This window comes from Bos taurus, chromosome 3 (assembly GCF_002263795.3).
Source record: "Bos taurus isolate L1 Dominette 01449 registration number 42190680 breed Hereford chromosome 3, ARS-UCD2.0, whole genome shotgun sequence".
In the NCBI taxonomy this organism is placed as follows: domain Eukaryota; kingdom Metazoa; phylum Chordata; class Mammalia; order Artiodactyla; family Bovidae; genus Bos; species Bos taurus.
The window spans coordinates 95224946-96262857 of NC_037330.1; the positions used below are offsets into that span (position 1 = coordinate 95224946).

Below are 1037912 nucleotides of genomic sequence, written 5' to 3' on the forward strand. Positions count from 1 at the left end.
AGATAGTAAGATGAGGTTGGAGTGATAAAGGGAAAGAGTTTAGATCATGAAAGACTTTGTGAGTCATAATGAAGACTTTGACTTTTACTCTGAGATGAGAACTGTTGAAGGATATTGAACTGATGAATAAGCTAATTTGCCTCAGTTTGTTGTTGTTGTTGTAAAATACAGCCACATAAAATTTACCATCTTACCTGTTCAGTAGTATTAAATACATTAACATTGATATGCAGTGATCACCATCATCTATCCCCATAACTCTTTTTATCTTGTAAAAGTGGAACTTTATACCTATTAAACAATAACTTCCCATTCTCCTCTCCCTTTAGGCCCTGCCAACCACTATAGTATTACACTTTGTTTCTTCATGAGTTTGACTAAGTATCTCATGTAAATAGAATCATACAGTATTTCTTTTTTTGTGACTGGCTTATTTAACTTGGTGTAATGTCTCCAAGGTTTATCCATGTTGCAATATATGGTAGAATTTCCTTCCTTTTTAAGGCTGAATAATACTCCATTGTATGTATATACCACATTTCTTCATCCAATTATATGTTGATAAACTTTTAAGTTATTTCTGTATCTTGGCTATTGAGAATAATGATGCCATGAACATTGATGTACAAATATCTCTTTGAGACACTTCTTAAAATTCTTTTGGGTAACTACCCAGAAGGGGAATTGCTAAATCATGTGATAATTCTGTTTTTAACTTTTTGAGGCCCCTTTATACCATTTTCCTCAGTGGCTGGGCCATTTTGTATTCCCATCAACATTGCACAAGGGTTCACATCCTCACCAACATTTATTTTCTGGTTTATGTTAATTTTTTTTGAATATTAGCCATTCTGTTGATGTGAGGCAGTATCTCATTGTAGTTTTTATTTGCATTTCCCTAATGATCAGTGATGTTGAGATCTTTTCATATACTTATTGGTCATTCATGTATCTTCTTTGGAGAAATGTCAGTATTCAAGTGCTTTGCCCATTTTTGAACTGGATTGTTTGCTTTTTGTTGTTGAGTTTGAGTTGTCTATTCTAGATGTAAATCCTTTATCAGATATATGGTTTGCAAATTTTCTCTCCCATTTTGTGCATTGCTTTTTTACTCTCTGGGTAGTGTCTTTTGATGTACAAAAAGGATCTGATATGCAAAAGAATTGGTAATAGTTCTTTAAAAGTTTGGTGGAATTCACCAGTGTAGCCATCAAGTCCAGAGCTTTTCTTTGTTGGGAGATTTTTTATTATGGTTTCCGTCTCCTTACTGGTCTGTTCAGGGTCTCCTTATAGGTCTGTTCAGGTTTTCTATTTCTTTGTGATTTAGTCTTGGTAGGTTTTGTGTTTCTAGGAATTTGTCCATTTCATCTAGGTTATCCAAATTTTTTCCATATGATCTTTTATAGTACTCTTATAATATTTTTATTTCTATAGGGTCAATAATAATGCTTCCCTTTCTGATTTTAGAAATTTGAATCTTCTTTCTCTTTTTTTCTTTTTAGTCATCTGCCTAATAATTCGTCAATTTTGTTGATCTTTTTGAATAATTAACCTTTGGTTTCACTGATTTCTCTATTATGTTTATCTTTCTCTATTTTGTTTATCTTTGCTCTCATCTTTATTATTTCCTACCTTAAGCTAGCTTTGGGGTTCTTTGTTCTTTATCCATTTCCTTAAGTTTTGAAGTTAGGTTCTTGATTTCATACCTTTCTTGCTTTTTAATTTAAGTATTTATAGCTGTAAACTTCCTGCTGAGCACTGCTGTCTCTGCATTCCATGTTTTGGTACGTTGTGATTTTGTTTTCATTTTTCTCTAAATATTAGGTTGGTGCAAACATAATTGCAAGTTCAGACAATTAATTTTAAATCATTATAACTAGGCTCAAACACATCTTTATTAATCAAAATAGGAATCATTACAATCAACACATTTTTTTGTCAACAAGAATTAAGTTTGTTTATTCCTCTAGCATAAAATTCCAAGCATTGCAATTTCATGAACTCTTAGAAAGCATTTTCTGCTTTCTGTGGTTGTGGAAGCATTTTCCATGCAAAAAGTTGTCAAGATGCTTGAAAAAGCTGTAGTCAGCTGGTGAGAGGTCAAGTGAATATAGCAGATGAGGTAAAACTTTGCAGCCCAATTCATTCAACTTTTGAAGTGTTGGTTAAGCAACGTGTGGTCGGGTGTTGTTGTGGAGAAGAATTGGGTCCTTTTGGTTGACCAATGCCAGCTGCAGGTGTTGAAGTTTTCAGTGCATCTCTTCCATTTGCTGAGCATACTTCTCAGATATAATGGTTTTACTGGGATTCAGAAAGCTGTAGTGGATCATACCACCAGCAGACTACCAAACAGTGACTATGATCTTTTTTTGGTGCATGTTTGGCTTTGGGAAGTGCTTTGGAACTTCTCCTCAGTCCAACCACTGAGCTGGTCGTCACCTGTTATTGTATAAAACCCACTTTTTGTCCCAAGTCACAATCTGACCAAGAAATGATTCATTGATATTGTGGAGAATAAAAGAAGACAACACTTTAAAATGATGATTATTTTTTGATTTATGGTCAGCTCATGAGGCACCCACTTATGAAGCTTTTTCAGCTTTCCAACTTGCTTCAAATGCCAAACAATCTTAGAACGGTTGGCATTGAGTTCTTCAGCAACTCCTCATGTAGTTGTAAGAGGATCAGCTTTGACGATCCTTTCAAATGGTCACTGTCAACTTCTAATGGCCAGCCACTGCACTCTTAATCTTCAAGGCTCTTGTCTCCTTTGCAAAACTTCTTGAACTACCACTGCACTGTATGTTTGTTACCAGTTCCTGGGTAAAATGCCTTGTTGATGTTGAAAGTTGTTTCCACTGCTTTACAACCCATTTTGAACTCAAATAAAGAAAATTGCTTGAATTTGTTTTTTGTCTAACATCATTTCTCTATTCTAGAATAAATAAAAAATAAACAGCAAGTAATAAGTCATTAGCTAAAAAACATAAAATGAGAAATGTGCATTAAAATGATGTATAACATAACTACATTTATTTAAGAATGTACTCCAATATCAAATGGCAAACTTCAACAATGCAAAACCACAATTACTTTTGCATCAACCTAATAGCTGGATATCCAGAGTGAGTATATGTCACCTAGGCATGCCCATCTCAGATTTAAGGTCCTTGGGGAACCAGGGAAGTCAGAGTCAGAGGGCTTGGGGAGCAGGGGTTTAACTCCATTGTTTATTTTTAAGCACCTGTAAATTCAGGTGATTCAACACTCAAAAGGTACGTGAGTGAATAATGAAATATCTACCTTCTCTTATGGTTCCCTTCTACTCAAGCAACTGGTGTTAGCAGTTTCATATGTATGGCTGCTTAGTTTTCCATCCCATGAATATGTGGACATAACAAGCTCTTAATTGATGAATGTCAAGTTGCTTCTAATCTTTTGCTAATACAACTGTGGTGTAATGAATAACCTTTTATATATGTCATTTCTTATCAGTTCAGTTCAGTTGCTCAGTCGTGTCCGACTCTTTTTGACCCCATGAACCACAGCACACCAGGCCTCCCTGTCCATCACCAACTCCCAAACCCAAACCCATGTCCATCAAGTCGGTAATGCCATCCAACCATCTCATCCTCTGTCATCCCATTCTCCTCCTGCCCTCAGTCTTTGCAAGTATCAGGGTCTTTTCAAATGAGTCAGCTCTTTGCATCAGGTGGCCAAAGTATTGGAATTTCAGCTTCAGCATCAGTCCTTCCAATGAACACCCAGGACTGATCTCCTTTAGGGTGGACTGGTTGGATCTCCGTGCAGTCCAAGGGACTCTCAAGAGTCTTCTCCAACACTACAGTTCAAAAGCATCAATGCTTTGGTGCTCAGCTTTCTTTATAGTTCAACTCTCACATCCATATATGACCACTGGAAAAACCATAGCCTTGACTAGATGGACCTTTGTTGGCAAAGTAAAGTCTCTGCTTTTGAATATGCTGTCTAGGATGGTCATAACTTTGCTTCCAAGGACTAAGCGTCTTTTAATTTCATGGCTGCAATCACCATCTGCAGTGATTTTGGATCCCAGAAAAATAAAGTCAGCCACTGTTTCTACTGTTTCCCCATTGATTTTCCATGAAGTGATGGGACCAGATGCCACGATCTTAGTTTTCTGAATGTTGAGCTTTAAGCCAACTTTTTCACTCTCCTCTTTCACTTTCATCAAGAGGCTCTTTAGTTCTTCTTCACTTTCTGCCATAAGGGTGGTGTCATCTGCATATCTGAGGTTATTGATATTTCTCCCAGCAATCTTGATCCCAGCTTGTGCTTCTTCCAGCCCAGCGTTTCTCATGATGTACTCTGCATAGAAGTTAAATAAGCAGGGTGACAATATACAGCCTTGACGTACTCCTTTTCCTATTTGGAACCAGTCTGTTGTTCCATGTCCAATTCTAACTGTTGCTTCCTGACCTGCATACAGGTTTCTCAAGAGGCAGGTCAGGTGGTCTGGTATTCCCATCTCTTGAAGAATTTTTCGCAGTTTATTGTGATCCACACAGTCAAAGGCTTTGGCATAGTCAATAAAGCAGAAATAGATGTTTTTCTGGAACTCTCTTGCTTTTTTGATGATCCAGCAGATGTTGGCAATTTATTCTCTGGTTCCTCTGCCTTTTCTAAAACCAGCTTGAACATCTCGAAGTTCACGGTTCACATATAGCTGAAGCCTGGCTTGGAGAATTTTGAGCATTACTTTACTAGTGTATGAGATGAGTGCAATTGTGCAGTAGTTTGAGCATTCTTTGGCATTGCCTTTCTTTGGGATTGGAATGAAAACTGACTTTTTCCAGTCCTGTGGCCACTGCTGAGTTTTCCAAATTTGCTGGCATATTGAGTGCAGCACTTTCACAGCATCGTCTTTCAGGATTTGAAATAGCTCAACTGGAATTCCATCACTTCCACTCGCTTTGTTCATAGTGATGCTTCCTAAGGCCCACTTGACTTCACATTCCAGATGTCTGGCTCTAGGTGAATGATCACACCATCGTGATTATATATCAATAAATCTATGAGATAAGTTCATAAGTGAAATTGTTGGGTTAAAGAATACATTCATTTGTAATTTTAATAGATTTTGCCAGCTGTCTTCCATAGAAATACCACTATATACTTCCCTTAATAATATATGAGGACTTCCATTTTCACATATAAGGAACTTGGAAGTCGCCACTCCATCCTAACAATAAGTAAAAAGCTGACAGTTTGAAAAATAGAAAACTGAAGACACAGGGTCAGAAAGACAATTAAATACAAGGAGTCACAGTTTATCAGAGCAGAGACTCCTGCCTAAGCAGAAAATGAACCAGAAACCAGTGTCAGGGTAGGAGACCCTGAACTGTAATTGTGAATTGCTGGAGCCTCAACATGGGCCTGTCTGAGAGTCAAAAACTCCAAGGAATATAATCATAGGGGAGCACTCACAGTGTTGTTCAACCAAGAGTTCAACCAAGTTCCCACAGCAAATATCTGAGAAGAATCCCTTCATGTTTCCAGCATGAGGATGGAAAAAGGAACCGGTTTGAAATATGCCATATCATTCTGTTCTTTTTGTCAAGACCTGCCATCAGGGAGAACTGTTTAAACAGAGCCTAATCTGCTGAGATATTATCAGAGCCTACTGGGGTGGGGGGGAGGGGGAAGGGAAATGCTCAACTCCAGCTTCCTCTAGCCATTCTGCCTCACCCAAGAGGGGAGAAAAAAACCCGAGATACTCGTGAAATTCACAGTCCAGTGGCATAGGCTCCCTGAAAGACTGAGACCTAATCATAGGACTGTTTCCCCTCCCCTGACACCTTACTAGCATAGTTCTAAAAGTATCCTTAAAACAGTTCCTTTTACCTAGCATATCATGTCTCATTATCAAGAAAAAACTACAAGGTATACTAAATGGCACAAAACACACTTTGAACACATAGAGCTAGAATCAGAATGAAATGTGACAGGGAATTTGGAATTATCAGAATGGTAATTTAAAAAAAAGATCGAACCTGGGTCTCCTGCATTGTAGACAGATGCTTTACTGTCTGAGCCACCAGGGAAGTCCTAATATACTAAGGACTCTAATGGATAAAGTAAAGCTTGCAAGCAGAGATGTGCAGTGTAAACAGAGAGATGAAAATCCTAAGAAAGAGCCAAAAATAAATACTAAAGATCAAAAACACTATAACAGAAATGAAGAATGCCTTTAATGGACTTAACAGTGGATTAGACATGACCAAAGAGATCATCTTTGAGCTTGAGGATATAGCAATGGAAGCTTCTAAAACTGAAAAGAGAGAAAAGCCTGCAAAAACAGAACAGAATATCCAAGGACTGTAGTACAACTACAGAAGCTATAATGTACGTGTGATGGGAATACTAGGAGAACAAAGAGAAAGGACCAGAGGACATATTTAAAATAATAAAGACTAAGAACTTGCTCAAATTAATGTCAGACACCAAATCACAGATCCAGGAACTCAGATAGCATCAAGCAGGATGAATGCCAAGAAACTTTTTTTTTAATGAATTATAGAAGATCAAAGATAAATAAAAAATTCTGTAAGAAACCAGAGTAGGGGAAAACCTTACCTATAAAAGGACAAAGATTAGTTATATCCAACTTCTCCTCAGAAACCATACAAGCAAAAAGAGAGTGGAAATAAATATTTGAAGCACTAAGAGTAAAAAATAACAACTTAGAATTCTGTACCCTACAAAAATGAAGGATAAATACTTTCTGAGACAAACAAAAATTGAGAAATTTGTTGATAGTAGATCTGCACTATAAAAAAATTCTAAAGAAGTTCTTTAGAGAGAAGAAAAATCATGTAGGGCAGAAACTCTGATCTACATTAAGAAAGGGAGGTCATCAGAGAAGGAATATGAAATAATTAAAATTTTTTCTTTTTCTTCATTGATCTAATAGGAAAAAATTTTGTTCAAAACAATGTGTTTAGTTATGTGTGTGTGTATGCCTACGTATAAGTACAATGAATAACAAAATTATACAAAAGATGGGAGGGGGGAATTAGGATTATTTTCTTATGGTACTCCCACTACCTATGAAGTGTTACAGTATTGTTTGAAAGTGGACTTAGATGTAAATATGCATTCCAAACTCTAAAGCAATCATGAAAACCAAATTTTTAAGTATAACTGATGTGCTTAGAAAGAGAAAATGGAGGGAATTCCCTTGTGGTCTAGTGGTTAGGACTCCACACTCTCACTACCAAGGGCCTGGGTTCAATCCCTGGTTGGGGAACTAAGATCCCACAAGCCATGCAGTGAGTGCAGCCAGAGAGAGTGAGAATGGAATCATACAAAATACTGAATTAAAACAATGTATGAGAATGCCTCTATTTTTCAAGGTCTTCACGAAGTGGTATAATATTCAATTTTTTGTCACTATAAGGAAACAATATCACGGTGTAGTTTTAAGTTATTTTTTCTTATTATCAGAAAGTTTTTTTTAATGTCTCTGTTTTTATTTATTTATTTTTTTATTGTAGTGGTTTTTGCCATACATTCACATGAATCAGCCATGGGTGTACATGTGTCCCCCATCCTGAACCCCCTCCCACCTCCACCCCTAATCCCATCCCTCAGGGTTGTCCCAGTGCACTGGCCCTGAGCATCCTGTCTTAATGCATTTAAAATACGTGTATTTTATTTCTGCGAACTGTCTGTTACTTGGAGATATTTTAAAGGAAAAAAAGAAGTGAATTCCAGAAAATTTTTTTGATGATATCGTAGACCAGAAAATACTTATGTCTAAAATTAAAAGTTTAGATTATTTTGAAAAAAATTCCAAAAAAGAACTGGGGAGATTTGTAAAGAACAGTAATCTATCTATGTATGATGGCAGCAGTGACCTAGCTGTTCACATAACAGAGCAAAATTGAACAATTTCTATCAAATCTCTAGTACATTTATCTTCATAATAAATGAGTCAGAGAATTTGTGTCTAAAAGACAGGATGGAGTGACATCAGCTAGATGGCAAGTCCTTGTTTCCTCACAGATACATGGATTTAACAATAACATAAGTAACAAAATATCCTTATGAGCAGTATATAATTCAGTTAAGAAGTTACAGTACTCCAGACAAGCACAGGCTGAGATCAGCTTCATCTAGAGAGGTTACACAGAGCAAATTTTCTTTACTTGTATCACAACTAAGCACTAAGAGAGACTGTGATTCCTCTTTTTTTGGAGGGAGGGAGAAAAAGTGGGGCAAACTTCTACATTTCTGGTCTTTCAGTGGACTGCCAGAGGGACCAGCTTCAGTCCCATTTCACATGGATCACGGAAGGAATTGGCATAATACAGTTGTCTGTTGTGGCTAAAGGAATGGACAGCATTTCTGCAGCTGGCATGGCTCTGCAAGGTTGAAAAAGGCACATGACTGATGCTTCTCAAAGGGAGGGGAAAGACTATAGCATGTCCCCAAAGTTAGCAGTCTTTCAGTATACCACCCAAGGGGCTGGTTTCTATCTCACTTCATACAGAGGACTGACGTGATTGACATCCTGCAAGCAACATGGTGTGGCCAAAATAAATAAATAATAATTAAAAGAGTTGGCTTTTAAAAAAGATTACAAAAATTGACAAAACCTTGGCTAGGCTAAGAAAAAAAGAGAAGATTGAACTAAATAAAATCAGAAATGGAAGAGCAGAATTACAACTGATGCCACAGAAATTTAAAAGATTGTAAGTAACTATTATGGGCTTCCCCAGTGGCTCAGCAGTAAAGAATCCACCTGTAATGCAAGAGACCCGGATCTGATGCCTGGGTTGGGAAGATACCCTGGAGGAGGGCATGGTAACCCACTTCAGTATTCTTGCCTGGAGAATCCCAAGGACAGAGGGGCCTGGTGGTTTACAGTCCATAGGGTTGAAAAGAGTTGGACATGACTGAAGTGACTGAGCACACAAGTAACTATTATGGACAGTTATATGCAATCAAACTGGATAACCCAGAAGAATTAGCTAAATTTTTAAAAACACATAATTCACCAAGACAGAATCATTAAGATTTAGTAAACATGAGCAAACCAATATCAAATAAGATTTCATCACTAAAAAAAAAAAAAAAAAAAAACTCCCAATGAAGAAAAGCCCAGGATCAGATGGCTTCATTGGTGACTTCTATCAAATATTTAATACTTAGCACTAGTCCTTCTTAAACTTTCCAAAAACTGAGGAAGAGGGAACATTTTAAATCTCATTTTATGAAGCCAGAATTACTCTGATACCAAAGTTAGACAAAGACTACAAGAAAACTATGGACCTATATCCCTAATGAATATAGATGTAAAATTTCTGAAAACAAAGAAGCAATGCTAACAAACGGAATCTAACAGCTCATTAAAAGAATCATACATCATGACCAAGAAGATTTTTCCCTGAGATGTAAGGATGGTTCACCACATGCAAATCAGTTAATGTGATTCACCGTATTAGGTGATTGAATAAAAATCAGATGATCATCTCAATAAAGCCAGAAAAAACACTTAACAAAATTTAACACCTTTTCATGATAAAAACTCTCAACAAAGTAGGTACAGAAGGCATTTACTTCAACATAGTAAAGGACAAATGTGAAAAGCCCAGAGCTAACATCATACTCAACAGTGAAAAATCAAAAGCTTTTCCTTTAAGGTCAGGAATGATGCAAGGATGTCCACTTGCTTCACTTTTTTTCATCATAATCCTGGAAGTTATAGCCAGAATAATTAGACAAGAGAAAGAAATAAAAGATACCCAAATCAGAAAGGAAAAAGTAAAATTACCTCTATTTGCAAATCACATGATCTAATGTATAGAGAATCCTCAGGACTACACAAACACACATACACACACAAAAAAACTATTAGAGCTAATAAATGCATACAATAAAATTATAGGGTACAAGATCAATATATAGATATAAGTTGTATTTCTATACACTAGGAATGAGTCATCTGAGAAGGAAAAAGAAAACAATCCCATTTACAATAGTGTCAGAAAGAATAAAATACCTAGGAATAAACTTAACCAAAGTTTAAAGATTCATACTATAGAAACTATAAATCATTGGTGAAAGAAATTAAGACATAAATGAATGGAAACACTTCCTGTATTTACGGATTGGAAGACTTGATATTGTTCAAATGTCATATTGCCCAAAACAATCTACAGATTTGATCCAGTCTATATCAAAATCCCAATGGCAGTTTTTTAAGAAATAGAAAAAAGCAATCCTGAAATTCATATGGAAACACAAATGACCTTAGTTGCCAAAGCAATCTTAAGGATGAAGAACAAAGCTGGAGCATCACTCTTTCAGATGTTAAAATATATTATAAAACAATAGTGATTAAAATAGTATGACTGGGGCTTCCCAAGTGGCTCAATGTTAAAGAATCCACCTTCAAATGCAGGAGACATGGGTTTGATCCCTGATCCAGGGAGATCCTACATGCTGTGGAGCAAATAAGCCTGAGCGCCACAACTATTGAGCCTGTGCTCTAGGGCCCACATGCCACAACTGCTGAAGCCCACACACCCTAGAGCCTGTGCTCTGCAACAAGAGGCCACTGCAATGAGAAACCCGCACGCTGCAGCTAGAGAGTAGACCCCACTTGCTGCAACTAGGAAAAAAAAAAAACCCAACCCAGCCAAAGATAAATAGGTAAATAAAATTATTTTTTAAAAGTATGACTGACATAAAAACAAATATATCTAGAACAATGGAACATAATAGAAAGCCTGGAAATAAACCCACAGATAATGATGAATTGATCTTCAACAAGAGAGCCAAGAGTATACAATGGGAAAAGAACAGTCTCCTTAACAAATGATGTTTGGAAAACTGGATATCCACATGCAAAAGAATAAAATTAAACTCTTACATTACACCATAGTGAAAAATCAACTCAAAGTGGATTAATGACTTAACATTGCGACGTGGAACTGTAAAACTCCTAGAAGAAAGCATAGGGACACTGCTTGGTAACACTGAGCTTGGTAATGATTGATATACGCTACTGATATGGATAGGACACCAAAAGCACGAGCAACAGAAGCAAAAAAGCCAAGTGGGACTATATAAAGCTAAGAAGCTTCTGCACAGCAAAAACAAAAACTCAAAAAACAATCAACAGTGTGACAAGGCAACCTATAGAACAGGAAATATTTGCAAACCATGTATCTGGTAGGAGATTGATATCTTAAGTATACAAGGAACTTTCACAACTTAACAGCAAAAAAATAAAATGACATATATTTTAAATAAGAAAGAACTTGAATAGACATTTCTCCAAAGACATACAAATGGCCAGCAGGTAAATGGAAAGATGCTTAATACTACTAATCATCAGGGAAGGGCAAATCAGTACTGCAATGAGATACCATCTCACATTTATTAGTATGGCTGTTATCAAGAAATTGGAATGCTTATACACTGTTGGTGCTAATGTAAAATGGTGTATGGAGATTCCTTAAAAAAGTAAAAATAGAATTACTACATGATCTAGCAGTCCTACTCTGGGTATATACCAAGAAGAGAAATCTGGATCTCAGATGAACACTCCAGTGTTCATTACAGTACTGTTCACAATAGTTAAGATGTGGGAAAAACCTAAATGTCTATGAACAGATGAATGGATAAAGAAAACATGTTATATACATACAGTGGAATATCATTCAGCCTTAAAAAAGAAGAGAATCCTGCAACAACATGGATGAACCTAGAGGACATTATGCTAAGTTAAATGAGCCAGGCACAAAAGGACAAATACAACATAATTCCACTTTTATGAGATATCTGAAATAGTAAAACTCATAGAAACAGAGAATACAAAGATAGGTACCAGGGGCTAAATGGAGAGGAAGTGGGGAATTGTTCAATGGGTATCAGGTTTCAGTTACACAAGATGAGTATATTCTAGAGGTCTATTGTACAACATTGTGCCTGTAGTTAACAACACTATATTAAGCACTTAAAATTTTGTTGAGGGTAGATCTCATATTAAGTGTTCCTATCACAATTTTTTTATTATAAAAGTCTCGTAAAGAGTTTTATGCTATAGTATTTAATAAAAGAAGATAATGATGAAGTGGAATCTATAGCTAGTGGTAAAGAAACTGCCTGCCAATGCAGGAGATTTTAGAGACACAAGTTTGATCCCTGGGTTGGGAAAATCCCATGGAGAGGGGCATGGCCACACACTCCAGTATTCTTGCCTGGAGAATCCCCATGGACAGAGGAGCCTGGTGGGCTACAGTCCATAAGGTCACAAAGAGTTGGACATGACTGAAGTGACTTAGCACACACGGAGAATTAATAATATACCTTACATTCCTGTATTTCATGGTATTATATTATTGGGAGAATTATGTTTCAAAATGTAATAATATTAAATTTGATGCATTAAAAAAAATTTGGTGCATTAAAAACTGCATGTGTAAAATAAAGCAGTTTTAATTTGGCATAGCTTGGGACTTTCAGTAAACAGATTTTTAAATTCTTTATTGATGTCTGGATTAAAATATCTGATTTTATCTGAATTTCTTTTCTTTTTTTCCCCCTATGCTGGGTCTTGGTTGTGGAGCACAGGCTCTTCACTGTTGTGAATGGGCTTAGTTGCCTATGGCATGTGGGATCTTAGTTCCTGAGCAGAGATCGAACCTATTTCCCCTGCATTGGAAGGCGGATTCTTAACCCGTGACCATCAGGGAAGTCCCTACCTGATATTTATCTGAATTTCTGAGAAGCAAGTTTGTGTTGTGACAAGAATTTGGGCTTTGAAGACCTGGGTTAAAATCATGACTTCTTATTAGCTGTGTGACCTTGGTGAGTTATATAATTCAGTTCAGTGGCTCAGTCATGGCTGACTCTTTGTGACCCCATGGACTACAGCACACCAGGCATCCCTGTCCATCACCAACTCCTAGAGCTTGCTCAAACTCATGTCCGTTGGTCAGTGATGCCATCCAACCATCTCATCCTTTGTTTCCCACTTCTCTTCCTGCCTTCAGTCTTTCCCAGCAACAGGATTTTTTCTAATGAGTCAGCTCTTCACATCAGATGGCCAAAGTATTTGGAGCTTCAGCTTCAGCATCTGTCCTACCAAAGAGTATTCAGGGTTGATTTCCTTTGAGCTTGCAGTCCAAGGGGCTCTCAAGAGTCCTCTTCAACACCACAGTTCAAAAGCATCAATTCTTCAGTGCTCAGCCTTCTTGATGGTCCAACTCTCACATCTATACATGACTACTAGAAAAACCATAGCTTTGACTACATAGACCTATGTTGGCAAAGTAATGTCTCTACTTTTTAATATGCTGTCTCAGTTTTTCATAGCTTTTCTTCCAAAGAGTAAGCATCTTTTTATCTCATGGCTGCAGTCAACATCTGTAGAGATTTTGGAGCCCAAGAAAATACAGTCCCTCACTGTTTCCATTGTTTCTCCATTGATTTGCCTTCAAATGATGGGACTAGATGCCATGATCTTTGTTTTTTGAATGTTGAGTTTTAAGCAAGCTTTTTCACTCTCCTCTTTCACTTTCATCAAGAGGCTCTTTAGTTCCTCTTCACTTTCTGCCATAAGGATGGTGTCATTTGCATATCTGAGGTTATTGATATTTCTCTCGGCAAACTTGATTCCAGCTTGTGCTTCATCCAGCCTTCATTCATTCATTTTGCATGATGTACTCTGCATAGAAGTTAAATAAGCAGGGTGACAATATACAGCCTTGACATACTCCTTTCCCAATCTGGACCATTCCATTGTTCCAGGTCCAGTTCTAACTGTTGCTTCTTGACCTGCATACAGATTTCTCAGGAGGCAGGTAAGGTGGTCTGGTATTCCCATCTCTTTCAGAATTTTCCACATTTTTTTGTGATCTATGCAGTCAAATGCTTTGGTGTAGTCAGTAAAACAAATGTTTTTCTGGAATTCTCTTGCTTTTTCTATAATCCAACAGATGTTGATAATTTGATCTCTGGTTCCTCTGCCTTTTCTAAATCCAGCTTGAACATCTGCAAGTTCTTGATTCATGTACTGTTGAAGCCGAGGTTGGAGAATTTTGAGCATTACTTTACTAGCATGTGAGATGAGTACAATCATGCAGTAGTTTGAATGTTCTTTGTCCTTGCCTTCCTTTGAGGTTGGAATGAAAACTGACCTTTTCTTCTTCTTTTTTTTAAATTTTATTTTATTTTTAAACTTTACAATATTGTATTGCTTTTGCCATATATCATGATGAATCCACCACAGGTATACATGTGTTCCCCATTCTGAACCCTCCTCCCTCCTCCCTCCCCATACCATCCCTCTGGGTCGTCCCAGTGCACCAGCCCCAAGCATCCAGTATCGTGCATCGAACCTGGACTGGCAACTCATTTCATATATGATATTATACATGTTTCAATGTCATTCTCCCAAACCATCCCACCCTCTTCCTCTCCCACAGAATCCAAAAGACTGTTCTATACATCGGTGTCTCTTTTGCTGTCTTGTATACAGGGTTATTGTTACCATCTTTCTAAATTCCATATATATGCATTAGTATACTGTACTGGTGTTTTTCTTTCTGGCTTACTTCATTCTGTATAACAGGCTTCAGTTTCATCCACCTCATTAGAATTGATTCAAATGTATTCTTTTTAATGGCTGAGTAATACTCCATTGTGTATATGTACCACTGCTTTCTTATCCATTCATCTGCTGATGGACATCTAGGTTGCTTCCATGTCCTGGCTATTATAAACAGTGCTGCGATGAACATTGGGGTACACGTGTCTCTTTCCCTTCTGGTTTCCTCAGTGTGTATGCCCAGCAGTGGGATTGCTGGATCATAAGGCAGTTCTATTTCCAGTTTTTAAAGGAATCTCCACACTGTTCTCCATAGTGGCTGTACTAGTTTGCATTCCCACCAACAGTGTAAGAGGGTTCCCTTTTCTCCACACCCTCTCTAGCATTTATTGCTTGTAGACTTTTGGATCACAGCCATTCTGACTGGCATGAAATGGTACCTCATAGTGGTTTTGATTTGCATTTCTCTGATAATGAGTGATGTTGAGCATCTTTTCATGTGTTTGTTAGCCATCTGTATGTCTTCTTTGGAGAAATGTCTATTTAGTTCTTTGGCCCATTTTTTGATTGGGTCATTTATTTTTCTGGAGTTGAGCTGTAGGAGTTGCTTGTATATTTTTGAGATTAGTTGTTTGTCAGTTGCTTCATTTGCTATTATTTTCTCCCATTCTGAAGGCTGTCTTTTCACCTTGCTTATAGTTTCCTTTGTTGTGCAGAAGCTTTTAAGTTTAATTAGGTCGCATTTGTTTATTTTTGCCTTTATTTCCAATATTCTGGGAAGTGGGTCATAGAGGATCCCGCTGTGATGTATGTCGGAGAGTGTTTTGCCTATGTTCTCGTCTAGGAGTTTTATAGTTCCTGGTCTTATGTTTAGATCTTTAATCCATTTTGAGTTTATTTTTGTGTATCGTGTTAGAAAGTGTTCTAGTTTCATTCTTTTACAAGTGGTTGACCAGTTTTCCCAGCACCACTTGTTAAAGAGATTGTCTTTAATCCATTGTATATTCTTGCCTCCTTTGTCAAAGATAAGGTGTCCGTATGTGCGTGGATTTATATCTGGGCTTTCTGTTTTGTTCCATTGATCTATATTTCTGTCTTTGTGCCAATACCATACTGTCTTGATGACTGTGGCTTTGTAATAGAGCTGGAAGTCAGGCAGGTTAATTCCTCCAGTTCCATTCTTCTTTCTCAAGATTGCTTTGGCTATTCGAGGTTTTTTGTATTTCCATACAAATTGTGAAATTATTTGTTCTAGCTCTGTGAAGAATACCATTGGTAGCTTGATAGGGATTGCATTGAATCTATAGATTGCTTTGGGTAGTATACTCATTTTCACTATATTGATTCTTCCGATCCATGATCACGATATATTTCTCCATCTATTTGTGTCCTCTTTGATTTCTTTCACCAGTGTTTTATAGTTTTCTATATATAGGTCTTTTGTTTCTTTAGGTAGATATATTCCTAAGTATTTTATTCTTTTCGTTGCAATGGTGAATGGAATTGTTTCCTTAATTTCTCTTTCTTTTTTCTCATTGTTAGTGTATAGGAATGCAAGGGATTTCTGTGTATTGATTTTATATCCTGCAACTTTACTATATGCATTGATTAGCTCTAGTAATTTTCTGGTGGAGTCTTTATGGTTTTCTATGTAGAGGATCATGTCATCTGCAAACAGTGAGAGTTTTACTTCTTCTTTTCCAATTTGGATTCCTTTATTTCTCTTGCTGCTCTGACTGCTGTGGCCAAAACTTCCAAAACTATGTTGAATAGTAGTGGTGAGAGTGGGCACCCTTGTCTTGTTCCTGACTTTAGGGGAAATGCTTTCAATTTTTCACCATTGAGGATAATGTTTGCTGTGGGTTTGTCAGATATAGCTTTTATTATGTTGAGGTATGTTCATTCTATTCCTGCTTTCTGGAGGATTTTTATCATAAATGGATGTTGAATTTTGTCAAAGGCTTTCTCTGCATCTATTGAGATAATCATATGGCTTTTATTTTTCAATTTGTTAATGTGGTGTATTACATTGATTGATTTGCGGATATTGAAGAATCCTTGCATCCCTGGGATAAAGCCCATTTGGTCATGGTGTATGATCTTTTTAATGTGTTGTTGGATTCTTATTGCTAGAATTTTGTTAAGGATTTTTGCATCTATGTTCATCAGTGATATTGGCCTGTAGTTTTCTTTTTTTGTGGCATCTTTCTTGGCTTTTGGTATTAGGGTGATGGTGGCCTCATAGAATGAGTTTGGAAGTTTACCTTCCTCTGCAATTTTCTGGAAGAGTTTGAGTAGGGTAGGTGTTAGCTCTTCTCTAAATTTTTGGTAGAATTCAGCTGTGAAGCCATCTGGACCTGGGCTTTTGTTTGCTGGAAGATTTCTGATTACAGTTTCAATTTCCGTGCTTGTGATGGGTCTGTTAAGGTTTTCTATTTCTTCCTGGTCCAGTTCTGGAAAGTTGTACTTTTCTAAGAATTTGTCCATTTCTTCCACGTTGTCCATTTTATTGACATATAATTGCTGATAGTAGTCTCTTATGATCCTTTGTATTTCTGTGTTGTCAGTTGTGATCTCTCCATTTTCATTTCTAATTTTATTGATTTGATTTTTCTCCCTTTGTTGCTTGATGAGTCTGGCTAATGGTTTGTCAATTTTATTTATCCTTTCAAAGAACCTGCTTTTGGCTTTGTTGATTTTTGCTATGGTCTCTTTTGTTTCTTTTACATTTATTTCTGCTCTAATTTTTAAGATTTTTTTCCTTCTACTAACCCTGGGGTTCTTCATTTCTTCCTTTTCAAGTTGCTTTAGGTGTAGAGTTAGGTTATTTATTTGACTTTTTTCTTGTTTCTTGAGGTATGCCTGTATTGCTATGAACTTTCCCCTTAGGACTGCTTTTACAGTGTCCCACAGGTTTTGGGTTGTTGTGAAAACTGACCTTTTCCAGTCCTGTGGCCACTGCTGAGTTTTCCAAATTTGCTGGCATATTGAGTGCAGCACTTTCACAGCATCATCTTCCAAGATTTGAAATAGCTCAACTGGAATTCCATCATCTCCACTAGCTTTGTTTGTAGTAATCCTTTCTAAGGCCCACTTGACTTCACATTCCAGATGTCTGGCTCTAGGTGAGTGATCATACCATAGTGGTTATCTGGGTCATGAAGATCTTTTTTGTATAGTTCTTTTGTGTATTCTTGCCACCTCTTATTAATATCTTCTGCCTCTGTTATGTCCATACCATTTCTGTTCTTTATTGTGCCCATCTTTTCATGAAATGTTATATAATTACTCCGTCTCAATTTTCCTTACATGCAAAATAGAAATAATAGTATGAACTCAAAAGATTGTTGGAAGGATGTATTAGATAATGTACACAGATGTGTAGACTATAGTGGAATCTATAATAAATGCTACAATTAAATGTAATTGTGAACTCTAAATTCTGAAACTTTACAATGAAGATATTACAGAAACACATTCAGTAATCTTTTTGAAAAATCACATTAATTACAGCAATGATTTTCCTTTATACTCTCTAAAGAAGTCATTAAAACATTGTGTGATTAAGAGTTTTCTAATTAAAATACCACATTTAGTATAGTTTCCTATTATAGTCAATAAATATTTAAATCTTATATATGAAATAACATATACTTTTTGATTTGACATTGTTAGAGCTTAATGTGTTTTAGTACATTTCCTCTAAAATTTGACAATTATCAGTATTTTTCATTCTAGCTCAGAAAAATAAGATTTAAAAGAGGTGATTCATAGCCAGTGAGTAACAAAACTTAAATTTATTAAATATTGTTTTGCTTTTAAAAAAAGCTACTCTGTATCAGTTCCTATTTTTTAACAAACCATGATCTTAAATCAATATAAAATTATAGTAGCATATACATTTATATTTAATTTTATAAACATACATGTGCACATACTACAGACACTAAAATATAATCTATTTGGTGTATTTAGAACCAAGTGGCCAGTTAGAAATTTTACATAAGCATTTAATGAAGAAGATGCTTTAAAAAGGAAAAGTAATGCTGGAGTTGGTTCAAGAGTTTATTTATCTAATTAAAGGTCTTTGAAAGATTGCAGAAGATCACTTGCCAACATTTTATTTCATTAACCTAAACTTTATTTTAAAACTTTCATATTTTTCATAAATACTTTCATTTTTAGTACCTTCAGATAAATGTTTGCACAGCTCAGCTATTTGATAAATATCCACAAGATGGTGCCATGGTTAACATGTTAACATGGAAATTTGAAAATAAGGGAGAAAGTGTTTGACACACCATTGTATATGACAAAATTACCACCAAATTTTCATTTGTTTTTTATAATAATATTCATTAATGCATTTTGCATGTTCAAATTATTACATTTTAATATTAAAATGTTTTGTTCTTTGTAAATGTATGTTTCTTCAAAAGGAATATTAAACAATGAAATTATATTCAAAGTTGCTAAAAGAGACATCAATTGGACCTTTTATATTTTACAAATTAATGGATGTGCTTTTAATGATCTCATGTTCCATCTTTACTGCCATAATCAAGAAGAACATCCAAATACTGTTCCATTAATTAGCATCAGTTAATCTTATACATAGGCTAGGTCTTCGCTATGAGCTGAATTGTGTCCTTCCAGAATTCATATGTTGATAGTTTAACCTTCAGTGTGATGGTATTTGGAGATGGGACTTTAGGAAGGTAATTATGTTTAGATGAGCTCAGGATGGGGGCCCTCATGATGAGATAAGTACCCTTATAAGAAAAGACACCAGAAAGCCTACTCTCTCTCTTCACCATTGAGGATGCAGCCAGAAGGTGGCATTCTGCAAGCCAGGAAGAATTCTCATGGGAAACTGATTATACTAACATTCTGATTTGGGGCTTCCAACTTCTAGAACTGTTCAGTTCAGTTCAGTTCAGTCGCTCAGTCGTTTCCAACTCTTTGCAACACCACGAACTGCAGCACGCCAGGCCTCCCTGTCTATCACCAACTCCCAGAGTCCACCCAAACTCACGTCCATCGAGTCAGTGATGCCATCCAGCCATCTCATCCTCTGTCGTCCCCTTCTCCTCCTGCCCCCAATCCCTCCCAGCATCAGAGTCTTTTCCAATGAGTCAACTCTTCACATGAGGTGGCCAAAGTACTGGAGTTTCAGCGTTAGCATCATTCCTTCCAAAGAAATCCCAGGGCTGATCTCCTTCAGAATGGACTGGTTGGATCTCCTTGCAGTCCAAGGGACTCTCAAGAGTCTTCTCCAACACCACAGTTCAAAAGCATCCATTCTTCAGCACTCAGCTTTCTTTATAGTCCAACTCTCATATCCATACATGACCACTGGAAAGCTACTCAGTCTATGGTATTTTGTTATGGCAGTTTGAGCAGATTAAAACAACCTTTAACAATAAAAATTACCAAAACTGCAGAAAAATTATTAAAAAATAAAGCATGTTTTGCGCAGTAGATGGAAATTCATACAGTTTATAACAATCAACTATTATTTATAGTTGCTGCTGCTGCTGCTAAGTCGCTTCAGTTGTGTCAGACTCTGTACGACCCCATAGACGGCAGCCCACTAGGCTCCTTTGTCCCTGGGATTCTCCAGGCAAGAGTACTGGACTGGGTTGCCATTTCCTTCTCCAGTGCATGATAGTGAAAAGTGAAAGTGAAGTCGCTTAGTCGTGCCCGACTCTTAGCAACCCCATGGACTGGAGCCTACCAGGCTCCTCCATCCATGGGATTTTCCAGGTAAGAGTACTGGAGTGGGGTGCCATTGCCTTCTCCGATTATTTATAGTTAACCATATATAATTGTTAACAATATTTAAGGCTGTTCCAATTTAGGTTCACCATAGCTGTCAGTGGTTTCCAGGTGGTGCTAATGGTAAAGAACCAGCCTGCTAATACAAGAGACATAAGAGATGTAGGTTCGATCCCTGGTTCAGGAAGATCCCCTAGAGCAGGAAATGGTAAACTACTCCAGTATTGTTGCCTGGGAAATCCCATGGAAAGAGGAGCCTGGTGGGCTATAGTCCATAGGGTCGCAAAGAGTTGACCACAACTGAAGTGACTTAGCACACATACAGCACATAGCTGTAGTAATAATGATTTTGTCGATGAAATATCTAATATAATCATTTTAAGGGTGTATTTTGAAGGAAAATCTAAAGGAGAATTTGATGAGTGGATGGGGAGAATTTGTTAAAATAGTCAGAGGTATACAGCAAGAATACTCTGAAATTTAAGAAAGCAGCTCAAGAGGGAAGCTAGGAAATGGGCAAAAGTGAAGTGAAAAATATGTGGAAAAGTGGAAGTATGAAAATACTCTGACTGGATTTCCTACGAACACCTAAAATTATTTTAAAATTTTACCATTAAACTCTTATCTCTTTGCATTTTTCTATTATGGTGTGCAATTATTATTAGTTAGCTGTACTTGAAGTCTTCTTTGATTAGTCTGGTATTTTTCATGACTTATTCATTACAAGATTTTGCCATTTCTTTCTCTGTTTAATAGGTCTAATATGTTTTCTACCTCATTTCTGAATTACTTATCCAGAAACCTTTAAAAAAGAACCTTAATTACTTCTTTTTACAAATTTATACACTATCTCGGATTTTAGTCTGGTATTCTACTTCCAATATAATCTATTGCTTAAGAATTGCCTTTTATGAATTCTGTTTTGGTGATACAACTATTTAGAAATCTTATTTTCTTTTGGACTTATTCTGAATTTTTCAGTCTTTCAATTACTGCCTCTTTCCTCCTGTCTTCCAACAGACATTTTTCATTGTTGTTGTTCCGTTGCCCAGTGGGGTCTGACTTTTGGCGGCTCCATGGACTGCAGCACGCCAGGCCTCCCTGTCCCTCAGGTTCATGTTCATTTGCACAGGTGATGCCATCTTGCCACCTCATCCTCTGACACAGGAGGACAAGAAGAAGGATCCTCTTCTTCTGCCATCAATCTTTCCCAGCTGACTTTTCCAATGAGTCAACTGTTTGCATCAGATGACCAAAAGACTGGAGTTTCAGCTTCAGTATCAGCTTCAGTATCGGTCCTTCCGGTGGGTATTCAGGGTTGATTTCCCTTAAGATTGACTGATTTAATCTTCTTGCCATTCAAGAGACTCTCAGGAGTCTTCTCCAGCACCACAATTTGAAGGCATCAATTCTTTGGTGCTCTGCCTTCTTTACGGTCCACCTCTCACGATCATACGTGATCACTGGGAAGACCATAGCCTTGACTATATGGACCTTTGTCAGCAGAGTAAGATTTTCAACATAGTACCTAGATTTGTCATAGTTTTCCTGCCAAGAAGCAATCATTTTCTGATTTTGTAGCTGTAGTCACCATTTGCAGTGATCTTAGAGTCTAAGAAGAGGAAATCTGTCACTACTTCCACCTTTTCCTCTTCTATTTGCCATGAAGTAATGGGGCCAGATGCCATGATCTGAAATTTTTCATATTGAGTTTTAGGCCAGCTCTTTCACTCTTTGCCTTCACCTTCATCAAGAGGCTCTTTAATTTCTCATTATTCATCGTAAAATCATATTTTCATCTAATGCAGGCACTGGTTTAAAAAATTGATGACTTTGGTTAATCAACATCTTTTTAAATACTTGTTTTCAAATACTTTCAAGCCCAAAAAAGAATAATAAGAATAGTACAAAGTTTTCTATATTCTTCAGTCAAATTCACTAATTTTTACTGTTTTCCTACTTTTTTATTATCATTCTTTCACTCTCTACATACGTACATACATATATGTATTGTTCAATTTTCTGTTGTGGTAAAATACAATTGACATAAAACTTACCTATCTTAATGATTTTTAGGGCTTCCCTGAGTCGCCAGAAAAGCCCTAGCAATTATGATAAAGAATCTGCCTGCCATTGCAAAAGACTCAGGTTCAATCCCTGGGTCAGGAAGACCCCCTAAAGAAGGAAGTGGCACAACCCACTTCCATATTCTTGCCTGGGAAATCCCATGGATGGAGGAGCCTGGTGGGCTATAGTCCATTGGATCGCTAAAGAGTTGGACATGACTTAGCAACTAAACAAAGAAGAGCAATTTTTTAAGTGTGTGGTTCAGTGGTATTAAATAATTCATAATGCTATGCAACCGGCACATTCTATGGAGATGGAGCTATGGAGACAGGGAGATATCTATCTCCATAGCTCTTCTCATCCCATAGGATTGAAACACTATACCTGCTGAATAACTTCCCATTCTACCCTCCTCCCAGCACCTGGAAGCCACCATTCTTTCCATTCCTATAATTTTCACTATTCTAAGTATCTCAAATAAGTATAATCATACAATATTTATCTTTTTGTGCTTAACATTTCAGTTAACATGATGTAACTTGCAACAAGTTTCATCTGTGTTTTAGCAAATTTCTGAATTATTTAACTTTTAAAAGATGCTTATTATTCCATTTTATATATATACATTTTGGTTATCCATTTATGCATTGATGGACACTTGAGTTGCTTCCATGTTTTAGCTATTGTGAATAACACTGTTATAAACATGGGCATAGAAATAACTCTTTGAGACTCCGGTTTCAATTCTTTTGGTTACAGATGCAAAGTGGAATTGCTAGATCATGAGTACATATGTATATATATATATATATATATATATTTGTATATATACATAATTTCTTGAGTCATTTGAGAGTGGGAGTTAATAGACATAATGCCCTAAAAACTTTCATGTGTTTTTCTAAGAACAAGAAAACAAATGATGATATAGTCAAAATACAATTACAAAATTTGGGAAATTTTCCACTGGTATATCAGTATTATTGAATGTAGAGTCAATATGCAATTTTTGGCAGTTATTTCAGCAATATTCTCATGGAATTTTCCCCATGATTCAGGATCCAGACCAGGATGATACATTGCATTTTGTTGCTGTCTTCATTTAGTCTCCTTTAATACATAGAATGGTTTTTCAAATTTTCTTTGTATTTCATATATTGATGTTTTTAAGAGTATAGAATAGTTGTTATGCAGAATATCCTTTATATTCTGATGTCTCCTCACAATTAGATTCAGATTATTCATTTGATCACATACTATTTAATGATGATATCGGTTTGTCCCGTTACATTTATTGCATTGTCAGTTACATTGGATGGTGGTTTGTTTTTCCTGTGCTACTGTTTTTTGATAAAAATCAGAAAGACATATGTATTATATAGTCTCTTATTTCTCTTTTGGCTTTCATAAAAGATAGCATATAATATTTGCTCTTCTTACAGTTTTTTTTTCACTTTATGTGCATCCTGAAAAATCCCTGCATTTCAGTTTATACAGATCTTCCTCATTTGGTTTCACAGCTGCATACCCTATTGTGTAAATATACTATAATTTATTCAACCAGTCTCCTATGTATGAGCATTTAGGTTTTTTCAGTATTCTGTAATTACAAATAATGGAACAGTAAATAGCCCTGTGCATATGTATTTTCTTATTTTTGGATATGTATTTTGAGGGTAAATTTTTAGACATGGAGTTGCTGGTCAAAGTATAAATATGTATGTAATTGTTAGATATTGCCATATTCACCTCTATAGGGAATGCACTATTTTTCAATCCCATCAGCAGCATCTGAAACTGCTTCTTTCCTCAAAGCCTCACCAATATAGTGTGTTGAAAAACTTGTGAGGTTTGTCCAATCTGATATGTGAGAAATGATATCACAGTACAGTTTTTAGCCTGAAGGACTCCTTTTAGTATTTCTGCTGGGATGTATCCTTCCAGTTTTTGTTTGTCTTGGAGTGTCTTAAGTTCCCCTTCAATTCTGAAGAATGGTTTCACCAATACAGAATTTTTGTTTGACAGTCTTCTTTTTCTTTTCTTTCTTTTTTTTTTTTTTTTTTGAGTGTTTGGAATATGTCACCTCATCACTTCTGGCCTCCATGATTTCTTATCAAAAATTAGCTATTTATCTTGTTTAGGATATTTTTACTTAATGAGTTGCATCTCCCTTGCTGCTTTAAAGATTCTCTTTTTCAGCAGTTTGACTTTGAAGTGTCTGGGTGTAGATCTCTTTGAGTTTATTCTACTTGGAATTTATTTTGCTGTGTGGACGTATAGAGTAATGTTTTTCATCAAAATTTTGGATGACTTGGGGCATTGTTTCTTAAAATATTTCTTATGCTCCTTCTCTCTTGCCTTTTCTTTTGGGACTTCAATTATGCACGTGTTAATATAGCCTGATAGTATTTCACAGGTCTCTGAGACTCTGTTAATTTTTGTTCATTCTTTTTTTTTTCCTGTTCCTCAGACTGGATAATCTCAATTATGCATTCTTATATGCATAATAGTATGTATGTATAATGAATAGTGCATAAGGTTGGTCCAAGAAGGCAAGGAGAGAAAGAAAGGAACAGAAAAAAATACTTAAAATTTTGGCCAAGAATTTTGTACATTTGGTGAAGCACATTAATCAACACCTCAGAAAAGCTAAAGAAGTTCCAGTTAAGGATAAACTCAAGGATATCTACACCTAGATATACTCATTGTTTTCTATAAACTTGAATTATGGTTTCTTTGGCATCTCAATTCCCTAAAATATTTAGCAAGTTTCTGACATACTTCCAGACAATTCTTTGTGCTAATAATCACAGTGCAAATTGTTTTCTTGAGACTAACTTATTTATATTTATTTTTGCTGCTGAGTCCAATTAAGTTAATAACAGGCTTGGGAAGGAAAATATCATTCTTAATCTATTTTTGCTCTATCTTCCATTTTATAGAAGAGAAGTATTAATGGAAGAAGCTTGAGAAAAATCTGGAGCCAAATAAAGTAGTTTGGAGGAGTATAACTGATTGGAGTTTTCCAACCCACCGGGTATGAGTCAACCCACTGGGTATGAGTCAACCCACAGGCAGGAAGAATCTCTCTTAAGAGAACTGAATTCTTTATCACTTATGCTTGAAAATTAACCAATTCTTGTTTGAAGAGATTTCATTGTTGTAATATCTTACTGTTAGCATCAAGGAATAGCCAATACATACCATATGCTAGCATTTTGTAATTTCTTAATCTAGAGCTCCAGGTTCTCTTAATGCATAATTTTACTTCCAAGATATCAGAGACAACAATTTTACCAAATGTCTTTCCACAGTATATGAAGGTAATTAAATTTTCAGCATACAATTGTTTTTTTTTTTTCCATCTACTAAGCAAATGTAGATGTTGCACTTTTGAGTAATTTTGTTTATAGCATCATCCATTTCTGATACCAAACACTCTTAACAGATAGAAGACTTGATATTTCATGCAGGAAGGGATTTGATACAGGGACTTAAGTGATTACAGAATCTTTAGAGAATTAAAGGAGTGGTTTCTTGAATAAGCATCCTAGGATTACTACCAGAATGTCTGAAGTGACAACTACCACTGAGGCCACAGCATCTATGCTTTAAGAAGCTGCTGCCACAATAGTTTTTTATACTCAAGAAGACAAGGAATGAGTCTCTAAGACAGCAAACTAGAGATTACAAAGTATAAATTCCAATGCAAAAGCATTGCCGTGACTGTTGTTTCTTTAATCATAGGTAATGGACACTGGAATCCTTTTTCAGAGAGCTGCACATTTATAAAACTTGCTTTCTAGCAGCAGCAGACCAGAGCTACAGCTAACTGATATATATCTCACTTTCACCTTGTAAATCACATTTCAGTTTTTGTTTTACATATGGTAATGTATATGTTTCAATGCTACTCTCTCAATTTGTCCCACCCTCTCCTTCCTCTGCTGTGTCCACAAGTCTGTTCTCTATCTCTATTCCTGCCCTGCAAATAGGCTCATCAGTACCATTTTTCTAGATTCCTTATTATGTGTTGTGTACGTGTGCTCAGTAGTATATGACTCTTTGCAACCCCAGGGCCCATCAGGCTCCTCTGTCCATGGAATTTTCCAGGCAAGAATACTGGGGTGGTTGCCATTTCCTACTTCAGGTGATCGTTCTGATCCAGGGATCAAACCTGAGTCTCCTGCATTGGCAGGTGGATTCTTTACCACTGAGCCACCTGGGAAGCCCATGTATGCATTAATATACAATATTTGTTTTTCTTTTTCTGATTTACTTCACTCTGTATAACAGGCTGTATGCTCATTCACCTTACAAGAACTGACTCAAATTCATTCCTTTTATGGCTGCATAATATTCCATTGTATATATGTGCCAAAACTTTTTGACCCACTCATCTATCAGTGGACATCTAGGTTGTTTCATGTCCTGGCTATTGTAAATAGTGCTTCTATGAACACTGGGGATTATGTGTCTTTTTCAGTTATGGTTTTCTCAGTGTATATGCCCAGTAGTAGGGTTGCTGGGTCATATGGTAGTTTTATTCCTAGTTTTCTAAGGAATCTCTATACTCATCTCTACAGTGGCTGTATCAGTTTACATTCCCATCAACAGTGCAAGAGGGTTCCCTTTCTTGCACCTAGCATTTACTGCTTGTAGATTGTTTGATGATGGTCATTTTGACCACTGTGAGGTGATAACGTCATTGTAGTTTTGATGTGTATTTCTCTAATAATAAGCAATGTTGAGCATTAGTGAGGTTAATTTCGATAATTTTTTAACACTGCTAAGCTAAGTTTCATTAGATCATATTGCATTTTTAATATACACTGTTGGATTCATCCAGCTAATATTTAAGATTTTTATAGGTATTTTCATAAATGAAATTTGCTGGCATGTTTCTTGTGCTATCCTTGTTGGGATGCTCTATCAAGTTTTCCTTGCCTCATAAAAATAATTGATGTTCCCTCTTTTCTGTGTTCTATTTTCTGATATTTTTATAAAATTCTACTCTTTGACACAGGCATTTGGAGATGGCAAATAGAGAAGGGAAGTCACACGAAAGATTGGGAAGGGAAGTGTACAACTGATACCACAGAAGTTCAGAAAGTCATACAGAACAGTTACATGCTAACAAATTAGATGACCTATAAAAAAAGGAACATCCAGAAACATACAGCCAACCAAAGTTGAATCTAGAAGAAGCATAATTTGGACATATAAATCACTAGAAGTGAAATAGAATTTGTGATAATAATAATAATAAGCTCTTTGTAAACAAAAGTCCAGGACTTGACAACTTCACTGGGGAATTCTACCACACATACAAAGAAGAACTTATACCTGTCTTTCTCAAACTATTCCAAAAAGTTGAAGAGGAGGAAAGACTTCCAAATTCATTTTTTGAAGCCACCATCACCACTGATACCAAAACTAGAAAAAGACTACAAAAAAAAAGGGGGGGGGAATTCCAGGCCAGTATCTTTAATGAATATTCATGCAAAAATTCTCAACAAAATATTAGCAAATCAAACCCAATGATACACAAAAAGGATCATACACCATGATCTAATTAGATTCATTCAGGAGTTTCAAGGATGGCTCAACATAAACAAATCAATCAGTATGATATACCACATTAACAAAAGGAAAGACAAAAACCCATGATCATCTCAGTAAATGTAGAAAAAGTGTTTGACAAAATTCAACATCATTTGCAATAAAAACTCTCACCAAAGTGGCTATAGAGTAAACATATCTCAACATAATAAAAGGCAGTTACAACAAACCTACAGCCAACAGGGAAAAGCTGAAAGCTTTTCCACTAAATTCAGGAAAAAGACAAGGATGCCCACTCTTAACACTTCATTCAACACAATATTGTAAGTCCTCACCACAACAATCATACAAGAAAAAGAAATAAAAGGTATCCAAATTTGAAAGTAAGAGGTGAAACTGTCACTGTTTGCAGATGACATGATACTCTATAAAGAGAACCCTAAAGTCTCCCCACAAAAACTATTACAACTAACAAATTAATTCAGTAAGGCAGTAGGATACAAGAATAATACATAGAAACCTGTGGCATTCCTTTACACTAGCAATTAAATATAGACAGAAAGCAAAAAACTAATTCCATTTAAAAAAAAAAATAGGAAGAAACTTAGTCAAGGTGGTGAAAGACCTACATACTAAAAACTATCAAACAATGATAAGGGAAACTGAAGGTTATTCAAAGAAATGGAAAGATAGCCATGCTCATTGAATTGGATTGTTAAAATGGCCATACTTCCCAAAGCTATCTACAGATTTAATGTGATCTCTATCAAAATATCTATGACATTTTTTTTCACAGAACTAGAATATTCCTAAAATTTATATGGAACCACAAAAGACCCAGAATTGCCAAGGCAATCCTGAGGGAAAAGAACTAAGCTGGAGGCATAACCCTTCCATACTTAATACTACAAATCTGCAGAGTGGAAACAGTGTGGTATTGTCCCCCAAACAGGCATATAGATCAATGGAACAGGGTAGAGAGCCCCAAAATAAAGCCACACACCTACAGTCAATCTACAACAAAGGAGGCAAGAATATACAATGGTGAAAAGAATGTCTCTTCAGTGTTGGGAAAGCTGGACAGCCACATGTAAATCTATGAAGTTAGATCACTCCCTCACACTATACACAAATATAAACTCAAAGTGGCTTAAGGACTTAAATATAAGACATGATACCACTAAAACTAGTATAAGAGAACATAGGCAATACATTCTCTGACATAAACCATAGCCATATTTTCTTACATCAATGTTCCAAGGCAAAATAAATAAAAACAAAACTAAGCAAATGGAACCTAATCAAACTTAAAAGGAAATAATCTTTGGAAAAGGAATTTGGTAATGCCTTGGCAAAGGAAACAATCAACAAAACAAAGGCAGCCTATGGAATGGGAAAAGATATTTGCAAATGATGTGACAAACAGGAGGTTACTATCCAAAATATGCAAACAATTCATCCAACTCAATAAACAAACAACCCAAGTGAAATCCCATCTCCCACCTCCTCTCTGTCCTCCAATCAGTAACTTTTATTGCCTATTCACTTGATGCCAGCCCCTATTTGCCATCTGTCATACTATACTACACATCTTTTAAGGTACTGTACTGAAAGATCAAAAATGTTTTCTTTTTTAAGAAAAGATACAAAAATTGCTACTCTAGTGAACACATGAGTGATAAGAAAGCAGGACAGCCTTATTGGTGATCTGGGGAGTTTTAGAGTTCTACATAGGTCAAACTAATCACAGCATTCTCTTATGCCAATCCAGAGCAAGACCCTGACTTTTTTCAAGAGAGAGGTGAAAAATCTGCAAAAGAAAAGGTTGAAGCTTGTAGAGGTTGGTTGTTCATGTTTAAGGAGAGAAGCCATCTCAATAACATATAAGTGCGAGGTGAAGCAGCAAGTGCTGATGTAGAAATAGCAAGTCAGCCTGAAGATCTCACTAAGAAAATTAATGATGGTGGTTACACTAAACAACAGATTTTTCTATGTAAATGAAACAGCCTTATATGGAAAGAAAATGCCATAGCATCTTCATAGCTAGAGAGGAGAAGTCAATACCTGACCTCAAAGCTTCAAAGAACAGTCTGATTCACTTGCTAGGGGCTAATGCTGTCGGTGACTTTAAGTTGATGCAAAAGCTCATTGATCATTTTGAAAATCCTCAGCCCCTCAAGAATTATGCTAAATCTACTCTGTCTGTGCTCTATAAATGGAACAGAAAAGCCTGGATAACAGTACATATGTTAACAATACAGTTTACTAAATATTTTAAGCCCAATCTTGAGAGCTACTACTCAGAAAAAAGATTCCTTCCAAATTTACTGCTCATTGGCAGTGCACCTGGTCATCCAAGAGCTCTAAACAGAGTTGTACAGTGACACTCATATTATTTTTATGCCTACTAACCTAATGTCCTGCAATTCATTGATCAAGGCATCATTTTGACCTCAAATCTCATTATCTTAAAAATACACTTCATAGGGCTATAGCTGCCATAGATAGTGATTCCTCTGATGGATCTTGGCAAAATAAGTTGAAAAACTTCTGGAAAGGATTCACCGTTGAAGATGCCATTAAGAACAGTCATGACTCATGGGAAGAAATCAAAATAGCAACATTAACAGGAATTTGGAAGAAGTTGATTCCAACTCTCATGGTTGACTAAGGCTTCCTTGAAGGAGCAACTGCAGATGTGGTGTAAATAACAAGAGGATTAGAATCTCAAGTAGAGCCTGATGATGTGACTGAATTGCTGCAAACTCATGATAAAATTTAATGGATGAGGAGTTGCTTTTTATGGCTGAGTAAAGAAGGTGGTTTCTTGAGATGGAAAATATTCCTGGTACAGATGCTGTGAAGATTGTTGAAATGACAACAAATAATTTAGAATATTGCATAAATTTAGTAGATAAAGCAGCAGCAAGTTTTGAGAGGACTTACTCCAACTTTGAAAGAAGTTCTACAGTGGGCAAAATATTTTCAAACAGCATTGTATTCTACAGAGAAATGGTTTGTGAAAAAAGTCAATATATGCAGCAAACTTTGTAGTCTTATTTTAAGGTATTGCCACAGGCATTCCAATTTTTAGCAACCACTTCTTTGATCAATCAGCAGCCATCAACATCAAGGCAAGACCCACTGCTGGCAAAAAGATTACAGCTCAATGAAGGCTCAGATGATTGTAGGCATTTTTTAGTGATAACATATTTTTTAATTAAGGTAGGTATGAAAAGACAACATACAGAATTGGAGAAAATATCTGCAAATGATACAACAGACAAGGGCTTAATCTCCAAAATATACAAACAGCTCATACACTTCAACAACAAAGAAACACAACCCAATTAAAAAATGGACAGAAGACCTTAATAGACATTTCTCCAAAGAAATACAGATGACCAGTAGGCACATGGAAAGATGCCCAACATCACTAATTATTAGAGAAATGCAAATCAAAACTGCAATGAGATATCAACTCACATCAGTCAGAATGGCCATCATTAAAAAGTTGACAAATAACATATGCTGAACAGAGTGTAGAGAAAAGGGAACCATCCTACACTGTTGGTGGGAATGTGAATTGGTGCAGTCACTATGGGAAACCATGTGGCGGTTCCTTAGAAAACTAAAAATAGAATTACCATATGTTCCACCAATCCCACTCCTGGAAAAATACCTGGACAAAACTATAATTCAAAAAGATACATTCATCCCTATGTTCATAGCAGCACTACTCACAATAGTCAAATCATGGAAACAATCTAAATGTCCATAGATAGATGACCAGATAAGAAAAACTGGTATACATATACAGTGGAATACTACTCACTGATAAAAAGGAATGGAATAATGCCATTTACAGCAACTTGGATGCAACTAGAGATTATCTCATTAAGTGAAGTAACTCAGAAAGAGAAAGAAGGGGACAGTCCTAAGATGGTGGTGGAATAGAACGGAGAGACCACTTTCTCCCCCACAAATTCATCAAAAGAACATTTGAACGCTGAACGAATTCCACAAAACAACTTCTGAATGCTGGCAGAAGACATCAGGCACCCAGAAAGGCAGCCTATTGTCTTTGAAAGGAGGCAGGAAAAAATATAAAAGATAAAAAAGAGAGACAAAAGAGGTAGGGACGGAGATCCATCCCAGGAAGGGAGTCTTGGAAAAGAGAGAAGTTTCCAAACACCAAGAAACACTCTCACTGGCGAGTCTGTGACGAGCCTTGGAACCTCAGAGGGCAACATAACTGGGAGGAAAAATAAATAAATAATTAAAACCCACAGATTATGTCCCTAAGGCACCTTCCAGCAGAGAAGCAGCCCAGACACTCGCATCCACCAGTAGCAAGCGGGGACTGGACGGGGAGGTGTGGGCTGCATTGCTTAGGGTGAGGACCGGGCATGAATGCCCTGAGGGCAATCTGAGGGAACTAACTAGAGATAGCAACCCAGACTGTGGGATAGCTATCCGGCGAAAAGCCCTAACCTAAGAAACCTCCAGCCCGCTGACAGAACAAAGGACTGAGCAGAGCTAGCCGGCTGCCAGCCAGCCCATCCCCCACAGGAGACAGGCAGGTGAGGGCAACCAGAGCCAGAAGGGGGCAATCGCGGCCCCAGAGGCATCATCTACCAAACTGCAAGCAGGCTTTGTTGCTAACCAAGACTTCTTGGGATTCTGGATGGTCGACATCTGCCAGGAGGGTCACAGCCAGAGATCAGCTCCCCAGAAGAGACACATGGCACACCTGAGAAGGTGCGCCGTTGTACACCCAGAAAACTGAGCGGAAGGGATGGAGGAGGCGATAAGTTGCAGCTCCAACTGGGGGCGACTGCACTCACCAAGCACCCGGTCACCTGAGCTGCTCGGACCTGGTAAGGGCACAAAACACAGGCCCAACCAAGTCTGTGCCTTTGTGGAGTGCCCGAGAACCTGAACTTAAGCGGCTTAGACTTGGGAAGTGCATGAAACCCAGGGCCCACCTCAGACAGTTCCCGGCAGAGCAACCTAGAGCCTGAACAGTGTAGAATGGGAAAGCACACACGCCGTGAGAGGGGGCAAACCCAGTGTGGCCGAGAAACTGCGAGCACTCCCCAGACACACCAGTGATATTTGTTTGCAGTGTTCCTCCCTCCCCACAGCACGACTGAACAAGTAAGCCTAAAAAAGTGACTACCACTGCCTCCTTGTGTCAGGGCGGAAGTTAGACACTGAAGAGACCAGCAAACAGAAGAAGCTAAAATAAACAGAGGGAACCGCTTTGGAAGTGACAGGTGCAACACATTAAAACCCTGCAGTTAGCACTGACTACATAGGAAGGGGCCTATAGATCTTGAGAAGTGTAAACCAGATCAAGGAACTATCTGAAAATGAACTGACCTCACACTGTCCACAACAACACCAGAGAAAGTCCTATATATATTTTTACTATTATCATTTTTTAAATTAAAAAAAATTTAAGTCCTCTATTACTCCTTAATTTTCCTTTTTGTAACCTACTATTACTTTGCACAAAAAACAAAGACCCTATTTTTAAAGCAAACTTCATATATATATATTTTATAATTTTTGTGACTTTGATTTTTTCTTTAATATTGTATTTTTGAGAATATAACCTCTACTCTAGATTTTTAATCTTTGCTTTTTGGTATTTGTTATCAATTTTGTACCTTTAAGAACCCAATCTTCAGTACCCATTTTTACTTGGGAGCAAGATTACTGGCTGGATTGCTCTCTCCCCCTTTGGACTCTCCTTTTTCTCCACCAGGTCGCCTCTATCTCCTCCCTCCCCCTTCTCTTCTCTACCCAACTCTGTGAATCTCTTTGTGTGTTCCGGGCTGTGAAGAACACTTAGGGAACTGATTACTGGCTACATCAGTCTCTCTCCTTTTGATTCCCCCTTTTATCCTCCTGGTCACCTCTGTCTCCTTCCTCCCTCTTCTTTTCTCTGTGTAACTCCGTGAACATCTCTGAGGGATCCAGACTATGGAGAGCACATAGGGAAGTGATTACTGGCTAGCTTGCTCTCTCCCCTTTTGATTCCCCCTCTTCTCCTCCTAGTCACATCTATCTTCCTCCCTGCCTCTTCTCTTCTCCATGTAACTCTGTGTACCTCTCCGGGTGTCCCTCACTGTGGAGAAACTTCTATCATTAACCTAGATGTTTTATCATCGGTGCTGTGGAGATGAAGAAGTCTTGAGGCTACTATAAGAATAAGACTGAAAACCAGAGGCAGGATGCTTAAGTCCAAATCCTGAGAACACCGGAGAACTCCTGACTCCAGGGAACATTAATCGATTAATCATCAAACACCTCCATACCTACACTGAAACCAAGCACCACCCAAGGGCCAACAAGTACCAGAGAAAGACATACCATACAAATTCTCAAGTAACACAGGAACATATCCCTGAGCTTCAATATACAGGCTGCCCAAAATCACACCAAATCCACTGACATCTCAAAACTCATTACTGGACACTTCATTGCATTCCAGAGAGAAGAAATCCAGCTCCACCCACCAAACACCGACACAAGCTTCCCTAACCAGGAAACCTTGACAAGCCACCCGTCCAACCTGACCCAGAGCTAGGAACCTCCACAGTAAAGAGGAACCACAAACTGCCAGAATACGGAAAGGTCACCCCAAACACAGCAATATAAATAAGATGAAAAGGCAGAAAAATATCGAACAGGTAAAGGAACAGGATAAATGCCCACCAAACCAAACAAAAGAGGAAGAGATAGGGAATCTACCTGATAAAGAATTCCGAATAATGATAGTGAAAAGGATCCAAAATCTTGAAAACAAAATGGAGTTACAGATAAATAGCCTGGAGATAAGGATCGAGAAGATGCAAGAAATGTTTAACAAGGACCTAGAAGAAATAAAAAAGAGTCAATATATAATGAATAATGCAATAAATGAGATCAAAAACACTCTGCAGGGAACCAACAGTAGAATAACTGAGGCAGAAGATAGGATAAGTGAGGTGGAAGATAGAATGGTAGAAATAAATGAAACAAAGAGGAAAAAATAAAAAAGAATTAAAAGAAACAAGGACAACCTCAGAGACCTCTGGGACAATGTTAAACACCCCAACATTCGAATCATAAGAGTCTCAGAAGAAGAAGACAAAAAGAAAGACTATGAGAAAATACTTGAGGAGATAATAGTTGAAAACTTCCCTAAAATGGGGAAGGAAATAGCCACCCAAGTCCAAGAAACCCAGAGAGTCCCAAACAGGATAAACCCACGGCAAAACACCCCAAGACACATATTAATCAAATTAACAAAGATCAAATACAAAGAACAAATATTAAAAGCAGCAAGGAAAAAACAACAAATAACACACAAGGGGATTCCCATAAGGATAACAGCTGATCTTTCAATAGAAACTCTTCAGGCCAGAGGGGAATGGCAAGACATACTTAAAATGATGAAAGAAAATAAACTACAGCCCAGATTACTGTACCCAGCAAGGATCCCCTTCAAATATGAAGGAGAAATCAAAAGCTTCACAGACAAGCAAAAGCTGAGAGAATTCAGCACCACCAAACAAGCTCTCCAACAAATGCTAAAGGATCTTCTCTAGAGAGGAAACACAGAAAAGGTTTATAAACTCAAACTCAAAACAGCAAAGTAAATGGCAATGGGATCATAGTTATCAATAAGTACCTTAAATGTAAATGGGTTGAATGCCCCAACCAAAAGACAAAGACTGGCTGAATGGATACAAAAACAAGACACTTATATATGTTGTCTACAAGAGACCCACATCGAAACAAGGGACACATACAGACTGAAAGTGAAGGGCTGGAAAAAAGATATTTCATGCAAACGGAGACCAAAAGAAAGCAGGAGTAGCAATACTCATAACAGATAAAATAGACTTTAAAACAAAGGCTGTGAAAAGAGACAAAGAAGGACACTACATAATGATCAAAGGATCAATCCAAGAAGAAGAATAACAGTTATAAATATATATGCACCCAACACAGGAGCACCACAATATGTAAGGCAAATGCTAACAAGTGTGAAAGGGGAAATTAACAGTAACACAATAATAGTGGGAGACTGTAATACCCCATTCACACCTCTGGATAGATCAATTAAACATAAAATTAGCAAGGAAACACAAACTTTAAATGATACAATGGATCAGTTAGACCTAATTGATATCTATAGGACATTTCACATCAAAACAATGAATTTCACCTTTTTCTCAAGCGCACATGGAAACTTCTCCAGGATAGATCACATCCTGGGCCATAAATCTAGCCTTGGTAAATTCAAAAAAAATTGAAATCATTCCAAGCATCTTTTCTGACCACAATGCAATAAGATTAGATGTCAATTACAGGAGAAAAACTATTAAAAATTCCAACATATGGAGGCTGACCAACACACTGCCGAATAACCAACAAATAACAGAAGAAATAAAAAAAGAAATCCAAATATGCATAGAAACGAATGAAAATGAAAACACAACAACCCAAAAACTATGGGACACTGTAAAAGCAGTGATAGGGGAAGGTTCATAGCAATACAGGCATACCTCAAGAAACAAGAAAAAAGTCAAATAAATAATCTAACTCTACACCTAAAACAACTTGAAAAGGAAGAAATTAAGAACCCCAGGTTTAGTAGAGGAAAGAAATCTTAAAAATTAGGGCAGAAACAAATGCAAAAGAAACAAAAGAGACCATAGCAAAAATCAACAAAGCCAAAAGCTGGTTCTTTGATAAGATAAACAAAATCGACAAACCATTAGCCAGACTCATCAAGAAACAAAGGGAGAAAAATCAAATCAACAAAATTAGAATCAGCAATTATATGTCAATAAAATGGACAATGTGGAAGAAATGGACAAATTCTTAGAAAAGTACACTTTCCAAACTGAACCAGAAAGAAATGGAAGACCTTAACAGAACCATCACAAGCACAGAAATTGAAACTGTAATCAGAAATCTTCCAGCAAACAAAAGCCCAGGTCCAGATGGCTTCACAGCTGAATTCTACCAAAAATTTAGAGAAGAGCTAACACCTATCCTACTCAAACTCTTCCAGAAAATTGCAGAGGAAGGTAAACTTCCAAACTCATTCTATGAGGCCACCATCACCCTAATACCAAAAGCCAAGAAAGATGCCACAAAAAAAGAAAACCACAGGCCAATATCACTGATGAACATAGATGCAAAAATCCTCAACAAAATTCTAGCAAACGGAATCCAACAACATATTAAAAAAATCATACATCATGACCAAGTGGGTTTTATCCCAGGGATGCAAGGATTCTTCAATATCCACAAATCAATCAACATAATATACCACATTAACAAATTGAAAAATAAAAGCCATATGATTATCTCAATAGATGCAGAGAAAGCCTTTGACAAAATTCAACATCCATTTATGATAAAAATCCTCCAGAAAGCAGGAATAGAATGAACATACCTCAACATAATAAAAGCTATATCTGACAAACCCACAGCAAACATTATCCTCAATGGTGAAAAATTGAAAGCATTTCCCCTAAAGTCAGGAACAAGACAAGGGTGCCCACTCTCACCACTACTATTCAACATAGTTTTGGAAGTTTTGGCCACAGCAGTCAGAGCAGCAAGAGAAATAAAAGGAATCCAGATTGGAAAAGAAGAAATAAAACTCTCACTATTTGCAGATGACATGATCCTATACAGAGAAAACCATAAAGACTCCACCAGAAAATTACTAGAGCTAATCAATGCATATACTAAAGTTGCAGGATATAAAATCAACACACAGAAATCCCTTGAATTCCTAAACACTAACAATGAGAAAACAGAAAGAGAAATTAAGGAAACAATTGCATTCACCATTGCAATGAAAAGAATAAAATACTTAGGAATACATCTACCTAAATAAACAAAAGATCTATATATAGAAAACTATAAAACACTGGTGAAAGAAATCAAAGAGGACACAAATAGATGGAGAAATATACCATGTTCATGGACCGGAAGAATCAATATAGTGAAAATGAGTGTACTACCCAAAGCAATCTATAGATTCAATGCAATCCCTATCAAGCTACCAATGGTATTTTTCACAGAAGTAAAGCAAATAATTCCACAATTTGTATGGAAATACAAAAAAACCTTGAACAGCCAAAGCAATCTTGAGAAAGAAGAATGGAACTGGAGAAATCAACCTGCCTGACTTCAAGCTCTACTACAAAGCCACAGTCATCAAGACAGTATGGTACTGGCACAAAGACAGAAATATAGATGAATGGAACAAACCAGAAAGCCCAGAGATAAATCCATGCACTTATGGACACCTTATCTTCGACAAAGGAGGCAAGAATATACAATGGATTAAAGACAATCTCTTTAACAAGTGGTGTTGAGAAAACTGGTCAACCATTTGTAAAATAATGAAACTAGAACACTTTCTAACACCATACACAAAAATAAACTCAAAATGGATTAAAGATCTAAATGTAAGACTAGAAACTATAAAACTCCTAGAGGAAAACATAGGCAAAACACTCTGCGACATCAATCACAGCAGGATCCTCTATGACCCACCTCTCAGAATATTGGAAATAAAAGCAAAATAAACAAATCAGATCAGATCAGTCGCTCAGTCGTGTCCAACTCTTTGCGACCCATGAATCACAGCACGCCAGGCCTCCCTGTCCATCACCACTCCCGGAGTTCACTCAGACTCATGTCCATCGAGTCAGTGATGTCATCCAGCCATCTCATCCTCTGTCGTCCCCTTCTCCTCTTGCCCCCAATCCCTCTCAGCATCAGAGTCTTTTCCAATGAGTCAACTCTTCTCATGAGGTGGCCAAAGTACTGGAGTTTCAGCTTTAGCATCATTCCTTCCAAAGAAATCCCAGGGCTGATCTCCTTCAGAATGGACTGGTTGGATCTCCTTGCAGTCCAAGGGACTCTCAAGAGTCTTTTCCAACACCACAGTTCAAAAGCATCAATTCTTCGGCGCTCATCCTTCTTCACAGTCCAACTCTCACATCCATACATGACCACTGGAAAAACCATAGCCTTGACTAGACGAACCTTTTTTGGCAAAGTAATGTCTCTGCTTTTGAATATGCTATTTAGGTTGGTCATAACTTTCCTTCCAAGGAGTAAGCGTCTTTTAATTTCATGGCTGCAGTCACCATCTGCAGTGATTTGGGAGCCCAGAAAAAGAAAGTCTGACACTGTTTCCACTGTTTCCCCATCTATTTCCCATGAAGTGATAGGACCGGATGCCATGATCTTCGTTTTCTGAATGTTGAGTTTAAGCCAACTTTTTCACTCTCCACTTTCACCTTCATCAAGAGGCTTTTTAGTTCCTCTTCACTTTCTGCCATAAGGGTGGTGTCATCTGCATATCTGAGGTTATTGATATTTCTCCCGGCAATCTTGATTCCAGCTTGTGTTTCTTCCAGTCCAGCATTTCTCATGATGTACTCTGCATATAAGTTAAATAAGCAGGGTGACAATATACAGCCTTGACGTACTCCTTTTCCTATTTGGAACCAGTCTGTTGTTTCATGTCCAGTTCTAACTGTTGCTTCCTGACCTGCATACAAATTTCTCAAGAGGCAGATCAGGTGGTCTGGTATTCCCATCTCTTTCAGAATTTTCCACAGTTTATTATGATCCACACAGTCAAAGGCTTTGGCATAGTCAACAAAGCAGAAATAGATGTTTTTCTGGAACTCTCTTGCTTTTTCCATGATCCAGCGGATGTTGGCAATTTGATCTCTGGTCCCTCTGCCTTTTCTAAAGCCAGCTTGAACATCAGGAAGTTCACGGTTCACATATTGCTGAAGCCTGGCTTGGAGAAACTTGAGCATTACTTTACTAGCGTGTGAGATGAGTGCAATTGTGTGGTAGTTTGAGCATTGTTTGGCAGTGCCTTTCTTTGGGATTGGAATGAAAACTGACCTTTTCCAGTCCTGTGGCCACTGCTGAGTTTTCCAAATTTGCTCGCATATTGAGTGCAGCACGTTCACAGCATCATCTTGCAGGATTTGGAATAGCTCAATTGGAATTCCATCACCTCCACTAGCTTTGTTCATAGTGATGCTTTCTAAGGCCCACTTGACTTCACATTCCAGGATGTCTGGCTCTAGGTCAGTGATCACACCATTGTGATTATCTGGGTTGTGAAGATCTTTTTTGTACAGTTCTTCTGTGTATTTTTGCCATCTCTTCTTAATATCTTCTGCTTCTGTTAGGTCCATACCATTTCTGTCCTTTATCGAGCCTATCTTTGCATGAAATGTTCCTTTGGTATCTCTGATTTTCTTGAAGAGATCTCTAGTCTTTCCTATTCTGTTGTTTTCCTCTATTTCTTTGCATTGATCACTAAAGAAGGCTTTCTTATGTCTTCTTGCTATTGTTTGGAACTCTGCATTCAGATGTTTATATCTTTCCTTTTCTCCTTTGCTTTTCGCTTCTCTTCTTTTCACAGCTATTTGTAAGGCCTCCCCAGAAAGCTTTTGCACAACAAAGGAAACTATAAGCAAGGTGAAAAGACAGCCTTCACAATTGGAGACAGTAATAGCAAATGAAGCAACTGACAAACAACTAATCTCAAAAATATACAAGCAACTCCTGCAGATCAATTCCAGAAAAATAAACGACCCAATAAAAAAAAAATGGGCCAAAGAACTAAACAGACATTTCTCCAAAGAAGACATACTGATGGCTAACAAACACATGAAAAGGTGCTCAACATCACTCATTATTATAGAAATGCAAATCAAAACCACAATGAGGTACCATTTCACACTAGTCAGAATGGCTGTTATCCAGAAGTCTACAAGCAATAAATGCTGGAGAGGGTGTGGAGAAAAGGAAGCCCTCTTACACTATTGGTGGGAATCTCCACTAAGGAGAAGAGTGTGGAGATTTCTTAAGAAACTGGAAATAGAACTGCCATAGGACCCAGCAATCCCATTGCTGGGCATACATACCAAGGAAACCAGAATTGAAAGAGACACGTGTACCCCAATGTTCATCGCAGCACTGTTTATAATAGCCAGGACATGGAAGCAACCTAGATGTTCATGAGCAGATGAATGGATAAGAAAGCTGTGGTACATATACACAATGGAGTATTACTCAGCCATTAAAAAGAACACATTTGAATCAGTTCTAATGAGGTGGACTTAACTGGAGCCTATTATACAGAGTGAAGTAAGCCAGAAAGAAAAACACCAATACAGTATACTAATGCATATATACGGAATTTAGAAAGATGGTAACAATAACCCTGTATGCGAGACAGCAAAAGAGACACAAGTGTATAGAACAGTCTTTTGGACTCTGTGGGACAGGGCGAGGGAGGGATGGTTTGGGAGAATGGCATTGAAAATGTATATTATCATATGTGAAACGAGTCACCAGTCCAGGTTTGATGTGTGATACAGGATGCTCGGGGCTGGTGCACTGGGATGACCCAGAGGGATGGGATGGGGAGGAGGTGGGAGAGGGGTTCAGGATGGGGAACGCATGTACACCTGTGGCTGATTCATGTCAAAGTATGGCAAAACCAATACAATATTGTAAAGTGATTAGCCTCCAATTAAAATAAATTTATATTAAAAAAAGACAAAAATATCATATGATATCACTTATATGTTGAATCTAAACTATGACACAAATGAATCTTATCTACAAAATGGAAACAAACTCACAGACGCAGAGAACAGATGTATGGTTGCCAAGGGGATAGGGGGAGGGGAAGAGAGGGACTGGAAACTTGGGATTGGTAGATGCAAACTATTACATTTAGAATGGATGAAAAACAAGGTCCTAATGTGCAGTATAGGGAACTATATTCAATATCATATAATAAACCATTAAAAAGAATGTGTATATATATATATATATATATAAAATATATATTTATGTATGTATACCTGAGTCACTTTGCTATACAGCAGAGACTGGCACAACATTGTAAATCAACTATACTTCAGCAAAAAATATTTTTAAAATACATACAAAAGTTCCAAATGATAATAAAATTAATTAAGGTAGGTGCATTGTTGTTTTTGACATAACGCTATTACACACTTAAGCTACAGTATAGTATAGACATACAACTTTTATACGTAATGGGAAACAAAAAAAATTTGTGTGACTTGCTTTACTGCAATATTTGCCTTATTGTGGTGGTCTGGAACTGAAACCACAATATCGCTTAAGTGTGACTACTTGATGAATCTTTTTTCTCTTGCTTTTTTAAAGTTTTTCTCTCTAGCTTTTCAAACTTCTTGAAAGTCTAAGTCAACATTTTTTCCTGTTAATCAAATTTGGGAAGCCAACCACTGTTTTTCAAATAATTGTTCTCCCCTTTCTTCCTCTGCTTTTCTCTGAAATATCCACTCAGTGTATGCTGGTACATTTGATACTGTTCCACAGGTTTCTGAGGTGCTGTTAATCTTTATTCAATGTTTTACTCTATGTTCTTAAATTTTTAGTATTTCTATGGATCTAGCCCAAGTTCACTAATTTTTTTAGCACTTAAATATTTTGTTGAGCAAATTGAATTTTTCATTTTGACTATATTGCTTTTCAACTCTCAAATCACCATTAGCTTCTTTTAAATAATTTCTGCTTATATTGATATTTATTTATTGTCATTTTCCTTTAATCTTTAAATGTGGGTCCCTTTAAAATAATTTCTACTTATATGAATATTCCCTATTCACTTATTTTGATTATATTTTCCTTTAATCTTTAAATATGGGTCCCTTTAATTCTCTGAACTCATAACAGCTTTGAAATAATTTCATACTAAGTGCAACATTATAACACACCTAAAACCACCCTAAGAATGAGTCATATTTTCCTGTCTGTATGAGAAAGCAAGAATTCTACATTCTCCCTACTATTTAGCAGGTTTCCACAAATATTTTTTACTTGTTAATTCTCTCTGATTTGTGAATATTTTATTTTTCCATTTCATCCAGTTTTAAGTTGTTTTATGGTAAAAGAATTTATCAAGCTTTTCATTCTGTTACAGCTGTAACTCTTTCCCTCTTAATACTTTATTTTTAACTCCACTAAGCAATTTTTTTGTTGTTGTTGATATCAGGCAGTTTTCATATAAACGTCTCTACACGTTTATATATATATTCACTATTTCTTTACATATTGTTGACTCCCCTGCTGGGGTCATTTTTCCTATTTCTGAAATGAATCCTCTAGAAGACTTAGTTTAGGTTTTTGGTAGATAACTCTCATAAGTTTTGCTAATCTAAAAGTATGTTTTTAAAAAAGAATTATTCTTTTTAAAATTTTAATTTATTTTTCACAATGGTGGATCTCCATTGCTGATCTCAGACTTTCTCTAGTTGTGGTGAGCCGGGGTTACTCTCTAGTTGAAGTGTACAAGCTTCTCATTGCGGTGACTTCTCTTGTTTCTAAGCACAGGCTCTAGGTGCATATACATCAATTATTGCAGTGTGTGGGCTCAGTAGTTGTGGTATCTGGGCCTAGCTGCTCTGTGGCATATGGAATCTTCTTGGACCAGGAGTAGAATCTGTGTCCCCTGCATTGCAAGGTGGATTGTTAACAACTGGGTCACCAGGGAAGACCAAAAACCATTATTCTTGAAATAAAATTTTGCTATACAACTTTAGAAAGTTATTTTTTCTAAGCACTTTGAACTTATTATTCCATTTCTTCTCTTCCAGGATTGCTTCTGAGAAGTCTTTGCTCTGGCCCTTTATATTATTCCTTTATAAGTTATCTGTCCTTTCTTTCTGGCTACATTTAAGACCTATCTTTTTTAAACCTATGGTGTTTTTTCAAGTTTCTCAGGAATATATCTAGAAATGGATTTGGGGGGTTTTGTTTTTGCTTATCCTGTGTGGTACATGTTGTGTTTCTTATAGCTAGATATTCATGTATTTTATTAATTCTAGAAATTCCAAGCTATAATCTCTTTGCATATTATATTGCCTCCATTCTTTCTTGAAATCTTCTTAGATATATGTTAGTTCTTAAATTCTTCTTTCTACTTTCTTTCTTACTCTTTTTGTGCCTCATTCTTGGGAATTGCTTCATACCAATCTTCCTTTCTACCTCATGCCTATTGTCCACATTTTTCTGTACTAGTCTGCTGTTTAATTAAACAACTAATGTTTAAAATTTTCTTTTATTTTTCATTTCTAGAAGTTTTACTTACTTTCAAATTTACCTGATCATTTTGATTGTATCTTGTTTATTTTGACATTTAAAAATATCATATCAGTAATTTACATATTTTATAATCTTTATCTGATCTTCTTGTAAGTATAAATTTGTTACCATTTTACTGACTGTTACTCATTGGATTTTTCTTTCTTTGTTTGATATTTTGAATTCACATAATTTATTGAATTCAATGTATATGGAATCATGAAGGTCTAAATTAAAATTTCCAAGAGGAAAACATGTTATTTTGCTTGTTTCTAATAATAACTTGGAGAAGTCAATGGCAACCCACTCCAGTACTCTTGCCTGGAAAATCCCATGGACGGAGGAGCCTGGTAAGCTGCAGTCCATGGGGTCACTAAGAGTCGGGCATGACTGAGCGACTTCACTTTCACTTTTCACTCTCATGCATTGGAGAAGGAAATGGCAACCCACTCCAGTATTCTTGCCTGGAGAATCCCAGGGACAGAGGAGCCTAGTGGGCTGCCGTCTATGGGGTTGCACAGAGTCGGACACGACTGAAGCAACTTAGCAGCAGCAGCAATAATAACTGGGGATGCTATGAGACCACTTTAATCTGTTCATGAACTCTGATTAATTATTGGAGTCTCAAGTTCAGCTCCTTCACTTTGGAGCAGGATCTATATTTTGCCTCCCTATATCAGTGTTGGCATTGGCATTTAAATCCAATGGAACCTTCTCTTAAGAATTTACTAACCTCTCACAATTCAGGTTTCATATTGTTGTGTCTTTATTTTGGCTCTTGGAAATTTCTTTCACTATACTGAAAGCTCAGCAAAACTTAAAAAAAAAGTCTTATAGTTTATCCAGAATGCCTATATTTTACCCAGGATGCCATTATAATGTAATAGGAAAACCTTTCAAGTGTATAGTCCAACATGTTGCTGGAAGAAGATCTTTTATATATTAATTTTTTCAGAAGAATTGAATGATGTTCAGTTCAGCACAGTCACTCAGTCGTGTCCAACACTTTGTGACCCCATGGACTGCAGCACACTAGGCTTCCATGTCCATCACCAATTCCCAGAGCTTGCCCAAACTCATGTCCATTGAGTCGGTGATGCCATCCAATCATCTCATCCTCTGTTTTCCCCTTCTCCTCCTGCCTTCAATCTTTCCCAGCATCAAGGTCTTTTCCAATGAGTCAGTTCTTCGCATCAGGTGGCCAAAGTATTGGAGTTTCAACTTCAACATCAGTCCTTACAATGAATATTCAGGACTGATTTCCTTGACTATATCAAATCAACTATACTCCAGCATAAAATTTAAAAATTTTAAATGCACCGTATCAAATGATTTTAATGTTTTCAATAATCTCTAAATTGCTTCTGGGCATTGAAAAGGAGTGTCTTAGAGGACTTGCCAGCAAGATGGCAGAGTAGAAGGACATGAGCTCACTGCTTCTTACAAAAACACCAAAATCACAGCTGCTGAACAAGTATTGACAAAACAACAACAGAAACATCCTGGAACCTACCAAAAAAGATACCCTACACCCAAAGACAAAGAAGGTGCAATGAGATGATAAAAGGGGGTATAGTCATGATAAAATCAAGTCCCTTACCTGCCAGGTAGGCAACCCACAAACTGGAAAATAGTTATACCACAGAAGTTCTCCTACAGGAGTGAAAGTCCTGAGCCCCACAGCAGGCTTCCAAGCCTTAGAGTCTGACAATGGATGAGAAGCCCCCAGAGAATCTGACTTTGATGACCAGTGGAGTTTGATTGCAGAATTCCACAGGAATTCTGAGGGAAACAGAAACTCCACTCTTAGATGGTACACACAAGGTCTAGTGTGCATCAGGACCAAAGGGAAAAAAGAAGTGAGCTCATGAGACTTTGGGCCAGAACTACTAGTATTAGAGGGTCTCCTACAAAGGTGGGGGATGGTTGTGGTTCACTACAAGGGAAAAAGACACTGGCAGTGGTAGCTCTGGTAAACACTCATTGGTGCAAGCCCTTCTGTAGGCTACCATCCCCCAGACTTAGCCCCATCCAACAGCCTGTAGGCCAGTGTTGGGATGCTTCAGGCCAAACAACCAACAGAATAGTAACACAGCCCCATCCATTAGCAAATAAGCAGCTTCCTGAACATGGGCCTACCCACCAGAGGGACAAGACCCAACAGTGAGCAGAATCCAGGCCCTCCCATCAGGAAATCTGCCAAAGACTCTTAGACAGCCTCTTCTACCAGAAAGAAGACAAAAGAAGAAAGAACTATAACCCTGAATCCTGAGGAAGAGAAGCAGTAATCACAGAAAGGTAGACAAGACGTGACAACAGAGGAATACGTCCCAGATGAAGGAACAAGATAAAACCCCAAAAGAATAACTAAGTGAAGTGGAGATAGGCATTTACCAGGAAAAGAATTCAGAGTAGTGATAATGAAGATGATCCAATATCTTGGGAAAAGAATAGAGGTACAGACTGAGAAGACACAAGAATGTTTAACAAAGACTTAAAACTAAAGAACAGACAAACAGAAATTAACAATATTACAGCTGACATGAAAAATATACTAGAAGGAATCAAGAGCAGAATAAATGAGGCATAAGAACAAATAAGTGACCTGGAAGATAGAATGGTTGAAATCACTGCCTCAAGATAGAATTAAGAAAAAAGGAGTGAAAGAAATGAAGATAGTCTAAGAGACCTCTGGGACAATATTAAATGCGCCAACATTTGTGTTATAGGGGTCCCAGAAGGAAAAAAAGAGAAAAAAGGACAAAGAGCACAACTGAAGACAGAATAGCTGAAAACTTCCCTAACATGGGAAATGAAACAGTCATCCAAGTCCAGGAAGCACAGAGAGTCCCAGGCATGATAAACCCAAGAAGTAACACATTGAGACACATAGTAATCAAATTGACAAACATTAAAGTAAAAAAAATACTAAAAGCAACAAATAGCATACAAAGTAACTTCAATAAGGGTATCAGAAGATTTCTCAGCAGAAACTGTGTGCCAGAAGGAAGTGGCACATTATACTTAAAGCAATGAAAGGGAAGAACCTACAGCCAAGAATATTCTACCTATACCTATGGCTGATTCATGTTGCTGTTTGACAGAAAACAAAAATATTTTGTAAAGCAATTATCCTTCAATTATAAAATAAGTAAATTAAAAAAAATAAGAATATTCTTCCCATCAAGGCTTTCATTGATATTTGATGGAGAAATCAAAAGCTTCACAGACAAGCAAAAGCTAAGAGAATTCAGCACCACCAGACTAGCTTTGCAACAAATGCTAAAGGAAACTCTCTAAGCAGAAAAAAAAAAAAAAAAGCCACTTTAAGAAACAAGAAAATTACAAATGGAAAAGCTTAGCAGTAAAGGCAAACATAAAGTAAAAGTAGGAAATCATCTGCACACAAATACCATAACAAAACCAGTCACTGTGGGAAGAGGAGAGCACAAGTGCAGGATATTGGAGATGCATTTGAAATTAGGAGCCCAGCAACTTAAAACAATCTTGTTTATATATAGACTTCTATATCAAAGTGAAAGTGTTAGTTATCCAGTTTTGTCCCGCTCTATGTGACCACATGGAGAAGGCAATGGCACCCCACTCCAATACTCTTGCCTGGAAAATCCCATGGACGGAGGGCCTGGTGGGCTGTAGTCCATGGGGTCGCTAAGAGTCAGACACGACTGAGTGACTTCACTTTCACTTTTCACTTTCATGCATTGGAGAAGGAAATGGCAACCCACTCCAGTGTTCTTGCCTGGAGAATCCCAGGGACAGGGGAGCCTGGTGGGCTGATGTCTATGGGGTCGCACAGAGTCAGACATGACTGAAGCGACTTAGCAGCAGCAGCAGCATGTGACCACATGGACTGTAGTATGCAGGCTCCTCTGTCCATGGATTTCTTCAGGAGTGGATTGCTATTTCCTTCCCCACGGGAACTTTCTGACCCAGGAGATGAACCCAAAACTCTCTCACTGCAAGCAGTTTCTTTACCATTTGAGCCACCAGGGAAGCCCTTTATCAAATCCTCAGGATAACTGCAAACTGAAAATCTACAACAGATACACATGCAGAAAAGAAAGAGAAATCCAAACACAACACTAAAATTGGTCATCAAATCACAATAGCAGAGAACAAAAGAGGAAGGGAAGATAAAAAGACCTACAAAAACAAATCCAAAGCAATTAAGAAAATGGCAGTAAGAACATGCATATTGATAATCACCTTATATGTATGGATTAAATTTTCCATCCAAAAGACATAGACTCACTGAAAGAATGCAAAAATAAGACCCATATATATACTACCTACAAGAGACCCACTTCAGACTTAGGGACACAACAGACAAAGAAAGGGGATGGAAAAAGATATTCCATGCAAATGAAAATCAAAAGAAAGGTGGAGTGGAAATATTCATATTAGACAAAATAGACTTTAAAGATGGTGTAAAAGACAAAGAAAGACACGACATAATGATCAAGGGATCAATCCAAGAAGAAGGTAAACAATTATAAATATATATGCACCTAAAATAGGCACACTCTAATATATAAGGCAAATACTAATAGCCATATAAGGAGAGATCAACAGTAATACAATAATAGTAGGATACTTTAACACCTTATTTTCATAAATTGACAGATTATCCACAGAGAATATCAATAAGGAAACACAGGCCTTAAATTTAATTGATATTTAAAAGCAAAAGAGTTCCAGAAAAACATCTATTTCTGCTTTATTGACTATGCCAAAGCCTTTGACTGTGTGGATCACAATAAACTATGGAAAATTCTGAAAGAGATGGGAATACCAGATCACCTGATCTGCCTCTTGAGAAATCTGTATGCAGGTCAGGAAGCAACAGTTAGAACTGGACATGAAACAACAGACTGGTTCCAAATAGGAAAAGGAGTACGTCAAGGCTGTATATTGTCACCCTGTTTATTTAACTTCTATGCAGAGTACATCATGAGAAACGCTGGACTGGAAGAAGCACAAGCTGGAATCGAGATTGCCGGGAGAAATATCAATAACCTCAGATGTGCAGATGACACCACCCTTATGGCAGAAAGTGAAGAGGAACTCAAAAGCCTCTTGATGAAGGTGAAAGTGGAGAGTGAAAAAGTTGGCTTAAAGCTCAACATTCAGAAAACGAAAATCATGGCATCCAGTTCCATCACGTCATGGGAAATAGATGGGGAAACAGTGGAAACAGTGTCAGACTTTATTTTTCTGGGCTCCAAAATCACTGCAGATGGTGACTGCAGCCATGAAATTAAAAGACGCTTACTCCTTGGAAGGAAAGTTATGACCAACCTAAATAGCATATTCAAAAGCAGAGACATTACTTTGCCAACAAAGGTTCGTGAAATGGATGCTTTTGAACTGTGGTGTTGGAGAAGACTCTTGAGAGTCCCTTGGACTGCAAGGAGATCCAACCAGTCCATTCTGAAGGAGATCAGCCCTGGGATTTCTTTGGAAGGAATGATGCTAAAGCTGAAACTCCAGTACTTTGGCCACCTCATGCAAAGAGTTGACTCATTGGAAAAGACTCTGATGCTGGGAGGGATTGGGGGCAGGAGGAGAAGGGGACGACAGAGGATGAGATGGCTGGATGGCATCACTGACTCAATGGACGTGAGTCTGGGTGAACTCTGGGAGTTGGTGATGGACAGGGAGGCCTGGCGTGCTGCGATTCATGGGGTTGCAAAGAGTCAGACACGACTGAGTGACTGATCTGATCTGATAGAGCATTCCATCCAAAAATAGCAGAAAACTTTCTTCTCAAATGCACATGGAACATTTCCTGGAATAGATCACATCTTGGGTCACAAATCAAGCCTTGATAAATATAAGAAAACTGAAATCATATCAAGTATGTTTTCTGATCATAATGCTATGAGATTAGAAATAAACTAAAGAAAATGTAAATAACACAAACATGTGGAGGCTAAACAATATGGTACTGAACAACCAATGGATTACTAAAGAAATTAAAGAGGAAATAAAAAGTTACTTAGAGAAAAATGAAAGCTTGACAATCCAAAACCAACGAGACACAGCAAAAGCAGCTCTAAGAGGGAAGTTTATAGCAACACAATCAGCTCTGGAAACAAGAAAAATCACAAATAAACAAAGTAACCTTATACCTAAAGCAACTAGAGAAAGATAAGTGCCTTAATCTTTAAGAGCACTGTTAAATAACTCTGTATATGTCTTTTCTCTAGAGTAATATAGTTGTTTAACCTGTATTATTATTTTTTACCTTTTTATTTTGTATTGGGGTATAGTCAATTAAAAATGTTGTGATAGTTTCAGGTGGACTTTAACCTTTATTGTTACTTTCTACTTCTCAACATTTTCATCATTTACATTACTGTCTCTAAAAGTCCTGTTTTTTTGAGATTATAGAACTTATTGCTAGCTTGAAAGTGAAAGTGAAGTCGCTCATCGTGTCCGACTCTTTGCAATCCCATGGACTGTAGCCTATCAGGCTTCTCAGTCCATGGAATTTTCCAGGCAAGAGTACTGGAGTGGGTTGCCATTTCCATTGCTAGCTTACAACAGTATAATAGCTACCCCATGTAAAGAGGAATAATTACAGATTGTTTGCCATATATTGTCCTATATGTCTGGATGCTAAGATTTTATTTGCATATTTAACAACTTTAATTAATTGATTTATTTTCAGGTTCTGATACTTTGTTTTTTAATCTTTTTCAGTCATAATTGCACATAGCCCATGTTCAGTAAGAAGAACCTCTTATTTTCTTTAGATAATGTCATTTGAAGGTATTAATAGACCTTTATTAGAAGAAGGAAACCATTATATGTTATGTTTGGAATTCAGCTAATACTCTGCACCTAATCCCTTTTGACAACAGATAGTGGATAATGTAGGCATATTGACTTGATAATTATGCAATACAGTTAATTTTTATTTAAAAAAATATCTATTAAAGACAATAATGGGCTTCTCTGGTAGCTCAGCTGGTAAAGAATCAGCCTGCAATGAGGGAGACCTGGGTTCGATCCCTGAATTGGGAAGATACCCTGGAGAAGGGAATGGCTACCCACTCCAGTATTCTGGCCTAGAGAATTCCATGTACTTCACAGAGAAGTCTATGGGGTTGCAAAGAGTCGTATACAACTGAGCAACTTTCACTTTTCACTTTCATTTTCAAAGACAATAATAAGAATCATAGATGTTTTAAACTGGAGGCAGTCTTTGGTATTAAAAGTTAGTGATAGGGTGGAGTATATCTCTCTGTACTATCATTGTAATAAGTCCATATATCTAAAACTGTTACAAAATGAGCAGATTATTTAATAAACAAATTTCTAAATGACTAATAGTAAAGCTCTGTTTCTTTCATGTTTGGTATATAAATTACTATGCTGAATAAGCACTGATAGTGTCCAAACCAGGTTTGATTGAGAAAAATGAGAAGAGAGAGCTCATTTGTTTAAAGGGATAACCAAGATTTTAAAAGATCTCAACAGACTGATAGGCTAATCTCCAATTTCATGAAATTAAATTATTTTGAATTTATGTCCAAAAGTCAACTGTACAAGTAAATTATGTTTGTTAACTGAAGCATATGTGAAAGAAAATCCTAGAGGTTTTATTTTATAATAAACCTGGTGTAAAGTCTATAAATGCTGTCTAAAAAAGTCAATATTGATCTATATAAACAATATTTACAATGAAAGGTAATGTTGTTACTCTATTATGGCCAAAATGCTTCTTGAATATGGAAATTGTTTTGGGACTGCTACTAGTTAAATGATACAAGACAAATTGGAGCATGTCCAGAGGACAAAAGTAGAAATGTAAGGAAATTTCACCTTGTACAAAAAGAAATTTTGAAGGAAATTGAATGTTTAGCTTGGGTCAGGGGAAATTAGAATATAATTAGTTCTTTCACAAATATTTGAAGAGCAGCTATACAAAAGATTAATTTTGTATGACTTCAGAAGATAAGTTAGATATAGGATAAAAAACTAAAGTAGACACAGTTCAGTAAAAATTTAATTTTTGAAAATAAAATTGTCTTTCTGAATATGAGTTCCCTGTCACTGGAAGTATTCAAGTAAAATATCTATGAAAATTTGTTGACAAAATTCATTAGGAATTAAATTATTTAATAGAATGTATTAGGTTGGCTCAAAAGTAATCTTGGTTTTCCATTGTTGAAATTTGCCATTTGATATCAGAATGCATTCTTAAATTAATGTTATTATGTTATACATCATTTTAATGTACATTTCTTATATTTTGCTAATGAATTATTATTTACTGTTTATTTTATATGTATTTTAGACTATGGAAATGATGTTAGACACAAATTTGAGCAAATTTGAGCAATTTTCTTATTCGATTTCAAAATGGTAAAGCAGCAGAGATGACTTGCAACACCAACAATGCATTTGGTCCAGGAACTGCTAACTAATATACAGTGTCATGGTGGTTCAAGTAGTTTCTCAAAGGAGATGAGAGCCTTAAAGATGAGTACAGTGACTGGCCATTGGAAGTTGACAACAACCAACTGAGAGGATCATCGAAAGTGATCTTCTTACAAAAACAGGAGAAGTTGCCCAGGAACTCAACATAGACCATTCTATGGTCGATTGGCATTTGAAGCAAATTGGAAAGGTGAAAAAGCTGGTTAAGAGGGTGACTCATGAGCTGACCACAAATCAAAACAGTCGTCATTTTCAAGTGTCCTCTTCTCTTTCTCTACTCAACAACAATAAACCATTTCTCAATCGGATAGTGACCTGCAACAAAAAGTGGAATTTATTTAAATAACCAGCAATTACCTTCTCAGTGGTTGGACTAAGAAGAAGCTCCAAAACTTTTGTAGGGAAAATGCTTCCACAACCATCAGGATGCAGAAAATGCTTTCCAAGAGTTCATCAAATCCTGAAGCATGGATTTTTATGATACCAGAATAAACAAACTTATTTCTTACTGGCAAAAGTATGTTGATTGCAATGGTTCCTATTTTAATTAATAAAGATGTGTTTGAGACTAGTTATAATAATTTAAAAATTCAGAGTATGAAAGCATAATTACTTTTGTTGTTGTTGTTCAGTTGCTGAGTTATATCTGACTCTTTGTGACCCCTATGAACTTCGATATGCCAGGCTTTCCTGTCCTTCACTATCTCCCGGAGTTTGTTCAAACTCATGTCCATTGAGTCGATGATGCCTACCAACCTTCTCATCCTCTGTTGTCCCCTTCTCCTACTGCCCTCAGTCTTTACTAGCATCAGGGCCTTTTCCAACAAGTTGACACTTTTCATCAAGTGGCCAAGTTACTGGAGCTTCAGCTTCAGCATCAGTGCTTCTGATGAATATTCAGGGTTGATTCCTTCAGGATTGACTGGTTTGATCTCCTTGCTGTGCAAGGGACTCTCAAGAATCTTCTCCAACAACACAGTTCAAAGCATCAATTCTTCAGCACTCAGCTTTCTTTATTATCCAACTCTCACACCCATACATGACTACTATAAAAATTATAGCTTGGACTATATGGACTTTTATTGACAAAGTGATGTCTCTGCTTTTTAATATGCTGTCTAGGTTTATCATAGCTTTCATTTCAAGGAGCAAATGTCTTTTAATTTCATGACTACAGTCACCATCTGCACTGATTTCAGAGACCCCAGAAATAAAATCTTCCCCTGTTTCCACTATTTCCCCCATATATTTACCATGAACTGAAGGGACCAGATACCATGATCTTAGTTTTTTGAATGTTGAGTTTTAGGCCAGCTTTTTCTCTCTCCTCTTTCACCTTCAAGAAGCTATTTAGCTCCTCTTCACTTTCTGCCATAAGGGTGGTGTCATCTGCATACCTGGGATTATTGATATTTCTCCCAGCAATCCTGATTCCAACTTAAGATTCATGCAGCCTGGCATTTCACATGATGCACTCTGCATATAAGTTAAATAAATAGGGTGACAATATACAGCCTTGATGTACTCCTTTCCCAATTTGGAACCAGTCCATTGTTTCATGTCCAGATATAACTGTTGCTTCTTGACCCGCATACAGGTTTCGCAGGAGGCAAGTAAGGTGGTCTGGTATTCCCATCTCTTTATTAATTTTCCACAGTTTGCTGTGATCCACATAGTCAAAGGCTTTAGCATAGTCAATGAAGCAGAAGTAGATGCTTTTCTGGAATTCCCTTGCTTTTTCTATGCTCCAGTAGATGTTGACAGTTTGATCTCTGATTCCTCCACCTTTTCTAAATCCAGCTGGAACATCTGGAAGTTCCCAGCTCACATACTACTGAAGCCTAGCTTGAAGGATTTTGAGCATTATCTTGCTAGTATGTGAAACAAGTGCAATTGTGCAGTAGATTGAACATTCTTTGGCATTGCCCTTCTTTGGAATTGGAATGAAAACTGATTTTCCAGTCCTTTGGCCACTGCTGAGTTTTCCAAATTTGCTGGCATATTGAGTGCAGCACTTTCACAGCATCATCTTTTAGGATTTGAAATAGCGCAACTGGAATTCCATCGATTCCACTAGCTTTGTTCATAATGATGCTTCCTAAGGCCCACTTGACTTCACACTACAGGATATCTGGTTCTAGGTGAGTAATCACACCATTGTGGTTATCCAGGTTATTAAGACTTTTTCAGTATAGTTCTGTGTATTCTTGCCACCTCTTCTTAATCTCTTCCGCTTCTGTGACGTCCATACCATTTCTGTCCTTTATTGTGCCCGTGTTTGCATGAAACGTTCCTTTCAGTTCAGTTCAGTTGCTCAGTAGTGTCCAACTCTTTGTGACACCATAGACTGCAGCACACCAGGCTTCCCTGTCCATTACCAACTCCCAGAGCTTGTTCAAACTCGTGTCCATCAAGTCAGTTATGCCATCCAACCATCACATCCTCTGTCATTCTCTTCTCCTCCCACCTTCAATCTTTCCAAGCATCAGGGTCTTTTCAAATGAGTCAGTTTTTCACATCAGGTGACCAAAGTATTGGAGTTTCAGCTTCAGCATCAGTCCTTCCAAATTAGAGATACCAAAGGAACATTTGGTATCTCTAATTTTCTTAAAGAGATCTCTAGTCTTTTCAATTCTATTGTTTTCCTCTGTTTCTTTGCACTGTTCACTTAAAGAAGGCTTTCTTACTTCTCCTTGCTATTTTTTGGAACTCTGCATTCAGATGGATACATCTTTCTTTTTCTCCTTTGCCTTTAGCTTCTCTTCTTTCCTCAGCTATTTGTAAGGCCCTCCTTAGACAACCATTTTGCCTTTCTTCTTCTTGGGGATGGTTTTGATCACCGCCTCCTGTACAATGTTACAAACCTCCATCCATAGTTCTTCAGGCACTCTGTCTTCAGATCTAATCCCTTGAATCTATTTGTCACTTCCACTGTATTATCATAAGGGATTTGACTTAGGTCATACCTGAATGGCCTAGTGGTTTTCCCTACTTTCTTCAATTTCAGTCTGAATTTGGCAATAAGGAGTTCATGATCTGAGCCACAGTCAGCTCCCAGTCTTGTTTTGGCTGACTGTATAGGGCTTCTCCATCTTTAGCTGCAAAGAATATAATCAATCTGATTTTGGTGTTGACCATCTGGTGATGTCCACATGTAGAATAAGTTTTCGTATTGTTGGAAGAGAGTGTTTGTTATGACCAATGCATTCTCTTGACAAAACTTTGTTAGCCTTTGCCCTGCTTCATTTGTACTCCATGACCAAACTTGCCTGTTACTCCAGGTATCTCTTGACTTCCTACTTTTGCATTTAAGTCACCTATGATGAAAAAGACATCTTTTTTTGGTGTTAGTTCTAGAAGGTCTTGTATGTGTTTATAGAACCATTAATCTTAAGCATTAGTGGTTGGGGCATAGACTTGGATTATTGTGATACTGAATGGTTTGCTTTGGAAATGACCTGAGATCATTCTATAGTTTTTGAAATTGCACCCATATACTACATTTCAGACTCTTTTGTTAATTAGGAGAGCACCAACCTAATAGTTCATACCCTTAGCCTTTATATTCATTGACATTTCATTCAATTAAAAAAATTCAAAATGATTTACTATTTTCTGATACCAGTTAATCTTCTGAAGACTTCATATTAAGCATAATATAGCATATTGTAGATAAGATCAAACATAGTCTTTGGAGTGATTGTCTGGGTTTAGTCTGGTTCTGCTACTTACTAACTTTGTGACCTTGGACAAGTAGCTGAGGTCAATCTGTTGCAGGTTTCACCCAGCTAAAAGTAACATGTTTCCTTGTTTGTAAAATGAAAATATACTTAACTCATTAGGTTATTATAAGTATTTAATGATTTCATATTTATGAAGTATTTAAAATAGTAACTGGTACTTTGTAAGTATTATAAAAGTATTGTTGGAAAATAATGAGGAATTTTAGCAAAAGTTTTAGGAGGTTCTAGGATTAAGACTGAACTCTATTTTTTATATGGATACTTACATGTTAAAATACAGTTTTTTGTATAATTTAGACTTTTTGGTGCTATTTTGTTATATTTTTTAATAAGAGGGAATCTTTCCAAGCCATGATTTAAAAACAATAAATCTAATAAGGCCAGTAAACAAATGTTCCTCTGCTATATAGATGTTTATAAATTTAAAGTTCACTTACTTTATGCTATATTATTTTTCACCACACTTACTCTATATCAAGCTTAAATTCCAAAGTGTTTCTCCCTTAACTTATTTTAAGGCCTGCCTTTCATCACTTTCTTTTTGCTCACTCCAATTACAATACCCTTGCTTAATCAACCTAACTTATGCATCTGGAATTGCAACATAAAGGTCCCAAAACAGCACTTGAGAAACTATGATTTATACTTAATGTGTTACAGGTGGCTTCTTAGGAGAAATGCTTATTTCTTGAGTCATTAAAATGATAAATTTCTAAATCCTTGAATTGCATTTCTGTTAAAAGTTTACTGTGGTACATTTTCTTCCAAACTTGGTTTTGGGTACACATTCCCAAATAATACTTTTGACCTTATGTTTACAAGAGCAAATTACCATTAAAATCCTAGTAGTAGATGAATATTAACAAATTTAGCAACAGGATTTCCTGCTATTAAAACATCATAAGTTATTCAGACTAAACTGTACCAGAAACTGTTCTAGAAATTGGTGAAAAGTTTACATCAGATCACTATCAAAACCAATGCGAATGTAATGGATGAGACAATCTCAAATATAAATTAAACTAAAATATGCAATATTAGATTTTAATTTGTGATGTTACATTAATGTTTGAGAGGTTGGCTGCCAATTTACATCTTTTGAGAATTTTAACTTCAATTTCTAATTTAAAAAGAAAATGGTTTACAATGAAATAAATGCAATATCAAGTCTTGTAAAAGCGTTTGACTATATTTTTGCTGTATTAATGTTTTACAATTTAGAAGTTACTTTAAACATGAGTATAAGAACTAAAAAGTGGTTTCCAGTAAGTGTCGATGTGATATTAAGACATCTTTTGTTGATTTAAAGATGAAGAGTGTTGTGACTGTAATAGTACTATGAAACTGAATTTTAGGTGTACCTGTGTAAACTTCATGGGAAATAGATGGGGAAACAGTGGAAACAGTGTCAGACTTTATTTTTCTGGGCTCCAAAATCACTGCAGATGGTGACTGCAGTCATGAAATTAAAAGACGCTTACTCCTTGGAAGGAAAGTTATGACCAACCTAGATAGCATATTCAAAAGCAGAGACATTACTTTGCCAACAAAGGTCCGTCTAGTCAAGGCTATGGTTTTTCCTGTGGTCATGTATGGATGTGAGAGTTGGACTGTGAAGAAGGCTGAGAGCCGAAGAATGGATGCTTTTGAACTGTGGTGTTGGAGAAGACTCTTGAGAGTCCCTTGGACTGCAAGGAGATCCAACCAGTCCATTCTGAAGGAGATCAGCCCTGGGATTTCTTTGGAAGGAATGATGCTAAAGCTGAAACTCCAGTACTTTGGCCACCTCATGCGAAGAGTTGACTCATTGGAAAAGACTCTGATGCTGGGAGGGATTGGGGGCAAGAGGAGAAGGGGACGACAGAGGATGAGATGGCTGGATGACATCACTGACTCGATGGACATGAGTCTCAGTGAACTCCGGGAGTTGGTGATGGACAGGGAGGCCTGGTGTGCTGCGATTCATGGGGTTGCAAAGAGTCGGACACGACTGAGCGACTGATCTGATCTGATCTGTATAAACTATCAACTGAATGCACGTCAGATTGGTGTAATGTAATTAATCCTATATAATTTTGTGATATTTTAGGAATATACTGTTCTGTTTATGGTTATTTTCAAAATTTTAAATATGATAAATTAACTTTAAAGCTCTATTTTAAAAAAAAGTACTATGAAGACAGTCATTTCTACATTTTCTAATGTTTTGTTGTTCAGTCACTAAGTCACGTCCAACTCTTTGCGATCCCATGGACTGCAGCACTTCTAGCTTCCCTGTCCTTCACTATCTCCCGGACTTTGCTCAAACTCATGTCCACAGAGTTGGTGATGCTATCTAACCATCTCATCCTCTGCCACCCCCTTCTCCTTTTGCCTTCAATCTTTCCCAGCATCCAAGTTTTACCAATGAGTTGTCTCTTTGTATTAGGTGGAGAAAGTATTGGAGCTTCAGCTTCAGCATCAGTCCTTCAAATGAATATTCAGGACTGATTCCCTTTAGGATTGACTGGTTTGATCTCCTTCCTGTCCAAGGGATTCTCAAGAGTCTTCTCCAGCACCACAGTTTGAAAGCATCAATTACTGGGCTCTCAGCTTTCTTTATAGTCCAACTCTCACATCCATACGTGACTACTGGAAAACCATAGCTTTGACTATTTGGACCTTTGTTGGCAAAGTGATATCTCTGCTTTTTAATACGCTGCCTAGGTTTCTCATAGCTTTCCTTCCAAGGAGCAAGTGTCTTTTAATTTGATGGCTGCAGTCACCATCCACAGTGATTTTGGAGCCCAGGAAAATAAAATCTGCCCCTGTTTCCACTTTTTCCGCATCTATTTGCCATTAAGTGATATGACTGGATGCCATGATCTTAGTTTTTTGAATGTTGACTTTTAAGCCAGCTTCTTCACTCTCCTCTTTCACCCTCAAGAGGCCCTTTAGTTCCTCTTCATTTTCTGCCATTAGAGTGGTGTCATCTGCATATCTGAGGTTATTGATATTTCTCCCAGCAATCTTGATTCCAGGTTGATCTTCATGCAGCCCAGCATTTCTCATGATGCACTCTGCATGTAAGTTAAATAAAAGTAGGGTGACAATATACAGCCTTAATGTACTCCTTTCCCAATTTTGAACCAGTCCATTGTTCCATGTAATGTTTAATGCCATTATATTTCATTCTTTAAAATTTTGTTTATTTATTGATTTTATTTTTGACTGTGCTGGGTCTTTGCTGCTGTGAAGGTTTTTCTCTAGTTGCAGCAAGCAGGGGCTACTTTATCCTTGCAGTGTGTTGGCTTCTCATTTCAGTGGCTTCTCTTGCTGCAGAGCACAGACTCTAGGGTACACAGGCTTCGTTAGTCATGGCTCCTGGGCTCTAGAGCACAATAGTTGCTCTGCAGCCTATGGGATCTTTCTGCATCAGAAATCGAAGCCATGTCTCCTGCAATGGCAGGTGGATCCTTTAACACTGAGCCACCAGGAAAGCCCTTGATGAATGAACATAAGAATGAGCTATGCTGGCCTGATTTGCCCATTTTTATTGCTCTCATGGTTACTCTTAAGGAAAGATTATAGATCTACTGATTGCTGGACCTGCCTTGGGGAAAATCATCTGTCCCCTACTTAAATCACCTAACTACTAAAATTGTTTCTGGGAATATGAACAGCTTTCTATGTTTTTTAAATCTTAATTTGATATGTCACTAACACCTCACATTTGTTAATCTTTTTAAAAATTTTTATCTATTTATTTGTTTATTAGCTGCACTGGGTCTTTGTTGCTGCACCCGGGCTTTCTCTAGTTGCAGAGAGAGGGGGCTTCTCTCTAATTGTGGTTCACAGGCTTCTCATTGCAATTTCTTCTCTTGTTGTGGAGCCTGGGCTCTAAGGCGCACAGACTTCAGTGGTCACAGCACACAGGCTTAGTTGCCCCGAGGCATGTGGAATCTTCCCAGACCAAAGATCAAACCCATGTTTCCCGAACTGGCAGGCCAATTCCCAAACACTGGACCACCAAGGGAGTCTAACTTTCTACGTTTTAATGTCTTCTTGAAGGAAATAAATTTAGTGTCATCTTTGTAGTGTTCAAGTCAGAAATTACGGAGCCTGGAACATTTTGAGCCTGCAGACCGTAAAGAAATCCCAGACTTTTGTGGTTTCCCAGTACACATAAAACAAAATGTTTTGTGTTCCAGTACAGGTAAAAGTTATGTTTACAGTATGTGTGAAGTGAAAGTGTTAGTCATTCAGTTGTGTCCTATTGTTTGCAACCCCATGGACTGTAGCCCATTAGGCTCCTCTGTCCTTGAGATTTTCCAGGCAAGAATACTGGAATGGGTAGCCCATTCCTTTCTGCAGGGGATCTTCCCAACACAGGGCTTGGGCCCAGGTCCCCTGCATTGCAGGCAGATTCTTTACCATCTGAGCCACCAGTTTGCACTATATTATAATCTATTAAGTTTGAAAGAGCATTATGTCTATAAAAATGTATATATTGTTAAAAAATGCTAACAACCATCTGATAACACAGGGTAACCTTCAGTTTACTAAAAAAAAAAAACACAGTATCTGTGAAGTGTAATAAAGTGAAGAGCAATAAAATGAGTTAGGCCTGCCTGTGCTGAATAGAGTAGTGAACATTGATGTCATCTTCCCAAGTTTAGGGGAAGGTTTAGATGAAATATAAATAACATTTAAAAGACTTTTAAAGTTCTCCTTTTTTTCTTAGTTTGCTGAAAGTTTTTTTTTTTTTTTTTATCATGAATGCATGTCAAACTTTAGCAAATGGTTTTGCTGCAGCAATTGAGATGATCAAATTGTTTTCCTTCTTATTCTGTTAATGTAGTAAATTAATTAATTTTCCTAATTTTAAACCATGCTTGCTTCCTGGAATAAATCTAACTTGGTCATAATGTGGTATTCTTCTTACATACCACAGGGTTTGATTTGTTAATACTTTGTTTAGGATTTTGGCATCTAGCTTCATGGGAAATACTGGCCTGTAATTTTCTGTTCTTGTAATATTACTGTCAGGTTTTATAATTAGGGTTGTGCTGGCTATGTAAAACAAGTTGGAAACTGTTTACTCTTTCACTATAGTCTGAGAGAGTGTGTTAATACTGGTATTATTTCTTTCATTAAATGTGAGGAATAATTTACCAATGAAATCATATATGCCTGGAATTTTGTTTGTGGAAAGAGTTTTAATTTTGAACACAGTTTCTTTAACAGATTTTTTCCTTTTCCTTCTTTACCTTTTGCTTTCTTTAACATATTTTGAAGCATCATTCCAAAGCTAGTGGAGGCGATGGGATTCCAGTTGAGCTACTTCAAATCCTAAAGGATGATGCTGTGAAAGTGCTGCACTCAATATGCCAACAAATTTGGAAAACTCAGCAGTGGCCACAGGACTGGAAAAGGTCAGTTTTCATTTCAATTCCAAAGAAGGGCAATGCCAAAGAATGTTCAAATCACTTTTCACAATTGCACTCATCTCAAATGCTAGCAAAATAATGCTCAAAGTTCTCCAAGCCAGGCTTCAATAGTACGTGAACTGTGAACTTCCAGATGTTCCAACTGGATTTAGACAAGGCAGAGAGGAACCAGAGAACAAATTGCCAAAATCCGATGGATCCTCGAAAAAGCAAAATAGTTCCAGAAAAACATCTACTTCTGCTTTATTGACTATGCCAAAGCCTTTGACTGTGTGAAAGTGAAAGTCGCTCAGTCATATCCGACTCTTTGTGACCCCGTAGACTATACTGTCTATGGAACTCTCCAGGTCAGAATACTGGAGTGGGTAGTCTTTCCCTTCTCCATGGGATCTTCCCAAACCAGGGATCGAATCCAGGTCTCTGGCATTGCACACGGATTCTTTACCAGCTGAACCACCAGGGAAGCCCAAGAATACTGGAGTGGGTAGCCTATCCCTTCTCCAGCAAATCTTCCTGACCCAGGAATTGAAACGGGGTCTCCTGCATTGCAGGTGGATTCTTTACCAACTGAGCTATCAGGGAAGCCTCCTTACCAGATTACCTGCCTCCTGAGAAATCTGTCTGCAGGTCAGGAAGCAACAGTTAGAACTGGACATGGAACAACAGACTGGCTCCAAATCAGGAAAGGAGTACGTCAAGGTTGTATATTGTCACCCTGCTTATTTAACTTCTATGCAGAGTACATTATGCGAAATGCCAGGCTGGATGAAGCACACACTGGAATCAAGATTGCTGGGAGAAATATCAATAACCTCAGATACGCAGATGACACCACCTTTATGGCAGAAAGTGAAGAGGAACTAAAGAGCCTCTTGATGAAAATGAGAGAGTGAAAAAGCTGGCTTAAAACTCAGCATTCAAAAAACGAAGATCATGGCATCCGGTCCCATCACTTCATGACAAGTAGATGGGGAAACAATGGAAACAGTGACAGACTATTTTCTTGGGCTCCAAAATCACTGCAAATGGTGACTGCAGCCATGAAATTAAAAGACGCTTGCTCTTTGGAAGAAAAGCTATGACAAACCTAGTGAGTGAAGTCTCTCAGTCGTGTCTCACTCTTTGAGACCCCATGGACAGTAGCCTACCAGGTTCCTCTGTCCATGGGATTTTCCAGGCAAGAATACTGGAGTGGGTTGCCATTTCCTTCTCCAGGAGATCTTCCCAACTCAGGGATTGAACCCAGATCTCCCTCATTGTAGGCAGACTTTTTACCATCTGAGTCACCAAACCTAGAGAGCATATTAAAAAGCAGATACATTACTTTGCCAACAAAGCTCCATCTTGTCAAAGCTATGGTTTTTCCAGTAGTCATGTAGGAATATGAGAGTTGGACTACAAAGAAAGTTGAGCGCCAAAGAATTAATACTTTTGAACTGTGGTGTTGGAGAAGACTCTTGGGAGTTCCTTGGACTGCAAGGAGATCAAACCAGTCAATCCTAAAGGAAATCAGTCCTGAATATTCATTTGAAGGACTGAGGCTGAAGCTGAAACTCCAATATTTTGGCCACCTGATGGGAAGAACTGACTCATTTGAAAAGACCCTGTTGCTGAGAAAGATTGAAGGTGGGAGAAGAAGGGGATGACAGAGGATGAGATAGTTGGATGGCATCACTGACTTGATGTACATGAGTTTGAGTAAGCTCCAGGAATTAATGATGGACACAGAAACCTGGCATGCTGCAGTTCATGGCATGGCAAGGAGTCGGACATGACTGAGCGACTGAACTGAACTGAGCTGATATATTTTGAAGCTATGATATTAGGTGCTTATATTTAGGATTGTTACATGTTCCTTTTGAAGCAATACTTTAAACAGTATCAAATGTCTGTTTATACTTAGAAACACATCTTGCCTTAAAGTTTACTTTTTCTCACATTAATATAGCTATGATAGTTTTCTTTTGACTAGAGTTAATTCTCAACCTTTATCTAGTCTTATTTTAACAGCATGCCTCCTATAAACAGTGTGTATTTGAATGTTGTTTTCAGTCATTCTGTCAGTGTCTTTTAATCAGTGTCGATATACATGTAAGTGCCGATATAAGTAGATTTAAATCCAACATATTTCTTTTTGTTTCCTATTTGTTTCATCCAATCTTTGTTTTCTTATTTCTCCTTTCCTATGGTAGTGATTATAATCTTCTTCTTTTGTACTGGTGAATTTTTGTTTACATATTTTATTTTATTATTATATTAAGGATCACTTTGGAATGTGGTTTCCCCAAGCTCAGCACTACTGACATTTTTTAAAGATTTTTTTTTCTATGGGCCAATTTTAAAGTCTTTATTGAATTTGTTACAGTATTATTTCTGTTTTTTATATTTTGATTTTTTGGCCATGAGACACGTGGGATGTTAGCTTCTCAACCAGAGATCAAACCCACATCCCTTACATTGGAAGGCAAAGTCTTTAACCACTGGACTGCCAGGGAAGTCTCCACTATTGACATTTTGGACCAGATAATTCTTGTGTCCTGTGAATTATAAGATATTCAGCAACATATCTGACCTATATGTAGTGGCAGCACCTTCCCAAACCCCCTGACAAGATTGTGACATCCAAAAAAATTCAAGACATTACCAAATGTTCCCTGGGGTGGCCAAGCAACCCTGGTTGAGACCCACTGCTCTAGATTAGTTCGATAGAAATATAATACAAGTTATAGATGTAATTTAAAATTTTCTAGTAGCCACATTAAGAAAGCAAACAAAGAGAGGCAAAATTACTTTAAAGAATGTTTTTATTTAACAAAATATACCCAAGGTATTACCATTTCAAAATGTAATCAATTTAAAAATTGTTAATAAAATTTTCTACATTCTTTTTTATACTATGTCTTCCAAACCTGTGTTTTACTTTTACAGTACATCTCAACTTGAACTGGCCATATCAAGTACTTAATAGCCACATATAACTGGATACCAAATAGGCAATATTTTAGAAATCTCTGTTTTAATCCTTGGCTTATAATCATTAGTAGATAAGTCAGTAAATACAGTCAAAGTAAATTAAAATTTCTACCACAATAGCAAAATATACAGTAGTTTAGCCCAATCTATCTCCCTTGTTCCCCATGTGGCACTGTTACCATATATATCTATATATGTAACAAACCCAAAAGACAATATTATTGTTAGTGTTGCCTTCTGAAAAACCTGTATTCTTTTGCAGTAAACCATGTATTTACACTTCATTACCTTCTGCAGCTCTGTACTTATTCTATATAATTTTCCTTCAGCCTGAAGACCTTTTAGAATTTATTGTTCTGTGAGTCTTCTGGCAACAAATTCATTTAGCTTGCTTTCTGTCTTTATCTTACCTCATTTTGAAGAATATTTTTGTTGGGTACAGAATTCTACGTTTGAAGATATTTTCACTTAACAATTTAATGATGTCATTCCATGATCTTTTCAACTTCTAGTGGAAGTCAGTTAGAAATCTTATTGTTGCTCTTTTAAAGGAAATGCTACCTTTCTTCTCTGATGCTTTTAAAATTTTAGGTTTCCTTCCTTTGATTTTCAGCAATTTTACTAAGTTTTATCTGGGAATGTTATCTTTGCATTTATCCTGAAATTCTTGAATCTGTTATTTTGCGATCTTTTTTTATCAGTTTTGGGAAATCCAAAGACATGAGTCTGAGCAAGCTCTGGGAGTTGGTGATGGAGAGGGAAGTCTGGCATGATGTAGTCCATGGCATCGCAAAGAGTCGGACATGACTGAGTGACTGAACTGAACTGTTTCACTCTAATGAGATTTGTTGTCTCCTCAGAGAAGGCAGTGGCACCCCACTCCAGTACTCTTGCCTGGAAAATCGCATGGACAGAGGAGCCTGGTAGGCTGCAGTCCATGGGGCCGCTAAGAGTCGGACACGACTGAGCGACTTCACTTTCACTTTTCACTTTCATGCACTGGAGAAGGAAATGGCAACCCACTCCAGTGTTCTTGCCTGGAGAATCTCAGGGACGGGGGAGCCTGGTGGGCTGCCGTCTATGGGGTCACACAGAGTCGGACACGACTGAGGTGACTTAGCAGCAAACACCTTGAACATTTTCCCTGGTCCAGGCCCACCAGCTTTCTGATTCACTGTCAAAAAATCCCAAGTGATAAACTGGCTGCGCATTTGAGGTACCTCTAAATTCTGACCCATTATGCCAGCTATCAAATGATTTTCTGTTTCTATTTCTTCCAAAGGAGTCTCTCTGGCTAGGCCAAGCCCAGTTCTTCAGTCTGTGCCTAGAATTAAAAAGTATAATGAAGAAAAAAAGAAAAATAGTTGGCTATTGTCAGCTTACCTGGAGCAGTCTCTTCTTTCTGAAATTTTAATTCATTGAAATGAATGCTGATATCTTTTAAAATATGACTTTTTGTAATTTATCCACTTTTAAAAAATTATTGCAGCAGAACATTAATCTATCCTCCCCTATATCCTATCTACAAGTGGAATTATCATTATGATTTAAAATGAATTTTCCTGATTACTACTTAAATTGAGCTGTTTTCATTTATTTATGGGCACTGGATTTCCCTTTTGTGAAATATATGTCTTTTACTTTTTTTCTTTTCCCTATTAGGTTGTTTACATTTTGAAGACTTGAAGGAGATTTTTATACATATTTTTTCTATAATGAGTTCTTGATAAGTTTTATGTGTTGCAAATATATTCCCTTTCTCTGTGGCTTTTTTCCCTCTTCTGTGGATATGTAACATATCATAATAAAAAAGCTTAGAAAATATTTTAGAAATGTTGAAATTGAGATGCCTGTGGACCATTATAGTGGGAAAAATGACAAAAAGTCATATTTTAAAATACACGAACATTCATTTAGATGAATTAAAATTTTGGGAGAAAGAGCCCTCTCCAGGTAAGCTCAGTCAGTCAGTCAGTTCAGTCTCTCAGTCCTGTCCCACTCTTTGTGACCCCATGAACCACAGAACGCCAGGCCTCCCTTTCCATCACCAACTCCCAGACTCCCAACTCATGTACATTGAGTCAGTGATGCCATCCAGCCATCTCATCCTGTGTTGTCCCCTTCTCCTCCTGCCCTCAATCTTTCCCAGCATCAGGGTCTTTTCCAGTGAGTCAACCCTTTGCATGAGGTGGCCAAAGTATTGGAGTTTCAGCTTCAGCATCAGTCCTTCCGATGAACACCCAGGACTGATCTCCTTTAGGATGGACTGGTTGGATCTCCTTGCAGTCCAAGCGACTCTCAAGAGTCTTCTCCAACACCACAGTTCAAAAGCATCAATTCTGCGCTCAGCTTTCTTTATAGTCCAACTCTCATATCCATACATGACTACTGGAAAAACCATAGCCTTGACTAGACGGGCCTTTGTTGGCAAACTAATGTCTCTGCTTTTTAATATGCTGTCTAGGTTTGTCATAGCTTCCCTTTCAAGGAAGCGAATGTCTTTCAGTTTTGTGGCTGCAGTCACTGTCCACAGTGATTTTGGAGCCCAAGGAAATATAATCTGCTACTGTGTCTACTTTTTCCCAATCGATTTGCCACAAAGTGATGGGACTGGATGCCACTATCTAGTTTTCTGAACGTTGAGTTTTAAGCCAGCTTTTTTCTCTCTCCTTTTTCACCTTCATCAGGAAGCTATTTAGTTCCTCTTCACTTTTTGGCATTAGGGTGGTGTCATCTGCATATCTGAGGTTATTGATATTTCTCCCAGCAACATGATTCTAACTTGATCTTCATGCAGCCCAGCATTTCATATGATGCACTCTGCATGTAAATTAAATAAATAGGGTGATAATATACAGCCTTGACATACTCCTTTCCCAATTTGGAATCAGTCCATTGTTCCATGTCTGGATCTAACTGTTGTTGCTTGACCTGTATACAGGTTTTTCAGGAGGCAGGTAAGGTAGTCTGGTATTTCCATCTCTGGAATTTTCCACAGTTTGTTTTGATCCGCACAGTCAAAGGCTTTAGTGTAGTCCATGAAGCAGAAGTAGATGCTTTTCTGGAATTCCCTTGCTTTTTCTATGAGCCAACGGATGTTGGTAATTTGATCTCTGATTCCTCTGCCTTTTCTAAATCCAGTTTGTACATCTGGAATTTCTCAGCTCACATACTGCTGAAGCCGAGCTTGAAGGATTTTGAGCATAATCTTGCTAGCATGTGAAATGTGTGCAATTGTACAGTAATATGAACATTCTTTGGTATTGCCTTTTTTTGTGATTGTAATGAAAACTGATTTTCCAGCCCTTTGGCCACTGCTGAGTTTTCCGATTTTGCTGGTATATTGATGGTATATTTAACAGCATCATCTTTCAGGATTTGAAAAAGCTCAGCTGGAACTCCATCACTTCCACTAGCTTTGTTTGTAGTAATGCTTCCTAAGGCCTACTTGCTTTCAAACGTGGTGCTGGAGAAGACTCTAGAGAGTCCCTTGGACAACAAGGAGATCAAACCAGTCAATCCTAAAGGAAATCAACTCTGAATATTCAGTGAAAGAACTGATGCTGAAACTGAAGCTCCAATACTATGGCCACCTGATGAAAAGAGCTGATTGGAAAAGACCCTGGTGCTGGGAAAGATTGAGAGCAGGAGGAGAAGGGGGCCACAGGATGACATGGTTGGATGGCATCACGGACTCAGTGGACATGAATTTGAGCTAACTCCAGGAGATAGTGAAGTACAGGGAAGCCTGGCATGCTTCGGCATCCATGGGGTCACAAGGAGTCGGACACGACTTAGCAACTAAACCGCCACCATCACCACCAAGGAATGCAGCTGTTGGATCAAAGAATAAAAGTATATTTAGTTATGTAAGAAACTGCCAAATTTCTAAGGTGGTTGTATGATTTTGCTTCCCCACCAGCAACGAGTCACAGTCCCCATTGATCCACATCTTTGCCTGAATTTGGTGTTCTCAGAGTTCTAGATTTTGGCCATTCTAATAGGTGTGTGGCCATTCTAAAAGATGATGCTGTGAAAGTGCTGCACTCAATATGCCAGCAAATTTGGAAAATTCAGCAATGGCCACAGGACTGGAAAAGGTCAGTTTTCATTCCAATCCCAAAGGCAATGCCAAAGAATGCTCAAACTACCACACAACTGCACTCATCTCACACGCTAGTAAAGTAATGCTCAAAATTCTCCAAGCCAGGCTTCAGCAATACATGAACCATGAACTTCCAGATGTTCAAGCTGGTTTTAGAAAAGCAGAGGAACCAGAGATCAAATTGCCAACATCTGCTGGATCATGGAAAAAGCAAGAGTTCCAGAAAAACATCTATTTGTGTTTTATTGACTATGCCAAAGCCTTTAACTATGTGGATCACCACAAACTGTGGAAAATCCTGAAAGAGATGGGAATACCAGACCACCTGACCTACCTCTTGAGAAACGTGTATGCAGGTCAGGAAGCAACAGTTAGGACTGGACATGGAACAACAGACTGGTTCCAAATAGGAAAAGGAGTACAGCAAGGCTGTATATTGTCACCCTGCTTATTTAACTTCTATGCAGAGTACATCATGAGAAATGCTGGACTGGAAGAAGCACAAGCTGGAATCAAGATTGCTGGGAGAAATATAAATAACCTCAGATATGCAGATGACACCACCCTTATGACAGAAAGTGAAGAGGAACTAAAAAGCCTCTTGATGAAAATGAAAGAGGAGAGTGAAAAAGTTGGCTTAATGCTCAACATTCAGAAACCTAAGATCATGGCATCTGGTCCCATGACTTCATGGGAAATATATGGGGAAACAGTGGAAACAGTATCAGACTTTATTTTTGGGGGCTCCAAAATCACTGCAGATGGTGATTGCAGCCATGAAATTAAAAGACGCTTACTCCTTGGAAGGAAAGTTATGACCAACCTAGATAGCATATTCAAAAGCAGAGACATTACTTTGCCAAAAAAGGTTCGTCTAGTCAAGGCTATGGTTTTTCCAGTGGTCATGTATGGATGCGAGAGCTGGATTGCGAAGAAAGCTGAGCGCCGAAGAATGGATGCTTTTGAACTGTGGTGTTGGAGAAGACTCTTGAGAGTCCCTTGGACTGCAAGGAGATCCAACCAGTGCATCCTAAAGGAGATCAGTCCTGGGTGTTCATCGGAAGGACTGATGCTGAAGCTGAAACTCCAATACTTTGACCACCTCATGCAAAGAGTTGACTCATTGGAAAAGACTCTGATGCTGGGAGGGAATGGGGGCAGGAGGAGAAGGGGACGACAGAGGATGAAATGGCTGGATGGCATTACCAACTCAATGGACATGAGTTTGGGTGAACTCCGGGAGTTGGTGATGGACAGGGAGGCCTGGAGTGCTGCAATCATGGGGATGCAAAGAGTTGGACATGACTGAGCTACTGAACTGAACTGAACTGAATAGGTGCATAATGGTATGAATTAGGGAGTTTTTGGAGGAATACTACAAATATGAAGTTCCATTTTATAATATCATATCAAAGTTACATACCACCACAATTACTTAAGACTGTTGATGTTGACTTTGACCACCTGACTGAAGTAATGTTCATCAGGCTTCTCCATTGTAAGGATATTCTTTCTTACCTCCTTTCCTTGTTGTCCTCTTTGGAAGAAATTCTCTATGTGCAGCCCACACTCAAAGAGTGGGAACATATTCTCCCCTTCCTTTAAGTTTTAGCATCTACATAATTTATTTGAAATTCTTCTGCATGGGAGATTTATCTGTTCTCGTTCATTTACTAATGTGTTCAGTCATTTATTTATATCAATATGGGTTTGTGAATATTTATTTTATACTTTTGGTTATAATCCAGTCCTACTTATATGTGAACAGTGCTTAGATTGTTCCAACTCTGACCACTGGGAATTCTTTCAGTTGGCTCCTATGCCCCATTGACATGTCCCACTAATACGTGTATATGAGTTGAACAGTTCCTTACATTCTGATGACAGAAGATGATCCATGCTATATTTGCTCATCTGTATCTATATTAATCAAACATGCTTTCTTACTGCTGTGGCCAACTTGAATCCATTACCACATTTATCACTCTAGTCTCTTTCTCAGACTTTTCTATAACCTCCCAGTCATTAGAGGAAATGTATGTATGTGTATATAAATATATACATAAATATATTTGTTGTTGTTTTGTCACTAAGTTATGTCTGACTCTTTTGCAACCCATGGTCTGTAGCTTGCCAGGTGCCTCTGTCCATGGGATTTCTCATGCAAGAATACTGGAGTCGGTTGCCATTTTCTTCTCCAGGGGATCTTCCCAAGACAGGGATTGAACCCACATCTCCTGGGTTGGCAGGTGGGTTCTTTACCACTGAGCCACCAGGGAAGCCCACATACATATATACATGTATGTACAATCTTATTTATTCCTATGAGATAGCAATTATTATCTCATTTCATAGTTGAGAACTGAGGTTCAAAGATGAGATCTTTTTTCCAAAGACACAGTGATTAAGAGATGGAACTATGACTTCTTCTGGGAAAAAAGCATTTAAGAGGTAGAAATGAGAAGGTACATGGTTTTCCCAGTAGGCCATCTTGTAAATTGGTAAAACTGATGAAGGCTGTTTTGGCCTGACCCTGAAGAAAACATGGATAAATTTGAAATTATACCTCTTTGAGGAGCTAACTTTTCTATGGAAAATTTGTTATTAATCATGTTCAAGTGGGAGGGAATATGAGTAAACCTATGGCTGATTTATGCTGATGTTCGGTAGAGACCAATACAATACTGTAAAGCAATTATCCTCCAATTAAAAATAAATAAATTAAAAAAGATAAAAAGTTATACATCACTCCATGAATCACCAGAAAAAATGTTAAATTTTATATCTTCTAAAAGAGAAATATCATCTTACATAAAAAAAAATCATTTTATGTTATACATTTTGAATCAGTTGGTTAAAGGACAATGGGGCTTCTCTGGTTGGGGAAATAAATAGGAGTGGATTAGATAATAAATAGGAATGGATTAGACAGGGAAATTAAATCTCTAACTTTTTAGACCCACTTAAAAATCTAAAACAACAACCATGTCCCAACCCCGCAGCCAGATTATGGCCCACTTTAAAATCTTTGACTGCTCATTGAAAAGGGAGCTCTGTGATAGAAGAGCTGAAGACACAGTGAATATATATCAAGATCCTCTTGCAAAAATCATGATTGCTTATTAAAGTAACTGATAAAGCCTGAAACAAAAAATTTAATAAAAATTCTCAGTAACTGTTTCCTAAATTTATTTGCCCGTAAAATGCTTCTGTCATGTAAAAGCTATTAATACCCATAGATTGATACTTGGAATGCAAATTATTTATTCATTTTATAAAAGAAGGAATTTGCTTTATTTTTTCTGTTTCCAGAAATTGAAATAGGGCCTGTCACACAAAGGGTCTTCAATTAATGTTTATTTGTTAAATAAGTAGAAAAGAAAATATTTATTAATAACCTGCTATATGCTAGAAACAAAAATACAGTGTGGCAAAAATGAACATGGTTTCTGCTTTGGCTTACAGTCTACTGGAGAAGATTGCAAGTAAGTAAGTAAAGCATTTAAACATTAGGGAACGCCCTAGTGGTGCTAAAGATGCAGACGATATTAAGAAGAGGTGGCAAACACAGAAGAACTATACAAAAAAAGATCCTAATGACCCAGATAACCACGATGGTGTGATCATGCACCTAGAGCCTGACATCCTGGAGTGAGAAGTCAGGTGGGCCTTAGGAAGCATCACTACGAACAGAGCTAGTGGAGGTGATGGAATTCCAGTTGAGCTACTTCAAATCCTAAAAGATGATGCTGTGAAAGTGCTGTACTCAATATGCCAGCAAATTTGGAAAACTCAGCAGTGGCCACAGGACTGGAAAAGGTCAGTTTTCACTCCAATCCCAAAGAAAGGCAAGGACAAAGAATGTTCAAACTACCACACAATTGCAATTCTCTCACATGCTAGCAAAGTTATGCTCAAAATTCTCCAAGCTAGACTTCAACAGTACGTGAACCGACAACTTCCAGATGTTCCAGCTGGATTTAGAAAAGGAAAAGGAACCAGAGATCAAATTGCCAACATCTGCTGAATCATAAAAAAGCAAGAGAGTTCCAGAAAAACATTTACTTCTACTTTATTGACTATGCCAAAGCCTTTGATTGTGTGGATCAAAACAACTGTGGAAAATTCTTAAAGAGATAGGAATACCAGACCACCTTACCTGATCCCTGAGAAATCTGTTTGCAGGTCAAGACGCAACAGTTAGATATGGACCTGGAACAACAGACTGGTTCCAAATCGGGAAAGGAGGATATCAAGGCAGTACATTGTCACCCTGCTTATTTAACTTATATGCAGAGTACATCATGAGAAATGCTGGGTTGAATAAAGCACAAGCTGGAATCAAGATTGCTGGGAGAAATATCAGTAACTTCAGATATGCAAATGACACCATGCTTATGGCAGAAAGTGAAGAGGAACTAAAGACCCTCTTGAGGAAAATCAAAGAGGAGAGTGAAAAAGCTGTCTTAAAACTCAACATTCAAAAGACGAAGATCATGGCATCTGGTCCCATCACTTCATGGCAAATAGATGGGGAAACAGTGGCTGACTTTATTTTGTGGGGCTCCAAAATCACTGCAGATGGTGACTGGAGCCATGAAATTAAAAGAAGCTTGCTCCTTGGAAGAAAAGCTATGACCAACCTAGACAGCATATTAAAAATATGACCAACCTAGACAGCATATTAAAAAGCAATGACATCACTTTGCCGACAAAGGCCCATATAATCCAAGCTAGGGTTTTCTCAATAGTTATGAACAGACGTGAGAGTTGGACTATAAAGAAAGCTTCAGATCAGATCAGATCAGATTAGTTGCTCAGTAGTGTCCGACTCTTTGCGACCCCATGAATCGCAGCACGCCAGGCCTCCTTGTCCATCACCAACTCCCGGAGTTCACTCAGACTCATGTCCATCGAGTCAGTGATGCCATCCAGCCATCTCATCCTCTGTCGTGCCCTTCTCCTCTTGCCCCCAATCCCTCCCAGCATCAGAGTCTTCTCCAGTGAGTCAACTCTTTGCATGAGGTGGCCAAAGTACTGCAGTTTCAGCTTTAGCATCATTCCTTCCAAAGAAATCCCAGGGCTGATCTCCTTCAGAATGGACTGGTTGGATATTGCAGTCCAAGGGACTGTCAAGAGTCTTTTCCAACACCACAGTTCAAAAGCATCAATTCTTCGGTGCTTCTTCACAGTCCAACTCTCATATCCATACAAAACCACAGGAAAACCATAGCCTTGACTAGACGGACCTTTGTTGGCAAACTAATGTCTCTGCTTTGGAATATGCTATCTAGGTTGGTCATAACTTTCCTTCCAAGGAGTAAGCATCTTTTAATTTCATGGCTGCAGTCACCATCTGCAGTGATTTTAGAGCCCAGAAAAATAAAGTCTGACACTGTTTCCACTGTTTCCCCATCTATTTCCCATGAAGTGATGGGACCGGATGCCATGATCTTTGTTTATGAATGTTGAGCTTTAAGCCAACTTTTTCACTCTCCACTTCCACCTTCATCAAGAGGCTTTTGAGTTCCTCTTCACTTTCTGCCATAAGGGTGGTGTCATCTGCATATCTGAGGTTATTGATATATCTCCCGGCAATCTTGATTCCAGCTTGTGCTTCTTCCAGTCCAGCGTTTCTCATGATGTACTCTGCATAGTAGTTAAATAGGGTGACAATATACAGCCTTGACGTACTCCTTTTCCTATTTGGAACCAGTCTGTTGTTCCATGTCCAGTTCTAACTGTTGCTTCCTGACCTGCATACAAATTTCTCAAGATGCAGATCAGGTGGTCTGGTATTCCCATCTCTTTCAGAATTTTCCAGTTTATTGTGATCCACACAGTCAAAGGCTTTGGCATAGTCAATAAAGCAGAAATAGATGTTTTTCTGGAACTCTCTTGCTTTTTCCATGGTCCAGCAGATGTTGGCAATTTGATCTCTGGTTCCTCTGCCTTTTCTAAAACCAGCTTGAACATCAGGAAGTTCACGGTTCACATACTGCTGAAGCCTGGCTTGGAGAATTTTGAGCATTACTTTACTAGCATGTGAGATGAGTGCAATTGTGCGGTAGTTTGAGCATTCTTTGGCATTGCCTTTCTTTGGGATTGGAATGAAAACTGATCTTTTCCAGTCCTGTGGCCACTACTGAGTTTTCCAAATTTGCTGGCATATTGAGTGCAGCACTTTCACATATCATCTTTCAGGATTTGGAATAGCTCAACTGGAATTCTATCACCTCCACTAGCTTTGTTCGTAGTGATGCTTTCTAAGGCCCACTTCACTTCACATTCCAGGATGTCTGGCTCTAGGTCAGTGATCACACCATCATGATTATCTGGGTCATGAAGATCTTTTTTGTACAGTTTTTCTGTGTATTCTTGCCGTCTCTTCTTAATAGCTTCTGCTTCTGTTAGGTACATACCATTTCTGTCCTTTATCGAGCCCATCTTTGCATGAAATGTTCCTTTGGTATCTCTGATTTTCTTGAAGAGACCCCTAGTCTTTCCCATTCTGTTGTTTTGTTCTGTTTCCTTGCATTGATCGCTGAGGAAGGCTTTCTTATCTCTTCTTGCTATTCTTTGGAACTCTGCATTCAGATGCTTATATCTTTCCTTTTCTCCTTTGCTTTTCGCTTCTCTTCTTTTCACAGCTATTTGTAAGGCCTCCCCAGACAGCCATTTTGCTTTTATGCATTTCTTTTCCATGGGGATGGTCTTGATCCCTGTCTCCTGTACAATGTCATGAACCTCATTCCCTAGCTCATCAGGCACTCTATCTATCAGATCTAGGCCCTTAAATCTATTTCTCACTTCCACTGTGTAATCATAAGGGATTTGATTTAGGTCATACCTGAATGGTCTAGTGGTTTTCCCTACTTTCTTCAATTTAAGTCTGAATTTGACAATAAGGAGTTCATGGTCTTAGCGCCGAAGAAATAATGATTTTGAACTATGGAGAAGATTCTTGAGAGTACCTTGGACTGCAAGGAGATCCAACCAGTCCATCCTAAAGGAAATCAGTCCTGAGTATTCATTTGAAGGACTGATGCTGAAACTGAAACTCCAATATTTTGGCCACCTGAGGCGAACTGACTCATTTGAAAAGACCCTGATGCTGGGAAAGATTGAAAACAGGAGGAGAAGGGAATGACAGAGGATGAGATGGTTGGGTGGCATCACCAACTTGATGGACATGACTTTGAGCAAGCTCTGTGAGTTGGTGAGGGACAAGGAAGCCTGGCGTGCTGCAGTCCATAGGGTCGCAAAGAGTCGGACACAACTGAGTGACTTTCACTTTCATTTTCTAATCAGAATCTGAATATTTCTAACATCAACCTTCATTCAGAGTGCATGTTGAAATCATTTATAGCCCTTGCACTAAATGGATGGCATGCTCAGAAGCATGTAAATTAAGACAGCATTATAAAGGATGTTTACAGGTATGGGACAAAGTTAAGTGAAGAATAGGATCTGAAGAACTAAAGAGAGTCAGATGTCATTTCAGTTCAGTTCAGTCACTCAGTCATGTCCAACTCTTTGCAACCCCATGGACTGCAGCAGGCCAGGCCTCCCTGTCCATCACCAACTCCCAGAGTTTACTCAAACTCATGTCCATTGAGTCACTGATGCCATCTAACCATGTCATCCTCTGTCATTCCCTTCTCTTCCTACCTTCAATCTTTCCCAGCATCAGGGTCTTTTCCAGTGAGTCAGTTCTTCACATCAGGTGGCCAAAGTGTTGGAGCTTCAGCTTCAGTCCTTCCAACAAATAGTCAGGACTGATTTCCTTTAGGATGGACTGGTTGGATCTCCTTGCAGTCCAAGGGACTCTCAAGAGTCTTCTCCAGCACCACAGTTCAAAAGCATCAATTCTTCAGCACTCAGTTTTCTTTATAGTCCAACTCTCACATCCATACATGACAAATGGAAAAACCATAGCTTTGAATAGATGGGCCTTTGTTGGCAAGGTAGTGTCTCTGCTTTTTAGTATGCTGTCTAGGTTGGTTATAACTTTTCTTCTAAGGAGTAAGCATCTTTTAATTTCATGGCTGCAGTCACCATCTGCAGTGATTTTGGAGCCAAAAAATATAGTCTGTCACTATTTCCATTGTTACCCCATCTATTTGCCATGAAGTGATGAGACCAGATGCCATGATATTAGTTTTTTGAGTGTTGAATTTTAAGCCAATTCTTTCACTCTCTTTCACTTTCGTCAAGAGGCTCTTTTGTTTTTCTTCCCTTTCATCTGCATATCTGAGGTTATTGATATTTCTCCCAGCAATCTTGATTCCAGCTTGTGCTTCATCCAGCCCAGCATTTCTCATGATGTACTCTGCATAGAAGTTAAATAAGCAGGGTGACAATATACACCTTGACTTAATCCTTTCCTGATTTGGAACCAGTCTGTTGTTTCATGTCCAGTTCTAACTGTCGCTTCCTTACCTGCATACAGATTTCTCAGGAGGCAGTTAAAATGGTCTGGTATTCCCATCTCTTTAAGAATTTTTCATAGTTTGTTTTGACTCACACAGTCAAAGGCTTTAGCATAGTCAATAAAGCAGATGTTTTTCTGGAACTCTCTTGCTTTTTCGATGATCCATCGGATGTTGACAATTTGATCTCTGGTTCCTCTGCCTTTTCTAAATGCAGCTAGAACATCTGAAAGTTCACGGTTCACGTACTGCTGAAGTCTAGCTTGGAGAATTTCGAGCATTACCTTGCTAGCTTATGAGAGGATTGCAATTGTGTGGTAGTTTGAACATTCTTTGTCCTTGCCTTTCTTTGGGATTGGAGTGAAAACTGACCTTTCCCAGTCCTGTGGCCACTGCTGAGTTTTCCAAATTTACTGGCATATGGAGTATGGTACTCTCAAGCATCATCTTTTAGGATCTGAAATAGCTCAACTGGAATTTCATCACCTCCACTAGCTCTGTTCATAGTGATGCTTCCTAAAGCCCATTTGACTTTGCTTCCCAGGATATCTGGCTCTAGGTGAGTGATCACACCATTGTGGCTATCTGGGTCATGAAGATCTTTTTTGTATGGTTCTTCTGTGTATTCTTGCCACCTCTTCTTAATATCTTCTGCTTCTCTTAGGTCCATACCATTTCTGTTCTTTATTGTGCGTATCTTTGCATGAAATGTTCCTCTGGTATCTTTAATTTTCTTGAAGAGATCTCTAGTCTTTCCCATTCTATCCTTTTCCTCTATTTCTTTGCATTGTTCTCTTAGGAAGGTTTTCTTATCTCTCCTTGCTATTTTTTGGAACTCTGCATTCAGATGGATATATCTTTCCTTTTCTCCTTTGTGTTTTGCAGCTCTCTTTTCTCAGCTATTTCTAAGTCCTCCTCAGACAACCATTTTGCCTTTTGTAGTTCTTCTTCTTGGGGATGGTTTTGATCACTGCCTCCTGTATAATGTCACGAACCTCTGTCCACAGTTCTTCAGGGACTCTATCAGATCTAATCCCTTGAATCTATTTTTCACTTCCACTGTATAATCATAAGGATTTGATTTAGGTCATACCTGAATGGTCTAGTGGTTTTCCCTACTTTCTTCAACTTAAGTCTGAATTTTCCGATAAGGAGTTCATGCCACAGTTAGCTCCTGGTCTTGTTTTGCTGAATGTATAATGCATTATATAGTGATCAATCCACCAAGAAGACACAGCAATACTAAATATATATGCACGAAACAGCGGATCTGCAAAACATTAGAAGTAAAAACTGAAAGAACAATTGACAAATCCATAATTATAGCTGAAGACTTAATAGCCATGTGTCAACCACTGATAGACTGGATGGCAGATTTAAATATGAAAGCTAAATCTATTGGAAGAAGAAAAAAAAATATCTTCATGATCATGAATTAAGCAAAGTTTTTGCAGAGAGGATCCTGAAAATCATGACAGAAGAAAAATTATAAAAGGGCTTCATCAAAACAAAAATTTTACTTATTGTATGGATATATCATATTTTGTTTATTCATTCATCAGTTAGTGGACATTTGAGTTGTATCCACTATTTTGGCTACTTTCAGTAATGCTACTATGGCCATTTGTGTACATAATTTTTTGAACATATGTTTTATTTCTTTCTGATATTCTATACACTGAAAATAGAATTTCTGCATCATATGGTACCTGCATGTTTAACAATATGAGAAAGTGTCAAACTGTTTTCTAAAGTGGTTCTACTAACATCCTTACCAGCAGTGAATGAGGATTTTAATTTCTCCACATCTTTGTCAACACTTATAGTCTTTTTAGATGGTAGCCATTCTACTGTATGTGAAGTGGTATCTCCCTGTGTGTGTTTTTTTCCTTGTTTATCTGCTAATGATTTTGAGCATATTTTCATGGGTTTATTAACCATTAGCATATCTTCTTTAGAGATATACTTATGCCCATTTTAAAATTAAAATACTTATGCCCATTTTAAAATTAGGTCATTTGTCTATTATTGAGTTGTAAAAATGCTTTATATATTCTGATACAAGTCCATTATTACATATATGATTTGCATATATTTTCTTAAAATCTATATTTATAATAAGTTAACTTGTGTATGGTGTAAGAGTCAAGATTCATTTATTCCAAACAAGTATCATTTGCTAAAAATACTAAGCTTACTCCCTTGAATTATCTTGGTATGTTGAAAACCTCCTGGACTTCCCATGGTGGTCCAGAGGTAAAGACTCCGCCTTGCAATGCAGGGGTCACAGGTTTGATCCCTTGTTGGGGAACTAAGATTCCACATGCCATGCAGCAACCAAGTCTGTGCATGTTCTACAACTAGACAACCAGAGCATCAACTATGGATCCCGAGTGCCACAGTGGAAGATCCCACTTGCCACAACTAAGACCTGATGCAACCAAATAAAAAAATACATAACATATTAAAAGTAAAAATCAATTGAGCATAATTGCATGGGAGTATTTCTGCAGATTGTATTATTTCATTGTTTTTTGTATCTGCCCTTACACCAAGACCACAATTTTTTTATTAATAAATGTTTACCTTGTTCTTTTTATTGTAAAATATATACAACAAAAATTGCCATTTAAACTGTTTGTATACATACAATTTAGTGGAATTAAGTTACACTCACAATGTTGTACAACTATCACCACTATCCATTTCCAGAGTTCTTACATCATTCCAAACAGAAACTCTGTACCTATTAAACAATCATTCCTCATCCCCTGCTTCCTCAGCCCCTAGTAACCACTATTCCACATTCTGTCTCTATGAATTTGCCTGTTCTAAGGACCTCGTATAATTGGAATCACACAATATTTATCTTTTGGTGTCTGGCTGACTTCACTTAGTACATTGTTTTTGAGGTTCATTCATGTTGTAGCACGTATTAGAATTTCTTTCCTTTTTAAGGCTGAGTAATGTTTCATTGTATGTATATGCCACATTTTGTTTATTCATTTATACGGTGGATTTATATGTCCCATTTATAGATGGGAGTTGTTTGTACCTTCAGGCTATTGTGAAGAATGCTACTGTGAGGACTTCCCTGGTGGTCCAGTGATTAAGATTCTGTGTTCCCAATTCAGGGGCCCAGGTTCAATCTCTGGTCATGGAACTAGATCCCACGTGCCACAGCTAAAGATCCCAAGTGCTGCAACTAAGACCTGGCACAGCCAAAAAAAAAAAGCATACTACTCTGATCATGGTACAAATATCTGATTCTTTGCTTTTAATTCCTTTGGGTATATATTTGGCAATAGATTACTAGGTCATCTGGTAATTCTATGTTTTGAGGAACATTGAAAACTGTTTGCCACAGCAACTGTGTCATTTTATATTCCCAACAAAAATGCATGAAAGCTCCATTTTATCGGTCATCTTGTTATTTTCATTTAAAAGTAGTAATAACCATCCTGATAAGTGTGAAGTGACATTTTGTCATGGTTTTGATTTTCATTTCCCTAACAGTCAATGATGTTGAGCACCATTTCATTTCCTTATTGAACAATTGTATTTCTTCTTTGGGAAAATGACTACTTAAATCTTGTGCCCATTTTAAAGCTGGATTTTTTGTTATGGTTGTTGAGTTGTAGGAGTTCTTTTTATATTCTGGATATTAATCCCTTATCAATTATATGGTTTGGAAATATTTTTCTCCTCTATGAGTTGTGTTTTCATTCTCCTTACACTGTCCCTTGGTGCACAGAAGTTTTTAATTTTGGTGAAGCTCAATTTATTTTTTCTTTTGTTGCATGTGTTTTTTATGTTGTATCAAATAAACACTGCCAAAATTAATGTCGTGAAGCTTTCCCTCTATGTTTTATTTTAGGGGTTTTATGGTTTTATCTCTTACATTTGGGGCTTTGAGTCATTTTGAGTTAATTTTTATGTGGTGTAAAGTAATATTCTAATTTAATTCTTTTGAATGTGGATGTACAATTTTCCTAGTAAATTGTGTTAAAAAACAAAAAACAAAAACCTCTTCTTTCCTTCATTGAATGATCTTGGCAGCAGTATTGAAATCATCTTGACCATTACGTGAGACTATAGTTCTAGGTTCTTTTGCTGGGGGAGAGGGCTTTATTCTAGTCCATTGTGTGGTGTCTGTTGTTGTTGTTCCGTTTGTTTTGTTTTTGGCTGAGCTGGGTCTTCACTGTTGTGGAGCATGGGGTCAAGGGAAAATGGGCTAAGTGGGTGCAGTTTGCAGGCTCTAGAGTGCAGGCTCAGTAACTGTGGGACACAGTAGTATTCCATGGCATGTGGGATCTTCCCAAACCAGGGAAAGAACCTGTGTCCCCTGCAATGGCAGGCATATTGGACCGTTAGGGAAGTCCATCCATTGATTTGTACGTCTATCCTTATGCCAGTACCACACTGCTTTGATTACTGTAACTTTGTAGTAAGTTTTAAAGTCAAGAAGTGTGAGTCTTCCAATTTTATTCTTATTTATTTTAGACTATTTGGAGTCCCCTGAAATTCCATATGGATTTTATAATGAGTTTTCTATTTATGAAAAAAAATGTTTGGATTTTGATAGGAACTGCATCAAATTGGTAAAGTACTCTGGGTAGTATTGCCATCTTAATAATATTGTCATCTTAATAGTGTTAAGTCTTACAATTCATAAATATGGGGTGTCTTTTCATTTATTTATGTCTTCATTAATTCCTTTTAAAAATTCCTTTCAGTGATGTTCAGTGTACAAGATTGGTTAAACTTATTTCTAAACATCTTATTCTTTTTTAATACTATTGTAAATGGAATTATATTTTGATTTCCTTTTTAAACTGTTCATTGATAGTGTATAAAAATGCAGCTGGCTTATCGGTGTTAGTTTTGTAACCTGCAACTTTGCTACTTTGCTAAATTGATTTATGAACTCTAAAGTGTGTGTGATTGTAGAATTTTTCGTGTTTTGTACATATAAGAGCATATCATCTATAGGCAGAGATAATTTTCTTCTTCCTTTCCAATTTGTATATCTTTTATTTCTGAAGTATTTTAAAAATTCTTTTCCATTATGGCTTTTTAAAATTGAAGTATAGTTGATTTACAATGCTGTGTTAGTTTCTGGTATACAGAATATTCTTTTTCATATTCTTTTCCATTATGCTTTACTACAACATATTGAATATAGTTTGCTATACAATAGGATCTCATTGCTTATCTATTCTAAATATAGCATTTTGCATCTGCTAGTTCCATACTCTCAATCCAACTCCTCCTTCTCCTTGCCAATCACAAGTCTGTTCTCTATGTCTGTGAGTTTGTTTCTCTTTCATAGATATGCTCATTTGTGTCATATTTTAGATTCCAAATATATGTGATATCTTATGATATTTGCCTTTCTCTTTTTGACTTACTTCTCTTAGTATGATAAGCTCTAGGTACACCCATGGAACTGCAAGTGATTTCATTATTTTTATGGCTAAATAATATTCTTGTGGGTATGTGTCTGTGTGTATGGTATATCTATTTATTGATTCATCTGTCGATGAACATTTAGGTTGTTTCCATGTCTAAGGCTATTGTAAATAGTGCTGCTATGAACATAGGGATGCATATATCTTTTCAGATTATAGTTTTGTCTGGACATATGCCCAGTAGTGGGGATTGCTAAATCATATGGAACTATATTTTTCAGTTTTTGGAGTAACTCCTATACTATTCTCCATAGTGACTACACTAATTTATATTCTCACCATCAGTATACAAAGGTTCCCTTTTCTTCATACCCTCTCCAGAATTTGTCTTTTGTGGATTTTTAAATTATGGTCATTCTCCCTAAAGTGAGGTAATATCTCATTGTAGTTTTGATTTGTATTTCTCCAAAAATTAGTGCTGTTGAGCATCTTTTCATCTACCTCTTGGCCACCTATATGCCTTTTTCAAATAAATGTCTATTTACATCTTCTGCCCATTTTAAAATAGAATTGGTTTTTCTTATTGAGTTGTATGTTGTTGTTGTTCAGTTGCTAAGTTGTGTCCAACTCTTTACAAGTCCATGAACTGCAGCACTCAGGCTTCCCTGTCCTTCATTATCTCCCTGAGTTGGCTTGTTGCTTACATTATTTGCAAATATTTTCTCCTAGTCCATATGTTGTCTTTCTGTTTTGTTTATGGTTTCCTTTGCTGTGTAAAATATTTGTGAAGTTTTATAGTACACCTAGGAATCAGGTAGAGTTAGTCCTCCAACATTATTGTTCTCTTCAAAATTATTTTTACTCTTAAATCCTGAAAGATGATGCTGTGAAAGTGCTGCACTCAATATGCCAGCAAATTTGGAAAACTCAGTAGTGGCCACAGGACTGGAAAAGGTCAGTTTTCATTCCAATCTCAAAGAAAGGCAATGCCAAAGAATGCTCAAACTACCGCACAATTGCACTCATCTCACACGCTAGTAAAGTAATGCTCAAAATTCTCCAAGCCAGGCTTCAGCAATAGATGAACCATGAACTTCCAGATGTTCAAGCTGGTTTTAGAAAAGGCAGAGGAACCAGAGATCAAATTGCCAACATCCGCTGGATCATGGAAAAAGCAAGAGAGTTTCAGGAAAAACATCTATTTCTGCTTTATTGACTATGCCAAAGCCTTTGACTGTGTGGATCACCACAAACTGTGGAAAATTCTGAAAGAGATGGGAATACCAGACCACCTGACCTGCCTCTTGATAAATCTGTATGCAGGTCAGGAAGCAACAGTTAGGACTGGACATGGAACAACAGACTGGTTCCAAATAAGAAAAGGAGTATGTCAAGGCTGTATATTGTCACCCTGCTTATTTAACTTCTATGCATAGTACATCATGAGAAATGCTGGACTGGAAGAAGCACAAGCTGGAATTAAGAATGCCAGGAGAAATATCAATAACCTCAGATATGCAGATGACACCACCCTTATGACAGAAAGTGAAGAGGAAAGAAAAAGCCTCTTGATGGAAGTGAAAGAGGAGAGTGAAAAAGTTGGCTTAAAGCTAAACATGCAGAAAACGAAGATCATGGCATCTGGTCCCATGACTTCATGGGAAATAGATGAGGAAACAGTGGAAACAGTGTCAGACTTTATTTTTCTGGGCTCCAAAATCACTGCAGATGGTGATTGCAGCCATGAAATTAAAAGATGCTTACTCCTTGGAAGAAAAGTTATGACCAACCTAGATAGCATATTGAAAAGCAGAGACATTGGTTTTCCAACAAAGTTCTGTCTAGTCAAGGCTATGGTTTTTCCAGTGATCATGTATGGATGTGAGAGTTGGACTGTGAAGAAGGCTGAGCGCCGAAGAATGGATGTTTTTGAATTGTGGTGTTGGAGAAGACTCTTGAGAGTCCCTTGGACTGCAAGGAGATCCAACCAGTCCATTCTAAAGGATATCAGCCCTGGGTGTTCTTTGGAAGGAATGATGCTAAAGCTGAAACTCCAGTACTTCGGCCACCTCATGCAAAGAGTTGACTCATTGGAAAAGACTCTGATGCTGGGAGGGATTGGGGGCAGGAGGAGAAGGGGACGACAGAGGATGAGATGGCTGGATGGCATCACTGACTCGGTGGACGTGAGTCTCAGTGAACTCCGGGAGTTGGTGATAGACAGGGAGGCCTGGCGTGCTGCGATTCATGGGGTTGGAAAGAGTCAGACGCGACTGAGTGACTGAACTGAACTCAATTGAACTGAGGAGCTTTGCACTTTCATTCAAATTACAGAATCAAGTTGTTAGTTTCTAACAAAGGGTACGCCCTAGGCATTTGAATGTGATTCTGTTGACTCCATTAATCAATTTGAGAAGATTAAGATCTTAGTGCTACTGACTTTTCTTCCATGAGTCTATTACTATATCTCTCCATTTATTTTTAAAACTTATTGCCGATGTTTGTGGTTTGAAATGTATAACTTGTGAACATATTTTGTTAAGTTCATCAGTAAGTAATTTATGACATTAAAAAGTAACTTCCTTCCTAGTGTCTGTGCCTTTTTTTTCTTTTTATTGCTTATTTCACTTGTTAGGATAACCAATACAACATTGAATAGAACTGGTGAGAATGTACATTCTTGCCATGCTCCTGATCTGATGGAGGAAAACACTGAGTCTAATCATTACAAATGAGGTCATAATTTTTGCATAGATGCCCTGCTGAGGTTAAGGATGTCCATTTTATTTTTACTTTTATAATATTTTTATATAATATTATATTATATAATTAATATATATAATTATATAAAATATAATATATATAATATAATATATATTATATAATATAACTTTTATAATATTATTAATGCTTTTTCTACATCTGTTGAGATGATTATATGAGTTTTCTCCTGAATATTTCTAACATAGTGAATTAAAGTGATTGACCTTTGAATGTTAAACCAACCTTGCCTTTCTGTGCTAAACTTTACTTCCTCAGGCTATATTATATATTAATGAATTCTAACTGTGAATATTTTGAAAGGAAGTGTTTTATCCATGTTTATGAGAGATATTCAATAGCTTTATTTTCTTCTGATATCCAGTTTTGGTATCAGGGTAATGCTTATGTCATAAAATCAATTGGAAAGTATTTCTACTGTTTTCTGAAAGAGTTTGTGCAGGGTTAGCATTATGAAGATTTATGAAGTCCTTAAACTTTATGAAGTCAAATCATTGAGGTCATTTGGAACCAGAGTTACCTTAGCATTAAAGTTTTAAATTAAGAATTTAATTTCTTTAATAGGTAAAACACTATGCAACTCATCAAAGTTATATTTCTTCTTGATTCCATTTGTTAATTTGTTTATCTGTTATTGCCAAGAAGAAATGTGTACTTTTCATTCAGGTTCTTGGATTTATTAAGATAAATTTTTTCATAATTTTTCTTTTATCCTTTAAAAATCTATAGTGGTTAATTTTTGTATTATCTATTTCTTGATCAACCTAGCTAAAAGGTTTATGAATATTTTTTAACCTGTTCAAAGGCCAGCTTTTGGTATCTTCTAGCAAGGATATTCTTGAAAATAATCACATTGCTATTACCTCACACAGGAAATTTAATATTGATATATTCATATTGTCCAACATACAGTCCACATTAAAATTTCCCTAGTTGTCCAAAAATGTTCTTTAAAGTTGTCTTTAATTCAATCAAGGATCCAAGACAAGACCATGCATGTTGCTGCATATATCATCTCTTTAGTCACTGTAAATCTCTTTTTTCTTTGATAACACTGATATTTTTAAAGGGTTGAGCCATAGAATATCTCACAATCTGTTTATTGTCTGATTGATTTTCAAAATTAAACTCTGGTTAAACATTTTGGGCAAGAAATTTCATAAGTAATATTATGTGTACAATATGTAAGTAGCACTGTGCACAAATAACAGAAAAGAAGAGATGTGAAAGGCAAAGGAGAAAAGGAAAGATATACCCATCTGAATACAGAGTTTCAGAGAATAGCAAGGAGAGATAAGAAAGCCTTTCTAAGTGAACAATGCAAAAAAATAGAGGAAAACAATAGAATGGGAAAAACTAGAGATCTCTTCAAGAAAATTAGAGATACCAAGGGAACATTTCATACAAAGATGGGCACAATAAAGGACAAAATGTTATGGACCTAAAAGAAGCAGCAGATATTAAGAACAGGTGGCAAGAATACACAGAAGAGCTATACAAAAATGATCCTATCGACCCAGACAAACATGATGGTGTGATCACTCTCCTAAAGCCACCCATCCTGGAGGGTGAAGTCTAGTAGGCCTTAGGAAGCATCACTACAAACAAAGCTAGTGGAGGTGATGGAATTCCAGCTGAGCTATTTCACACCCTAAAAGATGATGCTGTTCAAGTGTTGCACTCAGTATGCCCCCAAATTTGGAACACGCATCAGTGACAACAGGACTGGAAAAGGTCAGTTTTCACTCCAGTCCCAAAGAAAGGCAAGGACAAAGAATGTTTAAACTATCACAAAATTGCACTCATCTCACATACTAGCAAGGTAATGCTCAAAATTCTCCAAGTGAGGCTTCAACAGTACGTGAACCAAGAACTTCCAGATGTTCAAGCTGGATTTAGAAAAAGCAGAGGAACCAGAGAACAAATTGCCAACATCTGTTGGGTCATAGAAAAAGCAAGGGAATTCCAGAAAAATATCTACTTCCACTTCACTGACTATGCTAAAGCCTTTGACTGTGGGAAATTCTTCAAGAAACAGGAATACTAGATCACCTTACCTCTCTCCAGAGAAATCTGTATGCAGGTAAAGAAGCAACAGTTAGAACAGGAAATGGAACAATGGACTGGTTCAAAATTGGGAAAAGAGTATGTCAAGGCTGTATATTGTCACTGTGCTTATTTAATTTACATGCAGAGTACATCATGAGAAATGCCAGGCTGGATGAAGCACAAGCTGGAATCAAGATTGCAGGGAGAAATATCAACAATCTCATATACACAGATAATACCACTCAAATGGCAGAAAGTGAAGAGGAACTAAACAGCCTCGTGATGAAAGTGAAAGAGGAAAGTGAAAAGCTGGCTTAAAACTTGGCATTCAAAACACCAAGATCATGGCATCCAGTCTTAGCATTTCATGTCAAATAGATGGAGAAAAAGTGTAAACAGTGACAGATTTTTCTTGACTCCAAAATCACTGTGGACAGTGACTTCAGCCATGAAATTAAAAGATGCTTGCTCCTTGGGAGAAAAGCTATGGCAAACCTAGACAGCATATGAAAAAGCAGAGATATCACTTTGCCGACAAAAGTCCATGTAGTCCAAACTAGGGTTTTCTCAGTAGTCATGTACAGACTGAGAGTTGGATCATAAAGAAGGCTGAGTGCCGAAGAATTGATGCTTTCAAATTGTGGTGCTGGAGAAGACTCTTGGGAGTTCCTTGGACAGCAAGGAGATCAAACCAGTCGATCCTAAAGGAAATCAACCCTGAATATTTATTAGAAAGACTGATGATGAAGCTGATGCTCCAATACTTTGGCCATCTGATGCGAACAACTGACTCATTGGAAAAGACCCTGATGCTGGGAAAGATTGAAGGCAGGAGGGGAAGGGGATGGCAGAGGATGAGATGGTTGGATGGCATCATCAACTCAATGGACATGAGTTTGAGCAAGCTCTGGGAGATAGTGAAGGACAGGGAAGCCTGGCGTGCTGCAGTCCATTGGGTCTCCAAGAGTCGGACACAACTGAGTGAACAACAATTGTGTTTGTCCCCTGTATCTTATCAGGAGATGCTTTAATATCAGTTCATTCCATTACAGTCATGCTAAGTTTGATCATTGATTAAAGTGATGTTCAAGAGATCTCCATTATAATTTTACGATTCCCTTTTGTGATTAATAAGCAATCTTAAGGGTGATACTTGGAGATGATATAAATGATGCCAGAAACTCAGCCTCTGTGCACTTGTGCTGAATCAAATCTTGGAGACAGAGTTGTAGGGTAGCTCAGATGGTAAAGAATCCCCCTGCAATGTGGGAGACCCAGGATCAGTCCCTGGGTTGTAAAGATTCCCCTGGAGAAGGGAATGGCAACTCACACCATTATTCTTACTTGGATAATTCCATGGACAGAGGAGCCTGGCTGGCTACAGTGCCTGGGGTCGCAAAGAGTTGGACACAATTGAGTGAGTAACATTTACTTTATAAAACAATAGCTTTAGTTCATTGTCAAGCAGAAGAGAATACCGACTCATGCCCTGAAAAACTATGAGTCCCACCTGGGAGGATTTTGAAGAAATTTTATAGCAATGGTTCAAGGGCAGGATTACTGATAAGGATTAGTGTATGTACAGGGTCTGCACTCCTTTGATCTGATTTCAGGTAGTCTCTTGATGAGTTTCTCTACTTCCTTTAATCTTAGGTGTTCTTAGGTGTTCTTCTCAGGATTGAAGAATTTTTCCTTTGTTGAGAGTTTTTTCTAGAATCTAGATTGCTGAGAAGGTATCAACAATCTCAGAGATATAGATGATACCATTCTTAGGGCAGAAAGTGAAGAGGAACTAAAGAGCCTCTTGATGAGGGTAAAAGAGGAGAGTGAAAAAGCTGGCTTAAAACTCAACATTCATAAAACTAAAATCATGGCATCCAATACCATCACTTCATGGCAAATAGAAGTGGAAAAGTGGAAACAGTGGCAGATTTTATATTCTTGGGTTCCAAAATTATTGCTGACAGTGATTGCAGCCATGAAATTAAAAGACACTTGCTCCTTGGAAGGAAAGCTATGACAAACCTTTGTTATTCAGTTGCTCAGTGGTGTCTGATTCTTTACGATCCCATGGACTGTAGCACACCAGGCTTTCCTGTCCTTCACTGTGTCCCAGACTTTGCTCAAACTCACGTCCATTGAATCAATGATGCCGTCCAACCATCTCATCCTCTGTCACCTCCTTCTCCTCCTGCCCTTAGTCTTTCCCAACATCAGGGCCTTTTCCAATGAGTTGGCTCTTTGCATCAAAGTACTGATGATGGTACAAGTATTTGACCATCAAGGTGGTCAAAGTATTGGAGCTTCAGCTTCAGCATCAGGTCTTCCAATGAATATTCAGGGTTGATTTCCTTTAGGATTCACTGGTTTGATCTCCTTGCTGTTCAAGGGACTCTCTAGAGTCTTCTCCAGCACCACAGTTTGAAAGCATCAATTCTTTGGCGCTCAGCCTTCTTTATGGTCCAACTCTTTCATCCATGCATGACTGTTGGGAACATCATAGCTTGGAGTTTATGGACTTTTGTCAGAAAAGTGATGTCTCTGCTTTTAACATGCTTTCTAGGTTTGTCATAGCTTTTCTCCCAAGAAGCAAGCATCTTTTAATTTTAACTTCATGGCTGCATTCACCATCTTCAGTGATTTTGGAGCCCAAGAAAATAAAATCTGTAACTGTTACCATTTTCCCCCCATCTATTTGCCATGAAGTAATGGGATCATACCTAGGGTCTCCTGCATTGCATGCAGATTCTTTACAGGTGCAAGTGGTTAAGAACCCACTTGTCAATGTAGGAGATATGAGATGTGGGTTTGATCCTTGGATTGGGAAGATTCCCTGGAGAAGGGCATGGAAACCCACTTCAGTATTCATGCCCAGAAAATCCCATGGACCGAGGAGCCTGGCGAGCTACAATCCTTAGGGTTGCAAAGACAAGTGACTTAGCATGCATGCACGCATGAGCCATCAGGAAGCCTATGACAAACCTAGACAGCATATTAAAAAGCAGAGATATCAATTTTCTGACAAAGGTCCATATAGTCAAAGCTATGGTTTTTCCAGTAGTCATGTATGGATGTGAGAGTTGGACCATGAAGAAGGCTGAGTGCCCAAGAATTGATGCTTTCGAATTGTGCTGGAGAAGACTCTTGAGAGTCCCTTGCACTGAAAGGAGATTAAACCAGTCAATCCTAAAGGAAATCAACCCTGAATATTCATTGGAAGGCCTGATGCTACAGCTGAAGCTCCAATACTTTGGTCACCTGATGGGAAGTGCCCACTTATTGGAAAAGATCTTAATGCTGGGAAAGATTGAGGGCAGGAGAAGAAGAGGTAACAGAGGATGAGATGGTTGGATGACCTCACCAACTCAATCATCACGTGTTTGATCAAACTCCTAGAAACTGTGAATGACAGGGAAACCTGGCATTCTGCAGTCCATTGGGTTTCAAAGAGCCAGACAGGACTTAGCAACTGAACAACATCAACAAAGAGGTCAAAGATATTGTATTGTGTATCCCTTGAGGAGGCATCAGGACAATGCCCCCAAGGCTGCACTATTGTTTCTACTTCTCCCTTATTTCTGTATCCCCCTCCCTTGTCTAATTAGCAACTGTTCAGTCTGCCCTTTGGAACTCAGCAAGGAATATGAAGGCTGGAGTCATTTCTCTAAAAGAAACAGGGAATGCGCCCAGCAGTGGGATTGCTGAGTTGTACAGCAATTCTATTCCCGGTTTTAAAGGATTCTCTACACTGTTCTTGATAATGTCTGTACCAGTTTGCATTCCCAGCAACAGTGTGAGAGTGTTCCCTTTTCTCCATACCCTCTCCAGCATTTGTTTGTAGACTTTTTGTTGATGGCCATTCTGACTGGTACGAGATGATGCCTCATTGTCGTTTTGATTTGCATTTGATTTTCATTTCTCATTGCAGCACTATTTACAATAGCTAGGACATGAAAGCAACCTAAATGTCCATCAGCAGATTAATAGATAAGGAAGTTGTGGTATATATACACAATGAAATATTGCGTGTGCTTTTTGACCACAGATAAGAAACTACGTATTCAAGAAGTTCAATATGTTCCAAGAAGGATAAATGAATGTCATCCATAGCAAAACACATTATGATTAAGCTGTGTATGTCTAATTATTCAGTCATGTCCGACTCTTTGCAAATCCATGGACTATAGCCTGCCAGGCTCCTCTGCCCATGGGATATTCCCAGCAAGAATACTGGAGTGGATTGTCATTTCCTCCTCCAAGGGATCTTCCTGACCCAGGAGTCAAACCCATGTCTACTGGCATCTCCTGCATTGCAGACAGATTCTTTACCAGCTGAGCTACTGGGGAAGCCATGGAATATTACTCAGCTATAAAAAGGAATACATTTGAGTCAGTTCTAATGAAGTGAATGAACCTGGAGCCTATTACACAGAGTGAAGTAAGTCAGAAAGAGAAAGACAATACTGCATATTAATGCATATGTATGGGATTTAGAAAGATGGTACCCATAATCCTACATTCAGGGCAGCAAAGGAGGCACAGTCAAAAAGAACAGACTTTTGGAATCAGTGCAAGAAGACGAGGGTGGGATGATTTGAGAGAATAACACTGAAACATGTACGTTACCATAGGTGAAATAGATGACCAGTGGCAGTTTGATGCATGAAGCATAGCACCCAAAGCCAGTGCTCTGGGACAACCCAGAGGGATAGGGAGGGGAGGGAGGTGTGAGCAGGGTTCAGGACTGGCGGGACACATGTATACCTGTGACTGATTCATGCTGATGTATAGCAAAAATCATCACAATATTGTAATTATCCTCCAATTAAAATAAATAAATTAATTAAAAAAAAAAGAAACAGTGACACAGGAAAGTTTCCGTGCCCAGGAGTCTCACAGGGTTCTGCTTGGTTTCGTAAGTATCTTGTTACCCAGCAAACTTTCACATAGTGATTTCTAGCTAAGTACTATTACACTGGTGATTACAAAATAACATTTCTTAACTCTCTTCTTCATTCTTCAACACATATTTACAGGGTGTCTACCGTGTTCTAGGCACTATGGAAGGAATTAGGGATAGTGAGGTAACCAAAAGAAATACATTTCCCCATTCACATTGAGAGAAATAAAGAAACAGCCTCTTCTAGCACTTCAAAACTAAAGAACATATCCTATTTAGACTCGTCATCATTTTTGTATCAAGTAAAGGCACAGACACATTCTGGGTTTTGATTTTTTTTTTGTCTCTTTCTTTTTGAAAATGATTTTATATATAATACACCCACCATAATATTCACCCTTTTAATAAAATGAATGGTTCAGTGATTTTGGCATTTTTACAAAATTGTGTTGCTATCACCACTATCTAGTTCAAGAACTTTTTTATCACTCAGACGGTAAAGCATCTGCCTACAATGCGGGAGACCTGGGTTCGATCCCTGGGTCGGGAAGATGCCCTGGAGAAGGAAATGGCATCCCACTCCATGGACAGAGGATCCTGGTAGGCTACAGTTCATGGGGTTGCAAAGAGTCGGACATGACTGAGAAACTTCACTTCACTTCAAATGGAACTCTATATCCTTTAACAGTCATTCCCTATTTCCACCTCCAATAGCCCCTGACAACTTTCTGTGTATATAGCCTATTCTGGACATTTTATATGAATAGAATCATACAATATGTAGTCTTTTATGTCTGGCTTATTTCACTTAGCATAATGTTTTCAAGGTTCCTCTATGTTGTACCATATATCAATACTTCATTCCCTTTTGTCTGAAAATATTATATTTTATGAATATATCATATTTTGTTTATCCATTTATTCAAATGCATTTGTTATGTGTTGTCAAATTTACTTTAGAGAGGTTGTACCACTATTTTATTCCCACCAATAATGATTTGAGTGCCTGTTTTCCCCTAGCCTCACCAACAGAATGCACTGTTCATTTTTTTTTTACCAAATTAAAAATTTCCTACCAAAGTTATCAGTGAGAATTATATTTTCACTTTGCATTTATATAATTTTGAATGAAATTGAATATTTTTTCAAATGTTTAAAAACCATTCTAGACTATCCAACTTTCTGTAAACTGATCAAATTGAGAAGAAGCCTCTAGTCAATCCACAGTCAGTTCAGTTCAGTTGCTCAGTTGTGTCTGACTCTTTGTGACCCAACACGAAGATCATGGCATTTGGTCCCATCACTTCAAGGGAAATAGATGGGGAAACAGTGGAAACAGTGTCAGAGTTTGTTTTTTGGGCTCCAAAATCACTGCAGATGGTGATTGCAGCCATGAAATTAAAAGACACTTACTCCTTGGAAGAAAAGTTATGACCAACCTGGATAGTCAATCCACAGAACCATATTAAATAATAAATCTTATTGTTTTAAGCATTAAGTTTTGGGGTGGTCAGTTAACCAACAAAAGCTAACAATCCTATTAGCCAACACGAATCTTATGACTGAGCTTAAATACAAGGGGCTGGAAAATATAGTCTGCTTCTTGTGAGAGGAATAGCAAATTCACCTGGCAAAGCATATAGATATGGGGAACAATGAGTAATTGGTCATATAACTCAATCTACCACTGTATTTTTCTTTGTTCCTATCTTTATCAAGTATAGCATTTAAATTTTTTCCTTTTTTTATGATGTTGTGGAATAATTTAAGTAAGCTTGTCATTATTTGTGTTTGAGAAGTTGGTAAAATTTGCCTGTCAAACATATAATATTGCTTTTTTGAGAGCTACTTCTTTGATAATTTTTTCTTTTTTTTTTTCCTGTGGAAATCAGCCTATTTAAGCTTTTTATCTATATTGAGGTCAATCTTAGTAAATTTTATATACTAGAAATTATGTATTTTTAACTATACTCAGATGTGTTTGCATAGAGTTGTGAAAAGTAGTTCTTCATTATTTGTTTTCATATTTTCTGTATCAGTGTTTATTTCCTATTTGTCATTTCTTATTTTGCATATGTATACCTTCTGCCACTTGATAGGAAAGCTAGAGATTTTTCTATTTTATTGACATTCCCCAAAGAAAAAGAAGCTTTAATTTATTTGTTGTACAGTTTCTCTGTGTTCTACCTCAATATTTGCTTTTACATATTATGTCCTCCCTCTGATTTCATTTGATTTTTCTTTTCTAGCTTGTTAAATTGAAAAACGAATTCATGTGTTTTCATTTTTATTGATGTAAGTGTTTAAAGATATTTTCCTCTGACCACTACTTTAATTATGTCACTGAGATTCTGACATCTACACATTATTATCATTTTTTGAGAAATTTTGGGATTTTTCAATTTTATTTTCCTTTATAGCCAAGAACTGTTCGTGAGAAATTTATAAAATATGTAGTTGGAAGAAGCTTTTTTTTAGATGTGGTACATATATACAATGAAATATTTACTCAGCCAAGGTGGGAGGGAGGTTCAAAAGGGAGCGGATATAGGTATACCGATGGCTGATTCATGTTGAGGTTTGACAGAAAACAACAAAATTCTGTAAAACAATTATCCTTCAGTTAAAAAATAAATAAATTTTTAAAAACTGAGGAAAAATAAGGAACTAAGTAAAAGAAAAAGGAAATAATTCTATTTGCAGCAACATGGATGGACCTGGAGATTATCATACTAAGTGAAGTTAAGTCAGACAGAGAAAGACAAATATCACATGATATCACTTATATACGGAACCTAAAAAAAAAATTATACAAATGAACTTATCTACAGAACAGAAACAGACTCACAGACTTAGAGAACAAACTTTTAGTTACCAGGTGGGAAGGATATGGGGAGCAACAGACTGGGATTTTGGGGTTGACATGTACACACTGCTTTATTTAAAATAAATAACTGGACTTCCCTGGCAGTCCAGTGGTTAAGGCCCCAAGCCTCCATTGCAGGGGTCATGGGTTTGATCCCTGGTCAGGGAATTGAGATCCCACATGCTATGTGGCATGGCCAAAATAAAATAAAATATTTAAATAAATGAATAAATAAAAAAATAAAATAGATAACCAATAACCCCTACTGTATAGCAGAGGGAATTCTGCTCAATATTCTATAATAACCTAAATGGGAAAAAAATTTGAAAAAGATTAGATACATGTATATGTATAACTGAATCACTTTGCTATACAGTTGAAACTGACACCACATTGTTAAACAACTGTACCCCAGTGTAAAAAAATTTTTTTTAAAAAGACAGTATCTGGCACATAGTTTACAATACATGTTAACTGCCATTATTATTAATGCCACAAGACAGAGGGTCTGAAAAACAAGGAATTGTTGATCATTACTCTATATTTTCTAATGACAAAACAAACAAAATATTTAAGCTACACAGCTACATAAAAGGAGAAGGAAATGGCAACCCACTCCATATTCTTGCCTGGAGAGTCCCATGGATGGAGGAGCCTGGAGGACTGCAGTCCATGGGGTCACACAGAGTCGGACATGATTGAAGCGATTTAGTAGTAGCAGCAGCAGCAGCTACATAAAACATTTTCTGGAGACCAAAAAAAAAAAAAAAAAAAAATTACTATTTATTTTTAGTTTTCTTAAGTGAAATAAGAGAATCTTGTTTGTAATATATTTACTTTATCTTTTGTTGAGGTTTTTGTTTTTTTTTTTTTTTTTGCTCACTATGTGACTAATTTTTATAAATGCTTCATGAGCACTTGAGAAGCAGGTGTATTTTCTATTATCAGAGTGTAAAGTTTGATATATGCATTAGGACTACCATATTTATTGTGTTGTTTAAGACTTTTTGAGTCTTACATCTTTGGTTAAAATTGACATGTGTTGGATTAAGAATCATATGTTAGTATGTTTTTGTTAGTACTATTTTTCCTTGCACCTCGTATAACTACTAACTAATTTATAATGATAAGTTATTTATGAAGTTGCTGTTATTTGGTTCATATAATTCATAACTTTTATAACTTCACTGTGTACTGTTGTCTTCAGTAATTATTAAAGTTTCCTCATTTTTCTCATTTAATGTTTTTTGGCCATTCACATTTGTTGATATGGCTGATGTAGTTGATATCAATGGAAATAATACAAAGTATATTTTCTGGCCATAGTACAAATAGCCCATGGATCAAAGAGTAAGTCACAAGGAAAATGAGAAATATTTTTGATTGATTGAAAATAGAGCATATCAGAATTTGTTGGATGTTGGGAAATTTGAGGAGCAACTGAGCAAATAATGCAAATGATGCAACCAACAGGAGGTTAATATTTAAAATATACAAACAGCTCATATAACTCAATATTAAAAACAAACAACCAATCAAAAAATGAGCAGAAGACCTAAATACACATTTTGCCAAAGAAGACATACAGAGGGCTAGCAAGTACATGAAAATATGCTCAAACTGCTAATTATTAGAAAACTGCAAATCAAAACTACAGTGAGGGGACTTCCCTGGTGGTCCAGTGGTTAAGAATCCGTTTGCCAATGCAGGGGATATGGGTTCAATCCTGGTCCAGGAAGATCCCACATGCCACATAAGCCTATGTGTTAGAACTACTGAGCCTGCTCTCTAGAGCCTGCAAGCTGTAACTATTGAGCCCATGTGCCACAACTACTGAAGCCTGCATGCCTAGAGCCTATGCTCTGCAATAAGAGAAGCCACCACAATGAGAGATCCTTGAACCACAACTAGATAGTCCCTGCTAGCCACAAATAGAGAAAGCCCATGCGCAGCAACAAAAACCCAGCACAGCCAAAAACAAATAAATATTTTAAAGTCTTTTAAAAATAAAAACAAAAACTGCAGTGAGGTATCATAACAGAGAGGTCAAATGTCTATCATCAAAAAGTCTAGACATAACAAACGTTGGAGAGGATATGGAGAAAAGAGAACCCTCCTTATATACTGTTGGTGGGAATGTAGATTGGTGCAACCACTATGGAGGTTCCTTAAAAAACTAAAAATAGAACTACCATATGACCCAGCAATTCCACTCCTGGGTATATATCAGGAAAAAACAAAGATGCCAGTTTGAAATGATACATGCACCTCTGTGTTCATAGCAGCATGATCTACAATAGCCAAGACATGCAAACAACTCAAGTACTCATCAACAGATGATTCAGTTAAGATGTAGTACATATACGCAATGGAATATTACTCAGCCATAAAAAGGAATTCAACATTGCTGCAATTCCACTTGCAGCAATGTTGAAGGACCTAGAGAATATTGTGTTTAGCAAAATAAGTTATACAAAGAAAGACAAATACTGTATGATATAATTTACATGTGGAATCTAAAAAAATAACACAGGGACTTCTCTGGCAGTCCAGTGGTTAAAACTCTATGCTTCTAATGCAAGGCACATGGATTTGATACCTGGCCAGGGAACTAAATATCCTGCATGCTGCATGGTGCTTCAGCTAAAAATAAATAAATAAAATTTTAAAATAAATGAAAAAAAATTTTTTTTAATAACACAAATTAATCTATATGAAGAACAGAAACAGACTTACAGATAAAGAAAACAAATTCGTGATTACCAAAGGGGAGAGGGAAGTGGGAGGGACAGATTAGGAGTGTGGGACTAACAGATGAAGCTACTATATATAAAATAGATAAGCAACAGGCTATACTATACAGACAGGGAATTACACCCATTATCTTAAAATAACCTATAATGGAATATAATCTGAAAAAATAATAAATCACTATGCTGTCACTTGAAACTAACACAATATTGTAAATCAGCTAAACTTCTATTTAAAAAGGAAAATAAGAGCAAATTAAACTGAAAGCAAACAGAAAGAAAACAATAAAGGTAAGAGCAGAAATCAGTGAAACTGAAGCCAAAAAAAAAAAGCAATAAAGAAAATCAGTGAAGCCAAAAACTGACTCTTTGAAAAACTCAGTACAATGATATCATCAATTGATCAAAATAAATGAATTAAAGAGAGAAAAGATATTAATTGTCAACATCAGGAATGTAAGACAGGATATAACTACGTATAGTACAGACATTAAAAAAAAGCAATATTATGACCAATGATTTTTCAATAAATTTAACAACAAAAATAAAATAGACAAATTCCTTTAAAAACACAAACTAACAAATCTTATTAAATAATAAACAGATTACCTAAATAACCTATTTAAAATTTTGAATCTAGATAAAAATTTTGCCATGAAGAGGACTCCAGGCCACGGGGGCTTCACTAGTGAATTCTACCAAACATTCAAGAAAGTTATAATGCCAATTCTATATAAATTGTTTCATAAAACAGAAGAGGGAGCGTTTCCCAACTCATTTTATGAGGTCAGCATTATCATACTACCAAAATCAGAGAGGAAGAGAGATGCATCTTATCTTTTCAGGCTGCAAAATACCATAGACTAGTGGTTTATTAACAACAGATTTTTTTTTTTTGGCTGTGCCACACTACTTGTGGAATTTTAGCTCCCTGACCAGGGTTGGAACCCAGACCTCGTGAGTGAAAGCTTCAGAGTCCTACTCACTGGACTACCAGGGAATTCTCAACAACAGAAATTTATTTCTCAGAGTTCTAGAGGCTGGGAAGTCCAAGATCAAGACTCTGGTAGGTTCAATGTCTGGTGAAGGTCTGCTTTCTAGTTCATAGGTGATAGTGACTATGGAGCTCTGGGGGGTGTGTTCTTTCATAAGAACATTAATCCCATTCATGAAGGGTCTGCCCCCCTGATCTAAGCACTTCCCACAGGTCCTCATCTCCTAATACCATCACATCGAGCATTAGGTTTCAACATGAATTTGGGCAGGGACACAAATATTCCATCTATATCATGATGTCAAGAGGAAGCAAAACTATAAGCCATAGCATTCATGAAAATAAACATTAAAATATTTAACAAAATATTAGCATATCAAAACCAGCAATATGTAAGAAGTAAAATAATAAAAACCAAGTGAGAGTTCTTCTAGGAATGCAAGGTTGATTTAATATCTGGAAACCAATGTAATTCACCTCTATGAGAAGCTAAAAAAAAAATCACCTCAAGAAAAGCAGGAAAAATTTTTACAAATTACATTCATTTATGATTTTTTTAAACTGTCAGCAAACTAGGAATAAGAGAAAACTTTCTTAAACTGATAAAAAGGCATCTATGAAAAATCTAGAACTAGTATCATGGTTGCCAACATCTGTTGGATCATCGAAAAAACAACAGAGTTCCAGAAAAACGTCTACTTCTGCTTTATTGACTACTCCAAAGCCTTTGACTGTGTGGATCACAACAAACTGTGGAAAATTCTTAAAGAAATGGGAATACCAAACCACCTGACCTGCCTCTTGAGAAATCTGTATGCAGGTCAAGAAGCAACAGTTAGAATTGGACATGTAAGAAAAGACTGGTTCCAAATCAGGAAAGGAGTACATCAAGGCTGTATATTGTCACCCTGCTTATTTAACTTTTATGCAGAGTACATCATGAGAAATGCTGGGCTGGAGGAAGCACAAGCTGGAATCAAGATTGCCAGGAGAAATGTCAATAACCTCAGATATGCAGGTGACACCCTTATGGCAGAAAGTGAACAAGAACTAAACAGCCTCTTAATGAAAGTGAAAGAGGATAGTGAAAAAGCTGACTTAAAACTCAACATTCAAAAAACTAAGATCATGGCATCTGGTTCCATCACTTCATGGCAAATAGATGGGGAAACAATGGAAACAGTGAGAGGCTTTATTTTCTTGGCCTCCAAAATCACTGCAGATGGTGACTGCAGCCATGAAATTAAGACACTTGCTCCTTGGAAGAAAAGCTATGACCAACCTAGACAGCATATTAAAAAGCAGAGACATTACTTTGCCAACAAAGGTCCATCCAGTCAAAGCTATGGTTTTTCCACCAGTCACGTATGGATTGAGTGTTGGACTGTGAAGAAAGCTGAGCACCGAAGAATTGATGCTTTTGAACTGTGGTGTTGGAGAAGACTCTTGAGAGTCTCGCGGACTGAAAGGAGATCCAACCAATCAATCCTAAAGGAAATCAGTCCTGAATATTCATTGAAAGGACTGATGCTGAAGCTGAAACTCCAATACTTTGGCCACCTGATGTGAAGAGCTGACTTACTGGAAAAGACCCCGACTCTGGGAAAGATTGAAGGCAAGAGGAGCAGGGGATGACAGAGGATGAGATGGTTGGATGATATTACTGACTCGATGGACTTGAGTTTGAGTAAGCTCCAGGAGTTGGTGATGGACAGAGAAGCCTGGCGTGCTGCAGTCCATGGGGTCGCAAAGAGCCAGACATGACTGAGTGACTGAACTGAACTGAGTATCATGGTGGAAGACTGAAAGCTTTCTCCTTAAGTTCAGAAGTGAAATAAGGGAAGAAGGTGCTCTCTTGCCACTCCTATTTAACACTGTATTGGAGGTCATAGCCAGTGCAGTAAGACAAGAAAAAGAAATATAGGGCATACAGATTGGATAGGGGAAAAAAATGAAACCTGTCTTTATTTATAGACACATGGTTATCTGTGTTGACAGTCAAAAAGTATCTACCAAAAAAAGCTAGAATAATTAGTGAGTTTAGCAAGATTATAGGAAATAAGGTTAAAATACAAAAGTCATTGATTTCCTATACACTAGCAATGAACAACTGCAAATTGAAATGTATACTGCATAAAAATATAAAATAGGAGCAAGTCTGGCAAAATGTATGCAAAATCTGTATACTATTAATGGCACAATATTAATGAAAGAAATATTAAACCTAAATAATTAGAGAGATATTCATGGTCAAAATCCTCAAAATTGCTGAGATGTCAATTTCCCCCAAATTAATTTATAGATTCAACATAATCCTAATCATTTTTGAGGATTTGACATGCTAAACCTAAAATTTGAAAATGTATATAGAAATCAAAGGACATGGAATATCAAAATTAAATTTGGAAAAGAACAGTTGGAGGACTCACACTACTTGATTTCAAAACTTACTGTAAAGCTATAGTAAGACTATGATACTTGTACGGGGATGTCCTCGGTGGTCCAGTGGTTAGGGCTTAGTGCTTTTGATGCACTGGCACAAGTTCAATCCCTGTTCAGGGAACTAAGACCCCACAATCTGTACAGCCTAGCCAAAAAAAGAAAAAAGATTTTTTTTTTTTTTGTATAATGATAGACATATAGATTAGTGGTACAGAATAAAAAGTCAGAATTAGACCTACACATATAGATGGTCAATTGATTTTTCCACAAAGATGTCAAGATAATTCAGTGGTTATGGATAGTATTTCCAACAAATGATCCGAGAGTAACTGGATATACCTATGCAAAAAAAAAAAAAAAAACAAAAAAAAAAAACAAACACCCCAAAACTTTTAACCCTTTCTTCATACCATGTATAAAAATTTACTTCAAATAGATCACAGATCTAAATGTAAATTCTAAAACCATGACACTTCTAGGAGAAAAACTTTATTTCCCTGGTTTAGGTAAAGATTTCTTGGATCATGCAAAGCATGAACCAGAAAAGAAAAAAATTGATAAATTGTACTTCATTAAATTAGATATCTTTTCAAAAGATATGATTAAACAAAAAGACAGGCCACAGTCTAGGAGACAATATTTTCAAAACACGTATCTGATAAAAAAAAACTTTTATCCAGAATATACAAAGGACTCTCAAAATTCAATAATAAGAAAATAAACAATAAAGTAGGCAAAATATTTTGACATTTAGTTTAACTTTGCCTTGAGTGTATTATCCTTTGGCAGTTCTGGCTTTGTCAAGGGGCCTTCTGTCAGTCTTCCCAGGTCACAGTTGCTCTAAGCATTACCTTTTTTCCTCTCCTTGAGTCTCTTTAAAACTAAAACTTGAGGTTATCAAATGTTATTGGTTGAATTTTGTCCCTCTAACAGATGTCAAACTTCTAACCTCCAGTACCTGCAAATGTGTTCTGGTTTGGAAATTGAGTCTTAACAGATGATCAAGTTAAGATGAGATTATTAGGGTAGGCCCTAATTCATTATGACTGGTATTCTTATAATAAAGGGAAATTTGAATGCAGAAGTAGATACATATAAAGGGAAGGCTGAGAAAACACGATGAACAGCATCTACTAGCCAAGTTATACTTGAAGCTACAAGAAGCTAGGAAAAAGGAATGGAATAGATTTTCCCTCAGCCCTCAGAAGAAACTAACTTGATTTCAGACTTCTCAGCTTTAAACAGTGAGACAATAAATTTCTGTTGTTTAAGCAACTCAGTTTGTAATACTTCATTACAGCAGCCCCAGGAAAATACCATACTAGAGATCAGTGGATGCCCCCCACAACAGCTGGCATCAAGACTCACTCTCCCTCATTTTTGGTCTCTGCAGATTTCCCTTACCTTCTTATCAGTGCAACTCTGAATTCTAAAGTATATTTTAAAAAATATTTTAGCCAGCAATTTATTTGTTATGTTTTGGGAAGATTTTAAGGAAATCTAGTCTTCATTTTGTTGGAAATGAAAATCTACTTGACTCTTCCAGAGTAACTTTCTGAAAATGGAGTTTGGTGTCTTAAAGGTACTTATTACTTTCCAAATGTAACTTATTATTTCATTATATCTAATATCCTACTATACACCATATAAGATATTTTATTTCTCTCATTAAATTTCTAGTTCCTTGAGGGCTGAGATGGATATCTTACCTTCATATCCTCATATCTTCATATAGAAAAAGCACCTTACCTATAATGGCTTTTTAATAAATGTGGTTATTAAATTGAACATACTTATATATGGGTCATATGCATAGATACTTGGAGTAATGACTTTAAATTAAAAGTTTTTATTCTTAATCCACAAATGTCTGTGTTACTCAAGGTTGTATTCACGGAAGAGGGATTTTCTTTTCTTTCTGATTAATATAACTAACTCTAAATCTCAGAAAACCTGTTAGTGTATAGCCTTTCAAGCTTCCTATGTTAGAGTATTAAATGACTTATTAATAAATATTATTCCTAATTATTACAACCTGGTAAAGTAATTGTTATTATTATGCCCATTTTACAAATGAGAAAATGAGGATTAGAAAGGTTAAGTGCCTGTTCCAAAGTAAGATATATATAATCTACCAGAGTTAGAAATAAAGGTTATTTATTTTGAATAGTGAGTGGTCCTAAAGCCATTCACTCACTATCCTCTACTGCTTATTAGGGATCCCATTATCTAATGATTATGAAACTCCTAGGTATTTCTATTCCCATTTGAATCAGAATATCACAGTCACTTATTCTAAAATAATGTCTTTCATTTATACCTTTCAAAATACCTACTTACACATGTTTTTTATATTTTCTGTCCACGCAGTTGCTTTCCATTGTTCACCCAATATATTGCTAGATGTGGACACCTCCAGAGCGTACATGCTAGAGAAGTCAATTATTTTGAAGTGGCCTTTCCCTTTTCTTCTCAATAAAGGAAATTTTCCACTATAGGATATTTAAATCAGTATCATAAATCTAATAAGATGGTGTAAGCTATACCACATACTTCCATGTACTTGCTTGTATCTTGCTTGTTTTCTAGTTGTTATATGTGTGCCACATGTTAACTTTATTTACCCAAATAGTTTAAGTTCTTGGGGTCAAGAATGGGTTTTCTCTTACTTTGTATTCCCTATAATAATAGTTCCCGTTAGTAAAGTCTTGCTGAGTCCCAGGAAATTTACACAAATTTCATTTACAGTAACAACAAATTAGGTAGTATTACCCCCATTTTGCAGATGTAGAAAGCTTTGGATATAATTGGTCTCAAAGCTATAAACCTATTAAGTGACTATAACTTAATCCTTAATATGTGATTGTTGAGTTGACTGATTTGTTATTTCCCTGAAAGATCTTTTCATCTGGCTATAATGAAGTGACAAAAGACATGGGTTCATATCCTTATGCTATAAATTACAAGCCTGTAACATAGGCAAGTTATTCAACATCATTAAATCTGAGTTTCTGGATTTATAAAAATGAGAGAATAAAGCTCAATCCATGAAGGGGCTATGAATATTAAATTAGGTTATACAGAGACTAAATAATGGATATTGACTTATTAACTTGCTTGATTTTGTGTTTTCTTCTCTCTCCTTTTACTGAAATGTAAATTGAATTAATATATTTATAAATTAAGAAGTACCAAAAAGAAGAGACAATTATTAGAGCATCTCCTACTTTCTTTGTGTACACAATTTAACAGGATGATGACAAATTTCAGTATATTTAGTACTTTTTATATGCTAGCATGTTCATAACTATATTAAAATAGTTTTAGAAAATCCTCTCAGGTCAATTACCATCACACATCCTATACAGAGACTCACTTGCTTTTTAGCATGGTCATATCTCTTTTTCTAAATATTTAGGATTTTATTTCCAACAATATTGGATAAGAAATGAGTAATATTTTAATCTAATGGAAAAGGATTTAAATATTTTTTTCCTATCACACCTTTTCCCCAAATTAATGGAAGATTTTCAGGTGAGACAATTTTTCTGTTGATTTCATATCATTGTTCTTTAACTTGAATCTTTTATCTGAATTTTATGTTTTGATCTGATTTCTCTTTAATCTGTTCTGTTGCTAAATAAGGAGAAACCTTGCAATGTCTCTACAGAGTTTCATTGTTTAAATTCTACATATTTAAACTCAAAATGATGATATTAAAATATTACCTTACTATAGAAATATTAAATAAACCTTATATTGATCCTAAATATAATCTTTTTGTTCATAGAAGATGAAATCTGCTACTGAAAATTCCCAGACCTTTATCTTGATAATTTGAGACAGAACATTTTCCTTAGAAAGCACTTATCCTTACAATTCTTTTATATGGCTAAGCCTCAAACTTTATGTGCTGATTTTAGGGTATGGTACATTATCTTTTAATAGGATCTGATGAACTAAAAGGTACTTTGAATAACTTTTTTGAGAAAAATTTAAAAATTAGAATATCAGAAATTAGTATGTGCAGTATATTTTATAGATATTATCCATATGTTTGAAGAACTGTACATTAAAATTTTTTAAACATAATAAATAAGCCTTTTTAAAGAAATGAAAGCAACCATTTACCTTCAGCTGATGCTATTATGTACAGTTTTCTTTTATATTAATATTACATTAATACTTCCCCGTGACATTTGTGATGTCCCTATGGATTCAAAAAACATATATATATTCCTTCTTTTAACTGTCTTTGTATAAAGCTATTTGCTTTTTCATCAGGTACATGGTATATTAAAAAACTGTAGGAAATTTATAGTACCTCAGAGCCATTTTGATTACTCTTAAGCAAATTAGCCAGCATTCAGTCAGTTTTGTACTCTCTCCCATGCGGCCCTACTCGGGCTGCACATTAAACAGCTCCTCAGTCTAGTCCAGATGTCCAACTGTATCCATTCACCCTTTCAGATTGGTGTTAAACTTGCTATTTTTGGACAGAATATGTATACGTTGTATTTAAATAAAACATATATGTAATTTTAAAATATGACCAAATATAATAAGTGGTTACTGTCCAGCTGTGTTTTAAAAAACATTATCTAAGTGAAATAGTAGAAAACTTCACTGGAAACTATAAAATTATCCATACAAGTACATTAATTTGTTTATTTCCCATGGTGGTGTAATGGGAAAAAATTGTTTTTTGGTCTTTGCCGCACTTTTGAATTATTGGGCAGATGTCTTTACTGGTCTTGCTTTGTCCTTGCTTTTGGATTATTTAGCAAATTGCCCATCATGTAATTGATATTAAGCTAATTCAGAGGCATGGCTATCCAAAACACTTGAAAAGTCCATTATTCCTCTTATCTTTACCACAATTCTGTTTCTAATATTTCATATTTGATTACATTAATTGTGGATGTTAAGTGGCTTTCATATATATTTGCTTCATGATAAGAATTTGAAACAATAACCTAGATGGAACTAGGTTCTTGTTCTGCTACCTGTGTCAGTGTATTCAGTTCTAAGATTTTAATTTTAATTTATACCTTTCCCTGGATCATTAGTGAAAAGGATCTCATGTATATCTAAAAAATTATCAGCTTATATTCCTGAAGCAAATCATAATTTATCATCTTAAAAAACAGCAATAAGAAGTGCATTTGTAGTATTTGTCCAAAATATCTATTTACTCAGTATTGAACATTAGTAAGAAATATCTAAATATACACACACATACATAAAAATGCTCATATATAACAAGACTACAAAGTATTATTTGGATTACCTGCCTAACCAAATATATGCTTATAGATAAACACAGAGAACTTTGGTCCATCTGCCAAGTGTAAAATTTAATTATAAAATAATAATCACTACAATTAAAGTATATAATTTACCAGTAGGAGTAATTTACTTAAAAAAAGAAAACGCTGCCTTGGATTTGATATCATAGTCCTCTCTTCATATTTTCCAAGTATCAACATTCTAACTTTTTGCAAGTTAAAACAATTAGCCTTACCTTACTGTGACAAATTAAAATATATTAAATTATTTTGCAAAGACCAGAAACTAAATTTAATATTTTCAAGATCTTGATTCTAAAATTATAACCTTAGCATATGTCAAAATTTGAATGTATTTTAAGATTCCAACTAATTTATATTCAAAACATAAATATACACTTGCTACAACCTAATGACCATTTTTTTCACTTAACTTTATTTTAAATAAAATACAGACAATGCTTTTTCACTCATAGACCTATGATAAATTTTAATTAATGGGAATGACTACTTTTTAGCATCACAAAACAGGGTTTTTAAAATTGAAGTCATATTTATGAATAGAGAAGTAGGTGACTGAGGCAGCAGGAATAAAGGAGAACTGGAAACCTTTTTCTACATGCTATTTTTGTTCATCACCTATAATGTAGAGACAAAAAAGTAAGAGAAGTTGGAAAAAAGAGAAAGAAAGAAATATGGGGACAGCCAAAAACATAGGTGATAGTGTAGTTAAGTTTTTTTTAAACTAATGCATTTTAATTATATCTTATGTAACATTCAAAAAGATATTCTAGACTTCAACCCCTTTTATATATCAGAGGAGTATTACATAACTGTCTTTCACAGTTAAAAATCATACCACAATACACACTATCACTTATTTGAATTTGAGATAGGTAACACTGTACTATTAATCAACATCAAATGCTACTTAATAATGTGATCCCATTTATTCTTTTGATATATGAGATTTTTAAAATTTCATCTTTCATCATGACAGTGTAATAACTGATTTGCAAATTAATTATTCTAGGCCTTTCAAATGTTAACGTTCATCCACATCTGTTCTGAACTTGGACAAAAGAAGAAATGCACATTTCTTTTTAAATGTGTATATAAGTCTAATGTGAAGTTCTTGAATTAACAGAATGGGCATCAGAATGCTGCTATATCATTAAGGACAGCCACTTCTTAGTAAAAATATCTGAAGAAGAAAACTTTGGAACAAGAACAATTTGGGCCCAAATGGCTTTTACAATAGTTCCAAAATATAAAAGAAGATACTGTTACATTAGCAATAGTACAGAATAGCCAAATTATAGAATAATCATTCTTAAAGCACAGTGAGTTATTTTTTACTTTAGGAAATTATGTTTCTAAGGCATACATTTTAAACCCACGACAGACTTCTTTACCAGCAAGTTGTACAAACTGTACACTTAGAAGAAACAAGGGAGTGAACTGTACTTTAGTATAGTTGTGATAATTTAGTTGCATTTCTAAATTAAACTTTTAACATTAAAGACGTCAGTTTTGCTTTATATGTGAACTTTCACTCTGCTTATAACTAATCTGAAAAACTAAGGCGTATAACTAAAATAAAATTAGTTAGAATGATACTGCTTTATATGGTCAAGATAAAGTATCAGGTTTTTTTTCTAAGTAACTACTGTACTTATGAAATATAAAGGAGATCAGAAGCTCCCATTTCCAAACATTTCAATGCAGTTTTTTTAAGCTTTTCACCTATCAATTCCACAAATTGTCCCATTATTTTAATGTTAAAAAGCAATTAATATCACTTTAATTATATCAATTGAATGCATCTGAGGTCCTGGTAAATTATTTTTTTCTTTCACAGTATAGATTATATGTAGGATTTCTTCTTAATGCTCAAAGAAATGACGGGTAGTTTGGATAAGGATTGGTGGTTTTTTTACTTCCTCCCCCAAAGAGCTGATGTTTTTGGCTGACTTTTTTTTTTTTTTTTTTTTGCGGGGGGGCGGGGAGGGGGAAGGAAGAGAAAAAGTCTGTAAGTTGAATTATTGAATAGGCCTACACTGAAAATCTTCCTTGACCAGTGGTGACTGGAGAGAGGAGAGATGAGGTCAAACACTCTTAGTATAACAGTATCTGTGTAGTTTTAGAAAATGTGCAAACTCCTTCAGCCCCCTGTCCCTCTCCTCTTATGTGCTGGTACCTCTGGACCGTCCTGAAGCCATTTTAGAACTTAGGAAGGAGACCCACTTGTGCTTTTGCAGGTGCTGTGGTGGCAAGGATAACCTCTGCTCCTTTGCCGGGTGTGTTACCATGCTGTTATTGAATGTCTTTGAGGATTAAAGACAGCACAGAAAATTCCAAACCCACATCCTAACACCTGAAGCTCGCACAATGTTTCTATAGCAGATGGCAAAACATTTCACTGGAAACTTGATTTACCAAGTGAATATCCAGATCTGCAGAGTTTTTAATCTTTTCAGGCACCGCTGAAGATCCTTACTGGATTTTCGGCTCTATTCCGGGTTGAAAAACAAGACCACTTCTAGGTGTTTTGCGCACCCCAGCCCCACCCAAAGTCCCGACGGGCCTACAATTCTCAGTGTTTCAAGCTGAGGGTCTTTCCGAATGAATGTGCATTTTCAGTCTCGGACGTCTAATAATTTGTGGGTAAGGGCAACACCATAGGACTTTTCGGACAGTCGAAGAGGGTGAGAAGCCGGAGAGGCAATTGCCTCCTCGCAGTTGGACGTGAGGCTCGGAGCCCGGCTGTCCTCAGCTGTCACGGGGGGAGGGGGAGGGAGTGCTGGCATTGGCATTGGGCATGGAGTTGCTCCAGCCGCCGCGCCCGGTCCCGCCGCCAGCTCACCTCTGCGGAGAGCTAGGCACTCACCGGCCCGCTCGCCCCTGCTCCCAAGTCGCCCTCCGGCCCCAGTCCTCAGGCATAGGTCGCCGGAACCATCCAGAGGGATGGCCGCCGCCTCCTCAGGGACCGCTGCCTGAGGGCCAGGGCCGGGGAACCCTGGCCGCCCTGGCAGCCCGTAGCACCCGGGGCGCTCTGGCGGTTGCAGTGAGGCACCGGGGCCCGCTCCCCCTCCCCGCCCCCGCTCCCGCCTCCTGCCTGCCGCGCCGTGCGCCCGCTTGCCCCAGCCGGCTGGCGCAGCAGCGCACACACTCACTCCGAGGGCGCCTCCAAGGTTACCCGCGGGGTGGGGGCTGGGGCAGTCTCCGGCCACTGGCCTCCTCCGCTGCCTTCCTATCGCCGCGGCTCTTCAGCCGCTCCAGGGCGATCGGGTTCCAAACCCCAAAGCAGAAGAGACTCCAAAGTCCGGGGAGGGAAGTCTCGAGCTGGGAGCAGACGAGCGTCCGGGCGGGGGGCGGCCTTAGTTGGCTCTGGGTGCTGGGAGAGTCGGGTCAGGCGAGGTCGCGGCAAGAGGGGGCTGTGGCTCCGGCGGCCGCGCTCCGGGCCGCGCTGGCTGGGCCGGGGGGCAGCGCACAGGGGCTGCAGGCAGCACCGAGGCATCCAAGGCGCCCCGGGCCCGCTGGGGGGCAGAGACAAGCGGGCGGCCAAACCTGCCGAGGAAACTAACTAAATAAAAGGAGACTGTTATTTAAGGCGCGGAAATTTGAAATATTTGGACAGGAAGAGAAAAGAAAAGAAACCTTAGCGAGGGAGGGGAAAAAAAAAACACAACGCGAGCTAACGGTTTTGAAACTCCCCCACCCCCACCCCGGGCTTTTCTGCGCGCCCTGAGGGAGCTCTGGGCTCCAGCTTCCTCGCTAGGGAGCCGGGAGCTGCGGTTGGAGTCTGGAGAATTTCGAAGGAACAGAAAGGATGACTCTGCAGCCCCTCCATAGAGGACTTGGGTTGACGACGGGCAGAGCCTTTTTACCCCGAGTCTTAGGCTGGAAGCTTGTTTCCAGCCTCTCATTAGGTCCCTAACGTGAATCTGATTATTTTGAAATTGTGGTGTAAAAATCAAAGCAGTCTCCATAGACCAAGACCCGGACTTTCCCCCTCCACCCCTCACCCTACCCCCCTCCTTTTTGATGAAGGTCGCTTAGGGCAGTCAGGAAGGCTGGGAGTACGACCCTTTCTCGCTCCAGCACTGTGCTCTTTCAGCACTTCTGGACGATTACTTCTTCCCCCGGCAAAAGCCGAAAGCACCTTTTTGGGAACTGAGATTTCGAAACCAGTCCGGGGCTACGGATTCCACAACGTTTGTTTGACCCACATTATCAGGGACATTTACAATATTACTAATTGAAATGCTTTCCTGGGACAGAAATATTTTATCCATTTATTGGTCTCCCAGCGTGGTGTGTGTTTGTAGGAGCTCATCACACTATTAGGAGATGTGTATTGTTTATCAGAGAACTATTGATTTACTACCAAAAAATGATAAAGTGCAGTTTGCTTGGTGGCTTGGAGACCAGAACATGGACTGAGGTCCTTTTGGTGTTCTCCCCCACCCTCCCCGCAACCCCTCACCGGCCCTGCTTTGCCCCAGGTATATGCCGGGGGTTCATTTTACTGAGCAAAGGCTAAGCCTGAGTTTCCCGACGTGGATGCGGGCTCAGAGAATAATTGAGAAACGCATCTCTGCCTACTGCCGCGCCACTCTTTCTCTGTCTTCGTCCCCTGAGGCCCTGGTCACTTCATTGATTAGCACTTGCCTCTCTACTCTGCATCTGAAAAAGCTCAGATCCTTTCCGGTCTCAGCTGGCTGTAAATTAAACCCCGTTAAACTCTGCAGTATAGTTTCTTCCATCCTATACATTTCGGTGTATTTGTCTTACTGAATATTGTCGAGGTTTTTAAGAGATTGAATAATGGCTTTTCATATTTCCTAGAGGGGACCACACAACTCATTTCTAAAATACTTAGATTAGCAAAGCTATTTCCTGCGAAGAACCAAAGAAAAGTGGCGATGTTTTAATGTCTAGGCAAGTTTTAGGCTGATGAAGAGAGAGAGAGCTCTTTCTCCTCACCGTGCTCCGACCATCTGAGACTAAGGCAAGCGCAGAAGTACCGCTCTTTAACTTCAATGAACATCCTATATTCGAAATAGCTAAAGAGCGATTTTAATGCTTATCCTTGGTGGATACTGAAAAGTCCATTAAATCGACTTTAAGAAACATTTATCTTTTACAGTTGCAACTTGTAAGAAGTATTACTTTTATTTTTAGTAATAGTCTTGTGTTTAGAAAGTATTCAGCTTACTCAAGCAGTGTATTTTGTATATTGATTCTAGTTTTTAAATACAAAATACACCCTTTTCTTTCAAAATCATCTCAATTTCTACTTTTTTCCTAAACTTTAAAATAAGTGTTTTACATTTAATTTCATGTTGCTGTCAAAAATAAATTTTTTCAGTAACTTGTGGTTTGAGATGGCAGAAGTTGAAGTCTTGTTGCACTTGACATAGGGAAGGTGAACTTAAAATGCCAAATGAAAAGGATTTTTTCTTGCATATTCTTTTATACTACTATGAAAAATAAATTATCGAAAACCACTTGTCTGCAACCTTCCAATCCTTGTTAGGGCAAGCATCAGAACCATGTCCTTCAATAAACCTTCAAGTATTTTGTTCTTTTTGGAGCGAGGGCAGGGAGCTTATGAAACAGAAGGAGGGACCTTTTACATAAAACATTTTTGTTCATGTGGGAGATGAAGAATAAAGTATTTATAAATTTATAAGAGGTAACTGCATTGAAATCCTTTGGTGAAATCTTTAAAATAACATTAAGTAGTAGATACAGGAAAATTCTCTTGGAAATTTGATATTTCTATTTCATTCAAAAAAATTTTTAGCTAGATGTATTATTAAGAGTTTTATATGCCTTTACTAAAAAGTTTTGAGGGAATCAAGTACTATGTGTAGGAGTGGCCTATTTATTTACTGTAAAAGTTTCTATATTTATTATACTGTAGCCCCTAAATAAATAATGACACATGTAATTAATATATATATGTTCTTGCTAAGCTTTTTATCACCTCAATATTGGTATTTGCAGTGCACTTTAATACTTAAACATTTTATAATTTTACACTTCTGGTATTTCAGGGAGAAAAAGCCATTGTTACATTTAGCATACTTATGGTATACTTTTGGGAAATATACTATTTAACCAATTGTTTCATTTTGTGATTTTAAAAAAATCAACAAATGGGAAGCACTTTTTAATGGCAATTTCTTTTTGAAGTGGCTTTTAGGGCTAACATATATTTGATTCCAGATCGTTACTTCTGAAACCTGTTTTTCAACGATTTAACTTAACTTTGAGAAAAAAGGAAGATCAAATATTAGGATAAATCTACACTGAGGTAATTTCAGGTTTGATTTCCAAAAAAATGTTGTTCTTACTCTATTTTAAAGCATACATATTAGGCATCAAGTAAAATCTTTGCTGGGAGGCATGAGGAGAGAAAGAAAAGCATTTAACTGGATCATCAATAGAATATGTCTAGTTCTGATGTCAAGACTTAAAACACCATGATCTTTCAGTTTAGTTCTCCTTAGCAAGAAGCATATCACATGTGGATTATAAGAGGCGTGGAAATCACAGAAAACATTGTCCTGTTTTGAAAATGTGTTTTAATCAGGCAAAAGAAACATCAGGACAAACCATTTTAAAAACAAAGTCTCCAAGTTGGGTACTGAGACTGGCAAAGGGAGAGGCAAGGAGAAAAGTCAGGGAAAGATAAAATATTCAGAAGAAAGCCAAAGCTTTTGCAATTACATGTTAGAACTCAGGGTTTTGCAGGTGAAAGAGATGTTGCTTAAATATATTCATAAAGCTGTAGTAAGATTTCCACTTAGCAGTTTCAGAGGCTTTAACTAGCTGCTTAAAATATGACAAAACTGAATTTTAACAAATGATATTAAAATAGGACAGCCAATCAATTAACTGACAAAACAGAAGACAGTGTGGGAGAGCCCTCCCCACATTCATTGCAGATTCGCAGCTCCCTCCGCCCGGTTTCCCTCCATCAGGCTAACGACCTCGTTTCTCCGGTAGAGCCTGGCCAAGTCGCAGGCGGTGTCCCCCTGATGGTTCCGATGCCCCACTTTGCAGGCCGTGTGCTTCACAAGGAACTCCACCACGGGGAGGTGGCCTTCTTTGGCAGCCAAGTGCAAAGGCAGGTTCCCTTCATTATCCTCGATGTTAACATCAGCTTGAAACTCCAGCAAAGTCTGTAAAGTGTCCAGGAAACCTGCTCTGGCCGCATCATGAATGACAGCGAAACCAGTTCGGTCTTTCAAATCGGGATTAGCACCTCTAAGTAGTAGTCTCCTGGCAATCTCCGGATTTCCAAGTTTCATAACCTAGAAGAGGAGAAAAAACGGTAGAATCCTTCAAGCGCTCCTACTACAAGACTCTTTTAGAATATCCATCTTTCTATTTATGTAACTTTTTTTGGTGAAGGAGTGCTTTGGGAAGACCCATGTGATGGAGTTTGAAGGGCTCAGTTGCAGCAGATGAGTAAACGTAGAAGAAAACTTCTAAAAATTGAGCTTCTATGATGGAATATCTTAAACGAGCCCCAAAGTAGGATATATCGATTAATAAAAATAGAATGAGTGCGATTGTACAAAATTCACTGACAACTCAGCTCTCTGTCTCCCATAAAGAGTTAGTGTAATTTCATGAATTTATTAAAATAAAAGAAATGGAATTTGAGATTTAAGTAAATCTTCTGTTTGGTTCATCATGTTCATAAAATGTGCCTGTTCTGTAAAATTAAATGTGGGTAAAAATTTTATAAATAGCTAAAAAGAAGGAGAATGAGCTTCTTTAAATCCTCAAAGAAATATTTCCACACACCAGACTCCATCTAGGCTGATTTTACTAGTGTAAAAATGATCTCTTAAAAATCCAAACCTGGTATTTTCTTAAATTATTAATTTTCACAAGTTCTCTCCAAACAGATAAGCCCGAAGTTTCCAAGTAATTTTTAAATGTTTTTTTTTCTTTGCAATTATTTCATGTGGGTTACTAGGTGTATTTAGTTTTTAGAATCCTCCACTTGAAAAATTAAAACGTTATTGAATATTAAAGTGTTTTTTTTTTAAAGCAAGTGTTTTTTACATTGCCAATGATACTGATTTATCTAAAACATAACATATTAATGATATGCCTTATATTAGACAGGAAAAGACTGTATGGCAACTGTTCTTAAAAGGAATGGAACAGTCATTCTACTATTTTACTTACTGTCTCCTAAAAAGTTCTAGCTAGTTTCCAAATTTTCAATTGAGCAAAAGAAGAGAAAGTAAGATATTTAACGTATATTTTGGGACATAGAAAGCTTTGTCTGTGGTTTCAGCCTGTTTGTTAATCAACTGGTGACCTCATCTTATTTCCTTTTGCAGTTATTATCAGGCATTTAGGAATAGTTATTTGTAAACTGCCAATATTTTAAAAGCCAGAATTTGATATTAAAATTTGCTATCAACATACAACTAATTTACATGATAAAGACTTATGTACTGGTGTTTGAATATATTTCACTCTAATAAGAGGTCTCTATTAGGCTCTCATAATTATAAAGTATTTTGTACAGCAGCATGAAATTATACAATACATATAATCTAGTTGTGAAAAAATATAGTCTCATTAACATGCAAGGAAATTTCAGCATTTTAATTGTTTTATTCCTAGGTATATTCATAATAACCTAAAGTTATAGTAAATAGATTGCATAGTAGACACTCGAAATTAAATACATCCTGGAAAAACATACAAAGCTGATCTATCTCTTTAGAATGTTTGTTTTAAAAATCACAAATTAAGTAATATAAAATATATTTAGAATGAATAATATTTTATTAATTCAAACTATATAGATGACCAAGATGTTAAGCTTCCCTGTTGATAAAACTCTGCTGACTTTTGGCCTTTACTTTGGGGCAGTGGTTAAAAATGATACATAATTTATTTTTTAAGAACTTAGGTGAAATACACTTTTTGGTTATTAAAAATTAACACAATCTAATTTTTACCACAACTGCCTCTAAATATTTAGTTACATTTAAGGACCTGAACTGAGAAAAATAGGAGACAGACACCTTGGATCTTTGTAAAGCAAATGTACGATCAGGGCCTTTGATATTATCCTGATTGAGAGGCTAACACTAGGAAGAGGGAAAAACCTTTTGTAATTCAGTTAAATAAACATTACTGTAGGAGAAATTTTGCCATATTCCACAGAAAATAATAGCAATGCTGGAAACTGTTTTGAAAGAAAGTTCTTTCTTGAGTTATGATACAACTTCAGTCAGGATTATACATACTGAAAACAAGCTTTGAGACTCCTGTTTGTGTGTGTTTCATTATATGTACTACGACTAAGCCACAATAAGTGGGTGCTAATATCTTGATAAGTATGTTTAATATAAACAAGACTGCAGAGTTGTATTAAAAATGTTTGTCAAAACTTTTGTTTTGCAGTATTAATCTCCTAGTTTTCCTGCTCGTCACAAGTCCTGCAAGATCCTATTCTTACAGGGTTAAGTGGCTCATTCTTTGTGAGATTTATATAATATTTGAATGTTCAATAGGAAAAATTTCAATATATTAAATTTATGACATTACTATCATCACAATACCTGTTAAAAACTACGAGGTGGAAAAATAAAAAAATCCTTTCCCCACTTAATATATCTGAAATAACAAGATAAATAATTTAGTATCTATCTATAAGCTTCTTTAATACTGAAATTTTTGCAAAGTCAGTGTATTCTGATTTAAAATATACAGGGTGTATGATTTTCGTCTGTTAGTAGTACATCTCCTGTCACTTAAATTTTTCATTCTTGCAAATAAAAACAAAGCACTCTAAAAACCCTCTCCCCAGTGGATTTTCAAAAACAGCTTTAAGTGTTGCATTTCAAATACGAACTGCTTATAAGAATATCATCAGAACTCAGATAAAGCAACTGTTTGAGACTACTTTGCCATTTTTCTGTTTCTAAGCCTTGCAACCAAGTTACATGATAACGTTCAGAGGAGGAAAAAAGTTATCAGGTACAATACTTGGCAGCTGAACATGTTTCATTTGTTGCTTGTAAATCTAATTACTAAAAATTAGAACATACCACGGTAAGACCGCAGAGACAAAAACACTATAAACTGAGCTCTGATTAGAAAATTCAACTTTTTATTCCTACTCAATCCTGAATGGGTGGATGGTATTATATTAACTGTGAAATGTACATCCTGTGCCCGTGCCCAGGCCACCCATTCCAAACGAGGAAAGGTCGTTTGTCAAAACTTGAAGCATTTGAAGGAAAAATACCCTCCCCAGTAGTCAGGAAAATTAACGTTAAAGTCAATTATTGGAGCAAAGTACGGAAACCACTAATAGCAGTGTATTTACTTCAAATAATAATCATAATAACGTGTTTACAGAACTGTCTAAAAAAAAAAAAACCAAAAAAACTCGGCGCTGCTACGACTGGTATACAATCCCCACAGTCACAAAAACATTCCAAAAATTAAGACCAAACCTGGAACCCACTTGATATAGAGGATGTTATTGGATTTGACGAGTTTGTTCAAAGTACGTCATTTTGGGGAGTTGGATCCACTTAAAGATATAAAATATGGCAACCAACTAGTTTTAAGAACAGTGAAATTTAGTACCCCTGAAAGCTTGAAAGCTATTATTCTAGAAACCCGGGTCACGTAGGCAACATTGTTGACCTGTTTTCCCCACCTCTCTGGATACCAACCTGCAGCGCAGTCCTTCCAAATCCATTTTGTGCATTGACGTTTACATTATTTTGCAACAAACTAGTAAGTTGCTCTAGGTCCCCCCTGGCAGCTGCGGACGCCAACTCGTTCCCCCAAGGCTCGGCCATTCTTTAGGGTCCTGACGATCGGGAAAAGATGAATTAGTTGTTTTTCTTTTTCCCCTTTCCTTCGCTCCTAACCAGGCTGCATGATGGCATCGGAGACTGACAGAAGGACTGGGATGGTTAATCTGGAGTAGAGCTTGGTAGTAAATACTAGTAAGATCTGCCTGCCAAAAGCCCGCCCCTCGATTCACACGTGATTATTCAGCAAAACTGAGCCATTGGAGAGGGGCTCCGCTCCTCGCTTTTTAGCTTAACCCCTATGAAGAATTCTGGTGATTAAACTGAGAGATATACAGACACACATATATTCCTGGTAAATTACTCTGGACGTAAAATGTAGGCAGAGCTGGCACGTACCTACACTACAGATCCCCAGGAGGAATGTATGCGGAGATTTAAGGGACTAGGTTAGGGCAGAAAATACCGTGGAAAAAGAGACATGGGGGAAGAAAAGGTATTAACCCACCCTTGTTCTCAGCAGTGACTTGAGCCGCGCGAGCCAGTACCGCAGGGGCAGGTCCTCCGAGGGGCTCGGTCTCCATCCGTCTCGGCGAAGGGGTAGTTCTGAGTCCTCCGCTGCAGGGAGAGCGCCTCGGTGGCTGGATGCTGATGTGCTCCGGGGGTTAAAGATGATCACCAAAATCAAACGAGAGTAGCAGTTCCGTGGCCCTCAAGTTACAGGTCGTAAGGACTCCTCCGTGGCCTTCGATTCTCCGGATGAGTCTTAATCCGCGTCCAGGCCGAGCTGCGGGCTAATGCCTTGCGGGAGGGCTCCGGAGCCCGCCCGCCGGGCTACCGCAGCCCTGCCGAGCCTGAGAGGCCGTGGGAGCCAGGCTCGGCGCGCGTCTCCGGAGACGGCCGGGCGCGCGGCGGGCCCCCGGCAAGCCGGTCATGCCGGCCCCACCGGGTCCTGGGACGCCCAGCAGCGTGAGGAAGGGGTAGAGAGATGCGGGAAGTGTCTATGGAGCCCCGGCTGCTGAGGCAGCGCGCTGCAGCATCGCGGCTGCACGGGGCAGCCCACTGGTAACTTCCCGCCTACAACCGAGCCAGTTCAGACTTCCTAATGTAGAAGCTCATTGAGCGACCGCCGCTTCTTTTCCTTACTTTCCCGGTTTTCTGAGGGCTCCAGAGATCGGAAGGGTCCTAGGAAGTCTCAGGCCAAGCTCTGAGTATTGCGAGTCGCCGCAATTCCAGGGCGCAGCCAGTTCCGCCCTCGGCGAGAGCTCAACGGCTTCGGCGCCCTGTGCCACTTCGCCAACCTCTCGCAGTCCCCTGGCCTGTGCCCCCAGCCTGTGCCGCCGATAGGGCAGCGGCCGCCAGCCAGCTGTGCCCGGGAGCCTAGCCGGGTAGCACCGCTTCCTCCCGAGCCGCAGCGCTCCCAGTGACAGTTTCTTTTGTAGCCGGTCCCCCCCAAATCACTGGTCCCTGCTCCCTTCACCCCTACAGACACTTGTGCGTCTTGCCCCTTTCTGGTCTTTTCCTTCCCTCCCTCGCTTCTTTTTTCGCTCAAACAATTGCTGCTTCTGTTGCCGCTGCAGAGACGGTGCCGGTTTCTTCTCCCTTTTTTCCGACCTCATCAGCTTTTTTTGAAAAGAAAAAAATTGAGCGCTTTTTGAGTTGAAAAACCCGCCCCCATTTTAACGGCAGAGTTTTAAGGAGGCTCGGCGGAGTTACAGCACCGCGGGAGCGGGAAGGCCGGGCGCCGCCCACGCCCCGCCCTCCGCCCTGGTGGCGCTCGAGCTCTCAGCCCGGTTCGCCCCGCCCCCAGCCCCGCGCCCTTTCTCCCGCCTCCCGGCTCTCCGCTTCCCTCGCTGTCTCCTGCGCTGGCTCCCACCCGCCAGCCCAGCGGCCAGGCCCGGGCTGGAGCGGCTTTCGGCCCGGCAAAGCCGGGTTTGGCCTCCTTTGGCTGGCGGGCGGAATGGAGGGTGCGACGTGAAACCCCGAGCTGTCCTGAGGCCGGCGGGGCCGGAGGTGGGGAAACGAGGCTTGTTAATTAAGGGTGCGGAGAGCCGCAGGGCCTCGGAGGCTCGGCGGCGCTGACTGTTGGAAGGCAGAGAGGAGGCTGGCGCGGAGCTAGTCTTTCCCCGGCCTTGGCGGGGCAGGCCGCCCGCCTCAGCGCTCCCCGGCCAGGCTCTCGAAATTCGGGAGGCCAGGCCTGCCGCTGCCGCCGCCACCTCCGTGGCGCGCTCTGTGCAAACTCGGCCTCTTTCTCAGTCCAGCGCTTCGGCCCCGCACCTGCCAGATCAACGCCCAGGGCCGCGGTGGGCCGAGGTGGCCGCGGGGATGGAGGGAGAGACCTGACTGACAGCAAAAAACTGTGCTCAGAAAAAGCAAAAGTCTTTTCTAGACTGATTGTTACGAAAACTAAAGGCATGGTGTAGGTAAGAAATCACGACGAACTCTGAAGCCTTAATGTTCCAGGGACTTGAAACGGAAATATTCCATTTCTTTGGGGAAAGGGAGAAAAGCAATTAACTTTAAAGCCAAAAAATTTTTTTAAAGTAGGTCTTGGGAAGGGTTTTCTAAGAAGGCCATTTGTTTTTGTCAAAGTTCTCTCTGACTACTTTAGATGGGACTTGTTTGGGGTGGGGGAGGGGTGTCTAAATGTAAAGGAATAATATCTTCCCTAATGTTTATTTCAGTCGTCCGAGGTACCAGTTCTCTGTACTTTTACTTCCTTTTTTAGCTATGTAAGATTAATTAATTACTGCTTTCTATATTTTTTGGTCTTAAAAATATCCAACACTGTTGCATGATGCACCCAGTGGGCAAAATGAAACCAAACAAAAAGTGACAGGTGGTCTAATTATTACCGGCCTCTAGCAAGCATATTTTCAAGCAACATCTATACCGAGCTCTTTGAGGTACACTGTAGGTATTAGCAACGAAACACACCAACAACATCTGGATAGTCATTAGCAACAGATTGCCTGGTAGGTAGAGGGAGAGTTCAAACTTTGAACAATCTGGTGGTGTTTCCTTTAACGGAATTGTTAACAGAAAAATAACCAGAGCTATTTTCTTAGGTGACTAAACTTGAAATGTGAATCAAACATGAACTACAACACAAGAAATTAACTCCTCTTGCTTCTTACGTGTATTTAGACATTTCAAATAGAACTTTTAGGATTCCATATATACCAGTAAATACCATAAATAATATAATTTACTTCTGATTATTCTGGGAAATTAATATGTAATCCTTCAGTACAGCTGGAGGGTGTGTGATGATATAGTAGTATTGTTGGCTGATAAGGTAACTGGCATTAATCCAACTTATGAGAGTTGCTGTCTAGCATTTATTATGGTTTCTAAGAGAAGACAGTGTAATAAGGAAGATTCTTAAATTGTACTCATGTGAAGTATAGGTATACATGGATTATAATTTTCATGAAATAAAATTCTTTTTGCTGAATAACAAGAAATAAAATTTAGGGTAATTTAAGATGCCTACAGAGCTGGATTAAGATTTTTGGAGATCCTAAGCACTGAAAAGATTTTGATGTCCCACCAATTCACCTAATGTGTAAATAAAAATAATACAAGACCAAAAAATAAATGTGAAGAAGTCCAACAAGGTTCTGACTTTTCCCATCTTACTACTTGAGTGATTTTGCTGAAATATTAAACAATTTAAGGAAGTTGTGTGTGTATGTGTGTGTTTGTTTTTCACTTTGGCTTTGCTGGTGTCCTAAAGCATATACTTTGTTTGCTTATTGTATAACCCAGAACTGGCAGTCCAGAGGCACAGAAGTTACAATTTTAGTTCAGAAAGCATAAGTAAGACTACAGAGGACCCTCAATGAAAATCTCATATTGATTGCTAGTTCACTGAAATAGATTCAAAGGTGAGTATCTCTGCGGTCAACAAGCTTACATTCTAACGTGGTATACAAGAAAGATTTACAGTTAAGAATCTACTATATTGAAAATAGTAGTTTGTCTTTTAACACAGTAATGGCACATCTCAAACACTGAAACAGAGCCTTTTAGTTGGGTATAAAATACAAACAGTCATGGAAACTTTTTCTTTTCAGCAATTCATACTTATTTTAAAGGACTTATAGAAAGACTATAATCAAATTCCTTTGTGCTTTCCCCCTCTTTGACTTAAGTATGCATAGTTTCTGAATGACTTATGGGTATGTATATATGGTATTTACAATTTATTTACACAGTTTCAAAATCTTCCTTTTATTATATTTATAGATCCAAGAGAGGTAGGAAACAGGTTGGTACACTCAGGGGAACTTTTCATCATTTCATTATTGTGGCATAATGAAATGGCATTTGGCATTTTATTTCTGAGATTCAGTAGGCTTTTTCATATGGGTTCTCATACCACTTATGGAAGTCTTTTTGTAAAGTGAGAAAAAAATGCACAGTAAGCAACTCAAAAGTTTATAATGGCAACGATTAATATTTGTGTAGTGTTTCCTGGATATAACATACGATGTATACATTATTTAATCTTTACAACATCTCTGGGATGTAAATAAAACTATCTCCTCATTCTTTTCAGGTGAAGGAATTGAGATTTATAGAAATTGTGACTAAGGCCAGTAGGTAGTGGATATAAGATTTGAACTCAGATCTTGGATTCCCAAATGTTAGGCCTTTTCCACTACTTCAGAGTCCAGGACTCTGGAAGCTTTGTGTTTGGAACCCTTCCAGATTTTTCTCTAAATGCTTCTTCCATGGGCTGGTTTTGGCCTGTATCCTTTTCCCTTTCTCTGTAATAAGTTGTAAAAGAAAGGAAAAAAAAAAAAAACGAGACAGGATCAGGCACTAGTGCCTTAAGGAACATTAAATCATTATATATAATATGTTTTTGATTACTTGAGTGTGGATCTAACTGTAGTAGCATTAATCTCATGATTTATAATTGAGTAACAGTTTAAAAACTTGGTTAACTTAATTGAAAGATCAAGCTTAACACCCCCGATAATAAGTCATGTTGATATCATGTGTCCCTGATATGATGTGATCAGGACATATTATGTTTGTGGTCTCCCCTAAATCCATAAACTCAGCATTATTCTGAGAAGACATTATAAGACAAACCCAAACTGAGGGGCATTCTGTAAAGTTCTGACCACTATTCTTCAAAAGTCAAGACTGAGTAATTGTTAACAATTGGAAGAGGCTAAGGAAACAGAACCATTAATCCTGGCTTGGACCCTGGAACAGAAAAAGTACATTAATGTAAAAATCCAAATAGAGTCTCTGAAACATTACAGTATTATGCCAATGTTAATTTCTTAGTTTTGATAGCAGTACCATGGTTGTGTAAGATGGTAACATTAGAGGAAGCTGGATTAAAGGAACATTCTGTACTATGTTTGCAAGTATTAGATAAATTGAAAATTATTACAACTAAAAATTTATCAAAATATTTACAAATAGATTATATTATATATATATTTGAAAAAATATGAAATAAAACTTCCTTTCGAAAGAAGAATGGTAAGATCATGTATGGATGTGAGAGTTGGACTGTGAAGAAAGCTGAGCGCTGAAGAATTGATGCTTTTGAACTGTGGTGTTGGAGAAGACTCTTGAGAGTCCCTTGGACTGCAAGGAGATCAGCCCTGGGATTTCTTTGGAAGGAATGATGCTAAAGCTGAAACTGCAGTACTTTGGCTACCTCATGCGAAGAGTTGACTCATTGGAAAAGACTCTGATGCTGGGAGGGATTGGGGGCAGGAGGAGAAGGGGACAACAGAGGATGAGATGGCTGGATGGATCACTGACTGGATGGACATGAGTCTCAGTGAACTCCAGGAGTTGGTGATGGACAGGGAGGCCTGGTGTGCTGCGATTCATGGGGTCGCAAAGAGTCGGACACGACTGAGCGACTGAACTGAACTGAACTGAAGATCAAAGAACATGGAGATTCTAGAGAAAGATCTATATTTGAATTAGACTGAGCTCCATGAGTTCATGCAGTAGAACAACTAAGGATGGATATATTAAAACCATTTTTCTTTGCTCGTGTTTATGGACAGAGAATCTCTATACATTTTTATTCTCTTAGTTTGTGACACTGCAATGAAATTGTTTAAGGAAGGAATTCTGGTGAAATGAATTTTCTCAATTCAGTATTTATTTTTCTGGTAGAAAATTACTCTGGATATCCAACCATGAATAGTTAGGTCATAGAGAAGAATCAATCGCCTCACTATACACTATGGAGGGTAAAATGTGGGGAAACAACAGGTAAGTGGAAAGAGCACTAGTTTTGACCTAGCCTCACTGTATAGCATGACTTTGGGCACATTATTAACTTCTCAGAGCAGTTTTTTATTCTGTTTATTCCGTTGTAAACATTAAATGAGATAAGATGTGTAAAATACCTGTACATACTAGACATCCAATAAAAATAAATTCAAAAGCTTTGGTTGTTATATACCCAAGACTTTGCCATGAATGAACTATGGTGAATATAAAAATACATGGAATGAAATGGCTTATAATCTCAAGGGACGTTCAGACTTTGAGGAGAGATTAAAACATGCATAGGGGCTTCCCTGGTGGTGTGGTGGTTAAGATTCTGAGCTCCCAATGCAGGCGTCCAGTTTGATCCCTGGTCGAGAACTACATCCCACATGCTGCAACTAAGACCTGGAGGAGCCAAATAAACAAAAATAAATATTAAAATGTGTAGATGAAACAATTAGACAAAAAAATTACAGAGTTTAATTACAGAGTATTAAATTGTGTTGTAAAGATCGTTAAAGCAGTGATTAGAAAGGAAGAGAGTCCTTGTTGGCTTAAGTTTTATGAAAGAGGTTATCCTGAGAAAAGCATTTAGGAACTGGTGTACAAGTAATACTGGAGGAGGGCATGGCAACCATTCCAGTATTCTTGCCTGCAAGAGCCTGGTGGGCTGCAATCCGTGGGGTTGCAAAGAGTCAGACATGACTGAAGTGACTTAGCACACATGCATACATACAAGTAATAGCAACTAATATGTTTAGACAGCTTTAAGGTTTCTGAAAAGTTTTCACAAGCATTATACACTCAATATTAACAATCACCTTATGAAGTAAGTTTTATGAGCCCCATTTTAGAAATAAATTGAGACTCAGAGCTAAGTTTTTTGTTTTTGTCAAGGGGCAGAACTAGAACTCAAGCCTAGTAATGCTATGCAGTTTATGCTTGTTTTGTAAAAATATCTTATGCTTCCATGCATTTTCATAATTGTTTTCTCATCACCTGAAATAGTCATGTCAGAAGCTGGAGTCAGAGAGTCTAAGTGACCCATCCAGTTTTCCCTAACTAATTAGTTGGGAAAGCAGTACTAGAAACCATATTCCTGAATGTTCAGTGTACTCTTCCCTGGTTTCTACATTACCACATCCTTTTAATTTCCAGATGGAGAGAAGGGAGGGAAAAGGGGAGCAGTACTAGATTTGAATTGGCTCGGATACACACACATTTCCTCACAGAAAAATCTCAACGTTGCAGGATTTGCTCACTTGCTTTGTGCTGAGAATGACATATATGAATGGGACAAGTGAATTGCCACACTTAAATTGCTGGTAGTATGTTTCACCTCGTGATTCACATTCATGCTTTATTTTGGAATTCCTTGGGGGGCAGCAATTAACCAGGAAACCCTTCAATTCATATGACTATGGAGGGTTCTATTCCTTATCTAGCTGATTCTGGGCTAAATACAGACTGTTTTCATTTAAAGAAAAAAAAAAAAAACCCACATAATAAACCTAGACCTTTGGAACACCACAGTGCTCTTCGAGTTCAGGGAATACAAAGATCTAGGCCTTGATTCTATATGGTGATTTCACTATTATCTATTTCAACTCTACAGCACAAAATTATCCATCTTACTTTACACTTTCAGGATTTTATATACTTTCCAAGACAAATACAAGCTCTAGTTCAATCCAGAAGATGATATCTTCCCAAGTCAAAGTTGAACCAATTCTATTGTCACTCTTCCTCCAGCGACAATTACAAACTATCACACTTCACTGTACATGCTGCTGCTGCTAAGTCACTTCAGTCGTGTCCGACTCTGTGTGACCCCACAGACGGCAGCCCACCAGGCTCCCCCATCCCTGGGATTCTCCAGGCAAGAACACTGGAGCGGGTTGCCATTTCCTTCTCACTGTACATAGTCTTTGTCTATTTTTGGCTCAAAGCCTGATCATCTTTGTCTTGGGATGGATATTCTCACCTTTCTCAGCTTCCATGTCTGCCCCATAACTACCGTGGGAATCTGGTTATTTCTTACTCCTTGTTAATTATGTCTGAGGATGCAAGGCGTCATCCTTTATACATTATGTCTGAAGATGCAAGCGTCAGGGCTTGGGATCGAGTATGACAGTGTGTAAGTGGGTTTTGACAGGTTGACGTAAAAGACTGTATATGAAGTTGTATTTTGGTGAAACTTTGTTAGAGAAAATGTACATTTATGAAATGCTGTTAGACGGGTTGTGACTGTGCTGAGTTGGTTTGTGAGGGCTGACGTGTATGTGTGCTACTATATAACAACGTAAGGAGCAGAAACTGACCGCCAACCCAGCCAGAGAGAGGCGGTACCTCAGGCCTTTGCTTGATTCAAACCGGAAAAACCTGTTGCGGGACTCCAAGCTCCCGCAGTTTCAGGTTGGCGTCCCCGCCAGCCGCGCGCAGATCCCCGCCGGGTAGTCGCGAGTCCAGCGCTTGACAGGAGAGCAGTCACGTGGCAGCCGCAAAGCGGCGCTTTGCGACCTCGATGACAGGCAAAATGTGCGACAGCCTTGGCTCTGGCCAACCAGGGGCGGAGGCGGCGGCCTGGGAGGAAGCGGAGGAGGCGGAGGCGGCCGTGGCGTTTGCCCGCCTGCTTTTTCGCTGTCTTTCTCCGCCCCCGCCGGTCTCGCCGCCGCTGAAGAGAGCCGGGTGCGCGGTGTCGCAACCTGCCTTCATCCTGGCCGGCGACAGTAAGACCGGACCCACATCCTTACCAACCTCTCTGTCTGGGAGGCTGCGGAGCGGGCTCTACAGGGTACAGGCGGGCGGCCCAGGCGCCTGAAGGTTACCGAGTGCATGAGCGCCTAGCCTCCCGCACTGCCCCGCCCGCCGGCCCGCCGGCCCGCCCGCCGGCTCGCCCGCCAGCCCTTCGGCGCCCGGCGGCGGCGGCGGCGGCGGCGACGGCCGCAGGAGGCGCAGTCTCCCTCCCAGGTGCGCGCTTCGCTCCCGGAGCCGCGGAACTCGGCGGCCGCCATGACGTCCAACATGGACCGGGAGATGATCCTGGCGGATTTTCAGGTGAAGTATTGGGCCCGATTATCCTCCCATCTCCAACCTCGTGGCTTCCCAGTGCCCAAAGGGTGGCCTCTTCACAGCGTTTGTTTGAGCACAGCAGTGCTGTGTGGTTTAGGTTTTTTTTTTATACAGTACCTGGCTTGGGATGTGTGTGTGTTGTGAGCTGTGGGGGATTATGGTATGTTGGGGCGTGTGTAGAATGTGTTATGTACGGTTTGAATGTGGTTTATAGGGTGAGGTGGTATTGTGTTGGGTTGTTTTGTGTGTGGACTGTGTATTGTTTCCTGTATTATATGAAGAGTGTGTAGAGTTTGAAGGTATTAAATATGGGGCTTCTAAGTATGAGGTGCTTTGGGTGAGGAGTTTGGGTTGTTTATGAGGACAGTGTGCTGTGTGGAGTGTGGGTGTGGTGTTGTGGGTGTGGTGTATTAAGGGGAGAGTTAAAAAGAATGATGAGGTGGTAAGGGTAGCAGGGCATTGTGCTGGTTTTGAAGGAGAATAAACATTTGAGACTTTGATGCCTAATTAGATTCTTTGGGTATAGGAAGATGAGGAGTGTATATATCAAAGTGAATTTACAAACTGAATTCACAAGTTGAATAAATTACCAATCCATGCTTTTGGACTCCCTTCCTCTACAGATTTGAATTACTTGGTTGGTGTTCTTTCTCCAGGAATAATTTAAAGGATGAGCTAAGATTATTTCTTAGTGAACCCAACTGTAGTGCCACTGGCATATGATTGTTTTAGGGAGACCCTTTGAAAGTAGAGCTGTATGCTTCACGAAGCACTTGGAGTTAGAATACCCTGTAAACACCACTTTTGCCTTTTGATGTTTGAAGAAAATGTTGTAGTGAGATGTTTTTAATCATTTATTTTGGCATTAACTTAGAAGCTTCAGTAACATATAGGCAGACATTTCCTTCCTTTAACGCTGTCATCATTGCACATGGTCTAACATTAGCTTAGTAGGCAGTATTTTTTCTTAATGATATTTTGTAGGGCTTTTCTTCTTTCTTTGATTTTTAAAGTTACTTATTCTTACAACTTTATATTCTGATGTCCATTTCCAGAGTTTGCTTTTAATTATCTAAGATACCTGCTACATTAGGGAAATGCATGTGTCTGCATTTCATTATACTGTAACTTTCAAACTCAGAAAGAGGTTCTGAAAAGTTGACCACAAGCTTTTGGTGCTTTGTAGGATTAGGATTGGCCTGAGATTTTCTGCCTAATTTCACTTTCTTTTTTCATTCTCCAATTCAGTCTTCTACCTAATGTGGAATATGATTGTGTGACAAAGGACTCTATATATCTAGAAATGGTTTTATCCTTTTGTAAAATTGTTCTGCTCTGGTAGGAACAGCTTTAGACTACAACAAAAAGGATAGTTTACTCATTAAAACTTACTCTAGTAACTTGTTGCTGTTTTCTCTCATTTGTGACAATTATTATGCTCAGATGTATTGGTTTTGGTCTGGAAATTTAGAATTCTTGTATTCAGAGGTAAAGTAAGATTTTCTGACAAGCTTTTCAGATTTTATTTTGAGCACATGAAAACATTCTAGTAAGTTTTTTTCTTCAAACAATTGGCAATGCTGTGAACAGTTGTTTACAAATGGAAAAAAGAAGCTTATGGCATCTGCATCAAACAATTATTTGCCAAATGGTGAGAGTTAATTTCATATTGTCAAATAGGAAGGAGAATATTATTGTAAAATAAAGTTATTTAGAAAACCGTACACAAGCATGTTAGCTTTTTGTGTATTTTAGGAACCTTGTATTCCTCTTGCAAATGATGATTCCAGATCAGTTTACTCCAGTGGACTTGGTTTTAAAATGGATTATTCTTCACTATGCTGTACACCTGAAACTAACACAGCATTGTAAATCAGCTGTGTGTGTGTGTGTGTGTGTGTGTGTGTGTTAGTTCCTCGGTCTTGTCCAACTCTTTGTGACCCCATGGACTGTAGCCCTCCAGGCTCCTCTGTCCATGGGATTCTCCAGGCAAGAATACTGGAGTGGGTTGCCATTCCCTTCTCCAGGGAAATCAGCTGTCTCCAATACAAAACAAAAATAAAAATTATTCTTTTAAATAATATTATGTAAAAGTTTTATAGAATTAACCTAAAAAAAAACATTTATCCAGTTACCAGAAACCAATCAATTTACTTTAAAAATTATAGCTTGAGATTTGAGATATAGATGTATGGATGATACTGGCTTCTTCTGTAACTGGACAAATTGATTTCCCCAGCAAGAGTGAACATAGTGTAATTATGTTCTGCTTATTTCATATGATTGTGAAAATTAATAATAGTTTTGAGCTCATTGCTGCCATTGTAGAAAAGGACATGATTTTAAAATGTGACTAAAATTTAAAATAATTAGGTTTATGACGTTGATTATTGCTAGATAATAGGTTCTTACAAATACAGTGTCCAAATGTGGGAAAGTTCTTGAGAAGGATTTTGTATTCTCTCTAAATATTTCATCTTAATAAAGAAAGGACTTCTGGTGAAGTCAGTGGAGGAGTGGCTAACAATCATATGAGGTAAATAGAACATAATTTTACTATGTTGAGTTTTGGGTAGGGAAATTGATTTGACCAGTTATAGAAGAAGCATGTATCATTCAAGCATCTACATTCCAAGTCTTAGGCTATAATTTTTAAAAATTGCCTGGTTTCTTTTAATGGGATAAGTAGTGGATGAAAGATTATGGCTCACACTTAATGGAATACATTTGGTTTTGTAGGTGAGTGAACTAATTACAAAGCAAATATATTTCCAATTGTCTTCTAAAAGATTTCTCCCCCTCAACCCCAAGTAAAAGCAGCTACCAATTGGAAAAAATGTTAAATTGTGGTGAAATACGCATAAGATAAAATTTGCCATCTTAACTATTTTCAAGTTAAGAGATTTGAGATAGAGATGCGTGGATGACAGTTCAGTGGCTTTAAGTATGATCACAGTTGTGGAACCAACCATCTTCAAAACTCTTTTTATCTTGCAAAACTGTAACTCTGTTTCTATTAAATAACTTCCCATTCTTCCTTCTCTCCAGTCCCTGGCAACCACCATTCTTTCTGTCTCTGTGAATATGAATGCTCTAGGTACTTTAGATAAGTGGAATCATACAGTATATGTTCTTTTGTGACTTACTTATTTCACTTAGAATAATGGCCCCAATATTCATCCATGTTGTAGCATGTGTCAGGATTTCCTTCCTTTCTAATATTATTGAATACATGGAATAATATAATGGAATATGGAATATAATGGACTATTAATAATACTCCATTTTGTGTAGGTACCACATTTTGTTGATCCATTCATCTGCCAGTGGACACTTTTCGCCCATGTTTTGGCTATTGTGAATCATTGATGTTCTACATGGGTGTTCAAATATCTCTTTAAGTCCCTGTTCTCAATTCTTTTGGATATATGCCCAGAAGTAGAATTGCTAGATCATATTGTATTTCTATTTTTAATTTTTTTAGGAATTGCCTATTGTTTTCCATAGTGGTTGCATCCCCAAAATTGAGTGGAGAGAATGACAACATAGTGTTTAATCAATTATTTGTAAATTCCACTCTGAACAAGTAAGTTTGGAACTTAGAATAGTCTAACAAAAATCAGCTTTAAATGTAAATAGTGTTAGCATAGTATATTACTGGTAAAGGAATGAGTAGACTAGTACACCTACAGTTCTGGCTAACCAGAATGAGGAGGGGGTGTAAAGGAATTTCCTGGGTTTAAAAAACAGGCAGGCACTGATGAATTGTGAGTTTTTCCCCTTCCTTAAGGTCTTTTTTTATAACAAAGAGATGCATTCAGGTGAAAATTCCAAATCTTTTTGTAATTGTATAATTCTTTGAATTTTTTTAAAGGTTGAGGTATAGAACAAAAATCATTTGATCAAACAAACTCTTGATACTGTATTTGATTTGCTTACAGATGAGAAAACACTTTTGCAAACAAAATTGTAGTTGCTATTTAATAAGTAGTTACCTTTTACTTTAATTCTAGATGAACAGAAGAATGAGTCTTCTCTCTTCCCCATCCCTTTAACTTTTCAATTAATACTATGCCAAATTGTTTTTCATTTAAGATACTTTTTTTACTTATACTTTTTTTTTTTTTGAGAGCAAAATGAGTGGTGTAGCAATTTAGTGTCACATGTGCGTCACGTATTTTTCTGTTTCTTGGTAACCGATAATACAGACACATAGATTAGAGTTCTACTCAAGTGAAGCAAAAGCAACTCTAACTAGTAGTAATATTTTCTTTCAGACTTTTTCTTAAACAAAACTCATCTGCTTTGCTAAAAAAGTATTTTTTTCTTGAATCTAGTTCTGTTGGTCACAATAAGAAGACCTTTATTTCTTCTCTAATTTGGCACTGATTTTGATGTTACTTCAGTTGTGTATCCTGGATGACACAATTGTGCGTTTGTTTTCCACTCCTGGTCTTTCCCGCTAGTAATACCTTTGTTACCTAAATTGCTTTGTACATTTACATTTATTGGATTATCAATATAATAAATTTTCATTTGCCTATCAATTCCTCTCTGAAGCATGAACTCTTCATGACACTACTGGTCTACCCTTTCATTACATTTTTTCCTTCTAAGTAAAGCTGTGAATCCTCCTGTCTTTCTCAGTTTGACACAAAGAGTTATCTTCTACAAAAGAGGATATCAGACTGTGAATAGAATTGGTACTAATCAGACAGACAGGTTTCCTTGGTGATATTGTGAATCAGGGACCAAACTAAGTATTCATGGAACATCATCTTTACTTCCTGGGAAGTTATCTTGGGTGAGATTGAGTGCTATGGTAGGAAGTAGTCTTGTTACTCTTTTTTCTTTTCTTTTCTTCACTGTCCCTTTATTTTTAGAGGGACAAATCATATTGTTTTGTGTTTGGATGGTTGGTCATTGTGGAAATAAGGTTTTGGCATGTAGGTTAAAGTTTAGTAAATAGTGGTTAAGAGAATGGACTTTGATGTCCGATTATTTAGATTAAAATCACAGCTCTGCCTCTTACTCATCTTGTCATTTTTGACCAGTTACTTCATACCACTTCGCTTCAGTTTTCCCATAGGAAAAATGAGTTAAAGTGATTAGAACAGATGTCTGATATAGAAAGTGTTTAATAAATTTTAGCTGTTATTTTCATTGTTGACAGTTTTAAGGTACACACTTGTTTCCTGCAGGGGACTTCAGAGATCATCTGTTTCTAGCTTCTCATTTTTCCTTTTGTGGAAGTTGAGACACAGAAAAGGGAAGTGACTTGTCCAAGGTCATGAACTGGTTTGAAACAAAGGTTTTATTCAGGTGTATATAAGATTGTTCATTTTCTAGCTTAATTTGTCAGATAGCTTGAATTTCCAAGGGAAAACAAGATCCACCACTTAGAAATTTCTCTAAATTGATAAAACTTATGTATAAATAAAGAGTTCCTGGCATATAGCAGACATGCCAGAAGGAAGGAAGGGAGGGAAGAAAAGGAGGAGGAAGGGAGGGACTGATCTCCCTAGACTGCCATTCAGTCCAGTCCAGTGCCATGCTTCTAACCTCACAGGTGGTCAGAAACTGTGGAATGGAAGACTTCAGATTTGTTGAGTGTGGTTGGGTGGATGCCTATTGTTTGCCAGACAGGTTTTATGGACTCTGTAGTTCAAGGGTCAGGAAACTGTAATCTATAAGCTGGTTGTCTGTTTTTATAAATAAAGATTTATTGACACACAGCCACACCCATTCATTTACCTGTTTTCTATGACTGCTCTGTGAGTAGTTGAGACAGAGACTTCATGGCCCACAAACTTAAAATATTTACTATCTGGGCTTTTAAGATAAACTTATCTACCTTTTCCCATAACATACCCCTCAGCCCACCCCATGATATCAGTACTTTTCTTTCTAGGTTTTAGTAACTCTAAAGTGAGAACATTTGAATGTATCACAGGCCACGTTATATGTTTACTCTTCTATAGGAGGCACTTAGGCTAACTAGAGCTGTTTTTTTTTTTTTTTTTTTTTGCTTTGGCTTGTGGTTTTCTGAGAGAGTCATTTATCCTTTCTGGATATCAGTTACTCAGAATACAAGATGGAGATCTGTTTAGAGCCCTATCTACTTGAACATAAAAGATTGGACTAGATCAGGTGTTCAGATAGAGTCTGAATAATCACTTGATGTTGGGGACATTCAGATATAATTTAGGTAGTTTATCTAGCTTTGTTGTGTTGTTCTTTAGTCGCTAAGTCATGTCTGACTCTTTGCGACCAACCCTATGGACTGTATTCCTCCAGACTCTTCTGTCCATGGGATTTCCCAGGCAAGAATACTGGAGTGGGTTGTCACTTCCTTCTCCAGGGGATCTTACTGATCCGGGGATTGAACCTGTGTTTCCTGCAATGGCAGGAGGATTCGTTACCACTGAGCCACCAGAGAAGCCAGTTTATCTAGCTTGTTGAGTTCATGTGCATGCTAAGTCTCTTCAGTTGTGTCCAACTCTTTGCGTCCTATGGACTGTAGCCTGTCAGTCTCCTGTCCATGGAATTCTCTAGGCAAGAATACTGGAGTGGGTTGCCATGCCCTCCTCCAGGGGATCTTCCTGACCCAGGGATCAAATTCGCTTCTCTTATATCTCCTGCACTGGCAGGCTGATTCTTTACCTGGGAAGCCCTTATCTAGCTTAAGGTATTAGCAAGCTACATCCTGAGTGCCAAATCACCATCTTTTTTTTTTTTTAGTGAAGCCTTATTGGAAGACAGTTATGCATAATCATTTATGTATTGTCTCTGGCCACTTTTGCCCTTGTTATCAGAGTTGAGTAGTTCATTGCATGGTCTGCAGAGCCCTGGCTCTTACAGGAAAGTTTACTGATCCCTGGTCTAGATAAGTGGTTTTCAGCTTTGGATGATTTCTGTGCCCCAGAGAACATTGGGCAGTTTCTAGAAACATTTTTGGCTGTCACAACTGGGGGGTGCTGCTGGCATTTAGTGGATAGAGGCCAGGGTTCTGCTAAATATTGTACAATGCAGTAGACATCCCATGATGATGATGAATTATCTGCCTTAGAATTTCAATAGTGCTAAAAACCACTGGTCTAAATTAGTGGTTCTCAATCTTTAGCTTGCATAAAAATAACTGGGGAAGAAAATGAAAGTGTTAGTCACCCAGTCGTGTCCCACTCTTTGTGACCCCATGGACTGTAGCCTACCAGACTCCTTTGTTCACGGAATTCTCCAGGCAAGAATACTGGAGTGGGATGCTATTTCCTTCTCCAGGGAATCTTCTCAACCCAGGGATTGAACCGAGGTCTCCCTCATTGTGGGCAGACTCTTTACCGACTGAGCCACTAGGGAACACCAAAAAAAAAACAACCTGGGAGGACTTGTTAAATCACGAGACCAGAGTTTTTGATTGAGTAGATCGTGGGTGGTGCTTGCAGATTTGCATTTCTACCAGGTTCTCAGGTTATTCTGATGTTGCTGAATCTGTGGATTAGAGAACAACTGAACTAAATTATTTTTGATGTTACATTCATTCCTGTGATTCTTTGATTTTGTGATCTTAAGTATTCTTCCATTTTTTATGACTTAGAAAAATTTGAGTATTTCAGTGTATACTTGATGCTGATAATAAAATGTGGTGTTTCATGAGTCTATATGTTTGAAGGCTTAGTTTTCATATCCCTTTGAGTGTGTGCGTGCTCAGTTGTGTCTGACTCTTTGTGACCCTATGGACTATCGCCCGCCAGGCTCCTCTGTCCATGGGATTCTCCAGGCAAGAATACTGGAGTGGGTTGCTGTTTATCCCTCCAGGAGATCTTCTCAAACCAGGTCTTGAATCCGTGTCTCCTGCATCTCCTGCATTGGGAGGTGGATTCTTTACCACTGAGCCACCTGGGAAACCCTCATATCCTTTTGGAGTACTTCTGTTTGTCTTTCAAAATCCTTGCCTACCTTTTTCTTATTTAATTACATTAATATTCTGTGCCCAGTTAGTGTTAATCATTTCTTCTTATATATCTTGTACATATTCTCTTCTTTTGAGTCTTATATCAGATTGTTGCTAATCACTTACCATGTTTCTTTCCTCTACTGTGAGCTGTTTGAACAACTACCTGGATCTTAACCACTGTTCCTGTAGTATCTATTAAGAGGTGCTCAGTGAATATTTTTGAAGGAATATTATGAATATTGGCTGTTATGGTACAAATAAATGGAGTAGAATTGTAAAATTTTATGTATTTTTAAGTGCCTACTGTTTTGTGACATATAGTTTTGAATAAGTAAATCTGTCATTGGGAGAGTAAAAATTAGACTCATTTATTGAATTGAGGGTTATAACTTCAAGGTGAGCCATTTATAGGGAAGTTCAAAACACCTACCCTCTGTGTTAGCTTTTATAGAGGACTCAGTAAGATAATGTGGCAAAATATAGGGCTTGAGGCCATGACCTTTGTAAAATTTGAATGCTATCACTGAATTGCCTTATGTTACCACTCTACCTGATTACATTTTCACTCAAACTGTTTTTAAGGCAGAAATTCTAATCTCAAATCAAAATTTCTTACCATGTTAAATCATTAATCATTTTAAGGTAAATTTGAGAAGCAAAATTAACGGAATAATTGTACCAGTCTTTATACTTATTTGTGGTTATAGAGGAAAAATTGAGATAGAATGAGATATCAAGTTATGGTAAAGAAAAGTAGAAAAGTTTGGAGGTTATATGCACCTTAATGGCGTTAGAGTTAGGTTCCGTCACATTCCCCTCCCTTCCTCCCCTCCCCTCCATCCCAGAATTCATGTGCTTTAAGGACTGAACTATAATAGAAAAATGTTAGAGGAAAGTTTTGTCTCTTGTGCTCTCCTGGCATCCCACTCTCTTTCTCTCAAGGGAAGAATAGTGGTTAAACTGTTTTTTTTTTTTTTAAAAAAAACTGTTTAAACTGTTTTTAAAGTCAATTTTAGTCATATTCTTTGGCATCTTTAAAGCGAGATGGAGACATGATTGATCGTTTTTATTTTAGGTTTAATGAGGAAGGAATAATAATATTAGCATATAGCTTTTGACTAGTTTGTATGTGCCAGATATTGTGCTAGGTTCTTAACGTCTAAATTCTACAGCAACCCTGTCTTGGATTTCAGAGATAACCACGGTTTCTGTATAACTTGTCAGAGTCCTGACTGCTGCTGCTTTTGTTTCTGATTATATTTTCAAGGATATTTGTGCAGTGAGAAGCCTTGGAAGATAGAGGTAGTATCTCTCTCTGGAGCAAAGGGTAAGCACGCACAGTGTCCATTTAAAAAGAATTCGGTGCTCCAGGCTCTGGGCTCCTTCTCTGTAATACAGTCCACTGTACGTGCAGGTATCGTGTGGACTGCTTTGTTTGTGTCATGCAGTGGGAAATGGAACTAGGAAACTGTGCAAGAAAATTCTGATATTTTGACTACAAATATTGCCATGAATCATAAAGTTCATTGTCTCCAACTCAGGAGTCTAGGTCTTCTGCCAGCATCCATGAAACTGGCAGGCTCCAACCTCGTTTGCAAGCAGGGTGAAAATCACATATCCTTCAGTTCTCTTAGCAGTTCTAGCAATAAGGATGGGATGTTGACAGACACTTAACTTTCTGGAAGAGGAAGACTGAGGGCCTTATGGGCTGGTTAATAATTTGAGGGAAGTCCTTGGGAATTGGTAGTGAATGTGTTGACAGAACTGAGTGGTTCTCTACTTTCTTGCCTATTAATGAGGAGGAAGTAAGTAGGTGGTTGCAGACTGAGTACCAGGAAGTAGGTTCAAAGACAGCTGCCTAAACAGTCCTCTGGTTGTGGCTTGTTGTTGTCATAGCCTGCTGGGCTCCTCTGTCTAGGGATTTCCTAGGTAAAAATTCTGGAGTGGTTGTCATTTCCTTCTTCACTGGTTGTGGCTAACTTTCAACAACTCTCAAATGTCCTCTTAGATGGAGGGAATGTTTTCCACCAATTTGTCAGTCAGACTCAGATTCTGACGCTCCACAATGTAGCAAATAGCAATAAGATTTGTCCTGGCTGGGCAGAAGGTTCTGCCTCCTTTCAGACATTTACAGATGTATATACACCTACATTTCAATGTGAAAGGAGTCAAATTTACAGTCCCGTGGACAGAAAGCAAAATTATTAGAACTTTCACTGGTTTGTCTGAGAGATCAGAGGATGAGGGTGCATAATGTCTTGTAGCTCAGCCCCTCCTTTGAAGGAAGCTTTATTCCCAACTTCATTATCTAAAGCAAAGCCAGTGACTCAGTGAGGTCCTCAATTTATTAAGGTTTCCCTAAACCTGGACCTGGTTCACCCGTGGTTCAGCCAAGCTGAAATGGGTTGTGTCTGCTTGTCGTTTGTGACTGTTCAGCCTCTGCACCAGCTATGCAGACTAGTAATGACTGTAATTGCTGTGTTCAGTGTATAGAACTCAAGAGTGTTCTTATAGGTCTGGCCTATCCTTTCCTTCATGAGACTTGTTGTATTTCTATTGACCCTTGGCCTGTAGCCAGTGGCCCAGCTATTTGGTCTGCCACTTGGAAACTATAGACTGACAGATTAAAGACAGCTTTCTTTGAAGCTGTGAACTATGGAAACAAATTATAGCTGCTGATCAAACTGTCTGAATCACTCATGTAGATGCCCACAGTAAGGGCTTTTTCTCTGATGAAGCCCCCTGGAATCAAGCTTCTGATTGAGCCTGTACTGCACAGAGCCATTACTGTTGGCCAGGATCCATCATCATATCAGATGTGACAACATATTAACTATCATAAAGTGTGTGTAAAGTAAAAGACTGTATTTCTGATGCAGAGGGAACCATTGCATGCCAGACTTGTGACTCCTCCCAAAAGTTGACCTGTTTGTCACATGAGAGAAGCCACATTGCCTGGGATGTGGCCTCTGCTTGCTTTTGGCAGGGTAAATAAATTGGACCTTGACCTCCCTCTCTGAAATATCAGCAGTGCCTCACTGTTCTTGGTCCAGTAAGCTGACTGGCTACGCCATTTTGGCTCTTGAAACTAATTGTGCTCTACTTTCCATCTTTCTGGACCTTTTGCAGTCTGACAATGGTGTTGTTTTTATTGCAAAAGTCAGTAGTGAGCTGACAGTCAAGGTATTTGAGGGACCTTTGATGCACTCTACCATTCACAGCTTTTTGATTGTCATTCCTATGATTTCTCTTAACCTTATGGACAGGTCTATTGGAAATATCAGGAGTTGGCCTCCAGATTCTTCACTTTCATGCAAAACACCTTGCAGCACTTCCTGATGCCTACCCCAGCCCCACACCATAGCCTTCAGTTAAAGATTCTGTGGGGCAGATTACTGGTGGGCCTGGTCAGCTGGGACGGTTTGGATTAACTGCCTTCATTAATTCCTGTCAACAACAAGGATTAAGCTCAATTGTAGGAATTGAATTGGGAACCCTAAGGCCACCACTTAAATGGGACATCATGTTGAGACACAAGTTAATAGTGCCTCCAGACTGATGTAGGGACCACTTGGAAGGAACCAACAATTGTGAACAACCCACTCTTTCTAGGTGCACTGTGTCTGCCTTCAGGACTGTATTTCTTGTGTGGAAACCAGGCATTAATTCCCCTTCCTCCAAAAAATATGGACTCCTTCACCTTTTGAATATTTAAGTAAACATCACCAGTAGATCTTGTAGCCTTCATATGACTGCCAAGATCTCTCCCAAATGAGGCTATCTTTGGGAAAGCCTCGCAGAGTGATTTTTGATTTGTTATTTGCGTGCACCCTGTGGACAGTTATCTCTCAGAGGGAAGTCATTCAATTAGAATAGGTGGTTCAAAATTTGTTCCTGACTTTTTAGCTGAAGTGATCAGTGGATCATCTTAGCTCTGGAAAGCATTCAGGTCAGCCTCAAGTCACAAGTTGATGAAATTGCCCTATACTTCTTTCCTGTGGGTCAGGGCAGAGTCTGTATAATTGTTAATTCATTCCCTTGTTCTAGATTAATGCCTTGGGCCAAGTGAAAAGGTTAATACAGAAACTGAGAGAAAGCTATCAGACTTTTTTTTTTTAAAGATTTTAGTTTTTGACTGGTTTGGATCCTTGTTGCTGTGCACAGGCTTTTTCCAGTTGCGGTGAGCTGGGGTGGTCTTTGTACTGGTGCTCGGGCTTCTCTTTGCGATGGCTTCTCTTGTTGCAGAGCGTGGGCTCTAGGTGAGCAGGCCTCAGTAGTCGCAGCATGTAGATTGAGTAGTTTCCGTACGTAGGCCCTGGAGCACTGGCTCAGTAGTTGTGGCTCACAGGCCTTACAGCAGGTAGGATTGAGCTAGTGTCCCCTGCATAGACAGGTGGGTTCTTAACCACTAGACCACCAGGGAAGCCCTACACACTTTTCTGAGGTAAACCCTGATGACTTATCTGATTTTTTTCATATTACTTGGGTGTGGAACCCTGAGGAACATGGATGAAATAAATTTTGAAGGTTGTCATCATCCTGCTGACTGTTGATAGTTGCCTTAATTAAATGTTGTATGAGACAAATTAGATAGATTTAGCCCTAGCTTCTGCCAATCAGATTAATCACAGTGGCTGCTGGAGTGGTATACCCATGAGAAACTTTTCAGTGGCAGAAATGGTTAGGATTGAGGGGTAGATATTGTTGGGAGATGGTTTTCTGTGTCTCTTCTATTTCTGCATGTCTTATGAATAGAGACACTGGTTGTTCCAAACTGCTGTTTTCAAGGGTGTTGGATTGTGACCAGCCATGGTCACATGTCTCCTTCCAGACCAAAGGGCAAGTTTGCTTATGGCCTGGAAAATAAAGATAAACAAAGTAAAGAGTGGGCATGCTTACTGTCCACGATAAAAGATTCATGTTCGGACTTGTCTGATGGTCCAGTGGATAAGAATCCATCTGCCAATACAGGAGACACGGGTTCACTCCCTGGTCTGGGAAGATTCCATATGTTGTGAAGCAAAGCCAGTATACCACAACTACTGAGCCTTCCTCCAGCATTCATGAAATTATAACAGGCTGCATTGTTAGCATGCAAGTAAGTTGAGAGTAATATTTGATGCTTCACAGTTCTTACCACCATGAAAGGTTGGTAATCCCTCATGGTACAGATTGATTTTGGAGATACTTGTAATTACTACTAACGTTTACTGAGCATTACTTTTTACTGGTGTCTGTGATGTGTTTTATCTGCATTATCCAAACTAATTGGTATATGACATCTAATCTGTGGTAGCTCTTGTTATTATTCCCATTTAAAAGATGAAAAAATGGAGGTGTAAAGAGGTTAAGTAGTTATCTAATGACAGCTAGTCATAACAAGACTGGTTTTGGAACTCAGTTCTAGTCTGTGAAATTATATATATACACATTTCTTAAATGGGGGTGCTGCTGCTGCTGCTGCTGCTAAGTCGCTTCAGTCGTGTCCGACCCCATAGACGGCAGCCTACCAGGCTCCCCCGTCCCTGGGATTCTCCAGGCAAGAACACTGGAGTGGGTTGCCATTTCCTTCTCCAATGCATGAAAGTAAAAAGTGAAAGTGAAGTCGCTCAGTCGTGTCCGACCCTCAGCGACCCCATGGACTGCAGCCTTCCAGGCTCCTCCGTCCATGGGATTTTCCAGGCAAGAGTACTGGAGTGGGGTGCCATTGGCATGCTAGGGAGTACCCAAAGCTACAGAATAAATATGCACATTTTGTAGGACCAATTTACGAGAATAAACAAAATATATGTTTTTAAAGAATTAAAGACAGTTATCATGAAAGTGGAGCCTATTACACAGAGTGAAGTAAGCCAGAAAGAAAAACACCAATACAGTATACTAACTCATATATATGGAATTTAGAAAGATGGTAACGATAACCCTGTATGCGAGACAGCAAAAGAGACACAGATGTGTAGAACAGTCTTTTGGACTCTGTGGGAGAGGGAGGGGGGGGATGATTTGGGAGAATGGCATTGAAACATGTATCAGTTTAGTTCAGTTCAGTCGCTCAGTCATGTCCGACTCTTTGTGACCCCATGAATCGCAGCAAGCCAGGCCTCCCTGTCCGTTACCATCTCCCGCAGTTCACTCAAACTCATGTCCATCGAGTCAGTGATGGCATCCAGCCATCTCGTCCTCTGTCATCCCCTTTTCTTCCTGCCCCCAACCCCTCCCAGCATCAGAGTCTTTTCCAATGAGTCAACTCTTCGCATGAGGTGGCCAAAGTACTGGAGTTTCAGCTTTAGCATCATTCCTTCCAAAGAACACCCAGGGCCGATCTCCTTTAGAATGGACTGGTTGGATCTCCTTGCAGTCCAAGGGACTCTCAAGAGTCTTCTCCAACACCACAGTTCAAAAGCATCAATTCTTCGGTGCTCAGCTTTCTTCACAGTCCAACTCTCGCATCCATACATGACCACTGGAAAAACCATAGCCTTGACTAGATGAACCTTTGTTGGCAAAGTAATGTCTCTGCTTTTCAATATGCTATCTAGGTTGGTCATAACTTTTCTTCCAAGGAGTAAGCGTCTTTTAATTTCTTATCATATAAGAAACTAACCGCTGGTCCAGGTTCGATGCAGGATATAGGATGCTTGGGGCTGGTGCACTGAGACGACCCAGAGGGATGGTATGGGGAGGGAGGAGGGAGGGGGGTTCAGGATGGGGAACATGTGTACACCCATGGCAGATTCATGTTGATGTATGGCAAAACCAATGCAATATTGTAAAGAAATTAGCCTCCAATTAAAATAAATTTAAATAAAAAAATTAAAGATAGTTATCATGAAGTAAATATAAAATTTGCATGAATTTTAAATAGAAAAGGAAATTTCAAAGAAATTGTAAAAATGTGGCCTGCTTTTCTTTGGGTCATCTCCTCCCCTCCCGTGAGAGAACATGTTTTCCTCTATTATTCTGACTACAGTAGAGGAAAATATTAATAAGAACTGCATTTTACATGGTAGCCTTAAGAGAAAAACACCAAGATGCCTCCAGTTAGTTTTGATTTTCATCTTATTGTATATAGCTTTGTGAAACACAAAAAGGAAGAATAACGAGGTTTTTCTGGTGTCTCAGGATTTACTGAGGTTAATAGAGGAATCAAAGAAGAACAAAACTGGTATTCATTGACTTCTTATCTTGAAATTGTGTGTGGCAGTGGTTTCTATTGGGATTACTTAGTACTTTAGCAAGAGATTATCCTGTCACTGGTATTTTTTTTTTTTTACTTTACTTTTGCATTTATCAGGATTTGCATCATTTTGGGGCGTGCTGTCTGTTTGGGTATACTTGTGAGGTCCTGGTAGTGGGATGTGTAGCTAAAGTCCTTCTGTATCTATGGGGGATTGGCTCCACAAGTCCCTGAAGATACCCAAATCCCAGGATGTTTAAGTCCCTTACGTAGAATGGCCCAGTACAGTCTGCAGGTTTCACATCCATGGATACTGTAATGACATAGTGGCAAGAGTAATAGAGTTGATTCCACTGAATCAATCAAGTTGACCCCAAGTTGATATACATGAACTTTGTTTTACACTGTGTGTTTTTTTTTTTTTTTTGCATTGTATTTTTAAAAAAGAAAAACATTACTTAGTGATTATTTTGGGATAATGTAGTAAGATATTTTGCCATGGTTGACTGAATATTTGAGGAAATTAAATACTTAGGGTTTTGAAATATGATAAAATATATTAGGTTATGTTAAAAAATGTTCTTATCCTTTAGAACTATATACAGAAATACTTACAGATGAAATGATATGATGTCCGGAATTTACTTCAGAACTCTCTGGGAGGTCTTTGCGGCTAGATTGATGGGGAATAAAACAAAAGTGGTTGTGCCTTGGTACTTGTTGACGAGGCTATTATGTTCATGGTTGTTCATTTTACTGTTAACCTCTACTCTTGTATGTGCTATATCTTTTTCATAAAAAAGTAAAAAAGATGTTTTGCCAAAATAAAAGTTACTTCGGGGAGATTGTAAGCTTTAGGATAGTATCTTCATGTTCCAATGTACTGTAAGATTAGAGGAATAGGGATATGACTATTACAAGGAAGTTACAACAATCATAATAATGTTATATAATTCTAGCATTTTACCAATAAAGTTGGTAAATTTTTGTCTTCAATGTAAAATTTAAAGTAGCTTACTAGTTAAATTTTCTTTCTTAAAAGCTTTAGCTGAAGTCTTGGAATAAAGGTTTCCTGAAAATAATCAATTTTCTAACTAAAATAAAAGAAACTTGTAAGGAATTAACTTTGTGTGCTAAATTTTAATAACTGAAGAGAAGAGTTATTTTGGCAAAGAGGTGTTAATGGCTTTTTTCTTTTTTAAAAGGAATATTTAAATAAAATCAGAAACCTAAGTACAAAAGACATATTAAGCAAAATAAAATCAGAAACCTAAGTACAAAAGATATATCAAGCAAAAGATAAAGGCCAGTTAGTGATATGTCATTTTCTGTGTATTGATACAGCCTGCTTTTTGCAGTGTCCTTTTAGTTTTCATTCTGCCTTTGTTGTCCCAGTAGAATAGCAAGTGATGATAATGTTTAAATATGTTTTTTTTCTTTCTGTCCTTTTCTTTCATTTTTATTATATATGCTTCAGGTGCATTATAATTCAACATCTTTATATACTACAAAGTGATCACCCCTAGAAGTCTAGTTACCCTTCATCACCATGTACTTAACCTCCTTTACCCTTTCATCCACCTCCAGCTCCTGTACTCTGATAACCCCTGATCTGTTCTCTGTATCTGTGAGACTGGTTTTGTTTTGTTTGTTCATTTGTTTTGTTTTAGATTCCACATACAGGTGAAATCATAGGTATTTGTGTTTTCCCTTCTGGGTTTATTTAACATAATATCCTCAAGGTCTATCCATGTTGTCAAAAACGGCAAAATTTATTTTATGGCTGAAGAGTGTTCCATTGTGTATAATTTATACATACACACACACTCTCTCTCTCTCTCTCTCTCTCTCTCTCACACACACACACACACACACACATACACACACACACGTCTTCTTGGTCCTTTCATCACTGATAGAAACTTAGGTTGTTTCCGTGTCTTGAATATTGTAGATAATGCTGCAGTGAACATAAAGATTCATATATCTTTTCAAATTAATATTTTTGTGTTCTTTGGATAAATACCCAGAAGTGGGGTAGCTGGATCATATGGTAGTTTTAGTCTTAATTTTTTGAGGCGTCTCTATACTGTTTTACATAGTGACTGTACCAGTTTACAAAACTCGCGACAGCAAATGTGGGTTTCCTTTTCTACATATTCGGTCCAACACTTTTTATTTCTTGTGTTTTTAATAGCCGTTTTAACAGTTGTGAGGTAATAGTTCATTGTGGTTTTGATTTGTGTTTCTCTGATAGAGATATTGAGCACCTTTTCATGTATGGGTTAACTATCTGTATGTCTTGTTTGGAAAAATAACTATTCAGATCCTCTGCCCAGTTCTTAATTGTTGTTTGACAACAACTGTTTATTTTTTGTTATTGAGTTATAAGAGTTTTTAAAGTATGTTTTGGATATTAACCTCTTATCAGATATGATTCACAAATATCTTCTCCCATTCAGTAGGCTACCTTTTCATTTTGATGGTTTCCTTTGCTGTGCAGAAGCTTTTTAGCTTGCTGTAGTCCCATTTGTTATTTTTGCTTTTGTTTCCCTTGCCTTTGAACTCATCCATAAAGACATTGCTAGACTGCTATCAGTAATGTTAAAACCTATGTTTTCTTCTAGGAATTTTATGGTTTCAGGTCTTACATTCATGTCTTTACTCCATTTTGAGTTGATTTTTATGTATGGTGTGGATAGTGGTCTGAAAGTGAAAGTGAAAATCGCTAGTCCTGTCGGACTCTTTGTGACCCCATGGACTATACAGTCTGTGGAATTCTCCAGGCCAGAATACTGGAGTGGGTAGCCTTTCCCTTTTCCAGGGGTTCTTCCCAACCCAGGGATTGAACTCAGGTCTCCCACATTGCAGGCGGATTCTTTACCAGCTGAGCCACCAGGGAAGCCCAAGAATATTGGAGTGGGTAGCCTATCCCTTCTCCAGCGGATCTTCCCAACCCAGGAATCGAACTGGGGTCTCCTGCATTGCAGACGGATTCTTTACCAACTAAGCCATCAGAAAAACCCACATAGTGGTCTAGTTTGATTCTTTTGCATGTGACTGTCCAGTTTTCCCAGCACAATTTATTAAAGATACTATCCATTCTCCATTGTATGTTCTTTCCTTCTTTGTCATAAATTAATTGACCATTTATCTGTAGGTTTATTTACAGGTTCTCAATTTTGTTCCATTGAGTTCTGAATCTGTTTTGTGTGAGTACCATACTATATAGCTTGTAATGTAGTTTGAAATCAAGGAGCATGATACCTCTAATTTCATTCTTTCTTAAGATTATGGCTAAATAGGATCTTTTGTGTTCTATACAAATTTTATAATTATTTGTTCTAGTTCTATAAAATATTCCATTGTAATTTTGATAGATATTACATTGAATCTGTAGATTGCTTTAGGTAGTATGGACATTTTAACAATATTCTTCCAATCCATGAGCATGGAATTTCATTTATTTGTGTTCTCTTCAATTTCTTTCATCATTGTCTTATAGGTTTCAGTGTACAGGTCTTTCACCTCTCTTGGTAATATTTTTTCCTAGGCATTTTATTCTTTTTGATGCAGTTGTAAATGGAATTATTGTCTTAATTTATCCTTATAGTAATTCATTGTTAATGTATATAAATGCAACAAATTTCTATATATTAATTTTGTATCCTATGGCTACTGGATTTATTTATTAGTTCTAGTAATATTTTGGCAGGGTCCTTAGGATTTCCTATATATAATATCATGTCATCTGCAAATAATGACAGTTTTACTTCTTCCTTTCCAATTTGAATTCCTTTTATGTCTTTTTATTGTCAAATTGCTGTGGCGTGGCTAGGATTTCCAACACTGTGTTAAATAAAATTGCAGTAATAGGCATCTTTGTCTTGTTCCTTATAGCTTTAGCTTTTCACTGTTAAGTGTGATATTAACTGCAGGTTTGTTATATGTAGCCTCTATTATGTTGGGGTACATTCATCCTATACCCACTTTATTGAGAGTTTTTATTATAAATGGATGTTGAATTTTATCAGATGCCTTTTCTATATCTATTGAGGTGATCATTTGATTCGCCCCCCCCCCTTTGTTATATTAATGTGGTGTATACATTGACTAATTGGCAGATATTGAACCATCCTTGCAACTCTGGAATAAATTCCTCTCTGTCCTGGTATATAATCCTATCTATATATTGTTGAATTTGGTTTGCTTATATTTTATTAAGAATTTTTGCATCTGTGTTCATCAGTGATGTTGGCCTGCAATTTTTTTGTGAGTGATGTCCTTGCCTGGTTTTGCTATCAGGGTAATGCTGGCCTCATGAAATATGTTTAATGTGGATTTGTTTTAAGATCAGAGAAATACTGCTTAAGCTATTAGTCTTCCCACTTAAGCAGGCATGAAGAGTATGTAAAGTTAAAATGTAGATTGTGACATAATAAAGTATGTTTTATTGCTAAGATTAAAGATTTTGTTGGATCATAAATCCTGTCCATAATCCAGGAGTAATTTAATTTGCCAAGATAAAAATATTAATATGCCAAGAAACAACCACATACTTTCCTGGCATGTCTAACAGAGGATTTTTATGTCTTTACTTTTTTTTTTAATCTGTGCTTTATGTTCATGTGTGTGCATGTATGTGTGTTTGAGAGAGACAGAGAGAGAGACGAGAGATTAAAGAAGAGCCTTGGCATTTCCAGGGGATGGATCCTGAAGGTAAACTGATTTAACATGGATGTAGAGTCATCCTTTGATTAAAGGGCAGTGGTAACATACATAGCTGGCCCTAGGACTCAGTTCCATGTGCAGTCCTGAGTTTTTAGGATACCTTCATGAAGATACTCTCAAGGAATTCCCTGCTGGCCAGGCCACATCTCACAGTTGCAGCGGCTGTTTGTCACCCATGGAAAAGTATAAAACTATAGAGTCATGTATTTAGGCTGTTTTTTTCACTTATCCCAGATAGGATGCTCTGATCCTGCCCAACAAGACCTTTCCTCAGAAATATTGATATGTCTCTTCTGGTTGTTATTGTGGTCAGATGAGTGAATTAAAAGAGATCGGAGTATCATGGAGTTCTGGTGATATTAGTGATAGTCCTGGATTAATGAATAGAATCTTCAGTTCTTATTACATTTCATATATTGTGATGTGAGGATATGAAGAATACCAAAAAAATATATTACCTGAAACTGTCTTCATGAATATTTTCACTCACTTGACAAAACTGAATACCTGCTCTGTGCCAGGCATTGTACTAGTAATTGGGAGATCACTACTTCATAATGCAACTAAGATAGCTAATAAAAGTTTCAGTTCAGTTCAGTTCAGTTGCTCAGTCGTGTCTGACTCTTTGCAACCTCACGAACTGCAGCATGCCAACTCCCGGAGTTTATTCAAACTCATGTCCATTGAATCGGTGATGCCATCCAACCATCTCATCCTCTGTCCTCACCTTCTGCTCCTGCCTTCAATATTACCCAGCATCAGGGTCTTTTCAAATGGGTCAGCTCTTCGCATCAGGTGGCCAAAGTATTGGAGTTTCAGCTTCAACATCAGTCCTTCCAATGAACACTTAGGACTGATCACCTTTAGGATGGACTGGTTTGATCTCCTTGCAGTCCAAGGGACTCTTTTAAGAGGCTTCTCCAACACCACAGTTCAAAAGCATCAATTCTTTAGTACTCAGCTTTCTATATAGTCCAACTCTTACATCCATACATGACGTCTGGAAAAACCATAGCTTTGACTGGATGGATCTTTGTTGGTAAAGTAATGTTTCTGCTTTTTAATATGCTGTCTAGGTTGGTCATAACTTTTCTTAAGGAGCAAGCTTATTCCTTCCAAAGAATAAGCATCTTTTAATTTCATGGCTGCAGTCACCATCTGCAGTGATTTTGGAGCCCCCCAAAAATAAAGTCAGCCACTGTTTCCACTGTTACCCCATCTGTTTATCATGAATGATGGGACTGGATGCCATGGTCTTCGTTTTCTGAATGTTGAGCTTTAAGCCAACTTTTTCACTCTCCTCTTTCACTTTCATCAAGAGGCTCTTTAGTTCTTCACTTTCTGTCATAAGGGTGGTGTCATCTACATATCTGAGGTTATTGATATTTCTCCTGGCAATCTTGATTCCAGCTTGTGCTTCTTCCAGCCAAGTTTCTCATGATGTACTCTGCATATAAGTTAAATAAGCAGGGTGACAATATACAGCCTTGACAGATGACTTTTCCTATTTGGAACCAGTCTGTTGTTCCATGTCCAGTTCTAACTGTTGCTTCCTGATCTGCATATAGGTTTCTCAAGAGGCAGGTCAGGTGGTCTGGTATTCCCATCTCTTTCAGAATTTTCCACAGTGTATTGTGATCCACACAGTCAGAGGCTTTGGCATAGTCAATAAAGCAGAAATAGATGTTTTTCTGGAACTCTCTTGCTTTTTCCATGATCCAGCGGATGTTGGCAATTTGATCTCTGGTTCCTCTGCCTTTTCTAAAACCACCTTGAACATCAGGAAGTTCACGGTTCACATATTGCTGAAGCCTGGCTTGGAGAATTTTAAGCATCACTTTACTAGCGTGTGAGATGAGTGCAGTTGTGCGGTAGTTTGAGCATTCTTTGGCATTGCCTTTCTTTGGGATTAGAATGAAAACTGACCTTTTCCAGTCCTGTGGCCACTACTGAGTTTTCCAAATTTGCTGGCATATGGAGTGCAGCACTTTCACAGCATCATCTTTTAGGATTTGAAATAGCTCAACTGGAATTCCATCACTTCCACTAGCTTTGTTCGTAGTGATGCTTCCTAAAGCCCACTTGACTTCGCATTCCAGGATGTACTGATTTACTTTAGACCCTTACAGGATGTATTTTCCCACCACCTGAAGGCAGCTATGTCACTGTTAACTCTTATTATCTGAGCCCTAATTTTCCAGGTCTTTCCACCAGTCTTATCACTTGGTTGCTTTTTCTGGATATGTTGTTTACTTGTTAATGGCACACTTCAAAGGAGGAGCTTGGGAGTTTATCATTAAACTTCAACTGCCATCCCTCTACGTGCTCTTAATCATCTCTAGGAATCTGCACCACATCAGTTTTTCTTTACATTTCCTTTGGATTTGTGGCTCCCTTTCTACTGGCTCCTGTTTCTGAGCCCACTTCCAATTTAAAGATTTACCAAGTTTTTCTCAGTTTAAAAATAGGCTTTATTGATTTTATGTCCTACTCTGAGTGCTTCTATCGCTCCCTCCCACTCCCATCTTTCTCTTAATTATTAACATCAGTATACCTTAAGGGTCTCTCCTTGTTCCCTTTTCCATTCCATACTTCCAGGTCACGTATGGTCTCTTTGGATAATCATCTTTTCTTTGGTTTTAACTACCCATTATGTATGTGCTGGGCTTCCCTGGTGGCTCAGTTGGTAAAGAATTCGCCCTCAATGCAGGAGACCCCGGTTTGATTCTTGGTTGGGAAGATCTGCTGGAGAAGGGATAGAACACCCACTCCAGTATTCTTGGTTTTCCTTGGTGGCTCAGCTGGTAAAGAATCTGCCTGCAATGTGGAAGAACTGGGTTTGATCCCTGGGTTGAAAGATCTCCTGGAAAAGGGAAAGGCTACCCACTCCAGTATTCTGGCCTGGAGAATGTATAGTCCATGGGGTTGCAAAGAGTCAGACATGACTGAACGATTTTCACTCACTTATGTATGTGCTGCCGCTGCTGCTGCTAAGTTACTTCAGTTGTGTCCGACTCTGTGCGACCGCATAGACGGCAGCCCACCAGGCTCCCCCGTCCCTGGGATTCTCCAGGCAAGAACACTGGAGTGGGTTGCCATTTCCTTCTCCATGTGTATGTGCTATTGACTCCCAAAGCAGCAGCCTCATTCCTAACATCTCTTGAACTCTCTATTTGATTGCTTATATAGGATGAGTCAACTTAATTGACATGGTTAACAGAGCTCCTTGTGATTTGGCCCAAGGTAGCCTATACTTTTCCCAATGACTTGTTCTATAGTGATACTTTGATACTTGTAATTTTTGTGAACTTTTATCATGTGATGTCACTTTGAATTTGCCAGTTCTCTCAATTGCTTGCGTCTCAGTCTTCAGTTTATCTCTTAGACTTGTGCATAGGCATTATCTCTGTGAAGTCTTCCCTGACATTTACTTATTCCTTCCTCCTCTATATGTATTATTCCTATACATAATAGCTGTCATTGCAGCTTTCACATACTTTTTAAATATCTGTTTGTCTTTCTTACTAATTTGTGAGTTCTTTATAGCCAGAAACTAGATCTTAGTCATTTTGGTATTTTTAATGATTAGCATCCTTTCTGGCACAAAGTGTATTCTCACTGAGTATTAAATTGAACTTAACTAGTTTTGATATTGTTGAAATAAGATAGAGTATGATGAGAAGCATATGCATGAGATTTTGGATCCTGATTTTGTCATCAGAATATTAGCTACTTTAGCTTTGTGTCTTTTGTATATGTAAATGAATGTCAGTGTGTTAGTTAAGACTCTTGAGTGTCGTGAGATTTGGAATTGTATCATATTCACCTTTGTATTTCTGGTACCTACCACAGTGCCTGCTGAATATCAGGGTACCAGTGTTTATTGAACAGAAGTAAGTCAAGTTGAAATTAGATGAAGGCATTCATGCTCTAAAGCTTCAGCATGACTAGTAGGATTCATCTTTATTTCTGTACTTTTTTTTAAAAGATATTTTTAAAAACATGGACCATTTTTAAAGACTGTTGAGTTTGTTGCAAATATTACTTCTGTTTTATGTATTGATTTTTTGGTTGTGAGACACATGGGATCCCAGCCCCTTAAGCAGGGATCGAACCTACACCCTCCAGCATTGGAAGGTGAAGTCTTTAACTACTGGATCACCAGGGAAGTCTTTATTTCTATACTTAATCTTTCAGAATAAGGCAGAGAAATTTTGTCAGTTGCCTTATTGAAATCCATATTTATGAAATATAATTATATTCCTGACATACAAGTCAAATCATCTGTTAAAAAATGTTTGGATATCATTTATTCATAATGATAATAGTTACCCAAAATCAGATTGATTATATTCTTTGCAGCCAAAGATGGAGAAGCTCTATACAGTCAGCAAAAACAAGACCAGGAGCTGACTATGGCTCAGATCATGAACTCCTTATTGCCAAATTCAGACTTAAATTGAAGAAAGTAGGGAAAACCACTAGACCTTTCAGGTATGACATAAATCAAATTCCTTATGATTTTACAGTGGAATTGAGAAATAGATTTAAGGGACTAGATCTGATAGAGTGCCTGATGAACTATGGACGGAGGTTCGTGACATTGTACAGGAGACAGGGATCAAGACCATCCCCATGGAAAAGAAATGCAAAAAAGCAAAATGGCTGTCTGGGGAGGCCTTACAAATAGCTGTGTAAAGAAGAGAAGTGAAAAGCAAAGGAGAAAAGGAAAGATATAAGCATCTGAATGCAGAGTTCCAAAGAAAAGCAAGAAGAGATAAGAAAGCCTTCCTCAGCGATCAATGCAAAGAAATAGAGGAAAACAACAGAATGGGAAAGACTAGAGATCTCTTCAAGAAAATTAGAGATACCAAGGGAACATTTCATGCAAAGATGGGCTCGATAAAGGACAGAAATGGTATGGACCTAACAGAAGCAGAAGATATTAAGAGGTGGCAAGAATACACAGAGGAACTGTATAAAAAAGATCTTCACAACCAAGATGATCACGATGGTAAGATCACTCACCTAGAGCCAGACATCCTGGAATGTGAAGTCAAGTGGGCCTTAGAAAGAATCACTATGAACAAAGCCAGTGGAGGTGATGGAATTCCAGTTGAGTGATTCCAAATCCTGCAAGATGATGCTGTGAAACTGCTGCACTCAATATGCCAGCAAATTTGGAAAACTCAGCAGTGGCCACAGGACTGGAAAAGGTCAGTTTTCATTCCAATCCCAAAGAAAGGCACTGCCAAACAATGCTCAAACTACCGCACAATTGCACTCATCTCACATGCTAGTAAAGTAATGCTCAATATTCTCCAAGCCAGGCTTCAGCAGTATGTGAACCATAAACTTCCAGATGTTCAAGCTGGTTTTATAAAGGCAGAGGAATCAAAGATCAAATTGCCAACATCTGCTGGATCATCGAAAAAGCAAGAGAGTTCCAGAGAAACATCTATTTCTGCTGTATTGACTATGCCAAAGCCTTTGACTGTGTGGATCACAATAAACTGTGGAAAATTCTGAAAGAGATGGGAATACCAGACCACCTGACCTACCTCTTGAGAAATTTGTATGCAGGTCAGGAAGCAACAGTTAGAACTGGACATGGAACAACAGACTGGTTCCAAATAGGAAAAGTCATCTGTCAAGGCTGTATATTGTCACCCTGCTTATTTAACTTATATGCAGAGTACATCATGAGAAACGCTGGACTGGAAGAAACACAAGCTGGAATCAAGATTGCCGGGAGAAATATCAATAACCTCAGATATGCAGATGACACCACCCTTATGGCAGAAAGTGAAGAGGAAATAAAAAGCCTCTTGATGAAAGTGAAAGAGGAGAGTGAAAAAATTGGCTTAAAGCTCAACATTCAGAAAACGAAGATCATGGCATCTGGTCCCATGACTTCATGGGAAATAGATGGGGAAACAGTGGAAACAGTGTCAGACTTTCTTTTTCTGGGCTCCAAAATCACTGCAGATGGTGACTGCAGTCATGAAATTAAAAGATGCTTACTCCTTGGAAGAAAAGTTATAATTAACCTAGATAGCATATTGAAAAGCAGAGACATTACTTTGCCAACAAAGGTCCATCAAGTCAAGGCTGTGGTTTTTCCTGTGGTCATGTATGGATGTGAGAGTTGGACTGTGAAGAAAGCTGAGTGCCAAAGAATTGATGCTTTTGAACTGTGGTGTTGGAGAAGACTCTTGAGAATCCCTTGGACTGCAAGGACATCCAACCAGTGCATCCTAAAGGAGATCAACCCTTGTTGTTCTTTGGAAGGAATGATGCTAAAGCTGAAACTGCGGTACTTTGGCCACCTCATGCGAAGAGTTGACTCATTGGAAAAGACCCTGATGCTTGGAGGGATTGGGGGCAGGAGCAGAAGGGGACGACAGAAGATGAGATGGCTGGATGGCATCACCAACTCGATGGACATGAGTCTGAGTGAACTGCGGGAGATTGTGCTGGACAGGGAGGCCTGGCGTGCTGCGATTCATGGGTCGCAAAGAGTTGGACACGACTGAGCGACTGAACTGAACTGAACTGAACTGAGGATCCATTGGCCAGCATCTCTTCAAGAATTTATTTTATAACTTGTTATGAATTGATAGCGAAATAATAGTTATCTTAATTTTTCTATTTCTCCCCTTTTTTGAAGTGATTCTAGCCTTATGCTGAAAAAAGAAAAATCGCTTAGTATCTTTGTTGGATCTTGGTGCAAGACATATATTTAAGTTGAGAACACCAAGTAGGATTATTACAAAGAAACTGACAGATAGGCACATTACAGCGTAATTCTTGGAAATGAAAGATAGAGAGAAAAGTCTTAAAAACGGTCAGAGGGAAAAAAAATGACATTCTATGAAGAGAACAGTGACAAGAGTGTTAGTTAACATCTCATCACAAATGATGGAATATAGGAGACAATGAAATGATACCTTTAAATACTGAAAAAAAAGTCAAAATAGAGTTTTATTTAGTGAAATTATTTTTCGCAAGGGAAAGTGAAGACATTGTCAGAAGATATTGCCTGAGAGAGTTTATTGCCAGCAGACCTGGCCTTCATAAGAAATGCTGATGCAAGTTCTTCAACCTAAAGATGGATGTGGATCTATGGAAGAGTGAAAGCATGAAGTCCTAACCATTAGGCCGCCTGCTGGTTCTGTGTTGATTCAGATTTGTTTTGCTTCTATATAGGCATACCTAATTGGAAGATCTCCTGGATTATTACTACCTAATTAATCATGCCCTTTTGAAACCTGTTCTTTAAGTCATATAAAAATAATTGTATTCAAATGTTATTAATAGGTTGTGATTGAGACTTTTTAGTGTTGGCATTATGATTTTACTACTAATCAGTATATTTCAAAGATGCCTCTCCTGAAGTACCTTAACTACGGCCCAGCATTCCCTTAAGTCAGTGTTAATTTGCTTTCATTTTGATTAAGCTTAATGGAAAGACAAAGTAGTTTAGATCATCAAAGTCTGCTTGGTAAAAAGATACTGGCATTTTGTAGCCTGTTGTGCATTCTTTATATGATAAATTGCATAATGCATGTTATTTGCCTCTTAGAGTTGTAGACTATGTATTACTGATACTTATTTAATCTTTTCATCACATTTGTAGTTTCTGGTCAGACTGAATACTTATAAACTTTAGTTTACAGTGATGCTATAAAAAGCTAAGTATTATTTGTGTTACCTTACAAGTCTCTAGATGTACTTTGTTGCCTGATATGCTGTGAAATCTGAGATCATGACTATATCTTTTAACCTGCTGTATTTTGCAGACTCTGCTGGTATGTGGTAGACACTCAAATATTTTTGGTAGTTTTATTATTTTTTCTGATTATTGTTCCTAAAAGTCTCATGTAAAAATTAGTATGTAATGCAGTTCTTATAATGATTTATTAAATGTTTGCTCCCTCTTGTGGATATAAAGGAGAATGTAAGTTCTTATAATCTAGTTTTGTTTTTAAGAGGTGAACCATAAATAGTATACAAAATATCAATTTTTTTCTCTTTTTGGAAGGATATTAATTCATAGAAGTTTATCAACTCTAAATTTTTTAGTTCATGTATACTCCTAAAACACAGAATTCATGTTCAAGTATCACTGTGTAATGTCCAAGATAAAGTTTGTAAATTAATACTCAATCCAGAACTTAGTAGCACTTTTTAAGCATATTCTTTCTAATTTTCTGCATATAAATTACAATTATGAAAATAACTTTTTTGTTTTAATTCTCAAACCACATTAGATATTTTTGTATGAGAGTATTACTGAGTATTATTTCCTGTGTTAAAAATCACTACTTGTTTTGATCAAAGTAAAAAAAACTTAATCAGTTTGCTTGCCCTCTATAGCTTTTAATATTAGAAGACCTGACCAAACAGTTTTTTTTTAAATGCATAATATTTTTGTTCTAAAGACTTAATCCAACTGAGACAGTAAGCATCTGGGCCTTGGAAATACTTTGACATGTAGAAAAATCTTTTTAACACAGATATATGTCCTTGACATTCTTTTCTTTATATACTTAGAGATTTTCATATTACACTGTTAGATTTCATTTTCTGTTTACTTCTGTTGTTAATAGTAGAAGTTGACTTTGATTTTAGACTATTTTTGAAACAGAAGCAATATTTTCACCTCTTGAGAAAAATTATACTCGATGTGCCAAAGACAGGTAGCATGCAATAAATGTTTACTGTAGTATAGATGCTGGACTTTTTTTCTTATAAACGTTGTATGTGGTATTGGAGTACAGACGATTAACAGTGTGGTGATAGTTCCAGGTGAACGGTGAAGGGACTCAGCTGTACATATCCATGAATCCTCTCCCAAACCCCCACCCATTCAGGTAGATATTGGGCTCATTTGCTAGACTGGTATGTGTTCTTGAAACCTATCTAGATATGAAGCATGATCCAGTCCTCAGTCAGCAAAATCACAATTTGTCTGTCATTAACTAAGACAAAAAATAAAACTTCATTGTGGTGTAATATTCATATAGTAAAGAACACAAATCATAAAAGTATAGTTTCATGAACTTGCACAAAATGAATATGTCTGTGAAAACGACATTCAGGTTAAGAAAACAATATAAGTAGAAGTCTCCTTCTAGTCAACACTTCCCCCTGCTCTGTCCCCCATGCTCTAGGAAAACCCAGTACTTTGAATCTAATATTATATATATTAGTTTTACCTGAAAAAACACTGTATGTGTGAAACTATGTGTACGCTTTCTTTTTGTATATTAAAATATGTGTAACAAAATTTACCTTTTTAACTATTTTTAAGTGTACAGTTTAGTGGCATTAAGTACATGCCCTTTATTGCGCATATCAATCACTACCATTTTTCCAGAGTTTTTTCATCTTTCCCAACTAAATGCCATACTGATTAAACGTTAACTCTCCATTCTCCTTTCACTCTAGCCCCTGGCAATCACCATTCTTTCTCTGTCTATGGATTTGACCATTCTAGGTATCTCATAGAGGTGGAATCATATAGTATTTGTCCTTTTGTGTCTGGCTTATTTTGATATAATGACCTCATGGTTCATCCCTATTGTAGCATATGTCAGAATTTCCTTCCTTTTTAAGACTGAGTATTATTCTGTTGTTATGTATATACCACATCTTGTTTATCCATTCATTGGTCAGTGGACATTTGAGTTGATGCCATCTTTTGACTTATTGTGCTATTGTTATTCCATCTTTTGACTTATTGTGCTATGAACACAAATCTATAAAAATCTATTCAAATCCCTGCTTTCAGTTCTTTTGGGTATATACCCAGAAGTAGAATTGCTGGATCAAATAGTAGCTCTGTATTTAGTTTTTTGAGAAAATAATAGACTTTTGTCATATATTTTGTATCCTGTGACCTTAAACATTTATCTATCACTCTGGAAGCTTTTTCTTTTTAAAGAATGCAGAGGATTTTCAATGTACAGTCATTTATGTTAAAAGATACCTTCGCTTCTTTCATGTTAAACTACTTTTGCATTGCTGGAAGAAACCCCACTTAGTGATGATGTGTTATTCTTTCTGTATGTCCCTGGATTTGGTTTTGTTAAGGGTTTTTGCATCTGTTTTCATGAGGAAAATTAATCCAGACCTGGAGAAATTGTGGACCTTCTCTCTGTTGAATCTTCATGAGGTGAGCCAGTGGATCAGTAACAGTGTATATGGGTTGCAATAACACTTTGGGCCATAACTAGACTTTTGGAGGGTAGTTTTCTTGATGCTTCTCTTCTGCTTTCTAAATCTTGCACGTATTTTTCTTATGGCCATTCCTGACCTGAAACCACTCAGAAGAAATTTTCATTAATGTGGTTGCAACTTAGATAGAGTCTGAGATCAGTTGATACCATTTTGCCAGATCACCTACATCTTTTTTCACCTTGTTGTTCTGGGGTTTACAACATACATAGCTTAATTAGCACAGTCTAACTTTAATTATACCACTGTATATATAATGAGAGGACTTTATAATTAAAGAATATACTTTGATTTATCTCCTCTCAGCCTTTGTTTTATTTTTATATATTGTTGCTTCTACGTATGTTAAAGACATCACAATTCATTGCTATTATTTTTGTTTTAAAGAGTTAATTATCTTTTTTCTTAAAGTTAATTGATTAATTATTTTGGCTGTACCAGGTCTTTGTTGCTGTGCACAGGCTTTCTTTAGTTTCGGCGAGCGGAGTCTACTCTTGATTGCATCGCGCAGGCTTCTCATTGCGGTGGCTTCTCTTGCTGCGGAACACAGGCTCTGGCATGTGGGGTTCAGTGGTGGCGGCATGCAGACTCATTAGTTGTAGCGGGCCCCAGGGTGCTCGGGCTTCAGTAGTTGTGGCACATGGGCTCAGTAGCTGTGGCGCATGGGCTTAGTTGCTCTGTGGCATGTGGAATCTTCCCAGACCAGGGATCCAACCAGTGCCCCCTGCATAGGCAGGCTGATTCTTATCCACTGTACCACCAAGGAAGTGAAAAAGTTAATTGTCTTTTAAAGAATACAAGAAATGAGAAAAAATATTATATATTTACCATCTTTGGCACTCTTGGTGTAAAAGTTTCTTCTGGTATCATTTCCCATCAGCATGAAAAATTTAACTATTTCTTGTACCAAGAAAGATCTGATGGTGGGAAGCTCTCAGCTCTTGTTTATCTGAAAATTTATTTTGTCTTTTAATTATTTATATATTAATTTTTTACTAAGGAGTTAGAAGTAGTGGTAAACTTAACTGTGCTGGGTACTTAAAACATTTTGGCAGAGTATTGAAGAAATTCATTAGGGAAATTAAGTCTTGGCTGTTTGACAATTTGATTACTCTGCTGTTTTTCTTTTGATAAGTTAAATTTTATTTTACTGTTTATAACTAAAAAATTTTTAATTTATGTGAAATGCATATTCATTGAAATGCATTTTACTTGGACAATACCCCTTTAACCACCACCATAAGAAAATACGTAGTATTTTCATTGTTCCAGAAAGTTTTCCTTATATTCTATTCCAGTCAATCCCCATTCCTCATAGGAAACCACTGTTCTTTTTTTTTTTTTTTTAATATTTTATTTATTATTGTTTTGGTTGCTCTGGGTCTTCTTTGCTGCACATGGATTTTCTTCTAGTTGCAGTGCTGGGGCTTCTCATTGTGGTGGCTTCTCCTTTTGCAAAGCACAGACTGTGGGCCTGCGGCCTTTGGTAGTCGCAGCACATGGGGTCACTAGCTGTGGCTCGCAGGCTCTTGAGCTCTGGCTCAGTAGTTGTGGTGAGCCCAGGTCTCCTTCATTGACAGTTGAATTCTTAACCACTTTACCACCAGGGATGTCTGGAACCACTGTTCTGATTTTTATCATGGTTAATTAGTTTTGCCATTTTTTAATCTTTGTATAAATGAAGTCATACAGCATGCAGTCTTTTGCATTTCATCCGTATGTGAGAATATATGTAGTTTTTATTGCCATGTAGTATCCCATTATCGTAATAAAGATGTAGAATATTTTCTTTGTTCTAGAAAAGTTCCCCCAAGGCCTCATCCAATCAATCCCTATGCCCTCATAGGAAATCACAGGTCTGACATCTATCACTGTAGATTAGTTTTGCGTGTTATTAAACTTCATGTAAACAATATCATATAGCATGCAATCTTTTAAGTCTGACTTTTTTTTTGCCCCTCAACCTAATGCTTTGAGGATCATCAGACGTGTATTATGAATATTTTATCCTAGTCTGTGTCTTGCCTTTTTATTTTACCTTAGAGCCTGCCTGGTGTGTTGTCTGAGGCCTTGCCCCCTGGTTATTTTTGAGTGTAAGTTCTGTCTTGTAAGACTACCAAAAAGGATGCTCTTTTCTTTAGAGGGTTTTTTTGTTTTTTTTTTTTTTTTTAAACTTTCTAACCAAAGCCTTTGACTGTGTGGATCACAATAAACTGTGGAAAATTCTGAAAGAGATGGGAATACCAGACCACCTGATCTGCCCCTTGAGAAACCTGTATGCAGGTCAGGAAACAACAGTTAGAACTGGACATGGAACTGCAGACTGGTTCCAAATAGGAAAAGTCATCTGTCAAGGCTGTATATTGTCACCCTGCTTATTTAACTTCTATGCAGAGCACATCATGAGAAACGCTGGACTGGAAGAAACACAAGGTGGAATCAAGATTGCTGGGAGAAATATCAATAACCTCAGATATGCAGATGACACCACCCTTATGACAGAAAGTGAAGAGGAATGAAAAAGCCTCTTGATGAAAGTGAAAGTGGAGAGTGAAAAAGTTGGCTTAAAGCTCAACATTCAGAAAACTAAGATCATGGCATCTGGTCCTATCACTTCATGGGAAATAGATGGGGAAACAGTGGAAACAGTGGCAGACTTTATTTTTTTGGGCTCCAAAATCACTGCAGATGGTGACTGCAGCCATGAAGTTAAAAGACGCTTACTCTTTGGAAGGAAAGTTATGACCAACCTAGAGAGCATATTAAAAAGCAGAGACATTAGTTTGCCAACAAAGGTTCGTCTAGTCAAGGCTGTGGTTTTTCCTGTGGTCATGTACGGATGTGAGAGTTGGACTGTGAAGAAGGCTGACCACCGAAAAATTGATGCCTTTGAACTGTGGTGTTGGAGAAGACTCTTGAGAGTCCCTTGAACTGTAAGGAGATCCAACCTGTGCATTCTGAAGGAGATCAGCTCTGGGATTTCTTTGGAAGGAATGATGCTAAAGCTGAAACTCCAGTACTTTGGCCACCTCCTGCGAAGAGTTGACTCATTGGAAAAGACTCTGATGCTGGGAGGGATTGGGGGCAGGAGGAGAAGGGGGCGACAGAGGATGAGATGGCTGGATGGCATCACTGACTTGATGGACGTGAGTCTGGGTGAACTCCGGGAGTTGGTGATGGACAGGGAGGCCTGGCGTGCTGTGATTCATGGGGTCGCAAAGAGTCGGACACGACTGAGCGACTGAACTGAACTGAACTGAACCTTTTTTTAATTTTCTAACCTGAGGATGCCTAAAATTTAGTAAATATTACTTACCAGAAAAGTGGCAATATGTTTGAGGTTCCCTAAGTTTCATTAATAACATTATGAGGCAAATGGTAGTATAAGGCAGAGTAGAATTAAATGCAAAGTGATTGTTGCAGAGAATCATAAGAGAACAGAAAGAATTGTGTTTTTCTAGGACTTCATGTATAAGGGACGTTAAGCCTTTACGGCTTAAAATCCAAGTCATCTTTTGACTTTATCTCTCCCACATTTCAAAATGGAATGTGATTAAATGCTAAGTAAGTCAGTCAGATTTTTTGTTTTGTTTTGATACTCTGCTTCCCTGATGGCTCAGAGGGTAAAGCGTCTGCTTGCAATGCGGGAGACCTGGGTTTGATCCCTGGGTCGGGAAGATCCCCTGGAGAAGGAGATGGCAACCCACTGCACTACTCTTGGCTGGAAAATCCCATGGACAGAGAAGCCTGGTAGGCTACAGTCCATGGGGTCACAAAGAGTCGGACACGACTGAGTGACTTCACTTCACTTTGATGCTCTAATTACAGTAGTTTTGGAAAAGCAGTTTTCCAGTGAGCTAAGTCTGAAGAATAACTGATGCTGGATGCTAGAAAGGAGCATTAGTTCACTCTCTTTATTATCATATACTTATTTAGGGGGAAATTTAGCTTAGAGTAAAAAATGATTTTTATTGGCCTAATTTTGTATACTTATTTATATGCCTGTGGCATCAAAAGCAACATTCCGTTTGGTGTAGTTGAAAGTAAATGGAGAAGATCTAACTTTTAAAAAAATTAATTAATTTTAATTTATTTTTGTCTGTGCTGGGTCTCCATTGCTGTGTGTCGTCTTTCTCTAATTTTGATGACTGGGGGTTACTCTCCAGTTATGGTTTGTGGGCTTCTCATTGTGGTAGCTTCTCTTGTTGCGGAGCATGGGCTCTACGGCTGGTGGGTTTCAGTAGTTGCAGCGTGTGGGCTCAGTAGTTGTGGCACACTGGAATCTTCCCAGAGCAGGGATTGAACCTGAGTCCCCTGCATTGGCAGGTAGACCCCTAACCACTGGACCACCAGGGAAGTCTGAAAAAAAGTTTCATTTTTTAAATTTCACTTTCTGACTCTGTACTTGTGCTTTTAATATTTCACACACTGGTTTTCTGCTCCTTGATAAGGAGAATGAACTTGATCCTGTCATGGACACATTTAGCACACATGGAACTACCATAGGCCTGGCTGATGTGTTTTTTTGTTTTTACACAACCTCCAAGAACTGTAGGTCTCACAGTGCAAACTCCTTGGAGTCTGCCTGGGCAGATTTTTGTTCTTTCCCAGAATTCTTAGTATAGAGGTAAACAATTACCAGGGAACCTCTGGACGTCCTGGTTTTGTTAGAGGCTGTATTGTAGGACAGCCTATGATGGTAAGTCAAACACTGGACTATCCTGAATGCATCTAGATACAGTCTCTGGAAGAGGAAAAAGAAGTGACAGTTTGCTCTTCTTGAGGAAATTGGGGAACAACCCAAGCCTTCCTGAGACTGTGCTACAGATACCCTTCCTTTTTTAATGTTAATACCTTGATGAAATTTGCAGGATTGTAGTGGAAGGTTCGGAGAAGGCAATGGCACCCCACTCCAGTACCCTTGCCTGGAAAATCCCATGGGCGGAGGAGCCTGGTAGGGTGCATGGGGTCATGAAGAGTCCGATACGACTGAGCGACTTCACTTTCATTTTTCACTTTCATGCATTGGAGAAGGAAAGGCAGCCCACTCCAGTGTTCTTGCCTGGAGAATCCCAGGGACGTGGGAGCCTGGTGGGCTGCCGTCTATGGGGTTGCGCAGAGTCGGACACGACTGAAGTGACTTAGCAGCAGCAGCAGCAGCAGCAGTGGAAAGGTTGAATGCTTTAGTTTTCTGGTTGTAGATTTAGATTTTAGTTCTGCCACCAAGTATTAACAGGTGAGCAACTGGATATGTGACTTGATCTCTTTAAGTTTTAAGTTTTCTCATCAGTGATACTTTATCTTGTAAGGATGATGACACAGTTATGAATTAATGTGTCTAAAATGCTTGAGCAGTGCATGAGAAATGTGTTTGTATAAAAATCATCCATTTATCCTTTTAACAAATATTAATAGAGTGGTCTACTTATGTGCCAGGCAGTTTGCTATGCATGAGGTTACAACACTGGGTAGCCTGTCCCTTCTGCAGTGGATCATCCCGACCGAAGAATCGAACCAGGGTCTCCTGCATTTCAGGCAGATTCTTTACCAATTGAGCCCTCCTATTTGTGTTAATCTTAAATAGTTGATAGCATATTGCATAAACTTTCTACAACTTTTTTTTCTTCACTCAAGGATATATTCTGAAGTCTCTTTTTTGTGATTTATACAATTTTTGTAATTATATAGTACTGCTAGAGTATTTTTTAAAATGTAAATCTCAGACAGTATTTTCTTCCAAACTAATACTATTGCTAAGCAACAAACCACCCTATAGCTTAGTATTTTAAAGCAACAATTACTTATTCTCATTCAGCCACTTGCTGTGAGTTGACTTCAAGGTATAGATCTAGTTGAACTTGGCTCCTTGCTGGGCTCAGATAGGTCCTGTACGTATTCATTTTAAGATCCTCTTGAGGGGACTGCAGATAACCCAGTGATTGTCTGGGTTAACATTTGTGATGTTGACATAGATGTAAGGGGACAGGCAGAAGCTTACGATAACTAAAGCCTTAGGCTCAGAATTATAATGCCATATCCAGTTACACTCCATTTATACAACCAAGTCATAGATATAAGCCCCAAAGTTATCTTCCTACTGTTGGTCTTCACTGGTCAACCTATCAGAAATTTCAGTCTATTATTAATGTTGCCTATTCCCCTTGCTTTAATACTCAGTTTATTAACTATCTTAAATATATGTATGTATTTAAACTATATTTCTTATTTATTGTCTATATCCTCCCTTTACAATGCATGTGTAATGAAAGCAGGGTTTTCTATATTTATTCACTGTATCCCCAGCCCTAAACCGGTGCCAAGAATGTAGCTGATCCTCAATAAATATTTTTTGAGTGAGTTAATGAAGGCATGGAGTGAGATAGGGTTCTATCTATAGATCGCTCAGTCGTGTCCAACTCTTTGCGACCCTGTGGACTGTAGCCCACCAGGCTCCTCTGTCCATGAGATTCTCCAGGCAAGAATACTGGAGTGGGTTGCCATTTCCTTCTCCAGGGGATCTTCCTGACCCAGGGATCGAACCCAGATCTCCTGCATTGCAGGCAGACGCTTTCCAATCATTCATTAAATTTTTCCCTAGTAGGTTTTCTTGTTGTTGTTGAGGTATACCTTTAGTAATACAGTTTGACAAATTTCAACAAAAGTATGCTCAAGAAACCATAGCTCCGATTAAGATAAAGAACATATCTGTCACCCTCAGAAGTTCTTTGATGTCTCTGACCCATCGGTTCACCTCCAGAAGCAATTATTGTCCTTATTTCTATCACCAGATAAGTGTTTTCTAGTTTTGAATATGTATATGGAATCATGTAGCATATACATTTTGTATTTGCTACTTGAACTCAGTATTTTCGAGATTTATCTGCATTGATGCATGTATCAAATTCATTCTTTTTTTTTTTTTTTTACTACTGAGTAGTATCGTCAGACATGACTTGAACAACAAGTATTATATTATATGATTTCCTCTTCTTTGGCTCTAAAATCACTGTGGATTGTGACTGCAGCCATGAAATTAAAAGACGATTGCTTCTTGGCAGGAAAGCTATGACAAACCTAGACAATGTGATAAAAAGCAAGGACATCACTTTTCCAACAAAGGTCCGTATAGTCAAGGCTATGGTCTTTCCAGTAGTCACATATAGTTGTGAGAGCTGGACCATAAAGAAGGCAGACACCGAATAATTGATGCTTTCTAATTGTGGTACTGGAGAAGACTCTTGAGAGTCCCTTGGACAGCAAGGAGATCAAACCAGTCAATCTTAAAAGAAATCAATCCTGAATACTCATTGGAAATACTGATGCTAAAGCGGAAGCTCCAGTACTTTGGCCATGTGATGCAAATAGCCAACTCATTGGAACAGACCCTGATGCTGGGAAAAATTGAAGGTAGAAGGAGAAGAGGGCGACAGAGGATGGATGATATGGCTGGGTGGCATCACTGATGCAATGGGCGTGAACTTGGGCAAACTCCAGGAGATGGTGAGGGACACAGAAGCCTAGTGTGCAGTCCATGGGGTCACAAAGAGTCGGACACAACTTGGTGACTGAACAACAACGAGTATTATATTATATAAATATTTCACATTTCATGTATCTGTTCACTTGTTAATGGATATTTGAGTTGTTAGTTACTTTTTGATTATCATGGATAAAACCGACCTAACATTCTTATGCAAATCTTTATATAAAGAGATACTGAAGAGCCTCTTGATGAAAGTGAAAGAGGAAGGTGAAAATACTGGCTTAAAACTCAACATTTAAAAAACTAAGATCATGACATTTGGTCCCATCACTTCATGGCAAACAGATGGGGAAACAATGGAAACAGTGAGAGACTTTATTTTCTTGGCCTCCAAAATCACTGCAGATAGTAACTGCAGCCATGAAATTAAAAGATGCTTGCTCCTTGGAAGAGAAGCTATGACCAACTTAGATAGCATACTAAAAAGCAGAGACATTACTTTGCTGACAAAGGTCCGTCTAGTCAAAGCTATGGTTTTCCCAGTAGTCATGTATGGATGTGAGAGTTGGACTATAAAGAAAGCTGAGCACCGAAGAATTGATGTTTTTGAACTGTGGTGTTGGAGAAGACTCTTGAGAGTCCCTTGGACTGCAAGGAGATCAAACCAGTCAATCCTAAAGGAAATCAGTCCTGAATAGTCATTGGAAGGACTGATGCTGAAGCTGAAGCTCCCAATACTGATGCAAAGAACTGACTCATTGGAAAAGACCCTCTTGGTGGGAAAGATTGAAGGCAGGAGGAGAAGGGGACAACAGAGGATGACATGGTTGGATGGCATCACCGACTCGATGAGCATGAGTTTAAGCAAGCTCCAGGAGTTGGTGATGGACAGGGAAGCCTGGTGTGCTGCAGGCAGAATAAGGACTCTGGAATTACTCCAGGGTTGGGAAAAATGTTTTAAATATTAAAGCAGTCTTCACAGACATAGAAAACAAATTTATGGTTACTAAAGGGGAAATGGGGTTGGAAGGAGGGATAAATTAGCAGATTGTCATTAACATATGTACACTACTCTATATAAAGTAGATAACCAACAAGAACCTAGTGTATAGCATAGGGAACTATACTGAATATTTTGTAATAACATCTAAAGGAGAAGAATCCAAAAAGGAATCTTATCTGGCTATCTGGATCCTTGTGCTGTACACCTGAAACTAACATGATACTATAAGTCAACTATTTGTTCTTGTTTAGTCACTAGGTCATTTCCCACTCTTTGCGACCCCATGGACTGCAGCATGCCAGGCTTTGCTGTCCATTACCATCTCCTGGAGTTTGCTCAAACTCATGTCCATTGAGTTGGTGATGCCATCAAACCATCTCATCCTCTGTCGCCCTCTTCTCCTGCCTTCACTGTTTCCCAGCATCAGGGTCTTTTCCAGTAAGTTGGCACTTTGCATCACATGGCCAAAGTATTGAAGCTTCTGCTTCAACACCAGTCCTTGCGATGAATATTCAGGACTGATTTCCTTTAGCCTTAACTGGTTTGATCTCCTTGAAGTCCAAGGGACTCTCAAAAATCTTCTCTGGCACCACAGAAGGCATCAGTTCTTCAGGGCTCAGCCTTCTTTATGGTCCAACTCACATCTGTCCATAACTACTGAAAAAACCATAGCTTTGACAGTATGGACTTTTGTCAGCAAAGTAATGTCTCTGCTTTTTAATACACTGTCTAGGTTTGTCATTGCTTTTCTTCCAGGGAGCAAGTGTCTTTTAATTTCATGGCTGCAGTCACTGTCCACAGTGATTTGGAGGCCAAGAAAATAAATTCTCTCACTGTTTCCATTGTTTCCCCATCTGTTTGCTATGAAGTGATGGGACTAGATGTCATGATCTTAGTTTTTTAAATGTTGAGTTTTGAGCCAGCTTTTTCACTCTCCTCTTAAACCTTCATCAGGAGGTTCTTTAGTTCCTCTTTGCTTTCTGCTGTAAGGGTGTTGTCATTTGCATATCTGAGGGTTATTGATATTTCTCCCAGCAGTCTTGATTCAGCTTGTGCTTCATCCAGCCTGGCATTTCCATGATGTACTCTGCATAAAAGTTAAATAAGCAGGGTGACAACATACAGCCTTGACTTAACTTCCTTTACAAATTTGAACCAGTCCATTCTTCCATGTCCTATTCTAACTGTTGCTTCTTGACCTGCACACATGTTTCTCAAGAGGCAGGTAAAGTGGTTTGGGATTCCCATCTCTTTTAAGAATTTTCCACGGTTTGTTGTGATCCACACAGTCAAAGGTTTTAGCATGGTCAGTGAAGCAGAAGTAGATGTTTTCTGGAATTACCTTGCTTTCTCTGTGATCCAGCAGATTTTCGCAGTTTGATCTCTGGTTCCTCTGCCTTTTCTAAATCCATTTTGTACATTGGAAGCTCATGGTTCACGTACTGTTGAAGCCTAGCTTGAAGGATTTTGAGCATTATCTTGCTAGCATGTGAAATGAGTGCAATTGTACGGTAGTTTGACCATTCTTTGTTGCTCATTGTTTAAATGTCATGTCTAAGAACTCATTACCAAATCTGAGGTCTTAAAGATATACCCTTTTATTTTTTTCAAAGAGTTTAATGTTTTGAGGTCTTATATATATGTTGTTAATCCATTTTGAGTCAATTGTTGTATATGGTGTAAAGTAGGGGTCCAGGTTCATTATTTTGCATGTGATATGAATATCTAGTTTTCTTAGCACTGTTGGTGGAATAGACTGTTCTTTCCCTATTGAACTGTTTTTGCACATTTTTGAAAAAGCAGTTGTTGATAGATGTATATGTTCAGTTTTGGACTCTCAGTTCTTTTTAATAGTAAGTTTTGAAATAACCAAGTGTGAGTCTTTCAAGTTTTTCTTTTCCCAAGATTATTATAACTCTTGTGGATTCCTTGCTGTTCTATATGAATCTGAGGATTGGGTTTTCCATTTCTACAAAAAAAGCTATTGGAATTTTGATAAGGATTGTATGGAATTTGTAGATTACTTTGGGTACTCTTAATGAAAGTAAATCTTGGAATCTGTGAACATTTGATGTTTTTTCACTTATTTAGGTCTTTTAAAATTTCTTTTAATCATATTTTGTAGTTTTCACTGTACCAATCTTTCACTTCCTTGGTTAAATTTATTCCTAGATATTTTATTCTTTTAGACCACATCATAAAGAGAATTATTTTTCTAAGAGCCTTTTCAGATTGTTCTTTGCTAGTGTATGTAGCAAATATAACCTAGTTTGGTGCATTGATCTTTTATCCTTTAACTTTGCTGAATTTATTAGCTCTAATGGTTGTTGGAGGTATGTATGTGTGTGTGTGTGTGAATTCCTTAGGATTTTGTATATGATCTTGTGATCTGGGAATATGGATAGTTTGCTTCTATTCCAGTTTTGATGTTTTTCATTTCTTTTTCTTGCCTAATTGATCTGCTAGAATTTTCTATATAATGTTGCATAGAAGTGGCAAAAGTGGGCATCCTATCTTGTTCTTGATCTTAGGGTAAATAAAAGCTTTTAGTCTTTCATAATTGAGTATGATTTAGTTCTGGGTTTTTCATAAGTGTCTTTTATCATGTTAAAGAAGTTCCTTTTTATTCATAGTCTATTTTTACCATGAAAGGTTGTTGGCTTTTCAGATTCTTTTTCTGCGTCATTTAAATGGATCATGTTATTTTGTTTTGTTTTTCCTTCAGCTTAAGAATGTGGTATAATGATTCCTCTTTGTTGAACCCCCTTGCAATCCTGTAATATTCCACTTGATCATGCCTTATACTCCTAATATGTAGTTTATTCCATATTGCTAGTATTATGCTGAGGGTTTTTTTCACCTTTATCTGTAATGTATATAGGTCTCTAGTTTTCTTTCCTTGTGCTCTGTTTGTCTGACTTTGTTATTAGGGTCATAGTGACCTCATAGACTGACTTATGAAGTGTTTCCTCTTCAGTTTTTTGGAAATGTTACAGAAGGATTTGTATTAATTCTCTTAATGATTGGTAGAATTTAATGGTGAGGCCATCTCATTCTTGTCTTTTCTTTGTTGGAAGCCTTTTGATTACCCTTTTGATTGCTGATACAATCTTTTTGCTTGTAAGTCAATTTGGATTTTCTATTTTTTTCTTGAGTCAGTTTTGGTAGTTTGTTTTTTAGGGATTTTTCCATTTCATCTGGGATACCTAATACATTTTCATATAATTGTTCATAACATTATTTTTATATTTTTATTTGCATAAGGTCAGTAGTGATATCCCTACTTTCACTTCTGACTTTAGTAATTTGAGTCTTCTTTCTCTTATTCTTCGTCTAGCTAGAAGTTTGTCAATTTTGTTAGTCTTTGTGAAGAAACAACTTTTGGTGTTGTTAATTTTATCTATTTTTTATTAATTTTATTCTGATTTTATTGTTTTCTTCCTTTTGCTGCCTTTGGGTTTAGTTAGTTCTTTTTCTGTTCCTTAAGGTATAAAATTAGATTATTGGCTTGAGATCTTTTGTTTTTTAAAATGAAGATGTTTATAGCTGTACATTCATTTTTAGTAGTGAAACAATCTTTTATATGACTTTAGTGTTTGAAAATTTATTGAAACTTGTTTTGTGGCTATGTATAATGTGTTATCCTAGAGAATATTCTGTATGCTCTAAAGAAAAATACATATTTCTGTTGTTTGGGAGTGGAGTATTCTGCAAATGTCTGTTATATCTAGTTGGCTTATAATATTTTTCAAGGTTTTTATTTCATTATTGGTCTTCTTTCTAGTTGTTCTGTACCACAGTGATGGTAGGGTATTAACATCTCCGACTATTATTGTATAACTGTTTCTCCCTTCAATTCTGTCAATTTTTTCTTAGTACACTTTGGAGGCTCTGTTATTATTATCTATATGTTTATTGTTTTTATATCTTCTGAGGGTTGTCCCTTTTATCAATATATAATACCTTTTTAACTATCCTATAATTTTTTAAAAATTTAAAGTCCATTTTATCTCATATTGGTACAGCCACCCAAGCTGTCTTTTGCATACCTTTCCGTCCTTTTACTTTCCACTTAGTTTTGTCTTTGAATCTTAGTCTCTTGTAGATCACCTTTAGTTGAGTCATGTCTTTTTATTCCTTCTGCTAATCTTTGCTTTTTAATTGGTGTGTTTAATCCTTTTATACTTAAAATAATAACTGATAAAGAAACATTTAATTGTGCCATTTTGCTGTTTTTTTAATGTGTTATCTGTCCCCACTCCCTGCCCTGTTCCTTCATTACTGCCTTTCGTGTTTGACTTTTTTATATTGTACTGATTTGATTCTTTTCTAATTTCCTTTTTGGTATATTTTGAAGTTTTTCTGTTTTGAATTAACACCAGCTTCAGCAGTATACAGCTATACTTCTATCTCTCTTCCTTTATGCTGTAATCACATGTTGTGCCTTTATATATTACGTGCCCATTAACATCAATTTATAGTTATTGTTTTGTGCATTTTTTGTTAAATCATACAGAAAAAAGAGGAGTTACAAATCAAAAGCACAATAATACTGGCTTTAATATTTACCTGTTTACCTGTGTTTTTATTTCTTTGTATAGCTTCCAGTGACTGTCTAGTGTCTTTTCATTTCCCACTTAGCGTTTCTTGAAGCATAGATCTAGTAGTGACAGTCTCCTTCAGCTTTTGTTTAGCTAGGAAAATATTACTGCCTCAGTTTTGAAGGACAGTTTTTTCCCTTTGGTTCACAGTTTTTGTTTTTCACTTTAAATATGTATCACACTGCCTCCTAATCTTTATATTTTCTGATGAGAAATTAGCTTCTAATCTTATTGAGGATTCCTTATACATGAAATACTTTTCTCTTGTTATTTTCAAGGTTCTTTTGGCTTTTGATAGCTTAATCATGGGCTTTCCTGGTGGCTCAATGGTAAAGAATCCACCAGCAGTGCAGAAGATGTGGGAGGGCATGGGTTTGATCCCTGGGTCAGGAGGATCCCCTGGAGGAGGAAGTGGCAACCCACTCCAGTGTTCTTGCTGGGAAAAGCCCATGGACAGAGGAGCCTGGCAGGCTACAGTCCATAGAGTCACAAAGAGTTGGATATGACTGAGTGACTAAGCATGCACAGCTTAATCATAATGTGTTTTGCTGTGGGTGTCTTTCATTTATCCTTCTTGGAGCATGTTGAACTTCATAAATATGTGGTTTCCTATATTTGGTCAAATTTAGGAAGTTTTCTAGGATGTTTTCAGCTATTATTTCATCAAATATTTTTCTCTTCTTTCTTTTCCTTCTGAGACTCCCTGTTCTGCATGTACTGGTACACTTATTGGGGTCCCATAATATCTCTTAGGCTCTGTTCATTTTTCTTTGTGTTTCTGAGACTGAATAAGTTTAGCTGGCTAGTCCTCAAGTTCTCTGATCTTTCTTGTGCCTGCCTAAAGTTGCTGTTAAAATCCTATAGCGTACTGTTGAGTTCTAGATTTCTTTGTTGTTGTTTTGTGAAATAATCTTTATCTCTTTATTGATAGTCTCCATTTGTTCACATGTCATCCTTCTGATTTTCATTAGTTCTTTTTTAATGTTTTTTATTGAGTTTTTTGAGCATATTTAAGACAGTGATTAAAAGTCTTTCTCTAGTAAGTCGGATTTCTGTTCTTTCCTCATAGATAGTTTCTATTTATTTCTCCTTTGAATTCTTGCCTGGAAAATCCCATGGATGGAGGAGCCCGGTAGGCTACAGCCCATGGGGTCACAAAGAGTCGGACACGACTGAGTGACTTCACTTCACTTCACTTCTGCTTTGAATGGACCATCCTTTTTGTTTACCTGCATGTGTCATAATTTTTTTTGATAAGTGGTATTTAAAATATCGTAGCTTGATAACTTGGGAAATAAGATTCTTCCCCATTACTCATGGCTTGTTTTTGTTGCTTTCTGTGGGTTGTAGTTTTCTGTTTGTTTAGTGACTTTTTGTAAACTATTTTTGTAATTTATTTGGTTATGAGTGGTTTCTGTCTTAATCTGCTAAGGCTACTGTAACAAAATACCGAATAACAGAAATTTATTTTTGCACAGTTGTGAAGGCTAGAACTCTGAGATCATGGTCCCGGCACAATTGAATTCTGATAACTCTCTTCATGGCACCCCACTCCAGTACTCTTGCCTGGAAAATCCCATTGACGGAGGAGGCTGGTAGGCTACAATCCATTGGGTCATGAAGAGTTGGACACGACTGAGCGACTTCACTTTCACTTTTCACTTTCATGCATTGGAGAAGGAAATGGCAACCCACTCCAGTGTTCTTGCCTGGAGAATCCCAGGGATGGCGGAGCCTGGTGGGCTGCTGTCTATGGGGTCTCACAAAGTTGGACACGACTGAAGCAACTTAGCAGCAGCAGCAGCAACTCTCTTCTGCCTTGCAGATGACCACCTTCTCACTTTCTTCTTGCATGGCCTTGAGAGACAGATGAGGGAACTAGAGCAAGCCCTCTTTGTCTAAGGGGCACTAATCCTATCATGAGGGCTCCACCTTTATGACCTAACATGATGGTGTGATCACTCACCTGGAGCCAGACATCCTGGTGTGCGAAGTCACATGGGCCTTAGGAAGCATCACTATGAACAGAGCTAGTGGAGGTGATGGAATTCCAGCTGAGCTATTTCAAATCCTAAAAGATGATGCTGTTCAAATGTTGCAATCAATATGCCAGCAAATTTGGAAAACTGAACAGTGGCCACAGGACTGGAAAAGGTCAGTTTTCATTCCATTCCCAAAGAAAGGCAATGAAAAAGAATGTTCAAACTATTGCACAATTACATTCATCTCACATAATAGCAAAGTAATGCTCAAAATTCTGCAAACTAGGCTTCAACAGTACATGAATGGAGAACTTCCAGATGTTCAAGCTGGATTTAGAAAAGGTGGAGGAACCAGAGATCAAATTGCCAACATCCAATGGATCATAGAAAAAGCAAGAGAATTCCGTAAAAAATCTGCTTCATTGAGTATGCTAAAGCCTTAGACTATGTGGATTACAACAAACTGAAATATTCTTGAAGAGATGGGAATACCAGACCACCTTACCTGCCTCCTGAGAAACCTGTATGCAGGTCAAGAAGCAACAGTTAGAACTAGACATGGAACAATGGACTGGTTCAGAATTGTCAAAGGAGTACGTCGAGGCTGTATATTGTTACCCTGCTTATTTAACTTGGTTGCAGAGTACATCATGCAAAATGCTGGGTTGGAAGAAGCACAAACTGAAATCAAGATTGCCGGGAGACACAGCAATAACCTCAGATATGCAGATGACACCACCCTTATGGCAGAAAGTGAAGAGGAACTAAAGAACCTCTTGATGAGTGTGAAAGAGGAGAGTGAGAAAGCTGGCTTGAAACTCAGCATTCAAAAAACTAGTATCATGGCATCTGATCTCATCACTTCATGGAAAATAGATGGGGAAACAATGGTAACATTGAGAGACTTATTTCTTGGGCTCCAAAATCACTGCAGATGGTGATTGTGGCCATGAAATTAAAAGGCGCTTGCTCCCTGGAAGAAAAACTATAACCAACCTAGGTTGCATATTAAAAAGCAGAGACATTACTTTACCAATGAAGGTCCTTTTTATCAAAGCTATGGATGTGAGAGTTGGGACCATAAAGTAGGCTGAGTGCTAAAGAATTGATGCCTTCTTACTGTGCTTTTGGGAAAGACTCTTGAGAGAAACTTGCAGAGAGATCAAACCAGTTAATTCTAAAGGAAATCAGTCCTGAGTATTCTTTGGAAGGCCTGATGCTCAAGCTGAAGTTCTAATACTTCGGCCACCTGGATGGGAAGAGCCGATTGTATAGAAAAGACCCTGATGCTGGGAAAGATTGAAGGCAGGAGGAGAAGGGGACGACAGAAGACGAGATGGTTGGCATCACCTACTCAATGGACATGAGTTTGAGCAAGCTTCAGAAGATGGTGAAGGACAGGGAAGTCTGGCGTGCGGCGGTCCGTGTGGTCTCAAAGAGTTGGACACGACTGAGCGACTGAAGAACAACAAAACCTAATTACCTTCCAAAGGCTCATCCCCATGCATCATCACACTAGCCCTTAGGACTTTAGCATATAAGTTTGAAAGGGGTTGGGAGGACATAAACATTATATGTGTAACAGTATCTGAAATCTCTTTTTCTTTAGCTGTGATCTGCTAGTGTTATGAGAGAGATTTCCTGAACACCTTGAATAACAAAGAAAATAAGAGGAAAGAGAAAAGGAAGAAAGGAAATTCTTTCCTAGTCTTTGCAGGCTGACTCTGTGTTGAGACATTCTAACACTCAGCTGGGCTGTATGAAACTCCATGTTAGCCTTTATTTCCTGTTCATGCTATGCCTAGAGATGAGCCAGTTGTTTTCTGTGAGTAGGTGTCTTACCTTGGACATGTGCATGTCCTTCTAAATTCCCCACATGTTTTTCAGTGCCCTAATTTCCCAAAGAAATTCACTTTGCAGCTTTTTCTCCAGATTTTAGACATGTCTTATTTCACTTAACTGTAATATTTTGTCCCAGAAGGCAGCGGATTTTAATTTTTTTTCTTTTTAAATATTTATTTTTATTTACTTATTTGACTCTGCTGGGTCTTAGTTGTGGCACGTGGGATCTTTAGTTGCACCATATAAAACTCTTAGTTGTGGCATAAGGGATCTGGTTCCCTGCCCAGAGATTGAACCATGGATCCTTATATTGGGAGCACAGAGTCTTAGCCCCTGGACCACCAGGGAAGTTCTGGTAGTGGATTTTTCATTTTCCTTAAATTCTTTTTCAAAGAATTGCCCCTTGATAGCTACTTTTCTGTCTAAAGAGATCCAGATTGATCAAAGGAGAGTGTCCTCAATCAGTCCTTGAGGTAGCCCCATACAGGTCACAATAGACAAACAAATTCTTTGAAAACAAAGTATACTCTGCTCCCTGTAGAACTAGGGTCAAGGGTCCAACCATTGGAATGTGGGCTAGGGCATTCAAGATTGTTATTGACCCAAGAATGAAGAAGGGGAAAATAAAAATGCCTTAAGGTTTTTATACTGTTTTTAAGTCACCTTTATTTTGTTTCAGTATTTGTTTGGTTGACATAAAGCTTTCACCACTTTCCAGAGTTTTGGCAAATTTGTCTCTGACAGTTTTTGCTCAATTGATGTAAGTTTCTGTGGATGGATGGGTTCTTAGAACTACCTCCTCAAAATTTTTTCTTTTTCTTTTTGAAGAAAAATAGTGTTGTCATTGAAGAGGTGTATTTTTGCTTGTGCTTTCTGGTAATTTCTGTGGTTAGACTTGCTCTCTACTCCTGTAGTTTTTCTTTCTACTTCCTGCTATGTAACTTCTGCCCTGTCTTAACTGTTTTTCAGTTTGGTTCAGTCGCTCAGTTGTGTCCAACTCTTTGCGACCTCATGGACTGCAGTATGCCAGGCCTCCCTGTCCATCATCAACTCCCGGAGTTTACTCAAACTCTTGTTCATTGAGTTGGTGATGCCCTCCAGCCATCTCATCCTCTGTGGTCCCCTTCTCTTCCCACCTTCAATCTTTCTCAGCATCAGGGTCTTTTCAAATGAGTCAGTTCTTTGCATCAGGTGGCCAAAGTATTGAAGTTTCAGCTTCAGCATCAGTCCTTCCAATGAACACCCAGGACTGATCTTTAGGATGGACTCGTTGGATCTCCTTGCAGTCCAAGGGACTCTCAAGAGTCTTCTCCAACACCACAGTTCAAAAGCATCCATTCTTTGGCACTCACCTTTCTTTAAAGTCTAATTCTCACATCCATACATGACCACAGGAAAAACCAAGCCTTGACTAGACGGACCCTTGTTGACAAAATAATGTCTCTGCTTTTTAATATGCTGTCTAGGTTGGTCATAACTTTTCTTCCAGGGAGTATGCGTCTTTTAATTTCATGACTGCAGTCACCGTCTGCAGTGATTTTGGAGCCCAGAAAAATAAAGTCTGCCACTGTTTTCACTGTTTCCCCATCTATTTCCCATGACGTGATGAGACTGGATGCCATGATGTTTTCTGAATGTTGAGCTTTAAGCCAACTTTTTTGTTCTCTTCTTTCACTTTCATCAAGAGGCTTTTTAGTTCCTCTTCACTTTCTGCCATAAGGGTGGTGTCATCTGCATATCTGAGGTTATTGATATTTCTCCTGGCAACCTTGATTCCAGCTTGTGCTTCATCCTGTCCAGCGTTTCTCATGATGTACTTTGCATATAAGTTAAATAAGCATGGTGACAATATACAGTCTTGACTTACTCCTTTTCCTATTTGGAACCGGTCTGTTGTTCCATGTCCAGTTCTAACTGTTACTTCCTGACCTGCATACAGATTTCTCAAGAGGTAGGTCAGGTGGTCTGGTATTCCCATCTCTTTCAGAATTTTCCACAGTTTGTGGTGATCCACACAGTCAGAGGCTTTGGCATAGTCAATAAAGCAGTAATAGATGTTTTTCTGGAACTCTCTTGCTTTTTCCATGATCCAGCAGATGTTGGCAATTTGATCTCTGGTTCCTCTGCCTTTTCTAAAACCAGCTTGAACATCTGGAAGTTTATGGTTCACATACTGCTGAAGCCTGGCTTGGAGAATTTAGAGCATTACTTTACTAGCGTGTGAGATGAGTGCAATTGTGCTGTAGTTTGAGCATTCTTTGGCATTGCCTTTCTTTGGGATTGGAATGAAAACTGACCTTTTCCAGTCCTGTGGCCACTGCTGAGTTTTCCAAATTTGCTGGCATATTGAGTGCAGCGCTTTCACAGCATCATCTTTTAGGAATTGAATTAGCTCAACTGGAATTCCATCACGTCCACTAGCTTTGTTCGTAGTGGTGCTTCCTAAGACCCACCTAACTTCACATTCCAGGATGTCGGGCTCTAGGTGAGTGATCACACCATTGTGATTATCTGGGTCTTTTTTGTACAGTTCTTCTGTGTATTCTTGCCACCTCTTCTTAATATCTTCTACTTCTGTTAGGTCCATACCATTTCTGTCCTTTATCGAGCCCATCTTTTCATGAAATGTTCTCTTGGTATCTCTAATTTTCTTGAAGAGATCTGTAGTCTTTCCCATTTTGTTGTTTTCCTCTATTTCGTTGCATTGATCGCTGAGGAAGGCTTTCTTATCTCTCCTTGCTATTCTTTGGAACTCTGCAGTCAAATGGGTATATCTTTCCTTTTCTCCTTTGCCTCTCACTTCTCTTCTTTTCATAGCTATTTGTAAGGCCTCCTCAGACAGCCATTTTGCTTTTTTGCATTTCTTTTCCCTGGGGATGGTCTTGATTTCTGTCTTCTGTACAATGTCATGAACCTCCCCATGGTTCATCAGGCACTCTGTCTATCAGATCTAGTCCCTTAAATCTATTTCTCACTTCCACTGTATGATCATAAGGGATTTGATTTAGGTCATACCTGAGTGATCTAGTGATTTTCCCTACTTTCTTCAATTTAAGTATGAATTTGACAATAAAAAGTTCATGATCTGAGCCAAAGTCCACTCCCAGTCTTGTTTTTAGTAGCTTTTATTAGTATTTGGATCCTTTGGATTATTCCTATCTCTTCATGTAGCTTAAAATGAAGATTCCATTTTTAAATGTCTTACTTGTTTTGCTTTTTTATGTTATTTAGGATTTAAGCTGTTCCTTTACCCTCCAGAATTCCCTCTTGATGTTTGTAGTCAGCATTCTCTTCCAAATTCCCCTCCCATCCAGGTTGCCACATAACTTTGAGCAAAGTTCCCTGTATTATACAGTAGGTTTTTGTTGGTTATTCATTTTAAATATAGCAGTGTGTATCTATTGATCCCACACTCTGTAACTATTCCTTCCCTCATCCTTCCCCCTGACAACTATAAGTTTGTTCTCATTAAGTCTGTGAGTCTCTTTCTGTTTTGTAAGTTTATTTGTATCATTTCTTTTTAGGTTCCACATGTAAAGGATGTCAGATGATATTTGTCCTCTGTCTGACTTATTTCATTCAGTATGACAATCTCTAGGTCCATCCATGTTGCTGCAAATGACATTGTTTCATTCTTTTTAATGGCTGAGTAAGAATTATATATATGTACCACATCTTTTTTAGCCATTCCCCTATTAGTGGACATTTAGGTTCCTTCTACGTCTTGGCTATTGTAATCAGTGCTGCAATGAACATTGGGGTGTATGTATCTTTTTGGATCATGTTTTTCTCTGGATATATGCCCAGGAATGGATTGCGGGGTCATATGATAGCTCTGTTTTTAGTTTTTAAGCAACCTCCATACTGTTCTCCATAGTGGCTGTACCAGTTTACATTCCCACCAACAGTATAAGAGGGTTCCCTTCTCTCCACACCCTCTCCAGCCTTTATTGTTTGTGAATTTTTTGATGATAGCCTTTCTGGCTGGTGTGACGTGATATCTCATCGTCACTTTGATTTGCATTTCTCTGATAATTAGTGATATTTGACATCTCATGTTCCTCTTGGCCGTCTCTGTTTCTTCTTTGGAGACATGTCTGTTTTGGTCTTCGTGAGTGGTAGTTCTTAATAAAGTCCATTTTATCAGTTTTTTTGATTGTACTTTTGCATTTGTATCTAAATGTCACAAAGATTTCCTTCTATGTTTTCTTCTAGAATAGCATTAGAAATAGAATGAATCATATATGTAATAAATTTCTTTAGTGTCCACATTAAGAAACAGAAAAAATAAAAGAAACAGGTAAAATAAATTTAAATGTGTTTTATTCAAGCCAATTATTTTTTATAATTTTTTATAATTTCGTTTATTTATTTAGGCTGTGCTGGGTCTTTTTTGTTGTGTGGGCTTTTCTCTAGTTATGGGGAGCAGAAGCTACTCTCTCATTGAGGTGCGTGAGCATCTCATTGCAGTGGCTTCTGTTGTGGGGCACAGGCTCTAGGGTGCATGGGCTTCAGTAGTTGCAGTTCCTAGGCTCTAGAGCACAGATTCAATAGTTGTGTTGTGTGGGCTTAGCTACTCTGCAGCATGTGGAATATTCTCCAACCAGGGATCTAACCCTGTCTTCTGTATTGGCAGGTGGACTCTTTACCACAGAGCCACCAGGGAAGCCTTTAAGCCAATATACTTTAAATGATTATTTCAACATTTGTTCATTTAGAAAAATTATTAATGAGATACTTCCCATTTTAATCTTTGTATTAAGTCCTTCACTGGTATGTATTTAACACATCTTAACTCAGTTGAACTACATTTCAAGGGCTCACCAGCCATATGTGTGTAGTATCCAACAGCACAAATTTAGAGGCTTTGTAGTTTGGGGTTTTACTTTATGTCTGTTATTTATTTATTTATTTAGATATGTATGTATTTGTTTATTTTCCACTGTATTTGTTACTAATATAAAAAAAGTTAAAATAATTCATTCTCAGTTCTCCAGTGGCTCTTATTCTTCCCTTTTGCCCATACAACTCCGACCTCTTTCCTTAGGGCCAGTTCAAAACTAAATCTGTTCACTGCCATTTGCATGGACATCAGCGAATGCCATGGATGTAGGGAAAGAAGGTTGGGAGTGGGCAACAGTACTGTCTGCGGCTAAGTCACTTCCGTTGTGTCCGACTCTGTGTGACCCCACAGATGGCAGCCCACCAGGCTCCCCTGTCCCTGGGATTCTCCAGGCAAGAACATTGGAGTGGGTTGCCATTTCCTTCTCCAATGCGTGAAAGTGAAGTTGCCCAGTCGTATCCGACCCTCAGCGACCCCATGGGTCGCAGCCTTCCAGGCAGCCTTCCAGGCTCCTCCGCCCATGGGGATTTTCCAGGCAAGAATGCTGGAGTGGGGTGCCAACAGTACTGTCTAGGTTCTACCCAAAGATGGGCCAGGGGGAGATTCACAGAATTCAAGCAAAAGGGCGGGTCACCTCACAGATATGTAATCTTAAGTAAAATGGGCTGAAGAGGACATAAAAGAAAGAGTGATTGAAAGTGAAGTCACTTAGTCGTGTCCGACTCTTCGCAACCTCATAGACTGTAGCCTACCAGGTTTTTCCGTCCATGGGATTTTCCAGGCAAGAATACTGGAGTAGGTTGCCATTTCCTTCTCCAGGAGATCTTCCCGACCCAGGGATTCTAACCTGGGTATCAAATGGGCCTACCCTGTGTCCTCTTCGACTTCCCTGATGGCTCAGATGGTAAAGCGTCTCCCGCATTGTAGGCAGGCACTTTACTGTCTGAGCCACCAGGGAAGTCAAAGAGGACACAGGGTTGGCCCATCTGATACTTAGAGGACATCTCTTGGGCCTATGTCAGACCCAAAGAAATTGGCACTGGAAAAATGGGGAGGACCAGAAAGGCAGTCTTGGGTAAAGTTTCATAATTTTTCCATGTTGGGAGGTGGGGAAAGTCTAGACAGTACAGTGGCCTCACTCAGTTGGGGAGAAAAGAGTACTATACTGTTGAAAGTGACAAAGATTATGTGAACACCAAGAAAGGCTATGAGGGGACGCACAGTTTCACAAAGTACACTGACCAGAGACCTTAGTAGTGGGGATCATGCTATTCGTGCAGAAGCAGTGAAACTTAAAAACAGGAGGTATAGCCTTTCAGGGAGTATGACTACCAGTCATTCAAGCTTGACCTGGGATTGGACCACCTGGTCGGTTTCACAGAGCAGCTGATACTATTGGGTGTAGGGGTTGTGACATATAAAGAACTTAAAAAACAAGCAGCTAGAAGAAGAGAACTGCTCTACGCCTCTCAGGAATTAAGGGCAACCCTGGAGGCTGGGTGGACAGATGAATAAGAAACAGCACCAAAGAAGTTTCCTGTTCAGCAGTCATTGGCTAGGGGGAGGAGGATCCAGGAGGCAGTTGAACAGAGCAAAGATGGGGTCCTGAAAACGAGTCTCTGGAGGCTCGATCAGAAGTATGTACACTGCACACCAGTGATGAAACACAACTTTGGACCCCAAATGGGGGAGGTGGCCATTGGGAGTGGGTGTCACTGATTGGTTGTTGGAACAGCCCCACACTAGCTATCACAGGACCACAGGGAAGTATATGGCTGGTAGGTTACAGAGGGCTGTGGGAAGGCACAGTCTCACAGAGGAAGTCCATTGATGCCTGGGTGGTAGAAGACAAAGAGTTCAGTCCCCATATGAACAGTGGACCTTTTTGGCAAAGCGTCAGCAGACAGGGCAGTTGAGTCATGTCTTTCATAACCTGGGGTCCATCCTTGGATAGGCAGGTATTCTAAGTAAGAGACCAGCTCGTGAGACTTGGAGGATTTCTCCGCTTTTTGTAAAAGCTTGCCTGGAGGGATCCCTGTGGCCTGGTCCAGGAAAAGGCAGTTCATCATTGGCCCCCTACCAGCTGTGACCACATGAGCCAGATCTGAGGCTTAACCCTTTTCCCTGCCCCAGGGAGGAGATGGGAGACTGAGCAATGGTGGAATCATCGTGAAGAGCTGACTTGGAGTCACCAGGGTTTTCATTGCCATGACAGGAGGGCCTCGAAGGTGAGGTAGTCTGATGGGACTTTCAGCCCTCTCCAGGCTCCTCCTGCTCTGGCAGTGAGGGCTGCTGCTGCTGCTGCTTTCCTTTCAGCATTGTGGTTCTGCAGTGGCAGTGGCTGCTAATATTTTGTCTGTTATTATTTTGAGTTAATTTTTGAATAAAGTGCAAAGTATGGATCAAAGTTCATTTTTTTAACACATGATTGTTCATCAGAAGCTGTTTAATAGAAGTTGTCCTGGGGCTGTAGAGATGTAGTGATCATCCTGGGCTCCAATCAGCATTTAAACATACTTTATTACTTTATTGTCTTTTACTTCAGTGTAATGTTAAGTTATATTGTAATGAACAATTTTCAGACCATCTGTGTAAAATGCTTAGAAGTGTTAGGCATTTAATGTCTTGGCTTTGTTCACATACCTGTTCAAACTTAAATTGCACATTATGCTGTTTGTTTCTTTCAATGCTAATTAACCTTCATTCCCCAAATTCTATCTAAAATTCTTACTTTGTTTTCAGGCATGTACTGGCATTGAAAACATTGATGAAGCTATTACACTGCTTGAACAAAATAATTGGGACTTAGTGGTAAGTGCTTTTTCTTTTTTACAGCTTTATTGAGATATACTTGAGAAACAACATTGTGTAGGTATAAAGTGTACAGTGTGATGATTTGATGTACATATATATTGCAAACTGGTTACTATAGTAAGGTTAGTTAACACATTGCTCTTTTAGCAACTTTCAACTATATAATACAGTATTGTTAACTATAGTTACCATGCTGTACAGTGGACCCCCAGAACTTATTCGTGTTAAAACTGGAAGTTTATAACCTTTTGACCACCTTTACCCATTCTCCACCCACACCTAGCAACTGTCACTTTATTCTGTTTTTATGATTTGGTTTTCTTTGTAGATTACACATATCAGTGAAATCATGCAGTATTTGTCTTTCACTGTCTGACTTACTTCAAGTGCTTTTTTCTTTATCTGGGCTTCTCTGGTGGCTAGGATGGCAAAGAATCTGCCTGCAATGCAGGAAACGGGGGTTCGATTCCTGGGTCAGGAAGATCCCCTGGAGTAGGAAGTGGCAACCCACTCCAATATTCTTGCCTGGAGAATTCCTTGGACAGAGGAGCCTGGTGCGCTGTAGTCCATAGAGTTGGAAAGAGTTGAATACAACTGAGCAACTAACTCTATCTTGACAATGAAATTTTATCAATTCTGGAATGTCTTTAGCATTACTTACAGGTGGTTTAGCATATCATACATGGTCCATCTATAATTGTAATCTGAATGAGGACAATCTGAATGTCATATATTTAATATGAAGTTCATATTTAGTTCAGTATTAAACTGCTAAATTATTATGAAATCTTAGGTAATTTCAATTATCTTTAAACTTCTCTTACTGTATATTAAGCTTCATTTCCCCTGTAGTATTGTGGTAGAGATGTTTGGAAGGAGAGGGAAGTCAGACTTGTTGAATGTCTGAATAAGTCTACTTGATGTTTCTCCACTTGGGGTGGAGGTAGGGGGCCTCACTGATGATTACTTTTTTCTAAAGCTATTAAAGAAGTGGCATTGTGCTGTGGCTTTCCTTATGAACTTCAGGCAGTTTATTATAGAAATGGTTTAGTTTTTTGTTTTTTTTTTTGGAGAGGGGTTGGGCAGTAACTCAGAAGGCAAGGCCCAGCGTAGCACTGCACATTGACAAAATTGTATTTTATTTATAATTGCAAAGCAAACTAAAAATAAATTGTACAGTAGTATAGGAACAGTGTTGGTCGTGTTGGGATGACACATATCTCTCAATGCCTTTGAAATCCTAAAGAAGTCTAAATTAGAATTTTGAAGAAATGTTAATTTTCAAAAGTCAAAACTGAAAGTAATAATAGAGGTGAGATTAGATACGTAGGTATGTTCAAGTCCATACATAGATTTATATAATCAACTTAATTATCTATGTGTTTTGTGTAGATTTACCACTATTAATTTATAAAGGATAAATTAATAATCACATTTAATTCCATCATTTAGAGATAGTTATTGTTTAACTTTTTTGTGTATGTTATTCTAGAATGTTTTATTTTAATTTTATGATTTAAATTTTTTTTTTAAATGCAAATTAGAGTTTTCTACTTCTACTGTTTTGTAGTCTGAGTTTTTCACTGAATGGGCTATCATGAATGTCTTTCTGTTTGAGTAAATGTAACCATTCATCATTCTCTCTAATGTTTAATGTTTGGCTGGTGCTTTATGGTATGGTTATAGCAGAGTAATTTGACCAATCAGTCTTATGCTGTTAGATAGAATTTCTGTGATATTTTGGAATTATATATGTTATAGGATATTCTTTTACATTCATCCTTGTGTATTTAACCTACTGTTTTCCTGGAAGACAGTGAATAAATTCAATTAATAATTTGAATATCTGGGTCAAATTATGTACATATTTTTAGGCTTTTGGATAATTATAGTTATACTACCTTCCAGATTGGTTGTGCTAATTTAAATTTCTACTGACTTACATACATTTTTAGGATTGCCTGTTTCATTATCTTATTTTTTCATGTTTTAGCACTTGTCAAAGTTTATAAATATTCTTATGGCCTGACTTCAAAACCATGCTTTCACCACTGTGATTCTGTTAACAAAGCATGATAGAGGTGACATATTCCTGGTTTCTATGTGGTGGAAGGGGGAAAGGACAGTAGCTTATTTGAAATAATATCACCAGGTTTCTTGTCTTGAAACTTCTTTTGCAATAGCAAGAACATTGCTTTATTTAGTATGTATATTTTTAGAGTATCTCTTAGAGAGGCTGATGCAAATTACTGGTTAAGGTTAAAAATCTCACCAAGCCACGCATGCATGGTACTGGAGTAAAGGGAGGTTGTATATTGGGACTAATGGACTCCAGGTCTTTGAGGTAAGAATTTCCATTTTGGGGGAATGGCTATAAGTTCTTTCCTTGTCTGCTTCATATTGGTCTGTTTCATTAGTTTTGAAGGTTAAATTCTTACTGAATCTGGATTTTTTCTCAACCCAATAATCTAGAATATTGTAAGAGGAGAATTTTCCCAGGTAGTTAAATAATTGAATGGTACAGGTATTCTCCATCTGTGAGTTAAAATTTGGAAAAATATTAAAATAGCATTTGGGCTAAAAACACTGATGCTATCTTTCTGCAGAAATGCAATCTCATTCTTTGTTGTGCCCAAACATCCTTTGTTGGGCTATCTTTCACAGTTTTAAACTGGCTTTTTTTTTTGAAATATTTGTCTTAGCTGGCTGTTCTTTGCACATAATCCACTTGTATTCACAGTAAACGATTGCTATGCTGTGTAACTATCTTACTCGTAAGTTCTCATTTACTTTGTTTTTATGTAGAACTTACTTTACATTGTGGTTTTTAAAAAACAAAGCAAGTATTTTGAATAATCCATTACTAGTTCAAACTTTCTTTAGGATGATGAAACTTTTTATGTGGTGTTTTATATATTTTGTCTGTGCATTATATTTTGTGTTTTTAAATTATGATTATCACTGCTTTGTATTTTATGGGCCTTGTGGAAGAGTTTGCATAGTTTAAGTTTTTAACTAAGGACATGTTTGAATTTCAGATTTGCTAAATGTATCAGTAAGACATCTCCAGTGTTTTTGTGCATATTTTACTAGAGATGTGGAAAGGAATGTAAGTTAGGCATCATGGTCTGGAATTGTAATGAAATTTAAAAAGTCCAGTAACAGAAAACTCATTCTGTTGGTGCTGAATGCTTACAGTTTACCCAGATTTATGCTCGATACAATGGAAGCTTAAAAACATGTTAACACTATATGGTGTCTGAAGTGTACTGAGAAATTGATAAAACAGGTGGTCTTTTATACATGCATATTATACTCAGAAATGGGTATAACTTCCTGAAAAAGTAATGATTGCAAATATTGTTGCCATTTGATAGATTTAGACATACAAATAAAAAGGAACTTTATATGAAAGCCCAGTCCTAGCAACTTTAATTATTAGTCACTTTCTCTGATCCTGTACATTATTTTCATTATATAGCTATCCACAGAACAGTGCTTCCAAACCCAATGTTTTAAGTGGCCTACAATTGACTGCTTATTTGGGGGGGCAACTGCAAGTTGGCTTATATATGCTAAATTCTTAAAACAAAATAACATCAACTTTAATAATATTGGTAAGCATCTTGAGATACTGATCTACTTGATGTGAATCCTGTAGTATTACTCCCCGTATTTCTGTCTACCTCAGACTTAGATTTTTCACATTGTCTTGCATTTTTAGTTGAGATTAATGTCATTGCAGTGATTCCTTCTTTGCAGAAAAGTATTTTCAATGTACATCCAGAAAGCTGAATACCTAAAGAAGAATTATTAGCAATGAATTAGAATCTTTTACCAAAGGATTGCCTTCTTACATGGAAGCGTGCTGCATGATCACTATATATTATAAATTATAAATCTGGGCTCCACTATTGACCCACTGCTCATATTCTGTTTTCAGTATAGAAGATTTTGGGCCAATGGAGAGTAGTAGTCAGTGCAGCTTGTGCTTATTTTGAGTAATCAAAATATGAGGCAGCTAACTATCATGGTAAACCCATTGCATTCATCTTGAATCAAGGGCCCTGACTTTCAAACTTCTTGTTACAATTTTATTCAGTGTGGCCTAGGCCAAGTTACTTCTCTCTGAATGTCATATAAAATTAAGGAATTTGGACTAGTTTATACTCAAGATCTCTGAAACATTAAATACTTATGAAGAGTATTTATGTCTTAATTTCTAATAATATTCTATAAAAACAGTCAATTATGAATTATAGTACAAGTAAATATTTTAGTGGAACTTTGTAAGTTTGAAACACTTGTGTGTTTTATTTTGATTAATCCTTTTAACAGCTTTTTGACATAAATAATGGATAAGATGCTGTGCTAGTTGTTTCATGGAAGGTCTGTACATATGAAACTCCTTCAGTAAATTAATATTTCCACTGAGCTCTAGGAGATCCAGGGGAAGCTATTTGATGTATACTTAATAAACTAATGCTAAGTGAAATAAAGTACAAGTAAACATTAACCTAGCCATACTTCATTTTAAGTACTCCATGCTCTTTGGAAATAATTTTTGAACTTTGCACTCAGTTTCTGCTCTAATTTGCTGCCTGTGCTGACATAGCTGCTTTGTTGAAGAAAGGCTCTATTCAGAGTGCTTGTATTTATCTTTAACTACGTGTCCCAACTTACGGCAAAAGTGAAACAAATCAGCGTGTCCAATTTTGGATCATTACTTAATTTCTAGTCTTCAAAAATAATTTTGTATTAATAGAAGTTTATAGTAAAGACAGTAAATCTAAAGAGTCAAACCCAAGGAAAATTATGCACATAATCTGTCTCATTTTGAGATTCATTGAGGTGCTTTGAGACATTTCCATTCCACCAATTTTCACTTTTGAAGAAATGTGTTTTAATAATTATCCTGAAATGCGATTGAACAATTTCTTCTTCTGCGTTACTCAAGATGTGGCTTAGAGTTCCTCGAATGTGCATTGCTTTGCTACTTTATACAGTGTTATGAACACCTGCAGTTTTATGAATGAACTAGTCTAACCAGTGACATAATGAGTCTCTGTCATCGTCAGAAGCAGCCAAGCATTGAGTGCTGGGCTTCATCAATGGCCATTAGACACTGGCTTATATTTGCACAGATCTTTGCTGTGACAGAAGAGATTTTACTGTGAAGGAGTACCTCGTCATATCAGTTTCTCCTCCTTTGCTGTAGCCTTCTTTGTTTCCCTTGTTTTATGGGACTATAAGCCCTTTAAAATTCTACAAAAGTTTTCAGTTTCTCACTTTGTGATTTGACCATCATCCACCCACCTCTACCTTCTCTTCTTTTATTGAGGGTCGGCTTTGTGCTAGCTATCATGTCAAGTGATTTACGTACATTATTTCATTTAATCTTCCCAGCAGGTAGATATTATCTTTAAGGGGGGTAGGTAGATATTATCTTTATTTTATAGATGAGAAACTGAGGCCCAGTGCTTTAAGTAAATTGTTCATGCTCACTCAGCTAATAAGGGGTAAAACTGTGGTTTTGAACTCGAGTTTCCCCTTTAAAATTTTAATAGCTTTAATATTGTAGTTTTAAGGTTACTAGATTTTCTGTAGTGTGTTAATCTTTTCTGAACTATACTTTTCTTTCTGTCACTCACAGCTTATTTCATGTTGTCAAATGAAAGAGCTTTTGCTATAGTTACATAATGGTAATTTAAATATGTTTATGCTCTGATTTCAAATAGGTTCTAATATTCTGGAGGAAAGGAATTATGTTTCTTATTAATTTTGTTTTAGCACATGGTAGTTGCTTACTAAAATATTTGACTGATATTATTGGTGATGGACAGGGAGGCCTGGCATGCTGCGATTCATGGGGTCGCAAAGAGTCGGACACAACTGAGCGACGATCTGATCTGATTGTTAATATACTTATTTTTAAGTCTATTTTCCATTTCCATTATTTGGATATTGGAAAAGTCTTTGCTATTCAGACTTGTGATTCTTATTGCTGTCAGTCTTCCTTATCTGGCAAACATAAGATTTGAGGAAAGAGGGAGGCCCAGTTACATAAGGTATAGATTGGACTGATTTCATTATCTCACGAATAAAATTTAGATGATTTCTACCTATTGTGGCTTTTTGAGAAATATTATTCACAAATAAATCCTTTTCTTTGCAAGTTTTTTTCTTGGCATCTCAAAAATAATTTTTTCTCTCCTATTTATTTCTGGTTGTACCATTCTACTGTAAAGGAAGCTCTAATGAAACCTATTTGAAGTTTTTCACAGTTCTGCCTCTCAGGAGAAAACTAAGTGTGATAAAAGATCACTTCTAATTAATGTATAATTAAGTGGGTATGAAAGAATTGTTTTCTGTCTTTCAAAGGAAAACTTGAGTTTTTACAAACATGAAATTCTCAGTTTACAAAACTTACAGTTAATGGTTCACGTTATTAAATCAAAACTGTTTGAGGTCCATGTTTTACCCCAGACTGCAACTTAGCTTTCTGCTTATTTCTTATTGGCTTTTGCTTCATATGTTACTTTTCCTTTGAATGTAATCTAGTTCTAGAACTACTCTATTACATAAGCCAGATATCTCCTGTTTTATAAAACCCATGATAGATAAAAGTTCAGAGGGTTTAAGACTTGGTGAGAATGCAATATGTTAATCACCCAGCAGGAAATGATATGCCCATTGTTAAGTGCAATTTGGAAATGTGGCTTAATATTTATTGATTTCTAGTATTACTTATCTAACCTATGATTTAGAGCACAGGTGTAGAAGAAAGCTGAGTGCCGAAGAATTGATGCTTTTGAACTGTGGAGTTGGAGAAGACTCCTGAGAGTCCCTTGGACTGCAAGGAGATCCAACCAGTTCATTCTGAAGGAGATCAGCTCTGGGATTTCTTTGGAAGGACTGATGCTAACGCTGAAACTCCAGTACTTTGGCCACCTCATGCAACGAGTTGACTCACTGGAAAAGACTCTGATGCTGGGAGGGATTGGGGGCAGGAGGAGAAGGGGACGACAGAGGATGAGATGGCTGGATGGCATCACCGACTCGATGGACGTGAGTCTGAGTGAACTCCGGGAGTTGGTGATGGACAGGGAGGCCTGGCGTGCTGTGATTCATGGGGTCGCAAAGAGTCGGACACGACTGAGCAACTGAACTGAACTGAACTGATACTCTTCAAATAGAGCATGTAGTAAGGAGTCCCCTTACTGCTATGAAATTAAGCCAAAGGCTATGACTTAAACATTTAAAAGAAAATAAAAATGTACATGGTTTTGTTTTTAAAGTTGTTCAGTTCACTTAGATGTAGTTTGATCTTGATATTTTACAAAGCTTGCTAACTTACAAGTTAACTTCATTTGAAAAATGGGTATATTTTCAACTTATTGCCTTGATATTATATTTAATTTATTTCTATTACTGGAAGTGGTTTAAACAAAATATCATTGCAGCAAAATAAGTGGTTTAGTGGTTACACCTGTAAATGTGATGACTTGCTGTTCTTTCTGCTGGTTTCAAGGATTAGCTGACATAAATCAGTGTGTGCTTGGAAAGAAAAAGTAATATGGTATTTTAAATTCCTATCTTTAGAACTTTGTATTTATACTGACAATTTTTAAATAAATTGGTACTTAATGGCTGTATAGTTTCTTAAAAAGTTTAGTTGTATTTCTGTCTTTAAGTAAAATCGTGCTTAAAATGTTCACATAAAAACATTTATAGTTCTTTCCTATGTATCCTGTGGTTCTCATTTTCTTCATTCCCTCATACTTATTTTTCTTATTAAACCTTTTTTTTTCGAGGTGAGAATGCTTAAGATCTACTCGCAACAATTTCATTCTCTTTTAATAATCTATTTTGGCTTTTGTTGTTTGGTTTAGGTTTTAACTTGATATTTTAGTAATTTTTAAATTGTATTTTTTGGGGTCCTCATTTAATGCTTCTTTCTCTTGTGGGTAAATTTCTCTCAAACACAGACGACTTGTATGTTTTTAAAAAAATCATAGCCAAGCTTAAACGCTCTCCATAGTAAACAGTGATAAACATAGTTTCATAGTTCCTCAGATATTAAGGTATTCTAAGACTGACTATGCTGTGTGTTTGTTAGTCACAGGTTCTATCCCTGAATTGGGAAGATCCCCTGGAAAAGGAAATGGCAACCCATTCCAGTATTCTTGCCTGTGAAATCACATGGTCAGAGGAGCCTGGCGGTCACAGTCCATGGAGTTGCAAAAGAGTGGGACATGACTTAGAAACTAAACAATTTCATTATGAATGAGTTTCCATAACTCTGGAGCATGTATAACAACGTGAGTAGGGCATGAGAACATCTGAAAATGCTAGGGACTTACGGAAGAGTTGCAGAATAGTGCAGTGTTCTTTATACCCTTTATCAGACTTCTAATGTTAACATCTTACATAAACACAATACAATTGGTATAGTACTATATTTTGGTAATATTATACTGTTGATATAATACTGTTAACTGAACAACAGACTTTATTTGAATATCACTAGATACTCTCTTAATGTACTTTTTTTGGTTCAGTATTAGATCTAAATTCCACAATGCATTTAGATTTCTTGTCTTTCTAGCCCTTTCTAGTCTGTGATCTTTTTTTTCTTTTTTTTATTTATTTATGCATTTTTTTTTAATTTAATTTTTTTTTTGTGATCTTTTTTTTTATGACCATGACACTTTTGGAGACCATGACATTTCAGATATCATGCAATATATTGCTAAGTTTACAGCTGTATGATGTTTCTCATGATAGACTGAGTTTATACATTCTTGGCAAGAATACCACAGATGTAATTTTGTGCCTTTCTCAGTGCAACAGGAGGTACATGATGTTAATGTGTCTTACTATTGATGGTGTTAATTTTGGCACTTGGTTAAGATGATGTCTCCTAGGTTTCTTCACCTTTGTAATTAGTCAATATCTTGTGAGGAGATACATTGAGACAATACAAATATCTTGTTTTTCACTGAACTTTTGCCCACTAATTTTTTCTCTTCTGTTGATTTATTGTAATCTCTCTTCTGAAATTGTTTTTTAGTAGTTGTTCTAAGTTTTAAAATACAATCTTTAAGCCACCAAAATCTATATTTAAATAATAAGATATTGCTTCATATGTAGTGTGATGATCCTATACCACTGTATTTCCAATTCTTCTCACCTATTTTTTTCTACTGTTGTTCTCGTATAGTTTTGGGCTTCCCTTGTGGCTCAGCTGGTTAAGTGTGCCTGCAATGCAGAAGACCTGGGTTTGATCCCTGGATTGGGAAGATCCCCTGGAGGAGGGAAAGGCTACCCACTCCAGTAGTTTGGCCTGGAGAATTCCATGGACTGTATAGTCCATAGGGATCACAAGAGTCGGACGTGACAAGCGACTTTCACTTTCTCATATATTTTAGTTTTGCATATGCTATAACACATAATATGTTGCTACTGTTTTTCTTCAGATAATTATCTTTTAGAGCAATAAAATATAAAGAAAAATAATAAAATTTTAATTGTATTTGTTTTATTTCTTTAGGTAGGTTTAAGTTTTTATCTGGTATCATACTTCTGCCTGAACTACTTCCTTTATTGTATTGTGGGTTTGCTGGCAATACATTCTCATAAGTTGTTTTTAGTCTGAGAAAGTCTTTGTTTTGTCTCCAGCTTTGAAAGATTCTTTCAGTGGGTATGGAATTCTGGACTGAAAGTTTTAATTTTTTTCCTTACCCTCTACCTTTTTAAAGATGCCATGCTGTTATCTTCTAGTTTGCTTGGTCTCTGGAGAGAAGTCCATTGCTATTTTTATAGTTGTTCCTTTGTATGTAATGTCTTTTTCCTCTCCTGCGGCTGTCAAGATTTTCTTTTTGTTTTTCATCAGTTTGACTATGATCTACCCAAGGGTGTGTGTGTGTGTGTGTGTGTGTATGTGTATGTGTGTGTTTGTGTGTGTAGCGTTTGTAATCCAGCTTGATGTTCTTAGATCTGTGACTTTGAAGATTTCTGTAATTCATGTAACATAAAGTATATAGTTGAGTGGTATATGGTGTATTCACAGTGTTGTGCAACCACCAGCTCTCTTTAGTTGGTTTTGAAAATTCTTGGTTATTATGTTTTCCTGCTCTTTTCTTTCCTCTCTTCTCCTTCTGTGTTGCATATATTAAATAGTGTGGTTTGGTGTTCTACACATCTTTAATGCTCTGTTCTGTTTTTCCCTATCTTTTTTTTTTTTTTATGTTTCAGTTTGAGTAGTTTCTCTAGACCTGTCTCCAAGTTCATTGATTCTTTCTTTGTGTCAATTTTACTGATAAACTTGTTGAAGATATTCTTCATCTGTTACTGTATTATTATTTTTTAAATTTCTAACATAGCCTCTTCTAACTCTCTCCCTTTTTTCATGTGATCTTATATGTTGTCCATTTTTCCCATTAAAGCCTTTAATATTTTGATCATAGGCATTTAAATTCCCAATTTTAGTATCCTATCTAAGTAGGTTTCTTATGATTGCTTGTCACTTGCAAATATGCTTTACATGGCCTTTTGGTATGCTTTGCAATTTTTGTCAAAAGCTGGACATTTTATGTAGGATAGTAGTTGTTCAGTTGCTCAGTCTTGTCCAGCTCTTCATGACACCATGGACTGCAGCACGCCAGGCTTCCTTGTCTTTCACCATCTCCCAGAGCTTGCTGAAACTCATGTCCATCGAGTCAGTGATGCCATCTAACCATCTCATCCTCTGTCATCCCCTTCTCCTCCTGCCTTCAATCTTGCCCAGCATCAGGGTCTTTCCCAGCAAGTCAGTTCTTCACATCGGGTGGCCAAAGTATTGGAGCTTCAGCTTCAGCATCAGTCCTTCCAGTGAATATTTAGGATTGATTTCCTTTAGAATTGACTGGTTGGATCTCCTTGCAGTCAAAGGGACTCTCAGGAGTCTTCTCCAAGACTCCAATCACAGTTCAAAAGCATCAGTTTTTTGATACTCAGCCTTCCTTATTGTTTAGCTCTCACACCTGTACGTAACTGCTTGAAAAAACCATATGTACGTACTGCTTGAAAAACCATAGCTTTGACTATAAGGACCTTTGTCAGCAAAGTGGTGTCTCTGCTTTTTAGTATAGTACATTGTCTAGATTTGTCATAGCTTTTCTTCAAGGAGCAAGTGTCTTTTAATTTCTTGGCTGCAGTCACCATCTGCAGTGATTTTCCCCATCTATTTGCTATGAAGTGATTGAATGGGATGCTATGATCTTAGTTTTTTGAATGCTTAGTTTTAAGCCAGCATTTTCACTCTCCTCTTTCACTTTCCTCAAGAGGCTTTTTAGTTCTTCACTTTATGCCATAGAATAGTGTCATTTGCATATCTGAGGTTATTGATATTTGTTTTGGCAATCTTGATTCCAGCTTGTGCTTCATCCAGCCCAGCATTTTGCGTGATGTACTATGCATAGAGTTAAATAAGCAGGGTAACACTATATAGCCTTGACGTACTCCTTTCACAATTTTGAACCAGTCCATTGTACCATGTCTGGTTCTAACTGTTGCTCCTTGACTTGCGTACAGTTTTCTCAGTAGGCAGGTAAGGTGGTCTGGTATTCCCATCTGTTGAAGAATTTTCCACACTTGGTTGTGATTCCCATAGTCAAAGGCTTTAGCGTGGTCAGTGAAACAGAAGTAGGTGTTTTTCTGAAATTCTCTTGCTTTTTATATGATCCACTGGATGTTGGCAATTTGATCTCTGGTTCCTCTGCCTTTTCTAAATCTAGTTTGAACATCTGAAAGTTCTCAGTTCACATGCTGTTGAAACCTAGCTTGGAGAATTTTGAGCATTACTTTGCTAGCATGTGAAATGAGTGCAGTTGTGCGGTAGTTTAAACATTCTTTGACACTGCCTTTCTTTGGGATTGAAATGAAAGCTGACCTTTTCCAGTCCTTTAGCCACTCCTGAGTTTTCCCAGTGTGCTGGCATATTGAGTGCAGCACTTTCACAGCATCATCTTTTAGGATTTGAAACAGCTCAACTGTAAATCCATCACCTCCTTTAGCTTTGTTCATAGTGATGCTTCCTAAGGCCCACTTGATTTCGCCCGTCAGGATGTCTGGCTCTAGGTGAGTGATCACACCATTGTGGTGTGATCTTTTCTGTATAGTTGTTCTGTGTATTCTTGCCCCTTGTTCTTAATCACTTCTTTTTCTGTTAGGTCTATACCGTTTCTGTCCATTATTGTGCCCATCTTTTCATGAAATATTCCTTTGGGATCCCTAATTTTCTTGAAGAGATCTCTAGTCTTTCCCATTCTGTTGTTTTCCTCTGTTTCTTTGCATTAATCACTTAGGAACATATTTGTTTTTTTAATCTCTTCTTGCTGTTCTTTGGAACTCTACATTCAGATGGGTATATCTTTTCTTTTCTCCTTTGCCTTTTGCTTTTCTTATTTGCTCAGCTATTTGTAAGGCCTCCTCAGATAACCATTTGTCCTTTTGCATTTCTTTTCTTGATGGTTTTGATCACCACCTCCTGTATAATGTTACAAAACTCCATCCATAGTTCTTCAGGCACTCTATTAGATCTAATCCCTTGAATCTATTTGTCACTTCCACTGTATAATTGTAAGGGATTTGATTTAGGTCATACCTGATTGGTCTAGTGGTTTTCCTTACCCTCTTCCATTTAAGTCTGAGTTTGGCAATAAGGAGTACATTATCTGAGCCACAGTCAGCTCCTGGTCTTGTTTTTGCTGATTGTATGTAGTTTCTCAGTCTTTGACTGCAAATAATATAATCAATCTGATTCGGTATTGACCATCTGGTGATGTCCATGTATATAGTCGATTCTCGTGTTGTTGGAAGAGAGAGTTTGTTATGACCAGTGCGTTCTCTTGGCAAAACTGTTAGCCTTAGCCCTGCCTCATTTGTATTTCAAGACCAAACTTGCCTGTTACTCCAGGTATCTCTTGACTGCCTACTTTTGCATTCCAGTCCCCTGTGATAAAAGGACATCTTTTTTTGGTGTTAGTTCCAGAAGGTCTATAGGTCATCATAGAACCAGTCAACTTTAGCTTCTTTGGCATTTAGTGGTTGGGGCATAGACTTGGATTTCTATGATGCTGAATGGTTTGCCTTGAAAACAAATAGAGATCATTCTGTTTTGAGATTGCAGCTGAGTACTGCATTTTGGACTCTTGTTGACCATAAGGGCTACTTAATTACTTCTAAGGGATTCTTGCCCACAGGAGTAGATATAATGGTCATCTGAATCAAATTCATCCTTTCTGGTCCATTTTAGTTTACTGATTCCTAAAATGTTGATGTTTACCCTTGCCATGTCCTGTTTGAACATTCCAATTTGCCTTGATTCATGGACCTAACACTCCAGGTTCCTATGCAAAATTATTCTTTACAACATCAGACTTTACTTTCATGACCAGACACATCCATAACTGGGTGTTGTTTTCACTTTGGCTTAGCCTCTTCATACCTTCTGGAGCTATTTCTCTGCTCTTCTCCAGTAGCATATTGAGCACCTGCCAACCTGGGGAGTTAATCTTTCAACGTCATACCTTTTTGCCTTTTCATACTGTTCATGGGGTTCTCAAGGCAAGAATACTGAAGTGGTTTGGCATTCCCTTCTCCAGTGGACCATGTTTTGTCAGAACATTCCACCATGGCCCATCCATCTTGGGTGGCCCCTACACGGCATTGTTCATAGTTTCATTGAGGCTGTGGTCCATGTGATCAGTTTGGTTAGTTTTCTGTGATTGTGGTTTTCATTCTTTCTGCCCTCTGATGGATGAAGATAAGAGGCTTTTGCAAGCTTCCTGATAAGAGGAACTGGCTGTGGCGAAAACTGGATCTTGCTCTGGTTGGTGAGGCCATGTTCAGTAAGTCTTTAATCCAATTTTCTGCTGATGAGTGGAGCTGTGTTCCTCCCTGTAGTTTGGCCTGAGGCCAAACTGTAGTAGGGGTTGGTGGTAATAGCGACCTCCTTCAAAAGGACTTAGGCCAGCATGCTGCATCTCCCAGGACTGTTGTAGTCAGTGCCACTGACCCTGCAGCAGGCCACTGTCAACCCCCACCTCCACCGGAGATTCCATGACACTCACAGGCGAGTCTGGCTCAGTCTCTTGTGGCGTCACTGCTCCTTTCTCCTGGGTCCTGGTGTGGGTTTTGTTGTGCCTAAACAAGGGTCTGTTTCCCCAGTCCTCTGGTCGTTCTGTAATCAAATCCCACTGGCCTTCAAAGTCAGGTTCCCTGGGATTTCTCAGTCTGTTTGCCAGATCACCAGGTTGTGAAATCTGTTGCGGGTCCTAGAACTTTTGAGTAGAGAACTTCTCTGTGTGCGAGCTTCTTTGGTATAATTGTTCTCCAGTTTGTGGGTCGTCTGCTCAGGGTCTCTATAGTTTGGCTAATGGCGACTTCCTTCAAAAGGACTTAGGCCAACACACCATGGCTCCCAGGACTGCTGTAGTCAGTGCCACTGACCCCATGGCAGGCCACTACTGACCCATGCATACACAGGAGACCCTCAAACACTCAAAGGGAGGTCTGGCTCAGTCTCTTGTGGAGGTCACTGCTCCTTTCCCTGAGTTCTGGTGCACACGAGGTTTTGTTTGTGCCTGCCGAGTATGAAGTTTGATTCTAAACTTGATTATGCCCCTCCTACCATTTTGTTGGGACTTTTCCTTTGCACTTGGACATGGGGTATCTTTTTTTGGTGGGATCCAACATTCTCCTGTTGATGGTTGTTGCGCAACTAGTTGAGATTTTGGTGTTCTCACAGGAGAAGATGAGCACATGTCCTTCTACTCTGCCATTTTAACTTATTGCTAGGTAGAGACTAAGGTAAATCTTGGGTTAGCCACAAAGTTCTTTTGGGATGTTATGGAAGAACCCAAACAAAGTTAATGGCCAGCCCAGTATTTTATGTCTGGAAATTGACATGCCTTTCTTTATGCTAAGACTTTAGTGCAGGTGTTTGAATTGATCTGATTTTGATTTGGGTTGCGCTTGAGATTCATTTCTGCAATGGCTTTTGCTCAGTATACCAAGGCCTTCAAATTCTTCTCCTGTGGACTTACCTGGTGGTCCAATGGCTAAAACTCTCGTGCTGCCATTGCAGTGGACCCAGGTTCGACCCCTGATCAGGAAGCTAGATCTCACAGGCTGCAGCAAAGATTGAAGATCCTGTGTTCCGCAACTAACCTGGTGTGGCCAAATAAATAAATATTAAAAAAAAAAAAGCACTTCTCCTGATACATAGTGTTTAGGGTGTCAACTGATTTGGTAGAGATTATTTTTTTGGGCTATGCAGCTTGTGGGATCTTAGTTCCCAAACAGGGATTAAATCCAGGCCCTCAGCAGTGAGAGTGTGGAGTCCTAACCACTAGTCCCCCAGAGAATTCTGAGATTTTTTTTTTTTTTTTAATGTTCACTTTGCCCTTAATTTTTGTTTTTTTTATCTGAGCTGTGCTTCAGTTCAGTTCAGTTGCTTAGTTGTGTCCGACTCTTTGCGACCCCATGAACTGCAGCATGCCAGGCCTCCCTGTCTACCACCAACTCCTGGAGTTTACCTAAACTCATGTCCATTGAGTCGGTGATGCCATCCAGCCATCTCATCCTCTGTCGTCCCCTTCTCCTCCCACCTTCAATCTTTCCAGGCATCCGGGTCTTTTCAAATGGGTCAGCTCTTCGCATCAGGTGGCCAAAGTATTGGAGTTTCAGCTTCAACATCAGTCCTTCCAATGAACACCCAGGACTGATCTCCTTTAGGATGGACTGGTTGGATCTCCTTGCAGTCCAAAGGACTCTCAAGAGTCTTCTCCAACACCACAGTTCAAAAGCATCAATTCTTTGGTGCTCAGCTTTCTTTGTAGTCCAACTCTCACATCCATACATGACTACTGGTAAAACCATAGCCTTGACTAGACGGACCTTTGTTGACAAAGTGAAGTGTCTGCTTTTTAATATGTTGTCTAGGTTGGTGATAACTTTCCTTCCAAGGAGTAAGTGTCTTTTAATTTCATGGCTGCAGTCACCATCTGCAGTGATTTTGGAGCCCCAAAAAATAAAGTCAGCCACTGTTTCCACTGTCCCCGCATCTATTTATCATGAAGTGATGGGACCAGATGCCATGATCTTAGTTTTCTGAATGTTGAGTTTTAAGCCAACTTTTTTGTTCTCTTCTTTCACTTTCATCAAGAGGCTCTTTAGTTCTTCTTCACTTTCTGTCATAAGGGTGGTGTCATCTGCACATCTGCGTTATTGATGTTTCTCTCCTCAGTCTTGATTCCAGCTTGTGCTTCATCCAGCCCAGCTTTTCTCGTGATGTACTCTGCATAGAAGTTAAATAAGCAGGGTGACAACATACAGCCTTGACGTACTCCTTTTCCTATTTGGAACCAGTCTGTTGTTCCATGTCCAGTTCTAACTGTTGTTTCCTGACCTGCATACAAATTTCTCAAGAGGCAGATCAGGTGGTCTGGTATTCCCATCTCTTTCAGAATTTTCCACAGTTTTTTGTGATCCACACAGTCAAAGGCTTTGGCATAGTCAGTAAAGCAGAAATAGGTGTTTTTCTGGAACTCTCTTGCTTCCAGAAAACTCTGGAAAACTCTGCTTCTTCGATGACCCAGCAGATATTGGCAATTTGATCTCTGGTTCCTCTGCCTTTTCTAAAATCAGCTTGAACATCTGGAAGTTCACAGTTCACGTATTGCTGAAGCCTGGCTTGGAGAATTTTGAGCATCACTTTACTAGCATGTGAGATGAGTACAATTGTGCGGTAGTTTGAGCATTCTTTGGCATTGCCCTTCTTTGGGATTGGAATGAGAACTGACCTTTTCCAGTCCTGTGGCCACTGCTGAGTTTTCCAAATTTGCTGGCATATTGAGTGCAGCAGTTTCACAGCATCATCTTTTAGAGAGGATGTATCTCTTGCAAGTTGCCTGTTACTCTGCTAGCCATCTGACTATGGGAACTGGAAGGGCATTCTCTGTTTTTGATAATATTTCAGGCTTCTGCAGGCATTGAGTCCCTGGACCTTGGATTTGTTGCCTTTGCAAAGCTCATGTCTCTCTCCAGATATAGTTGTGAGCCCAGCATGTTTTCCTGCTCCTCTTCCTGGGGCAGAGGATTTTTTCCCTTTTCTACTTGGATATCACAAGTGCACCAAGATGACGATGGTTGTTGCCCTTCTCCTCTCAGATTAAGGCTTTTGTTTTGTGAAGGAGATGCCAGAGTCCTGGTAGAGTTTTGTGCCCCTCTCATAGTGTCCTCTTTCTTTATTCTGCACCATAATAGAGTTCCTTAGGACTTTGCCATTTATTTATTTATTTTTTCCTCCTCTTTTTTTTTTTTTTCCCTTTCTGTGAGCACTTTGTGGTGTTGATGGAGTAAAAGCCTGCAGGAACTTGCAGACCCCTTCCCTATACTTGTCTTAACTTTCTCAGCAGTACATTGGTAGCCTCTACCAATTAGTCAGTCATCCTAGTGTAACTTTTACTTTAGTAAGCCAGTGCTCGCATTTTGTCTGTCTTTGACAGGGTTAACCTGTCTTAGATTTTGGGCCAATTTTTTGCCTTGTGATCTTACTTTCTGATGGGTTTCAGAAAAGTCATGTACCTGTGCTCTTACTCTTTCCATTATAAAGCTGGAAAGAAAGAAAAGAAGGTGAAGTCACTCAGTCGTGTCCGACTCTTTGCAACCCCATGGACTGTAGCCTACCAGGCTCCTCCATCCATGGGATTCTCCAGGCAAGAGTACTGGAGTCGGGTGCCATTTCCTTCTCCAGGAGTTCTTCCCGATCCAGGGATGGAACCCGGGTCTCCTGCATTATAGGCAGACGCTTTACCATCTGAGCCACCAGGAAAGTCCTTTATAAGGTGATCACCTTTTATAAGGTCATCCAAGTATAAATGACATACTCATAGTACAAATGATTCACATGTTTATCATATACATTTAAATACATATATGGCTGAAAAGCTTTTTATAAGTAATGCAATACTTACATTCCCACTAATGGTAGAGAATAGACCTTGGGATCAGATTCCAGCAAAAGTAATAGCTTGCATGTCTCATCCATGGTAAGATGTCCATATTTAGGTTGGAAACAATATACTTTCCAGTTCTCTAATGATTCACTGTCACTACCTTGAGAAATCACTGTAATTTCAGTTTGTATTTCTTTCCAGACAAAGGTTTAATAGATGTTCTTGAATTTTCAGATGCAGAGTCCTGTTTTCTTTTTTTGTTTTGTTAGTAACTTCTAGTTCCATTTTGTTGCAATCAGAGAGTATCAGCTTATGATGTTTCTGTGTCTATTATGTTTCTTATGATCTCGCATATAATTGATTTTTGTGTATGTGTCTTTGGCTTTTGAGACAAGGTGTGTTCTTTGTTATAAAATGTAGAGTTCAAGGTATATATCCATAAGATGTTCTATCTTCTTTTATCAGTTTGCTCTGTCTTTTATTGAGAGTAGTGAGTGTATTTAGCCTCATTATTTAGTATATTTTTTGTTTTTTTAAATCTCCTATAGTTTTTCCTTCATGAAATTGATTATTTCATGCATACATATTCATAAGAGTAATATCTTTTACTGTGAAATATGGCGTTAAGCATTAGAAAGTGATCTTTTCACATATAATGCTTTGGGCTTAAATTCTGTTTTGTCTGATATCAGCAGCCTACCCCTACTCTCTTTGTTTCCATTAACTTGATATTTTAATTTTATTTTTAATCATTACCTTGTTTTAGTTGTATTTCTTATATATAGCATATAGTTGAGTCTTGTTTCATGAGCTGAACTGAAAATGTTTTTCTTTTAGTAGTATAGTCCATTCATATTCACTAAATATAATTGATGTTTTTGGTCAGTGGTGTTATAATATTTTGTAATCTTGCATACTTTGTTGTATTTGCTGTGCTTTCTATGAAATACTACGTGATTTATCAATTTTCAAGTACTGTCTCAGCTTACCTTTGCCTATGTAGCAATCAGTATACTTATTGTATTTTCCTTTCCCTCATCCTTCTTTCACTTAAAAATTGCATTATTTATACTTTTTAAGAACATGAAGATTTATCTATTTGCCTTTCAACTTGCATCCTGCCTTTGTTTTAGTGGTGTATATTTATTTGTATTTAAAAATACTCACATATTTTAAAAATACTTATCGTTGATCCTTTTACTTAAAGTTTCTTAGTCATCAGTTGGATGCTCTTTCTCTAGTAGATTTATCAAGAAGGTCTGATTGAAGAGTAATTCCTTAAGTTCCTGTATTATTGAAAACTATTTTTCTGTCACCCTGAAATTTGAAAGACAGCTTTTCTGTATATAAAAATCTTTGGTTCATCCCCCACCCACCCTAATATTGCTTCATTATTGCTTTGTTTTATATATTGGTTTGAAGACTCTGATGCTACTCTTACTCCTTTGTCTTTGTAAATTATTGATCTTTTCCTGGAGGCTTTGAGGAGTTTATTTTTGAAATTTAGTAGTTTTAGTAGAATATGTCTCAGAGACATTATGAATTTTTCTGAGGCATCCAGTGAGCTATTCAAAATATAGATTCTTGTCTTTATCGTATTTCTGGAAAGCTTTCTTAGATTATTAAGTGGGTTCAATCGTGTCTGGCTCTCTGCGACCCTATGGACTGTAGCCTGCCAGGCTTCTCTGCCCATGGGATTTTCCAGACAAGAATACTAGAATGAGTTGCCATGCCCTCCTCCAGGGGATATTCCTGAACTAGGGATCGAACTTGCTTCTCTTATGTCTCCTGCATTGGCAGGCAGGTTCTTTATCATTAGTGCCATTTGGGAAGATTATACTTTTAAATTTTACATCTATTCCATTGCTTTGTTTTTCTCAAGGCTGAGACAGTACTTGAAAATTGATAAATCACGTAGTATTTCATAGAAAGCACAGCAAATACAACAAAATGAGAAATGAGGGATTGACAATGTGAATATTATTACTTTGTCTACTACTTCCACTACTTTCTCTCTGATCCTTTTTACCTTTATGTTATTTTCATTTTCTTGGTTGGTTCTTGGTTGGTGAGGCCTTTCTTCAGTGCCTCACATTAAATTTTGTTGGCATCTATTTTCCCTTGGGCATCTTGTGATTTGTTCCTCATTTCTAAGAGAATTTTCTTTCTTTTCTTTCGTGGTAACATCAACTTTCTTCCATTTTTCCATGCCCTTTTTTTGCGGGGGGGGGGGGGGGGTATTTATAGTTTTTGAATTTACTAATTCAAGGTGATTTTTCATATCCTCAAATGCTAATTTAAGTATATTTAATATACTATTTGAAGTATATTTTAGTATAATATGTCTCAGAGTTAGTCATTATGAATTTACTTAATATACTAATATATTTATATAAGTAATATATAAGTATATTTAATATACTATTTGATTTACAGGTTTTCCCTGCTTTATGGTTATTTTGTGGGAAGGAATTTTTCTTAGTAGAAATGTGTGTAATTTCATTTCCTGATTTTTTTTTTGCAATACATCATATATGTATTTTCTTGGGAATGGTGTGATTTATAAGATTTTTATTTAATGGCGCCCTCTTCTGTCAGTTTGTCAAAGTTCAAATACTTTAGCTAGTTTTTTGGCTGATTTGTTTTAGTGTGTGTGGGGCTGGTGAGGAAGGGTGGTGAGGAGTAACAAGTACTTTGGTTTTATGATTTTCTTTTGCCTCTTTTCCCTTTTACCACTTGGTTGTCGTAGGGAACTTTTCACTTTCTTTTTGTCTTTTTTCTTCTTTGCAGAAGCTATGTGTTTCTTAACTTGCCCTTTAGGTCATGTCTGCTCCTTTTAAGTTGTGCTTTTTTGAAGTTCCTTTCTTGTTATCTTTGATCTGTTGATATACTTTTTTTAATGTTTTCAGACAGATTGAACTTGAGCTTTCAGGCAGTAGTTTTAGAGCAATTTTAATCTCCTTCCCTAGCTTCCCTCTTCTGTCTTCCTCTCATTTTTTTTCTGGGTATGTCTTTATAGGTTAGGGATGGGACCAGGAACATGAGAGATCAGGCACTAAGATTTGGTAATTTTTTTTTTTTTATTCATAGTTGTTTTTGTAGTTTCAATATTTGTTTAGCTTTATTTTTCCCTTGTTGAGTAGTATTGTTATGTATGGTATAGTAGTCTGGGCTCAATCAGGACGTATATAATCACAAAGTAGGTTAAACAGGTGAAGTTTAATATAATGAATTAATAACTATGATAAACCAGTAAAGATAAGATGTGAGGAAACTATATTGTACTGTGTAGTACTGAGGGAGTGTACCCAAGGATGGACATACTTTGAAGGGAATCATACCTTGATGGAGAAGTTGTTCAGCTCACTCAGTAGAAGAAATGTTCATTGTTTGACCAAACCAGAAATGGTTTGTAATCACTAGGCAAGTAATTGGCACTCTCTGGTATGCTGTGTGTGTGAAGTCACTTCAGTTGTGTCCGACTCTTTGCGACCCCAAGGACTGTAGGCTGCTAGGCTCCTCTGTCCATGGGATTCTCCATACAAGGACACTGGAGTGGGTTGCCATTTCCAGAGGATCTTCCCAACCCAGGAATTAAACCCAAGTCTCTTATGTCTCCTACACTGGCAGACAGGTTCTGCACTAGGGCCACCTGGGAAGCCCCCTGGTGTGCAGATGGAGGAGCAAATCAGCAATCAGTTAGTATGGGTGTACAGTGAGCTTGCACAGAGTTGTGGATCCTCTGGGCACAGGAGCGCTGCATGTGGTGGACTGGAGACTTGAAGAAGAAGGGATGGCGTGGTGGGAACCCTCTGACCACAGGCAGGCTGTTCACAGGGGCTTGTAGAGGGAGTCAAGGTACTGTGGGTAGGCAAGAGATCTTTGAACACTGGTTTTTATATTGAAAGGGTCATGAAAATATTATCTCTAGGCCAAGATTGCAAGGTTACAGAAAAGACTGTGTTCTGGGCCCATGTCTGTGGCAGAGCTCCACTGGCTGGCCTTACTTCCACACTGCCAGCCCCTATGTGGCAACAGGAAACTGCAGGAGAACCTGTTTCCTCTGAGTGTCCTAGTGTTCTCTACTGAGAAAGTTTAAGATTGTGCTCCCTTTAAAAAAGAGATATTTAAAGGAATTTCATTTTGTTCCATTTTGTTTTGTTCCTTTCCTATTCAGCCCTATCCTAGAACATAAATGTGCATTCATATCTGAGAGTCAGTAAACTGATAAATAACACAGAAAGAAATATTGCATGATAGTTAGGCAGCCATTGTTGGCTTAAGTTATCTGGAAGTCTCACCAAATTTTATATATTTGTACCCTTTTTTTCTTACTAAGTCCTGTGTTTGCCGTGCCATCACTTGGTACTTCAAACCTTTCCTTTCTCTCAGTGTGTCAAACATTTATCCTGCCACAGGCACCTTCTTATAATAATCTTTTTCTTAACCATTTTATTACCAATCACTGCCCTGTCCTTGGTAATCTTAATTTCAGACATCTGTCTTTCCCACCCCTATCTCATACCCTTTAATAACTAGACTTGGAAGTCCTTCAGGCACACTAGGATCTATAATTGATTGATTCTGCCACCTTTACACTATTTTTCAAATCTTGTGTATCTGTCTTTTTCGACTAAAATTTTGGCTTCCATCATTACATTGACATTGCTGAAGGACCAGAACTTTGTCCAGGTTTTCTGATGCTGGATTTAGATTTCACTATACTAGAGACAGCAGATGCTTTTAGCACATAACCTAATTTTGTTGATTTTTCTTTTGTTTTTGTTTTTTTCTGCTTGCAAAGGCAGTTGATAGTGCCTGACTAAAGAAGTGTATTAAGATTTGAGGTCATGTCCAGATTTAGTGGGAAAAAGTGACTCAGGTGCTTCTGAATACCTGCCATGGACATATATTTTTCATTGTAAACACATTGATTTTAGAGTGTCTTAAAAATCAATTGTGTTCATTAGTAATGGAGTTCAAGTAGAAGTTTTAGGTTTTGGTTTTAATCAAAGATAATTGACATTGCTTCTCTGCTCCTACCGCCTGCCATGATGTGTTCTATGAAGCTAATATATAACCCCAAAGTGAGTTTATCTGCTTCACTTATTAATTGATTAAATATATTGAGTCCTTGGGCTTCCCTGGTGGCTCAGAGGGTAAAGCGTCTGCCTGCAATGCAGGAGTCCGGGTTTGATTCCTGTGTCAGGAAGATCCCCTGGAGAAGGAAATGGCAACCCATTCCAGTACCCTTGCCTGGACAATCCCATGGATGGAGAGGTCTGGTAGGCTACAGTCTATGGCGTCACAAAGAGTCGGACACGACTGGGCGACTTCACTTCTTCACTTCATCGAATCCTTACTATGTGCCAGCACTTTTCCTAGGCACTGGGAATATAGCAGTGAATAAGACCAGCAAGTCTTATTGGAACTTGCAGTCTTGGGTGGGTAGGAGCCATAATATCTGTAAATAAATTTGTAAACATACAATATAATTTTAGAAAGTAATACCAAACAGGAAGGAAACCAAACATAGAGAGGGCTCTTTTATATTATGGATTCAAGTAATGTTATTTTATTGGGTAGCATTTTAGTTGATACCTGGGAATGAGGAGCCAGTTATGTAAAGATACAAGGAAAAAGTTTTGCAGAGACAGAGGGAAGAGAAAATGTAAAGACCCCGAGGAAGAAGTCAACATGTGTTTGAGGAAGAGATGGACCTCTGATGTGGCTATAGTTAGCAAAGGGAAGTGAATACTAAGGCAGAACAAGAGATAGGGACTCGAATTTGTAGGACTCTATAGATGGAAATTTTATGTGTAGCAAGAATATTTCAACTTGGTAACTCATAACCTAAAAATTATTGTTGTTGTTGTTCAGTTGCCCAGTTGTGCATAACTCTTTGTGACCCCCATACCAGGCCTCTCTGTCCCCCACCGTCTCCCTAAGTTTGTCTAAGTTCACGTCTGTTGCACTGGTGATGCCATCCAGCCATCTCATACTCTGATGCACACTTCTCCTTCTGCCCTCAATCTTTCCCAGCATCAGGGACTTTTCTAGTGAGTCAGCTGTTCTCATCAGATAACCAAAATACTAGAGTTTTAGCTTCAGCATCAGTTCTTCCAGTGAGTATTCAGGGTTGCCTTCCCTTAAGATTGACTGGTTTGATCTCCTTGCTGTCCGAGGGACTCTTAGAAGTCTTCTCCAGCACCACAGTTTGAAGGCATCAGTTCTTTGGCACTCTGCTTTCTTTACGATCCAACTCTCACAACTGTACATGATCATTGGGAAAACTATAGTCTTGACTATATGGCCCTCTGTCGGCAGATTAATGTTTCTGCATTTCTACACACTGTTTAGGTTTGTTGTAGCCTTCCTGCCAAGAAGTAAACATCTTCCGATTTCATGGTTGTAGTCACCATCCACAGTGATTTTTGAGCCTAAGAAGAGGAAATCTGTCAGTAGTTCCACCTTCTCCCTTCTGTTTGCCATGAAGTAATGGGACCTGATGCCATGATCTTAGTTTTTTTAATATTTAGTATTTAGCTGGCTCTTTCACTCTTCTCCTTCACCCTCATCAAGACACTGGTTAGTTCCTCTTTGCTTTCTGCCATTAGAGTGATATCATCTGCATGTCTGAGGTTGTTGATGTTTTGCCTGCCTATCTTGATTCCAGCTTGTAACTCATCCAGCCCGGCATTTCTCATGATGCTGTCGGCATATAGATTAAACGAACATGGTAACAGCATATTCTCCTTTCTCAATTTTGAACCAATCAATTGTTCCATACAGCGTTCTAACTGTTGCTTCTTGACCTGTATACAGGCTTCTCAGGAGACAGGTAAGATGATCTGCTGTTCCCATTTCTTTAAGAGCTTTCCACAGTTTATTATGATTCACACAGTCAAAGGCTTTGGCATAGTCAATGAAACAGAGGTAGATGTTTTCCTGGAATTACCTTGCTTTCTCTATGATCCAGTGAATGTTAGCAATTTGATTTCTGGTTCCTCTTTCTTTTCTAAACCCAGCTTGGACATCTGGAAGTTCTTGATTTGCATAGTGCTGAAGCCTAGCATGCAAGATTTTAAGCATGACCTTACTAGCATGGGGGATGAGTACAGTTGTCTGATGGCTAGCACGTTCTTTAGTACTACCCTTCTTGGTAATTGGGATGAGGATTGACCTTTTCTAATCCTGTGGCCACTGCTGGGTCTTCCAGATTTGGTGACATATATTGAATGCAACACCTTGATGGCATCGTCCTTTAGGGTTTTGAATAGTTCTACTGGAGTTCTGTCATATCCACTAGCTTTATTAATAGCAGTGCTTCCAAAGGCCCACTTGACTTTGCTCTCCAGAATGTCTGGCTTCTGGATGGCTGGCCACACCATCATAGTAATCCGCTTCATTTGGGTCTTTTTTGTACAGTTCTGTGTATTCTTTCCATCTGTTCTTGATCTCTTCAGTGTTTACTGGGTCTCTACTATTATGTCCTTTATTGTGCCCATCTTTGGGCATAGATGAAAATTTTATGTGTATCAAGAAAATTTCAACTTGATAACTTATAACTCCCAAATTGCTTTCTCATTAATACATGAAACATTTAAATACATGCTTAAGAATGATAGAAAATAATATTGGTTTGGGTTACAAAATATTGTTTTCTTAAAATGACAAATTATATAATACCTATCAATGAAGAAACAATGGGACGAACTTATTACTGTTCTAAAGAAATCACTTCTCAGATGCTCAGTTCTTTTTGTACCTACCTGTCTTTCACTTTTTGGTCTGCAGTGACAGAGTTCAAAATCCATGACTGAAAGTAAGTATTGGTTCTGGTCAGTAGGTGTGAAGTGGTTAAGTAAGTACTCAGTGTAATGAGGCTTAGTACATTAATGTGTCTGGACCCAGCAACCATATTTAGGGTAATAAAACTTGGTATACTTAGATGAAGTATAACAGGATTTTACATTTTTGGTCAATAAGTGAAATGTACTCCAGAATTCCAAGTAAGTTAGAAAATATAATGAGGCCCTTGCATTCCTAGTCAGTCAGGAAATGTAATGGAGTCCAAATCTCTTACTTAGTCTGGAAATGTAATGATCCAGCATTCCTAGTTGGTCAGGAAGTATAATAGTCCAGCTCTTAGCTGGATATTGCTTAGCAATTGGTATGAAGGTTTGATGGAAAGGAAATAGAAATACATGGTCAAAGTGAAGTTTGGAATCATTAATTTATTCAAGCCCTGCTTTGGATCAATCTCTTTAAAATTTTATGTGTCAATCTGAGTTTTTCTTTTTGCCTTAATAACTTCTTTTAAAAAATCTTTTACTATCTGGCCTTTCATTCTCTCTTACATTAATTGACTGGCTAATTAAAAATATTGCTTTTCAAATAACTTCATATGTTTTTCTCTTTTATTTCCCCTTTGCTAGGCAAAGGCCCTGTTCTTACCCTTATCTTCCTTTTACTAAAACCTTAAAGGCAAAGAAACAAGTGAAAAGCATAGCTAAGTTTAGTCTGTTTCTTTTGAGTTTACTACTATTACGTTTTTATGATATAAATATTTGTGTTTAAATAGTGAACAATACATAAGATATTATTGAAAAAATTGAAAACTATGTAAAAGCAACAAAGGAGAAAATCACTAATCGTTTGATACTATAACTTTTGTTTGACATTTTGATAAATTTTTTTCGTCTTTTTTTCCCATCCTGTGCTTATGTATAAGCATGTATGCATATGTATTGGTTTTTCTTAAACTGTTTTGGGTCACAAGTATTTTAAAATATTTTGGAACTTATGGATGAAGAAAAAGCACTTAAAAGACAATGTTTTATATATATTTTCAGGAGAATTCAGAATTCAGTATACCGGCACTGGTTTTTTTCACTTACTGTTACGTGTTGCTAAACGTTATTCTTTTAGATCTTATTCTTCTGCAGTAGAGCCATTGTGCTCCATACCTTTGGTCGTGGTAACGCTATGGTTGGGATGTTCCTCTCTCATAATCATGTCCATTGTTAGCTATTTTTGTCAAAGTATGACATCCAGGTACCAAGTGACTGGGTCCTGAGAGACTAAGTTTTGATAATATGTAGTGTCAGTACCAGTTTTAATAACCTATCATGTAATTTTTTTTATCTAGCTGAATAATATTCCATTGTTGAATGTACCATAATTTATATAATTAATCTTCTCCTGACATACATTTAGGCTCTTCCTAATTTTTCTCTATTATAAACGAAAGATAGGTGCAGTAAATACCTTCCTATTTACTTGTCTGATGATTTCCTTGTGATATACTCCTAGAAGTGAAATTGCTCAAATTTTATATGAATTGCCTAATTGCACTCGAGAAATTTATAGATAACAAAGTTTATTTTTACTAACACTACACATTATGGAATATTTTTATTATAATTTTTATACATGAAACACATAGTTCTCAAGTATGCAGTAAGATGAATTATGACAGTTTTATATACCTGTGTAATTAATGCCTCCAGTCAATATATAGAACATTTCCATTGTCACAGAAAGATTCTATAGGAAACATTCCATTGTTTATAGGTCATTTATATTTTTTGGTGAAGTGTCTATTCAGATTTTTTGTTCATTATATTTGTATTGTTTCTTATTATAGGGATTCTTTTTATATTCTCTCTATATTATATACAGATCCTTGTTGTTTACCTGTTTTATATATAGTAGTGTGTATATGTTAATCCCCAAATGCTAATCCTCCTCACCCCCTCATTACCTCTTTTGGTAACCGTAAAATTGTTTTCTGTGTCAGAGAGAGTCTGTTTATGTTATAAATAAGTTCATTTGTATAATTTTTTTTAGATTCCACCTATAAGTGACAGCATGTGATCTTTATCTTTCTCTGACTTCACTTATTATGATGATCTTAGGTTCACCCATGTTGCTGCAGGTGGCATTATTTCATTCTTTTTAATGGATGAGTACTATTCCATTATTTATATAGCACATTTTCCATTCAGCTGTTGATGGACATTTAGTTTGCTTCCATGTTTTGTTTATTTTAAATAGTGTTGCTGTGAACTGTGGGGTGCATGTACCTTTTCAAATTAGAGTTTTCTATGGATATATGCCCAGGAATGGGGTTGCTGGATCATATGGTAACTCTGAAAATAATATATGTAAAGGATTATATACACTCTGTTACATTTTGTGAACTAGGTAAGATAGATGATGTTTTCTTAACTTTACGGATGAATAATGTAAGGCTTAGAGAAATATGCCTAAGGTCATAGACAACTACTTCATGCTCAGACTCCTCTCCTAAACCTTGAGGTCGTTCCTCTTTCTAATTACTCATGAGACATCTAGATGTCACATAGATATCTTAAATGCAAAGTGTCATAAGCTTATTCCTTTCTGTTTATTTTCCATAGTTAGGGGTGCCTTGATCTATCTAGGTGAATCTGCCAGGCACCTGGGTATCATCCTACGATTACTATCCTTTTATGTAATTGTCTTTAGGGGAGGAAGAAATGGGGAAAGAGAGCTAGTATTTTTCATGTACTTATTTAGTATTCTGGGGCTTCCCTGGGGGCTCAGTGGTAAAGAACCGTCTGTCAATGAAGGAGACGTGAGTTTGATCCCTGGCTTGGGAAGATCCCCTGGAGGAGGAAATGGCAACCCACTCCAGTTTTCTTGCCTGAAAAATCCCATGGGCAGAGGAGCCTGATGGGCTACAGTCCATGGGGTCGCAAAGAGTTGTACACTACTGAGTGGCTGAGCACACACACACACACACACACACACACACACACACACATGTACGTACATGCACACGTGCACACACACACAGTCCGACACACACACACACACACATACTTCCAGTTTATAAGGACTTCATTCTCTCCAGTTTCCTAAGTTAAGACCTTTTCTGTTACTCTCAGTGACACTACCGTTGTTTAAGTCTCAGTTTTGATTGCTTAAAGAGCCTACTTAATCAGTCTTTCTCTTATCAACCCCATTTTCTTTAGTTAAGTCTCCAAGCTGTTGAAGAGTGAGCCTTTTCAAAAGCAAGTGTAGCCATATTGCTTCTTTTCACTGATAGCATGAAAACAGCAAACAAAGCACTTCATGCCACCTCGTCCCTACGTGCTTCTTTTTCTTCTTTACATGCTTCTCACATTTATCCTACTTTTCAGCTGCAATGAAGAGCTGAATTGCAGCTGCTATAGTCTGCTCATTGACTACACGAAAGCCTTTGTCTGTGTTGATCAGAACAAACTGTGGGAAATTCTTCAAGATGTGGGAATACCAGACCACCTTAACCTGCCTCCTGAGAAACCTGTATGCAGGTCAAGAAGCAACAGTTGGACTCGGACATAGAACAATGGACTGGTTCAAAATAGGGAAAGGAGTACATCGAGGCTGTATATTGTCACCCTGCTTATTTAACTTCTATGCAAAGTACATCATGTGAAATGCTGGGCTGGATAATGCACAAGCTGGAATCAAGATTGCCAGGAGAAATATCAATAACTTCAGATATACAGATGACACCACCCTTATGGCAGAAAGTGAGGAACTAAAGACCCTCTTAATGAAGGTGAAAGAGGAGAGTGACAGTCTGGCTTAAAATTCAACATTGAAAAAGTGAAGATCATGGCATTCAGACTCATCATTTCAAGAAATAGATGGAGAAACAGTGGAAACAGTGAGAGACTTTATTTTCTTGGGCTGCAAAATCACTGCAGATGGCAATTGCAGTCTTGAAATTAAAAGAAGCTTGCTTCTTGGAAGAAAACTATGACAAACCTAGATAGTGTATTAAAAAGCAGAGACATTACTTTGCCGACAAAGGTCCATCTAGTCAAAACTATAGTTTTTCCAGTAGTCAGTATGGATGTGAGAGCTGGACTGTGAAGAAAGCTGAGTGCCAAAGAATTGATGCTTTCAAACTGTGGTGCTGGAGAAGACTCTTGAGAGTCCCTTGCACTGCAAGAAGATCAAACCAGTCAATCCTAAAGGAAATAAACACTGAATATGTATTAGAAGGACTGACTATGAAGCTGACACTCCAATACTTTGGTCAACTGATGCAAAGAACCTACTCATTAGAGAAGATCCTGATGCTGGGAAATATCGGAGGCAGGATGAGAAGGGGATGACAAGAGGATGAGATGTTTGGATGGCATGACCAACTTAATGGACATAAGTTTGAGCAGGCTCTAGGAGATGGTGAAGGATAGGAAGCCTGGCGTGCTGCAGCCCATGGGGTCGCAAAGAGTCGGACATGACTGAACGACTGGACAACAGCGACAAGTCTCTTGTGACTTCATGCCTTCATATTTGTTATTCCCCTAGCTGTCTTCTCAGCCACATTATCTGTCACACTTATTCAAGATTTTAAAGTATGAATTCCTACTTGAAGTCTTCATAACACCTTCGCTGGCTGAATTAGGTACTTTTTCTTTGCCCTATGCATGTTTCTGTTATAGAACTACATTTTTATTCCTTGCTTTAAAACTCTGAACTCTAGGGTCAGTAAATGTTGATGGGCCATCATCTAATAGTAAAACTGTAAAACTACCTTTGCCTAGGGGAGCTGGAAAAATTAGATTTTCTCCGAGTTGTTGTGACTTTTATGTTTATTTTGTTCATCCTCGGTGTTGGAATGGTAAATCGGAGAACCTGATTTCTGGTATTTGGTACACTCTCTTAGGCAAGTCACTGTTCATTTTCTAGACCTCTGTTACCGCATGCAGTTAATGACAGGTTGAATTAAATGTTTTCTGCCCTTCCCTACCCCTCAAATCCTCCTTTCCCAGTCACTCTGATTTTATTATTTCATCTGAAAGGTTTTTGAGCAAAGGTTTGACACAGTGACAGTAGTTTTGTAAGAGTTCCACTTTGGCAGAATGTGTAGGGTAAATTGTGCTTCCCAGTGGCAGTAGTGGTAAAGAACCTGCCTGCAAGCAGAAGAGATGTGGATTCAGTCCCTGTTGGGAAGGTCCCCTGGAGGAGGGCGTGATGATACTTCTTTCTTCTGTAAGAAACTGGATTTTCTGTGTTGAGGGAAATATAGCTAGGGGAGCAACTAGCTTAAATTATTTTTTAATTTCAGCCTTAGTGTCAAAAGAGAATAAAAGATGGAACTTCAAACCAGAGATGTAGTCATTTCCAGATTTATACAGAATATATGTATTTTTTCCCACCTGAAGACTTGGTTCCCTAAAAACCAATTTAGCTTCTGTTTTCTTTAAAAGCATAGAGGGTTATTAGAAGCAGTTTAAAGACAGAAAAAAGAGAAAACTAATTAAAAAAAAAGAAACAACTTTCTAAACATGCTCATGGAGTTCAAAGGCTATAAGTTTTGGTTTTGAGAATTTTCTTACGGAATGTACACTGGAGAAAGTCTCCTTGTTAATATTATTGCAGTTGCACACATAAATTTAGTATTTGTTGTGCTCTCATACTTGTTCTGCAGGAAGCTGTTAAAAACTATTATACTATAAGGATGCTGCTGGCTTTTATTCCTCCAGTCAAGAAATCTGGAAAACTCTCTGGTATCAAAATTGGTACTAAGTACAAGAAGTGCAGTGGATGATGGATCACGCTGTTCCTATCACTTCTGCTGGGTTCTGTGGCAGTATAGGACTCTGGGAACAACTGTTCAAACAGCTAATGCTAATGTCTGTACTACTCTGCTGCTGCTGCTGCTGCATTGCTTCAGTCGTGTCCGATTCTGTGCGACCCCATAGACGGCAGCCCACCAGGCTTCCTCGTCCCTGGGATTCTCCAGGCAAGAACACTGGAGTGGGTTGCTATTTCCTTCTCCAGTGCATGAAAGTGAAAAGTGAAAGTGAAGCTGCCCAGTTGTGTCCGACTCCTAGTAACCCCATGGACTGCAGCCCACCAGGCTCCTCTGTCCATGGGATTTTCCAGGCAAGAGTACTGGAGTGGGGTGCCATTGCCTTCTCCGCTGTACTATTCTAGAACTTCTAAATAATGTTTCCACTGGATTTGAAGATATGTTGACAGGAAATATATTGGTTTTTCCAATTTCATCCTTCATATGTTCCCTGTCACACTGCACATTAATGTTTCTGACAGCAGGTATACTAGTTTCCTAGGGCTACCTTAACAAATCACCACAAACTTGGTTTGTTAAAGCAAGAGAAATTTACTCACAGTTCTAGAGGCCAGATACTCAAAGTCAAGGACTTGGCAGGGCCACACTCCCTCTGAAAGATCTAAAGGGAGAATCCTTTCTTGCTTCTTCTAGCTTCTGATGGCTCCTGGTGTTCTTTGGCTTGTGGCAGCATAACTGCATCCTCACATGACATCTGTGCGGGGTTTTTTTTTTTTTTTTGTCTCTGATAAAAATACTCTTATTGGATTTGTTGTTGTTGTTTAGTTGCTAAATTGTGTCTGACTCTTTTATGACCCCATGAACTGTAGCCCACCAGGCTCCTCCGTCCATGGGATTTCCTCGGCAAAAATACTGGGCTCACCCTATTTCTGTATTATCTTAATTGAATCACATTTGCAAAGACCCTGTTTTCAAATAAGGTTCAGTTCAGTTGCTCAGTCATGTCGGACTCTTTGCGACCCCATGAACTGCAGCACGCCAGGCCTCGCTGTCCATCATCACCAACTCCCGGAGCCTACCAAAACTCACGTTCATTGAGTTAGGTGATGCCATCTAACCATCTCATCCTCTGTCGTCCCCTTCTCCTCCCACCCTCAATCTTTCCCAGCATCAGGGTCTTTTCAAAAGAGTCAGCTCTTTACATCAGGTGGCCAAAGTACTGGAGTTTCAACTACAACATCAGTCCTTCCAATGAACACCCAGGACTGATCTCCCTTAGGATGGACTGGTTGGTTCTCCTTGCCGTCCAAGGGACTTTCAAGGGTCTTCTCCAACACAACAGTTCAAAAGCATCAATTCTTTGGCGCTCAGCTTTCTTTATAGTCCACTCTCACATCCATACATGACTATGGTATAACAATAGCCTTGACTAGATGGATCTTTGTTGGCAAAGTAATGTCTCTGCTTTTTAATATGCTATCTAGGTTGGTCATAACTTTCCTTCCAAAGAGTAGGCATCTTTTCATTTCATGGCTGCAATCACCATCTGCAGTGATTTTGGAGCCCAAAAACATAAAGTCTGCCACTGTTTCCACTGTTTCTCCATCTATCTGCCATGAAGTGATGGGACCAGATGCCATGATGTTAGTTTTCTGAATGTTGAGCTTTAAGCCAACTTTTTAACTCTCCTCTTTGACTTTCATTAAGAGGCTGTTTAGTTCTTGTTCACTTTCTGCCATATGGGTGGTGTCATCTGCATATCTGAGGTTATTGATATTTCTCCCAGCAATCTTGATTCCAGCTTGTGCTTTATCCAGCCCAGCTTTTCTCATGATGTACTCTGCATATAAGTTAAAGAAGCAGGGTGACAATATACAGCCTTGACGGATGACTTTTCCTATTTGGAACCAGTCTGTTCCATGTCCAGGTCTATCTGTTGGTTCTTGACCTGCATACAGGTTTCTCAAGAGGCAGGTCAGGTGGTCTGGTATTCTCATCTCTTTCAGAATTTTCCAGTTTATTGTGATCCACACAGTCAGAGGCTTTGGCATAGTCAATAAAGCAGAAATAGATGTTTTTCTGGAACTCTCTTGCTTTTTCGATGATCTAGCGGATGTTGGCAATTTGATCTCTGGTTCCTTGGCCTTTTCTTAAAGCAGCTTGAACATCTGGAAGTTCACGGTTCACGTATTGCTGAAGCCTGCCTTGAGAATTTTGAGCATTACTTTACTAGCGTGTGAGATGAGTGCAATTGTGTGGTAGTTTGAGCATTCTTTGGCAGTGCCTTTCTTTGGGATTGGAATGAAAACTGACCTTTTCCAGTCTTGTGGTCACTGCTGAGTTTTTCAAATTTTCTGACATATTGAGTGCAGCACTTTCACAGCATCATCTTCCAGGATTTGAAAGAGCTCACCTGGAATTCCATCACTTCCACTAGCTTTGTTTGTAGTGATGCTTCCTAAGGCCCACTTGACTTCACATTCCAGGATGTCTGGCTCTAGGTGAGTGATCACACCATCGTGATTATCTGGGTCATGAAGATCTTTTTTGTACAGTTCTTCTGTGTATTCTTGCCATCTCTTCTTAATATCTTCTACTTCTGTTAGATCCATACCGTTTCTGTCGTTTTTTGAGCCCATCATTGCATGAAATCTTCCCTTGGTATCTTTAATTTTCTTGAAGAGATCTCTAGTCTTTCTCATTCTATTGTTTTCCTCTATTTTTTTGCATTGATCACCGAGGAAGGCTTTCTTACCTCTCCTTGCTACTCTTTGGAACTCTGCATTCAAATGGGTATGTCTTTCCTTTTCTCCTTTGCTTTTCACTTCCTGTCTTTTCACAGCTATTTGTAAGGCCTCTTCAGACATCCATTTTGCTTTTTTGTATTTCTTTTTCTTGGGGATGGTCTTGATCCCTGTCTCCTGTATAATGTCACTAACCTCCGTCCATAGTTCATCAGGCACTCTATCTATCAGATCTAGTCCCTTAAATCTATTTCTCACTTCTACTGTGTAATCATAAGGGATTTGACTTAGGTCATATCTGAATAGTTTAGTGGTTTTCCCTACTTTCTTTAAGTCTAAATTTGGCAAGAAATTCATGATCTGAGCCACAGTCAGCTCCTGGTCTTTTTGCTGAGTATATAGAGCTTCTCCATCTTTGGCTGCAAAGAATATAATCAGTCTGATTTCGGTATAGGTCATTGGTGATGTCCACATGTAGAGTCTTCTTTTGTGTTTTTGGAAGAGGGTGTTTGCTCTGACCAGTGCGTTCTCTTGGCAAAACTCTTTTAACCTTTGCCCTGCTTCATTCTGTACTCCAAGGCCAAATTTGCCTGTTACTCCAGGTGTTTCTTGACTTCCTACTTTTGCATTCCAGTCCCCTATAATGAAAAGGACTTCTTTTTTGGGTGTTAGTTCTAAGAGGTCCTTGTAGGTTTTTATAGAACCTTAGAAAAGAATATGTATTCTGCTGCTTTTGGTTATTAAGTCCAACTTGTTTAATATATCCTTAAGGCCACTGTTACTGATTTTCTATCTGGATAATATGTCCAGTGATGTAAATGGGATGTTAAAGTCCATACTATTTATTGTGTTAATGTGAACTTCTTCCTTTTTGTCTTAATATTTGCTTTATATGGTTAGGTGCTCATATAATAAGTGCATGTATGTTAATTAATATTATATATATACTATTCTTATGTTCACCCTTTTATCATTATATAAGGTCTGTCTTTCTGTGTCTTTTGTTATAGAGTTTTGTTTTATAGGTTAGTTTGTCTGGTATGAGTATTGCTGTCCTAGCTTTCTTATTGTTTCCATTTCCATAAAATACATTTTTTCATCCCCTCAATATTATTATGTATGTGTCTTTAGTTTTGATGTGAATCTCTTTAAATGGCAGTTTTTAAAAAATATGATTTTACACCCTGTGTTTCTTGTTTGGAGCACTAAGTCCATTATCATTTAAAGTGATGTTGAAAAAAATAAAGTCTTTATTGATAGGTTTGTACCCATTGCCAGTTTGTTTCTTGTTTTCTGGTTGTTTTTGTAGTTCTCTTCTTCTTTTAGTCTTTTTCTGTTGTGCTTTGATGATTTTATTTTGTGCTATGCTTGTGTTCCTTTCTTGTTAGTTTTTATGTGTATCTTATTGTTATTTGTTTATTTATTTTTGGATTTGCTGGGTCTTTGTTGCTGTGCATGGGCTTTCTCCATTTGTGACAAGAGGGGGCTACTCTTTGGTTGCAGAGCTCAGGCCTCTTTTTGCTGTGGTATCTCTTGTTGCAGAGCTCAGGCTGTACAGCATGAGGACTTAAGTCGTTGCAGCCCGTGGGCTCAGTAGTTGCAGCTCGTGGGCTGTAGATCACGGGCTTAGCAGTTATTTACTGATTGCAGTGGGTCTTTATTGCTGCATGGGCTTTATGTAGTTGTGGTGAGCAGGGGCTGCTCTCTAAGTAGCTTGTGCATGGGCTTCTCATTGCAGTGGCTCTCTTGCTGTGGACACAGGCTCTAGGGTGTGCAGGCTTCATTAGTTGTGACCCGTGGGTTCTAGAGTGTTGGCTTAGTAGTTCTGGTTCATGGGCTTAGTTGCCCTGCTGCATGTGAAATTTTCCTGGACCAGGGATTGAACTCCTGTCCCTTGCTTTGGCAGGTTGCTTCTTAACCATTGGACCAGGGAAGTAATTCTTGTTGGTTTATGATTTGTGGTTACCATGGCCTCATATATATTGACTTTTAACTGTGAGTGAAGTCTCTCAGTCGTGTCCGACTCTTTGCGACCCCATGGACTGTATCCCTCCAGGCTCCTCCATCCATGGAATTTTCCGGGCAAGAGTACTGGAGTGGATTGCCATTTCCTTCTCCAGGGGATCTTCTGGACCCAGGGATTGAACCCGGGTCTCTCGCACTGCAGGCAGATGCTTTACCATCTGAGTCACCAGGGAAGCCCCAAAGTGAAAGTGAAAGTGAAGTCACTCAGTCGTGTTGGACTCTTTGCGACCCCACGGGCTGTAGCCTACTAGGCTCCTCCATCCATGGGATTTTCCAGGCAAGAGAACTGGAGTGGATTGCCATTTCCTTCCCCAGGGAATCTTCCCAACCTAGGGATCAAACCCAAGTCTCCCGCACTGCAGACAGATGCTTTACTGTCTGAGCCACCTGTATCTACTCTTTTAAAATTGATAGTCATTTGAGATTAAACATATTCCAGAAGATCTACATTTTTTACTCCCCTTCCTCATGTTTTGTGTTTTGATATCTTATTTACACCTGTATATTTTCCTGTAACTGTTTATTATAGTTACAGATTTTTTTATTTGAATTTTTGTCTTTAAATCTTTGTGCTGGGCTTCCCCAGTGGCTTGGATGGTAAAGAATTTGCCTACAATGCAGGAGATCTGGGTTTGATCCCTGGGTCGGGAAGATACCATGGAGAAGGGAATGACAACCCACTCCTGTATTCTTGCTTGGAGAATTCTGTGGACAGAGGAACCTGGGAGCTACAGTCCTTTAAGTGATTGAAATATAGTCTTTTTTTTTTTTTTTTTTTTAAATTTTTTAAAATTAATTTTATTTTATTTTTAAACTTTACATAATTGTATTAGTTTTGCCAAATATCAAAATGAATCCACCACAGGTATACATGTGTTCCCCTCCCTCCCTCCCTCCCCATACCATCCCTCGAAATATAGTCTTTAGTATATATTTGCCTTTGCTAGTGAGAATTTTATATACCTATAAAGTCTTACTTAATGTTGAGCCATTTGAGAAGACCCTTTAACACTTTATGTAGGGTTAGTTTCAGTTTAGTTCAGTCCCTCAGTCGTGTCTGACTGTTTACAACCCCATGGACTCCATATGCCAGACTTCCTGTCCATCAACAACTCCCAGAGCTTGCTAAATTCAAACTCATGTCCATCGAGTTAGTGATGCCATCCAACCATCTCATCCTCTGTCATCCCCTCCTCCTCCTGCCTTCAGTCTTGCCCAGCATCAGGGTCTTTTCCAGTGAGTCAGTTCTTCGTATCAGGTGACAAAAGTATTGGAGTTTCAGCTTCAGCATCAGTCCTTCCAATGAATAATCAGGACTGATTTCCTTTAGAAGTGACTGGTTTGATCTCCTTGCAGTCCAAGGGACTCTCAAGAGTCTTCTCCAATACCACAGTTCAAAAGCATCATTTCTTTGGTACTCAGCTTTCTTTCGGAGAAGGCAATGGCACCCCACTCCAGTACTCTTGCCTGGAAAATCCTGTGGACGGAGGAGCCTGGTGGGCTGCAGTCCATGGGGTCGCGAAGAGTGGGACGCGACTGAGTGACTTCACTTTCACTTTTCACTTTCATGCATTGGAGAAGGAAATGGCAACCCACTCCAGTGTTCTTGCCTGGAGAATCCCAGGCATGGCGGAGCCTGGTGGGCTGCCGTCTCTGGAGTCGCACAGAGTCAGACACGACTGAAGTGACTTAGCAGCAGCAGCAGCAGCAGCAGCAACAGCAGCTTTCCTTATGGTCCAACTCTCACATCCATACACAACTACTGGAAAAACCATAGCTGGTTGGACCTTTGTCAGCAAGGACTGGATGGACCTTTGTCAGCAAAGTAATGTCTCTGCTTTTAATATGCTGTCTATGTTGGTCATAGCTTTTCTTCCAAAGAGCAAACGTCTTTTAAATTCATGGCTACAGTCACTATCTGCAGTGATTTTGGAGCCGAAGAAAATAAAGTCTGTCACTGTGTCCATTGTTTCCCCGTCTGTTTGCCATGAAGTGATGGGACTGGATGCCATGATCTTAGGTTTATGAATGTTCAGTTTTACGCCAGCTTTTTCAGTCTCTTTCACCTTCAATAGGAGGCTCTTTAGTTCCTCTTCACTTTCTGCCATAAGGGTGGTGTCATCTGCATATCTAAGGCCATTGATATTTCTCCTGGCAATGTTGATTCCAGCTTGTATTTCATCCAGGCAGGCATTTTGCATGATATACTCTGCATATAAGTGAAATAAATAGAGTGAAAATTTACCTGCTTGACGTACTCCTCTCCCGATTTGGAACAGTCTGTTCCATGTCTGGTTCCAACTCTTGCTTCTTTGCCTGCATACAAGTTTCTAAGGAGGCAGGTGACGTGGTCTGGTATTCCCATCTCTTGAAGAATTTTCTACAGTTTGTTGTGGTCTACACAGTTAAAGCTTTGGCATAATCAATAAAGCAGAAGTAGGTGTTTTTCTAGAATTCTCTTGCTTTTTCTATGATCCAATGGATGTTGGCAATTTGATCTCTGGTTTCATCTGTCTTTTCTAAATCCAGCCTGAACGTCTGGAAGTTTACAGTTCATGTACTGTTGAAGCCTGGCTTGGGGAATTTTGCGCATTACTTTACTAGTGTGTGAAATGAGTGCAATTGTTCGGTAATTTGAACATTCTTTGGCATTGCTTTTCTTTGGGATTGGAATGAAAACTGACCTTTTCCAGTCCTGTGGCCACTGCTGAGTTTTCCAGAGTTTGCTGGCATATTGAGTGCAGCACTTTATCGGCATCATCTTTTAGGATTCGAAATAGCTCAAGTGGAATTCCATCTTGTCCACTAGCTCTATTTGTAGTGATGCTTCCTAAGGTCCACTTGACTTCGCATTCCAGGTGTTTGACTCTAGGTGAGAGATCACACCCATTGTGGCTAAAAAGCTAGGGTCAGTTTACTGTTGATTAATTCTTTTAGTTTTTGCTTGTCTGAGAACTTCTTTATCTCTTGGACAGTTTTGAATAATAATTTGTTGAGTAGAATATTCTAGATTGTAGGTTTTCTCCCATTAGCCCTTGAAAAATGTGATGCCACTGCCTTCCAGCTTGTACACTTTTTGCAGAGAAGTATTGCCTCTGAACACTGGAGTTAGCCTATTCTTTGCAGCTTTACAGTCTGATATCAAGTTTGCCTCCTTACTGATGTAACTTCAATCTGGCATCCTCTTCTAGTACAGTGTTGTTTCACCCACATTAAAAACCTGCTCAGGTGAATATGCCTCTCATCAATAATTTCTTAAAGCATTTCAGGAAATTCCTGGGCAGCTACTGTTTTTGCAGTCAATACTTACTTTTACATTGTGAAGATTGGCTGTAAACCTGAACTGATGATACAGCCATGGCTGGTGTTAAAGATGTGCCCCGTGATTCTTCGCCATGTTTCTTCTTCCTGTCTCCATAAAAGCTTTTAGCTTTCTCATGAATCAGTGTTAACCCGTGTGGGGCCTGACACTGATGCTGACCCTACATCCACACACTAAGCAATTTCGTAATCTCTTCCATCACTTTTCCATGCATCTTTGATGTTATTGTCAACATCATCAAAATGGCAGACTTCACATGTTCCACAACCTTGTCCTTGTTCTTTAGACAACAGACTTCGTGTGTTCCATGATCTTGTCTTTGTTCTTTAGAATCGTTCCGATGGTTGAATGATTCATTGTACAAGAACAAGCGACATCTACCATCCTTTTGCCTTGCTCCATTCTCTCAATTATTTTCACTTCTGTTTCCATTGTCATTTCTTAGTGCTTCTTAGCAGTACCAGCTGTATCACTGCTTCTTTTATATTTGCTTCTGGACATCCTGGGCTTCAAATAAAGATTCTGTACTACTGAACTTTATCCAGTACTGTACAGTACGCAAAAGCACAACCACTTGTAGAGGATGCGTGCATGTGGCAGTGTACGCTAGACATATGGACTAACTTACATGATTGGACATGCAAACACGTTTGCATCCTTGGAAATTTGTATGTGTGGGATTTACTGGATGGTGTTTTCCTGGTATATGTCAGGAGTGGGATGGTTGGAACATATGGTGGTCCCTTAAATTTTTAAAATCTATTCTTGAAGTAGTTTCAAGTTGGTTTCCTTAAGGTAGCTTTATAGTGTGTACTTACATCTGATGGACGAATATATTTTCCTTATACTGCTCTTATAAAAATGTTTTGCTTGTTTTCAGCAGATTTTTTTTCTTTAGATTGGATTTAGAATTATTTTAAGTTACAAAAAGAAAACTGTTATTACTATTGGGATTTCTTTATTCTTGTAAGGTAGCTTGGGAAGAATTGGCATCACTGCAATAATATTTCCATTTAGGGGTAGCTTTCCATGTCTTCAAATTTTCTTTTTATTTTCTTCAGTAAAGTTTTAGTTGTATTTATTTCATATTTTAAAGTGATATGAGAAGCCATCGGAATTGGTAAACAAGACTTTGAGCCCTGGAGGAAGTCGCAGTATAGAATAGCTTCTGATAAACTAGTAACAATTTCTATTCAGATTATAAAATGTATGTTGGTAAAACTTGGAAATGTTTTATTAAAAAAATGGTTGCTGAAGTACTGATTCTCTGTTGATTTAATGATCAAATTTATAAGAAAAAATTTAAAGAAACCTTAAAAAAATAGTCTCTCTGTGTCACCAAGGTTTGGGTGCTGTATGCAGGGCAGATTCTAATGACCAACCTGTTGTTACTTTTGTAACCTCACAGTTTCTTTCATGCTACTAATAATGCTTTTTATTTATAGTACTTTTTTTTTCTTATTTAACTCACTTGCAAAAGCAGTTTGGCTCCTGAGGTTTAAACAACTGAAATGCTGGCCCTTGGTTTGTCAATAATTGGCAGCTCAGTTACAGGATGCAGTAGAGCTGCCCAGATTTAGAAGAAACAAGTGGAATAGGAAAAAAGAGAATGGTGTGGGGGTAGTTTCTTGGTTTCCTGATGTTTCCACTCAGTAGTACAAAATGCTCTGAAAGAGGAATGGACTTTTGGGAAGGATTGTTGCCGTTGACTGCTTTTAATTCAGAGCAGCAGTCTCAGTTTCCTACCTACCCTGGCACACATGCCTGTTTTCCACTTTGGGAATGTGTTGAGGAAGGCAACAGATGGGCGTCAGCAGTGTTGAGGTTAGGCTCTAATGAGAGGCTGTTTAGCTGAGGGTGAATCAATTTATAGTTTACGGCACACAATGTTAGTATTCCATAGTAGCTAAAACTGTGAAAACCAGGTTGTGAGACTGTTGAAAAAGTGTGTAAGGATAAGACCTTTTTTGTATATTTTACCCCACCCTTCTGACCGGCTTGGTTCCATTTTTTACCTTCATGTTGGAATAAAGCTCCTTGCAGGAATGCACCTTCATATCCCACTCCTGTGTACATAATGATTGTGTCACATTACCTCTGAAGTGTTTGCACCAATTTTATTAACAGTTGGCAGAGTATGAAAGTTCTGGTTGTCCTACATACTTGCCAGTACTTGGTGTTACCAGTCTTTTAATTTTTATCTTTTGTCTTAGGCATATAAGGGCATTTCACTGTGGTTTTAATTTATACTTTCCAGATTACTGATGGCCATTTGGCTATGTTCTTTTCTGAGTACCTGTTCAAACCTATTTTTTTTTTTATTGGATTGTGAATTTTTCCGCTTGGTTTTTTAAGAGTTGTGCATATTTTTGGTTTAGAAGCTCTTTATTGTATGTATTGTAAATATCTTCTTCCATTCTGTGGCTTGCCTTATTGCTCTTCTTGTGGGACATTTAATGAGTAGGAATGACTAATTTTAATGTAGCTCTGCTTATTAATCTTTTCCTTTACTGAATTTGATTTCTGGGTCCTGTTTTTTTTTTTTAAGAAATCTCTGCCTAACCTAAATTAATGAAAATGTTCTTACAGATGTTTTCTTTTAGAAGTTTTATCATTTTTGCTTTTTACATTTAGAGTTATAATTCATCTGGAGTTGATTTTTGTGTGTGTGGTATAAGATAGGCTCAAGTTTTTTGTTTTATTTTTTCTTGCAAATATATGTTTGACTATCATTTATTAAAAATACTGTTCTTTCCCTACTTCTTAGCTGTGCCTTTTTGTCAAAAATTGATTACACCTGTGATGTGTAGACCTGTTTTCTGAACTCTATTTTGTTACATTACTCTATTTATCTACTCTTGCTTCATTACTACTGTATTTTATTTTAAAAAAATCTTGATAATCTGGCAGAATAGGTCCTTGAACTTTGTTCTTTCCAAGGTTGTCTTGGCTGTCCTTGAATCTTTGCATGTTCGTATATATTTACAGTCAGGTTATCAGTTTTAACAAAGAATTATGCCAGGATTATAGTTGAGTTTATATTGAATTTAGAGGCTAATCTGGAGAGAATTAACATCTTTACAGCACGAAATCTTCAAATCCATGAACGTAGTAGAATATCACTCTATTTATTGAAACTGTTTTCAATGTCTCTTACTATTCTGGGGTTTTTTTCTGTTGTTGTTGTCTTTTATATTTTTCATTAGATAGTCTCCAGGTACTTAAACCTTTGTGATTGTGATGTAAATGCTGTTTTAAAATTTTTATTCATTGTTGTTTAATACTTTGCATTTTGCTTTTTGCATATTGTCCTGGTTAAGATCTTTTTTTATACTGTTGAAAGGAATGATCTAGTGAGTATCCTTGAATCATTCCCATTCTTACAGGTAGAGATTTCAGTGAGTGTTTAAAAGTGACCTTAGTTATAGGTTTTTTATAGCTACTTTTTATCAGGCTAATGAAATTTCTTTTTTCTCTTGTAAAGAAATTATCTTTTAGTGATTATAATTGGTATTGAGTTTGACTAATACTTCTTCATAGGTTGAAATGGCCAGAGACATTTTCTTCTTCTATTAATGTTGTGCATTAATTAATTAATATTTGACTATGTTATTCTTTTCCATTTACTTCTGGATTACTTTGCTAATGTTTTAGGAATTTTACATCTGTGCTTAAGAAAGTACTTAGTAAAGTAAAATATTTTTTTTCTTGTACTGTTAATGTGTTTTGATATCAAGGTTATCTGACTGTAAAGGCCTGCCATATATAGCAAATAAAAATCCCATGAATAATTACACTGAAAATATTTTTATCTGAAATTTAAATTTAATTTGGTGTACTGTATTTTATCTGGCAGCACAAGTAAGTTCAGAAATGTTGCCTCTCTCTTTTCTTCTGGAAGACTTTGTGTAATATTGCTGTTTTCTTCTGTGAACATTTGGTAGAATTTATCCATGAAGTAATCTATGCCTGGAATTTTGTTAGATTTAGAGCTAAATATTTCATTTTGAGTGTGCTAGTGTAAATTATATTATGTTTTTAATTTAAAATTTGGATTATTCATTGATGGTATATAGGACAGATATTAATTTTATATATTGACCAATATCCTGCAAGGATATTAAATTCTTATTTATTAGATATTTTATTCTTTTTAACCTGATTATGATAGAGGTTAAACATTGTACTCCTGATTTTTTAAAACATAATATAAATGAGTTTTACCTCTTTCCAAACAAAGCAGTGACAGTAGAGCAACACAACGTCCATTTTTTGCTTCTTATGTTTTAGGTATTTTGTTATATGTGTGTTTGCTCAGTTGCTTAGTCGTGTCTGACTCTGTAGCCACACAGACTGTAGCCTGCCAGGCTCCTCTGCCCATGGAATTTTCCAGGCAAGGATACTGGAGTGAGGTGCCATTTCCTACTCCAGGGGATCTTCCCATCCCAGGGATTGAACCCGCGTCACTTGTGTCTTCTGCGTTGGCAGGTGGATTCTTTACCACTAGTGCCATCTGGGAAGCCCATTGTGTTATTTAATTCTATATGCATTTGTAGTTTATAAGAGGTTATTATTATTGTGTTACACTATAATATGTCTTTAGAATTACCTTCTAATTACTCCTTCTGTTGCTTTTAATTTCTTTCTGCATTTCCTTCCTTCCATCTGGTACCATTTTCTTCTGCTTGAAGAACATCTTTTAGTTTTTGCTTTATTGTGGGTCTATTAATAAAAAATAAAATATTTTCAGAAATGTATTTATAATCTCATTTTTTCCTTCATTATTAAAGAGTATTTTTTTACTGAATATAGAATTCTGGATTGGAAAGTTTATCTACTTTTTCATTAATTTGAAAAAATTTTCCTTTTGCTTTCCAGAAGAAAACAACTATAGATTTAGTTCTGTTCCTGAAAGGAAAACTTTTCTTTTTGGCTGCTTTTAAGATAGTCTTTGTTTTTTAGCAGTTTAACTAATATGTGCCTATGTGTGGCTTTTTTTTATTATTTATTTTGCTTGGAGTTCATAGGATTTCTTTGATATGTGTCTTGATGATGTCTGTCAATTTTAGGAAATGCTAGTACTGTCCCCTTAAATGAAAGGTTCTGTACCATTCTTCTTTCCCCAAAAGTAAAGTTTGTACTGAAGACCAAGAGAAACACAACAGAAACAGATCCATAGGGTATCCACATATTTCAATGATCAGGCAAGAATTTTTAAAAAGTGTTATTATATGACACAGTGGAGTGTTTAAGCAGCGCAATGAAAACGTAAAAACAAATTCAGATGGATTTATTTAGAATTAACATGGATATATTTAGAATTCAAATGGATATATTTGGACATATGTGTATAAAATTTCAAATATATGTTTTTTAAGAAATTAATCTTTGTTATTGTTTTCTGCTATAATTATAACATTATGGGATAGTGCACTTTGTATGACTTCAGTCCTTTGCAGTTTATTGATATTTTTGGTGGCAGACTGACTCTAAGATGGCTCCTGGTGATTTCTACCTCTGTATGTTCATAAACTTGTTTAGTATCCTTTTGTCAAGTGTGAGTGACAACAATAAAGTGATGATTTCCTTTTGATGATTAGGTTCCAGGTTTAGTTCGTCTGAAGCATTGTTTTCCCCTCGTTCCTTTATTCTTGAAAATTATTTTCCCTGTGTATAGAATCTAAGTTAGTTGTTATTTTCCTTTAACACATTGATTGAAGATATCATTCTTCCATTATATTTTGGCCTTTCTGTTTTGTTTTTAGTGGGCCAGTCTCATGGCATTCCTGTGATTTTAAATTGCACTTTTTCTCTGGCTTCTTTTATAACTTAAAAATTTTTTTTAAATTGAGGCATAATTTTTTTGTTGTTGTTCAGTCACTAAGTCATGTCCAACTCTTTGTGACCCCATGGACTGCAGCACACCAGGCTTCCCTATCCTTTGTTATCTCCCACAGTTTGCTCAAATTCATATCCATTGAATCGATATGCTATCTGTCTCATCCTCTGTCACACCCTTCTACTTTTGCCTTCAGCCTTTCCCAGCATCAGGGTCTTTTCCAAGTAGTTGGCTCTTCGCATCAGGTGGCCAGTGTGTTGGAGCTTCAGGTTCAGCATCAAGTCCTTCCAGTGAATGTTCAGGGTTGATTTCCTTTAGGATTGACTGGTTTGATCTTGCTGTCCAAGGGACTCTCAAGAGTCTTTTCCAGCATCACAGTTTGAAAGCATCAATTTTTCAGCGCTAAGCCTTCTTTATGGTGCAGCTGTCACATCCGTCCATGACTACTGGAAAAATGATAGCATGGACTGACTATATGGACCTATATGGCAAAGTGATGTCTCTATTTTTTAATAAGCTGTCTAGGTTTTTCATAGGTTTTCTTCCTTTAAATCTTTTAATTTCCTGGCTGCAGTCATTGTCTGCAGTGATTTTGGAGACTAAGAAAATAAAATCTGTCTCTGTTTCCACTTTTTCTCCTTTTATTTGCCATGAAGTGATGGGACTGGATGCCAGGATCTTAGTTTTCTGAATGCTGAGATTTTAGCCAGCTTTTTCATTCTCCTCTTTCACCCTTATTAAGAGGTTCTTTAGTTGCTCTTCACTTTCTGCCATTAGAGTTGTCGCATCTGCACTTATGAGGTTGTTATTTCTCCTGGCAATCTTGATTCCACTTGTGAGTCATCCAGCCCAGCATATCGCATGATGTACTCTGCAAAAAAGTTAAATAAGCAGGGTGACGATATACAGCCTTGACGTACTCCTTTCCCATTTTGGAACCAGTCCATTGTTCCATATCTGGTTCTAACTTGTTTTTTGACCTGCATACAGGTTTCTCAGGAGGCAGGTAAGGTGGTCTGGTATTCCAATCTCCTTATGAATTTTCCACAGTTTATTGTGATCCACACAGTCAAAGGCTTTAGCATAGTCACTGAAGCAGATGTTTTTCTGAAATTCTCTTGCTTTTTCTATGATCGGTTGGATGTTGGCAATTTGATCTGTGGTTCCTCTGCCTTTTGTAAATCCAGCTTGTACATCTGGACGTTCTCATTTCACGTACTGTTGAAGCCTAGCTTGAAGTATTTTGAACATTACCTTGCTAGTGTGTGAAATGAGTGCAGTTGAGCAGTAGTTTGAACATGCTTTGACATTGCCTTTCTTTGGGATTGGAATGAAAACAGGTTTTCCAGTACCACACCATTGTGGTTATCTGGGTCATTAAGACCTTTGTTGTATAGTTCTTCTGTATATTCTTGACATCTCTTCTGCTTCTGCTACTGCTAGATCCTTGCCATTTCTGTCCTTTATTGTGCCCATCTTTGCATGAAATGTTCCTTTGATGTCTCCAGTTTTATTTAAGAGATCTCTAGTCTTTCCCCTTCTATTGTTATCTGTTTCTTTGCACTGTTCATTTAAGAAGGCTTTCTTATGTCTCCTTGCTATTCTTTAGAACTCTACTTCAGTTGGGTATATCTTTCCCTTTTTCCTCTGCCTGTCACTTCTTTTCTCAGCTAGTTGTAAGGCCTCCTCAGACAACCAGTGTGCCTTGCTGCATTTCTTTTTCCTTGTGATGATTTTGGTCACCGCCTCCTATACAATGTTATAAACCTCCGTCTATAGTTTTTAAGTCACTCTGTCTACCAGATCTAATCCCTTGAACCTATTTGTCACCTTCACTGTATAGTCATAAGGGGTTTGATGTAGGTCATACCTGAATGGTCTAGTAGTTTTCCCTACTTTCTTCAATTTTAGCCAGAATTTTGCGATAAGGAACTGATGATCTGAGCCACAGTCAGCTCCCAGTCTTGTTTTTGCTGACTGTATAGAGCTTCTCCATGGTTGTAAGGAATGTAATCAATTTGATTTCATTATTGACCACCTGGTGATGTCCTTGTGTAAATCTGTCTCTTGTGTTGTTGGAAAAGAGTGTTCACTGTGACCAGTGTATTCTCTTGGCAAAACTCTGTTAGCCTTTGCCTGGCTTCAATTTTGTACTCAAAGGCCATTCTTACCTGTTACTTCAGGTATCTCTTGACTTCCTACTTTTGCATTCTAGTCCCCTATGATGAAAAGGACATTTTTTTGGTGTTAATTCTAGATGGTCTGTAGGTCATCATAAAACTGTTCAGCTTCAGCTTCTTTGACATTACTGGTTGGGGCATAGACTTGGATTACTGTGATATTGAATGGTTTGCCTTGGAAGTGAACAGAGATCATTCTGTCATGACTGCGTGACTTCACTTTCATTTTTCATTGCATTTCGGACTCTTTTGTTGACCATAAGAGCTACTCCATTTCTTCTAAGGGATTCTTGTCCACAGTAATAGATAGGGAGGAAGGGTCTTTTGCTGAATTTCAATTTGGTTTCTTTAAAAAAAAAAGTTCAATATTTTTTATGAAAATATTTGAATGTATAGAAAAATTTAAAGGATTTTACAGTTAACATCTATCACCTTGTCACCTATATTCTACCATTAACATTAAAAAATTTTATTTTATATTGGAGTATAATTGATTACAGTGTTGTGTTAGTTTGAGGTGTATAGCAGTGATTCAATTATATATATGCAAGTATCTTTGTCTTTTTCAAAATATTTTTTCCTATTTAGATTATTACAGGATATTGAGTAGAGTTCCCTGTGCTTGCTGGTTATCTTATTAATTTGCTTTGTATCTCTTATCATGCCTGGTGATAAGATGGCACCATCTTGGAAAGTAGAAAAAGTGGCTGGAGGTCCTTTAGACATGATTTGAGATCAAATGTCAACCAAGTGTTATAGAATTCTTGGTTGTAGTTTTTGCTATCTCAGTGCTTTGATATGAGACTTAAGTTGTAAAATTGTTAGTGTGATTGAAAAGGAACTAGAGAAAAAGCTAACTGAATTTAAAATTTTTCCATGTGTGCCAAAAATAGGGGAGATGATAGCTACTTTTTTCAGCATGCTCAAGGAGTATAATTTGGCCATTTTGCAGTTTATGTTGTTTGTGTTTTACGACTGTGGTTAAATGTTCAGGTTTGCTACATTGCTGTTGTGACTAACATCTGTGTACCAGTTGGCAGATAAGGTTTTGCCATCTTTTTGTATTGTTAAAAGGATAGATGAAGCAAAAACATCATGGTGTTTTGTATGGATTATAGTTCAAGAGGCTTACAGAAAAATTTAAGGCCTGAGCAAGTGTATTTGAGTGTTTTATGAAATCATTTATAGCATTTCCACATTCCTGTAAAGAAATGTACTCTAGGACTTTCTCAGTGGTCCAGTGGTTAAGAATCCGCCTGCCAATGCAGGGAATGTGGGTTTGATCCCTGGTCCAGGAAGATTCCACATGCCATAGGGCAACTAAGCCCATGCACCAGAACTTTTGAACCTGTACTCTCAAGTGCACAAACTGCAACTTTTGAAGCCCTAGCACCCTAGATCCTGTGTACTGCAACTAGAGAATAGCCCCTCACTCGCTGCAACTAGGGAAAACCCATGTAGCAACAAAGACCCAGTGTAGCCAAAAATAAATAACTAAATAAATTTAAAGAAAACTTAAAAAAAAGAATTGTACTCTACATTATTATTGATTGAAAAATATCTCTGTTATCACAGCTCAATTAAATGAATTCAGCATTATTAATTGCAGCTATTTATTCTGTATGGCCATAGCAAACACCCTCTTCCAGCAACACAAGAGAAGACTACACATGGACATCACCAGATGATCAACACCGAGATAAGATTGATTATATTCTTTGCAGCCAAAGATGGAGAAGCTCCATACAGTCAGCAAAAACAAGACCAGGAGCGGACTGTGGCTCAGATCATGAATTCCTTATTGCCAAATTCAGACTTAAATTGAAGAAAGTGGGGAAGACCGCTAGACCATTCAGGTATGACCTAAATCAAATCCCTTATGATTATACAGTGGAAGTGAGAAATAGATTTAAGGGACTAGATCTGATAGAGTGCCTGATGAACTATGGACAGAGGTTCGTGATATTGTACAGGAAACATGGATCAAGACCATCCCCAAGAAAAATGCAAAAAAGCAAAATGGCTGTCTGAGGAGGCCTTACAAATAGCAGTGAAAAAACAGGAAGCGAAAAGCAAAGGAGAAAAGGAAAGATATACCCATTTGAATGCAGAGTTCCAAAGAGTAGCAAGGAGAGGTAAGAAAGCCTTCCTCAGCGATCAGTGCAAAGACATAGAGGAAAACAATAGAATGGGAAAGACTAGAGATCTCTTCAAGAAAATTAGAGATACCAAGGGAACATTTCATGCAATGATGGGCTCAAAAAACGACAGAAATGGTATGGACCTAACAGAAGCAGAAGATATTAAGAAGAGGTGGCAAGACTACACAGAAGAACTATACAAAAAAGATCTTCACAACCCAGATAATCACAATGGTGTGATCACTCACCTAGAGCCAGACATCCTGGAATGTGAAGTCAAGTGGGCCTTAGGAAGTATCACTACAAACAAAGCTAGTGGAGGTGATGGAATTCCAGTTGAGCTATTTCAGATCCTAAAAGATGATGCTATGAAAGTGCTGCACTCAATATGTCAGAAAATTTGGAAAAGTCAGCAGTGGCCACAGGACTGGAAAAGGTCAGTTTTCATTCCAATCCCAAAGAAAGGCACTGCCAAAGAATGCTCAAACTACCACACAATTGCACTCATCTCACACGCTAGTAAAGTAATGCTCAAAGTTCTCAAGGCAGGCTTCAGCAATACGTGAACCGTGAACTTCCAGATGTTCAAGCTGGTTTTAGAAAAGGCCAAGGAACTAGAGATCAAATTGTCAACATTCACTGGATCATCGAAAAAGCAAGAGAGTTCCAGAAAAACATCTATTTCTGCTTTATTGACTATGCCAAAGCCTTTGACTGTGTGGATCACAATAAACTGTAGAAAATTCTGAAAGAGAAGAGAATACCAGACCACCTGACCTGCCCCTTGAGAAACCTATATGCAGGTCAGGAAGCAACAGTTAGAATTGGATATGGAACAACAGACTGGTTCCAAATAGGAAAAGTCATCCGTCAAGGCTGTATATTGTCACCCTGCTTCTTTAACTTCTATGCAGAGTACATTGTGAGAAACGCTAGGCTGGATGAAGCACAAGCTGGAATCAAGATTGCCGGGAGAAATATCAATCACCTCAGATATGCAGAGGACACCACCTTTACGGCAGAAAGTGAAGAAGAACTAAAGTGCCTCTTGATGAAAGTGAAAAAGGAGAGTGAAATAGTTGGCTTAAAGCTCAACATTCAGAAAACTAACATCATGGCATCTGGTCCCATCACTTCATGGGAAATGGGGAAACAGTGGAAACAGTGGCTGACTTTGTTTTTTGGAGCTCCAAAATCACAGCAGATGGTGATTGCAGCCATGAAATTAAAAGACGCTTACTCCTTGGAAGGAAAGTTATGACCAAACAAGGCAGCATATTCGGAGAAGGCAATGGCACCCCACTCTAGTACTCTTGCCTGGAAAATCCCATGGATGGAGGAGCCTGGTAGGCTGCAGTCCATGGGGTCGCTAAGAGTCAGACACGACTGAGCAACTTCACTTTCACTTTTCACTTTCATGCATTGGAGGAGGAAATGGCAACCCACTCCAGTGTTCTTGCCTGGAGAATCCCAGGGACAGCGGGGCCTGGTGGGCTGCCGTCTATGGGGTCGCACAGAGTCGGACACGACTGAAGCGACTTAGCAGTAGCAGCAGCAGGCAGCATATTTAAAAACAGTGACGTTATTTTGTCAACATAGGTCCATCTTGTCAAGGCTGTGGTTGTACCTGTGGTCATGTATGGATGTGAGAGCTGGATTGTGATGAAAGCTGAGCGCCGAAGAACTGATGCTTTTGAACTGTGGTGTTGGAGAAGACTCTTGAGAGTCCCTTGTACTGCAAGGAGATCCAACCAGTCCATCCTAAAGGAGATCAGTCCTGGGTGTTCATTGGAGGGACTGATGTTGAAGCTGAAACTCCAATATTTTGGCCACCTGATGCGAAGAGCTAACTCATTTGAAAAGTGCCTGATATTGGGAAAGATTGAAGGCAGGAGCAGAAGGGGCGACAGAGGATGAGATGATTAGATGGCATCACCTACTCAATGGGCATGAGTTTAGGTAAACTCCGGGAGTTGTTGATGGACAGGGAGGCCTGGCTTGCTGCGGTTTTGGGGTTGCAAAGAGTCGGACATGACTGAGTGGCTGAACTGAACTGATTCTGTGTGGCCAGGGTGTTTTCAGATGTTGAATAGTTTCACTATATTTTATGTATATAAAATGATGGTATTATTTATTTAGTTGGGAAAAGACAACATTTGCCTTTGTTTAGTCTATTTACTTCTATCTATTGATGATCAGAGTTTTAATCATTAGGATTTAATATTTTTTAAAATCACTCCAGTGCTACCCCAACCCAGTGTAATAGTTTCAACCTTACAAAAATACACTGTATGATTAATTTGTGAAATTCAAATGAGCATCACTTTTACTTCTTCACCTCTAATATATAGTATTATTTTGTTTTGGGGACTTCTTAGGTAAGCCATTAAATTATTTCAAGGAAAATATAGATTTTCCTGATGAAATTTGAAACCAAGGGACTATCAATGTTCCTTGACATTGGTCTAATTAGTTTGGGAATCAGTGATTCTTAAACTTCAGTGAGCTAAAATTCACCTGGGGAACTTGTTGCAGAGCCCTGTTGCACCTCCAACCAAGTCTGTAATTTTTATGAGCTTCTTTCAATATCTGGGTAGAACACTAAAGAGAATTTGTTGGAGTTGAAGGGTGTTGGTTCACTGTGTCATTCAGTCTACAGTTGCCTTAAGTCCACATTCGTACTTTTTGAAGTTCTGTTTGACTTTTTCATGTATCTATCTCAATACCTTAGGTCTACTTTCTCTCTCAACATCATACTTAAGAAAATGGCAGCACTATAATAGTAGACATAATGCCTAAAGACCTGACTTACAGCTCCATTCTAATACTCCATTCTTACAGTAGTAAGAGTGTGGCTGTTTGGTTAAATTAACTGCTTTAATCCTCAGGTAATCATAATTATTTCACAAGGTTATAAGGATTAAACAAAATTACATATGGAAAGTGCCTAGCAATGTGTTTGTCATATTGAATCTGATTTGATATTGAGTGGTAGATATGAAAAAGTGTTCCCATTACTATTGCTGTATAATAAACTAATCCAAAACTTCAGTGGCATAAAATAGACACCTTATTATGTTCACAGATCCCATGGATCAGAAATTTTAAAAAATTATGGTAGGAATGGCATGTCTGCTCCACGATGTCCAGAGCTTTAGCTGGGATGGCTTAGAGTGACTCCTTGTTGGGAGCTGGAATATCTGAAGCTAGAGGATCTGCTTCCAAGATGGTTTCATCACTCATGTGTCTGGAACCTGTGCTGGGATGACTACAAGACTGAGCTCAGCTAGGACAGTAAACTGAATCATCTCTACATGACCTCTCCGTGTGGTTTGTGCTTTTCTCACAGCTTGGGGTTAAGTTCTGAAAAGGAGTTTCTCAAGAGTGAACTTTTAAGGAAACCATGTGGAAAGTTACCATCTGTAGCCCTTTATTACCTAGCTTCAGAAATCACATAGTATACTACTGCTGTACTTCAATGGTCAAAGCAGTCACACAAACCTATATAGATTTAAGAGCCCACTTCCTGATGGGAGTGTTGTCCAAGACTCTGTGGCTAGTTTTAAAAACGTACAGTCATTGGAGACTTTACATCTATTCTAGTTTCAATTCTTGTCCTGTTATCCTGTTAAAGTTAAAACCACTTTAACAAATTATGTATGTATGTATGTGCATGCATGCATGCTAAATTGCTTCAGTTGTGTCCAACTCTTTGCACCCTATGGACTGTAGCCTGCCAGGCTCCTCTGTCCTTGAGATTCTCCAGGTGAGAATGCTGGAGTGGGTTGCCATGCCCTCCTCCAATATGTATGCATGCATATGTATGTATATATATGTAGTTATTATTATTAATTTCAGAATTCCATAAAGATACATCAGTAGACTTATGAAGTAAGTATTTTCACAGATGGAGAAGTCAGAGGTTATGGAATCTTAGGTCTGGAAAGGACCCTACAAATCTGTGATGGTTAATTTTATGTGTCAACTTGGCTGGACCGCAGTGCCTGGATATTTGATCTGGCATGCTAGATGTTCTGTGAGAATGCTTTTGGTTGAGATTTATATTTATATTGGTGAACTTAGTAAAGCAGATTGCCCTTTATAACATTGATAGGCCTCATCCAATCAGTTGAAGGCCTGGACAGAAAAAAGATTGACATCTCCTAAGCAAGGGGGAGTTACGTAGTAGATGACAGCTGCAGCACTGACTTTTTCCTAGGTATAGAGCCTGCTGACCCATCTTGTAGATTTTGGACTTGCCAGCCTCCATAACTGCATGAGCAAGTTCCTTAAAATTAATTTCTCTCTTTCTCTGTCTCTCTCCCCATCCTATTAATTCCCTTTCTCTGGAGAACTCTGAATAATACAAGATCATTTAGGCCAACCCCTTTGGTTTTACAGATTTGGAAACATAAAGACTCATAGAGAGAAAGAAATTGATCAAGATCAAACATCAAGTTATTGAGAAAGCCACAATATGAACCCATCTCTTGGTTTCCAATTCAACACTCTTATTACCTGAAATAACCATGCCCAGAGCTATAAAACCAGGTGGAAAAGCTCACCCTCTCCTACTTCAAATAAAAAATAAGCATATTGAGTACTTTCCATACATCAGGTCCTTCCTAAGTAGTTTGTATTTTTCTTTCAGTTTAATTTTCACAACAGCCCTAGGAAATAACTATTATTATAATTGTCTTTAATTTTGCATATTTGGAGGGCAAATGACTTGCCTAGTCAAGGCTATGGCTTTTCCAATGGTCATGTATGGATGTGAGAGTTGGACTGTGAAGAAGGCTGAGCATCAAAGAATTGATGCTTTTGAACTGTGGTGTTGGTGGACTGCAAGGAGATCCAATCCATCCATTCAGAAGGAGATCAGCCCTGGGTGTTCTTTGGAGGGAATGATGCTAAAGCTGAAGCTCCAGTACTTTGGCCACCTCATGCGAAGAGTTGACTCATTGGAAAAGACTCTGATGCTGGGAGGGATTGGGGCCAGGAGGAGAAGGGGATGACAGAGGATGAGATGGCTGGGTGGCATCACCGACTCGATGGATGTGAGTTTGAGTGAACTCTGGGAGTTGGTGATGGACAGGGAGGCCTGGCCTGCTGCGATTCATGGGGTTGCAAAAAGTCAGACACGACTGAGCGACTGAACTGAACTGAACTGAACTGAAGATGACATAGATAGTCAGCAACAGACCTGTTATCTGAATTTAGATCTCTGTATCTGGGATTAGGATTCGTAATTATTATGCTACATTCTCTGTATATTTCTTTTATACCCATCACTTTCTGGTAATAAGCAAGGAAGAAGTGATTTGGATTTAGTGAACTTTTGATTCTCATCAGCCTGGAGCCTTTTCCCTTCATTGGTTTGGACGATAAGTGATTCATACAGCTTACCTTTCTTTAGGTGTTAATTATTTATGATCCCTTATCTTCTGTTAATACTGATTCTTTCCTGAGTGAAAATATCTAGGCTGTTGTCTGACTGTTGCTAGCCGAGACATTTCTCCAGTGGATGCTTTTACCATGAAATTATGTTCCATGGACACATGTAAATTTTCTGCTTCATTAACCCTTATTGTCTCTCCTCCATCTTATTTCTCTTGCCTTTTCTCCCTTCCTGTAGTGCCAGTAGAAGGGATTGAGGGGAGAGGGTGGTGGTGGGGAGAAGTTTTTCATTTAGGTGAAAGAAAGTAGATCATTAAGTTGCATATTACTTTCAGTTTCATATAGTTACAAAGGGAGCTTACTCATTATTAGTTTATAGGACTGAAAAAGGAAAAAATATAACCAATTCAATGGTTTGTGCTCCTTTAGCATTTTGATTTCTGAGTGCTAATATTTAAAGTGTACAAATAAGATGGTGATCAATCAGTAAAGGATTAACATTTGGTAACTGGGATTGGAAAGACCCTAGATTTTAGTAGCACTTACCTTGTGCAAATTACTCAAGTTTACTGAACTTGAGGTAATTGTCTTGCAGATCTATTGTGTAATAGATTGAAGGCAATTTTATTTTGTCATTATTTAGTATATTTGGAGCACCCGATATACAGCTTTCCTTTTGTCTTCTAGAAAGTCAATCATCTGTAAGTGCTATGATGAATGCAAAGAAGTAATACGTTGTTCTTGCATGTGGGAGCTTAGACTCTAATTGAGGACATAGAACATATCAGTCAGTTCAGTTCAGTTGCTCAGTCGTTTCCGACTCTTTGCAACCGCATGGACTGTAGCACGCCAGGCTTCCCTGTCCATCACCGACTCCCGTAGCTTACTCAAACTCATGTCCGTTGAGTTGATGATGCCATTCCATCATCTCATCTTCTGTCATCTCCTTCTCCTTCTGCCTTCAATCTTTCCTAGCACCAGGATCTTTTCAAATGAGTCAGTTCTTCCCATCAGGTGGCCGAAGTATTGGAGTTCCAGCTTCAGCATCAGTCCTTCCATTGAATATTCAGGACTGATTTCCTTTAGGATGGACTGGTTAAGGGACTCTCAAGAATCTTCTCCAACATCACAGTTCAAAAGCATCAATTCTTCAGCGTTCAACTTTCTTCACAATCCAACTGTCACATCCATACATGACTACTGGAAAAACCATAGCTTTGACTGGACGGATCTTTATTGGCAAAGTAATGTCTCTGCTTTTTAATATGCTGTCTAGGTTGGTCATAACTTTTCTTCCAAGGAGTAAGCATCTTTTAATTTCATGGCTGCGGTCACCATCTGCAGTGATTTTGGAGCCGAAAAAAATAAAGTCTGTCACTGTTTCCATTGTTTTCCTGTTTATTTGTCATGAAGTGATGGGACTGGATGCCATGATCTTAGTTTTTGAATGTTGAAATTTACGCCAGCTTTTTCACTCTCCTCTTTCACTTTCATCAAGAGGCTCTTTAGTTCTTCTTCACTTTCTGCCATAAGGGTGGTGTCATCTGCATATCTGAGGTTGTTGATATTTCTTCCAGCGATCTTGATTCCAGCTTGTGCTTCATCCAGCACAGCCTTGATGTACTGCTTTTCCAATTTGGAACCAGTCTGTTGTTCCATGTCCAGTTCTAACTGATGCTTCCTGACCTACATATAGATTTCTCAGGAGGCAGGAGAGGTGGTCTGGTATTCCCATTTCTTGAAGAATTTTCCACAATTTGTTGTGTGCCTGACTGAACTGAACTGAACACAGTCAAAGGCTTTGGTGTAGTCAATAAAGGAGAAGTATATGTTTTTCTGAAACTCTCTTGCTTTTTCAGTGATTCAACGGATGTTGGCAATTTGATCTCTGATTCCTCTGCCTTTTCTAAATCCAGCTTGAATATCTGGAACATATAGAGCATTTAACTGGCAGAAAAAAGATTAACATTATAAGGCAAAATATATTACTGTGTGCTAAGTGAGTCCCCATTAAATAACCATATTCAAATATATTTTGGCAATAAAAATTGAAAGAATGTGAGAATGCATGAGAATGCTCAGGGTAGGAAACAGAGACTTGAATTGGGCCTCTAAATTGCCTGGAGTGGATGAGCTTAGCTTTTAAAATAAATATGGGGGGTTATTATATATGTCTGAATATGAGATAATTCTCATTTTTCAGTGACAAGATAAAAATATTTTTGTTAGCCTGAAGATAGAAACTTAAAAAAATAATTTTATTTATTTATTTTTGGCTGTGCTGGCCTTCGTTGCTGTATGGACTTTTCCCTAGTTGCTGTCAGTGGGGCTTATTCTCCAATTTTGGTGCTTGGGTTTCTTTTTATAGTGACTTCTCCTTTTGCAGAGCAAGGACTCTAGGGCATATGGGCTTCAGTAGTTGCAGTATGTGGGGGTCAGTAGTTGTGGTACATGGGCTTAGCTGCTCTGTGTCATGTGGGATCTTCCCGGACCAGGGATTGAACGCGTGTGTCCTGCATTGGCAAGTGGATTCTTTACCACTGAACCACCAAGGAAGCCCTATAAACTTTTTAAAGCTTGTAGACAAAATAGTCATTAAGTTAGCTTATTAACTTAAATATACATGTTTTAAGTCATATAATATAAAATATTACTTTAGAAATGTTGCTTTTAAAAAATACTCATGTAATGAAACAATGATATTCAAACACTTCACACACATTTTAAATGTTAGTGTCCTCCCCATTACTGAAATTAGTCTCGTATTTTTCCAGAGCACCTGATCTTAATTTGTGTTTAAGTGGTTTAAATTAGAACACTTAAAAAATCTGGATATGGTACTTTTTCTGGAAATTTTAATCTCAAGCCAGAAGAACTTATTTGCTATTCATGAGCTTTACAGTGAAACCCTTTCAAGTAATCTTTAACAGGCTTATTTATAATGATATGTAAAGTTTTAATTCTGAGCCAGTACCTTCCCCCACTCTGCCAAATAAATATGAAATTTGTTGAATTTCTTTGCCATCCTTTTTAACTGATTCCATTTGGTAACTTGTTTTCAGTGTCCAGAACTAGTATTGTCTGAAGTTGGTTTAGGCTCTATGTCTTTTCTAAATAGTTTTTTGTTCTTAAAAAATAAAATAATGTAAAGACTCAGCTATAGGGTAGTTTCCTCTTTTCTTTGGGATAGTTTTGGGGGACAGATTTAACCCTATATTCAGTGTTGTCATCTAAAATTGACCAAGTATTACAAGTCAGCTAGTGAGTTAGGCGAAGGAGGTGGTTGAAGTGGAATGGAGAGTCTAGAACAGTGCTGTTCAATACAAAAGCTACTAACGCCATGTAGGTATTTAAATTATAATTTAATTCCTTGGTCCCACTGGCCATACTTCAAATGATCAATAGCCATATGGGACTAGTAGCTACAATATTCTATAGTGCTGATACAGAATATTTCCATCATTGCAGAAAGTTCTGTTGTGTAGCACTACTCTGGAAAGGTGGTCTGTAGCCTTAAGGAATTGAGAGATTTCTAGGAATGATCATATTGGTGGTAGCAGTCAGTTCCATGCTCCCCTCCACCTCACCGTCCAACCCAGCCATCACCTCCGTTCCTCCATATAGACACAGATGAGAACTGGATTGATTTTCCAGTTCCTAAAATAGACTTAGTCACCTAAGGAACTATAGTAAATTTTAGTATTTCAAGTAAATTATAGAGATTTGTACTGTATTGATCTGATACTCAAAAGTAGCCCCTCTCCTCTGTGTTGTCAAGAAATAGACCCCAACTTGCTTTATGATTAAAAGAGCTGGACTTTTTGGAGTCAAAAAGGCCCCAGTTTGAGTGCTTAGTTTAGTTGAGTCGCTCAGTCGTGTCTGACTCTTTGCGACCCCATGAATTGCAGCACGCCAGGCCTCCCTGTCCATCACCAACTCCCGGAGTTCACCCAAACTCATATCCACTGAGTCAATGACGCCATCCAACCATCTCATCCTCTGTCGTCCCCTTCTCCTCCTACCCCAATCCCTCCCAGCATCAGAGTCTTTTCCAATAAGTCAACTCTTGACATGAGGTGGCCAAAGTACTGGAGTTTCAGCTTTAGTATCATTCCTTCCAAAGAACACCCAGGACTGATCTCCTTCAGAATGGACTGGTTGGATCTCCTTGCAGTCCAAGGGACTCTCAAGAGTCTTCTCCAACACCACAGTTCAAAAGCATCAGTTCTTCGGCACTCAGCTTTCTTGATAGTCCAACTCTCACATCCATACATGACCACTGGAAAAACCATAGCCTTGACTAGATGGACCTTTGTTGACAAAGTAATGTCTCTGCTTTTTAATATGCTGTCTAGGTTGGTCATAACTTTCCTTCCAAGGAGTAAGTGTCTTTTAATTTCATGGCTGCAGTCACCATCTGCAGTGATTTTGGAGCCCAGAAAAATAAAGTCAGCCACTGTTTCCCCATCTATTTGCCATGAAGTGATGGGACCGGATATTTCAAGCTTAAAGTTGAGCTTTAAGCCAACTTTTTCACTGTATGTGATTTTGGATGAATCTCTTAATTTTTCAGAATGTCATTTTCCTCATCTGTTAACATGCTTACTTCATAGAGTGAGGATTAAATGAGATAGGTAATGATGTGTAATTATGCCTTGCACATGACAGATGCTCCGTTTCTTCTCATTCCTCTTTAAGACCCAAAACACATATAATCAGGTTTATTCACTTGACACTCAATCAGAAATTCACTGGGAAATATTTTTGAGCTTTTACTATATGCAAAATTCTCTTCTCAGTGCTAGAGAAATAACAGTTTCATCCAAATCCATGCCATGATGGAACTACATTTTCTTAATGCGAGACAGAAATAAATGATATAAATAACATTATATAGTGTATCAGAAAATGTTAACTCTAAGGGAAAATAAAACGGGGAAGAAGGCTAAAGTATGTTGGATGGTGCTCTGCAGTTTTTGTTTTTTTTGTTTTTAAGAAAAAATAGGTGATAGTTGAATAAAGACCTGGAAGAAGGGAGTTAGCAAATGATCCATGTATCTGGGGGCAGGAATATTTCAGGCTAGGGTAATAGTGACCACGAACATTCTTGAAGTGAGAAATAAGGTCTGACATTTTCCCAGAAACATCAAGCAGACACAAGTATGGCTTGGGAAAAGAGGAGACGGACAAATTAGAGAGATGAGGAGAGTGAGGGAGGAAAAATGCATCTTAAGGATGTTGTCTTTTTATATTAGGGAACATATCAGTGGAAGGTTTTGAGTAGTGCTTTTATGTGATCAAATAACTTCACTATTAAATAAGAATACATTGAAAGTGAGGAAGTGCAAGGCCCAGAAATCAGTTTGGAAGCTATTATAATAATGCAGGAGGAGAGAGAAGATGGAGACTAGGACCAGAGTGGCAGTGAAATGTGGTAGCAGTAAAATATGAACAGAATCTGAATGTTTTTCCAGAAATCAGAATTTGCTAATAAGTAGAGAAGGAAGGAATAGTGAGAGAAAAAGGGAGTCAAGGATAGTTCTGAGGTTTTTGGCTGGACCAACTGGAAGAATGGAGTTGCCATTTATTAAGGTTGTGAAACTTTCTATATTCTTCTTAATGTTGTATTGTTATTTGTCCTCCTGGTTTCCAAAAGTTTGGGGCTGTCTTGCCTGTTTGTTAACTGTAGTATCTAGCACAATTCTTTGTACAGAGTAATTGCAATCTATTTCCTGGATTAAATTGATTTTTTTAGATGAACATCAGTCTCAAAATGGAGGTAGCTGTATTCAGGACTGCTAGTAACCAGAAAAAGTGTTTTCCTTATGTTGCTGCTTGTAATATAAAGCATATCTGGTTTGTTGTCTTTGCTCAACCAACTAAAAGTCTTCCCTTGACTACTATAGGATGTCTACCTCTATAAAACTTTCAAACTGCTAACCTTAAGACATTTCTGTCTCTTGGGTTTTAGCTTGCCAGTTGAATCTAGAAAAGGCAGATTAATGAACTTGCCCTTTCTTTTTCCACAGTCATTGGATAGAGCAGAAAATAATTATTGTGTAATAGGCAGGAGAGAGAGGTTGAGTAGCCCTTTATGTGATGCTGACTAAAGTCTAAGTACCATCCAGTTGCCTAAGGAAGAGTCAAAAATCCAGGGAAGGGAAGTGACCGTACCAGAAACCACCTTTCTCACATTTCAGTTTTAGTAAATGAGATCTTGGTGTTCCATTTGTTTTTATCTTAGCTATGTTGTTTTGCTGTTTGTTTTTTCATCTATAGATATTTGACAAGGGTGAGTGTCTCTGGTACCATTATTAATCTTAGGACGTGCCTTGTATTCCTCTGTCTTTAATTTGGTTTGCACCAGTCTTGGTTCTGCATGTTGGGCTATTGTGATAGTGATATCTTTATGGAAATATTCAGTGAGCGTTTTTTTTTTTTCTTTCTTTTTGTGTTAGACTAAAAGCAAATTGTAGAATGGTTACATTTCTTAAATTGTTTTGCTTTCCATTTTTTCCCTGATAAAAATCAAATCAGAACTTATTAAAACCAAATATTTGGCTGTTAGAATCTGTTATAGGATTGCCAGTTGTAATTCTTTTCTATTGCAATAATAAAGAGCAAGGTTAATAAAAAGAAATTTGAGTTTAGAGTTAGATAAGGATGTTAAACTTTTCACTTCTACTTTGGTCTGATCATCTTATCTGTAACTGTTAGAGTATTTTGATGAAGGTAGATCTTTATGTAAACAGTGAAGAGAGAGAGGAAGTATGTCCAGAAATAAGTTGTCTGCAATTGGTAAAGTGTTATGAGTGGAAAATTCTCTATTTTTAAATAGTGTCCTTTCTTTGCCTTCAGAATTTTATGATTAAAATCTGTTTATGATTTCAAACAAGGGTAGCTCTCAATATGATAGCAGTTACAATAAAAGCAGTTCACCTTCATTGGGTATTTTACTATGTGTCAAACACCATTTAAGCATTTTATATGTGTTAGCAAGTTTCATAAAAACCCAGTGAACAAGTACTGTTACCACTGCTGGCCCCTCCCCCCTGCACTTTATTGATGAAAGAACTGAGCCAGAGAGAAGTAGACTTTCTCAAGATTATGCAACTAGTAATGATGGCGCTGGAATATGAGGCTTTCTGGCTCAAGAGCCCTCATATTTAAAATATTTTTAAATATTGCATATTTAACAACATATGAGTGAGTTTATGAAGAATCTGTTCCTTTAGACATTTATTTCTGAAATAATAAGGGGCTCAGGGGGAAATAATAGATTCTGTTGTATTGTAGTGGTAGACTAGCAGATTTTATCTAGGCCTTTAAAAATGTATGCTATAAATTCTCTATGAAAAGTGAAAAAGTGAAAGTATTAGTTGCTCATTCACGTCTGACTCTTTGCAACCCCATGGACTATAGCCCGTCAGGCTCCTCTATCTATGCAATTCTCTAGGCAAGAATACTGGACTGAATATTCATTACCTTCTCCAAGGGATCTTCCCGACCCAGGGATTGAACCCGGGTCTCCTGCATTATAGGCAGATTCTTTACTGTCTGGCCCACCAGGGAACCCCAAAAATACTCTATAGTTGTTCCCAAATCTAGTTGTGCATCAGAATCACCTGAGGAGTTTGTGGCGGGAAGAAAGATTTTTGGGTCTTATTTCAAACCACCTGAAGTAGAATCACTGGGATCAGGACTTTATGTATCTGAATTTCTAGTCCGGCATGAGGCAGACATTTATGCACCACTGATGTATAGCGCATAACATAACAAAACTGATTAAAACAAAGACTACGTAGTAGGGATGGATAATTATGGTGGCTAACATTTGTGGAGTATTTTCTTATATTATCTCATTTAATCCTTATAACAGCCTTATGAAATAAGTTGGTATTATCTCTACTTTATGGATGGGAAACTAAATCTTACAGTAGTCAAATTAACATGACGGAAGTCACACAGGTAATAAGTACATGATAGAGCCAGGGTTTGAAAACAGACTTGTCAGACTGTGGAACACAGGAATTCCCTTAATTGATCTGGTGAAATTATAGTAGATCACAGGTCATAAAGAACTAAATGCTGAATATGAATTGTTACTGTAGTTTTTTTCTTTGCTTGGAAACAAAGATATAAAATGAATATATAAAAATTAGTGGTTGCATGCCATCTGCCTTTTATCCATTTTCTATTAATGGCAGTAAATTATCATACCTGCATTTTCTCTAAGGCCAGCATTTCAGTATTAACAATTTGGTTGATGCATGCATATATATATATATACACACACACATAGCTATATAACTGTAACTGAGGTTTGTATTGAAGCTCAGATGCGCATGTTATCTCCTCCTGCTCTGATACTTCTGTTAAATATTGTCTGTGGTTTTTTTCCTACATACTACTTTACAATGTTGGCATTCCAAAGGTTCCTTTTTGAGACATTTTCTTTGTCCACACTACGTCTCATTTTGGGTGACTTCACTCCTAGGACTTTTGCAAATACTTAACAAAAAACAACATTGAGATATGAAAGACAGTATATTATCTTAACTACTTTTAAGTATATAGTTTGATAGCATTAAATATATACACATTATTGAGAAGTAGATCTCCAGAACTTTTTCATCTTGCAAAACTGAAAACCTATACCCATTAAATTATAACCCTCTTCTCTTTCCCCAGCTCTTGGTAACTACCATTCTATGTACTTGCAGTTTCTATGAATTTGACTACTCTAGGTACCTCATATAAGTGCAATCAGATAGCATATGTTATTTTTTACTGGTTTATTTCACTTAGCATGATGTCTTAAGATTTATCCATGTGTAGTCTGTGACAATATTTCCTTCTTTTTAAAGCTGCATAATATTCTATTGTTTGTATGTAACACTTAAAAAAAAATCTCTTACCATTGATGGACATTTGGGTTGCTTCTGTCTCTTGGTTATTGTTGCTGTAAATGTCAGTATAAAAATATCTCTTTGAGACCCTGATTTCAGTTATTTTTGATATTTAACTAGAAGTGTGATTGCTAGATCATTTGGTAGCTCTGTTTTTCCCTAGATTCTTTTTAAGTGATTGACTCATGTCAATCTCAAACTCACACATTTTAGATTCTTAACGATCTGTTGGATATCTCTTTATGAATGTTCCATGTGTAGTTCAAAATCAACATGCCTAAACCTGAAAGCCTCAAACCTCCCTATCCTTACTAGCCTATTCCTTTGCTCATGTTCATTTATTTTTTTCACTTGAACATTTAGTGTATGTTATCTCATACTACGTAGGTACTAGGTACCATTGATCCTGATGATGGTGCATTAGTGAACAAAATAAAGACATTTGGAGCTTGTTATCTGATAACAAACAAGGAAATAGTAGGTTGATTAAGGAAGGCCTCTCTTAAATGATCATTGAGTAGAAACTTGACTGGAGTGAAGGAGTGAGATATGTGGCTATCTAAAGGAGTAGCATTCCAGACAAGGGGAAGAATACGTTAAGTAGTTTAATGTGGGAGGCTGCTTAGCTTGTGCAAGAGATTGTAAGGAAACCAGAACAACTTGGTAGGGTTAGTAGAAGGTGATGTCAGAGAGAGAGAGCTGGAGCCAGAATATATAGAGTCTTCTAAGGTCCGAATAAGGATTTTGACTTAGAGTCTGATGATATGCGAAGGCATAAAAGTTTTGAGTAGGAAAGGGATTTTATTTGGTTTGACATTTATAAGCATCATGCTGGCTGTTGTGTGAATAGGCAGTAAGTGTGTGGAGCAAGGATGTTCAGAGGCTGTTGGAATACTACACCAGAGGAAAGATGGTGATTTAGACCAGGGTGATAGCAGAGAACATTGGTGACAGTCTACATTTTGGACATATAATGAAGAATTCCTCATAGATTAAATGTGAAGTAAGAGAGAAAGAAAGGAATCGAGGATGATTGTATGATTTTTGACTTGAACAGTGGAATCATTAGAATTGCTTGTAATTTTTAGTGATTGAGAGAACTGGAGCAGGAGCAGTCTCCTCATTCAAGTCAGAAGCCCAGATTTCATTTTCAGCCGTTTTTTCCTTTTCAGTTCGTATCTCACAGTGCTACTAAAATGATTTTCCTAAAGGGCAGCTTTAAGTTGCAGCAGTTGCCTCCCCCTTATCTTCAGGTTAAACAAAACTTTTAATGCCTTTATCCCACATCTCATAATCTAACTCTTGCTTACTTTTCCAGCTGGCCTCTCACTGCCTCCTAATGTAAACTGTTCCTGATGCCACGCAAAATTACTTTTACCTTCCTGGGTAAATTAAGTAGATCCACTTAAAAGAAAGAAAATCTGTCCCTGAATGCTTTCATTCAACTTCCTTTTCCCTGCAAAAGCCTTGTTTTAATACTTGCTTCAAATAATCTTCCTTTCTTCCTAACATTCAGATTATTCCCACTCTTTTGCCTTTAGAATATCTTACGTATTTCTCCATTGAAGTCCATAATAAATGTAGATAAGAGTCATCAGCTTTGCAGTCATACAGTGGAGTCCTTTAGAAAAATTTAGAGAAGAATATCATAATGATTAACATATTTGGAAAATAGGAATTTGAAGGTACATTTCAGTTCGGTTCAGTTCAGTTCAGTCGCTCAGTCGTGTCCGAGTCTTTGCGACCCCATGAATCGCAGCATGCCAGGCCTCCCTGTCCATCACCAACTCCTGGAGTTCACTCAGACTCACGTCCGTCGGGTCGGTGATACCATCCAGCCATCTCATCCTCTGTCGTCCCCTTCTCCTCCTGCCCCCAATCCCTCCCAGCATCAGAGTCTTTTCCAATGAGTCAACTCTTTGCATGAGGTGGCCAAAGTACTGGAGTTTCAGCTTTAGCATCATTCCTTCCAAAGAAATCCCAGGGCTAATCTCCTTCAGAATGGACTGGTTGGATCTCCTTGCAGTCCAAGGGACTCTCAAGAGTCTTCTCCAACACCACAGTTCAAAAGCATCAATTCTTCAGCGCTCAGCTTTCTTCACAGTCCAACTCTCACATCAGTACATGACCATTGGAAAAACCATAGCCTTGACTAGATGGACCTTTGTTGGCAAAGTAATGTCTCTGCTTTTGAATATGCTGTCTAGGTTGGTCATAACTTTCCTTCCAAGGAGTAAGCGTCTTTTAATTTTATGGCTGCAGTCACCATCTGCAGTGATTTTGGAGCCCAAAAAAATAAAGTCTGACACTGTTTCCACTGTTTCCCCATCTATTTCCCATGAAGTGATGGGACCAGATGCCATGATCTTTGTTTTCTGAATGTTGAGCTTTAAGCCAACTTTTTCACTCTCCACTTTCACCTTCATCAAGAGGCTTTTTAGTTCCTCTTCAGTTTCTGCCATAAGGGTGGTATCATCTGCATAACTGAGGTTATTGATATTTGGAAGAATTTAAATATAGTGCGTGCTTAGTCACATCAGTCGTGTCAAGACTCTCTGCAACCCCATGGACCATGGCCTGCCAGGCTCCTCTGTCCATGGGATTCTCCAGGCAAGAATACTGGAGTGGGTTGCCATTTCCTTCTCCAGTGATAAAGTATGAAGTGAGTGAAGTGAAGTCGCTCAGATGTGTCCAACTATTTGCACACCCATGGACTGTAGCCTACCGGGCTCCTCTGTCCATGGGATTTTCCAGGCAAGAGTAATGGAGTAGGTTGCCATTTCCTTCTCCTTAAATATAGTAGATGGTTGGAAATAGCTGTTACAGATATGAAAAAATAAATAATTATTTATTAAAATGATTTTCCTTTCTGCTCAGAAAGAGGAGGAAATGGTATTAAGCATCTTTTGGAGACCTTATTGGCTTTCAACCATAATCTTATAGCTGTTTTTAGTGTGGACACTTAAATCTATTATTTCTTTGGTCTGTCACATTGGTAGCTGGGGAAGTTTTCATCCCAAAATAGATCACTTGATTAACATAATTCTAATGAGGTTTGTGAAATAATAGATGTTGGTATTGGTCTATCCTGGTTCCAGGCACAGAGCTTCTGAAACCCTTGTAACTTCCCAGGTGATAAGAGTAGCATTTTTGTTGTTGTTATTCTAATATTTTATCTTTGACTCTGGTTCTTAACATAAAGCTAAGCTTGGAACTTCCTGGGTCATACGAGTGTCTTTTGTTTTAATGAAACTCATGGGTTTGTGAATAGGCTTCAGAAAGTGTCTGGTCACTAGAAAGACCAAGCCGTATCCTCTAGGAAGGGGAGAGGGACTGGGGATTGAGTTAATTAATGATTAATTATACCTACATGTTGAGGTGTTCATAAAAATCTCAATAGTACAGATTGGGGGAGCTTTTGGGTGAATGCATAGGAGGGTAGCATGCCCGGAGACAGCATGGAATCTCCATGTCCTGTACCACATACCTCACGCTATGCATATCTTCCATTTGGCTGTTCTTGAGTTATATCCTTTTATAATAATCTAGTGAACTAGTAAGTAAAACCTTTCCTTGATTTCTGTGAGCCACTTAAGCAAATTAATTGAATCGAGGAGAGGATCATGGAAACCTCTGCTTTATAGACGTTTGATGAGAAGCACAGATGACAACTTGCAATTGTGATTAGCATCTGAAGTAGAAACTGTCTTGTGGGACTGAACTCTTAACTTGTGGGATCTATCTTCCGGAAGATAGTGTCAGACTTAAGTTATGTGGATACTTTCCTCGTGTTACAGAATTGCTTGATGTATAGAAAACCTACACAAATGCCGTCAGAAATGAAGAAGAGTTGTGGTAGACGCTTGAGAGTAGAGGAGACACGCAGGGGAATGAGCATGTTTTCCCCCCATACAAGGTCAGAGGTGAAAATTCCACAATTCAGAGCTATGGAATACAGAGTTATAGAATGATGATCTCTTCAGAATTTTTCATTGGCTCAACTTACAGCAGACCATGAGAGGAGAATGATTGTGTCTTATTCACAACAGTCATTTCCTTAGTATTTAGAATAGTTCCAAGTTAATAATTAAATATTTGTTGAATGGGTTAATGGTGGAGTGAAAGAATGAAATATTCAAATGTGTAAATAAGATGAATGATTGCTATGTAAGTACAACACAATGGAAAAATCATTGAGAAAAATCATTGACTCACTACTGTGAGTCAGTTAAATTTTTCTCGGAGAAAATGATTCAGATCTGGGTCTTGAGCTCTATTAATCAACAATAGGCATTCCTTCCTTTCTAAATTCCATACTGTCTCTCAGGTTGGACTGCCATTAATTGTTTCTTTAACTGGTCAACTTGGGAGGACTGTGTCTGTCATCCTTGTATTCCCTCCAGTGTCTAAAACACTGCCTTGATAATGGGGAAGAGAAAGCCTGGATTTTGTTGGAAGAATTCACTTGATGGCAATATCAGAGTTGTGAATGCTCAAATATGAGTACTTTGTGGGTCTGGCACCTATTATTAAGATATTTTGAAAATACCTGAAATATGACATACCATAGAGTAATAATTTCAAGTTTAACAAAAGCACACTATTTTAGAAAGCATTTTTTATACTTTAAGTATTTTCAAGAGATGGAAACAATGCTAATATTATGATCATAATTATTACCCTAGTTCACAGGCTTTCCAAACATTTAGAATATACAGAGTCGCCTATACTAGTCTATCTGGAGATTGTGTGCGTGTGTATGTGTGTGTGATTATATAATGAAAATGTATATGTCATTTCTGTTTTCATAAATTTTAAAATTTAACAGGTTTTCTACTTGTTTATAGATTCTTGTATTTGAAATGTATTTAGTTTCACTGATTTGTAATCAATAGTTAATTTGGAGATTGACCAGCTGAGAAGGCTGCTATAAGAATTAAGCTAATAATACTGACAGTTGTTGAAGACTGGAAAAATGGTGATCTATAACTTAATGTGTATTGAGTTTGTCATGGAACCTCATTGAATATTGGTTTATCAGTCTTTGATTGCAAAGTAGAATTAAGGAGAATAAGAAGCAGGGTTTATTGGAAGGTTGCTTACATATTTGAAAGAAAGCTTGAACAACCAAGTCTTAGGACAATTAGTGAACAGAATTGCTTTGTCAGAAGCTTATTGTGAAAAGTGCCTCTGAGCACTATTGTCAGGACACAGCTTCAACCAGTTAGTTACTCGTTCAAATCCACACTCCCAGGAGAGCCTGATTGGTCTAAATTGGGTCAGCATCGTTAACTCATTTTCAGTATCACATGGGATGAGGTGTGCGTAGTTCTCTAAAGGAGACAGATGATCTTAATTAAAAGTAAAGAGGGAGGTGATGATGGGTGGGTACAGACCACAGGTGGGGCACAATAATAGCTAATGGGATGATATATACATCTGAGATGACAATTTTCTAGTGTTCTATGAGACTGAATTAGAGTTTTAATGTTCTTTTGTTAAATCAGCTTTGAAAATGACTAATTTATATGCATATGCAAAATTTAATTGTACACAGTTATGAGTTTTGATGATGTTTACATTGTTTATGTATACATTGTGTGTGCAGTCCCCATCCCTTCAAGATTTCTGTCATTAGAAAATCTTTTCTTTTCCCCTCAGTAACTCCTAACCCTGCTTCAGGCAGTCACTGATCTGATTTGTATTACTACATTTTGCAAGTTTTGTCTGTTCTAAAACTTCATGTAAAAGGAATCCTATACTATGCAGTCTTTGTGTCTGGCATTGTTTACTTGACATGATATTTATGAGATTCATCAGTATTGTTGCAAGTATCAGAAGTTCATTTTTATTATTGAATAACAGTCCTTTGTGTGAACATGCCACAGTCTTGCTTATTCATTGGTTAAAGGACATTTTTGCTTGTATCTAGTGTTTGGTATTAGGAATGAAGTGGCTATGGATATTTGTATGCTAGTATTTATTGGACATATTTTTATTTTTCTTGGATGAATTCCTAAGTGGTATTGTATGTTAAGTGTTTGTTTAACTTTATATATGAAACTGTCAAACTGTTTCCAAAGTAGTTGTGCCATCAGCAGTGTGTTAGTTCTTATGCTTCAAATCCTCACCACCATTTGGTGGTGTTAGTCTTTTTAATTTCACCCATTTTAGTGTGTTTGAAGCAGATTTCTTAGTTGTTCTTTTTCAAAAATTAAGTTTATTGATGGTAAAATGGACTCATTTTAAATGTACAATTCGATGAGTTTTGTATGAATCTATATTACTACCACCACTAGAGTCATTATCCCTTAATTGCTCTATTGTTAATGCTGTGTCATTCCCCATCCACCCTAAGCAACCCATGATCTGCCTTCTTTTACTAGAGATTAAGTTAGTTTTTCCTAGAATTTCATATACACGAAATCATGTAGTATTTTCTCGTGTGTGTCTGATTTCATTTAGCATCATGTGTTTGAGATGTACCCATATAGTTGAAAGTATCTGTAGGATGTTCTTTTTTTTTTTTTTTTTTAATTGCTGGGTAGTATTCCATTGTATCCAGACAATGTGTTATACCCCAAACAACATTTGCCTGAATGATGGGCATTTGGGCTACTTCCAGTTATTGGGAATTGTGGTTAAAGCTGCTATGAATATTATAGTATGCAAGTTTTTGTTTGGGGAATATGTTTTTATTTCTTTTAGGTAAATACTTAAGAGTAATATTGCTAGCTTATATGTTTATTACCTTTATATACAAAGCAATTTTGAAAGTGATTATACACTATATGAGACTTCCTATTGTTCAACATTTTTGTCCAAACTTGTATCATCTGATTTAATTTTAGCCATTTTAATAGGTTTGTGGTGGTCATTTACCATGGTTTTAATTTGCCTTTCTCTGATGACTGTTTAATTTGAACAGCTTTTTATATGCTTATTGGCTGTACATACATCTTTTTTTGAGACTTTTCTGTTCAGATCTTATTATTTGTCATTTTTGAGTCGTAAGAATTTTTTTAATATCCTGAAGGTAAATCCCTTCTCAGACATATATATGTAGCAAATACTTTTCCCAGTCTGTGGTTTACCTTTTCATTTTCTTAATGGTGTCTTTCAAAGAGCAAACATTTAAAACTTTTATATTCATCATTTTTTTCTTTCATCTTTTGCCTATCATTTTCTACTGTTTTCTTGGTATCCTCATTTGTAAAATGAGGGAGTAATATGAAAGTTGACTGATTTAGTTTGAGCCTACCAATGCAGGAGATACAAGAAATGAGAGTTCTATCCCTGGCTCAGGAGGATCCTCTGGAGTAGGACATGGCAACCCATTCTAGTATTCTTGCTTGGAAAATTCCAAGCAAGAGGAGCCTGGTAGGTAACAGTCCATGGAGTAGGAAATGGTAACCTACTCTAGTATACTTGCCTGGAAAATTCTGTGGACAGATGAGCCTGGTAGGCTATAGTCCATGGGGTTGTAAAGAGTTAGACATGACTGAGCACGCTCGCGCGCGCGCGCGCACACGCACACACACACACACACACACACACACACAAGTAAAGCACCTAGAGAATGCATAACACCTAGTAAGTACTGTTAATATATAATGTTAGCTACCTTTATTATTACTGCATCTCTTTTACTCAGAAGTTGACACTGAAATTTTTGGATAATATCATCTCCCTCCCTTCTGAAGAAATCTTATTAGCATTTTCTTAAATATAAAGAAACCCAAAGCCAAGATTTACTATATGTGTAGGGGATGATTTGTATTAGATCCTGTAAATTTATTTATTTATTTATTGGATGCCATAGTTTTATAATCCACCAGTTTACCAATGGCTTCTTTTTCTTTCATATCTTACAATGTAAGACTGTCTACAGGAATTTTTGCCATTTCCCATCCCCAAAAAGGTCTAAATAGCCCACCATGAGTGTCATCATTTTCTCCATCTGTTAAGGCTGAAGATAAGAATATTTCTTGCTGCTGCTGCTGCTGCTAAGTTGCTTCAGTCGAATCCGACTCTGCGACCCCATAGATGGCAGCCCACTAGGCTCCCCTGTCCCTGGGATTCTCCAGGCAAGAACACTGGAGTGGGTAGCCATTTCCTTCTCCAGTGCATGAAAGTGAAAAGTGAAAGTGAAGTCGCTCAGTCGTGTCCAATTCTTCGAGACCCCATGGACTGCAGCCTACCAGGCTCCTCTGTCCATGGAATTTTCCAGGCAAAAGTACAGGAGTGGGGTGCCATTGCTTTCTTACAGCCACCTGTGACCTTGACTTCCATTATACTTAAAACATAACCTCACCTATCTTCCAGTGGACTCTGAGAAATGACGTTTCAAATGTTGTCAAGTTTTGCTAAAGAGAACTTAGAAGCTGGATTCTAATTGTGGTAAATTAGTGGATTAAAAATGTCATTGACATAATGGCATAAAAGCAATGATAGTTATACCAAAATGGATTTTCAAACTACTATAACCTAGATCAAGGCAAGGTGCTGTTTTTGAAATAGATTTCAGTCTGATGAAGATCACTAAGGAAGCCCAGTCTCTAATGTAGGTTTTTCTAAATCTAGTCTCTTTCCTAAAGGTATCCTCTCTATCTGTGCTCTCCTGAGCCCTAGATAGATCCCAGGTATCCCCATAGTCTAGCATAGTGCCTGGCAATGAATAGGCGTTTGTTAAGTTTGTTGAACTGAACTTTTAATTTTACTCTTTATTTCTTTATTCTTTACTGTTTCCTTTTCTAATGAATTCTCTTTGAACTCAATAAATCACTATTCTTTTTTTTTTTTTTTTTAACACAGACAAAAATTTATTGTAGCCATTCTTCTTGCAGGTCCTATATTTTTACTTTTTGTGTCGTTTCAAGATCAGTTATACTTTCTTATTTCCTATATATTTCTTAGTCTTTTATAATACAGTTTTTACCAAAACTGTTTTCAAATATGTCTAACAGTCTCTTATTAGGCCTCATTACTCCTTGGAAGGAAAGTTATGACCAACCTAGATAGCATATTCAAAAGCAGAGACATTACTTTGCCAACAAGGGTCTGTCTAGTCAAGGCTATGGTTTTTCCAGTGGTCATGTATGGATGTGAAAGTTGGACTGTGAAGAAAGCTGAGCAGCGAAGAATTGATGCTTTTGAACTGTGGTGTTGGAGAAGACTCTTGAGAGTCCATTGGACTGCAAGGAGATCCAACCAGTCCATTCTAAAGGAGATCAGTCCTGGGTGTTCTTTGGAAGGACTGATGCTAAAGCTGAAACTCCAGTACTTTGGCCACCTCATGCAAAGAGTTGACCCATTGGAAAAGACACTGATGCTGGGCTCTGATGCTGGGAGGGATTGGGGGCAGGAGGAGAAGGGGACGACAGAGGATGAGATGGCTGGATGGTATCACCGACTCGATGGACATGAGTTTGAGTGAACTCCAGGAGTTGGTGATGGGACAGGGAGGCCTGGTGTGCTGCAGTTCATGGGGTCGCAAAGAGTTGGACATGACTGAGTGACTGAACTGAACTGGACTGATACTGGACTGATTTCATATTTTTTTATTTTGTCTAATCCCTCTTTATTTTATCTTTGTTGTCCTCTATATGACATATACCTACTCTTTCCCCTCTTTTCTAACCCTTCCATTTTTATTGTTTTGTTTTTGGTTTTATCTTTCTCTTCTCTTTTTCCTACATGTATGAATTCCCCAAGATTCTGTTTGTCTCACTTCTCTTCACCAAAGAAGAAAGAGAGGGAGGGAATTAAAATATTTCCAAAGCTGCTTTTTATCTGCCTTTAAATAGATGTTTTACTTAATCTAGCTCTGATTTTTAATTAAAAAAAAGTAATTTTAAAATTACTTTTTGTCTCCTTTTGGATATTACCAGAACTTCTCATGGTAAGATTAATTGTTGAATGGATTTTTTTCCATGCTAGAAGCCAGGATGATTAAGTTTCAGTCAGACAGGCAATAGGAAAAAGGGCATTCCAAGCAGATATAGTATCTTAAAAGGCGTTTAAGAAACAAAAAGGCAAGTCCACTTTGACTGAAGATATAGTATTTACTCATATAGATGAGGAAACTGTGGCTCAAGGAAGTTCAGTGAATGGAGAATATATACTAAGGTCATCAAAGCAATAAGTGGGGGAATCTAGATTCAAACTTTGGACTTTATAAATCCTTAGTGTTCTTTCCATTATACCTTGGCATTCTCTAGTGAAAATTTGAACAAAATCTTTCCAGACTCTGGTATTTTGTTTCTTTTCCAACATCACAGAACATTCCCTTGCCACTTTCTGTTTTTTAACAAAGAAGATATTTGTATATGGAACCATTGCTGTCAACAGAAAAGGGATAATTGACCTGGCACCAGGAAGAGATGCTTCTATTGAATTTGTGGCTTTCAAAACTGATTTTAGGGTTTGCTTGACTCAAAGGATTTATGAGCCTCCAGAGTTGTCAGGGTTCTATGGTATCCACTATCTATATTAATCTGTGGATTTCTTTGACTTTTGCCTGTGGAGCATTAAAACTTTGAAAATTCATAGCAAGTGTCTTATACTCTACATTGTTCCTATTCAACCGTATAATTTTGTAAACTTGACCTACCTCTGGCAAGTATTTAAACTAATGTTTCACAAAATATACAAACTCCTTTTTGCAATTGATCTCCACACAGCTGATTAAACATCAGAGTGTTTATCTGCATTTTGATGTGGACGTGTGGGAAAGGGGAGGGAAGAAGTCGTTATGATGCAAAAGCAGAGTTGGAAGAATCATTTTTTTTTTTTCCTTCAGAGAATCTTCTCTATTACCCTGTAATGATCTGCCCACAATCTAGGATGTAACAACCTGTTTGCTTAGTAGTATTTAAAAATGTCCATATCATGTCACATTTGTGCTCTTAAGTAACTGGTGACTTGTTAGCTTAGAGACCAATTTCAGAAATGTTTTATGTAAGGAGACTTCCCTGGTGATGCTCCTGCTCCTTTTGTAACCTGATATAATTGTGGTGTGTTTATCAGACACCTTATGCCCCTACATTTTTTCCTTCTGATTGTTCTTTTCGTTAGGAATAATGACTGTAACATAACACAATGAATTTAATTCCTGAGCTAATTTAAAAATTCTTATTGGCATTTTTCATTTGTGATTCTATATCTTTCTCCTCTCAATCTGAGGAAGGAAATAATATTAAGAGATAACTTTTAAGGTACTTAAATTTTACTTGGTCTAACATCCTTAAACATCCTTCATCTTGTGGGTGTTTTGCTTGAATGAGGACTGTGGAATTCAGCTTTTATGACTCAAGATTTGAAAGTATTATATGCCAAATGCATTTTTAAAAATCCTCTAAAATACAGTTTTATTATGGAGATGTATAAAAAATATTTAATAGAAAAATTTTTTTATCACTGAGGAAACACCTAGTATTTTGTTTAAATTTTCGAAGTATACTTATTTTCTTTTATAGTGTTTTCCATCCCACTACACTCCACCCCTGAGCATTTTTCTGTTTCCTTAAATGTCTTCTCTGTTTTTTGTTTACAGGCAGCTATTAATGGTGTAATACCCCAGGAAAATGGCATTCTGCAAAGGTATGTTATAAGATGATGAGAATTTAAAGCAAAAAAGAGATAGTGGTTAATTTTTTTTTTCACTTTTTCATAGAGCATTTGATCTTTGGTGTATAAAGTTATTGATACAGTTGTTCTTCTTTCCAGACATTTGATTAGTTACATTAATTTCTAAAAGTCTCTAGTGTTTAACTGTGTAATGTTATTTCAGACTGAGTGATACCATTTTTAAAGATGATTTTATTTTATTTTTAGGAAAACTTTTCAAGATCATCTTCTAATTCATAAGATGGAAGGAATTGAATCTTTCAAGCTATTAGTAGTGAGAAAATCAGACATGGCTCAGTAACTCCAGAGCATGGTTATCATTTAACTATACAGGCTTTATCTCCAACCTTACTAATTCTTTTTTTTTTCCTTCTCTTTGGTTTCTAAATTAAATTTTTGTTAATTTGCAACAATTTGAGCAAGTCCTTAATGAAACTTCCCAGAGCTTTGAACTATTTTGCCTGAAGTATCCACTGTAAAACATGTGGAATAGTCTTTGTGGTTTTGTGTCATTGCCAAAAGGTAAAATTGGAAGATGATGCCAAGAGAGCTATAGTAGTTACAAAATAATTCCTTAAATTAAAAATAAATTCATAACTTTCTTTTCTTAAAATGGGAGACTGCTTATGGATTAAGAGAGCACATTATAAAGTCATAGGAGGCAAACCATTCTCCCTTCCAAGTATAGTTTAATTACTTGATTCCCTCTACCCCTCCTCTCTCCTTGCAGTTCAAACTTTGGCTTGAATTTTGGTGGCTGGGATTTCTAAGTCACTGAAGCATGATCTGCTAAGTGCAGATGAGGCAAACAGAAACAGCAGACTAGGAATGAGGTTGTTTTGGAGAGGAAGGAAAGTGCTGTTGCAAAAACATCAAAAAATTCACCATGAACTGCAAAATGTGCTGTACTTTATAGGAAACTGAATATATTTAGAAAGGAAGAAAAATTCTGTTTGATACCTGTACCACCCTTTGTGATTAATAGTTTTTAGGTCAAAGCAGTGATAAACAGACCTATTCCCCACTCTCTCTTTTTTTTGGAAGACTATCAGAATTTCATCCAGAGTAAATGTGGCTGATTTCCACAGTCTGTACCAAATTTTTGTTTGTTGGTTTGTTCAGTTTTTTTTTTTTTTAAGTTCACAAGCATTCAGTTCTATTGAAACCCTTGTCTAGAAAGCAAACCAGATGATTATAAGAGCTTCCTTCAAGATTATTTTTTCCCCTTGGTTTAGAAAGTTTTAGACTGCTAAATATGGCTCCAGTTTTATTCTTGAGTAAATGTTATGTCACATTTTGTGCCAAAATTTTTGCTTGCTAAACCCTTGTGGATTCAGCTGCTAGATTCTGAGTACATATTGGATATATCTTATAATTAATAGTATTTGCTAGAGGTGAACTATAGAAATTCCCTCATCCCTGGAAACATCCCAACTTCCTGTCACAGAAGATACTTTTTGCTTTAATATATTTTATAGCTAGAAATTCAGTACTGAATTGATTTCTAATAAAGTTACTGTAATATTTGGGGTTTAATGTTCATCAGAGCGGGTTTTCTTTTGTTTGCTTGTTAAAGGAATGAATCATAGGTCCATAGAAGAAAGTAATAGTTTTCAACTATTTTCCTTCCTAACTTTGTTCTTTAGTTTTCAAATCACTGTGGATTTGACAGAACTGAAAATTCTTCTTGTAGTCTGCTGACCAGAGGAAATGAAAGAGGGCTCTTTGTACTTTCTCATGGATTTAACACTGAAAGTATAAGATACAGTGCTAGGAATGGTATATGTAGGCAGTTTAAAAGAATCTTTGTTTTGTGTGTTTGAATTTTATAATAAGTTGACGATAGTCTGTGAAAACAACTACCTCAATTTGTCAGTTTATACCTCAACAGAGAGAAGAGTTACCAAGAAGAGAGTTGTTGTTGTTTGATATGTAAATTATTTGGTGGAAAAGAACCTAATCTCTGTACTTTATAGTTTTTCTTGAAATCAGATGTTCACATTTGTTCAAAAGTGGAATTTTTTTTTTTATGTACCCGTAAGTTCAAGGCAAAGAAACTTTTTTTTTTTAATGCTTAAGGTATTTTGCTATGTAATTGATATGATTTTCTTTATTAATGCCCATTAAAACCCTTAAGAAGTAAATGCTCATATTTCGTAGATGAGGAAACTCAAGATTAGAGAATTTATAGGTTCATTGAAGGCCACAAGTGTAGTAGGTGGTGAGGTCTGGATTTTCTCATTTTAAAAACCATGCTCTTTATTTTATACCAATCTGGCCTCTTGAAGGTCAGTAATCTAGTCATGTCATAACTTTTAAGATTTTTTTCCTTGGGGTAAAGAAGTTAGAATTTAATGCATGTATATAGCATCTTTCTTCTAGAGCTTTGTTTTTACAGTCATTATTTCAGTTATAAGCAAGTAAACGCAGGTATTTTTATCTCTCATTTTAAAGGAGAGAGAATAAGCCATGAGTGATTTGACTCAGATAATACAGCATGATGTTGATGGAGTCAGGAATATAAGCAAGTCTTCTGCCTCATCCTCCAAGGCTTATTTAACTACATAATACATTGCTAATACAGCATATGCTTGCTTATAACTAAAATCATAACTGTAAAAGCAAAGCTGTAGAAGAAAGATGCTATATACATGCATTAAATTTTGCCTTCTTATCCCAAGGGAAAAAAATCTTAAAAGTTATGACTAGATTAATAACTTCAAGAGGACAGAGTGGTATAAAAGAAAAAGCATGATTTTAAAATGAAAAAATCCAGACCTCACCACCTATTACATTTGTGGCATTTGGTGAATCTAGAAATTCTCTAATCTTGAGTTTCCTCATCTATATGAGTATTTCTTTCTTAAGTGTTTTAATGGGATTTAATAAAACAATATCAATTACCTAACACAATACCTTAAGCATTAAAAAAAAAAGTTTCTTAAGTGTCCTTAACTTACGGGTACATTATAAAAAAGAAAATTTCTACTTTTGAAATCATGTAAAGAGGTAGCAAGAATACACAGAAGAACTATACAAAAAAGATCTCAGTGACCCAGATAACCATGATGGTGTGATCACTCACCTAGAGCCAGACATCCTGGAGTGCAAAGTCAAGTGGGCCTTAGTTAGCATCACTGCGAACAAAACTAGTGGAGGTGATGGAATTCCAGATGAGCTATTTCATATTCTAAAAGATGATGCTGTATAAATGCTGCACTCAATATGCCAGCAAATTTGGAAAATTCAGCAGTGCCCACAGGGTTGGAAAAGGTCTGTTTTCATTCCAATCCCAAAGAAAGGTAATGCCAAAGAGTGTTCAAAGTACCGCACAATTGTACACATCTCACACGCTGGCAAAGTAATACTCAAAATTCTTCAAGAGAGGCTTTAACAATATGTGAACCAAGAACTTCCAGGTGTTCTAGCTGGATTTAGAAAAGGCAGCAGAACCAGAGATCAAATTGCCAACATCTGATGGATCATAGAAAAAAACAAGAGAATTTCAGAAAAACACATACTTCTGCTTCATTGACTATGCCAAAGCCTTAGACTGTGTGGATCACAATAAACTGTGGAAAATTTTTCAAGAGATGGGAATACCAGACCACCCTACCTGCCTCCTGAGAAATCTGTATGTTGGTCCAAGCAACAGTTAGAACCAGACATGGAACAACGGACTGGTTCCAAATTGGGAAAGGAGTACATCAAGGCTGTATATTGTCACCCTGCTTATATGCAGAGTACATCATGTGAAATGCCGGGCTGGATGAAGCACAAGCTGGAATCAAGATTGCTGGAAGAAATATCAATCACCTCAGATATGCAGATGACACCACCCTTATGGCAGAAAGTGAAGAAGAACTAAAGAGCCTCTTGATGAAAGTGAAAGAGAGTGAAAAAGCTGGCTTAAAATTCAACATTCAGAAAACTGAGATCATGGCATCCAGTCCCATCACTTCATGGCAAACAGATGGGGAAACAATGGAAACAGTGACAGAGTTTATTTTCTTTGGCTTCAAAATCACTGCAGATGGTGACTGCAGCCATGAAATTAAAAAACGCTTGCTCCTTGGAAGAAAAGCTATGACCAACCTAGACAGCATTTTAAAAAGCAGAGACATGACTTTGCCAACAAAGGGCCATCTAGTCAAAGCTGTGGTTTTTCCAGTAGTTGTGTATGGATGTGAGAGTTGGACCATAAAGAAAGCTGAGTGCCAAAGATGGATGCTTTTGAACTGTGATGTTGGAGACAACTCTTGAGATTCCCTTGGACTGCAAGGAGATCAAACCAGTCAATCCTAAAGGAAATCAGTCCCGAATATTCATTGGAAGGATGATGCTGAAGCTGAAACTCCAATCTTTTGGCCAACTGATGAAAAGAACCGACTCATTGGAAAAGACCCTGATTCTCGGAAAGATTGAAGGCAGGAGAAGGAGATGGTAGAGGATGAGATGGTTGCATGGCATCACTGACTCAATGAACATGAGTTTGAGCAGGCTCTGGGAGTTGGTGAAGGACAGGGAAGCCTGGCGTGCTGCAGTCCATGGGGTCAGAAAGAGCTGGACTCGACTAGCGGCTGAACTGAACTGAATAAAGTTTGTAACTAATGCAATCAGAATCTATGATGTTTATTCATAAACATCAAATATATACATGTATATTTAACCCTTCTTGGTAAAATATTTTATTTATTCAGGATATTGTTCAGCACCTTTAAAAAATTATTTTTGGAGATAGTTATTGTTAGAAAGATGCACTAATGAATTACTTGTGTTTTTGGCCAGTATATGTTATGTTTTCTAAAAATTTTTTGAATTAATACTGTGTAATTTTGCTCATTGACTGAATGGTGTTTATCAACTATTTTATGTTGTGATCCACACATATGTACTGTATGTGTCTTTGTTTATTAATTTATTGAGGAAGCCTAGAGAAGAAAGGTTTGTTTTCACATCTTGAGCATTATTATAAATAACTTTCAGAATAGGTAGATACTGAAGTTTTCTAATTTAGAAAATGTCCATTTGGGCTAATTAGTTTCTGTTTATTGTCTTTCTGATGTCCATTTAAAAAATCCGGCTTTTTTTTTTTTAAAGACATTTATCTTTAAGGCACATTGTATTTATTTATCTTGTACCTAGAGGTTTTACCAAGGGGTTAACTTTTCAAAATGGAAATAACAAGGTTAGAGTCTCTGTTTGCTTTGCTTTGTTCACTGTCTTTCCTGGACCTGTGTGGTTTGTAGAGGAAAGTTGAATAAGGATAAAAACAACACTTTAGTTGAAGTTTAGATCTAAAATAGTTTTCTCCATAGAGTTTCCCTTACCACTCAGTGTGTTTGTGTGTGTATATATTTTTTTTCTTTTTCTTTTAAATTTTTGGTTAACTAGAATAGTGAGAAGGTCAGATTATAGGATTGAAGTCTTCATAGGTGAAAATTTTTTAAATATATTTTTTGAGTCAACAGTTTTGGATACCTTTGCACTCTTTGGATGCTATTGAACATTAGTCACAACTGATAAGAGTATTCATTAACTGGACCTCTTTTCCCTGTCTCTCTCTCTTTTTCTAATTGCTAGTAAGAAACTCTAATATAAATTCATTATGTTTTGTCGATCTTGAAATAGAATAATTATAGCTAATAAGAAAATTTTAAAGTGATAACTTAAAAAAAAATCCTTTGTGACCAACAAAGCCTGCTTTGATTAGAAATATTAAACTCTGTCCTTGAGTTAGGGTTTGGTAAGAGAAAAGCAGCACACTAGGAATTTCAAATCTAAGGGTCTTTCATGTAGTGCATAGTTATACAGATGTGGTGTAGGTTGAAAGAGCCAAAAAGGGTACTTAAAACAATCTGGATGTAACGACTGCAGGAAACAAATGCACCACTAGGCCCAGATGGGGTGTGTTCTACTGGTGAATAAGGAAGGGAGCCTAGGGCCAGAGAAAACTTAAAGCTGTGGCGTCCTCTGAGAAGAGTGGGCAGAGCTGGGACTGTATGGGCCAGATCCGTGGAACCCACTCCAGAGAGCTTGCTCTAGGACAGGTTGCCCAGAAGAACCCCCTATTGACCACTGAAGGGCACAAAGTCATTCTTTGTACTGGAGGGAAAAGAAAGATTTTGGGAGAGGTTGAAGTTAGCAGAATTTTGGAGCTCAGAGGAAGAACCCTAGGAACTTAGCACCAGACATGAGAAAGAAATCTTGCTCAGCTGATACTGATATTTCTGCCAGTATGCAGAGGTTTGTTTTGAAGTATTGAAAGAAAATAGAAGCTAACATGAGTGATTGACTCTGAAACAAAGTGGGTGCCATTGATGGTGCTGTCACTGCTAGGATAGTGTTGATAGGTTCAGTGTGTAAACTCTAAGAACAGAATTTTGTGTGTGTACACACATGTTGTTACTGTCCTTGTTTCTGTTTACTGGCCATACAGCCATGGTTTGTTCTTCCACTGTTTTCTGTCAGTCAGTACCTCAAATAGTCAAGGTTCTCTACTTGGTGGGACATCTCAAACATTCATTCTTGAAGAGTTAGTATCCTCAGTGGACTTTTGAAGAAAATTGGTTATGCTGCTGCTGCTGCTAAGTCGATTCACTTGTTTCCAACTCTGTGCAACCCCATAGACGGCAGCCCATCAGGCTCCCCTGTCCCTGGGATTCTCCAGGCAAGAACACTGGAGTGGGTTGTCAGTTCCTTCTCCAATGCGTGAAAGTGAAAAGTGAAAGTGAAGTTCCTCAGCTGTGTCTCACTCTTAGCGACCCCATGGACTGCAGCCCACCAGGCTCCTCCATCCATGGGATTTTCCAGGCAAGAGTACTGGAGTGGGGTGCCATTGCCTTCTCTGCTTAACTTTGGGTATACCCTAGAAAATAGCCCATTGCATGTAGCAACAGTCTTGATTTTTTTCCCTTGATTATCAGGAGATATCAGCTAGTATCTCCTCCTTTGTTGGCTGATTCAGTAACTTGAGGAGTATAATAACATGGCCAATTGGCATTCTCAAATTCTAACACAGTGGAAGTACTGTGGAAACATTACGTCCTGTGATCTCTGAACCACCAGATCCCAAAGTTGCAGGAAGCAAAAATTTGGTAAGTTATTAGGCATAATAAGTTAATACCACCACTTAATTCTCATACTCATTTTTTCCCCCTGGCAGTGAGACATATCACGATGTTTTGGTCCTTAATGTAAAGCATATACCATCCTTTACACTTTGAGAACTGCTTCCGTGGCGGCTCAGGAGGTAAAGAAGCCGCCTGCGGGGCAGGCGACCTGAGTTTGATCCCTGGGTTGGGAAGATCCCCTGGAGAAGGAAATGGCTACCCACTCCTGTTTTCTTGCCTGGGGAATCCCATGGACAGAGGAGCCTTGTGGGCTACAGTCCATAGGGTTGCAAAGAGTCAGACACAACTGAGCAACTGACACACAAACTATACCCAATCTGTGCCATAACTATCTTCAACCATTCCACTGTTAAATAGCTAGCTGCTTCTGGGTAATGGTATACATCAGTGATACCAGTGCTGAACTTCTGTTACTATGAAATGAGTTCCTTGGTTAGAACCAGTGTTGGATGGAAAGCCATAGATCAATGAGGCATTCCTTAAATCCATGAATGGTGGTGCTGGCAGAAGCATTGCTGTCCGAGAAGTCAACTATGTATCCAGAAAAGTGTCTTTTTAGATAGGAACAGATGACTGACTGCCCCCTCCATGGTAGAAATGATCCATTACCAGACTCCTGTGAATGGGGTTGTATTGAGGGTTCCATATTGGTCTCTCTTGTTTGCCGTTTAGGCAGTCTGTAGATTCCCTAGCCAGATGCAGACTTGTTGAGGGTAAGTTGATATTGTTGTGCCTAACCTCCACTCCTATTGGCATGGCCAGATTATACCTTAAAGTATTGAATAGTCCTGGGGTACAAATGAATAAAGCTCACTGACATCAGCAGAACAATGCCATTTTATCTGTATTGAGAGTCCCCCCTCCTTTTTTTTTTTGTTTTTTTAACTGGATAGCTTCTCTGTGGCTCAGTTGGTAAAGAATCCGCCTGCAATGCAGGACACAGGGGTTTGATCCCTGGGTTGGAAAGATCCTCGGGAGAAGGCAATGGCTACCCACTCCAGTATTCTGGCCTGGAATGCAAAGAGTCGGACACGACTAAGTGACTTTTACTTTCAGTTTCCTAGACAGCAGTCACCCAATAACATATTTTCACATTTTGTGTCCACACTAAATGATCCATTTCCATTCCTCTTCCTCAGACTCTTGTGTGAGTCAGTTTTCTTTTTATGTTTTCCAAGTTCTGATCAGCTGACCAATTCATTAACAACTTCATGTGATTCAGTATAGATTTGTATCTCAAGTTATTTCTCCGTCTAAATGAAGTGATCACCCTGTGTTACAACCTTAAGTTCTCCTCACTCTCACTACTGTCTTTTTTAAAAATTTCATTTAGTTATTTATTTTTGGCTGTGCTGCATCTTTGTTGCTGTGTGCTGGTTGCTTTCTCTAGTTGCTGTGAGTAGGGCTACTTTCATTGTAGTGTGTGGGCTTCTCATTGTGATGGCTTCTCTTGTTGGGGAGCATGGGCTCTAGTCTCACAGGCTTCAGTAGTTGTAGCACATGAGCTCAGTAGTTGTGGTACTTGGGCTTAGTTGCTCCAAGGCATGTGGGATCTTCCTTGACCAGGACAGAACCTGTGTCCCCTGCATAGGCAGGCAGGCAGATTCATTACCACTGGACCACCAGGGAAGTCATTCAGGGATATCTTTGATTAGGGTTGTAATGATGTTTCAGCAGTCTATTTTTGGTTGGTACTGGCATATTAGACATAATCATTTTTTCCTTTCCCAGTCCAAATTTTTTCTTTCTCAGTTAGCTTAGATATCTCTTAGGCATTGATGGGAGTACAAGGGACAGCAACCAGCTTCTGACCCTGGACCCTGAAACTTCAACAAGGTGAAGGGCCCTGCATTTTTGTGGTGTGTATCTCCTAATGTCTAGCACGCCAGTGTATCTTACCAAAGCATCAAAATGCTTGCTGCTTTTGCTCTTCAGGGCCAGTCTGCATTGTCATCACTATAATGTTTTGTGGAATACCTGGGTAATCAAGATCTGCCCAGGCTAGATTATTATGACAAAGAGCAAGAGAGTTGATTTAATCTTCAGGAAAAGACAGTGAGGGCATATTGTTTACCCTGCTGAGAGGAAGCAAAATGCTTGTCATGGTGCTTGCAAATTAAAACAAAAAGTGTATGCAAGAGTTGTTCTTCCTGTTCTCTCCTCCTACCTAATATCCCTGATTTCATGGATCAGGAAGTCAATAGGAGCTATCTATCGGGATCTGGGGAAAAAACTGCAGAGTAGGTTGAAGAGAGTAAATGAACCTTGTGTGATTAGATTAGGCCAAAACTTCATTTACCACTGTAATCTTCCATTTTTATATTCCCAGGAGAATTAGTATTAGAGTTAGCATCTAGTAATCTCCTAAAGATCTAGATTTTCCTTTAATCAGTACACAAACCCTTAGTAAATAGCTACAGGTCTCTTAGGGGAATTCTTAGAGGAAATTTTACAATACTTACGGTGGCTTTCTTGCATTGTCTTTAGGGGACTAAGGACTTGACCCTCCAGTGTAGATATTATGGAAGTTAGGATCTAGGTTGCCAGATCTAGGTTTCTACTGTTTATAGATCAGTAATTTTAGTCAACTGACTTTCAATTTTGTTTCTTAGAAGTGCCACATTCAATGAAGTACTATTAAAGATTTCTGCAGGTTGAAATCTTCTTATTCTTACGTTTCATCCATGATGTCTATTAACATCATTGCTTCCACCTTTTTCTTGTTGAACTCTGCTCTGTGACCTCTGCACTGTGGGATCCCATCATGCCTATTAGGGAATCTTTTTCAGTGGTGTCATTAGCCCTGGAACACCTGTCTTATTCCCTACCCACAGAAGACAGCTACTACAGAGTTTTTCAAGGATGTAGATTTCCTTCCTAATGTGTTTTTTCAATGCTTTAGTGCAGTATTCTCTGGGACCTCATGGATAATGTCATGGGATGATGTGTATATATTCAGGTTCTACATGATTAATTAACTCCAGCATTCATGTTTTTTTAAGCATCTTTATTTCTTCTACATTTTGCCAGGAAAGTTTGGGCATTTCATCCTCATTAAATGTAGACTCATTTGGGATTTAAGTTTCCTTCGGTCAACAAGAAAACTATTAGAGGTTCTTACAGCTGCTTAAGCAAACATATTATATTTGGCCCTATCCAAACTCTTTTTGTCAAACTCACTTCAAACTTATTTCCACAACTATTCCCTATGATTTTGCTGATATAATTTATCAAAATCTTATAATTACTTTTGGATATAAGCTATCTTTTCTCAGTTAATATGTTGTACTTGTTTTTGTGGAGCATGCCTACATCCGACTTTCTAAGTAGTAAGGAATGGTGGAGGTAGGTTTTAAGAATAGGCATCAACTTTCAAGGGAACTGTCTCAGGTAATAGTATTAATAGTTTTTAAGCAAGAGACTAGTCTTCTTAACCATGAGGAGGAGCTATTTCTGCTTACAAAAGAGGCTCAGAGAGACTCAAGGGGTTCACAGTTCTAACCTTTATCTGAATCCACTCAGGTATCTGCATTTCCTGGGCTTCCCTGGTGGCTCAGCTGGTCAAGAATCCACCTGCTATGTGGTAGACCTGGGTTTGATCCCTGGGTTGGGATGATCCCCTGGAGAATGAAACAGCTACCCACTGCAGTATTCTGGCCTGGAGAATACAGTCCCCTATACGACCCCTGGAGAAGGCAATGGCAACCCACTCCAGTACTCTTGCCTGGGGAGTCCCATGGGCAGGGGAGCCTGGTGGGCTGCAGACCATAGGGTCGCTAAGAGTTGGACACGACTGAGCAATTTCACTTTCACTTTTCACTTTTCACTTTCATGCATTGGAGAAGGAAATGGCAACCCACTCCAGTACTCTTGCCTGGAGAATCCCAGGGACGGGCGAGCCTGGTGGGCTGCTGTCTATGGGGTCGAATAGAGTCGGACACGACTGAAGCGACTTAGCAGCAGCAGCAGCATACGACCCCTATTCGGTCCATGAGATTGCAAAGAGTCAGACATGACTGAGCGACTTTCACTTTCATCCCCATTCCACATCTTAGGGCCTCACTCCTTCCACAACAGTGCCTTAACTTTCACAAGAGAGATTTAAAAAGCATGTATATTCAACTTTCACTATAGCTATGCAAGCTGAAAACTTAAATTCTGAGTCTGATTTTTAGGAGAATCATACCTTTGATTACAAGAGATAAGAAACTTGTTTAAAAGTGCCACTTCAGAAACTCTGTAACATTCTTAACATGAATGAATGGAATGTTAAAACTCCCTAGTGTGTCATTCTGTTCTGTAAGCTCTCCTTTGGAGTGAGAAGCAGTCTGCTCATAGTTCTTGTTATCATTATTACCACCATAATGGTCAGGTCAGATCATCATTTGGTTCCTTCAGGCACTTGTTTCAATAGTGATAGTTAATCATTATGCCAGTGCATGGCTTGGGTCACTAATATCGCATTTTCCGTTGGCAAGGAGCTAAGCAGTGCATTGAAGGTCAAGACCATAATCAAGGCAGTTCCTGAATCCTCTGTTTCCTGGGACACCTTCGTTATCAAGAAAATGAAACCACACTCTAGGGTATTTTTAACAGAGGTATTCAGACGGTGAAGAATCCGCCTGCAATGCAGGAGACCCAGCTTCGATCTGTGGGTCAGAAAGATCCCCTGGAGAATGAATGACTGCCCACTTCAGAATTCTTTCCTGGAGAATCCCATGAATTCAGAATCCAAGAATGCTGTATTTTTGCCTGGAGAATCCCACGAGCCTGGTGGGCTACAGTCCATGGGGTTTCAAAGAATCGGACACGACTGAGTGACTAAGCACACAATGTAGGATCAGTTAAACAGGTTTGGAGGACTAAAAGAGCAAAAAAGTAAAACTGAAGTAACAGGTATAATCATTGCTTCAGGAAGTTACCACTTGAAGGTGTAAGAAATTAACAGAACTTTAAATTTCAGATGGGCTCTTTGGAATGGAGGATCAGACTTCTGTGGGATGTTTATTGTCTAGCCATTAACTGGTATCTCAGGGGGAATGACAAGAAGCTGATTGTAGGAATGCTGAAAAAAAGCGCGCGACTGAAAGCTGCAGGGTGATGCTAATGGAAATGCATGTAAACAGGAAGAAGGAAATCTTTCTTGCCCTGCTCCTAGTTACTAAGTTCTATCTAGTACCTCTATTTGACAAAGTCTATCAGGAAACCTTAAAGAAAAAATATAATTTTGCAGAAATCTTAGCTCCTAAATTACAGAAGACTATACAGGGGTGAATTTGGAATTAAGAAACAATAAGTCAGTGACTAAGCTACTGTTTTTCTTAGGTTCTGAGACATTGTGACAACATTTAGATACCTGAAGTGTTGCACAGATTCTGTTCTTAGATATTAGAAACTCACTTTGGATTCCAGCAGTGACATTCTTCCTGCTTGGGACATTTTCTCTGTTCTCATGTCTTCCTTCCCACATTACTTTCCTTGACTGTAACAACTGGGAGAATGGATAGGTTTATGTCTTTGAATCAGCGATTACTTGAGTGCCTGAACTCAGTTAAGATCTAACCTAGTCATGTTAAGACTTTTTGACAGTGACCTACAGTGAGAAATATTTGGAATCCAAAACACATATTACAAATATGTCCCAGAATCAAAAGTTTTTTGAAACAATACTTAGTTCTAACTATTAAACATACTGATAATTTCTATTCTATTCTGTTCTCTTCTACTCTATTCTTAGTCTTATCCTAATTCTATTCTTTAAAATATGAAGTAAATATAAATATTTTCTCCTTAATTGTATAAACAAGGCTTAACCTAGCTTGTTTTTGGTCATTCTTGTCATTGTTCCTATTCGAGCCCCCCACCCATTAATTTACTTTAGCTTCAGGGTGAGAAGAAAAGTATTTTAGAACTGAGCTTATAGTTCTTATGTTGGAGAAAAGTTATACAATAATGATATTTAATGGGAGCATTTCTTATGCTCCCCCACTACTTTTCCTACTGAGGGGGAAAATAGTGACTATATATATATATATATATATATATTATATAAAATATACATTAAGTTAGAGAAAGAAATCCAAATTCTTTAGAATTATTTCTCCTCTCATTAATTTGTTAAATGTGTATCTCCTGTGATAAAGTATTGAACTTGGCAGATGATACAGCCAATAAAAACACAAATGTGAGCTTCATAATTATTGGTAGTGGTGAGAAGTTAGAACTAGTCTGAGGTAGTAAAACGTGCTCTGAGTTGAAAAATATTCAATCTGAGATATGAAGGATAATTTAGCTAGAAGAAAGGTGAAATTTGGGGATGGGATGGGAAGGAAAGATTGTTCTTAGAAGGAATGGTTAAGGCTATTTGTTTATTTGGTTTAGAAATAGTAAAGTTTTCAGAATAGATTTTGTGGAAAATGTAGTTAACGACTGGGTAAGTAAATCAGAAAGAAAATACTGTGGGTTAAGAAAATACTGTAATTCACAAGAGTTTAAATGATGTTTTACCAACATAGTAAGAGCACAAGACAAAAAAATAATTGAATAATATGTGTGATACTACTATGAGAGGGAAAGTAAGGTGGCTTTCACTCAGTGGGAGAGATTTTGTGAAAGAATTAGAACTTAAGTTAGTCCTTGATGCACAGGTAGATAAATATGATGTGAAGAACAACACAAGCCAAGTATGGAGTAGATCTTTAGTGGTAATCTGTAGTGATTTGGTTGATGATAATGCTTTTTTGTCAATATTTCAGTGACTATGGAGGTGAGACTATATCAGGACCTGCATTTGATCCAGCAAGTCACCCAGCTCCAGCTCCTGCTCCCTCTTCCTCTTCAGCATTTCGACCTGTAATGCCATCTAGGCAAATTGTAGAAAGGCAACCGCGGATGCTGGACTTCAGGGTTGAGTACAGAGACAGAAATGTTGATGTGGTACTGGAAGACAGCTGTACTGTTGGTAAGGTTTTTCCTGCCATATAGCCTTCACAAATAAAAAATTTATTAGGTAAACATTCAGCTCATATTCTTTTCTTTTGAGTTGACTGCTATACCAAGAAGGAGAAAGAAAACCAGATTGATGTTGTTCCATATAGATTATTGTGTTCTAATTTTAAATACTGTCTTGAGATTGAGGTAAGTTTGAGAAGAAAGGTTTTTTGTTCTACATATACAGAATGGTATATAAAGCTGTTTCAGGGCAGATACCAACCAAATATCTCAGAGCTTAAAAAAAATAACAAAATTATTAAGTACATTGATATCAGACTTTTTAGCTGAAGTGCCCTCATTTTTAATACTGATTAATGAGAGATCAGAAATAAGACATTTCCATTACTTTCCCTCCCTGGCGTCTGAATAAATGCTTTAGCATTATTCTTTCAAAGGAAACTCAAAGTGTATGCCTGCCGTTTTAAGACAAACTTTACCAAAATTCTATAGAGAAACTATGTTGAATTCATATTCGATTCAGATTATTTGATCCATGTTTGTTGTAGAACCAGAAATTGTATTTTTATTTTAATAGAATTTTGCCTTAAATCTAAATTTTAGATATTTCTGAAATTTTGCTTTTGTTCATTTTTGGGGAGATTCTTATTTAATTTTATTAATTGAAGTATGTTAAGAGAAAAGCAAGGCTGTTAAAACTAATCAGATAGTTGTTCCTTTACTTAAATCCATTAAGAAACTTTCCACTGTTTGGAGGATAAAATTCAAGTCTTTTAACATGGCCTGTAAGTCCCTGCTTGACCAGACACTGCTGCATTTCTAGTTTTCATCTGTTATCACTCTCCTTCTACTCACCGTGCCCAACTTGTAATGGACTTCTTTCAGTTCACTGAATAGGTTATACCCAGTAAGGCATTTGGACTTGTTCTTTTCTTTGCCTAAATTCCTCCAGATATAAATGAGATATGTACATTATAGTTTTATTAACAGTAGCTACATTGTTGTACAGCAAATGTTTATAACTTTTTCACTTGTAGAAGTGAAACTGTATCCACTGAAAAGCAACTCCCCATTTTCCCCTACTGCCGAGTTCCCTGGCTGTTGTCATTCTATTTTCTGCTTCTATGAGTTTGACTACTTTAAATATCTTATATAAGTGGAATCATGCAGCATTTGTGTTTCTGGATTATTTCACTTAGTATGATATCCTCATGGTTCATCCATGTTGTAACATATTACAGGATTTCCTTTTTTAAAACTGAGTAATATTCCAGATGTTCAAGCTAGTTTTAGAAAAGGCAGAGGAACCAGAGGTCAAATTGCCAACACCCGCTGGATCATTGAAAAAGCAAGAGAGTTCCAGAAAAACATCTATTTCTGCTTTATTGACTATGCCAAAGCCTTTGACTGTGTGGATCACAATAAACTGTGGAAAATTCTGAAAGAGATGGGAATACCAGACCATCTGACCTGCCTCTTGAGAAACCTATATGCAGGTCAGGAAGCAACAGTTAGAACTGGACATGGAACAACAGACTGATTCCAAATAGGAAAAGGAGTACGTCAAGGCTGTATATTGTCACCTTGCTTATTTAACTTTTATGCAGATTACATCATGAGAAACGCTGGGCTTGAAGAAGCACAAGCTGGAATCAAGATTGCCGGAAGAAATATCAATAACCTCAGATATGCAGATGACACCACCCTTATAGGCAGAAAGTGAAGAGGAACTAAAAAGCCTCTTGATGAAAGTGAAAGAGGAGAGTGAAAAAGTTGGCTTAAAGCTCAGCATTCAGAAAACTAAGATCATGGCATCTGGTCCCATGACTTCATGGGAAATAGATGGGGAAACAGTGGAAACAGTGTCAGACTTTATTTTTGGGGGCTCCAGAATCACTGCAGATGGTGACTGCAGCCATGAAGTTAAAAGACGCTTACTCCTTGGAAGGAAAGTTATGACCAACCTAGATAGCATATTCAGAAGCAGAGACATTACTTTGCCAACAAAGGTCTGTCTAGTCAAGGCTATGGTTTTTCCTATGGTCATGTATGGATGTGAGAGTTGGACTGTGAAGAAAGCTGAGCACCAAAGAATTGATGCTTTTGAACTGTGGTGTTGGAGAAGACTCTTGAGAGTCCCTTGGACTGAAAGGAGATCCAACCAGTCCATTCTAAAGGAGATCAGTCCTGGGTGTCTTTGGAAGGTATGATGCTAAAGCTGAAACTCCAATACTTTGGCTACCTCATGCAAAGAGTTGACTCATTGGAAAAGACTCTGATGCTGGGAGGGATTGGGGGCAGGAGGAGAAGGGGACGACAGAGGATGAGATGGCTGGATGGCATCACCGACTCGATGGACGTGAGTCTGAGTGAACTCCGGGAGTTGGTGATGGACAGGGAGGCCTGGTGTGCTGGGATTCATGGGGTCGCAAAGAGTCGGACACGACTGAGCGACTGAACTGAACTGAATATTATATTGTGTGTATGTGCCATGTTTTATCTGTTCATCTGTTTATGGACATTTAGGTTATTTCCACCTCTTGTCTATTGTAAATAATGCTATGGTGAACATGGGATTGCAAATATCTCTTTAGACATTACTTTCAATTCTTTGTGTGTGTGTTGGTTTATTCCTCTGTTTTTTTTGTTTGTTTGTTTTTGTTTTCTGTATTTCATTTTATTGGAGTATAGTTGATTTACAATGTTGTGTTAGTTTTAGGTGTACAGCAAAAGTGATTCAGTTATATGTATATATATATATATTCTTTTTTTTTAAGATTCTTTTCTCTTATAGGCTATCACAGAATATTGAGTAGAGTTCCCTGTGCTATACAGTAGATCCTTGTTGGTTATCTATTAATATCTTATATATAGTAGTGTATGTGTATTCATTCCAGGGTTCTAGTTTATTGCCACCCCTCCCCATTCCCCCTTTGCTAACTGTTAGTTTGTTTTCAGTATCTGTAAGTTCATTTCTGTTTTGTAAATACATTCATTTCTTTTTTTAAAAAGTAGATTCCACATATAAATGATATATGATATTTGTCTCACTTCACTTAGTATGATAATCTCTAGGTCCATCAGTGTTGCTGCAGATGGCATTATTTCACGCTTTTATGTGGCTGAGTAATATTCTGTTAGAGCTTCCCTAGTATCTCAGCAGTAAAAAAAATCTGCCTGCCAGTGCAGTGCAGGAGACGTGGGTTCAATCTCTGGGTCAGAAAGATCGCCTGGAGAAGGAAATGGCAACCCATTGCAGTATTCTTGCCTGGGAAATACTATGGACAGAGAATCATGATGGGCTGTAGCCCATGGGGTCGCAAAGAATGAGACACGACTTAGGGACTAAACAACAATAAATATTCCATTGTATATAGGTACCATATCTTCCTTATCCATTCCTCTGTCAATAGACTTTTAGGTGTGTTCTTCTGGATTAATACCCAGAAGTGGCCTTGCTGGATCATATGGTATTTCTGTTTTTAATTTTTGAGCAGCTTCTATACTTTTTTGCATAGTGGCTGAACATTTTACATTTCCAGCAATAGAACACAAGTATTCCTTCTGATTTTTCCACATTACCAGTGCTTGTCATTTTCTGATATTTTGTTTTTGTTTTTATAATGACCATCTTAACATCTATGAGTGACATCTCATTGTAGTTTTGATTTATAGTTCATGATGATTGAGTATCTTTTTATATAGCTGTTGATCATTTGTATGTCTTTGGAGAAATGTCTGTTAAAGTCCTTTGCCAAGTTTTAAATTGGATTATTTAACTTTATTGCTATTTAGTTGTACATTTCTTTGTTTTGAATATTAACCCCTTAGCAGATAATGTAGTTTGCAAATATTTTTTCCCATTCTGTAGGTTCCTTTTACTCTGTTATTCCTTTTGCTGTACAGACGCTTTTTAGTTTAATTTAGTCCCACTAGTCTATTTTTGTATTTGTTGTCTACGCTTCTGGTGTCATATCCAATAAATCATTGCCAAGATAAATATTATGGAGTTTTTTCTTTATGTTGTCTTCTAGGAGTTTTGCAATTTCAGATTTTTAACCCATTTTGAGGTAATTCTTGGGTATGGTATAAGATAAGCATCTAATTTCATTCTTTTGCATGTGGCTATCCAATTTTGCCCACACTATTTGTTAAAGAGACTCTTTATAATGTAGACTTGGTACCCTTGTCAATGATCATGTGACTTATGTGTGGGTTTTGTTCTGGACTTTGTTTTATTCTCTTCTTTATGCAAGTCCTGGGCTGTTTTGATAACTTTGTAAAATTTCTTGAAGTCAGTAAGTGTGAAGCCTTAAGTTTCATTCTTCTTTCTCAAGATTGTTTTGGCTATTTAGGGTCTTTTGTGGTTCCATATGAATTTTAGTATTGTTTTTATTTGAGATCTTTCTACTCTTTAAAATGTAGGCATCTATTGCTAGAAACTTTCCTCTTAGCACAGCTTTCCATAAGTTTTGGTAATGTTATGTTCTCATTTGTCTGATGATATTTTCTACTTCTCTTTATTTCTTCTTTGGCCTATAGGTTGTTCAAGCATTACATTGTTTAATATCTACATATTTGTAAATTTTCTGGGATAGAGGACATATTAGGTGGTGGTGGTTGTTTAGTCAGTAAGTCATGTCCACCTTTTGTGACCCCATGGTCTGTAGCCCTCCAGTCTCCTCTATCCATGAGATTTCTCAGACAAGAATACTAGAGTGGGTTACCATTTCCTTTTCCAGAGGATCTTCCCAACCCAGGGATCAAACCTGCATCTCCTGCATTTGCAGGTGGATTCTTTACCTCTCAGCTGCCAGGGAATCCTGCCATATTCGGTTACAAACAAGTTAATGGATTTAAGAAGACTCAAATCATACCACATATGTTTTCCAACCACAGTATAATGAAACTGAAAGTCAGCAGCACTTTCCTTTATGCTTTTCTTAAATTTATTATCTGTCCTGAGCATGTTCCATGTGTGCTTAAGAGGATGTGTATTCTGATGTGTATGCTGTTGGATGTTATGTTTTGTACATGTCTGTTAATTCCATTTTGTCTACAATTTTTGTTCAAGTCCTTATTGATCTTCTCTGTGGAAGTTTTATCCATTATTGAAATCCTCTGCTATTTTTGTGTTGTTATATATTTCTCCCCTTGATTCTTTCCTTGTTGGCTTTGTAAATTGGGTTCTTTGATGTTGAGTACATATATGCTCATAATTGACATGTCCTCCTGGTGAATTGCTTCTTTTATCATTATATAATATTTTCTCACAACATTTTTTCTTTTTTCTTAGATTGAAGTATAATTGATATACAGTATTGCGTTAATTTCAGGTATGCAGTATAGTGTTTCAGTATTTTTGTAGATTATGTTCCCCTATAGATTATTAAAATGTATTGGGTGTAATTCCCAGTGCTGTACAGTTTATTTATTTCACGTATGCTGCTGCTGCTGCTAAGTTGCTTCAGTCGTGTCCGACTCCGTGCGACCCCATAGATGGCAGCCCACCAGGCTCCCCCGTCCCTGGGATTCTCCAGCCAAGTAGTGTGTTAATCCCATACTCCTAATTTTTCTTCCCTGGCTCCCTCTCCCCGTTTTTAGCCATAAGTTTGTTTTCTATGTCTCTGGGTCTCTTTCTCTTTTGTATATACATTCATTTGTATTAGATTTTTTAGATTCCACATAAAAGTGATATCATATATTATTTGTCTTTCTCTGTATTATTTCATCAAGTATAGTCTCTGGATCTATCCATGTTTCTGCAGATGACAGCATTTCGTACTTTTTTATGGCTGAATAGTACTCGTGAATGTGTGTGTGTGTGTGTGTTTGGGGGAGTGGGCGGGAGGGATAGGGAGAGCGAGGGATCTCCTTCATCTAGTTGTCTGGTTTTGGACCATTTACACAGAATATCTTTTCTCATTCTTTCAGTTTCAGCCTGTATGTGTTCATGAATCTAGAGTCTCCTGTAGACAGTATATGAGCTTCCCAGGTGGCTCAGTGGTAAAGGATCCACCTGTCAATGCAGGAGATGCCTGAGACGTGGGTTTGATTCCTGTGTCAGGAAGATACTTTTGGCAACTCACTTCAGTACTTTGCCTGGAAAATCCCATGGACAGAGGAGCCTGATGGGCTATAGTCCATGGGGTTGCAAAGATTTGGACACAACTGAGCATACACACAATAGACAGCATATAGTTGGAGTTTGTGTTTTTAATCCATTTAGCCTGTTTGTGTCTTTTGATTGGAGAGTTTTATCCATAAACATTTAAAGTAATAACTGATAGAAAAGAACTTACTGTTGCTATTTGTTAATTGTTTATTTCTGTCTTGTGGCTTTTTTATCTCTTTTCCTCTTTTACTGTCTTTCTTTGTTGATTTTTTTTTTTTTTTGGTAGTATCATTCTTTGATTCTTTTCATTTTCTTTTGTATATCTCCTTTAGGTATTTTCTCTGTAGTTTCCATTGGGTTTATATAAGACATCTTACAGTTACTACAATCTATTTTAACCTAACCTCAGTCATATACAAAACCTCTGCTGTTTTATTGTCTCCTCTTTTTGTTCAGTTCATTTCAGTTCAGTCACTAAGTCATGTTCAACTCTTTGCGACCTCATGGACTGCAGCATGCCAGGCCTCCCTGTCCATCACCAACTCCTGGAGTTTAGTCAAACTCATGTCCATTGAGTCGGTGATGCCATCCAACCATCTCATCCTCTGTCGTCCCCTTCTCCCTCCTTCAATCTTTCCCAGCATCAGGGTCTTTTCAAATGAGTCAGTTCTTTGCATCAGGTGGCCAGAGTATTGGAGTATCATCTTTAGCATCAGTCCTTCCAGTGAATATTCAGGACTGATTTCCTTTAGGATGGACTGGCTGGATCTCCTTGCAGTCCAAGGGACTCTCAAGAATCTTCTCCAACACCACAATTCAAGAGCATCAATTCTTACGTGCTCAGCTTTCTTTATAGTCCATCTCTCACATCCATACATGACTAGTGGTAAAACCATAGCTTTGACTAGACAGACCTTTGTTGGCAAAGTAATGTCTCTGCTTTTTAATATGCTGTCTAGGTTGGTCATAACTTTACTTCCAAGGAGGAAGTGTCTTTTAATTTCATGGCTGCAATCACCATCTGCAGTGGTTTTGGAGTTCCCCCCAAAAATAAGTCTATTACTTTCCCACTGTTTCCCTATTTGCCGTGAGGTGATGGGACCAGATGCCATGATCTTAGTTTTCTGAATGTCGAGCTTTAAGCCATCTTTTCCACTCTCCTCTTTCCCTTTCATCAAGAGGCTCTTTAGTTCTTCTTCACTTTCTGCCATAAGGGTGGTATCATCTGCATATCAGAGGTTATTGATATTTCTCCCAGCAATCTTGTCCAGTATGTGCTTCATCCAGCCCAGCATTTCTCATGATGTACTCTGCATATAAGTTAAATAAGCAGGGTGACAATATACAGTCTTGACATATTCCTTTCCCGATTTGGAACTAGTCTGTTCCATGTCCAGTTCCAACTGTCGCTTCCTGACCTGCATACAGATTTCTCAAGAGGTTGACATCCGTTGGATCATCAAAAAAGCAAGAGAGTTCCAGAAAAGCATCTATTTCTGTTTTATTGACCATGCCAAAGCCTCTGACTGTGTGGATCACAACACACTTTGGAAAATTCTTAAAAAGATGGGAATACCAGACCACCTGACCTGCCTGTTTTTGTTACTGATTCATAAATTGCATCTTTTCATATTATGTATACATTAACATATTTTTAGTTATACTTATTTTTTGCACTTTTGTCTTTTAACTCCTCTCTCAGATTAAGTGTTTTAAGTACCACTGTTAAAATATTCTGTGGTTTGTTTCTATGTAGTGTCTTCTTGTTGGAACTTAGAGTACTCTCTTTAGCATTTCTTATTAGGTTGGCTTACTGTTGATGAACTCTCTCAGCTTTTGTTTATCTGGTGAAGTCTTTATTCTGCCTTAATATTTGAAGGATAATTTTGCTGGCCATAGTATTCTTGTTTGGTGGTTTTGTTCTTTCAGAACTTTGAATATATTATTCTACTTTCTTTCGACTGGAAAGGTTTCTACTGAGAAATATTAGCTGATAGTCTTGTGAGGGTCCCCTTTATGTGACAAGCTTTTCTCTTGCTGTTTTCACATTTCTCTTTATCCTTTAATTGCCAGGTGACTCAGTCGTAAAGAATCCACTTGCCAATGCTTGAAACTCAGGACATGTGGGTTTGAGCCCTGAATTAGGGAGATCCCCTGGAGTAGGAAATGGCTATCCATTCCAATATTCTTGCCTGGAAAATTCCAGGGACAGAGGAGCCTGGCAGGCTACAGTCCATGGGGTTGCATAGAGTTGTACATGACTGAGTGAGCACACATGCACGCATTCACATCCTTTAATTTGACAGTTTGATTTTAATGTGTTTTGATGTAGATTTCTTAGGATTTATCCTTCTGTTATCTTTTGTGCCTTATGAATCTGAATGTCTTTTCTTTCCCATATTTGGGAAGTATTCAACCATTATTTCTTCAAATCTGCTTTCTCCTTCCCTCCGCAGCTCCCATTATGTGTATATTTGTCCGTTAATGGATTACCATAAGGCCTTTGGCCTTTCTTCAGTCTTTTTTATCTTTCATTTTATTTCTCTGGATAATTTCAAGTGACATGTCTTAGCACATAGATTCTTTTTGTTAATCAAGTCTATTGTTGAGCCCCTTTAGTGAAATGTTCAATTCACTTATTGTATTTTTCAGCTCCAGGATTTATGTTTGATTCTTTTTTATAGTTTTTATAATTTTTATACTTTCTGTCTCTTTGCTGACATTTAAAATGAGCTTGCATTTTTAAAATCACAAAACTCATCTACTGATATTGAAAAATAATTTTATTTATCTTTACAGGAGTATTATAATTAGTTAGAATTGATCATGCTTATTGCCTATACGTATTTTCAGTAATATTGCCAAGTTATCCTTGGTATATTAGGAGGGTATTAGCAGGCCTTTACTTTCTTAGCATAATGATGAATGTATTCACTGTAATTAGAGAAGTAACTCAGTGTCATGTAATACTTTCTCTTTTAAATCATAAAATTATCTCAAGTTTTTATCTATTTTAAGAATACTAGAATACAGTTCTGTATTAAATAAATTTTAACTGCTCTTGTATAGCATGAGACTGAGTAGTTAATAGCGACTCTTTCAAATTGACCTTATTCTTTTTGTTGTGGGAGACCTGAGTTCTATCCCTGGGTCAGGAAGATCCCCTGGAGAAGAAAATTGCAATCCATTCCAGTATTCTTGCCTTGAAGATCTCATGGATGGAGGAGGAGCCTATGGAGGAGGTGGATTATAGTCCATAGGGTTGCAAAGAGTCAGACATGCCTGAGTGACTTCACTTTTTTGTTGTTGAAGTATTTGGGATATGGTGAAAGTTCATGGATATTTTAATCACTTCATCCACTTTTTATTGGTTCACTCAGTTGGAGTCAGTTTTGTGTCCCTGCTCATTTCAAAGATGGTGATGAAAATGTTCACTTCTCGATTATATATGTTAAAATTATACTTTAATTCTATCCTAGTTTGGAGAATGTGAACTATTTTAAAGCTTTGTTATAGATATATATGATAGAGTTTCTAGGGGTCACATTTTGTAAACTCTTAGTCTTTTAATTTACTGTAAAAATGGACTTCTACAGAAGCATTTGTGTTATCATTCATTTGGACTGCAGCCTACCAGGCTCCTCTGTCCATGGGGTTTTCCAGGCAAAAGTACTGGAGTGGGGTGCCATTACCTTCTCCATAACCCTGAATGCTGCTGCTGCTAAGTTGCTTCAGTCGTGTCCGACTCTGTGCAACCCCATAGACAGAAGCCCACCAGGCTCCCCTGTCCCTGGGATTCTCCAGGCAAGAACACTGGAGTGGGTTGCCATTTCCTTCTCCAATGCAGGAAAGCGAAGAGTGAAAGGGAAGTCGCTCAGTCATGTCTGACTCTTCGCGACCCCATGGACTGCAGCCTACCAGGCTCCTCCATCCATGGGATTTTCCAGGCAAGAGTACTAGAGACACTGATGTATAGAACAGTCTTGTGGGCTCTGTGGGAGAGGGAGAGGGTGGGATGATTTGGGAGAATGGCATTGAAACATGAATAATATCATATATGAAATGAGTCGCCAGTCCAGGTTTGATGAATGATACTGGATGCTTGGGGCTGGTGCACTGGAACGACTCAGAGGGATGGTACGGGGAGGGCGGAGGGAGGAGGATTCAGGATGGGGAACACGTGTATACCTGTGGTGGATTCATGTTGATATATGGCAAAACCAATACAATATTGTAAAGTTAAAAAATAAAAAAAAACTTAAAAAAAAAAGAAAACAAATACAATTTAAGTAGCTACATACATTTTATAAATGAAACTTGATTCCAAATAAATTGTAAGCCAGATACTATTATTGTATGATATGTATCTTTCTACTACTTGTCCACACTGTTCCAATTTTTTATTTGTTCTGGATTATAGTTATTCTCTTATTATGAATTATATACCAGTTAAATAATCACATCATGGATGTTTTCTTTGTTCATTGTTGGTTTGTTGATATGCATCACTGTGGAAGGCACACTCAGGGATATTTGGAATTGTTGGAAGTTTTTTTTCTTTCATTTCTTTCACTGCTTTTGATTAAGTTCTCTTAGTTTCATGGTATCACTTGAATTCCTCCTTTATTTTGATTCCTTATGTTGCAGTTCAAGAATTAATTTCTTTCATTAGTTACTGTAACAGTTCCTCCCTCTATTTCTATTCTTTCAGTTTCTTCCTTCCTCTGTTCTGTATCTTACATAGTTTTCCTATGGTGATCTTTTATAATCTTTCTAAATCTCCTCATATCCTTTGGTGGTACCTTACTTTCTATATTCTGTTTGACTTTCTTCTTTCTTGTTTTAGTTTTCTGGAAAGCTTACACTCATCTTTGAATACCATGAGTAAACATCTCCCTTTATGAAGCCCTTCCTAACCACTGTTGACATAGTTACTTTGATTCATCTCTTATGATATCATAAAATTTTGTGTATACTTTCAAAATTGATTTTAAAACATCTTACTCTTTTTTTGTGTTTTGGTTTTCCCTTGTGAATATTAACTTCTCAAACTCAGAGACCATGTTCTTTTTTTGTCTCTGAATTCTTCCTCTAAACGCAATGTTTGGCGTCGGACACGACTGAAGTGACTTAGCAGCAGCAGCAGCAGATCAGTTAATATGTATGTCTCAGTAAATGAGCATGTGTATAAATTTGTATGCACATTAAATCGTCTACTGCAGGAAATTTAAAAAATAGACACATGAAATTTTATGTGACTTATAATTGTTAGTTTTTAGCTGTTGGCCATCTTACTGTTATTAAGGAGTTGGATAAATACTACTTTTCCTGTATCTCTCTCTCTCTCTCTCTCTCTCTCTCTCTCTATATATATATATATATATGTAAATAAATACTAAAGTACAGAGAGATACTAAATAAGATAATGCCATTCCCATGTTATTACCAGGAAGACTTTACAAAGTATAAAAGTAAGCCTAAAGGCAGCCAAGAACTTTATATCAGAGTGACACCTAGTGGTAATTGTATTGGTCTGTTAATATTTTTGTGTCCTTTTTATTACCTGTAGTTTCATTTTATTACAAAATTGTTCTGGATTTTCTTGAATAAACTAAAAGAATTATTTTAAAGCAGCAATACTGTCTACTGTGAAGTAGTGTCACCTTGAAGATAGGAATTATTGTATATTTTTATGTCTAAGATCTAGCAATAGACATACAGGTATTTGTTCGATACAGTTTGTTCCATAAAATCTGTCTGCAAACCTGCTTTTGCTGGGCCTGTTCAGCAAAGCCTTAAGTTCCATTTCTGGAGTGTAGCAGAAAAATGGGTTTGTTGTGAGCTGAACCATTTGCCTTATTTATTTTTTTTTAAATCTTCTTTCTTAAGAGCTTTTAATCCTTTTATTATGTTGAATGCCATTTTGGTGTAAAAGTGTTTGATGAGTATGGAAAGAGTTAAAACATTTACCAAGTGCATTTGAACCTAAAAAAATAGTTTGGAATATTTCAAACCAGTTTTTGTCTTGAATATATGAACTTGTTTTCTGGTCTTGACTCTTAAATGCAGATAAACTCTGTAATTTTGTTGTTGTTATCGGTACATGTGGAAAGAAATAGTAGCAACCTTTTTTGCCTCACATATATGAATCAGCATGAAGCAAGAGAACTGATCATAGCTTGTACTTCTGAAGAGGAAAGATAGCAAATGTTATCTATTAGTAATATTTTTCTTTGGTCCATCAGCAAACTCATGTCTGTTGTCACCATGTTAACCATTATGTACTCCAAATTATTTATAAAATCATTTTTCAAGTTTTATTGAGTTATAATTAACATAGAGCACAGTTTAAGGTGTGAGGCATAATGATTTGAGTTATATACATCATATAAAGTCAATTTAAAGTCTAAATAAGCATCATCCCATGCTGGTCTTACTGTGCATAATTTATTTTTATTTATGCATTAGAATTTAAAAAAAATTTAGCCCCACATTTTTAGATACTGTGCTTTAGTAAACATTTTTAAAATAGAGATGTATATAAAGAACAAAATGAGTACCTTCCCTCTCTGATTCTTCAAAAGTAAAAGTATCGAAGTGTTAGTTGCTCAGTCATGTCCAACTCTTTGCCTGTAGCCCACCGGTGCTCTGTCCATGGAATTCTCCAGGCAAGAGTACTGGAACGGGTGACCGTTCCCTTCTCCAGGGGATCTTCCCGACCCAGAGTTCAAACCCGGTCTCCTGCATTGCAAATGAAATCTTTACTGTCTGAGCCACCTCTGATTCTTAAATCCATGCAATTGTCAGTTTGGTGTGTGGTTTAAGTTTGACATTTTATAAAATGTCTTTATCTGGAAATAATGTTTACTCAGTTACTTTCATTCCTCATGTGATTTTTGTTGTCATATCTTCATAGGAAGGCAGTGAAGATCAGAAGCATAGAGTTATGTTTTCTACCATCTTTATTTTCTTCCATTCATCTTTCAATCTCCTCTTCCTCTGATAGTTCCCTATCATCTTCCTTTGAAAAGTTCCCTATCATCTTCCTTTGAAAGATTGTAAAATAGCTTTTCTCCTTTTTAAAGGAATAATCATACATAGTAATGGGTTGCACATACTTGTACAAGCATACCTTGGAGATATTGTGGGTTTGGTTCCAAGACTACTACAATGAAGTGACTGTCACAATGAAACAAGTTACATGTACTTTTTGCTTTCCCAATGCATTAAAAATTTGTTTATACTGTATTGTAGTGTTTTAAATGTGCAGTAGTATTATGTCTGAGAAAATAATCCACATTCCTTAAAAATACTGCTAAAATTTGCTAGTCATCATTTGTGCCTTTGGCGAGTCATAATCTTTTTGCTGGTTGAGGATCTTATCTCAGTGCTGATGAATGCTGATTGATTCGGGTGTCCGTTGCTGAAGGTTGGCTTGCCTGTGACAGTTTCTTAAAATAAGACAACAGTGAAGTTTTCCACATCAATTGACTCTTCTTTGCACAAATGATTTCTCTGTAGTGTGTGATGCTCTTTGATAGCATTTTACCCACAGTGAACTTCTTTCAGAATTGGAACGAATCTTCTCAATCCCTGCCACTGCTTTATCAACTAAGGTTATGTAATATTCTAAGTCCTTTGTTGTCATTTCAGCATCTTCACTACATCTTCACTAATAGTAGATTTTATCTCAAAGAACTACTCTCTTTGCTCATGCATTAGAAGCAGCTCTTCATTTGTTCAAGTTTTCCCATGAGATGGCAACAATTCAGTCACATCTTCAGGCCCTACTTCTGATTCTGGTTCTCTTCCTATTTGCACCACATTGGCAGTTACTTCCTCTGCTGAAGTCTTGAACTCCACAAAGTCATCCATGATGGTTGAAATCCACTTCTTTCAAACTCCTGTTAATGTTCATATTTTGACCTCTTCCCATGAATCATGACTATCCTTTATGGCATCTAGAATGGTGAATCTTTTCCAGAAGGCTTTGAATTTACTTTGCTCATATCCATCAGAGGAATTATCATCTATGGCAGCTATAGCCATATGAAATGTATGTCTCAAAAAGTAAGACTTGAAATTTGGAATGACTCCTTCTTTCATCCACAGGCTGAGGAATAAATGTTGTGTTGGCAGGCATGAAAACAATATGAATCTCTTTGTACGTCTCCATCAGAGCTCTTTTAAGACCAGGTGTGTTGTCAGTGGAGAGAAATAATTTGGAAAGAATCTTTTTTTTCTGAACAGTAGGAACTCAACAGTGGGCTTAAAATATTCAGCAAATATGTTATCAGATCTGTTTTCATCCAGGTTTTGTTGTTCCATTTATAGAGCACAAACAGAGTGCTCTATCACAGATTTACTGTGATTCTTAATGGTACTAGGATTTTCAGAATGATAAAATGACTATTGGTGGCATTAGCCCCCAACAAGAGAGTCAGCCTGTCCTTTGTAGCTTTGTAGTGAGGCATTGATGTCTCCAAAGTCACTGTGGATAGTGACTGCTCCCATGAAATTAAAAAACGCTTGCTCCTTGGAAGAAAAGCTATGACAAACCCAGACAGCATATTAAAAATCAGAGGTATCACTTTGCCGACAAAAGTCTGTCTAGTCAAAGCTATGGTTTTTCCAGTAGTCATGTGAGGATGTAAGAGTTGGACCATAGAGAAGGCTGAGTGCCAAAATATTGATGCTTTCAAATTGTGGTACTGGAGAAGACTCTTAGCAAGGAGAGATAGGAAAGCTTTCCTCAGTGATCAATGCAAAGAAATAGAGGAAAACAATACAATGGGAAAGACTAAAGATCTCTTCAAGAAAAATTAGAGATACCTAGGGAGCATTTCATGCTAAGATTGGCACAATCAAGAACAGAAATGGTATGGACCTAACAGAAGCGGAGAATATTAAGAAGAGGTGGCAAGAATACATAGAAGAACTATACAAAAAAAGATCTTAATGACCCAGATAACCACAGTGGCCTGATCACTTACCTAGAGCCAATCATTCTGGAATGTGAAGTCAAGTGGGCCTTAGGAAGCATCACTACGAACACAGCTAGTGGAGGTGATGGAATTCCAGTTGAGCTATTACAAATCCTAAAAGATGATGCTGTGAAAGTACTGCACTCAATATGCCAGCAAATTTGGAAAACTCAGCAATGGCCACAGGATTGGAAAAGGTCAGTTTTCATTCCAATTCCAAGGAAAGGCAATGCCAAAGAATGCCAGTCTGCTGCACAAGTTGCACTTATCTCACTCGTTAGCAAAGTAACACTCAAAATTCTCCAAGCCAAGCTTCAACAGTGTGTGCACCGAGAACTTCCAGATATTCCAATTGGATGTAGAAAAGGCAGAGGAACCAGAGATCAAACTGCCAACATCTGTTGGATCATTGAAAAAGCAAGAGAGTTCCAGAAAAACATCTACTTCTGCTTTATTGACTACACTAAGCCGTAGACTGTGTGAATCACAACAAAGTGGAGAATTCTTCAAGAGATGAGAATTCCAGACCACCTGACCTGCATCCTTAGAAATCTGTATGCAGGTCAAGAAGCAACCATTAGAACCAGCCATGGAACAACAGATTGGTTCCAAATTGGGAAAGGAGTACATCAAGGCTATATATTGTCACCCTGCTTATTTAACGTGTATGCAGAGTATCATGCGAAATGCCGGGATGGATGAAGCACAAGCTGAAATGAAGATTGCCTAGCATTTCGCGTGATACTTTGCATAGAAGTATCAATTTGCCAACATCCACTGGATCATGGAAAAAGCAAGAGAGTTCCAGAAAAACATCTATTTCTGCTTTATTGACTATGCCAAAGCCTTTGACTGTGTGGATCACAATAAACTGTGGAAAATTCTTCAAGAAATGGGGATACCAGAACACCTGATCTGCCTCTTGAGAAATTTGTATGCAGGTCAGGAAGCAACAGTTAGAACTGGACATGGAACAACAGACTGGTTCCAGATAGGAAAAGGAGTTCGTCAAGGCTGTATATTGTCACCCTGTTTATTTAACTTATATGCAGAGTACATCATGAGAAACACTGGACTAGAAGAAACACAAGCTGGAATCAAGATTGCCGGGAGAAATATCAATAACCTCAGATATACAGATGACACCACCCTTATGGCAGAAAGTGAAGAGGAACTAAAAAGCCTCTTGATGAAGGTGAAAGTGGAGTGAAAAAGTTGGCTTAAAGCTCAACATTCAGAAAACGAAGATCATGGCACCTGGTCCCATGACTTCATGGGAAATAGATGGGGAAACAGTGGAAACAGTGTCAGACTTTATTTTTCTGGGCTCCAAAATCACTGCAGATGGTGACTGCAGCCATGAAATTAAAAGATGCTTACTCCTTGGAAGGAAAGTTATGACCAACCTAGATAGCATATTCAAAAGCAGAGACATTACTTTGCCAACAAAGGTTCATCTAGTCAAGGCTATGGTTTTTCCTATGGTCATGTATGGATGTGAGAGTTGGACTGTGAAGAAGGCTGAGCACCAAAGAATGGATGCTTTTGAACTGTGGTGTTGGAGAAGACTCTTGAGAGTCCCTTGGACTGCAAGGAGATCCAGCCAGTCCATTCAGAAGGAGATCAGCCCTGGGATTTCTTTGGAAGGAATGATGCTAAAGCTGAAACTCCAGTACTTTGGCCATCTCATGCGAAGAGTTGACTCATTGGAAAAGACTCTGATGCTGGGAGGGATTGAGGGCAGGAGGAGAAGGGGACGACAGAGGATGAGATGGCTGGATGGCATCACTGACTCGATGGACGTGAGTCTGAGTGAACTCCGGGAGTTGGTGATAGACAGGGAGGCCTGGCGTGCTGCGATTCATGGGGTCGCAAAGAGTCAGACACGACTGAGCGACTGATCTGATCTGATCTGATCAATATCTCCAAAGAGAAATGTCAGTAACCTCAGATATGCAGATGATATCACTCTTATGGTAGAAAGTGAAGAAGAACTAAAGAGCCTCTTGATTAAAGTAAAAGAGGAGAGTGAAAAAGTTGGCTTAAAACTCAACATTCAGAAAACTTAAGATCATGGCGTTTGGTCCCATCACTTCATGGCAAATAGATGGGGAAACGATGGAAACAGTGACAGACTTTATTTTCTTTGGCTCCAAAATCACTGCAGATGGTGACTGCCGCCATGAAGTTAAAAGACACTTGCTCCTTGGAAGAAAAGTTATTAAAAAGCAGAGACATCACTTTGCTGACAAAGGTGAGTCTAGTCAAAGCTATGGTTTTTCCAGTAGTCATGTATGGATATGAGAGTTGGACTATAAAGAAAGCTGAGTGCTGGAGAGTTGATGCTTTGGAAGTGTGGTGTTGGAGAAGACTCTTGGGAGTCCCTTGGACTGCAAGGAGATTCAACCAGTCCATCCTAAAGGGGATCAGTCCTGAATATTCATTGAAAGGACTGATGCTGAAGCTGAAACTCCAGTACTTTGGCCACCTGATGGAAAGAATTGACTCATTGGAAAAAACTGTGATGCTGGGAAAGATTGAAGGCAGGTGGAGAAGGGGACGACAGAGGTTGAAATGGTTGGATGGCATCACCGACTTGATGGACATGAGTTTGAGCAAGCTCCTGGAGTTGGTGTGGACATGCAAGCCTGGCATGCTGCAGTCCATGGTGTCACAAAACATCTGACAGGACTGAGTTACTGAACTGACTGAGAAGCCTCTTGAGAGTCCCTTGGACTGCGAGGAGATCAAACCTGTTAATCCTAAAGGAAATCAACCCTGAATATTCATTGGAAGGACTGATGGTGAACCTGAAGCTCCAGTACTTGCAACACCTGATGTGAAGAGTTGACTCATAGGAAAAGCACCTGATGCTGAGAAAGATTGAAGGCAGAAGCAGGGGATGACAGAGATTGAGATGGTTGGATGGCATTGCTGATTCAGTGGACATGAATTTGAGCAAACTTTAGGAGATAGTGAAGCCTTGTTGGGGAGCCTGTGTGCTGGAATCCCTCGGGTCCCAAAGAGTTGGACATGACTCAGTGACTGAACAACAACATTGACTTCTCTCTAGCTGTGAAAGCCCTGGGTGGAATCTTCTTCCAATATAAGGCTGTTTTGTCTATATGAGAATCTGTTGTTTAGTGTATCCTTCTTCATTAATTATCTTGACTAATGTTCTGACTTGCCTTAGCTTCTACCTCAGCACTTGCAGCTTTACCTTGGATTTTCTTGTTATGGAGATGGCTTCTTTCCTTAAACTTCTTAAAGTAACCTCTGCTAGCTTCCTACTTTTCTTTTGTACTTTCGTCACCTCTCTCAACCTTCTTAGAATTGAAGGGAGTTCGGACCTTTCTCTGAATTAGGCTTTGGCTTAAGGGATTGTTGTGGTTAGTTTGATCTGTGCAGACCTCTGAATCTTTCTCTGTGTCACAAATATGGCTGTTTCACTTTCTTTCATTTGTATATTCACTGAAATAGCACTTTTAATTTTCTTTCAGGACTTTTCCTTTTCACAACTTTGATAATGTTTGTTCAAAAAGGCCTACCTAGCTTTTGGGCTGTCTTGACTTTCTGCATGTTTTCCTCATTGTGTTTAATCATTTACAGCATTTGATTCTGAAGTGAGAGATATATGACCCTTTCTTTCACTTGAACAGTTGGAGGCCATTGTAAGTTTAATAATTGTCCTAATTTCCATACTATTGTGACTCAGGGATTAGGGAGACCCAAGGAAAGAGAAAGGGGAATGGCCTGATGGTGGATCAGTCAGAGTACACACAGTATTTATCAAGTTTCTAGTCTTATATGGGCATTGTTCATAGTGCCCCCAAACAATTTCTCTGGTAACATCAGAGGTCATTTGATCACAGATCACCATAACAAATAAAAGAGTAATGAAGAAGTCTGAAGTTTCATGAGTCTTATCAAAATATGACATAGGAATGAAATGAGCGAATGTTGATGGAAAAATGGCACCAGTAGATTTCCTGGTTGCCACAGACCTTCAATTTGTAAGAAAGGAAATAACCTGCAGAGTGCAATAAAATGAGGTAATAGCAATAGTAAATAATGTTGTACTTTCCCAGGGTCTCATGTTTAGCAACTACTGCTGAAAATTAGGGAGTAAATTTCAAAAGACTTCTGTGCAATTAGAATGGGTCATTTTGTTATAGGTGTTTGCTGATTACTTTATGCTTAATATTATGCTAAGGTCTTGGGCTATGTATAAATAAGGAATTCCTTATCCCAAAAAACTCCATCATCTGTTTGGATAGAGAGAGGAAGAAGACATAGAAAAAAGGACATTTATCTATTCATTCATTCATTTACATACATGCACACACACAAACATACATTACCTACTGTATACCAGCTACTATGTTGACTATACTTAATTGCTGTACAACCCTTACAACAATACTGTAAGGCAGATGTTATTATAACTGCTTTGAAGAGGAATAAACTGAGGCTCAGAGAATTCCTGAACCACAGATTTAGTCTTAAACAAATCTAGAATTCATGATCTTTCCAATAAAACAGTGTCAGTTATGAAAATACATACAGAGTGCTGTGAGACTGTTGACAAAGAAGCAATTCAGTTTTATTTGGTGACTTGGAAATATGAAAAGGGAATAAATAGAGTTATGAGAGTGATTAGGAAAGATTACAGAGGAACCAGGCTATGAAAGATTTCAGGAAATGAAATAACCAGGCTATGAGTTAAAATATGTCATGTGGACATAGGAGTTTATTCTAGGCAAGGAAAAGCACAGAAGCAGGAATAATAATGGTGTGTCTGGAGGAATTTGCAATCTTGAGCATAAAGGTGGGGTTTTGGTCTTCAGTTAGCTGAAAAGTTCTCTCCTTTTCTACCAGTGACAGATTCATGCTATAGTTTCCTCTCCTGATCCTGCCCCACTTCTGCCCCTGCCCTTTTATACTCATTGACTTACTTATTTTCATGTTACCTTGAGATAGCCAGAACCTGGATCCCCACATTATAGATGTGAGAACTGACATAAGAGAGTAAGTGACTTACTGGTTCATGGAGATTAATGGTTTTGGAAGATCTGTAAAAGCTAGTCTAGCTGATCACTAAGTAGTCTTTTCCGCATTTTTGTTTTAGGTTTATCTAGTGTGTGCCTAAATTCTTTTAGCAATGGGATGCCCATTAATTTTAAGGAAGTAATTCCATTGTTCAGCAGTTCTGACTAAAATTTTATAAATAAAAACACTTCATCAACCACATGCAAAACAGGTATCAGCTAAATGTATTAATTTTTTCTTATTTTAAGTGACCACTTTGACCTCATTCTACCAGGGCTTCCCTGGTAGCTCAGATGGTAAAGCGTCTGCTACAATGCAGGAGACCCAGGTTCAATCCCTGAGTCGGGAAGATCCCCTGGAGAAGGAAATGGCAACCCACTCCAGTACTCTTGCCTGGAAAATCTCATGGACTCAGGAGCCTGTCGCAAAGAGTCGGACACGACTGAGCGACTTCACTTCACTTCACTTGACCTCATTCTACTTTGATCTCATTCTGTTTTCAGAGAAAGAATACACAAAGTGATATATTTTCTCTCCTGACAGTTCTCCAGATATTAAAAGACAGTTCTATTTTCCCCCATTTCTTCAGTCTAAATATCTTTAGTTCATTCAGCTATTGCACAGAATTGTATTGAAGTTAAAATGTGTGCTTTATGGGGATATAATGGGTAGTATTGTGACTATAGTTGACGACACTGTATTAGGTATTTTAAATTTGCTAAGGCAGTAGACCTTAAAAATGTTCTCATTGCATGGAAAAAATTTTAAGAAGGTGATTGTCAACTAAACTTATGGTGGTAATCATTTTGCAGTACATATACCAAATCATTATGTTGGGTACTTTGGAACCAGTATGTTATATAATGATTATATTTCAATAAAACTGGAAATAGCACATTCTTTGTGAGGCATCATTTCCAGATAGTTTCACACTTTAGATCCATGGTTCATTTTAGAATGTATCTTTTGGAACCTCCTTTTCAGGTGTTTCAGAGTCTCACAGTGAGATGGTGATTGGATCTTGCCCTGTGCTCTCTTTCTGTCCATTATATATTGACGTATAGCAATTATTTTATAGTTTCTTAACAAGTTATCTTTCTGTTAGATTGTGAGTTCCTTGAAGATGGACATAGTTTCTTATCTTTATTGTGCCTTGGTGCTTGGCAGTAGTAGGTGTTAGTTAAATATTTGTTGAGTACATTTGTCAGATAATGGGATGAGCCCTGATCTGATACTTAAACTTTAATGGTATCTTCTCCTGTCCATTTTCCTTTTCTTTTAGTTTGTGTTTTTCTTTTCCTTTTTTTTTTTTAAATGAGAATTTCCTTTCCTATAGCTCCAATTCATATGCATCTTGAATTTCTGATTTGCTCAGACCATTCTCTTGCCTTTCCAAAGGCCAACTTGTTTACCATCTTAGTAGGCTAAAGTCTGGAGAAGAAAAAGCAATAGGAATATCCCCTTAATGTAAGGCGTTTTTAATTATTACCTCTTCTATCAGCCCAACAATAAAGAAGATATGGTATACCCAATGAAATACTACTTGGTCATAAAAAGAATGAAATGTTGCCATTGGCATCAATATGGATGGACCTAGAGATGACCATACTAAGTGAAGTAAGTTAGACAGAGACAGTTATCAAGTGATAGTCTGCTTATATTTGGAATCTAAAATATGACACAAATGAACTTATTCACAAAGCAGAAACATACTTGCAGACATAGAAAACAAACATGGTTACCAGGGGGAAAGGAGGTGGGGGAGGGATAATTTAAGAGTTTGGGATTAGAGGATACGAATAACTATATATAAAATAGATAAACAGTAACATCCTACTATATAGCACAGAGAACTATATGCAATATCCTGCAATAAACCGTAATGGAGAAGAGTATGAAAAGGATGATGAAAGTGAAAGTGAAAGAGGAGAGTGAAAAAGTTGGCTTAAAGCTCAACATTCAGAAAACTAAGACAATGGTATCTGGTCCCATCACTTCATGGAAAACAGATGGGGAAACAGTGGAAACAGTGTCAGACTTTATTTTTCTGGGCTCCAAAATCACTGCAGATGGTGACTGCAGCCATGAAATTAAAAGACGCTTACTCCTTGGAAGGAAAGTTATGACCAACCTAGATGGCATATTCAGAAGCCAGGGACATTACTTTGCCAACATGTGTCCATTTAGTCAAGGCTATGGTTTTTCCAGTAGTCATGTATGGATGTGAGAGTTGGGACTGTGAAGAAAGCTGAGTGCTGAAGAATGGATGCTTTTGAACTGTGGTGTTGGAGAAGACTCTTCAGAGTCCCTTGGACTGCAGGGAGATCCAACTAGTCCATTCTAAAGGAGATCAGTCCTGGGTGTTCTTTGGAAGGAATGATGCTGAAGCTGAAACTCCAGTACTTTGGCCACCTCATGCAAAGAGTTGACTCATTGGAAAAGACTCTGATGCTGGGAGGGACTGGGGGCAAGAGGAGAAGGAGATGACAGAGGATGAGATGGCTGGATGGCATCACCGACTCGATGGACGTGAGTTTGAGTGAATTCCTGGAGTTGGTGATGGACAGGGAGGCCTGGCGTACTGCAATTCACGGGGTCGCAAAGAGTCGGAAACGACTGAGGGACTGAACTGAACTGAAACTGAGTCACTTTGCTGTACACCAGAAACTAACACAGCATTGTAAATCAACTACACTTCAATAAAAACAAACATCTTAGTACATCTTGCTATTTTAGGATTGTTGTACTTTTGAGCTTATCCTTTGTTTTGCATACCTCTTCTGACCTTCTCTACCATTTTAGGCAATTATGCTATTATAGGATATTAAACTGATGGTTTAATATCAGTTGGTTAAGAATCTGCCTGCAATGCAGGAGACCCTGGTTTGATAGCTGGGTTGGGAAGATCCGCTGGAGAGGGATAGGCTACCCACTCCAGTATTCTTGGGCTTCCCTTGTGGCTCAGCTGGTAAAGAATCTGCCTGCAATGCAGGAGACCTGGGTTCGATCCCTGGGTTGGGAAGATCCCTTGGAGAAGGGAAAGGCTACCACTCTATTATTCTGGCCTGGAGAATTACAGGGACTGTATAGTCCATGGGGTCACAAAGAGTCAGACACGACTGAGCAACTCTCACTTTCACTTTTCAAGCTGATACACAAACAGATTTGGTTTGGAAATTCCTTTATATACTTGGAAAATAATTTCTAGTTTGCAGAGGATCAAGGAAACTTAAAGTTTTAGGTTAATTCAAGTATATGTGGTAACCAAGGAGAAATAGAGCAGATTTCCTGGCCTTCATTTCCTAGTTTGGTGATGACAATAACTCACACCCTGATTGATGTAGACTGCTGATATCGGCCTAAATTTCTCCAGATAGCTTGGGCATGTAGAAACTTTGAAATTTTTGTTTGTCTGTTTTTTGTTTTCTTAATCAGATTAGGAAATGTGGTCCTAATGACCACATTATGACAAATGACAGAATGTGGTCCACTGGAGAAGGGAATGGCAAACCACTTCAGTATTCTTGCCTTGAGAACCCCATGAATAGTATGAAAAGGCAAAATGATAGGATACTGAAAGAGGAACTCCCCAAGTCAGTAGGTGCCCAGTATATGCTGCTGGAGATCAGTGGAGAAATAAGTCCAGAAAGAATGAGGGGATGGAGCCAAAGCAAAAACAATACCCAGTTGTGGATGTGACTGGTGATAGAAGCAAGGTCCGATGCTGTAAAGAGCAATATTGCATAGGAACCTGGAATGTCAGGTCCATGAATCAAGGCAAATTGGAAGTAATCAAACAAGAGGTGGCAAGAGTGAATGTCGACATTCTAGGAATCAGCGAACTAAAATGGACTGGAATGGGTGAATTTTACTCAGATGACCATTATACCTACTACTGCGGGCAGGAATCCCTCAGAAGAAATGGAGTAGCCATCATGGTCAACAAAAGAGTCCGAAGTGCAGTACTTGGATGCAATCTCAAAAACGACAGAATGATCTCTGTTCGTTTCCAAGGCAAACCATTCAATATCACAGTAATCCAAGCCTATGCCCCAACCGATAACGCTGAAGAAGCTAAAGTTGAATGGTTCTGTAAGACCTACAAGACCTTTTAAAACTAACACCCAAAAAAGATGTCCTTTTCATTATAGGGGACTGGAATGCAAAAGTAGGAAGTCAAGAAACACCTGGGGTAACAGGCAAATTTGGCCTTGGAATACGGAATGAAGCAGGGCAAAGACTTACAGAGTTTTGCCAAGAAAATGCACTGGTCATAGCAAACACCCTCTTCCAGCAACACAGAGAAGACTCTACACATGGACATCACCAGATGGCCAACACTGAAATCAGATTGATTATATTCTTTGCAGCCAAAGATAGAGAAGCTCTATACAGTCAACAAAAATAAGACCAGGAGCTGAGTGTGGCTCAGATCATGAACTTCTTGTTGCCAAATTCAGACTGAAATTGAAGAAAGTAGGGAAAACCACTAGACCATTCAGGTATGACCTAAATCAAATCCCTTATGATTATACAGTGGAAGTAAGAAATAGATTTAAGGGACTAGATCTGATAGATAGAGTGCCTGATGAACTATGGACTGAGGTTTGTGACATTGTACAGGAGACAGGGATCAAGACCATCCCCATGGAAAAGAAATGCAAAAAAGCAAAATGGCTGTCTGGGGAGGCCTTACAAATAGCTGTGAAAAGAAGAGAAGCGAAAAGCAAAGGAGAAAAGGAAAGATATAAGCATCTGAATGCAGAGTTCCAAAGAATAGCAAGGAGAGATAAGAAAGCCTTCCTCAGCGATCAATGCAAAGAAATAGAGGAATACAACAGAATGAGAAAGACTAGAGATCTCTTAAAGAAAATTAGAGACACCAAGGGAACATTTCATGCAAAGATGGGCTCGATAAAGGACAGAAATGGTATGGACCTAAGAGAAGCAGAAGATATTAAGAAGAAGTGGCAAGAATACACAGAAGAACTGTACAAAAAAGATCTTCATGACCCAGATAATCACGATGGTGTGATCACTCACCTAAAGCCAGACATCCTGGAATGCAAAGTCAAGTGGGCCTTAGAAAGCATCACTACGAACAAAGCTAGTGGAGGTGATGGAATTCCAGTTGAGCTACTTCAAATCCTGAAAGATGATGCTGTGAGAGTGCTACACTCAATATGCCAGCATATTTGGAAAAGTCAGCAGTGGCCACAGGACTGGAAAAGGTCAGTTTTCATTCCAATCCCAAAGAAAGGCAATGCCAAAGAATGCTCAAACTACCGCACAATTGCAGTCATCTCACACGCCAGTAAAGTGATGCTCAAAATTCTCCAAGCCAGGCTTCAGCAATACGTGAACCGTGAACTTCCAGATATTCAAGCTGGTTTTAGAAAAGGCAGAGGAACCAGAGGTCAAATTGCCAACATCCACTGGATCATCGAAAAAGCAAGAGAGTTTCAGAAAAACATCTATTTCTGTTTTATTGAGTATGCCAAAGCCTTTGACTGTGTGAATCACAATAAACTGTGGAAAATTCTGAAAGAGATGGGAATACCAGACCATCTGACCTCTTGAGAAATTTGTATGCAGGTCAGGAAGCAACAGTTAGAACTGGACATGGAACAACAGACTGGTTCCAAATAGGAAAAGGAGTACGTCAAGGCTGTATATTGTCACCCTGCTTGTTTAATTTATATGCAGAGTATATCATGGGAAATGCTGGGCTGGAAGAAGCACAAGCTGGAATCAAGATTGCCGGGAGAAATATCAATCACCTCAGATATGCAGATGACACCACCCTTATGGCAGAAAGTGAAGAGGAACTAAAAAGCCTCTTGATGAAAGTGAAAGTGGAGAGTGAAAAAGTTGGCTTAAAGCTAAACATGCAGAAAACGAAGATCATGGCATCTGGTCCAGTGACTTCATGGGAAATAGATGGGGAAACAGTGGAAACAGTGTCAGATTTTATTTTTCTGGGCTCCAAAATCACTGCAGATGGTGACTGCAGCCTTGAAATTAAAAAACACCTACTCCTTGGAAGAAAAGTTATGACCAACCTAGATAGCATATTGAAAAGCAGAGACATTACTTTGCCAACAAAGGTCTGTCTAGTCAAGGCTGTGGTTTTTCCAGTGGTCATGTATGGATGTGAGAGTTGTACTGTCACGAAAGCTGAGTGCTGAAGAATGGATGGTTTTGAACTGTGGTGTTGGAGAAGACTCTTCAGAGTCCCTTGGACTGCAGGGAGATCCAACCAGTCCATTCAGAAGCAGATCAGCCCTGGGATTTCTTTGGAAGGAATGATGCTAAAGCTGAAACTCCAGTACTTTGGCCACCTCATGGGAAGAGTTGACTCACTGGAAAAGACTCTGATGCTGGGAGGGATTGGGGGCAGGAGGAGAAGGGGACGACAGAGGATGAGATGGCTGGATGGCATCACTGACTCGATGGATGTGAGTCTCAGTGAACTCTGGGAGTTGGTGATGGACAGGGAGGCCTGGCGTGCTGTGATTCAATATTCGTGCAGTCGGACACGACTGAGCGACTGAACTGAACTGAATCAGATTAGATCCTTTACCCCTGAACTACTCTGTTGTGGAAATATCAATCCTCATTGAGATAGTCTCATTATTTTTTCCACTTTTGGTCTTTCTCCATTCTAGCAGTTTCTTAATAGCAGTTGGTGTTCTTGCATTTGTTTACATGTTGTTTATTCACTCAGTATGCATTTTCTACTGTGATCTAGGTATTGTATTCAATCCTAGTTATAAGATGGAGAAGAAAACAGGCATAACATTTATCTTCATAGAAATTAGTAAGGCATATAGACATAACCAATTCATTAAAAATAAATTGCAACCTATGAAAAGTTACCTATCATGAATAGAATTAGAATCATGTCACTCCTGTGACTGAAAAAAATTTAATGTACCTTGTTGTTGTTCACTGAGTTGTGTCTGATCTTCGAGGCTCCATGGACTGCAGCACACAAGGCTTCTCTCTGTGCTTCTGATAGTGAAGATAGTGCTTCACCATCTCTCAGAGTTTGCTCAAACTCTTGTTCATTGAGTTGGTGATGCTGTCCAACCATCTCATCCTTTGTTGCCCCTCCATTTCTTCCTGCTCTTAGTCTTTCCCAGCATCAGAGTCTTTCCCAGTGAGTCAGCTCTTCACATCAGGTGGCCAAAGTATTGGAGCTTCAGCTTCAGCATCAGTCCTTACAGTGAATATTTAGGGTTGATTTGCTTTAGGAAATCATGTACCTTAACAAGAGACTTTAAAAAATCCCATACAGTCATCTTAACAGATACGGAAAAAGCATTTAACAAAATTCAATATCCATTTGAAAGAAACTCTTCAAAATTAGGAATTAAAGGTAGATTCCTCAACCTGATAAAGGGCATGTATAAAAATCCTATACTTAGTATAATACTTAGTGATAAACGATCGAATGCTTTCAACCTAAGAATAAGAACAAGGCGAGGAAGATCCCTCCTACCATTTCTGTTTAACATTCTACTCGAAGTCCTAGGTTAGAATGCAAGAAAGAAGAAGAAATAAAATATTGATTGAAATATCTTTATCCAAAAATGACATAGTAATCTATGTTGAAAGCCCCAGATGATCTACAAGATACATACTAGAACTAATAATTGAAATTCCTATGGTCAACAAGATACAAAGTAAATATATAAAAGATCAATTGTATTTCTTTATGCTTCTGCTGCTAAGTTGCTTCAGTCGTGTCTGACTCTGTGCGACCCCATAGACGGCAGCCCACCAGGCTCCCCCATCCCTGGGATTCTCCAGGCAAGACCACTGGAGTGGGTTGCCATTTCCTTCTCCATTTCCTTATGCTAGCAGCAAACAATTGGAAACTAAAGTGTTATTAAAAACTTATATTTTATATTATAAAAATATTTTTTAAAAGACTTAGGACTTTCCTGAAGGCTTAGATGGTAAAGAATCTGCCTCATTGCAGAAGATGGGGGTTTGATCCCTGATTCGGGAAGATCCCCTGGAGAAGGGAATGGCTATCCACTCTAGTATTCTTGCCTGAAGAATTGCATGGACAAAGAAGCCTGGTAGGCCAGTCCATGGGGGCTCAAAAGAGTTGGACATGGCTGAGGAACTAACACTTTCACCTTCTAGGGTAAATATAACAAAATATATTTAAGGCCTCTAACAAAAAACCATAGAACATTCCTGATGAATTAAAAACCTAAACAAATGGAGAGATATGTTACATTCATGAATTGGAAGACTCAATATTATTAAAGGGTCCTTAGTCTCATATTAATCTATACAGTCAGTGCAATTCCACTAAAAATTCCAGCTATAAAAAATAGATACTGACAAGTTTTTTCTAATATTTGTATTGAAATGCAAATGGTATAGAATAGTCAGAAGAATTTTGAAAAAAATCAAACATTTTTAGCTTTATACCACCTAATTTTAAGACTCATTTTAAAATAGTAACCATGTCAGTATGGTATTGGCAACAAAGATAGATAGGTCATTGGCACAGAATAAAGTCAAGAAATAGACCTACATATACTTGGTCAGTCAGATTTTTACAACTTTGTAAGTTAATTCATTTTAGTGAGAGTAGTTTTTTCAACAAGTGGAATTGGTACTATTTGGACATTGAAATACACACACACAAAAAAAGACAGCCATATCAGCATCACCTCCACGTTACCCTTATACCACATAGAAAAATTAATCCAAAATAGTGTACAGACCTAAATGTAAAAGCTAAAACTGTAAAATTTCTGAAAGAAGATTTTGTGACTTGGGGCTAGGCCAAGTTCCCCTTGATCCCTAGGACAGAAAAAACACAAATCTCAAGGAAAATTTGAAGTATTAAACTTTATCAAAATTACACACTCTGATCTTTGAAAGATATTCTTTAAAGAAATGAAAAGGCAAGCTGAAGAATATTGGAAGAAAATATTTGCAAAACACATGCCTTATAAAGGTTTTATATCTGGGATATCTAAAATGAAAGCGAAAGTCGCTCAGTTGTGTCCAACTCTTTGTGACCCCATGGACTGTATAGTCCATGGAATTCTCCAGGCCAGAATACCGGAGTGGGTAGCCTTTCCCTTCTCCAGGGGATCTTCCCAACCCAGGGATCAAACCCAGGTCTCCCGCATTGCAGGCAGATTCTTTACAAGCTGAGCCACAAGGTAAGCCCTCTCAAAATTCAATCTGAAGAAGATAAACAGCACATAAAACATGAGGAAAAGAGTCTATTAAACACTTTTTCAAAGAATACATAGGTAAAAAATAATATTTAAAAAAAATCTTTTTGTTGGAGAGGTAGAACTTAATCTCATGAAAAAAATTCAGTACTGTTATTAGGAAAATGAAAACTAAAATCATAACGAGAAACAACCAGACAACTATTAGAATGGTTAAAATTAGAAAGACTGAAATGCCAAAGGGTGACATGGAGGCAGAGCAACTAGAATTTTCATATATTGCTCTGGGAATGCAAAATGATATAGCTTTAAAAAAACGTTTTGGAGTTTGGTATGATACAATAGAATCTTATCAGTTAGAACATACTTACCCATATGACCTAGTGATTATATTTCTAGATATTTACTCAAGAGAAATGAAAACATTTCCCCACAAAGACTTCTACATGAATGTTCAGTGAAGCTTTAGTCATAATGACCTCAAACAGGAAATACCTCAGTTGTCCATCAATTGATAAATAAACAGCTTGTGGTACAACAATGCGATGGAGTACTATTTAGCAACAAAAAGGAATAAACTGCTGATGCTGGTTATAGCATGGTTGAATCTCAAATATCGTGCTAAGTAAAAGAAGCCAGATACAGAAGGAAATCTATAATTTCATTTATATAACTTTCTGAAAAGGTAAAACTAGTGAAAAAAAAATCAGATCCAGAGTTAAGAGATTAACTGCAGTTAAGTTCTAGTACATTAGCCAAGCATACATATACCTTTTTAAAAAAAAAATTAATATATTTATTTTAATTGGAGGACAGTCACATCACAACACTGTGGGGGCCCCTGCCACATATCAACATGAATCAGCCACAGGCACATATGTGCGCTCCACCCCCACCCCACCCCACCCCACCCATCCTGAACCCCTCTCCTACCTCCCTCTCCACCCCATCACTTTGGATTGTCCCAGAGCACTGGCTTTGAGTGCCATGCTTCATGCATCGAACTTGCACTGGTCATCTGTTTTACATATTGTAATATACATGCTTCAGTGCTCTTGTCTCATATCATCCCAGCCTCTCCTTCTCCCACATAGTCTAATAGTCTGTTCTTTATGTCTATGTCTCTTTTGCTGCCTTGCATATGGGATCATCATTACCATCTTTATTAATTCCATATATATGCATTAATATACTGTATTGGTGTTTATCATTCTGAATTACTTCACTCTGTATAATAGGCTCCAGTTTCATCCACCTCATTAGAACTGACTCAAATGTGTTCTTTTGTTTTTTAATACCTGAGAAATATCCCATTGTGTATGTGTACCACAACTTCCTTATTTGTCTGCCGACAGACACCTAGGTTGCTTCCATGTCATAGCTATTGTAAACAGTGCTGCAGTGAACATTGGGGTACATGTGTCTCATTCAGTTTTGGTTTCCTCAGTGTGTGTGCTCAGCACTGGGATTGCTGGGTCATATGGCAGTTCTATTTCCAGTTTTTTAAGGAGTCTCTACACTGTCGAGAGAAATCAAGGATGACACAAATAAATGGAGAAATATACTATGTTCGTGGATTGGAAGAATCAATATAGTGGAAATGGGTATACTACCCAAAGCAATGTATAAATTCATTGCAAACCCTATCAAGCTACCGATGGTATTTTTCACAGAACTAGAACAAATAATTTCATAGTTTGTATGGAAACATATACCCTTTATTATCTAGTCTTATCCTACCTTTCTAGCCCTACTGCTTTCCTTACCTTGTAAATACCTGGTTCTGATTCCATTGTATGCCTTCAAGTGCTCTTCTAGTCCCTGAAGGATAGGCTTGACATTAAAATGCTTATTAAGTTTTAAGATAAACAGCTTCAGAGGTTAATCAAATATACTCCCTAAAGAACAAATTAAGCGGTTAGGTAGTATGATGGAAAGCAACTGACTTGAGGCAAAAGTGATTGTCAAGGTAAAGTAAGTATAAAGCAGCAGTGGTGTGGCAAGGCTGTGGATTATGAAGAGTCTACAGCAACATGGTGCTGGTACCAGTGTTCTTGATAGCTCAACCATTTCTTCTGTTTCTTCATCCCTGTCATCTTCAGGTTTTACTAGTTATTAAATTCCATCAGAATGTTACTAATTTTATATGCATAAAAATCACCTTGGAAAGGGGATGGGGTTTGATTAAATGTATAAGTCCTGGGTTACACCCCATAGATTTAGATTCTAATTCTCTAACAAGGTAGAGCCCACAAATATGCATTTTTAGAAACAAACAGTAGGTTATTGTGATGAAATTGAAGAACTACATCTTAAGAAACACTGCTAAAGAGTCTTTTTTTCAGCTTACTGTCTCGTGCATCACCTTTTCCATTTTCAACATAAGCAGTTTATGCCTTCTTTTACTATTTCTTATCTTGCTGTTTTAATACCCTTGGTTAATAGCGTTCCTCTCTTCTGTTTCCTTTTTAATTCTTTGCTCTACTAGTAGATTTTTTTGTTTGAAAAAGTAACAAGTTCCTATTACTATTCAATATATGTGGTTGAAATTTGGCACTTAGAAGAAAGTCTTTCAACAGATATTAGCTTCTTTGTCTCCCCTTTCTTTCTTGAATCCTGGGATAGAAATTGCCTTGCTCTGTTTTGAAATAATTCATTTCCAACCGTATTCCTGCTCCAATGTTGATTGTAGAATGTTTATGAACTGAATAAAAGTGTGAAAAAAGTAAAAATTGCCAGTAATTCTACTTTTAACTGCAGTTAACATTTTGCTGCATTTATTCCCAGTTTCATTCTATGTCTTTTATATAAATAAATATTTTACAAAATTGAGATAGACTATGTTTGATGCATTAAAATCTGCTTTTCTTTTTTAGTTGCAATATTACATCATGGTCATTTTGTGTATTTTAAAATACCATTGAATCATACAATTTTTAAAACCTGTACTATGATTTATTATACTATTTTATTTTTTGCTGGTTATTTTGAGCTTCCCTCATTCCTGATCTTTCACTGTAGTATGCTATAGTGAACTTTGCTGAACCTCAGGGATTATTTTTCTTTGTAAAGATGCCTAGAGGTGTACTTCTGCCTGAGAGGTGATACACACTTTAAAAGTTTTAGATATATTCTACCAAATTACTCTGTAGAGAAATCTTATTTTAAATTGCCATTAACAATATACTAATTTGTAGTCTTGCCAGTAGTTTGTGATATTTAAAAAATCAGAACTCTCGCTAAGACTTCAGCATTAGAACTGAGACTATAAAACTCTTAGAAAACATAGGGAAAAAGCTTCATGGCAGTGGGTTTTGGAATGATTTATTATTTATGACACCAAAGCACAGGAACAAAAGAAAAAGCAAGTGAATCAGACCTAATCAAAATTAAAAAGTTATACATGAAAGAACAGTGTCTATAGAGTAAAAAGGCAACTTACAGTATGGCAGAAATATTTGTGAATCATATATCTGATAAGGGATTAGTATCCAGAATATAAAGAACCCTTATGACTTAATAACAACAACAAAAAACCAATTCAAGTAGTTCCTACTACAAAAAACCAAGTGATGTGATAGAGCTAATCCTATAGTTGTAATTGTATTTCAGTATATAAATATATCAAATCAGCACATGTATATGTTACACTTATACAATGTTATATGTCAATTATGTCACAATAATAATTTTTTAAAACAAGCAAAGGGACTTGAATAGGTATTTCCCCAAATAAGATACAGGTGACCGGTAGGCACATGAGAAGATACTGAACATCGTGAATCATTAAGGAAGTGGAAATCAAAACCACACTGAGATACCACTTCATGCCCATTAAAATGACTGTTATATATATATATAAAATAACTGCAACCAAACAAAAAGTGACAAATGTTGGCAATTTGATGCTTTAAAACCTGCTTTTTTGGGGGTATGAAGAAATTGGAAGTGTTGTGCATTGTTGGTAGGAATGCAAAATGGTACAACTTCTGGGGAAATAGTATGTCAATTCTCTAAAAAATTAAACATAGAATTACCACATAATCAATCGGTTTCACTTCTGAATATATATCCAAAATAATGGAAAATAGGAGCTTTTACAGAAAATCAGAACAAAAAGTGGAAGCAACCCAACTGACTGTCGACTAATGAATGGATAAGCAAAATGTGGTATGTAGATAGAGTAGAATATTGTTCTAGCTTTACAGAGAAACAGAATTCTGCTATTTACTACAACATGGCTGAATTTTGAAGACATTAGGCTAAATGTTTCATAAGCCAGATGCAGAAAAGGACAAATACATGTTCAGTTCAGTTCAGTTCAGTTCAGTCGCTCAGTCGTATCCGACTCTTTGCAACCCCATGAATCACAGCACGCCAGGCCTCCCTGTCCATCACCAACTCCCGGAGTTCACTCAGACTCACATCCATCGAGTCAGTGATGCCATCCTGCCATCTCATCCTCTGTCATCCCCTTCTCCTCCTGCCCCCAATCCCTCCCAGCTTCAGAGTCTTTTCCAATGAGTCAACTCTTTGCATGCTGCTAAGTGCTGCTACTAAGTCGCTTCAGTCGTGTCCGACTTTGCGACCCCAAAGACGGCAGCCTACCAGGCTCGCCTGTCCCTGGGATTCTCCAGGCAAGAACACTGGAGTGGGTTGCCATTTCCTTCTCCAATGCATGAAAGTGAAAAGTGAAAGTGAAGTCACTAAGTCGTGTCCAACTCTTAGCAACCCCATGGACTGCAGCCTACCAGGCTCCTCCGTCCATGGGATTTTCCAGGCAAGAGTACTGGAGTGGGGTGCCGTTGCCTTCTCCGCTCTTCGCACGAGGTGGTAAAGTACTGGAGTTTCAGCTTTAGCATCATTCCTTCCAAAGAAATCCCAGGGCTGACCTCCTTCAGAATGGACTGGTTGGATCTCCCTGCAGTCCAAGGGACTCTCAAGAGTCTTCTCCAACACCACAATTCAAAAGCATCCATTCTTTGGTGCTCAGCTTTCTTCACAGTCCAACTCTGACATCCATACATGACCACTGGAAAAACCACAGCCTTGACTAGACAGACCTTTATTGGCAAAGTAATGTCTCTGCTTTTGAATATGCTATCTAGGTTGGTCATAACATTTCTTCCAAGGAGTAAGCGTCTTTTAATTTCATGGCTGCAATTACCATCTGCAGTGATTTTGGAGCCCCCAAAAATAAAGTCTGATACTGTTTCCACTGTTTCCCCATCTATTTCCCATGAAGTGATGGGACCAGATGCCATGATCTTCGTTTTCTGAATATTGAGCTTTAAGCCAACTTTTCAGTCTCCACTTTCACTTTCATCAAGAGGCTTTTGAGTTCCTCTTCACTTTCTGCCTATAAGGGTGATGTCATCTGCATATCTGAGGTTATTGATATTTCTCCGAGCAATCTTGATTCCAGCTTGTGCTTCTTCCAGCCCAACGTTTCTCATGATGTACTCTGCATAGAAGTTAAATAAGCAGGGTGACAATATACAGCTTTGACGTACTCCTTTTCCTATTTGGAACCAGTCTGTTGTTCCATGTCCAGTTCTAACTGTTGCTTCCTGACCTGCATGTAGGTTTCTCAAGAGGCAGGCCAGGTGCTCTGGTATTCCTATCTCTTGAAGAAGGAAAGTGAAAGTGGAGAGTGAAAAAGTTGGCTTAAAGCTCAACATTCAGAAAACGAAGATCATGGCATCCAGTTCCATCACCTCATGGGAAATAGATGGGGAAACAGTGGAAACAGTATCAGACTTTATTTTTGGGGGCTCCAAAATCACTGCAGATGGTGACTGCAGCCATGAAATTAAAAGACGCTTACTCCTTGGAAGGAAAGTTATGACCAACACAGATAGCATATTCAAAAGCAGAGACATTACTTTGCCAAAAAAGGTTCGTCTAGTCAGGCTATGGTTTTTCCAGTGGTCACGTATGGATGTGAGAGTTGGACTGTGAAGAAGGCTGAGCGCTGAATAATGGATGCTTTTGAACTGTGGTGTTGGAGAAGACTCTTGAGAGTCCCTTGGACTGCAAGGAGATCCAGCCAGTCCATTCAGAAGGAGATCAGCCCTGGGATTTCTTTGGAAGGAATGATGCTAAAGCTGAAACTCCAGTACTTTGGCCACCTCATGCAAAGAATTGACTCATTGGAAAAGACTCTGATGCTGGGAGGGTTTGGGGACAGGAGGAGAAGGGGACGACAGAGGATGAGATGGCTGGATGGCATCACTGACTCGACGGACGTGAGTCTGAGTGAACTCCAGAAGTTGGTGATGGACAGGGAGGCCTGGCGTGCTGCAAATCATGGGGTTGCAAAGAGTCGGACATGATTGAGCAACTAAATTGAACTGAACTGAAGAATTTTCCACAGTTTATTGTGATCCACACAGTCAAAGGCTTTGGAATAGTCAATAAAGCAGAAATAGATGTTTTTCTGGAAGTCTCTTGCTTTTTCGATGATCCAGCAGATGTTGGCAATTTGATCTCTGGTTCCTCTCCTTTTTAAAACCAGGTTGAACATCTGGAAGTTCACGGTTCACGTATTGCTGAAGCCTGTCTTGAGAATTTTGAGCATTACTTTACTAACGTGTCAGATGAGTGCAATTGTGTGGTAGTTTGAGCATTCTTTTGCATTGCCTTTCTTTGGGATTGGAATGAAAACTGACCTTTTCCAGTCCTGTGGCCACTGCTGAGTTTTCCAAATTTACTGGCATATTGAGTGCAGCACTCTCACAGCATCATCTTTCAGGATTTGAAAGAGCTCAACTGGAATTCCATCATTCCTGAAAGATGATGCTGTGATATACTGTATATAACCTAAAAGTGAGTAGCATTTTCTGGAACCCTCTTGTCTCAGACTCTGTAAGTTGTCACATATTTATGATTCTGTTGATAACTATAGGTGTTACAGTAATGATCTTTTTGTTTAAATTTGTATGTTTGAGCAGCAAGATATACAACGACTGCACCTTTGAGTATCTGAGGTGAAAATGTATGGAGGGAAAAGCAATGGAACATTGCCTTATAGGTTTTGCCATTAACTTACTGGTTGTTCATGGGTAAGTCGTATCCCAGGATGATTTTAAAAAGCCTCTGAGCTGGGTCCTGTCTAGCCTTTAGTATCTAATATGTAATATGCTGCTTCTGCTACAGAATCTTAGTCCGATTTTTTTCAAAAGAGCAGTTTCATAGTTGAAACAAATATTTGTAGGTATTGATGGCTTATAGCGTTTAAAATAAGGAAAAGAATAGAGGCACTGGAAGATTTCTGATATTACCAAAAAAAGTGTGATTTGAACAAAGAAGGCAAAAATTCACTCTTGAGATTTATGCTTGAGAGAAAGTCACATGATATATTATTTCTCATTTTCTAGGTGACAGGTATGATTTTCTTGCATTTACTGGGAGACTAAGTCTCAATTTTCTTTAGGGGCAGTTTTTACTTTTTGGTGCTGTGTTGTGTTGTTTTTTTTTTTTTTTCCCATTAAAAAATGGTAACAGGTGACATTAATATGAAATACATTCTTATCTTTTTTTTTTAATTAATGTGGAATTCGAGTCTCAGAGAGGGCCAATAAATTGGGTTAGTAACTAATAGTCACTTAGTGATAGAATTGAGATAATGCTTGTCAACATAATGATCATTAATTTTATACATTCTCAAGGAATTCCCCAAATTATCAATTATACTTTGGAGAATCACTGCTTCAGATCCACCAAAATAGTGTTGTAAAGAAGTCTCAAATGGATCAACCTGATATGCATGAAATTTAAGGACCCGTCAAAATAAACTTCTACACTCCCTAGAGGCAAACTATTAAATACAGACATTCATTGAGCCTGCTAGGCTCCTCTGTCCATGGAATTTTCCAGGCAAGAATACTGGATTGGGTTGCCATTTCCTACTCCAGGGGATCTTCCTGACCCAGGTATCGAATTCCCGTCTTTGCATCTCCTCCATTGGCAGGCAGATTCTTTACCACTGAGCCACTGGGAAGTCTTCAAAATAATGACTACACTCTTTGTAATAGAAGCAGTGCAAGCCAGGAGACAATGTAATGATGTTTCTAAGTGCCAAAGAAATAAAGTGTCAATCTGGAATGCTATATTCAACAAAAGTATCTTTCAGAAATGAAAACTAAATTAAGACTTTATTTTCATACAAAAGCTACAAGAGCTATTAAACTATGGAAGTAAGTTCCTCAAGCTGAAGAAAATGACGCCTGATAGGAAATTAGATTAATACAAAGAAACGAAGAGAAATGGTAAAAATATGAGTATATTTTTTCTTTCGTTTAAATTTCTTTAAAAGATATTGACTTTATAGATGTAAAGTTATGGAAAGAACACAACAGGAAAGGGGAATGGAAGTATGTTTTTGTCAGACAAGTCCTGTGTTATTTGAAGATGGACTGTGTGAAATTAAATATGCATATTGTAAACCCTAGACCATCCCTAAAACAATGAAACACACATAAAAGTAATTGAGTTAAGGTTTGAAAATGAAATGAAAATACCTAATATATTCAATATTTGCAAATGGAGGTAGAGGAAGATGATAAAAGAAGTAAAAATCAAGACAAATAGAGAACAAATAAGCATATAGATAATTAAATTATCTTCACATCCTTATGAGAAGGTAGAGATTGTGAGACTGTATAACAAAGAAAAACCAATTATATATGTATAAGAAATCCACTTTAGATAGAAAGATTGAAACATAAATAAGAAAATAGTAACCAATATATGTGTTCTATTAATCACATATTATGTTAATACTAAATGAACTAAAATTCTGTGCAAGTACTATCTATTATGAAGGCTAAATGGGGACACTTCATAATGATGAAAATGTCGGTTAATCCTAAAGACATAAGTATCCTAAATGTGTGTATATATAATAACAACTTTGAAAGTCTGTGTACCAAAAACTAATCACTAGAACTGCAATGAGAAAAGGAAAAAAACTACAGTTGTAATTGGGCATAAAAACACTCCTTTCTCATAGTAATGTTCAAAACAACAGATAGAAAATATGAATAGTGTATCAACCAATTTTACTTACGTGAAATAGATAAAATGCTTCTTAAAACCGTGCGTGCATGCATGCTCAGTCACTTACTCATGTCCAACTCTTTGCCACCACATGGACTATAGCCCACCAGGCTTTCTCTGTGCCTGGAGTTTTTCGGGCAAGCACACTGGAGTGAGTTGCCATTTCCTTCTCCAGGGAATCTTCCCGACCCAGGGATCAAACCAGGTCTCCTACACTGCAGGAGGATTCTTTTACCACTGAGCCACTTGGGAAGCCCTCTCATAACCATAGGAAAATTTATATTCTTTTCACCTGCATTTGCTACATTCGTCAAGGTTAAAAAAAATGCTCTGACATGAAACAAGTCACAGAAAGTGACCCAAAGTGACTTAAAAAGTCATGTTAGGTATGTTCTCTGACTCAGTGGAATTAAAATAGAAATCAAAGGAAACTTGAAAATTCTGATATATTTGGTAATTAACATACAAGTGTGCATTGTAAGTCGCTTCAGTCATGTCCAACTGTCTGGGACCCTCTGGGCTCTTGCCTGCCAGGCTTCTCTGTCCATGGGATTCTCCAGACAAGAATTCTGGAGGTAATTAACATATCTCTAAGTAAACTAAGGATCAACAAAGAAATCACAAAGGAAATTAGAAAATATTTTTAGTTATGATGGAAACATCACATATCAACATTTCTTTTATGCTGACAAAGTGGTATGCTGCTAAGTCACTTCAGTCGTGTCTGACTCTGTGTGACCCCATAGACGGCAGCCCACCAGGCTCCCCCATCCCTGGGATTCTCCAGGCAAGAACACTGGAGTGGGTTGCCATTTCCTTCTCCAATGCATGAAAGTGAAAAGTGAAAGTGAAGTCGCTCAGTCATGTCCGACTCTGTGCGACCCCCATGGACTGCCACCTACCAGGCTCCTCCATCCATGGGATATTCCAGGCAAGAGTACTGGAGTGGGGTGCCATTGCCTTCTCTGACAAAGTGGTATGGAAGGGAAATTTACAGTTCACATGTTTATTTATATAAGAAGAAAGTTCTGGAAGCAATGAGAAACAAGAAAAGTGTCCCCACTCCACCCCACCCTTCTGCTTTTGAGAACCAAATACACATTTACCAACTGGACTAGAAAACCTCATAATTCATGAGGCTTTGGATGGAGTACAGTTGATTCTTGAACAACTCAGGGGTTAGGGGCACCAACCCTTTGCACTGCTTAAAATCCACGTATAACTTATAGTCAGCCCTCTATATACCCTTTTCCTCTCTATCTGCAGTACCTCATCCACTGCAATTCAACCAACTGCAAATTGTATAATACTGTAGTGTTTACTGTTGAAAAATAATCCATGTATAAGTGAACCCTCATAGTTCAAACCTGTGTTGTTTAATAAGAGTTAACTGTACTAAGAAGGCTTTTGTCTTAGTAGTGTCAAGATTAGTCCTAAATACCGCTCACGTGGTACAACATCTTAAAAGCAAAGACTCAAAAGGACAGAATTATTTTCAAATAACTGCCTCCCAAAATAAAGCTCAAGTATATTTATAGGAATAAGAAAATATTTAGCACCCATCGAGGTAAAATTCACAGTGTCTGGCATCCAATAAAGATTACCAGGCATTCAAGGAAGAGGAAAGCCTGGCCCATAAAGTAAAAATCAGTTAACCAAAAAAACCCCTGAAATTGACATAGATGTTGTAATTAGCAAATAAGGACATTAAAACAATTATTATAACTGTTACTTAAGTTCAGAAAAAGAAAAGATTTCAAATCATAAATGACTGAAAATGTAAAAATAGCCCAAATCGAATGTCTAGAGGTTAAGACCATGATGTCTGAGATGAAAAACATACAAAGTGGGATTAACAGAAGATTAGACATTGAAGAAGAAAAGATTAGTGAACTTGAAGACATCACAGTAAAAATTTGTCACAGTGAATTTGAAGACATCACAGTTTGGAAAAGTGTTTGACTCTTTTCCTACAGAGTTAAAAATACACTGACCATTCTTCTCTTAGGTATTTACCCAAGAGAAATGAAATCATATGTCCCATCAAAGACATGTATGTTATTTGTAACCTCAAATATTTATTTGTAGCCTGAAACTATGGAAAACAACAAATGTCCATAAACCAGTGAATGGATAAACAAATTGTTTTATATTCATACAATGGAATACTATTTAGTAATAAAAGAAACATTGTCATTACATGTAACAATGTGGAAGAATCTCAGACAATGTATTTTGAATGAAAGCCATATTTTTAAAGTATATTCTGAAATTCCTTTTATCTAAAATTCTAGATAATTTGAACCAATTCACAATCACCAAAATCAAATCACTGGTTCCCTGGGGATATGGAAAGGGGTAGTGTGGAAGAGTTAACAAGGTGTATAAGAAAACTTTTTGGGGTTGCTGAATAAATTCATAATCTTGATTATGATGATGGTTTCATCAACTTTATATATTTGTTAAAACTTATCAAATTATAGATTGTGAATATGTGTATTTTGTTTTTTACCAATCATAATAAAACTTAAATGTTTTTGAAAAGAGCAAATCAAACCCTAAGTAAGTATGAAAGGAAAAACTTATACATACATAGACACAGGCATAGAAATCAATAAAGCAGAAAATGGATAAACATTATAGAGAAAATGAACTAAATGAACACAACTTAAAGCTTTTTTTTTTTTTTTAGAAGCTCAATAAAGGTGGTAATTCTCTTGCTAATGTGAATAAGAACAAGAGAGAAAACACAAGTTAAACATACTGAGAATGAAAGGTACCTACAAACATTAAATGGATTATAAGGCAACATTAAGAATGGATTCATGCTAGAAAATTTAAAAGCTACATAAAACACTTTAAAAGCTAGAAAAATTATTTTAAAGGTGTAAGTTACCACAGTTGACAGAGAAAAAATTTAAAATTTTAATTGCTGTACATCTAATATATAAAGCTATAACAATCAAAGCCTTCCCTGCTCCCTTCCTCACTCCCTTCCCCCCTTCCTCCTCCTCCAAAAAAAAAGTGAACCCCAAGCCCAGATGGGTTCACTGGTAAAGTCTGTCTAATATTTAAGGAAGAAGTGTTAGAAATCATTCACAAATAGAGAAAGATGAAATATTACTTAATTTATTTTATGTAATCAGCATTAACCCTGATACTAAAATCAAAGACATTATAGGAAAAGGAAACTATTATAGACTGATATTTCTTACAGTCTAGAGGCAGAAATCCTTTATAAATATTTATAAATTGAACTCATTAAATGTAACAAAAATATAGATATGTATAACGATACCTCATGGTCAAGTGGGCTTTACTCAGGAATACAAGGCTTGTTTAACAGTTTTTATATAATCCATTATTAATTCACCATATTAGTACAATGAATGAGAGAAAATCTATTGATCATTTTAATAGATGGAGGGAAAAACATTTGACAACAATATTTGGCTTGTCAAAAGCATTGACAACAATATTTAACAACAATATTTGGCTTTGCTGATGGCTCAGTGGTAAAGCATCCACCGCCAATAAAGGAGATGCAGGTTCAATCCCTGAGTCAGGAAGATCTCCTGGAGAAGGAAATGGCCACCCATTCTAGTAATCTTGACTGGGAAATCCCACGGACAGAGGAGCCTGGCAGGCTACAGTCCTCGGGGTTGAAAAGACATGACTTAGTGACTAAAAAACATTTAAAATTTCATTTATTAAAAAAATTTTTTAAGTAATTAAATCCCAGCAAAGTAAGAATAAAAGGAAGCAACCCCACAATGGTTCTCTTTTCTTCATATCCTCACCATCACTTATCTCTTGTCTTTTTGATGGTAGCCATTCTAACAGATGTGAGATGATACCACATTGTGGCTTTTTGTTTGTATTTCCCTAGTATTTAATGATATTGAGCATCTTTTCATGTACCTGTTGGCCATTTTTTGTCTTCTTTGGAAAGATGTCTAAATCAGCTCAGTTTTAGTTTGATTATTTAGGAGCTTTTGGTTATTGAGTTATGTGAGTTCTTTATATATTTTGGATATTAAACCTGTATCTCATATATGCTTGGCAGTTAGTGGAGTGTTCCTTGATGAAATCTACGTATCATCAGTTTTCACATATAGGGGTACTATAGTGGCAGTGCCATCTGCCTGTAATGTAGGAGACTTGGGTTCAATCCATGGGTCAGGAAGCTCCCCTGGAGAAGAGAATGGCAACCTACTCCAGTATCCTTGCCTAGAGAATTCCATGGACAGAGGAGCCTAGTGGGCTACAGTCTATAGGATTGCAAAGAGTTGAACACAACCAAGGGACCTAACACAATCACAATCACATAAGAAATGTGGCTCACCTTTCTCTTATTTCCATGAAGAGAACAATCCTTTCTCAACAGTGATATTTTTGAAGGTCAAAGTCGATGTATTTTGTGCTTCTAAAGTATAATGTTGAATCAGAATTCTTTTATGATGTTTAATCACTATCCAAAGTGCCCAGATAGGAATTTTCTTAGGAAAGCAAAAAAAAAAAAAGTCACTAAGGACACTTTTCCAGTAGTAATGTATGGATGTAAGAGTTGGACTGTAAAGAAAGCTGAGTGCCGAAGAATAGATGCTTTTGAACTGTGGTGTTGGAGAAGACTCTTGAGAGTCCCTTGGACTGCGAGGAGATCCAACCAGTCCATCCTAAAGGATATCAGTCCTGGGTGTTCATTGGAAGGACTGATGTTGAAGCTGAAACTCCAGTACTTTGGCCACCTGATGTGAAGAGCTAACTCATTTGAGAAGACCCTGATGCTGGGAGGGATTGAGGGCAGGCGGAGAAGGGGACGACAGAGGATGAGATGGTTGGATGGCATCACCGACTCAATGGACATGAGTTTGGATGAACTCCGGGAGTTGGTGATGGACAGGGAGGCCTAATGTGCTGTGGTTCATGGGGTTGCCAAGAGTTGGACATGACTGAACTGACTGAACTGAAGGCCATGAAGGGTTTGATTGTAGCGTTGCTTACCTAGACCACTGTGATTCCTTAGAACTTATGTAGGGTAAGCTCCACCTTCCTTCTTTTCCTTTATCAGCATGGAATTACTTTTCTTTTAATGTATAGTATGATCATTTTCTGCAGTGTTCAGTCACTTATTATAAATGGAATTGCATTACATGTTAATCTAAAATTATAGACTAACCAATCTAATAAAAGCATATACATGAAATATTTGTACATTCTGATTTAATGATCTGTTTATTGTACTGTAGAACCAGAAATGAGCTGGTTAATTAATAAGTAGACTTGATTCTTGAAAAGTACTTTGTAGCATGCTGGAAAAATTGTGTTTCTTTACTGTTTCTGATTAGCATCATTTTCACTTTTGCTTTTACATTTTGGTCTTTTTCTGCACTGAATAGTATATCCTTTCCTTTGATTTAGTTCTCCTTCACGAAACCCTAGCATACTTCATGCTTGGTTTTAATCCAGCTACAATTGAAACTTGAGTTTAAGTCTCACCTGTCTCACAAAGCCTTCTTTATTTGATCCAACATAACTTTTTTTTTCTTTTCTTAAATTCTGTTCCTTTTCTTTTTAAGACAGTTTAAATTGTCTTCTAGATTATATGCATTTTTTTTTTTTTCCAGCTACTTTCATGGATGTTGTCTCCTCTATCCTTGAACCTTAGAGGTAGATAAGATAGGCATTATTATATCCCATTTTACAGATACAAAAACTAAAAATAGACAAGTTATTTTATTTCTTTAAGCTAAGACTTCAACCCCAAACTGCATTGCACAGTTTGCTTTCCTTATACTATAATGCCTCAAGTTTTATTCTTTACTGACTACTCCCACCATATGCTGATCACATATTGGTCTATTGGTTGGTTTGAAATAGATTGTTTCTATTCAAAACCCCATCACTGATATCTGTTTCTTTAAAAAAAAAAAAAAAAACTGCTTAATTATTAAGTTTTTTATTATAATGTTGAAACTTCACTTCTTCAAAGGGACATCATGTTGTATGATCAAGATTTGAAGTTTGGACTACTGAAATTTTTCATATTCATTCATGAAACAAATGTCATTGACTTGAGAACCATATCCCTAATATTAGTACTAGCTTTGGATATGAATAAATACTGATTGTATTATTTTGTTATTAATATTTGGTCTCTTTTTATTTGTACAGGAGAAATTAAACAGATTTTAGAAAGTGAACTTCAGATACCTATGTCTAAAATGCTTTTAAAAGGCTGGAAGACTGGAGACGTGGAAGACAGTGTGAGTTTCATAATTACCTAGAAATAAAAGAAAATTAAGCTATGCTATTGACTAAAGTATAAAATTGTTTTTTGTTAATGTTGTTACATATGACAAATGGAGATTTGGTAATAGTAAGTTTGTTTAAGAATACAGCAAACAGTGTTTTTCAAGTTAAAACATTTCATTGTTAATCAGCAACACTCATTAGGTATATAAGTAAAATCACTCTTTGGCATATTTTTCCTATTTATAAGTATTTTATAGAAGTCAACTTGACATCTTTTTTTGAGAGCATTTTATCCTTTTCTCAAACCTCATATGATGTCAGTAATTGCCTTGGAATAATAATTACCTAAACAGTTACTTGTTTGCCTGAAAGAAGTCATACCCAGTATATATACATTTGTGAAAGTGAGTGTTAGACACTCAGTTGTTTCCAACTCTTTGCAACCCCATGGACTGTAGTAGCCCACCAGGCTCTTCTGTCCTTGGAATTCTCCAGGCAAGAATACTGGAGTGGGTAGCTATTCCCTTCTCCAGGGGATCTTCCTAACCCAGGGATTGAACCCTGCATTGCAGATTTGTGCAATGCAGGAACCCAGGGCTCCTGCAGTGCAGGTGGATTCTTTATCATCTGAGCCACCAGGGAAGCCCATATATGTTTATATCAAGTATTTATATGGAACAAAAAGGTAATAGGAAATATTTTTAACTTAGAAAATTTAAATGGTTAGAATGCTTCTTTGTTAGGTGGATAGGGTCAGGTGCATGGAAGAGTTATATTTTAAGAGTTTACACAAAATGTTGCAATTTTAAGCTAGTAGTTGCTATTCTCAAGCACCCATTTGCAGCCTCAGGCATAAAATATTTTATGCACATTCTTTTTCTGACAGAGTGAGTGGTAAGGGATGGAAAGAAATGAGTTAAGTAAAGTTTTAGATGTTTGAAATAGAAATAACTAAATCTTTTCACACTAGTAACTGAGTTGATATTTAAATACCAGGCATGAACTTAAAATCTTCAACTTTCAGTTCAACTCTCTGTCAACAGTTTCTGATAGACATTGTGCTTATAAAAATTTGTATGTGAGTTCATTTGATACATGGAGATACTCTGAGTACTTCATTAAGTTATTTATAGGAATTTTAGGTTGGCAAGATACTTACAAATTTAAGTAAAAATTAGTGATGTGCTATATTAGAGGTTATTGATATTATAATAATATCAATAACTTCAGATATGTAGATGACACCACCCTAATGGCAGAAAGCTAAGAGGAATTGAAAAGCCTCTTAATAAAGGTGAGAAAGGAGAGTAAGAAAGGTGATTTAAAACTCAGCATTCACAAAACTAAGGTCATAACATCCAGTCCCATCACTTCATGGCAAATAGATGGGGAAACAATGAAAAGAGTGAAACAACAATGAAAAGACTTTATTTTCTTGGGCTCCAGAATCACTACAGATGGTGACTGCAGTCATAAAATTAAAAGGTCCTTGCTCTTTGGGAAAAAAGCTATGACCAACCTAGACAGCATATTAAAAAGCAGAGACATCACTTTGCCGACAAAGGTCCGTCTAGTCAAAGCTGTGTGTTTTCTGGTAGTCATGCACGGATGTGAGAGTTGGACCATAAAGAAAGCTAAGCATTGAAGAATTGATGCTTTTGAACTGTGGTGTTGGAGAAGGCTCTTGAGAGTCCCTTTGACTGCACAGAGATCAAACCAGTCCATCCTAAAGGAAATCAGTATTCATTGGAAGGACTGATGCTGAAGCTGAAACTCCAGTACTTTGGCCACCTAGCGTGAAGAGCCAACTAATTGGAAAAGACCCTGATGCTGGGAATGATTGAAGGCAGGCGGAAAGGGGGGCAACAGAGGATGACATGATTGGATGGCATCATCGACTCAGTGGACATGAGTTTGAGCAAACTCCGGAGATGATGAAGGACAGCGAAGCCTGGTATGCTGCACTCCACGGGGTCCCAAAGAGTTGGACACGACTGAGCGACTAAACAACAACAACATCAGGAGTTACCTTACTTTTTCTGTACTGAGCCAGGTAGTTAATATTTTAGGCTTTGTGGACCATGGAATCTCTGTTGCAACCACTCAGTTCTGCTATCATAGATGAAAATAACTTTAGACCATATATGAACCAGTGAGCATGACTGTTGGGTTAAATCAGTATTTGTGGACATAGAAATTTTCATTTTATATAATTTCATATATCAGACACTACTCTTCATTTGAATTTTTTTCAAACATTTAAAAATGCAAAAATCATGCTTAACTGACAGAACATACAAAAGTTAAGTAGTAGGCTGAATTTTTGCACAGGCTATAGTTGACTGACACCTGGTCCTTTTTGGCTGTTCTAATTGAAATGTAGATTTAATAATAAAAAGAAGTATTGACTAAGTAAATCAACAACCTTGGTAGAAATAAAACAGCAAAATGCATTAGTTTACATAGCTATATCATTTATCCATTCATTTATTGGGAAACCCATGGATATGAATTACCTACCCGGCATTTTGTAAAAAGAAAGGCAAACATTTTCAAAATGTTCTTAAACCCCAATGTGTTCTGGTAAGTTGTTTCTCAGTAGCCATAAGAGATTGGTTCCAGCATCTCCCCCCTCATACCAAAATCTATGGATGCTCAAGTTCAGTTCATTTCAGTTCAGTCACTCAGTTGTGTCTGACTCTTTGTGACCCAATGAACCGCAACATGCCAGGCCTCCCTCTCCATCACCAACTCCCAGAGTCCACCCAAACCCACATCCATGAATTGGTGATGCCATCCAACCATCTCATCCTCTGTCGTCCCCTTCTCCTCCTGCCATCAGTCTTTCCCAGCATCAGGGTCTTCTCAAATGAGTTAGCTCTTTGCATCAGGTGGCCAAAGTACTGGAGTTTCAGCTTCAACATCAGTCCTTCCAATGAACACCCAGGACTGATCTCCTTTAGGATGGACTGGTTGGATCTCCTTGTAGTCCAAGGGACTCTCAAGAGTCTTCTCCAGCACTACAGTTCAAAAGCATCAATTCTTCAGTGCTCAGCTTTCTTTATAGTCCAACTCTCACATCCATACATGACCACTGGAAAAACCATAGCCTTGACTAGACAGACCTTTGTTGACAAAGTAATGTCTCTGCTTTTCAATATGCTGTCTAGGTTGGTCATAACTTTCCTCCCAAGGAGTAAGCGTCTTTTAATTTCATGGCTGCCGTCACCCTCTGCAGTGATTTTGGAGTCCATAAAAATAAAGTCCGCCCCTTATATAAAATGGCATAGTATTTGCATATAACCTATACATCCTCATTATGCTTTAAATCATCTCTAGATAACTTAAAATACCTAATACAAAGTAAATGCTATGTAAATAGTTGCTGATGTGTGGCAAATTCGAGTTTTGCTTTTTGGAGCTTCTGGAATTTTTATTTTTACGAGTATTTTCCATCCTTGGGTGTGGAACCTATGGATACAGAGGGCTGACAGTTTATGTGCTCTTCTCCCTAAGTGATATTTTCTATTTCTATGCCATTAATTTTCTGATTACTCCCAAATATGTATTGCTAAGTTATACGTCTTTGAATTCGTATAACCAAATTGGTAGTTCACTTTTATTCTTGCATACCTTATTGGCATTTTTAGCTTAACATATTTAAAATGGAACTTTTGATTTTCCTTCCCATGCCATTTCTCTACCAGTCTTCCCCAGTAAATGGCAGAACCATATCACCACTGCTAAATCAAAAAATGTGGGCATTAATCTTTTCCCATTTGAAAAACACCTAATCCTCGGAAACTGACTCAGCACATTGTATATCAACTGTACTTGAGTAAAATAAATTTTAATAGATAAATTAATTGGCCATGCTCTGCAGCTTGCGGGATCTTACTTCTCCAACCAGGGACTGATCCTGGGTCATGGCAGTGAAAGCACTGAGTCCTGGCCACTGGATTGCCAGGGAGTTCCTCAATAAAATAATTTTTAAAAAAATTTCAAAAGTACCTAATCCTTAGTAAGTCCTATAGACTCTGTTTTCAAAATATATCTCAACCATAGCCACTTTACAGTATTGTTATTGCACGGCCTAATCCATGTTGTTAGCATATCTTGCCTGGACCAGTGTAATAGCTTCATTATTATTTTTTCAGCTTTTCTTGGGAGGGGATTCTTCCTATGCATTCTCCATAGAGGAGCCACAATGTTCTTTTAAAAACATAAATCAAATTATATCACTTTCCTGGTAAAATATAACTTTTTATTGCACTTTGAATAAAATTCAAGCTACTCACCATGGTTTAAAAGGTATTGTATTATTTACCCTATATTCACCTCTACAACCTCATCTTCAGCCTTACATACCTTCACTTTCCAAGCTGCGATCATAGAACCTTTTAATTCTTCTAAAATGCTAAAGCTCTTTACATCTTTATCTGACAGATGCTCTTTAGCTGCCTGGAATGCTTTATCCTCAGTTCTTCACATGGGTGACTTTTTCATCCTTCAAGTCTCAGCTTAAACGTTACTTTCTTAATAGTTATTTGTGTTTTGTAAAATGATTCTCATCTCAGCATTTTCTATCACAACACCATACAAAATGGTGTTTCTTTCATCATTATATATCCAGTGCCGGATATAATAAGCATCAAATAAATGTTTGTGGAATGACTGACCTACTTAAAGTATATGTTTAATCATATCATATGTGGTTTGAGAAGGTTTATTGGAAAATCTTTGGATCAGGAATGGTAAAGTGACAATAATGATCAAGTGGTAAGACCAAGCTGTTATCAGTAATCATCAAAGTAAAATAATGAAAGATAAAAAATGGTAAAAGTAACTTTCCTGTGTTTGTAGGCCATATTTTTGTTTGTTTGTTTGCATATTAACTCTTGCAAGATAACAGATTTCAGAGTAACTTGCATATATTTGACAAAAAGATTCAGAACTTCAAGTCTTCCTGGATGATTGTGAAGTTATAATTAATTGCCTATTACAGTGTTTTTTTCAATCCATGGTCACAAATCATTAGTGAGTTGTGAAGTTAATTGAGTGGGTTATACCCAGCATTAAAAGAAAAGGAAATAGGGATAAAGGATGTCAGAATATATTGCAGATAATGAGTAAGTATTAAGGTATGACAAATATAAGTCAAGAATAAGTCCCAAAGCTTGTGAAGGAAGACTCTGCCTTTAGTAAGATGGGTACTCTCACGAAGGGTCAAGAATAAATTCGTTAGGTTATATGCTAGGATAAGATCAACTCTCCCCAGGTGTCCCTACTTTCATATTCAGGGTTAAAAGTGATTCCTAGATATCTACTCCACCTTTCTTTCCAATATTTTCAGCCTTGACATTATTATTTGCTTTGATTCAACCAGAACCAGTTTCATTATGCCTTTTATACTGTTTATGCCAGTCACCACAAGGAGTCTCAGATTCCCAAATTATTCCTCACTTAAATCTCCATAGCCTCTGTACAGCTCATATCTGTCTCTGTTCATTTTGCTCTCCACTGCTTGAAAATTTTTTCCTGAGCCCTATGGAACTAATTTCATCATTAGCAAAATTCCTTCTATTGCCAACCTCTTGTTACACATTCTCTTCACCATCTACTTCTGACTGAAATCTGCCTTCCTGAAGATATTGTTTCTTTGGAGGATTCTCAGTTTTAATTGCTTTTCTCCGAAAAAGATGGGAATACCAGACCACTTGACCTGCCTCTTGAGAAACCTGTATGCACGCCAGGAAGCAACACTTAGAACTGAACATGGAACAACAGACTGGTTGCAAATAAGAAAAGGAGTACGTCAAAGGTGTATATTGTCACCATTATGTGCAGAGTACATCATGCAGAGAAGGCGATGGCACCCCACTCCAGTACTCTTGCCTGCAAAATCCCATGGACAGAGGAGCCTGGTAGGCTGCAGTCCATGGGGTTGCGAAGAGTCAGGCACAACTGAGCGACTTCACTTTCACGTTTTACTTTCATGCATTGGAGAAGGAAATGGCAACCGACTCCAGTGTTCTTGCCTGGAGAATCCCAGGGACGGGGGAGCCTGGTGGGCTGCCATCTATGGGGTCACACAGAGTCGGACACGACTGAAGTGACTTAGCAGAGTACAACATGAGAAATGCTGGGCTGGAGGAGGCACAAGCTGGAATCAAGATTGCCGGGAGAAATATCAATAACCTCAGATATGCAGATGATACCACCCTTATGGCAGAAAGTGAAGAAGAACTAAAGCTTCTTGATGAAAGTGAAAGAGGAGAGTGAAAAAGTTGGCTTAAAGCTCAACATTGAGAAAACTAAGATCATGGCATCCGGTCCCATCACTTCATGGCAAATAGATGGGGAAACAGTGTCAGACTTTATTTTTCTGGGGTCCAAAATCACTGCAGATGGTGACTGCAGCCATGAAATTAAAAGACGCTTACTCCTTGGGAGGAAAGTTATGACCAAGCTAGACAGCATATTAAAAAGCAGAGACATTACTTTGTCAACAAAGGTCCGTCTAGTCAAGGCTATGGATTTTCAAGTGGTCATGTACAGATGTGAGAGTTGAACTATAAAGAAAGCTGAGCGCCGAAGAATTGATCCTTTTGAACTATGGTGTTGGAAAAGACTCTTTAGAGTCCTTTGGACTACAAGGAGATCCAACCAGTCCATCCTAAAGGAGATCAGTCCTGGGTGTTCATTGAAAGGACTGATGTTCAAGCTGAAACTCCAGTACTTTGGCCACCTGATGCGAAGATTTGACTCATTTGAGAAGACCCTGATGCTGGGAAAGATTGAGGGCAGGAGGAGAAGGGAACGACAGAAGATGAGATGGTTGGATGGCATCACCAACTTGATGGATTGGCTTTGGGTGGACTCCGGGAGTTGGTGATGGAGAAGGAGGCCTGGCATGTTATGGTTTATGGGATCACAAACAGACACGACTGAGCGACTGAACTGAACTTAAGTAGCCATTATACTACTGGACTAACTGTTAAAATATGTGTCCTCATTGTTCCTCATTTCCGTTTCCAGTTCTTCCTCTCTGAAGAACCTTCAGCATTGACTTTCATGTTAAAATTTTTTTTTTATCATCCATGTGGTGCAGTGGTGAAAAATCTGCCTGCCAGTGCAGGAGACACAAGAGACATAGGTTGATCATTGGGTTGAGAAGATCTCCTGGAGGAGGAAATGGCAACCCACTCCAGGATTCTTGCCTGGGAAATCTCACGGACCATGGAGCCTGGCAGGCTACTGTCTATGGGGTCCCCAAAAGTTGGACACTACTGAGAACACACACACACACACACACACACACATGATGATTATCTGGAGGAAGAGTTAAGTAACCTAGGTAACGCTTAGTAGAGACCTCATCCAGGTCTTTTCATTTCTTAGGCTATAGCTCCTCATTTATAAAATCTTTGGTTTAAGATATTCTCTATCATCTTTTCTGGATCTAATGATCTCTGAAAACATAACTTGCTAATTTTTGCTATAATGATCCTGAATAAAGTAGATATTAGTTGCAAGGTTATGCTTCTTCAATGAAGTAATTAATAATCTTCAACTGTATATAACTGTGTATATTTGTATCTCTTTGTGAGCTAAAGAATTTGTATTTTATTTTAATACTCAGATTTATGCTAACTTATGCATGGGAGAAACAAATTTATTTGGATTCAATAGTTCTGTATTATCCTATTTAGGAAATTGTCAAAAGATGAAAAGCCAAGCTGCAGTGGCAATAATTTTCTAAGAATTATAAGAAAAGATTAATAATGCACAATCAATAGTTATTTTTTGTTTTTACTCTTTCTTTTTCAGACCGTCTTAAAATCACTACACTTGCCAAAAAACAACAGTCTTTATGTCCTTACACCAGATTTGCCACCACCTTCATCATCTAGTCATGCTGGGTAAGGTGTTTACTTTTCCTGGAAATAGGAAATGAAAAGTTTGATTGTTAAATTTCTTTAAGCTGTATATAAATATCAAAATTAAAAACTTGTTGAAGTTTTAGCTTACTAACAACTATTAACTATATAACGTTTCAAACTATTTGGTTTGGAGTGTTCATTTGTTTGATTTTATTTTATTTATTTATTTATTTTTTTTCTCCCAAATCTTTTTTTTTTTCTCCCAAATCTCCCAAATCTCCCAAATCCCAAATCTCCCAAATCTCCCAAATCCCAAATTTGTTTGATTTTAGTGATGGAATCTTTTTACAAAGAAAAGCTAGCAAAACTTTATTTATATAATAGAAGAGTCATAAATGGTACTTCTCTGTTTGAAGGGAAGAACGAGAGTTGGAGGGAAGAGAATGAGCAACTGGAACTCTAGTTTCTCCCATGGCTGAAGCAGTATATCTTTGAGGAAATTTCTTGTGCTCTGGAGAATACAGCTTGAAATACATTGATATAAAATTTTTAAGATTTTCTTTCTTTTTGGAATAGATAGTGTCATTCTTTTTTCAGTATTTACAGTGAAACTCAGTATATTTATAGAATGATCAAATGATTTCAATATTTAATTATATATTGTATTATTATTGCCTAATGAAGCAACTGGATCTAAAGTGAATCATTAAGCTAGTGATAGAGTCATAATTTTCCTGAGCACAGTTTCCTTCTGGAACTGTGTTTACATTCTTAGATTTTCACAATTTTTTGCACATTTTCTTTTTTTTTAATTTAATACAACTTGGTGTCTCTAAACTTCAAATATTGTCAAATTTTTCCCCAGTATCTTTATTATTAGTGTAGTGAAAGGAAAAACATCCTGTTTTCTTTACTGTACTACTCATGGAACAGTTCTGGCCAACAAATGTGTCCACTACCCACCAAGTCTTCAACACCTGCTGGATATTCTTCAATTTAACAAAATTCTGATACTACCTACCTGGAGATAGCAGTAGATCCCACAAGTTCAGGACTCAGCTCCATAACACTGCCCCATATCAGACCCAGTTGCAGGTATAGGTTGTCACCTGTGCTTCTGACCAACTGGCTGTGAATAGGAGGTTCCCACCACTCCCTTCTGTGTTTGATAATTTGCAAGAGAATGGCTCACAGAACTCAGAAATGCTCTATGTACTATTACCAATTTATTGTAAAACATATTTTAAATGAACAGCCAAATGAAGAGAATATAGAATGAGATCTGCAAGGGTCTTGAGCAGAGGAGTGCTTGTAATGTTTAAGGTGTGCCCACCTGCCAGCACGTGGATGCTTTCTTTTTTACCAACCTGGAAGCTCTCCAGAGCTCTTCAACTAGGATTTTTATGGAGATTCACCACATAGGCATGATTGATTGAATCACTGGCTATTAGTAATTAGCCTAACTTCCAGCTCCTCTCTTCTTCACAGAGTAGGGTAGGAGGGAGAGGTGGTTAAATGTTCTAACCCTCTAATCATGAGGTTGGTTCCCCTGGCAACCAGTATAGAAGCTTGTTAGTATCACTCTTATTAATTAAAAAATTGCAAAGATTTTAGGAGCTCTGTATGGGGAAGAAAACCAAATGTGTATTTCTAACAGCTCATACCATCACAGGTAGATAGTATCAAAAAGAAAAGTAAATTTCACTTTACCAAAGTAGAAATCACTGAAGAAAGTTAAATCTGATATAATTGTATAATTGTATCTGATAGTTTGTTAATGGTTTGTTTTAGGTTAAGAATTTAAAGATTTCTTGGGTTGCTCTGTATCTTATGTTCAGATCATATATTAATGGGAATTTTCATTTGCATACTATGAGAAACAGTACTTACAGTCCTTGTGCTTATAGTAATGTTGATTTAGATGCCAGATGAGATTATAGATATGGGTTCTGTATCCACTCAGGTACAACATTATTTTTAGGTTAGTTAAGAATGTCATCCAGTATGTAATCCATATAATTAAATGTAGATAAGAGACATCATTGGTTGTAATCTGTTGCTTTCCAGTAGTATGATTAAATGGATTTTTGAAAAATGTCTTCCGGGGCTAATGGAAATGTTCATTGCCATGTGTCTCAGTCCCTAGGCAGGCAGGGACCTACAGTGTTTCTTGAAATGCAGTGTTTATTGGAGAATGACTACTTTATATAATACTAAACTAGTCTTCCCTGGTAGCTTAGCTGGTAAAGAATCCACCTGCAATGCAGGAGACCCCTGTGCAATTCCTGGGTCAGGAAGATCTGCTGGAGAAGGGATAGGCTACCCACTCCAGTATTCTTGGGCTTCCCTTGTGGCTCAGCTGGTAAAGAATCTGCCTGCAATGAAGGAGACCTGGATCAACCCCTGGGTTTGGAAGATCCTCTGGAGAAGGGAAAAGCAACCCACTCCAGTATTCTGGCCTGGGGAATTCTATGGACTGTATAGTCCATGGAGTCACAAAGAGTCTGACAGGACTGAGTGACTTTCACTTTCACTTTTCAAAGTAGTATTCCTTAGTTGGCTGTATGGATTTTTAGCAAGTTATAATGGTGCTTTTTCCTATGTTGGAATGATAAGAAAGACATAAAAATTCAAAGTCAAATAAAAGATACAAAAAACACAGTGTATCTGGCTAGTGAGAGGAGCATAGAGGCTCCTGCTGATGAAGAAGTTTAATAATGCACATAAAAGTTACAGTGTATTTCTTTTAGATATGTTAATCCAAGATATCTTTCTATAAAGCTAGAGATTATTTTTCTTTTTTCATCTATAAAATATATCTTAAATTCTCATTTCATGAGAGACAATTAAAAACAAAATCCATACAGAATTTTAAAAGCTAATGGTAATAATTATTTTTAACTTATGATTTTCACTTGTGTTTTATCAAACAAAAATAATTTTTATATCATAACTGTATAATGGAACCCAAAAGTATTTTAATATTGAGTTATATAGCATATCATATTATCAAATATGGGAGACAATATTGCTGTGCACTAACCTACATAATAAATCAAGTTGATTTGTTTTTGCAAAATTTTTTTACAATTGGTGGATTCATACAAACCTTATTTATAATTTGTAACTCAGTATATAATCTAAAAAGGAGAAAATATCATTCTGATTGTTATATTTGAGAATTGGTAAATAAATAGAAAAACTTCGAAACTGATAGAGGAAAATAGCAAAGTTTATGTACATACCACCCCATCCTTCTCCTCAGATTTGGAATTTCTTTTAAAAGGTATATTTGATTTAGGTGGTTGGTTTGATATTAAATTGATTTTATTCTTTTATTTCTCTGACACGAGTCAGTGGATGTGGAAAAACTGAGGGAAACTGGGTAATAAACTGCCTGTTAATTGCAGTGCAGAACTATGACGAGGTCCTGCTGCTGGATTCCACCGTTCCAATTTCAGTGCAGTGGCAAACGTTATGTTCTTTCTTTAGAGTATCAGTCTTCTTTCAATGAACTGGACAATACTGATGTTATGGTGTCATTCCTAAACAAAGTTTATTATGATCAAATCAGGAAAGTAATGTGATTATAATCTATCCATGCAAAAAAGGTAAGATCTAGAGAGAAAAGTCCTAGATTATAATCGCTGTTTATCTAGGGTCTTAGATTCTCCTTATATAAAATAGGAAGCATTGATTTTAGTTGTCAGGGTGGTTATAAAAATTCATTAAACAGAAGAGGTACATTCATATGCAAAAACACAAATTGCAAAACATAATTATTAAAACATGTATGCTAGTAAATACCAGTAGTAATCTTTTTCATTCAACTCTCACTTCATTTTTATAGCACCTCTGTAAGAACACAGAGGCTGATATTGATATCTGTATTATAAATTAGGAACTTGAGGTGTTTTAAAGAGAGTTTTGCAGCTGGTTTAAGGTCAACAGTGAATAATAACTTCTGCTACTGATATCTTCATCTGACTCTCCATCTAGCTTCCAGTTTCTTGACAGAAATATATAAAGCTTTATTCCAAAGATGACTTCTTTTTCAGAAGCTGTTTTCTATAATGACATTTTTAAAAAAATCTTGTAATTTGTCATTATATAGTCCTTGAAGTTCATTTATATGCATTTTAGTTACTGTAGTTTTCAAGAGTATTGATGAAATTTTAGTGTGTGAATGAACTTTTTAGTTACTGTACACTATTCATCATCTAGTAAAATATAGACGTAAAATAACATGCTCTTACATTCTTTACTGACAAATAGTTTTATTCTCAAGGTTTGGTGAGAGCTATATATTAAACCATGCCTTATGAAAAATTTTTTAACTTGATTTTTCTGCCACTAGGGGGTGCCTGGTAATTGAATCTTATTTTGTATTTACAGTATTTTTTAAAAAGCTAAGAGCAACAGAATTACCATGTAAGTGTCTATAACCTTATATTTAGAATTATTTTAAAGTAAATTATGTTTTTGTTTTTCAGAAAGTAGAATTTCAGGCTTTTTGAGAATTTAAGAGCAACTCTTTAATCATAATCTTTTTAACAATTGAAAAGTGTTTTTTAGCTTCTTAAAATAGATCAGATTTCACTTATTAATTCAAAGGTGATGCAGTTACACCTATGGCACAACTTCAGATTGTACTGTCAATCACAATAAAATTAAAAGAGGGGAGCTGTCAATTATACCTGTTTCATATCATAGGAGAGGGTCAATCTATCAAATATTTATTGATTAACTAGTAGATGGAAACATGCTCTGTCCTCTAGGCACTTACAACCTAGTCATTGACATATTGTGACTTTTTAAAAAATTAATCTCTTTAAAGAAAATTTCCAGCACTGTTCTGGTGTTCTATCTGCCACTCAGGTTGTTTCATCCTGTAAGTGCCTCTTTTCTTCATCTCCTGTAAAGTTGGTGTCCTCTAGAGTTCTTTCAGCAACCCCTCTTACTGTACATTTTCCCTGACATTTCCTCTCAGTGCTTTGTTTTCCAAATATGTATAAATGACAAATCTCTATAAACACCGTTTCCTAGTTGCCAGTTGAGCTTTCACTGGCATGTCTTTCCCATTTGTAATCCAGTCATATGTCTCTAGATTGAGACAATCCTGAGAAATCTGTACTACTACCTGTATTTTTTGTCTCAAATATACAGTGGTAATGGTACAAAATACTGCAATGTATTCCAAGTAGGATGATTAAGAATCACTACCAAAGAATCACTGTCATGCTGATCCATTCTTTGGCCATTTTGCAGTAAAATTAAAGGTGAAGTAGTAATAAAAAGGTATCTCTGAGGTCCTCCATACATTTGGATACTACAGATAATTTACAGGTAAAAGTGAAATCATAATAACAACCACTAGTAATTTAGAAGTGAGCACAAATAAGAGTTTGAGCATTCTTTGGCATTGCCTTTCTTTGGGATTGGGATGAAAACTGACCTTTTCCAGTCCTGTGGCCACTGCTGACTTCCAAATTTGCTGACGTTGAGTGTAGCATTTTGATAGCATGATCTTTTAGGATTTGAAATAGCTCAACTGGAGTTCCATCATCTCCACTAGCTTTGTTCATAGTGATGCTTCCTTAAGGCCCACTTGACTTCACATTCTAGGATGTCTGGCTCTAGGTGAGTGATCACACCATCGTGATTATCTGGGATGTGAAGATCTTTTTTGTAGAGTTCTTCTGTGTATTCCTGCCACCTCTTCTTAATATCTTCTGCTTCTGTTAGGTGCATACCATTTCTGTCCTTTATCAAGCCCATCTTTGCATGAAATGTTCCCTTGGTATCTCTGATTTTCTTGAAGAAATCTCTAGTGTTTCCCATTCACATCAGTCCTTCCAGTGAACACCCAAGGACTGATCTCCTTTAGGATGGACTGGTTGGATCTCCTTGCAGTCCAAGGGACTCTCAAGAGTCTTCTCCAACACCACAGTTCAAACACATCAATTTTCAGTGCTCAGCTTTCTTTATAGTCCAACTCTCACATGCTGGAAAAGCCATAGCTTTGACTAGATAGGCCTTTGTTGACAAAGTAATGAATGTCTCTGCTTTTTAATATGCTGTCTAGATTGAGCATAACTTTTCTTCCAAGAAGTGTCTTTTATTTTCATGGTTGCAATCACCATCTGCAGTGATTTTGGAGCCCCCAAAAATAAAGTCGGCCACTGTTTCCCCACCTGTTTGCCGTGAAGTGTTGAGACCGGATGCCATGATCTTAGTTTTCTCAATGTTGAGCTTTAAGGCAACTTTTTCACTCTCCTCTTTCACTTTCATCAAGAGGCTCTTTAGTTCTTCACTTTCTGCCATAAGGGTGGTGTCATTTGCATATCTGAAGTTCCTGATATTTCTCCCGGCAATCTTGATTCTTGGGAAGAAGCTTGTGCTTCTTCCAGCCCAGCTTTTCTCATGATATACTCTGCATATAAGTTAAATAAGCAGGGTGACAATGTACAGCCTTGACGTACTCCTTTCCCTATTTGGAACCAGTCTGTTGTTCCATGTCCAGTTCTAACTGTTGTTTCCTGAACAGTATACAGGTTTCTCAAGAGGCAGGTAAGGTGGTCTGGTATTCCCATCTCTTTCAGAATTTTCCACAGTTTATTGTGATCCACACAGTCAAAAGCTTTGCCATAGTCAATAAAGCAGAAATAGATGTTTTTCTGGAACTCTCTTGCTTTTTTGATGATCCAGCGAATGTTGGCAATTTGATCTCTGGTTCCTCTGCCTTTTCTAAAACCAACTTGAACATCTGGAAATTCATGGTTCATGTATTGCTGAAGCCTAGCTTGGAGAATTTTGAGCATTACTTTACTAGCGTGTGAGATGAGTGCAATTACTTTGGCCACCTGATGCAAAGAGCTGACTCATTTGAGAAGACGCTGATTCTGGGAAAGATTGAGGGCGGGAGGAGAAGGGGATGACAGAGGATAAGATGGTTGGATGGCATCACTGACTCAATGAACATGAGTTTGGGTGAATTCCAGGAGTTAGTGATGGACAGGGAGGCCTGGCGTGCTGCAGTTCATGGGGTTGCAAAGAGTCGGACACGACTGAGCAACTGAACTGAACTGAACAAATAAGAGTGCTATATATTGAAACTTTGAATACAGCAAAAGTGATACTTAGAGGGAAATTTGTAATATTAAGTCCACTAATTAGAAGACAATAGAGAGAGAAAATAAGTGCATTTTATGTTCTACTTAAGAAGTTACAGAAATAGCAGTAGAGTAAGTCTGAAGAAAATAGATGGAAAGAAACATTTAAAAGCAGTAATTAATGGTAGTGGAGTAGAAATTGGCAACACACTCCAGTATTCTTGCCTGGAAAATTCCATGGACAGAGGAACCTGGCGAGCTATGGTCCATGGGATCACAGAGAGTCAAATATGAGTGAGCACGCATACAATTAATGATATAAGTAATCAACAAATAATAACTGCTTGAGAAATCTAGCCAAGAAAGGATGAGAAAAAGCACAAAAATATTAGGTTGAAAAAGAGGACTTAACTACAGATTCAGAGGAAAGGTTTTGATTGGTATAATAATTATTAAAGTTAATGCTAAACATAAGAAATTAATAAATTGTTCTAAAGTGAAAGTATACATGAATAGTAATAAAATAAACTTATCTTTGTGGCAGTAAAATCTGAAGTTTGGTTGAAATAGAGAATTTTCTATAAACTATCAGGTACTAAAATGAATATAAGACTTAGATAACCTGAAAAAGTAATATAACTATTACAGAAATTGAACTTAAAGTATAAGATTTTGCATGCTATATTCTTCCCCTAGCCCAGAGGATTTCCATAAAGAAATCTTACCACAAACTTCCCAGTGGGACTGCTACCTATCTTATTTTATAATGTTTGTGTAATCTTGTTATCAAAACTGGAAAAAATAATGTAAGAAAAAATTGTGTGTATTTCTTACTTATAATCATAGATAATAAAAATGAGTAGGTAAATTTTCCTTTGCTTTCTCAGTCTTACCATTTAATGACCTCTTCTTTCCCCTGTCCTTATTCCACTACCTGCAAATGGCAGCTCTCCCCGTATTTAAATGGTCTAAGATACACATGAATCAAAACCATAGCTTGATTGTGTCTTTCCCCTGCTCACATCCCTCCGTTAGCTTTCCGTTACTCTTAGACAAAAATTCAGGTTTCTTACCAAAGTATATTAAGGACTTATATAATCTTGTCCCTGACTTTTTTAACTTCATCTTTTATCATTCTCATCTCTGGCTTGTATCTTGGCAGCCACACTGGCCTCCCTGTTCTTCTTTAAACATTCTAAGGGTGCTTCATCAACTTCAGGACACTTGCACTATGCTGTTCCCCTCCCTGGAATATTCTTCCATCAGTCATCCACTTGACTCACTCCTTTACTTTATTCAGTCCTCTACTCAAATGTTACATTCTCAGATAGATTTTTCTTAACTCCCCTGGCTAAAAGAGTCCCTCTGCTACAGTCTTTCCCTTTTCTTACATTATTACAAAATGCATTATATTAGTAATATATTCTTACTTGTCTGTATTCCTTATCATAATATAAAGCTACAAGAAATTATGGACCTTTTTTGTTTACTTTTATATCCTCAGCAGCTGAAAGAGTGCCTGAAACATTGTAAGTACTTAGAAATAGTAATGGAATGAATATTGTGAAGTAATATATCCCTGAGAATGTTTGCCTCCTAAGAGAGACCAAAGCTAACGAGTAAAGTTCTAGTGTGGAATATCAAGCATCATGCAGTACAGATATAAGATATTTGGGGAGCTGAAGATCTTACAAGTGTTCCATAAGTGTAATAAACTAGGCAGTCTTGCCTTGGTCTGAGTTTAGCATTTTTTTCCAGTGTTCCTTTTGAATTTTTTTTTTTCCCACTGAAGTATGGGATAATGGAAGGAGCTCTGACTTTATAGTCAGACACTGTTTATCCTATGTCTGTCCCAGTGGTTTTGTGGCCTCCGGCAGCACCTTTCTTCTGTGAATCTTAGTTTCTCCAGTATTATTTCATAAATGGCTGTCCTTTCTCTCCAGCCAGATCCCAAGCTGTGAAAACAAGAGCATTCTTTCTGAGCATCTCCCTCAGCTCATCTATGGCCGTCTATATAGAAGCCCTTAATAAACATTTGTTGTTAATGAATATGAAAAGTTTCATGACAAATTGAGGGATTTAGTTTTCATCCATACACATATAGTCTCTCCATTGGCTGTTTTGCTAATTTTGTTTTTCAGATATATGGAGAGTCCATCTCATTTTATTCTTATAGGATGTCAATTATTCATTCATTTACCAGATCTTACAGTGTGTTAGTTCCTTGTTCTAGGTGTTAGAGATACAATGAGAAATCAGATGGCAAGGTACCTGCTTTCATGGAGTTTACAATATAATATGTGTAGGTGTGGGGGTAGGGTACAAGGACAGGCACCAAACTATGAATCAAACAAGAAGAGGCATCAGATGATAATAGTGCTTTGCAGAAAACTGAAATAGAATGACATGGTAAGAAGTAACTGGCGACTCCTGTAAGTTGTATGGTGAGGAAAGGCCTCTCAGAAGATCTACTATTTCAGCTGAGACATGAATGATTAAACACTATTAAAGTGAAGAGCAGAATGAATAGTATTCTAAGCAAGGGAAATAACTAGTGGCAATAACTAGTGGCTGCATAGGTGCCTTGGTAATAGAGTATAGTCTTTTCAGCTTGCTTTAGTCTTATCCTAATAAGTAATAAAAATGTCCAGCTCCATTATAATTACATAGATTGTCTCAATTTTTTGTGGCAGGATGATAGAAAATAAAGTATCCCTTATATATAGTTGTCCCTTTTTACAAGTAGTAATTGAGTCTTGCTGTTGAACTTTAACCTTTTTATACTGGGAGGATGGTTCCCATTAATACTTCGATGGGTTCTGTGAGGGTGTTGTTGAACTCTGGTCATACAGTCTAGCATATGGTCCTCTTGTGTGGCCTATTCTGGCCTTGACTTAGCTGCTATTTGTGCAAGCTTGAGTAAATTCAGGGTACTAATTGAGGCTCTTGTGATAGTTAAGTAAACTACTGGTATTAACATACATGGCCTTTCTTTGGCCTTCTTGGAAAGCCATTCATGGGAAATCAGATAACAATAGCCTTGAATTAATCTAGAGTATGGTATTATATTTTCCAGTGGATACTTTGGAAGGAAATTGAGTAGTAGTGAGTCAAGATATCTGAGTCGCAGCCCCGTCTGAGTTCTAGCCCCAGCTCTCCCACAGAATCAATGTTTGATACGGCAGGTCACTCTTCTGCTCTGGGCCTTAGATGCTACCAGAAAATAAAGAGGCTCCATGATTGGGAAAAAGAAACTGCTTTAGTAACCAGACAAGCACCAAGTAGATCATGTGGCTTTGACTTGAGTTCTTCGTGAGGTCTTTTATCTTTCACTCCAGACCTAAATCTTAGGAACCACGTTTCTGGTGGCTCAGATGGTAAAGAATCTGCCTGCAATGCAGGAGACCCAGATTCGATCCCTGGGTTGGGAAGATCCCCTGAAGAAGGGAATGGCTACCCATTCCAATATTCTTACCTGGAGAATTCCATGGACAGAGGAGCCGGTCACGCTGTAGTTCTTGGAGTCACAAAGAGTCAGACACAAATGAGCAACTAACCCTTTTACTTTTTCACATGCTCAAGTGACCTACAGAAAGAGTTATGACTGGGTTTTCAGAGCCTTAAGGACTGATGCAGTCGGCCTGCCTCACCAACCTGGTCACAGCAGGAAACGTAGCTTAGAGAGCTCATGGCAAACCTTGTTCAGGACTATATACCACAGGGGATAAAAAGTGGAATGTAATTTAGTGCACTGAAAGTGAAAGAAAGTGAAGTCGCTCAGTCGTGTCCAACTCTTTGCGACCCCCTGGGCTGTAGTTTATCAGGCTTCTCTGTCCATGGGATTTTCCAGGCAAGAGTGCTGGAGTGGATTGCCATTTCCTTCTCCAGGGGATCTTCCCAACCCAGGGATCAAACCCGGGTCTCCTGCACTGCAGGCAGACGCTTTACCATCTGAGCCACCAGGGAAGCCCCAGTTTAGTGCACTGCTACTGCTAAGTCACTTCAGTCGTGTCCGACTCTGTGTGACCCCATAGACGGCAGCCCACCAGGCTCCCCTGTCCCTGGGATTCTCCAGGCAAGAACATTGGAGTGGGTTGCCATTTCCTTCTCCAGTGCATGAAAGTGAAAAGTGAAAGTGAAGTCGCTCAGTCGTGTCTGACTCTTCGAGACCCCATGGACTGCAGCCTACTAGGCTCCTCCATCCACGGGATTTTCCAGGCAAGAGTACTGGAGTGGGGTGCCATTGCTAGGGCATAGGAAATGGGGGTCAAAGCTGCTCGTCTTCATCCTCACCTTCTGTGAAACCTAACCTAGTACACGGTGACTTTGTGAATAATTGTAATAGTCTTTTCTCTTTTTCTGGAAGAAGAAAGTTTAGAATCTGGAAAAAATGCCACAAGTGTTCTTATTAGAAGCCTTCCTTCCTGAAGAGAAGCAGCATGGGCAGAAACAGTACTTACCTGTGAGCAGAGGCAGAAGTTTGAAGGAAAGCAAATGAAACATTGTTCTCATGATCCCTGAGGTCTCTTCTAATGTGCTTTGGATATGCTCTTCCTATATCCATTAAACGTAGTATAAAAAAGGGGGAAATGGAAGTATTCCTCTTCTGCCCCTACTTCTTATAACTAGCTGTGGTAATAAGTATGCAGCTATGTTCCTAGCCTTGGTCTTAGCTAAGAGGTGACACCTCTGGGTGATATGTATATTGATACTTACACAGACAGTTTACTTTTTTCTTTTTGTTTTTTTCCCCCATCTCTCCTACCCTGTTCTGAGGCTATTCAAGATACTCATTCATCCTCATTATCACCACTAAAAAGATTACTGAGAAGTCTCACAGAACTACTTGGGGTCCACTTATTACAAGAACATTCTAAGGATGCTTTCAGATAGCTCTCATCCTACTACTGTTTCCCCACCACCTCACAATCTCTGCACCAATGTTAATCCTTGTAATATTTTTCACTCTTTTTGTCTATGTCCTGCTATTTCAATTTTTGGTGTTCTCCTTTAATGCAGTAGTCACAGTTATGAGATCTCTGACTTAGAATAAGGTGACAACTCTAGGGTATCATCTTTGGAAGGATTTAAAGCAGTCATCTAATCTAGTCCCATTTTATGACTGGAGAACTGAGGTACAGAAAGATGTAACTTTACATATGCAAGTAAAGGTTCTGGATGGATGGATTAATTTTTCCTTCCAAAATGCTTTACAAAACAACTTTTTTGTTCACAAATGATATTCATCTGTGAAAATGTTTTACTGGTGCTGTAAGCAGTACAATATTTGATAACAATTTGATGTATATCATTCTTAAAGCAACTCATCATTTCTTAGTATAGTATAATCAGTGTTTCAAGTACATTATTGTGGTTAGTGTTTAACTTCAATTCTCGTGAGCATTTTTATTACATTTTGTAAAAGTGATATTAGAAGCATTAGATTAGTAAATGTGTCTTAATAAAGGGTACTGAAAAGTGGCTTATTTTAAGAAGACGACATTTCCCTAAAGTTATGCATTCTGGATAAAAGAAACTTGTCCCCAATTACAGCATTGATGGAGATCACAACACTTCTAATTGGATTGATGTACCAAACCTGTTTATATAGTTAACTGCCTATTGATAGGTCAGTGACTACTGAGATTAGCTTGTTAAAATCACACTTTGAAAAAGAACTACAGGTATTCTCTGTGGTTGATTTAATGGAAAGTTGGAAACTTGGTCACTAATTCATGAAACAAAAATCGATGTATCTGTAAGTTTTTTTTTCTTTGTTCATGGTTTGTCTAGATGGATAGAATTATGTTTTGACAGTTTTGCTATGAACTACTTGGTAGATCACAATGTATCACTATCACCGCTAATTACCACATTTTGATTAATCTTATATACTTTAGTTAGTACATTTTCATGAATCCAATATATCTCTATATTGATAAACAGTAATTATAGACATAAGGACACCTGAACCTTGAAATCTTCCTGAAAAATGGTATTAAGAATTATGTGAAACCAAATGTTTGTTTATCTAGACATATTTAATTGCCAGCAAAGAAAGCAATTAAAAGTATCGGCAGAGTAAGAGGCCAACCTTTGTTAAACGTGGTTTTAAGATTGTTACAGAACTTGTGGTGATGATAACATGGTGTCTTGGAGGATGTTAACAACTGTAGCAGAGTGTTAATTAAGAATGATGTAATCTGCAGCTCAGAATTATTAATATCACATGTTAGTTTAGCCGGACAGGAACAAAACCTAATTTCAGTTATGATGAGGGCTCAAGTTGTATTTGTAGTAGAAAGATTAACATTTTATTTTTGTGCTGTTCCTGAGACAATTTAAAAATCCTGAATGAAATACAGTCAAAGGTAAACATCAAGTCCCTAGCTCATTTACATATGTGCCAGATTTTCAAACTGATTGCTATTTGAACCTAATCTGTCATTGCTGGCTGCATTAGCTACAACAAACATTACATTTACATATTGATTTCTTATTTTGTTTTAGTGTAAATAATCCATAATTATAGTAAATTTGGTCTTTTGTTGACAAGAGCTCATAAGACTCTGTAAGTTTAGAATGGAAATTTAAATTGCCATGTGTCATGCTTTTTAATTTAAAAGCTTGCTATATCTGAAAGGATAAAAAGATCATTGTACCTCATAAAATATTCCCAAAGAGACAAAGGAGAGAAAATTTTGTAGAGCTTTTTAGAAAAATATAAATTGTAAAATATTAATGAAAAATTCAGTAACACATTCTAAGATTATTTTATTTTTAAAAGAAAATCAGTAATTTGAAAAAATTGATTTTTTGGCTTCAGTATTAGATCATATTTAAAAAATAAAGTTAATGGAAATGAACCTTCTAAACCTATTTTTCATTGATATTTGTTTAAAATATCCAGTGCAAAAAAAGAAATAGCATACACATACAAGCAGAAATGAAACAGAAGATTTTCTATATCTTTACTGATGTTAATATTTTACACATCTGAACTACCTATACAGCATTGATTTGAGGAGCTTAATTTCATGGACAACAACCAGTATATGTCAGTGGTCACATACTCTTATAAAGTAGCATTGGAGGAAAAAATCTATAGTTTCCATTTACGTTGATTAAAAGTGTGTTTTTGAGGTTAGAAATACAGGACTCATTTGATTGCACAAATAGTAGTCATCCGATTGTTGAAGTACGTTTTATGGCTTATAATTTTTTATGGAGATATAATTTACATACAATAAATGCATAATTCTTAAGTGCCCCCCAGTTACATGAGATTTGACAAATGCTTATTGTTTGCTACAGTGGGTTTAAATGAGTGGGATATTAATTTGGATGTGTGAATACAGGTATTTAACAAACAGCCTGTGCTGAATTGATGGTGTCTGTTTACTTGAGTGCTATGAATACAGAACCCCTAAAAACTCATGTCAGTCACTTAGGCTGCTATAGAAAATACCGTAGACAGGGTGACTTAATCAACAGACATTTCTTTCTCACAGTTCTTGAAGCTAGAAAGTCCACGATGCTGACAGACTTGGTTCATGGTGAGAGCTTGCTTCTTGACTTGCAGATGGCTACTTTCTCACAGTGTCCTCACTTGACAGAGGGAGAGCACAAGCTCTGTTCTCTCTCCTTTTTTAAAAAAAATTATTTTAATTGGAGGCTAATTTCTTTACAATATTGTATTGGTTTTGCCATACATTGACATGAATCCACCACGGGTGTACATGTGTTCCTCATCCTGAACCCCCCTCCCATCTCCCTCCTTGTGATCCCATCCCTCTGGGTTATCCCAGTGCACCAGCCCCGAGCATTCTGTATCTCTCTTCTTCTTATAAGAACAGTAATCTCATTTTAGGAGTCTCATCCTCATAATTTCATATAAATGTAATCATCTTCCAAAGACCCTGCCTCCAAATATCATCACGTTGGGTGTTAGGTATTCAGAATGTGAATTTGAGGGGATACACAAACATTCATTCTGTAACAGCCTTGAGTCCCAAGTCTAAATGTGTTGTTCTTCCTAGTCTAGTTGTTTAATCTTGATGGATTTATACTTTATAACAATGAGTGCTTCTCACAGAACTGTTTTTGTTTTATTAATAATAGAAAGGCTGTGGTTTAGCCTGACCAAATCTTCTGTCCACTGAAGATTTAAGAGGAAATTCTTGATTCAAGGAATTTCTGGAGAGGAAATCTTTAAAATTACTGTTAATATCCTTGATGCAAAACACCCTGCCTTCTACTGTTCCACCCTATGGGCCTGCTGCTCTTTGTCAGAAAGAAGCCATTCCTCTTCTTAATCAGGAATTAATGACAGGTATATAGTGACATGATAATCAAATGATTGTTTTGCTACCATAATTCAACCATAAGTTAACCTTGACAAATCACTGTGGCATATATATTAGAATATCCATATGCTTTCTGTATTAGTGAATCATTAAAGTACCCTCTCAATGTGAAATAAAGTCAAGACAGTAAAGGCTGTTATATATATTTTCTTAATGTTGTTTTATCCATACTTGACATATGGAAGCCAGTAATTTATGACTTGTTATGTTCACAGGTATAAAAATGTCTGTAACTTCAGATTTATTTATTGGGGCCTGTGTTAAGATTTGCTGAATGCTATTTTCTCCTTACCATCAACCCCAGCCCCCCCACCCCCCACAAAAAAAGAAAAAAACTAGAAAGGAATATACAATGTTTTAAACTAAGTCAGTGAATTAAAATAAACTTGTTATTCACTAGAAGGCAGATATTTTACAGACGACTTCACTGTTCCTGATAAATGCTCATAATTAAATTGGAATGGGATTTCCCCCCAGGTAGAGATGGACATTCTGCTAATGAAAGAGCACTGGAAGGGCAAGACTTGTGGACAAAAATGAAAGTAGAGAAGGGATGTTCTATTGAAACTACTTCTAGAATTTTATTGGTTTAGATACTAATGCTTAGTTATCATACTGAAAAATTTAAGGAGGTGGATATCTATTTATTCACCTGTCTGTCTGTCTTTTATAGTTCCCTCTCTTAGAATGTACCTCCCTCCTTCTGTCCTTTCCCCCAACTTGAATATTAAGAAACTGGCTGGAAAATTATGAGATGGTAAATGTGCACTTTGCCACTAACTGCTTTAAAGTATTAACATTCATTATGTTGTAGTCTTTGCAAATACCCACCAGCTTGAAGCTTGGGGACTGTATATGATATTTATTACATTTTAAATGTTAATTTCAGTTTGTATTTGAGGGTAGAGTAATGGTAAGTTTTAATAACTGTTGTCTGTTTGTAGAAACAACCATCTCCTTGTTGGTAAATACAGCTATTAAAACTGAAAGGAAAAGCACAATGGAGAATAATACATTAAAAACCAGTGAGGAGAGAATAGATTTCTATTTAAAACCACTTCTTGCATTGAGATAAAATTCAACTGCTTCTGATAATTTTCTACATTTGCTAACACTTTCCTTCTCCCTCTCATTGAAGAGAAAACATGCTATTAAGGGAAACAAAAAACTGTTTTGTGTTATTTCTCATCCACCTACTTTGGTTGGCAGTTACCCTTAGAGCTATTCTGAAGGTCAAAGTTGAAGTAGCATGGATGACTTTGCATTTTGAAGGTGAAAGAAGACTGCTTGAAGGTGGATTAACTGTGGCTAACTATCCTAGCATGAAAAGTGAACATGTTAGTCACTCAGTCGTGTCTGACCCCTGGCGACCCCATGGACTGTAGCCCAACAGTCCATGGAATTCCTAAGTCCATGGAATTCTTCCAGCAAGAATACTGGAGTGAGTTGCCATTCTCTTCTTCAGGTTGGAAATAATAAAAAAAAATGTTTTCACAGGGAACATGAATGTGTGTATAAATACTAAACAAGATCTGTGCTAAAAAGAACCTATAAGCTTGTATAATGTTAGGCATAATATACACTTATATTTCATGCATCAAACATGGTTTTACCTGGAGATTATCATATGGGTAGCTCAGCTGGTAAAGTATCTGTCTGCAATATGGGAGACCCTGTTTCCATTCCTGGTTTGGGAAGATCCCTGAAGAAGGGATAGGCTACCATTCCAATATTCCCTGGGAGGGGAGGGAAAGACTGGGAGTTTAGAATTGACATGTGTTCTTGTTTAGTTGCTAAGTCATATCCAACTTTTTTGTAACCCCATGGACTGTAGCCCACCAGGCCCCTCTCTCAATGGGATTTCCCAAGCAAGAATACTGGAGCGAGTTGCCATGCCCTTGAGGAGCTCTTCCTGACCCAAGGATTGAACCTGCGCCTCTTGCGTTGCAGGCGGGTTCTTTACCACTGAGCCACCAGGAAAGCGATGACATGTACATACTGCTATATTTAAATAAATAGCTTGTATGGCACAGGGAATTCTACTCAATATTCTGTTACAATGTAAATGGGAAAATTTGGAAAAGAAGATGCATATATAACAGAATCACTTTGCTGTATACCTGAAACTAACACAACATTGCTGATCAACTACTCCAATATAAAATAAAAATTTATAAAAAAGTTTTACCATCTATGAATTACTACAGAAAAATAGAACTAAAACATGAAAAATAGCTGCCTCAAAAGCACCAAAGATCCTTGAGTCAATGTTTCACTGTCATTGTAAGATTTTAAATTGTGGGTACCTCTCAAAAGTATTCTAGTTTTTAATAATAGGTCACCATAAATCTTATATGTAATAAAAATTCCGACTTGGCTTTCTAAAATTTAATATTCATAGTTTTATCAAGTAAAAGTTATTTTTCTTTTTTCTGAAGAGGAAACTGAAAATTTATAGAGTAGTTAAGTGTCTCAACTACAGGCCTTGTATATGGTGGCATAATAATAGTATTCAAAGAATGTGTTATTGTTGGGGTGGGGGACAACTCTCAGCAACTAGCAGGTAATGAACCAGGTATTCAAATCTGTCTCTGACTCCCAAACAGTTTGAAGCCATAAATATTTTTTCTTGCCAAACTTACCCTTCCCCAGGGCTACTAGAAAATTGTAGCACTAGACTAAATTGGTGTTCTTCTAATCTATTCTGGCAGTCAGTGCTCATCCTGGCAAACCTTTTTCCAAAGTTATTGCACAAGTTTGCAAATCAAGATCAAGAAACATATCTAAGGAGTTGCATAAAGGCAAGCACTAAGGGTATTAAGCATTTGTGTAGATTCATATGTAAAGATAAGAGGACCTGTGTATATAATAATCAAGAATTCTGGAATTTTGAATTCCTTAGCCTAGCGTTTGAAGCTCCCATAATGTTGGTCTTTAATGTTTTTCAAGTTTCCTCGTTCAGAAACCCTTCTTTACATCCTCTTACACTTCTTCCTCATTGCTTTCTACACCCTTCCCTATATTCTCCAGTCGCTATCTCTGCTCAAACTAGTCTGTGTCTGAAATCACCTCCATTATCTACTTGATAAAATTGCCATCTATTCTTCTTCATAGTACTTCAAAGTACTTGTTCGCTTTTCCAAAATCCTCACGTTTTAACTCAGACTAGTCTGTCTTGAGGTCAGTGATTATGTCTTTGATTCCTATATTATTACAAATAAGAATCAAATAATTATAGAAAGACTGGAGGAGTTGTGAACTCCTAGCAGTCAGGGGTCTTATTCATTGTTACATCCTCAAAGCAGCCTAGCTATTTGGGAGATAGAATGCTGGTGTACAAAGAACATAGAATCAAATATGGTTTTTAAACTATATGCAGAATTATTTCTTAAATATTTACAGGATTTCATTGAATCACTTTTTAGATGCTAATGCCAAGGGAAATACAGATGAATGATAAAATACTTACCCTCAAAAGGGTTGCAGTCTTGAATTCAGGCCTTCCACACATGAAACAAAGCAAACCTTACAAAACACATAATAAATAAGTATTAAATAAGGTATATGTGTAGTATATTAAAGCGTCTACCTACAATGTGGGAGACCTGGGTTCAATCCCTCGGTCGGGAAGATCTCCTGGAAAAGGAAATGGCAACCCACTCCAGTACTCTTGCCTGGAAAATCCCATGGATGGAGGAGCCTAGTAGGCTACAGTCCATGGGGTTGCAAAGAGTCGGACATGACTGAGCGACTCACTCACCTACTCACATGTGCAGTATTTGGGAGGAGAGGGATATAAAGAAGGATGAAAACAATATGAATCGAGATCAAAGTGAGTTTGGGGTAAAGTTTTTGATGTGAGGGGAAGTCAGCCAAGCTCTAGAGCAAAAGCTGAATTCTAGAGAATACTTGTGAAATAGGTTTACCCATGCAAGACCTTGAAACCCCAAGTAGGCTTTCCAGTCTTGCCACTTCCGGCTCCAGATTCATTTGACATATGTATGTATATTGAGGGGCTTCCCTGGTGGCTCAGAGGATAAAGAATCCTGCAATGTGGGAGACCTGGGTTCAATCCCTGGCTTGGGAAGATCCCCTGGAGAAGAGAATGGCTATGCATTCCAGCATTGACCTAGCCTACTATTTGCGCCTCACCATAGTCCTCTCATATACCCTTTATGGTGGTTACACTGAGATTTCCGCAATTTCCTGAGCATGATCACTTTTTCTGGCCTTAGTGCATGTAAAACTCAAGTATCGTTTGACATAATTGCTTATGCCCTCCTAATTGAAACGGTTATGTCTTTTGGCTACCTTGGTTTTTCTGTTATCTCATTGGCCATTTATCAATCTCCTTTTCATTTGTTTCTCCCTGTTTGATTTCAAATTATTGGAATGCCACAGGGCTCCATCTTGGCCTTTCTTCTCTTTCTCTGGTTCCCTAGGTAATTTTTTTTGGAGGGGGGGCCTCAGTTTAGTTGCTCAGTTGTGTCCAACTCTTTGCGACCCCATGGATCGCAGCACGCCAGGACACGAAGCCTCCCTGTCCATCACCAACTCCCGGAGTTCACTCAGACTCACGTCCATCGAGTCAGTGATGCCATCCAGCCATCTCATCCTCTGTCGTCCCCTTCTCCTCCTGCCCCCAATCCCTCCCAGCATCAGTCTTTTCCAATGAGTCAACTCTTCACATGAGGTGGCCAAAGTACTGGAGTTTCAGCTTTAGCATCATTCCTTCCAAAGAAATCCCAGGGCAGATCTCCTTCAGAAGGGACTGGTTGGATCTCCTTGCAGTCCAAGGGACTCTCAAGAGTCCTCTCCAACACCACAGTTCAAAAGCATCAATTCTTCGGCACTCAGCCTTCTTCACAGTCCAAATCTCACATCCATACATGACCACTGGAAAAACCATAGCCTTAACTAGACAGACTTTTGTTGGCAAAGTAATGTCTCTGCTTTTGAATATGCTATCTAGGTTGGTCATAACTTTCCTTCCAAGGAGTAAGCGTCTTTTAACTTCATGGCTGCAGTCACCATCTGCAGTGATTTTGGAGCCCAGAAAAATAAAGTCTGACACTGTTTCCACTGTTTCCCCATCTACTTCCCGTGAAGTGATGGGACCGGATGCCATGATCTTAGTTTTCTGAATATTGAGCTTTAAGCCAACTTTTTCACTCTCCTCTTTCACTTTCATCAAGAAGCTTTTTAGTTCCTCTTCACTTCTGCATATCTGAGGTTATTGATATTTCTCCCAGCAATCTTGATTCCAGCTTGTGCTTCTTCGAGTCCAGCATTTCTCATGATGTACTCTGCATAGAAGTTAAATAAGCAGGGTGACAATATACAGCCTTGACGTACTCCTTTTCCTATTTGGAACCAGTCTGTTGTTCCATGTCCAGTTCTAACTGTTGCTTTCTGACTTGCATACAGATTTCTCACGAGGCAGGTCAGGTGGTCTGGTATTCCCATCTTTTTCAGAATTTCCCACAGTTTATTGTGATCCACACAGTCAAAGGCTTTGGCATAGTCAATAAAGCAGAAATAGATGTTTTTCTGAAACTCTCTTGCTTTTTCGATGATCCAGCGGATGTTGGCAATTTGATCTCTGGTTCCGCTGCCTTTCCTAAAACCAGCTTGAACATCAGGAAGTTCACGGTTCACGTATTGCTGAAGCCTGGCTTGGAGAATTTTGAGCATTACTTTACTAGCGTGTGAGATGAGTGCACTTGTGCTGTAGTTTGAGCATTCTTTGGCATTGCCTTTCTTTGGGATTGGAATGAAAACTGACCTTTTCCAGTCCTGTGGCCACTGCTGAGTTTTCCAAGTTTGCTGTCATATTGAGTGCAGCACTTTCACAGCATCATCTTTCAGGATTTGAAAGAGCTCAACTGGAATTCCATCACCTCCAGTAGCTTTGTTCGTAGTGATGCTTTCTAAGGCCCACTTGACTTCACATTCCGGGATGTCTGGCTGTAGGTGAGTGATCACACCATTGTGATTATCTTGGTCATGAAGATCTTTTTTGTACAGTTGTTCTGTGTATTCTTGCCATCTCTTCTTAATATCTTCTGCTTCTGTTAGGTCCATACCATTTCTGTCCTTTATCGAGCCCATCTTTGCATGAAATGTTCCCTTGGTATCTCTGATTTTCTTGAAGAGATCTCTAGTCTTTCCCATTCTGTTGTTTTCCTCTATTTCTTTGCATTGATCACTGAAGAAGGCTTTCTTATCTCTTTTTGCTATTCTTTGGAACTCTGCATTCAGATGCTTATATCTTTCCTTTTCTCCTTTGCTTTTCGCTTCTCTTCTTTTCACAGCTATTTATAAGGCCTCCCCAGACAGCCATTTTGCTTTTTTGCATTTCTTTTCCATGGGGATGGTCTTGATCCCTGTCTCCTGTACAATGTCACTAACCTCATTCCATAGTTCATCAGGCACTCTATCTATCAGATCTAGGCCCTTAAATCTATTTCTCACTTCCACTGTATAATCATAAGGGAAATACTATCTATAGTAGTCCTGCCATCCATGGTGGGCCTGAAACTACAAAGAGTACAAAATTCTACATATACTGTGTTTTTCCTTATACAGGCACACACCCCAGAAATATTTTAAAGTCAATTCCAGACCACCGCGATAAAGCAAATATCATAATGAAATAAAAGTGAAAGTGTTAGTCACTCAGTTGTGTCTGACTCTTTGCGACCCCATGGACTCTAGCCCTCCAGGCTCCTCTGTCCATGAAATTCTCCAGGCAAGAATACCGGATTGGATTGCCATTTCCTTGTCCACAGGATCTTCTGACCCAGGGATTGAATCTGGGTCTCCCACATTGCAGGCAGATTCTGTACCATGTGAGCCACTAATGAAGCAAATCAAATGAATTTTTTGGTTTCCCTATGCATGTAAACTTATGTTTATGCCATACTGTAGTCTGTTAAGTGTATAATAGAGTTCTGTCTAAAAAAACAATGTATATACCTTAATTTAAAAAGAATGCTGTTGGAATGATGATGCCAGTAGTCTTGCTTAGTACAGGGTTTCCACAACCCTTCGATTTGTAAAAAAAACACATGGTAAAGCAAAATATAAAAATATAAAAAATAAAGCCAAGTGCAATATAATGAGGTATGCCTGTACCTATAATAAAGTTTATTAATTAGGCACAGTATTAAATTAGGTAAAAGATAAACATCAATAAATGTTGATAGACACATTATAACAATATATACTGTATTAAAAATTACAAGAATGTGGACTTTCTCTCAAAATATCTTATTGTGTAAATACAATGCCTTTTCTTAAGCGCTTTCATGCACTGTAGCCATAACTTTTGGAAGTAGAGGTGAGACTGCGACTAGTACGATTTCTTTTTCCTTCATCACAATTTCATGGATAGAAGATTCATTCTTACTGTTGAGTTTAGCAAACTCAGTATACATTTTTATTTTTTTTAACTTTTACCTGTTCACATCAAGGAAGCACTTTATGGCTCCTCTTTGTCCTATCCAAATTCCCAATATCACTATTCTTGTGCTTTGTGGCTATTATTAAGTAAAATTAGGATTGCTTGCATGTAAGCGCTGTGATAGTTGACCTCATAAACAAGATAACTGCTGAATGACTTCTGGACATAGGGATGATTCATGACCCAAGTGGGATGGAGCAGGAAAGCATGAGATTTCATCATGCTATTCAGAACAGCCTGCAATTTAAAACTTAGAAATTGTTTATTTTGGGAATTTTTCCATTTAATATTTTTGGACCTTGGTTAACTGCAGATAACTGGAATTGCAGAAATGGAAACTGAGGATAGGGGGATGCTGTTTTATGTGCTGTCAACTCTCCTGCTCTCAGTTCAGTTCAGTCGCTCAGTTGTGTCCAATTCTTTGCAATCCCTTGGAATGGCCTCCCTGTCCATCACCAACTCCCGGAATTTACTCAGACTCATGCCCATTGAGTCCATGATGCCATCCAACCACCTCGTCCTCTGTCGTCCCCTTCTCCTCCTGGCTTCAATCTTTCCCAGCATCAGGGTCTTTTCAAATGAGTCAGTTCTTCCCATCAGGTGGCCAAAGTATTGGAGTTTCAGCTTCAACATCAGTCCTTCCAATGAATATTCAGGACTGATCTCCTTTAGGATGGACTGGTTAGATCTCCTTGCAGTCCAAGGGACTCTGAAGAGTCTTCTCCAACACCGCAGTTCAAAAGCATCAGTTCTTGGGCGTTCAGCTTTCTTTATAGTCCAACTGTCACATCCATACATGACTACTGGAAAAACCATAGCCTTGACTAAACGGACCTTTGTTTGCATAGTAATGTCTCTGCTTTGTAATATGCTGTCTAGGTTGGTCATAGCTTTCTTTCAAAGAGCAAGCGTCTTTTAATTTCATGGCTGCAGTCACCATCTGCAGTGATTTTGGAGCCCCCAAAAATAGTCTGTCACTTTTTCCACTGTTTCCCCAACTACTTGCCATGAAGTGATGGGACCAGATGCCATGATCTTAGTTTTCTGAATGTTGAGTTTTAAGCCGACTTTTTCACTCTCCTCTTTCACTTCCATCAAGAGGCTCTTAAGTTCTTCTTCACTTTCTGCCATAAGGGTGGTGTCATATGCATATCTGAGGTTATTGATATTTCTCCTGGCAGTCTTCATTCCTGCTCTAAGCTGGCTTATTTGACAGTCAATTCTTATACACAACTGTACATCACTGTTTTTGGATCTGTAGTAGGTACCTGAAACTTTAATATATACAAAATTTCACTCTTAGTTTTTCCACCCAGCCTGTTCTTAACCTGATTCTTTGTTAAATGCAGTTCCATCTTTCCATTTGTTTAGATAGCCTTGGAGTTAACGTTTTTCTCTTATATTTCATTAGTAAGTTGTCTGGTTTCTTCCTTTCAAATACAGTTGAACCTAACAAATCTTCACTATCTGTGCCTCTACTACCCTCATTAGCATAAGCCACCATCATTTCTTGCTGAGACCAGCCGTGCCTTGACTCTTTCCACACTGTAGCCAGGGCAACCAGAATGATGATGTATAAATGTAAGTGTAAATCAGATCTTAACCATTTCCCAATGTAAAACTCTCCAATGGCTTTCCTTTGCAATTACTATAAATACCAAGTTCTTTACTGTGGTCTGTAAGGACCTACATGATCAGACTCCTGCTATCTCTTTCTTATACCAGCCTCAACTTAAATGTCACTTCTTCAGAGATGTCTTCCCCAGCTATTCTATTGAAAATAATTCCCTTCCCCCTGCCCCTCTGCTACTTTTTACAATCCTGTTTATTTTCTTCACAACACTTAGCATTTTCTAAAGTTACTTATTCATTTACTTGAGTATTGTTTCCTTTATTAGAATATAAGTTTTATGAAAGCAGGGACCATGGTTTTTTTTGTTCATATGCCTAGCTCTTAGAATGGTGTCATAAATGTAGGTAGGTGCTCAATAAATACATGTTGACTGAATGAATGAACATGCTGTGTTCTTCCATGTGTTATTTCATTGTCTAAGAAGTGCTACCCATCTCTCTTCCCCAAACCTAAAATTTCATCCCTTTTCATTAATAAACTCTAAGGTCCTTTAAGTTTCTGTTTATATTTTTCTTCTCCTCTGAAGCTTTTCCTTAGCCCTTTCACCCTTTCACTAAGGCACAATTAAGCACTTCCTTCTCAGTTTTCATTGTACTTTTTTCAATTTCTCAGTTTTACTTATTACATTATACTACAGCTGTTTATGTATCTGTCTGCCCTCATTAGATTGTGAAGGTTTTCATGAACAGGAGCTGTATATTATTTGGGTTGGTTTCCTTAGCATCTGGAATAATGCAAGGCATAGTTAATATTGATAAATAAATGAATAAAAATCAGAATCTTGATTCCCATATAGTTTACCAGAAGATAACATTGCTCTTGTCTTGTGAATTTATAATTTATTCATTATTAAACAAATATTTATCTGAAGTGTGCCAGACATTACGCTTAAGTGGTAAGGCTACAGTGACAGAGCCATGCCCAAAGAAACTGTATTGTTTTCTTTGACTTTGATTAATAATATTTCATGCTGTATATTGGTGTTTCCTAGATATTTTGAATATGTAATTAACCTGTGGACCCTATGGGAGACACCAAGGTACAGATAACTGCCTAATTCTAATCTTGCTTTGTACGTATATCTATCCCATAGTTACATATTGGCAAAGAAGGAGTGATGAAGGCCAGAATTGTATATTATTTTTTATTCCATAAGTATGGCATAATTACACTTGAGACTAGCAATACAGATTGTTCATATGTAATGGTGACATTTAAAAATTTTTATTGCTGTTAGTGCTTTTTAATATTATCATAAACAAATCGAACCATGGCTTATGTTTCTTAATTTATGTGGCTAAATGTATTTATTATTCGTGATTCTGGCACATTTCTTACTATTTGAAACTTTGGCACAGAGTTTAATGTTGCTCTGAATTCTCCAATTTCTAAATACTGGGTTTTTCTGAGTCCTAAGTGAAAGTGTGTTATTTTGAGGGAATTATGGTATAGCAGTTAAAGTTCTGTAGATTTCAATGGTTTCTCAATTTTTACTGAAGCTGTATTTCTGTTCCTATACAATACTCATGAGTATAGTTTCAAATTTCTGTTCTTCTAGAACTGCTATTTCACTTGGAAACCAGAGTCTTTGAGTGTACATTTTAGTAGCATATTTGGAATTTAATATAGTTGACAAATTTGCTTCTCTTGGTGAAAATACATAGGTAGGCAATAGCATATAACTTGTAGAAATTCTTATGTATGCAATATATTTATAATTGAAGTTTAAAAACACCTTGGTAGAGAAGGAGTTAACAAGTTAGCTCCCCTTGGTTGTTCTCAGCATGCTCTCTTGCCTTTAGGAGCTGAAAAGACGATAACATTGGGCCCGGACATGCCTGTGTGGAGGTTATGGTACTCCTGGGGTTTTTGCAGCTGACTGTAAAGCAAGCTAGAACTTGTTCATCTCAGAGTTCCTTGTTTTTCTTTCAACCCTTTCAGTGCCCTGCAGGAGTCATTAAATCAAAACTTCATGCTGATCATCACCCACCGAGAAGTCCAGCGGGAGTACAACCTGAACTTCTCAGGAAGCAGTACCATTCAAGAGGTGAGTTATGTCTCACAGTTAAGGAATAAAGGTAGCTCATTATAGCTAATGTTGACCCTGTTAAAGCGGGCTTATCTGTTCTGGTTGGAAACTCTCTTTATGTTTCATTATTGGCTTCTTAATTTTAATTAACTGGAGCATCAATGATTATTGTAGATATATTACTTGACCTAGAAAGATAGATGTTGTAAATGAAAGCTCTTGATAATTCTTAATATAGTCAACTTTTAAAACCTTTCTTAAAAATAACCCATTGTTATATATGTCACAGTGTTATAGTAATTATTCAGAATACTAATTTGGAAATTATTGATAGCATGCATTTTCAGACATGCTTATATTTTATTTGAACGGTTGCTCTCAAATGTATTATTTATAATGTGTATCCTGCCTGCTTCCAAAAGGAATTGAAGAGGCTTTTCTTAAGCAGCTGAATTCCAGCCGTGGGCAGTGTTCTAGAGATGCTGTAGGAACCCAGTCATTTCGCCCAGAGTATCTAATAAGAATCTATTTATAGTGTCAATATTTTCTTCAGTGGAGCCAACCAGGGCCACTGTTTCAAAAAAGAACCTTCCCCAAGAGAGAAGAGGTAACTTCTTGTCTGTGGCCCCACCCACCTAAAAGCTAGTAATTTATCTTCTTGGATGGGGCGGGGCAGATATGTATAAGGCTATGATGAGACTTGTGTTTAGAAACAGTGAAATGATTATGTCACATTACCTCTTGTAAGATATAAAGACAGCAGTCATGTATCTAATCATGTTTTTATTAATCATGTTTAATCTTGGATTATTTCATAAATTTTTTTGGACTACATTGCTTAAACTAATTATTAATGTCATATTGAAAGAACAAGTTTCCATCCTAATCATACTTCAGAAGTATATGAATTGTTTCTGAAATGGCTGGACAGTTAATGGTTTTCTTTTTTCATTTTATCAATAAATTTCAACTGCTGAGTTTGGCAATAAAGAACTCATTACATGAAGTTTATTTTCTCTGTTTATCACTTGAATAGTTTATTGACTAGTAACTAAGATTTAAAAAAAATTTTTTGGCCCTTAATTTGAATTTTAGGTTTAAATTATTTGATTTTTTTCTAAGATTTTAAATATAGTGACTGCCATTTCATTTAAAATCTCTAAAATGGATATTCTGTTCTCTGAATTTAAGATTTTAATTCCTTGAAGAATCATTGTTGTTTTTATGTTAAAAATAATAAAATAAAAATAATAACTCTGGCCCTATTGGAAAGTTATTCTTGGAACCTCATGATTATGAAATTTAAATTATATGAATAAAATTAAATAAGAAATCTAGTTTCATAATAAATAACCTCAATTTAATGAAGAAAAGCACAGATAATGAGAGATAAATTTCACTGTTATTGATTTACTTTTTTAAGTTGAAGACTAGTAGAATGCATGAAGGATAAATATAGACTGCCCTATTTTTCTTTTTGATTGAGATTTTTATAGCCAAAATTTTACCGTTTTTTGTATTTTTGTTTTAACATTCCCAGTTTTTATAGTTTGAGTGTGTTTCAACTTTCTCCCACAAGAGGGCAGAGAGGACTATTAAACTGATAGTCTAAAAATGCCATTCAGTGTTTTCAAATTAGCTTCTCTTATATTAACAAAAAGGAGCATAATGGCCAAGTTATTGTTTGATTTACAGATAATTGGCACATTGCAGGGAGGAGACTTAATTTCACCCTTTTAAATTAAACAGGGAGATTTAAAAAGACATAAAATATTCATTAATGTTCGGTGATTATAAAGTAGTGGCATATATTTATTTTGCCTTTATTACTGTTTCGATGGGAAAATACTGCAAATATTTCCGAAATCGAGTTGGCCATACTGACAAGTTGAAATGTTTAAGCAGCGTTAATGCAATCTGCTCACACCTGATATCCTATGCAGAATGATTCAAAATGACTACATCAATTATTAAAAGAAATATTTAAAATTCTGTAAATGTGCCATTGTACGCCACAGTTGGCTGAAACTGTTCTCTGTAGCCTGCTATTTAGATTATCAAATATATTTTAAGCTTCAAGGACTTGAAAACAGTAAATCTTTTTACATCATTTTCTAAATGAAAAATGTCTCAAAAGTATTTTTGCAGATGGGTGTTCTTAAATGTATTTCTTAACAAGAGTTTGGTTTTTTTTTTTTTCCTTTTCTCTCTCTCTCTCTTTTTTTTTTTCCTTTTTTAAAAGTTGACCTAAAATAATATTTTGAAATACTAGTTGCCAGGAAAAAAATAAATATTTTCATTTCTAGTATCTGTGGGCAGACAGGTACACATAGGCTCTTTTATTCTGTACAGGTTAGAAAAGGAATGTGGATTATATTCTTTAGGCCTTGGGTCCTACTCTGTAGTCCTAACCCTAAGACCTTTCTTCTTCAACTTCTGGAATACCTGGAAGGGAATTCAGGAGGACAAAATGCTCTTATGCTACACCTTGCAACCCACAGTGACACTTAAATACATGTATTTTTTTGTAGTAACCTGATGGAAAGTCACGTTGCAACACAACAAAAATATAATCTTGAAATGATTTTACAGTGTTACTTTATAAATGCTAGAAATTTTGCTATTACTGTGGAAGCTTAATGATACCATATATTCTAACTTGTAAATTAATTTTTGTCACCAGTTTCAGAAATCTCTTTTCAGTATTGTTTAAAAGGTTCAAGAAGAATTCTAAGCAACATATGAGATAAAAGAAGAAATTTTTTTAAACTTGATTTTATTTTTCACTTAGTAGTATATTATTTTTGTTTTAGATGGGAAAAATGTCATTTTGGGGGTATTTTGAAAGTCTTGTATTTTAAAAAGAAAACTCTTATAATATTTACACCCTAAAGGGAAAGTTCTTTTCAATGAAATAGGATCGAAAAAGGCACTATAATTTCAACTTTTAATTAACAAAATACATTTTAAAAAATACTGACTTGGAAAATAGAACTTAGATGCAGTTTGAATTTTAAATAACTCTTCACTGACCGTATGTTCATGCAAGTTAGTGGTGATAAACCGATAGTTGTACAAGTGTTTGTTCATTCTGGCTCTCTGGTCTCTTGCCTTACAATGCATGACTTATGTCCTTTGGGTGCTCTAGACTTTAATTTAAGCTAGTTAGATATTGAGGTTATTTTTTTAAGCTCTTTACAAATCCTTCCATTTACATTATCCTCCTACTTGAGGAAAAGGCAATATTAGTATAAAAAGGTCAAAATGGAGGGTTGCAAGTAGTCATAAGAATAAAAAATCCATTATCCTTTTCCATTATGACAAGATAGTTTATAAAAATTATCAAATAATGTAACGATAATTTCATGATATTTCTACTTTTGAGGTCCTCAATTAGCTGGCTGGCACACTGTAGTGACTTTCCTTGAAAATTTAAACAAGCTTACCTTAATTTAATGAATTTTCTACCCTGAGAATTTAGATTTTTTAAACAGTTAATTGTATAGATCTAAGTAATTCTGTCTTCAAATACTATTAAAGATCTGTGGTTACAAAAGCACTTGGGATTGGTTAAATTAAGGGGAAGAAAAGATTGATTTGCCTACTGCAAATCCTAATCCCAGGTGTGGTAAAGGATATAAAGTCCCTGAAATCAAGCCAACTTTTCTTGGAAAATAATTCTCTGTTGTCCATCTTGCTATTGCAGAAGCTCCTGTTAGACAAAATATCCACTTTGCTTTGTAGATATCATACAAATTTAAGGAATATACACATGACCCAGAATAATAAGGATTAAAGAAACTAAGTAATTTTGGTTCTGAATCATGGAGTATTCCTTGTCTCATACAGCAGAAAGCATGATGAATAGCTATTGGAATTATTTAAATTCTTTTCTGAGTTTCCCTTTATCCTAAAATTCTCACTGTTCTTGTTAATGTTGATTTATTTCTTAATGGGAATTAAAGGGAAAAATTGACAACCTATAAAGATACATCTTGCATGAAATAGTAGAACATTTTATTACTAATACTAGTGATTGTTAAGTAGGAAGCTACAAATTTGAATTAGCAAGTAAGAAGTAAATTAAATAAATCATACCGGTCCTTGAAAATAATGTCGGCTAAATAACTGTGAACTCATGAGGCTAATTCTGATTCTGCAAATTGAAATTCCTGTTAGGGTTTTGTGTGCAATTTTCTTTTCCTACTTTCTCAACTTGCTTGACTAACATATATTTCAAACTATTCTCTTTTAGTGCTAGAGGTTAGTACCAGTAATTAAATATGTAGTCTTTTACAGATTATACTAAGGAGCAATTTTCTAGTAGTTTATTGACTGTAACTTCTTAACTAACATGCCCTTTCTATATATGTTTTAGATATAGTTTGTTTATTTGTTGGTTTGTTTGTTTTCCAGTATGGAGAGTGTAGGGGCTGCTGGCACAGAACTGAAGAGTAGGGAGATGAGAATGTTCATATGCAATAGGATAAATTAAATTGTGTGCTTATTTAATTAAAAGTTTAAGTGGTTTATTTTTATTGCAAGATAAATGACATATAAGCTCAATTAGAATGAACCCATTTTAATGAGCATGTATCATAGTCTGATTTTTTTTTAATTTGAAATCACAAATGATATCTAAGCAAGAATAAAAGATAATTTCTTAAGCAACTGGGCAGTGAATTCAAGCCTTTCTTCAGCTTTCAGTAAAGGAGATTATGAGTTTCTTTTAAATATGCATGTATAAGTTTCAAGTTGCACTTTATAACAGAGATGTGTTGAAGTTATGCTATTTCGAATGAACAAATCAGTAATGATCAGTTTATAAATATTGGGGTTTTCTGTGATGCTTAATAAATTATCTCCTTAGGAAATACATTTAATATTTACAATGCAGCCATTGGAACTGACAAGTCTTTCTCTCCCTCTGAAAGTATTTTAAAATAATCTCTATTGGGCTTTTTTTTTTTTTTTTTTAGCCCATGTAAGTATTTCTTCTCCTACATTTCAAGAAGATAGAAACAATGAAATTTTGTTAAAAAGTTGACAGTGGTTTAGACCTTTGTTACTTAAGGTATGTGTATCTGAGCAACTTCTTAGCCGACTGTATTTCATAATCTGTGATATGTGTGTTGGTAGGTTTTAAATGCCTGGGGTAAGAGATATTATGTTCAGTTATCAGAAACTAATAAACATAAGACATTTTTATATGCAAGAAAAGGCAGAGAGTAAATAATTGCACTGGTGACCAATACTGTAATAATCCTGTTTTACAATATGCACTTGACAGGTTGTAATAGTGCTAATTGAAGAGACTAATTCACACTTGCTTCATTCTATTCAAAGGCAAAATCAGCAGCTTGTTTTGCTTTTGACCAGATGGTCCTCATGAACACCTACTGTGCACTTTAAGTGCTTTACTAGAATTACAAAGGCTGGGGGGCTGCGTTCGACTCCAAATGATTTGAGGAGAGAGGGAGAGAGAGAGGGGGAAAAATCCCTCTGTGCTCAATGGATTTGGTGCAAGTAAATTAATTCTAGTAGACCCATTACACACTGAGCCCCCTTTTCAAAGCTCTGAGCCTCGTCGCTTGCTCTGTAGCAATGAGAAAGAGAAAGAGAAAGGCAGATTACTGCAAACAGAAATAAAAAAAAAAGAGGGTATGAAAGGGAGAAAAGAGGCCTTGAAGCCTTTCATATCATTTGAGTTTTTCAAGTGCGTTATTTTTGGGGAGGGTGGATGTCTGAAAAGCCAATTGGAGTTTTTTTTGTTTTAAAGTGCGCTATTTAAGCACCATGAATATAGGCGCAAGAGCAACAGTTGACTGAGTTTACTGTGGTGAAGCTTTGTGTTCGAGGATGAATCAAATTCATTATATTCAACTCTTTGTGTTTTAACATGAATGTAGGGTTAGTTTCACAAGACTGTGTCTGTTTAGGATAATTATAATTTAATATTTTCCTTTCATAAAGTTATCACTGTAGATGTCTAAAATTTTAATCAAAGCAGATTTTGTACATTGACTTTGAAGCACCCTGACAGTTTAAAATTCAAAGGAAAGCTTTTTTAGTTTTCAAAAGAAAAGAAAGGCTCATTCTAATGGCATTGAAGCAGAGATTATTATAACTAATTAGAAGTCACACATCTGTTAGCTTTTGGTTTGTGACTTACTTATGAATTTTTTGAGTAAAATATATACTTTAAAAATATATCGCTGTTACTGAGTAAACCGAAAGGGATAAAATGCACTTAAAAGAGAATCACTTATTTGAGCCAACCATTTTTCCAAATCTCCACATGGTACCGTAAAAATATATAATGTATTAAAGTCCATTAAATGTAAAATTGGGCTTGTGTAATTAATAACCTTAAGTCCAAATGAACTTCCAAATAAATTGTTTTTGCACAGCTCTGCTTAGCATAATTCTGATTAGTAACCAAAATTATTATAAAATAAAAAAGAAAGTATAAGTATAAGCAAACCTAGTTTGTGCAAATTTATAGTTATTTTTTATTCTTAAAGCTGTTTGTGTACAATTGTAACTTGGAATACTGACAGTGTAAAACATTAATTCTTATTCTAAGGTGTATGGATTAAAGTACAAAGGATCACATGCAAATTATTTTGTGCATTTTTATATTTCAGGCATAATTCTCTTATGATATATTTTTGTTCCATGGTTTACTTTTGTTTAATGGCACATATTACACTGTAATCAAGTTTATTTTAAATATAGCCATTAGCAAAGAACAACAGAATCATACCAATAGTATATGACTTACGTGATAATTATAAACATTTTACAAAAAAACAAATGTCTAGAGTTTACATTTTGGCATGATGCACCAATATGCTTTATATGTCAATATGTTTTAGTTATATTCTTAGAAAATAAAATATAGAAACATAAAGACAACCACAAAAACATTTAAAATTTTACTTTTCCAAGATCTTTAATGAAGAGGATAGCATGCTGCTTGATATTTAAATTAAATTAATTTCCTATTAATGCAATCATTACTTTGGGACTTGTTCATTCAAATATAGATTGTAGGCTGGAGAGGAATATAAGGGGAATCCCCAGACTTTCAACTAACAAAATATCCAATGAAATTTATAAGTAGTGAGGTGTTAATGAATTGATATTGTTGGGGGAAAAGAGATTTCAAGAAAAAATCTGAATGATTAGGGGAACTTACTGAAAAAATTTTTTTGCAGTAGACTATTTAAAATAAAGGTAAGACTACTAGATTCTCTTTCTTATAGGTACCATAAAAAGCTATGTTTAAAGCCAGACCCTCATTTAGCAGAAGTGGATTGATCATGACCATACAGTCATTTGTTTAGGTGGGGCTTAATCTTTGGTTTCACACACACAGTAGTTGGAGCTTTTCTTCTCATGAAGAAGAGTTTATTTCAGTATTAAAATATTAACCCCTAGATTCCTGAATGTCAGAGACAAGATTCTCTTCTGTGGGTAAAGGTTGGAAAATACTGTGGTTTATATACCTTGGTAAATACCACATTACTTAAGCTGAGATGTGTTTTAACATTATACTATCCTCTAGCCATAAAATAAGAATTATATAGCTTCCTTTATATAGATATAAAAATATTAAAGAGAATTATGTAGCCTCCTTTTATATAATTATAAAAATATAAAAGAGAATTATATTTTCCCCCTCTCCCCACTCTCCCCCCAGCAAAACCATAAACAAAAACAAAGAAGTAAATCAAAGGGTGGGTAGGTAAATGAACATAAAGTGCTTATACATAAGCTAGACTAAGACTAGGTGTATAAAAATAAGGTCTGCATACAGGAAATATTTACATGTTTATCTATATACCAAACGTTATTTGTCTATAACCTCTTAAAATGTCTGCGTGTGGTAATTTTTCTTTTGTCTAATGTGTCTTGTGTGTGGTCTAATACTATTTAGCCAAGTAGTTATCCTTTTTCAAACATATCTGTTTTGGCAAATATACTTTAAAAAATTTTGTTGCTCAGTCTAGGGCTCTGTTAACTTATATTACCCTCAATATATTCCTATTATTATTTTCTTAAACATTTTTTTAGAAGAAAAAGACTTTAAAAGCTCATAGCAAACATTTTCTGTAAATGACAAAATGTATTCCTTGCTTTGTGGTCATTGCGTGACCAGACAGTAGAGTACTGGATTGTTTTAAGGTTTTTACAGCTGCAAGGCAAAAGCATCTGCTCATTGCAAAGCCGGCATTGTTTAATTTTGACACTGACTTTTCCATGTGTCTTGTACCAAGGACTGGATTAGATGCCCCTTAGATGAAATTTGTTTTAAGTTGCTCCTAAAGTGCAGCTGTCCCCATAAAACAGACACACAGGATCAATCAGAATCTTTGGACAAGGGTCACCTCACTAGGCAAGAGAGGCTCAGAGGAAGAATGTTAATGATATTATTTATCATGAATAACTGCAAAATTAGTTTCCAGGCTGGTTTAGTATATGTAGAGTCCCCATAGCTTCTCCCCCCATCTGCTTTTTAGGGCAATAGAATCATTATTAAATATTTAGCTTTTAAACTGAAATATAAATAGTCAAGATGCCCGTATATGCATTAGGCACTATTCTGCAGTCGTTGCAAGGAAAATGATCAGTTTATTGGCCACTAAAGTAGTAATTGACTGAAAATAAAACTCAATCTAAAATAGCTCTGCTAAAATCTTGAGAAGTGGACATTTTTATAGAATGATAATTTTTCTTTAATGTTTCAAGTGAATGAAAAATGAAAGAGCACCTCACTTCCCGGGTTTCCTGGGATTGTGTGAATTTCTACCCAGCTGGTCCAAATTGATTGATACAGGGCCAAATATTTGTCTGCCTACATTTCAAAGTCTATAATTTGCTAATGAATTGTGGTAATAATCTTTCATCATACATGAAAGATTTAGCCAAACAATTTGCTAAGTATGTATTTTGATCATAAAATTTTTGGACTTACACCAAGCTTTACATCTATTTTACAGCTAATACATAGGGGTGGAGGGAGAGCAGGGGGAGAAATAATATTGAACATGGACACTTGATGGAAAAGGATGAAGAAAACAAGAGGAAAGAAGGTACTTTGGAAAAGAATAATGCTGGGAAAGACTTATAAGTGACAGTGGAAAACCAGTTAGATTTGCATACAGAATACAAAATTTTTAAAATGCCAGCAGAGTTTTAGTCTTCGGTGTCTAGAGGTATGGAATCCATGTGGCTGAACACAAGACAGAAGTCTTTTTCTTTTTAGCCACAGCTATTCCACACATTGATTATGGAATAATTTGCTAAAAATTTATGCTACAAAATTCAGATGCCCACAAATTAGAAATAATTAAAAGTATTAGTATAAAAACCTGATGTTTGTTCTGTTTGATTTAGAGACATTAGGTGGGGAAAAACAGTGAAGAAATAAATGATTGCACCAATTTCAGAAGAAGGTGAGAGAGGAACTTCCTAGTTAAACTTTTAGCTAGGAATGACTAGAAATGATTGTAGGCATCCAAGAGAGCATTATTTTCTGGCTCCAAAACAAATACTAGGCTTATATCTGTGAGGGGATATTTAGGATTAAAGAACCTCCATTTGAGAAAGTACAAACTTTTATTTATGTTTTTTGGGAGGACAGCATAAATTATATATCATAGGAAGTCCAAGATTAAACTATTGAGTGAGAAGACAAAAAAGTGTTCTAAATAAAACTATCTTATAAATGTAATTTCTCTTTCATTGTTAGAGATTAGGGAACCATGACTTCATGTTTGACTGAAATAAGCTGAATTGCTTTCAGGTTGTCCATAAGGAGGATATTTAATGATACCGATAAAATTCTCCTTGCTTTGTGAGCAGAGAGTTAAAAAAAATAAATAAAGCCACGTAGTTGAAGGAGAAAAACCATATTATGAAAGAGACTGAAACTTCCATTTTGTAGATTTTAAAGCTAAACAAGTCTAGAATTTTTACATACCTACTGTACCTCTTGAATATGTCCCACTTCGAAAACATGACTCTATATCCATTTATGTAATTCTCTTTTTGTTCTCTGATAGAGATAAGCCTAATGTTAAGTACAGTGAATGTCTATCCAAGATTCAGTGTTATAGGTTTTAATCTAACAGTACTTCTCAATTGGCAATTAATTGTGATAGTGGAAAGATTATTGCATTATGATATTAGTTAATCTGAGGTCTAAACCCCCTGCCACTAGAAAGCTATATGATCATCTAGGCCTGAGTGGCCTGGTATTTCTTTTTCGTTTGTTTGGCTTTTTCAGTGTAAGACTGCAGAAGCTCTGTTTTTCTAGTGAAAATATAAAATGAACCTTAAAATATGCATAAAGTCCCTGTGTCTCATTGCACTTGTTAGACGCTTCTGTTGTAGCATTTCTGTCCTTCTATTTGCCTTGTGTTTGTTTTCCTTTTCATGGTAGGCTCCTTGAGGGCAGGATCTCAGTCATTCAATCTTCATATTTACAGCACTAAGCCTAGTGCCTAGCGCCTTTTAATGATTGTTGAATGAGCAAATATTTACATGAATTAGCATTCAGTGGTTGAAAAGAAATTTGGAAACCTAGACTCTAATATCTGATATTTTGCTCTCTCCCTGTATGAGTTTGGGCAGTTCATTTAACTACCCTGGGTTTGGTTCATCTATAAAAAATAGGAAATGATTTCCAAGAATTTTTCTGGTTCTAAAATATTGTGATTACATGTGAATTTTAAAATTTCATATGTGCTTGATTGGGAGGGAGAGGGAGAGAAGGAAAAAACTAGTCAATAGATAATAACTATGTATATGCTGCTGCTGCTAAGTCGCTTCAGTCGTGTCCTACTCTGTGCAACCCCATAGACGGCAGCCCAACAGGCTCCCCCATGCCTGGGATTCTCCAGGCAAGAACACTGGAATGGGTTGCCATGTCCTTCTCCAATGCATGAAAGTGAAAAGTGAAAGTGAAGTCACTCAGTTGTGTCTTGGACTGCAGCCTACCAAGCTCCTCCGTCCATGGGATTTTCCAGGCAAGAGTACTGGAGTGGGGTGCCATTGCCTTCTCCGAACTGTGTATATATAAATATACATATTTACTACTGTGGGATGTAAATATCCCTTTAATCATTAAGGTGTTACTTAAAAGGCTCAAGGTTAAAATGGAGGCCTCTGTTGCCATGGTGTTTGAATTTCTATAATTAAGAATTTTTCTGAATAATTTTATTTTTATCTTAAAGTACACTTTTGCCTTAAATACATATCATGCAACAAGATTTTAAAAGTTAATTGCATATGCATAACACACCTTTCTAAAATATAAGATTTAAAAAATACTGAGATGCAATAAAAGTAAGTGGTATATTAATTTGATGTCATTAGTTTCACTTGTAGTAAGTGAATTAAAATTCTATGTGAATATCAAGGCTAAGTTACTGCCATGATAATAGACATATACATCAGTGGGATAGAATTAAAAGTCCAGAAATAAACTGAGTCAGCTGAATATCTACATGCAAAAGTGTAAAATTGGCTTATTCCTTCACATCATATACAAAAATCAATTCACTTGCATCAAAGATCTCAGTGTAAAAGCTAGAACTATAAAACTTTTAACAGAAAACATAGAAATAATTTTGTGATCTTGGGTTAGGCAATGATTCCTTAAATATGACATCAAAACATAAATAACAAAAAGAAAGCAGGTAAATTGAGCTTCATCATAATTAAAAACTTTTGTGCTTCCAAGAGCAGAATCAATAAAGTGAAAAGACAACTCACAGGATGAAAGAAATATTTCCAAATCATACATTGATAAGAGTCTTTATCTCAAATATGTGAAAACCTCTTACAGCTCAAAAAGAAAAATAACCCAATGGTAAAATGAGGAAAAGTTCATACTTATGTGCTTGAATACTAGAGTAGGGGTACTGAAGGTATACTGAAGACCTCCAGGGCGTCTTCCTGATCCAGGAATTGAACCAGTGTCTCTGCATCTCCTGCATAGCAGGCAGATTTTTTACCTACTGAGCCATCAGGGAAGACTGTGTAATCAGGAAGCACATGAAAAATTCCTCTACATCTTTAGTCATTCAGTTCAGTTCAGTCACTTAGTTGTGTCCGACTCTTAGTGACCCCATGAACCGCAGCACTCCAGGCCTTCCTGTCCATCACCAACTCCTGGAGTTCACCCGAACTCATGTCCATTGACACTGATGCCTTCCAACCATCTCATCCTCTGTTGTCCCCTTCTCCTCCTGCCCTCAATCTTTCCCAGCATCAGGGTCTTCTCAAATGAGTTAGCTCTTCGAATCAGGTGGCCAAAGTACTGGAGTTTCAGCTTCAACATCAGTCCTTCCAATGAACACCCAGGACTGATCTCCGTTAGGATGGACTGGTTGGATCTCCTTGCAGTCTAAGGGACTGTCAAGAGTCTTCTCCAATACCACAATTCAAAAGCATCAATTCTTCGGCGCTCAGCTTTCTTCACAGTCCAACTCTCACGTCCATACATGACCACTGGAAAAACCATAGCCTTGACTAGATGGATCTTTGTTGACAAAGTGATGTCTCTGCTTTTGAATATGCTATCAAACTTCAAAGTCTATGTCTCTGCTCAAAGTGATGTCTCTGCTTTTGAATATGCTATCAAACTTCAAATATGCTATCAAACTATCAAAGGTCATAACTTTCCTTCCAAGGAGTAAGCGTCATTTAATTTCATGACTGCAATCACCATCTGCAGTGATTTTGGAGCCCCAAAAAATAAAGTCAGCCACTGTTTCCACATCTATTTGCCATGAAGTGACGGGACTGGATGCCATGATCTTAGTTTTCTGAATGTTGATTTTTAAGCCAACTTTTTCACTCTTCTCTTTTACTTTCTTCAAGAAGCTCTTTAGTTCTTCTTCACTTTCTGCCTTCTTTAGGCACTTGTCACTTCACTTTCTTTAGTCATTAGGGAATTGCAAACCCAAACCAAAATGAGATACCAGTACTTGCTAAAAAAAAAAAAAAAATTAGATGAATCTTGAAAAAATTATTCAAATGAAAGAGCCAAACACAATAAGTCCTCATACTGTGTGATTACATTTATATGAAGTGCCCAAAATAGGCAAATGTACAGAGATAACACGTAAGGTTAGTAGGGCTGAAACTAGTCTGTGTAATAGAGTACTGGTGGATACATGCCATAAATTTGTCCAAATCCATACACTGTATAGCACCAAGAGAACCCTAACATAAAATACGGCCTTTGAGTAATAATGACATGTCAGTGTAGGTTTATCAGTTGTAATAAATACACTACTCTGGTAGGGTATGTTGGTAATGGGGAAGGCTGTGAATGTGTCAGGGCAAGAGGTATGTAAAACTCTCTTCTCAATTTTGTTGTAAACCTAAACTTCTCTAAAAATTACAGCCTATTTAAAAAACATTCTTTTTTAAGTAGATTCATGGTTGTCAGGGACACCTGACTGAGTAAGAAAGGGGAATGGGTCATGGCTACTAATGAACTTAGGTGTTTTGATACTGTTTTCCTTTGTCTTGTTTTTGTTTTTTGCATTTCATTAATAATAAACAGCTAGGTATGCAACAATCCATTAGAATATTAAATATCTTTACCTGTGTATTTATTTACATGCAACATCTTTTCATGATGAGAAATATACTGTAATCTAAATACAACACAGTGGTCTTCATATGGGTACCCATAGAATATTTAAGAAATTAGGAAAGCCAACGTATTTATTTGTGTACACATTTGTTTTTGTGTGCATATCTCTCCCTACTTTAGTGAATTTTCAGAGTTCTAAAATATTTTTGGCTTTCTAAAAAGAATCTGATGATGTTTGACAGAAAATAGCAAAATTTGTAAAGCAATTATCCTTTAGTTAAAAAATAAATTAAAAAAAAATTTTTTTAAAAAGGTTAAAAATTTTAAAATGTCTGAATTTGCCATATGTATGATTTTTCCATGGTTTTATTAAGGCTGAATAATATTCCATTGTATTTTTTGTACCACATTTTGTTCTATCCATTCATGCATTGACGAGATACTTGGGTTGCCTCTACCTTCTACCCATAGTGAATAATTCTGCTATGAGCATGGGTGGACAAATATTTGTTGAAGCCCCTTCTTTCTGCTCTTTTGGATATATACCCACAAGTGAAATTTTTAGGTCATATGGTAATTCTAGGTTACATTTTTTGAGAAACTGTCATACTGTTTTCCAGAATGACTACACTATTTTACATGCCCATCAGCAATGCACAAGGCTTCCAATTTCAACATATCCTCACCAACACTTATTATTTTCTGTCTTTTTAATAAAACCATCTTAGTAAATGTAGAGTGATATTTCATTTTGGTTTATGATTTGCATTTCATGGTGGCTGGTGATATTGACCTGGCATTATTTCTGGTGCTTATTGGCTATTGTATATCATATTCTTTGGAGAAATGTCCATTTAAATCCTTTATCCATTTTGGGGGAGGTTCTTTTTGGAGTGATGAACTGTGGAATTCATTATTGATGATGGTTGCACAAGTTTGTGAACTTATTGTAACCCATTGGACTGTACATTTAAAAATAGTAAACTAAACAAAAATGAGTATCAAGAACTGAGAGCCTACGAGAATGCAATACCTACTAATTGAAATATTATACCAAAAAGGGTTAAAGAACTGGTGATGATGCCACCAGGATAAAGTATTGTATTGGCCACAAAGTTGCTTTAGTTTTAAAGTAAAAGGACACATGTTTCATTTCCCCAAGAACTTCACAGAAAAATATATTTACCATTTTGTTCCACTACCTACTGCTGTTTTTCAGGCAACTTCATAATTTCATCTTCCCAAAATTTTTTATCTTTTTGAGCAAAGAACTGTTCCAGGTACCTTTTACAGTCTTCCGGGGAATTGGAATTTTTCCCATTAAGAGAATTTTGTAAAGACCAAAATAAATGGAAATCTGCAGGTGCAATGTCTGGTGAACGTGGCAGATGAATTAGAACTTCCCAGTCAAGCTATAATAGTTTTTCCCTGGTCATCAAAGAAAAATCTGTTTTTACATTACTCTTATGGAGGATTATCCTTTTTATGTTAACTAATTCCAGACACTTTTTGTTGCTGCCTTCAGTTGATCTGATTGGGAGCATTACTTGTTGCAGTTAACTGTTTGGTTTTCCAGAAGACACTGCATGCTAGAGGACTCCTTTCTAGTCCCACCATATACACATCACCTTTGGATGAAGACCGACCTTTGGTGTGATTGTGGTGATTCATTTCACTCGCCTTACAGTCTCTTCCATTCTACATTTCTATACAGTATGCACTTTTCATTGCCTGTCACAATTTGTTTTAAAAACAGAATATTTACATTTAAGTGGAGAATCGAATGTGGAAATATGGTCAAGAATGTTTTTTCACTTAACTTATGTGGAACACAAACATCAAAGTGATGAACATAACCACACTAGTGCAAATGATTTCAGCACATGATTTGGATATTGTGAGTATGTTGGCTATCTCCCGCATGGTATAACGTTGATTGTTCTCAATTAATGTCTTGATTTGATCTCTATCAACTTCAACTGGTTACTCATCCTTGGAGCATTGTCCAGCAAGAAATCTCTAGCATGAAACTTTGCAAACCACTTTTGACACATTCAGTCACAGTGCCTTCTTCATACACTACAGATCTTTTTTTGCATCACAGTTGCATTTTTATTAATACCATTCTTGAAATAATAAAGCATAATATGTTGAAATGTTGCTTTTTCTTCTATCTTCAGTTTTTCTTCTATTAAAATGGCTACACAAAAATTCACCAGTTTTTATTTTTTTTAAATGTACACTGATATGACAGCCAGCACACTATACTCTAACAAAATTGTTTTGAATACTGCTAGAGCCATCTTACAGAAAAAAAAAACAAACTAACCTTTTGGCCAACCCATATATGAGAAACCAGATTTCAATTTACCAGTATTTGCCAGGAATTTAAAGAACTCTTTTTGAGATAATAACTAAATGTCCCTCCACGCCCCCCTTTCTATTGAAGTTAAGAGGAAACAGACAGACTTGGTAATGTTGGAGAGAATTTTTCTTGAGTTTGAGATTATTAAGGATTGGAGAGATTTTTGGAATCACATAAGCATTTCTGGTAAATATTTAAAAGGGAACAAATTCTTACATTGTTTCTACTTCATGGCAAGTCTATTGCATGATTAGAATAATATCCCAAGTGGATTAATACCAATTTCTTTACATGATGGTAACATGAACAGTACTATTAAATGGTCCTGATGATTTCATCATATAGAGTTTCTTTGATTTAATTTTTCATAGACCTTTTTCATCAGTATTGTTTTTGTTCACACCACACGTCATATGGGATCTTAGTTCCGAACCTGCAGCCTCTGCACTGGAAGTGCATGGTCTTAACCACTGGACACCAGGAAATTCCCAATTAGTATTGTTCTGTTACTTTGATGTAGTCGATGCATTTTTGAGCATGGAGTGAATACTTTGTATCCAGAATAAAGATGTTAATTATTTGTTCAGTTCAGTTCAATCACTCAGTCATGTCAGTCGTTTCTGACTCCTTGCGACCCCATGAACTGCAGCATGCCAGGCCTCCCTCTCCATCACCAACTCTGCAGCCTACACAAGCTCATGTCCATTGAGTCGTGATGCCATCCAACCATCTCCTCCTCTGTTGTCCCCTTCTCCTCCCACCCTCAATCTTTCCAGCATCAGGGTCTTCTCAAATGAGTCAGCTCTTCGTATCAGATGGCCAAAGTACTGGAGTTTCAGCTTTAGCATCAGTCCTTCCAATGAACACCCAGGACTGATCTCCTTCAGAATGGACTGGTTGGATCTCCTTGCAGTCCAAGGGACTCTCAAGAGTCTTCTCCAACACCACAGTTCAAAAGCATGAATTCTACGGCCCTCAGCCTTCTTTATAGTCCAACTCTCACATCCATACATGACTACTGTAAAAACCATAGCCTTCACTAGATGGACCTTTGTTGACGAAGTAATGTCTCTGCTTTTTAATATGCTGTGTAGGTTGCTCATAACTTTCCTTTCAAGGAGTAAGTGTCTTTTAATTTCATGACTGCAGTCACCATCTGCAGTGATTTTGGAGCCCCCAAAAATAAAGTCAGCCACTGTTTCCACTCCACATCTATTTGCCATGAAGTGATGGGACTGGATGCCATGATCTTAGTTTTCTGAATGTTGAGTTTTAAGCCAACTATTTCATTCTCCTGTTTCACTTTTATTAAGAAGCTCTTTAGTTCTTCTTCACTTTCTGCCATAAGGGTGGTGTTATCTGTATATCTGAAATTATTGATATTTCTCCTGACAGTCTTGATTCCAGCTTGTGCTTCTTCCAGCCCAGCATTTCTCATGATATACTCTGCATATAAGTTAAATAAGCAGGGTGACAATATACAGCCTTGACATACTCTTTTTCCTATTTGGAACCAGTCTGTTGTTCCATGTTCAGTTCCAACTGTTGCTTCCTGACCTGCATACAGGTTTCTCAAGAGGCAGATCAGGTAGTCTGGTATTCCCATCTCTTTCAGAATTTTCCACAGTTTGTTGTGATCCACACAGTCAAAGGCTTTCGCATAGTCAATAAAGCAGAAAAAGATGTTTTTCTGGAAATATCTTGTTTTTTTATGATCCAGTGGATGTTTGCAATTTGCTCTCTGGTTATTCTGCCTTTTCTAAAACCAGCTTGAACATCTGGAAGTTCACAGTTCACGTATTGCTGAAGCCTGGCTTGGAGAATTTTGAGCATCACTTTACTAGCGTGTGAGATGAGTGCAACTGTGCGGTAGTTTGAGCATTCTTTGGCATTGCCTTTCTTTGGGATTGGAATGAAAACTGACCTTTTCCAGTCCTGTGGCCACTGCTGAGTTTTCCAAATTTGCTGGCATATTGAGTGCAGCACTTTGACAGCATCATCTTTCAGGATTTGAAATAGCTCAACTGGAATTCCATCACCTCCAGTAGCTTTGTTCGTAGTGATGCTTTCTAAGGCCCACTTGACTTCACATTCCAGGATGTCTGGCTACAGTCCATGGGGTTGCAAAGAGTCGGACACGACTGAGCGACTTCACTTTCACTTTCACTCTCTCTTCACACTGTTCAGCCACCCCTATATGTTTCGGGAAGACCATATTTAGCTTATACACCCTGTGGGAAACCTTAAGTCCTCTGTCCTATTGTGAATGTAACCTTTCCTTACCTGTTGATTTTGTCCTCAAATGCCACAGAGTGTCACTGTGTCCCATACTTAACGTGTAGATGTCTTAGCCTATTGTCCAGCCTATATGCTCTTTGAGAAGAGAGTGATTATACTATTAATAAATATCTTCTCATCTTTTTATTTCCTCTATATTGAACCAAACAAAATGCTTTTAGAATAGTAGTAGAAGAAAAGATATTTGTTGAAATTAACTGAAATACTCAAAAATTTTGTGAACTTGACAAACTGTTGCTTACTTGAAATCAGCCACAGTGAGAGTATTTACACCATGGAAATCCGCAGTCTTTGCAAATCACAGCCTTTTGTTTGGAGATCCAGTTTTATCAGCACACTGCTGGTTGTGTGTCTCTAACCCCCAGCAAATTGTGAACTCCTTCAGATTCATCTCTGCCTCAGTGCCTGTTCTGTAATAGGAAAGGTGTTTGCTAAATTAGTGAATAAATAAGTGATTGAATGTATCAGCTGCCTTATTCCTGTACTGCTAAGTCTTGCTGCTGCGGCGGCTGCTGCTAAGTCGCTTCAGTCATGTCCGACTCTGTGTGACCCCATAGACGGCAGCCCACCAGGCTCCCCCATCCCTGGGATTCTCCAGGCAAGGACACTGGAGTAGGTTGCCATTTCCTTCTCCAATGCATGAAAGTGAAAAGTGAAAGTGAAGTCGCTCAGTCGTGGCCGAACTTTAGCCACCCCATGGACTGCAGCCCACCAGGTTCCTCTGTCCATGGGATTTTCCAGGCAAGAGTACTGGAGTGGGGTGCCATTGCCTTCTCTGAACTCTTGCTAGTAGAAACTAAATTTGAGAATCTATTTTTTGAGACCAAGTTCCAAAATGACCCATTGTCATGGACTGCAGTTTTCTTTCTGCTTCAGTTTAAACCAGAAAAAAGTGTTTGTTGGAAATCAAGGCTGTTAAACACACATGTTTCAATAGCACAGTTAGGATGGCATTTCTGTCCATTATCACTTTGTTAAGCTACTTTTGCTATGACTTTGCTACCTATTAAGTTTGGGGCATCTATTGCTTAATGAATTAACTTACTTTTTAATTTCCAAGTTGAAAACCAAGAGTGTGAACCATCTCAAAGTAGCTGAAAGATTTTTTTTCATATTCATAAGAGATAACTAACTGATTTTTCTCTCATCACAGATGTTACACATATCAACAAATGAAAATATAGTGTCTTAGGACCTTAAAATTTTACTTTAAAAATTCTGTTAATACAACTTAACTGTCTTATTAATTTTTCTGTTGATTTTATCAAAAGTGGCATATAAGATGAAATTTAAAGATGTTAACAGTCACTTGACTTTTTAATTTTTTATAAAACATCCTTCATAATGATGTTGCATGCAAGTTTTTTTAAAAATAATGCTAGCTTTCTGGCCATTCTTTGTGCCATCTGTTACCATCTAAACTTGAAACCATTTTTAATATATTGTAAAATTTGAAGGTTTATCAACACTATATTAAGATCTCAACACTAATCATTAAAAGAATAGAAATATAGCAAGTTACTCTCTAAAGATTTCAGTAAGTTTTATGTTCTGTACACCGTATTTTATGTGACTTACAGTACTTTAAATTTGTTTTAAGAAGATAGAAAGTCCCAGTACATATTAGATGTGTAACATATTCACTCTTTTGATCAAAGAGGTAAATAAATAGACTAATCGCTTATCAACATAATTTTTTGTTTTTCATGTTCTGCTCTCACTTTACACAACAAGTTAAATATTTTGTTGGTTAAAATCGAGACAAACAGAAAATGACATTAGACAACATCCATATTTATTGGTTTTATTGAATGTGCGAAAAATTTCAAACAGTTCTAATTAGGTGCGAGTGCACTCTTTCTCTGGAGGTACATCTTTCAGCATCAGCTACTCAGTTGCACATTGAAATTCTGGGCTTTATGGAATTAATGTACCACAGATACTAAAGATGTTTGATTCAAGGATAATAATAATGGAGTGATGACATCTTAATAAAACCTTACCTTTTGTATGGCACAGTTAAGAGATACAAGCTATTCAGAAAAATGGGAGATTCTTGTTTGGATTAAAAACTTTACTGTGTTAGAATTTCTTTTGAAGTGTATGTAGGGGAGAATATTTGTGAAACATTTTCAGAATACTTGAAATTTACAATAATTCAAAACAAGACGTTAGCTACTTTTTTCTGACAAAGTCATGGTTATCACAAATTAAGCATGTAACTTAAGAGTTTTCGTTTTTTCGGGCATTTCATTGAAATAATTGGAAATCTTAATGTAGTGTCTGTGATCTGTAATGCATAGTCAGTTTCTGTCTGTAGAACAACTGTTCAGATTAGAGAATAGCTTTCTGTAGAGTCTGCATATAATGGGTTTGCTTAAATTCTGTAAGTGTTCTATACTGTAAGAATGGGAAAATTAGAAGTATCTTAAGTTGATCTGAGAGTCTTGGAGAGGGTTAGAAATTGTCTCAAAATTCTCGTCAGTTATGAGATAATTTCATTATGGTGACTGCTACATTGAGTAGATGTCTGGACTAGATGATCCCATAGGTCACTTTTGGCTTTAAAGTTCTTATAATCTGTTGATTTTCAAAGTATTTTCTTAATAATGTGATAGAGCATTATAACTTCTCTTTCAAAGGCATACTTTTGATAAAATCTGGCCTGGCATGCTGCGATTCATGGGGTCGCAAAGAATCGGACACGACTGAGCGACTGAACTAAACTGAAATAATGTATAGCAGGGAACAGACTAAAAAATATAATTCAAGTGATAAAACTAATTGTCATAAGACTTGAACACTAGTTTTAGAAAACATTAATTAGCTATCCGTATTACCACTCTGTTGTACACTATCAGAGCTTGACATTGCTTCAACTTGGAAGACATTATTTTAATCTTTTAACATTCCCTAATTCTGTATCATCATTAATTTGGTATGAAACAAAACTGATTTCTTGAGCACCTACTATGAGTACTAGCTGTATTGCAGTGAAAATGATTTTCTTTTTTTAAGCTAGGTTTTATCCTAAGACAAAATGTTACTTATTTTGAAGCAAAGATATAAGTTCCAGGCTCTAGAACTTATTCCTTTTTAGAACATTTATCATATATGGAATATATTGTTGACTTATGTAATGTTGTTATTAGATGTATTAACTGCCAAGATGTATGGTTCAGATGCTACAGAACTATTTTTCAGTATTTGCATTTAGAATATCTGTGACCTACAAATACCTGTGGAGTGATACGGCAATTACTAGTATTTTTTATTTTCTTTTTTCCTACTATGTACTTTACATTTTAATTACATAGAGTTATGAGTTTGTTAATCAGCAATATGTTTTCAGCAATACTAAATTGAAATATAGCTAACAGAAATAAAGTATAATTTACTACGAAATGATTTACTGAGAATTATCACATTGCCTCCTTTACTTAAACACATAAGTCTCTTGCCTGCCTCTTACTGTCTTGTCTGAAATGTTCTTTTTATGATTGGCTCTTCATTCTTCAGGTCTCAGTTTAAATATTGTCTGACATTCTCTGCCACCATCCCCCTCTGCCCCAATCTAAGAAGGTTTCCACTCCTTTGTTAGTTTCCATTACTAAATCTAGTTTATTTCCCTCATAGGATTGATCACAAGTTGTAATTAAATATTTGTTTACTTGTCTTTCCTATTAGACTGTAGGCTTTACAGGAGTAAAACCATGTTGTTCCATTCCCTGGCATAATCCAAGCACCTAGTTCAGTATCTACAACACAGTTTTACTGCCTCTAAGAAACATTTCCAATCAAATCCAGTCTCCTATACCGATGTAACACTTTGTACTAGACCCTCCACTTAGGAACTCTGCGAGCTTGGGAGTTATTTAGCCTCTTCCTGCCTCAGTTTACTCATCTCTGAGATGACAATCAGTCTCAGGTATGTTCTGAAGATTAACTTTACTAGTGTATCTGAAGCTCCTAACAATGCTTAAAATGTAATAAGCACTCAATACATGTTATAACAATATTTTAAGATATATTATTGCCTGGATTGTGTGAAACTCTTTTATTGTTGTATCTATTACTCTCTTTCCTTGTAAGCTTCAGGAGGATAGTGGGTGTGTCTTCCTTACTTGTATATATTACTCTTATCTAGAACAGTCAGTCCCATATATACAAATGAGTTATGTTTTGAGAGCACATTTATAAGTCCAATTTGTACAAATAGTTAACCTAGGTACCCAGCTAATACAATTTTTGGCTATATAGTACTGTAATGTAATAGATATATAATACTTTTCGTACCAGTAATGCATAAAAAACAAGCACACACAAAAATTAAAGAAAACATTTTTAATCTTACAGTACAGTACCTTGAAAAGTACAGTAGTACAGTACAACAGCTGACATGCAGATGTATGTTTGCATCTTTAAAAATTTGCAACTTGAAGGTTCATATGTAGGGGATTTAATGTACAGTGTTCTGTAGCAATTTAAAGTCTAATTCAACACCCATTTGATGCTTGATTCTATCCCTTAAGTATCTACATTGTAATAATAGTTGCTCTCTTCATGTCTGAGTGTTGTAACGAGCTAGTAACAATTTCACCTTTATTCTCCCTTGTTCACCAGAGGTTCTGACTGCTCCGGGCTGCTCTGCATTCTTAGAGACACACTTCTTCAATTTCTTGCACTTTTGTTTATTCATACTGCTTCTGCTCTCATTGTTTTTACATTCCATGTCCATATCTAGAAAGTTTTTAAGATCCATGCTGAAAAGTGCCACCTCTATAAAACTATTGCTAATCTTTCATAGAGATAGAATTACTTTCTTTTGATACTTAATAGTGCAATTTCTGACATTTGTATAAACATCTCCCCATGTAATATAGACATACGCATATATATACAACAGATATTCCTGATGCTTCTACCACATGCTAAGCACCATTCTGACAGCCGACAGCACAAAGATAGTTTGCATGTGGACTTTCTGAGATAAACCCATACATATTAAAGATGATTTAGTAAGTATTATAATGAATTGTCAGAGAAGGCAATGGCAACCCACTCCAGTACTCTTGCCTGGAGAATCCCACGGATGGAGGAGCCTGGTAGGCTGCAGTCCATGGGGTCGCTAAGAGTCGGACACAACTGGGCGACTTCACTTTCACTTTTCACTTTCCTGCATTGGAGGAGGAAATGGCAACCCACTCCAGTGTTCTTGCCTGGAGAATCCCAGGGATGGGGGAGCCTGGTGGGCTGCCATCTATGGGGTCGCACAGAGTCGGATACAACTGAAGCGACTTAGCAGCAGCAGCATAATGAAGTGTGTTGAAGAATTGTAGGAACTGGGATTAACTTTACCTGCAGGGTTGAAGAAAGCCTTCTCAAGAGGCAATATTTGAGGTGAACTTCTAAAAATGAGTAAGAATTTTCCAAGGGACAAGAGGAAAAAGTGTGGAGGCATGAAAGTAACTGCGTTTTAAGGAAACATTATTTTTCTGATATATATATATCAAGATTTCTTTTATCTTCAGATCCTGTCAGGGTCCACCCAACACATATGCTTAACATATAGTAAGTTGTTAATGTTTGAATAATAAATAGAGTGATGTGAGTCTAGTACAAATCAGCATAAATGATTCTCTGTGTCCGTCTCTTGCTTCTGTTTTCTTCTGAAATATTTTTATTCTTAGTCAGTAGCTTCCAAAGTACTGATATAGTGGCTACTATAGAGCTCTGAGTTTAACTTCAGTGAAGTTTGCCTTTCTCATGGTTACAACAGAATTCTTGCTGCTGATTTAAATGGCCCAGCTTGTGTCATATATTCATCTTTAAACAAATAACTTGATGGGAGAGAGGATAAATTATTAATTTGGAAAAATAAGTTGGGACCAAATCATTCTAAGTGTAATGGGATGCTTTTAGAGGTTTTAAATAGAGAAATGATATGACCTATTTTTTTGTTTTTAACACTATTTTTGCTCTGTGTGTAGAGTGGATTGCAGAAGGCGAAAGTGAAAGCACCTAGACTAGTGAAGTGGTTCTTGCCATAGTCCAGCTAATAGATTATAGTAGTCGTGCTTTGAATATGGATTAAAAGGGAATGGATGGTGAGATTAAGGGGAAAATGAAAGATGATTCCTGAAATCTTGACTTGAGTGCATGGTAGTGTCATTTATTGGAAATAAAGAGGACTGAATGTGATGATAATTTAGCTTTGGCTGTTACCTTTTCAATGTCTTTTAAATGTCTGTGTGGAGAAACAGGTATATCAGTTGGACAAGTCCTTAGATGTCATTTTTTTCATCTTTAAAGTGGAAATAATGTTATATATTTAATAGGGATACTGAGGGATGTGGTAATGTATAGAACATGTGACATTTAATAGTTAGTTGTATGAATGAAGGAATAAATGAATGAAGTTGATACTTTAAAACCTTGTAACTCCACTGTTTAACAAATTGGAACTGACTTGCTTTCCCTCTGTAATTTTTTTGCCACATTTAGCAGTTACAAAGAATTGTACCCTGTGTTGATTATCATATTTGGTAGATAAAGAATCTGCCATAGGAAAAAAAAAATTTTTAAGAAAGCAACTAATTTTATCAGCTTGTCTAGTTCTTGCTCACTTGTTTTTACTCTTAAAAATCAGTGAATTTCATGAAATGTGTAGGCTAGAGTTGAAAAGGAGTCTCTATCATACCCTGATCAAAGACTAATGAATTTGCCCTTAGATATATGCTTGACATTACCTGACCCATGAGTTAAATAAAAATGACATTGTGATTTCCATAGTATAGAGTTTGTCTTGTATGCTTGTCTATGAGGCTAATGCTATTTGGATTTATGAGAGATTTGGGAAATTCCATTTTTTAATGCAGTTTTTATATTATATATTTTGAGATATCTTATAGGGTAAGGTGTGGGGTTGGGGATTGTTTAAAGCTGCTTATAGAAGGGAAAGGGGCTGATGTCAGGTATTAATTTTGAATGGAGAGTGGCTGTCTCAAATCATCTTAAGTTACCAAAAAATACAAGTTAATTATTTTCATTTGGTAGTCTACATATGTGGCCTAGATTTGTTTCATAATTCTTACTTTTTAAAATCTACTAATGTGAAATTAGGTGAAGAAAGTATCCCTTAAGTTTGACATTGAGAAGTAAACAGCAGTTTTTCCATCATAATGTTATTTTTTTTAATTGCTCAAAAAGTACATGAATAATATTTTCATGGAAAATAATAATAAAATACTAAATAATATTTTCATGAACTCAGGAGTCTAAAAAATAAAAGATGACAGTCCTACTTCGTGAGTTGTGTGGATTTCTCTAAAATAGCTACTTAGAAATGCAGTGGCTTCTGTTAAAGGTTGCTTTCACTTTATTTTGATAGATATTGCCAGATTGCCCCCCTCAAAAAAGCTTTGCTACTTCTTCACCCATCAGCACTATTAAGTATGTGTGTTACATTGTATTCATAGCAAACAGTGGGTTATATCAGTATTTTTAGTTGTTTTCCTAATTGAAGGGCAAAAAGATATGATAGTGAAAGATGAACACCACGGATTGGAAGGTGCCCAGTATGCTACTGGAGAAGAGTGGAAAAGTAACTCCAGAAAGAATGAAGAGACAGAGCCAAAGCGAAAAAAATGCCCAGTTGTCTACGTGACTGGTGATGGAAGTGAAGTCCGGTGCTGAAAAGAACAATATTGCATTGGAACCCGAAATGTTAGGTCCATGAATGAAGGTAAATTGGAAGTGGTCAAACAGGAGTGGCAAGAGTGAACATCAACATTTTAGGAATCAGTGAACTAAAATGGACCAGAATGATTGAATTTAATTCAGATAACCATATCTACTCCTGTGGGCAAGAATCTCTTAGAAGAAATGGAATAGCCCTCCTAGTCAACAGAAGAGCCCAAAATGCAGTATTTGGGTGCAGTCTCAAAAATGACAGAATGATCTCTGTTCATTTCCAAGGCAAACCATTCAGTATCACAGTAATCCAAGTCTATGCCCCAACCACTAATGCCAAAGAAGCTGAAGTTGAATGTTCTATGATGACCGACAAGACCTTATAAATCTAACACCAAAAAAAGATGTCCTTTTTGTCATAGGGGAATAGAATGCAAAAGTAGAACATCAAAAGATAACTGAAGTAACAGGCAAATTTGGCCTTCGACTACAAAACGAAACAGGGGAAAGGCTAGTAGAGTTCTGCCAAGAGAATGCACTGGTCATAGCAAACATCCTCTTCCAACAGCACAAGAGAAGACTCTACACATGGACATCACCAGATGGTCAGTACTGAAATCAGACTGATTATATTCTTTGCAGCCGAAGATGGAGAAGCTCTATATAAGCAGAAACAAGACCAGGAGCTGAATGTAGCTCAGGTCATGACCTCTTTATCGCAAAATTCAGACTTAAATTGAAGAAAGTAGGGAAAACTGCTAGACCATTCAGGTATGACCTAAATCAAATATCCTACGATTATACAGTGGAAGTGACAAATAGATTCAAGGGATTAGATCTGATAGACAGAGTGCCTGAAGAACTATGGACAGAGCTTTGTAACATTGTACAGGAGGCAATGATCAAGACTATCCCCAAGAAAAAGATATACAAAAAGGCAAAATAGTTGTCTGGGGAGGCCTTACAAATAGCTGAGAAGAGAAGGACAAAGAAAAGGAGGAAAGGAAAGATATACCCATCTGAATGCAGAATTCCAAAGAACAGCAAGGAGAGATAAGAAAGCCTTCCTCAGTGATCAATGCAAAGAAATAGAGGAAAACAATAGAATAGGAAAGACTAGAGATTTCTTCAAGACAATTAGAGATACCAAGGGAACATTTCATGCAAAGATGGGCACGATAAAGGACAGAAATGGTATGGACCTAACAGAAGCAGAAGATATTAAGAAGAGGTGGCAAGAATACACAGAAGAATTGTACAAAAAAGAACTTCATTACCCAGATAATCATGATGGTGTGATCACTCACCTAGAGCCAGACATCCTGGAATGCAAAGTCAAGTGGGCCTTAGAAAGCATCACTACGAACAAAGCTAGTGGAGGTGATGGAATTCCAGTTGAGCTATCAAATCCTAAAAGATGATGCGTGAAAGTGCTGCACTCAATATGCCAGCAAATTTGGAAAACTCAGCAGTGGCCACAGGACTGGAAAAGGTCAGTTTTCATTCCAGTTCCAAAGAAAGGCAATGCCAAAGAATGCTCAAACTACCACACAATTGCATTCATCTCACAGGCTAGCAAAGTTATGCTCAAAATTCTCCAAGCGAGTCTTCAAAAGTACATGAACCGAGACCTTCCAGATGTTCAAGCTGAATTTAGAAAAAGCAGAGGAACCAGAGGTCAAATTGCCAACATCTGTTGCATCATAGAAAAAGCAAGAGAGTTCCAGAAAAACATCTACTTCTGCTTTATTGACTATGCTAAAGCCTTAGACTGTGTGGATCACAACAAACTGTGGTAAGTTCTTTAAGAGATGGGCACACCAAACCACCTTACGTGCCTCCTGAGAAATCTGTATGCAGGTCAAGAAACAACTATTAGAACCAGACATGGAACTACAGATTGGTTACAAATTGAGAAAGGAGTGCATTAAGGCTGTATATTGCTGCCCTGTTTATTTAACTTCTGTGCAGAGTACATCATGCGAAATGCCGGACTGGATAAAGCACAAGCTGGAATCAAGATTGCTGGGAGAAATATCAATACCCTTGGATAGGCAGATAACACTGCCCTTATAGTAGAAAGTGAAGAACTAAAGAGCTTCTTGATGAAAGTGAAAGAGGAGAGGGAAAAAATTGGCTTAAAGCTCAACATTGAACTGCTAAAGATCATGACATTTGGTCCCATCACTTCATGGCAAATAGATGGGGAAACAGTGGAAACAGTGACAGATTTATTTTCTTGGGCTCCAAAATCACTGCAGATGCTGACTGCAGCCATGAAATTAAAAGATGCTTGCTCTTTGGAAGAAAATCTATAATAAACCTAGACAGCATATTAAAAAGCAGAGATATTATTTTACTGACAAAGGTGAGTCTAGTCAAAGCTATGGTTTTTCCAGTAGTCATGTATAGATATGAGAGTTGGACCATAAAGAAAGCTGAGCATCAAAAATTGATGCTTTTGAACTGTGGTGTTGGAGAAAACTCTTGAGAGTCCCTTGGACTGCAAGGAGATAAAACCCAGTCAATTCTAAAGGGAATCAATCATGAATATTCATTGGAAGGCCTGATGCTGAAGCTGAAGCTCGAATACTTCGGCCACCTGATGTGCCGAACTGACTCATTGGAAGGGACACTGATGTTGGGAAGGATTAAAAGCTAGAGAAGAAGGGGGCAACAGAGGATGAGATGATTGGATGGCATCACCAACTCAATGAACATGACTTTGAACAAGCTCCAGGAGTTGGTGATGGACATGGAAGCCTGGCATACTGCATGTCATGGGGTCACAGAGTTGGGCATGACTGAGCAACTGAACTGAACTGAAAGGTGTGAATGGTGTTTGTTTCAATATGCATTTCCTTAATTACTCAAAAAGTAAACATTTTTCTTTCTGTATCATTATCTTAATGATATTATAGTAGTTTCCAAGTCAGGTTATCTTAGTATTTATTAAATTAGTGGTGATTAGTTAATGTGTATGCTAATGCTAAGTCACTTTAGTCGTGTCCGACTCTGTGTGACCCCGTAGATGGCAGCCCACCAGGCTCCCCCGTCCCTGGGATTCTCCAGGCAAGAACACTGGAGTGGGTTGCCATTTCCTTCTCTAGTGCATCAAAGTGAAAAGTGAAAGGGAAGTCACTCAGTTGTGTCTGACTCTTCTCGACCCCATGGACTGCAGCCTACCAGGCTCCTCCGTCCATGGGATTTTCCAGGCAAGAGTACTGGAGTGGGGTGCCATCGCCTTCTCTGAGTTAATGTGTATAGTAATGGTTAAACTACAGTGATACTGCCACCCTTGATTCACATTGTTAATTTTACTTTAGACCAAGTATATGTTGTAGTGTTTAGTTTAGTGCCCTTTTCAATATATCATTACTGGAATAAAATGTAGAAAGGCAGAAGAGCATAGTGGTTAAAAGTATGGATTGTTGAGCCAGACTGCCTGGACCAGAATACTGCCTCCGGAACTTACTGTTACGTGATTTTGGTTAAGTTACATATCATCTCTGTGCCTCAGATGCCTTATCTCTAGATGAATAAACAAAATAAATAGTAATTTATTTGTAAATTATTAAAAATAAATAAATAATAAAGATAAAATATAACTATAATGGAATATTATTCATCCTTAATAAAGAAGAAAATGCTGCCATTTGCAGAAACATGGATGAATCTGGAGGACAGTGTGCTAGGTGAAATAGACACAGGACAAATTCTCCATGATACTACTTATATGAGGAATCTAAGATAATCAGATTTATAGAAACAGAAAATAGAATGGTGGTTGCTAGATGTTGGAGGAAGAAGGAAATGGGAAGGCATTAGTGAAAGGATACGAAGTTTTAGTTATACAGAATATATAAATCCTAGAGATCTAGAGTAAAACACAGTGTCTGTAGTTAACAGTACTGTATTATATACTTAAATTTTGCCAAGAGGGTGGATCTTATGTTAAATGTTTTTATCAGAAAATATTAAAAAGCAGAGATATTACTTTGCCAACAAAGGTCTGTTTAGTCAAGGCTATGGTTTTTCCAGTGGTCATGTATGGATGTGAGAGTTGGACTATAAAGAAAGCTGAGCGCCAAAGAATTGATGCTTTTGAACTGTGGTGTTGGAGAAGACTCTTGAGAGTCCCTTGGACTGCAAGAAGATCCAACCAGTCCATCCTAAAGGAGATCAGTCCTGGGTGTTCATTGGAAGGACTGATGTTGAAGCTGAAACTCCAAGACTTTGGCCACCTGATGTGAAGAGCTGACTCATTTGAAAAGACCCTGATGCTGGGAGGGATTGGGGGCAGGAGGACAAGGGGACGACAGAGGATGAGATGGCTGGGTGGCATCACCGACTCTATGCACATGAGTTTGGGTGAACTCTGGGAGTTGGTGATGGACAGGGAGGCCTGGCGTGCTGTGATTCATGGGGTCACAAAGAGTTGGACACGACTGAGCGACTGAACTGAACTGAATGGTAATTCTAATGATAATAAATAAAGAGGGTGGGAGGAAACTTTTGGGGGTGATGGATGGATTTATGGCGTAAATTCTGGTGATAGTTTCACAGGTTTAATTCATCAAGTTGTGTATATTATTATAGCTTTTTATATTTTAATCATACTTCAGTAAAATGGTTTATAAAAGAAAAATCATGAAAATAGTTAACATTTACAAAGTACTTAGATTAGTGCCTGTAAGTACTATTTGAATATCTGCTAAATAAATTCATAAATTTTATTGCATATTGAGTACATGTAATTCTTCAAACACTGGAATCTCAGCATTTTCGATAAAACTTAATCATGCAAATATATTACAACTCAAATGTTAATATCTAAAAATTACATCTTAAAGAACGCATTTTATAAGTATCTTCCAGTGTGATTATTAAATTGAAAAGAAAAAAGATTTCTCTTTTTTTCTGGAATGAGGTAGAATGGGTGAAAAAGTAATTTTTTTCATTTTCATATGTTCATGTGGTTGATCTTTAGAAACTAAGACTTTTATTTAGAGCAGTGGGTACCGGTGTAATATGGTAGGACAAAAACACATTTTTACAGTTGGAAAGAATGGAGTTCAAATCTGGGTCTGCCACTTTAATATAGTCATTTCTGTATACACAGAGTTGATATGAGCATGAAATGTAGTAACACACGAAAAATGGGTAATCAGTGCCTTGCTGCTGCTGCTGCTGCTAAGTCGCTTCAGTCGTGTCTGACTCCGTGCGACCCCATAGATGGCAGCCCACCAGACTCCCCCGTCCCTGGGATTCTCCAGGCAAGAACACTGGAGTGCGTTGCCATTTCCTTCTCCAACGCACGCAAGTAAAAAGTGAAAGTGAAGTCGCTCAGTCGTGTCCGACTCTTCGAGACCCCATGGACTGCAGCTTACCAGGCTCCTCCACCCATGGGATTTTCCAAGCAAGAGTACTGGAGTGGGTTGCCATTGCCTTCTCCGAATCAGTGCCTTGGCACTCAATAAATGATAGTTACAGCTGTTATAGTTGTCTCTTCTCTACCTTCCTAATACTTTATTGATATCTTTAGCATTATAATTATTACATTGTACCATGAGTGTTTGTTTCTGAGTGTGACAGATGTTCATTGGGCTGTGACTTTCGTAAAGGCAAGAGTATCACCTCGATCTTCATATCTCTCTTGCAGAGTTTGCAACTGCCAACTACTAAATACAACACTGTTTTGTTCAGCTCTCTGTTTTTGTCCCAGAGTGTTTTAAATTTGAACTGGTTGCCAACATTTAAAAGTTTGAAAGCTTGACATTTCAAGATAAAGCAAAACATTACGGGATTCCTGGCTTCGGGCTTTTTGTCGAAGAATCAGAAAATTCAACAATACTGAACCCCGGAGTTTCTGTGGCAGTAATGAATTGTTCTGGAGTAGAGCTGCCTCCCGGAGAAGGCAATGGCAAGCCACTCCAGTACTCTTGCCTAGAAAATCCCATGGATGGAGGAGCCTGGTAGGCTGCAGTCCATGGGGTCGAGAAGAGTCGGACACGACTGAGCGACTTCCCTTTCACTTTTCACTTTCACACAATGGAGAAGGAAATGGCAACCCACTCCAGTGTTCTTGCCTGGAGAATCCCAGGGACGGCAAAGCCTGGTGGGCTGCTGTCTATGGGGTCGCACAGAGTCGGACACGACTGAAGCAACTTAGCAGCAGCAGCAGAGCTGCCTCCTTCAAGAGGCATGCTGTCTGGTTTGCCATAGTCCTCAACACCTGAATATTGCTTCCTCAGAACTAAAGCTGAATGCCCTTTGCCCATCACATTTCACTCGTCTTTTGTCTGCTTTTCTAGATACTTGTGTTTGAGAAGGCTGCTCTAGTGACAAAGAGTTTGTAACTTTGATAGTTACTCAGTCGTGTCTGAGTCTTTGTGACCCATGGACTGTAGCCTGCCAGGCTCCTCTGTCAATGGGATTTTCCAGGCAAGAATACTAGAGTGGGTTGCCATTTTCTTCTCCAGGGGAATCTTCCCAACCCAGGGTTTGAACCTACATGTCCTGCATTTCGAGCAGATTCTTTACCATCTTAGCCATCAAGGAAGCCTGTTCATAACTTAGAAAGCGCTCAGCAAATGTTTTTTGAATGAATGAGTGATTGAAAGAACCTTAAGCATAAACAAGTATAGAAGGTTTACTTGATCTACTTTAAAATGCCCGAATGATGCGGATCTAGCTGTGCTTTAACAACAACTATTCCCATCACCTTTTTCAATATACATCATGAGGAAGTAATGGTAATGTTGGAGATGGTCAGAGAATGATGCTCTGAAATAACTGCCTTTCATTGGATGTGATTACTAGTCTGCCACATTTTCAAAACTAGACATCCTCAAATTTATTCACTACTGGTGTAGTGCAGTGAAACATGACAAAAATAAAATATGATCAAATGCACTTGCCATTTATTTTGGAATGCATGGTAATATCTTTTCCACTTAAGCAAAACATACAAACAACACCAACTGTGTTTGAAGACAGGGAATCTTTGATCAGAACTCTGAAATATCCCTTTGAATTAGTATTAGTATAATAAACTTTATTAATTTATACCTGACAGTAATTTGGGATTTGTGTTTATTTAGTTGAACTGATGCATGTCCCAAATCTGTGAAGGAAGGGTTAGCCAAGTAAGTGAAAGTGTGGGTAACATTTCTTTGGTAAGGAATAGGGGTGGAGTAATGATGGACTGGAAAACTTTTCTAGTTTCAGTTTTGGAGGAAAATATCATAAGTAGTTAAAAAAGATAAAATGCCTCGATGTCCCATAATTTTCCTTTTGAGTTTTGCTTCTGGTTCTTACTTGAAGAGTTATTATCCTCAGTTGCATTTTCTGTAAAGAAAATAAAAGCATCATTGAAGTTGATAGTAAGAGTTAGAGAATATATACATATATGTAAAACATCTCACAGAAACTTTGCATTTCATGTTTTCTCTGCCTGGAACATTCTTTCTGGGATTTGTACCTTCTCATTCAGGATTCAACCTGTCCAAGAAATAGAGAATGACTATAAGGATTCTAATATCGTTCTTCATAGAACTTAACCTAATTCTGAAATTATCTTGTTTATATATTCACATTTCTTTCTCTGTCCTTTCTCACTACTCCCTTCACTATGCACCTACTATATAGAATGAATGTAAGCTCCGTGAAGGCAGAGACTTTGTTTTCTCAGTAACCACTACAAAATAGTGCCTTCCTCTTAGTAGACACTCAATAAATATTTGTTGACTGTGTAGCCAACTAAATGAATGGTCATGAATTATTAGCACTCATTGAATGTTGTTAAACTAGAACATGTATATCTGTTGCTTATAAGTCCAGTGAGAGATTCTCCTAGCACTTTGTTAGCAGTAGATTACATATTTCTTTTAAAATATTTTTTTACTGACACCCTAATTTTTAGCACTTAATATAAGGAATGAAGTGCTTTTTGTAAGGAGGCAAGAGTTTTATGTGTATATCTTAACTCTCAGTCCCATCTGTAATTTTTAACTCATATGTTCAGTTATTCACTTTTAAAATAAAAATCTTAGCTTTAAAATAAAAATCCTGTAACAAGTGTATTTGTGTTGTACATAACTATTTACACATTTTCTTCCCAACTAGATTTGGTTCCTTAAGGGAGTGTGAAAGTCTGCATCTTGTCTGTCCACCACTTTCTTTGTTACGTTGTAATGACTTAAGTGATAGATGCTGGTAAGAACTTACTGAGTCAATAAGGGACAGAGTGTGAGACTGGTACTGTTATGGCATTCATTACACCTGTCTTTTCCACTCTGCTGGTATGAGTTCCTCCCAAAAGAATGATTAAGTTTGAATCATCACTCACTTAAATAAAATAAAACCGCCAGATGCACAGTTAACATGAATTATTTTAGTCACATCTACATCATTGTAGTTGTTCCCTGGTAACTGTTTTGTAAATGAATGCATGAATTGATGAATAATTAGACCAATATAATGTGGCAGTTATGTGAGTTATAAACTTATTTCTTTAACTACAGTGTATTTTTACTATCTGATATTTAATTATTTTGTATTTTATTATTGCTCTTTTTTTCAGGTTATGATTATATGTATTCTATCACTACTCTTTCAATTTTGTGGTACTAATGCATATAGTTCCTATTAAAAATAGTAAAAGAATAAGTAAAAAATCAGTTTAGCACAGTGTTTCTACCTCTATGGCTAAAAGACTGTAAGGAAATAATGTGTTAAAGCATGTTTAAATATACAGTAGGTACATATAGTATATATTTTATATGAAGTATGTTGTTGTTGTTGTTTAGTCGCTAAGTTGTGTTGATTCTTTCGTGACCCTATAGACTGTAGCCCGCCAGGCTCCTCTGTCCGTGGGATTCCCCAGGCAAGAATACAGAAGTGAGTTGCCATTTGCTTCTCCAGGGAATCTTCCCCACCGGGGGATTAAACCCATGTCTCCTGCATTGGCAGATGGATTCTTTGCCACTGAGCCACCAGGGAAGCCCTATATATAGTATAGTAAACATCAACGGTATATTTTTGTGTGGGTCTATGTTCTCTACCTTCTTAATCCACTGTCCAATAGGGTAACTACTAGCCACATATGTAAATTTAAATTAATTAAAGTGAAATGAAATTTGAAGTCATTTTTCTTAGTCACACTAGGTGTGTTTTAAGTGCTCAGTAGCCACGTGGGGCTCGTGGCCACCCTATTGGATAGGACAGATACAGAACATTTCTGTCATCACAGAAAGTTCTATTAGCAGCTGGTAGGCTATCATATACACAATTCCTTATCCCTTATTTTGCCACACTGTATGCTAGATATTTTGTTTGTAATTTGAAAATGAAATTGAATATGTCCTAGAAATATTATAGTGCTTAATTTCTTGAAATCTCTTTGCCCCCAAAATGATTATTTTATCAATTATACATTTAAACAATGTTTTTTCCATTTATTAAGATAGTCAATCCCTAACATTTTCATCATTATTTAAAACTCTAAATTCTGTGATGAATACAGTTGAAGTATTATTCACTTTTAAGACAACACAGTGTATAATAATGTCTCCATGTACCTTTTCTACTATATTCAATGAAAAAAAAATACTTATTAAATGGTGATTTTTCTCCCTTTATCTTATTAAGTAAATTATATGGTCCTTTTTTATGGAAGTCTTCATAGTTAGAGATGTAAAACAGCAATTTCTTGGTTCTATAGCATGACATAGTTCAGAGCTGAGATTAGAGAAACCCCGTAGAGTTGTTAATACTTGAGGGCATCCCCAACTAGAAAAGTATGTGAATTTAGGCATGGGAGGAAGGAAGGATCTGCTTTAAATTTAGTGTAGGGTCACTGAATCTTAATGATAGATTAAACAAGGGAGGTAGAATAATGAATAGGGGTATGCAATGTGTAGCACTAATACCAGAAGTCCATGGTTTGTGGCGGTTTTTTAATGTCCTTTCCCATATGGTTTTGAATAGAGTAGGTTATGGCAGGGATGAGCTAAGCAATAGCTTTGTTAATGAATAAATAGGAGTAAATTTTTTTTTAAACAGGAGACTTCAGGCTGTTTGTTTAGAATGCCTGTTTATTTAATAAATCATGTGATTAAAGATTTTCTGATTTTAATACATTAAGAGATGATGCTAAGGTATCCCTGTTTTATTTTTTATAAAATAATTACATTTACATTTCAGGGTCAGTCCTAACAGTGAAATCGTTGGGGTGCGATTTTAACTTCCTTAATTAAAAACCAACTGTATGGAGCATCTGAGCATTGGCATCGTCAGTCCTTAAAGTTTATTGTACTGTATTAGATTTTCATTCATGATGTCAATTCACTTTGAAAGGTTTAATTAAATTGTTATTTGGAACCAGTTTCTAACTCTTCCTCATTCATCTAAAATTAACTAGGTTTGTGATTTTGATGGCCATGCTCTTACTGTAACTTTGCTCTTGGCCAAGGCAGCTACTTTTCTTAAGATATACTTCCTGCCTTTCCACCCACATTTCTCTCAGAGAAAGTAATGACAGCATTAAGCTGATCTTGGAAAATAGCAAGTTAAAATCAGAAAACCTGACTAGACACATTTTAAAATATTTCACAGAGCTGTTCTTTGATGATTGCTTAATATTTCCAGAAGGAGAGGTTAAATAGGTTGTCTCTGGTGCCTTGGTTAAGCAGAGGGAAGGGAAATGTAAGTCTCCTGACTCCAGGGCCCCAAATGCAAACACTGGCCTAGTTGTTCCCAAACTTTCTCCTTGATGTGGGTGACTTGAATGGTTTATTTTCCCTTGATGAGCCACACCCCCAGGCACTTTAGTATTCATGGCAGACCCCAACACTAAGTCTCTTTGTTGTCTTTGTTTTTTGAATTTTTTTGTTAACAAGAAAAGATAAAATTATAAGAGACCTGATTATAGACTGAGGTTCCATTGCTGATAGTTCCCACCACTTTTTTCAGCGTCTCAGAGAAAGACAAAGTCCTGGATAGGCAACAGAAAGCAGCAAAGCAAACATAAACATTATGTCTAAGCATCATTGTTGGTGCTACCAGAGTGGGGGAGGATACACACAGTCTTTATCATAATATAAAGATGAGTCTTCACCAAAACTGAAAGATTGCCAGCATCTGAAAAAATTTTGAAGTTTCTATAGAGGCATTGGTTCTTTAAAGGGAAAAAAAAATTTCTTAACAAGAAATAGATTAAAAAGATATTTCTAAATTTACATTATCATCCTGATTTAGGCATTAACTAAGTGAATGACATTTGCAAGGCAAGTAGTTTAATCTATCTGTGTGTAAAATTTAAAAGAAAATATAGTTCTATGAAAAACAAATTGGCAGAATAGATTAATAGCATTGCCCTGTGTCATCTTCCCTATAGATGAAATTTCATTTTAGAACTTAATGAGGTTGCAAATAAATATCTAATCAGAGTTTCACTTGTCCAGATCCAAAGCACAGAAGAGGGATTGGTGACAGTGCCCAGTTGTTGAGAGAAGGAAATACTTGAATAACAAGACAGGACATAATTGATTTGTTTACTGTATATAGACAAAGTAGAAGCAGCAGTCTTCCTATATTTTTATTCCAGACAAAAGTCTTAACATTAGTGTTGGGTAGAAACTCAGAAGGCATTCAGCAAAAGTTTATACAAGGAAGTTTTTGCCAACCCTCACACGATAAAGTTTATTTTACTGTTTTAAGTATTCTTCTTTTACCTTGACTTATTTTCCTTGAGTATGTTTTATCTTGCTATTTCTTCCCAGCTATGTGTGACACCAGGAACTGCCCTCTTACTGTGAAGGCAGCATTCAGTCACTGAAACAGTAAGTCACAGATCTTGTAGTTGTCTTTCCTCTGCAGTACAAAATTGACAGCCTGTAACTGCTCTTCATTGCCTGTTACAGCGCAACAGGTATAAAAAGGCTCAGTTACGAGAGAGAGTAACCTTGGTTGATCACTTTTGTTACCGTATAATGCTCACCATTTAGAGTAAGTGTAAATGGTCTTAACGGAAAATTCTTACATGTTACAGTCATGTGTCAGGTGGGCTTCTCTGGTGGCTCAGCAGTAAAGAATCTTCCTGCCAATACAGGAGATACGGGTTTGATCCCTGGTGAGAGAGGATCCCCTGGAGGAGGAAATGGCAACCCACTCCAGTATTCTTGCCTGGAGAACTCCATGGACAGAGGAGCCTGGGGGAGCCACAGTTAATGGGGTCGCAAAGAGTCCGAGTGAGCAACTAACACTTTCACTTTTCACTTTTGTATATATATGTGTATAGCTTAATAAATAGAAATGAGCATAATTTTGTAACTTGGTTTTTCTTTAATATGTAAAAACTTTATATGTTATTAAATATTCTTCTAGGTAGGGTCAGTAAACTTTTTCTAAAAAGGGCTAGATAATAAATATTTCAGGCATTGCAGGGCGTGTGATCTCTGTTGCATCTACTAAGTCTGCCCTCATGGTAGTGCCAAAAGCATCCACAGACAGTATGTAAACAAATGGAGGTAGCGGTGTTCCAATACAACTTCGTTTATAGAAACAAACAGCAGGCTGAATTTGGCCTATAGGCTGCACTTTGCTGACCCTAGTTCTACATCATCGTTTTAATGGCTGCATGGTATTTATTTATTTAACTATCTCATTATCAGATATTAAATTTGTGCCAATTGTGTGTCTGTGTGTGTGTAATAATAAACAGACTGCAGTGAATATCTTTGTAGTTAAATATTTGGCTTACATGTATGATTATGTCTTTAAACATTAACTCGTATAATGCTTCTGACATACATAGCAAATGGTTTATCTACTAAAGTTCAGACTTAAAAATCAGTGTTCCTGATATACAAGTATTTCTTGATTTATGTGACCAATTTTTAAAGTTGTACATAAAATTGAACTTTAACAAAACATTTTAAGATTTAAATAGGACTCCTTAAAATGTTCTTGTAATTACTCCATTATTCCTAAGATTGACTTTTTACTTAGTGTTTTTCTTCATGGAAGAATTTTTAAATTAATTTATTTCATTTTAAAAGGAGAAATTTTAAGAGCATTTAATGAGTGACTGATGTGTTATTCATTGAGGACAATAAAAAACATTCACCTCTCTGGTATCTATTAGGCTATTGTTGGAAAGATTTCACTCTCACTGTTTCCATAAGGTACAGAGAGGAAATATTATCTTCTAGGATAAGGTCTTTACTGACTGATATGAGGTTAACCTCCCACTGTTTTTCCTGTGGGTCTTATTTCAGCTTGCCTATGAGAGAGACCAAAAAAACAAACCAGAAACTGTTTAGTCTTTCCTTTGCTTCAAACAGTTCTCTGGTGTTCAGGGGCATTTCCTCAGTTCAACTGACAGGTACAGGTGCCTTCTAAGTTTATTTAGTATGACCAATAGGTCATTTATTGTGGATTTGCAGTTTTATTGCAATGCCCAAATATATATTATAACCAAAAAGCAATAACACTTAATCTTAAGGCAGAAGAACTGAAGATTAACACAGATTTTCAGTGATGAAGATTACTATTTATCAGTTATGTCAGTGTTGTGGAGTCTGTAGTGACATAGTACCATCTCTCATTACTTTCTTTTTTTTTTTCTTCTTTTTTTTTTTTTTTTTAAATTTAACATATTCCTTACAAATTTAAGAACCCATCCTGAACCCTCCTCCCTCCTCCCTCCCCATACCATCCCTCTGGGTCGTCCCAGTGCACCAGCCCCAAGCATCCAGCATCGTGCATTGAACCTGGACTGGCATCTTGTTTCATAAAAAATAATTACTTTATCATCATAAAAGTGATAGCATTTCTAGAATTTCTATAACAAATCATTATTAATCATGTTCATTCTCAAAAGGACTAGCTACCTCAGGCAGGAGTTTAAAGAACTCTAGAATCAGTAAATTAGAAAGGCATGGCCATCTAGGAGAGCCTGTAACTCTCAAATCTTGGTAAGAGTTACCTAGAATGCTTGTTAGAACATATACTGTTGGGTCCTAGCATTTCCAGTGTACTAGGCCTTAGGTGGATTCCCTGGAGTTTCATTTCTAATAGTTTCCAGGTGATACTAATACTATTTGTATTAGTATCAGGCACCACACACTGAGAGTCACAAATGCAGAAAAATGATTGTTCCCCTTTGTAGTGTTGTTGTTGTTTATAACTTCAACTTCTATAACTTCACAATTTCTCTAAACCTTTTTTGCCCCCCAAAAGTCTTAAAATTTAGCATCTTTTCTATTTATGAAACATACTTAACCTTGGCCATTTATAAACATTTTCTTCACTCTTTACAAGTTCTCTTTTCTTAAAATCCAGGCTTACCCTTTAACTAAAGATAGATAGATAGACAGATAGATAGATATATATGTTAGTCACTTAGTCATGTCTGACTCGTTGTGACCACATGGACTATAGCCCTTCAGGGTCCTCTATCCATGGAATTCCCCAGGCAAGAACACTAAATATATATATATATATGTGTGTGTGTGTGTGTGTGTGTGTGTGTGTGTATAAAGATATGAATTAATTTTAATAACTTTATGACCATTAGTTCGTTTATTTTATGACCTACCACTGCAATTTTTGTATCGTTTTCACCCACACCAAACTTTTAGAATAGGATATTATGAGTATAACCATGTTGAAAGTGTTAAATCTTATCCATGATAGTTTATCAGGCTGGATAAAATCCATCTAACTATATGCATTCAAACTAGTTTCCATATTTGATTAGCTTTATTGTCATCATTCCCAGTAATTGCTTAAGATGCCAGTTGTCAGACTTCTTTATAGACAAGTAAGAAGTGAAATAAGTTTTAAAGTATGTTACAAAGCAAAACTTAGTTACAGTTGTTGGAATGAAGAATTCAGCTACAGCCAAAAAAATGTTTTAATAGAACAAAATGCAGTCCAAAGCCTGATTGAAAGCCACCAATTTTATAGTTTTCTTCAAACAATATCTTCATTGTTTTCTGGAAAGATGGTATTTGAGAAAAAGAAATGTCTTGAGTTACTTTTTTTTTATGAGGAAAGAATTGCTGAGTCTCTTAAATGGTTAATGAGAAGAAGTAATAGTTAAACACTTGGAGCATTGATTTCTGATTTGAATTCTCCAACACAGGCCAGCCCTGAGGGAAGAGGGGAAAAAAGCCTGCTAATTAACATTTGATTACTGATGCCACCTTCTCATTCCCCTTGCACCATCCGGTTTCAAGTGTTTTTGTTCAAGAAGTATTTTTAGGAGGATTTTAACTTGCATCATAGTAAAACAGATCCATGTGCAACTGCATCGAGTGTACAGTATATTAAAAAAAAAAGAAAAAAGTCCTTAGATATGAAGTATATGTTCAAAACCCAGTCTGGATCAGAAGTGATTGGTTTCCTATTGTAAGCCTTTCTGAGCACCAGTGATTGCTAAGAAACTGGAACTAAGCCTAGTCTGTGTGTCTTATTTTAATCACACACAGATACTTATTTGTTTGGTGCAGTTATTATTTAGCAAACTCAACTGGAACATCATTTGATGGTGTGAATTACTTGCAGTTCAGATTTTGATACTTTTAACATTTGAATAAGCTTAGGTTCTAATATTCCCAACGGTCTTTCTCTTTTAAGATTGATAAGAGGAGATAAATGTATGTAGTTTCAGGGTGCTTTTTTGTAAGGGCTGTCATTTGTCAAGGTATTCTTAATTCAGAAAATCTAGAAACTAAAGTGCTAACAAACTGATAACTGTTCTAAGCCCATGGCAATTCAATATTTTGTATGTTACTTTTTGCTATTTTAAACTATTTGATATGTGAAAATTCATAGGCCAGATTTCAAAATTTTTTAAATGCTGAAATAAATTAATAGAACTTTTTGTATCACTCTGCTTTTAGTATTCTGGCAACACTTAGCCTGTTTGGTTGATGAAATAATTATTTGGGAAACTAGTATGTAAGTAAACCAGTAAGCTTTACTTTTAAATGAGATCTCTTGAGGGGAAAATATATTGAGTCTTTTCTTTAAAAAAAAAAAAAAAACTAAGACTTTTTAGTATAATTAAAAGCAAAAACTAAGACTTTTCTTTATTCAAGAAAAAAATTCACTTAAAATGTTTATTATATGTCTGGATTTCTTAACTGAAATTATTTGCTGTTTTCCTTTTTGATGTGTTGTATTTATTAACTCTTTACTATTTTTCTTTCATTTTCTAGCCTTAATGGTTTTAAACTTTCCCTCTTTACTTGCATATCTTAAATGTACTTAGCTCTTCTTTTCCTGTACCTAGGATTAACTCCAGTCTTTTCCAAAAAATCAAATAATTTTAGAGCTTAGAAAGTTAGCAATGAGCTCATTTTGTTCTCTTCTAATATTGAATAAACTGGTCTCAGTTTCTACCAGTTGGTACCACAATAACAGCTGGGTAGAATTGGGACTAGAAATTTAGTTTTCTGTCTCGTATTATGCCACAGTAACTCAAATTTTGTGACTTTTGTGTAACATTATCAGAATCTTCTTTAACGTGAATAATACCTGAATGAAATTTAAACTTCCTTAAAATATTTTTCAGTAGTGTGTCCAATGTAAAGTTCACAACATTTTGCTATAAAATATAGCTGACAAAGTTGTCTACCAGTTTTTATGTTTTTCAGTTTGAATAGATGCAAATGGGTCATTTAAGGCTAATCTAAAACCTCAACCTCAAAATCTAGCCTTTAGAAGAGGAACTGTCTAAGAAATTCTGATAAAATTTAACCAAAGTATAAAACTGTTTAAAAATGTATGGAACTCAAAGCTTTGTGGGATATGAATGTCTTTATATAATTATATATTGAGCAGGTTGTAATAAAGTAGTCTTTTTTCCCAGTGCTGTGTGTATCACTGAAGTTTCCACAGTGAGGAAATATGAAGTTTGAAGTGGAGATCATTGCTTATAGTATTTATTATATATAAATAAATGTTTATTAACAGTGAAAAACAAATAATAAGGAAATGAATCAATACTGCATTAATTCTGTACTATTTCAGGGTAATCTGATTCAAATATGTTTTTCTTAGTCACAAACAACTGAAGGCAGAGAAATGAAACTGTTCTTTTAGAAAATCTGGAAAATAAGCTCTGGAAAATCTGTTGTCAATCTAGAACCTTTGATCCAAATACAGTGTAGTTTGTAACATAATTTTAATGTTCAGCTGGTAATCAAAGCTTTCATTAAGTTTTTTCAGAACTAATTGAAACATTTATGTAGTTTAGCAGCCTAAAATCTCATAGATTTAGAGCTTAATGCATAACAAGAATTGAAAAGATTATGAAGATTCAGAATGATCTTGAGCCAAAGCTGATCAAAGAAAGTATGTAAGACAAAAGGGCCCTTAGGAAATGTTACCCTGTGAAGTGCCACTTGTCCTTAACTGGAATTTAACACAAATCTCTAAAGATGAAACTCCAGCAGAAGTAGCACAGTAATGGCAGCTGAGCATGCCAGCTACAGCAACTTAGTCTGTGTGTGTGTTCTTTCTGCGTCTCTGAAGAGCTCTTAAATCTCTCAAATCAATCAATCTCAACCTTCCCCCGTCTCCCGCCCTTCACTTCTCCCCTTGCCTTAAGTCTTTGCTTTCTCCTTCCTCCATTCCTTCATCCTTCTCTCTCTGAGAAAACTCTGTCCTGCATTTGATTCATGATGACCTTAAATCCATCTGCGTCGTTTTATAATTAGGTATATTTTGTCCTTCAGCTTTCCTAGAATACTAATTTTTTAAAAGAACAATTTTTATTTTGTATATATTTCTGATTTTTTCTTTCCTGCAGGAATGTCACTGAAAATTTAAAGCCATCAATAAAGACAAAAGAATATTTTTATCTATATTTATAAAACCATCACTCATTTTGTACCTTTGCTATCTTATCATTTGTCTTTCTTCCATATACTGGTAAAATCTTCCTATGATTTTAGCACTGATAAACATGAAATTATTTTCGAAAAACTAATTTGTTTTCAGGTATATTGTTTAGTGATTATGGTTTAGCACAAGATTCTTTTGGCTTAATTTCAGAAACACTGTGAACTTAGCTTTTCCATTGAAACAGTCAAACATTAGCCTAATATGCTTTATGTTGTACCCTCTCAGCCAAGTTCTTTCTGCATTAACCAGTTTGTTCTATGACAAGTTGCTTAACAGATGTCATTCTGGGGAGAACAATGAAGCCAAATACTTGTGCAATGGCTAACATTACTCTAACTTTGATCACTTTTGTTCAGCACATCAGTCTGGCGTTGTGCTTTATACCAACATAACACTATAGCCAGAACATGCTTTTCAGGCTTAGAATAGCAAAGGAATGTTATTCATTCAGTGCAGTTACAGATGAGTTAATGAAAGAAGAAAAATACTGTTTATTTCATAATACCGTATTGTTATGTTTTGGAATTAAGATGGAATTTAAGGAATTCCACTCCAGAGTTACTCGTTTATATATTCAACTCACAGTATTTGTGTATATTCTCCAATGCAGAGGTAGCCTTGCCACCTTTCCAACAGATGTAAATATTTGCCCTGCCTTCCCCTCCGCCTTCCAAGAATAACTGCTGACCCTTGGTGTCTCTAGACAACATAATTAAAACTAACTCTAAGAAAGGAATTTTTTGACTTGTGGCTTAAAGTTTCCTCATACTCCCATCTTCTGTCCTCTCCCTTTCTTTTATTAATAAACAATAATAATAATACTTTGGCTTTATGGAACACCTTTCCTCTTAAGAGCACTAATGTTTAAGCATGACAGAATAGTCTTAGCTAGTGCAGGTGGTAAGAGGTTAGTCCAGTTGCATTTTGTTAAATTGTTGGGTTAATAATGACTAGCGAAAATGTCCAAACTTGATATGACTGACCATAAACAAAATACTGCATGGTAGACTGGCCATTGCTAAGAATCTTGGGGGAAAAAGCTGTTCGTTTGAATTGAGTGGGGATCAAGCCATGCCCCCAAGCTTCACAGTTCTCATTTACTAAGTCTTTTTTTCACAGGTGTATATTAGAGATAAAAATAGATTGAGTTCCAGGTTTTGTTTTGTTTCTTTCTTTCCCCAGTGAATATATTTCTCCATTTCATTGGAAGTGTAACTTAGATATGCTTATGTATAATAAACAGTAATGTGATACAGAAATGCTGTAATTGGACAACGTGATATTTCAGCCTTCTGCGTTTTAAAAACATGAATGAACGCTGCTTCTTTTCCACATGGAAATCATATTATAGAATGTCTTATGTGCAACATTTCAAAATTAGTTTCACTGTTACAATATGTTAATCTCAGAATTTACATGAAGAGTTAGCTAAGATGGATGATCTAGTCATTTTAATGATTTGATCATGTATTTGGAAATATGGAATGAAAGAGAATTTTTGTAACCTGTTTAGAGAAAAAAGCTAAAAAAGGATATGATAATTACTGAATAAGAGTTTAACCTTCCAGTACTTCATTCTGATAATTACTTGTGTCCTCTCCGTTAAAGTTAAAAAGTATTGGGAATTCCTTGGCGGTCTAGTGGTTAAGACTCCATGCTTTCATTGCTGTGGGTTCAGGTTCAATCCCTGGTGGAGAAGATCCCACAAGCTGTGTGGTATGGCTATAAATAGATAAGTAGTTTCAAAGTATAATATTAAATGTTGAAAAAAATAGTTTTCAACTTTTATCTTATTTAAAATAAAAACTATCAGTACTATATCTTCTTTGGGGGAAGGGCCTAAATAATATATTAATGGATAGCCCTCAGGTAATAATGGAGAAGGCAACGTACCCCACTCCAGTACTCTTGCTTGGAAAATCCCATGGACGGCGGAGCCTGGTAGGCTGTAGTCCATGGGGTCGCTAAGAGTCGGACACAACTGAGCGACTTCCCTTTCACTTTTCACTTGCATGCATTGGAGAAGGAAATGGCAACCCACTCCAGTGTTCTTGCCTAGAGAATCCCAGGGACGGGGGAGCCTGATGGGCTGCCGTCTCTGGGGTCGCACAGAGTTGGACACGACTGAAGCAACTTAGCAGCAGCAGCAGCAGCAGCAGGTAATAAATATTTTCTTAAAATAGTTTCTAATTTGGGGTGATTTCAAAAAAATATACCCTGTACAGCTTTATTATTAAGTATTGTATCCTTGAAATGTACATAAAACAGTAAAGGAAACTCCAGGTTTTTCCTTTCACCCTGCTGGGAAAGAAACTACTACCCTTTTTTGACTGAAAAGAAACTTGAAGCCATCCAGGATTATAAAAATAATCAGCAAGGTGAGGTAGGAGAATATGGCTTGAACTGTTACTTCATTTAACCTTCATTGAGAATCTGCTTTTAAATTTGGTTTAGTTTTATTTAATAAAATTTTTTATGATTTGTGTTTTCCTAGTTTCAAATTCTTGTTTTAAATCTAGAAGAGAACAGAGGAAACACAGTGTATCCCATAAATTGACTAGCAGCTATCATAAGTCATGTGGAAACCCTATTTTAATTGTTTTATTTCTTTTTATAGGTAAAGAGAAATGTGTATGACCTCACGAGTATCCCTGTTCGCCATCAGTTATGGGAGGGCTGGCCAACTTCTGCCACAGATGACTCCGTAAGTGACAGTTGAATTGTCAGTTTTATGTCCTCCTCTCTCTTTTGTCATTTTCAGCCTAATTGGCCATGATATTAAGTGGAAATCAAATGCTTTGTATCCATGGAAGTAATTTTTATAAATCATTTGCATTCACTTGCAGAACTAGTGTCATAAGCCAAATATATCAGCATTCTCTTGATGATGTTACAATATCAGTATCAGGAACTTTATGCTGCTTGATTTGACTTAAGTTTTTCCTTGATGAAAAAAATACAAATATTCAGATATTTCTAATGAAATGTTCCAAACACAAAAATTTTTTTCCTAAGTTACAGATACTTCAAAATCAATTTAATCATTTTATTTAATTTTATAACTGCATTTCCCATAGTTAGAGCTATACTTTAAAAAGTTAATTTTTATAGTTAATATTAATCACACTCTATTCTTAAACATACTCATAATTTTCACTGCCATAAAAAACTGAAAGAAAAGACCTAGTTTGTAATTTTTAATTATTATTACATCTACTCATAGTAATTTCCTATTGTAAATTTTGAAACCTTTCCTATCTCTGTCTTGTTTCCAGTGATTATTCTTTCCTAAGAGAGTAAATTTTATCATTGAGGAGGCCATTTGGCTGCTTTTATCCACAGTCTTGATTGTTCTAACCAGTATTTTTAAGGAAAAAATTAGAATCTTTCAAGAATTTTGAAGTGAGTCTTATTTTTAAAATAAATAGGGCTAAAAAGATGCTAAGATTTTGTAAACATATTACAACAATAAATATCCAAATACATGATTATGGCTAAGAGTTTAATTATGTTTTCTTATGTTCTAAATATTACATTTGTCAGAATAATATTACATTTTGTCATAATAGTAATTACCACTTCTCTCTTAGCACCACCATCATATACTTTAGTCTAAAGGAATTCTTTGTGGAAGACAGTAACATTTTTAAACAATTTGTTTATGTAGATGCTACTTGAGTCTAATTATTCCACAATCTAAATATTGTGCCTTTGGAAAATGCTTTGTGGATTATGAAACTTCAAAAATTACCAGAAATTAGCAAAACTTGTTTTTTAAGTGAACCCTTCAGAAAAAAATTATTTACATATAGGCACTTACACTTATTTATAAACTGTTAATTTTGACATTGACATTATAGTATGTCATTATAATTATTGATGATTGTCCATGGCTAAGTGGTAAGAATGTGGTTGTTGTTTTTAGTGTGTTTTTTTTCCTGTTTGAGAAATTTGATGGAAAATATGATACATTTATTTTTATAAAATAAAGAAACTAAGTATATAAATGATAGCTTTTTGTTTACCTGAGAAGATATGAAGAAACCAGAATGTTCTCAACATTGTCTAATAAACTGTTACAATTTATATCATTAATAGAAGAAAATTATTAAGATGGAGTGTGTCACTGAGTTTCAGATACCTCACTTATTTAAAGCATTGTAATGAAGATTAGCAATAATACAAATACTCTGTTCATAGTAGACAATAAATGGGAGTCAGTATTGTAACTTAATATTAACATAACTCAGAGAGTGATCATGGGCAAGAATTGACTGGTTTACATAAATGAAACGGTACCTGAGATTTGCTTCAAAATAACCTCTTGTGTTGGAAGAGTGAGTGGGGATATTCATAAATCCAAACTGATCATTGTTAAAGATAGTTAATGTGTATATTTGATTTTTTTATACTATACTCTCAAGTTTTGTATACATTTGAAAATTTCTGTAAGTTTAAAACAAAAAATAATTGTCTGGTTCAAGATAATAAAGTCCAGAAATGTGGGACTTAATAGGGTTGGAAAAGTCAGTTGCTCATGGGCTCCATCTTTATGGACACCAAGCTGAAGTGGGCTTATCAGAGCAAGTTCCAAGAGCGATAGGCAAATCAGTGAAATGCAATATATTCCTCTGTAACATAGTACTTAATATATTTTAATTTTATTTATTTATTATTTTTGGCTATGCTGGGTCTTCGTTGCTATGCACTGGCTTTCTCTAGTTGTGATGAGCAGGGGCTACTCTCTAGTTGCGGTGCTCCGGCTTCTCATTGTAGAGGCTTCTCTTGTTGCAAAGCATGGCCTCTAAAGTGTGTGGGCTCAGTAGCTGTGGAGCACGGGCTTAGTTTCCTGCCCTGGATCCCCCGCTTTGGTAGGCAGATTTTTACCGCCTTTTACCACTGGACCATTCTTTTCCCGTCTGTGCTTTACTTGGTACTAGAAATCCAAGTAAAGAGGGAATGTCCATTAAGAAGCCTTATTCTTTCTGCCTCATTTTTCATATTTGCACCTAGTCCCAGAACCCGTGAAGTGATGCCTGCCTGTACCTCCCCAGAGCATATGTTGCCACATTGGCAGGATGTTGCCTTGATCTGCATGATTTGATACAACAAAGATGTTTAAGGCCAGGCTGCTTTTAATCAGTGCCATAGCAGACCCACTAGCTCCAGTGCTTGAGTCTTGGCAAAAAATGCTTATAATTGTAGTCTTTTAAAGAAATCCTAGCCAAAGAAATGTCATGCAACCTTTCTTTCATTAGGACTATAAAAAACTCGTAAAGCTGGTGCCTGTAATCTATATTGTTGCAGGCGATGGTGTTTTTATACTTATTTAAATCACTCAAGTGGAGGCATCTGCTACAAAATAAGATCGTCCTCACAGCTTAGGGCATGAATTGGGTGCAGCTGAGAAATGTCAGCTGTGTAAACAGCCTGAAATGTGTTACCAACAAAAATATAATTAATTTCTTTCCAAGACAGTGTGCCATAACTGAATATTTAGGATGGTTTAACTTTCAGAGAAAGCACCTGAACATTTTCTTCCCAATGCCAGAGTAGAGGATTGGTTATAAAGGTCATTAAAGGTGAAATTAGTTTATACTTTTCCTGCTCAGTTGCAGAAATTTCTGTGGCTTTGAATATATAATAGTTTTAGATACCAGTGGCTTCTGTGAATTAATGGAAATATCTTAGATCAAGAAATTAATAGTTCGGGATGATGGAAATGTTCTAAAATTAGATTGTGATGATGACTGTACAACTCTGTAAATTTACTAAAAATCATAGAATTAAACATTTCAAAAAATTTTATGGCATGTAAATTACATCTCAGTAAAGCTATTTTTAAAGGATACTAGTGAAGAACTATATTAAAATATTTCTTGGTTTACATTTTTATGTTCCATGAGAAATACTTCGCAGTCTGCAGAAGGTGTTTTCTTCAATGTACTTCTCATTAACCTTTGACTTAACAAACAGGACAAAGAAAGACTTCTTATAATTAGATTCTTGTATAATCTTGAGTCTCTTACAAACGTGATAGACCAGTCTTTTGACATTTCCAACACTACTCAGTGAAGTTAACAATCATTTAAAGCATTGTTGCCCCATCTCCCTTCAGAGTTAAAATATTTTCTTTGCTTATAGTTGTACTCTAATGGGACATGGGATACTGTATGAATTGTCAATAACTCTTGTAGTTCCTTTTGCGCTCTTTCACCAGGGAAATAGGTATCTAAAGCTTCACCAGTAGGGGAATGTTTTCATGCTGTGACAGTTCAGCTGTGAGAACAAGGAGTTGTAAGTAGGCAAAATCTCATTTTATACTTTAACAGGACACTCTTGATTTCCAGAGAGTAGATATGATTTTAACTCTATGAATTATGTCAAGGCACCTTATTATAATGCAGACAATTTGAATATATATAGTTTTTAAAACTCCAGGTTTTAGTAATACTTATACAAAGAAAGAAAAATCCTTCAGTTTTTAATACTTTTTGTTGTGCTCCCCTCCTCTTTTTTCTTTAATAGTAATCATCTGTAGTTTCATCATTGGCTAAGCAATGTTAAATCAGAATTTGAGAAATTAGGAATTCTAGGACCAGAGGTCTTTAGGTATATGTTAGGACTCAGAAAACTACTTATTAAATATTAAATATTTTCACATTGAAAATGAGATCATTTATAAACAGAATAAACCTAGTGGCTTTTCTGTGAAATAACAATAAAACGAAAGTCACACACATGACTTATTCCTTTTTTATTATTATTAAAAAGAATTTGTGAATGAGGGAATGCTGTCTACTTTCATCCTTCTGATGGAGGCCATTTTCTCCTGTAACTTCTTCCTAATGATTTGTTTTTGGCAGGTGTCAAATTATAAACATTCCCCTTATACTGGATCCCCACCCTCCACTGTATAGCAGCTTCTGTCCCAGTACACACTCTCCCTATTACCACATACCTACCACACCATCAGCCTTACTTATTTATCTTCAGTGGCAACCCAGTATGTGCTGACTTATGTACAGATTTTTATGCTGTCATTCACAACCTTCATTCTTTAGTGTAAAACTGCCCTTCTGGGTTTATTTTCCCTTATGAGAATGAGTCATAGAGGAATCAGAGTGGGTGCAGGTGGACCAACTGAAGGCAACTGCAATGGCCAAAGCGAGAAGGGGTGGCAGTTCTCACCAGTTTGGTGCAATCGAGGCTAGGGAGAAGGCAGATTCTGGGATTGTTTGGGGAGGTCATTGCCTTGGCCTGGGCTTCATGGGTGAGGGAGGGGAGGAGGCAGGGTGTGTCCCACTAGCTCTCTGGCTCACGTGCCTGGGATGCCTGGCAAGAGCTGCTGGGGACAGAGTGACTGGAGAGAAATTGCTCAATAAATGTTTCTTGAATAAGTGATTGAATATGATACCACGTATATCTCCACTTTAGCTAAATATTCATTTTGCTGTTCTTCTGATATACTTGGTTCTCTACTCCTGTATTTTATCATACTATTCCTTTTACCCACAATATCTTCAATAATTATTTCTTTTCTTCAAGACTTTTCCTTCAGAAACTTTGCCTGTATCCCATGTTACCATCTCCAACCTAGAAATTAGTTTCTATTTAAATTATTTTTATTTTTCCTTATTTTTGTTATTTTCATCCTTCATTCCCTCCCACCTGGCTCCATTACTTATCTGAGTGCAAATAACTTGATTAACCTCTCTGAGTCTCAGTCTATATAACCATAAACACAGATAATACTCCTACTCGAGTTTGTAAAACTTAGAGCCAGTAGTTACAAATATAGTTACTTCTTTATTTATTTTGAAGATTGAAGTAATCTGTACTAGATAATGTCTAATATATGGTTAATCTTTGGCTATTACTATTTTTTTCATCCATACATCTATTCATTCATTTGACATTCATGAAAAAAACTCTTTTACACCAGTAAACAAACTGGACCTTAAAGTTACAAGGATGAAGTCCTATTCCTCAGGGTTTGCAAAGTACAGTGTGAGACAGATATATAAACAGTGATGGTTGAAGTTTATGTAAACGCAAAACATAGAATCATATAAGAGGAAACAACTAATTTCTCTAGCAGATGGTGAAAAAATGGCTCCTCAGAAAAAGGAACCAAATACCCCTTAAGTTAAATTACACAAGTCTAAACTACATTTTAATTTGTATCCTGTGTTCCTCCCTTATGTAAATTCTAAAAATTGAGAGTAAGAACTGTTTTCCTTATTTTTGTATGCACTGCAGGATAAAGTGTATTGGGGTTTTTTTTTTAATATAGTGTTTTATACATTCACTCATCTGAGTTGTTCAGAGCTCCATCAAGTTGACATCAGATCAGATTAGATCAGTTGCTCAGTCGTGTCCGACTCTTTGCAACCCCATGAATCGCAGCACGCCAGGCCTCCCTGATCATCACCAACTCCCGGAGTTCACGCAGACCCACGTCCATTGAGTCAGTGATGCCATCTAGCCATCTCATCCTCTGTCGTCCCCTACTCCTCTTGCCCCCAATCCCTCCCAGCATCAGAGTCTTTTCCAATGAGTCAACTCTTCGCATGAGGTGGCCAAAGTACTGGAGTTTCAGCTTTAGCATCATTCCTTCCAAAGAAATCCCAGGGCTGATCTCCTTCAGAAGGGACTGGATGGATCTCCTTGCAGTCCAAGGGACTCTCAAGAGTCTTCTCCAACACCTCAGTTCAAAAGCATCAATTCTTTGGTGCTCAGCCTTCTTCACAGTCCAACTCTCACATCCATACATGACCACAGGAAAAACCATAGCCTCGACTAGACAAACCTTTGTTGGCAAAGTAATGTCTCTGCTTTTGAATATGCTATCTAGGTTGGTCATAACTTTCCTTCCAAGGAGTAAGCGCCTTTTAATTTCATGGCTGCAGTCACCATCTGCAGTGATTTTGGAGCCCAGAAAAATAAAGTCTGACACTGTTTCCACTGTTTCCCCATCTATTTCCCATGAAGTGATGGGACCGGATGCCATGATCTTCGTTTTCTGAATATTGAGCTTTAAGCCAACTCTTTCACTCTCCATTTTCACCTTCATCAAGAGGCTTTTTAGTTCCTCTTCACTTTCTGCCATAAGGGTGGTGTCATTTGCGTATCTGAGGTTATTGATATTTCTCCCGGCAATCTTGATTCCAGCTTGTGTTTCTTCCAGCCCAGCGTTTCTCATGATGTACTCTGCATATAAGTTAAATAAACAGGGTGACAATATACAGCCTTGACGTACTCCCTTTCCTATTTGGAACCAGTCTGTTGTTCCATGTCCAGTTCTAACTGTTGCTTCCTGACCTGCATACAAATTTCTCAAGAGGCAGATCAGGTGGCATCTGTGACAATAAACAACTAAATGATGAATTGATATGATATAGTGACTTTATAAACTGAGAATCAGGTTTATTTTCTTTCTAATAAAAATGATCAAAACTCAATATTTCTTGGTAAGTAGACTAGCAAATTTAGAAGGTGAGGAGCCACTATACCAAGAGAATTTATATTAGCATGTGTTTAATTGTGTGTGTGCATGTGTGTGTGAGAGAAACAAGCAGACCAGTCCAAGTTCATCACATCCCTACATTGCTATCACTTGGATAAGTTGTTTATTGTATGACCTTCATTTTCCTCATCTGTAAAATGAAGATGACGTTAACACACTTGAAAGTCTGCTGTGAAGATTAAAGGGATTAACATAATAGTTTGAACTGTATGAAATTGCCATTTTTCAAGGACAAAATGTTGAATATTAGCCATTCTATATGGTTTTACCTATATGTAAAGCTTATATAATGCAGGATTTAGCAATTCAGCCCAAATCCTACTCTCTCTGTTTTTCCTGCATCATAAGCAGATCTTTTACCATCTGAGCCACCAGGGAAGCCCCAAAATTGGTATAAAACATTATATTGGTTTGGATATACAGTGTAATGATTTGATATTAGTATACACTACAACAGAGAAGGCAATGGCACCCCACTCCAGTACTGTTGCCTGGAGAATCCCATGGATGGAGGAGCCTGGTGGGCTGCAGTCCATGGGGTCGCTAGGAATCGGACACGACTGAGTGACTTCGCTTTCACTTTTCACTTTCATGCATTGGAGAAGGAAGTGGCAACACACTCCAGTGTTCTTGCCTGGAGAATCTCAGGGACAGGGGAGCCTGGTGGCTGCCGTCTATGGGGTCACACAGAGTCGGACACGACTGAAGTGACTTAGCATAGCATAGCATAGCATACACTACAAAGTGATCACCATAATGTCTTGTTACCATCCATTACCATAAAATTGACCCCCCTTCACCCATTTCCCCCTCCACCCTCCGAACTCCTTTCCCTCAGGTAACCAGAAGACTGTTCTCTGTATCTATGCATTTTATTTTGTTTGTTCTTTTTTTTTTTTTAGACTTCACATTAAGTGAAGCCATGCTATTTGTCTTTTTCTACCTGATTTATTTCTCTTAGCATAATACCCTTAAGGTCTATTTCATCTTGTCACAAATGGCCATATCTCCTTCTTTTTTATGGCTGAATAGTATTAGACACACACGCACACACACACACACACACACATACCACATCTTCTTTATCTAGTCACCAACTGATGGACAGTTATGTTACTTCCATATTTTGGCTATTGTAAATAATGCCACAATGAATGTAGGGTTGCATATGTCTTTTTTGAATAGTGTTTTCGTTTTCTTTGGATAAATACCCAGAAGTGAAAGAGCTGGGCCATATGGTAGTTCTGTTTTTAATTTTTTGCAGAGCCTCCATTCTGTAGTGGCTGTACCAATTTACATTCCACCAGTAGTGCACAAGGGTTCCTTTTCTCCATATCCTTATCAGCACTTGTATTTTTTTTGCCTTTTTGATAATCGCCATTGTAACAGGATGTAAAGTGATATCTCCTTGTGGTTTTGAATTGCATTTCCCGGAAGATTAATGTTGTTGAACAGCTTTTTATTTGCCTGTTGGCTATCTGTAGATCTTCTTTAGAAAAATGTCTGTTTGGATCCTCTGCCCATTTTTTAGTCAAATGTTGTTTTTTTTGTTTGTCTGTTTTTTTGCTGTTGAGTTGTGTGAGTTCTTACTATATCTTTGGTGTTGACTCCTTATTGGATATGTGATTTGCACATATTTTCTTCCATTCAGTAGATTCCCTTTTCATTTTGTTGATGGTTACCTTTGTTATAGAGAAACTTTTTAGTTTGATGTAGTCCCACTTTTTATTTTTGCATTTAGAGTCAGATCCAAAAATTCAACACCAAGATGAATGTAAATAATGTTTTATTGGAGCACAGTCACACCATTTGCTTTTGTATTGTATACAGCTGCTTTTACACTGTAACTAGTGGCAGGGATGTTTAATTGCAGCAAAGCTACATGGCTCACAAAGCCTAAAATATCTACTGTTTGACCCTTAACAGAAAAATTTTGCTAACCGGTGGTGTAATGTTTGGCATTGAGCAGGCATTCAACAAACATTGGCTCCTTTTCCCTTGAATAAGCATCTTCTTTATATCACGTACGCATGCAGAATCAGAAGTATTCTTTGAGTAGCGTCAGGGTCATCTTATGCTATTTAAATTACTTTGTTAGCCTGTCCTAGGTCAGACAGATTCAGGAACTCTTTGGACATTTTCACTGGCTTTTTCTTTATTTGACAAGGTCATAGATAATGTTGCTTCTAACGGTGGTGAGACTCAGTAGCTTCAGAAGGTCCGCTGCCCTTGTCAACATATAGAGGCTTTTACAAATAACACAGGCAAAGACTAAACAGACAGAAAGAACAGGTTTAAAAGCAGTAGAAGAAAGTTTAAGTTTAAAAGGAGTAGAAAGTTGTAAAATAGACTATACCCTGAAGAGTGAGAGTGAGAAGTTCAGGAGGGTGGGTGAAGCACTCAAGGGACATATTTACTTGGTAAATATGAGGGAGAACACATGAAAGTGAGGCAGCCCTCAACAGGAAATTTATAGACACTAAGATCTGATGTTGTGAATGTTGACTTCATTTTATTAAATCTCAAATGTGTACAATATTGCTTCTGCCCATGAAGAGGTAACTGCTATGGGAATTGTCTTCCTTCTGTGAACAACTAGAAGACTGGATATAATGTGTGAAACAGCTGTTCTCAGATGTTAGACAACAGGTAGTTCAGGACTCTGAAGAAGGAAACAAATGAGCCTTGCTGGGAAGCAGTTCCTGGACCCCATAACAGGGAGAGAAAGCTAAAACAGAATCTGCTGATTTTATTGCAATTGAAGAGACTGAAATAGAGTTTAGGGAGGTCAAGACAGCTAGACTTTGCAAGACAGACTACCAACAGGGAAAAAACTCCAGAAATCTATATGGTTTTCCTGATTTTTAGCTGAATACCAATCCATCCATGCCATGCATAGAATGAAATTCCAGGAGACTGGGCAAAGAACTACTGCCTGGAAAAAGAACAATTAATTGGGAGCTGTAAGACAAACAGTACTCAGAGCCCACACAGTGCTGGGAATAGTTTGAGTTCCCACCAGCCATAGTAGAGGCACCTCAGTGACTACATGGACTACCATAGGAGATATTCACAGGAGAATCACACCTTGGTGCAGTGTATAAACAAGGCTTAGAGTGAAGGCTACTCTAGGACTTCCCTTCCACAAGCTTAGAAACAGTTTCCGAAAGGACTTAAATGATTAATAGGTAAATGCCTCTAAGAACAGAGTCCAGCATCCAATTAAAAGTTACTATATATACAAACAAGCAGGAAAATCTAATCCTTAACCAGGAGAGAAATCAGTTTAAAAAAAAAAATAGACATAGAAGTTACATAATAAAATTGACAGATAGGGACTTTAGCTATTGTAAATATTATGAATAGGCTCAAGGATTTAAAGGAAAACATGAATTTAATGATGAAAGAATAGAATATATAAAAGATAGAGAAATAATATCTGAAATGATAATTTCACCAATGAGCTTAATATCAGATTGCTGCTGTTGTTCGGTCATTAAGTCATGTCTGACTCCGAGACCTCATGGATTCTATTACACCAGGCTTCTCTGTCCTCCACTTTCTCCTGGAGTTTGCTCAAATTCATGTCTTTGAGTTGATGATGCTATCTAACCATCTCACCTTCTTCTACCTGCTTCTCCTTTGCCTTCAATCTTCCCAGCATCAGGGCCTTTTATAATGAATTTTCCCTTTGCATAGGGTGGCCCAAGTATTGGAGCTTCAACTTCAACATCAGTTTTTCCAATTATTATTCAGGGTTGATTTCCTGTGGGATTGACTGGTTTGACCTTGTTGCTGTCCAAAGGACTCTCAAGAGTCTTCTCCAACACCACAGTTCAAAAGCGTCAATTCTTCGGCACTCAGCTTTCTTTATAGTCCAACTCTCACATCCATACATGACCACTGGAAAAACCATAGCCTTGACAAATGGACATTTGTTGACAAAGTTATGTCTGCTTTTCAAGAGTAAGGAGAAAATATCTGAAAACGTGTTTGGCAAAGGTCCTCTATCCTGTTACATAAAAACAGTCTTACAAATAAATAGCAACACAAGCCAATTTAGGGGAGTGATAGAACTTTTTGAAATTTTGATTGTGGTGGTTAGAAGTGCCAAAACTCTTGAACTGTACATTTATAATGGGTGCATTTTATTATAGGTAACTAGATCTCAGTTAATTTTAACTAGTGATTTATGATGAGCATGTTGATCTGAAACTGTAACTGGTACATGAGAAGGTGAAATGCAGAGCCAGTATTCAACTCAATCTGCCTGCTCTCTGATGCCAGTGTTCTTTCTCTTGTACCATGCTGGTCCTTGTATATTCCATGTTGCTCAAAATAGTTCCAGTTTTGAAATATCCAGTCTGATTTTTTCCCCAGAATTGTATTCATGCTCTTTTGAAGTTTTAAAGTTATTCATAAAAGACAGTAACAGAGAAACAAACTTTGCCTTTATCTTCCCTTTTTAACTTAGCACTTAGGAGTCTTTGAAGATAAGTGAACTTAAAATTTTCACTGTAGCACTTTGGATTATATGCTTGTGTCTTTTTGAATAGTAGCCATATCATTAATGTGGCAGGGAATGAGCAACAGGACTCTATTTTGGTACTCATAGTTATTTAACATAGTGGTCGGTGAGTATATTAACAGACATTTATGTAATGATTTTAGTTTACAAAGCATATTTCATGTACATGACCTCATTTGAGCCAAGTAGTAGATTACAGCAGTAGATTACACATAATTTTTGATAGAATAGTATACAGTGGAATACATTACTGTCTGTAGAAATTTTCTCCAAAGTTTCTTCAAACCATATTTTCTGAATAGCTACCTCTTAGAAAGCATGTCTTATTCATTTTTATGTCTCAAGTGCCTGGCAAAGACCCTGGCACAAAATAAACATTCAGTAAAATTTCTTGTGTTTATGTTAAACTTAACGATGAAAAGTCAAGTGATTGGCGCTAAATTGCAATGAACAACTGCTAGTTTAATTCTCCAATATATATCATTACTTTCTTCAGAGATACCCCTGTTCTTTTTCAAGAAAGCAAGCTCTTTTCCGCTGTTACCTGAGAAAGAAGTTGTTGGAACTCTTGTACTTGACCCTATTCTATTACTGAGAAATGGAAGGTTGTTTATAATACATATGTGCAGTACTTAATCTCTAGCATTTGTGTTTTGAAGTTAACATGCTTTCTGTTGCATTTGAACAGCTGTAACATATGTGATAAGATTTCTTAATAAGTCTTTTTCTTGAGCAATGGAAATACGAATATGAAGGGCAGTATTGCCAGCTTGTTAAGTTGTACTTTAGACCCTTGGGTTTAGATGTAATCAATTGCCCATAACTCTCTGTTTGAGAAAGATAGTAAAGAGAGCGTTACAGCCTGTTTTGGCTAACAAAGATTCCGTGGCATTTTTTGATGTGCAATTAAAAGGATGTTTGCAACTGTGTCTAATTGGCTAAATTCTTACAAATTTTGTAACCCGAAGAGAAGGCTTAAAATGAAAATTTTTGCATATTAAAGTAGCCATTTGAGCTCCAGGTGCCTTGATAAATAGTCAAATCAATTGCTGCCCCCACATCATGACTTTGTTTGATATTCTACTTGTAGAATATATAAGGGTGTTTTTGATAAACAGCCACAAGAGATTGCTGGTACTGATTGTTCCCACAGCCAAAGAAAGTCTTTTTGTTCTTTTATTGTATGTTTGTTGACAGTTGTGATCAACACGGAATGAACTGCTTTACAGTTTATTACTTTCAAAGTACAAATTTGAATGCTGTGGATTCAGATGTATAAAAGAGATAAAATTACAGACAGCTTTGAGTGGCAGTTACATATCAAACCTCACGGGGGTTTGACAGGCAACGAATATCGTTATTAGACGCTTTTTCCATAATTGCTGACATTTATCCAGTGTTTCACAGTATTTGCTAATGTATTAATGCAGTCAATCTCTGAGAGGCTGCACATGCCTTTTTAGCCCTGGCTTTTATGGGATTCTGAAATTCATAGACCCACAGATACTTATTCCCTGCTGGTTGCCGTAGTGACAGAGCTCAGAGATAAGCCAAGACAGAGCCCTTTTGTGATTGCTTTTCAGGTGACATTCAGCGGCAGCTTGAGTAGAGTGTCCTTTTATAGTTCCTGTAATTCAGAAAATGATAACAGCTTTTTGCTGCTTAGAAGAGAAGTCTGTGGACTGCTCCCGGTGGGATTTCAGTTTGCTGTGCCACTTCATACCAACACCAGCCTGATAAAGTTCTTATTATTGTGGAGATTTCAAAGTGCAAGGGGAGTGAATTAATTATAACAGGTTAGAAAATACAGGACTGATACTGCAAATAAAACTTTAAAGTGCCGATTCATGTTTCACAACCATATGTAACAAATTAATTTGGACATTTTCGGCTATTAGGGATGATGTAGTTAGGCACTTGCTAAGTAAATGCACCTGACTTCTAAATTACTTGATGAACCATGCTACATCTCAGAGCTGTTACATCTCAAAGTTTAGAGGTTATCTTTCATTTCTATATATCATTTTCCCATTTGAAACCATTGCTTTAACATTTTGTTGTTTAGAGGCGGGTAGCTTTGAAGGAAATGGCAACCCACTCCAGTGTTCTTGCCTGGAGAATCCCAGGAACGGGGGAGCCTGGTGGGCTGCCGTCTATGGGGTCGCACAGAGTCGGACATGACTGAAGCGACTTAACAGCAGCAGCAGCAGCTTTATTAGGACACGTTCTTAGGGTTATAATTATACCTTCTTTTCAGCATTCTCAGTGTAATAATTAAAAATGAATGTTTTATAAATAACATATAATGGTATAAGCTATTCAGAGGCTTATACAGAAGAAAACACTATGGTGATGAAACATGGTGGGTTGAGGGGAGGGTACATTTCAAGAAATAACTGAAGAAAATGGAATCTTACCTGGAAAAAACACAGAGGTCTTAAGAAGCCATCCCCCGCCCCAAACTCAGACTCTTAAAGCTAGGAGAGTTAACATGTGTTATTCTGCAAGAAAGATAACTTTAGTAACACTGGATAAGTAAAGGATACTTTGAGAACCAGACTGGTCAGGAAGCAACAGTTAGAACTGGACATGGAACAACAGACTGGTTCCAAATAGGAAAGGAGTTCGTCAAGGCTGTATATTGTCACCCTGTTTATTTAACTTATATGCAGAGTACATCATGAGAAACGATGGGCTGGAAGAAACACAAGCTGGAATCAAGATTGCCGGGAGAAATATCAATAACCTCAGATATGCAGATGACATCATCTTTATGGCAGAAAGTGAAGAGGAACTAAAAAGCCTCTTGATGAAAGTGAAAGAGGAGAGTGAAAAAGTTGGCTTAAAGCTCAACATTCAGAAAACGAAGATCATGGCATCCGGTCCCATCACTTCATGGGAAATAGATGGGGAAACAGTGTCAGACTTTATTTTTCTGGGCTCCAAAATCACTGCAGATGGTGACTGCAGCCATGAAATTAAAAGGCGCTTACTCCTTGGAAGGAAAGTTATGACCAACCTAGATAGCATATTCAAAAGCAGAGACATTACTTTGCCAACAAAGGTTTGTCTAGTCGAGGCTATGGTTTTTCCTGTGGTCATGTATGGATGTGAGAGTTGGACTGTGAAGAAGGCTAAGCGCCGAAGAATTGATGCTTTTGAACTGAGGTGTTGGAAAAGACTCTTGAGAGTCCCCTGGACTGCAAGGAGATCCAACCAGTCCCTTCTGAAGGAGATCAGCCCTGGGATTTCTTTGGAAGGAATGATGCTAAAGCTGAAACTCCAGTACTTTGGCCACCTCATGCGAAGAGTTGACTCATTGGAAAAGACTCTGATGCTGGGAGGGATTGGGGGCAAGAGGAGAAGGGGACGACAGAGGATGAGATGGCTGGATGGCATCACTGACTCAATGGACGTGGGTCTGCGTGAACTCCGGGAGTTGGTGATGGACAGGGAGGCCTGGCGTGCTGCGATTCATGGGGTCGCAAGGAGTCGGACATGACTGAGTGACTGATCTGATCTGATCTGAATAAAAAGAACACCAAAAAGAAGAGGAACACTAATCTAAATTAAACTATGCAAATCTGAAAGGAGGTGTGAAACACTTAAATGTTTACTCCTAAAATTGAAATGTAATTTGCAGTTAAATAGGGAGCAGGTAGAACCAGCCAAATAGAGAAGTAACTTGAGAATACGAAGACATGAAAAAGAATAGATGTGTTCCTCAGTTTCATAATTGCTGGTGAACCATGCTAGATGAACAGGCAAATAGACAGCACATGAATGAGGGCTCAGAAGAGAATTTGGCCTAAAAAATATAATTCTTAGATTAGTTATACAGTTGAAAAGCTGGAGTTCTACTTTGTGTTACTTTCTGACCTTTTAGGCTCATTTTGAGCAGATACAAACTCACTCATAAAATTCAAATATTTGTCATTCAGACAAAAAAGGGTTACCTTCAGACTAGTGGCAAATAAATATGACATTTTCAAATGATATTTAGTAGACTTTTATTAACACTGTGTTACCCTGTGATGTTCATTGTATTCCTTCTTATGGTTTAACTTGATCTTCAGTTATCTGTTTTGCTATGTTAAGAGGAAAAGAGAAGAGAAATTTTTAAGAGTTGTATAATTATGTCATATGCTTTTCTGTGCTGTGGTTATCCACTTAAGAGTCTGTCTCAAAACTTAGTCATCTACTGAAATGGTCTTTAAGACCATATCATTCTCACAGTGTTTTAGAATTGATAAATATCAGCTTATAATTGTTGCTTAAAAAAAACACAAAACAAGCAAACAAGCAAACCAAAGTAATGAAACCTACAGAATAGAGGAAAAGGGCATGTTGGCTCTCAAAAAGTATGGTGACTGCGTGTTAAAAAGTGGTTATTTTATTAAGGAGATTGGAGCTTTTTACTAACACAACACCCTATCCCCTGAATTCAGAAACTCAAAAATTTCATCATAGTTTTTGCCTTTGATGTTTATCTGTTTTCAGGTACCTGTAAAGTCAAAAATAATTCAGTGAAAAGTAGCTGTTGCAGTATGACATCACAGATTTTATAGTGTACTAAAATAACTTACAAAAATTGCAGTTTTGTTATTTTAACACACAGTATTACATACTTTTGTGACTTGAATCTAGGAAGTAAAGTAAAAAGTCTAGATGAAATTTAACCATTTCTCCTTATTTTATAAGTATTTTGTTAATAATAACAGGAATAGTATCTATTTATCCTCCTTTCTTCTATGCACTTTTCTGGACCTTTATGTTTTATCTCTAGTCTTTCTATTAATCAGTTCTGAAAGGTAGATATTATTATCTCAAATTTGCACATGAAGGAGCTCAAGCTTAGAGTGGCTTAGTAACGTGTCCAGCAACACAAAGAGAAGTGGTTTGGAAGGGGATGCTGTCCTGAGTTTTACTCTAAAGGCTACCTCTTTGCACAGTACCATAGGGATTTTCTTGTGGACCTTAAACCCCAATTACTTATTTTTCCTTCCCTAGCGTAGTTCTTGCCTGGAGAATCCCAGGGACGGGGGTGCCTGGTGGGCTGCCGTCTATGGGGTTGCACAGAGTCGGATACGACTGAAGCGACTTAGCGGCAGCAGCAGCTGCAGCATAGTTCTTCAGATTTACCTATTAGGAACTTTTAGATATTTTCCTTACTCTATCTTAGCCCCATAAGATTGGTTCCATTGCTTTAGGCTCATCTTAGACCTGTGTCTCTGTGAATAACATTATAGAGTACTTAAAAATACTTACTATATACAAAGTATATATATTGCCTTACTACTACTACTAAGTCACTTCAGTTGTGTCAGACTCTGTGTGACCCCTAGACGGCAGCCCACCAAGGCTCCCCCGTCCCTGGGATTCTCCAGGCAAGAACACTGGAGTGCGTTGCCATTTCCTTCTCCAATGCATGAAAGTGAAAAGTGAAAGGGAAGTTGCTCAGTCGTGTCCGACTCTTCGAGACCCCATGGACTGCAGCCTACCAGGCTCCTCCATCCATGGGATTTTCCAAGCAAGAGTACTGGAGTGGGGTGCCATCGCCTTTATGACTCAATCTGCCTAGCAATCCCATGAGGTAAAGATTATTATTTTTTCATTTTACACATGAACAAGCTGAGACATATTCCTATGACCTTATAATCAGTAGCAATGGTGTTTGAACTCAGGTACAACAGAGTTCATGGCCTTACTCTATGCCTCTCATAATAACAGAGGAAGATCAGTGACAGGACAATCTGTAAAAACCTATCCATCTTATTTGTTCTTCACCATGCTGTAATGTTCACTGTGGAGCAACTCAAGGCTGAACTCACCACATTCATTGTGGCCATAATTCCACTCTCATGAAATGTGAAATGGAAACTGGATCTTTCTTTAATTTACAGTGCAGTGTAACCATAGTATGCACCGTGTCTGCCAATTCTCTTCATTTTTCTTTTAATGTCACTGGTCTAGAGACAGTTGTTTAATTACTAATAACCTTTTAACTTCCAAGAAGGAGAAAGTATCATCATTCCATTTTCTTCATCTATAAAGCAATATTAGTTGATGGTTTGCAAATTGATCATCAGACTCCAGAAATATTATTAAATTTATCCTCTTTTTAAAGGTGGAAGATACTGTGGCTGTTTATTTAAAAATTTGTCCAAGTCCACACCCACTGCAATACTCTTGCCTGGAAAATCCCATGGACGGCGGAGCCTGTTGAGCTGCAGTGCATGGGGTCGAGAAGAGTCCGACACGACTAAGCGACTTCACTTTCACTTTTCACTTGCATGCATTGGAGAAGGAAATGGCAACCCACTCTAGTGTTCTTGCCTGGAGAATCCCAGGGACGAGGAAGCCTGGTGGGCTGCCATCTATGGGGTCGCACAGAGTCGGATACGACTGAAGTGACTTAGCAGCAGCACAGAAATAGGATTAAAACTTGAAAACTCCTTTACACTGAACATTAGAATATTGCCTCTAGCCCCAGCCCACAATTCCAATCAGATAACTGTGTGTAGAAAAAGAATACTGGACTTGGGGATCAGAAAATCTTGTTTCTAGCCCAGCCTGAGGAAGTCTATTCCCCTACCTGTGTTCTGTGCCCCATCCTCTTTTGTATTTTCTGCACTGTTGATAATTATCAATTATCACGATCAATAATCTCTACTTTAGTATTTTTTACTAATCTCATAATACTAGATATCCTGTCCATATTTAAACATGAAAAGCCTCTTGAAAGAAACACACACATACATACAGTAAATACAAAGACAAAAATCCTCTTTTGAGTTTAGCTGTAACTGTCTCTCTTCTTTGCAGCCAAACTTTTAAATGAATTATCTATACTTAGTATCTTTAATTTTTTCTCTTCCAGTAATTCCTCAATTCATGCCACTTTGAACCTCAATCCACTTCTCCACCAGAATAGTTTTTCTTCAGTTACCAGTGACTGCTATCTCATTGTTCTTGGCCTCTTGCTGCTGCTGCTGCTAAGTCACTTCAGTCGTGTCTGACTCTGTGCGACCCCATAGACAGCAGCCCACCAGGCTCCCCCGTCCCTGGGATTCTCCAGGCAAGAACACTGGAGTGGGTTGCCATTTCCTTCTCCAATGCATGAAAGTAAAAAGTGAAAGGGAAGTCGCTCAGTTGTGTCTGACTCTTCACGACCCCATGGACTGCAGCCCACCAGGCTCCTCCACCCATGGGATTTTTCAAGCAAGAGTACTGGAGTGGGGTGCCATTGCCTTCTCCGTCTTGGCCTCTTAGTGCCATTTAAAAAAACAAAAAATACCTTTTTATTGAAATACATTTATTCATAAAAGGGTACAAATCATAAATGTACAGCTTGATGAATTTTCATAAAGAAAATACCCTTAGATAACCAGGATCCAGACTAAGAAAAAGAACATTTCCAGCATCTAAAAACTCCTTCATGTCTCTTTTATCTAGGAGATAAGACCATAGATTATTTTGTCTTGTTTTAAACATGTATAAATGGAGCCTTATAGTATATATTCTTTGTCTAGTTCTTTTCTTCTTTCCTTTCTTCCTCTCTCTATCTTTCTTTTCTTCCTCTCTCTGTCTTTCCTTCCTTCCTTTTTTCCTCAACTTTATGTTTATCAGATTGATTCATACTCATATGTAGTTATAGTTCAGTCATTCTCATTGCTTTATAATATTCCATCATGTGGATATTCCATGTTATTTATCTCATCTACTGTTGATGGGGTCTTTGGGTAGTTTCTACTGCTGGGCTATTTTAAAGAGATTTCAGCAGCATTTGCCCCTGTTGAAAACTCCTTCCTGAAGTGCTCTTCCCTTGGCTCCCAGGAAATGATACTGTCCTGGTTTTTCCCCTCCCCTTTTGATGCTCCTTCCTTTTCTGTCTCCTTTGGAAGCTCATCCTTCTCTGCTTTCGTGCATGCTCAGTCACTCAGTTGTGTACGACTCTGTGCAACCCTCTGGACTGTAGCTCACCAGGCTTCTCTGTCTTTGGGATTCCCCAGGCAAGAATAATGGAGCAGGTTGCCATTTCCTTCTCCAGAGGATTTTCCTGACCCAGGGATCGAATCTGCGTCTCCTGCATTGGCAGGCGAATTCTTTACCACTGAGTCACCTGGGGAGCCATCATCGTTCTCTACCCAGTCACTAAATATTGGCATTCCATCGGGCTCAGCTTTATGCAATCATTTTGTCCTACTTTTTGTTCTTCCTTGGCATTCTTATCACAGCTATAGTTTAAATTATCACCCATGTGATGGCAATTAGCAAATGTATTTCTGGCCCAGTCATCCCATGTCAGATCCAGAAGAGCCCTATCATCTCCACTTAAAGGTCCCAAAGGACTTCAAATCCAACATATCCAAAGTTGAATCCATGTTCTTCCCTGGCCATACCTTGTTTTTTCCTAAAGTTCCCTAATTCCATGAATGGCACCTCCACCCACCAGCTCTGCAAGCCATATAGGAGCTACTCTTAATAGCTCTCCCATTCTGACTATATCCAAATTGTCAAATTCTGTGAATATTAGCTCATATATCTCTCATTCATTCTCTGCTATCCATTTCCACTGTCATCACCCTAATATAAGGTACCAACTTTTTGAATCTGAACTGTTGCAAGAATCTCCAGTCTTGGTTCCCATAACCACTCTCACTTCCCTTCAAACTACTCATAACCACTCTCACTTCCCTTCAAACTACTCTTCATACTGTATCAGGATAATCCTTTAAAATATATATATATATATATATATATATATATAGAGAGAGAGAGAGAGAGAGAGAAGATATATTTACTCAAGCAATGTCCATGTTAAAATTTTCCCTTATAAGCACCAGGATCCTTAACATAACCCACTGGGCACTGTATAGTCTGATTCCTGCTTGCTTCTTTAGTGTTTGTCTATATTACACTGCCTTTTCTTCTCTAGCTACGCTGGTCTTCTATCAGTTCTTCTATACCATTATTGGATCTTTGCAATGCTGTTGGCTCTACCTGGAACAGTAATCTTCCCTTCAGTCTCTTCTGTATATTTCTTACTCATTCTTCAAACTCAGTCACTTCTCCACGGAAGCTACTTTTTCATTCCTTTTCCCACGTTTGTGATTTTACATTTCATTTACGTGATTATCTACCACATAAGCTTTAAGTTTCATAGGGAAAATATCTTATTTTTGTTCAGTTTTACATAACTAATACCTTCTGATAGAAGGTGCTCAGTAAATATTGGTTGAATGAATAAACCTGTCTGAGCCTCAGTTTCCAGTTCTTAACAGCTATTCAGCATTGTTGTAGGGTTCAAATAAGATAATATATGTGGAAACATACCCTAAAATACAACGCTCTAAAGAAATGTAAGGAACTGGTATTATTATGCCCGAGCAGATTGATTCTTTCTACTGAAGATTCAAATAAATCTTGCTATGATAGTAGGATTGTGTAAACAAATGGCAAAAATTATTGTGGTTTCAATTTTCATTCTTTTGGTTTGTTGATCTGTCTCCATGGTCGTTCTGTCATTCCTGCCTTAGTTCAGACTCTCATCATTTTCTCCTGCTTTCCCTGTTACAGATCTTCCTCTCTTGCTTCCCTTAGTCCTTTCTCCCTTCTTCAGTTAGTTATCTTTGTTAAGTGCATTTGCATCATATTATTCCCTTGCTTCATATCACTGTATGGTTTCCTTTTGCTTATAGGATAATGTGTAAGGTCCTTAATGAAGCATATATGACTCTTTGTGATCTGACCTATTCTTTCCCTTGTACTTGTCTCCCTCACCATTTTTTACCCTGCTTTCTCTCCAGCAATACTAGACTACTTGTTTATTAGATATATTACCTTCTTTCTTGCCATTGCTTATATCACATTCCTTCTCTTCTTAGGTGCTTGTACCGCTCCTGGTCTATTCCTTAATCATATCATCCTTTTAAGATTCAGCTAGTACTCCTTTGTGACATTTTCTCTTAAGTTCTCAGGCAAAGCTAGTCATTTCTTCCCAAAGCACCTATTAAGGGACTTACCATATTGGGAAAATAGGTTATTTAACACTTCTTATGTACAAGTACACTTGACTACTTGTTTTGAACCCTTGAAAGGCAGGGATGCTATTTTTTTTAAACTCTATCCATAGACATATAATGGTTACTTTATTTATAGGGTGATTAGAGAAAAATGACCAAGACAAATAAGGAATGGTCAGATTTTAAAGTATGGGAACATATGTAGGGCCTAACTCATGTTGCATAGGGGATTTCATCTATTACTGTTGTTAAGACTGAGGTCAGCTGCAGGATGCTAGTGCTGTGTAGGGGGGTAGTTACAGTGCATTGAACTTGAGTTAGCATTCTTACTGTGTCATCAAGATCAGCTTAATAGTCATGTTTTTATTGCACATATGCTTACCGTATGGCACTTGAGTTTTGCTTTGAGGTCTTATAAAGTAACCAGGTGAGCACATACCAAAAGTTACAGATATCATAATGCTTATGTTATATTGTGTGTGTGTGTGTGTGTGTACATGTGTGCATGCTCAGACATATATGACTCTTTGTGACCCCATTGACTGTAGCCTACCAGACTCCTCTGTCCTTGGGATTTTCTAGACAAGAATACTGGAGGGGGTTGCCATTTCCTCCTCCAGGGTATCTTCCTGACCCAGGGATCAAACCCATATCTCCTACGTTGGCAAGCAGATTCTTTACAACTGAGCCACCCGAGAAGCCCCATGTTATATAGTACATAGGATGAGCCTAGTAAATATTGAGAAATAAAATCAATCATCTATTTTTTTTCCAGTTTTTAAAGTCATTTCACATGAACGACTTATTTTTCTTTCATATTTTTTTAATCAGGCAGAAGAGCTGTTGTATTCTTTTATAAATAAACTGAGGATCAGAAAGGTAAAGACCCTTAGCAAGAACACTAGAAAATTAGAAGTGCAAGTGCAAGTCTGGAGTAGATTGACTTGTCTACCAGAATGCCTCCCATGGAGCCACATGACCTTTCTGGTTGGCTACACCAGGACAATTTGTGCTTTGATCTATAAGGAATGTTTTAACCTGAGCCAAAATTTCTGAAAACTTCCAAATTACATTCAAAGTGGAACATTGTCCCTTAAATGACATAGTCTAAATGAATGAATGTAAATCTAGCAAAGTCTCCAGGTCCACAATTAACTTGATATAGACTGGTTCAAGCTTTGTGCATCTTTTGAGTTAGTTGATACTTAAAACACTGAGAAGACGAAACTCAACACATATAAGGTTCAGCAGAGTTAGGAGATGATAAGAGGAACAGGGTCATGGTGTAGGAGAAGATAACATTAAAAAAGCAAATTTGGAAAAGTCAGCAGTGGCCACAGGACTGGAAAGGTCAGTTTTCATTCCAATCCCAAAGAAAGGCAATGCCAGAGAATGCACAAACTACTGCACAATTGCACTCATCTCACACACTAGTAAAGTAATGCTCAAAATTCTCCAAGCCAGGCTTGAGCAATACGTGAACCATGAACTTCCTGATGTTCAAGCTGGTTTTAGAAAAGGCAGAGGAATGAGAGATCAAGTTGCCAACATCCACTGGATCATCGAAAAAGCAAGAGAGTTTCAGAAAAACATCTACTTCTGCTTTATTGACTATACCAAAGCCTTTGACTGTGTGGATCATAACAAACTGTGGAGAATTCTTAAAGAGATGGAAATACCAGACCACCTGACCTACCTCTTGAGAAATCTGTATGCAGGTCAGGAAGCAACAGTTAGAACTAGACATGGAACAACAGACTGATTTCAAATCAGGTAAGGAGTACGTCAAGGCTGTATATTGTCACTTTGCTTCTTTAACTTATATGCAGAGTACATCATGAGACACACTGGGCTAGATGAAGCACAAGCTGGAATCAAGATTGCCGGGAGAAATATCAATAACCTCAGATATGCAGATGACACCACCCTTATGGCAGAAAGTAAAGAAGAACTAAAGAGCCTCTTGTGAAAGGAGAGTGAAAGAGGATAGTGAAAAAGTTGACTTAAAGCTCAACATTCAGAAAGCTAAGATCATGGCATGTGGTCCCATCACTTCATAACAAATAGATGGGGAAACAATGAAAACAGTGACAGACTTTATTTTGGGGGGCTCCAAAATCACTACAGATGGTGATTGCAGCCATGAAATTAACAGACACTTATTCCTTGGAAGAAAAGTTACGACCAACCTAGACAGCACATTAAAAAGCAAAGACATTACTTTGCCAACAAAGTCAAGGGTATGGTTTTTCCAGTAGTCATGTATGGATGTGAGAGTTGGACTATTAAGAAAGCTGAATGCCAGAGAATTGATGCTTTTGAACTGTAGTGTTGGAGAAGGCTCTTGAGAGTCCCCTGGACTGCAAGGAGATCGAACCATTCCATCCTAGAGGAAATCAGTCCTGAATATTCATTGGAAGAACTGATGTTGAAGCTGAAACTCCAATACTTTGGCCACCTAATGCAAAGAGCTGACCCATTTGAAAAGATCCTGATTCTTGGAAAAATTGAAAGTGGGAGGAGAAGGGGACAACAGAGGATGAGATGGTTGGATGGCATGACCAACTCAATGGACATGAGTTTGAGTAAACTCCAGGAGTTGGTGACGGACAGGGAGGCCTGGCATGCTGCAGTCCATGGGGTCGCAAAGAGTGGGACACGACTAAGTGACTGAACTGAACTGAAGGTATGGAGATGAGGGTACAGTATGGAGTTACCAAGTCTAAGATGATGAAGGAGAGATCCAGATCCTCGAAGGGGATTTGGGGAACAGGGGTAGAGTATAGAAGAAGTTCTAGGCTACCTCCTAGTTGTGCCCAATTGTGACTAACACTGCTCCCAAATATACACAGCTGTACAATCAAAGCTTCCCCAGGAGAACCAGATTCCCCTCTGTTGGGGGCCAGCGTGAGGCACTCCGCCCATGGCAAAGGTCATGAGGAAAGAGGCTCTACATACGCAAAGGTGGGATCGAGCCTCAGGAGTCCCCCTGGAAATCCTCGAGCATCTACCCCCATAACTAGAGCCTGCCTACTTTACTACTTTGTGGTCTCACCTACACCTCTGACTTTACGGGGTGCTGTCCCCCACCACCTCTTTCGGAGAAGGAGTTAACTTAGAGCTCCAGTTAATAAAAACTCCTGGGCGTGACAAGAGTGTTTTAACCTACAAACTCCTCTGAAGGTTCTCTAGCCTGCCTGACAGGCTTGTCCGGCCACATGTGATTGCTCACAGCCTCCCAACCGTGAGAGGCATGAGATGCTTTAAACCTTCTAAAAACAGGTTCCTTAGAAAAGTTAGAAAACCATTAGTATAAGTATAGTGGGCTGATTAGAAATTGTATTGGTGAAGGGTTTTTCATTTGTTGAGCCAATGTTTGTTGCTAAGTCTCCACATCCCCTGCCCTTACACACATTAATGAATATATAGAAGAAATAAGTATTAACCTTTGATATTAATCACGTTAGACCTTAGGCTAAGTAAATTCTTTCCTTAATTAAAACCCACTACACCCTCACCCTATAGGAATGTAACTTTATCTGGTACCTTCGGAAGGTGGAGTCTTTTTTAAGAATAATCACCCCTGGAGAAATAAGTGTCCTGGTTGACTGGCCGCTGTCACAAGGAGAGGGTCATAAATTGTCAGCAGGCCCCCTGGCCAGAAGATGATGTAACACCCCTAAGACCTCTGTATACATTTGTATGAAGCACCTGACTTTGATAAAAGTCAGGACTGCTGACCCTGCGTGACTTTTGCATATCTCAGTGTATAAAAGTAGACCATGGAAAATAAAGAATTGGGATCAGTTTCTCGAAATACTGGTCTCCCCATGTCGCTCTCTCTCAAACTCTGGCTGAGTCTCCATCTGGAGCACGGAACCCACCAAGCTTACTAATTTTGCCTGGGCTTCTAAGATCCAACCGGGGAGGCCTCAATGTCTCCTCTCCTTCGGGAGAACAGAAGGATGCCTGCGGCCTACGTAAGTGGTGCAAACTTCTTGTCTTGAAGTTTTATTGGTCTCTCGCGTAAACCAAGCTACTCAGCCTCTTTTCTCGACTGAATTTTCCTACTGAGCTATCCTCATTCTATTACTCTTTATATCTAATTAATATCTAATTGAAGCTATTGTATCCTGATCCGCGCCGACGCCGTCCCCGCTTCGAACTCCCTGGATCAGCTGGGGTTGGACCTCGGCACCCCTCCCCTCATGGTATCTCCAAGGACATTCAACTCTAGAAGAGAGTCGTTCATTGCCACTTGTTCCTTAGCTTCCTGTATGTGTCCAAAATGGCAGCCTGCTGGTTATTAAGCTCCAAGGAGCCAACCTTGATGAATGCCTCCTGAGTTAGCAAAGCAGGAAGATGCTTACATTATCCTGTTTTCCTAGCAGATTTCACCTAAGACTGGCTTCAGCATGTTATTATTTTCTCCCAGGCCGTAACTGGGTAAAAGTTTTAGCATTAGAAAATTAGGGAACTAAGTTTGGGTAATGTTATTTTGATTTTGTCGAATAGTGTTGAATGTCATTTTTGCTGGGGAAGAGTTTGTATGACATCATTTATGAGGCTCTTGGATTAAGTGGTGGTGAAATGTGTATCTTGAATGACAAAGAATGGAAAAAGCGGCACATTGAAGCTGATAGAGCCATGTCATAGTCTTTCCTCTGTAACTTGCTGTCTTATCGTCGTAGGAAAAGTCATGCAAATCTTCTGAATGTTGATTTTCTGAGCAGAAAATGAGATATATTAGGAAATATGTATGTGATCAGGTATAATAGATCTTAAAGTAGCTTTAGACATATTTACTAATTTTCCTAAGCCTGTGTTCTTCATCTGTCATGTGTCAATATTAGCAGCTTTAGGATTAAATGAGTTCATGAATATGGATTGCATGGCTGAATAAAAGTCAGTTTCTTTCATATGAGTGAACAAATACAGATTCTAGAATCAGAACATCTCTAATTAAAATTAAATCTCAACCCCATCAAGAGTATATAGTCTCTCAAGACTTCTATTTCCTAAAACTAGGGTATTAATACCTACCTCATATAGCCCTTGTATTAATGGGAAGTGGGAAGATGAATTTAAAGTGCCTGTTGCTTAGTAGATGCTCAATAAATATCGGAATCCTCTCCCTTTCCATCATCTTCCCTACCCACAACTCCAAGGTTTCCCCTAACTCTAAAATTCTCTAATTCTAGGCAATTTTAATACATAAGTCTTCAACAAATGAAATAGATCAACTAAAAGTAGGTAAATTTCAAATAATAAATGAGTCCTGAGTGACAACTGTATTAGTGTTCTTTTAAAAATAAAACTTTCCTAAATTCTTTAATCATTTCTTGATTTTGCTAACATTATTACTGTATGTTGATATGTTGATCAGAATAATTTTGTATAAAATGAATTATTCCTAGCCTCTGGAGAAAAATCTTTTCTGTTTAGTTTTGTTATACTCACATTAAAGTTTATTTATTAATAAATTTATTTATTTAAAGTAAATTATTTATTTAAAGTTTATTTATTTTTAACTGTAGTACATTTCAGTAAATTTATTTAGCTTAAAGTGAAGTTTCTGATCTCTCAGATGGTAAAGAATCTCCCTGCAATGCAGGAGACCCAGGCTCAATCCCTGGATAGGGAAGATCCCCTGGAGAAGGGAATAGCGACCCACTCCAGTATTCTTGCCTAGAGAATTCCATGGATGGAGGAGCCTGGTGGGCTACAGTCCATGCTATCACAAAGAGTTGGCCATGACTGAGGGACTAACACTTTGCTTTCTTTTCACAGGTAGTTATTTTAAAAATAAGACTTAATATCTTACAGTGATTACTGCCTGTTTGGAGAATTAACACTTTAACACAGTTTCATTTTACAATATTTTTTTTGGCATTCATATAAATAACTGCTACAGGTATGAATCTGCCCACAGAAGACATGCTTGACTCAGGAAAGGAACACTATCATGTTTCACATATTTTTTTAAAGATTATTGAATTTTAGGATTTTCCTATTTTTTAATACAAAATATTATTCTTTTGTGTGTGTGTGTATGAGCTTGTATATGGATATAGAAGAACCAATGAACCAATAAGAAACATATATACATGTATAATAGACGGATGACTTATTGGTTCTTGTATTTATCTAATGCAAGTCTTAAAAAATATAATAGTAAAGTAATTCTGATATATTATTATTTTTATATGAGACATTTAAAATGTATCATAGCATTTTGGTTTATAGTAGGCATTACTGAGTAGTTTCTATACCTGAAAACATTTTTATTAGCTGTATTATGCATCCTCATAAATTTGAGAGTTACCATATTTACAGAGTAGAACTTAAGTGACATTTGAATTACTCTAATTTCCATGTAGTACATAGGATGTAATACTTTAGAATAGAAAGATAATTATGCAGAAATGCTAAATATGAAATGAAACTAATGTGCCTTTATGTTAAAAAAATGAAAATGTCTAAGTTCAAATTATATTGATGTTGAATTTAAGTGGTGTGTATTTTACTCATTTTGACTAGTTGTTTCAAGTCATCAATGACTACTGAATTAAATTTAAGCTATTTTGTGTCAGAATCCTTTTGAGCCTTATGCTTCTCACTCAAACCCAGAGATCACTAAAACAGTACTCTAATGATAGTTTTAGCATTTCTTATCTCACTTTGAAATAGTTTCCAGGCACAGCCCCTCCCCAGGTAGATATAATTTTTTCTCCAGAAAAGTACAAGTATCTTTTTGTGTTTTGTTTAGGCTGAAAGTGAAAGTGTTAGTCACTCAGTCCTAACCCTAACCCTAATCCCTGGGTCAGGAAGACCCCCTGGAGTAGGAAATGGCAACCCATTCCAGAATTCTTGCCTGGAAATTTCCATGGACAGAGGAGTCTGGACTGCTAAAGTCCATGGGGTCACAAAGAGTCGGACATGACTGAGCACACACACCATGCCAGACATTTATTACATGGCTGGCCTATCAAAGCAACTTACTAAGCCCCATGGGGGCTGAAAATGAGAACACTGATTTGTCTTCAAGGACTTTAGGACCTAAACATAGACACAAGCGGAGTCAAAAGGACCACAGACTAAGAATTCTAGAAGTTTGCAATAAGGGTATAGGAGTTGAGCAAAAGGAGAAAAATCACTTGGCTGGCATGGGCCAGGTATGCATTAACGAGTGAGGGGACATTCTTTCTAGTTTCTAGATAGCACCCATTTATAGTGCTGTGCCTAACTTTCTGTAGTTAATTCAGGCTATTTTTCCCAGGAGGAAGAGCCATGACAAGATGCCCAGGAGCATTATGTCCATGTGCTGAGACCAAAGCTGTTAGCATAACTGCCCAAGTTTGCCAAGGAATTAGATGCTGCTGGAAAATATCCAGAGCTACTATGTTTGCTATCCAAAGAGTTCCACAATGTTGTGGGGTAAATGGCATCCCACTATTGACTAGATATGTGCCAAATGGCTGGTTAGTACTCTTTCTGCATACAAAACAGACTTGAGATATATCCTTGTATCTTTAAAGCTTCTGTGGTTATGATAAACTGAAGTCACCACTGATTAATACAGTAGCTCTCTAAAATAATGAGGTTTTTCTGCTAATAGTACCTCTTCATCAAACTTAAATGAGGAGCCAGCTTGAGGTAAAAAGCACCTTTCTAACCAAAGATTTTGTCTTTATTGCCTGTGAATATGTTGTGATTATAGAATAAAGCAAAAGACTTGTTTTGATAAGATCTTGGATTCTTATGATGAATATTTCCTATGTTGACTTTGTATGCTTTTGTTAACTTTCTAAATGTTGGAAAAATGAAGAAAAATATTTTGGGGAGTTTCTCTTTTTTTCTTCTACATAAGATACCCTGTCTGTATTTTAGATGGAAAAAATTCTATATTTTTAATGCACCATTAATGTATATGATGGCTTTTTAATTTCTGGAACTGTTAAGGTATTGAAATTAAGTTGCCATACCAAAATTATGATGGATTCACCAATAGATGTAATTTCCTATAAATTTGTGACTGATTTCTTCTGTTGAATTCCTGCTTACCATCATTATTTTGTCCTTTGCTTTTTATGAGTGTTTAATACTTCTAGATTGTTTTTCAAAGAAGTCTCCATGAGCTTTGGCTTTGTATCCTCCAGCCAGATTGTTAACATGTATATGTCTGCGTCCATGCAGGTGAGGGTATGTGTATGTGTGTGAGGAACAACACTGAATTCCTTTTAACTGTGCCCAGGTAACAGACACCGGGTATTTGTGAATCAAGTCGTGCATGCTGTGGCAAGTACAGATACATTCTCTATTGTTTTGTTAGTGCACATTAACATTGATTATGATGTGGACATATTTATTTCCAAGACTTTCTTCATGTAAATAACAGCAGCAAATAATGAAGTATCCAGAGCTTAACCATCATCATTGGTGTTTCCTTAACTCCAAACTGAAGTAAAAATTGAGTAAAAAACCATTTTATTTATTTTTAAAATCCCCTATGAGGAGACAGTAATTAACTCAAGATCCACAATTAGCCTCCCAGCAGTCCATATTAACCACCTCCAACCATCCCAGGTCTTTCAGAGGTGGCCTAATTCTGAGATTATTTTGCACTTGAAACAGAGAGACTTATAATAATTAGCTTGAAACACATTTAAGAGTGTGAGTTTTTTCCTTTTTCTTTTTGAGTTAATATCTGCCCTCCCTAATAATTTTATGGTTTGCAAGTGGGAAAAAAACAAATATTTGAAGAGAGTATTCTTTCCTACCAAGTTATAGAGCTATGTTTTTCCTTTGGTAAATCTATAAGTAGCAGCTTTGCTTTAGCTGGAAATTTCATTATGATTTAGTTACATGACACAAAAGAATTAGCAAAATGAATAAAATATTCAAGATTGAGAGAGAAACATGAAGAGGCCCACTTATTACCATTGCTTACTGGTAAAACTGCTGGCTCTTCCTTGTTTACTCTTTTGGTTTTGTTTTAAAGGAAACGTTCAGTTGCAGAGCATTCCTGCATGATTCAGATATAGCACAAAGCTCAACCCTGGGAACTTTTGCTGCTGCTCTCTGAATGTTTTTAATGCAAGCTGCTTTTACAGGTTTAAATTACATTCTGTCACACTGTTTTTGTGGTTGAATTAGAAACTTTTTTTTTTTTTTTTTAGTTAAACCTGTGATAAGTAATTGTCACAGTTAGCGCCCTGGTACAATGCTAATTTGAAGTGACATGTCCATACTGGCCCTCCGTAACATGAAGAAGCCTAACAGGTGTGAGGGGTGTGGCTTCCCATGGGCTCTGTTGAACTTCTAACCAGAGAAAAATAGCAGAAAAAGTGAAATGAACCTTGAATAAAGCTGTCAGCAGTAATTATCTCAGCAACACTTTGTGGGGAGATAAAATAAGCACTGGTGCTTTTATAACCTGAACACACTGGACCCAAGATAGATTTTTTTCACCATTTAACATAAACTGCTGAATACCTTTCAAGAGGTATTTTCATGGAGCCTAATTAAACAATAACTTAATTATTATCATGAAATATAAATGGCTGGAAGACATGCATTTGTTTTTTTAGGTAAACACATGATTTCTTTGTTTTTGTTTTTTTTTTAAGTAGTTTTGGTAAATTTTTTTCATGCTGCTTGTGTTAGCAAGCCATTATGGTCTGAAATCTCAAGTAGTTTATAGAAAGTTATATTGTCTTCTGGGAAAAGATACTTTCACAAATAGCACCAAAAACTGCTTGAACGTTTGGTTTTCAGATACTTTGAGAGGTGTTCAGTATATTGGACTTGTCTATACAAAGCAGAATGATACATACGAATGAGGTGAATGAAATGCAAGTCATCATATCAATAGTGCTGCACATGCTTCCTTGGAGAAGTATAGCAGCAGTATACTTCCTGAGTGGAATAGGACCCAGGTGAGATTTGATAAATTTTTTTTCATCTGTTCGTCAAGCACCATCCATTGTCATTTTCTTTTGACAGTAGTATTTTTAAGGTGGTTCCCTAGTGTCTCAGTCAGTAAAGAGTCCATGCTGCAATGCAGGAGACCTTTAATTTACTTACAGAACAATTCAAATGACATAATGACTATGTTTATCTAACCTGAGAAATATAGAGAAGTTTTAGTATGGTTTTTCTTCATAAATTTCCAGACTATAGAAACTAACTGCAAAGAAGCAGATGAGATTTTGCAGTATAAGTTGCTGTCTTTATTTCTTTCATTGTGTTTCTAGAGTTACGGTTTTAGATGATCTAATGACACCTAGAAACCTTTTTTTTTTTTTTTTTTTCCATAATTCAACTTTACCATGTTGCTGTGGGACTTCCCTAGTTGCTTAGATAGTAAAGACTCTGTGATGTGGGATACTCGGGTTTGATCCCTGGGTCAGGAAGAACTCCTGGAGAAAGGAATGGCTACCCTCTCCCATATTCTTGCCTGGAGAATCCCATGGATAGAAGAGCCTGGCAGACTACAGTCCATGGGGTCTCACAGAGTTGGATACGACTGAAGTGACTAAGCAGCAGCAGCGGATATAAGTAAAGATATATATAGATCTATGGTTGATGGTAAGGATTTTAGAATATAATTCTGAGGAAAAGACAAATAGGTGGTACTAAATTTGTTTTAAGTAAAGTGCTAAATATATTATAAATTCACTTTACTAATCATATCTGAGCATCTACTATGTGCCAAGATCTCAGCTGACTGCCAAGGATACCACCAATGGTGAACAGTATCTACTTTGATGAAGTGAATGGTTTTCTAGGCTATGGGTTTGTGAATGAATTGTACACTATGTTACTATTTTATTCTGCCATACCTAATCTTTCAATTCAGTTCAGTTTGGTCGCTTAGTCGTATCTGACTCTTTGAGATCCCATGGACTGCAGCACGCCAGGCCTCCCTGTCCATCCTAATCCTTCTATACCTAATCCTTGATATGCCTAATACTTGGTATACCCTAAATGAGAATGCATTTGGCATAGTTTACTACAGTCCTATTCTACAGAAAAGAAAACTGAAGCCCCTGTTTTCACCCCAGATCTCAGAGCCAATAAACAGAGCAGAGTCAGGACTAACATATGCTGACTCTTAGCTTTTTTTAAAAAAGTGGCATCACCTCCACTTTAGATGTGAGCCAACCTGGCTATCTTGTTAAGTCTCTGATGTACTGGGTGCAGCAGCATGAAAAAATGAAAATGAAAGTGTTAGTCACTCAGGTATGTCCAACTGTTTGCGACCCCGTGGACTGTAGCCTGCCAGGCTCCTATATCTATCTATAATGTATAATGTATACATGTAGACTATAATCCTCACAATAATCTTAATTTTTTTCTTTTTAATGTTTTATAAAATTTGTTATAATTTACAGTTTTTTACAGTTATTTCAAAATATTGGTTATATTCCCCAAGTTGTACAATACATTCTTGAGCCTATCGTACACCCAGCAGTTTGTCCCTCTCCTTGCCTCCCCCGCCAGTAAGCACTAGTTTGTTCTATATATCTGTGAGTCTACTACTTGTCTCACTACAAGATTTTGACATAGGAACTTTACAGAGAGGGGAATTGAGGCACTTAGAAGATGGGAGAACTATTCAGAGGCATACAGAACTAGGATTTCAGACACTGGCAGTGTAGCTTTGGAGTTAACTTCATAATCACTTTTCTTATATAGTTCTCCAAGCAAATATAGTGACACCTAATTAGCAAAGAATTTGCCTTACAGTGACATACTTTTTTCCAGAAACTTCCTTGTCATAGATATAAATGATTCAGAAGACATTGGGTATATATAGGGGATGAGGTTCCTTCCTTATTCAGTAGTATAGTTCCTTTCCCTCTCACCTGTATAAAGTATAAAAATTAGTGGGAGATAAAAACTGGAAAGGTGGGCCACGTAACAGCCTTGAAAAATTGGTTCATAGTTAGAGAAAATAACTTGGAAATAACTTTAGTAAGAGGCAGATTTAGGATTTTTATCCAGGTCCTTTTATCTGTGTACAGTGCTCCACAAATATTTTTATACATGTGGAATCATATCACAAGCAGTATTGATGGGAGAAAGTCATAAAAAGGCACCATGCAGTCTTAAGACATAAAAGAACAATACTTGCTTTGCTCTAATGGTGGTGACAGAAAAGAAGTAGCTTACAGGCTCTTCTAAGTTAAGTGTATTTAAGCTGAAAGTTCTCAGTAGGCTTAACTGGTCTCCTAAAGTCACTACAGCAGTGACTTTTCTATACCCTCAATAACCTGTTTTCCTATCTCTTAGTCTTCATTAAGTTCATCTCATGAGTTAAACAAGTTCCAGTTTTGGATATCACTTACAGAATATATTTCAAAAGTACCAGTCATAAGCAGATAGTGAATTTCAGAGATGAACTCTTAGATAAACTGAGAGCCAAAATGTATCTAAGTAAACATGCTGTCCACTGGGCGGCACTTAAAAGAATGTCATATAAGCTCTTGAGAAGAGATGAGAAACACCTCAATAATCTTTATTCACCTAGAAAAAAGTAGTTTATCAAGTATTGACCAACATCTGGATATTTTTGCTGTGGAAAAGATTATTTTTGATTGCTCTGTGTATGTTTCAGGATACATACTAAATAAGCTATACATGGTTGACATAAAGTGCTATAAAACAACGTATACCAATAAACCCCAACACTGGCATCTAGGCTTAAATTATTTAAAATTTAAAAAAAAAATTTTTTTACACAATTTTAAATGTTACTTTCCATTTACAGTTATTTCAAAATATTGGCTATATTCTCTGTGATGTACAATACATCCTTGAACCTACCTTAAACCCAATAGTTTTTACCTCTCACTCCCCCACTCCTAAATTGCCCTGCACCCCATTGGTAACCACTAGTTTGTTCCCTGTATTTGTGAGTAGGCTTAAATTTCTTAGAAGAAATAATTGCGTATTGCATTTGAAAACACCCATATGATAATCCTTTCCACTGTCAAAGAGCCAAAGTTGTATGTGTGTGTGTGTGTGTGTGTGTGTGTGTGTTTCAAATTGCAAAATTAAGTCCACTCTTCTAAGGCACCTTTTCATTTTTCATCTTTTTAATGTTGTCAACCAAGATATTATTCTTATTTCTCATATGAGGAAACTGAGGTCTTTTGAGGTTAAACAGCTTACCTGGGAAATGACATTAAATATAAAAATGAGGATCCTAGACCAGGTTATCTGCATCCAAGTGCCTGGCATATAATAGGAACTTTATAAGTGTTTACTGAATGACTAAGTTATAGACTCTAGATAATGATATGGTTAATGAAGCTTATTCAACAGCTAACTCTAAATTATGAACTAATTATAAGGAAGAAGAGAAAAGTCAAGAGAAATCTGCTCTTGTTTCAGATTACTTTCTCCCTGTAACCAGTCCTGTGGGTTAAAGCAATATTTTCTCTCTTCTGCCCTCCAGCAGAGGGTGCTCATAAGCAATTAAATGACAGAAAGTCATAGAAACAAAGAAACCAGTAGCATTTTAATTCACAGCATGGATTATTGGCCCCTGTGCAAAATAGCTGACTTTAAAACAGAACTCTTTGATTCAGTTGAAATAGCTTCTTTGGTTTAAAGTTGCCTTGGAAATAACAACTTGTCTGCCTGCCTGTGCTAGTATCTTTATGCAGGTAAACCTGACCAATCTTGCTAAATAGATATGGGAAATACTATGCCACTAGGCAGCATCAGGCTGGCCTAATAGGGGAATATTTCTTGCATAACTTAATGCTCTTCGGTTTTATTCTAGTATTCTGAAGTTTTTCAGATGCTCTTCTAAGTGTACTTATTAGAATCAATAAAAGGGTTCAAGAATGCTGCTATTGCCTGTATATCTAGTTTATAAAAATATTACATTTTAAAATAAAAATACATCTAATTCTGATGCAATGGGCAACTTTTTATCTCTCTATGCTGTAATCTGGTTTTAAAGGCTGGGGTGCAATAGAAGGTTTTTTCTTTTAAACAAAACTTGTATATGGAGCACTTTTTTTTTTTTTTTTTTCAATAGAACTCAAGATAATGTTTGAGCAATTCAGAGAAGCATAAAGGTGAGCAGTTATAATGGGTTTTGGAGCTCCCCAGCAGATTGAAAGAAACAAATAAGTGAACAAAGAACAAGTCAGAAGCTTTTTTTATTATTATTTTCATATATATTCCTAAATTTTTTTAGAAATTTGATGTTATTAAATCAAGATAGTTATTAGTATTTTACAACTACCTGTGACATCTGAAGAACACACAATTAACATTATTTAGTAGAAAGATATTGAATATGAGTCAAGAAAATATGTTTATGCTGTTATTAAGCAGATACGTGACTTGGGCAAGCAAATTAAACCTCTGTGCATCTCAGTTTCTTTCCCAGTTAAATGAGAGAATTAGACCAGACCTTCTTGTGAGAAGACACTGCTTTTCATTTGGAATCTGTTGGGGATGATGGGACTCCTGATAGAAGAAGTTTAAGAATTGGCTGCTGATACATTTCTCTCTGGAGATTCTCAATTCTAGCTTGGAAGGGAGCTGGGGATGCTTGACAGGGAGGGTATGGCAGCAAAGCTTAATGCATTTAAGATTTCAAGATCTGTGGTGTCCTGCTTGGAATGCCATTTGATGAATTCTAAGGACCCTTCCAACTCTCATATCTTATGAGTCTAAAATGAACCCGTCTGTAGGAAGCCTTCCTTGTTTCTTCCAACTCTGTGCTGATAGCATTCATATTTATATACATAACAAAAAAACTTCAGAATTTGTTACTGTTGGTGTTTATCTCATTAAATCTTACTAACTTGTCCAATCAACTGAGTACTATAGCACAACAAGGCCAGGCAGAGAATACAGTTTTTTAGCTATTTACACAGGAGTTTTGTAGATAATTGATCTTGACCTTTACATCTCTTATGATATTCCATTGGTTCCAGCTTATTATTAGTCACATCCTTTTTAACAGTGTGTTTTTTTATGAGGTGACTAAACTGCTATTTAACCCTGCTACAAGAATGTGACAGTGGACTAGTCCAGACAAGTGGAGGTGCACTTGGTAACTAACATTCTTAATAAGCTTGCTTCAACCTGCCACAAATTAAAAGCTCTGTGATTTTCTAGCACATAAGTGATTTAAGAAAAAAAAAGCTTGAATTGTGAAATAAATAAGCTTTTTTGATTTGCACTCTGGTTGGCAGTAAATGAAACTTCAGCCTCTTGATTCAGTTTGGCTTAAACTACGTTAATAATCTGTCTAGCTAAACAGTGAGCATCTGAAAATTTTAAAGGAGTGTTCCAGCAGTCATCTTCAGGGCTCCATAAAAAGGCTTTGTGTTGCTCAGAAATATGATGTAGTTGAAAACCCCATGGCCTTTGGAATAAAATCTGCTTTGCTACTTGGTAGTTGACTGGTCTTGGATAAGTTGTTCTGCCTCTAAAAAGGCTGTTTTGTGATTTATACAATCATGATTGCCTTTAATTTGCAGGATTGTCATTTAGGTAGATGTATGTTAAGAATTTTATATATAGTGCCTGGCACATTGATGATATCGAGAAACAGCTATTTTAATTAAGACAAAGAAAGTAATTATTGTTTATCAGACTGTGAGACAACATATAGTAGGGCACTAATAGTTGTTTGATTGAATTATTTTTAAATGGCTCTGAGGTCAGACTGCCTGTTTAATTTTGGTTTCCTACTGAGTAGCTGTGACTTTGGGCAAGCTTCGTAATCTATATAAGACTTAGTAGCCTCATCTTTTAAAAAGGGATTATAATAATACCTATCTGGCAGGGTTATTGTGAGAATTAAATGGAGTAATGCTTATAAAAACTTCATATAATACCAATACATATTAAACTCTCAATAATAGCTGTTATTTTAAAAATAATTTTTAAGCTGAGTGGTTTCATGGGTAAATATACATATTTCAGAACACCAAATTATACTCTTCAAAATATGTGTAGTTATCATAGATCAGTTTTACCTCAATAAAACAATATTCTGGAGAAGGAAGTGGCAACCCATTCCAGTATCTTGCCTGGAGAATCCCGTGGACGGACGAAGAGCCAGCTCACTGGAGGAGACCCTGATGCTGGGAAAGTTGAAGGCAAGTAGAGACAGGGACAACAGAGGATGAGATAGTTGGATGGCATCACCAACTCAGTGGACACGAGTTTGAGCAAACTCCAGGAGTTGGTGAAGGACAGGGAACCCTAGCGTGCTGTACATGGGGTCGCACAGAGTTGGACAGGACTGAGTGATTGAACAACAGCAGAGCAATACTCAATGATATGTGTGTGTGTGTGTGTGTGTGTGTGTATAGTGTTGATTGTATTGAATGCCTGGTGCCCAGTAGCATTCCCAGACCCAGATGAAATTAATTATCCTAGTATCAAGATGATGACAAGCTTGAAAACATAGTTTTTAAAAAAACTTTCTTTTTTTTTTAAGCACAAAATTATATTTTACAAACTGATTTTTTAAAGGTACATATAGTTAAGCTTCCCTGGTGGCTCAGACGGTAAAGAATCCACGTGCAACACAGGAGACATGGGTGCGATCCCTGGATTGGGAAGATCACCGGGAGGAGGGCATGGCAATCCACTTCAGTATTCCTCCCTGGAGAATCCCCATGGACAGAGGAGCCTGGTGGGCTACAGTCCATGGGGTTGCAAAGAGTCAGACACAATTAAGCGACTAAGCACAGCACATAGTAAAGCTATGCTTTCAGAATTGTTGTTTTATGTTACTGAGTGTGTCATATGCAGGGTGAAGATGCTTCTGGTGGCTGAACTGAATTTTCTTAGTCTCTTACTAAGATCACTGTTAGAATTGTAAGGGGTCTAAGAGATAAATCATATGGGTTGCTCTTATGTTTTACAAAAGAGAATATTGATTCTCCTGATGACTATCCCAAGGTCCCATAATTTGATCTCCTAAATTCTTGTGCAGTACTCTAAAAATGTCTTAGTCTGTCATTAATGGTAAGGAATAAAAGACAGGCTACAAGTCTGTATTTGGGGAAAGGCTAAAATTTGGCTGCAAAACAAAAATACTTTTAAGAACTAATTCATATGTTTAGAGAAATCATTATTAGGAAGGGCCTAATAAGCACCCTGAAATGATAAGAATACTTGTCAGAAATAACCAGTGATCAGTTATGATGGGTTATAGGAATTGTCTTTTACACATTAGTTTGGTATTTCATTTTAATTTATTTAAAAGGAAATTATGTAAGAGGAAACTGACAAGATTCCAAACTTCACAGAAGAATATGCTTTGGGGCCTTCTGAGTTGTTTCAAATGATTGCCATTGTTTATGAAAATTAGTTTCACCTGTACACCTTGCATAGTCCAGCACTTCACAACTTTTTGGTCTCAGGATCCTTTTGTACCCTTAAGAAAGTCAGAATTATATCTACTGACGTTTGCGATATTTAAAATTGAGAAAAATTAAATGTTTAAGATAATAGTAATAAATGCATTACATGCTGGTATGAATAGCATTTTTATGAAAAGTAATTATATTTTCAAAAAAACTAGAATTAATGAGTTGAGTGATGTTTTACACTTTTATAAATCTCTTTGAGGTCTAGCTTAATTGAAGACAATTAGATTCTCATAGCTTCTGAATTCAGCCTATTCTGATATGTTGTTTTCATTGACGTATGATCAGCATTCCCCAAGCTTTTGGGCACCAGGGAGTTTTGTAGAAGACAATTTTTCCACGAACTGAGGGGTGGGAAGTGATGGTTTCGGGATCATTCAAACACATTACATTTATTGCGTGCTTTATTTCTATTATTATTACATCATATCTACCTCAGATCATCAAGCATTAGATCCCAGAATTTGGGGACCCCTGAAGTATATGAAGAAATTCTGGCCTCACACAGAGTTGTAGTTGGAAGAGGGAAGAGTATTTAATAGTCTTTTCAGACAATTGTGGATATTCTTTTTTGATACTAAACTAGAACTTGACAAGTTACAGTTTTCTAAAGATTAGTTTCAATGTGGAATCTGGTACCATATCAATGTATGTTTTGTACTTTGTTACAAGATCCATTGATCTGTCTCGCACTTTGAGTATATCCTCTCAGTTCAGTTCAGTTCAATCACTCAGTCGTGTCCAACTCTTTGCGACCCCACGAATCGCAGCACTCCAGGTCTCCCTGTCCATCACCAACTCCCGGAGTTCACGCAGACTCACGTCCATCAAGTCAGTGATGCCATCCAGCCATCTCATCCTCTGTCGTCCCCTTCTCCTCCTGCCCCCAATCCCTCCCAGCATCAGAGTCTTTTCCAATGAGTCAACTCTTCGCATGAAGTGGCCAAAGTACTGGAGTTTCAGCTTCAGCATCCTTCCCTCCATAGAAATCCCAGGGCTGACCTCCTTCAGAATGGACTGGTTGGATCTCCTTGCAGTCCAAGGGACTCTCAAGAATCTTCTCCAACACCACAGTTCAAAAGCATCAATTCTTCGGTGCTCAGCTTTCTTCACAGTCCAACTCTCACATCCATACATGACCACTGGAAAAACCATAGCCTTGACTAGGACCTTTGCTGGCAAAGTAATGTCTCTGCTTTTCAATATGCTATCTAGGTTGGTCATAACTTTTCTTCCAAGGAGTAAGCGTCTTTTAATTTCATGGCTGCACTCACCATCTGCAGTGATTTTGGAGCCTCCAAAAATAAAGTCTGACATTGTAATTTCATGGCTGCAGTCACCATCTGTAGTGATTTTGGAGCCCAAAAAAATAAAGTCTGACACTGTTTCCACTGTTTCCCCATCTATTTCCCATGAAGTGATGGGACCAGATGCCTTGATCTTCGTTTTCTGAATGTTGAGCTTTAAGCCAACTTTTTCACTCTCCTCTTTCATCAAGAGGCTTTTTAGTTCCTCTTCACTTTCTGCCATAAGGGTGGTGTCATCTGCATATCTGAGGTTATTGATATTTCTCCCAGCAATCTTGATTCCAGCTTGTGCTTCTTCCAGCCCAGCGTTTCTAATGATGTACTCTGCATATAAGTTAAATAAACAGGGTGACAATATACAGCCTTGATGTACTCCTTTTCCTATTTGGAACCAGTCTGTTGCTCCATGTCCAGTTCTAACTGCTGCTTCCTGACCTGCATATAGGTTTCTCAGGAGGTGAGGTCAGGTGGTCTGGTATTCCCATTTCTTTCAGAATTTTCCACAGTTTATTGTGATCCACACAGTCAAAGGCTTTGGCATAGTCAGTAAAGCAGAAATAGATGTTTTTCTGGAACTCTCTTGCTTTTTCGATGATCCAGCAGATGTTGGCAATTTGATCTCTGGTTCCTCTGCCTTTTCTAAAACCAGCTTGAACATCTGGAAGTTCACAGTTCACGTATTGCTGAAGCCTGGCTTGAAGAATTTTGAGCATTACTTTACTAGCGTGTGAGATGAGTGCAATTGTGCGTTATTTGAGCATCCTTTGGCATTGCTTCTTTGGGATTGGAATGAAAACTGACCTTTTCCAGTCCTGTGGCCCCTGCTGAGTTTTCCAAATGTGCTGTCATATTGAGTGCAGCACTTTCACAGCATCATCTTTCAGGATTTGAAAGAGCTCAACTGGGATTCCATCACCTCCACTAGCTTTGTTCGTAGTGATGCTTTCTAAGGCCCACTTGACTTCGCATTCCAGGATGTCTGGCTCTAGGTGAGTGATCACATCATCGTGATTACCTGGGTCATGAAGATCTTTTTTGTACAGTTGTTCTGTGTATTCTTGCCACCTCTTCTTAATATCTTCTGCTTCTATTAGGTCCATACCATTTCTGTCCTTTATCGAGCCCATCTTTGCATGAAATGTTCCTTTGGTATCTCTGATTTTCTTGAAGAGATCTCTAGTCTTTCGCATTCTGTTGTTTTCCTCTATTTCTTTGCATTGATCCCTGAGGAAGGCTTTCTTATCTCTTGCTATTCTTTGGAACTCTGCATTCAAATGTTTATATCTTTCCTTTCCTCCTTTGCTTTTCGCTTCTCTTCTTTTCACAGCTATTTGTAAGATCTCCTCAGACGGCCATTTTCCTTTTTTGCATTTCTTTTCCATGGGAATGGTCTTGATCCCTGTCTCCTGTACAATGTCCCGAACCTCCGTCCATAGTTCATCAGGCACTCTATCAGATCTAGTCCCTGAAATCTATTTCTCACTTCCACTGTATAATCATAAGGGATTGATTTAGGTCATACCTGAATGGTCTAGTGGTTTTCCCTACTTTCTTCAATTTGTCTGAATTTGGCAATAAGGAGTTCCTGATCTGAGCCACAGTCAGCTCCTGGTCTTGTTTTTGCTGACTGTATAGAGCTTCTCCATCTTTGGCTGCAAAGAATATAATCAGTCTTGATTTTGGTGTTGACCATCTGGTGATGTCCATGTATAGAGTCTTCTCTTGTGTTGTTGGAAGAGGGTGTTTGTTATGACCAGTGCATTTTCTTGGGAAAACTCTGTAAGTCTTTGCCCTGCTTCATTCTGTATTCCAAGGCCTGTTACTTCATTCCGTATTCCAAATTTGCCTGTTACTCCAGGTGTTTCTTGACTTCCTACTTTTGCATTCCAGTCCCCTATAATGAAAAGGACATGTTTTTGGGGTGTTAGTTCTAAAAGGTCTTGTAGGTCTTCATAGAACCATTCAACTTCAACTTCTTCAGCATTACTGGTTGGGGCATAGACTTGGATTACTGTGATATTGAATGGTTTGCCTTGGAAACGAACAGAGATCATTCTGTCATTTTTGAGATTGCATCCAAGTATTGCATTTCTGACTCTTTTGTAGACCATCATGGCTACTCCATTTCTTCTAAGGGATTCCTGCCTGCAGTAGTAGATATAATGGTCATCCGAGTTAAATTCACCCATTCCAGTCCATCTTAGTTTGCTGATTCCTAGAATGTTGACGTTCACTCTTGCCATCTCCTGTTTGACCACTTCCAATTTGCCTTGATTGATGGACCTGACATTCCAGGTTCCTATGCAATATTGCTCTTTACAGTGTTGGACCTTGCTTCTATTTCCAGTCACATCCACAACTGGGTATTGTTTTTGGTTTGGCTCCATCCCTTCATTCTTTCTGGAGTTATTTCTCCACTGATCTCCAGTAGCATATTGGGCACCTACTGACCTGGGGAGTTCCTCTTTCAGTATCCTATCATTTTGCCTTTTCATACTGTTCATGGAGTATATCCTTTATCCATGCATAATTTTGTAAATGTCATGCATTCATTGTTATTTGGAGGGTGTTGGTCCTCCGAATTACACACATTTTCTAATGTTGAAAAAGAGCATTATATAATGTCAAAAAAAATCACTCTGTTAATATCACCTCCAATCTCATTAGAAAAGTCTTTAGGCATTAAGGAGCATATTGATTGCATGGTAGCAATCAGTGGTTTTCCAAAATTTTAATTTTTAATCTTGAAAACTCAAATTTTGTCATTGGCAATTAATATTGTCAGATTTGTGCCTTGAGATAACAAGCTTGCTTCATTCATTTTGTTGGGAAATCCTAACACCTAAATCTGAATAACCATAGTTCGTCTGCCAGTTATTTAAGTAATAATAGTGTTCCCTGGGAAAAGTAGCTGGTTCGGAATACAACTCAGATAATTACATAAGTGCTTTTCGCTCTGCACAGTCATAATTCTCTGCTGTGCAGTATGAGTGCGTTATGCATGCTTCCTAGTTGTCACATAGAATATTAAAAGGCTTGTACTCAAGTCAGGTTTAATTAAAACTAATAAAATTGCCCATTCAACAGGAACATTCTTGAGGGAAATCGGTGTTTTTACAATGAATACATGGTATTGAAGACTTTAACACAATATAGTATCACTACTTTGGTTTGTGCTCAGGTTATCAGCAGTTTTCAGGCTTCGCAGGTGGCACTAGTGGTAAGGAACCCACCTGCTAGAGCTGGTAGAAATAAGAGATGCAAGTTCAATCCCAGGGTCAAGAAGAACCCCTGGAGGAGAACACAGCAAACCACTCCAGTATTCTTGCCTGAAGAATCCCATGGACAGAGAAGCCTGGCAGGCTATGACCCCATAGGGTTACACCAAGTTGGACATGACTGAAGTGACTTAGCACACACTGAAGTGACTTAGCACACACATTAGCACACATTGATTTTTTACCATCTGTATAAACACAGTGAAAAAATCAAATACTATCTATGTGTTTATTTCAAAAATTATTTTGGTTTTATGGGAACCCTAAAAGGTTACTGAAAATTGTATCTCATGTACCCCTATGTTCATGGCAGTATTGTTTACAGTAGTCAAGAAATGGAAGCAATCCAGATGTCCATCAACAGATGAATGGATAAAGAAGATGTGTGGTACATATATATAGTGGAATGTTACTGAACCATAAAAATAATGAATTTGAGTCAATTTTAGTGAAGTGGATAAACCTAGTGCCTGTTAAACAGAGTGAACTAAGTCAGAAAGACAAAAACAAAAATATTGTTATAATAACGCATATATATGGAATTAAGAAAAATTATATTGGTGAACCTATTTGCAGGGAACGAATGGAGATGCAGATGTAGAGAATAGACTTGTGAACACAGTGAAGGAGGGAGGGAGTGGAACAAATGGAGAAAGCAGCATGAACATATATACACTATCATGTGTGAAATGGATAACTGGTGGGAAGTTGTTACATAACACAGGGAGCTAACTCTGGTGTTCTGTGATGACCTAGAGGGGAGGGATGAGAGGAAAGAAGGGAGGCTCCAGAGGGAGGGAATATGTGTATAATTATGGTTGATTCATGTTGTTGTATGACAGAAACCAACACAACATTGTAGAAATTTAAAAAACCAAGACTAAAGAGAACCTTGTATCTATACACCATACTTTGAGAACTAATTGGGATAGTTAATGTCTTCCTAAGAAAATACTGAATACTTTCTGTAAAAGGTAAAGAAAAAACTTCGTAGATTTAAGAGTATTCACTAAATGATGACTTTATTGACTATGCCAAAACCTGACTGTGTGGATCACAACAAACTGTGGAAAATTCTTCAAGAGATGGGAATACCAGACCACCTGACCTCCCTCTTGAGAAATCTGTATGCAGGTCAGGAAGCAACAGTTAGAACTGGACATGGAACAACAGCTGGTTCCAAATAGGAAAAGGAGTACGTCAAGGCTGTATATTGTCACCCTGCTTATTTAACTTATATGCAGATTACATCATGAGAGACGCTGGGCTGGATGAAGCACAAGCTGGAATCACGATTGTCGGGAGAAATATCAAGAACCTCAGATACGTAGAGGACACCACCTTATGGCAGAAAGTGAAAAAGAACTTAAGAGCCTCTTGATGAAAGTGAAAGAGGAGAGTGAAAAAGTTGGCTTAAAACTCAGCATTCAGAAAACTAAGATCAGTGCATCTGGTCCCATCACTCATGGCAAATAGATGGGGAAACAGTGGAAACAGTGACAGCTTTATTTTTGGTGGCTCCAAGATCACTGCAGATGGTGATTGCAGCCATGAAATTAAAAGACGCTTACTCCTTAGAAGAAAAGTTATGACCAACCTAGAAAACTTATTAAAAAGCAGAGACATTACTTTGCCAACAAAGGTCTGCCTAGTCAAGGCTATGGTTTTTCCAGTAGTCATGTATGGATGTGAGGGTTGGACTATAAAGAAAGCTGAGCACCAAAGAATTGATGCTTTTGAACTGTGGTGTTGGAGAAGATTCTTGAGAGTCCCTTGGACTGCAAGGAGATCCAACCAGTCCATCCTAAAGGAAATCAGTCCTGAATATTCATTGGAAGGACTGATGTTGAAGCTGAAACTCCAATACTTTGGCCACCTGATGCAAAGAGCTGACTCATTTGAAAAGACCTTGATGCTGGGAAAGATTGAAGGCAGGAGGAGGAGACAACAGAGGATGAGATGGTTGGATGGCATCACCGACTCAATGGACAGGAAGGCCTGGAGTGCTGCAGTCCGTGGGGTCGCAAAGAGTCGGACACGACTGAGCAATTGAACTGAGCTGAACTAGATGATGGAATATCTACATGTGGCAAATGTATCCTCTCAGAGAGCCTGTTAGCAGAGGTAATGTTATCCATTTTATATAAAAAGAAACTGAACTTAAGAGACATAAAATATTTATTTGAGTAAATAGTCACACAGTGACTAGCAAAAGTGATTTTGAACTCAGGACACTCTTATTCTTAAAGTCCTTGCTTTCAAGAGAGTTAGAAGACAGGCCACAAACTGGAAGAAAATATCTTCAAAAGATACATTTGATATAGGACTCTTATCCAAAATACACAAAAGACTCTTCAAACTCAACAAGAAAACAAACAACTCAAAAAAAAGGGTCAAAGACCTTAGGAGACACCTCACCAAAAGAAGATACACAGATAACAAATAGCCATAGGAAAAAATGCTACATTATATGTCATCAGGAAGTGCAAATTAAAAGAACAGTGAAATACCACTACACACTTATTAGAATGGCCAAAATCCAGAGCACTGATAGCACCAACTGCTGGTGAGAACATGGAGTGACAGGAACTCTCATTCATTACTGGTGGGAATGCAAAATGGTGCAGCCACTTTGGAAGACAGTTTGGCAGTTTCTTACCAAAATAAATATACTCTTACCATATGATCTAGCAGTTGTGCTCTTTAGTATTTACCGAAGGGAGTGGAAAACTTATGGCCACACAAAAACCTAAACACAGATGTTTATAGAAGCTTTATTCCTAATTGCCATAACCTGGAAGCAATCAATATGTCCTTCAGGAGGTAGATGGATGAATAAACTATAGTACATGCAGACAATGGGTTATTATTCTTCCCCACTAAAAAGAAATGAACTCTCAAGCCATGAAAAGACATAGATGGACTTCAAATGTGTATTATTAATTTAAAAAGTCCATGGTACATTCAGCCTTCCCCTGTTGTTAAATAGAATGAGTTCCTTTAACTATTCACCAGAATTTTTAAGTGCCTGCACTTTCCTTGGATTACTTATTAACATTAACACAGCAGATTTACTTGATTTGGGTCATTTTTCTTTAATTTAAAAACAAATTTGCTGTCTTTTAGTGTTACCAAGTTCAAACTTATATAGCTTGCCACATGACAGGCCGATAAATTGAGTTGTTGAAGCAGGGAATAGTGACTTGATTCAGAAAGCCAGCAGACTGAGAAGATAGTGGACTAGTGTCCCAAAGAACCATCATATCTGACTTAGAATTCAGGCTTCTTTTATAGTAAAAGGAGAGGGCATGTGATTGGTTGTTGCAAACTTCTTGGTGCCAGAATCCTTTGTTCTTGCAGCTGTCCTCATAGGTAGGTCAGATTACAATATTCCTGTAAACCTCCAACAAGACAAATGTTACTCTCTGTTCTGCCGCTATTTGTCTCTATTTGAATGGAAAAATATTATACCTTTGAAGATCAGAACCTTGAGAATGTTCTTTCCTGTTTATTTCCACACTATAGGCAACATTCTTAACTTTAGAAAAAGCAATAGAATACAGAGTTTAAAGTAAAAGAAACAGATCCAATATGGAGTTTCATTTGTTCTACCCTATTACAGTTTTGTCATCAGCTGACAGGAAGAATCAGCTTGAATTCTTGCCTACTGTAGAAAGTGAAAGTGAAGTCCCTCAGTCCTGTCCGACTCTTTGTGACCCCATGGACTGTAGCCAACCAGGCTCCTCCGTCCATGGGATTCTCCAGACAAGAGTACTGGAGTGGGTTGCCATTTCCTTCTCCAGGGGATCTTCCCAACCCAGGGATCGAATCCGGGTCTCCTGCGTTGGAGGCAGATACTTTAACCTCTGAGCCACCAAGGAAGCCCTACTGTGGCTATCATGCTTAAAAATGTGGTCTTATTTTTGAAATAAAAGTACTGTAAAATCCCTTAGTTTTGAAAAGAGGAGAGTTTGTTGAACAGTTTAAATACATAAACGTTCTGTGTTAATGTAATAGAATATATACCTGTCAAATTAATTCATTAATTTAACATTATTTTGAATCAGTGTTTTCATGTTCTCACTGGTCATTTTATCCCAAACTACAAGTCCTCATTCACAGAGTAACAAAAGGAGTGTTTGTTGAGCATCTACTGTGGCTAGACAATGTTCTTAATGCTTTACACATATTAGCTCAGCCTTATCCCTACCTTGTGAAAAAGTACTAGTGTAATACCATTTCTATTATGTATCGTTAGGGCATCTGTGGAGTTTTTGTTTGTAATCATCTGTCTTACAGGTATATATCATCATCTTCCCAAGTGTTAGTCGCTCAGCCATGTCTGACTCTTTGCATCCCCACGGACTATAGCCCACCAGGCTCCTCTGTCCTAGTAATTCTCCAGGCAAGAATACTGGAGTAGGTTGCCATTCCTTTCTTCAGGGAATCTTCCCAACCCAGGTGAATTTTTTTCTGTCTGAGCCACCAGGGAAGCCAAAACATTCTTCAAAATATCTTTTAAAGACTTATTTATAAGGACTTCCAACACTTGCAGTTGTGAGATCATACCTCTAAGAATAATCATGAAGTTGGTATTAAGAATCCTTGTCTGCTTTATTAACCAGTTCTGACAGAGGTGCTCTGTAAGCATCTCAAGCATCATTGACAGGAGAGGGGAAGCGTTATTTCAGGCTAATTCTTTCCCAAATAGTCTTTCCCAAATACTCTTTCTCAAATAGTCTGTTGTAGTTCAGCTTGAAGTATTTGAGGAAGCACCCTGCAATATGAGAACTTTTGTAAACCTTCAAATAAAAGGTAACCTTTTCAGTGAGAAAATTTTATATAGAACCTAATCATGTACTTTGTTGTTTTAGGGATGTGAGTGTCTTATGGAATTTCTTTATGCTGTGTCTTTCCTCCAGTTTGTTGTTTTTTAGGTGTTACAATAGTCATATCTGATTCCCATGTGCATTAGAGCCATTTATTTTCATCTCAGAGACATTTTTCTTTTTTCACTCAATTATTATTAACAATTTTCTTAATGATAAACTGAGGCAATAACTAGACAAACAGGCTCCATTCTTGTCCTCATAGAATCTACTACAATGGTAGACTTACAAGTTTTTGTCCTCTCCACTTTATATATAAGCTTTATTCATAATTGCCTTAACCTGGAAGCAACCAAGATGTCTTTCAATAGGTGAATGGATGAACCACGGCAAATCCAGGAATATCATTCAACACTGAAAGTAAATGAACTTTTAAGACATGGCAAGACATAGATGAACTTTAAATGCATACAATCAGCCTTCCTGTCTGTGGATTTCAATATGCAGTTGTTTGAATCCACAGATGCTGAACCTGCAGATAAAATCGGGCTGACTATACTATGCCATTTTATATAAATAACATGAGCAACATCTGTACTTTGCTTTCCATTTTATTGTACACCTAAAATTACTCTTTAAGAAAAAGTCTTAATAAATATATAACAAAATCCTTTGCCCATTCAACCCTTTCAACAAAACCCATTCAACAACATACCCATTTTAGCATAAAGATATGCAATGAGTGATACCAGTGATATTTTAGTCATAAAAACTGTACTTTTTTGTCAGTCTTCCCAATCCTTCAGTGTCCAGAAGATTATACACCCAGATTTGTGGCAGTTGTGTAGAACTAAATAATAAAATGAAGGTTTCTTGACTTTATTCTCTGTTGAATTTTTGAACCCATTTTGAATCTCTTCATCTACCATGATGGAAGGTCAGAGAATTAAGTCTAACATAACCAGAAAAAACTGAATAAAGACTTGAAACAGATTTTGAAATGAGTCACAATCCTTCATTGTATTAGGTTAAAGCAATCTTGTGAGTGAAAGATTACCTTTATGTAGAGGTTAATTAATTATTATAATGTATGTATATCTAAATGTAAAATTTTAAACTATAAACTCAAACAAACCTGCAGCCATAATCTTTTTCTTTTTCCAGTTTCTTGCAAAATAAATACTCCAGTGATAATACTGATTTCACATCTGATTTCACATACATTATCTTTCTGGATCTTCATACCAACTCTGTGAGAGAGAGAGAACAGATTGTATTACCCTATCTTATAAATTAAGGACAGATTGTATTACATCATTTTCTAAGTAAGAACCCTGAAGTACAAAAATTCTAAGTGATTTTGCCCATTATCATTGGGCAACTTGAGTGCTTTAGCCAGCCTGGAACCTCAGCCTTCTAACTTCACATCTGTTATAAGTTTTTGTCATGAGTCATAGCAAAACTTTGGTGCTAACTTCTTGAAATAACTGAGTAATTTGTCCCTCCGAAGGGTCCCCAGCTCTACTGAGACTGCAGTAATTATCCTTTTTCTGTCTCTGTTCCTATGTAAATCTCCCCAACTGGTATATATGTTCCTTTAAAATAGACATAATGCCTTATGTTTAATCAGCACTGGGCACCTAGTAACTTAAAAATTCCTGACCCTTTAATTTCCTCAGTGCAGAGTGAGGCCTACCTGGTCACCTGTAGACTGAAGAGAAAGTACTGATCACTGTCTTCTTATCTTCAGGAATTATTAGTAGCTATGGGAAAAGTTGGTGGCTCAGTGATAAAGAATCTGCCTGCCAATGCAAGAGAGTCAGATTCTAACCTGTGTCAGGAAGATCCCCTGGAGAAGGAAATGGCAACCCACTCCAGTATTCTTGCCTGGAATATCTTATGGACAGAGGAACCTGGTGAGCTACAATCCATGGGTTTGCAAGAGTCAGACAAGACTTAGCGACTAAACAACAACAATGAAGAAGGTTAATGTTGATAACTGTGGAGACAAGCCCATTACAAAGCCAGTCCATTTGTAGTGCCAGGTACTTTTAGTGTGTGTCTTCCTCCAGTTCCTCCTAAAATATATCCTTTTTTGATTTACGATTGGACTGTATGCAGTGATAGTCACAGTGGAAGTTAATCACTATTTTTCTTCCCTCAGTCCTAAAAATAATGACTGTTGGAGTGATAAAAAGCTCTTTGGCTATTTCAATATAGTTTCAAAGCCATCTTTTTATCTTATCCTATTTAACCCTTTCAAGAGTCCATTGAAGTAGTTAGGGCAGGGATTACTCACCTCAATTAATAAAAGAGGAAACTCTAGCTTAGAATAGAGAAATGACTATTCCAAGATCAGGAGGCTGGGCAGTACTTAAATTGAGATTTTTCTGCCTCCTCCAGGTCTCTTTCCATTACACTGCACTGCTTCTGATTGTCAGTGACATTTACCATCATTACTATTTCATTACCAGAGGATTTCAGAGTGGGGGAGGAGAACTTTTTTCAAATGGAAAAATGAAAGCAGTGTGGCTTGAAATTTAGCTTATGCTTCTTATCCAACTTAGCTTTGCTTTTATTTGTACTGAAATGAAATAAATTGAGCTAATTGTGATAATTATGTTGGTGGATAGAAATGACAGAATCAGTGAAGTTTTATTTGTTTGTTGTGTTAATCAGGTCTTCTAGCATTTGTAAAGTACACTGCCAAAATATCTAGATGCAAAAGCAAACAAACAAAAACCACTAATGAGGCTAAAAGAAAGATAACCATAATCAAAGATATGATTTCTGTATAATCCATATGACAGCATACACTGCACATGATTGAAACTATGTAGATATTTAGGTGACATTTATTTTTTCCATTCCATTATTTGTCTTCAGATAATTAGCCTAACTATAACACATGGTTGAAGTGTAGTTAGAACTAACCCACTATTAAGTCTGGTACTTATGAATTTGCAGATATTTGGGTTTCCTCATATGTCAGTTTAACTCACAGCTCCCCAAAAGTTACAGTGGATGTTTCCAGTGTGCTAATGGATACCCTATTTTATTTCTAATAATAATATAGAGACACTTTATATCATCATTACATTAAATATGTATCATTTTACTACCACCAAGGAAAAAATACATCTTTAGGCTATTCAGTGTTTGTGAGTTTCTTTTTATAGACAAATGTAACATGTACTCTTTCCATTCTATTGTTTTCCTCTGTTTCTTTGCATTGATCACTGAAGAAGGCTTTCTTATCTCTCCTTGCTATTCTTTGGAACTCTGCATTCAAATGGGTGTATCTTTCCTTTTCTCCTTTGCCTTTCGCTTCTCTTCTTTTCATAGCTATTTGTAAGGCTTCCTCAGACAGCCGTTTTGCCTTTTTGCATTTCTTTTTGTTTGGGATGATCTTGATCACTACTTCCTGTACAGTGTGATGAACCTCCCTCCATAGTTCTTCAGGCACTCTGTTATCAGATCTAATCCCTTGAATCTATTTGTCACTTCCACTGTATAATCATAAGGGATTTGATTTAGGTCATACCTGAATGGTCTAGTGGTTTTCCCTACTTCCTTCAGTTAAAGTCTGAATTTGGCAATAAGGAGTTGATGATCTGAGCCACAGTCATCTCTTAGTCTTGTTTTTGCAGACTATATAGAGCTTCTCCATCTTTGGCTACAAAGAATGTAATCAGTCTGATCTCAGTATTGACCATCTGGTGATGTCCATGTGTAGAGTCTTCTCTTGTGTTGTTGGAAGAGGGTGTTTGCTATGATCAACACGTTCTATTGGCAAAACTCTGTTAGCCTTTCCCCTGCTTTGTTTTGTACTCCAAGGCCAAATTTGCCTGTTACTCCAGGTATTTCTTGACTTCCTACTTTTGCATTTCAGTCCAGTACAGTGAAAAGGCCATCTTTTTTGGGTGTTAGTTCTAGGTCTTGTAGGTCTTCATAGAACCATTCTGTTTAAGAAAATTAGAGATACCAAGGGAGCTTTTCATGAAAAGATAGGCACAATAAGGACAGAAATGGTATGCACATAACAGAAGCAGGAAATATTAAGAAGAGGTGGCAAGAATACACAGAAGAACTGTACAAAAAAGATCTTCATGACCCAGATAATCACGATGGTGTGATCACTCAACTAGAGCCAGACATCCTGGAATGCGAAGTCAAATGGGCCTTCAGAAGCATCACTACGAACAAAGCTAGTGGAGGTGATGGAATTCCAGTTGAGCTATTTCAAATTCTAAAAGATAATGCTGTGAAAGTGCTGCACTCAGTATGCCAGCAAATTTGGAAAACTCACCAATGGCCACAGGACTAGAAAAAGTCAATTTTAATTCCAATCCCAAAGGAAGGCAATTCCAAAGAATGCTCAAACTACCACACAATTGCACTCATCTCACATGCTAGCAAAGTAATGCTCAAAATTCTCCAAGTGAGTCTTCAACAGTACGTGAACTGTGAACTTCCAGATGTTCAAGCTGGTTTTAGAAAAGGCAGAGGAACCAGGATCAAGTTTCCAACATCCACCGGATCGTCGAAAAAGCAAGAGAGTTCCAGAAAAACATCTACTTCTGCTTTATTGACTGTACCAAAGCCTTTGACTGTGTGGATCACAACAAACTGTGGAAAATTCTTAAGGAGATGGGCATACCAGACCACCTTACGTGCCTCCTGAGAAGTCTGTATGCAGGTCAAGAAGCAACAGTCAGAACTAGACATGGAACAACATACTGGTTCCAAATCAGGAAAGGAATACATCAAGGCTGTATATTGTCACCCTGCTTATTTAACTTATATGCAGATTACATCATGAGAGACGCTGGGCTGGATGAAGCACAAGCTGGAATCACGATTGCTGGGAGAAATATCAAGAACCTCAGATATGTAGAGGACACCACCTTATGGCAGAAAATGAAGAAGAACTTAAGAGACTCTTGATGAAAGTGAAAGAGGAGAGTGAAAAAGTTGGCTTAAAACTCAGCATTCAGAAAGCTAAGATCATGGCATCTGGTCCCATTACTTCATGGCAGATAGAGGGGAAACAGTGGAAACAGTGACAGACTATTTTTGGGGACTCCAAGATCACTGCAGATGGTGACTGCAGCCATGAAATGAAAATACTTACTCCTTGGAAGAAAAGTTATGACCAACCTAGACAGCTTATTAGAAAGCAGAGATATTACTTTGCCAACAAAGGTCCGTCTAGTCAAAGCTATGGTTTTTCTAGTAGTCATGTATAGGTGTGAGAGTTGGACTATAAAGAAAGCTGAGTGCTGAAGAATTGATGCTTTTGAACTGTGATGTTGGAGAAAACTCTTGAGAGTCCTTTGGACAGCAAGAAGATCCAACCAGTCCATCCTAAAGGAAATCAGTCCTGAATATTCATTGAAAGGATTGATGCCAAAGCTGAAACTCCAATACTTTGGCCACCTTATGCTAAGAACTGACTCACTGGAAAAGACCTTGATACTGGGAGAGATTGAAGGTGGGTGGAGAAGGGAATGATAGAGAATGAGACGGTTGGATGGCATCACCAACTCAAAGGACTTGAGTTTAAGTAAACTCCGGGAGTTGGTGATGGACAGGGAGGTTTGATGTGCTGCAGTTCATGAGGTCTCAAAGAGTCGGACACAACTGAGCAATGGAACTGAACTCGAACATGAACTGAACATGTTCTCATTTCCCTAAATTTAATTTAAATCTCAAAATAGTTATTTAATATCTGACCCACTATAAAATTCAATAGAAATTAATATATGTTAATTTCATTGGTTTGGCTAAACTTGGTTAGTGTTTTAGATCATAATGGCAATAAAACTAAATGTCTGTGCCAGGTACTGTGCTAGGTACTTTTTAAGTATTATAGACTCATCAGCTATAATGATCTGAACTTGTGGATTAATATTGATTTGATCATAAATGACATTGTTACATTGTATAGAAATGTTTTTTAATGCCTTCAGCAAACAGTCTTCTAGATACACTTTGAAACAAGATTATAGAGTATTGCCTTGGGAATTGAGAAATGGAGGTGTTATTCTCCTGCTCAGAAAAATAGCAGACATGGTAGGGTGGGGAGGTGTATATGATTAGCTTTATTTTAGGCTTGCTGCAGTTTCCTGAAGCGCCAGCCTATTGTATGATAAAAACTAGCCTTGACCAATGTGACATTTATATGTGGAAAAATTTCAGATTTGTAAAGCCTTCCTTTGAATGTAATGCCTAGACTACTAGAGTGAACTTTAATTTTGCTTCAGAAATAATAGAAAATGTCTAAATATAATTTTTTTGTAAAATATGACCTCATTTTGTTTACAAATGGTGGATTCTACATTTTGCAGATGTGTCTTGCTGAATCAGGGCTCTCTTATCCCTGCCATCGACTTACAGTGGGAAGAAGATCTTCACCTGCACAGACCCGGGAGCAGTCTGAAGAGGTAAGCATGTTTGCTAGCTTTTCATCAAACATAACGTCTGTCCTCCACTCACCTGCCCACTTCCTATTCTCTTTTATCTGCCACAGCAAAGAATAGGTAGAGTTAATGTAGCATGAATAACATTTCAGTAAATTCTTAAAGGCAGAAACTTTCCGAGCAAAATTATTGCTAATGTGCTTCTTCTTGTTCTATAAGTTTCATGTTTCAAACAGACAGAATTGGGGTGGATCAGCTGAAATGATTTTTACTTAGAATTGTCAGGCTAACAAAGGAATTTTTTAGTTGCTGACTGTATAGTAGACTACATTTATTAGAATTCATTCTGAAGGTCCTTTAACTCATTGAGCTGGATCACATTGTGTGTGCCAAACATTGTCCTCAATACTAGGGAACAAAGATGAATAACAATGTACCTATACCAAGGTGCTCAGAGTCAAAGGTGATACATTAGTAAACCAATAATAATGGCAAATGTAATAAATGCAGTGGCAGCAGTGCATTACAGGGTGCTGTAGAAACAAAGAGGAGCAAGGAGATTGAACATGTTTATATATGTGGTATGCCTGTATGTGTCTTTGCAGGTCTGAACTATTTAAAAGGCAGAATCTTTTCCTTGGGTACAATAGCGCTGTGTCCAGCCATGACTCGGGTATAAGGGAATGAGAAAGACAGCCTGGACATTGCAATTTATCAGTTTTAGAAGTATTTTGGGGGACTTACTGGTCGTCCAGTGGTTAAGACTCTGTGCTTCCAGTGCAATGGGGGCAGGTTCGATCTTTAGTTACCCCATGGGAGCTCTTAGTTTTGGCATGTGGTGTCTAATTCCCAGACCAGGAATCATACCCCAGGCTCCTTGAGTTGGAAGCATGGAGTCTTAGCCACTGGACCACCAGGGAAGTCCTTCAAAAGTTTAAATTAGTCCAGTAAAACCTTTTCCATTTACATTCTATACAAAATATGGTTGCAAATTTTTATTTAAGCTTAAATATTTTGGACATTTATTATGGAAGCTGCCACAAAACCTCTCCCACTATTCTCTGAATACGTAATTGCATCATTTAAATATGTAAAAGAGAAAAGGGGACTGAATAACTGAAGTTGTAATCTATGATCATCCTGTGAAAATGACAATTTGCTACTCAATTTTTGGAAATCCATAAGGAAGGAAGATTTTCCCCCCACTGTAAATACTACTATACTATTTCTTTAGGTTTCTAAAAATGTTAATTTCCTTTAAAGAGCCCACACCATTTTTTCTAACACTATCTCGCTAATTCCTCATGAAAGGAAAAATAATATTGAGTTTCACTGCTTGGCAGAAACTGCCAAAAACAATTTATTGAAATATTTCCTTTTATTGCTTGAGTATACTTTTAATGGCTAAAGTAAGTTATGGCTTCAACCCTTTAATGAATAAATCTGCTAATATTAGGAAGCCAACTAGCTCCATCCAGGATTCTTAATGATTTTATGATCTAAGAGGTGACAGTTACCTGTTTCATTTCATTTCCTTTTCTCACCCTCACCATTATATGTGTTATTTGGGCATTCCGTTCAGTGGAGTGTGTGGCTCAGCTGGTAAAGAATCTGCCCACTGTGCAGGAGACCTGGGTTCGATCCCTGGATTGGGAAGATCCCCTGGTGAAGGGAACAACAGCCCACTCTAGTATTCTGGCCTGGAGAATTCCACAGACTGTATAGTCTATTGGGTCACAAAGAGTCAGACGTGAATGCGGGACTTCCACTTTCACTTTTCACTTTCAGTGGAAGGAATTCAATGCCATAAATTGAGGAAAAGCGTATTAGAGGGTGGCATACACTTTAGATTAATTAAGGAAGAAAGTAGAGTGGGGTTAGGGAGCTTTGTAAAACTAAGAGAGCCACAGCCTTGGGGATATCTTTAACTCTGATTTTCTGGAATGAGTCCATTATTTTTCCTTCCCTGGCTAAGTAAATATACCACTTCATCCAGTGGTGAGAAATGGGAAAGGAGCTGTGACTTGGTTTTTATGTTGTCATAGAATTATGAAACTGGAGCAATTTTTTATTTGACTTATACTTGCCCATCCATTTATTCCTCATTTATTTTAAACATTTTTTCAATGTCTTCTACATGCCAAACATTAGGATCCCAGTCTTTGTGCTGGAAGAGCTCACACAAAATAATATCTGCATTTTATCTCTAATGGCAGGGTTCTGTCCTCATGAGGCAACTGGTTCCATTGTTGAGCATCTCTGTTGGTATCTGCTGCTGCTGCTGCTGCTGCTAAGTCACTTCAGTCGTGTCCGACTCTGTGCGACCCCATAGATGTCAGCCCACTAGGCTCCCCCATCCCTGGGATCCTCCAGGCAAGAACACTGGAGTGTGTTGCCATTTCCTTCTCCAATGCATGAAAGTGAAAAGTGAAAGTAAAGTTGCTCAGTCATGTCTGACTCTTAGCGACCCCATGGACTGCAGCCTACCAGGCTCCTCCATCCATGGGATTTTCCAGGCAAGAGTACTGGAGCGGGGTGCCATTGCCTTCTTTGCTGTTGTTATCTACCCTGTATTAAATCAGAAGCTATGACTGTGTAGAACTGTGTAGAACCCAGTGGTTCTACTTCTTTCCTCTTGTTTTAACCCTTCTTTTACATGACTTTGTGTTTCAAGATAATTACCACTTTGCTATTGACTGTCTTCAGCCTTGCGTTAGGAAGAAGATATTTGAGACCAGTAGTTAAATTCAGGTTTTGAATTTTATGCATTGTACTTATGTGTTCTTTAACTGGCGGAATTTTCTTTCTTACATCGTCCTTCTAACCCTGCAAATATATTTTCCTTATAATTAATATTTTCTCATTTCTTCCCATCTTCCCCTTGTTCCTGAGCTCCCTTTCAATGCTTATGTGCATGCTAAGCTGCATCAGTAGTGTGACTCTTTTGCGACCCTATGGACTGTAGCCCACAAGGCTCCCCTGTCCATGGGATTCTCCCAGCAAGAATACTGGAGTGAGTTGTCATGTCCTCCTCCAGGGGATCTTCCCTACCCAGAGATCGAACCCACATCTCCTATGTCTTCCACATTGGCAAATGGGGTCTTTACCACTAGTGCCACCTGGGGAGCCCCTCCCTTTCAACGACCTTTCCATATTTCTAGGTACCTTAGCTAGGTACCTATCTTTCCTCATCCCAGCTGCTTGGTTGGGACATTACAGGGACCCCTGGCTGGACCCAGGTTTTTTGAGAGTTGTCCAATCTTCAGTTGATAGTGTAAGAGTAGGAGGAATACTCCAAGAATAGCAACAACAAAAATAAAATCCCAAGTTTAAAATATAGTTAATGTGAAAACTATTGATTCGTAATTTCAGTTAAGCAGACATCTGTTGAATACTTACTGTGCTGATCAAATGAATATAAACTGAAATTTTCATATTATGTAATTAATGAGAAAGGTGAGATAAGCATAAGATACTAGAGAAACACACTTATGGGGAAAGGGGTGCTATAACTTTCAAGAATGTTTGTAGGCAAAAGCCTTGTCTGCCTTATCTACCTCTGTAGCTCTGCTGCTGCTGCTAAGTCGCTTCAGTCATGTCCGACTCTGTGCGACCCCATAGACAGCAGCCCACCAGGCTCCTCTGTCCCTAGGATTCTCCAGGCAAGAATACTGGACTGGGTTGCCATTTCCTTCTCCAATGCATGAAAGTGAAAAGTGAAAGTGAAGTCGCTCAGTCGTGCCCGACTCTTAGCGACCCCATGGACTGCAGCCTACCAGGCTTCTCTGTCCATGGGATTCTCCAGGCAAGAGTATTGGAGTGGGGTGCCATTGCCAACACCTAGTAAAGCTCCTGGTATATACCAGCCACAGAATAAATACTTTGTGAATGAATATTTTTTAAAAAAAAGAAGAAGAGGGGGAACTAGAGCAATTTATATCCATATCAAATGAAAATGAAAAGAATGAGTCACAGCCAAATGAAGAAACATGGATTAGTATTCCATTTGGAGGAAATCGCATGATTTGATATAGTGAATGGGGAGACCTAAGTGCAGTTTGGTATTCATGCAAAATAAAGTGGGAGACAAAGAAAGATAAGAGATGAGACAAAGGTGAATAGGTTTTTATATCTCAAGTTGGAAACTGGAACTCTGGGGAGCCAGAAGACTTTTAAGTGGAGGGTGATTTTTTTTTTTTTCTCCCAAATGGACATTTTAGAGAAAAACATTTTGACTGCTGTGCAGAGGCTAGATGTAAGGGAAGCAAGACTAGAGAGAGAAATCAGATATGAATCTGTTGTACTAGTATAGGCAGAAGATAATGAGATCCTAAACTAGAACATCACTAGTCAAAAAAGAGAAGGAAATAGATTCAGGATATATTTTGGAAGGAAAATCAGTAGGACTGGTGACAGACAGGATCTGTGGGAGAAGAAAGAGGGAGAGGGTAAGAATACCTAGATTTTGGCTTAATTGGCAGAAAAGATTTATTCAGTAGTTATTCAGTGAATTCTGATTACATCTTTACCCCTGACACTGGCATAAGTGTTAGGAATATGGCTATAAACAAAAACAGTCTTTCCATAAAGGAGCTTGTTCCTAACTAAATGAAATTGAATGCACATAATTGCCCAAAATTTGTGTTTCAGGTTTTTTTTTTTAATGTATATATTTTCTTGAAGTATAGTTGACTTACAGTGTTTCAGGTGCTCATCAAGGTGATTCAGTTAATACAAATACACATATATTATTTTTGAAAATTTTTTCCATCATAAGTTACTATAAGATATTGACTATAGTTCCCTATGCTATACAGTAAACCTTTGTTTCTTGTTGCATATCTATTTTTTAATAAGAAATATAGCATTCTATTCATACTAAGCCAAACAAGTACAACCAAAATGTCATAATTTTTTTAGTTAGGCAAAAATTCATAAGCTTTCTAAAATATATATATATATTATACATATTTATATGTGTGTGTGTGTGTGTGTGTACAAAAGCTTTTATAATACATTTGATAAAGCCTTGAAGAAGAACATCAAAAAAAAGATGGAGAAATTGGAGAACATAAACTAAATGAGAGGAAACACTGAATATGAAATAGAAAAAGTGAAACAAACTAGATAAAAGTAAAAGATCATCATATAGTCCAGTTATTTTTAAACATGACTGCTCATTAGAAACATAAATACGGAGCTCTGGAGAAAAAGCAATACCTAAGCATTTGTATTTTTCAAAAAATTTCAAGATAATTCTGATATGCATCTGGATTTTAAAAAGTGATTACAGGTTTGTCTATTAGATCCTAGTTTATTCTAGTTTAGGTGATATAGAGTTCTATTATTTTTCTGTTGACCAATCATGGTACAATGGTATTACATGAGTAATAGTTACAGAATCACAGTAGTAAAACATGTTTATCAGTTTTCACAATCTATAGCCAGACAAAAAATAAAAGTCAATTACAATTGCAAGCAAAGCAAACAAAATTAGCTTAACAGTATAAAATAATTACATACAGTTTGGGCAGATCAAGCAGAGTGATGTGGTAAGTGGAAGTGCATACATCCACATGTTTTCTTTCACCCAGTCATTTAATCCATTTACATTTAAAGTAATTATTGATATGAATGGTCCTATTACCATTTTCTTAATTGTTTTGGGTTTATTTGCTGTAGGTCTTTTCCTTCTCTTGTGTTTCCTGGCTAAAGAAGTTCATTTAGCATTTGTTGTAAAGCTGGTTTGGTGGTGCTGAATTCTCTTAACTTCTGCTTGTCTGGAAAGCTTTTGATTTCTCCATCAACTCTGAAGGAGAATCTTGCTGGGTAGAATATTCTTGATTGTAGGTTCTTCCCTTTCATCATTTTAAATATATCTTGCCATTCCTTTCTGGCTTGTAGAGTTTCTATTGAGAAATCAGCTGATAGCCTGATGGGAGTTCCCTCTTATGTTATTTGTCATTTTTCCCTTGTTGCTTTTAATATTTTATCACTGTCTTTAATTCTTATCAGATTGACTACTATGCGTCTAAGTCTGTTTCTCCTTGGGTTTATCCTTCCTGGGACTCTCTGCTTCCTGAACTTGGTTAACTATTTCCTTTCCCATGTTTGGGAAGTTTTCAGCTATTATCTCTTCAAGTATTTTCTCATGTCCTTTCTCTCTCTCTTCTCCTGCTGGGAGCCCTATAATGCAATAATTGATGCATTTAATGCTGTCCCAGAGGTCTCTTAGGCTGTCTTCATTTTTTTTTCCCCATTCTTTTTTCTATATTCTTTTCTGTGGCGATTATTTCCACCATTCTGTCCTCCAGGCCATTTATCTGTTCTGCCTCAGTTATTCTGCTCTTGATTCCTTCTAGCCTATTATTCATCTGTTTGTTCTTTAGTTCTTGTAGGTCTTTGTTAAACATTTCTTGAATCTTCTCAATCTTTGCCTCCTTCTTTTCCCGAGATCCCGGATCATCTCCCCTATCATTATTCTGAATTCTTATTCTGAGTTCTGTCTCCACTTCATTTAGTTGTTTTTCTGGAATTTTATTTTGTCCCTTCATCTGGGACTTAACTTTCTACTTTGTCATCGTAATTAATTTTCTGTGATATGTTTTTTGTTTTAGCCACTGTGAGACTGTGCGTCTTCTGTCTGCCTTCTGATGGATGAGTCTAAGTAGCTTGTGTGAGCTTTTTGATTAGAGGGACTTGCTCTGGTAGACAGGGCCTTGCTTAGTAAAGCTTTAATCCAACTATCTGCTGATGGGTGGGGGTTGCACTCCCTTCCTGGTAGTTGTTTGACCCAGCCCTGTACAGGCTCTAGGTTGCTCCACCAGGAACCACAACCACCATGGAGAACAGTGTGGAGATTCCTTAAAAAACTGGAAATAGAACTGCCTTATGATCCAGCAATCCCACTGCTGGGCATACACACTGAGGAAACCAGAACTGAAAGAGACACGTGTACCCCAATGTTCATCGCAGCACTGTTTATAATAGCCAGGACATGGAAGCAACCTAGATGTCCATCAGCAGATGAATGGATAAGAAAGCTGTGGTACATATACACAATGGAGTATTACTCAGCCATTAAAAAGAATGCATTTGAATCAGTTCTAATGAGGTGGGTGAAACTGGAGCATATTATACAGAGTGAAGTAAGCCAGAAAGAAAAACACCAATACAGTATACTAACCCATGTATATGGAATTTAGAAAGATGGTAACAATAACCCTGTATATGAGACAGCAAAAGAGACACTGATGTATAGAACAGTCTTTTGGACTCTGTGGGAGAGGGAGAGGGTGGGATGATTTGGGAGAATGGCATTGAAACATGTATAATATCATATATGAAACGAGTCGCCAGTCCAGGTTTGATGCACGATACTGGATGCTTGGGCCTGGTGCAATGGGACAACCCAGAGGGATGGGATGGGGAGGGAGGAGGGAAGAGGGTTCAGAATGGGGAACACGTGTATACCTGTGGAGGATTCATGTTGATATACAGCAAAACCAGTACAATATTGTAAAATTTAAAAAAAAAAATCCATCTGAGTTGACCCAGCCCTGGTGTTATGGGCTCTATGGTAAGGTTAATGGCAAACTCCAAGAAAGTTTATGTCAAGGGGACCTTCCAGTACCTGTCCCTATGTGTTGAGCCCCTGCCAACCCACAGCTCCACAGGAGGCCCTCCAACACTAGCAGGTAGTTTTGGTTCAGCCTCCTGTGGGGTCACAACTCCTTTCCTCTGGGTCTTGGTGTGTGCACAATTTTGTTTATGCCTCCCCTCCAGGACTGGAGTCTCTGTTTCCCTCAGTCCTCTGGAAGGCCTATAATCAAATCCTGTTGGCCTTCAAGGCCAAATTCCTTGGGGGTTCCCAGTTCCTTTGTTGGATCCCCAAGCTGGGAAGCCTGGGAAGGTTCTGTGAAAGTTCAGAACCTTCACAATAGTGCAAGAGCTTCTTTGGTATTACTGTTCTCTAGTCTATGGATCAGCCACCCGGCGGGTATGGGGTTAGATTTTATCGTGATTATGCCCCTCTTACCATCTCACTGTGGCTTCTTCCTTGCCTTTGGACATGTGGTATCTTTTTTGGTGGGTTCCAGTGTCCTTCTGCCAGTGGTTGTTCAACAGCTAGTTGCAGTTTTGATGCTCTTGCAGGAGGAGATGTGCACATGTCCTTCTACTCCGCCATCTTAAACTGGCTCTTTAGTCACGTTTTGATCTCTGCATACAACTGAAATGCCTAAATGAAAAAGTTTCAACCAGACACACTGGTTTTTATTAAAACAAAGTCTCTTTCTTATTTTCCTCACTCCCAGGGCAAGACAATTACTTAAAAACTTAGCGTATGGTAGCTGCCTCGGGCTCCAGAGGTGGCTGGGCGTCACAGTAGGACTGGGCGGCCAGGTGGGAGGTGAGGGAGGGGGCTCAAATAAGACAAAATCTGTTTATTCCAGTCATTGAGGGACCTGCTGTTCTTTGAAACTGTCCCAGTTGATCTGATACATCAAGATGTTTATGATCCTTTTGACTGTTCAAATTAGGGTATTTTATATCAGCATCAGATTTTTTTACCCTAATTTGTCAGCTGAAATGTTTGTTGTTAAGAGTCTATGTTCTGCCTATTATCTTGATCCTACTCCAACTAGCCTCTCCGTACAACATGGGAAGGGTAAGGACTCACTCTTGCATTTTTAATTCCCTATCTATTGGTTCCTTCTCTTCATTCTAAATATTTATATATATTATATATATAATATATATACTCTCATCCTAAATATGTATATAATATATAAATACATATGCATTATATAAAAATATATATTATGTTTTATTTATATTATTGTATTATAAATATATATATTACATATATACCCACTCCAGTGTTCTTGCCTGGAGAATCCCAGGGATGGAGGAGCCTGGTGGGCTGCCGTCTATGGGGTCACACAGAGTTGGACACGACTGAAGCCACTTAGCAGCAGCAGCGGCAGCAGCATTACATATATATATTCTATTCCTTCAAATTTAGCTTCCCCCTAAAGCTTTAACTCATCTGTTCTTTTATTCACAGCCAAGCTTCGTAATCTGTACTAAATGACTCTATTTCTTCATTGTTTGTTTTATTAATTCACTACAGCATGGCTTCTTTCTGTTATGTGACTAAAATTGAATTTAACTGTTAGAGTCAGATAATAGTCTTTGGGAGATCATTTAAGATGGTGGATCCTGAGCTTACCTCTCTCACAAGCACACCAAAATCACAACTGTATGCAGAACAACCATCAATGAAAAAAAGTAGAACCTATCAGAAAAGATCTCCTCCAACTAAAGACATAAAGGAACTAAAATGAGATGGGTAGGAGGGGCAGATTCATGACATAATCAAGTCTCATAGCCCCAAGTCACAAACTGGAGAATAATTATATTGCAGAGGCTCTCATAGGACTGAGAGGTCTGAGCCCCGTGTTGGGGTCCCCAGGCCAGGGGTCCTGGCATTATATATTTGTGTGTATATGTATTAATATGTATAGTATTTTACATATGCACACGTGTGTGTGCTCACATACACAATGGAATACCTCTCAGCCATAGTAAGGAATGAAATTTTGCCATTTCCAGCAGCATGGATGGCCTTGGAAGTTATTGTGTTAAATGAAATAAGACAGAGAAAGACTAATACTATGTGATATCACTTATGTCTGTATTCTGAAAAACACAACAAACTAGTGAATATAAAAAAAAGAAGCAGACTTACAGATAAAGAGAACAAACTAGTGGTTACCAGTGGGGAGAGGGCAATGAAAGTTGCTCACCCGTTTCTGACTCTTTGCGACCCCATAGACTATACAGTCTCCTTTCCCTTCGGGAAGAGGGAAGTGAGAGCCAGAATACAGGTAGCTGACTAAGAGGTGAAACTAGGTTGGTGCAAATGTAATTCTGGTTTTGGACCATGAATTTTAAGTCATTATAACTAGGCTCAAACACATCTTTATTAATCAAAATAAGAACCATTACAATCAACACACTTTTGCCAGTGAGAAATAAGTTTATTCCTGTCACATAAAAATCCATGCTTCAGTATTTGACGAACTCTTAGAAAGCATTTTCTGCCTCCTGCTGGCTGTGGAAATATTTTCCCTGCAAAAAGTTGTTGAGATGCTTGAAGAAGTGGTAGTCAGTTGGTGAGAGATCAGGTGAATATGGTGGACGAGCCAATACTTCTTAGCCTAATTCGTTCAGCTTTTGAAGTGTTGATTATGCAACATACGGTCAGGTGTTGTTGGAGAAGAATTGGGTCCCTTCTGTTGACCAATGCTGTATGCAGGCATTGCAGTTTTCGGTGAATCTCATGGATTTGCTGAGCATACTTCTCAGATGTAATGGTTTCTCTGGGATTACGAAGATTGTAGTGGATCAGAAGGGCAGCAGACAGAGACCATGACCTTTCTTTGGTGCAAGTTTGGCTTTGGGAAGTGCTTTGGAGCTTCTCAGTCCAGTTAATGAGCTGACTGTCACCAGTTGTTATATAAAATACACTTTTCGTCACAGGTCACAATCTGATTGAAAAATCGTTCATTGTTGCATAGAGTAAGAGAGACAACACTTCAAAATGACAATTTTTTTCATTTGCAGTCAGCTTATGGGACACCCACTTATTGACCTTTTTCACCTTTCCAATTTGCTTCAAATGACAAATGACCTTAGAATGGTCTATGTTGAGTTCTTTAGCAGCTTCTCATTTAGTTGTGAAGAGGATCAGCTTCGATGATCCTCTCAGTTGGTCGTTGTCAACTTCCGATGGCCAGCCACTACATTCTTTGTCTTCAAGGCTTTTGTCTCCTTTACAAAACTGTTTGAACCACCACTGCACTGTACATTCATTAGCAATTCCTGGGCCAAATGCGTTGTTGATGTTGTGAGTTATCTCTGGTGCTTTATGACCCAATTTGAACTCAAATAAGAAAATCACTCAAATTTGCTTTTTGTCTAACATCATTTCCATAGTCTAAAATGCATATAAAATAAACAAAAAGTAATAATTCATTAGCAAGACAGATAAAGCAAGAAATGCACATTAAAATGATGTATAACATAATCACACTTATTTAAGAACATATTCATTCCAGTATCAAATGGCAAAGTTCAGCAGTGCTAAACCAAAATTACTTTTGCACCAACCTAATACATTCTCGGAGAAGGCAATGGCAACCTACTCCAGTACAATCCCGTGGACAGAGGGGCCTAATGGGCTGCAGTCCATGTGGTCGCTAGGAGTCAGACACGACTGAGCGACTTCACTTTATTTTTTCACTTTCATGCATTGGAGCAGGAAATGGCAACCCACTCCAGTGTTTTTGCCTGGAGAATCCCAGGGACGGGGGAGCCTGGTGGGCTGCCGTCTATGGGGTTGCACAGAGTCAGACACGACTGAAACGGCTTAGCAGCAGCAGCAACAACAATACATTCTACTAAAACTCTCCATAAATACTTTAATTCCTGATGAAGTTCTTCAACAAATTACCACAGAGATTTTACTTGAATATGTCCAGTGATCGGGAACTCATATTCAGAAAGGCAGTTTTCTTTTCAGAAATTAAATTACTTTTGCACCAACCTAATACTATGTATAAAATAAGCTACAAAGATATATTATACAACACTGGGAATATAGGCAATATTTTACAAATATAAATAGAATATGCTGCTGCTAAGTCACTTCAGTCGTGTCCGACTCTGTGTGACCCCATAGACTGCAGCCCACCAGGCTCCCCCGTCTCTGGGATTCCCCAGGCAAGAACACTGGAGTGGGTTGCCATTTCCTCCTCCAATGCATGAAAGTGAAAAGTGAAAGTGAAGTCGCTCAGGCGTGTCCGACCCTCAGCAACCCCATGGACTGCAGCCCTCCAGGCTCCTCCATAAATGGGATTTTCAGGCAGGAGTACTGGAGTGGGGTGCCATTGCCTTCTCCGAAATAGAATATAACCTTTAATAATTGTGAACCACTATATTGTACACCTGTAACTTTTATAATACTGTACATAAACTATATTTAAATAAAAAAACAGTTTGGGACAGAAAAAAGTAGATTTTATAAAATGCCATACTACACCATATCTTTTCATTTTCACAGCCACCTTTGTGTCAGTATAAGTCACCCTCTGCCCTAGTGATGTAATGATGCTTGCCTAGAGTCATATAGAAAATGGCAAAATATTCAACACCTATTCTTTTGTTTATAAATTCAGGATCCTTTATCCTTTTTTTTTTTTTTGTCATACCATAACTGCCTTTTACTTAATTCTCATCCTTCTGAATCTGTTTACATTTCTTGTCTTCATTGAGATTTCCTCAGATCTTACGTCTCGGATTCTTTCTCTTAATTGTCTTCAGTTTTCACTTCATCTCTTTTTCTTCACCAGTTGAAATATATTCTATAAACTTTTATCCCTATTGTTGTTCTTTTTTTTTATTTTTTACCTGAATGATCTTATTCATTTCTATAACCTCAGCTATTATTTATCTGCTGATTATTTCCAGATCTAAATCTTTTCTGGACCTCTTTCTTGAGCTCCTAAAAAGATTTTTTTTCAAGTTGCCTATTAGATGTTTTTCCTTGGATGTCCTACCGCTTCCTCAGATGTATTCTGAGAACAGGCCTCAATATTCTTCCTTCCCTGACCTTCTGGACCTGACCTTCCCTACCACTCAGTTACCCAAACTAGGAATTTGGTTTTACATGCCTCTTCCACTTTTTAAAAGTTTCAAATCTAAATGATGAACAATTCTTATCAGTTCTATTGAAGTATGTTTTAAGTTTGTCCCCTTTATTAAATTCTCACTGCTATTAAGGTATAAACTCTCAAGTCCTTGCACTTGGAACATTGAAATAAGTATCCCTTCTCATGTCTTCTGATCAAATCTGCCATATGGTACCAAATCACCACAAAAAGACACGTATGCATGCACGCGTGTAGACACACACATCCATCCATCCATCAGAGTTGTTCTCTGAACAGTCGTGTCCTTGAAAATCGTTAGTGATTTCCCTATTGCCATCAGAGTAAAGTCCAAATTCCTAAGTATGCCAGTTTGAGTGCTATAATCTAGTTTCCTGAAAACTTCCTTGCCTTGTAGCCAGTCCATATTCCACTTCCATACATTGAGCTGATGATTTAGTTTATTTTTTGTAATTTTTTATTGATTTTTTTAAGATATCCAATTTCTTGCTTGTGTTTTTTCTCTCCCTAGAGTACAGCTCCCTCCCCAACAATCTTCCATTACACACTCTCCACAGCATTGATATCTTTTTTAAGTGAAAGTTGCTCAGTCGTGTCCAACTCTTTGTGACCCCATGGGCTGTACAATCCATGGAATTCTCCAGGCCAGAATACTAGAGTGGGTAGCCTTTCCCTTCTCTAGGGGATCCTCCCAACCCAGGGATCAAACCAAGGTCTCCCGCATTGCAGGCGGACTTTTTATCAGCTGAGCCACAAGGGAAGCCCAAGAATACTGGAGTGGGTAGCCTATTCCTTCTCCAGTGGATCTTCCCGACCCAGGAATTCGAACCAGGGTCTCCTGCATTACAGGCGGATTCTTTACCAACTGAACTATCAGGGAAGCCGAAGCATACCTGTAAAATAAAGCAGCTAGTCCTAAAACCTTATGTTCACATTAAAACCAATATGCATATGGCACTATGTTAAGCACTTTGGGAAACACAAAAACTGCAAGATATGTCAGGATGAGAAGGGCTTCCTAACCACAAACAGAAAGAAAAGCTATGAAGCAAAAGTCCAATAGTGTAAAAATGAAAAAGTTCCTTGTCTCCAAAAGCACAATAAAATGAAAATGTAAATGGGGAAAATATTTGCAAAGCAGATAATGGTTGAAGAGATAATCTCATTAATTTATAATCTTTTTTAAAGATATGGGTGAAATATTAGCACTTGTGTGAGGCCTGCACAAGTCTCCTTTGTTCTTCAGTAGTCTTTGCTTAAACTTTTATTGTATCCCTTAACACTGAAAAACACATATTTGCCACCAAATATGTCTTGCTTTAAAATGGGAATTTCTTGAAAACTGGAACCATGGATTTTCTCTGTATCCCAGACTTTTAACTAGCTTCTTAACATAGTGAGTAGTTGGTGAAAGAAATATCAGCTTTAATTATGAGTTTCCCTTATGTATACATGAGTTCTAAATTTTTGTCTCAAGCAGTTTAGTTATCTTCTTTTCTAAGAAGTTTGCTCTGATTCCTTGCACTGCCATGATCTTAGGTGCTCTCCACTGAACTTACCTGTCCTAACACTTGTTGTTGTGCAGTCAGTAAGTTGTGTCTGACTCTTCGTGACCACATGGACTGCAACACACCAGGTTTTTCTATCCTTCACCATCTCCCAGAGTTTGCTCAAACTCATGTCCATTGATCCAGTGATGGCATCCACCATCTCATCCTCTATCGCCATCTGCTCCTGACCTCAATGTTTCCCAGCATCGGGGTCTTTTCTGATGAGTCGGATCTTTGCTTCAGGTGGCCAAAGTACTGGAGCTTCAGCTTCATCATCAGTCCTTCCAATAAATATTCAGGACTGATTTACTTTAAGATTGACTGGTCTGATATCCTTGCAACCCAAGGGACTCTCAAGAGTCTTTTCCAGTACCACAATTCAAAAGCATCAGTTCTTCGGCACTCTCTCACGGTTTCCCTGGTGGCTCAGATGGTAAAGCGTTTGCCTACAATGCAGGAGACCTGGGTTTGATCCCTGGTCGGGAAGATCCCTGGAGAAGGAAATGGCAACCCACTCCAGTACTCTTGCCTGGAAAATCCCATGGACAGAGGAGCCTGATAGGCTATAGTCCATGGGATTACAAAGAGTCAGACACGACTGAGCGACTTCACTTCATTTCACTTCACATCCATACATGACTACTGGAAAGACCATAGCTTTGACTAGATGGACTTTGTCAGCAAAGTGATGTCTCTGCTTTTTAATATGCTGTCTAGGTTTTTCATAGCTTTTCTTCCAAGGAATAAGTGTCTTTTAATTTCATGGCTGCAGTCACCACCCACAGTGATTTTGTAGCCCAAGAAAATAAAATCTGTCACTGTTCCCACTTTTTTTTTTTTTAATTTTACCATCTATTTGCCAAGAAGTGATGGGACTGGATGCCATGATCTTAGTTTTTTGAATGTTGAGGTTTAAGCCAGCTTTTTCAGTCTCCTCTTTCACCCTCATCAAGAGGCTCGTTAATTCCTCCTCACTTTCTGCCGTTAGGGTGGTATCATATGCGTATCTGAGGTTTTTGCTATTTCTCCCCACAATCTTGATTCCAGCTTATGATTCATCCAGCCCAGCATTTTGCATGATGTACTCTGCATGCAAGTTAAATAAGCAAGATGACAATATACAGCCTTGACATACTCCTTTCCCAATTTTGAACCAGTCTGTTGTTCAATGTCCAGTTCTATTTCTTCTTGATCTGCCTACAAGGTTCTCAGGAGGCAGGTAAAGTAGTATTTTCCCATCTGTTCAAGAATTTTCCAGTTTGTTGTAATCCACACAGTCAAGGGCTTTAGCATAGTCAATGAAGCAGGAGTAGATGTTTTTCTGGAATTCTCTTGCTTTTTCTATGATCTAACAGATGTTGGCAATTTGACCTCTGATTCCTCTGCCCTTTATGAATCCAACTTATACACCTAGAAGTTCTCAATTCACGTGCTGTTGAAGCCCAGCCTGGAGGACTTTGAGCATTACCTTGCTAGCCTTTGAAATTAGCACAATTGTATGGTAGTTTGAACATTCTTTGGTATTGCCTTTCCTTGGAATTGGAATGACCTTTTCCAGTCCTGTGGCCACTGCTGAATTTTCCAAATTTGCTGGCATATTGAGTACAGCACTTTAACTGCATTATCTTTTAGGATTTGAAATAGTTCAGCTGAATTCTATCACCTCCACCAGCTTTGTTTGTAGTAATGCTTCCTAAGGCCCACTTGACTTCACACTCCCGGATGTCTGATTCTTAAGTGAGTGAGCATACCATTGTGCTTATCTGGGTCATTAAGACCTTTTTTGTAGAGTTCTGTGTATTCTTGTTCTTAATCTCTTCTGCTTCTTTTCAGGTCCTTACCATTTCTGTCCTTTACTGTGCCCATCTTTGCATGAAATGTTCCCTTGGTATCTCCAATTTTCTTGAAGAGATCTCTATTTTTCACACTTTTTTTAAACACTTATTGTTAGTTATTATAATTACCTGTAACTGTATATTACATTGGATTTTCCCTAAAGCTTAGATGGTAAAGAATCTGTTTGTGATGCAGGAGACGTAGGCTCGATCCCTGGGTCAGAAGATCCTCTGGAGAAGGGAATGGCAATCCACTCCAGTATTCTTGCCTGGAGAATCCCATAAACAAAGGAGCCTGGCGGGCTACAGTGCTTAGGGTCACAAATGTATTACATTATATTCCATGAGAGAACATACACTATATATCTTTCATCCAAGTCCAGGCTATGTAGCACTTAGTAGGGCTTATGGATATATTTTAAATGATAAAGGGAATAACTGAATGCAATAAGCCAAAATAGAATCACTAATTTTTTTTACCTTTATTTAAAAATTCTGAATAAATAGTTCTCTGGATTCAAAGAATTTTAGGGCAACCATCTCTGAACCAAGAGATTATCTATTCTCATCAGCAAACATTAAAGAGAAAAGATTATTTATCTCATTTTTTGGACAAAGCTTTTCCTAACCTGTTAGATGGCCGATAAGAAAATGTGAAGAGATTGGGAGTTCCTTATACATAATTAAGTAGCTCATTCTTGCAGATAGTTCAATAATTTATGTGTGAAATATACTTTTTTCAACAAAATCGGCTTTTTAGAAAGCCTCCTTTGAAGATGTTGTTGTTGTAGGGTTTGTCGTTCTAGGATCTCTCTCTTAAGAGAATTGGAAATTCTATACTTTGTGAAGAAAAAACGATGCATTACATAGGCACAAAATTAAAATCACCTTCCTAGTATGAGGTCAAGTCCTGTTTTTATGAAAAGAGGTTTTTATTTGTCTGAAAACTAGATTAGGAGAAAGGATATATGTGAGAGAGTAAGGTAAAACAGTGAGGGGGTGGGGATAATTATAGAACAATTTCTTTCTTTTTTATCCTTCTGTCCTCCAAACCTCCTTCTTAATCTGATGCCTCTTAAAGGGAGGGTAAGTGATAGGCAAGACTAAGTGAAGGCTGAGATGATAGCTTAACTGACTTCGAATACGAGAAAGTTTGTCATACTGGACCTTTGTTTCTTTCCACTTGCCTGTGAGCCTGGCTAAGTACTCTAAAGGAATGTACCTTTTATATCCTGAGCCTTTACCTGTTTAAAGACTGAGCCTCAAAATTCAAAGGCAGTTCATGCTCCAGATATTTGCCTACCTGAAGCACAGATGGAATTCAAGTATAGTTATGGTCCTAGAAAATGTATTTGAAGAGTAGGTTCCCTCGCTGTTTTGATATGGGAAAGGGTTTAAATTTTTAAGCTGTTGAATTGCTGAAATAAAGAGGAGATTCTGACTCCACAAAGCAAAACACTTAAGAAACATTAGGATTGCAAATGGAACCAAGGCTTCTGTGAGAAATAGTGGTAAAGTCAGAATAGAAGATGCTTAGGGCAAGAGCCATTCATTTCATTTTTCCAATTAGTATTATGTACCTTCTCTATTCAAACCACTGGGGAAACTGTCTTTAAGTTAAGAGGGAAAATGTTACAAGTCTAGGCATTAATGTTTGGTTATGCCCAAGGAGGAAAAGCCTGCCGAGTCAACATTATTTCAGGCTAGCATAAGTCCTTTTGAAAGAGGTTGCATTTGGCCTGAGGCTCCACCCACCAGCAGAAAATTGGGTTAAAGACTTACTGAGCCTAGTTTTGCCCACCAGAACAAGACCCAGTTTTCCCTATAGCCAGTCCCTCCCATCAAGAAGCTTGCACAAGCCTCTTATGCTCATCCATCAGAGGGCAGACAGAATGAAAACAGCAATCACAAAAAACTAACCAAACTGATCAAATGGATCACAACCTTGCCTAACTCAATGAAACTATGAGCCAAGGCATGTAGGGTCACCCAAGATGGTCGGGTGATGGTGGAGAGTTCTGACAAAATGTGGTCCACTGGAGAAGGAAATGGCAAACCACGTCAGCATTCTTGCCTTGAGGACCCCATGAACAGTATGAAAAGGCAAAAAGATATAACTCAAAGATGAACCTCCCAGGTCAGTAGGTGTCCAATATGCTACTGGAGAAGAGCAGAAAAACAGCTCTAGGAGGAATGAAGAGGCTGAGCCAAAGTGGAAACAACGCCCAGGTGTAGATGTGTCTGCTGGTGAAAGTAAAGTCTGATTCTGTAAAGAACAATATTGCATAGGAACCTGGAATGTTAGGTCCATGAAACAAGGCAAATTGAAAATGGTCAAAACAGGAGATAGCAAGAGTGAACATTGACATTTTAGGAATTGGTAAACTAAAATGGACCGGAATGGGTGAATTTAATTCAGATGACCATAATATCTACTCCTGCATGACTCACAAGCTGGAATCAAGATTGCCAGGAGAATATCAATAACCTCATATTTGCCAGTGCACCACCCTAATGGCAGAAAATGCAGAGGAATTAAAGAGCTTCTTGGTGAAGGTGAAAGACGAGAATGAAAAAGTTGGCTTAAAACTCAACATTCAAAAAACTAAAATCATAGCATCCCGTCCTATGACTTCATGGCAGATAGATGGGGAAACAATGGAAATAGTCACAGACTTTATTTTCCCAGGCTTCAGAATCTCTATGGACAGTGACTACAGCCATGAAATTAAAAGACGCTTCCTCCTTGGAAGAAAAGCTATGAATAACCTAGACAGCATATTAAAAAGCAGAGAGAGAACTTTGCTAAGAAAGGTCTGTACTGTCAAAGCTATGGTTTTTCCAGTAGTTGTGTTTGAATGTGAGAGCTGGACAGTAAAGAAGGCTAAGCACTGAAGAATTGATGCCTTTGAACTGTGGTGCTGGAGAAGACTCTTGAGAGTCTGTTGGGCTGCCAGGAGATCCAACCAGTCCATCCTAAAGGAGATCAGTCCTGAATATTCATTGGAAAGAACTGATGCTAAAGCTCTAGTACTTTGTCCATCTGGTGCGAAGAGCTGATTCACTGGAAAAGATCCTGATGCTGCTAAAGATGGAAGGCAGGAGGAGAAGGGGGCACTAGAAAATGAGATGGTTGGATGATATCACCAACTAAATGGACATGAGTTTGAGCAAACTTGGGAAAAAGGTGAAGGACAGGGAATCCTGGCATGCTGCAATCCATGGAGTCACAAAGAGTTGGACACAACTGAGCGACTGAACAAAAACAAAGGACAGCTAGGTAACTCTGTGAAAAGAAACATGAAAACCGTTAGTGAGAGATCTTTAAAATCCCTTCCAGTTTTAGTTTCTATAATTCTATGACTGACTGAACTATAACATCCCCTCTAGACAAGTTTCATGAATCTTTGCTCCTGAGTTCCTTTTAATACATTTTAATAATTTAGGTACATACCACCATAATTTAAAATACAGAAACTTCATTTATTAAATGAGCTTTGTAGACCTGATTTACTAAACATAGTACAGACAGGCATTTAGCCAGATATCTTGCTGGGGCACCCTTGTTATCCAAGATGTGAATATTTGTCAGTATTCACAACCCAATTCAAATGTTTGGTATCCCAGACTTCCCTGGTGGTCAGGTGGTTAAGAATCTGCCTGCCAGTGCAGAAAACAGAGGTTTGATTCCTGTTTGGGAAAGATCCCATGTGCCACAGGACAACTAAGTTCGTGCACCCCAAAGTCCGTGGTCCACAACAAGAGAAGCCACTGCAATGAGTATCCCCTTTCCATAACTAGAGGAAGCTTGTGTGTTACAACTAGAGGAAGCCCGTTGGCAGCAACAAAGGCCCAGCACAAACGCAACCAGAACATTAAATACTTTTTTTAATGTTTGAAATCCCATTCTAATTTAGAGATCAGGGGCTGAATTCACATTTTGAAAGTGATGTTTTTCATTGTAGTACCTTACATCTCAATTGATGTTGCTGAAAACAAAATAAACAGAACATGTTTACTAGTGCCCAGCATGTAGTAAATTCTCAGTAAACATTTACTGAATTGAAGCATCATTGTAATTGAAGCATCTCATTTAATAGCCTTCATTTTAAAAGATCTTTCATATATTATTTTGTGTTACCTTCCAAAAATACCATGGAGGTGGCATACCATATTTCACTAATGAGAAATTTGAGAACCATTGCAATTAGGAAATGGCAAGTTTTAAAATGTTATCATTACTCCTACCCATAAGCTTTTTGAAAGACCTGTACAGCTTATTTATCTCTGACCTCTTAGATTTTACCCATTTCCTTGTTTATTGTGCTCTTAATTGTGTACTATATGCTTGGGATAAAACTAATAAAAACCCCAGTCTTCATTGATTTTGTAAGCATCCTTCATTTTCCCTCAGCCTCCATCCTTTAGTATAGGGGTATCATAGCAAGATTAGAAATATATTTAATATTTAATACATATATGTATATAAGCCTTAAAATGAGAAATATTAAGCTTCACTCTAGCAAATAGCTTCTTATTTAATAAAATTTTTATAATTCTAATACCCTATTGTGATTATATAACTTGTATGTTAGGAATTTGATTTCTTAAAGTCAGTATGAAACTAATTATAGGACTTTTCTTAAATAGCAAAGCACCGATGTTCATATGGTTAGTGATAGTGATGGAGATGACTTTGAAGATGCTTCCGAATTTGGGGTGGATGATGGAGAAGTATTCGGCATGGCGTCATCTGCCCTGAGAAAATCTCCAATGAGTGAGTATTAATAGCTCCTTGGGTCCAGCATTATGATTCTCCTTCCTAGTTCAGAAACTTATGAGGAGCGATGAACTTAAGAATTTCTTCCTGACTTTCAGGTTTGGAGAGATAAAATGTAGCAAGTAGACATTATTCATAGGAACTAGAGCCTCTTAAGTTTTGATCTTAAGCCCAACCATTCCCAATACTTTAGTAAAATTCATTAAAAACTCAAGGGAATGTAACTTTTGTTTCACATGTATGAATTCGTCTATCTACTTGAAGCCTGGAAGTTGATAAAATAGCTGTACTTTTTGTGACTGTAGTTATCACCACACATCTTATTAGAGATACCAGTTTTATCAGCAGTTATATTATTTTTCCATTCACCCATCTTTGGAGGGAAAAAAGTAAACTATACCATCTCCCTCACTTGCACTTGACAGGATGCAGTGTAGGATCTTAAGTGATACTACATACAAGACGATTGTTAAACTAAGCACATAAATGACTCATTTACTCCGAAATTAGGAAACCTTTATGGGCAGAAATAGATGTGATATTTACATAAAGTTGATTTTTCCCATTAGGTCTTTAATTTGAGAGCCTTTTTATATAATTTAATTACAAGATGTCATTTTCAAGAAAACTTTGAAATCATAAGTGATGACTGGCACATATTTTGAATACCTAGCAAGACTGTGTCAGTTAGTTTTCAAAAATTCATGAGCTTGACATTTTTGGGGGTTCTTTTTTAAGGTTTGATGAAATCTTCTAATGTAGCTGGAGTTAAAATGTCTTCTCAGATATATCACAGAAGCGAAAATTTAATTTTATTTCCTCTTTATTGATTAAATATATTTCTTATATGTGGGATTAGATGTTATGTGGTTTGTTTTTTGTGTCTATTTGTTTTGGTTTTTTGTTTTTGTTTTTTCTTTTGTTTGTTTTTTAGTGCCAGAAAACGCAGAAAATGAAGGAGATGCCTTATTACAATTTACAGCAGAGTTTTCTTCAAGGTAGGGTTAGGACATTAACTATATAAATTAATGTTCTTTTAATGCTACTGTGATTTTTTTTAAACAACTTTAATCATAGATTGTTTTAAAATTTATCCTTAAAGTATTTAAAGTATACATTTATCTATAAATATAGTCCTGATAGTGAATATAGAGTGTTCCAATCAGATAACTATAAACTACTTATGCCACTTCAGAGATGTATTTATCTTATCTCTATGTCATTATAGAAGCATAATAAATGGATTACTAATTTAATATCTTGACGATATTTGCAAAAGGACTAGGCTGCTGTTGTTTAGTCGCTGTGTCATGTCCAGCTCTTTTGTGACCCCATGGACCATAGTCTGCCAGGCTTCTCAGACCATGGGGTTTCCCAGGCGAGAATAGTGGAGTGGATTGCCATTTTCTTCTCCAGGGGATCTTCGCAACAGAGATCAAACCTACATCTCCTGCACTGCAGGCAGATTCTGTACTGCTAAGTCACTAGGGAAGTCCAAAAAGACTAGGTATAGGATACTAATTTTTAGTATATCCTAGGACAAACAAAATATTTTTAAATTATTGGATAAAAAGACAATTAAACATTTTTAAATGTAAATGAATCTTTTAATTTTTTTGGAATCATTTAGCATTTCTTCTTTTAATAGTCTAATACAAATTTTTCTGTGTATTTGAGATTCTCCTAAGGTGTTTAAATATTTAAACCTAAATTTTCATGTAAATGATATTTCTCTTTAGTTCTATTTTCTGATGTAATATAATTTGGAAACTTAGCAAGGGACCATCTTTTCTCTCTGTGTTGGACTTCCAGAATAAATGAACTAAAATGGAAAGTTAAGGCTGTTGTAATCAGAAAATCTTAGGGAAATAGGTAACCAGGAATTACTATTTATAAATGGCAATGGGGCACTTACTAAGTCCATTTGCTTGATGTACTTACAATTCCAGTGTTCTGATCTATCTCTAGAGGCCAAGAAGAGTTCAAAACACTAATGACGCCTTTAAAGAAATTCTTCAATGTTTTGTCTATACTGAAAGAGACATTAGCCCCAACATTTACTTAAAAGTTATTGGTTAGACTTATGAAACTTGAAGTAAATTTGAAATGTATTTTAATTAATAGACACAATTTTTCCTATAGATATGGTGACTGCCATCCTGTATTTTTTATTGGCTCATTAGAAGCAGCTTTTCAAGAGGCCTTCTATGTGAAAGCCCGAGATGTAAGTGCAATTTACCTTTTTTAATTAAACAATGCATCCCGTAGGTTTACCACCAGGCCTGAGGCAATGCTTAATGTTTTCCTCTTTTTTCAGATTGAAGACTTGATTTTTGGTTCATTTCCCAACCTAATCATCACCAAGATGCCCATTTCAGTCAGAGAGCAGTAGTATGATAAGAGTACTACTGGCTCTTGCAGAAGACTTTGTCAAGCTTTGAAATAGGGTTTCTTTCTTTCTTTCTTTCTTTTTTAAGGGGGAAAAAGGGATGGACATGCTTAAAAGAGACCAGGCTATGTACTTGTGTTCTTTTTAGTTATGTGATTGACAGTTTCTTGCTAAAGGATTTGTCCTTCAGTCTTTTCCCCAAATGATTCTAATAGTATATATCTAATAACTGTAATGTTTTTTCCTAAAAGTCATTTTAGACAACAAAAAGATTTTTCTTTGAATACAGAAATGAGCTTTGTGATCTTAAAATCAAGAAGATTGAAATATGTAACAAGAAATCAGTAGTTATATTTTGAGCAAGAAGATTCTATGTGATTATTCTATTTATATGTTGACACTGCAGTCCAGGCCTCAGTTATCTGGCTCTTGCCTACCTGTACAGCTTCAGCTTTTCCCATTTCCTGCCTTACACTTAATTAATGTAGTAGTAGTGTACTATTTGTATTTCCCCGTAATCTTACTCTTTTCTAATGGTGCCTTACTGTTAAGAATACCTTTCATCTTGCTCTTCACCTGGTTAGGTAAATACTCTGAATGTTTAATGAATAAAGGAAGAAAGGGAGGAAGGAAGGACTAATGTGTAGATGGAGTTAGAGTAAAAGTTTTAGAATTAGGAATTTTGAGAATAGAGTGCAAGGATGGCTCTGGAATTTCTAGTTTCTACTTATGACGTAAAGAAAAATTCATCTAAAACAACTTTGAAAAATGGAATTCTAAGACAGTAATTAGTGATCAATTTAAATCTGTCATTGACAGCTCAGTGAAGTAGATTAAGAAATATAAACTGTTATTTACCCTAAGAATAGTTGAATAGCCCATGTAAAGTCTGTTTTAACCATCAATTTTTTAACTATTAAAACTATATTAAATGGATTTTATATTTGAAGACATATTTACAGTAATACAGTGTTATAGTTTCTATACAGGTTTTGGAAGATACTAAAAAGCACAAAGAATACATTCTAATGCAGATTAGCTTTATGATATATGTTCTTTCCATATTTTTATTATATATTTTGTTGAACTCATTTACACATTTAACAAGAAATTGGTCATGTTATAATCCTGTTAAAACAGCTTATTTTCACCTTTTAATATTATATGATCATTTCCTTAATTTTATTTTATAATATTTCAACTTTTACTAAAATAATTTTTAATACAGAAAAAGTAAAGGAATAGTACAATAAACACTCAAATCACCTATACCTAGACTTAATAATCACTAAAATTTTACCCCATATTTGCTTCTTTATATACAGGACATCCTAAAGTTTTAATGGAATTTTAAGCCTTATAACTTCAAAAGTTTAACTGCTACATACTTATAAAGAAGCAGCATTTGAAATTTAGTTATCTACATTATTTATGCTATTAGATTTATGATTTTGATTAATAAATTTTTATGGTAAATTTTTGTTTCAGTCCCTCTGATTGAAAATGGCAAACTTTGGAGCAGAAATAATTTTGAATTTATTATTTTAATTCATAAAAGCAAATATAAAAGAAATCTAAAGTTGCAAATTTTTTTTTAAGTTTTAGCAGTTAAACTTTTGAAATTATTGAAACAAACTGCATAAGTTAGGATACCCTTATATATTCATTATTTTTGCTAAGCCATTTCAAGGTGACAGCATAGTTTACCCATAAAAACAGCTGCATACACTTTTCAAAAATAATGATATTTTCCTACAGAATCACAATACCAGTATTGCTTGTAACATAATTAACAATAACTTCCTAACATCATCTAGTATCCAGTGCATATTCAAACTTCACTGGTTGATTGGGAAACCATGATCCAGTCAAGGATAACAAATTATATTTGTTAGTTAGATTTCTTATACCCTTTTAAGCAAACACCCCCTTTATTCCCCACCTCCTGTTTTTATGACATTTGCTTTGTGAAGAAATCATGTTGGATGATTACAAATTGTTCTAAATTCTTGATTTGTGTGATTGTTTCCTTGTGATATTATTTAACTTGTTCCTCTATCACTGTATTTCCTGAGAAATGGATATTAAGGCTTAAAGCTTTGTTAGATTCAGGTGAATTTCTTTTTTTTGCAAGAATGCTTTTTAAGTAATGCTGAATACTTTATTATAATCAGATTTTTAATGGTTATAGAGTCCATCATTGTATGGTGATGTTATTGTATTTAAACAATCACTTATTATTGAACATAAATATGTTTGAAAGAATATTTATAGTTTTAAAATAATCTATTTTTCAATTCATTCCTGGGTATGAATGTATTTGGAGTTAATTTGTCTCTGCTTTCCAGCAAGATTGCTAAGCAGTTGGAGTAACCAGAAAATACAAGGGTCTTTTATAACCTAAATATAGCTCCCAAATAGGCATAGTCATCTGTTGAATTCCATTTTAAAAGCTATTAGAAACAGTATAACTTTCAGTGATGATATATTATTTAAATATACAATATGTAATAGATGAAAGAACTTTTTACTGAATGTCTTTGTACAGTAAATTGGCATTTGGATTTATTCAGACTGCTGATCCCTAGAGGAACATAAATTCTTAATAATTTGTGGTATTTCTAATGAAACAATTGATTGTTTTTTTGATTAGTGAATTAGTATTTTAACAACTGAAAGTCATTGGTTCATGTAATTAAATGTGTTGTTTTATATTAGATTGATGTCAAAATCCATTGACTTCTTTGGACTCCTAAACTATCTTTATCTTTTTCTGCTTATCCAGGGTTTTTTCCTTTCTTCATTTCTCTTTTCCAAGTTGAAGATCAATAGCAGTTTATGTATCATTTATTACATTGCTCTAAACTTAAGATTTATCTGCATAGTGGATAAGTTATTCAAAATTAAATCTGAGAAGAAACATTTATTTTAGTCATCAACCAAATTATATACAGATTCTTTTAAAATTAAAAACAATGGTTTAGAAAGTATAGAAATAGTACTACTGCTTTAGGTTTAATGGTGTACTATGGCTTGTGAAGCTTTTTCCTATGCATACATACCTCATTTCAACCCCACAACAAACCAGTGAGATAGGGATACATAATATCAGTATTCCAATTGTAGAGATGATGAAGCTCAGAAAACTACATTACTTAACCAAAGGCAAATCAAGGGTAAGCAGTAGAGGCCAAGTAAAAGTGCAGATGTTCTTTTGATTGAACGTATAAAAGTGTATTTTATACTATACCGTCTTACTTCGAGAAGCTTTTCAGTGCTAACTGCTAAACTACTGTATTCAGTTATCAAACTCATCTCTTCTTTCAGACTGCACATTTGAAAGTTAAAAGAAATTGTTTTTGATATTTTTTAAAAAACTTCTGAATGAATCATTTTTAAGAAAGGAGTTTTCCTATTATGTTCAAACATTTTAAGGCAAGTTTGACCGATACTGTGGGATTGTTACTAAATTTCTTTCATCTTAAACATCACATGTTTAATTTAAACTGTGGGAGACACATTAATTTTACCAGGGCAACAGATGAGCCTTGAGCACCGGCAATCTTCACTTGAAGTGAGAAATTGAGTTCCAAGAGTAAATAAAAACAAGATTGAAGGTTTAAATCCTCTGCTAGGCTTTTTGAACTTATATACTCATTAAATGTTTATTGGAGTGGTGGGATTACAAAGGATTTGGGGAGCTTCATCAACTGGTATATAGTTAATCACTAAGTAAAACATTACATTTGATAAAGTGTTTCTCACGATACACATTCAATCCATCTTAATGAAAACTGCTTCAAACTGATTTCATTTGAGAGCACTTGGTGAGGGTACTCACGTTCTTTCTGCCTTTTTCATGAGAAATTTACAATATTGTTCAAAGCAGAGCTCCAACTTCAGTGAAACAGGTATTCTAAGTTCTTGTGTTTAAGTATTTTGTGGAAAGTTTTGACTTCTGATAATGGATTAATCGGTTTTATGATCTCTTCTTTGCCCTTAACTGTTAGGGATGTTGATTGAATTGAAGGCCATAAATATTTATTGTATGCCTATTTAAGGACCTAGGATATAGAGGTTTCCTGTCCTTGACGTGTCCACAGTCTAGTAGGGAAGATGTATGCTAAGTCACTTCAGTCATGTCCGACTCTTTGCAGCTCTATGGACTATAGCCTTCCAGGCTCCTCTGTACTTGGGATTCTCCAGGCAAGAATACTGGAGTGGGTCGCCATGCCCTCTTCCAGGGGACCTTCTTGACCCAGGGATTGAACCTGCATCTCTTATATATCTCCAGCATTGGAGGCAGGTTATTTACCACTAGCACCACCTGGGAAGCCCTAGTAAGGAAGATAAAACAATATATAAATAGATCTATAAAATGCTATAAATGTAAAATGCTATAGGAGCAAAGAGGAGAGGTACTTCATCGACCTTAGAAGTTCAGGGAGATTTCTAGAGGAGGTACTTCTGACCTAAATCTTGTAAGATAAATAAAACAGGCAAATAGAATTCTAAACAAAAAGAAGGTCATAAGGAAATACCAGAAGATTGTAATTGAGGGTGGAAGTTGCTCAGTCGTGTCCGTCTGCTTGTGACCCCATGAACTGTAGCCCGACAGGGTCCTTTGTTTGTGGAATTCTCCAGGCAAGAATACTGGAGTTGGGTTGTCGTTCCTTTCTCCAGGGGATCTTCCTGACCCAGGGATTGAACTTGGGTCTTCTGCATTGCAGGTGGATTCTTTACCATCTAAGTTACCAGGGAAGGTACAACCAAAAAAATAAGACAGAGAGCGAAACAATGCAAGACAGAGAGTTGGATTGCCTGGTATGATGAGGCTAAGAACATCAACAGGAGCATAGAGGGGTCTGTGATGCTCTAGCATTACCTGGTGTTTAAAAAATATTTGTTGAATGAAGCTTACATTTTATCTATAGATAAGGAAGAGCCAGTGGTTTGCCTCCTTAATTATAGTGCAGAAGTTACCACCAGCCACACCCATGATTCCTTGGGACTTTTTCCCCTAAAGAAGTTTCTTTCTCAGTTCTGCTGTCCCTGAGATCTCTTCACAACACAAAGCCCCCCAGAGAATGATTAGACATTTGTAAGTGACTAAAAATCAACAGCAGTAAAAATCCCAGTGCCAGGGCTTATGTCCCAGGTGAAAGATTGTTCCTTTCCCAGCCGCCCTTTGGGAGACTGGGCTTTGATAGCAGTAATCTTGTTATACTTCCTTAGATCTTCACTTCAGACCCAGTGCTGTTTCCAAATATTACACATAAATTAAGGAAACCAGTGCTTTAATTCTTGATTTCCCACTTAGTAACTCTGTGTTCCCAAACAAGTAATGAGCCTGTTTCTAATCTAGAAAAAAGAAGGCTTGATGATAATATGTATTTACTTTATATGGTTGTTTTGAGGATTAAGTGGGATCTCCTCATAAATGCTTCCCTGATAGCTCAGTTGGTAAAGAATCTGCCTGCAATGTAGGAGACCCTGGTTCGATTCCTGGGTTGGGAAGATCCACTGGGGAAGGGAAAGGCTACCCACCCTAGTATTCTGACCTGGAGAATTCCATGGACTGTATAGTCCATGGGTCGCAGAAAATAGATACACAACAAGCAATAAAGTTTACTGTATAGCATAGGAAACTATAGTCAATATCTTATAATGACCTGCAATGGAAAATAATCTGAAAAATACCAAAACTGATTTTTTTATGCAGTACATGAGTAAAAAAATAATAAAAAACTGTTCTTAACTTTAAGAACAGTTCCATAAAGGAATCTTGAGAACCCATTTGAGCATTTATAGCTCTAAAATGAATGCTTTGCTCTAACAGTACTTTGTTCATTATCAGGTTTTATTTCACTCATTTTAAAAAATTGGCCCATTTTAAAGTAGTGCTGGACAAGGAAGTGACAACCCACTCCAGAATTCTTGTTTGGAGAATCCCATGGACAGAGGAGCCTGACAGGCTACAGTCCATGGGGTCGCAGAGTCGCACACGACTGAGCAGCTAAGCAACAAGGTAGTGCTGTTTCTACTTCCTCAAGTTAAGAACCTAAAAACCATCCCTGGTCAATGTTTTTTAAAAAGAAATAAGCACTAATCAAATCTGAAGCCAGAACTGCAATTGATAAGTTTCTAGCACTCTCTCATTCAGAAAAATCAGCCAAACAGACCAATTTGTGCTTTGGAAAATATGCAGTTTGTTCATCATGTCTTTGTTTTCCTTTCAATTTAAATTCCTTAAAGGCAGACAGTGTCTTTAGAGTAATTTTTTATGACAGCTAGGATAGCATCTGGCACATGTATGAGATAAGAACTATGATGCTAGTATAATTTTTGAAGTATGTTTTCATATAAATGAAATGTTTGTTAAAAGAAAAGAATACAGATACATTTAAAGTAGCAAATTAAGTTACCTCATAATCCTAAACCTGAAAATAAGCACTTTTAAATGTGGTTTAAAAAAGAAAAGTCTCCAAACATATACATCAGTAAAAATGTTGCTGGGTTTTATAGAAGTGCAGCCATACGAAATATGCTGTTCTGTAATTAGATATTTCCACTAAACAGTATATAGTTAGCTTATCTAGAATTTGCCTCTAATTCTCTGAGTTATCAGATCTACCTAATTAAAGTTGTAAAAATCTTTAATGTTTATAATAAAATTATTTTTTAAATTAGTTAAAATTAATTAGTTTTAAGATACGCTGCTGTGTGAAGCATTCTTCTCGATTTATTGCTGTTCACCATTTTTTGAGAGCCATATAACCATATTCAAAAAGCTGTGTAGGTAAAATTTATTAAAATATGAAAAGCAAGGCTGATTTTTATTAGTGGGCTTTAGTCATATTTGTATCATTTCTCTTAAGGAGCCCTCCTTGTCCCTAGGAAGTATCTGTTACTCATACTACCTATTTGTAAAGGATAAAAAGCTAAATTGCATCTCTTAAGTATTCCATTCATAAATTTAAGAAGTTTGTTCCATATCTAATCTTAAACATTTTCATTTAAATATAAAGAGTACGGTAGAAAGAGAAATAATGGGAATTCTTATATTTAATTCTGAGCCCCCATTTACTTGCCATGTGCTATTAAAATTAGGTTACTCAATCTCTCTGAGCATCAACTTAAAAATTTGTATTATAGTGCATACCTCACAAGGTTAACAAGAAATTAATAAGCAAAACATCTTCAAAATGTTTGTGAAACATCTTTAAGATTGTTTGCTTTTAGTAGATGGACATTGAATAAATCAGGCAGATTTGGATTTGAACCTGGAATCTGAAACTGACTATATAAGCCAAAATTTTCTCTGAAATGGAGATTAAAGTACCTTGGCAATTAACCCACCTTGGAATAATGAATCCTTACCTTCACAGTAACCAAGCTATTCAGATGCACATACTAGGGGAGATGAATTGGCCTACATAATTGGTACACGTAAAGGAGCAGTAAGAAATCAGACTGAAATAGAGAAGTAGACTGGGGTTTCAACATGGAAATCCGTGAATACCAGCTAAAGACTATTGTTACTGTGAGGTAGTAGTTAGCTTTTAAAAGTGCTGAAGAAGAGGGTGACACTGTCAAAGAAATAAGTATTGTGGTGGCAGTTTGTATCAATAGAATGGATGGAAAGGGAAAAATTGGTGGCAGAGACTGAGCAACTGTGTATGTTTGTATATGTGTAATTGTGGAGTATCAGGCAATGATTAGAAAATCATAGTACAATAATAGCGCAGTGTAGTTTACAAACTTTTTGACTCCTGCGTTTCACAGCCTCTTAGCTTTTGTATACCTTTTTATACATGTGTATCTTCTAGTATCCTGTTTCTCCCACACCCTTCTTGGAGTGCCTAACAAAACAGAGAATAATACTGCTTTTGTCATAGACCTACACTAATGTGTTCTGACCTTTCTTTCCTCTGAAGCATTTCAGTAGAATCTGTTGGTTTTATATTTGCCTTGTCATTTACAGTCTTTTATAAATAACTGTATTAAGAAACTCAAAGTATTTCTGATGTTAAGCAGGGCCTGCCCAGTATCTTTATTAAAAGTATTGGGAACTTAATTTCTCTAGCATATATGCTTATGAAGAACAAGAAGCCCCATCAAGAACTCTAAAGATCAATTAAAAGAGGACAGTGACCCAGCAGGGGCAAGCAATATAAGTAAATATTTCACAGAAAAGAAAAGTAAAAACAGTTTGCTGTAACAGCCAGTCAATTGAGCTTCCAGTTTATTTTTTTAACAGTTATTTATTTATTTCTGACTGTTAGTTCTTAGTTTCAGCACACTGTTCAGCTCTTAGTTTCAGCACACTGGCTATCTAGTTATGGTTCGTGGGTTTAGTCACCCTACGGCTTGTGGGATCTTAATTCCCTAACCAGGAGTCAAACCTGTGTCCCCAGCATTGGAAGGCAGATTCATAACCGCTGGACCACCAGGGAAGTCCCAGGCTTCCAATTTCCTTATTCATAAGAACTTTAGACACATGTTTATCTTTCTCAAAGATATTTTATGACCTGAGTAATACAGTTTGAACAATGCAAACTGATAAAGCTCTGTACCCAGTGAACACTTGTTACCTTATTTTACAAAGAGAGTTTAATTTTGCTTTAGGCTTTTTGGTTTGTTTGTTTGTTTAACTTATGACTTTCACACGAGCAATCTCCCAGTGTGAGACTCAAAGACATCTCAGACATATACTGTGTCTTCAAGAGTGCCATTCCAACATCTGCTTTAGGAAGTAAGAGGGAAAAGATACCATCCTAGCATCTCTTCATCTTCACTAGGTGGCTGTTTTCTTCCGGAACTTCTCTAGTTGGTTGCTATCAGTTGGTCCCTGAACTCAGTTTTAGGAGCAAAAAAAAAAAAGACAGAGTGTCACAATTCGCTCCAAAATCAGTCTGCACTCTGATTCTTTACTCTTCAAAATTACTAGCTTGGAGTCCTTTGAATATATCAGGCCATTGACATCACAGGGCCTTTTCCACTCTTCATTTCCTTTTTTCCACTATCCTTTTCCACTTCCTTTTTTCCACTATCACCTAAAGTTAAAATTTCAGCTCAAATATCACCTTCATAAAGAAGCAGCCTGTCTGTTGTTCATGCCTAGACCCAAGGACCCCCTCTATATAGTAGTCATGTCACCACTCCCATCTAAGAGTGTTGGACTTCCAAAGCTATGTGTCACCCAAGGCACAGAAAAGAGAAATAGGTTTCTCAACGTCACAGAGCTGGGAGGTGGCACAGCAGGAATTTGTTTCCAGACAATGTAGCTTCATGTTGCTGTGCCAAAGTTCTTACTATGTGCTTGAGTCTTGGTTGAATGCTGGCTGGATCTATGAATATCCATATATAGGAACAAGATTGTGGAAGTGGGCAGTGAACTGGATGAACTAATTAGAACTGGCCGTGAACTAATTAGAGCCTATATTTAAAATAATAAATAAGATAGCTACAAAGGTCATTTTGAGGTACTGGAGAAATTTGAATATGGACTCTGTATTAGATAATTGTACAATAGTAAGTTGTAAATATTGTAAACAATATTAAATGTCTTAGATGTGAGTAAAGAAATAATGATTATGTAAGGGAATATCCTTATTTCTTAGGAGACAGACACTAAAGTAGAGTGGAGGTGTCATGATACGTGCAGCTTTAAATGTTTCAGGGACAGAAACATGAAAAGAATGAGCAAATATGGCGAAATGTTAATAATTGATCAATCTAGGTAAAATATAAAAGAGTGTTTACTGTTGTATCATTTTATCAGTGGCTTGTATCAGTAAACCACCCCCAAACTTAAAAGAAGAGTGATGATTCTGACTATTATGGTGATGATATAAAAGGAGAAGGGAAACTGAAAATAGAGAAATAAAATTGGGTCCCAATTTACACAAAGATAAGTATTTTTATTTTAATTCTTATACCTGAAAAAGCTATGAAATACCATTTCTAGAAATTATTTGTCATATCAACTTTAAAATCGTTGAACACACAAATTATGGATATTCTGGTACCTAAAAAGAAACTAGACAACTTTCTTTTCAGTCCATCAGCAAATATTTTCTGAGTGTCTGCTCTGTGCCTGGCTTATTTTGAGACATAGCCAGCTCATTTCTTCCAGCCCTAATGTTCTGTAGTTCGGTGATGCTGAGTGTCTAAATACAATAGCTACTGTAGCTCAGGGCCAGGTCACATTGGTTGCTGTCACCCTGGCATTTTCTAAGGGTCAACTTAGTACCTTAGCACCTGGATTTGAATATGAAGATTAGTGAAGCCCTGAAATTGCGGACACAATTAAGCATTCCAAACACTAGTAGGAGGAATGAAGAAACTGTATTTTTATGGCTATAATTTATCTTGAAATGGCCTTTAAATTCTTTATTTTGCATGGATATTTTCAGAATCTTGAACCTAACGGCTGCATTTTATTCGGCACCTATTATGGGCCACACATTGTAAATAGGTATTTTACCTACTATATCCACAATCTTTACATCTTGCCCACATAATCACACAGCTGTTAAGTGGCAAAACTGGATTTAGCACAGTTTTTTCTGTTACTTTAATGTTTGGAGGCTTTCCTTTAACTGTGTTACCAAAACCTAGATCACAAAGAGGGAGTCTGAGGAGAATATAGCTAGGCTGCTTGCCTTTTTCCTCAACCAGACTTACACTTTCTCTGCCAAATTAGAAAGGACAAATAAAATGTACATTCTTTAAATGCCCTGATCTTATTGCTTCTCATATAACACTGCAATTAAAACTTTGCTTTCCGCATTTGCCATCCCCTCCAGACCCCCAACTTTTAGAGAGCAAGGGAACTTTGTTTTATTCATCTTTATATTCTCGATGCCTAACACATAGGCACTCTGTAAATGTTGTTGAACTGAATTATTAATGGGCCAAAGGGAAAAATGGTTATAGTAATGGAAAACAAAACATTTTCCTATGCTTTTTCTATGTACTAAATGCCCTTTCTTCACAAAAGCAGTTTTCTGATATGCTCAACCCAGTTCTCACTGTTTTGGCCGGTGTTTAGTTGAGTCAATAAAGTAATCAGAAATCTGAGTCTAGGGGGGTTTCATTTAGGTGCCTATAGTTTAATCAGAGATTTAGGTAACCAAAATTTAGTAGCATTTTCATATTATTAAGTCTTAACATTTTACCTATTTTTACTGTCATAATAGCAGAAGAAAAAAAATTTGTTGAAAGTTGAAAGCGTTATTATGTTTGGGAGAAAAGATTATTTTAAGATTTTTCAGTTTTTGTTTTGAAAGCTGCTATGGGAATACCCCCAACCTGAAGATCCTTCTCTGATACTCTTTGTATCATCTCCTTTCTCACAGTTTAGAGCTTAAAGTAAGAATTTTTTTTTAAAGTGTGTTTTCCTGGCATCTCATGTTTAACAGTGTCAGGGGTTTGTGTCCGTGTAACGAAAACTGTTTCTCCAGAGCCTTTTTTCTCTCAGCTTCCAGTGAAAAGAGGGGCGAGGCGAGCCAGTCGCTCACCACAAAGCAGCGCCACCACAAAGGGAAGATTAAGGGTTTAGAGAGAGGTCAATGTGGGTTTTTCTCTAACTAAACACTTTCCTAAAGTTTCCTTGTGGAAAAATAATGAAGTCATCTCAGAGTTTTTAAAGAATTTTTATTTCTTTTTCACCGTCTGCATTCGCTTGTCTTCTCAGCATGGATGTTTAATCTTCCTAGGCTTTGTGAATTGGTCCAAATGAATAAGTGGTGAGCTGTCTCTCTAGGAGCTAGAGGCTTATTCTAAGGGCCTAATCACTGAGTAAACACATCTTTGCCCTCCCTCTCACAACCGCGATATAATAGTCGAGATTCTAGCACAGTAACCTGGATATTGCAGGGACCAATGCTTTGAAATGCAGAATGGTTGATCCTCCAAAACAGACAGTGCCTGATCTTCGCCTGCCTCTTTCTTCTTTTTTTAAATTAAATATTGCCAAAGAGATGCTTTTTATTGCTTGATATTGTGCATTAGTGCCCTGGATTTCCAAGTTTAGTTTCAGTCAACATGGTCGGCTGCACTTATAGGGAACTCTCCATGTTGGGTTTCTTAGTAGCCTCTTCAGTATGTGTGTGTTTGTTTTGGAAGAGCATTCAAATTAAATCAGTGATATAGCAATGTAAATTGCTAATCTCTTTCCCAAAGTCTAAATGTTCCATTGCAGTGTTCTTGAGAGAAATAAGCATTTTAAAGATATAGCCATTGCTATTGTTTGGTTAAAAATATGCTGATTCAAAAATGGATGGCTCTCTTTTTCCCAGTGTCTCTTTAAATGTAGTTGCTGAGATACAGTCAAGCAGAATTAGAGGTTGACATCTCTCTGTCTGTTGGGCTAGAGAGCTTCTAGGAAGAGGACTTGTTAGTGCTGCAGGGTTCACATTCCCACCCCTAAAGCAGGAGACTTCTAGATGCGTTTACTAAGAGTGATTTGGCTACCATTTGGTGTCTTTTTTGCCAGAGGGCTGTCGTTGATACATACCAGCATTCCTGTTTCTTTCCTCAAATATGCTGAGACCTGTGCTAACTTAGGGGTGCAAAGAAGACCAAAAGAGATCCTGTCCTTACCCTTGAGAGACTTTGTTTAGAGGGGAAACTGGTTAACAATTATAACAGAAGAGATAGAGGCCCAAAAAGGAAGCACATAACACTGCCTTGGAGAATCAGGGAAGGCTTCATAGAGGCATTTACTTTGAGCCTTAAAGATTGAGTAGGAATCTTCCAGATAAATCTCTCTCCCACAATGTATCTGATTACAGACTTCCTAGATACCAGCTACTATTATATGCAGGTGTCAACATAGATGAAAAAACCCTAAACCTTTCTTGTTCGATGTTTCATCACTACTGCTTCCTGCTGAGCCTGAGACAAAGAATATTTTAACAAATACTTGTTGAATGAATAAATTGACACCTGGAAGCAGCTACTGTTGGAGCTACTTGTACTCAGGAGTTCTGCCCTTATTCACATTACATGCTGTCTCTGAGGCTCCAAAAGTACTGATGTGTGAGCATCTGGTGCCTTAATACTCTACAAGCTCTCTAAGCCTGGAGTGTAGTGTAGTTGGGTTCTTTGCTACTTCTGCAGTATCAAAGAAAGAACACTAGGCTTGGAGTCAGTTAGTCTGGATTCCAATCCCAGATAAAATACTTACTTATTAGTTGTGAAATTTAGGATAAGTCAGGTTTCTAAAGCTCAGTTTCCTCATAGGTTAATAAAGTTAAGAATACTATTTTACAGGTTTATTCTAGGGATTAAAGTAGATAATGGGTGTGTAACTAACACTCATTTTGGAAGCATCTACTTCTGGCTACCCTCATCTAGTACAAAATTTTCCTTTGAAGAAAATAATGATTATTATTATTATTAGGATTGTCTATCAACATAATTCCAAGCATCAGATGTTCATCAGCATGAACCCTTCTTCTGTGAATGGGTTAAATAAATAAAAACCCTGAGTTATAATAAAAACCCTTCTTTTGTTCATCTTACTACACAGCAGTTTTTTTTTTTCATCATCACATTCTTTTTCAATATGAGGGGAAGGACTCTAAGCTTCCTTGAAATTGTCCTTCACCAGACTTTCACAGATTAGTTTGTGTATTTATCATAATATTTTACCTTTCCATTTCCTGGTAACTGGCTGTTCTTAAACTCAGCTCTTCTATAGGGTAGCACCAGAAAATTAGTTAAGGACAATTTAGGTTCTTTAACAACCATTGTTGTGGTTAAAGCTGACATTTGCAAATTATATTGCTCAATATCAGTTTTTAGTTTCAGTTATTTTATTGATTATCTAGCTATGACAGAGGGTACATTTAAAAGAGCAAATGTCATTTCCTGAAAGCAAGTTTTATCAGGCAAAAAGGAAAGAATAATTTTCTATATGAGAAACTACATTGGATATTTTCTGAAATATAAACTAGAAAGAACTCATGTGAAGTAAACATTTTTCTATCATCCTTTCAAATAGCAAGTAGATATCAATCACATGTTCTGAAGTAAGGACTTTGACATGGGAAAACATTAAGGACTTTGAAATTACCTGTGGAGCTAAAACAAAAGTTATTTCAGACTTTTTTCTTTCAAGTAGAAGAGACTCTTCAGTGTTCAGGTTAAAAACATAAAAAATATGTAAGAGGAGATTTTCGCATTCAATCTTAATCGGTATTTTTTTCTCTGTATTGTTGAATAGCTCAGAATTAATTTTTCCTTTACTTATAAAGTATGTACTAAATATGAAGAATTATAATTACATTTCCTTTAAAGAAAATGCAATCCTATTTTGATTCATGCTTGAGATAGGCTTGCAAATGTTAACAGGAATCTGTGACAGCAGTCTGTAAGACAGAGTATAATCATACGAAGCAAAATGTATTCATATTAGTAGATGCTTTAGGAGCTCCAGGTGTCAGATACTCTTAGGGAATAACATTTAATTTTTATCTTTGTTGTTTGTATTGACTGATTGTGCCTTTCAAAATTCAAGAAAGGTTACATTAGTGGATATTTTAATTCATCAATCTTTTCTCCTCTTTTCAGAGAAAGCTTCTTGCTATCTACCTCCACCATGATGAAAGTGTATTAACCAACGTGTTCTGCTCACAAATGCTTTGTGCTGAATCTATTGTCTCTTATCTGAGTCAAAATTTTATAACCTGGGCTTGGGATCTGACAAAGGATGCCAACAGAGCAAGGTAATACTGTTGTTCATAAGTTATAAGTTGGGCTTTTATTTTTTTTTAAGTCATCATTGTATTTGATTTATCATCATAAACATTTTCATCCTCAGCTTTTCTATTATTACATTTAATTAGATAAAAACTGTTGTAGTTAATATATGCAGTTATTTACAATTGTGAAAAAATACTTTAACTAATAAAAGATTTCTTAAATTCAGGAATAACCCAAAAACCAAAACCAAAATACATTGTTCTTGTCTTTTTTCAATAATAAAACATGTTTCTTTGTACTGTATTTTCTAATGTTCTAATATGTTGTTGAACGTTAAAAATCTGTTTCGAGTAATATTCAGGAAATACAAGGAAAAATCTAATGTATAATCCTACTAGTAAGTTTACTTTCTTAATAATTCCAGTGATGAAGGCAGGACATTCTGGACCAGTCCAGTGGAGTTGGTAATAGCTTAACTCTAGCATATGCTAATTGATGTAATCGCTTTATTGCACACATTCTTTTGCACACAGCCAGCAATACATCCATATTCTCAGTAGGAAAAAAAAATTCCCTTTCCTAGCTGTCAGGATAAATTTACTTTGTTTGTTAATCATAATATCTGTAAGTAATGAATAATTCTTCATATTTTGCCTATTTGAGTTTACCATCTGAAATATATTTCATCGTGTTTAATTACACATGTGGCCACAACATCCTGTGATGCAACTTTGGGTGGTGTTAACACAATCATAATCACAGCCTCCTGGTTTATGAACATGGAAATTAAATTAATTCATTTCAAGGCAATCCTATTGTAGTTACATGATTTAAATGACTGTAGAACAATTGGAAATCATCTGATTTGTCTTTTTATTATTTTATGGCTCACTGAATTTTTGCTCACCATTCAGACTTTGTTTTATGTAATATGAATCTGAAAAGAAAGATGATTCTTCCCTTAAAAGTGAAGCAAAAGAATGTTGAAGCAATTTCTTCATCTAATACTTCATTTCTTTAAGTAAATGGTTAGGAATTTTCATAGGATGACTTCGTTCTGCCTTGGAAATATTCCCTGTTATACATAAATAAAGAACCTTTAGCACCTGTATTTGTTTAAATTAAATCAGGTTATTATTCACACTCAGTTAAAGGTGATGAAAAGCAGTGCCAAAAACAGATAAAAATGCAGCATCGAAGGTCTTTCATGAGGCAAAATACATAGACTGGAGACTTGGCTAAATCTTTTGCCATTCACTGGCAGTAAGGAATCTCCTCCTTTCCTTTTATCCACAACTTGATGGAGAAGGAAACACTATTTCTAAACCATCTGTAGTGGCTAAGTTCAGCAGGCTACCTGCTGTTATTTTGTTCTATCCTCCATTTAATTCCTTAGTTCCTTTTATTTTACAATGACAAAAAATTGCAGTGTAGTTTCTTTTGAAAAGCAGTGTTTGAGGGTTTTTTTTATGACTGGCAATCAACAGCCATGTAATTGCTTTGTTATGTTTTACTAAAGAAGTCTGTTAAGTAGCACAACTTTGATACACTAGTAATAAGAGTTTGCAGGTTACAGAGACACCTGTGGTGACCAAAGCGACAGAAGCTGCTTATTAGAAAGAGCCAGTACAGCTGTGTCCTATTAACTCCTTATGACACTTTTTTGAAACACAAAATAAAGGCCTTGTTTAAGGCTTTAGAGCTCTTTCTCAAGGAGTTGCAAGACCAACTATGAGGTATGATAGGATATTTCAATTTACATTTATGTGGCATCTCATTATTAAGTTACTGTTATGAAAATAAAAAGAAATGATATTAAACAGTAAATAGAAACATCTAGGAATTTAATAAACATAGGAACAAGAAAAAAGGCAATGTGGAGAAAACATAATTTCTGGGATTTAAAATATTTGGCATCCTTACTCAAAGTCAAATTCTATCCATATTACAAATTAAATACTATTTTAAGGTATTACATTTATCTCTATAAAGTAATAAGTAAAATTATGTTGCTACTGTTTGTGTACGGCTGCTCATTTTTACAGTTAAGGCCTATGGTAAAATTCACATTCTACAAACACAAGATGAAAATTTGCTGAAATGGAATGTTCTTCCATTCCATACTTCCATACTTTTACTCCAAAAGAGTAAAAGTAGATTTCCTTTTGATATACAAAATTATAAGAGAATTACTTAGGCTGATGTTTTACCCTCCAAAAGAGTTTGGCTTTAGCCACAATTTTCTTACCATTTACCATAGATTTATCTAAATAAAAGTTTTAGTTTCCGTCTCTGTGATGGTTTGAGTTTCCATATCTGTGATGTCTATAAGCTGTTTAGTCTGGATGCTTCCTTAGTGGTTTTATGAGACTGTCCTCTGATATGATGGCTGGGGACATTGATGCCCAAGACAGGAAAGGACTTGCCAAACTATTTTATTTTTGCTTAAGAAATACAGGGATTAAACCTACAGAAACATTAGTCCTCCATAATTTACTGTGAATCTCTTCTGTTTTAAGTGAAGGATATTGAACTAAGTGAATGGTTAAGTTACAAGAATATGAATGTGAATTGATATTATAAGTTAGATATCCTGGTTTTGCTAACAATCCAGAATGCCTGATTTCATTAACAAACTAGAATAAATAAGAAACAGATTTCTATAGAATGTCACAGGTATACACCACTGAAGATATAGATGGTTTGGATTTCCCCCTTCCAAAATGATTCTATTAACTTTCTAAGCTGAATACTTAAGTTAACCAATCTATATCTGTATAATGAATTAGAATAACTTCTAGATTGATCGTGGAACAGTCCAAATATTAACTAAAACATCAGACTTTAACAGTAGTGATTACTTGCCTCTTTTCTCCCTCACTAAATCATGATCTTCTGGAAGGACTTATTTTATTTGTCTCATTAAACAAAGCACTTTACAAAATTCTGGGGAAGAAACTCAATAAGAATTTGACAAATTGAATGTATTCATTTAATTCCACTTAAGAATGTTGCTTATAATTTCAGTATTGTATATCTAAATGGAAGTTTCTTTCTTAGAAAATTCTATATAGTGTTACTGGCTGCCAGGTATAGTTGCATTTCAGAGCCATTTTTTCTTAAAGCAGTAGGCAGAAAGCCCTTGTTAGTCTTGAAAGGTGCTAGAGGATATAATTTCCCAAATACCCAGTAAAACAATGATCCTGATAAAAACAGTAGGATATAACTGTAAAGAAAAAGCTAAAACCAAATAGATAATAGTAAACAAAGAGATCTTGTAATTCAATGGAAGTGGCTAAAATATCTTAAGAAAGGTATATATTGCTCCGTGTTTATTCATTTATTAAACATTTATTGCTTCCCTGGTGGCTCAGATGTTTTAAAGGATCTGCCAGCAGTGCAGGAGACCCAGGTTCAATCCTGAGTCAGAAAGATTCCCTGGAGAAGGAAATGGCTATACGCTACAGTCCAGGGGGTCACAAAGAGTCTAACAAGACTGAGTGATAACACTTTCACTTTTCAAACATTTACTGAATGTTTAATATGAACCAGGCTCAGTGCTATGCACTGGGGATGAAAAGTTGGAAAAGATACAGTGCTAATGCTTAAAACACTCGTAGTCTAGTAGGTAAGACTGACATAAGAGCTAATATGTAATATGAAATATATACAGGGTGCCTTGGGAGTATAGATGAAATTCATACTGAGTCACTCTACCTGAGTGAGCAAGGGAAGGACTTGAAAGAGATGGCACACAGAAGGTGATAATAGGTTTTCACTCTTTCTCTTCAGAGATTTTTTAATATTAGCAGCATTCTTACTTTACTGAGTTGCTATTCTTACAAAAGGATATTGGTACTTTAAACTTCATAATTAGCTATCTGAATTATGGAGGAGAGAAAAAATAGGAGTTGGCCAGCTAATGTAATCCAGTGTGGTCTGAACCAAATTGAACATTAAGGCCAACCAATCAGGATAGACAGATCTCAAGAAGTTGTTTTGTCAATAATTCATGCTGGTATTGGCATCTGCTTATAGGCAGACAGTGGAGCAGAGATCAGGAACCCTTTGGACTTGTAACATGTATAAAACCATGGTAGATTTAACTAATAAACATAAACAACAAAAATATTTTTAGCATAATATAGTGAGTGGATGGTCTATGAGAGAATAATTTCTTGAAATTCAGAACACATATCACTTCTAGGAAGCCTTGCGTCTACTCCCATTCTTCCCTTGCCTCAGTCTCGGTAAAAATGCACATTCTGTATACTGCCATAGTATCACTGTACTAACTTGTACTGATGGCATTCATTATATGGAATGTTTATTATCTATCTCCCTGTTAGGTTGTCAGCTTCCCAAGGGAGCTATGTCTGTAATGTCAATGCATTAAAGTACCTTTTAAAATATGTGTTTTATTGATAGATTAAACCAATAATCTCTAATAGGATTTTTGAAACATAATGAATAAGAGAGATGAGCTTGGATAGTGGAAATATCATCGCAGATGCTACCATATCCCTCTAATTGTATGATTTTCCCCAACAGCCGTTAACAGGAATAATAAAGCAAAAGCCTTCAAAAGTCTTCTCCTTGGAGAATGAACTAAAAATAGCTGGAAGGAATACCTCATCATCTGCTAACATTAGTACCCCAGGCTGTTGTGGCCTCAGCTCGAGTGCCCCTGGCACCTGCTGGCCATCTGGAAAGAGGATTGAATTCTAACCAAGATGAGTTTATCCATTGGTTCCAAAGTTTCTCCCCCAGACTCACCAAGTCTCTGTGATACCTCTAAAGCAATTGGTCTCTCAAATTGGGCCATTTGGGATGGTACTCTGAACCTTCTGCTTTGGTGGTGGCATTGATTAAATATGCCCATTGGATATGTAAGAATGGTGGACTTGCCTCATGGTACAGTATGTCAAGAGGCTAGACAAAGGTCCATCTGGGCACCATCATAATTAAATATACATAGAACTATATAAAAAGCTCTATTAGAGCTATTTGGGACTGGGTAGTGGGAATATTGACACGTGAGTGCCCTTGGTGTTGAACTACAGGTTCTGGACCAAAGTTGTTTCATCAGGGAAAGCCATGTAATACGTGTGGCACAATAAACCACCCATATTAACCAGTAATAAGTTAATGGATATCACTTGTTCTGAATAGGCCCATGTGGCTAATGTCTTGGTACATCCAGTATAGATATTGCTTTAGATTATCTCATTCTGGAAAATTTAAACATTGAATTTGACCAGGATAGTGCAAACTGGGTCATCAGCAATGTATGAGTGCTGAAGAACAAGCTGCTTATATGTAAGTTCCTGAGATGAAAATGTTTGTCACATCAGTGTACATGCCACGAAGTGTTAAATTAGGCATTGCACACTATTTCTAAGTGGCGTTCAGAATAGCTGCAGATAGAACCCTAGGAATTACTGACAGAGCCTGGGTTACACAGGTTACGTGTAACATATGTAGCATTACACAGTTAGTACCAGTGTTCACAGACAATCCTATTGCCTATCAATGTTAGCTTTTGAACTTAATGCCCTTGGGTGCAGTATAATAGGTCACTGTAGACTTACACTGCTGTGCTGACAGGTACTTGTTAGCCTTGATATTCAAGTAATAGTTTTCCACATTACTTAATCTTTGGCAAGAGTTAATTGGCTTAAATCTCTTATTATCAGTAGGTTGTCTGCCTGCTCTTTCCATCTCAGTAATTAGCCATATCACAGTGGCTTGCCCTTAATTCCAAACTACTTGCTGGTTCATGCCTGGCTGAAGCTAGCTGACCATGTTACTCTAACCCTATGCTTCCATTTAATCCAGCAAATATAGCCCAGGTGTGGTGTCTCCTTGGGGGACACAAGGAGTGTTAATTTCCAGCTGCTTCCCTACGAAAAGATATAGATTCTGCAAAGTAGCTGATAAAAACAGATGGACATGTTATGGTCAGAGTATTAAGACTTCCAGAGTGCCTTCATGCCAGATTTCCATATAATTTCCCCCAAACTCCTTTATTTCCTTTATGACACATTTTCCTTCCAAATCCTTATAAAGGAAATGTATTGCCATCCTAAACATCCCAGGTCAAGGCTTAATTAATGCTTTAAAATAAAGGTTCCAAAACACCAGGAGAGTTTGTCATTTTCTCCCTGGTTTGTTTTGTGAAGAGGGAGGAGAGAAGGTGAGGAGGAACCCCTCCTGTTCCATGATTACATCCTACCCACTCATTTTCTCCTTTTCTCCTCTGCTTTTGATTTTTAGTGGCGCTCTTAACAGAATGTCAAGATCAATTTGCAGCATGGTTTAACTCAAGGTTTGCATTCTGCCAGCAGCAATTGTCCCTGCAAACAATGCTGTGTGTTCTTGTAACTTCAGAAGCTTTTAGAAGGATCATGGCAGGGGCAGCATCTAATGACTTTATTAGTGTAGGGTTTCAAAATGGGCTCAGTAATTGTTCATATCTCTTCGTCAGCAAGTCATAATTACTGCTCAGCATTGTCCAAGGGTGCACTTGTAAATAGTTTCCTAATAGTACTGAAAGGAAGGAAAAGAGGGAGAGAATAAAAGGTGATGGTCTCTTTCAATAGAAAAGAAGCCAGTCTGTATATAGATGATGACTAAACTGTTTGCAATACATTTTTTACTCTTTTTAAAATAGACAATTATCCTTTTAAAAGTGTTCTTTGATATAACTTTAAATTCCCACTTTACAAGCTTTTTAAACTCTGATTTGGATACTTCCCACACTACTACCTAGTACTGTAGTCATAACTGTCTGGAGGTGCATGCATTGTATCTGAATCAAGCATTTGTGTAAAAACAATTTTACTTCCTTGACATTCATCTATTAACAATTAACACTATTCAAGAAATATGTGTTTAACTCAGATACAGTTGTCTGTTTTCACAGTCTGCATGAAGACTGTTACAAAAGAACAGTGCAGGGTGATACTGTTGACATGGCAGTCCAAAAGCTCACTTAAGTTTTTATCAAATCCCATTTTCCTCATGCACTAGACTTTTCTTATTACTCTGTTGGCATTTTCCTTGGTCTTTCTCCTGAACTCTGTGCTTTGAGTATTGTAGGGATCTTGATTTTGAGAGTCATAGAATTAAAAGAATTGTTGCATTCTCAAGATATATAAAGTTTGAGCTTCATACCAAGCCTTCACCCCTTTGTGCTGTACTGCCAAATCCATACCTCTTGTGTGACTCCCATGTATAGTTTTGTGCAAATATTCACTTCCAATGGCTAGTTATCTTTGTATTTTAGGAAATTCAGACTACCAGAGATACTCGATTCAATTTATATATATAGATTACTAAACATGAGTTATCTAATGAAACAAATTCAAAAACGATGACATTCCCCAAATAAAATATTTTTAAAGTAATTTACCCCCTCATATCATTTGCTTTTCTTCTTTCCTGAAATTGATAAGATCTCAAGAGATTTTTCTTAATTGCTTCATCAGTATTGATAATTTCTATATTAGTGGTTGTTTCTGAAGAATTTTTGCTAATCATGTCATCTATGCCATTTGTAGCATATTTTTCTCTTTCATAAATGCTGATAGTAAAATGCTGAGAGAAACTATAGAAGAAACATATTAGGTCAGTCATGTAAAACCACCTATGGAAACTGATTCCTTTGATACTTTTCCAATATTTGCCTTTCAGTCTACATAGATGGTCAAAAGCGGTTTTGGTGCCCAATAATCTTAGTAATTGAATCTGCCAAACATGCCACCAAAAATTGAAAGAGGAAATAACTATTTGTCTGGAGTTGAGGGATCAGGTGAACTCCTGTTTCATAGATTTTTAGGTAGTTTTTTAGGGAATAGGTTTGGTATCCTTTACTTCAGCATACGTTTGTATCTTTGTACTTGGTTGGTTGCATTATCATAATAGAGAAAAGTATCAATTTTATATACTTACAAATACAGAGTTAACTATAGGGGTTTTTAAACAGCCATCTGTTAATTTATCTGTTGTTGACTGATTCAGCCTGTAGCCACAACAATTTTTAAAATCCTCCTAATAAGTTGTCACCTTTCATGTATCTTTCCTTTCCTCAGTATGTGATCAGCACCAAGAAAGTCCTCTTTAACATACTTCTCGACAGATCTCAACTAAGGAAAGAATGAGGCAAGTTTATATGAACAGTAAAGAGACTATGACTTTGATGTCTCAATCTGAGAAATTATGTTTCCCAGTCCCAGTATCAAATAAGGTATTGGAGGTTTTGAACTGTTCTCAGATAAGTTACTTAATTAACAACCACAGCAACAAAAATTTATTATTTGGATATTATGAAAGCTATATAACTCTTATTTATTAGTTCTTAAAGCAAAACCTATTCACATTTAAATATGTTAGCTGTTATTCTTAAAAGACTGATTTTCAATACATCTGTTTCCTCACTGTTTATGCAGACAGTCATACGTAAATCATAAAATGTAGGTAAATTAAGAATAAGACTCAGTTAGTCTGGGATTATGAAGAATATGGGTTATTAGGCAGGTGGTATAATATTTGTAGCTTTTTTTTTCTTCTGTGAAAATGTGGGGGACCTGACCCTATTTGAACTTTTTACCTCTAAAATTCTATGACCTTCTGATGATGTGAACACACAGTTTTCAATAGAAAAATGAGAGGTAAGCAAGATTTCACTTTAAAAATGAATGTTAATAAAGTTTGTAAGTAGATTGTAGCGTATTGCCCTTACCAACTTGTGATCCAATCAGAGTGACCTTAGGGGGTCTAGCCAGAGAAGGCAATGGCAACCCACTCCAGTACTCTTGCCTAGAGAATCCCATGCACGGAGAAGCCTGGTAGGCTGTGGTCCATGGGGTCGATAAGAGTCGGACACAACTGAGCAACTTCACTTTCACTTTTCACTTTCATGCATTGGAGAAGGAAATGGCAACCCACTCCAGTGTTCTTGCCTGGAGAATCCCAGGGACAGAGGAGCCTGTTGGGCTGACGTCTGTGGGGTTGCACATGACTGATGTGACTTAGCAGCAGCAGCAGCAGCTAAGGAAACCACGGCCATTTTCCACCTCTTTTACCAATAAAGGCATCTTCCTTATTCTTAGAACTGTCATTCAAATACTGACAGAGAGTCAGTAGCTAAGATCAAGATTATCAATACTGCTTTAAAACACACGCACACACACAGCAATTGCAATCATTAATTAAGCCCCAACTGTGTGTCAGATGCTGTATGTGTTGTTCAGTCACTGTGGTCATGTCTGACTCTTTGCGACCCCATGGACCATCTCCCGAAGCTTGCTCAAATTCATGTCCATCGAGTTGGTGATGCCATCCAACCATCTCATCCTGTGTTGTCCCCTTCTCCTCCTGCCTTCAATCTTTCCCCCATCAGGGTTTTTTCTAATGAGTCAGCTCTTCGCATCAGGTGGCCAAAGGATTGGCACTTCGGCTTCAGCATCAGTCCTTCCAATGAATACTTAAGATTGATTTCCTTTAGGATTGACTGGTTTGATCTCTTTGCAGTCCAAGGGACTCTCAAGAGTCTTCTCTAACACCACTATATATAAGCTCATTTAATCCTCACTCTATATATACATTACCCCACTTAACCATAGTTCTGTAAGGTCAATGGTAAAGTCCAATTTCACACGTTAGGAAGCTATTTTGACTCAGATTCAGTAACTTACTCAAGGTCACATAAATGGTTGTACCAGATATAAATCCTCTAGATCTACCTGCACTTTTCTGCTACATACTTCTTGTCCCTTGACCTTGTCAGGCTGGATTATTATCAACAAACTGTACAAAAACTGTGCATAGACCTGTGGGAGGTATAAGAGAAGTGTAAGACAGGGATCTTTTGCTTAGGGAACAAATAAACACCAAATTCACCAAATCTTAAAGAGTTGGGGGTTAGAAACATTCTTAGTTAACATCCAGTTTGCAACTGTGCAGGCATTTTCCCCTATGTTATGTCTAACTGATATTACTACAGTCTCTACATAAAGAATCTGCCTGTAATGTGGGAGACCCGGGTTTGATTCCTGGGTTGGGAAGATTCCCTGGCAGAGGAAATGGCAACCCTCTCCACTATTCTTGCCTGGAGAATTCCATGGACAGAGGAGCCTGCTGCTGCTGCTGCTAAGTCGCTTCAGTCGTGCCCGACTCTGCTCGACCCCATAGACAGCAGCCTACCAGGCTCCCCTGTCCCTGGGATTCTCCAGGCAAGAACACTGGAGTGGATTGCCATTTCCTTCTCCAATGCATGAAGGTGAAAAGTGAAAGTGAAGTCGCTCAGTCGTGTCTGACTCTTAGCGACCCCATGGACTGCAGCCTTCCAGGCTCCTCCACCCATGGGATTTTCCAGGCAAGAGTACTGGAGTGGGGTGCCATTGCCTTGGTGGGCCCCAAATAAGTTAGCAAAGAATCAGACACGACTGAGTTACTAACATTTTCACTTTCACTTTGCTACATGAATCCTGCTGGTGGCTCAGAGGTTAAAGCGTCTGCCTGCAGTGCAGGAGACCTGGGTTCAATCCCTGGGTTGGGAAGATCCCCTGGAGAGGGAAATGGCAACCCACTCCAGTATTCTTGCCTGGAGAATCCCATGGACGGAGGAGCCTGGTGGGCTACAGTCCATGGGGTCGCAAAGAGTCGGACTCGACTGAGCGACTTCACTTTTCACTTTCACATGAATCCTGCTAGGGATGGAGAGATGAAAGCTTCAAAAGATTTTGAGTGGCAGAAGTTTTTTCAATAGTACTTCTTCCCAATGCAATCCCTATCAAGCTACAAACAGTATTCTTCACAGAGCTAGAACAAATAATTTCACAATTTGTATGGAAATACAAAAAACCTCGAATAGCCAAAGCGATCTTGAGAAAGAAGAATGGAACTGGAGGAATCAACCTACCTGACTTCAGGCTCTACCACAAAACCACAGTTATCAAGACAGTATGGTACTGGCACAAAGACAGAAATATAGATCAATGGAACAAAATAGAAAGCCCAGAGATAAATCCACGCACATATGGACACCTTATCTTTGACAAAGGAGGCAAGAATATACAATGGATTAAAGACAATCTCTTTAACAAGTGGTGCTGGGAAATCTGGTCAACCACTTGTAAAAGAATGAAACTAGACCACTTTCTAACACCATACACAAAAATAAACTCAAAATGGATTAAAGATCTAAACGTAAGACCAGAAACTATAAAACTCCTAGAGGAGAACATAGGCAAAACACTCTCTGACATACATCACAGCAGGATCCTCTATGACCCACCTCCCAGAATATTGGAAATAAAAGCAAAGATAAACAAATGGAACCTAATTAACCTTAAAAGCTTCTGCACATCAAAGGAAACTATTAGCAAGGTGAAAAGACAGCCTTCAGAATGGGAGAAAATAATAGCAAATGAAGCAACTGACAAACAACTAATCTCAAAAATATACAAGCAACTCCTACAGCTCAACTCCAGAAAAATAAATGACCCAATCAAAAAATGGGCCAAAGAACTAAATAGACATTTCTCCAAAGAAGACATACAGATGGCTAACAAACACATGAAAAGATGCTCAACATCACTCATTATCAGAGAAATGCAAATCAAAACCACTATGAGGTACCATTTCACACCAGTCAGAATGGCTGCAATCCAAAAGTCTACAAATAATAAATGCTGGAGAGGGTGTGGAGAAAAGGGAACCCTCTTACACTGTTGGTGGGAATGCAAACTAGTACAGCCACTATGGAGAACAGTGTGGAGATTCCTTAAAAAACTGGAAATAGAACTGCCTTATGATCCAGCAATCCCACTGCTAGGCATACACACTGAGGAAACCAGAAGGGAAAGAGACACGTGTACCCCAATGTTCATCGCAGCACTGTTTATAATAGCCAGGACATGGAAGCAACCTAGATGTCCATCAGCAGATGAATGGATAAGAAAGCGGTGGTACATATACACAGTGGAGTATTACTCAGCCATTAAAAAGAATACATTTGAATCAGTTCTAATGAGGTGGATGAAACTGGAGCTTATTATTCAGAGTGAAGTAAACCAGAAGGAAAAACATCAATACAGTATACTAACGCATATATATGGAATTTAGAAAGATGGTAACAACAGCCCGGTGTATGAGACAGCAAAAGAGACACTGATGTATAGAACAGTATTATGGACTCTGTGGGAGAGGGAGAGGGTGGGAAGATTTGGGAGAATGACATTGAAACAAGTAAAATATCATGTAAGAAACAAGTTGCCAGTCCAGGTTCGATGCACGATACTGGATGCTTGGGGCTAGTGCACTGGGATGACCCAGAGGGAGGGTATGGGGAGGGAGGAGGGAGGAGGGTTCAGGATGGGGAACACATGTATACCTGTGGCGGATTCATTTTGATATTTGGCAAAACTAATACAATTATGTAAAGTTTAAAAATAAAATAAAAAAAAAAAATAGTACTTCTTCCCAACTTGCTCTCTTTGGGTTCTAGTTTTGGCCTTGGAATTACCTGAAATAAGACTAGCTTCTTTTCTGCATTGTAGTCTTTTATTTGTTTAATCCTAACTGTCTTGTTTACCTTTCCAACCAAGTATATTTATTTCTTCCGTTGTTCCTCATATGATAGGGTATCTAGACCTAGCCCATTCTAAAGGGACCCAGAATCGAGCATAATACTTCAGTGGAAATTTGTTTGATGCCGTGCTCAGTTGTAGTCTATAACTTTATTATTGGCTTTTATTGAACTGAAGAAGTCAACTAAAATCCCCTAGCAGTTTTCCAGGTATTGGGTGGTCCAGAAGGGACTGGGTCTGAGTTGTTATTGATATTAAACCAGATTTCTACCATTCTCTACTAATGCAATTGATTGGCAAGATCTTTTGAAGCTTGTGTTCTATTAACTCTCCGAAATTTTATCACTTGTAAATAATACCTGAACTTCTTCTTGTCAGCATTCCTGTTATCATTCTTGATAATTCTCTCAATTCCTAGACTTGTCCAACTAGAAAAAAAATTTTTTCTTCTCTTTGTTTACCATACTTAGATCTGGTCATCAATAGAAACTGTATCACCTTATATATTTTTATTTCAAACATCTGGCTCTGATGAACACGTCCTGTTTCACTTACCTCCTCAAGTGTCACCAGTGCTCAATTTGTTTCGTTTTGTTTTTATCTCATCATGCCCTTCAATCTATTGACCCCCACCACCTGACCTCATCTACCCTTTCCTGTATCCAGTCTTCATTTCCTTCCGTGTCCTATTTAAATTTCAAGGTTCGTCATTATCACTTCTTTGTAATACTTGAAACTCCTTCATCTCTGTCTTCCTCCATTGCATTCAGTTTGTTGACCCAAACTATTCACCTTCTCTATGCCCATGCCTTGCAGTTGAACACTGCTGGAGACAATCATACTGACTGATTTTTTAAAAAATAAGCACAAGCAAGGTTTTGTACATAAGCATTGAATTCAGTTCTGAATTCAGTTCTGGCAGCTAAAGGAGAAAGAGGAAATGTGCTAGGCATATCCTCACTCTTTCATCTATCCATCCAATGTATATTTATGTGCCAGGTACTTAGAGTTTATGATTTACCATTTAAATTTTTCATTGTCTGATAAAAGGTAGTCTAATCATTTGTGTCAAAATTTCCTGACAAAGAATTCAAAGAATTTTGTTGCATGATTTTCAATTTGAGAAACATTAGGAAATATAATAATAAAATATAATAAACAATTATTTTCTACTATCGTAGAAAGATGAATCACTTTAAATAGATATTTCTTATATCAATCCCCTGTAAAAACAGAGGGCTTTGTGTTAAATCTTTTTTCAGACATGGTAATTCTTTAGGTGAATACGGCCCTGAAATACTCCTTTTCATGATCTAACTCATAACAGGCATAGAGCTTAGAAAAAGCCTTGTAGTAAACCTGACCGTTCAACTTTCTGTCAAACATCAGCTGTCTCAAATGAGCCTTTGTCGAGTGCTGCGTTGTAATCAGTTCTTGCTTGAAAGCTTTGATGATTGACTGAAGTGCTAATACTCTATGCTGTTGGTCATTTATCTTTTAAAAACTTTTCTCCTGTGCATGAGGCTTCTCCTGATGCTCTCCTACATTTTTTTAATTCGTTAGAACAATAGTTCTTTTCCAATACATAAGGAAATTGTATATAAATATCAAGGTCTCAAGAGAAGCCAACCAACTCTGAAAAATTTTTATATAATAATGCTGAGTGAATCTTACATAATAATAAAATCACAAAGTCTCCAAATTTTGCAGGAAAAAAAAACATAGACTATAACATGGAAAAAAATATGTATATCTTCATTTTCCACCTTAGAGTAGGGCATAATCTTACTTTATGATGATTCCATAGAAGTTACAGAGCACTGTAACTTTTAATACAGTGCTTGGCACTGTATTATATGTATGACTTCTTATTTAAGTGATATGAATCTAAGATTTGCTATTATAACTTACTTTAGGAACCATTTTGCCATATCCTTAATTTGGGGGGAAGGGAAGAGAAAGGAAAAGCCCATTTTGACTCTAAAACATATAATAGGGAGGGAAAAGAGGTAATATTGATTAATCCACAGACCAACTCCCGGAGTAGATAATATTGCCTTCACTTTATATGTGAGAAAACAAAGGCTCAGAGAGATTAGGGCTTCCCTGATAGCTCAGTTGGTAAAGAATCCACCTGCAGTGCAGGAGACCCGGGTTCGATCCCTGGGTTGGGAAGATCCCCTGGAGAAGGGAAAGGCTACCCACTCCAGTATTCTTGCCTAGAGAATTCCATGGACTGTATAGTCCATGGGTCGTGAAGAGTCAGACATGACTGAGTGGCTTTCACTCACTCACTCAGAAAAATTAAGATATCCAAAGAAACAATTAGTAAGCAACAAAATCAGGTTTATTTTACTCCAAAGTCTTTGTCTCACAATATTATGTTGATTACAATAATTCCTATTAATACTTTCTCTAATATGTTAAAATTTGGATACTTTATACCTCTTCTAAGTAACATTTTCAATTATTAGATGGTGACAGGATGAAATTATGTAAAAACTACAGTATTCTAAAAATCAGGTGGGAAGCTTAGAGTCATGAACTTGTGGATGAATGCCTGCTATTTTGAGGGATGAAATGACCTATCAAGGTAGAAGCATACTGAAAGAGGCCTTGGAGACGATGGTAATTCATACCAACTGTCTTAAACTGATTTCAGGGTACTTCGCTGGTAGTCCAGTGACTAGGACTCTGCCAGGGAGCCCAAGTTTGATCCCTGGTCAGGGAGCTAGATCCCACATGCCACAACTAAGACCTGGCACAGCCAAATAAATAAATAAAAATAAACTGATTTCAATTAAAGTAGTTGGAAGAGACAAAGGAAGATTGTATGATCATCAGTGTTACAGTGGAGATACAGGTTATTGAAGCATGAACTAGCCCATTCTTGTAACAAATATTGATACATACTGTTTGGCAGTAGGTGCTAGGAATACAGATGTGATTAAAAGATGATTCTCCTACCAGCTGTCCAGGAGCACTATCTTGGAACAGAAAGTTCTCCATGATTTCTAAGCTCCCATTCCTTTCTCTGACTTTCTTCCAGCCCTTAATCTGAACCACTCTATCTAGCCCCCAGTTTTATATCAGATTATGTTTCCTGTTTGGCAGTGTTGATTTATCAAACCTGAAATATTCTTATTATCTTAAGGACACAGACCATGTCTTACCTTGCATATTTAGTAGACCCTGATAAGTACTGATCAATTGGTAAAAGGCAGAACACAGAAAAAATATTATCTGCCATTTAACATAAATTTGTTCTCTTGTATAGTCCCTGGAAAATGAATCTTCTCTTTACATTGCTAGAGAAGAAATGTCTGCATTTGATAAGCGATTGGGTTAAATGTTCTCTATTCCCTCACCCAACTTAAAATGGGGTACTTAAATGTTTTTGAGTAATATTCTTACTCATGGTGAGAAGATAGCCAGTTACCTGATTATTGTCCCTCCAAAAAATTAGTATAAATTGGTCCCTGTAGATTAGTTACAGCCCTGTCATTAAACTGTCAGTGTTTCAAAGCATTTCCATTTGAATAATTTATGGATGACAGCAAGGAGATACTTGTGTGTTTTTTTTAAACTCTGACTACTAATCTTTTTTTTTTTTTCTTTTACTTTACAATATTGTATTAGTTTTGCCATACATCAACATGAATCCGCCACGGGTGTACACATGTTCCCACTGCTGAACCCCCCTCCCACCTCCCTCCCCATACCATCCCTCTGCGTCATCCCAGTGCACCAGCCCCAAGTCTATTGAGACGATTTAGCAGTTTACTGTTACTGGTTAGTCTTAAACCAAAGACAGGTGAAAGCTGCTTTTCAGATTAAATTTTCACCAAGTTTCATCTTGTGGTTTCTTAAATTCACCTTTAGTTTGGCTGTGTTCTTTAACACGCACGCATTCAGTATTTGCATTTGTACAGAGAGACATTATACTATTCTTTTAGCAAACAATTTGACAGTATTTATCACCAGTCATTAAATGACTCTATACTTTTTTACCCTGTAATTCCACTTCACAGACTTTTCCCTTAAAAATACTTTAAGAATTTTCCCAGTATTATTTATACTGATAAAAAAAAAAACTAAAAAGAAAAATCTAGCTGTAGGTGAATAGTTATGAATATGGTGACGTTACGTCTACTCAATGGAATGTTATTCAGCCATCTAACTTGCTGGTTCATTACTTTTGTATAGGTGGCAAAAGGACTGTATCCAACTAAACACTGATTACCACAAAAAGAAAAAGATGTACTTGTGCAAAAGACTGATAAGAAATACACAAATGTGATTAACATTGTGGTAAATTTGGGTATTGTGTGCAATTTTGCTTTGTTTTTATAAGAGTTACTGTCTTAGGTTCAAATTCTTTATTGACTGGGTAATACCTTCATATTAATCAAAACTCAAAGTTGTAGAAGGGTACATAATGAAAAGTCTCCTCCTTATCCTTGTTTCTAAGTTATCTTTTCCAGGAGTAATGTGTTAAGTTTCCTATTTATCCATCCAGAGATTATTTTATACATAAATAAGCTAATATATCATCATTTTCCCACTTTACACAAATGGTAAACAGTATTTAACACCTTCCTTTTCCCACTAACATCATATCTTAAAAGAAACTTCATATCAGTTCATAAAGAATCCTTTCTATTTTATGACTACATAGTATTCCTTTTAATTCCGTAATATCTATAATTTATTTAACCAGATCCTATTGGTTGTCATTTGGGTCATGTCCAATATTTTTCTATTACAAGCTTACAGTAAATAACTATGCACATATATTTCCATCTGGAAAATATATCTATAGAATAAATTCCCAGTTTTAGGAGTACTGGGTTAAGAGTTAGTATATTTAATTTTAATAGACACTGGCAAATTTCCCACAAGAGAGTGGGTACCAATTTCACTCCTACTAACAGCAAGCAGTAGTGCCTGTTTCCCTATAACCTGGCCAGTGCAAGGTATTACCAAATTTTATTTTGTGTTTACTAATCTGACAGATTAAAAAATGGTTTTAGTATAGTTTTAATTAGGAGCTAACTCATCATGGTATCCGGTCCCATCACTTCATGGCAAACAGATGGGGAAACAGTGGCTGACTTTATTTTTTGGGGCTTCAAAATCACTGCAGATGGTGATTGCAGTCATGAAATTAAGATGCTTACTCCTTGGAAGGAAAATTACGACCAACCTAGACAGCATATTAAAAAGCAGAGACATTAGTTTGCCAACAAAGGTCTGTCTAGTCAAGGCTATGGTTTTTCCAGTGGTCATGTATGGATGTGAAAGTTGAACTGTGAAGAAAGCTGAGCACCAAAGAATGGATGCTTTTGAACTGTGTTGTTGGAGAAGACTCTTGAGAATCCCTTGGACTGCAAGGAGATCCAACCAGTCCATCCTAAAGGAAATCAGTCCTGGGTGTTCATTGGTAGTACTGATGTTGAAGTTGAAACTCCAATACTTTGGCCACCTGATGCAAAGAGCTAACTTATTTGAAAAGACCCTGATGTTGGGAAAGATTGAGGGCAGGAGGAGAAGGGGACAATAGAAGGTGAGATGGTTAGATGGCATCACCAACTCAATGGACATGAGTTTGGGTAGACTCTTGGGAGTTGGTGATGGACAGGGAGGCCTGGCACGCTGCGGTTCATGGGGTTGCAAAGAGTCGGACACAACTGAGCTACTGAAATGAACTGAAGTCATTAGGAATTATTTTTAGTATCTTTTCACATGTTTATGAGCCATTACTGTTTCTGTTTCTGGAAGCAGACAGATATTCTTTGTTGGTTTTTTCCCAGTTATTAAGGGTTCTTTATACATTAGGGAAGTTAGCCCTTTTTCTGTGGTTTCAAATTCAGAACTTTTTTCCAGTTCATAATTTATTTTTTGGCCTAGCTATGGTTTTCTTCCCACCATGTGAAAACTCAAAATTATCAGTTTTTTATTTTATGCTTCACTCTGCTTCAGCTATACTCACCTTTCAAATATGCTAGATGCTTTCCAGATTTAAGGTCTTTGTGTTTGCTATTCTCTCTGCCTGGAATTCTCTTCCCAGAAGTATGTGTTCCACTTCATCCTTTACCTCTTTTGAATCTTTGATTAAGTATCAACTTTTAAGTTGACTTCTCTATGTAATATTGCAACACCTCTTCCCTGCCTTGTTTTTCCTCCATCACCTGGAGCTCACAGATTTTAGTTTTGTCTCACATCATATTACACCTCACCTATACAGATGAAGGAAGTGGGAATTATCTTCAGTGTCATCACCTCAGGAGAGTAGACACTAGGTCCAGTGAATATGCCATTGCCCAAAACATTTAGGGGACACTTCTTTAAGAGATGCCTTCAGAGAAAGCTTAAAGGCTCTCAAAGAAAGAAGTCCTGCCTCCTAAAAGCAGAGTTTCTCAAAGTGTGCCCACAAAACACTTGAATCAGAAACACCTTGGAGGGAGACAGTTGGGAGCTTTTTAAAAAGACAGTTTCCTGGGCCTTACCACAGATCTGTTAAATCAGAATCTCTCAGCCATGGGACTGAGGAATTTGCCTTTTGAATAAATTTCACAGGTGATTCCTAGGCCTTTAAAGCTTGAAAATCACTGCCTTTATAGTCAGTGTCTCTCAGCTTGTTTACCTAACTTATTTTGACCCAAAGACTTAGAACTATTTCAAAACCTCAAAGCCACCCTTAAAGGACAAAGGCACATATGCCAGTGGTGCTGAAGATCATATCCAGAACTGAGCTGCACAATGGATAGGCATGCAGGCTTGGAGAAATGATTTCATGGTAGGAGACAGTAGTCTTTAGCTGTTTTTGGTATGCTTGACAATGCTAGCAACATTGTTAGGTCTCACTTTACATGTTATAGGCCCTTGGCTTTAACTTCCCTATTAAGGGCAAAAAAGGAAGAAGGGAGAATTCTGTGTTGGTTAGACAGTAGATGATCTCTAAGGTCCTTTCTATGTATTTTGTGTTCTGGTTTTTCTACTGAGCTGTACACATGTTTTTTAACAAATCCTGAACGCATGAATGAATATGTATAACTAATGAGGCTTACTACTATAGCAAAAACCAGGTTTGGCTTGCTTTAAAAAAAGAGCCTCCTTAAATCAAAGTGATTTCAAAAGATGTAATATAAAAAACAAACAAACCAAAAAAAAACCACTCAGCAACCCATACTGGAAAAGTCCTATATTACTATTGAATGTGAATTTCTTCTACTCGATAACCTTTCGTTTTGGAAAAATGATTCACACATTATCAGAAAGACATTTAATGTGTTTAATAGTTCAAGGGTAAGCAGCCAGAAATTTTGATGCTGATTCTTCTTGGTTTCAAATTAGTTAACATTGTGTGTGTGCGTGCGTGCATGTGCTTGCACAGGCGCATGCACACGAGCATGCGTGAACACTGTCAGTCAAGTATGACTCTGCGACTCCATGGACTGTAGCCCGCCAGGCTCCTCTGTCCATAAAATTTTCAAGGCAACTGGAGCGGGTGGCCATTTCTTACTCCAGATTATTTAATTTCATATTCCCTTTTAAGTGTGTAAAGTTTTATGGTACTACACAACTATAGCATTTATAATTGTACTTCCTTATTTCCCAAATATCAATACCTGCCCTTTTGTGCTCTGAATGAGAGTAATACCAGTGATTGTATTTGCTTCGTCAACAATTCTTTGATGCTGTGTCTTAATACACAAAAAAATCTTTTAGTGTTGGCCCATAGGTATGTTATCATTTTAATCATGGAAAAAATGATAAAAATTTTAAATATAATTATGCATTTAATAATGATCAAATAGCCACCAATTTTAACTGTCTACCATGTTCTACGCACAGTTCTGAGTGCTTTCTGTATAAGAATGTTAAGTGTTTTAAAGTTGTGTTATTTCCACTTTATATACAAGGCTTCTTTAAACTTATAGATGTCACATTGAAATGTAATAATCAGGAAGCCTCACACACAGTTTTTAACAGGTTTTTTTTGTTTTGTTTTGTTTTTTTAGCAAATATGCCTCTTTACATTACCTGATATACAGTAGGTAGACAGTAGATGTAGAATTTCATCACCCTGTCCCTAAATTGCTGTGTTTCTTTTAGTATATACTTTTTGTTGAAATACGATTTGAAGTTGATTACTTATGTAATTATGGGTGTGATTGAAAGAAACTAAACTATATCATGTTTTGAATTAAAATGAGATTACTTTTTCTCGTATCTGATTTATTAGTAATCCTGGTTTCCATTAACAGGATAGAAAAGATCTCTGCTTCAGAGGCTGAAAATTTTACTAATGATTAATATATGCTAGCCATCAGATGTTCTGTTTATTTTTCTCCTCAAACTTTAGATTAAAACCACTTCCTCTTATCTTTCCAGTTTTAGACTTCTAATAGCAAGAATTGGTGAATATAGCTTCTAATTATATTTTCTTGGGCATCCCCAGTGGCTCAGATGGTAAAGAATCTGCCTGCAGTTCAGGAGACCTGGGTTCAGTCCCCAGGTGGGGAAGATCCCCTGGAGAAGGAAATGGCAACCCACTCCAGTATTCTTGCCTGGACAGAGGAGCCTGGTGGGCTACAGTCTATGGGGTCACAAAGAGTCAGACACAACTGAGCAACTAACACTTTAATTTTCTTTACCAAGGCCAGAGTTTGAGGCTTCCCACTCCCTATCCCCACCACCTCCACCACTACCTACCAACCCATGCCCCAGGGAACAGTGAGTTGCTTTATTAATTCTGACTTGTTATTAACCATTTTACTTCATTCATTTTCTCAGCCTGTCCTTCTTTTCCTCTTTCCCTCATTTTACCCCCTTAATAAGAGCATTCTTTGTCTTTTCAAGTTTGTTACTTTAGCCTTTGGCTTTGGGGGGTTGATTTTGCAGTTTGTTATTCCCATTCCTCAAGTCAGTCTATGATGCATAGGTTGTTTGATTTATTAAAATATTTTACAATCAAAAAACAAAATCATTTCTTCTTGCCACAGAATGGTTACCATTGCTTCCCCCTTTGGTGTTTGAGATTGCAGCAATTCGATTGCTGTGGAAATCATTTATCTCTTCTTGGCAGCTGACTCTGATGAGCACCATTGGTAGTTAGACAAGTTTGCTGCCGCCTCTAGATGCACTGGCACACTTTTGTATTTTCAGAGGAAGAAAATACCACAATTATGAGAGAACTGCATTTATTCTCTTAAAACTACTGGTTTTTCCCATGTCTGATTTTGCTGTAAGGTTTTGAACTAGATTTCTGCTGCCAGTACTGTGATGTGAATGGTAACTTTGTGTTGTGAATGATCTTGAGAAGAAGAAGCAGGGCCTCCCACCCATGAGAAAGATTTGATATTTGCATTGTGAAGTTCTTGTAAATTGTAAAGGAAGGAACTGGCAAGTAGGAATTTTTTCACTGGGGGCTGTCCATTGGCACTATGGGCTCTTGATGATTGCAATTTGAAAATTTCAAATCTTAGGAAGATCTTAGGAGCTAAGATCTGAATTCTTAATTAAGATCTGCTTAATTCAGATCTTAGGAAGATTAATCAGATTAATTAAAGTTTTAACAAAGTTTCTCTGATTACAACAAATTGCTAGTTAAGGCCATTGGAAAGCATCAACTGGCTGTGTGATCCCTTAATATTTCTCACCTGCTGAGAAATGATTGGAATGATTTGCTAATACCTGGTAGAAAACTGATCACCTTGTTGTTTTGTAGTAATTGAATGGTTTAATGGTTAATGTGACCTTGAAGTCGGTACCTCCCTTGAATGTTTTATATAGTTTTGAAATTTATGTTGTAAATTTAAACCCAATTAAATACCTATATTTTCATAATTATTTTCCCATCTAGCTCATTTTCACAAAAAGAGGATTTGGGATATACACAATTTCCAGGCAAAATTGTCTTGAAATCGAATTCCTAAAACTACTAAGCTAACCTGCCTGCCTGCCTCCCTTTTCTTCCTTCCTTCCTGGCTTCTTTTCTTCCTTCACTTTTTGCACGTCTCCTCTTTAGCTAGTATTTAATATCACTCATGAGGCTAATGCTGTGATGGGCATCTACTGTATGATATCTGCTTAATCCATTGGTGTGAAAGCAACAAGGACTTATTTTCTCCCTTTTGTAGGAAACAGCATTCCAACTGTTTTTTGACATCTTTAATTTCAGAGGTTGTCAATGATCAGATGAGGGTCAAGATTGACTTTGAAATATTTTAGTAGTAAGCAGAAAGGAAAATGAGATCTAACTTTCTAGTCTCCTGATCTACACATCTTCACTGATGAATTAAAGCTGTATGTGTGCGAATTTTGGTATAGAGGCTTAGGCTGCATCAGCACCTTTTATCTCATAATAGTTGTGAAATGTGAAGATCTGAATTTTCATGGGGGCACTGATATTTCATGGTCAACAGTGGGTTTTTTAAGGCCTTGTCATTTCAGATTGCCATGAGATCTGGTTATTGCTGCTCTAAACGTGTGTATGAACCTAACTCCCAATGAACTTACTGCAGTGGTGCTAACTTGTCTTGACACTCTTGCCCACAGTTCTCGTGGCCCTGTGTGTGGTCACAGCATAGGTTTTTGTGGAGGATTCAGCCTAAATTTCTGGGATAAATTTCTATACACAAGAAATATATTGGTTTTAAAAATTAAGTGGTTTGATTCTGTTTTGAATTTGGATATCAAATGAATCTGAGCACATGACATTTTAATGCCGTTTGTCTTTTCAAATAGATTTACTTTCTAATGCATGTGACGACAGGACTTTGCTCATCAGCTGGAACATACATTTCAGAGGAGTTGTTACCTAAAATATTATCATAAGGCATGAGAAAATACACGATTTAAGTTGCCTTTCATGAACATAATTAAGAATTAATAAGCCAGTACCAGTGGCTAGTCCCCAGAATTTCCACTGTTTTGCCTTTTGTGACCTGTGTTATTAAAAGTCCATTATTTTTACAGACTTTATTAAATTGGATCTTATTAAAGCATTCTATATTTGCATTTGGTCTTTCATAATTCATTATTATTATGACATTTACTTTTTACCATCAGATCTGAAAACATATCATAAGCTACCCTTTTCTCTTGAAAGAAATGCTAATTTCAAACAGTCCTCTAATAGAAGAGAAAAGCTTTATCAGTTTTTTCATTTATTCCAGATCGTGTTAAGAATACTAATGCTAGACTTCAGTATGCTAATATCTCTGAGCTTTTTTTGGTCAAAAGCTTAGAATTATTATTTTTATCCCATACTAAGTATGAAACTAGAAGACCTGCTACTACTGGAGAAAACACAATTCTAAAGTACAATTCTTTATTCTAAGGACCTGCAAAAATGTTGCTGGATCCTGTTTAGACTAGGATGCAGCTCGTCAATTTAACTTTTACCACCCAGTATTTGTCCTCTTGAAGAAATTCTTTCCTCATAAAGTTCTTTTTGTTTGTTTTTTCTGATGGTTTAGAATAACACAGCTTGTAATATTTAAAACTAAGAATCCTATGCTGTCAGTCCTACTCAGCACTTAGGTGTACTGCCTGATTTTCTGTCTTCTGATAATCATTTCTGATGTTGATGTCTGATAATCATTTCTATTCCATTTATGATGTAGTTGAAAACTTAATATAGTAAGATTTTACATATTGATATCAAGCAGACTAATTTAATATAACTGAATTTTTTCAGTTGTAACAATTATAATAAGATTGAATTTTTTCTTTGGGTAGTAGTAAATTTCTTAAATTCTGAAATGAAGCTAACTTTGGATTTTGTCTCATTTTAGATTTCTGACAATGTGCAATAGACACTTTGGCAGTGTTGTTGCCCAAACCATTCGGACTCAAAAAACAGATCAGTTTCCACTTTTTCTGATTATTATGGGAAAGCGATCATCTAATGAAGTGTTAAATGTGATACAAGGTAAAGTACATTCAAAAGAGGAGTAGAGTGTCTCCTTATTTATGTGATAACCTTATAATATTTAGTATCATAGCTGAAAGTTATTCTCTGTATTGGTGAATATCTTTGCATTTTGAAATATAGAACATCCTGAAGAAGAATATCTTCAAAAAGTACGGGTGCTATGAAATATGAAATATGCTACATAAAAATCCAATAGAAACACCTTAATAAAACTGCACAGCCCTTGGGATATAGGTTAATCATGTTAACTATTCAAAATTGCTAAGTTTTCTAAAGTAGAAATTAAGTCATTATCAGTCATCAAAGATGATGTCATATGTGTGTGTGTGTGTCTGTGTATACATATGTATATTTCTTGCTGTGATTTTGATTGGTTGAAGGAAATCCTTATGTTTAGTTATCTGGAAAAACTTGTGACTGGGTATTGTGAATTGAATAGGTCACAGTGGCAGTTGTTTTTCCTTATTTGTGTGAATCTTTGTCTAGAATGCAACCTTGAGGTGCGAAGCCATAGGATGCCTGTCAATTTAATCACAGTGCACATTCTTTACCAAAAAAATGAGTGTTTTTTTTTATGTTACTAACATACCCTAAAGATTAGAATAAAAAATTACCTTATTCGTGGCAAAGCTTAAATTGAAAATAGTTTATTTTTTCTATGCCACAGGGAAAACAATGTTTCAAGTGCTCCAAGGTGTCTGAAATACTTAATTTCTGCCCCTATTTAAGCTAAAAGTTTGATAGTGGATAATGCAATGAGGAAGGGGTGTAACTTCTAGTGCCTTTCAAACTCAAATAAAGCAAAACCTCCAGTATTTTGTTTTCTCTATAACTAGAGCTTTCACTTTCGTAAACAGTGTTAAAGAAGACCTGCTGGGGGACACATTTATAGATTAAATAGATAATGTTTCATTTCAGTTTTCCTGTCAGGGGCAATGTTACAATAGCCAGTGGTTCTCAAAGATGGCCCATGGACCCTAAAGGTCCCCTAGACCCTTTCAGGGCATCTACAAGGTCAAAAATGTTTTCATAATAGTAATAGACTTTTTTTTTTTTTGCGTTTTTTACTGTGTTGACATTTGCACTGACGGCACAAAATCAGTTCTGTTTAAAATTGCTGGCACAAATCAGGGCCATGACCCAGAACTGTACTGATATTTTCCACCTCCATGTATGTACATTAAAAAAAAATCATTTTATTAAATATTAAACCTTTTTATAGTTTATGTGACACAGTTGGGAAGACATTTCTCTAAAATGAACAAAATGCCAGCCTGTTACTGCAAGCTTTAGAACAAATAACATTTGTTGCCAGTGATAGAAATTTGGTTTTTTGAGCAAAAAGTTAGAATTTCCTCCACCATTTAAGACTGACAGCTTAAATACTTTCCTTGTGACACAAGTGGTGGTACTAATAAATGTAATTTTTTTTTTATATCATAAAATTAGCTGTGTCAGCATTCAAAAGAAATGGATTACTCAGTGAACCAATATTTTCCAGATGACCAGTGTGTAATGTTATAAACTCATGTATGAGTAACAGACCTATTCAAAGGGCAAAATAGACCAGTGGATTTTAATGTAACACAGTACAGTAAGTTCACTGATACAGTTTCCGGTTCCTCACATACCTAATCTTAAAAAAAATCCCACCTGTCAGTTTGGGAGTATTAAATAAAAAATATGTAATTACCTATTAAAATACTTGTCCCTTTTCCAACTACGTATCTCTGTGAGGCCACAATTGCTTCATAAATTTCAACCAAGATGACACATTATAACTAGTTTAATGTAGATATAAATGTGAGAATCTAATTGTGTTCTATTAAGTATAACATTAGAGAAATTTGCAAAAATGTTAAAATAATGACATTCTTCTCAGTAAATTTTTCTTTTTGGAACATATAGTCATTTTTCATAAAACATGATGTTTATATTAGCAAATTATGGGTTTATTATTGTTACTTTTAAATGGATGGATAACTATTTTAGATATTTCAGTTTTCATTTCCAACACAGTGGATGTTGGTAACCATATCCACATAAACAAAAATTCTTCAGGGATCTCAACAGTTTTTAAGTATATAAAGAAATTGTTTTGCAATAAACTATAACAAATAAATTGTCCCTGAAATGCATTAACTGATACTTTTCTGCATCTTGGATCATTAAGGGCTTAGGTATAAAGTACCTTCAAGTACAGTTTGGCAATGAATCTGTAAATCAGGGTCAAAGCATAGTTGATAAGCAGTAGCTTTAAGCCTAAAAATTAATGGCCATGATGTAGTCACCTATTCAGGGGCCAACAGAGGACAAGATGGTTGGATGACATTGACTCAATGGATGAATTTGAGCAAGCTCAGGGAGATGGTGAAGGACAGGAAAGCCTGACATGCTGCAGTCCACAGGGTCGCATAGAGTCGGGCATAACTGAACAACAACAATAAAATTATAATATTTCCCCAATGATGATTCTAGTACCTTTACAAAGTATTCATGCCCCATGCTCTCTTAGTCACTATAGTTTACAAATAAGAAATGGAAACCCAAAGATTTGCCCAGTATGGAAATCTACATTGAAGTTACTCTTATTAAACTTTTACTGTTTATTGTATCTGTCACACACAGTGATGCTGTGTGTCCTTGGTACCAGGCACTTTATATTATCTCTAATTCTTCTAAGAACCCTACAGAGGTAGTGTTATCTTCATTTTGCAGATAAGAAAATTGATTGTTTCAGAGCTATAGTCACGCCCTCTTTTCATATTCACTTGTTTACTAAGTGAGTATTTATTAAGCCCTTGTCATGTGCTAGGCAGTTTCTAGGTACTAGATCATGTAAGAAGTAGAACTAGGGTTAGAACTCTGACTCTAAAACCAATTCTACTTCTTGGTAGGTTTTAGAATAATATCTACTTCCAAGATAATATTTGTTCTTTAGCTGATTTATGGAGAGAGTGTGACCAGATTAGATTATTTCTTTGACTAGAGACCAAAACTTCCCCCTAACCCCATGTTGCCAGTGATCATAAGGAAAACTGGGAAAGGACCATTGAAGGATCATGTTAGGCAGATGGTACTCTGGAAGAATACAAGCAAGGATGCTTGTTATGTGTTGTCTCATTGGTGGCCATTCCATTAAGGGACTAGAAGACACCTTTTGAGGCCTTGGAGAAAGACAGGCTTTTTTGCCTGTTGGTTTGAAAGAAGAGAAAAATTGCTATATCTTTATGGATCTTCATGACTTTCTCTCTTGTAGATGTATCCAAAGCAAATAGCAAGACTCAATGCATGCAAAAAATGGCATATATGTGCTATATGTTTGTTATGGACTGGGAATAAAATAGCATTCAAAAGAATCAAACATTTTAAATATCCTGTCCATAAAGATTATATAGCATAGTTATTTGAAGGGAAATATTTGCAGCTAAAAGGGAAAAATACCATTTAGGGGAAAAAATTTTTGTTCCCAGAAATTGAATTACTAATTGTTTCACTAAAGAAATTTTAGTAGGAGATAATTCTAAGTAAACAGTGTGCTAAAGTGGCAAAGAAGACAGGCTTTTGAGTCAGACTCATATGGTTTCAAATCCTGGTCCTGTAACTTAACCAACTTGACCTTGTTTAGTCAGGTTACTTGAGCTCTGTAAGCCTCATTTTCCTTCTGTTTACTATCAAAATCATAATGAGCCTTTATAGAATTGTTATACAGATTAAATGAGATTTTATATATATAAACCTAATCATTTAACCTAATCACTGGCTTACAAACAAATGGTAGTTGTCGCCAGTGTTGTTAAGTACATATGTTTTCCTACTTTGAAAGATACTTTTTTCCTTGTGAGTTGGATATTCTAAATAGTGCCAAAAATCTTTATAAAGAGACTGTTCTCACAAATCTAAGTATTCTGAAATTTCAACTGCCAGTGTACTGCCTTTCTTTCTTATTAAAAATAAACTTTTCAATGCAAGCATAAAAGTCTTTATTGGCATGCTAGTCTATAATTTTTTAGGCTGTAGTTATTCCTTACTGATTAATTCTAGAGCAACTTCCCATTTTCTAACCTTGATGTAAAGTTTGGCAATCTCGGTATGTTGCTAGGTAACACAACAGTGGATGAGTTAATGATGAGACTCATGGCTGCAATGGAGATCTTCACAGCCCAACAACAGGAAGATATAAAGGATGAGGTAAGGTGAAAGGTTAAGTGGACATTTAATAGAATTTTGATGAGATAATTTGTCAAATGGTGATGTTTGCCTATGTCATGATTGATAAGGCATTGATGAAGATGCATTTCTACATGAACTGAGGATTTTTATGCCACTGAATTTACCTTTCAGTCCAGTCTTTTCAGGACCCAAAGACCCAACAATTTGTTTAACTTTATGAAGTTATTCTTTGCTAGATTTGCAATTTACAGGAAACGAATTCTGAAGCATGTTTACAGGAGAAACTATATAGTCCAGTACTATTATATGAGTATTTCACTCCCTTTTAAGGTCCTCTTACTCTTTTTGAGATTGATTACCAATAAACACATTTTACATTTGAACATATTTTTGAATCACTGTGAGAATTAGTGAAAAAGATCACCAGAATTCTGAATTTTGTGTCTCTCAAACATTTAGATGGCATAGATGACATGGGCATGGAACCTCAAATATAATAGAATAATAATGACAGCAATATTGACAGTATAATAGTAAACATATACTGAATATTTATAATGTATTAATCAGTTCAGTTGCTCAGTCTTGTCCAACTGTTTGCGACCCCATGAATCGCAGCATGCCAGGCCTCCCTGTCCATCACCAACTCCTGGAGTTTACTTAAACTCATGTGCATAGAGTCGGTGATGCCACCCAGCCATCTCATCCTCTGTCGTCCCCTTGTCCTCCTGCCCCCAATCCCTCCCAGCATCAGGGTCTTTTCAAATGAGTCAGCTCTTCGCATCAGGTGGCCAAAGTATTGGAGTTTCAGCTTCAACATCAGTCCTTCCAATGAACACCCAGGACTGATCTCCTTTAGGATGGACTGGTTGGATCTCCTTGCAGTCCAAGGGACTCTCAAGAGTCTTCTCCAACACCACAGTTCAAAAGCATCAATTCTTTGGTGCTCAGCTTTCTTTATAGTCCAACCCTTACATCCATACATGACCACTGGAAAAACCAGAGCCTTGACTAGACGGACCTTTGTTGGCAAAGTAATATCTTTGCTTTTGAATATGCTGTCTAGGTTGGTCACAACTTTCCTTCCAAGCAGTAAGTGTCTTTGAATTTCATGGCTGCACTCACCATCTGCAGTGATTTTGGAGCCCAGAAAAATAAAGTCTGACACTGTTTCCACTGTTTCCCCATCTATTTCCCATGAAGTGATGGGACCGGATGCCATGATCTTAGTTTTCTGAATGTTGAGTTTTAAGCCAACTTTTTCACTCTCCTCTTTCACTTTCATCAAGAGGCTTTTTAGTTCCTCTTCACTTGCTGCCATAAGAGTAGTATCATCTGCATATCTGAGGTGATTGATATTTCTCCCGGCATTCTTGATTCTAGCTTGTGCTTCTTCCAGCCCAGCATGTCTCATGATGTACTCTGCATAGTAGTTAAATAAGCAGGGTAACAATATACAGCCTTGACATACTCCTTTTCCTATTTGGAACCAGTCTGTTGTTCCATGTCCAGTTCTAACTGTTGCTTCCTGACCTGCATATAGGTTTCTCAAGAGGCAGGTCAGGTGGTCTGGTATTCCCATCTCTTGAAGAATTTTCCACAGTTTATTGTGATCTACACAGTCAAAGGCTTTGACATAGTCAATAAAGCAGAAATAGATGTTTTTCTCGAACTCTCTTGCTTTTTCCATAATCCAGTGGATGTTGGCAATTTGATCTCTGGTTCCTCTGCCTTTTCTAAAACCAGCTTGAACATCTGGAAGTTCACAGTTCACATATTGCTGAAGCCTGGCTTGGAGAATTTTGAGCATTACTTTACTAGCGTGTGAGACGAGTGCAATTGTGTGGTAGTTTGAGCATTCTTTGGCATTGCCTTTCTTTGGGATTGGAATGAAAACTGACCTTTTCCAGTCCTGTGGCCACTGCTGAGTTTTCCAAATTTGCTGGCATATGAGTGCAGCACTTTCACAGCATCATCCTTTAGGATTTGAAAGAGCTCAACTGGAATTCCACTAGCTTTGTTCGTAGTGATGCTTTCTTTTCTTTTTTTTTTTTAAAGTTTTTTTTGTTTATTTTTGGCTGCACTACTTGGCATGTGGGATATTAGTTCCCCAACCAGGGATCAAACTCACACCCCCTGCAGTGGAAGCACAGTCTTAACCACTGGACCACCAGGGGATTCCCCGTAGTGATGCTTTCTAAGGCCCACTTGACTTCACATTCCAGGATGTCTGGCTCTAGGTGAGTGATGACACCATTGTGATTATCTCGGTCATGAAGATCTTTTTTGTACAGTTCCTCTATGTATTCTTGCCACCTCTTCTTAATATCTTCTGCTTCCAAAATGCAGTACTTGGATGCAGTCTCAAAAATGACATAATGATCTCTGTTCATTTCCAAGGCAAACCATTCAATATCACAGTAATCCAAGCCTATGCCCCAACCAATAACGCTGAAGAAGCTGAAGTTGAATGGTTCTATGAAGACCTACAAGACCTTTTAGAACTAACACCCAAAAAAGATGTCTTTTTCATTATAGGAGACTGGAATGCAAAAGTAGAAAGTCAAGAAACACCTGTGGTAACAGGCAAATTTGGCCTTGGAATACGGAATGAAGTAGGGCAAAGGCTAATAGAGTTTTGCCAAGAGAATGCACTGGTCATAGCAAACACTCTTCCAGCAACACAAGAGAAGACTCTACATATGGACATCACCAGATGGTCAACACCGAAATCAGATTGATTATGTTCTTTGCAGCCAAAGATGGAGAAGCTCTATACAGTCAGCAAAAACAAGACCGGGAGCTACCTTTGGCTCAGATCATGAACTCCTTATTGCCAAATTCAGACTGAAATTGAAGAAAGTAGGGAAAACCATTAGACCATTCAGGTATGACCTAAATCAAATTCCTTATGATTATACAGTGGAAGTGAGAAATAGATTTAAGGGCCTAGATCTGATAGATAGAGTGCCTGATGAACTATGGACGGAGGTTTGTGACATTGTATAGGAGACAGCGATCAAGACCATCCCCAGGGAAAAGAAATGCAAAAAAGCAAAATGGCTTTCTGGGGAGGCTGTGAAAAGAAGAGAAGCAAAAAGCAAAGGAGAAAAGGAAAGATATAAGCGTCTGAATGCAGAGTTCCAAAGAATAGCAAGGAGAGATAAGAAAGCCTTCCTCAGCGATCAATGCAAAGAAGTAGAGGAAAACAACAGAATGGGAAAGACTAGAGATCTCTTCAAGAAAATCAGAGATACCAAAGGAACATTTCATGCAAAGATGGGCTTGATAAAGGACAGAAATGGTATGGACCTAACAGAAGCAGAAGATATTAAGAAGAGGTGGCAAGAATACACAGAAGAACTGTACAAAAAAGATCTTCATGACCAAGATAATGTATTAATACTTGGCACTATTCAAAGCACGTTTCATTTATCATCTCATGATTCTTAACACAATCCCACAGGGTTGCGTATAATTCAGAGTTCTGGCTGGAACAGGTGATGCTTTCAAACTAGATTATTGAGAAGAGTTTAATAAGGCAACTATTTATATAGATATGGGCAGACTTTATAGGAGTCATCAATGGATAGTATACTCTAGGGCTAAAGGGAGCCATTACCACCTTTAGGCCTGAAGGCCTAGGAAAGGGTAGTGTGTGGAGACGATTGCTTCTTTCAGGGCCAGCCCTTTTGAGCTGATAAGGAAGAAACTAAGGAATAGCTTCCCTTCCCTTTTATACTTATGGTCTCCTGCTAGTACCTTCTATTGACCTAACCCAACTAGCAACTGAAAGGCAGGCAAGAGAACCTCCCTGGGCAAAAAGCTAGGTAGAGCATGAAAGTGAAAAGTGAAAGTGAAAGTCGCTCAGACGTGTCTGACTGTTTGTGACCCCATGAACTATACAGTCCAGGTAATTCTCTAGGCCAGAATACTGGAGTGGGTAGCCTTTCCTTTCTCCAGGAGATCTTCCCAACTGAGGGATCAAACCCGGATCTCCCGCATTACAGTTGGATTTTTTTACCAGCTGAACCACAAGGGGAATCCCAAGAATACTTGAGTGGGTAGCCTATCTCTTCTCCAGTGGATCTTCCCGACCCAGGAGTTGACCAGGGTCTCCTGCACTGCAGGGAGATTCTTTACCAACTGAGCTATCAGGGAAGCTCAGGTAGAGCATGGGTGAAAGGAAAGTGAAAGTGTTAGTTGCTCAGTCTTGTCCAACTTTTTGCAACCCCATGAACTGTAGTCCATCAGGCTCCTCTGTTCATGGAATTCTCCAGGCAAGAATACTGGAGTGGGTTGCCATTCTTTTCTCCAGGGGATCTTTCCGACCCAAGGATTGAACCTGAGTCTCCTGAACTGTAGGCACATTCTTTAGCATCTGAGCCGTCAGAAACTGAATGGGCAAATGGAACATAATCCAACACAGATTGGTACTGTCATCTCTAGTTTTCAGATGAGAAAACTGAGAATCAAAAAGGTTAATTTACCCAAGGTCAACACAGCGAGTAGGATCTATGTTAATCTCAAGTAATTATTAGTGCTTTATCAGTCAAGAAATTTCTGGATTTAGAAAGCAATCTAAAGGTAAAATATGAAACACATATTATCATCTGTTAATTCATATATCTATCAAATTATTCTTTTTAATTTTTTCTTTGTTTTTAATTTTTAAAGAAAGAGTTACATAGAACAAATAAAGGAGAGTTTGATTTTTGAGCAATAATATAAAGTTTCCAGGTATAATGAGTGTTTTCAGTACAATACCCTTTGGCTATTACAAATGGGAAACATGTAAACAATTTCAGTATAACCTTTAATATTGTATTTAACTTTATTTGTTTGTCTCTGTCTTCTGTTAGACTTGAGTTTAAAAGCAAGGGTTATATCATATTCATATTGTAACTCTGTCTTGTAACAGTTTGGGCTTCCGTGGTGACTCAGTGGTAAAAGAACCTACATGCCAGTACAGGATACATGGCTTTGATCCCTGAGCCTGGAACATCCCCTGGAGAAGGAAATGGCAACCCATTCCTGTATTCTTGCCTGGGAAATTCCCATTTACTCTGTGGTAAATCCCACAGAGGAACCTGGTGGGCTGTATAGTCCATGGGGGTCACAAAAGAGTTGGACTCCACTTAGCAACCAAACAGTAACAAACTTCTCACAGTGTTCATTCAGTTCAGTTCAGTTCAGTCACTAGTAGGTACTTAAAAAATGTTTGTTAAATGACTAAATAAATAAATAATTAAACTTACGTAAAATAATGTGACTTTAAAAAATAATACTTAATTACAGTGGTATAAAACCTGATGTATCCACATTAACAAATATGAAAGTTCAGAGTGCTGTAACTAGAAGTTTAATACTCAATAGGTTCCTTTTGTTGCTGTAAAAATTTTGTTTGTAATTTTTCCTAATAGTATTTTATTTACTCTGAGGGAAAGGTAATTGGAAATATGGTAGAAAGATGTTTATCTGTTACTTTATAAATTGACACTGACATTTTGAAATTATGAAGTACTGTACTTAGTTAGGAATTTGTAATAATTGGTGTGTTGCCATTCAAGATTACATTTATCCTGGAATAGAGGCATTGATTGACAATAATGCACTAAACGCATTCTTCAGCCATTTAAATCTTGAGTCTCATTAGTACTAGATTTACAGATTATGTTGTATAGTAATATGAATGTATAATATTTGCATGCATATTCCCAGTTCATTCTTTCATCTTAATTTGTGTTCCTTGTAATTCATTGGTAAGGAAATTGACTTTAATTCCTTTAATACTGAGCACAAAATTTAATATGAAGGTTACAGGAAATGTCTAAGACCCCATATAATTGAAATTTTTTATTGAAATTTAACTGCAAGAGATAAGGGTTTCTCCTTGTTTTTAGAGTATCTTCATGAAAGTTATCTTTCAGGTCATAAGTAGAATTCCTAAGAAAAGCTTTTCTGAGTTTAAAATCTTCTCTTGGACTATGCATAGATCATAATTTGGTATCTGCTGAGTTAGTGATAAGAAACACTGTCTCTTGTAATTGTAAATTTGGCTTTACTTCTTTAAAAGTTTCAAATAAGACTTAAGCATACAGTTAAAATGGAATTTGTGAGCAGGTTTGAAGGATGACTTCCTAGGCCTGAATTTATTTAAACTTAACTTTGATTCACTTATGTTCATCACTTCAATGATTCCATTGTATTAGTACAACCAGAAATGCCTATATTATAAAGCTTTTATTAAATAGAACCAAGCACAACCTATATATTTATGACTCATTCTTCATTGGCTCAGAATGAACTAACCTTTTATGTCATTAATTGTTCTGTCTCTAACCAGGAAGTATAAAGTACATGAGCCTCTGTTTTGACAAAACTACCTCTTCATAGCTTTATTCATAGATATTTTTGTTAATGGTATTAATTTGGTTTTCTAAGTGTTTACTGAGCATCTATGAAAGATACAGCACTGGGCTCAGTCCTGGGGACAGAGAGGTACTTTGCTCTAGTGAAGTGAAGTGAAAGTGGAGTAAAGTTGCTCAGTCGTATCTGACTCTTTGCGACCCCATGGGGTGTAGCCCCTGAGGCTCCTCTGTCCATGGAGTTTATCAGGCAAGAGTACTGGAGTGAGTTGCCATTGCCTTCACCAGGGGATCTTCCTGACTCAGGGATCAAACCCGGGTCTCCTGCATTGCAGGCAGATGCTTTACCAGCTAAGCCACTGATCTCCCTTTAAACTAATGCTTTCTCTAGTGAGGAGCTGTATCATTCATAGATGCTCAGTAAACACTTAGAAAACCAAATTAATACCATTAACAAAAATATCTACTAATAAAGTGGTGTATTATTATATTGCTATCTATTTCTTCCTTTAGGTCTGTTAATATTTGTCTTATGTATTGGGTTGGCCAACCAAATATTTAGATGCTCCTTTTTGGGGTACATAAATACTTTGAAAGGGTTCTTCATCCAGTGACTTTTCTACATAGTTAGTCCCCAGTCACAGCAGATGATGTTTTGTGTCATCTTGCTTATATATTCATTTCATATTCTTTTGCTATGCGCCACATGTAGGGCACCAGTAACACAGCTGTAGCAAGACAGACAGGGTCCTTGGACTTACCACCCAGCATTTCCAAGAAGTCTATGAAGCTGTCAGGTAGATGAAGCCTCAGGAGCACCTATCCAGGGCGAGCTAGGCATGCTGTGTAGGCAGCTTGACATGGAGCACACAGAAGGGCTCTTGCATACTGCCAATGCAAGCTAAGAGGCAGGTAGAAGAGTTAAGAAATAAGGTAATAATAGTAGTCATTCTTCACGTTCGTGCTACATGCCAGGTATCGTTCTAATCTCTAAGGCAATGTTTTTCACTGTGTTTCCCAGATTACTGGTGTACTCAGCTATCTATCAAGGATTACAAGCAGCTAGTTTGAACAAGCAACATAGTCAGTTTTGTTCACATTTATTTCATATTTTGAAATATAAGATAAATTGCAGTATCCCTCCAAATCCTGTTTCATTCGTCATATCTTTTACAATATATTAGATTCCTCGTGTATTACAAGGATTGCATTGGTTGTTTAGTCTTGACAAATACTCAGTTGACTGCAGCAGTTGGTTTCAGCTTCTGTACTTTCATGTCATTCATGTGTTACTGTTAAATTTACGTTCATATTTTCTTGCTTAGTTATATTCTTAGTTCATCAGAATTTTTCATGGCTTACATGTGATTCATTGAAGCATAAAGATAATGATGAAAATACTATAAATGAATACTGTAAATCAGGAGACTTCCCTGGTGGTCCATTGGTGAAGAATCTGCCTTCTAATGCAGAGAACACAGGTTTGATCCCTGGTCAGGGAATTAAGTTTCCACATGCTGCAACTACGAAGCTCACAGACTATGGAGTCCACACACCACAGGTAGAGAGAAGTACATATGCTGCAATGAAAGATCTTGGTGTGGCATAATCCCATGTGCCATAACAAAGGCCAAATTCAGCCAAAAATAAAAAAATTAAATTAAAATAAATATTTATTATCATATTAAAACCATATGATTATCTCAATAGATGCAGAGAAAGCCTTTGACAAAATTCAACATCCATTTATGATAAAAACTCTCCAGAAAGCAAGAATAGAAGGAACGTACCTCAACATAATAAAAGCTATATATGACAAACCCACAGCAAACATTATCCTCAATGGTGAAAAATTGAAAGCATTTCCTCTAAAGTCAGGAACAAGACAAGGGTGCCGACTTTCACCATTACTATTCAACATAGTTTTGGAAGTTTTGGCCACGGCAATCAGAGCAGAAAAAGAAATAAAAGGAATCCAAATTGGAAAAGAAGAAGTAAAACTCTCACTATTTGCAGATGACATGATCCTCTACATAGAAAACCCTAAAGACTCCACCAGAAAATTACTAGAAATAATCAATGACTATAGTAAAGTTGCAGGATATAAAATCAACACACAGAAATCCCTAAAAAAAAAAAGAATGTAATGTCGGGCAAAAAAAGCAAGTCACCACTTGATAATCATTCCATTTTTATAAAAAAAAAAAATAGACTGAACAATAAAAAATATATTTTTATAGATACAGAATGTTTGGGATACAAATAAAGCAAAGGGATAATAAGTACAAAATTCCAAATTTACTTGTGAGAGAAGGAAGAAGACATGATGAGGAAGGACCTAAAGAGAACATCTTTCTAAGTTAAATTGGGTGGTGGATATACTTTTTTAAAAGATAAATGTAAAAATTGAAGAAAAAACTTTAATTGACATTAAAAAAAAAAAAAGAAAGTTTCAATTGTTTTCCATGCTAATGGAAAATACTCTAAAATATGTAAATAAAGTTAACAGATAATCAGAAACATCCAAAAAAAATAAATAAATAAATATTTAAAAAGACTGTAAATCAGTATAGACGGTTGAAACTAGTTCAATATCAGTGTAAACATAATTGGGAGAACTCTAACGCTAGCATAGAAAATGCAAGGGAACTTACTATTGATATTGATGATTTCATACTGGCCTCAATAAAAGAAACTTTTGACTGAAAAGTAAATATATGAATATAGATTGTGTAGGAAACACAGTCTGTTTACCCTAATGCTACTGCTTCTCTGTTATAAAATTTTTCATAAAAGCACAAAGCCTTCAGAGTTTTTGTTTCATTTTTAAGTAAAGTCCAGTGACCTGCCACTCTGTTAAAGCAATAGATTTTTTTCAGGACAAAAGAAAAAGTAATACTTACCATTAACACATTTTTTTAAATCATATTGCTTACCTCAGAAAAGTAACCAAACCACAGAGGACAATTTGCTTACAAATGGCAGTCTTTGAGGTAAAAATGGATTCAAATTCTACTGTTGCAAGAAACTTGTAAATCCAGCTACTACAGAATTAACAGTAAAAAAAAGAAAAGCCCAAACAATAAAGCAGAATAAGTTCTGAAGGAAGTAACTTCATCAAATGGCACTATTGGATGGCATGCAGTGGCAATAGGATGGTCTGTAGAAGAGCAGTGACCACCCTGTGCTCACTGTCTTGCTTTGTTGTTTTTCAGTCCCTAAGTCGTGTCCGACTCTTTGTGACCCATGGACTACAGCATGCCAGACTCATCTGTCCTCCACTATCTCCCAGAGTTTGCTCAAATTGATGTCTGTTGAGTTGGTGATGCTGTCTAGCCATCTCATCCTCTGCTGCCCCCTTCTCCGCTTGCCCTCATTCTTTCCCAGCATCAGGGTCTTTTCCAATGAGTTGGCTTGTCACATCAGGCAGCTGAAGTATTAGAGCTTCAGCTTCAGCATCAGTCCTTCCAATGAATAATTCAGGGTTGATTTCCTTTCGGATTGACTGGCTTGGTCTCCTTGCAGTCCCAGGGACTCTCAGTAGTCTTCTCCAGCACCACAATTAGAAAGCATCAGTTCTTCAGTGTGCAGCCTTCTTTATGGTCCAGTTCTCACATTTGTACATGACTGTTGGAAAAACTATAGCTTCAACTATATGGACCTTGTCAGCAAAGTGATGTCTCTGCTTTTTAATACTCTGTGTAGGTTTGTCAAAGCTTTCCTTCCAAGGAGCAAGCATCTTTTAAATTCATGTCTGGAGTCACCATCTGCAGTGATTTGGGAGCCAAAGAAAATAAAATCTGTCACTGCTTCCACTTTTCCCCCTATCTTTGCCATGAAGTGATGGTACCAGATGCCATGATCTTAGTTTTTTTTTTTAATGTTGAGTTTCAAGCCAGCTTTTTCACTCTTCTCTTTGACCCTCATCAAGAGGCTCTTTAGTTCCTCTTCACTTTCTGCCTTTAGAGTGGTATCATCCACATATCTGAGATTGTTAATGTTTCTCCTAGCAATCTTGATTCCAGCTTGTGATTCATCCAGCCTGGCATTTCACATGATGTACTCTGCAAATAAGTTAAATAAACTTGATGACAATACACAACCTTTCCCAATTTTGAACCAGTCAGTTGTTCCATGTTTGGTTCTAACTGTTGCTTCTTGACCCACATACAAGTTTCTCAGGAGACAGGTAAGGTGGTCTGGTATTCCCATCTCTTTACGAATTTTCCGCAGTTTTTTGTGATCCACACAGGCATAGGCTTTAGTGTAGTCAATGAAGCAGAAGTAGATGTTTTTGGGAACTCCCTTGCTTTCTGCATGATCCATTGAATGTTGGTAATTTGACCTCAGCCTCTTTGAATCCCAGGTTGTACATCTGTAATTTCTTAGTTCACGTATTTTTGAAGCCTCGCTTGAAAGATTTTGAGCATAACTTTGCTAGTATGTGAAATGACCATGATTGTACAGTAGTTTAAACATTCTTTGGCATTGCCCTTCTTTGGAATTGGAATGAAAACTGACCTTTTCCAATCCTGTGGCCACTGCTGAGTTTTCCAAATTTGTTGACATACTGAATATAGCACTTTCACAGCATCATCTTTTAGAATTTGAAATAGCTCAACTGGAATTCCATCACCTCCACTCGCTTCGTTCGTAGTAATGCTTCCTAAGGCCCACTTGACTTCACACTCCAGAATGTCTGACTCTAGATGAGCGATCACACACTATCATGGTTATACAGGTCATTAAGACCTTTCTTGTATAGTTTTCAGTGTATTCTTGCCACCTTTTCTTAATCTCCTCAGCTTCTATTAGGTCCTTACCATTTCTGTCCTTTATCGTGCCTATCCTTGCATGAAATATTCCTTTGATATCTCCAGTTTTTTTTTAAGAGATCTTTCCCATTCTTTTGTTTTCCTCAATTTCTTTGCATTATTCACCTAAGAAGACCTTCTTGTCTCTCCTTGCTGTTCTCTGGAACTCTGCATTCAGTTGGATATGTCTTTTCCTTTTCTCTCTTGCCTTTCACTTCTCTTATATCCTCAACTATTTGTAAAGCCTCCTCAGACAACCACTTTGCCTCCTTGCATTTCTTTTTCTTTGGGATGGTTTTGGCCACTACCTCCTATACAGTGTTATGAACCTCTGTCCATAATTCTTCAGGCAATCTGACTATCAGATCTAATCCCTTGAATCTACTTGTCACCTCCATTGTATAAAGGATTTTAATAAGGTCATACCTGAATAGCCTAGTGGTTTTCCCTATTTTCTTCAGTTTAAGCCTGAATTTTGCTGTAAGGAGCTCATGATCTGAGCTAGTCAGCACCTGATTTGCTTTTACTGACTGTATAGAGCTTCTCTATCTTCAGCTACAAAGAACACAGTGAATCTGATTTTCTCTTCATGGATCACAGCCTTTTTGTGGCAGTGGGGCTTGTGTAACTCAGTGAATCTATGAGCCGTGATATGCAAGGCTACCCAAGATGGATAGGTCATAATGAAGAGTTCTGATAAAAAGTGGTCCACTGGAGATGGAAATCACAACCCACTCCAGTATTCTTTCCTGGAGAACCCCATGAACAGTATGAAAAGGCACAGAGATATGACACCAGAAGATGAGCCCCCCAGGTCTGAAGGTGTCCAATATGCTACTGGTGAAGAGAGGAGGGCAAGTATTAATAGCTTCAGAAAGAATGAAGTGGCTGGGCCAAAGTGGGAACAGTGCTCAGTTGTGGATGTGTCTAGTTGTGAAAGAAAGTTCAGTGCTGTAAAGAACAATAGTACATAGAAAATTGGAATGTTAGGTCCATGAGTCAAGGTAAGTTGGACATGGTCAAGCAGGAAATGGCAAGATTGAACATCAGCATAGTAGAATTAGTGAACTAATATGGGCAGGAATGGGAAAATTTAACTCAGATGACCATTGTATCTACTACTGTGGGCAAGAATCCCTTAGAAGACATGGAGTAGCCCTCCTAATCAACAAAAGAGCCCAAAATGCAGTACTTGGGTGCAACCTCAAAGATGAATGATCTCAGTTTGTTTCCAAGGCAAACCATTCAACATCACAGTAATCTAAGTCTGTGCTCCAATCACTGATGCCAAAGAAGCTGAAATTGACCGGTTCTAAGAAAAGCTACAAGACCTTCTAGAACTAACAACCAAAAAAAAATAAAAGATGTCCTTTTCATCATAGGGGATTAGAATGCAAAAGTAGGAAGTCAAGAGATACGTGGAGTAACCGGCAAGTTTGGCTTGGGAGTACAAAATGAAGCAGGGCAATGGCTAACAGAGCTTTGCTAAGAGAATGCACTGATCATAGCAAACACGCTTTTTCGACAATCCAAGAGACGACTCTACATATAGCCATCACTGTCTTGGTTTGCAGTTAGATAAACCACTATTGAGTGCAAAGTAAGAATTGATTCTTGGTATATTGTTATATATATATATGAGGTAGAAATAGTCATCACTTTTCATTCAGTTCATTAGTGAGACATGTATATTACCAGAAAGGTTTTAACTTAGTTAATAATTATTTTGTAAGTTCTCAGTTAGAGTTGAAAAGATAAGGTAGAATCATTATTGATGATCAAATAACATTACTTCAAAGAACACCATCCAGAAAGTGAAAAGGCAACCCTCAGGTTGAGAAAAAATCTTTGCAAATCATATATTTGATAAGGGACTTGTATCTAGAATATATAAAGACCACCAACAACTCAATAATAAAAAAAGACAAATTGCTACCATTAAAAATTGTGGGAAATTTCTCCAAGGAAAAAAAGCAGATGGCCAATAAGCACGTGGAAAGATGTTCCACATCACTGGTCATCAAGCAAATGAAATTCAAAACAACGAGATACCACTGCACACCAACTACAGTGGCTAGAATCAAAAAGTTAGATAACAAGTGTTGGTCAGGATATGGAGAAATTTGAACCCTCATGGACTGCTAGTAGTACTATAAGATAGTGAAGCTGCTTTGGAAAACAGTCTACAGTTCCTCAAGTGATTAAACATAGTTATATACCTAGCTGTATACCTAAGTGAAGTGAAAAGATATGTCCATATAAAAATTTGTACATGAATGTTTGTAGCAACATTACTCATAATAGCCCAAACATGAAAATGACCCAAATAGTCATCAACAGATGAATGAGTTAGCAATATGTGGTATATATATATACAATAAAATGTTGTTCAACCATAAAAAGGAGGGAAATTCTTTTTTCTTTTTTTGGCCATGCCTCAAGGCATGTGACATCTTAATTCTCCTAGCAGGGGTTGAACCTGTGCCTCCTGCAGTGGAAATGCAGAGTCTGAACCACTGGACCACCAGTGAAGTCCAAAAGGAATGGAATTCTGATACATGCTGTAATATCAGATAAATTTTGAAAGCGTTATACTAAATGAACTCATTATACAAGACCCCATATTATATGGCTCCACTCATTTAAAAGTCCAGAGTAGGAAACCTCGTAGAGACAGAAAGTAGAATTGTGCTTGCTGATTATGGTTAGATGTGAGGAGTGAGTGATTTTAGAAGATAGGAGAGTGATAACCAAAGGGTATATGGTTCTTTTTTGATGTGATGAAAATGTTCTAAATTTGATTATGTTGTTGGTTGCATATATCTAGGACTTGTACACTTTAAATGTAAGAAGTATATGTTATGTATGATTTATATCTTAATAAAGATGGTTGCATGTATCTATGAATATATCAAAAAACATTGACTTGGATACTTTAAATGTATGAATTGTATGATATGAATAAATTATATCTCAAGGTATTTTAAAAAAATAAGTACAACAAGAAAGATTATGACTATTGGAATGAAAAAGATTGCAATTGCATGTCAATCTACACACTGTTTTACTGAAATGATTAGCTAATAATAATATTCTCCTCAAATCTTATTATGGTATTGAAGAAAATAATGAAAATTGTTAATATTTTAGGCAGCTTTAAGTAGATATCTTTCTGATAGACCATGTAAATAATGGAAAAAGAGTCTAAGACGTTCCTTCTCAAACAAGTATACAGGTTATCCAAGTCAAAGATTTCAGAATGTGACCTGGGTACTTACTAGAAATGTAGTTTCTCAAGCCCCAGCCCCAGACCTACTGAATCAGAGTTAAGAGGGTGGGACCCAGTAATCAGTTTTAACAAGCCCAGTAGCTGATTCTACTGCACAATAAAGTACACAATCCTTACCTCTAAGGGAAAGGTACAAGAATAGGTTTTTGTAATGAGGCATGTCATAAAAACTTTTCATGACACTAATAATACAGGTAAAAATGCAAGGGTCTTGTTCAGATTTCAAAAATCAGCAATATATTCTTGAGCAGCCTAAACCTATTTTTCAGAGCTAAAAATATAATTTTTAATTTTGAGAATAAAGTTTCAAGATTTCTTTAAAAATGAGCTGTGGTGCACATGGCTTTAATTATCAAGAGTTTGATTCTTTCCAAAAACTTGATAATTTTCTTCATTCTTTAGTGAAATTGATTATGTATAGTAGAGGATATTTCAGATCCCTAATAAAAGCTTCAGCAGAACATGAAGAAATACTTTTTAGGGCAAGAGCAACCAAAGAATGAAGTAGGTATCTACTTATTACTGTTTCCCAAGGGTAAACAGTCAATTCTTTATCTTTTAAGTGTGATAAACTGATTGACTTAAGTCTGACATAACTTGAAGTAGCCATATACGAGGATTTTCCTTGCAGTCCAGTGGTTAAGACTCCACATTTCCACTGAAGGGTGTACAGGTTCAATCCATGGTCAGGGAACTAAGATCCCACTTGCCACTTGTTGTGGAGTGGAGGGGAAGTAGCCCTGTTTGAGAAATATCTTTATAATTTGAGTCTTTATTTGATCCAGATATTTAGATATAACTGAGAAAGTCAACAAGCATTAGATTCTAAAATGCCAGAAAGGCCTGGCGTGCTGCAGTCCATGGGATTGCAAAGAGTCAGACATGACTTTGGTGACTGAACCAACAACAGTTAGATTCTATTCTTAATAAAATGTCTAATTGGAATTTTCTAAGTTATTAGAAATAAAAGAAATGGTATATGAAAGCGATGCTACAGCTACCCTAGGAGTCATCAAACTGGATATAAATAACTTTGGTGAAATATTGCAAACAATATCAATTACCTTTTAACTGACAATAAACTATTACTAGTATTAATTAAATATTATGGCTTATTTTTATTATCTAAAAATTATGGTCTTAGAAATTTTCCTAAAGTTGATGGTTTACACATGGGCCAGTATCATAAGCTCAGTATTTAAAGGAATTAAAGTCCATTTCTTTGCCAGTGAATTATGAGGTGCACAAATTAAGATAAAAAGTGAACTGGAAATAGGCCCTCAAATATTGTGCACTCATACTATTATACACCATAATCTGTAAATATGGTATTAATGAGACTCAATTGATGAAGAAAAAGTATTTAAGAAAATCCAACAGTCTTTTATGATAAAAACAAAAATACTTATACAAGGGAACTTCCTCAACATTATATAGGCCATATTTGAGAAACCCACAGCTGACATTTATAGTCAGTTGTGAAACATTGAAAAGCTTTTCCCCTAAGATCAGGAACAAGACAAAGATACCTACTTTCACCACTGTTTTTCAGTAGTAGTAATTCTATACAGGGCAGTTAGGCAAGAAAAACAGATAGGAGGCATTCAAATTGAAAGGAATAAAAATTACCTCTGTTCACAGATAACATGATCTTCTGTGTAGAAAACCCTGAAGATTACACACACACACACACACACACACACACACACACACACACACACATCATGTACTATTAGAACTAATAAACAGATTTGACAAAGTCGCCAGACATAAAATTAAAAATCAGTTGTAGTTCTATAAATTAGCAACAAAGAATCTGAAAAGGAAATTTAGAAAGCAATTCTATTTACAATAACATTAGGAATAATAAAATACTTAGAAATAAATGTAACCAAGGAGGCCTAGGCCTTGTACTCTGCAAACTAAAAATATTGCTGAAAGAAATTTAGAAAACCTAAATAAATGTAAATACCTCCCCTGTTCATGAAATTGAACAGGGGAGGTATTTTTAGGTAACACTTCAAAGTGATCTGCGAATGCAGTGCAGTCCTTATCAAAATCCCAAAGGTGATTTTTGCAGAAATAGAAAAATCCATTCTAAAATTCATATAAAATTTCAGGGAGCTTCAAATCACTGAAACAATCTTGAAAAAGAACAACAGAGTTGGAGGATTCACACTTCTTAATTTTAAAACTTCCTACAGACTTACAGTTTAAAAACAGTATAGCACTAGCATAATAATGTGGACCAACAGAACAGAAAAGAGAACCAAGAAGAGAACCATACATACCTCATATGTATGGTCAAATGTTTTTCAACAAGGGCCCACGACCATTCAATGAGAAGGAAGAGTCTGTTCAACAAATGGTGCTGGAAAACGGGATACCCAGATGCAAAAGAATGAAGTTGAACCCTTACCTAATACCATATACAAAACTTAACTCCAAATGGATCAAAGAGCTAAATTTAAGAATTAAAACTTTTGCTGTCTCGCATACAGGGTTATCGTTACCATCTTTCTAAATTCCATATATAGGTGTTAGAGGTGGGAGGGGGGTTCAGGATTGGGAACACGTGTACACCTGTGGCGGATTCATGTTGATGTATGGCAAAACCAATACAATATTGTAAAGTAAAAAAATAAATAAAACACTTGTTCAAAAAAAAGACTATAAAAACTATAAAAAGACTATAAAAACTGTAAAACCCTTAGAATAAAACATAGAGGGAAATCATTATGACTTTGAATTTGGTAATGGTTCCTTGAATCTGACATGAAAAGCACAGAAAACACAACAAGGAAATAGGTAAGTTTCAACTTCATAAAAATTGAAAACGTCTGTGCATCAAAGAATACTGTCAAGAGAGTGAAAAGACAACCTATGGAATGGAAGAAAATACTTACAAATCATATATGCTGCTGCTGCTGCTAAGTCACTTCAGTCGTGTCCGACTGTGCGACCCCATCAGATTCTGCCACCCATGGGATTTTCCAGGCAAGAGTACTGGAGTGGGTTGCCATTGCCTTCTCTGACAAATCATATATGGTAAGGGTTTAATATCCAGAATATAAAGAATTCTCACAACTCAACAATGAAAAGCCAAACAACACAATTCAAAATAGATAAAGGCCTTAAATAGACATTTCTCCAAAGAAAATATACAAATGACCAATGAGCACAGGAAAAATTGCTCAACATCATTAGTCATTAGAGAAATGCAAGTAAAAACCACCATGAGATACCATCTCACATCCACTAGGATGTCTGTAATCTAAAAGAATGGAAAATAACACTTGTCAACAAGGATGTAGAGAAATCAGAACCTTGTACATTGCTGGTGAGAATGTAAAATGGTACATGGAAAATGGTTTGGGAGCGCCTCAAAAAGTTAAACAGAATTATCACTTTACTCAGCAATCCATTTTAAGGAATTAAAAACAGGGACTCAGAACTTGTACATGAATGTTCATTGCAGCCTTATTCACAAAAGCTTAAAGGTGGAAGCAATCCAAATGTCCAGTAACAGATGAATGGATAAACAAAATGTGCTATATGCATTGTATGGATTAGTATTTAGTCATAATAAAGATTGAAGTATTAATGTTTTCAAATTGTGGTGCTGAAGACTCTTGAGAGTCCCTTGGACTGTGAAATCAAGCTAGTCAATCCTAAAGGAAATCAACCCTGAATATTCACTGGAGGAACTGATGCTGAAGCTGAAGCTCCAGTGCTTTGGCCACCTGATGCAAACAGCTGACACACTGGGAAAAACCCTGATGCTGGGAAAGATTAAAGGCAAAAGGAAAAGAGGTGGCCAAAGCAAGAGAGTTCCAGAAAAACATCTATTTCTGCTTTATTGACTATGGCAAAGCCTTTGACTGTGTGGATCACACTAAACTGTGGAAAATTCTGAAAGAGATGGGAATACCAGACCACCTGACTTGCCTCTTGAGAAACTGATATGCAGGTCAGGAAGCAATAGTTAGAACTGGACATGGAACAACAGACTGGTTCCAAATAGGAAAAGGAGTACATTAAGGCTGTATATTGTCACTCTGCTTATGCTATGCACCCTGCTATGCAGAGTACATCATGAGAAATGCTTGACTGGAAGAAGCACAAGCTGGAATCAAGATTGCTGGGAGAAATGTCAATAACCTCAGATATGCAGATGACACCACCCTTATGGCAGAAAGTGAAGAGGAACTAAAAAGCCTCTTGATGAAAGTGAAAGAGGAGAGTGAAAAAGTTGGCCTAAAGCTCAACATTGAGAAAACAAAGATCATGGCATCTGGTCCCATCACTTCATGGGAAATAGATGGGGAAACAGTGGAAACAGTGTCAGACTTTATTTTTCTGGGCTCTAAAATCACTGCAGATGGTGACTGCAGCCATGAAATTAAAAGACGCTTACTCCTTGGAAGAAAAGTTTTGACCAACCTAGATAGCATATTGAAAAGCAGAGACATTACTTTGCCAACAAAGGTCTGTCTTGTCAAGGCTATGGTTTTTCCAGTAGTCATGTATGGATGTGAGAGTTGAACTGTGAAGAAAGCTGAGCAGCGAAGAATTGATGCTTTTGAACTGTGGTGTTGGAGAAGACTCTTGAGAGTCCCTTGGACTGTAAGGAGATCCATCCAGTCCATTCTGAAGGAGATCAGCCCTGGGATTTCTTTGGAAGGAATGATGCTAAAGCTGAAACTCCAGTACTTTGGCCACCTCATGCGAAGAGTTGACTCATTGGAAAAGACCCTAATGCTGGGAGGGATTGGGGACAGGAGGAGAAGGGGATGACAGAGGTTGAGATGGGTGGATGGCATCACTAACTCGATAGACGTGAGTCTGAGTGAACTCTGGGAGTTGGTGATGGACAGGGAGGCCTGGCGTGCTGCAATTCATGGGGTCGCTAAGAGTCGGACACGACTGAGCGACTGAACTGAACTAAAGGATGAGATAGTTGTATAGCATCACTGACTCAATGGACATGAAATTGGGCAAACCCTGGGAGATACTGTGGGAGGTTTCACATGCTACAGTCCATAGGGTCACACAGGGTCGGATACAACTTAACGACTGAACAACAGCAGCAATAAAGATTGAAGTGTTAATACATGCTGCAACATTGATGAACCTTATAGATCTTGAAATGAGAAATGCCAGATACAAAAGGTCGAATATTATATGATTCCACTTACATATCTTGAATAGGCAAATTCCTAAGAACAGAAAGTAGATCAGAGCCCCAGGGAGTGGAGGTAAGGGGTGGATTAGGGACTTAATGAGTATAGAGTTTCTGTTTAGGATGATGAAAATGTTATGGAACTAAATAGTGCTGATGGTTTGCAAAACATTGTGAATATACTTAATGCCATTAAAGTGAATACTTAAAATAGTATCTATATATATCTTACTATCAGTTCAGTTCAGTTGCTCAGTTGTGTCCGACTCTTCGCCACCCCATGGACTGCAGCACACCAGGCTTCCCTGTCCATCACCAACTCCTGGAGCTTGCTCAGACTCATGCCCATTGAGTTGGTGATGCCATCCAACCGTTTCATCCTCTGTTGTCCCCTTCTTCTCCTGCCTTCCTTCTTGCCCAGCATCAGGGTCTTTTCTAGTGAGTCAGTTCTTTGCATCAGGTGGCCAGAGTATTGGAGTTTCAGCTTCAGCATCAGTCCCTCTAATGAATAAGGTTTTAAAAAAGGAATAACTGTAATAATGTTTTATAAAAGAAAACAATACACAAGCATGTTTAGTACTTTTGAGTGCAAAGAATACAGAATGCTGTGCACTGGCAATCTTGTTGATTCTTGGGCTTAATACTTGTGACAGTCCTGGGGACTGACATAGAGTGGAAAAGAGTCAGTCTTCACCTTCATGAACTTTCATCCTGAGCAGTTTATTACTCTAGATTAAATTCCTAACTTCTACCTATTAGGGAACCAAGGGTGTCAGTTGAAGTACCTTCAAGAAGGGAACAAGCATGTGTTGAGTGTCTGTTAGATAATTCCTATAAATATTCTCTTTTAGCTTTCATGGTAATCTTATGAGATACTTATTATCCCTGTTTTATTGAGGAAGAAAGTGAGGCTTACAGAAGTTAAATAATTTGCCCAAAGTCACACAGCTGTGTCAAAACCAGAATACACACTTACGTGCTTTTCATACGCTCATCATCCCTTATAAAGCTGAGTTACATTCACATTAAATATGCAGGGGGTAAACTGAAGCAGTTCTCTTATCAAGATTAGGGAGAATCAATGGACTGACCCAAGAATAGGTCAGACACTCAGAGATTCCCAAATATCATGTTCACTTGAGCAGGATAAAAACGTTTGTCTTGACCATGGAATAATGCTCACTGTTAAAAAGTTATATCCACACCCTGTTTATTTACATTTGTTGCTCTTAAAGTGCCTACTGACAGATCTGTTCATTCATGCTTGACACCTCAGTGTAGAAGTTAATAATTTGTCATTTGTGAAGCTAATGTAAAGAGATTTATGACTCAACATTAGCATTACAATTCAACACACCTGTTCAGAGCCAGCCCATCACATTTTTCCTTCCTTTGCCTGAGGTGGAGACTTCTTCATGGATTACAGTAACACTTTTTGACAAGCTTAGACTGGGTGGAGCTGCCTTGTAATGACAGAACACAATTGATGATATCTCAGTAATGCATTCTTTTTTGATTTGGGCTGTCAACATTTATTACTATAAAGGCACTAATTTTTAAACAACTGGCCCAACCTGTCCAGTTTTTGTTTTTAGTGTCAGTAGAGTCTAACAAAGTATGTTTATTTTTGTAGTTATTCAATATTAGCTAGCTTTGGGGGAAGTATATCTAGTTATTATATTTTCTTTTATGTACCATTGTTTTCAAAGTAGCTATCTTAGTGTTCTCTAAGTAAAAATTAAAGCCTTCTACTACTTCCAAAGTCTTTCTCAAGTGGCTATTAAGATTTTCCCAGTGTCATAAGCCTGACAGGCACCAGAAAGATTCAAAAGATTCAGAAGAAACTGTTCATATCTTAAAGTGAAAGTGAAGTCGCTCAGTCGTGTCCGACTCTTTGCGACCCCATGGACTGTAGCCTACCAGGCTTCTCCTCCATGGGATTCTCCAGGCAAGAATACTGGAGTGGATTATCATTTCCTTCTCCAGGGGATCTTCCCGACCCAGGGATCGAACCCGGGTATCCCGCATTGGAGGCAGGCACTTTAATTAACCTCTGAGCCACCAGGGAAGCCCATTCATATCTTAAATGATACCTAAATCCCTATCTTTAGAGATAGTCATATCCTTCACAAATTGTTCTTTCCCACTAGGAAATATATGGCTGTGTTTGTAAGAAGGAATTTAGGGGCTGAAAGTACATGTGCATTCTTCCTTTACCTTGAAGTATTATGCTACAAGATTGAGGGCCAATCACTGTTTGTTTTTGGAGAGGTTTTAAAAATAAAATCATGAGGGACAGTACTTTCCTTTAAGGGACTTAGTTCCTACAGTTTGAAAGCTAAAGCACATCCTTACAAAAGTAAACAGTTTGTTATATGACCTGAAAGAATTCAGAAGGAGTGAAATGTGTAATCACAAGAGACTTCTCTAAAGATGTGAGATTGGATCTGGAACTGAAAAGGACAAAGCAGTTTGCATGTTCAGAAATAAAAGGAGAGAGCATTACAATTTGGAGAAAGTATGACCAAAGGAATAGTGTAAAGAAGTTGAAGGCATGTTAGTCAGGTTTAGATAAAACAGAGAATTTGTGTAGAAAGAATAGCAGGAGGGAAAATTAAATTGCCTACCATTAGTATTTTCAACGAGTCACCTTTGCCTTTCAAAATTACTTTTCTCTGATTTTTGTGCCTCTCCTGGGGGAGAATACTTTTCTTACAGTTATAAATTTGCCTTAACTCCAGTTAGACTATTCAGTTACTTCTACCAGCAAACAATAATTATGGTATAGTATGTAAAACAGCAGTGACAATAAGTAATAAGTACATAATACAGAGGGCTTCCCAGGTGGCATTAGTGGTAAAGAACCCGCCTGCCAATGCAGGAGATATAAGCGGTGTGGGTTCAATCCCTGTGTTGGGAAGATCCCCTGGAGGAGGGCATGGAACCCACTCCAGTATTCTTGGCTGAAGTATCCCATGGGCAGAGGATCCTGGTGGACTACAGTCCAGAGGGTTGCAAAGAGTCAGATACAACTGAAGCAACTTTGCTTGCACACACACACACACACACACACAAAGTGCAGAGGTGACACAAAGAATTCTCAGAGGCAGAAACATTTGAATCTTAAAACATGACGTGTAGATGTTCACCAGGTAAACCACCATTAATTCATTACTTTGGCCACTAAATCAACACATTTTATTAAGGACCTGCTATAGACCCATATTTGTGCCAAGCACCAGTAGATATAAGGATGACAAAATCCTTTAGATGTTTGGTGACATGTTGGCAAAAAGATACCAGTATAATTATATAATTCCAAGATGGAGATAGATGTAGAATGTTAAATCTGCCTGTCAGGGAAAGTTCTTTTAAGTTGAAACTTTAAAAAAAGGAAAAAGCAACATTGTAGCAGGTAGACTTATAGGGCAGTGTCTTCCAGAAGAAGGGTACTTTTCTAGTAGATGGCTAGATCAGAAGACTACATCATCAGCCAGAAGAGACACACATTATAAGTAAATGAGGGCTGCTTGGTTAATTGGGCAGAATGATTCTAATTTCAGATTAAATATGTCACTCTAACAACAGCCATACACCTCCCATTTCCTATTATACTCATCTTGTCTTTGCAGACCATTTTTACCATAAAGTACGCTAGCAGTCAGAGAAGGCAATGGCACCCCACTCCAGTACTCTTGCCTGGAAAATCCCATGGATGGAGGAGCCTGGTAGGCTGCAATCCATGGGGTCGCTGAGGGTCGGACACGACTGAGCGACTTCACTTTCACTTTTCACTTTCATGCATTGGAGAAGGAAATGGCAACCCACTCCATTGTTCTTGCCTGGAGAATCCCTGCTGTCTATGGGGTCGCACAGAGTCCGACATGACTGAAGTGACTTAGCAGCAGCACGCTAACAGTAGATACCACAAAGATAAATGGTCCTCTGCACTCCACACTTCTAAATTTTTGTTGTTTGGGGTGTGTGTGTGTGTGTTCATGTCTGGATATATGTAGAAAAATAGCCTAGGAAAAAAGTTAGCAGATTAGAGAAAACTATTTTAATAGAGGATTTGCTTTTGGAATTCCCAGTTGTACCCATTTTTGGGGGGGCTTCCCTGGTAGCTCAGCTGGTAAAGAATCTGCCTGCAATGCAGGAGACCCCAGTTTGATTCCTGGGTTGGGAAGATCTGTAGGAGAAGGGATAGGCTACCCACTCCAGTATTCTTGGGCTTCCCTTGGGGCTCAGCTGGCAAAGAATCTGCCTGCAGTGCCGGAGACCTGGGTTCGATCCCTGGGTTGGGAAGATCCCCTGGAGAAGGGAACAGCTACGCACTGCAGTATTCTGACCTGGAGAATTCCATGGACTGTATAGTCCATGGGTTTGCAAAGAGTCAGACACGACTTAGCAACTTTCACACATTGTCTTATTGAAGCAATTCACTGTTTATGTGCTAAAATACTCATCACTGCTTTGTATAGCTTTGGGAACTTGGACTAGGGCTGCTTATTACCCATAAGTTAAAGAGAGAATACTGAGATGCCTGATGAAGAACAACTAGAACTCTCATTGTTCCTGGGAATACAAGATGGTTCTGCCATTCAGAAAAATAGTTGGTGATGGTTTCCCAGGAAGTTAAACATATACTTAACATATGGCCCAGCAGTCTTATCCCTGGGTATTTATTAACCCTAGAAAAATGAAAACTTATGTTAACAGCAAAACTGTACATGTTCATAAAAGCTCTATTCATAATTGTCAGAGCTGAAACAAATAGGACCTTCATTATCCTTCAGTTCACCTCAGTGGGTGAGTGAATAAATATACTGCTTGCATCCATGCTGTGGAATACTACTCAGAAACTTAAAAAATAAAAATGAAAACTGCTAATATGTACAGCAATGTGGATGTATTACAAAGGCATTCTGCTTAGTGTGAAAAAAAAAGGTTACGTATTGTAGAGTTCCATTTTATATTTTTACAAAAACAAAACTCTAGGGACAGGGAACCAATCAGTTGTTGCTGAGAATTAGGACTCAAAAGCAAGGATGACAACAAAGGGTTAGCATCAGGGATATTTGTGGGATGATGCAGCTGTTCTGTATCCTATTTCAGTGGTGGTTAAAATCTATACATGTGTTAAAATTCATAGGAACATACATTAAAAATAATTATTTTACTTATGTTCATATAAAGTTCCATGCAGCCTGAATTCAAGCCCTAGGTCTGCCATTTAGCAGTTGTATAATCTTGAGAAAACTCTTTCAGTCCCTTTGTGCCTCAGTTTCCTCAATTAGTAGTTGGTAGTTACTTGTTAGGATTAAATCAGTTGATACATGTAAAGTATTTGGATTGGTACCTGGTATCTAGTAAGTACTTTTGAAATATTTTCAATAATAATATATAAACTGAATTTTGAAGAACAAGTAGGAAATAATCATTTGGATTAAGGAAGAAGTACATTGAAAAAATGTGGAAATGTGTTACAGCTTGGAGATTGTCAAATGACTTGAGACAAGTGAGAAATGTAAAGTAGTTCTGTAAGACAAGAAGGAGATATTAGTAGAGGGAAGGGGAAAGTTGTTGTTGTTCAGTCACTCAGTTGTGTCCAACTCTTTGCAACCCCTTGGATTGTAACACACCAGGCTTCCCTGTCCTTCACCATCTCCAGGAGCTTGCTCAAACTCATGTCCATTGAGTTGGTGATGCCATCCAACCATCTCATCCTCTGTCGTCCCCTTCTCCTTCTGCCTTCAATCTTTCCCAGCATCAGGGTCTTTTCTAATAAGTCAGTCCTTCACACCAGGTGGCAAAAGTATTGCAGCTTCAGCATCAGTCCTTCCAATGACAATATTCAGGACTGATTTCCTTTAGGATTGACTGATTTGATCTCTTTGCAGTCCAAGCGACTCTCAAGAGTCTTCCCCAGCACCACAGTTCAAAAGCATCAGTTCTTCTGCGCTCAGCTTTCTTTATAGTCCAACTCTCACATCCATACATGACTACTGGAAAAACCATAGCTTTGACTAGACAGATCTTTGCTGGCAGAGTCATGTCTCTGCTTTTTAATGCGCTGTCTAGGTTGGTCATAGTTTTTCTTCCAAGGAGCCAGTGTCTTGACCAGTACACCACGGATCCCAGGACAGTTGTAGTCAGTGCCCCTGACCCAGCAGCTACTGTTGACCCATGCCTCCGCCAGCGACTCCAGACACTCACAGGAGAAGAAGAGCACATGTCCTTCTACTCCACCATCTTGTACCAAACTGATCACATGGATCACAGCCTTGTCTAACTCAGTGGAACTATGGGCCATGCAGTATAGGGCCACCCAAGACAGATGGGTCATGGTGGAGAGTTCTAACAAAACGTGGTTCACTGGAGAAGGGAGTAGCAAACCACTTAAACATTCTTGCCTTGAGAACCCCATAAACAGCATGAACAGTGTGAAAAGAGAAAAGAAGAGGCTAAACATATGCTTTAGCCTTTTATGCTGTGCTGTAGCATTTGAACCTTAAACTGTGGGCAGAGTGAGTATTCATCTCTTCTTTTAAGCAGGAAGTTGACCTAATTAGATTTGTTATTTAGGAAATTAATTCTGATGTCTATGCTATTTGCTAATTATTTTGTTCAAATCTTTATGATAGTACTTACTTTGGAGTTATAATTTTATCATTTTTTTCTTTTTGAGTTGCAGTGCTTTTCAAAATGTGATCCTGAGCACATGTTTGTTAACAGTACAGACTTTTTAGTTTCCATGCTAGACCTACTGAATCAGCTGGGCCAGAGAATCTGGGTCTTTACAAGTTTCACAAGTGGTTCCTGTATATCTTAAAATTTGAGGACCATTAGTTTAGTGGAAAGAATATAGGCTTTACAAATTGATAGAAAGACCTAAATATTAAAGCCAATTCAGTCCCATACAAGCTAGACACTACAGGCTAATTATGTAACCAAGTCAAGTCTTGGTTTTCCCATAGTGAAGTGGAAGTAATAATTGTAGTAGTGTGAGGATGAAAAGAAACAACATATAAAATGACTAATCCATAATAGGCCCTCATATTGCCTTCCTTTCCAATCTTATACATCTGTTTCCAGCAACTAGTGAGAGAAGGAAATAACTTCTTACTGTTTCCATTTCCTAATACAAAGCTTAACATATAGTAGAAGAGCATAAATGATTTACAAATGTGTAAGTGAAATGACTGGATAAATGAATTTTATAGGAAGGGACTGGAAGTTAGGAGATCTACTAAGAGGCCAATGCCATAGTCGCAAGAGATGACCAGGGCCTGAACTGAGGCATCATGCTTGGAAAATATGCAGGTTTCATCCCAGGTTACCAAGCAGGTAGGTAGATTCTCTGGATTGTTTTAGCTTAACATGAACCCTCTCTTTAACAAGTTGTCCCACTTCCTCTAAAGCAGACTCTGAGACGCAGTTCATCGTTTGAAATCCTGCCACTAAAGAAATTAGCAAACCAGTCTTAAATCCAGCTTTTCAACTCACTCCCACATACCACTTCTATCCAGATGAAAAAGAATCTTTTCTAAACATCTCCGCCGGAAATTCCAGAGACTGACATTCTAGCAAAGCAGGACAGACAGTCTTAGTTAGGACTTGGAAGTTACTTTCTATTTGTGAATTCATCTCTGTTTTCATAGTCCTATGATAAGACTATGATATAAATACCAGATACAACTATCTTGAAATTTCTCTGCTTAAAACTTTAGATAACTGGATTTTTAAAAATAACCAATAAGTCTAACATTTAGGCTCTGCCCTTGATATAATAGGTACCAAACTTATTGTTTCAGGAACCTGAAAGAATGTCAAGTGTCAGGTTAGCCATAATCATTTCACTGTTTCTGAGCTGTCATTGATGATTTTACAAGCAATTCAGCTTAACAAGTCTAAATTTATAATGCACGTCTGTGGGTTCAAAGTGTTCATTCATTATTCCATTTTTAAGTTTCTACAAAGTAATAGGTACTGCTGGAGATTAGAACCAGGGATTTAGAGATAAATAAGGAAAAGTCTCTTCAGTTTGTTTAGAGTCTGAAGAGAGAAATAGACAAGTAAATAGATGATGACAACTCTACAGGATAATACAAGGCTGGAGGCACACATCCATTCTATACCATCTTGCTCTTCTCTGTGGAGAGTCCATTGGTAATGAAGTGAGCTAAACCTGTATCTGTTTTTCATGCTTCATTCATTCAGCAAGTGAAAATAGTTTATTCCCATAAAATCATACCGTAACCATTCCTGTACTGATTCAAGAATGATATTTGCAATGTTTGGAAGGAAGAAAATTTAGAGAGGGAGAAACATGATAAGTGTGTTGGTTGAAGAGAGGTGAAATGACAGAAAGAATTGTAAATGAGAACGAGTGGCCTACATTTTAATAAGCTAAGTGTCCCTGGGAAAATCAGTTAAACTTTCTTAGTCTGTTTCCTCTTCTCTAAATGGGGATCGAAGTCCCTTCCTGGCCAGCCTAATTATTGTAAGTATCACATGTGAAAGTGGTTTGTAAACCTTGAAATATAAGACTTTAAAGGATTAAAAATTTTAGATAAAGATATAGGCAGGGGGATATTTATTAATACTATGTTTTCCTTTGCAAATACTTAGTTAATGGTCACTTTGATTAACAAGGAAATGAGAGCTTTTTACAGAATGGAAATCAGTGATAAATTAGGCCTAGTGCCAAGAAATTCATTCTTACCACAGAGTAAATGAGGCCTTCTAAGTCATTCCTAATTCTTTTAGCAAACTGATCATTCCTTCCAGTCTGGAGTCTTAGTCCATTTCAGAGCACTATCCCACATGTATTCTATTCAATCCTCACAGCCTGGGTCTCTTAGAAGTAGAGCAAACTTAGGGATCTGTCCTGGGCCTCCATATTAAAAACCTCCCTCCTTTGCAGCTTAAAATGTGATTATATAAAGGCAGACCAAGCACCTGTAAAATAAGCAAAGTAGTTTCACCAAATAGGAAAAATATATAGAGACAGAGAGATACCTTTTTGGAATTTATTATTTCAGAAAAATCAAAGTTGTCTTAAGAAAAATTACAATTTTGTCAGACTTCTGAACACAGTTTAATATTGCCTCTAAATTACATGGGCTGTATATCTCGCTTCAGACCTCTAATGTTCTTTTTTTTGGCCCTGGGATCCTTGCCAGAGCCCTGGTACTCAGACAGTGACTAGAGTAGGGCACAGCATTCATCTACGGGACAGTGGGAAGATGCTTCAGAGACCTGAGGCTTGTGTCTATATAATCATTTATGAACGTTCCCCTGTTTATCCTCTTCTACCATTGCCAATATATTTGCTGAAAAATGATGCTGTTAATGAGGGATGATTTGCCCCACATCCTCCCTAGGAAATCCTTGGGAAAAACTCAGAGGAATATAACTGTTTGGCCTACGGTTATACACTAGTTATTACAAGGAAGAGAACTAATATTATTAAGGTGATGATGATAGTGATGATTATTAGGGTAACATTTATCAAATGCCCACTATGCTAGGTGATAGGTATTCATCATTTAATTTCCTCCTTCCAGCAATCCAACAAGGAGGTGTTTTTCCAATTTTAGAGAGAAAATTGATAAGTGTTGAAAGAGGTCAAGGAACTTGCCCAAGGACACAGAAATTAAGTGGCCAACCTAAAATTCAAACCGAACTAAAATATCTGTGTTTGAAGCTGTATTTTTTCCCTGTACTGCGCTGCCATCAATATGAAACAAGGATTAGAATCCAAGTTGGCTGGAAGACGAATGCCCTGGCCACAGTACACTGAGAAGCCAATGCTACCCAGTCAGTACTTCTTTTGAATGCTAACTTAAGACATCTTTTCAAGTAGTGCCCTCATCATTTACACTTGACATGAAGAAAAATTAAAATCTTCGTCCATTTTACACATAGAGAGCTTTGTCACTATTTAGTTCTTGGCTCTGTAATTTGATATGTGGGGGGGGTGTGCAGTGGCTAGGCAAAATTCAGATAACAGAAAATGAACCATTTTAAAGCACACAATTCACTGGCATTTTGTACATTCACAGTGTTGTGCACCTATTACATCTATCTGTAAACGTGCTAAGTTGCTTCAGTCATGTCTGACTCTCTGTGACCCTGTGGGCTATAACCTGCCAGGCTCTTCTGTCCATGGGATTCTCCAGGCAAGAATACTGGAGTGGATAGCCATTCCCTTCTCCAGGGAATTTTCCAAACCCAGGGATCGAACCCAGGTTTCCCATATTGCAGGTGGATTCTTTACCATCTGAACCACCAGGGAAGCCCTATGGTAGCAAGAGGAAAGTAAAATAAGAGCATTTAGACTTTTGCCACTTTTGAGGTCGCAAGACAGTTCCTGGAGAAGATACCTTAGGTCTCTTCCTCTTTTTATCTGTATAGTCATCTCTTTTCTTTCCTCCTTCCCTTAATATATCTGAGGATTCAATAAAATAATAATTAGAAGAATGTCTGGCATATACTAAGCATCCACTGGATGTTTACTATTACTGTCTATCAAATGCCAACATGGTAGTGTTCACGTATGCTGGAAATTCAGAAATTAATAGGACAGTATTCCTGTCCTCTAAATGCTTGGTCCACTGAGTGAGAGGCATGTGTAAATATATAATTATAATAATACAGTGCGAATAGAACACAAAAGTGAAGCCATTCAACCCAGGGTGAAGTACCTGTGAATGCCTAGACATTTACATTGGGCCAGAAAGATAAGTGTGATTTTGCCAAAGGAGGAGTTATGAAGCATATTCCAGGCTGAGGATAAAGGATAGGCAAAGGCAGAGAAGGATGCAGTGAGATGCAGTTCAGGGAGCAGTGAGAGGGCTAGAGCATAGGGTATGCGGAAGGGGAAAGTGGGTAATGAAGCTGATAAAGTAATTGAGGGCTCCTGTGCTAGGAAGTTAAGACTATCCTGAGGGTGTGGGAAAGTCATTGAAGGTTAGGAAAAAGGAGTATTATACTGTGATTTATATTGTAGAAAGGTAAGTCTTTGATATTGTACTTTGAACAGTAAAAATTTGATAACAGCCATACATAACTACAAAATCTCCATAGAAATAGCTTTCCAAAATCATTTGTCCCTTTCTTTTAGATGAAATTTAAAACACTTTCTAAAAGTAGGGCTAGTTTAACAACTACTAGTTTAGTTTACCATCTTTCTCTTTCCTACAATACCTGGCTCAGTGTATTACTCATACCCTATGTTCAACAGAGTCATTGCCTGAAACTAAGCCAAGATACCAAATGGTACAGAACAAAAGTTCTATACCTAAGCCTGTAAGACAGATGATTTGCCCCCTAAATGTGTCTGGAGTTAGAAATCATTCCTCCACTTTTCCTAGATACCTGAAAACCTATCCAAGTATGTAATTCTCTTTCATTCTTACATTTAATACAGTTATTTTTATCTGTGATCCACCTTCAAGACCTTTTATTATTAGTCCTTGTAATAGGCTGCTGTAAGACCTTTGACTTTAAACCTTTCATACTGATGTCAGAGCTAGTTTTTGGCTTCTAATTTTTTGTGTGTGATAAGCAAATTAGTTATTCTTTCCATCTGACCTTTTCCTGAAGCTTTCCCTAGACTTATGAATTTAAAATTTCATTAGGGTTTTATTCTCAACTTACTAAAAGTTATAAAGGCTGAAACCAACATTTATGATGATTTTAAAGGGTTGGCACACATTTTCTGCCAAGGGTCGAATAGTAAATATTTTCAACTTTGGGAGCTGTATACTCTTTGTCACAACTACTCAACTGTGCCTTTGCAGCACAGAAGTAGCCATAGACAGTTCATGAGCAAATAGGCATGGCTGTGTTCCACTAAAAATTGTATTTACAAAAACAAGCCACAGGCCAGCTTTGGCCCAAAGACCACAGTTTGCTGACTTGTGATTGAAAATAGCCTTCCTCCTTCTTATCTGTCTGCCTTCAGGAAGGAATGGCCACAGACTATAATATTTAGATTTTTTCAAAGACTGTTACATCATCATCTCTGTTTTACATGTGCATGCACACACATGCACCAAAAAAAATCTCCAGAGCATTTAGCTGGACTTTCCATGTAACAGGGCTGCCATACTGGAAAGGAAATATGTTTGTCTCTCTCCCTTTCTCGAGAGTTTATGTTCTCAGTAGACAGGTAGGAGAAATCTATGTGTCCATTTGGGAACCTATTATAGGACTCTGTTCAGAAGCATAGGTCTTGTCTCCCAGACTTATTGACTGCTGAAGAATTAGGTCCTGGTCCTAGTGTTTAACCATTCTGCACTAGTATAGATAAACTTTCTCCATTTATGGTTTTTCTAAAGGCAGAAGTAACATCACAACCACTTGTCACTTAAGCAATATATGTTACTTTTAAATAAAGCTTCTTAAGCTTTGCTTTCTAAATTTAAATATGCATAGTAATTACCTGAATCGTATGGTAGGTATATGCTTCATTTTTTAAGAAAGTGCCAAAGTGTTTTCCAAAGTGGTTGTACCATTTTACTTTTCTACCAGCACTATGTAAGAGTTCCAGTGGCTCCAGTTTGTATGTCAATATTTGGTATAACTAGTCTCTTTTAATTCTAGATATTCTAATATGTTTTTGGTGGTTCCTCATTGTAGTTTTGATTTACATTTTCCCAATGACTAATGAGGTCAAGCCCCTTTTCATGTGATTACTTGCTACCCGTATCTTTTTAATAAAAAGTTTGTAAATCTTTTGCCTATTTTTAAAATTGTGTTCTTTGTTTTATATTAAATGAGTTTTTTATAAGCTCTAGATACAAGTCCTTTATTTGATATGTAATTTTCAAAGATTTTTCTTCCAACTTGTGGCTTAATTTTCATTATCATTTTCAACTGTCTTTAGTACTGCAGAAGATTTTAGTTTTGATGAAATTCAATTTAGAATTTTTTCTTTTATTCTGTTTTTGCATCATATCTAAGAAATATTGACTAACCAAGGTCACTGTTTTCTCCTTTGTTTCTTCTAAAAACATTATACCTTTAGACTGTATGCTTAGGTCTGTGATCCATCTGAGTTAAATTTCATATTTAGTATAAAGTAGGGACTGAAGGGTTTTTTTGTTTTTCTTGGAGGTAAAAGAATATATAGATATTCAGTACTTCTGGCACTATTTGCTAAATTACCTTTGCTTGTGCAGGTATATATCTAGATTCCATTCTACATTCTATTTTATTATTCTTTTGTCTGTCTTATACTAATACCACACGCAATTACTTTAGCTTTATAATGAATCTTGAGATCAAGTAGTATAAGTCCTCTAGTGTTCCTCTTTTCATTGTTGTTTTGGCTGTTCTAAGTCCTGTGCATTTCCATATGAGTTTTATAATCAGTTTGTGAACTTCTTTAAAAAAAATAATACTCCTTGTATTTTTATTAGTGTTGCATTGAATCTAATTTAGAGAAAATTGACATATAAAACATTTATCCTTTTAATCCATAAAAAGGTTATATGTCTCCATTTAGGTTGTCTTTAATTTCTCTCAGAATGTTTTACTTTTTCAGTGTACATATTTTTTTCAAAGTTATTCCTAAGTATTTCATGGAAATGGCAACCCACTCCAGTGTTCTTGCCTGGAGAATCCCAGGGACGGGGGAGCCTGGTGGGCTGCCGTCTATGGGGTCACACAGAGTCAGACATGACTGAAGGGACTTAGCAGCAGCAGTAGCAGCAGCATGCTATTATAAGTGGCATCTTAAAAATTTTAAGTTCTGATTATTTGTTGTTAGTGTATAGAGGTACAGTTGCTTATTGTATGTCAGTTTTATATCCTGCATTGTGACCAAAATCACTTATTAGTTTTAATAGTTTTTTGGTAGAATCCACAGTATTTTCCAGATCCCTAATCATTTTATCTGTAAGAGTTTTTCTTCTTCCTTTGCATTCTTGATGTATTTTATTTCTTTTTCTTGCCTTCGATTTGAAAATCAGTCATTGTGTTCAACATTGAATCATCTCAATGGATGCAGAAAAAGCATTAGACAAAAGTTAATCCATTCCCGATGGAAACTTTTAGTAAATAGGAATAGATTAGAACATGATAAAGGGCATCTATTAAAAAACCTGTCAGCTAATGTTTTGCTTACTGGTGAAAGACTGAATATTTTCCTGTTAAGATTAGGAAAGAGGCAGGGATGCCTGTTCCTATCACTTCTACTCACCACCACCAAACTGGAGATTCTAGCCAATCTAATAAATGATAACTCACCCTTCCCCCCCACCTCCCCTCTAATATTTCTTTTCTCTGAATCTGCCTATTCTGAGTACCTTATGTAAGCGGAAACAAAATATTTGTCTTTTTGTGTCTGGCTTCTTAGTATAATGTCTTTTAAAGCTTATCTGTATTATAGTATGTATTAGAACTTTGTTCCTTTCTATGGCTGAATAATATTCCATTGTATATATACCACATTTTGTTTATTCATTTGTCCACTGATGAGTACTTGGGTTCTTTCCACCTTGTGGCTATTGTGAATAATGCTACTATGAATATGTATTTATTGACCATTTATATATCTTCTTTAGAGAAACATCTAATTCAAATCCTTGGCCTATTTTTGGATTGGGTTGTTTGCTCTTTTTGTTGTTGTTGAGTTATAGGAGTTCTGTATGTTAAAATCTTACTAAGTATATGATTTGCAAATATTTTCTTACTTTCTGTAGATTGTCTTTCACTCTCTTTATAATGTCCTTTGATGTACAAAAGTTTTTAATTTTGATGAAATCTGACATATCTATAAAGGACAGAAATGCTTTGGACATAACAGAAGCAGAAGATATTAAGAAGAGGTGGCAAGAATACACAGAGGAACTGTACAAAAAAGATCTTCACAACCCAGATAATCACGATGGTGTGATCACTCACCTAGAGCCAGACATCCTGGAATGAGAAGTCAAGTGGGCCTTAGAAAGCATCACTACAAACAAAGCTAGTGGAGGTGATGGGATTCCAGTTGAGCTATTTCAAATCCTGAAAGATGATGCTGTGAAAGTGCTGCACTCAATATGCCAGCAAATTTAGAAAACTCAGCAGTGGCCACAGGACTGGAAAAGGTCAGTTTTCATTCCAATCCCAAAGAAAGGCAATGCCAAAGAATGCTCAAACTACCGGACAATTGCACTCATCTCACACGCTAGTAAAGTAATGCTCAAAATTCTCCAAGGTAGGCTTCAGCAATACGTGAACCGCGAACTTCCAGATGTTCAAGCTGGTTTTAAAAAAGGCAGAGGAACCAGAGATCAAATTGCCAACATCCGCTGGATCATGGAAAAAACAAGAGAGTTCCAGAAAAACATCTATTTCTGCTTTATTGACTATGCCAAGGCTTTTGACTGTGTGGATCACAATAAACTGTGGAAAATTCTGAAAGAGATGGGAATACCAGACCACTTGACCTGCCTCTTGAGAAACCTATATGCAAGTCAGGAAGCAACAGTTAGAACTGGACATGTAACAACAGACTGGTTCCAAATAGGAAAAGGAGTACGTCAAGGCTGTATATTGTCACCCTGCTTATTTAACTTATATGCAGAGTACATCATGAGAAACTTGGCTGGAAGAAGCACAAGCTGGAATCAAGATTGCTGGGAGAAATATCAATAACCTCAGATATGCAGATGACACCACCCTTATGGCAGAAAGTGAAGAGGAACTAAAAAGCCTCTTGATGAAAGTGAAAGAGGAGAGTGAAAAAGTTGGCTTAAAGCTCAGCATTCAGAAAACAAAGATCATGGCATCTGGTCCCATCACTTCATGGCATGTAGATGGGGAAACAGTGTCAGACTTTATTTTTTTGGGCTCCAAAAAAATGGAGGTGATGACTGCAGCCATGAAATTAAAAGATGCTTACTCCTTGGAAGGAAAGTTTTGACCAACCTAGATAGCATATTGAAAAGCAGAGACATTACTTTGCCAACAAAGGTCCGTCTAGTCAAGGCTATGGTTTTTCCAGTGGTCATGTATGGATGTGAGAGTTGGACTGTGAAGAACACCGAAGAATTGATGCTTTTGAACTGTGGTGTTGGAGAAGACTTTTGAGAGTCCCTTGGACTGCAAGGAGATCCAACCAGTCCATCCTAAAGGAGATCAGTCCTGGGTGTTCATTGGAAGGACTGATGCTGAAGCTGAAACTCCATTACTTTGGCCACCTCATGTGAAGGGTTGACTCATTGGAAAAGACCCTGATGCTGGGAGGGATTGGGGGCAAGAGGAGAAGGGGACGACAGAGGATGAGATGGCTGGATGGCATCACCAACTCGATGGACATGAGCTTGGGTAAACTCCAGGAGTTGGTGATGGACAAGGAGGCCTGGCGTGCTGCAATTCATGGGGTCACAGAGTCGGAAACGACTGAACGACTGAACTGAACTGAACTGACATATCTATTTTTACTTTTTAATGCCTGAGCTTTGTGTCATACTAAAGGAATCATTGCCTAATCCAAAGCAATTAAAATTTTTACCTTTATTTTCTAAGAGTTTTATAATTTTGACTTCTTAATTTTAGATCTTTTATTCATTTTTAGTTGTTGTTTTTATATGTGGTGTAAAGTGGTAATTCAATCTCATTCTTTCCCATATGGAAATCCAGCTTCCCCAAACCATTTGTTGAGAAAACTCACCTGTCTCCATTGAATGGTCTTGGCATTCCTATATGAGAGTTTATTCCTGGGTTCTCTGTTCTATTGCATTGATTTAGACCAGATGGTTTTGGTTACTTTAACTTTGTAGTAAGTTTTGAAAGTGTGAGTTGTCAAAATTGTTCTCCTTTTTCTTTTCTTTCTTTCTTTCCTTTTTTTTTTTTTTTTAACTATTTAGAGTCTCTGAGTTTTCATGTGAATTTAGAATGGATTTTTTATTTCTGTAACAAATGCTGTTGAGATACACTCAGTTGTTCCTTATAGAGATTTAAATAGTAAAGGGACAGTGTCTATTAAGTTACACATGAAATGCCCATTTTCAATTCTCCTCATTCCTTTGGGTAGATCCAGATTTCTGATTAGACTTATTTTCCTTCTCCTTAAAGGACTTCCTTTAACTTTTATTGTAGTACATATGATAGTAGTTAATTCAGCTTCTGTATATATTTGAAAAAGTCTTCATTTCACCTTCAATTTTTAAGATATTTTTACCGGGTATAGAATTCTAAGTTAACAAGTTTTGTTGTTGCTTTCTCTCAGTGCTTTAAAGATGTTTCTTCACTGTCTTCTCATTTACACTGTTTTAGATGAAAAGTCTGATCTCATCTTTATTTTTTTCTCTATATATATTATGTCTTTTCTCTGATAGATTTTAAGAATTTTTGTTTTAATATTAGTTTTATGCAGTTTGGTTATGATGTGCCTTGGTGTAGCTTTCTTCATTTTTATTTTGTCTCATGTTCATTTATATTCTTGGATCTGTGGCTTTATAGTTATCAAATTCAAAAAAATTTTGGCCATTATTTCTTAAAATAGTTTTTCTTACCCTATTCCCTGCACCTATTTCCACCCTCCAGTTACACTTTTGTTAGATTACCAAAAGTTATCCCATAGATAACTTTTCCAACTTGCTACCTTGCTTTGGTGCAAAATAAAATCTTCTGGTTCCAACTGGGCCTCTAGGTTACCAAGATGGATAATCTACCTGTCAGGTTCCATATTACCTCACTCTTTACAGTGCTGATATTTAATTTCCTCTTTGTTTCTGGTACTTAGGAATTCTCCTTTGTCCTTTCTTTCTCACATGCTAAGCAATACTTTTTAACATTTTTGCTATATTTTATCTACTATTTCTAAGTATTTATATTGAAAGAATTTCACACTATCTTGGTCTATATCTCCTCAGGGACAGACCAGGATCATTTCCTTATTATCAAAGACCTACTTACTAAGGTACATTTTGACCTGGGCATTCAGAGGAACAAATAAATACCATATGTATATATGTATGTGGGTATTAGTGTATACAGTTGGTTATTATTTGAAACCAGCCTAATCACTATAGCTTGCTTCAATTTGAGAATATGAAATTTTGCATTCGTTCTTGAGAATTAATTGATGATTACTAACTTTAAACAAGGAGGAGTAACAAGTTGCACTTAAATTCCATGTCTGGTTCATTTCCTCATTTAAGAATCATTTGATAGCTCATAAAATGTGTTCATTGTTTTTGAAGTGAAGTGAAGTGGAGTCACTCAGTCGTATCCAACTCTTTGCGACCCCATGGACTGTAGCCCACCAGGCTCCTTGGTCCATGGGATTTTCCAGGCGTGAATACTGGAGTGGGTTGCCATTCCCTTCTCCAGGGGATCTTCCCGACCCAGAGATCGAACCCAGCTCTCCCACATTGTAAGCAGACACTTTACTGTCTAATGGACATTATTTTTGATGAGTTGTAGAGACATCTAATTCAGTGGTCACTGTTTCAGAGATATAAAACTCTACTGAGCAACCCAGAGAGCCACAGTGGAAAAAAGGTCTAGGCTTTCAGAAGGAAAAGACTGGGTTTGAATTTGAATTCTAGCACTTCTTTGCAAGTAATTATACTACTCAGAAAAAATATGCTTATGTAAAAAAAATCACTAGTCTAAAGAATACTTAGAAGTTCAAGAACTTCAGATGTAAAACTGGTGAGCACTGATAATTCCACTCATTCATCTACCAAATGTGTATCGAATGCTTGCTATGTATAAGATAGTAGCCTAGATGCTATAGAATATATAGAGTCCTTTCCCTTAGGGAGTTTACAGCTCAAGTAGGGAGTAGTGCAGAGAAGGCAATGGCAACCCACTCCAGTGTTCCTGCCTGGAGAATCCCAGGGACGGGGGAGCCTGGTGGGCTGCCGTCTATGGGGTCACACAGAGTTGGACACGACTGAAGCGACTTAGCAGCAGCAGGAAGTAGTGAGACAGATACACAGATGAGTGTGGCACAAAGCAGCATGAGAGCAGTGACAAGTATGCTACAGGTGAAAGGCTCCAGTAGAGGTTACTGCTTAGTTCTGAGCAATCCAGCTTCTCATTTTCCTATAACAGGAAGTATTTTTATACTAAGTAGTCCAAGCCATAGATCAGGCAGCACCTGAAACCTGTTCCTAAACCGGATCATCCAGCTGTTCTACCTCCACCTAAGCAGCAGTGTATTTCTAATCACTTTGTCTGATGCATCCCCTGAGATTTAGCAAGGGGCACCTCTGCAAGGACAGTATTTGTAGGACACAGAAGTTCCAAGAGGCACAGGTTATGTAAACAAACTTATACATGAACTGTTAACCACAGTACCTGGAATTGTCCTAAAAGTTTGATCATAATATGGGCTTCCCAGGTGATTCAGTGGTAAAGAATCTCCTTGCCAGTGCAAAAGATGCGGGTTCAATCTCTGATCTGGGAAGATTCCCTGGAGAAGAAAATGGCAACCCACTCCAGTATTCTTGCCTGAAAAAACCCCATGTAGAGAGGAGCCTGGCAGGCTATAGTCCAAGGGATCGTAATGAGTCGGACACAGCTTAGCAACTGCACAACAGCAGCAACATAGGATAATGGGGGGAAAGGCTAAGCAACATTCTCTATAGCCCCAAATTGGGAATGACTGTGAGTAGGACAGTTGGAGAGGCAAGTATAAAATCTACAAGACAGGGGGAAAAAATGGATGATAGTCAATCACAAGCAACTACCAAACATGCAAGGATCTATGACCATGATAGAATTTAGGAAAATTGACCCTGGGCCACATGCCTGAGCTGGGCCTTCTGTCTCCCTGTCTGATACTCAGGGACATCGTGAGTAAGGAAAGGAACATTGAATTACCAGGGGAGAGGAGAGGAGAATATTGCTGATTTGGATTCGAATCTGAGTTCTGCCACTAACTTAATGGTCATGTGTAAATTATTTATCCTTATGTGATTTCAGTTTCTTTTATCTGTATACTGGTCTCTTATATTTCTAAAAATATATGAAAAGCTGTTGGAATTTTGAGGGATACAGCCAATGGAACAAGATGTTTTCCAGGTGGTAAGAGTGACGTTATTTAAGAAACAAAAGGAAAATAATGCAAAACTTGAACACTGAACTTGTCACAGTAAATCAGTAGATACCCAAAATAATGATAAAGGTGGTCCATATATAATTATCTATGTCTTCCTCTATTAAACTGTGTCCTGCTTCTGTATTCTGTATTCCTGCTTCACACTGCTAGTGTGATGCCTAAAGTAAAATTGGTGCTTAAAAAATATTTGTAAGAAAGAAAGAAGGGCAGAGAAATAGAAAGGAGAAGAGGGGAGAGGGAAGGAAGAAAGTTAGCTGGTTTAGGAAGTCCTGTCACAACAGGTGCCACATTTTATGCCATGGATCCCTGTATTTAATGACCTTTCATATCTGCAACAGTCTGTTTTAAAACAGAGCTGTTCAACTAGAATACTTCTATCCTAGACTGTATTTGTGCTCATAGAGCTTTTAGAAGATCCCTTTGTGGTGTGTACATAGTGTCATAACAGGTCATTTCTGCCCAGCTAGTCAATTTCATTGACTCAGATGGAGCTGCTTTGTGAATGAGCTGTATCATTTTCCTCCCTAATTTTTACAGTAGACAATAAATGTTTTATGCCTGGAAAGGCAGTTCATTTATTCAACAGATGCTTGTTAAATGCCTCCCAAAAGTTAGGCATTGTGCAAAACACTTGTAATATAACGGTATGTAATATGGACAAGGTCCCTGCCTTTATGGTGCTTACAGTTGTCATGGGGGACTCTCACATTAAATAAACAATCACATGACAATACAATTGTTATAAATGTTTTTAAAGGGAAAATACAGGATGTTACAAGAGAAATCTAAACTAATTTGCGGATGGGATCAAAAGTATGTTACAGTTAAAATTTTAAGCATCTTAAATATTTCCCTATTTGAAATATTAAAAGAGAACTCCCATAGGTTGTTGATAATATTAGGGATATCTAAATTTGGAAAGATAGACTTGTTTAGAAAGGCACAGAATCCTTAAAAATTCGATTCTTCAACTTAATAAATGACTGAAAAGGGAGACACTGTTTACCCAAGAATACACAGCTTGCTAATAGCATGGCTGGAACTTGAACACAGGTCTACTAATCTTCTCATTACCTCTCTCGGTGAAAAAATAAGATATTATACGTCAAATATAGATCAGCCATGGCCAAAAGAGCTATTAAGTGTCCACTCTGTACAAGCTTGTATATTGGGGGAGGGAGGTGTATATTGGAGGGAGGAGGTGCCTAACTCAAAGTAATGAGTTAGGCAAATGTAAATATAAACAGAAATATACAAAATATGTCTCATCAGTCTGGTTTTACCTGGTCATAGTAAAACTGTAGTATGTAGACCAAAGTGGGAAATACCCGTTGGAATCAATGAAGATATTTTTAAAGGAATATGCTTCTATTTCTTTAAAATGAAAATACTAATAGCTAAGTACTAAGTCTCCAAGTAGAAGTTTTTACAACCTAGTTTTATTCATGTGTAATAATATTACATGGCTTGTAAATTATCCTGATTACTTTGCAATCTAAGTGACTCTCAGGTTAAACATTGTTCCTGATATTTTATTGTAACATTAAATTTCCCTGGCATACTTCATCATAGAGAGTATAGCAATTAACTTCAGGACGGCAGCATCTAATTCTTTATAATTTTTTATTTGAAAGACTAGGAATCAATGAAATGTTACTATTTATACCAGAGATTGTAGAGTTAATGGGATCATTGAAACCAAAAGGAGTATGAGACTTCAGGGAGAAGGCCAACCTTGAGTAGATATCACAGGGTGCACCTAAGACAGTGCTGAGCATATACTCAGCCTGAGTAAACATATATTGAATCAAGGAGACAAAAAGAAAGAATTAAGTTAAACCGTACTAAATATCCATTTTTATGGGTCAAAAGCCAGCAAATATTGATGACTTTATATGATTCAACCTATCCTGCAAAATAACCATAAAAGGAAGCTCTACTCTAATGTCAACCAATGTGGGTATTTATTAAATTTAAGTACACGTATTGATAAATATGTCCCTGCTGGCTCAGTCGGTGAAGAATCTACCTGCAATGCAGGAGACCTGGGTTTGATACCTGGGTTGGGAAGATCCCCTGGAGGAGGGCATGGCAACCCACTCCAGTATTCTTGCCTGGAGAATCCCTAAGGACAGGGGAGCCTGGTGGACTGCAGTTCATGAGGTCACAAAGAGTTGGACACGACTGAGCGAATAAGCACAGCACAGCACCTTGATATATTGGCTATACTCCAGAATTTAACAAATAAATTCTGGTAGTTGAATTAACTTAATTTCATATAACATCACAGTTTAAATGTAGGCAGATGGCATAATCACTTCTGACATTAAAAATATTCTAAAAGATCTTCAACTCAAATAACTTCTACATTATGTACACTTCATGAGTGTGAATGTTATGGGGAAATACTTTCTCTGATGGCTCAGATGGTAAAGAATCCAGCTGCAATGCAGAAGAGCTGGGTTCGATCCCTGGGTCAGGAAGATCCCTGGAGGAGGGCATGGCAACCCACTCCAGTATTCTTGCCTGGAGAATTCCATGGACAGAGAAGCCTGGTAGGCTGCAGTTCAGGGGATCACAAAGAGTCGTACATGACTGAGCGACTAAGCACAGCACAGCATAACCAAGCTTTAGCAGTGACACTTCAGCCTCTTTCTGTGCTGACCAGGGGATTACTTCCTAGTCTTTTTCTGTCCCCCAACCCTTAGGCCCAGTTCTGACAGTCTCCAAGTTTATCTTAGAAAAATCAGGAGAAAAAGAGAAAGGAACTAATCACTGAAAATGAACTAAATGTCAAGTACTTTTCTAGATATTAATAGTTTATATAATATGGTATTGAATTCTCACAACAACCCTATGAGACAAATGTTGTTTCTTTTTTATAGTTGAGGAAACTAAGACCTAGAGAACCTAAATAACTTACCCAAGGTCACACAATTTGTAAGTGGTGGCACTCAGCTTCAAACTTTTTATTTTCACTGTATACTGTGCTGTGCACCTTATTACTTGTTTATGCTGTATACTTTATAAGTGCCTTGTTAATTATAATAAATTTATACAGGGATAAGACAAGGGGATTATTGTTTTTTTCTTTAAAAAACAGTAATGTGGTAAAATGCATTGAATATTTTCCTTTCTTAATAAGGATGAACGAGAAGCCAGAGAAAATGTGAAGAGAGAACAAGATGAGGCCTATCGCCTTTCACTTGAGGCTGACAGAGCAAAGGTAGGTTTGGTCAAGGGACTTCTGGGATAAAGACATCAGTCCTAAATAGTCTTTGATTATTTAAGTGCCAGTCCTTTAATCATCTTGATCCATGAGAGGTGGCTTTGCCTTGGAGAAAGCTGGATTCAGTTAACAGAAAGAATATAATTCTGCCTCTGGTTCTTAAAGCATGGTCCATTTTGACAAGATATAGCTTTTTCAAGAATCATGAGAAATGAAGATACAAATGGGCCTAGTATTTACTTCATTTGTTCTTTAATCAGCCTATGGTGAAATTTAGCAATGTTTTAAAAAATCTTCAGGTGATTTTAATGTGCAGTCAGGGTTGAGAACCACTGGCTTATTTAGTGCTTTTGAGCACACACTTCCACAAGAGGAAAATGAATAAGCCACAGTTTCTTACCCTCGAAAGAAGGCTCACTGTGGTGGAGAGTAGATTAAGTTAAGAGCACAGATAGCTGGAACACTTGGGCAAGGATCGTAAATGTCATAAGGGAAGCCCTGAGTTCTGTAAGAGTTCAATGAACAGAATTTCCAGTGGAAAGCTTTTATGGACAGCCAAGAAGTGGGAATGTACTTGGAAGGGTTTCATAGAAGAGGCTGTTTATTCCAACCAGATAGAGAAAGAGAGATAAGAGAGGAAGTAATATATGCTAGCAGGAAGGGCAGAAAGCAGGGGTTCATGACAGAGGCTGGCTTGATATTTGGGTACAGGAGAGGTTGATGACTGTAGCCATGAAATGAAAAGACATGTGCTCCTTGGAAGAAAAGCTGTGACAAACCTAGACAGTGTATTAAAAAACAGAGACATTACTCTGCCAACAGAGATCCGTCTAGTCAAAGCTATGGTTTTTCCAGTAGTCATGTCTGGATGTGAGAGTTGGACCATAAGGAAAGCTGAGTGCTGAAGAACTGATACTTTTGAACTGTGGTGCTGGAGAAGACTGTTGAGAGTCCTTTGGATTGCAAGGAGATCAAACCAGTCAATCCTAAAGGAAATCAGTGCTAAATATTCATTGGAAGAACTGATGCTGAAGCTCCAATACTTTGGCCACCTGATGCAAAGAACTGACTCTTTAGAAAAGACCCTGATGCTGGGGAAGATTGAAGGCAGGAGGAGAAGGGGATGACAGAGGATGAGATGATTGGATGGCATCACCAATTTGATGGACATGAGTTTGAGCAAGCTCCAGGACTTGGTGATGGACAGGGAAGCCCGGCATGCTGCAGTCCGTGGGGTGGCAAAGAGTCTGACATGACCGACTGACTGAACTGAACTGAACTGAGGTAGCAGAAAAGACCAGAAAGGATGACCAGAGAAAGGCTCTAAAGGATCTTGAATGCTGCAATACCCAGAGCACCTAAACACAAGTTTAATAGGAACCTAAACATGATCCAAGACCTATGCTTTGTTGTTGCTTTAATTTCCATCTTTGTTCCAGAGAGAAACATTTTCATTACTATAGTGTACCTCTGGGCCATGCTGAGAATGGATTTTTTCTTTTTTTAAGTAGACCAGTGTTTATTGAGTGTTGAATTCCATTCTTTTTTATCAACAGAGGGAAGCTCATGAGAGAGAGATGGCAGAACAGTTTCGTTTGGAACAGATTCGAAAAGAACAAGAAGAAGAACGTGAGGTAGGGCATAATTTTTAGAAAAGTTATTAAAATGCTACGTCTATTTCCATTGCATTTGCTACTAAGGATGTTAATATGTCTTATAACTTAATTCTTTCCACTTTTCCCAGACTCATTTTAGTATGGAAAACTAACCTTTTTTTAAGAAGAATCATTCCTGATCTGTTATGTTTTTGAACTCTTAGAAAGCTTGACCTTGTACTAGATTCATGGTTTTTTATTCTTCTCAATTCCTCTCCCCTTTCCTGCCTGACAGATATTCCCATCCTTCCTAAATATTGTCTCACCCCACAAAGACTGTATTTTCTCCCCTTTTCCCAGACTTCACTATACCCACCCAGAGAAAGAGAATTACTCCTACAACATCTTGCACTGGGCCCCTAATTATGAGAAATCCATTTAGCTTAGCTGATGTTTTTTTTCCCCCTTGAGTTCATGTCATGTCTATGATAACGTAGAGAATTTTTCATTCACTCATTTTGCAAATATTTTTTGCCTACTTAGTACATGTCTGAAATCTTTAGGAACAGGGCTATGGGTCCTCCCTTCCAGGAATTCATAGTCTTATAAAAATAAAATTACATAATATTTGTAAAAGGTATTCTAGTGATTTATCTGAAGTGCAATGGGAAAAAAAAGGAAGTGGTATCAAATGACTTCCTTGGATGGCTCGCAGAAAAGGACTTTTAGAACTTTTTGCTAGACGTGAAATTAATGGCCAAATTCATTTATCAAAAGAGGAAGCAAGTGATGGAAAAGCCTGGAGGGCCCTAACTTGGGCTGAGGAAAACTCCATTAGTCTTCATTCTTTGTCAGAGGATGCTGCCTCATAACTTATTCAGCAGATTTTTAAAAATTGATATATAGTTGATTTTACAACATAGTGTTAGTTTCAGGTGTACAGAGAAATGATTCAGATACACACACACACACACACACATATTTTTTTTTCAAATTCTGTTCCATTATAGATAATTACAAGGTTTTGACTATAGTTCCCTATGATATACAATAAATTATTTTTGTTTATTTTTTATATAGTAGTGTGTTAATCCCACACTCCTATTTTATCCCTTTCCCCTTCTTTCCTTTTTGATAACCATAATATTGGTCTTTCTTAGTCTGACTTACTTCACAAGAGTATGGTAATCTCTTGGTCCATCCATGTTGCCACATATGGCAATATTTCATTCTTTTTTATGGCTGAGTAATATTCCATCCTGTATAGGTAGCACATCTTCTTTATCCATTGATCTGTTGATGGACACTTAGGTTGCTTCCATGTCTTGGCTTTTGTAAACAGGGCTGCTGTTTATACCTCAGTGTAAACACACTGAGGTGTATGTATCTTTTCAAACTAGAGCTTTTAATCTTTTCTGGATATATGCCCAGGGGTAGGATTGCTGGATCATGTGGTAGCTCTCCTTTTAGTTTTTAAAGAAACCTCCATATTGTTCTCCATAGTGAATACACCAATTTACATTTCCACCAACAGTGTAGGAGGGTTCCCTTGTCTCTACATCCTCTCCAGCATCAACAAATGATTTTTTAATAAGAATTATGCTTAGCACTGAAAGAGAAACAAAGGCTAGAAAGACATTTTCTGCCTGCAAGAAGAGATTACATGTTGTAGGGAAGTTGCAACATGTCTACAATTAACAGCAGATCAAGGGAAAAGGTGCTAAATAACATGAGAGAAATAAAAGCAAAATACTTATGAGTTTAGGGGCAAAGTAAAAATCTTTCACAGCTTTTGAAATCAGACAACACTATAGAAGAGGTGATATTTGAGGTAGGTCTTGAGAAATGCGTAAGATTTCACCGTTTGGAAATCAGAGTTTATTCATGTTCAAACACTTATTGAGTGCCTATCACATATGTGCAAGATACTATACCTGACAAACTCTAGTCTTTGTACATGCTGAAGACTCTCAATAATGGAAGGTAGAAATAACTTTGTTGAACATCTTCTGTGTCAAGTACTCTGCCAGCTGCTTTACCTGTGTTTACTTATTGACCATTAAAACAAGCTATAAGGTTAGAGATTTCTCTTCACATGTGAGAAAACTGAAGCTCATTGAGAAGTCACACATAGAAATGGGAACAGCTGAGATTCTCACTTAGGTCTTTATGACTGTGTACCAAGCTCATGCTCTTTTGCTTACTCCATTCCAGTACAAGGCCATTTTTCATTGTGTATGACCATAGGAATCATGTGTGTAGAGTTTCATAAAAGTTTGGATAAGAGATTTGTCACTATACGTTTAGGCTATTTCAAGAAATACAGTGTTTTTAAAAAGTATTTATTTATTTGGCTGCAAAGGGTCTTAATTCTAGCATCTTTAGTTGTGGCATGCAGGATCTAGTTTCCTTACCAGGGATTGAACCCAAGCCCCCTGCATTGAGGGCTTCACAGGTGGCATACTGGTAAAGAATCTGCCTGCCAGGTGGGAGACCTGGGTTCAAACCCTGGGTCCAGAAAATGCCCTGGAGTAGGAAATGGCAGCCCACTCCAGTATTCTTGCCTGGAAAATTCCATGGACAAAGGAGCCTGGCAGGCAACAGTCCGTGGAGTCGTGTCAGACACAACTGAGTGACTAAGCACACCCCTGCGTTGAAAATATGGAGTCTTAGCCACTGGACTACAAGGGAAGTCCCAAGAAATATAGTTTTAAAATATTAGAACTTTTACTTTTATGCTCTTTCACAAATGTGCTTGCTTTCTCTCTAATAGTATATTTTCAACATATATTTGCTAGATGCCAAGTGTACACAATTAACTGCCTGTTTTAGACCTAGAAAGTGAAAGTGAGTCACTCAGTCATGTCCGACTCTTTGCAACCCCATGGACTATGGAATTCTCTAGGCCAGAATACTAGAGTGGGTAGCTTTTCCCATCTCCAAGGGATCTTGAGCTTGGTAGCATATGTACTTTCTTCTGATGATTTACCTTATTTACCCTTCGCTAAAATTTTCTCTCTTTCCAGTGTTGGTAAAGCTTGTCCTCTCATAGAATACCCCATAAATATCCTTTAGCATACTTCAGTGGAAGTGTGTACCAGCTGTAAACATGTGTAAGGACAGGACGCAGGGGGAGAAAGGATAAGTCATACTTTGCAGTTAGTCATTACTTGAACTTGTCCTTTGGTGTACTCCCAAAAACAACTTCAGGTAATGCTGAACTATCCTTTCCCTCAGAGAGCTGCATTAATGGCTTTTATAAATCCCACCACTGAGAAACTCTTTATCTTCTGCTTATCTTAGTTTGGACTTCCCTGGTGGCTCAGGGATAAAGTATCTGCCTCCAGCGCAGGAGACTCAGGAAACACGGATTCGATCCCTGGATCAGGAAGATAACCCCTGGAGGAGGAAATAGCAACCCACTCCAGTATTCTTGCCAGGAAAATCTTGTGGGCAGAAGAGCCTGATGGGCTACAGTCCATGGAGTTGCAAAGAGTCATAGACACAACTGAGCACGAGCACCTATCTCAATTTAATTCAGTGCTATCCAGACTCAGTTCCTATTTTTTCATGGAGCACCAGTTAACATATTTCAGCACACTAGTGTATAATAAATGTCTCTTTGGGAAAAGCTGGTATTTTGAAACCTCTGAAAAAACTGAGACCCAGGGAGATTATCCAGTTTGCTTATGGTCACTAAACAGGTTGGACACATAATCTGGACTAGAAACCGAGTCACCTGACTTTTCACAGTAACACTGCATCCCTTTCTAACCAGAAAACCTAAGCTATGTAATTGTAGAGAAACAAGAATGGTTTTATTATTTTCATTATCTCTAAGTATTACAACATTCTTTAGAAAAATGAAGTACTGAATAGTTAGATCACCTTGGTTACAGGAAAATTCCTTCAGAATTGGCTTTATTTTGCTATGGTAAGTCCTGAAGTAAAATCAGTAAAATCTAGGAATGCATTTGATCTGGTCCTTGGCCATGATAAGGTGAAAGTCTGTAAGACTATTCTGAAGGGGAAAAAAAAAGAAATGACAAGAAAAATTTGTGCTGTCTTCCTAATTTATATATCTACTTACTCTTTCCAAAATGAATTTCAAATAACTGACATAAATACATGCAATTTGATTCAAATGGATTAAAAGCAAAAGAAAAGATGAAGAAATCAAGACAAGGTAAATTAAGGAAGATAAAGCCAAAGATAAGATTAATATGTTGACAACAGATAATCCAGCAGAGACACCAAATGCATATGACTGAGTTCTGTACATTTGCCACAGAATTTGTTATTTGCTTCTCTTGGGCTAAAGGAAAATATGATTGTTTACAGGTGTTACTCTGTCTATAATATCAGATAAAAGCTGATGTTACAGTCCCTCAGAAGGTGCCTAGATTTTTCAAGCACAAAGACCATAGAGCAATGTTCCATATGGTTCCTGTTCGAGAGGAAAGTATGCAGTATGGTGAATACTGTTCTCAAGTATATCCAGTAGCTGTAATAGCAATAGCAAGTCATGTATAACAGCTTCTTACAACTTTCAACTTTAAAGTCATAAGACCAGAGCACAATTTAATGAAAGCATCTCTGCAAAGGCTCAAACAATACATTTTTCTGATAGTTCAGTTTAAAGAATGGATTTTATCATAATTAAAGAAATGTATGGGGCTTCCCTGGTGGCTCAGTGGTAAAGAAACTGCCTGCCTATTCAGGAGACATGGGTTCAATCCCTAATCTGGGAAGATTCCCCCATGCCGCAGAGCAGCTAAGCCCATGTGCCATAACTGTTGAGCCTGTGCTCTTGAGCCCAGGAGCCACAACTACTGAAGCCTGCGTGACTTAGAGGCCATGCTCTGCAACAAGAGAAGCCACTACAATAAGAAGCCTGTGCACTGCAACTAGAAACTAGCCCCCATGTGCCACAGCTAAAGAAAGCCTGTGAGCAACAAAGGCCTAGCGCAGCCAAAAAAATTTTTTTTAATTTATTTTTAAAGAAATGTATGAACTACATATCCTTTAAGAAATCTTTCCTGAATATTGTTTTTTGTCACTGAGTTTGGAGTAAGTAGAGAAGGTTTCAACTAAGATTGTTGACTCCCAAGACTTTAATCAGTCAATATTCAGCAAATATTTGTTAATATTTTTGTGTGTACAGATCAATGAGTCTGGTACTGTGGGTACTATCTAGCAAGTGTGAGACAGCCTGTACCCTCAAGGAACTCACTGTTTAGTACAGGGGGGTAGATGAATACCAAATAACTATAGGAAAACATAATACACATTGTAAAAACCATTAGAATAGCAGGTTTGGAGGAAGATGACCTCTGACTAGGAAGGCAACGAGAAGACTTAACAGAGGAAGGAAGCTTTGGAGGACTGATAATACATTGGTGGTTAAAGATGAAGTAGAAGAGTATTTTGGATGGATTGAATAGATAGGTGACTGGACGAATGGCAAAAGGTATGGGCTGGAAAAAAGGGAGAAAAGCATAGGACTTCCTCAGAACTGTAAATGGGCAAATTTGGAACATAGTCTCAATCACTAGAGCTAAGTGCTGAAAGGCCAGGTTTTGGGGAATCATGGGTAGGAAAGAATGGACCCAAAGCTATTCCCTTTTGTTGCTGGTTTCCTCAAACAGAAAATTCTAACACTATGTTTTTGCCCATCTACCCAGAGTTGGTTCCTTTCAATCTTTATGCCTCTTCAAGTAGAAAATCCTAAGCAATATTAAAGACCACTAAATGAGAGAACAGAAGAACATGGAATTAAAAACATCGGCACTTCTCTTCAATTCTCTGATTTAATCTTCACAACCATCCTACAAAATGGATTATGGGAGATAACAATCATTACCATCTTACAGATGAAGAAAATAAGATCATAGCAGGATTAAAATGCCTATTTTAAAATTCTTACCTAGCATTTGTCTAGTAAAGGCAGAACCAGAACTCCGATCCAGTATTCTTTTTATCTGTTATTCTACACAGGAAGAATGAAGGTGGCACCATGAACAGGTTATTAAACTAAAACTGTTTTTTATAGTTTGTGTTTTCATCTTAGGTAAGTTGCTTCTTTTCACATAGATAATACCATTACACTGGACCATAATGATAATCAATTTTGCCATCAGCATGTCACTGTCTGTTGAGCAGTTCAGTTCAGTTCAATTGCTCAGTCGTGTCCGACTCTTTGCAACCCCATGAACCACAGCACGCCAGGCCTCCCTGTCCATCACCAACTCCTGGAGTCCACCCAGACCCATGTCCATCGAGTCGATGATGCCATCCAACCATCTCATCCTCTGTCATCCCCTTCTCCTCCTGCCCTCAATCTTTCCCCAGCACCAGGGTCTTTTCCAATGAGTCAGCTCTTCGCATCAGGTGGCCAAAGTATTGGAGCTTCAGCTTCAACATCAGTCCTCCCAGTGAAGACCCAGGACTGATCTCCTTTAGGATGGACTGGTTGGATCTCCTTGCAGTCCAAGGGACTCTCAAGAGCCTTCTCCAGCACCACAGTCCAAAAGCATCAATTCTTGAGCAGTTAATGTGTCCTAAACTCTGTGCTGAGCACTTTACAGATATTAACTTGTTGAATCTCTGCAACAACTTAGTAAGGAAGGTGACAATATATAAATACACCTTACTATAATTATAGAGACTTATTTCTTAGGTCGGAGAAGGCAATGGCACCCTACTCCAGTACTCTTGCCTGGAAAATCCCATGGACAGAGGAGCGTGGTAGGCTCAGTCCATGGGGTCGAGAGGAGTCGGACGCGACTGAGCGATTTCACTTTCACTTTTCACTTTCATGCATTGGAGAAGGAAATGGCAACCCACTCCAGTGTTCTTGCCTGGAGAATCCCAGGGACAGGGGAGCCTGGTGGGCTGCTGACTCTGGGGTCGCACAGAGTTGGACACGACTGAAGCGACTTAGCGGCAGCAGCAGCATTGCTTAGGTGGTTCCACTTAAAGTATTCTGCTACTAGCCTTGTGAACCATTAAACTATAAATTTCATTTTCATGGTATCTGAACTACTACCTGAAGCCTGTTCTTCATATCCAGAAGCAGCCCAAAAATCATATATCTGAATATCAGTTTATGAAATATGATCTCATTTGCCTTGATTTACTTTATCCAGCAGTGAGGCTGTATTTTTAGTAAGCTTTTATATCCTCTAGATTGATGATTGGTTGCCAGGAGCAGAGAATGGCTCTAGGATTGGGTCAGACCAGCAATACCTGTATAAGATCTATTACACTTATTTGATGATCTCATTTATTATTATGATTTTAAGTACTGTCTATACATTTGGCCCCCAAATTTATATTTCCATCTCCTCCCATTCCTTGAACTCCAGACATGAATGTATAATTGCCAGCCCATCATCTCCATTTAGATGTCTAATAGGCATCACAAATTTAACATATCTTAAACTGAACAACTGATCTTACTCTCCCCACCCAATCTTACCTTCCACAGTCTTCCCTATCATAAGTGGAAAATCTTTCCAGTTGTTTGAGCCAAAAAGCTTGGAACTTCTCTCTTTCATGTCCCTATTTAATGAGCAAATCCTGTTGACTCTACCTTCAAAATATATGTGGAACTCACATGCTCCTCACTAACCCCATTGCTACCACCCTCACCTAAGCAACCATTTCTGTTACCTTGATTACTTTAGTATCCTCGCAGCTTGACTCCATGCCTCCATTTTGCCTTTCCTATATGTCTTTTGATACATTCTTCTTAAAACAATTGGCATATCATGTCATTTCACATCACCTGTCTTCATATCTCAAAATAAAAGCTAAAATCTTTACAGTGATTTCAGTCAAAATCTTTGCAGGATTTTTTTTCTTTTTCTAGACATTCACAAATGGATTCTAAAATTTTATGAAAAGCCAGTAGAACTAGAATAGCCAAAAATCAGTTGTGAAAGAAACGGGTCAGTGGATTTACACTACTAGATTTCAAGACAGTATAATCAAGACAGTGTGGGGATTGCCAAAATGATTGTCCCATATATACATGATACAGAACAAAGAATCCAGAAATAGATCCACATGTGTGGATTGTCAGTTGATTTTTTAAAAAGTGCCAAGACAATAAAATGGAGAAAGGATGGTCTTTTCAACAAATGATGCTGCAAACTAGTGAATATCCATATGCAAAACAAAACTGAAGACAAAACAGTAAAAACACTTCCAATCCATATCTTACATCATGTTCAATAATTAACTGAAAATGGGTCATAAACCTAAATGTAAAACCTAAAACTATTAAAGCCCTAAAAGAAAACATAGGAGAAAACCTTCATGGTTTTGAGTGAAGCAAAGATTTCTTAGTTCTGACATCAAAAGCACAAGTCAAAAAATAACAAATATTTAGACTTCATCAAAATTAAGAACTTGTGTTCAGAAGACATCGTTAAGAAACTGAAAAGACAAGCCACAGACTGATAGAAAAGTCATCTTTCTAATATCCAAAATGTATAATGAACTCTCAAAACTCAATTTTTTTTAAAAACCCTTAGTTTAAAAATGGGCCAAATATTTGAACAGACACTTCACCAAGGAAGATATACATCAGGGCAAATAAAGATGTGAGAAGATACTCAACATTATTAGTCATTAGAGAAATGCAAATTAATACCACAATAGATACACACTAATTATCAATAGAATAGTATTTAGAAAAAAAAGGACAATACCAAGTAGTAGCAAAAATGAAGAGCAACTGAAATGCTCATATATTAATGATGGGAATCATTAATGATAGCACATCCACTTTGGAAAATAATTTGGCACTTTCTTATAAAGTTATAATATACACACCATATGACCCAGCAGTCACACCTAGGTATTTATATCAATGAAATGAAAGTAACAGAGAAATGTATTTTTATGCAGAAGTCTGTACTCAGATGTTTATATTGGCTTTGTTTGTAATCACCCCAAACTGGAAATTACTCAAGTGTCCCTCAATTGGAGAAAGAGTAATCAAACTGTAATATAGCTACATAATGGAATACCAATCAGTAATAGGTAGAAGTGAACTACTGATATATTCAACAACATAGATAAATCTCAAATGCATTACATTAAATGAAGGAAGCCATTTATATGACATTTATAACTAAATTTATATAACATTCTGAAAAAGGCAAAACTAGGGATAGAAAACAGGTTGCCGGGGGATAAGGGAATTGGGAGGTAGACGATAGAATTGTTCTTTATCTTGATGGGTGATGATGGTTAAACAAATGTATGCATTTATCAAAATTCATTGAATTATGCATTTAAAAGGATGAGTTTTACTATATATGTGTATGTGCGAAAGTGGTTTGACTGGTTTGATCTCCTTGCAGTCCAAGGGACTCTCAAGACTCTTCTCTAATACCACAGTTCAAAAGCATCAGTTCTTTGCCACTCAGTGTTCTTTTTGGTCCAACTCTCACGTCATTGCATGAGTACTGGAAAAACCATAGCTTTGACTAGATGGACTGTTGTCAGCAAAGTAATGTCTCTGCTTTTTAATATGCTGTCTAGGTTTGTCATAGCTTTTCTTCCAAGGAAAGGGAAAATGAAAGTCGCTCAGTTGTGTCTGACTCTTTGCAACCCCATGGCCTATACAGTCCATGGAATTCTCCAGGCCAGAATACTGGAGTGGGTAGCCTTTCCCTTCTCTAGGGGATCTTCCCAACCCAGGAATTGAACCCAGGTCTCCTGCATTGCAGGAGGATTCTTTAACAGTTGAGCCACAAGGGAAGCCCAAGAATACTGGAGTGGGTAGCCTATCCATTCTCCAGTGGATCTTCCTGACCCAGAAATCAAACCAGGTTTTCCTGCATTGCAGGTGGATTCTTTACCAGCTGAGCTACTATATATAAATTATACCTAAATTTTTAAATGGGAAAAAAATCATTTAAGTGGGCTACTCAAGACAAACGATCTAATCACTCTTCTCCTTTACTTCCTCTATGACTCCAACTCCTACCCCTTTCCACCTGATCATTCTGGCTTTGCATTTATTGTGACTTCTGCCTATAATACTTCTTTTAGATATAAATATGACTCCTTCTTTCCTTTAAGCCTCTACTCACTGAGGCCTATGGTATTTGTATTTATATTTGTACCGAGGTTTATGGTATTTAATGTTCCCCTTAATGACAGCCCACTCCCATACTCTCACCTGGAAAATCCCGTGGATGGAGGAGCCTGGTAGGCTGCAGTCCATGGGGTCGCTAAGAGTTGGACACTACTGAGCGACTTCCCTTTCACTTTTCACTTTCATGCATTGGAGAAGGAAATGGCAATCCACTCCATTGTTCTTGCCTGGAGAATCCCAGGGACGGGGGAGCCTGGTGGGCTGCCATCTATGGGGTCGCACAGTCGGACATGACTGAAGTGACTTAGCAGCAGCAGCAGTACCTTCCTTTACCTATACTTCCTGCTCTTTTCTCCACAGTACTCATCATTATGTGACAAACTGTATATTTTCTTGTGTGTATATTTATTTTTCTCCCACCCTATTAAAATGTTGGCCTCATGGAAGCAGAATATTTTATCTGTTTTGTTCCCTCTTATTTTCCCATCATCTAGATGGGAGGTGACACATAGGTGCTCATTTTAAGAGTTCATGGAATTAATTAATGTTAGCTTTAGCCTATTTCACACTCTGCTTCAGCCAGCTATAAATAGTTATTTAGTGTGTACTCATAACTGACTAGAAGAGAGTGTGCATGTATTTATGTATGTATGTGTGGGTGTAAGTTAGACCAGTCTTGGATTATTCGTATGAAAAGTTGGTGTAGGTGTACCTTACACTTTCTGTTTAAAAAACATAATTGTATAGAGACAATCTTTTTTGGATATCTGTCTTTACTGCTTAATTTCACTTCAAAAAGTCCTCATTTCTCATCCCTCAGATGTGAATGCTTTGAATATTCATTTGACTTTAGTGAAACAAAAAGCCCAAGACCAGTTTGTATTTCCAACTTACACTAGGTTTCCTCGTTTTGTTACAAACCTAAAATAATGCAAATGAAAAACTGTATTTGTTGAGCAAACCGAAGTTTAACAATAGTGTTACTATGACTGCTATTCAAGTGTAGCTGTCCTTTATGTCATTTGTTTTGCCACAGTATTTACTTACACAAGACCTTTGCTTTTAGCCAGTTTGAAACTGAGCTACTGATGTATTTTTGTTCTTTTTTTGCCAGTAAAACTTGGGTATTCAGATCCCAAGGTTGCTGACTTACCTAGTATCTCTCCATTGTTTTCCACATTGGATCACTGGTGAGGAATAGATATCTGAGGTCTGTTTTCATTCTGGGTAAAAGCCCTGGAGACTGGGTGCATTGAGGAGCAGACATTGTGTGCACAATGAACGGGGTAATGAGCTACTGTTGTTTATTTGTCTATAGTATAATTGGTTGAGTTCAGATAATAATGTAGCATCTGTGGTTATACTGTGCAGGGAAATGTCAAAATAGAAAGCAGGCAGACAGGTGGATTAAAAGAGAAACAGGAAGAGAAACCAGGAAATATCACATAAGTTCTGATTTAAAGTAGATGCAAAGGGATAATGGTAACAACACCAACAGTTGTTGTTGTGCTCTGTCATCTGTGTGCACAGTGTTATGGCATGAACTTCAGTGCTGGGCACATCTGACTAATTTGAGTGTTGACCATGTGTCAGCACTTGCTAAGTGTTTTATAAATGTGACTGCATTTTATACAAGCACCCTTATGTGGAAGATATTATTGGTCCTGTTAAATAGGGTAACTGAAGTTCATAAAGACTGTCATATGCCTATTGGCCAGGATTTGAACCTCTGGTTGTCATACCAAAAGCCTGTTTTCTAACCGTACATTACATTTAGTAGACTAAAGTTTTTTAAACTGCAGTGTTAAAAGTCAGGATAGTGATTAACTTTAAGGAAGGTAATTCTCAAGAAGGGGACAAAAGGATTCTGAGAACTTTAATCAGGGTGCTAGTTATACAGAAATGTTCACTTACTGAAAATTTATCAAGTTGTATATTTAATATATGTACACTTTTTCATGTATGTTATATTTCAATAAAAACTTTAAAACAATGACAAAATACAACTTTTAACAAAAGATACCATGTATCAGCTGTGTATAACACTGTTTCAAATTTTGTTTTTTAAAGTTTAAAATGTGTATTTAAATGAAAATTAATGAAGAGATTCTGAAGTGATGAAAAGTTTTAGAAACAGATAGTGGTGATGGCAACACAACACTATGAATATACTTAATGCCACTGGTGGCTCTCTCTTGGTGGTGAATCTAGAATTAATTAGTAATGCTTTCTTATCACTTACTCTAGTTTTTACAGTAAATGTATATTACATTTATAATCAGGAAAAATAGTTTAGAAAATAACTTAATATTTAGAAAATAACTAATCCATAGAGGTAGTTTACCCTTTAAATAACTCTTGGTTAGCTGGCCCTTGTAGGACACATGTAGAAACTTAATGGACAACATGTAGAAAGTTGATGCTGGAGGAAGTCAACCTCAAAGAAAGGAAACTCAGGGTGTTCAGTTCTTGGTTCCTAGAAATAGAAGCCATGATATTCAGATTCTTTTAGCATTTGCTGAGCACCTACTACATGCTTATCACCATACTAAGCACTTTTACATGCAGTATTTCAGTTAACATGTTAGTTTATTGCTTCTGTTATCAAATATATAGTGAGCATCTATTTTGTACTATGCCCTGTAGTTACAATAAAAACATATTCTCACATCCTTACAGAGCCTTGCAGGCTAGTGGGAAAGCCAGACATTAAACAGGTATCAATAATACAGTATACTGAAAGCCATAATAGACATAATTGGACCTTAATTTTGATGTACATGGGTTCATCTCTTCATTGGGATTTTAACATATGACAGTGTTACTAAAATAGTTTAATATTTGAAAATATTTTGCTGAAACTTATTGTTGACTCAGAACACTAATAGTAAATAAACTTCTTGTGGTATCCAAAAAAAAAGATAAAAGTAACTGATTTAACTTTCTATTCTTCTGGTTTTTAAACAATATTTTTGTCTCCATTTCTGAGTATCAATTTCACCATATAAAATATGAGAGTATAGGACTATTTAGATAGTGTAACCCTAAGCAACCATTAACCAAAGCCTGTTATGTCTCAGACACCACACTGGGAACTTTACATATGTTGTGTATATAATCCCATGTTTATAATCCCCTTTGAAGGAAATGGCAACCCACTCCAGTATTCTTGCCTGGAAAATTCCATGGACAGAGGAGCCTGGCAGGCTACAGTCCATGGGATTGCAAAGAGTTGGACATGACTGAGCACACAGGATGAAGTAGGTGATACTAATTCAGTGCCTCCAGAAGGAAAATGACCTCAGTATTATAGAAAAGACTAGATTTTCTATACAGTACAGAAAATTTTAATGCTTTTTTGAAAATACTTCAGTGTAAGAACCAACCAGATTATATAAATAACACAGAAGGTAATTTCTTACTCATACTAGAGTCTGAGCAGATTTTGTTTTGCTATTAGTTGTTTTAAATATATTTTAACAGGTAATACATTTATATAAGTCAGAAGTAAAAAATATTCAACAGTGTATTCAGAAAATGCTGTCACTTCTTCTACGCTGTTTATCCCACTTCTGTAGGTCACCATTTTTGTGTTTCTTTTTATTACTTTGTAAGTTTATTGATTTTTCTCCAAAGAAGCAGCCTATTTATTGGTTACTAGTTATGTTTTTCTTTTTTCTAATGTAATTCCTTTATGCTTTTAGTTTTATTTTCTTCTTAGCTTACTTTCCATTTGTTTTATTGAGATTTTTTTTCTCCTAGTTTTTTAAGCCTCATTCTTAATTATTTTTATTCTTTCTTTTTGAATTATATAAGAATTTTAGAGTTACAAATTTCCTCTGAGTACGGCTTTAACTGAATCCCTTACATTCTAATATGAATATGAAATTTCAATAGTCATTGTTTTCTAGATACTCTGTAGTTTTCATTTATATTTCCCCTTTTACCTGAGAGTTGTTTAATAGAGTGGTTTTTTGTGATTGTTCTTTCTCCAAAGGGAAGAGTGACACCAACTTGGAAAAACTGTGTTGAGCTTTCAGAAAATGTATATCCCAGTTTCTCTCATATTCAGTTCAGTTCACTTCAGTTCAGTTGCTCAGTCATGTCCAACTCTTTACGACCCCATGAATCACAGCACACCAGGCTTCCCTGTCCATCACCAACTCCCGGAGTTCACTCAGACTCACATCCATCGAGTCAGTGATGCCATCCAGCCATCTCGTCCTCTGTCGTACCCTTCTCCTCTTGCCCCCAATCCCTCCCAGCATCAGAGTCTTTTCCAACGAGTCAACTCTTCACTTCAGGTGGCCAAAGTACTGGAGTTTCAGCTTTAGCATCATTCCTTCCAAAGAAATCCCAGGGCTGATCTCCTTCAGAATGGACTGGATGGATCTCCTTGCAGTCCAAGGGACTCTCAAGAGTCTTCTCCAACACCACAGTTCAAAAGCATCAATTCTTCAGCCCTCAGCTTTCTTCACAGTCCAACTCTCGCATCCATACATGACCACTGAAAAAACCATAGCCTTGACTAGACGGACCTTTGTTGGCAAAGTAATGTCTCTGCTTTTCAATATTCATAACTTTTCTTCCAAGGAGTAAGTGTCTTTTAATTTCATGGCTGCAGTCACCATCTGCAGTGATTTTAGAGCCCAAAAAAATAAAGTCTGACACTGTTTCCACTGTTTCCCCATCTATTTCCCATGAAGTGATGGGACCAGATGCCATGATCTTAGTTTTCTGAATGTTGAGCTTTAAGCCAACTTTTTCACTCTCCACTTTCACTTTCATCAAGAGGCTTTTTAGTTCCTCTTCACTTTCTGCCATAAGGGTAGTGTCATCTGCATATCTGAGGTTATTGATATTTCTCCCAGCAATCTTGATTCCAGCTTGTGCTTCTTCCAGCCCAGCGTTTCTCATGATATACTCTGCATAGAAGTTAAATAAACAGGGTGACAATATACAGCCTTGACGTACTCCTTTTTCTATTTGGAACCAGTCTGTTGTCCCATGTCCAGTTCTAACTGTTGCTTCCTGACCTGCATATAGGTTTCTCAAGAGGCAGGTCAGGTGGTCTGGTATTCCCATCTCTTAAAGAATTTTCCACAGTTGATTGTGAGCCACACAGTCAAAGGCTTTGGCATAGTCAATAAAGCAGAAATAGATGTTTTTCTGGAACTCTCTTGCTTTTTCCATGATCCAGTGGATGTTGGCAATTTGATCTCTGGTTCCTCTGCCTTTTCTAAAACCAGCTTGAACATCTGGAAGTTCACGGTTCACGTATTGCTGAAGCCTGCTTTGGAGAATTTTGAGCATTACTTTACTAACGTGTGAGATGAGTGCAATTGTGTGGTAGTTTGAGCATTCTTTGGCATTGCCTTTCTTTGGGATTGGAATGAAAACTGACCTTTTCCAGTCCTGTGGCCACTGCTGAGTTTTCCAAATTTGCTGGCATATTGAGTGCAGCACTTTCACAGCATCATCTTTCAGGATTTGAAAGAGCTCAACTGGAATCCCATCACCTCCAGTAGCTTTGTTCGTAGTGATGCTTTCTAAGGCCCACTTGACTTCACATTCCAGGATGTCTGGCTTTAGGTGAATGATGACACCATCGTGATTATCTGGGTCATGAAGATCTTTTTTGTACAGTTCTTCTGTGTATTCTTGCCACCTCTTCTTAATATCTTCTGCTTCTGTTAGGTCCATACCATTTCTGTCCTTTATCAAGCCCATCTTTGCGTGAAATGTTCCCTTGGTATCTCTAATTTTCTTGAAGATATCTCTAGTCCTTCCCCTTCTGTTGTTTTCCTCTATTTGCATTGATCGCTGAGGAAGGCTTTCTTATCTCTCCTTGCTATTCTTTGGAACTCTCTCATGTTACTCATATTACTTGATTTTAATAGTTGTAAATTATTTGGGAGAAATTTTTATTTTTCCTGTTGATGAAAACTGGGAACATGAAAGAGCGAGAGTAACCAGAAACACAACTGGTTACTTTCTGTGAAGCTAAGCATGCCAATTCCAGGCTTATTTGTCTAAGCAACCTCCCCCAGTGCTAGGAACAAAATGGTTTTAGTGAGTTTCTGCCATAGGCAGGGACATCAGAGACCTTTAACGTCCTTCTGCTGCGGTATCTTGAATGTAAAACAACATAACACTAGGTTAAGAACTAGAGCCCAACCCTAGCCATGAGATCTCCCAACAGTTTACCCTAAGGTGTTTGAATCTGCCATCTCTAGATCCAGAGATCTGGACTTGGCCAACTGTGACAGCAGTAGTGTAGTGGCAAGGCTGGAACTGGGACCATAGTCTGCTCTAGTAAACCTGGTATTTTAATTTCTTTTCTTTCCATTCCATTTTCTTGTATTGAAACAAAATATATATAACAGAAATCTGCCTTTGTAACCATTTTTAAGTACAATTAAATGGCATGAATTACATTCACAATTTTGCAACCACCACCACTATTTCCAAAAATTTTCATCACCCCAAGCAGAATCATTCCTCCATTTCATTTTTAATATCTTATCCAGAATTCTACAAAGTCTTCAGCCATTTCTACTTGGGAAATGTATGTTTTCTCTCTCTTTCATTCTGTCTTTCCCTCCACCTCCCCATCTGTGTGTGTGTGTGTGTGTGTGTGTGTTTGCACACACACGTGCTTTTGCAAATGCTTCTAATAGCCTTAATTCATACCACAGAAAGGAAGCAATTGGGTGTTCGATACCTATTTCATCAATCACAAATACTGAGCCTTTCAGTAAAAAATTAATTTCTTTTCTATGTTGTTACCTATCAGTTTAATGTGTCATCATGATGGGATTTATTTTAATTACTTGCATATTGTGCTGATATTTAAAAAGGTGAAAAACACGTGATTCTGTTGTTCAAGTATTAGGCTTAGTTAATAAATGGGCAATGACTTTTTTGATGGGATCTAGAAGCCAGCAGGTTTTTCTAGTGTCTCCTTCCCCCACCCCCCACAGTTCCATCTATCAGCAGTTTAACACGTTGTTTTTGCCCTCTTCAGGCCATCAGGCTCTCCTTAGAGCAGGCCTTGCCTCCTGAGCCAAAGGAAGAAATTGCTGAGCCTGTGAGCAAACTGCGGATCCGGACCCCAAGCGGCGAGTTCCTCGAGCGGCGTTTCCTAGCCAGCAATAAGCTCCAGATCGTCTTTGATTTTGTAGCTTCCAAAGGATTTCCATGGGATGAATTCAAGTTACTGAGTACCTTTCCTAGGAGAGATGTAAGTTCCCACAGCTGTCTCGGGAAGTACGTCCTGATGGGAGATAACGCATCATTAAGTCTAGACAAAGTAGTCCAAGCAAAGTGCCATGGCACACTTTACCACAAAACCAGGCACTCGTGAGTCCTTCTTTGTTCTGCACACCATTCTCTCCTCAGCCTTTGGAGAAGGTATGGCTTACCGGGCCAGCAGACGTGTGCCTAATAGCCTAGGTAAGGAATTAAGTATGAGGTCTTTCTTCCTTCCTAATGATTTCCCCCTATTCCAGCACTCATACAGGCTTTCCCAAGATCTCATCTCTGTATCCCATAGGACTTCTGAGAATTATGTGCTGAACAACTTAACACTCAGATCAGGGTCAGTGATTATAGGTTCACCATGAAAAGTCATGCTAAACCAAGAATATTTTATAATTTGAACTATATAATAAGAACTTTATAATAAGAACTATAATATAGTTCTTATTAGCCTGGGAAGTCAGAGAGGGTGACTTGAATTCACTGTGTATCTGTATTTCAGTAAGGCTTTTGATAGTCTCTCACAATATTCAGGAGAAAAGTAGATATAAATTAACAGTTAAGTAGATTCTTTACTGATTAAATAGATGTGTCCAGAAACTGCTGGCTAAGAGACTGTCCTCTCCCTGGAAGGAAACAAAAGGCTCTATATTTAATCTAATTATTCACCGTACTTATTGGCAACTTAAACGAAGACATTATCATATTTATGGATTATGAAAAACAAGATTCAGGAAACCCTTCAAATAGTAAAACCTAGAAAAATTTTACAGAAATATATACATATGGAAAGAGATGCCTGCATAGACTTAGAAAACAAATTGCTGAAGTTTGAGATGGAAAAATCATGCTTGAATACAGGTTATTATGGTTAAATTAAGGTGAATATATTAATAATGTGTTATGACGCCATCAAAAAGCCATTTTGCATTTTTAGAGGTATAATCCCATCAAGAGAATAACTTAAGTCGTAGTCAACTCTGTACAAAAATAAACTACCTTTGAATAGTCCTTAGACTCCATGCTGAAACCCCTTGTTGTCACTTGAAGAAATAGGAGCTTATGTAGAGCAAGGCAGTTAGGAAGAGAAGGAAACAGGAAATCATATCATTTGGGGAAGTATTTTTCTCTAGAGAAGGAATGGCCATGGGAGATGTGATTGTTGTCTTCAGCTATTTGAAAGCGTACCAATAAAAGCTAGAATCTGATTTTGTGTGACTCCAACAATAAACTAGACCAGTAAGTTGAAAGTTATTGGGAAGCAAATTTGGTCTTTCTAAGAAAGGAATATTTTGTGTTGTGAGGTAGTAATTTTTCTATTTTTGAAGTTAACAAAGCACTACTGAATTATCCCTTTTTGCCAGTAATGAATATATATGGAGTCATTCCTGGTGTTCCTCTTTTATATGAAAAGAGGCTGAGACTAGCTTATCTCTAAGATACATTTTAAATCTTGATATTCTGTGACTACAGTATGATCTGCTAATGTAAGGTTTAACAGCATAGACTTCAACACCAAAACCAAGAATTTGGTCAAGGTTCATTTTCATCATCATCATTCAGTCACTCAGTCGTGCCTGACTCTTCACAACGCCATGGACTGCAGCACACCTGGCTTCCCTGTCCTTCACCTACTTAGTCCCTCACATTAGCTATTGGATTTGCAGGATAGAAACAGAAGCTAGTAGTATATGTTTAGCTCTGCCACTCAGCCACAAATCTCTTAAGTAGGATGAAGATCCAACAACTATCTCTAACCCAAGGAGACTAAAGTGGACCTCAGGTGTTGGACATTGTCCCTTCTCTCACTGCCCCCACCTACTACTCCAACCTCTTCTTCTTTTTTCTTATATAAGATGCAAAATATGCATAGTGGAACACATGCATGCATATGCTCTATGGACCACATGGCCAAGTAAGAAACTACCTTAAATTCTAGGGCTGAAGTTGAACTTTAAATGGGTGAACACTTAGAAAAGAGGTACTGTCAAAGTGTTCAAGATCAGCCTGGCTCTCATGCTTCTTTCAGGCTATGCTGGACCATGAACATCTTACCTTGGAGAACTTGTATAACTTAGGAGCCAAATTAACCCCTTCCAACACTTGGTTTTAAGTCACCCTTCTGAGCTTCATCTATAAAATGAAAGTACTGAAAGAAATGGAATCTATGGACCTTCCTGGCTTTTAAAAGTAACCTTTCTTTTAGATTAATTTTTGAACCTGGTTCCTGGGAGTATATCAAAAAGCAGAGATATTACTTTACCAACAAAGTTCCATCTAGTCAAGGCTTTGGTTTTTCCAATGGTCATGTATGGATGTGAGAGTTGGACCATAAAGAAAGCTGAGTGCAAAAGAATTGATGCTTTTGAACTGTAGTGTTGGAGAAGACCCTTGAGAATCCCTTGGACTGCAAGGAGATCCAACCAGTCCATCCTAAAGGAGATCAGTCCTGGGTGTTCATTGGAAGGACTGATGTTGAAGCTGAAACTCCAGTACTTTGGCCACCTGATGTGAAGAGCTGACTCATTGGAAAAGACCCTGATGCTGAGAGAGATTGAGGGCAGGAGGAGAAGGGGATGACAGAGGATGAGATGGTTGGATGGCATCACCGACTCAATGGACATGGGTTTGGGTAGACTCCGGGAGTTGGTGATGGACAGGGAGGCCTGGCGTGCTGCAGTTCCTGGGGTCGCAGAAAGTCAGACGTGACTGAGCGACTGAACTGAACTGGGAGTGGGGTGAGAGGAAGAGTCTCTTAAAAGGAGCTGGGTCTTATGATCAACACTAATAACTTCTTCCCATAAGATAAAAATGTGGACTGTGAAAAGTTTCTGTTAAAAAGAATCAGGGCAACTGAGACGTGAAATGTAGAGGGTTCTTAGGCCTGCGCCCTGCCTGCCTTGAGCTCTTAGTCACCATGCATTCAACCTTTTCAGTGTAGACCATGTTAAGTGTCATTATATATTTGCCCTAAATGGAGGGTCAGTCATTTGGTCTTAGAAAAAATTTACTCTTAGATCGCATTTGTTTTACTCTGCTCAAGAACACTATTCAATCTGGTTAACAGTCTCTTCTCCCTGATCCCTTTCTACTTCCATCTCATCCGAAGGCCAGTTTAGACTAAATTTGGCCCAGTTGCTCAGAGAAAATGTCTAGCCAAAAAGGCTTGTTCCTATTGTAACAAGAGCTTCCCAGTATCCATCACAAGTCCATTTTATGGTCCTTGGTCAACTTGAAATTATCTGCCACAGAATGATTATTCTAAAACCCTACTCTGATCATTCTTTTTCTTTTTTCTTTTTTTTTTAATTTTATTTTATTTTTAAACTTTACGTAATTGTATTAGTTTTGCCAAATATCAAAATGAATCCGCCACAGGTATACATGTGTTCTTTTTCTTATTTAAAAAATCTTTGGTAGCTTACTACTCCCTTAGGATAAGTACAGACCCATTAGAATGCTTTTTAAAAACTCATCACAATCTGGCCCACAATCCTATCTCTCCCACCTTAAATCCTGCCTCCCCTTACTTAATTCTGTCACCAGGAGATAGATATTGCTCACTTTTCACTAAAGACACAAGAGACTGTCATGCCTTTGTGCTTTTGTATATACTTTGTTCTCTTTTCCTTGAATATCTACCCTTCCCACTTTTCCTGACCCATTTGAACTTGTCTTTTAATGCCTAGTTCAAATGTCACCTCCTCTGGGAAGCCTTCCCCTTCTCTTAAGCTCCTCACCTATGTATCCAGTGCAGTTTAGACTATACATTCCTCTCTCAGAGGATTTGTCCTATTGTTCTGTAATTATTTACAGAGACTGTTCATATCATGTTCGTATCTATCTCCCATGAAGTTACCAGCATAATGACTCACACATAAGCATTCAAGTTAATGTTGTCAAGTGTTAATGACCTCAAGTCTGATTGATCCTAAATCCCTGATTCCAGAGTGAACTAGAGAGACTGTTCCAAATGAGAATAGATGCCATAGGCCCACCCAGATTCCAGACCCACACCTAAACCCAAAAAGCCCACCCAGGACTCATTAGACCTCCTAGAGCTAGGGGTGGGATGAGAGTTAATGGCCCTTCATCCTTCTCTGAATGTTCTTTCAAGTCGAATGACTAGTGTTTTTGCAAGGCTATTCTGTAACAGCCATCTGTGTCTGCAAGGATTAGGATCTAATTTGTAAAAGTCATCTTAAATTACAGCCAAACTAAAGACTGTTAAAAAGCACATCTTAAGACCTTGCCTTTTTAATAACAAATAACATGGCTTAACTCTAGAAGTCTTATTGTGTCTTCAGCCTTTTCTCCACAAAGCAGAGACGGGTTTCTCACCAGAGGACCTGTTAAACATTTTTCTGTGCCCCTCCCCCTATCCCCCCAATCAAAACAATACTTCATGTTAAGATTTCCCAGCTGTCCCAACTATTTACTAAATGTCTGCTGGGTATACCACTGAACTGAGTGCTGTGGGACAACCAAAAATAGCAGCAGACACAGGCCTTCCTGGGAGAAGCTGATTGTCAAGATGCTGAGAACACTGAGTTGTTTGTTTAGTTGTGTTGTCTTCCATTTTGCTAATGACACTTACTAAGAGAAGAAGTAATATTCATTTCAGAGCTGCCATCATTAGGCCCTACCTCATCAGTATGTTAGAGCCATATGAACATCATTGGCCCATTTGCCTTACTCAGGCATACCCAGGCAGTGAGGTAATTGAGTCTAAATACTGAAGAATGACACTGCCCCCCACTGTTCCTCGCCCTGCCTTGGAATTGGAGTAAGGGATCCCTGCCGGCTCCCCGTTGCCCTCTGCAGTTGTCTGGCGCCACTCAGTGTAAAGTTGTCAGCATCCCCCAGCCTTCCTCTTCCTTTTTCTCGCCTCCTCTCTTTCCCACCCCTCCATCTTCTTTCCAATCCCATTTTACCCTTATTACCCTCTCCTCCTTGTTTTCACTCTTCCCTCCATTTTTTGTTTTCTTAATCCCACAGCTCTTCTCCTTCCTGCCTCCTGTCCTTTGCTTCTTTTCCCTATTCGTATCCACCTGCAACTGGAATGTGAGGTCTTACTATTTATCAGATGAGTGCAGACTTCTGCTAAATGAAGATGGGGATGACAGGTGAGCTTCAGGACTGGTGACCTGTGTGCCTTGCCACTTGCATAATCACATAGCCCCCATTCTTGCCCCAAGAACATCTCTTCCTCTAGATCTGTAGCTATGAGTCCCCAAAACAGTGAAGATTTGTTTAAATGAGCTGGGAGGAAAGCCTTACAAATTTAGGGTAAACAGATTCCTTCCTCTGTCCCCCATCTCCCTTTACTACACTAAGCACCAAGCATTAAGCTCAGTACTGAGAACACAGTATTAAAAAACAATGGCATAGTTCTTACCCTTGTCAAACTTAACAGTCTGTATCCACAAGCTACTGCTGGATGACTTTAGACTTGCACTGGGATGACCCAGAGGGATGGTATGGGGAGGGTTGTGGGAGGGGGGTTCAGGATTGGGAACACGTGTACACCTGTGGTAGATTCATGTTGATGTATGGCAAAACCAATACAATATTATAAAGTAATTAGCCTCTAATTAAAATAAATAAATTTAAATTAAAAAAGGATGTCCTATTTACCACCATATGGAAATAAAAATAGGTTACTGGCATTTCATTCTTCTATTCATTCTTTCATAGAGTAAAACATTTGCTGAGCAACCATTCGGCCAGCCTCCATACCAGACATAATGACACAGAAATAAAGGAATTGTTACTGACCTTAAAGAGTTCAGACTTCCCTGGTGGCTCAGATGGTAAAAGCGTCTGTCTACAATGTGGGAGACTGGGTTCGATCCCTGGGTTGGGAAGATGCCCTGGAGAAGGGAATGGCGATCCACTCCAGGATATTGCCTGGAAAATCCCATGGACAGAGGAGCTTGGTAGGTTACAGTCCACGGGGTCACAAAGAGTCGGACACAACTGAGCGACTTCACTTTCTTTTAAAGAGTTCACATTCTAGTAAAAACACATATGTAAAGCAAACTGCATTACGAATCATACAAACAGTTGGAAGGATAGGTAATTTCAGCCTGCAATGATAAGACTTCATAAAGGAAATGAATTTGACCTGAGCCTTTCACAGAGAGTTGGGTGAATGAAAATGAAATAGATTAGTTAAAAGTCATGCTTTTAATAAAAATTTTAGTGGTAGTTAGACCTGTATCTGAATTCCACCTCATCACATACTTGTTTTATGACATTGAGCAACTTACGTAGCCCTGCTGAACTTTTATTTTTTCACTTTTAAAAGAGAATAATAATACCTGGCTCAGAGAATTGTGGCAGAAAGTGAAGAGGAACTAAAAAGCCTCTTGATGAAAGTGAAAGAGGAGAGTGAAAAAGTTGGCTTAAAGCTCAACATTCAGAAAACGAAGATCATGGCATCTGGTCCCATCACTTCATGGGAAATAGATGGGGAAACAGTGGAAACAGTGTCAGACTTTATTTTTGGGGGCTCCAAAATCACTGCAGATGGTGATTACAGCCATGAAATTAAAAGATGCTTGCTCCTTGGAAGGAAAGTTATGACCAACCTAGATAGCATATTAAACAGCAGAGACATTACTTTGCCAATAAAGGTCCATCTAGTCAAGGCTATGGTTTTTCCAGTGGTCATGTATGGATGTGAAAGTTGGACTGTGAAGAAAGCTGAGTGCTGAAGAATTGATGGCTTTTGAACTGTAGTGTTGGAGAAGACTCTTGAGAGTCTCATGGACTGCAAGGAGATCCAACCAGTCCATCCTAAAGGAGATCAGTCCTGGGTGTTCTTTGGAAGGACTGATGCTAAAGCTGAAACTCCAATACTTTGGCCACCTCATGTGAAGAGTTGACTCCTTGGAAAAGACCCTGAGTTAGACTGAGTTTGATTAAAAACAAACAAATAAACCAAAAAAGAGAACCAGAAGAAAAACCTTAATGCCATTTAACTACCTATATCTTAAAAGCATTGATTTCATGGTAAAGTAAGATGAAGCATCGAATCAATGAAATGCAGGAAAGTTGCAGTGCTGAGCTTGTTCCATTCCCTCCAGACACTTTACATCACTGTATCTAATTTGAGATTTTCTAGTATCTCTAAGTAATCAAGACTCAGAGAATAAGAACTATGACTGTGGAATGGAATGCAACTAGTATCTAGTAGGTTATAATATTATTTCTGCATCTAGTTCAGTTCAGTTCAGTCACTCAGTCATGTCCAACTCTTTGTGACCCCATGGACTGCAGCACACCAGGCCTCCCTGTCCATCACCAACTCCCAGAGCTTACTCAAACTCGTGTCCTTTGAGTTGGTGATACCATCCAACCATCTCATCCTCTGTCATCCTCTTCTCCTCCTGCCATCAGTCTTTCCCAGCATTAGGGTCCTTTCCAATGAGTCAGCTCTTCACAACAGGTGGCCAAAGTATTGGAGTTTCAGCTTCACCATCAGTTCTTCCAATAAATATTCAGGACTGATTTCCTTTAGGACTGACTGGTTGGATCTCCTTGCAGTCCAAGGGACTCTCAAGAGTCTTCTCCAACACCACTTCAAAATCATCAATTCTTGGGCACTCAGCTTTCTTTATGGTCCAACTCTCACATCCATCCATGACTACCGAAAAACCATAGCTTTGACTAGACAGACCTTTGTTGGCAGAGTAATGTCTCGCTTTTTTTTTTTTAATTGAAGGATAATTGCTTTACAGAATTTTGTTGTTTTCTGTCAAACTGCACCATGAATCAACCATAGGTATCCATATAGTCCCTCCCTTGTGAACCTCCCTCCCATCTCCCTCCCCATCCCACCCCTCTAGGTTGACACAGAGCCCCTATTTGAGTGTCCTGAGCCATACAGCAAATTCCCATTGGCTATCTATTTTACATAGGGTAATGTCAGTTTCCATGTTACTTTTTCCATACATCTCACTCTCTCTTCCCCTCTCCCCATGTCTATAAGTCTATTCTCTATGTCTGTTTCTCCATTGCTGCCCTGAAAATAAATTCTTCAGTACCATTTTTCTAGATTCTATATATGTGCATTAGAATACGATATTTATCTTTCTCTTTCTGACTCACTTCACTTTGTATAATAGGTTCTAGGTTCATCCACCTCATCAGAACTGACTCAGATGTGTTCCTTTTTATGGCCGAGTAATATTCCATTGTGTATATGTACCACAATTTCTTTATCCATTCATCTGTCAGTGGACATCCTAGGTTGCTTCCATGTTCTAGCTATTGTAAATAGTGCTGCAATGAACGTAGAATACATATGTCTTTTTCAACCCTGGTTTCTTCAGGGTATATGCCTAGGAGTGGGATTGCTGGGTCATATGGTGGTTTTATTCCTAGTTTTTTAAGGAATCTCCATACTGTCTTCCGTAGGGTTGTATCAATTTACATTCCCACCAACAGTGCAAGAGTGTTCCCTTTTCTCCACACTCTCTCCAGCATTTATTGTTTACAGACTTTTTGATGATGGCCATTCTGACCAGTGTGAGGTGATACCTTATTATAGTTTTGACTTGCATTTTTCTAATAATGAGCAATGTTGAGCATCTTTTCATGTTTTTGTTAGCCATCTGTATGTCTTTGGAGAAATGTGTGTTTAGGCTTTTTCCCACTTTTTGATTGGGTTGTTTGTTTTTGTAGCATTGAGTTGTATGAGCAGCTTGTATATTTTGGAAATTAACCCTTTGTCAGTTGTTTCATTTGCTATGATTTTCTCCCATTGACAGTTGTATTTTCACCTTGCTTTCACCTGTGCAAAAGCTTTTAAGTTTAATCAGGTCCCACTTGTTTACTTTTGTTTTTATTTCTATTACTCTAGGAGGTGGGTCATAGAGGATCTTGCTTTGATTTATGTCATCGAGTGTTCTATGTATGTTTTCCTCTAATAGTTTTATAGTTTCTGGTCTTAGTTTAGGTCCTTAATCGATTTTGAGTTTATCTTTGTGTATGGTGTTAGGAAGTGTTCTAATCTCATACTTTTACATGTAGCTGTCCAGTTTTCCTAGAACCATTTATTGAAGAGGCTGGCTTTGTCAATGTATATTCTTGCCTCCTTTGTTAAGAATAAGGTACCCATAGGTGCGTAGGTTTATATCTGGGCTTTCTATCTTGTTCCATGTGTATATATTTCTGTTTTTGTGCCAGTACCATACTGTCTTGATGACGGTAGCTTGGTAGTATATATAATCTGAGGTCAGGAAAGTTGATTCCTCCAGCTCCATTCTTCTTTCTCAAGACTGCTTTGGCTAGTCAACATCTTTGATGTTTCCATACAAAGTGTGGAAAATTCTTCAAGAGATGGGAATACCTGACCACCTGACCTACCTCCTGGGAAATCTGTATTCAGGTCAAGAAGCAACACTTAGAACTGCACATGGAACAACAGACTGGTTCCAAATAGGAAAAGGAGTCCATCAAGGCTATATATTGTCACCCTGCTTATTTAACTTATATGCAGTGTACATCATGAGAAATGCTGGACTGGATGAAGCACAAGTTGGAATCAAGATTGCCAGGAGAAATATCAATAACCTCAGATATGCAGATGACACCACCCTTATGGCAGAAAGTGAGGAAGAACTAAAAGAGACTCTTGGTGAAAGGGAAAGAGGAGAGTGAAAAAGTTGGCTTAAAGCTCAACATTCAGAAAACTAAGATCATGGCATCTTGTCCCATCACTTCATGGCAAATAGATGGGGAAACAGTGGCAACAGTGACAGACTTTGTTTTTTGGAGCTCCAAAATCACTGCTGATGGTGACTGTGGCCATGAAATTAAAATATACTTACTCCTTGGAAGAAAAGTTATGACCAACCTAGGCAGCATATTAAAAAGCAGAGACATTACTTTGTCAACAAAGGTCCGTCTAGTCAAGGCTATGGTTTTTCCAGTAGTCATGTATAGATGTGAGAGCTGGACTATAAAGAAAGCTGAGCGCTGAAGAATTGATGCTTTTGAACTGTAGTATTGGAGAAGACTCTTGAGAGTCCCTTGGACAGCAAGGAGATTCAACCAGTCCATCCTGAAGGAAATCAATCCTGAATATTCATTGGAAGGACTAATGCTGAAGCTGAAACTCCAATACTTTTGACACCTGATGCGAAGAACTGACTCATTGGAAAAGACCCTGATACTGGGAAAGATTGAAGGCAGGAGCAGGAGGGGACGACAGAGGATGAGGTGGTTGGATGGCATCACTGACTCAATGGACATGAGTTTGAGTAGACTCTGGGAGTTGCTGATAGACAGGGAGGCCTGGCATGCTGCAATCCATGGGGTCACAAAGAGTCAGACATGACTGACTGAACTAAACTGAACTGAATGAATTGTGAAATTTTTGTTCTTGTTCTGTAAAAAATGCCCTTGGTAATTTGATAGGGATCACGTTGAATCTGTAGATTGCATTTGGTAGTATAGTCATTTTCACAATGTTGATTCTTCCTACCCAGGAACATGGAATATCTCTCCATCTGTTTATGTCATCTGTGCTTTCTTTCATCAGTGTCTTATAATTTTCTGTGTACAGTTTTTTTGTCTCCTTAGGTAAGTTTCAGTTCAGTTCAGTCGCTCAGTTGTATCCGACTCTTTGCTACCCCCATGAACCACAGCACGCCAGGCCTCCCTGTCCATTACCAACTCCTGGAGTCCACCCCAACCCCTGTCCATTGTGTCAGTGATGTCATCCAACCATCTCATCCTCTGTCGTCCCCTTCTCCTGCCCTCAATCTTTCCCAACATCAGGGTCTTTTCAAATGAGTCAGCTCTTCGCATGAGGTGGCCAAAGTATTGGAGTTTCAGCTTCAATATCAGTCCCTCCAATTTACACCCAGGACTAATCTCTTTTAGGATGGACTGTTGGGATCTTCTTGCAGTCCAAGGGACTCTCAAGAGTCTTCTCCAACACCACAGTTCAAAAGCATCAATTCTTCAGTGCTCAGCTTTCTTTATAGTCCAACTCTCACATGCATACATGACTACTGGAAAAACCATAGCCTTGACTAGACGGACCTTTGTTGACAAAGTAATGTCTCTGCTTTTTAATATGCTGTCTGGGTTGGTCATAACTCTCCTTCCAAGTAGCAAACGTCTTTTAATTTCATGGCTGCAATCACTATCCACAATGATTTTGGAGCCCAGAAAAATAAACTCAGCCACTGTTTCCACTGCTTCCCCATCTATTTGCCATGAAGTGATGGGACTGGATGCCATGATCTTAGTTTTTTGAATGTTGAGTTTTAAACCAGCTTTTTCACTCTCCTCTTTCACCTTCATCAAGAGGCTCTTTAGTTCCTCTTTACTTTCTGCTATGAAAGTGGTATCATCTGCATATCTGAGGTTGTTCATACTTCTCCTGGCAATCTTGACTCCAGCCTGTGAATCATCCAGCCCAGCATTTTCATATGATGTACTCTGCATATAAGTTAAATAAGCAGGCTTACAATATACAGCCTTGATGTACTCCTTTCCCAATTTTGTGTGCATTATCATTTAATCCATTTAATCCATTATCATTTAATACTGATCTAAAGGTCAGTATTCATATAGTCCTCAGACACAAAATACGTTATGCACCTTGCCCAATGTCATAGTAAATATCCAAACTGAATATAAACCTAAGTGTGTATGATTCTAGAGACTGTTCTCCTGCCTCTTGAGCCAAGTAAGGAATGAATTAGTGAGATAGTTTATGGTCAAAAAAATGCTTCTGATGTGTAAATGAAGCCCAGTTTTATACATTTGGGTAAGTTTCATTATCTCTGATTTCTTTATATTATCCTTGTAATTTTTATTCCTGAGTCACAGCCAGATGTAGCTAAAATATACACTTAGTTATGTTTCTTACTCTGTTTATCCAGGCACTGTGCTAAGTGCTAAGGAATGGAGCACAGTCCTTCCTTTGGGAATATTCTCACCTCTCCTATAAATATAATCCTCACAGTGCGATTTACATAGTAAGTCCTAAGAGTATTTCAGACTAAAAGGGCAAAAGAAGTCAGAGCTGGCCTGGATGACCAAGAAAAGTTTTGTAAAGGAGGAAGCAGATAAACAAAATTTTAAGATGATAGGATTTTTGGTAGGTTGATAGAGGGAGAACATTCTGCATGCCATGAGCCAGCTTGAGGAAAGAAGCTAATGTTGGAAAGTTCAAGGCATGGCTAGGCATCAGAGCATAGAACAGATTGATTGAAATATGGAGTTTGTATTATAAAGTTCTGAGAAAAGACTGATGGGGGGTTATATAAAACCTCAAATATCAGGAAAGGGAGCTTATTCCATGAGTAGATTGTTGAACAAAGGAAAGACTTGGTAGTCACGGTTATCTTCAATGTAAGATTACCCCTACATTACTCCATAATGTATAAATTCACATTCCCTGGCACATAGTAGGTGCTCAGTAAGTGTCAGATCTCTGATCTCTGTCTGTCTGTGCTCAATATCTAAGTGATCTCATTTATCTTGTAGTTTCAAATGCTTTGTATACAGGTACAGCTGCATATTCCAGCCCAGGCTTTCTCCTAAACTCCCGATGTTTATACGTACAACTACCTGCTCAACATCTCCACTTTATGTCTGACTGGCATCTCAAATTAAATCAAAACTAAACTCCTGATTTCCTCCTCCCCCAAACTGCTTCTCTCATAGTCATCCTTATCTCATTAAATGACATTATCTCATGAAACTTCACTCTTCTTGTTTAGTCCCAAAACCTCGGATTCATCCTTGATTTCTCTTTCTCTCATTTTGCTATCCATCTCATGAGCAAATTTCGTTGATTTTACCTTCAAAATACATTCAGAATCTACTTCTCACTGCTTCTACAAATAAATGTTAGTCCAAGTCACTGTCACCTCTTGTCTAGTTTACTGTAATGGTGTCCTAACTGGCCATTCTGCCTCCACCCGTGCACCTTCCCCTTTTCAGTCTCTTTTTCTGAAAAACAGTAACAGCTTTTTTGTTTTTTGTTTTTTTTAATATAAGGCAGATCATGTCATTTCTCTTTTCAAAACCCTATAATGGCATCCCATCTAGTTATGAGTTTTTGAAAGGCCCTCTCTGATGCGACTCCTTGGCATTCCTCTGACCCCACTCAATCTTTTGCAGTCACCCTGGCATCCTTGTTGTTTGTTTAAACCATGAAACATTTTCCCACTTTGGGTGTTTGCACTTGTATTTTCTTCCTCTAGATATCCATAGTACCCATGCTGTTACTTCCTTTAGATCTCTGCTCAAATACTGCCTTTCCATTGAGGCCTTTTCTCACCAACTTACGTAAAAAAAAAACAGTTCTCCTTCCCTCTTCTCTGTCCCCACCTTCCCTAAGCTGCCAGAATGGCAATCCCTATGCCTCTTAGCCTGCTTTTTTTCCTCCTACACTGAACTGATCACTATCTTATATAGATAATAATAGACATTTACTTGTTTATTGTCTACACCCTACCAGAATGAAAGCTTTTTGAAGGCAGGAACTTTACTTGTTCACTGTTGTATACCTGGCACCTAGAACAGTACCTGGAAGTTAATTGATACTCAGTAAATAACTTTCTATTGAATAAAGCAGACAAACAACCTGTGAAGTAATAATAATGCTGTCTACCACTGTGTGAGTTCCCACTGCGTGTTGGGCAGCTATGTTCTGCACTGGACAGGTATCATTTAATTGAATCCTTATAACAACCCTATGAGACTGCTATTATCATTACTTTATAATTGAAAAAAATTAAAGGCATAAAGAACCAAGTTAAAAACCCAGGTCCAGAATATGTTATATCAAGCAGGCAAATATTATCTCTATTTTACAGATACAGAAACTGAAATTCTTTAAGTGTTTTGACCAAGATTACATAGCCAGAGAGTGGCAGAGCTGGAAATTAAATATGAGGGTCCTTATTCTTTTTCTTACATATCTCACTGGCACTTTGGAGAGATGAATTGACATGGAGAAAGACTGAAGCCAGAAGAATAGTCAGGGGATGTCACAATACTTAAAATAAGATTGATAAAAATGCAACTAAACAGGGGGAAATTAGAGAGACGGTTGTAGGTATGTAAAGTCTAATGCTTAGACTGTAAGTATTGTGATAAATGGTTCCACAGCTCTTCCTCCCTTTTCTGTACTTGGAGTCAGACAGATCTTCGTTCTCATGTTGGCACTTCTGTCCATTTGCTGAGTTACACTGAGTAAGTCATTTGTTTTCTATATTTCAGTTACTTCATCTTTCAAGAGAGGATAATGTGCATCTTCACAGATACACTGTGATGATAAGATCAAAAGTGGTAATGAGAACACTTGGTAGACCTCAGAGGGCCATGCCATTTGATTTGGTAATGCTGAGTTTCTTTGATCCGTCTCCAGCAAGTCATTGCCTTTGACCTGTCTCTAACTTTTAAAAGATAAATTTTTTAGACACATTTCTCATCCTTAATATGAGGGTGACCTGCACTTTGTCACTTGGGTTATAACAGACCCTTCCTTGGAAGAAAGTCCACTGTTTATTGTAGTTCCCCTGGTGTAGGAAAAATGTTTTCTGAGCATTGGCAGTCACAATGCGGGAGATGGCATCATTCTGTAGTATAAGGAGTGAATTATCAGGTGCACCTTGGATGCATCACATAACCTCTATAAACTGGTTCCTTCACATGTAAGAAGGTAGATAATAATAGCCACCTATAGAGCAGTTTTAAAAATTAAATGAGGTGATTTGAGAGCACGGACATGGCACGTAGTAGGTACTCAGGATATGTGAGGCTTTAAGATATGTAGAGCTTACGCTGGAAAGAAGTGACATAGCTCACCATGGGCGTGCCTCCTGGGCAAGGCACCGTGTGTCGGATGAAACCACACCATGTCACTTTTAGTCAGACTTTCCTTTAAGGAAGTATATTCTCTTCTCCTTCCACACCACCGTTTTCATAAAGCAGAATCCTCTTAGTTAGAAGTGCATGGAAATGTGACTAAACACCAGAGAGGTTTTTAGTAAAAAGTATTGGTACAGTTTTTTACTTTAGTTTCAGATGAGCTGGGTCTGAGCCTTCTGAAAGTGAGTGGATGCTAATGTGAAAGTTTTCTTTGAAATGTTTATGCCTGATTTGGTGATCTCCTCAGTTCTTACAGCCTTTTCCAGTTTTCACTCAGTCAAGGATAATAATAATTATTAATGTGCTATGCTGTGCTAGACACTTTAGAAAGTATTCTCTCAATCTTTATACAAACCCTAAAGCATAGATAGTGGCTCTGTTTTCCAAATAAGATAACTGAGGCTACAGGACATTTAGTATTATTTCCAGGGTCATATATGTGGTAACTGACATAATTGGGACTTGAACATCCAAAACCTATGCTTTTTATCCTAAATGGAAAACTTTTTCATATAATGTGTCAGGAGGGTCCCCAGGGTCTACCTCCAGGTTCAGTGATATTCCAGGAGGACTCACAGAATTGAGCATACTCATAGTCACAGCTGTGATTTATTATAGCAAAAGAATATAAAGCAAAATCAGCAAAGAGAAAGAGCACATGGGGCCAAGTCCAGAGAAAATCGGGCAAAGCTTCTTCCAAGGGTCCTCTGTCACTGGAGTCACATAGGATGAGCTTCATTGCCTCAGCAGTGATTCGGGACAGCACATGTGAAATGTCACCAATCTGAAGCTTTTTAGGGGCTTAATAGGGGCCTGATTACATAAGGACCCTCTGCCTGGTACATACAAAAATTCCAGAATCTGATAAGGAAAGCAGGTGTTTAGCATAGCTATATTTTTTGTACAAACCATTTAAGTAACATTAGTGAGCTACTCTTACCAGTTCTGGGAATAATGGGAACGCCCCTAAAAGCCAAGTTCCCAGACACCAGCCAAAGGCCAACCTTGTAAGCAAACCTTTCAAAGAATAGCAGTTGGGCCTGCTCTGTTAACTCTGCACAGATCACCCTTTGCTCCTGTCCGAAGCATCTTTACAGAAAAATTATGATCAGTAGGAACCTACACACAGGCTGAGAAAAACCAATAGTTGTTGATCTCAATTATTTATGCTTTTTAGGGATCCTGGACTTAGCCACTTAAAACAAATCCCATTAACCATTATAGTCTGTCTAAGAAAGCCAGATGGATTCCTCCTTAAGTTTATGTGTTAACCCTTTCTCTCACCTGGCCCAAGGCATCAGTTCAGGTACAGCACAACTAGCTAGTTGAAGCTGACATGAAGCTCCTTCCAGGGACGAGGCAGTGTCACAATATCCAGGTACACACCAGAAGTGCAATCACAGAGGACGGTCATGGGAAACAAAGCTTACAAGTGTTAGAGCACCCCAAGCAGGACATGGCGTTAGTTGGGCCCACTGTGGTACCTCCCACTGCTGGGTTCTCAGTGATTTAGTTCAGCCCTTGGTTTCAGAGGGACTGCCTAAGGCAGTCTCAAACAGTTTTGCTTATCCGTGACACCGGTTCATTCACCTCCTGAGTGTAGATGGCATCTGGAGACATTCTGTTTGGAATGTATGGAGCTGAGACCACCCCCTACTGTCTCATAGTCACCACTGTCATGTGTAATTGTAGACTCAGCAGTCAGTTTGAATTCAAAGCACTTGCAGCAGCTTGGAAAGGCAGCATGGAGAGTTTTCCTTTAGGAAGAAGGGGAAACATCCAGGAACAGTTTTTAAAAGCAAAGACCTTTAATGCTTTCTCCCTCCTTTGTAAAATTGTTGTGTCTCAGCAGTCATAATTTTACTTTTTTAAAAACTATCCCCTGGTCTCACCAGACCCTTCCTTAGGAAGGACTGTATATGCAACAGGGAAAAAAGATTTTTACAGAATATCATTTTTATACAACTAAACCAGAAAGGCATGTCATGTTTAGGGTTTGGTTAGTACAAAATCCTGAATTATGAAAAATTTTCAAGATGACTTTATGTAACCTCCCACTCTTTTGTCCTGTTCATTTATCCCATGAGCAGCCTGGAAAAGATCAATCCCTTTCTGAAAACAGTAGCATTTAATAATCAAATTGTCTTTCAAAGTTGTGTGCTCCTAGAGAAAGTGAGAGAAGCAGAGTCAGGCTATTTATTAGTCCATTGTTGCACACTACAACTCTTCTGGGAAGTTGAACACAAGTCAACAGCAATGAGATGTCCCCCGAGGTAGTCAGGAGTCCATTCTGTCAGGAGTGGGCAAGGAGGTCACACTGTTTGTGATAGTTCCATCTCCGTATCAGATATAAGCCCATCAGCAGCTTGATTTTGGATGGTCCGATCAAAAAACAAACCCTTTAATGTTGGCATTTGTATGTGACCCAGATGGTATAGACAACATTCATATGTTTCACAACTTGAGGCCCTACCCAGAGGTATCGTAAATCTCCAGTGGTCCCAGAGTCAGAGTCCTGTTCATTGAACCTATGCTTAATTGCAGTTCAGCACTTGCAGTACATTCTGATGTTGAAACTGCTCACAGCAGACAGTCAGGTTTTTGACTTTAGGTTAAAGTCAGGTCTGGGCCATTAGAATTTGTGGATTTAGGATTCTAATACAAGGCATTAGTGATTTTTGTTTTGAATTTTTTGCCAAAATCACTGTGGATAGTGACTACAGCCATGTAATTAAAAGATGTTTGCTCCTTGGATTTTCATTCTTTTCAAATCACAATCACAGAAAACTAACCAATCTGACCACATGGACCACAGCCTTGTCTAACTCAATGAAACTATGAGCCATGCCAGGGTCACCCAAGACAGACAGGTCATGGTGGAGAGTTCTGACAAAATTTGGTCCACTAGAAAAGGGAATGGCAAACCACTTCAGTGTTCTTGCCTTGGAACCCCATGAACAGTATGAAAAGGCAAAAGCATAGGACACTGAAAGATGAACTCCCCAAGTCGATAGGTGCTCAATATGCTACTAGAGATCAGTGGAGAAATAACTCCAGAAAGAATGAAGAGATGGAGCCAAAGCAAAAACAACACCCAGTTGTGGATGTGACTGGTGATGGAAGTAAAATCCAATGCTGCAAGAGCAATATTGCATAGGAACCTGGAATGTTAGGTCCATGAATCAAGGCAAATTGGAAGTGGTCAAACAGGAGATGGCAAGAGTGAACATCGGCATTTTAGGAATCAGCAAATGAAAATGGACTAGAATGGGTGAATTTAACTCAGATGACCATTATATCTACTACTGTGGGCAGGAAGAAATAGAATAGCCTTAGAAGAAATAGAGTAGCCCTCATAGTCAACAAAAGAATCCAGAATGCAGTTTTTGGGTGCAATCTCAAAAATGACAGAATGATCTCTGTTCATTTCCAAGGCATTCCACTCAGTATCACAGTAATCCAAGTCTATGCCCAGACCAGTAATGCTGAAGAAGCTGAAGTTGAACGGTTCGATGAAGACCTACAAGGCCTTCTAGAACTAATACTCAAAAAGATGTTCTTTTCATTATAAGGGACTGGAACACAAAAGTAGGAAGTCAAGAGATACCTGGAGTAACAGGCAAATTTGGTCTTAGAGTACAAAATGAAGCAGGGCAAAGGCTAACAGAGTTTGACCAAGAGAATGCACTGGTCATAGCAAACACCCTTTTCCAACAATACAAGAGGACATGGACATCACATGGACATCACCAGATGGTCAGTACCAAAATCAGACTGATTATATTCTTTGCAGCCAAAGATGGAGAAGCTCTATATGGGCAGCAAAAACAAGACCAGGAGCTGACTGTAGCGCAGATCATGAGTTCCTTATTGCCAAATTCAGACTTAAATTGAAGAAAGTAGGGAAAACTACTAGACCATTCAGATATGACCTAAATCAAATCCTTATGATTATACAGTGGAAATGACAAATAGATTCAAGGGACTATATCTGATAGACAGAGTGCCTGAAGAACTATGGACAAAGGTTCATGATATTAAACAGGAGGCAGTGATCAAGACCATCCCCAAGAAAAGGGAATGCAAAAAGGTAAAATGGTTGTCTGAGGAGGCTTTATAAATAGCTGAGAAAAGAAAAGATGCAGAAAGCAAAGGAGTAAAGGAAAGGTACATCCATTTGAATGCAGAGTTCCAAAGAATAGCAAGGAGAGATAACAAAGCCTTCCTCAGTGATCAGTGCAAAGAAATAGAGGAAAACAATAGAATGGTAAAGACTAGAGATCTCTTCAAGAAAATTAGAGATACCAAGGGAACATTTCATGCAAAGATGGGCTCGATAAAGGACAGAAACGGTATGGACCTAACAGAAGCAAAAGATACTAAGAAGAGGTGGCAAGAATACACAGAAGAACTGTACAAAAAAGATCTTCATGACCCAGATAACCACGATGGTGTGATCACCATGGTGTGATCACCATGGTGTGTCAAGAGCCAGACATCCTGGAATGTGAAGTCAAGTGGGCCTTAGGAATCATCACTACGAACAGTTAGTGGAGGTGATGGAATTCCAGTTGAGCTGTTTCAAATCTTAAAGGATGATGTTGTGAAAGTGCTGCACTCAATATGCCAGCAAATTGGGAAAACTCAGCAGTGGCCACAGGACTGGAAAAGGTCAGTTTTCACTCCAACCCCAAAGAAAGGCAATGCCAAAGAATGCTCAAACTACTGCAGAATTGCACTCATCTCACATGCTAGCAAAGTAATGCTCAAAATTCTCCAAGCCAGACTTCAACAGTACATGAACCATGAACTCCCAGATGTTCAAGCTGGTTTTGAAAAGGCGGAGGAACTAGAGATCAAATCGCCAACATCTGTTGGATCATCGAAAAAGTAAGAGAGTTCCAAAAAAACATCTATTTCTGCTTTATTGACTATGCCAAAGCCTTTGACTGTGTGGATCACAATCAACTGTGGAAAATTCTGAAAGAGATGGGAATATCTGACCCCCTGACCTGCCTCTTGAGAAATCTGTATGCAGATCAGGAAGCAACAGTTAGAACTGGACATAGAACAACAGACTGGTTCCAAATAGGGAAAGGAGTCCATCAAGGCTGTATATTGTCATCCTGCTTATTTAACTTATATGCAGAGTACATCATGAGAAGTGCTGGGCTAGATGAAGCACAAGCTGGAATCAAGATGGCCAGAAGAAATATCAATAACCTCAGATATGCAGATGACACCACCCTTATGGCAGAAAGTGAAGAAGAACTAAAGAGCCTCTTGATGAAAGGGAAAGAGGAGAGTGAAAAAGTTGGCTTAAAGCTCAACATTCAGAAAACTAAGATCATGGCATGCGGTTCCATTATTTCATGGGAAATAGATGGGGAAACAATGGAAACAGAGAGAAAAATTATGTTTTTGGGTTCCAAAATCACTGCAGATGGTGACTGCAGCCATGAAATTAAAACATGCTTGCTCCCTGGAAGAAAAGTTATGACCAACCTAGACAGCATATTAAAAAGCAGAGACATTACTTTGCCAATAAAGATCCGTGTAGTCAAGGCTGTGGTTTTTCCAGTAGTGGTGTATGGATGTGAGTTGAACTATAAAGAAAGCTGGGCACCGAAGAATTGATGCTTTCGAATTATGGTGTTGGAGAAGACTTGAGAGTCCCTTGGACTGCAAGGAGATCCAGCCAGTCCATCCTAAAGGAAATCAACCCTGAATATTCATTGGAAGGACTGATGCTGAAGCTGAAACTCCAGTACTTTGGCCACCTGATACAAAGAACTGACTCATAGGAAAAGACCTTGATGCTGGGAAAGATTGAAGGCAGGAGGAGAAGGGGACAACAGAGGAAGAGATAGTTGAATGCCATCACTGACTTGATGGACATGAGTTTGGTTAAGCTCCAGGAGCTGTTGATGGACAGGGAAGGCTGGCGTGCTGCAGTCCATGGGGTTGCAAAGAGTTGGACATGACTGAGCGACGGAACTGAACTGAACTGCTCCTTGGAAGGAAAGCAATGACAAACCTAGACAAAACAAAGATATCACTTGGCTGACAAAGGTCCGTATAGTCAAAGCTATGGTATCCAGTAGTTATGTATGCATGTGAGAGTTGGACTGTAAAGAAGGCTGAGTGCTTTCCAATTGTGGCGTTGGAGAAGACTCTTGAGTCCCTGCAAGGAGATCCAACCAGTCCATCCTAAAGGAGATCAGTCCTGGGTGTTCATTGAAAGGACTGATGTTGAGGCTGAAACTCCAATACTTTGGCCACCCGATGCAAAGAACCGACTCATTGTAAAAGACCCTGATGCTGGGAAAGATTGAAGGCACAAGGAGAAGGGGATGGTAGAGGATGAGATCATTAGATAGCATCATCAACTTAATGGACATGAGGTTGAGCAAAGTCCGGGAGATAATGAGGGACGGGGAAGTCTGTCGTGCTGCAATCCATGGGGTCACAATGAGTTGGACACAACTTAGCAACTGAACAACAGAAGCCAGCAACTTTTCTTCTGCAGCCACAAAGCCAAGATGCTATAGGGACGGACAGCTGTTTTCCAAGTTCAAATGGCAAGCAAGACTTCTCTACGCTGTTTTGGCCTTGTCCAAATTTACCTACTCAAAAATATGCACAGTTTACTTGGAAAATCATAAGTCTCTAAAGACTAGACATCTGATTTTATAAGTGCTGATAAGTAAACTAAAAACTACTTTTTAAAAACTCCCAATGTGTATCTCTCTCTGGAGGTTGCTTCTCTTTTCTATGTTGTCTCTCTTTCTCCAGATGCTCTAATAAGGAAAAATCATTCTGGAGACTTGTTCTGTTATTCAAAGAGTTTAAATTCTAACCCACTCACCAACAGCAAAGAGCAAGGCAGCTGTTTTCTGCTAACACTTTTTGCTTGCAGTTTTCCCCAGTTAAGCTGACTCTGCTAGCATTTATTAAATTAGAAGTGTATCATGTTTTATATCAATTTTTACTATATACCCAAATATAGTAGGCCCAAAACCATTATGTTTTAGTCTCTCCTTTTTTTCTCATTGCAAATTTACTTAACCCTCCAGCAGTAAATTTAGCATTTTGTTCAGTCACTCGGTAGTGTCCGATTTTTTGTGACCCCATGGACTGCAGCATGACAGGCTTCCCTGTCCTTCACTCTCTCCTGGAGTTTGCTCAAACTCATGTCCATTGAGTTGTGTCCATAGATGCTATCCAGCCATCTCATCCTCTGTCAGCCCCTCTCCTCCTGCCCTAAATCTTTCCCAGCATCAGGGTCTTTTCCAATGAGTCGGTTCTTCGCATCAGGTGGTCAAAGTAGTACAGCTTCAGTATCAGTCCTGCCTATAAATATTCAGTGTTGATTTCCTTTAGGATTGATTGACTTAATCTCCTTGCTGTCTAAGGGACTCTCAAGAGTCTTCTCCAGTACCACAAAAATTCGAATGTTAAAGTTGCTGGGGGAAGACCTCTCCTAGAATACGAAGGAAGTCAGGGAGGGAACCATACTAGGCTGCTGCAGCAAGGGTGTGTTGTGTTAGTCATGCAGTCGTGTCTGACTCTTTGTGACCCATGGACTGTAGCCCGCCAGGGAATTCTCCATTCAAGGGTACTAGAATAAGTAGCCATTCCCTTCTTCAGGGGATCTTCCCAAGCCAGGGATTGAACCCAGGTCTCCTACATTGCAGGCAGATTCTTTACCATCTGAGCCACCAGGGAAGCCCAGCAAGGGTAACAGCAGCCAAACAGAAGAAATTTCTGGAATATTTTTCTCCCTTAGTTTTCTTGCTAATTTATCTAAAATTGTGCTCCAGTTCCAGGAATTCATGTAACTTTCATTTCCCTCACACTCAAAGAAGAGAACAGCACAAACTTTTAACATTTTTGGCCCATCCAATCTCTTGCCACCTGAGAGCGAGAACAAAAGCTGAAGGCATTATAAGGCTCACCTTTTTCCCCTCACTTTAGCCAGTACAGCCAAAAGCAGTCAAGGGAGGCAGTAAGCCAACTCTCCTAGGTTGAGTCTGTTATTTTAAAATTCCATAAGGTAGCTTTTACCTCACAACAGACCATCAGCTCAGCTTCTGTTTCATACCATGGATAAATGACTCTGTATCCACTCAGGCACCAAATGTTCATCATTCCCTGCTTCTTCATCCTTTTTTTCCCCAAAGTAGTGTTTCCACCATATTTTGATGAGCCTGGTTGGGCTTCTGGAGAAGAGGTCTCAGGACCACTCCAGAGTTTCATGGTTCCATAGCAAAACTCATAACTCAGGATGTAGTCATACTCACAGATATGGTTATTACAGCAAAAGGAAACAAAGCAAAATCAGCAAAGAGAAAAGGCACATAGATTGAAGTCTAGGAGAAACCAGGCAGAGCTTCTAAGGGTCCTCTCCCAGGGAAGTCATTCAGGATGGACTTATTTCCCCAGCAATGACTTGAGACAACACGTGTGAAATGTTGCCAAGCAAGGAAGCTTATTAGAGACTCAGTTCAGGGATTTCACTGGGGGCTGATCACATAGATACCCTCTGCCTGGTATACACCAAAAATCCAGAATCCCAGAAGAAAAGAAGATGTTCAGCATAAACTATTAACAAGTTGTTTGTACAGACTGTCTAGGCACAGTAAGCCACACTTGTCTTACAAACCCTCCTCAAAGCCAGGAATCGTACAAACCCTCCTCAAAGCCAGGTTCCCAGATGCCGACCTCGTAAGCAAGCCTGTCAAAAGAATAGTCATCAGGCCTCTTCTCTGCAGATATAATTTTATTTTTTAAGACAGTCACATCTCAAGTTTACTTCTGGGGTTTACTAGTAGATATGTAGGTAGAACTCCGTAAACTGGGAAACTTCTAAGCATTTGACTTTGCCTCTCATCTTTACTTGTAGCAGAACTTGGTCCAGTAGTGAAGGATAAAAATAACCTCAGAATACAAACAGGCATCAGTTAACCCTGTATTTTCAAAGATTTTTAAGAGAACCTGAGGGAAACTCAGTCCCCAGAGATGGTCGTCACCTAGTCTCTAGGGTGCCAATATATTCAATATAAACTCGCCCCCAAATCTGTAGTGGTCTGCTCAGAGCCCCTGCAGTTGCTCTTGAGGTTGCAACTATGCTTCCTCACCACAGAGGGAGAATTACTTTCTTCAAACTGGCTACTTAAAGAGGGAGTTGTTGGTATTTATTTTTCCTTGCTTGTTGTATAAGCAAATATAAATCAACACTGTAAGGATGATTTATTTAACACTGCTTCTTCTTTTCAGTCACATTTCTGAGGCGCTGTAGCCTAAAACAAGAGCATGCATCAACCTGAAGCCAAACAGACCTGGCCTTGATTCTAGATCAACTTTTCACTAAGTGATCTTAGAGAGAGTGTGTCATCTCTTGATGAAATGGGAGTGACAGTGTCTACTTTAAAGGGTTGTTGTGAGCATTAAGTGAAAGAATAAATGTAACATGTTTAATATATATATAGCATTTAACAGGGTAAGATCTAATAATGGTAACTGACATGATGTAATGGTGATTATTTCTCACTTCACTCCCACACCCTCTTTCCTGTCCTTGGTTTTTCTTTTCTGTTTTGGTTTTAAGAAGACAAGAAATCTTTATCCAATATTAACTGTTTAGAAACTATCAGCTTTTACAGGAAGGATATCTAACAGTCTACCTTGCATGACCAATAACAAAAGGTTAAGTAAGGGCTGTTCAAGTAGAAATATATAGTTTAGTATCTGCATTCTGTTTTACCAAAACAGCAGATTTCTTTCATAGTAGGAAGCATTCCTGAATTAGTTTATGGTGTCTTTCTGAGAGTGAGAGACAGGCTCGTTTCCTCATGATGACATTTATATCCCGGTCCTCCAGGGCTGACTGTAAACTCAGGTCGGGCAGTAGCTGTACTGTCTTATTTGCCTTTGTGACCCCTGTTTCTGACACAGAGACCACACAGGCCTATCGCAGAGTAGGGGCTCCCTGAACTGTGGGTAGATGGAGTGTAGGTGGATGACACACACTGGGCAGAATGTAACGACAATTATAACATGGCTTTGGTCTAAAAGACCAAGTCTGTAGGGGCGATAAGGCAGGAGATCACCCTAGCAGGCATGGTGCACATACCACCAAGCAAGGCACAGAAGCATACACTGATTTGACTGAACAAAAAGGTCTGTGTCGGGAGTGCACATTGTGGTGAGAGAGGTAACTAAAGCTAAGAAATTAACCATTTTATTCTGTAGGCCATGGGGCTGTTAGCTTTAGAACTGAGAGGTGTAGCCAGGTCTTATAATTTGCAGTAGTTACGTTGTATAAAGTTGTCACAAGCATTAAATACTCAATTGTTGCCCCTAGGTGAAGTGGAGGGTTAAATTACTATGAGCCTCTCCTCACAAATTTTCATCAACCAATCAATATATAACCTTGTCTTATGTGTGTTTCTTTTTAAAGACACCTTATTTGACATATAATGTTGATTAGTTAACATTGAATTTGTGACCAACTCATGCGTAAGCACAGCTCATCTAACACACACACAGTCTCTCCTTCCTACACCCAGCCTTCCTACACTTAGGAACACTAGTTAGCACCTCAGCACTAGGTTTAGCAGCAACTGATTGGGAATTGCTCACAGTTTGCAGTGACTAGATTTTAGGATATGAAGTTGGATGTGGAGAAAAATGAGATGGGAGGTAAAAAATACTGGAGAGTTCTCTTTGCATTAAACAAACACTTGAGTACTTCTTATATAGCATAAGACATTGGGAATACAGTAGTGAATAGCCTAAATAAAGTTTTTACCCTCATGGAACCAATTCTAGTGGAAATTTTAACTAGTTAAAAGTAGATGTTGGCTCTTGTGTAAGGATGCAGAATTTAGGCTTAGAGCTGTCAAATGGCTAACAAATTGGGTTGCTAATAAGTTGCAGATCAATGGCTCCAGCTAGGTCTTTTGAGTCCACATTTCTGTCTACATCATGCCACCCTAACCATGCCTGATCTCATCTGATTACATATTTCTGTGTTTTTCCCCTACTGTCTCAAACCTGTTGATTATTTGTATCAGAAAGGATCAGAGTAGTGGGAGCCTGGGAAGGGAAACCAGGTACTTGTTTTGAAGTACACAAGACGACAGGTTTATGGGAGTTAGAACTAAGATGACAGTGGTGGAGATGAGGAGACAGAATCAGGAAGAAGCACAAATCGCTGAGATTTGGTGATTGTCTAACTATGTCAGGATAGGGATGATAGGAAGGAGGAGTTGTCAAAGGTGCTTAGAGGTACCATGTGCAGAATCAGAGAAGACTGATGAAGATGCAGGTTCGCTTTAGAATTTGTTAAGTCTGAGGTGCCAGGAGAAAGTCTAGGAGGTACTTTCTGATGAGGACAAAGAGATTTAAACTGAGACTGGCTCAATACCAAAACTGGCCCTGGCAGTAACTGGAGTGGATTTGAAGGAGATACGGGACAGAGAGACAGTATAAGGCAGTAGTTAAAAGATTGCATTCTGGAGTCCCAAGCTGATTCTCACCTCTGCATTTCCTTACTTTTTGATCTTTAGCAAATTACTTAACCTCTATGTAGCTCAATTTCCTCATCTATAAGAGAAGGATAATGCTAGTACCTACTTCACAGGGCTTTTGGAAAAATGCAATGAGATGATACTTATAAAGCACTAGCATCAGTATGTAGTAAATGCTCAGTATACCTAAGCCGTTGTGATGAAGTTGATGGCAAGGAACAGAAAGGATTTTGCTAACCCACAAAAAAATTGAGAGACCAAGTGATACCCTGTAAGAAAACCCATCATTGAATGCTCCTCGCCAGATCAAAAGGGGTACACAAAACAGTTTTTATATTTGAGGTGATTACAGCCATTTCATGAAAGTTGAATGGGATTCAAAACTTAATAAATCTGCCCTTGCCCCTTTCTAACTCATTTACAAAGTACTTGGAACAGTAGGGGATTATAACAATGAATAATGCCATTTATTTTATGCCACTTGTATGCACAATCAAGTAGATTAGTTATCTGAAAGATGCGTATCATCTCCATTTTACAGATGAGGATACAGAAGCTTAGAGAGCTTAAATTTCTCAAAGTTGCATAGTAAATGTCAATACCAGTATTTGATTCTAAAATCCAGGTTCTTTCCCTATACATGCTAAACATAAAATGCAGTGACTGTTAGGATTGTGTGTAGATAGGCTGATGTATTTAAACCTTTCCCAAATTAACTTACTTTGCCCCAGAACTTAATTTTATAAGGTCCTTATAAAGCACTATATCATTCAGTATCCAAAATCAAATAAATTTTTGAAGGCTGTACATACAATCCAATCTGGCTCCATCCGGCCATAAATAAAAAATCATTAGTTCTGTGCTCAGTATTCCAGGTGCTTCTGCAGACACGCTTTGTTCACTTAAAGTCTGTATAATAACCCCATTGTAAATACAAACAACTGCAAACGTGTATATGCGCAGATTAACCTTTTCTAGACACTCCTTGTAATTTTCAAAGCCAGTGCTGGAGTTTCCCAGTGCAGTAGCTCATGCATCAACATACCAGTTCCCCTGGGCCTCACTGCGGTGCTCGTTACAGTTCCGGCTGCAGCCCTAGCCTACCTCACCTGGACCACACCCTGCTTTTTATCCAGAATCTAGCCCTGCAGGCTTTAGGTTTAGTGTCTGTGGCTGAATCCCAAACCTGAAGATTCTTGATATTTCCTAGTTTATTCCACTTTCCTTCCTTGTGTGAACAGGCCTTCCTCATGCATGCATTTTAGGCTGTGAGAACTGCAAAAAATCCTTATTTTATAGATGAGAAAAGCAAGATGCCGAGAAAAATATAATTTAATCAAGGCCTCGAAAAACCAAAGACACCAAAAACAGAAATGGTTAACCCAAGTTTACATAGTCAGGGAATTAGCGTAAGATATACTGATACTGAAGCTCAAGCTCCAGTATTTTGGTCATCTGATGCAAACAGCCAACTCATTGAAAAAGTCCCTGATGCTAGGAAAGATTGAGGGCAGAAGGAGAAGAGGGCATCAGTAGATGAGACAGCTGGATGGCTTCACCATTGCAATGGACATGAACTTGATGGTGAGGTACAGGGAGGCCTGGTGTGCTGCAGTTCATGGGGTCGCAAAGAGTTGGACACAATAACAACAATATACATTTTTTTTAAACAAAAAAAAGTTTGTACATATGAAATCTGAAATTATTTGGGATTATGTCTGATTCATTTGAATTTTCCCTAGTACAGTGCCTGGCACATACTAGTTTATTGTATCTGAAAGTCAGTAGAATGGTTCATTAGATTGTGGGAAACAGTCGTGTGTACTGGAATGAGACAAAGAAGAGAGAGCAACACAGAGTTAATGACACACTAGGACTGCGTCAGGTGCTTACCTTCCCTGTGCTCCCCTGCCGCCTTCTTCCGTACTGTAGCCCTTGACTGTTCTGAGTTGCAGTGGGCCGATTTCTTGCACATCCTGCCTGGATGCTGCATTCCTGTGAATACAGGGTAGTGCTGTGTTCACCATTCTATCCCAGTGCCCAGCATGATTTCTGACTTCATGGTAAACACTCAGGAAATATTTATCTAGTAAATAAATGAGAGAAAATAAAATACTCCTACCCATTCATGCATCTACTGTTTTTGTTTGGTTTTTGTATTTCTCATCTCACCAGGCTGAAACTCATGTGTAATTTATGGTATCCTCATGGTTGAGGAAGGCAAGAGAGGGACCACATTATAGTGGCATTCACTCTCACTTATTCCATTTTCCTCCCTCCATGTTCCTGTACACTTGCTCATTCACTCCCTTCTTCTCCCTCTCCTTTCTTTCTTTCCCTCTCCCTCTCTGGTTTTCTCCTGCTCCCCCTGCATAGTCATGGAAGCAGAACTTCGAAGCATGGAGTCTCTGGAATTCAAGAAGTCACCCATGTAGTTAAATTTTTAGTGGTTTTTTTGTTTTGTTTTGTTTTTACTTTTCCCCCATGTTTGTTTGTTTTTTCCTAAAGTATAGTTGATTTAGATTGTTGTATTAGTTTCAGGTGTACAGCAAAGTGATTCAGACATACAGATATACATATGCATATGTTCTTTTTCAGATTCTTTTCCACTATAGGTTATTACAAGATATTGAATGTAATCTCCTGTGCAGTATACTAGGTCCTTCTTATTTATCTATGTTACATATAATAGTATATATCTGTTAGTCCCAAACTCCTGATTTATCCCTCCCACACACCCCCCTTCCCCTTTGGTAACCATAAGATTGTTTCCTATATCTGTGAGTCTATTTTTGTTTTGTAAATAAGTTCATTTGTATCATTTTTTTTTATATTCTACAACTAAGTGGTATCATATAACATGTGGCTTTCTCTGTCTGACTTACTTCATTTAGTATGATAATCTCTGGGTCTATCCGTGTTGCTATAAATGGCACTGTTTCATTCTTTTTATGGCTGAGTAGTATTCCACTGTGTATATATACCACACCTTATTTATCCATCTGTCAAATGGACACAAATTGCTTCCATGTCTTGCTGTTGTAAATAGTGCCGCTGTGAACATCAGGATGCATGTATCTTTTCAAATTAGAGTTTTCCTCTTTTCCAGATATATGCCCAGGAGTGGGATTTCTGAGTCATATGATAACTCTATTTTTAGCTTTTTAAGGAACCTCCGACAAGAACCTACAATATGTTGCCTACAAGAGACCCATTTTAATGCATCTATTTGACAGACCTGAAGCAGTTACTGTCTGCTAAGGTTTACACTACAGATGGAAGAAAAACATTCTCGCGCTTTCTGCCTGTCTGATTGTGGCAGCCCGGATTGAATGGGGGAACACAGGGGGAAAAAAAAAAGAGAGACCCATTTTAGGGCAAAGGATGTTCGTGCCAAGTCGTTGCAGTTGTATCCAACTCTGTGTGACCCTATGGACTGCAGCCTGCCAGGCTTCTCTGTCAGTGGGATTCTCCAGGCAAGAATACTGGGGTGGGTTGCCATACCCTCCTCCAGGGGAGCTTCCCAGACCAGAGATCAAACTTGCATCTCTTATGTCTCCTATATTGGCAGGCTGGTTCTTACCACTAGCGCCATACACATAGATTAAAAATGAAGAGATGGAAAAAATATTTCAGGTGTTTTTTTAACAGTCAGCCTCTTATTTTGACATCTCCAGTAGGGTAGTCTCAGATGAATGGAATGTAGTGGAAAGGAAACTGAGCTGGGAGCCATGTATCCTGGAACAGAATTTTTACTCTTCCAGCCATTTGTTGTATGATCTCAAGGAAGGTACTTACTAGAGAAGTAAGTTCTGGGTCCTGTTTTCCTCATCTGAAATATGAAGAGATTAAAATAAGTGCTTTCTTAATCTTCTGTCAGCTCTGATACTATGTGATTCTATAATTAAATGACCTGGATATAGATAATACCTACCCTGTTGACAACTCTCTTCTGAAAATTAAAACAAAACCATTGGCTTCCCAGTCCTGCTGGCTTTATTTAAGATCATCTTCTCTTACTCCTTTTATATGAGAATGTCTCTGTCCCAGGCAGTTTATGGGGACTTAAGCTTTTATTTACTGTACTTGGCAGTTCTTATAAGCCGGGGCTTTGACAATATTTCACATTTATTTATCTGAGCCAGAGCTTAGGATCAGGTGGCAGTTAAGTCACTTAAGGTTATTCACATGCATTGAAAATGTTGCTTAATAATTCAGAACCAGTTTTCTCTGTTTAGAGTATTAAGATTTTTTAAATCCTTCTAATTATCCAATTCCAACAGCAGTTTAAATAGGCAGGGAAAAATCTGTCCCTTCTGAAAGGGCAACAGATGCAAACTTATTTTCATTCCCTTTGTCTATGCAGCAGGGCTAACTGAGGCAAGGGCCAGAGAGAATCCAGAGCTAGAGGACTTGCCTGGGTGACCTTCTGGTGGCATCACTGGCAGGGTCTCCCTGCCATAGGCGTGGGTCTAAGGGAAGAGGTCTAGGGATGTGGCTTCTTTTGATTTTGGATTGGTGGAGGCTTTAGTGGATAGTGGGGAGCCTCCATTCAGTCATTCAATAGGTCTGTCTGTCAGCCAACAGTTGTTGAATTCACACTGTTTCCAGTAGTCTACTAGGCCCTGGGGATAGAAAGTCAGTAAAACCCTCAGAATATGCCCTCAGAATTCAGTATAACTGGAGAGACTGACTCATAGACAATTGCAATATAGCTTAAGAGACAGAACAGACAGATAACTTAGTCTGAGACAGGAGCTGATCCTTTGGGGTAGGTCCTTCAGAAATGGGTTGGTCAAAGTATGCTGCTGCTGCTAAGTCGCTTCAGTCATGTCCAACTCTGTGCGACCCCATAGACAGCAGCCTACCAGGCTCCCCCGTCTGGTCAAAGTATAGGAGTACTATTTTAACAGAGGACAAGGTTGGCATTACCTGTACCTGTTTTCCAGTTTAAACACTAACCTTGAGTCTGCCAGCAGACCCTTTAAGCCACCTAGTCTGAGAAACCTAAGGGGAAACAAAAGTATTAGTTAAGCAAGTGTGAATTCATCAGGTGCAGGGTAGTGGAATAGGAATATGAAGGAGAGACCTCAGTGAACATATATGGCCCTTTTGTCAACAGGAGCCATGACCCCGCGAATGGGAGAAGACACTCTGTCACTTAGACCTGGTTTCATGAGAGAAGTAGCAGTTAAGCTGAGCTTTGAAGGATGTTTTCAACATGTGAAACTGGGGAGAAAGGATGGTCCACTAGTGCGAACAACATAAACAAAGGTTCAGGGAAGAGAAGCAGAAGCTATAAATGGGGAATAGCAAACTGCTCTGGTTGACCAGGGCATAACATCTTTGAAGGGATGGTATTTAGAGATCAAAATAGTAAAGAATGTTGGGGCCAAGCCACCACCACCCTTTCAAAAAGTTTAGGCCCAGATTCTACTTCTTGATATTTTTTTCAAAAGAAAATAAAATAGATGTCTATTTTGCAACTTACTCCTAAAATATCATTAATAAAGTCTTGCCCTGTATTTTTTAGTATTCCATAATGTCCATTCCCTGGTTTGGTCATTTATTCAACAAGCAGTTATTGAGAGCATATAATATACCAGATTCTTTGCTGGATGTTGGAGATACAGAAGCCAGAAACAGTCCTACCTTTTAAGTTATTCAGTCTTAAACAGGAAATATTTGTGTGAAGACAAGCTGTGATGATGCTCATCACAGGCCTGTAAGATGCTGCATCAGATGTCAGCGTCAAGCGCGGAGAAGGAAAGGTAACTTGTTCAAGCTCACACAGGTATGCTAAGGTTAGTAGTGAAGTTTGTAGTCACTAAGAGGGTATTCGTTCTGTTCTCTTCTCCTCTACTCTGAGGCCTGACTCACCCTCTGTGGACTTCGGAACTGAAGCGATAGGAAATGAACATGAAGAAAGTTCTGGCCAGGTAAAATGCGTATCTCCAGCCACCTTCAATTGCTTATCTCCACTCTCTTAACATCTTCCCTCCTAAATACTTTTGTTTTTCATCAGAGTACTTTTCCTTAAATCCATGAGTTTGGGAGCTGGTATAAGTTTGGTGCAGTAGAAACACCCACTGTACCAGCCTTCAAAGAAAACACCTGCTCTCTTCATGATTCTTGCCTTCCAGTTTCATAAGCTTTGGGCAGATGAAATGTAATATCAAAATAGCTCAGAGAGAGCCTTGGTAACATTTAAGATATTGAACGTGCTGCATCTGGTAACTAGAAAATTTAATGATCTCCTGCTGTTTTGGTAATTGGATAAGTAAATACATCAGAATAAATCACACCAGCGAGTCTTTTGTATGTCGTTAGGGACTCAACTCTTTTAACTCCTGTTCAAAGCTCCAGCTCTTGAGCTGTGTTGGCGTGCAGAGTTAACGCACACACCGGCGCACATGGCTCTGCTTGAGTATTAAAATGCATTCAAAGTGCTTACATTCTCCCCAGCCACTCTGCCTGAAGAGTGCTTCTAGTATGCTATTCCAGGCCTCTGTAAAGCCTGAGAGAAAAAATTTTCCAAGAAGTTTAGACATAATATGGCATTTGAGCCCCTTACAGTCTGTCTCCAAACTGTCTTTCCAGCCATTCCTTCCACTATTGGCATGCTATGAGCCTTGCCAGGAAACTTACCCATTTACAAATTGGGGGAAATGAGGTCAAAGCAAAAAGGAACTATCCTGTTGTCGTATGGAATCTTGTAGGAGTTTTAAGTAGGAGGGAGATGGACTCAGATATTTTGTTCAACTCTCTTTCAAGTGACAGGAGAAACCCAGAGAAATGGTCTGTGAGAGCTTATTAGGTATTGAATGATACTGTCATTACAGGTGAGAAATTTGGGTCTTCTGGAGGTCCAGTGACTTACTCAAGAGCACTCATGCAGAGTGAAGATTCAAAACCCACCAGACCTTTTTCTTACTGCCTCCCTAATTAGCACTTAATCCATGTCTACTAAAGAACAATAATCAGAGTTTCTATGAGAGTATTTAAGCCGAAGTAGCAGTTCTAACGGAGAAGGCAATGGCACCCCACTCCAGTACTCTTGCCTGGAAAATCCCATGGGCAGAGGAGCCTAGTGGGCTGCAGTCCATGGGGTGGCTAAGAGTCGGACACGACTGAACGACTTCACTTTCACTTTTCACTTTCATGCATTGGAGAAGGAAATGGCAACCCACTGCAGTGTTCTTGCCTGGAGAATCCCAGGGACGGGGGAGCCTGGTGGGCTGCCACCTATGGGGTCGCACAGAGTCGGACACGACTGAAGTGACTTAACCTTAGCAGTTCTAAATCTAAACAGTTAACAGGTTTCTCTCCTTTCATTTGTCTTAGTGCGGTGTTGTGGACTCATCTTTTATCAGAGGCAAACTCTCTGAGCTTCTATTCCAGGAGCTTTTTATGCAAGATCCTGGCTGCCTTCCATGATATGGGCCTCTGAAAGTGAGGCATGTCCCCTCCCTCAATGTTTCCCAGACTGTTTCAGATCAGAACATGCATTGCAAATATTTGTGCACCTCATTTCGGATAATCACACCAGGTGCTCAGGGTCAAAGGTGACCCACCCCTCAGGATCCTGGCTGCTTTGAGGAATGAGACCCATTTCCTGGTACACCTGTAACCCACACCAGCAAGGCTGAGTGGCTCTGGCTTTCTCTTGCCACACTCCAGAATCCTCATTAATGAATTTGCCTATACCCTGTTTATTAAGCTTTCAGAAACAGTGAGCTTGCAAACCACTCTGTAAAGTAGGACTTCCTTTTAGTTACTTGAAATTGTGTCTTCCAGAGCCCAGGAGAGACAGGACTAATCTTGGGCTTCCCAGGGTGAGGAGGCATGCCTCTTCTATTTTTTTAATGTTTTTTATATTCATTCTGCCAATTTGGATCTTCTTGTGTTTCTAGACTAAAGAGGCTTTCCCCTCCACAACCCACCCCCCACCTCTCCTGATAGAAGTCCCTCTGTTCCCTCTGGGTCTTCCCCACTACCCTTTAATACAGTGACCAGGCCACTCTCACCTTATGAGATGGACTGCATTCTGCCTGTGGAGTATGTGTCTTTCTCAAAAAACCTGCTTTAAACTTAAAAAAAAAAAAAAAGTGTAGTGACCAAAACCACCATCAGGGATAGCAGTGCAAGGAGAGGATCACATTTTTTGTTTTGATGCCTAGGATCTCCCTGACAGTGTACCAAATTTGAGGTCATTTTGTTACTGAGAACACTTTAGAATTGGTATCCTCATTAAACAGCCTGTCTAAAGGCATAGGCTGGGAATGAAGAATCCAGATTTGGTCCCACATCTGCTGAGAGTGCTGAGTAACCTTGGGTAAGTTCTTTCCACTCACTGGGCTTTTCTTTCCCCATCTATTACAGAGATGGACTCCTAAAGGCCCTCCAGCTTTAACAATCACTAGGTCTGTGATAATTGAGGAGCTATGAATGAAATTTGCCCAAGTGCCTGAGTTGGTAATATACTCCGTTGTGGGGAAATTTATGCTTCAGTTACACAAAGGGGATAGTCTTTCCAAGCAAAAGGCAAAGAATAAATAGTGCATTGTATGACTACAGTACTAGGAATACCTAATGTGGTGGTTAAGAAAACAGACTTTGGAACCAGACCTAGTTTTAAATCCTTGCTCGGTTACTTCCCACCTGTGCAATCTTAGGCAGGTTATATAAACTCTCTGAGCTTCTATTCCTCATTTTAAAGTGGAGGTAATAGTACCTCCCTCATGGGGTTGTGTAGTACTTATAAAGTACTTGGTACAATTAGCACCTAGTAAGCTCCCATAAATGTTAACTGTTGTTATCATTATACTATAAAAAAAAAAACCAACAACACCACATAGGGCAGCCTAGACCTTAGTTTTCTCTCCCTTTGTTCTTCCTTTAACTTTTCTTTCTTTCTCTCTTCTTCCCACCTGAAAACACTGATAAGATGTCCTATAGGCACTCCTGTGCTCAGCAGCCACAGAAGACCACCCACCCTCACTTCTAGCACCGCAGTTGTTCTACCACACAACTGGGAAGAGTAGCACCTCTCACTCTTTTCTGGAAATCCTCACCCCACTGCCACTCTTTTCTGTGATCCTGTGAGACAGATTGGTCCAGAAACTATACTGGAAGCTGGCATGTAAATAAGCCATAGTGAAGCCCCAGCCCCATAGTGCAACCATTCCAGAATGGAAGTTCTTTTTGCTTTACCACCTGCAGCAAATGTAGAGGAGAATTTGCTAGGAGCTACAACTGGTGTTGTGGATGATGTTGATGGTCAGTCCCTTATGTTTGCAAAAGACTTTACAGTTACCAAAGCCTTTTCACACCCTGATCAGCACAGGACCAGCAGATTGGGTCTTAAGTTCTTCCTCTGATACTTTGTGTGTATAACTGCCCTCTTTAAGGATTCCCAGCTCATCAAAAGGTGTTTAAAGAAAATGGACAATTAGCTGTTAGGACCAAGTTGATAGTAACAAAAGGTAGCTTGTTTTCCTGTGGGGAACAACAAAGTCTGTGCCACAACAGGGACATGAGCCAGGACAGCTGCAGAATGCCTGCTTTCTTTATGGCCAAGAAAAGCCATTTAGTCACATTAGCTGTCCCCTGTTTAGAAGAAGGATCAGAACTTAAAAGGAGGTGAAGTACAGTGCATCAGATACAGGCTAGAAGCTCACAAACCTGGGTGCAAATTCCAGCATTATCTTTCCTACTTACCTGTGTAATCTTGGGCAAGTCCCTTAACCGTTTTTGACCTCAGAGAATTCATTATAAATAAGAATAACAGGAGTACTGATCTCATAGGATTGTTGTGACCATTTAATTAGATAATATATAGAACAGCTAGTATAGTGCCTGACACTTTGCCAAATAAATGGTAAATTTTTTGATAGTGATGACATTGACAATTATTTTTTAAACTTGTAATATTTAATATGCATATTTTTAATAGAGTAAGTAACAGAACATGTTGGGGGCTTCCAGGTGGCGCTAGTGGTAAAAAACTCGCCTGCCAATGCAGGAAACACAAGAGATGTGAGTTTAATCCCTGGGTTGGGAAGATCTGGAGGAGGAAATGGCAACCCACTCCAGTATTCTTGCCTGGGAAATCCCATGGACAGAGGAGCTTGGCAGGCTGCAGTTCATGGGGTCGCAGAGAGTTGGACGTGACTGAGCACACATACACAGCTAACAGAATATGTTACTCATAGCTTACCAGAAAGACAAGTTGTTCTCCAAGTTCAAAGTAAATGCTAATTTTGAACAAAACCAAGGGTAGATGTATTCAGTTTTACTAAATATAATATGGGGATTTACATATGTGGCCTTTGTGCTACCTCATGGAGTAGAAGGAGCTCAGGATTTAGAGTGAGAAGACCTGAGCTCCACCAGTTTCTAGCTGTATGACCACGTGTAAGTAATGTCCCTATTTGAACTTTGGTGTTCTCATCTGTGAAAATGAGGATAAATTAGTCCAATCTCTTAGGATTGCTCTAAGGTTTAGACAATATATGTTACGGTAGTTGGAGAGTTTGTTATCACTGAATAATGTTCCATTGTCTGGATATTCCAATCTGTTTACCTATTCACCTACTACAGAACGTCTTGGTTCTTTCCAAGTTTTGGCAGTTGTGAATAAAGGTGCTTATTAAACATCTGTGTGCAGATTTTGGTGTGGACCTTAGGTTTTTAGCTTCTTTGGGTAAATACCATGGAGTGCCGTTACAGAACTATAGTAAGAATATGATTAATTTGGTAAGAAACCATCAAACTGTCTTCAAAGTGGCTCTGCCATTTTGCATTCCCCCAGCAGATGAGTGTCAGCATCTGGTGTTGTCAGTGTTCTGGATTTGGGCCGTTCTAATAGGTGTGTGGTGGTATCTCATGGTTTTCATTTGCATTTCCCTGATGGCATATGCTGTTGGAGAAGCATATTTTCATGTGTTTATTTGCCATCTGTCAATCTTCTTTACTGAGGTATCTGTAAGGTTCTGGGCCCATTTTTTAACTGAGTTGTTCATTTTCTTATTGTTGAGTTTTAAGAGTTCTTTGTATATTTTGGATAATAGCTCTTTATCAGTTGTGTCTTTTGCAAATATTTTCCCCTGGTCTCTGTCTTGTCTTTTCATTCTCTTGACAGTGTCTTTTGCAAAGTTTTTAATTTTAATGAAGTTTAGCTTATCAATTATTTCTTTCATGAATTGTCTTTGGTGTTGTATCCCAAAAGCCATCACCATACCCAAGGTCATTTAGATTTTCTCCTGTGTTATCTTCTAGGAATTTTATAGATTTGTGTTTTACATTTAAGTTCACAGTCCATTTCAAGTTAATTTTTGTGAAGGCTGTAATGTCTGTGCATCTAGATTCATTTTTTGCTTGCAGATGTTCAGTTTCAAAACCAATTGTTGAACTTAGCATTTTTTTCTAAATGTAAAAATATTAGATCCAGACTTGCCTTTATTCAATTTTAAAATAAAAGCGTACCTCAGGAAAGCTAAATAAAACATAAAAGATTAATAATACCAACCCTACCAGATTTTGATTTAATGTTTGTGTAAATATCTTACAGACTATAAAGTACTGTTCATATATTGCAGTTACTATTATTTTTAGTATTACTCAGCTCCTACTCTCAGGTAGCTCCCAGCCTAGTAGTAGTGTTATATTTCTGCTCAGGCATTTTTTGTTAAGTGAGAAGCAAAATAGTGTGACTAGAAAGAACCTCAAATCAGAAGTCAGAAACAGGTGGAGCACTGTATCTGTTTTATCAACCATGTGATCTGGGCCATGTCACTTAACCTCTCTGAGCCTCAGGTTGCCCACAGAGAAGTGAAGGGCTTGGACCATTTGGCATTTAAGGAGCTTTCCCACTCTAACATTGTAGGACTCACTCAATATGGCCTAAGGATGAGAAACTGTCATATTGATTCACATTTTTCTCAGCAGCAATGTTATACTTTTTCAGGAAAAAAAAAAGCCCAGGGAAATAATAGAAGTACAATATACATGAAAGCTCAAACTGCTGAGAAAAGTGACCTAGAAAAGAATAACTCTCTTTGGCAGAAAGCATGTCTCATTTTTGTTAACATAAACAAAAGCCAGTTTGCTAAAATGTAAACTTAATGAGAATTTTTTTTTTCAGGTTTCTTAAATATAATGAATAAAGTATCAAGAAGGTTGACTTTCCTTTTCTAACCTAGACAAAGTCAGACCATACTTCTTATCTGAGAATGGCCCCTCCTCCCCCAGAAGGTCCCAAAGGGAGGGTTTCTCTGTTGATTTAGAAAGTCAATAATTCAGTAAAATCCCAAGTAAATGGCAGGACATAAGCTCAGATTGCATTTTTGTATTCGTATTTTATAAACATTTCAGGATTTTTTCCTTGACCCTTGACCTTTTGCCATTCTTAAAGTGAAGATCTTATATCCTAGAAGCTTGGTTAGAAACAACCTCAGGGTCATGTCATCCAACTTCTTCTCTCTGTGTGGACTCTATGCTTAGCAGCACCTCTGGCAAAATAGTCCAATAGTTAAACATATGGATTCCAAAGCTAAATTGCCTTGACTCACATTCTGGCTCTGCCCTTAACAACTTTGAGAACTTAAGCAAGTGTTAATATGTGCCATGGCTCAGTTTCCTCATCTGTAAAATAGAAATAACAATTGTGCCTATGTCAGAGGGTTATTATGAAAATTAAATTGTTTTATAAATGTTAAGTGCTTAGAATGTGGCTGGTACAAATTAAATGCTCAATAAATGTTAGCTTTATCATCATGATCTTCTTCTTCCTCAAATAAGCCCCTCTTTGAACACTTCCCTTCCCCTCCCAACCCCTGTATTGTCCCAGGGCAGCCTGTCAACATGTAGGCCAGTGTCACTCTGGTTATCCTTAGCTTTGGAGTCAGGCAGACTTGAGTTTTAAACCTTATTCAATCTGCAACCTTGGGTAAGATAACCCATGATATCTTCAACTTTAAAATGGTAATAATAATACATACTTTGTTTGGCTATTTTGAGGACTACTTCAAAAGCATTTTATATGAAGTATTTAGCATGGTTCCAGCTACACTGTAGGCACTGAATATGATTAGCCCTTGAACAACCCACGTTGTTCCCTTATAGGTTGAACCCTACACAGGTTCCCTTATAGGCAGATTTTTTTTCTCAGTAGCAAATACTACCAGAGAAGGCAATGGCACCCCACTCCAGTACTCTTGCCTGGAAAATCCCATGGACGGAGGAGCCTGGTAGGCTGCAGTCCATGGGATCACTAAGAGTCAGACTCGACTGAACGACTTCACTTTCACTTTTCACTTTCATGCATTGGAGAAGGAAATGGCAACCCACTCCAGTGTTTTTGCCTGGAGAATCCCAGGGACGGGGGAGCCTGGTGGGCTGTCATCTATGGGGTCGCACAGAGTCGGACACGACTGAAGTGACTTAGCAGCAGCCACGGCAAATACTACAGTAATATGCCATTCTCATATTCTCACGATCTCAGTTTTATCGTGGATGCAGAACCCACATAAAGAGGAACCACAGATATGGAGGAACTGCATACATGAAGGGACGACTACAAGTTACTATGTGACTTTCCACTGCTTAGAAAGGTGATGCCCCTAACCCCCAGGTTGTTCAAGGGTCGACTGGAATGATAATTGCTACTATGATGATGATGACAAAAGAAAAACAAAAAGACAATTACAGAACAAGAGGGGAATGAAGGAAGATGAAAGAAAAGTAGTGGCCACACCAGCACCTGCTGCTCTATTAAAAAGTATTTTCTGACCAGCTGAGTTCTGCTCCCCTACAATTTCACCTCATCATTGCCATCTCTGTTCACTGGAGTTGCAGAGAACACATCTGCTCTGTTTGCCTGGCTTACTTGCCAGCCCTGCAGATGTTCAAAGAGGGCACACAGCCCCCTCCCTGCCCCTACAGCAGCAAGAAGACATACCCCATTTTTCAGACGTGTGTTAGAAAACATGGTTTTTAGATTCCTCCCTAACAGGAGGTCCCTCCAGCACACTCCCTATCCTTCTTGAATGGGGCCCAGAACACTGCAGGATCATTTCACAGTATGGCCACACTCTTGCTGGGGAAAGGCATGGCACCCTGCATCTCGCTAGGTTCCGTACAGTACAGTCTTTCTGTCTACTCCAGGCAGATGAGAATGGAAACGAAATTGTCCTTGTTCACTTCAAATTTCTGTCTGAAATGACCTTCAGAGAACAAAATTGCTTGTGATACGGGGCACCAGAAGGAGCAGTCCCAACACAACCACATTTAATGTGAGCAGTCTTTTGGTGGCACAGCCCTGCTGACGGGATTCTCCAAGTATTGAGACATTGATCTATCAGAGAGAAGGGAGCCCTTCTGCTGAGCAACAAGATGGAAGTAAGAGAGAGAGCCTAGTGCAGGCCTGACCTCCAGAAGACTTTGGAGAAAGAGCTCCAGCTAAAGTTAGGCAGATCCAGTCCCCACCCAAGGCAGTGCTCCAGCTAGTAATGGCTGCTACCAGCTGAGCACTTACTGGTTCAGTCTCTGTACCAGAGCCTTCATCACCATTATTCCATTTAACTAGCACAACAACCTATAAAAGAGAATTTTACTATTCCCATCTTAGAGGTGGGAAAACTGAGACCCTTGGGTTGTATTATTTCTTCAAGGTCATATAAGTAGTAAGTAACAGAGCTAGAGTTTGAATCTGTTACCTCACTGTTTTTAACTACTGTACTGTATAGACAGACCCTCACTAACTATGTGGCCTTAAACAAGTGGCAGCCATGCTGAGCCTCAATTCTGTCATCTCCATCTTACCTTGCCTAGTTTTTTAGGGATTAAATGAAATAACATATTTAAAGTGCTCTACATGTAGTAGGTGTTCAAGAAATTACAGTTTTCTCCTTCTCAAATCCCAGTTCTCCCACTTAAACTGACTGGGAAAAATCACTCAACTTTTATCAGACACAGTGAAAACTGGGTGTGTTTTCCAAACATCTAACCTTGTATATCGATAATATGGCCTCGAGGCTCCAATCTCCCAGCCTCTTTTGCTTCTTAGCCTAACTTTCTGCTGGTATGCACAGCTCTAGCAGTATTATGATTTTGGTTTCTCCCAGAAAACATCATATTTATGAACCACAAATAACAAAGTAGAAGATGCCGGAAGAGCTCTGGCTTGTTAATTAAGAACAATAGCAGAAGCAGCTGGGCAGAAAATGCCAACGAGTCAGAAGCAGAGGCAGCATAGCTCTGTTTGTTGACAGAAGCCGGCGCAGTGTTGTACGTTAATTGGGGAAGTGGGTAAACATTTGCCTGCAGCTTGCCCCCCCTCCCCACCCGACCCTACCCCCTGTGCATTGGAAGACAGACAGCAGGCTAGGCTCTCCCCACCACCTTGTCTGCCCATCTGCCCAGAGCCCAAGAGATATCAGTAGAGCAGCCTTGCAATGGGTTCCTTGTAAGCAGAGAGGATTCTGGAGGCGGATGTGTCTCCTTAATGACCCTCCTGGGCATACCAGATTTCCATCTGGATACAGTCAAAGATAGTATTCCCTTCTTCAGTTCACCAGCCTGCCTGTGACACTTAGGCCCCCAGGGTGTCCTCTCCCCATCATCTTGGAGAAGACAGCAGAGCCATCTCATTAGGTGTGGCTTGAGTTGAGCAGAGGACAAGATTGCCTGTCTCAGGTGCTGTAGTCTTTGCCCAGGGGCCCAGAGCTCCTGTACACAAATCTGACTGAGCAGACTGCCCAGCCTCCCGTCACACACACTTGGAGCTGTCCGTTTATCTGTGTGTCCATCATCCACCCTTATAGTTACTCACATATATGGCAGCCATCACTGAATACCTGCTCTGTGCCAGGCACTGTGCTAATTATGTTTTTCTTCACTTAATCCTCATATCAGTCCTACAGGGTTGATATTAACTCCAAAGCCACAGAGCTAATAGCTACGCAGTTGTGATTTAAACCAGAATCTTTCTGGAGTCACGGCCCATTGTCCATATCGCTAGACTAGTATTAGTATGTCTCAGCTTTTTAAAATTCATGTTCCCTTTAGGAAAGTTTGAGGGTTTTTTTTCTTTCACTCTTGGATTCAGAAAGTCTCCACATCACATCCTTGCCGGTGACCAAGGAAGACATAAACGTAATATAGGGTTTGATTTGGGATATGATTAACATACCCCAATGAGCCAAGAAGACTCTGTCTAGCTTTATTCTCTGTACTAGTTCATATTATAAAATAATTTTTACTTCTAAAATATAAAGTCATATTATGGCATCAACTCCCTCCTTTTTTTGGAACTAAATATCTTCACCAATGCCACCAACAGGGAGACTGATATGCCTCCCTAGGGAGCCTCTCCTCAGTAGGGGAGATGCTCGTCTCTGGGCTCCATGGGGTGGGCACCGTATAGTCTCTGCTGCAGGTGTGTTCAGCAGGAAGATCAGCCCCAAAAGCTTAGCTCTCTCCCACCAAACAGAAAAGGTTCTCCCTGCTGTCCAGAGTTAAACAAGTGCATGTCCTCTGGAATGCCGATCAGTTTTTAACCAGCACCCTTTCCTAAGGCCCTCCTGCTCTGCTGTCCCAGCTGAGCTGTGGGTCTCCACCTGCCCAGGAAGAGATTCCAGCTTGAACGTACATCCTGAGGTCAAATGCTAGTTCTTCCACTAAACTATGAGACTTGGCCTCTCTGAGCTCTGGTTTCCTTGGTTATAAAATGGGGACAACACCTACCTCACAGGGTTATTTTGAGAATCAGATGAAAATAGTAGGTGTGAAAATGCTCGTGCTGGTACATAGTAGGCTCAGAATCAGAGTTCAGGACAGGACCTGAATGCCGAGAGAGAAAATAGTGCTGCTTCCCGTCTTTTGAGTATATATTTTCTTTCTTTTTAGGTAACCCAGCTGGACCCAAATAAGTCATTATTGGAGGTAAAGTTGTTCCCTCAAGAAACCCTTTTCCTTGAAGCAAAAGAGTGAACATGGCTCAGCGGTGGAACCAGCCATTCCTTGACAAGCCAGAGGCCTGCATCAAGAGGAGGGCTCCTCATCAACCCATTTACACGCTCGTCTCACTCAACTCAATGTCACACTTCTGCCTCTTGCAAGATTGCTGGAAAAAAGTAATAATAAACATAGCTACTTAAAATTTCCCATCCGCGAGTATATGTTCCCAATCCTCATTGTAGAGAATTACAACTCTTCCACCCTGACCCCTTCACCTCACCTTTGTTCAATGACTAATGCGCTGTTAAAGTGTGAGTGATCATGCAGTAGGATTTTTACCTCTCCCTGCCCATCTTCCCCACACAGGGTCGGGGACCATTCTGCCTGACCTGCGACACCAGGCTGCTGTGTATTTGATATGTCTCATTGAGCCAGGGCTCATACACCCCTGCCTTTTTCTTTTCATGACTGGATTTCTACTTTGTCACCTAATTTTAAGAGGCAGGGGGATAAAGTCAAATGGGACTTCTTGGCATGGAGATTAAACATTGTTGTAGGAAAACAAAAGGCATATCATTTTTTTTGATACTTCCTGACTCCTTTGCTAAGATGTAAGGTGTTTGAGGACTGCATCTGACATATAGCAAGATATTTATTTATTGCTGCTGCCTTGGGGTCCCCAGGTTCCATCTGGGAGTTATTTGCTGTCCCATTACAGTGTGAGAAACTGTTTAAGCTCACGATGTGAATGTTGAGATAGTGTGAAGAGGACCAGTGCCAGGACTTCAGTGCCTGGCCCAGCTGCAGAAAGCTGCTGTTAGGTTTGCACTTGGGCAGGTAGAACCTCATGGGTACCAGCTCCCAGGTTGCTGGTCCGTCAGTGTACACTGAATGCAATTCTCTCTCGCTCTTTTCTCCCTCTACTCCATCACATATTTGGACCTTGTCACTTGGTGTTTTAAGCACCTTGACTGTCGCCAAAATCCGATCAGCCACCCCGTGGACTCTGAGCCCAGCTGTAATAAGGAACCTGCCCCACTGTTTCACTGTTTTAATGTTTCAGTATTAGATGGTAGACTCCTATCTCAAATGAAAGGGATCTCATTCTGTGGCTGAAAATTCTGATTTCATATATTTAAGAGAGCAAACCTGAGGGCTCAGCTCAGAAGACATGTATTGCCTGAACTTACCTATAATAATTTGGGATGATTTAGTAAATGTGGATTATTAATAATCTATGGATTTGGGGTTGGGAATTTAGTTCTTGCAAGAACTGTTTATACTTTCACCACCAGTGATTTATTTTCAGTCTTGAAATGTTTTTCCGTATCTGTTTTTACATCACCTGTGGTCTCTATCCTAGGGTTTGGGATCCTGATTTGACATTTTGTACATGCCCAGAAGAGTCTTAAGTGCTGGGTTTGTCCCCCTGACCCAAACCAAGGGGTTCTCAGGAGACTCTTAACAACAGCCTGAGATATGCCTGGTCATTTTCCCTCTGCCCAGAAATGGGCATTGGCCAGGAAAATTCCACCTTGTGTCTTTTCTCTGACACGCAAACCAGGGACTTCCCCTGAACACTCTCTTAAGAGAAGTGTGTTCCTAACAGACTAATGCTACATCTGCCTGTGTACAGGCCTTCTCTGGCCCCAGGGGTCTCTTAAGGGAGGCTGTAAGGAAAAGAGACCCAAACCGGAGTAGTTCAACCTGAGCACTTCCTCTCCAGCTCCACTCCCACCTTCCTAAACTGATGGCCCCACAAGACGATCATTTCCAATGCTACAGATGTACTTGGACGCCAGCTCTTCTTTCTCCAGGGAGCCCATGTTCTGTAGCTGCTGTGGAGAAGCAACAGCCCTGAACCCAGGCCACACTCAGGACCAGCAGCAATGGTGTGGGTGGGGACTGGAGGGAGGCGACTCTTGAGTTCACTCTCATATCTGACCTGTTCCATCTAATTTGGGTTTGACTGCATCATATTGTTCCCCTCTATCACCTTCACTTCTGTATTCCAATAATATAGACTTTACTCTGAAACCGATTTCATAAAAGTTATTAAATGCTACTTGAACCTGTATGAAGTTTACACACCCTTTTTCAGCCCTGCCTTGAAAAGTTCTTGCTCGGTCTCATGAAAGCCTATCGTATTGGTCCCTCTGCTAGGAGACACCCCAGCTAGTTATCACTGTCCACTCATGCCGTTCTGTTCTACTGAGCTTTAGAACAGGAGGCCAGAGAAATGTTATGTCCTTTCTTACAAACACAACATTAAAATGACATGTAAAGTTAGGATCCAAGAAAAACATTAAATGACTTACTGTCCCCACAGAAAGAGCATTGTCCTTTGTAATTCTTCCTCCTGTCCTTGGCTTTACTGCTTCCTTGGGCTTTACATCCCAGCCTCCGGACACAGAAATGTGTTGGTCAGAACACGTGCTCTGTGTTCTTGCCCATCTGTCCAGAGTATCATTCCAGGGCTGCAGTCATCCCTGCCTCAATCCAGTTCATTCCTTTGTATTTCTTGGATTATCACTTGTATGTTTGGAGAAATTGTTTGAAGGTTTAAGGAAGTATTGCCAGTTTCCTGCTGCCTCTCAGAAGGTGCAGCTTGGGGGAGTTTGCTGGTTTACAATGGTGTCGTGCTCGGGCATCACTAGTTTTTTGGGACACACAGGTGTTCATTTTTGAATTGCAAGCATCCAAGTTCTGAGTTCTTTTATGGAGTCTTTCCTTTTCAGTGTAAGAGAAGAGGATTCAGGTTTTTATAGACTTTATTAGTGACATTAAAAACATAAAGTAAGTCTGCAGTTGTATTAAAATTTCTACTCTCAAAGCTAGACATGCTGAGTCAAATGTGCTGGTCAGGGAGGTTGCAGAGCTCCAGCAGATTTCCCTGAAAGCACAGAAGTTCATGTGGATATGGGAGGGGGTCTTAACTGTCTCCATAAGCAGCGTCTCTGATTGACACACTTCCACCATCCCCCTCAGCCCCTCATCCGACCAGTCCTGAATCCCACAGGCAGATGGGATGTGGAATCTTAAATTCAGTCCAGGAGTAATTCACTTTATAGTCTAAGTGACCCTTCCACATGCATTATCTCATTTGATCCTTTTTCAGATTCTCGGAGGGAGACCTAACCACACACACACACATTCCAGAGACTACAGTGTCTTAGTTTGAACCTTGGTTCTGCCACTGAATAGCTGTGTGACCCAAGATGAGTAAATTCTTTGAACCTCAGTGTGCTGATAACATTTGCACAGCACTCTGCATTTTACCACACCTTCCACAGCCATCATTACAGTCCACTGCAGCGAGGGAAGCAGGCCAGGCATGATCATTGCATTTTGTACTTGAGGCTCAGAGGGTAGATGCTTGCCTGAAGTCAGAGAGAATGGCAGTAGAAGAGTAGAACTCAAGCTCCAGGCTCTGATACTCAGGTCCACAGCTCTTCCATAAAGAACCTCTAAATTTCATGTCCAAACATGGATCTTAGAATTCCCTACAACTGTATACAAAAAGTTAAATGTGTTCTATTCTGGAAGGAGAATCTGTATTTATCAAATTGTTAGTGGGTTTGATCGACTCCCCCCACCACCGTTTACATTATGCAAACAACATCAGACCATTTGGGAAGTTGAATCTGTCGATTCTTCTCATCAAGTCTTTTTTTTTATTATTAATAACTCTAAAAGCCACAAAGAGGGTAAGATGCAACAACCAGGCTTTCCTGCCTTGAACCTCCCTCTACATTTAGTGTTTCTCCTTTGTCTCAGTCTGCTTTGGAAGATCACCGTTAACAACCCCAACTGGCCATGCAGCTCCTGCATTTTGGAAGTCTCCTCTGAAAGGAAACACCAATAAGAGAGACCTGCTCTCCAGTCTTCAGTCTATTAACTGTGACATAATGTGTGGTTAAGAGAATAGCCTCTGGAGCCATATTGCCTGAATTCAAGTCACTCCCCCACTTAATAGTGTGCCCTTGGGAATTACTTCACCTTCCTGTGCCTCAGCTTTTTAGCTGTGAAGTGTATAATAAAAGTACCTGGTTGATAAAGTTGTGAAGATTAAATGATTCACACTTAACTATTAGCTAACATGTAAGGGAGTTAGAGAACATCTACTATCTGGGTAACGACAGCAGTATGAAATGGCAGGTTCTGGGGGAAGACACAGAAAACATGAAAAGCAGACACAAGAAGTCCAAATGCAGTGCTCTGGGGTCCTTCAGGGAAGGTCAGAGAGCCCTGCATAAAGTGTCACTGAGTTACTGGTGTCCGTAAGGGTCAGCCCAGGGCATCGTGATAAGGTGGAGGAGCGAGGAGGACTAGCTTGCTGAGCACTCAGGATATGCCCACATTATGCTTAGAGCTTTGGGTACGTTACCTCCCATAAGACCACAACCACCAGCTAGGTGGGTCATCTCGACCCCACTTTGAAGAGGCAGTGAACTCAAAATGATGAAGTGACTTGGCTGAGCTCTAGAACTAGTGCAGAGCGAAGTCTGGGACCCAGATCTTCGACGCCAAAGCTTCTGTGTTTATGACAGTTCAGTGCCACCTTCAGATAAAGTATGACACAACTAAAGCATTTCAAATAATAGTTACAATCATAACATCTTTTAAATGTTGGTGGATGCCAAGAGGGTTTAAAAAGTCACTTTTTATAGAAAACTCAGCATTCCAAAATGACTCATTCCCCAGAGCATCAGAGCCAGAATTTAAGCACTGCCTCTTAAGTACATGCAGTGATTTAAGGTTTCCATAGCTTCTGCCTCTGACATCTCCAAACTCCACTCCCTACTCCATCCTTTGTCCCTACTGACCTAAATTTCTCACTTGGCTTATGAAACTACATTCTAACTGATCTCCCTTACTCCAGTCCTTTCTCTTCTAGACCAGTCTCCACCTAACTGCCAGAAAGAGCTTTCTAAAACATCTGCCTTACCATGCCACACCCCTGCTTCTATCCCCTCAAAGGCTTCCCATTGTCCTCCAAATAAACCCAAACTCGGCTTGGATTTAAACCACCTGTCATCTGTCCCTACTTCCCTCCCCATCTGTATCTCCAGCCACGCCCTCAATCCTGAAATACCTGCAGTTTCCTAAAAGCATCAACTTTCTAGTCCCTCTCCCCTGACTGTTCTTCCGTCACCATGAGACTCCTTGCACCATCCATCCATCCAGCCCTCACTTTCAGTTTAGGCTTCACTTCCTCCACCATGGCTGGTATACCGGACCATGGCCACACCCCCGCACACTCTCCAGGTTAGGGGTCTGTGCTGAGCTGGATTGGATTTGTTGCAGTGCTGAATCGCTCTGAACTGGAACTCTCAGCTCACGTGCTCTCCCTCCCCCTGACCCCAGACTGTGAGCTCCCCAAAGAGTCTGTTATTTCATATCCTCAAGGCCTAGCAAAATGACTCGAAGTAAACACACAGTAATTTGGACTTACTAACCAAATTCAAACAAAGAAATAATGATAGTCACGTATCAATACTAATAAGGTGGTCACTTCCATCTCTAACATCCAGCCTTTCTGGGAACATTGTGAGAGCAGAGACCAGATCGTAGTCATCTGTTTATTCTCTGAGCCAGCCCAGGGTCTGGCATGTAGCTGTCGTGCACCCAGTAGTAACTGAAGCAGTTAATTAATTGGAGCTGGAGCAAAACCAACTGGCACTGGTGAGGAGAGACAGAGTAGAAGAATTGGTGTTGAGTGCACAGGTAAGACCTGCATGGTGCTGGGGGCTCTATGCACTGTCCTCCCACAACTGCCTCAGCATCACTGTAAGGTCCCTACTGTTAGTGTCTCTTATGTAACCGGAAAACTGAGGCTCGGAGAAACTGACACTGTCCAAGAGACGTGTCCAAGTAGAGAAAGAAGCTGACCTTCCAGTCTGGATCTGAGTCCAACGCTCATGCCTGCTCTGTCTCCCCTCCAGTGAGGCGCCTTCCACGAGCTGCTTCAGTAGCTGTAGCTTCTAGCTCACAGATAATAGAGTATAGTGAACATTCTCACCCACTCCCCTCTGCCTTCCAGGATTCTGCACTTCTTTATTGTCCCTCCCACCTCTCTGAAAGGCCCCCCTCTGTCCGCTCTGTAGTCTTCCTGCTCTGCTTGCCTGTGAAATGTCAGCACCCACTGAGTTCCTTCCTTTGCCTTCTCTGTTCCAAACTTTCCTTAGATAAGAAGCAATTTGTACTTTGATGCTCAGTTCAGATTTTGCCTCCATGAGGGTAGAGTCCGTGTCAATCTGAACATTGACAGATCCCTTAGCACGGGCCTGGCCCTGTGTAGGTGCTTGATAGATGGCTGTTACGATAGTGAATATTTATATCATGTTTACTATATGCCAAGCACTAAGTGCTTTACTTGTATTAACTCATTTACATCTCACAGCAATCCTATGAAATACTATTAATATTAGTATCCCCACATTATTGGTGAGAAAATTAAAGCACATTGGTGAGATTAGGTAAGTAATTTGCCCGAGGTCATATAGCTGGTAAACCAAGAAGTCAGATTCAAACACAGGCAGTTTGTCTCCAGAACTCAGGCAATGATCACTCCACCCCACTACTCCTCCTCCAGGTAGCCTCAAGGAATCCCCAGGACGAGTTAGGGCCCCTTCTAATCCCTGCGCTTACCCTCAGTAGAGCACTTATCACATTATTGTGATTATTTGCACAGAAGTCTCCTCTGTGGACCATGACAGGTGTGTCCTCACCGGGCCTGGCATAGGGCACAGACAGTCAGTGTTATATAAATGAATGAATAGCAAAACTGCCCTCTGAGGTGAAATATACAGGATCTACAATCCCTGTCTCTTACATCGATAAACTGAGGCTTAGTGAGGTTAAATCATTTGCCCAAAGTCTCACAGCTACTATATAGCATACTCTAAGATAAACGCTTTTTCCATCATGCATTTTCATCAAACCAGCATTTAATTGAAGCACTTTTAAGGGCACCTAAGTGCTCTTTTCCTTATGGAAATTCGGTCAGTTTTGACTCACACATCCATTCATCATTTAGGCTTTTTGTTTAACACAGATTCGCAGCCTCTACCCTTGACCCAGAAGTCCCAGGTTGGCCTGGGGCCACGAACTTCAAGGCAGTGTGGGCAATGCTTAGAGGAGTGCCAGGAGATGTGGGACCCCAGAGGAGGCCCTCATGCAGGCAGTCAGAGGGGCTCTGGGGAGGGGTGAACCCCATCTAGGAGCTCTGGCCAGAGTACCCTCTGTAATGAATGGGCCGCCCAAGCCCAAGAGTCAGATCCCAGAGTTAGAGAAGGTAGGCATCCTAGGGATCAGATCTGCCCCTCTGGGCTCAGGTCTCCAGCCCCCTGGAAATTTTCTTGCCTTCCTTGGGCACAAACTGCTAACATTTGTGTAGGACTTTTCCAAGGAGGTGGCAACAAGGAGAGTCTTACTGAAATTTTTCTGTGTTTGGGGGGTCAGGTGGAAGCACATGCATGGGAAACCAGGTGTGGAGGCCAGGAACTTTGCTGTACTCCAGAGGTGGATGCCAGGGCCTCAGCTGGATGGCGCATCCTACGTAGGGATCATCATCTTCCTAGCGGGGTCTGCATAGTCCTCTCATTTCAGAGCATTTCCAGATCAGCAGGCCTACCTACAGATGAGAAAATGGAGGGCCAGAGCAATGAAGTGACTTAGCCAAGGCCTCCCTTCTGGCCTCCTCAACCACACCAAGCATCAGTGGGGAACTGGCTTACACAGGTATTGCCTACATGCCTCCGTTTCTTCATACGAAAAGGGGTACATTTTATGAGTCTTTTACGTGCTATGGGAAGTCATGAACACAGAATGAAGAACAGGTTCTGTGGAATAAAAGTGGTAGTGTGTCATGGGGGTCCAGGGCCTACTAGGGGAGCTCTCCTAGGAATCAGCAGCGCCAGGCATGCTCCAAATAGTGGAGGCCTCTGAGAAGAGAAAGGAGGGGATGCTTCCAGAGGCTGGGGGTGTGCCCTGAGCTGGGCTGCTCCTTTCTTACTGACACTGTACCACTTTGTGCTTTGTAGCAGACATGCTCTGGTTAATGGAGTCCCAGGAGAAGGTGCTGGGCAGAGTGGGTGAAGTGACCGAGGAAGGGAATACCCCGGGCCCACTACAAGCTCTCTGAGCCATGCAGATCCATCAGAATTCTGACTCTGGAGGGGGTTTTCAGATTTTGATTCAAGTGTGGAGGCACCTCTTGTCATCACCTCCCCAGTCTTCCTTCTAATGGAGGAAAAAAAAAAAAAGTACTGAAAAAGGAACAATTTTCCTCTCTGAAAAAAGAGAAAATCATTCATCCAACAACTGCTAACAAATAAGAATATCCAGTACAGCTGAGTCCACTACGTGTCAGACACTGAGGAGTTTACTTCACTTGTGTTACTGAAGCCTCACGATGCTCCCGTGAAAGCCTTAGTTCTACTCCTATGTGACAAAAAGGAGGAGATGTGACAAAAGCAGGACTCCAGCCCAGGTTCGCTTCCACACTGGCAGCCCTGCTCAGCCAGGCCTTGTGACCAAAGGTGCCGAGGATGAGTGAAAGGTGGTGCTCGAGTCTTGCCCAGCAGTGAGGCACAGTGTGGCCCCTCCTGAGGGGTGAAGGGGGGTTCTAGGTGCACAGAAAGGAGTGAAGAAACCCCCAAGAGAAGAGGCTCCAACACCTTCCTCCACCCATCCCCATGGGATCAGTTCAGAGAAATGCGGGTAAAGAAAGTGGCCTCAACTCCTCCAAGTTGCCAACCAGTCTCTTCTGTAGATGCAAAGAACAGCTCGCTTCCCCTACCCCGCACCCAGCTGTATGAGCCTGGAAAAGTCACTTCCCCTCTCAGGTTCCTCTGATACGACATGATGTAGATTGCTTCAGAGAGGGGAGAGGGGCATGCAGAGGCACTTGGAGAGCTTGCAGGGTCACACTGTGCCTACTGTGCCTCTGGCAAGGACAGTAAGGGATCCAAGGGGCTGGGTACTAGAGCATCAGTAGAAATTTCCAGGTAACTTACTGGCCTGGGCCTAGGAACCTGGAAGGGGGGGGCGGGGTTGGTGGTCTGTACCTAGTTATCACCTCAAGCCTAGAGTCTGAACCACCCACTGGGGCACAAAGGCCTATTTGTGAGCCAGCTCCCTGACCCCAACCTTGCCACCACCGCGGCCAGGAAAGAGAGCTAACATGTTGGGCTCCAAGCCAACCAATTTCGGGTCCTGAGCCAGTCATGCAGCTTGGAACTCACCCACCATACACAGTTTAAAGACTAGGGCGGTCCTAGCGCAAAAGAAGGGGTGGAGGGAATGGGCGGTGGGGCTGCGGGGGGTGGAAGTTAGAGTAGCAGAACTCTTTTATCTGAGGGAAAGAGGCCCAGGGTGGGGGCTGGGGCTGCCAGTGAGGATGGGTTAGGTCTCATCCCTCCAAGCCCCATCCCTCCCTCATATCTTCATTTTGGTCAGTGACCTGGGGATTACAGTCTGGGTGCATACACCAGCTAACACGCGTTCCTCCACGCATTTCTGAAGTGGAGTCAGAACTCAGATTCAGGCGAGAACCTAGCCCTAATGCTCATCCTCTTCGAATTCTCTTCCCCTGAAATTCGGTAGCCTGGCTACTGCCCTCCTCCATGTAGTCTGATTTCAGGGTGGCCAGGAGGTGAGCCCAGCATGGGTCACAAAGCGCAGCAGTGGCTTAAGTTTAGATGGCCTGTCGGCCCCCAGGGCTGATTCCCCAATTGCTGTTTCCAAAGGCCGTCTTGGGAGATGGAGACCAGGAGAAGAATGCTCCAGAAGACCACCCTGCAGGTGAACACCATCTCCAAAGTCCCAGGAGGACCTGCAAATCACATGGGCCTCTGCATGGTTTTTTCTGTGCAAAATTGCCTCTCCCTCCCTCCCTTGCTTGGCCTGGTCAATTCCAGGTCCTTCCAAACTCAGCTCCAGGAAACTGTGAGAACTAATTTAAAAGGGGGAGGGGTCAGAAAGGAGACTGGTTTCAAGATAAATATACTATAACCCAGAACTTTCTTGTGCTCCTGTCATAACTAGTTAAGACACTGTAATGAGTGCAAAGATTCCATTCACAACAGCATATAAAATGCCAAAGAATGCTTAAGAAACAGAATTACAGGGGGAAAAAAGCATGACAGAATTTACGAAAGGCTGTAAAAGTTGTGAATAAGTAAAAGTCATTCTGGGTCCTAGATGAAAAAATACCATGTTGTGAAGATGTATAATCTCCCTCAAAGTAATGTCTAAAGGCAGTTGAATCAAATTTCCAAAGGGTTTTAAATTTTTCACTTTCTTTTTGGAACTAGCCTTAAAAATTCGAATGTATTTATTTAGAAGACTATCTTTTCAAAATAACTATGAGAATTTGGGGAGGGAGGGAAGAATCAGGAATCAGAAGGTGACTTGCCCTTTCAAGCATTACAGAACTACAATAATCAAAAGGGTGAGACTAGGGCAAAAGGAAATAGCTCCCTAGATGAGAAAGCGCAGAGAGGACCTGAGTTCACCTGAGAAAGCAGAGTATGGTATTTTGTCAGTGGGGACATGGTGAGTCATTAAGCGGTGCTGTAATAACTGACTAATTATTGGGGGGAAATTAAACCACAAACTTACTTCACATATTCCAATATTAATTTTCAAATTAATTTCAAAAATGTAAATAAATGTAAATTTTAAAGTGCTAATATAAAATATAAGTAAATGCTTTTGGATAGTTGGATTTGAAAAACTCTGTTAAGTATGATCTGCAAATAGAATAAAGAAAAAATGACAGATGTGACTACATGAAAAGTGTTAGTTTTGGTATAACAATAGCAATATAAGATCAATAAAATTGGAGAAATGCAGCATATGTCCAGATAAGAGGATACTGTTGATTTTACTATATAAAGCAATCACAAATTAAGGAAAAGAGAAGCTATCTGTTAGAAAAATAAGTAAAGCTATACACAGATTTTTTTAAACATGAGTGACCAACACATATGGGGAAAACTAAGGAAATGCAAATTACAGTGACAATAAGATCCTCTTTTCCTGCTTGAACTGGAAAAGATGAAAAAGATCAGCAAAATGCACTGCTGTTGAGTGTATCCACTGATACAACTTTTCCTGAGTGCTGACAGGTTGCAATCAAAAACTGAAAAAAGCCTCTGACCCTCTGACTAATCAGTCTTATTTCTAGGAATTTGTCCTAAGAAAATAATTAGGCAAATTCACAAAGGATGTTCACTGTATTTTTTTATTATAGCAAATATTGGGAACAAACTTAAATACCTATTAAAAGGGAATTGGTTAAATACATTAAGGTACATTCATACAATGAAATATTAAGCTATTCTTTAAAAGATTATGTAGATACATTGATTGCTATGAAAAGTACGTATCATATTTGCAAATTTTAAAAAGGAACAACGTGTATTTTTGTAAATGTAGGCACATAGAAATATTTCAGATACACTTTGCTGAAATATCTAAAATGTTTTACTTAACAGAACAGGCAGTAATGTTTCCATTTTGGAAACCTTAGTCTTGCATCAGGGGTCCCTTTCTTCAGAAGGTTCCTCTGACCCTTCTTTGCCCACTCACACCTCAGCCCTGTACTCCCTGTGAGGTCATTGTTAAGTGACTGGGTCCACAGTTGGCCAATGAACTCTTTAAGGGCCCATCACGGTTGACTTATCTCCAGTCCTCAGGCCCAGGCACATACAAGGTGCTCGACATTAATGAAATGAACGATGACCAACGTTCACGTCTCCGTGAATAACCAGCGAGTTGAATAGAATGGAATCGACTGAAAGCCCCCAGGTCTGACCCTACCAGCCCAGAACTGAAGGTGAGAAGAAAAACGCCTGGGAGTGGGAGTCGGATCTGGGTGCCGGTCTTCCTCTGGGCTCAGCAACACTACAACTCCGGGCAAGTCACGTCGCCTCGCTGAACCTTGGAACCTCGGCCGACTCATCCGGAAAGGCGCACGTCACACGTCCCCCAAGGACTGCGGAACAAGCAAGACAGCACACACCAAGCGTTTAGCAGAGTAGCGGTACACAGTAGGCACTCAGAACTAGAAGCAAGTAAGAGGGTGATGAACATCACTCTCTGCGCGTTTGTCCCAGGCTCAGATACGCTCAACAAGAAGGATGTGGAGATGGGAAGCCAGGCGGCAAGGGGCGGCCGCTCCTCCTGGGCACGACCTGCAGAGGCAAGGGCTTGAACCAGAGGAGGGCTGCGGCTGGGGCTCTGCCTTGGGGTTCCGGCCGCGCTCTCCGCGTGGATGCCCTCGTTCCCTCCGCCTGCAGCTAGGTCTCCAATTCACTCCTTCCCTGGGGGAGTTGAGAAAGCCTGGGAAGAGGCCGGTCCTGCGGGCAAGGAACCCAGGGTAAGGGTTCCGAGAGGGGCCTCAGGCCCAGACATCCACCGTGCCCAGCAAGAGCCCGCGCCTGGAATCCGGCAGAACCTGGACTCTGGCTTTCCTGGTACAGCCGAGTTCGAATTCTGCTGTGTCCCGTACTAGTCGTAAGATGTGGGACAAGTCACCTCACCTCTCTGAGTCTGTCTTCTCACCTGTCAAGTGGGATAACAGGACTTGCCTCTCAGAGGCAGAGGGTGGTGTGACTTAACGATCTCATGTGAAGGAAGCACGCGGCGTAGGGCCCCTCGCAGGACGAGCGCCTGAGAAGTCAAGCCCCACGATGGCAGAGGGTCTTTGTGGCTGCAAACCTGTATCTAGGTCTTTGGTTCTGGCCTAGGCCAGATCCGAGGGCTCGACCACGCAAAAATACCATTTTAGGGGCTGGGGACCGAGACTGCAAACCAGGCTGCGCTTCTCCCTGTCCAAATGGGGGTGCACGCGGCAGACAGTCTTAATGAGTTGAACTGGAGGAAGATGTTGTCGTTGTGTGTCTGTGCGTGTACAGGTGTGTGTGTATCCATGCGCAGATCGTATACACAAGAGCGTCTGTAGTTGTACTGGAAACAGCGTGCTTGGGGCGGCCTGCGTAGACTCCTTCTCCCAAAGGCACCTTCCCTCTTCTCCCCGCGCCCCCTTCCCGGTAAGGAGTTTCAGCCAAACTAACGGAATCTGGCGCGGCCAGGGGAAGGGCAGAGACAGGAGGGGCGATTCCGTCCCGAAGCCCCTGATTTGGGGATAATTACTTTTAATGTCAGAAAGATTTAGTTTAATATCATCTCTATTAGGCTGCCGGGAGGGTAATTAAACGGGACGCGCCGCAGCCGGCAAACAGATGGCGTCTTCTCGCTCCGCTGCCGAGGGCAAACAGCGCAAAAGTCAATGCCTCCCGGGTCCCCCATCCTCGTCCCCGGCCCGGCTCCTACTCAGCGCCACCGCGCCCTCCTACAGTCTCCACCCCCGGCATCACCCTGGGCCCCCACCCGGGCCGTCCCTTTGTACCCCACCACTGCCTGGGCGGGGGCGAAGGTTGGGAGCCAGTCTCAGACATGCAAGCAGTAGATTTTCGTTGCTTGGAGCGCTCACCCGGGGCCCCCACACCTTGGCACAGCAGAACTGTGTGTGCAAATGAGTTAGAGCTAAGAGGACATGCGTAAGCGAGTGAATATGTGTGCGATTGTGTGAAGGCGGGCTTTCTGCTCTCCTCACCTCATTTGTCCCAGAGGTCTGACTTTCTCTGCCCAGGGTCTGGCGGCCCGCTGGGGCCTGTAGTAGTGTTAGGTCCGTGCGTGGACTAGCCAGGCACAAGTGCTTATGCTCCGGTCTGGGTGTTTAGTCACCTGGGTGGGAGTCTATGGAGCTCTGGGTGAGAGGTCACACACCGAGTGTATGTCTCAGAATGAGAACATGCTTATGAGAGGGCTGTAAAGTCCATCAAACTTTCAGTAGGGGTCCTCTGGGATGGGAGAGCAGCGTCGGAGATGCATTTAGATCCCCTGGAGAAGGAAATGGCAATCCACTCCAGTCTTCTTTCCTGGGAAATCCCATGGGCAGAAGAGCCTGATGGCCTACATTCCATGGGGTCACAAGAGTTGGACAGGACTAAGCGACTAAACCAGCAGCACCACCTGAGGTGCTCAGGTGTGAGGGTGTGTCCAAGACTTGTGCAGAATGAGGTCACACGTGCAGATTGTATGTCCAGCTGTGAAGCCACACTGCGGCGTGCGTAAGGGGCATACCCCCTAATGCCTCAACCTGAGCATGCTTTCCCCACCCTTGGCGGCCAGGTCCAATGACCCCCTTCCGGTCTGCTCCCCTCTGAGAGCACAGTTCAAATCAGGACTAGCCCGAAGTGGCCTATGGAGGTGTGAGTACAGCCACCTCGTCGGAGGACGGTTACTCTGACTCCTTCCATGACACATGCACTCACATGAGCATAGGGGGACATCAGAACCTCAGGGACATCAAAAGAAAAGGTTCTGGTCCCGGACCTATTGGGTTGTGAATGCGAGGAGAAAGGCCAGGCTCTAGGGAGGCTGGGTTCCTCTGGTTGAGCAGGGCTCCAGGCTGTGTCCTCTCCCCGTCTTAAGGAAATGAGATTCCTTCTACACCAGCGGGATAAAATACGGGGACCCCAAACCTTGTGGCTTGACCCTTGGATGCCGCAGGATCACTGGGATGGGAGTAGAGGGAATCTCATAGCGGCTTGGCCTTAACGCCCACCCCCGCCTGCGCCTCCCAAACTAGGCGGACGTCTATACTTCTTTTCGTTTGGGGTTTAAAATGACTAGAAAACTTTATCCAAGGGAGCTCTGGGAGGCGCCTGGCCCCCGGCGCCACATTCTCTTCTCTCTCCTCCAGCCACCCGCCCTCCCACCCCGCCCCCGCTAGGGTGCAGTTAAGGCATAGATTTCCTTAACCTCATAACCTTGTCAAGGTGCTGGAAGGTGGGGGTCTGGGTCCTACGTCCCTGAAGAACTGTTATTCCAGACTCACTCCCTTACCCTCACTCAGAGCGGGAGACCCAACGGGGGCTGACACTTTTCTCTCTCAGGCTCCAGCGAATGGAATATGCTAGGGGCGAACAGCCCGGTTTCTATCATTATCGAAGACGGTCAAGGTCTGAGCATGTCGCGTGCGGGCCTGGTCAACTTTCTGGAAGCAATCTCCCCGTACGTGCCAGGCGCTTCCTCGAACCAGCCCCTCCCCTGCCGGGGTCCCCGGCTTGGCTTCGCTGAGGAACTTGCGCGATGTTCTCTGGCACGCGGCGGCAACCCCGCTTGTCTAGCCTTCCCACCCCAGCTGCCCAGCCCCGGGCTCAGAGGCGGCTGCGCTGGCAGCAGTTGACCTTCCAGGTGGGAAGGGCTGCGTCCGGAGGGCCCCAGCCGAATCTTCGCGCCCAGGACTGCGGACCAGAGCCTGGGGGCCCTGGAAGTTCGAAAAAGCTACGCTGAAAAGCTTGGTCGGGAGTGGAGAGAGAACGACAGGAAATTCATTTTTCTTTGCTCATGAATTAAATGAATTTTCTTTACTTTCGGAGTAAAGAGAAAAGAAAAAGAATGAGAGAGCATTAGAACGAGAAAAAGAAAGAAACGGGAAAGAGTCAGAGCTAGAAAAACCCAAAGCGATCCCGCTCGAGGACCGCGGCATTAATTCCAGATGTTGCCATTCAAAAGGGAAACAAAATCCGAAACCTGTTACCTCAGCGCACCAAGCTGTTCCTCAGAGCCGTGACGTCAGGACGGGAGAGTGTGACCAAAGTTAAAACTACTCTTGGGGGCCCGCGGCGACCTTGTCTCCGGACCGGAAGGACAGACTGATGTGTGTCCTGCGTTGAAGGGGATCTGGGGAGTCGGAGAGGCCACTTTTCATTTTCGTTTAAAAAAGAAAATCAAACTGTTTGTTAACTTAAAACAACGATGAAAATAACCCCACCACCACGGAAAAGGTATCTGGATGTTGCAAAAGCTAGGAAAAGAAAGCGCAAGATGGGGCAGAAGGACGGGGTAGGGGGGCTGGGAGGGGAAAGGCGCAGAGCGCTCTGGCCCGGCGGGCGCCGACAGGAAGCGCAATCTCATTTCTTCTCTCCCGGCCCCCTTCTAAAAACGAAAATCGTTAAGCCACACTTACCCTCCGTGATGCCTATCGTATCAGGACTTTTAAAATAAAGGACCTGCGTTTTAAAGGCGGCAAAGGGGGGAAAAATTGTCTCAACTACCCCAAACGCGTCGGACTTGGGAACAAGCCGAAACGGAGCGGGATAAAGGCAGGAAAAATCATCCTGGCATTTATGCCATGAGCACCCTCCCTTCTCCACCCTCGTGCTCCCATTCCACCCCCACCCCGGCCGCGGTAATTGAATTGTCACCTGCCCCCATCCCGCCCCCAGCCGCCAGGGCTACTTGGGAATGTCGGCCTTGCCAAGCGCCGCTAGCCAGTGAGAGCGGCGCAGCAGAGCCCGCGCCCCAGAAACCGAAGGGTTACACACGTCTACGTAGAGGCGCACCGGACACGGTAATTAGGCGCAATTCACACGCTCTCAGGCACACGGAAACTACTTGTCACGGTATTTTCAACGCTCCTCCTTGCCCACTTTTTTCCACTCCTTCCCTGGCGCGCCCCCTCCCCTCCCCGAGGCGCTCAGAGAAGCTTTTGGAGTTTCGAATCTTTCGGACACTGTAGAATGCGGGGCTCCCCGGACGCGGGCCCGGCCAATCAGAGCGCCGTCTGCCTCCCCTGGCCAATGGCAGGCGCCACATTGTTGTCCAATTCTGTCTAATGGAGCCCTAAGGAGCAACAATAGAGCGGGCGAGCGGCTCATTGAGAGTCTGGCAGCGCCGGGCAACTGGGGCCCGGCTGTGCGCAGCGTCCGGCGCGCTCAGCGAAGGGACGCGGCGAGGGCCGGGTCGCGGGTTCCAGCCAGTCGATCCCTAAACGGTCCCCCGGCTCCGATTTCCGACGAAAGGGTTGAACTGCGCAGCGTTCAGAGGGGGTCCGGAAGTTCGGACATGGTGACTGAAGGAGGGTGACGTGGTCAGATCAGGGGCCGGGGGCAAGGGGAAGAGGCCGAGAGCACCAGCGTCGCGGGCGGAGCTGGGAGGCGCGCGCAGCGCCCGCGGAGGAGGATCCCCGAGCCCAAGGCAGGTAGTTGAGGGCCTCAGGGAGGGCGGGGGGACGCGGCCCGGCCTTCCGCCCCTGTTGACGAAGCCCGGGCCACTCTGGCTTTAGGGACTGCGCGGCTCGAGGGGCCTGAGGGAAGAGGCAGCGCTCACAGGAACGGGGTCCAGAATTCTTGCGCGGAGACACCAGGACCCGGTCCTGGGCTCAGGCCGGGAACCCGGGACCCAGAGGAGGCCGCGGCGGAAGCTTAAGAGTTGGGCCTCCTTGGGCCTTCAGAGGCCAAGGCGCAGGGGGGACTCCTGTGTTCTCCGAGACCCCGTTCCAGAGGCGACTCCCAACGCCTCGGACCTACCAGCTTGGGCCGTTCAAGTCCCACTAACCCAACTCCGAGACCAGAACTTGGGAAATCTGCTCCCGAGTGGGGTCCCGCGGGGCGCCAGGATGGGGAGGGCGTGTCTGACGACTAGGATCCCTAAACCAGGAGGGGAGGGGAAGGCTGGGTGAGTAGCTCAGCGAAAAGGCTCTCTCTTCTGCAGTGCCTAACTTCTGCAAGATACTTTTTCCTCCCCGACTACTCCAGACTACAAGGCTAAAAACTTGTAGTTTTTACTCGTTTCCCAGCCCAGCCTATGCCTGAGGGTTCTTTTTTTCATGCACACACCTCTCTCCCAGACCTCGTCCCAGACCCCAGTATCATCTGTTTCTCGCTGTTTTTTTCGCCTCTCATGCTAACCTTCGGGGTGGGTTTGCCTATTGAAAAGAAATTTCTTGCTCTGAATTTCCTCTTTAGTCCTCATTCCCAGGCCTCCTAAACTCAGCTCCACAACCATTTTCTCTTACTCTCTGGAGGCTCGTACCTTGGAATTTGGAGCCCCCACATTCCCACGGGTCCCTGGGCCCCTGGGCCTAATTTTGCCCCTGAGTTTGTTTCCTCGCCTTCACTCCACTTCCTAGAGCTTTTTTTTTTTTTTTCCTATTCTTGATTTTTTTTCCTCTCTCATTCACCTCTCACCAGAGAAAACTGTTCCAGCCCCACCAGCTGATCTCCATGCTTTAGTACCTCCCTCCTCGTCACCCTTCTACAAAACCGAACGTTTCGCTCCGGATTTCCCCGTTTTGGTCTTGGCATCAGTCTAATTGTTGGGTCAAATTTTTCTCTAATCCGAGTCCCATCAAACATTCTTCTCTACCCGACTAACCTCAGTTATGCTAAAGTTTGGGGGTATTAAAAAGAAAAAGAACCCACGTTACACTCATCTGAACCAGTGACTTTCAAACTTTTTTCCCCAGCGGAACCACTGATTCAATTGAAATCTACACACAGTGCATAAATGAGTTATAAGAAGAACTCTGAAGGGAGTGGGGTGAAGGAGCTGGGCATTTACAAGGAGGCTCCAAAGCAACTCCTCCCAGCAATCTGGTAACTGTTAGCCAAACTCTCCGCTGCCGATATGCCCCTCTCTAAACCTGGATTCCTCAAGGGTGCGCTTTAGCTTAGTGCACCATGCGCTCCTCACCGCAAGTTTCTCCTCTCTTCCCACGGTCTTACACGCCAGGTCCTGCCATGGAGCTGCGCTCTGAGCTGCCCAGCGTACCCGGCGCGGCGACGGCGGCGGCGACAGCGACGGGGCCGCCCGTGGCTTCGGTGGCGTCGGTGGCAGCGGCGGCGGCGGCGGCCGCTTCGCTACCGGTGAGCGTGGCGGGCGGCTTGCTACGGGCGCCGCCGCTGCTGTTGCGGGCTGCGGAGAAGTACCCGCGGACGCCCAAATGCGCGCGCTGCCGCAACCACGGCGTGGTGTCTGCGCTCAAGGGCCACAAGCGCTACTGCCGCTGGAAGGACTGCCTGTGCGCCAAGTGCACGCTCATCGCCGAGCGCCAGCGCGTCATGGCGGCGCAGGTGGCGCTGCGCAGGCAACAGGCGCAGGAAGAGAACGAGGCGCGCGAGTTACAGCTGCTCTACGGCACCGCCGAGGGCCTGGCGCTGGCCGCCGCCAATGGCATCATCCCGCCGCGACCGGCCTATGAGGTCTTTGGCTCTGTGTGCGCAGCCGACGGCGGGGGGCCGGGAGCAGGAGCGCCCGCGGGGACCGGGGGCGGCGCCGCGGGCGCGGGGAGCTCAGGTGAGGAGAGGGGAGCAGGGACGGGTCCAGGGGTGCGAGGCCTTAGGGACTTAATCTCGATACTGAAAGAGTAGAATCCCGTTCTCCAAATGCCCCAACTGCTGGAGTTGGCCGCGCACCCAACTGCTAATTTGGGCCATAAACACACAAAACTCTCCTTTCTCCCCTTTCTGAAGCATTTGCACTTTATTCCTTTCTCCCACCGCAGGCCCCAAAGTAAAGGTTTTAATCTTATCGCCTCTACCCAAACGCAGGGATGTCCCAGCTTCCTTGATTAGTTCACTGGGTCATCTCCCAAGCGCGAAAACCCACGCGTTTTATCTTTTCCTTCTTTCAGCGCTTCTCCACATGCCGCAGATTCCCCACCCCACCCCAACCCCCCCCACCCCCGCCCTCGCCCCTCTGCTTCCCAACTCTCTTCAGAAATCCCACTGTCTCCAAATCTCCTCCCCCGCCCCTCTTGTTTTTCTCTAGTATTGAAGACACTGAATTCCTTTTAAACCCCTCAGTTCCCCGGGCGAGATTCCTTTTCTTCTGTTCCCAGTGTTCCCTGATCAACCGCTCTGCTCCTTTTTTCCAGCTTCTTTCCCCACTCGTCTCCCTTTTCTCAGAGTATGCGCTCTCTCCCTTCTCTCAATCTCCTTTCCTCTTCCCCCTCTAGCCCCTGCCCTACTCTTTTTGAGACTCCTTAGGCTGTTTTGGTAGGGCTGGGAATTAGGCCGGGGTGCGGGGCGGGGGTGGGGGTGGGTGGGGGGGGTGGGGTGGCGGGTGAGGGGGGCGGATTGTCTCAGCTTCCAGCTTGGGAGGGAAGAACTTCTTAGCTCTTGATTTTGGAAAGGATGGATTAAAACAGAGGCTCTACTTTTGCCTGTAGAGAGGCTTGAATCTTATAAACGCCCAAGGTACCCTCCCTTACAGGCTGTGCTGCCCAGGGCCAGAGAACACCCGAGGCTGGCTTGGCTCTTGGAATCACAGGGATAGAGTGAGGCCTTCTATACAGCGTGGTGGTACAGGTGCGAGTTGTGTTGGCTACTTTTTGAACTCTGGGTCAGGCCACTTCTCCAGAGCAGAGCAAGACTAGGAAGAGTGAAGATGTTGGGCACAGTCGTAGGAAGAGGGTCACTGGACATTGAGTTGACAGGGCATAGGTGGCTGGAGTTCTGGGTACAGAAAGACTGCTCTGACAGCCTGGAAAGAGAGCTAGGGCTATAGGAGTTCAGAGGGGAAGGACCGCTGGAGCAAAAAGACGGGCTTTGGAGCCCAGTGAATGAGGGTTGTGGGGCTCAGAGGAAAAGGAAGCTGAGATCCGAAGGGCTCAGGTGCCACAGGGTGCGGTCATTTCCGTGCTAACCCCTCCTTACGTACCCCTTTCTCCCCTCCTAGAGCCAAGTTACAGAAGTTTGACTTGTTCCCCAAGACGCTGCTTCAGGCAGGCCGCCCAGGCAGCCCGCAACCGCAGCCGGGAAAGCCCTTATCACCCGACGGCGCGGACTCGGGTCCTGGGACATCGTCCCCAGAGGTGCGGCCAGGCTCGGGCTCGGAGAACGGCGACGGCGAGTCCTTTTCGGGGTCACCCCTGGCTCGGGCCTCCAAGGAGGCAGGTGGCAGCTGCCCAGGCAGTGCTGGCCCCGGAGGTGGCGGCGAGGAGGACAGCCCGGGATCCGCCAGCCCTTTGGGTTCAGAATCCGGTTCTGAGGCCGACAAAGAAGAGGCGGAGGCCTCGCCTGCGCCAGGGCTGGGCGGGGGCCCGGGTCCACGGCAGCGGACGCCGCTGGACATCTTGACGCGCGTCTTCCCGGGCCACAGGCGGGGCGTCCTGGAGCTGGTGTTGCAGGGCTGCGGCGGCGACGTGGTGCAGGCCATCGAGCAGGTGCTCAACCACCACCGCGGGGGCCTGGCGGCCGGCCTCGGCCCCACCGTACCCCCAGACAAGGCCGCAGTGGGGGCGGTAGGCGCCGCGGACGACGCGTGGCCAGGCCGCGTGGACGCCGCGGCCGCCGGGGGCCCGGGGCTCCCCGCGCCGCTGCAGGCGGGCCCCGCTGCACCTCCGCACCACAGACCTTTGCTGGCCGGCGCCATGGCGCCCGGGGCTCTGGGCTCGTTGAGCAGTCGCTCGGCCTTCTCGCCACTGCAGCCCAACGCCAGTCACTTCGGCGCCGACGCCGGCGCCTACCCGCTGGGCGCGCCGCTCGGCCTCAGCCCCCTGCGCCTGGCCTACTCGGCGGCGGCGGCGCACAGCCGCGGCCTGGCCTTCATGGCTCCCTACTCCACCGCTGGCCTGGTGCCCACCCTTGGCTTCCGGCCGCCCATGGACTACGCCTTCAGCGATCTCATGCGCGACCGCTCGGCCGCCGCCGCTGCTGTGCACAAGGAGCCGACCTACGGCGGCGGCCTGTACGGGCCCATGGTCAACGGCGCCCCTGAGAAGCAGTAGGGCGAGCAGCCCCGAGCCTGTCGGCCCCCAAACAGGGACTCCAGCCTGGTTCCCGCAGGCCGCCGGCCAGGCCTCGCCTGGTGCGCTCTCTGCGCCCCAGCTGGGGTCCTCTCGCTCCATGGTGGTTTTCAGTTTTGTTTTGGACAGTGGGTGGGGAGAGCCGAGCAGAGAGGAGCAGCTTCGGGTGCAAATGTTCTCGGAGGGGATGCGCCGCCCAGATCCTCGACCCCAACCTCCTCATCAAGGCTCCCCAGCCCTTCGAAAGGCCAGGAATTCTTGAGAATTCAGAGGCTGCAGCCGCCGGGCCAGCTCCTGCCTCTCCTGTCTCTATGCTTGTCCCACCTGCCCACGCTCGCAAATGGATGGCAGGATAGTCTGTCTTATGTGTCTCCCCTTTCCTTAAAAAAGTTTAAATATTCTAACAAATATAAATTTAGGATGTATAAATCTCTTGGCACTGAGTTGAGTCTTTGGGACACACATATATATCGATACCAATTGTAAAAAAAAAAAAAAAATTCTAAGGTGCACTTTCCTCGTTGCGGTATTTGTCGCTCTCTTTGTTGCTTATGCCGATAAGCATGGGTTTCCTTGGTGCAGTGTGAGTTTTTATATATGTATAAATCTCTATATAAACTATACATATATATACAAGCCAGTGTATAATGTTATAAAATGGAATTCTAAGTTATTGTAATCTGTAGGTGACCTCGGTATTAACGTGAAAAATATTCAAAAACAAGCAAAAAAAAGGACAAAACGGAAAAAATTAGACTATGCGCTCTTTGTACTTATCAGGTTTTATAGATGAAATATATCGTAAACTCGAGACGAATCCTGCCCACCCGCCCCTCTTGCCTGCGGCCAGTCTTTCCCTAAGGAACGGTCAAGGTGCGCATGAAAGCAGGAACGGAGTGACGTGTGACTGAGCCAGAGCCGCCCGCTGGAGCCCATCCCCGCCTCCCCGGACTCGCCAAACACCTCGGCCGAAGGGCCGGCAGCGGGAAACGCTGCTGCAGAGAATGGCTCACTTTGTGCTTTCCTTTGCATAGACATGAGCTAGAAATAAATGTTATTTTCTAAGAAAAGAGCAACGAATCCCGTCCCGCTTCTCGGGCGGCCGGGTTGAAAAATCTTAATTTCTCGCGGGAACCGCGGTGCCTGGGAGAAGCTTGGCCGAGGTCCGGCGGGTACTACGACCCTCGGGGGTGCTGGACGAGGGGACTTCCAGCCGCGCCTGGGAGAGGCGTGCGCTCGGCCCTCCAGGAGGAGTGGCGCCCGCTGCTCGCGTGGGACCTGGTGTCCCTCCAGCTCCCGCTCGGGCGGCGGCGGGGTCGCCTGGCCAGTGCTCTCTGTCTCTGGAATCCTGCGAGGCTGGAGGCCCGGCTCCTGTTCTCTGGGCGCAGATCTGGGCGCCCACCGCGCGCCTCTCTGCTGGGTTTTGGAACGAACCCGCAGCCTAGGCACAATCAGGCGACTGGGGCGGGAAGGCTAAGACCGTGTTCCGCCAGAGGCCTGGGAGTTATTTTGGAGTGGTGGGGTGGCGGGGTGCTGCCTTCGCCCTAGGCAGTGAAATCTGAGAGCAGCAGTGAGGACGCGCTTTCCAGCCAGACCTCAGTCCTCACTCCGCACCCCTTTTTCCTTCCCTGCTTCAGCGGAGCGGAGGAAATTAGCGGCTCCGGACCGACCCCCTCCTCCGGCCTCCCGCGTCCCTCTAGCTCCCAGCTGGGTCACTCCCCCTGTCCGAGAAACCGGGCGCGCCCCCTCCCCTAGGCTGGGCCGGCGACTTCCCAAGGTAAACTTCTGAGGCCGACTCGAGTTCCGCCAGGCGGTGAAACTTAATAGCAGGACAAGAAAACGGTTTAATAAAGAAGGGCTTTAATAGGGAACTAATTTGATTGAGTTGCCTAATTCCACTTTAATTGGAAAGGGGTTTGGCTGTTTGGTTATAAAGTGAGAGGGTGAGGGAGAGCTGTAAGTGGGGGGCAGTGAGAAGGAGCGAGAGAAGAAAGATGGGGCAAGACAGAGATGGCTCGAGACAGGCAATGAAGATAAGGAAGGAAAGGAGAGAGAGGGGGAAAAGAAAAGAGGAGAGAGTTACCTATGAAGGAGAGAGGAAAGCGGGAGAAAGTGAGCGGAGCTTCTAGAAGTGTGAACTTGCTTGTGCTTCCAGGCTGCGCTGTCCTGCCTCTCACTTCAGGTTTTCGGATGCCTCGCGGTCTCTCTCATTCCGGGTTCTATCCACCCCCTCCTCAGTATCTGCCCTCATCCCCACTCGAGGTGAACTTAAGATCGGCCTTGATGTCTTGGTTTCAGGAGGGATCTATACTGGATGCTCTGACGTTTTTGGTTCCTGATGGTCCTCAAGCCAGGCCTGGGGAGGCTGCCTATAGGCCCGTGTTATCCACTCTCTAAAACACCTAGAGCTTCACAGATTCCAAGGGCATTATTTTAGCTCATCCTCGCAGGCAAATCAGGAGGAAACCGAGATCCAGAGTGGTTCAGGGACTTGTCCACCCATCCGGGGACCTTGGATCTCTTTCCCTTTCTATTTTCCCACTGGGCCTACTCCTTCTTCTCCTCTCTTGAAGCTGACCGACGGTGGGGGCTCTGCGAAAATTGCACTCCTGTGTACACACGCGGCCCAGGGAGGAGAAACGACTCTCTCCTAGCGCCCAGAGAGGCCGCGGAGCCTCCGTTAGGTTCGAACGTCATCTTTCATAGAACTCAGAACGGTTCTCAGGCGGTGGAAGTTAGAGGGGCTGGGGTAGTGGGGTTCCAGGGTTTCTCTTCAAGCTGGTTCTTCAGCTCGTTTCTTGCTGGAAACCCAGGGCAGTCAGTCACGGCCTCGGCGCCTGGCGAAGGCCTACATCTTTGGCGCTCCAGACTCCACCGTCCACTGAGCAGTCAGGAAGGCTAAGACTGACCCGTTCAGAGTCGGACATCTTCGAGGAGTGGGAGTCGGGAGCCCAGGAAGCTCAAGCCAGGTTGCTAGTTGCACCGGTGGGAGTGGCGGGGGTGGGTGAGGAGGCACCTCGGGTTCAGGGAGTTTCCTCGATGGGCTGGAGGGGGCTGGGGCCTGAGGTAGCTGGGATCCGCATTGGGGAAGAGCTTGGGGTTCTCGAGTTGGGCGGTGCTGTCTCCCCTGATAGAGGACAAAGATGGGAACATAACCTTTTTTATCCCGGGAGGGGAAGATGGGACAGAAGTTCCCTTGATCTGTATTGGCTGTTTATTTCCAAACCCTCCCCTAAGCCTGCTGGAGCCAACTCTGGGCTGGACTGCCTTGCAGGGCACACCACTGAAATAGTAGTCTTTAAAAATTAACTTCCCTTTGAGCCCAACAGCAGCAGCTCCATGCTACTGAGTGTCTGCTGTGTGCCAGAACCTGTACTAAGCATATAACCTGCACAGGACCCTCCTGGGGTGGGGCAGGTGAGGAAGAGCCAAGAGCTGGGATCCAGGCTCTGTCGTCTGCCATGTGTATTCATTCACAGATCACTGAAGTCAGCGAGTATTTACTCAGTGCTTACTGAATGCCAAACCCAGTGCAAGACAGGTGCCATCCCTGCCCAATAAAAACTGTGTTGGGAGTTAAGTCAGGAAACAACTAAGCAGGCAAGCAGGATGTGCTGACCAGTGCCAAGGAGGTCTGCCAGGGAGGCCAGTGAAAGGCAAGCTAGGCAAGGTGCTTCACCCTGGTTTCCTTCTCAGTTAAATAGAGGTGTGGTAGCCTATGCCACTTTGAGTGCTGTGAGGATTAGAGATACTGTGTGAAAAGCTCTTAGCTCAGTCAGTACTCACTATTCAGTGCCTACTCACTAGGCTTCCATTATTGTAATTCTCAGATTTCTTTGGGTTTCCCAGGTGGCTCAGAGGTTAAAGAATCTGCCCGCAATGCGGGAGACCTGGGTTCGATCCCTGGGTCAGGAAGATCCCCTGGAGAAGGAAATGGCAACCCACTCCAGTATTCTTGCCTGGAGAATCCCATGGTCGGAGGAGCCTGGTCGGCTACAGTCCATGGGGTCACAGTTGGACACAACTGAGCGACTTCACTTTCACTTTTCACTTTCAGATTTCTTTGGTGTGGACATTGTCGCAATTCACAGAGGAAGAAATGGCTCAGAGGGGTCGAGTGACTGGGACAAATTCAGCTTATAAATTCTCTGAAGCGTCACAAGTTATGGGAGACACCCTGCCCAGCGGAAGGGGCCACAGAGAAAGGTCATCAGATTGGAGAGTGTGGGTTCTGGAGATGCTTCTGAGACGGGGGAAGGCTGCAACTGGGTTCCAAGGAGCTTGATGAGGGGCAGCATTGCAATTCATGGAAGGAAATTGGTGAGGGAGTGAAGTGTCCCTCTAAAGGAGCAGGTGGAGAGGAAGGAGTTGGGGGCCTTCTGTGATTAGAGGTTAGAGGTTAGGTCATGGAGATCCTTGAACTCCAGTAAAAGGGGTCTGGCTTTCAGAGTGTGGGTACTGGCAGACACTGATAGCAGAGCCTGGTGAGATTTGCATTTGTATTGGATAGCCTAGGGTTTCCCTGGTGGCTCAGACAGTAAAGAATCCACCTGTAATGCAGGAGACTCGGGTTCCATCCCTGCGTTGGGAAGATTCAACCTTTGTTGGGAAGATCCTGGATTGCATAGATTGTTAGGAGGGAGGGTGAACACCTCTGAGGAAGAGCTGTGAGAGATGGCAGCACCAAAAATGACCAGTGGGAGCAGGAACAGGGAGAAAAGAGGTTGACTGCAAGCACTGTTGGGAGCCAGACTCTCCACTGGTGATCCAGTGTTGGGAGTAAGCTGGGAGGAGAGCTCATGGCTGATTTGCAGATGTCTGGGCTGGGTGACTCATTGAGGATGATACTTGGAATGTGGGCTCCTGAAACAGAGGCAAGGTTGGAGGGTGAGGAACATTTTTTCAATATTCAAAATACAGACTTGGAAGGACTTACAGGGCCTCTAGGAATGGACACCAAAATGGTAGAGTCAGCATTTAAGTGGTAGCAGGGCCTTGGGAGGATGAATGGGTACTATCTCTCCCCGACTCGTTAGGACATAGGACTCTCTTAGTAGAGGCCATGAACCAGCGAAGGGTGTCAAGATCCCAGACATTGGAATTCTGCCTCCCTCATTTTTGTTCATGCCAAGAAGGCTGGCATATTAAAATTATTCTCTTAAAACTTTGCACCCTTTAAAGGTCATTGTCCTGGGGCAGGACCCTGGGCAGTCAGTCCTGAATCTGTTGTACACAATGGAGCTTAAAACTTAAACTTTGAGACTCCTTACCTGTACATGTTCTTTCCAAGGTCTTGCATTTTGTGCACATAGTCAAGTGGCTTCTTTGTCTTAAAGTTTCAGGCTCCATTAAAAGTTGCATCTGCTACTGCACAACATTGGTCACACCTTCTGGTTTCCTGTTTCTGTTCATTGTTGCTGCATAGCAGATGCCCCCAAATTTAGTGACCTAAAACAATAATCGTTTCATTACCTCATAATTTTGTGGGTCAGGAATTTGGACAGGGCATGGGCTTCCCTGGTGGCTCAGAGGGTAAAGAATCTGCCTGTAATGCAGGAGATCTGGATTCACTCCCTGGGTTGGGAAGATCCCCTGGAGGAGGGCATGGCAACCCATTCCAGTATTCTTGCCTGGAGTATCCCCATGGACAGAGGAGCCTGGTGAGCTACAGTCCATGGGGTGGCAAAGAGTCAGACACGACTGAGCGACTAAGAACAGCACAGCACATGTCAGCTTGGAATTCTTCGGTGGCTTCCAGTAAAAATATGCAGTGTCTTTTATTTTATTTTATTGGGCTTCCCTGATGACTCAGCGAGTAGAGACTCTACCTGCAATGCAGGAGACTCAGGAGTCACTAGTTCGATCCCTGGGTCGGGAAGATTCCCTGGAGAAGGAAATGGCAACCTACTCCAGTGTTCTCGCCTGGGAAATCCCATGGACAGAGGAGCCTGACGGGCTACAGTCCAAAGGGTCCCAAAGAGTTAGACATGACTGAGCAACTAAGCACATGGCTGGGTCATTCTAAAAACTGTTCCATACAGTGCTGATGGAGATCTCTTAGTGGTATTCAGCTGGTCAATGTGTTGGTCTGGAGGCTAACAGCTTCAGTCACATGTTTGGTGCCTTTGCTTGGATGGCAGGAAGGCTGGGCTCAGCTGGACCATTGATTGGAGCACCTACCTGCAGCCCTTTGTCATGGTGGCCTCAGGGTATCAGACCTCTTACATGTTGACTCAGAGTTCCAAGAGCAGGTATTTCAGTAAACAAAGTGACAGCTATGTGGCCCTTTACAATCTAGACTTACAGATCAGGGAATGTAACAAGACTCTACTATTGCAAGTGACTGACACCCAAGTCACACTAACTTAAAAAGAGATAATTGAAGTCCTCCTTGAAACCTGTCCTCAGTTACCAAGGTTTCTGCAGGATATAGGGCCTCTGGAAAACCAAGCTTTCAGGACAGTTGAATGTCTATTTTAGCCCTACTAGTTTTTGTTTTAACATTTTAGGGTAGGAGCTATATAAAACATGCTATTTACTTTTCCATTTTCGTTTCCAAGGGACACTGAAATACTCTAAACTTTCTCTGATTCAAACTCATCTCAGGATATACCATGATCAGACCATGGGGTCTAATTGCAAAGAAGGTTCATTGGCTCAGGGACTAAGAGACTCAACATTTCTGGGATTTTCTGGTGCACTTTTATTTTGAAAACCTTTTATTATGAAAGATTTCAAGCATTTAAGAAAGTTGAGAAAAGAATATGATGTCTTTACATATTCATCACGGAACTTTACTAATTACTAACATTTGCCATATTTGTTTGATCTAAATTTTTCTTTGAAGTATTTAAAAATAAATTACTGACATTGTAAAGTTCCATTGTGAAATACTTCAGTGTGCATTTCTAAAGCATGAGACATTTTCTTACAGAACTCCAGTATTGTTAATACAATATCAATAACAAAAATAATTCCTTTATATTATCTAATACTCAATATGTATGAAGATTTACCCAATTGCTCCCATTGGGGATAGACTTATTTATTTGTTTAAGTGGTAAAGTGTGGCATTTGTGGTAAAGAACCCTCCTGCCAATGCAGAAAACGTAAGAGACATGGATTGGATCCCTGAATCAGGAAGAGCCCCTGGAGGAAGGCATGGTGACCCACTCTACTATTCTTGCCTGGAGAAACCCCGTGGACGGAAGGGCCTAGTGGGCTAAGTCCATAGGCTTGCAAAGAGTCAGACATTACTGAGCATGTATGCACACACATATAACATATAACTTATTGATTGTTTGAACTAGGATTTGGTCATCTATAGCAGATCCTGTCAGAGTTCCACTTATATCCCTTGGACCTTTTAGTTCACTTATTTCCAGCTTCCAGAAACAGTTTCTCTATGTGTAAGGGCTTTAAGTGCAGAATCACAGAAGCAAGTGGCACACCAGGGTTGGGGTGGTGAGAGCCTTTTCTCCAGAGTAGGCAGTGAGTGGGTACATGATTTGCAGAGAGTTTAAAACAATAATGCAAAAAAGCAAAATGGCTGTCTGCAGAGGCCTTACAAATAGCTGTGAAAAGAAGAGAAGCCAAGGAAAGATATAAGCATCTGAATGCAGAGTTCCAAAGAAGAGCAAGAAGAGATAAGAAAGCCTGCTTCAGTGATTAATGCAGAGAAATAGGGAAAAACAACAGAATGGGAAAGACTAGATATCTCTTCAAGAAAATTAGAGATACCAAGGGAATGTTTCATGCAAAGATGCGCTCGATAAAGGACAGAAATGGTATGGACCTAACAGAAGCAGAAGATATTAAGAAGAGGTGGCAGGAATACACAGAAAAACTGTATAAAAAAGATCTTCACGACCAAGATAATCACAATGATGTGATCACTGACCTAGAGCCAGATATCCTGGAATGTGAAATCAAGTGGGCCTTAGAAAGCATCACTACGAACAAAGCTAGTGGAGGTGATGGAATTCCAGTTGAGCTCTTTCAAATCCTGAAAGATGATGCTGTGAAAGTGCTGCACTCAATATGCCAGCAAATTTGGAAAACTCAGCAGTGGCCACAGGACTGGAAAAGGTGTTTTCACTCCAACCCCAAAGAAAGGCAATGCCAAAGAATGCTCAAACTACTGCAGAATTGCACTCATCTCACATGCTAGCAAAGTAATGCTCAAAATTCTCCAAGGCAGGCTTCAGCAATACGTGAACCATGAACTTCCAGATGTTCAAGCTTGTTTTAGAAAAAGCAGGGGAACCAGAGATCAAATTGCCAACATCTGCTGGATCATTGAAAAAGCAAGAGAGTTTCAGAAAAACATCTATTTCTGCTTTATTGACTATGCCAAAGCCTTTAACTGTGTGGATCACAATAAACTGTGGCAAATTCTTCAAGAGATGGGAATACCAGACCACCTGACCTGCCTCTTGAGAAACCTATATGCAGGTCAGGAAGCAACAGTTAGAACTGGACATGTAACAACAGACTGGTTCCAAATAGGAAAAGGAGTTCATCAAGGCTGTATATTGTCACTCTGCTTATTTAACTTCTATGCAGAGTACATCATGAGAAACGCTGGGCTGGAAGAAGCACAAGCTGGAATCAAGATTGCCGGGAGAAGTATCAATAACCTCAGATATGCAGATAACACCACCCTTATGGCAGAAAGTGAAGAGGAACTAAAAAGCCTGTTGATAAAAGTGAAAGTGGAGAGTGAAAAAGTTGGCTTAAAGCTCAACATACAGAAAACGAAGATCATGGCATCTGGTGCCACCACTTCATGGGAAATAGATGAGGAAACAGTGTCAGAGTTTATTTGTTTGGGCTCCAAAATCACTGCAGATGGTGACTGCAGCCACGAAATTAAAAGACGCTTACTCCTTGGAAGGAAAGTTATGACCAACCGAGATAGCATATTCAAAAGCAGAGACATTACTTTGCCAACAAAGGTTTGTCTAGTCAAGGCTATGGTTTTTCCAGTGGTCATGTATGGATGTGAGATTTGGACTGTGAAGAAAGCTGAGTGCCGAAGAATTGATGCTTTTGAACTGTGGTGTTGGAGAAGACTCTTGAGCGTCCCTTGGACTTCGAGGAGATCCAACCAGTCCATTCTGAAGGAGATCAGTCCTGGGTGTTCTTTGGAAGGAATGATGCTAAAGCTGAAACTCCAGTACTTTGGCCACCTCATGTGAAGAGTTGACTTATTGGAAAAGACTCTGATGCTTGGAGAAATTGGGGGCAGGAGGAGAAGGGGACGACAGAGGATGAGATGGCTGGATGGCATCACTGACTCGATGGACGTGAGTCTGAGTGAACTCCGGGAGTTGGTGATGGACAGGGAGGCCAGGCGTGCTGCGATTCATGGGGTCACAAAGAGTCGGACACGACTGAGCGACTGAACTGAACTGAACTAAAACAATAATAATACTGACAAGTTGATCAGCTTTTTAAATTATCACCAGAGCCCAGAAATTCTGAAAAGTGTCAGAAAGAAAATATTACTTATCTCAAAAAAATTGTTGGTGGTCAAAGTCCTAAACAAACCTTGCAGTGACTGTGTGCATATACAGATAGATACACACATGTATATAATACATTCAGGTATTTCTTTTTTTTATTATTTTAAAATTTTTATTTGTATTTTTCTATATTTGACTATTCTGTGGTACATTGCTAAGTGGTGGAACGCACAAATAAATTTGTATAACCACCATCACAATCAGGATTCAGAACATCTCCATCACCCCAGAAAACTGTCCATGCTGCTCCTTTATGATCAAAACTTTTCCTCAGCCTCTAGCCCTTGGCACCCACTGTTCTCTGTCTTTACGGTTCCTTCTTGTCCAGAGTGTTATATAGATGGAGTTATACAGTATGTGGCCTCTTCAGATTAGCTTCTTCCACTCACCATAATGCCTTTAAGATTCAACCAAGTTGTTGCATATGTCAGTAGTTTATTCATATTTATTGCTGCATAGTATCCAGTTACAGAGAAGGCAGTGATAACCCACTCCTGTACTCTCGCCTGGAAAATCCCATGGATGGAGGAGCCTGGTAGGCTGAAGTCCATGGGGTCGCGAAGAGTTGGACACGACTAAGCGACTTCACTTTCACTTTTCACTTTCATGCATTGGAGAAGGAAACGGCAACCCACTCCAGTGTTCTTGCCTGGAGAATCCCAGGGACGGAGGAGCCTGGTGGGCTGCCGTCTGTGGGGTCGCACAGAGTCGGACACGACTGAAGAGCAGTATCCAGTTAAATGGATGTACCACAATTTGCTAATCCATTCACTGTTGAAAGACTTTTGGATTGTTTTCATTTTTGGTGATTATGAATGGATGAATGGAACTGCTATAAACTATGAACAGTCTTTTGTGTGATCACAAGTTTTCATTTGTCCAGGGTAAATACTTGGAAGTGTGACTGCCAAGTCATATGGTAAGTGTATGTTTAACTTTATATTTTCAGAGAGGTGATACCATTTTGCATTCTCACCAGCAGCACATGAGAGTTGCTGCATCATCAGTCTTGCTTTGTCTGCTCATTTTTTTTAAGCCTTTCTGATAGTAGTGCAGTAGTATCTTATTGTGTTTTATTTGCGTTTCCCTAATGACTAATGACCTTAAACACCTTTTCATGTATTTATATTTTATCCATATATATCTTTGCTGAATTGTCTGTTCAAATATTTTGCCCAGTTTTTTAAAAGTTGAGTTATTTTCTAACAATTGTATATTTTTAAATAATAGCTTTTTAAGAAATTATTCAAGTACCATGCAACTCACTTTTTAAAGTGTACAATTCAATGGTTTCTAGTGTATTCCCATAGTTATGAAACCATCACCAAAATCAATTTTATAATATTTCCATCAACCCCCAAAGAAACTCTATACTCATTAACAGTCACTACCCATTTGCCCCAAATTCTCCCACTCTACATAGCTAGTAATTTACTTTCTGCCTATAAATTTGTCTGTTCTGGAAATTTTACATAAACGGAATCATACAATGTGTGGTCTTTTGTGTCTGGCTTCTTTCACTTAGCATAATGCTTTTGAGGTTCACTGTAGCATGGATAAATATGTCCTTCCTTTTTATTGCTGAATAATATTCCATCAAATGACTACACCACATCTTGTTTATCCATTCATCTGCTGATGGACATTAGAGTTGCTTCCAGTTCAGTTTGGTCCCTCAGTTGTATCTGACTCTTTGCGACCCCATGGACTGCAGCACGCCAGGCTTACCTGTCCATCACCAACTCCCAGAGCTTGCCCAAACTCATGTGCATCAAGTTGATGATGCCATGCAACCATCTCATCCTCTGTCGTGCCCTTCTGCCCCTGCCTTCAGTCTTTCCCAGCCTGAGGGTCTTTTCCAGTGAGTCAGTTCTTCCCATCAGGTGGCCAAAGTATTGGAGTTTCAGCTTCAGCATTAGTCCTTCCAATGAGTATACAGGACTGATTTCCTTTAAGACTGATTGGTTTGATCTCCTTGCAGTCCAAGGGACTCTCAAGAGTCTTCTCCAACACCACAGTTCAAAAGCATCAATTCTTCGGTGCTCAGCTTTCTTTGTGGTCCAACTCTCTCATCCATACATGACTATTGGAAAAACCTTAGCATCTACACAGACATTTGTCAGCAAAATAATGTGTCTGCTTTTTAATATACTGTCTAGGTTTGTCATAGCTTTTCTTCCAAGGAGCAAGTGTCTTTTAATTTCATGGCTGCATCTGGTCCCATCACTTCATGGCAAATAGATGGGAAAACAATGGAAACAGTGACAGACTTTATTTTCTTGGGCTCCAAAATCACTGCAGATGTCAACTGCAGCCTTGAAATTAAGAGCTGCTTCTACTTTGTGGCTATTATAAATAATGCTGCTATGAATATTTGTGTACAAGTTTTTCTGTGAACATACATTTTCATTTCTATTAACTATATACCTGGTAATGGAATTGCTAGATCATAGCTCTTTATTTAACTTTTTGAGGAGCTGCTAAACTGTTTTCCACAGCCACTGCACCATTTACAATCCTACCAGCATCGCAATAGGGTTTCAGTTTCTCTACATCCTTGACAACACTTGTTATTATCTGTTTTTTTTTTTTTTTAATTTTAGCCACCCTAGTGGGTGTGAAAGTGGTTTGTCATTGTGGTTTTGATTTTCATATTCCTGATGACTAATGACTGAGCATCTTTCATATGCATTTTGGTCATCCATATATCACCTTTGTAGAAATGTCTGTTCAAGTACTTCACTCATTTTAAAACTGGGTTGTCTGTTTGCTGTTAAGTTGTAAAAATTCTTTATATATCCAAAATATAGCCCCTTATCAGCTAGATGATTTACAAGTATTTTTGCCCATTGTAGTGTTATTTTTTTCACTTTCTTGACAGTGTCTCTTGTAGCACAAGTTTTTAATTTGATAAGGGATAACTCCTCTGTTTTTTCCTTTGCTGTTTGTAGTTGGGTATTATATTTAAGAAACACTGCCTAAACTAAGATTGTGAAGATTTACACTTTTATTTTCTTCAAAGAGTTTTATGGTTTTAACTCTTACATTGGATCTTTGATCCACTTTAAGTTAATTTTTGTATATGTGTGAGGTAATGGTCCTAATTTATTTTTTTTGCATGTGTGAGTGCTAAGTTGGCTCAGTCGTGTCCAACTCTTTGCAACCCTATGGGCTAGAGCCCATCAGACTCCTCTGTCCATGGGATTTTCCAGGCAAGAATACTGGAGGGGGTTGCCATGCCCTCCTCCAGGGGATCTTCCCAACCCAGGGATCTTATGTCTCTTGCATTGGCAGGAGGGTTCTTTACCACTAGTGCCACCTGGGAAGCCCATTCTTTTGCATATGGATATCTAATTGTCCCAGTCTTGTTGAAAAGACCTTTCTTCCTCCCACTGAATTATCTTGGCCTGCTTGTCAAAACTCAGCCATAAATATGAGGACCTACTTTGGACTCTAAGTTCTCTTCTGTTGATATGTCTATCTTTATGTCACTACCATGCTGTCTTGACTACTGCACTTTTGTAGTAAGCTTTGAAATGCAAAGTTTGAGTCCTTTAGTTTTGTTTGTCTTTTTCTAGTTTGTGTTTCTTGAGGTTCCATATAAATTTTGGGATTAGCTTGTCAATTTCTACAAAGAAGCCAGAAAATTGATGTGGATTGGGTTGACTATGTTAGATTAGTTTGATCAGTCCCATCATAAAAATATTAAGTCTTCTGATTGATGAACATGGGATATCTTTCTGTTTATTTGGGTCTTCTAAAATTACTTTCAACAATGTTTTGCAGTTTCTAAGAAATTAGTTTTGAACTTATTCTGTTAAACTTATTCCTAAGTATTTTATTATTTTAATGTTATTGTAAATTGCTTTCTTAATTTCACTTTTGGATTGTTCATTACAAGTGTATAGAAGTGCAATTGATTTTTGTATATTAATTTTGTATCCTGCACCTTTGTTGATTCATTTATTGGTTCTAATAGATTTTTGTAGTCAGTTCCTCAGAGTAGTCTATACAAGGTTATGTCATCTGTAAACATATAGTTCTTCATTTCTAATCAGATGGCTTTCATTTCACTTTGTTGACTAATTTCCCTGGTTAGAATCTCCCTCAAAATGTTGGATAGAGCCACAAGACTGGACATTCTTGTTTCATTCCTAATCTTTCTTTCATCATTAATTACAGCATTGTGTGCTTAGTCGCTCAGTCGTGTCTGACTATGGGACCTCATGGACTGTAGCCTGTCAGGCTCTTCATGGGGATTCGCCAGGCAAGAATACTGGAGTGGGTTGTCATGCTGTCCTCCAGGGGATCTTCCCAACCCAGGGATTGAATCCAGGTATCCCACACTGCAGGAAGATTCTTTACTGTCTGAGCTGTCAGGGAAGCCCAAATACAATATTAGCTGTGCATTTTTTGTAGATGTCCTAATTAGGTTGAGAAAGTACCCTTCTATTCCTAGTTTGTTGGGTGTTTTTATCATGAAGTGGTGTTGAATTTTGTCAAATGCTTTTTATGCATCAATTAAGATAATCATCGGAGAAGGTGATGGCACCCCACTCCAGTACTCTTGCCTAGAAAATCCCATGGACGGAGGAGCCTGGTAGGCTGCAGTCCATGGGGTCGCTGAGGGTCAGACACGACTGAGCGACTTCACTTTCACTTTTCACTTTCATGCACTGGAGAAGGAAATGACAACCCACTCCAGTGTTCTTGCCTGGAGAATCCCAGGGATGGGAGCCTGGTAAGCTGCCGTCTCTGGGGTCGCACAGAGTCCTACACGACTGAAGCGATTTAGCAGCAGCAGCAGCAAGATAATCATATGGTTTTATCATTTATTCTGTTAATTATTATATTAATCAATTTTTAGATTTTAAAACAACCTTATATTCTTGAGGTAAATCCCACTTGGTCATGGTGTATAATCCTTTTTTGTATGTTGTTGGATCCAGCCCATTTTATTAGAAATTTTGCATCATTTTCATAAGGAGTTTCAGGCTGTAGTTTTCTTGTGATGTCTTTGTCTGATTTTGGTATCAAGGTAATATTAGTTTCATAGGATAAGTTGGAAAATATTGTGCCCTCTTCTATTTTTTGAAAGTCTGTGAAGAATTGGTATTGATTCTTCCTTAAATATTTGGTAGAATTCATCAGTGAAACAACATGGGCCTGGATTTTTCTTTGTGGGTAGTTTTTTGATTACTAAATTGATCTCTTCACTTGTAATTGATCTGTTCAAATTTTCTGTTACTTCTTGTATCAATTTCAGTGTTCATTTCATTGAAGTTATTTAATTTGTTGGCACATAGTTGTTTACAATATTCCCTTATAATCCTTTAAAAGAATTCTGTAAGGCCAGTAGTAAAGCTCCTCTTTCATTTCAGATTTTAGTAATTTGAGTCTTTTCCCTCAATCTTTAGTCTGTTTTCTTGGCCAGTCTAGCTAAAAGATTGTCAATTCTATTAATCTTCAAAATAACATATAATTTTATTTTGCATGTTGTTTTTCTATGTTCTATTTCATTAATTTCCACTCTAATCTTTATTATTTCCTTTCTCTACTTGCCTTGGGTTTGGTTTGTTCTTTTTATTATTGAATATTGAGCATTTGTTTTTATACATTCTTAAATATAAAAAATTTTTAAACTTAAAATTCAGCATTCAGAAAACTAAGATCATGGCATACAGTCCCATGTACTGAACTACTTCATGGCAAATAGAAAGGGAAAAAGTGGAAGCAGTGACAGATTTAGTTTTCTTTGGCTCCAAAATCACTGTGGACGGTGACTGCAGCCATGAAATTAAAAGACATTTGCTCCGTGGAAGGAAAACTATGACAAATCCAGTTTAGTTCAATTCAGTTCAGTTGCTCAGTCGTGTCCAACTCTTTGCGACCCCATGAATTGCAGCATGCCAGGCCTCCCTGTCCATCCCCAACTCCCGGAGTTCACTCAAACTCATGTCCATTGAGTCAGTGATGCCATCCTCTGTCGTCCCCTTCTCCTCCTGCCCCCAATCCCTCCCAGCATCAGAGTCTTTTCCAATGAGTCAACTCTTCGCATGAGGTGGCCAAAGTACTGGAGTTTCAGCTTTAGCATCATTCCTTCCAAAGAACACCCAGGGCTGATCTCCTTTAGAATGGACTAGTTGGATCTCCTTGCTGTCCAAGGGACTCTCACAACACAGACAGCATATTAAAAGACAGAGACATCCATCACTTTGCTGACAAAGATCTGTATAGTCAAAGCTATGGCTTTTCCAGTAGCCATATATGGATGTGAGAGTTGGACCATAAAGGAGGCTGAGCATCAAATAATTGAGGCTTTGGAATTGTGGTGCCAGAGAAGACTCTTGAGAGTCCCTTAGACTGCAAGGAGATCTAACCAGTCAATCCTAAAGGGTATCAACCTGAATATTCATTGGAAGGACCTATGCTGAAGCTCCAATACTTTGGCCACCTGATGTGAAGAGCTAACTCATTGGAAAAGACCATAATGCTGGGAAAGATTGAAGGCAAAAGGAGAAGGGGATGGCAGGGGATAAGATGGTTAGGTAGCATCACTGACTCAATGGACATGAATTTGAGCAAACTCTGGGAGATAGTGAAGGACAGGGAAGCCTGGTGTGCTGCAGTCCATGGGGTCACAAAGAGTTGTATATAACTTATCGAATAAACCAGACTGAGCATTTGTTTTTGTATGTTCTGGATACAAGTCCTTTGCTGGATATGTAATTTGCAAGTATTTTCTTTTGGTCTGTAGCTTATCTTTTCATTCTCTTAACAGTACCTTCCACAGAGAAACATTTTAAATTCTCATTAAGTTCAATTTATCAATTTTTAAAGAATTGTTTTTCGGGTATCATATCTACTAACTGTTTGCTTAAAGTCATAAAGATTTTCTATCTTTTCTTCTAAAATTTTAATAACTATATTATTTGACTTTTGACCCATGACTCATTTTGAGTTAATTTTTGTAAAAGGCAAGAAGTTCAGGTTGAAATTCATGCTTTTGCATACAGGTGAACATATGTTCTAACACTATTTGTTGAAAAGACTATCGTTTCACTATTGAACTGTCTCTGCACCTTTGTTGAAGGAACAAGTGGCCATGTCTATGTGCGTTTATTTATGGATTCTATTTTGTTCCATTGATTTATGTATCTATCCTTTTGTTAATCACACAGTATCTTCCTCACTGTGGCTTTAAAACTGAGTGCCATGAATCCTTCAACTTTATTCATTTTTTAAAATTGCTTTGATTATTTTAGTTCCTTTTAGGTCTCCTTATAAATTTTAGAATATGTTTGTCTGTATCGGCAAAAATTCCTGCTGGAATTTTGGTTAGAGTTGTGTTGAATCTATAGTTTAATTTCAGTTTCAAGGAAGAATTGAATTTTAACTATATTGAGTATTCAAACCCATGATCATGATATAGTTCTCCTTCCATTTCTTTCATCAGCTTTTCATAGTTTTCAGCACACAGATTTTGAATGTGTTGTGTTAGATTTATACCTCTTTCATTTGTGGGGGGTGGGGGGAACCATTGAAAGTGCTCTTTTAAACATTTTTGGTTTCCAATTGTTCATTACTATTATATATACATTTGATATTTATAAGCAGACATTGTATCTTACAACTTTGCTAAATTCACTTATTAGGAGCTTTTTTGTATATTCCTTGGGGTTTTCTGCATAAATCATCATCTCATCTTTTAAGTAGGGGTAGTTTTACTTCCACTACAATGTTGAATGGGAGTTATGAGAGTAGAGATCCTTGCCATATCTTAATCTTAGGAGGGAAATATTTAGTCTTTTACCATTAGTTCTGGATGTACTATTTTAGATTTCAGGCTAACTTTAAGTCCAGGCTGGGGGGAATTAGAGGAGTAAAAGAAGAAAACTCACCACTGGGTTAGTGGTTCTTCATGTTCTGGTTTTCTTCCTCAACCCTCCTGTTATTATTTACTTTTCAGAGTCCTCAGATAACAGGTCCACGTGTTCTTTCTGGGAAGTTTTGGTTGCATACATTGGGAGAGAGAGGGTGAAATGTGCTTACTCCAACTAAACTGGAACCAGAACCAAATCATTTCTTTTTAATTACTTACATTTTAACAAGCCTTGTATTCTACTTGTAAGTTAATTCAGAGCAATTAAAGGTATACAGTTAGTACCCAGTATATGAAAACTCAACTACTTGCATTTGTTTCAAAACTAAATTACTAAAGGTTTGGAATCATCGGAGCTTACTTAGGATGTAGTTCAATACTCCAACTTCTGTGGAACCATTTATTCCCTTGTTTAAACAGCAGATTCAAAATAAGTGGTGATAAAATCAAAAAATTATCAGAACTTGAGTTAATTTTGTCACTTCATGTGACCTCTTGGAGATTTTACTTTGTGTTTGAAATTTAAAACAGTAAAACAAAGTGTAAAATTTGAGGTGCAGTATTTTTTTTTTTTTTGGTAAGCATAGTGTAGTTCAGATAAAAATCAAAGATATTAATTCCAAATCCTTATTTATGCCTTTTACAATATTCTCTGAACTTTTATGAAGTTCACACTTTTGGAAGTTCTTTTTAATGTGTGACTTTTTTTATTAAACTTTGGGGAAAAATTATTCTTTCTTTTCAATATCATCTAATTTACTAAAAATGCTGCTGAATGTGAGTATGTCAGTGAAACAAACTATTCTAGGCAAATGAAGCTGTGTCCACAATAAAGACAAAGTTTGAAAGTTAATGTTAACTTTTGAGATACTGTGCAATCTGAAAGAAAGCATGCACATAAGAGAGTCAACTCATAATTTGTTCTTTGCCCTACATGATTTGTTTTCTGAATTATATTTTATTATTTGGTTTGAAATTTTAGATGAGGTTAATAGGAAACTAATGTTTGCAAAGGTCCAGAATCAACCTTGAACAATGTATGGTAAAAGTCATGGTTGAAGACTGACACATAAGAATTGTGGAGAAGGCCATTGACTATACAACACAAAATGAAAGGAATGGATATTTACATGGAAAAGAAGAACCAAATTTTGAAGACGACTTCCAGGAGAAATGACAAAAGATGCCAGAAGAAACAAAAAGTCAGTGTTTGAATATTTTGATCATTTCGACCAAGAACTGGACACTCATTCTAAAACAGTGACTCAAATAATATCGATATTTTCTGTCATTCAGCCACTTCATCTTATTTTGCAGAATAAAAATGGAGATTACCAAGCATAGTAGAATAGTGAAGATACTCTAGTGGAAAACTGACTCTGGAGACAATTAGAATCCACTAGCATCATTCTCCACGGAGAAGGCAATGGCACCCCACTCCAGTACTCTTCCCTGGAAAATCCCATGGATGGAGGAGCCTGGTAGGCTACAATCCATGGGGTCACTAAGAGTCAGACACGACTGAGTGAGTTCCTTTTCACTTTTCACTTTCATGCATTGCAGAAGGAAATGGCAACCCACTCCAGTGTTCTTGCCTGGAGAATCCCAGGGACGGGGGAGCCTGGTGGGCTGCCGTCTCTGGGGTCGCACAGAGTCGGACACGACTGAAGTGACTTAGCAGCAGCATCATTCTCCAAAAACAAAGTAGTATGTGATGTTATGATTTCCAGAATTTGTTGTGAAATAGAGTTTTAAGAATCTCCATCAAAGTATTTATGGGTTACTTCATAAAAAAGAGATTTTTCAAAATTAAAACTGATATCAAGGAGTAAAGACAGATTGACAGATTATACTGTCTGTTTGACATGTATATATGAGAAGATAATTTTGATGAAGTCCCTGGAAAATTTGTAAAAGTTAAGGCTTAAAAATAAATTTTGTTATTATTCATTACGGCAATAGATCAATAGGGGGAATGTTTCCCCCCTTTTTCAAAAACTATGTTGATATATTTAGAAAGCCTTTATCTTTCTTTTTCTTTTTTGGCATTGTATTATTTATTTTATTTTTTATTATTTTACATTTTAATGTCATGGTTGTACAAAGTTCAACAAAAGAAACTTTTTACTGTATTTCCCATCTGATTATTTTTCATCTTATTCCATACTAATTATTGAAAACAATGTTTTCATATTGTGAAAGAGGTTAAATGTGATCCATTGCATGTATCAAATATATTAGGTATACCACTGTACAAGATTGCTTTACTTGCTTGCTGCATGCCAAGCAATGAACACTCCCAGGGACCAATTCTATAGAAGTGACTTTTACCAGTTGCTATATAGCTCCCTTGCTCTTTGGGTGTGGTAATTCTTTTTTTTGAGGGGGTGTGGTAATTCTGAATCTTGTGTTTTGTGTCATTTCCTAGAGTTTCTTCATGAGATTGAGACTCAGCTGCCCACAGTGGTAGCTGGCTTAATGGTAAACCCAGTATCAACACCTTTCCTTCCCTGTATCTCTTCCTTGCATCTCTACAGATACTCCAGTACTTCCCACATACACTCAAATCCATATACGGGGGTCTGCTTCTGGGGGAACCATTATTATTTAATCCTAAACAGCCATTGGGTTGTTGTTGTTGTTGTTGTTTTTGGTCAGTGATTTACTAAAGAAACTAAGATAATTTTCTTGCTTTTTCGTGATATCATTTAACTTTTTCCTCCATCCCCAGTCTTTCTGATAAACTGGAAGTTAGTTACAAAAGGTTGTTTAAAGTCATGTAAAACATTCCTGTTAAGAATACTTCATAGGTGATTCTTTTTACTTCATGCTATATAACATCAGAATGCATACCACATCTGTTAGTGATGTTAAAATTGATCAGTGGGTTTAGTTGGAGACAGTCTGACTCCTTCATTGATAAGGTGTGTTTTCCCCCTTTATTACCTCTAAGTAAGTTGATAATTTGATACATTGCAAGCATCTAGTTCCTTATTGTGATAGGCAGAATTTGTGAATATGTTACCTAGAAAGATGAAAGACTGCAGATGGAATTAAGGGTGACAATCAACTGAAATTAAGATAAAGAGATTATCTTGGATTATCTAGGTGAGTCCTGTGTAAGCACAAAGTTGAAAATGTTAGTCACTCAGTCATGTCCGACTCTTTGCCACCTCCTGGTTTATAGTCTGCCAGGCTCCTCTGTCCATGGAATTCTTCAGGCAAGACTGGAGTGGGTTGCCATTCCCTTCTCCAGGGAATCTTTCCGACCCAGGGATTGAACCCAGGTTTCCTGCATTGCAGGCAGAGTCTTTACTGTCTGAGCCACCAGGGAAGCCCAGTGAAGCATAAGGCTCTTTTAAAGTGGAAGAGGAAGGCATGGGAGGGAGGGCTCAAAGTCTGAGAGAGCTCTGAAGATGCTACACTGATGGCTTTGAAGAAGGAGAAAGAGGCAGCTAGGCAAGGAATGCAGGTGGCCTCTAGAACCCAGCTATAGGCCAGGGATCAGATTCTTTCCTAGGGCCTCGTAAGGAACACAGCCCTTGTGACACTCTGATTTTTAGCCCATTGAGACTCATTTCAAACTCCTGACCTCCAGAACTGTAAAATAATAAAATGTATATTGCTTTAAGCCACTAAGTTTGTAAATATAGTAGCAATAGAAAATACATCCACCAAATGTTTATCAAATGTGTTTTTTATCCATTGCTCACCATCATCCAGAATATTATTCCATGAGGACTTGCAAAAAGTGTTTTTCTAATCCCATCATTCCATCAACATTTTCTAGTTGAAATTCTTTTGTAAGGAAAGACCTTTCCTCATTGGCCAAAGGTACTTGCTTGCCTGCAATGTGACAGGCAGTTTGAGTAGAACAAGCAGGCTAAAAGCTTTATATTTTCCTGTTAACTGACAATACTCAGACTTAGGAGTGGGTACAATTCAGTTCAGTTCAGTTGCTCAGTCATGTCCGACTCTTTGCCACTCCATGGACTGCAGCATACCAGACTTCCTGTCCATCACCAACTCCTGGAGCTTACTCAAACTCATGTCCATCAAGTTAGTGATGCCATGCAGCCATCTCATCCTCTGTTGTCCCCTTCTCCTCCTGCCATCAATCTTTCCCAGCATTAGGGTCTTTTCAAATGAATCAGTTCTTTGTATCAAGTGGCCAAAGTATTGGAGCTTCAGCTTCAGCATCAGTCCTTGCAATGAATATTCAGCACTGATTTCCTTTAGGATTGACTGGTTTGATCTTGCAGTCCAAGGGACTCTCAAGAGTCTTCTCCAACACCAGAGTTCAAAAGCATCAATTCTTCAGCACTCAGCTTTCTTTATAGTCCAACTCTCACATACATACATGACTACTGGAAAAACCATAGCTTTGACTAGATGGACCTTTGTTGGCAAAGTAATGTCTCTGCTTTTTAATATGCTCTCTAGTTTGGTCATAGCTTTTCTTCCAAGGAGCAAGTGTCTTTTAATTTCATGGCTGCAGTCACCATCTTCAGTGATTTTGGAGCCCAAGAAAATAAAGTCTCTCACCATTTCCATTGTTTCCCCATCTATTTGCCATGAAGTGATGGGACCAGATGTCATGATCTTAGTTTTCTGAATATTGAGTTTTAAGCCAACTTTTTCACTCTCTTCTTGACTGTCTCCAATGATGATAAATACATTTTTAAAAAGAATCATTTACTTTGACCTCTGTAAACCTTTTCCTCATCTGCAAAATGGGGATAGTAATGGTCTTACCTCAGAGTTTGCTGTGAGGGCATAATAATAATAATAATAAATTTATGCACCTAATAACAGATCCTCAAAATATCTGAAGGAAAAATTGATAGAATTAAAGGGAGAAGCAGTTGTATAATAATAGTGGGAGACTACAATAGCTCTCTCTCAATAATGGATAGAAAATGAAAAGACTAAAATAAGGATGAAACTGTGATACATGAAATAACATGAAAGAAGCCTGAAGACACTGTGTTGTTCTTTAGTCTCTAAGTTGTGTCTTGCTTTTTCGACTCCAAGGACTGTGGCCCACCAGGCTCCTCTGTCTATGGGATTTCCCAGGTAAGAATACCAGAGTGGGTTGCTATTTCCTTCTCCAGGGGATCTTCCTGACCCAGGGATTAGACCCAGGGATTGAACCCAGAGATCTAACCCAGATCTGCATTGCAGGCAGATTCTTTACCTCTGAGCCGTCAGGGAAGCCCAAGGCACTGTACTTTAGGGAACCAGTCACAAAAGGACAAATATTGTGTGATGCTACTTATAAAAAGTACCTAGAATAGCCAAATTTATAGAACCAGAAAGTGAAACAGTTGTTACCAGGGGTTGAGGGGAAGAGAGAATGGGCAGTTAGTATTTAATGGGTACAGAATTTCAGTATGGGATGATGAAAAAGTCCTGAAGATGGATAACGGTGATGTTTGCCCCACAGTATGAATGGAATTAATGCCACTGAGTTGTACACTTAAGAATAGTTAAAATGGTAGCATTTATGTATATTTTACTACAATAAAAATAAGTTAAAAATATAATACTGGATTGTGAAGTCAAGTGGGCCTCAGGAAGCATTGCTGTTATTGAGTTGCTAAGTCATGTCTGACTCTGCGACCTCGTGAACTACAGTGCATCAGGCTTCCCTGCCCTTCACTATCTCCCTGTGTGTGCTTAGTCACTCAGTTGTGTCCGACTCTTTGCAACCCAATGGATTGTACCCCACCAGACTTCTCTGCCTATGGGGATTCTCCAGCCAAGAATACTGGAGTGGGTTGCCATGGCCTCCTTCAGGGATCCTCAGAAGCCAGGGATCAAACCCAGGTCTAGCGCACTGCAGGTGCATTCTTTACCATCTGAACCAGCAGGGAAGCCCAAGAATATTGAAGTAGGTAGCTTAGCCCTTCTCCAGGGAATCTTCCCAACCCAGGAATCAAACTGGAGTCTCCCGCATTGCAGGCAGATTCTTTACCAGTTGAGTTACCAGGGAAGCCCTCACTAACTCCCAGATTTTGCTTAAACTCATGTCCACTGAGTTGGTATGCCATTCAACCATCTCATCTTCTGCTGCCCCCTTGTCCTACTGCCCTCAATCTTTCCCAGCATCTGGGTCTTTTCCAATGAGTTGGCCCTTCACATCAAGTGGCCACAGTATTGGAGCTTCAGCTTCAGCATCAGTCCTTCCAGTGAATATTCCGGGTTGATTTCCTTTAGGATTGACTGGAAGTATTACTATAAACAAAGCTAATGGAGGTGATGGTATTCTAGCTGAGTTATTTCAAATCCTAAAAGATGATGCTGTTAAAGTGCAGCACTCAGTATGTCAGTAAATTTGGAAAACTCAGCAGTGGCCACAGGATTGGAAAAGGTCAGTTTTCATTCCAATCCCAAAAAGGGGCAGTGCCAAAGAATGTCCAAAGTACCATATAATTACACTCACTTTGCATGCTAGTAAGGTTATGTCCAAATCTTTCAAGCTAGGCTTTAGCAGTACATGAACAGATAACTTCCAAATGTACAAACTGGGTTTAGAAAAGGCAGAAGAACCAGAGATCAAATTGCCAACATTCATTGGGTCACAGAGAAAGCAAGAGAATTTCAGAAAAACCTGCTTCATTGACTACACTAAAGCCTATGGCTGTGTGTATTACAACAAACTGTGGAAAATTCTTAAAGAGATGGAAAAAGCAGACCACCTTATCTGTCTTCTGAGAAACCTGTATGCGGGTCAAGAAGCAACAGGTAAAACCTTACATGGAACAATTGGCTGTTCCAAATTGGGAAAGGAATATGTCAAGGCTGTATATTGTCACCCCGTTTATTTAACTTATATGCAGAGTACATCATAACAAAATGCCAGCCTGGATGAATCATGAGCTGGAATCAAGATTGCCCAGGGAAATATCAACAACCTCAGATACACAGATGATACCACCCTAATGGCAGAAAGTGAAGAGGAACTAAAGATTCTCTTGATGCTGTGAAAGAGGATAGTGAAAAAGCTGGCTGGAAACTCAACATTCAAAAAAATTAAGATCATGGCATCCAGTCCTACCACTTCATGGCAAATTGGAGGGGAAAAAGTGCAAGCAGTAACAGATTTTATTTTCTTGGACTCCAAAATCACTGCAGACGGTGACTCCAACCAAAGGACACTTGCTCCTTGGAAGGAAAGCTATGAAAACCCTAGACAGCATATTAAAAAGCAGAGACATCACTTTGCTGACAAAGGTCCATACAATCAGAGCTATGGTTTTTCCAGTAGTTATGTATGGATGTGAGAGTGCCAAAAAATTGATGCTTTCAAATTGTGGTGTTGGACAATACTCTTCAGAGTCCCTTGGACTGCAAGGAAATCAAACCAGTCAATCCTAAAGGAAATCAGTCCTGAATATTCACTGGAAGAATTGATGCTAAAGCTGAAGCTCCAATACTTTGGCCACCTGGTTCGAAGAGCTTCAGTAGTTGAGGCCCGTGGGCTCAGTAGCTATGACTCCCAGGCTGTAGAGCATGGGCTCAGTAGTTATGGTGCTCATGCTTAGTTGCTCCGCAGCATGTGGGATCTTTCTGGACCAAAGATCAAACCTGCGTCTTCTGCATTGGCAGGCAGGCTTTTCTTTTTTTTTAACCACTGAGCCACCAGGGAAACCCCTACCTAAGTTTTTTTTTTTATTAATTATTTTTTACTTTGGCCATGCCACTAGGTTTACGGGATCTTAGTTCCCTGACCAACCTGTGCCCTTGGCAGTGAAAGTGAAGAGTCCTAATCACTGGACTGCCAGAGAATTCCCAACACCCAGGTCTTGATAAGCATCTCTGGTTTTGTAGTCATCTTATATTCTAGGTCATGTTCTTGGTTTATATCCTAAGGCCCAGTAGTATGCCAGGAACTTGTCTTTGAATAGTGAAGTCTTCTCTGCTGCAGAACTATGAACACCAGAAGCCTACACTGAAGCTCTTTTTTGAGACTAGTCAGAGATTCCACATGGTCTTTTTGTTGACCACAGACACCTCTATCACCACTGGGTCTACTGGTTCATATAGCTTATGGGTCAGAGCAGCTTTTACAGCAACCTGAACCAACTGTAGAGAATTCTCAATGTAGGTAACCTTCTAAGTCACCCAGAAAACAGATTAGAGCAGTTTACCTAAGTGTGGGCTGACCTGCTAAGGGCTGTGACTCTTTCTTAGTTGTAGGAGGTAAAAGTACAATAACAGCCTTTACTCTGGGGTGGTGGGATCTCCTCTAAATACCCTTTGCCATTAGACTTCTAAAGTGTTGTTGATGTGGCAGTCCCCTTAATCTTTGTGGGGTTAATCTACTTACTCTCTGGCGCACAAGTATCTTTGCAAGAGTACCTCTGTAATGGGATTAAGATGATGCCATCAGCAGGGTGGATAGTATGATGATACTCTGTGGCAGTGTCAGAATGATCTGTGTTCCCCTGACATATATTGAGACAGAAAGGAGGATTACCACTGCCCTTGGGCAAGAGGATCAGTGTGTACTGCTGCTTATCCTAGGTGACTGTGAAATGGGAACTGTGAACTGCTGATCTTGCTTTTTGATGGGGACTGCAAAGAATACATGTGTGGAATCAGTAGCTCCATAACCAGGGGCTGATTGTTTGTAGCAGAGGTAGCATATCTGGCATGATGGCTGTGATTGGTTATGTTTCCAACAGTCCTCTATTGTCTACCATAATCTATTTTTTTTTTTTTTTGCAGGGGATATAATGGTAAATTAGAGATATGGTAAAAATGGGGCTTCCCAGGTGTCACAGTGGTAAAGAATCCATCTGCCAATGCAGGAGACAAAAGACACACAGATTTGGTCCCTGGGTTGGGAAGATTCCCCAGGAATAGGAAATGGCAACCCACTCCAGTATTCTTGCTTGGAAATTTCCATGGACAGAGAAGCCTGGTGGGCTACAGTCCATGGAGTCGCAAAAAGTCGGACACAACTGAGCACACACACATGTAGCAAAATGCACCACCTTGGCAGCCTTTAAATCACGGAGGGTGGAACTAATTCCTGCCATCCTACCCATGATGTAGCACTGCTTCTGACTCCTTCTCTTGGCCAGGACAGGGGGTAGTTTCAGGGGATGTCACTTGACCTTTTCTCACAGGATGGAGTTCACTATAAGATGGACTTGGGCTAGGACTCTCTGTGTCATCTGGCCTTAAAACAATCCCAGTCCAACAAGGGAGCCATTATGGCATATTGGGTTCCCTGGTAAGAGTGCCTGTTCAGGCACTTTATTCAATGGCTCTTAAGGGACTTGGGTGTTCTCTTTCTTCAATATGCACTTAGTCTTGTAACTGGTTATATAGCTTTTGGGGAAAGGGGAGTAATATGTATTGTATATATTTGCTATGACACATCAGCTCCTAGCAAAGGGATCTGGCCTCTCTTTTAATTAATGGACTCTGGATCTGAAAACCTGGTCAAGTCTAGAAACCAGACAAGGGACCATCAGTTTTCACCGTGGCAACAGATTATCAGTCTCCAGCTTCCATACTCTTGTATTTTTTGATTTATAAGTCTACACTCTAGATGGCTGCCCATCTATCTCATCTCTGGGAATACTGTGGTCTGTTAGCCATCACCACATATCCCTCTGTGGGTCAGAGTCTTTGGTTACCATTCTACTTTTGTGGCCCATCAACCTTGCCTCTGATGTTTAAATGCTACCACTTGGCCTCTGAGAGTTCAGATTTCTATATTCCTACCACCACTAGGTAGGCCGGTTCCATAGCTGCATCCTATCAGCTTGGCTTACAGAGGAGAGCCACCACTGAGTTTCTTCCAGTACATCCCTTCTTATTCTACAATGTACATCCACTCAGTAAGTGTGAATGGGAAAGTCACTCAGTCGTGTCTGACTCTTTGTGACCTCATGGACTATATGGTCCACGGAATTCTCCAGGCCAGAATACTGGAGTGGGTAGCCTTTCCCTTCTCCAGGGGATCTTCCCAACCCAGGGATCGAACCTAGGTCTCCTGCATTGCAGGCAGATTGTTTACCATCTGAGCCCCCAGGGAAGCCCAAGAATACTGGAGTGGGTAGCCTATCCCGTCTCCAGCGGATCTTTTGGACCAGGAATCAAACCGGGGTTTCCTGCACTGCAGGTGGATTCTTTACCAATTGAGCTATCAAGGAAGCCCCTCCACTGAGTAAAGTGAGTGTCTTCTAGCCCTCCTACAGGACTTAGTCCATTGGTGGCTGTCTGGCCTTACATCACAAATCCATAGAACGCCCACTACTCTGAGCCTCTGACCTCTTCCACAACACTCTGCCAAGGTAGCTATGGTATTTACACCTCACTTATTGGAGGCCATTGTCATCTCTAGCAACATATTAAGGTTGACTTTGAACATCCTTGTCAGGCTATGAAGTCTTGAGTGATAGGATCACTCACTTCAACAACTATCTCCTCTCCAGCCTTATAGTTTTCTTCCACCATGGTCCAACACCCTCATCTTTTAGTTGCTTCTGAAACCATTAGTCAGTTCCTGTAGCTTTGATGATGAATAATCTGTTACCTTCCATATAAGGACCAGTACTACTCCATCTTTGCCGACAAAGGTCCGTATAGTCAAAGCCATGTCTTTTTTCAGTATTCATGGATGGATGTGAGAGTTGGACCATAAAGAAAGCTGAGCACCAAATAATAGATGCTTTTGAACTGTGGTGCTGGAGAAGACTCTTGAGAGTCCCTTGGACTGCAAGGAGATCCTACTAGTCCATCCTAAAGGAAATCAGTGCTGAATATTCTTTGCAAGGACTGATGCTGAAGCAAAGCTCCAACACTTTGGCCACCTGATGTGAAGAACTGACTTATTAGAAAAGATCCTGATGCTGGGAAAGATTAAAAGCAGGAGGAGAAGGGGACGATGGAGGATGAGATGATTAGATGGCATCACCAACTCGATGGACATGAGTTTGAGCAAGCTCTGGGAGTTGGTGATGGACAGGGAAGCCTGGTGTGCAGCAGTCCATGGGGTTACAAAGAGTTGGACATGACTGAGCAACTGACTGACTACTCTAGTCATTGTGAGATCAGACTGTAGTTTTTGGGCTGGATGCCATGGGCAGTGGGGTGGGCTGGGGTGGGGTGGCGTGGTGGGAGGCAGGAGAAGGACCATTATCCTAAGATAATGACACACAAGATAAAGACACACAAGCATGTGTCTTGGGTGAGGATTTGGCATGGTCTCCTGGCAGTGGGAAGCTCCCCTTGCCTATGAGGGGAAGGGAGGTATTTGTGACACCATTACAAGGTTCAGGAGAATGTGGCAGTCTGAAGTTCTTAAATCTGAACCCCAAGTCTCAGGGCCTCTTCTGCCCTTTGGACCCTAACTTTAGCCCATGACTTACTGGGCCTGTGGATTCAGCCTCTTTTGTAACCCGGCCTTGCTTACGATCAAATTTTGGGCTGATTTTTGGCACAGTCCGTTCTCTGGTTGTAAGAGATAAATGTTTCTTGGTGTCATGGAGCCCTTCTAGTTTTCATAATATGTTCTGAGTTGCTAGTGGACTTTATTAAACCTGTAAGATTATCTTTCTTTGAGGCTTCTTGTGGCAGATAACAAAAGTTAATCAACTCCATAATCCTTACGTTGCCTCCATATCTTTCAATTGCTGGAGCTATTACATAGCTTGGATTCCCTTTCCACTTATGTATCTGCCCAGTCCACCCATCACAGGTGAGAGTCATGAATGTGATGCTGCTAAAACCTCCCACTTCCCACCAGAAATGGGATTCTTTTTGCCATGGCTAAATGGCAAAAATGGCTGGCTAGCCATTTAGTTCTGGAATTTCCTGCTGACATTTGCTTTCTGGGGGTGGGTGGGTGGGGATTGGTTGGTACCAGCTACTCAGTTTGGATTTTCCTGAAAGTGTATCCTGAGACAGAATTAGGGTATGAGTTATTTATTTGGAAGATGATTCTAGGAGACACAATGAGGGAATACAGAAATGAGTCAGGAAATGGAGAAAAGCTAATAAAAGTTAAGCTAATAAGTGGGTTGCCTCTGGCATCACCTGGAGCTCAGAACAACTGAAGACCCTATGAGATCCAGGAGGCGGTAGGACTTACTACCAACTCCCAACTCTTCTTGGGTTAGGTTGTATCTGAAGAAGGCTGAGTGCTGAAGAATTGATGCTTTTGAACTGTGGTGTTGGAGAAGACTCTTGAGAGTCCCTTGGACTGCAAGGAGATCCATCCAGTCCATTCTGAAGGAGATCAGCCCTGGGATTTCTTTGGAAGGAATGATGCTAAAGCTGAAACTCCAGTACTTGGGCCACCCCATGCAAAGAGTTGACTCATTGGAAAAGACTCTGATGCTGGGAGGGATTGGGGGCAGGAGGAGAAGGGGACGACAGAGGATGAGATGGCTGGATGGCATCACTGACTCGATGGATGTGAGTTTGAGTGAACTGCGGGAGTTGGTGAGGGACAGGGAGGCCTGGGGTGCTGTGATTCATTGGGTTGCAAAGAGTCGGACACGACTGACAACTGATCTGATCTGATCTGAGGGTGTTAACTCCTCAGCATTTCGGCCTGCCCTGCCCCTACCCAAGAAGACTGCAGTGCTGGAGAGAGTTCTCAGGCAGAGACATAAGAAGCTCTTGGCACTGGGTGGGGTGGGGTAGGGCTCCAGGCAGCCGACATCTCACTTCCGATCCCAGCAGCCTCCTTGCTGGTGTCTCCCAAGGCTCCTAGCTGACCACGCATTGTGCTGTTTCAAATTCCTACAGTGACTTCTCATGGTTCTCAGGATGAAGTAGCTGAAGTTCCCCGAGAGCCAGTGAAATGCCAGCTGTCGTATAAAGGTCTGTTCTTGCATTAGTACGTCTTATCTTTACAAGAGCCTCGTCATGTTCATTCCACTGAGGAGAAAACTGAGTCCCAAAGAGGTTTGAATGCCTCTGTCTAGCACGGAGAAACTTGTCCATAATCTTGCCCCTGGCTGCTCCTCCCTCTGAGCCCTCTCCTGTCTCAGCCATGCCAAGCCACTGCAAGTGGCTAAACAGAACCATCTTCATACCTTTCTACGAGTCTCTGTGCGGTTTCTTTGTCTAGAATGCTTTTTCCTTTTAATATCTTATACATATCTTCCTATCCTTTAAGACTCAGCTGAGAAGATGCCTCCTCTAGGGAGTCCTCCTGCCCTGCCAGGCTGAGTTAGCCCTCCTTCGTGCTGCCGCAGTCTCTCTGCTCCTATCAGACCACTGACCTCTTGGTGTTTTGTTGGCTTGTTTGTGTGTGTGCGCGCCTGTCAGGATATCCCTCAGTGGATTTTTGCCAAGTGAATGAAGGATCAGTTCATTCATCTTAGTTCTCACTCTTTGCTAGTCTGTGCTGTTTCCCCACTTTTTCACATTCCTAAGTTTTTTTCCATGGCCAAGTGGTAGGCTTCTAGGGAGGCAGCCACCTTTGTTCTCTTCCCTGGACTGGAGACTCCTGGAGGGCAGGGAAGAGTGGCGCTCTCATCACTGTCTCCCAGCACCTAAGCCAGGCCTGGCTGGAGGGGAGACGGCAGAGGTCCACGCAGACAGCTGACTAGATGCGTGCCTGCGCTGTGCTGTGTGCTGTGGCGATGAACAAAGCAAACAGACCACATCTCGGTCCTCAACTCTGGGTTCCTCCACAGCTGACCCTGGGATAAGGGCTCTTGTGTAAGCAGGTTATCTGAGGGGAGATCCAGCAGGCACTTCCGCAGGACAGAGAGGAAGTGAGGCGGAGCGCCACCTGAGGGTGTGTCACTGAAGCCTCGTCCCCACAGTGAGCAGCTGGAGCTCACATTGCGCTGGGAAACCCTGCGGAGCTCCGTGGAGAACATGCGCAGCTCCGTGGAGAACATGCGCCTTAGAGCGCTCCGCTGCTGGTGAGGGAGCTGGAGTTTTATACAGGAACTCAGTCAGTCATTTGAGGACCAGCAAGGGGGTGGGGTGGGGAAACAGGCTCTGGAAGCCAGAGGAAGCCCTTAGGGAAAGCAGTGGAGATGCTGGTGGTGGAGGAGTTAGGACAAGGGCTGTGGGTGGGGGTGTGCTGAGTGAGTGGTACCTCCAGCCACGGACAGTCACATAAACACGTCATTAACGTACAGCCGGGCTCCAGGTGAAAATTCCAAGGGGCAGGTAGGTAATGTCAATGAGAGAAATGCTTGGGTGGAGCGCGGTTGCCTCTTAAAGAGTTGCATACCCTCTGTTTTGCTGCTGCCTCTTACTCTGATAGAATGTCGCTGCTAGTCTTAAGGAGGTAGGGTGTGGGTAGGGGAGTGGTCTTTAATCCTGGCCTGCTGTCAAAGTTGTTAGACCCCTCGGTGTAGGGACTGTGGTGGGTGGAGATCATGTGCCCAGTATACATGGGAATGAAAAACACTTTTCTGCTCTGGCCACTTGTCACCACAGAGCCTCAGTCAGTTCAGTTCAGTTCAGTCACTCAGTTGTGTCCGACTCTTTTCGACCCCATGGACTGCATCACACCAGGCCTTCCTGTCTGTCACCAACTCCCAAAGTTTACTCAAACTCATGTCCATTGAGTTGGTGATGCCATCCAAGCATCTCATCCTCTGTCGTCCCCTTCTCCTCCCACCTTCAATCTTTCCCAGCATCAGGATCTTTTCTAATAAGTCACTTCTTCACATCAGGTGGTCAAAGTATTGACCAGCTTCAGCATCAGTCCTTCCCATGAGTATTCAGGACTGATTTCCTTTAGGATGGACTGGTTGGATCTCCTTGCAGTACAAGGGACTCTTGAGAGTCTTCTCCAGCACCACAGTTCAAAAGCATCTATTCTTCGGCGCTCAGCTTTCTTTATAGTCCAATTCTCACATCCATACATGACTACTGGAAAAACTATAGCTTTGACTAGACGGACCTTTGTTGGCAAAGTAATGTACGAGTATGATGTGGGGTCAGATCTTTTTTTAAAAAGAAGGGTGGTAATCTAGATATTTATGTATAATCTCCTAATTTTAAATACACTGGGTTGAATAGTGTCCCTGCCAAATTCATGTTCATCTGGCACGTCTGAACATGACCTTATTTGGAAATAGGGGCTTTGCATAAATACTATGGAGTCCTATGGTTTATTATTTATTTATTTAAATATTTATTTTTATTTATTTACTTTATTTGGCAGTGCCAAGTCTTAGTTTTGGCGTGTGGGATCTTCAGCCTTCGTTGTTGCATGTGGGATCTTCAGCCTTCATTGTTGCATGTGGGGTCTTTAGTTGCAGCTTGCAAACTCTTATTTGGGGCATGCAGGATCTAGTTCCCTGACCAGGAATGAAAGAGGAACGTGGAGCCCTGGCCACTGAACCAACAGGGAAGTCCCAGTCCTATGGTTTAGAGCGGACCCTAATTCAATGACTGTGTCCTTATATGAAGAGAAAACAGGATTGAGATAGACAGAGGGAAGACGGCCACGTGAAGACAGAGGCAGAGACTGGACCTGTGCTGCCAGGCGCAAAGGAGTGTGAAGGACTGCCAGCATCAGCCAGCGTGTGCATGCGTGTGTGCTTGGTCGTGTCTGATGCTTTGCGTCCCCATGGACTGTAACCCACCAGGCTCCTCTTTTCATGGGATTCTCCAGGCAAGAATACTCGAGTGGGTTGCCATTTCCTTCTCCAGGGGATCTTCCCAACCCAGGGATCAAACTCACATCTCCTGTGTCTCCTGCATTGGCAGGTGGATTCTTTACAACTGAGCCACCTGGGAAGCCCTAAGAGAAGCAGGGAAACCTGGAGCGACCTCATCAAGGGAACATGGGACCTTCTTGAAGAAGGGAGATCAACACTGCCACTCCTAATTCAGGGAGGAGGCTTCCCTAGGGCCCTTGGTGGTGGGGCAATGGGAGGGGAAGGCACTACCAACACCTTGATTTTGAACTGTCAGCCTTCAGAACTGTGAGAGAATAAATTTCTATTGTTTTAAGCCAACCAGTTTGTCATACTCTGTTGGCAGCCTTCAGAAACGAATACAGTTGACAGTGGCTCATTTTTAAAAGCTTTGTGTTGAGTCCATGGTGGGGTAAAACACCTCTGGAGGCTGACCCTGGTCCTTGAGTTGCCGGTTTGCACCCTTGGCTTTGGGACCTGCGTGACAGAGGTGGAGCCGCTAGTGGCTCCTGGAGTAGCAGGAAAGACTTCCCAGGGGAGGTGGGTTGGGTGTTCCCAGTTGCCTTTGGGAAGAGGGACTTGAGGGAATTGGGGAGAGGAGCTGGCAGGAGGTGAAGGTGAGTTGGTTGGGGGCCGGGTTATGCTGAAGTTTGGGGCTTATTTGACAGAGGATGTGGAGATGGCCATGTCCAAGGTGGAGAGGACGAGCAGTTTGGGTGGAAGTCAGCTAAGGTTTTAACCTTTTGAGTTGGAGGTTTCTGTGGGACACACAAGTGGAGATGAATGGGGCATCTGGGCATGTGAGTCTGTGCTTAGGAGAGATCTCTGGGCTGGAGACAGAGATTTCAGGAATTGTCAGCAGGGAAGAAGAGTCTGCCAAGCAGAGATGTGGCTGGAGAGGAAGGAGGGAAACCTGGGGTGACCTGATCAAGGGGACATGGGACCTTCTCGAAGGAGGGAGATCTTCGCTGCCACAGGCTGACAAGGGGCTGCTTTAGCAAATAGAAGCCAGGTTTTCTTTCATTTGCTTGTTTGAAAAACTCACAAAGCTTTCCAGAGGGGGTCAGAGACAGGAGGGGACAAGGACTCTTGTTAGGGGTGGGGGATGGAGCCGAGGGAGGAACCGGGAGAGGAAAGTGTGGGCTGCAACGCTCAAGCGTGTGGAGGAGGCAAAGATGGAGGTGGGTGACCTGCTGGTGTCGGTGGGCAGGTGTGAGAGGGTGTCTGGAAAGAAGGAGCTGATGAAGAGGGGCGTGGATTGCGGGGTGGCTTTGGGCAGGAGGAAGGATCCTGGCTTTTGGAGGGACAGAGGACAGGGGCAAGGATGGTGGAGGATGCTGGCAACTGGTGAAGGGGAAGGCTGGGGGGCAGGTCATCTGCTTTGGGGCCACAGCTGACAGGCAGAGTCTGGGGTCATCTGTGAGACTGAGGGCTGGTGCACGAGGAGAGACCACCATTGGCCACCAGTGGGCCCAGCAGAGCTTAGCAGGGCCTCCTTGAGGGAGCCCCAAGCTCACTTTCCTACACCGGCCTCACTGTTCTGTGCATACATCCTTCTCGAAGGGCATGGCTTGGGGGCACCAGGGGTTCTGTCCACCAGTTACTGTTGTTGGCTGAAAAGACCAACCCGTGTGGGGGTGTGCATCCCCCCGGGGGGCCTCCGGCACTCCAAGGCGTGGCAGCAGATGCCACTGAAGGCGCAACTGAGCGTCTGCTGTGTCCAAAGTGTTGAAATACCTTCATTTGTTTTACTCTTTGAAATAATCCTGAAAGAGTATTATTCCTTTTTCAAGTAATAATAAAGGAGCGCCTTGCTTGGAGCATTCTGTGCACAGGGCTGGCCCTTCAAATTTGTCACCTCATTCCACCCTCCCATCTGCCTGGTTGAGGAAGAAAGGACCATTGTTATCCCCATTTTGCAGATGAAGAGGGAGGGGCGGGGGAGGAAGTCTAAGTGTCTGAGCCAGGGGCGCCCAGCTGCACCTGGGGCCCCGCTCTGGGAGACTACATGCTTCCCTCCTCCTGTGCCAGCATGTGCCCCTCCCGTGCCACCTGTTTGGTGTTCCCTGTCCAGATGTTTGTTCCAGACAGCGACGGTGGGCCCATCTGACAGACTTCCCAACGCTGTCCAGCGCTGACCTTTCAAGCCCTTCAAGCAAGCAGCTTGAGAGCAAAACATGCTGCTGGCCACTGCCAAGCCCCTGCCAAGGCATGGCATCAGGCTGGCTCCGCTAGACAGTGGAACCGAATTTTAGCCCCTGGGCTGAGCAGGCACTTCCTGTCTCCCGCTGAGTCAGCCGGCCATGAAAAGTCAAAGGACCTGATTTTAAGTCCTGGCTCTGGCCTTCCCTGGCTCTAGTCCATGTGGCAAGTCACTGAATCCCTCTGAGCCTCAGGTTCCCCATTTATAGGATGGAGGGAATATTTTCAGCAGCACCAAGCAAACATGGAAACTAAGGCTCCCCTCCATGTTTTGAGATTATTAGTTTTCAATAATCATTTTGTTAAGGAGAATCTCCACTAGTGTTTATATAGAGCAAAAAAGCTGTTATTACTCCCAAAACATGATATAAAAATTATCTTTCATACGGCAGAAGAAAAAAAACTAACAAGATGAAAATCTCTTCATGTTATAATTCACATTAATTTTTTTAAAATTAGAGCATTACAATTAAGAGATTAAATTATCAATTCATTTGGTATATTTAGAAATTAAGTTACAGAATGATACAAATCACAGACTAGTTCAAAAGTCACTCCCCTTTCCCTTGTGAGTCATTTGTCCTGATCGTTCTTTTTATTTACTTAAAATTAATTAATTTATTTTAATTGGAGGCTAACATTGTAGTGCCTTTTGCCATACATTGATATGAATCAGCCATGGGTGTACATGTGTCCTCCATCCTGAACACCCCTCCATCTCCCTCCCCATCCCATCCCTCAGGATCATCCCAGTGCACTGGTCCTGAGCGCCCTGTCTCCTGCATTGAACCTGAACTGGCGATCTATTTCGCATATGGTAATATACATGTTTCAATGCTATTCTCTCAAATCATCTCACCAAGTCTAAAAGTCTGTTCTTTACATCTGTGTCTCTTTTGCTGTCTCACATATAGTGTCATCATTACCATCTTTCTAAATTCCATACATATGCATCAATATACTGTACTGATGTTTTTCTTTCTGACTTACTTCATTGTGATTGTTCTTTTAAAATTCTTTTTATTTCCTAACACTGGATTTTACTTATTTGTCTTGTTTATAATCTGATGTCCAAATAAAATGTTAGTCCAAAAAAAAAAAAAATGGTACATATACTTTTAAAGTGTGATGTGCCAACCAAGTTTAAATTTTTACCACTAATTAGGATTCAGATTTCAGAGTAGGCAAACATTTTGGTTGACTTTGTGATATGTGTAAAGGTTAAAAAGGGCAAGGGAGGAGGAAGATATCTGTAAATAATTTCACAGAAAAAAAACTTAAAAAACAGATAACTAAGTTTTTAAATGGATAAAACATTCTAACTTGTTGTCACAAGGTAGAAAAACACAATAATTGTTGGCGTTTATGCTGAGTGCTTTTGAACTGTGGTGTTGGAGAAGACTCTTGAGAGTCCCTTGGACTGCAAGGAGATCCAACCAGTCAATCCTAAAGGAGATCAGTCCTGGGTGTTCTTTGGAAGGACTGATGCTAAAGCTGAAACTCGAGTACTTTGGCCACCGCATGCGAAGAGTTGACTCAATGGAAAAGACTCTGATACTGGGAGGGATTGGGAGCAGGAGGAGAAGGGGACGACAGAGATGAGATGGCTGGATGGCATCACCGACACGATGGACGTGAGTTTGAGTGAACTCCAGGAGTTGGTGATGGACAAGGAGGCCTGGCGTGCTGCGATTCATGGGGTCGCAAAGTCGGACACGACTGAGCGACTGAACTGAACTGATGCTGAGTGCTAGTCTAGCACGTTATATATGTTATTTCATTTTATCCTCACAACAACCCCGTGAGACAAGTAAGGAAAGTGAGGCAGCGAAGTTAAATAACCCAGCCAGGAAACGATCCAGTGAGGATTCCACGTGCTATCAGTTGACCACAGTCCTCTCTGTTCCCCAGTTCCTTCAATAAAATGGGTTTGCAGTACTTTATCACAGCCTCAAACAGCACCTGGTGGGGGTCACTGTCAGGATTAGCAGTGCTGGGTTCCCCGGTGGCTCTGGGGCTTCCAGGCGCACCTTTACTGGACGTCTGGCTGCCTGTCTCCCCTCTCTTCATTTTACTGCCTTCACTCTCATCTTTTGTCTCGGTGTGATTCTAGCCCTCTCTAGCTCTTTCTCCCTCTTCCACCCCCATCCCAAGGCCCTCTGTCTTCTCCGCCTGTCCTCTGCTGCCCCCGTGTGGCCCAAGGTGGAAAGGCCGCTCATCTCGGGCCCCACCTCTTCGGGGCTCCGCGCACCTGAGCACGCAGCTGGGGTGAGCCTGGTGCATCTGCCCGCTTCAGACAAGGATGTGGGTTTGGCACTCAGCCTTGGTCTTGGCTCCCCTCTCTGCCCCCGACCTATCTGACCTTATCTAGGTGCAGGGGATAGAGGCCTGGCTCTCACCTCGGTTCTGTGTGACTCTCCCCACCCCTCAATTCCCCGCTACCCTCGACTACGCTGCGCTGCCCGGCTCCTTCCTCAGCTTCATTCCCGAGGAGGGCTTCGGCCGATCTGGGTGTGCAAGCGTCCCGTTGCCTCTGAAATTCGGTGAAGTTTGAACTGAGGAACTGTGACGGTTTTTCGCTAGCCTCATCACCCCAAGGACCGCTCTGCCCGCCAAACCCAGTGGTCTCGCTTTTAATTGTTGCGGTTGTAACTGCAGGTCGCGGTGGTTACTATGCATACACAGAGGAATTTATTCGCCTTCCTGGTCTGAAAACGCGGGCATCTCAGGATACCTTTCTTACACTACCCAGCCCGTTCGAGGTATTCTCCCGTCGGACACCTGATGAACATCCTCTTCGTAAACTGTTTTATATGATTTCACAATATTTAACGCGCGTGCTTAAATATATTTTAAAACTGTAGGAGCCATGTGTGCTCTTTGTAGAAAAATTAGAAAACCCAGCAAAGGACTTCCAACTAAAGTCCTGGACATGTATGTTCTTTTCCTGAAACTCCACTAAAATGACAGCAAAAAAATTTGATTAATAGATTTAAAGCTGCAAGGACTTAGTGAACAGGAGAGGAGATGCCAGCAGCAAGGAAGCTAGGACCTCATTTGAGTCAAAAGACTTCAGAAAGCTGCATGCTACACCCCCACTGGTCTATGCAAGAAATTGGGTTTACACTGGGAACCCTCCAAAGGCTCAGGCACTTCTAGAAGTAGGTGGGCTGAAAAAAAAAGAGCAGTAGACAGACCACCTGACTGGTAACTCAGCTACCCGGTTCAATTCCTGGGTTGAGAAGATATTGGGTTGGGAATATCCCCTGGAGAAGTGATAGGCTATACCCACTCCAGTATTCTTGGGCTTCCCTGATCACTCAGCTGGTTAACAATCCACCTGCAATGTGGGAGACCTGGGTTCGATCTCTGGCTTCAGAAGATCCCCTGAAGGAGGGCATGACAACCCACTCCAGTATTCTTGCCTGAGAATCCCCATAGACAGAGGAGTCTGGCGGGCTACAGTCCATTGGGTTGCAAAGAGTTGGACACGCTGAGTGACTAAGCATAGCACACAGGGAGTTAGTGAAGGGCAGGGAAGCCTGATGCACTGCAGTTCATGGGGTCACAAACAGTCAGACATGATTTATCAACTCAACAACAATGTTTCCTAAGGCCCACTTGACGTCACACTCCAGTATTATATTTTTAATTTATTTTTATTGTAGTAAAATATACATAAATGTTAACCATTATTCTTAAGTGTACAACTCAGTGGCATTAATTCCATTCATATTGTGAGGCAAACATCACTGTTATCCATCTTCAGGAATTTTTCATCATCCCGTACTGAAATTCTGTACCCATTAAATACTGACTGCTCAATCTCTATTCCCCTCAACCCCTGGTAACAACTGTTCCACTTTCTGGTTCTATAAATTTGGCTATTCTAGGTACTTTTTATAAGTAGCATCACACAATATTTGTCCTTTTGTGACTGGTTTATTTCACTAAAGTACAGTGCCTTGGGCTTCCCTGATGGCTCAGTGGTAAAGAATCCACCTGCAATGTGGCAAACCTGGGTTCCATCCCTGGGTTGGGAAGATCCCCTAGAGGAGGGCATGGTAACCCATTCTGGTATTCTTGCCTGGGAAATCCCATAGACAGAGGAGCCTGGTGGGCTGAAGTCCATGGGGTCCCAAAGAGTCGGACACAACTGAGCGACAAAGCACAGCATGGCGGCTAGATGACCCCCATCCACCCATGTCCCTCCCACCCCCAAGTGGGCAGAAAACTAGAGGATTATTCTTTGGAGAGTATAAAACAGAGGGTCTCTGACCTGGGGGAAACAGGGACCTGAGGGCAGGAAAGAAGGAGATTAAGTAACTGTTTACATCCTGAATGTCTGTGGAGTCCCCAGGACAATGCTCCTTTCCCTGTCCGCCTCAGCTCCTGGCACCCGGCAGCCAGGCAGGAATCTTGAAGCAGAAGACTGGAATATGATCCTGGGACGAGGGCAGCACCTAATGAAATGGCCCAGTCAGATCTCTGGCAGACTTCACCCCAGGGTGGCCACTGTCAACAAGCCCCAAGCCCCACAGCTCCCAATCAACTTTTAAATTTTTTCTTTTAACTTTTTTTGGGGGGGTGGTGGGTAGCTAATTTCAGACTTAGAGACAAATCGCAAGCATTCCTGTTTACTCTTCACCAAATTCTCCTGCTGCTGCTGCTAAGTCGCTTCAGTCGTGTCCGACTCTGTGTGACCCCATGGACTGCAGCCCACCAGGCTCCTCTGTCCATGGGATTTTCCAGGCAAGAGTACTGGAGTGGGTTGCCATTGCCTTCTCTGAAATTCCCCTATGTTCCTATTATTTTTTCTGCTAAACATAAAGTCCTTTTATCACTGAATAATTTAGTGAGTGTTTCTCAAAACCAAGGACCTTCTCCTAACATGGAAATTAACATTGTTTCAGGGCTATCATCTTATCTGCAGACCTTATTCAGATTTTGCCAGATATGCCAATAATATCCTTTAAAGGAGAAAAGGCCAGATTATGTGCTGCATTTAGTTATCCTGTTTCTTATCATCTGAAGCAGTTCCTCAGTATTTCTTTGCCTTCATGGCATTGATAATTTTCTCCAAGAGTTCAGGACAGGTATTTTTCAGAATGTCCCTCAGATTGTTTCTGATATTTCCCCCTGATTTATGCCCTGTTGGCAGGAACACTGCAGAAATGGTTCGGTTCTTGATGCATCATTCAGGAGGCCCATGGCATCTCTTCACCCCATTGCCAGTGATGTTAACCTCAATCATATGCTTAAGGAGGCAGATGTCACATTTCGCCAGTGTTAAATTATCGGTTTCCCCTTACAATTAATATCTATCACTCACTAGTTTTAGTATCATCAAGTCTTTCCTAAATCACTTCTTATCATGCTGCTGCTACTGCTAAGTTGCTTCAGTCGTGTCTGACTCTGTGCAACCCCGTAGATGGCCGCCCACCAGGCTCCCCCATCCCTGGGATTCTCCAGGCAAGAACACTGAAGTGGGTTGCCATTTCCTTCTCCAATGCATGAAAGTGAAAAGTGAAAGTGAAGTCGCTCAGTCATGTCTGACTCTTAGCGACCCCATGGACTGCAGCCCACCAGGCTCCTCCATCCATGGGATTTTCCAGGCAAGAGTACAGGAGTGGGGTGCCATTGCCTTCTCCGATCATGATACTATCTGGTGGCAATTTTCTAATTCCACCATTCCTTTTATACTTATTAGTTGGGTTTCTGGGATAAGGAAGAGCTTCCTTTAATTACCATATATTTATTTATAAAGTTACATCAATGTGGACTCATGGATTTTATTTCAATCAATGAGTTACAGTCTGTTACCACTGAAATCTCTCAGTCTACATATCTACTTAATATATCTACTCAATATATTCCAGATCTATCCTGTGGGAGCTCCTTTAGGCTGGTTCTTGTGTCCATCATTATGTCATTCTTTGAGCACAGCTGTCACAGAGATGTTCTGGCCTCATCTACTACTTTCTCTGCTCTAGTTCAGGAATCAGACATTTCTTCAAGGACTCTTCATTCTTTTAGTAATGCTCACCAGAGAGCCAAGGAAGGTGTCTAGTAGAAAAGATAAGGCAAAATAAAGCAAACAAACAAATGGATAATGGCTACTTGGCAGAAACAGATTGTATACGGAGATAAACACTTAAAAATATTCAACACACTATCATGCATATTTTCAGAGAGGAGAAACTATTGCATCCGTTAAAGGACAGGATGCCATAAAAAGAATGATTGGTGAAGAAACAGATATTGGATGTTAAATACTTGAGAGTGTAAATGAAAAACGCAATTGAGGGGCTATGAGATAAAGCTGAGGAGATAACTAAAATGGAAGCAAAAAAAAAAAAAATAAGAGGTGGAAAATATAAAAGCAAAAACAAAACAGAGGTCCAAAATCTGAAAGGTAAAAGTTCTAGAAAAAGAGAAGAGAGAAAATGGCAGTAAGGTTCATGGAAAGAAGGGGCTGGGTGTTGGTGGACATGGGCAAACCCAGCCTTTTGCCAAATGAGGGATAGCATTAATGGGTATTTGAATACTGCTGGGTAGGGGTGTGCTGAAAAAATTTTAACAACAAGCCATCTAAAAATGTATGCATGTGTATGCATCCATATTTTTAATTATAAATTTTTACTGATATGAGTAAAATATTTAAAACAATAAAATATGTAATATTCTTTATTGTTAATTCTATCTATCTAATTGATTCTCACAGGATAGTTTCACTGATATTTGTCAAATTCTTACATGTGTGGCTAACTATGGTTGTGATTCAACCATTATTTGACAAAGAGAGATGCATTCCAATATGCTCTTTTCCCACTTAAATTTAGTCAGTAAATCAGATGTATGTTCTTCTGTGAAATTATTGCCCAAACCTCATAGAAATTATTGAAATTAAATTTAAACCTCTTTCAGCTTCAGTACTACACATTATGGAATTTCACCTGTTTGTCAATGATTTTTTTTTTCTGCATTAGATAATAGCTTTCAAAACTGGAAAAATACCTCCTCAATATTTTATGGATTTACAGTGTAACAGCTAAAGACCTGACATGTTAATAATCTGCAGTATTAACATTTTATCCATCACTTTCCTAGGTCTGGACCATAGTTCAGCAAACTCTCTCTGTAACTAGCCAGAGAGTAAATATTTTAGCCCCCCATGATCTCTCTTGCATATTATCCTTTTGTTATTTTTTTTCCCAGAATTTTAAAAATGCAAAAATCATTCTCAGGTCACCATACAAAAATAACATGTTGTCTGTGATTTGCTAATTTCTGGTCTAGACAATTAGCAAAACAGTAACTCAAGCCTGTTTCGTAGTGTTTACTGATTTCTGCAGCGTAAATACTCTCACCATCGTGATTTCAAGCTACCAATGTCCCTGGAGACGGAGATGGGGGGAGAGGCACCCCAGCTCACTGTTATGTAGTATTTGGGCCATGCAGATGCAGTAGATCTAAATAACCTCAAGAGCATGGGGAAGAGTAAATAAAATGTAATAAAATAATTCAGAAGCAATACATTTCGTATTACCTTTGTTTTGTTATACAGCTTATATAATTGTAAATATGTAGAATTTAGTTTTTAATAATGGTGGTGTTAAACAATGGGGGAGTGGGCCAGGGGACTGGCGGAGGTCTGAGGGTGGCTGTAGTCTCTAATTATGGTCAGAACGCAGCCTATGGATAAGGCCAGGCTCAGGCTGTGACCTTCATCGTGGCTCAGTCTTTGCGGAGGCTGTGTCTGGTGTTAACTTGGGGGCTTGATATATGATCTGAGAAAAGCTGACCACTTCTCCTGTTGAAGGAGACTGAACCATGTTTCACCAGGCCTCTGCTGACAAGCCTGGGAATCAGCTCACAGACCCCAGCTAAGCAGAGGCTCAGTTAACTGTGTGTGTGTGTTTTCACTGTGCCATGCGCCTTGCGAGATCTTAGCTCCCCAGTCAGGGATCAAACCTGGGCCCCCAGCAGTGGAAGGGCAGAGTCTTAACCAAATGGACAGCCACAGAGTTCCCAAGGCTCAGTTATTGTAGATTTTCTCTGTCTTTTCCGTGAAGCCTCTCCTCCGGTCATCTCCATATTTGCCACTAGAGGGCAGCAGAGACTTGACTATTAATACAAAGGCCCCTAGCCTCTTCACCCAGGAAACAGTGGTGAAGCAAGCACCAGGGTTGAGCCTACCAGCTGAGAGTGGGCAGTAGATGTCCTCCTCTACTTGCATGACCACTATGGTTTGAGTCATAGCCTTCTGGATTAAGCTCTGGAAGCTGATTGACCCTGACTCCTACCTAACTCCAGCCTTGGTCCTGGCCCTGTCAGTCTGGCTAAATCATACATTCCTGGGGGCTGGGCTTCCTTTGTGGCTCAGTGGTAAGTAATTAGCCTCCAATTAAAATAAATAAATTTAAATTAAAAAAAAAAAAGAATCCACCTGCCAGTGCAGGAGACATGGGTCCCATCCCTGGTCCAGGAAGATCCTAGATGCTGCAGAGCAGCTAATCCTGTGAGCCACAACTATTGAGCCAGTGCTCTGGAGCCTGAGAACCACGACTACTGAGCCCAGGAGCCACAACTACTGAAGGCTGTGCATGCCCTAGAGCCCATGCTTCACAACAAGAGAAGCCACCGCAAAGAGAAGGATGGGCACTGCAACCACAGAATAGCTCCTGCTCTCTGCAACTAGACAAAGCCTGCATGCAGCAACAAAGACCCAGAGCAGCCAAAAATAAGTAAATAAATAAAACTGTTTAAAATAGTAATGAGTGCTGAAAAATTGATGCTTTTGAACTGTGGTGTTGGAGAAGACTCTCGAGAGTCTCTTGGACTGCAAGGAGATCCAACCAGTCCATCCTAAAGGAAATCAGTCCTGAATACTCATTGGAAGGACTGATGCTGAAGCTGAAACTCCAATACTTTGGCCACTTGATGTGAAGAACTGACTCACTGGAAAAGACCCTGATGCTGGGAAAGATTGAAGGCAGGAGAAGAAGGGGATGACAGAGGATGAGATGGTTGGATGGCATCACCAACTCGATGGACATGAGTTTGAGTAAGCTCTGGGAGTTGGTGATGGACAGCGAGGCCTGGCATGCTGCAGTCCATGGGGTCACAAAGAGTTGGACACGACTGAGTGACTGAACTGAACTGAACTGAACTGAACTGAGTGGTTGGGAGTGGAGTTGATTGCATTTGTACCACCCTGAGTCTGTCATAGCGCCCAGCACTGACTGGGTACTTAGGAAATGATTACTGAATCAGTACTTGGAGGGTGGGTGGTGTAGTATTCGAGAAAGAGCCTGGCTTTAGAATCAGAGAGACATGATTTAAACTCTAGCCTTAGCTGTATGACCTTAAGTGACTTAGCCTCTCTGAGCCTATGATTTGCCATTTGTAAGAGAAAACATTGGTACCTAACTTGAATGGTTGTTTGAGGATTAAGTGAAATGCCGTGGGTTGGACCCAGTACACACTAGTTGCTTAATAAATGGAGAAATTGTTATGATACAGTTTTGAGAAATGATGAGTAATTGGGCATGGATAAAGGAATAGATGGGAGACAGAAGATGTGATTGTCAGAAAAGGAGGCTGAAGGTCATGAAGGAGCTTGAATGCTATGTTGAAGACCTAGGGTTTTCTTCTCTCTACAATGAGGAACCTCTGAGGAGCTCCATCTACTTGGTGAGGCAAAACTAAGACACAGGAAATCTCTAATTGCAGCTCTTTGGCAATCTCACTTATGGAGAATCCAGAACACACACATACACACTTAATTTGGAAATTATTTCACATTTACAGAAAATTTCAAGTATAGTCAAAAGAATACCATATGCTTTTTATCCTGAATCACCTGTTGTAAATCATCACATTTGCTTTATTATTTCCCCTCCCGACTGTATATTATTTATTACTCCTGAACCATCTGCCAGTAAGCAGCATACATCACAATCCTTAACCTCTAAATATTTTAAAGCATATTTTTAAAGGAGAAGGATATATTTTTACATAAGCATAATTGATAAACAGTTATCAACTTCTGTAAATTTATCATTAATACAATACTTATTTCAAATATTGACTGAGTTGGCAGAAAAGTGGCCCTTAAAGATGGCCATGTCCTAAATAAATTTGCACTGTTTTAAGCCACTAAATTTGTGATAATTTGTTGTGGCAGCAAAGAAACTACTATTAACACTTTCATCGATGCTGATGGTATTTCAGTTTTGTCGATTGACCCTGTAATGTCCTTTATAACACCTCTCCCTGTAGTCTATGGCCACACATTGTGCTCAGTTGTCAGATCTTTTTAACTTCCTATAACTGGATCAGAACTGGATCCATTTCTCGGCATTTATTTGTCTTCTATGACAACGACATTTTTGAAGATGCAGTCTGCCCATCCCTGCCTGCTCCTTTTTCAGCTGAATGTTTCTCTTTCTGGGTTTGTCTGCTGTTCCCTCGTGACTAGATTCAGGCGCTGCCCCCATGGCTGGAGCACTGCATAAGTGATGTTGTGTCCTTCTCAGGGTAACACCAGGAAGCACTCAATGTCCACCGTCGGTGGTGTAATTTTTATCCTGGCTGCCACTGAGAAGTGGCCCACTGGGAAGCGGGAATTTGCATCAAGGTGGTCATCACTCTGCTGGGAACCGATGAGGAGACAAGTGATACCTAATGTCTGCCTTTGAGGACTACGCAGCCTCCTGAGAAGCTCGCAGTTGAGGGGGAGGTGGAACAAGTAGACTCATTCCTTCATTCCACACCACACACATTTACTGAGTGCCTGTGTGGGCTGGAACTGGGCTACAAAGGGGGGCTGGTGCTTACCTTCATGATGCTTACATTCAAGCAGAGAGGACCACCGGTGAAAAGATTGCTGCATCCCCAGCATCTAGACCAGTACCTGTCACACAGTGCCAAGGGGTGACTGAATGAATCACTGAACGTTAGAGTAGCATCAATCTTTCGCTAGAGGCAGTGTTTTGGTCTGCTCCCTTAACAGGTGAAGAAGTCAAGGCTCAGAGAGGGCAAACAGCCCTCAGGGGCCAATCAGGTGGCTTTGGGAGTTTTAAGTCCTGATCTTCCTAAGCAGAGCAGGTCAGCAAGCTGGAGTTTCCTGCCAGCGGGCAGCTGGGGGCTGGTTCATCTCGGAGGGCGCCGTCTCCCCCTCCTTCCTGCTGCCCTGCCTTCTCTCCCCATCCTGCTCTGGGACCTGGGGCCCTGTGATTGGGCCTGTGGTTATTTAGTCAGTGATAATATTGGATTTACTTTCATCTCTGAATTGCATCAAATGTCGCCAGTGACATTTAGCTGACACACAAGGAGGAGGCTGGCATTTTTAGATTGTCAGCGTGTTACAGATGTAGAAGCGGATTGTGTCGGCGTCTGGTTTATTGTTAATTAGATGGAGCCTCAGTGAGCGGGTGGATAAGCCCTTCCATCGCTCGCTCGTGCTTCAAACTGACTTCAAACCCCCTCCCAGAAATTAATGAGGCCCTGCCAGTTTCCCCACCGTGATGGGGAATTTGTTTCAGAAGTTTAGGGAGCAAGTGACAAAGTGAGTTGTTCTCCATCAGTGGGCGTCTTTTATATGCTCGGTTATGCACTGACAACTCACTGTCCTTCTCCTTTACAACTGAGAGATAACATGAAAGGAAAACAGTGACATCTGTACAGCAATTCGTATGAGTTCAACATTTATACATCAATAATATCTATTGAATGCTTACTAGCTGTCTGACTCCAGGGTAATTCCTTAACCTCGCTGCCTCAGTTTTCTCATCTGTCAATTGGGATAATAATAGTTCTACTTCCTAGGGTTGTTGTGAGAAGTTAAACATTGAAAGTGCTTAGAATAGTGTCTTGCACATAGGAGGCACCACATCCCTCTCTGCTGCCACTATGAGTGTTTCTATTTTGTGATTAATGTGGTGGTGCTGAGGAAATGGGGGCTTCCCAGGCAGCGCTAGTGGTAAAGACCCTGCTTGCCAATGCAGGGGACATAAAAGATGAGGGTTTGATCCCTGGCTTGGGAAGATTCCCTGGAGGAGGTCATGGCAACCCACTCCAATATTCTTGCCTGGAGAATCTCATGGACAGAGGAGCCTGGTGGGGTACAGTCCATGAGGTCACACAGAGTCGGACATGACCGAGCAACTAGGCACGCATGCTGAGGGAATATGCAGTTGTGGGAAATGCTTCTCACATAATTTATAATCTGATGGACGAGGTGGATGAGTCTATGACCAACTCCTCAGAGTCCAGGATTGTGTTATTTCAAAATTCTTTGAGTATAGGACTTGGAAGTTCTATGACTTCATATTTTTTTAAATAATTTTATTTATTTACTATTTTTGGCTGTGCTGGGTCTTCACTGCTGCGTGGACTTTTCTCTAGTCGAGGTGAATGGGGCCACTCTCCTGCTGTGGTGCGTGGGCTTCTCGTTGTGGTGGCTTCTCTTGCTGTGCAGCACAGGCTCCAGGGCGCACAGGCTTCAGTAGCTGTGGTGTGCGGGCTCCACATTTGTGGCTCTTGGGCTCTAGAGCACAGGCTCAATAGTTGTGGCACGTGGGCCTAGTTGCTCCATGGCACGTGGGGTCCTGCCCAAACCAAGGATGGAACCCCTGTCTCTTGCATTGGCAGGTAGATTCTTTACCACGAGCTACCAGGGAGGCCCCTGATTTCATATTTTTAAGATTCTCTAAAGTGATAGTCCTAACATTGTATGGGTCTATGATTCTAAGGTTCTGTGATTCCTAAGTGCCAGGAGTTGATCTGAAGTGACAAACACTGGTTTGTTGCTTGCCAAACCGGTTTCCCTCTCCTCCTGAGCATGCAGACTGTTTCTCTGGCCTCTCTCATCATTCGGTGTGAACACGCGCTGAGTTCTGGCCAAAGAAGATGCCTGGAAGGGATTGGAAGATGAGTGGAATCACACTCTGGGATTCAGACTTAAAAAATAACTGTATGAACTTCACCAGAAGCTACTTAGGTAGTGGGGGTCAGGGGAGAGGGGCATCTGGAGCCCTGTCCTCTCTACACAGAGCACCTTCACTTTCTTCTCCATCTGGTAACTGGAGCTCCCAAGCCACCTCCTCTAGGATACCCTCCTTCACTCTCCCAGAGTTAGCTGCTCCTTCCTCTATGCCTCAGTTTCCTCATCTGTGAAAGGGGGCACACTAAGGAATAATAAGATGCTGCAAATAGATGGAGAAAAAGTAGAAACAGTGACAGACTTTTGTTTTCTTGGGCTCCAAAATCACTGTGGATGGTGACTGCAGCCATGAAATTAAAAGACACTTGCTCTTTGGAAGAAAAGATATGACAAACCTAGATTGCCTGTTAAAAAGCAGAGACGTCACTTTGTCAACAAAGCTCCATATAGTCAAAGCTATGGTTTTTCTAGTAGTCATGTACAAATGTGCGAGTTGGACCATACAGAAGGCTGAGTGCTAAAGAATTGATGCTTTTGAACTGTGGTGTTGGAGAAGACTCTTGAGAGTCCCTTGGACTGCAAGGAGATCCAACCAGTCCATCCTAAAGGAAATCAACCCTGAATAATCATTGGAAAGACTGATGCTAAAGCTGAAGCTCCAATACTTTGACCTCATGCAAAGAGCTGAATCATTGGAAAAGACCCTGATGCTGGGAAAGATTGAGGACAGGAGGAGAAGAGGGCCACAAAGGATGAGATGGTTGGATGGCATTAATGACTAAATGGACATGAATGTGAGCAAACTCCAGGAGATAGTGAAGGACAGGGGAGCCTGGCGTGCTGCAGTCCATGGGGTCACAAACAGTTGGACATGACTTATCAACTGAACAACAACTCAGAATGTGCTGAGACCTGAGCCTGGCCCTCGTGAGCATCCTGGTCTATCAGAGCAACCCGGCTCTTGAGTTGGGTGTTGGCATTGGCGTTAGGGCAGCTCACTAGGATTCCAGTCTTCATAGAGATGCACTGACCTTCTGGGAAAAAAGACCAAAGAAAACTTTGGCTTCCACACACCGGTGTTAGTCAAAGAAAGGGGGACAAAGACTGTCCTGGGACTCTGCGAAGAGTGTCCAGAAGAGGCAGCAGCTGGGCTTGTCATTGTCTTCAGTGAAGGAAAGCACCTCTGAGTAGGGACCCTGAAGTGGCTTCCAACTAAGCCATCCAGCAAGCACTAATCTCAGGTTCCTAAAAAGATTGGCAAGGGTGCTTAGTAGAACCATAGAAATGAGAACTGGGACAATCTGACTTTTTAAACTGGGTCCAGACAGTTTATACTTAAGGAAGCTGAAGTTCAAAGAGGGTAAGTTACTTCCCCAAAGTTGCACAGCATTAATCAGCAGAGCTGGAGTTGGAACAGCAGTGTCCAGGTCTTTCCCTTGGTTTGGTGCAGGGCCCACACAGAGGAGGGCAGCAGAAGCAGGGGTGGAGAACTCCCAGCTGGCAGTACTGGTGCAGGCAGCTGGAAAGCTCTGGATGCCATGGAACAGGAATCGCAAGCCTCCCCAGGGACCAAGACAAGAAGGCTGGGGCCTCCTGGACTCCTCATTCTCTGTCTGGGGGATGGCCTTCCCTCCAGGGAGCGCGGCCGAGGAGTCAGTGACGTTACAGGGTGCCTGCTCCCTATAGATTAGTGCTTGTTTGGAAGGGCCATGCACACTGCACACTTGCCCTATGTAAATAACAAAATAAAAAGGCAGGCTCTGTCACCGCGCCGCTCTGCAGACCCTGCGCAGTTTCGCTGTCCCTTGGAGCAGGAGGCTTCTGACTGAAGGATGTTTAGGTACTAATGGATTCTACTTGAGTTGCCATCTAAACAGCAAACATCTTTGCAGCTGCATAGAATCTTCCCCAGGGGGTGGGGGGAGAGCGACGAGCTGGGTGGAGGTGGGCTTTACATGCTGTTATTTTTAGAACACTTGGCGGAAGGCCTTAGAGATTTGAGAGAGGTTTTTCAGGTTGGATATAATCTCAAAGAATGGAAAGAGGCTGAGAGAGATGGTAATTCTCTACTGGTTGAGCCTGAGATAAAAGGCTAAAATATTTGTGTCGTCTTCGTCTTTTAAACCTGAGTTTTATAGGGGTGAAACGTAGTATCTTCCATTATATACTGTCAACCTTATGGAGCGCCTAGTCACCATTGCTGTGATGTGCAGCAGACACTTAATTCTCTTGTTCACAGTTCGGAGTCTCACCGAATCGCTGACCCGAATGTCTGGTACTTTCCTCAATTTCCTGGGTGTTAGAGCTGCCCTAAGTAACACAGAGCTCGGAGTATATGGAAGGCCTGGTATGTTTGTTTGCCTCGTGGTTGCTGTAAAGTCAGAAGACACGTGGAAATTGATCTCTGATTAATGGTGAGCTCATAAATAATCTCGGGACACGGATATGTCCTGAGAACAGGGAAGGAAGTCAGGGGGAAGGCAGGCCAACCCAGGGAGGGGAGATTATGGAGATAATGGGCAATTATGGCCCCAGTCGTGTGATTGGAGGCCGCCCTGTGGAGAGAAGGGCACCTGCTTTCCCCAGAGACACACTGGGCTGTGGTCTCAGATTTGCCACTTTTGCCCATGAGGGTGGGAAAGTCAGTCATCCCTCTGAGCTTCAGTTTTCTTATTGGGGAGCAGGAACAATCCCTGCCTTACAGTGATGACATGAAATAAGGGATGTAAAGTCAATGGATGCACCACACTGCTGGTGTGTATCCCCTCTGGTGACAGCTGGGTTTGCTGTATTTCTCTTTTTTCTTTCTCTCCCTGTGTGCTACTGACAGAGCTGAGCAGAATGAAGACTCTGCGGGGAAGGAGGGTAGGATATTGTGACTCCCGTTTTTCTACCAAACATCTGACATTTTTACAGTTTGGGATGTTGTAGTGGAGACTATTTCTTATCAGAAGCAATTTCTCAGCTGTAGCTTAAAACTTAAAAGATTTAGTCCTTGGTCCTTGGCTTCTTGTGGGTCCTCAGTAACTATCTGGAGTGGAATGTTGACAATCAAGGTCCTGTCCTCCAGGGCTTCATATCACACAGGAAACATATTGACCACCTGCCCCTGGAAGTGGCTGAGCAGATAATAAGGCACTTTGTACTTGGAGAGGTCTTGAGTTTTCTCAGTTGAGGTTCTACCCAAAATGCCAGGGATATGCTGAGTAGAGAGGGACTGACTAATGGTCTGGGAAGTCAGGAAGGCTTCATAGAGGAGGTGACATGTGAGCTGGCTCTTGAAGTACATAGGAGTTCTCCCAAAAGAGAAAGGGGTAAAGAATGTTCTGGGCACACCACACATGTGAAACCGGGAGGCATGAAAGAAGAGCTGCAGTCATCATCTAAGTGAAGCCTAGGAGTGTTGACAGCAGCTCTGCAATTCCTAGGGATGGCTGGTGCTTCAGATGGACAGAGTTAACCCTTGTCCCCCACCCTCCCCCCCACGGAGATGCAGCTGAGGATGCTGCTTATCACTATATCAATTAGCATTTATTGAGCACTTAGTATGTCCCTGGCACTGGAGGTGCTTTCCACATATTAACTCCCTTCATACCATCAAATTTATGAGGTAGCTGCTGTCTATCTATTCCCTACTTTGGAGATGAGGAAATTGATGGCTACAGAGGCTAAATAACTTCCCAAAGGTCACGTACCGACAGTGACAAGCATCTCTTGTTTCCCCTTCCTCTGATCCAGCGCGCTGCCTTATTTGGTATCCGCCCACAGATTTGTTATATGATAGGGCCAGAGTGAGCCACTTATTTGGAAATCACTGTTCAGCTGGGAATGGGGCGAGGCGGGGAGAAGAAATCGAATGTGATGACAAGATGGAAAATTAGAGGTGGCTAAAATTAAGTGATATTACTCACATACCACAGGCCTACTCCCACACCTGGTTTTCATCCTGTTTTCTTCCCTTTCTTCCCCTTGGGTCTTTAGTAGAGCTGGCACAGGTCGCTGGTGATAAGAAGCCTAAGAGAATTACAGTGTCCAGAGTGACCTCCCTGCTGACGCTGGTCTGGGAGGTGGCACCAGCTCCCTGGTGCAGGAGCCACTTTAATTTCCTCTTTCTTCCTCTGTCTCTCTTTTGAGGCTTGACTTTAAATGAAAAACTTTCCCCTCACTTGCTGAAGGCACTGGGGATCACGAAGTTTGTCTGGTGGGGTAGAGGCTGTGGGATGAAGCGGGGAGGGGAGGAGAAGGGAACTGAGGGGGCACGGAGGGGCAGAAGAGGGGGGCAGAGGAGGGGGGCATGGTAGGGAGTGAGAAGGCAAGGAGGAGGGAAGGGGAGGAGGACCTGAGATGGCGGTGCTCTGGGGGCCCTCTTCTCCTTGCCTCTCTGCCTGCCTCTGGGGTTCCAAAGGTGGGGTTGTCCTTCACGTCCACAAATAGTGTGCTGGAAAAGGCCTGGTATTGGCCAGGAGGAGGCAACTTGTGTGGGTATGAGCAGAGTTGTGGCTGCTCACTGAGTGTGTTGAAGTGAGCTGAATGGACAGGGTCCGTGAAGGGGCTGGGGGCATGGTCGGTGACTGTGGGTGAAGCTCAGTCTTGAAATCCAGAGGCGCGATGGCTCTGGGGTGGGGTGGGCAGTGTTGTGGTTTAGATGCCAGTAGATCTGTATGTCTTCCCTGTGGTCAGCTGGTTAAGAATCCACCTGCAACGTGGAAGACCTGGGTTCGACCCCTGGGTTGGGAATATCCCCTGGAGAAAAGAAAGGCTACCCACTCCAGTATTCTGGCCTGGAGAATCCCATGGACTGTATAGTGCATGGGGTTGCCAAGCGTCGGACACGACTGAGTGACATTCACAGATCTGTATTCGGGCTTCCTGGGTGGTGCTAGAGGTAAAGAATCCACCAGCCAATGCAGGAGACATGAGACATGAGTTTGATCCCTGGGTCAGGAAGATGCCCTGGAGGAGGGCATGGCAACCCACACCAGTATCCCTGCCTGGAGAATCCCATGGACAGAGGAGCCTGGCAGGCTACAGTCCATAGGGCTGCACAGAGTTGGATGTGACAGAAGTGACTTAGCATGCACGCATGCACGCAGACCTGTATTCAAATCCCAGCTTCCACCACCCACTAACTGTGTGACCTGGGCTAGACTCCAACCTCTCTGGGCCTCAGCTTCCTTGAGGGCTGCTGAGAGGTTTACATGACACAAATTATATGACTAACCTGGCCCATGCAAGTTCCTTGCATTCTCTCTACTGAGTATTAACTACCTGTGTGACTTGGGGCATGTCACACCACTTCTCCAAATCTCAATTTCTTGATAAAATGGGGTAACTAATGGACTGCCTCTTGCGCCTACCTCACTAGGTCAGTGCAAGGATGAAATGATACAAGGAGTACTTAAAAATCCATCTATGAAAACTGGAAAGAGCTGATGGATAGGAGAAGTAATTGAGGTACTGGCTGTGTGGCTTCTGTCTGGAATCGTTGTTCTCAGTGCTGGGGTCACAGGCTTACTGTTGCTTGACTCTGTCCCTGAAAATCTTTGGGTTTAAAGAATAGCAGAATTACTCTGTGGCAAGGGAGGCTTCTGGGGGTGCTGTCATGCTCTGTATTTTGATCTGGGAGCTGGTTAGACCGGCAGTGGGCTTTGTGAAAATTCACCAAGCTGCGTAGTTATGATTAGTGCACTTTCTGTATCTATTTTATAAAACAAAACACTTCTACTTAAAAATATTTGTGTGTGCCAATTGCATTATTTATTTAATTATTGGAGTATAATTGCTTTATAATGTTGTGTTAGTTTCTGCTATTTGGTTGTATTTTTAATGATATTAATAATTGTTAAAATTTTAAGGTAGGTTAAGGGATTTGTTTAAAACAGAAAGAATTCTTATTTTTTAGGCACATGTTGAAATGTTTATGGATTAAGTGAATAGAATTTGATTAAAAAAAAAACCCTCAACAATGAGGGGATGGTGGGGAGAGGGAGCTGGTAGAAATGTAGATGAATCAAGACTGGCCAGGGGTTGATAACTGATGAAGCTGGAACATAGGTTCATGAATGCTTACTATACTCCCTATTTCTGTATATTAAAAAATTGTCCATAATAAAAATGTTTTTAAAATATTTAGAATTTTGTATTGATCATGACCAAGTGATATTTATCCCAGGCCTGAAAGGCTGGTTCTTTCAACACTTGAAAATTAATGTTATGAGAGTGAAGGTTGCTCAGTCATGTCTGACTCTTTGCAATCCAATAGACTATGCAGTCCATGGAATTCTCCAGGCCAGAATACTGGAGTGGGTAGCTATTCCCTTCTCCAGGGGATCTTTCCAACTCGGGAAGGAACTCAGGTCTCCTGCATTGCAAGCAGATTCTTTACCAGCTGAGCCACCAGGGAAGCCCTAATGGGCACAGCTGCAAAAATTCTCAATAAAATGTTATCAAATTGAATTAATCAGAATATCAAAAGGATCATATACCATGATCAAATGGGATTTATTTCAGGAATGCAAAGATAGTTCAACATATTCAAATCAATAAATTTCATACACCATATTAATGAAAATCATATGTTGTTGTTCGGTCGCTAAGTAATGTCCGACTCTTTGAGATCCCATAGATTGTAGCATGCCAGGGTTCCCTGTCCTTCACTATCTTCTGGAATTTGCTCAAACTCAAGTCCATTTAGTCGTTGATGCTATCCAACCATTTTATCCTCTGCCATTCCCTTCTCCCTTTGCTTTCAATCTTTCCCAGCATCAGAGTCTTTTCCAATGATTTAGTTCTTTGCATGAGGTCAAAGTATTGGAGCTTCAGCTTCAGCATCAGTCCTTCCAATGAATATTCAGGGTTGATTTCTTTTAGGATTGCCTGGTTTGATCTCCTTGCAGTCCAAGGAACTTTTAAGAGTCTTCTCCAGCACCACAGTTTGAAAGCATCAATTCTTTGGCACTCAGCCTTCTTTATGGTCCAACTCTCACATCCGTACATGACTATTGGAAAAACCATTACCTTTGACTAGATGGACCTTTGTCTAGATGGACCTTTGTTGGCAAAGAGATGTCTCAGCTTTGTAACATGCTGTCTAGGTTTTTCATAGCTTTCCTTCCAAGGAGCAAGTGTCTATCAATAAATTAGGTATAGATGGAATGTATCTCAACATAATAAAGGCCATCTATAACAAATTCAAGCTACAGTGAACACAGAGTGAAGATATCTCTTTGAGACAGTGATTGGTATCCTTTGAATATACATCCAGAAATGGGATTGCTGGATCATACAGTGGTGTTGTTGGTTAGTCTCTAAGTTGTGTCCAAATCTTTTGCAACCCCATGGACTGTAGCCCAGCAGGCTCCTCCATTCATGGGATTTCCCAGGCAAGAATACTGGAGTGGGTTGCCATTTCCTTTTCCAGGGGATCTTCTTAACCCAGGGATTGAGACCTTGCTTCTCCTGCATTCTTTACCACTGATCATATGGTAGTTCTGTTGTTAATTTCTTTAGAATTTTGGTTGTTTTCCACAGTGGGTGTAATGATTTACATTCCTACCAACTATGCACAAGGGTTTCCTTTTTTCCACATGCTTGCTAACAGTCATCATTTTTTGTCTTTTTTGATAATAGTCATTCTAGCATTCATGAGGTGATAGCTCACTGTGGTTTTGACTTGTATTTCCCTGACGATTGGTGATGTTGAGCACTTTTCATGTACCTGTTGGCCATTTGTACGTCTTTTTTGGAAAAATGTCTATTCATATCCTTTGCCCATTAAAAAATTGGGTTATGTTTTTCTTTTTTTCGTGTTGAGTTGTATGAGTTCCTTGTGTATTTTGGATATTAGCCCTTTATCAGATTTGTGGTTTGCTATGCATAAGCTTTTTAGTTTGATGTAGTCCCATTTATTTGCTTTTGCTTTTGGTGTCAACAACTCGTTGTCAGGGAGCTTTCCCTTCATGTTTTCTTCTAGGAATTTTATGGCTTCAGGTCTTATATTCAAGTCATTGATCCATTTTGAGTTGATTTTGGGTGTGGTGTAAGAGTGGTCCCATTTCATTCTATTGTACATATATATCCTGTTTTCCCAACACCATTTGTTAAAGAGACTGTCCTTTCCCCATTATATATTCTTAGGTCCTTTGTTGAAAGTTAATTTGACTATATTGCATGGATTTATATTATCTCATGTAATCCTCACAATAGCTTCAGATTCAATATCCCCCTTTTATAGATCAGGAAACTCAGGTTGAGTGGTTGACTTACTTGAGGAAGTTGTAGAGACAAATTGAGCCCAAGTTATCAGGCACAAAATGACCTTTGGGTAGTGTTTTTGTGAAGAAAATGGAGGCAAAGCCCCAGAATTTTATCTCATAAAGGATTAAACTGGAAATGGTTGTGAATGGTACAGTCTTAATAAACAATTCTCCCTTAAGAGGGTTCTCAAGGCAGACTACCCTCTTCCACATCTTTGCTGGGGCCGGCTTTTCGGTCTGGAATGTCTTTCCTGCTTCATCGGACCCGTCCATATCCTCCCGTCTCTCAGGCCCATCTCCAGCTCCTCTACTCAGAAAACTTCCAGGAGGACTTGGGGCCCTGCACACCCAGGAAACACCTTCCACAGAGGGAAACAGATTTGCCCAGAATCTCTCAGCTGCAAAATATCACAGCCAGGAGGCTGGGCTCAAATCCAGTCCTCGTGACCCCTTCTTTCTCCCTCATGGATGCCACCTGAGCTGCCCTGTGCCCCGTGGGCAGCTGTGCCCTGCCTTCTTCAGGCTGCAGTTCCCACCCTCTCCCTCTCTCCACAGCTCAGATTTCCTTCTGGGAAGAAATAATTTTTTTTTTTCCTCGCAGAGATGACTCTATTCTCGTGGCCATAGATTACTCCTGACACCTAATTACTGTATATCATTGTGCTGTAAAATGATGATTGGAGGTGTCACTGTCCCAAATTTGCGCTCATAAAATACGTGTTCTTTTTGTTTTCCTCCTCTGCATTTGTCTGGGAGAAAAAACAGGCGAATTTATTCCAACTTTTCAGAGGGACTTTAAAGCACAGGAACAGAGGAGTTTTAGAGGTGGGTGGTTTTAAAAATACCCTGCAGAGGCAGGAGGCCCCAGTCGTGCTAAGTTTGTGTGGCCAGGAGGAAACAAAGACCTTGGTGAAGATGCTGACTCGTAACCTGCATTTCTCTAACTTTGCTGGTCTGGAAAACCCCCCTCTTCTAGCCTTTCTCCTTTCCTGTCATCCCCATCATCCCTCCCTGCCACCAGTCCCCTCTAAGAAAGCACTGGAATGTGGTGGGAAAGGTTCCCATTCTAAGGTCACCTTGATTGGAGTTCAAATCTTGCCTCTGCTGCTTTCCTGCCCCGTGACCTTGGGAGAGCAATGCCACCAATGGAGTCTTGGTTCTACTATATATAAAAAATTTTGTTGTTGTTCAGTCGTGTCTAAGTTGTGTCTAAGTCATGTCTGACTCATTTTTGACCTCATGGACTGTAGCTCACCAGGACCCTCTGTCCAGGGAATTTTCTGGGCAAGAATACTGCAGTGAGTTGCCATTTCCTCCTCCAGGGGATCTTCCTGACCCAGGGATCGATCTCATGGCTCCTGCTGTGTCTCTTGCATTGCAGACAGATTCTTTACTGCTGAGCCATTGGGGAAGCCTACAGGGAATAACGAATACTACCTCTACCTCACACGGCTGCTACAGAGAATTGAATTAAAAATGAGAATTAAAAATGAAACAACCATAGAGATAAAGCACCTACTAAGGGTCTGACACAAAAGAGGGTTCAACAAATATTTGCTCCTTGTCCTTCCCTCTGAAAGTTCTCCAGTCTGTTCCCCCTAAAAGTGAAAGTGTTAGTTGCTCAGTTGTGCCCAACTCTTTGCGACTCCATGGACTGGGGCCCACCAGGCTCCTCTGTCCATGGGATTTCCCAGACAAGAATACTGGAGTGGGCTGCCATTTCTTTCTCCAGGGGATCTTCCTGATCCAGGGATTAAACCCAGGTCTCCTGCATTGCAGGCAGATTCTTTACCGTTTGAGCCACCAGGGAAGCCCTAAGAGGACCTTAAAGTTTTAGAACCTGGTTATCATGCTTCTTTTCCTATAAGCTCAGGCTGCAACTGGGAGCCATAAGATAAGCAATCTGATTAAACTGGTTGCCCCTTGGGGAGAGGGGTGGTTGTCCCTTTAGCCCCCAAAAGGCATCAACAAGGACATTTTGAAAGAGCAATCTTATTTACCAGTGGAAGAACCAGGAAAGTCAGCCTGTCCCATCACCCTCCCCATACACAAGCTCCTGCTGGGGCCTTCCAGCCTCTCTATCACCTCTGATATGGGTGAGATGTTTACATCCCAAGGAGTCATTCAGAGTTCCCCTCCTTCAGGCTTCAAGCTGGGACCCCAGCTCTTGCACAGCAAATATTTCCCCTGGGCTATGGGGGTAATGTTTTTAAAAACAAAATAACCCGTGCACCCAGACAAGTGAAGTGAAAGTCGCTCAGTTGTGTCCAACTGTTTGTGACCTCATGGACTATACAGTCCATGGGATTCTCCAGGCCAGAATACTGGAGTGGGTAGCTGTTCCATTCTTCAGGGGATCTTCCCAACCCAGGGATGGAACCCAGGCTTACCCGCATTGCAGGCAGATTCTTTACCAGCTAAGCTACCAGGGAAGCCCGTCCAGACCAACCTGCAGGTAATTCCCAGCTGTAGCAGGGGACTTGAGGCCTTCCAGGTACGGGTGGCAATGGCACCCCACTCCAGTACTCTTGCCTGGAAAATCCCATGGATGGAGGAGCCTGGTAGGCTGCAGTCCATGGGGTTGCGAAGAGTTGGACACGACTGAGCGACTTCACTTTCACTTTTCACTTTCATGCATTGGAGAAGGAAATGGCAACCCACTCCAGTGTTCATGCCTGGAGAATCCCAGGGACGGGGGAGCCTGGGGGCTGCCGTCTATGGGGTCGCACAGAGTCAGACACGACTGAAGCGACTTAGCAGCAGCAGCAGCAGGTGCGGATGGACACCACGGCTGCCACAGGGCTGTCACCCTTACACCGGCTCACCTCTGCTCAGCAAATACCTCAGTGGAGAAGCCACTCTGCTTGAGTGCCTTCCTCAGCCTAGCTTGAGGTGCTTGTTTTCTACTCTGAGACCTCTCTGTACTGGACTTCTCTCAATCAACTCTCGGTCACTGGACAGATGGGTCTGGCTACCCTCGGGCCAGGGATCCTGACTTTGAGGGCACCCGCATGTTCTTCAGGCCTGTTCACTGTCTGTTTCCTGGGCTGGCAGCTTCACCAGGGCAGTGGCTCCGAGGTGCCTAGTATAGTGTCTGGCACACAGTAGGTGTTGAGTGAACAGTCATAGTAACACTGAACCAAGACTTCCTGCCAGGTACTGTTTGGAGCACTTTACACATATCCGTTCATGAAATCTTCACAACAATCACATAAAGTGGGTACTATTATCATCCTGGTATGATGATTAAGAGCAGTAATCCTGGAGCTAGGTTACCCGGATTCCTGTCCTGACTCTACCACTTATTGGTTAAGTTACTTAGCCTTTCTTTCTCTCTGTGTGTGAGTGTGTGCTCAGTCATGTCCGACTCTTTGTCCTCTGTCTGTGGAATTTTCCAGGCAAGAATACTGGAATGGGTTGCCATTTCCTCCTCCAGGAGATCTTCCCCACTCAGGGATCGAGCCCGCGTCTCTTGCATCTCCTACATTGGCAGATGGATTCTTCACCACTGAACCACCTGGGAAGCCCTTTCTGTGCCTTACTGTTAAATGGGGATAATAACTGTACCTACATCACAACGCTTAGAGCAGGAAATGGCAATCCACTCCAGTATTCTTGCCTGGAAAATCCCACGGACAGAGGAGCCTGGCGGGCTGCAGTCCATGGGGTTGCAGAGTTCCACGTGACTTAGGGACTGAGCACACATCACAACGGAGTTGCAATGTAGCGAGATGAGTTCACACACACAGCGTTATATATTAGGCATTATCCTCACTTTTCGGTGGCAAAGATTGAGACACAGAGAGTTTTGTTAACTTTTCCGAGGTCATACAGCTGAGAAGAACAAAGTATGACTCAAACCCAGTTGCTGGGGCTCTATAGTCAAGGCTCTTAACCACTTCACTGTGCTGCTCTTACGGAAACCTGGCTCCCTCCTGGGAACACTGTGAAGGTCTCCCTCATCTAAAACACGCAACTATAAAGGTGTGTTTAAGCGTCTTATACCGCCCGCGCCAGCCGCGGTGTGTCTGAGTCCGTGTGTTCAGTGTGAGCGCCGTGAGAGTGCCCGCTGATGCTCACGCGGGAAGGGAGGGGTCCCCCCAACTCTGGGTGGGCGCGGTCAGTGGGGCTCGCCTCGCCGCCAGCCTCCAGAGCAGCGACTCTTCCCGTGGCCAACAGGGGTCAGCCGTAGCCGCTGTTGGCGCCTCTTGAGCGATGAGCGGCTGCCAAGAGCGGAACACAGCTCGGCTGGGTGCGCGAAGGACCCTTGGAGGTCATGCGCCCTTCGAGGCCCCCCGGGAGGAGGAGGTCCCGCCCAAGGTCACCCAGGGGTGCGTGTTAACAGTGCGGGAACCCAAATCCCTTCGTCCTTGGCTCTTCCCTAAAGCCCAAGAGGCCAGTTTGAAGGGGCTCTAGAAACCGGGAGGTTTGGATCTCTGGAAGGTTCCACCGGAGGTGTTGGTCCTAGTAGCAGTTGTACCATGGACGTGCTGTGTGACCTTGGGTAGGTTGTCACCCTCTCTAGTCCTACAGTCCGTCCAAGGAGAGGGTCCCGGGGGCCGACGCGTCTTGTGATTCTAGAGAGGGTCTCTCTGTCAATACTTCATCCTCTGGCCCTGAATGGTCCAGAGTCGGCCCCGCTGGGGTCGGAGCCTGCGGGTGACAGCCACGCGCGCCGGGGATCCATCCGGTTATCCGGAGCTCAGCGCGGGGCCGGTTGGGAGCGGAGAGCCCGGCGTCCGGCAGGGGGCGCTGCCGCACTGCGCGCGGTTCCCCGCGCGTTCTTCCAAGGACAGCGTGGACGCGGCGGGCGGCGCAGGGGCAGTGGCTGGCTGAGCCCGGCCGCGCCCACACTCCTGCTGTTGTAGTTCCCAGACATTGTCTGGGGCGTCGGGACTGGGGGTGAGCCATCCGGTGCACCCGCTGGTCCTCAGCAGGTTTCTGGAGCTCGGTGTGTGGGTGGGGGAAAGGGGCAAGGAGCAAACTCTGGGAGGTCTGGCCTCATTCGCTCTTTGACCTTGAGAGATCACTGCCCTTGTCTGAGCCTCGGTTTCCTGCCTCGCAAGGGAGTTTCTAAGAAGCGGATGAGATACTGCATGTGAAAATGCTTTAGGAAATCTGAGGCCCAGGCCAGATGCTCTTACTGAAAAAATAGCTCTACCTGCTCACCCAATCCACCCTGCCAGTTCTGCCCGCGGGTAGTAATCGTTTGAGCCCTTTTAACTTGTTTTCTAATGTTTACTTATATTTTTTGAACTAATATGCTTATACTGCTGCTTCTCAATTTACCAGTTTCAGACATTGCCTATTGTCTGCCCGTTGGAATAAATAAAGAATTAGCTGTGTTCCAATCCCATTCCCCTGCCCAGTATATTTGGAACACTATATTTAGGTAACTCAGTGATCAGCCTTCCTATTAAGAAAATGTGGCTCTTCATTTCCGCAAATGTTGTATCAGAATTGCCTTACACCTCTCAACCCATATTTCCCCCCAACAAAACCTCCGTCATGTTCCACATTCTGACTTGGGCCTCCTTCTCCCAGAGATGTTCCCTCCCAAACTGCACTGGCCAGCTGTCTGCTGGGGCTCTTTTCCCCAAAGCTTTCTTCCCATGTTCCTGTTTCTTGGGCCTCTGTCTGGCTCTGTTTACTCCCTTCTTTGGGAAACTCCAGTTGTCTCTTAAGAAATTGGGCAGGGGTGGGAAATTTTCATGTGTGTGGACTTAATCTATATTCTACTCTTGTACTTGATTGGTAATTCAGCTAAGCATAGAATTTTAGGTTGAAAATTATTCTCCTTCAGAAACTCTACGCTCTGCTCCATTGTCTTCTGCACCTGGATTTACTGTTCAGAATCTTTGTGCTTTCTGATTCCTTATTTCATGTGTAACTTCTCTCTCTTCTTCTCCCTCTCTGTTTTTTAGGGTTTTCTGTTTATCCTTGGAATTCTGGAATTTCAGAATGCATGTGACATATTTGTGACTCTCATTCATTGGGCTAGTCCCTGGGTGGCCCTTTTCAATCTAGAGACTCATGTCCTTCAGTTCCATGGAGACAAAACACTGTTTTCTTTAATAATTTCCTTCTTCCTCTTTCCTCTCTGAAGCGCCTATGAGTTGGATCCTTCCTCGCCTCTTTTCTCCTATTTCCTTTGTCCTTCTCTCTCTGTTCTGCTCTCTAGATTATTTCCTTAAATTTATGTCCTAATCCTTCTATTGAATTTTTAAACTTCAGCTATTATATTTTTAATTTCTAAGGGTTCTTATTTGTTCCCTGTTCTCTCCCAAATAAAACAATTGAAATAGCTGCTTTATTTATCTCTCAGAATATTACTTAGTGATTTTCTCCTCCTGTTCCCTGGCTTATCTCTGTCTCCTCTAGTTGACCTGTTTTGTTTGTTTGATTTATTGTGGTCTCTCTCAGACTCTGTGTCCCTCCCCATGTTGGAGATGTTGCTGATATTTAGTGATCTTAGGTTTCTGTACACAATTAGGATGAGAGTCCAAGAAGTTGACTGACTTTTGTGGAGGCAGTTGTACCAGTTTCCCTTTAGGTGGATCAGATAGGGTCTGGCCTTTTGGTTGGGAGACAGATAAATATCAACAAGGGAAGTTTTTTTCTCTGGGACTACTCGGTAAGGCAGGATGGATGTGGTTAAAAGCATGGATTCTGGAGCCAGAATACCTGGGTTTGAATCCCATCTCTGCCACTTACTAGCTGTATGACTTTGGACAAGTCAATTAATCTCCCTGTGCCTCAGTTTTCTATTGTAAATTAGACCTAATAAGAATATTACCCCATGGGTTGTTGGGTTTGTAAAGCTATTATCCTGGTACATAGTGATGGGTCTTGTGGTCACTGTTTCAGCCTTATTCTCTGCAGAGAATAAGGTCAGACCACCGGGCAGATTCTCAGTTAATCCTCCTGTTTTCTGCCCTTTCTGGCCTCAAAATCTCATCTTCTATTCCGTGCCCCCTTCCCAGTTCAGCAGAGCCATTGACTTTCTTCTCAGTGGCATACCTTCTGCGGGTCTTACGTGATTCAGTAGAAACTAGTACAAATTTAGTTCATCAAAAATTGTTCCATGCAAGAAATCATTGAAAAATAAAATACTTTCTAATTTTTAATCATTGAAAAATTAAATTGTAAACATTTAATTTTAACCCCAAACATACAAATGCCTATTCTTTTTTCTTTGAGTATGGGTCTATTCATGGGAATTCTGTAAGGTCTTTCTTGTGCAAACCCCAGTGCTTAAAGCATTGTCTACCAGATCCTGGTTTGCTTCTTTATAGTACAGCCAGACTTACAGGAGCTTATGGAACAATCTGAACGCAGATTCCTTCTAGATTTATATAATTTCCTTCCAATCTGTTACAATTGCTTGTCTGTAACTTATCTGAACATGTTTTTAAATAGCAATCTGCCTTCACTGAGTTTTTCAAGGCTTTCAACTTAGTTTCATAAAATAACTCCCTTTCACTATCATATTTTATTGGCTTATTAATATTAAATTGACTCACATAATTACAAGAGCAAGTATAGCTGGCATAAACAGGTTTGGGAATAAACAATTGTTTCTGGGAAAAGCAGATGAATTAACTGCAGGAGATATTATATGGGCATTCTGAGGAACATTCTACCAGACAGGGGTATTCAGCTCCCAAAGTATGTAAAGAGAAGGCAAGTGTGGCTATTCTGAGAGCACTCATTCAGCGGTGGTGGAGTGTGAGAGCTTAGGTCCCATCACTCTGCAACATAAGTACCACTCACTCCTCTGACCCCTTTCAATCTTACAGAAATTCATTGAACTTTCTCATCCATTATGACTCCTTTTCTTTGCTTCCTGTCCTCTGGGTTTATATCTTCTCTTTTCCTTATTGTCATTTTAGGGGAGGGGGTGCAGAGAGAGAGACAAGATAAGCATTAAAGTTCAGCTGCCATTTTTATCCAGACAGTTTCTCTTATTTAAGACTCCCAGCATCCAGCGAGTGGCAGAGACTGTTATTATCTCCACAGAGGTCACACAGCTGTAAGTGACAGAAGCAAGTTTCAAACTCAGGTCTGTCAGAGGCTGTAGTGGATACTGCGGTGTTTTGCTTGGATCCCCTCCCCAGGGTCAACGCACCATCCTCCAACTGCTGGGAATGTTGGTTGCTGGTGGCTCACTGAAAGTTGTCCTTGGCTGTAGGAACTGCCTCGCCCTTACATGTGCTTCATCTCAAGGGATCACTGTGGCTAGGAAGGGGCCTTGTGCCCATGTGGGAGTATAAGAGCCCAGCCGTCTTCCCTCATTTGGATGCTTCTGAGGGGCCATCTCAGATCCAGGGCTCTCTGTGGGATCTGCTGAGATACCAGTTGCAATTCACTGTGGGTCAGCTTGTGTCTCTGCCCAGTTACAGGGGTGTTTCCAGAGAGGACTCCCCAGTAAGCCTTCTGTACACAACTCCTCACTTGAGAGTCTGTTTGTGGGAAACCCAATGTCAGGCAGAGGCCATGGTCCTTGATTTTTTGCTGCCTTGTCTGGTAATGGAGATCCTGAACTCCCAGGCTGTCTTGGGGCAGGATTCATCAGCAGGGTGAGGAAAGCTGGGCTGAGGGTGGTTGTTGCAGAGCTCAGGACCTGTGGGGGTGGCTGACATCCATGCAGGATGGGCAGGGGTGCACTATTCTTTGATGTGGGTTTGAGGACGGGCTTCCAGGTGGTACTAGTGGTAAAAAAAAAAAAAAAAAAAAAAATCTGCCTGCCAATGCAGGAGATATAAGAGACACAGATTCGATCCCTGGGTCAGAAATATCCCCTGGAGGAGGGCGTGCAACCCACTCCAGTATCTTTGCGTGGAGAATCCCCATAGACAGAGGGGCCTGGGGGGCTACAGTCCATAGGGTTGCACAGAGTTGGACACGACAGAAACTGCTTAGCACGCATGCACAGTTGGAGGGCAGGGCTGTGTGGTGGGAGATGAGCTGAGCAGGCAGATGCTAAGGAGGGATTTACAGTCATAAGAGGTTTTACGTAAGGAATGACATGATCTGATCTGTGATTGAGCGAGATGAACTTGACTGTAAGATGGATGGGAAGGGGCCGGTGGGGACAGGGAAGGCTATGAAGGGGCAGCTACAGTGGTCCAGGAGACAGAGAGAGGCCTGGTTCAGGGCAGTGAGGAGGCAGAGATGGTTCTCAGTGACGGGCTGCTCCCCGCCCCCCCAGAACCCCAGCCTCTACTACCCTGTTCTTTTACTGTACTTTCAGATGTGCCGCATAACCAACTTACTTGTTATGGTTATTGTTCGTCTCCCTCCACTACAATGTAAGTTCCTCAAAGGCAGGGATTTATTTTTCTGATTCGTTTATTGACACGTTGTCAACCATAAAAGAGTATTCGGCACACAGCAGGTGCTCGGTAAATAATAATGGATGGAGAAGGGATGGGGGATCCTTGTGAGGTGTGAGGGACAGGGACATGGCATAAAGATTAGTCCTTTGGCTTCTGCCTGGGTGCATGGGTGGATGGTGAGGGCTTCGTGATATGAGGTTTGGGGAGAGGCTCCATTTTTCAGGAACTGAGGGGTCAGATATGGGAGATGGGAGGAGTCCCCACTGCTGATGTCCAGCAGATCTCAGTTCTTGTAAACTTGAATTTTTCACTGTTGCTAGGAGTGATGGGCTGTCTGTGGGATGACCAGTGGGCTTGGCATGAAAAAGGTCCTCCATTTGTAGTTAAAAATGCTACTTACCTTTTGCCTCCTTGTCCCAGTCCCTCTTAGCTGAGAACCCTGATCCCTGAGTTCTGCTGGTGTCTCTGCTGGGGATAAGCTCTGTGCTCGCCAAGCCTCAGTTTCCCTGGCAGGTGAGGTGAATTCATTTCTCTGAGAAACGCTCCTGGCCCCCACCCTGTCAAGGTCTCCTCCCTTCTCTCACGGTTTCCAAGGTACCGAATGCTGCATCATGTCTGGTCACCATGGGACTGGGAAGCTGCTTGTCACAGATACAGAACTGAGTTATGGACTGGAAACAGGGCAGAGACAAACAATTGCTTTCCCAGATAGGCAGTGTAGAGGATAGAGCTCTGGTTGTGTTGGAACTTGTCAGCTAGGTTTTGGAGTTTTTTTAAAAATGATCTTTCCAAGATGCACTGATTCTGCCTGGATGCTTAAATGAGGGAGTTTGGCATCTTGAAATCAATGTGTGCAAAACCCTATTTATCATTGCTCCTCCCAAGCTGCTTTTCCTGCTCTCTCTGTGTCTCTCTCTCGATGGCATCACTGTCCTCCCCTCTGCACGATTGTAACCCCCTCCTGCTTCCGTATTCTCTTTCTTTCGTTGTTGCTATTGCTTGGAAATATCTTTGTTTTGCCTTTGCTCTTTACAAAAAGATTTATTATGGAAAGTCCAAGTTCATACAAAAGTAGAGGGAGTAATGAACCCCTGTGAACGTCACCCAGCTTCATAGTCGTCAACCCACAGGCTGCCTTGTTTTATCTACTCCTGCCCACTCTCCTCACACTTCCATGCCCCTAGATTATTATTGTTTAAAAAAATTATTTGTTTATTTACTTATGTTGAGCTCGGTCTTCATTGCTGCACGTGGGCCCTCTCCAGTTGCCGCAAGTGGGGGCTACTCTTTGTGGTATCCAGGCCTCTCCTTGCAGCGGCCTCTCTTGTGGAGTGCAGGCTCTAGGTGCATGGGCTTCGGTGGCAGCACGTGGGCTCAGTAGTTGTGGCTCAGGGCTCTAGAGTGTGGGGTCAGTAGTTGTGGAGCATGGGCTTAGTTGCTCTGAGGAATTGTGGCATGCTCCACGGGATCTTCCTGGACCAGGGATTGAAGCCGTGTCCCCTGTAGCAGCAGGAGGATTCGAATCCACTGTACCACCAGGGAAGTGCCCACAGATTATTTATATATATGTGTGTGTGTGTGTATACATATATAAAATAACTTTTGGATGGCATCACTGACTCGATGGACATGAGTTTGAGCAAGCTCCAGGAGTTGGTGCTGGACAGGGAGGCCTAGCGTGCTGCAGTTCATGGGGTCATAAGAGTCAGACAAGAGTGAGCAACTGAACTGAACTGTTAACCTTTCTAGCCAGTCAATTCTCGAATACATATATTTTAAAAAAAAATCAGTATGTGAAATATCTTTTCAAATGAACAATAAAAACATTTATTGAAAGAATAATGTTAATGAATGGGAAAAATAGCAGTTATTAGATACCTGTCTATAAGTAGGTACTCTTAAGCATTATGCATGTGAGTTAATTTAATACTTTAAAAATTGTTCTGAAATATGTGCCATTATTATTCCCAGTTAGCAAATGGAAAAAAAGATGAACTAAGTATCAGAGATGAAGGGTCATACAATAGATGGAGTTGCCTTAAAATCAGTCTGTCTGAATCCCCTAGACTCTTTTTAAAGCAAAGCCTAGCTTAGACAAAATATCATCAGGCCTATAAATATAAGAATACATTAAAATACATAGCTATAAACATAAACTAGTCACAAAAAGACAAACACCATATGATTTCACTTACAGGAGGTACTTAGAGTAGTCAGAATCATAGAGACAGAAAGTAGAACGGTGGTTGCCAGGGGCTGGAGGGAGGGGAGAATGAGGAGGTAGTGTTTGATGGGTACAGAACTCAGTTTTACAAGATGAAGAGAGTTGTGGAGATGGATGGTGGAGGATGGTAGCACAATATTATGAATATATTTAATTCCACTGAACTATTAAAAATAGTTAAGATGGTGAATTTTATATTCTGTATATTTTACCACAATAAAAATTGGAAAAATACATAACTATAATATCATCAGGGGCTTCTCTGGTGGCTTGGATGGTAAAAAATCTGCCTGCCATGCAGAAGACCCGAATTAGATCCCTGAGTCAGGAAGATCCCCTGGAGAAGGAAATGGCAACCCATTCCAGTATTCTTGCTTGGAGAATCCCATGGACAGAGGAGCCTGGTGATCTATAGTCCATGAGGTCACAAAGAACTGGGCATGACTGAGCAGCTAAGTGTGCATGATATCATTACCATACCTAAAAATAAAGAATTCTTTAATGTCATCAAATATGCAGTTAGTGTTCAAATTTCCTGAGTTAGTTCATAATTTTGTTTCTTTAAAATTTTATGTGATTCAGAATCCAAGTAAGTTCTGTATATTGCAATTGGGTTATAGTGTCTTTTAAGTCTTTTTTAATCTGTAGGTTACTCCTCCTGTTTTTCCCTAGCTCTATATTTGTTGAGGAACCTTGGTTGTTTATCCTGTTTGCCACATCTGGACTTTGCTGCTTGTATCCCATGGTGTCATTTGATATGGTCATTTGTCCCCTGTATTTGCTGAATGCTGCTGCTGCTGCCGCCAAGTCGCTTCAGTTGTGTCTGACTCTGTGCGACCCCATAGACGGCAACCCACCAGGCTCCCCCATCCCTGGGATTCTGCAGGCAAGAACACTGCAGTGGGTTGCCATTTCCTTCTCCAATGCATGAAAATGAAAAGTGAAAGTGAAGTCGCTCAGTCGTGTCCGACTCCTAGCGACTCCATGGACTGCAGCCCACCAGGGCCCTCCGTCCATGGGATTTTCCAGGCAAGAGTACTGGGGTGGGGTGCCATTGCCTTCTCCATATTAGGAGTTAAATCTAGAGGCATCATCAGATTTGAATTCTGAGCAAGAATACTTCAGAGGTGGGGTGAACTTTTACCATGAGGCACAAAATTGTCTAATCATCACATCTCTTTTTGTTATTAGCTGCCATCGATCCATTACTTCCTCAGCATTTGCACAATAATTACAGTCTGTCATTAAAATAATTTTTGAAGATCTTATTGTTTTTTTTTTTTTTTCTTTCCAGGCCCCACCGCCTGTGTCCCTCCTGCTCCGGTTCCCAAGCGTCGCCGGACCCAGCCGAGCCGCCTCATCTGCGCCGGCTCTCTTATTGGTTTTATTCAACAATTCATGAGTTGGGCAGGATCTTATCTAGCAGAGAGAAAGGAGCTCTGAGGACCTATACAAAATAAAAGAACTTTACAGGCAGAAGGGAACGAACTGGTTGTGGCAAGGTCACCTTCCTTTAGGGGTCGACAGGGGTCTATCAGGCAGATTGACTCACTAGTTGTGACTAGGTAGTTCCTGACTGACTGGTTTAAGATTTCATTCTTGGGAGAGGCTGAAACTAAGTAATTAAATATTAAGTCTTGGTTTGATGACATGGGGCTTAGCATAAGTGATTCCATTTTGGGATGTTGTCAACTGAGAGAGCCTAATGGAGATCTGATCAAAATTTAGGGGCTTAGCATCACTCTTTGTTACTGTCCTGAAGTTCTTACAGTTTTTTTCTAGTTTTGTATGAGGTTCACAGGTTATAATATCTTTTTGCAGAATCTATGTGGTATTTACAGTTCATAATTTCAAATTCATGTGCACGCTAAGTTGTCTCTGTCATGTCCAACTCTTTATGACCCTGCAGACTGAGGCTTCCAGGCTCTTCTGTCCTTGGGATTTTCCAGGCAAGATTACTGGAGTGGATTGCCATTTCCTCCTCCAGGGGATCTTCCGGACCCAAGGATTGAACCCGCATCTGTCTCCTGCATTGGTAGATGGGTTCTTTACCACTAGTGCCACACGGGAAACCCATTTTTGGTCATTTTCTTCATTCCTTTTCTGATGTTCCAGTCCTAAGAAGATAATTTACTTGGTAATTAGTGGCTGCAAACATGCATTTAAAGAGTTTGAGAGAATACAGTGCATTAGGGAGACCATTATGAGTATTATAAACAAGATAATTTCTAATATGTGGAGTGCACTTCAGAGCTATGGTCCCCAAGGCCCAAATATCAATGCCAAATGAGTCAAAGAAAGATCTCGTTGATTTCTTGGCCAAGTGACTTGTTCAGTGATCTTAAGCAGCTGAACTTCAACTTCCCACAAGTGTTAATCCAGTGGCAGCAAGTAGTATTGGTCACAGCAGACACCTCCTTGCTTAGCTGAAAGATTAATCAAGGACTCTCCTATTATCACGGAGAAGGCAATGGCACCCCACTCCAGTACTCTTGCCTGGAAAATCCCATGGACGGAGGAGCCTGGTAGGCTGCAGTCCATGGGGTCGCTAAGAGTAGGGCATGACTGAGCGACTTCACTTTCACTTTTCACTTTCCTGCATTGGAGAAGGAAATGGCAACCCACTCCAGCGTTCTTGCCTGGAGAATCCCAGGGATGGGGGAGCCTGGTGGGCTGCCATCTATGGGGTCCCACAGAGTTGGACATGACTGAAGCGACTTAGCAGCAGCAGCAGCAGCATCCTATTATCAAGAACAACTTTGGCCAAAGAGGCTTAGGAATTTTGTCTGGCAGCTATTGCTTTAGCGTGAATTTTGCAATATCTTTAAGAATTGAGGAGAGGTTCCTGATTATAGCCTCATTCCTACTCACTACTATGGAGGAAAGTAGGGATCTGCCAAAGGAAGAGAATCCTGAATCATGAGTGCCTCTGGTAGGACCTTTCTAACTTGATGAAGTAAATTCAGGGAAGTTGACCAATGAGGTGTTTCAGTTTGAGTGTGGGCAGTCTGGGGGCACAGTTGGATAAGAGGATTGCTAAGTGATGTGCTAGCCATCTAGGCATTCATAGCCTCAAGGGGAATGATAACCACCACAGGATTACTTTTTCCTTTGTTCTTTAGCTGGAGTTGTTTAAGGAGTAACATCCTCTCATAAACTATTTGGATACCCTGAGGTGCAGTTCATATAGGAAAAGCAGGAAAAATGCTTGATTCTTATCATTTATTTTCAATTTAAAAAATAACAGGTTGGTTTCCTAGCATTATCCAAAGGTGACGAATGAGATGATATTGTATCCTAATGAACTCATGGATTTAAATAAAAGGGATGTTTTTCAATCCATTTCAGTTTTTGTCTTTATTAATGCTCATATGGTCCTATCTTTTGGTTAATGGGAACCTCAACTGCCTTTGATTATAACCTCAGTAGTCCCTACTAGCTTCCTTGCTTTCTAGAATGACAGGGTGTTCCATTCTGTGCATTTCCTGCCCCAGGCCTGCAATCAGCCATTTCTCCAAGGGCTTGGGGCAAAAGGGAGTTTAGGTAGTTTAAACTAATTTAGCTCCTAGTTTAAAATGCTACTTACCAATTGTCTCCCTTTCTTTTTAGTGGGAAATGGTATTTAGAAACTGGAGTCTGAATACTAGGAGTATTTTTTCATATTATATTTGATACATCAGTTCAGTTCAGTCTCTCAGTCGTGTTTGACTCTTTGCGACCCCATGATTCGCAGCACGCCAGGCCTCCCTGTCCATCACTGTCTCCCGGAGTTCACTCAGACTCACATCCATTGAGTCGGTGATGCCATCCAGCCATCTCATCCTCTGTCATCCCCTTTTCCTCCTGCCCCCAATCCTTCCCAGCATCAGAGTCTTTTCCAATGATTCAACTCTTCGCATGGGGTGGCCAAAGTACTGGAGTTTCAGCTTTAGCATCATTCCTCCCAAAGAACACCCAGGGCTGATCTCCTTCAGAATGGACTGGTTGGATCCTTGCAGTCCAAGGGACTCTCAAGAGTCTTCTCCAACCCCACAGTTCAAAAGCATCAATTCTTCTGCACTCATCTTTCTTCACAGTCCAACTCTCACATCCATACATGACTACTGGAAAAACCATAGCCTTGACTAGACGGACCTTTGTTGGCAAAGTAATGTCTCTGCTTTTTAATATGCTATCTAGGTTGATCATAACTTTTCTTCCAAGAAGTAAGCGTCTTTTAATTTCATGGCTGCAGTCACCATCTACAGTGATTTTAGAGCCCAGAAAAATAAAGTCTGACACTGTTTCCACTGTTTCCTCATCTATTTCCCATGAAGTGATGGGACCAGATGCCATGATCTTCATTTTCTGAATGTTGAGCTTTAAGCCAACTTTTTCACTCTCCACTTTCACTTTCATCAAGAGGCTCTTTAGTTCCTCTTCACTTTCTGCCATAAGGGTGGTGTCATCTGCATATCTGAGGTTATTGATATTTCTCCCAGCAATCTTGATTCCAGCTTGTGTTTCTTCCAGCCCAGCGTTTCTCATGATATATTCTGCATAGAAGTTAAATAAGCAGGGTGACAATATACAGCCTTGACGTACTCCTTTTCCTATTTGGAACCAGTCTGTTGTTCCATGTCCAGTTCTAACTGTTGCTTCCTGACCTGCATATAGGTTTCTCAAGAGGCAGGTCAGGTGATCTGGTATTCCCATCTCTTGAAGAATTTGCCACAGTGTATTGTGATCCACACAGTCAAAGGCTTTGGCATAGTCATTAAAGCAGAAATAGATGTTTTTCTGGAACTCTCTTGCTTTTTCCATGATCCAGCGGATGTTGGCAATTTGATCTCTGGTTCCTCTACCTTTTCTAAAACCAGCTTGAACATCTGGAAGTTCACAGTTCACCTATTTGATACATACAAAAAAATATATACCATATATATAATTATGAAGCATCATCATAAAAGGGCTACTCATCAGTCACCACCCACTTTAATAATCGGAAGCTTATCAACAGCAGTTCATTGTGTAGTTCTCCCTTCTTTATTGCAGCTTTCAGCTTCCATCTGAGAGGGTGGATTGTGTATTTATCATTCTCTTGCTTAAAAAAAAATTTATCTCTTATGTTTGTGTCCTTAAATATACATACCTATTTTATAGCTTTTTTGAGCTTTGTAAGAATGATATTGTGAAGAATGTTCTTCTATTTTCTGCCTTGATTTTGCCTAATGTAATTCAAAACAAATCTGAGAAATATCCTGTTGGTTTTTTAAGCTGTAGTTCATTTGTTTTCATTGCTGTATGATAGCCCACTAAAGTAGTGTGACTATACTGTAATAATTTTATCCATTCTCTTGTTTGTGGACATTTGAGTTGTCTCCAGTTTTTAGTACTACAAATAGTTTGCTAAGATAATGCTGTTACAGGTATTCTTGTTCATGTCTCTGGTACACATGTGCAAGAATTTGTCTAGGGCAGTGGTTATCAAACATTTTTGTTTCAATATTCCAGAGAACTTTTGTTTACATGCATTATGTCTATAGATTTTTCTATATTAGAAATTAAAACAGAAAAATATAACTATATTATTTATTAATTCATTTAAAAATGGCAATAACAAACTCATGATATGTTAATATAAATCATATATTTTAAGTGAAAAATCACTACATTTACTAAGGCAAATTAAGTAGAAGGAGTGGCATTATTAAATTTTTGCAAATGTCTTTAGTGTCTGGATTAATAGATGATAGCAGATTCTCATATCTACTTCCATGTTCAGTCTGTTGAGCTATCTTATGTTACACAGCTTCTATAAAACTCCTCTGTATTTTTGTGAGACAAGAGAGAAAAAGTCAAATAATGCCTTTCAAATATATTACAAAAGTGTTTTTGACCTTATGGATTCCCCTGAAAAAGTCTCAGGGTCCCTGAACCACACTTAAAACTGCTGCGACTTCACTCTGATGCACTTGCCTGCATCAGAGAAGGAAATGGCAACCCACTCCAGTGTTCTTGCCTGGAGAATCCCAGGGACAGAGGAGCCTGGTGGGCTGCCGTCTCTGGGGTTGCAGAGTCGGACATGACTGAAGTGACTTAGCAGCAGCAGCAAGGAATATTGGTCTAAGTGAAACTGCTGAGTCATAGGGGTTGCATATGAACATAGACAAATATTCAAGCTATATAAATTAATATTGTTTCCCAAAATAGTTGTAACAATTAACACTTCCATCACTAGCATCTGAGAATTTCCATGGATTCACATTTTCCCCAACACTTGACGTTATCAAATATTCTGTTTTCACCCATGTAATGAATATGAAATGGTATTTCATATATCTGTACCCAGTTTCTTCTCATCTTAATACATCCTTCTCACACTGCCAGCTTAATATTTCTGTGATGACATTTTGATCATGTCATGTTTGTTCCTCCTGAAAATCTTTCAAAGGCCCTATTTTTTCTTTCTTTCCCTCAACACGTCTAGGAACAAATGTATCATTCCTCCAGTCAAGGCTCTTTCAGCAAAGACTGATTCAATCAGCGAAATATTCTACATGGTTACTAGTACATGTAATTTTACATGTACATTCTAGGCAAATGGAAATACTTGCTGTCCTCAAGGAGGCAATTTCACACTCCAAGTTTTTGCCTTGAATATACTTCAAGTGTACTTCAGTATACTTGAGTATACTTCAGCCTTGAATACCGTCTCTATTCTATCTGCCTTCTGGAATCCATTCATTTCTGATGATGTTACTGGTATGCAGCTTCTCCCAAGAAGTCTTGGGGCTTCCCCAGTGGCTCAGTGGGTAAAGAATCTGCCTGCCATGCGGAAGACACAGGAGATGAGGGTTCAATCCCTGGGTCAGGAAGGTCCCAAGGAGGAGGCCATGGCAACCCTATTCACTATTCTTGCCTGGAGAATCCCATGGACAGAGGAGCCTAGTGGGCTGCAGTCCATATAGTTGCAAAAAGTCGGACACGACTGAAGCGACTGAGCACACATCAAGAAACATGCCCACATCTTTCCCTCTTCTGAACTCCACTACACAAGGCTTGTCTCTCTCTTATCCTTTCACCATACCGTCATGGATTCTAGTTAGGAGTGCTGTCCACCCCGGTCCAGGAGCTCCTTGAGGTCAGAGACCATGTCCTTTTGTCTTTGTGTTCCCCAAACCTCTAACATAAAATAGGGGCTAAACATCTGTTGATGATACAAGGTGCTTTCTGTTAAGGTTTTTTTTTTTTTTTAAATGGCCAATATAGCAAATGAGGAAGCAGGGAGAATGGGCTGTGGGAGCTCAAAGCGGGTGGTGGGGTGCTGATGTAGACAGGGAAGGCTGGAACCAGCATGACTTGGAGTGGGCTTGGGAAAATGGGGCTGTGGATGATCAAAGTAGAAGCACATTGGGCCTGAGGCTGAGGAGAAGGAGAGATGTGGGCTGAAAACATAAAGCTAAAGGATTTGGGCCAGATTTCAATGCACAGAAACTGTGCATCCTTGGGACCAGTTCTTACTGCTGCCTATCCAGCAAGGGGATGGCCTGGCTGGAGCAGAGACCTGGGGCCAGCAAGAGATGAAATGTGGGCTCATCTTCTGGGGTGTCACACCAGTTGAAAAGGACTGGACCCCCCAGAGACTCTGGTGGAGTTCAGACTTTAGAGGACTGCTGATCTGTGGGGTCCTTTCTGGGTTGGGGTAGTTTTGGAAGTTTCAAAGGTGATCAAGGACAGCTCATGAATATGACTTCACTTTCTTCTCTGCTGCAGCCCTGCTCCATCTCTTGACCTTGGACTTCCCTGGTTCCCTCTCAGCTCGCTTTCTCCCCCAGGGCACCCACACTACTCAGAGCATCAGGCAGCCTCTCTCCTCTGTCCTGGTCTCCTCTTGCATTTACCTAGGTACAGAGGGGGTTGTTTGCCAAGATTTGGGCTCAGTCATGGGCTAGAATAATCAGTTGGGGGCCTGCCTTGGTTCTGTCCCAGCTCATTCAGGTGAAAGAGATTTCCCATGGCCTAGTCAGCTCTCAGAATTGGGTTTGGGGTCAAGACTACATTTAAAAATCAGTGTAACCAAACCATTCCTTTTCTATTTATTGTCTGGGTTCTTTCTTCACTCGAGGACTTGAAGGAGATAGGGAAGGGAGGGCAGGGTTTGGGCACAGGAATATCCAGTGGCACTTGGACTCACCCTGGTTTCTAATAGCATCCCCTGACCAATCAGAATAAGCACGTTTAGTGCTTACTGGGTGGGGGGTGGGGGGACAAATCTCACTGAGGCCTTGGTCCCGTTCCGCTGAGAAGCAGTATCATGACCATCACCACCATCACTGTCAAACAGCTTCTCCTTACACAGCACACCTGTGTAGATCAGGTCTTGTGTCCTGTGTTAGGTACTTTACATGCAACAGTTCACTGGGTCTTTGAATAACTTATAAAAGCAGGTATTATTACTCCCAGGGAGGGCTGAGGAAAGGGAGGCTCAGAGAGGAGCAGTGACTTTCCTAAATTCACACAACTCCTAACTTGTGGAGTAGAAGGTAGAATCTCCTGCTCCCACCTCTTGGTTTAGGACTGTTAGTGCCAGAACAGGAGGTCACTATCCCATGGCTCCTGTGGGTCTGGGCTTTTTGAGAGAGATTGGGGCAAAGGGCAGGTCCAGCTCATAGGGCCAGTGTGTAGATCTAGCTGCCCATCCAGACCCTCAGCCACCATAAATGCTACTTGCCCTCCCATTTGCCTTGCTGGAGTGGGGATTTCTGGCGTTGCTCATGGGATGCTGAAGCAGGAAAGGAGGAAGTAGGATCTGTAGAATGTGTGATCCGAAGCCTGTCACCTAGGCTATTGTGCCTCAGTTTCCTCTTTTGAAAATGAATACTAGGACCATCTCTGCTGCTGTCTCAGGACTTTTGTGCAGAAGAAGCAGTGCTACTTAACCATTCATTTGATGTCTCTGTGTTAAGTGTTATGCCAGACTCTATATATTATTTAATATACAGAAGACCTATACAAAAAAGATTTTAATGACCCAGATAACCATGATGATGTGGCCTTTCACCTAGAGCCAGGCATCCTGGAGTGTGAAGTCAAGTGGGCCTTAGGAAGCATCACTACGAACAAAGTGGAAGTGATGGGATTCCAGCTGAGCTATTTCAAATCCTAAAAGATGATGCTGTGAAAGTGCTGCACTCAATATGCCAGCAAATTTTGGAAAAGTCAGCAGTGGCCACAGGACTGGAAAAGGTCTATTTTCATTCCAATCCCAAAGAAAGGGAATGCCAAAGAATGTTCAAACTACCACAGAATTGCACTCATCTCACACGTTAGCAAAGTAATGCTTAAAATTCTCCAAGCTAGGCTTCAACAGTATATAAACTGAGAATTTCCAGATGTTCAAGCTGGATTTAGAAAAGGCAGACAAACCAGAGATCAAATTGCCAATATCCGTTGGAGAGTAGAAAAAGCAAGAGAATTCCAGAAAAACATCTACTTCTTCATTGACTACACTAAAGCCTTTGATTATGTGGATCACAATAAACTGTGGAAAATTCTTAAAGAGATGGAATACCTGACCACCCTACCTGCCTCCTGAGAAATCTATATGCAGATCAAGAAGCAACAGTTAGAACCAGACATGGAACAACAGACTGGTTCCAAATTGGGAAAGGAGTACGTCAAGGCTGTATATTGTCACCCTGCTTATTTAACTTATATGCAGAGTACATCATGTGAAACACCAGGCAGGATGAAGCACAAGCTGGAATCAAGATTGCCGGGAGAAATATCAATAACCTCACATATGCAGATGACACCTCCATTATGGCTGAAAGTAAAGAGGAACTAAAGAGCCTCTTGATGAAAGTGAAGGAGGAGAGTGAAAAAGCTGACTTAAAACTCAACATTCTAAAAATGAATATCATGGTATACAGTTCCATCACTTCATGGCAAATAGATGGGGAAGCAATGGAAACAGTGACAGATTTTATTTTCTTGGGCTCTAAAATCACTGTAGATGGTGACTGCAACCATGAAATTAAAAGATGCTTGCTCCTTGGAAGAAAAGCTATGACCAACCTAGATAGCATATTAAAGAGCAAAGACATTTCTTTGCCAACAAAAGTCCATCTAGTCAAAGCTATGGTTTTTCCAATAGTCATTTATGGATGTGAGAGTTGGACTATAAAGAAAGCTGAGCGCTGAAGAATTGATGCTTTTAAACTGTGGTGTTGGAGAAGACTCTTGAGAGTCCCTTGGACTGCAAAGAGATCCAACCAGTCAATCCTAAAGGAAATCAATCATGAATATTCATTGGAAGGACTGATGCTGAAGCTGAAGCTCCAATACTTTGGGCACCTGATGTGAAGAATTGATTCATTTGAAAAGACCCTGATGCTGGGAAAGATTGAGGGCAGGGCAAGAAGGGGACGACAGAGGAGGAGATGGTTGGATGGCATCACTGACTCGATGTACCTGAGTTTGAGCAAGCTCTGGGAGTTGGTGATGGACAGCTGCCGTCGCGTGCTGCAGTCCATGGGGTCACAAAGAGTCGGACACGACTGAGCGACTGAACTGAACTGAATCTTCACAACAACCCTGAGCACTAGGTATTTTTTTGTCTCCATTTTACAGATGTAGAAGCTGAGGCTTGGAGAGGCTGCAAATCTTTGAGCTATGAAGTAGTAGAGCTGGGGTTTGAACCCAGGTCTATTTGGGCTACTGTGAGTTTTATAATAGTGGTGGTGCAGTGTGTGCTGGCATGTGCTGGGGTTTCACATGCTGATGGGCTCTGGGCACTGTGGTTTGCAGTAACAGTAGATAGGAGTGCAGGAGATAGAGCAGGTGGGTCAGACCAGCTAGTGACGCTTTGTTTGCCAAAAGGTATGACAGAGAAGAGAGAGGAAGATTGGGATCTCAGGAAGGATGGTGGTGGTGGCAGAGACCATGCCAGACTCTGTGCCAGATGCTAAGGTCCCAGCAATGGAGCTGACCTGGTCTTGCCCTCAGGGCACTCTGCTGTGGGAACTGACATCCCAACAGACACCAGTGGTGTGCTGTGTTCTATTAGGATGCAGAGGTTGCATCTGAAAAATCCTATGTTATAAAAAGTGAAATCATAGAGACAATTGCCTCAATGGGGAGAAAGAGGTTAAGGGCTAGGCAGTTTCAGACTTGCCATTCCAAAGTTATTTTTCCTTTAGGAACGTCAATAATAAAGGTGCTTTTACAGCTATAAGTGTATGGCTGTAAAACCTGAACATCACAGAGCAAATCCATCCTTAGACATCCCCACCCTTTTGCTTAACATGAACAGCCTTTCTTTTTCTATCACTGCGATATTGTCCTAGGACAGATTCCTCTCTCCTTCCTTTGCTTTGACTGTTCACTGCCAGAGAAACAAAGGGCCAAGCCCCTCTAAGGAAGCATCCTAGAGACATCAGGACTGTAGTCCCCCAATCCCCTCCACTCCCCCACCCCCACTGATTCCCCTGTAGCAGACTCTTCCTCTCCACTGTGTTATAACCAACCACGATTTGCTCAGTGTACACTGTGCCCTCTAATTAAAGGATCACATTATATTTAATTTGCACTTACAAATATCATCATAGGAGACAGTATTACCAGATGTGAGAAAAATAATGGGGGTATGGAGAGGCAGTATTGTGTCACCATGTAAAGTTAAGAAAAAAAAGTGGGGCCTCTGGAGCCAATCTTCATGAGTTGAAATCCTAACTTTGCCACTTACTAGCTGTGTGATCTTGGGCAAGTCACTTAGTCCTCCATGCTTCATCTGTAAAATGGGGAGAATGGTTGCATCCACTTCTCATGGTGATGAGGATTCAAAAAGTTAATGATTATAAAGCCTAAGCACAGAGCCTTGTACATAGTGAGTGCTCAATAAATGTTAGCGAGTCCATGGTGCAAAGAGAGGAGGATCCACTGAACCTGGGGTATGGGGCATAGAGGGGTGAGGGAAGTCACTTCGGAGGAGGGGAGACCAGAGCTAGACTTGAAGAGTGGATGGAATTGGACAAGATGATGAAGCAGCGTGAACAGAGAGACACAGCAAGTCTCTTTTGGGGCCCCAAACAAGTCTGCAATGATCCAGGCCATGGTTTCTGCTTAACACCAGACAAAACTCTAAAAAGTCAATAGCTTAACATAATAGGTGTTAATTTCTTGCTCATGTAAAGTTCAGTTAGTGACAGTGGGGGAGGAGGGGTACTCTGAACCTCACCAGTATTAATCCAGGCTCTACAACCTTCCCTACATCTGCCAAGGTCACCCTGGGTGTTGACCTCCAGCTGGTAGATGGGGGAAAAGAGTATAGAGGGTCATGCAGGTGTTATTAAAAAATATTTGTATATCAGCTGTCAGGTCTTAGTTGCGGTATGTAGGATCTTTTGTTGCAGCTCACAGACTCTCTAGTTGCTCCTCAGTATGTGAAATCTGGGTTCCCTAATCAGGGATAGAACCCGAGCACCTTCTACTGCAAGGCAGATTCTTAACACTAGACCACCAGGAAAGTTCCCACACAGGAAGTTTTTATGGGCCAAGTTTGGAAGTGATGCACATCACTTCCTCTTACATTTCATTGGCTAGACACATAGATATGGTGAGCTGCAAGGGAGTTTGGGTAATACAGTCTAGATGTGTTCCCAGAAGGAAGGCAAAATGGATTTGGGGGCTAGCTAGCTGGTCTCTGTCCCAGGTGCTGGGGGCTAAGAGGTGCACCCACCCATATGAGCAAGGGTCATTGGTTAGGACTTGGGGGAGGAGTTAACGAAACAGCTCCTGAAGGATCGGAAGACTGTGGGGAGCTACTGGAAAGGGGGGTCATCAGGGCAGTGGCATGGTCACAGAGTGCCAGGGATTAATTGGGTCCTTCCACTGCAAGGTAGAAGGATGTGGGAGGGTGAGGAGGAGAGATTGAATGTAGAAGACCAGTTAGGGGCTGTTGTAGGGTTTTAGGCAGGAGTTGATGAGGCCAGCACTCAGCCACGGCCGCAAGGATGGCAAGGAGGAGTGGTTTTGTGAGCGTTCACCAGGCAACAGTTACTTGGAAGACATCTGTTATTCTATGATCCTGTTGCTCAGAGCTGTGGAGAATGTAGGGGAAATGAACCAGGGCCTATCTGTTGGGAGCATATACTCTATTTACAGACATGAAACTGACAAAGATGTCTTTTAAGTGTCAAAACTTCGGAGTGAGCTGGTCAGGGGTATCCCAGAGTGGCCTTCTATGAACTTGAACACTGTCATCTATTTCTTCCATCTCTGCTCCCTGTTGCTCTCTCTCTCTCTCTCCCTTTCCAAGTTTCATCTTTGCTTCTCTTTGCATCTGACTGCATTCTCTCAGACAGGCTGCCCCCACCAGGCTAGAACCACAGCTGAAGGCAGGTCCAGGCTTGTATTCATACATCCTAGCAACAGAGAGGTATACATGTCTGATTATGGCTTAGAGAAGTGGTTCTCACACTGAGCGTGCATCAGAATCACCTAGAGGGCTTGTTAAAACTCAAACTGCTAGGCCCCAGAATTTCTGATTTAGTTGGTGTATTAGTTATCTGGCACTGCCATAAGAAACCACCACAAGCCAGGGGAGCTTAAGCAAGAGAAATTTATTTTCTTACTTTTTTGGAGGCTAGAAGCCTGAGATCAAGATGTTGACAGGGTTGGTTTCTTCTGAGGGCCTCTCTCCTTGGTTCATAGATGGCCGTCTTCCTCTGGTGTCCTCATGTGCTCCTCCCTTGTGTGTGTCTGTGCCCTAATCTCTTCTTCTTACAAGGACACCAGGCATATGAGATCAGGGGCCGCTCCAACGACTTCACTTAACCTTAATTACTGCTTTAAAGACCTTATTTCCAGATATGTGTGTGTGTGCTAAGTTGCTTCAGTGTCTGATTCTTTGTGACCTCATGGACTGTAGCCCACCAGGCTCCTCTGTCCATGGGATTCTCCAGGCAAGAATACTGGAGTAGGCTGCCATGCCCTCCTCCAGGGGATCTTCCCGATCCAGGGATGGAACCTGCGTCCCTTACATCTCCTGCACTGGCAGACAGGTTCTTTACCACAGGTTCTTTACCTGGGAAGCCCATCTCCAAATATAGTCACATTCTACATGCTGAAGAGTTAGGGCTTCAGCATGTGAATTTGAGGAGGACACAATTCAACCCGTTAAGGTAGGTCTGGGGTGGGGTCCCGGAATGTGCTTTTCTAACAAGCTCCCAGGTGATGCGGGTCCAGGGACTGTACTTGCATAATCATTGGCTTAGGATGATTACTCCTCTTTCTGGCATATATGCACCTGAACAGGAGCAGACTTGGAGAAGGAAATGGCAACCCACTCCAGTATTCTTGCCTAGAGAATCCCTTTGACAGAGGAGTCTGGTGGGCTGCTGTCCATAGGGTCACACAGAGTCGGACACGACTAAAGTGACTTAGCAGCAGTGGCAGCAGCAGGAACAGACTTGGGCTCAAAGAATTATAAACATTAATTGGAAGGAATGCTGAACATTTGTTTTCTGTTCTTCAATTTCAACTTTTTATTTTATTGAAGTATGATTGATTTATAATTTCTGCTGCAGAACGAGGTGATTCAGTTATACATATATATATATATATACATTTTTAAAAATTCTTCTTTTCCATTATGGTTTATCATAGGGTACTGAATATAGTTTTCTGTGCTATACAAGTAGGAATGCTGAACTTTTGTAATTGGCAAATGGGGGTGAGGGTTTTAAGCTGAGGAACTTTCTGGCATTTCCAAAATTACCTGACACTGATAATATGTTCTTTTAGCAGCATGTGGCAGGAGAAGGGGCTCAGGTTTTCACATTGGAAGCATCACAGATCCAATCCTGGCTTTGTCCTTTCTGAGCTAATTTTTAGCAAGCCACAGAACCACTCTATGTTTCAAATTTCTTATCTATAAAATGAGAATGGAAATAATACTTATAGGGTAGTTGGAATTAAATGTAATAATTTATGTAAAGGGCTTGGCACTTATAAATGGCAGTGATTACTGTTGTTGTATGTTTATCTATTTTTTTGCTCATCAAATATGTGACCAGGAGTCAGAAGGCATGTGGTCTAGTCCCAGCCCTTGAACCTAACTTGGGCCTTGCTTAACCTCTTTGAGCCTCAGTTTTTTTTTTTTTTTTTCTTCTGTCAGACAGTAAAGAATGCTCCTTTTACCATCCCAAGTCAGGGCTCTTTTGAGGACCAAATAATATAATGTGAAAATGGAAAGTTGACTCTACTATGCTTTACAATGAAAACACTCAAATAAAAAAATTTTTTTTATAATAGTCACCAAAAGAAGTAACTGCTTGATTAATTTTTGTTGTTCAGTGTCCAAGTTATGTCTGACTCTTTGCAACTCCATGGATTGCAGCATGCCAGGCTCCTCTGTCCTCCAGTATTTTCTGGAATTTGCTCAAGTTCATATCTATTGAGTCTGTGATGATATCCAACCATTTTATCCTCTGCCACCCCTTCTCCTTTTGCCTTCAATCTTTCCCAGCCTTAGGGTCTTTCCCAGTGAGCTGGCTGTTCGCATCAGATGGCTGAAGTTTTGGAACTTCAGCTTCAGCACCAGTCCTTCCAATGAATATTCAGAATTGATTTCCTTTAGGGATTGACTGGTTTGATCTTGCAGTCCAAGGGACTCTCAAGAGTCTTCTCCAACACCACAGTTTAAAAGCCTCAATTCTTCAGCACTCAACCTTCTTTATAGTCCAACTTTCATATCCATACATGACTACTGGAAAAACCATAGCTTTGACTATATGGACCTTTCCTTTTCTCTAGGAACAGGGTATGTGCTATGTAATCTTACCCACTTGGTCAGAGGTGCATCCCTGATTCAGCTGGGCCAGTTGGAGGGCGTCTTTGGGATTTTTCAAATTGGAATAAGAGGAAGGAAATCCTAGGTCTTTGGTGAGAGCAGGAGTTGTTAGATGTGAGGCTTGGTAGAAGTAGGTTGTCATTTTTCATGCTATATAGGGGAAAGCATGATTTTCTTGGGTGGAATGATGCTGACATGCTGAAAGAGGGCAAGATGGGTGACAGGAAGACCTGGAACTATCTGAGACCCTGGCTGCTGTGCTTCCTGAGGCCCAGCCGCACCTCATTCACAAGGGACACTCCGTATCCTTCCCTTCTTTATCTCCGCAAATTTCAACTGGGTTTCCAACACTTGTAACTCTGACAAATATTTTATTCACTCTACAAGTATTTATTAAATACTTATGCTATGTTAGCTAGATGTTCATCAAATGGTATAACAGATTGGTAAGGCCATTTTCACTGCCCCAAGCCTGTTCTGCCTGCCTTCTCTTTACCTCTTAGCAGGAAACTGCAGGGTGTACCTCCATCCCCTGCTGAGCCAGACCTCTGGGCAAAAATCACAGAACTGGAGAATCTTAGTCTCTTAGAGCTAAAGAATAATTAAACCTGAATTCTCACAGGCTTAGTCAGCAAAAACAAGAACAGGAGCTAACTGTGGCTCAGACCATGAACTCCTTATTGCCAAATTCAGACTTAAATTTAAGAAAGTAGGGAAAACCACTAGACCATTCAGGTATGACCTAAATCAAATCCCTTATGATTATACAGTGGAAGTGAGAAATAGATTTAAGGGCCTAGGTCTGATAGATAGAGTGCCCGATGAACTATGGAATGAGGTTTGTGACATTGTACAAGAGACAGGGATCACGACCATTCCCATAGAAAAGAAACACAAAAAAGCAAAATGGCTGTCTGGGGAGGCCTTACAAATAGCTGTGAAAAGAAGAGAAGCGAAAAGCAAAGGAGAAAAGGAAAGATATAAACATCTGAATGCAGAGTTCCAAAGAACAGCAAGAAGAGATAAGAAAGCCTTCTTCAGCGATCAATGCAAAGAAATAGAGGAAAACAACAGAATGGGAAAGACTAGGGATCTCCTCAAGAAAATCAGAGATACCAAAGGAACATTTCATGCAAAGATGGGCTCGATAAAGGACAGAAATGATATGGACCTAAGAGAAGCAGAAGATATTAAGAAGAGATGGCAAGAATACACAGAAGAACTGTACAAAAAAGATCTTCATGACCCAGATAATCACGATGGTGTGGTCACTGACCTAGAGCCAGACATCCTGGAATTTGAAGTCAAGTGGGCCTTGGAAAGCATCACTATGAACAAAGCTAGTGGAGGTGATGGAATTCCAGTTGAGCTATTCCAAATCCTGAAAGATGATGCTGTGAAAGTGCTGCACTCAATATGCCAGCAAATTTGGAAAAGTCAGCAGTGGCCACAGGACTGGAAAAGGTCAGTTTTCATTCCTATCCCAAAGAAAGGCAATGCCAAAGAATGCTCAAACTACCACGCAATTGCACTCATCTTACACGCTAGTAAAGTAATGCTAAAAATTCTCCAAGCCAGGCTTCAGCAATATGTGAACCGTGAACTTCCTGATGTTCAAGCTGGTTTTAGAAAAGGCAGAGGAACCAGAGATCAAATTGCCAACATCTGCTGGATCATGGAAAAAGCAAGAGAGTTCCAGAAAAACATCTATTTCTGCTTTATTGACTATGCCAAAGCCTTTGACTGTGTGGATCACAATAAACTGTGGCAAATTCTTCAAGAGATGGGAATACCAGACCACCTGACCTGCCTCTTGAGAAACCTATATGCAGGTTAGGAAGCAACAGTTAGAACTGGACATGGAACAACAGACTGGTTCCAAATGGGCAAAGGAGTTCGTCAAGGCTGTATATTGTCACCCTGCTTATTTAACTTCTATGCAGAGTACATCATGAGAAACGCTGGGCTGGAAGAAACACAAACTGGAATCAAGATTGCCGGGAGAAATATCAATAACCTCAGATATGCAGATGACACCACCCTTATGGCAGAAAGTGAAGAGGAACTCAAAAGCCTCTTGATGAAAGTGAAAGTGGAGAGTGAAAAAGTTGGCTTAAAGCTCAGCATTCAGAAAATGAAGATCATGGCATCCGGTCCCATCACTGCATGGGAAATAGATGAGGAAACAGTGGAAACAGTGTCAGACTATTTTTCTGGGCTCCAAAATCACTACAGATGGTGACTGCAGCCATGAAGTTAAAAGACGCTTACTCCTTGGAAGGAAAGTTATGACCAACCTAGATAGTATATTCAAAAGCAGAGACATTACTTTGCCAACAAAGGTCCGTCTAGTCAAGGCTATGGTTTTTCCTGTGGTCATGTATGGATGTGAGAGTTGGACTGTGAAGAAGGCTGAGCGCCGAAGAATTGATGCTTTTGAACTGTGGGGTTGGAGAAGACTCTTGAGAGTCCCTTGGACTGCAAGGAGATCCAACCAGTCCATTCTGAAGGAGATCAGCCCTGGGTGTTCTTTGGGAGGAATGATGCTAAAGCTGAAACTCCAGTACTTTGGCCACCCCATGCGAAGAGTTGACTCATTGGAAAAGACTCCGATGCTGGGAGGGATTGGGGGCAAGAGGAGAAGGGGATGATAGAGGATGAGGTGGCTGGATGGCATCACTGAGTCGATGGACGTGAGTCTGAGTGAACTCTGGGAGTTGGTGATGGATAGGGAGGCCTGGTGTGTTGGGATTCATGGGGTCGCGAAGAGTCGGACACAACTGAGCAACTGATCTGATCTGATCTGATCTTAGGGAAAACCCTTGTTTGAAAGATACAGAGCCCTCCAACTCATACCAGGGTGGTAACTTTTCCACACTCCTCACTAGGACTTGAGGTGGAGGTGGGAGTCAAAGGATATTTCAAGGGGGTCCTCTTGCTTTTAACTCCTACTGTGAATTGGAATCAGTTTCAGCATTTATTTAGAAATAGATTCCTGGGTCCCTGCTCAAACTACCCAAATCACAATACCTAGGGGCAGATAAGAAGGAATGAACTTTGGTCATTTGTAGAGATGTGGATGGACCTAGAGACTGTCAATATAGAGTGAAGTAAGTCAGAAAGAGAAAAACAAATGCCGTATATTAACACATTTTTGTGGAATCTGAAAAAAAGAATGGCATGGATGATTTTATTTACAAAGCAAAAATAAAGGCACAGATGCAGAGAACAAATGTATGGATTCCAAGGGGGAATGGGTTGAATTGGGAAACTGGGACTGACATACATACATGATGGTACCATGTATAAAACAGATAGCTAATGAAGAAAATAGTGTAGAGCACAGGGAACTCTGTGCAGTGCTCTGTAGTAACCTAGGTTGGAAGGAAATCCAAAAAAGAAGGAAATCCACTCAATAGTGTTGACTTGAGGGTTAAATGAGGAAAGGAAGGCATCTTGTCTAGCCTAGTGCATGGCAAGAGCAGATGTTCAAAAATATGGGTTCACTTATTTCATTGATCTTTGAATCCTTCCTTTCCACCCCTGTCCCCTGCCCCCTGCCCTCTAGCTGTCCCAACTCACTTTCCACTCACCTTTTCTTGTTCCTTGGGCTCTTCATACCAGAGTGCCAGCATGTGGTTCTGCTGCATAGCTCTTTTCTTTTTCTTTTTAATCAGAAGTGAGTAAAAGGAGAGTTCAGTGACAGCCCAGAACCTCAGGAATCAAGCCACAGAAAATCTATCTCAAAGAAGGCAGTGAACTGGCCCACAAGGGTGACCTGCTGGCTTCTGACTTCATTGAGACGAGGCAGGGGCTGTGGGAAGAAAACTGATTGCAGAGCTGAAAGACTGGGGTTCAAAGCCCAGCTTTGCCTCTGAGTGGCTGTGTGGCTCGACCAGTCTTTTTTCCTCTCTGGGCCTTAGTTTCCCCAGCTGACAATAAGGAGCAGATCAGAGGAAGTTCTGATACTTTAAATTTCCAGTTTTATTCTAATTATATGTCTCAGGAAGGATAAGTGGGCCCTGAATATGATATGATGGATGAATATTATTAATGAGAAGTGGAAATAATTTGTGGTTGAGAGCCATGCCTCAGATCAGAGGGACAGGATACATGGCCAGGCTATATTTTCCAGCAGATTAAGTTAAAAGCTGTGGCCCAAGACTCTGAAATATGAAGAAAGAAGATGACAGAATAATTTTTAAAGAAATATTAATACTTTTCAGCTAAATGGTGTAGCAGATGACTTCTAGGAATTTATTCTTGTTCTCTATCAAAGGTGGAGAGTTCACAGCCCTCAAGGAGACAGGAGGCTGTGGGATGGAGTAGCCCAGGTGGCCTTAAGCCAGTTGCTAACTCTTCTGAGCCCCAGTTTCCTCCCGTCCAAAGTGGGGGTGATCTTCCTACCTAGGATGGTCCTTGCAGGGGTCGTATGAAGTACTGAGTGTGAGTGTCCCTCCCACAGCACGTGATCCTAATTCTGGTCTTACTTGGTTGTGGCTGGTTGGGAGGGTCAAAGGGGTAATGAGGAGGATTGCCAGTTTCATGGATAGGGAGCCCAGTTTCAGACCAAGAGTGTAGCCAAGGTGACAACCTTACCATTTTGTTTCCTCACATTTATTTATTGAGCCAATGTTTATTGAACACATGTCATGTGGTGCTGGTGCTGGGGTGGTCTACAACCCCACCCTCAGTGTGGAAAAGCACCTCCACATCCACAGGCCCCCCTCCACCTCGGACCAGCCCCACCCAGCAGCTGCCCAATTGGAAGATGGGGAACAGTATCCCTCTTCCTCCCTCTTCATCCAGACAACACCATATCTAGTCCATTCATTCTGCTACTGTCACTCACCCTGTTCCTCCTCCGACTGCACTAGTCCAGACCACCACCCCATGTCAGGGAGCCCAGAGCAGCCTCCTCTCTGCAGATGCAATCCAGATTCCACATGCCAGCCAGAGCGACCCTTTTAAAACATAAACCATGCCACTGCCCTACTCAAGATTCAGTGGATGTCTTTTGCCCTCAGCAATGAGAACTTGGCCCTTTGTACAGCTTAGCAGGTCCCGCCCACCCCGTCCCCCACCCGCCCTGTCCTCTGGCCCTGCATGCTCCAGCTTCATCATGCACGGCTCTTTCAGATGAAAACTCACCTGGTGGTTTAGGATGGGCTGTTTCAAGCCTTCGTGGCATTGCTGGGTGCCCTCCCTCTGCTGGATGTCACCCTTCCTGCCAGCACCTACTCTATGTTGATAATCACCTTCTCTGTGAAGACATTCCTGAGTTTCCCTCAGCAGAGCTTTCTTTGTTTATCAGCTGTAGAAATAGTCTTGGAGAAGGGAAGTGACCAGCCCAGATCACAAATGAACAGTAACACAGGCCTTCTACATCAGTCTGCTAGGGCTGCCACAGAATACACAGACTGGGTGGCTTCAACAACAGACATTCATTTTCTCACAGTTCTGGAAGCTGCAAGTCCATGGTCAATGTGCTGGCAAGGTTGGTTTCTGGTGAGGCCTATTTTTCTGGCTTGTAGGTGGCCATGTTCTTGCTATGTCCTTACATGGCCTTGTCTTTGTGTTCACTCTTGTGTGTCCTGTGGAGCCAAGGGTGCAAGATGGGACTTGATATTTAGAGGAGAAATAGAAGAATGGGACGATCAGGGATGAGAAGAAGACGATTCTAGTGGCCTAGGGTGGAGGTGAGGAGGGGTAGCAGCCTGTGTAAAGGTGTGGGGGCTGGACTAAGTGTGAATATGCAGGCTGGGCAATGGAGGGGAGGAGTGAGGAGGAGAATGGGGAGCTCAATGTGCCTTGACTTTGGGAGGGAGCAGAGAGCAAGTCTGTTTGCAAAGCAGGTGGTGACTAAAGGCTGCCATCCACTGTGAGAGCTCAGCCTCCTATCTAGGCCACATGTCACCCTTCAGTCCTTCATTGTAGGGATGCACACCCTTATTTCTGGGAATTGGTAAAACCAGTTGCCTAGGTCCACAGTCTGGTGAGCAGCAGAGCCAGGACTTGAACTCAGCGGTCCTGATCCCCAGTCTGTGTGGGACCTTTTCTCTGCTCAGGGTCAGGAGTGGTAAGGTAAGTTAGAAGCCTATGGTACAAAATTTAGGGAGGCCCTCACACCATCCTGGGGTTGAGTCCCTCTCTTCTTGTCTCACTCTTGCCCCAGCCCAGTCTGGCCTCCTTCTCAGTGGTGACCGCCTCTCTTCTAACATCAGCGGTAGAGGCAGCAGGCTGCAAGGACCTGCAGCTGCACTTGGCTTTGCTCCTAACCAAGTGGGAGGCATGAAGTTAATGGCTCTACAGGCAAAATCAATCCAGTCAGAATTATTGCCTTCTCCTTCCCCTGCCCACTTTAGGAGCCAACCATGCAGCATTACCTGTTCTAACTCATTTCCTCAGTTCACTAGGTCCACTTTCAACCACTGGTGCCTGGCACAGAATGGAGCTGAAGCTGGTAGAAAGGGGCAGGGGCCTCCCTCCTCGCTCTGCTCTATGGCCTAGGCCGCCTGTTGTCAGAGGCCAGGAAGAGATCAGGACTCACAACTGGAACACTGAATTCAAGACCAAGCTCTTCCTCCTCCTGACTGTGTGACCTGGACAAGTCTCTAGGCATCTCTGAGTCTCCTGTCTCCTCTGTAAATGTGTAGAATAATTTTTGCCCTCCCACCTTCCAGGCCACAATGAGAGGTTAATGTGAAAATTCTTTAAAACCTGAACAGGAGTGAGGCAAAATTGGAAATAACAATCGATAGCACTTTTATAGTACTTACTGCATGCATCTCTAACCCTACAATATACATGTGATCACCAACACCATCATCATCCCCATTTAGAACATGAAGGAAATCAAGGCTCCAGGAGTTAAATAGCTTGTCTAAGGGCAAGACACTAATAAGTAGAAAAGCTAGGCTCAAACCCTGGCAATCCAGCTCTACATCTGTGCCCTTATCCAAAATGCTCTTCCTTCTGAGACATTTCCCACTTGTGTTTAAATGTTAGTTAAGAATGGGCTTCCCTGGTAGCTTAGCTGGTAAAGAATCCACTTGCAATGCAGGTGACCCCAGTTTGATTCCTGGGTTGGGAATATCCCCTGGAGAGGGATAGGCTACCCACTCCAGTATTCTTACCTGGAGAATCCCATGGACAGAGGAGCCTGGTGGGCTACAGTCCATGGGGTCGCAAAGAGTCAGATGTGACTAAGCGACTAAGCACAAGAATGATCAGGCCAGGCACTTAACATATTTTTTATTTTTTTTCATTTGATCTTCCTGAGATGATGGAGATTATTTGCCCATTTTGTAGATGAGAAAACTGAGACTTAAAGAGGGGCATGTGGTTAATGAGTGGAGGGTCAGGATTTAAACTTAGGTCTATCTGTTCTAAAATAGTAACAGTGGTACTAACAATATGATAATATAAATATTAGTAACAATTATTAGCTTGACACAGCTCTCAGGGTCAAGATAACCTGTTTCCTCATTTTGGTCCTGTCTCTGGTCTATATGTCATCTTTTGCAAAGCTGTCCCCTCTTGGGGTCTCACGGTGTAGTCTCTGGTGCTCAGGTCCCTCCCTTGACAGGTGGTAATTCACCAGAGTTGGCAGTCTGAGGGCAGCTGATTCCTCAGATGGAGGCATTTGTTAACTGTATTGGAAATATTTAGTGAACAAGCATAATAATAATAACAAAAAACCCTCTTGGAGAGGGAACTGCTGTGGAAACAGTTATTTAGACAAAACACCGTTTGTTTCCAGCTCTTGCCCCTGCTGGAATGGCAGGCCACTTGTTTTGGTGGCAGGTGCTTTTTGACTGGGATTTTGGAGAGTGAGCAGCTTTGTGTGGTTGTGGTAAGGGGTGGAGCCGGCCTAATCTCAGGGAGCTCTGAGGGGATTCCCAAGGTCTCCTAGAGGTGGGGAACTCTCTGCTCAACCTGTAACCAGGGGGCCCCAGACCTCTGGGGCAAGGCTACTCCATCTGTCCTGATGTTACTCTATATACTTTGACTCAGAACTGTGGTCCTGAGATCACAGTGACTTGCCCAGAGTCACTCAGCAAGATGGTGACAGAGCCAGCATTAGAATTCACATCTCCTTGTACTTTCCACGGTGGCATGTGGGCTTCTGAATGAGTGAAGATGTCAGCTCACCTGGCTCTAGTATCTGTCTGCCTTCCCTTGCACAAGCCTTGTCAGGAATTAGTAATTCTTTGTATCCTGCCACTACTATCACCCTCTAGCCTGGATGGATACCAGGGCAGCTAGTGCTTTATGCAGCCCAGTAGAACAGGTATTCAGGGGCATGCAGGGTAAGAGGGGTTTGAGTCGCATATAGTGCTTCTGGTCTTGTTTATGTGACATCCTTGCTTATGTGTGGTTAGTGGGTTCCTCCATTTACCAACATGCTTTGATCTCAACTTCTTCATTTATAAAATGGAGCAGTAATCTCTGTTCTCCATACTCCATTCACAAGCGTTCTGTGATAATCAGCTACTTACAAACTTCTTATGAACTATAAAATATTATCAGTAATAATGGCCAATATTTACCAAGCATTTTCTATGTGTGTGTTTGTTGAGGTATTATTGCTTGCTACTGAAACACACAACCTTCAAATCTCAGTGGATTAAACAAGAAAAGTTTATTCCTTGTCCATCATAGTCAGAAGTTGGCCAGCTGGCTCTTGGGAACAGCTCTATACTAACTTTATTTTCCTAGACTCTTTCCCTTTTAGCCTCACTGAAAAGGGTGAATAAAAGAAGCATGGAAGGTACATGGTGGATTTAAGGCCAAGCCTGGAAGTAGTATGCCTCACTTTTGTCCATATTCCATTGGCTAAACGGAGAAGGCAATGGCAACCCTCTCCAGTACTCTTGCCTGGAAAATCCCATGGACGGAGGAGCCTGATAGGCTGCAGTCCATGGGGTCACTAAGAGTCAGATATGACTGAGCGACTTCACTTTCACTTTTCACTTCCATGCATTGGAGAAGGAAATGGCAACCCACTCCAGTGTTTTGGCTGGAGAGCCCCAGGGACAGGGTAGCCTGGTGGGCAGCCTTCAATGGGGTTGCACAGTCAGACATGACTGAAGCGACTTAGCAGTAGCAGCAGGATTGGATAAAATTCAGTACAGGGTTCCTTGTGGGAACTGGGAATTGAAATGAAGCTGTGTGCCCAGGGAGAAAATAAACCTATTTGGTGGACACATGGCATTTTCTCAGCTACAATGTGCCACCCACTTTCTTAATCCTTATAACAATCCTCTAAATGGTTTTAATATCCTGGTTTTGTTTTTTTTTTTCCAGATGAGGAAATAAAGACTTAGAGAAGTCAAATGACTTATTGAAGATGCAAAATCATGGGAGGGTGGTGATCTGAATTCAATCAATCTGGTTGCACAGTCCTTGCAATTTTACTTTTTTCTTGAGAGAACTTCCAGCTGCAGGCGCTGTGCTGTGCTTAGTCACTCAGTCATGTCTGACTCTTTGTGACTCCATGGACTGTAGCCTGCCAGGCTCCTCTGCGCTCTGTCCATGGGGATTCTCCTGGCAAGAATATTGGAGTCGGTTGTCATGCCCTCCTCCAGGGGATCTTCCCAACCCAGGGATTGAACCCAGGTCTCCTGCATTGCAGGTGGATTTTTTACTGTCTGAGCCAGCTGCAAGTGGATCCATTTAATTGGGCTGTTTATTGAGTGTCCACTATATGCTAAGCTCTGTTCTATCTCCTGTAAAATGTCATAACCATTATTTTTCTTCTTTCCCATGGCTAGGCCATAATTCTAATTCTGTCTAGTCTTTAAGGTTCAACTTCAGACTGTTACCTTCAGGAAGTTTCCCCTGATTATCTCCTGGGAATCACTCTTTTTTGAACCTCTCTTGTGCTAGCCTCAATTCTAGGAAATAGTGTGCAGGAGAAAGTGAGGTGCAAAGTGGATCATTTTGTCCCCCAGAAATTGACAACTGAAGTTCATAGCTTAGAAAAAAGACAGCAAGTCCCTACATTTTAAGTCACTACCTCCATTCACCAGCATGTTTTGATCTCAAATTCTTCATTTATAAAATGAAGCAGTAATCTCTGTTCTCCATACTCTAGGTGGGGTGACCAGGAGTCAGGATGACCACTGCTGGCTAAGAGTCTCCTGGTTAGAAAATCAGTCCCACTCTGACCTCTTATCCCTAGAAGAGGATTGGGAGAGGGGAAAGCTGTTACTTTTCATCCCAATTCCCTGGAGGAGACAAAGAGTTTTCCCTCCCTGAGACAAGGCCTTGTAGAAAGGGTAGCCTCTCTACTTAACTACTTGGCCTGGCTCTGGTGTAGCACTGGAAAAACTAAGGAGAGACAGATGGTGTTCAAACAAAAGGGGCAAGGTCAGCTTCCCTGCCCCAGTCAGGTCTCAAATGTGCTCACAGGCCTCTGGGCGTGAGGGGCCCACAGAGACTAGATGAGACTGAGGGTCCTATATAGTGAGAGGTGTCAGGGGATTGAGTTGTGAGACCAAGATGTGAGGGTGTCAACCAATAATGAGGCATATCTCAGTGGGGATCTCCAGTGCATAGGGGAGCTACTTGGGGAGGCTCCTCATTACCAGGTTTATGAGAGCCTCCCCACAACCCATAAGGATCCCACAAACAACAAACTGGGTCAGTGGCTAAGGTATACTTAGAAGAGGACTATTTCATTGTGACAGATTTCCTCTTCTTGGGCTCCAAAATCACTGCAGACAGTGACTGCAGCCATGAAATCAGAAGACAGTTGCTTCCTGGCAGGAAAACGACGAGAAACCTAGACAGTGTGTTTAAAAGCAGAGACATTACTCTGCTGACAAAGGTCCATATATGGACCATATATACCTTGACAAAGGTCAAGGCTATGGTCTTCCCAGTGGTCATGCATGGTTGTGAAAGCTGGGCTGTAAAGAAGGCAGAACACCAAAGAATTGATGCCTTTGAACTGTGGTGTTGGAGAAGACTCCTGAAAGTCCCTTGGACAGAAAGGAGATCAAACCAGTCAATCTTAAGTGAGATCAACCCTGAATTTTCACTGGAAGGACTGATGCTGAAGCTGAAGCTCCAGTATTTGGGTCATCTGATGCAAATGGACAACTCATTGGAGAAGTCCCAGATTCTGGGAAAGATTGAGGGCAGAAGGAGAAGAGGGTGTCAGAGGATGAGATGGCTGGACAGCATCACTGATGCAATGAACGTGAACTTGGCCAAACTCTGGAAGATATTGAGGGACAAGAAGATCTGGCATGCTGCAGTCCATGGGGTCACAAAGATTTGGACACAACTGGGTGACTGAACAACAACATCTCACTGTGAGCCATCACCCTATGGGTCCACTTCCTCTTCCCTCCTTCCTCGTACCCTAACATTGGAGCAGTGGAAGAGGAAGAAGGAAGTGAGTGAGAGCAGACCCTGCCCCTCCCACCCCAGCTAGAGTCAGATGCTTGATCTGGGTGGTAGAAGTGAGGGGCAGGAAATGACGGGATGGGGTAGGAAGAGATTTGAATCAAACAAGAATGAAAAAAAAAAAAAAGCAAATAGAATTGGATCCTAAAAAACTCAAATGAAACTGTTCTAATAACTGAAAGTGACTGAAAAGTTGTGGCCTCAGACTGAGAATTTGTTAAGGTGGCCTGCTACCCAGAAGGAAAAAGAGGGGTTTAACCAAGTACAGTTGGTAGCAGTTATTGGAAAAAATAAACTATTCCAGGTATATACCCTAACGTACTGATACTCCACAGTAAATCAGTTTCATACTCATCCATTTAGCTTCTCTTTGCTGAGATTCTAGTCTTTGCCAGACAGTGCTCTGGGCACTGGTGATTCCAAAGAGTGATTCCAAGGTGAACAGACAGACAGGTGAAAAAGGAACCATTCAGAGTGATAAATGCCATGAGATAGAAGGGTATAGTCTAGTGGGACATGGAGGAAAGAGGGACTTAGTTATGGTTGTGTGTGTGTCAGGGGAGGGGTTGGGAAGATTTTCTGGGGTCTTGAAAAATGTATGAGAGTCGATTAGGCATTGGGAAAGGGTCTCTGTGAACAAAAGCAAAAAGGCATGAAGTAATGGGGTACGTTAGGGGGACTCTGAGGAATGTATTTGAGCTGTGCATAACAAGTGTTCATTACTACCATTTTGCTGCCTATTTTCAATTTGTTTCTTTTGTGCAACTGAACTATAAGCTTCTTCAAGGAAGGGCAATGTCAAACCTCAATTCTATCTCCTTATTACAATCAGCAAATGTGTGCAAATGTAACACTGAGCTCCTTTTCACTGGAGACAGTGAAACACATGAGACAGACCCCTGTCTAGGACTTGGTTTCCCCTTTGTATGTGAGCAAGTTGACCAGATGATCTATAGAGTTAGTTTGAAAACAGTCTGAATTTAGAAACTGGGAGGTGAGAGCCATGGATTGGAAGCCAGGAGACTTGGTCCCTAGTTCAGTTCTGTCATTGGCTTAGTATATAACCTGTCTTTCCCCCTCCAGGCCTCAGTTTCCCTATTTGTGAAATGCAGGAGCAACACATTATAAAAGTCTTACCTTCTATGCCTTTCCACTGAACTCATTTGACCTTGTTCTGGCCTGGTGTCCTTGCTCAGGAAGGCCTCACTTTTCTCAATGTTCTTCAGACATATTTTCAAGCTCTATGGGGGTAAGGGAGGGAGATTAGGGCCAGGAGAGGGTATTTGAGTGAGGCAATGAATATTTATAACAGACGCTCCCACCAGAGGACACATTAAGTCTTGCAGCATAACAAAACTGAATTACCATGAAATAAACTTTCTTAATTAAACCAATTAAATTTCTTCCCAGTATGTAATTTAGAAACTCTGATAAACCCTGGTTGAAAAGGTTTGTTTTAGCCTTAAGCTGGCTGAGAAAGCAGGAACATCTGGTTGGTGGTGGAAAGGCCTGTTTAGGCTCCAGGCCATGGGGGCAGCGCCATGGTGCTATCCATGGTGCTGAAACAGTCTCTGCCTCACGGCCTCGATAAAGGACACAAGCAGGCCAGGGATCTGTAGTGCTTAGGACATGTGCTTTTTGAGGACAGCATCTTCCACTCTAGTCATGGTGTACTTTTCTATTCCTGTGCTTGACAGCAGCCACTCAGAAGTTAACCATGTATTTTCCCCACTACCACAGATCCTCTTGAGTGAAAAGATGCCGTGAATTTTCTTATGTTTATGGAATCTTAGACTTTCATATCTGGGAGGCTGGACTGGTCCAAATTGCTTGTTATAAATAAAGGAAATTGGCTTTCAAAGAGTCACAATGACTTGACCCAAGGTTACATAATTTCTAAGTGACAAAACTGAGATCCAAGCCCAAGTCTCTGACACTAAATTCAGTGCTTCTTTCACTACAATGAACAGAGAATCCTTTGAGGACAGAAGCCATGTCTTGTTCACCAATCTTAGTGTCTGAAAAACTTTTTGAACAAATGAATACATGCATGCTATTTCTATTCCTCCCTAGTCAAATACATTAAATAGCAACCACACCATAATACCTGGAGAAGGCAATGGCACCCCACTCCAGTACTCTTGCCTGGAAAATCCCATGGATGGAGGAGCCTGGTAGGCTGCAGTCCATGGGGTCACTAAGAGTCAGATACGACTGAGCGATTTCACTTTCACGCATTGGAGAAGGAAATGGCAACCCACTCCAGTGTTCTTGCCTGGAGAATCCCAGGGACAGGGGAGCCTGGTGGGCTGCCATCTATGGGGTCGCACAGAGTCAGACACAACTGAAGTGACTTAGCAGCATACCATAATAGCAATTACACTAACATAGTTCTTCTTTAAAAATTTATTTATTTTTTAATTGAAGGACAATTGCTTTACAGAATTTTGTTGTTTTCTGTCAAACCTCAACATGAATCAGCAATAGGTATACATATATCCCCTCCCTTTTGAACCTCTGTCCCAGCTCCCTCCCCATCCCACCCCTCTAGGTTGATATAGAGCCCCTGTTTGAGTTTCTTGAGACACATAGCAAATTTATGTTGGCTATCTATTTTACATATGGTAATATAAGTTTAGTTCTTTATATTTGTAAGGTTATTATGGTTAACAAAGTGCTTTTTTGTCTGTTATCTACTTTATCACAATAATTCTGGAGGCAATATTAGTTATATTTTATAACAAAGGAAACTGAAGCCCATAGGCCTAGTGGCTTAATCAAGGTCACACAGAGAGTCAGTGAAGAAGTTGGGAGTTGGCTCCAGCTCTCCTAATTCTTAGTCATGAACCCAGGGCTGCACTTAGTACACCATGGGGGCAAAAACTGAAGGTTAGTACATGGATTGTGTTCTCAAACTACAATCCAAATGTGGAGATAAGCTACACCATCTGATGTGTGGAAACAAGGTACAGGTACTCAGGATATAGAAAATGGGAGAGGCGGTATGGCCAAGGGCTGGTGAGTAGTACAGAGAGTGACTGCTCCAGCATTTGAGGAGAGGAAGTGTCCCTGAATTTCTATGGGAGATTGGAGAAGTCCTCAGAGAGCATGAGTGAGCCAAACTGGCACTGGAGGGTGAATACGATTGTGATAGGCAGAGATAACATTATTCACATGAAATCAGGCAATTTTAATACTGGAAGAAATGTAGAGGTAATCACTTCCTACTCATTTGATAGACAGGGAAACTGAAGTCAAGAGCAATGAGGGGCTTGTTCAGTATTATGAAGTCATTTATGGTAGGCTTTTATGTGTAGACACTAGGGACACAGGGAAGGTAAGATAGAGTTCATGTTCTCAGAAGGTTCCCAGGCTAAGAGAAGGAAACAAGTAGATACAGTGAAGTGTCACAGACATAAGGATAGAGTCTATGTGGGGCCTAGTGCAGTCACAAAGAAGAGGCATTCGTTGAGTAGCACACTTAAAGGTCAAAGAGATTCATGTGAACTGGTCAAGGACAATCAAGGTCAGGTAGCAAATGCTTTGGATGGATTTTGATCCATCTCCAAATTCTGCAACCACTACAATAGAAGGAGTTTCTAACTAGAGTAGCTTAACCTGAAACAGTGGAGAGAAGCAGACACTGAATCTAGAATCTGAAGGGCTAAGTTCCAGTTTTTGTTCTCTTTCTTTCTGGCTATGTGGCATTGAACTTGCTACTCTCACTTCTAGAAGCATGAGTTTTTTCACTATGAAATAGAAGAAGGGGCTACTTTGCTCCTTTCAAGGTTTTAGCATGATCATAGAAGATGCTTAAGTATAAGTTCATACTTAATTATAAATATATAATATTTGATATATGATAAAATAATATCGACCCCAAGTGCAAGGAGTGGTGGCTGCATGGGCACCGGAGGGCCTAGAGGAGCTATTCCACGTTCAAGGTCGAGAGGGGCAGCAGTGAGGAGATACCCCTTATCCAAGGTAAGGAGCAGCAGTTGCGCTTTGCTGGAGCAGCCGTGAATAGATATCCCACGTCCAAGGTAAGAGAAACCCAAGTAAGATGGTAGGTTTTGCAAGAGGGCATCAGAGGGCAGACACACTGAAACCATAATCACAGAAAACTAGTCAATCTAATCACACTAGGACCACAACCTTGTCTAACTCAATGAAACTAAGCCATGCCCTATGGGGCCACCCAAGATAGGTGGGCATGGTGGAGAGGTCTGACACAATGTGGTCCACTGGAGAAGGGAATGGAAAACCACTTCAGTATTCTTGCCTTGAGAACCCCATGAACAGTATGAAAAGGCAAAAAGATTAACTCCCCAGGTCAGTAGGTGCCCAATATGCTACTGGAGATCAGTGGAGAAATAACTCCAGAAAGAATGAAGCCAAAGCAAAAACAATACCCAATTGTGGATGTGACTGGTGATAGAAGCAAGGTCCAATGCTGTAAAGAGCAATATTGCATAGGAACCTGGAATGTCAGGTCCATGAATCAAGGCAAATTGAAAGTGGTCAAACAGGAGATGGCAAGAGTGAACGTTGACATTCTAAGAATCAATGAACTAAAATGGACTGGAATGGGTGAATTTAACTCAGATGAACATTATATCTACTACTGCGGGCAAGAATAACTTAGAAGAAATGGAGTAGCCATCATGGTCAACAAAAGAGTCTGAAATGCAGTACTTGGATGCAATCTCAAAAACAACAGAATGATCTCTGTTCGTTTCCAAGGCAAACCATTCAATATCACAGTAATCCAAGTCTATGCCCCAACCAGTAACGCTGAAGAAGCTGAAGTTGAACAGTTCTATGAAGACCTACAAGATCTTTTAGAACTAACACCCAAAAAAGATGTCCTTTTCATTATAAAGGGGACTGGAATGCAAAAGTAGGAAGTCAAGAAACACCTGGAGTAACAGGCAAATTTGGCCTTGGAATAGAGAATGAAGCAGGGCAAAGACTAATAGAGTTTTGCCAAGAAAATGCACTGGTCATAGCAAACACTCTCTTCCAACAACACAAGAGAAGACTCTATACATGGACATCAACAGATGGTCAACGCCGGAATCAGATTGATTATATTCTTTGCAGCCAAAGATGGATAAGCTCTATACAGTCAACAAAAACAAGACCAGGAGCTGACTGTGGCTCAGATCATGAACTCCTTATTGCCAAATTCAGACTTAAATTGAAGAAAGTAGGGAAAACCACTAGGCCATTCAGGTATGACCTAAATCAAATCCCTTATAATTATACAGTGGAAGTGAGAAATAGATTTAAGGGCCTAGATCTGATAGATAGAGTGCCTGATGAACTATGGAATGAGGTTCGTGACATTGTACAGGAGACAGGGATCAAGACCATCCCCATGGAAAAGAAATGCAAAAAAGCAAAATGGCTCCCTGAGGAGGCCTTACAAATAGATGTGAAAAGAAGAGAAGTGAAAAGCAAAGGAGAAAAGGAAAGATATAAGCATCTGAATGCAGAGTTCCAAAGAATAGCAAGAAGAGATAAGAAAGCCTTCCTCAGTGATCAATGCAAAGAAATAGAGGAAAATAACAGAATGGGAAAGACTAGAGATCTCTTCAAGAAAATTAGAGATACCAAGGGAGCATTTCATGCAAAGATGGGCTCCATAAAGGACAGAAGTGGTATGGACCTAAGAGAAGCAGAAGATATTAAGAAGAGATAGCAAGAATACACAGAAGAACTATACAAAAAAGATCTTCACAACCCAAATAATCATGATGGTGTGATCACTGACCTAGAGCCAGACATCCTGGAATGTGAAGTCAAGTGGGCCTTAGGAAGCATCACTATGAACAAAGCTAGTGGAGGTGATGGAATTCCAGTTGAGCTATTCCAAATCCTGAAAGATGATGCTGTGAAAGTGCTGCACTCAATATGCCAGCAAATTTGGAAAAGTCAGCAGTGGCCACAGGACTGGAAAAGGTCAGTTTTCATTCCAATCCCAAAGAAAGGCAATGCCAAAGAATGCTCAAACTACCACACAATTGCACTCATCTCACACGCTAGTAAAGTAATGCTCAAAATTCTCCAAGCCAGGCTTCAGCAATATGTGAACCATGAACTTCCTGATGTTCAAGCTGGTTTTATAAAAGGCAGAGGAACCAGAGATCAATTTGCCAACATCTGCTGGATCATTGAAAAGCAAGAGAGTTCCAGAAAAACATCTATTTCTGCTTTATTGACTATGCCAAAGCCTTTGACTGTGTGGATCACAATAAACTGTGGCAAATTCTTCAAGAGATGGGAATACCAGACCACCTGACCTGCCTCTTGAGAAACCTATATGCAGGTCAGGAAGCAACAGTTAGAACTGGACATGGAACAACAGACTGGTTCCAAATAGGCAAAGGAGTTCGTCAAGGCTGTATATTGTCACCCTGCTTATTTAACTTCTATGCAGAGTACATCATGAGAAACACTGGGCTGGAAGAAGCACAAGCTGGAATCAAGATTGCCGGGAGAAATATCAATAACCTCAGATATGCAGATGACACCACCCTTATGGCAGAAAGTGAAGAGGAACTAAAAGGCCTCTTGATGAAAGTGAAAGAGGAGAGTGAAAAAGTTGGCTTAAAGCTCAACATTCAGAAGACAAAGATCATGGCATCTGGTCCATCACTTCATGGGAAATAGATGGGGAAACAGTGGAAACAGTGTCAGACTTTATTTTTCTGGGCTCCAAAATCACTGCAGATGGTGACTGCAGCCATGAAGTTAAAAGACGCTTACTCCTTGAAAGGAAAGTTATGACCAACCTAGATAGCATATTAAAAAGCAGACACATTACTTTGCCAACAAAGGTCCGTCTAGTCAAGGCTATGGTTTTTCCAGTGGTCATGTATGGATGTAAGAGTTGGACTGTGAAGAAAGCTGAGTGCAGAAGAATTGATGCTTTTGAACTGTGGTGTTGGAGAAGACTCTTCAGAGTCCTTTGGACTGCAAGGAGACCCAACCAGTCCATTCTGAAGGAGATCAGCCCTGGAATTTCTTTGGAGGGAATATTGCTAAAGGTGAAACTCCAGTACTTTGGCTAACTCATGTGAAGAGTTGACTCATTGGAAAAGACTCCGATGCTGGGAGGGATTGGGGGCAGGAGGAAAAGGGGATGACAGAGGATGAGATGACTGGATGGCATCACTGACTCGATGGACGTGAGTCTGAGTGAACTCTGGGAGTTGGTGATGGACAGGGAGGCCTGGCGTGCTGTGATTCATGGGGTCGTGAATCAGAGTGACTGAACTGAACTGAAAATAATATATATGTTAATTGTTAATTGATGCAGAACAGAAAATTCTGAATTATAGTCAAGTCACATCTCTGGGCCTCTGCTTTCTTGTCTATGGAATAAGATGATACCTGGCCTGACTACCTTAAAGAAATGGTATAAAGTGAAAAATACCCATGATAAAATAATGATAGGTATATACAAACAAAAAGTATGACCATATTCCTGTGTGGGGATCAGTGACTGAATAGAAAGCAAACTGAGCATTGTTACTGTAAAGTCACATTTGTGCCTTGAAACCATTTACAAAGAGCATTCACAGACATGATCCCATCCAATTCCCTCAGCAGCTCTGTGAGATGAGCCTGTAGGGATGAGCCTATCACAGATTATCAGCCTCATCTCGCAGATGAGAAAACTGAGACTCAGAGGAAGTAATCAGCTGGGAAGCTGAATCTCAGGATAGCCTCAGCATCACCTCTTCTCCTGGTTTTTCAGCCCACCCGTAGTTCCTAGGGCCCAGAACTCTGTCTTCATGCAAGTCAGTTGAAAGACAGGCCAGTCTTGTTCTTTCAGACTTCCGCCTTGCCTCTGGGAACAATACTGGTCTTCCCCCCTCCCCCATTCCATTTTTAGCCCTAAGGATGCTTGATAAAATCTCTTTTCCAGAAATTGATTAGAGGTCTCACCCACATGGGGTGCTCCTGAAAACTAATAAACGAAGCCACCTGTACCTTTTTCTTCATTCAAAGGATTCCAAATGGGAGAATGACACAGCTGGCACACTCCTTAGGACGCTTTCAGTTTCTTAGGCTGTCTTAGCCAAGACATGCTCTCCTTTGTTCCTGATCTCAGTTGAGGACTGTCCTCTCCATTATGTAGGCAGAAACCTAGGGTTTATTGTCCACATCTCAGTTCATGCTCCTCCTCTGCGGAAACCTTACAGTGGCTGGATTAAGCCAGACCCCGTGTGTGTTCCCTTTTCCTTAAAGACCCTAAAGAAGAGAGAAGAGAATTATTCTATTTTAGGATTTGGAGGACATAATTGAATTGTGTTTTGTTAGATGGTTTACTGCAAAAAAAATCTCTTCCACACTGTGGCCATGGGACTTTGAGAGACTGTTAAGCTGGAGCTTTCTATGAGGCCTGAGTATTGAGAATCCAGGAAGTAGAGTTTTACTGAGTCTTCTTTCATCAAGGGCAGGATCTGGATGTAAAGCATCCAGATCCAATTAGGAGAGGAAGGGATTATTAGGAACAGAGATGGTCCAGGCACAGGAAATGCTAATGCCTGCCTCCTGGGGAACAATTATTGACAGATGATTATCTTTCAAGGGCAAACCAGGCACTCCTTCTTTCAGGATTCATCCCTGATCTCTGGGCTTCCCTGGTGGCTCAGATGGTAAAGAATCTGCCTGCAGTGTGGGAGACTTGGGTTCGATCCCTGGGTTGGGAAGATCCCCTGGAGGAGGGCATGCAACCTACTCCAGTATTCTTGCCTGGAGAATCCCCATGGACAGGGGAGCCTGGTGGGCTACTGTCCATGGGGTCACAAAGAGTCAGATATGACTGAGCAGCTAAGCATGAGAGCCCTGATCTCCAAGCTGCATTGAGGGGATTCTCCTCCATGCTCCCAGATCCCTGGGCTGCCCTCTGTCCCAGCCCTTATCACACTGTGCGGTTATTGTCTGTGTTAGTGACTCTCTCCCTCCACTGCACTGTGAGCTCCTTTGCTGCTGGTTGTGGTTTATCTTTGTGTCCGGCTCCCAGCACGGGGCTTGACATGTAGTGGGTTTGGCATTGCAGTTATGAGCATGGGCTCTGGAGCCAGATTGCCTGTGTTTGATTCCCAGCTTGGCCACTCACTAGCCTGAAGACCCAGGGCTAGTCACTTGTATCTCTGGTCTTCCTCATCTGTAAAGTGGGAGTTTTATAATGGCAATTATCTCATAAGGTTGTTATAAGAGTTAACAATGTAAAGCATTTTAAACAATGCCTAGCACTGAGTAAATGTTGTAAAGGGTTGACTATTATTATTTTGTGTATTTTGGATCTTCACTTTATGTAAAATAGGTCTACCTTATTTAGGAAGTATGATTCCATTCCTCCCGACCCCTGCCCCAAATTTAGCTGTGAGAATGAGTTCCAAGTGTCTGGGGCTGGAGGGGAGAGCGGGCCGAGGAAGACTGCACAGGAGAATTTATAACTATTTTTTTTTTAATTGCAAAATTTGACCCTTAATGAAGTCTCTGTGTTATGTGATATGAAATGCAATTAGATTGACTCCTCCTTTCTCTGCCTCTAATCTGCTCCACACCTGGGTCTAGAGGATGCTGAGAGGCATTAGTGTTCTGTACAGCAACAGGAAGCCCTTCTGAAGGCTGATCCAAACCAGCCTTGGCTGGTTTGTATTGAGTGTCCTGGGTGGGAGGAGAGGTTGGAGGGCAGCCAGAGGAGAAGGGTGAGCAGAAAGTACCAGAATGCTTCCTCTTGGGGAGGTTATGGATAGTGCTGTTAAATACCTTTGCAGATCAGTGTCTTGTACGATATAGTTTTGGTTTTTTTGAAATAAAATAAAATCTATCCTAAGTCAATCTGGTGAGGCAGGCCATTCCAAGACTTTGGAGTCTGGATTCTTGGCCCTGCCACTTACTGGTGGTATGACCTTTGAAAAATTAATCTGTCATTTAAACCTTAGTTTCCTTTTCTGAAAAATGAAAGACTTAAAATCAATGCTCTCAACAAATTAAAGTCAGCATTTTTAAATTCAAACAGATTCCCAGGCCTCACCCCAGAGACTTTAATTAATTGGGACTGAAACGGGGCCTAGGATTTCTATACAAGAAACCAGGTGATTGTGACATGTGGACTAGTCTCATTGTGAACTAGTTGGTTCTTCCTCGATTTTATAGGTAATGAGTCTATAATTTTCCTCAAGTTTAGGTTACAAATCTGACCACATTAGCTCCTGTGTAAAGTTCTTCAGCAACTCTTGCCGAAGTTATACTTGCTTAGCCTGGCTGGGTGCTGGTCCCCAACTCCGTGTCTGGACTCAGCTCACACCATTGTCCTCAACGGCGCCATATGCTTGTCAGGCAAAGTCTGCAGCTTGTGTGTTTCCCACCTCCGGCCCTCTGCTCAAGCTGTTCTCCCTTTCTGGTGCATTCTCTCCTTTTCTTAAGACTTTTCTCAGTCTTACTTCTTCCTGGAAGTGTTGTGTAACCACTCCAACCACAGAGATTTTGTTTCTCTCTGAGCTACAGAAGCACTGACATTTTATACCACTAACTGGTCTCGAGCAGAATACCTTGTATGGTTTTTGACTTGTGTCTTAAATTTCTCCTACTCTCTCCCCCTTTAGATTATGAGCTCCCGGAGAGCAAGGATTCTTTCCTGTCTCTCTGTTCCCTGCTTTAAGTTAGCAGAACATCATGGACATTCATTAAATATATGAAGATCAGTGATACCCTCTCTCTTAGAGAGGCCCAAAGCTCTGGGTTTACTAATTGATTGTCCATTTTGGGGTGAACCAGATTGTTCCCTGTTTCGTAGTTTGGAAATATACTGTAATAGCCAGTCACAAAATAGAAGAAAATTTCATGTCTAGCAATATTATTTTCTCTTCTAAATTTACCGTCCTGAAATTATCACCCATTAATGAGAACAATGAAGTGTTATAATTTGTTAAAACCAGAAACAATTCATAATCACTATTTTTAAATATTATAAAATATTATTATAAAATTTAATAGTAATGAATATTATTATTTTCCTTAGCTGTTTGGGGAAAGTGTGCTTATGCTCACAGGTATCTGTTTAATAGACATAACACAGTTAAGGGGTGTTATGTTATGTTCTGTAGGAGAAAAGTTTATTGAGCACTTCTGGGCTTTAAAAGCCCCAGCCAGGACTCTCTTGCCCTTGCCTTCTGCCTTCTTCAACTGAGGCCACATGGCTGTCATTAATTCTACATGCTAATAGCATTGTTACCTAAATAAATAATTATGATTCTCAATTAAGGAGCCCAGGACCTCTGGGAGCCAAGCTGACCCAGACACTGAGCAGCCCTGTGGCCCCTCGGGCTACAGAGGCAGCTGTAGCTCTGCTCTTAGCTGGACCAGTCAGACCCAGATTCAAAGGGCTTTCCAGATCCTGAAGCCTGGGACCCTCATGACCCACTACTTCCACTGCCAGTCACTGTGACTTGGGGAAAGCAGCCCTGGCCTGGGAGTCAGATAAATTAGTACTAGACCCACACAGGTCTCTTGTCTTCTAGACCAGTGCTTCTCAAGCTTGAATATGCCTGTGAGGCACCTGGGAATCTTGTTAACATCTAGATTCTGAATCAGAAAGTCTGGGATGGAGCCTGGGATTATGCATTTCTAGTGAACTCTGAGATGTTGCTGATGATGCTGATTCATGGACCAGACTTTGAGTAGCAGAATGAGTTTCCCCCTGTGAGCCTCATTTTCTTCATCTTCGGGGAGATAGAACTTGGTAATCTCTGAAGACATGTCCAGTTCTAATTCTTTGCAATTCCATAATAAATAATAACCATGGCTTTTGTAGCCAATGTTTGTAGCAGCTTTATTAATAATAGAAACAACTCAAATATTCATCAAACAGGGGAAAGGATAAGCAAATTGTAGCATACCCAGACAATGGAAAACTATTCATTAATAAAAAGGAATGAAGTATTGACACATTCAACAACATGGATGGATCTCCACTGTAGTCTGCTAAATGAAAAAAACAATATGTAATGTGTTATTCCATTTATATGAAATTCTAGAAAAAGAAAACTATAACGACAAACCTCAGATCAGTGGTTTCTAGGGGCCATGAGTAGGGGGAGGGTATAGATTGAAAGGGAGAACCAGCAATGTGTGATAAAGGGGTGAGGGAAATGTTCTACGTCATGAGTGTGGTGGTGATTACACAACTGGAAACAGTTGTTCAAACCACTGAGTTATGCACTTAAAATGGGTGCGTTTTCTGGTCTGTATCTTGGTATACCTCAAGAAAGCTGATGGCTCCTCACAAAATCAATCCCCTCAGATACAGTTTATTGAGTATCCATTATGTGCCAGGCATTTTACAGAATTTGTTTCCCTTTTTAAAATATGCTTTCAAGGTATGATCCCCAGATGGGGAAACCAAAGCTCAGATGGGAACTGACAGCTTTCAAAGAAGAAGTATGACTTGAACCCAGGTCCTGATGACTCCAGGACCTGGGATACTTCTGGATGGTTGCCTTGAGTCCCATATCCCTCAGTCCTTTCTTGTAGCCTAATGAGTTCTAAAAGATATCCCAGGGTTGTGCCTGGTTCCTGGTCTCTCTACCAGGAGTCATTATAACTACACATCCCTTTGTTGACCATGAAACCCACCTTTGGTAGAACATGCCACTGAAGTGACATCAGCAGCCTGCAGGGTACAGCAAATCATCAGTACATACACGTATTGCTTTATATGATTTTTAAGTAGATAAAAGGTTCTTTTGAGAGCATACAGTATTTGGAGGAGTAGACCCAGTGGGAAAGGTGGAGTTCCTAGTTAGAAGACATGGACAGGACAGCCCCACTGGCCTGTCACCTGGGAGGCTAGGATTACTGTCTTCTTCATTTATGGATGGAGACCCTGAGGCTCAGAGGGGCTGAACAACTTCTCTGGGGTCATGTAGCTTATTAGTGGCAGAGGCCAGGCTTGAACTCTGTTCTGGTGGCTCCCAATTCCATGCCTTTTCCCTTTTCCCACAAGAAGAAGAAGAAGGAGAAAGCAGAGCTCCACCCCCCTCTATAATTTCATGTATTTATTTTTGGCTATGCTGGGTCTTCATTGCTTTGTGTGTGCTTTCTCTATTTGTGGTGAGCAGGGCTACTCTTGATTGCTGTACATGGGCTTCTCATTGTGGTGGCTTCTCTGTGGCAGAGCACAGGCTCTAGAGCATGGGCTCGGTAGCTATGGCACATGGGCTTAGTTGCTCCATGGCACGTGGAATCTTCTTGGACCAGAGATCAAACACATGACCTCTGCATTGGCAAGTGGATTCTGATCCACTGTGCCACCAGGGATGTCTGGAAAAGGCAGAACTTTGCTCTTGAAGAGTTTATAGGGATACAATGGCTGACTTAGAGACATAAAAGGAAAGCAGGCTATAATCCTGTGGACTCCATGGCACAGAGCAAAAGGAATTCAGAGGTGAACTGAGCCAGGGAAGGCAGAACAGTCAGGGACCTCTTGGAGGAGGTGAGGCTTGGGTAGGTTGGCTATGGAAGTTGGGTATAGCTAGGGGCAGACAGAAGCGGCAGAGTAATATTTATGTCCCTACACACAGGTCCCCAGAAAGACCTTGATCTGAACCCCAGGAAGAAGACCTGAAGCATGGAGAGAAAATTTGGGAGGCACTGGGCTTGGTCCTGGCCAAGATTTCTTTCTGTTCTTCTTTCTTTGGTTCTGTCCAGAGGGCCTTTGTGGGACGGGGAAGCTGCAGGAAGGGCATCTGCTACAGACGAGCAGAAGCGAAGTGGAAGGGTGTCCTCTGGGCCTTTTAAATGGCCTGCCTCTCAGCAAGACCAAGATGGCTAGCAGGCCCCCTACTCAGTCAGCCTGGGCACTAGATCCTGCTGCCATGGTTACTCCAGATGTGCTTAGGAGCTGCTGCATATTACTCCTCCACCCCCAACCCTGACCCCACCCCCACCTGGGACCAGGCCGCTCTTCTGGGCACCCAGGAGGCCTGTTGGCTCCAGCAGCTGGTGTGGGATTAATAATTGAGGCTCTCTCCTGAGCCCTGCATCCACTGGGGACGAGTCCTCCTGTTGCCTGCTATTATTGTGCTCTGATCAATTAGTGAGGCAGAAATGAGGTCAAAGAGACCAGGTGTGGGCTTGGCTTTGTTTCTGGGGAAGGGTGGGCTGGGCTGGGGCTGGGGCGGGGTCGGGTGGCAGGGATGAGGAGACAGTTCTCAGGGCTTCAGGCCCTGGGCAGTAGAGAGGAGAGTGCACTACAGCCAACACACGGCTTTTAGTTCAGAGGGCTTGGCCTCATGGTTGCCAAGAGATAAAAACAGCATTTGGAAAACATTTGTGCTCCAGGCTGCACAGGGCACTGAGATGGGCCCATTAGACACTTAATGTCCTGGATAATGACCCTCGGCTTCCGAGAATGTCAGCTGGAAACCCAGACTCTACCAATGGTTTGGAAACAGGCCAGCATCCTTGGCCCCATGATCAAAGCTCTCCCCATCTAGCCAACCGAGCAACCTCACTGGCTTCATCTCCACCTTCCTCTCATGTGGCTGTATGCTCCAGCAACCTGAGCATGTCCTGGGCTCTCTTGTGCCCCTTCCTTTCCTTAAAATGTCACCCCCTTCAGTCCTGCCTTGTTCCATCTCTGCCTGGTTAAACTCTTCTCATCTTCCACCCACCACGAGCTATGCCAGCTTCTTCAGGAAGCCTTCTCTGATAGCCCCTATCAGAAGCTGTCTCTTGCCTCTGATTCCCAGGATGCCAGCAACACTTTACCTCATTTTAAAGGCATCTGAGCTTGTTTTCCTCTTCATTTCCTGCCTCAGAGCACTGGAATCACAGAAGGCTGTTATGTGTCCAGTTCTGGATGGCTGGCCTTGACTGTATGTGACTTGTTCAGAAGAACGTGACTTGGCCAGCATGTTTTCTGTGCCCCAGTAGATTGTAGGAACTGTTTGATAAATCTAATACCCACATGCACACATGCAGTCTACTTCTCTATATTACTCTGATCACCTACTGAGTGTGCAGCTTCTTTCACCCATCGATGCCTTCACACTTGCTGTTCCCTTTGGCTTAAGTACCCTTCCTTACTTTTCTCTCTGACAAGATCCAGCTCCGAGTCAGGTTAATCTATGGTCTCTGTATCTTTTTCTCTTGTGTTCGATGGTGTGACTCACACAGTGGTCTGAGTAAAGCAGGCTTTTTCTCCTCAAAAAATGCGCAGCCTGGAAAGCAAGCAAACAGCTATAGCACAGTCTTCAAATCCAGGGCCAACTCTCAGGGTCCAGGATTTGATGTCATAAAAATTCAAATGGGATAAAAGGTTGGGTAATAAAAGATCTATTTTCTCCAAAATCAGGGCTGCTGCTGTATTGTACAATTCCAGAGGACACCATCACAATTATGGTCTAGGTATATGGTTCCATCTGGGCTTGTGTAGTGTATAAGCTTTACAACAGTATCTGAGAGCCCTGCCCCCATCTTCAACTGCAGTTCCATTCCCCAGTTCAGTTCAGTTCAGTTCAGTCGCTCAGTCGTGTCCGACTCTTTGCGACCCCATGAATCGCAGCACACCAGGCCTCCTTGTCCATCACCAAATCCCGGAGTCCACCCAGACTCACGTCCATCGAGTCAGTGATGCCATCCAGCCATCTCATCCTCTGTCGTCCCCTTCTCCTCCTGCCCCCAATCCCTCCCAGCATCAGAGTCTTTTCCAATGAGTCAACTCTTTGCATGAGGTGGCCAAAGTACTGGAGTTTCACCTTTAGCATCATTCCTTCCAAAGAAATCCCAAGGCTACATTCCCCAGAGGTAACCCCTGTTATATTTCTTATGTATCTTTTCAGATGCTCTATACATATCAAGCATTTGTGTGTACACTCATGGCATGTGTGTGTGTGCATCCTTCTATACACAGATGGGACTCTATCATGTGCAATGTTTTGCATCTTGCCTTCTCAATATATCTTTTTATTTTTTGTACTCTGGAATACTATGTACTACTTTATTTTTTAATATAAATTTATTTATTTTAATTGGAGGCTAATTACTTTACAATATTGTAGTGGTTTTGCCATACATTGCATGGATCTGCCACAGGTGTACATGTGTTTCCCATCCTGAACCCCCCTCCCACCTCCTTCCCCATCCCATCCCTCTGGGTCATCCCAGTGCACCAGCCCCAAGCACCCTGTCTCATGCATCGAACCTGGACTGGCGATCCATTTCACATATGATAATATACATGTTTCAATGCCATTCTCCCAAATCTTTGAACACTCATAGGTGAGTTTATGGAGAAGGCAATGGCAGCCCACTCCAGTACTCTTGCCTGGAAAATCCCATGGATGGAGGAGCCTGGTAGGCTGCAGTCCATGGGGTCGCAAAGAGTCAGACATGACTGAGCGACTTCACTTTCACTTTTCACTTTCATGCATTGGAGAAGGAAATGGCAACCCACTCCAGTGTTCTTGCCTGGAGAATCCCAGGGACGGCAGAGCCTGGTGGTCTATGGGGTCCCACAGAGTCGGACACAACTGAAGTAACTTAGGAGGAGGAGGTGAGTTTATCTGAAGGACAAATTTCTAGAAGTTGAATTGCTGTGTCAAAGGGAAATGTGTATTTGGGTATTGCTAAATTTCTCTTCCAAGACTGAGCTGAGTCTTCTAAGATGAATAGGAACTAGTGAGGTAAAGCCATGGGCATAAGGAGCAGCATGAGCAGAGGCATGGCACTTGATAAAGCACAGCCTGTTTGGAGGAACTGAGTTGTATTGATTGGCTGGCCAGTGAACTCATTGCATGATGAGTGATGAGGCTAACCATTGTGAGGCAGTGGTTAAGTCACGCAGGGCATGTAGACTGGTGTAAATCATGGAGGTTTAAAGCCATCACTCTCTGGCCAAATCTAGCTCCTTGCCTGCTTTTTTGTTTTAAGATTTATTTATTTATTCTTGGCTGCTCTGGGTCTTCGTTGCTGTCCCTGGGCCTTCTCTAGTTGTGCCAAGCAGGAATTACTTGTCGTTGCAGTGCATGGATTCTCATCCTGATGGCTTCCCTTGTTGTGGAGCACAGGCTCTAGGCATGTGGGCTTCAGTAGTTGTGGCTGGAGGGCTCAGAGGGCAGCTCAGTAGCTGTGGTGCAATGGGCTTAGTTGCTCTTCGGCATGTGGGATCTTCCTGGACCAGGGATCAAACCTGTGTGTCCTGCACTGGCAGGCAGATTTTCAACCACTAGACCACCAGAGAGGCCCTCCTTGCCTGTTTTTATAAGTAGAACTTTATTGAAACTTGCCATTACCATTTGTTCGCTTATTGTCAAATGGCTACTTTGACTGCAATGGCATGGTTGAGCAGTTGTAACAGAGACCACAGAGTCCACAAAGCCAAAAATACTTACTGCCTGGCCCTTTACCAAGGATGTTTGCTATTCTAACCAGTCAGATGAACCTGAGAACAGAGGCAGACTTCCAAGGAGTAGAGAGCCTTGGTCAGATTTGCATTTTGGGAAGAACACTGTTGCTGTGCAGAGAGGATGGTGATGGTGGTTGTGGGGGTGCTGAAAGAGCAGGAAGGAGGCTGATGCAGTGACCCAGGTGAGAGATGATGGGGCCTGGAATAAGGCAGAAGCACTGTGAATGGAGAAAAGAGGGTAGATTTGGTGGTGCTTGAAGAATGGCTGGGTATCTGAGCGGGGAAGGTCCACTTGAGAAGTCAAGGATGTTTGGGGAGATGCTGTCTTCTGCTGCTGACATGTGTGACAGATAAGTCAGGCAGCTCAGAGCCTCTCACTCTGTTCTGACTGCTGGTACCAGTGCTCAGCATGTGGCTGCCCTGGACTCAAGGTCTTTGGTATCTCCTGACTTGCGGGACCAACCTCCTCTAACCCTTAAGATGGCATCAGCAAAAGGAGACCTAGGGATGTTTAATAAAGCTATCCTCAATTTTTATCTTCTCTTATAGCACTAATTCAGCTTTGATTTTATATCCAATCAAGCTTTTTGATTTTCCATCCATCTAAAAGTTCATCATCGAGATGACTCAAGTAATCCATGAAGTGGTGGGAGAATTTGGGTTCACAGGACAGATCAAGCTGCTATTGTGCTTTTGTTGTTCTTGTTCAGTTGCTAACTCGTGTCTGACTCTTTGCGACCCCATGAACTGCAGCATTCCAGGCCTCCCTGTCCTTCACCATCTTCCAGAGTTTGCCCAAATTCATTTTGCTTTTACTCACCTCTGTAAAGATAATCTCCTGGTCACTTCCCACGAGAGAATAATTTCCCCACTCTTTGAGCTGGTAGGGGTATCCCTTTCAAATCTGAAGGGTTAAGTATAAAGAAAGATGAAGGGCTGGGAACAGTGATTCATCAGAATTTGAAAGGCTAATGACAAGAGATCTTCAGGGAACCCTGGAATCAGCCTTTCTGGAAGTCAGTGACACAGTATCATAACCACTGTTGTCTGAGTCATATGGATTATATCCTAATGACAGCACAAACAGACCAGGGTTGTCCGGTAAAGATAGAAAATGAGGAACAAACTTAGTTCAGAGAGGCTTGTGGCAGTAATTATCTGACTTTTAGGATAGAGCAATCTGGGACATCCTTTGGATTGACATGAACTACAGTGAAGCAGAGAATAGAGAAGGAAGAAGAAGAGAGAGCAAAGGAGAGAGAGAATGAAGAACAAGTGGTTAAGAATGGAGATGGAGGAGCTACCCTGGTGGTCCAGTGGCTAAGACTCATGTCCCCAATACAGGGGCCCCAGGTTCAATTCCTGGTTAGAGAGCTAGATTTCACATGCTGCAGTTAAGACCCTGTGTGGCCAAATAAGGTGGCATTAGTGGTAAAGAACCTGTCTGCCAATGCAGGAGATGTAAGAGATGCAGGTTCGATCCCTGGGTCAGGAAGATCCCCTGGAGAAGGGCACAGCAACCCACTCCAGTATGTAGGCCTGGAGAATCCCATGGACAGAGGAGTCTGACAGGCTCTGGTCCATGTTGCAAAGAGTTGGACATGACTGAAGTGACTTAACATGCATGCACGCAGCCAAATAAATACATATTTTAAAAAAGAAGAATAGAGATGCAGAAGAGGAAACTGAGTAAGCTCTTGTGCATAGTAGGTGCAGATGAGCTGTCTACTGTGCCAGGAACTCTACGTCCATGACTCATTTATGCCTTGTAAAAACTTTCAAGTGTAGTAATGTCATCATGATGAGGAAGGGTAAGTGACTCATGTAAAATCTCTCAGAGAATAAGCGGCAGAAGTTGAGGTTAACCCCAGGACTATCTCACCCCCCAGACTGTGTTCTTTCTTCTATCGTCTATGGGGCTAAGAGTGGGTAATGGGTAGACTAGGGCAGAGGGAAGGGAATTTGGGAAGGCAACAAGGCGGGAGGAGGCTCACAAAATCTAAGCACTTGCCAAGCCTAACCGCTCATGCCTGAGCGGCTGGCTGATTTTTCATAAAATAAAAGAAGTCCCTGAATTGAGAAATATGTGTGTCTCATAGATTGGATTGTGCAGTGAACAGTAGCCAGAGTGAGCAGTAATCCATCACGGCCTGGCGTTGGCGGGTGCGCCAGCCAGAGCCCTGGTGGAACTGTCATGAAGGTGACCTTGGGAATAAGCCAGGGTCCAACCTCCAGCTGCCTCCTGGGAGTCTGGGAATGGGGTGGAAGGGAGTTGGGTGACAAGTTCCCTGCTGCCTACTGTGGAGTTGTTTTCCTCCATTTTCTTTTCAGTGTTTTATATGCTGCATTGTATGCTGGTCTGGCAGCAGCTGGCCAGGTCCCTGAAGACAGGGATGAAGCTGAGCCTGGAGAGATGGATTGAGCCAGCAGAACCCCCAAATCTTACACTGAGACTCAACTTAATCAGCCCTGGTGAGCCCAGACCTAACTGTCCTTCCTTGTTGGCCGAAGGTCCTGGTGTGGAGCCCATAAGCCTGAGATGGGCCCTGGAGGGCATCTGCTCACCCAGGAAAGGCCAGTGGTTAAGGATTCTGACTGTCCTCTGTCATCAATCAGATCTGGGTTCAAGTCCTGGCTTGACTGCCTACTTACTATCTGTGTGACTTAGCAAGTTATTTAACGTACTCGTCTCTATCTTCATTTGTAAAATGAGGATTCTTCGTGTTCTTGGGAGAAAGAAATAGGATAATGTAGGTAAAGCCATTAGTTAAATGCCTGATGCAATCAAGTATCTTGACAAAAATGACACATCATAATTATTTCCTTTATTCCTCAGGGTCACCATTTCAGATGGGGATTACTTATTCTGTTTCACAGAGAGCCAGAGATGTACTCATCAGTTCTTTTGTGGGTTTAGAATAGACAGAGAATGAAGGCTTGTTTTCTAGAACCATGTAAGTTTGGTATCTTATGGTCTCATTGTTGGGCTTTCTGGCCTCCTGAATTCTTGGCTACCATAAACTGAGTAATCACCATGTTCCAGAGACCACACTAAACTCTGCAATTATTAGCTTTAGTTAGTGTATCACTAGCTGCTATAACAAGCAAACCCATGAAAGCATAACGGTTCAAATATTATAGAATTTTATTTTATTCTCTGGTAAAGTCTAGAATGGGTATTCCTTTTTTTCCTTTCCATTTGGTTATTGAAAATAATTCCCTGTGCTATACAGTAGGATCTTGTTTATTTTATATACAGTAGTTTGTATCTGCTAATCCCAAACTCCTAATTTATCCCTCCCCAACCTCCTTCCACCTTTGGTAATAAGTTTGTTTTCTATGTCTGTGAGCCTGTTTCTGTTTTGTAAATACGTTTGTGTCATAATTTAGATTCCACATATAAGTGATATCATATGGTATTTATCTCTCTTTCTGACTTACTTCACCTAGTATGATAATCTCAAGGTTCATCCATATTGCTGCAAAATGGCATTATTTCATTTTTTTTCACTGAGTAATATTCCACTGTGTATATATACTACATTTTCTTTATTCACAGAATGGGTGTTCCTGATTGAGAGGAATCTGTCCTCCAAGTGATGAGTCAGAGACCCAGACTGCTAATATATTGTGGGTCTGTCAAGTTCAACATGTGGCTGTGGAAGCATTCTCTCAGCTACACCCAGCAGCAGAAAGGGAAAGAGCAGGAGGCTTCTGTGTGCAGGTCAGTAAGTGGCACTTGTCACTTCTGCTCACATTGCATCGGGATTCAGTCATATGGCTTCTCTCAGTGAGAGGAGACTGAAAAGTGTGGTCTAGCCGTGTGCCCAGAAAAAGAGGATGTGGGTTTGGTAAAGAGCTAGCCAATCTCTTCTATCACATCTCATTCTATTTTATTCTTATGGCAATTGAGGGAGAGGAGGAGAGAGAGAAGAGGGGAGAGAGGCTGCTCTTTTTGGCTTAGCCAGCAACTTGTTATGACTTCTTTTCAACCTTCCAATATCTACCTGTCGTTTAACCCTGATGATCTCAACTTATCCTCCTTTTCTTCCTTCTTCCCTGCCTCCAAGCTCTTTTGTTCTAATTATTCCCAATAGGGTGCCAGATATTTGTATAAAACTCTTTACAGCTGAGGAGTTGGGTAGTTGGCTTGTTACCATTGTGCAGAAGATGGACCAAGAACAGAAGTGCCATCCTCAGGTGAGGGGCAGAATGGTTGTTGTTCAGTCACTAAGTTGTGTCTGACTCTGCAACCCCATGGACTGCAACAGGCCCCTCCTTGTCCTTCGCTATCTCCAGGTGCAGAATGTTCATCCTCTAAAGATGAGGAAATGGGGGTAAAACGTCAGTGGACTGACTTTCCCAAGATCACATAGACAAATAGTGGCCGCAGCAGGACTTCTGGCCCAGAAATATCTACAGGGCTCAGCCTCAAACAACAGCCTTTTGATTTTACACTTTGCAACATTTCTTTGATGGGTTGGATGATAATCCATGGGCCTCTAGAACTGCTCTGACCACAGAGCAGTTAGTGAAAGATCTATGATGATTGAACCTTCTGCGATGAGTTGGAGCTACTTCTCCCTTTTTTCTTCAAGGCCTGGAGATGACAACAGTAGCTTGGATAGCTAGCCATGCTTGGGAGCTGTGCTGGTTGAGACCCACCAGTAATCTTCCCCTGTTTGTTGGCGAAATACATGAGGAGGAAAACCCTCATGCGTCATTTCCCCTGGCTCTCAGAAGCCTTCCGGGTTCTCTCAATCCAGAAACTGAACAATTCCTGTAGGTTGAGTCTGGCCTAACAGGGCTGATAATGTTCTTCTGAGGTGGTGCTGCCCACAGGCACTGCCCAGCTTCTCTTCTCTCTGACTGCCCATGCCCTGCCCTCACCCTCACTATCCCTGGCCAGGACCCTCCTTGGCCTCTCCACCTCCCATATAGCCCCTCCAACTCACTGTCCACACTGAGGCCACATCAGTTTTCCTTCCATGTCACTTACCTGTCAAAAAACACTTTCAGCTGTTCTCTGCCAACTGGGCAAAACTCCAAACTCGTTGGCTAGGCATATGAGTCTCACCTTTCACGGTCTGAGTCCTGCCTATCCTTCAGTATCATCTCCCACATTCCCTGCTGGCCCTGTTCCCTCTACATGCCCAGATTATACCCAATTCCAGGCCTCTGCCCTTGCTGTTCACACTGCCTGTGGTGCTGTTTCTCCCTCATCTACCCAGTCAAACTCCAAAGCCTAACCAAAATAACCCTCCTCCCAACCCCCCAGGTTCTCCTTCACTGGAGTCCCATCTTGCTTTGCATGTGGTTCTTTCATAGCACTGGTTTCATTGGGTTGTAACTGGTGTTTATGTCTCTGCAGTGCCCCTTAGTTTCTCACTGGGCAGTAAAGTCCTGCAGGACAAAGCCTTGGGTCCCCTTCATTGGTGTGACCAGGGCTAATGGCTGGGCTGTACGAATAGAGCTCTGCTGACTACCAACGTGTTGAAATATTTTTATACTGATTGGCAATAGCTGTCCTGGCATTTCCCGTAGGACTCTCAGCCTTCCTACTGTCTAGCAATGTAAAAAGTTAATACTGGAGGAATTCCCTGGTGGTCCAGTGGTTAGTATTCTCTGCCTTCACTGCAGAGGGAGTGGGTTTGATTGCTGGTAGGGAACTAAAATCCATAAGCAAGCAGCATGGCCAAGAAACAAAAAAAAAGTTAATACTGGGAATGGTAAATGGCAGGGGGTTCCTGATTGGTCAAGTTGATTGTGGCAATAAGGCCTTTCACAGGGAATGAGCTGTGGCCCTGTCCTTCTCTACCAGACAAACACCTTAGTTCCTCCAAGGTCTTGACTTCTAACTCATAAACAGTCTCTGTAGCTTTGGAGGCCCTGCTCTCCAGAAAGTAACAAAAGCACTCCCTTCAAGATGCCCAGGTCTGAGAATATGGGAGTGTGGTGCTTCCCTGTGGCTCTAGCTTGGAGGCAGGCACTGCAAGCTTCAGATCTCAGGCCACAGGCTATAGGCTGGGGCGACTTTGGTAGCTCCACTCAGCTATGGATCCCATACTACTTGCCTGGCACCAAGTGATGTACCTGGGCTCCAGAGCTGCTTCAGGATGGATTCTGCCATTTAGAATTCACAGCCTGGATGGGGAAACAGGCATGGAAGCAGACAAGAGCAGTATTGGGTCATAATGGAGGTGAGGGTTGGTGGGATCTCTAGTGGAGAGCGCCTTGGAGGATGGAGAAAGTAGGCTGGAGCTGAGTCCTGGACACCCCAAGGTCATGTCCACCGGCCACTACCCTCCTGGAGAAGCGGTGCCTAGTCATTGCTCTATCTCATTGCTGGTTTTCTGCCAAAACACAGTGTGAAGAATAACAACAATAACCAAAAATTAAATAGTGCTTATCATGTTTTAGGTGCTTTGTGTGTAATGACCCATTTAATCCTCACAACAACCCTATGAAGTACAGTGGCTATAAGCACTCTGCCTATTTTTTAGATGGAAAAACTGAGGCAAGCTAATTTTGTATCTTGTCCAGGGACTCAGGTAGGATGTGGTAGAGCAGCCAGGCAGCCTAGTTCTAGGGCCTCTGTGGGCTTAACCACCATACAACACAGTTCCAGTTTCCCTGTGGGGCCATCATCTCTCTGATCAGTGGCAGGAGGTGATGCCTCAAGCCCTAGAAGGCTCCTTCCTCCAGAATGTTTTGTGTGGTTAGAAGTCCTGCAGTCTCAGGCATCAGCTACCTTCTGACACAAGCTCTTGAGAGCCCAGGAATGACATGTATTTGCTGGGGGGGGGGGTCACTGTGAGGGCCCCAGCCGTGGTCAGTCACACACCATCCCCTTAAAGCAGGAGTAAGCTCACCACCTACAGGAGCCCAGCCCTGACAGAGGGTCCTGGAAGCTGCAAAAGCCATTGTTCCCCCAAAATGGCCTCCTTCTTTCACACTCATGTCCTCACAATGCCCCCTTCTCTCAGAGAAGGCTGCATGGAGGAAGTGACATCTGAGTTGCACTGTGAAGGGTGAGGAGGAGTTCTTACACAGAGGAGAGGAGCACAGACATTCCAGGTAGAGGGAACTGCCCAAGCACAGGCATGGGCATGCGGGACAGCAAGGTGTATTTAGGGAATGGGGAGGGCCAAGGTCAGCGATAAGACTGGGAAGGGAAGAGGCTATGACTTTGGCCTTCAGTCAGTGGGCAAAGGGCAGTTACTGAAGAATATGGAACAGTAGAGCTGCAGGGCATATTAGTGTTTTAGAAGGACTGCAGACCATGGTCATAGGGAGGGACTGGCTGTGGGGCAGCCAGGAGGGAGGCTGTAGCCATATGCTCCTATAATAATGGTCTGAATTCAGCTGATGATAGAGAAGGGGGCAGCCAAGAAATGCTTTTGAAAACTCTGTTGTTGTTGTTGTTCAGTCCCTCAGTCGTGTTCAACTCTTTGCAACCCCATGGACTGCAGGGCACCAGGCTTCCCTGTCCCTCACCATCTCCCGGTGTTCGCCCAAGTCCATGTCCATTGAATTGGTGATGCTATCCAACCATCTCATTCTCTTTGAGGACTTAGGACTGTTGATTGGGGGGCAGAGGAGTGGAGGTGTTGGGGCTGACCCTTGGGTTCCTGGTTCAGGTAACTGGGGGACAGGTTTCTGGGAGGAGGGGGTGCATTTGTGTGATGGGGGAGATCTTTTGGGACTCAGACTCAGGTAGGACCCAGGTGAAGATGTCCTTAGGGTTGTTGCTTATACAGGTGAGCTCAGGAGTGGGCTCTGGTTTATAGATAAAGATCCAAGAGTCCTCAGAGAAGGGAAGAACCTGAAACCATGGGAGGAGGTGAAATCTCTTGAGGACAATGTTGGTGACCCCTGGAAGGAGGATGAAAGACTGGACCTGGAGGAGACCAGCAGTTCCAGGGTGAGCTGCTGAGATGTGCTCTTCAATCTTTAAGGTGAGATTTATTAATTAAAAAAACGCCCGTGTGCTTGGCTCTGCCCTTTGTGCTATGAATGAAGCAGAAAATAAGACAGGAAAAAAACCTGCCCTGTGGAGGTGCTAGTGTGGAGAGGTGGACACACACAGAAGTAAAGTATGTACTGTGATGGATGGTAAGTGCTCTAGAAGGTCATTAAGCAAAAGGCTTAGGGAGGGTCAGGTGAGACTGCAGCCGCAGATGGAGAAGGTTTCACTGAAAAGGCAACATTTGAATGAAAATTTAAAGGAGGTGAGTGAGCTAGATGTCTGGAGGAAGACTGTTTTGGGAGAGGAAACAGCAAGTGCAAAGGCCCTGAGGCAGGGGTGTGCCTGGCATGTGGGAAGAATAGCTAGGAGGACATGTGACTGTCACCAAAAATGTACAAGTATTATTGTATAGTTATTATATAGTTTCCAGCATCTACCCCTGCTCTCTGTTGCTGTGATTTTTATAGAGGTGGTCTTGGGTGAGTTCTTTAACCTCTCCATGCCTCAGTGTCCTTATCAGTAAAATGGGGATAATAAAAGTATCCACTTGTTTGTTGGATCAAATCAGTTAGTATATACAAAGTATCTTGCACAGGACCTGGCACAGAGTAAGTGTTTGATGCTACTCTATTAGTCGCATTATTATTGTTTTTATTCTCATCATCCCCCCACTGTCAAGACTGCAAGCCCTTTAAGGATAATGACTGTGTGTGGTTCTTCTTTGCAGCCCAGGGCCAGCCCAGGGCAAGGCTCATGATATGGGTTCTACACAGGGGTTTTTGGATAGAACAAATAAAAATATAAATGGCAAGACATGGAAGGAGCTAGGTCCCTGCTGGTCACTGCTCCCCCAGCTCCCCAGGCCTCATAGAGCTGGCCAGAGCCTGGGTGGCTGGGGCTTGAAGCAGGCCCAAACTCAAGGATGGTGCTTGCAGAGCCTCCGGGCCTGACAATCTATTTGCTATTAGGGTAATAAATAAACAAGTTGCTTGTCAGCACGGGGACTGGCACGAGCGCCTTAGAAGATAAATGCTGCCTCTGAAATAGACAAATATTTACCATCCTCCAGACGAAGTTGTCAGCCCTGCAAAAGGCCTCCAGGGCTTAGAATTAAAGTGAACGTTAAGATTTTTTTCACCCTAATGGAACTGTATCAGCGTACTTCTTCAAAACAAAGAATGTGAAACTGCTTGTACTTGAGCACCTAATATGTGTTGGGGCTTAAGCTCTCCACAACCATTTAGGGGTAGGGGCTGTAAACTCTGCGTTTCAGGTGGAGAAACTGAGATTTGCATGAATGACTTGCTGAAGGCTCCACAGCTGGTGGTGGTTGAGTTGGAATTTGAATTTGACCCTCAGCGCAGACTTTGGCGTTTCCTATAGCCATTATGTCAGGATTCTTGGTAGGAGGATTGGGTGGCAGGAAGACAACCTCTTCTCCCCTGATGACACTGGAAGCATTTTTGCTTCATGGAAGAGACAAATGAGGCTCATGAGGGGCTGTGCACCTAAGCAAGGTCACAGAAGGATGCAGGAGGTTGAGTTACAAGACAGCTGAGTGCCAGAGCTGGGAGAGACTTTTGAGTTCCTTTTATAGATGGAGACCAAGTTCTAGCCCAGCCCTAATACACTAGCTTCTGCTGTGTGTACAGGAATCAAGTGGTATGGCCCCCCATTTTACAGATCAGGAAACTAAACTTGTGGTCTAACTTGTCCAAGACTACATGAAATGGCAGCTCCAGGTTCTAAGGTGGAGCATCTCCAGATTGTATGGGTAGAGTAAGTAGGGCACCTACCTGCCAGACTGCCAAGGTTCAGTCCTGGTACTGTCAGTAATTAGCTGCACAGCTTTGAGTAGGTTACTTGACTCTGTGCTTCTGTTTCCTTATCTGTAAATTGGACATAGCAATAACTTCAGTTGTTAGGTTGTTAGAAGGGTTAAAAAAGTATTAAGTACTTAGACTGTGCTGGAAACACAGCAAACTATTAGTAATTATATACTAATTATTATAAATATTAGTAATTATTATCATCATTATTGAGTTGCATGTCAACCATTTGTCCAGCAAAATGTCTAAGCATCTAAAGCAGATGCTATCAGTGCCCACTCTCAGGCCCCCAGCATTTACCATTTCTGAGCAGTACCAGGTTGTTAGCGTCCCACCTCCCCCAGAGCAGCTCTCAGTCAATGAAGGATGGGATCTGGTGGATAAACAGCCCAGCTCCCTCACCCTCCAGGCTGGGTAACTTTGAGACAAGAGTTCTACACTGGATCCCGCAGTTAGGTTCTATTTACTCATGGAGGTAAATTGCTGCACCCTTTATTGGTGCCTTCCCTTCTCTGTCTCACTTCTCAAGGTCCCTTCTAGTGTTTCAGGAAACTCTAGAAGGGACCTAAATATTTCTCAAGTATACTACACTATATTTCCCAAGTATACAACCTGTAAATGAATCCTTGTTTTAGAATTTGTTTCTGGGGAAACCCAAACTAGGATAGTTCCTAAGGTGTATCAGATCCTTTGCTTGGGATGGGGGTAGAGGAAGTGGAGATGGGTATGGAATTCCTGACAGAGGGAACAGCATCTGCAAAGGCACAGAGATGTGAACAGAGTGTTTTTGGCAAATGGCCAGGGTAGCAGTATGGGTGGGGCAGAGGGCTGATCACCTTACAATTTGATTTTCAGCTTGGCCGTGATGGGATCAGTCTTAGGAAAGATCTCTCAGGTGACCACGTGGAAGACTCTGCCCAGACAGTAGTCTCATGTAGTATTTGAAGACGTCTCTGCAAAGGGTGAGGTGTCTGTCTGCATTTTTCTAGAAGCCTCTAGAGGTGTTCATCAGCTTGAGGTTGGTTTTAAGTAGTTGAAGTTCATTAGAAAACACCAGGATTGCTGTTGAACTCCCTGCAGAAGGTTTAACCTAGAAGTTGTGAAGGTGGCTGAACATTCTGTGTAGGTAGGAGGCTTATCTTAGTTCCAGAAATGAGGTTTCCTCCCTCAAAGGGTAGGGGCAGGGTGTGGCCTCAAGCACCCCTTACACTCACACACACACACACACACACACACACACACACACACACACACACAACTGCTCTTCTTATGCCTTTGTATTTCTTTTTTGGTGAGCACTCTTTTTGTTATCCAGTTCAGCAAACAGTTCCCAAGCTTGCACTTAAGCAGGACTTTGTGCCAGGCCCTGGGGACCCAGTCATGCCTCAGATGTAGGTCTTTGTTCCAGGGAATCTCTCACTTTGGACAAGGCGATAGGCATGTAAACTGACAGTGGTTTTTATGGTGAGGAAGATGTCACAACAGGAAGTCAGAGGGAGAGATTGATCAAACCTAAGGGAATAGGTCATGGAAAGCATCTCAGAGCCAGTGAAGTCCAAGAAGGGTTTTAAGGATGCTGGAGAGTTGTACTACACTGATTTGATCAGGTATGTGGCCTCCGACGAGGATGAGCATCTGGCTCTACCAAACTTTTAGCCTCTTCCCTATGTCACACTCCTCCACAGCAAGATACACTCAGACTCTGCATCCATCCTCAGCCATACCAGGAGTATCACCTCTTCCTGGTGGGGAGCAGGAAGTAGCTGAGAACCTAGACCTGGGACCAGCAGTGCCCCTCCCCACCCTCATTTTGCTATTGAATCTCTGAGCCGGAACTCCCCTCCAAAACTTGGGAACCCTGCGGCTCCTTTAATTTCCCCAATGAGACATTCATGTTTCAACCATCTCTTACCTCAAAAGGCACCTCCACACTACTACTCCATTCTGGTATTAGACTGCCTTTATTGCCTCTCTAAGTTTGTGACTCTTACATGAACATCACTTCCAAAGTTCTCTTTACCATTTCTCCCAAGGTTCTTGGAGCCTCACTCGAGAAAGATCCCTACTACCCCAGGATTGCAAGGTGGATATACAGATTAGGTCTCCATGGTGACACCCACTGGGCTTCGAAGATGGCATAACTTAGAGATGGCACATACAGGCCCTTAGAGAGGTGTTGGTCGGAATCTCAGCCTACAGTTTCTTTGCCATATGACTTTGGACAAGATACGCTGAGCTTCAGTCTCCTCTTCTGTAAAATGGAGACGTAATAACCTCCATCATAACAACAATAAATAATTTACACAAAAGGGTAAGCTTAGTGCCTCTCAGAGGGGCAGAAGCAAAAGGTGACTTTATGCCTGTTGAGCGTGTGCTGAGTCATTTCAGTTGTGTCTGACTCTTTGTGACTCTATGGATTGTAGGCCACCAGGCTCCTCTGTCCATGGGATTCTCCAGGCAAGAATACTGGAGTAGGTTGCCATGCCCTCCTCCAGGGGACCTTCCCAACCCAGGGATCGGAACTGCATCTCTTATATCTCCTGCATTAGTGGGTTCTTTATCACTAGTGCCACCTGGAAAGCTTCTTATGCCTGTTAACACACAAATAGTTCTCTTGCGCTGGCCTGAAACCCTACCTACAGAGCTGGGGCATCCCATTTCACTTATTTTGTTTTCTTTGCTGTCTCCCCCCTCTAGAATGTGAGATCTGTGATAGACTCCAAATCCATTGCCTGATTTATTTTATCCTCACAATATGAGATGGGCCCTAAGGGGTGGAGTGAAGCTGGAGCGCCTGGTCACATAGCTAGATAGTGTCTGAGCAGATCCTTGGACATGGGTCTGGCTAAGCCCATGCTATCCTTCTGCAAAGTCAATTTGTTAGAGCCTGGGGGATGCCGGAACATTTTGATAGAGCATTCTAAAGCTGCTGAATATTTGAATCACCTGGTTCCAATCTCAGCTTCTCTTCACTAACAAATTCAGTTTGTGATAATTCAGAATTTGTGAGCTGGTCTGAAATTTGCCTTTGCATTTTCCATGAAAAAATGTTAGCAAAGATAAATATTTCTGAAGGAAAAAATTGTGATGGGGTGTTTAATTGATACTTAATGTATCAACATGATATGCCCATGGCAGAGTTTTTTGTTTTTTGTTTTTTAGAAGTGAGCTATTCTAAACATGAGTTTGATGGGTGGTAGAGTATACTTCTTGTAGAGGTACGGGGCAAAACATATTTCCTTGCTTTCACCCTGTAATTTACACTTTTGTTTTTTAGAGTCTCTAATCTCTCCACAATCAGCTACACTAATTCTGATTATTTCTTTTCCATGTGTTTTTGTGCTCATGTGTTGGCTCTGCTAACTGTTGTGCCATTACTCAAATTGAAGATGAGGGCAAAGTGGTAAAGGGGAAGCATTCAGGAGCCCAGTCTTAGATCCCACGCTGACGCTGTGTGTTCTGGGATAAGTTATTTAACCTCTCTGAGTATTTAAACAACATTCAAGTCTCTTTACTTTGGCCCAACTTACTTTTATGTCTCAACTTCCACTTATATTCCATGTATCCACTAAACCCTCCAGTCAAACAAGCTTACTTCTCATTCCAGGAACACGCCCCATGCTCTCCTGCTTCCTCTTTCACCAGGATATTCTTCCTTTCTGTACCATTAAAATCCCATGCATCTTTCAAGACTCAGATGAGAGGCTGTTTTCTCCATAAAGCTTTCTTCCCAGTTGGCTATGAGCTTCCAGTACCATCCTGTTTGGGGGACTTTTAATCACATTCTACCTGCAATAGAGTTCTCGTTGACATGTCTTTTTCCTATTAATAGAGTGTAAGCTCCTGGACTTTCCTGGTGGCTCAGTGGTAAAGAATCCGCCTGCAGTGCAGGAGACACAGGACATGTGGGTTTGATCCCTGGGTTGGGAAGATCCCTTAGAGAAGGGAATGGCAACCCACTCCAGTATTCTTGCCTGGAAAATCTCCTAGACAGAGGAGCCTGGCAGGCTACAGTCCATGGAGTCACAGAAGAATCAGACATGACTTAGCAATTAAACAACAACAAAGCTCCTTCAAGGCAAAGCTCATATTTTCTATATCCTCATAAATCTACACTGTGGACTTTGGTTTACAGTTGTAAGTAAAGAAGCTGGAATTTACATTTGGGGGCTCTAACTGCAAAATCTCTGCTTATGCCTCCCCATGGAATGGATAGAAGAACCTGTCTCCCTGGCCTTCAAATGCAAACAGATAATATTCTCTGCTTTGTGTTACCTGCAAGGATGAATCATGAACTCTAAAGTTGTCATTCCCAGGAGGTTATGGAATGACTCTGGCTTTCTTGGGTGAACAGGCTGAAAACTCAGTAGCATACCATGGGACTTCACCATGGAGCCCAAGGCTGGCTCTTGAGGGATATCCAGAGACTGACCATCTCTCATTATTGGGCTCTGGAGCTAGGTGGGGCTCAGAGCCTTGTTCACAGTCAGACTTCTTATACCTCAACACCCACTCCTTCAATCTCTTCACCATCCAGTGTCTATTTAAGAAACATTGGTTGATCCCTTCTGTGTGTCACACTTTAAGCTAGTCCCTGGAAATACAATACTACCAATCAGATACCACCTTTGCCCTTCAGGAGGGGGCAGACATGAATAGAAAATGACCACTCAAGGACACATACATTATGGTAGAAGGCAGCCTAGAGGTCATGGTAGTCCAGAGAAGGGAGTCCAAGGGACCTGAGAGATCACACTTCTTGCCTCTTTCTCTCTCTGTACTATGGAGGACACTAACTCACTATGAGACCGTAGAGAGATCATACTTACTCTCTGGCCTTGGTTTTCATTTTTCATACAGCAAAGCATCTGGGCTCAGTGTTTTCCCAGATGTTATCCCATGATACTTACCTTTTTATACTTACTGTGTTCAGGTGGATAGACACCATGCCAGTCTTCATCATGTCACCCATGTTTTTCAAGAGGGTGGAGGCCTTCTCAGAGCTCTAAGCCCCATGAAGCTTGGGGCAGAAGCTCTGGCATTGGGAAGTTGTCTCTTGGACTTCCAGGAGGTTCCAGGCTTTTGTTGGAGTCTCAGTGCTAGATATGGTCAGGCCTACTCTGGGCACACTGCCTGCCTTCCTGCTAAGTCATGGGGGAGACTACTCCTCATGACCATTATGCCAGGACATGGGTTTGCAGTGGTGAACAAAAACAGATGCAATTCCTAATCTTATGGAGTTCACAGTCTAGTTGGGGAGCAGGTATTAATATAACAGTCACACAAATGAATGCATAATTATATCCTGAGGTAAGTGCTTGAGAGCAAGAAACATGGTCTTAGGAGAGCAAGTGTAATAAGGATTGAAAAATGCCAATGAGTTTAGTAGCATGAGGTCATTCTTGAGAACTGTTCTGTCAGAGTGATGGGTCCAGAAGCCACATAGCATAGACTGAGGAGCAATTTGGAGGTAAGGAAGTAGAGGTGGTCAGTTGTGGATAATTCTTGGTCAGTGAGCACTTAAAGGGCTGGAAGGAAACTTACAGCCCTTTCATAGCAAGCAATTTCAAAAAAGATCACTAAAATATCCACAGACATCATCTTTGTAACCCTTAGAGCAATCTTGTGATATGGGAAGTTCAGATTTTTGTTTCCATTTGACAGGCAAGAAAAATTGAGATCTGGAAAGGCTTTGTGTCTTGAGCAGAGTGTTTGCAGCAGAGCCAGGACTGGAACTTAAGTGCCCAGAATCCCTGCCCCCTTCTGCTTTCCAAAGGCTCGCTGTTTAAAGGTTATCTGAATGTGGATTGTTTTCACCACACTCCAGGTTTCTTTATTACTTTCTTCTTTCCGTTGCGCTTAAAGATTCAGGACCATGGCCAGCACCCAAACAGTGACCAAACACTGAAATAAGTGTAGAGCCTTAGGCAATGGGCTTCCCAGGTGGCGCTAGTGGTAAAGAACTCACCTGCCTATGTGGGAGATGCAAGAGACATGGGTTCGGTCCCTGGGGTGGTAAGATCTCCTGGAGTAGGAAATGGCAGCCCACTCCAGTATTCTTGCTTGGGAAATCCCTTGGACAGAGGAGCCTGGTGGGCTACAGTCCATGGGGTTGCAAAAGAGTTGGACACGACTGAGCACACATGCATTCTTTCATTCATGCATTCAGGAGACCCAGTCTGAGCTGAAGAGACAACGGCAGTGAGGAACCAAGGAGGAGTTTTAGGCAGGGGCATGGCAGTCATATATGTAGTGTTTTAGAAAGACCCCTCTAGTGCAATGTGAGAATAAAGGAGAGGGTAAGAGAAGAGATAGGGGCTGACTCAGGAGGTGGAATAAGAGTACAGAGTTTCCCCAAGCACATTCTAAAGGGCATAGCCAGGTTTCCATCTTGCTTGAAAGAGTAGATGGGTTTTGTATGTTTCCTTTTGGCACTTTCAAGATTCACCACCTTGACCAGCTGAAACTGACATAGTTCGAGAATTCCATTGCTGATGGAGAAGGAGAGAACTGAAGTTTGGAGAAAGGGGGAGGGACAAGAATTTGATTGTTGAATAGTCATTGCATTTGCATCATGCTAAGAACTTTGCACATTTTCCTTTAATTCTCCCAGTGACCTGTGAATTAATGAGGCCCCTAATTTTCACAGAGAAACTGAGGATCAGAGAGATTCATTAACTGTAGCCCATGGTCACACACAAAATAAAAAGAAGAAGCAGATTTCAACCTAGGTCTACATGCCCCAAACTCCTCACATCCCCTCCTCACGTGTATGCTGTTTCAGTGGAGAAGGTGATGGTGACCCCGCTGATGGAGGAGCAGAATAATGACTCCTGCACCCACTCCTGCAGCCTCCTGTTCACACACAAATGAATAACCACCTTAGGCATTCTTTTCTTGGCTCCCAAATCCAGGAGCTTCGAAAGCCCACAAATGGACCTAGGATTGGAAACCTACATCATCCCTCCTGGGCTGGGTGGGTTTCAATCCGTAGTGTCCTGTCTTGCACGAAAAAAAATGCCTCTTTGTTCAGGGATGAGAAGATGAGGGGTTTCATATCAATGACAATTACCTAGTTAGACACCCCTGAGGTGCCCTTGGACCCCCAAGTTTTGGAGGCTGCGCCATTCTCTCTGGGCCTTGTGCAGTGACTGTGGCCATGTCTGCCGCGGAGCCTGAGGAAGCTTTATGGAGATGGTCACACTCCAGTGCCCAGCCTACTTGTTGGAACTTTCCAGAAATATTGCACTGCAGACATTTTCCACGCCGTTATGCTAATGGAATCAGGAAAAATCAATTGTCCTTAAGGAACAGGGGAATGAGACGTGCTGTAAATGCCACGAGATGAGTGATTGGTTGATTGCTTGCCGGCGATCTGAGAGCGTCTCATCCCTACATTATTCTGATGAATTTTTATGGCATGCCTCCTCTCTTGCTTGCTCCCTCCCCCCACCCCCACCCCTGTAGCTGTGGGAAGAAGGTTTATGGCTTGCAGCTTCTCAGTTGATTGAATGCAGCTGGCATTGTTGCAGCAGAGGACAAATAGGTACATTTGCTTTACAGGCTGAGAAAAATGGGTTTGGAGAAATTGCACCTCCTTGTCCCTCTGCAACAAAGGCACCCCTAAAAATGCAGATATCTTTTATGGAATGACTTTAACTTTCCTTCTTGGTTGTCCCTAATCTTCCTATCAGAGGAAAGGGCAAAAAAAAAAAAAAAAAGAAGAGAAAAAGGTTGGGGGAAAGAAATATATGGCTTGCAATTCTGCGGAAATCCGATTTTTCATTCTGATCACAAAGGAAGCTAACGAAGGCATTTCATTAGTATTCATTTTAGGCCGATGTGATTTTCTCCTCTCTGCTAACACAAAAATAAATAAATAAACAGTCCAGCTATGTCTGGGAAACTGCCGACAAGGCGGCTTGGAGCAGAGGTCGGCATTTTCTGGAATGAGCGTGCACTGCAGTCAGCAATGTGGCCAAGAAAATGGACCCAGCTCAAATAAGGGCCAGTCAGGGGCAGGGACGGGACAAGGTTTAGGTGGAGACAGATCCCTGGAGTGTCCAAGCTGGTGTCCAGCTTGGCTGTGGGAGCTGAGGGACTGGGGAAGGCAAACAGGCTGTGACTGTTTTCCGCGGGTAGTTCACTGCGGTACTGGCTGCCGATCCAGAGGCAAGACACCAGCCTGGGCATCAGGGAACTACTTCTATTGTTTGTTCTTTCTTGTTTCTTTCTCAAGGGCGGCTAAATCCTGTAGTAATTTGGTAATCATATTGGGTGCAAAATCTGGGAGTGTTTGGCTGGAAAGAGGAGATGTGAGAACAACAGCTGTTGTCTTCATCCATCCGAAGGGGCGTTGTGGACAGAGGAGCAGGCTTATTGCATTGGGCTTTCCAGAGAGCTGAATAGGATCTGTGGGTGGAAGTGACAGAAAGGCAGAGGAATCCATTATATTTGAGATCAAATTTCACGTCAAGTATTTTCTGGGAATGCCTATAAGCAAGTTATTAATGTCTCTGAACCTCAGTATTCACATTTTGTATAACGAAGTAAATGAGAATAAAACCCAATCTCTTGATTCTTTTCAAGCTGCTGTCAGGTATAGTAATGTGAAGTGCTGGGAAGGGGGCTTTGTAGAGAAGAGAAAATCCAGATTCACAGAGATGGTAAGTCAGCCTTGGGGAAGGAGGCCCCTGATTTGAGGCCAAAGCTCTTTCCCTCCCCCAGCCTCCTTGTTCAGCTGCGTCTCAGGCTCCTGGGCGGAGGAGGCAAGATACACAAGTAGAAAGCTCTTTTTACTTAGAAAAAAATTCTTACCCAATTTGCCTCAAATACTAAGTCATTTGATGTGTTTTCATCTCTCTCCTGGGGGCTGCATACTTCCAGAGGGCAGGGCCCCTCTGTACTGTCTGTGCTTAGTTCAGACAGTTCAGCAATTCCTGAGTCGCCTTAACACGCCGTGTGCTTTGATATCCCCAACCCTGGGCTGTGTCATTGCCCCTTTGTGGAACTTTCTCCCCTGCTTTTTTCATTTGGCCAAGTCTCTCCCACCTCTCAACTCTCGGATACCTTCCCTGGAGATCCACAGGGCCTTTGTGGTCTCCAGACCCTTGTTGGGTCTCAGTGCAGATGTTCATCAAATTGTGACTGTGATGGTGATAAAGAAGTCATGGGAATCGTGAAGTCAGGGTGAAGATTCTGCTACTTGTGTGTAATTATGAGAGAATCACCCAAACTCCTGGAGCCTCACTTTCCTTCTTGGTTGGTGGGGAGACTAGTAGTACCACTTCAAAATGCTGTTTGGAGGAGTCAGTGAGAATTCTTTGTACTTTGCTCAGTGTAACCTTCGGCGATTCAAAAATGAATGAATGAATGCGGTTTCTTTCCAGTTGGCTAGAAATCTTGATAGAGAGGACTGAGGATACACTTTTTTCGGTTTCCCCACTCCTGTCCTTATTCTTCTAGCAATGCCTCTCCCTTCATGTCCCATGAATAATAATTAACCCCACCGTGGGTTAGGCAGTTAGTGACAGGCCCCACTAGAACCAGGGTCTTTGAGACCCTTGTCTTTTTCTTTGTCTCCCCGCCCAGTCACGACTGGTCTCTGGTCAAGGGCCAGAGTCCCATTCCCCTCACCTATCTCCCTTGCAGTGCTTCTCACCGGGCAGGCCCCGCTATGGGTGGTCCGTGAAGTGCTGTGACAGGAGGGTCATGGGGCTCACAGGCAGGGAGATCCGGAGCCTGCCTGCCTGCTTGCTTGTGTGACCCTCAGGCCATCGGTTTCCCATCCATCCTGGGTGATAATACTTCCTGCCAGCCTTGATGCTTTGGGTTATTGTTAAAGAGAGGGAGGAAGAGGAGGGTGCTTCGCCTGCTTTTATGCATCCAGGAGTTGAAATGATTGCTGCTGTTGCTGTTACTGCCTCTCAAAATAAATAAGTCCCCACAGCCCCAGTCCCGGAGCCAGTCTCTTCGAGGAGATGACTCTGCCCTTGAAAGCCACTCTCTCAGCCTGGTGTTTCCTGTGGGTAATTTGAAACTGGGGCTCAGAGAACTGAACTCCAGTTAATGGTTTTCAATAAAGAATTAAGTGCTGCTCGTCAGGCTGGCGCTGGGGCCGGGCTTCCCGGAACGGGGGTGGGGGGAAGGCTGGGGGTTGTTGGGGGTGTTTCAAGCATTTAGGGATGCGTTTGCATTTTCCGGTCAGTTAGGCAGCCTGATGAAAAAGGGATAAGATCGGGCCACAGCAGCCCGAGGGCGGAGTGGTGGTGAGGTTGGGGGCAGAGAAACGCAGACCCCATACTGGGCAGGCTGCAGAGAGGGAGTAATGGTCACTGCCATTAGAGTTAGATCAGCTGTTTCCACAAAAAGTCCGTCTGTTGGGCACCTGGCAAGTGCCCCCTCCCCTCGGGGCAGCCCCGTAGGAAGGAATGCTGGAGCTTTTTCTGCTAGTGCTGCCTCCCTTATCAGACACCACTTCTATAGCAACCATGGCTCTTGCTGTGTGCTTTCTGTATAAAATAACTCCTTAAAACTTCATCTGCAACTCTTGGGGTGGGGGGTGGAGTTTGCTATTGTTTTCTTCACTCTTGTTTTGCAGATGGGGAAACTGAAGTACAGAGAGGTTGGTAACTTGCCCAAAGACACACAGCTCCTGAGTGACAGATATGGGCTCCCAACTCATGTAGTCTGGTGCCATGTTGTATAAATAGGACATTGAATAGAATAACATTCTCTTCCCTATGCGGTCTCTGAATCTCTTGTATCTCCAGCTCAAGGGGTTGGCAGAGCAGAGTCATTCATTCCATCTCACAGATAAGGAGACTGAGGGTCAAGGAAGCATTGTGCCTGGGCAAAAGGGACTAGGGAAAGAGGGACAGGTAAAGAAGGTATCTAGACATGGGCAGTGAAGTTGAAAGTTCCCATGAGAAAGGCATTTGCAGCAGTTATCAAAAGCCTTAAAATATCCATACCCTTTGACCTCTTATTTCTGTGTCTGGGAGTCTGCCCGAAGGAAATAATCCTGCTGAAAGGAGACCATTTTAAATAAAAGAAAGAAGAGTGATTATTTATAATATAAAATCATTGGTAGCAATTTTAGTGTACAGCCATGGGAAATGGTTAATTAAAGTCAGGTATTTACACCTGATTTGACAGTCTGCAGCCATGAAAAACAATAGTTTGAGGGCAACATAGTTACCTGGAAAAATGCTTATGATATAATGTTAAATAAATAAAAAAGTGAGATAACATTTTATGAATAATAAAATCCTAAGTATATGCCAAGCATACAGGAGCTAGGCAAAATAATAGCTGCTATGTTAGGATGATCACACTGAATCACTTTTTGTCTATTTTTGCAACTTTCTATAAGTTTCTTAAGTATAGATAATTAATCCAGAATGTCATTACATGACTTAAGAAAGATTACACTGTTCTATGCTTCAGTTTCCTAATCAATAAAATGTGGAGGAAATCACTTTCTTTCCAGGATTGCTATATTTAATGAGATAATACATATAATATACTTAGAACAGGCTTTCCAGGTGGCTCAATAGTAAAGAACCTGTCTGCCAATGCAGGAGACAAGAGATGTGGGTACAATTCCCTGGGTCAGGAAATTCCCTGGAGGAGGGCATGGCAACCTACTCCAGTATTCTTGCCTGGAGAATCCCATGGACAGAGGAGCCTTGCCGGCTACAGTCCCTGGGATCACAAAGAGTCAGACACAACTGAAGTGACTCAGTATGCATACATACCTAGCACAGTGCCTGTGCATTGTAGGACTAAGAGATGTTAATGACTCCTTTGGAGTTTCTTCCGTTTCTCACTAGTTGTCTTCTGACTTACTGAGATTTGTGCAAGGAAGATGGGACAGCTGGATACCCCCAAACCTCAGTTCTAGAGATGGGTCCTCAGAGTCAGGTATAGATATGTTACCCTCAAATGCCTGACACCAGACAGAAGAATGAAGGCTAGATCTTCCAAGGAGGATCAGGTGGATCCCAAGCTCTAAGACAATCCCTGAGATTTACTCTCACCCAGGTCTTCTCTAAGAAACATAAACCACTAGGCTAGGCTTCTGGGTAGCATTTCCCCAGAACTTCTGGGAGGCCATAAAAACTTGTATTGTTCTGATGCTGCTTGCTAGGGGTCCACAGGTTATCAGTTCCCTCATCCACTTGTTCATTCATTCCTCATTCTTTGAGTCAGGTATGGAGTCAGCACAGTAGATCTTTATTGAGTCCTGACTTTATGTTTACTGGGTGTGAGGGTGAGGATGTCTGTACTGGGAGGTCTCACTTACTTTAGCTCATTGAATCCTCATATCTACCTTGCAGAAGAAGTTCACTTAGCAGGACTTGGTGATTTAAAAAAGCAAGATATGAATGAATGTCTCCTCCCATCATCAGTCAGTCCTCTGGCTCTGCCAGTTCTTCCTCCTTAGTACCTTTGAATCTAAGCCTTCTGCGCCAGCCCTCAGCTTCAGCCACTCTCTGCTGAAGTCATCTTTAAAAACCAAAACCCAACCTAGGAGAGCATCCCAGCTCTTTAAGCCAGCAAAACTGGTTGCCTGTGTCCTGATCCTCCATCATGCATGCACCTCAACACACAGCTGCTTCCTGCTGCTCCCTGCTCCTCCATGCCCCTTTATGTCTTTATGGTTTTCAGACTCTTCTTGCATCCTAGAATACCCTTTCCTGCATGGCAAACTCTTGCCCATCCTCTAAAACCTAGCTCAAGCTTCCTCTCCTCTTTGGCACCAGTACAAGATTTGCTGTTTCCTTTCTGTGCCCACCACCCACTGCACTGCAGTAATTCCCCAGTCTGTTCTCCTCTGGCTCCCTTTCTTCCCAAAGACCATGCATCCCTCAAAAACAGGGACCATGTCTTTTTATTTCTATGTCCCTGGAGTTTTAGCTCAGAGCTAGCACAGGCACAAGGCAGACTGTTTGTTGAATGAATTATGGATGACAGTGTGATCTCAGGGCCTCCACTAGAGAGGAACAACAGGGCCTCTTGACCTCTTGGGAATGGGAAGTGTTCACAGCTGAATTCTCCTGGCAGACACTTTTCAGCATCACCAGCTGCTCACTCCCCAGAGGCCCTGTCTCTGCTTAGCTCCCTGATGGGTATAAGCACATTTGGCCATAAACCCACCTAGCTGTGGGATTGCAGCTACCACCTCACAGGGAGCTCACTCTGAGAAAGCCTCTCTGGACTCTTGGTCTGGCCCTGCCATGGGTCCTTCCCCATGCCTCTCTGCATCCTCATGCTTCAGGCTACAGCTAGACTGAGAAGTTTCCTGAAGACACCTTGTGATTTCTCTTTTCTCTATGGTTTCTTCTGCCTGGAATAGTCTCCACCTGCCCATTCCCCTATCTTTGCCCAGTGAACTCATCCTCACTCTTCTGCTTGGTTCAGGCTTCTCCTTTCCTCTGAGCCAGAGGCCTTCCCTGTGTACCTCCTAACTCCTGTGGCACCTCCAATGTCATGCTGTTCACAAGGTGTCATTGTCTATTAATTTTCTCAAAATGCCTGTGGGCTCCCTGATGGCAGGGACTTGGTCCAATTCATGTTGGAGTCCAAGTACCTGGATCATGACAGGTGCTCAGGTCTGTGCTGGCTGGCTGACTGTGTGGGTACATTGTGCTGGAACCTTCCCTGTTGCTCAGAGTCAAACCTTAGTGTGCATGAGGTGTGAAGGTGAGGGTTATAGCATATAAGAAGATACACCTGACCCTCAGGCTCACAGGATAAATAAAACACACTGTCATTTAAGGGAAGCTGAGAAAATGCATCTATGGATTGGCAAGAGACCTGGGCTTCGGTAACAACCCTGCTTCACATTGACTCTGAGAAATCTCCTCACGTGTCCAAACTTGTTTCCTGAGCTCTAAAATTGGAACCACAACCCCTGTTCAGACTGCCTAACAGAGTTATTGTGAGGATCAGGTACAACAGTGTCCCTGAAATTACAGTAAACTGTGAAGTGGTGTGTCAGTACTTTGAGGGCGAGTTCAATGCTTCGATGTGACAGTGCCCACTAGAGGGTGTGGTAGAGCAGGTCAAGCCCTCCTTGATTGAGCTCTGTGGATGGAGAGTGCCACCTCTGTGCTAGAACCTGGGCTGGTCCAGAAAAGGGGGATTCAGGGTTTAAAATATATCATGATGAGATCCCAGGCTCCCTTCTGCTCATGTTTCTATCCATATTCAAATGACATCTGGGCTCTCTCTGAAGTGCTAATAGTAGTAGTGTTAGTTGCTCAGTTGTGTCTGACTCTTTGTGATCCCATGGACTGTGGCCCACCAGGCTCCTCTGTCCATGGGATGCTCCAGGCAAGAATACTGGAGTGAGTAGCCATTCTCTTCTCCAGAGGATCTTCCCGACCCAGGGATCGAAACTGGGTCTTCTGCATTGCATCTTCTGAAGTGCTAGAAGAGAAAGAAATAGAGAAACCCAGGCTGAAGGCACACTGAGCAAGCTGAACTCTCGGCTTTACTAACAGGGTGGTTATGGGTGGAGTGAAAGTGTAAGACCTTGGGTTCTTTCCTTTGAGCATGGTTTTCTCTGATTAGCTCAGGAGCCTGGATCCCAGGGCTCCGAGGCCATTGTCTGACTAGTGCAGGTACATTTCCCAGCTTTTGGAATGCCACCTTAGTGGAAGGACCCTGAGATCTGTGCTGACCTCCCTCTGTGGAGGCCTGAAGCTTGCAGGCTTGGCCTTACAGTTGATTAGCTCCCTCTTTGCTGGGGCGGGTGGGACCAGACAAAGAGGCCAACTGGAGGAGAGCTCCCTAACCCAATTTGCTGTGCAGAGAAGCCAGTCTGTCTGGCAAAAACTAATTGGAAAGCTGCTTCCTCTAAGCCTGGACCCAGGAGAGCACTAGGCCTTGGTGGGCGGGGGCCCTTTGGCTAGGCCCACATCACTTAGTGCTTTGTGGGGGTCGCTCCCAGCAGGAGAGCACTTAGCCCTGGTAATTGGTCAGGCAGGCTCATCATTAATTCATGCCAAATTGTATTTCTCTTTTTAAGAGCGAGACAGAGAAAAGTGGGGGTAGGTGGGAATAAATGAGTTTTCAAAGGGAGGAGTCTGTCTCAGGGCTTGGTCGAAGCAGCTTCAACTTGGGAGGAGGGAGATCAGGATTCATTTGCTAACTTGCCATTGATCTGAACAAGTTATCTTCCCACAGGAGGTCTTGCTTTCCTAATCTGTGTTAGGAAACAATAACCATGCTCTGTCTACCTCAGAAATGTCTTTGAGGATTGAATCCAGATGTGAGAGAGGCATGCTCATCACATGGTCATTTCAACAGGCCCAGGGCGGCAGGGAGCCATCTACATTTCATGCCATTATTGATGTAAAGTGGGGTAGATTTACATCTGTCATCTTTGGGATGGACAGTATTTTTTAATGACTCCATTTTATCTCTTTTATTGGTGTATGGACTCTCTGTGGTGCTATTTTAGTGGTTTTTTAGGGTTTATAGTAAACATTACCATCAGAGTGTACCTTCAGTGACATTGAACGACTCGATATAGGGCCCTTTCAATACTGCCCTTCTGTTTCTCCCCATCTGATATTTATGTGAACTTGGTCAAACATTGCACGTGTAAATTCTACAATATATTGCTATTATTTTCCTTTAAACAGTCACTTATCTTAAAAATTTTCTATTGTGATAAGATACATACAACATAAAGTTAACCGTCTAACCATTTTAAATGTACAGTTCAGTGTTATTAAATGCATTCATAATGTTGCACAACCATCAGTACTATCCATCTCCACAGCTCTTTTCATTTTGCCAAACTGAAATTCTATACTTAAAAAGTCAATTATCTTTTAAAGAGATTTAAATAATATTTTAAAAGTCCTATACATTTAAGTAGTTGCCATTTCTGATATTTTTCATTCCATTTTTCCATCTGGTTTCATTCTCCTTCTGACTAAAGGACTTCCTCTAACATTTCTTGGAGGAGGCAATGGCAACCCACTCCAGTATTCTTGCCTGGCGAATCCCATGGATAGAGGAGCCTGGTAGGCTGCAGTCCATGGGGTCGCTAGGAGTTGGACACGACTGAGCGACTTCACTTTCATGCATTGGAGAAGGAAATGGCAACCCACTCCAGGATTGTTGCCTGGAGAATCCCAGGGACGGGGGAGCCTGGTGGGCTACCGTCTATGGGGTTGCACAGAGTTGGACACAACTGAAGCGACTTAGCAGCAGCAGCTGACGTTTCTTATAACTCATCACTGTTCTGTTAGTGATGGATTATTTCAGCTTTTGTAGGTCTGTAAAAGATTTATATTGCTTTCCCCTTTGCAAGGTATTTTTACTAGGTATAGAAGTCTAAGTTGACAGCTTTCTTTCTGTATTTTAAAGATGCTGCTTCACTGTCTTTTGACTTACATTATTTCTAAGAAAAAATCTATTTCCAATTTATTTTTGTTCCTCTGAAAAAAATGAAATAAAAAAAGAAATAAAATATTTCTTTTTTCTGTGATAGTTTTTAAGACTTTTTAATTACTAGTTTTGAGAAATATGATTATGAAGTGTCTTCATGTAGTTTTTGTCATCTTTTTTGGTGTGTTTGGGGTAAGGTGAGTTTCTTAGATCTATGAGTTTATAGTTTTTATCAGATTTGGAAAATGTTTCAGCCATTATTTCTTCAGATAATTTTCTGCACTCCCTTCATAGACTCTAATCATATGTATATGAGGTTGCTCGAAGTTGTCCCCCAGGTCACTGATGATCTTCTGATTTTAAAATTCTGTCTTTTTCTGTGTTACATTTTAAATAGTTTTTGTTATATTTCTTCAAGTTCACTGGTTTTTTTTTTCCTTGACAAGATCTGCTGCTGCTGCTGCTAAGTCGCCTCAGTCGTGTCCGACTCTGTGCGACCCCATGGACGGCTGCCCACCAGGCTGGGATTTTCCAGGCAAAAGTACTGGAGTGGGGTGCCATTGCCTTCTCCGTGACAAGATCTAGTCTGCTTTAAATCCAATCCAGTGGATTTTTCATTCCAGGCACTGTAGTTTTAAACTCTACCAGTTTAACTTGGGTCTCTTTTTCATATCTTCTATGACTCTAGTTATCTTTTTGAACAAAGGAAATTTAATCTTATTACCTATTTAATGTCCTTATTTCCTAATTCTAATATCTGTGTCATTTCTTATTTATTTATGTTTCTCCACAGTATGGCTCATATTTTCCTGCCTCTTTGCATCTCTGATAATTTTTACTTGAATATGTTTTGCCTTTTTTTAAATATTCTTGAGATTTGTTCTGGAATTTAGTTAAGTTACTTGGGAGTGGTTTGATCCATTTGGTTCTGGATGGTAAGATTTTTTTTAAAGGACCAGAGCAGCTTCTAGTCTAGAGCTAACTACTTACCATTATTAAGGTAAGACCCTTTTGAATGCTTTACTCAATGCCCTATGAATTATGAGCTGTTTTTCAAACTGACTGGTGGAAACAGGCACTATTTCTTTCTTTTTAAAAAAGTTTTTTATTGAATTTGTTACAATATTGTTTCTGTTTTATGTTTTGGGTTTTTGACTTTGAGGCATGTGGAATCTTAGTTCCCTGACCAGGGATCGAACCCACACCCCGTGCACTGGAAGATGAAGTCTTAACCACTGCACCACCAGGCACTGTTTCTGACCTATGTGAGTGCTGGGCACTGACGGGTTTTTCCTAGGCCTTATGTAATTTTCCATGTATGCGCTCAATACTCAAGGAGAAATCTCTGTAAATCTCTGGATTTCTGTGTGGTGTTTTTCCTCCCCAGTATTCTGTCTCATGAACTCTCATTGCCTTGCTCTCCCTGACTTCAGCTCTGACTCCTCAAATCAGAGAGTCTACCAGGTTCTTCTTGGGTCCTCCCTCTTTGTTCTAAGGTCTAAAAACTCTCTCAAGGCACTAAATTGGAGCAATTGTAGGGTATGCCTTGCTTGTTTTCTTTGGGCTGCCTCTGATATTTCAGTTCCCTCAGAGCCCACTGTGAATTTGGATCTGGAAAGGACAAGAAACATCCATGAGAAGTCATTTTGCCCAAGCTCTGAGATGTTAAATGCAGTCATAATTCTCTCTTTATGTTATAGTATTGTTTTTCTATAATTTTTTTCTATAATAATTCACTTAACCATTCAACATTTATTTGCTGATGAACAACTGTGTGCTAGGCATCTCTTTCTAGTTTCTGGAGATAAAGTAGTGGATTGACAATAAACCTTGCCTTGCCTTTCTGGGCTTTCTATTCTAGTGGTGGAGAAGAAACCATAAATAATACATACAATAAATAAGTAAGCCATGTAGTATGTTAGTAGGTTATAAGTGGTATTGCCTGTAAAAGTCATCAGCATAGTGCTTGATACATATTAGGTACCTGAGAACCCTCTCTGAGAAAGCTACTGTGACTTCTTCACATCAAGAAACTGATGAGAGCCAAGACAAGGTATGTGAGAGAGGAGTATCTGGTATAGGGAAGAGCAAAGTTGGAGGTTCAAGTTGAGGAACATACTTGGGAAATGGCTGAGGTGGACCCCTTACAAACCTACATAATCCCTAAGGGGAGAATATGTGAGGCTTTCAGGACTCGCAGATGGAAGTCATATCAGTACCATGGAGAGCTCCAAAGGAAGGCAACCTCTGAAGAGATAACATGAAGCAAAGGAGTGCTCTATTTGCTGACCAGCTGATTTGCTTGGCCAACTCAGCCCTAAGCTTGAGTAACTGTCCTAAATTGAGGTCAGGCTTTTATCTGAATCTGAGTCTGAGAACTGGAAGCTAGTCCACTCCCGCCTTACATCTCTTGCTGTTGGAATAGTTGACAGAATCTTGTAGTAATAAAATCTCTGGGATTATCACCCGAAGACCCTGGTTTGAACCCTAGATCAACCACAAACTGCATGGCTTTGGACACGTTAGTTAGTTTTTCATCTGTAAATTGAGGATTATAATACTTAACAGTGGTGTTGTGAGGACTGAGTAGGTTAGGTCTAACAAAATACCTTGTGCAGTGCTTGGAATGTACAACTAGTTTACAGCATTTTGTTGAAAGGTGAATGAGGTCTCTGGCAATTTTAGGGCCTCTCTGGAGGTGATGCATAGACTCACATGGGTGGATAAGATGGAGAAGACATTCTAGGCAGAGAAAACAGAAGGAACAAAAGCAGGGAGGCATGACAGTGGATTACTTGGCCAGGAAATGGAGAATCATTTAATGAGATTGAAGCTATTCAGCTGCAACTTTTATTCTGAGGCCTCCTGAACCACTATTTTCAGCACAGAGCATTCTGTTGAACCTCCAGATTTTATTTCCAGCTAGCCTATTGTGCATCTCAGTTGAAAGATCTATGTGCACTTCTGACCTACCTTTCCAAAACAGAATTTATCACTTTCCTTCAGTGTGCTCTCCTCAGGCAGGTTGGAAGGAAGAAGTGTGTCTTATGAATGGTCTTAAACTGGGTGAAAGTTTTCATAGGGGATATGGTGACCTTATTCTCCTTTCCAAGGGAGAGCATAAAATGAGAACGGCTTAACTTGAAGCATGGAATAATTGGGTTAGAGAAGGGAGAACTTCCAGTATCATAGATTGCAAAGAACTCAGAAGGGGTGATTAAAGAAAGCTATGCAGTTCTCTTCCCTGAAGAAGAGGAGACATTGTCATCTAGCTGGAATATTCTTCTTAATCATTACTTAGTTGTTATTATAATAATTGAATTAGTAATATCCTTTAAACAGCAATTTACGTTTGTGTACAGCTTGTAAAAAGTCTAATTTGATCTTATTCTCCACCCTGTGAAATTATAATGGATTATTAACTTATCCCCCCTCTGCCCTCACTTTAAACATAGAGAAACTTAAACTGTGAGCCGCAAAAGTGATGCAGTTGGCAAGAAATCAGGTAGTACAGTTGGGAACAAGGCTTTATCTCCCAAGTCCTACCCAAACCTCAGCTTTTTTTCCAATACAGCATGCTGGCTATCAAATGAAAACAAAAGGAACAGCAGTTGAATGTATGACTAAAGATTCAGGGAGTCCCTCTTCTTGGTATTAGCTGCAGCGAAGCACGAGAGAAGACTTTACCTCAAGGAATTTGGGAGTCTTGGTTCAAAATCCCAGAGCTGTTATTAGAAGGGAAAGCAGGCCTGATACCATGCTAACTTTAACCAAGAGAATCAGCAATGATCTCTTTCTCTTACAAAGCCTTTTTACACTCTCTAACTCATTCGACTTGCTCCCGCTACCCTGTGAAGGGTGCATCACTGTTATCACCCATTTTTCAGGTGTGGATTAGGAGACTCAGGTGAAAGAATTTGCCTGAGGCCCCTGGTGAGCAGCTGAGCTGGAATTTGAATTGCCTTCTCTCTGGCCTCTTCGTTTAAACTCTTTCTCTCACTCTTTTTGCCACATCCCAGCTGCCTCTGGCCAGACCCGAAAAACAAATCCTGTAATTGAGTTGGAATGTGGGTGCTGGGGCCCAGGAGACAATGTTTCCTGCCTTTCAATCTGTTCTTAATTTATTAAAGTGATGAAATAAGGAAGAGGCCCAGAAGGGGTGGATGTTTTCCATCAGTGAGTCACAAGAACGTAGAGAGGCAGAAGGTCAGGAGGAAGGTGCTCTTGCTCTGGCAGCCCCCCTCCCCTGGCAAAGACCACACAGACATGCTTGGGGGTCTATGTACAGCTGCTCCTTAGGGTGAAATAAGCCAGGAAAGAACAGCCCCATGGAGGACTCCCTCCTGTTCCATAAGGTTACCTCTGACTAACTAAGCATCTTCTCTCTCATCTGACAAATGCCCAGAATCAGAGAAGGGGGACCCAGGGAAGATAGGAGGGGGCCTGGCTCAGCCTGGGAGGTACCAGGAAAGGCTTCTTGGAGTGGGTGACATCGAAGCTGAGATTGAAGGGTGAAGAGACATTATTTGGGAGAAGAGGAGGTGAAGAGGAGAAAGCATTTTCCGGACAGAGGAAACAGCAGGTGGAAGGCCTGAAGGAGAAAGAGGTGATGGCAAAAGCCGGCAGGCTTGAGAAATGAGGCTGGAGAAGGAGAGGGGTTGGCGGCACTCACATCCCTGAGGGCCTTCCAGGTCAGTTTGAGAAGTTAGATTTCCCTCTGAGGAAGAGTTTCGCTTTTAGCTCGGTCTCTTTGGCCCTGCACAGAGAATGGATTACAGGGGGGCTGGGAGTGGTAGCCCGAGGCAGGGAGAGCTGGCAAGCCCTGAGCTGGGGCAGTGGGAATGGGGGTAGAAGAGGCACAGAGGATGGAGGGTGGAAGCAGGATCCTGTTAGACAACAGGACCTCTGACTCCTAACCTCCCTCTAGTGCCCTCTCTGGGCTCTTACAAGCCCTCTATCCCAGCCTCATCACACCATGTGGTCATCACTGTTTACATGCCTCTCCTCTCACTTGGAGGTCAGGCCTCCTTATCAATCATCACTGCATGCCCAGTGCCCAGCAAAGAGCATGACTGGATAGTGGTTGGGGGAGGGAGAGGAAGAAGCTGGTTTGGCCCAGGCCTTGGTGGTTTATACCAGATGTCCACTTCTGACACGTGTCTGTGTCCAGTGGATTTGAGGGCTGCATTCTCCAATCACCATTCTTACTCAGACTGCCTTCCATCTGTTAGGCAAAAACTTTTCTGTGCCAGGCTCTGTGCTGGGCACTGGGCTGTGCAATGGTGATTCAGAAGTGAGCCTTGATCTCCAAGTGAGAAGATAGGCATATAAACAGTGATGACCACATGGTGTGATGAGGCAGGGACAGAGGACTTGTAAAAAACCAGAGAGGGCCCCAGTGGGAGGTTGGGAATCAAGGGAAGCTTCCTAGAAGAGGTGACTCCAGAACCAGTTCTTGAAGTCCAGGTAGGAGTTAACTGGTGATTAAGGAAGAACAGGTGGAATTGAAGACAGGAAGGGGATTGCGAGACAGCATGGTGTTTAGAGGGGTCTATCAAGGTGGAATGAGGCCTGAAGAAGGGACAGGTGGGGCTGGGCTTTCCTGGCCTGGTTCTTTGTGCTCTCTGTTCTTTCAATGTAAGATGCTTTACTTTTTGGTCTACCTGATACCACCCTTCAAGGTTAACTTTAGATTCAGACTCTCTCTTGGATCCTCCTTGATCCCTTCCCTGGTCACAGTTAATTTATTTTGAGCACCTACTAAGTGCTCTTTATATATTTCACTTCATTTATATTACAACTTTTCTCTGGGGTGAACAGTGCGGTTCAGTTCAGCATCTATCTAGTTCCTGCCATGTGCCGTGCCCTGAATATGCAGAGATAAGTCAAACTGTTCATTCCCCAAGGTAGATCACATTCTAGTGAAAAGACACACCCATTAACAGATTATTTTCAATAAAAGTGATATTGGTGATCATTGTTCATAGCATTATTTACAATTGTCAAAGTGTGGAAGCAAACAAAGTGTGCATCAGCAGACGAATGAATAAAGAAGATGTGATATGCACACACAGTGGAATACTCCTCAGCCTTAAAAAAGAATGAGACTTTGCCATTTTCAAGAATGTGGATGGACTTGGAGGGTATCATGTTTAGTGCAATAAGTTAGATAGAGAAGAACAAATTTTGTATAAAGTCACTTACATGTGGACTGTAAAAAATAAAACCAACTGGTGAATACAACAAAAAAGAAACAGAACTCACAGACTTAGAGAACAAACTAGTGGGGAGAAAGAAGTGGAGAGGGAATTAAGAGGTACAAACTACCATGTATAAAATAGGTAAGCTACAGGGATATGTTGTACCACAAAGGGAGTGTAGGCAATATTTTATAACTATAAATGAAATGTAACCTTTAAAAACTGAGTCATTATGTTGTGCACCTGAAACTTATATGATATTGTACATCCACTGTACCTCAGTAATAAAAAAATAATATTAATGCTATTATCTCAGTTTCACAGATGAGGAACTCAGATTCATATTTATTTATTAACTGGCTTTGCCCAGGGTCATAAGGATAGGAAGTGGAACCCAGCTCTGGGTGGTGTTGAAGTCAGCGCTCTGTTCCCTGCTCTCAAGATGCTTAATCATAATCTGTCTGCCTTGAGGAAAGGATATATAAATAGAGATACAGATAGATGTGACTTACCCCCACATTTGGTTTTTAGCTCAGGGGAAGCAGGATCCAGTGTTGCAGCATACTCCTGCAAAGAGAGATCTTGAGGAGGAGATGGGAACTAGCATTTAGGAAGTGCCCACTGACAACCTGGGAATTCCCTGGTGGCTCAGAGGATAAAGCATCTGCCTGCCATGCAGGAGACCAGGGTTCGATTCCTGGCTTGGGAAGAGCCCCTGGAGAAGGAAATGGCAACCCACTCCAGTATTCTTGCCTGGAGAATCCCATGGACAGAGGAGCCTTGCTGGCTACAGTCCATGGGGTCGCAAAGAGTCGGACATGACTGAGAGAGTTCACTTCACTTCACTTCACTTCACTGACAACCTGGGTTCTGATGCCAGTCCCACTTCCCCCTTGCGTGCCCCTTCTTCCGTGCTCCCAGCACAGTCCCACGCTCGTGTCCCCTGGTTCTTATCTCATGGTGAATGACTCTTGCCCATTCATTTGTCCATCTTCCCTACTTAATTAGTTCAGAATCTTCAGAGGCCAGCGTACTATGTGGGCTACTGTGAGAATTTGGTCCTCTTGAACTGGATTGATTTGAATTCCCCTTAGTGGTTTTCACACACTCTTACTGAGTTTCACACGTGCTCTTACTGAGCACGTGTTTCTGTGAGCATCTGTGTGTGTTGAGTCTTTGCTTTCTGTGTGGGCTGACTCATTTGCAATTGCATGTGTGATGCTCATGTCTGAGGTCCTGCAGCTGTACATGCAAAGGCATCCACAGCCCCTTCTGAACCTATGCCTCTTCACTTCATTGGCATCTTATTCTGAGCCATCCTAAATGTCCCTCTTTTCCAGAAACACATTTCAGGGTAACTTTTGTCTCTCAGGCATGATTGAAATATTTCTGAACACCATGGGGTTTGAAACCTGGCCTCTTGGTGCTTTATCAAGAGCCTGCATTTGCCTGCTGAACTCCCAGTTCTGTGACTACCCACAGTGAGAGTGGGCCAGCTTGGTTATGAAGGGGTGTGTCTGTGCACACACTCAGTTGTGTCCAACTCTTTTGTGACCCCGTGGACTGTAGCCTACCAGGTTCCTTTGTCTATGGAATTTTCCAGGCAAGAATACTGGAGTGGGTTGCCATTCCCTCCTCCAGGGCATCTTCCTAACCCAGGGATTGAACCTGCATCTCCTGTATTGGCAGGCGGAGCCTTTACCACTGAGTCACCAGGGAAGCCCCAGTTCTAAAGGGGAGTGGGCAGTAAATGATAAAACTACACTCAATCCGCTGCATTATCTGCAGCCCCCAAAGCACCCCAGCTGGTTTACAGTTTCTCTAAGGGGCTAGGATTTTGGTGGGATGGATGGGAAGATAGGAATTTGGAAATTATTGTCTTCAGTTTGTGTTTTTGGGTATATAAGTAAGTTGCACCCACCCCTCCACTGCCCCCATATCAGGGTGTTTTAATGATTCAAAATCATGAATATTAAACTAATGGAAAGTTGACAGTATTTAAATGAGCATCATTAAAAGACACATAAATTAACAGGGTTTTTAGTTCTTGTGGAACTGCCGTTTCAATGTTAATTAAACAACCAGAGTGCTCGGGCGCTTTTGCAGCAAACTGTCCCCAAAGTGTGCTGCAGAATATCATTATGGGTGGCTGCCTTGCTGTTTAATTATTTCCAAGTTTTTTTTTTTTTTTTTCATTGCTGCAGTAGTTTTATCTTTGTCATGCATTTGGAAAAGGTGATGGGGCTGAACCTCCAATAAAGTGTCAGTGTCATCTGTCGGTGAAGACCTAAGGTGAGCAATGCTTGTCCCTTCACGCCAGCCCTCTGTGAAGGAAGCCCCAGATGACCCTTTGGGTCTCCCCATGGACTGATCCACAGCCGAGTCTAGAAGGCACCTGGTTCCTTAGTTTCAGACCATCTTGCTCGTATAAAGTTGAGGGCCTGGAAACTGCCTTGGTGGTTCTTCTTCCCCAGTGGTTAAGAACCCGCCTTTCAATGTAGAGGATGTAGATCTGATCCCTGGTCAGGGAGCTAGGATCCCACATGCCATGGGGCAACTAAGCCTGCATGTCACAACGACTGAGCTGGAGCATTGCAACTGGAGAGAAGCCCTGGGCGCCACAACCAGAGAAGGCCCCCGCACCACAGTGAGGACCCCGTACAGTCAAAAACAAAAAGAAAATAACAAATAATATTTCCTCAAATTCCTTAAAAAAAAGAACGTTGGGGGCCTGGATTTGGATGGAGCCCTGAGGTGGGGAAGGAAAAGCAGGGGTGAGAGTGAGAGGGGACAGCTATGTTTGAGGCAGTGTGGGGAGGAGGAGCCAGGAATCTGGACCTGCTCTTGACTCCATGGGTCTGAGCTAAGTGACCTTGAGGCAATACCTCGTCCTCTGAGGTATCAGTTTCTTCAACTGCAAAATGAAAATTTTAGATTAGATCATACATTCTCAGAGGGGGCAATATTGCCCCCAAGAAAGTGGTGATTTTCACCTGAAGAGGGGGGAATGTGGTTTTGGGGGGTTGAAAAAGAGCTTACTCTGTTTTAAGTGTAAAAAACACCAACATACACAGAGTACATAAACAGATACCCAGCATATACCTGTAGTATTAAAATTTCATGAGGCAAAGAGAAGTAAGAGAAAAAACTGTTTAAAAGCACATCTTAAGTAGGAAACAATAGAAAAAAGATTGAGAAACAGTGGACTGGATGGACCCTAGGAGCTTCATCTGTAAAGAAAAGAAAATCCAAACTTCCCTGGTGGTCCAGTGGTTTAGAATCCACCTTGCAGTGCAGGGGACACCAGTTTGATCCCTGGTCTGGGAAGATCTCACATGCCATGTAGCAACTAATCTCATGCACCACAACTGCTGAGCCTGTGCTCTACAGCCCTCAAGCCACAGTTACAGAAGCCTGCGAATGCCTAAAGCTGGCGCTCTGCAACAAGAGAAGCCACTTCAGCAAAAAGCCGTGATTTGCAACTAAGGAGTAGCCCCCACTCACCACAGCTAGAGCACAGCCCACATGCAACAGTGAAGACCCAGGAGAACCAGAAAATAAAGAAAAGAAAATCCTCTGTGAGGTGATCCAATGGCCACATGCCCTGTATATAGAAATGGTCTCTCTGATTGATCTCTCCTGGACTTTAGGGGCCTAGCCTGTTAAACGAGGACATTCACATCATACCAATCCAAAGACAGGGGGAGGGACCAAGGACTTTTGGGCTTTAGATGCCTGGGAAGTGGTGGAATACAAAGATGCAATTCTGAGTCCATATCGGGCAATAAAGGCAGAATGTGTAGCTTCTGGAACCAGCTCGGCATCAAAGCTCAACTCTGCTGATCCCCATCATTTACAAGTGTATTGCTGGAAATATTGAGGGAGGAAGAAGGAAGGGAGACTTCAGCACGGTGGGGCACAGCTAGTACTGAGTCCCTCCATCATAGCACCAGCTGGTAGCTGACTGGTCTCACCAATATTGCCAATACCCAGCATGAAATGGTATCAGGAGGCCCACTTTACTCATTTATTTGTTCATTAAATATTGTCTCCCTTGTTCTAGGCCCAGCCCTTTTCTAGATGGTAAGGTTATAGCAGTGACCCAAACAGACTTGAATCCATGCCCTCAAGGAACATATACCCTGGTGTGTGTGCTGAGTCACTTCAGTCATGTCCGACTCTTTGTGACCCCATGGACTGTAGATTGCTAGGCTCCTCTGTCCATAGGATTCTCCAGGCAAGAATACTGGAGTGGGTTGCCATGCCTTCCTCCAGTGGATCTCCCTGACCTAGGGATCAAACCCAAGTCTTATGTCTCCTGCATAGGCAGGCTGGTTCTTTACCACTAACACCATCTAGGACTCTTTGCGACCCCATGGACTATACAGTCCATGGAATTCTCCAGGCCAGAGTACTGGAGTGGGTAGCCTTTCCCTTCTCCAGGGGATCTTCCCAACCCAGTAACTGAACCCAGGTCTCCTGCACTGTAGACAGAGTCTTTACCAGCCAAGCCGCAAGGGAAGCTCATCCATCTAGGAAGATGACTAAGGCTAGGAAGAGGATGAAGAGTGTCTTGTGTGAAGCAGTTTTCAGTGGATGCCGAAAGATGGTCTCCTGAAGAAGGTGACACTTGAGCAAAGAAGGTAGAAGAGGTGAAGGAGGGGAAGGTATAGGGGTAACATAGATATAAATAGTAGAAATAAGGAAGGAAGCAGTCCACGACAAAGGGGGTACATTGTGCAGGAGCCCTGAAGAGAACTCTTAAGCGTACCTGAGGAGGTGAAGGAAGGTTTCCTGGGGAACTGATGGCTGAGAGGGGACATGGGGGATGAGTAGGAGTTTTCCCAGTAGGCATAGGCAGAAGGGATTCTAGCAGAAGAAAAAGTGTGTGCAAAAACATCATGAAGCCCTGAAACATGTCAAGGTGAAACATGAAACCCAGACCCAAAGGGGCTCAGTGACTCACTCAAGACCACATAATAATAAAATAAATGAATGTTAATAGTGGTGGGTAGAGTCAACGGGGCGGGGGTGGGGGTGGGGGTGGGGGTGGTTTTCTGGTAGCTCAGCTGGTAAAGAATCCGCCTGCAGTGCAGGAGACCTTGTATCAATTCCTGGGTCAGGAAGATCCCTTGGAGAAGGGATCGGCTGCCTACTGCAGTATTCTCTATGCCTGGAGAATCCCCATGGACAGAGGTGCCTGGTGGGCTACAGTCCATGGGGTCTCAAAGAGTCGGACATGACTAAGAGACTAAGCACAGCACAGAGTCAACAGTGAGTGAGCTCTTTACTGTGTGTTGAGGCCTGTTAAAGCCTTTGCATTGATTGCCTTAGTCCTCACAACAGCCCTAAAAGGATGTACTGTTCCTAACTCTATTTTGTTAATGGAGCTCCGAACCCCCCCAAGGTTGCACTGGAAGGCCCTGACTGCTTTACTATTAACTAAGGTTTTTCACTTCCAAGCCCCAGGGAACTGAACTGGGCCACAGGGTATATTTCCTTCTCCTAAACTCATCAGGGATGCATTTCCCCATACTGAAGCAGGCCACTGATGCTAAAATCCACTCTCATACCTAATCATTGTGATTCAAGGAAATATTAATCCAACACCCAGAAAACTGGAGGGAGGGAGTGATGGTGGGTACTTGGCTCTATTCTCAGTGATGACTGGCCTGGTTGCAGTGGGAGGTTGGGGGTGGAGACACTCCAAGGAGAGGTGCTTGGGTAAACAGCTTCTCTTATGGTTCTTTAATATTTACTTATTTGTCCTATATCCCTCAGGGTAGATCTATTTAACAGCATAGGGCAATTTTTCTAATATGCTGTTAAGTGGAAAAATACAAAACTATCTCTTGTCTATCTGTATGTATATCTAACTATTATCTATCTGTCTGTCTTTCTATCACCTATAGCTACATAAGTGTGTAAGAATGTATACATTTGAATGAAATCCAGTCAAATGCTACTGAGTAGTTAAATTATACATCAGGTTGTACATTAAAACACCTGTGAGAGGGGTTCAGTAGGAGACGTGGTGACAGAATACAGTCTGGAGTTGGGTCGACATCAAGTCTGAGAGTTGGACTGTGAAGAAAGCTGAGTGCCGAAGAATTGATGCTTTTGAACTGTGGTGTTGGAGAAGGCTCTTGAGAGTCCCTCAGACTGCAAGGAGATCCAACCAGTCCATCCTAAAGGATATCAGCCCTGGGTGTTCTTTGGAAGGAATGATGCTAAAGCTGAAACTCTAGTACTTTGGCCACCTCATAAGAAGAGTTGACTCATTGGAAAAGACTCTGATGCTGGGAGGGATTGGGGGCAGGAGGAAAAGGGGATGACAGAAGATGAGATGGCTGGATGGCATCGCCGACTCGATGGACATGAGTTTGAGTGAACTCCAGGAGCTGGTGATGGACAGGGAGGCCTGGTGTGCTGCGATTCATGGGGTCGCAAAGAGTTGGACACGACTGAGCAACTGAACAGAACTGAACTGAATAGAAGCAGGATCTTTAACCTCTAATGGTGTCTACCTAGGGAGGCCACATAATGTGAAAGGAACACGGCATCAGTCTTTTATAGGGGGGCCAAGACCTGGGTCTGGCGATGAACTGTGGTTTCCCTCCTTGGCTTGGCCTTCTGGCAGGGCCTGAGTTTGTTCATTGGAGACCCAAGTTAAGAGGGCCTCCAGTCAGGGATCTACCTTCCTTCTTCCACAAATCCATTTGGACAAGAAAATATTAATTTAATCTTGGAGTTATGGAAGGCTTTAAAAATTGAGACTCTAAAGACAGAAATCAGAAAGGAAAAGATTAATAAAGCCACACATGCTACATGCTAAATTGCCTTGGTCATGTCTGACTCTTTGCCTATGGTAGCTATATAGGCTCCTATGTCCATGGGATGTCCATGGGATTCTCCAGGCAAGAATACTGGAGTGGGTAGTCACTCCCTTTTCCAGGAGATCTACCCGAACCTGGAATTGAACTGGCGTCTCTTATGTTTCCTGCATTGGCAAGTGGGTTCTTTACCACTAGTGCCACCTAACTTATCAAATCATTATAGCTACTTGTTATTTTCCATATTACACTACACAAATTGCATGGGAAAAAGTATTGTGTATGCCTTTTCCACTGTTATTTCACTGGTCTCTGACACATATGAGGTGCTCAGTAAATAATAATAAGATATAACAATAAATAATCTATGGGAATACAGGACACTGTTAGTATATGTTATGGTTACAAGGAATAATTCAGTTAACAAAAACAAAAGCTTTCTTTGGAGTGTTCTCCATTCTTTCTTCCTTGCATATGCCAGGATTAATAGAAAAAAAGTTCTTAAATAAGCCTTAGGGCAAATTGCAACAATGGCCGCAATACTTTCAAATTCTTCCAGCAGGAGATTTAATGCAGTTCAGTCTGGTTTTACATCTTGCTTTGGCCAATAAAATAAATGACATTGGGAGAATTCTAAGTCTAGGCTTCAAGAGGCCTTGCAGCTTTCTCTCTTGGCGTCCTGGGATCACTGAGGCTAACACCATGTAACCAAGCCCAGGCTAGCCTACTGGTTGATGAAAATTACGTGGCTCTGCTGACCCCCTTACATTCTGTAGACAGACAGAAAACTCCCAGACACAAAGCTTCCAGGCTGACCCACAGATATACTCTGACAGATGAATAAACCAAGCCAAGACCAGCAGGAGAACCCACTTGAGGATAGCCCAAACTATTGACCTACGAAGTTTGGAGCCAGGGTTGTGCTAAGCCATTAAGCTTTGGATGGTTTGTCACACAGCGATAGATAACTGGTTAAGACCTCTTCAGGGAGGGGTATTCAAGAGTATTTAGAAGGTGTTTCATCTTGTAGCTTGCCAATAGAATCAAACAAAGCTCCCTGGGAGCTAGTGTGTAATGACTCTCATGATGTAGAAGCAAAATTTTCAAGCAGAACCATGTTGAACAGATATTTCCACAGTGAATAACTATCTAAAGGAGAGATTGCTGAAGTGTGGTAGTGGTGCTGTTGTGGTTGTGTGTGTGTGGTAATAATTAAGAAGGCCTAGAAGTTTCTCCTTTTTTTTTTTTTTTTTTTTAGATTTTTGGCCTCACAATGCAGCATGCAGGATCTTTGTTCCCTGACCAGGGATTGAACCCTCGCCCCCTGCAGTGGAAGTGTGGAGTCTTAACCATTGGACTTCCAGGGAGTCCCTGCATTTGGTTCTTTTTCTGTATTTCTATTTGTCTAGTTTCTATTTATGTGCTAAGGGCTTTCCAGGTGACTCAGTGGTAAAGAATCTGACTGCCAAGCAGGAGACACAGGTTTGATCCCTGGGTCAGGAAGACCCCCTGGAGAAGGAAATGGCAACCCTCTCCAGGGTTCTTGCCTGGGAAATCCCATGGACAGGAGCCTGGTAGGCTATAGTCCATGGGGTGGCAAAAAAGTTGGACATGATTTAGCAACTAAACAACAATAAAATTTATCTGCTAAGGCTACTTATTGTTCACTGTATTTCTTTTCATCATTCAGATTATCCATAACAGCTTCTTTGTCTGCTGAGTCCAATATCTGGGCCACCTTACAAATAGACTTGATGTTTTTTCCTGGAATATGGATTGCATTTTTCTGTTTGTACTTCTAATAACTTCTTATTGAACATTGTACACTATGGATATTACATGTAGAAATAATGAGTGCTATTATCTTCCTCTGAAGAGTGTTGATTAATATTTTAAGAGGCAGTTCAGGTACCTGCCTGGTGGTCTAGTGGTTAAAACTCTGCACTTCCACTGCAGGGGGCATATGTTGACCCCTGGTTAGAGAGGAAGATTCCACATGCCACACGTGGTGCAGCCAAAAGAGAAAAAAAGAGGAAGTTAAATTACTGCCTGACCACACTGAACTTATGTAGCCATTATTTTGTGCTGTGTTTAGTGTGAATCTGAGGAATGTCCACGGTGTTTCAGACTTCTCTAAGTTGATGGGTCTCATCTATAATACTTAAGACTCAGCAATATGCATTTAAGGTTCCTCCATATCTTCTCATGCCTTGGATAGTTCATTCCTTGTTAGTGCTTAATAATATTCCATTGTCTGGATATACTACAGTTTAGTTATCCATCCATTGACCTCAAGAGACTTACCCATTCCCTCTTACGTCTCAACATCATCCCATTTACACAATTGCCATCCAGACCAGTCCCGAAGATCTAAACACACTTCTCTTTCATGCCTCTGTGTCTCCATATAAGCTCCTTCTACCCAGACCCATTCTGCATTTGGCAAGACCCCACTCATCCTTTAGGGCATAGTTATACAAATGTTATCTTCTTTGGGAAATCTTCTCAGTAGATGACATGAGTCAAACTGTCTCTGAGCTCCCAGATCTTGATTATAGGAGAAAGCTAAACTTTCTCCTCTCCTCACCTTCTCTCCTAAATGTGTCTCCTCTCTGTCTACAAGTAGAGTTCCCATCTAATTCCTGTTTGTAAGTTAATTTCCAGCACATGGCCTGGCATAGCACAGGAACTCAAAAATATTATTTGAATGGGTGAATAAATGAAAACTAACCTTTGAGCAGGGTTTTGAAGCAAGGTATATTTATCTATTGTCTCAGATAGTCTCATTAGCCCTGTTTTCTAAATGAGAAAACTGAGGCTCAGAGCAGTTAAATGACTTGTTGGATGTTTCTCAGTGAGTAAGCAGAGGAGTCAGGAATCAAGGACTTTGAATTCCAAAGTCCAGGCTGTGTTATTCATTCATTCATTCCACAAATAGTTAATGTGTGACTACTCTCTGCCAAATCTGCTCCTGCACTTCTTCCCACCGTTCCCTCATGTTGCAAAAACTGCCAAGACAACCCTTTCTGCCAATTCCCTCTGTATTCTTTACATTCATCTCCCTGGGAAGTCCTCATGGAACCCAGATGGGTCATATACCTTATCTTTTTTTCCTAAAAGATTTAAATTTTCCTGTCATATCTCTGTCTTCCCCATCTTCCCTACTGGGCTCAAGGAGTTCGAGAGCTCCTTAGAACCCATATGTTCCCCATACCACAGAATTTTTTGTTGGGGGTAGAGTGAGGGGGACATGTTAATGATGAGGCTTGGGGTGTTCAGCAGAGGACAAACCATGAAAGGGCTTTTCAATCATGTGAAAGGACTTGGACTTTATCCTACAGGCAGTCAGGAGTCAGGGAAAGGTTTTAAGCCCCTGAAATACCACCATTTAAGTGACAGAAAAAGTAGAGTTCTTACAGGAAAATGAGAAGGGTTAGCTGGAGAGACTGGAAAGCAAATTCACAGGCTGGGGGAAACCAATATCAATGAAAGCCTTCTAGCAGATAATGTTGGTGCTCTACACAGCTTCCTTGGATCTCCACCCCTCACTTCATGTGCTTCAGTGGCACCTATGACTTTTCTCCAGGGGACAGCTCTCAGGCTGCTGGACACTAGCACTCGCCCACCATCCCAGACAGCCAGAAGTATCTGGGAGTTTGCCAATAATTGTGTGGTTGTTGGAGGGGACAGTGTGAAAGCCCAGCTCCACTCTTGAGTTGGGACATTTTACACTCCAGAGTTCTGCAAGATCAGGCTAAGATATGCTCTCCATAGGATTTTTTCCTGAGATCACATCTTTTTTGGCTCCTTCTCATTCTTGTCCTGCTTTTCCTACTTCTTTACTGGTTTCTCCTGGGAGCATCTCCTTAATAAGCCATTTGCAGATGAATTCCCCATCTCAGAATCTGCTCTAAAGAAGCCACTGTAAGACACAATAAGGGTATATACATTGATATACAAGTGGGCATACAAACTGTGCTCATGTCCCAAAGAAGTGGCTCAGAAGCACATAGTCTTCCCTCACCAACACACCTGGACTGTGAATAGACACAGGGGCCAGGGATCCTACCTCCTGGGACCCCAGTGAGAATCGACCAGTCCCATGAAGTTGAAATGAACTTCTTCTGCCTCCTTTATCTCTGGGAGATGTGCTGTAATTCTCCCATCTCCAGAGTCCTTTTACATCACTTCTCTCCCTGGGCATCCAAAACACCCTGCAATATGGGCAATGATTGCTTCAGCTCCACTTAACAGATGAGGAAACTGAAGCTCAGAGTGATTGGGTGATTCTCCTGAGGCCTCAGAACCCACTTGGTTTCCTTGATTTCACGGTCTGATTTTCTTCACCATTCTGTTCCTCTGAGGGATATTAAATCCAAACCAAGGGAAAGGGTCCATACCTTTGTGCTGCAAGATGGAGATGAGTAGTACAAGGGAGTAAATGGATCCCTGCATAGAAATCCAGTACATCCAACCAAACCAAAGACACAGAGTTATCTGGGAATTTGTTTCAGGGTTAAACAGAGCATCTCCATGGTGGACAGAAGATACTGGAAAGTATTCAGGTTGAAGAAAACTATGTGTTTTTTAGGACCTCGTTGGTTAGAGCAGTGCTACCCAACTTTTTTGATACCAGTGACTGGTTTCGTGGAAGACAATTTTCCCATGGACTAGGGTAGGGGGAATGGCTTAGATTTCACCTGCTGCTCACCTCCTGCTTTGCAGTCCAGTTCCTAACAGACCATGGACCATTGCCAGTCTGTAGCCCAGGGTTGGTGACACTTGGGTTAGAGGAAAATCGGGAGAGTCCCTTGGAACTAACTCTGCATCCAACCGAGTACTGGGGGCAATTGGAGGACACTACATGGATGAGGCCACATGCTCAAAACAATGATATAAAAAAGGACTTTGAAATGGAGCTTGCCAGGTCCTTAAGGCATCACAGTTCTAGCTTCACCTTCTTGAGAAGATAGTCTCTGGTCCTCAAGACTAGACAATCTGGCCCTCTCTTGTGCTCAGACAGTAAAGAATCTGCCTGGAATGCAGGAGATCTGGGTTCTGGAAGATCCCTTGGAGAAGGGAATAGCTACCCACTCCAGAACTCTTGGGTAGAGAATTCCATGGACAGAGAGGAGCCTGGCAGGCTACAGTCCATGGGGTCACAAAGAGTCAGACACGATTGACTGACCAACACTCGTGTTCTTATTGTTTCCTCTTATCCTCTTTCACAAGCTCTTAATAGTTGATAGAATAATTTTGGTTACTCTCTCCCTGACTAGACTATGAAATCCATGAGCAGAGACTAAATTATTTATGAATCCCAATGGCATGTCACAGATTGAGCCAAGATCCTGATCACAAGTTAACCTGGCTGTGGCCAGAGACTGGTGCTGGATCTCAGGTCTCAATCTTGGCCACAGACTGAGCCCTGATCCTGTTCATAGCCTGAGTCTTGATACTGCTCACAAATGGAGCCCTGACCTTTGTCTCAGCCTTAGAGTCTGATCCCGGCCATATAGTGAACCATAAACTTGATCTCACATTGAATCCTGATCTTGGTCACAGACTAGACCTTGGATCCATCTAATATGCCCATCATTTCACAAGGGGCTCAGTCCAGGCAACTCTCTTGCTATTTAAACAATTCCTTGCATATATGTTTTTCCTTATTTCACCTGTTTCAGCCTCAGACCTCTATTAAACCTTGAGCACCCCCAGGGCATGTCTGTCCCAAAGGCTGGCTCAGGCTGGGGCCTCTGTAGGCTGCTGGTTCACTGAGTGACCAGGCATTGAGGAAGATGTGTTTGCTGTGGCTGCACTGGGCAAGAAACAGGAAGCAATGAGATCAGGTCATAAAGGAACTTCTTGAGTTCCTTTACCCTTGCCATCTCTGTGATCAAAGGACATTTGAGAGGATTTATCTTTTTACACACCACAGAATCCCATGTAACAGAATCTGCTTTTCCTTAACCAAAAGTCTGCCAGAAGTGTGAGAACCGTCAGGAACTTGAGGGCAAAGAAAGCGGGAAGGAGAACTTTTGCCTTCTCAGGCAGAAAATTAATTATATAAAATCAGATTGTGTTACCAGAACTGTTAATATCTGTGTTTAAGGAATTTGCCATCTTCTGAATCTAATAGATGGAGCAGTCAGAGCTTAACTGCTACAACAGTTTTTAATTTGTTTGGAAATTAGTCCAAATAATGAAGAAATGCTTTTCAATACAACATGAAGGCAATACAATTGGCACGTCTCCTTTTAAACAACAGTGACGATTCAATGTTGAATAATTAAAGAAATGCACATGTCAGAAACAGGTAAACTTCTAGTTGGGAGGAATGCCTCTTTTAAGGGGATACTAAAACCTAACAAGGCTTCATAGTTTAGCGCTTGGGTGTCTATATCACTTTTGCCCTTTAGAATAGACATGGACGGGATGGGTAAACTTACCTTCTGTTTCAGAGAAAGGGAACTGCTCAGAGGGTGGACCGCCCTGGGGCACAGAGCTGAGCTGGTGCTCTCAGCACCCTCCACGCCGTCCCTCTCTAGGTTTGGTACAGACTTTGTCCTGACAAGAAACAGATAAATGGCTTCCCCTGGTAACTTGTAGGTTTTAAAAATGGGCAAATCTCTCTGAAATGTTAATGATGATTGATGATATGAAGTCCATATACGACAGCCTCATAGTCTATTTTCATGTAGAACTGTGTTCCTGCTCCAGTTTTATCTTTAGCAATCCACTTGTGCATGTCACGTTTTCTCTCTGAGCTGCAGTTTCCTCCTTAGCAAACGGAGGTAAAATCTACTTCACTGATTTGTATAAACATTAAAGATACTGTTAATATGTTAACAGATAATTGTGAATTAGTGGTTAGTCAAGTCCAAGATGTTATAGGGTTCAGAACCATGCCTGATGCCCAGTAAGTTGTAAGCTGTGCTTATCCTCGGGGCTTGTTCATCCTTGGGGTGAGATGTAGATGCGTGGATCCAGGAGTCACAGAAATGGCATTTATCAATAAACGATTGATCTTTGAGTGATCTCATCTCAAAGTTTGGGAAAGCTTCTCGAATTAACCCCTGAAGAAGGGAAGATCGCTTCTTGGTTCCTTGTTCCTTCTTCTGCTGGAAAATTTCAGTGGATTAGGGCATGGCCTGTAGTGCAGGCTTGCCTATTGGAGTTGAATTTTATTTTTTTCTGGGTCCTGAGAAGTATACCAGATTTCAGAAAGTGAACAGCTGGAGGAAGGTTTGCCAGGCAGACGCAGCAGTCTGAGCACATGTACAGAGGTGCAGGGAGTGGGAGAGGGAGAAGCTGAGTGGTGGGGGCCAGGTAGGGCTCTGGAAGCAGATTTGTTCTCTGACAATTGGGAGCCATTGAAGTTTGGGGGAGAAGAGCAACATTTGCTGATTTCCCGTTAGGCACTTTGCAAGTGTCAGCTGTTTAACCCTGTGAAGTAGGTATCCTCAGGCCCATTTTACAGATTGAAAAACTGAAATTCAAAAGGCTGAAGTAACTTCAGGATTTGATGATCTGAAGCCAGTTCTAATTATTTCCAAAGCTCTTTCTCTTTCTAGCACGGCTTGCTGCCTCCCAGTGCAAAATGGCATATACTCAAGTAGGAGATTGGTGAGGTCAAGTTCCTGGGGGTAGGGACCATGAGGCCTGGAGCAGAACGGGAGATCAGAACTGCCAACTCCTAATTTCCTCTGCTCCTCCCAACAGGAGGCTCAGAGGCCTGAAACACTTAGGGCAAGGCGCATCCTCCCCTCCTTGCCTTCGCTCATCTTCTCATCCCTCTGGTCTGCTGGTCTCCCTCCCCCTCCAGCCTGTTATCCAGCCTTTTATTTCCCTCTGAGGTGTCTGAGGACAGCCTTTTTCCGTGACTGGGTCTCAGTCCTTATAAATTTGCATGCACAACACACAGCTGAGAAATGGTGGAGCTGGGCTGGAATCCAGGAAGTTAGAGTTTTTGCATTGTACTGTTCTCACCATGCCTAGCACATAGTAAGCACTCAGTGAATAGTAGCCCCTTTTCCCTCCTGTGGGAGTCAATGTCCATCCCACTGGAAACTCAGAATTTTAGAGCCTGAAGCTACACTGGCCCCTACTCCCGCTTTCCCTTTGGAGGTAGCTCTTGTCACTGGCCAGATTTTAGCCTTTTTTGGAGAAGTAGGAGTGCTGGGTTTTCCCCCTGTCCACAGCTTAAGCTCAGGAGGCTGTGGTCCAAGGGTCTGGCCCTGGAGAAGAATAGGGTGGCTCAGGGAGGCCCTGGCTGCTTTGCATGCGGGATGAGGGCTCCTCTGGTCAATTTGCTTTCACTAATGTCAGGCCCCCGCGGCGCCGTCGTCGGTTGCGTAGCAACTGACCGAGCAGCACGGCAGAGGTGGCCATGCATAAAAGATGACACATGATGGTGGGGCATGGGGTGATGATTTGCAAATTTAGATACAGTCGCAGCAGGAATATGAACTGGGCACTCGACAGGCATGGGGGTGGTTGGCTCTCTTTGTCTCCTCCCACCTCATTCAGAGAGCTGGGCTCCCACCCGTATTTATAGAGGTCTGGGGAGAGGGAGCAGAACGGGGAAAGGGTGGTTTGGCTTCAGCCCCCAGAAAGCCAGGGACTGAGCTGGTGGAGACTCAGAGGGGAACAGGGAAGGAAAACAGGATGCACAGCAATGCCAGCATGGACAGTGGCCCCAGGGCATCCTGAGGACCTTCTCTGGTAGCCAGGCTCCAGAAGACCATCCCTGCCCTGGAGGAAGGGCAGTGAGGGTGGCTGGTCCAGACACCCCTCCTCTGGGCAGCTCCTGGCAGCTGCAGGGAGATGAGGCGTGCTGGATTTGTCATCCCCAGGACTGGATTCCAGTCCCTGTCTTGCCATTTCCTGAAACTGAGAACTTCAGCAGGTGACTTTAAATTACATTCAATTTAATCCATTCAATACCAGTTGAGAACCTGCTATGAGCCGTGCACTGACCTAGGGCCCGGGGACACAATATTATAAAATACAGTCCCTGCCTTTGAGTAGCTCTCAGTGTGGTGGGAGAACAGATGTCCAAATCAATAAATTATACTCTAGCGCAATGAGGGCAGAAATAGATGGACTAGGGGGGAGGTGATTTCTGCTCTGAAGTTTACAGATAATATAGGGCCTGACCAGGAAGGCAAGAACTGGAGGGGAGCTCCCAGCAAAGGAAGCAGCATGTGATCTTAGCAGGAGGTGAAGGAACTTGAAGATGCTTGACGTGGCCAGGGAGTAAAACTTAGTGCCTCAGCATCAATGAGAACATGTCTGCTGCTGCTGCTGCTGCTGCTGCTGCTGCTGCTGCTAAGTCGCTTCAGTCATGTCCGACTCTGTGCGACCCCATAGACGGCACCCCACCAGGCTCCCCCGTCCCTGGGATCCTCCAGGCAAGAACATGGAGTGGGTTGCCATTTCCTTCTCCACTGCATGAAAGTGAAAAGTGAAAGTGAAGTCGCTCAGTCGTCTCCGACTCTCAGCGACCCCGTGGACTGTAGCCCACCAGGCTGCTCCGTCCATGGGATTTTCCAGGCAAGAGTATTGGAGTGGATTGCCATTGCCTTCTCCGGAGAACATGTCTGGTTATCTCCAAAGGCCCTCTTGGATGTGTGGGTTCATTTTCCTCTCCCCGCCCCCACCATCCTCCACCACCTTATCATGCAAGGGAGAAATACCCTCTAGGAAAGAGTAAAAAACCACACAATCCCTGACAGCCACTTAGACGTTCCTGGAAGTCCATCTGACTCCGGATCCTTATTTTTGAGAAGAGGAAGCAGGCCCAGAGAAGGGGAGGAACTGGCAGAGGTCACCCCTTAACCTAGGTGGGGCAGAGGAGGGAGAAGAGGAGACAGCAGTGAGTGGGGCTATGGGTGCCCGAAAGTGAGGATCCTGAGGTTCTGATGTGGGGGAATGTGGTAGTTTCATAGAGACAGGCCCCTTCAGGAAGAGCAGGTCTGGGAAATAACTCCAGTGCAAATGTCACCTTCAAATGGAAACTCTGAGAGAACAGGCATTTTTTTTTTTTTTCCTTGTCCTAACACCAACAGCACCAGGCTCAGGTAGCTGCTGGTTGAGTAATTATGGACCAAATATTTCTTGCCCAGGGTTTTTTGTGAGATTTCCGCCCCTCCTTTCCCCGCCTAATTTCAACAAGCTTTTGATCTTTTCAGTCTGTAAGGTAACTGTATCCCCATTTTTCAGTGAGGAACCAGGTCAGAGAGGAGCAGGAACTTTTCTAAAATCACGCCAAATGTCAGACGCTGAGCCCAAGTTTTCTGACAGCTCTGCTATGCCCTTGTGCCTCCACACCCAGGACTTCTGTTCTGAGTGGATCGAGAGTCAGCTTGACGATGTCAACAGACAGAACTATGGATGCTGGGAGTTTGGCCAGAAAGTTGGATTTGAGGCTATCCCTGAGGAATAAAACTGCCCAGAGAAAAGATGTAATTTGGCTGAAAATTTTGTTTGGGACTCCCTGAATGGGCTCGTATATCAAAACAGGAACTCTGACAAGGCAAGTTGACTTCCTTCGTACATTCTCACAGGTTTTCATCACTCATGGGAACCATGCAGGGGTTCGAATTCCAGCTCTGCCACTTATTTGCTAAGTGAACTTGAGTCATTTCATTTTGCCTCTATTTCTCAGTTTCCTTCTCTGTAAAATAAGGGTACTAATAGTATCCACCCAGTGGCGTTGCAAGAAGCAAATAAATCGATATATGTAGCATGTTTAGAAAAGCCCCTGGCATATGGTAAGTGCTTAATAAGGTAATTAATATTACCATGGAGGGTGCAATCCGGCTTGGGATAGGAGGTAGAAGATGAAAGTTGGGGCAGACTTCCTTGTCCCAATAACATAAGTTGAGTCTAGGAAGATGCAAGAGTTAGCCAGTTAAGAAGTAGAGGGAGGATTTGCCAGGCAGCAGGAACAGTAGAAGCTAAACCTGAGAGCCTCCAATCCTTTATTTAGTGGATGAAGACACTGAGGTTCAGAGAGGGCAGCTTCCCTGTTGAAGGTCATGTGGTAGATAGTAGCAGAACTAGGCTGACCTCCAGGCCCAAGGCCTGATGGGGAGAAGAGATCTGGGTATGCCAGGGGCAGACCCCTCTCTGCTGGACTGTGTCTGGAGGGCAGAGGGCAGGAGAAAGGTGGAAAGGGGAGGGGCCTTCTCCAATGTCCCAGGAGTCAGAGGGAAAACCAGGTCCTGCTTGACCTTTGAGCTGCCTCCTGGGAGGAAGAGTGTTGTAACTCATGTGGGCTGATGCTTGGAGCCTGTGGCAGCTGTGGGCACTCACTGGGCTGCCAAGTAAATGTGTCAAGCCCTGGAATTATTTACAGATATGGAATCTGAATGTGGGAGCAGGTGCCTAGTCTGTTTAAGGTCCTAGGAGGTGCCCAGAGGAGGCAGACCAGGGTTGTGTATTTCCAGTTGCCTTTAGAACCTCTGTGGGCTTTAGCATCCATGAGATACAGAACAGAGATTCTTACCTGGAAGTTCCCTGGTGAGTCCTTGACTGACCTGAGCCCAACACTGATATGACATGAACCCTTGAGTGATGTGAGCCTAAAAATGTGTGTCTTGGAGACAGACTCTCGCCGGACATGTATTCTGATTGCTTCCGGGAACTGAGTCACGGTGGCTGAGGGAACTGGTTGCTTCTTGGGTACAGTTGCCTCCTTGCCCAAGCTACTAAGCTTCCTCCCTTTCCTCGTCTATAAAAGGAGGACAATATTTAGCACCAACCTCAAGATTATTCAGATTAAGTGAGACTGTGTATGTAGAACATTTGTCAAATGAACAATCTTATGCAAAGGAAATGCTCAGCCAATGTTAACTATTATCTGTCCCTGTGTGTGTGTGCTCAGTGACTCAAACATGTCTGACACTATGTGACCCCATGGACTTTAGCCTGCCAGGCTCCTCTGTCCATGGAATTTTCCAGGCAAGAATACCTGAGTGGGTTGCCGTTTCCCACTCCAGGCGATCTTCCCAACCCAGGGACTGAACCCTCATTTCTTGCATCTCTTGCATTAGCAGGTGGATTCTTTACCACTGAGCAATCTGGGAAGTCCATTAACCATCATGAACTCTCAAATTTAACTCACACTCTAGCCCAACTCTGCAGAAGGATTGCATTAGTTTTTCTATTGATGCTCAGGCATTCTGTTTAAGAGTCCCCTCTCTCCCCCAACTAGTTATAGGGAAAATACTGCTTTCAATTTCAGCCAAGATAAAATTCTGGCTTTTTTTTTTTTTTTAATACTGGAAGCTACATATTACTTCATCTTTCTCTGAAATTCTTTCTGGAAGATTCTCAACTTTACACTGGACTGGGCAAAGCTCATGTACTTGGAGAAGCAAAAGAAATGATGCATTAATGATTTCCGAAATACTGCAGGCTTATCACAGTAAAGATGCAGGGTTCCCACCATCCACTCGAAGCTTTGGTTAAGGTTGCCCCACATCTTACCCTCTGTGGCCAGAACCAGGCAGGGCCTCTTCTGGGTGGGACTGCTGGAGTGGGGCTCCTTGAGGGCACCTGCCTGCACTTGCAGAGGTGGCTGATCACAGAAGCCCTCAGCAGACAGCCCCTCGTCTCTCCACAGGTCCCATCTGCACCCCTGCTGCCACTCCTGTGCCAGGGGAACTCAGATCTAGCCACCTGATCTCCAGCTGCAGCCCTAGACTGGTCCTTGGAGCACTGTTCAGAGACGTCCTTCAGTAGTTAACAGAAAAAAGCAGTGGTTCTCAAGCTTATGTGTATTTCTTTACTCTTAAAAAAAAAAAAACACCCTCCCCTCAAAACAAAAACTCCACTACCTTCTCTCTGGAATTCTTCTTTGGATCAGCATCCAACTGTTTCTCCTCTACTAGTCATAAAACCCAGACTCACAGTCAGAGAGCCCCAGAGGGCCCCAGAGGGGCGGCCTGATGGGGGCCTCCCACAGACACTGTCATTGAGGAATCAGCATGCAGCTATTCAGAACTCTGAGCCTGAACAGTATCCTTGCCATGTGCTTGCAGCTCAGGCCTGGACAGTGGCCTGGGCCACTCTCACCAGGGCATGCATGATTTTAGGTGCCATGTAAGATGGTTTGAGGTGACCTTTTGCAAGTTCCTGGACCTCTCTGTGCCTCAGTTTCTTCTCTCCAAAGACAGGAAGAATGCTAAAGAATGCTGAACCACGTAGGACTATTAGGTGAATTAAATGGATTGAATGAATTAATTTTTAAAAAAGCTTTTGGAACAGCCTCTGGCACATAGTATGTGCTATGTAAACATTTGTCAAATACATAAACTGCAAAGGTCGTTGTATGAAATAGCAGTGAACTCATACGTTGAAAAAGTGGATTCCATTTAAATCTTCTTTCAATCTGTCTGATTATATCAAAAAGTACATATACCTTGGTTTCACACTCTGTCTTGAGTATTTCTCTAATATTTGATTTTTCCCAAATAGAAAGGAAGCTTCAGACTCAACTTCTAGTGGGCAAAGGCCTCTCTGAAATGTAATAATTTTGTTTTCAGTGTAATTAATTTTACATTAACTTTTCTCTTCTTGGTATGTAACATAGATTTTTCATGTATGATGTGATATAAAATTTATTTAAGATAAAAAGTGAGTACCTTTCAAGAAAAATATAAATTAACAGTATTGATGACTCAAATCCCTAAAGAGGAGTTAGGTCATCAGTTTTGGGGTCTGCTTGGAGGAGTGTCTCTCTCCGCCTCTGACCCAGCCTGGTAGGCCCAGCCTGGCAGAAGCCACCGTGTTGCCCCCAAACCGTGTGTGTGGCCCAGCTCTCCAGACGTGCCCCAGGCTGGCACCTCTTGAGGCTCTGCCGCTGCACATCTCTCTCCTCTCACTCTCTCCCTCCCTCTCCTGTAATCTTCTTGCCTGGCAGAGTGGCTGTAAATTACCACATTAATTTCCAAATCAAGCCAAGTTCCATAGTAACGGAACGGCTTCCATCCAGACCTGAAAAGATTCATTAGGAAGTTGATTTGCTAAGTGCCCTCAACTTACTCCTTCAAAAGAGCAGCTGCATTTACCCAATTGTGATAGCTCTCCGGGGATCGGGGCTCCGAGTAGCTGTGAGTCTGACACCCAAGCTGCAGAGTGAGCCAGTGGGGTGGGGAACTCAGGGATTCAGAAACAGGGGAATGTAGACGTTGGGTGGACAGTAGAGATTTAGGTACATCAGTGGGGAGATGCTGATTTGCCTGTCCCCTTCGAGAACTCCTGGGTGCCTCCAAGTTCTTTTGGTAGGCAGGCTCACTAAACTTGCTGGGAGAGGTGCCTGAGGAACAATTTAGGAGGGACAGTCTGGTGCCAGGATGCTGGAATTGTGACTTTGGGACAAACGTAGGGGCATAGGACACCCCAACCTTTTTGTGTCAGGGGAAGGGACTGAGTAGCTAGGGTATATATTTCATGGTTAAAAGGGGCTGGTGAGATATTTATTTTATAAGGTTCAAGTCACTGGCAATATAAATTGTCCCAAATAGGCTATTGCTTGGAAGCCTCCATGCTCTCATATATAAAATGGGGACAATAATAGCTTCTAATAGGGTTGCTGTGAGGCCTGAATGGGATCATGCATGTAAAGCACCTAGCTCAGGGCGTGGCATGAAATTACCTCTCAGGCAATGATGAGGGTGATGACTCACAGCCCATGTTTCTGACAACAGCACTACGATCTACCCATCCCTCTTCCTCAGCACTCGTTTACTTAACAACTGAACACATCCTGAAGGTGCCCCTTCTGAAACATGTCTCCATTCCACCATGGAATGCCTGAGCTCTTTCCTTACTCCCAACTGCTGAGGCTGTGGTCACCTTTGGCCACCTTTCCCTTTTGGAAGCTGGAAACAGCTTCCCAACCAATGTCCCTGCCCTAGTCAAAGCTGAGAGGGGCAAGTGAAGTAGTTTCTCCTCCTTCCACCTTCCTTCCCCTCTAAGAAGCAGTGGTTAAGGTTAGGTTCAGAAGTGATGAAAGTTCTGGGGAAGAAAGACACAGTCTGGTCAGGTTACACCACTCACCAGCTGTGTGACTTTTGGTAAGGGATTTGACTTCTCTGAGTCCACAAAAACTATGAGGTGCTGCTTCTTACCTTAAGAAGGACTACACTACTCGGTGAGATTGTGTTTGTGAATTTCTTAGCCCAGAGCCTTCCCCAGAACCAATATCTGGTAAAGTTTAGTGATTCTGCTTATTTTCCTGGGCTGGCCTTGTGCTAGGTCCGGGGGCCCAGACCTGACAGAGATCAGCCAGCCTGGCTGATATATCTGTAAGCTGTGAGGTCTTTTGAGGGGAGTGAATTTAGAGCCATTTGCTTACATTTGAGAAAATATTTTGAGGATGCATAGTGTTTATTGCTTTCACAAACTTTATGTGATTTAATTTAGCTGTGAGGAAGGCAATAATAACAATAGCTGGCAAGTTATTGAAGATCTACTATGTAGCCTAGCTCTAACTGCATTCTCAGACAATCCCATGAGGTTTACATGGCTGTTGTTTCCCCATTTAATTGATGAAACTGAGGTTCAGAGAGGTTATTATAGCTCAGGATCACACAGCTAGAATGTGGGGTCTTCCTGACTCTGGATAGAGTCTCAGCTTCTCACCATTATACTGAATCTCCTGGTTCTAGAAGATTTGGGCTTCCCCAATGGCTCAAATGGTAAAGAATCTGCTTGCTAATGCAGGAGACATAGGAGATGTGAGTCTGAGTTGGGGAGATCTCCTGGAGGAGGAAATAGCAACCCACTCCAGTACTCTTGCCTGAAAAATCCCATGGTGGGCTACAGTCCATGAGGTCACAAAGAGTCGGACACGACAGCACGCATGCACACACACTAGGAGATCCAGTTTGCAGGTGAGAAAACCAAGGTTCGGAGGGGAGGCAGTTATTTTGCAAGGGAGTTGCAGGGCAGTGGTGAGACGTGGGAGGAGCCGGTGGCTCAAGGATTGCCTGTAGGGGAAAGGGAGAGCTGGCTGGGAGGGCCACCCTTCCAGGAATAGAACCAAGGTGCTGCCCCTCCTAGCAGCGCCCTCTGCTGGCAGTGCCATCAGTTTCCTTGGAAACCACTTGAAGCCGGTGTACAGGTTCCCCAGGCAGTCTTCCTAATAGCATTCCATATTTGCATTACACATTCCTGTGTCCCATGCTGGGGAGGGTGCCCTTGTTTTAATTTGGCAGAAGTTAATAAGTGAGCAGGGAGACATCACACATCGGGCTGAACATGGCATTGTCACCCCTTGTAATTTGTTAAGACAATACACCCTACTGAAGCTTCCAGTGTAGATGAAGAAAATAAACACATGCATATTTATGACTTAAAAAGATTTCCCTTTATCCAAGCATGTCGCTTTCTTTTTATTCAGCATATCATCAGATCAATAATTAGTCCCCATACATTTTAATAACTGGAGTTTTCACTTATGATTGTTTTTTCATAACTTTGCATTTATGTTTGACAAGTTCTTGAGTGCCAAAGAATTGATGCTTTTGAACTGTGGTGTTGGAGAAGACTGAGAGTCCTTTGGACTGCAAGGAGATCCAACCAGTCCATCCTAAAGGAGATCAGTCCTGAGTGTTCATTGGAAGGACTGATGTTGAGCTGAAATTCCAATACTTTGGCCACCTGAAATGAAAAACTGACTCACTGGAAAAGACCCTGATGCTGGGAGGGATTGAAAATGGGAGGATAAGGGGACAACAGAGGATGAGATGGTTGGATGGCATCACCGACTCAATGGACATGAGTTTGAGTAAACTCTGGGAGTTGGCGATGGACAGGGAGGCCTGACGCACTGCAGTCCATGGGGTCGCAGAGTCAGACGTGACTGAGTGATTGAACTGAAGTGAACTGAACTTGACAAGTTCAGGAATTTATTCAGTTTGAAAAGGGAGGAAGAAAGTCAGGGATTTTTTTTCTTGAACTGCGTGTCCTAAATCTAGAAAAGTAGAGGATGGGCTTCCCAGGTGGCTCACCTGCCAATGCAGGAGACACGGGTTCGATCTCTGGTCCAGGAAGATCCCCTGGAGAAGGGAATGGCAACCCACTGAAGTGTTCTTGCCTGGGAAATCCTATGGACAGAGGAGCCTGGTGGGCTACAGTCCATGGGGTTGAAAAGAGTCAGACACGACTGAGCGACTAACACACACACACACACACACACACACACACACTCACACACTCCTTTAGAAAAGGTCATTGTCCCAGTGGTGGTTGGTGGGACGGACCTAATTTCCATTGACACATTTTATGGCAAGTCCTTTCTGTCTTGCCAACAAATTTATGATAACCTTTTCTGCAGGTATTATTACTTCACTTTACAGAAGAGGAAACTGAATTCCATACAGGGTACATGGGTCATCCTGAGCCACACAGGGAGAAGGCTCTGAACTGCAGTCTACCTGACTCTGATGGCTGCACTCCTTTTACTATATCTTCTCATTCCTGCTCTTGCATGTCACTTTCCCACTTTTCTGTTAAGATCTAGCCCATGAGTAAGTTCTTCCAAAGAGCTTTCTCTGAATTCTCAAGTGTCCTCTGTGGCCTCCACACCATGGAGCTTCCCTCTGTCACAGCACGGGCCTCCACTGTGGGCATGAACATCACGCACCATAGAGGCACCCATGTCTTGTGAACATCTGTCTACCTGAGGTTTCCCACATTAGAATGTGGACTCCTCAAAGTAAGGACTATGTCTTATTTATCTTTGTGTTTCCAGGATTGGAAAATAAACATTTGTGGAAGAAAGGAAGGAGAAAAGTTAGGGAGAATTAAATGCTTATATTGAGTAGACTTTAAAGTCGCAGTCTTTCTCAGCGTACCATATTCAGGCTAAATGGAGAAAACTTATTTCTCTTTTCCCATCTTTCTTATTATTTTAAAAGTGAACTAGGTGCTCTGAATAAGGCAAGGAAGGCTACATCCTGGTCTTTATTTTCCCAGATCTTAGAATGGAGCTTGAGACACACACATACAGGATATATTAAATAAGCAAATAAGGGAGCTTATGATTAGGAAGAGTAGGAGGGAGTGGGAATACAGTTATTAAGCATCTACAACTGGCCAGGAGCTGAGCTAGGCACTTCACATACATTACCTCCCTTGATCCTCACACTTGCACAGTGGGTATGACAGTCTCTATTTTACAAACAAGAAGCCTGAGACTTGAATGGTGAAGGGACTAAGTGACTAACAGGACGAGCTGGTCGAGAATGTGGACTCGGGTTTGCAAAATTTCCAAAGCTTGTTCTCAGTCAAGTTCCCAAATGAAGAGAACAGTCAACCCCTAAGTATGTGAGTGTCTAGGGGTAGTGGATACAGAAAGAAGATGCTCTGGATCTTCTTTATATATATATATATATATATATATATATAGCACTGTTCTCTCTATAAATGTTAGCTCTTTTCAACAGTAGTGTTTCAGTTCACTTCCCTTCCATATACACACAACCTTATGTTTCCTGAACTGCTTATCTCTTCTTCCTAAACGTTATAAATCAGTGCCCAGTTCACCACCCATGGGGGCTTTTAAAAACAAGCCAAGTCCTTGGCAGATATCGTACATTTTCAGAGGGCTTTCTTATCTACACTGAAATGAAGTGGGATCCTACCCAAATCTGTGATTTTTCTCATTCTCTTCACCTCAGTTTCCCTGGTGATGCCAAGAAAGTTAACAAGGGTTGAGCAGGAATAAAAAGTGCCCATGATGTGCCCACATCTGTGACCTTCTTGACCACCCACGACAATCGTTACAGTAGGGATTATGGACTCCAGTTCATACAGATATTGGAGATTCAGGTGACCTACCTCCTGCTTGCCACCTACTCCTGTCTCCAATGCCTCCTGGCAGGAGTTGGAGAGCTGGACTGCTTGGATGGTCCTCAGCTCCTTTCAGCAAGTGTTTCCTGTGCGCCCACGGGTGGTGGGCACACAGCCAGGCAGCCACTGCCAAGCCCATCCCATCTGGAGTCAACTCACGAGACTCACGTGGCGAGAAGGGGGCTGGCAGCAGGAAGAGGACTGTGTGAGAAAAGAACATCCCCTGCTCCCTTTGCCCACGCATGAGCCTCTCCTGGAGAAGTTGGATCCAGCCACTTTATTCTGCTTTCTGGCTCTTAAAATGCAATATTGGGCTGGTTCCAATTCAATCCCATTTTATATGGGTTTGTCGAGCATCTGCACAGATGGGTTAGGCCCAGAGCCTGCCCTGGAGGTGCTCAAGTCTGGGGAGGCAGATATGTCACCGGAAGACAACACTGTGTGGTCAGCGCTGTTGAGGAGGGATGGGGCTTATGGGAACACAGCAAATGGGCTCCTCATTCTGCCTGGGGAGTCAGAAGCTGCATCTCAGAAGCTGTAGCTTGAAGGAGACAGAGGAGCTGGTCTGATGAAGGAGTGGGGGCTGCTGATCCAGACACAGAGATCAGAATATGCAAAAGCTCCCCCTGTGGGGAGCTGAGAAGTGCTCAGGAGGCTGATGCATGGAGTGTGGAGGCAATTGAGGCAAATGCTGAGGCTGTGAGAGGATCAAAGGGCTGACTCATGAAGGGCATAGTGAGTTATGTCTGCAAGCATGGACTTCCTCCTGGGGACAGTGGAGTGCCGCTGATGGGTTTTAAGCAGGGAAGTGGCATGGCCAGGTTCATGGTTCAGAAAGAGCATTCTGGGGCAAGAGTGGAGCAAAGGACACTCCAATGGAAGACATGGAGGCCAGTGGGGGAGAGGAGGCTACTGTGTCTGGGGAGAAAAATGGCGGTTCCCTGGGTTGGGGCAGTGGGACTAAGCATAGAGAGAGGGCAGGTTTATCCAGGTGACACTTAGGACGTAGAAGCAACTAGTATAATAGCATTAACCATAACAGCCACGACACAGAACTCTCATCATATGCCAAGCACTGTTCTAAGCACTTGATGTATATATGTTTATATATGCCTAGTATGTGGTGGAGGCAGGATTCAAAGTCAGGAAATCTGGCTCCAGAGTCCGTGCTCTCAACCTTACACTCGACTGCCTCTCGAGATCACAGCGCTTGGTGGCTGATTAAATGCAGGATAAGGAAGAGTCTTCCATGCCTCCGGTTTCCACAGAAGCTCATGCTGTCCTGTTCCTTTAGGCAGAGCAAGGGCAGAGCTGGTGGTAGAAGGGAGCACAGCCGGACGCCTCTGCGGCTTCTGACCACCTGGACGCAGAGCCCATTTTCCTTCTGGGCCCAGCTTTTTTCCTCACTTTTTGCTATAGATTGAATGTTTGTGTCTCCCCAAGATTCATACTTTGAAAACTAAGCCCCAACGTGATGATATTTGGAGGTAGGGGCCTTTGGGAAGTGATGAGATCATGAGACAAAGCCCTCATGAATGATCTTAGTGACTTTATAAAAGAGACCCCAGAGGGCTCTCCCTTGCCCCGTCCTCCATGTGAGGACACAGTCAGAAGATGACTGACTATGAAGCAGGAAGCGAGCTCTCACCAGACACTAAATCTGCTGATGCCCTAATCTCAGACTCACCAGCCTCCAGAGCCATGAGAAATAATTTATTGTTACTTAAGTCACCCAGTCTATGGTATTTTGTTATAGCACCCCAAACAGACTAAGATACCTTTCCTGGCATTTGGCGGGAGCCTCGACCTTGTTCATCCTCCATCCGATGAACCCTGGGGGTTGCTTGAGGACACAGAGAGGCTTCAGACATGGCCTGTGTCATTGACAGTCTTGCTGGGGACATCCTTGTTCCTCTCTCCCTGTCTCTAACATACCCCACTCATTAGCATGTCCTTTAAACGATCTGTGGTGAGGGACATTTAATTTTTCCATTTTTGCTATGTTCTGGACCAACAGTCCTATAAAATACAATAAGAACATCTCAGCAATATCCAAATGCTATTCTGAAATACCAAATCTCTGTAAAGGTTTCTAAGTCCCTACTCTTACCTTTCCCTTTTTGTACTTCTCTCATTACGGGCTGGTTGTAGCTCACAAATCAGCTCCAGTTTGCAGACCACACTTCGCTGAGCGCTGCTCAAGTCTCTGTCTCCAGTCCCACTGCCACCATGCCGGACCAAGCCACCCTCCTTACTTGCCTGCTTCTGCGGTGGTTTCCTAAATGCTCCGCCCTCGTGTATTCTGGTCCATTCCAACTCATCCTCCACCTGATAGCAAGACCGATCATTCTAGTTCACAGATGGACCATGTCATGCACTTGCTTAAACCTTCCTAGGACTTTCCACTGTCTTCAGTGTGGGTCACAATAGACACATTCCTGCTTCTTGCTTCTTATTTAAATTCTTATTTCCTCTTGATTTACACCGGGGTTCAAGTCATGCCAAACTGCAGACATTTTTGAAAATGAATGCACCCTCTCATGCCTCAGGGCTTTTGTAAGGCTGCTCTGTCTACGTGGAACATCTTTTACTAAAAAAAAAAAATCATTCTTTTAACCGACGCTTATGGCTACCCACTATAAGCTAAACATGCTAAGCACTGGACTACAAAGGTGAAGAAGATACAGTTCTGTCAGTTAGGAGCCCATGATCCAATAAAGGGAGAGAGATGTGTAGACTGTCAATGACTGCACAGTGGGGCAGTGGGAGACCAGAGGAGGCTCTTGTAACCGAGCCTGGGGTCAGGAAAGCCTGCCTGGAGTAGATAACACTTGGGCAGATCACTAAGGAATCATTCAGAGTTAGCTTGGCTTTAGCAGAGGTGGAAGTGAGGAAAGGTGATCTGGGCTGAGGAACAGACTACCCAAAGGCTCAGCAGTGCCAGACAGGAAAGGGGATGGAGAAATGGCAAAAGGAGGCTTCTTCATTGCTAGCTGTTCCTTGCTGGACCCTATGCAAGGTCCTCGGGATACACCTGTTGTGCCGAAAATCTAACACGTAATACATACCTATGGGCTTCCCTAGTTTCTCAGCAGTAAAGAATCCACCTGCAATGCAGGATCCCTGGGTCAGGAAGATCCCCTGGAGAAGGAAATGGCAACCCAATCCAGTATTCCTGCCTGGGAAATCCCATGGACAGAGGATCCTGGCAGGCTACAATCCATGGGGTTGTGATGGAGTCAGACACACCTTAGTGACTTAAAACAACAATAACAGACTTAAATACAGAAACATGAAAACATATATGGAGAACCTTGAAAATATTATGCTAAGTGAAAGGGACTGGACACAAAAAGTCACATGATTCCATTTATATGAAATATCCAGAACAGGTAAATCCTTAGAGACAAAAAATAGATTAGCAGTTGCCCGGGGCTGGCGGCAGGAGGATGTGGAGTGACTGCTTAATGGGTAAAGGGTTTCTTTTGGGGGATGATAAAAATGTTATGGAACTAGATTGAGGTGATGGTTTTACAACACTGTGAATTTATACTGAGCATCAATGAGCTGTGCACTCAAAAATGGTTAATTTCTGCTTTGACTACACTGGGTCTTAGTTGTGGGATGCAGGCTCTAGCTGTGGTATGAGGATCTAGTTCCTTGACCAGGGATCAAACCCCCAGAGCCTTGCATTGGGCGTGTGGAGTCTTAACCACTGGACCACCAGAAAAATTTCCAAAATTGTTAATTTTATATTATGTATTAAAAAAAAATATGTGGAAACCCCTAGACATTTTCACTCAGCAGGTACTTACGGAGAGCCTCGCACGTGCCAGGCACTGTATGAAGCACAAGAGATAAGGGATAGTTCCTACCTTGAAGCTCCCACATGTATAAGTCACACAGATATGAACCCATACAGACAAAAACGCAGGCCTCGTGAAGACATGCAGGCACGTTCACTTAATTCATTTAATTACTATTTATGTAGTGCCTAGCATGTGTCAGGCAATAGGCTGGATGATGGGCCTACAATGGGGAACGAACAGGCATAAATACTGTCCTCATGGTTTAAGGACACAAACACGTAATCACTTACTCAGGCACACCCAGACTGAAGTACACAAACACACACATAACAGACACATACCTAAACAGGAAGCAGCCAAAGTCTACCAGCCACATACATCCTGGGTGAGATACATCAGCAGTGACGCACACAAGGGCAAGCATGACCCCATCTCCTCACCATGTACACATCCCTCACGCAATCAATGGGAGTTCCATTAAAAGTCAGATTAAAACTGGCTCAGGATTTCAGAGCCTTCTCAGGAGAGGGGCATAAACAGGCCTCAGTAGAAAGGCCTGGAGCACTGAGAAAAAAATCCCCAAGTCTCACTTAAGTGATTTTTGGCAGAAATCAAATTAACGGCAAGACTATGGACTGCTGACAAGGTGCTCCATCACGCTCTGCTGTGTGAATGTGTTTCTTATACATGTTGTTTTCATTAGCACTTCATTTGATAATGATAAATGGCATTTTCATCTGAAAGGAAAATATTAAAAAGTTCTGATTTGCAGGAGTGAGTTAGAATAAATGATATTATTATGTTCTGCCACTTGTACGGCTCAGAGAAAAATAATAATAATGTTAACAAAAAACCCCAACAGCTTTCTCTGCTGAAGAAACACAAGCATTTTATTTCTCCACTGGGCCATTTGCTTGCCATCAAATCTGTCCTTGGTGTAGAACCTGCTGAAAGGTGATGGTTTAGAAGAGTGGGGAGAATTGCTGGCGACATCAAAGGCTGTCAGGAATGGTGACCTTGGGAAGTCCTGGGCCCCTTGCAGACTAGCAGGGGAAGCGACTGCTCACTGGCTGAGGCTCTGTTAGGGCCTGGAGTGCACTTTCTTGCCTTTGAGTCAGATTGTAGGATTTTCTCCTTCAATGTGCAAAAATATGGCCCCTTCTGAATCTACTTCAAGAATGCTGTGGTCACTTTGATGGTTGATCAAGTCACTATCCTGCTTTCAACCCATGATGGGCTCCTATCACCTACCGGATAAAGTCCTAACTCTTTAGCTTGTGTCCAAGGCCCTCATCCACCTTGTCCCAGCACCCAGCCTCAACTTCCACATCCCCCCACGCTCCCCTTATGCTCGAGCTACACTGAACTCTGTACCATCCCCTGCCCATGTTTTCTTTTCTGCCCACATGCCATTCGGAGTACCTGACCCGCAACTTGGGTGAACTTATATTCATTCTAAGAGCCAACTGGAGCTTCTCCCTATGAGACTTTGTCTGAATCCTCTTCCAGGAAAAGGGTTCATTCATTGGTTCCCAAGCCTCATTTTGCGTACCTAATCAGGGGTGTGAATGCATGAAATGCCCTGGAGCAGATGAAAGGTTGCAGGTCATTGGTATGGTGATGCAGAGGATGTGGGCAGGTGCGCAGACGATATGGGCAGAAGCATTGTGGCTGCAGCTGTGCCCAGCCTGCAGAGGGTCTGGTATCTTCAAAACCTCTTTGGCTTTGTGCACCTCAAGCTAGTGAGTGCTCCCTTCTCTGGCTCTCACAGCACTCTGGGCTACCCAATCCTATGAACCATCTTACCCAGTGGTCTGGGTCCATGGTTCTGCCCTGTTCTTGCCCCTAGACTGGGAGCTTCTTCAGCACAGGGTCTGCTCTGTGTTCTCTTGGTGCTACCGGGGTCTGCTCAAAGTGAGCATTTGTTAGATAATCAAGTGAGTGGATGGCATGGTGGGTTCTCTAACCAAGGTGTGTCACCTGAATCTAAGCAGAAGTTGGGAAACTTGAAGCCTGGAGAGAACTGTTGTTGTTTGGATGACTGACTTTGTTCCTGATATTTCTTCATATCAATAATGTAACTTTTCTTTTCTCCAGAGGTGAATCAGAGTCAAATATGCTTGTTTGAAAATCCAGCACATCTCTGTGAGGGTCGATGGCATTAGCATGCATTGGGAGATTTCCAATGTCTGGCATCAGTTCAGGCAATTGATAAATGTCCCTCCTGTCTCCTCTGCAGCAGAGGGACCTTGGTGTGCAGAGAGAGGGCTGAGAGTCTTTGGATACAGTGAGAACTGCTCAAGGTCAGTGACCATGGCAATAACACAGGGCTTTGTGTCTGTCTGTGGTCTATTTTCCTAATCATATGACCATCTACCGCCTCAATTGATGCCCTGCAAGAGTCCAGTTCAACTGACATGAAATGAGCTTCCACTAAGGACTGAACACCCTACTGGATGCTACGGGCAGGAGAAGTATGGCTATTCCCATTTTAGAGTTGAAGAGACTGAGGTTCAAAGAGAGGAAGGATCTTGCCTAAAGTCACATAGCTGGATAGTAGATGAATTAGGACTGGGATCCAAGTCTGTCTTGCTTTTATCTAGGTTAAGGGTTTTCCTCTTCCAAGCATCCATATGTATTCAGCCCTGAAATGGGTGCTGGGGAAGATAAGGGGCTGAATGAGCTGGAGAAACTGGGACAGAGGGGAAGGTATGCATCCTGGCTGACACTGAAGGTGTCCATAGCTGGGCCCTACTTCTGCTCATCCCACATCTCAACCTGGACTCCATCCCACCTGAGCATTCTCTAAGCATGCTCTGCCACCTTCTTCATTCCATATCTTTGTTCAAGATATCTCTCCTGTCTGGCAACCCCGTGTATCATCTTCACCTGTTAAGAATCCTGGCATCTTTTAGCAGCAGCATCTTTTAGGATCCAGCTCATATTCTGCCTTCTCCAATAAATCTGCCCACTACACTTGGTTCATTATCCCCACAGCACTGTGAGCCATGTGAGGTCATGGATTTCTCTAATTCAATCTTGAATTATGCCTGACACATATGTAGTAGTTGCTCAGTAAATGTATATGTAGTGACAATCACCATAGCATGCTAATCATTATTAACATTGTAATACTTGTAAGATTTGTCTAGAAGGGTGCTTCCTAGCCAACTTTGGGTCATTTTTTTCCTTTGAGAATCTGCTACTGGGAGCCACAGACTCTCCTGCCACATGCAGACAAACAGAGAAGTCACATCTTATGCAGGAGTTGGATTCTAAAGATAGTTTGTGAGGCAAAAATCGTATGTAATCAAACTTACTCTTGAAAATCCTTTGAATTGCCTCTAAAGTCCAGAGTACATAGTCTATGGGCTTCCCAGGTAGCTCAGTGGTAAAGAATCCACCTGCCAATGCAGGAGATGAAGGTTCAATCCCTGGGTTGGGAAGATCCCTTGGAGAAGGAAATGGCAGCCTGCTCCAGTATCCTTGCCTGGAAAATCCCAAGGACAGAGGAGCCTGGTGAGCTATAGTCCATGGGCCGAAAAGAGTCAGAGATGACTGAGTGACTAATGTGCCTACAGTCTATACAATAGGTAGTTGGTTTACATTTGGGAGCCATGTATGAGAATATCCTTCTTTAAATATTAGAATTGCCATCCACACAGCAAGATGCTTATCTGTAGAAGACACATGAAGAAAGTCAGACTTTTTTGCAGGGTCAGCAGATCTCTGCCTGTACATAAAATTTTAGCATCAACCTCAAGTCTGAACAACCATCCAAATCCATTGAAATGGATTATCTTTGGTATTATTCCTACTTCATAGATAAGAAAATTGAGACTCAGAGAAGCCAAATGACTTTTAGTTCAAAGATCTGGTCTCTTGTCCAATCCTTTCTCCAAAGACTTCCCCACTCCCTTGCCTGGATGGCCACCTTGAGGGTCTTAATTAATCCTTGGTCTACTTGTCAATGGAATGGGTGTGTGATCTTGGATCAATTCCCTAACCTCTCTGAAACTCAGAAGCTGTGTTTGCAAAATAAAGATAAAAATGCCCACTGAGTAGTGTCCTTGTAGGATTAAATGAGCCACTGGATGCAAAATTATCTGGCAAGGTGCCTAGGATATTGCAAAGGCTCCCTGAGTGTTGGGTTTTCTTCTCTACTCTGCTGGCACTCCTGGGAAACCAACCAGGAAAGCCTCCCTCTGAGCAGTGTCATCTCCCTTTCTGACCACCAAAGGGCTTCAAGTTGGAGTCCTGGGCAAAACTGCTTGAGAATATGAAAACCTTTCCTTGTCTTTCAAATCTCTGGATCCTCAATGCCATTTATTAAACACTGAGTGGAGAGCAGAGGAGTAGGCACCAGGGATCTGTTCCATCACAGATTTTGTGTGACTTTGGACAGGTGTCTTCAATTCAAGAAAGGCCGATGGAAACAAATGCTTTATCTGGACTTTCTAAGCCCTTCATGAACCTCTGCTTGAGCCCTCCAGTGACTGCCCGTGTCACTTAGAGCAAAAGCTCAAGTTTTACAAGGGCCTCTGCAGCCTACATAAAGGCAGGGTCCAGCTGGGAAAACAACCCACTCTAGGGAATTTAGAAGAGACTGTTTAATACAGGGAGTTTACTACAAAGGCATTAGAAAATCTGGAATAGCAACCAAGGGAAAATGAAGCAACCCTGAGATTTCAGGGAGTGGCCACTTCCTCTTGGGATGCTGGAATAAAGGGAACCCAAGGGCTAGACCTGTCCCTCTGGAGCCAGAACCAGGTAGGCCTGTCTGGTGGGAGCTGGACCCATCAGAAGCTGTGGCCCCTGCTAGATATACCACTTGAAACAGAGAGAGTGGGAGATATACTTGGCTTTTTTCCCCTCTCCCTCTCTCTCATCTCCTACCAGTACCTTCCATTGACCAGACCTAGTCAGAAGTCATAGGGCAAGGGAGAAGTAAAAACAAGGATAAATACAAGAGGAAACCAGCCACTGATGGCACAGAACCCTCAGGATATGGTATACCCCTCTCCAGCTCCTCATTAGCTCTCTGAACTCATGTCCAAAATCTTGCAATTCACTCCCTATGCTCCAGCCACATGGACCTCCGCAGCATTCTTTGGACTCACCAGGCCCTTACATCTGTTGTTCCTTCTGTCTGAATTTTGTCCACTGGGTGTCCACATGGCTCCCTTCCTTCTATCACTTTCTAAGTGAGGGCTTTGATTGTTCTACCTAAGTTTCTATCCCCTCCTCCACTGGCCCTCCTTGTTGCCTTCCTGTTTTATACTTCTATTTTTAATGGTCATTTAACAGTCTTTGCTATTTATGTTTGTATGTATATTTATTTACTTCAACCCATTTCCAGTGTTCTTGCCTGGGAAATCCCATGGTCAAAGGAGCCTGGCAGGCTATAGTCCATGGAATCACAAGAATCAGACACAACTTGTTGCTGGGCATGGGCTACTCCAGTTGCAGCACGTGGGCTCAGTAGTTGTGGCACATGGGCTCAGTTGCCCGCGGCATGTGAGATCTCCTTGGACTAGTAATCAAATTCCATGGCCCCTGCATTGGTAGGCAGATTCCTAACCAGTGGGCCAGCAGGGAAGTCCTGCATGCATATGTATCTCTAGTGTCCACCTCTTCTCTTTAGAGTGTAAGCCCCATGAGGGCAGAGATTTTTGTTTGCTTTGTTTACTGCTGTATCTCCAGTGCCTAGAACAGTGCCTGGCAAAGAATAAATATTTGTTGAGTAAAGGGATATCCATACTCAACTCAAGATCCAAACACCCCCCCTATTTGTTTCATTTGTTCCTGCAGTGAATTTTAGTGTGGGGCACATGAAAAGGCAATCTGAACAATTAGGGTGCGATTCTGATCTCTGGGCCTTTGTTTCCCCATCCCTCAGGCCAAGGGGCTGAGCAGGAGACCTCAAAAGACCTTTCCAGCCTCACCATTCTACGAACCTGAGAGTATTTTCCTGGCAGAAATTTTTGGAAGATAAAATTAATCCTCTCCTTAATCAGCGGTTCCCATCTCTGCACGTGACTTGTCAGGGGAACTTTTCTCTGATGCTCATGTGATGCGGGAACTTGTCACATCTTCCATCTCTGGGAACATCCTCACCTGAAATTGAAAGGTAAATATTTCAGTTGTGAGTCTCTCTGTCATGACTCAAATAATTTTAAAATTGCTTAGATGTCTTTGCCTAACAATGTTCAGATTGTTCTAATGCAGGGGAAAACGGTAGTTTCAGACACAGTAATATTGATAGCAGCTAGTAATTTCCATGTATTTCTCATGGTTACTGGCGCTGTGAGGATTACCAAGGAGAATTTTTTTACTTATTAGAAAGACATTCTAGTCAAGGGCCTAGCATGGTGCCTGGCAACTGAAGATGCTCACTAGGTGATGACTTTTGCAGTATTTATTTTCATTGAGTTGGGTTGGAAAATAGCCATGCTTATTTCCAGAATGTCCGCAGGGATCTCAGCTCCAAGGTATTTTAACCCCAGTAGACCCCTTTAGAAACCAGGACAGGCCCACTGCAAGAGTTGCAGAAACTTTGTGAGGCAGAAAAGAATGAAAGGATTGAAAAATATTGAAAAGGGTTTATGACTAGGGGTCAGTGGACAGACAGGCCAGGGTTGACACAATCCTTCTCCCATTTATTCAGTAGATAATCTCTGGTGCCTTCACGAAAATGAAACTCTATACTTGCCCTTAAGTAGCTACTGATCTAGTCAGAAGGACAATATAATGTGCTGTAAATATCAGTTAATGGGTCTCAGTGCAATGGTAGGAGAAGGTACAGAGCATTTCTCTGAGTCTTTAGAACAGCAAAGAAAGATGTTTAAAACAGTACATTGAGGGTCATCCCTGGCAGTCCAGTAGTTTAAGACTGAGCTTCCACTGCAGGGGCACAAGTTCGATCCCACATGCCACATGGTAATAAACGTGGCATTTATTAGTGCCCAAATAAATAAATTAATTAAAACAATTATACACTGAATCAAGCACAAGTTTTGTTTTGCTACCTTTACTCACCAGTGCCAGCAAAAAGGGAAATGAGCTAATACGGTCAGCAATTATCACCATTTAAAAGACAGTATTGTTGACATTTATCTGGTCATTTTTGTTGTTTATTTTCTTTTTAAAGCCAAGGGATTTTTATCTATTTGTTAATTGCTTTACCCCCATCATCTAGAATCATGTTGGGTACATAGCAAATCCCCAATAATTATTTGCTGGCTGATGGACTAGAACAGCCCCATTGCACAGGAGAAGAAATAAAACTGGGCCCTGGTCAGGAGAGAAGCTGGAAGAGCCTCAAGGTCCACACAGTCAATGGGGTATGTAGTAGTGGGGATCAGAGATGGGAGGAGGGGACAAGATTGCAGAGACTGGAGGTGTGGCCAGAACCTGGAAGGATCTTAAATATGGAAGGAAGAAATGATCTTAAATACCAGGTCAAGCATCCTGACCTGTGTCCTGAAGCCCTAGAAAGACATTGAAGGAATTTTAGCTGGAGTTAGACCTTCTCAGACTCCTGCTCCAAGCCTCTTTGGAAAAAAAAAAAAAAAGATGTTTCCAGGTTCCTTTTGTGTCACTTGCTTTATTTGACTAGGCCATTGTTACTTGGGCGTTCTCTAGCAAGGAAGTCTTTCAGTGAGTGTAAGGGCCTCAGTCATCTATTCCTCCCTTCCCCAAATTCAAGCCCACATTCTTCCTGTAGTTAAACCCAAATTCCAGCTAAATTAGGCAAACATTTTAAAATGGCAACTCAAGAAGGATGTTTTAGTAATTGTGTGATGAAGATGTCAGATCTTTGTCATCTTATTGCAGCCTGAAGGACAGCTGGTAAGGAAGTTACTTGGAGGGATTTTAATAATGAGTCCAATTCTTGCCGTGTATAAGAATGATGACAACTGGATGCCAGTTCCAGAGGATGGGCCAAACTTTGGATTTGTGTGTCTTTACCACCTGTCACATATCAGGATCTTTTTTTCTTATATTAACAGAACACTGTATATTGACAAATATTTCTTAACCATCTACTAGGTTCCAGGCACTGCCCTAGAAGCTGGTGCTGGGGATTAAGTATTCTCAAGAAGCCTTGTCCTTGCCGTCAAGGATCTTTTAGTTTAGGAGAAAAGATTTAACATATGGTCATAAGATCAGCACAACAAAAATAGCTTCCTTATCTACTATGTGTGATTGAAATACATTTTCTCATTTAGCTTTCACAGCAACTCATTAAGGTTAATACCTTTATCTCTATTTTATGAGACAAGGGAACCAACCATTGCAAATCTTGTGATGCAGTCAAGATTTGAACTTAGGTCTGACCCCAAACTCAAGCTCTTTCCATGGCGCCTGTGTCTTACCTTAGAGGAGAGCTAGGACTTATAAGGCAATGGCACCCCACTCCAGTACTCTTGCCTGGAAAATCCCATGGACGGAGGAGCCTGGTAGGTTGCAGTCCATGGGGTCGCTGCCAGTCGGACACGACTGAGCGACTTCACTTTCACTTTTCACTTTCATGCATTGGAGAAGGAAATGGCAACCCACTCCAGTGTTCTTGCCTGGAGAATCCCAGGGACGGGGGAGCCTGGTGGGCTGCCGTCTCTGGGGTCGCACAGAGTCGGACACGACTGAAGCGACTTAGCAGCAGCAGCAGCAGGACTTATAAGTAGGATGGGGCCGGAAGAAAGGCAGCCACGTGGCATGTCAGGGATTCTTAGAGAAGAGGAACGAACAGATGGAAACTGGCTAGGGTGGGGAATGGGGAAATTGCAAGGGATAGAAGTGCTGGTCTGCTATGGGGGTGGGCAAGTCACCAAGTTCCAGGGGTCCCTCCATATGGCCAAGTTCTACCATGGCAGACTTCCTGCACCCTCCCACTAGTTACAGCTCATGTTTCTGAGTCCCTGCTTCTGACCCACTGCTTCCATCCCCTTGGATCTCTGGGAGAGGCCCTAGTGACAGTTCTGCTTCTCTCACCAGTGTCAGCCCGGCACACACCTCCCACATACCTCGTAGTGGGCAGGTTTAGCTGCAGGTTCCAGCTGTTGCTTCCAGTGATAAGCAAGTACCACTTGCACATGGAAATACATTTCTTACCTGGCGTTTGCAGAAGTAATTCTGCCGCTGGCTCCATAGAAACCTCCCACATGTAATCCCCTCTCTTCCCCTGTCTGCTGACTACATGCAGAGGAGTCATGGGCCTTAGGGGATGGTGAAGCCACAGGATGGCTTTCTAGACCCACGTGGGTCTGTAAATTTCCACTTGGAGGAAAGCTTCCTACCTATCAGGAACACCCATTATGACTTTGTGTGGATGGGAAATAAACTTCTCTGGGTGGGGCAGGTTTTCTGTTACAGTAGCTTTGCCTTTGAGCATGCCCAGTCGTGTCTGACTCTTTGTGACCCCATGGATTGTAGCCCATCAGGCTCCTCTGTCCATGGAATTTTCCAGGCAAGAATACTGCAGTGGGCTGCCATTTCCACCTCCAGGGGATCTTCCAGACTGAGAGATCGAACCCACATCTCTTGTGTCTCCTTTATTGGCAGGAGGATTCTTTACCAACTGTACCACCTGGGAAGCCATTATAGCAGCTGGCGGATGCCTTTCCTCAGTGCTCCTCAAACTCTAGCATGCACCGAAATCACTAGCGATGCTTATTAAAACAGATTTCTGGACGCCACTCCAAATTTCCAATTGACTAGATCCTGAGGTAGGGCCTTAAAACTTGTATTTTTTTTTTTTTAATTGATAGGCAGTGCTGCCTGTATGGGAACTACATTTTAAAAATTACTATCTTAACTCTTACACCAAGTTCAAGGATTTCACGCCAATGAGAGAATAACCTTGGGTCTCCGGAAGGTAAAGGCACAGCTGCATGGGAAGGGATCTTGGTTAGATGATGATGCTGATACTGAAAACAATGATGATATTCTTAAATTTCCACCTTTGAGGGGCAAAGACTTTTGTTGCAAAAGTGCCTTACATGTCCCCTCCCTCAGGCTATGTGAGAGAAGGGAGGAAGCAGATATCTTGGGAGAGATAATGAAATTTAGTAGAAAGAATACATAAGCTTTGGAGTCAGAAAGACTGGGCTAGAATCCCATCTTCCCCACAGACAACCTGTAGATGGTGGGAGAGTCACAAGACTCCTTTGCATCTGAATCCTCACCTGTAAGGTGGGAAAAATGCTACATACTTCAAAGGGGGTGTAGGAAGATGACAGAGAGTGTATTCAAGCTCCTGGTTCCTGGTCTGTACTCAAGAAAAGGCATCATCATTATTAAGTCTGCTCTGAGTGCCTAGACCCCATGCCTGGGCTTGACCTGGCTATGTTCGTGTGTATAACTCTGGTCCTTTTCCCTGAACTGCCTCAATTTCCCTTGAGCAGCCATGGGCAACTGTCTGAAGATGGACGAGATGTAGCTACCTGTAGCTACTATCCTGCCCAACTGGAGCTGACCTAGAACTCCAGCCTGGCTCTCAGGTCACCAGCACACATGGGTCTGGCAAGCCTGATTCACACGTCCTACTCCTTTTGTAAGTCTTCTTGGGGCTGTCCTGACCTCAAGGCAGTTTCGTTAGGTTTATATTTAACTCTCCCTAAGCATGGAGATGAGACCTAGCAAGTTTTTGCAGAGGTAAAAGTTTGGGTGAGGGTTCATGGCCAAATCAGAAGTAGGGATTGACAAAGCCAGCCCCAACTTTGTGGTCTTAACAGGACCGAGCTCTAGGCTCCAGGTACTTTCCTGTTAGTAGGTCACTTTTCAACCTCCCTTCTCAAATGCCAGGCACTTAGCTGGAATCTTGGCTGGAAACCCCCAGGCATTGCTAGAAAATGCCTTTTAACTGTCACCATAGCAAAACAGCCCTTGCTGGTATAAACTATATTTAACCTCTTTAAATGCAATCCATTTCTAGCTTTCCCTTTCACTTGGTCTGTGTGTTTAACAATGTGGTTAAAATGCCCTACAGGCCCTGGCAATGACACCTCTGATGATCCCTGGCTAATCTCACTTGAATCTGAAGACAGATCCAAAGGAAGCAGGTCAGAAATGGTTTTCCCAAAGGAGTGATATTTGGTAGAGGTCACACAGTGTAAGTCTGGCAGAACAGGGATCCAAATCCTCAGGTCTTAACATTACTCCACACTCTTTAGAAAGCTGACAAGACAGATGAATTCAGTGACCTTAGAATAAAATCCACGGTCCTTACTGGAGTCTGCAAAAGCCTGTATGATTTAGCCAGCTCTCCAATGTCTTCTGACATCTCTGTCCCTTCACTTCCTGTTCTTCTGCCCCTCTGGCCATTTCTTGCTTCCTAGACGACAGAGGATGAGATGGCTGGATGGCATCACCGACTTGATGGACGTGAGTTTGAGTGAACTCCAGGAGTTGGTGATGGACAGGGAGGCCTGGTGTGCTGCGATTCATGGGGTCGCGAAGAGTTGGACATGACTGAGCGACTGAACTGAACTGAACTGAAGAACCTATTAAGTTCTCACTTACCTCTAGGACTTTGTATGAATATTCTTTGCCTGTCTCTTTCACAATGACTCCTTCTAAACCTTCAGGTCTCATTTCAAAGTCTTTTTCTCAGGGAAAAGACTTCTACCCTGCATAGCTAGAACCCCTCTGCTATTTTCTTCTGTAGTATTTTCCTTCCCAGATCTGATCACAGTTCAGTTCAGTTGCTCAGTCATGTCTGACTCTTTGCGACCCCGTGGACTGCAGCATGGCAGGCTTCCCTGTCTATCACCAACTCCCAGAGCTTTCTCAAACTCATGTCCATTGAGTCAGTGATGCCATCCAACCATCTCATCCTCTGTCATCCCCTTCTCCTCCTGCCTTCAATCTTTCTCAGAATCAGGGTCTTTCCCCATGAGTCGTTCTTCTCATCAGGTGGCCAGTATTGCAGCTTCAGCTTCAGCATCAGTCCTTCTGATGAATATTCAGGACTGATTTCCTTTAGGATGGACTGGTGGATCTCCTTTCTGTCTGAGGGACTCTCAAGAGTCTTCTCCAATACCACAGCTCAAAAGCATCAATTCTTCGGCGCTTAGATTTTTTCATGGTCCAACTCTCATATCCATATGTGACTACTGGAAAAACCATAGCTTTGACTAGATGGACATTTTTCAGCAAAGTAATGTCTCTGCTTTTTAATATGCTGTCTAGGTTGCTTATAGCTTTTCTTCCAAGGAGCAAGTGTGTTTTAATTTCATGGCTGCAGTCACCATCTGTAGTGATTTTGGAGCCCAAGAACATAAAGTCTGTCACTGTTTCCATTGCTTCCCCATCTATTTGCCACAAAGTGATGGGACCAGTAGCCATGATCTTCGTTTTTTGAATGTTAAGTTTTAAGCCAGTTTTTTCACTCTCCTCTTTCACTTTCACCAAGAGGCTCTTTAGTTCTTCTTTGCTTTCTGCCATAAGGGTGGCATCATCTGCATATCTGAGGTTATTGTATTTCTCCCAGCAATCTTGATTCTAGCTTATGCTTCATCCAGCCTGGCATTTCACATGATGTACTCTGTCAGTCAGTTCAGTTCAGTCGCTCAGTCATGTCCAACTCTTTGTGACCCCATGAATCGCAGCACGCCAGGCCTCCCTGTCCATCACCAACTCCTGGAGTTCACTCAAACTCACGTCCATCAAGTCGGTGATTCCATCCAGCCATCTCATCCTCTGTTGTCCCCTTTTCCTCCTGCTCACAATCCCTCCCAGCATCAGAGACTTTTCCAATGAGTCAACTCTTTGCATGAGGTGGCCAAAGCACTGGAGTTTCAGCTTTAGCATCATTCCTTCCAAAGAACACCCAGGGCTGATCTCCTTTAGAATGGACTGGTTGGATCTCCTTGCAGTCCAAGGGACTCTCAAGAGTCTTCTCCAACACCACAGTTCAAAAGCATCAATTCTTTGGTGCTCAGCTTTCTTCACAGTCCAACTCTCACATCCATACATGACCACTGGAAAAACCATAGCCTTGACTAGACGGATCTTAGTTGGCAAAGTAATGTCTCTGCTTTTGAATATGCTATCTAGGTTGGTCATAACTTCCCTTCCAAGGAGTAAGTGTCTTTTAATTTCATGGCTGCAATTGCCATCTGCAGTGATTTTGGAGCCCCCCAAAATAAAATCTGTACTCTGTATATGAGTTAAATAAGCAGGGTGACAATATATAACTGTGACATACTCCTTTCCCAGTTTGGAACTAGTCTGTTGTTCCATGTCTGGCTCTAACTGTTGCCTCTTGACCTGCATACAGATTTCTCAGGATGCATGTAAGGTGGTTTGGTATTCCTACTCTTGAAGAATTTTCCACAGTTTGTTGTGATCCACACAGTCAAAGGCTTTGGTGTAGTCAATAAAGCAAAAGTAGATGTTTTTCTGGAACTCTCTTGCTTTTTCGATGATCCAGTGGATGTTGGCAATTTGATCTCTTATTCCTTTGCCTTTTCTAAATCCAGCTTGAACATCTGGAAATTCTCAGTTGAAGCCTTGCTTGGAGAATTTTGAACGTTTCTTTGCTAGCATGTAAGATGAGTGCAATTGTGCGATAGTTTGAACATTCTTTGGCATTGCCTTTCTTAGGGACTGGAATGAAAACTGATCTTTTCCAGTCCTGTGGCCACTGCTGAGTTTTCCAAATTTGCTGGCATAGTGAGTGCAGCACTTTCACAGCATCATCTTTTAGGATTTAAAATAGTTCAGCTGGAATTCTATCACCTCCAACAGCTTTGTTCGTAGTGATGTTTCCTAAGGCCCACTTGACTTCACATTGCAGGATGTCTGGCTCTAATTGAGTGATCATACCATCATGATTATCTGGGTCATTAACATCTTTTTTTTTTTTTTTTTGTATACTTCTTCTGTGTATTCTTGCCACCTCTTCTAAATATCTTCTGCTTCTGTTAGGTCCATATCATTTCTGTTCTTTATTGAACCTATCTTTGCATGAAATGTTCCCTTGGTATCTCTAGTTTTCTTGAAGCGATCTCTAATCTTTCTCATTCTATTGTTTTCCTCCATTTCTTATCTCTCCTTGCTATTCTATGGAACTCTGCATTCAGATGTGTGTATCTTTCCTTTTCTCCTTTGTCTTTCACTTCTCTTCTTTTCTCAGCTGGTTGTAAGACCTCCTCAGACAACCATTTTGCCTTTTTCGCATTTCTTTTTCTTGGGGATGGTCTTGATCTCTGCCTCCTGCATGATGTCATGAACCTCCATCTGAAGTTCTCCAGGCACTCTGTCTATCAGATCTAATCCCTTGAATATATTTGTCACTTCCACTGTATAACCATAAGGCACTTGACTTAGGTAATACCTGAATGGTCTATTGGTTTTCCCTACTTTCTTCAATTTAAATCTGAATTTTGCAATAAGGAGTTCATAATCTGAGCCACAGTCAGCTCCCGGTCCTGTTTTTTGCTGAGTGTATAGAGCTTCTCCATCTTTGGCTGCAAAGAATATAATCAATGTGATTTTGGTGTTGACCATCTGGTGATGTCCATGTGTAGAGTCATCTTTTGTGTTGTTGGAAGAGCGTGTTTGCTGTGACCAGTGCATTCTCTTGGCAAAACTCTGTTAGCCTTTGCCCTGCTTCATTCTGTACTCCAAGGCCAAACTTGCCTGTTACTCCAGTTATCTCTTGACTTCCTACTTTTGCATTCCAGTCCCCTATGATGAAAGGGACATCTTTTTTTTTATGTTAGTTCTAGAAGTTCTTGTAGCTCATTATAGAACCATCAGCTTCTTCAGCATTAGTGATTGGAGCATAGACTTGGATAACTGTGATATTGGATGTTTTGCCTTGGAAATGAACAGAGATCATTCTGTCATTTTTGAGATTGCACCCAAATACTGCATTTTGGATTCTTTTGTTGACCTTATCACAGTGTGTAATTATTTTATTTATTGAATAAACAGGTTGACTTGATACTCAAGTCATTTAATTCAATTAACTTAATTATTCACTTATTTAACATTCATTATTAAACATTTATTGAGCACCTACTAAGGGCCATTATTTCAGGGGCTGAGGTTACAATAGTTAACAAAGGTCCAAATCTCTGCACAATGGGGAATATATCTAGAGGAGAGAAGGAAAATAAATGGAGTTAATGGTAAAGGTTTTGCCTTAAAAGACTGGAAGGATGGTGCTGCCTTTTGCTAAAATAGGGAAGAGAGTAGATTGAGTGCATGTGAAGGTAAAAAGCCATGGCTTTTGGTTATGTTAAGTTTGAAGTGCACTTTTAGACAGTCAGGAGGAGACATCAATTTGGCAATTCTATATATGTCTTCAGAGCCAAAGGGATAAATCTGGGCTGGAATTATATTTGGGAGTCATCTGAACATAAATTATATTAAAATCAATGACCCTGGATGAGTGATTCTGATGAGTGAATGTAGTTAGAGAAAAGGTCCAAGAACTCAGACTCCAATATTTAGAGGTCAAAGAGATGAGGAAGAAATTTAGAGATGGCCAGGAAAGTAGGGATAGGAAGCAGAGTCCTCACTTGAAAGTGAAGATGAGGCAGGAGGTATTGGAGGTTTGAAAGAAAGAGGAGAAAGCAGGATGGCATCATCTTGGAGAGAGGGAGAGTGAATGAACTAGAGTACAGTGAAATGAGGGAGGGCCAAAAAAGGATGCTTGTAAGCATGGGACTATATATTCAACAACGGAATTTAAACTGAATAGAAATGGAAGTGAGGACATACGGGCTGGGGAGGGAAGGGACAGTAAAAAGTGAGTTGAAGGTCTCAGTGGATTGAAGGGTTATTTTGAGTCAGGGTAGTAAAGAGAGTGGGATAGGAAGTAGGCATTGACAAGAGGATGCTTGAAACTGGCATTCAGGTCTTAAGGACTGATGTATGAGCAGGGAGGGAGTAATGAGGAGGAGAGAGAAGCAGAGGTTGAGAATTCAGAAGCACTTATATTGGAAGGATCATCTGTGTGCATATCGAAATCATCAAGAATTAAGACTCACTGGTTTTGGAGAGTCTTAGTGTGATTTGGGGGAGTATTTATGAGAGATAGGTGTGTGCCTGACACATGGTTGGTTCTCAGTCAATGCAATTTGATCATTTATTTGCTAATATTTGTTCAGGGTGCTGAGGCTTCTCCTGCGGGTACTTCCAAGTGAGGCAGAGCTCCGTGGAGGGTTGTGATATTGCATTTCAAGTGGGGATGGGGGTTGCAAGACACAGCTGGGGCACCAGCCTGGAATGTGTGGATCCTTGTGGTCGAGGTTGCCCGGTAGTCTAGGGCGCAGGTCCTTCTGCAGGCTTCAGGCTGGACTCCCACCAGAGCTGCATGCCTCCAGCTCCGTGGCAGCAGCAGCAGATGGTGAGAAGTGGGTGGGCTGGGGGTATCTGCGACTGATCCCACGTTTGCCGGATTAATGAGGCCTCATGCCCGCCTTCTTTTCTGCAGTGTGCCAGCCGACAGTAGCTTCCTTTGCTGGGGTGGGTTTGTTTGTGGGAAATTTTTTGGCAGTGAAAACTCAGCACCTGATTGAAAACTTCCTCTCCCCCTCACTCTCCCCCTCCCCCAGCGCCTAGACTGGTTCTACTATATTCTGGGTCCTCAAGCCTGCCCCTGGGCTTCCTCCTGGTATCAGACTGATGAGGCTGAGATTAGGTAGTACTGGTCCTGCTTTTACAAATGGGGAAACTGAGGCCTAGAGAATTTAGATATTCATTCTGTCACAGGAGCCTCAGGATTCTGCACACTGTCTAAGCCCTTTGGGTGTCTAGCTACGTCCCCAGGTTGGCATAGAATCCACAGGTAAGAATTTGGATTGTTCATATTTGAGATTCAGACATATATAAGCATATATGATGGACATTGAGGTTGTGGGGAAAGAGAGCATTGGAAGCCAGATTACAATGAGGACAAGGAATTACCGAGAGAAAGCATTACTATAGGAGTGGAGGGAGGCAAGCACAGAGGATCAGGCTGGTAAACGGGTGTGAAGGTAAGGGGCACTAGTTGTGGACATAGTATAGAGCTCTTCTTAGCCGACTTTGACCTGGCCCCTTGGTAAATCCTAAAAACCATTTTGGTAAGACACTAGGGTAACTCTGTGGTAGGATCATTCCTGTCCCAGCAAAGTAGGATAAGAGAGAGGAAGGGTGCATCCCCAGTGATGAACAAGAGTGAGAGAGCAAGCATGTGAGAGAGAGACAGCCCTGGGGATCTGGAGGTGAGCAAAGATGCTGAGGTTTCCAGTTAGCGGGTGGCAGGGATCAAGGCCCCAAGGGGCATGAGAGGTCAAAGACCGGTCAGTGCCACTGGATGGATAGCCCAGGAGAAGCCTTAGCCACATGGACTGATGCAGGAAGAAATACAGCTGTGACAGTGAGGTGAGTGGGGACGGAATTCATGGCAGTGGAGACATTAAGGGCTCTGAACATCTGGTGTGAACTTGAAGTTCAAGACAGGCTTCATCAATGTGGTCAAACTGAGGGGCACAGGCAACAGCCAAGTGCGACAAAGTAGTAAGCAAAATTAAACCAGTGAGACAAAGTTGTCTAGTCTTTGTCACATGGTGATGTAGTACAAAAATATTCATTTGTCCCCAGTAGAGGGACAGACGTGTGGGGCCAGAGATGCATGCTCAGGGGTTGTAAGAGCCACCTGGGTCCCACCTGGTGGCTCAGAGGCCGAGGAAATAAAATTAGCACATCAATGAGAATATGTTCAGTGGTTGGGAAGCTCTGCAGTAAGGAGGACATTTTTTTCTCAAGTAATAAGAGATCTTGGGGAGATAATCCAGGGTTGCTATAGCAATTCAGAGGTACCACCGAGGACCTAGTCACCTCATGTGCTTCTAATCTGCCATTCATTGGTTTTTACTAGTGCCTTTTTGGTTGCAGCCAGACACATGCAGCTCCAGACATCACACCAGCATTCCATGTGGGAGGAAGGAAGAAGGGGAAGAGGGCAATGGAAAAGGGTAAATATTGTGTTATCTGTTCTTTTTTAGACATTTTTTTCTACTTTTTTTTTTTTTAGGTTACAGATTTTATTTGTTAATGTATTTTTGGCTGTGCTTGGTCTTCATTGCTGGGTGGGCTTTTCCCTCTAGTTATGGTGAACAGCAGCTACTCTAGTTGCAGTGCACAGACTTGTCTTTGCAGTGGCTTCTTTTGTTGCAGAGCACAGACTCTAGGGCACATGGACTTCAGTAACTGCAGTTCATGGGCTCCAGAGCACAGGTTTAGTAGTTGTGGCACACAGGCTTAATTGCTCTGAGGTATGTGGGATCTTCCCAGATTAGGGATTGAACCCGTGTCTCCTGCAGAGGCAGGCAGACTTACCACTGAGCCAACAGGGAAGCCCCTGTGTCATCTTTTAAAGAGCTTTCCTGGAAGCCTCACCAAGGACTTGTTATATCTCATTGACCAGAACCTTGTGATGTGGCTACCTCTAATTGTAAGGAAAACTGAAAGATATTTTGTGGCTAAACATTTTGTTGCCCCAATGAAATCAGAGTTCCATTAGAAAGAAAGAAGAAATGTGAGTAGGACTGTGACAAATGCTGCGTGTACTCAGGAAACAGTTCCTAGTTTTGCAGAGCTGGACCACAAATTATGAAGCATGAAAAAAAAGAGGGATGAAGCTAGCTGAACCATCAGAGCCAAGGTGATGCAAGGCCTTGAAAGTCATATTCAGGCGCCTGGGCTGTATCATCTGAGTGATGGAAATCCAGTGATGGGATGTAGGCAGGGGAGTGATTTGGTCAGATTAGTGTTTTTGGCAGATCATCCTGGCTGAGGGGGTGAAAGGAGTGTTGATGGTGAGGAGGGAAGTTCTCCTGTGAAGTTAGTGCCAGAATCTGTGTACAAACACAGACGGTATCCAGGTGATCTCTGAATGAGATGTTAAGACTCAAACTAGGATATCAGCCATGAAGAGGGGGAGAAAGGGAGGAATTTGAGAAATTTTCAGCAGGTGAAAATGACTGAGTTTGGTAAATGATTGCATAGTTAGGGGAAGGGGTTTGGAGTTTAGAAATACTCCTGGGTGTCCCCCATTAATTGGGATGTGGAATACAAGAGCAAAAGTAGGTCTGGAATATACAGTCAACACTTGAACAATATGGGTTTGAACTGCATGGGTCCACTTATACACGAACTTTTTTCAATAGTAAACACCACAGCAGTACTATACAGTTCATGGTTGGTTGAATCCAGGGATGCAGAGGACCAACTATCATGTATATTCAGATGTTCAGTTGCCAAAGGGCCAATCACACCCCTAAAGTCTGAGTTGTTCAAGGTTCAACTGTATAATTTGTTCAAAATCTCACAGGAAGTTGGTGGCAGAGCTGGTAATTGAATCCAGCTCTCATAGGAAAGTGTTCTTTCCATTTTTCTACTTTATTCTTCAAGCTCTATCCTCTGGAGCCAGGAAAAACAGTCTCCTGATGTCGTTGGACCCACTGATTTGTCTTCCCCTCCTCTATTCCCCAAGTCATGAGAGCCCAGAGATGAAATTGATCCAGTGGTGGCATCTTGCTCCTGGAGGGCCCAGTTTGATGAGGGTATGCTAAGGGGTGGGCAGATGGGGCCACCACAAACCCCAGCCCTGCTCTCACTAATGCTGGGGGTCAGGGAGGACCAAATAAAGAGGCTGAACTGACTTCCAAGGACTTCTCATAGCTACCAGGGAAGGCAGTGCATGCATGCTGCTTGCAAAATCACTTCAATTGTGTCCAGCTCTCTGTGACCCTGTGGACCATAGCCTGCCAGTCTCCTCTGTCCATGGGATTTTCCAGGCAAGGATACTGGAGTGGGTTGCCATGCCCTTTTCCAGGGGATCTTCCCGACCCAAGGATTGAACCCATGTCTCTTATGTCTCCTGAATCTGGAGGGGGGTTCTTTACCACTAATGCCACCTGGGAAGCCCCACCAAGGAAGGCAAGGCCAAGGCCAATTGTGTGAAAAGTTGGGGAGGGCTACCTTTTATAAATAGTCTGATCAGATCGCCTTGGGTGAGCCAGATCTTACGACTCTTGTGCCTACAGCCAAGAGGAGCTGGACTTGGTGATATCAGTCTTTTAACAGGTATTTGCTTATGAATGAAAATGCCTCATTTCTCTCCTTTAAAACTTTCTAGCACCCTGTGTTTATAAGGAAAACCACTGCTTCAGCCTGAGTGTTCAATTCTTTTTCTCTTGTTCTGTTGCTATCTGCCCACGACTGCCTACCTAGGCTCCTCAGCACCTGCCTCCATCTGTTCACTAACCTCAGGAAGGCCTTCCTTAGCTCTGCCATGCCCAGACACTCCTCACTGTGTTGCCCAGGCTCTTCAAGCTGCCTGCCCCACCCAAGCCATTCTTTACCAGCAGGCCATGTTGTATAGCACATGACTCCAGCCCTGGCTTCTGCTGTTTGGACTAGGTTGGTCTGTGGGAAAGAGAATTGATAATAGCAGCAGCCTGTAAATGCCAGCCCACCAGGGTCAACCTGGTCCCTCTCTCTGGAATTTGAGCTGTTTATGCAGGGATAAGTGGGCCTTCAATAAAGTGCATCATTGAAGAGTTGCAGGGAGTAAGGAAGTAAAATGGCGGAGTCACTATAGTGGCTGGGCTCCAGAGGATGGGCCAATTCCCTCTCTGGTTGCTGAGGAGGAATCAGAGCCTCTTCTGGTGTGTGGTTGCAGTTACTATTGTACTGGGTTGGCCAAAAAGTTTGTTCTGGGTTTTCTGTATGATGGGGAACCCAATTAGAACCCAACTGGCCAACCCAATGTTTCAAAAGCAACTCAAGTACCATGAGACCCAGTAAGATTTCCAAGCACCTATTCCCACATGCATCTCTACTATCTTGTCCCTCCTTTACTTGAGGGTTTCTCTGTTCTTTACATTCAGAGGCATCCACCACTGACCCCCACTGCCCTCCTCCCTTCCAGTCAGTCAGATGGCCCCATCTGAGCTGCTTTTCTCTGGCAAGATTTCTGGCTACAGTTCGACTTTTACTATTCTTTGCTGAGTGTCAGAGACTTGATGTATTTTATCTTTTTTTTTTTAACCGTTTATTATGTTTGGCTGTGCTGGGTCTTTGTTGCTTTGAGCTTTCTCTAGTTGCGGCAAGCTGGGACTACTCTCTAGTCGCAGTGTCTGCTTCTCATTGTGATGGCTCTCTTGTTGCAGAGCATGGATTCTAGGGTTCTCAGGCTTCAGTAGCTGTGGCGCATGGGCTTAGCTGCTCTCCAGCATGTGGGATCTCCCCAGAACCAGGACAGAACCCATGTCCCCTGCATTGGTAACTGAATTCTTAACCACTGGCCACAAGGGAAGTTCAATATATTTTATATCCTTCCTTCTCTGATCAGGAGTCTCAGAGACATTAAACAGTTTACCAGGGAATTCAAACCCAGAACTTTCTTTCACCAGAGCTGTCCTCTTCCCTTCAGGCCATTCCTTTCTGGGCCCTGGAATACTCCTTTCACTCTTCACGGATTTTAAAAATTTCCTCTAATTCTCCTCCCAACATAGAAACGATCTGGCATAGCTAAATAATTGTTCCATATATTTTGTCTTTGTAACAGAATCCCAAACTTCTACCCCCCGCTTTTTTTGCTTTGTTTTCTGTCATAACCTACTGAAGTGTCACACACAAAATAAGTGGAAGAAAAGAAAATTGAGTATGTTTACTCAACGTGTGCCTCTAGCTCAATGCCTGGCACGTGGCAGATGGTCAGGGTAAGGATTCTAGTGTGGATAAGGCTTAGGTTGGTTTCCTCACTGATGGCGGTGTCACACTGAAAGGTCATTGTGTGGTTTAGTGGAAAGACATTGGACTGGAGCCAGATGGCATGGGTGTAAATTCCAATTCTACTTCATGCTGTACAATCTTGGGCCAGATACTTAACATCTCTGAGCCTGTTTTGTCAGATATAACATGGGAATTAAGTAATGTGCTTCCCAGGATTGGTCTGAGGATATGGTGGCACACAGGGAGTGAAAGGAGCTCCCACCTCAGTAATGCTGGTTCGTCCACACAATGCCTTTAATTCATAGGGAGTCTAACAGGACCAAGGTCAAGGGCAGCTAAGGTGGCTTGTAAACATTCTTACTTTCTAATCCTATCCTTGACCCCTTTCTACCTCAATGACTTTTGGTGTCTGTCAACAAATAATCTTACTTGATTTTTTAGCACTGCTGGGCAAACAGCAGTTTAAACTGTTACTTTTAGGTTTTGTTTTTCAATTTGCTAGTAAACTGAAGTTATTGGACTCATTTTTCCATTAAAGATTTGGGGAGAAGTTTAGCCCCAGGCACAGAGAATTAATGCTATTTCCCTTGTTTGTTATATAACAGGACTCATCTCCACTTTTAATTGAAATGAAATGCTAAATATGACAGAATTGGCTTATAGCCAGGGTGGTATAACTGGGAGCTTTGGAGTCACAAAGGTCTGGGTTTGAATTCTGTCTTCACCACCTACTCCCTTGGACAAGATGCCAAATCTCTCTGAATCTTTTTGCTCAGTGTGAAAAGGGGATATCATTCCTCACTGAGTTGGTAGAAGGACCAAATGCTAAATGTACAGTGCCTGGCATACTGGAAAGATAATAAATGCTAGCACTCTTTCTAGAAACAGTTTCTTAAACCTCGAGGACTTTGCTGGAAACCATTTAAAATAATTACATGGCATCTTGGAGTGGCATTGAGTCCACTTTGCATTTGAACTACTAGTAGATCACACTGGACTTGCATAGCGAGGACTTCTGGTAATTAACCCGGGGTTGGGTGATTTTGAGCCAGTTTTTATTCTGCCGCGGAATCCCAAAATGATGAGACTGGAGAAATGGTATTCCTTTAATTGAAGGAACACGTTTATGTTCTCAGGTCTATTTTAATCTTAAGTGCCGATTATGCATCATTCTCTCCTGTTAACAGACACTTCTGTAAGTGATCTGCATAGAGAGAAATAGGATTCTAACATAAATACTGTACCATGAGAAATTATCTTATTACCTAATATGCCAAAAAGCTAATAAGATAAAGGAACAGTTCGAATCATTTTTGGACAATATTAAAATTTGATTTTAGCTCATGGAAATAAAATGTAATTTCCTTTTATTATTCTCTTTTACAGGTAGAACAAAGGCAGTGAAGGGTGTAAGGATATTATATAGCTGTGTTCTGTGAGCACTTGTTAAGGCTGTGGAATGGATCCAGGAAGGATGGCCTCAATAGCTCTTCCATTTAGAAATCATACTCTGGCTGTTAATGCTGTCTTATCAGATCTGAGTTTTGAATTTGCAGATGAAAGTAGAAAACCCCATTTCCTATTCAACTGTACAAATGTTTGCCTCGTGTGTTTGCATGCATTTGTCTGTTAGGGGACAAATGCGTAGTGCCTACAGAAAGGCAGGACAAAACAATTTCAAGAACTGGGAGTTTCCTGAATCATCTACGGTAAAAGGTGATTAAGTGTTGAACTCTGACAAGGATAAAGTAGCCAGACCCAAACACTGACTAAGCAGGGGCCCCAAGAGGCTTTATGAGTATCAAATACGCTTTTAAATATTATTCTTTGGGATTCAAATGTTTTATTTACAAATGAACAAGTAATGATTGATTTTGATGAAAGAAATTGAAACAGGACCCTAGTTGATGAAAACTGCTGGCTGCAACTATCATTTGGTTGTGTTTGATCTTTGGTAGAAGATGTAAGTAGTTTTGATGATGGTGGTGATGATGCAGGCTGGTTGTGGACACAAGTCTGTGGTTTTTTTTGCCTTCTCTTCCTATCACGTTGACAGAACTAATACTAAGTAAATGCCTTCAGTCTTCTCTGGAATGCAATTTTTCATCCAAGCAAAACATAATGTACCTAGGACCTGAAAGAAATTTAATAATCTCTGCATTCTTGTGATTTGTTAAACCTTTTCCAACAAACACCTAGAGAAACTATACAATGTTTGCCTGGAGATTTGAGGTAACAGGCTTACACTTGCAGTGAGATGGATTTTTTATTAGATGTTAGGCAGACACATTATGCTGATGGTGGGAAGCATTGCTGAGAGGGCGTATGTAGAATACCCTTCTACGGATATTTTAAAGATCTATTTAAACACCTACAGCTATTTGTGAAACTTTTAGGATAGATCTGTTGGAGGTTGGGGAATGAACTGTTTGAACTGGTAAGATTCCACCAACTTCCAATATTCCAAAATAATGTATCCATTTGTTTAAAGTGCACTAAAATGACACCTTTAAGGAGCAGGGGTGGTGATGCTTGGTGATAACTATCATAGGCTTGGCAGCAATATTTTTGAACCCTAGACACACATTTGTGAAGCTCTGTTATTCCTGGGGGTCAGTGATTAGTTTGAATGCCTGTTTTTCTTCAGAAAAGGAACGTAGGGTCTTGCCTTTAAGATAAAACTAAAGGAAGAAACTTTAAGTATGTGAAGTTCAGGCTGGCTTAGAGTTTTAATATTTAGTGTGGTTAATTAAATCCCATTCTTTGCCCTGAATTTAATTATGCTAACCACTGAAGTAATTTAATATAATAATAAAAAAGGAGGTAATGAGAAATGGAGGTGAATCTTGACTACTCCTTCCTCTGGATCAGTGGGGGCATTTCTTCTTCCTGTGTCAGCTTGTGGATGGTGATGTGATGTTTTATGGAGTAATATGAATTTTCAATTAGTGAGAAGATGAAAAAGAAAGACAGTACATCATCAGTGAATGATCATATCAGGAAATCACTATAACGCTCATCTGTAAAGTTCAGATCATATTTTAATATGACTTGATGATATTTTAGGTAGTCTTTTCCCCCTAGGCTGAGCTTAAATCATGTACTTTATACACAGTATGAAAAAGTCTTTGTTTAGGGTTCCTATTCAAAGATAAGAAAGTCAGATATTTGCCACTTCTAAGCAAAAATGAATTTAAATAAAGAAGTGATCTTTCTTGTCACTTACAGTAGAGATGGTCTGTTTCCTTACTATTGCTCAAGCTCTGCCATCTCAAAACTGAAGTGTGGTGCACCGAAGTCTGTGCTATCAGACTTGGATTCAAGTTCCAACTGGGGAACTTTTGCTGGTGGTTCAGTGGCTACAACTCTGTGCTCCCAATGTAGGGGCTCTGGGTTCAATCCCTGATCAGGGAACTAGATCCCACATGTCTCAACTAAGACCTGGTACAGCCCAATAAATTATATATATATAAGTTCCAGCTAGAAATTTGCTAGCCATTTCAAGTTACTTAATCTCTTTCACTGACCTCAGTCTTGCCATCTGTGAAATGAGGATAGTGCTATCTCCCTCTCCCAGATCGCTGTGGGACCAAGGGAGGGAACACAGAGGGCACCACACAGACATAATAGATGGTCCGCAAATAGTGACTCCCTTTCTTCTGCACAAGTCACAAGTACACTTATAAATGAATAACAGACGCGAACGGATCATAAAGCCAAACACATTGCCAAATGTGTTGGCTTGTTATCAACCAGGACAGTGCTTCTGACACTTTACCAGTGATTCACTTGGGGATCTGGTTAAATATAGATTTGCATACAGCCTGAGACTCTGCATTTTAACAAGCTCCCAGATGACGCCTATACTGCGGATTAAAGACCACACCTTATAGTAGTGTGGAACTAGGGCAACGACTTTTGAATACTGAATTGACTTTGAGAGACTTGGCTAAGTTGCAAAACAGAATTTTACTCTGCCTTTTTCGTTTAACGGTAAAAATATTGGGGGAATCTGAAGATGCTACCAAAAAGAAAAAAAAAAAAAAAGTGTGAATAAACACATTTAAAAATCTGGGAAGCTCAAATCCATTCTACACACTTTCATTTATTGTCTGGACAGATAAAGTACAAATAATTCAAACACAACAAGATTAAGGAAAAAAAAAACATTTACAATACTTTCCCTCAGAAATCATCTAAACTAGCAAGATTAACATGAAGTCATTCATTATAACTAAAGTATACAACTGCCTGGTCCTAAGATTTTTTTTCCTTTTTTTTTTCCCCCAAGAGTGAACACATTATAGAGAAGAGATGTTGGCATGCCTTTCCCACTAATGCTTAGCAAATGCATCAAAACTTTGCCAGCAAACTGCGTTCATTCATAGCAGGTGATATAAAAAGGTTTCCCTGAATGTTGAACGAGTGTTCTCTGAACTGAAATCTGGTGTTTGTTTTTTGTTTTTTTCTCAAAACCGAAACGAGGAAAAAAAAATAGAAAAAAAATTTCAAGGAGGAGTCTACGGCGCAGCCTGGTTTGCGTTATCTGCCTACCACTACGACTACTACCACAAAGTTTGCCTTTCCAGTGTGAAAACAACAGCTCTGTCTACATGCACTTAGTGGGTTCAGCATGGGAAAAAACGCACAAAATAAGCACAAGTTATAAATAACCATAACGTTTTATTACCATTAAGACTAAACTGGTATTGAAAAGATTGTATATAACAAGACAAGAAAAGCAATAGCAAATTTAACTATCAACTAGATTATGCATAGCGAGTAACTGTTTCTATTACCCAGGGAAGAGCATGAACCCTTGTATTTTTTTGTTTCGTTTTTGTTTTAAATATATAACCGTACAAAGCACAAACATACTAAAATGATCAGTGCACTGGACGTGGGAGAATGCTCCCTCAGTCGTTTTGTTCCCTTAGCTCTGTTTTGTTTTCCCCAATCTGAATTACATTAAAAGAAAGACCCAGTTGTTTTTATTTTTCTACTGTGCAGTAAGAAAAAAATATTCACAACAAACATGACAATATATCAAACAATAGTTCTACACAAGTTACCTTGATACCTCTTTAACTGTCACTTAAATATCATAAGAAAACATTTTAAGACATATACAAACAAAACTAGCCAAGTGTTACAACTTATAATAAATTAACCCAAAGAAAAAATAACTTTATATATATATATTTATATTGTATATACACATACACACACAACAGAATGACACAATAATATGCTTCTTCCCATAGTTTAAGTAAACAAATACATAGTCTAGCCAATCTAGCTATATTTGATCTCGGCCATAGGCATCATCACATCTGCGATTAAATAAATAAGTGTTTCAAGCAACATAAACAGTGTTTCAAATGTACCAACACAGCCCAATTCTATCAGCATGGGCTACAAAGTGAATTTGAAAATTCCTTAATGAATTTAAAGCAAATGTATCTTTTGTTTTCCTCTCCTAAACACATTACATTTAACTATGATACTAAGATATGTAAATAATTTCGTAGCACCTACTGCTCAAACTAAGGAAGTTTTAGATTGAAAGGAAAATTAATCTTTTTAATTTTTGTTCTGCTGACATCCCATACTGATGACTTAAAGAAAAACTGTCTTTCAACTCATCTCCTTGCTTTTGGGTTTTGACTGTGGGGAACTGTGGTACCCTGGGTAGAACGAACACTCCTTTCCCCTAGTAATTAATAATTTTTTATATTATTATTACATGCTATGAAAAGATATGAAGATCATCTGTTTATAGCCCATCCTTCAAAAAACAGTCTACGAATCCAGTTTAAAACACACATCTTGATCTCTAAAAAGTTACCAGTGCAGTATGAACGCGACAAAGTTGTCAATTTCCCCTAAATTAGCCAGTCAAAATATTTTTTTCTCAAATCCAGATTCTCTTGTAAAAATTCTTTATATTTTATAAAAATAGATTTTTCTTGAAACCCATTTTCAGCAAAGAGACCACCTCTTTGGCAACAATGTTAATGTTATTAAATTGTTAATGTCATCAGGTATCCCCCTCGCCCCTGTCCCCTAACAGAAGACTGTTTTAGTTCACATGATATAAAAGAAAAAAGGAAAAATAAAAAAATTTGCAAAAGTTTTTTAATTTTTGCAATTTTTATTATTCCTCTTTAATTTGTGTGGGGGTTTTGTTGTTGTTGTTTTTTTTTTTTTTTACCAATCTGATTGGATCAACATTTTGACAAAAAAAAAACTTTTATTTTCTCTCTTTGAATCCCATTACTTTGTAAAAATTGTTTTATTTTTATTATTTTTTTTTTGTTTTTTGTTTTTCTTCTTCAAATGAGCGAATGGTCATCTTAAAAAGATCCACCTTCAAGGAAGGTAGTAAAGTTAGCTGGCTGGGTAAAAATCCCTGCACGTCGCTATCTATGTATATATAGTCAACAACGACAGCTATGAAAGAACATTCAATGCATCAAAGGTATTTTTTTTGTGTTTTTTTTTTCTTTTTTTCTAAGCATTATAAAATCCTTTCCTGGTACACCTCAGGATAATCCAATGTTTTAATACTTAGGCAACACTGGCTTATAAAGTCCATGGTTGAATATAAGCCTTGAAAAGTTTGTTTCTCTCTCTTTTGTGTGTGTGTGTGTGTGTGTGCGCGCGTGTGTTTTGTTCGTATATATTTATATATATAATTTAATAAATAAGGATGGGAAATTCAGGACTTGTGAGCTTTGTTGGTTTTAAAGGAAACTTGCAACACTCGGTCTCCCAGGCGGTACCCGTTGAGGCTGGCAATGGCCATGGCTGCCTCATCATAGTTGGTCATGGTGACAAAGCCGAATCCCTTGCACTTGTTGGTGTTGAAGTCGCGGATGACCTTGACGTTGTTCACTGCGCCAAAGGGGCCAAAGAGCTGCCAGAGGACACTCTCGTCAGAATCAGGGGACAGGTTGTAGACAAAGATGCACCAGCCCGTTCCTGTGTGACCAGGGATGTTCATTCCCACAAGGCTTGTCATCCCATCAATGGTGATTGGAGAGAACCTGGGGGGACAAGCAGAAGGGGGGACTGGTCCAGACATCAGTCTGACCGTGGATAACACACAGATGCACAGACACAGACACGGGGCAGAGGGCTGAGTGAGTGTTTGCAGGAGAGTCTTCAGGGTTTAAAAACCAAAATGCAAAAACTAATGTCTGTGGCATTTCTTCTGATGGGAACAGCTAGACTGGCTAAGGCATGTAAATGCCAAGAGAAAATCCTAGCTCAACTCCTAAAAACCAGGAAGAACTCTCAGAGCAAGGCTCTGTCACGCTATCACAGTATATGTTCATAGGGTGTCTCACCCTGACCCTCTCCCTCCCTCCCCACAGTAGATAGTGAACTCTTCATAGAAGGGGCCCTACTTCACCCATCCTTTCACTCTATTTCTTTATTCAGTGGAAGCCATACAGGAATCTCACAGACATGACACATAGAAAACACTCAATAACTGTTTATTGATTGAATAGGTGAATAACACTGGTAGAGGTCAATGCTTGGGAAATTTTTTTTTTTAAGGAAGTCTAGGCGATGGCCCTAGAAGTGCTCAAGTCCACCATCTTTGCAGTCCCTTGACTTAACAATCATTAAAGATCTCTTGACAGTATTGAGGATGGAGATACATGAGAATGAACAGACAAGACTTGTTATTACTCCAAAGGGCAGCTTATGTTTCATTTAGCATTTATTCAAGAGAGTTCCAAAAAAAACCCCTGAGCAATAATAATAAAGGTGATCACTCCTTGATGCTATATTATCTGGAATTCATTTCTAAGCGTCACAGGAGTGAGATTTCAAGTGGTTTGCACATTTACATATCTTGAATCATTGTACATTAGAAAAGCAGGAAACTGTTATTTGTCCTATTATGACTACTTTTGTATTAGGCTTCGAAATCTTCTCAGTTTTCACATAATCTTGGAAAGAAAAACAATCCTTCAGATACTATTCATTGTCTGATAAAATATGTATGTGATTCATGATGGATGCATCAGATGAAACAATTAGGTTACCAGTGCCTACAGCAGAAAAAATATTTGTTAACATTTTACTTATACCAAACTTATACGGGTATTTTGATTCTATACACTGACTAGTATTTGCTTTTCATTTGGTTAGTGTTTTTTTTTTTTCCTGAAGAGAGGGATAGAAGGAGAGGAAGCAAAAACTGGGGAAGAGAATGGATTAAGTGTCATTTAGGACTGTTTTAAAAATAAGCATATATCCATATACACATAGGGTTTGAAAGTCCTATGAAAGAATACTCTGTATCTAACTATTTAAATAATTAAATGGCTCCTGAAAATATGCTAAACACAACAACTCAACAGATATTATTTTCGGTATTATTCACTAAGTTAATCTTCCCTCTTACTTAAAAACAAATTAACAGGACAAAACCCAAATCATCATGGTACGAATTCTTAGAAGGGCAAATCCATATGTAATTGTTATTTGCATTATTTCTGAAGACTGTCTTCTCAACTTTCTCTCCTCCAACTAAGTCAACGGACTTCTTTCAGTTCATAGGTAGAGAACAGCTAAATATTATAAAGCCAAAGTCAGGGGCTAGCAAAGAGGTTTCAAGTAGAGCCTCAACTGCAGGTGGTAATGCTACCTGAGCACTTTGGTAGGAAGGACTCTGGATCCAAATCTGGGCTTAGTAGGAAAAGAGAATGCTCTTATCGACTCGTGATGTTTAACTATGGGTGGGGAACTGGAGAAGATGGCAGCATGTGTGCTGTCTTCCCTGACCTCATCTGTATATAAGCATCACTCTCTTCATAGCATCTCACTAAGTCCAAGAGGAGCAAAGGTATGGGACAGAGCTGGGAAAAATGTAAAATGTGGGAACAGGCAAGCCGTGTGCCAGATCCATGGAGGTAATTCACAGTTAATCTCACAGGGGCTGGGATTGCGATTCGAGAGGCTGGTGCCTTGAGAGTGAAGTCTGCAATCCAGTTACTTCCTCTACTGTGTGCCGGTTTCCAGAGCAGGATACTGGGCTGGCCAAAAAGTATGTGTGGGCTTTTCCATAAGATGTTATAGAAAAACTCAAGCAAAGTTTTTGGGCAACCCAACACTTACCCTGCACAGCCAAGTGGTGAAAGACTCGCCTCATATGGGGAGAATGATTCAGACTACTCATGACCACACTTTTTCCCTTGACAGTAGGAAGGGGAATTAAAGTGTGCAGCTCTGCAGAGCAGGATGAGAAAGATGCTATGTCCCTGGGAGCTCAATGGGGCTTATCAAAAGTACACGTGGGAATCTCATGGACACAGTGACATACAGCACCCAATTTACAGATTCAGTTTTCAGACTAGGTCTGGAACACTCCTGTGACTACATTTAGAAAGTCCCCCAAACTTTGACTCTGTTTGAACCCTCGATCCCACAAAAAGGTTTTAAATAAAGGAAACAGCAAGTTTAAAACGTACATACACATATAACCAAGGGAGGACTGATAATTACTGCTAAAACCTGTAACAAAAGAAACCTCTGGTTGAGGTGCACACAGATACACTTTATTCTCAAACTGTGCCCTGAAATGAACACTGAGGTGGGGGCAGGAGTCATAAGGTCACCCACGCATTTATTCATGCTTTGGCCAGGGCTGGTAGTCCAAAATCTAATTTTTCCACTGGCAATCATAAGATTGTCAACCATGATAAGCAAAATGTTCTAATTTTGATTCGCTGGAATCTGCCCTCTTAAGTGAATCTTGGCATCGCTAATGCAAAACAGTTGCCTTGCAAGTTTGCAAAATCAGCTGGCAAAGAGTCACAGCCTTCCCTCTTAGGGGAGCTATTCGAGGACCAGATTATCAAGGGCTTGGTAGCTGTGGCACCTGAACCGTAGGAGAAGCCCACCTGCAAATAAAAGAAAAAGTGAAACACACAAACACACTTGTGTGCCCTAAAAGAAACAAAACCAACTGAGGTCTGAAAGTAAAAAAGAATCTGACATGCTGGTGGAAGAAAAAGGAAGAATTAAAAAAAAAAAAAGTAAAGTTAGTGAATTAAAAAAAAAAAAAAATTCTAGCCCCAGTCTGTGCCAACACGGACATCTGGCAATCTGTGGAGTTTTAATTACCTCTTTACGCCATAGGCCATATTAAGCAAATTGTCCAGCCTGCAAAGAGAAGGAGGGTCTCTGGGTTAATGCCTCACAGATGGCAAGATCGCTCAATGGAACTATTAATAAGAATGCTCCATTTTCAAAGAAGAAAAGCTCAAAAACTTTCCCCGGTGCTCAGGAGCCTATCCACTGGTAGTTTCCCCTTTTCCTACCTAACGTGATTCATGTTGAGGTCAATGCTAGAGTTTAAAGCAAGTGTCTAAATGAACCTTCCTTTCTTTCAAGGTCTAAATTAATCTCACTCCGCCCCATCTCTTAGAACATGTGTGGATATTATATATGTTGTGTGTGAAAATTTTTAAAAAGGGACTAATGGCTTCTTATATTGTTCACTTTTACTGTAATGAAATTTATGAATAAAGGTCTCTGTTACGGATTAACAATACATGCACACACATCATGCATATCAGAATGGATCTTTCTTATTAGCCTGGATATTTTAACTAAATCTTCTTACCACACACATTTTTGGGCAGGAAGGAGTTTGAGGGTTCAGACTTTTTTTTTTTTTTTAATTAGCTTACTATTTACAACCTGAAAGCACCTCCCAGCAAATTGCCATTTTGTTATAATCTCCTTCATATTCAGTATCTTACTCAGGGACAAGCTTTTCACATCATGGGGCAGTAGTAACCATAGTTTCCACCATTAGAAGCCTGCTGGAAAGGCTTTTTACATAAATACTGCATGTGCTCTCGCACAAAATAAAAATTAAATGACTTGGACTCTTCATGAAATCATTAACCGTTTCATATTCAGGGGGCATGGGAGGACATTCGGAGGCTGATTTTTCTCCTCATTGTGGCCAGATGGAAGGGCCTATTATCTATGTGATGTTTGAAAAAGAGAAAGACCCTTTCATTAAAGGGAAGTCAGGGCATGGGTCAACTAAAATAATTATTTAGAATTATTATGGGTAGGTTAAGAATATTCTTATCTCTTGCACAGTAGAGACTGGTCAATGTCAGACTGCCTTCATGGAGAGATATCTGCCTTTCAGAAATGTCCCAGGAGAAGGAGAACGTCCCACTGCACCTGGAGCTTCCTAGGGGTTGGGTACCTCAGGGAAATGCAAATAAGGCTTGGACAAAGTCTTCCTCTTTGCCTTCCCAAAGTCTGCTGACTTAATGTCAGAGTGAAGTTAACACAGAAGATTGGGTTAATCCCCCCACCCAACCCAATAGAAGCAAGAGAAAGAGGAGAGCAGACCAGACCACTCCCTTTGGCAAGGACATGCCTCCTGGGCTACTCTTTTCTTTGACTTCATTAAAAGTCATTCACTGCCTTAGCCTTAAGTCTAAACTGCTGAATGTAGTTCCTTATCTGTGATGAACTCCTGTTGAAACTGAACCTTCTTATCTGGTTAAATGTAGAAATTTGTTTCAATTAAAGAATCTGAAGTTTAATCACAGTCATGTGCTAGTTTGCAAGGGGGCTTAGAAGAGCATCCTGGCTCAGTCATCACATTTTACAGCAGTGGAAACTGAGGTTCAGGGGGAGTGTCCCACAGTGATTCCAGGGGGCAGATGTCCTCACTCAGCCACATCCTTCAGGGCCAAGGGCTTCCCTGGCTCTTGCCCCTGTGGGTACACCTACCTGAACCTCTGAGCCTGGTGGTGAAGTGGGCCAGGGTAGCGCCGGTTAGGGGACTGGTAGAGCTGGGAGAGCAGGGCCTGGCTGGACTTCTGGCTGGGGTTGTTGGCAAACTTCACAGTAATCGGTTCCGTAGCACCGCTGGGCTTCTGGCCATTCAGACCTTTGATTGCTTCTTCTGCCTCAATCCTCTTATCAAATCGGATGAATCCCACCCCTCTGGACACTCCTGGGGAAAGAGAAAGAGCCTTTGTAAACAGTGAACAAACCAAACTGGTAAAGATCCCCAGGAAGTTATGGGCTGAGTCCCATCAATGTTTCTAGGGGAGTCAGCCCACTTGTGGGGCCAGGGCTGAGCCTGGCTTCCTGAATCTCTCTCACCCATCAAAATGCATCTGCCTGCCTTTTTGCCATCATGGCTCTGGGCTGGCAATTCCTGCCCACAGAACACAGGCATATTTCACATCTGTCCCTTCCTGCTTTCCTCTACCATCCTGCTCAGCCCTCAAGCCTTCCTTTAGTTGCTGTAACTGATCATCCGCTGTCCAGTTTCTAGCCCTTCAATGTGCTCCCCGTACCTGGCAGCTAAATAATCCATTTGAAAGCAAACTCTGACCATACGATACCCTTTAAAAACACCTTTTATACCTTTTTGTACCTTTTCTGTTTTTTACCCTGTGAATGTACCTGTTCCTCATTGTTCCCTACTCCAAAGGCAGAAAAACAAATGAACAAAACCCATAAAAACCCCTTCCATGGCTCCAGGTGGCATACAGAGGAACTCCAGACTTCTTGGCATGGCATTTAATGCCCCTGATGATCTGGTCCCAACTCCCTGTTGAACTTCATGTAAGCCAAACTAACTGCCAGATATTCCTTGAACAGGCTGTGTTCCTCCTTGACTCCATGCCTTTGGGTATGTCCTATCACCTATTCTATGGGATATATCCTATCCACCTAGAATGTTCTATCTCTCTTTCTCACCGGACAGCTTCAAGTCATTCTCTAAAACTCCGTTCAAACACCATCCCCTTGATGGAGACTTCCCTTCCATCAGTGCCTACCAGGCACAGCACACCTCCTGAGCTCTCCTGGGGCGCTGGGCAGCTCTAGCTGGTACTCATCACACTGTGGTCTTGTAAGAATGGGGCTGTGACACCTTTGTCCCTGATCTCTGGTGTTCCTCTGCCTAGCATCTGGGGCAGAGCTGCCTTCAGTGAGGTTTGTTGCAATAATCAGATGATAAACACACGCTAAATGACTCTCTTGGTGGCTCAGATGGTAAAGAATCTGCATGCAATGCAGGAGACCCGGGTTGGATCCCTGGGTCGGAAAGATCCCTCGGAGAAGGGAATGGCAACTCACTCTAGTATTTTAGTCTGGAGAATTCCATGGACAGAGGAGCCTGGTGGGCTACAGTCCATGGGGGAACAAAAAGTCAGACATGACTGAGTGACTAACACTCACTTTCAAACGACTCTCAGGGGATGTTTTTAATTAGAGTAGGTGAAAACCTTCTGTCATCAAAAATGCAACCTGGGTGCCTTTCTTACTGAGAGGTGGTGGCAGCTGCTTTTCTTTATGATAGCCCAAGTACCACAGGATCCAATCTGGGTTATCCCTGCACTAACTGGACAGGTGTCCCACTTTGGACCTCTGCTCTCTTACCTGTGAAATGAGCCAGTTTCAGTTTCCCTTTAACTCTACAGTGCTATCAGAGCAGACAGAGCTATACACAGAGGTTCTTTTCACATGCAAAAGTAATGTTATTTGGTTGAGGGTTGAAAGAGACTTTGAAGGTCATTCAGCCCCACTCCCAGCCTGATGGCTGAATCCTCCTTACAACTCTGCCAAGTGGTTTAGCTGCTGCTGGAACCATTCCCATGATGGAGCCCTTCTACTTCCCAGGATGGCCCATTTTAAATTTCAGCCGTTGATTGATAAAAAGTCTTTCTTTTAAGTCAGAAAGCTGCCTACTTATGACCCATACCCTTTTCCCTAAGTGACCATTACCCTTCTGCTCCGGTGGGTCACAGGGCACAGACCCAAAGGAAGGAAATAGCCTAGAAATACTTCACCTGTGACTTGATCAACCAGGATTCGTGAGGTGATGATACGGCCATATTGTGAGAAAAGCTGTTCCAGTTCCTTCTGGGTCATGGTTTTGGGAAGGCCGCTAACGTACAGGTTAGCATCCCTGATTGAGGCAGAGCTCGGACGGGCATATGAGACCTAGGAAAAGGCAAGAGGTGCTAAATGCATTACAGGCAACACCTTTCAAGTAGAGACGGAGTCCACAACCGAGACGACAGCCCCGCGTCTATCATTCTAACTCACAGTGTCAGTTCAAATAACTAACTCTGTAGTTCCCAGATTTTTAGTTGTGCTTGGACTAGTAATGAGCACCAGGAGAACAGCAATAGAGGAACAAAAGGAGAGTGGATGATAACTTAAAACAAATGCACAGATGAGGGTCTCTAAGTGCAGAACAAGATAGCTACTGTATGGCAGCTGTTAAATGCAGAACAACCCACGCATGGAGTTCTGAAGATTCACCTCCTGGATGTGGGTGTATAGATGATTTACTGTATCCAACACATAATAATTTTTGAATAAACCAAAAAAAAAAAAAAAATCCCCATGAAACTCTGCTCTGCAGCTTTCTTTCCTTGCCACCCCCAACCCCCAGTCCCTTCTTGAACACATAAAAAGCGATCAGGTTCTCTGCAAGATTTTTTTTTTTTTAAATGTCCCATCCTTTGTGTTGTTCCAATCTGTTCCCACAAGGTCTGCTCTCGCTGAATGACAAAGTGCTGGTGAAATGGGGCTGAATGAACATCTGCTTGCGAAACTAGATATGTGACCTTGTCATAGCATCTGCAAGAACCAGTTGCCTTCGAACTTGGAAGCAGAGCAGCTAAAACCACAATAAACAAAAATGAGGGCACGATGGGAAGGAGGGAGGAGAGGCCAGTGGAGAGAGACGCGAGCCTCTCCGATGGTTATAATAAGTTTGACTTTATAAATTTGTCCTCCCAGATCTCTCAACTGCTTTTTTTCCTCCCCAAAAAGCTAACACAGAAGTGTAAACAGATCTGAAATTCCATCTGCAAGAAGCCAAATCTGTAGCAGTACACATAAGCAAAGCAAACCCCAGCAGTCATTAATTTTAGACTTTCATTTACTTATTTATTTTTTTAAGAAAACAACATCAGACATTTGAAATATAATTTACAGCTAGTCTAACAAAAGCATTTTCCTGCTAAAGCTATTTCTGCGGCGGTTATGGCTCAGAATAGATGATGAAAACAGTCATTTCAGAGCACATCTGACAATGTTGGACAGGAAGGGACCTATATGCCTTAGCATTTTTCAGTTTTATTTAATTTGTATAAACAATTCACAGGACCTGCTAAGACTACAGGGGTGAGGGAATGAGTGGGTATGCTTGTGTGTATGTGTGATCTGCACACACGAAAGCATGTTTGCAAAAGGAATTGTATGCATTAAATTGGACCTTAGGCATTAGGAACTAAACCTCCATCAGTGAAGCAGACCTTGCCTCTGAGAATGGGTCTAGCAGTGAATCCCACAGAGGGGCATGAAGGATGAGTGTATCCCCTCACTCTACCCCTTTCCATGCAGAGATGCCAGGTCCCTTTATGGGTTCCACACCTAAAAATAGATGTTGACTCAACAGATAAAATGATGCTAGTGACGAATCTGCCTCGCTGGCCTCCTACTGCCAGTGGAGCAAGGAATCCTGTCAGCAGCGTCTACCTCTTCCAGAAACTCACGTGTGGCTTCTGTAGGCTCCTTCCCAGCAAATGGACGACATGCAGGAAGGTCTTTGCATGGAAGGTCCTTGTGTGTGCATTTAGGGGGGAGGACTGAAGGACCATGTGACTGCCAAGACAGGACATCACTCCACATAAGGCTGTCCTACCCTGACCTTTCAGGTTATAATCTAGCAGAACTGTTTTTCTTAGGCATGAGGAGAGAGCAGTAGGGAGAAGAAAATAAAAACATCACAGTGATATGTCTGTGGTAATGAGGGTCACCCTTATCTCACCCCTGCCGATTGCTGACAAATTAACTATCTGAATGATCTTCATGCTCCCAAAAACATACGTCCCCATCTCTATGCTTTTGTTCATAGGGAACATTTTCCCACCTACTTCCTCAGGTCCTAATTGTATGGCCCTTTTAAGGTCCAGCTCGAACGCCACCTTCTCTAGATGGCTTTCCCTAATTTTACCTCCTCTTAAAAATCTCCCTGGCAGTGCTCTTGATGGTATCCATGGTACTTAACCCATTCTGACCTTGATTCTCCACTTCTCTATCTAGTCTGCTGATCTCCTTGAGGTCATGTGTTGCGTGTGTGTGTCTCATTCATCTCTGTGGTTCTAGCTCCTTACCCGGACTCTCACAGGGTGCTCAACATCTACTGAAAGAGTGAATGAACACCCACAGGTCATAATGAATGACTCGGGCATTAATGGCATGTTGGGTTAACTGCAGCTTGAATTCCTCCACTTAGGGGGATCACTGAGAGTTCAGCATCCAGAATCATAGCTTTATTGGCTAAGCTGTGAGCTAAGAGATAAGTCTCCTATTCTCCAGAATCTGGGGTAGGAAGGACTGAATCTTGTTCAAGAACTAGATTTAGAGGCCAGTCTTAGAAAACATTTCCTGAAGATCTACTATGAGCCAGGCATAGTGCTGTATGCTGGGGATACACAGCAAGCAAGAACAGGCATGGTCTCTTGCCCCAGTGGACTTCCGAGTCCAACAGCGGCAACAGGCAACACCACAGCAGGTACTGAACAAATGAGCTGCAGAGACGAATGGTGAACAAATGGACCAGTTATCATAATGCCACAAGGTGAGTGCCGTTCCAGGGCTATATGGGGAGAGACAGGCGGGGAGACAGGTTGTATGACTGTGTGGTGGGGTCAGGGAACCATCACCTGATGATGACCCTCCACTGCTGTGAGGACAAAAGAGATGGTGAAGGTTGAGGGCATAGGGCAGTGCCTGCCTGGCACCCCATCAATGCATAATGGGTAGTAATGACCTTGATCCCCTTAGTTCTAGGCAGTCTGAGCTGGGGTACAGGGGAGAGCAGGCTGGGGTACAGGGGACAGCAGGCTGGGGACAGGCCTGCTAGGGAAAAGGAGCTGGCACAGGAAAGTTAATGACAGAACCAAAATCGATTCCCCAGAAGAGGATTCTGACAGAGACAGAATCTCAGCTGGGAAGGATTACTACAACATACTCCAGTCCCAGCCCAGCGACAGATCTCAAGGGTGAACAGCACCTCAGTCATTCACCAAAGCCTATATCCCACTTAATTTTTCTCTTCTATTTGGAACTTTAGGTCTATCGTTTCTCTTAGTCCCCCATCCTGGAAACCTGCAGAAGTGGGAGTGGACAAAAATAACAGAAAACGGACCTTCCCACATTCAGTATCCAAATGCTTGTCCCAGTATGAAAACTTTTCAAGTTTCTTCATACATTTGTTAAATCCTAACTGAGTGACTACAGGTCTCAGGCCCTTTGTTAGGCTGAAATATTTCTAAAAACATCATTGACTTTTAGCTCCGTCCTGACATTTAACACAATTGCTTGTTTATTAACCCCACTAGAACCCAGGGCTTCCAACACTGGAAGTGCCCTAAAGAACCCTGAGTCTCAGACCATCTGGGTCTTGCTCACTTCTTTCATCCAGAATCTCCGAAGACAAGACTGGCATTTCTATGCCTGCACCAATCTTGCTCTGAATCTCAGGAGCTGGAGTAGGGAGACCACTCCTCTCTCTGGAGAAGGGCGGCCCAAAGGCAGGTGACTGTACAAATGATCTTGTCGGAAGATCAAGTCACTCCAAACTCCCTCTCCCTTCCTGTTCCTACATGCTTACAGTTATTCCTACTCTCTGCAAGAGGGACAGTACAGCACAGAGCTTCTGAGATGTGGGCTGCCTCCAGTACTCACTAACTTTGTGACCTTGGGCAAGTAATTCGATCTTGATAAGTCTGTTTGTTTACTGACAAAAAGGAGGAGAATTCTCCTTCTATGGCTTTTCAAAAAGAATTAAGACATCAGACTTAATGCATCTAGCACATACCTAGAATTTAGAATCTACTTAGTAAATATTATTATGGGATGACTCAGACTGACTTTTGTGGGTCACCCTGGGATGCTAGCTCCCATAGGGTACATCTTTCAATTTGACCACACAAGCAACCATTTGGAACATGACTAGTGAACACTTATAGAAGCTCTGTCCTCCTCCATCAGACTGGTGGGGCCTGGGATCATCCTTTACCACTTCACAGCCATGAATTTCCTCTAGCAAGTTCCTACAGATTCCTCTGCCTGCCATCTACAAAGTACTTTTCACTTTCCAAAGTGACTTCACAAGGCTGCTCTCAGCGATTCTCACCAAGGTGGGAAGGCAGGCACTGTCATTCGTCCCAGATGGGGCAGCAGGACCAAGGCGGGATCTGCCCCTCGCTGTGCAGCACTCACAGGTACCTTCACCTGCTCACAGCTGGGGCGTGGCAGGAACAACACGGCCTGGGGAAAACCTTTCCTGAATCATCTGGCAACACTGTGGCCCTCGTCTGACCCAACATGGAACAGAAAAAGAGGGCACTTGGAAAGCATGATAAAGACATGGTCTTGAGTGCTACAAGGAGGGTGAGATGAGAGGAAAGGGGCTTCTTTAGGAAAACACTGGTATAGAAGGTGAGTGTTCACTCATTCATCCCTTTCTTGAACATGTACTGTGTGCCAGGCCCTCTGCTGGGAGGGTTTTTTCTTTAAGGATCTCACAGTCCAGTGAGGAGAGTAAGCAAACAGGTGGAGAGTGCAATGCAGAGGGCTATTCCTGCCAGGGGGAGACTCACTTTCCTTCCACATGGAGGATGCCTCCTGGATAACGTCCAGCTCCTTTGTACCCCTGCATCCCCTCTTCTCCAGGGAAGTGGTGCAATGGCTCTGAATAGGCTTTAATAAAGGGAATGAGCATGTGAGCCACAGACGCTGCCTGCTTCCTCCCTTCTGGGAGCCAGATGCCAGCTGGAAGTCCACTTTCTATTTCCGCTTTTATGTTCTATGGGAGTCGGCTATGCTCTCATGTGGGGAGTCCTATGGGGTCCAAAGCACCCATGACATAGTGTATTAGTTTGTCAAAGCATGGGGTTCTGTGTTAAGAAGTTCAAAGTGTCCACAGAAGCCTTTGGGCCTTAATCAGTAATAAAGAACTTAGGGTTCCATAGTTTTTCTTTCTGTCTTATCTCTCAATTGGCTTAAAAACTTGGATGTAGAAAACAGAGGTGTCATTTGTTGAGCTCATTTGAATTACAAGGACCTCTAGCATTTTCTAGGATGTTTTCATGAGCTTGGTGTTCTGTTCACAAAACTGTTCATTTCCACAACCATAGTTCACGGTAAGTGGTAAGGGTGACAAGTGATAATGGTGATCTCAGCAGAATGCATTATCTTTGAAATTTGTTTCATAGAAATTTGATGCTGGAAGTGAGCTCAAAAGTTCAGGGCAGGATGTAAGACAGTTGGCCAACCACCTTATGCATTTCCAAGGACAGGAAGCATCCTATGTAATCACTGGCCATCACTGACTAGTGGAAAGTTCTTCCTTCTGCTGAATTCAAACCTGTCTCTCCCATAGCTTCTAATCTTCTCCTATTTCTATTCTGGTTCCACATACTAGGAGCATCCTTCCTGTCCTCATCACCCCTTATCTTGTGGGTCTCACTGATACGTCATATTTAGAGCATCAGACAACTGTATTTTGAGACAGATAACTCCAAGGAAGCTCTCATTTATGTTACTTTAACAGAAATGGAGCATCTCTTCAGCAATGGGAAAGAGACAGAGGTTAAGAGCAAGGGTTTTGGTAGAGAGATGTAGGTTTGAATCCTAATCACTTACTAGCTACAAATGGTAAAGCTTGGGGTAAGTCACTTACACTTTCTGAGCTTATCACTTGAATCACCTAGTTTGGAAGCTTCCTAATAGAGCTAATAGAGCATTAAACAAGCTGATGCATATATGATTCTTAGGCACCATGCCTGGCACATAGTAAGTGAAAGTGGTAAATTGCTCAGTCATGTCCAACTCTTTGAAACCTCATGGACTGCAGCTTGCCAGGCTCCTCTGTCCATGGGATTTCCGATGCCATTCCCTTCTGCAGATGCCTGCCACACAGCAAATGTTCAATCAATAGGGCTCTGAAACAACTGCTGTGTACTTACGCCTGATGCTAGACACTGGCGGTACAAAGATGAATACAACAACCCCTGACATGCAGGACTATTAGTTTAGCAGAGGATACACTTATTTCAGAAGATCAGATTGCAGATTTTCCCCAGTCTGTTGTAACACAGTACTCTCTGAGTGAGCAGAAACTTCCCAGAACATACACGTCCCTGGGGACATTCATTCCAAAGAGACCGGAAGGATGGCAGCAGAGAACAGACTCTGGTGCTTCCAAGGCCTTCTAGGAGCAAACCCTCCCTGGGACCTCTGATCCCACCTCCTGGAGTAGGGAGAGAAGAAAGCAGCCAGCCAGTTCCTAGACAAGACAGTTTTTATTGTGAGAATCAGCTTATTCCTGTGCCTATGGCTGCAGCCCTGCCCACAGACAGGACAGGTGTCTGCTTACGTGGCCCCACGCCTCATATTTTCCCCACCCACCGCCTAGTATATGATGTCCTTCTATCAGGGGCAAGACCTGATGGTACTGTTTCTAATGAGTTCTTTTTTTTTTTTTTTTTAATACTTATTGGCTGCGTTGGGTCTTAGTTGTGGCACACACGCTCTTCGTTGCTGTGTGCGGGATCCTTTTAGTTGTGGTATGCAGAATCTTCAGCGGCAGCGTGCAAACAGTTGCAGCTCGTGGTATCTGTTTCCCTGACCAGGGATCGGACCTGGGCCCCTTGCATTGGGAGTGTGGAGTCTTAACTCCTGGACCACCAGGGAAATCCCTCTAATGAGTTAAAATTGTGCTGCTTCTTCCTGCTCAAAACCTTCAGTGTTTCTCCAGCACCTTGTGATGGAAGCTCAAATCCCTTACCTGAGCATCTAAGGTCCTCTGGGATCTGGATCCACCTCTAATCTCCTGCTAACCCCTCTAAGCAGCCTAAGCCTCAGTTCAAACAAAATGTCTCTGTTCCTGCTATCCATCATCCTCATGGTAAAATGAACTCCTGCTCATCCTTCCAGGCTCAGACTGAATGCCACTTCTTCCGTGAAGCCCAGGCACAAAGGCCTGCTCTCCCCTCAGACTCTGCAGATGATACACATTTCAATGACAGTAGCTATCACACCCTCCCACCCATCACAACCATCTGTGCTAACATTTCATCTCCCCCAAAGTAAGAGCATCCTGGTGGTCTCTGCAGACTCTCTGTGGCATCTAGTCTCCAAGCTTTATAGAGGGCAGGAACTCAATAACATTCTTTGAACTGAAGCAAAAAAAATGTGTAATGTACTATATGGAACACATTTTAGCTCTTTTCCCAGGAACTGACTCAGATGTAAAGAAGGAGCTAGAGGGACCCATGGATATGAAGTGAATCCAACAATATCATGAAAGTATTTGGTACACAGTAGACTGGATAAAGACTTCTTTTAAAAAGGGGTGTGGTGATAGAATTCATGTGCCTTACAACTTCTTTTTAAAAGCCCATCAAATTATCAAGGGGGATTACTTGGTATAAGCACCTTGTGGTCTGTCTAGTGGTCCCTGGAAGGGAGAGAGATGTGCTAAAGATTTCATGGCCTGGTTAGTGGAAGAGCTGGTCTCAGACTCAGGGCTTAAGATACTGAGTGTCCTCACTAAATTGCAACTTCCGACTCTCACTATACTGGTAAGACTGCTGTGGCCTCTTGAAAGCTCCATAATACTTTCCACTACACAAAGTGAGACTCAGATTCATTCTTCATGTATCTCTGAAACATGCAGATGGGGAAAAGTCTTCCCCTCTCTCTATGTAATTCTTACCTTGGGGTAACCCTATTCACTATCATCTTCATTCTGGGAAGCATCTTGAGAATTCCCTATAAACCAGGATTACCTATAAGTGAGATAATTCTGGCTCAGTGTGACAAGTACTTGTCCAAAGTCACACAGCCAGCACTGTGCCAGTGCTGGATATGACTCTGGGATCTTTCCACTATGCCAGGCTAACGTGGACAGTGAAATAGAAGCCACGTACTTGGCACAAGCTGCTACTTTCCTTGGAAAATTACCAAGCTGGAAAGATCACGCTATAATATTTTATTAGCTATACCGTTAAAGTTGGAAGGGACCATTCTGCAGATCAGGAAATAAGTCCAGAGAAATAAACTAAATTGTCCAAGGTCATCCTAGTAATTTTTAACGGAGCTGGATCTGACTCTGTCTGAACTCAGAGCTCTTTTGAATGGACAGCAAAGGGGAAGGAGAGAGGGATGTGGCTCTATGACCTTTGACAGACCAGCTGGTTTGCTCTGGGGCTTCACGGTAACCATGGAGAAATGATCTTTTATTCTCCAGGGCCACTGATGCTCTAGGCCAGCATTGCCCAAGAGAACTTTCAGAAAAAGTTCTAGATTTGTGCTGTTCAACGTGGTAGCCACCATCTACATGTGGCTCCTGAGTACTTCAAATGTGTCTAGTGTGAATGAGGAACTGAACTTTTCATTTATTAACTTATCAATTTAAATTCAAATATAAATAGCCATATGTGGCTAGTGGCAATTATACTTGACAGAACAGTTCAAAGTCCAGAAACAACACAAAGTTATAGCAACTTAGAGCTACAAGGGACCTTTAGGATCATTTAGTCAGACTCCAGTCTGCTATAGCAGTCCCTCTAAGTCATCCCCAATGACTCCATACGAATGTCTCTGACAGTCAGGGACTCACTATGACCCCAGGCAAATGACAGACACAAAGACTGTCTTCTCAGATTCTGGACATACAAGATTGAGCTTCAGAGTCACTGCAGACTTTTTTTTTTCCTCTCTAGAGAATGGAAGAGCAACCACTGTGGGTGAATACGTGAGTGCAGGACCATCTGGCTGTCTTCTTCATTTGCCTCTGAACAAGCCTTATAGTGTCTGGTCCTTTCAAAACACGGAGCTGAGAATGGGAAACAAGACACCTGGGATGGGTTGACCAGACTAGACCAGAAAGGACCACTGCTTCCTAGGATCTGGAGTGGACAATTCTCCTAAGACAGCTGAGGTAGACGATTGTTTTTAAGCAGCTCACATCACATTGTGGGATCTTTTACACTGGCAGCCAGCTAAAGGCCCTAAGCCTCATTCCACATGAAAACCTAGGTGTGCTTGTAACCTGTACCTGCCCAATTTTCTCCTGTCTCCCAGACACGGGGCACTGTGGATGACCTTTAAGATACTGGAAACATATGAACCTCACTAACTGTATCTCCATCTTTCCAACTCCTATACCTGTATCTGAAATTATTCACTCAGAGCAAGTTAACAGGGCCCTGGGAAGCAAAGCAGCTGAAAAGAATCTATCACAGGAGAGAAAGAGGGTCCTGTACTGCTGGGGTAAACGGGTCTCCCATTTTCACTGGTGTTGCCACTCTCTCTCTTCACTCCTTGGGGATTCAGTGATCCAGCCGCCCCTGCTGACCTTGGCCGGGAAGCACTCCCACACTGGCTCTGACTACAGCCATAATGGAGGAGGAGAGACAAATGTCTTTTTATTATTAATGAGACTGAGGGAGGTAGTCTATCATTTCTGGGTGGGGTGATATCCGTCAGCAAAAAATGATCTGCTAACTCTCCGGGAGGCATTAAGGGCAGTGATAGGAGAAATAATTGCTTATGCCGAGTGCAAAGAAAAGATGCCTCAGCGGAATGGAGGCCTTTAGCGAGGCAGGTGGATTGTGGGCGGAGGGAGGGAGGCGAGGCTCCCTGACGACCCCTGGCAAGAGAAAGAAGCGGGAGGGGCAAACGGGAACCTGTGAAACTCAAGTGTGGAAAGATTCCCCTGGAGGCACCGTTAGTGCTATTAGAAGAATAAAGCGAAAAGGGAGAAATGGCTAAGCGGTGTCGGAGCAAGAGAGGCTGAAATAAAGGAACTGCTCTCCTTCCTGGAGAAAAGAGGTTTTTTTTCCCTTCTGAAAAGCCTTCACTCACACACCTTACCCTCCTCTAGCCCTGCTCCGTCTGGAACCAGGCTGCTGCCTCATGATAAAGCTTCCTTCTTACTCTCTCACCCTCTCTCCTGATGGAGTGCCAACTCTCCTGGGTTCAGGCAGAGTGGCAGGAGCAGCCTTTGTGTCTCCTCAGCCAAACCTAATCCTGAAATCACTCACACCTTCAGTTTGCACAAGAGCTGTGCTCTGGGAATGCTGTCTTTAAAGTCACAGTTTCAGAATTTGAGGAATAGCTGAATGCAATGATTAGGGCAAGAAAAGCCACAAAATCATTTCTGAATGTAATACAATGGGAAAAGGAAGGAAATACAAAAATGTTAACAGCGTTGAGTTGGGAATGGCTGATGTTGCCTTCATCAGATGATAATGAATTTTCCAAATTATTTATAAATAAGCCTGCTTTGCTTTTAAAATGAGTAAAACAAAGCTCCTAATAGAGATGATGAAAAACCAAAGTCTAAGGCTGACAAAAACTTAGCATAACAGCCCGCAGGCCACTGGCCTCATTCGTCAAACACCCCAAGTGACATGCCATTGCCGGATGGAATTTCTTGGAACTTCACTTTGACTAGATCCCTCCTGTGCTCAAACCTGGTACAGCTTCCTAGTCCCGCCCCTCTACCCCAATCAAGTGGGGACCCCTGCAGCCCCGTGGCCACCCCCACCTCCCTGCATTAGAGGTGCTCCTTCGAGTGTTTGTGTCTTCCATGAGAGAGGAACTTCCAGAGGCAGAGCACTGAATGCTTCTCTAATCCTGCTTCTCAAACTTGGGTTAAAATCCAAACGGTGTCCCACTGCTCAGAGCTTTAGGATTCCAAATCCTCAAATTCCATTTTGGATCACTTTTTACTGGAGGTGGTCAGTGTCACTTGTATGTCAGCCCAAACTTTTGATAAACATATCCCTCTTTTGAGACTACTACAGAATCATCTACTTTTCTTTGTTCCTAATTCATGCAACAAAGAGCTGGACCACTGCAACTGCATTCTGAAGAAGCACTAAGAAGGGGAGTGCTTCTTAGTGAGAAGCTGGAATAAAGAGTAAATTCAGAAGCTGTTTTGTAAAGCCTACAGGGAAGTTCAGGACTGGACTGGCATCCACTGTGAAGTTTAGGGGATACTGGGAATTATTTTCCAGAATCCACAGCCGTTTAACCCAATGCTTCTTGGAGTCTAAAGTGATCTCTGTTGGAGAAAGTGGGTTACGGGGAGCTAAACAACACTTCTGAGGCCCTAAAACGGGGCAAATTATCTTCATTGGGTTTAGGGTTGAAATGCTGAGAAAAGACCCAGTTTGGGGTCTTCGGGGCTAGTCAGTGTAAGTAACCCCTTGGTCCTTACCCTATGCCTCTCTGACATACATGGATGGAAGACTCTGCAGGGCACTGTCGTCTCTGGGTCACCTAAGGACCTACTGCAGGGCCTGGAAGGTAGGGGTCTGAGAAGACATGATCTGAAGTCAGGTCTGTCTCCAGAAGGATGGCAGAAGCCCTGAACCGCAAATCTGTTTACTGAAGAACCTAGAGGAGCCACACAATTCATCTGTTTGCTTTTTATATCTCCTTCCCTTGCCAGTGAGTATAACCCATGTGTGCACAGAACCAAATACACACCCACACACTCACAGAATACATGTGCCGCTGAGCAAGCAGGTGGTGTGACATTCCAACACAGGCGACCTATTGCCAGAGTTATTTTTAACACATATTTTTCTTACTCCAAATCTCACTTACTAATTGATCCTAGGTAAGTCTCTTAACCTCTTTGGGCCTCAGTTTCCTCATTTGTATAAGGGAGAGAATCATTATTTTAAGAATCAGAGCTGATGTGTGTAAAGCTTCTAGTCTTTGGGAAACTTCAAGGGTTAAATATTATTAAGCATGAAATGCAAAGGAGTTAGACACTATACACACTCAATGTAAGGTATCATTACTATCACTATTATTTCCTTTCAAGCTCATGCACGCCTATCAAGTAACTCCTGGAAGACTCTTTTACAGTATCTTTGGATGCTAACTCAGCTCAACTGCTGGCCAATTGTGTGCCTTTGCACAAGTCACTTCATCTCTGAGCCTGATCTCCAGAGGGATGGGGACCTGGCCACTTTCTCCCACTAAAGAAGTTATGATTCAAAGAACAATTCCTCTGCAGCCTCATTTTGCAAGCATGTACTAGATGGTTCCAGGGAGATCTTGGTAATGCATACTTCCAACGAAGATACTTGTTTCTTCCTAATAGGCAAGTTATCTGCAGTCATCTACATTACTTGGAGGGGAATACTTAATGAAGCAGTCTCTTTTTTCTGCTTTGATGCTGTGTCTGCACCAAGACTGTATTCTCCTTGAGCACAGAGACTTGGTCTCGCCCTCCATGGGTCCTCAGTATTCATGCACAGTTACAAGACATCCCCACTAATCAAGGGGAGAGGAATATCTGTTAACAGGGAACTATCATTTGTGGGCACCTTCTCCTAGCAACCTAGTAATGAATCACTCACTTTCAAAACGCAAAACAGTGTTTGTGTATCTAAATTTGAGTTCAGAGGTTGCAAACTTCTCCACAGGTCAACTCTTTTAAGTTTTGTTTGGTTTGCCTACATAATGCTCTAAAAATTTCTTAGTTGATTCAACCTTTCAAAATTGGGAGATTTGGCATAAAATACCTAGATTTTGGCTTCTACGGAATAAGTGGAAGATCTGACAATGAACTGGGCCTAAATAATCAGCAGTAGCTGAAGAACAGCTGCCCTTTTTAGTGCTCTCCGGCTCACGATGGTTTCCACCACTTCTCAAGGCTTCCTAGAACTATCTCTGAATCTAGCTGCTTATTATTAACCTTCAAAGCTTAGTAATTAACTCTTGGTTTGCCTGCATCTGTGCTGTACATTTAAACTCATGTGTTTTGCATGAAGCAAAAGGAGAGACAGACTTGACCAAAGTTTGCAAACCTACATGGTTCTGAGGAGATCTATATAATGCATGCTTCCAAAGAAGATACTTATTTTTTTCAGATAGGCAAATTATCTATTCCTTCATGAGAGTCAGAGCAAAGAGATAAATCTCATGTCACTTATTAAAGCAAACTGATGCAGAAGAAGTAAATAGCAGCCTGAAAGGCAGAAAAGCAATTTTTAAAAAATTAATAAATGATGAGACTATTAACAGCACAGGAAAAGGGTCTGGTTTTTTCCTTCTCTTTAATATGATTTTTACCTTAAACACTGTGTCCCTTTAGGAAAGGGAAGAAAAGTTAATAAAGGAACCTATCACTCAAACTTAATTTTTAGTATGGCAAATAAACTGCTTTAATGAAAGGGCTGAAATTCCCAGGTTTGCACATTAAATTTTCATTCATCGTAGAGAATGGAAATTATTGATTCAGCCGTGGCATCATGCATTTTGGATCCTACGGAAGCCCACGTTACTGCTGGGTGCAAACGTGTTGGCAGGGTTTTGATGCTGGGTGAGCACAGGGTGGCTGAGGGGGTGGGGAAAGGGATACAGAGAAGGGAAGGAGGCAGATTGACTCTTCACAGAAAGAAAATAATCAATGTTCCTTGTCTCTAAGATCCACTGAGACAAAGCACTGCTCCTGATTGCACTGTGGGCCAAGGAGTGCATTCTGAGGTCAGAAAAGCCGGGTCCACTCAGCCTTTGGGGAATCCCCAACAGCTTCATGGGATATTTTATTTAAAAAAAGCAGAATGGATGGCTGAGAATTTGATCATAAGCTCTTGGGGAGGCTTGGGTTTTAAGAAAACTAGAGGAAAGAAAAGTACCTTTCTCAGTTCAAGTTAGGGAGGAACAAATGCCTGACATTCTAATGCTGAACTGGATAACAGAGAAAAATCAAACCCACAAATACAGCCATCAACCCAGTGTGGCCTCATCTAAGAGTCAGGTGACAAAAGCATCCCATCTCAAAGCATTGAAAATAGGTATGTTTTTCCTTCGATAGAAATCAACACTCCTGCCTCTCAGAGGATACTCCATAATTATACAACTCTCAATTATTTCCCCCTTAGAGAACTCACAGGGACTGATTCTAAGCTGAGACTGAGGCAATCTGAATCAAGCCCGTTTTGGGGTCTTGGTGAAGCAGACTGTATGAGATCTGGAAAGCAATCATCTTTAGAAATAAGCTAAATGAAATTCCAAAAGTGGAGTGGCTTAAAGGAAAGGAAAGAAGGAAAGAAAGAGGGAAGGTAGAAAGGAAGGAAGGAAGGCAGAAAGAGTAGAAAAGAAAAAATAGATAACCACATAATACATTCACAAAAGAGGTTTCTGTTTTTTGTTTTGATTAACTCCCAGCTAAGATTATCTTACACCAGGTAGCCTCCTTATCCATCTGGATGTTAGAAAAGTAGTCTGTTGAACTAAAAAGTTCTGATTTTGTGTTTTCAGATGCTAAGAGCTGGTGCCATCTATAGATTTCCATTCTGGGAGAGGTTTCTCTTTTGTCCTATTTTGCGTCAGACCTGCTGTCGTGAGGATAAGAGTGCCCAGGAGACACCTCCTCGTGGTTTAATAGGCTATGAAGGATGGGACTCATTAATCGGCTGGCAGCTGCCCCCAAACAGAAATCTGCCCGTAGGTAGGGGAAGAAGGGAAAGGGAGGCTGAGGAGGAGGCAGGCTCCATCCAGGAGACCACCACCGACTGTCAGGGGTCACTGGCCAAAAGCAAACAGCACCGCCTCCTCAAGGATCCCCTCAGGTTGAAACTTGAACCGAGAGCATGACAATCCAGCCACAGAAACCTCCGTCTGGAGGAGCAGACTCTGCATAACTGGATTTTTTTTTTTTTTTACTAGACTCTGCGTAACTGGATTTTTTTTTTTTTTAACTTAAAACAACCCCTCTTGAGATATTACCTACCAGTCTGATTATTTCTGGATTGCTAGAATGTTACTTTTCCTGTCATCCCTTTACTATGTTCCCAGATGTTATAGTACCCATCCCTATTATACCACTGTGTTTCTTTATAACTGATTCTTCCTTTTCAAGTCTTGTTTAAGACAGTCCTCTTTACCTGTGGGTAAAGCCAAGCTGTTTGGCCTAGCATGTGAGGCCTCTGCCCACCTCCCACCCTCATCTTCTCATCATCTTCTCACTGAATTTCAGGTCATAGAGTTCTGTATGTCATTCCTCACTCACAATGTATATATACATTTTCACAGCTTTGCATGTGGTGTTATCTCCACCTAGAGCAGTTTCTTCCCTTGGCTCTGCTCTGACCATCTTTGAAGGCTTGGGGTCCCCGGCCTTCTTGGTGTGGGTCATCCCTGGCATCTTACCTGCTCCCTGGATAGGAAGTCCTATAGCCTGTGGTCCCCTCCTTCTACTCAGCTCTCACCTTGTTCTTCTGTAATGATCTGTGTCCCTCATTTAGTACAGTAGATAGTAAGTGTCCTTTGAAAAAATGAAGAAGCCACCGCCAGCTCCCTCATAGCCTGGATTTATTAGATCAAAGGATGAAATTTAACCAGTGTCTCCTAAATAAAGAGGCATATAACATATAACCTCTTACCTTTATAGTTTTGGTCTGGAGTCTGAGTCCATTTAAAGTGTTGATGGCTTTCTCTGCATCCTTTGGATCAATATAGTTAACGAATCCATACCCTAAACTCTGTCCTGTGGAAACATTTTTTAAGAGAGAGAGAGAGAGAGCTCATTATCTTGATAGAGGTAACACTTCCCATTGCACTGTGTCAAAACCCTCTAGTATATGGTTCCTTTTATACCAGGGTTTACTCTCAGGTTGAGAAGTTTCTATTTCTTTTATCTCTCACTCTGGCCAGCCTTTAAACTCACAGGAGCTGCCCTAGCTGGGAACTCATAAGTTCTCCTACATCCATACCATATACACATCATATACCCACAAGTGTCCACTTAATTGGGAAGAGGCGGGGCAGGGAAGTGGAAAGAAAGAAGGTGTGGTCTGTTAGAAGAGATTTGAACTGGAGTCCTGGGGTTTTTCCCAGGAATTAAGCTGTGTGACTCTGAATTCATTTAATCTCTTGCTTCCCCCCATCCCCTGATATTTCTTCTCTGCAGATAACAGCACTTGCACAGACAGGTGTGAGAGAGTTAATGAGATACTGAATCTGAAATAAATGCCTACCTGGAACATAGTAGCTGCTCAACAAAAGACAGCTCTGCTATGTTCAGACCTGTAAAATTGGGGCAAGTGCTGGATGCAGTGGCTGTGTCTGCTGCCTCTGTCATGTCAGCCACGCCCACACTCAGAAGACCGTAGCAAGATCCAAGCAGCAAAGACCGGAGACATTTATATTGAAGGCATGGCCTGAATTTAAAGCAATTGCTACAAATCATTCATGCCCTCATCATCCACCCAGCTTAAGAACAATAAAAAGGGGAGGTGGCTCGATTGGAAGGAACTGGGGAGCGCCTAACACAAAGGGAAGAGTGCAAATGAATTCCGCAAAGAGGATTTAGCTACTTTAGGTGAAGATGGCATCAACTTGTCTGAAACGAGCAGTAGCAAGTGACAGGGCTCCCCCCTAAGTGAAATAAAAATAATGTGCTTGCGATCGTGCCACTGATTATAAATAGTCCATCAGCTCTGCCATGTGTCATCAGCCAGAAATATCATTAGGAAACTTTACATTTTCTGACATACCCTTTAAGAAATACAGAGCTTAGGGTGGCTGCACAACCAGCTTGAACTTCCCAGGCAATGTTATTGATTTGTGGGCGGCAGCAGAGCCGAAGGGGAGGAAAATGACAGGACGTCACATGTCAGGAAAGACTGATTACATAAAGCTCTCTTTGGAGTACCGGGGCCAGGGCTGGGAGACAATACAGCAAAAAGTCTGCCATGTCCTGGTGACAGGAGCCCATTTCAGCAGCCAAAAAATCTTTCCAACAGCTTCTGTTTTGCTGGTAAATGTCTGTGTTTATGTTGGTTGTAGGAGGGAACCTGGGAAAACAAGTTGGGTTCCGGATCAGAAAATGGGTGACTTTGTTATTCTTTACAGGGTGGAAGTAGAGAGAATCAGGAGGAAATTCAACTGAATTTTGTCCCTAAAATGGGAAACCTAAAATGACAATACATTAGGATATTCCTTCTGTTTTGGAATAACAAGGTTAGAATAGGAAAGACAGGGGCAAACTTTGCCAGATATGCCTTCACCAGCCAGAATTAGTAGCTGAAGAAGGGGGAGAGAACGTGGAGCACCCTGTAGCTGGGCCCCTTCTCTTACTGTGCTGTGCGTGGTATGTGAGCCATGTGTGTACAAGCAGCGTGTGCATGCACATGCTGGTGCTCAGGCACACACATTCACACACGTGCACAGGAAAGTAAGAATTAGAGACAGAGCTGTGTGTGTGAGAATTACAAGACCCTGCCACATGTTCTGAGAAAATTTTTTGCAAATCCAAAAATACATGAGACTAATTCATTGGCTTAAAAATGTCATTCATCCTAAATTCAGCTTCACCTCATCAAGCCTAGCTAAATTCACCTAATTAAATTTATTTTCATCATGCAAATTTATCAGTCCTATTTACCATGTATATAAGAGAAGCCTTAACAATTGCTGTAAACTATTCTTACAGTTATTTCTTTTGAACAGTCATGCACCAAGTTGAGGGGCTTTAAAAGGCATTTTAAAAGCAATAATCTCAGTGACAAACCTTATGTATGAGTACTAGGAAACAGGTCAGACAGAGTCAATCTATCCAACTAAATTTAATTTGTATAAAATTAAAATGAAATATGGAAAACATAGACAAAACACTCACCACTTAACTTCAAGCAATTCATGACTCACTGCACTGATGAAATATATATGGAAGAATTTATCATGCTTACTAGTGGTGCATGTTCCCTGAGATACTTTCTTTCCAATTATTCATATATTTATGGAAATCTTAAGTATATATAGTGGCTATAATTTTATATTCTATATTTTATCTTTATTTTAGAGCTCTGCTTCAGGAGGAAGGAAAACACACTCGGATTCTAGGAAGGTTCTGAAGGTCAAGTGAAGGAAAGACTCCTGCCCAGCAAGATACATCATATCTACTGACCTGTCTGTGTGGTTGCAAACCCACCATCTCCTTAGTACCTGACTGCAGTGAGCACAACTGTGCTATCCTCACCAGCTTTAGGGTTAGAGAGAGATTGCACTTAACGTCAAGAACGAAGGTGCTTTGGGGAAAACTAAAAAACCCGATGAACATCATTTCAGAATGGAAGGGGAAAAAAGATCAGAGATTCTCCTTGATATAAAATAACGAACTGCAAACTCAAAAACAGGGCACTGCACTGAACAGGAGGAGGAGCCGGGTGGAAAGGCTTGCCTGTGAGTTGAAAGCTATGAGATAAATTGGCAACACAACGAAACTACCTGTGGTTAGCCTAGTTCATGAACAAGCTTCATTCATGTGCTTCTTGCCATCATAGAAGGAATACAGCTAAGTCTAATAAAAAAATACTTGATGGATCTAAGCATATTCTTTAAAAAAAAAAAAAAAAACTCTAGAGAGAATTAAATCCCTTAGGTAGAAAATATAAAAACCCAAGCCTCATTTCTTTCAGAAACTTTTTAGTAATGGGGGGAGGGGGACAGGGAGTAAAATGAGGAAGAATTTTATGTTTTAATTTTGGTGGCCATATATTGGTGATGGGTTTTTGATTTGCACTTCTGTATTCAAATTGTACATAGTCTGTAGAAAAATATGGAGCATACACATTCACAAAGAATATCAACACCATTTCCATGAGGACCAAAAGAGTCACCATACTGGGAAAGACCAGGATAACCAGTCTGGAGTCTAGAGCATCCCAGAAATAGATAAAGTTTCCTTCTTCTTTTTCTCTAATAACTGCATCATCTCCTTTTATCAACGGTAGCAAGATCTGACCATACAGGTATGGTGACAGTACTTTCAGAACATAAAATTAAACTTTTTTTGCTCCCAGTTTATGAGCATATTTTGACAGCAAATCAAAGAAATTAAATCACTGAAGTTGTGTGCACTGAATCATCAATAAAAGAGAAACAATAATTAAAGAAAAGATAAAATGTTATAAAATGACTGCTGCTGCTGCTGTTTGGTCACTAGGTCGCGTCTGACTCTTTGCAACCCCATGGACTGTAGCCTGCCAGGCTCCTCTGACCATGGGATTTCTCAGGCAAGAATACTGGAGTGAGTTGCCATTTCCTCCTGTAGAGGCTCTTCTGGACCCAGGGATTGAACCAGCTTGGCAGATGCAGTCTTTACTACTGAGCCACCTGGAAAGCCCCAAATAAAGAGTACCTTCAAAATTTACAAACTATAGTGAGTGCCTGGCTCCCTGATGCCCAGGATAACCCTTTCGTGTGACCAGTCCTTAATAATCCTTAATAGGCTGACCAGCAGGCTTGGATGAGAGGCCTCAGTGACCATGAATGGGAAGAAAGGCATTCTTGGCAGTTTGGGATGGAAACTTAAAATTAGAATGTAATTTTGAAGAGAAAACTGTTACACATAATGGCTACATTTTTAAGGCGCTTTAGTGTATTTTGGATTAAACAGATTCTTGTTTTTAACAAGCTTTTCTTAAATGTGAACCTGAATACTTCTATTTTTTAAATGGTGCACATGTGCACATACACATACAAAGACATGCCGTGTCCTCATACTACGATGTGGCATTATCTCTCTTCTGTTGTAATTCTATACCTAACTTCTCTCCTTAGAAACAGAACACTTCTCCCTATAGAATCTAGTTTATAAAGTCTGCATACTTGAACACAGTAGGTACTCAACAGATATCTGAGAAGGGGAAGAATGAATACGTACATTTGTATTAATTCTCCATTGCTGGAAGTGTATAACCAGAATATGTTTATGTTTGGCAGGAGAAGAGCATGAGAGTGCCTGAGAGGGGAATTCATTTAGTATTTGTGTCAAAGGGAGAACAGGACAACAAGCTGACACCAGAGACTGGGAAAAAAAAAAAAAAAAAAACAACCAGAAACAAAATATGTCCTGGTGGGTTCCTCTCCAGCACAGATCAGATGAACAGTAAAACCCATCCCTGCCCACCTTTCCATAGAGATCCTGAGCTTTCAAAGTGCTTTCCCACCCATTTTGTCGCATTTGATTCTCACAGCAACCCTGTGGGAGAGAGAATCATCATTCCCAGTTGTGGAAACGGAAGCTCTGAGGGAATGGCAATTTGCTGGAAACTGAAGCTCTGAGGAAATAGCAATTTGCTCTACTCTTTCTGCATAGCTGAAACTAAGTCTAGATCAGGGGATGGCAAACTGTTTTATGTTCAGGGTGAGAGACTGAATAGTTTAGGATTGGTGGGTCCTCTGCTCTGTCATGACAATCCTGCCATTGTACCAGGAAGGCAGCCACGCATAATGTGTAAACTGATGAGCATGACGGAGTGTCAATAAAACTTTATTTAGAAAAATAGGCAGTGGGCTCAATTTGGCTTTTGGGCCATAGTTTGTTGACCCCTGGTCCAGATCTTCTGACTGCAAATCCAGTCTCCTTTGCTGTGACTACAGTTACTCCATTGGAACTAAAGTGTTAGTGACTATTCTGAGGCCTGGAAATTGCTCTGAAGTTTTTTTGAACCACCTGAGAAAAAGCAAATTACCTTCAATAGTTTGTGTTAAGCAGTTTTATTGTATTCAAACTCTAGGAAGTGTTATCATCACAGCTAAATACAACCCCTCATCTTCCAGTCATTCCAGATAGAAGTTGTCCCTTGCTTTGGGGCCCTAGAGGTTATGACAGCAGGACCCTAATTTGACATCCTCACGGCTGATGGCAGCAGAAGAGAAGCTGTCTCCTATCAGGGCTGACCAGAAGGAACCTCAGCATTTCTGCCCGTCAACCTGCACACTCTGCTCTTTCTCCCAAAACTGTCATTCTCCAGAAACCTGACAGCTACTCCCCTCATCAGCAAAGTCCCCTTGGGGGCAGCCAGGTGGGTAGCTGCTGTTGATAAAAACTTCTGAGTCGAGTAAGGAGTTTTTGTGGATGTTAGAACTCCTAGCTCAGGCTGAAATTCTGTTCTCAAAGCACATGATAAAATCCCCAGTCACCTCAAGATCACCTGCGTGGCAGTAATCCACATGCTGGGTTCACTGCAGCCAACTCCAAACCCCAGGACTCCCTCCCTGCCAGTCCTGGGATGACTTTCCCTGCCGCCAGCTGCCTTGAAACCTATCTCAACACACCCTGAAGTGGGTCAGAGAGCTCCATGGCTATTACTGCATGTATATATGTGTTAGAGTGTGTGGCCCCAAACTGTACTTGTTGTATATCCTTGGTTAAATCATTTAAGCTTCGCCAGCCTGTTCCCTTATCTGGAAAAACAGGGATAATCCCTTATCCTCACAATCAAAGCATCATTGTGGATTAACTATATTAACATGTGGATGAACAGCAGCTACAATTTATTCAGTGCTGACTCTGTGCCAGGCACCCAGCTAAGTGGCTTATAAAATTACCTAATTTAATCCTGTTCGAAATGGGTACCATCAAGCTCACTGTGAGGAGGAGAGGAAAGTGAGGCTAATAACTGTGCAATAACCGGCCCCAAAGTCAACCAGGAAGTAGGCTTCCAGGCTAGGATTTGAATGAACCCAGGTCTATGTGACTTCCCAGTTCATACCTTCTCTCCATGGGGTTTGGCTCTCTGTGCAAAGGCACAGCAGAGTGTCTGACACCAGGCAAGAACTCAAGGGGATGCACACCCCTTATGTTGGGGACCCTTTTCCTTCCTCACAATGACTGGGATGATTTGAGATTCTAGAGCAGCCATGGCTCTGCTCCTTCCCATCCCACCTCTGTGGTTGTCTGGGTCTTGGCTTTTCTCCTGCAGATTGGGTGTTGGCAGAGCCAACTAATCAGAGGATTTATCTTCTTTTGGTAGTTCACACAATTCCCTCAAATTAAGCATGGTTTAAAGTCTTATTCTTCTAAGTGTGATCCCTGTACCAGCATCACTGGCCTCAGTGGGCACTTCTAAGAAATGCAGCTTTGGCTTATTGCTGTGTGACCCTTGCTAAGTTAAATGAACCTTCCCATACCCTGGATTCTGAGAAAACAACACATCTAACCATAGTTACGGGGAAGGGAAGCTCAGATAGGACTGTGGCCCACAAGGCTTCTCTGTCCATGGAATTTCCCAGGCAAGAATCCTGGAGCTGGTTGCCACTTCCTTCCCCAGGGAATCTTCCAGACTCAGGGATTAAACCCATGTCTCCTGCATTGCAGACAGATTCTTTACTGCTGAGCTACCTGGGAAGCCCCTATGATAGGAAAGCTCTCAGGGTTCCTTAATATGTGCTATTTCTTTTCATTCTCAGATTTTGCATTCTTACATTGCCCCCCTTTTTGCTGTGGTAATCTCATCTGTAAAGTGGACTTACTATTATTTTTTCATGGTGTTATTAGGAGTATTGAGAGTGATAATGCACGTGAAGTGCCTGGTATATAACAGATGCTCAATAGTGCTTCCCTGGTGGCTCGGATGGTAAAAAAAATCTGCCTGCAATGCAGGAGACCCAGGTTCTATCCTTGGGTCAGGAAGATCTCCTGGAGGAGGAAATAGCAGCCCACTCCAGTATTCTTGCTGGGAAAATCCCATGGACAGAGGAGCATGGAGGGCTACAGTCCATGGAGTTGCAAAGGGTCAGACATGACTGAGTGACTAACATTTTCACAATACGTTCTGGTTCCTTTCCTTTTTGCCCCCATGCCCCAATAGACACTGCCTTCACCAATGTCTCTGGGGATGCTATCTCTTGATTGAGACCCCAATCTCCTCAAAGGTGGAGAATATTTCTGATGCTTTACTTTCACACTGGAGCACATACCATGCAATAGGTACATAAATTCCACAATTAACTGACACCTAATACATGCCAGATACTACAAGTGGGCCCACTGTGACCAAAAAATTGTTCCTGCCTTCAGGGAACTTGTCTCACTCCCTCATTCCTAATCAGAATATCAATTCACTAATGGCAGAAACCAAGTCTTTTTGGTTCTCTGCTATGCTCCCAGAGGATGGTGGTAAGACATATGGAACCAGAACTCACGAGACACATTTGAAAGCCCTGTGGGCTTTAATACTGAAGGAGAGAAAATTCTAGAGGTGTTCAAAGCCCCTTCCAATACTTGAAAGGCTGCAATGGGAAGGCAGGGGTAGACTTGCTATGTGGGCTACCAGGGGAGAGAATGAGGATCAGGCAACAGAAGAAAGTTAGGGAGTGGATTTTTGCCTTGATAAGAGGAAGAACTTTCTACAAATGATTTTATAAAGATGTGGGCTGTCTTGTGAGGTGGTAAGCACCCCATGACTAGAACTATGCTAACAGAGGCCAGGTATACATTTTATCAGGGGATGTTGTAGCAGTTAGCAAAATCAACTCATAAGATCCCTTCTAATGCTAAGACACAAAGCTTCTAAATTATATTTATTTGAGACCCCATGTCCACAGTTTATCCTGATTTTCTAAATGAGAAAATAAAAATAATAGAGAATATTTATTAAGCACATACTGTGGGCTAAGCATTTTACATATCAGATCAGATCAGTCACTCAGTTGTGTCCAACTCTTTGTGACCCCATGAATCGCAGCATGCCAGGCTTTCCGGTCCATCACCAGCTCCCGGAGTTCACTCAGACTCACGTCCATCGAGTCAGTGATGCCATTCAGCCATCTCATCCTCTGTAGTCCCCTTCTCCTTCTGCCCTCAATCCCTCCCAGCATCAGAGTCTTTTCCAATGAGTTAACTCTTTGCATGAGGTGGCCAAAGTACTGGAGTTTCAGCTTTAGCATCATTCCTTCCAAAGAACACCCAGGGCTGATCTCCTTCTTTACATACATTATTATCTAAATCTTTATAGTCTCTGAAGCAGGCATTTCTATCCCTGTTTTACAGAAGGGGAAACTGAGGCCTCAAAAAAGAGAAGCAACATACCAGGGTTATTTGGCTGGAGAATAGTAGCCAGACTCATCTGATTCCAGAGCCTGTACCCTTCTGCTGTGCCCTGATTTCTTCAATATGTGCTTATTTGTGTGTTAAACATTTGCCCTGACAAAGCACAGTGTGCCTGAGACTTCCAGAGAGCCTGAGTTTTCTAGGACTATTTTCAAATCCTCATTCTTTCCATTTAATTCCCATATATACCCCAAAGTATTCCATTCCCATCTTCTACACTGACTGTGTCTCTCAAACTGGACCTGGTATATCACGGAATGACAGTCTTGGAAAAGACTTAACTATCAATCCTCTTTGAGTCTCCTACAAATTCAGCACCAGACGACCAAGTAAGAAGCAAGCAGTTCACGGCCTAGTAAGAAAATCAGAACTGTGAATCAACAACTATAGTAGAGTGTGGCTAAGTGTTATGATGGAGAGAAGGCGAGAGGATTTTCTAGAAGATATATATGAGCTGAGACTAATTGGAAAAGACTGATATGAGACGAGATAGCCAGGCAATAGACAGACAAGAGCATTCCAGGAGGAGGGGACAGTTTGAGCATCTACTCCTTGAGGAGAGAAGACTGCTACTCAGTTTATAACTATCACTTCCAGGAGGTCAATACTGTTGATATCAACCTGAACTGACAATACCGACTCCAAGTTGAGTGCTCAGATGTATATAAGAGATCTCCCCATAGTCTGGCACAGATTCAGAAACCATTTAGACATCTGAAATTTTGAGTGCCTCAGTTCTCTGCCAACAACAAGCACTATTAAAAAAGGACAGAACCCAGCCTTCCTTCTTCTGATTTCCCAAAGTATTTAAAATTACATTGAAGCAGTACTTGGTTATTTCCAGAGGCTACATTCTGGCTTCCTAAGAAGATGTAATTTCCCAGTTGAAAACTCATCATGTGACATCAAGATGAAAATAAGCAAAGCACTTGGTCCATAGTGGGCATTTGATATAAACTTGTCGAACCAACTGTGTCTCTCAAAGGACCCTAAACTCCTTAGGACAGGGATACAGGTCTTATTAATCTTGGCATAACCCATGTCTGGCACATTGTAGGCTTTCAATAAATCTGTGTTGAATGACTAAATGAATGCATGAATTCAATAAGCAAATAAATAGTAACCAAATAGATATCATTTTTTTTTTTGAGGGCTTACTATGTGTTAGTCACTGTACTGAGTGCTTTATTTTTTTTTTTTTCAAGCTTTATGGAGGTATAATTTGACAAATAAGCTTGTAAGATAAAGTGTACATCATGATGATTTGATATGTGTATACATTGTGAAAGGATTCCTCCCATCTAGTTTATCAACACATATTTATCTTTTTCTGTGGTGAGAACGTTCAAATTCTACCTGACGGCTTTATTTATATCATCTCTTCTGCTTCCTAAAACAATCCTACAAGGTAGGCATGATCACTACCATTTACCATTGAGAAAACTGATATTCAGAGGCCTCAGATCCCAAGACACAAGTTCATCTGTGTGGACTCACACAGGCTTTTAACAGAGTTTCCTGACTTCAGAGACAATATCAACCAACCTGTTCAAGTAGATGTAAAGTACTACCTCTGCTACTGGGGTAAGGTACATGGAAATTCCGAGTATATATATGATGATTTCCCGGAGTCCCCAAAGCAAGAAGGACCAGCTACAAAGTACACTGTTTCATAAAGAAAGACAATCAACCAATTCTCAAAGGAGGTTTTTTTTTTTTTTTTTTTTTGGTTAATTTACCCTTTTGGTTTATCCTATAAAATTGTTGTTGTTTAGTCGCTCAGTCATGTCCGACTCTTTGTGACCCCGTGGACTGTAGCCTGCCAGGTTCCTCTGTCCATGGAATTCTCCAAGCAAGAATACTGGAGTGGGCTGCCATTTTCTTCTCCACGGGATATTCTTGACCCAGGGATTGAACTCAGGTCTCCTGCACTGCGGGCAGATTCTTTACTGTCTGAGCCACCAGGGAAGCCCATCCTATAAAATTAGTTGTTCCAAACAGATCTTCAAACATACTTTTCAATAATAAGCCTCAATAAATTCATCAGGTAGAATTTAAGAACTAATCTGAACCTCATTTTTCTTCTGTCTGTTCAGGAAAGAAAGGCAATTCATAGGATAAAAAGCCAGTATCAAGAATTTAGACTTAAAAAAAAGGAAAAAATACTCTAGGTAATGTATGGGAGAAAATAGAAGCCTCAATGACAACTATCTTACTTTCAGCATTTATCACACAGAAAGAAGTGTTCAGACTGATGACCCTGGCGCAATAAAATATTCTTAATAGAAGCAACATTAAATTAATTTATGTTCAGAATATTCTTACAGACATGAAAGAATAGTCACATCTTTAAATATTTTTAACTAGGAAAAAAAAAAGAGGGAGAATTTGGCAAACTCCCAGCAAGCCAGAGAGACGAACTAGAATTCTTCATTCTTGGTTGGCTTACTCTCACATGACACAGAGGTCAGACAGACAAGACTTTCCCCCTAGAATGAATGTGAACCAACTGGTGATTTCAGAAATGCAGCTAATATCAGCGGAGAGTTTAGCGACAAAGGAAGAGGTAGAAAAAGTTATCAGGTTAATACTAATTATATACACTGTAATCAGCCTTTGGGCAAAATGAGATTGTCTTTGGGTGAAATGCCTGTAGAAGAAAGGAATTGCTGTATTTAGGCACTAAGACAATGGCTTTCGAAACTCCCATCAGACACTGTTCTTATAAAGAGCAGGTGGAGGTTTCTGATATCATGTTGGGATTTAAATTAATCGAGATAAGGTATGTGAGAGGGCTTGGTAAAAGGGAGATGCTTCATAAATATTAACTGAATATAAACCTATTAAAATTTCCTTTATTCGAAGTAAAAGAAAATTCATAGCTCCCAACAAAGGAGGTGAGATAAATAATTGTCTGTGCAGAGATAAGTCAACATGCCAAATATGACTTGGAGAAGAACTTTATGGGAAAATCTTGGTCAGTGTGTCTTTTCTGAACTAAGCACCTGGGGTTCTCTGGCCTTGGACTTACTACTAATAGCTGTGGGGAACTCCCTATCCCTACCATCAAAGACTTCACTGATAGCAAAGTGCCATCAGGAAGCTCATGACCATGGTCTGAAAGCTCAGTTTGGTTCCAACAAATGTTAGAAATGAAAGAAAGTCCCCAGATGCATGAAAAAGAAGAGATATAAGAAGCAAAAGTCTATATTTCCTTTTCTTCACCATTCAGCTTACAGGTAAGAAGTAAGACAAAATAAAGAAATAAATGCCCTGATGCTTTTGAACTGTGGTTCAAAAACTGATGATGCTTTTGAACTATGGCATTGGAGAAGACTTGTCAGAGTCCCTTGGACAGCAAAGAGTTCAAACCAGTCAATCCTAAAGGAAATCAGTCCTGATATTCATTGGAAGGACTGATGCTGAAGCTGAAGCTCCAATCCTTTGGCCACTTGATGTGAAGAACTGGCTCCTTGGAAAAGACCCTGATGCTGGAAAAGGTTGACGGGAGGAGGGACAGAGGATGAGATGATTGGATGGCATCACCGACTCGATGGACATGAATTTGAGCAAGTTCCAGGAGTTGGTGATGCACAGGGAAGCCTGGTGTGCTACAGTCCATGGGGTTGCAGAGTCGGACATGACTGAGCAACTGAACTGAAGTGAAAGAAAGAAAAACCTAGGAACAAAACAACTCACACAGAAAGGAGTCTGTAGAGCAAGAATTGAGGAGGAAAGTCAACTTATGTTATTATTTTTTTTAAGCCAAGGGCTTCATGGGGAATGGACACAAAGCACGTGTGACCAACCTTATTACATTGAGCTAGATGCCTGGGAGAGGTGAAAATGAAGGCGTATCTGGGATGTGTGTGAGAATCACCAGATGTAAACATTTTCTAATAACTCAGCTTTTTTGAGCAATGGAAAATGAAATGTCACCCTGACAATCAGGAGACCAAAAGAATCCATAATGTAAATAATTTCCAGAACATATCTAGTACTCAATAATTTTCAGCTAAAATGCCGAGTATATGATGGGACTTTGCCGGTGCTTGAGAGATGAACCCATGTGACATCATTTTCTGTTCCTCCTGGGTGTTGGAAAGACTTTCCTGGGTCACCGAGGCCTCCACTTGCCCATCCCCATGCAGTAGATGACCCCACCTCTTTCTTAACAAAAGAAATGAGGTCATCAGGTAGTAACTGGCCCAAATTGTCTTCTTCCCTTCTACCTTAAGGAGCTCCATTTCTTCCTCTTGGTTTAGAGTGTACATTCCACAAAATGTTGGAGAAGAAAAGCTTTTTTGGGTAATGCTACATATTATATACCATTCTTTTTAAGATTTATAGTACACATGAGCACAGACTTAGAGAAGTAGTGATAAAAAGAAACCCCTTCCTAACTTGATTTACTTCAGTTCCCAAAACTCATGCAATCACATAAACTATTTTTTAAACATAAATTACCTATTAAATATCTTTGGGAAAGAAGTTTACACAGAATTCCCAAATGAACATTACTCTTTGAAACAGAACTGAATTCAAGATATAATTAACCTAAAGTTGGGGGTGTGGACATTGACAATTCCAGAGATACCAGAAGGGCTAGCAGAAAACATGGAGACCAAGCCAGAGATTACGTCTAAGGTCTCTTTTCACTGTGATAGTCCATGATTCTATTTCTCAGAAGACATCACACAGACTTGCTTCTGGGATAATCTAGACAGGACAGAAATGCACAGTGGGGAGATCAGACATCTGTGTATAGATATTCATGTCAGTACACACTGTACATCCTGGAGAAGGAAATGGCAACCCATTCCAGTATTCTTGCCTGGGAAATCCCAGGGACAGAGGAACCTGGCGGGCTACAGTCCATAGGGTTGCAAAGAGTCGGACACGACTGAGAGACTGAGCATACACTGTACAAGTCTGGTTCTAGCTTGCTACATATCAATAGCAACGAGTTCAAGGAGTTTCACTAGGAGAACCAAAGATCCAGGAGAAAAACAAAACATAATTGTGTGTGACTACATGGGCCCCCAAGCAGGAATACACACTTATAGGTATATATACACACAGGCACACATGTGAACACTATCTATACCTTACTAACCAGGCACATTTAGAGAAGTTTAGTATTGTACATAAAAATAGAGGCTTTGGAGTCAAATAAACATGGGTTCAACTTTTCTCTGCCTCTTAGAAGCTGTGTGACCTAGGACAAGTTACTTAACCTTTCTGAGTCTGTTTCCTCACCCGTTTAATAGGACAAATAATACATACACCTCACAGAACTGCTGTGAGAATTATATACTATATGTCAGGTGTTGTTCTGGGTGTTTTACATATACTGATGCTCACAACAATCCTATCACTATCCCTATTTTACAAATGAGAAAACTGAGGCACAGAAAGAATGAAAATTTGCCTGTTATACAGCTAGTAAGGCTTCCCTGGTGGCTCAGACGGTAAAGAATCCATCTGCAATGCAGAAGACCTGGGTTTAATCCTTGGATCAAGAAGATGCCCTGAAGAAGGGAATGGCTGCCCACTCTAGTATTCTTGCCTGGAGAATTCCATGGACAGAGAAGCCTGGCAGTCCAGTTCATGGGGTTGCAAAGAGTTGGACATGACTGTGAGACTAACACTTTTCAGGTTGCGAGGCCGGGATACAAGCATAGGCAGCTAGCTCTTAATCACTAGGCTCTCCTGCCTCATACAATCCTGGATTATAGTAGGTCCATGATATTTCCCTGGAAGACAGAGACACACATACTCAAATCTATAAACACCTTACACCTCCTCTTCCTCTCTAGCTTTTCAGATTTGCTGTTTTTGTCATTAATTTATTACACGATGCAGTTCAAGTGGGCAGCGTGCAGACATCAGCTTCCCAAACACAAAGATCCTGTGTGGCTGCTCAAGGAACAGAAGAACAAATCCAACCCTAAGAAATGTTAGTTCATTCTGAACGATGACTCACAGCCGCTATTTTCACAAACAGCCTGCTAATTAAACTTTCTTATGAACTCTGCTAACCAATTTTTCCAATGCATGGAGAAAAATCATTCATTATAGACCGGAATCCAAAATCTAATATTAAAGCACAAGTAGGATCTGTGGCATTGTAATTTGATCAGCTTGAGCATTAATAACAGTTACACGCTGATGTCTGAAAGAGGTAATCAGCTTTTGTTGAGATGTACGTAGATAACTGAACAAAACATCTGGACTAGAAAGCAAAGCTAGCTTATCATAGGGGTTTTAGTATTTATTTTACCCTCAGATCCCCTGCTTACAGTAGCCTACCTTCTGGGTGACCACAGTAATGTCCTGAATTGGTGTAGCTCTTTAACTACTTATGGACACATTAGCTCATCTGATGTCACAACAGATGGCAAGGTGGAAAGAGCCAGTGTCATTGCCATTTTATGCCCAGCATAAAATGAGGCATTGAGGTACTGAATGGCCCAGAGCTAGAGCTAGAATAAGAACCTGGTGACTCTTTCCAGTTCCTCATGCTGCCACTCATAAAAGCTGGTATGATTTTTAAATAATTCTCAGAAACCGTCCTGACATTTTCCAATACTGAACTAAAGGCTTTCATTTATAATCTTCCAGAGCCACTAAAACTGCTGTGCATTATTACTGTAGTTATCTCTGAGGCTTACCAGGATCATCCTACACAGCCACGTTCACGACTCAGGATGAAACAGCAGAATACAAGGAACCCTCTCTGTGAAGGTCTCCTGACCCAACTGGCCGCAGCATGTAGTCAGACAGACACAGGTACACAGCTTGGTCGCCTGCCAAGTGTGTGACTTCAGGTCACTCATTTTAAACTTTCTGAGCCTCAGTTTTCTCATCTGAAAAACAGGGCCACCATTACCTCTTGCGGGCAAGACCAGGATTAAATGAGATAACAGAGGGGCTGGCGTCTAGCAGTACTTAATAAATCTAAGTTCCCGTTCCATTCTTCGGCCTTCTCACACCCTGCGTCGTACTTGCTCCTTGGAATAACATGCTGAGGACTACACCAGAACAGAAATCCACTTTTACACTCCTCTCCACTCCTCTCCCTTTATCCATCTGCTGGCCCAGTTGGTAGAACCCTTGGAGAGAAGCGGGAAGGAGTTATGAGATAGAAGGGGCCCGTCCCATTTATTGCTTTAGTTTACAAGTGTCTTCATGTGGCATTTGGTTTGAACTCACAAGTACCGTTCAAAGAAGGTAAAGATTTATCTTTATATTGTACACTGAGAATGGAGGTCTAGGTGAATACAGACCTATGCAAGGGCATGCCCACTTCTACTAAGTGTGTGTGTGTGGGGAGGGGGGTTGTGGTACAGGAGTTTGACACCTGTCCCACCTTTGGTTAGTCCAATGCATTGCATCTGGTTTTCTTTTTTCTGGCATCTGGTGTTTTTGACCAGAAAGTATGTGAGTGTGTGTGTGTGTGTGTGTGTGTTGGGGACTGTAGAGCTCTTGGGTAGTGCTCATTTCTTTTGTAGTTAAAGGGTGGTCTGTCTCACTGGGAATGCTCCGCTGACAGGTGAGGGCCACTGGGGAGAGAAAAGGCAGCTGAGGACTAATTGCAGCTTCCAGGGTCAGTACCTGGAAGTGAGGCTGACATTTGTTTCTCCTGTTTATTAACCAGCTCAGGGTCCTGGATGATGGGGAACTTGCCAGAACTCAGTGTAGGAATCCTCACCAGGGAGATGGGTGCAGAGGTCTGATGTTTCTGCATGCCCAACCCTGGGGTGTAAAGGGGACAGAGTGACTGTGGAGACTCAGAAGCCACCTGCATCTCAGTTCAGGGCAGCAGGCAAGGAAGCCTGCTTCAACTGTCTATACCTTTTATTAATGAAAACAGGGACTCCACTCAGGCAGCTTCTCTGTTGGCTGCCTGCCCCAGCCATAAAAAACAAGTCTATCAATCCAACATGGATTTAATTTGAAAAAAAGAAAACTCTATGTATGTGATTTCAGGCTTCATACCCCAACCTATAGGATAATTGGCAACAGTCTTCATGATCAGAGGCTCTAGTGAGTGTGGTGGGAAGGGAGCAGGGCTGGGAACCTGGTTACCACTTGAGAATGGGATCAAGGTTGTTATCATCCACGTTTCCTTGATGTAAAGAAAACTCAGACTAGGTGGTTTTGGGGAGGTGGTCTGTTACTTCTGAGATGAGTCATCTAGCCACAATTAATTTATGAACTTTCTCTCTGGTCTCCTTTTACCATTCTACTATTTCCCTTCTACCTTGTTTTTTTTTTTTAAATCTATGGCTATTTAAATTTTAGCTCTTTTCTATCTCATAAGTCAATTCAAATTCTTTTTGGATCAAATGGCATATAAATAAATAAGGCAGAAAGAGGAGGTAGGACAGGAAACAAGCAAAGAAAGGAAAAAAGAGGAAGAAAGGAAAATAAGAAGTCAAGAGTTTCTTCTTTGAGGTGCACTGGTCTTATCTGTAAAGTAAGTATAGACATTGCCGATATTGGGTACTTTAATAGGGTCAGAAGAAGTACTGAGTATAAAAACCTTTGCAAATAAACATGAAAGGCAAATATCAGGGGTTATTAAGTATACCTTTCACGGTCATACTACCAATAAAATTATTTAATCTGATTTAAGATGTTTGTGAAGAGAGGCAGCCATAGGAGTTAGAGTAATTACCCTAATTAGCTGTATTCCACTCAGTGTAGATTGGGCCCTGTCTCACTAGACATCCAACAACAAAACAAGGGCCAAGCAGAAAACCAAACTTATAAATCAGTGCGAAACTGAAGTTTTTGGAAAGAGACTCACTAGAGAACATGACTCTGACCTCAGTGAGAAAAACAGTAATTCCCAAATCACCATGAGAAGTCTGCCAAGTTGTCCACCTCCTGTGTTAGGTCAGGTTATTTATTGGCAAAGTAGAAGGAACACAGACTTTGGAGTCTGACAGACTTGGGTTCAAATCTCAGTTTCACAACTTATTAGCTGTGACCTTAGATAAATTACTTAACCACTCTGACCTTATTTCATCAACACAAAGTGAGTCCTAACTTTACCCCAAGGAGTAGTTCTGCCTGTTTTATTCACTATCCCTTGACGATGTCTCTGAAGCTTGGCTCAGCTGTTTTCTCTGTGTCTACTCATCTCGGATAATCTACTCTCTACCAAGTTCACGGCTCACTCCTATTTGACACTTGCTCTGAGAACCCCAGCCCACGGTGATCCTTTTCTCCTCTGAACACCCATAGCTGATGTTTTGTTCATTTTCATTCAGCAACGGCAGAGTAGTAAGGTAACAGAAATACCATAGGCTTTGTATTCTCCAGCTGATTCTTTTTTTTAAAAAATAAATTTATTCATTTTAATTGGAGGCTAATTACTTTACAATATTGTAGTGCTTTTGCCATACATTGACATGAATCCACCATGGGTGTACATGTGTTCCCCATCCTGAACCCCCCCTCCCACCTCCCTCCCCATCCCATCCCTCTGGGTCATCTCAGTGCACCAGCCTTGAGCACCCTGTGTCATGCATCGAACCTGGACTGGCGATCCATTTCACATATGATAATATACATGTTTCAATGCCATTCTCTCAAATCATCCCACCCTTGCCCTCTCCCACAGAATCCAAAAGACTGTTCTATACACCTGTGTCTCTCTTGTTGTCTCGCATATAGGGTTATCATTACTATCTTTCTAAATTCCATATATATGCATTAGTATGAACTGAATACTGTATTGATGTTCTTCTTTCTGGCTTACTTCACTCTGTATAATACGCTCCAGTTTCATCCACCTCATTAGAACTGATTCAAATGTATTCTTTTTAATGGCTGAGTAATACTCTATTGTGTATATGTACCACAGCTTTCTTATCCATTCGTCTGCTGATGGACATCTAGGTTGCTTCCATGTCCTGGCTATTGTAAACAGTGCTGTGCAACTAACTGATTCTTATCCTTGGCTTTCTGATCTGTAAAATGGAGATAATACCATGGACCATGCATAACTGGTACAAAGCTTCAATGAGATAACATACATGATGTGTCTGACCGTTGCTGACACACAGTACTGTGTGCATGTGTGCTAAGTCACTTCAGTTGTGTCCGACTCTTTGCGACCCTAGGGCTTTCCTGGTAGCTCAGCTGATAAAGAATCCGCCTGCAATGCAGGAGACCCTGGTTCAGTTCCTGGGTCAGGAAGATACCTGGAGAAGCGATAGGCTACCTACTCCCTGTATTCATGGGCTACCCTGGTGGCTCAGATGGTAAAGAATCTGCCTGCAATGTGCGAGACCTGGGTTCGATGCCTGGGTCAGGAAAATACCCTGGAGAAGGGCATGGAAACCCACTCCAGTTTTCTTGCCTGGAGCATCTCCATGGACAGAGGAGCCTGGTGGGCTACAGCCCATGGGGTCTCAAAGAATCAGACACGACTGAGCGACTAAGCACGGACCGTAACCTTCCAGGCTCCTGTGTTCATGGGATTCTCTAGACAAGAATACTGGAGTGGGTTGCCATGCGCTCCTTGAGGGGATCTAGCGCCACCCGGGAAGGCCTGACACACAGTAGGTACCTCATCAAACCGCCAACTTCATTGTTCTGTTATGAATCCTTTTGTGCTCTCTTTCCAGTGAAATTAACAGCAAGGGTCAGGAAAAGCAAGTTTGGGCTTTGGTGAAAAACAAAACAAACATCCCCCGCCCAACCACTAGGCCCCTCCTGCACCGCCCCGCCCCCCACTCCCCTGCCGCCAACGCACAGAAAACAGCAAATGTGGCACCACCTTTATGCGTCACATGGGCTCCCAGCCACTCCCAGACCTGCAGACTGCTGTAGGGCCCTGTAATTTGTCCTGACTTCCTCTACTCATTGGCCGTGCTAGCAGCAACATGCGGGCACAAACTACGTCTTATTCTCTTTAGCTTCCTCACAGACTCTGATACAGAATTTAAGAGAATAGAAGGAAAAGATATAACATTTATTTGGTCTGAGGGAGCAGACACTAAATAAATAAAGTTGGCTGATTGAAAATCTTTCACAAATGTAAAAGCCTTATACAACTATATGGTCTCCATCTGAATTCTATCTTTTCTCCAAACTAGAAATATCTTCTCCCATCAAAGCTCAATTTTGGGACTGTAGGAAAAACAAAAAGGCAACTTAAAGATCTTTAGTTCTGACAAGGAATAAAAGGTAACAAAGTTCATCAGTTAAGAGCAGTACGGGGTGGGGTGGGGGAGAATGAAAAAAATCACCACTATCACAGCTCACAGAAGACAAGAAAAAATGATTTTCCCATTAACACATTTCAGAAAGCACTTTCCTCCTACCCTGAAGCTGATGAATTACATTTTTAGATAATGTATGGAAATTTCAGTTAGACATTACCTTCCTACTCAGTTCCTAGTCTCAATCAACCAGGTCATTCTATAGAGAAGGGGGGAAGAGAAGTGGAGAGAGAGAGAGAGAGAGTGTGTGTGTGTGTGTGTGTGTGTGTGTGTGTGTTGGGGGGAGGAGGGGTGGCTGAGTGAACAGGGAATTGGTCTTAGGAACCAAACAGCCAGTTAAAGTACAGAAATAGAAAATCCTTAAAATACTCAGTCCTGATTCACATCCCAGGTAAAAATCCCTTGAGACACCTCTCTTGGGATGTGAGAATATTTTCCTACGGTTATCTGAGTTCAGAAGCAGGACAGAACCATCTGATTTGGAAGGGAAGATGAAGGGAAAGATAGCCAGGGGGCAAAAGGAAACCATACCTGGTCTATAATCCTGCCTATTGCCGTCCTGGGAAAAAAATATGTTGAAAGAAACAGAATGTACCTGCACAAGCTCTAAGCCTCACAGCTCCACTCAATTGCCAACCTGTCCTAATTAGAAAGGATGGGAGGTCCCTGATTGCCCTTGATGGGTGTGTAAGAGGCACAATGATTATATGGTTCACGGTTTGCACTTAACGTTTTGGAGTTCTTTAAGTTCCCCTTAATAAAGCAGACCCCTATTCTCCTGTTTTGTAACCCCATTAGTCTGTCAAATCTTCTCCTTAACTAAAAATTTTCCATTCAACCCCCAACAATAATCAATCCTCTCCCCAAGTCAACAACTCAAATTTCTTTTACTCTTCTTTGTGGAATGTGTATAAAATGACTGCAGGGAGGTGATAAATAAAATAATAGATGCAAATCTGCCTGATTTTCCTCTGAATTCAGGAGGCACATTGCACTGTATCAAGTACATTTGCAAAATCAGCAGCAAAATATGCTGATAAATGCTACTATTTCCTCTACCCTTCCCATTGCTAACGCATATCCCTCTGATGTGCATGTAGAAAAGTTCATTTAGCTAATCAATATCTTGGGATTTTCTTGGATCTGCATAATTGAGGCTGGGTTTTAAGTATGCTTAAACTTAAGGCGGCATCCATTTCAACACAGTGCTTGGAAGATAAAGAAAAGGAGAACACAGTGAGGGGTATCTTGTGAAGAGAGAATTTGAAGATAAGAACCACTCGAAGTCTATTCTTTCTGTTCAGGTAAGCAGTGACCTTACTGGTCACTGGTATTTTTTTTTAATGCATATCATGCTATCTTCCGAGACAAAAGATTTTAAACTCTAATTATATTTTCCCTGTACTAAAAGTTTTCATTCCCTAGGTAATATAAATTGTGTTGGTTTGCAAGGGGGAGATGTCAGTTTAGTATTTTTAGGGAAACTGGCAGAGATAAACTATAATGGGACAACTCACAATTAGTCAGAGAGCCAAGAGTTCAAGTCCCAGCTCCCATACTTGGAAGCTAAGTCATCTTGGGTAAATGACTCAACTGCTCCTGAGCTCAAGTTTCTTGGACTGTAAAATGACTGTCTTGGGGATTACATGAAACTTCATTTATTGATCTCAGCCCAATGATCAGCACATAGTAAGCACTCAATAAACACTGGCTATGATTATGAATCTCCAAGAAGTCCCAATTTACTATTTAAATGAGCGACTATATTTAAAGCTTGTAATATAGTATCCAGAATACACAGAAAGCACACAAAAACATACAAAAGCTGCTGCTATTATTTTTATTTGTCTTTGCTGGATGCTGTCAGAAATTACATCAATAAACTTACCCCAGGGCTGAACTGACATTTCAGAAGTAAATTCAAAGCATTTTTGTACTTTAGGATTTTTTTTTAGAGCCTTTTAATTGTTAATAATGTTATCTTAGAAGCAAAACAATTAAATTCCCACAATGTCCCTATTAGTCCAGTTCCTTGTAAATATATGAGGTAACATAAGGTAACCCACAACCCTCACTCACCTCTCCCTCTTGAACCCAAGAGACTGTATCCTATGTAATACCTCTTGGCCTTGATGCTCTAACAGACACAGCTTCCTCCCAACCCCTAACCCCCAACCACCCACTGCTGTAGTCCAGTCCTACCTCCTGAGAGGGAATTATTAGCACTTTCACAAATCTAAGAAAGAACAGAAGTTACCCAGTGTCACTGAATCAACACTGAGTTGGTTCCTTTAATTAGAGCTGTGATTCTACACACAAAGGCTGTGGCAAAGCATTCACCCTCATGCCTCCAGTAGTGAAGCATCTTTTTTGCCTTATTCTGCTCTTTCCACTAAATGATAATATTAATTACGCCAAAGTCATATATTATAAAGGAAGAATGAAAAGATGGATTAGAGGTGGGGTTTAGGAAATGTTGTCTTTGTCCATCAGGTGCAACTCTAACTGATAATGTTCTGTGTTTTGGCCCCAGGGCACAGCATGTGGGATCTTAGTTTCCTGGCCAGGAATTGAATGGACACCCCTTGCATTGGAAGCTCTGAATCTTAACCACTGGACTGTGAGGGAAGTCCCTGACTTAATGTTTTCATATGCTTAACTTCACTTGGCAGCACTTCAGTATGAGAGGACTGCGTCTGAGAGGCATGACCCGGCTTTACTTCCTTTGTCCAAAGCACAGAAGAATAAAAAAAGACTTTTGTTCTTAGACTGGAATTTTTGCTCCATTCCTTTTGCTTTTCTTCTGTCTACCTAAATCCTAACCCCATTCTTCAAATGCCACCTCAATAGCTCTAGCTAATGGAGACTTCACCTTTCCTCAACCACCCACAGTCCATATAGTCTATTTCATATACTGGTCACTCCATATATTCAGTTTTATAATGCATAATGTTCATTTTGGACCACCCCATCCTTAAACCCCCACTTCAGAGTTCTCATTTGCCTGAAATGGATAGAAAACTACTCTTAAAAACCATACTGCATGGGTACATGAAGAGTGATACCAAGTAAAAATATAACTCTTTTTTTATCACCATGATGCAAATAATCAGTCTAGATAGGCAGATCAAAACTCCTTGCTATCGTACACTGATTTATTTCTGGGGAATTTTCTTTGTTACTTTCCTCCCTCCTTTTTCTGTTCCTTTTCGAGAGGGGTGATAACAAGAGAGACAATTATAAAGATGCAATTTAGCATTCCAGCTGTGCTGGCTTTAAGATATACCATGAGCCACCTAACTATCCTGGTTCAGCCATATGTTTCCTCCCCTAAAATACTAACCATCTAGGAACCTGGATTCAGAAATGCAATCTCAAAGCCTGAAAAACAAAAAGGCAACAACAACAAAAAAGAACTTAATTCAATTATCCACAGTCCACAGGAATAACAGAATTTCTACCAGGGGTTTGGTGTTCTTTGCCTGAGTTCCTCGGTGGCACGAATCCTTGCAGGACACATGCCATCTTCCTTTCTCTCCAGGAGCAGAGGTGCAGGTGGATGGAGAAAAATAAAGAACATAGCTTCCAGAGCCTCCTTGTGTTCACAGATGCACACAAAAGCAACTTGCAACATATATTTTCTCTCCCCGGTACCTAGATTATCCTGATAAGTGTCCTTTCCCAATTGGAAAAAAGAAAATCTAATATCTCTGAGAAGATAAGTAACAGAGATGTCCAAAACCACTGTAAGGGAATCTTAAACCTGGCATTTTCAGTAAATTTGAGTCTCCACTGAAGGCTGAGTTATATCCCCAGAGGATGATAAATATTGTTATCTTTGCCTCTGGTTATACACAGGGGTCTTGTTTTAAGCCATGGTGCATTACGTAGACTTGGCAGAGTGGAGCAACTGCTGCTCAGAGGAATGCGATGTTTCACTGGGTTATGGGGGAGGCTTAGCGGCTATCTTCAGGTAACACAGGCAGGGGCGTCGTCACATGCTTCCATGTAAGATCACGCTTTTGGAAACGGGGAGCAAATCCCAGCTCCATCACCTGCTAATAAACCGTGCTGCCACGGTAAGGTACTAAACCTCACTAAGCTTCTGCGTCTTCATCTAAGGAAATGGAGGTTGTTTTCAATGTTCAATAAAATAAGGTATGTTCAGTGTCCAGTAAGTACCTGGCCTAGAGTAAGTGCTTGATAAATAATAGCAAGTATGTTCTCGGCCGCATGACACTTAAGTCCATGCCCAAATTCAAATGGAGAATTCATTGACAGCCCACAGCAAGGAGTGAAGCCAGCCTACTGGCAACACCATTAACAGTTTCTGTTTCCCTCCTTCCCTCCTTCTTTCCTTACCTCCCTCCCCACCCTCCTGTACTTTCAGAAGCCAGAACTTTCTAAGGAGATCGATTACATTCTCTTAGGGAGTGGTTAGGCTGGAAAATCTTAATCTTGAATTCTTATCTTTTTGCCACTTCCCACCCCCTAATCCTCCCACTGGGTATTTAGAACTCCCTGTAAACTTCACAGGATCGAGATGCATTGAGATCTGTAGGAGGTGTTGGAGGAAAAGGGGGGACTGGGATGTTAAGAATCAGGGCAACAAAAATACCTATGATGTCATTTACCCTGACTTCTGAACCACCACCAGCAGCCTTTTAACTTGGCAGGTGTGAAACCTCAGCCTCCCAGCCTGTGTTATCACTTAACCCCAAATGCAGGCCTCAGAGGGTCTTCCATTAGAGAGATCCCCACTCCGTCCCTACCTCCCCACAGTCTCTCTCTCTCTCTCCTTCTCTGACTTTTAGCGTAGCCAATTAAACCTGAACAACGGGTGGATGGAGGAAATATGCTGCATCTATGGAATGGTACAGCAGGGACCAGTTTCACTGTTAATTTAAAATGCTAGAATTAATTAGGTAGTGTAAATGAAGAATTTAATAAGCACTCTTTACAGCCACAAGTTCTACTTTTATTAAACACTGCTACCAAATGAGGGCAAATATCTCTGGTCTTTCTATATTTCCCTGCCTCATTCCCATAAGTTCTCTGCAAATAAAATTCTTTTTCCCCCTGAATTAAAAAATGCATAATTATAAATTTATGCCTGAATTGTATTTCTGCCTTCAACCCATAAGCTTCTTCTTTAAGCTCAGATGCCACTGTATGTCTCTGCTTGTGCTGGAGAGGGTGCTAAACAAACCCAAGTTGACAATTTCGGTTTTGTATACCAAATTAAAGGCTGTCTTCGAAGCTGTCACTCCTATTCAAATCCACTCAGTGAACTACCAAATTAGCATTCTTTCAGTAAAGGAATCTGCTTGTTTAAACATGTGTCTTTAGAAAACAAAGAACAACACCATGAATCAGTACTTCTGAAAAATCTCACTACACTTCTAAAGGAACTCTTTTGAAAAGGTGCTTAATAATATTCTCTAAGATAGCTGGCAGAGTCCCTATTTAGAAGGTAAGGCTATACCAAAAATACATTTTCCATACAGGAGTAGGAGGAAGAATCATATGGTTAACTGGTTTTAATTTGGTTTGAATTATCATCCTATTATATAAAGATTATTCAGGAATCTAAACATTGGCTTTCTGACAGCATAGGCAGTTCTGTCAAAGGATGGATGATCCAGGGCTCTGGGATAAGAACACCAAAGCCGTGGCCCTATTTGGAGACCTTGATAAAATTTCTCTGTTCTAGTCACTCTTCTTGAAACATACTAACTGTACTTATAATAATAATACCCTCCCCGTTACTGAGAGACTACTATGCAAGATGCATTGTGCTAGGCAGTATATATCCAATCTTCCATTTAGTCCTCACAAAAAATCCTTTAAGATAAGTATTATTTTCCAACTTTACAGAAGAGGAAATTAAGTTTGGTGAGTTATGTGATTTTTATATGTTGACAATTATTTGAGTTTTATGATTTTTCAAAATAATATATATAGGGGACAAATTGACAAGGGAATCAGAAGAATTGGAGAATATGGCTACATGCACACAAATACACTGTATTCTCTGATTTAAAAATCAAGATAACGTATTTCAATATTTTAAAGTTTCCTTTTTCCTATATAGGCCAGCTGCTCTTCAGTTAAACTGTCCAGAGAGAGGGAAATAAAAGTCAACATTCAAAAATGATAAATACTCAAAGCTGAGTGTGAATGATTTTAGGAGGGGAGCATCAAAGCATAGCAGCTTCACTGCCATCACGATGTAGTCCAATATTTTTCTAAGAAAACATTCTCACTTCCAGAAAGATTACAGGGAAACGACCCCCAGCCCCAGCCCCAAAGGATTATAGCGTCAGTATCTGGCAGACGCGAGGTCCTCAATGAATGACTGTCAATTAGAAAAAAATCACAACCTAAAGCTTTCAAGTATTGAAGGGTAGGGTATTGTTTTACTTTCCAGTAAAAAGTCTCTGAATTCTCAAAGAGTATCTTCACAACAAACACATAACATAAAATTCCTTCATGTAGCATCTCCCTCCCATGACAGAGTAGATTTATTCCAGAATAATCTGCTCCTCTTAAGGCCTATTATTCCCAGGGACAATGGGCAGTTGTGACGACAATAGCCGCCTCTAAAACACTGTCTCGGACACATGGAAGAACACTGGACACACACGAACCAAACGTTTAAGAGGAAAGGGATAAACAGACAAAGACGAGTACGGGGTTGGGGTCAGAGGGCAGAACTGAGAACTAAAGAACAGAGTGTAGGGGTGGCTGATTAAGAATAAAAGAGGATACAACCAAAGGATTATTTCACATAAAGCAAAGCTGAGGAAGCTCCAAAATCTTTATCTGCTTCCTGGTCCTACCAGTCTGCAAAGCGGTTGCATGTAGTATTCACACACATATGCATTTGTGACTGTAACCATGCTATCCTTGAATGCAGGACACAAGCTACAAACACTCAAAGCCACCACCACACACACGCACTCCTGCCAAAGTCTGCATTTCTAATGGAACAAGGTGGCTGTGAATCCCAAGCCTAGAATAGTGAAGAAGAGCGTACCTGTAATTTTGTCTCTCACGAGTTTGCAGGATTCTATTTCACCAATGCTCCCAAAGAGACTCCTGAATTCCTCCTGGGTCATATTCTGGGGTAAATAGTTGACTATGAGGTTGGTTTTGCTGTCATCTGTGGCTGCCCCTGTCTGCATGGGAGAAGGACAGTTTCTATTGTTGCTGGAGGGTCCATTGCTTGTATTGGATGTCGGGCCATTTGACACCTGAGGCTCCATGGTGCTAATTATCTAAATAAAAATAAAAATATTAAGCCTTTTGATATCTCAAAGACACAAAGTCTCTTTCAAGATTTGATTTTATTTTTTGTAAAGAAAGGGAACAAGATAAAGCAGGATGGAGCAAAAGAGATGAGGTTGTGAACACAGCCAATTTAGAAACATGTTTTTAACCAAAATGTTAAACTCCCCTTGCTATTTTTAGGCCAGCCCATAGATTTTGAACACAGACTAGAATGCAGTGGGAACTCTCCCATTATTTTGTTAATGAAAAGCTAATTCCTGTTTTCATTACACAATCACTCTCAGAAATGTATACTTAAGCCACACCAAATTATAATTAAAATGTAAAGTAATAATCATGATTAAAATTATAGTTCCATTAAAGCTGAAAAAGCTAAACATAGAGGGCTACGCTCACAAGATCAAATACAGTACCTGTTTATTAACTATCTCATAAAGTAAAATGACATTAAATTAAGTGGGGCTGTTTCATATGGGAAGGGTTTAGATTTTCACTGATGCTTAATAATGATCAAACTTTAGATTTCATAAAAGCACGCTGGGGAGCTACAAAGTTATCTAATGATGTTTCTCCCCAGCTACTCTGTTATTGTTTCTCCTGGACCTCAAATAAAATAAAAAAACATGAAGGAAAGTTCTCTCTAGGTCTCTACTTCAAGTCTAGTCCAGCCCCAGATGGTCCTTTCACACATTACTCAAAAAAAGACTTCTATGTATTTAAATAGTTACTTAAAGAAATATTTCCACGAATGTGTTAACTGTTTGAGGCAGCATGCGTGGAATAAAGAGACAAGCCTCAGTCTCTATCCACAAGGAGCTTACAGTCCACAGAGGACATAGAAGGCAAAGGGCTGCAATTGGACAGTGGCCATGTAATGGAGGAGCAATCAAACCTGCTTAAAGGACAGGGGTACTCAGGGAAAGTCCCAAGAAGATGTTGTTAGAATTAGGTTTTACATGAAAAGTGGGTTTAAGCTCATGGAGCTGGTTCAGGAAGATGCCTTGTATGGTATGACAAGCACTGAGAATCAGAAAACTGCAGAGCCAGAAAGAAGGCACTTCAGGCAATACAATTCAGTTCAAAACTCTCCTGTTGGAGATGAATTCCAGAGACATCCAGAGATTTCTTTGTCATCACAGGAAAGTGGGGCAGAGTCTAGGCCTGTACCCAGTTTTCCTGGCCCGAATGCAGTCCATCAGTCCCACTTTTCCATTCTATCTGAGCTCCATCCCTTCCTCATCTTTACGGTGTTATTTCCATCTTCTGTGAAATTGAACATCAGCTCCTTGGAAATGGGATCATGCTCTGTCATTCCCTAGTTGTACAACTTTGGGTAAGGGACTTGAACTCTGAGAACCTTAGTGTTCCTCATTTGAAAGAGGAGAAGAACAATGCTGCCTGCTTTGCAAGGTGTTAAGAAGGATCTGGTGACAGAATATATGTAAAGTGCCTGAATAGTGGTGGGAACATAACCACAATCATTGATATCCATTAAAGTCATTCTAGGGCTTCCCCCCTGGTAGCTCAGCTGGTAAGGAATCCACCTGCAATGCAGGAGACCCTGGTTTGATTCCTGGGTGGGGAAGATGCCCTGGAGAAGGGATAGACTACCCATTCCAGTATTCTTGGGCTTCCCTGGTGGCACTGCAAGTTACCTGATGTGACTTCTCTCACTGACTCCCCACCAGAAAGGAGTGAGGCATATTCTAACATCCTCTGTGTTTTTTTATAGACAAGGAAACCCAAGCTTAGCAGATATCTGATTACTAGTAGCTTCCATTATTATTACTATTATTTGGCTGCTCTGAGAAATTTGGGGAGATAAGCCTGTTTATCTAATACACATGTAGTAAACTGTACAAGTCTCAAGGGTACAACTCAAGGAATGTTTACAAAATGAACACAACTCACACTCAAGTAACCACCTTTCAGATCATGATACAGAAAATGACCAGCATTCCAGAAGACTTTCTTGTGTCCCCATCCTCATCATTCATACCACCCACCAAGGTAACCACTACTCTGATTTCTAATTCATAGACTTATTTTTTTTTTTTGAATTTTATATACATGGAATCACACAAAATGTACCCTTTTATGTCTTTTCACATATTATGTCTGAGTGTCTTTCATGTTTTGAAATATAGAGGTAGACTGTTCTTCTCCATGTCTGGAGAAAATTGCATTGTATTAAAATATTATGTTTTATGTATCTCTTTTACTTTGAAGAACACTGGGTTATTTTTAGTTTTTTTTTTTTTTTTTTTAACTATTATAGATAATGCTGCTATGAGCATTACATACACATCCTATGGTGTACATACACATTTCTGTTGGGAATATTCTTTGGAGTCTATTTTGGGGTTCAGGGGTATTTCTGCTTTAGTAGGTACTGTCTATAGTTTTTCTAAATAGATGTACCAACCGACTCTCCCACTAGCAGAATATGAAAGTTCTAGTTGCTGCTCATCCTCATCAATGTCCAGAGGCTGTTTTTTTTGTTGTTGCTGTTTTTGTTTTGTTTTGCTTTTTGCTTATTTGCTCATCTGAAACACAGTGGTATAGTAAGAAGGGAATAAGTTTTAGAGTTTTAGCTGACTTAAAACTCTAGTTCTACTACTTATTAGCTCCGTGATCTCAGGCACTTGGGTTCTTGGGCCTGTTTTCTCTTTATAAACCAGAATAACACCACTGTGCAGGGTTATTTATGTATGTAAGATGCCTAGAACATAAAGTGGCTAGAAGCATCGTAACTATTACTCCTCATTATGCCCTACATGGATAAGCTTTGCTCTAATTGCTTCTTCTTCTGATAATCACAACTGGGAACTGAAACCAAAAGAAAGAAAATAAGTCTCAAGAGGAATCAGGGAAACAAGGCAGATGGAGGAAGGTGGGAAGCGTCTAAGATTCTTTGCCATCACGTAGGTAACTAAGTGGCTTCACTTATCACATCAAAACTTTCAGGACAACTGTGGGATTGTGTTAGGCTGGTCCAGAGAGCAAGGAGAAAGTAAAGGGCTCTGTAGAGGAATCTTAAATCAAGCTCTCCTCAGCACTGATTAACAACAACAACAAAATGCACCCAGTAACTCCTATGCAGATACTCTGCCCTTGAGGCAAGGGTCCAGGAAAGAATCAGGGCGTTGTGCCCAGGGGAGGGATCATGCTAATGGAGATGATGTTTTAGAACATCATCACAACTCCTGGCTGGGAGGTAGGTTTCTGCTCTGCCAAGCCATCGGCCTCCTGGGTCTGTGCAGTGCCTCCCTTTGCTGTCTTGTCTCACTGCTTCACTGAGTCAGGTGTCCAGGCAACAAACCTAAGGAGCACCACCAACTCACCAAGGAACATGAAAAACAGAATTTATCCAGTTCAGGAGGCTCGGCCAGCAGAACCACAGAGCTGCCCAACAGCTACATTTTGATTTAGTGGCAAAAAAATCAGTCCCACAATCTACAGAACGCCTTCCCTGCACCACTACGGTTCCTACTCAAACACCTGAGAAATATCCTGCAGTAAGGCAGCATTTAGAGTATCAGTGATGGAGCAGGACAAATGTAAGTCATACCCAGGCACGGTGAGATGCTGTGGGACCAAGACTGTAACAGGTCATCTGACAGCTGTGTTCATTCTTAATTCACTGGATGCTTGACTCACAGACACATGTCGTGAAAGCCAGTACTTGTCCCTGTGAATATTTCACAGGTCTCCCTGCTCCAGAAAGGCCTAGGAAGTATCAGGTCTGCAGCAAAGAAATTTCAGTTCCCCAGTAAGCCTTCTGGATCTCCTTACATCCTGTGTGGATTTCCTAATTTATGTTGACTCCTGGAGCTGAGCCCCATCTGTGCATCAGACAATCCTACCCTAACTGGGGTCCAAACCTCTGAAAAGGAACCATGAAATACAATGTTCAGTACTGAGCTCCTTTCATCGAACAAACCTATAAATCAGGTCAAGTCATTCCCGTCTCGTGGAGATGGAGCTCTCTTTACTCTGCACACACACTGCACAGTTATCCTTTTGTGGACTCAGAAGGAACTGAGGGAAATATACATATGCACACACACAGAGTTTTCTCAATAAAAGCGTACAGTTTTAAAGCTGAGAAACATTTGCAAATGTGTTAATATACATTGTGTAATAAGACCCCTTGCTGGTCTTAATGACGCATCCCAGGATGCAAGACAGGCTTAAAAAAAGAATCAGAAATGTAAAATGTCAGACTGAAAACTGACACACAAGAGAACCAAGAGCGTTACTTGGAAAATAAGAGAAGCTGCGAGGATGTAAATGTATGGAGTATGAAACTACGGCATTTTAAGGTCACATGCTAGACCTTACAGAGAGGACACCTGCAATCTCAACTTGGGAAAAAGACCAGAGGTAAACATGTGTGTTCGTGGGAAGCTATCCTCCAATAAATTCAGAAGCTGGCTTGGCGAAATCAGAATGCTTGCTTCCCCAGGGTAACACCTTTGATATTCTAATAGCACAATTTTCACTGCAAGTAAATATATCAGTTACTTAAGTGTGCATATGTACTTTAATGAAGGATTCTGTGTGGGTCTCACAGCCAACTTCGTAGCTGACCAGGTTCCAACCCCCTGACTCGCCTTCCTTCTCTCTTCTGAACAGCAATTAAGAACAGAATTACAGTCAGCATCCAGAAGAGAGCCTTGAGGAGGTTCAGTTGACTTCAAACTCTAATGGTTACACAAAGCACTGCATTAAATCTTTTATGTTCCCATGATGTATTTTAAGAAACATTATACAGGCAGAAAATTTCAGGGATAAACTATTAAAGCAGTGCACAATAACGCAGGCACTCAAATCTTGTCACTGTCAATGTCGATGGTTTGAATGACTAATTACTCACACTCAACACATTAACCTCACCCCTCCCACCCTCTTTTTTTTTTTTTTCCTGCAAAATATACAACAAAAGCAAGAGGGAAGGCCTCAGGCATGCAGCTGCAGGGACGTTTATCTCTGCGGAGGCAGGAGGGAGAAGAAGCAGAGGTTGGGCCAGGCTTCTTTCTTTCTCAGGATGATACTGAGAAAAAAAAAAGCCAACCCTCTCAGCCCTTTGTGGCTTCTCTGTTGCCACAATCCAGGGTCCTTCCCAACTGTCCTAGGTAACCATTCAATAACATCCTTCATTATTGTTCACCTAAAGTATATGTTATACTGCTTCCTGGACAGGCCAGGTTATATTCATTTAAAAAAAGGGTTTATTTCCATGATAGCTAGATCTGGAAATGTTAGATGAACGGGGATGGAGCTCTGGAGTGCCAGGTACTGTGCAAGGTCCAGGGGATACACAAAGACTGGGAGCTGGCCCTCACTGAGCTCACAGGGTGGATGCATGATGTCAAAGAACATCAGGGGCCACTGAGTCCAACCTTGTAATCATAACAAGGAATCTGAGGACAAGAAAGGGGAAGTGACTTGCACAAGGTCACAGTGCTAGTTAGGCAGAAATGGCACTTAGGTCCAGGCCTATATCTCATTGCGTATTCTTGTGACAATGCAGACATGGCCATTTGGATGAGAGCTTACTTCTATTTTATCTTTGGGGGGAGTGTGAAGATGGTTATATCACAAAAATGTGCCTGAATATAGGTGGAGATATGTTTATTTCCTTACTCTTCTGAGTAGAGTACTTTGCAGTTCACAAAGAATGGCAACCTCAACTCCGAGTTCCACAGTAGAGAGACCACATCTGTTTTATTTATAATAGTACCTCCTGCATGTGGGACAGGGCCTGAGAATGGGTAGGTTCTGCATTAAGAACGACTGAATGAATGAAAGTGCTTGCAAGTCCAATAGTTCCTAAATCCTTCTAACAACCCTGTGAAGTATAAGCCAATAATTTTAGTAGTGTCATCTCCATCTTCTGTATAGCAAGAAGATAGAATACTTATTGAGTTCCTATCATATGCCAGACATACATTTAGATATTATTTTAAATGCAGATTTTAAGAGGCATTCATTCAAGCAGGACTGCTAAAGCTTTGGCTGAGAACTTGCTGAATACCTCTGCCCTTTCTCCTTGGAAATATCTATCTATCTATCTATCTATCTATATACACATAACACTTTGGGTACACTAAAATCAATCCTTGGTCTCAGACTGAAATCTCCCAATCGACTCTAAGAGTAGCAATATAATCAAAGGGCAGAAACCTCCCTTCTTTCCCAAATCACTCTTTTCATGGAATTTCTTGCCCTCAGAATTCATTCATTCATTCAAACAAATATTTATTGCCAAAGGGTCCACATGACAGAGGAGAGAATAAGCATGTCCTATGGCCAGAAAGTCCTTTAAGTGTATTAAGCAAGAGCCATTCTGAAATCCTAAAAAGGACTTAAAGCCTCCTTTAATGTTTCTTCCATCAGCTCATGAATCCCTTGCAGCTCCCTCTATCCCCCACTCTTCACAAGGCTTTCCTGTACTCAAGCTCAGGGGTGGGGAAGCCAGGTTAGAATTATAGGGCTGGTCTCTCGCCTTACACCTGAGGACATCACTATTTTAGGCCCCGGAGAGGCAAATCAGGGGTCCCAGCACAGCCCCCTCACCAGTTCTGTCAGCCACAACACGCCATAGCTCTGCTCCAGTATTTTCCATAGAAGTGGCAGTCTGACAATAAACTGTATGGTCTTGCATTTATGTATCTTAACCTAGTTTACACCGTCAGTATTTACGTCATGAGGCAAAATAAAAGATTACGAGTTTATATTACAGGAACCTGCGCCTGTAGAACTCACTGCTGACATTTATCATCAGTGCAGGACCCTTGTAACTCTATCATGCCACACTCAGCTATTCTCAACTTCTGATTTTCTAGGGGAGGGGTGGCCTTGATACTCCAAAAGCAGGCAGAAGGATCAAGAGAAAAGAACCTAAGAAGGTCACAGGTATATGTTTCTTTTTCAAATACTCTTCCTTCTACTTTCAGTGCCCTCAAAATGTCAGTATTCCCGGAAACTAGAAAGATACTAAAGGACTGTGCTGATTGCAAACACGTCTCAGGTGTGTACATCTGCAATACACATATGCATTTTATTAAATATTTTAATGAGTATTTAAAGGTGTTTTCTTTTACCATGTTGGAAGGACTTTTGAAAATTTATGTATAAAAGCTAAGCCTTATGTAATAGAACAAGCACTCCCAAGAGCATGAAGAATAATGTTTACCAAGGGCAGTCACTGAATCAAGCCATTAAAGAAATAGATTTAAATTATTCATGAGAACAAAAATAAAAGTCCTAATTCTCTTTGTAGGCATTTCCCACTTAACCCTTATAAAATTCTGACATGCACTATGTGAGACTCTGGTGGAGCAGCCCAGACTACTGCCTCTCACCCCCTTTTCAAAAGCCTGAAAAACAAATCCCCAAAGTTAGAAAATTACACAGCAGGCTCTGTGTTCCTGAAGACATATTATTTTTAGGAATAATTCTTCACTTTGCTTCTTGCTCCTTGAAAGATACTAAAAATGTCCTTACAACACACCCCCCCCCTCCAAATTCATATTTTTTTAAAGTTTTGTCCATCAGCTCATAAACTCTATACTCTCTTCTCCTTTTCAAGAGGTTTTAATTTGCTCAGGTCCCTTCAGATTAAGTTTTTTCTAAATGCAATGCTTTCCTGGTTATGATTCAACTGGGAAGGAGCCATAAGTTATTAGCGGGGCCCAAGAGGAGGGGCTGAGATCTATGATCTGATCACTCTAGGAAAAGGGAATTTAGGACTATACCCCCACCACTGAGGTAATGACTCACAGAGACCGCTAGACAGGAGGATCTGGCTGAAGACTGCCTGCATGTCCCCCCAAACCATTTGTACCAAGTTTTTGTAGATTCTACTAGAAGGTAACTAGAAAACTCTAGAAAAAAAAAATTAATTCCAACTGGGGAAAACATGCTGACAGTTTAATAATACCTTTGGGCAGATGCACAAATAACCTGAAAGACCTATTTACTCTAGGAAGTTATGTGGTAATAAATTCTCAGCATATCTTTAAAACAAGTGTATTCAATTCAAGACAAGTTTATTGAATGCTTTATAGACTAAGGCACCGTTGGAGGAATTGGGGAAACAAAAATAATTTGATCCCTACTCTTACAGAGTTCAAGTTGAGAGAATGAGAAAGGAGGGGAGATAAACAAATAATTAAAATCAATGGTATACACCCCTTTCTTTAAGCAATTCCCTCCAGACTGTCTCTGATGACTCCCACCCCCACCCCCTCACCAAAAGCACGTGAATGAAATTATACACAGACAAGTCATATGCCACTCTGATACTGAACTGACAATCCTGTTTCTGGTCTGAATGCTTATGTCCTGAACAAATGACTATTTGGAACAATGAGGTAAGCTTGAGGCATTACTCCTCTGAAACAGCATCTTCTTCACTGGAGATGAGCACAGGGCATGCCAAAAGTATTCTCAGTGGTGGTAGTCAGGGTTGTGTTTTTTTTCAAAATCAGCAGCCACTGGAGAGAATAAGAGGCATTAATACTTAAAATAGCAGGGCCAGCATTTAAATGAAAAGCATAATCAAAATTTAATTTCTCTTAGGCATTATTCTCAAAATCACAGAAATCCGAGTTTTTAATCTTGTTCCCCAGACACATCACATACATTTTTCCTCCTAAATAAATACTGGCCTCCTTAATATCTTACAGTGTCCCTTTAGGGCTTCAGTTTTGGCCTAAAATGATCTCCTAGTGTGCCCATCCTGGGGAAGTGCTGCTAAAACCCCCGAGTACTTGGTTTTAACAGACTTTTACAGAAAACTCTCCAGAGCAGAGGGATGACTTAATCACCTAGTTCACTGTAAAGACAAGGAAACCCTCAAACCGCACCCACCCCACCGTCCATTCAGTCTTCTTTTCCAAAATGGCCTGTAAATACAGTCCCAAACTTTCAATAAGCTCTCTTTGTTAAAGACGTATTTGAAAAAGAAATGTCTTTATATTAATATAAATGTAATTTCATGGGCAAGCTCTCAGGCTTCCTGAAAAAATATCACCTTTAATAAAAAAATCAATTGGAAAACAATTTCCTTCCCATTCTACTCCCTAAGACCTCAAACTCTGAATATTTAATGTAGACAAAATAACCAAAATGCCTAATAATAAGCTACGGATTCCTGTTGGGATGGGAGCCAGTTGTGATGGTATCTATGTTATCTTCATCTTCCATACAAAGAACACTAATGAGTCACTTGTAAAACTGTCCACAGACTAAGTCAGACTTCTGATTAAATGCATAAAGAATAGCCAGTGGCACAATTTATGTAAACATATTAAATACTGTGTATTTATAAAAAGCCTGGCTAGTGGCTCAGAGTGTGAGCAAACTCACCAAGATTCAGCTGTAAAAAGTTGTGGGTTATTTGGTATCTATATCATGACCTAAAGCATAGGGTCACTTCTCTGCATTTGTTCTGTGCAAACTCAGATTAAATTTTTCAGAAATCCACATAAAAATATTTTTTATTTTGAGAACAGATACTTGTTTTCTTAACACAGTTGGGGTAGAGATGAGGAAGAGAGCAGAGGGAAGTGGAGGGAATTAGTATCTAGAAAAATCTGCACAGAGCAACGTTTGCTTTGTTGAGAGGAATTGTATAATGCCAACGGTTCTTCCAGTTCAAAGGACAGTGATTATCTTGGGACATTACGAAGTCAAAGACACTGAGAGAAACAAACCAGTTCTCAGCACCTCAGTGCATGTAATGTAAGTGACCAATATATAAATTAGACCCAGGGACAAGGCACACAGCTCCATAGTACATCTATCTGTTCATCAGTTAAAAGGTTTTGAACATCAATCTGATACGGTAGTTTTAAAAATTCCTTTATCACACTTGCAATTTGGTTTTTGATTTTCTTCTTCACTGACTTCCTTTCAGGTGTTTTTGTTTGTTTTTGTATAAGAAAGAAACATTAGAAAAAAGGGACACCCTCTTGGAAAGCAAGGGGGAGCAAGTAAACTTAGGCTCTAGAAAACCATGGTTGGTGATAATGCAGACCTGGAAGGTCCGTCTAGTCAAGGCTATGGTTTTTCCTGTGGTCATGTATGGATGTGAGAGTTGGACTGTGAAGAAAGCTGAGCGCCGAAGAATTGATGCTTTTGACCTGTGGTGTTGGAGAAGACTCTTGAGAGTCCCTTGGACTGCAAGGAGATCCAACCAGTCCATTCTGAAGGAGATCAGCCCTGGGATTTCTTTGGAAGGAATGATGCTAAAGCTGAAGCTCCAGTACTTTGGCCACCTCATGAGAAGAGTTGACTCATTGGAAAAGACTCTGATGCTAGGAGGGATTGGGGGCAGAAGGAGAAGGGGATGACAGAGGATGAGATGGCTGGATGGCATCACTGACTCGATGGACGTGAGTCTGAGTGAACTCCGGGAGTTGGTGATGGACAGGGAGGCCTGGCGTGCTGTGATTCATGGGATCACAAAGAGTCGGACATGACTGAACGACTAAACTGAACTGAACTGAACTGGGCAGGGAGAAGTGTGGATCTGAATTATCTCTGGACAAAATGCTTACTGAGAACATACACAGAAATTCAAGGTTTGCAAGTGTTGCTTTAAAGTGTCATGAAATAGTCTCTCTTATCTTTATAGGTGGAAATATAAATTGGCACAACCTTTCTGAACCTTATGTTCATATTCTTAGACCTGTTGATCCATTCTGAAGCTCAGAAGAGAATCCAAAATTCTGTAGACCAAAAGTATGCACAGTAAAATATCTTAAGAACAGTGTGCCTAGAAGAGTGAAAAATAGAAACAAGCTGAGGGCCCAACAGAGGGGTGACTAAGCTATCGTATGATTTTGTGATACAGTATTCTACAAATGTTAAAATTATGTTTATAATGCATTTTTATAACATGAGAAAATGTTTGTAATCAATGTAGAGAAAAGGTAGAATTAAAAATGGATTATGTCAATCACATAAACATGCACAGAGTAGGAGGGAAAAAATGAAAATGCTAATAATAAATAGTAGGATTATAGGTGATTGTTATATTTGTCACCATTTCTATTCTTCAAGTTTTTTGTTTGTTTTACAATAGCACCTTTATAAAAGTTATATTTTAAAAAGAAAAGAAGTATCAAATACTTCACCATTTCTATTCTTCAAGTTTTCTGTTTGTTTTACAATAGCACCTTTATAAAAGTTATATTTTAAAAAGAAAAGAAGTATCAAATACTTCAACCCAGTTCAGACCCAGTATTAACAAGGATGCCATCTCCTTCCCAGAGCCGTCCTGCAGGATTTCTCCTTGGCCACGCTCTGCTTGTTTCTACATAGGAGCCCAAATGAATAAAAATCGCATTTTTTGAGACAGTCTGATTTGGTTTCCCCTTCACCTAAATCATTGCGTATTAGCAAGGTTACACTCTGAAGTCTGCCTTATCGCCTGGTGGCAACCTTCATGAGGACAGCAAGGAGAGTGGATGATTTATAAGAAAACCATTTCTTGGATCAGGGAGTGAAAAGTACTGATCCATTCTAAAAGCTCCTGCTGACAAACTCTGATATTATGAACATTCTGCACTTGGACAAAAGCTCCCACTTTTCTTAATTACATGGTTTGAGCAGGAGCCTGCTTTCAGGATCTGCCCAATCATACAACAGCCATTTATTTTCCCAACTGCAGCTGCCAAGATTTCCCTGATCTCTGTTCTGTGCTCCATCTTCAAGGACATCTTGTGAATGTATGACACTGTCAAGCAGCATTCCACGCTATGCTTTTTAAGCTTCTCGCTCTCTCTTTCCTGCTTACGGAGATCCTCCTAATACATATTTATAAAAATCTCATGAACAAGAGGCAAAGTGGAGAGGCAAAAAAAAAAAGAAAAAAATCACAAATATCAGAATACTTCTATCTGCTCTGAGGCAAATACGTTATTATGACAATGAACAACAAATATTCTCTATTATCTGTGTGATGGATTTACTTTTATTTTATGGATGCTACATCCTGTAATTCACTGGGTTCCCTCTTTGTAATACTGCTAGAAAAACGAGTGCCAGATCTGTAGCCCTCTCTGTGTACAGAAAGAGCACAGGACCTCACTGCAGCTAATTTTTCTTAAGCATAAACCTTACCCATGAGTTTATCTTATTTTTAAAATTCTCTTCATTTTCCTTCATCTCAATCTCATTGTGCTATTTTTCAAACTCTCCTACTATATGCATTATGATTTGCTTCATAACAGTGAGAATTTTGGATTAGAACAGAGGATAAATATGTTACTATTTCTGTCTTCACAATCTTTTGTCTTTATCGAAACATGCCTTTTAAATCTAATTCATACCAATTGGGCAAGAGTCAAACTGGTATTTTAAAAATTGAGAAATAATCAGCCTTTTAAAAACACATGATAAAGTTCCAAAATTATTATATATGCATACATATATGTGCATCTTTTTAAAATTCAAAGTGTGTAATAAATAATTCTCAGGTAAGGTCCTTTAAGGGCTAATTTAATACATCCCTAAGAATAATTTGGATATGACATATCCAAATTACAATACACTAAGGTTACTGAGGAGTTTACTTCTTTGAGTAGGGTAACCAATCTCTGAAATCACAAAATAAATTTGTTTGCAAGGTCTTTCGACTCTTGACATATTCTTTTCATCCCCCAAATTTACCTTTTAAAAGAGTGAAAGGCTACCAAATATTCGGAATCAGCTGTTGCCAAATCAGTGCAACCTAAACTTCTTTGGTTACAGGCATATTTTAAAGCAAGTTATAGCGTATGTTAGTCACTCAGTTGTGTCTGACTCTTTGTGACCCCGTGGACCACAGCCTGCTGGCTCCTCTGTCCTTGGGATTTCCCAGGCAAGAATACTGGAGTGGGTTGCCATTCCCTTTTCCAAGTGATCTTCCTGACCCAGGAATTGAACCTGGGTTCCCTGCATTGCAAACCGATTCCTTTCTTGTTTGAGCCACCAGGGAAGCCTGCACTTCTTTAGTTACAGGCATATTTTAAGGCAAGTTATAAGTTACAATTTAATAATGATAATATACCAGTTCATTTGAATAGCCCCTTCCCACAACTGAAGTTAGCTTTTAAAAGAAGAAAAGCAGTATAAAGGAACAAAAGCCAAGCTAACTTCCTGAACATTAATGAGTTCCTTCGATGAGCCAGAAGCCAGTCTGTTAAATGCCAGGGATATGAAGGAAATAAAAGAGGTTCCTGCCTGCAAGGAAGTAAATAAATAAGTGAATAAGTAATTACTATATAATGTCATAAATGTGGTAATGGAGAAGCACATACTAAGTGCCTAACACAGTCCCTGCCTGGAATGTGGCAAAAAGGCTCAATCTCAAAGGAGATCCTGTGATAAGGCTGATTAAGAAGTACTTTGGTTTACACAGGAAGATGTCTAGGCAAGCAACTACCAGAAGCCTTTCCAATACTCCCAACAGCACACACAAAAAAGGTGACACGTATCTCCACGTATATTACTTCACTTAATTTTCCCACAACTTTGCAAAGTAGGTAATTGTCACTCCTATCACTTACAGATGAGGCCTGCGGCTTGAAGTGAAGTCACTTGACATATGGTGGAGAAATGAGGCTTCAGGCAGTGCCCACTGTCACTCAGCCAGAACACAATCAACTCAAGTCTGAAACCAAATTCTGTGCCCTTTTCCAAACCTCCAAGTCTGGGCAAAGAATTCCTATCAGCATAAAAGGCAATCCAGTAGTCTCAGGGAAAGTCAATAATCTAATCTGATTAAAACAATTCTAGACTATGTATCTGCTATTAGTAAATACTGCCAAATAAATTCATATTACTGGAAAGATCTTAATTCAAAATTCTACATGGTGTAATGGAAAGAACATGAAGTTTAGAATTGATCTGATCTGGGTTTGAAAATGAACTCCAGTCTTGACCTTGGCTTAGCTACTTACGACACTCTGAGGTGTAATTTAAATTTACTCATCTGAAAAATGTGAACAATTTTCTGTCTGCCTTGCAGGGTTACTGTGAAGATTGAAAAATAACAAATTTAAGGCATTTGGCTCAGAAGCTTGGCACATAGCAATCACTTAGTATATGTTCATTCCTGTTGTCTAAAACATAACATACTGAAAATATGTGCCCATTAAAATGTGTTGCAGGTGGCAAAGTTGAGAGCTGGAAAGATTTGTCCTTGGAATTTAATTTCTGAAATAGAAAAGAACACTTAAAAACATTACTACTCATCAGCTATATCAATAGTCATTTCTATCTTCAGAATGCTTCACAAGCATTAACTAATAAGTTCTCACAATAATGCCAGTCAGGGAAATATAGAGCAAAGGGGGAGAGATTAAGTGAACTTTAAAAACTGAATGATGAAAGCACCATTTTAATCACTTACAAACACAATTTCAGGTGCACTTAGCCCTTAAAAAAAAAACTCTTTACTGTGAACGGGTTAAAGTTAGATACTTCAAATGCAATAAGCATAGTCATTAGGGCTTCAGATTTCTCAAAACGAAAACCCTCTTGTTTTCATGGGAAATTTCAGTAAATCACCACAACATTGTCTGTATACTGAGAGTGGAGGGCGCTCCTGGCTTTCCACATGGACCCTCTCAGGGTTTAAGAGCAGGGTGTATTCTTGGTCCACCCTCCACTTGGATGGCTCCTGCCTTCCTGTGGATCCCAAAGGGCAAAGACATGGACCAAATGCACTTCAGGGATTTTCCAGGCTACCATGGGAAAGGTGTGTTGGCAAGAGCAGAGATTACGTGGCAAGTGTTATTTCCCTGCAGAAACAAGACGAACCTTTACAAAGCCACTGGGAAGAATTCATTAAATCACAAGCTAGACGTAGGAAAGTTTGTAAGCACATTCAACATCCCATTTAATCTTCCTGAAGATCCTCAGAGAGGGTTGGGGTCCATCCTCCCTCCTCCCACCAATTGCATTTTACCCGTGAGCAAACTGAGAGTTAAGGAGAAAACGAGGGGTAGAGCGACTAGTCCCTGCTCATAAGGTGCAGAGCTGGGATCTGGCTCCCATCTTCCTCCTTTACCCACCACAACCTCCATAAGCCCTTGGAAAGCACACTCTGGGCAGCACTGTTCTGTGACCAGCAGCGGCAAAGCAGAGCACACTGTGTTCCCTCCCATGCTATGCTCTGTAAAGCACTCCTGTTGGCCCAGAAGGCCCTCTTCTCTCATCAGCAGGCCTAATGCTCCCTCCCTCCCCACCCATCGCAGCCCCTTCCTCTATCCCTTGTACACATTTCCAACACAGACATTGAGCATCATCAGGACTCTCCATCTTGCTATCTCCCTCTATCATTGGACTGTCAACTCCTTGAGCACAGGGACAGTATTTGATTCATCTGTAATCCCAGAGACCAGCTCCAAGTTTTATTAGTAGAATAAATGAGTGAAAGGATGGCTCTCTGTGCTCTAAGTGAAATCTGTTTTCCTTGCTCTGTTTCCCACCATTCAGCTCTTATCATAAACCTCTCTCATCTCTCTCCTCCTCAAAATCAATTTAAAAACAGGAGCACTTTGATCCTTTAAAGCTACATGTACTTACCTTTATTGTTTCCCTCAACTTCTTTAAAACTGTTTCAAAAGACTGTATTTTAAGGCCAGGGGTCTTCCATTTTCTGGGTAATCTTTATAGCCTCTGTCTCCTCACTTGCAGATTCCTTTGACCTCTGATTTCCTCTGTTTCAGGCCTAAACTCATATTTCATTTTCACTTTGAGTTTGAATCGGGCTGAAGTCTGAGGATTAAGAGCCCAGAGACCATTTCCACCTGTAAGATTTTCTACATGTCACATAATCCATAGCGAAAACCAAGGGGGCTTCTTAATACTTGGCTGTTAATATCAGAGTCTTGCTTGCTGGCCATTTTTTCCAAAGAAATAAGAGAATACATTATCATGTAATTACTTCTACATCCATCCAATTCAAACCAGTTCAAACACTTATCAAATGTCTATTGCATAGCATAATGTTTAAGAACACAGGCACCAGATCCTGAATGTCTAGGTTCAAATCTTTGTTGTGCTGTGTGACTTTGGCCATATTACTTATTAGTTCTATGTCTCAATTTTCTCAGTATTGGTAAGGTTCACAGGGATGAGAGAGTTGGACTATAAAGAAAGCTGAGCGCTGAAGAATTGATGCTTTTGAACTGTGGTGTTGGAGAGGACTCTTGAGAATCTCTTGGACTGCAAGGAAATCCAAGCAGCCCATCCTAAAGGAAATCAGTCCTGAATATTCATTGGTAGGACTGATCTGAAGCTGAAACTCCAATACTTTGGCCACCTGATATGAAGAACTGACTCATTGGAAAAGACCTTGATGGTGGGAAAGATTGAAAGCAGGAGAAGAAGGGGACGACAGAGGATGAGATGGTTGGATGGCATCACCAACTCGATGGACATGAGTTTGAGTAAGTTCTGGGAGTTGGTGATGGACAGGGAAGCCTGGTGTCCTGCAGTCCATGGGGTCACAAAGAGTTGGACATGACTGAGTGACTGAACTGAACTGAACAGGGATGTGGCAAAGATTAAATATTTTATTATTTTTAGATAATTGAGTTCCAAGGCATTTGATACCTGCCCTCTAGGAATTCAGGTCTCAAGGGATTAGCAGATAGATCTGTAAACAAAGTTCCAAAATGTGATATGGGAAGTGCCATAGTCTGAAATGCTTCCTGCGGTATGCTCCTTTCACGTTATGTCTCCTCCATGTCTTTGAAGGTGTGGTCCCTATCCCCTCACTAAAATGCTTCTCCCATCACCATCTAAATAACCCTGACATTTTGCAAAACTCAGCTGAAGCCAGCCTCCCTGACCCACACAATCTTGGGAACCTCCTCTCTCTCCTGTTGTAGGACTTACCATCCTGCATTCAGTCACAGTCTACCTGCCTGTCTCTCTACAGACTGGGAGCTTCTTGAGAACAGGGCCTGAATTTTGGTTGACTTCCTGCTCCCTGCATGCAGTACCCAGAAAGAAATCAGCTAAAGCCCACTGAATGAGTCCGTGAGCAGAGGCAAGGGTGGGGTGTTAGGAGAGTTTAGAGGGAGAGAGGACAAGGACATCCTGGAAGAGACTTCCTTTTTCCTGATCCACCAGACTCTGCAGTGTGCTGAGAAAGAGGAAAATGTGGTTCTGAATTTTTAAATCTTTTCTTAAGCCTTTTCTTCACTGTTCACTTTAGATGAGTGCAGGCATCAAGATCAAACAAACACAAACTAATAGCTGAGGGGGTCAAATAAGTCTCTAAAATCACAATACTAACATGCCATTAACCACAAGAGGAAGAAAATATTTAGGGCTTCATCCAGTGCTCTGCACAAAAGGTGTGCTGTCAAATGCTTGGATAAGTATTTTTCTACTGTTAAGAGAGTCTAATGGAGAGTTTGTTTTAAGTAATTTTAACTCTACACATTGCTAATGAAAGCAATGGAGCTTTGGGATAAGAGTTTTCTCTCTCTCTCGCCTTTTTAATCTTAAGATTTTTAATCTAATTTTAGGCAACAGTATATACAATGGAGAGCAAATAAAAATATAGAGGTTTTTATCTATATTATCTATATTATAAAACCAATATTCTTTAGTGGCTCACACTGAAGTATCAAGTAGCATCAATTATTTACAATTCCAGTTAGTATAGGGGCCTTTTGACCAATGAAAACACACATTTTTAAGTACTCAAACTTAAAAGTAGAACTGAACTTAGGATTTCAGATTCCAAAGCCCTTTTACCAAGTACCTTTCTTCTCAGAGCCTCAGGCCTCTAAGGGCCTGTGACTTCAGAAGGATGGAGCCCACACAACTTTGTGATGGAAGACTGGCTGTTTCCGTTTCTACTGTAAAGATTTGGAGCAAATCAAATCTTGTTTTCCTCTGGCATCCACAGTCCTTTCTGAGATGATATCCTCAGTTTTGAGGTTATATGCTCTCCTTTTTGAAGGCTATACAATGGGAAGTAGCTCACATATTTTAGTCTAAATCTCTTTCTGTGAGCCTTGCAATAAATGATTGATATATAAAATGCACTCCCTGAGGGGACTACGTAGCTAGTAGTAGAACCTGAACCAGCCTGTTTACATATACTGACAATTAATCCTCTGAACAAGCCACTAAAGTAGATATTATTGGCCCCATTTTATTGACAAACTGAGGCTCAGACAAGTTAGTGACCTTATAGGACTCCACTACAGGTAAGAAGGGAAAGAAAAAGCTCTCAGTTTCTCTGACTCCAAAGCTCATGATCTTTTCTCATATGTCTGTTTGCTTTGTTTTTGGCCGTGTCTCATGACTAGTTCCCTGACCAGGGATTGAACCCATGTCCCCTGCAGTAAAAGCACAGGGTCTTAACCACTGGACTACCAGGGAAGTGCCCAAAGCTTATGCTCTTAACCACTATAATATTCTTACAAACATAAAGAATCCTAAGATAGAGTCAATGACTCCTGCACTTTTCAGGTCCAGGCTTCTGCAAAGAGCTACCAGATCTTATGAAATTACTTGACAAAACATTCCAACTGACCTTGTCCTTAGCTGAATGATTGGCCAAAACTTCCTTCTGACCCTCTCAGGATGTTTACTCCATTTCGCAGCCTCAACTGTAGGGCAATAGAGTAGAGCCTCTCCCTCACAGACAACTTATGAGCAGAGACCTCGGGCTTACTTATGAGTTCTCTATGTTGGGCTTTACTGAGGCCCAGATACCTCAACCTAATCATCGAATTACTTTTCCAGGGATAACCACCCTACACTAAGTGCAGGTAAGGCAAGTCTGTCACCCAAAAGTCAGCAGGTGGATGTATAAAGCCCGGCCTTTCAGAGTAGAACATGGACTGTTCTATCTCATCAAGTAGAAACAAGACAGTGGGTGAACTGTGGTGGCCTCCCGGTATGTCCACGACATGTACTCATTAGTGCCACTTTCCATTATCTGTATTTTTAAAATAACATTCCATTATGTGAAGATATCACACAATATATATTACCTGCTAATATCCACTTATTTATTTACTCTGCTGTCTGTCTGCCCTCTCTAAAGTGAAAGCTCCATGAGGCAAGGGACTTGTCTGAGTCATCACTGCATCTCCAGCACCTAGAACAGTGTCTGGCATGTAGCAGGCACTGAGTGAGAAATAGATTTAAGGGCCTAGATCTGATAGATAGAGTGCCTGATGAACTATGGCGGAGGTTCGTGACATTGTACAGGAGACAGGGATCAAGACCATCCCCATGGAAAAGAAATATAAAAAAGCAAAATGGCTGTCTGGGGAGGCCTTACAAATAGCTGTGAAAAGAAGAGAAGCAAAAAGCAAAGGAGAAAAGGAAAGATATAAGCATCTGAATGCAGAGTTCCAAAGAATAGCAAGAAGAGATAAGAAAGCCTTCCTCAGTGATCAATGCAAAGAAATAGAGGAAAATAACAGAATGGGAAAGACTAGAGATCTCTTCAAGAAAATTAGAGATACCAAGGGAACATTTCATGCAAAGATGGGCTTGATAAAGGACAGAAATGGTATGGACCTAACAGAAGCAGAAGATATTAAGAAGAGGTGGCAAGAATACACAGAAGAACTGTACAAAAAAGAGCTTCATGACCAAGATAATCACAATGGTGTGATCACTCATCTAGAGCCAGACATCCTGGAATGTGAAGTCAAGTGGGCCTTAGAAAGCATCACTACGAACAAAGCTAGTGTTGAGCTTTGTTGAGCTCAAATTGCTTTGTTGAGCAATTCCAGTTGAGCTATTTCAAATCCTGAAAGATGATGCTGTGAAAGTGCTGCACTCAATATGCCAGCAATTTGGAAAACTCAGCAGTGGCCACAGGACTGGAAAAGGTCAGTTTTCATTCCAATTCCAAAGAATGCTCAAACTACCACACAATTGCACTCATCTCACACACTAGTAAAGTAATGCTCAAAATTCTCCAAGCCAGGCTTCAGCAATACGTGAACCATGAACTTCCTGATGTTCCAGCTGGTTTTAGAAAAGGCAGAGGAACCACAGATCAAATTGCCAACATCTGCTGGATCATGGAGAAAGCAAGAGAGTTCCAGAAAAACATCTATTTCTGCTTTCTTGACTATGCCAAAGCCTTTGACTGTGTGGATCACAATAAACTGTGGAAAATCCTGAAAGAGATGGGAATACCAGATCACCTGACCTGCCTCTTGAGAAACCTATATGCAGGTCAGGAAGCAACATGGAACAACAGACTGGTTCCAAATAGGTAAAGGAGTATGTCAAGGCTGTATATTGTCACCCTGCTTATTTAACTTATATGCAGAGTTAACTTTTATCATGAGAAACGCTGGACTGGAAGAAGCACAAGCTGGAATCACGATTGCCAGGAGAAATATCAATAACCTCAGATATGCAGATGACACCACCCTTATGGCAGAAAGTGAAGAGGAACTAAAAAGCCTCTTGATGAAAGTGAAAGAGGAGAGTGAAAAAGTTGGCTTAAAGCTCAACATTCAGAAAACGAAGATCATGGCGTCTGGTCCCATCACTTCATGGGAAATAGATGGGGAAACAGTGGAAACAGTGTCAGATTTTATTTTTTTGGGCTCCAAAATCACTGTAGATGGTGATTGCAGACATGAAATTAAAAGACGCTTGCTCCTTGGAAGGAAAGTCATGACCAACGTAGACAGCATATTGAAAAGCAGAGACATTACTTTGCCAACAAAGGTCCGTCTAGTCAAGGCTATGGTTTTTCCTGTGGTCATGTATGGATATGAGAGTTGGACTGTGAAGAAGGCTGAGCACCGAAGAATTGATGCTTTTGAACTGTGGTGTTGGAGAAGACTCTTGAGAGCCCCTTGGACTGCAAGGAGATCCAACCAGTCCATTCTGAAGAAGATCAGCCCTGGGTGTTCCTTGGAAGGAATGATGCTAAAGCTGAAGCTCCAGCACTTTGGCCACCTCATGTGAAGAGTTGACTCATTGGAAAAGACTCTGATGCTAGGAGGGATTGGGGGCAGGAGGAGAAGGGCATGACAGAGGATGAGATGGCTGGATGGCATCACCAACTCGATGGACTTGAGTTTGAGTGAACTCTCGGAGACAGTGATGGACAGGGAGGCCTGGCGTGCTGCGATTCATGGGGTCGCAAAGAGTTGGACACAACTGAGCGACTGAACTGAACTGAACAGATAACGGGAGACAGAACATGGGCTTTGAAATCAAACAGACCAGGCTTGGAATTCCAAATCTGACATTTCTTACCCATGTGACCTTATGTGAGTTATATAAGCTATTTGGTGCTCTTTCTTCAAAACGGGAATAAAAATACCTGCTTTCTAGAGTTGCTGTGAGGTTTAATGAGATAACCTAAGCAAAGTTCTTTTTGCTAAGTCTGACACTACACTATAAAGGGCCACTATCACTGTGATGCATCGTTAACTGTGTGGTACAAAGAGCAAGTGACATAAGGAGTCTAGAAGAAAGAAGAATTATTGAGGAATCATAGATGAGTCATGGTAATCAGGAGAAGTTTCATGTAAACAGAATACTCAAAATCTTCAACTTAAAGTTATAGAACTGTGGTTGGTGAGCAACAGGAGTTTCAAAATCAGTCAGCGATTATGGGGCTTTGGGGCCAACATCTCTCTCATAGGCTACAGTTTAACAGGCCATCAGTTAAGAACCTTTTATGGACAATCTAACAGACATCCAAATACATCATTCAATTAACAATTAATTAATGAGCACCTACTGAGCCAGATACAGAGATAAACCCAGTCTTAAGTGTTGAGGTGGTCGTGAAATGGACAAATCAGCAACTGATTATGCCATGTGGAAGATCAATGATGGACGGATGCCGGCAGTGCTCACAGAGGAGGCTCTAACCCGGCATCACACAGACAATCTTTGCTGAGTGAGAAATCACCTCCAAATTGTCTCAGGAAGTCAGGCGAAGAAAAGCAGAGGATGTTTGAGACCCAGGGATCTGTTTGGGCATAAGAACAGCATAGCAGAGTACAGTTCCACAGTGTAGAATGAGTGGAAGGCAGAGAGGTGCAGGACTTGACTCTGGAAAGGTGGGCAAGGCCTTCCCATGGAGGATCTCCTGGGTCTGGTGAAGGTGGTAGGCTTTGGTCCTAAGCCACAAATCTATTTGGTAGCCATCTCTGTGATCTCATCTCAACTTCTGTGCCTGTAGCAATACAGTGGTTCCCCATGAAATATGAACAAAACAGCACCAAGAAAGAGAAAGAATATATTATTTTTGTTAGGCTTGCTGCCATATTTTCTTTGGGACCCTATTTTCTTCCTGAACAGATCACAGGAACTTTTAGCACTAGGGTAGTTTATCATCACCTCATGATAATGTTCCCCCTTTGTGCTCCAAAGTTGTTTTAAACTCAAGTCTGTTCAGCAAATGTTACCCTCTCTTCCCCAGTACAGTACCCAACCAACTTGACAAATATTTGCTGAATTAGGCTGGATCCATTGAGTGACAACTACATAAGGTAACATTGTAACAATGGGCATGGCTGGGTCCCAAAGGGAGGAGGGGCTAAGAAGATGACTGTCATCAGTTTAGTTCCGTTGCTCAATCGTGTCTGACTCTTTGTGACCCCATGGACTGCAGCACATCAGGCCTCCCTGTCCATCACCAACTCCTGGAGTTTATTCAAACTCATGCCCATTGAGTTGGTGATGCCATCCAACCATCTCATCCTCTGTTGTCCCCTTCTCCTCCCACCTTCAATCTTTCTCAGGATCAGGGGTCTCTTCAAATGAGTCAACTCTTCGCATCAGGTGGCCAAAGTATTGGAGTTTCAGCTTCAACATCAGTCCTTCCAATGAATATTCAGGACTGATTTCCTTTAGGATGAACTGGTTGGATTTCCTTGCAGTCCAAGGGACTCTCAAGAGTCTTCTCCAACACCACAGTTCAAAAGCATCAATTCTTCAACTATCATAGCACCCTAAATAAACCTGAACTTCTAATGATGCAAATGAGGCATGCATGACCATAACAGGCATGCCCCAAAGCAGACTGCAGGGTGTTGCATTTTTTCAGTGGTGGCCTGTTCATGTGGTAGGAATCTGAATCCTACTCTCACAGCACTTTCACCAAACACTCAGTTCTTTGAGGGCAGAGGGCTATGTCTCCTTTATTATAATAAATTCTCAGAGACCACGAAGTGCTTAGTAAATATTTATCAAGTGGATCTATTTAATCCTTACAACACTCAGAGGGATAAATATTTTACAAATTTGGAAACTGAGGTTCAGAGAGGTAATGTGACTTGCTTGAGGTTATAAGGTTAGTAAGTGGTATAGTAAAAATAACAACAATAATAATTAATGCTATTTTTAATTCTAAGGAACCCCACCCTCCATTTATCATTTTCCAAATGTCTCTGTCACAGATTTTTATTTCATTCTAAAATGGGAAAGGTTCTCTCTGCCTGAATGAAACTTGAAGTTTATAATTCGAATTCTTGAACTTTGGTGGGATTTTCCATGCTGCCATTCCAGGAGTTTCAGTGGCTTTAGGAGAGATACACCTGCCACACTGTATGTAAAGACACTCTTTAGCACAAAGTTTCTCCAGTACTGTCCCATTCTCTCCCCAGTCACCAGGGAAGAATTAATCCAATTTCAATTCAGTTTAGTGCATCTTTATTGAATACCTACTATGTGCCAGGGACTTCCTTGGTGGCTCAGTGGTAAAAGAATTCGCCTGCCAATGCAGGACACATGAGTTTGATCCCTGGGTCGAGAAGATTCCCTGGAGAAGGAAATGGCAACCCACCCCAGTATTCTTGCCTGGGAAATCCCATGGACCAAGGAGCCTGGGGGGCTGCAATCCATGGGGTCACAAAAGACTCAGAGATGACTTGGCAATTGAACAACAATAGCAAATAACAACTATGTGCCAGGCACTTTATTGAGTACTTGTAAAAATAAAATATTTAGTATGAGAGTCTTTATGTCTGTCCTCTTATGATTAAACCACATTTTACTTACTTTCATGCACAGAAAAATCTCAAGCACATGTAGTAAGCACTCGAGGGTAAAGACCAATTGACCCACCTGTCTTTGTAGAGGAGTACTGTGCTAACACACAGTAGGCATCTTACTACAACTTCATGAAATTGAATAGTTCTTTAAAATTTCGTTCTGGAAATAGACAAAATTGACAGACCTGGGTTCAAAACAAATCCTTGCCCAAACAATTATTGACTATCAACTTTATCTTCCAAAATCTCAGTTAGCTCATCCATAAAACAGGAAAAGTAATATTTACCATTTAAGGCTGTTTTAAGGATTAAAAGAGATGCTGTCTGTAAGACGCAGTGTCTGTGTCATAGAGCTCAACTAGTGAAAGCTAATTGCATTATTTCTAGTCCTACATCTAACTCACCTCCACTACTTACTATTTTCATTATTATTATTACTTTGCAGGTTCAGGTAAAAGAGCTCAACCAAGGAATGAGATTTGCTAGTTAACAAATACTGTAATTAATACAGAGCACCAACATATATTGGGTAGATATTAATTTTCAAAGATTTAGGATATAATGTTCCACTTTAAATCTAAAATAATCAGAAGTTGTCCTTTCTTTAGTAATTTGGAAGATACTAGAGAACTTGCATTGCACAGCTCTGGAAAAAGTTGTCTAGTTTTTTCCCTTTGGATAATTCAGAGCTCATTGTCATCTAGAACAGTGTTTTTCAAACTTTACTAACCACAATCTAACAAAGTAAAAACAAGCTGGAAATATATTGAACACAGCAACTTCATATTGCAACTCAGAACATCAGTAACTAAAACAAAAGTTTCACGAAATAATACCCTTACTAAGTACCAGCAACTGAAATTTTCTATTTCATTTACTATTTTAATTTTTTTAAATTCTGGTCAAGACTCAGTAAAACAACTTTAGGCAAACTAGAACTTAGTAATTTAGCTAATATTTTTATCTTGTCTGTTCAAGCATATTAAGGATATAGTTTAACTGATCTTCCCATCAAGCTATGAAGCTGTAGTAAATTCTATTTTACAAATTAAAAAACTGAAACTCAGAAAGGTTAGGTGATTTGGACTAAATAGACCCACAAACTGAGGACAGACCCAAGATTCACAAGTTTTCTAACTTTGTAAATCAAGCTGTTTAAAAAGATTATGATAACAATTCCATAAACATTTATTGTGCCTACCGTGTACCCAACATTGAAGTAAGAGACCTTTGACATTATCTCCGCCCCCTAGGGCTTCCAGACTACCAGAGGAGACAAGCATGTCTCAGTACATGCACTTGAAAGTCTGAAGTGGGTACTTTTATATTCTGGAGGAAATTATCTTATTCCCAAACTACCACCATCCTCTCTCTGGCCACCCATCTCACAAAATGAGCACCAGTACCAGTAGATGAGAGAATGCAGTGAACTCGTCTAATGGCACATTTCTGTATGATCTGAAATAAAGTCAGTACTTTCCCTTTTACCGCTCTTTGCCATTGTAACCCTAAAAGCAATCCTCAGTAGGACTCCGCTGATGAGCAGCAGCATTATAACATCACACCATAACCAGAAGAGTGCTTCAATGTTGACACCCTCTCAACAAACAATATTTAATTTAGAAGCATCTTCATGATGACTTCAACTTCTGAGAAATCATGACTCAATAAAGATAGGTCTTGACCCCCTGCAAAACCATCAGGAAACTCTAGTCCTCTGATCTAAGACATTTCTTAGCTACTGATTCAAATAAAGCCAAAACCAAGACAAAACACCCAAATCACCTTAAACCATAGCTTTTACCCGTCTCTCTAGCTTTATCTTTACACATCCTATGCTGCACTCAGTGACAGATTTTATTTTCTCGGGCTCTAAAATCACTGCAGACGGTGACTGCAGCCATGAAATTAAAAGACGCTTGCTCCTTGGAAGGAAAGCTGTGACAAACCTAGACAGCGTATTAAAGCAGAGACATCGCTTTGCCGACAAAGGTCTGTATAGTCAAAGCTATGGTTTTTTCTAGTAGTCATGTACAGATGTGAGAGCTGGACCATAAAGAAGGCAGAACGCTGAAGAATTGATGCTTTTGAACTGTGGTACTGGAGAAGACTCTTGAGAGTCCCCTGGACTGCAAGGAGATCAAACTAGTCAATCCTAAAAGAAATCAACCCTGAATATTCATTGGAAGGACTGTTGCTGCAGCTGAAGCTTCAATACTTTGGTCACCTGATACGAAGAGCTGATTCATTGGGAAAGACTCAAATGCTGAAAAAGATTGAAGGCAAAAGGAGAAGAGGATGGCAGAGAATGAGAGAGATAGCATCACTGACTCAATGGACATGAATTTGAGCAAGCTCCGGGAGATAGCAGAGGATAGAGGAGCCTGGTGTGCTGCAATCCATGGGGTTGTAAAGAATCAGACACGATTTAGCAACTGAACAACAACAAATGCTGCACTCATGCCAAACTATTTATTCCATAAATAAGTTCCCACCTCTGTGTTTTTACTTATACTATTTCCTCCATCTGTGATTCCCCTTTCTCCTAATTTTTCTGTCTATCCATCTTTCCTGACCCCACTCAAATGGCATTTCCTCCATGAAGCCGTGTCTCCTTCCTGCAACAGTGAATGTCTCCCTCTTCTGTACATTGTACCTCCTCTGCTGAGACAATTTGCACATTCTGTCATAATCCTTATCTACTATATTAGAGTATATTTTAAATACTGTGACATCCCAGGAGGCACCGACAGTGTAGTTTATATGCAACAGACACACAATTGTGTTTGCTGATTCCATATAGAATAACTTGATCTGGAAAAGGAATTGTTTCCCCTCGCTTCCTGAGAAGTCAAGTTGGATGTATTCTCAAACACTCTGGATCTAGGACTTCTGGTGTTGCTAAACACGTAACCTAAGGCAGGCAGTTGAGCTTTATTTTTCTATAAAAAGGGGCCAATGGTCCCTTCTTTAATTACATTAAAGAGATTGTACTGCCAACACAGGGTTAAAATTATCCTACAATGTTAAGTGAATACGAGAAATTATCTCCATGGTCACAGATCCATTACAGCAGAACTGGACTGGGAACAGCTGAAGTTCTAGAAATGTAAACTTCCTCCTCTATTCCTGAACAACTGACAGTTCAGGAACAGTACCATTAACATTATATCAAATACAAGCCCATGTCTCCAAAGTTCACCTGTTCAAGAGTCCTTACTAAAGCTCTTTTAAGCTAGAAGTCTTTTTTTTTTCCTTCTTGCAGATAACCTTAAGCCAGAGGTATAAAGCCAGAAGGAATTGAGGTTCAAGTATAGGCTTAAATATGTATCATTTTTAAATAATGCAAACATATACAGGCTTAAATATGTGTCATTTTAAAATAATGTAAACACTTATCTGGGAAGGAGATCCTAAGAATATCCACCTGCCCCTCCCCTGTTCACTCACCTGTTCAAATCCTTTACCTAAACATCTCGTTTTGGTCTTTGATTACTAGGTATGAGATTTTTCTAGGACCAAATATGCAGAAACATCTTCTAGTTTACCTTCTTCAAATTTAAGCCCCTTTCTTTCACTGATATATTTACACCACATAAACACAATCTAAAAATTGACCAAATTCTTCCAGAGAGTTTGCATTCCACATATAAGGCTGCTTACAAAATCCTCTGATGAAACTTGGTGAAGCCTTGAGATAGTATACATGTAGAAAGAGAAAAGTTCAGTTGTCTGTTTTACAGTAAAGGATCTTTCTCATAAAAACATAGGGCCTGCAAAATGGCACTTGGGGGATCAGATCAATTTATAATCCCTTCCCCTAGTTTTAAGTGTTAAATTGAAGGAAAGAAAATTACTCCCTTCACATCCTTGCTATGATTATATAGAGTGGAATTCAAAATCCATGATATTAAAACAGTATTCTAAAGATACGTTTCCATTTTAATTCTTGAATCCCCTGAAGGGACTACATGTGTTATTTCTTCACCCTCACTGGTGACAGCAACAGGTCCCAATTGAAAACAATTCGTGAATTTATTTTATATGCCTATTTATTTCTTGCTTCAGAGCCTTGGGAAAAGGTATAAAATTAGGCTTGGCCTAACACCAGTCCTGACACCCACTACCCCTTCCCACATGTGTGTGATCAACACCTATGTCAAGACCTTTGGGGTGATTTCCCCCCTTTCTCTTTTCTTCCTTCAAATGGGAGGCTATTAATTGAGGGCCAGCATTCCACTCCCACCTCCCACACCTCTCAGTCAATCTGATCACTTCTAGAGCTGTTTATACTGCCAAAGTCATCCATCATCCTGCCTCACCAAGCAGGAGAAAAACTGATGGCAAGTTAGAAAAATCTCATTAAACTGCTTTCTGCCTCAACCTCTTCCCAACTCCTTGAGAAATAGAACTTCAAAACTGAGTATGTTGGGGAAACAAGAGGGATAGAGGGAAGAAAAGCTGATGTGATAAAGGGAAAAAATAGGTCTAAAGTAAGTCGGTTTCTGGGCCAAAGTCAAATAACTCACTCTATCTATCTACCACAGACATCAAAGACGAGACCATATCAGTTAACCTTCAGTTCAGTTCAGTTAAGTCGCTCAGTTGTGTCCGACTCTTTGCAACCCCAGGAACCGCAGCACGCCAGGCCTCCCTGTCCATCACCAACTCCTGGAGTCCACCCAAACCCATGTCCATCGAGTCAGTGATGCTATCCAACCATCAACTTCCTTTTGTTTTCTTTATGGCTGAATTCTGAAGTTCCTAAACACACTCTTTCATGAAATGGAAAAAAACTGCTTCAACTAGAATTAATTTTATATTCACCTTTTTTCTAATGACAAATCCCAAGTTAATTCTAATTCCAAAGGTGATCATGGCCATACCTAGGCAAAAGCCTAGGACAATACAGAAAACTTAATAAAACCACACAACTCCAGGGAAGAACTGAGGGCCTGTCTATGTTTAAAAAGCAATGTGTGTCAAACAAAACCTCCATCCTCATGAGTTCCATGGAGAGGAAGGAGACTGTGCGCATAGCATGCAATATTACTCCTTTCCAGGACATCTGGCATGGATAGAATGACTACAGACTGAAAGGGCATGAATGTCCTCTACGCATCTTTACATCCTGTGTATGACGACTGCCTTCTAATACTTTCTCATCTGATCCTCACTGAACCTCCGTTGAGTTAGCCATTATCATTCCCATCTTAAAAATGAGGAAACTGAGGCCCAGAAAGTTTAGGTATCTCATCCAAGATCACCCTATTACTAATTGGAGAAGCCAGGATTCTAACCAAGTCCATCTGACTCTGAAGTTCTTTGCACATCTTGGTTTCCTAAGACAGAGCACTCTTTGCAGAGGCTTGCCAGTACAGATGCCCTGTGAAGGTCCTCGCAGTCTGAGGCAGACTCATGGTTCCACGGCATCTGAGCTGGCCCTGCTAACAAAGACATGGGAAGGGTGGTATCTAGTTAGAAACAAATCTAATTTTCCTACATGTGCCCAAGTCAATGTAATAAGTTTGTAGCCTCATCTGCACACTGGCCCTCTGGTTTCTAATCTCAATAACCAGGTTGATTTCAGGCCTGGAACCTTTTCTACCACAGAGATGATTAAAATATAATCAAGCTAGAAAGTTATCCTCCCCCAAAGCCACCTAAAACAGAGCAACTTCAAAATAAAACCAATTTACATATTTTAGCCCAAATTAAAAAAGTAAAAGCTAAGGATTCCCTTTTAATATCGTGAATAATAAATGCACATTTATGTAAAGCTTCCTTCAGGGAACGGTTACTATGAGGACAACTTTCCCAATATTATTTATAAATATCACTTTTGTTTTAGTGTTATAGTAAGAATCTGGACTTACGGGAATTGTACTGTCTGTACCCAGTGCATTAACAGAGATAATTAATATTGAAGACATGTACAATATCCAGAATTTTAGATGTGTGGCTGGCTGCATTACAAAAAGTAACATAAGAAACGATGAGTCAAATTTGGTCAAAATCACAAATTACAGGACTTAGTCATTTACTCCATTTTAAGTGAGTCCTTTCCTAATGAAAGTTTCATTAGTAAAGATTGCAAGTTCTCAGGCTTTCCACTACAGACTTTTAAATAGCACTTAGAGCTAAAGTTTATCATTAAAGCTGTATTTACTACTGCTGCATCTTCAAAGGGGGCACTAGAAAAAAAGTTCAACTCAGCCTGTTATTTTTCATGTACAAATTAGAAAGCAAAACTCTAAAGGGTTTAGACTGGCAGCTGAGGAAAACACAGGCTACTTGAAAAGCCATTACTGATACTTCACAGGACACACTGAGGGTCATGGCTGTCTATCCCTACCACACACACACGAACACAAACACACACATATACACACACTGCACATAGTATCTAGGTGTACATGACAAAGTAACTCTTTTACTAGCAAACGTAAAGTCTACACAGGGGTGACATCAGCTATACTTCTATATAACTTAAAAAAAATTTTGCATAGTGGTATGCCAAGGAGGTAACCATCTTCTCAAATCGTCCCTGGAGAGTAACATGAGAAAACGTATTCAGAGAATCATCCGTGTCAGAAGCAAGGCCTTCTTATTTTTGCAAAATTAATACGTTATCTAGTCGAGTTATAGCAGATAGACAAGTTCCTTCCAGCTGTCCAAACTTTACCTTTTCCTGAGAGTGAACATCTGGATACATGGAAGCTTATAGACAAAAATGTCCAGAAGAGTTTTTATTTTTATCTTCTAGAGTCATGCACAGACTCTTAAAATACAAAAGGAAAAACATTTATGTACTTGAATGTTTCAGCAGATCTTTTCCCAAAATTTGACATAAACCTCACTGAATGACATCCAACCTGAAAATCCCTCACTCCCATTTATCCCGAAGTCACAGAGATTTAGTCTCTAAAATATATTTTGATCAGTGTCAGAAGAAATGGTGACTTTCAGTTTCACATTTCAAAAAAAATGCACATAGTAAGTCTTCAACAAATATTTCTTCATCCAACAACAAATGGCAGCCAGCCTCGACTATGAATACAGTTGGCAAAATAACATCAAGGGTGAGTTGTTCCAAGAGAGCAGACAATAGAAGGTAACTAACTCGGAATGAGCAGGAGTGGATTCAAAGCCACAAAGTGCAAAACAGAAGCAACCTCTACACTGTGGTGTGTTTTTTAGAATTCACCATTTTGATTGGAATTGTTTCTCTGCTTCCTCATATCTTAAAAAGGGAACTAAACCTCTTACAGAAAAAAATCCTCATGAATTAGTATATTTTATAGCTTTAAAATGAGTAATTAAGAAATGAAATTCAATTTTAAAAGTAACTTTCAAACCTAGAGTCCAGAGAAAGTTATTTTCAGGAGAAACCTATGACTTGTAATTTTTGTCCATTAAAAAAAATCAAATCTGCTAGTTTTGCATTTTACTTTTGCGGTTAAAAATAAGCCTTTCCTAAAACAACAAAAGACAAAAATGCAACTACAACAATTACTCTGACCCTATTTCTTCAACATTTTCACTGCTTTTTCGACCAAAATTTATTTAAGAATTCTTTTTTCAGCATTCAATCTTTCTTGATCCTTGCAGGGGGCGGGGATCCACATTAGAGGGGAAAATATTTCTGGTGTTTGATACAATGAAGATCTGAATAATGCTCTTCCCCAAAGCAAAAATGGCCAGTGCTAAAATGGTCCATCAAAAGGTAAAAATCTCAGGAGTAGGGAGAGGGCATGGGGAGAGACAGAGATAGAGAGATGGGGAGGGGAGAGAGAGGGAGAGAGAGAGAGCCATCGCCTATTCAGAGCACTGACACTGCATAAGTGATTTCTTAATGAATGTACAAGGAATAGCATAAATATTACCATTAGGCAGAGTGGATGTGAACATCTAAAGCAAGCTAGCTGACTGATTGCTTTCTCATTTTTTGTTCTTTTGTAACAATTCCATTTCCAAAGTGCTTGATTCCTATTGCTGATGCTCCAAAGCTATTGTGAGCACACTGCCTGAATGCTTAATGAAGTAAACAACAAACAAAATGGCTCATCTTCGGTGCCCCCAGCTAGCATCCCAAACTGGATATAATTAAAGGTGTGAACAAGCAAGCAAAGAAGTAATGAACCTGCAAAGTCAAGGTTCTGAGAAATTATCCGGCATCCTGCACTGCACCAGTTCAGATTTATCACTCATTATCTCTTATGTCGGCAAGGTTCAGATCCATGTTGGTACCCCTCTCTACTCTTGTCTTCCAGCTTTCGTTTTTCCTTCCACCTCTAGAAGGCTAATTTATGACAATTACTGCTTGTGATAACTTCCAGCCACCCACAGATCACCTTTCCTTTTACCCTTAGAAAGCTGCTTACCTATAAAAGCTCTCTACCCCTAAAATACACTGAGATTTAAAAAATATAAGGAAGTTCCTAAAACACACACACACACTTCACAAAATGAAGCACAAGAAGCCACCTGACCTCCTCCTCGTTTTTACCAATGGTTAAAGATTAGGTGCAAATGCTCCCAAAGAAAACACAATTCTGCTTTCATATACACGTATATTTTAACTTGAACCCAAATGCTTGGTTGAAAGGGCAGCATCTAGTGTACAAATATTGTTATGAATCTGCACATATATGGTTTCTCAAACCACAACTAAAGAAAGGTGTTTGGTTACTAATGGTCCAAGGGGTTTAGATAGGTCTTTTGGATGAATTTTTGTATTTTTCTAATAAGAAAACTCTTGGAGTTTGTGAGGAAGAGAAGCCACTTTTTATGGGAAGACGGCCCAGTTTGGTTTTCTTTCCATTTTTAGATGCACATATATTTGCAAGTATGTATACACAGTTGGTAATACCAAATAAGGAAAGCCTAAGACAGGTGCAGGATTCCAGAAACACAAATGCTTACATTGATATACACACACATACACACACACACACAATCCTTCTTGCTCACACACACAGAATCTATCAAATGGATGGGAGATGGATAGTGGGCAATAAAATGTTGACTTCACTTTCAAAAGGGGAATTGGCCCATTCTATGCAATATGGCCCGTCGACTGGAAAACAGTAAGATAAAAGCTTAGGACCGTTTATGTCTCTTCAATCCCCCAAAATTCTCAATGACATTGGGAAAAAATACTGCATTGCAGCATTTGCCAGCGCATACTCACGTGTCTAGAATCCGTTGGCCAGCTCGCCAACAAATGTACATATTAAGTGTCCAGGCATATAAATTAAGTGCCTAGTGGCCACAGATCATTGAAACTGATGGAGAAATTTGTCAAGGCCAAAGTACTTCTGTCTATGTACAGTGACCTCTATCAAGACCGCCATTTCTTACTCGCAGTACACACTGATAATTTGTTTTAGCTTTTTCTTAATTAAAATAAGGCATTAAGATACCAAGGGCTAACTGGAGCAGCATATCAACATATCTCCTCATGGAAGGAATAGTTTTTGGTCTACATATAGGAAGAGAACCCACCCACAACAAGGAAATAAGAGCAAAGGGAAGAAATCAAACCAAAGAAAAAGACCTGCCCTGAAGAAACCCTTTTATTGTTCATGGTAACCCTTACTTGAGTAAAACACCTTGATTCACTTATAAATTCTTTTAGAGGTATTAAACACACACACACACAGAGCACTATTCATGCAATTATTTCCAGATTTAAAAATTTAAATAGATTATCCCCAATAGAAATGCTAAGTTTAAAATATTTGAAGTCTAACCTGTCTCAAACTCTATTTCAAGACGGAGTTTTAATACTAAACTGTGTAGCCCATTTTCTTTCTCTTTCTTTAAAAAATATTCTATTGTTATTACCTCACAACGATATGGTCTTCCTATCATAATAAAATCCTTGACTATTCAAAGGACCAAGGAAAGGCTACAGGAAGATAAAAAAGTTTTAGGGCTTTGGAAAACTATCAAACAGAAGCAAACTCATCTATATCTGGTCAGGAGGATGACTTGAAGGAATGGCAGTTAGGAATGAATGGAACTGAGGTCACAAATGAATGGTTAAGTTGCTTGCTAGTTTTTTAATGAGATATTAACATTGTCCTATAAATCAATGATTTTCAAAGAGATTTTCCAGCTGTTTACCCATCTACATTCAAAAATTTAAATACTAAATTATTTAAGCATTATTTTACAATAAGATACATGAACATTCTGATTACTAAAACTGTGATGTAGTCAGGTGTTTTTTGCAGAAATATTCCCAATCAGATTTTCATTTCTTAATAAATGCACACTCAGCCTTGTGTTTCCATAAAGACACACCTCCACATGCAGGTAGTATGTATTAATATTTTTAAGACAAAGACGCAAAGAAGGTCAGCAGTAGAACCACGTGTCTTTTTTACAACCCAAGCCAAGGTGACATTTCCTACAGAAATTATTTTCCCCCTAACTAAAACATACCAAAAAATTCTCAGAAAAAATACATTCGAGATAATCAGAAAACTATTCTATTTTTAATAGCGACATATAGTTACACATTCATGATATGAGAGGAAGGTTTAAGTGTATGACAAAAAAAAAATATAAGTTTATTTATTATTACCTCGACAGTCAAAACAAATTTTAAAAATCCCCCAATAAGAAGATAAAACATAAGCATCTGCAAGGACGAAAGAATCGGGGTGGAGGGTGGTGGTGCGGAGATTTGCATTGGAGAGAGTAAAATTAAGAGTACTTTCAATACAGCCAGTTATATTTCCCAACCTTTTAACACATTTCAGTGCCTTTTAATCTCTCTTTCTTGGGCTTAAAATTATCATGTACCTAATTTATCTCTCTGGAAGAAACCATAATAGATCATACTTTCAGTTGTTTTTATGATACCTTCTATTAACCTAAGTAATATATCTTTCAGTCCTTTTGGTACCCACCATCATGAGAAAGAGACCACTAGTAAAGCACACTTTGAGAGAGAAAAAGCGAGAGATGCCTATCACCCAGTGCACGCATGGGTCCCAGACGTTCAGAGACGCTGGAAAAAAATCAGCTTTTCACTCAGTTTATGCCAAGACCAGGACTAGGACCAAATGCCAAATGGAAGGCAGTAGTTGCAAGGATACAGCCTGATGGATCCTGCGGCTGGAGGCATAGAGATGAAGGTGAAGTAGTAGACTAGAATATAGCTTTTCATGTATTATTTTAAAAAAGTAATTTCTACTCGGGATATGAAATAAGAGATACAGTGAACTCCCTGGAACTGTAGTATCAACATCTGATGTAGTAAAAACACCAATATTGCCTAGCACAAAATCATTGCTTAGGGTAAATCTATTCTACCTATATTTCTCCTATGGATATTTTGCTGGAAATTTCGAAGAAATCATTTGCAGAACGTATCAGCCGTGGGAGTTCACTATTATGCTTCTGTCAACTTCATTCAATATAATTTACATTTTTTTCAAATGGCCTCACAGGATTCCTTGCGATTTTTCGCACGTACAATTTCACAGCAGGGAAAAGGGGGAAAGACAGAGAGGCAGAGAGGGAAAAAAAAGCAAGATTCCCTACCCTCCCTTCCCCCTCTCCTTCTCTCTCTCTTTAAACCAAAAAAAAAAAAAAAAAAAAGCCAGGGGAGACAGAACAGATGCTTAAAAATAGATTTCTAAAAATCACTGTAAACCAGAGTTAGAAATGTAATTAACACCTATTTATAAAGAATAATTAAAGTTGGGCCGGCCACAAAGAACAGCAAAGATAATCGAGGTCCTGTCCCCCCCCCTCCTTTTTTTACACTGTTTGCAGTGTGTTCTCATGATAGCCACCTGCTCCCTACTCGGCTTTTCCTCTGTTCGTTTCCCCGGCAACCTTTCATTGGGTTTTCCTCCCAGCTATCGCTTTCAGTTGGGCTGCTCGGTCTAATCTTATTTGTTTTACACCCATCAAAACAAGCAGCCAGACAAAGGCAATCCGCTAAGAATGGGAAAAAGACCACAGCTTTGTTATAACATCTATGCAGAGTGAAAAGTCCTCCCCAGGCTTTTCTAGCAAAAAATAAGTGAGATTGATATGAATTTACAGCCTTCCCCCATACCAGCTTTGAAATCCCGTGAAAGCTATTGCTAGTGAAATTCAAAGTCAAAGTGGGCACCCGTGGCATCTGATTGTGCCATTTTGTGCCATATCTTCAGGGTCAACATCAGGCGACAGGAGCGGGACTCAAGGAGTTTCCCTGCTTTTTTTTTTTTTTTTTCAGAAAAAGATGATACTAAAAATAGATCTACTACTTTGGCAGAAAGGTTTTCCACTTCCCCTTCCACATCCAAAAGTCCTGTTCCACAATTGCATCTGCTGGTACTGCACCTCATCTCCTCCACCCCTCATTCCCAGCCTTCCCCATCACTCCGAGCAGGAGACGGAAAAAGAAATGTGCCTTTAACTTTAACAGTCGTGCAATTCCATTGAAAGCTCACAGAGGCAGTGGACACGCCAGCCAACAGTGATGGTGACACTGTGATTGTCAAAAAAGACACCAGCCTTCCTTGGCTAAAATGTGAGTTTGATGGAAGAGACAGTGTGTGTTCCTTGTGTGCATGCAGTGCCATCACACTTGGAGATGGATTCTGGTTTTCAGAAAAGAGAAATACTAACAAACACACACATACACAAACGATCTGCACAGTGATTTACAATGCACAGTCCACCATCCTTATGCACACACATACAGACACACACACGGCTGGAATCTCCAAGCTGCCTTCCTCTTTTCACTTACCATCTTCAAGCCATTCCACTCCATCTGTGATCAGAAGAAGATGGACCCTCACACAGTGTGTCAAAAGCGGAAAGGAACGTTATGTAAAAGCTGACATTCCTTCTAACAGAGCTGCTGCCCAGAGAAGGAAGCAACAACTCAACACGCCAGGCACTGCTACACATACAAGCCGCCTCCTCTTTTTTATGAGGTCATGACAGGAAACTCTTTGAAATACAAGATGCAGCATTTACTGAAGCCCAAATAAATCACTCTCTTTGCCGTTTTGACTGCGCAGTCCCCCGAAACACAACTGCCCATCTCAACATTCAGGATTCAGGAGCTGCCTCGCAAGGTTTAAATTTCCAGCTCAGAAATGGAGAGATTCCTAAGCCGGCTGCACCCACCTCCAGCCCCACAAAACCCAGGCACATAGACAAACCTCCCTTTCCCTTAAGAAAAGAAAATCCTTCTTTTGCCATTATTATGTCATGTAATATAACCTCTTTCAGCAAACCAGCAATTATTTCAGCCCACCTCCCCTTCTCCACCCCCACCTTTATGTTGAAGGGAAAATTGACAATGACCTGTTAAAAATGAAAATCTATTTCCCCACTGCTTCTCAATAAAAGGACCTACCCGCACTCTCTACACAAAAGAGATAGTAAATGTAGGAACCAAACAGCAGCAGAGAACTAAACTCTTGTGCAAGCATAAGACTGGTCAAGGTGGAGATGCTTTTCTTCCCTCCAGCAACACAAACAACAGATTATAAATCTAGTCATACCTACCATAACCATTCTTATTGGCAAATATTGGGTCTCGCAGAGCTTCGACTCTTCTCTTAAAATTTGCAAAGGTTTCAGAATATATTTTCAAATGACTATTGTTATATATTTTTAAAGATCCACAAACACAGCGTGGATGATTGTAAAGTAAATCAATTATCTGATGGGGGGAGTTGGGGGAGAGAAAAAAAAAAAAGAAAGAAAAGGAGCAGTGAGCTGAAACCCCCGATTCTAGGATGTAGATAAGAACAACTGAACAGAGCCTTGCTGAAATTGGCTCGAAGCTTCCCCTTTTTACATCCATTTATGGGACCATCTGTCAGCCGAAGCCAGGATCTGATTGGCTGGGGAAACGAAGGGAGGCGTTGCAACATCAGGTGCTATTTAAATTAGCTACTGCCAGATTGACGATGTTAATGATTTGGTGACCTCTACAACAACAGAGACCAGATTTCTGAACTGCTTCTTGTGTCTGGTAATTAAGGCCAGGCTGAAGCAACAACAGCCATACTTGTATTTTTACCTTTTCCCTCCTCCCAGTTCAAAAGTACCGTAACAACTGCAGGTCACTGGCGGCTTACAAACCTTAACAGTGGGAGTGTTCTCCCTTGCCCTCGTCCTGAGGGCTGTACCACCCCACCCCTCAGAGGAGGGCTTTTCCCTCCTAGAATGTTTTCAACCACCTTATCTTTTTCGACAGTTGCTTTCTAGCGAAATGCATATTTAATGATCTGCCTCTGGGCTTAAAGATACAACAAAAGCACTTTAATGTGCAAATATATCTACATTTTAACTTTATTATTTCCCAATATTGCTGATTTTTAGTAAGTAATGCTCCTTCTGCAGCTAATATGGCCAGCGTCTTAAAAGAATTGGGCTTGCTCTGTGAACTAGGTTCATACAAGTTTCCTTCAGAAAACTATTTCCTCATAAACAGAAAAAAAAAAAAAAAAAGCTGGGGGTGAAGGGGGTCAGCTGCCACCCTCTACCTTTCTGCCTTCTGCCTGAGTTTTTCAAAACAGAATGATGAATGATTTATTTAAATGAATTTATTTCTCAGCTTGGATGGGGGCATGATCTGAATTTTTAAAAATCTACTGGAACACATTCTCTCTTTGCTTTCTGTACTGCTTCACAGAAGGGTAAAATACACTTTTGACAACAGTCTCATTTCATAACCAGTGCAGAGTGCTCATCTTAACTGAACACATGATTTTGTTTCTCTCCTTCCAAGGATGTCTTTTTATTTTGGCCTCTTAAAATAATGTGTGGTGATGTATACAGTTTGTCTGCCTATTTTATACATTTCATAACCTCTATGCTACTAAGCCTTCAGTAGTATAATTTTTTTTGTTGTTGTTCTACTTTGGGTTTTAAAGTGGCTTATCTGAGAAGTTTATGCTTTATGTTTACCCCAAAGGCAGTTTTATCACTATTTATTTAATTCATAATTTAGTCAATTTGTTCCTCAATAAATACACAGAAGTAACAAATATTACTCAAGTCATAGTTTAACACAATTTTTAATCTTTGGCTGTAGTTGACAACAGGATGGGATAGAGCCATGTGGAAATACAGGCCAGGCCGAAAATCATGCTACACTCTGGGCTTCAAAGTCCAAGAATAAATGGGTCTGTGAAAAATTATTATCAAAGGAAATAACCTTTACATTAAAAATTAAAACTATTCTCTCCAAGCTACTATTTCAAGAACACACAGATACAAATATACAGATATACACACACATGTTATAAATACAGATACACCATAAAACAATATCTGTTATACATACAATATGAACAATTACACTTGGATATAAATAAATTCAGCTATTAGAAATGAAAATACATGAAACTGAAAAGTAGAAATGTTAAAACCATAATCCTATAAAGTGGAACAATACTGAATTACATAAACTTTTAAAATAATTTCTTGAACAAATGTATAAAGAGTCCTACGAGTCACAATAGTACTACAGTATCCTTTGAATTGTGTACGAAGGACAAATGCACAGGTTATGCACTCTAAGGAGTTCAGTATATGTACCCAGAGCAGGTACAGGTGCCCTAAATCAACAATAGAAACTCTGAGTGCAATTTCACCAATATCAAGATACTGAGAAAAGTAAACATGAACACAATGCTGACAAACACACAAATAAAAACAGCTCACTGGGAACAAAATATTTGCTGTATATTTCTTTGGAGCTTATAAAAGTCAGAATTTCTTAAAATCCTTTTCTCTCATCCATACTAATATCAGCACGCTTAGTGAGCCATAAATTAACATTAGGTGTATCAGAAGATACTCTGGCCACTTTTCCAAAATAGTAAGTGTATATTACAGTATAAATCATTAGCTGGTTTTGCTAGGCTAAAAAATCCATGCACTTTGTACATCGATCACTTCTCCAAAAACCTCCACTCTAAAGTCTTTCAACAGAATCCTCAAACAAACGCACAAATGTCCTCAGAGGCCTTTTCTCTAAAGACAAAGGCAGAATCCTATTGTTGGGAAAAGTCAACCTTATTATTGCATTTCCAATAGTACCATTCATCTTTCAGAGTGAGGGGCTGACCGCTACATCAGTGGTATGACATTTGTAAAGCAACAGATTCTCAATATATTATCGCAAGAATCAGGCAGGCGAGTCTCCCAGTCATGCATGATTTTTTTTTTTCCACCACAAGCCACCACCACCACGGGAAGAAACTTGTCTCACTCCAGCAGCAAAGGCAACCTAAAAATGATATCCTAGAGCAGTGGGGCTGCCAGTGCCGCTGTATCCTTCTTACCATAAATGAGCAGTTTCTTGACTCATTAATAACAATTTCCCTTAAAAGAAGTAATCTCCTATCAGTCAGCCCCTCGCCACCATGCTCACATCCCAAAGGTTGCAGATATCTCAGCATCAGTCGCCGGCAGACAGCTTTCCCATACAGAGTCCAGATGGACTGTACCAGAAGCCAATTCAGCGTTAATAACTACCTACTCCGCGCAGTGGAGAAGCCTTACGTGGCACAATGGGCTAGGAAACAGCAGCCGGCTGAAACTGCAAATAAAAAAAGACAACCAAATTCTCCAAAAGCACGGAAAGGAAGGAACAGAAATGGAAGCGTGAATTGTATTTCCTTGACTTCAGTGAGAAGGGAAAAAAAAAAGAAGAAGAAAGAAAGAAAGAAAAAAAAAAGGAATCCTTCATAAACACACAGGAAAAAATGAAGAGGGGGGGAAAAACAGATGCTGCCCAGAAAAAAGTGACAAAATATTACCTCATTATTTAACAAAGCAGCATTAAGCGTCCTGCTGATTTCAAACATCTTGCCACAGATTTTGTTTTAAGAGAAACAGATAGAATCCTTTGCAAAGCACTCCGTCTGCAAAGGGTTCTTCAATTTTCTTGCGTGCCACGGAACAGTCAATATATTATTTCCCTAGAGTTTGCACATTAAAACCTCTAGTCAGTGAGCTGAATTTTCCCCTTATCTCACACACAGTAGACTCCTGTTATATGTACTGCTCTCTTTGCAAGAGCAGCCTGCCCCAAACATGGCTGGTGTTTAAACTACTCTTTAAAGTAACAGTTCACTGTATAACCACCAGGTGGGTAGAGTGCACAGATTCAAATGAACCATCTTAAAAGATTGTTTTGTGTTTTTTTTTTCCCTTGGAATAGCTCTTGGTGTAGGATGTAACATGAGAAACACCAGCATCCTAACAGGCATCTGTCTTGTATCTCTCTCTGTGTCTTGTCAAAATAAACAAATAAAATTCCCTCTCCTGACTTAATAGTGAGGAAACAAAACACCACCACCCATTCTAATAAGAACTGTGAAGAATGAAACGCAAACAAGCTTTGTTTCATTCAGCAAAGGATGAAAAAGGAAAATCCAATCAATGCAGAGCAAGGGGGGAAAACCAAAATCTTCGTGGAGATATTTTGAAAGAAATGTTGACACATGATAAAACCCAATTTGAAAGTGTGCATATGAGTGAAGCACACACAAGATGGAGGCAAGAGTTTAAGGGTGTTAACTTTTTTCACAGTAATATTTGCTATGATGTTTCATGATAGGAAGTAACCACAAGCTTGAAAGATACTGGAAACAAACAAAAAACTAAGCCTTGAGCATCTCTTTTTAGAACACAATTATACAAATAGTTATTAACAACCACAAGAGCAAACTAATCACATATATCTCCCCAGTGCTGTTCCTTTTCCCTAGGATCCACCTTGAAATGGAACAATTCTGTCGTGCACTATTTTGTCTGTATAGTTAAACTTGGCATCTCCTTTGTACAATTCTATCCCAATTAATCTGCTACTCTGCCAGGAATAAATCGAATGTCTCAAGTTGAAAGCCCCAAGTGATGGAGGAATGACGTTAAAAGGATAAAGAACCACCTGACAAAAATAAATCTCATCACTTATATCATTATATGGCTTGTTTTTTAAGGAGGATTTTATTACTCACAGAGCAAGCAAGCACTGTTCTATGTTCCCTCATATCTAAAAGAGAAACCAACACACACAGATACCTGGGATTTTGTTTTCTTGGCTGGACAAAATTAAAGCCCTGAAACTTTCACATCCTCTTGCAAACACGGATGTCAACATTAGTGTTTTTCCAGCCCATCCAGATAACATTTAGCCACATACAACAGTAACTGTCTTTTTCATCTTTAAGTCAAGTCTGCATCCCTTAATACCATTTAACCTCCTCGCATATATTAAGTTTCAAATGACAATTTTTAACTAGGGAGTGAGAAGGAGGAGTTGCTCTCATCAAATTCTGGTTGTATGAAATAAGCTAATTTGTACACTCACCATATGCCTTAAACACTAATTTAAAAATGTCACTTTCTTCAAACATTAAAATGTAATCAGCCTAGTAAATAAAATATTCTCGAGTTTTCTTGCCTTGGTGATAATTTAAAGAGTGTTTATCTCAAGGTAACCTCTCTATTTTGATTACCAAGGAAGGCTTTTGATTTAGAAAGGGAAAAAAGGAGATATTGGGGGCTGGGGGAGTGACAAGAGAAAACCACAACTGTACGTAGCTGCACAAAGGAAAATAAGATGAAGCGGGTTTTTAAGGACCCATAGTCTTGTTACCCTAAGGCAAATCCAGCCAATCAATACCACCCATTGACGGTCTACCATCTGCCATGCTACCCAGCGATGTGGCTAAACAGACCTGTTCCATATGACCGTAGCCGGCTCATTTTCAGTCGATTAGAGCAGTTCCAGAGCATTCACGTGCAATAGCACACAACTCCAAGTCAGACTGAGCCTCTCTCTTCACACCAGTCCCTCCGAGCACAGCTGCAGACCTTTTCCTCCTGTTCCGGGTGTCTGGATTACCTCTTCTTGCCCCTCAATTGAATTAGCAAAATGGGGTGGAAAGGTAGAGTGAACAGACACATATCCACACACACACACACACAAACACATACACACACAGATAATTGCCAGCCCTTCTTCGCTGTCATGCAGAATTCAGGAATTCCTTGTGCTCTGGTCTAATATGATTATGGCACATCATTTAAATAGCATCGTCAGTGACTATGACCTGACATTTTCCTGTGGTTCAATTTCTTTTTATCCTCTCTCTCTTCCTTTGAAAAATAAACCTGAGCTGCTGGCATTTCTTCTTTTAGGGAAAATACAATCAGTATGCCCAGACAATGGCATACTATATTTAAGGGCTTTTGATAAAATTTAAAGCCTAATTTTCCTTTGATAAATTGTGGTGTTGGTTTTGTCTAGTTTTTTTTTTTTTTCTTGTAGAAACAATAAGTCAAATTTTATAAGAAAATGCAAACATACCACAGAGGAAAGAAGAACCTGCCAGAATGACACAGAGTCTATCAGTATGATCAGGAACTCACTGTTGATGTTCTACTAGAGATATTAATACATGACCTGACTGTGTGATGCCTTTCCCTTTCCTAAGTAGTTATATCTACTATGGATTGTGGGAAATAGCTGTAAGAATGCTACTGTGTGAGAAATATGACAAATGGATGTCTAGTCCACTTAAATGGCCAAGAGTTCACCTAGGCAGGGAAACTAACTGAAGGGTGGATACACAATTGATCTCCCTGCTTTCTTACCATACTCAGAAGCCTATGCTAGAACAGCAGCTGAAAGCAGAGGCTTCTTTTCAGAAACAATGCATGATTTTTCAAATGTGCCTCTGACCACACTCTTAAATAACCAGGGTATCTTTCTGGGAAAGAAAATTTAAAAAACAAGAAAATTGCCTTACTTACAAAATTCTAAAAAATGGTAAATACACATTTATCCAAGAAATCTAATTTAGGGGTGTCCCTGACTGGACTTTTCACTGATATATTCTTCATGATCACTTAAGAGAACTCAGAAGGGCCAATGTGCAGACACACAGAGATTTCTGAAGACCCCTGTATTAAGGGATTTGAGGCTTTTCCATTTCAGTTCAGATGAGCTGTACTAAAAATAAAAAAACAAAGGGAAAAAACCCTAGTATAGATATAAATATTCACAAAAGGATATAGTGTTTAACTAGATTAATACAATATTGAAAATAATTCAATGTAGGGCCTTTTAAAACTCTGGACTCATTTATAATTCTGTAACTACAAATAAAAAAATAGGTGTACTATAAAAGACAAGGTAGGTAATTTGGGGAAGAAGGAGGGAGAGGAGAAGTAGAAGGAAGAGGGAAAGATGAAGGTAAAGGGGAATAGAGGGGAGGGAAGAGAAGAAGAAAGAAAGAAAGAAATAGTAGGACTTAAAAAGTGTGAATGAACACTGCAGATTTACTAGGAGTCTACCGTATACCAGGCACTGTACTAGGCACTTGATATGCACAATCTCATTCAACATCACAGTAGTGACAATTTTTATAGCTAAGAATTCTAGAAAGGTGTTTTCCTCATCTAAAAAAGAGCTCCCCTCCACAATCACATAAAAAGATACATAGTATACACATACTGAATGAATGAGGAAGATGGGCACAGACTAAAAGAGAAAGGAAAGGGAAGATGGAAGGCATGTTTGACTTTTTTCTCAATTACAAAATCAAAAGGTTTTTTTGCAACGTGCTTCTAACTAGGCATGCTCACAAATGTATCTCATTTAATCCTTCATTATGACCAGGCTATAAATTTGGAGTGAGAGACAAATAAAGAATTAAAGCTACAAAGCACAAAATCTAAGCAGGCACAATTGAGTTCTCAGCCCTGTCCCCAACTTCCTCTTCCAAGATTGGCAAAACCTCTTACATAGAGTATCTGCTCAGCAAACACTGAATCATCTTCTTTGTTCTCAGCCCCTTACAGTACAGAGCTTGGCTCCAGACGGCACTCCAGTCATAGGGAATGAATGAAGATCAATAGTCACACTCATCACCTCAAATACTATCCCACAGCTTATTACTTTTGATTCGTTAGGGGTTGATGAACATCTTCTTGATGCTTCCCAGGTGGCTCAGTGGTAAAGAATCTGCCTGTTGATGCTGGAGACATCAGTTTGACCCCTTGGTCGGGAAGATCCCTGGAGTAGGAAATGGCAACCCACTTCCATATTCTTGCCTGGAAAATCCCATGGACAGAGGAGCCTGGCAGGCTGCAGTCCATGGTGTCGCAAAGAGTCAGACTCAGCTGAGTGACTGAGCACACACGCATGCACAAAAACCTTCTCAGGAGGAAATAATATGCTAGGCGCCTTAAATTTTAATAGCCTCATGTGTAAAAATGGGTAAAATAATACTTCCATTAAAGTTTGTTTCCAGAATTAAGTGGATACAGGCTTGGTGGAGGCAGCACTCTAAATGGTAGTTATTATTATTAACATGGAGAATACGGAAAAACTGTATGAATTAATACCTAGCTACAAGATAAGGCAATCTTGTTGAAGAAAATACAATTCAAAGTCTCCCAAAATAATTAGAGAATAAAAAGACAATAATAACTAAGAAAGGCTGAATTGTCTGTTCCAATTCTAATGAAAAATTTCTGCTGCAGATAAACATTTACTTGGTCCTGTGGGTGAAGTTCAGTGCTAAATTCTTAGCATAAAGAATAAAAAGAAATACAAGTCACAATGTACACCAAGGAGCTTACAGTCTGGCTGGGAAAGGAGGTTCATTTTATGCATAAATCCTAATAGTAGGAAGAATAGGAAGAATGTAAAGAAAATAGTATCAAAATGAAATACTGAAGGGCAGTCAATGGTGAGGATATCATCTGGAGTGATGGGGGGAGGCTTCATGAGAGAAGCTGGAACTGAAGGTAGGCTTAAAGAATGACAGGGTTTGTTCTGAGTATTTCATATAGGTATGAAGGTTGAAAAGGAAGACAGGAAGGAGATATTGGCAGTCAGCTCATTCTAGTTAGACCCCTTTTGAGATCTCCTCTGAATCCATATTTTGGCCACCTGATGTGAAGAGCTGACTCATTTGAAAAGACCCTGATGCTGGGGAAGATTGAGGGCAGAATGAGAAGGGGATGACAGATGATGAGGTGGTTGGATGGCATTACTGACTCAATGGACATGAGTTTGGGTAAACTCCGAGAGTTGGTGATGGACAGGGAGGCCTGGCATGCTGCGGTTCATGGGGTTGCAAAGAGTGGGACACGACTGAGTGACTGAATTGAACTGAATCCATTCCATTTTTTAAAAGTTGCAAATAGAGGAAAATTATGATATGATGACTGTGGGAAAGACAACCTCTTATTCAGTAAGCACTTCTATGAAAAAAAAAAAAAAACCCAAAACAAGAATTAACACTTATTAAGCATCTAGAAAGTGAAGAGGAACTGAAAAGCCTCTTGATGAAAGTGAAAGAGGAGAGTGAAAAAGTTGGCTTAAAGCTCAACATTCAGAAAACGAAGATCATGGCATCTGGTCCCATCACTTTATGGCAAATAGATAGGGAAACAGTGGAAGACTTTATTTTTTTGGACTCCAAAATCACTGCAAACGGTGACTGCAGCCATGAAATTAAAAGAGGCTTACTCCTTGGAAGGAAAGTTATGACCAACCTAGATAGCATATTGAAAAGCAGAGACATTACTTTGCCAACAGAGGTCCATCTAGTCAAGGCTATGGTTTTTCCTGTGGTCATGTATGGATGTGAGAGTTGGACTGTGAAGAAAGCTGAGAGCCGAAGAATTGATTCTTTTGAACTGTGGTGTTGGAGAAGACTCTTGAGAGTCCCTTGGACTGCAAGGAGATCCAACCAGTCCATTCTGAAGGAGATCAGCCCTGGGATTTCTTTGGAAGGAAGGATGCTAAAGCTGAAACTCCAGTACTTTGACCACCTCATGCGAAGAGTTGACTCATTGGAAAAGACTCTGATGCTGGGAGGGATTGGGGGCAAGAGGAGAAGGGGACGACAGAGGATGAGATGGCTGGATGGCATCACTGACTCGATAGATGTGAGTTTGAATGAATTCCAGGAGTTGGTGATAGACAGGGAGGCCTGGCGTGCTGTGATTCATGGGGTCGCAAAGAGTCGGACATGACTGAGCAACTGAACTGAACTGAACTGAACTGTGTGTCAAACATTGCATTCGGTGCTTTGCTTATAAATCCCATTTAATCTCACAACTCTGAGATTAAAAATAAGAAAATGAAAGATTAGAGAATTTAAGTGATTTGCACAAGATCACACAGCTAGAAAGATGCAAATTTAGGTTTTAAGCTTAAATATGTTTAACCTCAGTCCACACTTTTTTTGCTATAAATTCTACCTTATATAGAAAAGTGTATATTTAAAAAATTTAAATCTTATCCACTGTTACTCTATAATCAGAAACTAACATTAAGAATAATACTGTTGCTATGCGCTGACATCTAAAACAATAACAATAATTATAAAAACCCCAACTACCTAACTTACACCTGTAATTTTAGTATTCTGCCACCAGGCGGTGATAGAATCCTGGTCCTTGAGAATTACAGGGGCATGTTTTTGCCTGCCATTATTTTCTGTGTGTTCTGGACCCTCCTCCATCTCTGAAAGTAAAGGTAAGAGTGCCTGATCTTCAGATAGAATTGTCAACTAAATCCCCAAGAGGTTAAATTTTCCAAATATTTTCAAAATTTTATTTATCAAAAACTCAACTGTGAGCATAATTCTGAACTTCAACAATTTTCAAACAATTCTATTGCAGATTGTATTCGATGAATTCTAGTTCTTTGTTACTCTCACATTGTACAGTGAGCTTGAAGGGTAGAAATTGTATGTTATTTCCCTTAGAACCCCGGTACATAGAATATCAGTATCTGGAACATAATGGGCACACAATAAAAGAACATAAATAATTAATTCCAAATATTTTAGAACTTTGAACCAAATGCTTAGGGCACAATGATTTGGTGCTTCATTCATTGATACACAATTTTATTTTTTCAAACCACTCTTACAGCTTGCTGGTTTATTGTAAAAAGCCCTTTGTTGAGGTTGGTCATCAGCAGAAGCATTTCTCTCAGTGGTCAAGCACTTCCTTCTGCCTTAGCCAGGGACAGTCTACATTCATTACAAGCTCTGCCCTACTCAGCAGCCTAGTTTGCCTTTTCAACCCTCTTATGCCTAGGAAGGCCACTTCCTTTCTCTATGAAAAGTGAAGAAAAAAATGTGAAAAACAAGAAGCATGCTATATAACTGTCAGAAAGAGGCAACTGTCCACTTGACCCTTTTTAGTTCTTTCCCTCTCTGACTCTGAAGCTGGGGGAACAATTTAACTACTTTTAGGCAGAAGAGTAAAGTTATACATTAGTGCTGAGTAGCTCATTTCCCTTAGCAACACCTTAGCAACAGCAGATTCAAGTTCAAAATACCTCCTTGAAAAGGATCACACCTTTAACGAGGATGAGTATTTTTTTAATATAAGATTTTTGAACAGAAGTTTTAACATTGTAACCCCCAAAGCCTTGTAGGTTACAAATACTGATTTTATGCTAACCTTGCTCTATGATATTATGAAATTATCTAACATTCTGCTCTATGTAACCATAATAATGTTGGGCTTCTGTGAAATTTCAGCTCTTGGGAAGCCCTGGTCCTACTCTAACACTATTCACAAATATATAACTTTTATCAAGTCACCATCAATTCTAGGTTATTACAGAAATTATACTTAAGTTCTTTTAAAAGGATTATTGTTACTGATCTCACTATTCAGTCTGTTCCCTTATTGAGAAGAGTGAATAACTAAAATCACAGTTTTAAACCCTACATCAAGGTTTTACAAACTATGTTACATATAACCTAAGCTTCTGTGGACAGTTTAAAGAAGAATATAAAAAAGAATTCCAATTTTACCCCAACCTGGTACTTACTGTTATTTAATACCTACCTTGGGCTTCCCTGGTAGGTGGCTCAGATGGTAAAGAATCCGCCTGCAATGTGGGAGACCTGGGTTCGATCCCTGGATTGGGAAGATCCCTGGTGGAGGGCATGGCAACCCACTCCAGTATTCTTACCTGAAGAATCCCCATGGACAGAGGAGCCTGGTGGCTGTGGTCCATGGGGTCACAAAGAGTCGGAGACGACTGAGTGACTAAGCACAATACCTACCTTGCCTACTTTATTAGCCATAAAATGGATCATGGGATAATCAATTAATCATCACATCTGATTATTTTTACATTGCCAATAAAATGAAAGTGCTTGAAGGTTTTGCTAGCCTTCAAAACCCTAGGAATATAAACTGTGAGTGTCATATATGCTATGTATATTATTAAAACTTCTTTTTCAAGAATTTCGAAACTCTTTTGTCATCTTCAAGATTTCACAATTCAGATACAAACTCCTACTTGAAATTTGTCTTTGCTGTCTATTAGTGTATGGGTACTTTGGGGTAAATGCACAAAGGCCGTGACTTCAATGGAATTCTTCACTGTAAAAATTTATTACCAAGTCCACACAATCTATGTGTGTCAATTACAAGATACAAATAAGTAAGAGACAGATTCTTTCCACATATCTTTTCAGTTGGTATCAGTATATAGCCAAATTGTGCCATCCAGCTAACAAGAAGTTTTGCACATATCCATGTGTAAGAGTATTACTGAAGAACATGCCTAGAACAATGGCCCTCATGTACAATAGGTGTTAAATGTGTGTTCTTGAAAGTAAGGTCCATTTTAAATCGCAAGGGAACAGAGAAGAGTCAGGCGATCTCAAGGTCAGCTCCATCTATCACTAATAATTCTAGACTTTGGGCAAATCACTTGTTCTCTTTGGACCAGAATGTTTTTGAGTAAAGAAGAAGTGAAAGATGCCAGCTCTAATATGTCAGGGTCTATATGTAAATAGTTTTTAATTAGCAAACAAAATTTTCGGTAAGGCTAACTCAGATTTTTCAACTGATGTTACAGTATAAGAATGCTGGCTAAAGGGAAAACAAGTTTTTGAAGGAGATTTTAAAATCTGCCCCAAATGAAGAGCCAGATTAGTGTCATGTTCCTCCAGTACCTAGTTTGGCCATTAGAGTTATTTTAACAAACTACAGAACTATAGATGGTAGGTTAAAATTAAAAATTGGACTAGTATCTGGATTTAAGTTCAAAGATACTCTTGGTGTCATCATGCTTAAAATGAGGACAACAATCTGAGGTTGTGAAGATTAAATGAGATAATGGATGTAAGGCATGTATTACCCTGTAATACTGTACTCAAAATGTTAACTAATTTTTATATTAGGTTGAACATATGAAATTGTTTTTCTAGGTCAAAAGCAGTCAAATCCTGTCAAGTTCATATGATTCAATCTATGTTCCGTGACTTTTTAACTTCATGATCCTCACTGCCTATATCAAATACAATTATGCAGTATGATGTTCAAGACTCCTTATAATCTGACCTTCATTTAAGCTTTCTGACTTCTCTGGGAAATTCCCTTCCATATATACCACTCTAAGCTGGCTACTCTAATCTCCTACATCACTTGGCCTTTCTATCCCATGCTTTCCCCCCCTGCTATTTCATTCCTTTTGGTATGACTTCTCTCCTGAGAAAAAATCATACCCATCCTTCAAGGCTTCAGCCTCACCAGGCAAAATTAGCTGCTTCATTATCTGAGCTTTCATAGCTGCTTGTTCTTCCTGCCTCCACAGAATTCATGCCAGAGAATTACCACGGTTGTTTACAGGTCTGTCTCCTGGAGATGTTTTCAAGGTACTCCAGGGCAAGGATTGTTCTTATCTGTCTTTGTTTCCCTCCAGCTGAGTACAGTGGCTGCCTCATAGTTGGCACTCTAAATATTTGTTAAAGTAAAATGAATATATTCACATGGCAGGTGAAGATATGGCCTCTCAGAAATAAATGATAAATAGATGAATCTCAAAGATTGTTCCAAAAAAACTAACCTTTGGAATTTACCCTTGCACAAAACCATTTTTTCTGAAGTGAGAAATCTCTGCTAAAGAATGATCTTTTCCCCTCTAATAAATGTTCAAGTGACTAAAATCAGAAACTCTATAAAGTGGAAGTCTCTCTTTAGAATAAACCCATGAGCTGAAGCCATGAGCTTTCAACAGAGACATTATTTTATTGCTAGAGGGGGAGATGCTCTGGCTGCAACCTTATTTAATGAGTATAATGGGAGGGTCTGCACACTGAAATTGTGCTTGTATAGCTGGAGAGGTCTTCAATCACAGAGAACTCCAATAAGGCCCGGATGATGTAGAAAGTATGGAAAAGAGGAAAGTGCTGCTGATGTTACAGCTTGGAGTATAAATTCATCACCTGCTCACATTCCCATGCTCCAAACAACCACAACTCTGCAAAAACTCTAGGAAATTCAAGTGCTTAGGAGAATTAATAGTGTACTCTAAATATCATGTAACTAATATAACTACCTATACGGACAGTAACATTAATTAATATTTAATATGCATATGTACATGTGTGTAAAGTTAAATCATTATATACAGATGGATAGGTACATAGTTAGTTTAAAAGGAGAGTAGACAGTTCTGCACTATAGGACTACCATGCTATTTCTAGCCAGTTTGTAACTCCAGAGGATTTGCTTTCAAACTTTTTTCCAGCAAGTGAATTTTTCAAAGTAAAATCTTAGGAAAGTCTCCAACATATAAACAAGTAAAATGGGGCAAGTGTCCTGGTGGGGGGAAGATTGGGCCCTGTTAAATACCTACACTGCCCCCACGTACTTCCTGGGCACTCTGAGGAACTAAGAAACCAGTGAGGAAACCAATCTAGCCTAGTCTAAATGATAATATTGTGGGTAAAAGGTGAATTGAGGGTCAGAAGACTTGGGTTCTAGCACCAAAGCTACCACCCTTAGGCCCAAGTTTCCTTATCTATTACATCTAATTTAAAGCATTGGTAATTGTCAGGTAGGGATATGAGAGATGCACCATAAAGAAGGCTGAGTGGCAAATAACTGATGCTTTTGAAATGTGGTGCTGGAGAAGACTTTTGAGAGTCCCTTGGACAGCAAGAAAATCAAATCAGTCCATTTTAAAGGAAACCAATCCTGAATATTCATTGGAAGGACTGATGCTGAAGTTGAAGCTCCAATACTTTGGCCACCTGATGTGAAGAGCTGACTCACTGGAAAAGACCCTGATGCTGGGAAAGATTGAAGCAGGAGGAGAAGGGGACAACAGAGGATGAGATGGTTGAATGGCATTACTGACTCAGTAGATGTGGGTTTGAACTCCGGGAGATAGTGAAGGACAGGGAAGCCTGGTGTGCTGCAGTCCACAGAATCTTGAAGAGTTGGGCATGACTTAGCTATTGAACAACAACAATTGTTACCCGAGACTCCAAATGGCAAGTCTCAGCTTCTGAGGCTCCCCAACCAAGCAGGGTAATACTGCTTACTCCTCTTATACTTTCTACCTACCTTATAGCTTCACAATTAATCCACTTTCATTATTCACTTACAGAAATACAAACTTCAACAATTAATAGCAAAGACAACACAGGTTTTAACTTGTGGCTTGGAAAATAAAAATGGTGTAGAGGAGGAGGAGGAGGCTTGGAAAATAAAAATGGTGTATCTATCTTATCCTTCAAGATATACCTCTTTTTGTTGAGGAGGAGGCTTGGAAATCTATCTTATCCTTCAAGATATACCTCTTTTTGTTGAGAAAAGCTGTCTGTAGGTTTCCCAAGAGTCCTGGGACTTCCCTGGTGATTCAGTGGCTAAGACTCCATGCTCACAATGCAGGGGCCCTGGGTTTGATCCCTTGTCAGGGAACTAGAGCCCATGTGCTGCAACAAAGAGTTTGCTGGTCACAACTAAAGATCCCATGTGCTGCAACTAAGACTTAGTGCAGCCAAATAGAAAAAAAATTTCCCAAGAATCCTGCCAACTGCTTGGTTGTGTAGATTATATCTCCTTAATTTTTCTTACACCCAATGCTACTGTCATGGTTCAAGTCTTTGCATCTCTTTCCTGGATTATTATCATCAACATATTCTTACCTCCAGTTTTGACTGAATCCCACTTACCAACCACAGTGACCTTTCTAGAATTTCAATCTAACTACATTGTTTCCTTGATTAACCTCAATGTCCATCTCCTCTTCTACTGAGATTTTCAATGAATGGTCTATTAAGGAGTACCCAGCAGACCTATAACAGACTCCACAAATTATAAGCCATTGTTTCATGACACAAAGATACGTAAGTTCATAGTCTTTTGTTTTGCATGTCTGTTTCTCTTATTAGGCTTAAGCTCCTTAAGGGTATGATCATATCTGATTCATAATCAAATGGTTGAATGAATTGAAAAATGCAACCTTCCTTAAGCAAAGCTTCCAAATAGATGTTTTTCTCATTTTTAAGCTACATAAAGCTATAGGTAGCTCTGTTTCATTTGCAAAGTGCTTTCACACAAAAACTTCTATTGGGCAAAAATGCTCAATAAGAAATATGCCAGGCACCAGTCTTAGCTCTTTACATGCACTAACTCACTTAATATCACAATAGTCCTATAAGGTAGGTACTATTACTGTTATCCCTGCATTGACAGATGAGGGCAACTAAGGAAGAGAGAGTTACGTATGCATACATTGACTCATTATAATCATTCAACAAACATTTTCAGAGTATTTATTGTGATATTCTCACAACCAACCACGAGAAAGACAGGATATAAGCAATCATGACTTTGAAATAAGGGCCAAGGAGAGACCATGTCTTGGTCGTCCTTGGAGATTCTTGGAGTATTCAGAATAGAATCACATTCAATCAATATCTGTTAAATGGGTGTTGAATTAGTGCCCTTGAAATCTGGTGGTGGGATTTTCTACATCAACCACTTTCCCAGACTGATGCTTAAGAGAAGGAACCCTTCTTTCTCTTGATCAAACTCAGATACATTTGAGAGTACAAGGAGGCTTTGTTAATAACTATGCTTAGACAACAGGCATAAATCAGCACTGTCCAAGGCAAATCAGGTTACATGGTCATATTAGCTAAAACCAGCTTAATCTGATACCTACTTATGATGTTGACAAAGTCCCTGGTAAATATAATCGTTATGGTCAACCTTGCTAAGACACTTAGCACAGCAATATGTGAGGAGCATGTGGTCAAAAACAACAACAAAAAAAGAAAGGCCATTATCAAGAAAGCCCACTAATAGTCACACTTTACAAGAACACTCTCTGGAATTACATTCAAAGAACAACATTTAGGTAAATAAAAATGTATACTCGTGTGTATCATTGTACAAGCTATTCTCTCTGCCTGGATCACAATCTCCCCTGCTTCTTCTGCTTGGTGAACACATACTCACTCCTCAATATCAAGTCCAAGTATTAATTCCCAGAGCACCTACTATGTGCCAGACACTAGGAATTCAACATTAAACAAGGCACACAAATCCCTTGCCTTGAGAGATTATATCAGACTAGGAGCAGACAGTAAAGCTTCCCAATTTCCCCCAGGCAGAATGAACAGTTCCCTTTTTGACATCTCACAGAACTTGTTCCTAAGACTATTCCATTCCTCATGGAATTGCAATGACTGCCTTCCATGTCTACCTTCCACTCAAGACTGAGAGCTCTTGTAGGGCAAAAGCCAGTCCTCATCTATGTCCCCATGACGGGCACAGTGCTGGGTTACCTGACTGAACTGAAAGCCACATGCTTCCCCGCCTCATGATGTCATGCCCTATGAACATTCCCTAGAGTTAACTGCTTGATTTATGAAGATTTACAAACCACTAAGCAATTCCTTGGCATCCACAATGTACTTAGTTCTGGGATAGGGGATGCAGCAAGAACATGACATGGTTCAGGATCTTTGGACATTTACCATTACAATAAGGAGGCCAAGCTGACTTATGGGAATAAGGACAGAATAAGACAAGAGAATGCACAATCAAGGACTGCTGCTGCTCCTGCTGCTAAGTCCCTTCAGTCGTGTCCAACCCTGTTCGACCCCATAGATGGCAGCCCACTAGGCTCCGCCATCCCTGGGATTCTCCAGGCAAGAACACTGGAGTGGGTTGCCATTTCCTTCTCCAATGCACGAAAGTGAAAATTGAAAGTGAAGTCGCTCAGTCGTGTCTGACTCTTCGCAACCCCATGGACTGCAGCCTACCAGGCTCCTCCATCCATGGGATTTTCCAGGCAAGAGTACTGGAGTGGGCTGCCATTGCTTTCTAGACTATGTGAATTGAAGTCAAAGTGTTAGTTGCTCAACTGTGTCCACCTCTTTGCAACCCCATGGACTGTAGCCCACAAGGCTCCTCTGTCCATGGAATTCTCTAGGCAAGAATACTCGAGTGGATAGACATTCCCTTCTCCAGAGGATCTTCAACCCAGGGATGGAACCCAGGTCTAATGCACTGCAGGCAGATTCTTTACTATCTGAGCCACCAGGGAAGCCTCTAGTAGGTCAGACCCAAACATTCCCTAAGTTTAGAGAATTGAGATATCACTATGGGACCAAGGACACGAGTGAATAAAAGCATTATAGAATGTCATCCTTCACTTTTAGCCCAGCAGTGTTGCCAGGTACCCTCCAGAGTTCACTACTCTCCAAACCATCCCCAAATATGCCAGAATATCCATACATTGGCCATATTCTCTTAGTCTCTTACGCTTCTGCACACAAACTGGTACCCTTGGTTGGGATGCCCCCAAGTCCTTAATGTGTCTGATAGTCATTAAGAGTCAGCTCAAAAGTCATCCCCATTGTGACACCATCCCTGACCTTATCAGAAAGAACTAATCATGCTTTCACTGTGTGTCTAATCCTGCACCTTCCCCATGTACACACCCATCATACCCTGGGGTCTTCACATACAATTGTATCTATCACTTATTTATCTACATGTGCATCTGCCCTAGGGGCTTCCCAGGTGGCTCAGTGGTAAAGAAACTGCCTGCCAAGCAGGACATGTGGGTTTGATCCCTGGGTTGGGAAGATCCCCTGGAGAAGGAAATGGGAATCCACTCCAGTATTCTTGCCTAGAAAATCCCATGGACAGAGGAGCCTGGTGGGTTATAGTCCATGAAGTCGCAAAGAGTTGGACCAGACTTAGCAACTAAACAACAATAATCTCCCTTCCTAAGCTGTGAACGTACTGAAGGCAAAGACCCTCATTCATCTTTGTATCTCAAACACAGTGCCTGCTACAGAGTTTGTGGATGGCCAGATGGATGAATGGGTCAGCATATAGAGGGAACCCGTTACAATGGTCTGTAACACCACCACCCCTTCCCCTCCAGCCCAAAGAAAAAGCATCAGCTAAGATAATCTCATGTGGTCCAGCGAAAGAGTTTGGAAGTGTAGATAACTGAGTACTAATATTGATTTACATCTCATAGACCTTAAACAAGTCATTTAATCTCTCTGAACCTCAAGTAGTCTTATCTATTAAATTGGAATAAATCATGAAATCCCTAGCTCATACAATAATAACCAGGAGTTTTAAATGAGAAGATAGAAGTGAAAGTGCTTAGGAAAAAAGATTTCAATTTAATATTACTTCATGGGGCAAAAGCATCTGCCACAGTAATGTTATCTAGAGATATTTTAAACAAACGCCAATACTTCTTTCCTTTCAAACTAACACATGGCTGTGCTTTTTCGAGGTCTGTTAAAAGAACAAATAGATGACAAACCTCTGTGTTGGGAGTCTCTGGGGTGAGCTTCTTTTTCTCTTACTAGATAGGAAAAAGAGGATTTGTCCTCTTTATGGGTCTGGGACTTCGGCTCTGGAGGTCTAAACACTTTTGATGGTCTTGAACTAATTTCGGCCACCATCGACAGAATGAGAGTGGAAAAATCCCCACCATATCTGCCTTGTCAGGTGGTGGAGAAAAGAACTTTCTAAATAGCCTCATTATTGGTCCCAGTTGAATTCTGCTCCTGTTTCATGATGCCAGCAAAAGCATTTTAGTAAGATGCCGCCAGCATCAGAAACAGATCCTCTTACAGCTTCCTGTAAGCGTATCTGCAATGGCAGAAGGTGGCGGGCAGCCAGGTGTGATCCCGCATGCTAAAAACCTCCAATACGTCAAGCTGGAAGAACAATTTATGAAATGAAATTCAATGTTCTATTTCTACTCCAAGAACTCAGTTTAAGGCACCAGAAATTCAGCTAGGTAATTTGGTTCCAATTCTCTGCTGCTTTACCAAATCAGAGAATCTCACAGAGAAAAATGTCCTCTCATTTTTCTGGCTTGAAAGGCCCCCACCCACCCCAACAGCATATCCCAGACAAAGGGTCACTAGACTCTGCTTATAGAGCTTCAACGAGAGAAGGCTATTCACTTCTTTCCCAATAACTTGCCCAATTTTAGTTAGTTCTGCCATGGGGCAAGGACTACTATGTGTCCACCAAATCTTGTCTCCTTTCCTGCCTGGCCACCCAGCTAGGCAACAGTGGGGCTGAGTAAATTGAGTTCTGGCCATTGGAATGTGGGTAGAAATAAACACTGGTCCATAAATAACTTGTGTATGACGTTTTATCTTCTCATTCTTTCCTTGCCTACTAAGTAGATGCAGAGCTACCAAGGAAAACTCCCAGCCAATAAAAGAAGGCAGAGCCACTAAATGGGAGGGGTTGGGTCCTGAATGACAGCAACACAGCCTCTTCAAACCCTGTTGAACTCTGGTATGAGTAAGAAGTAAGCTTGTTAGGTCTCTGAGATTTTAGGGTTGTTTGTTTATTGCAGCAAACCTTTCCTTCCATTTATTCAAATGGCAACACCACACTAAGTGTCTTAGAAGTTACTGTATCTCCACCTCCCTTAGAAGCCTTATTGGTCCATTTCGTAGAGAACATTTTAGTATTGATCTGTGTACTGTGAGCTGTTGACTACACTAAAGCCTTTGACTGTGTGGATCACAACAAACTACGGAAAATTCTTCAACAGATGGGAATACCAGACCACCTTACCTGCCTCCTGAGAAATCTGTATGCCGGTCAAAAAGCAATAGTTAAGAACAGGACATGGAACAACAGACTGGTTCCAAATTGGAGGAGTAAGTCAAAGCTGTATTTTGTCACCCTGCTTATTTAACTCATATACAGAGTACATCATGTGAAATGCTAGGCTGCATGAATCACATCTGGAATCAAGATTGCCAGGAGAAGTATCAATAACCTCAGATACGCAGATGACACTACCCTTATGGCAGAAAGTAAAGAGGAACTAAAGAGCCTCTTGATGAAAGTGAAAGAGGAGAGCGATAAAGCTGGCCTAAAACTCAACATCCAAAAAGCTAAGATTGGCCAGTGATGGGCATCTGGTCCCATCACTTCATGGCAAATAGATAAGGAAACAATGGAAACAGTGAGAAACTTTATTTTCTTGGGCTCCAAATCACTGCAAATGGTGAGTGCAGCCATGAAATTAAAAGACACTTGCTCCTTGGAAGAAAAGCTATGACCAACCTGAAAAGTGAAGTCGCTCAGTCATGTCTGACTCTTTGCGACCCCATGGACTGTAGCCTACCAGGCTCCTCCCTCCATGGGATTCTCCAGGCAAGAGTACTGGAATGGGTTGCCATTTCTTTCTCCAGGGGATCTCCCCGACCCAGGGATTGAACCCCGGTCTCCCACATTCCAGGCAGATGCTTTAACTTCTGAGCTACCAGGGAAGACCTAGACAGCATATTAAAAAGCAGAGACGTTACTTTGCCAACAAAGGTCTGTCTAGTCAAGGCTATGGTTTTTCCACTGGTCATGTATGGATGTGAGAGTTGGACTGTGAAGAAAGCTGAGCGCCAAAGAATTGATGCTTTTGAACTGTGGTGTTGGAGAAGACTCTTGAGAGTCCCTTGGACTTCAAGGAGATCAAATCAGTCAATCCTAAAGGAAATCAGTCCTGAATATTCACTGGAAGGACTGATGCTGAAGCTGAAGTGCGAATACTTTGACCATCTGATGCAAAGAACTGAATCTTTAGAAAAGACCCTGCTGATGCTGGAAAAGATTGAAGGCAGGAGGAGAAGGGGATGACAGAGGATGAGATGGTTGGATGGCATCACTGACTCGGTGGACATGGGTTTGAGCAAGCTCTGGGAGTTGATGATGGACAGGGATGACTGGTGTGCTGCCGTGCATGAAGTTGCAAAGAGCTGGACAAGACTGAGAGACTGAACTGACTGACTGACTACGAGTTCCTGATAAGTGAAAATGAGTAGTGCAGAAAGGCAGGGGAAGGGGGTATGGGAAGGAAGGAAGGGTGGGGAAGGTTAGATTTTTTTCAAGGACCAGTGTCTGTAGGCATGTGACTTTCATTTATCCCTTATAACTATCAGACAGGCCAAACTATCACCATTTTGAACAGGAGGAAATGGAAAGGCAGGTTGATGTACAGAACCTCTGACTGAGCTTGGCCTCTGCCATTTTCCACTGATCTCAGCACCAGAATCCTCCAACTGCCTCCAATGGACAGATTTTCTTACAATCTCTACCTGCCTAATGCCCAAATATCAATCTCAGAATCCCAATGCTGTGCTTTCCATGCTGGGACCCCAAATGCCAGGTTTTTACATGACTCTTAAAACAAACAGCTGAGTCTGTTGGGCACTGAGGTTCCCCACCTATTCTTCTGCAGGTGGCCTTAGCCAGTAGCTGCGTTTTCCTGCACATGGCTTCATCCATGTCACCCAAGGTAGCATGCACTGAAAACACACACCCACCTCTCCAGTCCACTCTAACTACAAAAAGGGTGAGAAAGAAGTTTTTAAGAAGCCAACACTTGAGAAAATGCTGAAATTCAAAGTTTAAAAGACATATATCAAAACTTGTGTTTTCTTCATTGCAATTAGAAACTATGAAGGTTACTTAGAATCTAAAAGGTAACTTACAAGGTCACAATGTCTTATCTCTTTAACTTAATTCAGCCAGTTTTTAAGAATATGCGTTAGGTACCCTCCTCTCTATTCCTATTTCCTCCCCTGTTTCCTTTTCACTTTTGCAGCACTTTTCATGCTGTAATGATGGGTTTATAGGTCTTTCTTTCCCACTATGTTGAGGGCTCTGCAAGGCCACAGATCTTGTCTAATTCTCCTCTTGATCCCAGTGTCTGACAGTGGGCCAGATAATCCTTAGAGAGCTGGTTGGTTTTCAGGGTGGCTCATAGTCACAGAGCTTTGCTGTGGACTCCTCAAGCTTTGCTTTAGGTCAACATCATCAGCTATTAAATAGAGCTGTGGTTGCACCCTGCTTGCTTCCACCCTGTCTAGGAACCAAATATAGTCATCTGAATGGATCTGAAGCATCACTGCAGCTCGCCAAGATTTAACTGATTAGTCTACTGAATAGCATTTGGAGAACAAGGTCTGTAGGAGGATGTGAGAGGTGCTCATTGGTATGTGGGTGGGTTTTCTTTCTTGTTTCCTGGTTTCTAGAGCCTTGAGTGATCCAAGGAGCCTGTCCATCCTCAGAGATGGTTAACACTATGAAAGTAGTGTTACCACTCTGCTAACACCTGCAGACCAGGGACAGGGTTTCTTTTATTTCAAGAATTTATGAGGTGGGGGGATAGGAGGGAGGCTCAAGATGGAGGGAATATATATATATACATACATATATATATATATATATAATTATGACTAATTATCATTGTTGTATGGGAGAAACCAACACTGTAAACATTATAAAACAATTATCCTCCAATTAAATTTTTTTTAAATGAGCTAATACATTCATTAAAAAAAGAACTTTATGAGGCACAAGGTCACACATTTTTAGACCTCATACTTTGTCCGAGGTTGCAATGTTAAATATTTGCTTCCAATTTTGACATCAGCTGGATCCACTGGTGTGAGGATACCAAATCTGTGGTGGGGAGGATGAGAAGCTCAGAATTTCATTATAGATGCAAGTGGAAGAGTTGGTCTACAGAGAGAAGGGATGACCTCCTAAAAGAATTCTATGATTCAGATGTTTTATACAAACGTTAATTAATAACTCAGCATGGCAGGGAAGACAAAACAAGCACAAGTGTTAATGCTGTTCAGGTATATGTGTGTTTATCTTTAATTAAGTGATTTCAGGGGCCCAGCAGTGAGTCCAGAGCATAGCAAAGAACTCTGGCTGCAGTGACATCATGACGCTAAAGTATCCTTTACTCCTGGTTTAATGGAAGACAGGCCAGCTGCCACCCACCAGTGAGCCAGGACATTGCCAGTTAAAAAAAGTGCTATTTCTTACCAGTCAAAAAAAAAAAAAGCTATTTCTTATAAATAAAGCAAGTGCTCTGAAGCATTCACAACTCAAATCCACAAAAGGAACCCAGGGCATCAAAGAAACCATCAGAACAATTTTTTCTAAAACATGGACCATGGCACTTCCCTGGAGGTCCAGTGGTTAAGATGCCATGCTTCTACTGCAGAGGGCGTGGATTCTATCCCTAGTTGGGGACTTAAGATCCTGCATGCCGCATGGCATGGCCAAAAACAGAACACAAAAACAGAGAAATAAAAACCCACAGATCATTCTCAATGAGCTTGTAATTTTCAGGTCTGCTGGGTCTAAGAACCAGAATGTAGTAAGACAATAAAACTTGTATATTAGTCAGCTTGGACTATCATAACAAAAGATCATAGACCGTGTGATTTAAACAACAGCAATTTATTTTCTCACAGTTCTGGAAGTTGGAACACCTTAGATCAAAGTGTCATGGGTTCTGATGATAGTGATTTTCCTGGCTCATAGATGCAAACACTTTCATGTTAGCTGTGGACTCACATGGCAGAGAAAGGGAAAGATCTCTCTCTTCCTCAGCTTATAAGGCCACTGGTCCTACTGAATTAGGACTCTACATTTATGACTTCATTTAACCTCAGTTGGGCTTCCCTGATGGCTCACACGATAAAGAATCTGCCTGTAGGGCAGGAGACCTGGGTTCGATCCCTGGTTGGGGAAGATCCTCTGGAGAACGGAATGGCTACCCATTCTGGTATTCTTGCCTGGAGAATGCCATGGACAGAGGAGCCTGGTGGGCTATGGTCCATGGGGTTGCAAAGAGTTGGACACGACTGAATGACTAACATTTTTAACCTCAAATACCTCCTAAAACCCCCATCTTTAAATACAGTCTCAGTGGGTGTTAGAACTTCAACATATAAATTTTAGACATAATTTTAGACATTATTTAGTCTATAGTAAGTTTTATGTAGAAAAGTCAGCCTCTACTTCAGGTGGTTACAATTTACGTCACATCACTAAGGTAAAACTCACAAAAATAAAAATGTATCTGTCCTCAGTGGGTCATTTTAGCAAAGAATTTTAAAAATAGAAGCTATATGTATTCTGTTTGTTGTTCATTGCCAAAGCTGTAAAATATACTTCTCTGGAGATTGTGAGAAAAGAAGCAATAGAAAGTCCTGGCGTGGAAGACATGAACACCAAGCATCTTTACTCTGTAATTAAGTAGCTCTGTCTAGTTAGTAACATCTTGGCTAAATTCCTAACCCTCTCTGTGTCTCTGTTTCCTTATTATACCAAGCTGGTTTAAATAAGAAAACACGTTAATTTAAAATAAATCATATTTCAGAGTCCCATTTCTGGGTGGCTCTTTTGGGGATCCAAATCAGCATGGTGATTAGGAAAAGAATCTTCTGCTCCAACAAGGTCTTTCTAAGGAAAATAATGGATGATAAAATAAATATCCTTAGAGTGTGGGCTCATTTTCTTTAGTTTTAAGGCAATAAGATAACTGATTTTCCCACCCTTTTCCTTGGTACCAGCACTCTCCCTTTGAAAATACAGGTCAGAACAATCAGTGTGTGTGAGCTCAGTTGCTCAGTCATGTCCCACTCTTTGCGACCCCATGGACTACAGCCTGCTGGGCTCCCCTGTCCATGGTATTTTCCAGGCAAGGATACTGAGTGAGTTGCCATTTCCTGCTCCAGGGGATCTTCCTGACTCAAGGATCAAACCTGCCTTTGGGGGTCTCTCCCTTTAGATGATGAATAGCCAAGGCCAGGGGGTGACTTGAGGTGCTCAGAATGAAGGACCAGCCTTGGATCTGTGGAGCTCCTGACACCACAGCAGCCCCCAGCCCTCTAGGATAATACACAACCTCCCGTCCGTGAAAAACAAGCAACAAAGGAACACTGGCAGCAATCTAATTATCTGGGGCGGCATGGGTCGGGGGAGGCGGGGGGCAAGTGCACGTCACTTCTGGGACAGCAGGAGGGAGGGGTGGTAGAGCTCACAGCAAGAAGAGCTCTGAAAATGTATCTCTTACATAGAATTCAGGTTTCTGGCTTAAACACATTAATTCCATTGCAGAGAGTCACTGAACAATTTCCCAAGGATTCCCAAGATCTCTTAAGCCATAAAAAGCATCCTTATTATGTTAGTATGCTAAAGGGTTCCTCTGCATACTATTCCAGGAGATAGCAGGGAGAGCACAAAAAAAGCTGAATGATTCCAAGGAACTAAACAAAGAAATACCTCTAGAGCTTATCTGGACATACCTCTTTTTGAAATCTATTTTTTTTCAAAGCCAAATTGGAAAAAAAGTTTACACCAATTTCGGGGAAGGTACTACAGAACCAGGTATTTACAGCTCAAACAATTTCAATGTTCCTTTATACAACTAAAAAGCACCTTCTAAACCAGACATATTCATCAAAGCATAAAATAAGAATAAAATATGAGTAACCATTTATCCAATCTGGGATTTTTCTAAGTTTAAAAGCAACTAACAAGGAAAAAAATTGACAGAATGGACTACATGTAAATTTAAAATCTTAATAAGACTAAAACAGTAAAAATTATAAGAAACATAAGATGGAGAAACATTTGCCACAGATATAAAACAGGATTACTGCTTTTACTATTTAAAGTACTCACATAAATATATTACAAAAGACATCAACATAGACTCAGACAAAACATGTGAACAGTTACCCAGAAGAGGGCTTAAAATTGGCTAACAAACATTTGGAAAATATTGGGTTGGCCAAAAGGTTATTTTGATTTTTTCCCTTAAGGTGTTAACCTCATGACTAGTTTAAAACACACATACATGAAAACAACACTGATAAGGGCAGGTCTCCGGTTTTATCTCCCCCTCACTGCTCACTTGAAAAAGAGGCTTGCAGGAACAAATCCAGTCAGGTTCAGGAGATTTTTATTGGCTCACAGTCTCAGAGAGTAAAGTTTTTACTATGCCATGCATTAAATATTATCAGTTTTTAAAGTCTTTGTTAATGTGATACAATGAATAAAAATAGTAGCTTATCTGTTAAGGAGATGATATCGAAATGACATTCGGAGAGGTCTATTCCAGCAACAATAGTCTTCTTTTGCTCACCATTCTGATGCAGATGTAGGGAAAAGGGAAAGGGGGCAACCCTGTTTTTAGGTTCTGGCTGCCCGTAGGTCCAGAAAAAGGAACCCTCTGCAAGGTCCAGCCCAGGTTACCAGGGCTGAAGAGGGGGCCCAGTTGTGCACCTCTGCTTGCCATCACTCTCTGCACTTACACATCTCTGTGTGACCTGATAGGAAAATGGACCGAGAAAAGGATTCTGGTGTTCTTGAAACTCTGGCCACGTGTCAATGTATATCATCCCCTTATCAAGTGAGATTCCTTTATTCATTCAACAAAAATGTCTGGGTATCTATAATGTGCAGGCATCATTTGAGTCACCTATCAAAAAAGCTAATACTTTTTTTTTTTATTTCACTTTATTTTAAAACCACTTTACTGAGGGGATGGTTTCACAGATGTATACTTAGCTAAGACTTTTGAAACTGATCACACTAGCAAGGGGGCAGTGTGACTGGTACCCTTATGTGGAACTTATGTGGAACTGAAGCGACTTAGCACACACACATGCACGTGTATACAAATGAGTTCAGTATAGAGTCATGTTAGGCCCATACTAGGCTAGATCTACAAAGATGAAGGTGACATGAGGATACAATACAAAGCCAAATAAAGTAAACCGATAGTAACTTGTAACAGGTGCTATGAAGGAAACCCACAAGGGCTAAGAAAGAGAACAGGACCTATCTGAGACAGACGTTCAGGAAAAACCAACATATTTAAGCTCGGATCTAAAGGATGAGAAAAAAAACTAACCATTTGAGAGCTGAGACACGAACAGCTAATGCAGAGGGAGTGGCTGGTGCAAAGGTCCTGAGGCAGGAACACTCCAGGCTTTTCCCAGGAACACACAGGTCAGTATGGCTGGAATGTGACATCCATTTTTTTTTTAAATACTTATAAGACACTTAAAAAAATTTTTTTTCACAGAATGTCACTTAAGAAATATTTTACCAGGATGATTGAGGATAGATCACAATGATGGAGGAAGAACTTGGGACAACTAAGGGATGGAAGCATTTCAAACCTCAGTTCATCAGATTTGTCCTCTGCATGAGATCTTGAAACCTGGCAGACAGGTATGAGATGAAGTCAGAGAGGAAGGCAGAGCTAGATTATATAGGAAAAACACTTATACCCTTATGTTAAGTGAAAATAGGAAGGTCAAAAATTCTGTTCACAGTATGATCTCAGGCATGAAAATATGCATAAAAATGACTTGGAAGGAACATACTAGAATGTTAACAGTGATTACATGGGCGAGGCACATGCACAAAGCATTAGCTTTGGAACTAGGGAAAAAAATAAAACACTATTTCCAGGCTACAGTACCTGCCACTCAGAAGGATAGTTATTTAACCTTTCTAAGACTTAGCTACCAAATCTACAAAGTTAGGATTATCTTACCTATCTCACAACAGTGGCTGACACACAGTAAGCACACCTTACTCAGAGAGCAGTTTTAAAATTATTACTACCATTATTCTTGGATGAGAGGATTATGGTTGATTCATCTTTATGCAGAGACACAGTTTCGATCCCTGGGTTGGAAAGATCCCCTGGAGAAGGAATGGCTACTCACTCCAGTTTTCTTGCTTGGAGAATTCCATGGACAGAAAAGCCCGGCAGGCTACAGTCCATGGGGTCACAAAGAGTCAGACATGACTGAACAACTAACACTTTCATCTTCTTTATACACAGTTTTATATTTTCCTAATTTTAAACAATTGAACATGTTTCTTTCATAGTCAGAAAAACAGAAATTTAATTTTTTAAAATGTTTTGATGACTAAAGGAAAATGAACTATATTGTGTTAAATGCTTTCCCATTGCAACAAATGCATTTCCACTGGCATACAAGGCATTCAAGGCAGCCTCAAACATTGAGGGCAATGCAACATTTATAAGGGACCTTTAGCAATAAAGGTTCAGCTATGCAAACATGCAGAGACTCACAATTAACTTGAAATATCAAACAACTTGCTATTGACCTTTTAGGAGTGCCAACAATGCCTCAGGTTCTCCACAACATACAAAATTAAGAAATATGGCTGCCCAGTTTGGTCCTTAAACAAGCTTCAGAAATCTCTTAAAAAAAACACAGTAAGCATACTTCTCTTTGCTTAAATGCAACCGATTTTTAGATTTTCCAAAAACTGGGAAGATGTTAGTAGCAGTGCCCTGGACAAATTCTTGATTTGCTAATTTACTTTCTTGAAAATGGAGTTTTCAACTAAAATTCTATGTTTAATGAGAAAGAAACTAACTGATGGACCTAGAAAAGGCTGATGAACATTGGTGCCCATCTGCAGGTAGTTAGAGATATTATTCATCCAGAGAAAGCAAGCAGTGAGCTTTGGAGTCAGACACACCTGGATTCAACTTACAGTTTCAAACTTGGTGACTCTGGACAACTTAAATGGTTACATTATCTCTTTAAGTTTCCAGTTCTCTCACCTGTGAACTACTTTGCTGGGTTAGTGATAATGTACCTAAAAAGCCTTGTAGATTACCTGGCACCTAGTATGCGCTCAAGAAATGGTCAGTCTGTTCAGTCTGGTCACTCAATTGTGTCAAACTCTTTGTGACCCCATGGACTGAAGCACTCAAGGCTTCTCTGTCCATCACCAAATCCTGGAGCTTGCTCAAACTCATGTCCATTGAGTCAGTGATGCCATCCAACCATCTCATCCTCTGTCATCCCCTTCTCTTCTTGCCTTCAATCTTTCTCTGCATCAGAGTCTTTTCCAATGAGTTAGTCCTTTGCATCAGGTGGCCAAAGTATTGGTGCTTCAGCTTCAGCATCAGTCCTTCCAATGAAAATTCAGGACTTCTTTCCTTTAGGATTAACTACTTTGATCTCCTTGTAGTCCAAGGGACTCTTAAGAGTCTTCTCCAACACCACAGTTAAAAAGCATCAATTCTTCAGCACTCAGCCTTCTTAATGATCCAACTCTCACATCCTTACATGACTACTGGAAAAACCACAGCTTTGACTAGATGGACCTTTGTTGGCAAAGTAATGTCTTTGCTTTTTAATATGCTTTCTAGGTTGGTCACAGCTTTTCTTCCAAGGAGTAAGAGTCTTTTGATTTCATGGCTACAGTCACCATCTGCAGTGATTTTGGAGCCCAAGAAAATAGTCTGTCACTGTTTCCATTGTTTCCCCATCTATTTGCCATGAAGTGATGGGACCAGATGACATGATCTTAGCTTTCTGAATGTTGAGTTTTAGGCCAGCTTTATCACTCTGCCCTTTCACTTTCATCAAGAGGCTCTTTAGTTCCTCTTCTCTTTTTGCCATAAGGGTTGTGTTATCTTCATAGCTGAGAACCAAGGTGAGTCAGAACCAAGATGGCAGAGTAGAAGGATGTGTGTTCTCATCTTCTACAAGAACTCTAAAATTGCAACTAACCGCTAAACAACCATTGACAGGAGAATGTTGGATCCCACCAAAAAAAAAAAAAAAAAAAAACCCCAATATCTAAGGGCAAAGGAGAAGCCTCAGGAAGATGGTAGGAGGGGCAAAATCATGTTAGAATCAAACCCCATACCCACCAGAGATGCTCGGAGAGCTCAAACAAAACCTTGTATGCACCAGGACCCAAGAAATGGTAGTTGGTATTATTCTCTACGGGAAGTTATTTTCCTAGCCAGTGCCTTTCATCTTTCCCCTTCAAAAATGCCCAAATCTTGGGTAACCTCTTTCAAATGGCTGGCTCTTCCTGTGGTTCACTTGGCGCAGGGCACGGAGCATAGGTTGGTCCATAAATATGAGTAAGCAGGTACAAAGGTAAATAGATAGACAGGTAGACAGGAGGGTGGGTACAAAGAAAGGGAGGAAGAGAGGAAGGGAGTTAGGGAAACTGTCCCATACTTATAGATCAAACACTAATTCTAACTAGCAATCCCATGTACAGAAATGAGCACTACAATGTCTTTCAAGCCAAAAATCAGGGCATGAGGTCTAAAAAGTACACTATATGGGATGACGGGTCAGAATATCATGACTTCTACACAAAGTTGCCCTAGTTATGGAAAAGCATATACATGAGTCTACAAAACCCCTCTCCACTGAAAGATATGTGGGGTCTCATCCATTAGAATCACAACAGGGTACTCACTAAAATTCATATTCCTAAGGCTCTGACCCAGACTCGCTGAATCAGATCTGAATTAGAAGCTCAGAAATCAGTGTTTTAACATAGCTCAGCAGATGATTCTTGGCATGGCTAGAGCCACTGGTCTAGGGGAAATAGAATCTGAAGTGTTCTTGCTTAATAGCGCTTCCTTCAGCTTGTGAAGATATGCTAGTGAAAGCTGGTGTGCATCTGCACTTAGATCCACCAGTGACCTCTCTTAACCACACATGGCCTTTCTCCATGTGCTGTTCATTAACCTTCACACTGGATATTCTAATGTTCTCAAGAAACCATCTGATCTACCAGAGACAAACTGAATTCCATGTGAGGCAAGTCTCGCTATACTCTAATTCTTTAAAAATCTGTAATTACCTACATATGGCAGGTTGAATACACAGAACAATGAACAATCCAGAACACTGTTCTCTCAACCTGGGGAACAAGGTTTGTTTTTATCTATCATCTCTGGGCTCTTCTAGCACCTCCACAAGAGGGCAGTCAGGGGAAAGTTTTACTGTCAGAACACCTTTCCTTAGAAGCTCTTCTAATCTTTGAATCAAAAGATGGTTCTTGGTTCTTCTTAAAACCAAGAACAAAATCAAATATCAGACATATTATGTCACACTTTTAGACATATACATAATTGAGTTCTGACTCTACAGAACATAAGTTTTAACTAAAAGGGCTTTGCATATAACTTGTTTCATTCTCCCTCCACCCTCATCCTCTCACTTCTCTGTCAGGTCCATGAATTAATTTCTTTCCCATTCAGTGGCTCACAATTTGGAAGCAATGGCAATACAGAGTGGAAAGTGTTGTGGCATTGTGGGGAAGCCAGGGAAGGCTGCTCGGTGGACATGACATTTGAACTGAGACCTCAAGAATGCATAATAGTGAGAAGGTTTCTGGGGAAAGGAAATGGCATGGATATAAAAGATCCTGATATATACAGAGAACTAAAAGAGCTTTCCTATGACTTTAGATGTTATGGCAGAGATGCTAGGGAGCTACAGAAGATATTTGGCAGGGAAGTGACAGTGAGATTTGTGTTAGAAATATATTCGCATGAGTGCATGTTTGAGAGAAATCATGTAATGAAATTCGTAGAATAACTGCCTAAGCAATCTGTGTGTGTGTGTGTGTGCGCGCGAAATCAAGAATGTATTACACCTTTGAACTCCCATACACAGTTCTTCCTATAAGCAGCTGGTCCCTGGAATTGACTCAGAGCTGTTCAATATTCTTGATCTCTGCAACATTCATCTTCCATACTGACGGTTTTTGCCAAGGTGTTCTCATGTCTGAGCCCTGTAAGCTGACAGAATTGACTCCAGGGTCAGTACAAAGTTGGGAATGCTAGAGCCAGCACTCAATGATGTTTAATTAACCTCACTGGTAGGAATAATGCTAGCAATATTTAAAAACTGTACCAGGACTTAGAATTTCTCTGAGCCTATATGGGATATAAAGTGTGAAGATAGATAGATAGTTAAGAAAGTGCTTCCAGCTGCTCTAACCATCCCGGATTAAGGTCAGAGTTCAGAATAGTCATTTCAGAGGAAAGGAAATCAAATCAAACCAACCCTAGAGGTTTAAAAATAAGATAGTATAAGCACTTTTAAGACAAGATTAATAACAAAGAGAGAGGGGAAAGGGTGTCTTTGGGGAAGTGAGAGGAATAAAAACAAGGGTTTATGCTGACTTCCTGATTCTGAGACCCTACTCTAAGAAAATAGACTAAACTAAGTTGAAGAAATATTTACTGATTCCCTAATACATATAAATATAAATAGTAATTATATATTAATACATTATTATGTATGTATACATAGTACATATATTATACATTTATACACATATAATTACTATTATATATATTATATATAATATTAACTAAAACCTTATATTTGCTTAGCACTTTTGAGTATGCTTTTGTATGTATCAGCTTTCCAATGACCCTGGAAGTTGCTTCTGCTGTTGAGGCTGTGATAAGCCACCCAGATCTTCCCTCAGGACTGAAGGACTCAGTCCCATAGATAGCCCTCAGCTGACTGAAGAGAGTTGTCTCTCCCAAGGTCATGACCCCTTCTTGGGGCACCTCACATCCAGTGACTGGTTAATATGAAGACCTCATATGACCTGGGACTCTTATTCTGACTTAGGACAGTTTTGAAGGGCTATCTCAAGAGATCCTCTTGGGGTTGCCTGAGGCCTTTATTAAGACTGTACTGGAAACCCACTTCTCCCCCTGCCTGATCCTGATCCTCTCTCCTCCCCTCCTTTTCCCTCCCTGGCAATGATCCCAAGAGTACTCCCTAGTAAACCTCCTGCATACTAGTCTATATCTGAGAGTCTGCTTTCTAGGTAATCTAACCTGTGACAATTATTATCCCAGTTTTGAAGATGGCAAACCAAACATCTCAGACAGTAAACTGATTGCCTGAATTCACCACCTGGTGAGATAGACACAAGCAGAACTCAGACCCAGCAGATGTCACTCAATGGATACCAGTGTGCAAGTGTGGCAGGGGATGAAAAGATGAATAAAGGCCCAACCCTTTTAAGCTTACAAAGGAGTGAGTAACACAAACACAGTCATAACCTGCATGGTGACCAACACAGGATCCTATGTCAGGCATGAGAATGGAGCATAGAGAGTGATGTCAGCAGGATGTGTGATTTGTACAGGGAGGGTCTTGAAGACATGCCAGAGAGACTGCAAGGAACACAGGCACCTTCCTTCTTTCACTTGCCCTAACTCCACAACCTAGAAAAGCAGATCAGCAAGAAAGCACGTCTATAAGGGGGACAATGCTGACAGATGGCCTGTAGAATGCCTACCCCAGTTCCACTCATGTAGCAACCTCTACACCATACAGCAGGGTCAGAAGAGTACTACTTTTATTGGCATGTAATGGTCAGCTGCTATATAACACAGGGAGCCCAACCTGGCACTCTGTGATGATCTAGAGGGGTAGGCTGGGAGCAGGGAGGAAGGCTCAAGATGGAGAGGATATATAGATAATTATGACATTTGTGTTGTTGTATGGCAGAAAGCAACACAACGTGGTAAAGCAATTATCCTCCAATTAAAAAAAAAGAGTACTACTGGCTTTGGAGTTGAGCCTCTGTTGCCTTTACTCAGTTCCAGTTCCTCTGGTACTTACTACCTGGCAAGTAAGCTTCGATTTTGACATCTGTAAAATGGGCTTCCCTGATAGCTCAGTTGATAAAGAATCCACCTGCAATGAAGAAGACCCTGGTTTGATTCCTGGGTCAGGAAGATCCACTGGAGAAGGGATAGGCTACCCGCTCCAGCATTCTTGAGCTTCCCTGTGGCTCAGCTGGTAAAGAATCCACCTGCAATGCAGGAGACCTGGGTTTGATCCCTGGGTTGGGAAGATCCCCTGGAGAAGGGAAAGGCTACACAGTCCAGTATTCTGGCCTGGAGAATTCCATGGATAGTCCATGGGGTCACAAAGAGTTGGACACAACTGAGCAACTTTCACTTTTTGTAAAACAGACCACCTCACTAGAAGGATTGTTAAGGGAACTACTTGTAAAACACTCATTACACAGCTTGGCATATGGTAGACTAGGGGTCAAAAACTGATGGTGGCTGAGCAGTGTTTTATAAATTCTCAGATTTCAGTGTCTTTAAGTTAAGAGGTTTTTTGGGTAGTCATGTATGGATGTGAGAGTTGGGCCATAAAGAAAGATGAGCACCGAAGAACTGATGCTTTCAAATTGTGGTAGGGGAGAAGAGTCTTGAGAGTCCCTTGGACAGCAAGGAGAGCAAACCAGTCAATCCTAATGGAAAACTAAGAGGACACTCTCTAGGTCTCCACATATCCTATTACTTCTTCCAGCTCATCCTTGGCTGCTTCACATACTGATGTTACCTGATGGGCCCTGGAAGGCATGTGAGTTTGTCTTTGTGTAATCACTGTCATCACAACCACCACTAATAACACCACTAACACCACTAACACTAATACATAATTAATATGTATCGATTTACATACAATTGCTACATATATACATGAGTTCAGTTCAGTCGCTCAGTCGTGTCTGATTCTTTGGCACCCCATGAGCTGCAGCACACCAGTCCTCCCTGTCCATCACCAACTCCCGGAGTCCACCCAAACCCATGTCCATTGAGTCGGTGATGCCATCCAACCATCTCATCCTCTGTCACCCTCTTCTCCTCCTGCCCTCAATCTTTCCCAGCATCAGGATGTTTTCAAATGAGTCAGCTCTTCACATCAGGTAGCCAAAGTATTGCAGTTTCAACTTCAACATCAGTCCTTCCAATGAACACCCAGGACTGATTTCCTTAAGATGGACTGGTTGGATCTCCTTGCAGTCCAAGGGACTCTCAAGAGTCTTCTCCAACATCACAGTTCAAAAGCATCAATTCTTCAGTGCTCAGCTTTCTTTATAATCCAACTCTCACATCCATACATGATCACTGGAAAAACCATAGCCTTGACTAGATGGACCTTTGTTGACAAAGTAATGTCTCTGCTTTTGAATATGCTGTCTAGGTTGGTCATAACTTTCCTTCCAAGGAGTAAGTGTCTTTTAATTTCACAGCTGCAGTCCCCATCTGCAGTGATTTTGGAGTCCCCCAAAATAAAGTCAGACGCTATTTTCACTGTTTCCCCATCTATTTGCCATGAAGTGATGGGACCAGATGCCATGATCTTCATTTTCTGAATGTTGAGCTTTAAGCCAACTTTTTCACTCTCCTCTTTCACCCTCATCAAGAGGCTCTTTAGTTCTTCTGCTACAGTGGGCAGGAATCCCTTAGAAGAAATGGAGTAACCATCATAGTCAACAAAAGAGTCCAAAATGCAGTACTTGGATTCAATCTCAAAAACGACAGAATGATCTGTATTTGTTTCCAAGGCAAACCACTCAATATCATGGTAATCCAAGTCTATGCCCCGACCAGTAATGCTGAAGAAGTTGAATGGTTCTATGAAGACCTACAAGACCTTCTAGAACTAACACCCCCAAAAGATGTTGTTTCATTATAGGGGACTGGAATGCAAAAGTAGGAAGTCAAGAAACACCTGGAGTAACAGGCAAATTTGGCCTTGGAGTACAGAATGAAGCAGGGCAAAGCCTAATAGAATTCTGCCAAGAGAACACACTGCTCATAGAAAAACCCCTCTTGCAGCAACACAAGAGAAGACTCTACACATGGACATCACCAGATGGTCAATACTGAAATCAGATTGATTATATTCTTTTCAGCCAAAAATGGAGAAGCTCTATAAAGTCAGCAAAAACAAGACCAGGAGCTGACTGTGGCTCAGATCATGAACTCCCTATTGCCAAATTCAGACTTAAATTGAAGAAAGTAGGGAAAACCACTAGACCATTCAGGTATGACCTAAATCAAATCCCTTGTGACTATACAGTGGAAGTGAGAAATAGATTTAAGGGACTAAATCTGATAGACAGAATGCCTGATAAGCTATGGATGGAGGTTCGTGACATTGTACAGGAGACACGGATCAAGACCATCCCCAAGAAAAAGAAATGCAAAAAAACAAAATGGCTCTCTGAGGAGGCCTTATTAATAGCTGTGAAAAGAAGAGAAGTGAAAAGCAAAGGAGAAAAGGAAACAAATACCCATTTGAATGCAGAGTTCCAAAGAATAGCAAGGAGAGATAAGAAAGCCTTCCTCAGTGTTCAATGCAAAGAAATAGAGGAAAACAATAGAATGGGAAAGACTAGAGATCTCTTCAAGAAAATTAGAGATACCAAGGGAACATTTCATGCAAAGATGGGCTCAATAAGGGACAGGAATGGTATGGACCTAACAGAAGCAGAAGATATTAAGAAGAGGTGGCAAGAATACACAGAAGAACTGCACACAAAAAAATATTCATGACCCAGATAATTATGACGGTGTGATCACTCACACTCACCTAGAGCCAGACATCCTGGAATGTGAAGTCAAGTGGGCCTTAAGAAGCATCACTACGAACAAAGCTAGAGGAGGTGATGGAATTCCAGTTGAGCTATTTCAAATCCCGAAAGACGATGCTGTGGAAGTGCTGCACTCAATATGCCAGCAAATTTGGAAAACTCAGCAGTGGCCACAGGACTGGAAAAGGTCAGTTTTCATTCCAATTCCAAAGAAAGGCAAAGCCAAAGAATGCTCAAACGACTGCACAATTGCACTCATCTCACACGCTATTAAAGTAATGCTCAAAATTCTCCAAGCCAGGCTTCAGTAATACGTGAACTGTGAACTTCCAGATGTTCAAGCTGGATTTAGAAAAGGCAGAGGAACCAGAGATCAAATTGCCAACATCTGCTGGATCATGGAAAAAGCAAGAGAGTTCCAGAAAAACATCTATTTCTGCTTTATTGACTATGCCAAAGCCTTTGACTGTATGGATCACAATAAACTGTGAAAAATTCTGAAAGAGATGGGAATACCAGACCACCTGACCTGCCTCTTGAGAAACGTGTATGCAGGTCAGGAAGCAACAGTTAGAACTGGACATGGAACAACAGACTGGTTCCAAATTGGGAAAGGAGTACGTCAAGGCTATATATTGTCACCCTGCTTATTTAACTTATATGTAGAGTACATCATGAGAAACGCTGGGCTGGAGGAAGCACAAGCTGGAATCGAGACTGCCGGGAGAAATATCAATAACATATATACATAGTATATATTAATATTTATATACTAAATGCAAGCTCTATTCTAAGCACTTTATAGATATTATCCTAAATCACAGAAGAGAAAATCAAGGCACAGAGTAGTTAACTACTGACTCCTTGCAGCCAGTGAAAGAGTTGGGATGCAAATCACAGCAGATTAGCATGTCATAGTGCAGGCAGTCTGGGAGCAGTAACAGTTATAGAGGTGGATCCCTCCAAGGCATAAAAGGGGTGATAAGGTCATTGTGAGAATTAAATGAGATAAAATAAGTTTAACAGAACTTATATAAAATAAGTTTAACAGTAACTGGTATTTGTAAAGCATTAGATAAAGCCATTATCATTAAAGAATATATTTCAGTTCAGTTCAGTTCAGTCGCTCAGTCGTGTCTGACTCTTTGTGACCCCATGAACTCCAGCACGCCAGGCCTCCCTGTCCATCACCAACTCCTGGAGTTTACCCAAACCTAGTCCATTGAGTTGGTAATGCCATCCAACCATCTTATCCTCTGTTGTCCCCTTCTCCTCCTGCCCTCAATCTTTCCCAGCATCAGGGTCTTTTCAAATGAGTCAGTTCTTCCCATCAGGTGGCCAAAGTATTGGAGTTTCAGCTTCAACATCAGTCCTTCCAATGAACACCCAGGACTGATCTCCTTAAGATGGACTGGTTGGATCTCCTTGCAGTCCAAGGGACTCTCAAGAGAATACATTTAGATTTGAATAAATAGTGGTATTATCTTATATCCATACAGGGCTTTAAATCTCACATAGCATTTCCATAACAAGCATGGAAAATGTGGTGGTTAAATCATACGTCAACTTGACTGGGCTACATGGTACCCAGATATTTGACCAAACATTATTCTAGGTATGGTTGAGGATCTTTTGGATGAGATTAACATTTGAATCAGTATACTTACTAAAGGAGATTGCTTTTCTCAGTGTGGCTGGGCCTCATCCAATCAGTTGAAACCAGAACAGAACAAAAAGACCAACCTTCTTTGAATAAAAGGGAACTTCTGCCTGATTGCATTGAGCTGGGACAGCAGTTCTTTCCTGTCTTAGAACTTCAGCTGAAACATCTTCCTGGGTCTTGAGCCTGCAGGCATTCAGACTGGAATTACACCATCAGCTCCCCTGGTTCTCAGGCCTTTAGACTCATACTGGAACCATACCATGGACTCTCCTGGGTTTCCAGCTTGCTGACTGTGTATTTTAGGCCTTGTCAGCCTCCATAATTATTGATATATGAGCCAATTCTTATACATACAAGCATACATGATATTCATTCTGTTTCTCTGGAGAACCATGACTAATTCACTAATATAGGAAGTATTCTCACCTTTCCCATCTTACAGATGAGGAACTGAGGTTCAGAGAGGTTGAATGACTTGCACAGTTTTTTTTTTTTTTTTTACATATTATCTCCTTGTCCTTCATCCCCAGGATTTCCTGAATCCTTTAGATTGTACTTTCATTTATTTAACAACCACTTATCAACTGACTCATTGGAAAAGACTCTGATGCTGGGAGGGATTGGGGGCAAGAGGGGAAGGGGACGACAGAGGATGAGATGGCTGGATGGCATCACTGACTCGATGGACGTGAGTCTGGGTGAACTCCGGGAGTTGGTGACGGACAGGGAGGCCTGGCGTGCTGCGATTCATGGGGTCGCAAAGAGTCGGATACGACTGAGCAACTGATCTGATCTGATCTGATCTATCAAGTAACTGTTATGAGCCAGGCATTGTATCCCTAAATAATTTTCAAGTCCCCCCTCCCTCTCTATCCTACCCCTTCTGTCTCTACACTGCACAGCATCTCTTATAGCCATGACTGTCCAGATAATAGCTCACAGTCATGTTCACATGGTCCTTGGAAGATGTCTGGAAAGCAATTGGAGACAAAGAAGTCCTACCTGGAAATCAAGAGCTTGTACCCAGTTAGATCTCTACCTTTCTAAGCATGAAAGGTCTTTGGTATCCATGGTCTGTCTAGTTTGGTTATGCTTACCATTATATTCAGACACAGCTGCTGCTATTTTCCTCATTTATAAAGCCACTAGATCCCAAACCCCCAGTGGATGACCAAAAATTTACAGTGTATATTAATTTTTCATACATGTATATGTATTCGCTAAAAGGTAAGGAGTTGTTTTGTCCTTGCTTCATCTTTCATAAATTTCTCATGTATATTATTGATTTTGCATTGAAATAGTTTTGCAATGCACTTTAGCTAGAATCCTTATTTAGCATCATGCAGGCCACAACACCTAGTAAAAATGATTTCTCACAAAAAGAGGGACATTGGTTTTTGTTACTTTGCTTAAAAAAATCAATAAAGCATTTGTGCCTATTTTAGAGATTAAAATAGCTTTTGTCTCACAATTAGGGTAAGCTTATCTTTTTTAACAATATTAAGAGATTCTGTTAAATATCCTTGCTCTCATACCCAAAGTTTCTAAGTTTCTTAAAAGTTTAAGGATAAAAAGGAGGTGAAAGAATGAAATGTGAAATTAAGGGCCCTGAGTTTATATTCCAACTTCATTGCTTACTCAGAAGGACTTGGAGAATATTTCTTTCTCTATAAAGGTGGAGTAATGCTTTCCAGCTCCAGGTGTTGTGAGTCTTGAGGGAGGCTGTCTGAGCAAAGGACTGAGTTGAATTCAGACCAAAAGAACTTATACCTTCTAGTACCATAGAGGCATTCAGGTAAGACACCTTCTATCTTATAGCTCAAAATATATATCAGGGCATCATCCAAAAAGAGGGGATTTAAAATTTTCATCTTAATAACCATTAACTGAGATGGACATTGGGGATGGATGGCAGTTAAAGGTGAGTAAGATTTGTCTCACCTCCTAAAGAGTTTAATCTAGCAGAGACAACAAACCACCTTAGAGAGTGATGACTCAGTAAGGCTCTGGGGTCAAATGACTTCGTTTGACCTCTCAACTCCTCCACTTTCTAGCTGGGGTACTTTAGGAAAATCATTTCATCTTTGGAAAGCTCAGTTTCCTTATCTGAAAAATGAATGAAGACAACAGTAGTTTCTTCTAGTGTTGTAGAAGGATTTAGATAAAGGATTGAGCACAATGTCTGACACTAGCAGGTACTCAATCAATCTCTGTATCAAGATTATTATTTATGTCATTCCCAAGGGAAGCCGTCATAGCTCAGTTAGTAAAGAATCTACCTGCAATGCAGGAGACCCCAGTTCAATTCCTGGGTTGGGAAGATCCGCTACATAGGCTACCCACTCCAGTATTCTTGGGCTTCCCTTGTGGCTCAGCTGGTAAAAAATCCACCTGCAATGCGGGAGACCCGGGTTCAATCCCTGGGTTGGGAAAATCCCCTGGAGAAGGGAAAGGCTACCCACTCCAGTATTCTGGCCTAGAGAATTCCATGGACTGTATAGTCAATGGGGTCACAAAGAGCTGGACACGACTGAGCAACTTTCACTTTTCACATTCATATTGGGATACAAAAGACATCTATGAATTATTCAGGCTACAGTTTATTTTTCTTGCTACTGGCATTTTGGGCATCCTTCACATGATGGGCAGGAATTCAATGGGGGAAGAAAACTGAATCTTGCATGGGCTAAGATTAGGTTTGGGCACTTGTCCATCTGCCTATTCATTTATTCATTCACTTCAGGACTTGCATTCATTTCTGTTTCTAGACTCCATATTCCTACTATGCTCAAGGGACTTCCCATGCTTAATAAGTGCAAACGGGGAGCAGAAAACAATCCAACAGTTTGTTTAAAGTTTGTTTAAATTCAAGAAAAGCTAGTCATTAACACCAGACATCCAAATCTTTACAAATGTTTCAAATCACTTTTAAGTGTTTTAATAATTTTAATATAAATAATAGGTATCATTCGTTGAGTACCTATTGGGTGCCAAGCACTTTATATGCATTTATATCAATTTATGTGAGTGGTACTCAACATATGCTGTTATCAGATATATTTTCTCAATAGTTTTACAACAGCCTTATGTGGTAGGCAGTCCCTCCCCATCTCCTTTCCCCAGTTATGGACCTCATTTTACATGTAAGGAATCTGAAGTGCAGAGGAGGTAGAAGGACTTGAATGAGGTCACACTATCAGTACAAGGCATTTAGCACTCATTGCCTATCCGGTTTGGTTACAGTCTCCGTCATATTCAGACAAAAATGTTGGTGTTCTCTTATCCGCTCAACTCCAGTTCTTCCCATCCTACATTAGCTGCCTCTCTAAAAATCAGTTTCCAATGATTTCTACAGAAAAGTCCGTCCCATATTCCACAGGAAGATATATCCACAGCAAGCCTTGACTTGACTCTGAGTCTCTTAATCAAATGTCAAATAAAATTTTATTAGTTAAATTAATAAAAATAAAAGATGCATAACCCAGGCTGTTCTAGGAGCCAACCTTGCTCACCAGTACCCAGCAGCCACCACAGATGAGCCTCAAGCTATTCCAGGGGCCAGCCTCACCCACCAGCATACTGTAGACAGGTCCAGAAGCCTTTCTAGGGGAACAACCCTGCCCACTAGGGCATCACAGCAGCAGTGCAGCCCTGCCACAACACGAGGCACTCATAGCTTTGTAGGGGCTCCTGGCTCTGGTGGTCATGCAGGATTGTGCTTTTGAACCCCATAAGATATCTCCTACATTAGACCACTCCTTCAAGACTGGGAGGAGTAGCTTATTTATCTAATTCATTCAAATATACTAAGACTTGAGCCCTAGGAGACAGAGGAATACACTGCAATCCTAAGAACAAAACAAAATCTCAGAAAAAGAGCTAAATGAAATGGATATAAGCAGCTTGCCCAATAAAGAGTTAAAAGGAATAGTCATAAAGATTCTCACTGAACTTGGGAGTAGAATGGATGAACACAGCAAAAACTTTGCAACAGGGAGATAGAAAATATAAGAAAATATCAAACAGAATTCATAACTGAATTGAAAAACTAGAAGGGTAAAACAAGATTGGATGAAGTAAAATGAACAAGCAAACTGGAAGACAAAACAATGGAGGTCAACCAGACAGAAGACAAAAATGAAAAAAAATTTTTTTGAGTGAGGATATCTTAAGGAAGCTTTAAGACTGCATCAAGTGCAATAACATCTATATCATAGAAGTTCCAGAATGAGAAGAAAGAGAGAAAGGGTCAGAATAATAATTTAAAGACATAGTGGCTGAAAACTCTAATTTGGGGAAGGAAACAAATATCCAGGTCCAGGAAGCCCAGAAAGTTCTAAATAAGATGAACCCAAAGAGAAACCCATGATGACACATTATAATTAAAATGGTGAAAGTCAAGGATAAAGAGAGAATCCTAAAAGCAGCAAAGGAAAACCAATTTGTTACTTACAAAAGAAATTCCATATTCCAGATTTTTCAGCAGAAACCTTAAAGGCCAAAAGGGAGTGACACAATATATTCAAAGTGATAAAAAGAAAAAAACAAAACAAAACAACTCTCCCAACCAAGAATTCTATATCCAGCAAGATTATCTTTCAGAATTGAAGGAGATAAAAGAGTTTTATAGATAAGCAAAAGTGAAATGATCCTATAAGAAATGGTAAGGGATTTCTTTAAACTAAAAAATGGCACTAATTAATATAAAGAAAATTCATTAAAGTAAAAATATCACTGGAAATGGTAAAGGTTGATAAATCACATAAAGTAAGGATGAAGATTAAAATACAAAAGTAGTAAAATTAACTAAAATTTCAATAATGAGTTAAAGACTATGTAAAATAAGAGAATATAAAATATATAATCGAAGTATAAAACATGGGGAGGTGGGGAGTAAAAAGATATAGCTTTGGAATATGTTCAAATTTAAGTTGCTATCAAAAAATATTGTTATTTACATAGGATGTTACATGTAAAACTCATGGTAACAACAAGAAAAAAAGCTTACAGTAAAAGCACAAAAGAAAATAAGAAATGAAACTAAACATAACACTAAAGAAAACCACCAAAATGCAAGAGAAAAGAGCAACAGAAGAGAGGAATGACAAATAGCCAGAAAGCTGAACAAAATGGCAGAAAATATATACCTATTAATAATTACTCTATATAGAGTGATTGATGGCTTTTTTTTTTTAAAACAATTCATATGCTGCCTGTAAATGACTGACTTCAGAAGCAAGGATGCACACAGTCAAAAGATGAAGGACTGGAGAAAGATATCCTATGCAAATAGACATGAAAATAAAGCTGGAGTAGTTATACTCGTGACAGACAAAACAGACTTTAAAACAAAGACTAGAACAGAAGAAGGGCATTACATAATGGTAGAGGGGTCAATCAAGCAGAAAGACATAAAATTTATGAATGTACATGCATCCTATACAGGAGCACCAAGATATACAGAGCAAATATTAACAGATTTAAAGAGAAAAACCGAAAGGAATATGCCAATAGCAGAGGACTATAACACACTTACATCAGCAGACAGATCATCCAGGTAGAAAATACATAAGGGAATAGTAGACTTAAATGACACATTAAATCAGATTCACTTAATGGATATATATGGAACATTTCATCAAAAATCAGCAAAATACTTATTCTTCTTAAGTGCACATGGTATATTCTCCAGATAGATAAAAAAACAAGTCTCAATAAATTCAAGAAGAGTGAAATCATATCAAGCATATTCCCCAACCGTAATGGTACAAAACCAGAAATCAGTCGTAAGACAAAAAGGGTAAAACAAAACATGGAGCTTAAACAACACGCTTCTGAATAACCAATAGGTCTTCATCAGAATCAAAGAAGAAATTTTTTAAAAATCTAGAGATAAATGTGAACAGAAATATGACATATAATGGAGAAAGGAGAGCCTCTTTAATAAATAGTGTTGAAAAAACTGGAGAGCCAAAAGCAAAACAATGAAACCAGGCCACTATCTTATACTGTTTACAAATATTAACTCAGAATGGAGTAAAGACTTGAATATAAGATCTGAACAATAAAATTCCTAGAAGAAAATATAGCTAGTAAGTTCCTTGACATAGGTCTTAGTGATGTTTTTGTGTACCTGACTCAAAAAAAGATGGAAAGCAAAACCAAAAATAAACAGATGGGACTACAACAAACTAAAAAGCTTCTGCACAGTGGAGGAAACTATCATTAGAATGAAAAAGCAACCTACTGAATGGAAGACCATATTTTCAAAATCATATATCTGATAAGGGCTCAATACCCAAAATACATAAAGAATTCATACAACTCAACAACAAAAAACACAAACGACCCAATTAAAAAATGGGTAGAGAATTCAAATAGACATTTTTCTGAAGAAGATACACAGATGGTCCATAGGCATACGAAAAAAGTTTAACGTTATCAGAATACAAAATAAAAAACACAAAAAGATGTCACCTTATACCTGTTAAAATGGCTGCCATAAAAAAGACATGAAATAGCAAATAAGGAAATGGAGAAAAGGGAACCCTTATACAGTGTTTGTGGGATGGTAAATTGGTGTAACCACTGTGTAAAGTAGTATGCAGATTCCTCAAAAAATTAAAAATAGAATTATAATATGACCCAGCTATTCCACTTCTGGGTATCTACTCAAAGAACACCAAAACACTAATTCAAAAAGATAAATGTACCCCTATGTTCACTACAGCATTGTTTATAATAGTCAAGATAGAGAAGTAACCTAAGTGTCCATCAATGGATAAATGGATAAGATCACACACACACACACACACACACGTATATATATACAGAATGGGATACTACTCATTCATAAAAAAGAATTAAATCTTGCTGTTTTGACAACATGGATGGAACTTGAGGGTATTATGTTAAGTGAAATAAGTAAGATGGAGAAAGATACATACTATAAGATTTCAATCATGTGGAATCTAAAAACAAAAACAACAAACAAATGAAATATAGTAAAAACAAACTCATAGATGAAGAGAACTGATTAGTGGTTACCAGAGGACAAGGGATTGGGAGTGGGTGAAGGGGGACCTATATGGTGATGGATGGTAACTAGACTTGTGATGGTGATCACTCTGTAGTGTACACTGATGCTGTTTTATAATGCTACACACTTTAAACTTACATCATGATCATCATCACTATCATAAATAAAAATATGTGTAATCCAAGAAAAAAGCTGTTACAAAACTGAAATTAAGATTTATATTTATTCCTCAAGGAATGAATAATACCAGGCATGTTTATATCCTTAGCAAGAAATACTGTTTGAGTACTTACAGTGTACCAAGCACCACTTGGAGATAAAGAAACAAGATGAAGTCATCAACCTCTTGGAACTTACATTTAAATGAGGAGAAAACAAACAAGCAGTAAAAAACAAAATAGTTTAAGTAAGCAGTATAAGGAAAATAATACAGGATAAAGGGGACAGACAGAACAGGGAGGGAAGGAGACCTCTTCTGGACCGAGGGTCAGAAGGTTGTCTGAGGAGGGGTCATTTGAGCAAAGGCCTGAGCCAAGTGAAGGAGGAAGCCATCTGAGAGTTGGAGGTATGAGTAGAGCAGGAAGACCCCAAGGCAGGAGCCAGCTGAAATGAGCATCCTGAAATGAGACAAGATGGCTGGAGCAGGGCTGGATTTGGGTGGTCTGAGAGACAGGCTGAGATCAGATAATACTGGCTGTTGCAGGCCACAGTTAGGAATATGGGTCTTGTTATTCCACCAACAGTCCTACGGAGTATGTGGTATTTACAGGAAAAACTTGAGATCTAAAACAATAATATAACTTTCTGCCCTTTTGAAATCTCACCAGTTAGTGGTAGAAGTCTCAAATTCTATATTCTTGCCAACAAATGAAAAGTCAGGTAAGAGGAAAGTGAAAATAATGGGGAAGAAAGTCCCATGGAAGAGACCATGAATTTTTCTTCCAGGAACTGCTCTTAATAGTGTTAAATGAGTAGAAATCTAAATGAGGAAATAGGGAAACAAATGCAGTGTTCAGTCCTCTCTGGCCATTGCAGTTGTAGGATATCTCCTGAAAACTAGAGATACTGTCTCAATAATTGCTATCCCCTCCATTCCAGTGGCCATTATTTACATTATGCATATCCGCCTACGTCTAACTACATTAACTGCCAAGAAAGCTTTGGAAAAACAAGGAATCCTGTTGCCTGGCAAAGCCAGGGGTGGCAAATACACCAATTCTAACTTAGTCTAGCTATTTCCTGTAATAATTCTGCACGTAGCAAATATACCCAAGAGGGAAAAAGCTCACAGAATTTCATGAAAGATATTAATTACAGCCCTAAAACTAAAATAGAAAGGACTTAGAAATGTTTAAAATACTTAGGTAATATCTCCAATCAGCCTTCCTCAGAAATTCACTAGGATAGGACTGACTCCCTATGAGTTACTGAGCACAGGGAGGGGGTTACAAAGGCAATATAGGACCAAGGTTAGAAGTGTGAGTCTGGAGTCAGACTGCCTGGGTTCAGAGCATGATTGTAAGGGCTTAATAAGATAATTCATGTAAAGTACTTAACATAATGCCCAGTACATAATAATAACTTTAAAAACCAAGCTGTTATTATTATCACCATAATTAAAGAGATGAATAAGTCCCAGATCCTGCCTCAAGGATGGTGAAGTAAAAAAAAAAAAAAGGTAACATCACTAAGAGGAATACTACTAAACAGAGATGCCAAGAACAAACTGCAAGGGTATAGGGGACCCAAGGCCACATATCCAGAACACATTTATTGAGCACATACTCTGGGCCAGATGGTAGTGGCAGGGAATATAAATACGGTTGACAATATGATCCCTACCCTGGAGGAACTGACTGTAATTTTCCTTTCACCCATGAGTGGTTCTGAATCAAACAAATATTTCATAAGCACCTGTGTCTCATGTTGCACAAAATACTAACAGAGTTCCTGGTTTAAAACATGGCTCTTGGGTTACAAGAACATTTAAGGAGATAATACTCCACCAGAAGAAATAATAAGAAAACCAGCTTGTGAGAAGGGTCTGGGTATGAATGCTAGAGGTGACAAAAGAAAATAATGGGGCCCAGAAAGATCCAGGAGGGCTTCATTAATGAAAGACAGACAGTGAGGTGTCCTCATCAGCACAGTGACTAGGTCTCCATCTAGAACAGGCAGTCCTCTTAGTTGATAAATGGTGCTGCTGTTAAAGAAATTGAAATATGATTCAGAGATACATAAACAGAACTTGCAAGAAATGAAATCTGTTTCATATAAGACAACAGGATATAGCTGAAAAAGCATGAACTTAGAGCTACAAGGCCTCAGTGATTACTGTCTGTGAAATCCTCAATAAATTACTTACTCTCTCTGAAATAAATAAATGATTGTGAATAAATGAAAAAATAGAAATGAAATTACCATACTCTGTTTAAATCAGGTACAGCTCTACAGACACGAAAACCACTCTCTGATCCGAGAAAGAAAAAATGCCTATGAAATGAAAAAGAGGTTACTTTTATTCCTCTTATATAGGAGAGCAAACAGAATAGGTTACCCTTCCAGGGAAAACTTATCTGTAGACCTCCATTTAAATTCACATATATCTCAACTGAATACCTACAAGAAGATCCATGGATTTCACACAACTACATGTGTGACATTCAGAAATGCAATTAAAAAATGAACTCTTGATCACACATATTATGTGTTAGGCGGTAGGACAGACCAACAGGGATACAGAGATGAAAAAGACAACATTCCTGTGTCCCTACAGAGCTTACATGCAGTTAACCATGTTGCTATAGCAGTGCCAGAACCCATTCTACCCTCTACTATTAGACGGCGTAGACTACCCCTAAAACCTCCAGCCATTGGTCCCAGGTTGTTCCTGCCTTCTCCACTAGAGTCCTTCAAAATACTAGGATATGGAGATTCACCAACTCTCCTGAGCCTTATTACACCATCTCACCCATCCCCAAGTTAGTCCAACTGAACTTTTCTTCCCCAAACAGTCCTTATTTTCCCATGCAATGGCACCCCACTCCAGTACTCTTGCCTGGAAAATCCCATGGATGGAGGAGCCTGGTAGGCTGCAGTCCATGAGGTCGCTAAGAGTCGGACACGACTGAGCGACTTCACTTTCACTTTTGACTTTCATGCATTGGAGAAGGAAATGGCAATCCACTCCAGTACTCTTGCCTGGAGAATCCTAGGGACAGGGGAGCCTGGTGGGCTGCCGTCTATGGGGTTGCACAGAATCGGACATGACTGAATCGACTTAGCAGCAGCAGCAACAGTCATGTCTAGTCTTTTATTTCAAGATCTCCATTTCCCACCCCCATCTCCACATATTCCTGACCATCTACCTAAAATAACATCCCAAGATCTATGCTCTTTAATCTAACCTTATTTTTCTCATGTCATTTAACTGTGATCTGAAAGTGCATTATTTTATTATTTAATTGTTAATGGCTTATAATTTATATGCTCTGCTGGAATGTAATTTGTGACCCCAGCACCAACTGTGACATCCATCCCTCCTCAGTCCCTAGATACAGTAGGTATTCAATCAATCTTTGTCAGAATATATAAACAACAGAACACGCAAATTCCATATCATTTTGTACCTTTCTGAGGGTATCCATTTCTTTTGACATGGTAATATTTATGTACTGTGCTCAGCCGCTCAGTCATGTCCAACTCCTTGCAACCCCATAGACTATAGCTTGCCAGACTTCTCTGTCCATGGAATTTTCCAGGCAAGAATAGTTGAGTGCGTTGCCATTTCCTACTCCGAGGGATCTTCCTAACCCAAGGATTGAACCTGTGACTCCTCTATCTCCTGCATGGCAGGCGGGGTCTTTACCACTGCACCACCTGGGAAGCTCTATGGTAGTATTTATATGTTTATTTTTATATTAATACATGAATATGTCTTCCCTACATGGCAGGAAACACCTTGAGGATCCATGTCTGTTTTACCTTTGTATCCTTCAATACCCAGGGTATTTCCTTTGTTAATTTGATTTCCTTTGCTAATGCCTGTTGAATATAAAAATCATGTTGTCCCTTGGTTAAGATCTGTTGAATAAATAAACAAATGGTCCCTTCATCTTCAGTCTTCTTAATCTTGACTTTGTCAAAACTCTACCACAATCCTCAGAAATATAAACATATCTGGTTGATAACATGGAAAGGTAAAGGATCTTTTTTACTACATCACTGCTGCTTCTTTTTAAGAACTAATTGCTTGACCAAGTTTAAAGCTTATTTTCACCCCATCCATCAAACCCTTACCTGGTAGGGTTTTTGCAAACATCTATTAATTTCTTGAGGATAAAAAAGAGAATAAAACCTTTAAAAACCACATACTCTTCTGGAGTACACCAATCTCTGCTTGCTGTGGATACAAGCTATTTTTATCAGGTGATTCTGTGATATTCCTTTTCAACACATGATACTCACTCTTTCAAGCTGTTCAGCACTGTTCTATTTGGTTTCATGTTACATCAATGAGACAGTTTGAGGGAAAAGGGAAAATGGGACATGCTATATTTAGTAGCACACTAAATCCCTAAATAAAAACTGAATTTCCTAAACTCCTCAACTACGCAATCTATCTCTAGGACCCTAATTACCAACCCAAGATTAAGACCAAATAGGCAATGCCTTTATCCAAGAGAATATTTTTACGAGTGTTAATTACAGAAAATTATTTACAATGTCTCTAAATTTTGAGTTAAAGTTCATACATAAAGGTCATAGAGGGACCAAACAATTACATCATATATTTTGTATTTCCATAGTATTTTTACTCTGGGATTATCAGTATAATTATATTTTAGAATGATAACACATCTAGGTACACATCTGGACATGCTGAGGTTGAGGTGGTCACGTGACAACTATGAAGTGCTGGTTAACAAACAGTTAGACATAGAGAAACAAAGCTTGGAAGGTTTAGGCTAGAGTATCAGTGTAACCATCAAAGTGAATAATGACCCTTGAAGAGTCAGGAGAGCTGAAGGCTGAGGCGGAAACCTTAGTGCCTAAATGTGAACAAATGTCTACTGCTGCTTCACTGACTACACTAAAGCCTTTAACTGTGGATCACAACAAACTGTGGAAAATTTTTAAAGAGATGGGAATACCAGAACACCTTACCTGCTTTCTGAAAAACCTGTATGCAGGTCAAGAAGCAACAGTTAGAAGCAGACATGGAACAACAGACTGGTTCCAAATTGGGAAAAAAGTACATCAAGGCTGTATATTGTCACCCTGTTTATTTAACTTAAATGCAGAGTACATCAAGCAAAATGCCAGGCTGGATGAAGCACAAGCTGGAATCAATATTTCTGATGGGAGAAATATCAATAATCTCAGATATGCAGATGACACTACCATTATGGCAGAAAGTGAAGAGGAACTGCTGCTGCTGCTGCTAAGTCACGTCAGTCGTGTCCGACTCTGTGAGACCCCATAAACGGCAGCCCACCAGGCTCCCCCGTCCCTGGGATTCTCCAGGCAAGAACACTGGAGTGGGTTGCCATTTCCTTCTCCAATGCATGAAAGTGAAAAGTGAAAGGGAAGTTGCTCAGTCGTGTCTGACTCCTAGCGACCCCATGGACTGCAGCGCACCAGTCTCCTCCGTCCATGAGATTTTCCAGGCAAGAGTACTGGAGTGGGGTGCCATTGCCTTCTCCTGAAGAGGAACTAAAGAGCCCTTAATGAAGGTGAAAGAGGAGAGTGAAAAAGCTGGCTTAAAATTCAACATTCAAAAAACTAAGGTCATGGCATTTGGTCCCATCATTTCATGGGAAATAGATGGGGAAACAATGGAAATGGTGAAAGACTTTATATTCTTGGGCTCCAAAATTATTGCAGATGGCAACTACAGCCATGAAATTAAGAAAGATACTTGCTCTTTGAAAGAAAAGCTATGAGCAACCTAGACAGCATACTAAAAAGCAGAGACATTACTTTGCTGACAAAGGTTGGTATAGTCAAAGCTATGGTTTTTCCAGTAGTCATGTATGGATGTGACAGTTGGACCATAAAGAAGGCTTTATGCCAAAGAATGGATGCTTTTGAACTGTGGTGCTGGAGAAGACTCTTGAGAGTCCCTTGGACTGCAAGGAGATCAAACCAGTCAATCTTCAAGGAAATCTGTCCTGAATATTTGTTCGAAGGGTTGATGCTGAAGTTGCAAGTCCAGTACTTTGGGCACCTGATGCAACAGCTGACTCATTGGAAGACCCTGATACTGAGAAAGAGAAGGCAGGAAGAGAAGGGGACGACAGAGATGAGATGGTTGGATGGCATCACTGACTCAGTGGACATAGTTTGAGCCAGCTCTGGGAGATGGTGAAGGTCAGGGGAGCCTGGCTTGCTGCAGTCCATATGGTCACGAAGAGTCAGACGTGAGTGAGTGACTTAACAACAAGAAGAAGAAGGTTAAGAAAAAGTTATGAATAGAAGCAGATACTTAGCCTCAGAAATACTTAACTTACTGGCTTGCTGTAAGACTCAGGGGTTATAGGCAAAAAGACTTTTGTTCTGCAAACTGTGTTACAAATATCTGTTTCTATTATTTTTATAAGGAATGTTAAGAGTAGTGTAGCAGAGCAACTACAAAACTGGTCATAATCGTTAACGCTCCTTGTACACATGCCCTTCACAATGTGACTTTGCATATCTTCCTATCAAGAGATGTAATCTGTTTCCTGGTTCCTATATCTGGGCTGGCTTTGTGATTTGCTTTGGTCAATAGGATGCAGTAGAGTTCCTACTGTGTCAGCTCTTGCTTACTTTCAATTTCTGTTGGAATCCTGCTCAGCTATCATGTGAACAAGCCCCAGCTGTCCTGCCAGAAAAAGAAAGACTACATAGAAAACAGCCCAGTGAGCCCAATCAAGGCCATCCTAGAACAGTCTATTATGTTAATGGCGGTGCATTAGTAAAGATTCTGCCTGCTAAATCAGAAGACACAGGAAATGTAGGTTTGATCCCTGAGTTGAGAAGATCCCCTGGAGTAGGAAATGGCAACCCACTCCAGTAATCTTGCCTGGAAAATTCCATGGACAGAGGAGCCTGGCAGGCTACAGTTCATAGGGTTGCAGAGAGTCGGACATGACTGAACACATGCACTAGTCACCAGAAAGGCCTATAACAAGCCAACTCCACACATGTGAGGGAGCCCAGCCAAGATCAGAAGAGCTGCCTACCTGACCTAGAGCTCACTACAAATGTATGAATGAGCCCAACTAAGATCAGAAGAACTGCTCGGTTGATTTGTATACTCATGAGTCATAATGAACCACTGAGTTTTAGACTGGTTAGTTATCTAGAAATAGGTAACTGATGTAAGTAGCAATAAATAAACCAGCCTACCAGGAGCCTTTTACGTGCTTGGCACCATGCTGATAAGCACTGTTTGAAAGTGAAAGTTGCTCAGTCGTGTCTGACTCTTCGTCACCTCATGGACTATAAAGTCCATGAAGTTCTCCAGGCCAGAATACTGGAGTGGGGAGCCTTTCCCTTCCCCAGGGGATCTTCCTAACCCAGGGATCAAACCCAGGTCTTCTACATTGCAGGTGGATTCTTTACCAGATAAGCCACAAGGGAAGCCTAAGAATACTGGAGTGGGTAGCCTATCCCTTCTCCAGTGGATCTTCCTGACCTAGGAATCGAACTGGGGTCTCTGCATTGCAGGCAGATTCTATACCAACTGAGCTATCCTGGAAGCCCCAAGTTTACAGGGGTCATTTCATTTGCTTCTCATGATAACTTTATGTAGTAAATATTATCCCCATTTTACAGATTATAAAATCAAGCACAGAGCTTAAGTTCACTTGCCCAGTGTTGTACAGCTATCAAACAGTGGGGCCGAAATTTAAGTCAGGTTGTTCAACTACACAGCAGCAGTTAATCCAAGAAAAGAATCTTTTATTTAATTCAAGAAATAAGGAACTTTCCCCAGTCTTCTCTAAAATAAATAATCTTTTCTAGCCTTTTCCTATGCTTCTGATTGTCCCAACTCAAAGATCCATTTCTATGAAAAATAACAATAACATCAGTGACTTCATTTGCTGATACGTTACTTCATTTGATCCTTACAATAAGCTGTGTTATCACCTTTGTTTTACAGAGGAGAGAAAAGAAGGTGGAGGGGGTGTCTCAGAGAGACTAATGCAACTCTCTAAGTCACACAGCCTGTGAGTAGCCCAGTGGGGCTGTCATTCCTGGTCTGATAACTTCAGGACCTATGTCATGCTGCCTGGCAGGCAGCTTTTCCACATTCTCCATGTTTTCCTGCAGCTCAATGCCAATCAATAGATTCACTTAGCAGACAGATACCAAATATCTCCCATGTCTCTAGCCACAAGACTGGCTCTTGAGATTACAAAATAGTTAAATCCATGTTCTCTTGTTCTCAAAGAACTCAAGATTAGTTGAGAATGCAAGAGTGAAATACATAAAAAGCTAAATGATATAACAAGAATGAAATGTAAGAAGGTATTAGTGTTGAATAAATGGAAGAAACAAAATAGTCAGAGCCCAGAGTTCAAGGGAGAGGGAAAGAAATGTGGGTTCAATCTGTCTGGCAAGGATTCACATGGGAGAGAACATTAAGGACACATAGGATGGTAGATTTCCTATGGGATCATAGTCTTTTGTGGCTGGAGGTGTGTGATTCTTGTAGGGCTGTCATGGTGATTGTAGCTTCAAGATATCCACATGGTGATTATTCAAACCTGGTAAATTTGGACAAGGTCAATTCCTTGTATGTGAGGAAAAAGCACTTATCTGAGAGTCTCAATACATACAAAACTTGGAAGGGCTGGAAACAGGTTCCTAGAAACTTGAAGCAACTACCATATCATGACAGTCAACAAATCCAGAAAATAGATAATAAGTCTAAACTTATGTCTAGACCAATCCCCCCCACCAGATAGGAAAGAAGGTGGATAGAATGACCAGGAAGAAATCCAAGCCATGCATAATGCATACACAATGTCAGTAGTTCATGTTCCAGCCCTTGGAGGACCAGGGAAAACTTAGCTAAGAATAAAACACCTGCACTTGGCAAAACTCAACAAGTTTAACTTCCAGGTTATTTTATTTTTTTCTATTCTCAGTATCCAGGAAAGACGCTCTTTAATCTGACACAATCTAACCTTCCAGAATTACTGCTCAGCTTCTAATCCCTTTCACCCTATCATGCACCAGCTACATTGCAGTGCTTGCATTATCTCAGCAGACCTTGCTCTGTCACACACCTATGTTGCTCTTGGCCTCAGGGGCTTTGCACAGCCTATTCCTTCTACTGGATCTCTCATCTCTTCTAATCACCCTACCCAATCCTGCCTCCCTTCTTCCACTAGCTAATGCCTATATTTCCTTCATCCTTACTTTAAATGTTACTTCCAGGTAGAACAGAAGGAAAACAGAAAACTCTTTGTGGGGGGAAAACACCATAAACAAGGGAAAAGGCTGGGATAGTGGGCCTACAAGCTGGATGGGATCAGCAGTTCCAGGTATAGTGGGAGGTTCTGACTGAAAGCCACATTTAGTAGTTTGAAAAAAGGAAGGATGTGGGATAAAGAATGAATTAACTCTCATCACAAAAAGCCCAAGCCCCAGTGCTCATGGGATCCCCATAAAAGCAGGAAGACATAACAAAAGAAAAATGTTTCACTACTGACAGAAGAGAGAGAAATTCCTGATATCTGGAGGTAGGAAAAATGTCAACAAACGCTGCATGTCAAGAGAAAGAGCACATGCTCCAAGAGATCCTGGTGGGAGAGGGGTGGTTAGCTAGATGAGCAAAGCAAAGTCTTAGAAACAGATGAATGCAGATGCTGATAAAGGAACAGAAATCTAGAGATTGGCCACAGAGGAAGCTGATGAATCTCCAGGTCACATTATGCAGGTATTTCCAAAAGTGGAATTAATATAGTGAAAAGCTGTTGTTGTTCAGTCGTTAAGTTGTGTCTGACTCTTTGTGACTCCATGGATTGCAACATGCCAGGCTCCCGTGTCCTTCACCATCTCCCGGAGTTTGCTCAAACTCATGTGGAAAGCTACAGGCAGCTTTAAAGCAACAAGTACAACAGCAGACAATGACCAGGATACGTGGCAAGAGGAGGCATCAGAAGAGAAAGGAAGAAGTGTAAGCAACAGAATATATTTACGTGATTGAAAGTGAAAGCCACTCTATACAGTCCATGGAATTCTCCAGGCCAGAGTACTGGAGTTGGTAGCCGTTCCCTTCTCCAAGGGATCTTCCCAACCCAGGGATCAAACCCAGGTCTTCTGCATTGCAGGCGGATTCTTTACCAACAGAGCTACCAGGGAAGACCATTTATATGATTGTATTAATAATAATGGCAATAATATTTACTTTATGAAAGTTTTACTCAACTACTAAGCATGTACCAATAATATGCATTATTTCAATTGCAAGGAAACAAAATGACCTTGAAGGATGCCCAGAGAGACATAAGAAAGGGACAGAACTGACAGCAACTAAAGCCTGTTCTCTGCAACAAGAGAAGTCACTGCCATAAGAAGCCCTCGAACCTTGATGAAGAGTAGCCCCTGGCTCATTGCAGCCAGAGAAAGCCCTCACAGAGCAATAAAAACACAGCCAAAAATAAATAAATTAATAAATACAAAACAAAAGCAAAAAACCTCTCTGTTCTCCCTTTCCTAAGTTAAAAGATTTATCACATTAAGAGTGTAAACCATGCTTGAGTGCTACAGGCACTCAGAGTATCTTGCCATAGGAAATAAGCAGATGGCTTTGTCCAGCCACACTCTTAAGAGATGGAGTAGGATGGTCAGGGTTCCAGGCCTGTAAGGGTGTGGAAATACAGTCTCACAGTGCCACTGAGTTCTGAGACTTGGCTGATGACAGTGGGAGAGCACTGCTACAATGAGATCATGCTGGTGGTACTGCACTGGTTAGAAGAGGACCTAGTCTAGCATATTCTCAGCTACAGCCAGCCCAGGCCCTCCTCCACATGGCAATAGCAGGAGTCCGCTTCACAAAGTCCTTAAGTCACAGCTCTGGATCTTGGTTCTGAATCCACCTGTCCCAGGCAAGCTGTAACTCTGCCACCAGTACCTACTTCATGACTTAGCTGCAAAGAGAAAACACCACTCATGATTCCTAGTGGGGCATAGCAACATGCTCTGAGCTGCTGAAGAGAAAAAGGATATACATACCCCTGTTATATTTAGGTATCATGAAGAGCCATATAGCTTCTATTGGAAGTTGAGCTCTTGACATAGAGATGTTAAGATATGCTTATATGACAGCCCTTGGTGACACATGGAAAGGTCAGACCAATCTCTGAATTCTGAAATTCTAGAATCTACATAAAAAGATTTGAAAATGTATTCAGTTTTTAACTGCACTGAATGGCATATGACAGGCAAATTTCAGGGTACACAATAAGTTTTCTTTCAATTTTGCATCAGAGTATAACATTTTAAAAATAACTGAGGTGAAATTTATATAAAATTGACCATTTAAAGTGAATGATTCAGTGGCATTTAGTACATTCACAATGTTGTGCAACCACTACCTCAGTCTAGTTCAAAAATATTTCCATCACTGCAAAGTAAAACCCCTTACTCTCCATTTCCCTTGTCCCTATCTTCTGGCAACCACCAATATGCCTACTAACTCTGTGGTTTTATCTATTCTGAATATTTCATATAAACAAAATCGCATGTCATCTTTTGTGTCTAGATTCTTTGACTTAGTATGTTTTGAAGGTTCATCAGTGTTGTAGCCTGTATCATAACTTCATTCCTTTTCACAGCTGAATATTATTCCATTGTGTGTATATACTACAATTTGTTTATCAATTGATAAATATTTCGGCTGTTTCCACATTTTGGCTATGAACATGTGTGTACCTGTACTTGAATACTTGTTTTCAATTCTTTTGGGTATACAATTAAGGAAAAGAATTGTGGTGGTCACATGGTAATCCTGTTTAACAACTGACAAACTTTTCCACAGTGGCTGCATCATTTTACAATCCCACCAGCAAGATATGAAGACTATAATTTCTCCACATCCTCCCTAACACTTAGTTTGGTTTTTAATTTTTTTGTTTCTTTTTATGTTATAGCGAGTGGATGTGAAGTAGTACCAAAAATGGTTTTGATGTGTATTCCCCTTTTGTGTGTCTTTTGGCTACTTTTTAACATGTTAAATGACAACTAGGGATACAAATTTGTATAGGGGGGTTCCAAACGCAAATAAACAAGGTGACAGTTACACAGATAACTTAGATGAGCTTCACAAACTGCACTCATGCACAGGCAATGATAATCGCATTTTTTTCAAACACTGATTGTAAAAGTGGGTTTCCATTTCAGGAATCTTATCTTCAAATCAGAGAAATATGATGTTTAAGAACATGAAAACCCCCTGAGAGCAGCAATTTTTGTCTACATCATTTCCCGGTCTGAACAAGGCACATACTAGGCACTCAATCAGTGTTGGCTAACTAAAGAAATCAGGTTGACTACAATGGAAACAGTCACAGACTTTATTGTCTTGGGCTCCAAAATCACTGCAGATGGTGACTGCAGCCATGAAATTAAAAGATGCTTGCTCCTTGGAAGAAAAGCTATGACCAACCTAGAAAGCATATTAAAAAGCAGAGACATTGCTGACAAAGATCTGTCTAGTCAAAGCCATGGTCTTTTCTAGTAGTCATGTATGGATGTGAGAGTTGGACCATAAAGAAAGCTGAGTGCTGAAGAATCGATGCTTTTCAACTGTGATGTTGGAGAACTCTTGAGAGTCCCTTGGACTGCAAGGAGATCAAACTAGTCAATCCTAAAGGAAATCAGTCCTGAATATTCATTGGAAGGACTGATGCTGAATCTGAAACTCTGATACTTTGGCCATCTGATGCGAAGATCGGACTCATTGAAAAAGACCCTGATGCTGAGAAAGATTGAAGACAGGTGGAGAAGGGGATGACAGAGGATGAGATGGTTGGATGGCATCACTGACTCGAAGGACATGAATTTGCACAAGCTCTGGGAGTTGGTGATGGATAGGGAAGCCTGGTGTGCTGCAATCCATGGGGTTGCAAAGAGTCGGATGCAACTGAGCAACTGAACTGACCTGACCTGGTTTAAGAGACTTATAAGTGAAAGTAGGTGATAAGGAAGAGGGATTGATCTAGGATAATTCAAGATCCTTCTACTTAGGTCCAGTGGGAAAATGATGATGCCATTAACCAGGATAATAAATACAGGAGCAAGAACACATGTGATGAAGGAATTATCTCAGAATTCTTACCATTAATTGGAGTTCCATTTTTATTTTTTAATAATTTTCATGTTCCTTTTATTAATATACCACACTTTCTATGCAGAAAAAGGTAAGAAAGAAGTTAAAAGGTATTCTACAAACATGATGTAATAATGCTTCTACTCACAAACATTTCCTATCTCAATATTTTGTAGGAAAAAAATTTTTCTTCCTATTATGTCCTATCCTGACCTCATCCCCTGCTGAATGTCACTCCATCTCATATATGTCCAATTTTCCATCATTATTATGACAATCTTTATAGCACTGTTTATCCAAATATGGCTTGGCAAACTTATTAACTCTTCTCTGATTTATGAATTAGAGAATGTCTCCTACCAAACAGAACATATCTAGAAAAGCAGTCCACTATGACTCTGCATGACACTATTTGTTACTAGAGGACAAATTGCTAAATTTTAAGTTTACTCTGATCACTTCCCCCTTGCAGACTGTGTGTCTTCCATTTCAGAAATCAGAAGAAATAATTCAAGCTTACTTTAGTCTGGTAAAAATGTTTGTCTTTTGAAAATTTTTATTGTAAGAATACTCTAGAGACTTGCCTGGCTGTTCAGTGGTTAAGGCTCCATGCTTCCAATGCAGGGCGACTGGGTTTGATCCCTGGTCAGGGAACTAAGATCCCACATGCCATGCAGCATGGCCAAATTTTTAAAAAATTAAAAGATTAAAAAAATGTAATTAAGTAAAAGAATATTCTAATCTTGTATAATATGTACCACAAAAGAATATATCACACCCTCAAAGGGAAGCAGAATCCTACTTCAACATAATAAGACTGCCTGATGAACTATGGACAGAGGTTCGTGACATTGTACAGGAGACAGGGATCAAAACCATCCCTATGGAAAAGAAATGCAAAAAAAGCAAAATGGCTGTCTGGGGAGGCCTTACAAATAGCTGTGAAACGAAGAGAAGCAAAAAGCAAAGGAGAAAAGGAAAGATATAAGCATCTGAATGCAGAGTTCCAAGGAATAGCAAGGAGCGATAAGAAAGCCTTCCTCAGCAATCAGTGCAAGGAAATAGAGGAAAACAACAGAATGGGAAAGACTAGAGATCTCTTCAAGAACATTAGAGATACCAAGGGAGTATTTCAAGCAAAAATGGGCACGATAAAGGACAGAAATGGTATGGACCTAACAGAAGCAGAAGATATTAAGAAGAGGTGGCAAGAATACACAGAAGAACTGTACAAAAAAGAGCTTCATGACCAAGATAATCATGATGGTGTGATCACTCATCTAGAGCCAGACATCCTGGAATGTGAAGTCAAGTGGGCCTTAGAAAGCATCACTACGAACAAAGTTAGTGGAGGTGATGGAATTCCAGTTGAGCTGTTTCAAATCCTGAAAGATGATGCTGTGAAAGTGCTGCACTCAATATGCCAGCAGATTTGGGAAACTCAGCAGTGGCCACAGAACTGGAAAAGGTCAGTTTTCATTCCAATCCCAAAGAAAGGCAATGCCAAAGAACGCTTAAACTATTGCACAATTGCACTCACCTCACACGCTAGTAAAGTAATGCTCAAAATTCTCCAAGCCAGGCTTCAGCAATATGTGAACCGTGAACTTCCAGATGTTCAAGCTGGTTTTAGAAAAGGCAGAGGAACCAGAGATCAAATTGCCAACATCTGCTGGATCATGGAAAAAGCAAGAGAGTTCCAGAAAAACATCTATTTCTGCTTTCTTGACTATGCCAAAGCCTTTGACTGTGTGGATCACAATAAACTATGGCAAATTCTTCAAGAGATGGGAATACCAGACCACCTGACCTGCCTCTTGAGAAACCTATATGCAGGTCAGGAAGCAACAGTTAGAACTGGACATGGAACAACAGACTGGTTCCAAATAGGAAAAAGAGTACGTCAAGGCTGTATATTGTCACCCTGCTTATTTAACTTCTCTGCAGAGTACATCATGAGAAACACTGGGCTGGAAGAAGCACAAGCTGGAATCAAGATTGCCAGGAGAAATATCAATAACCTCAGATAAGCAGATGACACCACCCTTATGGCAGAAAGTGAAGAGGAACTAAAAGGCCTCTTGATGAAGGTGAAAGTGGAGACTGAAAAGTTGGCTTAAAGCTCAACGTTCAGAAAACGAAGATCATGGCATCCGGTCCCATCACTTCATGGGAAATAGATGGGGAAACAGTGGAAACAGTATCAGACTTTATTTTTTTGGGCTCCAAAAAAATGATTGCAGCCATGAAATTAAAGGATGCTTAGTCCTTGGAAGGAAAGTTATGACCAACGTAGAGAGCATATTAAAAAGCAGAGATGTTACTTTGCCAACAAAGGTCCGTCTAGTCAAGGCTATGGTTTTTCCTGTGGTCATGTATGGATGTGAGAGTTGGACTGTGAAGAAAGCTGAGTGCCGAAGAATTGATGCTTTTGAACTGTGGTGTTGGAGAAGACTCTAGAGAGTGCCTTGGACTGCAAGTCCAGTCCATTCTAAAAGAGATCAGTCCTGGGTGTTCATTGGAAGGACTGATGCTGAAGCTGAAACTCCAATACTTTTGCCACCTCATGTAAAGAGTTGACTCATTGGAAAAGACTCTGATGCTGGGAGGGATTGGGGGCAGGAGGAGAAGGGGATGACAGAGGATGAGATGCCTGGATGGCATCACTGACTTGATGGACATGAGTTTGAGTGAACTCCGGGAGTTGGTGAAGAACAGGGAGGCCTGGTGTGCTGCGATTCATGGGGTCGCAAAGAGTCAGACACAACTGAGCAACTGAACTGAACTGATTGTAGGCAGAGAAAACAGCAAATGCAAACAAGCAAAAGCAAATGCGCAGCGTGCGTGCATTCATGTCAACTTGCTTCAGTCGTGTCCAACTCTCTGTTACTGCATGAATTGTAGCCTTCCAGGTTCCTCTGTCCATGGGATTCTCCAGGCTAGAATACTGGAGTGGATTGCCATGCCTTCCTCCAGGGGATCTTCCCAACCCATAAGACCCATAAGAGAACCCGTTGTCTCATATGTCTCCTGCATGGGTAGGTGTGTTCTTTACCACTAGCGCCACTTGGGAAGCCCAAATGAGCGGCACCTTTGGTCAGTTGCAAATGGTTTAACATCAGAGCAAATGCAGGATTTGAGTGAGCGAAAATGGGGGGCCAAACACTTAGATATAAATGTAAGGATAAATGTATGATAACAAACCAAAAAGCTTAGGCTTCATCTTGTGGATAGTGGAGCTCAGGGAAATGACAGGGTCACATGTACAAGTTTTAGAGACGTTTGGTTTTGGGGACTATTTGGAGGGGAAGAGACTGAAAAGTGGGGCTAAGAGTTAAGAGAATTTTATGGTAGACCAGTAGAGAGATGAAAATGAGAAATTTAAGATTATTGATTATTCACAATTGTCCCTATTTTTATTACCATGAATAACTAAAAGCAAACAATGTATATGCTTCCTGATTTTGTCTACATTCTTCTGTTATGAAGATATATCATGTTCAGGGTTTTTGTTTGTTTGTATTGTTTTGGCAAGAAGGGGAATAGTATTTCTTTTTATAGAGTACTAATCTTTACAAAAGCCCTTCCATGTTTAAGGACATACAATAAATAATATCCCATACAGTACACTTTTAACTGGAGACCAAAGCAGAAAGGTTTTCAACAGTATCCACCAATTGAGATATATTCCTCGGTGGTATATTCAAAATTGATTACGCTTCTGAATCATAAAACCAGGTTCCTACGATGTCACTTAAAAGCTTTGTATCATTGGGCAAAGTCCCCAATGTCTAAATTGTTATCTTAAAAGTGGTGTCTCAGTCAGAGTCAGAGTCAGGAAACAGAAGGCATACTCAAAGAGTAAAATGGAGCAAGGTTTAACGAAGGAAATTCATCACAGGATGATGAATCACCCTGGGGCTAGTAATAGTGGAGACTCATCACCTCTTTGACCTTGAGAGAACACACAGAGAGAGAGACAGAGAGACAGAGAGAAAGAGAGGTGTAGTTGTAGGATAAATATGGGCTGTGGCCTGCACACAGCCACTACTAACCAGTAGCCTAGCAGAGAGAGAGTTGGGGAAATAAATACCCAGAATTCACTTTCTTTCAGTCTTTAGATATCCTGCCAGTGTCCCCACTGGCCAAATCCTTCTACAAACAAGAGGGAAAGAGGGCCTACTGATGCAGTCTATAAAGGTCAGCCTCCAAGGCCACAGAAAGAATGGGGAAAAGAATAGAGTAGATATAGGTTGTAAATGTAAGATACCCAGTTCAAAATGTAATAATGGATACCTACTTCTCACACAGATTTGCTGTTAGGGTCAAATGAGGTAACATATATAATTTGTAAACTATACCAACTTCCCTGGTGGCTCAGATGGTTAAGAATCTGCCTGTAATGCAGGAGACCCAGGTTCAATTCCTGGGTCAGGAAGATCTCCTGGAGAAGGAAATTGCAACCCACTCCAGTATTCTTGCCTGGAGAATCCCATGGACAGAGGACAAATATAATAATTATAATATTCATTCTATAAGAAGTAAACAAGAAAGAATAATGGCAATCTATAGTATGGGTCTCCTGAGGCTGACATATCTCAAACTTTCAAATCAAGAGTAGCTCTCCACTAGAATTTTTTCATTCTAGTTAAAAGTTCAAATCTTGAAGACAGAAAAATCTAACTGAAAAAGAATGGATGCTTGGGGCTGGTGTACTGGGATGACCCAGAGGGGTGGTACTGGGAGGGAGGAGGGAGGAGGGTTCAAGATGGGGAACATGTGTATACCTGTGGCAGATTCATGTTGATGTATGGCAAAACCAATACAATATTGTAAAGTTAAAAAATGAAATAAAACAAATTAAAATAAATTTAAAAAAAAAGAAAAAGAGTGGTTCAGTATCAAATGGTTAAGGCTAAGTGAAAAAATGAATTCCCCTAGTGAGGTCCATGTGACAATGGTCAGATAGGACTCAGAAACCTACTCATCAGCATCTCTAAGTTATTTTTCTGCCCTTCCTATTTCCTAATCCCAGTTCTAATATTTGCCAGAAACAAGGTGGCTCAGATGGTAAAGAATCTGCCTGCAATTCAGGAGACCGGGGTTCGATCCCTGGGTCAGGAAGATCCCCTGGAGAAGGGAATGGGAATTCATTCTAGTATTCTTGTCTGGGAAATCCCATCAGCTACAGTCCATGGGGTCACAAAGAGTTGGACACGACTGAGCAACTAACTAACCACCACTGCCAAGTGCTTAGTATAAAAGCACTATCTAACTCACTGGGGCTTCCCAGGTGGCTCAGTGGCAAAGAATCTGCCTGCCAGTGCAGGAGACACTGTTTGATCCCTGGGTCAGGAAGATCTCCTGGAGGAGGAAATGGCTCTAGTATTCTTGCCTGGAAAGTCCCAAGGAGAACCCTGGAGGGCTACAGTCCATGGGGTCACAAGAGCCAGACAGGACTTAGTGACTGGGCATGCACCCACATCTACTTATCAGTGGATGATGAACCATGATAAAATTTATTCTGCCTACAAACCTTATAATCCAATTTATACTCTTTTCTTGTTCATTCCTATTTAGCTATTCTGACCTCCTTGCTATTCCTTGGACCCCTCAAATTACACTCCTGATTTAGGACCTTTCCTTGGGCTATTCCCTCTGCTTTTTCCTCAGAAAGACATATTGACTAACTTCTTCATTTCCATCAAGTTTATTCAAACATCACCTTCTTAGTGAGGCCAACCCTATTCAAAACTGCAGTCCCCTGCCCAAGTTCCTGATTCCCTTTATCCTACTCTATTATTTTTTTAATAACTTTTAACAAGCATATGTTAATTTCTATCTCCCCTTGTAATTCTACTGATAGAGATGTTTGAGTTTTGTTCACTGAGGTATTCCAAGCAACTATAACTGGGCCTGGCCCACATTGAACACTCAACAAATTTTCACTGAATTAATCAATCAATCATTTAGTCATGTAAAATGGTTTCAGGAGGTTCACTGACATTAGCAATTTTCTGTTAATGGAAATTTTATAAGTTGAAAAAAAGAAAGCTATGTTGGCATTGCATTTTAAATCTGATAGCCTCATCTCAACTATAATTCACTCAAAATTTTCTGCTTACAGGTGAAAACATATAAGTGATGATTAATCCCCATTATAGCCAAAGGTAAAAGCTGTAACATTTCTATTAAAGGAAATATAAGATCAAGCATCAAGGTGGTACTATAGATAATAAGTGTTTGTAATTAACATACTGTGGATAACTGTTAACTCTGTCAGCATACTTATAAAATGTAAAAACTCCCAAAGCAACTGGGAGTTCCATGGCAGCTGCAATATCAACACTAGCCACTTTGCCAGTTGTTCAGAGGCTGTGCAAATTAAACAAATTGGTAGTAACACACATAATGCATCTGGGACCCATTTTTGCACAACATAAGTTTATGTCTCTTTTTTTTTCAATAAAGATTTTTTCTTTTTCTTTAGATAAATTATCAATCCTGACACATGAACATGTGGAGATGAGATAAAGTTAAAACTGGAAAGGGGAATAAATCATGACGTGGGCAGTTTAGGTACTTCTAAGTAAACTATCACTGGTTTCTGATTTGAGTGAAAAAGGTTACTTGTGCAGCAAATTTGGGCCCATAAATTCATGGCCTGAATATGCAAAAAATATGAATTGAGTGATTAGTATAATTATTGTGTTGCAGAAATAACTGGAAAGTCAAAGAGTTCAGATGACAGAATTAGGTATCAAGGTATCAAAGGGTTAAATGGTTTCTTTCCAGAAAGCCAAATCTTCTACCTCTACCACTCAAGTGCTACAGAGTCAGAAAGATTAGGAATCCACTGCACAGCCAATCAATGAAGGACATGATTTTAGTGGACCCAGTAACAAATTAGGCTTCCCAGGTGGCTCAGTGGTAAAGAATCTGACTTTAGGAGTAGGAGATGTAGGAGCATAGGAGACAGTGTAGGAGAGGTAGGAGACACGGATTTGATCCCTGGGTTGGCCCTGGGTTGGGAAGATCTCCTGGAGCAGGAAATGGCAACCCACTCCAGCTCTAGTATTCTTGCCTGGAAAACTCCATGGACAGAGGAGCCTGACAGGCTACAGTCATAGATTAAACTCAGTTGGACAACGACCCTTACTGATTCAGTTGTAATCAACCTCATAAGTAAAAGGTGTGTGTGTATGTTATACCCGATGGATATGTTTGGGTTTCTTACTGCAACAGGGAACTACAACATCTAGATCCAAACTGAACTATTTCAAAACAAGAAGTAAAATCTCACTTGTTTCCCATACTGTGTAGTGCTATTCCGAAAGAACCAACACAGCTTTACTAGATACTATGGGTTGTGTACTGAACTGTGTCCCCCCATGCAAATTCATATGTAGATAACCTAAACTCTAATACCTCAGAATATGACTGTATTGGGAAACAGGGTATGTAAAGACATAGTAATTGAGGTAAAATTAAGTCTATGAGTGGGTCCTGATCCAATATGACTGAAGAGGAGAATTAGGAAACAAACACACAAAGAGGAAAGTCCATATGAAGAGTGAGAAGATGGCCATATACTAACCAAGGAGCGAGGTGTCAGAAAAACAACTCTGGCTACACCTTGATCTTGGACTGCAAGCCTCCAGAAGTGTGAGTAAATAAATTTCTATTGTTTAAGCAACAGAGTCTGTGGTATTTGTTATGGTGGCCCTAGCAAGCTAATATATCATGTATGATTCATCTCATTATGTCACTGCATGAAAAGAATGAAGTTTAAAAACTCCAGTTCATGGGACTTTCCTGGTGGCCCAGTGGTTTAGACTTCACCTTCCAATGCAGAGGATGTGGGTTCGATCCCTGGTGGGAGAGCTAAGATCCCACATGCCTCATGGCCAAGAAAACAAAACATAAAACGGAAACAATATTGTAAAAATTCAACAAAGACTTTAAAAATGATCCACATTAAAAAAAAATCTTTTAAATTATTAAAAAAAAATCCAGTTCCCAATCACAAATCACAAGCATGAATGTTGATGGACACCTCATTTATGCAGCATCATAAGGGAATAAATCAGTACACACTAAGTAAAATTTACAGGTAACTAAAGCTTGTCTCTTAACAAACCAAAGTTCCTAATTCTAATCATATCAGATTGAAAGCTTCCTAAAAATACATTGGTATATGCTATTCCCCTTTTACAACAGAGTATACCATGATGTAACTTTTAAAGAATAGAATGGAAACTTTCAATAAAATTGGCAATTGTTATTCAGTACTCAAATTCAATTATTGCTTCTACTTAAGATTAATTTCTCGTGTCTTTTATAATTTGTTTTTCTTTCAGTTGAGAGGGCAATCTACTCCAGTATTCTTGCCTAGAAAATCCCATGGACAGAGGAGCCTAGCGGGCTATAGTTCATGGGGTTGCAAACAGTTGACATGCCCTAGTGACTGAGCATGCATGCACACATGCACCTACTTCCAGTTCACCTTTACTGAAAATTCCAGTGTGTCTCCCCTCTTAGCAGGCCATCTAATCTGCTGCAGGCTGAGACACTAGGGATCTAAGTATGTTAGAACTATGTCTTAAGAATTAAAAGGCTTGAGGGAGGGTCCAAAGGGCTTGCCCATGAGTAAACAATTTAATATACTCTCTGTGGCATATTTTTTGGTTCTCAGAAATGTTTTTGCTTCCTCCATAGCTTTTGCTTGTATTCCTAAGGGCTAACATTGAAAAGTTTTTATGACCACTATGTTTGGATAAGTGAGATTTTATTTTTATAATATTTTATTAATAATTATTGGCTTGTTTCCACTTCAAAAACTTTTCACAGCATCTTTATAGTGAATTTACATTAAAATCTGTATAGTATTGATTTCTGACCTCCAAAAAAGATGAACATATCAATTTTAAATAATAACAGCTAGCATATATTAGCATTTATTATGTGCCTTGATACTATGCTAAATGCGCATTAGGTATTTCACTTCACTACCAGCAATGCAAAGAATTTATTGAAAGCAAGGAAAGGGATGCGAAATCACTATGACCTTTCAGGAACTGTGCTTACTGGATGGATATATTATGCAAATGAGCATTTCTAGATGAAATAAAACATTTTAATTGGGTTTTTAAAAAGCTATTAGTAAAAACTAATACCATATGCAAGTTCCAAATTAAATATAATCCTGGCACAAGCCAAATAATCATTCTTCTCCATGGACCATCACTCCTGACAACAACCTGAAAAATTAGAGATCCCTCTCTCTATGTTTCCTATGACCCAACATGAATTTATGAAGAAGATATCTCACAGGCAGAGGGACCTCTGGAAATGAATTACTAGGTTAAGCAGAATTACACTGTTACGTCAACTCCTACCTCTCAAGAGGGATGTACTTAACACATTTGGAGGTTAATTTTTTTAAATACATTTTATTGTGATGTAATACACAGAAATGCAGAGATCTTAAGGGTTCAATGTGATGAGTTGTGACAAATGGATACACAACACCCTAATGAAAATATAGCATATTTCAATTACTCCAGAAAATTCCCTCTTGCCCCTTTGCAGTCAACCTCTTTCCCCAACTATAGATAGGTATTTTTCAGATGTAGCAGCAGTGATGGTAATAGCTACTGTTTATGGACTGTTAACAATAGGAGTATTTACAGAGTGCTCACACGCCAGGCACTGTGCATATATGGTATTCCATTCAATTCCCATGTCAAAGGCTGGTATTAGCCCCATTAGTCTATTGGGAATAAAAGAATGGGGAAAAATAGGAAGACCAAGAAATTGATTACCCAAATTCACATAACTACTGAAAGGTGGGATAGACTTGAATAGAGAATATCTGAATTAGAATTCCTCATGCTAAACTACACTGTCTCTATACAAATACTAAGGAGTTCTTGTTAATTCAAAATACATTCTAAGAAGTGGAATTAGTGAGGCCACCAGCTCTAACCCACAACTCCACTTCTATTACAATCACACCCAAGTACCTTATCTTATAAGCAAGCAAAGGTTTCAGAAGCTAATACTAATGATAACTAAAGAGGATTACTTACAAGTTTCTTAACTAAAAAGCTGCATATAAATCCCTCATGTATTTCGAAGGTAGTTAGGAGAGGGCGAAAATCCTCTATATAGGTGGTGGATCACAACCTCATCAGCCCTAAGGAATGGTTAGTGCTTCAGAAAAGGAACAGAAGGAATCCAGCCATTCACTCTACAAAACCCACCAGGAGATCACTTTGTAGCACTGCACTGTCACTTTATCAGGGAAGCACAGAGGCGAACAGCTGGATTGAACTTTTTGATTCCTCATTACATTAATTTTATTCAGTGTTTTAACTCAACCCACTCACATTTACAAAACACTTCACACAGACTACTTCTCTCATGAATGGAGCTCCATTCACGTTTCACTTAAAACATCAAACTTATTCTGAAATGACTGAGGTTAAAGCCTGTTCAGTGTCAGTTTGCAAGTATAAAATAATGAAAAACTAGGCTCACAAATGCAGGAAGGTAATGTGAGACAGCCTTCTTCAAGGGGTTCTACTAGAATAAAGCAGCTAGGTAAGGGGTACAAGGCCGCTCTCAGGAGCCCACAGGGGTCGTGACAAAATGTGTTGTGGAGTGGGTATATAGGGAATACCCTGAGGGAAGATTTATGAGAATTACCACCCTTGCTGGTTTTGATGTTATTAGAGTGGAAAAACAGTCCAAATGTCAAAGTCTGAATATTTTCCCCAGTTTCTCGAAATGACATCTTACATCTCCCTGTTTATTGTGATGGGGCCACTCGTGGCTCCGCGAGCACGTGGGCGGCTGGGGGCAGATAGCATTGAACTTGGTTGGGGTTTTGCTAAAAAAAAAAAAAAAAAAAAGCAGTATTGGCTAACCCCTGGGGAGTCAGTATGACTCATTTTCCCCCAAACCTGGAGTTGTTTTTGAGAAGTCCCTCTGGGAAGTTTCCCTGTGGTCTCCCCAAATCCCTGAACATATGTTGGGGGATGGGAGGTTTTCTCTCTTTTAGAAACGAATTGTCTGTAGCAGGTTCAAGACTTCAAGACCTGCGTTTAGTAAATCCTAAACGTTTGACAACCCCAGCCCAAAGAGAGCCAACGATTACAACACACAAATATATCCCAGCCAACATCTGATCCTCCCTTTTTCCTCTGCTGAACAAGGGCACTGCTCATTGCAACAGACGCGCCTCCTGACTTTCATGTAATAGAAACACCCCAAGCCTCAAGTTGACGACGGGCTGTAATCGGGGAAAGGCATCGGAGGGTGCTGCTTCTAGACAATTAGCTGGAGTCACAGGCTGAGGGGTCCCCCTGAGGATCTGTGCTCTCTCGCTCATCACCCTAGGGCCCCGCTCGCTCGAAGCAGCCCGGACTTTTTGGCGCCACCAGCTAGTTCAGCAAAGCCACTCAGCAAAGCCAGAAGGGAGTGGCGCGCGCGGGGCAGCGACTCAGCCAGGCTGGGTCGACTGTGACGCGGAGCGGGGTGCGCGGCAACCCAACTTTCGGTTGTCTCCCCAGAGGCGGGGAAAGTCTCTGGTGGCCGGCGAGGGAATGACCAGGAGCCCATCGGGAACAGAGCCTCCACGTGGGCGGTCAAGAGGACCGCCAGAAGTCCGCGAGCTAGGGGCGCGAGGGGGCAGCTCCTGCCTTCAAGGGTCCCTTCTCCCTCTCTAAGAGTCGGGGTGGCGGCACTGGGCGCCTGGAGCGACCGAGTCACGGCCACATAGCCGTGAAGCCGCTGTCGCCCTTGACAGCGGGTGGGCGGGGCGCCGGGATGGGGCCCGCCCGAGGCGCGGCTACCTGGTTCTTGAGGCGCATCTTCTCTGCGGCGCTATCCAGCCGAAAGCGGCGGAGGCTGGGCTGGGCTGGGCTGGGCTGGGCTGGGCGCGGCGGGCGGGAGGATGTCCGCGGAGTCGCACCGCGCTCGCTCGCCCGGCGCTGCGCTGTCGCTTTGCCAATGCCGTCGCTGCTGCCACCCCCACCGCTGGCTCCAGGGGGAGCCTTGAGCAGGAGGTGGCAGAACCGACCCTGGCGCCTAGCTCCCGCCTTGGCATCGAGTTTATGCTTAAAAAGTTAAATGAATGAATCTCTTCACCAATACTGCCTACCGGTGCTTAAATTTTAAATGAGTTAGCATTTTTTTTTTTTTTTGGCAGTTCAAGTCCACCAGCAGCAACTGACCAATGTTTTGACCAAATACCGTGTTGGGCTCCAAGGATTTACAAACGCGATCAATTTGGAATCCTTAGATGAAATGGTAGCCCTTACCTCATGGCTCAGATGGTAAAGAATCTGCCTGCAATGTAGGAGATTAGATTGGAACTCTGGATCAGGAAGATCCCTGGAGGAGGGCATTGCAACTCCAGTATTCTCGTCTGGCGAATCTATGAACAGAATAGGGGAGGAGGCGGGGTGGGGTTTGAGGTTGGGGAGTTGGGGAGGCTCTGCTGGGGGGGGGGGTGGGGCCTACAGTCCATAGGATCGCAGAGTTAGACACGAGTGAGTGACTAACACTAGGTTAAATCTTATGCTTTAGGCAAAGGTGCACTGGAAAAGTGTGGATATACTTTTGACGGAGTGTGGACACACTAACTGGGTCCTTCAAGCCATGTTTGACCATTTGGCTGGTGTCTAAGATACATCCAAAGTGAGAGAGACAATGATTAACATTACTAAATCCCAAACAAAAATGACTGGGACTTTTGTGCATTATGATTTCAGCTATGTTTATTGGCTTCAGTGACTTGGGAGAGCAGAGTTACTCTGTGGCCTCTTAAACCACACTAGTCTTTTGAGTATTAGAGTGTTGGTCTGGTGCTGGATAAATCTGATAGTTAAAAGTGGGAAAAATTGTTTAAAAAACGTTCTTTTCAAGCCCTCCAGACCTTTGTAAAACTTTCCCGCCAAGAGCCCAGAAACTCAGAAACTCAGTTAGGTTGAGAATGCCCATTATTGCCTAAAGGAAATCTACTTTGATTCAAAATACAGGAAATACAAGCATGAGTAGGACAAGACTTACTGGGTTGAAGTAAACATTAACGCAGTAGTGTTAGAATGGAAATATTAAAGAATCATCTTATCCAATGTTTCTTTATAGGTGACAACACTGAGGTCCACATCACAAGGGAATCAGGAGGAAAAACTGTAAAAGTTATTCTAATCCCTGTTCTACTATTTTATTTTACAATTCTCAGAATTTTCACATTTTCTGTTTTTAGGACTTGATCCATTCAAACCTTCAACTGGACACAAATAAAGTGACTGCCTAGGTAGTAGAAGGACTTGGAATGACAAATGAAATGAATTTGATGTTATTTTCATTATAATGATAGCTGTTAGTTATTAAGAACTTATGTGCACTTTCCATGGATTATCTCATTTAATCCAAGTTTTAAATGGTTTAATTCTTAGTGCAGCCTTAATATGGAATAATCCCTGATGGCTATAAGAGCTGTTTCCCACAGTCTCCTTTGACTGTGTAATACAAAAGAGTTTTGTTCCTGAGAAGATGGGGATATACCAACTCAAAATTCTAACTTGTATTCTTTGACCCAGTAGTTTCACTTTTATAAATTTGTTTTAAAGAAGTAATCAGTAATATGTTCAAAGACTTGGCTCTATGATTATTTACTGTAGCATTCTTTGAAATATGGAATAAATTGGAAATAGTCTTTAATGGTCAACAAAGAGAACTGATCATCCATACAATGGAATATTCTGTAAACATAAAGAATGATGCAGTTGATGAATATTTATCAACATGGGAAGATGTTCACAATACATTTCAAACTGAGAAAAGGAGGTCACAAAATTGTATCCTGTTTTTGAAAGAGTAGCAATGGTTATTTTGGAGTGATTTTTATTTCTCTCTCTTTTGCTTGTCTGTATTTTTTTAAATGTCAAGGGTAAATATTTATTGTTTTGGAATTAAAACAAATTTTGTTTAATGAATCACCATCTCTGATTATTATCAAAGTACCTACAATGAGCAAGACAATGTAGGAAAGGCCAGCAGGCAAGAATTCAGTTCAGTTTAGCACAGTAAAGAACACTGTCGTAACCACTGAAGTTAAGGTATTAAACAGATGCAGTTTCCAATAAGCTCTGCCCTTTTTAAAGTACGTCATCTTGAATAGGTTACTTGGTTTTTCTAAGTCTAAAAACAGCAATGACAATAATAGCTAACATTAATGAGAGTTTACTTTGTGCTAGACTGTGTTATGCACTCTGTTTACAATCTCATCCCCACATCAACTGACAAGGAAATTGAGGCTCAAGCTGAGGCAAGTTAAACAAGCTGAGTCTACACAGTTAGATAAATACTTCATAGTGTGGTGGTGAGGGTTAAATGCAACAGGTACTTAAAGCACTTAGCTTAATATACTGGCAGATATGCATATATATGTATACACACATGTGTGCATATATATATGTGTGTGTGTATATATATATATATATATATATATATTCAATGTCAGTTTTAAAAAAATAATTTAGGCACAACCCTTGAAGCAAGTTGTGTTCTTTTTAACAATTTTAGTACTCAAATCCAGGGAATCTACTTGGGTTATACTATGGTAGGTAAGATCATGGGATTTAAAACCTATCTTGGTTTGCATCCAAGCTCTACCACTTACAAGCTCTATGATCCTGGTTATGTTACTTAATTCTTTTTGTGCCTTAGTTTTCTCATTTGTAAGATGGACATCACATTAGAACTGACTCCTTGGGGGTTCTGAGTATTAACTGAGTTAACAGAAAGCAATAAGGATAGTATGTGGTATAATTAAAATTTTTAAATAATTACACAGTTTACAAATTGTAAGTTCTTTTTACACTAATATAAAGATCTTAGTGCATATTCCTTATATTGATATCTGAACATATTATTGTTTAATGCCAAAAGATCATGTAAATGCAAAATGTGTCAGAATTCATAGCAGGAAGCGGTCTCCATTTAAAAGAAACCCATGTGGCATCTACATGCACTTATATTACTAAAACAGAAATCAAACTCAGAAACAAGATATACACAGAAATACCAATTCTTCCAGTCTTAACTTTTCCAAAAACAGTTCAGCCATGGATTCTTCAAATAAAACAATCTGGCATATTTAGGACTTTACTTGGTCATGCATTTTGTTTATTACAATTAGAGATTTGATCTATTCTCTGGATTTATGAAGTCTTTTGAAAATAATTGAAAAATTCCACACAAAGATAAAAAATAAAGCATCTTCAATTTTGTAATCGAATATGTTAAGTTAATACTGCTTATGAAAAATTCATAAAAAGAGCAAATCATCATAGTATTAAGAACCATGCTATAGGAAAAAAACTATTTGTCATCAATTGAAAATATATTTTAGGCTAAACTATATACATATGTGCATATATACATTTAATTAAAGGTAATATATTCATATTAATTTTATCAGCATAGTATTGTTTTAGAATTATGTTCAATTCTCCAAAGTAAATGATAATTTACTTTGTACTTCCCAATACACCATAAATGAATCTGTGATAATTTTACAATGTACTTCCCAATACACCATAAATGAATCTGTGATAATTTTACAATTACAAGTCAACTGTGTCTCTAGGATAGTCAACTTGGATGTAACAAAACAATTAGTAAGAGCTTGGAAACTTACTTTCTTCCTCTGGAAGACAATTCCTGTATTAATGGCAATATTTTTCTTTAGAAGTCCTGAATTTTCACACAAAGGCATTACAAGCTCATTGTGCACCTTAATTATAAGGGCACCTGTGTTTCTTTGTTTATCTGATTGGTCAGTCCTGAGGATTTAATTTGCCACACTCCTCCCCTGTCCCGCCCTATTTCTCTCTTAATGAGAACAACTTAGCAATACCATCTGCACAACCTCCAAGCCCCAAATAATGACTGGGGAGGAATACAGTTATTAGTTATGGTGGAGGAGCACTTGTTGCTGAATCTTCGTGTAAAGGGCTAAAATTCAGGGTTAGTAAGTATAAACTTGAGTGGGATATGTTAATTTTAAAACATAGCATGAAACCCCATCCCTACCCTTCCACCCCCACCCCCTTCTCCCCCACCACGCCAATGCTCCCCCTTTTCTCCCTGGGGAGGCCGTGTGATATTAGATAAGTCAGATTAATCCCTCCACCATCATATAAGAGTCCTGTGATCTTTGGCAAGTGCCTTTATCTCTCTGAGCCTCAGTTTCTATATAATAGATTTAATAGTACTTACCTCATGGGTTTTGAAGATTGTTTTTAATATTAATGGAAAAAGTGTGTAAAGTAACCAGTTAATACAAGTTGCTTCTCTTTCCTCTTTCCCCTTTGCATTGGGAATATTAAAAAAAGTCTCCAACTATATACATTTGTAGGAGAAAAGGCATGTGTGAAAGTATGGATATTTGTGGATTTGACATAAGGTAGAAATGCATCTGTTGTCTTCATCATCAACATCTCCTGAAAGGGAATGAAAGAAGTCTATTCATTAAACAAGTATGCATTAAGCACCTACTAGGTCTAGGCTTCCTGCTAACCACTGGCAATAGAGTTGTCTTCTGTCCTTGAGAAGATCTCAACCTTAGGGGACAGTAAATAAGGAAATGACAGACTGACAATTCGATATAACACAGTATGTGTGTGTGTTCAGTCATTCACTCGTGTCTGAGTCTTTGTGACCCCACAGTATAACAAGTACTAAAGTAGGGAGCAGCACTGAGGACTGTGAAAGTATAGAATAGGAGCATACCAAGGCAGCCTCTGGGGAGAGGGGGAAGGCAAGGTCTGGGAAGATTCCTGGGGAAAAAGTGATTCTAGAATTGAGTTCTGAACAAGCAGGGGTTAGAAGGTGAAAGACTGAACATCGAAGCTTGAGAGAGATACATTTTAAAAAAGACAGCTGTGAAGTAAATGATGTATTCCATTGTCAGAATGAGGCTACATTGTAGTATTATGAATATAACAGAATTTGTGCATTCTCTGATGTTTCCTCACAGGAGATTTTAATGGGAACAATGAACAAGTGCTGTTTTTAAGTAAACCTGTGAGCATATGTTCAGAAACATTTGATTAGAGCTTTTGCTCTAACAGTTTTTAACTATTCTTAGTTGCTCCTTAACAGTTGCAGTTTGCATTTAATAGATTAGATGATTAATTGCTTATTAGTAGAAAATAACTCAGGCAATCATGACTTACAGGAAATGGTAAGAAAAAGAGTCTTCAGCCTTCACATAGGTTTTCATGCTGAAAAGAACCTTAGAGACCATTGATATCATCCTCATTTTACTGGCAAGAAAAGTCAAGTCTAGGGAAGCTCAGAGATATGCTCAAGTTCTCACAGCTGATGAGATGCAGAGCCAGAAATAGAACCCAGTTCTCTGGGCTCCCTGCCCATTGCTCTCATCAATGACTGTGGTTGCCACTTGCTGGACATTTCCAGTGTGTTAACATGATAATGAAAATCTCTAAGTCTTATTTTATTGACATTTCTAATCTAATTTGAATCCGTTTAGAATGAAACAGGGAATTACTACTTGTTGTGTGGGTACCAGTGAATGAAGAAATGGTGTTCATATAGATCTTGTTTCATTAGCTGGTTAATGTATTTCTTTCAAAGCTAACTTTTTTTTTTTAGCTTTATGTACATCTTTTAGATATTGTTTCTAAGATTTTCCTTGAGGAGTTTGATTTAACTTGGTTCGAGTTGACAAATATTACTTCCCTGGTGGCTCAGACTGTAAAAGTGTCTGCCTATAATGCAGGGGGACCCGGGTTCGATCCCTGGGTCAGGAAGATCCCCTGGAGAAGGAAATGGCACCCCAATCCAGTACTCTTGCCTGGAAAATCCCGTAGACGGAGGAGCCTGATAGGCTTCAGTCCACAGGGTCGCAAAGAGTCGGACACGACTGAGCGACTTCATTTCTGTGATAGGAAAAGCAAATCTTTTTTTCTGTTGCATTTCCTCTGGATGCCAGGCTTCGCGAGAGGCTGTGCCATGTCAGGAAAGAGCACAAACTTGGGAATCAAACAGGCTTTGGTTCAAATCCCAGCTCCACAACTGTCTCATGGATCTTGGAAGGTTACCTACTTCCCATATCTGTAAAATGAGGGTGTGAAATAAATCTACTTTATAAGGTTGTTCTATAGATTAAAATGAACAGAACAAGTAAATGGAATCCATTTTATTCATGATCATTTGTCCTGCAGATTACTCACATTTATTAAGCTGAGCAGCATTCTGTTAAAGGTCATTTTTATAAAGCGTGGTAGATTGTATTTTCCAAATGTGGCAACAACAATATCTCCCTACCCACCTTCTCTTTTGCAATGTGACCTTGCTACTCCCTCACCAAGAGGGGAATCTAATCCTCTTTCTCTTGAATCTTGGTCACTCTTGGTGACTCTGGGTCACACTATCCACTGTCCCTTCTTCTAGTTGATAGGAATGCAGAAGCCATGGTGGGAACAGAGATACGAGGTAGCAGGACAACAAAACAGAAAAGCTCCCGGAACCTTGATGATTATATGTTGTCATAGCAGCCGTGGACTACATATCCAGACTTTTACATGACAGAGGAATGAACTTGTATCTTATTTAGACCACTTATTTTGGACCTTCCTTTGTCACAGCAAACCTGCTAATATGCTAACCTACACAACTGGAGATACTAAAGCAAGCCTGAAGTGATTAGCATAGAACAGGTGCTCAGCAGTAAGTAGATAGCGCATTTAAAACACTAAAACCAGCTATTGCCCTCCAAGACACAATCCCACCTTTCTGGGTGATATTTATATTAATACTTGGTTCATTGACCTGCTCCACAGAGCATTCTCTCCTATCTATGCCCTCCTAGTCATCAACAGACAGTAATAGTCTATTTAGTCACTTAATCGCACTATCCTTGAAATCCTCATCACCAATGATTCACTTTCTCTCCATTTCAGCCACCTAGCTTCACAAGAAACTCCAGGCTTCATCATGGTACTAAATGACTCCAACTCTAAGTTCTAGAATTCTGCCATTTTCCTCTCTAATTCCAGCTCTTGGTTGCCTCTCATATTCTCTCACTGCTACCAATCCAGTTTTCATCCTCGTCATGTTCCTATCCTGTGTGCCAATATGATTTCCTTTACTGGCATTTCTATTGAGAATGGGCCACACAGTCAGCATTTTCCCTGCCACCATAGAGTCCCACTCACCCCCTTCATCCTCTACCATTCCCACTTGGTCAGCCTTAGCCCAGACTGGTCCAAGCGGACCTCCACTGGACTCCCACAGTCCCTCTATCACAAACTGGTGTCACTTTGCTTTATCAGTTCGTGAGTCTGTCTCCTCATTAGACTATGAGCTTTTTGAGGTTAGCAACTGGACTTATTTGTCTACATGCATGCTAAGTCACTCCAGTCATGCCCAACTCTTTGCAACCCTATGGACTGTAGCCCACCAGGCTCCTCTGTCCATGGGGATTCTCCAGGCAAGAATACTGGAGTGGGTTGCCATGCCCTCCTCCAGGGGATCTTACCAACCAAGGGATTAAACCTGCCTCTCTTGCATCTCCAGCATTGGCAGGCAGGTTCCTTACCACCAGCACCACCTGGGAAGCCCACACTTATTTGTATGTAATTACAATTCACAGCAAAAACATGCCTGCTATTTGGAATGTCCCAGGTCGTCCCACCTCCATGCCTTTGTTTATTCCATTCCTCCCTGGCAATATTTCCCCCCACTGCCTCCTTCTAACATCAGGCAAATCCTGTAAGGTTTATTTCAGATGCCACTTCCAAGAAGTTTTTCCTGATATGTTCCCTCCTTAAAGCTCCAAAGCATTTCATTTGTATTTCTTTGCAGGCACTTTGATTTTGTAATCAGCTCAGTTACTGTATTCACTCAGTGAGATACTGCCCACTTCACTCATGGCTATCATTTGCTCCTTATTAATACCCAATCATCCTGAGTTTGCAGATAAGGTAACTAAAACTCCTTAAGGGTGATTTTGCCCCAGGTCACACAGCTAGAAAGCAATAGGACCATGATTCATTCCAAGGTCAGTGTTCTCACGCAGTGTTCCCACATCTGCTTTGGGCTTTTGTCCCTTGTGTGAATATCTTGTCTCTCTGCGTGAGTTCTTTGTGGGCAAGGGCTGTCTCTCACCTGTGCATTTCCTCTAACATCTAGCCCAGCCTCTTGCATTTAGTGAATGACACAAAATACACAGAAAATAAAATACTGATTCAGGGACCCTCAGAAAACACCTGCAAGGCAGCATGCAGACCCCTCCCTCCAAACCCATATCCCTCTCGCTGACTCAAGGGGCCTGGCAGCCAATGGGCTCACACCCAACCATTCGAGGAGCAGGTGTTAATTCAAACAACCTCATTAACAATCTGTGGGGCTCCTGGACTAATTACAGCAGGGCTTAAACTATGTCTATTTCCCACAGTTCAACAGCTTCTGTTTTTAACCCATAGTGGTAGGATCTAGAGGAGAAGGAGTGAACAAGGATCTAGTTTTCTCCCATGCCACCCTTTGCCCCCCATGATGTTCCAGAAGAAAAGAATCTGTTAAAAATAAAGAAAATATATTAAATCAGCTACATAAAATGTGATTTATATCTCACCATTTCCTTGGCCATGTAAACATTAGACTTTAAAAAATCATGGCAAATATAAAAGCAAAGAAAATATATCAAGCTACCTTACTGACAGAATAAGCACCCTTTTCCCCAGGGGTGTAGTTACCATGATACTTTAGCAATTCCAAACATTCCTGTTCTCCTAAACATCACTCTTCTACCGGGAAGTGAGGTGCAAGCCCCGTAAGGTTATATGTGGTTTTGTTTAGTGTTTGTCTTCCCATTTCACTTAAAGTTGGAACTCAGTTATTTCTTATGAATCCAACTCTTGGCAGAATGCTTAGCACGAACTACTGATAGTGTAAGTTTGTTGAGTGAATAGTCTAGTTCAGTGTTACTTAAACTTTTTAAAAACTGTGCAAGTTGAAGACTATAATTTTCATGATCTGTTTATCTCCCTCTGAAACAAAATTTTTATGAAAAAAATACTTACTTTTACTACTTGCAATGCACTGTGATGTTTTCTATCCAATCCTATACCATCCTATTATGTTATTTCTTTTAAATTCTGGCTGTGACTTAATAAATTGGTTTATAAAAACAATAAGGCATTCCAAAATGAATTAGCATTATTTTGGACTATATTTAGGGATTATATTTTATTTTGTTCATAGGTTACTTTATTTACGATCTCCATGTTTCTTTCATATTTTCAAATGTTAAGTGAGGACATCAATTAAAGAGAAACAAGGAGAAATCCTTTGCACAGAACAGACAATAGCTCTCCTTTGTAGGGTCTCTGTATCTAAACTTTGCTTCCTTGCCTTGGAAACACCATGAAAACTTGGGATCAGAGTCATTCTTGCCAACAAGTGTTTTCCACAATGTATGTGTCTGTTCTTCCTTGGACCATCAATTAATAATCACACCAAACATTTACTGAGTACTTACTAAATTCCAAGGCCTATTCTTTTAATCACTGTGTATGTATCTCGATGTAAATATATAGGCATATATCCTCAGTTAATCCTCATAAAATACATTTAGGTAAGAACTATTATTATTCCCATTTTACAGATAAGAAATCTGAGGCACAGAGGGACCTACACAGCTGAAAAACAACAAAGCCAGTATTTTTTTTCAGAGCCAGTATTTGAACCTAGACATCCTTAAAAGAATGTGCATATAATAACACATAGACTATGATATTGAAATCCTATCTCTGTCTCTTATTAATTGTGAGATCTTGAAAAAGTTATTTAATGTCTCTATGCCTAGATTTTCTCAAACATAAAGTGAAACTGATGAGAATAATAATAGTTACTACCTGGGTTTCCCTTGTGGCTCAGCTGGTAAAGAATCTGCCTGCAATGTGGGAGACCTGGGTTCAATCCCTGGGTTGGGAAGATCCCCACTCCAGTATTCTGGCCTAGAAAATTCCCTGGAGTGTATAATCCATGGGGTCACCAAGAGTCCAACACAACTGAGCAACTTTCATTTTCACTTTCACCAGATTTATTGGAGCAGGAAATGGCAACCCACTCCAATGTTCTTGCCTGGAGAATCCCGGGGACGGGGAAGCCTGGTGGGCTGCCGTCTATGGGGTCGCACAGAGTTGGACACGACTGAAGCGACTTAGCAGCAGCAGCAGCAGCAGATTTATTGAGATGATTAAGGCAGTTTGTATATAATACTTAGAATAATGCTTGGGGCATGGTAAATGCTCATTACGTGTTTATTGTTAATATGATGGCTTCAGAACCTGTACTCTGCACCACTGTGCTAAGTTGCCTTTATAGATATGACTTCCAGAGTTAGGGAAACATATGCACTGAAAAGAATCCTAGAGATCAACTAGTTCCTCCTGGTCATTTCACAGATGAGATTGGTCTGAAGAGGAGAAGGGCTTTGTTTGTTCAAATGTATGTGGCAGAGCTGGGCCTAGAGCTTCAATCTGTGCTGGGTACAGTGTCTGTACCCAGTGCCATTTCTACCTCCCAGCCACTCTCCCTCCCTTATATGTTTGGTCCCTTGGTTTTCTGAGAACACTTCTATTCTGTGCTCTTCACTTTCTCCATGTGATTCTATCCTTGGGAAGAAACCTAAGTGCTAGGCCTTGCGGAAATTCTTAAACTCAGTATCCTGCTTCCTATGTTTGTTCACTGTGGGTATTTAGTTTTTTATTACAACATACAAAGCTAGAAAACACAAAATCTGGGGGAAGATAGACCTGCCAATTTTGGTTCAATCGCTTACTAATTTCTCTGTGCCTGCACTTACTCTTCTGATGCCTCTCTCATCCCCAGCTTAGCCTGCTGCCTTGGCTTCCTCAAGAATTCCTGTATCTATCACTTACCTAAAGCCAGACATCCTGGAATACGAAGTCACGTGGGTCTTAGGAAGCATCGCTACAAACAAAGCTAGTGGAGGTGATGGAATTCCAGTTGAGCTATTTCAAATCCTAAAAGATGATGCTGTGAAAGTGCTGCACTCAATATGCCAGCAAATTTGGAAAACTCAGCAGTGGCCACAGGACTGGAAATGGTCAGTTTTCATTCCAATCTCAAAGAAAGGCAATGCCAAAGAATGCTCAAACTATCGCACAATTGCACTCATCTCACACACTAGCAAAGTAATGCTCAAAATTCTTCAAGCCAGACTTCAACAGTATGTGAACTGTGAACTTCCAGATGTCCAAGCTAGATTGAGAAAATGCAGAGGAACCAGAAATCAGATTCCCAACATCTGCTGGATCAAGAAAAAAGCATGAGAGTTCCAGAAAAACATCTATTTTTGTCTTGTTGACCTTGCCAAAGCCTTTGCCTGTGTGGATCACAATAAACTGTGGAAAATTCTGAAAGAGATGGGAATACCAGACCACCTGACCTGCCTTCTGAGAAATCTGTATGCAGGTCAAGAAGCAAGTTAGAACTGGACATGGAACAACAGACTGGCTTCAAATTGGGAATGGAGTACGTCAAGGCTATATATTGTCACCCTGCTTATTTAACTTATATGCAGAGTACATCATGCAAAATGCTAGGCTGGATGAAGCAGAAGCTGGAATCAAGATTGCTGGGAAAAATATCAGTAACCTCAGATATGCAGATGACATCACCCTTATGGCAGAAAGAAAAGAAGAACTAATGAGCCTCTTGATGAAAGTGAAAGATGAGAGTGAAAAGTTGGCTTAAAACTCAACATTCAGAAAACTAAGATCATGGCATTTGGTCCCATCACTTCATGGCAAATAAATGGGGAAAAAATGGAAACAGTGACAGACTATTGTTTTGGGCTCCAAAATCACTGCAGATGGTGAGTGCAGCCATGAAATTAAAAGACACTTGCTCCTTGGAAGAAAAGCTGTGACCAACCTAGACAGCATATTAAAAAGCAGAGACATTACTTTACCAACAAAGGTCCATCTAGTCAAACCTGTGGTTTTTCCAGTAGTCATATATGGATGTGAGAGTTGGACTATAAAGAAAGCTGAACTCCGAAGAATTGATGCTTTTGAACTGTGGTGTTGGAGAAGACTCTTGAGAGTCCCTTGGACTGCAAGGAGATCCAACCAGTCCATCCTAAAGGAAATCAGTCCTGAATATTCATTGGAAGGACTGATGCTGAAGCTGAAACTCTAATATTTTGGCCACCTGATGGGAAGAACTGACTCATTGGAAAAGACCCTGATGCTGGGAAAGATTGAAGGCGGAAGGAAAAGGGGACGACAGAGGATGAGATGGTTGGATGGCATCACTGGTACAATGGACATGAATTTGAGTAATGTCCAAGAGTTGGTGATGGACAGGGAGGCCTGGCATGTTGCAGTCCATGGGGTTGCAAGGGGTCGGACACGACTGAGTGACTGAACTGAACTGCACTGAACTTCCTGCCCCATATAGTTTATCCCCACAGCAGCCTGAGTGAACCTGTTTAAAAAATGTCACTGCTTTGTTCAAAACCTTTCAATGCTTTTTCATTATTTGTACGGCAAGGACCAAAATCCTTAAGATGGTCTACAAGACTTTGCTTGTCCTGGCTTCTGCTGCATCTCTTACTGCACTACCCCTCAAACCTGTATTCTTTCATTTCCTTGAAAGCACCCTTTCTTCCCTCATCATGGGAACTTTGCATATCATGTTTCCTTTATCTTAATTGCTCTTCCTTGGGGCTTTATTTATTTAATGCCTACTTCCCTGGTGACTCAGATAGTAAAGAATCTGCCTGCAATACAGGACACCAGGTTCAATCCCTGGGTCAGGAAGATCGCCTGGAGAAGGGAGTGGCTTCTGAATACTCGAGTATTCCACGGACAGAAGAATCTTTTGGGCTACAGTCTATGGAGTTGCAAAGAGTCGAACATGACTGAGCAACTAAAATTTTCACTTTTCTTTCAGCTTTTCCAGTGATATATTTTAGTTCCATCATCACCTACTCAGGGAAAACTACCTTTTTTTTAAGTGACTTTGTAGAATTTATAATTTTAATAATTTCATTGTTTTTAGTTTTTCCTTGATTAGACTCCATTTCTTCCACTAAGATTAAAAACTGAGGATCTGAATAGTATCTTCTTTCTCTCTGTCTGATTCAGAGTCTGCTATATATTAATTAGACTTTTTTGCCATGTATCTTGGAGAAGGCTATGGCACCCCACTCCAGTACTCTTGCCTAGAAAATCCCATGGACGGAGGAGCCTGGTAGGCTGCAGTCCAAGGGGTCTCGAAGAGTCAGACATGACTGAGCGACTTCACTTTAACTTTTCACTTTCATGCATTGGAGAAGGAAATGGCAACCCACTCCAGTGTTCTTGCCTGGAGAATCTCAGGGACGGGGGAGCCTGGTGGGCTGCCATCTATGGGGTCACACAGAGTCGGACACGACTGAAGCGATTTAGCAGCAGCAGCAGCAGCAGCCATGTATCTAACCTACCTTGTATCTAATCATCCTAATGACCCATAAGGTAGGTCTAGTGTGTCTTTTATAGATGAGGAAATAGAGATTCAGGAAAGTTAAATAATTTATCATATAGTCATACAGCTAGTAAGTGGTGAGGTTGGAATTTGAATTCAGTTTCTTCTGATTCGAAAACTGGTATTCCTTACTTTCCACTGTATTGCTTGTGATTAGGAAGCTTTTAATCATTATTATTATTTTTTCTGTTAAAAAAGAAATTAAGAGTATGTTAGCCAAATGCAAAATTTCTTTCCTAGATATGTGCAAATTTTTGATTTGCAAGATGACAAGAATTGTACATCCACATTACTATCTTTGGAAAATGATTGCATGCGTGTTCAGTCACATTTGACTCTTTGTGACCCTATGGACTGCAGTCTACCAGGCTCCTCTGTCCATGGGATTTTCCAGGCAAGAGTACTGGAGTCTGTTGCTGTGCCCTCCTCCAGGGGATCTTCCTGACCCAGGGATCAAACTCATGTTTCCTGCGTCTCCTGCTTTGCAGGTGGATTCTTTGCTGCTAAGCCACCGGGGAAGCCCCAGAAAAAGATAACCTACCTCTGTATGATCTTCTTTCAAGACAAATGTTAGTGGCTCCTGTTTAATCCATCTAAATTCCTTGTGTCAGATTTCACTGGGTGCATCTGTATGTTTACTTTTTTTATTCTGCCACAGAAACTTGTATTTGAGAAATAAAGTTTGTCCAGGAATGACTGAATCAGAAGTTTGAGGTTTAGATACTTTGGCTTGCTGAGGTTTAGGGAAATGCAATTGTTGTAAACCAAGTAGTTCTTATTCATGACTTCCTCATGTTTTCTTTATTTCTACTCATTACTGCATCTTTATTATCAGTTTGAAACAGATTTTTCCTTTTGTATCTTGTTAGTTTTATCTTCCCAGAATTTGTTGTAGGGAAGTAAATTGTAGATTTCACTTTGATTCTGATGCCTCCCTGAACTTCAAAGGTAATATTCCCTCAGAGAGATGCTTAGATTCTAATTTTTTATCTCAGAAAATTATACAAGCAACATATTTGAAGCAGCATGGTGGAAAAATCTAAAAGAAGAAATGAATGCATGAGTTTTCTTTTTAAAGAAGGTGCAGATAAAAAAGTAGAAGAAAGAAGGAAAGGCAGAACTGTATGAAGAGGACAGGCCCCCTTAAGCATTGAATGGCAAATTTAACAAAGAAAACTTTTTTTCTTTAAGATAAAAATTATCTTGAAGTAAAAATGGGAACATGATTTTTTGAAAATGATTTTCATTTTTGAAAATGATTTTCATTTTTGAAAATGATTTTCAAGGCAAGGAACAGAAAGCTACTGTTACTGTAGTTTTTCTTCTGAAAAGAGTGATTCATACCAGCTCTTTGAAAATATCTTAAAAGGTAATAGTCCCCGTTGCAAAAGGGCAAGCTCTGTACCGTGGACATATTGCTTTTATTTGGTAAAAACAAAACCAGAGAGAGGAAGCATAACTACTCCTTAAGTATGGGCTTCACATGGTGATTTCCTCCAAAGAATATAGTACAGAAAGGGGGAAAAAAGTACAACTTTTTAGTGAAGAAAACTGACAAATGCTACCACAGCCAGGTGATCAAGAGCAACCTCAATGTCATAAATCATATAGGTAGTATATGCCTTTGATACTTGATATTATGTGAAGAAAATGGCAACTTACCTCTGTTATCATCTTCCATAAAACCCATAACCACTGTCTAATCATGAGAAAAATATCAGAGAAATTGCAATACAGGGGCATCATTTTGAGTAATAGTGCTTAAAGTCATCAAAAATGGGGAAAATCTGTGAAAATGTCATAGTTAAGAGTAGCCTCAGGAGACATATCAACTAAATGTAAAGTGATACTCAGCATGGGATTTTGGAAAGGAAAATGGATATTAGGTAAAGCAAAGGAAATATCAATAAACTATCAACTCTGGTTAATAATCTAGTGTAGGAAATGGCAACCCACTCCAGTATTCTTGAAAATATGGAGGAGCCTGGAGGGCTACAGTCCACGAGGTTGCAGAGTTGTACACAATTAAGCATGCATCAACTAGCTAATAATACTGTATCAATATTGGAAACCATACTAACATAAGAACTTAATAATAGGGGGAATAATGTGTAGGATATTAAGAACTCTCTATGTACTATTTTCTCAACTTTTCTATAAATCTAAAACTATTCTAAAAAGTAAAATATATTTAAAAAATAACAAAAATCCTTAGAGGGTCACTTGAATGGTTTCCACGGAAATTTAGGAGAACATGTAAACAGTGGACATTACATAATAAGCTCTAACATTTGCAGTGCTTTCTGGTTTAGAAAATGCCTTAATAATATATGCAAACTAATTTCTGGGCTTCCCTGGTGGTTCAGTTGGTAAAGAATCCACCTATAATTCAGGAAACCTGGGTTCGATCCCTGGGTTGGGAAGATCCCCTGGAGGAGGGCATAGCAATCCACTCCAGTATTCTTGCCTGGAGAATCTCACTGACAAAGGAGACTGGCAGACTGCAGTCCATGGGATCACAAAGACTAAACAGTCTAGTGAAGTAGACTGTTCACAATTAATTGCTCCGATTTTACAGTTAGGAAAAATGGAGCTTAGAAAGATGAGGTGACTTGCTGAGAATAAAAAGCTGATCAGGCTCTCGTTTCAATGTTCTTTTCATCACATCCCAGTTCCTTTTCTATTTTTTGTTTGCAGATGTTAGCAACAAGGATAACAAAAGCAGTAACAGCTCTAGGGTTTTAATCATTAATGAACTTAAGCCAAATGATTAATTCTTTAACTTTTTCCTTTTTGTTCCCAAAAGATGTTTATCCAAGATCTTCATCTAATCATTGGTTAGTGGTATCTTGGACTTTCCAATGGTTCAGCATTAAAAGAATCCGCCTGTAACACAGGAGACAAGAAGGTGCAGGCTTGATCCCTGAATATGGAAGATAACCTAGAAGGGGAAATGGCAAACCATTCCAGGATTCTTGCCTGGAAAATCCCATGGACAGAGGAACCTGGAGGGCTAATGTCTACAGAGTTGCAAAAGAGTTGGACACAACTGAACAACTAAAGAACAAAGTGGCATCTTATCAGGAAAAGTCAATGAGTTGTATTTGCCTCTGACAACATGAATACAGAGTATGTTACCAATGAGGGTGGATGGTAATGTGCTTGGCAGTAGTTTACTTGTCAGGGAGCTTTGCTTTTTAGTTTTCTACAGTTTAGGAATAGGACCTTTACTCATGTCTATTTTAAGCATCTTGCTTGGCTTTTCTGAGTTTGCTGATAAGAGATGGTATTCTGTGCTTTGAACTGGGGTAATGTTCAACGACTAGCAATGGTTTGGGGATCCTTTACAAAGCACTCCAGCTGTGATAGACATATGCTGCTCTATCTGCATGTATTATGTGGGTATTGTTCTGCAGGGTTTCATAGCATGTCCACTCTTGCTTTTGGATTACAAACTCCTTGGGGTATGGATATGGTTTTCTGTTTGGACCATTTTACCCGCTGCAAAGCAACATGTATCCTTTCTCCTTCTAAATGCAGAGGACGTGTGGCTCTTAACTTGGCCACTGTAAAAGCAATGGAAACATGCATACATGAAATGACATCTTTTGCAATCAGTTTATTGTGGGGCATCTGCCAAGACACATATAGCAACACATTATTAAATGCAGCTATGAGGGATGAACTCACTGTATAGAATCTGCTGGCTTATAATTATAGATCTTGTTGGATGTCCTGAGCTGACCTCAATCTCTATCAGATCTTAATTGGGGAGTGGATGTAGGAAGGGAAATGAACAAGTCACACACAGAGAATTTTAAAGAATTCTTCCTCATTCCATGTTGTGGTTAACTTTTCATATTTCTGGAAATCTACTGGAAAGAAAGTCCAGATTATTTTGATCACCCTTGGGATAATTTAGAAAGAGGATGTTTTTAGCAGCTTTGGGGCTCAAATCATTTATAAGGCTTCAGGGACCATACTCAACCCCTCCAACCACACAGAAGCCATTTTCTCCTGTTCATATTTTGGTGAATCATCCCAGATTACCTGCAGTTTCCTGAGTATTCAGGCTGTATTCTCTCATCCTCTGCCCCTCACATCTCTGTTTCCTTCACCTAGAATCCTCTCCTTCTTCCCTACTCATCCTTCAAAACCTCAGATTATAGTTTACCTTCTTCTAGGAAATTTCCTTTGATCATACTCCATTTCAACTGCAAATTTAGGTTAGGTACACCTTTTGTGTACTCCCCAAATAGCTGTGCATAGAATTATCCTAGCTTTTGTTGGTTCATTCATGTATTGAATCATTCATTCAAAAATGTTTATTAAGTATCTATGATGTGTCCAAAGTTATCCTATCTGCTGATGATACAGCAGGGCACAAAACAGGTAAGACTCCTGCTCTCATAGAGATTATAATGGGAAAATAATTAATAAACAATTAGGTAAATAAATAAATTTTATGGTTTTAGATAGTAAAGAAAAAAATCTGGCTAATGTAATAATTAGTGACTGAAAGTGTGGGTTATTTTAATTGAATGGTCAGGGAGGATATCTCTGAGGAGGTGATATTTGAAAAAAGACACGAATAAAGTGAGAGAGCAAATGATATGAAGATATGAGGGAAGAGCAGTTCCATCAAAGGGGAGCAATAAGATTGTGAAAGGGAAACAAGCTTGAAGTGTTTGAGGAATAGCAATGAGCTTGTGTGGCTGGAGCATGGTGAGTGAAGAGAAGTGGGGTCGGAGGTGAGATTGGAAAGGCAAGCCTAGCCAGGTTGTTGGACATTAAAGGCCAAGGAGAGAATTTTATGCATTGGTGGAGCCAGGATTTGTACTTTGACTTTCTCTATTCCAAAACTTGTGCCTACTTATTATTACCTATTGCCTATCATATTCAATAATTCTGAGAAATGTAATATTTTCTGCCATATCAGTAAACAAGGATGCTATCAGTCTGTTCAGTTCAGTTGCTCAGTTGTGTTCAACTCTTTGTGACCCCATGGACTGCAGCACGCCAGGCTTCCTTGTACACCATAAACTCTCGGAGCTTGCTCAAGCTCATGTCCATCAAGCTGGTGATGCCATCGAACCATCTTATCCTCTGTCATCCCCTTCTCCTCCTGCCTTTAATCTTTCCCAGCATCAGGGTCTTTTCCAAGAAATCAGTTCTTTGCATCAAGTGGCCAAAGAATTGGAGCTTCAGTTTCAGCATCAGTCCTTCCAATGAATATTCAGGACTGATTTCCTTCAGGATTGACTGGTTTGATCTCCGTGCTAATCCTAGGGATTCTCAAAAGTCTTCTCCAACACCACGGTTTAAAAGCATCAATTCTTTAGCACTCAGCTTTCTTTATGGTCCAACTCTCACATCCATCCATACATGACTACTAGAAAAATGATAGCTTTGACTATACAGACCTTTGTCAGAAAAGTAATGTCTCCATTGTGTATATGTACCACAGCTTTCTTATCCATTCATCTGCTGATGGACATCTAGGTTGCTTCCATGTCCTGGCTATTATAAACAGTGCTGCGATGAACATTGGGGTACACGTGTCTCTTTCAATTCTGGTTTCCTCAGTGTGTATGCCCAGCAGTGGGATTGCTGGGTCGTATGGCAGTTCTATTTCCAGTTTTTTAAGGAATTTCCACACTGTTCTCCATAGTGGCTGTACTAGTTTGCATTCCCACCAACAGTGTAAGAGGGTTCCCTTTTCTCCACACCCTCTCCAGCATTTATTATTTGTAGACTTTTGGATCGCAGCCATTCTGACTGGTATGAAATGGTACCTCATTGTGGTTTTGATTTGCATTTCTCTGATAATGAGTGATGTTGAGCATCTTTTCATGTGTTTGTTAGCCATCTGTATGTCTTCTTTGGAGAAATGTCTGTTTAGTTCTTTGGCACATTTTTTGATTGGGTCGTTTATTTTTCTGGAATTGAGCTGCAGGAGTTGCTTGTATATTTTTGAGATTAGTTGTTTGTCAGTTGCTTCATTTGCTATTATTTTCTCCCATCCTGAAGGCTGTCTTTTCACCTTGCTTATAGTTTCTTTTGTTGTGCAGAAGCTTTTAATTTTAATTAGATCCCATTTGTTTATTTTTGCTTTTATTTCCAATATTCTGGGAGGTGGGTCATAGAGGATCCTGCTGTGATGTATGTCAGAGAGTGTTTTGCCTATGTTCTCCTCTAAGATTTTTCTAGTTTCTGGTAGATATACACAATGGAGTATTACTCAGCCATTAAAAAGAACACATTTGAATCAGTTCTAATGAGGTGGATGAAACTTGAGCCTATTATACAGAGTGAAGTAAGCCAGAAAGAAAAACACCAATACAGTATACTAATGCATATATATGGAATTTAGAAAGATGGTAATGACAACCCTGTATGTGAGACAGCAAAAGAGACACAGATGTATAGAACAGTCTTTTGGACTCTGTGGGATAGGGAGGGGGGATGATTTGGGAGAATGGCATTAAAACGTGTATAATATCATATAAGAAATGAATCACCAGTCCAGGTTCGATGCAGGATACAGGAAACTTGGGGATGGTGCACTGGGATGACCCAGAGGGATGGTATGGGGAGGGAGGTGGGAGGAGGGTTCAGGATGGGGAACACGTGTACACCCATGGCGGATGCATGTTGGTGTATGGCAAAACCAATACAATATTGCAAAGTAAAAAAAAAAATAAAAAAAAGAAAAGTAATGTCTCTGCTTTTTAATATGCTGTCTAGGTTTGTCATAGCTTTCCTTTCAAGGACCAAGAATCTTTTAATTTCATTACTGCAGTCACTATCTGCATTGATTTTGAAGCCCAAGAAAATAGAATCTGTCACTGTTTCCATTGTTTCCCCATCTATTTGAATAAAGTGATGGGACTGGATGTCATGATCTTAGTTTTTTGAATGTTGAGTTCTAAGTCAGCTTTTTAAAGCCAGCTCAGGAAGGATGCTATCAGATCAGATCAGATCAGTCACTCAGTCATGTCCGACTCTTTGCGACCCCATGAATCGCAGCATGCCAGGCCTCCCTGTCCATCACCAACTCCCGGAGTCCACCCAGACTTACGTCCACTGAGTCAGTGATGCCATCCAGCCATCTCATCCTCTGTAGTCCCCTTCTCCTCCTGTCCCCAATCCCTCCCAGCATCACAGTCTTTTCCAATGAGTCAACTCTTCGCATGAGGTGGCCAAAGTACTGGAGTTTCAGCTTTAGCATCATTCCTTCCAAAGAAATCCCAGGGCTGATCTCCTTCAGAATGGACTGGTTGGATCTCCTTGCAGTCCAAGGGACTCTCAAGAGTCTTCTCTGACACCACAGTTCAAAAGCATCAATTCTTCGGCGCTCAGCCTTCTTCACAGTCCAACTCTCACATCCATAGTCATCAGCCATTTCAACCTTCCAACATGAGCCAGTGAGCCTGAGGAAACTCAGGAAGGAAAAGGATACCTGCTATCTAGCAGCCATCAGGCTATAACTGCTCCCTGTGTTAAACCCTGAGGATATTCAGGATGTGAAAACAGGATGCTGAGGTACTTATCAAAGGAATGATTTCAGTGAGCCCAGACTCTTGCATCTTCCCATACGTATAAAAGCACTAAATTCCTTAACTTGGGATATCTGGTTTTCCCTAATTAACAATAATCTTTTGATGTTCTGACTACCTGCCCTTTGTTGCCAAACTTCTGTATAACTCAGCTTCCCTTCTTGCATCAAGCAGTTCTCTCAGGATTACTTGAGATGCTGCCTCCTGGACTTGAAGTCCTAAAAATTTGCACCAAGTAAAACATAACTCTCAACTTTAAGGTTGTGTGTTATATTTCAGTCGACAATACAATGACGGGAAGTGAAACCTTTAGGCTGTTCAAAAATGTTCCTTCACTAAGTCATGTCTGAATCACTGTGAACCCACAGGGTGCAGCACATGCTGTGGACAGGCTCCTCTGTCCTTGGAATTTTCCAGGCAACAATAATGGAGTGGGTTGCCATTTCCTACACAAGGGAATCTTCCCAACTCAGGGATCAAACCTGTGTCTCTGGCATCTCCTGCACTGGCAAGTGGATTCTTTACCACTCAGCCATCTGGGAAGGCCCCTGTTCAAAAAATATAAAATTAAAATGTATTAAATTGTAGCACAACTGTTTTGAAAAAATTAATCCTATTTCTTAAACAGGACAAAAATATACAGTTTTCACCCTAGTAGTTTCATTGATCTATTTTGATCAACTCAGTGAGGATATAGGTTTTTATCAGGTTAAACTATTATTGAAAACTGTTGTACTTATAAATCAAAACATCTCTATTCCAATTCCAGATTTATATCACTATTGTATATTAAGCATTCTTTTCACATATTGTATAGAAAAAATTAATGGCCCAGTGTTTCATTACATAGCAGTAAATTTCCAGGCAGTTCTGGAATTTATATACTTTCATACACAAATTGAGGGATATTTTTACTGGGCATAGTTAATCATATCACTCAGTTCAGTTCACTGTCTTGTCTGACTATTAGTGACCCCATCGATGCAGCAACCCAGGCTTCCCTGTTCATCACCAACTCCTGGAGCTTACTCAAACTCATGTCCATTGTGTCAGTGATGCCATCTTATCCTCCTTATCCTCTGTCATCCCCTTCTCCTCCTGCCTTCATTCTTTCCCAACATCAGGGTCTTTTCCAGTGAGTCGGTTCTGATGTGAATCAGGTGGCCAAAGTATTGGAGTTTCAGCTGCAGCATCAGTCCTTCCAATGACTAATACAAGAATATCCATTCTTTGGAGCTCAGCTTTCTTTATAGTCCAACTCTCACATCCATACATGACTATTGGACAAACCATAGCTTTGACTAGACAGACCTTTGTTGGCAAAGTAATGTCTCTGCTTTTGAATATGCTATCTAGGTTGGTCATAACTTTTCTTCCAAGGAGCAAGCATCTTTTAATTTCATGGCTGCAGTCACCATCTGCAGAGATTTTGGAGCCCCCCAAATAAAATCTCTCACTGTTTCCACTGTTGCCCCATCTATTTGCCATGAAGCAATGAGGCTGGTTGCCGTGATCTTAGTTTTCTGAATGTTGAGTTTTAAGCGGACTTTTTCACCCTCCTCTTTCACTTTCATCAAGAGGCTCATTAGTTCTTCTTTTCTTTCTGCCATAAGGGTGGTGTCATCTGCTTATCTGAGGTTATTGATATTTCTCAATAACAATCACTTTCTCTTAAAACTGATAGAAGAGATGCTTATCCAATAGCAGTTCTGGAAGTTTAGTCTTATTGGCATTAATCTGTGAACCTCTTCTGAAATTGTTACTCCATCTCTACCATGTAACGCTATGGCTTTAGAATTTGTTATTCTTCTGGGCATTGGATAATATGGTTCTGTGGCCTCACGTTCAGACTAAATGTTGTGACTTTCGTGAACAAGTCAGCAATAGCTTTGTTTTATTCCCTACAGTTTCAAGCTCAGTGTATTCCGATATTTGTTACATCATTAAGTCCAGTCTAATGACACTGGGGGTACTTAGCAAAATGGATGTCAGAGAATGGATGTTAGCTTCAAGCTTGAAATTTTATTTCTTAAAATAGTTTTTAACAATCAAGCCATATATGGAATTTAGAAAGATGGTAATGATAACCCTGTATGCAAGACAGCAAAAGAGACACAGATGTATAGAACAGTCTGTTAGACTCTGTGGGAGAGGGAGAGGGTAGGATGATTTGGGAAAATGGCATTGAAACGTGTATAATATCATATATGACACGAATCACCAATCCAGGTTCAATGCAGGATACAGGATGCTTGGGGCTGGTGCACTGGGATGACCCAGAGGGATGGTACGGGGAGGGAGGTGGGAGGGGGTTTCAGGATGGGGAACACGTGTACACCCATGGTAGATTCATGTTGATGTATGGCAAAACCAGTACAATATTGTAAAGTAATTAACCTCCAATTAAAATAAATAAATTTATATTAAAAAAATCAAGCCACCTTCATTAAATAAGCTAGATTTCCATACCCTACTGAGTCTTCTTTCAAATATACAAATAAGTATCAGTTAAGGCATGAGCATGAAGAAAGCTTGAAATCTTCATCTGTACTTTCATTAAATCACAGAGAACTCAGCACACCCTCTAGTTCATACCACACACTCTGAAAGAGGCATGAAAGCTGGACTGCACAATCCTTCTCTCCTAAACTGATGAAACAATTTTCCCCCTTTTTGGCGGGTGCCCCATCTGTGACAACTGCAATTAGCTTTTCCACATTTAAACCAAACTTCTCAAGTTTCTTCTCAGCAGATGTTTAAGTTCTATCAGTGCATGTGTCCTGGTTAATTGGGTAGAACATTTTTTGTGTAAATATCACAGCCAGAATGTTGGTAAAGGTATCGTGTAACAGGTACTTGCACACCCTGCCTGTGAGAGGATAAAGGGATGAGGTCCTTAGGGAGAATGATTTATCAATATGTTGCAAGAGTCTTGAAAATTCACACTCTCTGATCCATTGACCTCATATCTAGAAATCCAAACCAAAGAACTGATTGAAGATGGTGATCAAAGATATATGCACAAGGATGTTCACTACAGCATTATTTATGACAGAAAAAAAAAAAAGGGAGGACCTAATTGACCTAAATATCCAAGAAGAAGGGAATGGTTTAGTTATTGCACCTCAATAAGATGAATATTTTTTACAGCAACAGGAATAATGTTTTCAAAGAAGACCTTGTGACATGAGAAAATTCTCATTAACATTAAGTGATAAAACTAAGGCACAGACAATATATTTTGTGAGATCTCAATTAAAAAAAGTTAATTTATATATGGGTACAATGCATTCTCCAGTCTCATCTCCACTGGAGTCCCTAGGTATTAAGGGTTGGTGAAGTGAAGTCTGACTCTTCTTGGACTACCCTGTCCTGCTAATCTCACCAAAATGAAGAACTATATAAAATATACAAAGTTCTTTAAGGAGGTAGCACTTAGCAAGAAGTGGGAGAAACAGAGACTGAAACACATCCATTTTCAGCAGTGTCTTTTTATGGAGCAAGTGAAGCTTTTTAGACTTGGTCCTTCAAAAAGAGGGTGGCCTTTGTGGGAATTTCCATCTTTGGGACCATTTTCCCTTCTCAGTTTCCTTGACCTTTCTTCTTTAACTCTATCTTCTTTTTTTTTTCAATATCTTTTTTAATCATAGGAAAAATCCAGTAATGATAGCTTACTTTTATCAAGTGGTGTCTGTGCCAAGTGCTTCCCAAGGATTGGTTCCTGTAATATCCCTACATTGGTTGAGACAGATACCATTACCGCCTTAGGGAACTGAGGCTTGGCTTAAGATGCTTGTGCCACCCAGGTTCACAGCTTTCACTAACATCAGGCTGGTCTCTGATTTGTAAAATATCTGAAGAGCTGGGATGAAGTCAGGAGGCTTAAGCTGCTTTAAGTGCTATTCAAACACAAACAGTAAGTGGTAGAACCAGGTATTGAGCCCAGGAAGTCTAACTCCAGATCATGAGTTTTAGTTACACAACTGGACTTCTCCCCAAAGCCCGCATATTAATACATCTGCTTGGACTTCCTTATGATAACATTTGTTCAAAGTCTTGTTTGATTTTCTTTTTTTTCCTCTCTGTGTGGCTTGCAGAATCTTAGTTCCCCAAGCAGGGATTGAACCCAGACCACTGCAGTGAAAGTGCTGAGTCCTAACCACTGGACTGCCAAGGGCATTCCCTTGACTTTTTTTTTTTTTAACTTTACAATATTGTATTGGTTTTGCCATATATCAACATGAATCTGCCACAGGTATACACGTGTTCCCCATCCTGAACCCTCCTCCCTCCTCCCTCCCTGTACCATCCCTCTGGATCGTCCCATCTTCTTCCAAATCTCTGAAGCCTGTGATCTCATTCCCTTCTTTTGAATTTCTACTTCTCTCTCTGAAGGAGAACAATTTGTCCTATGATGTTTTGTTGATATATGCCTGATTTGTGTCAGTTTTCCCTTAGCTTCTGCTCTTCTCAGTCATTGCCTATCCCTAACAGAAAGATATCATTACTGATTTCCTCTTTAGTTCACACAAGAAATAATCACACCTCATGGAGGGTGTGTGTGTGTGTGTGTGTGTGTGTGTGTGTGTATGTATATGTGGTACTTATATTTCTTGGAGACAATCAAGACTTACCAAGGACACACAATCACTTCTATATGCTTCTTTATGGTTTTATCACCCAAGTGTGTGTCCTTAAATGGAATAATTGTTGGGCACATTTTTAATTTACTTATATACCCACAACTGGAAAGGAAGATACATGAAAATAAGTTGCAACTCAAGTGACAGGTACAATTAAGATGTATGCATGATGCACTAGTTGAAACCATGGAATCCAGATAAGTTGGTTGGGTTCATATCCCAATTACGTTGCCAATAAACTCTTTGAACTTGATCATGTTATTCATCTTCTCGTGCTTATTCTTATGCTTTATAAAATGGCAATAGTAATGATACCTATCTAAGTACATGGAAGGAAATACATAACCTTTTTTTTTTTTTTTTTTAGGAAATACAGCAATTAGCTAAATGTTCAAATCAGGAAGAGTATACCCAAGAGCCATGCATGCCTGCATGTGTGCTCAGTTCTGTCCAGCTCTTTTGACCCCATGGACTATAGCCCTCCAGGCTCCTCTGGTTATGGGATTTTCCAGGAAGAATACTGGAGTGGGTTGCCATTTCCTCTTCCAGGGAATCCACCTGACTCATGGCAGATTCTTTACCACTGAGACACCTGGAAAGTCCCAAAGAATCACAAAGGGGGGAAAAGGCAGAAATGATTAAATTAAATAATGGGGGCATAGACTTCCAGCTGTCTCTAAGTGTTTCTCCTCCTTTTCTTCGTTAAATAGAGAACCCTGGGGCAAGATCAGTTTCATGGGCATGTGACCTGTGCAGTCACACACAGTACAGTGCTCCAAGATTAGTCTGATGCTTTCACCTTGCCATCTTGAAATTCTTAACGGTGTTTTATACATCTGTGTCTCTTGCTGTCTCACATACAGTTTTTGAAAAATTTGTTTTTCAAATTTTTCACTGTGCCCCTCCAATTATGTATCCTTTCCTGCTCAGAGTATATAACTGCCCATAATAGAGACTTATTTCTTCAGCTAGGAGTGTTTCTATGAGCAAATTCAGCTCAGTGAGATATATGCAGAATTATATGTGCAAGTTATGGAATGTGTTTTTAAAAAACATTTCTCCTTCTTGCTAGCTAAAAATACAACTTTAATGACTGGAAGTCCAGTAGTCATCTTGGACTGAAATGGAAACCATGCAAGGTACAACACCAAGATACATATAGTTTGATCCCTGACACCTAGAGAAACATAACAACCTTGAATTAGCTCAAGATGTTTTACACTTAAGAAAGAAGGCACATTTTGTCTTGTGTAAGCCATTGGCATTTTGAGTTTTCCTGTAATTTGTATCTTAATCTAATCCTGTGTGAGAGAGAAAAAAAAATTAAGGAGAGCGAGAGTGAGAGGGGATAGAGAGAGGGAGGGTGGGAGCTTCATAAAATTAAAAGTTTTGAAAAGATCAGTAAGATAAATATATCTTTGGTAATGTGAATCAAGAAAAGATGGAAATATATACCATTCATAATAAAAAATATAAATAGACACAAGAGAGATCTTAACAATTAAAATATGAAAATTTAAAACATAAATAAAATTGATGGATTTCTGGAAAATATAAATTTCAAAGTTGGGTCCAGAAAGATACAAAATAATAACCATTAAAACTCAGAAATGATAACAAAAAATTTCCCCTCCCAAATTCTCTAGGCTCAGATGACCCATTTTATTTCTAGCGTATTTGTAAACATTTTAAAACTAAAATAGTTAATTGAATCCACCAATGCATTTAAAAAACAATCTGTGATCAAATAATATTTAATCCAAAAATGCAAAAATATCTTAACATCAGAAAATCTATAAATTAATTTTACTACATTAAAAGAGAAAAAAACACATGATTATCTTAGCAGTTGCAAAATAAGGTTTTTGGTTTAAAATGCGATGTTGTTGTTCAGTCACTAAGGCATGTCCAATTCTTTGTGACCCCATAAACTGCAGCACACCAAGTTTGTGTCCTTCACTGTCTCCCAGAGTTTGCTGAAACTCATGTCCATTGAGTCAGTGATGCCCTCTAACCATCTCATCCTCTGTTGTCCTCTTTTCTTCTTGCCCTCAGTCTTTCCCAGCATCAGGGTCTTTTCCAATGAGTTGGTGTTTTGCATCAACTGGCCAAAGTGTTGGTGCTTCAGCTTCAGCATCAGTCCTTCCAATGAATATTCAGGGTTGATTTCCTTTGGGATTGACTGGTTTGATCTCTTTGCTGTCCAAGGGACTCTCAAGAGTCTTTTCCAGTATCACAGTTCAAAGCATCAATTCTTTGGCACTCTGCCTTCTTTATGGTCCAATTCTCACATCTGTCCATGTCTACTGGACAAACCATAGCTTTGACTATATGGATCTTTGTGTGCCAAGTGATGTCTCTGCTTTTTAAGAAGTACGTCAAGGCTGTATATTGTCACCCTGCTTATTTAACTTATATGCAGAATACATCATGTGAAATACTGGGCTGGATGACTTGCAAGCTGGAATCAAGATTGTTGGGAGAGATACCAACAACTTCAAATATGCAGATGATATCAGTTTAATGGCAGAAAGTGAAGAGGAACTAAAGAGCCTCTTGATAAAGGTAAAAGAGGAGAATGAAAAAGCTAGCTTAAAACTCAACATTTGTATACCATGGCTGATACATGTTGATGTTTGACAGAAACCAACAAAATTCTGTAAAGCAATTATTCTTCAATTAAAAAATAAATAAAACAAAACAAAAACTCAGCATTCAAAAAACTGAGATCGTGGCATCTGGTCCCATCACTTCAAGACAAATAGATGGGGAGAAATTGGAAAGAGTGACAGATTTTATTTTTTGGGGTCCAAAATCACTGCGGATGGTGACTATGGCCCTGAAACTAAAAGACTCTTGCTCCTTGGAAGAAAATCTATGACAAACCTAAAATTCAATGTGCTGTGTGCTAAGTCACTTCAGTCATGTCTGACACATGACGCTATGGACTGGACCCTGCCAGGTTCCTCTGTCCATGGGATTCTCCAGGCAAGAATACTGGAGTGGGTTGCCATTTCCTTTTCCAGGGGATCTCTCCGATCCAGCATTGAACTCTGGTCTCTTATGTCTCCGGCATTGGCAGCTGGATTCTTTACCACTAGCGCCACCTGGGAATGTGTAACTTAAAACTCTTTGAAAAATTCCTTAGTTTGACAAAGATTTGAGTCAAAGTTACATTTAATGGAAAAACTTTAGATGCAGCTCTTTTAATGTCAGGAAAAGACAAGAATCCCAGTTTTTAAACACAATACTAGAGACTCTGGTAAAATAATAATAGAGAAAATGAAATATGTTAAAAGAGTAGGAAGGGTACAGACAACTCTGGTTTTGCTATTGATTTTTCTTATAGTTTAAAAAATATGAAAATAGTCAACAAATGTTAGATATGAGAGTTCACTGAATTTCACAATTCTATTATTAGCTTAAGAAATCAATAGCATTTGTCTACCTGAGCAGCAAACAAAGCAATTATAAAAAATTATAGAACATAAGATACCATTCACAGTACTAAAAACTATGAAATGTCTAAGAAGTACATTTTAAGTAGTATTGTAGGGAAACACCTCTCCAATAATGTCATCTGAGATAAGACCAGAATGAAGTGGGTCAGGTAGATATCTGGAAAAAAGAGCAGTCTGGGTAGAGTAAATTATAAGGATAAATGACTGCATCATTGATTTCTCTCTTCCTTTCAACATCAGATAATTTTCCTTTCTGTTGAGTTCAGTCATGTTCTAACTTTTAAACACTTAATTCATGTTAAGAAAAAATCCTTAACTAATTCTTTTATAGCCTTAGCATAGCACAATTCTTTTTTAAATTTAATCTCAAGAACCAAATAAGAAAACGTTGGAAATATTTTTAAAACCAACATAAGCAAAGTAGAAATACAAATGACAAGTTTGATTAAAAAGTATTTTCATTTCTCTTCTCTCTACCCTACACTCCATCTGGCTGACCCCATCTCATCCTTAATACTCAGCTCAAAGATCATTTCATCCAAAAATCCGTCCCTGATGCTTGACAAAAGTATCTCTCTTTGATGCTCCTATATTTTTCTGATCATTCCTGTATCACTGTTTTTACCACATTTTTTCAAAATTGTAGACTGGATTTTCGTGTGTCAACCACAAACTGGCACTTGCCATGAGTGCTTGCCATCTACCTCTACAAGGATTAAATCATGTGCTGCTACAGCTGCTGACCTTCAACAGCCCCTGAAGAAGTTCATGGTGGAGAGCAGAAATGAGGCACTCTGTGCTTCTAGAAAACTGGCAGGACAGGTCTTCAGAAAGATATTCTCCAGAGCTGATTTTATGAACCCAATTCTTATATCTCTTCATATCTAGAAAAGCACCAAAATCCCTCGTGGTGATGACCGTTTCTTGTGACTAGCAGAAGCTTCACGAGACTAGTAGAAACCTTTTGGAAAAATATGCGCTTGATTGTATGTAGCCTCCCCTTCACCAAAATCACATACACAATGTCCTTTCCCCCTAGCTCCTTGGAGCAGTCTCTCAATCACATACACAATGTCCTTTCCCCCTAGCTCCTTGGAGCAGTCTCTCAGAGCTATCTGAGGTGCTGTCTTCTGGGCTGCAGTCCTCGTTTTGCCCCAAGTAAAACTTAAATCGCAACTCTCATGTTGCACACTTTTTTTAGTTGACAGTTGTGGTAACCTATGAAGCAACCCAGAGTGGACTTCCTTTCTTCACCTGAACTCTACAAGTTAACTGGAGCTTTTTAAATCTTTTCTTCTTAATTATATTATAAACATTAAAAGCATGAATTTTTGATAATAATATAACATAGGTGAATTTCTTAGCACCATTCAAGTCTTCCTTGAGCTTGCAATTTTCTGACTGTGATTTTGTGTAAGTCACTTAAATTCTCTGAATCCTAGTTTCATCTTCTGTATAGGATGATAACATTAATGTCAATTTTACAGTGAGAATTAAATGAGTTTGTGCATGTGAGAAGTGTAATTATAACTTGAATATTTCTCTCATTCCACACAGCATCTAACTCAGTGCCAGGCACAGAGTAGGTGTCATTTTAATAAGTGTTTACAGGGGGGAGTGGGTGAATGCTAAACAGAGAATATTTTTCTGAAGAAAGTCACATGGGCTTTGTGGTAGGTGGGTGTCTGTCTGTGGAGGCAGAAGCTGTAGGAGATCTTTGAGGACAGCAGATCTCCCAGGGACACTCTGAATGGTAGCCTGGTAAAACTAACTATCGTG

The 1037912-nt window shown here is 39.9% G+C and overlaps 4 protein-coding genes, 2 long non-coding RNA genes, 2 other non-coding genes and 1 pseudogene across 18 annotated transcripts; 5 read left to right on the plus strand and 4 right to left on the minus strand.

The window, feature by feature from the left end:
• Window positions 1-113417: 113417 nt before the first annotated feature.
• Window positions 113418-119373, minus strand: CDKN2C (cyclin dependent kinase inhibitor 2C). Of its 2 annotated transcripts, XM_005204535.5 has the most exons (3): window positions 118173-119373; window positions 117581-117720; window positions 113418-114172 (listed from the first exon to the last, which is right to left on the minus strand). In XM_005204535.5, exons 2-3 carry the CDS (start codon window positions 117707-117709, stop codon window positions 113795-113797), a joined length of 507 nt encoding a protein of 168 aa, XP_005204592.1. In that variant the 5' UTR covers window positions 117710-117720; window positions 118173-119373; the 3' UTR covers window positions 113418-113794. The 2 variants fall into 2 exon arrangements, with proteins under 2 accessions (XP_005204592.1, NP_001094524.1); NM_001101054.2 differs by lacking the exon at window positions 118173-119373 and having other exon boundaries at window positions 113421-114172; window positions 117581-117824.
• Window positions 119374-124001: 4628 nt separating this feature from the next.
• On the minus strand, window positions 124002-126414 carry LOC112446016 (uncharacterized). The gene is made up of 2 exons (XR_003034067.2): window positions 126275-126414; window positions 124002-124330 (listed from the first exon to the last, which is right to left on the minus strand). It is a non-coding gene; the product is annotated as an uncharacterized lncRNA (long non-coding RNA).
• Window positions 126415-126523: 109 nt separating this feature from the next.
• On the plus strand, window positions 126524-624152 carry FAF1 (Fas associated factor 1). Of its 3 annotated transcripts, XM_059884654.1 has the most exons (20): window positions 126578-126982; window positions 181598-181666; window positions 257362-257408; window positions 271324-271529; window positions 316114-316205; window positions 324025-324116; window positions 350595-350700; window positions 397192-397278; window positions 451841-451936; window positions 472682-472808; window positions 473746-473809; window positions 474954-475035; window positions 489784-489938; window positions 514313-514449; window positions 518555-518643; window positions 561498-561578; window positions 563138-563215; window positions 580318-580533; window positions 585549-585676; window positions 623900-623985. In XM_059884654.1, the coding sequence occupies exons 1-20, from the start codon at window positions 126938-126940 to the stop codon at window positions 623901-623903; spliced, it is 2001 nt and encodes a 666-aa protein (XP_059740637.1). In that variant the 5' UTR covers window positions 126578-126937; the 3' UTR covers window positions 623904-623985. The 3 variants fall into 3 exon arrangements, with proteins under 3 accessions (NP_001039783.1, XP_059740637.1, XP_059740638.1); NM_001046318.1 differs by lacking the exon at window positions 585549-585676 and having other exon boundaries at window positions 126524-126982; window positions 623900-624152; XM_059884655.1 differs by lacking the exon at window positions 397192-397278.
• On the minus strand, window positions 161474-162007 carry LOC107132348 (large ribosomal subunit protein eL34-like; annotated as a pseudogene).
• LOC112446108 (small nucleolar RNA SNORA31) lies at window positions 610213-610339 on the plus strand. The gene has a single exon (XR_003034180.1). It is a non-coding gene; the product is annotated as a small nucleolar RNA SNORA31 (small nucleolar RNA).
• Window positions 624153-640963: 16811 nt separating the features above from the next.
• DMRTA2 (DMRT like family A2) lies at window positions 640964-646043 on the plus strand. The gene is given in 4 exon segments (NM_001103281.3): window positions 640964-641012; window positions 642545-643108; window positions 644492-644494; window positions 644497-646043. Coding segments are annotated over 3 exon segments (1605 nt in total). The 5' UTR covers window positions 640964-641012; window positions 642545-642552; the 3' UTR covers window positions 645543-646043.
• Window positions 646044-674846: 28803 nt separating this feature from the next.
• On the plus strand, window positions 674847-678931 carry LOC132344914 (uncharacterized). Its single transcript, XR_009493989.1, has 2 exons — window positions 674847-676873; window positions 678133-678931. It is a non-coding gene; the product is annotated as an uncharacterized lncRNA (long non-coding RNA).
• Window positions 678932-791307: 112376 nt separating this feature from the next.
• TRNAG-GCC (transfer RNA glycine (anticodon GCC)) lies at window positions 791308-791379 on the plus strand. Its single transcript has one exon. It is a non-coding gene; the product is annotated as a tRNA-Gly (tRNA).
• Window positions 791380-846583: 55204 nt separating this feature from the next.
• Window positions 846584-936322, minus strand: ELAVL4 (ELAV like RNA binding protein 4). 8 transcript variants are annotated; one of them, XM_005204584.5, is made up of 7 exons: window positions 935973-936322; window positions 898166-898406; window positions 871431-871534; window positions 855780-855933; window positions 853705-853930; window positions 852064-852102; window positions 846584-849011 (listed from the first exon to the last, which is right to left on the minus strand). In XM_005204584.5, the coding sequence occupies exons 1-7, from the start codon at window positions 935979-935981 to the stop codon at window positions 848642-848644; spliced, it is 1143 nt and encodes a 380-aa protein (XP_005204641.1). In that variant the 5' UTR covers window positions 935982-936322; the 3' UTR covers window positions 846584-848641.
• Between the last annotated feature and the right edge of the window lie 101590 nt (window positions 936323-1037912).

Coding starts and splice junctions, on each gene's coding strand:
- CDKN2C (XM_005204535.5), bottom strand. CDS start 117,709: ATGGCCGAGCCTTGGGGGAACGAGTTGGCGTCCGCAGCTGCCAGGGGG. Junction 114,173..117,580: donor TTGGAAGGACTGCGCTGCAG/GTTGGTATCCAG, acceptor CTCCTCTTCTAG/GTTATGAAACTTGGAAATCC.
- ELAVL4 (XM_059884720.1), bottom strand. CDS start 936,273: ATGGATGTAAAAAGGGGAAGCTTCGAGCCAATTTCAGCAAGGCTCTGT. Junction 871,535..935,972: donor TGCCAATAAGAATGGTTATG/GTAGGTATGACT, acceptor ATGTTTCCACAG/GACAGAGTTTAGGGTATGGA. Junction 849,012..852,063: donor ATGGCCTATGGCGTAAAGAG/GTAATTAAAACT, acceptor ATCCACGGTCAG/ACTGATGTCTGGACCAGTCC.
- FAF1 (XM_059884654.1), top strand. CDS start 126,938: ATGACGTCCAACATGGACCGGGAGATGATCCTGGCGGATTTTCAG. Junction 271,530..316,113: donor GGAAGACAGCTGTACTGTTG/GTAAGGTTTTTC, acceptor TTATTTGTACAG/GAGAAATTAAACAGATTTTA. Junction 473,810..474,953: donor ACAGCAGAGTTTTCTTCAAG/GTAGGGTTAGGA, acceptor TTTTTCCTATAG/ATATGGTGACTGCCATCCTG.